This window comes from Pseudophryne corroboree, chromosome 2 (genome assembly GCF_028390025.1).
Source record: "Pseudophryne corroboree isolate aPseCor3 chromosome 2, aPseCor3.hap2, whole genome shotgun sequence".
Classification (NCBI taxonomy): domain Eukaryota; kingdom Metazoa; phylum Chordata; class Amphibia; order Anura; family Myobatrachidae; genus Pseudophryne; species Pseudophryne corroboree.
The window spans coordinates 476,176,188-477,329,620 of NC_086445.1; the positions used below are offsets into that span (position 1 = coordinate 476,176,188).

Consider the following 1,153,433-nt stretch of genomic DNA (forward strand, 5'->3'; position numbering starts at 1 on the left):
CTGTCTACCCCTCCCCTTTAGAATGTAAGCTCTCACGAGCAGGGCCCTCTTCCCTCATGTGCTTATCCTTTCTTACTTTAATAATCTTCCACTGCACCAAATCCATCAGTCTTCTGCCACCTGATACTTATTCCAGTGTCATCTGCTGATGTAACTATGTTTATTTACCCTGTACTTGTCCTATACTGTTATCAACTGTAAGTTGCTGTTCTCCTGTTTGATTATTTGTTTATGTACTCTGTAATTGGGCGCTGCGGAACCCTTGTGGCGCCATATAAATAAAGGATAATAATAATAATAATAATAATAAATCTGAAATATACATTATTTTTTATTTAAACTTTTTTATTTTCTTAATCTGCAGCAGTTTGTTTTGCTTACCTTTGTTCAAATTAAGGTTATTGAACATGGTGAAGACTGAACCTATTGTTCTCCCAACTTCCAGTATTCCTTCACCCTTATCACTCATCGTGGCTACAGCTCCTGTCTACTTGTGGTGTGGCTAGGTGTGCCCGCGCTGTGCTGCATATTTTGCCTCCCTATTCAAAGTGAATGGGGCACATACGCGCATTAGACAATAGCACAGATGCGGCAAACATGGTGCAAATGCGCCTAGATGTAGCCACGATGAGCATGGCTACATCTGTGTGTGTGTATAGATAGATAGATAGATAGATAGATAGATAGATGTGTGTGTATACATACAGTATATATATATATACACACACACACACACACACACACACACACACACACAGGTTGAGTGTCCCATATCCAAATATTCGGAAATACGGAATATTCCGAAGTACAGAATTTTTTGAGCGAGAGTGAGGTATTGAAACCTTTGTTTTCTGATGGCTTAATGTACACAAACTTTGTTTAATACAAAAAGTTATTAAAAATATTGTATTTAATGACCTTTAGGCTGTGTGTATAAGGTGTATATGCAACATAAATGAATTGTGTGAATGTACACAAACTTTCTTTAATACACAACGTTATTAAAAATATTGGCTAAAATTACCATCAGGCTGTGTGTATAAGGTGTATATGAAACATAAATGCATTCTGTGCTTAGACTTAGGTCCCATCGCCATGATATCTTGTTGTGGTATGCAATTATTCCAAAATACAGAAAAATCCGATATCCAAAATACTTCAGGTCCCAAGCATTTTGTATAAGGGATACTCAACCTGTATGTATATATATATATATATATATACACATGTGTGGATGCGGCACTCCAAGCGGCTCAATGATAGACAGGAAGCAGCAGTGGTTTAGCGACGTTTCAATGCTTTAAGCATTTTCATCAGACTTACAAAACAATAAGAAAAACACACACCTAAATAGCAGTACCACCCCAGTGACTGGCGCCATGGATCCGGAAACAGGATTGCAGCCCGCCCAGTGGCGCTAGCATAGACGTCGGTGACGTCATCAGTGTGCTCCCATCACCAAGACAACATGACAACAAACATTGGCTATGTATGGTGCTATTGACTACACGCTATAGGAAAAAAAAAAGAAAAGCATACATAATGCACATTAAAAAAGTTACACATCAGCAAATGTCAACAAATATAGGGCTTAATTATACCAGGCAATTTAAGCCTAGATGCTCATTCAAACCCTGCATCGACACTGTATCCAATCGCTGGATCCATCATGTCTCCATCTTCAATAACTTTAGCCCTCTATTACGCCCTCTAAGGGAGGGCTGAACCTGATCAATCATCCAATATCTCAGGGAAGTGAGTGGGTGGCAAGTGGTCGCAAAGTGCCGTGCCACTGGTTGATCACTCTTACCAGAGGCAATAGCTGCTTTGATGACTTACCTGTGGGCTGTCATACATTCCTTAAATGCCCTCTCTGTTTTACCTATGTATGACAACCCACAGGGACATATCAATTTGATAGATCACAAAGCGTGAGCTACACGCAAGCCGATATCTGATATGGTAAGTTTTGCCAGTGCGTGGATGCTGAAACGTACCTACTGAAACGAGGTATTGACAGGTTGTACAAGTACACTTATAGCAACCCTTTCTCACCCCGAATACAGAGGACTATTGTACTGGGTCATAGATATCAGGTTTGACTCATATATCCCGTAGGTTTATTGAGCGTTTGCAACAAGGCATAAGCCTTGTATTCTCCAACTGCAGATCTGGATCTGTTTGAATTAATTGCCAGTGTTTTTTGGCTGACCCTCTAATGGAGTCACTCACAGAATTGTAGCTATTAACCCACGGTGTAGCAGTATTCTGATTCTTAACCTTTTGTGTATACAGCAATTGCTGTCGATCTAATGCCATGACCTTACTTTTGGCCTGATCTAACAGAATGGGACAATACCCTCTATCCAAAAATTTCTTAGACATTTGATCAAACTGATTTGCAGCCAACTCTGGATTAGAAGTGATCCGTTTGGCTCGCAGAAATTGTGAGTAGGGTAACCAACGTTTAAGGGGCAACGGGTGACAGCTTTTAAAATGAAGCAAATTGTTTCTATCTGTAGGCTTGGAAAATAGCGAAGTAGTAATTTTCCTATTCACTATAGATAACTGCACATCAAGGAATTGAATTGTGTTAGACTCAATAGAATATGTTAATTTAATAGGGTGCTCTTTGATGTTGTGAATGTCAATGATGGCCATCAGTGACTCGTTGGAACCCTGCCAAATGGCCAGCAGGTCATCGATGTACCTGCAATAAAATAAAATATTATTGGCTAATTCCATATTGACAAAAAATTTGAATTTCGGCTTATTCAGTGTGCTATAATGTGAATTTCGGCTCGTACCGTGTGCTATAATGTGAATTTCAGCTCGTACCGTGTGCTATAAGGTGAAAGGGGCACCAGTACTAGATAGTATAAGGGGTTCTATTACACTGGGCACGCCCCCTTTTGGGTGACCACGCCCCTTTTCTGGCGGCGCGCACATAATTGCGTCCTTGACTGTTCCATACCCCCACTTCAAAATTTCCACTTCGACCACTGTATATATATATATATATATATATATATATATATATATATATATACATACATACTGTACACCTCAGTGTGCAGGACTCAGATTTAAATAAGTACGATTATTCAGCAGTAGGAGCAGCTATGCCACTGCTCCAACTGATGGACCCGAGTCTGTTGCCTAAGGGTCATCCCCAATTCCACTCAATCCTTCACTCTCCACATTCAAGCCAACTCTAAGTCCTGCCACTTCCACCTTCCTAACATCTCAGGCATTTGGCCTATCCTCATTCCATACATTACTAAAACTCTTAATCATGCACTCATCATCTCCTGTGTTAACTACTCTAACTTTGTCTTTTCTGGCCTCATTATATCACCACTCCCACTCTATCGTTTGTATGCTTCTGCTCGTCTCATCTTTCTCTATAGCTGCACAGCATCTGCCTTCTCCCACTGCAAGCTTCTACACTGGATACCTATACCCATCAGAATCCAGTTCAAACTTCTCACCATTTCTTATTATAAAGCACTTAGGGGTCCACTAATAAAGAAATCGAAAACAGAATTGTTACTTATAACTATACATCGCATAGGTTCAATGCGATGTATAGCTGGGATAAGTAGCAATTCACCGCTGCAACGTTGTCTCCTCCGGTGGTTCCCTTCTGAGATGTCCGGAGACAGCTAGTGGGTCCCTCTGCGCATGCACCGCCTCTTGACCTCCCGGCATGCCGCAGTGGCTGTTGGGATGTCAGAGGGCGGAGCTAGTGCCGGATGCAGACAGAGCAGGGAAGCATTGAGCTTCCCTGCAGTTACTGCACCGCAGTTCAGGTTACACCATCCTAAGATGGCAAACCTGAACTGCATGGAGAAGCGGAAAGCAGAGCTTTCTGCTCCTTCATGAATCGCACTCACCATTCTAAAGTATGGTGATGTGATTCAGTCACGGAGGGGGGGTGCCGCTGGAGAAGTCAGGGACTTCTCCATGGGTAACCCGCTCTGTGTATTGTAGGGTTTTTCTCTGCTTTATGGATAGACCCCTTAATCACTCCAACCCAACCTTGATCTCCAATCTTATTTCCACACTACATTCTATACTCTCCACTACTTCTGTGACTGCTCTCACCTCTACTTTGGTCACTTCCTCCCAGGTTCATCACCAATATTTCTGCAACTGTGTTCTACTTTGCCAAATCTAACGTTCTCCCATTCTCCTCAGCTTTAAATACTCCCTAAAGACACACCTGTTTACTAAAGCCTACCAGCACACCTCTTAACTCCTCTCTCACTCCCTACAGTTATCCACCTTCCCAGCAGGGATGTGCAGTCAGGGGAGGCAGTACCTCCCCTGTCATAATCACTAAAATAATATAAAGAAAATACTTATGACACATATTCTGTGTCATAAGTATATGCGTTAGGCTTTATATTATTTTATTGATTCCTAGTGTCTAAAATATTAATTTTAAATGAGTTTAGGAGGCACCGCTGTCGGTGCCTCCCGCTGTCAGTGCTACGTTCAGGAAGCGGGGAGGCGGGACCAAGAATTGGGCAGTAAAAGCCCATTAAAAAATGCAGCTGAAGCGGCACTTAGTGGAAGTGCCTCTTTGACACGGGGGGTGGCAGGGGCATGCTTTCAACCCATAGCACGCCCCTGTCGCTAAGACTGACTAGCAGCAGCAGCAGTGGTGGAGCGGGAAGCTGCTGGCTGCCCCTGTCAGCCCGGAATCAGCAGAGCGGGAGGGGAGCTGCGAGTCCCGGAGCCCAAGTCTTTGTCCCGCCGCTGTAAGGAGTGTGAGGCGCGCCTTTCCCTTGTCCCGCCGCCGCCGTCGTCCCTGAGTCGCGCCGCCGCCGTCCCTACTCAGCCCCTGAGACCAGCATCCTGCTGCCGCCGGCTGTCTGCTCCGGAGCGTCGCCACAGCTGCCAGTACCCGGACCCGAGGAGAGTGTCTGTGGATGGTGGATCGTGGCCCCCCACCAAGGCAAGTACCAACAACACAAACACACACACACAAATACACACACACACACACACACACACACACTCTGGAGTCTGCTGATGTAATGTGTAAAAAAATTAAAAAGGGGGACGCTGTCTGCCGTAATGTGTAAAAGAGGGGACGCTGTCTGCCGTAATGTGTAAAAAAAGGGGGACGCTCTATGCCATAATGTGTAAAAAAGGGGGACTGTCTGCCATAATGTGTAAAAAAGGGGGATTGTCTGCCATAATGTGTAAAAAAGGGGGACGCTGTCTGCCGTAATGTGTAAAAAAGGGGGACTGTCTGCCATAATGTGTAAAAAAGGGGGTCGCTCTCTGCCGTAATGTGTAAAAAAAAAGGGGACGCTCTCTGCCGTAATGTGTAAAAAAGGGGGACTGTCTGCCATAATGTGTGAAAAAGGGGGACTGCCTGCCGTAATGTGTAAAAAAGGGGACGCTGTCTGCCGTAATGTGTAAAAACGGAGACTGTAATGTGTAAAAAGGGGATGCTGTCTGCCGTAATGTGTAAAAAGGCGACGCTGCCTGCCGTAATGTGTAAAAAGGGGACGCTCTCTGCCGTAATGTGTAAAAAAGGAACGCTATCTGCCATAATGTGTAACAAAGGGGGGCGCTGTCTGCCGTAATGAGTAAAAGAGGGGGTCTGTCTGTCGTAATGTGTAAAAAAGCGGACGCTGTCTACCGTAATGTGTAAAAAAAAGGGGACGCTGTCTGCCGTAATGTGTAAAAGAGGGGGACTGTCTGTCGTAATGTGTAAAAAGGGCGACACTGTCTGCCGTAATGTGTAAAAAGGGGACGCTGCCTGCCATAATGTGTAAAAAAGGGGGACGCTGTCTGCCGTAATGTGTAAAAACGGAGACTGTAATGTGTAAAAAGGGGAGGCTGTCTGCCGTAATGTGTAAAAAGGCGACGCTGCCTGCCGTAATGTGTAAAAAGGGGACGCTCTCTGCCGTAATGTGTAAAAAAGGAACGCTGTCTGCCATAATGTGTAACAAAGGGGGGCGCTGTCTGCCGTAATGAGTAAAAGAGGGGGTCTGTCTGTCGTAATGTGTAAAAAAGCGGACGCTGTCTACCGTAATGTGTAAAAAAAAAGGGCGCTGTCTGCCGTAATGTGTAAAAGAGGGAAACTGTCTGCCGTAATGTGTAAAAAGGGCGACACTGTCTGCCGTAATGTGTAAAAAGGGGACGCTGCCTGCCATAATGTGTAAAAAAGGGGGACGCTGTCTGCCGTAATGTGTAAAAAAGGGGAACTGTCTGCCGTAATGTGTAAAAAAGGGGGTCGCTCTCTGCCGTAATGTGTAAAAAAAGGGGACGCTGTCTGCCGTAATGTGTAAAAAAAAGGGTACGCTCTCTGCCATAATGTGTAAAAAAGGGGGACTGTCTGCCATAATGTGTGAAAAAGGGGGACTGCCTGCCGTAATGTGTAAAAAAGGGGACGCTGTCTGCCGTAATGTGTAAAAACGGAGACTGTAATGTGTAAAAAGGGGATGCTGTCTGCCGTAATGTGTAAAAAGGCGACGCTGCCTGCCGTAATGTGTAAAAAGGGGACGCTCTCTGCCGTAATGTGTAAAAAAGGAACGCTGTCTGCCATAATGTGTATCAAAGGGGGGCGCTGTCTGCCGTAATGAGTAAAAGAGGGGGTCTGTCTGTCGTAATGTGTAAAAAAGCGGACGCTGTCTACCGTAATGTGTAAAAAAAAGGGGCGCTGTCTGCCGTAATGTGTAAAAAGGGCGACACTGTCTGCCGTAATGTGTAAAAAGGGGACGCTGCCTGCCATAATGTGTAAAAAAGGGGGACGCTGTCTGCCGTAATGTGTAAAAAAGGGGGACTGTCTGCCGTAATGTGTAAAAAAGGGGGTCGCTCTCTGCCGTAATGTGTAAAAAAAGGGGACGCTGTCTGCCGTAATGTGTAAAAAAAGGGGACGCTGTCTGCCGTAATGTGTAAAAAAAAAGGGGACGCTCTCTGCCATAATGTGTAAAAAAGGGGGACTGTCTGCCATAATGTGTGAAAAAGGGGGACTGCCTGCCGTAATGTGTAAAAAAGGGGACGCTGACTGCCGTAATGTGTAAAAACGGAGACTGTAATGTGTAAAAAGGGGATGCTGTCTGCCGTAATGTGTAAAAAGGGGACGCTGCCTGCCGTAATGTGTAAAAAGGGGATGCTCTCTGCCGTAATGTGTAAAAAAGGAACGCTGTCTGCCATAATGTGTAACAAAGGGGGGCGCTGTCTGCCGTAATGAGTAAAAGAGGGGGTCTGTCTGTCGTAATGTGTAAAAAAGTGGACGCTGTCTACCGTAATGTGTAAAAAAAGGGGGCGCTGTCTGCCGTAATGTGTAAAAGAGGGGGACTGTCTGCCGTAATGTGTAAAAAGGGACACTGTCTGCCGTAATGTGTAAAAAGGGCGACAGTCTGCCGTAATGTGTAAAAAGGGGACGCTGTCTGCCATAATGTGTAAAAAAGGGGGATGCTGTCTGCCGTAATGTGTAAAAGAGGGGGACTGTCTGCCGTAATGTGTAAAAAAGGATGCTGTCTGCCGTAATGTGTAAAAAGGGGACGCTGTCTGCCATAATGTGTAAAAAGGGGACGCTGTCTGCCGTAATGTGTAAAAAAGGGACGCTGTCTGCCGTAATGTGTAAAAAGGCGACGCTGTCTGCCGTAATGTGTAAAAAAGGGGAAGCTGTCTGCCGTAATGTGTAAAAAAGGGGACGCTGTCTGCCGTAATTTGTAAAAAGGGTACGCTGTCTGCCGTAATGTGTAAAAAGGGGTACCTAACTCTGATCCCAATGCCCCAACTATTTCAACTCAAGAGCTACCTAAAACACATATTTGCAAAAAATAAATAAATGTTTAAATAAAAAAATAGAAGTAGGCAGGCACTGTCAGCGTACTTCCATGACATCACAAGTGGCGGTAAGGTTCATCGCCAGACTTTGCAGATCATTATGCCTGCAGTGCCTCACCAGCCAATGACCTCACCGTACGCCACTGCTTCCCAGTTCACCCTCCTTCTGTTTAGTATGTAGGCTAACAGACACGACCCTCCTCTAACTAATCCTACTCACAGTGTATTTTATCTCCTTCTACCTTACAGTGACTATCTAACATTGGGCAGGATGAAAATTGATATACATCCCATTCTCTTTCACCTGCATGAAATACTTACATCTGCAAGGACATCTCTGTCCCCTGTGATGAGTAGACTTCCATAAGACCTGGGAGTCCTATTGCGCATGCACGATCAGTGGCCTGCATATGCACAATTGTCGGGATATGGAAAATTTCAGACCTCTCTACAGGGAATTTTGTAGAAAATAGTACATAGGCTTTTATAGGCAACCCCATCTATATTACCTATGGTGCAGTTCCACTTTCCAGAGTTTTCTGCTTACTGGCAAATCGCAGGCTTATAGAATTCTACGAGGACAGCTGTACCACAGGTCGCAGTGAATATCTCTGATATCTGCTGTTGAACCTTTTTAATACATATGGCGAGCCATATTATTATGGAAAACATATGAAAACTGCAGTTTTCTGAGGTTTTGCCACATGTATAGTTTTGATACATCCCACCAACTGTCTGCGTGCTAGCCCATATGATGGGAACAGGATCACTGGGGGGATCGGTATGAAATACCTCCAATCAAAATCCCGACACCAATTGACCGATGGTCAAAATCCCGACAAGGTCAAAATCCCGTCATGGACAAAATACCAACATTTAAAATACCGACAAGGTCAAAATACCGACATGTAAAATGCCGACAGGTCAAAATACCGACATGAATTTTTTTGTGTATGTCGACATAAGTCAACATGGACACCATATAAAGTGTACCGCGTCCCCTCACATGGCTCGCTGCGCTCGCCATGCTTCGGGCGCGGTGCCTCGCTGCGCTCGGCACACTATTATATTCCCCCTCCAGGTCCACTGGGATGGTAAAGTATGAACAAGTCGGTTTAAATGAAAAGAATCATGAAAAACTCATGCCGGTATTTTGACCTGTCGGCATTTTACATGTCGGTATTTTGACCTTGTCGGTATTTTAAATGTCGGTATTTTGTCCATGTCAGGATTTTGACCTTGTCGGGATTTTGACCATCGGTCAATTGGTGTCGGGATTTTGATTGGAGGTAAAATGACTGCATCCCTCACTGGGAGCTGTTGTGCTTCTCCTACAACTCACCACTGCTTGCTGACTCTAGCTACAAAGAGTTGCCTACCCTTTCCCTGTACTAATCACTACTTATCTGTGGTTTCTTTTATTGTGATACTTGTGTTTCTGCTTTGGACTGTACACTGTTGTACATTGTATTTATACAGTATGTATACTTTATTCTTTTGTACTGTATGTTAACTCTTGTACAGTGTTGTATAGTCCATGTGGTGACTAATGGTCCCTACACACTGGCAGATCTCAATGCACGATATGAAAATTCTCGTTCATTATTGTGCAGTGTGTAGGCACCAACGATTAACGATGCACGGCCCCGCAGCTCGGCGGCGGCTCACCCAGTCTGTAGGGCCCTTAACAACTGGAAACAGGAAGAAATCAGTCAATACCTTTCAAAAATGAATAAAAGAAGCTATTCTAATGGTGCGTACACACTGGCCGATACATCGTCCGTTCCACTGAACTATACATGTGTGTACCCAGCAAAAGTCTTGTATCAATATGTTATTTAAGGATATTTGGTGAGTACTACAATAGTATCTTTTTTCTGATACTTACAACAAATACACATATATCCCTCCTGGAGAGGGTCATGTTGGGATGACACACCACACACACACACACACACACACACACACACACACACACACCTATCTATTTGTGTGTGTGTGTGTGTGTGTGTGTGTGTGTGTGTGTGTATTTGTTGTATATTTATATACATAATATATGGACACTAAAATCAACCTGTCCTCCATGTGGAAATACTTACGAATGGAGGGATTGCATTGCAATATGCTGTTTGTATACAGGGGTTTACTACAGATCCTCGCTTTGTCGCCTGTCAAATTGATTGAATATAGGTAGGGTGTCAACCACCTGCTATATGTGTACACGGGACACATGGGTCCAGCGCGGTGGCGGCAGTACAGAGATCCCCGTGAGGTGGAGGCGCGCCCCCGGCCGTGTCCCCGCTGCAGCCCCCCTCTCTCTCTACTCGCTGCTGACGTGAGCCCGGCTGTTCTCTGGCTGCACACCCGGAGCTCCGGACTCCTGTAAGTCATTGTGCAGCAGCAGTAGTGCCGGAGACAGGAGGAGGTAACAGGGAGCAGCGGGGACGCTCTGCTCATCCTCCGCTTCCCCAGCACGTCCTGCCCTCTCCCTCACCCCAGTCACAGCGTCTGCAGGCGCCTGTGCTACTAGCACGGAACTCCCCGCTACACCTCGCACTGGCCGCAGACACCGGCGCACGGGAGAGGTGCACGGGGGGATACACTGTAGCTCCTCTCGCCGCCGGTAACTGCCAGTAGCTCTGCTGTACTAAGCTTGGAGCAGTGAGGACGGAGCAGCCGGGAGGGGACCGGAGCTGCCTCTTCCATCAGATGCTCGCAGGTTGCTTCGCGATTACAGCTCTCAGTCAAACTTGGGCATTACACGGGCAACTCCTGGGAGCGGCTGCGACGGCTTCTCCCTATGCCGGGAAGTCGCTGCTCCTGTGCGGGGGACACTGGGATCATAGCGGCTCTCCTTGAACATCGCGGAGATACAGAGTACGTGCCCTGGGAGCCAAGTTCCATCTTCGGGATTGCCAGTCTCTGCCCCGCAGTATTCTGTCTGGAGCCGCCACTTGGGGTCGTGTTCCTTGCTGCCAAGTACTGGCTGGATTACATTGAAGCTCTTAGGGCCAGGAACGGGATATATAAACCACAGTGATTACCTCCTAACTCTGTGTGGTCCGCATTTGCCCCCGCACTGACGGCAGGCTGGAAAGACTCGGCCGGTGAATGGTTATTTCTGGTTACTGGCTAGGTTCTAACTTTGTGGATTACCAGAGACTGCAACAGCGCCCCCTGCAGTGCATTTGGGAAGAGCCAGCCAGTGCCACACAGGCCCCGCCCCCGCGGAGCTTCTAGCGTGGCAGTGTGATTGTGCAAAGTGTTCTGTGGAGCACAGATCAGTGCCAAGGGAGCAATCTTCTTGTCTTCATGACCTAAAGATGACTTTTGTTGCAATGTGAATTATTGCTAATGCGTAAAATGACACAGCGAGCTGTACTCTGAGCAGTACTCCTCCAGGTATGTCACTTATTAAGCAATGAGTGACTCAATTTGTTTGTGAATGTAGCCTAGTGCTAAGGATCACTCAGCTACAGGAGTTGCTGCAGCTGAACTACAAGTAAGCCTGCCAGTGGAGCTGGACACTGTTTTTGTGGTTCCCAAGACCAAGCTGCCAGATTATCACTATGACTGCCAGGAGAAGATGCTCAGGGCTGTTGTGGAGCTTCACTCACTACCATAACCACTATGAAAACTGCTACATCTACTGCTGCCTTCTGATTCTCATTACTGCCAGGGGTGAGTGACATCTGACAGAAAGCAGACAGTAACATTCTTCACAGCTGTATGCATGGCATGGGACTGTAACAAGGTTTATGAATTACATGGTTACTAGGGGTCCACATTGATTCATCTAGAAGCTAGTTCTGTATTTTAGAATAATTCGTGATTTAAAAGCAGACATGTATGTCATGTTTAAATGGTACTTGTTTCTCTTTCAACATAGGTTATGATGCTTTAATTATCCTGCTTCTATGGAAGGAAAATGATTAGTAACACAATGCAGCTGCATGGGAAAAGGAGTGTATAACAGGGTATATTATTTTTGCAAATTTGGATGTTTATTTTTCTAAGCATTTGCTATCACAGTGTACAGTTTATGTCTTCTGTCACACTGGTCCAACTTGCAACTGGTTGTGTTCAAATGTTTTATGGAAAACAAAGATGTAAGTCAGTTGTGATTCTGGAACGTGTGATAGGACATGGCTAGGATGTCATATCTCCTTGAAGTAGCACATGTTCTTTTGTAAATTTCATAGTTGCCATTTAACCTTTCTGCTAAAGGTGTGCCATGTTTTGCATGGTCCCAAGAAAACATTAGGCACAATGTACAGACATTGATGTGCAGTATGAGATGTGACATACTGTACATGCTGTTCTCTGTAATTGTTGCCCCCTGTGGATCCAGTTCAGCTCTTGCATGTATTAAATAAGCGAAGAAAAAAAGGAAATCATAGCAACATCATGGGATACGATGTGAAGATGCAAATGTTAATTAAATATAAATTCAGTAGATGTGTCTCAACATAGGGATTTGTGCACTGTTGAGCTTTGTCTGTTCACATTCCCACTGCCTGCTAATGTTATTTAAAGATGCGAGGCGAGCGTAGCATTGCATACTAATAGAAAGGTAAAGAGTTAATGTGATTACAAGGTCCATTTGTTGCATGATTGAAATGCAAAATGCCATACAGCTGGAAGGGTATGGCAAACAGTTGGAGGAATGCAGAAATCTAAAATGTATCTATTTTACAGATACAGACCCACTTATACTTAAGCCCCCAAGCAATGATAATTTTGTTTGATATTTTGGTCACTAAAAGCAATCTGGGTATTTTTTTCCAGCAATAAGAAGAAAGCTTAGTAAATATTATACTCAAGTTCACTAAGTAACCCTGTTTCACACAGTTTTGTGCCACATATTTGCAATTTTTGGTATTTAAGTGCCCCTGAACGAAATAAGGTACACCACTATTTGTTATTGTATGGTCTAATATGACACAATGGTTCTATTCCCATGATGATTATCTGTAACATCACAGATTTTACTAGGGTGTCTACAGTGTCATTTTTTGTGCATGCAGTACACTGTGGAATGTGTGTGCGTCTTCACACTGAAATCTCTTTGTAGTATGTCATCTACCCATTTTTGCACATGGAAAATGCAATTGATTTTCATAATGATAATGTGCTTCTCGCATCATGCTAAAACCTCATCGACATACAGTATATGGGGGAGATAAGGTATTGGCTCTCAGAGGATAGGCATGAGTAATGTATGTGATGAAGATTATAGACATGATTTGCTGTCATTTTTGCTGATAAAATAAATAGTGCAATCATAAGGTCAGGATATTAGCAGTCCTCTGGCTTTTTAGAATGAACGTGTTTTAATACGTGTGCTCCCAGCAGCTGTATTCCCATAGATTGCTTCATTTTGGCTGCATTCAATTGATAATCTGTGTTACATATAAATCATTATTTTAGGCTATATTACCAACGGAATCAGCCCTTTTTATTACTCTTTTTATACTAGTATGAACCACTGCCTATGAGGCATACATGAAGAATACAACATTTAAGGCAAATGCACTATTTCAAGTAGGCACAGATTCATTCCCTGCAGTTAGCCAATTTGTGTAGTTTCAATTTGCAAGTGTTTTAAATATTATTACGTGTACTGTTTCTCACATGATGTGCAACAAAGCACAATGACTCAAACTATATATCCCTAACATGCCACTCTTCATTTGGTTGAAAAAAATGTCATCACTACTCTAGCATACCTCCCAACATGACCCTATCCAGGAGGGACACAATGCTCTGCTTCTGGACTTTTCTCTTAATTTTTGATTGCCGGCACCTGTGCTGAACAGGTAAATGGATAAGAAAGGTGTTTCAGCACAGGTGATGGCGATCATAAATTAAGAGAAAAATCCAGAAGCAGAGCATTCTGTCCCTCCTGGAGAGGGTCATGTTGGGAGGTATGCTCTAGTGCTTTATCTGCAACATAAATGGAGGATGTGCATATCTGAATGACAATTATGAATAGGGTGTGGAGGTGGGTACACACGGGATGATTTGCATACGATGCGACATCATCAGCGGCACACTTGCTGATCCCGGCAGCAATGAATGATGGGGGTGGGGGGGGGGGGTGTTGCATGGCATCGCTAGCGACAGCCCCAGATCTCCTTGCATGTACAAAAGATCTGAGGCATCGTGATACTGCGTACACACAGCACTTTTTAAACGATTTTGCTGTTCCGATTGGTCGAAAACTGCCAAATCGTTTTAAATCTCGTCCCGTGTGTTCCCACTTTTAGAGCTTGCTGATAAAATAAGGGAAAATGATGGTACAAACTTCCGAACTGCTTATTATGTCAGTAAAAGTTATGGATTCATTGTTTATATAAAGGTTTTGTTTATCAGTGGTGGCTAAGTGGATGCATATTGTAGCAATACATAACAGCAAACCGCCGTTATTTACAATGTCAGTGTTTCTATGCCAGATCTGGCAAAACCCTCCTTCTTTTAAGAGATGCCGGTAAAAGGAGTTTAAGGTATGTACATGCACATACTGCTCTTTTATGATTAGGGATCCACCTACGCCTCGCTGGAGGGGTTGTATCCCATGCTAAAGGTAAGGTAACGCCATCCTGAGAACACCTTGATAAGTCCTATGTGGTATATGGGGGGATATCCAATTTCTCGCAATGAAACATTGGGAGCGAAAAACTGGTGTATTTCGTTATTTTTCCAGATTTCACCGATATTTATTTTACTGGGTGTCCAATTATATCACCTTTTGAAATATTTTTTTTCCATCTAAAAACACAGTTTCAGTGAAACCTGTGTGTTTTTGCCGCTGCAGCCCAAAAAAGCTGGCCCAAAATCCACGATAAGCTGTGGCAAGCCCTCCAGTCAGTGTGGGTGCCTGGAAGCCGGCCCCAAGGACGCAGGTCTCCCCCTCTTCCACTGCTTCGGGTTTCCCCAGCCAGCTGAGGTCATGTGACAGGGATGGGGGCTGGTGAACCCAGAAATACCGGAGCCGTGGGAGCTATGCACCGATGCCAGGGACATGCGGTGAGCTAAATGGCTCAGGAGGCACTGGCTAGCACCAGAGTCAGATTTACACGCAAAATATGAGCCAAAGGGTACATTTGGGTATTATACACAGGTGCAGCATTATAAACTCCTAGAAATTTTGTGAGTTTTGAGCATAGATGTATGGAAAGGATTTGGCTATAAAAATTATTAGAATAATGCAAAGAAGATATTTCAAACAAATTCTTTGTATTTTTCATATATTTTGTACAGTCAAAACTCTGGCACAAACGTTAGTATGACAGGAAAAGCTCTGCCTCACCCAACCGCATGTCACTGGACGATGCAGGTAACCTATGCACCAATGCAGGTATGCCGGTATCATCGGAAGCCCAGATTAAGCTGCAGTTTATTGGGGCTAATAGGATAACCCCATGCGCTATCATTACCCTCCGGTAATTGGATATCCCTATGGGCTGGATGTAATGGCTTGTGCGTTTTTTTAAAGCAGCAAACGTTTACAAGGCAAAACCTGGTTGGTTTTGTCTTGTAAACGTTTGCTGCTTTAAAAAAATGTACGAGTTCGGCCGGAGTCTCGGAGCTCCGGCCGCCTCGCACACAATTACATCCAGCCCCATATGTCTATGGGGATAGTGGAAAAGGCATGGTAATTAGTTTAAGTCCGAAAAGATAGCTGAATTACCTTGTGTTAATCCTTTAATAAATTGCATGAAGATCTGTGACAGTCATTCTCCAAAGAAAACTAGTATTTTGGCTTATTTCAGCTCAATAAATTGATTCCTAACAGTTTTCTGAATGTGCCAGATTTCAGATATACCTGTAATTTCTGAAAAATCTAAACTGCTTTGTTAGTCAACTGTTCAATGATCATGTTTGAGCATCCAAGCAGTTTTGTATAAGCGAGTGTCTTTAAATAATTGAGTGTATTTATTTAAGATACTTTAGTGCTTTTATGAATTTTAACAATACTCTAATTTAAACATTTTTTTTTACAGTATATTCATTTTATTACAGACTTTTAAATGTTTTGCCTTATTAGTAAGAACATTTTTTTTATGCTTACTATATGTTTATAGGTTTTCCTAATACATGTAGGAGATCCCCTGTTTGAAGACATTACTTACTAATACCTTTTTCAGACTAGCGGATATATTCGGGGTTATTGCACATACAATAACGCACAGAAAAAAAGAGGATTTTGCTAAATCTGAAAGGAGCCAGGAAAAAGATCCTGTGTCGAGTATTTCAACCTGGGTAGGTACAAGTGTTGAACCCGGACCTACCCGGGTCACGGTGCAGTGTAAACAGGTAAGCCGGGTTGATGCAACCCAGGACCTGTTTACAGCATAGGAAGAGATGGCGCTAGGAGATGATCTCATCTCCAAGCGCTGGCAATGCACCCGTGAACAGTGACGTCGCCAACCTAGCAATATGCCGGGTCCTGCCACCAGTCTCAAAGGGGTCTCAGCCAGGTTGCATCTGGGTGGAGCCATCTACAAAATTCCAGGTGTGACCCGGCATTTAAATCTGAAGGTTCATACACTTTCTTGACTGCATTATTACTACACGTCAATAGGAATCATCCTTCCAAAAATTGTCCAGTGCTCAGGTCCTTCAGTGGAACACAAGAAGCAGGTGAATTAATGTGTATTTTTTTATATCTGTTATACTCAAATAGTTTTACATTTTAGGCAGTGAGATAGAAGCAAGAATAAAGCAGTTATTTGACAGCAAAATGTTCAGGATTATTACTTATAACAGGTGCAATAACGCATTGCAAGCACTCAGCACTTAGCTTTGAATGGTCTTGTGCAATACAAAGTAAAGGAGGTGTAGGTTAATGCACACTGTAATAGCGTTTCAATTTGTTGAGTAGGAAATCTGCCCACAAATTTCCAAGCATTACTCTACACTGATTTGATGTGGTATTGTATTGTGAAAGTCACCTGTTGGCAAGTACTGACATTTTAGTGATGTTGAACTTGTCCACTGTGTTTAGGACTAGATTGCTGATTTATGTCACTGAATACATCTGGAATCTAGATTGCAGTAAAATATATTCATATTCTTCATTCCGTACTCTCCTGCAATTTGCTTTGCTTATGAGCAGGTACTGTAATGGGTTATAACTTTAAGTACGTGGCTTTACTTCATTGTACAGATTGGGCGCATAAAGCAGATAAACCCAACTAAAGTAATGGGTGCGGCGATGCGAAAAGTTCCGTATTTCACTCATTTCAGCTCGCCACCTCAGAAGATAGCGAGCTGAATGGACAAACAAATTGAATAGCTCCATTGGGCGCAATCTCCTGGCTGCTGGCGCTGAAAACAACTGAATCTCACCCATTGATGTTAAAGGTCACTTGCACTTTATTCTGGATGGACAAAGATTGTTGTTGTCTATAGTTTTGTATTCACTTACCTCACTCGCAAGAGTGGGTATACCTCGCACTTGACAGGGCTGATTCTCCTAAGCAGCTGTAAAAATTGGGCCGTCACTCCAAACTAAACAAAACCACACAGTTGTACTCAAAGTACCAAAACAGCGCTGAATGAATAATTAAATAATTAAATATGCAGACAGGTGGAAAGGATCAATCAATATTTAATATTTGATAAAGTCTCGTTTATAAAAAATATTTTGTGCACATAGAGAGCATCATAAGAACAAGTTAAAACATGACTGACTTTAACAAAGCCAGGGGATTTTGTGTGGGACACAAATGATTGAGTAAGCCAGTGGTTGGTGGACCTAAGTATTCTGGGCCAAACAGAAGTGAGTCTCTCTGTTGATAATTACCAATCCTGGAGGAACCAGTGCCAGATTCCCTGGTGATGTCTCAGCAAATGGAGATGTTCCAGATGTTATATAACTAGCACTAAATCTATAATATTGGATGAATTTTATGGAATGTACTTAACATAAAAAAAAACATTTTTAGGTCTTTTTATCATTTAGTTATTATAACACACAGTAATTTGTTTATGAACATATGCTGTAGGTGAGAACATATATCTTTTGAATTTATTAATATCTTCAGCTGTTCTCCGGTCTAAAACTTTCAGCTGTTTTCAGCACCTTATTTTTTTTCAAAGTCCTTCCTCACCCTCTCCACGGATTTAGTATCTCCACCTACCAGCAGTTACTTAACATTCACTTCGTTATACTGAAAAAGGGGACATACAACATTTTCGAGCTGCAGTGCAATGGTTAACTATAAAAAAAACCAGTGTCTATATATGTATCTATATATATATATGTGTATATATATATATATATATATATATATATATATATATAGGTATAGACCACACATGGGATCCATAGTATGCCCTCTTGTAATATTATCCTTTGACGATGTTAATGATTATTTACAGTTTGCCAATGTCTGTGGAGAACCAATGTTCTTTTATGTTCTCATTTGTAACCTCGCCTTGCATAGCGTATCTCATTGGAAAATGAGATTATGCTGTGTAAGGCTCTGCCTCGTTTATAAACAATTTTTCAATGTCGAAGCTCAATTTCATGCCCCAAGCCCCTATTTTTATTTTCTGACCATAAACAGAAAATATGTAGTAAGGGAAAAATCTGTGCCTGCATTGAACATTGAAACATTTAGTAACAGCAGTTTTCTACCCAAAAAAAAAGTACTCACCACTATAGACTATAAATTGGCAACATGATTATCTATATATAGACTATATATGACTGTAGATAGATATTGACAAATTTGTTTTGGAACTCTTACAGCTCGTTGAAACAACTCCTCTTGAAACATGATGAAATGAAAAGCTATTGCATGTGTACCGGCATGCCTTTGTTATTTCATTGAATAATGCAAATAAACTGTGACAAATTATACCTTATTGTTTATTCTCCTTAGAAAAGATAATGAACAGTTGGTTTATAGTGATATCTAAAACTACTTCAATTAGTATCACATATGTCTTCAATTCTCTAATGAGTCATTCAGACTATTTAAAAGGAGAAAGGTAGTCATTCTGCTGTTTGGTATCATTGTATGAACCACACTGAACATGGACCAGAGAGGAGAGAGCAAAGGAGAGAGTTGTCTCAGGAGATCAGAAACAAAAGGATGGACAAACACATTAAAGGTAAAGGCTATAAGACCATGGTCAAGCAGCTTGATGTTCTTGTGACTACAGCTGCAAATATTATTAGGAAGTTTATAGCCACCCCCTCCATTCATTGGAGTAGAATCAACCACATATTTAAATGAAGGGTAGTGAGTGTGCTTAAAAAAATAAAAAGGAAAGAAAAAAAAAAGAGAAATAAACTGAACTCCCCAGGTATGTAAGTGTCTGATCAAAGCATCCAATACTTTTTGAGTCACCGTGGGCTCCATGGAAGAAGACCTACTGTACTTCTAAAGAGGACTCCACTGTTGAAAAAACAACATTAAAAAAATCCGAACTGTAATTTAGCAACATGCATATTGACACAGTGCTGCTTGGAGAATGTCGTTTGGAAAGATGATTCAAAATTGGAACTTGATCTCTAAGTTCACAGATAAAAAAAAAAAAAAAAAAGCTGTAAAAGAAAAGAGCACTGTACCCACTGCAAAACATGGAGGAGACTTGGTTATGTTTCGGGGCTGCATTGCTGTGTCTGGCATAGGTGCCTTGAATCTGTGCAGGGTACAGGGTCGGACTGGCCCACAGGCATTTGGCATGAAATATACTGCTCAGGGTCAGAAAGCTCTGTCTCTGTCACGTGTCATGGGTCCTCCAACAGGATATTGACCCAAAACACACAGCTACAAGTGCCCAAGAATGGATTAGACCAGAACATTGGACTGTTCTGACGTAGCCTTCCATGAGTCCTGATCTGAATCTTACTGGACATATATGACATCAGTTGAAATATGCAGTCTGGAGAAGCACCCATCAAACCTGAAACAACAAACCTGTTGACAGGTACTGAAGTCCCATCGAGAAATCGCATGATTGCAGTAATTGTGTCTATAAGTATGTGCAGCAAATTATTATGCTAAGGGTACCCTCACGTTAGTCCATGCCATTTTTATTTGTTTTATAATTAAAAATATTCTGTTGAATCAAATCTAATGCAAAGTCGGAATTTTAGTAAATATGGACTAAACAATGATTGATGCCAATTCCTTTTGTCGCCTTTAAGTTACTTCAGTTAAAAACATGGGTTCTTCTTTTTTATGGAAGGGTATACTACCAACACATTTGTCTATGTCTGTCTGTTTGGGGAAGCTGGGTGTAGTGTATAGAGAGAGAGAGAGAGACAGAGAAAATAGTGTTTTTTAATGAGAGAAAACCTACTGACATGATTGGACATGCTAGATCATATGACTGCATTATTTATTTCCCAACGACCGCTCACCTTCAAGCATAACCACACGTCTGAGCTATTTCCAACTGTCACCAAAACCTCATCACACAGCCCCAGCACTGTCCCTCCACAATTGTAAACAACAGCATCACTGACAGCAGCACACCCCGAGTCACTGACAGCAGCACACCCCGAGTCGCTGACAGCAGCACACCCCGAGTCGCTGACAGCAGCACACCCAGAGTCACTGACAGCAGCACACCCAGAGTCACTGACAGCAGCACACCCCAAGTCACCGACAGCAGCACACCCCGAGTCGCTGACAGCAGCACATCGTTGTGTCTCTGTGACAGATGTTTTTGTTTACACTTGTGGAGTGATACAGCTGGGGCTGTGTGATGAGGTTTTGTTAACAATGGGAAGAAGTTAAGGCGGTTACGCTGGGAAATGTGCGGTCATTGGGAAGTAATGCGATCATGTGATCTAAAGTATCCAAACATGTTGGCGAGTTTTCTGTTATTAAATAGTGGTGTTTTATAAATATATATATATATATATATATATATATATTGTTAGTATGAAGAAGAAAAAATAAATAAATATATATATATATATATATATATATATATATATATTTGTGTGCAACAATAGAAAAAGGGTTGTCTGTGTTGTGAAGCTATCTCCGAACTAAATGTAAGGAGGAGGAGGAGATTGTTGTGAACCTTCAACATTTTGTATTCAGGGCTAAGAGTCATACATCCTAAAGTGTGGAGTAATAATACATCTCCTCTGTATTGATTTGAATATGTTTTTAATAAATGTTTTATGATGGAACATTATTATTTTATGTTAAAAAGTGACAACCAATTTAGGGTTGGAATAGTGGGAGTTGATGTGACTCCTTGGCGCCAATTCTTCTATTGTTGCATATTCTCTATCTTTAGTCCCTTCTAACAGGGGACTTAGTCGAATAGGCTGCCTGTACCAAAAAGTATATGTTTCATTTTAGGGTGATAGTTTTAACAAACTAGCGCAGATGGAGAGTATTTGTTTTGAATATATATATATATATATATATACCTTTACAAATTCATCTCTGAACTGTACTTAAGTCGGTGTACCCAACAGCACAAGTAGCATTATGAAGCAGTGGATAGCATTGCTGCCTCACAACACTGGGATTATAGGTCTTGTACCTACCAGGCCTCTATTTACCAGTGTGGATTTTGTATATCTCTCTCTGTGTTTGCATAGGTTTCCCTAGGTTTTCCGGTTTCCTCTAACAATCCACAACACTAGCAACCCTTGGCCAGTTTACGTAAGCTAAAGCCTACTCAGACTGACCGTTGGAACTAGTCAGCTGGGTCTGGGAAGTCTTTATCTGATGACGCAGACCCTGGGCCCGGCATGCCTACAAAATGGGGATGACACAACATTGTGTAAAAAGGACACGGATGCCGCCCTCCAAAAGGACCCCTTCTGCACATGCGCAAACCCCAAACTATCTGATTTAGAGGCAAATCATTGGGTTTGCATCCAAATCCATTTAGGCCCTTTGAACATAGCTTAACCTGCAGTAAAAATAGTTATCTGTATAGTAATAGTGGTGTTACTGCACTCTTCCAAATGCTTGACTCACCAATATAGAAATTAAAACATTTGTCATCACCAAGCATTCTAAAGTGTATGGTTGGGTAGTTGTTTTGACAGTTCTATTACTATAACGATCAACAGTTTGTATAGCTACACAGTGCTTAATGCCCGTGCCAGTGTGTACATAGAGCTAAATATGTTTTTGCGTGGGAAAAGGGATTGTAATGTAAGGGGAATGTAAATGTAAATTAGAGTAAGTGTTAGATTTTTGCTTAATTAAACTACCAATCCACATTTGTAAGAGTTCTCAGGCAGTGCTTATAATGATTAAAGGCAAGCAGCTGATACGGCTACATGCTGGGAGGGGAAATAGTAGGTTTTACATCTGATTCTGTTATTCACTTAATGCAGTTACTGGAGGAAAAAGACCAGACTGCCTGCATCGACTACAAAAAAGAAAAAAAAAAAGAAGAAAACCTGTTTCAACAGTCACTAAGCGCACTTCACTTGTGTCATGTTTTCATATCACCTTTGACAGCTTATTACTTACTTAGTAAATATGACTAAAATAAAGTCAAACATGACTGTGAGCTGAGCATAATCCTGTTTGTTTTCTTTATAGCTCTGCTTTATTTGGTTTAAAGTTGATCTTTTTATTTGATATCGCCCCAGGGTTTTAGAGCAGAGCTGTGACACGAGCATATTGGGAATGTTATTTATTAGCATTTTAGAATTTATTTAGCTACAACGCTGACACTGTGTATAAGGCTGTTTATAATTTACATAGTAAAGGCTATAAATTGCTGGAATGGATGAATAACTCAAGTCAGGTGGGCACGCTGGTTGAATAGGAGAAAGCTTGCAGTGTAGGGAATAGCGTACAGTTCATGTTAATGGAACACACTTGGTGCCATTGAGAGTAAATGTATCCCTAGTGATAGAATGCAACAGCCTCTCAGTGTACTTTTAACTGTAGAAGCAGAAGCATAATTTATAGCGGTCAAGGATGCTCAGTTAATTAAATCTCATCGTTGTTTTTTTTTTTTAGTTTGCTTTTGTTTTTCAGCTCCCAGCTTAGGCAGTTGTGTAAGCATTCAGCTCTGTAATGAAAGTGCTGTAAGATTTGAATCTAGAAAACAGGGAACTTTGTGTTATTGTGTGAGTGTGCATCTGATTCTGTGCATTGGCTGGCGGCTAGTGAAATGTCAATGAAACCTCCCAGTTCTCCTTTAAAGAACTGGCTTCTAATGTGTTGTATTTAGCTCAAGGTAACATATGATTGTGTAAAAAAAGAGTGTTTATAGTAAGCTGTGCTCTCCTGATGAGTTCTGGAGTAACGCTTCATAATATGCAACATCTTTGTAGTGGTTGATGAAAGTAAAATAATATGGAAAGTATCATGTTAATAAATAAAAAATAAATAAATAAAAAAACTCCACCAACATTTGTTTTCAGGTGGAGTTTAGTATGTTAAACTAGTATATATTTTCCTACTTTTAGTATCTCACTTCCAGAAGACTTAGAGGCAAGCTAGCAGCAGTTGTTGTGTTCAGTGGCAGTGGCGTAACTTGACACTTGTAGGCATTGCTGGATTAAGGACCACATGGGCATGGGACTGAAAATATTCAAGGGCCTGTTGTGAGAAATGGGTATGTGTGATCAGTGCTGTGTGGGAATGGTTAGAGCCATCTGGACGTGTACACCTCTTTCCCTATAAGCTCCAGTGTCTTCCTAAATATGTAAAAATATAAAATTTGCATAATTTTGTGCGAAAATTAGAAATGCAATTTTAATAGTTATGATTTACGGCTGACCATGTGGCCAGCTGGCAGCTATTCATCATCATACTGTCATACCTATTTTTATGTGGGGGCCTGGAGCTGGTTCTCCATCCACCCCATTGTTAATCTGGCCCTGCTTGTAGACCCCTGGCAAACTCTCAAGGTGGACCTCATTTTTGATTTCTATAAACCCTTAGGTCTACATATGCAGCTGTATACATAATTATAAATGGAGCCAAAACAAAGAACAGGCAGAAGAGAATGGAACTGTACAGAGTCAGGGGACAGACACACCAATGAGCTGCCGTGGGGGTACTTGTGGGGGACACCAACCTTCACAGGTGGAACCAAATGACAGAGGGGGCCTCCGCAGGTAGGCATAAGACAGCAGAGGGCCAGGAGGGCCCATCAGGCAGCAGCATTGGCATTGTCATGGCAGACAATGATCCAAGAGTGTAGAAATCCAGGCCGTGACTTCGGGCCTATCCAGACGTCAGAGCTCGGACACTGGAGCTCGGTGGCCCCCTTCACCTTGTGGGACTATAGATATTTGCTAGTCCAGCCACCCTATAGTTGTACCAGCAGTTGTGTTTTTGATCATATGATTTGTATCATCAATAGAGAAACACCTCAGTAAGCACTAGGGGGTATATTTACTAGAGTGCAGGGTTTAAAAAAAAAAACTGGGGATGTTGCCCATAGCAACAAATCAGAATTTATTTAACATTTATCTAGCACCTTCTTGAAGATAATAGCCAGAACCTTTTAGTGGGTAACAATCTCCACTTCTAAAAACCCTCACTTTAGTAAATATACTGTACCCCTAGTGGTAGGAGTGTGATGGTGCAATTCATCTAATCGCACTCTCATGCTCTGTGTAGCAGGTAAGGACACTTCAAGATAATTGACTTCTCTCTCAGGTGTCTGAGAGGTCCCCACTAATTGAGGATTCTCCCAGACATAGGAGGCAAATATATTCTAGTGAGAGCATAACTTTAATTTCAAATATGGTTTCCAAACCAGGGAAAAAATAAAGGGGGTGATTCCAAGTTGATCGCAGCAGGAAATTTTTTAGCAGTTGGGCAAAACCATGTGCACTGCAGGGGGGGGCAGATATAACATGTGCAGAGAGAGATAGATTTGGGTGTGGTGAGTTCAATCTGCAATCTAAATTGCAGTGTCAAAATAAAGCAGCCAGTATTTACCCTGGACAGAAACAAAATAACCCACCCAAATCTAACTCTCTCTGCAAATGTTATATCTGCCCCCCCCCCCCCCCCCCCCCCCCCGCAGTGCACATGGTTTTGCCCAACTGCTAAAAAATTGTGCTGTGTATGACATGGTAAATTAGAGTAGAATATGTGCCCATATTACATTGGTGCGGCTTTTGGATCCCCCCAGCAGCCTCCCATGCTGCAACTACAATTTCTTCCTTGATGGTCTGGGACTTGAGGGTCTCCGAATGCTCTTAAGTGAATAACTGAGTGGTACATGGGGGTGACTTCAATAGATTTTCTACCGTGTAACTTGCTCTATTTCATGAAAAGTCTGGATGGTGTAGTTAAATGCAAATTGCGCTAAATCAATACAGAGTCAACATGAGTAACAAGCACCTGATCCTGTTATTTGTCACACAGTCATGACTGGCCAGTACTGAGCTATTAATTGTTCACTGTGAGTGTACACTGCTACACTATCAACCCCAATGTCTCCCTAAATATGAAAAAGTAGAAATATTGTATCATTGTATCATTTTGTGAGGAAAATAGAAAAGTAACAATAATAGTTATCGTTGTCGGGCGTCTGGTGATCATAATGCTGTTTTCATGATGGGCCTATTTTTACGTGGAGGCCCCTGTGCTGTAGTCCCATCAGCCTCAGTCTTACTCTGTAATGAAGGCATAACTTTTCCCCCAGTTTGAAAGAACTGTGTGTCTGTAATAAAAGATCCATCAAGATTAAAGGAACAGAGGCGTAGCTAGGGTTTTTGGAGCCCAGGGCAAGATCAATAATGGTGCCCCCCCACACACACACACACACACACACACACACACACACACACACACACACACACACACAAAAAATACAAAAGGAAAGTATGTGCAGACGCCACCGGTGTCACTGTATATAAAGATGTCAGGGTGTGTATGTATAGATGTAGGTGCAATGGTTGAGGTTGAATTTTTGAAGGTGGAATGAGAGTGTAGATAGCAATTATGCGCGCGCGCTCCGGAAAAGGGGCATGGTCACTCAAAAGGGGCGTATCCTTCAGTGTAGTAGGACTCCTTATACTATCTAGTACTGGTGCCCCTTTCACATTATAGCACATGGTATGAGCCGAAATTCACATTACCCCACACGGTATGAGCCGAAATTCACATTATAGCACACAGTATGAGCCGAAATTCACATTACCCCACCTGGTATGAGCCGAAATTCACATTATAGCACACGGTATGAGCCGAAATTCACATTACAGCACACGGTATGAGCCGAAATTCACATTACAGCACACGGTATGAGCCGAAATTCACATTACCCCACATGGTATGAGCCTAAATTCACATTACCCCACATGGTATGAGCCGAAATTCACATTACCCCACACGGTATGAGCCGTAATTCACATTATAGCACACGGTATGAGCCAAAATTCACGTTACAGCACATGGTATGAGCCAAAATTCCCATTATAGAGTGAGGGGATTCTACCCCCTTAATTAACTAATCCTGCGGGGCACTGTGGTGAGGGGAGCCTACCCCCTTAATAGACTAATTGCAGAGTTTAGCAGCGGAAGGGCTGCAGCGGTTTCTCACCCCAAGCTGCGGCGCTTCTGCCACCTCCGACACTCCACATCTTCGGCGCCACCCGGGATGCAGAGCACCGCACCGGGGATGCACCCTTTTCAGTGTGGTCTGCTGCGCTCCGAAGGGGTTCTTCTCTCCTGCTGCAGGATCCCGATGTGCGCCGTCCTCCCCGCTGTTACTGCCACAGTAAGCATTAGTATCGTTTACCGCAGAGGCCATTTATTGAGGCATATGTGTTAAACCTCGGGAACTGAGATGCCCTTCTCACCATACAGCTGTGTGGCCGAGCCGGGCGGGGGGACAGCCAGCAGCATGCCGGATATCAGCAGCCGAGGGTGCGGGCTGTACATACTTGAGGCAGCTGGATATTCAGCAGTGCTGAAAGCTTCCGGAGCCCACACCCCCGGAGCTGCAGTACACCGGCAGAGGACACCCATCCCCCGAACCCTGCGTAGCCCAAAGCCGGAGATCGACAGCATGTTGAACGCGGAAGTAGAAGCCGCTTATTGCTGGTCAACATGCTGCTGATCTCCGGCTTTGGGCTCCGCATGTGCCTTACAGTTCGCACCCTCGGCTGCTGATATCCGGCATGCTGCCCCTGCTGCTGACTTTCCACCTGCCCGGCTCTCCCACCGAGCTGGATGGTGAGTGAGAAGGGCATCTCAGTGCCCGTGGTTTAATACATATCCCTCTTCGGTAAATGGCCATTAGTACATCCCGCCCACACACACAGACTGCCCGACCCACTTACTTACACACACACACACACACACACACACACACACACACACACGCTGTAGACTACACACAGACAGACTGGCCACCCCCAAACCCCACACACACCCACTTAGACTACACACACATTCTCATACTTTCCCCTCCCCCACACACACTGGACTGCAAAAATTTACACACACTCACACTGTCCCACACACACACAATTAACACACTCACACTGTCCCACATACACACGCACACTGTCCCACTCTCCAGTGGCGTGCAGTGAGGTTAGTGGGTGGTGAGGCACTACAGCCATAATGTCTGCCGAATCCTGCCGATGACCCCTACCGCCACTGAGCCAATTGCTGCCTCTGAGCCGATGCCCGCTGCCACCACCAATGGCTTACAAACCCGCCCACCATCAACTGACCCAGCCCTCCGCCACTAATTTGCATCTCAGTCCGATGCCGCCAATGCCCGCTCATCATACTTGTGATATATTGTACATTTTTATAGAAAAAAATAATAATTAGTGTTTGGGACTGGGAAGGGAGTGGGAGGAGGACATGAATGCAATTTTGTTGTCCAGGGCTTCCATTATCTTAATGGAGAAGGGTCTGAATGGGTTAAAAAATGTACAAAAAAAAAATGCGTGAGGTCCCCCCCTCCTAAGTATAACCAGCCTCGGGCTCTTTGAGCCGGTCCTGGTTGTTTAAACACTGTGAAAAAATTGGACAGGGGTTCCCCGTATTTAGACAACCAGCACCGGGCTCTTATTCCGGTCCTGGTTCCAAAAATACAGGGGACAAAATATGTAGGGGTCCCCCGTATTTTTAAAACCAGCACCAGGCTCCACTAGCCAGGGACATAATTCCACAGCCGGGGACACATTTATGTAGGTCCCTGCGGCCGTGGCATTACCCCCCCAACTAGTCACCACTGGCCGGGGTTCCCTGGAGGAGTGGGGTCCCCTTAAATCAAGGGGTCACCCCCCCTCCAGGCACCCAAGGGCCAGGGGTGAAGCCCGAGGCTGTCCCCCCCCCATCCATGGGCAGTGGATGGGAGGCTGATAGCCATGTAATTTAAAAAAAGAATATTGTTTTTTGTTGTGGAACTACAAGGCCCAGCAAGCCTCCCACGCATGCTGGTACTTGGAGAACCTCAAGTACCAGCATGCGGGGAAGTAACGGGCCCGCTGGTACCTGTAGTTCTACAACAGAAAAAATACCCAAATAAAAACACGACTCGCACACCGTGACAGTAAAAATTTATTAAAACAAACTTACACACTCACACATACTTACCTATATCCCACGCCGGTCACGTCCACTTGTCCAGTAGAATCCAATAGGGGCACCTGTAAAAATGAAAATTATACTTACAAACTTCAATCCACAGGAGGAGAGAGAGAGAGAGAGGAGGGGGGGGGGGAGAGAGAGAGACTAACCTGCTGCTGCTGCTGCTGGGGAGACCGGCACACACTGCAGGGCCACGACGGGAGGACGGAGCCGGCGGAGGAGGGGGAGAGCCGCACACCGCCGCTCCTGTCAGCGGGAGGACGGAGCCGGCGGAGGAGGGGGAGAGCCGCACAACACCGCTCCTGTCAGCGGCAGCGGAGGAGGGGGGGGGGGGGGGGAGGGGGCGCACGCTGCAGACGCCAATCACCGCCGGGACAATTAACACACACGAACACTGTCCCCCCCCCCCCCACACACACACACACACACACACACACAATTAACACACACACACTGTCCCGCACACCCCTCTCCCAACAGAAAAAAACTATAAACATATGTAAAGCCCGCTCACCTGTTAAGGCCGCGCACGCGCGCGCGTACCTCCGAGGTCACGGGCACGCGCGATCACGTAATGTACAATGTGCAGGGAGGAGGGGGGGGGGGGAATGAGGGGAGGCTCCTGGCTGCCGCTGCCTGTCCAGTGTGACAGGCACAGCAGCCGGGGAGACAGGGAGAGCGCCGCAGGTAGCGCCGGCGGAATCCCTGTCGCATGGGGTGAGCGGGCCGTGCCGGTGGCGCCCCCTCTGTTGGGGCTTCCACGGCGTCCAGGGCACGTGCCCTGCTCGCCCCGTGCTAGATACGCCCAAGGAAATAATTAATTTACTAAATCTCCCCCTTTAGAAGGGCTGTATATGAATACGCCCCGTGCTAGATACGTCCAAGGAAATAATTAATTTACTAAATCTCCCCCTTTAGAAGGGCTGTATATGAATATTTGCTATTTGGCAGTTATTTGAATATACCACAGGTGAGCAATAGAGGTAATGTAGTTAGCTAACATATTGCGAGGAACACATGTCTAAAATAATCAAAGTAGAAAATTGATCCATATGTCTAAACAAGTGTTATGTACTTTGTTTATGTTGATACATCGCTCTCAATCACATAATGATACAAGCATATGTTTATTTCTTTAAATGGGGAACTGACAGGGAAAGAAAAGGTGGTTGGAACTTGCCGCATTAGCATAAGTTGTTTTTCCTTTTGTATGTCACAAGAAATTACATAATGGGAGAACTTTGTTTTATTTGTGCTTGCTATGTACATACATGTTTGAATGGCTTTATTTGATATGCTTTTTATTATAGGTAATGATTTGATTTAATGCAGACTTATTATTTATGTAGGGAATCCAATGCAAGCTAGTACATTCTCCTGCAGAGCGATGTTTCTCAGCACTACAGAAAGCAGGATCATTGACTTTGCTACCTGCATGACTTTGCTGCTGACAGTATAAACATCTAGCAAGAAAGAGATTCACTACACCGATTAAAGGGTCTGTTTAATCTAGAGTTCTATATGGTATTATCTATTTATAATATACATCAAGCTTACAGTGCATCCGGAAAGTATTCACAGCGCTTCACTTTTTCCACATTTTGTTATGTTACAGCCTTATTCCAAAATGGAATAAATTCATTTTTTTCCCTCAAAATTCTACACACAATACCCCATAATGACAATGTGAAAAAAGTGTTTTTGAGATTTTTGCAAATTTATTACAAATAAAGAAATCACATGTACATAAGTATTTACAGCGTTTGCCATGAAGCTCAAAATTGAGCTCAGGTGCATCCTGTTTCCACTGATCACTGAGATGTTCCTATGAAGCACGGGTGCGCGCAATAGTATGTACACACTGGACGATTTGGATGATTGTCGTTCTGATTCAGTTCAAAATGACACATCATCCAAAATATCGCCTAGTGTGTACCCAGCTTTTCTCTTACAATATATATTCTATGGGTAGGCGGCCCTAGGTAGAGTCCAAAAATAATATGGGCTACAAACCCCCACATCTCCAATTGAAGTGTGTTGTGTATTATATGTACATTGTTTCATAGATTTTTTTTTTTTTTTGGGGGGGGGGGGGGGTAACAAGGTGGTCAGTGTCAATGGTCGCTGGAAACTTCTGTATATAAATGATATATTTCTACTTTTTAGATTCAAGCTAGTAATGTAGTAGGGAGAAATACAAAGAAGTAGACAGATTTCAAGTTGCAAATAAAAATCTGACCTAATGTACAGTACATATAAACATTTATCTCAACATTTGCATGTGTATTGTGTGTTGCACATATTTAACATATGTTCAATTAAATTCAGCATATACAGGTGTAGGTTGATATGAAATCGTCTCCATAACAACAGAAAATAGCAACAGAAATATGCATGAAGAGTACATAATTTAAGATAAAAAATTAGTCAAAAGATATGATAACTTACATCCACAATAAAGTATTTATCTTGTTTTTCTGGGCTACTTAGCAGCATAAATAACTTGCCCCCAAATTAGACTGGGGCATAGTAAGAGAGGAGGGGGCCGTGTGCAGCCTCCGTCTGCGCTCCCTCCTCTCAAGCCGGTGGCATAAGAGAGTAGACTCTGGTGCGGTGGCCATTTTTCCAGTGGTATTCCTACTGCCAAATTGATGGGAAAATGACCACAACATCATTTTCCCTGTGATTTGTCCAGCACCACCTGCCGGCATGTGACCCCGGAGAGGTATGTATTAAAGAACATGGTTGCAGGGTGCGCAATTTGGCCCCTCCTGGATCCAGAGACCCGTGTGCACTGCATACACTGCACCCTTATAAAAACTCCACTGTGTCCCAGAGTAGGAGGTAAACTGATGAAATGCCACACTGGATCACCCTCTTCAGCAAAGGCTACTCATTAGTCCCACAGCTAATCTCTATAATTAGAAATTGGACTTTTGCATTATTTTTAATTAGTAATGCATATTGTGATGGTTTGGAAATCTCATTGTAACCTGATCGATGCTGAGATTTATATTTATTGATATACTGTAGTACAAATAAAATATGAAGAAATGCACCAGTCAAATATTGTGCATAACCAAAGGAAAATAAGATTTTACTCACCGGTAAATCTATTTCTCGTAGTCCGTAGTGGATGCTGGGACTCCGTAAGGACCATGGGGAATAGCGGCTCCGCAGGAGACTGGGCACAACTAAAGAAAGCTTTAGGACTACCTGGTGTGCACTGGCTCCTCCCACTATTACCCTCCTCCAGACCTCAGTTAGGATACTGTGCCCGGAAGAGCTGACACAATAAGGAAGGATTTTGAATCCCGGGTAAGACTCATACCAGCCACACCAATCACACCGTATAACTCGTGATACTATACCCAGTTAACAGTATGAAATATAACTGAGCCTCTCAACAGATGGCTCAACAATAACCCTTTAGTTAGGCAATAACTATAAACAAGTATTGCAGACAATCCGCACTTGGGATGGGCACCCAGCATCCACTACGGACTACGAGAAATAGATTTACCGGTGAGTAAAATCTTATTTTCTCTGACGTCCTAAGTGGATGCTGGGACTCCGTAAGGACCATGGGGATTATACCAAAGCTCCCAAACGGGCGGGAGAGTGCGGATGACTCTGCAGCACCGAATGAGCAAACTCTAGGTCCTCCTCAGCCAGGGTATCAAACTTGTAGACTCTTGCAAAAATGTTCGAACCCGACCAAGTAACAGCTCGGCAAATTTGTAAAGCCGAGACCCCTCGGGCAGCCGCCCAAGAAGAGCCCACTTTCCTCGTGGAATGGGCTTGTACAGATTTAGGGTGCGGCAGTCCAGCCGCAGAATGTGCAAGTTGAATCGTGCTACAGATCCAGCGAGCAATAGTCTGCTTAGAAGCAGGAGCACCCAGCTTGTTGGGTGCATACAGGATAAATAGCGAGTCAGTTTTCCTGACTCCAGCCGTCCTGGAAACATATACTTTTCAGGCCCTGACTACGTCCAGTAACTTGGAATCCTCCAAGTCCCAAGTAGCCGCAGGCACCACAATAGGTTGGTTCACATGAAAAACTGATACCACCTTAGGAAGGAATTGGGAACGAGTCCTCAATTCCGCCTTATCCATATAAAAAATCAGATAAGGGCTTTTGCATGACAAAGCCGCCAATTCTGATACACGCCTGGCCGACGCCAAGGCCAACAGCATGACCACTTTCCACATGAGGTATTGTAGCTCCACGGATTTAAGTGGCTCAACCCAATGCGACTTCAGGAAATCCAACACCACGTTGAGAGGCACAAACGGGGGCTGACTATGCAGCACTCCCTTAACAAAAGTCTGAACTTCAGGCAGTGAAGCCAGTTCTATTTTGGAAGAAAATCGATAGAGCCGAAATCTGGACCTTAATGGAACCCAATTTTAGGCCCATAGTCACCCCTGACTGTAGGAAGTGCAGAAATCGACCTAGCTGAAATTCCTCCGTTGGGGCCTTCCTGGCCTCACAGCATGCAACATATTTCCGCCATATGCGGTGATAATGGTTTGCGTTCACTTCTTTCCTAGCTTTAATTAGCGTAGGGATAACTTCCTCCGGAATGCCCTTTTCCTTCAGGATCCGGCGTTCAACCGCCATGCCGTCAAACGCAGCCGCGGTACGTCTTGGAACAGACAGGCCCCCTGCTGCAGCAGGTCCTTTCTGAGCGGCAGAGGCCATGGGTCCTCTGAGATCATTTCTTGGAGTTCTGGGTACCAAGCTTTTCGTGGCCAATCCGGAACAATGAGTATAGTTCTTTCTCCTCTTCTTATTATTATTCTCATTACCCTGGGTAAGAGAGGCAGAGAAGGGAACACATACACCGACTGGTACACCCACGGTGTTACCAGAGCGTCCACAGCTATCGCCTGAGGGTCCCTTGACCTGGCGCAATATCTTTGTAGCTTTTTGTTGAGGCGGGACGCCATCATGTCCACCTGTGGCCTTTCCCATCGGTGTACAATCATTTGGAAGACTTCTGGATGAAGTCCCCACTCTCCCGGGTGGAGGTCGTGTCTGCTGAGAAAGTCTGCTTCCCAGTTGTCCACTCCGGGAATGAACACTGCTGACAGTGCTAACACATGATTTTCCGCCCATCGGAGAATCCTTGTGGCTTCTGCCATCGCCATCCTGCTTCTTGTGCCGCCCTGTCGGTTTACATGAGCGACCGACGGGATGTTGTCTGACTAGATCAGCACCGGAAGGTGTTGAAGCAGGGGTCTAGCCTGACTTAGGGCATTGTAAATGGCCCTTAGTTCCAGAATATTTATGTGTAGGGAAGTCTCCTGACTTTTCCATAGTCCTTGGAAGTTTCTTCCCTGTGTGACTGCCCCCCAGCCTTGAAGGCTGGCATCCGTGGTCACCAGGACCCAGTCCTGTATGCCGAATCTGCGGCCCCCTAGAAGATGAGCACTCTGCAGCCACCACAACAGCGACACCCTGGCCCTTGGAGACAGGGTTATCCGCCGATGCATCTGAAGATGCGACCCGGACCACTTGTCCAACAGATCCCACTGGAAGATCCTTGCATGGGACCTGGCGAATGGAATTTCTTCGTAAGAAGCTACCATCTTTCCCAGGGCTCGCGTGCATTGATGCACCGACACCTGTATTTGTATTAGGAGGTCTCTGTCTAGAGACGACAACTCCTAGGACTTCTCCTCCGGGAGAAACCCTTTTTATCCTGTTCTGTGTCCAGAACCATACCCAGGAACAGTAGACGCGTCGTAGGAACCAGCTGCGACTTTGGAATATTCAGAATCCAGCCGTGCTGTTGTAGCACTTCCCGAGATAGTGCTACTCCGACGAACAACTGCTCCCTGGACCTCGCCTTTATAAGGAGATCGTCCAAGCACGGGATAATTATTTCGGTCATTACCTTGGTAAATACCCTCGGTGCCGGGGACAGACCAACGGCAACGTCTGGAATTGGTAATGACCATCCTGTAGCACAATTTTGAGGTACTCCTGGTGAAGAGGGTAAATAGGGACATGCAGGTAAACATCCTTGATGTCCAGTGATACCATGAAATTCTCCAGGCTTGCAATAATCGCCCTAAGCGATTCCATTTTGAACTTGAACCATCGTATATAAGTGTTCAAGGATTTCAATTTTAGAATGGGTCTCACCGAACCGTCTGGTTTCGGTACCACAACATTTTGGAATAGTAACCCCGGCCTTGTTGAAGGAGGGGTACCTTAATTTCACCTGCTGGAAGTACAGCTTGTGAATTGCCGCCAATACTACCTCCCTTTCTCCGAGGGCAGCAGGCAAGGCTGATGTGAGGTAACGGCGAGGGGGAGTCGCCTCGAACTCCAGCCTGTATCCCTGTGATACTACTTGCAGAACCTAGGGATCCACCTGTGGGCAAGCCTACTGGTCCCTGAAGTTCCCGAGACGCGCCCCCACAGCACCTGTCTCCACCTGTGGAGCCCCAGCGTCATGCAGTGGACTCAGAGGAAGCGGGGGAAGATTTTTGATCCTGGGAACTGGCTGTCTGGTGCAGCTTTTTCCTTCTTCCCTTGTCTCTGTGCAGAAAGGAAGCGCCTTTGACCCGCTTGCTTTTCTGAAGCCGAAAAGACTGTACCTGAAAATACGGTTCTTTCTTAGGCTGTGAGGAAACCTGAGGTAAAAAAATTTCTTCCCAGCTGTTGCTGTGGATACGAGGTCCCAGAGACCATCCACAAACAATTCCTCACCCTTATAAGGCAGAATCTCCATGTGCCTTATAAAGGCAGCATCACCTGTCCACTGCCGGGTCTCTAATACCCTCCTGGCAGAATGGACATTGCATTAATTCTGGATGCCAGCCGGCAAATATCCCTCTGTGCATCCTTCATATATAAGACGACGTCTTTAATATGCTCTATGTTAGCAAAATATTATCCCTGTCTAGGGTATTAATATTATCTGACAGGGTATCAGACCACGCTGCAGCAGCACTATTTATGCTGAGGCAAATGCAGGTCTCAGTATAGTACCTGAGTGTGTATATACAGACTTCAGGATAGTCTCCTGCTTTTTATCAGCAGGCTCCTTCAAAGTGGCCATATCCCAAGACGGCAGTGCCACCCTTTTTGACAAACGTGTGAGCGCCTTATCCACCCTAGGGGATATCTCCCAACGTGACCTATCCTCTGGCGGGAAAGGGTACGCCAGCAGTAACTTTTCAGAAATTACCATTTTCTTATCGGGGGAACCCACGCTCTTTACACACTTCATTCACTCATCTGATGGGGGAACAAAACACTGGCTGCTTTTTCTCCCCAAACATAAAACCCCTTTTATGTGGTACTTGGGTTCATGTCAGAAATGTGTAACACATTTTTCATTGCCGAGATCATGCAACGGATGTTCCTAGTGGATTGTGTATATGTCTCAACCTCGTCGACACTGGAGTCAGACTCCGTGCCGACATCTGTGTCTGCCATCAAAGGTAACGGGCGTTTTTTGAGCCCCTGATGGCCTTTGAGACGCCTGGGCAGGCGCGGGCTGAGAAGCCGGCTGTCCCACAGCTGTTACGTCATCCAGCCTTTTATGTAAGGAGTTGACATTGTCGGTTAATACCTTCCACCTATCCATCCACTCTGGTGTCGGCCCCACAGGGGGCGACATCCCATTTATCGGCCTCTGCTCCGCCTCCACGTAACCTTCCTCATCCAACATGTCGACACAGCCGTACCGACACACCACACACACACAGGGAATGCTCTGACTGAGGACAGGACCCCACAAAGTCCTTTGGGGAGACAGAAAGAGAGTATGCCAGCACACACCAGAGCGCTATATAATGCAGGGATTAACACTATAACTGAGTGATTTTTCCCCCAATAGCTGCTTGTATACACATATTGCGCCTAAATTTAGTGCCCCCCCTCTCTTTTTAACCCTTTCAGCCTGAAAACTACAGGGGAGAACCTGGGGAGATGTCTTCCAGCTGCACTGTGAAGAAAAAATGGCGCCAGTGTGCTGAGGGAGATAGCCCCGCCCCTTTTTCGGCTGACTTTTCTCCCGCTTTTTTCATGGATTCTGGCAGGGGTAATTTATCACATATATAGCCCTGGGACTATATATTGTGATGATTTGCCAGCCAAGGTGTATTATATTGCCCTCAGGGCGCCCCCCCCCCCCCCCAGCGCCCTGCACCCATCAGTGACCGGAGTGTGAGGTGTGCATGAGGAGCAATGGCGCACAGCTGCAGTGCTGTGCGCTACCTTGTTGAAGACAGAAGTCTTCTGCCGCCGATTTTCCGGAACACTTCTTGCTTCTGGCTCTGTAAGGGGGCCGGCGGCGCGGCTCCGGGACCGAACATCGAGGTCGGGTCCTGTGGTCGATCCCTCTGGAGCTAATGGTGTCCAGTAGCCTAAGAAGCCCAAGCTACCACCAGTTAGGTAGGTTCGCTTCTTCTCCCCTTAGTCCCTCGCTGCAGTGAGTCTGTTGCCAGCAGATCTCACTGTAAAATAAAAAACCTAAAATATACTTTCTTTCTAGGAGCTCAGGAGAGCCCCTAGTGTGCATCCAGCTCAGCCGGGCACAAGATTCTAACTGAGGTCTGGAGGAGGGTCATAGTGGGAGGAGCCAGTGCACACCAGGTAGTCCTAAAGCTTTCTTTAGTTGTGCCCAGTCTCCTGCGGAGCCGCTATTCCCCATGGTCCTTACGGAGTCCAAGCATCCACTTAGGACGTCAGAGAAAAAGAGAGTGCATCTCTTTTTCATTGTTTTTTTATTGAAATGACACAATAACATTAATGTGTTACATCTCTCCTGTGCTATAATAATGGCAATACATATGATTTTTATGTGGTGAAGGTAATTACATTAGCAGAGGCGTAACTGTGGGAGGCAACTGAGTCAGCTGCCGCCGGGCTCCTGCTCTGCAGGGGAGCACGTCTCCTCCCATATCTTGTGTTCATGCAATTAAGTTAATTAATAGCTGCTGCTGTCTTTTCATCCCTGCACCTTACAAGTCATACTCTCTTTATTATAGAAACACATTTGACATGTATCACACCCAGGAATAGAACCCATGACCTATTACACTGGAAGCAGACACCTTACTGAAGAAGCAATTTGTTCCTGTAGAGAAAGTGTGAGAATTCTAACTATATGAAGTTACTTCTCTGACAATCACAAGTAACTTCATATAGGGGGTCATTCTGACCTGATCGCACGCTAGCTTTTTTTGCAGTGCTGCGATCAGGTCAAAACTCGGCAAAACTGCGCATGCGTATGCACCGCAATGTGCAGGCACATTGTACGGGTACAAAGCGGATCGGTGCTGGGCGATGGACTTAACAAAGAATCCATTCGCACAGCCGATTGCAGGAAGATTGACAGGAAGATGGCGTTTATGGGTGTCAACTGACCATTTTCAGGGAGTGGTTTGAAAAACGCAGGCATGTCCAGGCGTTTGCACAGCGGTTGTCTGACATAATTTCCGGGACCGGACAGGCTGAATTGATCGCAGCGGCTGAGTAAGTTCAGACCTACTCAGAAAATGCACAAACTGTTTTAGTACCGCTCAGCTGCACAAGCGTTCGCACACTTGCAAAGCAAAAATACAATCCCCCATAGGCGGAGACTATCTGATCGCAGTGCTGCAAAAAATAGCTAGCGAGCGATCAACTCGGAATGACCCCCCTAGTTAGAATTCTCATGCTTCCTATACAACACCATTACTAGGTGATGTAGTGGTGGGTTGGTCATAAAGACCTAACTTAATAAGTAGAAGATGTCTCTATAGTTTTACTTACACAGATCTAATATGAAAATCTTCTATGGTTGTGATCTCAGTGTAGGTCCCAATATGAATGGAGAGGTGAGCCTCTATTTCCCTGATATTCCTAACCTAATACATGCATATATTTATCTATATATGGGGGGGCCCCAATATTTATCTTTCCTTCGGGCAATTGGGACAAACTTACGCCACTGCACATTAGTATAGAAAACACATGACTTGTACATAAGACAAGTATCAATGTCAAGCAAAGGAGTAGAAAAGTATCTGAAAGTATGTTATTTATTAGTTTACAAGTGTCACTATATGATCTTCTATAATATAGATCTTCCAGGTAAACTAACAGAATCATATTGTGGAGATCTCTTCAAAAATAAATATGTCAAATATGTTTATACATTGACCCCACAATACGTACTTAGCATTTTACTACAAGCTGTTCTTACACTAGATCCAAGCAGCGCAGCCCAAATGTATTTTCCTATTACTCATTCTAACCTTATCTCTCTGTAAGGAGGGTATCCAGTTACCCATGGTCAATGACCATAGCAATTGTATCGCTGGGGGCTATCCAATTAGTCCTGATGCGGCACGCTCCTCCTCCCAATGCCGGCACTTATTGCGGATTATGCTTTAGGTGCCCCATTGGACTGTGAACAAAAATCCCAGAGTCAGGGCAAGATTGGGCCATAAGGGGGGCAAGTTCAGCTGCTTTGCAGGAGTTATTACGCCATTGCAACATCAATTTGCCACCCTCACTGATAACTCAAGCGAACCCTATGAGTAAAGCTCCTTGGCATTGTAGTGCTGGTCTTCCTCTTTGATGAGTTAATTATCAGCCTTACATTTACTGTATTTCTGAACCATATTTCAAATAGAGGGTCTGGTTTACTGGACATTGTAGGAACTGGAGACACGGAGCTATAGGTGGAGGAATCTGTAATATATTAAGTAAATTCAGCCTTAATCAGTGCTAAGGCGAAAAGTGAATTCAGACGTTCAGTAGGAAAGAATCTTTACGGAAGCAAGACAGTTAGGGGTCGATTTATAATAGGCTAAATCCTCTCACTGGGTTTGCCAGTGAAAGGACATTCTCGATTTTAATCTGAAAGGTAGCTGGCATAGCTTCCCTATGTAACTAACACAACTGCAAGCCCCATTCTGTGACTCTAACCTCTTAAAAATAAAAGAACAAATACTTAATTCTTTAAATATTTATTTCCAATAGTATTTTTTTTTACATATTTTTAATTTTCTTTTTTTTAAATATCTGCTGAACTTTTTTTTTAGACATATTGAAATGCGCAAGTACGAACCATCTAACCAGGTCGGGCATGCACACAGAAGAGTGGCCCAGTGACATTTCTCTTACTGCTCACAGCCAGTACCACTGAGGCACCTGAGTATTGCTCAGATTGTAGAGGTATAATGCAGCTATGGTTGATGTTTGATGATAGAAGCTCAGCCTTTACACCGCGTATTAATACATTGACTTAATAATCTTTTTGTCAGACTCTAAAAACTGCATATGAAATTGTTAATTCATCTTCCCCTTTGTCTTGTAATTTCATGCAGACCAGTGCTTGCTTTTTTTCCTCCAGCCTTCCTGAATTGATTTCCTCTTTGTCAACTGTACGTGCGTGTGTGCTGGATAGAGCAAGTATTCAATATGAGCACTGCATGCGAAGCTGGCAGCAAGGATGCTTTGTGAGAGGAGAAGGAGGAATTAGAGTTTGGCACTTTATAATTTCTGGAATCTATGATTAGAATTCATAAGCCTCTTCATATAATTATAAATTGGAGCAATGGATAATAAGTGGTTGTCAGATGACTAGAATTTTGGCTCAAAATATATGCATTGTATAACTCACAGTACTGTACTTATTTTAGTTCTAGAAATGTGTTACCTTGTACACCTTGCGGATCAAGAGAGGAGAGGGCCCGTGTACAGCCTTGGTGCGAACCCCGTCATTTGGTAGCTCTCACTGTACTCGCAATGCTGTAGACTCTGGCACTTGTATTTTGTTCCCGTGACACCTCTGTTCCACATACGTAAACCCCTGGGATAATGGCCACCGTGACATTTTCCTGGTGATTTCTGTCAGCAGCGCTGACGGCTACCATGGGTGTGAGGTTTGGGCCCCCCTGGACCGCACACCCGGCACCCATTTTAAGATACGCCAATGCTTATACTGGAACCACAGGAGCAGCAGTGGATTAAGAGCCAATACCATTTCAGTCTTCGACTTGTGGTGCTACCTAATTCTCATATTTGGTAAAAAGAGTTTGGTTACCATTATTAAATAGAAATAGATTTGGGGAATGCTTTCTCAGGTGAACAAAGTTTTGACTGAACCGCTAGGTTATAACTGGCATTACTGTAAGGAGGTCATCAGCTCACCGGTTATGTTAGTCATTTATTGTGAACTGTATAATAAGAACAGTACGTAATGGGACAGACAGTATGTATAAATGTATCAGTATATCTCTATGCACAGGTTCATCACTTAAAATGCCAGGTGTGCTATATTATTTAGGCATTCATAACACCGGAATGTCGACATGGCATGAGTGACGACATTCAAAATGTCAATATGAACAGTGTGTTAACATGTAAAATGTTGACACTGATAATGCTGACATTGCCAGAATGTCAACATGACAGTTGACAGTTTGTCGACAATGCAATTTGACATTCAAGTTTCAAAGTAACCCTAACTGCAGCCTAACCCTAATGTATCACTAACTCTAAAATCATCTGTCGAGATTAAAATTCATTGCATTCCATCTTGCTGTACACAATGTAATGTGAAGAAGAATCACCCTTAATTCTGGATTTTATATTTTGCCATACAGTACAGTACATACTGTATGTAATATGTTGCTGTTGCCAAATGTTGTGCATTTGTCTTATCACATTCCCCTGTGGTCATAACTTGTTAGGTGACTTGTTGGTTGCTGGGGCTGGAGCAGATATATTAAGGGGGTATATGTTTTTTAATGTACAGATGTGGCAACGTTCATCTATCCCGCGATGCATACACACATATGCACACATTGCAAGAGCGACTTACCGCAGCTGGGTGCAACTATTCGCACCCACGATTAGACAATGCATATTCCAGCATACGGGCACGCTACCCGTGGAAAAACATGGGTGCAATCAGGCACAACAAGGATGAGACTGGCTACATCTAAATTTGAGATTAAGCCATGAGACAGCAAAAGTTTATCTGGTATACATTCGATAAAGGACTCACTGCGTGTGGTGTTGTAGAGTTTACTTTTCAAATTCTGTTATTTAGGAACGTGTTTATTTGATGTGCAATGTCCCATGCGCTAAGTGTGATGTTTGTGTGCCACCCTGCCAGTAACTAGTCTGTGGCAAGATGAACAGCTCTGCCTGTTATGCAGGGCATGGGCCAACGATCTGAAAAGCTCAGCCAAGTGTACTTTTTATAAACCTTCTGGTGTTACAAAATGATGGCTAATGCAATGACAGTGGGAACTAGAGAAAGCAGAGTAGCAATTAATCTACCTTGAAAATTCCATTTGAAATTCAAGTCTTCCTTTTAATGCAGAGTCTTATTTCCTTAAAACATCAGCCGGCTGTTTGATTGACTTTGGAGTATTACTCTGGGAAACTGCCACTTTTTTTTTTTCTACTGCTGCCTTTCAATTATAACCTTGATTCTTGCTTTGAAATAAAATTAGACTCTTTAATGTTTTCATTTTGCAAATAAAAGTCTATTGTTTGTCTTTGGAATTTTCTTAAATTTACATGGGATATGCAAATGCAGTTTGTCTTTGTATAGTTTCTTAAACTTACATGGGAAGATACTCCGTGTAATGAAGATACAAAAGTATAAAATTAATTACAATAATGTATCTTAAATTCTAAAAATTTAAATTAAGAGTTTGTTTAAAAAAAAAAGAATGACACCATTAGCCAGAAGACTGGACAATGGAGTGAAACCATAGGCGTATCTATAATGGGTGTGGGGTCCAGGGGCAGGGCCAGCTCTACCATTAAAAATGGCAGCTGCCAAGGGTGCCAGGATCTAGGGGGTGCGCCACTGATTCTGCCTATCACAACATTAAGGATGTCTCTGAAAGAAACGTCCTTGTTGTACTTAATGCAAGTAGTGGCTGTGGAACATATAAGTCACACTTTCATCTGAAGGGCCGGTATGTGGGTTTGGTGGTTTTGCCTAGGGCATCGGCAGTGTTCAGGGGTGCCCTGAACTACACACCCTGCACACAGAGTTTACTTCTGCTGGCGAGCCATCTTCCCAGTGACATCTTCGAAAGATGTTGCCACACAGTGAAAGCAAAGACTCTATCACTGTGCCAGAGTCTTTACTCTCTTCAGCACATGTGCCATCTTCTCAAATACTACTTGGAATATGGCACCGAAGAGTAGAAGGGACCAGTTTTCCGACACAAGGTAAGAAGCAGGGTGGCTGGAGGGGGGACCCTGGTCAGAGAGTGGGGCACACTGCACACAGGCTATATAAGGCAGTAAGGCAGTATAGAAATATGGTTACCTAAAATGTGTCTCTAGTAGAGATTCCAGCATCTAGTTCTGTTTGGCTAAAAGAAGGACCTGTGAATGATTATATACAGGTTGAGTATCCCTTATCCAAAATCCTTGGGACCAGAAGTATTTTGGATATCGGATTTTTACGTATTTTGGAATAATTGCATACCATAATGAGATATCATGGCGATGGGACCTAAGTCTAAGCACAGAATGCATTTATGTTTCATATACACCTTATACACACAGCCTGAAGGTAATTTTAGCCAATATTTTTAATAACTGTGCATTCAACAAAGTGTGTGTACATACACACAATTCATTTATGTTTCATATACACCTTATACACACAGCCTGCAGGTCATTTAATACAATACTTTTAGTAACTTTGTGTATTAAACAAAGTTTGTGTACATTGATATATCAGAAAACAAAGGTTTCACTATCTCACTCTCACTCAAAAAATTCCGTATTTCGGAATATTCCGTATTTCGGAATATTTAGATATGGGATACTCAACCTGTATTATCATTGGCAATTATTGAAACTTTAGAAAATAATGAAGACATGAAATAATTAAGAATAGTAAAATACTTGTTTGGGAAGGTACACCATAGGGTTGGTGTCTTTAAAGCAAGTTCATGGAGTATAGAATCCTCCCTTGGAGCCAGAAGTTCATTTTTATATATGGGCTCTGCAATCCCAATCTAAAAATGAATAAACTGGGCTAGACTGGATATTTCGAGTTAGAAAAACAACAGTTGTATAGCAAGAGTCATTTGTTCGTGGTTTGTATACATCTCAGAAAATTATAGCAGTCTAAAAGTAGTTCACCACTATTTGTAAAGTACATATTAAGAGCTAGATTTGAACATATTTGCAGACAAAAAGCAACCTTAAGTAAAAAAGCATAAACTAAATTCAGTAATTGCACGCATAAGCAAAGTTACATAAAACATATGATGCTGTGGTATACATTCAGAGTGTCCATACAGAATTTCGATATGGTCTGAATATCAAAATGTTGAATGTTGTCATTGACAAAGCATGTTGCCATTCTCCAGTGTTGACAATGACAGACTGTCAACATGATATAATATCAGCATTGAGAATGGTTACCCCCGTGTAGTCCACATGGGTACACGGGTGTGCTACCATCAACTGGATTGGCCAGCAAACTCGCCCGACCTGAACCCCATAGAGAATCTATGGGGCATTTCCAAGAGAAAGATGAGAGACATGAGACCGAACAATGCAGAAGAGCTGAAGGCCGCTATTGAAGCATCCTGGTCTTCCATAACACCTCAGCAGTGCCACAGACTGATAGAATCCATGCCACGCCGCATTGAGGCAGTAATTCATGCAAAAGGGGCCCAAACCAAGTACTGAGTACATATGCATGATTATACTTTTCAGAGGGCCGACTTTTCTGTATTTAAAATCCTTTTTTCATTTTTTTTGTAATATTCTTATTTTCTGAGATTTTGGATTTGGGGTTTTCTGAAGTTGTAAGCCACAAATTTTCAAAATTAGAACAAATAAAGGCTTTAAATATCTCACGTTGCATGTAATAAGTCTATATAATATATTAGTATCACCTTTTAAGTTGAATTACTAAAATAAATGAACTTTTGCACGATATTCTAATTTTCTGGGTTTCACCTGTATCTTCCCTCCTTCCCACCCCAGTCTAGCGCAGTATCTGAATTACTCAATACTTACCTAGAAGGAGGGATACCTTCATGATAAAGCAGCGCCTACTTTACATCTGTGGAGCGCAGTGTTAACCCTCGATTAGATTATCAACAACATGTCCTCAGGTGCTAATACAATATATATCTATCTAGATATATACACACAGACAGATATAGGGTTAATACAGTTTGGCTAAGATGTTAGTGTATTAAATAACGCCATATATGGTACACAACAGTTAGGAGGGATGAATAATTAAATGATTTCTCGAATTTGCTAATTTTTTTATCTACTCATATATTTACCTCTTGGCCAGTAATATAATGTATCTGTTTCATCAGTTCACAGATTTATACTTAATGGTCAGCTTTAAAACCTTGACTTCTTAACGCTTCTGCTCTTTCAACTAATGTTGGACGCAATTAGTTCTAATAACATAGTCGAGTGCAATTAACAGAGTCTTGTCTTAATGGCTTTTTGTTACAGCTTTTCATGTGGAAAGCTATATAAATTCTTTGTACTTTTTATTATTTATGATTCTTTATTACCAGATTAAAACTGCAGTTCCTATGCCTTCTGCTACACTCCAAGTCGCAAAAGACAGCAGAATCAAAACTGGTGCAGCAAGCAGAATAATGTTATTGATTGCAGTTGGAATTTCTGCATTATTTTTAAAACAGTAACTTTCAAAAGTTGTGACCTGGTTTCTGAATTAATTTAAGCGTTTAGAATTTTTCAGTGACTCAGTCCTGCCTGGATTGGAAAATGTTGAATCCTATGTTATACAGACATCTGCTTAATTACTCCACCCTCTCCTATATTCTCCAGGAGGCACCAAAGGTTACCCTAGTAGCAGAGGGTACAGCTGCTATGGATGCATAAGTCAGAGTGGCTTGCAACTAGAGTGACAAGGAGCAAGGACCATGACACACATCAGGGGGTGTGCCCTAGTGGGCATGAGGCCATGCCCCTTGTTCTGCTTCTGCGTAGAAGAATGTTGAGAGGTATGATTAAGGACAAGTGCAGCATGAAACATGGTAATTAAATGACTATAGCATTTTACCTTTTTCATCTAAGTCATTCTTTTGGATTTAATGCAGTGTACTCTTGCATGGAGATGCATAGTTGTTTCCCACATGGAAGTCCTCATTGCAGGATGATTACTCATAGCTTGTATGTTATGGTGGTCTCTATGTTTGTATATGTAGGGTCCCCAGTGCTGCACCCTATCCCCTTTATTCAGTTGCCTGCTGTAGAAATTGTTTCACAAGAAAATAATTCTAAATAAAGGAAAGTTCTTGTAAACACTCAAATGCAGTATCTATTCCTTCCCTGCAACCATGTACCTCAATATCATCACTTGAACTCTTGAACATCACTTGAACTCTTGCTCATGTGATTCCTCCAGTTTTCTTTTAACCAGAGACTTTTGCAAAACTCAGTGTCAATGAACATGTCTGTGTGGCTTTGGTCCTTCTGCCAGTAGGCCTACTTATATCAGAATCAGATTTATTGGCCAGATGTACTCACGGACACTAGGAATTTTTTTGCGGTACAGTGCATCGCCAAGCAGCAACATGAAGGGGGAAAAACGTAGCATACATTACACATATGAGTTCATACTGCACATTGCAACTGTACGATAGACTTGACATATTAGACATATTATACGTTAGACTTTTAATATATTGTTCAGCTGGTGGACAGCTAGTGGGAAGAAGCTATTAATGGATCTGGTCATCTTCGCGGGAAAGGACCTGTAGCGTCTGCCTGATGGAAGCGGCTCCAACAGTTTGTGACCTGGGTGCTGCATATCCGATTTTCTCCACTCGCTTCCTGACCCATGACTGGTATAATTCCTGGACGGGAGGGAGGTCAGCCCCAACACTCTTTTCAGCTGTCCTCACCACCCTTTGCAGACTCCGTCTGTCACTCTCATTGGCAGCTCCATACCAGACTGTGATCGAGGAACATAGGACCGGTTCTACAATCGCTGTGTAGAAGATGAGCAGCAGCTTCTGCGGGATGTTGAATTTCCTGAGTTGCCTCATAAAGAACATCCGCTGCTGGGCCTTCTTTACGACAGTGCTTATGTTATGTCCCCATTTTTGACCCCAGGAATTTGAAAGAGTCGACCCACTAAACTATGCTGTTGGCTATTATTTATTATTTATTTATTACCAGTTATTTATATAGGGCACACATATTCCGCAGTGCTTTACAGAGAATAGTTAGCCATTCACATCAGTCCCTGACCCAGTGGAGCTTACAATCTATATTCCCTATCACATGTACACACAGACACAATCACACTACGGTTAATTTTCGTTGGAAGCCAATTAACCTACCAGTATATTTTTGGATTGTGGGAGGAAACTGGAGTACCCGGAGGAAACCCACGCAAGTACGGTGAGACTATACAAACTCCACACAGTTAGGGCCATGGTGGGAATCGAACCCATGACCTCAGTGCTGTGAGGCAGTAATGCTAACCATTACACCATCCGTACTGCCCATTACGAGCGGTTGCATGGCATTGGGTTTCCTTCTGAAGTCCACCACCATCTCAACTGTTTTGAGGGTATTTAGGTCAAGGTTGTACCTGCCGCACCACTGCATTAGCCGTGTGTGAGATGTTTAAGCAGCAGTTGGAGGAAGAACAAAGACTGTGTAGGGAGTTTCAAAATATGTCCTTAAATCATCCAAACTATATTTCTCTGACGTCCTAGTGGATGCTGGGACTCCGTCAGGACCATGGGGAATAGCGGCTCCGCAGGAGACAGGGCACAAAATTTAAAAGTTTGACCACTAGGTGGTGTGTACTGGCTCCTCCCCCTATGACCCTCCTCCAAGCCTCAGTTAGGTTTTTGTGCCCGTCCGAGCAGGGTGCAATCTAGGTGGCTCTCCTAAAGAGCTGCTTAGAAAAAGTTTGTTAGGTTTTTTATTTTCAGTGAGTCCTGCTGGCAACAGGCTCACTGCAACGAGGGACTTAGGGGAGAAGAAGTGAACTCACCTGCGTGCAGGATGGATTTGCTTCTTAGGCTACTGGACACTAGCTCCAGAGGGACGATCACAGGTACAGCCTGGATGGGTCACCGGAGCCGCGCCGCCGACCCCCTTGCAGATGCCGAATAGAGAAGAGGTCCAGAAACCGGCGGCAGAAGACGTCTCTGTCTTCATGAGGTAGCGCACAGCACTGCAGCTGTGCGCCATTGCTCTCCGCACACTTCACACCAGCGGTCACTGAGGGTGCAGGGCGCTGGGGGGGGCGCCCTGGGCAGCAATGTAATATACCTATTCTGGCTAAAATATATCACATATAGCCCCTGGGGCTATATGGATGTATTTAACCCCTGCCAGGTTCCAAAAAAAACGGGAGAAGAAGCCTGCCGAAAAGGGGGCGGGGCCTATTCTCCTCAGCACACAGCGCCATTTTCCTGCCCAGCTCCGCTGCGAGGAAGGCTCCCAGGACTCTCCCCTGCACTGCACTACAGAAACAGGGTAAAAACAGAGAGGGGGGGCACTTATTGGCGATATTTATAATATTTGAGCTGCTATAAAGGGAACACACTTATTAAGGTTGTCCCTATATATATTTATAGCGCTTGGGTGTGTGCTGGCAAACTCTCCCTCTGTCTCCCCAAAGGGCTAGTGGGGTCCTGTCTTCTATCAGAGCATTCCCTGTGTGTCTGCTGTGTGTCGGTACGTGTGTGTCGACATGTATGAGGACGATGTTGGCGTGGAGGCGGAGCAATTGCCTGTAATGGTGATGTCACCCCCTAGGGAGTCGACACCAGAATGGATGGCTTTGTTTATGGAATTACGGGATAGTGTCAGCACGCTACAAAAGTCGGTTGACGACATGAGACAGCCGGCAAACCAGTTAGTACCTGTCCAGGCGTCTCAGACACCGTCAGGGGCTGTAAAACGCCCTTTACCTCAGTCGGTCGACACAGACCCAGACACTGACACTGAATCCAGTGTCGACGGTGAAGAAACAAACGTATTTTCCAGTAGGGCCACACGTTATATGATCACGGCAATGAAGGAGGCTTTGCATATCTCTGATACTGCAAGTACCACAAAAAGGGGTATTATGTGGGGTGTGAAAAAACTACCGATAGTTTTTCCTGAATCAGAGGAACTGAATGAAGTGTGTGATGAAGCGTGGGTTACCCCAGATAGAAAACTGCTAATTTCAAAGAAGTTATTGGCATTATACCCTTTCCCGCCAGAGGTTAGGGCGCGCTGGGAAACACCTCCTAGGGTGGATAAGGCGCTCACACGCTTATCAAAGCAAGTGGCGTTACCGTCTCCTGATACGGCCGCCCTCAAGGATCCAGCTGATAGGAGGCTGGAGAATACATAAAAAAGTATATACACACATACGGGTGTTATACTGAGACCAGCAATCGCCTCAGCCTGGATGTGCAGTGCTGGCGTGGCTTGGTCGGAGTCACTGTCTGAAAATATTGATACCCTGGATAGGGACAGTATTTTACTGACTATAGAGCAGTTAAAGGATGCATTTCTTTATATGCGAGATGCACAGAGAGATATTTGCACTCTGGCATCAAGAGTAAGTGCGATGTCCATATCTGCCAAGGTGGACCCCTGGATCCTGCAGGTAGTATCTCAGGGTTACAGGTTGGAATTCGAGAAGTCCCCTCCTCGCCGTTTCCTAAAGTCTGCTTTGCCAACGTCTCCCTCCGACAGGGCGACGGTATTGGAGGCCATTCACAAGCTGTATTCTCAGCAGGTGATAGTCAAGGTACCCCTCCTACAACAGGGACAGGGGTATTACTCCACGCTATTTGTGGTACCGAAGCCGGACGGCTCGGTAAGACCGATTCTAAATCTAAAATCTCTGAACCTGTACATACAAAAATTCAAGTTCAAGATGGAGTCACTCAGAGCAGTGATAGCGAATCTGGAAGAAGGGGATTTTATGGTGTCCTTGGACATCAAGGATGCTTACCTTCATGTTCCAATTTGTCCTTCACACCAAGGGTACCTCAGGTTCGTGGTCCAAAACTGTCATTATCAGTTTCAGATGCTGCCGTTTGGATTGTCCACGGCACCCCGGGTCTTTACCAAGGTAATGGCCGAAATGATGATCCTTCTTCGAAGAGAAGGCGTCTTAATTATCCCTTACTTGGACGATCTCCTGATAAGGGCAAGATCCAGAGAACAGCTGGAGGTCGGAGTAGCACTAACCCAAGTAGTGCTCCAACAACACGGGTGGATTCTGAATTTTCCAAAATCCCAACTGATCCCGACGACACGTCTGTTGTTCCTAGGGATGATTCTGGACACTGTTCAGAAAAAGGTATTTCTTCCGGAGGAGAAAGCCAGGGAGTTATCCGATCTAGTCAGGAACCTCCTAAAACCAGGAAAAGTATCTGTGCATCAATGCACAAGAGTCCTGGGAAAAATGGTAGCTTCTTACGAAGCGATCCCATTCGGCAGATTCCATGCACGAACTTTTCAGTGGGATCTGCTGGACAAATGGTCCGGATCGCATCTGCAGATGCATCAGCGGATAAAATTGTCCACAAGGACAAGAGTGTCTCTGCTATGGTGGTTGCAGAGTGCTCATCTGTTAGAGGGCCGCAGATTTGGCATACAGAACTGGGTCCTAGTGACCACAGATGCCAGCCTGAGAGGCTGGGGAGCGGTCACACAGGGAAGAAACTTCCAGGGCGTGTGGTCAAGCCTGGAGACGTCTCTTCACATAAATATACTGGAGCTAAGAGCAATCTACAATGCTCTAAGCCTGGCAAAACCTCTGCTTCAGGGTCAGCCGGTGTTGATTCAGTCGGACAACATCACGGCAGTCGCCCACGTAAACAGACAGGGCGGCACAAGAAGGAGGGCAGTGGCAGAAGCTGCAAGGATTCTCCGCTGGGCAGAAAATCATGTGTTAGCACTGTCAGCTGTGTTCATCCCGGGAGTGGACAACTGGGAAGCAGACTTCCTCAGCAGACACGATCTGCACCCGGGAGAGTGGGGACTTCATCCAGAAGTCTTCCACATGATTGTGGTCCATTGGGAAAGACCAATGGTGGACATGATGGCGTCCCGCCTCAACAAAAAACTGGACAGGTATTGCGCCAGGTCAAGAGACCCTCAGGCAATAGCTGTAGACGCTCTGGTAACACCATGGGTGTACCAGTCAGTGTATGTGTTTCCTCCTCTGCCTCTCATACCAAAAGTACTGAGAATTATACGGCAAAGGGGAGTAAGAACGATACTCGTGGCTCCGGATTGGCCAAGAAGAACTTGGTACCCGGAACTTCAGGAGATGCTCACGGAAGATCCGTGGCCTCTACCTCTAAGACGGGACCTGCTTCAGCAGGGACCGTGTCTATTCCAAGACTTACCGCGGCTGCGTTTGACGGCATGGCGGTTGAACGCCAAATCCTAAGGGAAAAAGGCATTCCGGAAGAGGTCATCCCTACCCTGGTAAAAGCCAGGAAGGAGGTGACTGCACAAAATTATCACCGCATTTGGAGAAAATATGTTGCGTGGTGTGAGGCCAGGAAGGCCCCGACGGAGGAATTTCAACTGGGTCGATTCCTACATTTCCTGCAAACAGGATTGTCTATGGGCCTCAAATTAGGGTCCATTAAGGTTCAAATTTCGGCCCTTTCGATTTTCTTCCAGAAAGAATTGGCTTCAGTTCCTGAAGTCCAGACTTTTGTAAAAGGAGTACTACATATACAGCCCCCGGTTGTGCCCCCAGTGGCACCGTGGGATCTTAATGTAGTTTTGGATTTTCTCAAATCCCATTGGTTTGAGCCACTCAAATCGGTGGATTTGAAATATCTTACATGGAAAGTAACCATGCTACTGGGCCTGGCTTCAGCCAGGAGAGTGTCAGAATTGGCGGCTTTATCGTATAAAAGACCATATCTGATTTTCCATTCGGACAGGGCAGAACTGCGGACGCGTCCTCACTTTCTGCCTAAGGTGGTTTCAGCGTTTCACCTGAACCAGCCTATTGTGGTGCCTGCGGCTACTAGCGATTTGGAGGATTCCAAGTTGCTGGACGTTGTCAGAGCATTGAAAATATATATTTCAAGGACGGCTGGAGTCAGAAAATCTGACTCGCTGTTTATACTGTATGCACCCAACAAGCTGGGTGCTCCTGCTTCTAAGCAGACGATTGCTCGTTGGATTTGTAGCACAATTCAACTTGCACATTCTGTGGCAGGCCTGCCACAGCCTAAATCTGTCAAGGCCCATTCCACAAGGAAGGTGGGCTCATCTTGGGCGGCTGCCCGAGGGGTCTCGGCATTACAACTCTGCCGAGCAGCTACGTGGTCAGGGGAGAACACGTTTGTAAAATTCTACAAATTTGATACCCTGGCTAAGGAGGACCTGGAGTTCTCTCATTCGGTGCTGCAGAGTCATCCGCACTCTCCCGCCCGTTGGGGAGCTTTGGTATAATCCCCATGGTCCTGACGGAGTCCCAGCATCCACTAGGACGTCAGAGAAAATAAGATTTTACTTACCGATAAATCTATTTCTCGTAGTCCGTAGTGGATGCTGGGCGCCCATCCCAAGTGCGGATTGTCTGCAATACTTGTACATAGTTATTGTTACAAAAAAATCGGGTTGTTATTGTTGTGAGCCGTCTGTTCAGAGGCTCCTACGTTTGTCATACTGTTAACTGGGTTCAGATCACAAGTTGTACGGTGTGATTGGTGTGGCTGGTATGAGTCTTACCCGGGATTCAAAATCCTTCCTTATTGTGTACGCTCGTCCGGGCACAGTATCCTAACTGAGGCTTGGAGGAGGGTCATAGGGGGAGGAGCCAGTACACACCACCTAGTGGTCAAACTTTTAAATTTTGTGCCCTGTCTCCTGCGGAGCCGCTATTCCCCATGGTCCTGACGGAGTCCCAGCATCCACTACGGACTACGAGAAATAGATTTATCGGTAAGTAAAATCTTATTTTTCTCACAAATTTGTATTTTCTTTTTCCTCTGTATTTTTGCCAATTGTATTTCAATTACTGCATTTCAATTAGTGTTTATATTTGTTCTAAAAAAAAACATTTAGGAAGTAAATGTTCCATAAATGTAATTTTATATTACTTATATTCTACTCTTCCTTGGCTTGCAAATCATTTTTCAATTAATGCTAAATTGACAAATTAAAATCTAAGCTTTTTCAGGCTTCAGTTCTCACATACAGTAAGACATGTACATTGGGTAGACCGATAGGCTTGTTAGCTGTTGACAGTAATGTAGTGGTTTTGTTTTATATATTTTGTTATTGAAAACTGTGTTTACCTTTTTGCTAAGCCATGTTATATTTATTGTGGCTCCATTTTTTTCTTGATGTTCTTAAGTACAGTAAACTGCCATTGTTCAGACATTTAATCCCCGAATACAAGCAGACTTAGTTATAGCGAGGAGATGAGTCTTTAATTTTATTTATCTGTCTAATAGAAAACTTCTGATGTTTGTAAAACAAGTGATGTGGCTAGTGTAGTTACATAAAAGAGACTTACACATTAGTAATACAGAAATATGTGTCATTAATGTTATAGACTGGAGATAAAACTTGAATAAGAGGCTGTTAGGAGACCCATACATCAGTCTATCAGCCAAGAGAAACGCTTTTAAACTCTCAAGATTATGCAGCATATGGCCCTTGACACCACAGCCTTTACCTTTGAGTCTCTTCTTGACTATTTTCTCTTTAGATTATGTTTATTTCTTTTTTATGTTCCATACCTTTAATTCAGGTTGTCGGAAAGAAATAATAGTATAACTGTGTAGTTCCGTTTCAGTGTGATTGATTTGTATATAAACTCAAATGTTCTTTGCAAGATATTATGTATTACATGGTTATTAGACTGTTTATTGTTATTATTATTATTATTATTATTATTTTAAATGGCTTTAACTTGTCAGTACAATGTCCAACTCATCATTTTGTTACATACAGCACAGCTGTGTTCTTCATGTTTGGTAAGGGATAAACACAGATGTTTATTACATTGCCTTACAGCTCTGAAAACGTTTCGTTTGTTTTTGTTTTATGTTTTACATATTTTGTTGCTTCTTTATGCTTGTTAATTTATAGGCTAACTAGACCCAAAAATGATTTTGCCTAGTTAAAATAACATACTGGAATACTATAGCTACTGATACAAAAAGTAGGACATCTGACTGAAATCACCTGTTGATAACTATGAAACACACAGTTGTTGCTATTTTTTAGATTTGAATAACTGAGCTCCCCTTTTATCATATATAGCCATGTAAATATACTGTGGACTGCACAGATCATTTCTATGGCTGGGATTGTTGCTGAGAAATCAAACGGCAGCAATAGTAATCTTCTGAGTTATCAACAGGTTGTATCAGATGGGACGGGTATGCGTGACCAGCAGTCAGCTTACCTCTGCCGGGGGGGGGGAGTGGGGGCTGGGGGGGCAAGCGCAACAATCCCCTTGTGGACTCGGCGGCCTGCGGTCGCCACAGGTTCTATTCCCTCTCTATGGGTTTCGTGGATACCCACAAGTGGGAATAGTCTCTGCTAGTCGGCATGCCAACCGTTGGGATTCTCAGGGGGCGGGATGTAGGGGGAGGTGTTGTACATCCCATATCAGACAGATATCATATCTTATGCATATTTCATTATTTGGAGCTAGTAAATTATAGGACACAGTTTATTGATTTTAATGAGGCTAAATTATTTTAAGTGAAGATACCCTATAAGGAGGAGAACATATAATTTGTGTGATTATCACAATATACAGTTTACAATTGAAGTGAGCAATATTACTGAATTAAGCTTGAAATGGAAAATGACATTAATAAAATGAGCAATCATCACTCCTAAAAAATATAATAACTCTTCAGTAGGCCCTACCGAGCTTGGTTGGGATCAGAGTGGATTATGCAAATATAGTACTCATCAGAGTTTATTTTCTACACCTACCCTCCACCCTTGCAGGCACTGCCAACTCCAAATTCATTAAAGAAAGCACAATGTAATGACAGCAAAATTTCATTAACAGGCAGAGCACTAACAGTTTTTTCTGAGTAGTGATGTTTCCTTCTGAAATGGATGATTTATTTCAGTGGAGTAGTGAAAACGGTTGCATCCTGTCACCAGACCAATGAAGCATACCAAGCTCAACATGCTAATGAACATCAAGTAGAGCATTTTAGTCCATCTCATTGAAAATAGAAGAAATCAACTCACGCTTGTGTTTCTGTTCATTTACAACTTCAAATAGTTATTTGCTGAACTTTATAGTACAGGCTTCAGAAATCAATGAGGTATGTGATTAGCATCCCAGCGGTCGGGATGCCAGTGGTCATGTGGCCGAAGCTGGAAATCCTGATACCACTCGGAATCTCTGTGCCAGAACACAGACAGTCCACATCCCAAAGGCAAGTATTGGGGTGACAGCTAGTGGTAGGGCCCAGAGGGGTTAGGAACTAGAGAGGGGTTAGCCCTAGCCACTAGCCCCCATGTCTTAGCCCTAGCCGCCACCCCAGGCAGGTTAGGGTTAGGGTAGGAGGTAGGGAGGGGGTAAAATAATAACCCCGTCTCCTGTCGGCATTCTAAAATGGTGGGATGCCGGTGCTAGTCATGTGACCACCGGCATCCTGACCGCTGATATAATGTATCACACCCATTTAATAACCACACTTATAATCCCATCTTAAACTTATAAGCAAAAATGGCAAACCACTATTTGTAGTCTACGCCACATGTTAAAACAGGTCATTCTAGATTTGTTACCGATTATAGTTATTTAAAATTATTTAAATTTTTCTTGAATATTGAGATTTAAACAATGTCTCAATATGCATGTTTCAGAATGTATCCATGATAACCCATGGAATTAGAATTCCGTGTGTTGGCAAAATAAGAGATACTTGAAAGATGCGATAATGTAGATACTATAAAAGAATATAGCAATAAAAACAGCAATGAGAACAAACTATTAACAATTGTCACAGCCAAATCCCTGCTCAGACTGAAATCATCAAAGCTGCAAAGTAGAAATTAGTTATTGAAATGAACTTATATTAAAGGGGGGAGTAGTCAAAAGTTCTTCCCTGTGCCCGACGGAGCAATTTACTTGTTGCTCTGTTTTGGTATGAGTGGCAGGGGTGGGGGAGGGGGGGGGAGAGCACTGTTTTTCTAAACCTTCTTAGGTGGCAAGACAATATGTCTGTCACTATACACAGTTAAATCCTGTCTGTATGGGTGCAAAAAGCACAATAATTAAAGGGCATCTGAAACGAGCTCCTGCAATATTTGAATCCATAGAATGATATATCATGAATAATAACTAAGGCCATCTACCAATCAAGTATAAATGTTTCTATGTACCCATTAGCCATTTTATTTAAGTTCTTAACACTTTGTGTCTACTCATCAAAAACGATACATCTATAACATATGTTTTATTTAGTTATTCTTTCTGCAATAACACTACAGTGCTATTTTTAGCAGTAAAGTTGTATTCTGTGAACAAAGGACCTTACACAGCACGGATCACAAAACTGCTAAAAAGCAGTTGCTGAGATCGCATAACCATTCACAAATACCGGGACATCAAAAACTTTTTCCATCTGCGCCAGCCAAAGTCATCCACAATTCTGCAAATGCAACAGGCGGGAAGTGCTTATTGCTGACATCAGGTACCCACCTGAAAAATGCTTTGGCATGCCTGCATTTTGACAAACACACCCACAAAATGCCATGTTTGCTCCCCTAAATGCTGGTTTCCTGTCTCTCAAAATGCGATTGCATTGTAGCACCATGCATTCGCAGAATAAATCGCAAGTCGCGGTTGTGCATGCGCAATTCGAATGATACACATGCGCAGTTATTCAATAATCAGCCGGACTGTGTTTTCTCTATTTTGCGATCCGTGCTGAATAAGGTCCATAGTTTGAAAGTTTATGGGGTATATGCAATTCCGGGCGAATTGCGGCAATTTTTCGCCCGTTTTTAAATTCGACACAATTCGACCGTCGAATTCCGGCCGGCGGGTGCCGAAATTCGACATATTCAATAAAAAACGGATTCGACAGTCCTGCTGTCAAAAAACGGACCAATTGATGGATTTTGAATCGACTTTTCAGATGGTACAAAAAACGGTAAAAAACCCGGAAAAAAATTGCGTGGGGTCCCCCCTCCTAAGCATAACCAGCCTCGGGCTCTTTGAGCCGGTCCTGGTTGCCAAAATATGGGGGAAAAAATGACAGGGGATCCCCCGTATTTTAACAACCAGCACCGGGCTCTGCGCCTGGTCCTGGTGCAAAAAATACGGGGGACAAAAAGAGTAGGGGTCCCCCATATTTTTTGTACCAGCACCGGGCTCCACTAGCTGGACAGATAATGCCACAGCCGGGGGACACTTTTATACCGCTCCCTGCGGCCGTGGCATTAAATACCCAACTAGTCACCCCTGGCCGGGGTACCCTGGAGGAGTGGGGACCCCTTCAATCAAGGGGTCCCCCCCCAGCCACCCAAGGGCCAGGGGTGAAGCCCGAGGCTGTCCCCCCCATCCAAGGGCTGTGGATGGGGGGTTGATAGCCATGTGTAAAAATGAACGAATATTGTTTTTTTGCAGAAGAACTACAAGTCCCAGCAAGCCTCCCCCACAAGCTGGTACTTGGAGAACCACAAGTACCAGCATGCGGGGGGGAAACGGGCCCGCTGGTACCTGTAGTTCTTCTGCAAAAAAATACCCAAATAAAAACAGGACACGCACACCGTGAAAATACAACTTTATTTCACACATGCCGACACATACATACTTACCTATGTTGACACGCCGACTGCCACGTCTCCAAGGTCGAAGAATCCGGGGTACCTGAAAATAAAATTATATACTCACCTAAATCCAGTGTCCTGTGATATTTGTAATCCACGTACTTGGCAAAACAAAAAAACGCATACCCGATCCACACGGACTGAAAGGGTTCCCATGTTTACACATGGGACCCCTTTCCCCGAATGCAGAGACCCCCCGTGACTGCTGTCACAGAAGGTCCCTTCAGGCAATCAGGGAGTGCCACGTCATGGCACTCTCCTGATTGGCTGTATGCGCGTCTGAGCTGTCAGACGCGCATCGCACAGCCACCTCCATTATCTTCAATTGTGGGAACTTTGCGGTCAGCGGTGAGGTCACCGGGTAACCCCACCGCTGACCGCAAAGTTCCCACCATTGAAACTAATGGAGGTACTGTGCGATGCGCTGTCTGCCAGCTCAGACGCGCATAGGGAATCAGGAGAGTGCCAGGACGTGGCGCTCCCTGATTGCCTGAAGGGACCTTCTGTGACAGGAGTCACAGGGGGTCTCAGCATTCGGGGATAGGAGTCCCATGTGTAAACATGGGACCCCTTTCAGCCTGTGTGGATCGGGTAAATGCGTTTTTTTATTTTGCCAAGTACGTGGATTACAAATATCACTTGACACTGGATTTAGGTGAGTATAATTTTATTTTCAGGTACACCCCGTGGATTCTACTTGGACAAGTGGACCGAAGGTCGTGTCAACATAGGTAAGTATGTGTGTGTGTGTCGACATGTATGTAATAAAGTTGTACTTTCAAGGTGTGCGTGTCCTGTTTTTATTTGTGTATTTTTTTGCAGTAGAACTACAGGTACCAGCGGGCCCGTTTCCCCCCGCATGCTGGTACTTGTGGATCTCCAAGTACCAGCTTGCGGGGGAGGCTTGCTGGGACTTGTAGTTCTTCTGCAAAAAACCATATTCTTTAATTTTACTCAAGGCTATCAGCCCCCCATCCACAGCCCTTGGATGGGGGGGACAGCCTCGGGCTTCACCCCTGGCCCTTGGGTGGCAGGGGGGGACCCCTTGACTGAAGGGGTCCCCACTCCTCCAGGGTACCCCGGCCAGGGGTGACTAGTTGGGTATTTAATGCCACGGCCGCAGGGAGCGGTATAAAAGTGTCCCCCGGCTGTGGCATTATCTGTCCAGCTAGTGGAGCCCGGTGCTGGTACAAAAAATATGGGGGACCCCTACTCTTTTTGTCCCCCGTATTTTTTGCACCAGGACCAGGCGCAGAGCCCGGTGCTGGTTGTTAAAATACGGGGGATCCCCTGTCATTTTTTCCCCATATTTTGGCAACCAGGACCGGCTCAAAGAGCCCGAGGCTGGTTATGCTTAGGAGGGGGGACCCCACGCAATTTTTTTTCGGGTTTTTAACCCATTCCATAAAAAAAAAAAAATATATATATATATATATATATATTGTAAAAAATATATAAATAATACTTGGGCATCCTAAATAGACAAACCAAGTACCTAATCCCTTCTAATATAAATAGATATGCTATTAGCAATAAAAAAAACACACAGAAAAACATGTTTTTAAAATTTTTTATTACATTCCGCCAGCAAAGTGAGGCGGATTGAAAATGACGAATTTACTGTCAAAAAGCACTGTTGTCGAATTTACATTCTTCAATTGAATATACTTTTGTCGAAAAGCCGCATTTGTACCATTGCAGAAATGTCGAATTTGTCAAATGTCGAATTTCAAAAAGTCGAATTTCAAAAGTACTGTATTGCATTGTCGATTTTTTTTTTTTTTGGCGAAAAAGTCCAGTTTTTTTACATTTTCGGGAATTCGACCGCAATTGCATATACCCCTATATCTGGTTCATCTTCTGTAAGCTGACAATTTGGCTTTAGTCTTAATATCTGAATAATATCAACAGATGCATTTATAGATTGATTCTGTAAATGCATCGAGCCTAGAGTAAAGTTGCTATAATGTGTAAATAAATGTCCTCAATCCTTCCAGCAGGTGTTCTTTTCTCATTCCCAATATTAGGATACCTTGTAAAATGAATAAAATAATAGAATAGAATACAGCGTAGTATGTTGTGAATCTCATTGTCACCTCTATGTACACGCACTAAAAAGGTGTGTGGAAAACTTACGTTTTCATTTCAATTACAGGAGAAAGCGCACTCCTACAAGATGCCTTTATGTAGAGCACTTTGCAGGAAAAACAATAAATCAGTCTTGAATTTTCTCAATCAGGACTGGATCCAACGTTAAATGTTGTAAATTGGTTCAGTCCATGAGCTGTTAAAGAATAAGTACCAAGAAGACATAAAGTGCAACTTATCCTTCATTTTAATACTTTTATACAAAATAAAAAAGGAAATTACATTGAATCCGTAATTAGCCAACAATGGACTCATACAGAAAAAAGAGTAAACGAACCGTTCAAAACAGCCAAACTCCACCAAATGGTACAAGCTTTGTTGAGCACAGTAGACTGAATGGCTTTAGATCACCAAGTAGGGTCAGCAGTAAAATCTAGTCACTTACTCAATGAAATGTTCAACCATTCAGGTCTATTTCAGGGAGTGATAGAGGAGAGCCTATCCTTCCCAATGTTTTTATACAATGCTCACCCAAATGAATATGAGTAGTCATTATACATATCTAAAACACATATAAATATAGTATTCATAGAACCAACAAATCAACAGATAACCTAAAAGATAAACTTTAAACACTTTTGTCTAAGAAAATATGTACAGTGTATTCAGAATATAAGCATCATGTTGCATGGGGATAAAAAGCATGCATTCATATGGAGGTGACAACGGAATTTATGCTACTCTATATTTTATTATTTTGTTTTCCTATTTCTTTATGGACATGGTATTCTAATATTGTGCATGATAAAAACTGCTTGGAGAATCAAGGACATTTGTCATGAACTATTTTCTCTGAACTATACATTATGGCAACCAGTGGCATAACTATATTTAGTGCAGGTGGCACCAATGCTAGTGTATGTGGCCTGGAAGCTTTAGGGACCCACCTTTGGTGCCCACCACTCATGCACCCAACTTACATTGGCATCAGTGGACCTTGCACTGCCTCCTAATACTCAGAGTATGTATATCGCTGGTTCATCTTACAAAAGAGTCTCTCCAGTGAGGAACACTGCAAATACACTGCTCCTGGCAGCTCCAGATCTGCAGGAAGTGACTAGTCAAGTTATATGTGCTGTGAGGAAAGGCAGAGCAAGTGCTTCATGCACCAGTGCAGTCAGGGTCATTGCAAAGTGTGTAGGTGCCCAAGGGAGAGCTTCACATTTCTGCCCCTTATTCCCCAATGCACTCCTTCAATACATTTGTATAAAACCACACTTACATGTTTTCCATAGTCTGTGACAATGGGGTGAGTCATTTTTCATATGCACATCCTGCCTGTAAATGTATTAAAACATTTTACATAACCAGAGCACCCAATATATGCCTATTCACCTTCACCCCTTCCAATACATTTTACCTAATTCACTCAGCATCCACTACCTTTCCCATTCCAGTTCCCACTTAGCCATTCTTTACAAAGAATACATTAATCACTTCACCATCCCAGCACACAATAACACATTAATCCACACTGTCAACATCCATTAATGCCCCTTCCTGCAGGAACACATTCATACATACACACACGTCCAGCACCCATTAATCTATTCACCCAGTACTTGTTAACCCATTCCCTTCAAGAATCCATTAATCAATTCTCCCACCCAGCACTTTTTAACCATTATCCCATTCCTCTCTAAGAATCCATTTATCAATTCAACCTCACAACACTCATTAACTTTTTATGCACCCATTAATCTCTCCCCTCACAGCACCCATTAATTAATTCACACAAAGCACTCTGTTCCTCTGTTAACTCTGTTAACCTGTTCCTCTCAAATCATTAATCAATTCACCTTAGCAGCAGCCATGAACACATCCGTCCACACCCCAAACACCCATTAACCTCCCTCACTGCACAAATGACCCTCCCCACCCAACACCTATTAATGCATTCACTCTCAATACCTATTAGCACCGGCCACCTAGCACCTGTTAATATATTCTCCCTCACCACCCATTAGTCCATTCACCCCAGAATTTATTAACCCCAGTCTCAGCACCCATTAACCTCCTCCTGCCCAGCACCTGTTAATCCACTTACCCCCAGCATTCTTTAGTCCCTCACTCAATACCCATAAACCACCCCCACCCAGCATCTATTAATCCTCTCGCAGTACACATTAACCCCCCTCCGCCTCAGCATCCATTAACCTCCATCACACACCAAGAATCCACTAAAAAGTCCCCTTGCCTGTCTGGTTTTTGCTGCTCATTCAGCTAGATCCTCGTTGTTCTTCTTTTTGTACAGCCTTGGAGGTGGAGCTTACATAATTGTCTGTGTGAGAGGGAAGGGGAGAGGTAAGGGTTGGTTGCCCAGGCTGCTGCCTGTCTGCTGCACTTGGCTGATGACACTGACAGCCACAGGATCTGGCTGCAGCAGTTGTAAATAAATAATAGCTAGTGCTTCTGTTACCAGCAGTAAGCATAAATATGGATGCCATTTTCTCCTCTGCAGTCTCAGTGGGCTGTTCCCTCATGTCACAGAAACCTTAGAAAGTTGCCTAATGGACGTGCTGGCCCTGAGTTCAGCAGTGTCACTAGGGTGGTGCGGCCCACACCAGGTGACACCATCCGAGGGTGATACCAAAATAGAGCAGCAGTGAGGGATGACTCACACACACACACACACACACACACACACACACACACACACACACACTGTCACACTGTGCTGGGAGAGGATGTGGGTTTTCCAGCAGCTTCTGGAGCACTGGGCAAGATACCAGGATGTTGAGAATGGTGTCGTGACATGCAGTCACGCCCCCAAAACAGCATGCACCTGGGAGCAATGCATCATGGGCACTAGGCCATGCATCCTTTTGCGTGCACATGCCAAAGATGGGATTTTGAAATGTTGGGATGTGTGTACTCGATTCATTTACTGTATGGTTTGATACAGAAGATGTCCATGTGATGTGACACCATTAGTTACCATACTGCGTGACACGAACACTAGTGACGCCACTGTACGAGTATAGCCTGATGAATACATCCAGCTTCCAGTGGCTGAATGAATAAGCTGGTATGAACTATCTGGGGCACAGACAAAATAGGTAAAACATTACTTTCACCAACAATCAATTTATCTTGAATGCCAGTTCCTCAGAGAGAAGTAGTACAGTTCTCTTGAGCTCAGCAAGGCGAATGGATTCATGTGTGCTTCACTCATGTGTATAGGCATTCGGGTTATCCTATGTAACATGTCTTACCTCTTTATATGTACATAACCATGCCATGGTGGGTGCCTCGGAATAAATAATGTACAGGGAGTTATATAAATGCTTTGAGGGCAATGTAAATAGGAAATGTGAATAATATAATTGCTGGTGGCTGTGTCAGGTGTACAGGGGTTATTGTAAACATGCCGGGTGGGCAGTATGATGTGTGGGGGAATAGGGTGGTTGTATAATAAAATATACTCCAGTGGCTGTTTGATTTTATATATATATATATATATATATATATATATATATATATACATACCCTATGATTGTGTCATGTAATATATACTGTTCCCAGGGAGCTCTGTTCTTCCCACATGCTTGCCATGCCTACTCCCGTTTGTAGTTCAGTATTGTAGTATGTGTTTGCTCTGGGCGCTATAACACCTTGCTACACCAATTACTATGGGCCATAGATGGTGGGCATTGATGTCCAGAGGAGTCTGCGAAGGGTGGTGGTGATGGGGGGAAAATTGCTAGAAGAAAAGAAGTGGTCTTACAATACATCTCTATCTCAGTGTACTCATCCTAGCATTGTTTTAGTCCAGTGGTTCTCAAACTCGGTCCTCAGGACCCCACACGGTTCACGTTTTCCATGTCACCCAGCAGCTGCACTGTGTATCACCAACTGTCACATTTTAAAAATCTACAGGTGACCTGCAAAACATGGACCGTGTGGGGTCCTGAGGACCGAGTTTGAGAACCTGGGTTTTAGTCTATCCCATGGTATGAGTTTCAAAGTTTTCGTTTCTGTCAAAAATGTTGTTACTGTGAAAATATCCCTACATTACTGTTCTGAATGTAAAGTAGCTACAGTTAATATAGTCTCTGCTACAAATGAATGCAGTAATACCGGTAGTGTGTAATACTATTGTAGGGACTTTACCCACCCCCTAGTGTCACAATAATGCTTTTTCTAGATGTTGATATAGGTGTCAGCGGTGTCAGTTCAGTTCACATAATGAATATCTTAAACAGGGATTGGTTTATTAACCAAGTAGAACACAGGATGCAAGTCAACACAGGGTTAATACAGCATTTACACAAATACAGGAATATAAGTGTTACAGGTCCAGCCAGGAAGGGTTTAACACAAGTGGTGTGCAATATGTGGAGCACATTGGGTTGAAGATCGATGTGACATCAGCACACCTCCGTCACTAAGTGATGAAGTAGGGAGACCATGCAGTGGAGGAGACAGCAGATCCCCCTCTCCATTTATTACTTACTGTACCATTAGTTGAAGAATATGTTTGTCATGGTGGATTGATTCCTCCTATCCCACCCAGAATGTCCAAGTGACATGCACGGATATAAGCGTCTTCATGATCACTGATCAAAGCAATGCCAGTGCTGCTAACGGCACTGAATTAGCCCAAAATGTACACCCCCCTTCCCAAAATCAATTTTTAACTGTATGCCAGATAATGCTGTGGGAGGATTTCAATTCTCTTCACTGTACATGAATTTCCATCTACATTGCAAGGTTTGCCTTGCACCCCATAGATAGGGAAAGTTTCAATGTAGGTTCTACTAAGGTCTACTGTAACTGGTTGATATGTGCGCAGCCTGGCATTGTTGCAATGACCAACGAAACATCGCCAGAAATTGAATTGCCCTCAAAATGTTAACTTAAAGAATTAAAAATGGCTAGCATTTGATATAAAACCAAGATATTGCTTGGATAATCTTCTTAAACTTATTTCACTTTTTGTGAGTTAATAAAATAACATGTATACCTCTTAATAATCCTGTGAGAAACTTTTGCAAATGTAATGTAAGGGAAAAGAAGTTGGAAGTTTTACAATTAGGTACACCAGTCGTGATATTGACAGTGCTTTTTATTTTACAAACGTGAAGTGTGCAAGGGGCTTTGGGTATTGGGGGCGTTAGGCCAAATCTTTGCCTAAGGCGCTGAGAAGGCTTGCATGAGCCCTGGCAGTAAATGGGATTGATTCTTTTAAAGGTTTTAATGTGATTGCATGGCTAAGCTTTTCAATGGCAAAGCTTTCCCCACTTTCTATTTACAATTGCAAGTGAAGGAGTGCAATATGAAAGGTTCTGGGCGATTCTTCTTAATAAAAAACATTGATTTTGGACAAAAAAATTCCTTCTGACAACTTGTTAACCGATAATGTAAAAATAAATTGTGATTGCCTTCTTATCAGACTTATAGAAAATCAGTAAAATGTGACTGTTTTCCAGATTTAGTGCCCCCTCTAAAAAAAAACCCCAACAGGCTAAACTAATAAAAAACGTATATGTATTTATGGTATCCTAAATTCTGGTGTATAATTCAGCATGTTTTTCACTTTTATGAATTCATATAAATTGTACATATATATTCTTCTTCAATTGTGGCAGGACAGTTCTATACCCAGAGGAGACCCTGCTCTGCTACCCTACTGTTGCTGCCAGCTGCCACTGTGCCTGTCACACTGTATGGCAGGCAGTGGCGCTGGCGGAGGGAAGCACGGCTCTCAGTGTCAGCGTGGCTCTTCTACTCCCTCCTCCTCTCTCCTCTCAGCTGCATCTATGACAGGCAGTGGCGCTGGCAGCGTCAAGCTGAATTCTGTGTATGTACCACACACTCCCCCCTCTCCCCTCCTGTGGACATATGTGTAAGAGGCACTACTTCTGTTGGCATTATGTGTGGCACTACTACTGTGGTGTAAGTGTAAGGTCCACTACTACTGTGGGCATTATGTGTGGCACTACTACTGTGGGTGTTAAGTGTAAGGTGCACTACTACTACTACTATGGGCATTATGTGTAAGGGGCACTACTACTGTGTGCATTATGTGTAAGGGGCACTACTACTGTGGACAGTATTGAAATGATATATCACACCCAATCTCCTTTCTAAAGTGATCCCCATTGTCACACATATCGTGCCCATAGTGATCAGGTAATGCTGCGTAAAGGGTTTAGCAAGCAGAAATGAGCTGCCTGTCAGCAGAAACAGAACAGGTGTGGAAGGGTGCGGAAAGAATTGAATACCACCCTTTGTGTGGCACTACTACTATGGGTATTATGTGTGTGTAAGGGGCACTACTACTGTGGGCATTATGTGTGGCACTACTACTGTCGGTGTTATATGTAAAGGGAAGTACTACTGTGGGCATTATAGGTGAGATGCAATAGCGTCCGAGATTGCCAGAGGTGCAGGTTGCCAGTCGAACTTGGATTTTTTTTTAAATGGCAGTCATTTACAAGGCATGGTTTTGTGTGTGGCACTACTACTGTTGGCATTATGTGTTATGGGCAGTACTACTATGGGACACTACTATGGGCATTGTGTATAAGAGGCACTACTGTGTAGCGTAACATATAAAAAAGGCACTGTTGTGTAGCTTAACATGGCTAAGGTCACTACTGTGTGACATAATGTGAATAAGGGACATTACTGTGTGTCGGAACGTGAATTAGGGGCACTACTGTGTGTAGTAACATGAATAAGGTATACCACTATGTAATCCAATATAAATCAGGGGCACTACGTGCAGTGTAATGTGAATAAGATTGTGCTACTGTGTGATGTTATTTGAATTGGGGTACTATTGTGTGGCCACTCCCCTTCCTTCTGAGACCAGACACCTTTTTGTAGCGTGCCTTTGGTGCACGCAGTCCCTTTATTACTTAAGGGAGGGCGCAAATTTATAAGTTGCTGTAGGGTGCCGAATACTATCACTGGGCCTGTCTGTCTCAATTGGGAAGTGTGCATGGTGCGCTTTAGTTGCTAACATAGGTGCGGGGAGCGCAGCTGCTATGGGGTCCAGAGCTTAGAGGGGCCCAGCTTCTTTGTCAAAGTTGCATGTGTTATATAAATTTTTCACCATTGAGTGGTATAAACTGTTGCCTTGGGGCCCGTAATATATCTAGGTATGCCCCTGGACCCGCTCCGTATAATGGGGGTCATTCCGAGTTGTTCGCTCGTTGCCGATTTTCGCAACGGAGCGATTAAGGCGAAAATGCGCATGCGCATGGTACGCAGTGCGCATGCGCTAAGTATTTTAGCACAAAACTTAGTAGATTTATTCACGTCCGAACGAAGAATTTCCATCGTTGAAGTGATCGGAGTGTGATTGACAGGAAGTGGGTGTTTCTGGGCGGAAACTGACCGTTTTCTGGGAGTGTGCAGAAAAACGCAGGCGTGCCAGGATAAAACGCGGGAGTGTCCGGAGAAACGGGGGAGTAGCTGGCCGCACGCAGAGCGTGTTTGTGACGTCAAACCAGGAACGAAATGGGCTGAGCTAATAGCAGTGTAGGAGTAAGTCTCGAGCTACTCAGAAACTGCAAAGAATTTTCTATTCGCAATTCTGCTAATCTTTCGTTCGCAATTCTGCTAAGCTAAGATACACTCCCAGAGGGTGGCGGCCTAGCGTGTGCAATGCTGCTAAAATCTGCTAGCGAGCGAACAACTCGGAATGACCCCCAATGTGGTAATAGTTACACTAAACTAAGAGGGCATTTTCATTAGAGACCAACAAACATCAAAATAAATACCATTTATTTAAATACCTCAGTTTTTTTATTTCCCTTGAAGAAACCGTCATACACATAAGATGGAGAAATGCATTAGGGTACTTTGTGGACTGTCATTCATTCTGTCACCAATTCCAGGTGATGACATTTTACCATTGGTTTAAGTATTATCACATTTCCTGAGAGAGAACTGAGGCACGGATTTTAAAACCTGCTGTAAACTAAAGCATAACGTTGGCTACAAGTCTGCTTGCCAAATTTGTACGAATAGGGGCTCCATTAACAACTGTGTGCAGCAGGAGACATTTAGCTGTGACAATCACTGCCGCACTGCACTACTGCACTGCAGTGGACCTGATGTGCTTACCTGTATACGCATTCTTGCTGCCTGCACAACAGATTCGCAAACCTGAGGAGACGAGTTTTTAATGTCTTCGTCCATTTCAGCAGTATGGAACTGTAGCTCCAGGAACTGGAGGTGAATTAGACTGCCACACCTGTCCAGATTTACTCAGACCTACTCAGTAATACTCAGCTTTCATCCTGACTTGTGACTTTATGGCACGCTTTACTATTTCATTCTTCAGATGCGGTTTGGAGAGCCTTAATAGAAGTGTGCTGCATATGAACGTAAGTGCACTAAAAGCTTAAATTGCTTTCGATAACTGTCTATACTGTACTGGAAATGGGTGACAATGATTATTGCCAATTGTAGTTGTTGAAATTAACAGTTCCACATGAAACAATTTTAAAAATGCATTTATGGATATCTGAGCTATTTGAATAAATGGTATTTATAGTTATATGTCTGTTGGTTTCTAATGAAAGCATCTGATTACACAGCAGATTATCAGTGCGCACAATAGTGTGTACCTATTGACAAATGACAAATTGACAAGTTTATCGGCTAATATGTACCCAGCTTTACAACTGCTGCGAAGAGGTGTCTCTCTAGAAGCATTGGGACAAGGGCCACTTAAAAATGTTGCTTTGGGGCCCACAGAGTTCTGGCTATGCTCCTTGCTTAGGTTATATATCATTTTTAAACATAACTTTTTTCCCTATTCTTAGTCACTGGTATAGGGTTCTGTATATCATTTATATCACCATGGTGCCCACTCACTTCACTGGAATAAGAAAAATAGTATATGGGCTATTTGATTTCAAAGTTTTTTGCCTTTGAAATGTTGGTGGGGCCACTGAAATATTTGCGCTCTAGGCAACTCCGAGGATAGTGGCAGGTGGGTGAGTTTGACTGGTGTGGTAGATCTGTCAAAACATAATGCAGGTGTCCTAAGGCGAGCTCAGGGGGATGGGGAGAAACCTAATGTAAACACCGGCCTGGCACTCAAGTGCTCAAACTTGGTCCTCAGGACCCCAAACAGTACGTGTTTTTCAGGTGTCCTTACAGAATCACAAGTGAAATAATTAGCTCCACCTTTTTTGAAATGTATCAGTGAGTAATGAATACACCTGTGCACCTGCTAGACGAGCTGGAAAATGTTGATTGTTTGGGGTCCTGAGGGCCGAGAATCTGTGATCAATGCTGTTCTTGATTGAGGATACAATGTAACTAATTGTAGTTTGATTCTGAAACAATGACAAGTTATGGTTAATTGCTAACTGTCATATACTAAGCAAGCTGTATTATTGCGCTCCAGGATTTGCTACAACAGAGATCTAATTAATGTGATTATGTATGGAGTAGGGGCGAAGTTTTACCCTATTTCACCTTTGCATGGAGGAAAGTGAACAAGCTTTGAGAAAGTCTTGCAGAGTCTAGACTCTAAGGAGTTTATTTATGTAGTCTCAGGTTGTAAAACCCACCACTTCTGAGAGTATTTATGTCTGATATTTAAAAGGGCAATGCATTTAATATCTACTGTATGTCTTGCTAGTAAAGGTATTGCCCTTTTAAATATCGGGCATAAACATGCTCAGAAGCGCCAGGTTTTACAATCTGATGCTGCGTAAATTAATCTCTAAATGCTTCAGCAATTCACTAGATGTCTGCAATATGGGATCTCGCATGGCTTTCTCTACTTTCTGGACTCATAAGTCAGTGAGAGGTAACATCCTGGAGTCAGCTCACTGGAGTGTGGAACGCTAATTCAGTGGCCACAAGATAAGACACATTATCACTTCTGTCTTGGATGCAATATGATGAATCATTTCAGTGAGTTTGTATTAGTGGTCAGGAATTAGACAGTGGCTATAAGCTCTAATGCAGAAATTATGAGAATGATACAGTACCCTCCCGAAAGCACTGTGTAATGGCATGGTTTCTATACAAATCAATGTCAATGAATATAGTAAATACTCTGCCCATCCATATATAAAGCATATTTGATCATCTGTGTAGTGATCATAGAGTTATTAATTTTCTAATTCAGCCTTTATTGTTATTATGGCAATGCTAGATTATGGCAATTTTATAAAATGTGAAGTATATACATGTTTTTTAATCTCACCATAACATTTGTATTATTATTACTGTTGTTGATGATGATGATAATTTGTAAGGCACCATAGTGCTCTTCAGTGCCAGACAGTAGGGGAAAAAAATGTATAGTAAACAGTAGCTATGCAGACATGAAAGCAAATGGTGGGGAAGCCATGCTTGAGAGAAAATTTACAGTCTAGTGGGGAAAGGGCAGAGTTGAAACAATGGGAGATAATGTGGCCGGAAATGGGATTCAGGTCAGTAGTATGGGTGGGAAAAGAGATGAGTTTTCATAGAATTCCATAGGTTGGAAGAAGTAGGTGAGAAGATTTGTAGGCAGGAGTGAAGGAGATTATCAGAGAAGAGGCAAGGCACAGATCACACGTAGATCTAAGAATGTGTGAAGTACAGTATTCTGAGTTGTACATATGAAGGGTTGGTGTTGTTTGGGGCTGGAGCAGAGCCATATTAAGACCCCATGGGGCCCTAATCAACATACTCTGACAATTACTCGTGTGTGTGTGTATATATATATATATATATATATATATATATATATATATAAAAGCATGTAAAATGGCACTTCGGGAAGTGTTGTAGGATGCCAGGGTGCCTTCCCAATGATTATATATAGATAAAGGTATCCCCAAACAAGGAATAGGTGGGACTACTCCAGAATTATAGAAAATGCAAAAATGTGCTCTTTATTTAAGCCGATATTTCAATGCCCATTGGCCTTTTCATCAGGATACAAACAGTAAATGCAGTGAAAGGCTTACTTTAAATAAGGGTTACCTTGTGAATGTCCTCCTCCTCCTCTGGCGGCCTCCCAAGTGGTGCTGACATAGTGATGTCATCAATATGAGTCAGGCGGCACCATGCATGCTGGGAACAGTGCAAGGCATGCTGGGGCGATAGGGAAGTGCTGCTGTAGTTGCTGGGGAAAGCAGTTCCTGGAGTAGCAGTGTGTGCTGGGAACTAGGAAGTGCTAAATGTTGTGGTGGTCAGGGAAGCGCTGCAGCGGTTGCTAAGGGGAAAGGTGCTGACGATCCACTTATAACTGTGTCACCCTGGGAGGGGCAGAAGAAGGAGAAGGACATATAATATGAGTTTTGTCAGCCAGTGTAGGTATTTGCAGAGTAGTGTCACAAGACGAAATTCATTTTTTTAGCAGCATTTATGATGGGCTGAAGCAGAGACAGCTTGGTGAGGGTGTTGCCAGGTTGCAGCAGTCAGTAAAGGAAATTAGAAAATAGATTAGAATTTTTCTTTCTTAGGTAACAATATTTTTTTGCAGATATATTTGTTTTAACTTTCAGTAAATGTTTTAAAGGACATTCTGTAGATAACGTAAATAAAAAACATCTGAAATGTTATTTAAGTTTTTCATGGATTTTGTCAATTACATGTCTTAGTCTTCTTATCAAAATTGCCAGTTGTATCAGCTCTCTGTAGTTATTAAAGTTCATCAGTGCTTCCACACTTTCTGTATTTCATGTTTCTTCTGTAAAACCTGTATTCAGGATGTTCTAGTTTACTACTGGTATAAACAAATATTCTTGGAAGCCATGTAGCGAGATAAAGATTTATTTTTATAGTTATGTCTGCTTGGAGCCTGGTCTCTTGTGCATTATGATTTCTTCATTTGTTAGTGAATTCTGACTGTAAATCATTATATCTTACTGGTTATGTTGATAAGAAGTATCAATATATTTTTTTATGCTTCTAAATCTCCATTTAAAATAAAATAATTTAGCTTATATTCTTTATTGCCATAGCTCATAGTCAGCTATAGAGTAATGAACGTGGACCAAGCCACAGTACAGTAAATATGTCATACTTTCCTATCCAGAGATTATTCTACAAGTGTATCTTTACAAACAAGAGCAAAACACATACATTTTTAAAGTCTACATGTTTCTTTCTTTGATAAAATATTTATTTAGCCTTGTTGGGAAGGATATTGTGTATTTTTTCAGCATTATAAGCAGTATGTAATCCAGACGTTCTGTGCATCATTAACGTGCTTAGCACATTAGCATGTGTCAGACATACAAGGAAGCTACACTGGGTACTTGATGAGGTGTGTAGAGCATGTTTTTGGCTGTCGCTAGCATTAAATAATAATGGCAGTTCCTACAATTAGCTGGAGGCACATATGTGGTATGAGCCTATCTGTGTTAGTTTTCCCACCCTTTGTGGTTTAACATGAAGCGGTGAAATGTTTTTATTCCTCTCTTTCAAGTATCAAGAGAGACTTCCATGATTGTGCTAAGAAATGTAATGCTGAAGTAAGTCCTTTATTGTCACATCATTGAAGTCAGTCTGTTGTTATAACAATGGTATGCAATGGCAGAACTACAGGGAGCGAGGAGCATGCCTGGGACCCTACCCAAATGGATGCTATGTATACCGTAGAAGCTTTGTTCTGTCCCTGAAGATTGGTCTGTAGCATTTCAGGAGGTACTGCAACAATAATCAGTGATGATGGTAACCATGCCTCCTAACTGTCCCTATTTTCGTGGGACAGTCCAGTTTTTTGGGGACTGTCCCACACACAGGCCGCGGTGTCCCGCGGTGGAGGGGGGACAGTTGGGAGGATCCTGTCACTTGCTGCCCTGCTTAGCAGAGCAGTGGTGAATAGACGCTGTGTGCATGTGCACAGCGTCTATTCAGTGGGGACAGAGGACTGGGGGCTTGCCAGCAGCTCACAGAGCGCTGGGCATGCCCCCTTAGTGATGGAAAACGGGGGCGTGTCTCGTGACTGCGGCACTGCAGCAAGGCCATACCCCCTTTCATATAGGTCACACCCCTTTTCAGCGCTACACGTGCACGGGAGTCCCGCATCCGTACTTTAAAATGTTGGGAGGTATGGGTGACTATCAGCAGCCTCTGCAGATTGGCCTCATTATCAAGCCTTCAGTTGATGCTACTAAAGTCATTAGTTTTACAGCTATATTATATGGCATCCATGTATTTGCATTATTTAATTTCCATTTTACATTTGGACTACTGCAGGAAGAAGATTACCATTTGATCCTTAAATAGTTAAATAACAGATATGGAGATGTTTGTATTTATTTATATCTTATTTTGAAATTGAACTTTCACAGTTTTTATAAATGACATTGCAATGATGATGATGATGATGATGATGATGATGATGATGAAGATCGTCAGCACCTCAGGATTGTCAAATTGTGTTCCAGCCCATCCCTCCGATAAAACTTACAGATGTGTCCTCAAACACCGTGGCTTCAGTCACGCCAAGCAGCCCCTCTCTGCACTATGTTCTTGGCGACTCTGCCGCATCGAGCGTCTGTCTTGGTCAAACTGTGCATATTATTCACTTAAATAAAATAGCTGGAAGCAACAGAACTACTCTGCTAGATTGCACTGATCAAATCGATGGGCGATATTTGTACATCTGTGTGAATGAGTCTAAATATGTATATGAAGTGCTACAATGCAGCAGTCACCGCTTTTTCTAAGGCCAAGTTGTGTTGTGTCTGTCTGCATCTTTGTTCGCTGCCAAGCATCTCATGCATATAAGATGCTAAATTTACAGAAAAGTACGGTATGCTACACCTTTCGGTGCAACACAGTTGCGCTGGACATCGTATTGTGTAGTGGTGTTCGATATATGAGGACACATCTGTAATTCTTTAGTGTGGTTGTTACAGGAAGTCACAGCCGTCCTGCCATGATACAGTAGTTCCATTTCCACTGTAGTAGGAGAGGCATCAAACCTTCTAAAGAGTTAATAACTGGACAAATTGAGAAGTTGGCAACAATCAGCTTCTACCTATCAGTGCATGGAATGTACTTGAAATATACTAGCTTGAAGCTGATTGGTTACTATTGGCAACTTCTCCACCTTACAACAATTGTTACATATCCCCCTAAATTATTAAGGCTAAAACAACAGATGTGTTTGTTTAATTTTAGTTCTGTTTGTATTTAATTATATTTTATATAGGAAATGCAACTTTAACAGAAATTAAAAAACATATCAGGACCCAGGCCTGATCCAGAGTTGATCGCAGCAGCAACTTGTTAGCAGTTGGGCAAAACCATGTGCACTGCAGGGGGGGGGGGGGGGGGGGGGGGGGCAGATGTAACATGTGCAGAGAGAGTTAGATTTGGGTGGGGTGTGTTCAAACTGAAATCTTAAATTGCAGTGTAAAAATAAAGCAGCCAGTAATTACTCTGCACAGAAACAAAATTACCCACCCAAATCTAATTCTCTCTGCAAATGTTATATCTGCCCCCCCTGCAGTGCACATGGTTTTGCCCAACTGCTAACAAATTTGCTGCTGCGATCAACTCTGAATTACCCCTACAATTCTCGCTTTGCATTGGATGTTTCATTATATTCTTACATAGGGTACACATAGGCTAATTCAGCATTACCATTTATTAGTAATATTGTCACACCGCATCTCTATGCTCTACCTGCACTAATGTGCTGTATAATTATAAACACTTGTTTCTCCTGCCTTAAACATGACCCATATGTTGGTGTTGTAGACCTTGATGCATCATTAGATGCACCAAATTGAACATATGCACGTAAATTTACTTTTTGCAGCTATTTATATCTTCTCCAGCTTGTATCCAGGTATCCGACTGTACCCAAAACTATTTTATACTAACCCAGTCATTAATCAGAGAACTTCCTAGAGCAGTGGTTCTCAAACTGTGTGCCGTGGCACCCTGGGGTGCCTCAGGACACATGCAGGGGTGCCATGGGTTGGTGGTCCAGGACCAGTTCAAATTATTAATGGTCAATGTAATAGACCAATCCAGTGCCAGTGGCTTTTAGTCATAAAATGTGAACAAACAGAAGTGAATACTGTCCCTTACCATATGACTGAACTTAAGCATGACATATAAACACAATAACGTAATTTAATATTTTTTTCTGAATTTCTGAGTAAGAATCTTTTTACATAGGAGTGCTGTGAAAAAAATTGTGATACTCTAGGGTGCCGTGACTCAAAAAAGTTTGGGAACCACTGTCCTAGAGTACCTCAAATGTGTTATGGGAGTTCTTACAGGTTGTTTTTTTAGCAGTGTAATGAGTAAACAAGGCATGCTTTAGTAACACCCTTATCTCAAATTACAAATTCAGTATGAAAGAGGAGAATAAAATAAAATCTAGGTAGCCAGGTAAAACAATCCTGTGATTGCGAGACATATAGTAGAAAATGTCACACATTCAGGGCCTTATTCCGAGCTGTTAGCAAAACAAAAAAGCAAGCTAATTGGCAAAACCATGCTGCACTGCAGGTGGGGAAGATGTAACATGCACAGAGAGTTAGATTTGGGTGGGGTGTGTTGAAACTGAAATCTTAATTGCAGGGTAAAAATAAAGCAGCCAGTATATACCATGTACAAAAACAATATAACCCACCCAAATCTAACTCTCTCTGCACATGTTACATATGCCCCACCTGCAGTGTAGCATGGTTTTGCCCAGTTGCTAACTGTTTGGGTTTGCTAAGAAACCTGAATAACCCCCTTAGTCAATTAGAAAGGTGAAGAACCACTGTAGGATTATTGGAGACTGGGAAGCAGCCCCAAAACTGCAGAATATGTATGGAAGAATATGTATGATGGAAGAGGAATGCCAATTCACATAGACCACAAAAAGGGGGGTGATGTTTTAAACCTTGATGATAAATAAAGTGGAGAGAGATAAAGTACCAACCAATCAGCTTCTAGCTGCCATTTTGCAGGCAGTATTTAAAAAATGATTGGTTGGTCATTTATCTTTCTCCAATGTGTTATACATCTCCCTAAAGATTCATAGTTTATTTTTTTCTTTTAAGTTACGGGATTCCATGGGTACTACTATATTATTTGGAACTACACCATTGTTTTCATTAATGTGACTATTTTTCTAAAATATATGTATATATATATATATATATATATATATATATATATTGATTATGCCTTCTATAAGAAAATTACCAGTTAAATATTTAAACTGAAGCTAAATACATGTTCTGTGTCCGTGTTTAAGAGCAGAAAAAGTCAACTTTATAGGGATTGATGACACATTAAGGATCATGTTGTTCGTTAGCAGCAAGTTCACTTGATAAGTGTTTTTATGGATATAAATTGCTACCTAATGGTAAGGTATGAAGCTTGTGCCTGAAGTAATGGTATTAGAGGTTTGCATTAACCATACTAATAAAATGCAGCTGATTGTTTACCTTTGAGACAACTATACTTCTCATAAATTTCCCCAGCCAATAACCTCTTATTATAGTCTTACATTCATGCTTTAATTGTGCACTGACCTCAGTCGCCCGGCTTTTATCACCGTCAGATAAAAGGTTTCAACTTTTTGAGTGCAGTGTAGCTCTGTAATTTTTGAGTGTTGTTTCCTATGCCCCCTACTTTTAAATTATAGAGCAGTCTTGTGTGTTGATTTTTTTCTAAGCCTCTAAATGTGCAGTAAAAACATAAATGGCCTACAACACAATCTAATAACCAGACTTCTGCTGCCTTACAGTTAAACCTTTATGTAACTATTGTTAGGCTTCATTCGTTTTAAATACTAAAGCAACCACTGTATGAGGATAAAAGCTTCTATTGCTAAAGTTTCCATTCAATGTCATATAACGAGATGAGCGGAGAGCAGAAGCTTTGAGGGAAAATTGTACTCTTCTCGGACCTGGCAGTAAAGAGTTGGCTGTTTTCCATAGAACATCCATTACCTTTAGCAAATGTGACTTCTCTCAAGACACTTGGCAGGACCATGCTGAGGGTTATATAAGAAGGATTAGACATTCCTGCAACAACATTAAAAAATATATATTTTGTTTCTGCTCATTCATACGTGATATGGGATCCGGTCACCATACCGGCGATCGTGATGCCGGAAGTAGGAATATTGATGCGAGGATCCTGACATGGATTGCAATGCCGGTGCTGGAATTCCTATTGTAAGTAGGCGGCTTAGGGTCAGGGGGGGGGGGGGGGGGGGGGCTAGGTTTAGGCTGCGGTGGGGTGGGGGGAGGATTGGGTTAGGTTGTGGGGTGGGAGGGTTAGGTTTATGCACTAAAAGGCAGGGTTAGGGTTAGGCACCTCCAGGAATGGTTAGAGTTAGGCTGCTGTGGGGGGAAGGGTAAGGATCAGGCTGTGGGAAAGGAGAGTTGGCGGGATAGGGGGTTAGGGGTAGGCTTCTTACCTACCAGGTGTCGGGATCCAGTGTGTTGGGATACCGCTGTCAATATTATGAACACCATCATCCCAAGCAACGGGATCCCAATATAATCCCCTTTTACACCCAATAATCTGCGTTACTGCCGGGGCAACCTGGGGAAACATTTGGTGTAAAAGGGTCTCTGAAAAATAACACATGTCCAGTTACCAGGAATCTGACCCTCGTAGCTACCAGGGTCAAACCCAGGAAGAACCCGGATAGCCTGCAGTATAAATGAGTGACCCAGGTCATCCAACCTGGGGCATACTAAAAGCCTATGGAAAGCCGTCTCACTGGCGCTTGGAGAAACCCACCACTAACCCGGGTCCAGGATGCAGTGTGAAAGGGGTTTGAAGCTGTGTTCAATTACCCAGGTTAGACCTGTGTTTTTGGATGAAAAGGGGTATAAATGTGACTTCCATATAAGATGATAGTACAGCAAAATACAGATGTAGCCATGCTAATCGTTGCTGTGATGCATTCGCACATGCGGACACATCCCAGCAATGATAATTACATGCGCCCAGTTGCAAATAGTCACACCCGCGAATACATAGTGCATTTCCTATGGATCGCTGGTGTGACTATTTGCATGTTCTCATAAACAAGCATGCTATTCCTGATAACTAATCGCTGGTGTGAATAGTGGCAGCCGCGATTAGCATGGCTACATTTGTAGTTGTTTTATTCAATTTTGAAGGATATTATATAGTGTGACCGGATTCAGTATGATATCCCGGCTGTCAGGAACCCGAGTGGGGATTCCGGGCGGCTGTCAGCATTCTGACCACCGGTACTTCACCGGTTGTGTCGGGATTCCAGCATCTGTATCCTGACCACCGGGAACCTTCAGCCGGCAACTTGATTGCCTCCCGTGTGACCCGTATAGACTACATAGAGTCTGTGATCATATGGATTTGTTTTTAATAAGTTGGAATATGTTTACCCACATAGTTTCATTTTGTTTAATTCACCTTATTTACTTTATTCAATAGTGAATACAGCACATGGGAATAGGTTATTCTGCACGAATGTCCTAATTTCTTTGCATGTTTTCATTATTATCACTAGGATCCGTCATACAGCTCTGTGGAGACAAGGGCCCTTATTCCGAGTTGATCGCTAGCTGCCGTTGTTCACTGTGTAGCGATCAGTGGAAAAAACGGCTAATCTGCGCATGCGTATGCACCGCAATGCGCACGCGCGTCGTATGGGTACGAAGTCCTTTGTGGTTTTGCAATGGTTCTAGCGACTATTCCAATCGCACAGCCGAACGCAAGGAGATTGACAGGAAGTGGGAGTTTCTGGGTGGCAACTGACCATTTTCTGGGAGTGTTTGGAAAAACGCAGGCGTGGCCAGGCGTTTGCTGGGCGGGTATCTGACGTCATTACCGTGTCACTCGTCGCAGCAATCATCGCACAGAATAAGTAACTACAGGGCTGGTCTTGTTCTGCACAAAATGTGTCTGCTGCCGCGCGGCTGCACAGGCGTTCGCACTCCTGCAAAGTGGAAATACACTCCCCCGTGGGCGTCGACTAGGCGTTTGCACGGCTGCTAAAAGTAGCTAGCGAGCGATCAACTTGGAATGACCCCCAAAGTTATACCCCTTTCACACCAGCCAAAATTTCCCAGGTTAATGCACATGAACGCGCATCAACCCGGGAAATTTCTCAGTGTGAAAGGGTACAGGGTCAAAATCCCGGGACTCCTGCCCCGGCATTTCAACCCTGCTATCTTACACGGTTGGTCCCGGGATCTTCCCGGGAACCTGGTCAGTGTGAACGGGAGCTGGGTCAATGTGCCCCGGCTCCCGTTCACTCTCGCAATATGCCGGGCTGCTGACTGCAGTATGCAAGGGGTCTTTACGGGAATGTCCCTGTATGATCCCAGGACCGTATTCCCGGGTAAGACCCGCAGTTTTAGGTATGAAAGGGGTATGTGAGAACCTGTTATGTTTAAAGTAATTTGTTGCTTATGAATTGTCTAGAGCAATGTTTTTCAAATCCAGTTCTCGGGTCACACTAATACATCATGTTTTCCAAGTCTCCTCACAACGAGATAGGTGTCAGGATGGCAGAAAATTGGGATTTGGTACTGTCGAAGATGGTTTAAGTAAGAGAAGGATAAGCACATGAGGGTTGAGGGCCCTGCTCATGAGAGCTTACATTCTGAATCCGTTCTTGTTAAATAGGTTAATCTGAAATTGAAAATATTAAATAATTTGTTTTACTACATAGAAGAGGTTGCAGATTTTATATTGAAATATATCTGAAGCTGTAGTTACATGAAAAATTAAATATAAACATCATGACATCTTTACAAGCAGTAATAGCTGGCTCTGTTTTACAGCACCAAATGCATATATCTTATATATATTGATGTGTATACTTACATTCTGAGAAGGAATTAAGCAAATATGTTTTCCTTGTAAAATTACAAAATTGCACAATTAAGTAGGGAACGTTGCACACATTTAGTAAAAGTTATTTCTCATTGAAAAAGTCTACATCATTCGGAGCAAATGGAAATGACCTTTGCTTTTAAAAATAAAGACCTTCAAAATAACCATTTTTCCCCCTGACTTTTATTCCAGTAAAACAATGCAGATTGCTTGAGTTTAAATAACATGCAAAGGGTAAAAGCATTTGATATATAATCCAGTGAATGTTTGGAACACAGTGTAGGAGGGAGACAGAAGAGCACAAGAGGGGAAAACATGAGGCTGCCCAATTTGTCAAGCAGAATGGCAGAGAGTCATCAATAGCCTGCCCATTCCTTGATGAAAGTGCTCTTGTGTCCTGGGATTCAATGTTTAAAACATCAGTTATATTTTCAATTACATGGTTTGGCCTTTTCTACTTTACTCATTCCGAGGAAGGACCAGGTTATAAAAGTGTTTAACATAAATTGACCTCCTATTTCCTGCAAAACAGTACTTGTGTAAACTGATACTGATGTTTAAGGACAAACTCAGTTTGAGAATACTGTAGCTGGGCGTGGGGCAACAGTAGAAGGATAGACATATCTGTAGTTTAAATACTGATAAGTGTTTTGAAAGATACCATAAGTGTCAGCTACTATAAAATGACCTTATAACATTATATTGCAATTTGAAGAATTCTACACTAAAGCAATAACACTGTCCCAGGAGTAGGTATCTGGGAAATAGAGAGCAGTGTAATGACCGATACATGCCTTCCAAGCATACTTGTCTGCTCTCCCGCAAGTTGCAGGAGACTTACGATTTTTCAGGTACCCCCCCGCATCCATGGAAGAGTGGTCAGTTCTCCTAGTAAAGCGGGCAGGATGAAGAGATTATCTGGCGTATGCAATTAGCTCCGTTTTTTCGCCTAGGTGAAAAAACGGGGCTTCTTTGCTTATTTTAGAGCGAATGGAGATTCGCCCTATGCAATATTTTTGCCTAGGCGAAAAATGTGACAGGGACGGAAAACACGTGGGTCAGCGAATCCACTTGTTTTCCGTCGAAAATGCTGGACATTTTAGCGGATTTTGAGGCATTTTTCGCCAATTTCTTTTCACTTAATAAAAGAAGGTTAAAAAGGCATTGGCGAAAATGCCTTCAAAACTGCCGAAAACGGCCCTAAATGAATACGAGTGGGGCGAATTCATTAGCTCCGAAATGTAATCGGAACTAACTGCATACGCCCCTAAACCTGGTATTTGTGGCTCCATTTCAAGGGGATGTGGCTGAATGATGGGAATTTTGGTATTTAGTCCCGCTCCCTACCGATGGACCAATCACAGCATTTTGCCTAGTGATGTGACAGCCTGACCCACCCCCCAAGTGGCCCACAGAGTCTCACAGAGGAATTAAAAGTAGGTAAGTATGCTTTGGGCTGTGCATACAGTAGCTCTGAAGTGCTAGGATGACCCTAATCCTCTCTCCTCCTACTAACCCTGCATTACTGTATGCACCTACCACTGTGCAGAGGAGAAATTAATGGGACATACTGCACATAACCACCACGCAGTCCAATGGGCAGAGACGGAAAGTTGGGACTGTCAGGCAGAAATTAGGAGGTGTCAGAATGTGAGAATGTTTGCCTTGGCAAAATATGTTTGTGTATGTGTGTGTGTATGTATATATATATATATATATATATATATATATATATAAAAGCAGAAAGAGAGTCACGGCACTCACAGGACTTGTACTGCAGTCAGCAGTCCATATTAGTCCTCATCAACTTAGCTGGACCGTATAGTTGTAGACTACATCTATACGGTCCCGCTAAGTTGATGGGGACTAATTCGGATTGCTGATTGCAGTACAAGTCCTGTGAGTGCCGTGACTCTCTGCTTGTAATTACACTAAATTGAAAGCACCGAGGCAACTATTTGGTATCTATATACAGGAGTGCAGGTCGACATGCATTGCTATATATATATATATATATATATATATATATATATATAATGTAATGCTTGACCAAGGCTATTAAAGCCAAAACGTTGCTGACACAAGCCCAGCAGTGAGTTGTCTTTATTTCTGATGAGAGACCACAGAGTGCCATATTTGGAACAGACTATATATATAAATACATATATATATATATATATATATATATATATACATACATACATATACATATATATACATATATATATATATATAAAATTAAAGTGTGTGTGTATATGTATGTACTGTATATGTTTATGTAGAGAAGTGGTCACTTGTATAAGACCAGCCTTTTTGGCATGAAAACCTGTTTACAGACGGCCTAGAAGGGACTGGATTTAGAGTAGTGAGTAAGGTGTGATTTGGGAGTAAAGGGTCTGCTAAGTAGCAGAATTTGCAATCCTTTAGATCGCATGCTGGGGGTCGCCCATCGCAGGGCAAGGCCGCCCAGCATGTTACCAGCTGCCTCCTCTCCCCTTGACCATGCTGAAATTGCGGTCGCACCGCAATTTCAGCATGATCTTAATAAATGTGGTAGCCCCCTGCTGGCGCAGTCTGGCTGCTCCTGCAGGAAGCCCGCCACCATTTTTTTGATCGCAGCAGCTACGTGTGACATCACGCAGATGCCCCGATCTGCGCCCCTCCCCATTTCTCTATCGCTGCCCCTGGTTTGAAGCCGTGCCCCGCAACACTCCGTCTCCACCTTCATCACGTTATAGAGCCATTAGAATGTCCCACAAGGGTGGTCTTCAGGTTGCCAGCGGCCGGGCTCCCGACGACCACAATACCGGCGCCGGAATCCCGACCGCCGGCATACTGACAGATTTTCTCCCTCTTGGGGGTCCACGACCATAGATAGCGTGGCGTGCGTATTGCGCCACCGTGCCCGCATCGTGGCGAGCGCAGCGAGCCCGCAAGGGGCTCATTTGCGCTCGCCCAGCTGTTGGTATGCCAGCTGTCAGGATTCCGGCGCCGGTATGCTGGCCGCCGGGAGCCCGACCGCCGGCATCACATACTACACCCGTCCCACAACTTAGCTTTTAATGTCCTGTATTGAAATTCAATGAAGACATCTTTCATTCATTGTTAAGCCTCTTTCTCTCAGTCCAAAAAAAATAATTTTTCTTGCTAACAGACTTAAATCCAGTCTGTAATGTAAACTGACCTTTTTATTGTGTTAGTGGAAGTGGCTTCATCTTGTTTATCTCGTAACCTTTAGTTCAGTTACAAATCTAAAGTGATAAACTCTGGATATAAAAGACATGGTAACAGAGGTTTTGTCCTGTGATACAGTGATTGCATAGAGAAGCAGAGTATGAGAAAATGCCAGGTCTCTATCAATAGAGAGGTCATGGGATGCTCAGCACAAATGATGGTGCTACTGCACCAGGCCACAAATGATTGCATAGTGATTATCACTGGATGATGGAAGGGTCTATTTGTTATACAGACTTCCTATTACCGTCCTCTGCTTTCCCTACAGTCTGCATTTGCTTGTCTGATATATTATTATGGTTGCAAATCTCTTCTCTATGTAATGAGTTAATGCATTATGCATAAGACTGCTTAACAAGGTAGGAGGGATCAAGGTTACCCTACTAACACATACTCTGTATGAGAAAAAAGGAAGAAAGAGTTCCTGAAATGTATTATTAATAATTACATCTGAGAGGCTGTATTCTATTGGAGTGTATTTCTTGTGCCAATAAGATGTACATACACATCCACTCAGTGCAGGTAATGTGGAAAAATATATCTAACCTTTGTTAGTGCAGTTTGTGGTAGAAGAGGACAGTGTTACCCGTATAGGAAACGTGTCCCTCTAGCAGCACCGTAAGCCGTACACTTTTGCCATTATGCAGTAAATATCAAAGCTAACCTGTTTTTAGTCATGAAAGAAATCCTTCTTATGTCCAGTACAGATGAGTTTTTCCTGCTGTTCCTACACTTATTCAAGGCACAAACATAACTCAAATTTGGTTTTAGAAGAGAAAAATAATTCAGATCAAATAAAAAGACAGATTTTCATGAGTTTTTTGCCAGAAGTCATATCACGCATCTCTTTCCAAACAAAGGCTGTCCTTTACACGGCACATGAATACAATGCAAAATGTCTGGGCATTGCAATGGTATACTGTACATGGATGTTGCATGTCAGCTCTGCGCTCTAGGCAGGCACCTCTACATCCTAGTGCATGTAGAGGTGTGGAAAAATCTCCAGAGGCATACATCAAGGATTCAGCTTCCTATCACTTCACTTAAATTCCTTTCAAATAAGCTTTTCAGTGTATTTCCTAAAATAATATTCATACGTAACCTTATTAAGTTATGCATACTTGCCTACTCTTCTGAAGGCTCCACCAACCTCCTGGATCCCACTTACAGTACTTCCCTATTGAAGTGGGCAGTATGGGAACTTGACATGATTTGCTATGAATTGCATAGTTATACCATACCCCACACTGCATATTGAGGGGTGTGGCAAAGTGATGCCGTAGGCGAGCTGCGCTCGCCACAGGTTCTATTCCCACTATATGGGTGTCACCCACGAGTGGGAATAGCCCCTTTTAGACTGCATTCTTGCTGGCGGTATTGTCAGCCGTCGGGATTCCGGCGTCAGTATTTGTATGTGATAAACTTTTTTCTACATTGCACAGAGAGCACCTGAAGATGTGCTTCTCTGCCCGTATATATGTAAGAGCTGAGTTTTATTCAGAATGCATGTAGAGTGAATGTGGCCATGGAGTTCTCTGCACAGCAATTAACTGTCCCAAAAATGTAACATCGTGCCACAGAAAAAGATCTCATCTGTGTTCTTCTCTTCCGCTAAACTGAGTGTGCCTTCTTTGTACTTTCATTGGAACGCACCACAGTCAACCCCAAAACCTCTGGTCTTACACAAACACAGTCATGTGATTCAGCAGAGGCAAAAAGTTGTGCAGTGGTTACAAAGCTGGTTCTGCAAATTTGCACTGTGGAGCATACATTGCACTACTTAAAAGACATCCAGTGTATTAAATTGTCATTTTGCTTAGGGTTTTTTTGATGTACCTTTCATAAACAATGGCCATTTCTAATCTCAGCTATATCCAGTATGGAAATGAATTGTTAAGGCCAACAGATGGAGAAACGCTATAAAAGAGCTTTTTATATATTGTACTATGATCAGTCTCGGCAGGTAATCTTTAGCAGCTGAAAGCTTAAAGGCAAAATACGGGAAAGCGTTTCCTTTCGCCTGCTGCTCTAAGGATTTGGAGTACTCCAGGTATAATATAGTCTTGTCTTTTGTTGGTTCAGTCTGGAAAGTATGTCTGCAACATATATCTTGGTGCATTTCAATTGACTTGGAAAAAATGGCCAATTTTCCTTTTCTTTCAGCCTGTCTTTTCTTACACCCATAGTTGTAGAGAAAAGGCTGAGCCTTGTACAGACAAACATCATAGCAGATGATGTTTATTATCATGGCTAATTACTGATGATTGCAGCAAGCATGATTCATGTAATTTACCAATTAATTTATTTATGGCTTGATATTGCAAGGTACACAACAGTACATCAGAAACAAATATGGTACTTTCAAATATTGTATTAAGCTACAGGATGTATATTTAACAAATTCCCACATGCACTGTATATATTCATCAGTTAGGATCACCAAAATTAAACATATTAGCTAATATGTTTCAATTTATAACCTAAAAGCACCTGCTATTTTTTACTGAGAGTACATTTTATACACTTAAAATGTATAACAGAAATATGTAAAGTATATTTGATAGAGAACAAACAGATTCATTAGCAGACAGTAAACATTATACTATACCAATTGCACTATACCAGTTGGAAATGCTTTGTGCAGATAAAGTTCACTTTGTGCACAAATATAGAAGGTGTAAGTCCAGTTTCTCAGCAAATATCTTATTACTTGTCATAGACAGGGGATGTAACATTCGGTCACCCTAGGCACTACAGTAAAATACATATATATCCACTTGAAAGATCCCTTTGCTAGACATGGTGGGTGAAGGACTATTCAGCCATACTGTTCTGCAAGCTCAGAAGAAAATCGCAGGGAGCCACCATATTGGAGGGTCCTTTATCACTTGGCACCCTCCCAGGGATGGACTGGAGCTACTTTTCATTCCCATCACTTATATGCACACGCTGCACACATGAAAGGGGGCATGGACTCTACTCACGGTGGCGTGCTGCGAGTAAGGGGGTGTGGACTCAGGGCACGCCCCCATCTATCTTGCGGAACAGGAACTTCGGGTGGGAGGTCCAAACAGAGATCGGAAGCTGTGCTGCGCATGACATTCCTGGCTCTTTGAGTGGCCGGACTGGCCCACGAGACCACTGGCCCTTCTGGCATATGCCAGAAGTGACAGATGGGCAGTCTGGCCCTGACCACCTTGACACCGCCGAGTAGCTGCATGCAATGCTTTGGCAGGGCAATTTTGCTCTAAGGGCCTTATTCAGGTTTGTTAGCAAACCAAAAAGTGTAGCATTTGGGCAAAACCAAGTTGTACTGCAGGTGGGGCAGATGTATCATGTGCAGAGGGCCATGATGATGCAAAGCAAGTTATCATCTTAGACCTTACACAGAGGCAATTTCCAAGGAAAATTCCAGAAAGTAAGCAATGGATAAAACAAAGGAGGGCTGTAGAGAATACACTGAAATTATAATATTTATTTGAAGTAGCCACTGAAACAAATATCAGATATATTGCAAAAAATATAATAAACCTAGCAATTGTTAATTCCTGCTAATGGATCTTTACTTTATGACCGGTCTATTTTTACTATTTTGATTTTCAAGCAGTTACTTATTATTATTATTATTATTATTATTATTATGCATCTAACAGTCAGCAGTCTGCAAGGACCTTGCTCCTGTGAATATTGATTCAGTAATATTGGCATTCCCTTTCCCCGCACACAATCATAACATATGTGAAACTACCAGCTTCTTTGATTCATGTAAAGACATTTTATGATTTAAACTGGTGGTCACATTTATCTCGTGTATTGATTTCTTTGTAGGCAATAAGCTCGTTAGGCATTCACAAACCTGCAGGTATTGTTATCCCTAGTGTCCATATGGTGCTTTGAGGAAAATTGCCTCATTTTGCCAGAAACAGCTGTCATAGTGTTGTAGAACTTGAGTTGGCTCATGTAATAAGGAAATTGTGAAATGAAAGCACACATTACTGTAGTTGTTTTTTCTTTCTTCTTCATGTAGCTGGTGACTAGGATTAGACATAAGTAGTATGCTGAATTGTACAAAGAGATTTTCAAGGGCAAAGCATTAACTGAGTATCAATCTTATTTCTTTGTCCTAGATGGTGGAACATGACCTGGTTTTATCATACAGTATAGTATGTATATTTTACTACAGCAGAGGCAATGCAGAGTCGTACAGATTCTGATCTACACTTACAAACAGTCTGAATGGGTAAGGAAGGGGGTGTCACACCTGCAAGTTCAGTAAAGGGACGTTTACAGAAATGTGTGCTACTGTATGCAAACCTGGATGTACTGTAAAGGGCCCTACACACTTACGATGTGTGCGGCCAATATGAACAATCTTTTGGTAGGTAGGCACCAACGATGAACGATGTGCAGCCCCGCGGTCGTTCATCATTGGTGCCGTCTCGTTTATGCCTGCAAACCAAAATGGACAATATTGTCCATATTTACATGCAGGGCTATGTGGACAGGTAACGTCAGGGAGTGAAGTTTCTTCACGCCCCCACCTCCAGGTAGGCCGTTGGGCACTCGGCGACAAATTGGCAAATGTGTAGGGGGCATTAGAAAATATACACCTTTCAGGGGCGGATTGGGAACTAAAAGTGGCCCTGGAAAATTTTGTAGATGTGTCCCAAGGAGTGTGGATCATTAGATTGACAGTGTCTAGGTTGACAATGTTTAGGTCGATCACTATAGGTTGACAGTCACTAGGTCGACAGGGTCTGAAGTTCGACAGGGTTTCTAGGTTGACATGTGCTAGGTCAACAGGTCAAAAGGTCGACATGAGTTTGTCTTTTTTTTGGGTGTCGTTTTCTGCGTACAGTGACCGGGAAGCCCAATTAGTGCACCGTTTCCCCAAGGTGCCTCACTCCGCTACCGCCTTGCTCGGCACAGATTACCGTTCCAATCGTAGTCCACGTGGTTTGTTAAGTATGAAAAAGTTCAAAAAAAAGAAAAAAAACGTGAAAAACTCATCTCGACCTTTTGACCTGTGGACCTAGCACATGTTGACCTAGAAACCCTGTCGACCTAGTGACTGTCGACCTATAGTGGTCGATCCAAAACATTGTCGACCTAGACAGTGTCGATCTTCAGACCGGATCCTGTCCCAAGATAGGCAGCACAAGAGCTATAACATACCATGTAGCCATGGCAGCATCACTGGATGGCAGAGTTGCTGCGCTGCAGCGATGGAATAACAGAATGAATTGACATAATATGTTCTTTAGTAAAAATTAACAATAAATCAAATTACCTGTTGTAATCCATATACGTAGTTCATGCAATAGATTAAACGCAATCAGTTCTGTTTTTTTCTTGTCAACCTATGATTTGTTGTTAGTGCCGTGGTCAGTGACAATACACTGAGGTTAAGTGGTACACGTGAAGCAGAGGGTCACTTCCAGAACCAACGAGCAAAGCTCCAGAGCCAAACATTCCAAATAATAAATTGCAAATGTAGTTTTTTTGTATACAGGGAAAGCTGCCAGCTTTTGTATGCGCATACAAATCTATTCTTACAATGTGATTTATAGTTAAGCGAGGGCATGGCTCCTTTAAATGCTGCACATGCCTGTACATTTCAATGTACATACCTCTTTTGACAAGGTGCAAAACTTTATAAATGCTTTGAAGAACAGTTGACATTTCTGTATACTGGTTGGGTAGGCCGGATCAGGTGTAGCAACAAGGGGGTCAATTTACTAAGATGGGAGTTCTGTCTAAGATGGGATGTTGCCCATAGCAACCAATCAGATTTCAGGTAATATCTTGTAGAAGGTGCTAGATAAATGAGAAGTAGAATCTGATTGGTTGCTATGGGCAACATCCCATCTTAAATAGAACTCCAATCTTAGTAAATTTACCCCAGGGTATCTAGCATGCCACAAGGGAGGAGAATGAGGAGTACCCTGGATCAAGGGGTACATATCTAAGGAGACTGCTGCTGGTTTCTGCCTCTGAAGGAAATGCATGGGGCAATTACACAGTACTTAATACAAGTCAATGCGTAAATTGAAAAATACAGTAATAATAGTAATGATTCCATTGACGGGTTCATGGGTGGAACACAGTTGGTCTATGGCAGATTGCCTGAGATCTTTTTACAAAATGACCACAAGGTAGGCTGACAGCCTCAAACATGGGGCGCACACAAAGGCTGTGTACACACGGCGCAATGCGCCGCACAGCCTGTCAATGTTGGGCTGCCTGGACAGTCTATTTTTCCTTGCGATGCCAATCCTGCGGGACTGCACATCGGCATCGCAAGGACTATACACACGGTGCCATATACACTATATTTTCTTACCATTTTGACAATATAGTCAAAATGGAAAGAAATATCGCACCGTGTGTACACAGCCATACTGCAGGTCATTCACTGTTGCAAGTCTCCTGACCTTGAACAGCAAGATGTTTTTACTGACCTGTTGTAACCTGTTTGGTTCATGTTAGAGATGAGCGCCTGAAATTTTTCGGGTTTTGTGTTTTGGTTTTGGGTTCGGTTCCGCGGCCGTGTTTTGGGTTCGAACGCGTTTTGGCAAAACCTCACCGAATTATTTTTGTCGGATTCGGGTGTGTTTTGGATTCGGGTGTTTTTTTCCAAAAACACTAAAAAACAGCTTAAATCATAGAATTTGGGGGTCATTTTGATCCCAAAGTATTATTAACCTCAAAAACCATAATTTACACTCATTTTCAGTCTATTCTGAATACCTCACACCTCACAATATTATTTTTAGTCCTAAAATTTGCACCGAGGTCGCTGTGTGAGTAAGATAAGCGACCCTAGTGGCCGACACAAACACCGGGCCCATCTAGGAGTGGCACTGCAGTGTCACGCAGGATGTCCCTTCCAAAAAACCCTCCCCAAACAGCACATGACGCAAAGAAAAAAAGAGGCGCAATGAGGTAGCTGTGTGAGTAAGATTAGCGACCCTAGTGGCCGACACAAACACCGGGCCCATCTAGGAGTGGCACTGCAGTGTCACGCAGGATGGCCCTTCCAAAAAACCCTCCCCAAACAGCACATGACGCAAAGAAAAAAAGAGGCGCAATGAGGTAGCTGTGTGAGTAAGATTAGCGACCCTAGTGGCCGACACAAACACCGGGCCCATCTAGGAGTGGCACTGCAGTGTCACGCAGGATGTCCCTTCCAAAAAACCCTCCCCAATCAGCACATGATGCAAAGAAAAAGAAAAGAAAAAAGAGGTGCAAGATGGAATTATCCTTGGGCCCTCCCACCCACCCTTATGTTGTATAAACAAAACAGGACATGCACACTTTAACCAACCCATCATTTCAGTGACAGGGTCTGCCACACGACTGTGACTGATATGACGGGTTGGTTTGGACCCCCCCCAAAAAAGAAGCAATTAATCTCTCCTTGCACAAACTGGCTCTACAGAGGCAAGATGTCCACCTCATCTTCACCCTCCGATATATCACCGTGTACATCCCCCTCCTCACAGATTATCAATTCGTCCCCACTGGAATCCACCATCTCAGCTCCCTGTGTACTTTGTGGAGGCAATTGCTGCTGGTCAATGTCTCCGCGGAGGAATTGATTATAATTCATTTTAATGAACATCATCTTCTCCACATTTTCTGGATGTAACCTCGTACGCCGATTGCTGACAATGTGAGCGGCGGCACTAAACACTCTTTCGGAGTACACACTTGTGGGAGGGCAACTTAGGTAGAATAAAGCCAGTTTGTGCAAGGGCCTCCAAATTGCCTCTTTTTCCTGCCAGTATAAGTACGGACTGTGTGACGTGCCTACTTGGATGCGGTCACTCATATAATCCTCCACCATTCTATCAATGTTGAGAGAATCATATGCAGTGACAGTAGACGACATGTCCGTAATCGTTGTCAGGTCCTTCAGTCCGGACCAGATGTCAGCATCAGCAGTCGCTCCAGACTGCCCTGCATCACCGCCAGCGGGTGGGCTCGGAATTCTGAGCCTTTTCCTCGCACCCCCAGTTGCGGGAGAATGTGAAGGAGGAGATGTTGACAGGTCGCGTTCCGCTTGACTTGACAATTTTGTCACCAGCAGGTCTTTCAACCCCAGCAGACCTGTGTCTGCCGGAAAGAGAGATCCAAGGTAGGCTTTAAATCTAGGATCGAGCACGGTGGCCAAAATGTAGTGCTCTGATTTCAACAGATTGACCACCCGTGAATCCTTGTTAAGCGAATTAAGGGCTGCATCCACAAGTCCCACATGCCTAGCGGAATCGCTCCGTGTTAGCTCCTTCTTCAATGCCTCCAGCTTCTTCTGCAAAAGCCTGATGAGGGGAATGACCTGACTCAGGCTGGCAGTGTCTGAACTGACTTCACGTGTGGCAAGTTCAAAGGGCATCAGAACCTTGCACAACGTTGAAATCATTCTCCACTGCACTTGAGACAGGTGCATTCCATCTCCTATATCGTGCTCAATTGTATAGGCTTGAATGGCCTTTTGCTGCTCCTCCAACCTCTGAAGCATATAGAGGGTTGAATTCCACCTCGTTACCACTTCTTGCTTCAGATGATGGCAGGGCAGGTTCAGTAGTTTTTGGTGGTGCTCCAGTCTTCTGTACGTGGTGCCTGTACGCCGAAAGTGTCCCGCAATTTTTCTGGCCACCGACAGCATCTCTTGCACGCCCCTGTCGTTTTTTAAAAAATTCTGCACCACCAAATTCAAGGTATGTGCAAAACATGGGACGTGCTGGAATTTGCCCATATTTAATGCACACACAATATTGCTGGCGTTGTCCGATGCCACAAATCCACAGGAGAGTCCAATTGGGGTAAGCCATTCCGCGATGATCTTCCTCAGTTGCCGTAAGAGGTTTTCAGCTGTGTGCGTATTCTGGAAAGCGGTGATACAAAGCGTAGCCTGCCTAGGAAAGAGTTGGCGTTTGCGAGATGCTGCTACTGGTGCCGCCGCTGCTGTTCTTGCGGCGGGAGTCCATACATCTACCCAGTGGGCTGTCACAGTCATATAGTCCTGACCCTGCCCTGCTCCACTTGTCCACATGTCCGTGGTTAAGTGGACATTGGGTACAACTGCATTTTTTAGGACACTGGTGAGTCTTTTTCTGACGTCCGTGTACATTCTCGGTATCGCCTGCCTAGAGAAGTGGAACCTAGATGGTATTTGGTAACGGGGGCACACTGCCTCAATAAATTGTCTAGTTCCCTGTGAACTAACGGCGGATACCGGACGCACGTCTAACACCAACATAGTTGTCAAGGACTCAGTTATCCGCTTTGCAGTAGGATGACTGCTGTGATATTTCATCTTCCTCGCAAAGGACTGTTGAACAGTCAATTGCTTACTGGAAGTAGTACAAGTGGGCTTACGACTTCCCCTCTGGGATGACCATCGACTCCCAGCGGCAACAACAGCAGCGCCAGCAGCAGTAGGCGTTACACGCAAGGATGCATCGGAGGAATCCCAGGCAGGAGAGGACTCGTCAGACTTGCCAGTGACATGGCCTGCAGGACTATTGGCATTCCTGGGGAAGGAGGAAATTGACACTGAGGGAGTTGGTGGGGTGGTTTGCGTGAGCTTGGTTACAAGAGGAAGGGATTTACTGGTCAGTGGACTGCTTCCGCTGTCACCCAAAGTTTTTGAACTTGTCACTGACTTATTATGAATGCGCTGCAGGTGACGTATAAGGGAGGATGTTCCGAGGTGGTTAACGTCCTTACCCCTACTTATTACAGCTTGACAAAGGGAACACACGGCTTGACACCTGTTGTCCGCATTTCTGGTGAAATACCTCCACACCGAAGAGCTGATTTTTTTGGTATTTTCACCTGGCATGTCAACGGCCATATTCCTCCCACGGACAACAGGTGTCTCCCCGGGTGCCTGACTTAAACAAACCACCTCACCATCAGAATCCTTCTGGTCAATTTCCTCCCCAGCGCCAGCAACACCCATATCCTCCTCATCCTGGTGTACTTCAACACTGACATCTTCAATCTGACTATCAGGAACTGGACTGCGGGTGCTCCTTCCAGCACTTGCAGGGGGCATGCAAATAGTGGAAGGCGCATGCTCTTCACGTCCAGTGTTGGGAAGGTCAGGCATCGCAACCGACACAATTGGACTCTCCTTGTGGATTTGGGATTTCAAAGAACGCACAGTTCTTTGCGGTGCTTTTGCCAGCTTGAGTCTTTTCAGTTTTCTAGCGAGAGGCTGAGTGCTTCCATCCTCATGTGAAGCTGAACCACTAGCCATGAACATAGGCCAGGGCCTCAGCCGTTCCTTGCCACTCCGTGTGGTAAATGGCATATTGGCAAGTTTACGCTTCTCCTCCGACAATTTTATTTTAGGTTTTGGAGTCCTTTTTTTTCTGATATTTGGTGTTTTGGATTTGACATGCTCTGTACTATGACATTGGGCATCGGCCTTGGCAGACGACGTTGCTGGCATTTCATCGTCTCGGCCATGACTAGTGGCAGCAGCTTCAGCACGAGGTGGAAGTGGATCTTGATCTTTCCCTAATTTTGGAACCTCAACTTTTTTGTTCTCCACATTTTATAGGCAGAACTAAAAGGCACCTCAGGTAAACAATGGAGATGGATGGATTGGATACTAGTATACAATTATGGACGGACTGCCACGGTTAGGTGGTATAAAAAAACCACGGTTAGGTGGTATATATTGTAATACAATTATGGATGGACGGACTGCCTGCCGAGTGCCGACACAGAGGTAGCCACAGCCGTGAACTACCGCACTGTACACTGGTTGATAAAGAGATAGTAGTATACTCGTAACAACTAGTATGACTGACTATGACGGTATAAAGAATGAAAAAAAACCCACGGTTAGGTGGTATATATTGTAATACAATTATGGATGGACGGACTGCCTGCCGAGTTCCGACACAGAGGTAGCCACAGCCGTGAACTACCGCACTGTACACTGGTTGATAAAGAGATAGTAGTATACTCGTAACAACTAGTATGACTGACTATGACGGTATAAAGAATGAAAAAAAAACCACGGTTAGGTGGTATATATTATAATACAATTATGGATGGACGGACTGCCTGCCGACTGCCGACACAGAGGTAGCCACAGCCGTGAACTACCGCACTGTACACTGGTTGATAAAGAGATAGTAGTATACTCGTAACAACTAGTATGACACTATGACGGTATAAAGAATGAAAAAAAAACCACGGTTAGGTGGTATATATTATAATAATACAATTATGGATGGACGGACTGCCTGCCGAGTTCCGACACAGAGGTAGCCACAGCCGTGAACTACCGCACTGTACACTGGTTGATAAAGAGATAGTAGTATACTCGTAACAACTAGTATGACTGACTATGACGGTATAAAGAATGAAAAAAAAACCACGGTTAGGTGGTATATATTGTAATACAATTATGGATGGACGGACTGCCTGCCGAGTTCCGACACAGAGGTAGCCACAGCCGTGAACTACCGCACTGTACACTGGTTGATAAAGAGATAGTAGTATACTCGTAACAACTAGTATGACTGACTATGACGGTATAAAGAATGAAAAAAAAAACCACGGTTAGGTGGTATATATTGTAATACAATTATGGATGGACGGACTGCCTGCCGAGTTCCGACACAGAGGTAGCCACAGCCGTGAACTACCGCACTGTACACTGGTTGATAAAGAGATAGTAGTATACTCGTAACAACTAGTATGACTGACTATGACGGTATAAAGAATGAAAAAAAAAACCACGGTTAGGTGGTATATATTATAATACAATTATGGATGGACGGACTGCCTGCCGACTGCCGACACAGAGGTAGCCACAGCCGTGAACTACCGCACTGTACACTGGTTGATAAAGAGATAGTAGTATACTCGTAACAACTAGTATGACACTATGACGGTATAAAGAATGAAAAAAAAACCACGGTTAGGTGGTATATATTATAATACAATTATGGATGGACGGACTGCCTGCCGACTGCCGACACAGAGGTAGCCACAGCCGTGAACTACCGCACTGTACACTGGTTGATAAAGAGATAGTAGTATACTCGTAACAACTAGTATGACACTATGACGGTATAAAGAATGAAAAAAAAACCACGGTTAGGTGGTATATATTATAATACAATTATGGATGGACGGACTGCCTGCCGAGTGCCGACACAGAGGTAGCCACAGCCGTGAACTACCGCACTGTACACTGGTTGATAAAGAGATAGTAGTATACTCGTAACAACTAGTATGACTGACTATGACGGTATAAAGAATGAAAAAAAAACCACGGTTAGGTGGTATATATTATAATACAATTATGGATGGACGGACTGCCTGCCGACTGCCGACACAGAGGTAGCCACAGCCGTGAACTACCGCACTGTACACTGGTTGATAAAGAGATAGTAGTATACTCGTAACAACTAGTATGACACTATGACGGTATAAAGAATGAAAAAAAAACCACGGTTAGGTGGTATATATTATAATACAATTATGGATGGACGGACTGCCTGCCGACTGCCGACACAGAGGTAGCCACAGCCGTGAACTACCGCACTGTACACTGGTTGATAAAGAGATAGTAGTATACTCGTAACAACTAGTATGACACTATGACGGTATAAAGAATGAAAAAAAAACCACGGTTAGGTGGTATATATTATAATAATACAATTATGGATGGACGGACTGCCTGCCGACTGCCGACACAGAGGTAGCCACAGCCGTGAACTACCGCACTGTACACTGGTTGATAAAGAGATAGTAGTATACTCGTAACAACTAGTATGACTATGACGACGGTATAAAGAAAGAAAAAAAAATACCACGGTTAGGTGGTATATAATTATACAATTATGGATGGACGGACTGCCTGCCGAGTGCCGACTGCCGACACAGAGGTAGCCACAGCCGTGAACTACCGCACTGTACTGTGTCTGCTGCTAATATAGACTGGTTGATAAAGAGATAGTATACAACAATATACTACTATACTGGTGGTCAGGCACTGGTCACCACTAGTCACACTGGCAGTGGCACTCCTGCAGCAAAAGTGTGCACTGTTTAATTTTAAATTAATATAATATTATGTACTCCTGGCTCCTGCTATAACAACCTGCAGTGCTCCCCAGTCTCCCCCACAATTATTATAAGCTTTTATACATTGATGTGCAGCACACTGGGCTGAGCTGAGTGCACACAGACTGAGTCACACTGTGTGACTGCTGTGTATCGTTTTTTTCAGGCAGAGAACGGATATAGCAGAGAACGGATATATTAAATAAAAGTTAACTTAACAACAACTGCACTGGTCACTGTGGTAAACTCTGTCTGCACAATCTCTCTCTCTCTCTCTCTCTTCTAATCTATTCTAATGGAGAGGACGCCAGCCACGTCCTCTCCCTATCAATCTCAATGCACGTGTGAAAATGGCGGCGACGCGCGGCTCCTTATATAGAATCCGAGTCTCGCGAGAATCCGACAGCGTCATGATGACGTTCGGGCGCGCTCGGGTTAACCGAGCAAGGCGGGAAGATCCGAGTCGCTCGGACCCGTGAAAAAAAAAGTGAAGTTCGTGCGGGTTCGGATTCAAAGAAACCGAACCCGCTCATCTCTAGTTCATGTATGGCTTTAGTGTAGTTCGGAACATAAAAGAGGTATATTACGTCAGTTATTATGCTGTGTGAAACAGTTGAAGATTGTTCTTTAGATGATTGCAAATGTATAAGGAATATTATGATTGTTAAGGGCTGTCAATATGCATTTCACAAAGACATTTCATCAGCATGGTGCTCGTGGTCTCTTCAGCTGTTCTTCCTGACGCTCTTAGCGATTTCCCAGCCATATAAAACCAATGTGATGTCACCATGAATTACATTTTTCTTTTCATATTCAATCACTCTGAGATTGTGCTTGTCCTCATGTCTTGATGATAAATTGGAGCTGTATTCCAGCATGATGTGATTGCCAATCAGAATATGATTATCCTTTTATTTTTGACTCCCCACGTATGCTGTACTTAAAGCCACATGTGGTGTATTCCAAATACCAGTGTTAGATTTATATTATTATTTTTGTTTATGCTGTCTTGTACTGATTTTGTGGTTAAACAACAGGAGTTACAAAATGTAAATAGTACATTGGTGGGTAAATGTTTACACGCCTTGTGTTACATATGGATTTAATCAAATTTGCAGTAAATAGAAGTTGTCTTTCTGTTCCTCGTTTATTCCATAAATTAGGTGTGATGATACCAGCTCAGTCACATCATTGTGATTTGCTTACTACACTTTTCAATGTTGTGTGATGCATTAAAATTTATTAAAATTGCATAGAAATATAATGCATTAGCCATTATTGTCACATTGGGAAAAAATACACAGGGGTAAATTTATGAGCTTCTAAAACAGAATTGGTGATGTTGCCGATAGCAACCAATCAGATGCGGTCTATCATTTCTCTATTGCCTTTTAGAAAATGATAGACAGAATCTGATTGGTAGCTATAGGCAGCATCACCAATTTTCTGTTTTATAAGCTTTAGTAAATTTACCCCACAGTGTTAATGATCAGTGGAGCTGGTGAGAGATGGGCAGATTCCATCAGTCAATGCAAAATGCAGGGTAGGTTCTGCACATGAGTACTAAAACAGGATTGTGTTTTGTGGAACTAAGGGGCATGTTTACTTGGAGAAAGATAAAGTGGAGAGGGATAAAGTAGCAGCTAATCAGATCCTAACTTCCATGTTACAGGCTGTGTTTGAAAAATAACAGTTTGAAACTGATTGGTAGTTTATTTCTCTCTACTTTATCTTTCTCCAACGCTTATCAGACTTTGGCATCTAGGGTATTGCGACCATGGTTGCAGTAACATCGCAGCACATGCACACTGCAGTCCCAGTGCACGCACAATCCCGACAACATCAGTCAATGGTGATGAATCAGCCCCTATGAGAACTGTATAACCGTCATGAGTGCAGATCACTATTTAAAAAAAGGAAAAAAAAAAAGGAAAGGTGAATTAAGGAAGTTATCCAAATGTGTTGCTTTTGTTCCGAGCTGACATTTTTACCATTATCAACATAATTAATATTTGACACTCACCAAAAATGCGTGAACACACGGCCAGATGTGCGAGACATCTGCAGATATATCGGGCATCGGCTATAATGTCGTTCACAGACATATCATTTGTATACACCCGCTGACCTGCTAGTGATATTTCAGCTGTTAACATGAATGACCGATATATTGCCCAGTGTCAGTGGCGGCAACGGGGTCAGTGACACCCTAGTGCGACCAAGAGACCACCCTACATATACCTTTGTCGGGCGCGCTTGAAAAGAGGACATGTCTTCCTGGACCAGGGTGCTGCTGCACAAAGCCCCGCTTACATCCCTAAAGGGGGCATGCCCTCACTGTAATCCCCTGATTATCTCACTCTTCGGGCGTGCAGGCTGCCCCTGGAGACTCTACCAGCACTGCCGGCCCCTTCCCAGTGACAGGAGCTGAGTGCTAAAGGATAATGTAACACTCCAGTACCTGGCTCCGGGTAACACTTGATATACTGGCTGGCGGGATCCCGGCGCTCACCATACTGACACCGGAATCCCTACTGCCGGTATACCGACAAGTATTCTTCCTCTTGGGGTGTCCATGACAACCCTGGAGGGAGAATAAATAGCAAGGGGCTCTTTTGCGCTCACCCTGCTGCTGCTATTCCGGCGGTCGGGATCCCGGCGCCGCGCCGTGATCCCAAGCGCCGGGGAAACATACCACACCCCTGGTTCCTATTATTGTGGATGAGTCTGCATTTTGGTTTAACCCCCTAGAAGGGTGACACCCAGGTGTGGCCTGCACCCCCTGTTTGATGCCTCTGCCCAGTGTATACCCAACTAAACCAGGATTTAAGGCTATCCATGCTTTTGCATTAATGGTATACCTGTAATCAAACTGACTACTATTTAGTTACCTGTGCTTAAGCATGAATATCTTTAAAACTTGGGGTGTGATTCAGACCCGATCGCACGCTGCCTTTTTTCGCAGCCGTGCAATCGGGTCTGAACAGCGCATGCGTAAGGGTCGCTATGCGCAGGCACGCTGGCTGCGTCACTGTGCAGTGACAAAAAGAACGAATAACGCGTTTGCAGCGGCGAATGCAAGAAGATTGACAGGAAGAGGCCGCCCGGGGGTGACAACTCACCGTTTTCTGGGAGTGTCCAGGAAAATGCATAGGGTGCCCGGCCGTTTCCAGGGAGGGTTCCTAACGTCAACACCAGCAAGGATCATCGCAGTGGCTGAGTAAGTCTTGATCTGTGCAGAGCCTACACAAACTTTTTGCTTGTGCAGCTCTCTGCACATGCGAACGCACCACTGCAAAGCCCTAACCCCCTCCCCTGTAGGTGGCGATTACCTGGTCGCAGCAGTGCAAAAAATAGCCTGCGTGCGACCAGGTGTGAATTAGGCCCTTGGACTGTTAGGAAGCCTTGAGGACCAAGTTAGGGAACCACTGGTATAATGTGTTGTGTTTGACATAATAAAAAATAGAGAAAGTTATCTAAACAGACCCATTACATTAACAAAATATATAACTGATTTCTAGTTATCCTATTTAAAATATTTAATTGCATGTTGGGATTTTTGTAGCTGAATACTTAATGTATATAATGTATATGCAGTGTAATTGATATTACCTATAGATTTTGTTGGGGGTATATGGATATGAACTAACCCAGCCGTAAGTAAAATGTTGATTTTGTACTTAATAATTTGACACTAGGCATGTTTATTTCATCTTTTACATAGTAAGACATGTTTCAATATATAAAATTCAATAATAGTTGAAGAGAACAATTTATGTCACTTTATGTTTTTTTCTCTTTCTTCCATATCTGTAAAACATTACATTACAAAACATTTGAATTAGTCTGAATATTTTCAGAATAAAGTCTTTAACATACTTTGCTGAAGATGAGATGTAGTGGGGTCTTCTGCCATGGAGAGCTACAGAAATGTGTAGCACAAAATATCAATTTGGGCTGGACAGTATTACTGGATTAATGTATTTTACATTGTTCATTTAAAGCAGCACTCCCACATAGAAGGTTATTGATTTATTTAAAAAGTTAATTCCTTTTACGTTTCACTGTATTATATGGCGGCCACTAATGCTCTCTGTATTATATGGCAGTTATGGTCACTGTAATGTTTTCTGCATTTTATAAGGCAGTTGATGTGATGACTGTGGCAGTCACTGATTCTTTCTGTACTATATGACAGACACTAATGCACTCTGAATTATATAGTGTCACTGTGATGTTCTCTGCATTACATGGCAGTTGATGTGATGTTCTCTGCATTACATGGCAGTTACTGATTCTCTCTGTATAGTATGGAGGTGGCTGCAATACTCTATGAAGGGTTAGGTACAGTAGTGTAATACAATACTTATCTTTGAATCTTGAGGCTGCGAGCTCCATTTAAACATGAAGACACCACGTAACAACAAAATAAAGGTAGCAAGCACTAGCACCTTAATTTATTGGATGTTGCCCTCACCGTACAAACGTTTCTGTGATTGCAATGTTGATGTTTGTATCCAAGCAAGCTGAGGGTGACAGTTATCTTCTGTGAGGAAGGGGGCACTGAGCTGACAGAAAGGAATCCTGGAAAATAAGGTGCAGTGAATGATTAAATACATCTGAGTGGTCAAAACTAAAATACAACAGCTTGAAAAAATATGAGCCAATTTGAAATTCTGTTTATATGTTTATAACTAAAGAATGAGTACTTACCTTGTTCTTATGCTAAAGGTGTCTACACACGGTGAGATATAAAGGGAGATAAGGTCAGAGATGTAAATGGGAGAGGAGTGGGTGAGGGCTTTGTAGGTGAGTGTGTGAAGGGCTTGTCAGAGAGGGGAGGTGCGTGCAGTACATTTGGTGAGGAAGATGAGCCAGGCAGCAGCATTGAGGATAGATTGGAGTGGAGAGAGACATTTGTCAGTGAGGCCAGATAGGAGAAGATTACAGTAGTCCAGTATGGAGATGATCAGTGAGTGGATAAGGGTCTTATTGGTATTCTGGGTGAGAAAGGGTCTGATCCTGGAAATATTTTTGAGATGAAAACGACAGGTTTGAGAGTAGTGCTGAATGTGTGGTTTGAAGGAGAGGGAGGAGTCAAGGATTACTCCAGGATAGCACACTTGGGGGCTAGAGGAGATAGTAGTGCTACCAATAGATAGTGAAATTGTGGGAGGTGAGGTAGTGCAAGTCTTAGACATGTCAAGTGTAAGAAAGTGCTGGGACATCCAGGAAGAGATAGCAGTGAGGCAGTGAGTGAGGAGAGCAGGGGAGAGGTCAGGGGAGGAAAGGTAAATTTGAGTTTCATCAGCATAGAAATTATATTGTAAGTCAAAAGAGGTAATGAGCTCACCTAAAGAAGACATATAGAGAGATATAAAAGGAGTGGACCAAGAACAGTACCTTGGGGGTCACCTATAGTTAGGGGAAGAGGGGAGGGGGAGTGGAGTAATGAGAGAAGACAGAGAAGGAACAGTCAGAGAGGCATGAGGATAGCCTGAAGAGGGCAGTATCATGCAGACCAAGGGAGTGAAGGATTTGCAGAAGGAGCAGGTGGTTCACAGTGTCAAAAGCAGCAGAGAGGTCAAAGTGAATAAGCAGAGAATAGTTGCCTTTGGATTTAGCAGAAAGGAGGTAATTGCAGACTTTCATGAGGGCAGTTTCACAGTGGAGAGGATGGAATCCAAACTGGAATGGGTCAAGCAGTGAGTGGGAGGAAAGAAAGGCAGTAAGGTGGTTGTAGACAATATGTTCAAGGAGTTTGGAGGCAAAAGGGAGGAGAGAGATGGGTCTATAGTTGGAGAGAGTATGTGGCTCAAGGGTAGGTTTTTTCAGAAGAAGGGAGACGAGTGCATGCTTGAAGGCAGTAGGGACAGTGCCAGATGAGAAGGAGAGATTGAGGAGGTGTGCAAGATGGGAACAGGCAGAAAGAGAGAGGTAGCAGAGGAGTTGGGAGGGGATAGGGTCAAATGGAGACGGGGGGTACCGGCGAGGGCCATGACTTCCTCATCATATACATGGGAGAAAGATGTCAGAGTTGGTAAGGGGGATGGGGAGGGGTGGTAAGGGAGAGGAGGGGGCTTATGGTTTGGTTGGATGTGATGATCTGATTTATGGAGTAAATTTTGGAAGTGAAGTAAGTGGTGGGGAGGGGAGACGAGGTGGGGGTGGGCAGAGGAGGAAGTTGAGGGTGGCAAAGAGGCGCCAGTGGTTCGAAGACTGGAAGGAGATAAGGTAAAGATTAATCTTTTTACTTATAATAAGGAATGATGATAGACCCACTGAATTCTCACAGTTAGTAACCTCTGGCATACTCATTGCAAAACAACAGAAAGACATTTCTCTAATGGAATGTTTATTTGCTTTCCCTTTGCTTTATGCTGTACATATTTCCTTTATGTTTGATAAATATAACGTTGGTTTAAGTTTCGCAGCTAAGCATTTTGGAAAGGAGGTGGAATAATGACAAAACTTAAAACTACATTGCCCTAATCTTTGCAAGGTACAGCACAATTTTGGAGCATGGTACACCAAGAAGTAAATTTGGTTTGAAATAGATGGTAGACTTCTGATTTGCTGGCAGTCTGTTATATAGACGGACACATGGCAATTAACTATTCTTTCAGTGGGGAGCTCTGATGATCAGTCTCTGATGTTCATTGTGTTTGTTTTTCTTTTTACTCTGAATGGATTACATTAGATCATGATAGAAGAAGAATGAAGTAAGATAGGGATACTACTACACTGCATAAAGATCTGGGGCAATCAGAGCTGCCATTAATATTACAAATAATATGGGTGACACTGTTAAAATAAAATAATGAAGGGGATATGTAACATTTATGTACAAAATATTGAGTGTGCAATTTTTTATAAACAAACTCTATGATGCACAATAATTTATCATTATGTGGGCAGAATGTACTAAAGGGAAAATGCGGCCAAAAGTCCATTTATGTACTTTCGCAGCATTTCCCAGATGTACTAAACCCTGTACGCCGGGGCTTTGGTGTGGAGGCCTATAGAAGCCTATAGGTTTCTTTCCGCATCCTTCCTGAAAGGGATCCAGTATGATCCCTCCCAGCACCCCCTGGGACCGAAACCCAGAATTCCCGGCATTGCAAAGGCAGCTCTTATCGGTAGAGCGGTCCTTTGCGATACTAATTGCATATGTTAGTACATATGCGATTAATATCAATGTGTGGTGGGATGTACCGCAGATGGTTGTGATGGTGAGAGTTATATTGTAGATTACACAATAATTTATAGTTATATTAGTAATATGGAACCAGCATATACCAAGTGACCCAATCCCAACCCCCTATATTTACTTTTTGCTGACACTTCTCTCCTGCTCTGTCCTATCTCAATCACTGTGTTGGGAGCCACTTCAGAAGACGAGACAGGTCACCATTAAGTATATTATAAAATGTTTAATATACAGGGACTATACATTTTTTTTCATACAGCATTGGGGTCAGTGAGGAGAGGAGAGGGATTTTTTTTTTTTTTTTTAACACAGGTTGTGAAGGCAAGATAGCTGAATCTGCGGGTGGTTTCATCCATCTCTCCTGTGGAACCTCTCTCTTTTTGGTGCGTTCAATGGCCCTCATTCCGAGTTGTTCGCTCGGTATTTTTCATCGCATCGCAGTGAGAATTCTCTTAGTGCGCATGCGTAATGTTCGCACTGCGCATGCGCCAAGTAACTTTACTATGAAGAAAGTAATTTTACTCACGGCTTTTTCATCGCTCCGGCGATCGCATTGTGATTGACAGGAAATGGGTGTTACTGGGCGGATGTATGGCGTTTTATGGGCGTGTGGCTGAAAACGCTACCGTTTCCGGAAAAAACGCAGGCGTGTCTGGAGAAACGGTGGGAGTGCTTGGCCGAACGCTGGGTGTGTTTCTGACGTCAGCCGGGACCGAAAAGCACTGAACTGATCGCACAGGCAGAGTAAGTCTGGAGTTACTCAGAAACTGCTAACTCGTTTTTGATCGCAAAAATGCGCATACATCGGTCGCACATTTAAGAAGTTTAGATTCACTCCCAGTAGGCGGCGGCTTAGCGTGTGTAACTCTGCTACATTCGCCTTGCGAGCGAACAACTCGGAATGAGGGCCAATGTTTTTTTGTAACAAAATGCAGACTGCTTCATTTAGCAGTCTGTAACAAGGCTATTTGGCTATTTTCCTGCAGTTTTGCCTGGTGGTTTACAAAAACTCCAACAGTGTTTTTGCACATTTAGTAAATTTCCTGTGTGTGAGTATGTTACATTGTAAGCTAAACTATAGAACTGTTATTGTTTACCGAAAACAAACACATTTGGCAATATAACAAAATATATGCAAGTTTACGGCAGAGAAATGTAGAAAATGTACAAACAATGAACCAAAGATGTAGAAACCACTAAATCTTTTACATGTGCCACTTTCTAAATACAACCATTCAGAGCTCCATAATGTTTACAACTGTAAAATGCCATCTCCTATCAAGGCTGTAAACATTTAATGCAAGCAAGTTGAAAGTACAGTACTTCAGGTTTTCCCACTCTCAAGGCTTCTCATTGAAAGAAGTACAGTAGCTGAGTTCTGTTTACTGTAACCACAAAGCTGTAGTTAAAAAGGAAACAAAAACCTGTGTTTTTACATGGCTAAAATGTAGACTCCTATGAAATTAGGAACACCTTCAAATGAGCACAGGCTATACTACTTCAATGTCATTATACCACTTAATCCTACATAAATGAAATCTCTTTTTTTGTGCATGTCTTGTTATTCAGTGTCTTTGATGTACCTATACTGTAATCTGCAAGCAACATCTCCATCCACCAAGGGTCCTCTTGAGCAAATATTAGCTCATCCTGCAATTTATGTCATTTTACAGCACAAGTACGAGCAAAATTGTAGAGACTGAAGCAAATGCATTAAAACAGCTGACCTGAGTGATAAACACACTTTTTTATATTTGTTAATGGCTTACGATATGTTTGTTTGTTTTTTTCTTTAGGCAGTTTTCATGCCTTTTATATATTGGGAAAGTGTTACTAGGTATAACTTTGTTAAAATGTAATTGTTGTGACTAATTTGGGAATATTTAATCTGTTCCGTTTAAGGCTTTATTGAAGGCAATGGACCCCTCACACCTAACTATTTCAACAATTTCGATTTCTGTTTCATTTGTGCATTTGTGGTTAATTTTTATATTAACTGCATTTCCTAACATGTTTTGCTCCTTTAGAAATTGTTTGTAGAAGGAAATGGATTGCGTTTATTCATGTTTACTGTCGGGTTGAAACCGACTGATATCATAATTTAACTGCAGTCTAAAAAACATTTTTTATTATGTATCAGTTTTGACTGTCATTTAAAATTCGACGTCGATACCCATTGGATGTCAACCCCCTTATTCCCCAGCAGATCTGACAGCAAACCCATTTGCAGCTGTTCCCGACCGCCGGTCACCATACCGACGCTGGGATGCCATATTTTAGATGGCCGGCAGGAGGCGCAAGCGCAGCAAAGCACCTTGCGGGCACACTGCGCTCGCCACAGGTTCTATTCCCACTCTATGGGTGTTGTGGATACCCACGAGTGGGAAAAGTCCCTGTTGGTCGGCATGCCGACCGGCGGGCTATTCAGGGTTTCGGGATCCCGGCTTCGGTATTGTCCGCTGGTCACATAAACGCATCCCGTTCCCATGCTCCGACTAATCAGCACATCTTCCCTCATTCCTATGGAGAGTGTCCCTAAATAACCTCTACTTCACGACGGGGCCGGGTGAGGAGCAATAGCGCCGTTTTTTGTTTTGCTACAAGTCGAGATGCTACATGGACTGAAGGGGACACCCTCCCTTCATATTATAAGTAATAAATTGGTGAACGCGGGCGGTGTGGGTGTGTTTTATTTATCAAAATAATACCACATTGGGGTCTGTGTCCTTTTGTTTAATATTGGAGTACAGGTGCCAGCGAGCCCATAATGTCCAAGCATATTGGCACTTGTGGTTAAACATGTGCCATCATGCCGGAGCAGGCTTGCTGGGATCTGTAGTCTACCTGTAAAAAACAAAAACAATTTTTACTAATCAACTCTGCATTAAAGCCCATGGTGTAGGGAGAACTGCCCAGACTTTCAGGGACAGTTGTCCTTTAGGAGGGTGGGTATTTGTTCTTTGTGGGGGGAGGGCTTTTCCCTAGGGATTCCAGCCCTGGACTGATAAGTGTGGTGCTGGTTACTGTTCTGGCAAGGGGACCCAATGTTGTGTGTTCCCCTGCTATAGCATTAGCCACTCGGCTGATTCATCCTTGTGCTGGTTATTAGACAATAAGGGGGATGCTCTGCATTTTCCTCTGCTATTTCCCAATATCAGCCTAAACTCAGAGGCCCGGGTTATGGATTTAGGGAGGGGGATCATTTTAACCCTATGTAAAAATATTAATGAAATAAAATATACACAGATCATTGTGAGCTCTGCAGATCTTCACATAAACTCGTAAACTACCACAAGCAGGTCTATTATTTCGGTGCATTGGCCATCAGTTTTGATCAGTTTTGCAAGCCGATGCATAGTAACTCTGCAGTTTGCATACTTGTCTATGTAAAATAATTGATACAGTAGTTGGTTAGAAGTCAGTAATTTGGTCGGTTTTTCATTGGTTTGAAATTTAGTAAATGGGTGGATTACAAAAGTCATCAGAAAAACAACCCAAATAACAAAAATGGCCTTTAGTAAAAATACCCTTTAGTATTTCTTTAGCATTATGTTGCTATAATATTTTGGCTTGGATACTATTGTCATATTTGTATGGCCCCTCACTACTCCTCTGCAGCATGGAGCACTTAGCTAATAATGGTAAAAACATGATCTCATTCAATGTCATACAAGTCAAGATTACAAACTCATGCAAAATGAGTCTGGCAATTTGACAACTCTGGTTAAGCAATTTTATCATATTACAGCATCCTTGTCTGTCAGTTTCTTTGTCTGTTCTTAACCAAAAAAAAGTACCTGGATTGAAAATATATATGTTGGCACAAAGCTATTGATCTAGGTAACGTCTGTGAAACATCAAAATAAGTGATTCATATTTCATGAAATTGTCTTTATTTTCAGATTTACTGAACAACACATTCATTTTTCGGGTGAGCCTAGTAATTGTTGATAATGCATTTAGGGGCCTGTTCATCATCGGGGGCCGATGGTCCCTGAAAATTAAGTATTTAACTCACCGCAAGTTGTGGCAGTGGATACTTAACTACCGGAGCAATTCAGTATTCCTCTGGTATGGGGACAGCTGTCCCTGTGATTCCTACACTGCTATAATTATTATTATTACCAGTTATTTATATAGCGCACACATATTCCGCAGCGCTTTACAGAGAATATTTGCCCATTCACATCAGTCCCTGCCCCAGTGGAGCTTACAATCTATATTCCCTGCCGCATGTACACACAGACACATTCACGCCAGGGTTAATTTTTGTTGGGAGCCAATTAACCTACCAGTATATTTTTGGATTGTGGGATGAAACCAGAGTACCCGGAAGAAACCCACGCAAGTACGGGGAGAATATACAAACTCCACACAGTTAGGGTCATGGTGGGAATCGAACCCATGACCTCAGTGCTGTGAGGCAGTAATGCTAAGCATTACACCATCCGTACTGCTACAGAAGTATCAGTGTTAAGGGGCCCATACATTAGCAATCGATTGGGGCAATTTGCAGACAATAATGTCAATAAATTTGCACTGTATGGGGCTTCACAGATCGCAGATTTCGGCCACAAATCAATTGGGAATGTTAAAGGTTTTTCAACATGTTTAATTTCACAGATCAATTGGGACTGTAGTGTAGGGAGTGTACATGCCAATATGTCACTGGGCACACCCACACAGCATTAGCCAGCCCTCCTCAATTTCTCACAGTAGGCCCTCGATCATTTTCAGCCCCAGTTCCATGTGGACCTTAATCCGGCCCTGATGTATGAGCAAGGTCAGATTATAAAAACAATAAATCTGGGAAAAAATCTCAGGATCTGTGAATCAATAAAGTGTGATTACAGATGTATGGGCCCCTTTACTTTCCCCTGCAGATCCAACTAACTGGTCATGTGTGGCATGAGTTTATGCATGGGCATGATCACAGGGCATGCTGTTCGGTAGAATCCGGAGGGATCAAATCGGATTCATCTTCATAACCCCATAGGCAGGAGCGGGGTTCCAGGAACCAACACCATCTGCTGAATATTAGGTGGCTCCATCAGATCCCTAATAATGGATTGGCCTATTACTAAAAACATGTGGAAACTAGCATTTCTGCATGTGCTGCAGGCTCATAACAGATAATAAATAGATCCCTTAGTGAGTGACGGGTTGGGTATGTGTGACCGGTCACAATACCGATGGCGGGATCCCAGCAGTTACATGTCCGGGGAATGGGCATGCAACAAAGCCCCTTGCAGGCTCGGTGCGATCTCGACACATGTTCTATTCCCACTCTATAGATGTCGTGGACACCCACGAGTGGGAATAGTCCCTGTTGGTCAGCATGCCGAATGGGCGGGATGTAGGTGCCGGTATTATGACCGGCGGTCTCCTGTCCTCCGGTAACTTAACTTCATCCCGTGAGTGACCCCTGTGGGTAGCCAAAGACCATGTACATTATCAATGGGAATAGCTGAGTTTAGTGTAGAAGACTGTTCATAATTGGGTGTTGTCACTGTATTACATACAGTGTGTTATACAAGTGTATCATAAATCCCATTGGAAATACAGGTTGAGTATCCCATATCCAAATATTCCGAAATACGGAATATTCCGAAATACGGACTTTTTTGAGTGAGCGTGAGATAGTGAAACCTTTGTTTTTTGATGGTTCAATGTACACAAACTTTGTTTAATACGCAAAGTTATTAAAAATATTGTATTAAATTACCTTCAGGCTGTGTGTATAAGGTGTATATGAAACATAAATGAATTGTGTGAATGTAGACACACTATGTTTAATGCACAAATTTATAAAAAATATTGGCTAAAATTACCTTCAGGCTGTGTGTATAAGGTGTATATGAAACATAAATGCATTCTGTGCTTAGACTTAGGTCCCATCACCATGATATCTCATTATGGTACGCAATTATTAAAAAATACGGAAAAATCCGATATCCAAAATACCTCTGGTCCCAAGCATTTTGGATAAGGGATACTCAACCTGTATTTGAAACCTGGATCTATTTCTTGTTTTGTATTGCGAATGGCGATGAAAACACACATACATACAAATGTAGTTAAATGTATATGAACATTTTGGTAGGTTTGAAAAGGCTATAACTAGAACTACAGTAGATGAAAGAAGCAACAGTGTCAAATACAAACTTATTCAAATTCACATACTCAATAAATAGAGGAAATCTAAAAGTTGCTTTCAACAAAATTGTAGCAACCACTATCAAAATTGGAAAGAAAATGTCATTTTCATAAAAGGTTTACCCAGGCTTGCGGAAAGCAAGCGGCTTCTTATCAATTGTATGTTTTCCTTCCTGACATAATTTCAATTATATATTCTTTGTTAACAAATCAGTGTGTATTGTGCCTTTACAGTGACTTATTTGCCCTTTATACACCGTGTATAGCACATCGTGTGTGCCCGATTTATGATCCAAATATCAAAACAATAAATTGTACTGTTCAAATGTAGTGATTACTATTTGACCTAATGGAGGAAAACAATTGTTAAAAAAAAAAACAGTTACGGATTGAGACCTTTTTATGTCTAATTCTGGGCATACACATGCAGATAAAATGTCTGTCAGATCGACAGGCATAGAAGGAATTCAATTATCTGCAGTAAATTACTGCAGCTAATTGATCCACTGGGGGCAATTCAATTAGCCCTGAAAGCTAGCACTTTTGAGGATCTTTTTTCACTTGTGCAGAGGCAGGCGAAAACATAATCTCCTATAATTGACCAGTGTTCACGATCGCGGGTGAAAAACATATGGACCCACGTTGTTGGCCGTGGAAGGGCACGCTTAGAAAATATTGCATCAGACGGAGCTGGATGATGTGGCATGTCCAACCAATCAATATCTTCAGATTGGTCACTGCATGCACTCTACAATTATCTGGGTGATCCACTGATATCGGGCAAATCGGCCACATAATTGTATGTATGCCCAGCATAAGAGACATCTAAATTTGAAGTGTGGTGTATTTACTTTATTTTACTCAAAATATTATTAATTTGAAATATAAGTGATAACATGATTACTCACAAAATATAAATTTAATGGTATGTTTTACATGTGTTTATGCGATAGATAGATAGATAGATAGATAGATAGATAGATAGATAGATAGATAGATAGATAGATAGATAATGACATAATGACATTTTAAAGTATTCACACCATCACATAATTGCAAGATCAAATTTACAACTAAAGCCGTATGTTTTTCTATTGTAAATACACCTTCCTAAAGGTGATTCAAACTGAAACAAAGTCAGTGTTAAGAATGTAGAGAGGCAGAAATCTGGAGGAGGGTAGAAGACTATTGCAAAGACATTGAGAAATCCTATGGACTTAGGGGCTGATTCTGAGTCAGATGGAGATTCGGCCAAGGCTTTGTCTTCATGATTCTGCTAATAAAGCTACAAAGCTACAAAGCCCTCTGTTTTACATCCATGGGGGGTATTCAATTGTTTGAAAAGTCAGTTGGGTGTCTTTTTTTTTTACTATCTAATAGGAAAAAACAGACACCCAACCAACTTTTCAAACAATTAAATTCCCACCCCATGTGTCCAAACATGACAGCTACAAAGCACTCTCATGTTTACATCTATGTGTCCAGATGTGACAGCTACAAAGCCCTCTCATGTTTACATCTGTGTGTCCAGATGTGACAGCTACAAAGCCCTCTCAGGTTTACATCTGTGTGTCCAAATGTGACAGCTACAAAGCCCTCACAGGTTTACAGCCATGTGTCCAAATGTGACAGCTACAAAGACCTCACAGGTTTACAGCCATGTGTCCAAATGTGACAGCTACAAAACCCACACAGGTTTACAGCCATGTTTCCAAATGTGACAGCTACAAAGCCCTCTCATTCTTACATCTACAGTATGTGTCCAAATGTGACAGCTACAAAGCCCTCTCAGGTTTACAGCCATGTTTCCAAATGTGACAGCTACAAAGCCCTCTCGTGTTTACATCTAAGTGTCCAAATGTGACAGCTACAAAGGCCTCACAGGTTTACAGCCATGTGTCCAAATGTGACAGCTACATATACCTCACAGGTTTACAGCCATGTGTCCAAATGTGACAGCTACAAAGCCCTCTCGTGTTTACATCCATGTGTCCAAATGTGACAGCTACAAAGCCCTCTCATGTTTACATCTATGTGTCCAAATGTGACAGCTACAAAGCCCTCTCAGGTTTACATCTATGTGTCCAAATGTGACAGCTACAAAGCCCTCTCATGTTTACATCTATGCGTCCAAATGTGACAGCTACAAAACCCTCACAGGTTTACAAGCATGTGTCCAAATGTGACAGCTACAAAGCCCTCACAGGTTTACAGCCATGTTTCCAAATGTGACAACTAAAAAGCCCTCTCATGTTTACAGCCATGTGTCCAAATATGACAGCTAAAAAGCCCTCTCATGTTTACATCTATGTGTCCAAATGTGACATCTACAAAGCCCTCTCATGTTTACATCTATGTGTCCAAATGTGACAGCTACAAAGCCCTCTCATGTTTACATCTATGTGTCCAAATGTGACATCTACAAAGCCCTCTCATGTTTACATCTATGTGTCCAAATGTGACAGCTACAAAGCCCTCTCAGGTTTACATCTATGTGTCCAAATGTGACAGCTACAAAGCCCTCTCATGTTTACATCTATGCGTCCAAATGTGACAGCTACAAAACCCTCACAGGTTTACAGGCATGAGGCATGTGTCCAAATGTGACAGCTACAAAGCCCTCACAGGTTTACAGCCATGTTTCCAAATGTGACAACTACAAAGCCCTCTCATGTTTACAGCCATGTGTCCAAATGTGACAGCTACAAAGCCCTCTCATGTTTACATCTATGTGTCCAAATGTGACATCTACAAAGCCCTCTCATGTTTACATCTACGTGTCCAAATGTGACAGCTACAAAGCCCTCACAGGTTTACAGCCATGTTTCCAAATGTGACAGCTACAAAGCCCTCTCATGTTTACAGCCATGTGTCCAAATGTGACAGCTACAAAGCCCTCTCATGTTTACATCTATGTGTCCAAATGTGACAGCTACAAAGCTTTCTCAGGTTTACATACATGGGTCTAATTGTGCAAGGACTGAGATGCCCACTGTCAGCATCCATAGAAGATTAAACACTGGTTCATCTTTAGATGAACCATCGAAACTTGAACCAGCCCTATGGCAGGCGTTGTTTCTCCATCTGAGTATGGCCTCCTATGCAAGCAGTTAATTTTCTTTGTATGCAACCATTTTCATCGGGGCGCCTACAAAACATAAACCTTCTGTGTTTTCAGCAACTTTCCTATTACCTCTCAATTACTGTCCAGGAGCTCCACTTACACATCTGCTACCGTGCATATAAATTTGATCTGAGACCCTGTACAAAGGAAAACCATTGTCCGTTTGCATGAATACTAAAATAGTGTGACCAGGGCCAAAACTAGGATTTTTGTCACTCAGAGAAGGCAGTAGTTTGGCACCCTCCCCACCAGGTACCTGAGTCCTGTGTCCCCTAACCGGCTTCTTCCTCCCTATAACAACCCATAGCCTGACCCTGTTATATAGGCTGGGGCAGGTGGGGTCGAGCATCTCTCTTCCTGGGACTGGTAGCTGCTTAATGATGGGCAGGGGTCTATGCACATATCCTCACACTACTGATATACTGTGTATATATTATTACTATTATCCTTTATTTATATGGCGCCACATGTGATCCGCAAAGCCTGATTACAGAGTAAACAAATAAGCAAAACATGAAGACAGTGACTTACAATTCAATACAATATAGGATAAGTACAGGGTATATAAACATAGGTGTGACAGTAAACAGCACTGAAATAAGTATCAGGGCGGCATCAAAGGGAGTATTGAAAAGAAGATCAAGTAAGGGTAAGTAAGAGATGTAAAGGCACATAAGGGAAGAGGGCCCTGCTCATGAAAGCTTACATTCTATATACACACATACCCCCCTTTCCCCAATTCACTGTGTGTATACACCCTCCTGTATATATACATAACTTCCTGTATATACACATACTGCTCCCCAATATACATATATACATCCTCCTGTACATGTACATACCATCAATACATAGTACATACAGTACATATATACACAGCAGTGACATATACTGATAAAGCCCATGATCCTACATCACACTCCAGGTCACACACATGGTGGGAGCACATCAGACGCTAGTAGGGGCATTACACAAGCTTGGCAGAATAACTGGATGTCTCAGGACACTGCAATCCCAGTCCCCGCATAATCACCATTGGTGTGTTGTTAGCCTCAGCCAGTGGTGAAAGAAGTTGCCGGGGATGATCAGGATTCCCATCACGGGTTCATCATCAATCCCAGGGGAGGAAACGCTACGTCTAGCCACCCAATAATAATAACGCCGGATGCGGGCTTCTCAGTGTTCCTCTCCTAGTGCTTCCTGCCCGAGTTTCAAAACCCGGTCTTCGACTCCCCACCACCCTCCTATTGGGCTCCTTTCCTCTCCCCTGGTCTCCAGGCTGCAAAGTATTCCGGACTACACAATGCCCTGTCAGTGCCCCCTCTAATCTGTGCTCCGCTAGCAACCCCCCCAGTTGGTCCCTTGGTGCGACTCTGAATCCGGCACTTATACAGTGGAAGATGTATGACACTACAGCTATAGTGCCTAGACCAGGTTGTCACTACAAGTAAGGCGCTCACCAGAGAATTATATTATTTGTTTATTTATTAACAGTTTCTTGTATAGTGCAGCAAATTCCATTGCACGTTACAACTGGACACAATGATAAAACAAAACTGGATAATAATAACAAACAGTCATAGAGGTAGGAAGGCCCTGCTCGCAAGCTTACAGTCTATAGTGACGTCAACTGTTCTGTATTGTAGACAGTGGCCCCAATAGAAGATAATCTACATAGGTCAGCAAATACAAGGAGCTCCCTAAATATCCAGGCCACATCCTTGCCTGCAAAGAGTTTGAAACATTTTATTAAGAAAACATTCATTTGGTTTGATGAGACTAAAGTCTGTAAACTTATTTCTTAAACGTAATTCTGATGAGTTGCCATTTTACATGTTATTTCAGTTTGTATTGCATCTCTTTAGAAAAAGAGTCTTATTGTATTACTATTAATTTTTTTATGGAACGCAAAATGTAAATAAGTCAAAATAGTATGGGGAGATGTATCAAACCTTGGAGAGATAAAGGTGGTCATTCCGAGTTGTTCACTCGCTAGCAGTTTTTAGCAGCCGTGCAAATGCATTGTCGCCGTCCACCGGGGAGTATATTTTCGCTTTGCAGAAGTGCGAACGCCTGTGCAGCAGAGCGCCTGCAAAAACATTTTGTGCAAAACAAGACCAGCCCTGGACTTACTCTTCGTGTGCGTGGATTCAAACATTGGTGGGTTGGCTTTTGACGTCACACACCCACCCAGCGTTTGCCCAGTCACGCCTGCGTTTTCCGTGGCACGCCTGCGTTTTTATTAGCACTCCCTGAAAACGGTCAGTTGACACCAAGAAACGCCCCTTTCCTGTCCATCTTCTTGCGGCCGCCAGTGCAAATGAAAACGTCGCTAGAACCTGCATGCGCATTGCGGTCCATACGCATTTTTAGCCTGATCGCTGCACTGCGAACAATGGCAGCTAGCGATCAACTCGGAATGACCCCCAAAGTACCAACCAAGCAGCTACTTTCATTTTACAGGCTGTTTGAAAAATGACACATAGGAGCTGATTGGTGAGTACTTTATCTCTCTCCACTTTATCTCTCTCCAAGCTTTGATACACCTCCCCTATGTCCCTAAAGATGTGGCAAAAGAATCGTGTAGGTTCTTTCAAAGACAATTACTGTAATTGTGTTTTTCTTTTGCCTGAAGTCAGTAATTCACACTTCCTTATGGCTGGTGAGATTTCTAACTGCTAATTTATGGCCATTTAGCAACCTATTCGACACATTTCTAAGACAATAATACAGGTGTTTATAGCACATACAGTATAAAAATAGGCCAGATGTTTATAAATGTCATCAGATGTGCAGGTGGGATATTGAGGTGACCGTGTACTTTCAAATAGAGTTGAAATAATGGAGTTATTAAAACACTAAACAAAGTTTTGTTTTTTTATAGTGTCAAATAAGAAGTTGTATAGCCAAACCTCCCAAAATGACCCTCGCCAGGAGGGACAAAATACTCAGTTTCTGGACTTTATGATTGCCGCCACCTTTTGTACAGGTTACTGGACAAGAAAGGTGTTTCAGCACAGGTGATGGCAATCATAAATTAAGATGGAAGTCCAGGAGCAGAGCATTCTGTCCCTCCTGGAGAGAGTCATGCTGGGAAGTATGCATATCTGCTTAGAACTCAAATAAACATGCAAATACTGACACAAAAGTGATAGTAATACAAAGGTTTGCCAGATTATACCTTTAAACCAGGGATTCGGTATGATTTCCAGACGGAGGGTGCCAGCCATCAGCAGTATACCGACAGCGGCATCCCAACCGTCACTATGCTGGAAGCGGGGCGAGCGTAAATTGCCCCCTTGCGGGCTCGGTGTGCTTGCCGCACTGCGGGCTTTGTACTATTCCCACTCTATGGGTGTCGTGAACACCCACGAGTGGTAATAGTCCCTGTGAGCGGGATTCTGGCTGTCGATATTGTCAGCAGTCAGGATTCCGGCGTCTGTATCCTGACTGACTCCGGCAAATTAACTGCATCACTAAACCGGAACACTAACAAAGGTTCTTTGACTGGCTGACCTCAAGCCTGCATTTCACCTGGTTTTAATCAGCAAATGAACTTGTGTAATAGTGTCCCAGTTTAAAGGGATAGTATGGTAAGCCTAGTAATATAGTGACATTAGTGTCAGATCTAGGGAATGGGTGGCCCATTTGGAAAATATATCTTGCTGTCTCTTTATAATTGGCATATAGTTCAAGATCAGGGGTGGCTCTTTAATCCGCCGAATGCGGCTCAGCTGGGTCCTGGCCACTGCTGCCCTGGCCCCCCCATCCCCCATGCTCACTGCGCTGCTGCTGTCACTCTGTGAGGGGAGGAGAGTGCAGCGTGCGCCTCTCCTGCCCCTCACTCTCCAGCGGCGGTCCAATCAGAGCTCGCGGACCGGCAGCTAAGGATGCCGGACCGCGAGCTTTGATTGGTTCACGGACCGGCGCCTAATTGAAGAGACATTGAAGAGAGTGAGGGGCAGGATACGCGCACGCTGCACTCTCCTCCCCTCACAGACAGCAGCAGCGCGGTGAGCAGCACGGGGGAAGGGGGGGACGGTCATGTATATCTGGCACTGGGGGCATTGCTGGCACTGTGGGGACATGTATACCTGGCACTGGGGAGACATGTATATCTGGCACTGTAGGGTCACTGGCATTGGGGGCATAGCTGGCACTGTGGGTACATATATATCTGGCACTGTGGGGACATATATATCTGGCTCTTGGGGGACATGTATATCTGGCACTGGGGGGCATATCTGGCACTGTGGGGACATATATATGTGGCACTAGGAGCATAGCTGGCACTGTGGGGGCATATATATCTGGCACTGTGGGGCATATCTGGCACGGGGGCATAGGTGGCACTGGGGGGAAATGTATATCTGGCACTGGGGGCAGAGCTGGCACTGTATGGGGACATATATATCTGGCACTGGGGGCAGAGCTGGCACTGTGTGGAGACATGTATATCTGGCACTGGGGGCAGAGCTGGCACTGTGTGGGGACATGTATATCTGGCACTGGGGGCAGAGCTGGCACTGTGTGGGGACATGTATATCTGGCACTGGGGGCAGAGCTGGCACTGTGTGGGGACATGTATATCTGGCATTGGGGGCATAGCTGGCACTTTGGGGACATATATATCTGGCACTGGGAGGAAATGTATATCTGGCACTGGGGGGACATGTATATCTGGCACTGTGAGGCATATATGTATCTGGCACTGTGGGGACATATGTGTATGTGGCACTGTGGGGACATATGTTTCTGGCAGTGTGGAGGCACCCATTTTTTGACACTTTTATATGTATGTGGCACTGTACTGGGACATTATATGTATTTGGCACTGTACAACATGACTAAAAACGGAGTTATGACACAAGGTCATACTCCTACAAATGTCATAACGAAAGGTGTGCGCACAAAATGGGAAGTGGCTTTGTGAAAACTAGGCCACGCCCCCATTTTTGCGCGCGCGCATGATACTGGCTCTTGCCCTTGACTACAGATCTTTTCTGGCTCTTTGCCTCTGACTGGTTGGCCACCCCTGTTCAAGATGCTCATGTGCAAACCTGATCAATGCAGAGTTGTGACACTGCCCACTAGCTGCACCTGACCCAGCACTGTAGGACCAGCTGTTATTTGTGTATTCATTGGGTGAGATTCAAATGATATATCACGCCCAATTTCCTTTCTAAAATGATCTCCGTTATCACGCATATTGCGCCCATAGTAATCAAGTTTAGGTGTGTAAAGTGTTGGGGGCCTCGCTACTCCGGGGGTAGTGTACTGAAATAATGATACAATGTCCCTGAGGGCAGAAACAGAATGGGTGTGGAAAGGGGTGAAAAGAATTGAATCCCGCCCATTGTGTCATCTGAGTGGCTTATTGCAGGAGCAGTACTGAGATAGTTCCACCTTTGAGTGACATACTTCTTTATAGTACTAGACAGTCTAATTATGAAGGAGATGTATCAAAGCTTAGAGAAAGATAAAGTGGGGATAAAGTACCAACCAATCAGAACCTGTAATTTTTTAAATGCAACTAAAATGGCAGTTAGACGCTGACTGGTACTCTTTCTCTTTACACATTATTTCTCTAAGGTTTGATACATGTACCCCCAAGTCACATACTGGTAATTCAATATTTTTATTTATTTTTTTATAAGTAACTTTGTTTTGAATAAGGGCATATCCCCAATCCAAATGATAATTCGAAAAGAAACACACCGTTACCTTGTCAATACATTCTCATTTCACTAATCACACTCCACAAAATTAATTCTGTTTTTTTGCACTGCCAAAGACTAGACAGAAATTATCATGTTTGGTGGATGTTTCTGTTTTCTTGTCCAGCAGTCTGTGAGTGACTTGCTTTGCAGAACTACTGTACAGTGTGAGGATTGGGGATTCATACTCAGGGTCAGGGCTAGCTTTATATATAACTTTTTTTGCTCTTCTTGCTGTCTCCGATCCCATTAGAGCACTGTCACAGATGCTCGGAGGTGGCTTCAGCTCCATGGTTCCAATCTGAAAATGTCACATTTGGATTTCGTGGTACTTTAAAATTAAATTGCAGAGTATTTCCGGAAAGTACAAAACTGACTTGTAACGGCTGAAAAATAAATGTCACATTATGGCAGATTTTCCCTTTTAAGTAATTTGTTTGTGTTTCCTGGGATAGCAGCGCTTACCTTGTTTCTGTCAGTTAGGGTAAGACGGGCTCAGCTGCATAGCATATACATTACAGCCATAAACTGGTCACTCCCTGCTGCCAGCAAATGAAGTAGATTAATAGAACATTCTCTGCAAGGGCAGGCAGTTCCTGCAGAGATGCTTCGATTACTTTGTTTTGTTGGCAGCACAATACAGATTGCTTTAGATCTTCAGTGTACTGTTAATAAGCTGCACAATCGTTTTCCTGAATAAGGTGGACAAAACCAACAGCGTGTCTGAAAGTAGCCAAGTGCCAGTCCTTGCAGCTCCAGGCACCCTTAATTTCTTTAGTTATATGTACAGTAGCTCACACATGGAACAGTCTTTAGGCAGATTTGAAAAAGGAACCTACTGTAAGATGACAAAGGATTTATAAGAACATGTTTTTCATATGTCTTTGAGCTCCCGCTAAAAGGTGACAATTTCTGTCCCACTGAGATTTCAAAATCTTTGGTACAGAAACCTGGGGTGGAGGCATAAACACCGACTGTGAAACTGAAATGTATTTGTGCCAACAGAAAGCGTGGAGGTGAATGAGAAATAACAGTGCCTCTATCTAAAGATCAAATCAGACTGCTCACCCCCTCTAGCTCTGCAACAAGAACACATAGCAGAAGACAAACAGCCGAACACCGCTGAGCATGGAACAGCAAGGACGGGGAGATGTGTATGGTATCTTGCATCTAGATATACTGATAGGAGCAACTGCGCAGTGACAATGAGACATAATAGTTTACTGAAAATGATGGGACTGACTGCTGACAGGGAGCTCTGTGCTCGCTAGGTGAAATAACTGCAGAAATTAAAGAATAGAATCCCTTAACATCACATTGTCAGATTGTACATGATCTTTCATACATTTTTAACTGGTTAAAATATGTACGTTGATTTTAATGCACTTTCCTGGCGTCAACATGTCATATGTAAAATAGCATTTCAGAGACACTTCCTGAAAATTAAAACATTTGCTCTTAATCGGTAACTGCATGTTATCCGCCCACAAACTATCTCCTGAGAAGTTAAATTGAACCATAAAAGCCTTGGCCTGTCATCGAAACATCATAGTGTTTGCCAGCGAATAGTCACATATTGTTTCAATTCGATGTGCAATGCAAAATTTTAAAATTACATTGTTTTTTTTGTGTTTTTTGTTTTGTTTGTTTTGTACTCATTTTCAAGGTGAAATTCAGAAGTGATGTTCTATGCTCCATGGTAAATAGCACCTTTCCATTATTTCATCCATATTTGCTTCCTCAGTGTCCCTTTGTGTGGTTGGTAAGAAGAATAGACAGGAAAGAGCTACGGCATGTAAACATGGTAATGAGAGGAATTAGAGCAATCTGTCGTGTGAGTCCAGTGGAGGAACTTGTGAGTTGTGGTCCCAGGTGCAAAAATATGCTTTGGGCCCCCATCCTCCACCCCAACTCTAGATTATAATATGTCTCATGGCAGTGGGTAACAATAGAGGAAATGGGTGACAGGAAGAGGTAGAGTGTGACAAGGAAAGACAGTGGGTGACAGGGAGAGGCACTGGGTGACAGCTAGGCAGTGGGTGCCAGAGATATAAGCTCACAGTATTGCACAGTCCTGTGCAGGGCAGGAAATGGGGGTTATGTACCTTGGTGGGGCCAGGACCATACAGTAGCAGCCTCTGTAAATTAGAGGTGGTATCTTCAGCATTATAGACGGCAGGACTCCCCTATCGGTCCGTCTCAGATGGCAGACTGATGCTGCAGCACACAAGATTTCGGCCTCGCCTCCCTAAGATAAGGGACAGACAGTGGGGCTGACCCTCCTGCCAGCACATGAGCCAGTCATCCGACATTGCTCAAAATAGTCAGGCAGGACAGAGCAAAACTAATTGGTGTCCTGAGCAGCAGTAGGTTCCTTAGTCCTAAGTGCCCCGGTTCAATGCAATTGCGGGTCCATCAGTAGTTCTGCCCCTGTGTGCGCAGTTCACTTCCTGGGGTTCCCTATATTTGCTAAACTGGTCCTCAGTGGATATCAGAAACATTGGTCTTAACTTTAGTGGTCTAGGGATGGCTGGACACCTTTTTCGTCAATACAGATGTAGCCACGCTCATCATGGCTACATCTTGCCTTGTTCGCATGAATGGGAGCGGCAATTGCCACAGTCAGCACCCATAGTTGCTCATTACCTGGTGAAACATGCCTGACATACTATGTACTACACTAGAATACATGATTTTAAGGACTTCGATATGCAGGTGTGTGTATACTGTCGCACACCTATAAGAAGAGATTGAAGTATACACTACAAGGTGCACAACCACACTGTTATGACAAATGTATAATATGAAACAGAAGAAGTAATTATATAACAAAACACCAGGATCAAGTTGGGAAATGTCCTCAGATGTTTTTAAAGAAACCTTTTCTTACTGTACTGTAGGAAAATGGCATAGGCAGGAAACACTGCTCTATAACATTACCATAATAGCGGCACCTTTGGAAAAGAACTATCTCTTCTACTCAGTGGATCAATTTGAGGGCTCTAAAAAAAAAAGACAGCAAACACAGGCGAGCTAGAGATAAGTACATTTTAAAAAGAGTATTATACTAATTTGAAACCACAGGTATGTATCTTTGGCCGAGTTACACAATTGAACGTCATTAACAAAATTATTCTTGGTCTTATCTGCCAACTCTTAGTAATGCCTAATATCGTATCGACTTTCAGTGACATTTTGTGTAATAAGGTTGAGTCTATGGTCTGTGTTTCATTTTACTTCCGCAGAGTAACAATGTGGCTTTATCAGCACATAGTAATACATGAAATTTAAACCCAAAGCTCTAAACAGAATAACGCATTTTACAGTGTTGTGAAAAGATACAGTAAAAGGTACCAAAATAAAAGCCAGATTACTAATAAAGCAATTTCCTAGTATAATTGAAAGAGCACATTTCTAATTTTAAGACAGCGACTTCCGATATGGGACAACTTCATCTGAACAGTCATTTGTACCTAACAGCGCCCCTCCCTACAAGTATTTGGCTCAATTCATAACACTGTATAGAGTGTAATCTAATCAGCTCCTGGGCAGACATGGGCATATCTGTATTTATCATAGGACTTCAACCTATACATCAAGTGGCTGCGGCTGGTGATAGCATTCATAATGCTGGCAGTAGCACTTGCCAGCAATATAGTTCACTGGGTTTCTCCAGATCTAAGCCTATTTAAATATCATCATGGTGGAACATCTCAGAATGTCATTCCTGAAAGCTTCAATGATGTCTTTGATAGTATCAAATAGCTATTACTGTTTAGGCAGATGTTGCACAAAAATATATTTACAAATACAGTTATGCCTTCACGAATTAATTTCTAATCTATTCTGATGTTTACCACACGTTTATTGAGTCAACTTGTCCATATCAATTGCTCTCAACTGCTATTTAGCCAGTTAGTGCCCTAGGCAAATGAGCTTGTGCCCCCACACCCCCAAATAGATGCCACCTGAAAACATCATCACAAACATCTTACTTTGGATGTGAGAAAAGGCTTTTAGCAGGAGCTACTTAAGTTGCGGCCATTCTACATGCCTAATTACACATTCACTGCACAGCCCTGACTTCCTTCTCTTCCTCCTGGGTCCATCTGACTTCTCTTCCCAGCCCACCTGTGTCCCCATGTTGGCTTCGCCTCCCCTCCTCTGGCCAACCTACCTCCTCTTTCCTACCCACCTCCCTCCTCTTCCTGACATGCCTGTGTCCTGCTCCCAACTCTGCCATCCACTCCTCTTTCCTACCGGCCTCCCTCCTCTTCCCGGCCCACCTGCATCCTCCGCTTACTATAGCTCCACCTGCTCCTCCTTCTTGCACTCTGAATCTGAACAGAGCTACATATCTGAATGGTCATGATTGATCATCACCCTCCATTTCATCTGACCTCCTCCTATGAGCATTATGTGGATAACTGCATTAGGCTGGTTCTTGGGTTTAGGAAAATGTTTCTTACTTTGACTATAGTGACTATGCAGAAAGAGGTTAGGATAGCTGTACTCATGTATTGTACCTATTTCCATAGTCAAAAATACAACATTTTGTATTGTGCACAAGGTATTCAAATGAACTATGAGGATTGGAGACTGCATGTAGAAAGGTGCCCCCAGGTAAGCAGGTGTCCTCACAGAACTTGCAGAGCCTCTTTATCAACATGATTTTGTACATTCCTGTGGCAGTGATCAGGTGGCAGACAGTTCTTTGACTGATGTATAATTTGTGTCATCAAGGCGATTTTCATATTGGAAAGCCTATGTGAATGAGCACAAAACTACTGTAATGTAATTCAAAAAAGTTGAAATGTCATATGAAATAAATGACATTCCTTATGGCCTTATGCACTCTTCTTAAGTGTATTAGATTTCATTAAAATATGTAAATGAGCAGTATTTTGAATTTAAAAAGGAAAAGTCATAATTGATTAAATGGTTGGCAAAAATAACAACTAACAATAGCAGCTCAAATATGTGAGAACTTGGTGGCTTGAACATATCCGCTCGCTAATGTGTTTACAATACCTCCACATATTCTCTAATTTTTTCCAGGTTTAAGTTCAGGTCTTTTTATAATAGATTTATTATATATAGTATTTTGAAATAGAATTACTGATTGAATGTAATATATTGTTTACAGGAGATGTAACCAAATTCATCTGCAAGAAATCTCCAGACCAATCCTCTAGGGATCGGCGAGGATACAGATCCTTATAGCACTGAGAAAATTCCCCTCTCAATCTAGATAAAAACATCTCTCAAGAAGCATAAGGCTACAATATTCAGCAAAATGGGAAAAAAATAATTTACTGCACAGCTAAAGGAGTTAGAAGTGAGATCTTATAGGAAAAACAATAATCATGTTACTTGTCAGGGTAGTTTCTAGCATGTTTTCTAAACTGAGAGGCAAGTACATTATATTCTGTTTTGTTCTTAGACTTAGGCTATATACAATTTAAATGTCCTCCCAACACAGATGTTTGTCACTGCGGCTTCCTGAAAGTCTTCATTTCCATTAAGTTGTCTGTCTCAGCTAGTTCCTTCCACTTTCCTTTGCTGATATTTTAGTATTTTGATGTATCTTCCATCCGTTCTCTCATCTGTATATTTTTGGATGAGTCATCTCTTTTTTTTTTTTTCCTCGCTCTCATCAACTTTCAGATTTTTCCAAACAATATCACTTTTGCTACTGTGCATCTATTTGAAATTCCAAAGTGCTATGCAAATGCAAGTCTTTATATCAGCCACCTGGAATACATTTGTCTCGCCCGTATACGAATTCTGGTCTTTTATATTTATGTCTACTTAACCATGTTGCCCAGCATTTCAAATGACCAAAGTGAGGTAATTAAGAATATTGTAAACAGGCACATTTTTACTCATGTTTATACATTTAAAAGAGATTTAGGTGAGATCTGTTAAGTAGAAAAATGTAACTCATGCACCTCCAGCGACACGTTTATTCTGCTTGGGTGGAGTATTTTGAAAGTACTAACCATGGTCCCTGCCCTTTAAGTTTTTCATTTTGAGTCAATTTGAGTTTTAAATACATAAACCTCCTAGTGATAATTTGTGGACCCCTTATTCAAAAGTAAAACCTTCATTACCTTTAATACCAAGAAATAATGACACGGAGACTTGAATTTGGCAGAAAATTGTTAGCTATTTATTGTACCCTAACCATTAGTAAACCTGTAAATTGGAAAATTTATTTAACATGCCGATTCAGCCGGCATATGGTGGCAGAAAAAAGAACGGCTCTATTAAACTGACGCTAACCTTAAAACGTTAAAATTCAAAACTATCCTAATTTAAACACAAACTATAAAATCGGTAATAGGTGCCCAACTCAACCCCCACGGTGACTACCCACCCTGATGGGTGATGTCGCTGCCCCCGGACGGGTGGTCGAGCGGCCTTAAAAGTCAATGGAGGTGAGTGCACCTAAACCACACCAACTGTAAATCACTACAGCTAACCAGACAAACCACAACCTGCCGTTCTTTTCCGCCAACAAATAGCCAACGATAACACCAGACTAACAATTCAAAGCCAAGGCACTCCGTGCCAGAACCTCTACCAAACAGGGTGGGAGGGCGGGAAGGCAATTCAGCAGCAAGAGAGACCGAGCTGGCCTAGCATTCCCTATATATAGTAACCCTCCCCCTTTTTCCATGGGCTGTACTTTCCTCACAGCTAGGTCCACCCCTCCCTGGATGTTTAACTCTCTCCATTCCCATGCAGTCATTTCGCTCTCCAACTAGAAGTGTGCCTAGGTTTGCATGGACATAGAAAAGTCTTCATAGGTTCACTGGGCAAAAACTTTTCAGTTTTTCTTGGAAAATAATGCTCGCTTTATCCTAATATATAGCCTAAATTAATCTTGAAAGTTAGATGACATTGAGAATGTCTTTATTATATATGATATGTAAAATTCTATTACAATTTTAGAAACAGACGCCATTAGGAAATACTCTTGATCAACAACAATGCACATATCCTATGGCATTCAAACATTCTTTATTCATTTCAAAGGATCAAATTGGTACCATGAAAACACATGCCAATACATTGCCACCAGCATGTCTTACCCTGTAAGGATGGGCCCACATTTGTAGACCATATAATGCTGGACCTGTGGTACAATCTATTTGTTACTTTTTGCTGTCACCTTTCATTAACGGTCTGTTTATGATCACAGTGAGATAGATTATATATTGGTAGCAGCTTTTATTCAATCTGAGACTGGCATACCTTTAATGGTGCAGGGTGTGTGGTGGGTCAAAAGGGGCCACGCATTGCACACCCTGTACCTACAACAGTATGTCTTAAGTGGGTTCCTGCTTTGAGTTTGCCTATGATGCCATCTTTTTATATGCTTTTATTGGGAAAGATGGAGTAGACACAGGGGTAGTAAAGACTCTGTCACTGTGCCAGGGCCTTTTCTATCTTCTGCTCATGTAGCATCTTCCAAAAATATCACATGTGAAGAAGGCTTTGCTGATAAATTAATGTCATGTGGTTAGCTCCCAATATGAATACTGTATTTTGGCTTCAGAGTTCCACATTACACATAGATAAGATATTGGTGCTTAACTACCGGTTTTTAAATACTGTAGTATTGTCTATAAATCTGAATATGTCACTGACACATTGGAAGGCAGAAATGCACTTAGGGATTTTGCTCCAATAACTGAAATGCGTTGGCTTGTTTCATAATGCAACAGTAATCTGTTCCTCTTATCTGCGTGCATGTGTGTATTTTGTGTATTTATTTTATTATATAATGTAATGAATAAAATAATCGACTCCAATATGTAAAAGAATGGGTTATTAATCAAAGGGTCGAAAGTCGGATGGTTTGTATCTTATCGACACCAAACAGTTGACATGCACAAGGTCAACATGGTCAATAGGTCAACAGGTCGGCACGGAAATAGTCGACACGTGAAAAAAGGTCGACATGAGTTTTTGATGGTTTTTTTTTGCTGTAAAAATTTTCCCTTTTCAGCACGTGGACCCCAAATTAGTGCACTGCGTCTTCTCGCATACCTTGCTTCGCTCGCCATGCTTCAGGCAAGTTGCCTCTCTCTGCTCACCAAAGGTTACTGTTCTCAATTGTTATTATCCCCATGCTTGCGTTCATTTCCTCTGGATACTTCTGTTTCCACAGCTTTGTAGCACTTTGTATACAGATTCAGAGATGCATTTTTAAAAAAAAAAAAGATGTCCAACGCTAGCAAAGTTGGGAAATTCACCAGTTCCCAGTGGATCTTACAAACTATATTCCCTAACACTTGTACACGCACACACATTCACGTTGGGAGCCAAGTAACTTACCAGTATATTTTTGGATTGTGATGGAAACCCACATAAGCATGGGGAGAATATACAAACTTCACATAGTAAGAGCCATGTTGGGAATCAAACCCGTGACCTCAGTGCTTTGAGGCAGTAATGCTAACCATTACACCGTCTGTATAAAGTACTTTGTAGCAGAGTCTGCAAGCAGCTGTGCTCACTCCTCACATGCCTCAACACTTACCCTTCTTCTCCCCTGTATGCTACATGGTCAGTGTTTGTAGTACACTGAGCTCGCTCAGGCTATTATTCTGTGTTCCCACTGGAAGTTGGCTGTTAGGTGCTGATTGCTAGAGGGGAAGATGTACTATGCCTTGGAAAGTGATAAAGTTGAAAGAGAGAAAGTAGCAGCCCTCAGGTCCTAACTGCTATGTTACAGGCTGTGTTTGAAAAATAACAGTTAGGAGCTGCCTGGTTGGTAGTTTATCCCTCTCCACTTTATCTCTCTCCAAGCTTTAGTACATAGACCCCTCAACGGTTTGGTACATCTATAGGAGGTTTCTGGAAATTTGGACACAAAGAGGATGCATTTCTGTGCTTGTTCTCTTTACTAAAAACACAGTATAAAGTGTATATCAATTTTATTACAAAGATTTATAAGTAATTTCTTTTAAATATTAGTGCAGCAGGATATAAAATGGCTAATTATTGTATAAACAGCAGTTACACTCTAAGGGCAATGTCTGATGGTATTTTAATACCATCTGACACTGATAATGATTTTCTGACCAAAAATACTATGACATTCTAAAGCAATGACAATCAAATTATCATGAAAGTGAATTAAGAATTCTGTTCCCCTGTCATAACGCTGCATGCAGATCTTTTATAGCAAAATTGTTATGGACATCTCCCATTTACCTTCATTATATGCTGATTGTGCATACTTCCAATCTGTCCCTCTGCAGATAAGACAATCCCTATTTCACGGATCTCTTCTAGCATTCCGAGGAGAGTGGAGACAGCTGTGGATGGCCTAGGGCTTTTCATGCATTATACCTTCCATACTGTAGGGCAAATACAGTGTCCAAGAGTAGGGAAGTATTCACTGAGCATATTAGTGTTTTAGAATGCTGTAGCCACTTCATTACATTTCACTAAATGTTTCCATTGCACCCATGCTTCATTTTTTCCTCAGTCTAAGTATACACATTATTATTTGTAATTGCAATTTAATGGTGTCATATTTCTCTAATAGTTGTATGTATTATGTTGTGTGCCATAGTTTGAATATATAAATATTTAGAAACTCACACATTCATTGTGGCTGAAATGCCAACGTTCGGGAATACTGACCGTGGCATTCCAATAGTTAGAATCCTGACAGGAGTTGGGTTAGTATGCTACCCTTTTCCCCCTAAACTCCTAACCCTAACCTCCCCTTACCACAGACTAAGTTTAACCCTGCCACCCCCCACAGCCTAATCCTAAACCTTACTGGTCGTGCCTTATTTCCCCCCCACCTCAACCTAACCCTCCCCGTATGTGCCTAAACCTCAACCTACCACCTCACAGCCCAAACCTAACCCCACCTTCCCACAGCCTAACCCTCCCTTTACAGCCTAAACTTAACCTCCACCCGTGGCTTATCTCTCCAGCAGCCCAGCAGTCACTGATTCGGGATCCCGGCTGCCGGCATCATGTGGGATGCCGGTGTCTGCATTCCGAGCAGTGTCGAGATTCTGGTGCTAGTATTTAGACTGCTGGGATCCTGACCGGATTCCGTACACCCTTGCTGCTTCATCAGCCTCTACTCTTCTGTAAATGTTTTTCTCTACATTTTGGAACACGGATCTGCATACCTGTATATTCAGACACAAAATCATTAGTAATGTTGGGCAATAAAGCTTGTCTCTCAGTGTTCCAGTTCATCCCAAATGTGTTAGCTTAGGATGAGGTTAGATCTACAGTACCAGTCAAAAGTTTGGACACACCTTCTCATTCAAAGGTTTTCATTTATTTTCATTATTTTTTACATTGTAGATTAATACTGAAGACATCCAAACTATGAAAGAACACATATGGAATTATGTTGTAAACAAAAAAGCGTTAAACAAATCAAAATATGTTTTATATTTTAGATTCCCCAAAGTATCCCCCTTTTACTTTGATGACAGGTTTACACACTCTTGGCATTCTCTCAATCAGCTTCATGAGGTAGTCTCCTGGAATGGTTTTGAATTAACAGGTGTGCCTTGTCAAGAGTCAATCTGAGGAAATACTTGCCTTCTTAATGCGTTTGAGACCATCAGTTGTGTTGTGCAGATGTAGGGTTAATACATAGTGGACACCCCTATTTGACTACTGTTGTAATCCATATTTTGGCACGAACCACTCAACTCAGCAAAGAGAAACGACAGTCCATCACTTTAAGACATGAAGGTCAGTCAATACCAAAAATTTCAAGAACTTTGAATGTATCCTCAAGTGCTGTTGCAAAAACCATCAAACACTATGATGACGATGAAACTGGCTCTCATGAGGACTGCCCCAGGAAAGGAAGACCAAGAGGAACCTCTGCTGCAGAGGATAAGTACATTAGAGATACCAGCCTCAGAAACCGCTACTTGACAGCACCTCAGATTAGAGCCCACATAAATTCTTCACAGAGTTCAAGTAGCAGACAAATCTCAACATCAACTGTTCAGAGGAGACTGCGTGAATCAGGCCTTCATGGTCAAATTGCTGCAAAGAAGCCACTACTGAGGATGAACAACAAGAAGAAGAGATTTGTTTGGGCCAAGAAACACAAGGAATGGACATTAGACCAGTGGAAATCTGTACTTTGATCTGATGAGTCCAAATTTGAGATTTTTAGTTCCAAACGCCATGTCTTTGTGAGACGCAGAGAAGGTGAGCGGATGGTTTCTGCATGTGTGGTTCCTACTTTGAAGCATGAAGGAGAAGGTGTGATGGTGTGGGGGTGCTTTGCTGGGTGTGGGGGTGCCTTGCTGGTGACAGTGTTGGTGATTTATTCAAAATTCAAGGCACACTTAACCAGCATGGCTACCACAGCATTCTGTAGTGCCATGCCATCCCATCTGGTTTGCGCTTACTGGGACCATCATTTGTTTTCCAACAAGACAGTGACCCCAAACACACCTCCAGGCTATGTAAGGGCTACTTGACCAAGAAGGAGTAATGGAGTGCTGTGTCAGATGACCTGGCCTCCACAATCACCCGACCTAAACCCAATTGAGATGGTTTGGGATGTGTTGGACCAAAGAGTGAAGAAAAAGCAGCCAACAAGTGCTCAGCACCTCTGGGAACTCCTTCAAGACTGTTGGAAAACCATTCCAGGAGACTACCTCATGAAGTTGATTGAGAATGCCAAGAGTGTACAAATCTGTCATCAAAGCAAAAGGGTGCTTATTTGAGGAATCTAAAATCTAAAACATATTTCTCTGACGTCCTAGTGGATGCTGGGAACTCCGTAAGGACCATGGGGAATAGCGGCTCCGCAGGAGACTGGGCACAAAAGTAAAGCTTTAGGACTACCTGGTGTGCACTGGCTCCTCCCCCTATGACCCTCCTCCAAGCCTCAGTTAGATTTTTGTGTCCGGCCGAGAAGGGTGCACACTAGGGGCTCTCCTGAGCTTCTTAGTGAAAGTTTAGTTTTAGGTTTTTTATTTTCAGTGAGACCTGCTGGCAACAGGCTCACTGCATCGAGGGACTAAGGGGAGAAGAAGCGAACCTGCCTGCTTGCAGCCAGCTTGGGCTTCTTAGGCTACTGGACACCATTAGCTCCAGAGGGACCGAACACAGGCCCAGCCTCGGAGCTCGGTCCCAGAGCCGCGCCGCTGGCCCCCTTACAGAGCCTGAAGCAAGAAGAGGTCCGGAAAAATCGTCGGCAGAAGACATCAGTCTTCAACAAGGTAGCGCACAGCACTGCAGCTGTGCGCCATTGTTACTCAGGCACACTTCACACTTCGGTCACTGAGGGTGCAGGGCGCTAGGGGGGGGCGCCCTGAGCAGCAATGTAAACACCTTGGCTGGCATAAATACACCACATATAACCCCCAGGGCTATATGGATGTATTTTAACCCCTGCCAGAACTCACCAAAAAGCGGGAGAAAAGGCCGCCGAGAAGGGGGCGGAGCCTATCTCCTCAGCACACGGGCGCCATTTTCCATCACAGCTCCGCTGGAAGGACGTCTCCCTGACTCTCCCCTGCAGTCCTGCACTACAGAAAAGGGTAAAAAAGAGAGGGGGGCACTAATTTGGCGCAGTTTTAATACTAACAGCAGCTATAAAGGGAAAAGCACATTTTATAGTGGTATTCCTGTCTATATATAGCGCTCTGGTGTGTGCTGGCATACTCTCCCTCTGTCTCCCCAAAGGGCTAGTGGGGTCCTGTCCTCTATCAGAGCATTCCCTGTGTGTGTGCGGTGTGTCGGTACGATTGTGTCGACATGTTTGAGGAGGAAAATGAGATGGAGGCGGAGCAATTGCCTATTATAGAGTTGTCACCCCCTAGGGAGTCGACACCTGAGTGGATGAGCTTATGGAAGGAATTGAGTGACAGTGTCAGCTCTTTACGACAGACAGTTGACGACATGAGACAGCCGGCTACTCAGCTTGTGCCTGTCCAGGGGTCTCAAACGCCATCAGGGGCTTTAAAACGCCCGTTACCTCAAATGGCAGACACAGACACGGATACTGACTCCAGTGTCGATGATGAGGAGACAAACGTGACTTCCACTAGGGCCACACGTTACATGATTGAAGCAATGAAAAATGTATTGCATATCTCTGATAATACAAGTACCACTAAAAAGGGTATTATGTTTGGTGAGAAAAAACTGCCTGTAGTTTTTCCTGTATCCGAGGAATTAAATGAAGTGTGTGATGAGGCGTGGGTTTCCCCCGATAAAAAACTGATAATTCCTAAAAGGTTATTGGCATCGTACCCTTTCCCGCCAGAGGATAGGGCACATTGGGAAACACCCCCTAGGGTGGATAAAGCGCTCACACGCTTGTCTAAACAGGTAGCACTACCCTCTCCTGATACGGCCGCCCTAAAGGAACCTGCCGATAGAAAGCTGGAGAATATCCTAAAATGTATATACACTCACACGGGTGTTATACTGCGACCAGCAATCGCCTCAGCCTGGATGTGCAGTGCGGGCCTGGCGTGGTCGGATTCCCTGACTGAAAATATTGATACCCTAGATAGGGACAGTATATTACTGACTATAGAGCATTTGAAGGATGCATTTCTATATATGCGTGATGCACAGAGGGATATTTGCCGACTGGCATCAAGAGTTAGCGCGCTGTCCATTTCTGCAAGAAGAGGTTTATGGACGCGGCAGTGGTCAGGTGATGCGGATTCTAAAAGGCACATGGAAGTATTGCCTTATAAGGGGGAGGAGTTATTCGGGGTAGGTCTATCAGACCTGGTAGCCACGGCAACTGCTGGAAAATCCACATTTTTACCCCAGGTAGCTTCTCAACCTAAGAAGACGCCGTATTATCAGGCTCAGTCCTTTCGGCCCCATAAGGGCAAGCGGGCAAAAGGCGCCTCATTTCTGCCCCGTGGCAGAGGGAGAGGAAAAAGGCTGCAACAAACAGCCAGTTCCCAGGAACAAAAGCCCTCTCCCGCCTCCGCAAAGTCCTCAGCATGACGCTGGGGCTTTACAAGCGGACTCAGGCACGGTGGGGGCCCGTCTCAAGAAGTTCAGTGCGCAGTGGGCCCACTCGCAAGTGGACCCCTGGATCCTTCAGGTGGTATCTCAGGGGTACAAATTGGAATTCGAGACGTCTCCCCCTCGCCGTTTTCTAAAGTCTGCTTTACCGACGTCTCCCTCAGACAGGGAGGCAGTATTGGAAGCCATTCCCAAGCTATATTCCCAGCAGGTGATAATCAAGGTACCCCTCCTACAACAGGGAAAGGGGTACTATTCCACACTTTTTGCGGTACCGAAGCCGGACGGCTCGGTGAGACCAATTTTAAACCTAAAATCCTTGAACACTTACATACAAAGGTTCAAATTCAAGATGGAGTCACTCAGAGCAGTGATTGCAAACCTGGAATAAGGGGACTATATGGTGTCTCTGGACATCAAAGATGCTTACCTACATGTCCCAATTTACCCTTCTCACCAAGGGTACCTCAGGTTTGTGGTACAGAACTGTCACTATCAGTTTCAGACGCTGCCGTTTGGATTGTCCACGGCACCCCGGGTCTTTACCAAGGTAATGGCCGAAATGATGATACTCCTTCGAAGGAAGGGAGTTTTAGTTATCCCTTACTTGGACGATCTCCTGATAAGGGCAAGATCCAGGGAACAGTTGGAAGTCGGAGTAGCACTATCTCAGATAGTGCTGCGCCAGCACGGTTGGATTCTCAATATTCCAAAATCGCAGCTGATCCCGACGACACGACTTCTATTCCTAGGGATGATCCTGGACACAGTCCAGAAAAAGGTGTTTCTCCCGGAGGAGAAAGCCAGGGAGTTATCCGAACTAGTCAGAAATCTCCTAAAACCATGCCAAGTCTCAGTGCATCAATGCACAAGGGTCCTGGGAAAGATGGTGGCTTCTTACGAAGCAATCCCATTCGGCAGATTCCACGCAAGAACCTTCCAGTGGGATCTGCTAGACAAATGGTCCGGGTCGCATCTTCAGATGCATCAGCGGATAATCTTGTCACCAAGGACAAGGGTGTCTCTCCTGTGGTGGTTGCAGAGTGCTCATCTTCTAGAGGGCCGCAGATTCGGCATTCAGGACTGGGTCCTGGTGACCACGGATGCCAGCCTGAGAGGCTGGGGAGCAGTCACACAGGGAAGAAATTTCCAGGGCTTGTGGTCAAGCCTGGAGACATCACTTCACATAAATATCCTGGAGCTAAGGGCCATCTACAATGCTCTAAGCCTAGCAAGACCTCTGCTTCAAGGTCAGCCGGTGCTGATCCAGTCAGACAACATCACGGCAGTCGCCCACGTAAACAGACAGGGCGGCACAAGAAGCAGGAGGGCAATGGCAGAAGTTGCAAGGATTCTTCGCTGGGCGGAAAATCATGTGATAGCACTGTCAGCAGTTCTCATTCCGGGAGTGGACAACTGGGAAGCAGACTTCCTCAGCAGACACGACCTCCACCCGGGAGAGTGGGGACTTCACCCAGAAGTCTTCCACATGATTGTGAACCGTTGGGAAAAACCAAAGGTGGACATGATGGCGTCCCGCCTCAACAAAAAACTAGACAGGTATTGCGCCAGGTCAAGGGACCCTCAGGCAATAGCTGTGGACGCTCTGGTAACACCGTGGGTGTACCAGTCAGTGTATGTGTTCCCTCCTCTGCCTCTCATACCCAAGGTACTGAGAATCATAAGAAGGAGAGGAGTAAGGACTATACTCGTGGCTCCGGATTGGCCAAGAAGGACTTGGTACCCGGAACTTCAAGAGATGCTCACAGAGGACCCGTGGCCTCTACCTCTAAGAAAGGACCTGCTCCAGCAGGGACCCTGTCTGTTCCAAGACTTACCGCGGCTGCGTTTGACGGCATGGCGGTTGAACGCCGGATCCTGAAGGAAAAAGGCATTCCGGATGAAGTCATCCCTACCCTGATCAAAGCCAGGAAGGATGTAACCGTACAACATTATCACCGTATTTGGCGTAAATATGTTGCGTGGTGCGAGGCCAGGAAGGCCCCTACAGAGGAATTTCAACTGGGTCGTTTCCTGCATTTCCTGCAAACAGGACTGTCTATGGGCCTAAAATTAGGGTCCATTAAGGTTCAAATTTCGGCCCTGTCGATTTTCTTCCAGAAAGAACTGGCTTCAGTTCCTGAAGTTCAGACGTTTGAAAAGGGGGTACTGCATGTACAGCCTCCTTTTGTGCCTTTAGTGGCACCTTGGGATCTCAATGTAGTTTTGGGGTTCCTAAAATCACATTGGTTTGAACCACTCACCACTGTGGACTTAAAATATCTCACATGGAAAGTGGTAATGCTGTTGGCCCTGGCTTCAGCCAGGCGTGTCTCAGAATTGGCGGCTTTATCCTATAAAAGCCCTTACCTAATTTTTCATACGGACAGGGCAGAATTGAGGACTCGTCCTCAATTTCTCCCTAAGGTGGTTTCAGCATTTCACTTGAACCAGCCTATTGTGGTACCTGCGGCTACTAGGGACTTGGAGGACTCCAAGTTGCTGGACGTAGTCAGGGCCCTGAAAATATATGTTTCCAGGACGGCTGGAGTCAGAAAATCTGACTCGCTGTTTATCCTGTATGCACCCAACAAGCTGGGTGCTCCTGCTTCTAAGCAGACTATTGCTCGTTGGATTTGTAGTACAATTCAGCTTGCACATTCTGTGGCAGGCCTGCCACAGCCAAAATCTGTAAAAGCCCATTCCACAAGGAAGGTGGGCTCATCTTGGGCGGCTGCCCGAGGGGTCTCGGCTTTACAACTTTGCCGAGCAGCTACTTGGTCAGGAGCAAACACGTTTGCTAAATTCTACAAATTTGATACCCTGGCTGAGGAGGACCTGGAGTTCTCTCATTCGGTGCTGCAGAGTCATCCGCACTCTCCCGCCCGTTTGGGAGCTTTGGTATAATCCCCATGGTCCTTACGGAGTTCCCAGCATCCACTAGGACGTCAGAGAAAATAAGAATTTACTTACCGATAATTCTATTTCTCGTAGTCCGTAGTGGATGCTGGGCGCCCATCCCAAGTGCGGATTGTCTGCAATACTTGTACATAGTTATTGTTACAAAAATCGGGTTATTATTGTTGTGGGCCATCTTTTCAGAGCCTCCTCTGTTATCATGCTGTTAACTGGGTTCAGATCACAGGTTATACGGTGTGATTGGTGTGGCTGGTATGAGTCTTACCCGGGATTCAAAATCCTTCCTTATTGTGTACGCTCGTCCGGTCACAGTATCCTAACTGAGGCTTGGAGGAGGGTCATAGGGGGAGGAGCCAGTGCACACCAGGTAGTCCTAAAGCTTTACTTTTGTGCCCAGTCTCCTGCGGAGCCGCTATTCCCCATGGTCCTTACGGAGTTCCCAGCATCCACTACGGACTACGAGAAATAGAATTATCGGTAAGTAAATTCTTGTTTTTGATTTGTTTAACACTTTTCTGTTTACAACATTATTCCATATGTGTTCTTTCATAGTTTTGATGTCTTCAGTATTAATCTACAATGTAGAAAATAATTAAAATAAATAAAAACCATTGAATGAGAAGATGTGTCCAAACATTTGACTGGTACTGTATGTGAAAGTCAAGTTCTTCTGCACCAAACCATGTTTGATGGACCTTGGAGGCATTATAATGCAGAAACAGGAAACTACTGTACCTTCCCCAAACTACTGCCACAATGTTGAAAGCACACAATTATCTAGAATTTCATTGTAGGAAGTCAGACCATGAAAATCTGCCCCAGGCCAATATCCTCCTCCACCTAATTTTACAGTTGATAATACACATTCAGGCCGTAAGTGCTCTCTTGACCTCCACCAAATCCAAATTCACCTGTGAGACGGTATAGCTTTATTCATCACTTCACAGAAAGCATTTCCACGGCTCCAGAATCCAATAGTGATTTCCTGTACACAACTTCAGCCAACATTGGACATTGTGCATGATCTGAGGCTTGTATGCAGCTTCTCAGCCATGGAAACCCAATCGATGAAGCTCAATGAAGCAGTTTGGGACTCTAGAGACAGTATTGCAACCAAGGACTTTAGCATTGGTGGTCTCGTTCTGTGAGCTTGTAAGGCTTACCCTTTCACACCAAGCTCATGACCCTTTTTTTTTTCAGGGCGACAGGGTTTTTGGTGCAGTGTGAAAGGGAAAAAATCCTGGGCATTGACCTGGATGGGACACTGGCAACCCGGGTTACAGGACAGTGTGAACGGGTAACTTGGGGCAGCTGACACGGGTCTCGTTCACACTGTATGGAGAACCAGCTCACAGGAGCTTGGAGATGATGCCATCTCCAAACTTCAACAGAGTAGAAGCCCCAGCAATATCCGGGGTGCAATTGGTTTAAGGGGTCGCGCTAAAGAACCAGTTTAATGAATTAGAACACCAATATAAAAAAAAATATTTATTTGTTACACATAAAAAGTACATATATGCAAAATTTGACCTATATCAAAATGTAAGGTAGACAACCTCTAATGAATACAGTTGTAACTGTTAATGAGGACAAATTATAAACGGTGTATCAATTCAGATAATACAGATGACTCAATGTCCTCAATAGCTGAATAAAAGAGGATATATGTTCAGTCCCAATTAAGACAGTTAATCCAAATGGATTTAATGATAATGAGCTGATGTTCCCGTGTGTAACAATGAAAAAATAGGTAATAAAGCCCGGCTGAAGAGTTACAAATAGTGCTAATTTATTTTCCCATTTGCCGCATATACGAAATTTTGCCGGCCACTATTTGCTGTACTCACTCTGTCCCGTATATCACTTGTATCGGGGACCTACAGTATTTGCAGGTTGGAGGAGATGATTGTGACCTGAGCGTCCCCGGGCACATACAGCTTGTAACCGGCAATGTTCGCTGTCCACGAACCGGAGCGGCTTCCTGGCGGCGATGTTGGATACAGATGACGGTTTTCGTCTGCAGGGCCAGCGGTGTGAGACGCTTCTGGACTGGTGCGGCTCCCTGGCGGCAGTGTTTGATTTGGCTGACGGTTTCCGTCTGCAGGGCCAGCGGTGTGAGACACTGATAGTTCGTGATTGCCAGACGGAATTCCCCAATTGCATATTGTTCTATTCTTGAAGCTGATACAGACAGGCTTCTGGGGTCAGATGAAACAGAACCGTTTAATAATTACATGGTTATGAGATTACAGTATTTTAGTAAAGGACGTACAATATACATCAACCTGTGCCATCAGGCATTTGTTGTTTGCATATCCCGGGTGCAGCCTGCGATGGGAACCCTTGTTCAGTGACCTGGGCTGTACCCGGGATTTCGGTGTGAATGGGGTATTATTTGCTGCTGAATTGTGGCTGCTCCTTGACATCTCCACTTTACAATAACAGTACCTGTAGTTGACTGGGGCGGCTCTAGCAGGCAGGAAATTGGTAAACTGCTGCATCTGCATTGTATGTGGCTTGTTTGTTGTGTAAATAGGCAAATCAATTATGAAATTCTGTTTTTAAGTTTTGTGGTACATGTCATAGAGTTTTTCTATATTTTGTTAGTGAATCACTGCATGCAGGTATGGTACAGTATATAAAATAATTCTCCTTTAGTGTTTTTTATTCGAACAAATTACATATATATATATATATATATATATATATATATACAGTATATATATATATATATATATATATATATATATATATAATTCCTTGGGTGATTCCTGCTACTATTGAAGTCCTCAGTTAAGCTGCTTTTACTATTTACGGAACTTTTTATCCACATACATATTTTTTACATAATTTTAGACACACAGCTGTTTCTAATGATTCTCATTTTCTAAGTACTTGAATCTTTAGCACTACTTTTATCGTAGTCATTCTTTTATTATTGTTCATGTCCTTTGCAAAGCTTTTTTGATAACTTTTTAACGGATTTTTAAAAAGCATTCTTGTATGTTGCCTTTTTTAATGTCCAAAATTTGTCTAAACGTTCATTGTAAAATAAACCCTGTATTGTTTTTTTTTAACAAAAACATCTTTTTAGTCTCCTGGCTTATCTACCACCCGTGGTCGCTCTGATCTTATTTGCTTTTTCCAATATATATATATATATATATATATATATATATAATTCCTTGAGGGAGTTTTGAAAACATACACCGATGGGAGATTCCATAGGGAAAAGCACAGTTCTGAGTGAAGGAGTGAGGGGTACAGTTAGTGCCACATTAGTTAATGATAAAACTAATCATGCTAATCCAAGGATATACTGAAATCCAGCATATATGTGTGATTTAGGATGAGTATTGGATATCACTGTGGTAGTCACAGGGTTAATTAATGAATGACAATCTGAAGACGTTTTTCTTTCTAGAGCTAACAACATTCTTGATTACTCTCAGTGCATTTATAAAGATGAGAGAAGAACAAGTGTACACAATGGACACATGCAGAGAAGCAATTTGATAGCAGAGTTGGTAGAAAAATCAATGGTTCCAAATGAAAGCAACACTGAAATAATAAATAATGACTGAATTGATTGTCATTATTCCTATATCATCAAAATTTAGCACAGCTGGAATTTACTACTTGTTTAAGTAGCACGACCAGTTTATTCAACTTGTATTATTATTTTTATTATTTCACTGCTGCAAATACATATGATACAGGTATCAGTGTACCAGTAGTCCTTATGCCCACAGATTCCCAGTACGCTTTCCTTTTGTCTGCCTTTTGTACATCACATGGTGCAGTATGTTTTACAAAGTATTTTCTGATTGTGTACAAAGTGGAAAATACACGTAACATGTATCCACTATCAAATTGTCATTTACTGTAGATTTTATTTGGTTCCACACTGTTTTGTAGCTGAGGAGTTATCATTCCAAACCCTGGATATGGCTTTTGTTGTGAACATACTATAACAAGCACCAGAGGTGGTACTACCATTGGTGCAGCGGGTGCATTGCACCGGGGCCCCTGAGGACTAAGGGTAAAGAGTACTAAAGAGGACTAACTGTAAACAGTTATACTCTGGGCCCCCCGCAGACCATTTTGAGCAATGTCGGATGAATGGCCCAGTGCAGAAAGCAGGATGGACCCCATTGCCTGAGGGACCTGCCCTTACCTTAGGGAGGAAGGTTTGACCTTGTGTTGTTCTGGACTGATAGAGGAGTCCTGCCACCTACCAGCGCTGATGATCACAGACACATACTACCTATAATTAACAGACAGCTGGACATTATATTTCTGAATCACTGCTGTCTGTGAATTAAAGGCAGTTCACATCCAGTAACTGGCACTTTCAGTGTCTGCCTGACCGAGTGCCAAACTGAGGAACGCACAAGAGGTGGGGGCCCCTGTCAGGGACAGAACATGGGGGCTAATTAAGACTGGATCGCGGCAGTCTGAATCCTTTTGTGGAGTGTGCACATGCACCCCGGGACCCCAGTGAGATGCTAAAATCATCTCAGGGCTGTGATTGCCTCTGCCTGATTGACAGGCAGAGGTGGTCGCAGGCAGGAGGAGGCGTGCCAACAGCATTAGAACGTCATTGGTGGGGCGCGGCCCGGACAACGGAGGTGTGTCCGGAACGTTGCAGAGGATGGGCCACGGCGGCAGCGTGATGTCACACGGAGCCACTGTGACCCAGGACATGGTGAGTAGCAGTCTGCCAGCGGCTGCAATGCTTTTGCACCCTTGCAGGGGGGTAGGTCCAGACATTCAGAGCGTACTAGCCCTGTGCTGGGCGTCCCCCCACATGTCTGAGAAACTGATCGTAGATGTGCTGAATTTAGCACATCTACGATCAGATCTGAATTACCCCCATAGGCCGCTGTTGTACATGCTCCCTGTTCTCCACACCACACAGGACATGGTGCTTATACCCCTGTCACCCACTGTCTCCCCCTCTGCCTTCCCTTGCCTTCCGTTGTCACCTTTGCTCCCCCCTGCCTCTCCCTGTCACCCAGCGCTGTGTGGCATATTGTAAACTTGAGTTGGGGTGGAGTAGGGGGGCCCAAATCAAATATTTGCACCGGGGCCCACCACTCACAAGTTCCGCCACTGACAAGCACAACCTCCATGTTTTTTGTGCAGTGGCAATACATTTTTTTAATGAAAAGAAAGGATGGTTTATAGGTATACAGATGGAGCCACACTGATCGTGGCTCCATCTGTGCCTAGTTACGATGTGCGAGGCGTGACTTCCAGGTACGGAATTGGACACGCGTGCATCGTAGAATTCCCTCCTTCCCTGGCTGCACGTGTAGGTTTATCACTGTGTTATTAGGCAGCCAGGCCAGCTTCTCCCTACCGGTTATAGTTTATGCTGTGGTGAAAGCTTTTTGTCTGTGTCTCAGGTTTCTGTACCTTGTGTCTAGCCTGTGGATACTGTGCCCAGCGCCGTAACTACGTGTGTGCCAAGGGGGCTTGGCACACAGCGCAGTTGCCCTGAGGGCGCAATGGCCAGCGGCATGTAATGAGTCAAATTGACTCATTACATGCCGCCTCTGTGTGCGCCGTGCGCGGCTAGAGGGAGAGGAGACCAGCGCCGGGTTCAAGGAGGAGGAGGGAGGGGGAGCAGGGAGCCGCAGCAGCACTATTTGATTGGTAGTAAGCGCCGCTGCAGCATCCCCCTCTCCTTCTGTATTGGCTGCCCGGCGCTACTATGGATGCTGGGATGCGGTTCCTTCATCCCAGCATCCATAGCAGCGCCGGGCAGCCAATACAGAAGGAGAGGGGGATGCTGCAGCGGCGCTTACTACCAATCAAATAGCGCTGCTGCGGCTCCCTGCTCCCCCTCCCTCCTCCTCCTTCTCATCTCACTGCCTGCACCGAGAGGGAGATGGCAGCACGAGGAGCCTGTCAGCGGGGAGAAGGTAAGTATATCCCTCTCTCTCTTTCTTTCTCTCTCTCTTTCTCTCTCTCTCTCTCTCTCTCTCAGGGGGACACCGTCTGCCGCAATGTGTAAAAAGGGGTCCTGGCTGCCGCAATGTATAAAAAGGGGGTCTGGCTGCCGCAATGTGTAAAAAGGATGGGGGTCCTGGCTGCCGCAATGTGTAAAATGGGGTCCTGGCTGCCGCAATGTGTAAAAAGGGGGCCTGGCTGCCGCAATGTGTAAAGAGGGGGCCTGGCTGCCGCAATGTGTAAAAAGTGGTCCTGGCTGCCGCAACGTGTAAAAAGGGGGACTGGCTGCCGTAATGTGTAAAAAGGGGGACTGGCTGCCGTAATGTGCAAAAAGGGGGACGCTGTCTGCTGTAATGTATAAAAGGGGCTCTACCTGGTGTAGTGGCGCTACTGTGCAGCGTAATTTGAATAATGTAGACTACTGTGCACCGTAGTATGAATTGCTATTATTTTGTGGCCACGCCCCTTCCCCGTGAAGCCACGCCCTAATAAATTTTTCACGCGCCTACGTCGCGCACTGCCCCTATCTTACATGGGCTGGTGGGGGGCGCCACTGTCGTTTCTTGCACACAGCGCTAAAATGCCTAGTTACGGCACTGACTGTGCCCATCTGCCGGTTTCTCTGCCTGTAACAAGTATAGCCCTTGCCTTGCCTGTGCCATCATCCTGTTTCAGTGTTTACTGTATTTATCTTTCATTAGCCTCCTCATATTCCATCACACAGTGCCTCATTTCTCCTAGCTGGTATCCCAACCCAGTCCGAACCTTAACCTCCTGTGCTCCAGACTTGTACAGATGGGGATGTGATCTGCGCTCCCTCAGTAAATGTTCTGTGTATATATGTAAGGAGGGTCTATCCGTGCAGCCTAGGTTGCCAATGTAGGAATTCTTTTCAGGTATTCCTCAGTTTCACAATGGCAGAGAAAGGGGGGGGGGGGATGGAACCTCTGGCGCTCCTGGATAGAGTGTGAAAGAACTGTGGTGGTTTTTGTGTATATAAATTGATTTATTTCAATAAATACACAACAATTTGTTATGAACAACTGCGATGGTGTTTGTGTATATAAAATGATTTATTTTGAATAAATAATGTTAAAAACAACAGTGATGCAAAAATTAATTATTGCTTAAGAGGCTATTTTTCTGTAAAGCTAATTTAAAAACTCTATGGCAAGTGACATGTAAATGTACATACGGATATTGGTTAGGAATATAGTGCAGTTGGATTATGATTGATACAGTACCTGGGTTTCTCTTAAAAAACTGTTTTGTTATGAAAGGTTTGCAACAAGTGAAAATAGATACAATTGAAACACAGTGTGAATCGATACTGTTGCTATGTTTAGTTCTCTGTTGAGTGATTCTTCCTGTGCATGCACTGAGTCCGTTTAAATGAGAACGTTTTTTTCTCCTTTGATAGAATCTCCTATATTGTTTCTCCGGTCCGTGTGCGCAATTAGAGTCTTTGTAAGTCTTTTAGAGTCAGTGGCTGGTAAATGAACTTACATGTCTTCGTCCCCTATGGGACTGGTGGTCTCTTCTCTGGGCAGCGGTGGATTGTGAGCGTCTCTTTTCCCGGAGCCGCGATGTTGCTGCAGGCGCCTGCAGTGCTGAGCCTCGTGGAGCTCCGGCCGGCGTCTTCCAGGAGGTCAGGATCTCCGGATCTGAGGCGGGTGTAGGGGGCGTGTCCAACGCGTTTCACTCGGCTGCAAATGCCGTGCTTCGTCAGGGATTGGCTAGTCCATTACTTGTTCCACGTATAGTACTCAAGCCCCTCATTATGGGGTCTCCAGACAATTGTGTAAGCATCTACTGCTGGAGGTATAAGTCCTGGTAGCATCCTAAGAACCGATGTGCACATTAAGCACTCGGGAACAATAGGCAGCTGTTATAGGTAGAAGACCCTCTCGCTGGCTCTAGGGGTCTTATACAATTGTGCTGGAGTACCCTAACATTAACAAATGCAGAGTGATTATCAGGGGCTACTAAACATAATAGAATCAATTCAATTAACCATGAGTATATGCGGTACGCTATCTCTGAACTAGCAGATTATTGTTCTCTGCCCCATAGGGCTGCATACAAAAATCCACTATTATTATTTATTTATTAACAGTTTTTTGTATATCGCAGCAAATTCTGTGAAAAAAATAAAACTGGGTAATAACAGACAGCCGTAGACATAGGAAGACCCTGCTTGCAAGCTTACACTGTATAGGGAAATAGGCATTGATACACAAGGATAGGTGTTATCTATTACCTAAAGGTCCACCAGATTGCAAAGGTTCTTGGTGGGCTGTATGATATGGCCTGGAGTCAGGAGAATGGAAAATTGAAGAATGAGAAAACATTTAAGGATATGAGTGGACTATACAATGGGGAAGTAATTGGATAGGTTATGTGGGCAGTTCTGGAATTTGATAAGCGTGCTTGAAAAAGTGAGTTTTCAGGGAACACTTGAAGGTTTGGAGACTAGAGGAGAGTCTTATTGTGCATGGGAGTGCATTTCACAGAGTGGGTGCAACCTGAAGAAAGTCCTACAATCATGAATGGGAGAGTATAATGAGTGTGGATGAGGGACATACTGTATATCTTGTGAAGATCAGAGAAGAGCAGAGAGGTCGGGTTGGGAGATATTTTGAGATAAGCGAAGAGATGTACAGATGTGTCCTCATACATATTGCCTCAACACGCCAGGCAGTGGGAGATGCCTGGCGCGAGTGACCTGACAAGTTCTGTGCAATTCCATTAGCATTGGGCATCTTTTTTTGCTGAAAATTTATCTTATTCCAATTGGACACACAATCAGACTGTGCTGATTAAAATTACATGTGGCATGTCTATATTCTGTGTGCGACTGCGGCTGTATCTGCATGCGAAATGGTACGTTACAGTGTTTACCTAGAAAAGCATTTCATATGCAGATACAGCAATGGTCACATACAGAATGGAGGCATACCGCATATCATCTTAAACAGCATAAGCAGCTTGTGCATTCTATTTGCATTGTTTTGTGAATAACACACTTTTTTTCAAAGTATTTTTTGTAAGGCTGCAAATGTGGCAGTCAAGAAAAGTTTTAACATTAATAACATAGCTTGAGCATTTTAAAAAGTAGGTTCCATGAGAGACTTAAAGAAGCGCAAAATCATAATTTTAATAAAAAGATATAGGGGTATATTCAATTGAAGTCGAAAACTGCCGTCTGTCGAAAAGACATCAGTTTTCGACTTTTTATGTTCGAATCCTGATTCAACCTATTCAATATTTAGCAAAATTTTTCGACAAGTCGATAAATTCGACTTGTCGAAAAGCACGTGGATCGGCGGAATAGCTGCGATCCACGTGTTGATGTCGAAAACGGGGCCAAATCTGACAGGTTTTGGCCCCCTTTTCGACCATCTCAGTCCGACATCAAAATTATGTCGGACTGAGATGCGGACCCAGAGGAGGCGAGGGGGGGGAGCCGCAGGGAGACGGGGGGACTGCCGGCGGGCATACAGGGAGATCAGCGCTACAGTAGCGCTGCAGCTGGATGTCACTCACCCGCCCGACCTCACGGCAGCTTCCACCCAGCTCCAGCATGCTGCTGGAGCCGGGTGGAAGCTGCCGTGAGGTCGGGCGGCTGAGTGACATCCTGCTGCAGCGCTACTCCGTAGCGCTGATCTCCCTGTATGTCCGCCGGCAGTCCCCCCGCGGCTCACCCCCCTTCTCCTCCTCCTTGAGAAAGTTGAATTTTAGATGGGATTGAATAGGGGTTGTCGGATCCATTCCGACAAATACATGTCGGAATGGATCCAACTTTAATTGAATATACCCCATAATATTACAAGAAATATAAAGGGAAAAAAATAAAAAAGTAGGGGCAATAATAATGCACATTTTAAAAGAAAAAGGTGCACAAAACGTTGCTCGGTGCTACCAAGTCAAGCCACGACATAGTATTTGTAGAAGGGCTATTTAACGTGCCAGGAGGCTAGCTGTAAGTAGACACATTTGTACGTTGGTGTAGTTTTATTAATGGCCTTGTGTGTGAGTAAAAGTATTTTATATTGAATACAGTAGAATACAGGTAACCAATAGAGGGGATGGCAGAGAGGAAGATTAGCTTTGCAGCATTCAGAATGGATTGTAGTGGTGAGAGTCTTTTTTTTTGTAAGACCAGTAAGAAGACTATTGCAATAATCTATGTGGGAGATAATGAGAGCATGGATTAGAGTTTTTGCAGTGTCTTGTGTAAGGTATGATCGTATTTTAAATATGTTTTTTAGATGCATGTAGAAAGATTAGTGACAGATTGAATGTGGGGAACAAAGGACAGTTTAGAGTTGAGGATGACACCTAGGCAGCAAGCTTGTGTGGTAGGATTGATTGTCAAGTTCTTAACAGTGATAGAGATATCAGGTTGGTAACTACTATTGATCGGTGGAAATATAATTCATTTTGTTCCAGATATAGTTAAGTTTGAGGTGGTGAGAGGACATCCAAGTGGAAATGGCAGAAAAGCATTCAGTGACACGGACCATTACAGATGGTGACAAATCTGGGGAGGCTAGGTAGATTTGAGTATCATGCACATACAGATGATACTGAAATCCAAAAAAGCTGATTAGTTTGCCAAGAGATGAGGTATAGATTAAGAAATGCAGAGGACCTAAGACTGAGCATTGCGATACTCCAACTGATGGAGGTAGCGAAGTGGATGTGGGATTCAGAGAAGCGGACACTGAAATAGTGATTATATTGGTAGAAGGAGAACCAAGAAAGCGCTGTGTCCTGAAGACCTAGGGATTGTAGTGTTTGTATGAGAAGAGAGTAGTCAACAATGTTAAAAACAGCAGAGAGATCTAGAAGAATAAGAAGTGAGCAGTGATCTTTGGACTTAGCAGTGACCAGATTATTCACTACCTTAGCCAGTGCTGTCTCTGTGAAATGTGGGGAACAAAAGCCTGATTGAAGTGGCTCCAATAACTTGTGTGAGTTAAGGAAGTGTGTGAGGCAAGTGTAGGTTAGTCTTTCAAGTAGCTTGCAGAGGCATGGGAGCTAGGAGGTGGTACAGTAGTTTGAGAGAGAGTTTGGGCCAGAACTTAGTTTTTTCACAATGGGCGTAATCACTGCATGCTTGAACAGTGAAGGAAAGATACCAGTAGAGAGAGAGATTTCAGAGTTTAGTTAAAGTTGGGATGGGCACAGGAGACAGAGCTGTAGTTATTTGTGAGGGTATAAGATCAAGAGGAAAATTAATAGAGTAGCAGGATGGGAAGAGTGTTGATACTTCATCTTCATTTGTGGGATCAAATGAAGAGAAAGTGTCAGAGAGTTCGGGTAGGGAATTGAGCAGGTCACTGACTGAAGAGAGCATATCATTTAATCTCAGATCTTATCCATCTTGTCCTTGAAGTGGGAAGCAATATCTTGCACATTGATAGTGGCTGGTGGGTTGGGTGAGGGAGGATTGAGAAGTTATTTAAATGTGTTAAACATTTGCTTGGGGTTAGAGTCTTGAGCAGAGAGGAGAGTTGGAAATACTTTAGTTTGGCAGTGTCCAGGCCATTATAATAGGAGTGGTAGATAGTCTTATACGTAAGACAGTCGCTTAGTGTATGAGATTTACCCCACTGATGTTAAACTTTATGTGGAAGTTTTTGTAGGAGTCTTGTTAATTTAGAGTATCATGGCTGACATCTAGGCCTATGTGTGGTGTGATGGGTAGCTGGAGCCACTTCATCAAGGTCTATTTCTAGAGTCTGGCATGAGCAGCAAATTTTGGACTTTCAATAGCGATATTGAAATCACCCATGATGATGGTGGAGATGTTAGAGGATAGGAAGTGAGGGAGCTAGGTAGAAAAATCTTCCAGAAATTGTTTGGTTTGCCCAGGTGAGTGATAGATTTCAGCAACAAGTGTACTACGATTGGCTGGCTGGCAGGATCCCGGCGCCCAGCATACCGGCGCCGGGATCCTGACCGCCGGAATGCCGGTAGCAGGGCGAGTGTAAAAGAGCCTCTTGCGGGCTCACTGAACTCGCCACACTGCGGGCACGGTGGCGCGCTATCACGCTACTTATTCTCACTCCAGGGGTGTCATGGCACCCCAAGAGGGAGAATAGTTGTCTGTATCCCGGTGGTCAGGATTCCGGCGGTCAGGATCCCAGCACTGGTATGCTGAGTGCCGGGATCCCGACAGCCGGTATATCGAGTGCCTCCCGCTGCAACACGCAGAGAGAAAGGAGTGTAAATCCTGATAACATGTACTTTAAATGATGTGAATGTGAGTGATGGGAACTGTGGTAGAACTGTGTATGTAAAATATTGGGATAGTAAAACCCAACCCCACCTACTTTACTGTTACCAGGTCTGGAGGTGTATGTGAATTGGAGACCACCATGTGACAGTGCTGCAGTGGAGGCCATGTCTGATTGTGTGAGCCATGTTTCTGTTAGAGCCAGCAGATTGTTAGGTATGAAGAAATCATGGATGGATGTTAATCTGTTACAAACAGAGTGTGCATTCCATAAGGCACACTTTGGTGTTTTGGATATTTAAATCTAACTCTCTCGGCACATGTTATATCTGCCCCAACTGCAGTGCACATTGGCCCTCATTCCGAGTTGTTCGCTCGGTAAAAATCTTCGCATCGCAGCGATTTTCCGCTTAATGCGCATGCGCAATGTCCGCACTGCGACTGCGCCAAGTAAATTTGCTATGCACTTAGGAATTTTACTCACGGCTTTTTCATCGTTCTGGCGATCGTAATGTGATTGACAGGAAATGGGTGTTACTGGGCGGAAACAGGCCGTTTTATGGGCGTGTGGGAAAAAACGCTACCGTTTCCGGAAAAAACGCAGGAGTGGCCGGAGAAACGGAGGAGTGTCTGGGCGAACGCTGGGAGTGTTTGTGACGTCAAACCAGGAACGACAAGCACTGAACTGATCGCAGATGCCGAGTAAGTCAGAAGCTACTCAGAAACTGCTACGAGGTGTGTAATCGCAATATTGCGAATACATCGTTCGCAATTTTAAGATGCTAAGATTCACTCCCAGTAGGCGGCGGCTTAGCGTGAGCAACTCTGCTAAAATCGCCTTGCGAGCGAACAACTCGGAATGACCTCCATTGTTTTGCCCATTAGAGAAAAATTTTGTTTTGCAATCAACCTCGAATTAGGTCCATAGTACATTACCTAAAATATGCAGTCATATTGTTCAAAAGCTGTGCTTATTGAACCAAATGCATTAGTGTTTGCTGGGAGCAGTAGTTCACATTACCTGTAGATGAGAAGAAGATAATGATAGAAGTTAGATCACTGTCTTTGCAAGGATTGCATATGATTGATAAGAAGAACAGGCTAAGTTCAGGCTAAAGTTATTAAATTGTAATCGGCACACTGGGAATTTTCACACTTTAAGTTCTTTACACTGCCTATCTCAGCCAAGGCTTAATCAGCTTCCTATCCCTTAACAAAGGCAACTTGCCTCCCTTGCAGCTACTTGAATCAACCCCAGTGTGCTTTCTATTTTCCTGTCTTTAGTGATTCACTGTCAGCCAAAAATTACCAGGGCAGTGTATTAGCTAACTCTGCTTTACACCACTTTGCCCTTTATCCACAGCACTAGACTTGGAAAAAACTCATGCTATGGCAATATAAAAATCATGAAAACAAAACATAGTTATTGTTAAAGCGCATTATTTAAAAAAATGCCACTGGTGCCAATCAGAATTTATGATATAGCAACAGATAGAACTACATTATATTTTATTTATGTTTCATTTAGAAACTTACCACTCACTTTTGGAAGCCCTTAGGGGGTCATTCAGACCTGATCGCATGCTAGATTTTTTCGCTGCACTGCGATCAGGTCAGAACTGCGCATGTGTATGCACCACAATGCGCAGGCGTGTCGTACTGGTGCAAAGCGGATCGTTGCTGTGTGATGTATTCTACGAAGAATCCATTCGCACAGCCGATCGCAAGGAGATTGACAGGAAGAAGGCGTTCGTGGGTGTCAACTGACCGTTTTCTGGGAGTGTTAGGAAAAATGCAGGCGTGTCCAAGCGTTTGCAGGGCGGGTGTCTGACGTCAATTCCGGGACCTGACAGTCTGAAGTGATCGCAACGGCTGAGTAAGTTCAGGGCAACTCAAAAACTGCTCAAAACTTTTTTGTAGTGCTCGGCTACACCTGCGTTCGCACACTTGCAAAGCAAAAATACACAACCCTATAGGCGGCGACTATCTGATCGCAGCGCTGTAAAAAATAGCTAGCGAGCGATCAGGTCAAAATTAGGCACAGGGCTGTTTAACTATCTGAAAAGTTTGGGAGATTTTGGGGGTGAACATTTGATAATATAAGAACAGTGTAGCTTAAACAATGCTATCAGAGCCACACATGCCTCTTTATATGCTATCAGACTCATTCTCCGCAGGACTCTAGTATTTGTCACACATGTCCACATGCACAGCATTTACTGACAACAATGCCCCTTTTTCACATAATGCCACACAGAAGAGCTCCTTATTCACAATATGCCATACAGTAATGTTCCTTATTCATAATATGCCGCACAATAGTGCCTCTTCTAGTTATTATGCCACATGATAGTGCCCCTTATTTACAATATATCATAATACAGCCTCTTTAGTCACATTATGCCACTCAGCAGTACCCTTTATTTTAATTATGCCACAAAATATTGCCCTTTATTCACAGTATGCCACAGTACAGGCCCTTATTAACATTATACTACACAGTAGGGCCTCTTATTCATATTATGCCACACAGTAGTGCTCCATATTCACATTATACAACACAGTAGTGCCTCTTATTCGTATTATGCCACACAGTTGTGTCCCATATGTACATTATGCCACAGTAGTGCCTCTTATTCTTGTTATGCAACACAGTAGTGCTACTTTTCGCATTTTACAATGACAACTCCACGCATGCCCAGACCCATCGGCACAGGCCAGAGAAGCTGGCAGCAGTATCACCATGGACTTGGTATCACTCAGCTTCTCTGGTGATATTTTACTGATTTGTTGCGGTGGTAATTTATTTTCTATAGTTGCTTTAGAAAATAATTGTTATCTATGCATATTTGTAAACAATGTTCAAATAATGGACTTTGGGGCATATGTATCACAATCTGCTTCTCAGATGCGGATGGGATGTGATGTAAATACATATCACAAGGATATATCAATTATCACATGCAGGGACAGTTTGCGATAAAGCTCTGTCCAAGAAATGGTGATCAGTGAGCTCTGGTCATCTGCTCTCCTATGCTGCTACTGTGACCTCAGTGATCAGTATAGTGAACAGAGATGTCGATACTTTGCAGCATATCAGCTCACTTTGCTGATCAGATGATGATGGTCCAGCAGCAGCACATGAACAGATGACTGGAGCTTACCGGTCCTGGGTGCAGGTAAGTATTACTTTTTTTTTCTAACTTAGTTTTACTCTTTTTACACGGTGATCAGCCTGCGTGTCTATAACAGCAGCAGGCAGAGAAGGCTGTGCAGGAGTAGGGAAACCGGAGGAAAGCCCTAATAACGCCACTTTATTATTACAGGGCTGCCTCCATTTTTTCACAATCATAAAGTATAAGAAATGCGATCTAATTACACCAAAAAATAAATAAATGCAATATTAAAGGCTTGGAGGAGAATTTTGCGAATTGTCCTAAAATTGCCATTTAGTACATTTAGGTGATACTAAAATAATGTGAAAACACCTTTTATCACATTATTTTAATAAAAATAATATTAAGAAATATGCCCGTTAATGTCTAGCGGTATAAGGGTTCCAGCTATGCAGCAGACTGTTATTTTTAATAAGTGCCTTAGGTATATAAATTATTGTTGTGGTATATAAATTCAGCCACCTCTCATACATAGATATAAATAGAGATGTATCTCATGAGATCTCTGTGCATCTGAGTTTTGAAGCCACTGGATTTCTATCCACCTTAAATCACCACCAGGAACATATTTCCATGAAACACACAAGCCGCTCCATAATATATGAGGGGACTTGCTGTAGTATTATGATGGGTTTGCTAGGCTACAGGAATCCATATTTTATTAAATAGAGGTTGTCTGATTAAACAGCTTGGGAGCATGTATGTATGTATTATGTATGTATGTATGTATGTATACTGTATATTTATCTATATATATATATATATATATATATATATATATATATATGTATGTGTGTGTGTGTGTGTGTGTGTTGGCACACAGTGCTTAATAAAGTTTTTTATATGTTAATTGCTGCTGCCTCTTTTCCTCTAAATCAAGTTTGGGTGTAGAGCATTGGGTCAACCAGAATTAGGTCAACAGTCAATAGGTCGACCCAATATGGTCAATATGCAATACGTTGACAGGGTCCGAAGGCTGACAGCAGCAATAGGTCAACATGTAAGAGGTAGACACTTGAAAAGGTCAACAGGCACAAAAGCTTGACGCAGTGAAAAGGTTGACATGGAAATGGTCGACACACGTTTTTTTTTTTTGGGGGGTAAGCCATGTTATATGTTAAAGCACGTGATCCCAATTAGTGTACCGCTTCACTCGTCATGCTTTGAGCAAGGTGTCTTGCTGCGCTTGGCACAGGTTACTATTCCCAGTTGTATGGCCACATGGATGGTAAATTATGAAAATGTAAAAAAAAAAAAAAAAAAGCAAAAACCTTATGTTGACCATTGTTATGGCTACCATTTTGACCATGTTGACCTTTACCTGTCGACCTAATGCATGTTGACCATATGGGGTCAAGCTATTGACTGTTGACCTATCATCCAGCATTCTGACAGGAAAATTTATCAGTGACACTGGAAAGGGTATACAAATAGAAATATAGAATATTTTGCCACAGAAATGACCAAGACAAGTTATATTTTTTCTCATTGTTCCAGTAAAAATGTGATTCCAGAAATGTGTCTGCATTTCTTTACACCCCCTGGCTTCAGACCAATTGGTACATATTTCTTTGTTCTGTGTAAGTCCTCATGGCAGAAATCAAATTTAGGACTGTGCTGCTCAAATTATATATGCGCAGTGGTGAAAGGTGGTTTGAATGTTAAGTGTTAATGCAGGACATGAGAGATTTCTTATAAAGTACATTTAAAAATAGAGGAAAATGACTGCGGTGTGGGCTTTCATTAGCTTTGCACAAAGGTGCAAAATTGCCCTAAAATAGCGACCAATATGCAGTCAATGTTTATCAGTCTAGAGCAGGCATTCCCAACCACGGTCCTCAAGGCTCACTAACAGTGCAGGTTTTAGTGATATCCAGGCTTCAGCACAGGTGACTTACTTAGTAGCTCAGTTATTTTGACTTAACCATCTGTGCTGCAGCCTGGATATCACTAAAACCTGCACTGTTGGTGTGCCTTGAGGACCGTGGTTGGGAATGCCTGGTCTAGAGCAAGACAACCAAAGGAAATATCTGATTTATTAATATGGTTTTATTGCAGATTTACACCCTTGGGTAATGCTAGCAAATACAGTACATGTGAGTGTGTTAAGTCACTACTGAATTGTTATCACCATTTGGCAAACACAGCTTAATCACCACTGCGGGTTCGGTATGCGTGATCGCTGTTTGGGATCCCGGTGGTCAGCATACCTACCACAGGATCCCGGTGGGGGGACAAGTGTACTACACCACGAAGAAACTCTTTTTCTCCAGCAGATAAGGTAAGCACTTAAGGCAGTCATATGTCAAAAGAATTTTGGGTCCTAGATTCTAAGTCTAAAGAGCAGTCTATCCACTCCTTCCTGTAAACATGGACTTATCTAGGCAACATAAGTGACAGTGGAACGGAAGTAGTCTGAATCCATTGGGACAAAAAAATATTTTTTAGCCACTGATGCTATTTTGGCGAGCAGTATTCTAGTGCTTTTATTGTATTGAGAAATCATGGATGGGATATGATAATTCTACATTGCCCACATCATTGTCACATTAAAAGGAATAAGTAGAGTATTGTTCACATAAGATTGGACATTGATCTAAAAAGAGTGAACCACTGTGCAAGACCATAAACAATGGAGAATATCAGCCTCAGGGCGGTGGCATTTAAAACAATTTGAGTTATCTGCTATACCTGTGATAAATCTAAGCTTTGGGGTGTAGTATGCCCGATGGAAGATCTTATATTGCATTTCAGCAAACAAAGAAGACATCAGCTGTTTGTTCAATGTAACTGAAGCTTTAACAATAGTTTGCAAGGAGAGATCAGAGGAAGAGTCCCTCCACTTAGCCATGCCCATAGTCATGGTAGTAAAGTCAAGTTTCTTCCTAACCTGTTCATACAGTAATGAGGTAGGAAAGGAGGTACCCAAGCTTTTTTTATTAAAATATCCAACACAGTAGGGCAGTTTGGTAGCTTCAGATCAGTCAGCAATTTTGTTACAAACCTATGGACCTGAAAGTAAGCGAATAAGGGTATCTGAATATTCGGGAATAACTCTTTGAGCCTGGTCAGGGTGTGGGCAGAGGAGAGACCATCAGCCATAAAATGATAAGCCAAGCTAAGTCCATGGAGATGCCAAACCCAGAATATCGCGTTTGGGTTACCCTTTTGAAAATCTCGATTATACAACAACGGTAATAAGCCCATTCGCCTACGAGAGATACGCCACGCCATACAAGGGTTACACAACAGTGGGTTGTCCTTTACCACTGCGGGCAAAGGAGGTGTCGAAGTATGTAAAATTGAAATCAGAGAGCAATCTGTAAGAAATCCATGCTCAATATATCTAAATTAACAAAATTATTGGCATTTACCACCCAGTCCAATGCATACCTTAAATTAGATGCTATAGCATAGTCTTGTATATTGGGGAGATTAATGCCCCCCAGCGACAATGGCTACTGTAATTTCAGTAGTGATATCCGAGGGCGTTTAACTGCCCATATGAATTTAGATAACGCCCTATTAATACATGCAATATCCTTTTTACTCAATAAGAAAGGCAGCATTTGGACCGGGTATAAAAGCCGAGGGAAGGATATCATTTTAAATAAATGACATCTTTCAATACATGATAACGGTAAATGTCTCCATTTTTCAAAATCTTTTAACCTATAAGCTATGAAGTGGGAATAATTGATGGCATATATATTGGTGAAATCGCTAGGAAATTTCAGACCCAAATATAATAAATGGTCTTGGGCCCAACGAAAAGGAAAAGCGGATCCCCACCCCCGATTTAGTTGCAGTATGTAATGCTAAGACTTCCATTTTATTAAAATTAATAAGAAAGCCTGAAACAATTTGGAAATCTGCCAAAATGCCTTTCAGACTAGGAAGTGCATGTTGTGGATTACTAAGATATAAGAGTAAGTCATCTGCAAAGGCTGATACTTTTACCTCCGTGTCACCTAGCTTAATACCCTGCCACTCAGTGTCTTTAAAAAAATACTCGAATTAAGGGATCTAGTGCCAAGTTAAATAATGGCGGGAAAAGCGGGCAGCCTTGATGGGTTCCCCATGACAATGTAAAAGGCACCAAGTTCAATCCACTAATTGTCAAATGTGCTACCGGGTGTGAATACAACATTTTAAATATTCCTACAAAATCCGGGCCAAACTGTTGAGCGTGTAGTATTTATAAAATATGTGACTGGGAGACTCTGTCAAAAGGCTTATCGGCATCACAACTGACAATTATGGCTTCTTTATCACCTAATTGGTGATAACGATACACAGCTGCTGCTAACATACGTACGTTGTGCACCAAAGTCCTGCCCTTTACAAAACCATTTTGGGCTGTATGCAATATCCGAGGGAGAAAGCTCTGCATTCGCTGTGCCAATAATTTGGTAAATTGTTTCAAGTACTGATGTAACATGGATATAGGCCTATAAGATTGGACCTAGGTGGGGTCTTTTCCCGGTTTCTGGAGGGGGTTGTTCTCCAGTAAGTAGAGAATTAAATAATGTAAGTAGGTGCAGCAGAAATGATCCTGAAGGAATTGATAATATTCTGCTCCAAAACCATCTGGGCCTGGGTACTTACGTTTGGCTAAGGATATAATGCGTCTGTTACCATTGCGGTTAGAAAATCCCGCTTCGCCTCAGTAAGAACAGGCAGGTCCGCTCTAGAGAGAAATTGTGTACCCTCAGATGGACAATCAGGCTGAGAGTGATATAATTACTGATAATAATTTAGAAATTGATTAGAAATACCTGATGAGTTCGTGACCGGGGGTCCAGCCAGAGAGTTAATTTGTAATATACGGGAAGGGGCGGTGTGGGAGTGAACCAAGGTAGCAAGCAATCTCCTTGATTTATTGCATCCATGGTAACATTTGCTACTCTGATTATCATGCGTAAATTGGGCCCGTTCGATACACAGAGCATCATATGAGTGCTTAGCATCTATTACTTTTGACGAGAGTCAATAGAATCCGACTGTAGCATAGCATCGATTGCCACCATTAAAGATTTACTATGTTCCTCAATCACTTTTGAAAGCCGTCTATGTTTCTCTGACGTCCTAAGTGGATGCTGGGGACTCCGTCAGGACCATGGGGATTAGCGGCTCCGCAGGAGACAGGGCACAAAACTAAAGCTTTAGGATCAGGTGGTGTGTACTGGCTCCTCCAACTATGACCCTCCTCCAAGCCTCAGTTAGGTTTTTGTGCCCGTCCGAGCAGGGTGCAATCTAGGTGGCTCTCTTAAGGAGCTGCTTAGAAAAAGTTTTTAGGTTTCTTATTTTCAGTGAGTCCTGCTGGCAACAGGCTCACTGCATCGAGGGACTTAGGGGAGAGAAGTTCAACTCACCTGCGTGCAGGATGGATTGGCTTCTTAGGCTACTGGACACCATTAGCTCCAGAGGGAGTCGGAACACAGGTCTCACCCTTGGGTTCGTCCCGGAGCCGCGCCGCCGACCCCCCTTGCAGATGCTGAAGATTGAAGGTCCAGAAACCGGCGGCAGAAGGCTTTTCAGTCTTCATGAAGGTAGCGCACAGCACTGCAGCTGTGCGCCATTGTTGTCACACACTTCACACCAACGGTCACGGAGGGTGCAGGGCGTTGCTGGGGGCGCCCTGGGCAGCAATGTATAATACCTTATTCTGGCTAAAAATACATCACATATAGCCCCTGGAGGCTATATGGATGTATTTAACCCCTGCCAGGTCTCAGAAAAACGGGAGAAGAAGCCCGCCGAAAAGGGGGCGGGGCCTATTCTCCTCAGCACACAGCGCCATTTTCCCTCACAGAAATGCTGGTGGGAAGGCTCCCAGGCTCTCCCCTGCACTGCACTACAGAAACAGGGTTAAAACAGAGAGGGGGGGCACTTATTTGGCGATATGTATATATATATTAAAATGCTATAAGGGAAAAACACTTATATAAAGGTTGTCCCTGTATAATATAGCGTTTTTTGTGTGTGCTGGCAAACTCTCCCTCTGTCTCCCCAAAGGGCTAGTGGGGTCCTGTCCTCTATCAGAGCATTCCCTGTGTGTGTGCTGTGTGTCGGTACTTGTGTGTCGACATGTATGAGGACGATGTTGGTGAGGAGGCGGAGCAATTGCCGGTAATGGTGATGTCACTCTCTAGGGAGTCGACACCGGAATGGATGGCTTATTTAAGGAATTACGTGATAATGTCAACACGCTGCAAGGTCGGTTGACGACATGTGACGGCCGGCAAACCAATTAGTACCTGTCCAGGCGTCTAAAACACCGTCAGGGGCGTTAAAACGTCCTTTTACCTCAATCGGTCGACACAGACACGGACACTGACTCCAGTGTCGACGGTGAAGAAACAAACGTATTTTCCTTTAGGGCCACACGTTACTTGTTAAGGGCAATGAAGGAGATGTTACATATTTCTGATACTACAAGTACCACAAAAAAGGGTATTATGTGGAGTGTGAAAAAACTACATGTGGTTTTTCCTGAATCAGATAAATTAAATGAAGTGTGTGATAATGCGTGGGTTTCCCCCGATAGAAAATTATTGGCGGTATACCCTTTCCCGCCAGAAGTTATGGCGCGTTGGGAAACACACCTTAGGGTGGATAAGGCGCTCACACGCTTATAAAAACAAGTGGCGTTACCGTCTCCAGATACGGACGCCCTCAAGGAGCCAACTGATAGGAGGTTGGAAAATATCCTAAAAAGTATATACACACATACTGGTGTTATACTGCGACCAGCGATCGCCTCAGCCTGGATGGGCAGCGCTGGGGTGGCTTGGTCGGATTCCCTGACTGGAAATATTGATACCCTTGACAGGGACAGTATTTTATTGACTATAGAGCATTTAAAAGATGCATTTCTATATATGCGAAACTCTGGCATCAAGAGTAAGTGCGATGTCCATATCTGCCAGACGATGTTTATGGACACGACAGTGGTCAGGTGATGCAGATTCCAAACGGCACATGGAAGTATTGCCGTATAAAGGGGAGGAGTTATTTGGGGTCGGTCCATCGGACCTGGTGGCCACGGCAACAGCTAGAAAATCCACCTTTTTTACCCCAAGTCACATCTCAGCAGAAAAGGACATAGTCTTTTCAGCCTCAGTCCTTTCGTCCCCATAATATCTGCCCAGGGATAGAGGTAAGGGAAGAAGACTGCAGCAGGCAGCCCATTCCCAGGAACAGAAGCCTTCCACCGCTTCTGCCAAGTCCTCAGCATGACGCTGGGGCCGTACAAACAGGTGCGGTGGGGGGTCGTCTCAAGAGTTTCAGCACGCAGTGGGCTCACTCGCAAGTGGACCCCTGGATCCTACAAGTAGTATCCCAGGGGTACAGATTGGAAATTCGAGACGTCTCCCCCTCGCAGGTTCCTGAAGTTTGCTTTACCAACGTCTACCTCCGACAGGGAGGCAGTATTGGAAACAATTCACAAGCTGTATTCCCAGCAGGTGATAATCAAAGTACCCCTCCTACAACAAGTAAAGGGGTATTATTCCACACTATATTGTGGTACTGAAGCCAGACGGCTAGGTGAGACCTATTCTAAATGGAGTCACTCAGAGCAGTGATAGCGAACCAGGAAGAAGGGGACTATATGGTGTCCCTGGACATCAAGGATGCTTACCTCCATGTCCAAATTTGCCCTTCTCACAAAGGGTACCTCAGGTTCGTGGTACAAAACTGTCACTATCAGTTTCAGACGCTGCCGTTTGGATTGTCCATGGCACCCCGGGTCTTTACCAAGGTAATGGCCGAAATGATGATTCTTCTTCAAAGAAAAGGCGTCTTAATTATCCCTTACTTGGACGATCTCCTGATAAGGGCAAGGTCCAGAGAACAGTTGGAGGTCTGAGTAGCACTATCTCAAGTAGTTCTACGACAGCACGGGTGGATTCTAAATATTCCAAAATCGCAGCTGTCTCCGACGACACGTCTGCTGTCCCTAGGGATGATTCTGGACACAGTCCAGAAAAAGGTGTTTCTCCCGGAGGAGAAAGCCAGGGAGTTATCCGAGCTAGTCAGGAACCTCCAAAAACCAGGAAAAGTGTCAGTGCATCATTGCACAAGGGTCCTGGGAAAAATGGTGGCTTCTTACGAAGCGATTCCATTCAGCAGATTTCACGCAAGAACTTTTCAGTGGGATCTGCTGGACAAATGGTCCGGATCGCATCTTCAGATGCATCAGCGGATAACCCTGTCTCCAAGGACAAGGGTGTCTCTTCTGTGGTGGCTGCAGAGTGCTCATCTACTAAAGGGCCACAGTTATGCATTCAGGACTGGGTCCTGGTGACCACGGATTCCAGCTTGAAAGGCTGGGGAGCTGTCACACAGGGAAAAAATTTCCAGGGAGTGTGATCAAGTCTGGGGACTTCTCTCCGCATAAATATACTGGAGCTAAGAGCAATTTACAATGCTCTAAGCTTAAGCAAGACCTCTGCTTCAAGGTCAGCCGGTATTGATCCAGTGGGACAACATCACGGCAGTCGCCCACGTAAACAGACAGGGCGGCACAAGAAGCAGGAGGACAATGGCAGAAACTGCAAGGATTCTTCGCTGGGCGGAAAATCATGTGATAGCACTGTCAGCAGTTTTCATTCCGGGAGTGGACAACTGGGAAGCAGACTTCCTCAGCACGACCTCCACCCGGGAGAGTGGGGACTTCATCGAGAAGTTTTTTCCACATGATTGTGCACCGTTGGGAAAGACCAAAGGTGGACATGATGGCGTCCCGCCTGAACAAAAAACTGGACAGGTATTGCGCCAGGTCAAGACCCTCAGGCAATAGCTGTGGACGTTCTGGTAACACCATGGGTGTACCAGTCGGTGTATGTGTTCCCTCCTCTGCTTCTCATACCAAAGGTACTGAGAATTATAAGACGTAGAGGAGTAAGAACTATACTCGTGGCTCCGGATGGGCCAAGAAGGACTTGGTACCCGGAACTTCAAGAGATGCTCACAGAGGACTCAGGGCCTCTGCCGATAAGAAGGGACTTGCTTCAGCAAGTACCATGTCTGTTCCAAGACTTACCGCGGCTGCGTTTGACGGCATGGCGGTTGAACGCCGGATCCTAAGGGAAAAAGGCATTCCGGAAGAGGTCATTCCTACCCTGGTCAAAGCCAGGAAGGAGGTGACCGCACAACATTATCACCACATGTGGCGAAAATATGTTGCGTGGTGTGAGGCCAGGAAGGCCCCACGAAGAAATTTCAACTCGGTCGATTCCTGCATTTCCTGCAAACAGGAGTGTTTATGGGCCTCAAATTGGGGTCCATTAAGGTTCAAATTTCGGCCCTGTCGATTTTCTTCCAGAAAGAATTGGCTTCAGTTCCTGAAGTCCAGAAATTTGACAAGGGAGTACTGCATATACAACCCCCTTTTGTGCCTCCAGTGGCACTGTGGGATCTCAATGTAGTCCTGGGATTCCTCAAATCACGTTGGTTTAAACCGCTCAAATCTGTGGGTTTGAAATATCTCACATGGAAAGTGACCATGATGTTGGCCCTGGCCTCGGCCAGGCGAGTGTCAGAATTGGCGGCTTTGTCTCACAAAAGCCCATATCTGATTGTCCATTCGGACAGGGCAGAGCTGCGGACTCGTCCCCAGTTTCTCCCTAAGGTGGTGTCAGCGTTTCATCTGAACCAGCTTATTGTGGTACCTGCGGCTACTAGAGACTTGGAGGACTCCAAGTTGCTAGATGTTGTCAGGGCCCTGAAAATATAGATTTCCAGGACGGCTGGAGTCAGGAAAACTGACTTGCTGTTATCCTGTATGCACCCAAAAAACTGGGTGCTCTTGCTTCTAAGCAGACGATTGCTAGTTGAATGTGTAGTACAATTCAGCTTGCACATTCTGTGGCAGGACTGCCACAGCCAAAATATATAAATGCCCATTCCACAAGGAAGGTGGGCTCATCTTGGGCGACTGCCCGAGGGGTCTCGGCTTTACAACTTTGCCGAGCTGCTACTTGGTCAGGGGCACACCCTGGCTGAGGAGGACCTGGAGTTCTCTCACTCGGTGCTGCAGAGTCATCCGCACTCTCCCGCCCGTTTGGGAGCTTTGGTATAATCCCCATGGTCCTGACGGAGTCCCCAGCATCCACTTAGGACGTCAGAGAAAATAAGATTTTACTTACCGATAAATCTATTTCTCGTAGTCCGTAGTGGATGCTGGGCGCCCATCCCAAGTGCGGATTGTCTGCAATACTTGTACATAGTTATTGTTACAAAAAAATCGGGTTGTTATTGTTGTGAGCCGTCTGTTCAGAGGCTCCTAAGTTTGTCATACTGTTAACTGGGTTTAGATCACAAGTTATACGGTGTGATTGGTGTGGCTGGTATGAGTCTTACCCGGGATTCAATATCCTTCCTTATTGTGTACGCTCGTCCGGGCACAGTATCCTAACTGAGGCTTGGAGGAGGGTCATAGGGGGAGGAGCCAGTACACACCACCTGATCCTAAAGCTTTAGTTTTGTGCCCTGTCTCCTGCGGAGCCGCTAATCCCCATGGTCCTGACGGAGTCCCCAGCATCCACTACGGACTACGAGAAATAGATTTATCGGTAAGTAAAATCTTATTTTTCTAGCCACATATTCCATAATTTGGCCTCTAATCACCGGTTTTGCCGCAGCCCAAAACAGGTGAATATCATCCAGATGACCTGCATTATCTTGTTCATAATTACAAAATGCTGTTACCAAGTGATTACAGAAATCAGTGGACTTAGCTTGATAGGCAGGAAACCTCCAGTTATAAGAAGTAGTAAGAGAGTCTTTAATAGAAAGGGTAACCCAAGCTGGAAGATGGTCAGAAAGTGCAATAAGATCTATACCTATTTCGCCCACTCTACTATACAATGTATCCAAAAGTAACCAAAAATCTATCCGGGAAAACAGAGCTAGATTAAGGCTTTGGGAGGCCCGGGGCATTTAAGACAGGGGGGACCTAAAGTCTAAAATTAGTATCATAGTGTAGCAAATACTAAAAATTCTTAGTCTAAAGGTTATAAACATCAGCTAGAATTGTCGCAATTTCCCGACTTCAGATGCCAGGGTCAGGAAATCTACAACAAATTCAAAGATCTTGATTCCTTAATCCTGACAGAAAAGGGTTGAGATCGGCAAATTGAGGATTTTTTACATAAGGAATTTCCCTGGTTCCACATGGATCACCGAACACTGATGGCAACTGATCTACATATCCGATTGCGATTCTGGTTGTGTCAGGGAACCAGTGGTAGATGTATGACGGCCTAAATATTAATAGTTAATACAGAAAAAGAGACCGTCACACCATACATATCATTTGACTAAACACAAGGGATTTAGCAATATTCAACAACATTATGAACCCTTGGTTTGAGAAAGGACATGAGGGTTTGAAAAGTTGCTGAATATTGCTAATAAACCATTTTGATTAGGCAAATTAACTAACATTGTGTATGTGTGTACAATGGATGAAAAGTATTTCAGCGCTAGTAACTAGTTAGATGAATAATGAAAAATGTATTAATTATGAACATATATCATTGATTTCTTGTGTATTGACATACATTTTACTGTTGCAACAGATAATAATAAAAATTGGTGGTACCACAAAACAAAAGATTAAAAAATCGGTTACAAGTTCCAAAAAATAGGGCCTAGATCAACACTGCTTATTTGTTGAAGAAAATCTTAAATTGCTGGGTATGTAGCAAGATGCCTTATCCTAGGGAAATAAGTATACGGTGTTACTAGTTCGCTGTAGTGAGTCCTCCAATCGGTTAGCACTCCGTAATCATGGGGATTCTCTCACTTGTTTGATTGTCCCGTGCTGGAATTAGTGTGGGAAATGAACCCTGGCAGGTCCTGATGCAGTATCTTCCCTGAAGTTATTCCATACGGATCACCGTTCCCAGAAATGGATTGCCGGCAAATCTTGCAGTTTGGGGGTCCCAGACTTATCACCAACGCGTTTCACTGCTGGCGCAGCTTTCTCAAGGTCGAGGTTGATATATGTTCATAATTAATAAATTTTTCATTATTCATCTAACTAGTTACTAGCGCTGAAATACTTTTCATCCATTGTTCATACAAAGGGTCTAACTAGCCCTTCTTATTTAGCTGCTTGAGGATTCACAACACCTGTCAGCGCTATCTCTACTTCGGTAGTTCACATTCCACAACCAATTGTGTATGTGTGTGTCTCATATATCTATCTATCTATTTATCTATATATATATATATATATGTATATAGTGTGTGTGTGTATATATATATATATATATATATATATATACACACACACACACACACACACACACACTCGAACACACGCACATACAATATTGGTGGTCGTTAGCCTTGTTTATGTTAAATAATTTTCATTGTTTATAAATAATAATTTATCTGGAACTTTGTTTCATTAAAATGCTGTGTGAAAGACATAATTGAAGACAAGGGGTTACTCTCATTGTGGCAGTGGCAGGAGGAGAGAGAGAACTGAAGGGGTTAAGTGGCCAGGAGAACATGAGGGTGAGGAAAACCTCATGGCCACTAGGCAGTGAATATATAAAGGGACAGGCATCAGTAAGGTTCAGAGATGAGGCGTACTACCCGATATGTTAGACAGAAGAGGCTTCATGTAGAATGACAAGGAAGCTGGCACCCAGGTTATAAGGTACTGCTGGTAGAATCCAGTAGCAACAGACGATACTCGGCAGCGGCAGAGCACTGCACCAATGACTAATAGCAGATTCCTGCACTGTTGGTCCTCCATGTGCCTGCCCCCTCCTTCCCTATGCTCCGCGGCCCGCACCAGTCAGTCACAGTAAGAACATGCGCAGCCAGAGTCTCAGGCTGCGCATGTTCTCACTGTGACTGACCTGCGCAGTCAGGCCCTGAGAGACACTAATTGGATGGCAGCCGGCACCCAGCACTGCTCTCAGGTCTGCAGCGCCATCAGAATGACGGCTGTTAGAGAGCAAGGGTGAGTGCCAGCGGCTACGGGTGCAGGCTGTAGGGCAGCAGATCGGATCAGCAATAAAGATCCGATCTGTGGCAGATGGTGGAGGGCCCTTTCAGACAGGGGGCCCAGGGTTACCTACTCCCCAGACCCCCCCACCCCCCCACCTTAATCCGACTCTGCGGGAAGATGTATGGCGGGGGTGAGAATAAAATGTATACTCGCATGAAATCGGGTGTTGGCATCTCCATGGGTCACACAGTTTCAATGGATCAATTAACAAAGTCAAAGAGGAGTCGTCCCCGCCCACACCCAGATCAGAGGATCGATCCAAACCCCTAGAAATAAATAAATAATTAAAATCGCCACCAAGCAATATTTCCCCTTCCGCCCAAGCTTGTAATTTTGAATATAAATTTGTAAAAAAATGGTCTGGTCGAGCCTGGGGCGTATATTGCCGCTAATGTGTATAGGGAGCTCAAAAGAGAAATTTTTATAAAAAGAAAATGACCCTCCGGATCAGACCACATATCCCTAATTGTGTATGGTAAGTGTTTTCTAAACAAAATCAAAACCCCCTACCCTTGGCAGTAAATGAAGCTGTCTTAAATTCTCCAATCCAAGATCCCCTAAGCACATTTGGGTCTTTCACATTCCAGTGGGTCTCCTGTAAAAACGCAATGTCTGGCTTAAGTTGTTTCAAGTATGTTAATATTTTGCATCTCTTAATAGGGGAATTAAGCCCCTCTACATTCCATGAGACAAGCTTAATAGAGGACTGAACCCTCGTGGAGCTATCAACCAAATTTGCCATACTATCCTATGCCCACTCTAGGCCACAAAAGTATCAAGACAGTAGTATCTAGTTGCGTCCGTCCTGTCCCAGCAAGCGGGCAGGGACATAGATATGAGTACCTAGAGTGTTGTGCCAAACCTGTACAGAAACACCATAAATGTAAAACAATAAATCAAATAATCGACATCTTAAATATCTTAAAACTTTTCTGAACGCAAGAGGGCAATCCAGAGGACTGCCAATGTCGGAAACATTGATAGCAGGGCCAGAGGAAAAGGGTCAGGGGGAATACATTGAAAACATAAAAAAGCAAAATAATATCAAGATATCGGTAATAATGACATAACGAAACATTTTCCAGCCACGTATGTAGCAAATCCTGAAGCTGAATAAACAAAAAAGGATACGACCAATCTAATCTTTGATGATATCTCTCCGTCAGCCATATGTTAACACATGTTAAAAAATATATGGTAGGTTCAATGAGAACCAGTAGAAATGTAGGAGACCTGAAAGGAGAAAAATTGAAGAGATAACAATGCAAACAGCATTACTTAGCGTCGGTCCTCATCCAATCTATGTACTGAGGATCTCGATGAGAGTGAGTCCACAAAATTTTTGGACGCTTGCGGAGATTCAAGAAAATGGGGTTTGCCGTCATGAAAAAATATGAAGCTTTGCAGGATATAGTAGGAAAAAGCGGCATTCAAGGTCGAATAATTACATGTTGGGGCAAATTCCCATCGCTTCATTGCCACCACATAAGAAAAATCTGGAGAAAGTAGTAGCTTTGCACCTCGATGTCGAAGACCCGCACACATACGGTAAGCTACCAACAGACGCACTTTTTCGGCATAATTCAGAACCCTCAAGATCACCGGGCGATCCCTAGAGATTTTCTGTTGGGGCCCACACAATGTACTCTCTCCACCAACAACGAGGAACTGGCTGTGACACACCCCAATTCTTGCAGCAACCACTCAGACCATTAGATCTTTGTGTTTAACTTATTCCGGGAGGCCGATGGTGCGGATATTATTTCTACGATTTCTGTTTTCTAAATCTTCTAATTTGTCCGCCATGGATAACACCATTTTGTCCTGGACAGACAAGGTGGCCCATGCCGTTGTGAGCTCATCCTCCAGATCCGAAATTTGTTGTTCCGCTTCAGAGAGGCGCTGATCGTGTTTCGTGAGTTGGGTGAGAGCAGAATCTATGGAATCTTTTAAAGGCGCTAACTTCTGGTCTAAAAGTGAGACCAGGAAAGTGGTGAGTTCATGTGAGGCTAAGGAGCCAGTGACGGCCGAAGGAGTAGCTTCAGAGGTTTGTTCCCCATCAATATCTCCCCGCCGCATACCAGGAGAGGTAGGTGAAGCTGTAGATGGGGTATCCCTGCCACGGTCCTTGCCCGTCTGACCTCCCTTAAAGCCTCTCGGAGGTCTTGCCACATATTTATCCATAGTCACTGTAGTAGTATACACAGGGCGCATTAAGATAAATGAAGAATGCTGAGGTCAGACAATGGTAGTGTATTGTATTCCAAAGCACCAGGTGCTAGACAGCCTGGTCAGCCTGCAGCTATCCATGCCTATAATGGCGCCTTAATAATCCCTGTCCACTGCTCCCTGTCCCCACACTTCCATGGTGTGAATAAGGAAAGAGGTAGCAAAGGTGGGGAGGCCTCCTGGCAACCTGGGGCAGCGTGGTCACCAGGGAGTAGAAATACAGCCAGGAATAGGGAGGAGGGGGGAAGCTTACCCCTAGATACACAGTCCGTGTGGTTTCTGTGGAGTGTGCCGCAGCGCCAGCAACAATCACAGCGTTTTCAAGGTTCTCAGCCGAGAGCCTCTCTGCCTCCCAGTCACTGCCACCCTGCAGAGTCCGCACCGGGTCCTATAAGGCCTCCACAGCTGGTCACACGCCCACTGGCGTGTAGTGCAGGATTCCCAGAGCAGTGCTCCGTACTCGAGACTGCAGCTTCACATGTGAAGGTAGGCCGCAACCTGCAGGAACCGAATCCTGTGTTCCCTGTCTCCATGCGCCTACCTCCCGGTCCCCCGTACTGCACTTGCCCGTTGGAGATGCGGGCAGAGTGCTGCAGTCCACCACAGCTCCTACTCCCAGGATGTTTCAGGGAGATGGGCTCCGGAGCTCAGCTGCGGCATGTCTGTCTCCTTTGTCCGCAAGGCCTGTGCTAAGTGACTATCTTAAAGCTGGTATACAAACAACATGTTGAATTAATAACTTATCAAGGTGGAACACAAAGAAGTTTTAGGAAAGAGTAACTTCTCAGAAGTACACTATTCAGGAGATGTAGCTATGGCCCTCATTCCGAGTTGATCACTCGCTAGCTACTTTTAGTAGCAGTGCAAATGCTAGGCCGCCGCCCTCTGGGAGTGTATCTTAGCTCGAAAATCTTTTCCTGCAGTTTCTGAGTAGCTCCAGACCTACTCCTAGATTGCGATAACTTCAGACTGTTTAGTTCCTGATTTGACGTCACAAACACTCCCTGCTTTCGGCCAGCCACTCCTCCGTTTCCCCAGCCACTCCTGCGTTTTAGCCTGACATGCCTGCATTTTTTAGCACACTCCCAGAAAACGGTCTGTTTCCACCCAGAAACACCCACTTCCTGTCAATCACACACCGATAAGCAGAGCGACTGAAAAGCGTCGCTCGCCCCTGTGTAAAATTGCTTAGTCTTGTGTGAAAGTACTTGGCGTGTGCACCCTGCAGCCCATACGCATGCGCAGAACAGACTGTTTTTAGCCTGATCGCTATGCTGCGAAAAACGTCAGCGAGCGATCAACTCGGAATGAGGGCCTATGTCATGTGACCTAATTCAGATCTGATCGCAGCAGCAAATTTGTTAGCTAATGGGCATAACCATGTGCACTGCATGAGGGCAGATATAACATGTGCAGAGAGAGTTAGATTTGTGTGGGTTATTTTGTTTCTGTGCAGAGTAAATACTGGCTGCTTTATTTTTACACTGCAATTTAGATTTCAATTTGAACTCACCACACCCAAATCTATCTCTCTCTGCACATGTTATATCTGCCTCCCCTGCAGTGCACATGGTTTTGCCCATTAGCTAACAAATTTGCTGCTGCGATCAGACCTGAATTAGGCCCATGGTCGGGGCATGATCACGTTATGGAGGGAAATATCTACATATGCCCAGGGGGCATACCAATCACTGAAAAGCACTGGGCTGCCCCTATGTTATGGAGAACAACTGTGAATGGGACATAGCTCCCCAACCGCCAGACTAATCAGGATGGAGGGACAGAGGCAAGGGCGTAGCTACCATAGGTGCAGGCAGTGCAGCTGCTATGGGGCCCAGAGCTGAGAGGGGCCCACCTTCCCTGTTAAAAAGTTACATGTGTTGTATACATTTTTCGCCATTGGGTGGTACATAGGGGCCCTTTCAAACTTTTTCCTTGGGGCCAGCAATATATCTATTTATGCCCCTGGACTTGCTCAATTTAGTGTTTTAGAAAATGAACTGGACAGAGCCATTAAATTGGGACTGCCCTGCTGAAATCGCAACAGTTGAGAGGTATGATCATCAGGATAGCAATCACCGGCTGTCTCAGATGTTAAGGTGTGTACACGAGGTGAGATTCTTTATATGTCCGATTTTGACTATGTGATTTCCCGTGAACTCCCCCAGAACACAGATAGTCAAAATCTGTGCTATCTGTACTTTCGATTTGTCTATGGGGGTCATTCCGAGTTGATCGTTCGCTAGCTATTTTTTGCAGTGCTGCAAACAGATAGTCGCTGCCTATTGGGGAGTGTATGTTTGCTTTGCAAGTGTGCACAACGCATGTGCAGCCGAGCGGTACAAAAAAGTTTTGTGCAGTTTCTGAGTAGCTCAGAACTTACTCAGACGCTGCGATCACTTCAGCCTGTTCTTGTCCGGAATTGACGTCAGTCACCCGCCCTGCAAACACTTGGACACGCCTGCATTTTTCCAAACACTCCCAGAAAACGGTCAGTTGCCACCCACAAACACTTCCTGTCAATCTCCTTGCGATCGGCTGTGCGAATAGATTCTTCGTTAAATCCATCGCTCAGCAACGATCCACTTTGTACCTGTATGACGTGCGTGCGGATGCGCAGTTGTGACCTGATCGCGGCGCAGCAAAAAATCCTAGCGTGCGATCAGGTCGGAATGACCCCCTATGTACGATTTTGATTAAGTGTCAATTTTGACTATACTTTGTACTAGATAGTACACTAGATAGTCAAGATTGACTTGCCTGCACAGTCTATCTAGCCTTCCAATACCGACCCCACGGGAATGCGCATCGGGATCGAATCTGTTTCGCAAGCTGCCTAACACCTTGAGATCTGCACTAACTTTCCTTAAGATTTTGACTATATAGTCAAAATCTTACAGATTTATCTCACCGTGTGTACACACCTTTAGTTGCCCTATTCAGAATATTTGTCAAACATTGGCAAATACTGCAACGCTACTTATTCTGTTGTCATCTCAGGATGACGAGAACAAAGGAAAATGAATGAATATAAGAGATTTGAGATCTATTTTGACACATTTCTTTTTATTTTGCCTTCACCTATGATAAAAAATAAATGATAATATTCTGTTTCATGAAGAGAAAATATACTATAAGGATGACTTATGTAAGCGTAAGTTTGGAAACACTGCTGTCTTACATATAAATGGAAGTACACAAAAAGAGAACCCTATGATTCTATAGAAGGGGTATGGGACTAAGGGTGTGTACACACGGTGAGATATTTTCTTTCGATTTTGACTATATAGTCAAAATCTCAAGAAAAGTTAGTGCAGATCGCAAGGTGAAAGTCACCTTGCGATCCCGATTCGATCCCGATGCGCGGTCCCGCCAAGTCGGCATCGCAAGAAAAGATAGACTGTGAAGGCAAGTCAATCCTTGCTAGATTGGTGTACTTGTTCATCTCACATGTCAATGACATCTCACATAAGCCAAAATCGTAAGCACACATAGGCCCTCATTCCGAGTCGTTCGTTCGGTAATTTTCATCGCATCGCAGTGAAATTCCGCTTAGTACGCATGCGCAATATTCGCACTGCGACTGCGCCAAGTAATTTAACAATGAAGATAGTATTTTTACTCACGGCTTTTTCTTCGCTCCGGCGATCGTAGTGTGATTGACAGGAAATGGGTGTTACTGGGCGGAAACACGGCGTTTTAGGGGCGTGTGGATAAAAACGCTACCGTTTCCGGAAAAAACGCAGGAGTGGCTGGAGAAACGGGGGAGTGTCTGGGCGAACGCTGGGTGTGTTTATGACGTCAAACCAGGAACGACAAGCACTGAACTGATCGCAGATGCCGAGTAAGTCTGAAGCTACTCTGAAACTGCTAAGTAGTTTGTAATCGCAATATTGCGAATACATCGGTCGCAATTTTAAGAAGCTAAGATACACTCTCAGTAGGCGTAGGCTTAGCGTGAGCAACTCTGCTAAATTCGCCTTGCGAGCGATCAACTCGGAATGAGGGCCATAGTCCAGATCTCAAGAAAAGTTAGTCAAAATCTGTGCAATCTGGGCTCCGGGGAAATCAAGGGAAATCGCAAGTAAAAATCGGGCATAGCAAGGATCTCACCGTGTGTACACACCCTTAGGGTCGACAGTGTCTAGGTTGACACTTATTTGTCAACAGTGACTAGGTCGAAACCAGAAATAGGTCGATACTGCCATTAGGTCGACATGAACAAGGTTGACATGGAAAACAGTCAACATGAGTTTTTTATGTTTTTTTGGTGTTGTTTTCTTCGTAAAAAGTGACCGGGACCCCCAATTAGTGCACCGTGTTCCCTCGCTTTGGGAAAAGTAAGCCAGTGGAGAAGTTGCCTATCCCAACCAATCAGCACTGAAGTAGCATTTATCATTTGTATACTATAAAATTATACAGAGCAGCTGATTGGTTGCCATGGGCAACTTCTCCACTGGCTCACTTCTCCACACTTTTTAACTGCTTCATGAATAGATCGCTAAATCGTTTGACTACTTACATCAACTATGTAAGTTATTATTTTCTCTTGTGTTTTTTTCTGGCAGTGAGAATAGAACATATCTTCTTTGTGCTATCTACAGTATGTTGTTTGGACTTATTTTTGTTTTCTCGTCTTACCCATACTGTACCTTTGTCATATGTTAGCATGCACGATTGATAACTACATCCTGTATACACAGATTTACTCTATAATCTATGCTTTGTCAAAGTCAGAAAAATATCATGTTGCACACTACCATATTTGCACCTCATGCGTGTCCCCGCTGCGCGTGCCCACGCTCTCCCGTGCGTACGCATACCCGCTGGTGCGTGCACCCGCAGGCGCACGGTATGCGCATTTACGGTAGATTTTGTGTGCGTCTAGCGGGCAACTCGATCGTTACATATTTTAACCATATAATGTATTTTGTAGATTATGGTCCCTTTGATAGAATCTGAAAGTTTAGTTAATGTAGCATGTTCATGAACAAAGAGATCCCTCTTTGTTTGATACGAAGGGTCAGACAAGGGTTATACAGTGGTGTTTAGTATCCATCGGAAGAGTATTTAATTAGCAATATTCCGGTGTTGGTTTGAAGCGGATTAATCGCTCGTGCGAATAGTTATGGACATAAGAAGTTTATGGACTTTTACTATTATTTGCACTTTATTATCCATGCGGCGGGAAACCTAGTTTCCCACCCACCTGAGCAGTTGGAAATAGTCACAGCCCACCTGTATGAATCAACCTATGACCTTTTGTTATAATGCGGAGACGAATTCCTGTGTCCAATGAACAATGAGATTGTAGGGACCATTGAATTGTATTATGTGTAGGGTATAAATAGACAAGCCGACCTGATCCAGCTCTCTATTCTCTTCAATGGTTCTCATTGCTGATAATCGGGAGCTGGATATCCAGAGGCGCATGCGATTGTTTCCCTTGAGCGTAAGTTTTCTCCGCAATCATATTGTCTTTCTTGTTATTGTGAGCCATATATCTCTCTCTCTCTCTCTTCTCTTTCTCTCTCGTTTCTCTTATATCGTTATTGTACGGCTATTGTATTTTATGTGTAGTTATCTGGTTAGGTAGTCTATGTTATATTGGTAGTGTATGACTTGTATTGTATTATTCTTTTGAACGTTCATTCATTTCCTTAAAAAGGCGTTAGACCCTTAGACCGGTATTGTGTGTGTTCATTATATTGCAGTGGGTAATAGGAGCGTCTCTACCGCTCAAACAGCTTTAGTGTAAACCATCTTACACTGTGTTGCATTTTCACCTTATCACTGCACAAGGGTTTATTGCATAAATACATTGTTTATGGTATAGTTATAAAGGTTTAACATTGTGAGCGTCTGCGCCGCTGGTGATCTCCTCGTGGTCCCGAGCGTCCGCTACGCAAATAGAGTATCATTACGTTAGTCGGCAGCCAATAGCGTGCCTGCCTGTGATCTCTTGGCCGTGAGCGAACGTGACGCTTGAGCGTCTCGACCACGGCTAAGCGATTGTTACGCAACGTGCGTACCCTTACGGTATTCCATACGCCAATAGCGTACTGTGTTCATTGACCTCTTAAAGGGTTTTAAGTAAGATAAATATTCAGCTTTATCAATTGTCCGTCCTTCACATATCTGCACTAGGTAATTTCAGCAGACATTATCCATCAGCAAAGGGCGGGAGGTCATATTCCTCGTAGTGCTGTCTGGATAAGCGTCTGCCTCGCTTAGTAAAGGGTGCTGAAGGAATCCGGAACCGGAGGTAAGAACAGCACGCTAGTGTCTTTTAAAATGGTTTATTTCTGTCTTGCGTACGCACGCACGCATATATCTGCATTTCTTTTCATTCGTGTATTTTCATATCACTCTCCTGTTTGCCATTTCACAATTGTTAACGGGCTAAGAAAGATTTGTTGCTATCAGTAGTTAAAGAGTAAAGGTAATACATTTAAGGGGTAATTTGTAAAGCACGCACACAGCTTTGCCTAAGATACAAGGAGAGACTTGTGTGGTGCTCGGTAGATGATCGAGGATCACCTACATTGATAAACGTGTTAATTGTGTTACGGTGGATACCTGCCTTGCGTACACGTGTCTCTAACAAAAGACTGAGACTCGCGTACACAACCCAAAGGCCGACGCACGCAGCGTATATTACGCAACGGAGCGTCTGGGTACGCCCACGTAACAAATCACACGATAGTGTTATTTTTAACAGGCGAAAAGGTGGCAACGCGATAAATAGCGCAAGTCAATTTTAGTGTCTGAAATTTAAATTAATAGATCCTTCTCTAAATTTACGACTCATCTGGTCTAAAGGAAAGAAATTTCTGCGCAGAAATAGAAATAGAAACAAAAGTAAAGTGTACATGTGGTGAGTGAGTGCTTGCATATATAAGTTTCTACAATTTTTTTTTTGAGGTTGAACCACAAGACGTCGAGTTCTCGTGAGGTACATACATGTAAGTGACGTGCATGGTGGCTAGGGAGGCATCCCTTGTTAAACATAAAAATCTGAGCATTAGAGTATAGCAGACCAGGAGGTCTACTGTAGCACAGACCAGGAGGTCCAGAATTGACCAGGAGGTCCAGGTACAGCAGACAAGGAAGTCCGCTATAAATTAAAGAGCACAACCCAGGGGGTTGGTGCAGAACCCATATAGGCCATTAAAGCTCATGCTGAAGGAATTCGCAGCCGCAATTTTCGATTCCACTGGTCGCTCCGCACATAAGATTAGTTGCTTATGTGCAGACTGATTGTACCGCACGTAATTGTGTGCATTAGTTAGTAATTTGACCCAGTACCATTTGCGTACGAAAGGGATCATAAACGCTATTTGTACATTCTAACGTGATTTGTGTAATTTTTTTTATTTTAAGGGAGGTTCGCTGGTCACTCAGGAACTATCCAGCAACCAATAGTTACTGGAAAGAGTAAGTGCTCTGCGGATCACCCTCACATGTTCCAGTAAATAGCAGTTCAGGTCGCAGGGGCCCTGGGTCGAGTACGCCAGCGCTAAGGCAGTGTGTGGGCGTATTGGTCGGCGTGGGCGAGTGAGTGGGGTACTCGGTAAACCGCCACCGTCGGCCTATCCTGAACATCTTGGTTTTTGTAAGGGTTCGCTGAAGACCCTGATTAAGGTCAGAGGTAGTGAAAGCAACGCCTGCAAGTTATGGGGGCCAGTTGTTCAGGTAGGGGGCGATCAACCTCGGTTCGGGTTGATTTAGTAAACCGACCAATCGGGTCGGCAAGGTATGTAATGTGTGAAAAATACGGTTCACACACAGAGGTTTTATGTGATGAATGGGAAAGAATGACTGTACATGACGGGGAGAAGTTCCCAAGAGTAGGCAGCTTTAGCCCAGATGTGTTACTAAATCTAAGGAGAAGGATATGTCTCATTAAATCAACAAAGAGACGGATCAAACATTATGATTATTTACAGTTATGGCAACAGGAGGGTGAAATACAGAGAGGATTGGCTCAGGCGGCGGGATCTAACCCTATCAAGAAACTGATAGCCACGGCACCGCCGCCACCATATATATCAGGAGAGAAATTGGTTGCGGAGAATGACGCATTAGGGTGTAACAAACAAACACTTAGCAACTGTATAAATGTTAAAGATAATGTTAATAAGTTAACTAATGCAAATATTAACCCGTGCAAGTTGTACCCTGTTCTAAACTTTCCCCAGGAGTGTGATCAAGAGGACGAATCGACAACAATATCGGCGCTCTCTCTAGCAGCCACTATATCAGAAACAGCAGTGGGCACGGCCCAACCCGTAAGATTAGTATCAAAGGCCCCTAGCGGAGGGACAGGTGAGGTCGTATCAACGGGTAAGTACGGCACCATACACTATGCTGAAACCATTTCACCACAAGCTGTAGAATCTATTCAGAAGGATGTTAGTAGACTTAATCCCGTTAGGGTAATAGCAGTGCCAATTGGGAAAACTGACACTACAGGAATCACTCCTGTCAGGAACATTGCCATGCACTGCCCGTTTTCCCGAATGGAATTAAGAACCATAGTGTCTGAATTCCCTGATCCTAGAAAAGATCTAGTTGCTAGTCAGAAATACATCAGAGACCTAGGGAACACTGTAGAGCCCAATAACAAAGACTGGCAGATATTGCTGAGGGCATGTTTACCCTCCAATGTCGACTCAGCTCAATTTTTAGCTGACTGTGGATTGGACCAGGATGTACCCCTTACGGATGTGTACAACCAAGACAATGTAAAAAGAATAAATTTACAATTAAAAGAGTATTTTCCAGCTGTAGTTAAATGGAACAAAATTTTCTCCATTAAACAAAAAGAGTCAGAGACAGCTTCAGAATATTTTCACAGGGCATTACTAGAAATGGCTAAATACACAGGCATAGAAGACATTAAAACAAACCTAAATCATAGAGAAGTAGCAGTATCTGTGCTAATGGATGGTTTAAAAGAAGCATTAAAGACAAGGGTACAGACCACGCAACCATGTTGGCGAGGTCTGTCGGTGGCTACTTTAAGAGAGGCAGCTGTTGATCACGATCGGAATATCACCAGACACAGGGAATTACAAGGTGATAAGTTAATGGCCGTAAGTATACAGGCCCTGACCACAAGGCAGCCTTTGTATAGATCACCAAACCCTGTGGGTAAGTCAAATGTGGTAACCTGTTATTCCTGTCATAGAGAGGGACACTTTGCACGAGACTGTAAATCGAGAAACACACAAAAGTCTTATCAACCCCCTAGACAACGACACGACACACGACATTGGGATCAGGGTCCGCAGAAACGGAGTTATGAGCCACATGCAGGGGAAACAAAAATATACCCCCCGAACAGAGACTGGCAAGCCTCTGGTAGTTCCCAGTTAACTCCCTCTCAAGTAGTCGCTGCCAGCGGGATTCAGGGAGGTCACCATACCCAATAGGGGTGTGGCCACACCTGTAATCTGCAGCCAGTAAAATTGATTGCAAGTCTTGGAAGTGAACCCGAAATTGCAATTAATGTAGCTGGTAAATCATTAAACTTTCTTGTAGATACGGGGGCGGCCAAATCAGTGATAAATTCGACAGTGGGCATGAGAACCACTGGTAAGACAATCCAAGCCATGGGAGTAACGGGAGTAGTCCAGCACTACCCTGTTAGCAAACCAGCCGAGGTTACAGTAGGGCCTTTGCACACCAAGCATTCCTTTTTGCTGGCGGCATCGGCACCGACTAATCTCCTGGGAAGAGATTTATTGTGTAAAATGGGGTGCGTCATTTATTGCACTCCTGAAGGTGTATTCTTAGACATACCTGAGAATAACGCTCAGGAAGTACGAGACATGTTAGACTCCCCATCAAAATTTATGTCACATACCGTTATGACAAATAGGACTCCATCCCAAGTAGAAGGAATGACATCCCAAATACCAGAGTCACTGTGGACTAAAGATAGACAAGACACTGGATTAATGGCAAACGTAGCTCCAGTAGTTGTGCAAGTAAAAGATGGTAGGATAGCTCCAAAAATCCCACAATACCCTCTGAAGCCAGAGGTGGAGTTAGGAGTTTACCCAGTAATAGAGCGCTTGCTACAACAGGGCATTTTGGTAAGAACATCCAGCACTGCCAATAGTCCCATCTTCCCTGTGAAAAAGAGTGGGGGGAGGGGTTACAGGCTAGTGCAGGATCTAAGGGGGATTAACAAAATAGTTGAGAGTCAATTCCCCGTAGTGCCAAATCCAGCTGTCATCCTTATGCAGATCCCTCCCACTGCGAAATTTTTCACTGTTATTGACCTCTGCTCCGCTTTCTTTTCGGTACCCCTGCATCCTGACAGCCAATATTTGTTTGCATTTACATACAGAGGAGTCCAATACACATGGACTCGATTACCGCAAGGTTTCATAGACAGTCCAAGCATATTTTCCCAGGCTTTGCATGATTGTTTACAGTCTTTCCAACCAGAGAGTGGATCAATATTGATACAGTACGTGGATGATTTACTACTGTGTTCAGATTCATTGGAAGCGTCCCTGAAGGATACGAAACAGCTCCTGTTTCATCTTTCAGACACAGGACACAAGGTTTCCAAAGACAAGTTGCAATTATGCCAGACTAAAGTAAAATATTTAGGACACTGTCTAACACAAGGACTGAGACACCTGACCGCTGATAGAATTCAAGCAATTAGAGACATGACTCTGCCACAAACCCAGCAACAGATCAGAACGTTTTTAGGAATGTGTGGGTATTGCCGTAACTGGATCCCAGGATTTTCCATTCTAGCATTACCTTTGCAGGAGATGGTCTCTTCAAACAAACCTGATCGGATTTCGCATACAGACGAATCCGAGATGGCATTTGAGAGACTTAAACAGTGCCTAACGCAGGCGCCAGCATTAGGTATGCCAGACTATGGGAAACCCTTTGAGCTGTACGGAACAGAAAGTGCTGGTTGCGCGGCAGGCGTCCTAACCCAAAAGCACGGTGATACCAGCAGGCCGGTAGCATACTACAGCACTCAGCTAGATACGGTAGCGCGATCCCTCCCCACATGCTTGCGAAGCGTTGCTGCAATAGCATTGCTAGTAACGAAAAGCGAAGATGTAGTGCTAGGTCACAACCTCACAATTCATACACCACATGCAGTGTCAGCCTTGCTAAATTCTGCCCAAACCAGGCACGTCTCATCAGCGCGGTTTACAAGATGGGAATTGGCACTAATGGCCCCCGTAAACATCACCATAAGGAGATGCAGTGCATTAAATCCTGCAACATATCTCCCAGGTGTGCCTGGACAGGCACAAAGGGTGGAGGATGAGAGTGGTGGGGAAGGAGGATTTAATACAAAGGATGACACACATGATTGTATGGAATATTTGACCCAAAATTTCACGGCAAGGCCTGACATCAGTGACAACCCACTGGAAGATGTAGATTTTACTTTCTACACTGACGGTAGTTGTCACAGACAGTCAGACTCGGGAGACTTGTGTACTGGATACGCAGTCGTAGATGACCAAGGCACCATAGAAGCAGAACCGCTAGGCCCACCTCACTCGGCCCAGGTTGCTGAACTGGTTGCCCTAACCAGAGCATGTGAATTGGCTAAGGGAAAGTCAGCCAATATCTACACCGATTCTAGATACGCCTTCGGGGTAGTCCATGATTTCGGAGCCCTATGGCGCCTCAGAAATTTCATGACGGCAGCTGGCACACCGATAGCGCATGCAGCTCACATCAAAAGGCTTCTAACAGCGATACAGGAACCCGACAGAGTGGCTGTTATCAAGTGTAAAGCACACACATATAGCCAGGACCCAGTATCACTTGGTAACAGCCGAGCAGACGAAGCTGCTAAGTTAGCAGCCGGTACCCCCAGACAGACAGACACCACACAACTGATGGTATTTAATACCATCAACACACAGAAGTTGTGTGAAATGCAAAATTTGTGTTCCACACAGGAAAAGGCAGTCTGTAAGGCAAAAGGATATGGCCAGGAGTCCTCAGGACTCTGGACGGATGGACAAGGTAAACCAGTGGCCCCTAGAGCATATCTTCCATGTTTAGCTGAGGCAGCACACGGGCTGACTCATCTGGGCAAGGAGGGAATGTGTAAGTTGGTAAGAGCATATTGGTGCGCCCCAAGATTTTCATCTCACGCAGGTAAGAGAGCAATGTCATGCCTTACCTGTTTGAGGAAGAATATCGGAAAGGCAATACCAACAGAACCATCTCATATCCCACCTACAGGCGGCCCTTTTCAGGTAATACAGATTGACTTTATTCAATTACCCCCTTGTCGAAATTTGAAATATGTACTTGTTTGTATAGATGTGTTCTCAAATTGGGTCGAAGCATTTCCGGCGGCCACAAATGCCGCTATGTTTACTGCTAAGAAAATTGTGCAGGAATTTGTGTGTAGATATGGTATCCCTAGAATAATTGAAAGTGATAGGGGTACCCATTTTACAGGTGATGTCTTTCAAGGAATGTGTAAGTTGATGGGAATTGATAGTAAGCTGCACACTCCATATCGCCCCCAGGCGAGTGCGAAGGTGGAAAGAGTGAACAGCACTATTAAAAATAAATTAAGCAAAGTTAAGGCAGACACAGGATTGACATGGCCAGAAGCTTTACCCATTGTACTATACAGCATCAGAACCACTCCCAGGTCCCCTCTTAATCTGTCCCCCTTTGAAATCTTGTTTGGTCGACAACCGCATGTTATGATTAACCCTCAGGATGATTTGAAGTGTAACAATGAAGTGACTGTAAAATACCTGGTTAACATGAGTAGACAGCTAAGGAATCAAAATGACAATCTGAAGTTAGTGATTCCTGATTTGCCAGATAGTAATTGTCATGACATTGAACCTGGGGATTATGTAATGATACGGAATTTTCTACGCTCAGGTTGCCTTATTGACAGATGGGAAGGACCATACCAAGTCTTATTGATTAGCACGACAGCATTGAAGGTTGCCGAGAGAGAGACTTGGGTTCATTCGTCCCATTGTAAGAAGGTTGCTGATCCAGAGAGGTCCCGTGATAAAGAACAGACGGTAGAGGAAGTGGTATCACTGGAGTGTCTGTTTCAGGAGGACAGAGGCGGCACCTGAGCTTTGAAAAATCATAAGATCGGAAGCAGTTGTCGATCCCCTGTTCCCTTTTATTGTTTTTCTCCAACTTCCCATCCCACCTCCTTCAAGTATTTCTTTCCCCCTTCTCATTTTTCTCCATTTCCTCCTCTAAGATGGACTTGCCCCAAGAGACTGTGATCCGGATTTTCCTGTTGACCATGATGTTGACCCGAGCAGTCTGTTCCGGCGAGAGTACCATGGAGGTCGAGAGAGGTTCTGGAATGGGTTCTGATGACAAAGATGGAGGCGTAGTTTTCCAAGAACAACATAATCAACAAGCAAAGGCGAGTATCAGAAAACGATCCGATAGCATTGACCATAGAAGGAATTGTGAAGGATTGTTAGCTGAAGAAAACTGTATCTGTAGGCATTGTGACAATATAATTGAGGATGGATGCATCAAGAGATGCCAATCCAGTTTTAATATCCATATGGACAGGCATCCATTGAGTGACTATCACTCCTTAGTGGGTAAAGTACTAAATCAGACAGACTGTTGGGTATGCTCTCAAGTACCTCAAGGCCATAGTAAATCAGGCTTAGTACCATTCCCTTTAACGGTAGGGGAGGTACTTGAGTTAAGTGGTGGGAGGCCGGTGGACAAGAGGTTTAGTATCTCTTGTCCTCCTAGTTTAAAGCTCCACCAATACCATGTGGATAGGTCTTTAGTGTGCTATAACATTTCCAATCCCCGAAAGCCGGGAAATTGGGAAGTGTCATGGAATAACAAGACCATGACATTCTCACATAGAGCAGACGAATTGCCAACAGATACAGAGCTTATACGCCACATAGCCGGTAGTGGAAAATCTTTCCGATATAGGTATACCCTAGGAAGTAAGACCATGAAAATTGGAGAGGTATCACCAGGATACTGTGCACATATCGTACAAACTGATACGTGTATTAAACAGATGGGAGAATTAGGGCTAGGAAATTTTATATGGAAAATGTGTAATATGGTTATGTCCTACTCCGTCCCATATGTTCTCCCCGATGATACATATTTCATATGTGGGAGGAAGGCGTATAAGTGGCTTACCCCAAACTCAGAAGGATTGTGTTATATTGGAAAAGTACTGCCTGAGGTAATGACTGTACAGCATACAAAAATGAAAGATATTCACCGTGTTGCCCAAGCTCCTTATACTCATACTCATTACGAGCACATCGTTAAACGTCATCTAATAGAAAGAACAGAGCATCCGGCCTCTGACATGATCCATGAATCCACCGGGATTCAGGTTCTACTCGCGTTAGATATCACTCGCACCGCCAGAGGAGTGATAAATTATAAATATATATCAGCGCTTGCAAATTTATTAGACAATATCACAGAAATGTATGACGACACTTTTAGGTATACCGGAAGGGAGCTTCAAGCTTATAAAACAGAACTGGTTCAGCATAGGATGGTTCTTAATTACCTCACAGCAGTAACAGGCAGATATTGTGTCACACTGGCAACGCAGTACGGCGTAAAATGCTGCACTTATATTACGAATAGCACCGAGGATCCGGTCGAGGTCATAGACCAAAAGATGGACGACATTCTCCAATTAAAATGGGAATTCCGCAGGAGACATAATCTCACCCTTGCTGCTGTGGGTAATGAGTTGACCGGTTGGGTGTCATGGTTGAACCCGCGAAATTGGTTCTCTGGTTTAGGAGAATGGGCTCAAGGAGTCATAATGGATGTAGGGAAGTTTCTTCTATGTATCCTAGGTGTTGTCATATCGATTGGCTTGATATTTAGATGCGTTCAGGCTTTAACGAAGTGTAAACGAAGTACTAGGGTGATGAGTTTAAGGAGTGAGGACATTATAATTCCAATGGATTTGATTTATGACCCAACGATAGAGACAATGATGTGATGAAAATGCGATTCTGCGGTCCGTTTCTTTCACCTGTTTCTCGTTTTTCTCCAAGGTAAAAAGACCCACTTGGAAGAGGAATTTGGCGATCCTGTATACAGACAACAGATGGATTAAAGAAGAAGTTTTGACAACCTTGTACACAGATAATTGATGAACTATGCCATAGACCCCCAGTTTCCCTAGAAATTTTAAATTTACGCTAGCCCAACACTTTTGTAAGTCTATGGACATTGACAAAGCTTTTTGCCCGCACTTTTTGGCAAAAGCCCAAAGAAGACTGCATTCAACAGACACCAGACAAGACTTCAACCGACAAATGTTCATTAACCTGACATAGAATACCACTGCATTTACCATAATTGTTTCTTATCTTCATCTCTACAACCTTCAGGTAAAGCACACACATAGTCGATAGGGAATACCGGCACAGATATCAGCATTCACATATTCCCCCATTCATGTATCATCAACTAATATGTGCTCCCCCATTTTGTTGCAACCAAAAGCCGAAGAGAGCTCGGTAAAGTTTGACAGCCCATCCACAGACCCTTAATACGGGATAAGAAGGAATTCAAATGTATACTTCGCAATACCTCGAAGCTTGATTTAAGACACGTACGGCACGATGATACATGACCCCCCAAAACATGGATTCATACACACATGCTTCTGCTATCTCACTAGGTCCTACCCTTTTCCTACCTTCTCCTCTCCTCCCCTACCCAATCATAGAAATGTATTATACATGACATATATTTTTCTCTTTTTGAAATGTTTTAGGAAGTGGCAGTTATTGGTGACTGCCAAAGGGTGGACTGTCAAAGTCAGAAAAATATCATGTTGCACACTACCATATTTGCACCTCATGCGTGTCCCCGCTGCGCGTGCCCACGCTCTCCCGTGCGTACGCATACCCGCTGTTGCGTGCACCCGCAGGCGCACGGTATGCGCATTTACGGTAGATTTTGTGTGCGTCTAGCGGGCGACTCGATCGTTACATATTTTAACCATATAATGTATTTTGTAGATTATGGTCCCTTTGATAGAATCTGAAAGTTTAGTTAATGTAGCATGTTCATGAACAAAGAGATCCCTCTTTGTTTGATACGAAGGGTCAGACAAGGGTTATACAGTGGTGTTTAGTATCCATCGGAAGAGTATTTAATTAGCAATATTCCGGTGTTGGTTTGAAGCGGATTAATCACTCGTGCGAATAGTTATGGACATAAGAAGTTTATGGGCTTTTACTATTATTTGCACTTTATTATCCATGCGGCGGGAAACCTAGTTTCCCACCCACCTGAGCAGTTGGAAATAGTCACAGCCCACCTGTATGAATCAACCTATGACCTTTTGTTATAATGCGGAGACGAATTCCTGTGTCCAATGAACAATGAGATTGTAGGGACCATTGAATTGTATTATGTGTAGGGTATAAATAGACAAGCCGACCTGATCCAGCTCTCTATTCTCTTCAACGGTTCTCATTGCTGATAATCGGGAGCTGGATATCCAGAGGCGCATGCGATTGTTTCCCTTGAGCGTAAGTTTTCTCCGCAATCATATTGTCTTTCTTTTTATTGTGAGCCATATATATCTCTCTCTCTCTCTTCTCTTTCTCTCTCGTTTCTCTTATATCGTTATTGTACGGCTATTGTATTTTATGTGTAGTTATCTGGTTAGGTAGTCTATGTTATATTGGTAGTGTATGACTTGTATTGTATTATTCTTTTGAACGTTCATTCATTTCCTTAAAAAGGCGTTAGACCCTTAGACCGGTATTGTGTGTGTTCATTATATTGCAGTGGGTAATAGGAGCGTCTCTACCGCTCAAACAGCTTTAGTGTAAACCATCTTACACTGTGTTGCATTTTCACCTTATCACTGCACAAGGGTTTATTGCATAAATACATTGTTTATGGTATAGTTATAAAGGTTTAACATTGTGAGCGTCTGCGCCGCTGGTGATCTCCTCGTGGTCCCGAGCGTCCGCTACGCAAATAGAGTATCATTACGTTAGTCGGCAGCCAATAGCGTGCCTGCCTGTGATCTCTTGGCCGTGAGCGAACGTGACGCTTGAGGGTCTCGACCACGGCTAAGCGATTGTTACGCAACGTGCGTACCCTTACGGTATTCCATACGCCAATAGCGTACTGTGTTCATTGACCTCTTAAAGGGTTTTAAGTAAGATAAATATTCAGCTTTATCAGCTTCTTTGTCACTTCAGAAGGCTCCAGACTGCTGCTTGCAGGAGCTGGAATAGTTTATTGTGTCACTTTTAATCATGCAGCAATTCAGCTATTATTGTCCCAAAGGTGTTAATGTGACAAAAGATCTGGGCTAATCCAAGAGCAATTTATTTTCAACTAGGAGGGAAATAGACTGCAGCAACCTGTCAGCTCCTCCGCCTCTAAGGATGGGCCGAGTGATACAGTACTGTATATGCTGAGGGAACCAATATCCAGCTATGATCTCAGTATAACTTTATATGATTCCGGTTGTTCATATTGCATACTTCCCAACTGTGCTGATTTTTGCGGGACAGTCCCGTTTTTTAGGGACTGTCCGGCTGTCCCACCCGCGGGCCACAGTGTCCCGCGGTGGGGGGAGGGGCAGTTGGGAGGCTCTGTCTCTCGCTGCCCTGCTTAGCAGAGCAGCGGTGAATAGATGCTGTGCGCATGCGCACAGCGTCTACTCACTGGAGTCAGAGGGAGAGGGTGCATGCCAGCGGCTCACAGAGTGCTGGGCATGCCCCCTCAGTGACAAAAATGGGGCATGGCTCACGAGTGTGGGTCCTACCACAAAACCACACTCACTTTTCATAGACCATGCCCCCTTTTTGCCGCGCGTGTGTCCCTCTTCTAGCCAGGACAAAATTGGGAGGTATGATACTGTTACTTCCTTATGCTTCATGTAATATAGGCCAATTAGGCCACAGCATGGATGGGCCCTATGTCTCCCCCGAACCCATGACTTAATAATGTCACATATAGGGGGCAGGGCTGATGGCACTAGGAAATAAAACACCGCACAGAGCATCAGGCAACTCTGTAGTCTGCAGGATACGTACTCGTAGGGTTCCTTGGATGCTGCAGACAGCTGTGCAGTTGTGCTACTGGTGACAGGGTACCATTACAGGCCTCGTGCAAGCCAAATGCCGGTGCTATGGTGTGGCAATGATGCCACCTTCTGGGCTCTATGCCCTAGGAGATGGAATCTTTCACACACTCATAGTTACGGCCCTGGGCCACATATGCATGTCTTCTAAGCACCCATATCTATTTAGTGAAGACAAAATCACAGTCACATTTCTATATACATTATGGGCATTATTGTTGAGCAATTTAAAAACTCCTGCACTGTATACACAAAGGTGCTGTTGCAATCAAGATGCATAGTATCAGCAATGTCTTGGAAAAGTGATGGGCATTCCTGGGCAGTGATTGAGAGCTGACTTAGTGCATTTCTAAAGATGGACTTATAGTAGTATTATTGGAGTGTAGCAGGCAAAACGTAAAAATGGCTGCATATACAGGCGCTCAACCACTCACATTGGAGCCCTTACATGGAGGGTTTCGATGGTACCGCCATCTAAACGTGTACCAATTAGTTTATAAGCACCTATGGACGCTGACAGTGGGCGTCTCAGTCCTTGCACTTTTGGACACACGAATGTACAATAGATGCAGCTACGGCCACTTCTCTGTACACCTCAGAATAGGCTCCTATGTTATGTCCCTCAAAGTACAAAATAACCTCACATACTTTGTGTCCTATTAGATCAGGCATTCCCAACCTGGGACGTCAAGGCACACTAGCAGTCCAGGGTTTAGGGAAATCCATGCTTGAGCACAAGTTACTTAATTAGTACCTCTGTTATTTTTATTTCATTATCTGTGCTGAAGCCTGGATATCGCTAAAACCTGCACTGTCAGTGTGCCTTGAGGAACAAGATTGAGAATGCTAAGGTATATCATATTAATATTGTTTTTTAGCTGAAAGTAAACAAAAGAAGTATAAATAGAGTAGCAAAGGGAAGAGTTAGCAAAAATGTTCACTCCCTCTCCCACCATTTATGGCTCATAAAGTATAAATATATTTACTCTTCTATGATACAAAAGAAATACCTGCCTATCTGGTAAAATTTGATGGGTACAGTAGAAAAAGTAAAGTTGTTCAAGGTATAACAGATACAGGGGTCTATGTACTAAACCTTGGAGAGAGATAAAGTGGAGCCAGTCAGCTTCTAACTGTCAGTTTTCAAACACAGCCTGTAACATGCAGTTATAGTAGGAGCTGATTGGCTGGCATTTTATCTCTCTCCAATTTACCTTTCTCCAATGCTTAGTACATAGATCCCATAGTGCACTAATGTGAAAAATTGTGATAAAATGATGGATGTTGACAAGACTCTCGACATCAAGAAGATTTAATTTTTATTTTTCAAAAATGTTTCTCTTACATGGTCTCATCACACAGATTAAACACCCCCACACACACTGGGTTATAACTCCCCATAACTAAATAATAATACATCATACATGCCTAATTTTGAACAATTATTTCAGGTCAATTGCCTGTTTGATGCAATGCAGAAGGGTGCATGTCCTGCCCCGTCAACGGGGTGTATCTAGTCTCTAGAAGCAAGCCCAGTATTACTAGGTGCACCATAAAGTAAACTGCCCAGTATGTTCTGGTTACACGCCACCATGGTCTATGTAGTGTGGCAAGGCTGCAAGAAATAGTAGTTTTATGTTATGGCTATGCTGGTATTAACCACACAACACAGGAGAAAATCACTGGCAAACTGCTTGAACTTATGGTCTCCTATGCAGAAACCAATCATTTGCATGGTGAACAAATACAGGTATCCCTTATCCAAAATGTTTGGGATCAGAAGTATTTTGGATATCGGATTTTTCCGTATTTTGGAATAATTGCATACCATATTGAAATATCATGGCGATGGGACCTAAGTCTAAGCACAGAATACATTTATGTTTCATATACACCTTATACACACAGCCTGAGGGTCATTTTAGCCAATATTTATAATAAATTTGAGCAGTAAACAAAGTGTGTGTACATTCACACAATTCATTTATGTTTCATATACACATTATGCACACAGCCTGAAGGCCATTTAATACAATATTGTAATAACTTTGTGTATTAAATAAAGTTTGTGTACATTGAGGCATCAGAAAACAAAGGTTTCACTATTTCAGTCTCATAAAAAAATTTGGATATGGGATACTCAACCTGTATAGCATAGCAAAAATAATCCCTGTTATTGAGGCAAACAGTTCATTGCTTCATGGAGCTTGATAATTAGGCTCTAATTCATTAATGTTCATAAATATTTAAGAAACTTTAATAAATACAATTTAATAAATTACAGAAATTTTTTTTTAAATATAAAAAAACCCACTTTTCTTACTATTCCCCGAAATATATGCACATACTTCTTAGTGCATCTGTTGTAGACTATTTGTGCCTGACATCATCATGGGCACACACTGGCAGTTTGGTAGGCACAGCGAGACACAGAGGATGTCTTGGAGGCAGTAGCTCAGCCTACCTTCCTGAGAGGTCTCCCAAGTACCTCAGTGAGATATTGTTGATAAATGATTTGAGTCAAGTGCAAAACATTTTCTATTTACCTTACTTAAGTAGATCACTGAAATCTGTGTTATACCCCTTTCACACATGCAGCTATATCCCGGGATTTGCATTTGAACGTGCATCAACCGGGGATTTCTGCTTGTGTCAAAGGGAACAACCCAGGACTAAGTCCCGGTACCACGACCCTGCTCCTGACCAGGGTCACAGAGCTGAGACCCAGGAATCTACCAGCTTGCTAGACCCGGCATATTTCTGGGTCACATGTCTGAAAGCGGCATAACTGGCAAACCCTACAGGCATGTCTTCAGTGATATTTTTCTTGTCTGAAAACATAGAGAACCTTAGAACTAAATTACACATGCATTTTATTTTGATTTGACCCTGATTAGGGATTGCAAAAAGCCAAATATCACCTGTGCTCAATTTGTAAGAAATATGGCTATTTCAAGCTTGCATTCATTGCAGTACTTATCTCCTCACTGTGATAGGCATTGCTTCTAAAGAGAACATTATCCTCCACTGCAATCCATCATTTAACGTTACAGACAGGTCTAATGCATGGCATTTTAGGCACCAGAAACACTAAATTAAATAACTGAGGATGTGGATATTTCATGTGGCTTTTTGTACAGTTTAGATTTATTGTTCGTGGCTTGTTAAGAGGAATATTTCCCCTTTTTGTTTATGTTTGAAATTCTTTAAAAGGCAACAGAAAATACAAGTATTTCATGTTCAAATCTGAGTGTGTAATCTAGCTGTCATCGGCACCAACAGACCACTGAAACAGGGTAAGGGAATAAAGAATGACTTCAGAAACTTAATGGTTGGGCTTATGTTCTGCCTCAGCTAAAGTACAAGCTGGATGCTTGTTCAGCAGGTTCTGGTCTGTTGATATTGCAAGGAACTCCCCCAGGATGATGTGAAGGCTACTAAATAGAGGCTTCCACTGGGGGTTACAAAGAGTACAACAGAACAAGGATCTTTACTGGTTTACACAGAGAATAACAAATGTAACGCTTTTATCTGTGCTATGGTAAATAAGAGAGCACAGGGACTGCACTGTCACAGGCACTATATGGGATCCGTCAGGTAGAAAATAGCCTCACTTCTATCTATGGGGCCTATTTATAAACATTATTTTTACTAAAATATTGTTAAAAAGGGTGTTTTCACTAGAGATGAGCGCCTGAAATTTTTCGGGTTTTGTGTTTTGGTTTTGGGTTCGGTTCCGCGGCCGTGTTTTGGGTTCGAAAGCGTTTTGGCAAAACCTCACCGAATTTTTTTTGTCGGATTCGGGTGTGTTTTGGATTCGGGTGTTTTTTTCAAAAAACACTAAAAAACAGCTTAAATCATAGAATTTGGGGGTCATTTTGATCCCAAAGTATTATTAACCTCAAAAACCATAATTTACACTCATTTTCAGTCTATTCTGAATACCTCACACCTCACAATATTATTTTTAGTCCTAAAATTTGCACCGAGGTCGCTGTGTGAGTAAGATAAGCGACCCTAGTGGCCGACACAAACACCGGGCCCATCTAGGAGTGGCACTGCAGTGTCACGCAGGATGTCCCTTCCAAAAAACCCTCCCCAAACAGCACATGACGCAAAGAAAAAAAGAGGCGCAATGAGGTAGCTGTGTGAGTAAGATTAGTGACCCTAGTGGCCGACACAAACACCGGGCCCATCTAGGAGTGGCACTGCAGTGTCACGCAGGATGTCCCTTCCAAAAAACCCTCCCCAAACAGCACATGACGCAAAGAAAAAAAGAGGCGCAATGAGGTAGCTGTGTGAGTAAGATTAGCGACCCTAGTGGCCGACACAAACACCGGGCCCATCTAGGAGTGGCACTGCAGTGTCACGCAGGATGTCCCTTCCAAAAAACCCTCCCCAAACAGCACATGACGCAAAGAAAAAAAGAGGCGCAATGAGGTAGCTGACTGTGTGAGTAAGATTAGCGACCCTAGTGGCCGACACAAACACCGGGCCCATCTAGGAGTGGCACTGCAGTGTCACGCAGGATGTCCCTTCCAAAAAACCCTCCCCAATCAGCACATGATGCAAAGAAAAAGAAAAGAAAAAAGAGGTGCAAGATGGAATTGTCCTTGGGCCCTCCCACCCACCCTTATGTTGTATAAACAAAACAGGACATGCACACTTTAACCAACCCATCATTTCAGTGACAGGGTCTGCCACACGACTGTGACTGATATGACGGGTTGGTTTGGACCCCCCCCAAAAAAGAAGCAATTAATCTCTCCTTGCACAAACTGGCTCTACAGAGGCAAGATGTCCACCTCATCTTCACCCTCCGATATATCACCGTGTACATCCCCCTCCTCACAGATTATCAATTCGTCCCCACTGGAATCCACCATCTCAGCTCCCTGTGTACTTTGTGGAGGCAATTGCTGCTGGTCAATGTCTCCGCGGAGGAATTGATTATAATTCATTTTAATGAACATCATCTTCTCCACATTTTCTGGATGTAACCTCGTACGCCGATTGCTGACAAGGTGAGCGGCGGCACTAAACACTCTTTCGGAGTACACACTTGTGGGAGGGCAACTTAGGTAGAATAAAGCCAGTTTGTGCAAGGGCCTCCAAATTGCCTCTTTTTCCTGCCAGTATAAGTACGGACTGTGTGACGTGCCTACTTGGATGCGGTCACTCATATAATCCTCCACCATTCTATCAATGTTGAGAGAATCATATGCAGTGACAGTAGACGACATGTCCGTAATCGTTGTCAGGTCCTTCAGTCCGGACCAGATGTCAGCATCAGCAGTCGCTCCAGACTGCCCTGCATCACCGCCAGCGGGTGGGCTCGGAATTCTGAGCCTTTTCCTCGCACCCCCAGTTGCGGGAGAATGTGAAGGAGGAGATGTTGACAGGTCGCGTTCCGCTTGACTTGACAATTTTGTCACCAGCAGGTCTTTCAACCCCAGCAGACTTGTGTCTGCCGGAAAGAGAGATCCAAGGTAGGCTTTAAATCTAGGATCGAGCACGGTGGCCAAAATGTAGTGCTCTGATTTCAACAGATTGACCACCCGTGAATCCTTGTTAAGCGAATTAAGGGCTGCATCCACAAGTCCCACATGCCTAGCGGAATCGCTCCCTTTTAGCTCCTTCTTCAATGCCTCCAGCTTCTTCTGCAAAAGCCTGATGAGGGGAATGACCTGACTCAGGCTGGCAGTGTCTGAACTGACTTCACGTGTGGCAAGTTCAAAGGGCATCAGAACCTTGCACAACGTTGAAATCATTCTCCACTGCACTTGAGACAGGTGCATTCCACCTCCTATATCGTGCTCAATTGTATAGGCTTGAATGGCCTTTTGCTGCTCCTCCAACCTCTGAAGCATATAGAGGGTTGAATTCCACCTCGTTACCACTTCTTGCTTCAGATGATGGCAGGGCAGGTTCAGTAGTTTTTGGTGGTGCTCCAGTCTTCTGTACGTGGTGCCTGTACGCCGAAAGTGTCCCGCAATTCTTCTGGCCACCGACAGCATCTCTTGCACGCCCCTGTCGTTTTTTAAAAAATTCTGCACCACCAAATTCAAGGTATGTGCAAAACATGGGACGTGCTGGAATTTGCCCATATTTAATGCACACACAATATTGCTGGCGTTGTCCGATGCCACAAATCCACAGGAGAGTCCAATTGGGGTAAGCCATTCCGCGATGATCTTCCTCAGTTGCCGTAAGAGGTTTTCAGCTGTGTGCGTATTCTGGAAAGCGGTGATACAAAGCGTAGCCTGCCTAGGAAAGAGTTGGAGTTTGCGAGATGCTGCTACTGGTGCCGCCGCTGCTGTTCTTGCGGCGGGAGTCCATACATCTACCCAGTGGGCTGTCACAGTCATATAGTCCTGACCCTGCCCTGCTCCACTTGTCCACATGTCCGTGGTTAAGTGGACATTGGGTACAACTGCATTTTTTAGGACACTGGTGAGTCTTTTTCTGACGTCCGTGTACATTCTCGGTATCGCCTGCCTAGAGAAGTGGAACCTAGATGGTATTTGGTAACGGGGGCACACTGCCTCAATAAATTGTCTAGTTCCCTGTGAACTAACGGCGGATACCGGACGCACGTCTAACACCAACATAGTTGTCAAGGCCTCAGTTATCCGCTTTGCAGTAGGATGACTGCTGTGATATTTCATCTTCCTCGCAAAGGACTGTTGAACAGTCAATTGCTTACTGGAAGTAGTACAAGTGGGCTTACGACTTCCCCTCTGGGATGACCATCGACTCCCAGCGGCAACAACAGCAGCGCCAGCAGCAGTAGGCGTTACACGCAAGGATGCATCGGAGGAATCCCAGGCAGGAGAGGACTCGTCAGAATTGCCAGTGACATGGCCTGCAGGACTATTGGCATTCCTGGGGAAGGAGGAAATTGACACTGAGGGAGTTGGTGGGGTGGTTTGCGTGAGCTTGGTTACAAGAGGAAGGGATTTACTGGTCAGTGGACTGCTTCCGCTGTCACCCAAAGTTTTTGAACTTGTCACTGACTTATTATGAATGCGCTGCAGGTGACGTATAAGGGAGGATGTTCCGAGGTGGTTAACGTCCTTACCCCTACTTATTACAGCTTGACAAAGGGAACACACGGCTTGACACCTGTTGTCCGCATTTCTGGTGAAATACCTCCACACCGAAGAGCTGATTTTTTTGGTATTTTCACCTGGCATGTCAACGGCCATATTCCTCCCACGGACAACAGGTGTCTCCCCGGGTGCCTGACTTAAACAAACCACCTCACCATCAGAATCCTCCTGGTCAATTTCCTCCCCAGCGCCAGCAACACCCATATCCTCCTCATCCTGGTGTACTTCAACACTGACATCTTCAATCTGACTATCAGGAACTGGACTGCGGGTGCTCCTTCCAGCACTTGCAGGGGGCGTGCAAATGGTGGAAGGCGCATGCTCTTCACGTCCAGTGTTGGGAAGGTCAGGCATCGCAACCGACACAATTGGACTCTCCTTGTGGATTTGGGATTTCGAAGAATGCACAGTTCTTTGCTGTGCTGCTTTTGCCAGCTTGAGTCTTTTCATTTTTCTAGCGAGAGGCTGAGTGCTTCCATCCTCGTGTGAAGCTGAACCACTAGCCATGAACATAGGCCAGGGCCTCAGCCGTTCCTTGCCACTCCGTGTGGTAAATGGCATATTGGCAAGTTTACGCTTCTCCTCCGACAATTTTATTTTAGGTTTTGGAGTCCTTTTTTTTCTGATATTTGGTGTTTTGGATTTGACATGCTCTGTACTATGACATTGGGCATCGGCCTTGGCAGACGACGTTGCTGGCATTTCATCGTCTCGGCCATGACTAGTGGCAGCAGCTTCAGCACGAGGTGGAAGTGGATCTTGATCTTTCCCTAATTTTGGAACCTCAACATTTTTGTTCTCCATATTTTAATAGGCACAACTAAAAGGCACCTCAGGTAAACAATGGAGATGGATACTAGTATACAATTATGGACTGCCTGCCGACTGCAGACACAGAGGTAGCCACAGCCATGAACTACCGTACTGTACTGTGTCTGCAGCTAATATAGACTGGTTGATAAAGAGAAGATGTCTATGTAACTATGTATGTATAAAGAAGACTGAAAAAAATCCACGGTTAGGTGGTATACAATTATGGACGGACTGCCTGCCGAGTGCAGACACAGAGGTAGCCACAGCCGTGAACTACCGTACTGTACTGTGTCTGCAGCTAATATAGACTGGTTGATAAAGAGAAGATGTCTATGTAACTATGTATGTATAAAGAAGAATGAAAAAAAACCACGGTTAGGTGGTATACAATTATGGACGGACTGCCTGCCGAGTGCAGACACAGAGGTAGCCACAGCCGTGAACTACCGTACTGTACTGTGTCTGCAGCTAATATAGACTGGTTGATAAAGAGAAGATGTCTATGTAACTATGTATGTATAAAGAAGAATGAAAAAAATCCACGGTTAGGTGGTATTACAATTATGGACGGACTGCCTGCCGAGTGCAGAGACACAGAGGTAGCCACAGCCGTGAACTACCGTACTGTGTCTGCTGCGACTGGATGATAAATGATATAAAAAATATATATATATCACTACTGCAGCCGGACAGGTATATATTATATATTATATAATGACGGACCTGCTGGACACTGTCTGTCAGCAGAATGAGTTTTATTTTTATAGAATAAAAAAAAAAAAAACACACAAGTGAAGTCACACGACGAGTGTTTAACTTTTTCAGGCAATCACAATATAAGTATACTACTAACTATACTGGTGGTCAGTGTGGTCAGGTCACTGGTCAGTCACACTGGCAGTGGCACTCCTGCAGCAAAAGTGTGCACTGTTTAATTTTAATATAATATGTACTCCTGGCTCCTGCTATAACCTATAACTGGCACTGCAGTAGTGCTCCCCAGTCTCCCCCACAATTATAAGCTGTGTGAGCTGAGCAGTCAGACAGATATATAATATATATAGATGATGCAGCACACTGGCCTGAGCCTGAGCAGTGCACACAGATATGGTATGTGACTGACTGAGTCACTGTGTGTATCGCTTTTTTCAGGCAGAGAACGGATATATTAAATAAACTGCACTGTGTGTCTGGTGGTCACTCACTATATAATATATTATGTACTCCTGGCTCCTGCTATAACCTATAACTGGCACTGCAGTAGTGCTCCCCAGTCTCCCCCACAATTATAAGCTGTGTGAGCTGAGCAGTCAGACAGATATATAATATATATAGATGATGCAGCACACTGGCCTGAGCCTGAGCAGTGCACACAGATATGGTATGTGACTGACTGAGTCACTGTGTGTATCGCTTTTTTCAGGCAGAGAACGGATATATTAAATAAACTGCACTGTGTGTCTGGTGGTCACTCACTATATAATATATTATGTACTCCTGGCTCCTGCTATAACCTATAACTGGCACTGCAGTAGTGCTCCCCAGTCTCCCCCACAATTATAAGCTGTGTGAGCTGAGCAGTCAGACAGATATATAATATATATAGATGATGCAGCACACTGGCCTGAGCCTGAGCAGTGCACACAGATATGGTATGTGACTGACTGAGTCACTGTGTGTATCGCTTTTTTCAGGCAGAGAACGGATATATTAAATAAACTGCACTGTGTGTCTGGTGGTCACTCACTATATAATATATTATGTACTCCTGGCTCCTGCTATAACCTATAACTGGCACTGCAGTAGTGCTCCCCAGTCTCCCCCACAATTATAAGCTGTGTGAGCTGAGCAGTCAGACAGATATATATAATATTATATATAGATAATAGATGATGCAGCACACTGGCCTGAGCCTGAGCAGTGCACACAGATATGGTATGTGACTGAGTCACTGTGTGCTGTGTATCGCTTTTTTCAGGCAGAGAACGGATTATAAAGTAAACTGCACTGTCCTCACTAGTAAACTCTCTCCACTCAGTCTCTACACTTCTACAGTAACAGTACTCCTCCTAGTCAGCTCCAGTAAATCTCTCTCAGTCTCTTATAATCTAAATGGAGAGGACGCCAGCCACGTCCTCTCCCTATCAATCTCAATGCACGTGTGAAAATGGCGGCGACGCGCGGCTCCTTATATAGAATCCGAGTCTCGCGATAGAATCCGAGCCTCGCGAGAATCCGACAGCGTCATGATGACGTTCGGGCGCGCTCGGGTTAACCGAGCAAGGCGGGAAGATCCGAGTCGCTCGGACCCGTGAAAAAAAACATGAAGTTCTGGCGGGTTCGGATTCAGAGAAACCGAACCCGCTCATCTCTAGTTTTCACACCCTTTTCACATTATTTTATTATCACCTGAATGTATTACAGGGCATTTGGAACATTAGAATACAGACATAGAAATAACCTGTGTGCATATTGTATGAACTGTTTCCACTGTCCACTGTCCACTGTCCACTGTCCACTAGTTCAGATTGAACATAAAGAAGATAGAAAATGATCTAATTGATGCACATTAATGTAATTAAGGAAAAGCTGTTATTTAAAATCAAATTGGAGGGAGAAACAGCAGCCTTAAGTTAGCAATGTAAACATCGGTGTTTAATTTTTTCCAACATACTGTACAGCGGTTGCATCAAACATAAAGAAAAAAAAAACAGCAGCTGAAACAATGTATAAATGTATCATTGTAAATCCATAACTGCAACACAATAATGCAGCAGACATATAATAAATTGTTGAATTCTATGCTTCTCCTTTAATTGATATTCTCCCGCTCTTTGGATTGGACTAAGAGCCTAATTCAGAACTGATCGGTGCTGTGCGTTGTCGGACACAGGCGTGCCTGGACCATGCGGGTGGGCGGCCCGTGGTGGCTGTGTGACGTCACATGTAGCCACTGCGACCCTCACAGCGACAAGTAGCTCCCTTACAAGGGAGCTACTCCTAAAGTATAGGGGGGAGTAGGGCCTGACATGCGGGGGCACTAGCCCAGTGCTGGGCATCCCCCCGCATGTCTGTGTGACTGATCGTCGATGTGCTAAATTTAGCACAGCTACGATCAGGTCTGAATTAGTCAGTGGATCCTATGGGAAGAGTTTTGTATTAGACACCCCCAAAAAAGACACCCAAAGGCCACTCAGTGTGTGTATTCAATTCAATGTTCAATGTTTTATTATAATACAAAAATTATAAAATACTCTCACCGAAAACACTGTTATTTCTAGATATATGTTGTTCGGTTCTCCAGAAATTGAATCCACCTGAATTTTGTGCATCCAAACCAAACCAAAACCTGGTCTGGAACTCCTGAGGAGATCCAATCTGTACCGAGTCCTTTTTTCGGCTCTTCCCACTGTTTAGAATTTTAAATTCAAATGTTGGATTTTGTGTTGTAAAATTTACATGATTTTAGCCGGTTTTTGTAATAGTTTTTTATTGATTTTTATCAATGATTATTGTTTTTTTTTAAATCAATTTTAAACTGAACTGAAAGTCAAAACACTTGTGAGTGGTTTTGCAAAACCAAAACACAAATTAATCCAGATCTAAAACCCAAAGGCAAGATGGTGTCCACTTGCTGTCTCATCCCACTACAGGGCGCAAGCTCTTTACATTAACAGTAGTGAAGGTCAGTCCAGCTGAATCACCCAAAGCATTAAGTCGAAAACAACTTCCTCAGGGGAATATTGTGTATCATAAGAGATGTGACTGCAATTGTGTGAGCGCGACCTGATCCAGTGTAAGGTCATGTTTAGATGATTGGGGTCACATATCTTATGATACACAATACACCACTGAGGAAGTTATCTTACATGCATTGGGTGAATTAGCAGGATTGGCTTTCGCTAGCAACTACTACTACTGTCAAAAGTTCTCACTCTATATTGGTTATATAAAATATACAATTAATGGACAATGCATCCTGTCACTCACTATTTTATTGCATTTGACAAAAGCACAAGGTACGAACACCCTTAACACTTTAGTGTCTTTGTCTGACACCAAAAAGGCAGTAGTATAGGTGCTGATATACTGTAACTAAGCTGCACCATGCCACACAACATTGTACTCAATGTGGGAATTCACACTGTTACCATTGTGCTAAAAGTACAATTCCTAAGCAGCACACTACAGTCGTATTTGTGTGCAACTGTAGTGTGAGAAAAGTGGCTTTGCGGTACAAGGTTTAGGTAATAGTGTGAAAGTTGCCTCCCATATAGCGGTTTTGGCCAACATTTCAGTATATCAAGTATATGCAGGTTTGTTCTGATAAATCTTGTTTGACTTCTACAATCTAGCTGTAGACAGTGGCGGATTGGCTCACCAGGAAGATTCCTGGTAGGCTGACGTCTGCGGGTCCTGTTTTGTGTGTTGTCATGTGGTCCCACATGACAGGCTGCCCACCACACTGCATTTTCCCCATTCATTCTGTTTTTCCATCTCTGCAATACAGCAAATCTGCCATCCAGTGATGCTGCCATGGCTACACGGTATGTTATACCTCTTGTGCTGCCCATGTCGGGCCACTTCTACAAAATTTTACAGGACCACTTTTAGTTCCCAATTCACCCTCAGACACAACTGCAGCAAAAGATGCAAGAAAGGCCATAACTGCATACAATCAGGCACTATGAGGAGGAATCCTGTCCCCCTCAACAGACCCCACACCCTCATCAGACTGCACCCCTATTAGGGTTGCTTCAATACATTCCCCGGGCTGATTTTTCCATCCCAATCCACCCCTGGCTGTAGCATCTCCATTAGTTGGAGTCATACTCCTATATTTACATATTTCGTTTTAGAACCAAAAAGTGCTTCCTATTTGGGACTGCAGGAGAATGCTCAAAGAATCTTGTCAAGCAGAGTAAAATGTCTTTACTATCTCATCATAGAGACAATTTCATTAACAGGGGAAACTGCCTGTAAAGTGTTTGATTCACATTCTGCATTGTTTGGGATTCTTGTTTTCTTAAACAAATACAGAATTTTAATAAGAGATTAATGATCCCAGTGGAAAATTTAATTTACTCTCGGCATATTTATTTATTTCTTTGAGGAGTTTTTTTTTTTTCAAGTCAGAAAGAAAAAGGAGAAAAACATTAACACAGCTTGTGTCTAAGTGATTGGAGAGAATGTTCCCTGCATGTGGAATCATTGAAACAACCACAAATGAAATGTGATTCCCTGGACTGGAAAGACACATTAAAGTTGGAGGTGTAGAGGTTGATAGCACTGACTGTGCCATTGCATTAACCTATTCTCAGCTGGATATAATGAGTTCTTTTTGTAGATTACATATGTTACCTTACTGTGAGATGAAGACAGAAATGTCCTCTAATCTGATAATAGTTTTCATCATTTACTTTCAAGTGTTGCTATTGTGCATGCTTATAATTCACACAAGACATATTGTGTCTGCTGAAATGAGTTACAAAGATTTAGGAGGTTTTTAATCTAAATATTTTTTTGTATATTGTATCAAAATATGATCTGTACTGTGGATATGAGTGATCATTATGGGCAGTGGGGTATTAATGCTACCACCGGCCTTGGACTTTGTACAGGCCTTGGGCCCTAGCTCCACATACTTTTATCTTGCCTGATTAGCTGCAGAAGCACTCATAATTCTTTAATATGCCCTACAGAACTCTTTTCAATTACATTTTCTTTATAACACACTGCAAGATACTCAACCTCAGTGTTTTAGTATATGAACTATGAAGCTGAAACATTGCAAGTGTTTTGCAACAAGCATAACGAATCCAGTAAGTTCTTTAGAATGTGCAGCAAATCCTTCACACCAAGGTTACTTTATATTTTGTCAAGGTTATATACTGGTGGTGAGTTTGAATAGGCAACGTCTGGGCCCCTTACAGCAGTATGCCTGGTATATACTGTAGACCCAACCACTTTATAATACACCATCAATAAGGGAAAACATAGGAATATTAGATTGCACAACTGAACTGGCCATTTTTGCTGTCAACAGTGTAAGGCGGGGATTCTCAACCATGGTCTTCAAGGCACACTAACAGTACAGATTTTACGGATAGCCATGCTTGAGCACAGGTAACTTAATTAGTACCTCAGTTGTTTGAATTGAAGCATCTGTGCTCAAGCATGGATATCAGTAAAACTTGGACTGACAGTGTGCATTGAGGGCCGAGGATGTGAAACACTGGTGTAAAGGGTCTATTTAGTAAAGAGTTAAAAGCTAACTCAAAAAACACTGATACATCGAAGATAGTTTTTACAGGCAAAATATGGCAACGTCTGTTAAACCAGGTTTGTGTTGGTACAAGTACCGCTGCAACCCCTATACTATTGCCACTATCTGAGAATGGCAATAGAGAAAGATGCGTTATTTTTTTTGTTTTGTTATTGTTTCTTCGATGGTTGGCTTTATTAAGCTGCAGTTTCATAAAAACTTGCCGAATAAATACATAGACAAATTAGATAAGTCTGGTCCAATTAATATAAAAATATTACTACTTTCTCAAATAATAACTGCCATCTTAATACATATGTTATGTATATTTAATACACATCTTTATTATTTTTATGAAACAATCTTTCTGAGCAGAACCATTTTATAATGTTTTTTTTTCCAGCATCTTCTGTAAATTGGTTCAAATTACTTTTTAAGCCTCCAATCCTCTGTACAACAAATCAACTAATACCCCTTTCAGACAGAAACTGAACTGATCATTTGTAATTTGCCAGGTGAACCTGGGTTCATTTCTGTGTGAGAGGGTCAACCCTGGTCGAAGTACCAGGAATTGAGACCCGGGTTGACCCTTTCACACAGAATAAGGTCCCAGTTTGACCCGGTCCATATTCTTGACTGGCAATATGTTGTTCTGTGCGAAGGAGGGGGGGGGGGGGGTAGGGGTGCAGGCTGAGGACTGAGAAAAAAAACCTCTGCTTCAAATGCTGGCTAAAAGCCGTGTTTTCAAGCACTTTTGTCTGAAAGTGGTATATGTAGAACTGAAAGCCCAAGTCTGGTCTGATTCCCTTATACCCCTTTCGGACATACTGTATGACCCAGGAATTTCCTAGCTAAGCTTTGCTGAGCTGAAAAACCTGGGTCTAAGCTGGGAAATTCCCGCATCGACCCCGCACGTTCACACTGATATTTGAAGGGAAAATGGGAGGGGGAGACCTGAGCACAGGTGTATCAATTAGGGTGTGAATCAATTGCTAAGAATATATTGTTCCACAGTGTAATATAAGTACCATGGTTTTATCCAGTGGAGTTCCACTTAGAAATGTCTCGGGTGGAGGTGCTCCCCTGAGAGTATGGTGAATGTATATACATGAAGGGGTCAGAAGAAATTCTCTTTTTCTGGGTGCACTCTTATTAGTTATAAAATGTAACTTTTATTACTGTACTTTAAAAACAATAAGTATTGTAATAAAATACAGATAGACAAACATCACATATAACATATAGTTGTAGGTAATAGCAGAGAAAATAGATTATCTTGCTGTAATAAATGTTTCAAATAGACAATGTGTAGTTCACTGATAATGTAGAAAGCCTGAGCGAAATTTTTTTTTTCCAAAACTGGTATCATATTTTCAAGGTCTCATAGATAATTCCTATTGATACAGTCGGTAACACAGTTCACAGTGCAGATACTGTATTCAGCCGGTAAAGAATAATAATGACTCCAAACAACAATCACCAATGAGTCCGCAACACAGAATATCTCACAAAATTGCCAAATAGTTGATGATATTGGTCCTTAATGTCAATATTGCTGATTAATAAGGGGGTGTGTCGTGTAGGATAAAGGTAAAACTCCTTGCATGACTGGAGGGCAGTGGTGAGGTCAGTGGCTGGTGAGGCACTGCAGCCATAATGTCTGCCAAGTAGAGATGAGCGCCTGAAATTTTTCGGGTTTTGTGTTTTGGTTTTGGGTTCGGTTCCGCGGCCGTGTTTTGGGTTCGAACGCGTTTTGGCAAAACCTCACCGAATTTTTTTTGTCGGATTCGGGTGTGTTTTGGATTCGGGTGTTTTTTTCAAAAAACACTAAAAAACAGCTTAAATCATAGAATTTGGGGGTCATTTTGATCCCAAAGTATTATTAACCTCAAAAACCATAATTTCCACTCATTTTCAGTCTATTCTGAATACCTCACACCTCACAATATTATTTTTAGTCCTAAAATTTGCACCGAGGTCGCTGTGTGAGTAAGATAAGCGACCCTAGTGGCCGACACAAACACCGGGCCCATCTAGGAGTGGCACTGCAGTGTCACGCAGGATGTCCCTTCCAAAAAACCCTCCCCAAACAGCACATGACGCAAAGAAAAAAAGAGGCGCAATGAGGTAGCTGTGTGAGTAAGATTAGCGACCCTAGTGGCCGACACAAACACCGGGCCCATCTAGGAGTGGCACTGCAGTGTCACGCAGGATGGCCCTTCCAAAAAACCCTCCCCAAACAGCACATGACGCAAAGAAAAAAAGAGGCGCAATGAGGTAGCTGTGTGAGTAAGATTAGCGACCCTAGTGGCCGACACAAACACCGGGCCCATCTAGGAGTGGCACTGCAGTGTCACGCAGGATGTCCCTTCCAAAAAACCCTCCCCAAACAGCACATGACGCAAAGAAAAAAAGAGGCGCAATGAGGTAGCTGTGTGAGTAAGATTAGCGACCCTAGTGGCCGACACAAACACCGGGCCCATCTAGGAGTGGCACTGCAGTGTCACGCAGGATGTCCCTTCCAAAAAACCCTCCCCAAACAGCACATGACGCAAAGAAAAAAAGAGGCGCAATGAGGTAGCTGACTGTGTGAGTAAGATTAGCGACCCTAGTGGCCGACACAAACACCGGGCCCATTTAGGAGTGGCACTGCAGTGTCACGCAGGATGTCCCTTCCAAAAAACCCTCCCCAATCAGCACATGATGCAAAGAAAAAGAAAAGAAAAAAGAGGTGCAAGATGGAATTGTCCTTGGGCCCTCCCACCCACCCTTATGTTGTATAAACAAAACAGGACATGCACACTTTAACCAACCCATCATTTCAGTGACAGGGTCTGCCACACGACTGTGACTGATATGACGGGTTGGTTTGGACCCCCCCCAAAAAAGAAGCAATTAATCTCTCCTTGCACAAACTGGCTCTACAGAGGCAAGATGTCCACCTCATCATCACCCTCCGATATATCACCGTGTACATCCCCCTCCTCACAGATTATCAATTCGTCCCCACTGGAATCCACCATCTCAGCTCCCTGTGTACTTTGTGGAGGCAATTGCTGCTGGTCAATGTCTCCACGGAGGAATTGATTATAATTCATTTTAATGAACATCATCTTCTCCACATTTTCTGGATGTAACCTCGTACGCCGATTGCTGACAAGGTGAGCGGCGGCACTAAACACTCTTTCGGAGTACACACTTGTGGGAGGGCAACTTAGGTAGAATAAAGCCAGTTTGTGCAAGGGCCTCCAAATTGCCTCTTTTTCCTGCCAGTATAAGTACGGACTGTGTGACGTGCCTACTTGGATGCGGTCACTCATATAATCCTCCACCATTCTATCAATGTTGAGAGAATCATATGCAGTGACAGTAGACGACATGTCCGTAATCGTTGTCAGGTCCTTCAGTCCGGACCAGATGTCAGCATCAGCAGTCGCTCCAGACTGCCCTGCATCACCGCCAGCGGGTGGGCTCGGAATTCTGAGCCTTTTCCTCGCACCCCCAGTTGCGGGAGAATGTGAAGGAGGAGATGTTGACAGGTCGCGTTCCGCTTGACTTGACAATTTTGTCACCAGCAGGTCTTTCAACCCCAGCAGACTTGTGTCTGCCGGAAAGAGAGATCCAAGGTAGGCTTTAAATCTAGGATCGAGCACGGTGGCCAAAATGTAGTGCTCTGATTTCAACAGATTGACCACCCGTGAATCCTTGTTAAGCGAATTAAGGGCTCCATCCACAAGTCCCACATGCCTAGCGGAATCGCTCCGTGTTAGCTCCTCCTTCAATGTCTCCAGCTTCTTCTGCAAAAGCCTGATGAGGGGAATGACCTGACTCAGGCTGGCAGTGTCTGAACTGACTTCACGTGTGGCAAGTTCAAAGGGCATCAGAACCTTGCACAACGTTGAAATCATTCTCCACTGTGCTTGAGACAGGTGCATTCCACCTACTATATCGTGCTCAATTGTATAGGCTTGAATGGCCTTTTGCTGCTCCTCCAACCTCTGAAGCATATAGAGGGTTGAATTCCACCTCGTTACCACTTCTTGCTTCAGATGATGGCAGGGCAGGTTCAGTAGTTTTTGGTGGTGCTCCAGTCTTCTGTACGTGGTGCCTGTACGCCGAAAGTGTCCCGCAATTCTTCTGGCCACCGACAGCATCTCTTGCACGCCCCTGTCGTTTTTTAAAAAATTCTGCACCACCAAATTCAAGGTATGTGCAAAACATGGGACGTGCTGGAATTTGCCCATATTTAATGCACACACAATATTGCTGGCGTTGTCCGATGCCACAAATCCACAGGAGAGTCCAATTGGGGTAAGCCATTCCGCGATGATCTTCCTCAGTTGCCGTAAGAGGTTTTCAGCTGTGTGCGTATTCTGGAAAGCGGTGATACAAAGCGTAGCCTGCCTAGGAAAGAGTTGGCGTTTGCGAGATGCTGCTACTGGTGCCGCCGCTGCTGTTCTTGCGGCGGGAGTCCATACATCTACCCAGTGGGCTGTCACAGTCATATAGTCCTGACCCTGCCCTGCTCCACTTGTCCACATGTCCGTGGTTAAGTGGACATTGGGTACAACTGCATTTTTTAGGACACTGGTGAGTCTTTTTCTGACGTCCGTGTACATTCTCGGTATCGCCTGCCTAGAGAAGTGGAACCTAGATGGTATTTGGTAACGGGGGCACACTGCCTCAATAAATTGTCTAGTTCCCTGTGAACTAACGGCGGATACCGGACGCACGTCTAACACCAACATAGTTGTCAAGGCCTCAGTTATCCGCTTTGCAGCAGGATGACTGCTGTGATATTTCATCTTCCTCGCAAAGGACTGTTGAACAGTCAATTGCTTACTGGAAGTAGTACAAGTGGGCTTACGACTTCCCCTCTGGGATGACCATCGACTCCCAGCAGCAACAACAGCAGCGCCAGCAGCAGTAGGCGTTACACGCAAGGATGCATCGGAGGAATCCCAGGCAGGAGAGGAATCGTCAGAATTGCCAGTGACATGGCCTGCAGGACTATTGGCATTCCTGGGGAAGGAGGAAATTGACACTGAGGGAGTTGGTGGGGTGGTTTGCGTGAGCTTGGTTACAAGAGGAAGGGATTTACTGGTCAGTGGACTGCTTCCGCTGTCACCCAAAGTTTTTGAACTTGTCACTGACTTATTATGAATGCGCTGCAGGTGACGTATAAGGGAGGATGTTCCGAGGTGGTTAACGTCCTTACCCCTACTTATTACAGCTTGACAAAGGGAACACACGGCTTGACACCTGTTGTCCGCATTTCTGTTGAAATACCTCCACACCGAAGAGCTGATTTTTTTGGTATTTTCACCTGGCATGTCAACGGCCATATTCCTCCCACGGACAACAGGTGTCTCCCCGGGTGCCTGACTTAAACAAACCACCTCACCATCAGAATCCTCCTGGTCAATTTCCTCCCCAGCGCCAGCAACACCCATATCCTCCTCATCCTGGTGTACTTCAACACTGACATCTTCAATCTGACTATCAGGAACTGGACTGCAGGTGCTCCTTCCAGCACTTGCAGGGGGCGTGCAAATGGTGGAAGGCGCATGCTCTTCACGTCCAGTGTTGGGAAGGTCAGGCATCGCAACCGACACAATTGGACTCTCCTTGTGGATTTGGGATTTCGAAGAATGCACAGTTCTTTGCTGTGCTGCTTTTGCCAGCTTGAGTCTTTTCATTTTTCTAGCGAGAGGCTGAGTGCTTCCATCCTCATGTGAAGCTGAACCACTAGCCATGAACATAGGCCAGGGCCTCAGCCGTTCCTTGCCACTCCGTGTCGTAAATGGCATATTGGCAAGTTTACGCTTCTCCTCCGACAATTTTATTTTAGGTTTTGGAGTCCTTTTTTTTCTGATATTTGGTGTTTTGGATTTGACATGCTCTGTACTATGACATTGGGCATCGGCCTTGGCAGACGACGTTGCTGGCATTTCATCGTCTCGGCCATGACTAGTGGCAGCAGCTTCAGCATGAGGTGGAAGTGGATCTTGATCTTTCCCTAATTTTGGAACCTCAACATTTTTGTTCTCCATATTTTAATAGGCACAACTAAAAGGCACCTCAGGTAAACAATGGAGATGGATACTAGTATACAATTATGGACTGCCTGCCGAGTGCAGACACAGAGGTAGCCACAGCCGTGAACTACCGTACTGTACTGTGTCTGCTGCTAATATAGACTGGTTGATAAAGAGATGTCTATGTAACTATGTATGTATAAAGAAGAAAGAAAAAAAAACCACGGTTAGGTGGTATACAATTATGGACGGACTGCCTGCCGAGTGCAGACACAGAGGTAGCCACAGCCGTGAACTACCGTACTGTACTGTGTCTGCTGCTAATAATATAGACTGGTTGATAAAGAGATGTCGTAGTAGTATGTATGTATAAAGAAGAAAGAAAAAAAAAACCACGGTTAGGTGGTATACAATTATGGACGGACTGCCTGCCGAGTGCAGACACAGAGGTAGCCACAGCCGTGAACTACCGTACTGTACTGTGTCTGCTGCTAATAATATAGACTGGTTGATAAAGAGATGTCGTAGTAGTATGTATGTATAAAGAAGAAAGAAAAAAAAACCACAGTTAGGTGGTATACAATTATGGACGGACTGCCTGCCGAGTGCAGACACAGAGGTAGCCACAGCCGTGAACTACCGTACTGTACTGTGTCTGCTGCTAATATAGACTGGTTGATAAAGAGATGTCTATGTAACTATGTATGTATAAAGAAGAAAGAAAAAAAAACCACGGTTAGGTGGTATACAATTATGGACGGACTGCCTGCCGAGTGCAGACACAGAGGTAGCCACAGCCGTGAACTACCGTACTGTACTGTGTCTGCTGCTAATATAGACTGGTTGATAAAGAGATGTCTATGTAACTATGTATGTATAAAGAAGAAAGAAAAAAAAAACACGGTTAGGTGGTATACAATTATGGACGGACTGCCTGCCGAGTGCAGACACAGAGGTAGCCACAGCCGTGAACTACCGTACTGTACTGTGTCTGCTGCTAATATAGACTGGTTGATAAAGAGATGTCTATGTAACTATGTATGTATAAAGAAGAAAGAAATAAAAACCACGGTTAGGTGGTATACAATTATGGACGGACTGCCTGCCGAGTGCAGACACAGAGGTAGCCACAGCCGTGAACTACCGTACTGTACTGTGTCTGCTGCTAATATAGACTGGTTGATAAAGAGATGTCTATGTAACTATGTATGTATAAAGAAGAAAGAAAAAAAAACCACGGTTAGGTGGTATACAATTATGGACGGACTGCCTGCCGAGTGCAGACACAGAGGTAGCCACAGCCGTGAACTACCGTACTGTACTGTGTCTGCTGCTAATATAGACTGGTTGATAAAGAGATGTCTATGTAACTATGTATGTATAAAGAAGAAAGAAAAAAAAACCACGGTTAGGTGGTATACAATTATGGACGGACTGCCTGCCGAGTGCAGACACAGAGGTAGCCACAGCCGTGAACTACCGTACTGTACTGTGTCTGCTGCTAATATAGACTGGTTGATAAAGAGATGTCGTAGTAGTATGTATGTATAAAGAAGAAAAAAAAACCACGGTTAGGTGGTATACAATTATGGACGGACTGCCTGCCGAGTGCAGACACAGAGGTAGCCACAGCCGTGAACTACCGTACTGTGTCTGCTGCGACTGGATGATAAATGATATAAAAAATATATATATATCACTACTGCAGCCGGACAGGTATATATTATATATTATATAATGACGGACCTGCTGGACACTGTCTGTCAGCAGAATGAGTTTTATTTTTATAGAATAAAAAAAACAACAACACACAAGTGAAGTCACACGACGAGTGTTTAACTTTTTCAGGCAATCACAATATAAGTATACTACTAACTATACTGGTGGTCAGTGTGGTCAGGTCACTGGTCAGTCACACTGGCAGTGGCACTCCTGCAGCAAAAGTGTGCACTGTTTAATTTTAATATAATATTATGTACTCCTGGCTCCTGCTATAACCTATAACTGGCACTGCAGTGCTCCCCAGTCTCCCCCACAATTATAAGCTGTGTGAGCTGAGCAGTCAGACAGATATATAATATATATAGATGATGCAGCACACTGGGCTGAGCCTGAGCAGTGCACACAGATATGGTATGTGACTGAGTCACTGTGTGTATCGCTTTTTTCAGGCAGAGAACGGATATATTAAATAAACTGCACTGTCTGGTGGTCACTCACTATATAATATTATGTACTCCTGGCTCCTGCTATAACCTATAACTGGCACTGCAGTGCTCCCCAGTCTCCCCCACAATTATAAGCTGTGTGAGCTGAGCAGTCAGACAGATATATAATATATATAGATGATGCAGCACACTGGGCTGAGCCTGAGCAGTGCACACAGATATGGTATGTGACTGAGTCACTGTGTGTATCGCTTTTTTCAGGCAGAGAACGGATATATTAAATAAACTGCACTGTCTGGTGGTCACTCACTAGTAAACTCTCTGCACTCTCTACACTTCTACAGTACTCCTCCTAGTCCTAAGCTCCAGTAAATCTCTCTATTTTATAATCTAAATGGAGAGGACGCCAGCCACGTCCTCTCACTATCAATCTCAATGCACGTGTGAAAATGGCGGCGACGCGCGGCTCCTTATATAGAATCCGAGTCTCGCGAGAATCCGACAGCGTCATGATGACGTTCGGGCGCGCTCGGGTTAACCGAGCAAGGCGGGAGGATCCGAGTCTGCTCGGACCCGTGAAAAAAACCATGAAGTTCGGGCGGGTTCGGATTCAGAGAAACCGAACCCGCTCATCTCTACTGCCAAGTCCCACCGATGACCCCTACTGCCGTCGAGCCAATGTCCGCTACCACCCCCGAGCCGATGCCCGCTAGGTTATGGCTAAAACCCAGTTGGAGAAAGAACCTCTGACATCACCAGGGCCGAACAGGGTACCCGAAATGTACCCTTGTGGGCTTGCTTCATTCGCCACGCTTTGGGCATGGTGGTTTGCTCTGCTCGCCACCAGGTTACTAAAGGGAGTAGTGGGTGGCGTGCATAGTGAAAGAACTGTCCTGCCAGCCTAGCTCCTCCTTCTGACATCAGAGGTTCTTTAGCCCACTTTGTTCTAGCATCTACCATGCCCGCTACCGCCACTGTCCCTGCGTGTGCCAAAGGCACACGTGCTCGTGGAAAACTGGGCGTGGTCTTGCAATGAAGGTGTGGCCACACAACAAGTCCTTAATGGGAATGCTGTATTCGTATGACGAAGGGGAGGGTGAGGCCTTGGAAAGGCAGAGTGTAACAGGAGAGAGATGGTGATAGGGAGACAGTGATACAGGGGAGATGCAGTGAGAGGGTGACGGAGAGAGGCAGTGGGTGACAGGAAGAGGGTAACTGGTAAAGGGTGATGGAGAGATGCAGTGGGTGACAGGGAGAGGGTGACACCAGGGAGAGGATGATGCCAGGGAAAGGGTGACAGCAGTAGGTGACAAGTAGAGGGTGATGCCAGGGAGCTGGTGACAGGGAGAGAGTGACAGCAGTTGGTTTCAACTGCGGGTGACAGGGAGAGGGTGACAGCAGTGGGTGACAACGGAATTTGCTGTGCTATATACAAAACTTTTAATAAATAAACACTATGGAGAGCACATTACTGTCCACTCTGTTGGCAGTATAGCATAGAATATAAGCAGTACAGCCCAGTCCCTGGTGAGCTCAGTCCATGTCAAACTAAAGTACCCGCCACTCTCCCAAGCAAATCCTGGCCAGCCCCCACTGCAGCCGGTAACAGACAGAGAAAACAATAAACCTGCTCCCTGTGGTGGGGCTGCTCTTCCTCCAGCACTTCCTAGCTCCACCTGTACAGGGCCGTGGCTGGGAGCAGGGCCGGTGCATGGTGACAACAGAAACTACCCAAATGACCCTGATCAAAAGTTTACATACCCCAGTTACATAGAAACATAGAATTTGATGGCAGATAAGAACCACTTGGCCCATCTAGTCTGCCCCTTTCTTATTTTATCCTTTAGGCAATCTCAACCCTTTTTTAACCTTAATTCTTTGTAAGGATATTCATATGCCTGTCCCAAGCATGTTTAAATTAAATTAAATTAAGTTCTTAATACAGTGTATTGCCCCCCTTTAACATCAATGACAGCTTGAAGTCTTTTGTGGTAGTTGTGGATGAGGCTCTTTATTTTCTCAGATGGTAAAGCTGCCCATTCTTCTTGGCAAAAAGCCTCCAGTTCCTGTAAATTTTTGTGCTGTCTTGCATGAACTGCATGTTTGAGATCTCCCCAGAGTGGCTCAATGATATTAAGGTCAGTAGACTGAGATGGCCACTCCAGAACCTTCACTTTATTCTGCTGTAGCCAATGACAGGTCGACTTGGCCTTGTGTTTTGGATCATTGTCATGTTGGAACGTCCAAGTACGTCCCATGCGCAGCTTCCGGGCTGATGAGTGCAAATTTTCCTCCAGTATTTTCTGATAATATGCTGCATTCATCTTGCCATCAATTTTGACCAAGTTTCCAGTGCCTTTGTAGCTCACACATCCCCAAAACATCAGCGATCCACCTCCGTCTTTCACAGTAGGAATGGTGTACCTTTCATCATAGGCCTTGTTGACGCCTCTCCAAATGTAACGATTATGGTTGTGGCCAAAAAGTTACATTTTGGTCTCATCACTCCAAATGACTTGTTCCAGAAGTTTTGAGGCATGTCTCTGTGCTGTTTGGAGTATTGTAAGCGGGATGCTTTGTGGCATTTGCGTAGTACTGGCTTTCTTCTGGTGACTCGACCATGCAGCCCATTTTTCTTCAAATGCCTCCTTATTGTGCATCTTGGAACAACCACACCACTGTATTTCAGCTGAAGTTATTTGTACACAGAATATGTGTCATAAGTATCTCTTTGTATTATTGTATTAATTAATGACAGAGGAGGCACTGCCTCCCCTGACTGCACGTCCCTGGTGGAGGGGTAGTAACAGGCAACCTGTATTTTGACACTAATTGGGGCAGCTGCTGCTCACTGTGTGCACGTGCATTTATAGTGAGAGAGCGTGTCCCACAGTGTCAAAGAGTTTAGAATGACGGTAATTTGGTGCTTCTGCTGTGGTAGTGTAACGACCTGAGTTCAAATACACATTGTCTATTTGAAGCATTTATTACAGCAAGAGAATTTATTATCTCTGCTATTATCTACAACTATATGTTATATGTGATGTTTGTCTATCTGTAGTGTGATTACAATACTTATTGTTTTTAAAGTACATTAATAAAAGAGTGCCCCCAGAAAAGGAGAGTTTCTTCTGCCCCTTCTTGTATACCCGTTCAGCACTGGATGAAAGATGCAAGGGTCTTTCAGGAGTCCAGAAACTCACTGACCTTTTATACACACACACTGATTACAAGCAAACAGATCACAGGTGAGGATGGTTACCTTTAGTAGCCATTCAAACCCGTTTGTGTCAACTTGTGTGCATGTTATCAGGCCAAAATCTCCAGGGTATGTAAACTTTTGATCAGGGTCATTCAGGTAGTTTCTGTCGTCATTATGATTTAAAAAGAGTAAACACAGTTGTTTGACAATAAATGGCTTCACCCAACCACTAACCATGAGTGAAAGAAACGTTTGTGAGTTATCAGTCATATTCTCCGACAAATGGCCAGAAAATCACAAATTCTGCTAGGGTATGTAAACTTATGAGCACAACTGTGTATGTATATATATATATATATATATATATACGACTTAGACAGTCTGCAGAAATAACATACGTATAGTGACAGAGTGCACAGCTTCATATAATATTGCATATGGAGACAAACAAACCAGCGCATCGACAATAAGTTGCAAAAAGTCTTTTTATGAAAATCAAGACCCACTGCTTCATCAATGCCTTCAAGCTCTCATTTGAACACACTGCTCCATGTTCCTTCCTCACTGTCTGCTTTATCTGTGTGATATAAATCAGTATGATTTACCGGCGGGCGGGATGCCAGCTGTCAATATCCCGACAGCGGCATCCTGCCTGCCAGAATGATGTCAGCGGGCAAGCGCTAAGAGTCTCCTTGCAGGCTTGCTGCGCTCTCCACAGGATCCATTCCCACGGTATTCCGGCTGGCAGCATTGGCTGTTGTGATCCGGCGTCTGCATCCTGACCTCCGGGATCTCGACAGCCGTCAAATTAAACGTATCCCGTGTGAACCTTGTCTGTCTGCCCCAACCTTTTAGAATGTAAAGTCTCATAAGCAGGACCCTCTTCCCTCACATGCTTCTCCTTCTCTTATACTATCATCTAATCCTAACTGCCCACTATGGCATCTAACACTTGGTTGCTGACACCTTGCTGCTTATTTGAGTGTTATTATCGCTAATGTTGCCAAATTTAAATACCATGTCCTTGTCCTGCATTTTGTATGGTTAATCACTGTTTTCTTGATTGCTCATTTGTTTATGTACTGTGGGTGTTATTTCGTACGGATTGCAAATTCTGCTAAAAAGTACAATTTGCAATCCGTTCTTTCACATGCTGGGGGCCGCCCATTGCAGGGCAAGGCCACCTAACATGATAAATGTCCTGCCCAGTGGCTGCTACTGCAATTTAATTGTGGTCGCTGCAACTGTGGATGACCCCCTGCAGCCACAGCCAAACTACGTATGCAGGTGGTCCGCCGCCATTTTCTTGATCAGAGCAGCTGCGTGTGACATCACACAGCTGCCCCTAAAATGCCATCGACCCGTCCCCGTTTTTGACACGCCACCCCCGCAATACTCCGTCGCCGCCGTGCGAATGCCTCTGCTTGTCTATCAGGCAGAGGAGTTTGCAGCCAATGTGATTAGATCGCATAGGCTGCTAGCACAGGATGGGACCTCCGTGTGCACACTGCCACCACAGCCGGGGTCACATCGATTAGTGAATAACCCCCTTTGTACAATGCAGCAGATCTCTTGTGGTGCCATATAAAGGATAATAATAATAATAATAATATCTCCCGAAAACACTTATTTTTGTGGCCATTTCCAATAGCTAACATTAGCCAACTGGTGATAAGAAATTATAATTACCGAGTCTGAAACCTGATAATAAATATGCCCCAAAACACACTCCTATGGATGTCATTCTTGACGAAACACATTCGGTGTGTATGCAGGACAGACCCCAATTGGGAGAAGCTCCCACCCCATGGGTGAGACAGCAAGTGGCTTAGAACTGCATAACCTGTATGTCAAAAAAACATATTTAAAATATATATTTTATAAAATAAAAACTATTGGAATCACCTTTACGGAGAAGTGTATGATAGTTGGGTGCATCTGGTGCAGGGGTCATGTTTCAGGACAAGTGGGAGCCATATCCCTTCAGTCCTCTGGAGTTTAAAGACATTGCTCAGACACACTTAAAGGTCTGCACTATTAAGGTCCATTGGTATGTGGTACATATGAAATATTGACATTGAACTCATTTCAATAGTCACGTTATTTGTCACCCCTTTGGAACAATTGTATTTGCCCCATAATATGTTTCGGTCTCTGCATTTTTCTGACACTCTGGTTCCTGTATGCTCATATTCAAGAGTGAACAGCTTCATATATGGGAGAATTGGTGCTCATAACCCCTGTCACTTTGCAAAATGCATTTGTAACACATATACTGTAAATGAGAGTGACCACTGTTACTAGTGATAAAATGTATTTTGGGGTGACCACTGTTACTAGTGATAAAATGTATTTTGGGGTGACCACTGTTACTAGTGATAAAATGTATTTTGGGGTGTTATGTTTCTGTGTGGTAGAGTTTTTTTAAGTGATTCTTATTCTTGTAGAATTCTACTGCATGCAAATGAATTGGTAAGACAATAGGGTAGGGATTAGGGGTTGTCTTTCTTTCCATTAAGCCTTGAATAGGCAATGACAAGCTGTATTCCTCAGGAATAGAGTGCTTTAAAATCCTTGAGGCCTGATCATTGTCTTAGAAGGGTTCACTACGATATGCCGGCGGTCGGGCTCCCGGCGACCAGCATACCGGCGCCGGGAGCCCGACCGCCGGCTTACCGACAGTGTGGTGAGCGCAAATGAGCCCCTTGCGGGCTCGCTGCGCTCGCCACACTACGGGCACGGTGGCGCACACTATTTTATTCTCCCTCCAGGGGGGTCGTGGACCCCCACGAGGGAGAATAAGTGTCGGTATGCCGGCTGTCGGGATCCCGGCGCTGGTATACTGTGCGCCGGGATCCCGTCAGTCGGCATACTGAAGACCACCCGTCTAAGAATACAGTATGTTTGAAACCCATAAAAATCACACATTATTGTGTGGGTGCCCGCAGCAAAGCTTTGTTAGTTTCCAAAACCTCATGCAGAGCAATAATAAAACATTGCCAAATGCAGTAAATTATTATGTTATCGTGACTATGTATGTTTGCTTTCATTGCCCCCAGAAGAGCCATAAAACTTTAACCAATCCCTCCGCCCCCCCCCCCCCCCCCCCGCCTTTTCCTCTGGTAATTAGAGTTGTGCGGCAGGCACTTTTCGTGTTTTGGTTTTGGTTCTAATTCCCCGCTCGTGTTTTGGTTTTGGCTTGGTTTTGCCAAAACCACCCTTTCGTGTTTTGATTTTGGTTTTGGTTTTGAATCTGGATGATTTTTGAAAAAAAAAACATAAAAACAGCTAAAATCACAGAAATGGGGGTCATTTTGATCCTACGGTATTATTAACATTAATTTCCACTCATTTCCTGTCTATTCTGGACACCTCACACCTTACAATATTGTTTTTAGGCCTAAAAGTTGCACAGAGGTAGCTGTATGACTAAGCTAAGCAACACAAGTGTGCGGCACAAACACCTGGCCCATATAGGAGTGGCACTGGAGTGGCAGACAGGATGGCAGATTTAAAAAATAGGCCCCAAACAGCACATGATGCAAAGAAGATAAAGAGGTGTAATGAGGTAGCTGGATGACTAAGCTAAGCGACACAAGTGTGCGGCACAAACACCTGGCCCATCTAGGAGTGGCACTGCGGTTGCAGACAGGATAGCACTTAAAAAAACTAGGCCCTAAACAGCACATCATGCAAAGAAGTAAAAGAGGTGCAATGATGTAGCTGTATGGCTAAGCTAAGCGACACAAACAATTGGCCCATCTAGGAGTGGCACTGCAGTGTCAGACAGGAGAGCAGATATAAAAAAGAAGGCCCTAAACAGCACATCATGCAAAGATGAAAAAGAGGTGCAATGAGGTAGCTGTATGACTAAGCTAAGCGACACAAGTGTGCGGCACAAACAACATGGGACGTGCTGGAATTTGCCCAGAGGTAATACATGCACAATATTGGTGGCACAGGATAGCGTACCCCTAAACCAAACACACACGGCGAAGCCTGTAAAATTAATTTGGATAATAATAACCCTTTTATTTGAAGCTATTATAATAATATGCAGCACAGGTGAGCGTACCCCTACACCACACAGGGCAAACCCTGTAAACATTATTTGGATAATATTATAAGTAATATATAGAACCCTTTTTTTTTGGAGTAAATAATATACAGCACAGGACAATACCACTATAAGTATGGCAGCACAAGACACCACCACTGGACTGATGCAGCACAAGACACCACCACTGGACTGGACTTATACGGCAGTCCTCCTGGACTTATACGGCAGTACCCCTGGACTTGTACGGCAGTGTCAGACAGGATGGCAGTTTAAAAAACTAGTCCCCAAACAGCACATGATGCAAAGAAGAAAAAGAAGTGCAAGATGGAATTGTCCTCGGGCCCTCCCACCCACCCTTATGTTGTATAAACAGGACATGCACACTTTAACAAACCAATCATTTCAGCGACAGGGTCTGCCACACGACTGTGGCTGAAATGACTGGTTTGTTTGGGCCCCCACCAAAAAAGAAGCAATCAATCTCTCCTTGCACAAACTGGCTCTACAGAGGCAAGATGTCGACCTCATCCTTCGATTCCTCACCCCTTTCACCTTGTACATCCTCCTTACTATTAATTCATCCCCACTGGAATCCACCATCACAGGTCCCTGTGTACTTTCTGGAGGCAATTGCTGGTAAAGGTCTTCCCGGAGGAATTTATAATTCATTTTGATAAACATCATCTTCTCCACATTTTGTGGAAGTAACTTCCTACGCCGATCGCTGACAAGGTTACCGGCAGCACTAAACACTCTTTCGGAGTACACACTGGAGGGGGGGCAACTTAGGTTAAATAAAGCCAGTTTGTGCAAGGGCATCCAAATTGCCTCTTTTTCCTGCCAGTATACGTACGGACTGTCTGACATGCCTACTTGGATGCTGTCACTCATATAATCCTCCACCATTCTTTCAATGGTGACAGAATCATATGCAGTGACAGTAGACATGTCAATAATCATTGGCAGCTCCTTCAGTCCGGACCAGATGTTAGCACTCGCTCCTGATTGCCCTGCTTCCTCCCAGCCCCAGTTGTGGGAGAAAGTGAAGGAGGAGCTGTTGATGGGTCACGTTCCGCTTGAGTTGATATTTTCTCACCAGCAGGTCTTTGAACCTCTGCAGACTTGTGTCTACTGGAAAGAGAGATACAACGTGTGCTTTAAACCTAGGATTGAGCACGGTGGCCAAAATGTAGTGCTCTGATTTCAACAGATTGACCACCCTTGAATCCTGGCAAAGCGAATGTAGGGCTCCATCCACAAGTCCCACATACTTTGTGGAATCGCTCCGTCTTAGCTCCTCCTTCAATTTTTCCTGCTGCTTCTGCAAAAGCCTGATGAGAGGAATGACCTGACTCAAGCTGGCAGTGTCTGAACTGACTTCACGCGTGGCAAGTTCGAATGGTTGGAGAACCTTGCACAAGACGGAAATCATTCTCCACTGCACTTGAGTCAGGTGCATTCCCCCTCCTTTACCTATATCGTAGGTGGATGTATAGGCTTCAATGGCCTTTTGCTGCTCCTCCATCCTCTGAAGCATATAGAGTGTTGAATTCCAACTCGTTACCACCTCTTGCTTCAGGTGATAGCAGGGCAGGTTCAGGCGTGTTTGATGGCGCTCCAGTCTTCGGCACACGGTGGTTGAATGCCGAAAGTGGGCCGCAATTTTTTGGGCCACCGACAGCATCTCCTGCACGCCCCTGTCATTTAAAAAAAAAATTCTGCACCAACAAACTATTTGTATGTGCAAAACCTGGGCCGTGCTGGAATTTGCCCAGATGTAATCCACGCACAAATCCCCAGAAGAGTCTAATTGGGGTAAGCCATTCTGCGATGATGTTCCTCAGTTTCCGTAAGAGGCTGTCAGCTGTTTGCCTCTTACAGAAAGCGGTGATACATAACGTAGCCTGCCTAGGAACGAGTTAGCGTTTGCGAGATGCTGCTACTGTTGCCATACATCTACCCAGTGGGCTGTCACAGTCATATAGTCCTTAGTCTGCCTTGTTCCGCTTGTCCACATGTCCGTGGTTAAGTGGACAGTGGGTACAACTGCATTTTGTAGGACACTGAGGACACTTTTTCTGACGTCTCTGTACATTCTCGGTATCGCCTGCCTAGAGAAGTGGAACCTAGATGGAATTTGATACCGGGGACACAGTACCTCAAACAATTCTCTAAGTCCCACTGAACTAATGGTGGATGTCGGACGCACGTCTAACACCAACATAGCTGCCAAGGCCTCAGTTATCCGCTTTGCAAAAGGATGACTGCTGTCATATTTCATCTTACTCACAAAGAACTGTTGGACAGTCAACTGCTTACTGGAAGTAGTACAAGTGGTCTTCCGACTTCCCCTCTGCGATGACAACTGACTCATTTTGTGGATGTAACCTCCTACACCGATCGCAGGAACAACAGCAGCGACAGCAACAGCAGGCGTACCACTCAAGGATCCTCCAGAGGAATCCCGTTTAGGAGAGGACTCCTCAGTCTTGACAGTGACGTGGCCTGCAGGACTACTGACGTTCCTGACTGAGGAGGAAGTTGACATTGAGGGAGTTGGTGGTATGGCTTGCAGAAGCTTGGGTACAAGAGGAAGAAGGGATTTAGGTGTCGGTGGACTGCTTACACTCCTACCCAAAGTTTCACAACTTGACACTGACTTCTGATGAATGGTTAACATCCTTAGCCCTACTTATTACAGATTGACAGAGGCAACACACAGCTTGACACCTGTTGTCCGGATTTGTGGAGAAATAATTCCACACGAAGAGTTGGCTTTTTTGGTATTTTGCCCAGGCATCACAATGGGCTTCTTCATCCCATGGACAACAGGTGTCTCCCCAGTGCCTCATTTAAACAAACCACATCACCATCAGAATCCTCATCGTCAACTTCCTCCTCAGCACCAGCAACACCCATATACTGATCCTGGGGTACTTCAACAGTGACATCTTCAATTTGAATATCAGAAACTGGACTGTGGGTGCTCCTTATAGCACTTGCAGGGGGCGTGCAAATGGTGGAAGGAGCAACCTCTTCCCGTCCAGTGCTGGGAAGGTCAGGCATCGCAACCGCCGACACACTTGGACTCTCCTTGGGGATTTGTGATACCATCTTAGAACGCACAGTTCTTTTCTGTGCTTTTTCGACCTTAACTCTTTTTTTTTTTCTAGCGAGAGGATGAGAGTTTCCATCGTCATGTGAAGCTGAAACACTAGTCATGAACATAGGCCAGGGCCTAGGCCGTTTCTTGCCACTCCGTGTCGTAAATGGCATATTGGCAGGTTTACATTTCTCCTCAGACCATTAAAATTTCTTTTTTGGGGTCTTTTTACTGAACTTTTGGATTTTACATGCCCTCTACTATCACATTGGGCATCGGCCTTGGCAGACGTCGTTGATGGCATTTCATCGTCTATGTCATGACTAGTGGTAGCAGCTCCAGCACTAGGAGGAAATGGTTCTTGATCTTTCCCTATTTTATCCTACAAATTTTTCCATTATTTTTCTGGAGTTATATAACACAATATACGGCACAGGAGAGCATACCCCTACACCTCACAGGGCAAACCCTGTAAAAATGATTTGGCTTAATTATTAATAACCCCTTTATTTAGAGTAAATAATATACAGCACAGGACAGCACCACTGGACTAGATTTATACGGAATTATATGGATTTATATGGAATTATACGGCAGGATCACTGAAATTATACGGCAGGATTACTGGAATTATACATCAGGATCACTGGAATTATATGGCAGGATCACTGTAATTATACGGCAGGATTACTGTAATTATATGGCAGGGTCACTGTAATTATACGGCAGGATTACTTGAATTATACGGCAGGATCACTGGATTTATACAGCAGTACCGCTGGACATATACGGCAGTACCGCTGGACATAAACGGCAGGATCACTGGACATATACGGCAGTACCACTGGACATATATATTGAGCACAGGGACACCACCACTTGACTGATGCAGAACAACACAGCACCACTGCAATGGACTGGTTTTATACAGCAACACTGGACTTATGGCAGCAGAGGACACCACTGGGACTGGTCACTGGATTGACTGATGCACAGGACACTACCACTGGTCTGATGCAGGACAATACAGCAACACTGTAAGGGACTTATTATACAGCAGCACTGGACATATGGTAGCAGAGGACACCACTGTGACTGGTCACTGGACTGACATGCACAGGACACTACCACTGGTCTGATGCAGGACAACACAGCAACACTGTAAGGGACTTATTATACAGCAGCACTGGACATATGGAAGCAGAGGACACCACCACTGTGACTGGACTGATGCAGCACAACACACCACCAATGAACTGATGCTGCACAACACAGCACCACTGGACAGCACTGGGCATATGGCAGCAGAGGACACAACCACTGTGACTGGACAGATGCAGCACAAGACACGGACACTGAGAGAATGGAGACACGTCCTCTCTCTACACTCACCAATGCTGGAGTGAAAATGGTGTCGACGCGCGGGTCCTTATATGCAATCCAAACCCCGCGAGAATCCGACAACGGGATGATGAAGTTTTTCCTCGTTCTGGTTTCTGAGTCAGGCGGGAAAACCCGAGCCTGACTCGGATCTGGGCTCGTGACGTGAAGTCCAGTAGGTTCGGTTCTCTGAGAACCAGACCCGCTCCTCTCTACTGGTAATTCACACAGAGATCAAAATTGACTCGTTCTCAAGATAAGTTCTAGCATCTTGTTAACTGAGAGTAACAAGAAAAGATAAAAATCCACTTCTCCTGCCATGTTCTCACATATAATTAAAGATACTGAACACTTCCATTTTTTAGTATGTGTTCAAACGGTTTCCTTGCAGTTATTGTATATTGCACCTATATATTATACAGTACTTTAGCAGTGCGTACTAACTTCACATCAGTTCCTGCCCCAGTGCAGCTCACAGTCTATTCACATATACACATTACACTTAATTTCATCAGAAGCCAAAACTTGAGCACCTGGAGGAACCGACAAAAACACAGGAAGAACATACAACTCCATACAGACAAGACCATGTTTACAATGAAACCCATGAACCCAGTTCAGGTGTGTAGGATTACAAAAGATTGGAAGTGAGATTCGAGCCAGTGGAGGCCATTTATACAATCATACTTGATGCCCACTTTGCAGCAGTCTGCAAGACAAGACACATTGATGCCACCTCCCTCATCTCATTGTGCCCGATATCTCCCCTTTATCTGAGCAAACCTTGCTCCTTCAGAAATGCCACCATCTTGCTCTGCAAAAGTTTGTGCTTTGATGTGAAACAAGGTGCCATTGTGATATTTGCATCAGACATCTTGCTTTTCATAAAGGATCTCCACAGTTCTCAGTGTATCCCTGATTTTAATTATCATTTACATACTTAACTAATATACATTTCTGCTTGCCAGGCTGTGCAATGACTTCTAGTTTACTAATCGCTTCAGAGTAGAAATTGTCAATCAACACATTAATTACAGATGTGTCCTCATACATCAAGCATCAGTACGCCATGCAGAGTGTAATGCCTGGTGCGAGTAAGCCGACGGGTCCCGTGCCACTGTGCTAGCGTCTGATGTCTTTTGCGTCTTAGTCACAACATGATGTTATTATGACGCACTAGGAGACTGTGCTTATTAATTTCAAATGCGACACCTGTATATTGTGTGTGACTGTATATGGAGCACAAAGAAACTTGTATTAGAAAAAAGCTGTGGCCACTACATTGTAGTACTTTGTATACAGATTCAGAGAGTCAGTCACACACAACATACAAGTGTCACATATCAAATTAATAAGCACAGTCTAATGGTGTGTCCAAGCTGCATCACATTTTTGACAAAAAAAGACGCCCAATGCTAGTAGAGTCTCACGGGACTTGGCACGTCTAGAGGGCAGGGCCGAAACTAGACTTTTCGTCACCTGGGGCAAGACAGTAATTTGGCGCGCCCCTCCCCCCCCCAAAAAAAAAAAAAAAACCCACAGCAAAACAAATTGTCAGACTAAAATAATCAGATTAGCAAAAAATTTGAAAAGAGGGGATACTGTTGGACAGTATTCCCCTATGTGCCTCAAATGCCCTATGCACCACGTGCCCCGACAGCGTGTTCAACTACATGCTCATCTGTGTATCCCCATACATTGTACTATATCATAACACTTCATCACTGCACTACATTCCCCTATCCACTGCACTACATCACTATACTACATTCCCTACACGCTGAACTACATCACTACACTGCATGCCCCTATGCACTGCACTACATACCCTATATGCTACACTACATCACTATACTATATCGCCTTATATGCTACACCACATCAGTGCACTACATGCCCCTATATACTGCAATACATTACTACACTACATACCCTACATGGTACACTACATCACTACACTACATCCCCATATAAACTACACCAAATCCCTCCATCTGGGAGGCAAAGCGGAGGTTGATGCTGCTAACTGGGAGCACAGTGCACTTCTATAGCTTGTACAGTGCACCGCACGCTAGTCGCAGCACTGCATGGCAAAGAAGAGAGTTTAAGACAGTAGCTGGCATAGGAGAGATCCTAGGTACTGGAGCTCACCCGCACAGCGTCGGAGCCAGCTGCGGGCAGACAGGTAGGTCAGAGACATCGCGCCGGGAGCTGTCTGCTGTCTCACTGGAGCAGCACAGCACTGCCGGTAAAAAACAAAAAACCCTGCTCCTCTGTAACTCCTTTCCGCCCCCTCAAATCCTGCACCCAGGGCGCATGCCTCTTTAGGCCCCTCCCCCCTGCTAGTTACGGCCCTGGCTATTTGGTGCGAATGCATTGCAGAATGCATAGTCTCCGAATAGAGTCTGGGTCAATTAATTTTGCTGTGGGTTGTGTTTAGAATTGAGCTGGGAACACATATGGTAATATTCTGCCAGCAAATCATGTGACGTTTTAGGGCCAGATGCGGAATGAGGGAAATGTATTGCAGTACAGAATGAATATTTTGCTCATCTTTACTTGAGATGAACATTTCCTAATCTAAGCAGCCTGGTCTACTGAGTACCTCTGCATAGTGCAGCATTCGTCAGAATAATGGTGGCAGTGGCTTTCCCCAACCACTCAGATCTGTAACATGCAATGCATATATCACATTTTCCTTAGGATTTGTTATTTTGATGGCTTCACTTGACAGCCTGACTTAAAATGTAACACTTAAACTATGCAAATAATTGCATTTACAGTAATTTTAAAATTCTAATGCTTTTACAGTTGTGAGAGTCAATTCCTAAAATGTTTGAGTGATTCTTTATGACTTTTAATATTTGCATTTTTGTGTTTTCCTACTGTTGCAATGCAGAAACAAACATGATTATACTAAGTGCTTTAGAGGAAAGGTTGGAGATATAATCAGCATACATAATCAGCATAGTCGCAGGCGGTTAGGTGTCTGTAGAACAAGGGGCCTTTAGCTGCTTGCTCTACCTACGATCAGCTAAGTCCACTGTTACTGGAGATTTGTAACCTTTTGAGTCTAGGACCCATATTAAGCTTGCGAGCCAACTTCATGAACCATGATTTGTATTAATATGTCATTACTGTTGAATATAGGCTAATGGTGAATTCTAACCACAATTAACAATTTAGTTTTGCCTGGAAATAAGTACTTACCTGCAATGCACTGTTCCAGGCATAATTGCATTTCCTGATATGTCTGAGGCATAGATCCAGGAGAGCAGGTGCTGGTGGGAGATGTAGGAGTGTGGCTCAGTGATACTGGTCATTACAGCCGTATTGGCACTCTGTAATGCCAACAGGGGCAGGGCTATAGTCACTTAATTCACTGCAAATCATGTCATCAAGATTCTCAACCACCCACTCTACTGGGGCAGTAAACGCTTCTCGGAGGGTATTCTTTTGAGGGTCCACAAGACTCATAAGTCTCACAGACTCTCTGCAAGAGTAGTATAGTGTAATATCCAAGTAGGAGATTATTATTCTGCTTTGGTTGGCTTTCCCCAAAATCTAGTCACCTGTGAACCTATTTGTGACACCAATACAGTACAATACAGTCACAATCACACACAGAATATAAGCATGCCGCATATCACTTAATTAGCAGAAACTGTCTTATTGCATTGCTTTGCGACTAAGGGATATATTCAATTAGGGTCGAAAGCTGCCGTCTGTCGAAAAGATGTCAGTTTTCGACTTTTTAAGGTCGAATCGTGATTCGACCTATTCAATCCCAGCTGTTTTTATTCGACAAGTCGGGGAATTCAACTTGTCGAATAGTACGTGAATCGGCGGTATAGCAGGATTTGGCCGCGTTTCCGACCATCTCAGTCCGACATAAAAAAAATGTCGGTCTGACATGTGGGACCCGAGAGGAGGAGAGGGGGGAGAGCCGCAGGGAGATGGAGGAGAGCCGCGGGCAGACAGGGGAGAGCAGCGCTACAGCACAGCGCTGCAGGAGGATGTGTCACAGCCGCGGCGCTCACGGCAGCGTCCACCCGGCTCCAGCAAGTGAGGTCACGCTTGCTGGAGCCGGGTGGACACTGCCGTGATGTCTGGCGGCTGTGAGACATCCTTCTGTAGCGCTGCTCTCCCCTGTCTGCCCGCGGCTCTCCCCGCTGGTCTCCCCCCTCTCCTCCGCTCACAGGTCTCATCTCAAGTCGAATTGAGATGGGATTGAATAGGGGTTGTCGGATCCATTCCGACAAATGTATGTCGGAATGGATACGACCCTAATTGAATATAACCCTAAGACTTATTTTCGTAGAAAAAAACGCAAAAAGATGCTCGGCGCTACCGAATCACATGGCACTCACACAGGGGGCAGATGAGTTAACCTGGAGAAGGCATAAGGAAGTGATAAACCAGTGGTAATCGCAAGGTGATTAATGCACCAGCCAATCAGCTCCAATATGCATACGTTTATCACCTTGCGCTTATCACTGCTTTATCACTTCCTTATGCCTTCTCCAAGCTTAATACATCTGCCCCATTATGTGTAACGTGACTTTTAGCGCATGGATCAAAGAAATAAGAGGACACATCTATACATTGTGAATCCATAATAACAGTGTAACTTGAAATCATAAGTAAAGCAAATATAGATTGACATATCCTAGGAACAACACAGTAATAAACCAACAGACTTGGCAGAATGTCGACATAGGGTGAGGTTGAGGTAACAAGGGATGCTAAGAGGGGTCTAGCATGCACAAATTCCCCGGATTCAGTCTGTCTAAGCGACCCTGTCCAGCTGTGCAGAGGGGAGAATGCCCCCCCTCCACTGTGATCATAGTATCGTCTGTTGTTTGTTTGTTTGTTTTTTTGGGGGGTGGGGTTTGAGCAGATGTGGCTATGCCCCCCCGAATTTAGCCATTGCATCTCTTCCTTCACCGGATCCCGTCATTGCTCTCAACAGCCCCAAGGTAACTCACTGTATCTTGACTGGTATGCAGAAATGCGTCACAGGGAGGTGATGGCAGTTCCTCATTGACTGAGCACGTACGCAGCAAAGGGCAAACATCATACTTGCCTACTCTCCTGGATCCTGCGGGAGACACCCAATTTTTTGGGTACTCACCAACAGCCCCAGAAGAGTGGGAAGCCCTCCCCAGAATGGAGAGAATAATACAGTAAACCCACAGTCCTTGTGGAGTGGGCGGGGCCTAGTGATGTGATTCTATGGTACTTGCAATATTTTGATCCCGCCCCCTATGCAGCTATGTGCCTGTAATTTTTACAGTAAAGGGGCAGGGCCTAATGACATAAATGACTCGTAACCATCCTTATCACTGCCCACCTGCATATCCTCTCAGGTCTTCTCATGGAGAGGAAACTAAGAATGTGGGTAAGTATGGTGAGTGTCAGAGTCGCTGTATGGGGCTAGTAGACAAGGACGTATGTATACAGTGCATCCAGAAAGTATTTGCAGCGTTTCACTTATTCCACCTTTTGTTATGTTACAGCCTTATTCCAAAATGGAATAAATTCATTTTTTCCTCCAAAATTCTACACACAATACCGCATAATGGCAACGTGAAAAAAGTTTTTTTGAGATTTTTGCAAATTTATTATAAATCAAAAACTATGAAATCACATCTACATAAGTATTCACAGCCTTTACACTGAAGCTCAAAATTGAGCTCAGGTGCATCCTGTTTCCACTGATCATCCTTGAGATGTTCCTACAGCTTTATTGGAGTCCACCTGTGGTAAATTCAGTTGATTGAACATGATTTGGAAAGGCCCACACCTGTCTATTTAAGGTCCCACACTTGACAGTGCATGTCTGAGCACAAACCAAGCATGAAGTCAAAGGAATTGTTTGGAGACCTCCAAGACAGGATTGTCTCGAGGCACAAATCTGGGGAAGGGTATAGAAAAATATCTGCTGCTTTGAAGGTCCCACTGACACAGTGGCCTCCATAATCCGTAAACGGAAGAATTTTGGAACCACCAGGACTCTTCCTAGAGCTGGCCGGTGATCTAAACTAAAAGATCGAGGGAGAAGGGCCCTATTCAGGGAGGTGACCAAGAATCCAGTGGTCACTCTTTTAGATCTACAGCATTCCTCTGTGGAGAGAGGAGAACCTTCCAGAAGGACAACCATCTCTGCAGCAATCCACCAATCAGGGCTGTATGGTAGAGTGGCCAAACAGAAGCCACTCCTTAGTAAAAAGCACATGGCAGCCCGCCTGCAGTTTGCCAAAATGCACCTAATGAACTCTCAGACCACGAGAATCAAAATTCTCTGGTCTGATGAGACAAAGATTGAACTCTTTGCCGTGAATGCCAGGCATCATATTTGGTGGAAACCAGGCACCGATCATCACCAGGCCAATACCATCCCTACAGTGAAGCATGGTGGTGGCAGCATCATGCTGTGGGGATGTTTTTCAGTGGCAGGAACTGGGAGACTAGTCAGGATAGAGGGAAAGATGAATGCAGCAACATCCTGGATAAAACCCTGCTCCAGAGCGCTCTTGACCTCAGAATGGGGCGACGGTTCATCTTTCAGCAGGACAACGACCCCAAGCACAGCCAAGATATCAAAGGAGGGGTGGTCTTCAGTATGCCGAATGTCGGGATCCCGGCGCACAGTATACCGGCGCCGGGATCCCGACACCCGGCATACCGACAGCTATTTTCCCTCGTGGGGGTCCACGACCCCCCTGGAGAGAGAATACAATACCGTGCCCGCAGCGTGGCGAGCGCAGCGCTCGCCACACTGTCGGTATGCCGGCGGTCGGGCTCCCGGCGCCGGTATGCTGGTCGCCGGGAGCCCGGCCGCCGGCATACCATGCTACACCCCAAAGGAGTGGCTTCAGGACAACTCTGTGAATGTTTTTGAGTGGCCCTGCCAGAGCCCAGACTTGAATCCGATTGAACATCTCTGGAGAGATCTGAAAATGGCTGTGCACCAATGCTTCCCATCAAAACTGATGGAGCTTGAGAGGAGCTGCAAAGAGGAATGGGCAAAACTGCCCAAAGAAAGCTGTGCCAAGGTTGTGGCATCATATTCAAAAAGACAAGGCTGTAATTGCTCCAAAGGTGCATCAACAAAGTATTGAGCAAAGGCTTTGAATACTTACGTACCTGTGATTTCTTAGTTTTTAGCAAAAAAAATTTCACGTCATTATGGGGTATTGTGTGTAGAAAAATTAAATTATTTTATTTTGGAATTAGGCTGTAACATAACAAAATGTGGAAAAAGTGAAGGGCTGTGAATACTAATGACTTGCAGTATTACAGAAATGGCATTACTAGCACACTCCAAGCAATGTAATAAAATACTTCAAACACACAAAACAAGATCTATAATAAAGAAAGGCATCCCTTTCTTTCAACCATACATACTGTAAGGCTAAATCTAGCAGTGCTTTAAGAGAAAAATGGAAAAGATTGTTTCAATGAAAGGGGCAGTAATAAATTGGCTAGGGCTACACTTTTGCACAGTGCACCTGTGGAGATTTTTATTCCTCTCTCTACATCAAGGTTTTCTCACAAATGCAGAAAGGAAACCTGAATCTTTGGTGTGCATTAGGCGTACCATTGAGGCACATGGGACTTTTACTGCAGTATGGATCTCATAGTAGAGCCTTCCATGAAACCGCTAATTTACAACAGAATGCTATCTGGTCGCATTGCAATGTTCTGATGCTATCATCGACATCTGTGGTCAGAAGGTGTGCCTGAGCAACACAATTCTTTCATCTCCATTATTATGTATAAAACGTGCGGCAGGATGGCTCCAGCAGATGTGACATTTTATTATTATTATCCTTTATTTATATGGCGCCACAAGGGATCCACATTGCCCATTACACAGTACATAATCAAATGAGCAAACAAGAAACCAGTACTTACAGTTCAAGACAATATAGGACAGGTATAGAAAACCCAGGGTTATGTGCCATCAAAGGGAGTATGGAGTATAAGATAGTGTAAGTAAGAAAAGGAAAGACACATGAGGAAAGAAGGCCCTGCTCTTGCAAGCTTACAATCTAAAAGGTGAGAGGCTAACAGACCGGGGTGACACAAAAGGGGTAGACAGTGAGCATAGACAAGAGAGTTAGGGGGAGAGTTGACTGGGTTTGGCGAAGAAGTGGGTCTTGAGAGCCCTTTTGAAGTTTTGTAGAGATGTGGAGAGTCTGATGGGAAGAGGTAGAGCATTCAGGAGATAGTGAGCAGCACATGCAAAATCTTGTAGGTAGGAGTTAGAAGAGGTAATCCGTTGGCAGGAGAGATGGCATGCATTAGCAGAGCGAAGTGGTCGGGTGGGAATGTAAAGAGAGATAAGGTCAGAGATGTAAGAGGGAGAAGAGTGGGTGAGGGCTTTGTATGTGAGTGTGAGAAGCTTGAATTGGATCCTGAATGGGAAGGGTAGCCAGTGAAGGTGCTGCAAGAGAGGGGATGTGGATGTAATACGTTTGGTGAGGAAGATAAGACGGGCAGCAGCATTGAGGATATATTGAAGTGGAGAAAGGCATTTTTGAGGGATGCCAGATAGGAGGAGATTGCAATAGTCCAATCTGGAGATGACCAGTGAGTGGATGAGGGTCTTAGTAGCATCCTGGGTGAGAAAGGGTCTGATCCTGGAGATGTTTCTAAATATTGTTCAAGAAAGGGTTAATGTTCTTGTTTTGTTACTCCCATACCAAAGCATTTATGTAATTAAAATTCTGTTTATAATTACCTACTCTTTATTCCAAATTATTAGTGGAAGGTAAACATTAGGGAGTAAAAATAAGAAATAATACTTCAAAATACTAAAAATCATAGATCTATTCTTAAAATACAATATAAATAAAACCGCCGACTCTATTTTTCACTGTGTAAATCTGCTAGTTAGTCAAATAAATCATGAGTGACCCCTTGAAACTCAATCTTTGTAAGCATATTGCTTCCATTATCCAAATTGATTGTTTCCTTTTGATACATAGCCTAACGGTTAAAGGGGATCTCTTGCAGCAGTAAAAACTCATTGTTGTTCCTTAAGGTAATATAGGTTAGCATAAAGTTTTCTGAATTGTATACATATTCTGCAGCACTTTAGAAAAATAATGGCACATACTGTACTAACATACTGTATGCTAACAATACAGGAATTTGTATGTATTGTATACTGTATTTTATCATGTACTGTGCAGCCACACCTGTGTAAATTGTGTTGAAAATGGCTGTGTACATTTGTTGATATTGCAGAGTTACATAGGCACACACTATGAACAGCCCAGTTACTTGACCAGTTGTATTGACTTATTAATAGATAGCAGGTGTAGCCGTACTCATTGTTACATGTACACTGGTGATGAGGAGGAGCTTAAGCAGAGTGCGTTTCATGCAGATCCCCAGCCAGTGAGTGTATGCTGCAAACGGGTAGTGGTGAAGGGATGCCAGAAGAGCTTTACAGAAGGTAATAACCAGGTCATTCATAAGAGTTAAGCAGGAGACCACTGTTTCCTACCATGTCACTCTACACAGTAAAGACAAGATGGCTCTTGCAAATGCTTAGTAAAATTCTACCTGGCCTTTTTGGGACAGGGCATGAAGCCTCCTTGGAGAACAAAAAGAGTTGAGTCTGCACAGTAGCACTCTTTTAACAAACCTGCACATACATGTACACTACAGAAATAAAGCAGAAGCATAAACTACCCTTGCTGGGCTTGGCACATCTTGCATATATACCCAAGCTCTGCAAGTCTTATATTGCACCTTATTCAGGTAGCATTTTGCACTTATGATTTAAATGCAGATTTGATCCAACACACGAGGAGCCTCTATATCATAAGGTGTACTACCACAACTTACTCTTGTTGTATAATGTTCTAATTTTGTAAACTTTTTCTACAGTGACATTTTGTATAATGAAATATTACAAATCTAAGTGGGTGAATATATCGACAACAAAATGCCCACACACCATCTCCTTTAATCTGGATGTACATCAAAATCACCATCATGTGTATTGTTTGCTCCCACTGGTGATCTTGAACTATACATAATGGTGAAACAAATACGGGAACTTTGGACCTAAAAACTTTAGATTCCAGGTTTACTAAAGGATTAAACATAAACTACAACCTTAAAATATTGCAAACTGGCTTTTGAGATGAAACCAATACAAAAGTCAAAATGGCTGAATCCATGTCATAGTTAGTACAGTGTGCAGTCTACAATTCAAGGAGCATACACTTCACATTAACAGAAAAAATATTAATTATACTTTTAACTTAAATTATTTTAAAATGTTATTTTTACAGCATGAATAAGCTTGAATTAAACATGAAAACATGACCTATTTCTACCAGGAGTTGATTGTCCCTTTGTATTTAGCACTGACTTTCTAAATTAATATCCTATTCTCAGTAAGGATTCCACAGTTAAAGTACAGTACACTGGTACAGACTTCTGTTTACTGGTACAATAGGAATACTAAAGCATCTACATACATAAATCATGTAAATGGGATGTACTTTAGCAACTATCTGCAAATGGCATACCAAATGGTTAAGTAAATGTCTACACACACACACACACGCACGCACGCACGCACGCACGCACACACACACACACACACACACACACACACACACACACACACACACACACACCCATACATACATGCATACATACATACATACATGTTATCTATTATTTGAAAACATGCCTAATTGTTACCTGCCAATTCTGCAGTCAGAACTGTCCGCCACTTTAGCTTATAATAGTTTTTTTTAAATAACTATTGATAATCATTCCAAAAAATTATAAGATGTACACGCTGTATAGAAAACCAACACAATTTTTTTGTTATACCTTTGTACTATCATTATACCATTAAAGGAATAACATGATTGCGATTACATTTAAAACCTGGGGGGGGAAATTGGTCAAAATAACAGAATTAAATAGATGGTCAATAAGGAGCTAGTTTAATAACCTTATGAGCCAGCACGTGTATATATTGCACATAGAAATTATTTTTTAGGCACATTGGCCAAGTGTCTCGTGTTATTTGTTCAACTTTCATTTAAACATGTTATCTATCGTAAACATAATTCCTGATTGGATGCCATTTGTTACTGCGTTTGTCCATTTTGTAACAGTGCTAGAAAATATCCCTTCCTGCATATTACAGGTTGAGTATCCCTTATCCAAAATGCTTGGGACCAGAGGTATTTTGGATATCGTATTTTTCCGTATTTTGGAATAATTGCATACCATAATGAGATATCATGGTGATAGAACCTAAATCTAAGCACAGAATGCATTTTTGTTACATATACACCTTATACACACAGCTGGAAGGTAATTTTAGCCAATATTTTTTGTAACTTTGTGCATTGAACAAAGTGTGTGTACATTCACACAATTAATTTATGTTTCATATACACCTTATACACACAGCCTGAAGGTCATTTAATACAATAGTTTTAATAACTTTGTGTATTAAACAAAGTTTGTGTACATTGAGCCATCAAAAAACAAAGGTTTCACTATCTCACTCTCACTCAAAAAAGTCTGTATTTCGGAATATTCCGTATTTCTGAATATTTGGATATGTACTACGTTCTATATTTTTCCTATCAATGGCTCACTCTTATTACTGTTTATGTATATGGCACCACAAGAGTTCCCTGGCACTGTGTTGTACATAGGAGATAGAGTAATGGAAGTAGTCAATTCTGTGAAAATAACCATATGCTTAACATACAATTATAAAATACTTTTGACTTAGATATAAGGATTTGTTTCTGCATTTTGTAAACTACTTGCCGAAGCGCTAACATAATTCTTATTAAACTGACCATCTTTCCCTTCTGCACCCATTTCTCTGGCATTCCCTTCCCTATGTGTCAGCACTGTGTAAAATGATGTGATACGCAAATAATCAAAATAATAGACATTGTAGTTTCATAGATTTACAGTCAGTAAGACCTATATTTAGGGAAAATTATACCCTTTGTTCATGATCATAGACTAATCTCAAATATCTTCAATAATAATAAATTCTGGAATCCATGATTTTTTTTAGATATTAATAGTAAGTTGTTTTAAAAATGTGTACATATCATATTCTTATTTGGATGTGTACTGGTAATTGTGCGACATTCCCCTGTTTTTTATGGGTGTTAAAGTGCATTCTCCCTACTTCGAAAAGGTTGCGTATATACCCAAATTTCTCTCAGCAGATGCTGACATAAACTTTTAATTGTACCAGCTGTGATAAAATTATTATTGTGGCAACTAGATAATAGATCGAACACATTTTTTCTCTTTTGCTTTTCAGTGCTCGAGGCTTTGCTAAAAATAATAATTCTAGATTGTGTATCTTTCATATTAAATGGTTCCTCTATCTTTAGCTTATAGGTGATTGGTTGATTTGCCTGAAAAATGTTTAATTTAAAAAAAATCCAATTTCTTACTTTCAGAAATTATAAGCTTGGCCGATCATACAGTACTTTATTAATTCTTGTGTGAAAACACTGAACATCATTGAACAATATATAAATCCAGTAATGGGAAGTAGACTGTACTGCTAGTGACAGACAGTGACTATTTTGTTTTATAAATGGACTGCCTGGTTGTCGCATCCATGAGAGACCTTCATCCCTCCATCTACCACCATCTACCTGATGCATGAAGAGAACTTTCCATATGCCCTCCCTTTATTTGGTCTGAGATTTGTTTACCGATTGGATGAAAACGTTTTAACAGAGGCTGTAAATTATAATAATTCAACTCTATGAAGATTGGTCCATTGTGGAGCCACTTTGAGCAGCTATTAGCTTTGCATGCATCTCAGCCATATTTCCACTTACGATTGAGTGGCTGTAACTGGCCAGCAACTGTGCTGTGGCACTTATGCTCTTTTGCCAAGTGTTCTGAGGGCATGTTTTGGATCTTTTGCACCAAGGGTAGGACTGGTGTAAAAATACACTGATATTGATGATGGCTACTTTCACAAGTGAATGGATATGGGTCTGAATAGAGGAAAAGATCTGCATATTTTTTTTACAAGCACGCAATGTGACCATATCTGCAGCTGAGTCCCTGTACATTTCCCTGCAACTAACTGAGAACAAGTAACATATCTCCCAACATTTGGCCTGTGAAAGGAGGGACTCCTGTGCACACCGAAGGTGCATGTACCTTAAAAGGGGTGTGACCTTGGCAAAATGGGTGTGGCTTTGTCAGAATGCTGTGATTGTGAGCCATGTCACCCATTTTCATCACTGTGGGGGCATGCCCAGAACTCTGTGAGCTGCTGTCCATGCCCCTAGTCCCTCTCTCCCTGCAAATAGACACTGTGCATATGCGCACAGCATCTATTTACCGTTTCTTTGTGAGTGACGGGGGCCTCCCAGCTGCCCCCACTGCGGGATACTGCAGCACACAGGTGGGACAGTCCCAGAAAAACAGAACTTTTTCGCTGAAAATTGAAACAGTTTGGAAGCAACATTGTGTCACACAGTAGGAAAAGAAAATGTAACTACCTGGGGTAGATAGGTATACAAAACAGGTACACTACATGAAAAATATGTAAACGAGAGAAATCAAATATTAACATGTAAAACTAAATCATCTCAGATCAACTCAATGCAGCCAATCTCCCTCCAAGGGGGCCAATAGCTGTTTACACTAGAAATGGTGGTGTATGAGAAACAGGATGCCGATAACGCTTATTGCTGCAATATGCACTAAGGCAATGACACTTTCTGGAGCTTAGTTGCCAAAAGGTCATAAATAGATCCCATATATTTCTAATGTATTCCCTTAATATCACATGTATAATAACACTTTACAAGGTCATTTATGCTACAGAACTCTGTAATAAAATGGTATGAATTGTGCTTAAGGCATATTAAGGCCACGTTCAGGTTGAAATATTACTCACTTATGTCAGGTTGCCTTTATCAGTCATTAATAACTGTTGGAAAGAATGAATAGTAACAAATGATAAGAGCTTATCAATTAGGGAAATTGTTCCACAGTGTGCTGCTGACCATGAAAATGGGTTTATGTGAGCTTAGAGTGTATTAAACCAACAATGGAAATTAAATGTATAACTTCTGTCGAAGAGAATTTCCTGCAAAATCACCATGCCCGAAGTGTGTACATAACAAAATGTGTTAAACAGGTGTATTGACTCTGTAGCCTACTATGTAATCTCTTCTTGATTACAATTAACTAGCGCACTGCAGAAGGACCCGTGGTTTGGCAAGCTCGTTTGTTGGCAATATTAATTCCTGCAGACACGGGATAAATAGAACAGCAGGTCAATGTTATTTGTTTTTACAGAGCTTTGTGTTGTATAAATGAGGTAGAAACGGAATAACAACCACTTAAACTCTTCTTTTGGTTGTGTTATAAAAATAGCATGAAACTGTTTTCTTGTTTCAGCTTTAGTCTGTAATGTTAGACCATTAGCTCAAATCATTTGTTAAAGTCAGTTCTGAGGGGGAGAATGAGTGGAGAGCATTCATTTGGGGTGGAGGGTTGAAAGTAGGGTTAATTAAAGGGCTTTTGTGTTTAGTTTTAAAGATAACAGAGTGAAGAAAATTAGCAGCCTTGGTACATAGAAGTCCAATTACGTGTTTGTACAAAAAAAGAAATAAAATGAACAAGCTTAAAAAATGGAAAACAAAACAGCCACAAGTCTTATTAAATAAGCTTCCACCGAGATACCTATAAAAAGCCAATTTGTTAAATGTAGAAATCATATATGCATCTTGCAATCAATTATATTTATTATTTGAAAAAATCTGATTATATTCGTTTCACTTTTGATGAATATTAATTCATAATCATAAAATCTATAATATTCAACAGCTTCAGTATTATATACAAGAGGGTCCAAAAGCCCTTGATGTCAATTCACTAAGAACTCTTTGGAATTAAGGACTTTATAGATGAAAGGGAAATGAAAGTTATTGAGCTCTATTAATGAAAGTCATATATTATAAATACACTGGTTTTAACCCAGATTTTGGGCAGGATTTTCCTGTTGATTTGTCAAATCCTTACACCCACTAACATTTCACACGCTAACATTTGCTATGCAAATTTTGTAATCATCTTGTATGAAACACCTACACAAACATTTATAATTCTTTGATGATTCATTAAAGTGGTAACTGGAGAAAATGTTGAAATTCATAATAAAACAATCTAATGCAATAGAGATAATCTGTTTTATTACTACTATATGACCGAGGTTCACAGCGTATTAGAGAACAGATTAAAGTGACACTGTCCTACATTATTCAGCACCACTTCAGTTAAAGTTTTTTTTTTTTTTTTCCCAAATATGTTTATTAAATACCTCCAAAACATGGTACAGAAATAAGGGGGGAAAAAAAAAAACGCATACATATCAGACATATCGACATCAAAGTAAGCAGATAAGAAAGGTAAAAGTACACACCATATATGAGTAGGTGGAGGAAATTTTCCAATTTTCTAAAACAATCAACAAGAACAAATTGTAAACCACCAGAAGAGCGGCGGTCAGGCTATAATATATTGAGAATGGGACTGAATATGACTGACTAAAAACTGACACTCAATTCCGGCAGTTCAAATTAAGAAAAAGAAGAGGTAAAAAAAGAACATCACAAAAACGTTAGAACAAAAAATAAGCAAAAACACCTACCAAGAGCCACAGGCCACCGATCCGTCCATAGAAGTGTCCATCCAATCCGCCAGGGAAGAAACAGCAGAAATAAGAAGAGAGGGGAAAGAAAAGAGGAAGTGTGTGGAGAGGGAAGTACGGATGAAAAAGAGGGAGAGGGGAAGATAGGAAGCTCAGTCGGTTAGAGAAATTTGACTATCAAGTTGTCGGAGAGAGTACCAAAAGTTAGATTGGAAACATTTATGTATTGCTAGTTTAGTGTGGGGAGGGAGGGTACAAATGTATTTATCCCAGCACTTAAAGAGTGCAGGAGTCAGGGTTTCCTTGTGGATAGAGGCCTCCAGCCAGTCCATATTAAATAAGAAGAGTAACCTAGAAGTAGCCATAGGGAGAGTAGGAGAGGCAGGATGGATCCACTGTTGCAATATAGCTTTTTTTCCCCACTGCTGAAAGTAACACTATCAATTTTTTATCAGTGCGTGGAATTCCAGGTTGGTCCGACAGATGACCAAAGAGGGCCAAGGGAGCAGTGCATTGAAAGGGGATGCCTAGCGTTGAGGTGCCATAATGGTGTAAGGTATGCCAGAATTTTTGAATGACAGGGCAGGCCCAGAGACAATGGAAAAGGTCAGCTTCTACCGTTGAGCATTTATTACATCCGGCCCTATCTGATATACCCATTAGAAAACCTTGTTTAGGCGAAATATATGCCCTGTGTAGCAGTTTATAGGCCATTTCCTGATATATACTAGCCGGTATTAGCCGGTATTGCGACTTTTTTTTAGACTTATTCTGGGGCGCTTACGGTTCCATATAAACTTGGAAAGCAAGGTATTAAGTAAAGAAAAGTCGGAGTTAGTGAGAAGAATGGGAGTCATTTGGAGGATATACAGGAGTTTCGGGAAGCTTGCCATTTTAAACAGGTTGCATCTCCCTAACATATTAAGGGGAAGGTTTTGCCATAGGCTAAGTTCAGTCTGGATTTTTTGTATGATCGGGGTTATATTACGTGCATAGAGGGTGGAGAGATGTTGTGGTAGAGCCACTCCTAAAAAGGTAATATGCGAGGGGGCCCATCTAAACGGGAAGGGTCTAATCCAACCCAGTCTCGCCTGGCCAAATATGGCCAGGGCTTCAGACTTGGCAAAGTTAATGGAGAAGCCAGCAAAAGACGAAAATCTGTCAATTGCCTCTACCAATACAGGAAGGGAGCGTTTAGGGTCAGAGGTACATATAAGTAGGTCATCTGCGAAGGCTATAACTTTGAGTTTGCGATCCCCAACAACAATGCCTCTAAACCCAGGTAGCAGTTGGATATAACGAATAAAAGGTTCCAGGGCCAAATTAAAAAGCAAAGGGGAGAGAGGGCATCCTTGTCTGGTGCCTCTCTCAAGAAAAAAGGAAGAGGAGGCCACATTATTAACTACCACCTGGGCCATCGGAGCAGTGCAGAGGGTCCGTATTAGACTACAGAAATTAGTGCCAAATTGCTGATGGGAGAGCACTCTAAAAAGGTGTGGCCAAGCGATTTTATCGAAGGCCTTTTCGGCGTCTAGATTAATAAGAATATTGTCTTCCAAATTATGAAGGCGGGTGTGGGAAATAGCAGCTATCGCCGATCTAATACCTTGTACAGATTGTCTGCCTTTAATAAAGCCTAACTGGGCCGGGGAAATGAGATGAGGCAGACAAGACTGTAGACGGTTGGCCATTAGTTTGGTAAGCAATTTGAAGTCTTGGTTAAGAAGTGAGATAGGGCGATAGGAACCCACGAGGGAGGGATCTTTACCCGGCTTGGGTATTACGATTATCCGTGCCTCATTGAAGTATAAGGGTATAGTTCCGGAGGTAAAGATATGATTATATAATTTGGCTAGAGTGGGTGTGAGTTCAGCATTAAGTAGTTTATAGTATTCAGCCCCAAAGCCATCAGGGCCTGGGCTCTTGCCGTTTGGTAAAGATTTGATAGTTGTGAGTATCTCTTCCTCAGTTATAGACATCTCGAGAAGGTCCCTGTCATCTCGAGAGAGGACAGGAAGCTGAGCGACATGCAAAAAGGATTCACCTGTCTCCACGTTATCTGGCTCTGCTGTATATAGGGATTTGTAAAACTGCATAAATTCGGCGCAAATGGCTGTCGGATCTGATATAATAGTGTCTGAAGATTTAACCACCTCAACCCATGTGCGCGTGCGGGGTCCCCGAGCGAGGTTTGCCAAGAGTCTGCCCGATTTATTACCCCATCTAAAAAATTTGTTCCGCTGGTAATCATATCGTGTCTGGGCCTGCTCTGTTAGGAAGGTATCATATACTTGTTTAGCAGTCAGGTATGCCTCTTTATGTGCGGGAGTGTCGGAACGCTTATATGCTCTATAAGTTGAGGTGAGAAGGGAGCTCAGTTCATGGAGGCAGGAGATAAATATTTTGCGTTTAGAATTTACGTATGAGACAATGTGGCCCCGGATAACAGCTTTAGAGGCGCTCCAGAACAGTGAGACATCCTCCGCCTGGGCCAAATTATCAGCAACGTAGGTGTGCCAAGTGTGTCTAAGGTGTAGGAGAAAATCCTCAGAGTGAGTAAGATAAGCAGGGAATCGCCAGCATTTGGAAAAACATTGGGGCAACGCGAGCTTAAGAGAAATCATAATAGGGGCATGGTCTGAGATAATAATATTTTTAATCGATGTGTGAGTGACTTTAGGGAAGAGGTGTCGGGATAAGAAAATATAATCAATACGGGAGTGCGTAGAGTGGGGGTGAGAGTAGAAAGAGTAATCACGAAGAAGAGGGTGATGGATACGCCAAGGGTCGGAGAGAGCAAGTTGTGAACAGAGGGAGGAAAGAAGATCACAGCCGGATTTGGAGGATGAAGTACTCACCCCAGACCTGTCCATGGACGGATCGATGACCGTGTTGAAATCTCCTCCTAGGATTAGATTAGAGCTCCCCCAAGAGGAAAGTTTCTGTAGGACAACTGCAAAAAAATCCTGTTGAGAGACGTTTGGGGCATATAGATTAAGGAGAGTATACAAGACATTATCAATAATCACATCTAGCAAAATAAATCTCCCATTAGGATCGAGAAACCTTCTGCGTATCGAATATTGTAGGGACTTGTGAAAAAGGATGGCAACTCCCCTGGTCTTATTAGAATAAGGGGCCGAGATACAATCCCCGATCCAGGGGGCACGTAGAGTGTTACGGGGATCGTCCAGCCAATGTGTTTCCTGTAGGAAGGTGATGTGAGGGGTCAAACGGTGGAGGTGGGAGAGCACTTTCTTGCGCTTCACTGGAGCGTTAAGGCCCTCCACATTCCATGATACTATATTGAAGGCAAGGAGTGGGGTATCCTCCGCGGCGGCGGGGGGAGTAGGAGCAGGGTCAGCTATATCAGCCTATACCGATGGATGGGAATGCAAGAAAAAATATACTAGAGGTAAAGTAGGGCCCCTGCCCATCCCAGCGAGCGGGAAGGGGTTGACCCATGGAGGATCAGGGTCGGCAGGTCCGGCAGGTGTAACCAACAATATTAAACAGTAACATAAAAAACAAACAAGAAAAACAAGAAAATTTACAGCTCATTGTATACACAGAGCTGCGCAATTATTCCTCTCCATGTGACCTACAGATGGAGAAAAAAAAAGAGAGAAAAACATGCATGCAAGCAATAATAACAGTGCAACAGTCAAGTGGGTAAACTCGAGAAGTGGGCCTTGGCGAGTGTTATGTCATCGAAGAACAACGGCCTGCCGTCCTCGAAGACCCCCAGCCGGGCCGGGTACAGGAGAGAGAATTTAATTTTGGCGTTAAACAGTTGCTTGCACAACGGGGCAAACTCCTTGCGTTTAGCAGCGACAATGGTGGAAAAATCCTGAAATATCAAGAGCCGATCTCCGTTGTAGGTTAAGCTATCCGTCTTCCGGTAGTGGTCTAGGAGTCGAGCTTTGTCGGCATAATTAAGGATTTTCATGATCACCGGGCGAGGGCGACCAGAGTTTGTTTTACGTTCAGGGCCGATTCTATGTGCCCGCTCAATAGCCAGAGGGGCACCTTTGAGATCCATGGCTAGTTGTTGCGGTATCCAGTTAGAAAGAAGGTCAAGTAACTCATGGCCTTTGACCGATTCGGGGATACCCACCACCCGGAGATTACTTCTGCGTCCGCGATTCTCCAAATCATCTAGCTTCTGGGTCAGATCCGAAATGTCACTTTGCTGTGAATTAATGGTGAGTTGTGCTGCATGCAAATCATCCTCCAGGGTAGATACCCTCTGTTCGACGTCATCTAAGCGGCCAGAGTGTTGAGTTAATTTGGATAGAGTAGAGTCAATAGCTTCTCTAATGCCCGCCAGCTTTTCATCCAGCAGAGGGCCCAGCACCGCCGCAATATCCGCAGGTTTCATTTTGGGTGGCTTACTGGCCGGAGCAGACTTGCGTTTTTGTAAGGACCTGGAACGGGTGACAGAGCAATCTGAATCAGAAGAGTGTCTCCACACAGTATCGCCTCGGGTTGTAGAGGCGGGGTCAGCAATTGACATCGGGGTGGGTATGAGAAATTTTTCCATAAAAATAAGCGGGCAACGGAGGACCGATTTATACAGTAGGAGTCACCTCACGCAAGGAGCAAGCTATAATGAGGTCACATGGAGAGGAAAAAAAAAGGGGGAAGTATAACAGGTTACATCCCAACGAGTAATAGTTCAGGACCGGTAGGCATCAGTCCGTGAACAGCGCACATGGGCGAGGAGAAATGTCACACAGGTTCCGGCCGCTAAACAGGAGACATGAGAATAGGCAGAAGTATAGAAATATATTTATAGTGGCTGTGAGTTGTCTAATCTAAAAGTCGCCACAAGAGGGAGCTAGAGTTACAGCCATTTCTAACTATGGAGTGAGGAAAGAGCTGTGCCAGTCACAAGATGGCCGCCGACTGTAAATAAGACACGGATCCTCCGGAGGTCCCCGGGTCGTTAATCCCCGCCAGTGAGGGGGGGAGATCTGTCCTGCAAGGATGTGTGAGGTGGGGATCGGAGGGCAGGCGCCCGGGGAGGCCGGGGATCGGCAAAGCAGAGCTCAAAGTCCGGGCGGCGCCAACCACAAGATGGCCGCCGGCCGCCAGTCACACTCGTCCCGGCTCTCACCTCCCGCAGATTGTCCGGTCGCCGGTCTCCAATGAGGGTCAGTGCTTGATGGGTGAGCTCTTGGGTGTCAGGGAGCGCCGCTCAGGTGGGAGGGGGGGTCCGCAGAATCGCCGCATCAGGTCCAGCGGACCGACGGCTCCACTCCCAAATCGAGGCCCCGGCTTCTTGAGGAGGGGAAGGCCGCAACCTGCAGAAGCCCTGGTAAGGGCTCCCCGGCTCCGCAACCGAGCCCCTCTGGTGCTTAGTGATCAGGGGAGCAGGCGGTCCAGTACAGAGGTGCTTGGGGACCCGTGAAATGGGTTTTATGTTAGTTTTATGAGCGGGGCCAGCAGGAGCTCATAGAGAAGGCTTCCTCACAGCTTGCAGGCTAGGCCACGCCCCCCCAGTTAAAGTTATAGAAGTTGATTTTTCTTTTACCCTACCCCTAATTTTTCTTTGTTAGTGAAAGACAATGAGCTTGAAATGCATGTTATGAATCGAAAAATCTGAATGTCCACAATTTTCAATTCAAATCTGGGACTTTGTCCAATTTAATTGGAATTTTTTTTTTATTTCCGTCTATTTTCAAGCAAGCAGATGCGACCACTTTATGTGCCACTCGGAATCAGACCCTAAATATACACTATACCAGTGGTTCCCAAACTGTGTGCCGTGGCTCCCTGGGGTGCCTCGGGACACTTGCAGGGGTGCCTTGGATTGGTGGTTCAGGACCAATTCAAATTATTTATGGTCAATATAATAGGCAAAACTAGTGCTAGTAGCTGTCAGTCATAAAATATGGGGACAAACAGAAGCAAATCTTGTCCCTCACCACACATTGAGCCCAAGGATGACATATAAACACAATCTACTAAATGTAATATTTCTTTCTAAATTTCTCAATAAGAAATTTTTGGCCTAGGGGTGCCGTGAAAAAAATTCTGATACTCTAGGGCACCGTGATTCAAAAAAGTTTGGAAACCACTGCACTATACACATAATTGGGCAATGGTTTCAACATAGTGGTTTATGTATGTATGTTGTCACATATGCACTGACTTGTGCATGCTCTGGTAAATTAATAGGCAAACAAAATCTTACATTTAATAAAGCAAAATCAGGACTGGTCACAGTAGCATATAGAATACAAAATCAAAGTAATTGCGTTAAAATGCTTTACTATTTAACTTCCGATGAATTGCGCTAATCATACATTTCAGAAATACAATTTATTTTACTGTCAACTCCCAGTGGTGTATCTTTAACAGAGCAGGGTGTATGATGCATAAGAACCCAAGTGTCAAGGATGGTCATGCACCAGTCACACAGCCTCCAGACAGGCACACTGTGTTGTGCAACAGCCTCACATTACATTCTACAAGCTGTACTGTCTTGCCTGCAATGTCTTCGGAAAGATGGTGTTTACAATGGTGATAGCAAAGACTCTGATACTGGTTGGGGAAGGGCTGATTACAGGCCCATCTTCTTCTAGAATTTCTATAAAAGTATTAGAATTGGTGTTGTCCTTTTTAAAGGGATTAATACAGAAGTAAGTACAACAGTTACTCTCATTTTGTTTTGTTTAATTCTATGAGAGACAAATCCTAATTCGGACATTCAGAGCCTTATAGACTGGGCTGCACAGAAATCAAGTTGTATGGGTGAACTTCATGTACTAAATCTTCCTGTTGCAATTACAGGAGCCTTCCCACTTTGTGCTGTTGGAGGAACCTGCTTCTTCTAGTTTGTTGCTTTCTGTTTATCATCCAAGACACTGGCTGTGTGACATACAGCCCTAACCTTATTTAAAGTTAGTATACGCACCTCCTGAAAAACATCCGAAAGATCCACATCTCCTGAGATTGTCCTAAAGTATTTGGGATAGCTTTTTGTTTTTAGTCTAAGGCACACAGCAAACAGGGGAAGGGGGTCCTGTGCTCGATAATATACTCACTATTGTACAGTATATGCTGATCGTATTCACTTACATTTAGCCTCCCTGCACATTAAATAGCCTTTCTAGTCATGCCATTCTGTGGCATGACTCAGTAGCACTGAGCATCTTTATTTGCAACTTTTTCCATTAAAATGCCAGATTCACAAAACGATGCATATAGGACGAGCAAGCAGTTTATGCTGATTAAAATTATATGCCGCATGCTTATATTCTGTGTGCAACTGCTGCTGTATCTTCATGTGAAATGCTACGCTACAGTGCTTTCTTAGAAATTTTTCGAATGCCTCTTTCACATCTCCAGTGCTGGATCCCACCCTGGAATTGGAAATGGGTCATTCCCAGGTGGGATCCGGCATTGGAGACTCTCCTACCTCTTTCTGAAGGCTTCCAGACCCGGCAATATGCCGGGTCGGTTGCCATAGCAGCGGGAGGCGGAGCCGGCAGTGGGGGCGCCTCTCCCTATCTTGTAAACGAGTGACCCGGGAATCCGTTTACAGAGTCACTGACCCGGTATTCAACCCGGGAATAACACTGTTTATAACCCGGGATGAATTACCGGGTCAGGTGACCATGGAAATCCGACATGGTGCTTTCACACCGAACACTGACTCGTGTCGACCCGGCAATATGCCGGGTCGATACCGGGTTATTTGTGTGGTGTGAAAGGGGTATAACATAGTATTTCATATGCAGTTACAGAGAATATAGGCATGCCACATATCATTTTAATCAGCATAGTCTGCTGGTGCATCCTATTTGCACAGAAATGCGAATAAGTTGCATTTTCTGCAATAAAAGACTCTTGATGCTCACAGACTTGCACAGGACCTGTCATCTCACTCATGCCAGGCATCTCCCGCTGTGTGGGGTAATGAGGCAAGATGTATACGGACACATCTGTACAAAAGGAAACTGGAGAAGCCAGTGTTTTATGAATATAGTGGGAGTTTCTACCAGAGTAGTGCTTGCCCCATTCTTTATGACAAAGTGAAGAATTGTATGGGGACTTATGTCACAAGCACAGAGTTGGAAGGCATATACATACCATTCAACATGACACATTTCATTAGCTACAAATTGCACTGTTCCTGGACTTCCTTGCCAGTAGTACTTGCAGAGGTGAGGCTGCAATACAGTCCACATTTCAGATAGGGGAACCACATCTGGAGACACCACTGGCAAGGAAGTCCAGGAACAGAGCAGTCTGGGAACATCAGCTTCCTCACCATTCTCCATTTATATGTGTCTTGGACTTTTATCTAGGCCTTACACACTGAGCAATATTAGTGAACGATCTCGTTCATTAATGAACAAGATACCGTTCATATCTTTTAGTGTGTAGGCACCAGCGATGAACGATGTGCGGCCCCGCGCTCGTTCATTGCTGGTGCCCCGTCGCTTGTGTATGCAGGCCAATATGGACGATCTCGTCTGTATTTGCCTGCACTGCTATGGAGCCGGGTGACGGGTCACTGACCCCCCGCCCGTGCAGTGTGTAGGGCCCATTAGTTTTCACTACAGTCCCTTCTGTTTGCCCAGATCCTGGAAGTTCATGACCCTGTTTGGAAAAGGGATAGATACTATTCAACAACCTGAGCAATGAGTGAACACTCCCTCAGTAACCCCAATATTAAATCAGTAATACACACAGACTCCTTCCTCCAGCTATGCATATTAGACTATTAGCTACCACATTTAATACTAAGCCCTCTTCAAATTCACATTACATAAATAGCCCCCACATTTAATGAAACAAGACTTCAAATTAAATGAACAAAACTCACCTGCTGCTACAGTACATTATGTAAATAGCCTCCACATTTCATTCTGTAATTATCCCCCACCAGCAGACATATTATTTAATATTCCACTATGTTAAAAGTCCTCATTAACTTTCACATAATTAATAGCCCCACTACGTAACATAAATTGCCCAGAATATATTACAGTAATACTCCCCACTATATTTCCTTAATATCCCCCTCACACATTACATTAATACCTCGCCTCCACCACACTTAACCTGCTAGCCCATGTGAGAAAAGAAGAAAAGAGTAGGGGAAGAACAGAAGGGAAAAATAAGGAGAGGCAGAGTAAAGTGGAATAGCAGGAGGGAGTCCCGCCAGATCAAAAAGCAGGTGATGCTTGTCTCCCAATGTATAGTAAAAGTCCATTGTCACTTGCTCTATGATTTAAAGGGATACAAATGATATCCCAGGAGACCGGTTGCCGGCTGTCACTATACTGACAGCAGCATCCCGTCTTCTGAAATCCCGGCAGCGAGTTTGCTCACCACGCATCGAGTTCGGTGGCTTTCTGCGCTCACCACAGGTTTTATTCCCACTCGGTTGGTGGCGTGGACCCACCAACCGAGTGGGAATACGGGGCGTGTGTCGGGATTCTGTTGCCGGTATATCACCAGGTGTCAGGATTCCGGCGTCGGTCTCCTGTACGCCGGGATCCCGACAGCTGGTAAACTGCATCCCATTTGAAGTGACCAATATTGAAGAAGTTTGAACTACACTAGCTGTTAATATGGCAATATTTTTGTGGCCAACATATTACTGTATCCACTCTGTCAATATCTACACAGCTCACAGAGTACTGAATTATACTGTAAATTGCTTTGTTTATACCAACTTTAAAAAGGTTTTTTTTATTATTTTGTCATTGATAGTCGTTTTTATGTCTTATCATAGAGACAACATAGCTATTTTAGCTGATAATAATGTATGTTTAACGACTGCAACAGTACTAAAATGTGACAGGAAAGGTACGTTTTAACACCTGTCTTACTCTCTTGATCTTTATCCAGTGTATTGTTGTGGTCATTATGTTTTCTCACTCGTGTCCTATTTTCTCTCAATATATTTTGTATCACTTTTTGTAATGTGTATCTGAAATAATTCTACAGTTATTATTGCCTTCTGCCTACTGTAGCTAATTTTTACCAGCTTGTAGTGGGTGTGTTTGTATATTTGGCAAGTTGTATAACTACTGGTTAATGGACTAATGATTGTAAGTATAGTATGTGCCTACAAAAGAATAGAAAAGAGTAATAGATTTGATATCTATTTATATAGCCAATAATTTAATAACCAGTTTTAGCTGTCAGAAATGTCACCCACAGTCTAAAAATAAATAACTTGTTATCGTTTCACAGTGCACTATACATGTAATAAAATGTACAGTTTAAGTGTAAAATAAGATACAAGAGGTGTTACCAACAAATATCCTGCCATATCATTGTCATTTTTCACTTCTGCCTAAAAAATAAATAGATGTGTACAAATAGGGTAATTCAGAGTTGATTGCAGCAGCAAATTTGTTAGCAGTTGGGCAAAACCATGTGCACTGCAGGGGGGGGGGGCAGATATAACATTTGCAGAGAGAGTTAGATTTAGGTGGGTTATATTATTTCTGTGCAGGGTAAATACTGGCTGCTTTATTTTTACACTGCAATTTAGATTTCAGTTTGAACACATCCCACCCAAATCTAACTCTCTTTGCACATGTTATATCTGCCCTCCTGCAGTGCACATGGGGGGTAATTCCAAGTTGATCGCAGCAGGATTTTTGTTAGCAATTGGGCAAAATCATGTGCACTGCAGGGGAGGCAGATATAACATGTGCAGAGAGAGTTAGATTTGGGTGGGGTGTGTTCAATCTGCAATCTAATTTGCAGTGTAAAAATAAAGCAGCCAGTATTTACCCTGCACAGAAATAAAATAACCCACCCAAATCTAACTCTTTCTGCACATGTTATATCTGCCTCCCCTGCAGTGCACATGGTTTTGCCCAACTGCTAACAAATTTGCTGCTGCGATCAACTCTGAATTAGACCCATTGAGCGATTGATTCTGAGGTGGTAGTAAAGACAAAAAGAACAAGTATAGTAACTGTACACTTTAGAAAACCCATGCTGCACTGTGGGAGGGGCGATATAAAATGTGCAGAGACATATTCATTTGAGAGGAGTGTGTCCAAACTCAATTCTAAATTGCAGTACAAAATAGAGCTGTCCAGCATTTGTTGGCTACATGCAAAATCAGCCAGTATTTACCCTGTATGGAAAATAAATGTACTTGCACCCCTTGGATTGTAACATGGTTTGTCCAGGTACATAGGGGGTCATTCCAAGTTGATCGCTAGCTGCTTTTGTTCGCTGCGCAGCAATCAGGCAAAAAATCTGCACTTCTGCGCATGCATATGCGGCGCAATGCGCACGCGCATCATATTATTACAACGAACAATGTCATTTCACACAAGGTCTAGCGAAGCTTTTCAGTCGCACTGCTGGCCGCAGAGTGACTGACAGGAAGTGGGCGTTTCTGGGTGTCAACTGACCATTTTCAGGGAGTGTTTGGAAAAACGCAAGCGTGCCAGGAAAAACGCAAGTGTGGCTGGGCGAACGCAGGGCGTGTTTGTGACGTCAAAACAGGAACTGAATAGTCTGAAGTGATTGCAAGCGCTGAGTAGGTCTGAAGCTATTCTGAAACTGCACAAAATAATTTTGTAGCCGCTCTGCGATCCTTTCGTTCGCACTTCTGCTAAGCTAAAATACACTCCCAGTGGGAGGCGGCATAGCGTTTGCACGGCTGCTAAAAACAGCTAGCGAGCGAACAACTCGGAGTGACCACCATAGTTAATTGCTGTTTCTTGCTATACTCCGAGTCCCACCTCAGAACCCGGCCCTAAGTGGCATTAGGTAATGCTCACAAGCAGTGGTGGCTTCCAGGGGTGGGGCTGCAACGAAGTCCAAAATTCAAATAGAGGACCCACACCAACTGCTAGTGAGTCCGGGCCTGCAATGTCTGGCAGTGTTGGGGTGGCAGTTGGTGTTGCTCCCCTATTTGAATTTTGAACTGCGCTGCAGACCCACGCCGAGCCACCACTGCTCTCAAGTGATTATTCCAACAGTTTTCACAATTATATTTTTTACCATTTCATATTTTTTTACTATGTTGTGTGTGTACTTTTTGGGGCTTAATTTTACCTAACACATCTCTTCCCTTATAAAGCATACTGAAGTCAATACAAAGGATGTATTGCACCTATTATAATGGTGTGAAATACCCATTTTGCAAAGCATTATACCACACAAGGGTGCCTTCTAAGACAGACAAAAAACATTATGTGAAATAGAAACATCACTCCATTATTTCCTGTGCAACTTCTATTTTGCTTGTGTCGTACATACAGAAAGAGGAACTTTGTACCAGGAAACAGGAATTTTTGGAAGACGTACTGTACATAATATACATGAAGTTGCTATCTCACCTCTGCTCCACTTCGCTGGTCATTAGTGTAGACATGTCCAGAATGCGTTATATTGGCTATCTCATGTTACCGTGCAGTCATTGTTTTGGCATGTGCAGTGCAAATTCACGCAAGAAAAGCTACACAAGCTGGAGTACATTAAGCTCTACATCCACTCATAATGTAAATGTTATAATTATATAGAAGAGGTTTGTTTTATAATGTTTGGAAATATCTGCTATTTAAGCCCAAAGGAATACTGTATGTGTCGGTTATGGATCCAAAAGACTTCCTCTTGGCCGAACATGTTGTGCCTGATACAGAGACACACACAATGCTGAAGTACACATACAGTAGTTGAGTGATTGTTTTCAACAGTGCATACGCAGAAACCTCTATGGGCAGACTACGCTCAAAGGTGCTGTTGCAATTGAGCTGGACAGTATCAGAAATAAGTTATGGGCGTTCCTGGGTAGTGAATGGGAGGTGGCTTAGCACATGAAATGATAATACACACAAACATAGCAAATTCAGTGGACATGTCATTGGAGTGTCGTGGATGTGTCAATGCAAGCGGCTACATACATAGGCGCTCAACCTTGAAGGAGCTTGTCGTATCATTTGCATAAAGATGCTTCTGCGTGTGCTTCTGTGTCCACCTCTGAATCAGGCCTGCTGCGAATGTCTCCTCCATGTATAGGAAATGTAGTCTTTCATAGGCGTTTCTATAATGGGTGCAGTGTGTGCGGTGCACATGGGCCCTGGGTCCAGGTGGCCCACACCGCACACACTGCACCCATATATTATACTTACTCCTCCAGAGTCCCGCGACGGCTGCCCTGCTGTGCAGTCACAAATCACTTTCGAGTGATTTGCGCATGTGCACTGGAGGTGTTCCTGGGAACAAGGTGCAGGCGACATGTTCCCGGAGACCTGCGCATCTACTGCTGCCTTAACAAGGAAAACTGTCCACTTTTGCTTCATGTGATTGGAAGTATTTTGAGTCTGAGATATCCTATATAATAAAAGGCTAACACTGCTTCTCACCTCTATGGGAGGAGTACAAGTGATTTGTGTGCCAACGGCCACTAGATGGCGCCCGATGGAGCAATTAAAGTGTTGCTCCACTTGTGCATGTACAGCCACCGACGCTGACATTATTGTTATGCTGTTCCATCATTTTGAAGGGTTGGTAACTAATCAATTTATATACATCCATACATCGACGTCATTAAAGGGCTACCCAATACTTTTCTTAAGATCCATGGATGTTTTCCCTGAATATAGTAATGCACAAACAAAGAAGGTGTTTATATAGATAACAAAGTCAGATTAATAAAACTTCTCATTTGCTTATCTGTGAAGTTTTCAAACAAGATGATAAAACAACGCTATAAGGGGTTCTATACACCACTGGTTAATAAGAATTCCTGACAATGGCATTCTTTGGAGTATGCAATGCTTTCCTATGTATTTTATCTAGCAGCTATATGGTAAGCAGGGCAGCCATCAGGGGGGGATTGTGGGGACTGGTGTCCCGGGCCCTTACAGAGAGGGGGGCCCACCCCTGGCTCCTACCGCCAATACCTGTAGAGCTGCACTATTCTGTGAATCAACAGCAGTCTGATGTTCAAGGAGGACTTCTTAAAACTAGACTTATCTGTGCATCAGCTCTCTGTGAATAGTTCCTGTACGTCCGCAACACTCTACCTTTATATAACGTCACAATGTATAACATCACATAGGGGTGGAGCAGTGCAGCAGAATCTTTTTTTGGGAGGGAGGGGCCCTGTCTATTTTGTCAATCCTGGGCCCCATCATTTCTGATGGCAGGCCTGATGGTAAACACACTCAGTGATCCAATTAGGATAATCCCAATCTCTGAAACATCCCTTAGGAGCAACTGCTTAATGCAAAAAGGTTTCCTTGGTGGAGCAGTTCCAGCGCATATGCAGGAATATTCTTGGATAAATACTTTGGATGGCATATGTTGGCTCTTAGCCAAGAAATACAAAAAGCATTTGCTTGATAAATGTACAAATCAATAACTTTATTTGCTTCATGTCTAAATAACAGAATGTGATTATGAAAAAAGGTGCAATACAGGAAGCCGGAGCATCCAAATAAATATCATACCCATATATCAGAAAACTTGTTAATATCATTAAACAAGAGGTAATGAGATTTTCTCTGCAGTAATAGCTGTTCATCATATGTATCATATTATTTTAAAAAGCATCAAATGATGCAAACCTCAGTAAAGACTGGTTGTACTTAATACGGAAGGCTGATTGATCTAAAAACCCAGACTAGTATCTTTTTTAAATCACTTAAAGTGTCACTACATTCTTCAGCAGCAATAGCTATAGTATGTCCTTTATTTGTTTCCTCGGAAAAACAAAGAGCAGCATATTGGATCTAATTCATGTTTCTACGCAGATACAATTGCAGTTATCCAGGTTATGGCGCTGCTGATGTTAGCAAGTGAAACTGCTGCCCAGAAAAGGAAAGAGACGCCCATCACAGCCATCGCAAGCTCATTCACAATTGCCTACACATTCCAGATGTATACGCAAAAACAACCAACATCAAGGTTAAGGGTTGGCTTACACAGACTGAACTTGGCAGTAGTAATGCTGGCGCAATGTTTCTCTGCGTACATGATCGCAGCTGAATGCAGATACACTCCCCAAAACGGTTATGGCATGACTGCGTTTTTGAAGCCACTCCCCATTATCTTTGACGGGTGGTCTTCAGTTTGCCGGGTGTTGTGGTCCCAGTGCACAGTATAACAGCGCCGGAATCCCGACAGCCAGCATACTGACACCGTTTCTCCCTCTTGGGGGTCCACAACCCCCCTGGAGGGAGAATAGATAGCGTGGTGCCCGCAAGGGGCTCATTTACGCTCGCCACGCTGTCGGTATGCCGGCGGTCGGGATTCCGGCACTGGTATACTGTGCGCCAGGACCCCGACAGCCGGCATACCATACTACACCCTCTTTGACAAATGGTTACTTCCTGTCAATTATATTGCGATTAAATCCTCACTGTGAGCAGGATTGCAACGGTATCTGGGCACACGTGCAGTGTGATCGCAGCACATGCACAGTCTGCAGGTAATCTCCCTGTTGTACAAACATCGGCCATTGTGTACAAACATGAAAGGCCCTTTGTGACTATATTCTGCATGCAGAGTGAGTAATATACTGTAATACCATGCATGATTTCGTTTTGCGTATAATTAAGCTTATTTTTATTTATCATACATGAGAAAGGGAATTGTTTCCGTTGTTTTAGAAAAGCATAAGAGCAAAGGTGTTTGTTGCACATAAAATAAATGGTTTAAAATATGGACTCAAGTGGGACAAACATGTTTGTGGTGGGTTCCTGGCTTACAGCTAGCACATATGCTTCTGTTGGTGACCAGAACACATCTTGAACCCTGTATATGGGTGTTAATATCCAATTTTGGCATGCAACTTTTTCCTGTATTAGCCCTAATATGGGTACATTATTTCCGCTTAACAAATCTTGCACTTGTTATTGTAGGGGATTCTCATTTATTCCACATTACATGTTACTGCTGGATATTTTAATAATACTTATATTTGCAGTGGAAACTATGCAAATTAATGACTGTATCTTTTGTTAAGCATTGAGATGTCTCTAATAATCCCAGGTATACAATTTTCATGAACAGCAAGTAAATAAGTAATTTCGGTCTAAGTGCTCCTTTGCATTCTTATTGGAATGCACTAGTTTAAAAATACCACTGGCATGATGCTAGGTATAAAAAATGCAGCTGCTTCATCACTGGCAAAAGATCAATGATGAAAATTGGCATTAAACACTGATAACTCTCCTTTTTAATTTAGACAATCAATAAAGCTTGCACCATTTAGAAAACAACAATTAAATGCCGTTGGGAAGTTTTTAGAAAATTTGACGCTTGTAGAATAGAGTCAATAGAACCCTCTCATAACAACAAATCAGATGTTTCCTTTTATTTTCCAAAACTACATATGATAAATGTCAGAATATGATTGGTTCTGCTGGGTTAATTACCTTGCAACAACTTAGTGCATAACAGCTTACAGATGTGGACAAGAGGATCAGTTGTTGCTCATACTAAACGCTTGAATGGTGCTAACATCATAACTTCAAGCAAAGACTCTTTCAAGCTAACTGAAACTGTTGAACTCAACTGAAACTATAGTATGTAGAAGAGCATCTCTCGACATACAACATATTGGGCCAGATGTACTAAGCTTGAAAAGTGATAAATATCACTGTGATAAAGCACCAGCCAATCTGCTCCTAACTGTCATTTTTCAAACACAGCCTGTGACATGGCAGTTAGGAGCCGATGGCTGGTGCTTTATCACAGTGATATTTATCACTTTTCAGGCTTAGTACATCTCCCCCATTGAACCTTGAAGTGGATAATGTACAGCACCAGAAAACTACATTGAATCCACTCCTGCCAAAAATTAGCCATAAAGTCTTCAGTTGGCACAAGCTCACTAAAACAGGACAGCTAAAGTTCAGAAAACTTTTGCCTGTCAGACAAATCTCAACTTCTGCAGATAGTAGGCTATGAATTAGGTGTAAATAACATGAATCCATGGATCCCACAGGTTATCAGGGTGGTGGTGTAACGACATTTCTCTGCACACATAAAGCACCTTAATAGCAAGTGAGCAAATTGAGCATCATTTAAATGCTACAGACTACATCAGTATTGTCACATGAATTATGGGAGTTGTTAAAACAATTATCTCATACAGGCTCCCAATACTAGAGCTACACAATATATCAACAGAACAGAGCAAACAGATAAAATATTACGCTGCTTGCCATTTAAATAGCTTCAAGAACACCAAACACCTTTAATTCACAGATAGACAACACATTTCACCCACTCACTTTATGAGTCAAAGCATCCGCTACTTGTGAGAAACATCTTTTTGCTTATGAATGGTAAGAAGGTGAAGAAGGTTACTGTTATGTTTTTGTTTCATGTTACGCACCTCAAGTAACGTATTCATTTTGGAACTGTGCTAATGGATTCCTTTTTTCCTATATCTCTTTCTCTCATGTTGTTCATTATTAGACAGTAATAATATTTTCATATAGACAGGACGTACTTAGGGGGAGATAATAAAAAAAAGTGAGAAAAGTGATACATTTTATGGTGATAAAGTATCAGCCAATCAGCTCCAAACTGCCATATTACAGGCTGGGTTTGAAAATTATAGTTAGGAGCTGGTTGGTTGATACTTTATCACTGTGAAATATATCACTTTTCAACGCTTAGTATATCTGGCCCTAAGAGATGAGAGGCCCCGTTTCATGCCCTCTCCTCTCTGGCAGCAGCTGCAACACTGTACACTCTAGCTTTGTGCCAGGTCTCCAGAAACATGGCACTCGCCCCTTGTTCCTAGGGACGTATCTACTGCACATGTGCAAATCACAGAGAAAATGGCCACCACACCATTTTCCAGGTGATTAATGTCTAAAGTGCTGGCCGCCACGGCACTCCGGAGGGGTAAGTATAGTTACAATGGCGCAGGGTGTGCAATGTGGGCCCCAGGGGTCCATGTGCACACCCTGCACCAATTTTAGATACACCAATGCATACAGAGCATTTACAGATCCGTTGGCATGGCTGCCATGATTAGTGTGCCTGTGACAATGATGCACACCGTAGATTTTAATGATGTGGACGCTGGCTGTGAATAGTACGTGGCTACATCTGTATTTGTGTATCTTATTGCATAATAATTATTATATAAGATACTGCATGTATTTGTAAGTTTCATTAGAAAAACTAGATTCTCCTTTAATGGAGAACTTTCAGATTTCAGTCTTCTTGTTCAGAATTTAAGACAATGATGAAAGATTTGTCTACCTGTTCTAACTCATAGTGCATCCTCACCTTCTAGTGTGTGCGCTGATTCTCAAACTATTTGTATCACAATAATCTGCTAAGAGAATCTAATTTCTGTACATATTTGAATGTAATAATACTGTACAACAAAGAAATGCTTTTAATGTGATTCCTCTGTACAAATACAGTAGTCATACCTGCACTTTACTAATCCGAGGTCAAGATAAACTAATGACTTCAGTATGTTTTTTTTAGCTCTAGTTTTGAGCTACACTACTTGCACTATATGTACTTCAGTAGGCTTGGGTATGAAATCCCAGCAGACAGGATGCTGGGTGTCAATATCCCGACACTGGCATCCTGCACGCCAGAATGGCGACACCGGGGCGAGCACTATGAGTCCCCTTGCGGGCTCGCTGTACTCTCCATGCTGCGGGCTCGGCTCGCTGCACTCGCCACGGGATCTATTTCCACTCTATGGGTGTTGTGGACACCCACAAGTGGGAATAGCCGTGACGAGTACTGTCAACATTTCGGATGTCGGGATTTTGACGTCGGTATCCAATATACAGTACTCCTCTTCTGGGACATCTGTTGTCACTGTCCAACAGTAGTCATTAAGCGTAGAAGTGTTCTACCTATCTTCATAGCTTTGTCCCATTGCTGAAATGTCTTGCTGGAATCGCTCACCGCACTTGTCCTCACTGCACCACAGTTGTCAGGGAAGAAGTCCAGATGAAAGTCAAGAAAGAGTATTTTGAATGAGATGTTGCAGCCTAATTGATGATACTTTTCAAGAAGGTTGTTCACAATTTCAACATAGTTTTTAGCTGTTCTATTACCCATGAAGCCACTCACAACCCCCTTAATACCTGCCCAAACTGCTTTCTCGTTAAGTTGGAGGATTCATCAATCTTACTGAGAAAGAAGTTGATACATTTGTGGACCAGCAAAGATTCCTTCCTTAAGTGGAAATTTTCCTCCCAGCTACTTGAAATGTTTACACATTTACATGGCATTCGTGATTTTAAAGTAAATTATAACCACAAAGTTCAAACAAATGAAAGGAACATCACTCATAATCGTCACTTTATGCAAGCTATACTCACACAAACAAAACATTGCCTACAATGACTCAGTGTTCCTGTATTCATGTTTGCCAACCTACAGTATATATTCTCTAGACGTCAAAATTTCCTAGTATTCAACAAAATACACTATCATCATCCTCATCATAAAAGGGGTATATCTTGGAACCAAGAGCTAACTGAGAGTCTTAAATGTCATATTTGTTGTTCACATGCAGAAAGATACCAATTACAAGTACCTGTTGGAACCATTTTCACTGTTGTGCAGTGTAACCTAAAAGTTGGAGCCTTCAATAAGCAATAAAGATAAATATTAGCTATACTGTAAAAACACATACAGTAGTAATCATCCAGTGATTGTCATGGAAAATAGTTAATTGGAATTCCCTTGTGTGTTTTTCTAGCTAAAAGAGCCCTGAAAACATACCTAATAGGGACATTTTATGCCAAGAAATAAAGTAACTGTCACTGTCTCTGCATCAATTAGTGTTATCCTGCAGAATCAACCTCTGGTAGAATAAAAGCCCCAACATTTTTATAATGCTAAATAAAAATCTGTTTTTTTTTAATATATATATATATATATATATATTCCATAAATGGCTCTTAATAGTTTAAGTACTGTAAGCATAGGCATACAGTTGTGCTCATAAGTTTACATACCCTAGCAGAATTTGTGATTTTCTGGCCATTTGTCAGAGAATATGAATGATAACTCACAAACTTTTCTTTCACTCATGGTTAGTGGTTGGGTGACCCTGATCAAAAGTTTACATACCCTGGAGATTTTGGCCTGATAACATGCACACAAGTTGACACAAACGGGTTTGAATGGCTACTAAAGGTAACCATCCTCACCTGTGATCTGTTTGCTTGTAGTCAGTGTGTGTATATAAAAGGTCAGTGAGTTTCTGGACTCCTGAAAGACCCTTGCATCTTTCATCCAGTGCTGATCGGGTATACAAGAAGGGGCAGAAGAAACTCTCCTTTTCTGGGGGCACTCTTTTATTCTCCTAGCTCCACCTGTACAGGGCCGTGGCTGGGAGCAGGGCCAGTGCATGTGACAACAGAAACTACCCAAATGATCCTGATCAAAAGTTTACATACCCCAGTTCTTAATACCGTGTATTGCCCCCTTTAACATCAATGACAGCTTGAAGTCTTTTGTGGTAGTTGTGGATGAGACTCTTTATTTTCTCAGATGGTAAAGCTGCCCATTCTTCTTGGCAAAAAGCCTCCAGTTCCTGTAAATTCTTGGGCTGTCTTGCATGAACTGCATGTTTGAGATCTCCCCAGAGTGGCTCAATGATATTGAGGTCAGGAGACTGAGATGGCGACTCCAGAACCTTCACTTTATTCTGCTGTAGCCAATGACAGGTTGACTTGGCCTTGTGTTTTTGATCATTGTCATGTTGGAATGTCCAAGTACGTCCCATGCGCAGCTTCCGGGCTGATGAGTGCAAATTTTCCTCCAGTATTTTCTAATAACATGCTGCATTCATCTTGCCATCAATTTTGACCAAGTTTCCAGTGCCTTTGTAGCTCACACATCCCCAAAACATCAGCGATCCACCTCCGTGTTTCACAGTAGGAATGGTGTACCTTTCATCATAGGCTTTGTTGACTCCTCTCCAAATATAACGTTTATGGTTGTGGCCAAAAAGTTTAATTTTGGTCTCATCACTCCAAATGACTTTGTTCCAGAAGTTTTGAGGCTTGTCTCTGTGCTGTTTGGAGTATTGTAAGCGGGATGCTTTGTGGCATTTGTGTAGTAATGGCTTTCTTCTGGCGACTCGACCATGCAGCCCATTTTTATTCAAATGCCTCCTTATTGTGCATCTTGAAACAACCACACTATTTTTTTTCAGAGAGTCCTGCATCCCGAACAATTTTCCTGGCAGTTGTGGCTGAAATTTTTGTTGGTCTACCTGACCGTGATTTGGTTTCCACAGAATCCCTCATTTTCCACTTCTTAATTAGAGTTTGAACACTGCTGATTGGTATTCTCAATTGCTTGGATATCTTTTTATATCCCTTTCCTGTTTTATACAGTTCAATTACCCTTTCCCGCAGATCCTTTGACAATTCTTTTGCTTTCCCCATGACTCAGAATCCAGACACGTCAGTGCAGCACTGGTTGAAAGATGCAAGGGTCTTTCAAGAGTCCAGAAACTCACTGACCTTTTATACACAAACACTGATTACAAGCAAACAGATCACAGGTGAGGATGGTTACCTTTAGTAGCCATTGAAACCCGTTTGTGTCAACTTGTGTCCATGTTATCAGGCCAAAATCTCCAGGGTATGTAAACTTTTGATCAGGGTCATCTGGGTAGTTTCTGTTGTCATTATGATTTAAAAAGACTAAACACAGTTGTTTGACAATAAATGGCTTCACCCAACCACTAACCATGAGTGAAAGAAAAGTTTGTGAGTTATCATTCATATTCTCTGACAAATGGCCAGAAAATCACAAATTCTGCTAGGGTATGTAAACTTATGAGCACAACTGTAGCTATAGAGGGTGCAGGGGGTGCCATTGCTATGAGTCCTAGTGGAATATGGGGCCACAGACCAAGGTTATATAGTTGTCTAGCAGCATTAAAATGTGGCATAGTGTGATCTGAGGACAATACAATGTAGCCTAATATAAACTAGGGGCACTGTGTACTATGAAGCATAACTTTAACTATGACACTACTATAGGGCATAACATGAATAAATGATGTGGAGAGAGGGCTCTGTAGAAGCACTTGAGTATGTCCCCTTCAAAATGTTGCTATGAAGCCCATAAGGTTCTGGCTACGCCACTAACTGTAAGTAAAGTTTCTATAATACTACTTACTGTATGTCATTTTTGCATCCACATCATCATGTGCCCCGCCTTTGTTCCCAGGCATGCCAAGAGACTTTTCAGTAATTTGGTACTAGGGGGGCATGGACAAGCATGTAGGGATGAAGTTATACCTCTCTGGCAACAATAGGCCAATAGACAGGCCCACAAACCACCAACCCCCACCACCCCTTTGTTCCCCTGCATGTCCCTTGACTTACTCTTCTGGAATGTCTGTCCCAGAAGCACGGTGCTAAACATAAGCAAATATAATGTTTGTATAGTAGTCCTCTCATTGACTTTCATTGGTAGTAAAATGTCTGTGGGCCATCCATATTTCTTCCACATTGGACTTTGATTGCAAAATCATTGTACTGTATGCTAAATAGCGCCATAATAACGCAGTCATGCATCCTTACAAAGGTCTTGCTGTCGGCACACCACTCAAATAGTTTCATTTATGTGTCAGTAGCAGGGCACCTTAGAAATGAGCAAGAGACATTTACTGATCTGTCACAGTATCGGAGAAATGAAAACACATTTTTCAGATATACAGTAAAGCCAAATGAAATCTGTAAACTAATAATCTTGCTCTATTAAATCTTGAATGTTGTACAAATTGTCTTACAATGGCGAGTGTTAAATTTAAGCTATTTTTCACAAGTGGAGTGAAGCAATGTAGAGAAATATATTTCAGTGAGCAAAGATTCTTTATCTGTCTGACTGTAGCAATGTGCACACAGCACTCATGCTACATCAACTCTTTCTTGGGCTTCATGCCAACACAAGGGCTATGAAGTATAGCTAATTCATGTGGACAAACTAGAGTAAAAATGTCTGGATTTATTACAGCACTATTATACATACTTGCCTACATTTTTCTTCCCTCCAAGAGAAGCCCGGTGGGGAGATGGTGCTGACTGGTGATAGAGGCCAGGTCTGGCTCCACTTTTCATTAGGTCCGACCCTCTTAAGGCATAATGCCACAAACAGCAAGTCTGTGAAGGGTAGGGCGGGGCCAAATTGTGCAGTTCTTATAGGTCAGAGGTGGTCAAAAGGTATATCGCGATCTACTGGTAGCTCGCGGAGCATCCGCCGGTAGGTAGCGAGAGACTTAACAGAAAATAACTGTAAGGAGCCTGCCGCCGCTGCTACTCTTCACAGTTCCCAGGGATGCAGTGTGCAGGTGCGCGGGTGACATAATGATATTACCCGCGATGTAAGGAGCCTGGCCGCTAGTTGGATCCAGCTTATCCAGCCAGTGGTGGCGACGACAGGAGAAGCAGCCAGCAGGAGGCCATGCAGCTAGAAAGCTATCTGCACAAGTGGGGTATCTGCAAAGGGGGGAATTTGCACAGAGTGGGGTTATTTGATGTTGTCATTCTTAATACTATTTTTAAATGTGCACATTATTATTGGTGCTGTTATTTGATAGCATCATTATTAATGCTTTTTTTAAATGTTATTTTTGTTATTATTGGTTATTATTATTGGTTTATTTGATGCCAGTAGATCATTGGTAAGTAAATGAACAAAAGTAAATCCCAGGTCCCAAAAGTCCGGACACCCTTGTTATAGGTATTTAAACTTTAAGCATGCTGCACAAATGGCATGTTTAAATGTATAATGCCCACATGGTAAAAATACTGGAAGTGGTATTTTTAATGTGTTGGGACACTGATGCCGCATTCCTGTGTCAAAGTCATCAGTGTTGACAAAGTGACCACCAACTTCTACACTACATTCTGTTCTTGTCAGTAAGAAATCCAGGTACTTAACATGACTGTACAAGTTGTGCCTGGCAGTTGCTTCAGTACTTTATGTACAGTCCTTAGCCAAAGATCTAGTGCTTCATTTTAAGGGCCCTTCACACTTGCAGATAACATTGCATGATATGAAAATTCTCGTTTATTAATGAACGAGAACTAGTTCATATTGTGCAGTGTGTAGGCACCAACGCTCGTTCATCGATGGTGCCCCATAGCTTATGCATGCAGGCCAATATGGACGAGAATGTCCATATTAGCATGCATTGCTATGGCGCCAGGTGATGGGAGGAGTGAAGAAACTTCACTCCCCCCATCACCTCCCCCCCGCCGCTGGGTCGCCCGTCCACCATATCGCCGGTCTGGCAGCTCGGCGGCAGGTCACCCAGTCTGTAGGGCCCTTTATAGAGTAAGTGCATTGATTACATTGAGATATATAGGATATTGTGATCCAAATGTGTTTGAGCTTTTATACAAACCACAGGACTACAAGGTTAATTTTGATATCTGTAATGATTTTAAGAAGATAGTATACATTGTATTGTCTACTTTATCACACAAATGTGACTAACATTTCAGATGTAAATGCATATTGACACACTCACAATGACAATGATTGTTACAGAGGTTCACCGCGACACACAAACACTAACACATTGACAGCGCTCTTCTTACCATGTTGCATTATTTTGGTCTTAGGTCATGAATTGAGCATGAGGGAAAGACTGCATTGATGCTTTATTTTAGTAAAGCACAACACATGGTGTTGTGGGATTGTCTTCTAACCACTGGCCTATTTATAATGGGTGCAGTGTGTGCGGTGCACATGGGCCTGAGTCCAGGGGGCCTACACCGCACACGCTGCACCCATTTTTTTTAATACTTACCCTTCCGGAGTCTTGCATCAGTGGCAGCAGCACTGAAGAAATCACCAGGAAAATGGCTGCCATGCCATTTTCCAGGAGATCTGCACATGTGCATTGAGGTGCGCTCAAACTCTCTACAGAACTGCGCTTATACTGGCTCCTGGCAGATAGGAGGGGGCCCAGATGAAGGAGGCTGCACATGGGCCTCCTCCTCTCTGAAAACACCCCTGTTTCTAATTAATAGGGCAAAAAAGTAAGAAAGGACATGGTAGGCGGGATGTAATGCTGCCCAAGTTCAGCCGACTTGTGGGATGCCAGCCGAACTCAGACATTTTTTTAAAGAGGCAATCACTACAAGGTATGGTTATGCCTAGTAAGTGATTGAAACTTTAAAAAAAAGTCTGAGTTCGGCCGGAATCATGCACGTCGGCCGAACTCTGGCGGGATGTAATGTTATCTGAGTGAGGCACTGGAATGGTAAACAGAGGTTTGGGCCATGTATTAATTGGGTATCTTGTTCCACTTAGCAAAGAGTTGATTAAAAATGAAACAGTAAAATCCAACTCTTGTTAAAATACTTAGTGTAAAAAGAATTGTTTACTTTGTTACATTTTTAACTCCTACATTAAGCTAAACATTTTGTTACTAGTTAACCATTGTGGTCATGAAGACAGACAAGGGAGGGCAGCATAAATAATGTGCACTGTTAATGTGAATTGGTAAATGCCAATTAGATTATTTTAAATAACCCAATAGGAGAGGAACCAAAGTTTCAAAACTTTTAGCAGAAAATGCTGCATTTAGCTGTAGTTCATACAGTATGTTGCGAGTTCCACCAATAGGACTTGGCCTTTAGTGTTCCCTGTACTGTACTTACCACACCATGCTGCAGATTGGATGCCTATTGTCATGATAGCTCTAGACACAGACTTCTACAAAATGGCCATTCTGCAGATGCTATAGAGTTATACAAGCACTGTATCACCAGAACTTGGCACCTTTGTATAATACCGTCCAACTGTAGCTCAAATTTACAATGTCATTACAACTTTGCTCATTTCTACCCCTCAAGGGGTCCTCTTGAAAATCAATAAATGTTATTCTTTTATCTGTTATAGGTTATAGTATACTTACATTTTCTACTGTATATGGTGGCTGTATTCCTTGGTTCTGCCCCATTCATATAAGACAGATAATGTTATCTATGACTACTGAACAACATTTAATTGGGAGGTTTTTTTTTTATCACTCCGTATACATATCAACCTGCAGGAACACGTTAAACTGGTACTGATGCACAGCAAGACGGAAAACTTTGAAAATATTTCCACAGTCTTCCAAGGTACCTTTGAAGCATTATCAAGCTTTAATTACCCTTTGGGATATTTTAATACCGTCTGATTAAATCTGTGATTTCACAAATGCTTCACTAAGCTATGCCGCATACTGTTGTGTTTTCTAGCACTCTGCTGATACAGGATTAGTTTCCACCGTTCAGCACCTAGCCTTATTATGTGCATAGTAATTTACATCCACTGTAAAATATTTAGCAAGGATCCAGACATGTCGGAGATGCATGCTGCCTATTGTGATCCTGCTTTGTGTACAGTTAATTTCCATTTCACTTCTGTGTATAGTTTCATCTCACAGGCTTTTCCGTCGTCTTCATCAGTTCCTCTCTTCAATGTTTTATTTATGCGTTACTAAGAAGGCGCTATGAGCTCTAAAAGTAAATGTGTAATAATAAAATAGGCATTCCCGCTGACAGATCAGAATCGCTGTTTATAATAAGACGAAAAGAAGCATACAGCTAGCTACTCCATCTCTTGCCAAGAGTCCAGGAGCAAGCTCATTTGTCCAGAATAATAAAAAAAAACAAAAAAGACTCTAAATCAACAGAATCCCATTCCAGACACAAGGGAGCACAAACAATAACCGGGAAGGAAATTGGCAGTTTGGCAGCTATGAAAACAACTAGCGAAAGCAGATATTAATTGCTAGCCCTCTGAGAAGTAGCGCTGCGAGTCTCTGTGGCTGTTACGGCTTACAATTCTCAAACTGGAACACCAGTTAGGAAGCATTGGAAATATCCAGTTGTGCATAGTAGGATGAGGAAATACATTAAGATAAATATGCATAAATCATTACTGTAATATACATCATTCTACAACATCTTTGTTCACTGTTTCCTTTTATTTAGCAATTTCAATATATTAACTTAAAAGTGTTTTGTATCTCAGAGAAGAAACCTATAGTAACTGTAGTCACTCCTATGAGGCTGATCAACATAGCAAATATGTTGATATTGTTTTTTTGTTTTCGTTTTTTTTTTTTCTTAATCACTCTTGAATCTGCCAGATACTGTATGGTATTTCATTTTGTGGGCTGAACCAGAAGTCATAAGAATGCAGATGATCAATTATCTAGAAATTAGTGACATTGTGAAGGCAAGGCATGCCATGACTAATATTTATGATGTCTGATGAATTAGTGAGGAACACTAGTTACATTTCCTAAATAATTGGTCCAGGTTAGAGACCAACATCATTTTCAAAACTGTTCTGTGTTCACCTGATTTAACATGTGATTTTGCAATTTATGATGTAAATGTTTGGGTGTTATTTGCAGAATTAATTTCAAGTAAGTGTGAAAACTGGGTAACTGTGCTCACACATTCCCGTACATTCCTCATTTACTACAGTACCTCTTGGCAGGAAGACAGCACTCCTGTAACTGGACTTGGTTTACACTATTTTGCTACACTATGCAGATCAGCTACTGCTAATATGATCTAATGTTTAGTAGTATTATTATCTATAGGGACCTATATATAAACAATTGCAGAAGTGCCGCAGATCCCGCTCGCTTAAAAGCCTGACAACCGGCATGCTGACTGACTGTTCCTACTCATAGGTGTCCACGACACCCACCAGTCACATGAATCCCAACTCCTTTGAAACACTAGGCATGCACACAGTGTCTGTTTCCAGAGGCTGCAGGAGAGGGATTGTAAGATTCCTCTCCTTCAAATATGCCTCCATAGGCAAAAAGTGGTTTACCCCATCTGAGGATGGTGTCACCACACTGCAAAAAGCTCAATTTTTTGGAGCTTGGTACACAGAGGTTAGACTGCAGTCTCCATTAATAATAATGGGGACTGTCATTTGCAGCAGTCATTAGCCATTTGTAAATCTCCTGCATTAAGTTGTTCTTCTTTAGCGGTGATACATAGAGTTATGCATCATTTTATGTAAAACCTGCTTGATAAACAGGCCCCAAAATCTTATTGGTTGATATTACTATAAAATAAATAGATATCTGCTTATCCCCTCCAGTTAGACAACTGCTTGGTATTAATTATTTAAAACACTTAGGGCTCTATTTACTAAGCCTTGGATGGAGATAAAGTTCACAGAGGTAAAGTACCAGCCAATCATCTCCTAACTGCCATGTCACAGGATGTGTTTGAAAAATGGCAGTTAGGAGCCGATTGGCTGGTACCTTATCTCCGTGGACTATATCTCCATCCAAGGCTTAGTAAATAGACCCCTAAGGGTGGTATCCAATTAATTTACCATGGTAAATTGACTCACCCAGGGCTATCCTCTAATGGGCCCTACACACTGGAAGATAACACTGAGTGATATGAACGTTCTCGTTCATTAATGAACGAGAACTCATTCATTTCATTCAGTGTGTAGGCACCAATGATGAACGATGCGCGGCCCCGCGCTCGTTCATCGTTGGTGCCCCATCACTTATGCATGCAGGCCAATATGGACAATCTCATCCATATTAGCGTGCAGTGCTATGGAGCCGGGTGACGGGGGAGTGAAGAAAATTCAGTCCCCTCATCGGGATCAGTACTAAATGCCGCCGGCCGGAATCCCGGCGGTCGAAGTACCGACGCCGGAATCCCGACCACACAATCCTGACAGGGGTGGCGAGCGGAACGCAGCCCCTTGCGGGCTCGCTTCGCTCGCCACGCTCGGCACACTATTATATTCTCCCTCTATGGGTGTCGTGGACACCCACGGAGGGAGAATATGTCAGGATTGTGGCGGTCGGGATTCCGGCGTCGGTATTTCGACCGCCGGGATTCCGGCCGGCGGCATGTTGACCGCATCCCCCCTCATCACCTCCCCCGCCGCCGGGTCGCTCGCTGGCCGTATCGGCCGTCGGGCACCTCGGCGGAACATCACCGAATGTGTAGGGCCCTTTAGCCCCGATGCCAATGATGACCTGCCCTTAAAGCAGTTTTTTTTTTTTGGTGCGAAAACATATGGGTCTGAGAACTTATCACTGATACCATGTGTTTTCACCTGAAAATGGCTCATAATTGGATAGCCCAATAATGACCATCAGGCTAAAATCACCATAATAGCCCATTTTTTTCGACCATAAAATTAATGATCATATGTATGAAGTATCACTTGGCGGGAATAAGAAAACAAACAACTCCCTGAATTTCTTTTTAGTTTTGATAGAGATAAATGAATTGTGCAATCTCTGCTTGTGTGTTGGAAATGCACAGTGGTGTGATGTTGGAATCCCACACAGATTGGATGGAGATTTCTTCTCCTGACAGAATAATTTTCAGAAGAATAAGGTGACAAAAGAAGGTAAGCGAAATATGTACACAAATTGATTAGGTCATATGTGAGCGGTGCCAATGTTTTTCTATTTAGGATATGCAGTATATTGGTCTTAGGCTTTTTTTAATGTGAAACGAGTGCAGGAAGCGGCACTTAGAGAAATATTTGATATTTTGCTCCTCTTTAGCTACATATTTCCTGTCTTCACCCCTCTGTCATGTCGGTTTTCTGCCCTCATTACAGTTGCATCTTTGTGTTGTTGAATACGAGTATGTAATAATGGTTTTGCACATGGCTAAGCCTAAAGTGTGTGTTTGCAATGTGTTTTGGATCTCTGTGGTTTGTCATCACTGACACTGTTGTGAGCTGTATAACTGTAGTGTGTTATTAAGTTGTTGACTGCTTTGACTACTGACTTTGGGGTGGTTTCAAGTGTTGTTGCATAGATGCTCAAATGTGTTGTGCATGTAGCATCACCCTTTCTGCATGCTGTTGCCTTGACAGAATACAGGATCGTTATTTATATATTTACATTTTAAAAACATTTTTTTTATTTTGTCACATGATTTGCTTAGCTGCTATTAGTATGTGTGCCTTATATCCTAATTGTAACTGTGTATCTTGCCATTTTCTTGCCCACACTATGCTCTCACATTCGCCTCTGACCCCTTATGTTACAAGCCATTGGTCATTTCATTATTATTATTTAGTATTTATTTGTATAGCATTTGCAAATTGTGCAATCTGAGAATTATACATATGATTCCCATTCACTTCCATACAGAACAGAATGACGAAAGTGACAGATTACCGGAAAAACAAATGCAAAATTCTATCTAAACGGCGTCTTACATTCAATACTTAGATATTACAAAAAATGAATGGATGTAACATATTTTATTCTGAAAAACGATCTTGATACATATCCCTCTATCAGAGCAGCATTATACTAGGCAGTAATACTGAACAGTGCAAACAGTAAACATAAAAAGCAAGTAACTGCATCTGGACAAATCATTTTGCGCCGCGTGCTGCTTTTGCTGGTATCCAGTCAATAGGTTGCCAGTCAACAGGTCGACACCATATGGTCGACATGCCTATTGTTGACATGTTCTAAAGGTCAACAGGTTCAGATGGTTGACTTATAAAAAAAAAAACTCATGTCATCCTTATCATGTGTCGATCATATCCATGTTGAAATTGTGCCTGTCGACCATTTGGTGTAGACCTTTTCACGGTCAACCTACAGTATTATACCATAACCGCTTTTGCTTCTAGCCCACAAATACTGTACAATATATAAAGATACCATATATCTGCAACAGATTGTAGCAATTCCCAATCACCATCACGCCAGGGTTGGAGACTCGGGGATATTCAACATGTTGAATTTCCCTGATTTGCCAATCCCGACCTAAAAATTATTGGGATCGGCAAATTGGTGTTTTTTAACATTTCCCCGATTCACAGACGGATTGCCGATTGTTGATGACTCTGTGGAACTGATCAGGTCGGGAAATAGGGGAAATGCCTCCGATGTATGGACCCCCTTCCTTACTCTCTGCACATTTTAAAACTGCCCCACCTACAGTGCGACATGTTTTTTTTCAATGTGCAAAGTTACTTTCTCATTTTTGCTTTACTCCCACTTCAGAATCAGGCCCTATAGCCGGTTGTAAAAAGATGTATGTAGTAAAATATAAGCAGCAGATGTTCAATTCATAAATTGATATGAAAAATAGATACTATAAAATGATCAGTAAAATACAAAGCAGTATAGCCAAATGACTGAGAATGCTGTGTATTTATATTCATCTGTCGCCAATTAAGGTATACCCAGGACAATACTACCCTATAGCAGTGGTAGGTCTATAGTAGGTGCAGGGTGTGCAGTGCACATGGCAGAAACGCTTATCCACATGTTTACCAATAATTCTATCACTACCAAACTTACTTTCGTCTCAGTAGGTTAGACAGACCCTTAATATAGGGAGACAGAATCACTTTTAGATGTACTAGACTGAGACAGTTTACATTATTTTTTTCAAACATCTCGGAAATAAAACATTATTTTTGAGTGTTTTTTTTTTTTTTTTTTAACAGTATGAGAACTGGTTGAGCTGTAGCCTGCAGCAATAACCACTGCAGCTCAGATCTGAAGCTTGGTGCTCAGTGCCCCAGGCTTCTGCAGCTTCAAGGGTAAAATTGCAGAGACAGATGGTAAGGTGCCGAATTGAGAATATAGTGTTATTTTTGAACAGCATTCTGGGAACTCTAAGTGGAAGGATCATACTTTACTTCCAAAATAATTGCTAATAACCAGTGAGGTGCGGTGAGGTCAGTGCTGGGGAGGCACTGGCTAGTTTCAGAACCAGATTTACACACACATATATGATTTGGCGGTGAGTTTGGACTATAAAAATGATTAAAATAACACAAAGATTATATAAATAATACCAAGATGATATTTACCAGTTAGAAATATCTTCTTTGTAATAGTCTAATAATTTTTATAGTCAAACGCTACCCTGACTGCACAGGATGCAGTTAAGTTACCGGCTGTTGGGATCCCAGCGTTCAGCAGAGTGACGCTGGAATTCCGACAGCCGGCGAAATGCTGCCATTTGGAAACCCGACATGAGCCCTGACTTACCACTCGGGTGGTGGTCCACGCCACTACCTGAGGGGGAATATAATAGCGTGGTGAGCGAAGAACGTCACCGGGCCCGGAGCGTGGTGAGCCCATGAGGGGACTCGCATCACTCGCCACCGGGATTCCGGATGTCGGGATTCCGGAGTCGGATTCTTGACCCCCGGGATCCCGAGTGCCGGTATTACAGTCCGGATCCGACTGCACATCGCTGCTACTAACTGTTCAAAGGTTTGCAATCTTTTATCGAATCATTGTTTATGTACTGTGGCAAGTGTTAATGCTATGCGCAATATTGAGGACTGCAACATGTTTATTTGCTACTGGTGGACAGCATTATTATCATTTGGGTACATCAGGTACAGTATTAGGCAGCGTTGGCTGTTTTATAAACAAGACTACCAGATAAGTATAAGCATGTTCACAAAATTGCGAACAGCTACAGATCCTCACGGAGATGCATATAGACCTCTCTTATCAAACAGAAATGTCTGAAAATCCTGGCTTTTACCTGAGAATTGAGTGCCGCATTGTTTTGCCGGTCCCTGCCTGACCCCCCTTTCACACAGACAAGCAAATTACCAGGTAAAGAATTTCTAACAGGTAATTTGCAGATCAACACGGGTATTTTGTCTGTGCGAAAGGGTCAACCCGGGTCGAAATTCCCAAGTCTGTGACCCTGGTAAATTCCTTGGTCGAAGTCCAGGAAATTACAACCCAGGTTGACAGGGGCATATCTACAGAAGAGGGGACTCGTGTGCAGTCTCCATGTGTGGGTCTCCTCCTCTCCCGTAGTGCCAGAGACTACAGCACTTGCACAGGGGTTCAGGAAAATGGCACGGCGGACATTTTTCCGGAGACCTGCTCATGCACTGTAGACTCAGAGTAGAACTTCTTTACCCAGTAATTTGACTTTCTGTGTGAAAGGGGTATTAGTGGCCACATTAATTGCAGGCACCTGAGTTCTGTTTCAGACATACAATAGCTAGCTACTTTTGATTGGCTGATTGAAAATTCACTTCTGAATTTCATAGGTGCTTTCTTCATAGATGTTACCCATATAGTATTATTTTGAGAGCATATTTTAAATTTAACTTTTCTTCAATTTTTAGTCTGACATGAGGAGGAATATTATATCGGCTGTATTTGTGTGAGATTTTTATTTAGATCAACCTTAATAGAAGCTGAATTTTCTGTGGAAGCTTGAGAGCATTACATCTCACAATTCATATTGGTTCCTTTAGAGAGGCTTCAATCCCTAACCAAGATGGCCTCCGGATATACTTCTGCATATACACGGCGCTATCTCGTCACTGTGTTAGATCTCCACACTGGGAGACGGCTGTCTTCTATGTAGCTCAGTGAGACCCTGCGATTACTGCTATCCACATCACCTTTAGAGTTGCTGACACCGCTTGCATCTTGCACCACTTCCCTGATATAGTCACCGGCTAGTGAGCTGCATTCTCCGCTTCATGCCAAGAGTCTATACAAGCTTAACTGTGAGTACATCTGTACAATTCACATTACTGCTGTATAAACCACCCCAGTGGTTAAGTACGGGACTGTTCATTGACTCAGGGATCCTCTCGGGTGTACTTACCACTGGCAGTTATAAACACATATTCCAACATTTTCATTATTAGAACAAATGTTACAATTTTTCTTGTGCTTAATACCTGGTTGTTTGTAATAGTATATTTGGTTGCATGCAAGGGTCGGGAGGGAGATATAATCTCAGTTTGGTGCCCCTAACTTCCGGCCACCTTAGAGGGGTCGCTAATTCTGTATTTCAAATGTAGAAGCTGGTGTGGAGGTCAGATATAATTAGAGGAGTAAATGGAAACAGACAGACATACAAAGGTGGAGAAAAAAGAACAGGCACACAATGCAGAGATACACCAACACAATGGCAGGGAGGCAAAGAGAGAGATGGAAAGACAGAGCAGCACATATGGAATAATATACAAATACACAAAGATGGGGAAAGAAATGAACAGACATATGCAAACTAGAGACAGATGGAGAGAAAATGGCACAGACAGAGGAAAGGGGGAGGCACTGACACAGGGGGAAAAGTAGAGGAGCAGGCACAGATAGGGCTAGGACAGAGAGGCTTCCATAGACAGGGCAAGTGCATAGGCTGGCACAGACAGAGGAAGAACAGAGAGACTGGTGCAGTAAGAGACAGCAGAGAGGCTACTACAGACAAAAAAGAGTAAAATAGCTGGTGTAGGCTTAAGAAGAACCGATAAGGATTAGCATACACACTGCTTCCAGAGGGGAGAAATGAGACATACACATTGGTGTCTTGGGGGATGGGGAAATTAGGCATGCACAATGCTGGGTGGAATATACACTGCATAAACACTGGGGTCTTGGGGGACATATACACTGGTGACAGGTGGGCTAGAGACATACACACTGGTGATGGGGGGGAGGGGGCTGGAGACATACACCCTGGTGACGGGGGGCTGGAGACATACACCCTGATGACTCGGAGGGGGACATGAAGACATACACACCGGTGACTGGGAGGGGAACATGGAGACATACACACTGGCAACGGGTGAGGGAGGGATAGGTTGCTGGAGACATACACACTGGAGCCCGGGGGGAAGGGCGCATATACACTGGTGACAGGGAAGGCTGAAGACATTTACACTGTGAGTGGGGGAGACAGACAGACCTACAGTGTGAAGTTAAGGAGCAGGGGCAGAAGTGCCCAGACAGGAACTGAGCACAGAGGGGAAGAGGAGCCCTTCCTCATCTGGTGTAATGGTCGGGGTGACTCTGAGTGCGGCAGTGGTATTTTACCTGGCCGCCCACTGCTCCTCTGCTTCTCCAGTGTTTTGGGGGAGCATACTGCTCCATTGTTCATCCCCTCCCCCCTATCTGATGCTTCTGGCTGTATGCATAACCTGACGCATATGCTGATTCATCATATGAGGTAGTCACTACTCTTACATGTGGTTTCTAGAGCTTATACCTGTACTGTATTATGGATGCCTTTGTGCTCAACTGCAGCAGTAGCCCATAGTGTTTTTGTTCTTTTTCATTCTATGAAGTGCTCATTAGCTGAAATTATTGCTGTATGAATAAATACTTTAAATTGCTGCCGAATAACCATTGAGGCTAAACAGACTGAAAATTTGTAGTACAATCATAAGATGTCTGTGTTTATGTGATATTATGTTGTTTATTCGCAATATGCAAATATATAAATAGAATAACAAAACTAAAATAATTTGGCATAGTTGGTTTAATAACATTAAGCACTGAATAAACATGCATTTGATACAGAGTTTTCATACTGGGTATAGCAAATGGTGTACACTGTAGAGTGATTGACTCTGTCTGTTAGCATAGTGTTACCTTGAATGACGTTGAATGATATTTGGCATGAGCTAGCAAATTTGGTCAAGGCATGGTCTGCTGCTATGTAGAGCTGGATTAAGATGACATGGAGCCCCAGGCAGGATTCTCTTTCTGGGCCTCCACATTTGTGTGCGTGAGTGTGTGTGTGTATACACATAAGCCAAATATTTGTTCCACTGCACTTGTTTAGATATAATAAAACGTATAGTGTTCAGAGCATCTTAAAATTAAAACTTGGAGGCTTTTTGATACAATAATAATTAATTGATTTATTAGTATAATTCTTAAAGAAGAAATATTAAAATTAATTGAAAAACAGCATTAATAATGTCAACATATTGAGATACAAATTAGTTATTATGAATAAAATCTTAATAGTATATTTTGTATATAGTGAGAGATGCTACCATACTGGGACTTCTAGTTCCACAGATGCACACTCCACAATACCAAGAACTGCTGATCAGGATAACAGTTATTATTGTAAACTCTGCAATCTAACATAGAGCAAATTCAAGGTTCTTGGTATACTATTTGGCAAAAAAATATTTGCCCAACAACCAGCGTCTAGGTGACCATGTCTCTGGTGGGTCCCTAACACTAAGTTTGAATCCGGAGCATGGGACCCCAAAAAGACAGTGAGAGCCAGTCACCCCCAGTGAAGCACACCAGTGAAAAACTATGGTGTTAGTGTTAAGAAAGAAGCAAAAAGCTATGTATTAAAAAGTTTTACAGAGGTGAAAGGTGAATATCAAGAAGCTAATATACCCTCTGATCTTCCCACAAATAACAATAATATACACTGCACCCTCGCCCACCCAGATAACACTAATATATCCTCTACAGAAACTAACCTCTCTTTAAAGGTGCATGTCCTTCCTGTATCTGATGTTGGAGAGCTACAGAGGAAGTGGAATGAAGAGAGAGTGGGGACTCTGGGAGGGGGAGGAGGAGGGAGAGCCTTGGGTTGATGTTTCAAGCAGTGAAAAGAGTGCTACCAGAAGAGAAGTTGCCTATAAAAACATCTTTTTAGGTAGCATTTAATAAGAACATTCTAAAAATTTATTGGTAAAAGCTGGGGTTGTACCTATGGGTTTGGGAACCGCCAGCAAAGTGAAGGACTTGAGACCCCCCCCCCCCCCCCATCATCCACATATTTTTTTGCATATATCTTGCCAATCTGTGCCGTAAAGGGCCATAAAAAACCTTAAACTTAATATACAGAAGAAGGTGTAAGATACATTAGGGGGTGGTGGGACAATGGACTTAGTGATCCTCAGGGTAAACTGAGGAAGATGATAATGTGCAGTGTGGCAGGAGGGTAAAGGTGTTGGGCAAGAAGGATGGAAAAGAAGGGGGGCAGGAGAGATATAGTAGGATAGGGGAGATGATGGGAGAAGACCACGGAGCAAGATGTGAGTCCTTGTAGGATATATGCAAACATGGGGTAAATTATAGAGAATGTACATCAGCCCATACAACATGAGGGCAGTGCCGCACCAAGCATTGTAGTTCTATGCACAGTATTGCTTTGGAGGGAGATGAGATCTTAGAAAATACTAGTCACATCCCTTGATGACCTGGTTAAGACCCCCCCCCCCCCCATAGGAAAACAGATGCTATAATGCCATGTAATAAACACCCTGAGCGTGTTCTACAGGGAATAGTTGAAATGATCTGTGCTTTCTTTATACTAACAATTGTTGATATGTGCTATTGGTGACCAAATGGGATCAACAATAGTCACCAGGAAAGGTGAATATGGAGTTTAATTCACACAATGTTCCTTAATCAGAGATGCAAGATTATTGTAGGATCCAGCAATAGAGTAGTATGCAATGGTAATAACAGTAACAGCAGTATAAGCAGTAATAACAGTGGAACCATTCAGTTCTGTAACAGCGTTATATAGGGTATTTGTAGGACCTCACACTTGTAGCTAAGTGCTACACATCCATGTAAAACTTAGACACACAACAGAGTAGAGAAGGCATGGCCGCACATGCACAGTAGCATGTTCAGCAGCCATCTTGGTAAAGGCACTATATAGCCTCAGCAAGGCAGTGAGACAGGAGACACCACTGGAGCTCACTCCTCCCTAACAACAATACTAGTGCAAGAAGGTCCATTGTGGTGACAATGGGGGTAATTCAGACCGTTTTCGCACAGCGGGCGTTCAGGTCTGTACTGCGCATGCGTATGCACTGCAATGCACGGGCATGTCAGATGACTGCACCAGGCATCAGTGCATAGCGACAGGATGGTGTGGAAAAAGCGATCGCACAGGCGATCACTAGGTGACTAACAGGAAGAGGCCAGTTGTGGGTGGCAACTGACCGTTTTAGAGGAGTGTCCCGGAAAATGCAGGATGGACCAGGCGTTTGGAGGAAGGGTTTCTGACGTCAGCTCCGGCCCCGATCATCACAGTGGCTAAGTAAGTCCTGGGCTGAGCAGTTCCTTGTGTTCAATGTCCAATTCGAGCGGTGACAAGGTCCACCTTCCCACATTCCACTCAGGAGAATGTCAGAGTTGCAGGGACCTCCCCTGCCAGCTCTAACAATGCACAATGTGTGTAGCGACCAGAGCCTATGGGGGTAATTCAGACTGCATCGCTGCAGCGGCAACTGAGTGCGCATGCGCAGCGGCCACACTGCGCGTGCGCACCCCTGGAGCCCAATGAGATGCTGTCAGCATCTCACTGGCTGCGATCGCCTCTGCCTGATTGACAGGCAGAGGCAGTCGCGGTGCGGGCGGGGGCGTGCCAGCGGCATTAGAACACTGTTGGCGGGGCACGGTCCGGACAACGCAGGCGTGTGCAGACCATTGGGGGGACAGGCCATGGCGGGTGCGTGACGTCACATGCAGCCGCTGCGACCCGGAATGTGGTGGGTAGCTCCCTGCCAGAGCGCAGGAGCTGCGCAGGCAGGGAGCTACTCGCCAGGTAAAAAAGCATCACCACCGTACAATGCTTTTGTACCTGTCTGGGGGGGGGGGGGGGGAAGGGTCAGGGCCTGGCCTGCGGGGCGGACTAGCATGCTGGGCGACCCCTCCACATGTCAGAGTAAATGATCGTAGATGTGTTAAATTTAGCACATCTACGACCATCTCTGAATTACCCCCTATGCTACACACATTAAGGCATGAGTGAAGTTTAGGCATTCCTCCCACTGTGCAAGCCACTCCGGAATGACAGAATAGCCTTTTAAAAAGAAAATGTAGAATGCACCACTCAAAAAAATGCTTACTGTACATGAATAAGTAGAAGAATAGGAATTCAATATCCAGTATTTTGTATGGTAACAGTAGGGAACTGAGATTAAAATGAACATAAATGGAGATGACTGGACAAACATAAGGAGCCTATTCACTGATATTTTGAGTTCAGTATTTTGGACCTAAATAGTTGTAATTCACAGACTTTATGGGAATTGATCAACTGTCAGACAACAACTGGATCTGACCTTAAGCAGCCGTCATCCAACCATTTAATAGTGCACCATCTGATTAATCCATATTTCTATTTCAGGTTTGGCCAAAGCAATAAAAGATTTAATATTGCTGCAATAAATGCCAATAGAAAATTTTTGTTATCACCACAGAACACTAAATAGGGTAAATTATGTGCTTGTGATCTGAGATAGTAGTGCTGATGCGGGTAAATGTAACATCACCTTAAAACTTTGGATAAACCTCCTTAATGACAACTTTGCCTTTTGTTGCTCTAAAAATTTTGCTTGCTCGTTTGATAATAATCCTAAGAGTAAGACATAGAGATCAGCAAATTTTTCAAAGCTATCCCATGAAATATTCTTATTATAGCATTTTTGGGCACATAACTTTTTCCAATTGAATTTAGGGCCTAATTCAGCATGGATCACAAAATCAAAATCTTTCTCTAATGGTCAAAACCATGGGGGTAATTCCAAGTTGATCGCAGCAGGATTTTTGATAGCAACTGGGCAAAACCATGTGCACTGCAGGGGAGGCAGATATAACATGTGCAGAAAGAGTTAGATTTGGTTGGGTTATATTGTTTCTGTACAGGGTAAATACTGGCTGCTTTATTTTTACACTGCAAATTAGATTGCAGATTGAACACACCATACCCAAATCTTACTCTCTCTGCACATGTTATATCTGCGTCCCCTGCAGTGCACATGGTTTTGCCCAATTGCTATCAAAAATCCTGCTGCGATCAACTTGGAATTACCCCCCATGTGCATTGCAGATGGGGAGATACTGTATAACATGTGCAGAGAGAGTTAGATTTGGGTGGGATGTGTTTAAACTAAAATCTAAATTGCAGTGTAAAAATAAAGCAGCCAGTATTTACCCTGCACAGAAACAAAATAACCCACCTAACTCTCTCTGCACATGTTACATTTGCGCCACCTGCAGTGCACATGGTTTTGCCCATTAGAGAAAGAATTTGCTTTTGCGTTCCATGGTGAATTAGGCCCTTAGTCTTATGTGTTCCCCATCATTGCCTCAGTACGTTTCATAATCAATAAATTCAGCGAACTGCAAATTTACAAATACAGTGGGGAATGGTAGAACTCATAGCAACTCTGTAAATTGGTTTGCTATTCCGCCAATTTGTGTGGTATTTTGCCAAAAATATCATAATATAGGTGTTTTTTTTAATATATGTATCACAACTGTGAACTTTCATTTATATGTGCATGTAATGTAATTTCATAAACCTCCTTGGAGTAAAGGTACTCCAGTGACAGTAAAGCTGAATGTCAGCTAAACACCACAAGACTGGACAGTTTGGTGTGCCTAATAAAATTTCAGCCACCCCTTGCTTTATGTGCTTTCTTCAATATCTCAATTTTGCATTTGGATGCATCACTGTAGCTAGCCCAAAACTGCAATGAAATTCCCTGATCTGTCCATCTAAACAATGTAAAAAATATTCCCCCTGTGTAAAAATATGCAGATGAGGTTGCGCACACCACATTTACACTACACGTCTGCATTTTCTGACTATAATGTTCAGTTTGTAACTTGCATTCAGATGCAACAATGTGGAGTACACTACAGTAACCAATATGATACTTGCTTCCAATGTTTAATTTGCGTTAGATGAGTAAAAGCTACTGACTGTTATGGTTCAGTGCAAATGTTGTGCCTAAATGCAATTTTCTCTGACGTCCTAGTGGATGCTGGGAACTCCGTAAGGACCATGGGGAATAGCGGCTCCGCAGGAGTCTGGGCACAACTAAAAGAAAGCTTTTAGACTACCTGGTGTGCACTGGCTCCTCCCACTATGGCCCTCCTCCAAGCCTCAGTTAGATTTTTGTGCCCGGCCGAGCTGGATGCACACTAGGGGCTCTCCTGAGCTCTTAGAAAGAAAGTATAATTTAGGTTTTTTATTTTACAGTGAGACCTGCTGGCAACTGGCTCACTGCAACGAGGGACTAAGGGGAGAAGAAGCGAACCTACCTGCTTGCAGCTAGCTTGGGCTTCTTAGGCTACTGGACACCATTAGCTCCAGAGGGATCGACCGCATGGAACTGGCCTTGGTGTTCGGTCCCGGAGCCGCGCCGCCGTCCCCCTTACAGAGCCAGAAGCAAGAAGAAGTCCGGAAAATCGGCGGCATGAAGACTTCTGTCTTCACCAAGGTAGCGCACAGCACTGCAGCTGTGCGCCATTGCTCCTCATACACACTTCACACTCCGGTCACTGAGGGTGCAGGGCGCTGGGGGGGGGGGGCGCCCTGAGCAGCAATAAAAACACCTTGGCTGGCAAAACAATCACAATATATAGCCCCAGAGGCTATATATGTGATAATTACCCCTGCCAGAATCCTTAAAAAAGCGGGAGAAAAGTCCGCGAAAAAGGGGCGGAGCTATCTCCCTCAACACACTGGCGCCATTTCTCCCTCACAGTTCCGCTGGAAGGAAGCTCCTTGGCTCTCCCCTGCAGTCTACACTACAGAAAAGGGTAAAAAAGAGAGGGGGGGGCACTAAATTTAGGCGCAGTAAATATTATAGCAGCTATAGGGGACATAATTCAGTTAGTCCCTGCATTATATAGTGCTCTGGTGTATGCTGGCATACTCTCTCTCTGTCTCCCCAAAGGGCTTCTGTGGGGTCCTGTCCTCTGTTAGAGCATTCCCGGTGTGTGTGCGGTGTGTCGGTACGGCTGTGTCGACATGTTTGATGAGGAAAATTATGTGGAGGCGGAGCAGATGCCTATAGAAGTGATGTCACCCCCTGCGGGGCAGACACCTGAGTGGATGGTTTTATGGAAGGAATTACGTGCAAGTGTCGACTCCTTACACAAAAAATTTGACGACATGCCAAATGCGGGACAGCCGGCTTCTCAGCTCATGACTGCCCAGGTGTCTCAAAGGCCATCAGGGGCTCTAAAACGCCCGCTACCTCAGATGGCAGACGCAGATGTCGACACGGATACTGATACCAGTGTCGACGACGATGAGTCAAATCTAATGTCCACTAGGGCCATTCGTTGCATGATTGAGGCAATGAAGGAGGTATTACACATTTTGGATATAAACCCAGGTACCACTAAAAAGGGTATTATGTTTGGGGAGAAAAAACTACCCGTAGTTTTTCCCCCATCTGAAGAATTAAATGAAGTGTGTGAGGAAGCGTGGGCTTTCCCCGATAAAAGATTGGTAATCCCTAAAAAAATTACTAATGGCGTTCCCTTTCCCGCCAGAGGATACACATTGGGAAACACCTCCTAGGGTGGATAAAGCACTCACATGTTTGTCTAAAAAGGTGGCACTTCCGTCTCCGGATACGGCCGCCCTAAAGGAACCTGCGGATAGAAAGCAGGAGGCGATCCTGAAGTCTGTATATACACACTCAGGCATCATACTTAGACCAGCTATTGCGTCAGCATGGATGTGCAGTGCTGCCGCTGCATGGTCAGATTCCCTGTCAGAAAATATTGACACCCTAGACAGGGACACTATTCTCCTAACCATAGAGCATATAAAAGACTCAGTCTTATACATGAGAGATGCACAGAGGGAGATCTGCCGGCTGGCATCTAAAATAAGTGCATTGTCCATTTCTGCTAGGAGAGGCTTATGGACTCGGCAGTGGACAGGGGATGCAGATTCCAAAAGGCACATGGAAGTTTTGCCTTATAAGGGTGAGGAGTTATTCGGGGATGGTCTCTCGGACCTAGTTTCCACAGCGACAGCTGGGAAGTCAGCATTTTTACCCCAGGTTCCCTCACAGCCTAAAAAAGCGCCGTTTTATCAAGTACAGTCCTTTCGGACCCAGAGAAACAAGCGAGGAAAAGGCGGGTCCTTTCTGTCCAGAGGCAGAGGTAGGGGAAAAAGGCTGCAACAAACAGCAGGTTCCCAGGAGCAAAAGTCCTCCCCCGCTTCTTCCAAGTCCGCCGCATGACGGTGGGGCTCCACAGGCGGAGCCAGGTACGGTGGGGGGCCGCCTCAAAAATTTCAGCGATCAGTGGGCTCGCTCACAGGTAGATCCCTGGATCTTGCAAGTAGTATCTCAGGGGCACAGACTGGAATTCGAGGCGTCTCCCCCCCCGCCGTTTCCTCAAATCTGCCTTGCCAACAACTCCCTCAGGCAGGGAGGCTGTGCTAGAGGCAATTCACAAGCTGTATTCCCAGCAGGTGATAGTCAAGGTGCCCCTACTTCAACAAGGACGGGGTTACTATTCCACACTGTTTGTGGTACCGAAACCGGACGGTTCGGTGAGACCCATTTTAAATTTGAAATCCTTGAACACATACATAAAAAAGTTCAAGTTCAAGATGGAATCGCTCAGGGCGGTTATTGCAAGCCTGGACGAGGGGGATTACATGGTATCCCTGGACATCAAGGATGCTTACCTGCATGTCCCCATTTATCATCCTCACCAGGAGTACCTCAGATTTGCGGTACAAAATTGCCATTACCAATTCCAGACGCTGCCGTTTGGTCTGTCCACGGTACCGAGGGTGTTTACCAAGGTAATGGCGGAAATGATGATACTCCTTCGAAAAAAGGGAGTTTTAATTATCCCGTACTTGGACGATCTCCTAATAAAGGCGAGATCCAGGGAGCAGTTGTTGGTAGGAGTAGCACTATCTCAGGAGGTGCTACACCAGCACGGTTGGATTCTGAATATTCCAAAGTCACAGCTGGTTCCGACGACACGTCTACTGTTCCTGGGAATGATTTTGGACACAGTCCAGAAAAAAGTGTTTCTCCCGGAGGAGAAAGCCAAGGAGCTGTCATCTATAGTCAGAGACCTCCTGAAACCAAAACAGGTGTCGGTGCATCACTGCACGCGAGTCCTGGGAAAGATGGTGGCTTCTTACGAAGCAATTCCTTTCGGCAGGTTCCATGCCAGAATCTTTCAGTGGGACCTGTTGGCCCAATGGTCCGGATCGCATCTTCAGATGCATCGGCTAATAACCCTGTCTCCAAGAACCAGGGTGTCTCTGTTGTGGTGGCTGCAGAGTGCTCATCTCCTAGAGGGCCGCAGATTCGGCATACAGGACTGGGTCCTGGTGACCACGGATGCCAGCCTTCGAGGCTGGGGGGCAGTCACACAGGGAAGAAACTTCCAAGGACTATGGTCGAGTCAGGAGACTTCCTTACACATAAATATTCTAGAACTAAGGGCCATTTACAATGCCCTAAGTCAGGCAAAACCCCTGCTTCTACACCAGCCGGTACTGATCCAGTCAGACAACATCACGGCGGTCGCCCATGTAAACCGACAGGGCGGCACAAGAAGCAGGACGGCAATGGCAGAAGCCACAAGGATTCTCCGATGGGCGGAAAATCACGTGCTAGCACTGTCAGCAGTGTTCATTCCGGGAGTGGACAACTGGGAAGCAGACTTCCTCAGCAGGCACAACCTCCACCCGGGAGAGTGGGGACTTCATCCAGAAGTCTTCACACTGATTGTAAATCGTTGGGAACGGCCACAGGTGGACATGATGGCGTCCCGCCTAAACAAAAAACTGGAGAGATATTGCGCCAGGTCAAGGGACACTCAGGCGATAGCGGTGGACGCTCTAGTGACACCGTGGGTGTACCAGTCAGTTTATGTGTTCCCTCCTCTGCCTCTCATACCAAAGGTATTGAGAATAATAAGAAAACGAGGAGTAAGGACAATACTCGTGGTTCCGGATTGGCCAAGAAGAGCTTGGTACCCGGAACTTCAAGAGATGATCTCAGAGGACCCATGGTCTCTGCCGATCAGACAGGACCTGCTGCAGCAGGGGCCCTGTCTGTTCCAAGACTTACCGCGGCTGCGTTTGACGGCATGGCGGTTGAACGCCGGATCCTAAAGGAAAAGGGCATTCCGGAGGATGTCATTCCTACGCTGATTAAAGCCAGGAAAGATGTAACGGTAAAACATTATCACCGCATATGGCGGAAATATGTTGCTTGGTGTGAGGCCAATAAGGCCCCAACAGAGGAATTTCAGCTGGGTCGATTTCTGCACTTCCTACAGGCAGGAGTGACTATGGGCCTAAAATTAGGCTCCATTAAGGTACAGATATCGGCTCTGTCGATTTTCTTCCAAAAAGAACTAGCTTCACTACCTGAAGTTCAGACATTTGTAAAAGGAGTGCTGCATATTCAGCCCCCCTTTGTGCCTCCAGTGGCACCCTGAGATCTCAACGTGGTGTTGAATTTCCTAAAATCACATTGGTTTGAGCCACTAAAGACCGTGGATCTAAAATATCTCACGTGGAAAGTGGTCATGTTATTGGCCTTGGCTTCGGCCAGGCGTGTATCAGAATTGGCGGCTTTGTCATTTAAAAGTCCTTATCTGATTTTCCATATGGATAGGGCAGAATTGAGGACTCGTCCCCAGTTTCTCCCTAAGGTGGTATCTGCTTTTCACTTGAACCAACCTATTGTAGTGCCTGCGGCTACTAGCGACTTGAAGGATTCCAAGTTACTGGACGTAGTCAGGGCCTTGAAAATTTATGTTTCCAGGACGGCTGGAGTCAGGAAAACTGACTCGCTGTTTATCCTGTATGCACCCAACAAACTGGGTGCTCCTGCTTCTAAGCAGACTATTGCTCGCTGGATTTGTAGCACAATTCAGCTGGCGCATTCTGCGGCTGGACTGCCGCATCCTAAATCAGTAAAAGCCCATTCTACAAGGAAGGTGGGCTCATCTTGGGCGGCTGCCCGAGGGGTCTCGGCTTTACAACTTTGCCGAGTTGCTACTTGGTCAGGTTCAAACACTTTTGCAAAATTCTACAAATTTGATACCCTGGCTGAGGAGGACCTTGAGTTCTCTCATTCGGTGCTGCAGAGTCATCCGCACTGTCCCGCCCGTTTGGGAGCTTAGGTATAATCCCCATGGTCCTTACGGAGTTCCCAGCATCCACTAGGACGTCAGAGAAAATAAGAATTTACTCACCGGTAATTCTATTTCTCGTAGTCCGTAGTGGATGCTGGGCGCCCGTCCCAAGTGCGGATTGTCTGCAATACTTGTACATAGTTGTTGTTCACAAAAGGGTTATTGGGATGAGCCATCTGTTGAGAGGCTCAGTTAAATTTCATACTGTTAACTGGATATGGTATCACGAGTTATACGGTGTGATTGGTGTGGCTGGTATGAGTCTTACCCGGGATTCAAAATCCTTCCTTATTGTGTCAGCTCTTCCGGGCACAGTATCCTAACTGAGGCTTGGAGGAGGGTCATAGTGGGAGGAGCCAGTGCACACCAGGTAGTCTAAAAGCTTTCTTTTAGTTGTGCCCAGACTCCTGCGGAGCCGCTATTCCCCATGGTCCTTACGGAGTTCCCAGCATCCACTACGGACTACGAGAAATAGAATTACCGGTGAGTAAATTCTTATTTTAGCAGCTGATCCCTTCTGTGTAGAATGTCTTGCTTACATGTTGTACTGAGCATTTCTAATAATGAAGTAAATACAGATGTGTCCTTATACATCACTGCTGCAGTCACACCAGACAGCCCCTCTAGGTGCGCCAGGTCCCATGAGACTCTGCTAACGTTGGGTGTCTTTTTTGACGAAAATGCGTCTTAGTCACAATACAATGCGACTGAGGTACACCAGAGTAGACAGCAATTTGATGAATGACACTTGTGTATCTGTGTGTCTCTGAGTCTGAATCTGTACACAAAGTGCTACAATGTAGCAGCCGCAGCTTTTTTCCAATACAAGTTCTGATGTGCTCCGTATACAGACTCAGTCACACACAATAAATAAGTGTTGCATATCAGATTAATCAGCACAGTCTACTGGTGCATCTTAGGTGCATATCGTTGCATTTTTTTAAAAGAAAAAGACACCCAATGCTAGCAGGGTTGCATGGGACCTGACGGCTCACTCGCACCAGCCTTCTCGTGCTACATGGCGTATTGAGGCTGGATGTACGTATGAGGACACATCTGTATGGAAAACGTATTCATAGAAAAATAAAGCAAATACAAACCATGATCAGGGTTGTTTCCCCTTTAAATCACTTAATTAAATAATTTATATTTTCACAGGCTCTCTTTTTGTATTAAAAACATGTAATTGACTGGGAATGATTGGGACCATTGTGACATTCCATCTTCTCTTTTGGAGAAATTATGTGAGATTCATTTAACTCCTAACTTTCATCAGTGCAGAATTGATTTGCAATTAGCTTTAATCACTACTGCGGTAGATTTTGATGTGGATTGTTCTGGCATCGCCAATTAACAGTGGTATTTAAAGTGGCCCTTGCCTTTACTGCAAACAAAGAACCTTATTCAGCTTCGGTTGCAGGTTTGTTAAGCAAAACTGCAACTGCTAGCACTCACATGCTGGGGGCCGCCCAGCACAGGGCAAGGCCTCCCAGCATGCTAATGGCCACCAGTGATGCGTTTGCAATTCATTTGCAATCGCAATTCAGTTGTGATCGCATCGTAGACCCTGCAAAACAAGGGAAGCACCCTGCCTGTGCAGAATGGCTGCGAAACCAGACAGAGCATGGCCATTTTTCCTATCGCATCAGCCATGTGTAACGTCATGCAGCCGCCCCGAATATGATGTGGACCCGCCTGCATTTCCACGACATCTCTGAACTACCAAACCCCAACAAATATGCCCGATTGGATGAAGTTTCGGTGGACGGTATTGAAGAAATTATGGAGCTGGAGGAGACTGTTCCCTCTAGCATCCGGAGGAGCGTCCCTCCGGCACTGATGGGACAAAAGAAAGCGAGGTACATAGTCAGATTGTGCTGGTAGGGGACTCTTATCAGGAAGACAGATAGGGAAATCTGCTACCGGGACCGTGAACGCCATACAGTCTGTTGTCTCCCGGGCGCTCGGGTACAGCACATCGCAGACCGGGTAGAAATTTGGGAGGAGCTGGGAATGACTCGGCAGTCTTGGTGCACATTGGCACCAACAACAAAGTTAGTGGTAGGTGGGATATCCTTAAGAAAGATTATAGGGACTTAGGCCAGAAACTAAAGGCAAGGACATCTAAGGTAATAGTCTCTGAAATATTACCTGTACCACACGCTAGCCAAGGGAGGCAGAGGAGATTAGGGAGGAAAATGTGTGGCTTAGAGACTGGTGTAGGAAAGAGGGGTTCGTGTTCCTGGAACACTGGGTGGACTTCTCACTCACGTGCCATCTTTTTTGTCGTGATGGATTGCACTTGAATGAGGAGGGGGCAGCAATGCTGGGGGAAGGATGGTTAGAAGGTTGGAGGTGTTTTTATACTATGAGCCTGGGGAGAGGGTTTAGCTAAAAACTACAGGTCATGCAGTAAGAATAGTAGGGATGGAGGTAGTGAACGAAATGGGGGTGGAGAAGGGGGGAGGGAAAGAGCAGCTGGAAAGGGTATTAACATGGGTACTAACAAGGGTATTACGTAAGGTATTGCCAAAACATTAACTAACAACGATTACGGGTCATCATTACAGCATATAGAAAAGGATGTCCCTAGCACTAGGGGAAATACTTATCTTAAATGTATGTATGTAAACACTAGAAGCCTTACAGGTAAAAAAGGGGAACTAGAAGTCCTTGCATCAAGCAATCATTATAATATTATAGTCATAACTGAAACTTGGTGGGACGAATTTAATGATTGGACAGTCAATCTAGAGGGGTATACGCTGTTCAAGAGAGACATATTGAATAAACAGGGTGGAGCGGTATGTCTTTACGTAAAGCCGTTTTTAAAACCTGATATACAGGAAGATATTCACGATGGTACTGTTAATACTGTTAAGTCAGTATGGATAGAAATTGCATGTGGGGGTAAGGGAACCAAAAAGATAGTACTGGGGCTATGTTACAAGCCGCCTGGTATTAATGTGTCTGATGAGTAAATGTTACTGAGGCAAATTGAAAAAGCATCAGGAGTAGGAGATGTTATAGTGATGGGAGATTTTAACTGTCTGGAGATAAATTGGACAAACAACTCATGTAATACTGCTAGGGGTAATATGTTTTTAAACAAACTAAATGATAACTACTTACTTCAACTAATCAAGGACTAACTAGGTACAATGCAATCTCAGACCTGGTATTAACTAACAATGGGGAATTGATATCAAATATTATAGTAGGGGAGCCCATGGGAAACAGCGACCACAATATGGTCACATTCAATATCAGTTTTCATAAGCAGCCCTATATTGGCTCAACTAGGATTCTAAACTTTGACATGATGAGGGAAGCTTTAAGGGACATTGAATGGGAAATTTTGTTTCAAGAAAAAAATACTACAGAGAAATGGGAGGTATTAAAATCACTGCTCGGTAATAATACCTGCAAATTTATTCCCATGGGCAAAAAATTCAAAACCAATGTGGCTTAAAAAAAAGATTAAGGAACTAATGGGCAAAAAAAGACGAGCATTCAAAAAATACAAATCAGATGGAATGCGGAGTCATTCCAGCACTACAAGGATTCTAACAAAATATGCAAAAAAGAAACAAGAGCAGCTAAAGTAGAAACTGAAAAGCAAGTAGCAAAGGAAAGCAAATCAAACCACAAAAATGTTTTTAAAAATATCAACAGCAAAAGATTAATAAAGGAGAGTATAGGCCCGTTAAAGGATGAGCTGGGAGTTTTTCTCATTGTTCTTCACAAGAGAGGACCAGATGCAGGAATAACACGTAATCTCAACAAAGATAATGTCCCACTGCTAAGTGCTTTTTTTAGTGAGGAGGTAGTCTGTGACCTTTTAAAAAAAATTAAGATTAATAAGTCACCTGGTCCCAACGGAATTCACCCAAGGGTTCTCATGGAGCTTCACGCTAAACTAGCAAGACCGCTATTAATGATCTTTAATGACTCACTTACATCAGGCATGGTTCCCAAAGACTAACGTATAGCGGAAATAGTGCTGATATACAAAAAGGGAAGTAAAACTGAACCTGATAATTATAGACCAGTTAGTCTTACATCTATAGTGGGGAAAGTATTGTAAGGTATTCTAAGGGATAGTATACAGAAGTTCCTTGAAGCAATAAGGTTATTAATAGAAACCAACATGGCTTTGTGAAGGATAGATCATGTTAAACAAACTTACTAGGCTTTTATGAAACAGTTAGTGTAAACCCTGATCAGGGCAAGGAGGTGGATGTAATCTTTTTAGAATTTGCTAAAGCTTTCGACACAGTACCCCACATGAGACTTATCTATAAGTTACAAGAAGTAGGGCTAGGGAGCACAGTATGCACTTGGGTCAAAAATTGGTTAGATAATAGGGAGCGACTTCCGGTGGGCGGAGCATCGTGATGGCCGCTTTTTAGTCCTAGCTCCGTCTCCCCTCTACAAAATCTATATCCATCTTCCATTAAAAGTACCTTGGAATTGCCATCAACCTCATGGGAATATGATGGAAGATTAGCTCTGCACAGCAAGCTGATTATTGGGAACGACGAAGCAGTATATCCACCGGAACTCAGCCTACAAAGTTTGAGGCCTGGGCATACCCTCGTGGTGTGGAACGCCGCCATTACCTGCTTTACTTTTACCCCAGAGCGGCTTTCTACTGTGCTTTGTATATAGTGGTGGAGATGTAGTGGACTCGCTTTGTTTGCTTCCAAACACCTAATTGGTTGTGGAGCCGACGCTGTGGAAGCAGTGACCAGGACCCTACTAGCTTGAGGTGGGTCGCCTGAACGGGACGCTGGGACGCTGATATTTGTCACTATCTCCTTATCCTGCTTGATCTGCTGGCTGTCCCTGGAAGCGTTGAGGGACTGGACGGTGAAAGGGGACTGGATATTTACTTACCGCTGCCGAGGTCCCCAGAGGCTGTCCCATGTTATGTGTGGCTAGGTGGCGTGGGTTGCTGCCATCATCTGCCCCGCTGCCCTCCTGCGGACTCTCCTGCTCGTCCTCTCTGGCCCCGGCACACGGCTCTCATCGGGATCGGTGTTATTCATTCTGTGTATCGGGCGGGGAGAGGTGGAGGTGCTGTTACAGATACTGAAGCCCAGTTGAATACGGAGCCTGTGGTCGGGATACGGAGCCTGCTGTCGGGACGCAGAGCCTGCCGTCTGGATTATACCTACCTCCTGCAGCCGGCTGAGTGAGGTCCTTGGACGCTGATAGACGGTCCTGTGGCAGTGAAAGGGAACGCGGCACTGTGGAAGCGGACACCGGGATTTTACAGCAATATTGGACTTCTTGCCGGCCATGCCTTACCCTCTCTGGAGCCTTCTCCTGTGATCTCTGGTCGCTCTGAACGGTGCTCACGGTGACCGAGGGACCGGATTGTGCTGATCTAAATCTGCGGACCCTGTACAGCCCTTTATCCTGGTAACCCTGTTTTGTTATTCCATCTTGCTGACAATTCTTCTTTTCCCCACCTCATGTCCTCCCATTCTTTTACTTTCTGCCCCTGCCCCTCCTCTGATACTCTCTCTGCTCTACCCTTTCCTATCAACACCACATTTGCCACTACTCTGCCCATTTGTGATTAGCATTAGAGTGGCATACTGATAAACAACTGGACTCTAGTTCCATAACACCTGTTGGAATGCATTAGGGGCTTTTTCTATAGAGGAATTGTCTGTAACCTGATACTGTCAGTGTTGTCAGCATTCTTAAATCTGAGATTTACATGGAAGCGGTGTTGAAAAGTTTAATGTGCCTATAACCATTATAATTTGTTTGGCTAATGCTACATGTGTACCACTGCCTTTGGTAGGGGATTCATTTATGGTGAATATAGACAAAGCATAAACAAGCTTTAGTGTTAGCTCAACACACTTTTATATTTCTTATATTGTAAGGCATTTGCCTGATTATATATGTATATATACATTTTTTTTCTTTCTTTCTTTCTTTCTTTCTTTCTTTCTTTCTTTCTTTCTTTCTTTCTTTCTTTCTTTCTTTCTTTCTTTCTTTTTCTCTACAGTGTACAATTTCCCAATTGTTATTGCTTTAATTTAAGTTACTTTAGAAGGCAGTTACTGCCATTTTGTGGTATCAAGCCATACATACACTTTCCCTATTACTGTGCTATTTCTTGAAACTGCAAATCTTAGCGAGATTAACAAGTGTACTGCATACTATTACTATACTGCTGCAAGTAGCACTGATCACTAGGAGGCAGATGTTGTCATTTTTATGGTGCACAACTATAACTATTTGATCTCTACCAATTTAGTGCAGTTTATAATTAAAAAGTATATTGCCCGCTATTATTATGCCAATGCGGAAAGCACTGGTTTTCGGATCATAACCCTCTTGATATTGTTTTTATTGCCATTAAATATTTAGGAGGTTACCATTGTTTGGAACATAGATTGTGATTTTATGTGAATCATATGTAAGTCTATATTTAATCTTTACAGTAAACGCCACAGTACTGTCAATCTCCCCCCCCCCCCCTTTTTTTTCTTTTCTCTCTTTTTTTGCATTATGTGACTGTCCTCTAGGTCTTCATCCTTAGGTGGTGCAGAGTCTCTGGCTTTATTTTTTTTATCCCATGATATGGACAGGTATGTGGATAAATACCCAACAGATACGATGACCAGGAACAAAAACTCTCAGTCTAAGACCCCCCTGGCTAAGGCGGCTAAAAATACTTCTCAGTCTGGTTGCTCTCCTCCCTTAATGTCTCAAGACCTTTCTTCCTCACCCATTATGCCTTCTCCGTCTACGGTGGAAGCATTGCCTTTAAACCTGAATCTTGAGAAAAAACTAGATGCGATTCAATCAACATTGAATACAGTCCTATCTCACTTAGAATCTCATACTAAACGCTTAGTAGAGGTAGAACAACGTGTCAGTACAGCTGAGGATTCTATTGTATCCTTACAAAATTCTGATGACTCTCATTACCAACAGATCGCAATTCTGACTTCAAAGATTGATGATCTTGAAAATAGGGATTATAGGAGCAATCTTAGATTCATAGGAATCCCTGAATCAATAGCGGGGTCTGATCTTTATGATCTGTTGGGGGTGGATATCATTCAAGTTCTCAATGTGCCTACTAGCTCTGGCAGTGTTATAATTGAGAGAGCACATCGTATAGGTCCCGACCGAGGATCTCCATCTTCCCAGACACGACCTCGTCCGGTTATTGCAAAGTTTCTCAACTTTCGTGATAAAGAAAATATATTAATGGCGTATAGGAAAAAACGCACTCTTGTGGTGCGCAATTTCAAAGTCTTAATATGTCAGGACTTTTCAGCCTCAGTAGTTCAGAGGAGAAGGGAATTTACTCCGATCTGCAAATACCTCTTTACCAATAACATTAAATTTGCTCTCCTATATCCAGCCAAATTGCGGGTTTTCCTTAATGGGAAATCTCTAATGTTAGATATTCCTGAACAAGCTAGAGCTCAATTAAACATTTCAGTGGAAGGTTCCTCGACAAATCCACCTCCAAATGGATGAATTAAGGTATCATTCTTAGGTGTGAATTTACTGTAACTAAAATTAGCTAATCCCTATTCACCCTGTTAATGACAGGGAGCTAAATTTTCAATGACAACTTATTTGTCATACAAATTAGTTGGAATGTATCAAAATTGTAGTACTAAAATTGATAGTTTCACTTTATACATGATGACTGTGTTTTGGTTTCGATTTTCATATGGTAATTTACTTGTTTCTATTCTCTTTTCTTTCTGTTTCTTCCTTCCTTTTTTCTGGATCGCCTGTGGCCCTTTTTGTATCTTTCCCTATGGTACAACCTATTCTATTATTTTTGCTATGGTTATTGCCTGTTTCACTTGCTGGGATGGGATGGGCATTATGAATGTAGATATGTTGCCTATGCTTCAACTCCCTGCATATAACATCCAATGACTGCCCACGATAGACCCATTAGTTTAACTTCCCAATTGACCTCGAGTTCTGTGCGTTTCTTGTTGTGGAATGTGGCCGGGTTAAACACAACAATCAAAAGACGCCGAGTCTTATCTCATATTAAAAGATTGGCCCCTGATATTGTTCTATTACAGGAAATGCATTGGTTGCATGGTCCACAGGCCACTCTCAAAGCTGCATGGATTGGGGAGTGTGTTTCTGCTTCCTTTGAGAAAAAAAAGCGTGGAGTGGCAATTTTGTTCAACAAACATCTCCAATATACTATTAATAATGTGGTGGCGGATAAAGGGGGTCGGTTCTTGCTGGTTCATCTTTCAGTCCATGGTGAGAAATTTACTATCCTAAATATTTATGCCCCTAATGCACCTAATTTGGCTTTCTACAAAAAGATCTCCAATCTTCTTATGAAACACGATACTCCTAATTTAATAATTGGAGGCGATTTTAATTGTTTACACAATCCTCACCTAGACCATTCCACCTCTCATTCCACATCCTCTTCTAGTGGAGTGAATGGAATAGATTTTTGATGTTCTAATCATGATGTAGTTGATCAATGGTGGATGCGTAATCCTTCCTGTAGGGATTTTACATTCCATTCCCGAGTTCACAACGTTTTTACTAGAATAGATTATGCTTTAGTAGCTGATACTTTATTTTCACGTGTCCATAACACCGTTATCGAATCGATTGTTATCTCAGATCACGCCCCCATACTTTTTGATTTGTCTAGAATGGACCCTTGGCACTCGTCCCGCATTTGGCGCTTCCCTTCCTATTTATCTCAAAATTATGATTTTCAAATGTATTTGAGGGATAGATGGAGAGAATATGTGGATGATAACTTAGAACACTGGAATGATCCAGTTTTGTTTTGGGAGACCTCGAAGGCGGTGATGAGGGGACATGTGATTTCTTATATAGCTAAACGTAATCGCACTCACAAAGCTAATTTACACTCTTTACAGTATAGATTGAAAGAGGTCTATTGTCATTATCTAAGATTTTCAACAGCTAATAACAAAAATATTTATCTTCATCACAAGCAAGTTTTGGAAACTTTTCTTTTGAAAGAAGCTCAGGTCAAATTAGATTATACCACAAATAAATACTACCGCTGGGGAGGTAAATCGGGCAAAGTTCTGGCATATATGGCAAGTAGACAACAGAAAAAACTCTTCATTATGAGATTGTTAGATCCTAATTCCAATGAGATGCTTACCGAATCTGCTGATATTGGTAGGGTATTTCATTCCTATTTTACTTCACTTTATATGGACTCTCCTATAGATCTAAATTTGTCAGATTCATTTCTCAATGAAGCCAGTTTGCCGCCTTTATCGTCCCAGCTGTGAGATTTGCTATTGAGAGTTTACGCCTTAATAAAGCACCAGGTCCTGACGGACTCAATGGAAACTATTATAAGATATTGAAGGATGACATTGTTCCATCTCTTACTCACATCTTTAAGAAAATTCAAGAAGGTACCCTTGAATATCCTACATTTAATGATGCATATACTGTTCTACTATTAAAACCTGATAAAAACCCGGATTTGGTCTCCTCTTACAGGCCCATTACACTTCTAAATCAGGATTATAAAATTCTGTCAAAAATCTTAGCCACCCGTCTGCAAGTTATTCTTCCTTCCTTATTAACATCCCATCAGTCGGGTTTTACCCATGGGAGACATATAGTTCGTAATGTTCGTTTAGCGGTAGCAGCTCTATACTCCTCAACAACCCAAAGATATTCTTCTAACATGCTGCTAAATTTAGACGCCGAAAATGCGTTCGATAAAATTCTGTGGGCCCATTTATATGCTGTTTTACAAAGGAGGGGGTTTGGTCCTTTTTTTATTAAAATGATTAAATATTTTTTTAATAAGCCTCATACAAGATTATTAATTAACGGGCTTCTAGGGGATCCTATTCAGATGTCCCGAGAGATGCGACAGGGATGCCCATTATCCCCTTTACTTTTTAATCTTGCTTTAGATCCCTTATTAAGAGTCTTACAGTCCTGGTCTATTTTCCAGGGTATATTTTGTGATGACATAGAAATCAAAATAGCAGCCTTTGCTGATGACCTTTTTTTTTATTTCTAATCCCTATACTTGTTTATCACCTCTTTTTTCCAAATTGGAGGACTTTGGTAAAATTTATGGTTTTACCATAAACCGTTCTAAGTCTACGGTAATGGCTTTAAGTCCTTCCCTTGATAGATCTAGGTTAGACGTGGCTGATTTAAAGTGGGAGACTACTGCTATCTCCTATTTAGGAATTCATCTGCCTAAAAACTTACATGATTGATATAATATAAATATTAAACAAACAATAGATGACGCTATTAAGGAACTAGATGCTTGGCAGCACTTACAACTATCCTATTTAGGTAGAGCAAACCTCATAAAAATGATTACTTTTCCAAAATTGTTGTATTCAATTCAGGTTTTACCAGTAGTATTAACCAAGGCAGACATTAAACGACTTGATTGCCTTTAGGCAATTTATTTGGAAAAAACAGAAACCTCGCTTATGTCTTCGAATACTGCAGCGAAATAGATCTGAAGGTGGTATTAATTTCCCGAATATGGAAATCTATAACTATGCAGCGGTCTGTAGACATATTAAGGATTGGATCTCTCACTCTGAAATATATTCTAATTATGCTATAGAAAAATCCTTTCTTACCAATATGGACTTAGTTTGTTTTCTACATCTTCATAAAACTGAAATCCCAGGTGAAATGTTAGACAATCCTTTATTAGTGTCAGCATGGTCGGTGTGGCATATGGTCCGCAATAAATGGAATCTTAATGCTTCCCATTCTTTATTTCTCCCTCTATTAGGCAATGTAAATTTTCAAAGAGGACTGGCCTCTACCCCTCTTAATATGTGGGCAATGAAGGGTCTTACTACGATCCGCCATCTCACAAATTATAAAGAACGTCGTACCCTCACTTTTTCTCAGGCACACTCTCAATTCTCTTTTTTACAAATTCACAATTTAGCCTTTCTTCAAGCTCAACATTATGTATCTAAGGTGATATCTTATCTTTCTCCTGTGGACTGGGTGAACTAGTTGGATTTGGCTTTTCAGTCCTCACATAACACTAGAGGAGCCATCTCTATGTTTTATAAAATATTGCGTACCCCATATTATGGGGGACATTATGAAACTGGCATAACTCGATGGCAGAAACACTTCCCCAATCTTAATGAAGCAACCATTCTAAAAGCACTTTTATATTCTAATCGCGTTTTATCATCCATTATGTATCAAGAAATGTTTTTTACATTTTTTTATAGGGGATATTTGTTGCCTTCCCGCTGCCATTTGATAGGATTATCGCCTACATCCATTTGTTTAAAATGTGCTAGGCCTGATGCTACTTTATATCATTGTTTATGGGACTGCATTCATATTAAAAAGTTCTGGATGCAGGTTAAACAATTTTCACTCTCAGAATTAGTTAATTTTTTGCCGCTGTCTCCAGAATGGGACATTTTTGGCATATTGACAACAACTTCTAGGATATCACCTGGATGTCGCAAACTACTCCTGATTCTCTCGGCTGTGGCAAAAAAATGTATCCTTCAGCAATGGATACTCCCTTCCCCTCCCTCACTACAAATGGTCAGAGAAAAGCTACTTTATGTATTCAAAATGGATTGGATGGAGACTTCTTTACATAAAGAACAAGGAAATGAAAAATTCTTTGAGGTTTGGGAATCTTTTATTGATACTTTAGACATTTCTTTAAAAACACAAATCCATAATTGTTTCAAAGCGACCTTGTGGTATGAGACTAAAATATTTTTATCTGATCCTCCAATACAATTTACCTGAGACTCAGTGTTATATAGGAGTATATGGGGGATCATGGGGCTACAGGTGATTCTTTTTCTTTTCTTTCTTCTTCTCTGCTTCTTCTCTCTCTATATCATTCCTTTTCTACTCTCTTTTTCTATTTTTAGTTATGTTCTTTGTGAAAGATTGTTAAAAACAATACAATATTTCTCATTTTATTTGTCAAAATTTTTATTTTAAAGGTTCTTTTCCCTTTCTCTATTTGCATACATATATAATTATATTATGTAAAATATTGATAGTTTTGTAATTATTACAATAAGCAACAAAATGTCACATGTTTTTGAATTGTAATATCTTGCATCTCCATAACATTGCAATTGTGATATTGCTATTGTACATTAACATGTTTAAAACTCAAATAAAAACATTTAAAAAAAAAAGATAATAGGGAGCAGTGCGCTGTGAAAAATTGAACTTTTCAAATTGGACTGAAGTACTAAGCGGTGTGCCACAAGGGTGTGTACTTGGACCACTATTGTTCAACATTTTCATTAATGATCTAGCAGTAGATCTAGAGAGCATGGTGTCAATTTTTGTAGATGATACCAAATTGTGTAAGGTTATAAATACGGAGGGAGATGCTGAGTCTCTCCAGAACTACTTAGTTAAACTGGAAGATGGGCAGCAAAATGGAGAATGAGCTTCAATACAGACAAGTGTAAGGTAATGCACTTTGGTAGCAAGAACAAAAATAACACCTACATACTAAATGGGGTAAAATTAGGGGATTCTGTACTGCAAAAGACTTAGGTGTTCACATAGATAGCAAATTAAGTAGCAGTACCCAAAGTAGGATTGCCGCATAGAAGGCCAACAAGGCATGTATAAATCAGGAAATTGATGCAAGGGATGAGAGTGTTATACTCCCATTATATAAATCCCTAGTGAGGCCACATTTTGAATACTGTGCACAATTTTGGGCACCATACTACAAAAAGGATATCCTGGAACTAGAAAAGGTTCAGAGACGGGCGACCAAACTAATTAAGGGGATGGAGACGCTGGAATACGAGGAAAGGCTTGCAAAGCTAGGCATGTTCATACTGGAAAAGAGGAAACTAAGAGGGGACATGATCAACATTTACAAATATATAAAGGGACAACATACAAAGCTTATGGGGGATCTGTTTTTGGTAAGATCAACACAAAGGACACGTGGACACCCACTTAGGTTAGAGGAGAGGAGAGTTCACACAAAGAGGCAAAAAAGTTTTTTCACAGTAAGGACAACACGTATTTGGAATTCACTGCCTGTGAGAGTAGTAATGGCGGACTCAGTCAACACTTTTAAGAATGGGTTACATAAATTTCTAACAGACAAAGATATATAGGGTTATGGTGCATAGTCACGCACTATAGTTATTAAGAAAGAGGAACAAAGACTAAACATAACGGCTGACATTAGCAACAGACAAAATTAGTCCTAAAAAATAATACAGCGTAAGAGACCACATATAGGTTGAACTCGATGGACAAATTGTCTTTTTTCAACCTCAGAAACTATGTTACTATGTTAATATAGAGGAATTCGAACCATGTGTTCAGTTTTAATATACACCACAAAACGGTTTCCAGAAAGCAGTAAATATTTTCTTATTCTGCAACTAAAAGGTCAACATCTGAAGGACACTACTATGATCCAAAAATAAATGGAAAGGCAGAAACTCACAGGAATAAAAATAGTTTAATGCAGCATCAATGGTCTGATGACATTATTGTCAGTGTCTTCAAGTCCCCTTAGAGGGCTTTATCGGAACAGTCGTTGAAGATCGCTATAGGTAGGACGCTGTTTGCATTCCATGCTGTGTCAATGCTTGTTTGACCCAGAGACAGTGACATAATCAATGGAGGTCCAATTTTAAAGCACTGCCAAGAAAAGTTTGCATGATTAGAAATGAAGATGTTGCCAAACTGAGGACATGAGGTCAAACAGTCCAATATAAATCTCAGGATTATTGCTAGCTCTAGAAAGAAGAGCAATATTTGCTCATGACTCAGGTTAAAGATGCAGGTTCAGATGTCAGCAAATAAAGATTGTTGATACTGGATGTCAGTATTGCTTTATAGTGAGCGCAGAGTTATTGGTTTATAGAATTGTTTTGTTACAACATGTATATCCCAAATGAACGTATGAACTGCTGACATCAGTTTTGGAGAAAACGCTATTAGAGTAAGGGTCAGATTTTTGCTGCAGTATCCAGAGAAATTAATTGAAAATTCAGGGACAAGTAAATATTAGATACGTGTATTCATGCTTGGCCTCTGGCAGAAGGGAGTCTAACTAAAGCTTAACAGCTACAGATTGTAGCTCCAAGGTGTAATGGTCCCCAAAACGTATACCTATATTTGTATTTAATTTATTTACTTGTTGGATAAAGTAAATATTTACTAGAAAAACTAGTTAGAATGCTACCTCTTACCGGCGGTAGGGTCATTTGAAAATGCAGTAAAACCCCCGTTTTTCCTTTAGTACATCCCGCCCAAAATAGTTAAAGAAAGCCAGCTGAAAAGCTAGTAGGTAGTTTTTGTGGTTCATTTGTACACAGGAAGTGGAACTCAGAAAAGAAATGGAAATGACATATGCTGAGATGCAATGAAATAAAAAATATAATTTAAACATTGAAGATAACTTTCTGTGTGATCTAGCACAAATGAAGCCCTGGTTCTTGTGTAACTAACTGGAAGAAGGAAGTCACTCAGGCAGCATGGCATCTGAACAGGGGCATATCTAGAGAGGAGGGGACCCGTGTGCAGTCTCCAGGTGTGGGCCCCCTCCTCTCCTGTCCCGTAGCCGGCAGCAGCGCTGTTAGCGCTCTGTCTGAGTACTAGAGACTCTGACACAGTGCCAGAGTCTATAGCGCATGCACAAGTCTCTGAAAAATTGGCGCAGTGGGCATTTTTTTGGAGACCTGCGCATGACAGTGCCAGAATATCTAGTGCTCCGACAGAGCGCTAACAGCACTGCTGTGGCTGCCGGCTACGAGTCTCGGGATGAGAGGGGACCCATACCTGGACACCAGAAAGGTAATTATATAGCAGAAATGGGTGCAGTGTGTGCGGTGTGGGCCCCCTATAGACCCAGGGGCCTGTGTGCACTGCACACACTGCACCCATTATATATATAAATACGCCACTGCATCAGAAGCCCGAGAGAAAGTGTTTGTGCATTATACACGTAATATGTTCAGTAGTTTAACAACATCATCTGCTATATGGTTCAGGAGGGCATATGTATTAAACTGGAAAAGGCATAAGGAAGTGATAAACCAGTGATAAAGCAGTGTTAAGTGCAAGGTGATAATGCACCAGCCAATCAGCTCCTAACTGTTAATTTACATATGGGAGCTGAGTGGCTGGTGCGTGTATCACCCTGCATTTATCACTGGTTTATCGCTTCCTTATGCCTTATCCAGGTTAATACATCTGCCCCAGGTTTTGCAATTCTCGATTATGAATGTTCTTCAGCTCATTTTCTGGAATACTATTTCTGTAGTTGTTATACAGTATGTATCTTTCATAATACTGGCAAAACTGGGTGATTTTGCTAGCAATATGAATTTTTATTGCTTATGCATCAAAGAAATTCCACCGGCCACAGCTTCCTTGTGTATAGAGCATTTTTATTTTTTCAGCTTTCAATTGTTTTTATGTATTGTTTGTTTTTTTCTTCATTAATTTATTACTGGTACTGTAAAACCAGCTCTAGGCTTTCAGTTTCCCTGCAAGCCGGCTCACACGCATGCGCAAGTCCACAGAGATTTGTCCAGCAAAACAGTATAATTATTATTTATTTTATATAGCAAGTTATAATGCAGAAAATATTTGGTCATTCATATATGTAAATGAACTATTACCGCTCTATGCCAGTATGGCTGCAGCACCAGAATATGGCTGACATACTCTGATACTTTAATAAATTGCAGTCATTTTTTTATTGCTGACAAAAGCAGCAAAAATAAATCCTTCTTATTGCCACATTTTGATAAATAATGTTTTGGGTCTGAGTTTGCAAAAGTGAATATTTGCGATTTTGACACAGGGTTTAAAGCACCAATTTTCTTATAGGGAAAAGAAGGTTGTATATAACTATGTAAAAATCGGCTCTTGAAATTCCTAAGCAAAGTCATGGAAAAATTGTCACATTTGTGACATAGTCCCTATTACATACCTCCGAGTTGTCCTGATTTTTGGCTGGACAGTGCCACTTTTTGGGCACTATCCCACCCACCGACTGCAGTGTACCGCAAGTGGAGAATAGATGTCGTATGCATACGGAATCAGCTCGTGGGTGCAGCATTTCCTGTAAGGCCATGCCCTCTTGCAGAGAGGCCACACCCACTTTAGTGAGGCCACATTCCCTTTTAAGCCACTCAAGACTTCAGATGTTGGGGCGTATACCTATAACATAACTCTCCCTTTAAGTACTACTCAACAGCAAATATAAATCTATACTGAAATTTTGATTTGCTATAGTTCTTCAAAATATGTTTTATTTAATCACAAATTGAAATTTAATGAAATACATCAATGTAGTATTTATTTGTTGATGGCAAAGGATGTGCATATTGTGTTAGCTGTTAGATTGAACAAATAAAACAAGATGATTATGTGTTATTGTCTCTATCTCCAGTATCTCCAAAATAATGTTTGCTGGCGTTGTTGGGATTATTTTTTTAAATCACGCTGTTCACAAACATCATACAGGGATTTCTTCAGATGTGCTGGCGTTGAAGGGGTGTATGAAGCTTTGCAGCCTAGATTTACTTCTTTGCTTTCCTGTTAATTGCCCAGAGAGAACAGTTTGTTAGCAAAAAGTGGAAAATACCCAGTGTGCTGTTAAACAGGAGGTGGCCTCGTTCTATGGACTGGCCAACAGTTACTACTGCATAAAATATTTGAAGAACTTTTTAAGGTCTTGAGCATCAAAGTTCTAATGTTCAGCCCCTTCATGTTTAGGCTGTCAGAGTTGAAGCGGTTAAGCACTTAATGATGTTAGACATGTCCTGGGAATCTTTGGACAGATACTACACGCAACAGAAAGCTCTTACTGAAATGCAAATGCTGTCTCGATGCGAGGGAGAAATCAAAAGCGCAAGTAGATAAAAGCCATTGCTTGTTAGCTGTGTCCTTGCATTTGTCCTGGAAGTGAGCTCGCAACCTTTCTTGTTTCTTGTAGAGGCTGTACAATGTGGTTTTATAACAACCTGCCTTTGTTTTTTGGCAGAGCAGGAATGAAGACCAGATAAATAATTTGTACCAAAAACACAACGAACAATAGGTGTATAATTGCTGATTGCATTTGTCTGCATTGGCTGTTAGACACTGAGCTACTGTCTTTTCAGCTTTAGCAAACTATTTCAAGTAACAATGTTATTGCTCTGCGTTAGACAAAAAAGACAATTAAGCAAAGTACAAAAACATTCATCATCTAAATGAGACTAAATATGTAGAGTACTTGCAGCTATTTAAATGTAAAACTTTAGAATGAATGGACTAGACCATAGGTTTTCAAACTCGGTCCTCAGAACCCCAAACAGTCAACTTTTCCAGGTAACCCAGCAGGTGCACAGGTGTATTAATTACTCACTGACACATTTTAAAAGGTCCACAGGTGGAGCTAATTATTTCATTTGTGATTCTGTGAGGAGACCTGGAAATATGAACTGTGTGGGGTCCTGAGGACCGAGTTTGAGAACCTGTGAACTAGACAGTTACTAGAGAATATGATGTACATTAAAGTGGGCTAGTCATACTCATGCTTGGAAAGTCAGGCGGGCTGGTATAGTCACTTCCTTTTATCTTTAGACTTCTGCTATTGGATTTTCCCTATTAATAACATTCTATCGAAGTTACCACTTTTTAAATAGCTAAATCAGTATACCTGCCAAGTGGCAGTACTATGAAGGGAACAGATTCATCCGTCTAGGATTTCTGAGACCCAGTTAATCCACTTCTTAGACACTCCATTGTGGCACTGTAGTTAGCATTGCTACCTCACAGCATTGGCTTGATTGCAACCAAGGCTCTGTCTGTGTAAATTCTATGATTTATAGTTATTAAAGCATATTTAGCTGGATATCCCCTTAAAACACCCATTTTTAGGGAGTACTTGAAAATATTAAGAATCCCCAGGATTTTAGAAGGAGGGACAGCAGCAGATATTTCTAATATCTGCCACTGTCCCTCCATTGCCGACTGCAAACCAGCTGCCATAGATTTCTAGGGGGCCTGCTAAACTGTCAGATTTGCCAAGCCCTGGAATGCAAAGCCCTGGTCCCTAATAGCACCTGAAGATGGTGTTAGCCCAGCCTATGAGCTGCTGTTATGATGCAAGCGCCGGCCAAAGTGCACGCATTTGCAGTCCAATATTGACGTCGAACCCAGATGCAGAGTGCTATCACTTGACCTCCAAATCGTGCCTGTGTCCCAGAAAGAGTATAATGCTAAATTACAGCAGCAATATCTATTTTCACTTTGTGTATTTATTTAGGCAAAAATAATTGATCACATCCACATTAAAAATACAGATTATGATAAATGTATGATAAATGTTCTACATGTTCTCCTTGTGATCATAGTAGCAATGTTATTTTATGTTGGCTGTTTAGTCTATTAATATACAGTGCATCCGGAAAGTATTCACGTTGCTTCACTTTTTCCACATTTTGTTATGTTACAGCCTTATTCCAAAATGGAATAAATTCATTTTTTCCTTCAAAATTCTACACACAATACCCCATAATGACAACGTGAAAAATGTTTTTGGGAGATTTTTGCACATTTATTAAATATAAAAAACTAAGAAATCACATGTACATAAGTATTCACAGCCTCTGCTCAATACTTTGTTGATGCACCTTTGGCAGCAATTACAGCCTCAAGTCTTTTTGCATATGATGCCACAAGCTTGACACACCTTTCTTTGGGCAGTGTCGCCCATTCCTCTTTGCAGCACCTCTCAAGCTCCATCAGGTTGGATAGGAAGTGTCGGTGCACAGCCATTTTCAGATCTCTCCAGAAATGTTTAATCGGATTCAAGTCTAGGCTCTAGCAGGGCCATTCAAGGACATTTACAGAGTTGTCATGAAGCCACTCCTTTGATATCTTGGCTGTGTGCTTAGGGTCTATGTCCTGCTGAAAGATGAACTGTCGCCCAAGTCTGAGGTCAAGAGCACTCTGGAGCAGGTTTTCATCCAGGTTAACTCTGAACATTGCTGCATTCATCTTTCCCTCTATCCTGACTAGTCTCCCAGTTCCTGCCACTGAAAAACATCCCCACAGCATGATGCTGCCACCGCCATGCTTCGATTGTAGGGATGGTATTGGCCTGGTGATGAGCTGTGCCTGGTTTCCTCCAAACATGACACCTGGCATTCACGCCAAAGAGTTCAATCTTTGTCTCATCAGACCAGAGAATTTTGTTTCTCATGGTCTGAGAGTCCTTCAGGTGCATTTTGGCAAACTCCAGACAGCCTGTCATATGCTTTTTACTTAGGAGTGGCTTCCATCTGGCCACTCTACCATACATGCCTGATTGGTGGATTGCTGCAGAGATGGTTGTCCTTCTGGAAGGTTCTCCTCTCTCCACAGAGGAATGCTGTATGAGGTACAACAGTAATTGAACGTCAACTTCATGATTATTTTTCTACACTATGAAACAGAGTACCATGCTGATTTTTGTGTGTGGTAATAACTAGAGATGAGCGGGTTCGGTTTCTCTGAAACCGAACCCGCACGAACTTCATGTTTTTTTCACGGGTCCGAGCAGACTCGGATCCTCCCGCCTTGCTCGGTTAACCCGAGCGCGCCCGAACGTCATCATGACGCTGTCGGATTCTCGCGAGACTCGGATTCTATATAAGGAGCCGCGCGTCGCCGCCATTTTCACACGTGCATTGAGATTGATAGGGAGAGGACGTGGCTGGCGTCCTCTCCATTAGAAATTAGATTAGAAGAGAGAGAGAGATTGTGCAGAGTCAGACAGAGTTTACCACAGTGACCAGTGCAGTTGTTGTTAGTTAACTTTTATTTATTTTAATATAATATATCCGTTCTCTGCTATATCCGTTCTCTGCCTGAAAAAAAAACGATACACAGCAGCAGCCAGTCACACAGTGTGACTCAGTCTGTGTGCACTCAGCTCAGCCCAGTGTGCTGCACATCAATGTATAAAAGGCAAAGCTTATAATAATTGTGGGGGAGACTGGGGAGCACTGCAGGTTGTTATAGCAGGAGCCCCCAGGAGTACATAATATTATATTAATTTAAAATTAAACAGTGCACACTTTTGCTGCAGGAGTGCCACTGCCAGTGTGACTAGTGGTGACCAGTGCCTGACCACCAGTATAGTAGTATATTGTTGTATGTATTGTATACTATCTCTTTATCAACCAGTCTATATTAGCAGCAGACACAGTACAGTGCGGTAGTTCACGGCTGTGGCTACCTCTGTGTCGGCAGTCGGAACTCGGCAGGCAGTCCGTCCATCCATAATTGTATTACAATATATACCACCTAACCGTGGTATTTTTTTTTCTTTCTTTATACCGTCGTCATAGTGTCATACTAGTTGTTACGAGTATACTACTATCTCTTTATCAACCAGTGTACAGTGCGGTAGTTCACGGCTGTGGCTACCTCTGTGTCGGCAGTCGGCAGGCAGTCCGTCCATCCATAATTGTATTATTATTATAATATATACCACCTAACCGTGGTTTTTTTTTCATTCTTTATACCGTCATAGTGTCATACTAGTTGTTACGAGTATACTACTATCTCTTTATCAACCAGTGTACAGTGCGGTAGTTCACGGCTGTGGCTACCTCTGTGTCGGCAGTCGGCAGGCAGTCCGTCCATCCATAATTGTATTATTATTATAATATATACCACCTAACCGTGGTTTTTTTTTCATTCTTTATACCGTCGTCATAGTGTCATACTAGTTGTTACGAGTATACTACTATCTCTTTATCAACCAGTGTACAGTGCGGTAGTTCACGGCTGTGGCTACCTCTGTGTCGGCAGTCGGCAGGCAGTCCGTCCATCCATAATTGTATTATTATTATAATATATACCACCTAACCGTGGTTTTTTTTTCATTCTTTATACCGTCGTCATAGTGTCATACTAGTTGTTACGAGTATACTACTATCTCTTTATCAACCAGTGTACAGTGCGGTAGTTCACGGCTGTGGCTACCTCTGTGTCGGCAGTCGGCAGGCAGTCCGTCCATCCATAATTGTATTATTATTATAATATATACCACCTAACCGTGGTTTTTTTTTCATTCTTTATACCGTCGTCATAGTGTCATACTAGTTGTTACGAGTATACTACTATCTCTTTATCAACCAGTGTACAGTGCGGTAGTTCACGGCTGTGGCTACCTCTGTGTCGGCAGTCGGCAGGCAGTCCGTCCATCCATAATTGTATTATTATTATAATATATACCACCTAACTGTGGTATTTTTTTTTCTTTCTTTATACCGTCGTCATAGTGTCATACTAGTTGTTACGAGTATACTACTATCTCTTTATCAACCAGTGTACAGTGCGGTAGTTCACGGCTGTGGCTACCTCTGTGTCGGCAGTCGGCAGGCAGTCCGTCCATCCATAATTGTATTATTATTATAATATATACCACCTAACCGTGGTTTTTTTTTCATTCTTTATACCGTCGTCATAGTGTCATACTAGTTGTTACGAGTATACTACTATCTCTTTATCAACCAGTGTACAGTGCGGTAGTTCACGGCTGTGGCTACCTCTGTGTCGGCAGTCGGCAGGCAGTCCGTCCATCCATAATTGTATTATTATTATAATATATACCACCTAACCGTGGTTTTTTTTTCATTCTTTATACCGTCGTCATAGTGTCATACTAGTTGTTACGAGTATACTACTATCTCTTTATCAACCAGTGTACAGTGCGGTAGTTCACGGCTGTGGCTACCTCTGTGTCGGCAGTCGGCAGGCAGTCCGTCCATCCATAATTGTATTATTATTATAATATATACCACCTAACTGTGGTATTTTTTTTTCTTTCTTTATACCGTCGTCATAGTGTCATACTAGTTGTTACGAGTATACTACTATCTCTTTATCAACCAGTGTACAGTGCGGTAGTTCACGGCTGTGGCTACCTCTGTGTCGGCAGTCGGCAGGCAGTCCGTCCATCCATAATTGTATTATTATTATAATATATACCACCTAACCGTGGTTTTTTTTTCATTCTTTATACCGTCGTCATAGTGTCATACTAGTTGTTACGAGTATACTACTATCTCTTTATCAACCAGTGTACAGTGCGGTAGTTCACGGCTGTGGCTACCTCTGTGTCGGCAGTCGGCAGGCAGTCCGTCCATCCATAATTGTATTATTATTATAATATATACCACCTAACCGTGGTTTTTTTATACCACCTAACCGTGGCAGTCCGTCCATAATTGTATACTAGTATCCAATCCATCCATCTCCATTGTTTACCTGAGGTGCCTTTTAGTTCTGCCTATAAAATATGGAGAACAAAAAAGTTGAGGTTCCAAAATTAGGGAAAGATCAAGATCCACTTCCACCTCGTGCTGAAGCTGCTGCCACTAGTCATGGCCGAGACGATGAAATGCCAGCAACGTCGTCTGCCAAGGCCGATGCCCAATGTCATAGTACAGAGCATGTCAAATCCAAAACACCAAATATCAGAAAAAAAAGGACTCCAAAACCTAAAATAAAATTGTCGGAGGAGAAGCGTAAACTTGCCAATATGCCATTTACCACACGGAGTGGCAAGGAACGGCTGAGGCCCTGGCCTATGTTCATGGCTAGTGGTTCAGCTTCACATGAGGATGGAAGCACTCAGCCTCTCGCTAGAAAACTGAAAAGACTCAAGCTGGCAAAAGCACCGCAAAGAACTGTGCGTTCTTTGAAATCCCAAATCCACAAGGAGAGTCCAATTGTGTCGTTTGCGATGCCTGACCTTCCCAACACTGGACGTGAAGAGCATGCGCCTTCCACTATTTGCATGCCCCCTGCAAGTGCTGGAAGGAGCACCCGCAGTCCAGTTCCTGATAGTCAGATTGAAGATGTCAGTGTTGAAGTACACCAGGATGAGGAGGATATGGGTGTTGCTGGCGCTGGGGAGGAAATTGACCAGGAGGATTCTGATGGTGAGGTGGTTTGTTTAAGTCAGGCACCCGGGGAGACACCTGTTGTCCGTGGGAGGAATATGGCCGTTGACATGCCAGGTGAAAATACCAAAAAAATCAGCTCTTCGGTGTGGAGGTATTTCACCAGAAATGCGGACAACAGGTGTCAAGCCGTGTGTTCCCTTTGTCAAGCTGTAATAAGTAGGGGTAAGGACGTTAACCACCTCGGAACATCCTCCCTTATACGTCACCTGCAGCGCATTCATAATAAGTCAGTGACAAGTTCAAAAACTTTGGGTGACAGCGGAAGCAGTCCACTGACCAGTAAATCCCTTCCTCTTGTAACCAAGCTCACGCAAACCACCCCACCAACTCCCTCAGTGTCAATTTCCTCCTTCCCCAGGAATGCCAATAGTCCTGCAGGCCATGTCACTGGCAAGTCTGACGAGTCCTCTCCTGCCTGGGATTCCTCCGATGCATCCTTGCGTGTAACGCCTACTGCTGCTGGCGCTGCTGTTGTTGCCGCTGGGAGTCGATGGTCATCCCAGAGGGGAAGTCGTAAGCCCACTTGTACTACTTCCAGTAAGCAATTGACTGTTCAACAGTCCTTTGCGAGGAAGATGAAATATCACAGCAGTCATCCTACTGCAAAGCGGATAACTGAGTCCTTGACAACTATGTTGGTGTTAGACGTGCGTCCGGTATCCGCCGTTAGTTCACAGGGAACTAGACAATTTATTGAGGCAGTGTGCCCCCGTTACCAAATACCATCTAGGTTCCACTTCTCTAGGCAGGCGATACCGAGAATGTACACGGACGTCAGAAAAAGACTCACCAGTGTCCTAAAAAATGCAGTTGTACCCAATGTCCACTTAACCACGGACATGTGGACAAGTGGAGCAGGGCAGGGTCAGGACTATATGACTGTGACAGCCCACTGGGTAGATGTATGGACTCCCGCCGCAAGAACAGCAGTGGCGGCACCAGTAGCAGCATCTCGCAAACGCCAACTCTTTCCTAGGCAGGCTACGCTTTGTATCACCGCTTTCCAGAATACGCACACAGCTGAAAACCTCTTACGGCAACTGAGGAAGATCATCGCGGAATGGCTTACCCCAATTGGACTCTCCTGTGGATTTGTGGCATCGGACAACGCCAGCAATATTGTGTGTGCATTAAATATGGGCAAATTCCAGCACGTCCCATGTTTTGCACATACCTTGAATTTGGTGGTGCAGAATTTTTTAAAAAACGACAGGGGCGTGCAAGAGATGCTGTCGGTTGCCAGAAAAATTGCGGGACACTTTCGGCGTACAGGCACCACGTACAGAAGACTGGAGCACCACCAAAAACTACTGAACCTGCCCTGCCATCATCTGAAGCAAGAAGTGGTAACGAGGTGGAATTCAACCCTCTATATGCTTCAGAGGTTGGAGGAGCAGCAAAAGGCCATTCAAGCCTATACAATTGAGCACGATATAGGAGATGGAATGCACCTGTCTCAAGTGCAGTGGAGAATGATTTCAACGTTGTGCAAGGTTCTGATGCCCTTTGAACTTGCCACACGTGAAGTCAGTTCAGACACTGCCAGCCTGAGTCAGGTCATTCCCCTCATCAGGCTTTTGCAGAAGAAGCTGGAGGCATTGAAGAAGGAGCTAACACGGAGCGATTCCGCTAGGCATGTGGGACTTGTGGATGCAGCCCTTAATTCGCTTAACAAGGATTCACGGGTGGTCAATCTGTTGAAATCAGAGCACTACATTTTGGCCACCGTGCTCGATCCTAGATTTAAAGCCTACCTTGGATCTCTCTTTCCGGCAGACACAGGTCTGCTGGGGTTGAAAGACCTGCTGGTGACAAAATTGTCAAGTCAAGCGGAACGCGACCTGTCAACATCTCCTCCTTCACATTCTCCCGCAACTGGGGGTGCGAGGAAAAGGCTCAGAATTCCGAGCCCACCCGCTGGCGGTGATGCAGGGCAGTCTGGAGCGACTGCTGATGCTGACATCTGGTCCGGACTGAAGGACCTGACAACGATTACGGACATGTCGTCTACTGTCACTGCATATGATTCTCTCAACATTGATAGAATGGTGGAGGATTATATGAGTGACCGCATCCAAGTAGGCACGTCACACAGTCCGTACTTATACTGGCAGGAAAAAGAGGCAATTTGGAGGCCCTTGCACAAACTGGCTTTATTCTACCTAAGTTGCCCTCCCACAAGTGTGTACTCCGAAAGAGTGTTTAGTGCCGCCGCTCACCTTGTCAGCAATCGGCGTACGAGGTTACATCCAGAAAATGTGGAGAAGATGATGTTCATTAAAATGAATTATAATCAATTCCTCCGCGGAGACATTGACCAGCAGCAATTGCCTCCACAAAGTACACAGGGAGCTGAGATGGTGGATTCCAGTGGGGACGAATTGATAATCTGTGAGGAGGGGGATGTACACGGTGATATATCGGAGGGTGAAGATGAGGTGGACATCTTGCCTCTGTAGAGCCAGTTTGTGCAAGGAGAGATTAATTGCTTCTTTTTTGGGGGGGGTCCAAACCAACCCGTCATATCAGTCACAGTCGTGTGGCAGACCCTGTCACTGAAATGATGGGTTGGTTAAAGTGTGCATGTCCTGTTTTGTTTATACAACATAAGGGTGGGTGGGAGGGCCCAAGGATAATTCCATCTTGCACCTCTTTTTTCTTTTCTTTTTCTTTGCATCATGTGCTGATTGGGGAGGGTTTTTTGGAAGGGACATCCTGCGTGACACTGCAGTGCCACTCCTAGATGGGCCCGGTGTTTGTGTCGGCCACTAGGGTCGCTAATCTTACTCACACAGCTACCTCATTGCGCCTCTTTTTTTCTTTGCGTCATGTGCTGTTTGGGGAGGGTTTTTTGGAAGGGACATCCTGCGTGACACTGCAGTGCCACTCCTAGATGTGCCCGGTGTTTGTGTCGGCCACTAGGGTCGCTAATCTTACTCACACAGTCAGCTACCTCATTGCGCCTCTTTTTTTCTTTGCGTCATGTGCTGTTTGGGGAGGGTTTTTTGGAAGGGCCATCCTGCGTGACACTGCAGTGCCACTCCTAGATGGGCCCGGTGTTTGTGTCGGCCACTAGGGTCGCTAATCTTACTCACACAGCTACCTCATTGCGCCTCTTTTTTTCTTTGCGTCATGTGCTGTTTGGGGAGGGTTTTTTGGAAGGGACATCCTGCGTGACACTGCAGTGCCACTCCTAGATGGGCCCGGTGTTTGTGTCGGCCACTAGGGTCGCTTATCTTTCTCACACAGCTACCTCATTGCGCCTCTTTTTTTCTTTGCGTCATGTGCTGTTTGGGGAGGGTTTTTTGGAAGGGACATCCTGCGTGACACTGCAGTGCCACTCCTAGATGGGCCCGGTGTTTGTGTCGGCCACTAGGGTCGCTTATCTTTCTCACACAGTCAGCTACCTCATTGCGCCTCTTTTTTTCTTTGCGTCATGTGCTGTTTGGGGAGGGTTTTTTGGAAGGGACATCCTGCGTGACACTGCAGTGCCACTCCTAGATGGGCCCGGTGTTTGTGTCGGCCACTAGGGTCGCTTATCTTTCTCACACAGTCAGCTACCTCATTACGCCTCTTTTTTTCTTTGCGTCATGTGCTGTTTGGGGAGGGTTTTTTGGAAGGGACATCCTGCGTGACACTGCAGTGCCACTCCTAGATGGGCCCGGTGTTTGTGTCGGCCACTAGGGTCGCTTATCTTTCTCACACAGTCAGCTACCTCATTGCGCCTCTTTTTTTCTTTGCGTCATGTGCTGTTTGGGGAGGGTTTTTTGGAAGGGACATCCTGCGTGACACTGCAGTGCCACTCCTAGATGGGCCCGGTGTTTGTGTCGGCCACTAGGGTCGCTAATCTTACTCACACAGCTACCTCATTGCGCCTCTTTTTTTCTTTGCGTCATGTGCTGTTTGGGGAGGGTTTTTTGGAAGGGACATCCTGCGTGACACTGCAGTGCCACTCCTAGATGGGCCCGGTGTTTGTGTCGGCCACTAGGGTCGCTTATCTTACTCACACAGCGACCTCGGTGCAAATTTTAGGACTAAAAATAATATTGTGAGGTGTGATGTGTTCAGAATAGGCTGAAAATGAGTGTAAATTATGTTTTTTGAGGTTAATAATACTTTGGGATCAAAATTACCCCCAAATTCTATGATTTAAGCTGTTTTTTAGGGTTTTTTGAAAAAAACACCCGAATCCAAAACACACCCGAATCCGACAAAAAAAATTCGGTGAGGTTTTGCCAAAACGCGGTCGAACCCAAAACACGGCCGCGGAACCGAACCCAAAACCAAAACACAAAACCCGAAAAATTTCCGGCGCTCATCTCTAGTAATAACGTATACCTTTGTTAATCACCTAAAAAAAATTGGGATATCTAATGTTGATTGAACCTAGCATTTTTAAGTATTTTAGAAAAACATGCGTTTTAGCCGTAACTCAAAATGTAAGGCAGATAAAGTGATTTGGGTTGGATTTTTGGATTCAGAAGGAAGAGCTACCTTAGGGGTGCAAATCTTGTGGTGATTCCTTAATAAACACCCGTTATCACGGGTGTTTATTAAGGAATCACCACAAGATTTGCACCCCTAAGGTAGCTCTTCCTTCTGAATCCAAAAATCCAACCCAAATCACTTTATCTGCCTTACATTTTGAGATAAACTGGATAAAGAAGCCGCGATTAGTAAATAATTTAGTACATTTAGAAATCAATATTTAATAAACAAATTGTCTGACAGTCGAGATACTTGGCAGAAATAGTTGTGTTGATATCCTTTCTTAACTAGAAAAAAAAATCATAAAAATCTTAGATGGGTGGTGGACACGCCTGGTTGAACTGACATGGAATGACCACACATTTATATCTGCCCCACCTGCAGTACAGCAAGGCTTTGCACACACTTGCTTGTTTTGCTTTGCTCTCATTTCAGGGGTACATTTACTAAAGCTTCTAAAAATGAAAGGTTGTGATGTTGCCCATAGCAACCAGTCAGATTCTGTCCATAATTTTCTAGGATGCAGTAGACAGAATAGACATAGGGGTGTATTTACTAAGCCTTGGATGGAGATAAAGCAGACGGAGATATATGACCAGCCAATCAACTCCTAACTGCCATGTCACAGGCTGGGTTTGAAAAATGACAGGAGCTGATTGGCTGGTACTTTATCTCCGTCCGCTTTATCTCCATTCAAGGTTTAGTAAATAGACCCCATAGTCTGATTGATTGCTATGCAAACATAATCACTATTCATTTTTAGAACCTTTAGTAAATTTACCCCTCAGAATCAGCCCTAGTGTGACTTGGGGATTGTGATAGTGAAGTGAGAATTGTAGAAAGACTTTAAGTGTATGAGAATATTCTATTAAGAGACTGTCAGGCTTTATGTTACAGCAGGTGTTTATGTTATATGCATTCCATTATTATCCTCTACAATTTCGTAATAATCTTTTCTATCCTGTCCCCAAAGCACAGTGACAAGAACCATCTTTCTTTTTACAATTCTCCTGAATCTTTTTCCTCCGTGTGTTATTAGCATTAGGCAGAAAATCACAGCAGGAAAAGAGACAGATAAAAAAACAATTTAAGAGAAAGTATATACAGTATAGAAGAGGAAGAAGTATAATATATACTGTAGATACTCAGTATATACTATTGAATCATACAAGCACATGTTGCAGTGACTGTTGCACATAAGATATGTTTTTTTGAGGAAGCTATAATTTACAAAAGCCACACCCATAATCAAAGCTTTACATTTTCCTTTAACAAGCTCTTTCACATTTTATGTTTGGAATAAGTCTTTGAAGTATTCTGCATTTAATGTTTAGCAATTTAATAGATGCTTTACAAAATCATTTCTAAATCTTGCAATAATGAGGCTTTTAAGCCTATGCACCTGTTCCCAACCTTCTAAGTAAATAATTGTGCTGTCCATCTTTAATAGTTGCTTATATTTTTGACCTACCTGTACTTCATTTAATCAACTGCTCTTGTCTTGACCTGCGTGTGACTGGTTAATACAAAATACACAACAGCATGCACAGCCTGTTCCCTGAGGTGATGTAAATATGTTGACTGCTGTGAGTCAGGACAAGAAAAAAGGGGAGTGAGTGAATGTTGTTACCTTCAGCTCACTGACTTATGTCTTTTGTTTGGTCTGTGTGGAGGGGGTGACATGGAAGAAGCAATCAAAGCTGTAACCTCTGGCCAACAGAATGAATGAAATGAGGCTGGATGAGGGCCAGAAATCCAAGTTGCTCTATAATTACCTGGAGTGAGCAGGCAGTCCAACAAAATCTCTCTGGACTTCAATTGGATTCTAGAGCTCAGCAGCCTGGTCACATAGCTCATGTTATTTAACATTCTCCTGCTGCGGCTGCTGCGGCTGTTGTACAGTATACTGTAGGCATAGAATGACTGCTCACTGCAATTCTCTTCAGTTCATGGTAGCATGTATACAGTATGTAAGCACAACTTTTACTAGGTTCTTCTGATAGATTTACATATATTAGAAAACACTAAATAATTATCATTTTTTTCTATTAATGTTATTGTTTATACAACACATCGTTCTCCATATATCATATATCATTCTCCATATCGTATATCATATATCGTTCTCCATACATATGCCGTATAGTATATCAAATACTGCTGCGATGAAGAGAACGAGTGAAATGAATAAACTTTTACTTGGAGTGGGCTGCTAGCATATTGACATTCAGTGTATGCACACTCATGTATAATGAGCTTGCACCTAATGCAGTTAGTGCACCTACAGTATCTGCAGTTGACACCTACCTGCTCCCACAAATTCATAAGGACAAATGAGTGGTCTCTGGCTCAGGTAGGCCTTATTCAGCAGAAGAAATTAAGTTTGTGAAACATCAATCTATAACTGCATAGTGCAGTGAGAAATTATGTCCTGTAGCCAGAGTAAACAACCAGATGACAACTTCATAAAGGTATGTACTATACATACTATCATCATCTGGACTCTGGTTGCCCTCTGTCATGGTCCAGTGCCATGGTCCATTCATCTTATTGTTGTAATTATACAGCTATTTATTTTTAATAGTGGAAACATATTCCATTGCACATACAAGATCTTATGGGCAGGGCCCTCTATCCTCGTTCTACCCCATAGCATGTCACTTGTGTTCTTTGTCTTCTACAGTCCATTCACCCCTCTGATACTGTATGCTTGCCATTACCTTGCAAGCAGACTCATTGAGTGATGAACCGTCTCCCCTCTCGGCAACTTACCACTGCATGCCATATAAGCTAGTAAGTTGCCCAACCCTAGACCCGCATCTGTATTCTGCCTACTCATTTTATTGTTGTATGTTCCTAAATACAGTATGCCAATTTACTTTGTCTTGTACGTAAGTTACATTGAAACTATGTATATTCCTTGTATAGTGCTACAGAAACTTTGTGGCATCTTAAAAATAAAAGACAGGAATTATTGTAATGAAGGATGATACATAGGCTGCAGGCTTGAGGTTTATGGATGATTGTTGTGTTGTCAAAGAAATAAAGCTGTCAGGCAGGTAACTTCTGTTGACTGGTAGAAAGATTAGCTCAATTTTTGAAAGATTGGGTTTTAGTTGGTAAGAGTACATTGAACATGATGTAGCAGAAAGACAATCAGTCTCACAGATCAATACAGATTGTGTGTGAGAGACAGAGAGAGAGAGAGAGATAATTTGAATAAAGATCTTAAATTTAGTATAGAGATTAATCTAAATTATTTCAAATTATTTTATTAATTTTCCAGGAGACATGGTAGATAGATGATGATGATAGACAGATGATAGATAAGAGCAGAGGACCTGTGACTGAGCCTGCCTGTGGTTCTCCCACTTGTAAAGGAAGGAGGTCTATCCACAAAAATGAACTCTGAAAATGTAATATAAGTAATAGGATAAGGACTAGGATAGGACAGTGTCCCAAAGTTCTATGGAATCTAGTGTTTTTATGAGAAGACAGTGGTCCATAGTCTCTGCAGAAAGATCAGGAAAAATTAGTAATAATTAGTGGACTTTTGATTTAAGAGCATTGTCCACCTCTGGGCCGATTCAGTTAGCAGTAGATTCCATTGTTATGTACTTGTGGGCTAACATTACGTGCATTTTGTCAGATATGTTCATGAAGCATGGTCAGGATTCCCTTGCAGTTCAATTGCTAATGCTAAATTGTGGATATTGCACTTTAATTCTACAGTGTGCAATATATGTGAAGTACATGAGTAGGGAAATCATCCTGAATACCTTAAAAAGTGCCAAATAAGATAACACAGAACAGTGTAGAAGGCTGTTAGTGTCCATAAGCAAAGCACTGGAGACAGTTCAATGGTATCAAATGGCTGATTTTTGCAACTTTTTAAAATGATGAGTATTTCAGCAAATTAACTGTTTAGAGTATTGTGAGAGACATTAAAGTGTCTCTATAGTGATATTTAAGTTTATATATCTATATTTGCATAGTTTTGAAGTTGGAAAAAAATACACCTTAAACTCACAACTTCAAATTCAAAAAACCCTTTCCCATCAATGCAGCCCGTTATTTACAGTACATGTCCCACATCATTTAGCCCATGTTTCTGCCTTTTGGTGAAATTCACTTGAATAATTACATATTTTCCTATTTAAAACCTCTAATTATATTATTATTCATTGGGAGATGTGTCCCAAAGTTACTGCATGATACCCTGACACCATTGCTTTAAAATAAGTATTTTTCTCTACTTTTCACCTTGTCTGGAGCTGCAAAGTAAAATCTATCTTAACAACCATTGAGGCCTGTTTACTTAATTGATTAGCAAAAAGTTGTGGCCGTGTGTTTTTAAACCAATTTAAGCAATTTTCTGCTAATTCCTGGTAAGTTGAATCAGCCCCGGTCAGTGCAGTCTTAGTCGAGTGAGCATTAGGAATGTACATTTGTATACATGATACTGTAGGTACAGTATCAGCACACATCGATAGCTTTGCAAGTATTGACTATACCAGTTCTAAACTTTCTCCTTTTTTTTTATTCAACATTTTTGTTTCTTCCTACATTACATGTCGTTGACTTCTCTTTCCTTTGTGGTTTTTGAACTGACTTCTACCATACTGTTTATTACAGGGAACAAAAAAAACCCACACAGGACAGAAAATGTAACTGCCCACATTCAGTAGTATGAGCTGTGTTCAGCAAATTGCAGATGGGATCAGTATGAAATACTTACAATCAAAATCCCAACGGTCAAAATCCTTACAACAATTGGCCGACAGTCAAAATCCCGGCAAAATACCGGGATACAAGGTCAAAATACCGACACTTAAATACCGACACTTAAAATATTGACAAGGTCAAAATACCAACGTTTAAAATGTAGACAGGTCAAAAAGTCGACGCACGTTCATTGTTTTTTGTGTGTATGTCGACATAAGTTGACATGGACACTGTATAAGTGTACTGTTTCCCCATTCATGGCTCGCACTTCGGGCACACTATTATATTCTCCCTCCAGGTCCACTGGGAAGGTAAAGTATGAACAAGTCGGTTTCAATAAAAAAGTCATGAAAAACTCATGTCGACTTTTTGCCCTGTCAGCATTTTAAATGTCGGTATTTTGACCTTGTCAGTATTTTAAACATGTCGGGATTGTGACCTTGTCGGGATTTTGACCGTCGGTCAATGGTTGTAGGGATTTTGACCGTCTGGATTTTGATTGTAGGTTAATTGACCGCATCCCTTGCAGACAGTGTATCACAAATGTAGATAAATACCATCTGGAAGCAGCCTTAGAAATTATATTTTATTGTGAAATCAGACTATTAAATGGCTTGCTTATAGCGTAAGAATTGCTTCCTGGTATGCTTTATATACAGTGTTTGTTTACTTTTGTGCACACTTCAATATTAGCCTGGGTCCATGACTTGTAAACATATGATATTCATCTCTTTATATGAAAATATCATAGAGCAAGGAATAACTAAAGGCCCATACACACGGTGAGATTTGGGCTAAGCCCGATTCTCACTATGCGACAGGGGCTAGGTCGACATCGCAAGCACATAATGAGTGTGTTTGCGATACTGACTATCTGCGATTTTGGCTGTCAGTTTTGACTATCTCTTCTATAGAGATAGTCAAAATTGACTTGCCTGCACAGACTATCTATTCTTGCGATGCCGACCGCGCGGGACCGCGCATTGGCATCGTATCGGGATCACAAGGTGACTTTCACCTTGCCATCTGCACTAACTTTTCTTACGATTTTGACTATATAGTCAAAATCATAAGAAAATATCTCACCGTGTGTACACACCATAAGACTGATTGGTTTATCATATAGCCACTACTTGCTTCGTGTTCTTTGGGGTGAAGGCTAATTTTTTGCTAGGTTAATCCTTTACGGGCCACCAGAATAGGTCTTATTTAATAATATACCAATCTAAAATGTAAACAACTCCTCAGTATATTAGATGTACAGTGGTGCGATACCTGGTGCCCTGCTCCCAAAAAAGGAGCATGACATCGGGGGAAGGGGCATGTCCTGCATTCCTGGAGATGATGGACTGCCCCTGGAGACTCTGCCTGCACTCTGGTTCCTCAGTGAAAGGAGCCGGGCACTGCACAAAAATCTTACAGTGTAGTATCCGGTCACTGAGAAGGGCCCAGCATTTTGGTGCTACCCTCTGGAATGGTGACCCCTAAGTGTGGTCTGCTTCCCCCCCCCCCCTCCCCACACACACACACACACACCACCCTAGAAATGCCAGTGTAATTTGTATTATAAAAATTCTTCCCTTTGTCTGTTTTCTATTGTATTATTACCTGTATTGGAAAATGACGCATCATGTGAACTTTGCAGTAGAAGAGCAATAATGGCTTACCTCCTGGCAGTTGTCAAGTGCCAACACCTCAGTCTCAGATTTGCTTTGCAGAGATGCAAAACACTTAAAAAATCACATCCTACGAGTGAGAGTAGTTTCTGACAGCAAATACTGAAATTCAATGGGATCTTGTTGCCTCTGGTCCTTCCAAAAGATAACAAGAAGGAGAAGCAATGTAATTATTCAGAAAGGTTATATAGACAACTAATAAGTAATAACCTTTCAGTTTTATGGCTCTCGCTCTTACTGCGTGGTTTAGTGTGGGAAAAGAAAATCATACAAGGTTTATGTATTAGGAGCTCATCCCCACTAAGGAGCAGTATAATTAATAAGCACCACTCACCAAAGTGCTCTCTTTGTGGATATACAAGTGGTAACGCATTCTGCCATGGTAACAATTTAGATAAAACATTTATGTGCTTTGTTGAAATGAGTTTTACACATTCTTAATGGGAAGGAAATCTGTCAGATGCATGTGGTATTGTAGAGATGTGTGAGTGACTGGGGAATTAACTGACAGCAGGAAAGCAGAAAGTAGTAATTAAATATTTAATTGAATGCTAAGTGTATGTCAGCAGTATTGTCATTTGTTATTGAAATAAGTGCCATAGAGGAGGTCACTCATATATCTAATTCCTTTCAACTGTCCTGATTCACAGACCTCAGAATGGGTGGGGCTTACACAACACTGCTTGGCATTTGTTCCAAAGTGGGTGTTTCTAGGCTATGGAGGTGGAGTTTGGGCAGATTGTTCTGATTTTGCATGTCTAATTGATGGGAGTATGTTGTAACCATTATTACAGCATGATCTTTCTCTTCATATAGAAACCTGACTTCATGTATGCAGAAAAAAATGCTCCCATATCATATGCCCCCTTTATCATTATCATATGCTCCCTTATTTACTAAGGTGTGGTAAAGGAGGAGTGGTGGATGATGTTCATGCAGTCCTTTGTTCTGTGGATAATTACAGCTTCACTGACTGTAAGACAGGCTTTATGTGCCCACCAAGGGCAGGGAGAGCTTGTTTTACGTTCAGATATACTTAAATACAAATCAGTTAAGGAGGTGTTTTTCAAAGGAAGGTAAGCTGGATACACACGATAATGTTTTGGCTATGTTAAGATATTCTACAATATTTCCCTTAAAATTCCCTGAGCTTCTGAACAAACAAAATGGTGCATAAACACAGTAAGATACTGTATAGCATAAGATTTAGCACAATAGATTTTGCATAAGGTATAGCATAGATATGGCTTCTCAGTTTATTGTGATGACGGAAATTGGATACAATATCGTATGTTAACATACACACGGTACAATGGGGGTAATTCCAAGTTGATCGCAGCAGGAAATTTTTTAGCAGTTGGGCAAAACCATGTGCACTGCAGGGGGGGCAGATATAACATTTGCAGAGAGAGTTAGATTTGGGTGGGTTATTTTGTTTCTGTGCAGGGTAAATACTGGCTGATTTATTTTTACACTGCAATTTAGATTGCAGATTGAACTCACCCCACCCAAATCTATCTCTATCTGCACATGTTATATCTGCCCCCCCCCTGCAGTGCACATGGTTTTGCACAACTGCTAAAAAATGTCCTGCTACGATCAACTTGGAATTACCCCCAATATGCACTAGATAGTGTACTATCTAGCAAAAATGGAGATGCATGTTCATCCGACATAGAACATCGTATACAACTCGCAGGAGCGCCTCCCCTGCAGTGCACATGGGGGGGTCATTCCGAGTTGTTCGCTCGTTGCCGATTTTCGCTATACTGCGATTAGTCGCTTACTGCGCATGCGCAAGGTTCGCAGAGCGCATGCGCTTAGTTATTTTACACAAAAGTTAGGTATTTTACTCACGGCATAACAAAGCTTTTTCATTGCTGTGCTGATCGTAGTGTGATTGACAGGAAGTGGGTGTTTCTGGGCGGAAACTGGACGTTTTATGGGAGTGTGTGGAAAAACGCAGGCGTTCAAGTTGCAAAACGTGGGAGTGGCTGGAGAAACGGGGAAGTGGTTGGGCAAATGCTGGGTGTGTTTGTGACGTCAAACCAGGAATGAAAAGGACTGAGCTGGTCGCAATGGCTGAGTAAGTCTGGAGCTACTCAGAAACTGCGGGGTAATCGTTACGAGAAAATTAGCAAAGCTTTCGTTAGCAATTCTGCTATGCTAAGATACACTCCCAGTAGGCGGCGGCTTAGCGTGTGCAATGCTGCTAAAAGCAGCTAGCGAGCGAACAACTCGGAATCACCCCCATGGTTTTGCCCAACTGCTAAAAAAATTCCTGCTGCGATCAACTTGGAATTACCCCCATAGTGCATACACACAGTGCAATATAGTGCACTATATCACACTCTATCTAGATATTGTGCGTTATAGTGAAAAAATGGCACCGTGTGTACCCAGCCTTAGACACCAGAAATTCACTCATGGCCTCAACCTAAAACACTCTAACACTAACAAATATCCTTAAAGCTATCATTAAGTATGATATGTGGAATCCAATATAACCAACCCAATGTACTGTTATTACCCAGTTTTGTTTTATCACTGTTTCTATTTGTAACGCTCAGCAGAATTTGCTGCAATATATAAGAAACTGTTAATAAATAATAAGTACTGTATTGCATTGCCAAAGCAATTGCCGAAATAGGGTTCACTGATTCTATAAATATACTCATATTTAATTCTGTAAATATTCTGTACTCATAATAACCTACTTTGAATCCTGTAATAATATATGCTCTTATTTTCTATCCTAATACACTTGGAGGGGCAATAGCTCAGAATCTGGATTGTCTACATACAGTATTAGTATAGGAATACATATAAGGAGGGGTGTGATACAGGATGCCGGCGGTCACATGACCAACACCGGATCCCAATAATTAGAATGCCAACACGGGACAGGGTAATTATTTTACTCCTCCCCTGATCCTAACCCACTTGAGGTGGCGGCTAGGGCTAACCTCCTGTAGTGCCTAACCCCAATACTTACCTTAGGGATGTTGGTGTTCGGTGTTCTGGCATCGGCATTCCGAGTGGTGTCGAATTCTGGTGTCGATCACATGACCGCTGGGAATCCCGACTGCAGGGATGCTAACTGCATAAATAACTGGTGATAAATAATAAATATTTTAGCAGTTCCAAATTTCCTTGTTTTAGCCCATTTCTAGTTTGAGAAAGAAGCTTTTTTTGGGACCGCACTAGTCTTACAATAAATTTCTAATGCCCTCTGAAAGACTGATTTATGATGCTAAATTGCGTTATGGATACAGCAACTTTGTGCATATGGAAAAAATCCTTTTTGCAAATATTTGTTGCTATCAGTGGTGCTCCCTAGAGTCAAGAAGAGTATCAACTAAGAAAACCCAACAAAAAAGAGTTGGAAAGTAAACTCTTGTGTGGGAGCACTCAATTCAGAGGATTGGATATATATTAATCAATTCTGATAAAACATAATTTTATTAATTCATTATTAAAATATCATTATAGGAGTAAATTGTACGTAAGATAGTATAGCTACGCGAAAGTATAACACTGTATTGTGTGCAATTCATGTGGTTTTCAATACCACAATAAAAACATCAGGATTAATTAGTCGTAGAGAATTAAATCATAAGTCATACAGAACCGAATGCCAATTGGTATTATTGGGGATCACTCTAGATCGGGCAGAATAATTTTTTGCAGTACCAGGGTGTTCCAGGGTGGTCTCCCATCTGAGTACTGACCCGGCCCTCCACTGCTTGGCTTCCAAGATCAGACGAGATCGGGCATCTCCAGCGGGGTATGTCCGCAATTTCTTAATCTGCCCGTTCAGTCAATCCCAATACCCGTATCGCCAGAGTTGTATATCAGAGGTGAACTGAATCAGTCGTGTGTTCAGTGTCTAAATGTATCTTATGCCCATAGAAATGAAATCGTAGCAATATTAATCAAATGCAGTAATTATACACAGGGGCGTCCACTGTGCATTTAGACAAAATTACATTAAGGACAGTTAGCATATACAAAAAATTCTATGCAAGGGCGTCCACTTGCATTGCCGGGATATGATGATGATATATAATCAGGCGACAATTATAGCAAACCTGTTGCTGTAAACAATATATAGTATATGTGGCCTCTAATAATTTATATCACACACACCCCAAAGACAAAATCTCACTGTATATGAGCCTCTCAGTCCTGATGATATATTTGCAAAAAAAATTTTCCTTTTTTTAATTTTTTTAAAACATCATGTCAGAGAGACTAAAGTGAGAGAGAGAGAGAGAGCAAGAAACAGCTAGGGATATTCTATGATATCCACAGCAGAAGATAATGCACATAGAAATAATTGAGTAGCAATTTGCTGCAGGTTTACAGCTAGTAAACTTCTTTGGGATTCTTCGTGCAATAATTTGCCGTATTTAGGAATATACTAGTTCGCTCCCAATACCTATTAGATACCATATAAGTCCAGCACCTTTTGGAGCAGTCGGAATATGTGTATGCACTATGATAATCAGATAGCTATAAAACTCAGGCTATCATTGATAGACATATAGAAACAGTGCATGGAATTGGTTACATTATGTAATGCACACACACACATATAGGCAGCATCTAAGTATTTTAAGGCAAATTAATAGCCTATTTGGGCTGTGATAAATATGCTGAAAAAAATAGGGAGTTTTAAAGTATGGTTTATGTGTTAATACGATACCAATCCCAAGGGACTGCCTGTGGAGAACTGCCGTTGGTAGTTCCTGTTGGTAACAGGGCTCCGGAGGTGCAGTGAAGCCGAGTTCGTGTGCTGGCTTCAGTGGGTGAGGTTTGAGGCGGTTGTCAGCTATTTCCTAACGCTGCCAAGGTTCGCTGCTCTACAGCGTGTGGTAGCTGTGTGTCTCCCTGCTCTCAGCGGCTAGTCGCCGTTGCCCGGGTAACTGTCCTGGAGTTCCGGTTAGTGCGATCACGTGTGCGCACCACGTGACCGCATGGGGAGATGACGTACATTTCGCAGTGTAGCTTGATCACAGAACGTAGTGTGATCAGTAGGAGTTTCTTATTTAAGGACAGTGCTGAATGCTCATTGGGTATTACGTTATGATGGACACTTTATTTCACCTATCCTTGAGTTTGTAAGGACATCAGCCAGAGTGAGGGGAGAACGTGATAGTCTACACACAAATATATATCCCCTATGATTGACATATAATTATTCAATGAAAAAAATATTATTATATATGCCGGTTTAGTAGTTAATTATGGTTATAATATTAAATATAATAATTAATAAAGGTGCACATTTCTAACAACATGATAATAAATAATGAGATTTAAAATCTAAACGCTGACAATTTAAAAGGTTATTTAACCTGGGGGTGATATGGAGATAACGATGTACGTATCATTTGTACATATCTATATATTAACTGGATGGGCAAGGTGATATGAAGGAATATAAATAAATAAAATTGTATTTAAAACCCTATATAGTGAATAAGATGTGAAATATATAAATTATGAGTATAACTATGTATTAATAAATAAATAAATAATAAATTAATAATTATAATTAAGTATAGGAATAGTAATAAAATATATAGATATGTACAAATGATACGTACATAGTTATCTCCATATCACCCCCAGGTTAAATAACCTTTTAAATTGTCAGCGTTTAGATTTTAAATCTCATTATTTATTATCATGTTGTTAGAAATGTGCACCTTTATTAATTATTATATTTAATATTATAACCATAATTAACTACTAAACCGGCATATATAATAATATTTTTTTCATTGAATAATTATATGTCAATCATAAGGGATATATATTTGTGTGTAGACTATCACGTTCTCCCCTCACTCTGGCTGATGTCCTTACAAACTCAAGGATAGGTGAAATAAAGTGTCCATCATAACGTAATACCCAATGAGCATTCAGCACTGTCCTTAAATAAGAAACTCCTACTGATCACACTACGTTCTGTGATCAAGCTACACTGCGAAACGTACGTCATTTCCCCATGCGGTCACGTGGTGCGCACACGTGATCGCACTAACCGGAACTCCAGGACAGTTACCCGGGCAACGGCGACTAGCCGCTGAGAGCAGGGAGACACACAGCTACCACACGCTGTAGAGCAGCGAACCTTGGCAGCGTTAGGAAATAGCTGACAACCGCCTCAAACCTCACCCACTGAAGCCAGCACACGAACTCTGCTTCACTGCACCTCCGGAGCCCTGTTACCAACAGGAACTACCAACGGCAGTTCTCCACAGGCAGCCCCTTGGGATTGGTATCGTATTAACACATAAACCATACTTTAAAACTCCCTATTTTTTTCAGCATATTTATCACAGCCCAAATAGGCTATTAATTTGCCTTAAAATACTTAGATGCTGCCTATATGTGTGTGTGCATTACATAATGTAACCAATTCCATGCACTGTTTCTATATGTCTATCAATGATAGCCTGAGTTTTATAGCTATCTGATTATCATAGTGCATACACATATTCCGACTGCTCCAAAAGGTGCTGGACTTATATGGTATCTAATAGGTATTGGGAGCGAACTAGTATATTCCTAAATACGGCAGATTATTGCACGAAGAATCCCAAAGAGGTTTACTAGCTGTAAACCTGCAGCAAATTGCTACTCAATTATTTCTATGTGCATTATCTTCTGCTGTGGATATCATAGAATATCCCTAGCTGTTTCTTGCTCTCTCTCTCTCTCTCTCTCTCTTTCTCTCTCTCTCTCACTTTAGTCTCTCTGACATGATGTTTTAAAAAAATAAAAAAAGGAAATTTTTTTTTGCAAATATATCATCAGGACTGAGAGGCTCATATACAGTGAGATTTTGTCTTTGGGGTGTGTGTGATATAAATTATTAGAGGCCACATATACTATATATTGTTTACAGCAACAGGTTTGCTATAATTGTCGCCTGATTATATATCATCATCATATCCCGGCTATACAAGTGGACGCCCTTGCATAGAATTTTTTGTATATGCTAACTGTCCTTAATGTAATTTTGTCTAAATGCACAGTGGACGCCCCTGTGTATAATTACTGCATTTGATTAATATTGCTACGATTTCATTTCTATGGGCATAAGATAAATTTAGACACTGAACACACGACTGATTCAGTTCACCTCTGATATACAACTCTGGCGATACGGGTATTGGGATTGACTGAACGGGCAGATTAAGAAATTGCGGACATACCCCGCTGGAGATGCCCGATCTCGTCTGATCTTGGAAGCCAAGCAGTGGAGGGCCGGGTCAGTACTCGTATGGGAGACCACCCTGGAACACCCTGGTACTGCAAAAAATTCTTCTGCCCGATCTAGAGTGATCCCCAATAATACCAATTGGCATTCGGTTCTGTATGACTTATGATTTAATTCTCTACGACTAATTAATCCTGAATAGGATTGCTGTAGAATAAATGATGGTCATATATTATACAAAGGTGTTACTGTGATCTCAGTTAAACCAATAGCCCAAATATTTGATTTCCGGTTTTTATTGTGGTATTGAAAACCACATGAATTGCACACAATACAGTGTTATATTTTCGCGTAGCTATACTATCTTACGTACAATTTACTCCTATAATGATATTTTAATAATGAATTAATAAAATTATGTTTTATCAGAATTGATTAATATATATCCAATCCTCTGAATTGAGTGCTCCCACACAAGAGTCTACTTTCCAACTCTTTTTTGTTGTGTTTTCTTATTTTTTAGCCCATTTCTGCATTATTGGTTAGTGCAGGTGTTCTCCTGCCCATTTTGTTATAATATCAGTCACTGCAGGTAACATATTGTGCAATTTCTCCAAATCACTGGATGCACTGCTTAGTTGTTTTCTGTGAGCCTCTTTGAGAGATTGTACTCAGTTAAAGCGGCCGCAATAAAATGGAACTTGCAGCGCACATAACCCTCTCTGTCTTTATTTGCAAAGAAGATCATATAAAATTGACAAGGAAGAGGTGCATGACCAGCTGTTCAGCTTAAAAAGAGGGCTATGTACGCTGCACAAGTGTTTCTTTCCACAGAGTATAATGGTTTCTATATCAAGTTCTCTCTTTCCTCCCTTCAGCTGTAAAACCACAGGTATAGGAGAGAAGGAGACTATAATATTGTCCATGTGGACAGTTTGATTTTCCGGTTAATATGCTGTTTTATAGTATTTATTCTCTGAGAATCATGTCATCTATGGCACATAGCGACCAGTGCACTAAGGGGGTAATTCCAAGTTGATTGCAGCAGGAATTCTGTTAGCAATTGGGCAAAACCATGTGCACTGCAGGGGAGGCAGATATAACATGTGCAGAGAGAGTTAGATTTGGGTGTGGTGTGTTCAATCTGCAATCTAATTTGCAGTGTAAAAATAAAGCAGCCAGTATTTACCCTGCACAGAAATAAAATAACCCACCCAAATCTAACTCTCTCTGCAAATGTTATATCTGCCACACCTGCAGTGCACATGGTTTTGCCCAACTGCTAAAAAATTTTCCTGCTGCGATCAACTTGGAATTACCCCCTAAGTGATCAATTGCTTCATCAAAGTTAGTAAATACGTGCTACTTATGATTCTGCAATACTTATAATATCGCCATTTCATGAAAGATAATTAAAATTTCTCTTACGTCCTAGAGGATGCTGGGGACTCCAAAAGGACCATGGGGTATAGACGGGATCCGCAGGAGCTTGGGCACACTGAAAAGACTTTAACTGGGTGTGAACTGGCTCCTCCCTCTATGCCCCTCCTCCAGACCTCAGTTAGACTTTGTGCCCAGGACTGACTGGACACTCACTAGGGGAGCTCTCCTGAGTTTCTCTGGAAAAGGCTTTTGTTAGGTTTTTTATTTTCAGGGAGACCTGCTGGCTACAGGCTCCCTGCAGCGAGGGACTGAGGGGAGAGAAGTCAGACCTACTTCTACTTAGTTTAAGGGCTCTGCTTCTTAGGCTACTGGACACCATTAGCTTCAGAGGGTTCGATCACTTGGCGCGCCTAGCTGCTTGTTCCCGGAGCCGCGCCGTCACCCCCCTCACAGAAGCCAGAAAACAGAAGCCGGGTGAGTATGCAGAAGGCAGAAGACTTCAGTAACGAGGTACAGCGCAGCGGTAGCGCTGCGCTCCATGCTCCCACACACTTCTCCATCGGCACTCACAGGGTGCAGGGCGCTGTGAGGGGGGGGCGCCCTGGGCAGCAGTTACTGAGGTCTGGGAAGCCGGCAGAAGCCTTTTCGGTGCCTCTGCACATTTTTTCAGACCCCCGCCGGCATTTTCATTTTTCAAATTTGGCGGGCTGAAGCGCGCCGGGGTAGGGGCGGAGCTTAGCCGCGCGGCTCACAGGCACCATTTCTCCTCAACACGCGGCTGCAGGAGACGCTGGCCCAGGACCTTCAAAGCTCCACTAAAAGTAACGGGCAGCTAATCGGGAGGGGGGGCACAGTTTTGTGGTGCATATTGGCCCTCATTCCGAGTTTTTCGCTCGCAAGCTGCTTTTAGCAGCATTGCACACGCTAAGCCGCCGCCTACTGGGAGTGAATCTTAGCTTCTTAAATTTGCGAACGAAAGATTCTCAAAATTGCGATTACACACCTCTTAGCAGTTTCAGAGTAGCTCCAGACTTACTCGGCATCTGCGATCAGTTCAGTGCTTGTCGTTCCTGGTTTGACGTCATAAACACACCCAGCGTTCGCTCAGACACTCCTCCGTTTCTCCAGCCACTCCCGCGTTTTTCCCAGAAACGGTAGCTTTTTTCCCCACACGCCCATAAAACGGCCTGTTTCCGCCCAGAAACACCCACTTCCTGTCAATCACACTCCGATCGCCAGAACGAAGAAAAAGCTGTGAGTAAAATACCTAACTGTATAGCAAATTTACTTGGCGCAGTCGCAGTGCGAACATTGCGCATGCGCACTAAGCGGAAAATCGCTGCGATGCGAAGAAATTTACAGAGCGAACAACTCAGAATGACCCCCACTATTGTCATTTCAGCAGCGCTTTTCACATATATGCTTTGGTGGGATATATGGGCGCTGGGGTGTGAGCTGGCATACTCCCTCTGTGTTTCTCCTTCCGGGTTCCTTGTGGGCCTGTCCCTTAGCTGAGGCATTGTGTGTGTGTCGGTGGGTCGATACTCCGTGTCGACATGTCTGAGGCTGAATGTTATTCACCGGAGGAGGTTATTGGGGGAGTAGATGCGGGTCTGGAATTGGCTCTGTCGGCGCAGCCGACACCTGATTTACTCACATTGTTAAATACAATTAATACAAATGTGGCTTCTTTGTCAAAGAGGTTAGATAAATCTGAGTCACAGACACAGGTATGGAAAAAATCCATGGAGGATGCTTTGTCTCTGGTGCAGACCCCATCGGGGTCAAAAAAGCGGCCGTTTACTCAAGTGGTAGATACTGATACCGACACATATTCTGATTCTGAGGTCGATTTCACTGAGGCTGCTCTACATCCACGATTAGTTAAGAATATTCAGTACATGATTGTGGCTATAAAAGATGTTTTACACATTTCTGATGAACCTGCGGTGCAGGAAACAAGCATTTGCTTGTTCAAAGAGAAAAAACCTGAGGTGAAGTTTCCCCCTCTCATGAAATGAATACTCTTTGTGAAAAGGCTTGGGAGTCGCCGGACAAGAGGTGGCAGATTCCCAAGAGGATTTACATGGCACATCCTTTCCCCTCTGATGACAGGGAAAAATGGGAGGCGTCTCCAAATGTTGACAAAGCTCTATCTCGTTTGTCTAAGAAGGTGGCACTTCCATCTCCTGACACGGCAGCTCTCAAGGATCCGGCGGATCGCAAGCTGGAGACGTCTCTGAAGTCCATTTTCGCTAATACGGGTGCATTGCTCAGACCTGCTGTGGCGTCGGTATGTGTGAGTAGTGCTATTGCTAAATGGGCTGAGAATTTAGCTGCTGATATGGATACTCTTGATAAAGACACTGTTCTTTTGGCTCTTTGGTATATCAAGGACGCTGCAGATTACCTGAAGGATGCGGCGAGGGATGTTGGTTTCTTGGGATCAAGAGCCAATGCCATGTCGATTTCGGCCAGGAGGGCGCTGTGGATCCATCAATGGAATGCTGATGCCGATTCCAAGAGAGCTATGGAAGCTTTACCCTTCAAAGGTAATGTCTTGTTTGGGGACGGCTTGGCTGACCTGGTTTCTAACGCGACTGCGGGTAAGTCGTCTTTTCTTCCCTATGTTCCCACACAACAGAAAAAGGCACCACATCAGCAGATGCAGTCCTTTCGTCCGAATAAATACAGGCGGGGAAAAGGTTCATCCTTCCTCGCTTCAAAGGGTGGAGGAAGGGGAAGGAAGTCGCCTGCAGTGTCAGGCGCCCAGGACCAGAAGTCCTCCCCTGCCTCTACCAAGTCCACCGCATGACGCTGGGGCTTCCCTGGGGGAGTCCGGACCGGTGGGTGGCCGTCTGCGAATCTTCAGTCAGGTCTGGATTCAATCAGGCCTGGATCCTTGGGTCCTAGAGATTGTATCTCAGGGATACAAGCTGGAGTTTCAGGAGGCACCCCCTCACCGGTTTTTCATTTCGGCCTTGCCAATTTCTCTTCCGGACAGGGAGGTGGTGCTGGCAGCAATACAAAAGTTGTGTTAACAGAGGGTCATTGTTCCCGTTCCCCCATCCCAACGGGGGGAGGGGTTCTACTCGAGCCTCTTTGTGGTACCGAAACCGGACGGTGCGATCAGACCGATTCTGAACCTAAAGTCCCTCAATCCATACTTGAAGGTTTTCAAGTTCAAGATGGAATCTCTTCGAGCTGTAATTGCCAGCCTAGAAGGGGGGGACTTTATGGCGTCAGTCGACATAAAGGATGCCTACTTACATGTTCCGATATATCCTCCGCACCAATCCTTCCTAAGGTTTGCGGTACAGGATTCTCATTACCAATTTCAGACGTTGCCATTTGGGCTTTCCACGGCCCCGAGGATTTTCACCAAAGTCATGGCAGAAATGATGGTTCTCCTTCGCAAGCAAGGGGTTACCATTATCCTGTACTTGGACGATCTCCTGATAAAGGCGAGGTCCAGGGAACGGTCACTAAGAAATGTGGATTTGTCTCTTTCCGTTCTGCGACAACACGGTTGGCTGCTAAATTTGCCAAAGTCTCAGTTGATTCCGACCACTCGGTTGCCCTTTCTGGGCATGATTTTGGACACGGACTTACGGAAGGTGATTCTTCTGGAAGGAAAAGCTCTGGAACTTCAGACGCCAAAGAGTGTGTCGGTTCATCAATGTACTTGGGTTCTGGGGAAAATGGTTGCAGCGTACGAAGCCATTCCGTTTGGCAGGTTTCATGCTCGGGCTTTTCAGTGGGATCTGCTGAGCAAGTGATCCGGGTCTCACCTGCACATGCACCGGCAGATACGTCTATCTCCCAGGGCCAGGATTTCTCTCCTGTGGTGGCTACAAAGTTCTCACCTCCTAGGAGGCCACCAATTCGGTATCCTGGATTGGGTCCTGTTGACAACAGATGCAAGTCTCCGAGGCTGGGGCGCAGTCACCCAGGGAAGAAATTTCCAGGGGAAATGGTCGCTCCAGGAATCTTGTCTCCACATAAATGTTCTCGAGTTAAGAGCCATTTACAACGGCCTGCTACAAGCAAGAAACCTTCTTCAGGGTCGGCCTGTCCTGATACAATCAGACAACATAACTGTAGTGGCGCATATAAACCGTCAAGGCGGAACAAGGAGCAGGGCGGCTATGGCAGAGGCCACAAGAATCCTTCGCTGGACGGAACAGCACGTGAGCGCCCTGTCAGCAGTCTTCCTTCCGGGAGTGGACAACTGGGAAGCAGACTTCCTCAGCAGACACGATCTCCATCCAGGAGAGTGGGCTCTTCATCAAGATGTGTTTGCAGAACTGACAAAGCGTTGGGGAACTCCGATGATCGACATGATGGCGTCTCGCCTCAACAAGAACCTTCTGAGGTATTGTTCCAGGTCAAGGGACCCCCAAGCCAGGGCAGTGGACGCCCTGGTGACTCTGTGGGTCTTTCAGTCGGTGTATGTGTTCCCTCTGCTTCCTCTCATTCCAAAGGTGCTGGGAATCATTCGACGGGCAAGAGTGCAAGCAGTTCTTGTAGTTCCAGATTGGCCAAGAAGGGCCTGGTATTCAGATCTTCAGGAATTACTTGTGAAAGATCCTTGGCCACTTCCTCTAAGGGAGGATCTGTTAGTGCAGGGACCATGCGTATTTCCAGACTTACCGCGGCTGCGTTTGACGGCATGGAAGTTGAGCGCCAAATCTTAGCTCGGAAAGGTATTCCCGGGGAGGTCATTCCCACTCTCCTTAAGGCGAGGAAGGAAGTTACGGCGAAACATTATCACAGTATTTGGAGAAAGTATGTTTTCGGGTGTGAGACTAAAGCTGCTCCTGCGGAAGAATTTCACTTGGGTCGGTTTCTCCATTTTTTTGCAGGCAGGCGTCGATGCCGGCCTGAAATTGGGTTCCATCAAGGTGCAGATTTCGGCTTTATGTATCTTCTTTCAGAAGGAATTGGCGGTTCTCCCTGAGGTTCAAACTTTTGTGAAGGGAGTGATGCATATCCATCCTCCGTTTGTGCCCCCGGTGGCACCATGGGACCTTGACGTGGTCTTACACTTTCTTATGTCTTCATGGTTTGAACCTTTGCGTAAGGTTGAGTTAAAATTTCTCACTTGGAAGGTAGTCATGCTGTTAGCTCTAGCGTCTGCCAGGCGGGTGTCTGAGTTGGCGGCCTTGTCACACAAGAGTCCTTACTTGATCTTCCATTCGGATAGGGCGGAATTGAGGACTCGTCAACAATTTCTGCCGAAGGTGGTTTCTTCATTTCACATTAACCAACCTATTGTGGTGTCTGTGGCTACAGATGCTGTGGCAGTTCCAAAGTCTCTTGATGTTGTGAGAGCTTTGAAGATCTACGTCATCTAGAATGGCGGTGGCCAGGAAAACAGAGGCGCTGTTTGTCCTGTATGCTTCCAACAAGATTGGTCATCCTGCTTCGAAGCAGACTATTGCATGCTGGATTTGTAGTACGATTCAGCAAGCTCATTCTTCGGCTGGGCTACCGGTGCCGAAGTCAGTGAAGGCCCATTCTACCAGGAAGGTGGGCTCATCTTGGGCGGCTGCTCGAGGGGTCTCGGCACTTCAGCTTTGCCGAGCAGCTACGTGGTCGGGTTCAAACACCTTTGCTAAGTTTTACAAGTTTGATACCCTGGCTGAGGAGGACCTCATGTTTGCTCAATTGGTGCTGCAGAGTCATCCGCACTCTCCCGCCCGTATTGGAGCTTTGGTATAGACCCCATGGTCCTTTTGGAGTCCCCAGCATCCTCTAGGACGTAAGAGAAAATAGGATTTTAGTACCTACCGGTAAATCCTTTTCTCCTAGTCCGTAGAGGATGCTGGGCGCCCATCCCAGTGCGGACTGTTACTTGCAGTGTGTTCTTGCTGGTTAAATTAGTTTATACACGGGTTGTGTATTTTTTGTTTTCAGCTTGTTGCTGTCGTTATTTCATGCTGTTATCTGGTTTACTGTTACTCTGGTTGTACGGTATGTTTGTGATGTGGGCTGGTATATTTGTAGACCTTAGTTTAAACAAAAATCCTTTCCTCGAAATGTCCGTCTCTCCTGGGCACAGTTCCTATAACTGAGGTCTGGAGGAGGGGCATAGAGGGAGGAGCCAGTTCACACCCAGTTAAAGTCTTTTCAGTGTGCCCAAGCTCCTGCGGATCCCGTCTATACCCCATGGTCCTTTTGGAGTCCCCAGCATCCTCTACGGACTAGGAGAAAAGGATTTACTGGTAGGTACTAAAATCCTATTTAAAAAATAATTTATTATTTAAACAAGACACGTCTCAGTAAAGTGTGTATACGTTTCTGCCCTGCTGAAGTGATGCAGAATAGAGACACCCTAAAAAAGCTTTCTATAACGCACAGGCAATGGCCCTCATTCCGAGTTGATCGCTCGCTGCTGATTTTCGCAGCGCAGCGATTAGGTTGAAAAATGGCATTTCTGCGCATGCGCATGGTACGCAGCACGCATGCGCTAAGTACTTTCACACAAAACTTTTCAGTCGCTCGAGTGTTCGTTATTTGATTGACAGGAAGTGGGTGTTTCTGGGCGGCAACTCAGCGTTTTCAGGGAGTGTGCTAAAAATCGCAGGTGTGCCAGGTAAAAACGCAGGAGTGGCTGGAGAAACGGGGGAGTGGCTGGCCGAACGCAGGGCGTGTTTATGACGTCAAACCAGGAACTAAACAGACTGTAGTCATCGCAAGCTAGGAGTAAGTCTTGAGCCACACTGAAACTGCATGACATTTTTAAGTAGCAGAACTGCTAACCTTTCGTTCGCACTTCTGCTAAGCTAAGATACACTCCCAGAGGGCGGCGGCCTAGCGTTTGCAATGCCAGCTAGCGAGCGATCAACTCGGAATAAAGGCCAATGTGCTAGACAGATTTTGTTAGGTATGGACACTTCAATTATTATTTAAGCAAGAGAAAAGATACATTTTAAGTAAAGAAGTTTAAAAAAATAACGAAAATCAATATGGTCAAATACTTAGTCAGTTTGTATGCATTTTGCTGCAGAATTATTAGCTAAAATTAAAAAAAAAAACACAATGGGGGGAATGTAATAGGGTGTGAGAATCAGAAAGTGGGGGATTTTGGGAGATTTCTCCTGTGTTTTTTTTTAAAGTGGCAATCATTTACATGCCAAAACCAGGTTGATTTTCCCATGTAAATGATTGCCATTTAAAATAAATAAATAAACATGAGAAATCCCCCAAATCACTTTCTGATTCTCACACCCTATTTACATTCCCCCCTATGTCTTTAAGACCAGATTTATACTCATTTACATTATCATGGGAATGCTTAAGATGCAAGCGTATATTTATATACATCATTTTATTAATACATTGTTCCCCACACCAGTGCTCAGCTAGGCAGGTAGCAGAAAATTCAGTAGCATGTGGTCTTTCAGAAAATAATGCCACCAGCACTTGACTATGAAAGGTTGGGGTGCTGAACAAGGGTGAATCAGGAGAGGGGGGAGGGCTCATGTGCAGGCTCTATGAAGACCCCCGCTCTCCCTTTTATCGGTGCATGTCTAAAGTAGACTATGGCACTGTAGCAAAATCTACTGCACATGCACAGACCTTTGGAAATATGGCGCCAATAAAGAGGTAAGTACTGTGAAAGGGTACAATGTGTGTGGTATGGGCTAGTGTGCACACGTGGTGGTGATACTATAACAAGAAATCTTCAGTGCTGGGGGTATATTTACTAAAGTATGAGTTTTTTTTAGAAGTGGAGATGTTTCCCATAGCAACCAATCAAATTCTAGATATTATCTTGTAGAAGCACTTGTATAAATGTTAAGTGGAATCTGATTGGTTGCTTTTGGCAACATCTCCACTTCTAATAAATTAACACTTTAGTAAATATACCCCCTGGCGTCCCCACAGTCATAAAGTCATGAACTCCCTTAGGAAACAGGTCTGATATCTCTTGGTTCAGCTGTTGCTAAATAGTGATGATACTATATTTAAGATTGCTTTAATCATGGGGAAATAGCTGATGATAAACAGGACCCTGTGATTGTTAGTTGTAAGATCCTTGATCCTGTGTCATAAAAATCCGACAGTAATATCTGCAAACTATATGTATAGGATTATTGCTTTAGTAAGTTCTGTTCCTTCTAACCAATTATGCCTGGATATATAAACTCATTAAAGTAAAGTGTAAACACACAAACAGAGAATACATTCCTTAGATGAAAATACTAGCAGACATCTACTCAATGGAAATATCTAAGATGAAAGATGAATAGTAGATCAAATAATCAGAAATAAATTGACATATCTATATACAACATTTATAAAGGGGGAATTGTTGTTTTGTGCTATAATTATATTGTGTCTTCCCAGGGTGGAAATGATCAGAACACTTATATGACAAGTGTCAGATAATGTATTCCACCTTCTAGGAAGCAGAGAGTCATCTTCCACTATACTGTATACTGCATATCTGCATTTCCTTATTCTTCTGATGTGGTTGCCATGGCCAAGTTAATTACTGAGAGGTTTATTGAGTGATTTATATTTGTTGATTAAATTTGCAATTAGAGAATTGCTTTCTTCCACGATGGCAAGAAATGAACTAGTGTTTAGTGAGTCGAGATAGAAGTGCAAGATTATTGTATGTTACTAACTGCTTGGCCAAATCTAGATTTGTCACATGAGGAAACTAAAATTAGAGCTCAGGGCCGTATATATGCAATGTGTCTCATTTTGTAGAAACATGGAGTACTAATGAAAATAGTAAAACTGGAACAAATCATTTACCCAATAAACGTAACTACAGGGCCTATGGTGGAACCCCTAGATGTGTGATTCACGGCGATGCTTGAACTGACCTCACATTGTACAAAAAAAATTATAATTTGCCAGAAGTTATCTAATTTTAAACACCGGCCTTACAGATCACTGCTTCTCCTGGCTGTAAGACAATGACTGAACACTCATGACCATCCATCACCACCAATGTCAACTGTTCTATTATATACGTTCATCACCATTAGGGTAAATTAGGTATCTATGTCAGATTTACACGTTGACTAGAAACATTGACATTTTTGCACCTGTGTTGATGCTGCTACTGGTCAATAGACTATCATGATTCCAAACACTTGCAGCAAGTTTATTATGAAGTCTGGTATCCTATTAGGTGTGATTTTTTTTTTTTGGCTGATAAAAAACCAATGGCCATTATTGCGCTATCCACTTATAGGCTGTTTTGATCAGCCAAAAACGGACCCTCGATCATGCGATAATACATGGGATCCGGGATAAATTCCCAATCCCATGTGGCTAGGACTGCTTCTTATCGCACCCAAAGCATAATCCTCAATAACTGCCGCTTATCCGGTCTATTTGGATAGCCTCTGCAAAATCCATTAGCTGCTGTAAATTACCGCAGCTAATCAGATAATGGCCTAAATATTAAACTTCCTCATACTGTGCATCATCCATCATAATGCAGCGTTACCGCAAGCTTTTTTTAAAATAATCTCTTTTTATTGGTTTATACAGTCATTTATAAAGAAAATAACAAAGCACAGACCATTAAATGAACACAGTAGAGTATTTTGACATGTTTATACAGGTTCAGTATCCCATATCCAAATATTCCAAAATACGGAATATTCCGAAATACGGAATTTTTTGAGTGAGAGTGAGATAGTGAAACCTTTGTTTTCTGATGACTCAGTGTACACAAACTTTGTTTAATGCACAAAGTTATTAATAGTATTGTATTAAATGACCTTCAGGCTGTTTGTATAAGGTGAATATGAAACATAAATGAATTGTGTGAATGTACACACACTTTGTTTAATGCACAAAGTTATTAAAAATATTGTATTAAATGACCTTCAGGCTGTGTGTATAAGGTGTATATGTAATATAAATGCATTCTGTGCTTAGACTTGGGTCCCATCACCATGATATCTCATTATGGTATGCAATTATTCCAAAATACGGAAAAATCTGATATCCAAAATACTTCTGGTCCCAAGCATTTTGGATAAGGGATACTCAACCTGTATTTACATTACTGTCTCACAGAACTAAGATCATGGGTTTGCTTGCCACCTTGTGAAATTTATATATTCACCATGTGCTATAGTGGGTTTCCTCTGGGTATTCTTGTTTTCTTCCACAATCTCAAAATATACTGGTAGGTTATCTGACTTTTAACAAAATGAGGCCTAGTGTGTACATGTGTTTAGAGCAGACTAGATGGACCAAGTGGTTGTTATCTGCCATCAAATTATATGTACAGTGGACATTCATATACATGCACATTGACTTTAGAGGATTAGCTGAAGACTGGGGAGAGGAAATGAGGGAAGGGCGTGGAATCAGGTTGAGGCGTGCACCATCAGAGTTCCTACTCAAAAGGTAATAAAAAAAATTCAATAATCTAATCTGGAATATAATAGCTATAAGGATGTTTACAATCTTAACAATAAACCTAGGTATTGGGGAAATTAGAATGCTTAGCATTTACAGGAAACAGTATTTCCTATATAGTCAAGTAAAGATCTAGTCTTGTCAACCAATCTTTTAGCGTAGGAGGTGAGAGTGATTTCCACAGAATAGGTTTCACAGCTTTGGCAGTTTTGTTTAAGTGTTGTAGTAAAGTTTGTTTATATCTGGAGATACTGTACTGTAGGAGTCTTGGGGGTTTTCTTAAAAAAAAACAACAACAACAACAACTTGTATTGTCTGGTACTCCACTACTCAAAATATGTTTTGCATTGTGTTTGAAGTATCCCAGGATATTTTGGCCATTCCCACTAAACACTAATAAAGCTACCCAATAGGTCATAGCATCCATTGTACCACCTGGCCATAACTTTGTATTGGCTTTACTAGACCAATTAGCTTTCACAGCTGGCATGAGTGATTTGAAATACCTTGTTCCATATAAAGTTTCTAACATGCTTTTAAATATCCTTAACATACCTAATATTTATGTGATTCATAATAAAAGCAGTATAAAATAAAGATGACAAAGAGCACACACTCAAAACGCATTGACAGCAGATGACAGGTGAGTCCCAGGTGTATTAGACTGGTGGGGCCTGATCCAAACCTTTGTGACAGCAGAAGCTATCGTAGGGTTGAGGTTCCACAGCCTCCATCTGTAATTGATCTATATGCTTCTGTGACTCAAATTTCTGGTAAAGCCTCAATTTTAAACATTGTAGCAGCTGATTTTTTTGATGGTTATGTACTGTATAAATACATTCTAAAATGTACTACACCATTTTGGAAATCTTTTGTTATCTTTTATATGGATTGAGAATCGTTTATAAGTGGTTATGAACATATACTGACCTGAATTCAAAAGGGAAGTGATTTTACTTATATTTTTCACACATACAGTATATCTTGACTCATTGCTACCTATACTTACCGTTTTTATACATGCTAGCACCAGTATCTTATACAACTATAAGTTTGTTTGTTTTCTGGTACTATTTGAGATACTAGGGTGGATCCAGGATAAGAGACAGGCAGCTCGGCTTTGTCCTGAAGTACCATTGGTGATCTATCTATTTACCTGTGGAATGCTGCACTACCACTTATACCCCTTTCACACCAAAAAACCTGAGTCTGACCATGTTTTTGAACACTGTTTCAAACTGTGTCCAGCTGTTTGAAACTGCTTTCACACCACAGATCGGACCTGGGTTATTTCCAGGTCTTCCCTTTACCGGAGCTTGTTGATGACATCATCTCCAAGTGCCAGTGATTTGACTTTATGTATACTTTTAGCGTGACCCAGGTCAGATGACCAGGTCACACCATTCACACCGCAGACTACCCTGGTCAGTGTCGGGACAGAACTTGGTAGCTACCAGGTCCGGTTTCCGGGATAACACAACAGGGTTGACCCTTTCACACAAAACCAGGACCCAGGTTTCCCGGCAATAACCCGGGCTATAAGTTTGGTGTGAAAGAGGTATAAGTAAAATGTGGTAGTGCAGGTACCATGCCCCCTCCCCCAGTTGGAGCTGGATATTGTATACAACCTCTGTTTTGGGCTCCTCTGTTCCTCCTACAGCTTTGGCTGATAACTGAGAGATTTCATTTGTAATTGGTCCAGTTCACAAACCCCCTCTGCCATCATTTAAAATGGGTAGCAAAATTAATATGGCAATTTTGTATTATATAACCGGTAGAGCATTTAGGCTATGTGTAGCTGTCCTCATAGCTCCATCAGTAAGGTAATGCATCTTTAGAAAAAAAATACGATTAAATTACAGCTTTGTTACCCATTGAATAACACTGAGCAGCATTAAGAAAAAAAAATACAATTAAATTACAGCTTTGTTACCCATTGAATAACATTGAGCAGCATTAATATTGCTTTTGTGAATAATCTAAATGGAGTATATTTAATTGCTTTGCATTACGAAACATTAAGCTATTTTCAAAGTGTATTTTGTTAATTTTTGTTCATTAACATATATGGTTCAGCTTTTCTAGTAGTGGATCAGATATCATCTGATTTTAATATGCATCTTAGAAAATTAACATTGAAGTGTTTGGTTAAACCTGAGTCAATATTAAATGAAAATCGTATATAACCTTATTGCTACAGTTCAAAAAGAGTCTGTATGTGGTACCATTCGAATATTAGTCTGACAAAGGTCGCTGTCTTAGAATTGCATTCATGGAAACTGTTTTTCTGAAACTTGTTTTAATTACCTGTAGTCTACTTTTTGTTGATCTCTGCTCATGTCAGCCAAGCAGGTGGTATAACAATAATATTCAAACACTTTTGACCTGTATCCTTTCTCTCAATATGCATGCAATTATGCAAGCACTGGTTAAGAACTTGCATTGGTCCTCAAGTGCCTTCAATAATGAGTCCACCAGCATTGATTACCAAAAGGACCTTGACATAATATTGGCTTTTCATTGGAAGAAAAGTAAACATAATAACTCCAGAGGCATGTTTAGTATTACTTATTCTCCTGATATCTTGGGAAAATAGTCTCCTGATTCTGAGTCGGATGAAGCTGTGTCTATGTCTGTGTCTTTTGCCGGTATCGTTTCTGCAACCATATGTAACTACAGCTACAAGCCCTACTCTGATGTACAAGTCTGTGTATGCAGTGTGCAAGGACTGAGATGCCCACTTTGAGCATCTTCAGAAGCTGAAATACCACTTGGTGAGTCTTTAGCTGCAACATCGTACTCACCATCAAAACATGTACCAGCCCTATGGCAAATGTAGATGATCTGTCTGAATATGGCCCTTATGTGATCGAGTGGGGAGCTGAAGCCAGAGCTGAAAGAACATGGAGGAAGCTTGGAGGCTTAATTCAGTTCCTATCATGGAGCTTTAGGGTAGACTATAGAAACTGCTAGCTACTGGACTAGAAGTTACATTGGTGTTCCAGCAGTGGTTGGCCCAAGGGTGTCAACAGAGAGTGTCAATAAACTTTATTGTAAGGCACAGGAACAAACGGACACCAGATAGATGACGGAACTGGATTGGTAATTGTACTGGAACCGGACTGGAACCAGATTGATGACTCGATTAGAAGATTGGTGACCGGACTGGAACCAGTGAGGTAACTGAACTGGAATCGGAGAGTGAACGGACTGGTACCGGATAGGTGACCAGGCTGGAACTGGATAGGTGACTGGACTGGAACTCTTAAGGCAACTGGACTAAAACTAGAGACGTGTTGCTAAACAAGTCCCTGAATAACCAAACTGGAACTGGAAGCTGGAGCAGAGCAGAGATTTGAAATTAGCCAGGCTGGAACTGGTTTGGATGGACTGGAAGCATGCTGACACCAAAGTACCTGGCAGCTCAGCACAAAGCTGTTACTTCAGCAGAAGCTTTGTTATACTGGCAATTTGGGCTAATCAGGCGGTTTCCATTATAGCACTGAGTGTTCACTCTTTGGAAGCTGTGATCAGCTGGTCTGGGAGCAGCACTCTGAGTGGCCGTGGAAAGTCAAGTTACTGATTCCAACATGGCTGTGCCCATACTGGTGTTTTGGAGGGAACTCTGGCATTCAGTCTGGGCAGCAGAATGCTGGGTGGAAGTGGACCGCTGTGGAGAGACACACTTGGAATTAGCCTCAGGACAATGAGTGGTATTTTCATGAAGCAGTGAAAAGTGTAGAGAAGTGAGCCAGTGGAGAAGTTGCCCATGGCAACCAATCAGCATTGAGGTAACATTTAGAATGTTCATACTATAAAATCATACAGAGCATCTGATTGGTTGCCATGGGATACTTCTCCATTGGCTCACTTCTCCACTCTTTTCACTGCTTTATGAAAAGACCCCTGAGAGCGCTGTGAACAGACCTCACTGCCAGTTGAGAATGATGCGCAGTATGAGCAGACCTCATCACCAGCTGGGACAGACACTGCAAAGGTAAAGTTTAAAACTCCAGAGCGTGACAGAACCATTATCAACAACATGGCTACAGCACTCTCATAACATGCCCATTAACAGACCATCTCTATGCGTCCACCTAGCCACCTCCCTATCACCACCCAATACTTTTTGTACATTTATGAGACTGTGCATCTCCCATGCACCTCAATAGCAACTGTGACTCTCTGCACACAGACTCTGGATGCAATTTTGACTCACTAGCAGTAGTAAAAACAGTCATCTGCATCAGTGCCCCTGACTCAGAATCAGCCCCATAATGAGGTAGGCATGTACTGGTAAGATTAATGGGTATATTTATGAAAGGGCAAAAGGCATTTTTTTTCCCACTAGCAATAGGTCTCAGCACTTTACATCATTGGGTGGTAGTATTTCCAGGTTTTGGTGGCGATAGCAGCTCATTTATTATAGATCTTGTTCAGTTATTGTCATTTTAGGATGGACATAACAGAACCAAGTGAATGTGAAAATGATTTGTTATTAGTATAGTGCTTTTTCCATTGGGAATAGTTTTTAAATATGTTTTAATATAATCTATTTTAATTCTGTATTTTTGTACTTAATGGAAGCGATTGGCCAGTTTACACATATGCATATGCCCTGACACTGGCCCAGCGACTTAGTGAGTTTTCCTTCACTTCGTGAAACTCTTTGAGTAAGATCACCTGGACAGGTTTTGATCAATGGTGGAAGTGAGATCTCTTCCTGAAGCTTGGTTGCATTTTGATTGATGGATCTCCTAATGAAAACGAACCATATGTATTGAATGTCCCTGGTACTTATGCCATTGCCAGCTGGCAGCTATTTCCAGCCCCAACCCTTTGCTTTTTTTTTAACTATCTGGTCCCCGGATTCAATGAATCCATCCTTCACTTCCAAGTAATTGTGACTTAGTAACTAGAAGAGAGGGGTTGTACAAATTTGGCAGCTTTAGGGCCCAGGTCAGGAAGAGAGTTTCACACCTTCGTAGACATTGTGTTTTATCTGTGTTGTATGCGTGACCCCCCCCCCCCCCCCCCTGCCCTGCTGTATCGTAGACAAAACCGTGTCCAAACAGATCCTTTGATCAGTTTTTCTACAGAGTATAAACACACCATTTGTACATAGAGTATAAGGGCAGGGCTGCTCAATCCAGATTACATACTCCCATGCAGTTATTATACATTAATCATCAAGCAGATCATATTTTAGGTGTGAGTGGGTCCCCATCGTCACACCTCCATCGTTAGATACAGTTTTACCAATTACATTTTTTATGTAAAATAAACATTGCTGGAACATGCAATTTAAATAATCCCATTCACAATTATGGCCATTCCAATATGAAATGAGGGTCGCTACAGTACTGTAGTAATTCAGTATGATAGGAGGATGACCACTGTCTGTTCCTCTATAGAAGTTTAAGTTATTCTTTGTACTGAAAATCAATTAATGGGCTTTTAATTCTGGTAAAGAAACCTTTGCTACTTATAGAGTGGAATTCATTTAACTGAGGTAGATTAACATTAGCTAATTGATTCCCTGGGGCTATCCAATTAGTCGCAAAGCCTGGAGTTATCAGGGATCTTTTTTCACCTGCCACAGCGAAAAAAATTCCCCTATAACAAGCGAGTTAAAGGGTGTCGCGGCCCTGTAAGCGCATAAATCTGTGAACGTTTCACAGATTCTCTGTGTTAACCTGCATTAAGGCCCATCGGCTATTGACTATCAGGAGAAATTGGGCGTTCAATTGAATAGCCCCGACATTAAATTGTATTCCCCCATAGTATCTTTTGGATTTATGAGGCTATAAAACCTGGTTCAATAACCCTTGCCTAGTAAATGCCGTTTCATCCCTCAATACAACAATACAAGGATAGATTCTATGATTTCTTCTATTTAAATATTTTTTAACATTGTTTCTAATTTACTGTTTCTGAATCTTCTTTTGGCGGCAACTCTAAGACCTGTCCTAAACTTGTGTATGAAAATCCAGTTTTGGAATATCAGTCAAACAGCAACGAGTCTACATTATGCTCCTCTGTGTGCTAGAGACTCAGAGCCAAATGATTCTCTTTTGTAAGAATGCTTCCTGGACGTATGCTGAACAATTTGCCTCTCTGCAAGGCATCCCGCCAGTCTAGTTTCTACTCCCAAATCTCCTCTGTTGAGCTGTGATAAAGAGCTTGCCGGCTGCAGATTATCTGTAATTATCTCAGTGTGCTTAATGTGTTTATAAAACAAGTGCCTCTGTGAAATCATCCCCCAGTGACTAGTCATTGTGACCAAACACACAATGACCTGCAACACCTACCACAAAACTTTAGAATAGAACATGTTCTGTATCTATTTGTCGTCTGGTTTTCTGCTTCAGAATTTACATATAAAGTTAGGAATATTTAGCCCTGTGATATGAACGCTAATCTGTAATGACTTTATTTTAGAACCATCACTGCCAAAAGAAATTGAGAAGGTCAAGAAACATGGCAGAATAGTTATGTTTTCACAATGGTTCATTTATAGTTTTTTTAACTAAGGTGGGTCAATATTAGGTACTGACATGTTGGCCTTACTTTCACGACTTTTCACCATAACCATAATTATATTTTTTATACAAAATAAGGTAAACTGTACAGTATTTGGAAACTTATTGTTCTTGCTAAATTGGTGTTATCAGGATTTTCAGGAAGTAAGTCTTGTAAATTAAAGATCATTTTGGTTGGTAAAAAGGTTACATATAAGAACTAAAAAGATGTATCATGTTTTATAGCACAGTATAATCCTGCTATGCGTTATTTCACATATAAGCCTTGTACTAACACACTCTAAATAAGTATCTCTTTTTTTCACTTATATTAGTCTGCAGCTCATTTATTAAACACAATAGCCCAATTGCTCATCTGTTTATTTCTAAAGTACACATAAAAGGGTATTCAATAAAGTGCCGTTTTTTCAACCAACACACGGTATTTAATTGCAGGCATTTTCGTCCATTTTTTTATCCATTTTTGCAAATGCCGTTTCACTTTTTGTTTTTGTCGAATCGGCATGGGCGAAAATGCACCAAAAACGGGCGAAAACACCTACGAATTTGCCAAAACACACGTATCAGTGGCGAATTCACCGATACACATGGTTTTTGCCAGTGCCGGATTTTTTGACCAGCCAAAAAACGGTACGGGCGTTGAATAGGTCTGTGTAAATTTAACCTAAAAAGGAGCGAAAAGTGCCGGCACTAATTGAATACCCCCCTCCATAGTGAGATAAATGAATCACACTTTTCTCTTATAGAAGATTATATGTATGTATATATATATATATATATATATATATATATACATACACAGCGTCGGGTGCGGCACTCCAAGCGGCGAAAACAAAGTACACTTAAATCCGTAGTGAAGACAACGTTTCAATGCATTTTACTCGTGCATTTTCATCAGGTCATGGCCAACAGCTCCCAAATGCTGGGCATGCCCCCACAGGGCCAAAAACGGAGGGTGTGGCTCACAAGTACAGTGTTCCTGTGAAGCTACGTCCCCTGTTGTGAGACCTTGCGCCCTGACGGGAGATTGGATGTACAAGAAGTTGGGTGGCATGGAAAAGAGTGCACATATTGGCATAAGTTCACTTTAGAGAATAGCAAAAGCACTAGCTGTGCTCGTGTTTAGGATCTGTGTAATTCAGTTTCGTATGTACATATTTTTTTCCCCTTGGGGGGGGGGGGGGGGGTTTGAGCATTTATGCTGGGCCCAGAGTCTTCTACTATATTCATCTAATAGCCTATTTGCTTTATGCAACTACCATAGATTGATTTTCATTATTAATTCTGAGAGAGCTGTCGCTGTTATGTGTCAATCATTTATTATATGACTTTTTTTTTATTCAGCATGTTTAAGGGATGCCCAAGTAGATTTTGAAATCTTATGTGAATCCTAATAGAAATGAAAATTAAAATACTGTTCATCAAATGTATTTTTTTCTTCTAACGTGCATGTACAATTCAGCATTAATTTTTTTTTTTTTTTATATTGTTCAATGTGATGAAAAATCAAATTGTTTTTTAAATACAGAGGGTACACATCCATGGGTGGAATATTATATTGACAGGTGATACAGGTACATTTATGTAGTTCCCAGTGATGCCGGACAATCCTTCTGACAACCTTGCTTTGCTTTTCTGGGCATACATGGCGGTAATCGTATGTGCAGCAAAAGCCTATTTGGAATTCACTATGTATGGGCTCTGCTGATGAAAGATAGTGGGTGATGGCAATGAAAGAACTATGCCAACTGTGGGTCCCATTTATCTCTTTGTCCCTGCATAACCAGTATAGTACAGTATTAGTGCTGCCTCTGGGCACATTAGAAATGACCAAACCATTTATTTTCATGCTGTGTGATAAACCACAACAGTATAACATTCTGACAATTGTATATCATATCTACCATGATGAGCGCAAATTGTATATCGTATCTACCATGATGAGTGCAGCCATACATAGAAAATAAATTAATATGGACCTAAGATATATTTTAAAAAGGGGAGGACGTAATTTATTGCAAAGACAAAAAGATATAAATATAAAGTATATTGTTTGTGCATGTTAACCCCATGTTTATCCTCCTCCACTTTCCTAACTACATTTGTGCAAATTCATACCAGCACCAAACAGTGGGACAACACTGACCACAACACATGCTCCCCTGTAATTATTGATACCATATCCCTACATGAGTTCTATCACCGTTGTCACCTGCAAATCAGGACTGTTCATGTATGCTGTGATTTGAACTAAAATTTGCTGGATCCTCTGAATATAAAATCAAGTTGCAGCAATAATGTGAACATTTGTTAAAATGAGATTGCCTGCCTAAATATACGTTTCACCCTTTTAACGTAACTAAAACATTTTGCTCAAAGAAATCTTGTTTTTGCATTTGATTAGTCAGGAGGCAGCCTACATGTAGCATGGAATGCTTCAATCCAGCTCTCACCACGGTACCCCTGCATGTACTCTTATCACAATACATTAGTCCAGGGGTGCTCAAAGTGCGTCCCCCCAGCTGTTGTCAAACTACACGTCCCAGTATGCCCTGCCACAGTTATGCTATTAGGGAAGCTGCTTTATCCCATTTATAATTTTATATACCTGCACAATAGTCGCAGGTGCACAACAGCTTCTGCTGATATGATGTGTGCCGTCATTGCGTCTCAGCGTGCTGCCTTCTGTACAACAGGAAATTAATGCTGCCTCGCAGGACAATATGAGTAATCTCAGTTACGAAAATTCTTTATTCTTTTCAGATCTTGCAAAGTCTGTGGATATTACCTAAGATTAAATATCTGCTTTGCACAGTTCTTAACTGTGTATAATATAATAACTGGCTTGTGATGCCTGCAAACAGAAAATCCATGTGGGCAATAGTTTTAATGTACTGCAGCATGCTTTTGCCCTGCTTCATTTGCAGTCTAGTTTAGGGCTAGGGCTGGCGTGGTAATTCAGCATTTGTAGCAATTATTCACTTAGCTGAATTCCAATTAAATGGGAGGAAGTTTTGAGTGTATTCATGGATGACATACCTCACTTGCTAGTGTACTATGCTTTTCTGCTCCTTATTTTTCTTATCTACAAGAATGTTTTTCAAGATCCTAGACACATGCTGTGCTACATAACGCTCCCTATTATGCGAAGAGCAGGTGTAGCACACTGCACTGAGATATTACCTTATGCACTCTGCTGCCTGTATGCCTGAAACATTATGGCTGTGCATTGCAGTGCAATCAAAATGCATGCTGATACACCCATAAAAATGTGCTGATGGAAAAAAATATATGCTCCATGTTTATGTATTTTGGATCACAGTTGAAAACTTGAAATATTAATATTATATTGAAACATTTTATAAACAAAATGCATCCCGGTACACGTTCCTCATTATTTCTGCTCTATTTTTGACCTTTTTGAGAGAGGTTCTAAGCTGTTGCGAGAAAAGATAAAGGAAATGTTCTTGTTCATACTACAGAACATGCTGTTTATCAAAGTGGACCTCATATAAATGTAAATATTCAGCTTAGCCTAGTGTTGGTGGTATTGTTATTGTGGGTCCCGCATGCTTACAGAGTACATGAGGACAGATATGTCTTTCGTCCCTCCAAAGATAGACTTAAAAATTTAATTTATATTTTATGCCTTGCAATTTAGTTACAGCTACAATTGAAGGTGACATTTCATATTATTGGATCAGATATTTGTGCTTCGTTCTGTGCACTCTCCTATGAGTCTGGTGTTGATGCTGTTGGTGTTTTTAGGAATTTGTTCATATAAACATGCAGAATGGTGCAAAGCAGTTGTTCTTATATAGCAGAATTCATGGTGACATCACGTTTAGGTTGTGGCCACCTGGGCTGTGATTGATCCCTAAGGCTAAGGGAATGCCCAGTACTTCTGAATTGCAACGTCAAGTGTTCTTTGTACACAAAAATATACATTTGCTTTCTGTGCCATAGTTAAAGAAATAGATGATAGATAGATAGATAGATAGATAGATAGATAGATAGATAGATAGATAGATAGGTGGGCAGGCCTGAAAAGGGGGCATGGCCTCAAGGGAAGAACATTACCTCACGGCACGCACCCGTTTTAATCACTCTGGGGCCTCCTAAGTGACAGGAGCCAGGTACTGCATGACAATGTCACAGTGTGGCACCCAGCTACTTGTCACTGTGGAGGAGCTGGCATTTCAGTTTCACCCCCACGGAGGGTGACACCAGGTCTCTGTCCACACCCCCTGCAGCCCCAAAGTGATGCCTTTTAATAGATACACAAGCACACACAACTATGTAAGTAGACTGACCAAAAAGTCATCAGATATGTATTACAAATGGTACGTAGACAATATTGAACCAGTAGACTCTAACTATTGAAATTCATAATTCATTATTCGTCTACAGTTTTTTGTTATTAAGAAAAACTGAAAACAATTATGCACATTTCTTCGTCCCCTGTGCTGTGGTAGCTCCAAAGTTTACATAGATGAAAGATATTGCCCTATGAATTGGCCTTGAATTAGCCTCTAACTGTAATTCATTAAAAAAGGTCATCAATTAAGGATAAATCTCACTGATTCAAATAACATTAGTCATACTGAGAATCTGATGGAAAGCTGTGAAAATTAAGACCAAAGAGCCTTGTAAAAAATGAAAGATAAATATATAGACAAGTACAAGATAATAGAAAAGGATACAAAAAATATCCAAGTGAAGGAATAGTCCAGTGATCATTGTTGGACCAATTGTGAGGATATGGAATCTGCATCATACTGCACCACTCAGGCACTGTCTACATGTATGTATATATTTGTATTTATACTTTCCTTTTTTCCACCACTCCTTCCCTTGGAAGAAAATATATTGTGTTGCCTGATAAAAAATAACATGAGCATAGTCAATGTGTTTCTCCACAGAGATCTATAGAATAATCAATACCTATGACCCATGATCTCTGTGAGGCGCACATGAAAATTTCAGAAAGCACAGTCCTTGATTTAATCATGTGTGGAAACATTAGGAATGTACATGTGCTGCTTCTGTCTGTTTGAGTATTCATTGCATGTAGAACAAATGTAACCGGTGCAAAATGTGTCCCAATAAATACTTAGGACCAGTTCTGTCTACGACTTTATGCAACTACTGCTACAAAGACCTTCCCTGGGGTACATCTGAATGTGCAGGGACTGAGATGCCCACTGTTAGAGTCGTACATGCAGTAATACAGACTGGTGCGTCCTTAGACGCCACCACTGATTGCACCATCAAAACTTCCACCAGCCCAATTGCAGGTGAAATTTATCTCTCCGAGTATGGGCGCATGTGTGAGCAGCCAGGCATCTGTGTACACGACCACTTTCATCAGCACGCCCACAACACTCCCATAATATGATCTCTGTGACACCTCCCTATCACTGCCCAGGAATGCCCACTACATTATTAATGCACTTCTTTCTGCATGCACCTGAAATTAGAACTGTGACTAAATATATTTTACTACTGTCACTGGTATATCTATAATGGGTGCAGTGTTTGGTGTGCACACGGGCCCCTGAGTCCAGAGGGGGTCCACACCGCACACACTGCACCCATTTCTTCTATACTTACCTTTCTGGCATCCATCGGTGACTGTGTGTGGGCCCCTTTCTCTCCTGTAGCCGTCACCACCGCTGCTGCTAGTGCACTGAGCGCTAGAGACTCTGGCACAGTGCCAGAGTCTACAGCGCATGCGCAGGACTCCGGAAAGATGGCACAGCGGACATTTTTGGAGTCCTGCGCATGCGCTGTAGAATCTGGCACTGTGCCAGAGTCTCAGCGCTGACAGCGGCGGACAGCAGCGGTGACGGCTACAGGAGAGGAGGGGGTCCACACACGGAGTCTGTCCCCTCCTCTCTAGAAATGCAGATGACTACAGTATATGCTTTTTTCTTTGTATCAACCTAACTCCTCTTAATAAATGCAAATCAATGTGCTTACACATTAGAAGGGGTAAATGTGAGCTGTTGTAAAAGGGCATTTGTCCTTTGGTTTAAGAAATAAGCCTTAGTGTCTGGCAGCTTATCATATGCCCATATCAAAGTAGACTGTATTTGTGCACAAAGAGGGCAGGTCCTGACCATGGCTTTTTCTCTAAGCAAGTAATACTAGCATGTTTTTCTGTAAAGTAAACATGGCTACTGACTTGACCACATGTGTAGGGAATGTCTGTGCTTCTGTTGAAGAATAACAGTGGCCTATCATAGAAGGAACAATCATCCAGACCTCCAGACAAAGAAGCAGGTGACTTGCTCTCAAAATTGATGACTTGAATTTGGAGCATTTCTTAGACTCCATTTTGTTTCATTAGGTGTAGGCCTAAAACTTCTGATTACCCCTCAATTTGAATGAAGGAAATACCATATTACCTTTCCCAAGAGTTGTGTTCTCATCATACTTTAGGGGGAGATTTATCAAATGTTGGAGAGAGAAAGTGGAGAGAGATAAAGTACAAACCAATCAGCTTCTGTCATTTTACAGGCTATACTAGGAAAAAGGACAGAAGTTGATATCTCTCTCTAAGGGTGTGTACACACGGTGAGATAAATCTGTGAGATTTTGACTATATAGTCAAAATCTTATGAAATGTTAGTGCATATCTCATGGTGCTAGGCAGCTTGCGATACAGATTCGATCCCGATGCGCACTCCCGTGGGGTCGGTATCGTAAGGCTAGATAGACTGTGCAGGCAAGTCAATCTTGACTATCTAGTGTACTATCTAGTATAAAGTATAGTCAAAATTGGCACTTAGTCAAAATCGTACATAGACAAAATCTCAAGCACAGATAGTCAAAATCTGTACAATCTGTGCTATCTGGGCTCTGGGGGAGTTCAAGGGAAATCGCATAGTCAAAATCGGACATAGCAGGGATCTCACCGTGTGTACACACCCTTAGATTTGCTAAATCTCCAACTTTGAGTTCTGTTACAAAGAATAGAACACTGAACAGCGCCACATCCTGACCGATCATATTGATGAATTTGGCTTTGTTTTATCCTCTAGACCAGGCAAGAAAAAGAATGTCAGTATTGTACTGTTAAAAGTTTAACATTAAATATAGAGGGCGATTCAGTAGGCGCTAGCCACTAGTTGGTGTTCAACTGAAGGAATTAAATTGTTCTGCCATTTGGGCGTGATCACTGCCGGCGTCAATATTTCTGCTTGCAGCTTCCTGAAGTAACGAGCAGAAATGTACAAAAAAGTGTCCCATTTGAGCACTTTAGTTTAGTATGGTCATCCATTTTGCACGGATAAACCAGGTGCTTTTGGGCATTTAAAAAGTAATAGGAGTCTAATCAGAGCAACAATTGAATTGCTCTGATAGGCACCCATTACTTTGGATAGCCCAAAAAAATTTGAATCGCCCCCATAGTCCTTTGTGCCACATACTGTAGATTTCTTTTTTTTTGTTTGGACTAATCTTTATAAAGGTCTGGTAGTATCGCATCCCCTCTGTCAGAATTATTATGTTGATATATTTCATAGCATATGGTAGTGGTTCTCAAACAGTGTGCCGTGGGACCCTGGGGAGCTTCGGGACACTTGCAGGGGTGCCCTGGGTTGGTGGCCCAGGACCAATTCAAATAATTTATGGTAAATGTGTCTGTTTGGATATACAGAAGCGTATCCTGTCCCGCACATGACTGAACCTAAGTATGTCATATAAACACAGTTTAATTAATTGAATATTTTTTTCTAAATTTCTCAATAAAATACTTTTGGCTTAGGGGTGCTGTGAAAAATATTATGATGCTCTAGGGTACCGTGATTCAGAAAAGTTTGGGAACCACTGCCATATGGGATAATAGGACAAATATTCAAATATTGTAGGAGACACTTAATAAGTTACCTATTCAATGTGGAAAATAATTTTTACCTTCATATTATCCTCTGTAAACAGTCTGGCCGGTCTAGGGCTAAAATCCCCAAGAAGAGGGGACCCCAAAATAATGGAAAATGGTGGATAGTAGATACAGTTTTTTTAGACAGCAATTCGACAACAATGTCCTTCAGACCCTAAGGGGGGCATAGTAAATTGTCCCTGAATTTTTTTCGGCTGCGAAAGACATGTCATGTGATACTGTACAAAGAGGAATAATACTGGTGCTAAAGCAGTTAGCCACTGATATAGCTCATGGAGCCCATCCCATTGTACTGGATATATGTGGGAAAGTAAAGTTAAAAAGTGGTTAGCACATTCCGGTTGCCATACTAGTTAATAAATGCTTGGTTATATTAGAACACGGAAAGGATGTGAAATGGTGGATTTATATTTATGACGACTTGTCCTCAGACCATTTTCTCATCAATCTGATTTATGATACAGCAGTACACTGGTGTACACTTTTCACTTTTCAAAGCATATGTAGTATTCTGAGGCTGTTACTTCCTGATTAATAGCAAGACTAATCCCAACATACTTAAATGTCATGCATCATATCAGCAGTATTGGAATATTTTATCTGAGCTGTTTTTTTATGACTGTAAAATGCCTCACAGTAATGTCAGTGCCGTTGGCAGAAAAAGGAATACTGCTGGATGAAAGCAGTGCTACACTGACATAAAGAACAGGTGCCTTTTTCTGTCTTTCTGTCTGTCATATAGAGTATCTATCTGTCTGGCTGTCTAATCTGTATAGCGTCTACTGCACTTTTTTTTTTTTTTTAAGAGGTTATGGAAGGATCAAAGTAGTTTTACAAAAGCAATCTTGCACAATATTAGGATGAACTAAAATATTACAAATTCAAAGTAGTAATATGCATTGAGAACTCTTCCAGCGTTTATTTTTGCACCAGTAAAAAGGTATTACATATTTATTTCAACATTGCATACCTCCCAACTGTCCCTATTTGAAGGGTTTGTTTTGCAATCAGGACTTTCATCATAATGTGGTGCCTAAGGTATTCAGATATGTCATAGAAACATAGAATTTGACGGCAGATAAGAACCACTTGGCCCATCTAGTCTGCCCTTTTTTTTTATCCTTTAGGTTATCTCAACCCTTTTTGAATCTTAATTCTTTGTAAGGATATTAATTTGCCTATCCCAAGCATGTTTAAATTGCTCTACAGTCTTAGCCTCTACCACCACTGATGGGAGGCTATTCCACATATCCACTACCCTTTCTGTGAAGTAATTTTTCCTTAAATGTCCCCTGAACCAGCCTCCCTCCAGTTTCAGTGTATGTCCTCGAGTTCTAATATTTATCTTCCTTTGAAGAATGTTTCCCTCCTGAACTTTGTTAAGACCATTGATATATTTGAAAGTTTCTATCATGCCCCCCCTTTCCCTTCTCTGCTCGAAATTATACATGTTAAGATCTTTTAGCCTTTCCGGGTAAGTTTTGTGATGTAGGCCATGCACCATTTTAGTTGCCCTTCTTTGTATAGTCTCTAATGTATTTATATCCTTCTGGAGATATAGGGGTACATTTACTAAGATGGGAGTTCTATTTAAGAGGGGATGTTGCCCATAGCAACCAATCAGATTCTAGGTATTATCTTCTAGAAGGTGCTAGATAAATGAGAAGTAGAATCTGATTGGTTGCTATGGGCAACATCCCATCTTAAATAGAACTCCCATCTTAGTAAATTTACCCCATGGTCTCCAGAACTGGACACAGTTTTCCAGATGAGGCCGTACTAATGATCTATACAGTGGCATTATTACTTATTTTTTCCTGTTACTGATTCCTCTCCCTATGCAACCAAGCATCTGGCTTGCCTTTCTCATTGCGTTGTTGCATTGCTTTCCTGCCTTTAAGTCAATTGAAATAGTGACTCCTAAATCCCTTTCCTCCTCAGTAGTTTCCATTATAGAACCCTTGATACTATATTTAGCCTTTGGCTTTTTGAGACCCAAGTGCATGATTTAGCATTTTTTAGCATTAAACTGTAGTTGTCACGTTCTTGACCATTTCTCAAGCCTAGCTAGGTCATCAACCATTTGTTTTACCCCTCCCGGTTGCATACCTTTGTATCATCCTCAAAAAGGCATACTTTCCCTTCAATACGATTTGCAATGTAGATATACAAAAATATAAACAAAAATATAAAATATAACAAAATACAAAAATATAACAAATGCAAAAATATAACAAAGATGTAAAAGAGAACTGGTCCAAGTACAGCTCCCTGGGGTACTCCACTGGTAACATTTCCCTCCATATATTGCACTCCATTTACTACAACTGTCTGTTTTCTATCATGCAACCAGGTTCTTATCCATTTAACTGTTTTATAATCCACCCCCACGCTTTCAAGTTTATTTAGCAGTCTGCGATGTGGGACAGTGTCAAATGCCTTACTAAAGTCTAGATATGCTACATCTACAGCTCCCCATTGATCTATTATTTTCATCACAGAGTCAAAAAAGTCAATAAGATTTGTTTGGCAGGATCTCCCACCAGTAAATCCATGCTGTTTTGGATCCTGTAAATTGTTTGATTTAAGATATTCCACAACTCTTTATTTTAATAGTTTTTCCATTACTTTCCCTTTTACTGATGTAAGGCTTACTGGTCTGTAGTTACTTGCTTCTTCCTTGCTTCCACTTTTGTACAGTGGAACTACATTTGCTCTTTTCCAGTCCTCTGGAATGGCACCTGTACTTAGTGACTGGTTGAATAATTCTGTTAATGGTGCCACCAGCACAACTTTTAGCTCTTTTAGTATCCTTGGGTGTATCCCATCAGGCCCCATTGATGTATCCACTTTTAGTTTTGAAAGTTCTGTTAGGACCTTGTCCTCTGTAAATGTACTTTTATCTACCTTATTTTTTTAAATGTCCTTGCAACTTAACTGTGGCCCCTTCCCTTTTCCTTCTGTAGTAAATACTGAGCAAAAATAATTATTTAGGTGATCTACTATGGCCTTGTCTCCCTCCACCAAATTCTCACTCTCTGTCTTAAGGCTTATTATTCCTCCATTTGATTGTCTCCTTTCATTTATATACTTAGAAAAAGTTTTGCCCCCATTATCTACTGACTGGGCTATTTTCTCCTCAGCTTCTGCCTTTGCACGTCTAATCACTTTCTTAGCATCCTTCCATCTGTCAAGATACACCTCTTTGTCGTGTGTTGGGGCAGATCCAGAAGAAAATGACACGGGGGGGCACCATGGTATGGAAAAGGGAAGTAGTTTGTGGTGACAAGAATGCCGCATGCTTCCACAACAGGGGTGTTGCTTTGCTACAAGAGGTGTGGCCTCACATTATATGCCATCCTTGAGAGTTCTGTTGCTATAGAGGTTGCTTAAATAATGGCCTAATTCAGTGAGGATTGCAATTGCAAAGCTGTTTGCAGAAGCTTTGCAAATCCAATCCTTTGCAATGCAAATGCAGGAGGAAGTGAAGATCTCCAGTCATCCACCAGTTGTTGGCCGCGACATTCCCAGCCAGAGCAGACTGCAGGGCAAGCAGACAAATGAACGTCAGCCACACTGACCTCCATGCATGTGTCATACAGTTCAGACAAATGGAGAGCAGAGGCGTAGGCACTGGCCACCAAAAGAAAGGAAACAGAAGTGGGGGAGGGGCCAATACCGTGCCCGAAGTCGATGCTCGGCGAGCAGCACTGTGCTGCCATGCAATACAGAGTGGCTGCATGCTGCCCATCCATGGCAACAGGCAGAGCGCGGCCAATGCTACAACATTGTATTCCAGTGGTCGGAGGCCATCCCAAGGATGCGAAAAATGGGATCAGCCCAGGGGCATTTGGGCAGCAGTCACAGCTTGGTTTGTCTGTATCCTTAGTCCCTTCCATTGTCGCCAGCCCTGATCAGGAATGAAATGACCATATGTAATCTCCCATTTGTCTTTACTGGGAATTACACCTTGTAGGTATTAATTCATATTAGTAATTAGTAATAATCAGCCCTAAGAGACACTTTTAGATTGTGCATTAGAGCGGAATTTAATGAATGATACAGTGAGCAACTAGTGTTTGATGTTAAGCCAGTTATTCATAAACAGTTGTATTGAAATATGTGTAATATATGCACCTTTTATATTCAGGTTGGTATCCTTATGCGTCAGTCATTTACGACGGCTAACCAACTTGCCCGGGGCTATCACTAACCTATCACTCCCCCCCACCGCTGGGTTGCCCGTCGGCAGTATCGGCCGTCAGGTACCTCAGCGGCATATCGCCTAATGTGTAGGGCCCATTAGATATCTACTGCAGTTCCCTGTTCATGTAATCGGGGAATACTTAGGGCTACATTTACTATGGTGGATGTTTTTTAGAACGGGTGATGTTGCTCATAGCAACCAATCAGATTCTACTTAACATTTATCTAGCTGCTTTTAGAAGATAATAGATATAATCTGGTTGTTATGGGCAACATCACCAGTTCTAAAAAAATCTCCCACTTTAGTAAATTTAGCCCTCAGTATTTGCAAGTACCAGCAAATACAAATACTAATATCCTGTAAATATGGATTGATAAATAGGCCCCTTAGGGGCAGATTAAATAAGCCGCAGTGTTTACGGCATGGGCAGTGACATGCGGTAGGGTGAGGCAGATGAGGCAGAGCCTTTCCTATCATACTAACCTTTGTGCCAGAGTTTTGACTGTATAAAATATATGAAAAATACAAAGAATTTGTTTTAAATATTTTCTTTGCATTATTCTAATAATTTTTATAGCCAAAAACTCTGGAGTAAAAAGTCTATGCCTCTCCTGTCTTTCTTTTCAGCACATCTCTGATCAAAACTCACCAAATTTCCAGGAGTTTATACAGTACCTTTGCACCTGTATATAATGCCCAGATGTACCCATTGGCTCATATATTACATGTAAATCTGGCTCTGGGGCTAGCCAGTGCCTTCTGAGCCATTTAGCTCACCACACGTCCAGAGCCGGATTAAGGCGGGGGCCCAGGGGGTAAGTACCCCGGGCCCCCTTTCCAAAAGGGCCCCCTGCCGCCTACCGCAGATCCGATCTGATCTACGGTGCTGCGGTCCCTGCTCTCCGCTGTACGTACAGACAGAGCCGGCGCCGCATAGCACTACAGGACAGCTGAGCGACGGCTCAGCTGTCCAATAGCGTGTGAATCAGCAGCCTGCGCTCAGTCATTGGCTGGACGCGCAGGCTGCACAGCAGAGAGAAGAAGGAGGAGGGCTGATCCCGGGCGGCATGTGGAGCCCTGTGTCACAGCAGCCTGTCTGCAAACAGTAAGGCTGGCTTTTTATAAGATTTTTCTTCCCCCTGCTGCTAACATTAAAATTTAAATCTTAGGCTGTGGGTCACACACACACATATATATATATATATATATATATATACACACACACACGCATATATATATATATATATATGTATTTATATATATATATATACATGTGTGTATATATATATATATATATATATATACATGTGTGTATATATATATATATATATATATACACTATATAGTGTGTGTGTTTGTGTGTGTGTGTGTGTGTGTGTGTGTATGTGTGTGTATATATACTATATAGTGTGTATGTGTGTGTGTGTATATATTTATATATATATATATATATCGACTGTGGTGATCCGATGTTGCGTCTTCAGATGCGGCACTCAGATCGTAGATGCTAGCAGGAGCGTCTATTTCCTACAGATGCCTCCTGCAGCACTAGAATATTTGTGGTACATTATTGCACAACCGCTTTCTTACAACTGTGCAATATCAACAACATAAAAATCAGGCCCTCAGTTCAAATATAAATGTAAACATCTGTTGTCTTACCATTTACAATATCAAACAAGAGTCTACCTTCCTGCTTTGGAATGAAGAGAAATATCATTTTAATGGTGAGAATATATTACTGCAGTCACATTACAATAGTAATGTTGTAGGGTCTAGACCCACTGAGCCAATCAGATGCAACAGCCAATCTTCATCATCATCATCATCAACAACAACATGAGTTAAAATTTTGCACCAGGGGTTCAGCAATTACTAGTGATCCAACTCCTAACAGACTCATATCTGGCTTTCTTGCTGTCAGCATTGGACACATTTTGCACATCCTTATTGTACTTTGTCCATGCTTACATGCAACCCTTCAACCTCCATTCTCATAATTGGTGTTTCTATAATGGGTGCAATGTGTGCGCTGCACATGGGTCCATGGGTCCAGGAAAGGACCACACCACACACACTGCACCCATACTTTAATACCTTTCCCGGAGTCCTGCATCGGGTGCTGCAGTCTCTGCAATAATCACAGCCAATAATCACTGCATGCACAGTAGTGAAGTTAGGCTCCGGAACATGGTGGGCACAATGTTTCCAGAGACCTGCACATGCGCAGTAGACTCTGGCACAATGCCGGGCCTACTGCGCTGTGGAGAGGAGTCTGTACCCAGAGTCAAAAATGCCCCTGGTTTTACTGTACCTCTCTAAGCACAAGAAGACTTACTGTAAGCCCAAAATGTGTTCCAGTCACCATAGATACAGATGCCTAAGAGTTTACGGGGAATGTGCGCAGTAACATCTTTGTGAGCCCCCATGTGGGTAATGAAAATGAGAAAAGTGATTGAAAATAGTATACATATCTGTAAATGTATTTTTAAAGCAGCAGGCAGTGAGGCAGACATGATGCAAATATGATGGAACATTAACATTGATATAGATCATACTCATATAGTCTTCCTATGTATACAGAAATAATGCACTGCCCATAATTCTACTTGTCTATTGCAGGACTATCCCGCAGCTCCACTTCTTCTTAGAGAAGAGACAAGATATGTTTCTTTTTTTATGCATTTCTGCAGTTACAAAGCCTCCTGCTGAGAGCAATCATAACTGCATTGTTAAGCCCACAGACCCCTGCAATGTTCACATTGCTGGAGTTAAGCAAACTTGATTAAAAGTAAAATGACTGAGGTGTAATGAGAGTTTCATTGTAGCAAAATCTGCAAATGTTGTTATGATGCACAAACATGCAAAACATGTAAGCTGATATCTATGCATTGGAAGAAATAAATATATACTATAATACTAGATATGAATAATATAGCAAAACCAGGGGCGTGGCCTGGTGGCTGAACAGATAGGAAGCATTCTCAGAGTGCTCCTGAGATTGGGCTTCTGAATCCCCCTTTATACAGTTTATTGCCCCTGCTTTGTGGCCCCCACGACTGTGCTCATATACACTGGACCCAGGGGCGTATCTCCCCTTTGGACAGGATGGCACTCGCCAGGGGCGCTGGTCAAAGGGGGGACGCCGCCCAGGCAGGGGGTAGAAGTTCAGCTCTATCAGGTGAATCATCAACCAGCAGCTCGCCTACCAGCCTCCACAGCAGCCCGACCGAACATTAGGATCCATTAAAGCCGGCAGAATGACAGAGACCGCAGTTGGTATGGGAGAGCAGCAGCAGAGGAGCAGGGATTGGGGAGGGGATGAGGAAACCACCCTGCTAAGCCAGAACCAAAGAGAGATCAGTGCATCCAGGCAGGGGGCGTGGCGTGGGCGGAGCTACACTAGTGGCTCCTGCTCTGCTCACAGCCGCTGCCTCACCACGCTCCCAGCTGCCGGCATGGAGGCACTGGTTTCTGTATGTGCAAAGTAGGTGATCGTCCACGCAGCCAGGTGAGAGAGAGAGAGTGTGTGTAGTTGTGAGGGGAGGGAAGCTGTCTCTGGTAAAAGAACTGCAGGGAGAGCTGGGTGTCTTTGGGGGTGAGTCAGTGTAGAGAGCTGTGTGTAACTTGTGAGGTGTGTGTGTGTGTGTTTGGGGGGATCTGAGTCGCGGGGTGGTAAGGAGTGATAAGGTGGGAGGATCTGAGGGAAAGGATGAGCCGTGTGTGTGTGTGTATGTGTGTATATTTACATATGTGTGTGTATGTGTTTGGAGGGGTGTCTTTGTGAGAAGGGAAGAGCTATGTGAATATGGAAGTCTGAGTGAGGGGGAGATAGATGGGGGGATGTGAGTGAGGGGGAGCGAAAAGCTGCTGGGAGAGGCTTAGGGTGGGTACACACTGTCCGATATATCGGCTGTTCTCTTGAACGGCCGATATATCGCAGGTCCGTCGGATAGTGTGTATGGGCGATATGTCTGTGAACTTCATCGTTCACAGACATATCGCGTCGGCCCTGCAGCACAGCTGACGGCCAATATATCTACCAATATATTGGCGCATCGCTGTGTGTGTATGGGGCAATCGGCCGACCGCCTGTTCACATGATGCGGCCGCCGGCGGTGATTGCCAGCTGAACTGGGCGGGCGTGTGTACACGCCCACCCAGTTCATGACGTCAGTACCCGACGGATCGGGCAGTGTGTATGCTCAACACACTGCCCGATCCGTCCATAGATATATCTGCCGATCAATTGATCGGCAGATATATCTATCAGTGTGTACCCATCTTAAGGTGTGTGTGTGTGTGTGTGTGTGTGTGTGTGTGTGTGTGTGTGTGTGTGTGTGTGTGTTTTTGAAGAGGGGGTCTTTGGGGCAGATTTATCACTATCCGCATCTGAGGACGCAGATGGGGTATTATAACTTCACCCCAAACTCTCAATGCGATAATTGAGTACAGCGCATGGATGTATCAATTATCGCATGCAGGGACAGAGCTTGCGGGACAACAGAAAAGACTACTTGTACAGCGCCTCACCCAAATATATGAATACATAAACCAAAACAACAATATAGATAACAATATATGTATAAATATAAAGAAACTCCTGAGACACTGCGCTTGCCACAAGCCACTATGTGAAGATGGATGGAAAAACTATAAAGAAACAAAAGTGGCCGCGCTGTGTGTCAGAAGTTTCGTAAAAACAGAGAGCACAACGTGTATGAAAGATTTGAATATTTAATATCATAAAAGGCAATCAATTAATAAAATAAAATGCACACCTATATCTATCTCAGGTGATGAATCAAGTCCTGTATAGTAGTGCAAAGAGGAAAGATGTAAAGACGGATAAGCACAGTTCCAGATCATACGCTCTATCATTCACCGGATAAATGATGATGCATGTAATAACTCGCTTGCGGGAAAGCTCTGTCCCTGCGAATCAGCTTCACACACATGTCTCTGTATTTTTTAGGAAAAAAATGCAGGAATATGTGTCTGTGCATGTGCCGCCCCCGCTGCTGCTGCCGGCTGCCTTGCTCCTGTCCCCACTACCTCCTCTCCTGTCCCTGCTGGTCCTGCCTTATTCCCCATTGCTGCCTTACCTCCCCTGCACCCGTATGTGTAAGAAATAAATAAAACAAAGCTAACTATCACCAGAGGGGGGTGAGCGGTGGTCTCATCTCTGGCCAGCCGATCAGCTGTATGCAGTAAGCCGGAATGCAGTGAAATGGACGGCTGGCAATTTACTGCATCCCCGCTGACCACACACACACATCAGATAATCCACAGGCTGGAGAGGAGACCACCACTCAGCCCCCTCCGGTAATTGTAATCTTTGTTTTATTTACTCTTTTAAAAAACTGGGAGCAGGGGGGCTGGAGCAGCAGCGGGAGGCAGGGCAGAAGTGGCAGGAGGGGTGATTGACAGGAGCCCGCAGCAGGGAGCATTAGCTGGGAAGCGGCGAGCAGGAGCTCGGGACATGAGGCAGCCTGCACTTGAGTGATCCGCCTGATCACACTGCCCCGGTTTCCAGTCCCTGCACAGTGTTCTCTGCCGGGGGGGGGCAGAGAAATCAGTGCAGGAGGCTGCATATCGCAGTTGAGACCTGTGATAACGCCAGCTTGAGGCTGGCTTAATTATCACAGGGCTCATTGCGGGGGGGTTTTCACAATTTTTTTTTTTTGTAAATTCGGCCAGATCGCATTTCCCAATATAAGTATGGGGAATGCGATCTGGGTTACTAAAAAAAAGTAAATTAAGGGTTTGGAGCAGTTTTACATTTAAGTGATACTAAAATACTGTGAAAAGGGTGTGAAAACTCCCATTTTCACATTTGTTTAGTAAAAATAATTTAAATAAATAGGCCCCTTTGTGAGAGAAGGGAAGAGCTATGTGAGTATGCAGGTCTGAGTGAGGGGGAGAAAGCTGGGGGGATCTCAGAGAGTGGGGAGAAGCAGAGCTGTGTGTTTGTGAAGAGGTCTATGTGAGAAGGGGAGAGAGCTGTTTGGGGGAATCTACGTAAGTGGGGAGAGCTGCGTGTGTGGTGGCAGAGGTCTGTGTGAGGTTTCTGTTATATTGAATGACTAATATCTGTCTGCAGGCCTACAATAAGTCTGTTTTAAATTCTGTAGCCTGTACTGTATTGTTTTACAGAGTGTAATTATTACAAATATACGGTGGTGGCGGGGGGGAGGGGCGCCAGTCCCTTACTTTGCCAGGGGCGCTCAGACCCCTAGATACACCCCAGACTGGACCCCTCTGGTGTTGGTGGACTCCGGCTGCGGAATCGGGGAGCCGGTTTCCCGGCTCCTGCGGGTTGCGGCCTGTTCACCGGCATCAGGCCGGGACCTCGATTACCTGCCACCGGGGGTGTTGCTGCCGTGGACGCCGGCGACGAGACCCTTGGGTACCGTGATCCCCGCTGCTGAGCCCGTGCCCGACTGCGAGGAAGCACTGTGGACACCGGCCCTGTGGTCCCTGCTCTGAGGCCCCGGGTGCCCGTGAGTGCGGTGGCCATTTCTGAACGGGAGGACGGAGCTTCGAGATCCCGCGGGATCACAACCCGGCCGGGGCCCGCAGGTTTGCTGGGGGAATAGGATCGCCGCTGGTGCCGGGGTGATCTCAGCCGCTGATATAGCCACTCTCTCCAGTGCTGCATAGTCCCTGCTCTCCTCGGCGGGCGGGGAGACAAGCGCCAGAGCCGCATAGCTGCCGCTGGCTCCTGGTGTTTCACCCTGCCTGACGGCCGCTCTAAGTGGCAGCAGGTTCCTGGGTCATATTGCATTGCCAGCCGCCCTGACAGGAGCACAGCTCTGGCATCACACTGCAGCTGCTGGCTCCCTGTGCTAATTGCTGATAGCTATATTGCAGTTTCAATAGTGGGGCTCTTGTTTCTCCCCCCTGGTGCCACAAGGTCCTTGCTCCCTCTGGCCTGCAACGACCCCTGGACGACACTGCAACCACCCAACTATTTGTTGACTGCCCTGAGGAGATTGCGGTGCGGTCATTGATCCCTATTCCCACCTCTGACACTGCCTAGTTTCTGCTCCTCCTGGCCAGTGGAGAAACAAGTTCAGGGGCGACACTGCAGCCGCCTACTACCTAGGGCACTGACTGCCCTTCATCTCCTACCCAGAATGCTCGCCTAGCGGCACAAATTGTCCTACCTGGACCGCGGTGGGTTTCTTTATGCCTTTCCCATTTTCTACTTAACATACTTCTTACAAGCAACATCTGTGTCTCCGTTTACATTTGTGATTCCCCGTCTGCCCTATCAATCCTCCGTAATGGTGCAAAAAAATAAGAAAAACACACAGGCCCCCACAAATTTTTTTGGCTCAAAATCTAAGGGCCTTCCACCTGCTTTGCTTACGGACTCTCCTTCCTCCCTCTGTTCTTCGGAGACGGGTATAGATCCGCAGATCCAAGCAGTTATGACCAGTTTACTCGAGGGGGTTCAATCTGCCTAACAAGAACTCTCCACGGCTATTGCTGACTTCAAGTCTGATCTTACGGCCCTTGGTAATCGTACAGATGCTCTTGAATCTAAGACGGATGACCTCTGCCGCTCTCAGCAACGTCTTGACTCGGAACTCTCTAGACTTCACGATGAGATGGAGGATCTCAAAGAACGTCAAGAAGATCAGGAGAATCGCTCCTGTCGCAATAATTTGCGTATACGCAACGTGGCGGAGTCAATTCTTAGCTCCGCTCTTCCATCCTTTTTGAAAGACTTTTTTCAACAAATATTGTCTGATCTCTCGGATGGCGACTGTCTTTGTGATAGAGCTCATAGAGCGCTCCGGGCGAAACCTGCTCCGTCTCAACCGCCCCGGGATGTTATAGTTCGTCTACATTATTTTCGCTCAAAGGAACTTATCCTAATGTCGGTTCGAGACTCCCCAGTTATCGATTTCCGAGATATGCAACTGCAGATTTTTCAGGATCTGGCCCCGTCTACCATTCAAAAACGACGAGATCTCCAACCCGTTACTAGGATACTACGGCAGCATCAAATTCGCTCTAGATGGGGATTTCCTTTTATGTTACAGGTTACGGCGAACTACACCACCCACTCCATTAAAACTTTGACTCAGGGTCAGGACTTGTTGGCTAAACTTGGTCTCCTCCCTATCCCGTAGGATGATGTTGAGACTGCCTCCTCCTCTGGGCCAAAATGCCCCATGATTCCACCCCCTGAATGGACAAGGGTAACTCGTCATCGCAACGGCACTAATGACCCCCCTTGATCTTAGCGGACACTTTTAGATCTAATCAGATAGTTCTCACTGTTTTAGGGATGTATCCCCCTGTACCATGTTCTATGCTGACGGGTGGAGACTCTGATCTCCCTGTTGTTGGTTTTTTTTTTTCCTTGCGAATGATTATTAGTTCTGATATTGCTTACCAAACTTTAATGTTTGTCATGTGTTATGCTTAGTTTTATGTTATTACGTTGAGCTTGCCCTTTTCGCCTTATTCCCCTTTGCCACCACCCCTTTTTTCCCCTTTCCCCTCCCCTTCTTTTGCCTCCCTCCTACTTTCCTTTACTCCCCCCCCTACTCCTTCATCTCCCCCCCCCCCTTCTTTATGACACAGTATGTTTTTCTTTTTACTGTATGTTTTTGGGTTACCTTACTGAATTTTCGGCCATTGCCGATTCCACTACCGCGGTCCGGGAGGACCTGCTTCTCCTGCATTGGTTTTTTTTGTTCCCGCTACGCCCGTGCTCCCTTTATTTGTTGTTTAAAGTATAATGTTTAATAACTGTGCAGCGGTCCTTGAATGGGACCCTCCGTTTCAGGGTTTTTTCCCGTATGGGTCCTCTATTACTTTCTCTTTGTCTGCATCTCTGCTCCTGGTTTCTTGCTGTTCCTTTTTTTCCTTCTTTTCTTTTCTTCCCTGTGATGGGTTTCTATTGATTCTTTACCATTCCTTGGTGTCACATGGCGCTTAAATTGTTTTCTGTGAATGTTAACGGGCTTAACTCTCCCAAGAAACGTACAGTGATGTTATCCGCCTGTCGGAGAGAAAAGGCAGATGTGGTTTTCCTTCAGGAGACCCACTTCACTGGTACACATTCTAGGCTTCAAGGTAAACAGTTTACCCAAACTTTTTTTGCTTCGGCTGACTGTAAAAAACGGGGGGTTGCTATATTGATTCACCGTAACATCCCATTTGTACATACTGCTACCATAGCTGACCCTGAAGGCCGATATATCATAGTAATCGGCACGCTTTGCACAGAAATCCTCACACTGGTGTCAGTATACGCCCCTAATCAAGACCAATCACATTTTTTCCGCACACTTTTTTTACGTATTAATAGAGTCGCGCAGGGCCATATAATTCTAGGTGGGGACTTTAATACTGTGCTAGATCCTCTCTTGGATAAATCCAACCCCCCGAAGAGTAAGAAAGACGCATCCCCAACTGAAGCCTCTCTCACTTTAACATCCTCCCTTGCAAGACTTAATCTACGTGACACCTAGCGTTTTAAACATTCCACTGCTAGGGACTACACCCATTTCTCCGCACCTCATCAGCACTACTCTCGTATGGATATGATCTATGTTTCTCAATCACTCACGACATTGATTTCTGATGCAGGCATCACTCCCTGTTCGTGGACAGACCATGCGGCGGTATATATTCGGTTGGAACTCTACAGAACCCCCAATACGGTGCACAAATGGCGCCTAGACGACACCCTTCTTGCGCATCCCTCCACTCTTTCGGACACCAAGTCAACCATAAAATATTTTTTTGAGGAGAATATCTCCCCGGAAGTCTCTCCTAGTCTTGTTTGGGAAGCACACAAAGCCACTATTCGTGGTCATTTTATTTCTAAGGCCTCAGCCATACGTAAGAAAGCAGCACAGGAAATTTCCTCATTGGAATCTCAAATTTCTGCGCTCTTAGCTCAACACAAGAATGCCCCGAGTGATCCTCTACTGTCCCAGATAGATAACCTCAAGGGCCAGTTGAATACTCTTTTGTCACGACGAGCAGCAGCTATACTACAGAAGCTCGGTCAAAAATTCTATGATAAAGCAGATAAAATAGACAGTCTCTTAGCCAATAAGCTGAGAAGTAAGCGAGCTACTGGAATGATAGAAAAACTGCACGCCAATACATTAAATGCGCTCACTTATGACCCTAAACTGATGGTAGAGGAATTTCTGAGCTTTTATAGCGCCTTGTATAATCTCCCTGTCCCTCCTCTCTCCTCTGCCGGTCCAGAGGGAGTATGTTCATACTTATTAGACACCCCCTTACTGTGTCTGATAGAGCGGCAGATTTCTCTTCTTAATGAGAATATCTCGTTGGAGGAGACGGTTGCTGCTATCAAATCTATGCGGTCGTCAGCTGCGCCTGGCCCAGATGTCTTCACCGCCCACTATTACAAAACATTCATTACGGAATTTGCCCCTTATCTCACTTCGCTTTTTAATAATGTTCTAGAGGGAGCATCGTTTGCGCCGGCAACAGTACAAGCTGCCATCGTTGTGATTCCGAAACCAGAGAGAGATCCCACGCAATGTTCCAATTATCGCCCGATCTCATTACTGAATGTTGACCTTAAGATTTATGCAAAAATTTTGGCCACTCACACAGTTGATACACCCAGACCAAGTGGGCTTTATCTCTGGCCGTCAGGCCTCCGATAATACCAGAAAAGCCATAGATTTAATTTATTCTATTCATAAACAAAAGCTACCATCATTGTTACTAGCACTGTATGCCGAGAAGGCTTTTAATACGATATCTTGGTCCTTCGCTTTCTCGGTACTCAGAAGGATGGGCTTCTCTGGCAAATTTTTGGAAGGTGTCTCGGCGCTTTATAGATCCCCTACTGCCACAGTCTCGGTCAATCGCCTCACCTCCTCTACTTTCGGAATCACTAATGGCACCAGACAGGGATGCCCACTCTCCCCCTTGCTGTTTGCCTTAGTTATGCAGCCGCTGGCAGCTAGGATCCATGTTAATACGGATATAGCTGGGGTGCGGGTGGGTCCTTCTGAACATAAAATTGCTTTGTATGCTGACGATGTTCTCTTATCCCTTGGATCCCCGACTCAGTCGTTACAACCACTTCATTCTGAAATTGATCTCTACTCCAAACATTCCGGTTATAAAATCAACGCGAGCAAAACTAAAGTACCCGGATGAAGCTCACGCAAGTACGGGGAGAATATACAAACTCTGCACAGTTAGAGCCATTGTGGGAATCGTAACCCATGATCTCAGTGCTGTGACGCAATAATGCCTACAATCACACCATCCGTACTGCCATAGTATATGCAGCTTAAATGTATGATGACATACAGTATTGTCACACACAGATGCTTTATTTAGCTGAGATCCATGGTGGGAGGAGCAAAGGACATCCATCAATCAAAGACCACAGCCAATCTCTGGTCAGTCTGCATCAGAGCCTCTTTCTATTATTTTGTGCACATCACTGAAAAAGAATATCAAGTGTAAGGAAGATTTTTTTCATAGGCAATTAAACACACATTTTCTATAGATAGGAAGGTAAATAGTATTTCTGTTTTGTATACATACAGTATGTGACAATAATACTGCCACGCAGCTGGTACCATGTACAATATGGATAAAACCAAGCGCGGGTATATTTCTGGTCTGTTTTGTTTCCAAATTTTGCCTACTGCTGTCATGGTTGCTTTCAATCAAGGCTATTCAATCAAGGCTATAAAAAGCCTAGTTGGGTGTGGCCAGCACAGTATAGATGTTACAGTATGTATCTGAGAGGTGAGTACATTTGACTACAATGTAATGGTGTGCTGGGCATATATATGCAAGTGTAGGGAGCAGCCAGGTCGGCGAACCGGCGGGCGATGTTTGCGAAAAGGGGGCGGTCAGAGGGTGTGGAGACACAAAAACGTAATCGCGGCCCTGCCCTCACTATGCAGTGTCTACATTACCGGCATTGTGAAGCGGGGGGTGGGGTTATGATGACGCAATTCAGTGTGAATTCGGTAATAACCCTGCAAACTTCTCCTCTCACTGCAAGCTGGTGCGGGCGACTATGGGGTTAGTGGGGGGTGCCACTAAGTTGCAGGAGACTTGCCCCCTATTCCGGGTGGTCGGGAGTGCCACTCGATTTTCGCAAGTATGGAATTGGGGTCCCTTGATAACATGCTGAAAACTTAAATATTTTGAAAAAAATATGAACAAATCCCCATGTTTTTATTTGCTAGACACACAGCTTTGTAATGTATTATTGTTAGCACCAATAGCAAAAATCTGTTTTCTATCCTATGTATTCTAGCTGCCCTACTGTGTCTATGTACTGTACTTCGGTCTATGGCTAGATGAGAACTCAGCCTGCATATTGATGCTCAGACTGCCTTGGTCTGTAATTTTGTCCAGAAATAAGCTACTATATACAGTAACTATACCAAAGCCTCAGATGCCCTATAACCCATGTAGAATATATTATATTCAATAGCCCAACCGCAGCTAAAGAGCCGTTACTATGGCTTCTTGTACTGTGCACATGGGCTGAATATATCTTCTCTCCCGTGTGGAGAAATAAAAACGATGAAGGAAATTTAAATATAAAGAAGAAGAATATATCCTGTAAAAAAGGTGTAATTTAAACTATGCTGCACAGGCTTGTGTGGAAACCTCCAGGATATTATGTGAAAGCTATACCAAAATGACTCCATTATTATGCAGAAGTGGCTGCAGTTTACCCTATATATTGTTAAGTAACTTTAACCACTCTGTTAATAGCTCAGAGCGTCTTCTCTGCTCCCCAGCACCTTTGAATTTTAATTGAGAAATTATAGTGCTATGGAAGTTATAACACATGCTTTATATCCCATTTGCTATCTGTGGAACATCTCCCTTCCTTCAATATCTCTCCCTTCTTCGCACTTTAATGTTTTTTCAGCCTCTCTATCTTTTCTCTTGTGCTGTTCCTCTCTAAGTATAACTGCTTTCTTGTATCCATCTGCTTCTTCTTAATCTTACACAGTCCATTTCTTGAATTTAATGAATCCCACTGAAAATCCTCTTTCTCCATCTTCAAAGAGAGCAATTAAAAATTACAAGCTCATGTTTAAATTGGTTAGAAATTCAGAGGTAGAACTGCTGGGCGTTCAGTTGTTTGTTTGCCAGAGAGGATGTCTCGGGAGCCTCAATGCGTAAAGCAATATTCTGGAATTTATTTACAGGGAGCGTAGACATCCGCAACATTTGTCAGAAAAATACCCCATTGTATGGTCCATTGCTTACAATGTAACATCACCACTCCCAAGCACAAAATATTATAAGACAATTTCAAAGTAGTATTAAAATATCCCCTGAAATGTTTGTTTCTAATGCAAAAGTGCAATTCTTTTTTATTTTCTTGATGTGATCTCTGCTTTGTAAGAGAATACAACTGTGAAGAATGCTAAACCTGATACATTACCTCATGATCAACTGTTTAATTCGATTTTTTTGTTTTTGAGTGCGTGCAGCAGATACTATTACCTAAAATATTTTTCTAGAACAGTGCAAGCATTAGCCAATCAGCAAGAAGCACTGATATTTATTTTTTTATGAGCCAGATGCTTTGTTATTGGTACTTGTGTTATGTCCAATAGTTTTGATAGTCTGTCTTCTGATTATTTATAAAAGGAAATAAAACGACTCATGACTTTTTGGTAACTGATTACATTCTGTTCCACGTAATAGGCATATATATTGTATTGGGCCGAACCTGCAGTATACAGCAACAGGTAAACCAGGGATGGAAAATTGAAGTGCCCACATTGATATGGTGCATTGTTGCTATCAGTTACAGGGAAAATGAATTTCAGGACTTTGAGAGTACTTATTTGGGAGAGGGTGGAAACTATTTTGTGGTTCAGTCCCAGTGTTCCATATCTATATGATAGCCTCCCCAGCTGCATCATGCATGTGCTGCCCCTCCAACGGCTCTCACAGCAGTGAGCGACAGTAAAGACCTTAGCCAGAGTACTGCACTGTGTGCAGGTTAAGCATATACAGTGGGAGTGGCCAGGACAGAGTGGGGACCTCATCAGGATTGGATGAAAATGGGGACAGTGTAGAGCAATGTGCAGAGAGGGGGGCAGAATGGGGGTAGCATCAGGCAGACCGAGGTGACTGGGCAATACGCTGGGTCCTTTTACAAGTAACCAATACTTTGTTCTAACTGCTGTGACAGTTGGGATGTATATTCCCTGTTGTGCCTCGTAGCATGAAGGGTGAGTCACATGCAGTAAAAAGTGGTGCTTGTGGCGTTACAAGGACACATTTAGGGGTCTAAACTAATGTTTAGTAAGTGTCGTGGGATAGTCAAGCCACTTCCAAAATGAAGCAAAAGGAACCTCCATAGAAATCTTCAATTTCCCCTGGTCCAAAATATGCCAATCGGTTAACTGACTGCTGAATGCAATCTAATTTTGTGTGTACATTTGTTTGATAGAGAATTCTAGAGATAGAGAAAACAAGGAGTCCTGAAAGTGAAGATTTGCCCCCTCAGAGCCCTGATCTCAACACCATCGAATCTGTCTGGGATTACATGAAGAGACAGAAGGATTTGAGCAAGCCTACATCCACAGAAGATCTGTGGTTAGTTCTTCAAGATGTTTGGAACAACCTCCCAGCTGTGTTCCTTCACAAACTGTGTGCAACTGTACCTAGAAGAATTGATACTGTTTTGAAGGCAAAGGGTGGTCACACCAAATATTGTTTTCATTTAGATTTCTCTTCTATTCATTCACTTTTCATTTTGTTCATTGATAACAATTAACTATTAACACTTCTATTTCTGAAAGCATTCTTACTTTGATACATGTTTTCCCATAACTGCCGAAAACTTTTGCACAGTACTGTATATAATTCATTTATTCCAAAAAAAGAATAGGTGTGTTTCGCAGCTGCTGGGGAATCTAAATTAGTTCAGCATCCTTACGCCTCGTATCCCACTGTTGTCTCCCAAAAGTGCTTGTTTGACTGATATCATTATTATTATATGCTTCAGTGCTTTTTGGTATTTATGTATAATGAGCAGTGTTTTATGAAAATTTTATACAAAAGGCTGCTGGGTTTGGTTCACATCTATGAAAACATTAAAAATTCTTAAGTGTTCCGGAGTGACCATTTGGAATAAAGGAGACATGCAATTGCATATTATGACGTGTTGTGTATATCATTGTCATTGTTGCGCTAGAGAATGCGGCTTATTTCGTTGCACTATTTACCATGCATAAATAGTTCTTCAGACAATCCTAATATACGTATGCAATAAGTGTCTTTAACTCATTCTCACCTATAATACATTTGTAAAGAATAACTGAACATGCTGGCATTATATAAACAGCTGTTATAAATAAATAATAAGTTAATGTCATGATGCAGCGATAATGGTATTTAAAAAAAATTGTACTTAATCCATCGTAACAGTGCGGGTGTTTTATTATAATGCTGTCATATTTATCCTTTTTGCAAATGTATTTTACTTATATCATTGCAGGACGATCAATAGCAATAATGATGAGCTCATTTAGGGAAATTTCTGTTCCAGTATGGACAGTGACCTGTTTATCATTAGTTGAGTCTTGTGTAAGAGAGAGTCACTTAGGTCAGTCCCATGGGCTCTTAAATCATGTCCCCTCTGACTGCTTAATAGCTTTGGAGATGATGCAGGGAAGAATGGGACAGATGCTAACATGGGGTAAATGGCCATGGCAGCTGGTGGGGTGAAAGTCAGATAGCAATCTTACAGCATAATTCATTTACATAGGTAGAATGACTTCTGCGCCCATATTTCTCTGCAATGCACTTTACTCTGGTTGCGTTTAATGGAGCATTCACTATTAAACACCAAATATTGCTATTTGGTGATGGTATACTGTATTTACTACTCTGTTCAAAGTCAGCTCATCTTAAATATCACTAATATCACTATTCTTCACCTTGCTTTAAAACACAACACTTTGAAACTACTATGTAAAACATGTAATAGTCATATGGCAGATGTTACATTCCACTGTATAGTGTATTGATAGTGTGTGTGTGTGTGTGTGTGTGTGTGTGTGTGTGTGTGTGTGTGTGTGTGTGTGTGTGTGTGTGTGTGATTTAATAAAATGTCATATACTGTACAGTAGCTTATATATACTCTAGAAATTCTGGATGACAATGTTTTCTAAAGGCATTGGGGTCTATTCATGAAGCAGTGAAAAGTGTGGAGAAGTGAGCCAAGGGGGAAGTTGCCCATTGCAACCAATCAGCTGTTACATATAATTTTATAGAATGCACTTTATAAATGTTACCTCAACACTGCCATGGGCAACTTCTCCACTGGCTCACTTCTCCACTCATTTAACTGCTTCGTGAATAGACCCCATAGTCTTGTCTATAAGATGCTCAATCATTAACAGCAGGGGCCAGTACCACAGAAGAACTTTGTTGATAAATTGAGTGAAATATATAGATGTGTCTCATTAGACAAGAAAGTAAACTAAGTAAAAATTAAAATAGGTTCTAAAGCCTTTCTAATGTTTGTAATGCGGGACATGTTAAGCTCCATTCCAAAACAACACCCAATACTGCAGCACACTAGGTGCATATTTAGTACTTTAATGGAAGCCTTGTAGTGCCCAGACAACATCCCTCTTTATCTCCCCCCCCCCCATGTGCCCATATTATTAGAGTGGGTACACACTAGACCAGGCATGTCCAAACTGCGGCCCTCCAGCTGTTGAGAAACTACACATACCAGCATGCCCTGACACAGCTTTAGCATTCTCTGACAGCAGAACTGTGTCAGGGCATGCTGGGATATGTAGTTTCACAACAGCTGGAGGGCCGCAGTTTGGACATGCCTGCACTAGGCGATATGTCATCTGATCCCATGGATCGGGCCGACATATTTTGCACATCATGTAGTGTGTACCCAACCTTCCATCTGGCCGTTACTAAACGAGTCTGTTACAGTATATGTTGAATGATGCTGTAAAGTTCTCCCTTCAACCTCTTTCTTCCAACAACCACCCTCAGAGTTGTTTATCTGGTCAAATACATTAGAGGAAAGCTATATATCATCAAGATTTTCAGACACTGCTATGCAGACGAGTCCTTGAAAATGTCAGCTTCATTCATAATAAATTGGACACTCCCCACTCCCAGTCATATCAATAACTGTCAGTCCAAAATGCTTGAATCATTTAGATTGGCCAGATCAAATGAGACAGGACTGAGGGTGTCTGTCTAAGAGAGTCTAAGAGGAATATAAAGTGAAACCACCAGACATTTAGGTCTTAATGGATGTTTAATGTTTTCTCCGAGACTTCATTTAAATTATTGTAACATAACTGATCATGTACATTTATGCATCTAATATATATTGCAGTATGTTTCAGAGTTGGTTGTATTTGCAGCTACATAGGTCAGAGATTAATAGAAGAAGCATATGCCGTTACACATGTTTATAAATCTTGCTTGTTCTGTTGTAGCTGCTGTTTGCATCTGTACGTTCTTCTTGAATACGTACATTGGGGGTCATTCCGAGTTGATCGCTCGCTAGCTGTTTTTAGCAGCCATGCAAACGCATAGTCACCGCCCACGGGGGAGTGTATTTTCGCTTTGCAGGAGTGCGAACGCCTGTGCAGCCACGCGGCAGCAAACACATGTTGTGCAGAATAAGACCAGCCCTGTAGTTACTTATTCTGTGCGATGATTGCTGCAACGAGTGACACGGTAATGACGCCAGATACCCGCCTAGCAAACACCCAGCCATGCCTGCTTTTTTCCAAACACTCCCAGAAATCGGTCAGTTGACACCCAGAAACTCCCACTTCCTTTCAGTCTCCTTGCGTTCGGCTGTGCGATTGGAATCGTTGCTAGAACCAGTGCAAAACCACAAAGGACTTTGTACCCGTACGACGCGCGTTCGCATTGCTGTGCATACGCATGCACAGATTAGCCATTTTTTTTCACTGATCGCTACGCAGCGAACAACGGCAGCTAGCGATCAACTAGGAATGACCCCCATTGTACCTTTAGTGCTCAATAAAAAGAAAATTAAAGCAGCATTACTGCCTATAACTATATTATTCTTACCCCTCTGTAGAGCAGCCCAGGGCTGCCATCAGAAATTGTGGGGCCCGGGACTGACAAAATATACAGGACTCTCCCCCCGAAAAAAAAAAAAGATTCAGCCGCACTGCTCCACCCCTATGTAGTGTCATACATTGTAATGCTACATATAAGTGGAGCATTGCAGACATAGAGGAATGGTTCACAGAGAGCTGATGCACAGGGAAGGCTTGTTTTAAGAAGTCATCCCTGTTCATCAGTCCACTGTTGTTTTTCAGCCTGGTGTAGCTCTCCGGGTATTGGCGGAAGGAGCAAGGTGTGGGCTCTCCTCTCTGTAAGGGCCCGGGACTCCAGTCCCTACAGTCCCCCCTAATGGCTGCTCTGGAGCAGCCTCTGGCATTCTGCATACAGTCATTTTTCCTGGTGTGCAATGGTTCGCCTATAATCAAACACTGGGCTTTCTGTGATGTTGTTTGGCGCAGTGGGAGCAAGAGTAAAATTACTTAAAAAGGGCCATCTGTACATAGCATTTTGGGAATTGTTCCTGTGTCTTACAGTCTACGTATCTATATATTGTAATGTAACATCTACAAACATGGGGACAAGTAAAGTTTAATACAGTGTACAATAATATGTAATCAGTTCATAATTCATCTTATGAAGCCTGACCTGTTTGTACCCTAAATTAGTGTCAAAAGACTCTAAAGAGGCGTACACACGTAGCGATGTGTACAGAGATGTGTGCTGAGCGATCTAGTACAGAACGCTCAGCACACATCTCTCCCCCGCTCAGCACACAGCACGTTGTGTGTTGAGCGAGAGGGGATGGGGTGGGCCGTTCACTTCACCCAGTGGTGAAGTGAGCGACCTAACAGACCAATCTAGAACTGGCGATAGGGCGGCGCAGGGCCGCGCATCGCTATCGCCAAGGGGCATAGACACGCAGAGATCCGTGCTTAATTTCTAAGCAATCTAGTCAGATAGCTTAGAAATTAAGCATTCATCTCTCCGTGTGTACCCCCTTTGAGACTCTCAAGACTCCTAAAGCACAAACTGACTTCTGTGCTCCATAGTATAATTTGCAGTATATACAGATGTGTCCTCTTACATCTTGCCTCAATATGCCACGCAGCGGGAGATGACTGCCGTGAGTGAGCTGACAGGTACCGTGCAACTCTGTTAGCGTCAGGAATATTTTTTTGCTAAAAATATGTAATCGCTATGAAAATAAGACGCACAAACGCACTCTGCTGATTAAAATGATATGTGGCATGCTTATATTCTGTGTGTGTCTGTGGCTGTAGTTTTGCATTTTATATGTAAATACAGCCACACTCGAACACAGAATATAGACATGCTGCATACATATTAATCAGCATAAGCTGCTTGTATGTTCTTTTGACATAGTTTTGTGAATAAAATAATTTTAATGGAAAAAGTGTCACGAAAAGTTGTTTGGCGCTACGCAGTCATTCCACAGCTTGGCATGACTAATAGGGCTGCTTAACATATCTGGAAGGATAGATGTATGTGGACACATCTGTAGTTTATTTTGCCTTTTTGGGTCATTGCTTTTTTAACACCTTCTAAAATGATAGCTCAGTGAGTGGCATTCACTAAGTTTTAGGAATGATGCTTTGGGATGTATGTAATTAGTAGACTTGCCTTCTCTCCCAGAGCCTACATAGTTTAGCTGTAACCATAAACCTTACTATCAACGTTTGGAAGTAGGGGAAAACAAATAAAAAGAAGGAGGACTGTAAAGACTTCATTTATATGTTGCTATAGGCAGTGGTGCAAGTAGAAAAAATGTTTTACGGGTACTGTGTGCGCGCTCCAAAGTCGCGCGCGCAAAAATGGGTGTGGCCAAATGCCACATGGAGCGTGGCCAAGGAAAATGGGGCGTGATACACATATGGGGGGAGGAGCAGATACACGTATGACCCCAATATTGCCAGATACACATTGCCCCACAGTGCCAGATATACATTGCCCCACAGTGCCAGATACACATTGCCCCACTGTGCCAGATACACATTGCCCCACAGTGCCAGATACACATTGCCTCACTGTGCCAGATACACAAATGCCCCCAGAGTGCCAGATACACAAATGTCCCCAGAGTGCCAGATACACATTGCCTCACAATGCCAGATACACAAATGCCCCCAGAGTGCCAGATATACATTGCCTCACAGTGCCAGATACACATTGCCCCACAGTGCCAGATACACATTGCCCCACAGTGCCAGATACACATTGCCCCACAGTGCCAGATACACATTGCCCCACAGTGCCAGATACACATTGCCCCACAGTGCCAGATATACATTGCCCCACAGTGCCAGATACACAAATGCCCCCACTGTGTCAAATATACATTGCCCCCCAGTGCCAGATACAGAAATGCCCCCACAGTGCCAGATATCCCCCAGTGCCAGATATAAATGCCCCCCCCAGTGCCAGATATCCCCCAGTGCCAGATATCCCCCAGTGCCAGATATAAATGCCCCCCCCAGTGCCAGATATCTCCCAGTGCCAGATATAAATGCCCCCCCCCAGTGCCAGATATCTCCCAGTGCCAGATATCCCCAAGTGCCAGATATAAATGCCCCCCAGTGCAAGATATCCCCAAATGCCCCCCCCAGTGCCAGATATAAATGCCCCCCCCCCAGTGCCAGATATCTCCCAGTGCCAGATATCCCCCAGTGCCAGATATAAATGCCCCCTCAGTGCCAGATATCCCCCAGTGCCAGATAGAAATGCCCCCCCAGTGCCAGATATCTCCCAGTGCCAGATATCCCCCAGTGTCAGATATAAATGCCCCCCCAGTGCCAGATATCTCCCAGTGCCAGATATCCCCCAGTGCCAGATATAAATGCCCCCCCCAGTGCCAGATATCCCCCAGTGCCAGATAGAAATGCCCCCCAGTGCCAGATATCTCCCAGTGCCAGATATCCCCCAGTGCCAGATATAAATGCCCCCCCAGTGCCAGATATCCCCCAGTGCCAGATATAAATGCCCCCCCAGTGCCAGATATCCCCTAGTGCCAGATATAAATGCCCCCCCCCCCAGTGCCAGATATCCCCCAGTGCCAGATAGAAATGCCCCCCCAGTGCCAGGTAGAAATGCCCCCCCCCCAGTGCCAGATATCTCCCAGTGCCAGATATCCCCCAGTGTCAGATATAAATGCCCCCCAGTGCCAGATATCTCCCAGTGCCAGATATCCCCCAGTGCCAGATATAAATGCCCCCCCCAGTGCCAGATATCCCCCAGTGCCAGATAGAAATGCCCCCCAGTGCCAGATATCTCCCAGTGCAAGATATCCCCCAGTGCCAGATATAACATGCCCCCTCCCCTCCCCTGCTCACCGCTGCCGCTGACGTCCTGTCTGTGTGAGGGAAGGAGAGCGCAGCCTGCACCTCTCCTTCCCCTCAGTCTCCGGCGGGTGTCTCAGTTTAATTCAGCGCCGATCCGTGAGCCAATCAGTGCTCGCACCCGCGAGCTCTGATTGGCTCACGGATCGGCGCTGAAATAAACTGAGACACCCGCCGGAGACTAAGGGGAAGGAGAGGCACAGGCTGCGCTCTCCTTCCCTCACATCAGCGGCGGTGCGGCGGGGACGGCGGGGAGCAGCAGAGGGAGGGAGGGAAGAGGAGCGGCGGCCCGTTGGTGTGGGTACGGCGTACCTACGGCTAAATTCTTACGGGTATGCCGTACCCACCCGTACCCACACACTTGCACCACTGGATAGGTGAGTGACCCTTACCCAGTATTAAGGCCTTTCATACACTAGAGCGATATCGTGCCTTTTGGCACAATGGTGGTCATTCCGAGTTGTTCGCTCGCTAGCTGCTTTTAGCAGCATTGCAAACGCTAGGCTGCCACCCTCTAGGAGTGTATCTTAGCTTAGCAGTATAGAGAACGAAAGATTAGCAGAACTGCTACTAAATATTTCCTAGCAGTTTCTGAGTAGCTCCAGACCTACTCCTAGATTGCGATCACAGTCCGTTTAGTTCCTGGTTTGACGTCACAAACACGCCCTGCGTTCGGCCAACCACTCCCCCGTTTCTCCAGGTACTCCTGCATTTTTACCTGGCACGCCTGCGTTTTTTTTAGCACACTCCCGGAAAACGCTCAGTTACCTCCCAGAAACACCCACTTCCTGTCAATCACAATACGATCACTCGAGCGTGGAAAAAACGTCACTCAAGATTGTGTAAATCTACTAAGTTTTGTGTTAAAATACTTAGCGCATGCACGCTGCGTACCATGCGCATGCACATTTTCCACCTAATCGCTCCGTTGCGAAAAACGGCAACAAGCGAACAACTCGGAATGACCACCAATATTATTAACGCATCTGGCCAATGTATCACAAGTAAGCGTACCACATCGTGTGTTGTCCACTTACGATTATGATCTAAGGCGCTCTCCCCGGGTACGTAAGTAGGGTTTTCAGATGTTATCTGTAGTAGGTAAGATTTGGCCCTGTTGCGTGCAATGAGGGTACTTAACGTTAGATCGCATGCGATTTAACTAGTGATGTGCACCGGAAATTTTTCGGGTTTTGGATTCGGTTCCGCGGCCGTGTTTTGGATTCGGACGCGTTTTGGCAAAACCTCCCTGAAAATTTTTTGTCGGATTCGGGTGTGTTGTGGATTCGGGTATTTTTTTACAAAAAAACCTCAAAAAGCTTAAATCATAGAATTTGGGTGTCATTTTGATCCCATAGTATTATTAACCTCAATAACCATAATTTCCACTCATTTCCAGTCTATTCTGAACACCTCACACCTCACAATATTATTTTTAGTCCTAAACTTTGCACCGAGGTCGCTGGATGACTAAGCTAAGCGACCCAAGTGGCCGACACAAACACCTGGCCCATCTAGGAGTGGCACTGCAGTGTCAGACAGGATGGCAGATTAAAATAATAGTCCCCAAACAGCACATGATGCAAAGAAAAAAAGAGGTGCAATGAGGTAGCTGTGTGACTAAGCTAAGCGACCCAAGTGGCCGACACAAACACCTGGCCCATCTAGGAGTGGCACTGCAGTGTCAGACAGGATGGCAGATTAAAAAAATAGTCCCCAAACAGCACATGATGCAAAGAAAAAAAGAGGCGCAATGAGGTAGCTGTGTGACTAAGCTAAGCGACCCAAGTGGCCGACACAAACACCTGGCCCATCTAGGAGTGGCACTGCAGTGTCAGACAGGATGGCACTTCCAAAAATAGTCCCCAAACAGCACATGATGCAAAGAAAAATGAAAGAAAAAAGAGGTGCAAGATGGAATTGTCCTTGGGCCCTTCCACCCACCCTTATGTTGTATAAACAGGACATGCACACTTTAACAAACCCATCATTTCAGCGACAGGGTCTGCCGCACAACTGTGACTGAAATGACTGGTTGGTTTGGGCCCCCACCAAAAAAGAAGCAATCAATCTCTCCTTGCACAAACTGGCTCTACAGAGGCAAGATGTCCACCTCCTCCTCATCGTCCGATTCCTCACCCCTTTCACTGTGTACATCCCCCTCCTCACAGATTATTAATTCGTCCCCACTGGAATCCACCATCTCAGGTCCCTGTGTACTTTCTGGAGGCAATTGCTGGTGAATGTCTCCACGGAGGAATTGATTATAATTAATTTTGATGAACATCATCTTCTCCACATTTTCTGGAAGTAACCTCGTACGCCGATTGCTGACAAGGTGAGCGGCTGCACTAAACACTCTTTCGGAGTACACACTGGAGGGGGAGCAACTTAGGTAAAATAAAGCCAGTTTGTGCAAGGGCCTCCAAATTGCCTCTTTTTCCTGCCAGTATACGTACGGACTGTCTGACGTGCCTACTTGGATGCGGTCACTCATATAATCCTCCACCATTCTTTCAATGGTGACAGAATCATATGCAGTGACAGCAGACGACATGTCAGTAATCGTTGGCAGGTCCTTCAGTCCGGACCAGATGTCAGCACTCGCTCCAGACTGCCCTGCATCACCGCCAGCGGGTGGGCTCGGAATTCTTAGCCTTTTCCTCGCACCCCCAGTTGCTGGAGAATGTGAAGGAGGAGCTGTTGACGGGTCACGTTCCGCTTAACTTGACAATTTTCTCACCAGCAGGTCTTTGAACCTCTGCAGACTTGTGTCTGCCGGAAAGAGAGATCCAACGTAGGTTTTAAATCTAGGATCGAGCACGGTGGCCAAAATGTAGTGCTCTGACTTCAACAGATTGACCACCCGTGAATCCTGGTTAAGCGAATTAAGGGCTCCATCCACAAGTCCCACATGCCTAGCGGAATCGCTCTGTTTTAGCTCCTCCTTCAATGTCTCCAGCGTCTTCTGCAAAAGCCTGATGAGGGGAATGACCTGACTCAGGCTGGCAGTGTCTGAACTGACTTCACGTGTGGCAAGTTCAAAGGGTTGCAGAACCTTGCACAACGTTGAAATCATTCTCCACTGCGCTTGAGTCAGGTGCATTCCCCCTCCTTTGCCTATATCGTAGGTAGCTGTATAGGCTTGAATGGCCTTTTGCTGCTCCACCATCCTCTGAAGCATATAGAGGGTTGAATTCCACCTCGTTACCACCTCTTGCTTCAGATGATGGCAGGGCAGGTTCAGGAGTGTTTGCTGGTGCTCCAGTCTTCGGCACGCGGTGGCTGAATGCCGAAAGTGGCCCGCAATTCTTCGGGCCACCAACAGCATCTCTTGCACACCCCTGTCGTTTTTTAAATAATTCTGCACCACCAAATTCAATGTATGGGCAAAACATGGGACGTGCTGGAATTTGCCCAGATGTAATGCACGCACAATATTGGTGGCATTGTTCGATGTCACAAATCCCCAGGAGAGTCCAATTGGGGTAAGCCATTCTGCGATGATGTTCCTCAGTTTCCGTAAGAGGTTGTCAGCTGTGTGCCTTTTATGGAAAGCGGTGATACAAAGCGTAGCCTGTCTAGGAACGAGTTGGCGTTTGCGAGATGCTGCTACTGGTGCCGCCGCTGCTGTTCTTGCTGCGGTAGGCAATACATCTACCCAGTGGGCTGTCACAGTCATATAGTCCTGAGTCTGCCCTGCTCCACTTGTCCACATGTCCGTGGTTAAGTGGACAATGGGTACAACTGCATTTTTTAGGACACTGGTGACTCTTTTTCTGACGTCTGTGTACATTTTCGGTATCGCCTGCCTAGAGAAATGGAACCTAGATGGTATTTGGTACCGGGGACACAGTACCTCAATCAATTCTCTAGTTCCCTGTGAATTAACGGTGGATACCGGAAACACATTTCTCACCACCCAGGCTGCCAAGGCCTGAGTTATCCGCTTTGCAGCATGATGACTGCTGTGATATTTCATCTTCCTCGCAAAGGACTGTTGGACTGTCAATTGCTTACTGGAAGTAGTACAAGTGGTCTTCCGACTTCCCCTCTGGGATGACGATCGACTCCCAGCAGCAACAACAGCAGCGCCAGCAGCAGTAGGCGTTACACTCAAGGATGCATCGGAGGAATCCCAGGCAGGAGAGGACTCGTCAGACTTGACAGTGACATGGCCTGCAGGACTATTGGCTTTCCTGTTTATGGAGGAAATTGACACTGAGGGAGTTGGTGGTATGGTTTGCAGGAGCTTGGTTACAAGAGGAAGGGATTTAGTTGGCAGTGGACTGCTTCCGCTGTCACCCAAAGTTTTTGAACTTGTCAATGACTTCTGATGAATGTGCTCCAGGTGACGTATAAGGGAGGATGTTCCTAGGTGGTTAACGTCCTTACCCCTACTTATTACAGCTTGACAAAGGCAACACACGGCTTGACACCAGTTGTCCGCATTTCTGTTGAAATAATTCCACACCGAAGAGGTGATTTTTTTTTTGTAATTTGACCAGGCATGTCAATGGCCATATTCATCCCACGGACAACAGGTGTCTCCCCGGGTGCCTGACTTAAACAAACTACCTCACCATCAGAATCCTCCTTGTCAATTTCCTCCCCAGCGCCAGCAACACCCATATCCTCATCCTGGTGTACTTCAACAGTGCCATCGTCAATTTGACTATCAGGAACTGGACTGTGGGTGCTCCTTCCAGCACTTGCAGGTGGCGTGCAATTGGTGGAAGGCGCCACCTCTTCCCGTCCAGTGTTGGGAAGGTCAGGCATCGCAACCGACACAATTGGACTCTCCTTGGGGATTTGTGATTTAGAAGAACGCACAGTTCTTTGCTGTGCTTTTGCCATCTTAAGTCTTTTAAGTTTTCTAGCAGGAGGATGAGTGCTTCCATCCTCATGTGAAGCTGACCCACCAGTCATGAGGAACATAGGAGAGGGCCTCAGCCGTTCCTTGCCACACCGTGTCGTAAATGGCATATTGGCAAGTTTACGCTTCTCCTCAGACGATTTTAATTTTGATTTTTGGGTAATTTTACTGAACTTTTGTTTTTTGGATTTTACATGCTCTCTACTATGACATTGGGCATCGGCCTTGGCAGACGACGTTGATGGCATTTCATCGTCTCGGCCATGACTAGTGGCAGCAGCTTCAGCATGAGGTGGAAGTGGATCTTGATCTTTCCCTATTTTACCCTCCACATTTTTGTTCTCCATTTTTTAATGTGTGGAATTATATGCCAGTAATATATTTATCAATAGCAATGGCCTACTACTATATATACTGCGCACAAAAACTGAAATGCACCACAGGTATGGATGGATAGTATACTTGACGACACAGAGGTAGGTAGAGCAGTGGCCTACTGTACCGTACTGCTATATATTATATATACTGGTGGTCAGCAAACTGTGCAAAACTGAAATGCACCACAGGTATGGATAGATAGTATACTTGACGACACAGAGGTAGGTAGAGCAGTGGCCTACTGTACCGTACTGCTATATATTATATATACTGGTGGTCAGCAAACTGTGCAAAACTGAAATGCACCACAGGTATGGATGGATAGTATACTTGACGACACAGAAGTAGGTAGAGCAGTGGCCTACTGTACCGTACTGCTATATATTATATATACTGGTGGTCAGCAAACTGTGCAAAACTGAAATGCACCACAGGTATGGATGGATAGTATACTTGACGACACAGAGGTAGGTAGAGCAGTGGCCTACTGTACCGTACTGCTATATATTATATATACTGGTGGTCAGCAAACTGTGCAAAACTGAAATGCACCACAGGTATGGATGGATAGTATACTTGACGACACAGAGGTAGGTAGATCAGTGGCCTACTGTACCGTACTGCTATATATTATATATACTGGTGGTCAGCAAACTGCAAAACTGAAATGCTCCACAGGTATGGATGGATAGTATAATTGACGACACAGAGGTAGGTAGAGCAGTGGCCTTCTGTACCGTACTGCTATATATTATATACTGGTGGTCAGCAAACTGTGCAAAACTGAAATGCACCACAGGTATGGATGAATAGTATACTTGACGACACAGAGGTAGGTAGAGCAGTGGCCTTCTGTATCGTATTGCTATATATTATATATACTGGTGGTCAGCAAACTGTGCAAAACTGAAATGCACCACAGGTATGGATGGGATAGTATACTTGACGACACAGAGGTAGAGCAGTGGACTACTGTACTGTACTGCTATATATATAGTTATACTGGTGGTTAGCAAAATTCTGCACTGTCCTCCTACTATACAGAATACTACAATGCAGCACAGATATGGAGCGTTTCTCAGGCAGAGAACGTATAATACTGGTGGTCACTGGTCAGCAAAACTCTGCACTGTCCTCCTACTAAATAATACTGCTGGTCCCCACAATAAAGCAATTAGCACACTGAGCACAGATATTTGCAGCACACTGAGCACAGATATTTGCAGCACAATTTGCAGCCCACTGAACATAGAAACTGAGAGGACGCCAGCCACGTCCTCTCACGATCATCTCCAATGCACGAGTGAAAAATGGCGGCGACGCGCGGCTCCTTATATAGAATACAAATCTCGCGAGAATCCGACCGTGGGATGATGACGTTCGGGCGCGCTCGGGTTAACCGAGCAAGGCGGGAGGATCCGAGTCTGCTCGGACCCGTGCAAAAAGGGTGAAGTTCGGGGGGATTCGGATCCCGAGGATCCGAACCCGCTCATCACTAGATTTAACGTTTGCACATCGTGAATGAAGGTGCCCTGGACTCACAATATTGTGAGTCCAGGTGCTGCCAGCGGCTGGTGGGGAGTTGAAGGTGTATTTCATGCGATACCTCCTAGTGTATGGGGGCCTTTAATTATAATATAATTATCATGTATTTTCAGTTTGTTAAACGTTCTATGCAATAAGAACACTGGATTATTCAATGTAATTAGTCTTGGATATCTTGTTACTATTACAGTAAAGGGCAGGGGAGAGGCAAAGAGAATATGAGAAGGATAGTATGGGTTAAAGGGAAATGGGTTGGAGCTGTAATGTCAGGGGTCGGGATCCCGAAGGTCAGCATCCCGACTGCGGGATCCCAGCCGCTAGAATGCCAGTGAGGGGGCGAACGCAACGGAGCCCCTTACGGGTGGGGATAGACCCGGTTTGCTGGCGTTCTGGCTGCCGGCATTGTAAGTGTTCAAGGATTTCGGCGTTGGTATCCTGATTGGCGGGATCCCGACCACCAGTAGAGCAACTACATGTCAAGGGAAATTAGTGCTATTTGGAAGTGGATGGTATGATGGAGTGGATATTGTTGGGGGGAAGGGGAGGGATTGGTAACATTTTGTTTAATTTATTTTTTGGGGTGTAAGTTTCAGTTTTTTGAAGAACTGGTTCAGCCTCAAAGCCTTTAGCACGTAGGGGGACATGTACTAAGCAGTGATAAAAGTGGAGAAGTGAGCCAGTGGAGAAGCTACCCATGGCAACCAATCAGCTGCTCTGTATATGTTTATAGTAATGCAAATTATAAATGTTACGTCAGTGCTAATTGATTGCCATGGGCAACTTCTCCACTGGCTCATGTCTCCACTTTTATCACTGCTTAGTACATGTCCCCCATAGTTACAAGTGCTCGAGGAGATGTTAGCAGAAATCATTATACATAACATACTTCAGAAGAACCGTATGGTAGATGGACAATATACTGTTGATTGCTTTGATTGGTATGGATAGTTCTGTGTTTTTCCCATGCATGTGGCTGCATTTGTGTTTGGGATGTGATTTCCTATTATCTCTGTTTAAACATGAACAGCAATAGAAATCATAGGTTACTCAAAACCACTAAAATGCTCTGATCGGTTGTTTGAGCAAAAGATTTTCAATGATCCTGTTGCCTGCACAGTTTGTAGAGCAGTATGGAGCTCTGAAAACAGTCATTTGGGTGACACCTTACATCTTCTGCTTCGTTCTTTCCTGTTCACTGTACTCTGTAAGAAATCACCTGCTCTTTAAGACCTTTCTTTTTGTTTACTATGCTCCTGGTCAGTGGAGACATTTCTGGGGAACCGTTCCATGCATCTAATTTTATGTTCCAAACATCTCTTATTTAGCACATGTCCTTTTCTCTCATTCTTAAGGCTATAGCTTAACCTGGGTACACAACTCAATATACAATTGTCTCACACAGATCATAAGATTCACAAACTCTTGGTGAGATATTGTAAGAGTTGTGTACATGGTTGAGATTCAGTCTCACGGATAAATCTCATGAGGCAAATTGTTTAAGAAAACACAATGCAAATTTATTCTTATAGGGTTAATTGTCCACAGGAAATAAGAAACCCCGCATTCTATATTTCAATTTGCACTGCCTGCCCAGAAGAGCTTCCATTAAACTCTATGGAGGAGATTAATTACCTGTTATGCGAGATATTGTGTTCTTGAAAGAGATCATCATACTACAAAGAGATTACTAATCTCTAAAGCAGTAATGCACTTAGATTCTGTGACTAAACTAACAAAATTGCCTGAATGTATTTGTTCTTTTATTGTATTAGGGAAATAGGAGCATCAAGGGACACAATATGCAGCGTTCGCAATTGAATCAAAAGCATGCACAGCTGGTCTTTATTACTGGGAGTCAGGTGGTAGCCTTTGACCTGTGCCTTTTGCCCTAATCGCTAAATGCATGTCATCTGTCACACCCAACTCTCTGGTTAGGGTGCTAATGGATGTTACAATCAGTGTTTGATTTCAAGAGAACTGGTGGCCACTTCCCAAGCCTGATCAAGTTGGTTTATATATCAGATGTTTGTTGCACTCAGAGACCTGGAGCACCATAGGATAAAAAAAAAAAAATGAGGACATTGCAAACACAATAAAGAAAAGTCCTCCAACATCAGTATCTTTCCCCAATAATATTTAGTATAATTTTTAATTTATGCTATATTTACTTTGGGCTGGTAGTAATAGCTCTGTAGACAGACAAAAAGAGAAAACGAAGAGCTACTAACTGTATTGCACTACTTAGATCACTTTAGTGATTTTTAAGTGTGTAGCATTTAAAATGTAAATATTTATATAACTTAAAACATTTTATGTTTTAGTCAATCTAAACTGTGGTAAATTATTTAAAAATATTTGAAATAAAGAAAGAATAGAAAAAAATAAAGTGTGTTAGAAAATTTGATAATACAGGTTGAGTCTCCCTTATCCAAAATGCTTGGGACCAGAGGTATTTTGGATATGGGATTTTTCCGTATTTTGGAATAATTGCATACCATAATGAGATATCATGGTGATGGGACCTAAATCTAAGCACAGAATGCATTTATGTTACATATACACCTTATACACACAGCCTGGAGCTCATTTTAGCCAATATTTTTTTTAATTACTTTGTGTATTACACAAAGTGTGTGTACATTCACACAATTCATTTATGTTTCATATACACCTTATACACACAGCCTGAAGGTCATTTAATACAATATTTTTAATAACTGTGTGTATTAAACAAAGTTTGTGTACATTGAGCCATCAAAAAACAAAGGTTTCACTATCTCACTCTTACTCAAAAAAGTCCGTATTTCGGAATATTCCGTATTTTGGAATATTTGGATATGGGATACTCAACCTGTATGAATATCTTTTTTAGTACTGTAACCACCAGTTATTGTTGTGTAATATAACTAATGTGTGCATTGATTGCATTCTTTATGCCTGTGTTAGGGCAACTCTGACCAGGTTTAATAAATTTGCTAATATATACAGTGTATGATATTAAAAGTGTGTCCTCAAGCAGTAGTTACCAGCTTGAATTGATTGTTGTAATCATTCTTCCAATAGAAGTATTAGTTGGCTCCAATGTATAGGCTTCTTATAATATTTTCAAGATGTTATCAAATTTTTGAAATATGAAAATCACAGATTAAACTGATTATCACAATGACTGTATCAGTAAGTGCAGCAGCATAAGAACGGTATTAGAGACAGATGAAGAGGTATGCTAGAATTTAGGAATAGAAATAAAGAGTATAGAAATGCACATTGGATAATAGGAACCCCTATCCAAACTGTTTAAATAAAAATACAAAAATCAATATAAGGGGTTTATAAAAACAAAACAGGAGACGAGAGGACCAGCTATTTAAACAGAGAAATGGAGGGTGCAGTATATTTTGTCAACATTCATCATGTCGACACTCATGAAATGTCAAAATGATTAGATTGTCGACAAATGTTTGGCAAAAAACTTAGCAAAAAGATGACATAAAAAAACTAGATAGACATTAATATTTTATTTAAAAAAAAAAGAATTCACAAAGATGAATTAATGCTGTTAAATTGGATTCAAATATTGCCACCATCAAAGATGAATATTATAAATCTCTTTATTGATTTGAACATATTTACATTATGTAGCAAGAGAATCAACCTGAATAAAAAACTGAAATTTGCACAGCAGTCATTTTTATGGAGATTTCTACATGCACAGTACCAGGGGCAGATCCAGAAAAAAATTACAGCGGGAGGGGGAGCATCATGGCAGGGGATGAGAGGGAGGAGTTGTTTTGTGTGCGCCAAAGGTGCGCACGTTCCAGAAAAGTGTGTGTGACCTCACAACAAGGGGCATGGCCTCAAGGGGAATGCTGTATCCAGCAGCCATGCCCTTGTTTTTATCACTCTTCCGTAACCACTCCCCTTATGCCAGCCTCCTCACCCACTCCCCAGCTCATGCCAACTATTGCCTCCTCAGTCCTCACCCACTTTCTTTAGCAGTCACAGCCAGTCTCCTCTTCCCAGGCTCTGGGATGACATAGGGGATGATGGGGAGAGGTGGTGGGGGACAGGGGGAGAGCAACAGGAGAGAGGTGATGGGGAAGGATAATGGGAGATTGACAGACAGTGGGTGACAGGGAGTGGGTGATGGAAAGAGACAGTGGGTGATGCTAGGGAATGGGTGAAAGGGGAAGGCTATCGATGATGTAGAGGAAGACGGGGAGAGGCAGTGGGTGACAGGAGAGAGGTGACCGGGAGAGATAGTGGGAGATGGAGAGGCAGTGGATGACAGGAAAAGGTATAGGGTGACAGGTAGAGGGTGTTGGGGAGAAGTAGTGGGTGACACCACAGAATGGATGACAGTGGAAGGCTGTGGGTAATGTCAGGGGAAGGCAGTAGGTGATGTAGAGAATGATGGGGAGAGGCAGTGGGTGACAGGGAGATGGGAGAGGGTGACAGAAGAGAGAGGTGAAGGGGAGATATAGTGAGTGGGAGATGGAGAGGCAGAGTGTGACAGGCAGAGGTGACAAGGAGAGGCTGTGGGTGGTGTATAGGGGGGCACTAGGCTGGATGCGATGGTAGTGAGATGGCAGTGGGAGGGGGAACACTAGGCTGTAATAGGGGGTACAGTGGTCTGAATTATGGGGGCATTGTGACTGGACTTGATGGGTTGGTTTGCTGAGGAACAGTTAGATAGGGGCAGTGAGCTGGTTGGGGGAGGGAAGATGGGAGACACTGGGCTTGCATGGTGGTAGACACTGGGATTGGGGAGTTAGTGAGATGGTGGGGGACACTGGTCTAGATGGGGGACACTTTAAGAATGGGGCATGACAGAAAGAGAAGTGGAAAATGAGATGGGGTGGGAATGGGGAACACTGGGCTGAATGAGAGGGGATCATAGCAACTGGACTGGATGGGGGTTCTAGGTGGGGAGCAGTGACATGGGTGCAGTGGGCAGGTTGGGGGAAGGAAGAGTTAAAACACTGGGCTTGCAGGGAGGGAAACAATGTGATGGGGATCAGTAATGGTGGGGACACTGAACTGGTGAAGTGCAGACACTGGGGTGAGAGGACTGACCTGCTGCTGTCTCTGCCTGGCCCCATGCACTTGCTCTCACAGCAGCTTCCTGAGCAGCCCTTCCCACATCCTCTGCCGTCCTCCATCCCCACACTCCATTACCGCTGCACTGTAAGCACTGTGCAGAGATCTGTTTCCCGGCGGCAGATCCGGCTCGCCCGCTGCATGCTCCATCATTTTCTGTCTATGCTGGGACCTGGTGCCCAGCAGCGGTAGCTCCAGCTCCCCCTCAAACATATGTCCCCGCACTTTGCCTCAGCTGTCATATGCTGCGGGTGTTGCTGCTGCACTGAGAGTGCTCTGTAAAGAACTGTAATAACAAAAATCTTCTAAACGACAGAGGGAACACCTGCCTTTGTGCCTCCACAACACCTCCCCCCCCCTCTCAAACTTCTGTCACCGCACTTTGCCCCGGCTGTCATATGCCATGGGTGTTGCTGCTGTCAGCGACACCAAAAGAGTAGTATTAGATCCTGTGGCAAGCACAGTATACCGGCAGCATGGATCACAGTATGCTGGCAGTGGGGCAACTGCAAAAAATCTGCAAGGGGACTCTTTGCGCTTGCTCCGCTGCCGGAATGCCACTGTCTGTATATTGACAGTCAGCATCACCAGGCAATTATGTTCTGTTGGTTTTGGAAAACAGGTGTACAGTACTCATGCAAGAGTTTTGTTTTGTTTTTAAATATAGTTTTTGGATAATTTTAGATTTAATGATCTGATTAGATTCATTGGGGGATATTCAATTGTTTGAAAAGTCAGTTGGGTGTCTGTTTTTTCCTATTTAATAGACAGGGGAAAACAGACACCCAACCGACTTTTCAAACATTTGAATTCCCCCCATTGACTGTTTTGCCATAGCTTATTAGCCAAAACTGTGTCAGAGTAATTAGAGTCTCACGGTTGAATGTCACAGATTTTTTTTTAAAGTTTTATTGTTTGTTTTATAGACTACTGGATATACAGTAACTGTCCATTAAGGTTGATGATTTAAACAAATAATGTCAGAGGAAGAAACCTTGAGTTTAAGTAGTAAGGAGTCTCATTGTGTTTCTAAGTTACAGATTTCTTCTTTTTTCTTGACTCAGTTGTGAGACTTAATGTACCTCAAATAATGACTTTATGGTCTTATCATCAATACAAAACCAAACTATTATCTGGAAAAGGAAATTCAAAGAATATAGATTCTTGAAGGAATTATGGTTTTAAAGGAAGCACTCATCTAAGTGCCAGTTGGAGAGATAAGGGGAATGATGGTCAAATATAAAAGGAAGTATTTTACTGAGTGAGTAAACCAATATGAAGATGTTATTCCAGCTGAGGTTAAGCGACAGTGATGTTTTATAAGAAAGCGTTTTTGGTGTATTCTATTGCTGAGAAATTCATGATGCATTGTGTGTCACATAGGTCAAATATTCTTCTTTAAGTAGAGAATTCAGTATTTTTAGCCATTTATTGGTGGCTGTATGAGGGAGGAAGGGTGTGAAGATGATCTATCCAATTTAGGATCGATGACAAGATTGAAAACGTCATCTAGGATATTATGACCTTTTTCAACCTGTCGAGTCTGTTGAAATAGCTTATTTAGGAAGAGAGCCTGACTTTGACTAGGGCATATAGGCAAAAGAAAACAAAAGTGAATATAAGGTACCAAGGTACATTAGGTATCTGCCCATTTGTTCTGTATGAATGCTCTAGTGGAGAAAGAACTTTACTATTAATCAAAATAGCTATAACTGTATGTTACCATCCAATGAACCGAAAAACGTTTGATAAACTGTTTACAGAAGATAGAAGACCAGTATATTGTGTTTTTTTGCAGAAAGACTTTGTCAACCTTTTCTCTACTCAGTAAACTCTGTACTATCGTATGCTTTAACATAGGTCAATAATATATATATATATATATATATATATGATGAATGAGAAACACTGAATAATTCAGATCAACATATAATGTACAGTAAATCAAAGATAATAATTATATTTTAATGGATAAATCTGGAGGTGGTCAAAAAGGTTATACTGAGTTGGCTAAGGAGATGTGTTCCAAATAAAGACTTTAGATAGAGGAAATAAGAAGGAAGGTCCTCCTATACAAATCTTTTCAGAGAGCACGAGGGATCACGTTTATGCAAGTAGACATAACTGAGTATCTCAAAGCTGAAGCAACTAGATAGCCTCTCCACATATATAAAATATATCACTTAAGCAAGTCTGCTGAAGAGTTTTAGGAGACAGATACATCCCAGAGCTAACAGTTATTCCATCAGGTACAGGCTCATTATCTAATTTAAGTTTTACGTTTTGGAGAATATGCTCATGTATGAGCTACTGTTGAATGTAATCATTATGGGGTTTAATGCTATTCTAGTGCTGATAGCTTGCTATGGTTTTGTCTTGGTGCAAGAAAATCCGCACTGGCAATTGCTATTCTGTTCTTATGATTAGTTTCTCAATTATTTCTCAACTCTGATACATAGTTTTGGTGAATAGTGGCCTACATTCAGTGAACAAGTTTAACGTAAGGAGAAGATTTTGCAGTTGTGGCGGAGTAGAAGTCTGGCTACTTCTTAAAGCCTCAACCATCCCTGTATTGTGACAGATGGTACTGAAGAGCTTGAATATATTTACTGATAGAGTGGTTTGTCTAGTCAATGTCTTGGAGCTAGTCCTGCTAAGGGCCAAATCCAATTAGCTGTGAAAATGCATTTTTGCTGTAAAAACACAATTTTACAGCAAATTGCTGTCAATTTGTGAAAGTGCCTAGTCAGTTATCTGTGAAAAACAGATTTGTAGTCATATAACCGCAGATTTTAATTCACCAACTCTGAGCAGGTGACAAACTTGGGGAAATTAACTGTTTTAACTTAAAAATGTCAGGATTTGGTTTTGAACCCCTGGGACAACCCCTTTAGTGACTAATTAGGCACGTAGAGGTTTTTAATTATTTTCAATTGGCCAATAATGACATATCATAATTTTGGGGGTGAAAAAGTACAAAATGGAAATTGGGTTACAAGGTATGGGACAGCTATATTGGGGTGTTTTTTTTAGACTTCAGTTGGGAGTAATCTGTCTTTTTGCACTTTTTTTAAACCCCTAAAATGACCCAAATATATACTTATAACCATTTTTATGTATCCCAAATTTAATGTTAGCACTAATTTTGCTGAAAAAAATAGCCATAGAAATATTGCACACTAGCTTTTGATCTTTACTGGTGTACGAAATATTCAGGAAAATAAAGTCAAATTTCAGTGGAAGGTCATATCCCGATGATAGTAAAATCGGTAAAATGTATAGTTCTTTGTGCATTGTCCATAGTCTTACTGTAAGCCTTGTTGCTGTATTCTTATGCACTATGAATAAAGTATATACTGGATGCCAAGCTGGAAAAGTGCTCTCTTTCACCTTGCCTAGGATTTATTTTTTTCCCCCTGATATTAAGCATTTTCTTTTTGATTGCATCTCATACTTTGTGCTGTCCTCTGCTCCGGTGAAACATGGCAAACCAGGAGTAAACATATGAGTCATAATCTTTCTCACAAATACATTGCTGCCATTTAAAATGTCACATGAAATCAAGGCTTACATAAAAAGGTCTAGAATAATACAGAAATATAAAACCAGCTACAGTACTTCTAATTTCTTATACTGTAGATGGATTTTTTTTTTCATTTTTTCACTGTACAGTATGTCTATTTATTTATTTATATGTAAGCATTAAACAACATAGGAGGTTATAAACAGTTTACAGTGTTTGTTCAAACTATCAAATAATAATCCAGGCTAACAGTAATGGAAAGCATGACAAATATTAGTCAAATCTATATTAACCTTTTGACTACAGTATATGTGCTCAAGTACATTCCATGTCACTTTAAAGAGGAAATCAGCGCTGCATATGCAACTGATATCCTCTCGCTGAGCTTCCTCCCACACCCCCAAGGGGGAGGGAAGCAGGCAGTGAGAGGTGAATGGGTGATAGAGGGAAGCATACAGGCAGGGCCAGATTAACAATGGGGCTGATGGAGCTACAGCTCCAGGCCTCAGATAAAAATAGGCCCATCACCATGACAGCTTGATGATGACCAACTGCCCAGTTGGTCACATGGCTGCAATAAATCGCAAGAATTAAAATAATATTTATAATTTTCTCAGAAAGTGATGCTGTTTTTCTAGTTTTACATATTTTGGGAGACATTGGGGCTTATAATGTAGAGAATGTACGCGCCCATATGTCACTTGCCACACCCACACAACATTATCCACACCTCCTCAACTTCTCACAGTAGGCCCTTGATAATTTTCAGTCCCAGGCACATGTGGACCTTAATCCGGCCCTGCATACAGGGAGTGTGGGACTGAAGCAGTGAAAGGTGCAGGGGTGAGAGAGGGAAGCAGATGGAGGGAGGGATGTAAGCAGGCAGTGGGAGCTGCAGGGAGTGAGGGGCAGATGTATTAACCTGGAGAAGGCATAAGGAAGTGATAAACCAGTGATATGTGCAAGGTGATAAACACACCAGCCAATCAGCTCCAATATGTAAATTAACAGTTAGGATCTGATTGGCTGGTGTCTTTATCACCTTGCACATATCACTGGTTTATCACTTCCTTATGCCTTCTCCAGGTTAATACATCTACAAGAGAGGGAAGCAGATGGAGTGGGGGATGTAAGCAGGCAGTGGGAGCTGCAGGGAGTGAGAGACGGAAGCAAACGGAGTGGGGAAGGGAAGCTGGCAGTGAGAGATGCAGAAGTAAGAAAGAGGAGCAGGCAGTGAGAGGTGAAGGTGGTGAGAGTGGGAAGCAGACAGGGAGTAGGGTAGGGAAGCAGGCAGTGTGAGGTGCAGGGGGTGAGATAAGGAAGCAGATAGAGTGGGGGAGGGAAGCAGGCAGTGAGGGGTGCAGGGGATGAGAGTGGGAAGTAGACAGAGAGTGGAGGAGGGAAGCGGGCAGGGAGAGGAGCAAGGGGTGAGAGAGGGAAGCAGAGAGGGAGTGTGGGAGGTAAGTAGGCAGCGAGAAGTGCAGCGATGAGAGTGGGAAGCAGACAGTGAGAAGTACAGAGGTTGAGAAGGAAGAAGTGGGTAAAAGGGTAGTAGGGAGTGAGATTTGCAGGTAGGTAAGTAAACGAGAGATACTGAGGTGATCAGACATAAAGGAGAGCATATGGGGAGTAAGAGGGTTACCTAGGATAAAAGAGGGGGGTGTTTGATTCAAATATCCATACCCGCACTTCTAAATTCCCACTTCGATCACTGAGTCTACTCATAACAATTTACCAGCTTGATTTGGACAACTTGCACAGTCTTGAACAGAATGAGCAGCACTGCTTTTACCATTCTGTACAACCACTGACAGAAGAGATTGGCTGTCTTTCCTTCCTCTTCTGATAGCAAGATGCGTAACGGAAGGGAGTTCCTCTTTCGTGCATGCTGAAACAGAATAGATTTTCTATTCATGCAGTTCTTAAAATACTTTATGTCATTTATGATATTTATTGCCTTCAAAATTACATGATGTCTGTTCTTTTGTAGTGCAGAATAGACTCTAGGTCAGGAAATATTTTTCATCTGTAACATATTAGCATCTTAGATGTTTATTGCAAAAAAAAAAAACCAACTAAAATCTACTAAAACTGTTACAATCTTCTGCCATATTTATCTAAGCATTTGTTATCATTCGTCAGAGAATGAGTACTGTATATATTGTATATTTTTCTAATTCAGTGCTTGCAGCTCCCTGCAGAAATCTAAAATAAATAATGTTTACAACAAGTTTTTTTTAATATATAATAAGTATTTTACCGGTCAATTTATATGTTACTTGAATTACTTATCCTAAAATCTATTTTGTTCCCAACAGATCAACTGAAAAAGCAGACATAAAGGCAGTTTTGCAAATACAGTAGATTATGGAATGTTAATGTGCATACGCACAGTGAGATGTGAGCTTACGATCTTGACTATATAGTCAAAATCCTAAGAAAAGTTAGCACAGATTGCACCGTGTGTATACAGCTTACGATACGATGCTCATTCTCACTGGGTCGGTATCACAAGAAAAAATAGACTGTGTAGGCAAGGCAATATTGACTATATTGTGTACAATCTAGTTTTTAGTATAGTCAAAATTGTTGTATATAGTCAAAATCACACAGTGGAGGATATTCAATAGTTTGAAAAGTCGGTTGGGTGTCTGTTTTTTCCTGTCTATTAGATAGGAAAAACAGACACCCAGCTGACTTTTCAAACAATTGAATACCCCCCAGTGTGTATAGTCAATATTGGTTGTTCTGGACTGGGCTCTGGGGAGTTCTAGGGAAGTCGCAAAGTCAAAATCGGCATTTAGCCAGATTCGCACTGTGTGTATGAAACTATGAACCTTTACAGCAGGGGATGTTATAGCAGAGGAGAATTATAGCAGGGACAGGCCTAAATGTAATACCTTGCGATTTGCAGGCCCTGGTGTGTTTTTGGCGATATAACTAGACTTAAAGCAGTAGATAGCTGTAAGGTAAAATGCAGTTTTGCATAAAACCAATTGGCACTCTAAATATGAAGGCAATGTTGCCACAAATCAGAGATTATTAAATTTTGGCCATTGCCTGTATGAAACTTTTGGTATAACTAGATGTCTGCCAGCAGTGCAGCAAACCTAACCAATAGTCTTTAGCAACTGTGGAGTATTGTCTTAAATAGCGTGTGCTTATTCCAAGAGTGTTTGCATTGGGGTAGAATTTGTTCACATTCACAGCACTTTTGCTTTTCTCTATGGCCTTGACTGAACAGTCATTTTCTCTTTGTCCATAAATGATTACTGTGACTATCAGCACTTTAGGACTACCAACTCTGTGTCTTACCACCACTTCAGGTCCTATTTATTATTCATTGTTTCACTGAGGGAATTTTTATATTGCTACATTAAAAATGTTTTGATTTTTTTAACCAGAATTATTCTGATTATTATTATTATTATTATTATAGTTGATTTGTATGGTGTCACAGTGCTCTGCAGTGCTGGATAGGGGAAGTAGGGAATACTGTACACGTTATTTATATTTTCATAAAAAATATATATCCCTAGAGGAACTGAGCATTACTCAGTGACCCTAGCCGAGACCAATAAGAGTTAATGAAGAGCCATTTATCATTAAATATTTACAGCATATTTCCCCAAAACACCCATATTTGGGGGATAACTGCAAATATTAAGTATCAGCCGCATAAATGAAGGAGGGACTGCAGCAGATGTTTCTGATATTGGCCGCAATCCCTCCATTTCCAGCAGCAGCCGCGACTCTCATAGATTTCTATGGTGAATGCTATGCTGTACAATTTGCCAAGCTCCGAAATGGGAAGCATTACGAAGTTTGGCTTCCGCAGCTAACGCCATATGACGATGGCATTAACTGCTGTAGTCTATTGGCAATGCTTTGGAAAATGTCCCGGTAGAGGACTGGTCAGTAGACAGATCATGCGCAAGAGTTCCGACACAGGAATGATGGTCTCTCAAACGCATTGCAAGGATGGGCCTGGGTGTGTTCATTGGTATATTCTGGCTGTATAATCGCATACTGCAATGTGATTTTGTGTGCTGATATCATGCCCAGAGACTGCAAATGTGATTATTGATAAATGGTCCCCTTAATACTTTGCTGGCCCAGACCCTTCATTGTACGCATGCTTTAGCTGGCCTGCAAGCTTGTGCATGCACAATGCAACAAATGTTAAAAGCAACAAATAAAGTAAAAAGTATTTTTTAGGAGGCATGTATACAGAAAAAGCAACATTACATATAATATATACCTTAGATATTTAGCCTGTGACATAACATTACATTACTAAGCACAAAACAACATTTATGACGACGATAGAGGACTGTGCCAAACACACAGTTACGTACTGTCACGCATGTAAATACTACAGTACTTTGCCTGTTTGCTCATCTGACATTTTCATTTACAAATTTGCTTATAATAAGTATTTATTCTTGCAGTATTTACACTGAGTGATACTGCATACTCTTGCAGTGCAAACTAGTCTCGGTCCTATAAGCATAGCTGGTTATTGTAGTCTTCCTGCAGAGATTGCCGAACCCTTCCATTAACAATTCATGCCATATAAACCTACTGTAGCTTTTTGTTTTCACCACTGCTGTAGTAGCAGTGCCCAGGGAATGCTTGTCCACACAGCGATGGATGGACTGCGTGTCCCTCTAGTTGAATACTTAATTAGGTCTAATTATAAAAGCTGCACTTATTAATCTTTACAGTGTTTCCCCCCTCTGGAAGTTAATTAGTGCAGAAGTTCTATTTACATCACCTTCCTCATTTCCATGAGAATAATAAGGCAGTGAGGGACATTTTTTCTGACAGGTCTGCAGGCTTAACTCTGAATAAGAGTCTATAATGTATTACCCCTGCACTGAAAGCCCCCTAGCAGCAGCAAATTTAATGTTTCTACTTAGCAGCTAGGCACATAAGCAGCTATCTGTGCAGTTAAACAAGCAGCCACACACAGTGCACTATTATCAGCAATGGAGGCAGTAATAATTGTTTCCTCCCACGTTTCTATGCCACAGTAATGTGACAGCGTTCACGTGAACCAGTAATTTTGAAATAACATTCAGTGCTTGCCAGTCCCAATACATTATCTTACCTAACCTTTTAATTATTCTTATTGGCCTGAGTAACATGCACTGCTTATTCTGGAAGTTGTTGTTTGATGTAATTATTAGAGATGAGCGGGTTCGGTTTCTTTGAATCCGAACCCGCACGAACTTCACTTTTTTTTCCACGGGTCCGAGCGACTCGGATCTTCCCGCCTTGCTCGGTTAACCCGAGCGCGCCCGAACGTCATCATGACGCTGTCGGATTCTCGCGAGGCTCGGATTCTATCGCGAGACTCGGATTCTATATAAGGAGCCGCGCGTCGCCGCCATTTTCACTCGTGCATTGAGATTGATAGGGAGAGGACGTGTCTGGCGTCCTCTCCATTAGAATAGAGATAGATAGATTAGATAGAGAGAGATTGTGCAGAGTCGCAGACAGAGTTAGTTTACCACAGTCAGTGACCAGTGCAGTTGCTAGTTAACTTTTATTTAATATAATATATCCGTTCACTTCTCTCTGCTATATCCATTCTCTGCCTGAAAAAAAAAACGATACACAGCACAGTCAGTCACACAGTGTGACTCAGTCTGTGTGCACTCAGCTCAGCCCAGTGTGCTGCACAGTCATCAATGTATAAATTAAAAGCTTATAATTAATTGTGGGGGAGACTGGGGAGCACTGCAGGTTGTTAGCAGGAGCCAGGAGTACAATTATATTAATTAACAGTGCACACTTTTGCTGCAGGAGTGGTGACCAGTGCCTGACCACCAGTATAGTATTGTTGTATACTACTAATATCTCTTTAAATATCAACCAGTCTATATTAGCAGCAGACACAGTACAGTGCGGTAGTTCACGGCTGTGGCTACCTCTGTGTCGGCACACGGCAGGCAGTCCGTCCGACCAGAATTGTATTATTTATTATTATATACCTACCACCTAACCGTGGTTTTTTTTTCATTCTTTATACCGTCATAGTGTCATCCTAATTGTTACGAGTATACTACTATCTCTTTATCAACCAGTGTACAGTGCGGTAGTTCACGGCTGTGGCTACCTCTGTGTCGGCACACGGCAGGCAGTCCGTCCGACCAGAATTGTATTATTTATTATTATATACCTACCACCTAACCGTGGTTTTTTTTTCATTCTTTATACCGTCATAGTGTCATCCTAATTGTTACGAGTATACTACTATCTCTTTATCAACCAGTGTACAGTGCGGTAGTTCACGGCTGTGGCTACCTCTGTGTCGGCACACGGCAGGCAGTCCGTCCGACCAGAATTGTATTATTTATTATTATATACCTACCACCTAACCGTGGTTTTTTTTCCATTCTTTATACCGTCATAGTGTCATCCTAATTGTTACGAGTATACTACTATCTCTTTATCAACCAGTGTACAGTGCGGTAGTTCACGGCTGTGGCTACCTCTGTGTCGGCAGTCGGCAGGCAGTCCGTCCATCCATAATTGTATTATTATTATAATATATACCACCTAACCGTGGTTTTTTTTTCATTCTTTATACCGTCATAGTGTCATACTAGTTGTTACGAGTATACTACTATCTCTTTATCAACCAGTGTACAGTGCGGTAGTTCACGGCTGTGGCTACCTCTGTGTCGGCAGTCGGCAGGCAGTCCGTCCATCCATAATTGTATTATTATTATAATATATACCACCTAACCGTGGTTTTTTTTTCATTCTTTATACCGTCGTCATAGTGTCATACTAGTTGTTACGAGTATACTACTATCTCTTTATCAACCAGTGTACAGTGCGGTAGTTCACGGCTGTGGCTACCTCTGTGTCGGCAGTCGGCAGGCAGTCCGTCCATCCATAATTGTATTATTATTATAATATATACCACCTAACCGTGGTTTTTTTTTCATTCTTTATACCGTCGTCATAGTGTCATACTAGTTGTTACGAGTATACTACTATCTCTTTATCAACCAGTGTACAGTGCGGTAGTTCACGGCTGTGGCTACCTCTGTGTCGGCAGTCGGCAGGCAGTCCGTCCATCCATAATTGTATTATTATTATAATATATACCACCTAACCGTGGTTTTTTTTTCATTCTTTATACCGTCGTCATAGTGTCATACTAGTTGTTACGAGTATACTACTATCTCTTTATCAACCAGTGTACAGTGCGGTAGTTCACGGCTGTGGCTACCTCTGTGTCGGCAGTCGGCAGGCAGTCCGTCCATCCATAATTGTATTATTATTATAATATATACCACCTAACCGTGGTTTTTTTATACCACCTAACCGTGGCAGTCCGTCCATAATTGTATACTAGTATCCAATCCATCCATCTCCATTGTTTACCTGAGGTGCCTTTTAGTTCTGCCTATAAAATATGGAGAACAAAAAAGTTGAGGTTCCAAAATTAGGGAAAGATCAAGATCCACTTCCACCTCGTGCTGAAGCTGCTGCCACTAGTCATGGCCGAGACGATGAAATGCCAGCAACGTCGTCTGCCAAGGCCGATGCCCAATGTCATAGTACAGAGCATGTCAAATCCAAAACACCAAATATCAGAAAAAAAAGGACTCCAAAACCTAAAATAAAATTGTCGGAGGAGAAGCGTAAACTTGCCAATATGCCATTTACCACACGGAGTGGCAAGGAACGGCTGAGGCCCTGGCCTATGTTCATGGCTAGTGGTTCAGCTTCACATGAGGATGGAAGCACTCAGCCTCTCGCTAGAAAACTGAAAAGACTCAAGCTGGCAAAAGCACCGCAAAGAACTGTGCGTTCTTTGAAATCCCAAATCCACAAGGAGAGTCCAATTGTGTCGTTTGCGATGCCTGACCTTCCCAACACTGGACGTGAAGAGCATGCGCCTTCCACTATTTGCATGCCCCCTGCAAGTGCTGGAAGGAGCACCCGCAGTCCAGTTCCTGATAGTCAGATTGAAGATGTCAGTGTTGAAGTACACCAGGATGAGGAGGATATGGGTGTTGCTGGCGCTGGGGAGGAAATTGACCAGGAGGATTCTGATGGTGAGGTGGTTTGTTTAAGTCAGGCACCCGGGGAGACACCTGTTGTCCGTGGGAGGAATATGGCCGTTGACATGCCAGGTGAAAATACCAAAAAAATCAGCTCTTCGGTGTGGAGGTATTTCACCAGAAATGCGGACAACAGGTGTCAAGCCGTGTGTTCCCTTTGTCAAGCTGTAATAAGTAGGGGTAAGGACGTTAACCACCTCGGAACATCCTCCCTTATACGTCACCTGCAGCGCATTCATAATAAGTCAGTGACAAGTTCAAAAACTTTGGGTGACAGCGGAAGCAGTCCACTGACCAGTAAATCCCTTCCTCTTGTAACCAAGCTCACGCAAACCACCCCACCAACTCCCTCAGTGTCAATTTCCTCCTTCCCCAGGAATGCCAATAGTCCTGCAGGCCATGTCACTGGCAAGTCTGACGAGTCCTCTCCTGCCTGGGATTCCTCCGATGCATCCTTGCGTGTAACGCCTACTGCTGCTGGCGCTGCTGTTGTTGCCGCTGGGAGTCGATGGTCATCCCAGAGGGGAAGTCGTAAGCCCACTTGTACTACTTCCAGTAAGCAATTGACTGTTCAACAGTCCTTTGCGAGGAAGATGAAATATCACAGCAGTCATCCTGCTGCAAAGCGGATAACTGAGTCCTTGACAACTATGTTGGTGTTAGACGTGCGTCCGGTATCCGCCGTTAGTTCACAGGGAACTAGACAATTTATTGAGGCAGTGTGCCCCCGTTACCAAATACCATCTAGGTTCCACTTCTCTAGGCAGGCGATACCGAGAATGTACACGGACGTCAGAAAAAGACTCACCAGTGTCCTAAAAAATGCAGTTGTACCCAATGTCCACTTAACCACGGACATGTGGACAAGTGGAGCAGGGCAGGGTCAGGACTATATGACTGTGACAGCCCACTGGGTAGATGTATGGACTCCCGCCGCAAGAACAGCAGCGGCGGCACCAGTAGCAGCATCTCGCAAACGCCAACTCTTTCCTAGGCAGGCTACGCTTTGTATCACCGCTTTCCAGAATACGCACACAGCTGAAAACCTCTTACGGCAACTGAGGAAGATCATCGCGGAATGGCTTACCCCAATTGGACTCTCCTGTGGATTTGTGGCATCGGACAACGCCAGCAATATTGTGTGTGCATTAAATATGGGCAAATTCCAGCACGTCCCATGTTTTGCACATACCTTGAATTTGGTGGTGCAGAATTTTTTAAAAAACGACAGGGGCGTGCAAGAGATGCTGTCGGTGGCCAGAAAAATTGCGGGACACTTTCGGCGTACAGGCACCACGTACAGAAGACTGGAGCACCACCAAAAACTACTGAACCTGCCCTGCCATCATCTGAAGCAAGAAGTGGTAACGAGGTGGAATTCAACCCTCTATATGCTTCAGAGGTTGGAGGAGCAGCAAAAGGCCATTCAAGCCTATACAATTGAGCACGATATAGGAGATGGAATGCACCTGTCTCAAGTGCAGTGGAGAATGATTTCAACGTTGTGCAAGGTTCTGATGCCCTTTGAACTTGCCACACGTGAAGTCAGTTCAGACACTGCCAGCCTGAGTCAGGTCATTCCCCTCATCAGGCTTTTGCAGAAGAAGCTGGAGGCATTGAAGAAGGAGCTAACACGGAGCGATTCCGCTAGGCATGTGGGACTTGTGGATGCAGCCCTTAATTCGCTTAACAAGGATTCACGGGTGGTCAATCTGTTGAAATCAGAGCACTACATTTTGGCCACCGTGCTCGATCCTAGATTTAAAGCCTACCTTGGATCTCTCTTTCCGGCAGACACAGGTCTGCTGGGGTTGAAAGACCTGCTGGTGACAAAATTGTCAAGTCAAGCGGAACGCGACCTGTCAACATCTCCTCCTTCACATTCTCCCGCAACTGGGGGTGCGAGGAAAAGGCTCAGAATTCCGAGCCCACCCGCTGGCGGTGATGCAGGGCAGTCTGGAGCGACTGCTGATGCTGACATCTGGTCCGGACTGAAGGACCTGACAACGATTACGGACATGTCGTCTACTGTCACTGCATATGATTCTCTCAACATTGATAGAATGGTGGAGGATTATATGAGTGACCGCATCCAAGTAGGCACGTCACACAGTCCGTACTTATACTGGCAGGAAAAAGAGGCAATTTGGAGGCCCTTGCACAAACTGGCTTTATTCTACCTAAGTTGCCCTCCCACAAGTGTGTACTCCGAAAGAGTGTTTAGTGCCGCCGCTCACCTTGTCAGCAATCGGCGTACGAGGTTACATCCAGAAAATGTGGAGAAGATGATGTTCATTAAAATGAATTATAATCAATTCCTCCGCGGAGACATTGACCAGCAGCAATTGCCTCCACAAAGTACACAGGGAGCTGAGATGGTGGATTCCAGTGGGGACGAATTGATAATCTGTGAGGAGGGGGATGTACACGGTGATATATCGGAGGGTGAAGATGAGGTGGACATCTTGCCTCTGTAGAGCCAGTTTGTGCAAGGAGAGATTAATTGCTTCTTTTTTGGGGGGGGTCCAAACCAACCCGTCATATCAGTCACAGTCGTGTGGCAGACCCTGTCACTGAAATGATGGGTTGGTTAAAGTGTGCATGTCCTGTTTTGTTTATACAACATAAGGGTGGGTGGGAGGGCCCAAGGATAATTCCATCTTGCACCTCTTTTTTCTTTTCTTTTTCTTTGCATCATGTGCTGATTGGGGAGGGTTTTTTGGAAGGGACATCCTGCGTGACACTGCAGTGCCACTCCTAGATGGGCCCGGTGTTTGTGTCGGCCACTAGGGTCGCTAATCTTACTCACACAGCTACCTCATTGCGCCTCTTTTTTTCTTTGCGTCATGTGCTGTTTGGGGAGGGTTTTTTGGAAGGGACATCCTGCGTGACACTGCAGTGCCACTCCTAGATGTGCCCGGTGTTTGTGTCGGCCACTAGGGTCGCTAATCTTACTCACACAGTCAGCTACCTCATTGCGCCTCTTTTTTTCTTTGCGTCATGTGCTGTTTGGGGAGGGTTTTTTGGAAGGGCCATCCTGCGTGACACTGCAGTGCCACTCCTAGATGGGCCCGGTGTTTGTGTCGGCCACTAGGGTCGCTTATCTTACTCACACAGCGACCTCGGTGCAAATTTTAGGACTAAAAATAATATTGTGAGGTGTGATGTGTTCAGAATAGGCTGAAAATGAGTGTAAATTATGTTTTTTGAGGTTAATAATACTTTGGGATCAAAATTACCCCCAAATTCTATGATTTAAGCTGTTTTTTAGGGTTTTTTTAAAAAAACACCCGAATCCAAAACACACCCGAATCCGACAAAAAAAATTCGGTGAGGTTTTGCCAAAACGCGGTCGAACCCAAAACACGGCCGCGGAACCGAACCCAAAACCAAAACACAAAACCCGAAAAATTTCCGGCGCTCATCTCTAGTAATTATGCTGCCGGAAATGCTGTTTGGTTAGTGTTTATTTTTTTATTTTTTTGTGAACAAACAATAAAAGAATACTTTACTGGAAACAAAGGGGTACATTTACTAAGGTTGGAGATTTTTTTCCAGAACTGATGACGTTGCCCATAGCAACCAATCAGATTCTATTGATTATCTTCTAAAAGCAGCTAGATAAATATTAAGTAGAATCTGATTGGTTGCTATGAGCAACATCACCAGTTCTAAAAAAAAATCCCACCTTAGTAAATTTACCCCAAAGTGTAGATATTACAAGTTAACTGGCAAATACATAACAATTCTGTAATAATATAGACAAAAGTAGAAATAGGAAGTATCTACCTCTACTAGGTTATAGGCAAAAGGGGTTCAGTTATGAGAAGAACATTATTAGGTTTGCTTAGTACATAAATCATGGAGAAGCCTATTTAAGGAGAGTTGCGGTACAAGCAGGGGCGTATCTAGAGAGGAGGAGGCACATGTGCAGACCCTAGCACTGTCCCAAAGTCTAGAGCACATGCGCAAATCTCCAAGAAAAGAATCGGCAAGTATATACTGTATATGTGTATGTATGTGTATATATATATATATATATATATATATATATATATATATATATGGCTTCCAGTTCCAGGTTATGCTAGCACAGAGGTATCCAGGAAAGCCTGGCAAAGCAGCAAACGTATCCTTACTGCTGCCAGCTAGTATCACCGGGCAGCTGCCTGCCAGCATCAGCAATATTATATTAGTAAATAGAGGCGATAGGAAGTTTTCTATAACTGGGATCGACAGTGATGAAAAATAGTTAGTAATTAGGCCCCAAAATGAAGTGCTTAAAGTACTGAAGAAGCAAATACCTGAGAAGCCAAAGTAATGATTCTACATTGGTAGTGTCACCGCTAGTCATAAAATAGCTCCTTTCACAGCTATCCAACATCTCAGCCTTACATGATGAATTTATAGAGACTTTCATCATTATGTCAGCTCCAGTAATGATTATACAGGGATTTTTACAGCTCATTCAGAGCGGACCCAGCTTTTTTAAGTGGAGGAGGAATATTCAGTAACACTAGTCAGGATGCTCTTAGATAGGTATGAAATAATAATGGTTTATTTAAATAAATATATACATAGCAAGAGACTCGGTGCTCCCTTGCTTTCACTGTGCTTAAATTGTTACCCCGAGGAACAGCTTTGTAATGCAAATACTATCTTTTGTCTTCTTCATGGTTTTAGATAGCTGAAATTCACTACAGCAGCGTTATATTCCAAGTGTCACATCAGTACCGTGTTTATATCATTGTCACAGGACTGCAGGGGAAGGGATAATCATGCATAAGTGTGTTACTGAAATGTCAGGCAAGGCAAATAATAACAGCGCTTGCTCCATTCTTCTCCTGGCAAAGTCTACACACCACAGGAGTGACGATACTGGTTAGGAGTAAGGTTCCCTGTCAGTAAATGTTTCCTAGCTTTGCCGGTCTCACACACTATCACTACACTGGACTGGGTCTTCCAGTTGAAGATTAAAGGGAAAAAAAATATGTATTTTAATTGTTTGCTTTTTTATATAATACAATATATTTTTCTGTCTCGACTTAAAGTGTATCTCCATCCTTAGATCATGACAGCGATAAGAGGATTGCAGTGGTAAAGAATGGGGAGAGCAGTTCTATTTCTATGGTTCTGTCTTAACCAGTAAATTAAGAATGACCATGATATTCAGCACAATAACCCATACTCCATGTTTTCAATTATCGGTATATAAAGGCCACACCGCATATTCAATAACCTATGATGGGGGTCACAGTCCACAGTGGCTCTCAGTACTAATTAGTATGAACAGCTAACTATTGTTATTTGGCTTTTATTGCTGTGATATTTTGCTGAGTGACATTTTCTTATCCTATAATCACAGACCACAGCATGGGAAGCAGTCTGGATCCCAGCTGTCGGAATCTGCGCCGGGATCTCATACTGATCCCCTCAGCACACCCACCTATTGGTATGACATTGAAACAGAGCACTTACTGTAACTGTGCTCCGTGTCTGCTATTTGTTGCAATTGAAATATGTGCAAGAACTCGTCCTTTCATCCTCCTGTCTTCTTTGCGCCGCATGTGTGCTGCCATGCAATGCTGACTTGCTCAGGAAGCATGTATAACAAGATTAGTCTAGTCATGCCTCTTGCCCTTAAATCATCACACGTTCTTCTGAGTGATTGCTGCAGTTTTTAGGGGGAAATGATGTTTACTATTATACCCCATTCCCCCAGCCTCTGCTGCACACTCATATATACACTCCATTTTTCCTTTCCTTGAATCATTTATGCCCTGCTGCTTCTGTTACATCTGCCACAGAGCAGCATGGATGTGACGGAGTAGAAATCCCCATAGCAGTCCCTTGGCAGCGTAAAGCAGTATCTGTGATATTTATGTAACCAGTCGGAGTGAGAAGGAACAGGGCTCACGCTGCAAATGAGGCTCCAAACAGGGAAGAGTGTCATAGGGTAAGATGTGATCTCTCAATTGGTGAGGTGCGTGTAAGAATCTGCAAGGCAGGTGTTTAGCCTCTTACCCACGGGAGGCAGTTTTCAAGAAGACCTAAAATGTAATTAGTGACTACCACAGTCATAGTCTGCTGCCTGTTGAGAGCTGCGTGGCTTTGATTTGTCGCTCACAGCAGGGAGATCTCTGATTTACAGCTCAATCTTCTGGAGTTTTGTCTGAGAAATCATGATTCCTCCCAACTATACACCTAATAATAGATATGACAGCTAATTATTTCCCCTTCAATGCTCAGATTGAATAAAAAAATGTCTTTATTTTAGAAATAGGCTTTGATCCATTTAGATGACTAAGTAACACCCGGCATGGTACTTTTGTCACATATAACTGGATATAGAATCCTTCACAACTGAGGTTGTTACATTAAACTCTGTATTTGCCATTTCCTGCAGGCAGCCAGTTGTGCCATCTGACTTATGAGCTGGACATAGTCATGGTAATCATATCTGTGAATGGGGACAAAAATGGCTGGGTACGCACGGTAATTACTTGATGGCAGATGCACCGTCATGCCGACAGAGCGGCTGACTCAGGTAAGTTACCGATCGGCCTCTCGATATGTTGGTCAGGACATCCAGCTGGGCAAGCATTTGGAGTTGCCAGCCCAGCTGTTAAGTCAATCCCTGCAGCAAGTGTATGGCCGGTCGGTGGACCGCCCGTTCACATAACTAAATGCGCCGACATACAGATGTAGCCATTCTTATCTTTGCTGTGATGCAGTATGCTGCAATGTGGCTTGCTGCATGGGGTGCCAGGCTGTGATTATTCATCGCCGGCTGTGAATAGTCACAGCCTGGCACACCATGCAGCATGCTGTAATGCAACATGCCGCATTGCAGTAAGATGAGCATGGCTACATCTGTATCTTTAGATGCACAGCCGACGCAATATGTCTGTTGACAGCATAATTTTCATGACATATTGGGGGTCATTCCGAGTTGATCGCTAGCTGAAAATGTTCACTGCGATTAAGAAAAAAAACGGCACTTCTGCGCATGCGTATGCGGCGCAGTGCGCACGCGCAATGTACTTTCACAACGGCCAATGTATTTTCCACACAAGGTCTAGTGAAGCTTTTCAGTCGCACAGGCAGCCGCAGAGTGATTAACAGGAAGTGGGCGTTTCTGGGTGTCAACTGACCGTTTTCAGGGAGTGTTCGGAAAAACGCAGGCATGCCAGGAAAAACGCAGGCGTGGCTGGGTGAACGCAGGCGTGGTTTTGACGTCAAAACAGGAACTAAATAGTCTGAAGTCATCGCAAGCACTGAGTAGGTCTGAAGCTACTCAGAAACTGCACAATATTTTTTTGTAGCCGCTCTGCTATGCACTTCTGCTAAACTAAATACACTCCCAGAGGGCGGCGGCTTAGCGTTTGCATGGCTGCTAAAAACAGCTAGCGAGCGATCAACTCGGAATGACCCCCATTGTGTGTACACAACCACTAACTGGCTTGCAATATTTCGCTGAGTGTGTACCCAAGTCAGTTATAAATAACCCATATGGTTCATACAATCACTTGCAAGTTACAAGAGATAATGGGCCTAATTCAGAGATATATGCAAACATGATGTTTACATACATGTCTGATGTTTTTAGCTCTGTGCATATGCAGATCAAGGACTGCGATATTGCTCACAATTGTCGCTGCATGGTTGACATGGTGCTGGCATTGGGGGTGGCGACAAGCAGCATTACAGAAAACAGGCTTATTGGCCCTGTTTTCGGGCTGTAGCTGTATCATTGAACGTCATTGGCTTCAGCAGCATGAATTTCCCGGCTATCCTGAGTATCCTGAGCAGCTGATCAGATAAGCCGGTAGGAGGTGTCTAATTACACAAGATGCCTACTCTGTCATTAGCATATTATCGCACATTCATGGGGGGTCATTCTGAGTTGATCGCCCGGTAGCAGTGTTTTGCAGCCGTGCGATCACATAGTCGCCGCCTATGGAGGAGTGTATTTTAGCATAGCAAATGTGCAATCGCTTGTGCAGGGGAGCTGTGCAAAAAGTTTTTGTGCAGTTTCTGAGTAACTCTGAACTTACTCAGCCACTACGATCTCTTCAGCCTGTCAGGTCCCGGAATTGACATCAGATATCTGCCCTGCAAACGCCTGCCCCCCCCCCCCCACCCCCCTGCGTTTTCCACGGCACTCCCAAAAAACGGTCAGTTGCCACCCAGAAACGCCTTCTTGCTGTCAATCACCTTGCGATCACCGCTGTGATCGCTTTTTTCGTTAGGTCCCACGCTGCCCAGCATTTCCTGTTGCTGTTCAGTGTCGCACCTGCGCATTGCAGTGCATGCGCACTTCAGACCCGATCGCACCGCTGCGAAAAACTGCAGCGTGCGATCCAGTCGGAATGACCCCCATGGTCGCAAAGAAGGAGGGAGTGGATACAAATTACCACGGTCTGAACTTGTTGTAAGAACCTCGCAGCGGCCTGGGTTCACTGCTCCTCCCCCCACACATCTTACCTGTCAGTGGCAGCAGTCTCTTTACCAACTCCGGCACTCACTGCTGTGTGCTGGGTTGCAGTGGGTCCAAGGAGGTTGATGTCACTTAGTCACCTCTACCTGAATGATGTGTAAAGGGAAGCAATCACCTATCCCCCTGGATATACCCAGGATTCAGGGGTGTAAATTCCCCCCTGTGCAGCATGCTGTGCATACTGTTTTTTCATTATTTTATTTATTTTGGTACAGGGATGTCACCACGCCTCCATGATTATCCTATAACAGTACCAGGCCCAGCCCTGCTCTCTACAGCCACGCTCACAGCCGCTGTGTTGAAAGATGCAGCTGTTGTTGCAAAATTGTCCATCTCTGATTCAGGCCTGAATTTGTATCAAAGATGCGGTCTGGTCTGTTGTCTTCTTGCACAGTACACCACAGTGCAGACCAATATGTTCAGCCCTCTTCATATTTTCCTTCTCTCCTGAAATCATGTGCCGGGCTCTTAAGAACAATTGCTTGTTCCAATTACATCATTTTGATTTGCTTAAAAGACGACAAAGCCCTTGTTTTACTCTCTGTATTGCCTCTGATTTCATATCTTTGGAGTTTTAACCAAATCAGCAGATGCTGCAACTCAATAACGGCCCCATGGTAGTCTCAGCATAAAGTCATGATTGGCATGCTGCAGTAAGCCGGTTGAGTGCTACAAACTGACTGCTGGAAGTCTCAGCGAAGATAATCATACAGTATATTGGTTCTCAACTTGTACATTCGTTTTAATACATAAAATAAAATATTCATTTTTTTGTGTAAAAGAGGGGATAGAAAATTCATTTTATCATTAAAGGATTGGCAAAACCACCCAAAAAGCTTTTCTATACGACCATAACATTCCTCCCAACTTTTTGAAGTTTTAAATAAGGACACTAAGCACGCCCTACATTAGGGGCTGTTACTTTGCGGCCGGTGGCGTATCCTCATGGGAAGTGCCATGATCGCGAGCTACACCCCCATTTTCATCACTATGGTGGCGTGGACAGCGCTCTGTGAGCTGCAGGCCATGCCCCTGTCCCTCTCTGCCATTGAATAGACACTATGCGCACAGCTTCTATTCACTGCTGCTGTGATAAGCAGTGTGAGAGAGGGTCTCCCAGTTGCCCCCCTAACGTGGGACACTTCAACCCTCGGGTGGGACAGTGGGACAATTACTGGAAAATGGGACCGGTCTGTGAAAATCAGGACATTTGGGAGGTATGCCATAAAGTCAACCATTATTCCACATGTTGAGCAGTGATTTAGTGAGAACTCCTGCTGGGTTCTCACTAAGGGGGTAATTCTAACCCGTTCGCTCACTGCGTTTTAACGCAGCAGAGCGAACGGGTCCCTACTGCGCGCATGCCAGACGGCCGAAGGCCGTAGCAGGAATGCGATCACCTTTGCCTGATTGACAGGCAGAGGCGATCGCTGGGCAGGAGGAGGTGGAACTGCGGCGTTTGGCCGCCGTTTCGTGGGTTTGGTCCGGCCAACGCAGGTGTTGCCGAACCGAACGGGGGGAGTTCCGCTGACGTCACACGCAGCCGCTGCGGGCCGGGGAGCGATGAGTAGCTTCCGGCCAGCACGCCAAAGCTGCACTGGCCGGGAACTACTCTTGAAGTGCAAAGGCATCGCCGCTGTGCGATGCCTTTGCACTTCTGCGAGGGGGGGCCGGACTGACATGCAGGAAGAAGATCTTAGCTGTGCTAAATTTAGCACAGCTACGATCTACGCGGAATGACCCCCCAAAGCCCAACAAAAACCAAGGTGAATTCGCTAGACAGCCACATGTGTGATTACACAGTTACACAGTCCTGCAAATAGCTGCAGTGCTACAAATGGCAGTGAATCCGATATTCTTCATATTTTAATTAGTATGTCTTGTCTAGCATGGACTTCCGGGTACCTACAGTTTCTCCTCCGCTTGCCTGTGTGTTGGTTGTATACAGATTTAAAAACATTACAGAAAGATACAGAGCATTCACATTAAACTCTAAATAATACATATACATGTACTCCAAGCAATTGGTCACAGTCTGTAAGCGAGACATGACTGCACTGGGGGAACCTTGACGCAGGAGGCACTGCTGATCTTTGCTAGTCATTCTGGGAAGTCATGCAGGATGAATCTTGCAAAGAGTTCTCAATAATGAAATTTAGTTGAAGTTCGTTAACGCCCCACATGATGTCCATAAGCTAGTAGAACCGTTTCTAACTATTAAGTTGTAATTAGTTTCTTGAACTAATATGGTGACATATAATATTGCTGTAAGCTCCTATTCCTGTGGGTTACCAATCCACAAAATAAGAGAGAAATTGCACACCACGGGAATGGAACAGTGCTAAACATAGATTAGTATATAAATGTAAGCAGCCAATTTCATGCAGAACAGCTATTTCAAGCATTAGAGTTTCCAGTATATTATAATATTCATCATAATTAATTTAAATAGCATTTTGAGTGGAGTAACCTGTAAAAGCTATTTCGGACTGTGCTGTATTTCTATCTAATCAAGTGTTAGTCCTTTTAAAAATACTACAAACATTTTTAATCCCCATCTTCCCTGTTTGTAAAACCATTTTTTTTTCTAACTTGACCATATCAGAGTGCCCATCATACAGAAAGTATTTGGACAGCACTGTCCACAGACTGCAGATAACTGCACTTGGTGGCATAGCCAGTGGGTATTCAGTATACAGTAACTTGCATGCTAGGCTTCATTTGCGTTTTTAAATGCCAGACAATACTTTTTTTACAACTCATATGTACGGTCATTCAGTCATTGTGGTGCATGTCTGAGAAGCAAGACCATTACATTAAGCAGATAAACATTGGGGAGTATTCTCTGTATGTGAGCATGTTCATGGATGTTTCATGATCATGCAGAGAACTGCATTTTCCTGTGGGGGATGTGCCATCCCTGCAATCCAAACCCCTCATTTTTCCCATGCTGTAGGCTTGGGGAACATATGAAAAAGAAGGCCATCACCATTACTTGCTAGCCATGCCATGGGTCTTGTGTGCCGGTCGAGGCATGTGTCCTCCGGGCGGCTGTTTCAATCGACAGCCGGCGGTTGGCTCCTCACAGTCTACGCGCCTTGGCTGCAGCACATGAGTTATACTGTCATTCATTAAAATAAAGTTGAGACAGCACAGTTAACAGCTATGTGCACCTCACAGCAATCCAACCAACAGCACTCTCTTCCCCCGAGCCCTTAAACGTCTACACCACAGCACAGCACCCCCCCCAGCCCCTTTTATGTCCACAGCACAGCTCTCTACCCTAGCCTCCTTCACTGTCCATAGCACAGCACTCTCCCCCTAGCCCTTTCAATGTCCACAGCATAGCACCCCCAGCCCCCTTGTTGTCTATAGTACAGCACACTCCAGCCCCTTGAATGTCCACAGAACAGCATGTGGGTATCCCAAAGTTATGAATTGATGCCTTAGTGTAGTATACACATTTTATTTTCATATCATCCTTTTAACGTCTTAAAACAGGGACAGAGTGGACTCTAAATTTGTACGGTTCTCATCAGAGGCACTTTAAGAGAGGAGAGGGCCTGGGTGCACTCTACAATTGCCCCCATGCCCCCTCCTCTCTAGTGGCACAGTAGACTCTGGCATTGTGCCGTAATCTACTGCACATGCGCAGATCTCCGGGAACATGGCACCCGCATCACTTCTCTCTGCTAGCACAGGGCTGACGGAGAGGTGAGTATAATTAAATGGGTTCAGGGTGTGTGGTGTGTGGGGCCAGTGTGCACTGCACAACTTACATCCATTATGGATACACCAGTGGTTCCCATAAGGTCAAACTTTCTGATGACAATCTTATATTTGGACACTGGTAGTTTTTCTGGACAGAATGCTTACTTTCACAGAATTCAGAACAATAGAAAAATTCCCTATATATACATTATACTAATATGATAATTATAACCATATCTGCCACTTCATGGTTTCACAATACAGGTAATGTCATAATGTTATGGGCTTCCAGTTATGAAAGAATAGCACTAGGACAGGCATGTAACATGAAGCATGTACAATATTGCCACAACATGTTCTCACTTGGCTGCTAAAAGCAATAAAGGAAACATTATTTTAAACTCTCAGATATCCCATTACACTTTTCCCATCAGAAATAGGAGGAATATATTGCTTATCAGGGATGTAGTGTGTAACTGTTCATAAGTCTATACTTCCCAACATCTGTAGCAAGAAAAAATCTGTAGCAAGAAAAACGCCCGAAGCTGCGTGTAACTGAAAGGGTGTGTGGCCTATGGAAAAAGGGTGTGGCTTTGCAGCAGTACCGTGACTGCGATCTACATACACCCCCATTTTCATCACTGAGGGTGCATGTCCAGCGCTCTGTGAGCTGCCGGCATGCCCTCATTCCCTCTGTCTCATAGACGCATGTGCACAGCGTCTATTCACTGCTGCTCTGCTAAGCAGGGCAGCGTGTGACATGAGCCTCCCAACTGCCCCTTCACTGCGGGACACTGCGGCCAGTTGGTGGAACAGCGGGACAGTCCCAAAAAAGGGATTGTCCCATGAAAATTGGGACAGTTGGGAGGTATAAGTGTAATGCAGTAATGTTGGTTGACAATGTATACATGTATGATAGATAGCCACACCCCATCAAGATTGCATGTGAAGAGGACAGAGGTATTCACAAAGGGGTATGACCAAAGGGGTATGACCACACTTGGCTATGTCCCCTAGTACCAAGGACCAAAGGATCAACCAGCAGCCCTGTCAGTACACAGTCTTTGCTAATAACACAATAACGAGTGGCCTTCAGCTTGCCGGTGGCCGGGCTCCCGACGACCAGCATACCGGCGCCCTCTTGGGGGTCCACGACCCCCCTGGAGGGAGAACAGATCATTCCTGCAGCATGGCGAGCACAGCGAGCCCGCAAAGGGGGTGGTATGCTGTCCGCCGGGGGCCCGACCGCCGGCATAACATTCTACACCCCACGATAACAATAGGGCAGTAGCTATATATACATTATATAGGCGAGCAATGTAATACTGTTCAGAATAAAATAAGGCTCTGTGTTACAATGTTGGAAAGCCATTAGAAAGGTTTTTGATCAATGCAGGGTGAATGTAGTAAATGTTTTCAAAAGCTATTTCTGTTGTTCAGTCTTCTAAAGACAAGGAGCTAATTAAGAGCTGCACTTTGGCAGTGTGCAATATTATAAAGCGGAGCTTAGTGAGCCTGAGGCGGTGCAAGGCACAAACTAACAGGACATCTAGTATTGAACCCCTGTAAAACCCAAGAAGCACTAATAGCAAAGCACTTTAAAATCTTTTCTTCTCCCAGGTTGTTTTGATTACTTGATATCTACAGTATGTTCTATTTCCATATAAAAGAAATGAGAATGATCAGATTTTAATCAATCATTCACATAAGCTTGGATAACATCTTTGCTTTTCAGAAATAATTTGCTACAGTGTGTGTACAATCACGTAATAATAGATTTAGTAACAGTGTCACATGAGTAACACAAACCTGATTACATCATCTGTTACCTACCAGTATGGCAGTCCATAGTGTAGTGGTTTTTTGTGGTATGTTTTTTTTTTTTTTCTCAAGAATGGTCTCATATTGTATGACCATGCTGCTGATCATCTTTCCCTCCCGTTTATTCTCTGGCTTTTGATTCCACTGAAGTCTGAAAACCCCAACAGTACCAGGAGAAGTCTTTAATACCCCTTTCAGAACACATGAGGCAGGTCGCACCCAGGAGCCTGACATGGGAGCTCCCAGGGTGCAACCGGCCACAGGCGCCCCGTCGCCGCTGTCTGCAACCTGGCATAGTGCCAGGTTGGTGACGTTAGTGTGAATGGAAAACGGGTCGCATCGACCCTGCTCCCATTTACACCGCACAGCGAGCCAGGTTGAACACGAGTTCATCCCTGCTCGCTACCAGGGTTGAAATACTGGATTGCTCGACCTGGTATATTTCCCCTGGCACCTTTCAGACCGCACAGGAACACGAGTTATGGGGGTCATTCCAAGTTGTTCGCTCTGTATTTTTTTCTCGCAACGGAGCGATTAGTCGCTAATGTGCATGCGCAATGCCCGCAGTGCGACTGCGCCAAGTAAATTTGCTATGCAGTTAGGTATTTTACTCACGGCATTACAGGGTTTTTTCTTCGTTCTGGTGATCGTAATGTGATTGACAGGAAGTGGGTGTTTCTGGGCGGAAACAGGCCGTTTTATGGGTGTGTGCGAAAAAACGCTACAGTTTCTGGGAAAAACGCGGGAGTGGCTGGAGAAACGGAGGAGTGTCTGGGCGAACGCTGGGTGTGTTTGTGACGTCAAACCAGGAACGACAAACACTGAACTGATCGCAGATGCCGAGTAAGTGTGGAGCTACTCAGAAACTGCTAAGAAGTGTCTATTCGCTATTTTGCTAATCTTTCGTTCACAATTTTGATAAGCTAAGATTCACTCCCAGTAGGCGGCGGCTTAGCGTGTGCAAAGCTGCTAAAAGCAGCTTGCGAGCGAACAACTCGGAATGACCCCCTATGTGCGCTCATGTGCCAATAACCCATGTTCAGAGCTGGCGGTCTGAAAGGGGTATTAATTGTCCTATTATTTCCCTCCCTCATAACTGAAGATGGGTACACACTAGACAATCCTGGATCGTGGCCGATGGCATTACTGACAGAAAGATATATTGGTCGGCCGTACACACTAAATGTTATAATATGCGATATATCATTCAGTGGCCACATCCAGGAACCTTGTGTCCCTGGCGATATCATCAGATATGCCTGCATTGCAGGCAGAACAGACGGCGCGATGAACGACATGCAGGAGTGTGCAATAGTGTGCACACACTGCCCAAAGTGAACGATATGCCGGTCCGATCTGCCGGATCAGACGATATATCGCCTAGTGTGTACCCAGCTTAAGCAACAGGCAGGCTAAAGCTTTGATGGAATCTTCCCCACTCATAAGAGTAAAGGCCAGTACTTACTGGCCGATGTGGGAGAGATGTGTGCTGAGCGGTTCGCTCAGTACACATCTCTCCCGCCGCTCAGCACAGCGCGATGTGTGCTGAGCGTGCAGGGGGAGCCGGGGGGCGATCATTTCATCCAGCGGGTGAAATGAGCGGCCCGCTAGATTGGCCAATCGAGCACCAGCGATAATGATGCGCGGGGCTACGCATCGCTATCGCTGTAGGGGATACACACGGAGCGATCAGGCTTAAAATCTAAGGAATCTTGTCAGATTGCTTAGATTTTAAGCAGCGATCGCTCCGTGAGTACCCCCCTTAACAGACCTGATCAGTAACACAATGATTTAGAGATAAGGTGACACCACAGTGCAAATACTCCGATGCTCATTTTTTTTATATACACAGTGAGATATCTGCTGTTTCATTTTTTGCAAAGCCAATATGATTTTTCTTCTTGAACCTAAATTCTAGCCAAAAGAGAATTAAAGGGAATTAAGCTTGCTTGAAAATGAAACATATTGCAGTACTTTCTTCTGTCTTCTGATTAACACTATAATCCCTTATTGCCTTCAGGCTAGCAATGATTTGTAATACATTCATTAATATGGCTTACATTTCTACATTAAACTAGACATAAACATTGTAAACAATAAATCTTTTTTTTTTTTTTTTTTTTATCCTTTGACTCAAAAAAATAAATGGCAAAATGTCAGAACTGAGAACTTTTGTTACCCGCAGAAGGGAGGCAGCATCCTTCTAGGTGTCATGCTGTAAACTGGAGATGGCTTGTAGAAGGCACAAAGGAACCAAGCCATATTATAAAGGGCAAACAAATGTTTTTGTGCCTTAGGCTAAACTCATCTAAAGAGAGGCAATGCTGCTTCCCATATCTACCATGTCTCGTCTTGCCGTAAGGCAGCCGCACACATGTATCATTATTTCTAAAAGTACTGAATAAACTTTTTGCATTTCTGTATAATTACATCCATATATAATGAATGCCTGCATTACAATAATACATTAGCAATACAAACTTTTGTAATCGGATCATCAGCATGATATAAGTAGAATCATAGGTCACGGAAATATTTCCTAATATTGCATTACAGAATGTTTCCACGGGTATTTTGTTCTAGGAACTTCTCTTGAACATTTTCTATTTAAAGACTAAAGAACTAAATGAGCCTAGCTAGTTTGTATCATATTTAGAGAACACTTGTTCTTAAGCTTCAAATGAATATTCTCATGTGTATTATAAGTTCTCGCACATTTAAAATGTGAGTGTCATTAGTAGGATACATTTAGTTTTTCAAATCTTAATAAATGATTGCATTGTTGGGTGATTGAAATCTTAATCTAACAGCCGTAGAGACATAGTAATCAACAAAAAAGCATATGTATCTAATAAAAGTGTAGTAAGATACAAAGGCATACTTTATGTTCTGTTGGAAATGTACTTGTCTTGCATGTTTGCAAGAGAAGAATATTGTGGGTTATTCAAGTTTGATAGCAAACCAAAAAAGCAAGCAACTGGGCAAAACCACATTGCACTGCAGGTGGGGCAGATGTTACATGTGCAGAGAGAGTGAGATTTGGGTGGGGTGTGTTCAAACTGAAATCTAAATTGCAGTGTAAAAATAAAGCAGCCAGTATTTACAATGCACAAAAAAATAAATAACCCACCCACATCTAAATCTCTCTGCACATGATACATCTGCCACACGGATTCAGTATGGGAACCCGACGGTCAACACACTAATATATTCCCCCTCGGGGAGGGGGGGGGGGAGTGTGGATTTCAGGTCCCTGTCAGGATTCTGACCGCTAGGATTCCATTGGCTGTTGGGATTCCGGCATCTGTATCCTGACCGCCAGGATCCCTACAGCCAGGAAACTAACTGCTTCCCATATAAGACCTGCAGTGCAACATGGTTTTACCCATTAGTGTGCTTTTTTGGTTCGCTACAAACCTGAATAAGGCCCATTATCTAAATCCTTCAATGTCATGTTGATCACAATTTTAGGAAAATAACCAATAGTGACTATAAACATATGTTATTTTCTGTCCACTTTTATTACTCCATTGCAATGGACCTGATTCAGAGGTAGATGTCTATCAGGCCTAATTCAGATGCGGTTGGAATCAGGGCCGGCCCGACCATTACAGCGGGTTGGCAGAGCGCCAAGCTGTGAGGGCGGTGTCTCCCACTGCTGCGCTGACTAAGTCACAAACAGTGTGAAATGACTCCTGGCCTGCGGCTGTCCTCCCACCAGCCGGCGCCGACAGATACTTTGACTGCTAGCGCTATTGGGTGTGTTATCACCACCTGCCTCCCCACCTGCTATCCTTTCCCCAGTGGATATCTGCCCATAAAAGGGGTGCCACAGCTGGTGTGGGGCTTCGGTCTCCCGGTGATTTGCGCCTGAGTTGTTAATTAGCCAGTGACGGACACCAAAGTGTTTAAACACCCATTGCAGACAGCCTCAGAGGACAGCACCCATCCCCTTCCTCCCAGCTGGAGCATGCAGCTGACACTGATAGCACAACCAAACTGAGTCCACCACCACTCCCACTAGAGGTTGCGGCAGGTACAATTTTTGCAGTATCTGTTCTTTGAACAGTGAGTTCATTATTTTGTGACTGGATAAATATCCATAACATTGACACCTACAGTAAATAGCAAAATCACATTATCTTTGTATCTGATGGGTTTGCAGCAAAACTACTATTGGACAGCATTCAAATTTGGCAGAAACGTAAGTACTTGAATAAGTTCCTGAATGAAATAGAATTCTGCACAGGATATCCAGAATCGTAGGGAACAGACATATGTTTGCAGACAATAGTGCATCATTTTTTTCAAATGTCACTAGCTAATTTATTATTATATTCATATTCAGTTTGATCTTCATATGAGTCTCCTTAGGAGCATTTGATAGACACAAAATATGCAGTTGTTGCCTTGCTGTTGTTGTTTGTTTGTTTTTTGTTTCTTTTTACTAATGTTTGTGCTCAGGAGCGTATTCAAAACTTCAGATTAAAGACATTAGTTTTTATTTAGAATATGGAAAGTACAATTTATTCCAGAAATTATTGCCTACATAATCATCGTCGTTTATTTGTATGGTTCCACAGATTCTGTAGCATCTGACATACTGGATGGTAGGGTGGCCAATCTCTGGTATCAGGATTGAAAAATGGTCACTCCCGGGATTCCTGGGATTGGCTTTTTTACTGCTTGTCGCCCCGCAGACATAACTAACCAAACTGCAGGGGCGGGAGGGTGAGAAACTTCATTCACACTTGGCGGCGGGTGACGGCATGGGGAGCCGGGAGGAGGTGGCGGGTGACGACCACCTTTTCATCGGGCTCAGCGGTGGGTGACGGGCTGGTAACGGCACAGCGTGACCTCAGAGTCCGACGTCACACTGCGCAGGGGGAGCCGGGAGGAGGGAGCCGAGCAGCGTTGAGCGCTGAGGACGCTCAATGCTGACCAGCATTAAAGGGCCGCCTGATCCTGCAATCCCCGGAATTGGAGCTTCTAATCCCGGGATTGAATCCCAGCCGATGCGCTGATGGACTCCCGGGTTATAAACCCAGAAATCCAGGGACCATCGGCCATCGCAAAGGACTGCTCTTATTAGGAGAGTTGTCCTTTGAGATACTAATTGTATATGTTAGTGCATATGTGATTAATATCGATGCGATGTGTGGCTGGAGGTACACCACAAGGTTAGTCCATCCTGCCCACTGTAACTTACATAAATTACATATTTAAAAGCAGCAAGCATAATAGTTGGTATGTCGGCAGAACAATTAATGCATGGATGCAGTCAAAAGGACAAAGAACCGTATATGACGAGGAAAATACAACTGAGAAGAAGAATAAATCCATGTGTGCAATTAAATAACAAATCGCAAGGCATCAGACAAGGAACATAAGAGGTAGAACATACATGAGAAGGTACAGAAGACCCTGCCTGCGAAAGCTTACATTCTAGTGTGAGGTTGAAGAAATACAGTAGATTAAGTGGCGCAGTTTAGTTTGGGATATGGGCCAGGTAATGGCAGAAGTATGGAGACGCATGGAATACAATGAGCAAGATTGATGTAAATAGTGGTGGAGCAGTTTATAGTGCACTGCAGAATTATATATTTGTTCTGCAATGCAGTGAGTAAGTGGCTGGTTGTGGAAGAGGAGACAACCACCATGAAGCCGAGCCAGTGTTATCCTTAATATTCCCAGAAAGGTGGTTGCATCAAATCACCTGCCGTTAACCAGGCTTTCACCGCTCTACGCTGGCAAGAACAGTGGGCCTGGTCCTAGAGGGTGCTTACATTCTAAGTAAAATGTTTCCAACAGAAACAAAACCAAATGAGATTAAAAAAAAATACAGAACTACAGTACATTTGCAGTACAGTGTATCTGTTTATTTAGCTTGCTGGGTACCTAACAGATGCTCCATTTACTATTCAGACAAAATTCAAAGGCGAACCATGTTACATGAATAAATATGACAGAAACAGCATCTAGTCTCTTTTACCTTCATAGTATGTTCTAGTCGGTTCCACACTTCTCTCTTTCTACAATATCTGATTTCCTGAATCCCCATGAGCAGTTTTCCTTGAAAACAGACAAAGCTGTTTTACTCTTTCCCAAGGCTCTTCATCTTGTTTATCGACTTTATGTCTTTTAACGTTCTCCACTGTCATGTGTTTAACATGCCCTCTCCTGCTCTGTACCCCGCATTTACAGTCCTCTGTGACACCTCACATTTTGATCTCATAATTCCATCTTCTTTTGAAACTGACCTTTTTTATTTTTATCTTTCAGACCCACTAAGCCAAGGGTCTTCCTTTTGTTCCTTTTTTTTATTTCTATTTTCTCCTCACCTGCTAAGTGATCTCACTTTGAGATCCTTTCAAAACAGAGGTCGACAAACTGTGGCTCCTCATCTGTTGTGAAACTAAAAGTTCCAGCATGCCCTTCCAGCTGGTGACACAAGATACCGAAGACTTGAAACAACCCATGTTGCTAGGAGGAAGCTGTTATACAGGTTTCATCCTGCAGCTCCATCATGTATCAAAAGCACAGTACTGCTGATGTATCACATCCTTTTTGTCCATGTGTTCTTTATCCTCCAGTGTCGTTCTATCAGCCCTTTGTGTAGCACACTAAGACGTAAAGGAGAAGATTGATAGAATAACACTTTTGTGCTGTTGTTCAGTAACCAGTGCAGGGTTGCCTACTCTCCCACATTCAGCGGGAGGCTCCAGTTTTGTAAGTGAGTCTCCCGCAGCCCCACATATCCTCCGAGTCCTCCTGGTTTTTCAGTGCTTCTCTGCAAATAAATGCTGACTGCACATGCACGAGTACTCCTTGGTGAAAAATGTGAACTGCGCAAGTCCAGAATGACAGGGGGTGGAGCCTGCACGTGGGATGTAATTACGCATTATTTAAATGCTGGACACCATGGAGTTGTGGGTAGCGGTGGTCGGCTGGAGAGGAGAGGCATTTCTGAGCAGCAGTGTGTGTCACTAGCGGCGGGCAGTAGCAGTGCCAGTGTAATGTATTATGGTGCTTGTGTACTGGGTGTAATATGGGGGAAGGGGGGCTGTGTATAATGTAATATAATATGGTGCTGTGTGTACTGGGTGTAATATGAAGTGTGGGGGGGCTGTGTATAATGTAATGTAATATGGTGCTGTGTGTACTGGGTATAATATGGGGGGGTGTATAATGTAATGTAATATGGTGCTGTGTGTACTGGGTGTAATATGGAGTGGGGGGGGGGGCTGTGTATAATGTAATATGGTGCAGTATGTACTGGGTGCAATATGGGGGAGGAGCTGGGCTGTGTATATTGTAATATGGCATACCTCCCAACATCAGTGATCCTTAAGTAGTGTCTCCCTTGCGCTGCAAAGGGGAGTGGTCTATGTAAAAGGGGCAGGGTTTTGTGAGAATGCCATGATTGCAAGCCACGACCGCGTTTTTGTCACTGTGGGGGCATGCCCATCGCTCCATAAACACAAACATGTCCAAATATTATCTACAGAAGGAAAATTAACCTCTAGCATCTTGTTTTCCTTTCTACTTACTACATATTTCCCTGGTCAGTATCATGATATAGGAAATATAGCTATTATATTAGCTTATTAACATCAAAGCTGTGTGCAGTGAAAAAGCTTCTCTAGGGCCAAAATCACTGGCAGTCATTAACATTTATTGATATGACGTCACTGAAGAGTACTTGATCTGTTATATTTAGGATTAACAGAATCTGTGGGTTTTTATGTCCTTATTAGAACTGCCATTTATATTCTTACTTCTGATTACCTGCTTTAATAGCTGCTGTTACAATATCTGCTGCCTGCAGTCGCTAATAATGATGCTGTTATTTCTTAACGAAACATTGTCAAAATTCTCCAGTATTCTCGATTGCTAAATGCAGTATATGATTTCACATCAGCCCATAGCCCTATTTAGCCATGCTGTCCCAGGCTTCAAAGCTTCCAAGATGTCTAACTGTGCAAAAAGAAATATACACATTCTGCAAGCAACAAAATAATGGCTTTATTATTGAATGTCTTAGGGGGCAGTTCAATTAAGTGTGATGTTGAGTAGTGTTGGGAATGAGTGCCTGTACCTATTTAATTGTCTGCATCGCGCCCGACACTTAAATCGGGAGATGCAGTTTACTGCACCTAAAGCTAGGGGTGCCTTAAGTGCTGGACATAATGCTGTTACTGCAGGTGGTAAGCCCGCAACTAGCATCGCAGCACTAGTTTAGTCGGATTTTTGCTCACATTCAACATCGCATTTAACTGAATTGCCAGCTGTTTAAGGAAAAAAGGGATTATTAATGGCATAGAAGGCATTTCTGCCATCTTAAATGCATGCCTATTTATTATCATTTATTTGAATTTGGCCTTTATGGTGTTTGCAGCCAGCATAGCCAATCAGTGAGAACTTTGGACACATCCAGTTCTCAGCTTCCTGGTCCAAGCTCCCTATTCTGTGACATCATGAGGCAGAGGCATGTCAGGTCAGCCCAAGGTGCATTGGTGTCATGCCACGACACTGCACTATTATATATATATATATATATATATATATATATATATATATTTACAACAATCCCTGCCCCATTGAAGTTTACAGTCAAATTCTCTTCTGCACATATACATACAAGAGTCCACTTTTGTCAGCTGTATGTTTTTGGACCATGTGACCTTACAAACTGAACAAAATATGCTACAGGTAAATGTCTCATTATGATTGGTCATCTTTAATACAGTTATTACCGTTTTTGCTATTAATATTATCCTGCATTCACTTTTTGATAAAACATGAGCACAGAAATAATGAAATAAAATAATCATGGGAAATACAATTTATAAATTGCAATGAGGCGTCTATTCAATTATTGTGCTTGACATTAACTACACACTTTAAGCTAGCTTATCAACTAAAAATAACGACACGGACACAACTGCGTTGGATTAAATGGTCATTGAATTTATTAATTGGAATGACCTCACTCGTAGTGGGTGGCCAGGAAGATGCTACCACTAACCAGCTCTAGTCACGATCTTACAAAATGGCGGCGACTAAATGCCCCAACTGTCATGGGTGCGACTGAAACGCCCCATCTATATATATCAGCATAACCTGTGTTGCGAAGGTCTCACCACCCCTTCCTATAGCAGAGTGAGGACGCTCCCCAAGGAAGCGCCCCTCGCCCCCCCACAAGGGCAGGACACACTCGCCGTCCTTCAAAAGGGGTAAGTGCCCCACAACACCACTTATGCTACAAGTGACCGCTGGCCAGTAGCGCCTTCCCACCCACTGAGTCTGAAAGAAAGATAATAGTAAGCCAAATTGAAGAGGGCCAAATTAGAGAGCCAATAGGGTGGGTGGGTGGGCTTCCAGACGACAAGAGGAAGTAACTCTGGAAGTTTCTACCCTTAATGTACTAAACACCTCCCCTACACTCCCCGATAGGCTGGCCCTAACCAATTACCACTCACTCAAAACTCTGATCTGCCTAGCAACAATTGACCTCTTTAACCAATCACAAAATTGCAAGACTCTTATATAGATATCGTGCCCAGCCAGGCACTCTCCTTATCTAAGGCGTCTATTCAATTATTGTGCTTGACATTAACTACACACTTTAAGCTAGCTTATCAACTAAAAATAACGACACGGACACAACTGCATTGGATTAAATGGTCATTGAATTTATTAATTTGAATGACCTCACTCGTAGTGGGTGGCCAGGAAGACGCTACCACTAACCAGCTCTAGTCACGATCTTACAAAATGGCGGCGACTAAACGCCCCAACTGTCATGGGTGCGACTGAAACACCCCATCTATATATATCCGCATAACCTGTGTTGCGAAGGTCTCACCACCCCTTCCTATAGCAGAGTGAGGACGCTCCCCAAGGAAGCGCCCCTCGTCCCCCCACAAGGGCAGGACACACTCGCCGTCCTTCAAAAGGGGTAAGTGCCCCACAACACCACTTATGCTACAAGTGACCGCTGGCCAGTAGCGCCTTCCCGCCACTGCCAGTTTCAGAGAAACGCAGCCCGCCAACCCAATACGCAATGAAATCCAACTAAAAGAACAAAATACCTATCAAAACAAATCCTATCCCTACCGCTAAAGATAACAAACTAATTCAGACAAGAAAACACCGCCCGCAGAAAAACTCCAATCCCAAGATGGGAGAGATGCACACCATCCTTCCTAAAATAAAAGGGGCTCTGGAGCACCAATAGCGGATGTCTAACAGCCAAACTACCAGCAGCCAACACAAACTTCGACACAGCAAAGTTAATCTTCTTCCTAGCCCTGTCCAGCGCTGTGACGTTCCGTGATCCCCTCCAGACAAACCTAGGAATAATGTCAGACCAAACCAAGCGTACACCAGGCCAAAGCAAGCTATGCTCCCACAAATCCGCCTGAATCCGAAGGATAAGATCTATACCTTTTAGGTGACCTACATCGTTACCGCCCAGGTGCAGCAGCAACCATTGGGGACGCCCCCAACGCTGCTCGTGCTGAAACAACAGCTCCAAAAGTCCAGACCATCTGAGACCTCTCACACCTAACCATCGCACTCTGCGACCACCTAACAACTCAGAATACCTATCAGCAAGGGGATGACGCTCGGCCCAAAACACATAAGAATGGCCAACTACCCAAATCTGTTCGGTGGAATCAGTTGGCGCTGTAAAAGAAAAAGTAACGTAGCTGTCAGGCCGTGCCCATAAAACGGGTATTTAGAACCGTTAGACCAAACCGAACAGTTAGTAACATAAAAACCCAAGTGAAGGAGAAAACTTAAAAAACCTCCCGTGGACCTGGAGTGTCAGCCAATTGTAATTAGGCCCCCTCGGAGGAAAAATTAAAAAAATTCCTTCACACCTCCAATTCTGGAACGCTAATCATTCCAAAATTGGCAGGTAAACAACGTTTTTGGGTTAGCGCAAGTAGCGCAACATTGAACCTTATCCAATCTAATATAAGACTTAAACGCCGCTGACTTCCACCGTCCCATTTCCTGAATGGCTGACGGTGGAAGTCCGCGTGCCGCAGCGCAAGTTGCCACAGCGCAAGTTGCCGCACCGATGCGAAAGGAATGCGTCCCATATTCCGCGCTATTAAGCCCCAGGGCGACCAAACAGCGCTTCAACACAGCGGCAAACTGAAACCGAGTGAGAGGCAATGCATCCCCGTGCAGTAGTACTTGAGCCCCACCTTTAGGCCGTAGAGGTAAATACATTTTTGCAAGCAGCACAGGGCACAAATTGTCATCCTCCTGAGCCTTCAAAGTCACCCAGCGTCCTTGGAACGAGGCAACCTAAGCATGACAACACCTTCCTTGAGTACCAGGTCCCTGAAAAGCAGGCCTGTATCAGTGGACCGTTTATTAGCGCCCACCACCTCGCCAACCCGAAAGGCCCCAAAAAACGCAAATGAAAAGGCTGCACGGAAAAGGGACGCCTCAAACGCAGAATCAGTCACCGCCGGCAGAATCGCCATGAGCTCGCGCAACAACTGTGTGTCAATAGGTCTGCGCGTATCCGGCTGGGACGGACTTAACCTCGCCCAACCCCTGAGCGCCTTGGATAAGGTAAAAGACCTGGTGGGGTCCGTCCCCTGCTGCAACCGAGCATGGAACGAAATCCCCGCCAACGCCGCGCACATGGACGCCTTGAACCTACCACTCTGGTAACACTCCCAAACAAAGGCCAACAAAAAATCCTCCTCCGACTTACCCCCGACCCCACACCTAACCTGATGCGCCTGCCATTCACGCCAAGCCGCAGCGTATGCCCGACGGGTCGAAGGGGCCAATGAGTACAGCGCCAAGCCATCTACGCCAGTTCTATAATCTGCCAGACAGTAGTTGGACAAGTCAATCCTAGGGCCTCCTCCCCGGGGGCCAACCTGCGAAACCTGGCAAAATTGAAACGCGACAGCTCATCCGCGATGTCGTTCTCGACCCCAGGCACGTGCTTCGCCGTGAAATTGATGTTAAAACGGAGACATTGTAACACCAAAAATCTCAACAGCCGCAAAGCCTGCGGCGATGATGCACGTTGATTGTTCACCACATGCACCACCCCCAAATTGTCGCACCAAAAGACAATCGTCCGGTTCGCCAACTTAGGGGCCCACAACTCCACTGCCACAGCTATCGGAAACAGTTCCAATAAAAGTAGGTTAGCCGTAAAACCACGAAATACCCAAGACTGGGGCCAGGCCGAAACACACCACTCGCCCTGGAAAAAAGCATCAAAACCCGTAGAACCGGCAGCATCTGTAAACAGCTCCAGGGAAGAATTGGCGACGGGCCGGAGAGGCCACAACAATTCTGAATTAAAAGTTACCAAAAAGGTCGACCAAGTTCTAAGGTCGTCCTTAATTTCCCGAGACAGACGAATGGTGTGGTGCGGCCCAGTCACTCCCGCCGTGGCCCTCTCAAGTTTGCGGCAAAACACCCTCCCCATAGGTATGACCCGGCAAGCAAAATTAAAGGAGCCTAAAAGGGACTGCACCTGGCGAAGTCTAACTCTACGCTTACTCAAGCATTCCTCGATCTGTCCCAAAAGCTTTGCCACCTTGTCGGACGGGATGCGACTACAACCAGCGCTAGTGTCAACCTCGATGCCCAGGTGAGAAAGGCAACACGTGGGTCCCTCTGTCTTATCGTGGGCAACAGGCACTCCCAGAACCCTGAACAAGGCGGACGCCGAAAAAAGGAGCTCCTGGCAAGTGTTGCTGCCTCCTGGGCCTACAAAAAGAAAGTCATCGAGATAGTGAGTGATGCCAACGTGCCTCGTTCCCGCAGCAATGCACCAATGCAGGAACGAGCTAAATTTCTCGAAGTAGGCGCAAGAGACAGAACAACCCATCGGCAAACATTTGTCAACATAAAAGAAACCGCCTAACTGAAAACCCATGAACTTGAAAGAGTCGGGGTGAAGGGGAAGAAGGCGAAAAGCGGATTCAACATCTAACTTGGCCAACAGGGCTGCGGGCCCAAAACTCCGGATCAATTCCAGGGCCTCGTCAAACAACTGGTACCTGACCGTACAAAACTCCTCAGGAATGGCGTCGTTAACGGAGCCCACATGCGGGTGGGACAAATGCTGGATCAAGCGGAATTTACCCGGCGCCTTCTTGGGAACCACCCCAAAGGGAGATACGCATAACCCAGGCAAAGGCTCACATGCAAAAGGGCCGCACATGCGACCCAATTGCCCCTCCGCCTCCACCTTCTGCCTGACCACATGGGGAAACTCCGTCGCCGACCTCAAATTCCTGCGAGACACCACGTGTACTGATTCCGAAATGGGCAAACGAAAACCGCAACTAAACCTGGCTAACAAAAACTCAGCATCCTCCGTCCTGGGGTAACGGTGCAACCATTTAGCCAACTCAGGTACAACTATGGGTGAGGGTGCCTTACTTCGCACTGCCGCCTGCAGCGCCCTGGTCGGCCTGCTTAACCCCGCCTCCGGACTTACAATCCTTAGCGGGGTGACTGGCTCCACAGATGCGGCAGGAGTGACGAAAATGACAACTCGCACCCCTTGTGCATTTAGAGTCGTTAAACGCAAAACACTTGCCCTTTGCCGCCGTACCAGGAACATTCTTACCCCCCGAAAACTTCCTCTTGGTCTGACCCTCAACCACACTACCCGCTTGGTTGGAATCCTCTATCCAAACCTCGACATCCTTAAAGCCCAAAGGTAACGTCGGATTGCCATCCTGATTCTTACGGAATTTTTCATCGTAATCCCTCCAGAAGGAACCTTTGTACTTTAAGAACATCTCATTAATTAAAAACATGTACTTTACCACATTAAGATGTTCGGCAGGGCGAGTTTTTAGGTAAACAGCAGAAAAGATTAAGAAACCTCTTAACCAATGATGAAAGCTCCGGAAAGCATTTTCACCGATGCCCCCCGCCTTCTTCGCCTTGTCGAAGTCCTTCCTCATGTCATCCGTGAGGGTGAAAAGGTCGACAAATTTCCCCTTAACTATTTGTTCCTTCATCCTCTTCCGTAAACCCAGAGTAACAGCCGTGTTGGCGCAGCGCACCATCTCCGAAAACAACGGCGGCTCGTCAGGAGCCGCCGCCTTTTTCGGCACCTTATCCTTCCCTACCACCTTGGCGACCTCACGCGCGACTAATTTCGCAAGCTTGCGCGGGCGCTTGGGGGAATCAGACCCCTCGCTGCTAGTAGAGGATTCAGATGAAGATACAACAGATGAATCAGCTGCAACGTCATGCTCACCAGAACCGGAAGGGCCAGGGACGTCAGCCATCTCAGTCGCCTGCGATAGACCTGGAACTGAAGAACCGGCATCTGTTGGAGATGGGTCCGCATCACCGCGCCTCCCGGATCCGTCCTGCACCGGAGCGGCCTGAGGGGCTGCAGAGCAGTCTGTACTAACCTCGGGAACAGAAACAAGCGGAATTAAGTTACCCGGCCCCTCAGCCCAACCAACGGATGAAACGGGGAGGGGGATAAGGCGGTTGACAGTATGGGAACTGGTGGAAGGCTGGCGCCGGAAGTGACGTGGATTAAAACCCTCCCGAAAAAGAAGAAACATTATGTAGGTGTCCGAAAGCTTGCCCCATCCTGGAGGACCAGACTGACTGGACCACCTGCGGAGTGGAAACTAGCGGAGGGAAACTTTGCGAAACTACCGGGGGAAATGGGAATTGCAAGTAAGGCAGGCCCATACCGCTGGGGGAAGAGAATGCTGGCAAGCCAAGGGTGCTCGTAGCAAAGCCACACCCCGCCACGGACCGAAAATCCGTAACGGAATGCTGGCTGGCAAAGACACAGAGGCTGCTGCGGAGCCATGTACAGAAAAGGCCCACAGCACCTCCAAGTGTCCAGCAGATGGCTGCACCTCCCCACCCAGCATGCTACCAGCAGTTGGTTGAGGGCGATGAGATGAGCAGCCAGGCACTAAAATGGCTGCCAGGGGGGGAGCCTGACCTAGGAGGGGCTCACTGAAACCCTGCGAATCTTCACACTGCCCGCTGACCCCCCCGGCCACTGGGGCTCTGTAATGCCCACCAGCAGCCAGGGGTGCATCAGGGGCCCCAAAAGCACCGGGCGCGGGATCCGTGGGGGGCCCACTATGCCCCAGGGTAGCCGCGCCCGCAACCTCCCCAGTGTATGAAACCAGCGCGGCTGGGGGTGCCGAATCCCCGCCGCGCATGCCGCCCGCAGCAGCGCCGGCGCCAGCCGCCCCCAGCAGCGCCGGCGCCAGCCGCCCCATACCCGCTGATCGCGGGAGAGAAGCGGTCGGCCGGCGCTGCAGCCCCAGTTACCCTCGCGGCCGGGGGTGACGAGTCCCTGGCCCGAGACAGAGAGCGTCCCGCGCTGACGGCCGCCGTGCCCGACCCGCTAGTAGCGGGACGCACGGAGCCGCCAGGCGCTGCATCAGGGGCAGAGAGGGGAGGCGCTGACGGAACGGGCACCATCGCGCCTCCCGCCCCGGAGCTGGGAGCCTGACGAGCGGGGACAGCAGCAGGGCGGCGGAGGCGCACAGCACCCGATGTGGGAGCGGCGTCCGCCAGCCTTAGGGGACGGGGTGCTGAGCGCTAAGGCCTGGGCATAATAGCAGGGTGGGGAGGCACACAGGGGCAGTGTAATATAGGAGGCAATATAGGCGCAGTACAGAAAATAGGAAAAGGCTGGGGAATGATAGAATATAAGAGAAGGAGATAAGGGGAAAATTAGAGAATAAGGCAGAAAAATGAAAGAAAGAAAGAGACAGGCAAACAATAATCAGCCTTCACTTATCCTTCCAGACGACAAGAGGAAGTAACTCTGGAAGTTTCTACCCTTAATGCACTAAACACCTCCCCTACACTCACCGATAGGCTGGCCCTAACCAATTACCACTCACTCAAAACTCTGATCTGCCTAGCAACAATTGACCTCTTTAACCAATCACAAAATTGCAAGACTCTTATATAGATATCGTGCCCAGCCAGGCACTCTCCTTATCTTACTTAGCAATTGAATAAACAAGATAAAAGCATGTAATAGAGTATTTAATACACAATTCAATTTCTATTGGTGCAATTTCCTTTTGAAAAAGAAATGTTCTTTGTACAGCTGTATCTGCAAATAAATTGGTGTTTTCATCCAGATTGTACACCTCCATGCTAAGGACACCTAATTGGGAATTCTATTCTGCCACTCTGATCCAATTCAGCTACAGTACATTACATTAATTGTCTCGGCATTGTACAATTTTGGCTTCATCTGGATTTAGTTTAATGCTGACATATTTAAAGATTGATTTTTCAATGTCATCATCCCCAAAGTAAAAGGAAAATTACCAAGGTTACTGACTGTACATCTATACTAGAGATGTGCACTTGAAATTTTTCGGGTTTTGTGTTTTGGTTTTGGGTTCGGTTCCGCGGCCGTGTTTTGGGTTCGACCGCGTTTTGGCAAAACCTCATCGAATTTTTTTTGTCGGATTCGGGTGTGTTTTGGATTCGGGTGTTTTTTTCAAAAAACACTAAAAAACAGCTTAAATCATAGAATTTGGGGGTCATTTTGATCCCAAAGTATTATTAACCTCAAAAACCATAATTTCCACTCATTTTCAGTCTATTCTGAATACCTCACACCTCACAATATTATTTTTAGTCCTAAAATTTGCACCGAGGTCGCTGGATGACTAAGCTAAGCGACCCTAGTGGCCGACACAAACACCGGGCCCATCTAGGAGTGGCACTGCAGTGTCACGCAGGATGGCCCTTCCAAAAAACACTCCCCAAACAGCACATGACGCAAAGAAAAAAAGAGGCGCAATGAGGTAGCTGTGTGAGTAAGATAAGCGACCCTAGTGGCCGACACAAACACCGGGCCCATCTAGGAGTGGCACTGCAGTGTCACGCAGGATGGCCCTTCCAAAAAACACTCCCCAAACAGCACATGACGCAAAGAAAAAAAGAGGCGCAATGAGGTAGCTGTGTGAGTAAGCTAAGCGACCCTAGTGGCCGACACAAACACCTGGCCCATCTAGGAGTGGCACTGCAGTGTCACGCAGGATGGCCCTTCCAAAAAACACTCCCCAAACAGCACATGACGCAAAGAAAAAAAGAGGCGCAATGAGGTAGCTGTGTGAGTAAGATAAGCGACCCTAGTGGCCGACACAAACACCGGGCCCATCTAGGAGTGGCACTGCAGTGTCACGCAGGATGGCCCTTCCAAAAAACACTCCCCAAACAGCACATGACGCAAAGAAAAAAAGAGGCGCAATGAGGTAGCTGTGTGAGTAAGATAAGCGACCCTAGTGGCCGACACAAACACCGGGCCCATCTAGGAGTGGCACTGCAGTGTCACGCAGGATGGCCCTTCCAAAAAACACTCCCCAAACAGCACATGACGCAAAGAAAAAAAGAGGCGCAATGAGGTAGCTGTGTGAGTAAGATAAGCGACCCTAGTGGCCGACACAAACACCGGGCCCATCTAGGAGTGGCACTGCAGTGTCACGCAGGATGGCCCTTCCAAAAAACACTCCCCAAACAGCACATGACGCAAAGAAAAAAAGAGGCACAATGAGGTAGCTGTGTGAGTAAGATAAGCGACCCTAGTGGCCGACACAAACACCGGGCCCATCTAGGAGTGGCACTGCAGTGTCACGCAGGATGGCCCTTCCAAAAAACACTCCCCAAACAGCACATGACGCAAAGAAAAAAAGAGGCGCAATGAGGTAGCTGTGTGAGTAAGATAAGCGACCCTAGTGGCCGACACAAACACCGGGCCCATCTAGGAGTGGCACTGCAGTGTCACGCAGGATGGCCCTTCCAAAAAACACTCCCCAAACAGCACATGACGCAAAGAAAAAAAGAGGCGCAATGAGGTAGCTGTGTGAGTAAGATAAGCGACCCTAGTGGCCGACACAAACACCGGGCCCATCTAGGAGTGGCACTGCAGTGTCACGCAGGATGGCCCTTCCAAAAAACACTCCCCAAACAGCACATGACGCAAAGAAAAAAAGAGGCGCAATGAGGTAGCTGTGTGAGTAAGATAAGCGACCCTAGTGGCCGACACAAACACCGGGCCCATCTAGGAGTGGCACTGCAGTGTCACGCAGGATGGCCCTTCCAAAAAACACTCCCCAAACAGCACATGACGCAAAGAAAAAAAGAGGCACAATGAGGTAGCTGTGTGAGTAAGATAAGCGACCCTAGTGGCCGACACAAACACCGGGCCCATCTAGGAGTGGCACTGCAGTGTCACGCAGGATGGCCCTTCCAAAAAACACTCCCCAAACAGCACATGACGCAAAGAAAAAAAGAGGCGCAATGAGGTAGCTGTGTGAGTAAGATAAGCGACCCTAGTGGCCGACACAAACACCTGGCCCATCTAGGAGTGGCACTGCAGTGTCACGCAGGATGGCCCTTCCAAAAAAACACTCCCCAAACAGCACATGACGCAAAGAAAAATTAAAGAAAAAAGAGGTGCAAGATGGAATTGTCCTTGGGCCCTCCCACCCACCCTTATGTTGTATAAACAGGACATGCACACTTTAACCAACCCATCATTTCAGTGACAGGGTCTGCCACACGACTGTGACTGAAATGACGGGTTGGTTTGGACCCCCACCAAAAAAGAAGCAATTAATCTCTCCTTGCACAAACTGGCTCTACAGAGGCAAGATGTCCACCTCATCATCATCCTCCGATATATCACCGTGTACATCCCCCTCCTCACAGATTATCAATTCGTCCCCACTGGAATCCACCATCTCAGCTCCCTGTGTACTTTGTGGAGGCAATTGCTGCTGGTCAATGTCTCCACGGAGGAATTGATTATAATTCATTTTAATGAACATCATCTTCTCCACATTTTCTGGAAGTAACCTCGTACGCCGATTGCTGACAAGGTGAGCGGCGGCACTAAACACTCTTTCGGAGTACACACTTGTGGGAGGGCAACTTAGGTAGAATAAAGCCAGTTTGTGCAAGGGCCTCCAAATTGCCTCTTTTTCCTGCCAGTATAAGTACGGACTGTGTGACGTGCCTACTTGGATGCGGTCACTCATATAATCCTCCACCATTCTTTCAATGGGGAGAGAATCATATGCAGTGACAGTAGACGACATGTCCGTAATCGTTGACAGGTCCTTCAGTCCGGACCAGATGTCAGCATCAGCAGTCGCTCCAGACTGCCCTGCATCACCGCCAGCGGGTGGGCTCGGAATTCTGAGCCTTTTCCTCGCACCCCCAGTTGCGGGAGAATGTGAAGGAGGAGATGTTGACAGGTCGCGTTCCGCTTGACTTGACAATTTTCTCACCAGCAGGTCTTTGAACCCCAGCAGACTTGTGTCTGCCGGAAAGAGAGATCCAAGGTAGGTTTTAAATCTAGGATCGAGCACGGTGGCCAAAATGTAGTGCTCTGATTTCAACAGATTGACCACCCGTGAATCCTTGTTAAGCGAATTAAGGGCTCCATCCACAAGTCCCACATGCCTAGCGGAATCGCTCCGTGTTAGCTCCTCCTTCAATGTCTCCAGCTTCTTCTGCAAAAGCCTGATGAGGGGAATGACCTGACTCAGGCTGGCAGTGTCTGAACTGACTTCACGTGTGGCAAGTTCAAAGGGCAGCAGAACCTTGCACAACGTTGAAATCATTCTCCACTGCGCTTGAGACAGGTGCATTCCACCTCCTATATCGTGCTGAATTGTATAGGCTTGAATGGCCTTTTGCTGCTCCTCCAACCTCTGAAGCATATATAGGGTTGAATTCCACCTCGTTACCACTTCTTGCTTCAGATGATGGCCGGGCAGGTTCAGGCGTTTTTGGTGTTGCTCCAGTCTTCTGTACGTGGTGCCTGTACGCCGAAAGTGTCCCGCAATTCTTCTGGCCACCGACAGCATCTCTTGCACGCTCCTATCGTTTTTTAAAAAATTCTGCACCACCAAATTCAAGGTATGTGTAAAACATGGGACGTGCTGGAATTTGCCCAGATTTAATGCACACACAATATTGCTGGCGTTGTCCGATGCCACAAATCCACAGGAGAGTCCAATTGGGGTAAGCCATTCCGCGATGATCTTCCTCAGTTGCCGTAAGAGGTTTTCAGCTGTGTGCGTATTCTGGAAACCGGTGATACAAAGCGTAGCCTGCCTAGGAAAGAGTTGGCGTTTGCGAGATGCTGCTACTGGTGCCGCCGCTGCTGTTCTTGCGGCGGGAGTCCATACATCTACCCAGTGGGCTGCCACAGTCATATAGTCCTGACCCTGCCCTGCTCCACTTGTCCACATGTCCGTGGTTAAGTGGACATTGGGTACAGCTGCATTTTTTAGGACACTGGTGACTCTTTTTCTGAGGTCTGTGTACATTTTCGGTATCGCCTGCCTAGAGAAATGGAACCTAGATGGTATTTGGTACCGGGGACACAGTACCTCCAACAAGTCTCTAGTTGGCTCTGCAGTAATGATGGATACCGGAACCACGTTTCTCACCACCCAGGATGCCAAGGCCTCAGTTATCCGCTTTGCAGCAGGATGACTGCTGTGATATTTCATCTTCCTCGCAAAGGACTGTTGGACAGTCAATTGCTTGGTGGAAGTAGTAAAAGTGGTCTTACGATTTCCCCTCTGGGATGACCATCGACTCCCAGCAGCAACAACAGCAGCGCCAGCAGCAGTAGGCGTTACACGCAAGGATGCATCGGAGGAATCCCAGGCAGGAGAGGAATCGTCAGAATTGCCAGTGACATGGCCTGCAGGACTATTGGCATTCCTGGGGAAGGAGGAAATTGACACTGAGGGAGTTGGTGGGGTGGTTTGCGTGAGCTTGGTTACAAGAGGAAGGGATTTACTGGTCAGTGGACTGCTTCCGCTGTCGCCCAAAGTTTTTGAACTTGTCCCTGACTTATTATGAATGCGCTGCAGGTGACGTATAAGGGAGGATGTTCCGAGGTGGTTAACGTCCTTACCCCTACTTATTACAGCTTGACAAAGGCAACACACGGCTTGACAAATGTTGTCCGCATTTCTGTTGAAATAGTTCCACACCGAAGAGCTGATTTTTTTGGTATTTTCACCAGGCATGTCAACGGCCATATTCCTCCCACGGACAACAGGTGTCTCCCCGGGTGCCTGACTTAAACAAACCACCTCACCATCAGAATCCTCCTTGTCAATTTCCTCCCCAGCGCCAGCAACACCCATATCCTCCTCATCCTGGTGTACTTCAACACTGACATCTTCAATCTGACTATCAGGAACTGGACTGCGGGTGCTCCTTCCAGCACTTGCAGGGGGCGTGCAAATGGTGGAAGGCGCATGCTCTTCACGTCCAGTGTTGGGAAGGTCAGGCATCGCAACCGACACAATTGGACTCTCCCTGTGGATTTGGGATTTCGAAGAACGCACAGTTCTTTGCGGTGCTTTTGCCAGCTTGAGTCTTTTTATTTTTCTAGCGAGAGGCTGAGTGCTTCCATCCTCATGTGAAGCTGAACCACTAGCCATGAACATAGGCCAGGGCCTCAGCCGTTCCTTGCCACTCCGTGTGGTAAATGGCATATTGGCAAGTTTACGCTTCTCCGACGACAATTTTATTTTAGATTTTGGAGTCCTTTTTTTACTGATATTTGGTGTTTTGGATTTTACATGCTCTGTACTATGACATTGGGCATCGGCCTTGGCAGACGACGTTGCTGGCATTTCATCGTCTCGGCCATGACTAGTGGCAGCAGCTTCAGCACGAGGTGGAAGTGGATCTTGATCTTTCCCTAATTTTGGAACCTCAACATTTTTGTTCTCCATATTTTAATAGGCACAACTAAAAGGCACCTCAGGTAAACAACGGAGATGGATGGATACTAGTATACTTATGGATGGACGAGCGACTGCCGACACAGAGGTAGCTACAGCCGTGGACTACCGTACTGTGTCTGCTGCTAATATAGACTGGATGATAATGAGATGAAATCAATATATATATATATATATAATATCACTAGTACTGCAGCCGGACAGGTATATATATTTATTATGTAATGACTGATGACGGACCTGCTGGACACTGTCAGCTCAGCAGCACCGCAGACTGCTACAGTAAGCTACTATAGTAGTATGTATAAAGAAGAAAGAAAAAAAAAAACACGGGTAGGTGGTATACAATTATGGATGGACGAGCGACTGCCGACACAGAGGTAGCTACAGCCGTGGACTACCGTACTGTGTCTGCTGCTAATATGGACTGGATGATAATGAGATGAAATCAATATATATATATATATAATATCACACTAGTACTGCAGCCGGACAGGTAGATATATTTATTATGTAATGACTGATGACGGACCTGCTGGACACTGTCAGCTCAGCAGCACCGCAGACTGCTACAGTAAGCTACTATAGTAGTATGTATAAAGAAGAAAGAAAAGAAAAAAAACCACGGGTAGGTGGTATACAATTATGGATGGACGAGCGACTGCCGACACAGAGGTAGCTACAGCCGTGGACTACCGTACTGTGTCTGCTGCTAATATAGACTGGATGATAATGAGATTAAATCAATATATATATATATATAATATCACACTAGTACTGCAGCCGGACAGGTATATATATTTATTATGTAATGATTGATGACGGACCTGCTGGACACTGTCAGCTCAGCAGCACCGCAGACTGCTACAGTAAGCTACTATAGTAGTATGTATAAAGAAGAAAGAAAAAAAAAGCCACGGGTAGGTGGTATACAATTATGGATGGACGAGCGACTGCCGACACAGAGGTAGCTACAGCCGTGGACTACCGTACTGTGTCTGCTGCTAATATAGACTGGATGATAATGAGATGAAATCAATATATATATATATATATATAATATCACACTAGTACTGCAGCCGGACAGGTAGATATATTTATTATGTAATGACTGATGACGGACCTGCTGGACACTGTCAGCTCAGCAGCACCGCAGACTGCTACAGTAAGCTACTATAGTAGTATGTATAAAGAAGAAAGAAAAGAAAAAACCACGGGCAGGTGGTATACAATTATGGATGGACGAGCGACTGCCGACACAGAGGTAGCTACAGCCGTGGACTACCGTACTGTGTCTGCTGCTAATATAGACTGGATGATAATGAGATGAAATCAATATATATATATATAATATCACACTAGTACTGCAGCCGGACAGGTAGATATATTTATTATGTAATGACTGATGACGGACCTGCTGGACACTGTCAGCTCAGCAGCACCGCAGACTGCTACAGTAAGCTACTATATAGTATGTATAAAGAAGAAAGAAAAAAAAAAAAACACGGGTAGGTGGTATACAATTATGGATGGACGAGCGACTGCCGACACAGAGGTAGCTACAGCCGTGGACTACCGTACTGTGTCTGCTGCTAATATAGACTGGATGATAATGAGATGAAATCAATATATATATATATATATAATATCACACTAGTACTGCAGCCGGACAGGTAGATATATTTATTATGTAATGACTGATGACGGACCTGCTGGACACTGTCAGCTCAGCAGCACCGCAGACTGCTACAGTAAGCTACTATAGTAGTATGTATAAAGAAGAAAGAAAAAAAAAAACACGGGTAGGTGGTATACAATTATGGATGGACGAGCGACTGCCGACACAGAGGTAGCTACAGCCGTGGACTACCGTACTGTGTCTGCTGCTAATATAGACTGGATGATAATGAGATGAAATCAATATATATATATATATATATATATATATAATATCACTAGTACTGCAGCCGGACAGGTATATATATTTATTATGTAATGACTGATGACGGACCTGCTGGACACTGTCAGCTCAGCAGCACCGCAGACTGCTACAGTAAGCTACTATAGTAGTATGTATAAAGAAGAAGAAAGAAAAAAAAAACGGGTAGGTGGTATACAATATTATATATATATTATATACAATTATATATATATATATATATATATATATATATTAGAGATGAGCGGATTCGGTTTTACTCGGTTTTACTCGGTTCTCAAAACCGAATCTTATTGGCTCACGGATGTCACGTGTTTTGGATAGCCAATAAGATTCGGTTTTGAGAACCGAGTAAAACCGAGTAAAACCGAATCCGCTCATCTCTAATATATATATTAAACTGGTGGTGATTATTAAACTGGTGGTCAGGTCACTGGTCACACTATCAGCAACTTGCAAGTAGTACTCCTAAGCAGACAATCACAATATATATTATACTGGTGGTCAGTGTGGTCACAATGGCAGTGTGGCACTCTGGCAGCAAAAGTGTGCACTGTACGTTATATGTACTCCTGAGTCCTGCTCTCAGACTCTAACTGCTCCCCACTGTCAGTGTCTCCCCCACAAGTCAGATATACATTATACAGTCACACTATCTATCTATCACTTCAGCAAGTAGTAGTACTCCTCCTAATGCTCCCCAAAATTACTACTGTGTCTCTCTCTACTCTAGTCTCACTCTCTTCTCTATAAACGGAGAGGACGCCAGCCACGTCCTCTCCCTATGAATCTCAATGCACGTGTGAAAATGGCGGCGACGCGCGGCTCCTTATATAGAATCCGAGTCTCGCGATAGAATCCGAGCCCCGCGAGAATCCGACAGCGGGATGATGACGTTCGGGCGCGCTCGGGTTAACCGAGCAAGGCGGGAAGATCCGAGTCGCTCGGACCCGTGTAAAAAAACATGAAGTTCGGGCGGGTTCGGATTCCGAGGAACCGAACCCGCTCATCTCTAATCTATACTAGTTAACAATAGTTAGCATTTAAAGCCGCACTTTCACATAGTTGTGGAAGTTACTGCTGATCACTACATTTAAATGGTTACAGAGGGGAGTGCATGTGAGAATACCAATCACAAACTACCTTCCCAAGACATCACAGCACTTGTTGCTTCTTATTGGCTGCCCCATTCATAGCTGCCCTCTGCTGCATCACACAGAGCCTAGAGAAAAACTGTTGCACCTGACCTTAGAATGCTGTATCCAGGAGACTGTTAACCATTGAGACATCTATATGTTACACAAGAGTGCTGCGTATAAAAAAATAGCAGTGCTCACAGGCGTTTGTACAGTAAAATAATAAATTCCTAATCCAGTATATAGATGCATTTTTCTGTCTTAGCGCTTTCAAAATGCATAAAAACAATATAGCCTTATGCATACATAAAACAAGATGATTATTGCCAGTTTAATAATATGATACTCAAAAACGCATCCATAGAAACTTAAGTTTTGGCTGCATGTCGGTCATTTCAATGGGCTGACAAGCTATGCCGCCAAATTAGTCTGTTGCTGATGTGTATTTTTTTACAACAGAGGAGAGGAGCGGAGACCCATTTCAATTTGTAAGACAACAAGGGAGGATTATAACTATCCCATATAATAATAGCCATTTTCTCTCATAGTGAGTGGCTGCAGCCAGAAGCTTTTGTACTCATCTTTTATCACTCATTGTTTAAGAGGAAAGGAGGCCAAATAAAATGCTAAACTGTTGCTTAATGCTCACAAAACAGTAATATAATTTGCCTACTTAGATTCCACATTGGTGCATACGTCTCTGTGTCAGTGTGTGGCAGAGAGGGACGTTTATGGGCAGAGAATTGGTGCGGCTGGAATGCAGTGTCTGCTTCTTATGTTACTTCATGAGTTTAGCTAATTAGCTAGTTGGTGAATCTAGCTAATAATATTATTAGATTTTATTTCTAAGGTGCCACAAGGGTTCTGTAGTGCCATATATAGGGGGAACACCAAGTAGTAAATGTACAGAATGATCAAAATAAGCTCACAACGTACATAAATACAGAGTTATAATGTATACCGTTTGAATATTTATACACTGTAGAAAGAACAAATGAGAGAGAGCCATGCTCGTGGGAGCTTACATTCTAGACTTAATTTATAGTAATATAAAAAAATAAACATAATTAGATTATATAATGAACTTCAAGAGGCTGACACTGCATATTTAATAGGATAATCCTGATGCGCAGATGCCTGCAGAGTGCTGTTTGCACATAATATTAGATGATTTATTTTATACACATCTGCGGTGGGTATTGATTGGCCACCAGCCATTATTGTTCTGAAGTGAACCTTCTACAAGCATTATTCTATGATAAGAAAAACGTCCAAGGAATACAGTGCTGTAAGGTAACATGCTTACATTACCCAGCATGCACTTTGCTGCGATGGGCTGCAATACCACTGGAAGTTTCATGATGCTTTTCAAGCATGCGTGTGTGCTACAATTATCAACAGTTTCAAATGATCACCACAGTCTTCAACTGTATCTGCACTAGAGTTTAACTAATGTCATTTTATCGAATAAACTTGTTTATATCCAACTTCTCAAATACTGCAGTGTTTTGTGTTTTTTATTTTATTTTTTGAGTGGGAGAGGGGAAGGGGGTATGAATAAAACTTAGGTTCTATTTTCTAGTATGCTATAATCCTACTATGAACCAGTGTCTGGGATTGTTATAGTACTCTGTGAGCCATAAGACCAGTATGGAGAAAATATATGTAAAGGATTTCTGTGCTGGACATGACACAATCTGTCATTTTAATGATAGGCAAATATTCCAGCAGAAGAAAATGAATAAGTTATCCCAGCACAGGAAAATGAATAAGTGCCTATTTATAAAATAGATTTGACGCCATTGCATGGATTTGTAGACAGTCTTGTTTTAAGATTTGTGCATTGACTGGGTGCTGTCTGTGCACTTCCAGAGTCACTATTGTGCCTCTACACTATCTTTTTTAGAGACATATATTTTATGCAGCAAGTGCTCTATTGGAATTTAAGCAACCATCCAATCAATTATCTTCACATTTAACTTCTAGGAGGGAAATAGACGGGTTAGGGTTCCCCAAAAGGCAGGGTTGCAGACATGGTGAAGTGAGAAGAATATCAGTGTATAAAGCATCTCTAGTCATAAAAGGTTTAAAGACCAATGTCTCAAATGGAATCCGGTCTATAGAGCTACACTAAAAAGGTCTACAGTCAATAGTTCAACCACTAATGGTCTACATGCATTAGATGAAAAGGTCGACATGTAAAAGGTAGATAAGTACAAAAGGTCGACAGGTTCAAAATGTCGACATGACAATGGTCGAGACAAGTTTTTTTTTTTTTATTACATTTTTCATATAGATGGAGCCCTGCTCATCTATCCCTTTAATAGGATTAATTGAGCCAGGGCAGTCGGATTTAATCCCCTGCTGTAATGGCTTAATCCCCTGCTGTATTGTTCTCTCTGTATTGTATTGTAGCTGAGAACAATAGATGAATGTCTTATGCTAATAAACCATGGTGTGCCTAGGTGCAGCAGAGAAGGCCAGATGATCGTGGCTCCATTTGTACTTTACTATGCACATGGACTACGAATGGGAATAGTAACTTGGTGAACAAAACAACTCATATGAGGGGACACAGTACACTAATGAGGCTTTTTTTGTGTCAGAAAAGTAACAAAATACCCCCCAAAAAAATGTATCAACCTGTAAACCCATCTCTGTGTCAACCTTCTGACCCTGGTGACCTTTTGACCAAGCGACTTAATCCATGTCGACCTTTTGACCCAGTCGACCTAATGCATATTGATCATTTGTGGTCGACCTATTAACTGTAGATTTTTTTTAGTGTAGCACATGAGTCTAAAATAATATACATATTGTGATACAGATGGGTCCACAGTTATCTTGGCTAGTTTGCTGCGCCTAGGTCACCATGGTTTATTAACATAAACCCTTCATCTATTGTTCTCAGCTGCAATACAATACAGAGAACAATACAGCAGGGGATTAAGTCATTACAGCAGGGGATTAAGTCCGACAGCACTGGCTCAGTTAATCCTATTAAAGGTCAAGATAAACATGTACCCATCTGTAGTTACAGGCTACCCGGCACTGATTTGCCAGGACATAGAGTTTAGGATACATGCGAAACAGGATTAAAAAGAGGTGGGAACATACCAGTAAAGACTTGCAGCAGACAGTAACTGTGTGGACTGAAGAGAGGCTACAAAAGAGACCAGTGTCGGACTGGGACATGAAGGGCCCACCGGGGGAATGCAGTTATAGGGGCCCATACTTAGGGGTGTGGCCAGCCTACAAAGGGGGTGTGGCCAGCCTCCACAGAGGCTGTTGCAGGAGCCCAGATCCAGACTGGAGGAAGGTGAGTAATTGCTGACTAATTAAGCTAATTGGAAAATTCCATTAGCTCAATTAGTACCCAGAGGGAAGGGGCTGTTAGGGAGGTGCTGCCAGGTGCCAGAACAAGTCGTAATATTTTTTTCCCTAAAAATAATTAACATTTTAAGTAAATTCATGCTTGCTCTGGGGTGAGAATTCACTGTCTTATTTTCAGCCCTCTAATTGAATAGTAAAACCCCACGGCTATGGGAAATACCCTGTGCGGCTGTTTTTTTTTAATTTCCCGTTGCCATTCAACCACTTGCCTGGCATGGTCGCATCAGATGCGACCAAGATAAACTTCCGTCCGCTGCTGCCTCCCTGCACCCTCCCCTCAGTGTTGCCGTGCTGCCAATCATTGCTGATCGGTCAGCACAGCAGGACCACCCACCCAGCGGCTGCGGACAATGGCAGCCGCTGGGAAAGTGTAAACTAGCCTCCCCCCCACGTGTACCTACCAGATGTCTGGGGTGTAAAAAGTAATGTTGCAATGTTACCAATGTTCCAATGTTCCCGACCTTCTCGGCCGACGTTCCGATGTTTGAGAAAAATATTTTTTTTTAAATTACCAACATTTTTTTTTTTTTTTACTAAAATATTATTTTGTATAAGGTTAAATTCATGTCCTTCACCTAATTTACTCATAAAGAAACCTGACAATTTCTGAGCAGTTTTTTGGGGAAAAAATATCTTAATCTCCTGATATTACCACAGTGTCCTTTCATAGGAAGACAGCTTTTGCCCATATTTTTCTTGTTACGTATGAGGGACAGCCCAGATTTGACATTTAGCATTATTTTTGCATGCACTTTATCATACCTCACAAGCTTTAATAGATGAGACTGGGATAGGTTTGTGTCCACGTCAAGGAGAGTGTGTGGTTACACCTCTGGGGCTTATGCTGAGAAGCACTAGGGTGCTCTATGGTCTCTCTGGTCTCTTTCAAATGTTGAAAGTACCTGCCACTGGCAGAGCAGCAGTGAATAAAGAATACCTCCCACCTGTCGGGTAGATTGTGATAATACAGAATCAATCATTTTGGTGGTATGGAGTTCTCAGATCGGGACTATCTTTACAAAATCGGGAAGTATGGAGGTACAGTATGGGTTACATTGTTCCCTATTACAGTACCTTGGTATCTAAAGATAAATGAAGGTCTGGATTAGGCCATAACGTGGATCCAGATCCAGGGATATGTCTCATAAATTGGGGCTTATACAATAGTTTACAATGGTACACATTGACCTTCAATGACTATGCAAGGCAAGACTACTGAATGTTTGTAAAAGATCCTGCTGTTTTGAATGGTTTATTATGCTTATTCCGCACTGATATTTGCTGGGATATGCTTTGATATATTTTATATGACATGAAAATCATGATAATTCTTTGTTTTATGATGCAATATATTGGATGACACAATGGCCAATGGCACAGATCATTTTTACATATTCATGGGTCATTTAAGGTATTCATAAATTAGATTTTGCTCATACACTACATCAGTATTTATATTGAATTTGCATCTAGACATTTTAAAATATATTATGCTCATAAAACGCTGTGACCATTAATGCTGCTGTCTCATTTTTTAAATTTGCATATGCCTTTTCTGTATTAGGATTCACTTTAAAGGGATACAGTCACGAATATATGATGCCATGGTAATCCCAATAAGTAAACCTACTTGTTCTGCATATTTTTCGCCAATACAACTGAGCTGCCACAATGATGAATTCATTTCAGATCAACTGCCATCTAATAAAATTAGATGGTCTCTTTATGAATATATCACGATAGAAAATATTTTCTGTTGCTGTTTATTGAAGTGATAGAAATCTTCTATCACTACAAAGAACAGCTTGCTGGTTGGCAACGGTAAGAGACTTAATGCTTCACTGATCATGCCTGGTACCCCCCTGCGAATGCGTGGGGATTCAGGTGGCACATGTACACTGCACTGGAAGCCCAGACTTTAGCTTCCAGTAGCAGATTTGTAGGATAAAAAAAACTAAAATTAGAAAAACATTTAAAGGCATATTTATCAATATTATTTTATTAAAATAATATGAAAAGGATGATTTCACACATTTACACATTATTTTAGCATCACCCAAATGTACTAAAGAGCAATTGGAGGAGACTTCATAAAATTCTCTTTCAAGCTCTTAATATCACATTTTTTAGTAATAAATTTCATATGTAATCAATGTAATCATATCGCATTTCCTGTAATTGTAATGGGAAATGTGATCTGGCCGAATTTAAAAAAAAAACGAAAAGGGAAAAAATACCAGAGGGGGCCCTGTGATAATAACACTATCCTGAGATATCAGAAGTTTCCTCTGGTTCCCCGACTCCTGCACCGCTATCTCTGCCTGCTGGCAGTGTGTGTGGGGGGAAGGGTGGAATAGGGGGGTTACCTGGCTACTGGTTATGGCAGCGGTGCATGTGTGGTTACAAGTTACTGTTTATGAAAAATACCCTGAGATGTGTGGTAAGGGGATTTGCATGTGATAATTGATACATCCTTGTGATGTATTCAATTATCGCAATGCAAATTTGGTTTAATTTATCACTACCCATCTGCATTTGAGATGTGGATTGTGATAAAAAGACATGATAGTATTTAAATATATTTTCAAAGAGAAATAAAGCATTTGTTCAACTTGGCGACAGAGAGAGGTTATTGCATGGTAAAGCTATTTATGGAGCTAGTCAAGATACTGCTGGTGATACTGTACATATGGAATTATTATCACTGGCCTCTAAGCTTCAAACAGGGAAAAGGTTGGTCTCCTACAAAAACACCCATGTTTGTCAGAAAATTGCTTTTCTCCATATCATAAATAAACCTCTAAATAGTCATCCTCATCAGAACCTACAATCCCATGCTCCTTTTGGATAACTTCCTAGAAGTGTTGGCATGTTGTTGGTTGGAAGGTTATTGGATGACCCTAAACTTCATCCGTAATGGAAATTAAAGCCTATTGTCTGTCTTCTTTATATTTTTTCTAAGGTTCTGATTCCCCAAAGTGCTGTTACAAATTGAATTGTAGCCTTCTATCATCTCCCTATCTCAGCGGCCTATTTATCACAAAGGTCAGAAAAGACTAATTTATTTATTTATATTTATTCCACTGCACATTAGTGATCTGTATTGCTAGGGCATGCATGCCCATATTCCCCGAGACTGGTCCAATTATTGATTTTCTATTACTGTGATAAGTGGCAATAAAAAAAAACTGCCTTATCACGGCAGACTAATAAATAGGCCCACATGTCTTAATGCCCTATTAATAACATTGGCACAGAGTCCCATTTTCACCGGCGAGGTGGAAACCAAATGTGTTCATTTATTATTAATAGCTCATTATTACCAGCCACAGTAACGAGTCAACAGTGATCTTATATTCAGGTAAAGAGCTATAATATGGCTTTTTGCCTCTGTAATGCTATTTATAGGCTAGTTATATAAAAGTGGGTGCAACTGTAAACCTTTTTCTGAAGAAGGGTGTATTTAAAAAAAGAAAAAGTCACACAGAAAGAAACTTATTAATAAACACACCCTTATTTACCACAGCAAATGTAACCATGTAATCATTAGCATTACTGCCTCACAGCATAGAGGTCATGGGTTCAATTCCCACCACAGCCGTAACTGTGTGGAGTTAGTATAGTCTCCCCGTGCTTGCATGGGTCTACTCCGGGTACTCTGGTTTCTTCCCACGATCCAAAAATATACTGGTAGGCTAATTGGCTCCCAGCAACAACAAAAAAATAACCCTAATGTGTGTGTTTGTGTACATGGACAGACTAGATGGACCAAGTGGTGCTTATCTGCCGTCAGATTCTATGATTATTCCCAGTAAAGGGGTATACTGCACCCCCACTGTCTTAATGGAAAATATTATAGAAGGGAGCACACTAAATTAACATTATGTTGGAACATTAAAAACAAATAATTTATTTATAACCACAAAAAAAACAGGCAAAATGAGTTCAAATAAATAAATGAGCTGTTGCTCAATAAGCAATTTCATACTGCTTTGATTTCTGTCTGCGGTGTTATTCAACATAATGATCACACGGAAAAGTTAAGAATGTTAATTGACTTAGTCTGGAACTGAATCCTTCCTTTTCTTATGCCAGATCTTATACTACATGAGGACAATTAGTTATTACAATAACACTGTGCTTTTGCTAAAATCTGACGCTTCAGTGGTATCAATTACATCATTACTTTATTAAGAATATGAATGCAGTGAACTGATACCAGTATCACTGCTAACTTTTCTTTTAATGGACCACAACAGTGATTCCTTAATAAATGAATATTGGTGTCAGTTTTATTTTACAATCAAGCATTTGGGGACATTATCTGCCATCAGGAGAAAGGGAGCTTTGTATGTTTTTGATTAAACAATCCTGAGTGACTAATAGGCCGATATATAGGAGCATTTCTCCTGCAGGGTCCACAGGTTATCCACAGGTCATTAAACATTAGGAAATGAGGTAGCATCAGCAGATTGGCACCAACGATCAAAGCTTTTGGCCTCCCAGAATGCAATGGGCCAGTCCCCTATATCCCTGCCTTCTGGCTCAGGCAATTCAGGTTTTTTCGTTGGTGCGGCAGGAGACGGACCACGATCTTTGTGCTGCTGATTTTGGCAGCCATAAGCTTGTTATTTAATTTATTTTTATAGTCTTACGTTTTTTGAGCGAGTTTTCTAAAAAGCGTCTTACACGCACCTTAGAAAGAGTCGCTCAAAGAACTCTCTGGCGGGTCGCGACAACACTTACCCACATGTACAGTGCTGTTTCGGCAGGCGTCTGTGTCGGATGTACTAGCAAGTCCAGCAGACTTTACCAGGCTGTGGCCAAAGCACGGGGAGAAGGTATGGTGTCAGTTCTGTATAGAGGGGGAGACGCAAGACACAGCCGCACTGTTTTCGGGAAGGAGACTACTGAACAGTAGCTGATGCGGCTGCCACCTTGGGTGCATCACAGCTAGGCCCCAGGGATCATAGGCTCCAGGGATTAGTGTGAGGCCGTGATACTTGGGGTTGATGTCAGCAGTGGGTCTTGCTCCCATGGTCACCCCCTCCCCCTGATTCATGACCAGTTTCCTCCAAGTTTCCCACCATGAACTGATTTCCCTCTTCTGACACTGTGTATCTAACCCAGTCACAACATAGGTGGCTGTGTGACTGGTGCGTCAGTGTTCACTTGGGCGTGTGTGTTCACTGCAGTAATATGTTTCTCCTACATACTTGAAATGTATCTGTAGTGGAATATGTGCTCATATTGCTTATTATACTAATATATAACCTGTGACTGATTGCTATTATGATTGCTGACTTTACTATTTCTGTCAGTTTCTGTGTATTCTGATCCTCAATGCTGGTGCAAAGCAGGGAGGTATCGGATTGTATGTCAGTTTAACAAGTTTTAAAGTGATTTCAGTCACAAATTGTGTAGTTAACATTGTACAGGTGTGTGATTTGTTTATCATGTCTAAGAGAGGCAAGGGTGAAGAGGATACACTACAGCAGCATCAACACTCATTTCATGTTTGTCTTGCAAAGGTGGATTAACCTTTCAGGACCTGGTTCAAAATGGATTATGTGCAAACTGTTTTAGCTTTCACCAAAGCCTCCTTAATAATCCAAGGCAGGCACAGGTTCAAGTTGAACCCCCATGGGCTACTTTTGCACAGACATTATCCAGTATAGCTGAGCGGAAAATGCCAGCTCCTATACCAGGGATAGGTTACCCTATTAACCCTTACATGCAACATTCCCCCTGGGGTTTATCACATCCAGTCCAGGAATCTGCAGCCTTTCAACAAACACTGGCGGAAAGGCCGGTGGAAAGTAAACATAATCACATAGACATGAAATAACATCTTCACAGTCTACACATGTTTCAGATGTGGATTTGTCGGAGCATGAGGACTCATCACATTCCGGGTCTGCATACAGAGACAAGGATGAATGTCTCAGCTCAGTGGACATATCTGATCTAATTTGTACTATGAAAGCCATTCTATCCTTAAAGGAGGCAGCAGAGCCTTTCTTAAAATCTAAGGCACCTGTGTTTAAACGTCCCAAAACAGTTAGGACTGAATTTCCTGGGTCAGAACAGCTGACGGAAATTATGCAAGAGGCATGGGTAACACCCAGTAAAAAGTTTAGAATTCCAAAGAAATGGAATTCCCATTATCCTCTTCCGGCTGGGGACTGTTTAAAAAGGAATTTGGCTCCCAAAGTAGATAGGCATGTCATTCGATTGGTGCGAAAATCTACATTACCTCTGCCTTCAACATCATTAAATGATGTCACGGATAGGAAAATAGATGTTTTTTTTAAACCATTTTCTCCTTGTCTGGGGCAATCGTAAGACCAGCCATGGCTTCAGCCTGGATGGCAAAAGCAGTGGAAGCCTGGGCTGATGCATTGGAGGATGATCTTTCATTGGCATCTAGAGAGCAAAAATCCCATATTGCACATATTAAACAGGAAGCTATTTTTATGGAAGAAGCAGCCTTGGATATGGGTACAATTGCCTCTCAAGCATCAGCCTCAGCAGTAGCAGCTCGCAGAGCTGATTGGCTAAGTACATGAAAAGCTGACTCAGAATCTATGAAGGTTCTGGAGTATTTGCCTTTTACTGAAGATATTATTTTTGGTAAAGAATTAAACAGTATTTTGGAGTCAGAAGTAGACTCCAAGAAAGTGAAGTTTCCTTCCACACACAATTCCAAGCCTAGATTTCCAGCTTTTCGGCCCTTTCAGGCTCAAGGAAAAGCAAAAGGAAAGGGTTATGGCAAATACTTTCAATCTGACAAGTCTGGTAAAATTAAAAGCATTGGGCTACAAGAGGGACGGCTTCCAAGCCAGAAGATAAGCCATCAGCCTGATGATGCAAGCCTTCACCTGGGGGATCCCAGGGTGAGAGGCTGACTTCTTCATTTTGCACAGATCTGGCAGCAGTTTACCACAGATGCCTGGGTGCAAGAAGTGGTATCTCACAGTTATGCATTTGCCTTTAAGAAAAACCCTCCCCAAAGTTTTTTTTTTTTTTTTGTACCAGCCCTTCTTCAGTGGACACCAAGGCCGGGGCTTTGCAAGAGGCTTATCAGAAGTTGCTTCAGTCAGAAGTGATAATTTCAGTTCCTCCTGCGCAATGAGGACAAGGTTTTTATTCCAACCTGTTTCTAGTCCAGAAGCCAAATAGGTCATTCCGGCCAATACTCAATCTCAAAGTGCTGAACAAGTATGTTTATGTGCCTCCTTTTCATATGGAGACTTTACATTCCATTTTTATGGCCATGGAGCCAGAGAATTTTATGGTATCCCTGGATATCCAGGATGCTTACCTACATATTACTATAGCACTGTCCCATCAGTGCTATCTCAGGTTTGCTATCCTCCAGCAACATTTTCAGTTTCAGGCCCTACCATTTGGACTGGCCACAGCTCCCAGAGTGTTCACCGAAATAATGGTGGTAATGGCGGCTTATCTGTCAGCAGGGGATGAGGATTTTTCCATACCTCGGCGATATATTAATCCTGGCACAATCTCAGGAATTGCTTTAGTGTCATCTTCAACAGACAATAGCTTGTTTGCAGAGGCACTGTTGGCTCATAAATTGGGCAAAGCCTTCCCTGGTTCCATCAGAATGGATGACTCACTTAGGGGCTTTTCAGAGAGTAATTTTAGCTCTGAACAAAATACCCAAAATTCAGTCAAGGGTCGAGAGCTGCTACACAGTCAGAGGGTATCCATTCACAGAGCAACGTGTGTGATGGGATCTATGGTGTCGACATTCGACTTTAAGAGTATGCTCATTTCCATTCAAGGCCTCTACAGCATCTGATCCTTTCCAAATTTAATGGGTTACATCAGACAATAAAAATGTAGACTATGGTCCTTCCTCTGGAAGTAAGGAGGTCATTAGCCTGGTGGCTACAGACATCCTATCTGTACAAAGGGAGACCCTTTTGGATATAAGATTGGGAAGTTCTGACAATGGATGCCAGTTTTCAGGGCTGGGGAGCAGTGTCAGGAAGAAGTTGCTTCCAAGGGCAGTGGACCAAGGAAAAAAATTGCCTGCTAATAAATACATTGGAACTCCAGGCCATATACATGGCACTCATTCAGGCAAAGGACATCCTTCAGGGGAAACCAGTTCAAATTTGCTCGGACAATGCAACAGCAGTAGCGTACCTCAATCATCAGGGAGGAACTCACAGTCAAAAAGCAATGAAGGAGGTAAGCTGCACTTTAAGATGGGCAGAACTTCATCATCCAGCCTTGTCCGCAGTGTTCATTCCGGGAGTGCTAAACTGGGCTTTACACCTTGAGGTCTTCCAGGCTCTGGTAGACAAGTGGGGGTTATGGGAGATAGATCTCGTGGCGTCCCGTCAGAACAACAAAGTTCCTGCATACGGGTCAAGAACAAAGGATCCCAGAGCAACCTTTGTGGATGCCCTGTCAGTAAGATGGGACTTTTGTCTGGCATATGTGTGTCCACCGATCGCCCTGTTGCCCAGGATGATGCAAAAGGTAAAACAAGGAAAGGGCGCCGTGATACTAATAGCTCCGGCTTAGTCCAGAAGACATTGGTACACAGATCTGTACACATTCAGACAGTACCAGGAAAGTTGCAAAATACTGATGCGCTATTCATCAGACCCGGGAGGACTTCGGCTTTCACAAGAGCTGTCCTGGCATAGATGAAATGGTACAGTACATATGGGTGCAATGCCGTGTAATTAAAACTCAAATGCAGCAGGAGGGGTCTGTAGGAGAAAGCCGCCTCCTGCATACATTTTGCGAGATTTGAGTGCTGCGGCTGAGGATCACTATTGCGACCATCAAAACTGGTCTCACTCCTGCGCAGAACCCACTATCGGATTTGTACATAAACTGATGTGTTTACGGACAGCTCTGAATTAGGCCCTAAGAGAATTAACTTCATCATGTTTTGTTACACTACAGACTGAAATAAAAGTACCTGTAACATATAAGTGCTTTTTGATTGACAGCTCATTTAATAAATTCTGTTTATTTAAAAAAGACACTTCTTTACTTACTATTGAAAGTTTCTTTACCATTGCAAATTAATGATGAGCCTCAAGTAAGATTAAGTTTTCTTTTTTCCCCAGTCTTTCCAGGTCTTGTAAAAAGCACTATGTCCCCAATTACTTATGGCTGTATAACAATTTTCTTCTTGGGTACATGTCTGCAGTAAATTGCACTTACTGAGCGTTATATGCTGTGTACAAATAAAAGACATTCAGTGACCTAATGAAAAAGAATGAGTCTACTGCCATGATTAAGAGAAAGTATTATAGTTACAGGCAGCCTGTTGCCCTTGAGAGGAACTTGGTTAGGTGCTATGATTTACTTGACCTCATCTTTTAATGATGATCTATAATCTTCTAAGCTGTTCAGACTGTAGGTCTGTGCTATGCCAGCACTGATATCAAGCATACACTGTTTTGAAAATCTATTTCATAATGACAATGAATAGTTCATTCTCATTATCGTTTAATGGCTACAGACCTTTAACTGTAAATAGATTTATCTAGTCTATACTATGAACAAAACACGCTACAGTACCCTGCCATCTATAAAATGCAGTTATACCTATAACTTATTTTCTATGTGTATTTGGTATATATAAACAAGGATCTTGAAACAGAAATATTCAAAATATAAATAGATTAATATAGATAGACATACAAAACATCATACAAAAAAATAATTGTTTTGTGGGCAGATGTACAAAGTAACTGTCAGCAGTTACATAATGGTGGCTAGTACTGTATATCAATCACACTTACTGTACCATCTTGTTGCTAGTATACAGCGAGCCTTCAGCTAAAGATGTCTAGTGTACAGGGATGGACTAAAGCAGGCTCAGGCATTGTTTCCATGCACGCGCCATAGGCGTGCATGCTCAGAGAAAGGGGTCATGGTCACCTGTCATGCCCTATTGAAGCATGATGACTGACCAAAGCTCTGGGTGACGGCATCGGTCCAGAGCCATTGCTTCGCTCACCATACGAGGGGACGTGGTACACTAATGGGGATTAATAATAAAAACCTCCAATCTCTTTTGACTAGCAGACTTCATCATACATTCCACCAACACCACTGTAATGTACTTACCTTCCTCAATGCTTTGGTGCTTGTCCAGTGCTATGAAGGAAACTGGGAGCTATCAGATGTAAATGATGGTGAATGAACCCTTGACAGTGTGGTGTCAGTGTTATAAAGTAATGACCCCCTCCCACTATAAAACTGACCCCTACATGGCTTCCTGCTCTAACCCCTTGTAGCAAACTGGATCAAAAATCTAGGCTATATATCTATGTAATTTTTCCTTTGTAAGAAAATTTTGTAGTGTGACAGACATGTAAATAAAGTCTTGGGAAGATCCTTAATGTGCCTTACAGGAGCAGGCAGATCTATTTTTCATCCACTGGTGTATGTCACACGTGCTCATCTCCGGCCAGTCCAAGTTGTTCTCAGAAGCAGGATTTTAGTATGCACGTTTCCATGACGACAGAGCTTTATGGGTTTTTAGCTCATGTTGTACTTTCCATTGGGGACACAGTGCAGTTTTGTCACTTTCCTCTTTGCAGGAGCGTAGCTCTGGAGATGGCCTTCAGCTGAAAGGCTCTATGGTTCTGTATCAAACGAACCCTTTCACCACTAGAGACAGTGCAGTCCAGTTCTGGAGCAAACTCTTGTTGCGAAACAGCACTGGATTCTAATTTACTAAGAGTAGTACTGTTTTAGAGGCGCAAACGGCCTAATCAATGGTATTTTTCATTTAGACTTTTATGTGATACAGCAGTTATGCTCCACTGAATGGAAACAATTGTGACTGAGCCAATATTGTTATATTGTGCATAACAGACAGTATTGTAATAAAATATGGTTTCTGTCATTGGAAATATAGAAAACAGCTTCAAAGTAATGGTAACTCTGTTTTAGTTACAGTGTGGATGCTCTCCTTAGATCAGGTGTGTCCAAACTAAGGCCCATGGGCAAACGCAGCCTTTCATCTGCTCCACCTTGGCCCCCTGATCGGACCACAGTTTAAAGTCTTTGATTTGCATCTACGCAACAGCAAGTGAGGAGAGCTGCACCTTTCCTGCTCGAGAGGCAGGCAGAACTGTGGTAACATCCTCTGAGTGCAAGCAGCAAGTCTGCCCAGGTATCCTACCCCTAGGCCATCCCTTGATCCAGGTTTGTCCTTCAGACACATAGCAGAAAAAGCTCATAGGCTGCTTCTGAGAAGAATAGGGGCTATGGGAAGATTTATCAAATCTTGGAGAGAGATAAAGAACCAATCAATCAGCTTCTGTCATTTTACTGGCTGTGCTAGAAAATGACAGAAGCTGATTGTCCGTGATTAGAGTAGGGATTTGGATAGTGATTGTCAGAATTGGGGCTGCCCCACTTCTGGTTCTGCCACTGCTGGGGACTGTATATGTTTCTATAGCATGAGGAATCTGGTAGGATGGGGCAGAGTGCATAATTTAAGGAGGAGATAGTAAGGCCAGGGTTATTATATGAGGGACATAGGATCCATGAACAGTGCCTGAGGAATAGAAGAGATACCATAACCTAAGGATACTACAGGCCATAGTCACAATCTGACCAGGAACTCTCACCTGCAGTCAGTCATTACTCCACTAATACAGCATCTCATCACAGTGAGTGAAACAATTCCAAATACACTTATTTCAGGATATTGTTATTAGTTCTAAGGTTTCTTAGAATAAGATTTACCAAGCAGAGATCCCTTGCGTAACTGCTGGGAGGCAACCGGTGCTTAAAAAATTATATTAAAAAAAAAAGAACGCTCCACTACAAGAAAGAAGTTTGGATGCACCTGCCTTGAATGAAGGGGATCAGAGATTAAATAGACTTTCTTTCTGGTTCTGATAATCATAAATGTTTGATGCTGTGGACACCTCTTAGGGAGGGGGGACACTTTTGCCAGTTTTCTATAATGCACTAAAGAAGTAGCGCTTAATGCTTCTGTACTTTGGACATATCTTTCATTGCCAGCCCACCTGTTATTCTGAGTATACTGTATGTTACACTTTCCACCTGACACGTCACATATTGGGCCTCATTCTGAGATGGATGCAGTCTCGTTTGCATAATTTGCCGGAGTGGTCATACTACTAATGCCACAACAAAACCCTTTACTGATGTATATATCTGTGTCCAAATGTGCAAGGACCGAGGCACCCACTTTGATCATCCTTAGACACACTCAAATACTGCTTGGCGGGTCTTTACATGGGATTAGGTCCTGTGACCGGCGCTCAGGATCCCGGCGGTCACGATGTCGGGATCCCGCCCGCTTCCCAACCCGACAGTCATCATGCTGACTGACAGGGACTGTTCCCACGACACCCATAGAGTGGGAATAGAACCTGCGGCAAGCGCCGGGATCCTGACCGCCGAGAATGCCGACAGCAGCGCCAGGGCTGTTCTCACTCGTGGTCGTCCACAACACCCATAAAGTGGGAATAGTACCTGTGGCGATCGCAGTGAGCCTGCAAGGGGCTTTCTAGCGCTCCCCCCCCACCCCCCGCCATCATTCTGCTGCCGGGATCTCGGGGTCGGTATGCTGAATATAGTATGTTTGAATTTATCCTCCTATGTGAACAATTCTGTCTCTATGTACGCGACCACTATCAGCGACCCCTCACGAGATGCAACATCTCCCATTACCTCCCAGTCACCGGCTATATCCAATACACTTCTGATACCATGCCTCTAAATCTGTATTGCGTCGCTGCACATAGAAAACGTTGCTATATTGCATCCAACATCACCACTGTGTCTGAATCAGGCCCATTGAGTGTTAAGAGAAGTCATACTTCCAAACACTTCTAAAAGCAAATCCGTTTCCTCCCGCTCAGTGTTATTTTCTGCAGGAAATAAGAGCAGAGCACATAGCTATGAGCAACAGGTGAGTTCTCAGGGGAAGCCTGATGCCTCTGCTGAGAGAGTTGATCCTTAATACTTTACAGCAAAAACTAATGAAAACCTCCTGTCTCGGTTACAAAGGAAAAAGTCTTTGGGGAGAAAGAAACATCCTCCAGACTCTAACTCATATCTAATTAGTATCTTCAGCAGTGATAGAATTAGAGGGCAAGTGACATCCTGAAATGACTCTGATAGATGGTAAAAAAAAAAAAATATTCTATGATTAAAAATACAGTACCCACTGCTTTCAGTCTCCGTTAAATCAGTTCCGTAGGAAACCTACAGAATGCACACACATCTCATATGTCTCTATTCATGATGAACCTGTCATGGAAGGCACTCACAAAATAGCAATTGCCATGGCAAATCCTGAGTCACAGCACATCAGTCACACACACATCTACTATTGCTCTGAGTTAAAAGGGGAACTAAATACATAGTGGTGAGGATAACGAAGTAATTCCTCAGTCAACACAACATGTGTGATTATATATCTTCTTACCTCTATGTCTGTCTGGTATTTCCCAGGTTTGTTTTATCACTGTTGTTTCCAATTTTAAAGTGCAATGAAATTTGCTGCACTATATAAGAAACTGATGATAAATAATAAATAAATCTTGTGTAAACTGGAGTAGAACTAGAGTTAGATGTAGCGTAGACACCAAAAGAACATAGGTTAATTTATTAAATATGTTTCCTTAGTACTGTATCTGTATGAGTAAATGATGGCTACCTGAACATACAGGTAACTAGGGTTTGTGTTATAACAGTAGTGAGGTGTCTGTGAGTTGTGACAAGAAGAGAGGGGTTGCTTGATGACCCGGGAGGTAAACTTATGTGGGAGATGTAAGAAGATGTAGGGGTGATAAATGTTGAGATTCATTTGGGAAGAGAGAGAGAACAGATTAATGCAGAGACAAAGCACGGAAGTAAGCATGGAAACTAAATCTGGCACGGACATGACCAGCAAACTGAAGGACTTACTTGGTTATTGATAAGTCAAAGAGAAGGGTATCCCACACTCAGGAATGTGTTCCAAGCTCTAGTTCATTTTTGACAATTATCTATGGTCAGGGGACTATGGTTGATGGTCTTCCAATGGGATGTAGTCGGGATGCCAGCGTTCGAAATCCTGGCACTGGAATCCCACCACGTGTCCAGATTGCCGGCGCCGGAACGCCGACATCACTTGGAATGCAGATGCTGGAATCCTAACCACCGACATCCGAACGTAAGAATCCCGGGGACTCCTACTTGGTTTTGGCCGCAGGGGGGAGGGGGGTTTAGGTTTAGGCTGTTGGAGGGTTAGGGTTAGGCTGCGGGGAAGGGAGGGTTAGGGTAAGGCTTCGGGGAGGGGGGTTAGGTACCCCCAGTGTTTGTTAGACTAAGGGGAAAGAAATGTTAGGGTTAGGCTGCGGGGAGGGGGGGTTTAGGTTTAAGAACCACTGGGGAGGGTTAGGGTTAGGCTGCAGGGGGGGAGATAAGAGTTAAGCTGTGGGAAGGCCAGGGAGGGTTTGGGGGCTAGGAGGGAGGGTAAGCATACTTACCCAACCCCTGTCGGTATGCTGGGCATCGGGATGCCAGTGTCGGTCTTCTGACTGCCACCATCCCAAATGCCAATATCCCAAATCACACACCTTCCAATCTATGGTTTGAAATTGATGGTGTTTTGAGTAACGATTTTAAATGACAAAGAGAATCAGTTTTGTTTTACTCACACAAAACTATTTTCATTGTGATTGGCTCCCAAGGCCTTGATACAGGCAGTCAAGGGGCAGGGAGCATCATTGATGTTCAGAAACATCAATGTTTTTCTACTGATGGTTACCTGTCATTGATGGTAGGTAACAATGGCACCAGTGATGGCAACCTCTTTGATGTACGACCCTAGTTTAGAGCATGTTTACTGTTAAGGGCCCTACACACTGAGTGATTTGAGCGTTTTGAACAATGAGCGATATGAATGATGAATGATATTGTCCAAATTGGCTTGCATTGAAAAATGATGAAAGTACAATGATGAACGACCACAGGGAGGCGCATCGTTCATCGTCGGTGCCTCCACACTGAACGATATATTGTTCATTTTTGAACGATATTGTTCCTATCATTCTAAAATATCGTCCAGTGTGAAGTGAGAAAGCGCAACATTTCAAAAGTTCCACCCCTTAATCAGAGGATTTGGTGTATATGTTTTAATTGGATATTAACAGTCACGTGAAATTTTTCCTTTGTCAGATATGTTTTTGTTGCTTGTAATTGCTAACATGTGTGTTAAAGCCCACAAACTGCTTTTTACTGTCTCAAAATCACGATGCTATGATCTGGAGCTAGTAAAGACATCCCTAATTGTGTAAAATATTTTCTTCTGGACAGTTTAAGAGGTAGTGTGGACAGGGCACAAGCTGTGTGTCCACACATTGAGCCTGATTCAGAGTCAGATGCAGTGTTGATTGCGGAACGCAGTGGTGCAGTGTTTTGCTACTGTGCATGTGTCAATGCCGTAATGCGCACATGAGGCAATGGATTAGTGATGGTGTACACGCTGAGGATTATTATTTTCAAAGTGAGTGAGTGCTCTAGGCATCCAAATAATTAATGATGATAGTTCCACAAGAAATGCTTAGGCCAACATTTAAATTTACAGATATACACAGAATTTGTAAAATATATTGTACGATATTATTCTGACTTTCCACTGTAGCTTTGTTAAAAAGTTATGTGTTATCTTCCCACTTCACTACAGACAGCCAAAGCGCTACCTTAGTCCAAGCTTCCCATGCAACCAGTAGCGAATTTCCCATTAGGCACTTGAGGCACTGTTGTGCCTAGGGGTGCCCTCAGCCCTAAATCCGCCCCTGCATGTAAAGCCTCTGTTCTGCTGGAATTGGGACAGTTGGGAGGTATGCTGTGGGAACCAACACCATAGCACTGACTCCTGGAGCCCCACTCCTTCTTATACCCCTTTCACACCAGCAGATTTGAACACGGGTTATTGGCACACGAGCGTGCATAACCCATGTTCCTGTGCAGTGTGAAAGGTACCGGGGCAATATACCGGGTTGAGCGACCTGGTATTTCAACTCTGCTAGCGAGCAGGGTTGAACGCTGTCAGTGTGACCCGGTTCCCGTTCACAGTGTGTGGACGGGTACGGCGCTTGGAGATCATGTGATCTCCCAGCACTGCCCATGCCGCGTCACCGCCGATATCACCAACCCGGCATATTGCCGGGTTGCAGTCTGCGGTGTGAAAGGGGGTATTGAGGCGGGTCGCACACTGGCAGCTCCCGTGTCAGGCTCCCGAGTACGACCCGCCTCAGACGGTATGAAAGTGGTATAATGGGAAGGCACTCCTTCCTATGGGAAGAAGGTCTGGGGTTATGAGGATTCCTCCATCACCTCTGTACAGTCTTCCCTGGTAAGTAACACTGTGGTAGCTTGCTCTGGGAATTTTAAGTATCCATCACCGCAATTTGCTGCAAGTAGCATATTTAATCAGCAGCCCCAAATCATGAATATGTCCCTGGATCTTATACTGGACATAAATGCTAATACTGCTGTTATTTCAGGCTCTATGATATTACTGGCCATGCCCTTGTGCACTAAATAATATTTACGCAGAGCATGTCTGCCAATCTGTCAGTAACTGTCAGCCAAAGGATCGCAAGAAAGCATGTTGGGCATATTTAGTTATAATTAGATAAGTATAACTGATTTCTTTATTTTGTGTGTATTATTCAGCTCAATAATACACAATCTTTCAGACATATTAATATATTTACCTTTTGCTGCCCTTTCCTGACTGAATTTTTCATGTGATGTCTTGTGCATTCTGAAAGTACATAAGACAATTTTACCAAAAGTTCTCCTGATTGATATCTGTATAGTTGTTTCCTCTGGTTACCTAAACATCTTGCCTTGCTGTTAGGGCTGTCTATAAAATTGCAGTAGGCACATCCTTGTTAGGGGGAGATGCACATATAGGGACATATGGGGTCTATGTACTAAGCCTTGGAGAGAGATAAAGTACCAACCAACCAGCTCCTAACTGCCATGCTACAAGCTGTGCTTGAAAAATGACAGTTAAGAGCTGATTGGCTGGTACTTTATCTCTGTTCACTTATAGCCCTTTCACATTTCCAATGCCGGAACCCACCCGGGAATTGGAAACGGGTCCGTTCCGGATGGGATCCGGCATTGGACCCTAACAGCAGGCTTCCCGATCCGGTAATATGCCGAGTCGGGTAGCCATAGCTGAGGGGGCGGAGCCGGCAGCTGAGGCGGACGTGGCGCTGGGAGATGAGCTCGCCCCTGTGCCACCATTCTCTATGTAGTGAACATATTCCAGGTCGCATCGACCCAGCAACCCATTCACACTGCCACTGACCCGGTATTCAAGACGGGAATAACCTTTCTTATTACCCGGGTTGAATTACTGGGTTAGTCGACCTGGGAATTTTCCATGGCCCCTTTCACATCGCACAGTGACCCGTGTCGACCTGGCAATATACCGGGTCGATACCGGGTTATTTGTGCGATGTGAAAGGAGTTTTAATCTATCTCCAAGGCATAGTACATAAACCCCTTAGTATTGTACTTAGACCACTTATTCTGAGTTGCATGCTTCTCTCGCCACTTTTCCATATGGCAACGGCATCAAACTTACTTTCAAAGTAAACCGTATACCTAAAAGTGCTAGCCTATCCCACCCACTGTTCTAGTGTCCGCAGTTGCAACTGCACCATTAGTATTGGCAACAGCCCGATACTAGGTACAATCCTTCAGAAACAGGCGTCCCTTTTAAGGTGCATACACACTAGGAGATTTTCATTTCAAAAGATTTTGACAAAGGGCTAGATGCATCATCGCTTGGAAAGTGATAAAATGGAGTGAAAAAGTACCAGCCAATCAGCTCCTAACTGCCATTTTTCAAACACAGCCTGTGACATGGCAGATAGGACCTGATTGGTTGGTACTTTTTCACTCTCCATTTTATCACTTTCAAAGTAATGATGCATCTTTCACCAAAGTAGTGCATACACACTGAGCTATTTCCCCAAAGAGCAAGAGATTTTCAGGAGGCAAAAGACTTTGCTGAAAATCTTTCATTAGAAAGGCTATTTACATTATAGCCTGTGCCAGCAATGTATATATTACTGATGGACAGTCACATTCAACATTGGTGGCAGTGGATGCTGGCTACTCACTTTGTACACAACTTTTGTTTTTCCCCATGTGCTGCTGTTGCGCTGTACTCCGTGGGGTTGAGACACAAAATGTGGCTTGGGGAGGGAGCAGGGCAGAGCCGCAGTGCCAAAAATGGTTTGTCTTTCATCCATCATCGCTCGCGACGTACACACTGAGCGATGATGAATGAAAACTGAGCGGTTTTCGCAAAACATACTGGAAAAAACGAGACAACGGACCACCTCGCTGGCATCGCTCATGGTCTGTCGCTGGGGCACACACACGAGGCGACTTTAAGCTCAAAATCGCTCAAAACGGACAAAATAAGTGATTTTGAGTTTTACATATACCCCCACGACACTCTAATCACACTCGCAGCAGAAATACCCACTATGTGCGTCCTAATACTTGCTGCTTAGAAACTCTTATTTCACTCTAGTCATATCATTCAAAGGTGAATGAAGGCAAGTGAATATTTTATATTATTAACAATGCTGTGTTGATGTGCAAAAATAAGATATCTTGCAATGTAAGGGGCCTATTTATGAAATCTCAACACAGAGAAAAAGCTTTATTACTAAAATAAAGCATTTTTTCCTTTCTATCTTGTTTTCTTTTAATTTAATTTTCGAGACCAGGCTTCCTGCAATCTGTCTTTACATGCGAGTGTAATGGAGATCTGGACTGACTGTCAAAGAGCTAGGTCTCTTCTCACTGCCTGTGATATTTTAGTAGGCCCAAAAGATGATTTTGCTTTGAATAATAGACCTTTAATACTTTCACTGCCTCTAGACATCAATGATGATGATGTTACTAGCCAACACTCTAACATAGATGGTGCTTCCTATATCCTAAAACATATCTAGATAGGCCTGTGCTCGGGAAATTGAGAAAGTTTGAGAATTTGTAACTGAAACATTAGACCCAGATAATTCTTTTCCCTCACTGTATAGGTCATTGATATTCTTCACAGAACACAAGGCTAGACAGCTATTTTTCACTTTGGCAGGAGACCTCTTCATGTATTAAAACATAGGCAAGGTCATGGCAGTGCTTAATCTTTAACTCCACTCCTCGCTTTCAGATCTCTACTTTTCTTTCAATATTGTGCAGCTTCCGTCTCACTACTGCCACTATGTACAACATCTTCAATGGGAAAAATATTCAACTTAGCCAAGGGCTGGCAAGTTGTAGCAGATAGATAGATAGATAGATAGATAGATAGATAGATAGATAGATAGATAGATAGATAGATAGATACTGTAGATAGATGTTTTGTTTCCCTTCACAAGGACAAAATAACTTAACCCTAACCTTCCCTTCCTGCAGCCTAAACCTAACTCTCCCCCTTCTCCCACAACCTAACCCTAGCCCTCCCCCGGTGCTGTCTAAACATAACCCCTCCTCCCTGCAGCCTAACCCTAATCACTACCTCCCCCTGCAGCCTAAACCTATCCCCCCTCCCTGTGGCTTGCCTCTCAGGCGGCCCAGCAGACACTCATTCGGGATCCTGGTGATCTGGATTCCGATGCAGGTATTGTGATCCTAGTCCGGATGTCGGTGTCGGCATTCTGAGCAGTGTCGTGATTCCGGCATTGACATTTCGACTGTCAGAATCTCAACTGCCGGGATCCTGACCAGATCCCCTACAGTTTAGTACTGCACACACATACATAAACTGTCTTGCCGGCAAAGTGTAATTATAAGACGAGGTTTGATGTAAATTCTAGTAGTAATAAAAGCTGTACAAAAAAAGATTACATTTATTTTAAAAATGACAAAAAATATATTTGTAAACATCACTAAAATTGCAATCAAAATGCTTTAATTTAACAACAAAGCTATTTAAAGTGTTTTTATCTGTTATTATTTTCCATGGGTTCGTCAGAGTGCTTGAGGCTCACTTCAATATACTGATCCTCCCTTATGAGCCCTACACACTGGCCATTTTCCGCCAAGGTGCCCGAAGGCCAATACGGGTGACCCGGCGGCATGGGGGGGTATCATGGGGGGAGTGAAGTTTCTTCACTCCCTGACATCACCCGGCCCCATAGCCCTGCATGCTAATATGGACAAGATTGTCTGTATTGGCTTGCATGTATAAACAAGCCTACACCAACTATGAATGACCGCGGGGCTGCGCATCGTTCATCATTGATGCCTACACGCTGAAAGATATAAATGATATCTCGTTCATTAATGAACTAGATCTTTCATATCACTCAGTGTAATCGGTAAGTGTGTAGGGCCTATTACTTTCCCCCTTACACCAATTTAAATTCTCACATTTGAGAATAACAGAAATATTTAATTTAATGTTACACTCAATTGATGTATGTTACTATACAAAATAAGGTTCTGTGACATTTATGGTGATAACTTAAGTATTGTTCGGTATTTAATGATTTTACGCGTACGTTTAGTGCCTATTTATTGTTTGTATCGGTACATTTATTGTATCGGTACATTTGTAAACCTATTTTTTTTTTTTAATAATTAGAATATTAATGATGGAGACAATCCTGAAGGCACACATATTGGCGCATCCCTCTTTTACAGGAATGTTTGTAATGATAAGGAAGTGGTCATGCATCTTTAAATGAACTTGTAGAGCGATTAGGTGCAGTGGATATGTGCATTTTTTGCAGCTGGTAAATTAGTCTGTCTTTTTTCCGGGTGAAAACAAGTAATTTTACTTTGGCTTCAGCTCTTTTGTTAAATGGCGATATACCAAGGGTACATTTATAAAACTGTAGAATCTTGGTTTAGTGAATCCTGGTGTAGCCATTTTTCTCTCATCAGGAAGTCTTTGTAATGAACACCTGTGCTATAATGAATCACTTACTGACATGAAATGGATGTGCTAGAATTAATTAAAATAGATAAACACTATCTTATTTTTCTGTTCCTTGTGAAGAATTTAAAGGAATGATCACAGACAGATATGTTTCCACCATTGAGAAGACCGTTCAAATGTTCTATAGATACTACGATATTCTTTAACAAAAAGTACAACAGGGAGTCTCGTCCCCCTCAATTCCTGGCCTGTGTTGCATTTTGTGTATGCTGACTTGCTCCGGTCTTCTCCATTCTTACATTTTAAACATGGATGTTTTTATTCTTTCCTCAGATAAATGAGTTCTAAGCAGACTTATATCTGCCAGAGGGAATGACGAGAAATCCTTTCATTAGCGTTCATTTTTTCTACTCATGTACCCCCATGCTGGCTCTGACTTTATATTCCTTGTTAGGGAAAGCTAATTAGCGGTGAACAGCTCAGACATGCGCAGCTGGAGGGCAAAAGGTTAGCAAGGCCAAGGAGCTCATTTTGAGAAGTATCTGCTGGTTAAACCTTTTATCCCTTCAATAGTATGTTTAGCACATGGGACTGCATTCAGATTTTTGTAAGCTTCTGAGAACTTGGAACTGAGATGTTGGAATGCTAGTGAAGTTAAAGTAAGATGTTTGACTGTTATTGTTGGGAAGACTTTAGGGGAAGAGACGTTTCATCTTTTTAATAAATGAAACAAATTGGTTTTTGTTCATCACAATTTTTCCTAGTTTATTCAACGTCAATACTAGTTCTAAACTCAGATTACACTAAATAATTCCTGGTTTCCCTGATTTATTACTGCAAGAGTATGGGGGGGGGGTATTCAATTAGGTCAGTTTTTTCAGCTGGTGAAAAAACTGCACTTTTCACCATTTTTTAGAGCGAATGGGGATTCGACTTATTCAATAGCAGGGCCATTCTTATGGCAGTCAGATCATAATGGGCAGGTGTGGTATTCCATGACTGCATAAAGTATAATAAAATTGTACTATGATAATAATGAGCTGGACTTAGTACATAACAGGAAAGTGTAGCTCTCGATAGTCGGTATTCAATTAGCATGGCTAATTAACTCCCCCGGGGCTGATCGGGGATTTTGGCAAGTGAAACTGACTCACAGATAAAAGGCATATTTTCCCTGATCAGGGCCGTTAAAACACATAGGTCTGTGGCTTTTCACGTATCCTATGTGTTTTCGCCTGAAAATTGGAAATTTGTGAGCGTAAAAAACAAGGCTAATTGGATAGCCCCCTCACCAAAAAAAGAATAGCAAAAAAAAACTAGTTTTCCACTCCCTAAAATTTTTCGTGTCTAATTGGATACCCTTATGAGTCTGCATAGAATGCTAAATTATTTAATTATGCTCCTGTCCAGCAGTCAGGTCAAGTTGTGTAGAGTGTCAATGGTATATCTGTGAAGGACACTTTGACTGGCAAGGTCAGGTGCAGAGCCCGATTAAGGACTTTTTTATTTTTTAACCATAATTATCTCATAAAGGGCAGGATGTACTAAGCATCGCATTCGCAATGCGATACATCCAGCTATTTACAGCGGACATACTAATCACATATGTACTTACAAATGTAATTAGTATCGCAAAGGACAGCTATCCCGATAAGAGCTAATCTTTGCGATGTCGGGACTTCCGGGTTTAAGACACATGGACACGGTGGCTGCAGGGGTGCAAGGCAGGATCCAATTGGATCCTTCTCAGGGGAAACCACAAAAAGAAGCCTATAGGCTTATATTGTGTTAACGCTACCCAAGATGGCATTACCCACAGGCTTGGTACATATGGAAAGCATTTTAGGCTAGAAAATGTGATATTTCTGTTTTCTCCATATTTAAGTGCAGTTAAAAGTTTGGAGAAATCACAGATTTCACATACTGTTCATTGCTTCCTGAACACACTGCTTCCCCCATAGAATATAATGGGGGTTTCTTCTGACAATATTTATTTAGACTGGTGAAGAGATATTCTTGTCTTTTTTTTTTTTAAACAAACATATCACCATCTCCAGATGGCAAGTGCACTTAAAGCATTTTGCGCAGGCTGGCAATCCCATTGTCAACATGATAGTAAATCAACATATTGACACTTGTACTGCCAGCGCGTGTGAAAAGCTGTCAACATCCCAGCGCATTCCTTTCGGGGTCCACACACAGCTTACAGTACTTTTAGTTCTGGGTGCTGGCCACTCTACTGCGCATGCACGGTCAGCTGACCACACATGTTCCATATGATCCTTCTCCCAGCCACCTTTGTGATTTGTAGCCCACAGGTTACAACGGCTGATGCCATCTGCAGAAACCTATGCTTTTGTACTAAAAAATGTGAATCACAGCAGATATAATCTGATATATTCAGGTAGTACTTATTTGTGGGTCCGCCCCGAAAACACTCATGCTTCGATCAATATGCTCCTATAGCTTTGATTGAAGGAATCACCCAATAATTTACTTCATGCATGGTAACTTCACCTCTTTTTACACTCTGTGCTTCTGATGCAGAAAATCATAGCAGATTGCATTTTCCAAGCTGTTATTATTTTGAACAATTAAGAGTATACTCTTACCGCTGTATTTCAATGCCCTTTGTGTGATCTTCTGCTCACTGGTGTGCAGAGGGGAGTCCATAAAAGTTGTAATGATTATGAGCATATTGTTCATTCCTGTGTACTTTGGCACAGCTCCTGTCTCACCAGGACTTTGTTTTATACAGTCTTGTTTGAGACATCTGTGTGATTCCCTGGATAGCAGCCACAGCAAACAGTTATAATAACTAATCCGGAGTTTGCGTAAGTCACAGATCTGCTACTGCGGCATTAGGGGGAGGTGTGTTATAATTAAAGATCACACTACCACCCACTCTGAAAGCATGAAATGTACCTTAAGTGAGTCATAGCGGTTCAAATCACCCGACACAAAACTGCAGTAACTTTTCTCTAGAGATGAGCGGGTTCGGTTCCTCGGAATCCGAACCCGCCCGAACTTCATGTTTTTTTTCACGGGTCCGAGCGACTCGGATCTTCCCGCCTTGCTCGGTTAACCCGAGCGCGCCCGAACGTCATCATGACGCTGTCGGATTCTCGCGAGGCTCGGATTCTATCGCGAGACTCGGATTCTATATAAGGAGCCGCGCGTCGCCGCCATTTTCACTCGTGCATTGAGATTGATAGGGAGAGGACGTGTCTGGCGTCCTCTCCATTAGAATAGAGATAGATTAGATAGAGAGAGAGAGATTGTGCAGAGTCGCAGACAGAGTTAGTTTACCACAGTCAGTGACCAGTGCAGTTGCTAGTTAACTTTTATTTAATATAATATATCCGTTCACTTCTCTCTGCTATATCCGTTCTCTGCCTGAAAAAAAAAACGATACACAGCACAGTCAGTCACACAGTGTGACTCAGTCTGTGTGCACTCAGCTCAGCCCAGTGTGCTGCACAGTCATCAATGTATAAATTAAAAGCTTATAATTAATTGTGGGGGAGACTGGGGAGCACTGCAGGTTGTTAGCAGGAGCCAGGAGTACAATTATATTAATTAACAGTGCACACTTTTGCTGCAGGAGTGGTGACCAGTGCCTGACCACCAGTATAGTATTGTTGTATACTACTAATATCTCTTTAAATATCAACCAGTCTATATTAGCAGCAGACACAGTACAGTGCGGTAGTTCACGGCTGTGGCTACCTCTGTGTCGGCACACGGCAGGCAGTCCGTCCGACCAGAATTGTATTATTTATTATTATATACCTACCACCTAACCGTGGTTTTTTTTTCATTCTTTATACCGTCATAGTGTCATCCTAATTGTTACGAGTATACTACTATCTCTTTATCAACCAGTGTACAGTGCGGTAGTTCACGGCTGTGGCTACCTCTGTGTCGGCACACGGCAGGCAGTCCGTCCGACCAGAATTGTATTATTTATTATTATATACCTACCACCTAACCGTGGTTTTTTTTTCATTCTTTATACCGTCATAGTGTCATCCTAATTGTTACGAGTATACTACTATCTCTTTATCAACCAGTGTACAGTGCGGTAGTTCACGGCTGTGGCTACCTCTGTGTCGGCACACGGCAGGCAGTCCGTCCGACCAGAATTGTATTATTTATTATTATATACCTACCACCTAACCGTGGTTTTTTTTTCATTCTTTATACCGTCATAGTGTCATCCTAATTGTTACGAGTATACTACTATCTCTTTATCAACCAGTGTACAGTGCGGTAGTTCACGGCTGTGGCTACCTCTGTGTCGGCACACGGCAGGCAGTCCGTCCGACCAGAATTGTATTATTTATTATTATATACCTACCACCTAACCGTGGTTTTTTTTTCATTCTTTATACCGTCATAGTGTCATCCTAATTGTTACGAGTATACTACTATCTCTTTATCAACCAGTGTACAGTGCGGTAGTTCACGGCTGTGGCTACCTCTGTGTCGGCACACGGCAGGCAGTCCGTCCGACCAGAATTGTATTATTTATTATTATATACCTACCACCTAACCGTGGTTTTTTTTTCATTCTTTATACCGTCATAGTGTCATCCTAATTGTTACGAGTATACTACTATCTCTTTATCAACCAGTGTACAGTGCGGTAGTTCACGGCTGTGGCTACCTCTGTGTCGGCACACGGCAGGCAGTCCGTCCGACCAGAATTGTATTATTTATTATTATATACCTACCACCTAACCGTGGTTTTTTTTTCATTCTTTATACCGTCATAGTGTCATCCTAATTGTTACGAGTATACTACTATCTCTTTATCAACCAGTGTACAGTGCGGTAGTTCACGGCTGTGGCTACCTCTGTGTCGGCACACGGCAGGCAGTCCGTCCGACCAGAATTGTATTATTTATTATTATATACCTACCACCTAACCTTGGTTTTTTTTTCATTCTTTATACCGTCATAGTGTCATCCTAATTGTTACGAGTATACTACTATCTCTTTATCAACCAGTGTACAGTGCGGTAGTTCACGGCTGTGGCTACCTCTGTGTCGGCACACGGCAGGCAGTCCGTCCGACCAGAATTGTATTATTTATTATTATATACCTACCACCTAACCGTGGTTTTTTTTTTCATTCTTTATACCGTCATAGTGTCATCCTAATTGTTACGAGTATACTACTATCTCTTTATCAACCAGTGTACAGTGCGGTAGTTCACGGCTGTGGCTACCTCTGTGTCGGCACACGGCAGGCAGTCCGTCCGACCAGAATTGTATTATTTATTATTATATACCTACCACCTAACCGTGGTTTTTTTTTTCATTCTTTATACCGTCATAGTGTCATCCTAATTGTTACGAGTATACTACTATCTCTTTATCAACCAGTGTACAGTGCGGTAGTTCACGGCTGTGGCTACCTCTGTGTCGGCACACGGCAGGCAGTCCGTCCGACCAGAATTGTATTATTTATTATTATATACCTACCACCTAACCGTGGTTTTTTTTTTCATTCTTTATACCGTCATAGTGTCATCCTAATTGTTACGAGTATACTACTATCTCTTTATCAACCAGTGTACAGTGCGGTAGTTCACGGCTGTGGCTACCTCTGTGTCGGCACACGGCAGGCAGTCCGTCCGACCAGAATTGTATTATTTATTATTATATACCTACCACCTAACCGTGGTTTTTTTTTCATTCTTTATACCGTCATAGTGTCATCCTAATTGTTACGAGTATACTACTATCTCTTTATCAACCAGTGTACAGTGCGGTAGTTCACGGCTGTGGCTACCTCTGTGTCGGCACACGGCAGGCAGTCCGTCCGACCAGAATTGTATTATTTATTATTATATACCTACCACCTAACCGTGGTTTTTTTTTCATTCTTTATACCGTCATAGTGTCATCCTAATTGTTACGAGTATACTACTATCTCTTTATCAACCAGTGTACAGTGCGGTAGTTCACGGCTGTGGCTACCTCTGTGTCGGCAGTCGGCAGGCAGTCCGTCCATCCATAATTGTATTATTATTATAATATATACCACCTAACCGTGGTTTTTTTATACCACCTAACCGTGGCAGTCCGTCCATAATTGTATACTAGTATCCAATCCATCCATCTCCATTGTTTACCTGAGGTGCGTTTTAGTTCTGCCTATAAAATATGGAGAACAAAAAAGTTGAGGTTCCAAAATTAGGGAAAGATCAAGATCCACTTCCACCTCGTGCTGAAGCTGCTGCCACTAGTCATGGCCGAGACGATGAAATGCCAGCAACGTCGTCTGCCAAGGCCGATGCCCAATGTCATAGTACAGAGCATGTCAAATCCAAAACACCAAATATCAGAAAAAAAAGGACTCCAAAACCTAAAATAAAATTGTCGGAGGAGAAGCGTAAACTTGCCAATATGCCATTTACCACACGGAGTGGCAAGGAACGGCTGAGGCCCTGGCCTATGTTCATGGCTAGTGGTTCAGCTTCACATGAGGATGGAAGCACTCAGCCTCTCGCTAGAAAACTGAAAAGACTCAAGCTGGCAAAAGCACCGCAAAGAACTGTGCGTTCTTTGAAATCCCAAATCCACAAGGAGAGTCCAATTGTGTCGTTTGCGATGCCTGACCTTCCCAACACTGGACGTGAAGAGCATGCGCCTTCCACTATTTGCATGCCCCCTGCAAGTGCTGGAAGGAGCACCCGCAGTCCAGTTCCTGATAGTCAGATTGAAGATGTCAGTGTTGAAGTACACCAGGATGAGGAGGATATGGGTGTTGCTGGCGCTGGGGAGGAAATTGACCAGGAGGATTCTGATGGTGAGGTGGTTTGTTTAAGTCAGGCACCCGGGGAGACACCTGTTGTCCGTGGGAGGAATATGGCCGTTGACATGCCAGGTGAAAATACCAAAAAAATCAGCTCTTCGGTGTGGAGGTATTTCACCACAAATGCGGACAACAGGTGTCAAGCCGTGTGTTCCCTTTGTCAAGCTGTAATAAGTAGGGGTAAGGACGTTAACCACCTCGGAACATCCTCCCTTATACGTCACCTGCAGCGCATTCATAATAAGTCAGTGACAAGTTCAAAAACTTTGGGTGACAGCGGAAGCAGTCCACTGACCAGTAAATCCCTTCCTCTTGTAACCAAGCTCACGCAAACCACCCCACCAACTCCCTCAGTGTCAATTTCCTCCTTCCCCAGGAATGCCAATAGTCCTGCAGGCCATGTCACTGGCAAGTCTGACGAGTCCTCTCCTGCCTGGGATTCCTCCGATGCATCCTTGCGTGTAACGCCTACTGCTGCTGGCGCTGCTGTTGTTGCCGCTGGGAGTCGATGGTCATCCCAGAGGGGAAGTCGTAAGCCCACTTGTACTACTTCCAGTAAGCAATTGACTGTTCAACAGTCCTTTGCGAGGAAGATGAAATATCACAGCAGTCATCCTACTGCAAAGCGGATAACTGAGGCCTTGGCATCCTGGGTGGTGAGAAACGTGGTTCCGGTATCCATCATTACTGCAGAGCCAACTAGAGACTTGTTGGAGGTACTGTGTCCCCGGTACCAAATACCATCTAGGTTCCATTTCTCTAGGCAGGCGATACCGAAAATGTACACAGACCTCAGAAAAAGAGTCACCAGTGTCCTAAAAAATGCAGCTGTACCCAATGTCCACTTAACCACGGACATGTGGACAAGTGGAGCAGGGCAGGGTCAGGACTATATGACTGTGACAGCCCACTGGGTAGATGTATGGACTCCCGCCGCAAGAACAGCAGCGGCGGCACCAGTAGCAGCATCTCGCAAACGCCAACTCTTTCCTAGGCAGGCTACGCTTTGTATCACCGCTTTCCAGAATACGCACACAGCTGAAAACCTCTTACGGCAACTGAGGAAGATCATCGCGGAATGGCTTACCCCAATTGGACTCTCCTGTGGATTTGTGGCATCGGACAACGCCAGCAATATTGTGTGTGCATTAAATCTGGGCCAATTCCAGCACGTCCCATGTTTTGCACATACCTTGAATTTGGTGGTGCAGAATTTTTTAAAAAACGACAGGGGCGTGCAAGAGATGCTGTCGGTGGCCAGAAGAATTGCGGGACACTTTCGGCGTACAGGCACCACGTACAGAAAACTGGAGCACCACCAAAAACTACTGAACCTGCCCTGCCATCATCTGAAGCAAGAAGTGGTAACGAGGTGGAATTCAACCCTCTATATGCTTCAGAGGTTGGAGGAGCAGCAAAAGGCCATTCAAGCCTATACAATTGAGCACGATATAGTAGGTGGAATGCACCTGTCTCAAGTGCAGTGGAGAATGATTTCAACGTTGTGCAAGGTTCTGATGCCCTTTGAACTTGCCACACGTGAAGTCAGTTCAGACACTGCCAGCCTGAGTCAGGTCATTCCCCTCATCAGGCTTTTGCAGAAGAAGCTGGAGGCATTGAAGGAGGAGCTAACACGGAGCGATTCCGCTAGGCATGTGGGACTTGTGGATGCAGCCCTTAATTCGCTTAACAAGGATTCACGGGTGGTCAATCTGTTGAAATCAGAGCACTACATTTTGGCCACCGTGCTCGATCCTAGATTTAAAGCCTACCTTGGATCTCTCTTTCCGGCAGACACAGGTCTGCTGGGGTTGAAAGACCTGCTGGTGACAAAATTGTCAAGTCAAGCGGAACGCGACCTGTCAACATCTCCTCCTTCACATTCTCCCGCAACTGGGGGTGCGAGGAAAAGGCTCAGAATTCCGAGCCCACCCGCTGGCGGTGATGCAGGGCAGTCTGGAGCGACTGCTGATGCTGACATCTGGTCCGGACTGAAGGACCTGACAACGATTACGGACATGTCGTCTACTGTCACTGCATATGATTCTCTCAACATTGATAGAATGGTGGAGGATTATATGAGTGACCGCATCCAAGTAGGCACGTCACACAGTCCGTACTTATACTGGCAGGAAAAAGAGGCAATTTGGAGGCCCTTGCACAAACTGGCTTTATTCTACCTAAGTTGCCCTCCCACAAGTGTGTACTCCGAAAGAGTGTTTAGTGCCGCCGCTCACCTTGTCAGCAATCGGCGTACGAGGTTACATCCAGAAAATGTGGAGAAGATGATGTTCATTAAAATGAATTATAATCAATTCCTCCGCGGAGACATTGACCAGCAGCAATTGCCTCCACAAAGTACACAGGGAGCTGAGATGGTGGATTCCAGTGGGGACGAATTGATAATCTGTGAGGAGGGGGATGTACACGGTGATATATCGGAGGGTGAAGATGAGGTGGACATCTTAGAGCCAGTTTGTGCAAGGAGAGATTAATTGCTTCTTTTTTTGGGGGGGTCCAAACCAACCCGTCATATGAGTCACAGTCGTGTGGCAGACCCTGTCACTGAAATGATGGGTTGGTTAAAGTGTGCATGTCCTGTTTTGTTTATACAACATAAGGGTGGGTGGGAGGGCCCAAGGATAATTCCATCTTGCACCTCTTTTTTCTTTTCTTTTTCTTTGCATCATGTGCTGATTGGGGTGGGTTTTTTGGAAGGGACACCCTGCGTGACACTGCAGTGCCACTCCTAGATGGGCCCGGTGTTTGTGTCGGCCACTAGGGTCGCTAATCTTACTCACACAGCTACCTCATTGCGCCTCTTTTTTTCTTTGCGTCATGTGCTGTTTGGGGAGGGTTTTTTGGAAGGGACATCCTGCGTGACACTGCAGTGCCACTCCTAGATGTGCCCGGTGTTTGTGTCGGCCACTAGGGTCGCTAATCTTACTCACACAGTCAGCTACCTCATTGCGCCTCTTTTTTTCTTTGCGTCATGTGCTGTTTGGGGAGGGTTTTTTGGAAGGGCCATCCTGCGTGACACTGCAGTGCCACTCCTAGATGGGCCCGGTGTTTGTGTCGGCCACTAGGGTCGCTAATCTTACTCACACAGCTACCTCATTGCGCCTCTTTTTTTCTTTGCGTCATGTGCTGTTTGGGGAGGGTTTTTTGGAAGGGACATCCTGCGTGACACTGCAGTGCCACTCCTAGATGGGCCCGGTGTTTGTGTCGGCCACTAGGGTCGCTTATCTTACTCACACAGCGACCTCGGTGCAAATTTTAGGACTAAAAATAATATTGTGAGGTGTGAGGTATTCAGAATAGACTGAAAATGAGTGTAAATTATGGTTTTTGAGGTTAATAATACTTTGGGATCAAAATGACCCCCAAATTCTATGATTTAAGCTGTTTTTTAGTGTTTTTTGAAAAAAACACCCGAATCCAAAACACACCCGAATCCGACAAAAAAAATTCGGTGAGGTTTTGCCAAAACGCGTTCGAACCCAAAACACGGCCGCGGAACCGAACCCAAAACCAAAACACAAAACCCGAAAAATTTCAGGCGCTCATCTCTACTTTTCTCATCACCCTGATTTAAAATAATGTGTCACAGTTTTAATTCACAAAAGTTTGAAAGGAGAAATTAATTTGCTTTAGTCAAAAAATGCTGTTAATTTCTGCACTCCAAGTGAAGATATGCACCATTAATTTACTGCATTTGCTTTCTGTGCATAATCTTTTATTGCACAATTAAAAATGAAGCACAAAATGCACTTTTTATTGTATATAGTTGACATCAACAAAAAGTAAACGGTCAAAAGCAATCACCTGAGATTGCGTATGATGATTTCACATCTACGGATCTTAAAGACATAGCAGGTAATAACTTTAAAATCAGCATCATTCAAGAAAAAAAATATATATACTGTATATCTCCCTTTGATAAAGGTGTGAGAGCACCGAAACAGGCTGTCAGGGTAATGAATATGGAGTAATGTCTCCCATGCTGTTATGGATGCCAAACCATATGCATGTAATGTACACTGCTATACTGCAGCCTGAGCATTTGTTGTTATAATGCACTTTATACACTTTATAGAGTAAAACGTTTAAACTTTAGGGAATTGGATGTGCTTATCTTTATTGTGTCCTGCTGCATACCTCCCATCTGTCCCGATTTTCGCGGGACAGTCCTGTTTTTTTGGGACTGTCCCACTATCCCACCTGCGGGCCGCTGTGTCCCGTGGGGGGGGGGGGGGCAGTTGGGAGGCTCCTGTCACTGCAGTGAATAGACGCTTTGCGCATGCGCACAGTTTCTATTCACAAGTGACAAAGGGAGAGGGGGCATGCCAGCAGCTCACAGAGAGCTGGGCATGCCCCCTTCAATGACGGACAAGGGGAGTGACTTACAATCGCGACATCACCGCGAAGCCACGTCACTTTTTCGGGAGCGCGTGTTCCTCTTTAAAGAAGGACAAAGTTGGAAGGTACGCTGCTGGCTTCACTGCTGCTGAAGATAATTATGTATATATATATATATAGAGAGAGAGAGAGAGAGAGAGAGAGAGAGAGAGAGATCTATGTGGATATATATAGATGTATATGATTCTGTGACTTCCACATACAGCTAAATCTCTCCCAGGATCTATTCTGTGAGACCTATTGAGGAAGTCGCATCATTTACACTTTTGAGATTGTCAAACCAGCCATATAATTCTTGAGTTTCATTGTACGTGAGTCAACATCTGAATCAGAAACAGTCTTGATTTTAAAAATTGGACACCACACTTTAGGTAGTTTGCAAAAATGCCGACATATGGTTGAAAGCACTCCTAAGAGACTATAACCAATAGCTTCCCTAGGCGGCCCTATAAGGATTTACGCCTAATTAGTTTTAAGGTAGTTTATACAAAACATCACTATTTAACCGATTATACATCTAAGAAGGAACATCTTTTAAACTCCAATTAGGAGCCCTGATATAAGAGCTCTATCCACAAAGTCCCGATATAGGAAATTTAAGGTTATGATCCTTTACATAAATTAATCGTGAGCAAACTAGTCCTTTCCCTTATTCGTTACCCCCGATGAAGTCGATAAGACGAAACGCGTTGGCTTTGTCAGTCAGAGAATCACAACCTAGTTTGTGAAGATACTCCCTGTCGAGCTCGCACCTTGCAAAAGGTCCCCAGATTCGAATATCCTCCAGTCTACATTCCGACGAAATTAACGCTGAAAGAATTGTGTCATTACATTCCACTTTAGCGCACTTGGGAATTTGTGTTTTTATATATATATATATATATATATATGTGTGTGTGTGTGTGTGTGTGTGTGTGTGTGTGTGTGTGTGTGTGTGTGTGTGTGTGTGTGTGTGTGCACTAGCATTTGCCCATGGCTTCGCTCATGTGGATGTCAGCAGAACTAATTTTACAAAGACAGTAGTGCCATCTAATATTGTGATGTATATTTTATATTGTTCACTTTGATCACAATATTTCTTTGTAAACGATATTTGCAGTTTTTCCTTCAGGGATTAACTCAAAAAGCTTCTTGGGGCTACTAACTCATGAACAAGCCATGTGTAAAGCTGCCCATGGAAGAAGCAGCTGGTCCTGAGATCTACACCTGCAGCCCTAAGCTTTTGTCCCTGCAACTTGATTGTCATAGTGAAACATACAGGAAACTGCAGGCACTTGAATTAAAAAAGGAAAATTGTTGGTGGTAAGGGGTATACGTGGTATAAACACAGTCTCACCTGCACCACACCCCTGCCTCAATTAGATTTCCCTGCAGAGCATTCGCTTTAAGTTGGGTTCCATTGCATAACTTGGGCAGAGTCAAGTTCTGCTTTAGCATGATCAGAACACAAAACTTTCATTGCACCAAGTGTTTTTTTTCTTAATTGCTCCTCTCCCTAATGTCGCATCGAGATCATACATATCTCAGTTTCTTTCTAGGTCACTAAGCTATACAATAGTGAAAGACGATCCAAATTTGACAGAGAATGCTGTCCAGCCGCTCTGATAGTGAATTACACACCTGTCAGTATACTGATTGGCAGGGCCGGCTCGAGGCATGTTCGACTCGAGCGGCCGCGCAGGGCGCCACCCTTAAAGGGCGCCGCGCGCTGGCGCTGCCATGTCGGAGCCTGGAGCCGGCCCTGATCTCCCCTGCTGTCCTCCGGCTGTGTGCGCCACCGCTGTGTGCGCCACCGCTGTGTGCGCTATGCGGCGCCAGCGTCTGATGTCAGACACCGGCGCTGCACAGCGCGCACAGACAGCGGCAGACAGCACAGACAGCGGCGCGCACAGCAGCACTCCCCCTCCCTCGGCACAGCAGGTACTGGGGGCATATGTGGCACTGTGGGGGGCATTTATCTGGCACTGTGGGGGGCATTTATCTGGCACTGTGTGGGGCATTTATCTGGCACTGTGGGGGGGCATTCATTTATCTGGCACTGTGGGGGGCATTCATTTATCTGGCACTGTGGGGGGGCATTCATGTATCTGGCACTGTGGGGGGGGGGCATTTATCTGGCACTGTGGGGGCATTTATCTGTGCACTGTGAGGGGGCATTAATGTATCTGGCACTGTGGGGGCATTTCTGGCACTGTGGGGTCATGTATCTATCTGGGTCTGTGGGGGCATATCTGGCACTGTGAGGGTGCATTAATGTATCTGGCACTGTGGGGGCATTTATCTGGCACTGTGAGGGGGCATTAATGTATCTGGCACTGTGGGGTCATTTATCTATCTGGGACTGTGGGGGCATATCTGGCACTGTGGGGGGCATTTATATATCTGGCACTGTGGGGGGCATTTATGTATCTGGTACTGTGGGGGGCATTTATATATCTGGCACTGTGGGGGGCATTTATGTATCTGGCACTGTGGGGGGCATTTATGTATCTGGCACTGTGGGGGGCATTTATGTATCTGGCACTGGGGGCAATTATGTTTCTCGCACTGCTGGGGGGGCATGTCATGTGAATTTGGCACTGCTGGGGGGGCATGTCATGTGCATTTGGCACTGCTGGGGGGCATGTCATGTGCATCTGGCACTGCTGGGGGGGCATGTCATGTGCATTTGGCACTGCTGGGGGGCATGTCATGTGCATCTGGCACGGCTGGGGGGCATGTCGTGTCTAGCTGGCACGGCTGGGGGTCATATCATGTAGTGTTCCCATGTCTCAGTGCAATACCTGGCGCAAAGTGTCTAACGTGCTCTGCCTGGCACAAAGTGTCTTAACGTGCTCTACCTGTCGCAGTGTGTATAGGAGGTTCTACCTGGTGCAATGTGTATTAGCTGCACTACTGTGTGGTGTAATGCGAATTGCCACTATTATGTGGCCGTGCCCCTTCCCCGCGAAGCAACGCCCCCAAATTTTTGATGCAAGGTCCATGATTTTGAACGGAGCAACAAGCATTACGGTATGTACATAATTTTGCCCTTCTAACTTAAATATGTGCCCTCCCAAATGCAAGATGTGCCCTCCCCGTGATCAGCACCCCTGCCCTAAAAAAATCCTAGAGTGAACACTATCATGTGTAGCTGGCACTGCTGGGGGGCATATCATGTGTAGCTGGCACTGCAGCAGGGCATGTCCTGTCTAACTGGCACTGCTGGGGGGTATATCATGTCTATCTGGCACTGCTGGGGGGCATGTCGTGTAGCTGGCACTGCTAGGGGCATGTCATGTGTAGCTGGCACTGCTGCGGGGCATGTCATGTCTATCTGGCACTGCACTACTGTAGACATTATGTGTAGCTGGCACTATACTGGAGACATTGTGTGTAAGGAACACTACTGTAGCTGTTATGTGTAATGCTGCTAATTGTGTGCGTAGAGGGGGTTTGAAAATATATTTATTTATTTATAGTGTGATAATATGAAGTTGAGGCCCCACCCACTTTTTCAGAGGCCACACCCACTTTTCCAGGAGCGCTAGAGTATGGGAGGGGGCGCTTTTACATTTCCTCGCACAGGGTGCTAGTAGGCCTGGAGCCGGCCCTGCTGATTGGTGGATGGCTGGTGCTATCACAGTGCTGACAGCCATTGACATATGAAAGCATGTAGAGAGAAGGCACGGGGCCTCAAAGTGGTAAGTTATTATTTTTTTTAAGTATTCCTGTGAATGGGTGGGTAGTGGCCCCAGTGCATTGCTTTGCCCAGAGCATACAATGCTGTTAACCTGGCCCTGCATTTAGAGTCTCTATAGTCCAAACTTGCCTACTCTCCCACAGTGTCTTACAAATTTCGGTGAATTCCCCAGACTTCCAGGAGAGCATTTCCTATTGAAATGTTTGGGATGGGGAGCTTGATTGGGCAGTTCTTAGCTACTTAGAGCCTAATTGAGATCTGATCGCAGCAGCAAATTTGTTAGCAAATGGGCAAAACCATGGCCCTCATTCCGAGTTGATCGCTCGCAAGGCGATTTTAGCAGAGTTACACACGCTAAGCCGCCGCCTACTGGGAGTGAATCTTAGCTTCTTAAAATTGCGACCGATGTATTCGCAATATTGCGATTACAAACTACTTAGCAGTTTCAGAGTAGCTTCAGACTTACTCGGCATCTGCGATCAGTTCAGTGCTTGTCGTTCCTGGTTTGACGTCATAAACACACCCAGCGTTCGCCCAGACACTCCTCCGTTTCTCCGGCCACTCCTGCGTTTTTTCCGGAAACGGTAGCGTTTTTAACCACACGCCCATGAAACGCCGTGTTTCCGCCCAGTAACACCCATTTCCTGTCAATCACATTACGATCGCCGGAGCGAAGAAAAAGCCGTGAGTAAAAATACTATCTTCATTGTTAAATTACTTGGCGCAGTCGCAGTGCGAATAATGCGCATGCGTACTAAGCGGAATTTCACTGCGATGCGATGAAATATACCGAGCGAACGACTCGGAATGAGGGCCCATGTGCACTGCAGGGGGTGGCAGATATAACATGTGCAGAGAGAGTTAGATTTGGGTGGGTTATATTATTTCTGTCCAGGGTAAATACTGGCTGCTTTGTTTTTACGCTGCAATTAAGATTTTAGTTTGAACACACCCCACCCAAATCTAACTCTCTCTGCACATGTTACATCTGCCCCCCCCTGACGGGTCGGTGTGTGGTGTGAAAGCACCATGGTGGAATTCCCAGGTCGCCTGACCTGGTAATTCAACCCGGGAATACAGCAGTGTTATTCCCGGGTTGAATACCAGGTCAGTGGCAGCGTGAACGGTCTCCCGGGACCCGTTTACTACATATGGAGAGGAGGCCTCCCGCCGATATGGCAACCGGCCCGGCATATTGCCAGTTTGGGAAGCCAGCAGATAGGGTCCAATGCCGATTCCCACCCGGGAAGGACCCGTTTCCATTTCCCGTGTGGTAGCCGGCATTGGTGGTGTGAAAGGGGTATAAGTGTTTATCTCAAATATTTTCTGTGGCAACTCAATGTTAAACCGTCCACATACAGGATTATTGCAGAAATCCTCTGGAAACTCTTGTTTTCAGAGGAACAGCTACAAAAATTGTTTACTAAAATGGCTTTGTTATTTGTAAAGAGCACAGTTCAGCTGCCTGAGGGTGGGCAGGCTGGTGGCTGTAAAAGACATTTGTGAATGGACATATCCTATAAGGGTTTGAAAAGAAAAGTTTTGACTTCCTTCTTGCAGCTTTGTTATGACACACAACACTCAGCGTTATTTCATCATAACTGAAAAAAATGAGAATATTTAGGGAAATGTGTAATATACTACCTGGATGATAAAACAGTCACTAGTATTCAGGAAAATAGACCACTAGAAATTTACTCAGCACCATGTGAGTCCGTGCTTTACCCACTGGGTTTATGGAACATGAAACTTTTTTTTATAACAGAACAACATCTAACATGCAGCCTGTTTCATTCTTGTTATGTTTCCTCATTGTAAAATAAGATTTTATTATGGTCAAATTCCAGAGCACTAAGATGAACAAATTAGAAGAGTTAAGGTGCATACACACGTCATGAAGTAGAGGCACTATAGTGTGGCATAGTGGCGGTCATTCAGGTGCGGTTGTACTGATTCTCAGTACTTTGAACATGCGCAGGACCTGATCTGCACGTGCGCAAACAGGTCCTGGCATCAGACTGTCATTTTTTTCACAGTCTGATACCATTTTGGGGGCAGGGAGGTAGCCGGGCTCCGTTTGGACAAATGGAGGCGTTCTGCTGCCATTTAGGAGATGGGAAGAGGCCAGGGATCTCTGTCATAGAATGGAGATTTCCTGGCCTCTGCGATGGGCGACTTGCACAGCACCATGGGTGCCATAAGTCGCCTGATGGTGGGTGCTTTGATCCAATGCTGCGTCCTAAGATACAGGCCAGATCATTACTGGAGCAGGAGGTGCCTGCATGTAATAGACACCTCCTGCTGCATTTGCATACAGTGCTATTACTGCTACTTGCAGTGAAGCATCAGTGATAGCTATTTCAACCATAACAGAATGACCCTCAATATGTACTGTGGCCACCGAAATGTGGCATAATGTGAACTGGGGACACTGTATATTGGCCCTCATTCCGAGTTGTTCGCTCGGTATTTTTCATCGCATCGCAATGAAAATCCGCTTAGTACGCATGCGCAATGTTCGCACTGCGACTGCGCCAAGTAACTTTGCTATGTAGAAAGTAATTTTACTCACGGCTTTTTCATCGCTCCGGCGATCGTAATGTGATTGACAGGAAATGGGTGTTACTGGGCGGAAACACGGCGTTTCAGGGGCGTGTGGCTGAAAACGCTACCGTTTCCGGAAAAAACGCTGGAGTGGCCGGAGAAACGGTGGGAGTGCCTGGGCGAACGCTGGGTGTGTTTGTGACGTCAAACAGGAACGACAAGCACTGAACTGATCGCACAGGCAGAGTAAGTCTGAAGCTACTCTGAAACTGCTAAGTAGTTAGTAATCGCAATATTGCGAATACATCGGTCGCAATTTTAAGAAGCTAAGATTCATTCCCAGTAGGCGGCGGCTTAGCGTGTGTAACTCTGCTAAATTCGCCTTGCGACCGATCAACTCGGAATGAGGGCCCTTATGTCATTATGCCAAGTGGGGGTACTGTGTTGCATAATGTGTACTGGAGCAGCCCTACTATGTTACACATACCTCCCAACTCTCCCGATTTACGTGGAACAGTCCTATTTTTTTGGTATACTTAGATTTGAATTACCCAAATGTCTCTCTTGCTAATGGATATATCTGAAAGTTGAACTATTACAATTACAACCAGACTGTCCCCACAAAAAGAAATTAGCATTTTATTTAAGACATAAAAGTAAAACTGTGTGCAGTATTTGCAATGAACCCAGTGCTTTGTCTGCTATGGAAACCATGGGTGGATTAGGATATTGCCAGGAAACATAGCTTTGAGGATGTTAAACATCCAGCAATGCACACCCTGCCATGTAGACAGTGGAGCTAGTGGATCATTAGATGTGGACCACGTGATGAGTGACAGCCGCATCATGTGGCCACCGCAGGAGATATCATGCTGTGGGGTGAGCTGGGCTGGGAAGTGTTGGTCCCGTGACTGATGATGAATGGGTCATATGACCGCTGTAGAGACCACTAACCCAGGACCTCTTGGACACTAGAGCACTATGTACTATACATTTACATTAGGCTGCACACCATAGTACTCCTAAGTAGAAAAGATACCCAAATTGTGCTTCTTTCTTAATTCGGTCACATCGTCAGGAGCCGATCATGTGACTAGATAACCAAAATAAGATAAAATATTTATTACTTTTTTTCTGTGAATTTAATTCCCATTTTTATAATAAAATATTATTACTGAAAGATGGGTTTGACTCCTTATAAATTACATTTATCGGATAATAATGCATAGAGTAGGTCATGTTGTAATTGCAGACAGGTGTAACATGTTTCCATAATGGAGAGCCCTTTAAAAAAGGGCACCAAAAGCTTAAGAGATCACCTTTGACAAACCTGCTATAAATCGGTGAAACGTGTCAGAAAAAAAAACAACCTCTGGACCTTGGTCACTGCCTAAAGCTGCACCCAGACATCTAACTGTGGACTCTGCTTGCCACCTTGGACCACCAGTGTAAAGACCACTGTGGAGGAAAAGTAAAAGGGATTCTACTTGTGCATTGGATTTCATTGCCATCCTGGACCATTGCTAATTAGGAGAGACCCAAACTAACCCCACAGGATCAGTAGCTATTCACTGAATACTGGATAAAGGTCCTTCTTTTAAAAGCTGGCAAGTTATGTGCAAAATGGCCACTTTAATTCTAGGATTGAAGAAGTATCTATGTCCAAAATATATTTCTAAAACCATCTACCAAGGACTGGTAAACAAAGCTCTTTTATTTTATTACATTACAAAGTGCTGTATTGATGCTATGAAGTTTATTATGTAAATGCATGCACTAGTATAACTAAATACTCCTTTTTTAATAAATTGTTAATTTTATTCTATTTTATATCTGTCTGCAAATTTAGCTTTTAAGTGCTGTCGTTTATATTAATATGCTTGATTTTTATATTGTGGATTGACTATCCTGCTTATACAGCTGCTTGGAAAAGGTTAGCCCAGAAAAGGCGCCTAAATAGATATACCACTTAGTGGGTCTATTCTTTTTTCTTCGTCTTGTTAAGGTTGATTTTGTTAGATTTTTAACAATGTTGGTCTACCAGGTCTAAAACAAACATTTACTAACAGATTATTTTTTTCTATTCATCTTTAAATGCTAGTATTTGTGTGTTTTAGCCCTGAAAGCCCAGCATTAAGATCGATTTTAGTTGATCTTCAATTGATCAAAATAAATCTTTAGTAAATATACCCCTCTGCCTTTAACTGTTAGCATTGTTATGAGTGATTTTAGTTAAGCGGATAGCTTTATTTCTAGTATACGCTGTTTTATTTTGTAATCCAAATGAAATCAAATGATTGTGATTGCTTATATAAACAATACATTAAAATATAGATTATCTCCATGATTGTTTAAGAGGATGTATGAAACTCTCACCAGTGTAGATTTATATCTTCCACACATGCCTCAGGGGAAAAAGTAGTCTTATCTGTCAGCAAGGATATTTTCAATCTCTTAAATCTAAGAATTGTTTCCTACCTAATTTACAAGTCTGGTGTCAGTTAAGAGATATGCCCACAGGCAACTCTGCATTAGTATTAAAAACACACAGAGAAATCTTATGCTGAACCTTCAGCATTAGCTGTGTCATAGTCTAACAGGGTAGAGAACAGCCTGCAAATGAAGGAACTTCTAGTTTAAGCATGAGTTTTTTAAAAGGCCAAATACAGACTAGACAAGGCAGAAATATAAAACATTTAAGAATAATCCAGCTCACATAATTTCAGGCTGCGATATAATCAATGTAAATTTGTTCTATTTTATGTTTCACCTAGATGTCACCAGTAAATTAATGTATTTTATAGAAATGAAACAAATAGTTTTATTCTGTCACACAACATATACACCATTCACATCGCAAAAATAACCTGGGTTATTACCAGGTTGTTGCCGAGTCGACCCTGGTCGAAGTGGCGCGTAAAAGTGCCAAAGTGAATATCCTAGGCTGAAACCTCATTAATGTGAGCCAGAAAAGTCCATTTTAATTCACATCACAGTGTTTAACATGGGTGACCTGGGTTCAGTGTGAAAGGTACCATCCCGGGAATAACCTGGGAATAACACGGGTCAAAACTGCAATGTGAAAGGGTCTGAGCCTGCTGAGCCGAGCTGAAAACGGTGATAAAGGTAACCCCAGGAAAGGGCTCCCCTTGCTTAACCAAGTTCAAGCACGCATTCAGTCAGTCAGCATCAGGTTCATACATGGCTGCAGCCAGTGACCAGTCAACAAAATAACCTTTGTAATAACTAGCCACACGTGTATAAAGTGGAAAGTAATAGAGCATAGAGAGCTTTATTTCCTACCAGCAGTACATTATAAAGTGATACAAATTAACATATCGTGTCGTCGATTCCTGACACGAAGCTTAATCCTATTGGCTAATAAAACTTCTATCTTATACGTAATATGTTTGCCAACGTCTATATTTTTTTATACTGTATGTGCTTTTAAATAGGTTAGTTAGGGGAATTTTGCTAAAAGTGAGACATGCTATGTCTAGTAAATGTTTTCACACCTTCCATACCGCAAACTACTGGACATCTGTGAAGCCTATATGTCTAGCTGCTGACATTTATTTCTGCTAGGAAATTACCGTAAAATATATCTTAGATAAAGGTCGTAACTTCACAATATGGGTTCAAACAAAGTGCAGTGTCTGTACTTTTTCCTGTGTCAGCTCTAAGCTGAAAACAATTTGAAACAGCTTGTCAGATGTCAATTATAAATGGAGTCTTATGAACAAATATGGCTTCCATCTTTATCAACGGTAATAGTAAACCCAGAGCCGGCGCTAACACTAGGCAGTTGCCTAGAGCGCTGACTCATGTGGGGGCACCGTTGGGTTTGCCTACAGCAAAAATAAAGGATGAATCTGAAAGAGACATCCTTCATCTGCATGATATTGGTGGCAGTCATGTATCCTAAAAGCCGCAGCCACCACTGTCCATGCATTCTGACCCTGCTCCTGGTCTGGGGCAGGCTGGCCACGGCACAAAACTAGACTTGTTGTGCTGTTATGAGTCCACAGGACATACTCTGCTTCTTCCTGGGCTGCAATGCATCAGCTCCCTCCCACCCATTTCGACTTTTACTCACCGCCTGCCACTGTCCATCATGATAGACTGCAGGGACATCGGAGTGAGGAGGCAAAGGTACGGCTTACACCTCCCACAGAGGAAGAGGAGGACAAGTCATCTCCTCCCCAATGGTTCACCTCATCACTAGCAAGGTGCGTTTTATCAGTGGAGGGGGGCCGTGTGCAGACTCTAAGTGGGCCCCCTCCTCTTTATTTGGCCACAGTCTACTGCGTATGAACAGGTCTCCAGAAACATGGTGTCCGCCATGTTCCAGAGACTTATTTCTACTGCGCATGCATGACAGCACTTTTGCCTCTATTTTTTTTTTTACCTCGGATGTAGCTCCAATGCGGGAAAGGTTAGTAATAAAACATGGGTGCAGTGTGGGCCCCCCTGGACCCAGATGCCCACCACACACATTGCACCCATTATAGAAACGCCATTATCAGTAGCGCAAGACTTTCTTCCTGAGACAGCAAGTGACAATAGTATGCAGGGTGACAGTGGTGAGAAGTTGAGAAGCTCAGCAACATGTAAGTGGAGCGGGGGAGTGGATTGTTACAGTTCAGGAAAGTATATGGGTTAAGCTGTGTGGGTTTTATTATGAGGGTGAAGTGGTTAATATAATATATTGTAGTTAAGTTGAATGAAGTCATGTTTTTATTGGTGGTTAAGAAATGGTTATTTTGATTAGATTGAGCAGTTTAGTGACTACAAATGTAACTAATTAATGATGTAGGGGATAATTATTAGTGGGTATGAGGGAGTTAAAGATTATAAAAAGGGCTAATTTTGTTAAATGGCGTTGCTACAATGATATTGAATGTGATATTTGAGGAGGGTTATTCAATAGCGAGGTTGTATTGCAGTCACGGTTGTATGACAGTCATGAAAATGCTGTCAGTATTTATTGTATGGATGGTCACAGAAATACTCTCTGTATTGTATGGTGGTTGCAAAAATGCACTAAGTAATGTATGGTGGTCACAAAAATATTCTTAGTAATGTATGGCGGTCACAAACATACTCTTAGTATTGTATAGTGGTCACAAAAATACTCTCAGTATTGTCACAAAAATGTTACTGTTATTGCTATTATTGTTATAGTGTTAATTTTATAATGTATGTTAATAATTAAAAATATAAAGCTATTAATTTTTTAGAATGTGCCTGTGAGGTGGTAGATATTGGGGTATTGTGTAGCTTTGCCTTGGGCATCTAGAAACCTTGCACTGGCCCTGAGCAAACCAAGTATGTTTGTAATTAATCATGTTATCATTCATTTTACTACAGTATTATTATTAATGTTCATATAGCACCACCATTTTGCATAGCGCTGTACAGAGAATATTTGTCATTCAGATGGACAGAGTAGAGAATTGAAAATTGAATAGGGACAGAAGATAGAATTGAGAAGCTGAAGGTCCCCACTTACTCAAAGACAGGATAAGTTTAGTTTTGTTTAAAACTGAATTGCTGCACACAAGGTTTACTGTATAGTAAGTATAATGTTTGTGAGACAGGCTTGTTCTTTCTTGCATGGAGTGCCGCTGTAAGCTGGAGTGGATTTGCTCATCTCCCCTATTAGGAACCTTGTTTAGATGCACCCGCATTAGTGATTTTATAGTTGCGCTCACCCCCCTGTCAGCAATCTAGCGGCCGGGATCTCAGCGTCGGTATGCTGACCGCCGGGATCCCAACCACATGAAATACTCTATACAGTATATTAATATAAACACAAACACACACATAAAGAAACATTACCATACTTGTCTTCTTAAATCTCCCTGAACACACACACACACACACACACACACACACACACACAGTCACACACACACACACACACACACACACACACACACACACCTTACTTACCAGCATTTATGTGTCAGAGGCAGCAGCAGCAGCAGACCAGGTACTCAGAAAGGAGCTCCTTTCATATTGGTTTTTGCCATAAGAGCTAATGTCTGGCAAACACTGCACTGAAACTCAGACTTTGGCCTTTAAAAGTCATTTAAAAGATAATAATTGAACTGTAAAAAAAATTAGGCAGTGGGGTTAGATGTGTTAACAACAATGGGAGAAGATACTTTATTGTAGCAATAAAGCATTTTTTTCCTTTATAATTCGCCACAATTGCTATCTCAAGGCAGTTATTACCAATGGTGAAATTGCCATACTTACACCACGGCTGTCCTTGTGACATTGTCAATATCTAGCTCCCCGTGCAAAACATGGGGAGGCGATCACTTGATATGGCCAACAATAACGATACTCGTTAATAGCCACTGACAGCCATATCCTTTGATAGATTGCACAATACAGTAAATTACAAATTGAGTTTCGGTGGAGATCGGGCATTTTGGGGCTTAATAAACAGAGCCCTAAGTTTCATAAAATATTTGTATGTGTATATCATGTACATTGTAATAAGGCTGTAAAACAATAAAATGTGAACGCAAGATTACTAAACAATAATAGCATACTGTACAGCACATAAAAAGTGTCATACACTATATATATATATATATATATATATATATATATATATAGATGTTGTAACTTATGTACTTGCAGGCCAAATACTGTTAAACAGGGGTGGTATTCATTATGCCGGCTGTTGGGATCCTGGCGCTCAGTATACCGGCACCGGAATCCCGACAGCCGGCATACCGACAACTATTTTCCTTCTTGGGGGTCCACAACCCCCCTGGAGGGAGAATACATAGCGTAGTGCACGTGTCGGTATGCCGGCGGTCAGGATCCCGGCGCCAGTATGCTGTCCACCGGGATCCCGGCTGCCGGCATACCATACTACACCCGTTAAACAGTGATGTGATACTTTTAAGTATAGAAGTTGTCAAAAATGCAAAGCAAACATCATTGGTGTCTGCAACTGGCCCGTGGGCCTCCAGTTGGACATCCTGGCTCTGCAGTATATATGTGTACTTGAAGGCTCTGTAATGCACTGTCAGATTTCCAATGTGACTTTAGCAGACAGGTCTGACATTCTGCTCCCATCACTGCCGCTGCATGGTATATATTTTCTTTGGTACCATTGCTATTGGCATGTCAGTTGATGAAGAGTCACAGCGAGCAGCACGTTGAAAGGTTACATGCCTAATAAATTTGACAGAGAGCTGCATGCACTGCTGGAAGGACAAGTGCAGTGCTTAGGGAGCATAGGGATACTGATAGATAACTCTTTCACTGCTGCCTGACAAATGATACCAATAGCTACACAGACTACCAATGACACTATGCAATTCAGTCAGCGCTGCCCTAGCGCAGTCATACGAATAATGTTTTTTAAGGAAAGTTACCAGCACATTAGCTGTAAGCAAAGTACAAATAAACTATTACAACTCAGCATTTTTACTGGTCTCGAAAAATTATTTGGCAAATAAAATAGTCATTTATGCAAAATACTTTTCGTTTATAGTGTTTCAATTGCTTTATTGTATTTATCTGTTTAAATAAATTATGTATTTTATACCACATGCAATTTTTATGTTCCAAATTGTGTATTGCTCATGGGTAATGCTATGAATTATTGCTCCAGTTATTTTTATGTAAGACAACTTGCACATTATTATTGTTATTATTATTATTATTATTATTAATAACATATTATTATTATTTTTTATATAATTAGAATACTTTGCAGTGTATAGTCTTCCTGATTACAAAACATATAGGTAAGGATAATTTGTTTTTTTGTGCTTCCAGTTTTAGTATTCTCTAGGTAGAATATTAAGGGGAGAGTACAAGGATACTTGTTCATGTGTAGCTAGCCATGCATACTGTATTTTACTGGGCTATAGGGTTGTATTCAGAATGTAGCTAAACGTGCTTTGCATACAGAGTAATCAGTACATAAGATCCCTTTTACTTGCCACCTTGTTATAATTGATCAAGGGGATCACAAACATGACAGAACACCGTTCCGACACTAATTTCAGACATAGCAACTGTGTCACCTAATATCTCTGCCCTCCCCTGCTGTCAATCACAGCTACTAGACACTAGACAATATAGAGTAGAAGGTGATATGGATTATTTCAGAACTCTCTGCATATTTCAGTTTTATGAACTGGAAGATATTGGGTGCGGCACCGCTGGGAGAGACCTGATTACAAAGTAAGGTCCCAGCAGACGGGATGTACAGTAGTTAATTTACCGAAGGAATGGATCCCGGCGATCGAAATGCCAACACCGGAATCCTGAAGGACGCCTTAAGACCGCCGTCTAAACCCTTATGGAGGTCAGGATGCCATCGTCAAATACCGACCCCCGGAATCCCGATCGTTCTTTCAGTGGGACGCACTTGCACCCTGCCGCAGGGGGTGGGAGGTTAGGTTTAGGCATTAGAAGGGGGAGGTTATGGTGCAGAGAAAAGTATGGTTAGGTACCAGGGAGTGGGGGTTAGGGTTAGACACTAAGAATGCGAGGTTAGGGTTAGACACCAAGTGGGGAGAGTTAGGTTTAGGCAGCGGGGAAGGGAGGGTTAGGGATAGGCGCCATCGGGGAGGGTTAGGATTAGGCACCACCAGGGATGGTAAGGGTTAGGCACCCATAAAGGAGGGTTAGGGTAGGGAACAGGTGAGGGCTACGGTAATTTCTAGAGGGCTGACGGGATTCTGATGGTCGGGATGCCGCTGTCGGTATTCATACTGAGTCCCAGCAGACAGTTCTGTAAAAATGTATTTAAATTAGAATCTGTCACTTGAGCAACTGATGACCCACTGATCTACCATTCTGTCCTAGCTCTAATTTCCACATTGGTTGGTATGAAAGCTGTTCCTTAATGGTTTATCCATGCCCAGTGATCTCCAGAGTTGAATAGCCAGAGTCCTAAACTGTGAAGGACTCTGTGTGCTTTGATGAATGTACCTAACAGATTGGTCCACCTTTGAAGGTCTCTACTGTCTCCTTAGTGCTTGCAGCAGACAGGGCTGGCAACAGAAATCTTGATGCCCAGTACACTGGTTTGTCTGCCCCCCTCCACTGACCATCCCATTCCTATGCATCCCTCCCTAGTGGTGTACCAATACTTGTAACATACAGTCATACTGATGATGCACTGCCTGTCTGTCACATGTAGTAGCTCAAATCAGATGGGGGCTCCACTTCATAGGTACCACTGCTGTGATGTATGGTGCACAGGCTGTGAATCTTCCAACGATGGATGGTGTAGCAGTATTTTCTGTTCCTAGGTTTCCATAGTGGGATCTAGGAAGGCAGGCATGAAGAAGTAATGGTGTCATGTGAAATGTCTCCACGACACATAATTGGTTACTCTGGCTCATGCACGCTTAATGATGTGTTCATCCTCGTTGGGGAGTAAACAGGGGGGTAGCTTTTGAGTTTACATTTTTACTTATTATTGCGTCGTGGTCAAGTGTGGTTAAAAATTTACTTTATCTTCTGTATAGAGGCAATGGGAGGCCCCTGAGTGTTCTTGGGCCATCTGAGCCTTTGGGCCCGCAGAACAGTTGCAGTGTCTCCCTCATTCCACTCTGTTGCCAGGCCTGGCAGCAATTACCAAACTTTCATGTTTATGGCTCCACATATTCTGCCTATCCTTATTCCAACCATACTACACTACTGCAAGTTGCACAAAAATGTCAGTCATCAAACACTCTGCTTTATAATAATGGCTGACAATGCTTATGTCTTACAGTAGCCACGCATATTTTGTCCACCATCAGCTACTATGAATATTCTTCTACCATATGGATAACGTGTTTCCAACTCCACTTAGAGTGTAAGCTCATTTGGGCAAGGACATCCCCACCTTCTGTTACATGTCACTGTATGAACTGCATAATACATGTTATTTAAATAAAGGTTATTATACAGTTGTGCTCATAAGTTTACATACCCTAGCAGAATTTGTGATTTTCTGGCCATTTGTCAGAGAATATGAATGATAACTCACAAACTTTCCTTTCACTCATGGTTAGTGGTTGGGTGAAGCCATTTATTGTCAAACAACTGTGTTTACTCTTTTTAAATCATAATGACAACAGAAACTACCCAAATGACCCTGATCAAAAGTTTACATACCCCAGTTCTTAATACCGTGTATTGCCTCCTTTAACATCAATGACAGCTTGAAGTCTTTTGTGGTAGTTGTGGATGAGGCTCTTTATTTTCTCAGATGGTAAAGCTGCCCATTCTTCTTGGCAAAAAGCCTCCAGTTCCTGTAAATTCTTGGGCTGTCTTGCATGAACTGCACGTTTGAGATCTACCCAGAGTGGCTCAATGATATTGAGGTCAGGAGACTGAGATAGCCACTCCAGAACCTTCACTTTATTCTGCTGTAGCCAATGACAGGTCAACTTGGCCTTGTTTTGGATCATTGTCATGTTAGCCAAGCCTCTATGTTAGATGGCTGCACCACTAAGCTTGGGCCCCTACTACAGCATTCAACCGGTGGGCACTTCATGCCGCAGTCCGACACTATGTCCATATGCCATCCTTTTATGGCCACAGGCTACACATCGTCCAGTGGCTACTTCCAGCAGGATAAAGCAACCTGGGTGGGATGTACCAGCCTTGTGTGGTACATTCCACCACACATATTACATATGCGATTAGTATTGCAAAGGCCAGCTCTCCTGAGCTGTCCTTTGTGATGGCTGCTGGTCCCTGGACTTCCGGGTTTATGACCCTAGAATCCCCCTGCACATGTGCAGTGTCTGACGCTGTGACTGCGGGGGATGCTGGGAGGGATCAAATCCGCGCCAATGCGGAAAAAAGTCCATAGGCTTCCATAGGGTAACAGAAACCCAGAGTCAGGAAATGCCGTAAACTCTGAATATTGAGTTTTTACAGCATTTTCATGTTAGTACATCCTGTCCCATGGGACAAACCATACATCATCTCACACTAATGCCACAAACATGACAATGAGCTCAGTGTGATCCAATGGAATCCACAGTCTTTGGAATGTGGTGGATTGAGCAGGAGATTTGTAGCATGAATGTGCAGCTATCAAATCTACTTAGACAGGAATCTCTGAGTAATGTTTTAAGCATCTTGTTGAATCCATGGCAACGGAGGATTTTACCCAGTGCTAGGTTTAATGATACCTTTAAGTGTTTATAAAATGTTAGTTTCTGGGATGTATTATTTTAATGCATTGCATTGGTTCTTAGGTATATTCTTGGATAAACATTGTTAGTGTTATTCATAAAATGTGTGTATAAAGATCTCACTGATTGCTCTGTGTAATATTGTCTATTGTTATATATTGAATATTGTCGCAAGATTTTAGTATCATATTGAGATTTCATTGCTTTTATATTGCCTGTCTGTCCTCTCTGTTCCCTCTGCTATTTTTTCTGTTGCATATGGAAGGAGCTGTGGCTGTGCTCAAAGTTTCTGTCATGTTTTTATTTTATTATGCATCCAATATATGCTTAATGTTCCTATTGTCATTGTATTTTATTCTTAGTGCTTCCTCATACAAACTCTTCTTAGTTCATTGCCATGAGAGTACTCTCAACTTTGTGATTCAATAGCTACTGCTATGCTCTGTCTAGACTGTTTTCATTCTTTAATTTGTTTACTATTGTTTTAATTGAGTATTTTTGTGTTCTAACAATATTCCTATCTGTATAAGGCTTACCTACTGTACAGATGGGTCCTGCCTGATCTTACACGTGATGTGTATACATCGCTGTAATACAGTTGTGGCAGTGGGAGGATGGAGATAATCCCCTTTCTGGCTGCTCCACCTACTGCCTCCCCACAGCCCTCCCCCATCTGCTTCCAGGACCCTCTTCCGCCCTGCACCTAGCTCCAGCCCCTACAGTGTGTGGCTATTTACTGTGGGCTGGCCCCTCCTCCAGGACAAGATCTGCACAATTATCACCTCCCACTTCATGTGTTCCTCCCCTCTTCCCCATCAGATCCCCTTTTGTCCTTTCTGCCCTCCCCCTCACAGCACCCCCCAGATGGAAAGAGATATCTATATTGATTGATATACATTGATACAGTATATATCAGGGACGTGCGGTGAGCTAAATTGCTCAGGAGGCACTGGTTAGTACCAGAGCCGGATTTACACACAATATATGAGCCAAAGGTTACATCTGGGCATTATACACAGTGCCATTGCCATGTGGTGTCCCACAAGGTTCTATACTATCCCCCATGCTTTTTACAGTATACATGCTCCAGCTGGGAAATAATCAGGCGCCATGGCCTGGTCTACCACTGCTATGCAGATGATACACAACTGTACTTGTCCTTTGCTCCGGGCACTGATAACCCAATAGCTAGCTTTCTAGCTGAGCTCCTGGAGTGGATGAGTGCCAGTTGACTGCGACTGAAGCCTGATAAAACAGAGGTCCTTATGATAGGACCGCAACATCAAAGGACAAGACTACAACATAGCCAACCAACTGGACTTACACTCTAGGATTCAGAATTACAAACCACTGATTGTGTGCGGAATCTTGGCGTTGAGCTGGATGGTGGCTTGACACTTAAACATCAGATATCAGCCACAATCAAATCCTCATTCTTTCACCTGAGGAACATAGCCAGAACCAAGCATTTAATTCCCTCAGATGATCTGCCCAGAGCCGGCCCTAACCAATATGATGCCCTAGGCAAGATTTTGGCTGGTGCCCCCTAGCACCACCGCTGGTTCCGCTTCTGACCTTGTACCCCCTATATTTTAAATAGGAACAGTTCGCACATTTGGCGCACAGCCCAAAAAGGGGTGTGTTTTTGCTTGCAAGGGGCATGGCCACACAATAACCCCAATTCCAATTACGCCACACAGTACTGCAACTTTATTCACATATGATCATGCGATAGTGTCCATAATTCATATTACATCCCACAGTAGTATTACTTTACCTTATAAACATTATTCCTCACAGTAGAGCCCCTTATTCACATTACATCACACTGAATTGCTCCTTATTCACATTACACCACACCCTATTGCTCTTTATTCACATTAGACGACACAGTAGTGCCCTTTCTATATGCAAAGCCACCTAGTATAGCACCTTATACACGTAATGCCACACATTAGTAATGCATTTATACACATTCCACACAATAATGCACCTTACACATTATGACAACCTTTATTAATGCCCTTTTACACATAATGTCCCTTACACATATGCCGCACATTATTAATGCCCTTATACACATAATGACACACATAGTGCCCCCTACACATTTGCTGCACATTATTAGTGCCCCTATACACATAATGACACACATACAGTAGTACCCTGTTACACATATGCCGCACATTATTAATGCCCTTATATTATTATTATTATTATCCTTTATTTATATGGTGCCACAAGGGTTCCGCAGCGCCCAATTACAGAGTACAAATGCACATAAAAAATAGGAAAACAGTGACTTACAGTTGAAGACAATATAGGACAAGTACAGGGCAACTAAGCATAACTACACCAGTAAACATAGAGATAAGTTCCATGTGGTCAAAAAACTGTGGGATCTGGGCAGTTGAGGATTATTAAAGTAAGAAAAGTATAAGCACATGAGGGAAGAGGGCCCTACTCGTGAGAGCTTACATTCTAAGGGGAGGGGTAGACAGACAGGGATGACACAGATGGGGTACATAGAGAGCGTGGAACAGAGGGTTATGTTGAGATTTGGCTAGGTTTGGTAAAGAAATGGGTCTTAAGAGCCCGTTTGAAGTTTTGTAGAGAGGTGGAGAGTCTGAGGGGGAGAGGTAAAGAATTCCAGAGAAAGGGAGCAGCACGTGAAAAATCTTGGAGATAGGAGTGGGAGGAAGTAATCAGAAGACAGGAGAGTCGGCGTGCATTAGCAGAGCGAAGAGGACGGGTGGGAGAGTAAAGGGAGATAAGGTCAGAGATGTAGATGGGAGAGGAGTGGGTGAGTGCTTTGTAAGTGAGTGTGAGAAGTTTGAATTGGATTCTGAAAGGGAAGGGAAGCCAGTGGAGGGCCTGTAGGAGAGGGGAGGTAGACGTAGTGCGTTTGGTGAGGAAGATGAGCCGGGCAGCAGCATTGAGGATAGATTGGAGTGGAGAGAGGTAATTGTCAGGGAGGCCAGTTAAGAGGAGATTACAGTAGTCCAGTCTGGAAATAATCAGTGAGTGAATAATGATCTTAGTGGCATCCTGGGTGAGAAAAGGTCTGATTCTAGAAATGTTTTTGAGATAAAAATGACAGGTTTGTGAGAGGTGCTGAATGTGTGGTTTGAAGGAGAGGGAGGAGTCAAGGATTACGCCAAGACAGCATACTTGGTGGCTAGGGGAGATAGTCGTGCCATCAATGGATAATTAGATTGTGGGAGGTGAGGCTGTGCGGGAGGGTGGGAAGATGATCAGCTCAGTCTTAGACATGTTGAGTTTAAGAAAGCGCTGAGACATCCAGGAAGAGATAGCAGAAAGACAGTTTGAGGTACGAGTGAGGAGAGCCGTGGAGAGATCAGGGGAGGAGAGGTAGATTTGAGTGTCATCAGCATAGAGGTGGTATTGGAAGTTAAAAGAACTAATGAGTTCACCTAAAGAGGACGTATAGAGAGAGAAAAGGAGAGGACCAAGAACAGAGCCTTGGGGGACACCAACAGTTAGTGGAAGTGGGGGGGAGGTAGCATCATGAGAGGAGACAGAGAAGGAACGATCAGAGAGGTAGGAGGACAGCCAGGAGAGGGCAGTATCACGCAGACCAAGAGAGTGAAGGATTTGCAGAAGGAGAGGGTGGTCTACAGTGTCAAAAGCAGAGAGGTCAAGAAGAATAAGCAGAGAGTAGTGGCCCTTAGATTTGGCTGCATGGAGGTCATTGCAGACTTTTGTGAGGGCAGTTTCAGTGGAGTGGAGAGAACGGAAACCAGACTGGAATGGGTCAAGCAGTGAGTGAGAGGAAAGAAAGGCAGTGAGGCGATTATAGACAATACGCTCATGAAGTTTGGAGGCAAAGGGGAGGAGAGAGATGGGTCGATAGTTGGAGAGAGTGTTAGGATCAAGGGTAGGTTTTTTAAGAATAGGGGAGACAAGAGCATGCTTGAAGGCAGAGGGGACAGTGCCTGATGAAAGGGAGAGATTGAGAAGGTGGGCAAGATGGGAACAGGCAGAAGGGGAGAGGTAGCGGAGGAGGTGGGAGGGGATAGGGTCGAGCGGGGAGGTTGTGGGGGGGGGGGGAGGAACGGATGAGGGCCATGACTTCCTCGCCAGATACATGGGAGAAAGATGTCAGAGTTGGTAAGAGGGAAGGGGAGGGGTGGCAAGGGATGGGTGGAGGCTGGTTGCTGGTCTGGTGGGAAGTGATATCCTGACGTATACACAAAATGACACACATAGTGCCCCTTACACATATGTTGCACATTATTAATGCATTTTTACATGACACACATAATGCTCCTTACACATATTCCAAACACTGCTGCACAACCAACCCACTCACATGCACACAGCAGAGAAAAGGGTGTGTACCAGCGCTGGCTGAATGAATTTAAATTAATATAATGTCAATAGTAATACAAATAATAATGATAATAACCTTAATAATAATATAATTAATAATGGTAGTAATAATAAACGGATGGTTTGTTCTATATAAAAGAATGATAATTTAATGGCATATCACATATAACAACTCTAAAAAGAAGGAATTCCTCTTGCCACAAAGTGGCAGTAAAAGCTTGAATGTGTTTATCTGGATAAAATTTGATATAGTTCACATTCTCCATTGTTTATATTGTCCATTCCTATAGGCTAGGACAGCCTCCCTTTGTATATTCACTGTACTCAGTAGATATTTACCAGATCCCCTTGTTGGTGAGCATCAGCCTTGGGACAAGTCCTTTGTGTAGCTGTAGGGGTAGGTCGATTTGGTGGAGAGATCCAGTGATGGGAGATGAGTCCAAATATTGCCCAGGAGGACACGGCTTTTGCGGGCCAGTGTGGAGAGCAGAGTCCAGATAAAGCAGGTGGATTCAGGTCAATCAGAAAAAGCACAAGCAGCGTCTGCTGATTAAAATGATATGCAGCATGCCTATATACTGTGTGAGACTGTGAATGTATCTGCATATGAAATGCTACACACAGAATATAGGCATGCTGCATATCATTTTAATCAGCAGAAGCTGCTGATGCCCCTAGGCATATCAAATGCCCTAGGCAATTGCCTAGTTTGCCTATACCTAGGGCCGGCTCTGGATCTGCCAAAAGTCATACATGCATTTGTATCATCTTGATTAGACTACTCTAATGCCCTCTACCTTGGTCTCCCAGCAAAAGAATTTCACCGCTTACAGCTGGTGCAAAACACAGCGGCCAGGCTGTTAACCAACCAGCCCCGCTCTATCCACATAACACCCATCCTCTACTCCCTTCACTGGCTGTCTGTAAGATGGCAAATCATCTTCAGGATTGGCTTACTGAGTTTCAGAGCACTACATGACCAGGGCCCAAGGTATTGAAGCAGCTTATGATCCCACACTGCCCACTTGATTATTGCGATCTTTAGATGAAGGACTTTTAGCAGTACCTAGAATCTCCCGTTATTCATCTGGGGGCCGAGCTTTTAGTCATGTGGCTCCGACTCTATGGAACTCACTTCCCCGCACAGTGCGAGAGGCCCCAACTATAGAATCCTTCAAAAATAGACTCAAGACTTTCCTGTTTACTCAAGCATTTCCATAATGTCCCTTTAGTATCTACATGCTTCTGTATTTTATGAAAAGCTGTTCTGTACTTCATTATTTTCTTTACTATATTATGCTATGTATCTGTTAAGCGCCTTGAGTCCTATTGGAGAAAGAGCACTATATAAATAAAATTATTATTATTATTATTATTATTATTATTATTATTATGTAACGGACAAACTCAGTAGTGTCTATAACAAGAATTAAAAAACAACTATATGCCTGTACTGCAGAAATAAACATTGATATAAGGCACAAGCTGACCATATGCTGGTGGCTTTAGATTTTAGAGCAATATACACCGCATGGAAAAACTGTGTAGTATGTCACTCTCATTTTAATTTAGTTTCATAGGATGAAGCATAAGGTACATTCTCTGGTTTATCCTCCTACACTTTTTCAATATTAACATTTGCTGATGCACAACAACGTATAGGGATGAGCTAAGCATTCTTACAAACAGCACAGCTAAGCTTACTGTGACTGGAAGCATGGTCTCAAGTGGACAGATTAGATGGGCCAAGTGGTTCTTATCTTCCATCAAATTCTATATTTCTATGTTTCTATGTTAAGTAGCAGTGGTGGTCTCCATCTGAAGTGACCTAGGGGGAAGATGTATAAAACATGGCCGTAACTGGGGGGGCGTGAGCCCTGGGCGCAGGATTAGGGAGGGCGCAGGATTAGAGGGGCCTCCTATTGTCAGTGGAGAGGATCACATCTCCACCTCCACTGTCGAAGCAGCTCAGCAGGAGCACTGAGGACTCGGAGGATGCCAGAGCACAGTCTGTGTGATGTGATCTCCCGCCACGTCATCGGGCACAGGCAGCTAGCAGGAGATGTCCGTGGCTCTGCGGCTGTGCTTGTCCTATGTAGCAGCATATTGGCCATGCCTGCATTCCGAGGCCGGCTCCAGAGAAGAACAACTGGGGGACGTGGAGGCAGGGAAAGATGGGAAAGAGCTGGGCTGCCGGAGGATGAGCCAGAGCAGCAGCTGGGCCGTGGGGAGGAGCAAGGTCGTCTCAGAGATGACTGGTGCTGAGCGGTCAACTCTACTGAACATGGAGGGTGAGTCAACATATGTATATGGGGGCCCAATATATGTGTATATGGGGGCACAGTTAGTGTGTGTGTGTGTGTGTGTGTGTGTGTGTGTATGGTGCACAGTGTGTGTGTGTGTGTGTGTGTGTGTGTACGGTATATATGGAGGCATAGTGTGGGTGTAAATGTTTCGGGGTACAGTATGTATATGTATGGGGGCACAGTGTGTGTGTATGGGAGCACAATATGTGTGGATGTATATGTATGGGAATACAGTGTGTGTGTGCGTACAGTGTATGTGTATATGGCGGCACAGTGTGTGTGTATGAAAACACAGTATATGTGGGTGTATATGTATGGGGGCACAATGTGTGTGTATATTGGGGCACAGTGTGTGTATGTAGGGGGCACAGTGTGTGTATATGTCCAACAGCCACGATATGCAGCCTCCCCTATCTGCTCTCAGCCTTTCAGTGAGGGCATCAGGCACCTCTGTGTACAGCATGTGTGTTATATACCATGCTTAGTTCCTGTATGATGCTGTCACCAAAGCCCGCAGTACAGAACCAGTGCCTACCTGTGTGGGGTGTTGTATGGTCACACAGTAAGGATAAATACAGTGGCATTCCTATCGAATGAAGCTAGATAACACACTGTGACACACATATGCCCCTGTTGTCTTGCTGTTCAGCAATATTTATCTATTATTTATTTAATGGTTTGTTTGTTTTTATTATTATTGTTTTTATATTTTTAATTAATTTATTTTACTTTTTATTTTATTTTTTATTTTATTTTTTTGGGGGGGGGGGGGGGGGTGGAGGGCACCAAATCACTGACTTGCCCCGGGTGATGAAAAGCCTAGTTTCGGCCCTGTATAGTATTAAATATTTGAGAGAGATAGGGTATAATTATCAAAGCTTGGCAAGAGATATAGTGAGGGGCAAGATAGAGTACCAACCAATCAGCTCCTTACTGTCATTTTACAGGCTGTGGTTGAAAAAAGTCAGTTGATTGTTTTTTTTTTATCTCTCTCAACATTATCTCTCCAAGCTTTCAAAAATATTTTCAGAGGTTGATGTTGTTCAGCAGGACTGATCTTTTTAGCGTTTTTTCCTTTTTTTTTTTACATTTACAATGTTAACAAGAAGATAAAAACATTACTTGTGATAAATGACAGCCTTACTTCATGGATACAAAGGAGAAAACTTTTTAAAACTATTGGGGGTGCTCTAGTTACCTCTCCCCTCCCTAGTATGTCTGAAAAATGCCTCGTACAGATATGAGTATTGTCTTATTTATTCTGGGGAATATACAGTTGGATACACAAACTTCCATAATTAAAAATAAATAAATCAACATATGTGAATGAAGAAATGACCCAGGAGAAATTTGCAAGCAATTGTCAAACTTGTTTTTATTGTGTCTTATGTTTTACTATGTTCTTTGTATTATGTTAGCTTAGGTAAATAGCAATTATATAAAAAAAAAAAAGGTTTAGTCCAACAACCTGTGGTATCGTTTATACAGCACAAAGGCATCACGTGATTCTGCAAACCTTTCACAGGCAGAATCATCAGGCTTTGTGAAGCTGACCAGCCAATTACAAGTTGTAGACCCTCACAGGAGGCCAACTGATATAGAGAATCTTTGAGCAGAAAGCGAGAATAGAAATGTGACAGGATTTACCGGAGCTTTGACTCAGTCAAGGACATCTCTTGGGAATTTGTTTAAAATGAAGGAGCAGAATTGCCCACTGGACTCAGATTTGTGCTTATAGCAATAGAAACACGCTTGGTGACATCTGCACCTTTATTTCTTTGTTAAGTTGTCTTTTTGGTACCCTGGCTTTCCTCACGCCTGATAAACTTCTGGTTGGACTCCCTTTTCTCCTTGTTAACCACCTGCAGGTGTGGAAAGCAGGCCTTGCAAAACAGATGACTGACAGTCCAGAAATAGTTTCCTTTGGCAAATGTCAGCTGAGCATTACTACCATATGTGGGATGTGTTAAATTAACTTGTAATCATTGTTACACTACATTGTGTTTGCTGGTAATTGATATTTAAGGGACTGTTTGTATCCACAAGTGTTTATAATTATTTCTAGATCATTATTTAATTTGTAATATTCTAAAAGACTGCATTTTTCTATGGAAAAAAGTTCTAGCACTCACCTAAAGATGCTGATTGATACAAGATTTATAGTAGCTTCCACACTCTGAACAAGTCTTCAGGCACTCATTTTATTTATTTCTTAATTGATTTGTTCCTGCTTCCGTAAATAGAATAAAGGTGTCGGGACTGCAGACTATTTAGTACCATCAGAAACAGAAAAAAATCAGCAAAAATGAAAGTTTTATATCACACAGCTACACTGTAATGGAGCCAATTCAGAGATGGGGGCAACAAAGCAAAACCATGTTGTACAGCAGCAGGGGCAGATTAAAAATTTACATTTGGAAGGGAAAAGTCCAAACTCAGATCTAAATTGCTGTGTAGAGATAAAACTGTCCTACATTTGTAGACTACATGCAAATGCAGTCAGTATTTACCCTGCATGCAGAAATTATAAATGTAATTGCAGCTAGGGTGGCCAATCCCGGGTATTGGGATTGAAGAATGGTCAATCCTGGGATACTCAGGATTTGCTTTCTTACTGTGTGTCTACCCGCCCCGCAGACATAAATCAACTCCCCAAACTACCGGGGGCGGATGGGAAACCTCATCCAGACACTGAGGGCAGCGGGCACTGTGTTGTCTGCAGGGTGGGCCGGGAGGAGGCAGCGGGTGATGGCCGCTGTACCATCAGTCCCAGTGGCTGGTGATTGTGCAGCATGATGTCAGAGGTCACACTGCGCAGGGGGAGCTGAGCAGTGTTGAACGTCCTGAGGACGCTCAACGCTGCCCGGCATTAAAGGGCCGCCTGATCCCTCAATCCCCGGGATTGGAGCTTCCAATCCTGGGAATGAATCCCGGCCTATTTTCGGCCTAAATCCCAGTATCCTGCCGATCGCGATCCTGGGATTGGCCACCCTAATTGCAGCCCTTGCATTGCAACATGGTTTGTCTAAGGGAATAGCCAATTAGAAGTGAGGGACTGAGAATCAGATTCCCATGTGATGGGGATCATGTCCACTAACTGAGTTCAGTTGTCGGCTCTCCATGACCCTATCACCATGGCAATCCGACTGTCACACTTCTTATTGGCTACCCCTCCAATCATACCCACAATCCCTCACTCCCCATTACCAAGAAATTATCAGGAATCTATAATTGGAATGGCCCCATGTGATCACCGTCACACAGCCTTCATCTGACAAGTAAACAATTACCTGATCTCTCACATCCTTTCACATTCATCTCTATAGACAGCTCTGATTTAGCAATGCACTGACTTCCTTACTTCTTTTTTAGTCAGCTACACGCATTATTAGTGTAAGCATTTCTGAATTAATTTCTTCCTAATTTTTCATAACTTCTCTTGCCATGATTTCTTCTCCTTTTACACATTTATATTATGATTATTTAATTTGCTACATTCAGTTATTAACATTTCTTTAGCTCCAATGTATGAGTAGTTCTGGGATCATTTAGACCTCCCTTGAAAATTTTGATAATTTGGCATGTTGTATTTAAATTATATTTTTTTAATTTATCTTATTTATGCCATTACACTTTTTTCATGTGATACTGCATTTTAAATATACCCTGCCTTTTGACTCTTTTGTTTGTTTTTACTATTTTATCTCATTCTGCTGTATGTAGCTCAGATGCAGTAGTGAGTAAAAGTTCTGTCCTTTTCATTATGGGTTAGATGTAATGTATTAAGCCTGGAGAAGTGATAAAGCAGTGATAAGTGAAAGGTGATAACGCACCAGCCAGTCAGCTACTAACTGTAATTTTTCAAACCCATAATGATTGGCTAGTGCGTTATCACCTTCCACTTATCACTGCTTTATCACTTCTACAGGCTTAATACATCTGCCCTTTATGTTACAGACACATACCCTGCGAGCTCAGTGTGACATGTCCTATTGCACACTCAGTCCCTCACAATAGTCCATATGTGCTCAAAGCTTCACCATGTGCTACTCAGACCTCCTCGCATACTCCCAACATGCGAATCAAACAAATCCACATTCCACCTTATACCTACCAACTTGCCCAGCAGTTCTCTCCATTTAACTTACTTACAGCTTGTTCATGATACACTCATCATAGGACTCTCAGATCGTCCCACATCACTTATACGAAGCCACATGCCCATCAGAACTCACTGCATACATCTTATATAATGCCTAACAGATCTCTGTAAATGCCCTTTTGACTTTCCTACATACCATTCACATGCCCATCAGAGCTCTCAACATGTCCTTCAGACTTTACAACATGCCCATCAGACCTTCCCTGTATGATCATTAGATCTCCCATGCATGCCTCTCACACTTCTCCCACTTTTACTTACTGTCATACCTACCAACTGTCCTGATTTTGCAGGGACTGTCCCAAATCCATGACATTATTAGATGTGGAGATAGAGGTGGGGCTTGCACAGATTGGGGACAGGGCATGTTTTTTCCCCAATTCTGCATATTGCGCCTTGTTATTATGGTTCTGGATCCTGCAGCTGATCTAGGAAGAGCACACTGGCTTATTTCTTTTCTGGTACGCTGAGTGACCTTCCTGCACTCTGTTGCTCCTATTCATTCTTGTGATTTACTTAAAACAAAAAAAAAATATGTGTTGGTACTAGGTAGACATGAGAATACATAATAGAGAAGGAGGTCAATTCTGTTACAGACGAGGATCATGATATGTCCCCTATGTGATGTGTCCATGCGCCCTAAGCAGTGACATGCAGTCCTATTCCTGTGGGGAATTTGAACAATATTGATAGGTGTGGCATACTGCATGACAATAAACGGGTTTCAACATATTTTCATTTTTGGGGGTATTTTATTTTTTATGTGTGTGTGTTTCTTTCAAATGACTATAATATCCTAGTATTGCCCTACAATCCACCTTGAAATAATGTTGAAGTTTGCTTGAGTCTAGAATAAAGACACATTGAAGTGTCTGAAGAAGATGGAGATAAAGATGGAGATAAAGTAGATCCACCACTTATTTTCACTGTATTAGTAGAGTGCATGTATTTTTCACACAAATAAGTAGAAGACATTTTGTGAATCATTGAACTGTTAACTCAGTAATTTTCTTTATTTGACCATCTACTAAAGTAAATTTACTAATTGGTGACTTCTATTAACTTAAATCACTAACAGTAGTGTCTAATCACATAGGGTGGGAGGCAGCCATTTTGTTGACTCAAGCAATGTTTATTCTATAAGCTTATTAGGAACTCGTGACATCATTCAAGGACGTGGCATACAGTGATAGAGTACATCTGCATGAATATCAATTGGTGTGGCACATATATTGTCTACCTCCACACTTGTTATTTTTTAAAACTATGCTACCAAACTATGCACTAAAGTACTGGAATTACATGACTGACTAAGGGGCCCTACACCCCTGCACAGGTGCAAAAGCATCGCTTGGCGGTGGTGCTTTTGCACCTGGCGAGTAGCTCTCTGCTAGTGCAGCTCCTGCACGCTGTCATGCCGCTTCCTGCTGTGTCCCAGGTCGCAGCGGTTGTGTGTGACGTCACGCAGCCGCCGCGGCCTGGCCCCAATGATCCAGACACGCCTGCAGTGTCCAGACTGCGCCCCCTCCCGCCATGCGACCGCCTCTGCCTGTCAATCAGGCAGAGGCGATCGCAGCCCCGAGGTGCTGTTAGCATCTAACTGGGCTTCCAGGGTGCACACACGCAGTGTGCCAAGTGATTCAGACTGCGATCGCTAGCGATGCAGTTTGAATTACCCCCTAAACCTAAACACACTATATATATTGTCTGTGTGTGTCCTCTTGCCTGATTACAGCCTTCAATTCATATACTGTCATTTATCCAGTGACATTCTATTTTAATTTGAGATTAGTGAGTGTAATATTCCTGACAGGACCCTGAAAAATGAAAGGAACAGTTGATTTTAGAGACATCATCTCCTTTCTACTTGTCTCTCTAGTCATAACTGTAGGGTTGTTACTCCCATTGGCCCTTGTGACTTCACTTCTCTCTAACAGTGAGTCGGTTAATAGGGCAGCTCTTGCCAAGATATCTGTATTGATCTTCTTCATATTAGCCTTGTGCAGCAAACAGAGACATTGATAGAGGTTAATTAGGCGGATAAAAGCGAAATGGCCTTGATAAGAAGATACAGGACGCTGGAGTTTTGTCTGTACCATGCTCTGTAGTTCTGCTGCTGTATAAAAAGGCTCCTGGCTCACCGGCTAGGGATTTCAGTCTATCTTAAATCATTTTCTCTGTATTTGTTCAACTCAATTCATCATAAGATGTTGCATTATTAACTAAACACATAACATTGTATATAGATCACTTTAGGATTACTTTGTATCTATAATGTGTGCCTTAACCACTGTTATAAAACAGTTATTTTGGAATTATATAATATAAGGTTGACTAGAGCTTTGCTTTATTGGAAAATCATTCTGTATGAAAGATTAGGGAATAATGTGATCTTGTAGTCTGCAGTAGAAGTTATTCTGAATATGTATATTGTGCATATATATAATCCCTGGTTTTAGTTGTGTGCAGTCTCGTGTGTTTGTGAACACTTCCTGTAGGGGCTGATTCACAGTTGCTTGCGAGTCGGCTGTACTTACACCTACATTGCACATATGGAATTAAGGGGTACATTTACTAAGCAGTGAGAAGAACGGAGAAGTGAGCCAGTGGAGAAATTTCCCCACAACCAATCAGCAGCTCTGTATCATTTTATGGTATGCAAATTATAGATGTTACTTCAGTGCTGATTGGTTGCCATGGGCAACTTCTCCACTGGCTCACTTCTCCACTCTTATCACTGCTTAGTAAATGTATCCCTAAGGGGTCTATTTACTAAGCCTTGGATGGAGATAAGGTGGACGGAGATAAGGTACCAGCCAATCGGCTCCTAACTGCCATTTTTCAAACACATCCTGTGACATAGCAGTTAGGAGCCGATTGGCTGGTCCTTTATCTACATCCACTTTATCTCCACCCAAGGCTTAGTAAATAGACCCCTATATGCAAATATTTGCCCATACAGTCTGCAGAGTTTTATGCATCTATGTGACCATACTGCCCCTAGTGGCACATCTGGGATCATAACTCTCATCATTATCAGTGATTACTGGCAAACAGATGGACAGCATAATCTGCAATCCCAACTACATGCCCTCAACAAGTCCTCACAAGTAGTGATATGACTGAGATGTGTGCAATTTGGAGTCAGCCATACAGTAGATGCGTATGCACAGCTCTAGAGCGCGCACAATGTGAAAACATGCAAGATCCATCTGCAGTCGGACTTGCAAGCAACTTTGAATTACAGTAGCCCTTACTGTGCATATGCATAATACAGTATATACATTTCCATAACACCCTCAGTCCATACTTGCCGACTCTTGTTTCCTCTCCGGGAGAAGCTAAGAGAGGAAATGCTGCTGTACACTTCGGTGTCTCCTGTCATTAGTCTCTGCCCCCAACATGAAAAAATGGCATGAATCGTGGGTCCACAGGTGGGGGTGGGAGTAGGGTTAAAATGATGCAATTCATTTAATTTAGCCTTTAGTAGGGAACCATTTTCTGGCACAAGGTAAGTATACTCTGGGTGCAGGGTTCTAACCTGAGGTCCATTTGCAATTAACACTGTGTGTAGATTAGAAATAAGCCTACGGGTTAAAGTAATCTAAGCACAGAGTGGTCTACACTTTTAAATTGTAATTTAAAAATATAAATATTCCTATCACTTTGTACCTTTGATTGTGGTACAAGCAAAGTGCAGTATTGTTGTGTATGCTATTTCAATCTTTTTCTGAGCCGCATAATTAACAGAACATGTTTGCTTATTGTAGACATTGAGGACAAATATTTGCAAACGGAAATGTTCTAGACTATGCTAATTTAGCAAAGTGTTCCAGTTTACTGACTCGCATCCAGAGATTTTGTCTCATTTCCCTAGTCAGGAATGCTTTGCCTACCTGTAGGTGGAATCTTATTTCTTATTTGCTCATAATAAGTGTATTTGTAGTCTTATTAATGAAGAAAATGTACTATACAGGATGCAGCTTGCAGAACAAAGTTTTGCTTTGTTAATAATTTTCTTCATCAAAGGTAAATAATTACTGTCGGTAAAATTTGAATTAAGTATGTATAATCTTATATTACTTTTCTAGAATATTAATGTTTGCTCAGATCCTTTCAGCCAGAATTTTTTTTTAGAGAATATTCTCAGATTGATACAATGAATGTGACACCTGATAGATGAAAATGCCTCTCACATTTAATTTGCTCCTACGTAAGAGAACTTGAATCCACTACAAAATTGTATAGTTACTAATCTAAGCTGCCTTTAAAACATATTTACATACTTGCCTGCCTACTGTCCTAGATCCTGCGGGGGGGCTCATGATCTTTTGGGTAGACTCCCACACCCTCGGAAAAGAGTGGGAACGCCTCCTGCCCACTTCGTGTCCAAATATGTGCAATATGCAGCAGTTTGCTGTGAGTGGTTGGAGCCTAATGATACACATTTTCTGCCCACATCAAAGCCCACCTGCTTGTCCTCCCCTGGCTTCTCCCGGAGAGGACAATATAAAAGTAGGCAAGTATGGGCATATATAACATAAATAAGCATTCAATAAAGATATTAAAGTTCAAATTATTTATAAAGACATTAGGAAAAGATCCGAAATACATTAGAATAATTAGAGCCTTATTAGAATGGCTGAAGATGAGGTGCTTAATTAAATTTTGTAATGCACACAAAATTAGTATAATTCACAAAGATTTCTATTGCACTGAGGTGTGTGGTTTTCAACATACTTATGGTTAACATTTGATATATATTTGATATAGCAGTACATTTTAATATGTCGTGAATGACATTGGATATGTGTTATTTTGTCCCAGCAATGTATGTATCTCCTGTCATTGGAGTTTCTGCATGCCTGATATCTCTAATAGCAGTAAGACTGAGGATAGCTTAGTGTTTCCCCAAACCTCAGTAAGAATCACAACACGTAAGAATAATCTGTGAAGGATGATTTTGATTGAGGTCCAAAAAAATAATACTTTCAGAAGCCCCGCAGATGTCTTTCTTATCCTGCAGCTACCAGAGTGCTCTTTAAAAGTGTTAGGCAACAGGAAAATGATTATCCCTTGCACTGCCAAGAAGAGCTTTACAGCTTTGCTTCATTAATCTTTAACCCATTGAAATATGAAGAGATCAGAAATATGATACACAGAAACTCTGCAGACTCAACTGGCACAATACTGTGTAAGCATAGTGTGGTTGTTGATTAAGTCCATCCGTCTTAAGGCTCCTAGCCAGTTCTAAAACAGCCCCATTGCGTTAGAACATTTTGGAGGTCACTTATAGCATGATGGCTAAAACAAGAAGTTGGGCAGAGTGAAGATATCCGTGCCAAATATTGTCCAGAGCATTGGACAAACAGTTCATTTTGAAACTCAAGATTAAAATAATGCAATAAAGTTATGGAGGGTGTGCATTTCCGGGCAGTTCCTTGCTGTGCATAGCCATCCCTATTGAGCCCTGTACTGGATTTTTATTGTAGTAGGTTGACCGCATACAGTACATGGTCAGAAAAAATGCCTTGAAGGGCACCATACTGCAATTAATTATAATGCTTTCCACGTCCTTTCTAAAGCAGAGGTTCTCAAACTATTTTGCATTGGGACTCCTTTGACAATACATTTTTTCTCTAACGTCCTAGTGGATGCTGGGGACTCCGTAAGGACCATGGGGGAATAGACGGGCTCCGCAGGAGACATGGGCACTTTAAGAAAGAATTTAGATTCTGGTGTGCTCTGGCTCCTCCCTCTATGTCCCTCCTCCAGACCTCAGTTTGAATCTGTGCGCGGACGAGCTGGGTGCTGATTAGTGAGCTCTCCTGAGCTTGCTATAAGAAAGTATTTTGTTAGGTTTTTTATTTTCAGGGAGCTCTGCTGGCAACAGACTCCCTGCATCGTGGGACTGAGGGGAGAGAAGCAGCCCTACTCTCTGAAGATAGGTCCTGCTTCTTAGGCTACTGGACACCATTAGCTCCAGAGGGATCGTACACAGGATCTCACCCTTTGTCGTCCGATCCCGGAGCCGCGCCGCCGCCCCCCTCGCAGAGCCGGAAGACAGAAGCCGGGTGAAAGAAGCAAGAAGACTTCGAAATCGGCGGCAGAAGACTCCAGTCTTCACTGAGGTAGCGCACAGCACTGCAGCTGTGCGCCATTGCTTCCACACTACACCCACATACTCCGGTCACTGTAGGGTGCAGGGTGCAGGGGGGGGGGGGGGTTTTCGCCCTGGGCAGCAATTAGGACCTCTTGGCAAAAGTTAGACATATATACAGTTGGGCACTGTATATATGTATGAGCCCCCGGCAAAAATTGTACATGAAAGCGGGACAGAAGCCCGCCGTCAAGGGGGCGGGGCTTCTTCCTCAGCACTCAACAGCGCCATGTTTTTTCTCCACAGCACCACTGAGAGGAAGCTCCCCAGCCTCTCCCCTGCAGTTACACGGTAGAAGAGGGTAAAAAGAGAGGGGGGGCACATAATTAGGCGCAAAAATCAATATAAACAGCAGCTACTAGGTTAACATTAAGTTACTGTGTTATTCCTGGGTTAATAGCGCTGGGGTGTGTGCTGGCATACTCTCTCTCTGTCTCTCCAAAGGGCCTTATGGGGGAATTGTCTTCAGATGAGCATTCCCTGAGTGTGTGGTGTGTCGGTACGTGTGTGTCGACATGTCTGAGGTAAAAGGCTCCCCTAAGGAGGAGATGGAGCAAATATGTGTGTGAGAGGGTGTCTCCGTCGACAACGCCGACACCTGTTTGGATATGTCTAATTAAGTGCTAAGGTGAATTTATTGCACAAAAGATTAGAGAACAGACAGGGAATCTACCCATGTCTGTCCCTATGTCGCAGAGACCTTCAGAGTCTCTCAATGATCACTATCCAAAATAATAGACACTGATATCGACACGGAGCCTGACTCCAGTGTCGACTACGATAATGCAAAGTTACAGCCAAAATGGCAGAAAAGTATTCAATATATGATTATTGTAATAAAAGATGATTTGCATATCACTGATGACTCATCTGTCCCTGACACAATGGTACACATGTTTAAGGGGAAGAAAGCTGAGGTAAATTTCCCTCCTTTCATGATGAAAAAGAGCGGGAATCTCCAGACAAGAGACTGCAGTTTCCCACAAAGAATTCTCAGGGAGTATCCGTTCCCTACTAGGGCCATGATACGATGGGAATCTTCCCCTAGGGTGTCACATTTGCCCAAAAGGTAGCCCTGACGTAACAGCTATCCTCAGGGATCCTGCAGATAGCGTGCACATTCTGGTACACTACTCAGACCGGCGATTGTGTCGGCATGGGTTTATAGCGCTGTGGCAGCGTGGACAGGTACCTTATCAGCAGAGATTGAGACCCTAGTATGTATATATATATATATATATATGTATATATAGAAATATATATATTAAAGATGCTGTCTTAAGAGATATATATATAAAACATGCCCAAAGAGACATGAGTCTACTGGGTCCTAGAGTCAAAGCTATGTCGATTTCTGCTTGATGTGTCCTGTAGAATATGCAATGGACAGATGATGCCGACTTAAGAGGCATATGGAAGGCTGAAGATTGTGTGGAGAAGGGTTCTCGGACCTGGTCTCCACAGCTATAGCTGGTAATTCTGATATTTTGCCTTATATTCCTGCACAGCCTAGGAAAGCACGACATTATCAAATGCACCCTTTCGAACAAAGAAACAAGAAAGTCCGAGGTGCGTCCTTTCTTTCCAGAGGCAGGGGCAGAGGAAAGAAGCTGCACAACACAGCTAGTTCCCAGGAACAGAAGTCCTCCCCGGCCTCTACAAAATCCACCGCATGTCGCTGGGGCTCCACAGGCGGAGCTAGGCCCGGTGGGGGCACGCCTTCGTAAGTTCAGCCACAAGTGGGTTCACTCCCTGTTAGATCCCTGGGCAATAAATATTGTGTCTCAGGGATACAAGCTGGACTTTGAGGAGATGCCACCTCACCGACGGCCCTGCCGGCTTCCCCCCACGAGAGGGAAACAGTGTTAACTGCAATTCACAAATTGTATCTTCAGCAGGTGGTGGTTAAGGTTCCCCTCCTTCAACAAGGAGGGGGTTATTATTCGACCATATTGTAGTCCCGAAACCGGACGGTTCGGTCAGACACATATTGAATTTAAAATCCCTAAACATATACCTGAAAAGGTTCAAGTTCAAGATGGAATCGCTAGGAGCGGTCATTGCAAGCCTGAAAGGGGGAGATTTTATGGTGACTCTGGACATAAAGGATGCATACCTTCATGTCCCCATTTATCCACCTCATCAGGCGTACCTCAGAATTGCGGTACGGGATTGTCATTAACAATTTCAGACGTTGCCGTTTGGTCTCTCCACGGCCCCGAGAATATTCACCAAGGTTATGGCGGAAATGATGGTGCTCCTGCGGAAGCAAGGTGTCACTATTATCCCGTACTTGGACGATCTCCTCATAAAAGCGAGATCAAGAGAGCAGTTGCTGAACAGCGTATCACTTTCTCTGGAAGTGTAACGGCAACACGGCTGGATTCTATATATTCCAAAGTCGCAGTTGGTTCCTACAGCTCATCTGCCTCTCCTAGGCATGATCCTAGACACAGACCAGAAAAGGGTTTATCTCCCGACAGAGAGGGCTCAGGAGCTCATGACACTGGTTAGGAATCTATTAAAACCAAAACAGGTGTCAGTGCATAACTGCACTCCAGTCCTGGGAAGGATGGTGGCATCATACGAGGCCATTCCCTTCGGCAGGTTCCATGCGAGGACCTTCCAATTTCAGATGCATCGGTTAATCACCCTATCCCCCAGGGCCAGGGTGTCTCTCTTGTGGTGGCTGCAGAGTGCTCACCTTCTCGAAGGTCGCAGATTCGGCATTCAGGACTGGGTCCTGGTAACCACGGATGCAAGCCTCCGAGGGTGGGGGGCAGTCACACAGGGAAGAAATTTCCAAGGGCTGTGGTCAAGTCAGGAGACTTGCCTTCACATCAACATCCTGGAACTAAGGGCCATATACAACGCCCTACGTCAAGCGGAGTCCCTGCTTCGCGACCAACCGGTTCTGATTCAGTCAGACAACATCACCGCAGTGGCTCATGTAAACCGCCAAGGCGGCACAAGGAGCAGGGTGGCGATGGTAGAAGCCACCAGAGTTCTTCGCTGGGCGGAGAATCACGTAAGCGCACTGTCAGCAGTGTTCATTCCGGGAGTGGACAACTGGGAAGCAGACTTCCTCAGCAGGCACGACCTCCACCCGGGAGAGTGGGGACTTCATCAAGAAGTCTTCACGCAGATTGCAAGTCGGTGGAAACTGCCACAGGTGGACATGATGGCATCCCGCCTCAACAAAAAGCTGCAGAGATATTGCGCCAGGTCAAGAGACCCCTCAGGCGATAGCTGTGGACGCACAGGTGGCACCGTGGGTGTTCCAGTCGGTCTATGTATTTCCTCCTCTTCCTCTCATACCCAAGGTGCTGAGAATCATAAGAAAAAGAGGAGTGAGAACAATACTCATTGTTCCGGATTGGCCAAGAAGGACTTGGTATCCAGATCTGCAAGAAATGCTCACAGAGGACCCGTGGCCTCTGCCTCTAAGACAAGACTTGTGCAACAGGGGCCCTGTCTGTTCCAAGACTTACCGCGGCTGCGTTTGATGGCATGGCGGTTGAACGCCGGATCCTAGCAGAAAAAGGCATTCCGGATGAGGTCATTCCTACGCTGATAGAGGCTAGGAAGGATGTGATGGCTCAACATTATCACCGTATATGGCGAAAATATGTGGCAATGTGTGAGGCCAGGAATGCCCCTACGGAGGAATTCCAGCTGGGCTGTTTCCTTCACTTCCTACAGTCGGGAGAGACTTTGGGCCTTCAATTGGGTTCCATTAAGGTTCAGATTTCGGCCTTATCCATTTTCTTTCAAAAAGAACTGGCTTCTCTGCCTGAAGTTCAGACGTTTGTAAAGGGAGTGCTGCATATTCAGCCCCTTTTGTGCCTCCAGTGGCACCTTGGGATCTTAACGTGGTGTTGAGTTTCCTGAAATCACACTGGTTTGAACCACTCAGAACGGTGGAAGTAAAATATCTCACGTGGAAGGTGGTCATGCTATTAGCCTTGGCTTCGGCTAGGCATGTGTCAGAATTGGCGGCTTTGTCACATAAAAGCCCTTATCTGGTTTTCCCTGCGGATAGAGTGGAATTGCGGACCCTCCCACAATTTCTGCCGAAAGTGGTTTCATCCTTTCATATAAACCAACCTATTGTGGTGCCTGTGGCTACTACTGACTTGGAGGATTCCGAGTCACTGGATGTGGTCAGGGCTTTGAAGGTTTATGTAGCCAGAACGGCTAAGGTCAGGAAAACAGAATCTTTGTTTATCCTGTATGCTTCCAACAAGCTTGGGGCGCCTGCTTCAAAGCAAACTATTGCTCGCTGGATCTGTAACACGATTCAGCAGGCTCATTCTGCGGCTGGGTTGCCGCTGCCTAAATCAGTTAAGGCCCATTCCACAAGGAAGGTGGGCTCTTCTTGGGCGGCTGCCCGAGGGGTCTCGGCATTACAGCTTTGCCGAGCGGCTACTTGGTCAGGTACAAACACCTTTGCAAAGTTCTACAAGTTTGATACCCTGGCTGAGGAGGACCTTGTGTTTGCTAATTCGGTGCTGCAGAGTCATCGGCACTCTCCCGCCCGTTTGGGAGCTTTGGTATAATCCCCATGGTCCTTACGGAGTCCCCAGCATCCACTAGGACGTTAGAGAAAATAAGATTTTACTTACCGGTAAATCTATTTCTCGTAGTCCGTAGTGGATGCTGGGCGCCCATCCCAAGTGCGGACTTCTTCTGCAATGCTTGTATATAGTTATTGCTTAAATAAGGGTTATGTTATAGTTGCATCAGGGTTTATCTGATGCTCTGTGATTGTTCATACTGTTAACTGGGTAAAGTTATCACAAGTTATACGGTGTGATTGGTGTGGCTGGTATGAATCTTACCCTGGATTCCCAAAATCCTTTCCTTGTACTGTCAGCTCTTCCGGGCACAGTTTCTCTAACTGAGGTCTGGAGGAGGGACATAGAGGGAGGAGCCAGAGCACACCAGAATCTAAATTCTTTCTTAAAGTGCCCATGTCTCCTGCGGAGCCCGTCTATTCCCCATGGTCCTTACGGAGTCCACAGCATCCACTACGGACTACGAGAAATAGATTTACCGGTAAGTAAAATCTTATTTTCTCTTACGTCCTAGAGGATACTGGGGTTCGATTTAATACCATGGGGTATAGATGGGTCCACTAGGAGCCATGGGCTCTTTAAGAATTTGATAGTGTGGGCTGGCTCCTCCCTCTACGCCCCTCCTACCAGACTCAGTTTAGAAAATGTGTCCGGAGGAGCCGGTCACGCTTATGGAAGCTCCTGAAGAGTTTTCTGCATTTATTTTATATGTTTGTTATTTTCAGGCAGGTCTGGTTGGCACCAGCCTGCCTGCTTTGTGGGACTTAGGGGGGGGGGGGGGGGGAATGGCCCAACCCCTTGAAGGGTTAATGGTATCATTCCCCGCTGACAGGACTCTGAGCTCCTGAGGGAACTATTTGCAAGCCCCACCACGACGAGCGTACATTCCCGCAGCACGCCGCCACCCCTAACACAGAGCCAGAAGAACGAAGAGTGGTGAGTACTAAGCCGGCATCCAGGCAAGCGGGTCACTGGCCATTATGGTGGCATGAAGGTACGGAGACGCACGGCTTCTAACCAGGGCGGAATGCGTCTCCAGACATAGTGCACAGCTGCGTCTCAGTACAAAACTCCAGATTACCGCAGCGGTAACAGGCGGTCATAGCAGGGGGGAGCGATTATTAGTGAGGGCGCGGTGGGGGCTGGCTCCAAATAACTCTGTGTCTCCCTGAAGGGCTTTGTCGGTTAATTGTGCTTAACCTTTTCCTGTCTGTGTGTGTGTGTGTGTGTGTGTGTGTGCTGTCACATTTACATTATGTCAGGCAAAGAGTGTGTTTCTTCTACAGCGGAGTGTTCCTCTTCACCAGGGGGCTCACTACTGGGTACTCAGGGCAGTGCACCTTCCCAGAATAGCGGGGCTGAACTGGAGTGGGTTAATTCCATTAAGGGAATGATCTAAAATATTTCTACAAAGCTATCCCGCAATGAGAAAGAGACAGACTGTGGATAAGTTTATGAATAGAGACTCAGTCCCCAAACCAGCATCTCAAGCCCCTCCCATTTGTCCACAAAAACGATCTCTGGCCCATATCTTGCAGTCTGACATGGAGAAGGGTGAGGTGGATTTGGAGGGGAGGGATGCTACTCCGTCACAGGGTATTGAGGCTCTTATAGAGACTATCAGAGAGGTTCTGCAAATTCCTGATAAGGTGTCAGAGGAGTGTGAGGAATCTTATTTTAATGTAAAAATAGAAGTCCTCAGTCACTTTTCCTGCATCAAAGGAATTGAATACCCTGTTTAAAGAACTGTGGGTTAATCCTGATAAGAAATTTAAAATCCCTAAAAGGTTACTCTCATCTTTTCCTTTTCCTCTGGAGGATAGGAAAAAATGGAAAAATCCGCCGATTGTCTCGAGGCTGTCCCGAAAAATGGTATTGCCTGTCCCTGGTGCAGCCTCCCTAAAAGATACGGCTGATCGTAAAATTGAGACTACACTCAAGTCATTGTACACAGCTGCTGGGGTGGCCCAGTGACCCACTATTGCATGTGCGTGCATCGCAAAAGCCATTGCTAAATGGTCAGGTTACCTAATTGAGGGGTTAGAGTCTTTGTCTAGGGGGGATGTTGTTATATTACCTGCAGCATATACAGGACTCTGCAAACTTTATGGTGGAAGCCATAAAAGAGATTGGTTTGCTTAATGCACGCACCACCGCTATGGCAGTGTCAGCACGCAGGGGCTTGTGGCTACACCGAGTGAACTTCTGATGTGGACTCCAGGAAAGGTGTGGAAGGCCTATCATTCACAGGAGAGGCCTTGTTTGGAGACAAACTAGACAAATGGATCTCCAAAGCTACTGTGGTTAAGTCTACGTATCTTCCTTCCGCAGCTCCACCAGCCAGGAAAGCTTATTCAGCTTCAAATTTACAGTCCTTTCGGACAGCCAAGTTTAAGGGAAAATCCAGAGGGGCTTCTATGGCCTCCAGAGGTGCAAGAGGTAAACCACGCAAACCAGCCACTGCAGGTGTTCAGGAACAGAGCTCAGGCTCTGCTTCCTCAAAGCCTTCAGCATGATAGTGGACCACGATGCCCGGAGGACTGTCAGGTGGGAGCCCGACTAAAATTCTTCAGTCACATCTGGTCAAGTTCGTGCCAGGATCCATGGGTCATAGATCTTATTTCCCAGGGCCACAGACTGGAGTTCCAAGAGCTCCCACCTCACAGATTCTTCAAATCAGGCTTACCAGCTTCACAAAAGGCAAGTATAACTTTACAGCAGGCCATCCAAAAACTGGTACAGACTCAAGTCATTGTTCCAGTTCCACCTCATCTGTACAACAAGCAGTACTACTCCAACTTGTTTGCAGTACCGAAACCGGACGGTTGGGTACGACCAATTCTGAACCTCAAGTCCTTGAATCCATTCTTAAGAGTTTTCAAGTTCAAGGTGGATTCTCTGAGAGCGGTGATCTCAGGTCGGGAGGAAGAGGAATTCCTAGTGTCTCTGAATATCAAGGATGCATACCTTCACATTTCGATCTTGCTGCCTCATCAGGCTTATCTACGGTTTGCACTGCAGGACTGTCACTACCAGTTCCAGGCCTTGCCATTTGGTCTCTCCACAGCACCGAGGGTGTTCACCAAAGTGATGGCAGAGATGATATTTATACTCCGCAAGCAGGGAGTGAACATAATTCCATACCTGGACGATCTTCTGATAAAGGCGCCGTCCAGGGAGAGGTTGCTGGACAGCATTGGTCTCTCAATCAAACTTCTCCAGGATCACGGGTGGATTCTGAACCTTCCGAAATCTCACCTAGAGCCAACACCGCGGCTCCCATTCCCGGGAAGGATACTGGACGCGGAGTCACAGAATGTGTTCCTTCTGTTGGAAAAGGCATTGGTAATCCAGTCAATGGTTCGGTATGTCCTGAAGCCAACCCGGATATCGGTGCATCTATGCATTCGCCTTCTGGGGAAAATGATGAACTCTTACGAGGCGCTTCAATACGGAAGGTTTCATGCAAGACCCTTCCAGCTCGATCTGTTGGACAAATGGCCCGGATCACATCTTCACATGTATCAGAGGATCCGTCTGTCGCCAAAAGCCAGGATCTCCCTTCTGTGGTGGCTACAGATTTATCACCTCGTCGAGGGTTCGTAATTCAGGACTGGATCCTGTTAACCACGGACGCAAGCCTCAGAGGTTGGGGAGCAGTCACCCAGGGAGTAAAGTTTCAAGGAAGATGTCAAGTCAGGAAGCCATCCTTCCAATCCACATTCTGGAACTCAGGGCCATATACAACGCCCTCCTGCAGGCCTCTTATCTTCCTTATGATCGGGCCTTTCAGGTCCAGTCTGACAATATGACAGCAGTGATGTACATAAACCGACAGGGCAGAATGAAAAGCAGAGCAGCAATATCAGAGGTGTCAAGAATTCTCCTCTGTGCAGAAAAAACGCTGTGGCGTTGTCAGCGGTCTTCATTCCGGGAGTAGACAACTGGGAAGCAGACTTCCTCAGCAGACATGACCTGAACCCGGGGGAGTGGGGCCTTCATCCGGAAGTGTTCAGGTACTTGACACAATGGTGGGGATATCCACAAATCGACATGATGGCCTTTCGTCTCAACAAGAAGATCAAGCGGTATTATTCCAGGTTGAGAGACCCACAGGCAGTGGCAGTAGACGCCCTGATGACTCCATGGGTCTATCAGATGGTGTACGTGTTTCGTCCACTTCCTCTGATCCCAAGAATTCTCAAAAGAATAAAAAGGGAAAAGGTTCAAGCAATACTCATTGCTCAGGACTGGCCAAGAAGGGCCTGGTACGCGGACCTTCTGGAGATGCTCCTCGAAGATCCGTGGCCTCTACCTCTTCGCAAGGATCTACTGCAACAGGGCCCGTTTGTCTATCAGGACTTACCGCGGCTACGTTTTACGGCATGGAAGTTGAACGGCTGATTCTAGCCAGAAGTGGGATCCCTAACAAAATTATCCCGACTATGATCCAAGCCAGGAAGGGGGTAACATTTAAACATTACCACCGTATTTGGAAGAAATACGTCTCTTGGTGTGAGAGCAGAACTTATTCTGCGGTGGAAATTCACCTGGCATGTTTCCTGCTTTTTCTGCAGGCAGGTGTGGATGTGGCCTATGTCTGGGTTCCATAAAAGTCCAGATTTCGGCCTTATCCATTTTCTTTAAAAAAAATTGGCTTCTCTCCATGAGGTCCAGACATTTTTTAAAGGTGTTCTGCGCATCCAACCTCCCTTTGTGCCTCCCACGGCACCTTGGGATCTCAATTTGGTGCTGCAGTTCCTCCAATTGGACTGGTTTGAACCGTTACAGGAGGTAGAGGTAAAATATCTTACATGGAAAACCGTCACACTGTTGGCCTCGGCTATAGCAAGACATGTGCCGGAGCTGGGGGCTTTGTCTCACAAGAGCCCCTATTTAATTTTTAATGAGGACAGAGCTGAACTCAGAACTCATCAGCAATTTCTTCACTTCAACAACCTATTGTGGTTCCGGTTATCACAGACACTTCCGCTACTACTTCAAAGTCTTTGGATGTTGTGAGGGCTTTGAAGGTATACATAGAGGACAGCTTGTCACAGGAAATCCGACTCGCTGTTCGTTCTATATGATCCCAATAAAATTGGGTGTCCTTATTCAAAGCAGACAATTTCACGCTGGATCCTGCTCACTATCCAGCATGCTAATTCCACGGCATGTTTGCCGGTTGGAAAATCTGTAAAGGCCCACTCTACTAGGTCGGTGGGTTCTTCCTGGGCGGCTGCCCGGGGTGTCTCGGCTTTACAACTCTGCCAAGCGGCTACTTGGTCTGGTTCGAACACGTTTGCTAAGTTCTACAAGTTCGATGCTTTGTCCTCTGAGGACCTTCAGTTTGGTCAATCAGTTCTGTAGGAATCTCAGCACTCTCCTACCTGGTTTGGGAGCTTTGGTACATTCCCATGGTACTAAATGGAACCCCAGTATCCTCTAGGAAATAAGGGAAAATAGGATTTTAATTACCTACCTGTAAATCCTTTTCTCATAGTCCGTAGAGCAGGCATGTCCAACTGCGGCCCTTCAGCTGTTGAGAAACTACGCATCCCAGCATGCCCTGACACAGCTTTAGCATTCTCTGACAGCAAAATTGTGTCAGGGCTTGCTGGGATATGTAGTTTCACAACAGCTGGAGGGCCGCAGCTTGGACATGCCTGCCGTAGAGGATACTGGGCACCCGCCCGGTGCTTCGTTCTTCCTGCACTGTTACTTGGTTAAGTATTGTTGGTTCAGCTGTTGCTGTTCCTGTTTAAAGGTGGGTTAGCATAGCTTTCCTCTTGTTTGTGTGTGCTGGTTCAGCCTCTCACCACTATCTTTATCTATCCTTCTCTCAAAGTATGTCCGTCTCCCCGGGCACAGTTTTCTAGACTGAGTCTGGTAGAAGGGGGGTAGAGGGAGGAGCCAGCCCACACTATCAAATTCTTAAAGTGCCCACGGCTCCTAGTGGACCCGTCTATACCCCGTGGTACTAAATGGAACCCCAGTATCCTTTACGAACTACGAGAAAAGGATTTACCGGTAGGTAATTAAAATCCTATTTTTTACATAACCCCTGCAAGCTACTGCAGAACAGTGCCCCTCATTACACAAGGAGACAAGGACACCCTAGCAGGCCCAAACATGAATGGATGCTCTTCTTACATTGGTGGACGATGAGATGCTCTAAAGTCAGGTAGCGGTGATAGGTTATGATGATCCTTTGCAGATACCTTCTGGTAATGCAGTCTGCTGGCAGGAGTAATCTGGGAGGAATTAGTATTATATGAATTGCTAGATCATGTAGCAAGAAAGGAAGTGTGTGGGCTACTTTTATTTTCTTGCACTTCCAAACAGACAGCTGAAGTGACTCAAGAGACGTTTGGATTACTTGCATGGGTAGGCCCAGGGTCTGATGCCCACATTCTGATGGCACAGTCTGAAGGATGGAAAGACCAAAATGATAAAATTATTAAATAATGATACAAATTTGTAGTCAAATGGCCAGATGCATCATCGGTTGGAAAGTGATAAAATGGAGAGTGTAAAAGTACCAGCCAATCAGCTTCTATCTGTCATTTTTCAAACACAGCATGTGACATGGCAGTAAGGAGCTGATTGCCTGGCACTTTTTTTACTCCCAATTTTTTTCACTCACCAAACGATGATGCATCTAGCCCTAAAAAAATCTAATAATAGGACAATGGTTAAAAAATCTACATGATATCTCCGCTTGCTCTTAAAATAGACCTTTCCACATGCCACCAGAGCTGCACATGTGACATCAGACCTCTCATCACACAGTGACATTTATTTTTAGTGATCTAATTAAAGTATGGCATACATGCACCCTTTATGGGCCTGATTCAGATGCGGTCCAATACCAATGCATCAGCGATCTTTTATAGTGATGTGACGGCAAGGCAATGCACATGAAGCAGATGCCCACAAGCGAACAAAGACACCCAACAAAGCCATCGCAACTTGTTCATTAACTGAGTACTCTGTCACAACAATGACGCAGATACAAGGAACATAGGGCCTAATTCAGAGTTGATTGCAGCAGCAAATTTGTTAACAGTTGGGCAAAACCATGGGGGTAATTCCGAGTCGATCATAGCTGTGCTAAATATAGCACAGCTACGATCATGAACTCAGACATGTGGGGGGACGCCCAGCACAGGGCTAGACCGCCCCGCATGTCAGTGTCACCCCCCCCCCGCAGAAGGGCAAAGGCATCGCACAGCAGCGATGCCTTTGCACTTCAAGAGTAGCTACTCATCGCTCCCCGGCCCGCAGCGGCTGCATGTGACGTCACGCTGACGCTGCGGGCCAATCCCCACACGGTTCGGCCACGCCTGCGTTGGCCGGACCGTGCCCACGAAACGCCGGCCAAATGCTGCCGTTTTGCCCCCTCTCGCCCATCAACCACCTCTGCCTGTCAATCAGGCAGAGGCGACCGTAGCGCAGCGGTGGGCGGCCATGCGCCGGCGCTTGCACAGTTCTGACCCGTTTGCTACGCTGCGAAAAACTGCAGCATGCGATCGGGTCAGAATGACCCCCATGTGCACTGCAGGGGTGACAGATATAACATGTGCAGAGAGAGTTAGATTTGGGTGGGGTGTGTTCACACTGAAATCTAAATTGCAGTGTAAAAATAAAGCAGCCAGTATTTACCCTGCAAAGAAACAAAATAAACCACCCAAATCTAACTCTCTCTGCACGTTATATCTGCCACACCTGCAGTGCACATGGTTTTGCCCAACTGCTAACAAATTTGCTGCTGCGATAAACTCTGAATTACCCCCCACTGATTCTCTGAGTGCTTTGATTGCTGTGCAAAATGGGCACGGGAGCTGCAATGCTGGCACCATGTTTTATGTGTACGAGATCACAATCACACACCCCGAAAACGGTCATGAACACCTGCGGTTTTGCAGACACTCCCTGTCACCTCACTCAAACGGCCTCTTCTTGTCAGTCACTACGACTGATTCCTCATTGCGAGCCTCATCACAAAGGTACCTTGGCGTGTGGGTGCGCACTGAAGTCTACTGATAATCGTTCCGTTGTGACACCATCTGAAACAGGTCCTATGTATACAATCCTTTCCAGAGTAGCAAAGCTTCAAAGCATGGGAATCGCCTCGATGGCGAGAGGAAAGCCATGGGCTCCCAATGACAACAAGTGCCATCACTTATGTGTACTGTAAATTTGAGAATATCAGCAATTAAAGTGAGCCCTACAATTTGGGAAATCTACAATACACATAATGTACTGTTGAATACAGGCTTGGACTGGCCCACAGGGGTACAGGGGAAGCCACCGGTGGGCCCCGCTGCCTGGGGCCCCAACTCCTGCTCTTAGGATCAGGTTCCAGACTGTGCACTTAAATTATACATTATACATATGTTACCTTATACTAGACTATAGTGTATTTTCTACAGTGCATTGCTGTTATTAATCTGGTACATTATCATGCATGCAGCAGCTGAATTTGCTGTATATATTTATGAAGGGCCCCAGATGTTGCACTCTAATGGTTAGTCAAACCAATGAAGTGGCAGGCCCCTCCCCCTATGCAAACTCACCACACCCCTAACATGGGCCCCTATCAATGCATTCCCCCAGTGGGCCCTACATGCTCCAGTCCGACACTGGTTGAATATCAGATAGATTTGTTGAGGTTCCATGTGTCCTTATTTGAAGCCCTTTTATTGTACAAGGTACGTTACATATTTCTCATTTTATTTTCTGATCGCATTATACAGTACTTTCATAAATTTATCTTTCATATATTTTTGTTCTTAAGGCTTTAGAAAACAATAATAACTGAATGATTACTGGATTTGGATAGCTTCACTAAGAACTTATCACTGTATTGGTTTTAATGGCACACGTGATTCAAGAAAATGTAGAAAGCAAATAGACTATTGATCTGCAATGCTCTCATACAGACTTAGTAAGTAAACTCTCTCCTTTTCTATATTCTCAGCTGAGCTACATGAAAGGTGAAGAAAGCTGACGGCTTCTTGTTAATAAATGAAACAATATTGTTCGGTATAATCTTGGCCAAAATATTGATTATGATCTGTGTCTGGTAATCATCAGGTGAAATTGTACAGATTTTTACTATTCAGCATATCGTTAAATATCTGGTACTGATTGCTTATGTATATCATGATATACTTCTAAGAACAAAATATTGAGTCCTTAATTAATTTAATGTCAGAAGATGAGGATGGTAGGACGTTCAGCAGATAAACGTTTAGATGGTGAAGTGTTAACTTGATGTGGCAAAATGAAGGTGGTTCATACATTTTAAACCAATCAATGGTTCTGACCAGTTAAAGAGTCCAGGTAGGTGGAGTCTCTTGTACCAGTGGAGAAGTGCTTGATTATTGTACCTGTTGCCTTTTACAGTGTATCCGGAAAGTATTCACAGTGCTTCACTTTTTCCACATTTTGTTATGTTACAGCCTTATTCCAAAATGGAATAAATTCATTTTTTCCCCTCAAAATTTGACACACAATACCCCTTAATGATGACATGAAAAAAGTTTTTTAAAGATTTTTGCAAATTTATTTCAAATAAAAAACAAAGAAATCACATGTACATAAGTATTCCCAGCCTTTGCCATGAAGCTCAAAATTGAGCTCAGGTGCATCCTGTTTCCACTGATCATCCTTGAGATGTTCCTACATCTTAATTGGAGTCCACCTGTGGTAAATTCAGTTGATTGGACATGAATTGGAAAGGCACACACCTGTCTATATAAGGTCATAAACTTGACAGTGCATGTCTGAGTATAAACCATGCATGAAGTCAAAGGCATTGTCTGTAGACCTGCGAGACAGCATTGTCTCGAGGCACAAATCTGGGGAAGGGTACAGAAAAACATCTGCTGCTTTGAAGGTCCCAATAAGCACAGTGGCTTCCATCATCCGTAAATAGAAGAAGTTCGGAGCCACCTCTTCCTTGAGCTGGCTGGCCGTCTTAACTGAGCGATCGGGGAAGAAGGGCCCTAGTCAGGGAGGTGACCAAGCACCCGATGGTCACTCTGTCAGAGCTACAGCATTCCTCTGTGGAGAGTGGAGAACCTTCCAGAAGGACAACCATCTCTGCAGCAATCCACCAATCATGCCTGTATGGTAGAGTGGCCAGACGAAAGCCACTCCTTAGTAAAAAGCACATGGCAGTCCACCTGGACTTTGCCAAAATGCACCTGAAGTATTCTCAGACCATGAGAAACAAAATTCTCTGGTCTGATGAAACTAAGATTGAACTCTTTGGTGTGAATGCCAGGTGTCATGTTTGGTGGAAACCATGCACCGCTCATCACCAGGCCAATATCATCCCTACAGTGAAGCATGGTGATGGCAGCATTATGCTGTGGGGATGTTTTTCAGTGGCAGGAACTGGGAGACTAGTCAGGATAGAGGGAAAGATGAATGCAGCAATGTACAGAGACATCCTGGATGAAAACCTGCTCCTGAGCCCTCTCGACCTCAGACTGGGGCGACGGTTCATCTTTCAGCAGGACAACGACCTTAAGCACACAGCCAAGATATCAAAGGAGTGGCTTCAGGACAACTCTGTGAATGTCCTTGAGTGGCCCAGCCAGAGCCCAGACTTGAATCCGATCGAACAACTTACGCCGACGCTTTCCATCCAAACTGAGGGAGCTTGAGAGGTGCTGCAAAGAGGAATGGGCGAAACTGCCCAAAGATGTGCCAAGCTTGTGGCATCATATTCAAAAAGACTTGAGGCTGTAATTGCTGCCAAAGGTGCATCAACAAAGTATTGAGCAAAGGCTGTGAATACTTATATAAATGTGATTTCTTAGGTTTTAATTTTTAATAAATTTGCTCAATTCTCAAAAAAACTTTTTCATGTTGTGATTATGGGGTATTGTGTGAAGAATTTTGAGGGGAAAAACTGAATTTATTCCATTTTAGAAAAAGGCTGTAACATAACAAAATGTGGAAAAAGTGAAGCACTGTGAATACTTTCCGGAAGCACTGTATAGTGGATAGGTCATTTAGTGGGCTAGACCAGTCAATACAGTTGGCTAATGTCTAGTGGATAAGCTATTAATGAACTGCACCAAACAATAAAGTTACCAAACCCCATGTAATATCCAGGAGACTCCTGAAATTTGGAGAGCTCTCCTGGACTCCTAAGAGAGTAAACCAGCCTCCCAGGTCCACCTTCTTCCCCACTGAAGTAGGCTTTGAAGGCTTAATGATGCAATTCACAGTGAATCCTGCCATTATGTCCTCCTCCCCCACTGTTTGATGGTGCAAATCATAGCATTCAATAGCTGATGATGTCTCAATTCATGGCACCATACTAACCCTCACTTCCAACTGGAATCCACCTCCAGCATAACCTGGATGGTCATCATAAAATATTGACCAAGTATGAACAAGCTGCCTTACTCTACCATTCTGTTTTTCATTTCAGTTTGTGTTTGACACTATTTTATACTGTGCTGCTGCAGTTTTTTTTTAGCTTGGATGATAAAGTGTCCAATCATGTTTATCAACTGTCAGTCAGTGCACTGAAAATGAGAAAAACAAAAGTAAACATAGCAACTTACTGAGTGAACTGAAGTACAAATATTGTGAACTAGGCCAGTCATTTGAGCCTGAGTTTTGCTACAAACTAGTTTTGCGATTAGGCTAGTTCTTTATATTCCTGCTCATATCATTTATTATTCTGTATTCCCTATACATATACTGCACTGTACATTTAAAAAATGAGGCTACACAGACATGAGAGACCTGGAGACACTTACAATAGATTGTGATACTTGTGTACTGTTACTGAAATAACAAAAATAAACACATGGACAAAACTACAAATCTCAGACCTGTCTCTGGAAATCAGAGAACTTTGTTAATTATTAATATAAGTATGTATTTATTTATGACAGGGTACCTAAAACAGGAGACTGTTCTGCAGATGTACAGCAGGTGAATAATCGATTTATCTGCAAATAATAAATAAAATAGAGGCGCTTTCAGGTTCTGGTTGGTATAAAGTAGGTTTATAGATCCATACACTGAGTTCCTGTAACGGATAAAAATATAATTGCATCCCCTACATATTGCAGTTAAAGAGAACTGATGCTGGTCTTCTACATTGCTGAGTATATAGGACAGTACAGTACCAAATATAGCACATCTGCATATAGCAAAGGATGGATATGCTATACAGTGCCGGCCTTAGGCATAGGCAAACTAGGCAAATGCCTAGGGCATTTGGTATGCTTAGGGGCACCAGCAGCTTCTGCTGATTAAAATGATATGTGGCATGCCTATATTCTATGTGTGACTGCGGCTGTATCTGCATACGAAATGCTATGTTGCGTGTATTCCTGGAAATCACTGCAATGTAGCATTTTGTATACACCGATACAGCCGCAGTCGCACACAGTATATAGGCATGCCACATATCATTTTAATCAGCAGAAGCTGCTTGTGCATCCTAGCCACATAGCAATGCAAATAAGATGCATTTTCATAAACAAAATGTGCCCGACGTTAGCAGAGCTGCCAGCTGACTCACGCCAGTCATCTCTTGCAGAACTAGCGGCGGTGCTAGGGGGCACCAGCCAAAATCTTGCCTAGGGCATCATATTGGTTAGGGCCGGCTCTGATGCTATAAGTTACTGTACATTAGTTTAACCTTTGAGCAGTGGCAGAACACGTATTATGTTTTATAGTTATGTTTCAGTTATTTATCAAATTATAACTACAGGGAATGAAAAACAGTTTTAATTGCATAGTATGTTTGCCATGAAAATGGAATTCTTGTAATGCATTGTGCAAGGAAATGTACATTTCACACCACATAAACGATCAATGAGTGTGCCCACCTACAGTATTGCCAATCATAGTTGAGAATGATCTAAAATTAAATGAATGGTAATATAGTCAGCCAGGTGCAGATACATTGGCGCTTCTATAATGGCTGTAATGTGTACAGTTACACGGGCCCCTGAGTCCAGCGGGGGCAAACACTGCACACACTGCACCCATATTTTAATACTTACCTTACCAGAGTCCAGCGTGGGGCACTGCAGTTGCGGAATAAATTGCAGCCAGAATTGCCACCGCGCATGTGCAGTAGTAAAATTGACCTGAGCATGCGCAGTAGACTCAGGCTCATTGCTGGAGACTACTGTGCCGTACAGAGGAGGGGGACAACCTGGAGGTGCAGACGGGCCCCCTCCTCTGTTTAAATACCCCTGTGCAGATATATGAAGTCTGTATATGCTGTTAAAGAAAAGAATGTTAAATTCAGCTGTAATAGTGAGCCGTGGCAAAAACATAATGTGCTGCCTGGTCTAGGGAGTCATTTCATAAAGCTGATATCTCTTATAAAAATGTTGTTCGACTGTCATAACATGGGGTCCGGTAGGATATACAATATGATATATGGGGTCCGGTATGCAGAGCCGGCCTTAGGCATAGGCAAACTAGGCAAATGCCTAGGGCATTTGGTATGCTTAGGGGCACCAGCAGCTTCTGCTGATTAAAATGATATGCGGCATGCCTATATTCTGTGTGTGACTATGGCTGTATCTGCATACGAAATGCTACATTGCGTGTATTCCTGGAAATCAATGTAATGTAGCATTTCGTATGCAGATACAATAGACATGCCGCATATCATTTTAATCAGCAGAAGCTGCTTGTGCATCCTAGCAACATAGTAATGCAAATAAGATGCATTTTCATAAACAAAAGGCGCCCGACGTTAGCAGAGCTGCCGGCTGACTCATGCCAGGCATTTGCTGCAGAACTAGTGGCAGTGCTAGGGGGCACCAGCCAAAATCTTGCCTAGGGCATCATATTGGTTAGGGCCGGCTCTGCCGGTATGTCAGTATACTGACAACCAGCATCCCAGCTGCAGCAAGGCAGCAAGTCTCCTTGCAGGCTCGCTATGCTCACCACACTGCGGGCCCAGGTTCTATTCCCATTTGGTTGGTGGTGTGGACCCACCAACCAAGCGGGAATTAGGGGCAGGTGTCTGTACTGCAGCTGTCGGCAAAATGCCAGCCGTCGGGATTCTGGCATCGACCACCGGCATTTTGACTGCATCCCCATAACATGATATGGAAACAATTATGGCCAAAATTTGTGTCTCCCAACCAGCAACGGGTACAGTACTGACTATGGGGGGTATTGCTAAGCACACATAAACATACATGTGTAGATGTATGTAATATATGTGCTGGCGTGTGTCCAGGATAGGCAGCGCTGTATACCCCAGTCGCCGTTCAGAACCCGGGACTCGGCATTTGGCCTTCCTCTCCTAAGCTCATCCTCAGGCTCTCATTGGCTAGTTTCCCAGGAGGCTTCTGGGGGTGGGCTTAGGAGAGGAAAGCTAAATTACAAGTCCTGAGTTCTGCATGGCGGCTATGGCAGTGGTATACAGCACCGCTGCCGATCCGTATGCACTGCCCGCACATATATTATGTACATATACATGGGATGTAGTTATGTGACCGATGGTCACAATAACTCCCCCTGCATCCCGAACCCTCACAATACCGACAGTCAGCATGCTGACTAGAAGGCACTATTCCCACTCATGGCTGACCACGATATCCATAGAGTGGGAATAGAACATGTGGCGAGCACAGCTCACCACCGAGCCTGCAGCGTGGCAAGTGCAGCAATCCCAGCAAGAGGCTTCGTTGTGCTTGCCCCCCCCCCACCGGCATTCTGCGTCTGGGGTCCCGGCGTTGGGATGCTGACCGCCGGGATCCCACCAGTAACGCAGCCCCAACCCATATACACATGAATGTTTTTAATGTTCTTAGTGGTCCCCTACCTGCACAAGGTAGTCGGAACTGCTGCTGCTCCCAACATTGGAAAACTTTGAAGTAATACTCATGTCAGATTACGCATGTGTTTGTTTGCTTTTTGTACTCACCTTTGTCTTCTCTTCAAAGACTGTTCTGGATAGGGATATGTCCACACTCTGTGGGCACAAATCACGCTTTTCGACTGTTAGACTGCCCCTTCTCTCCTACAGCACACATTGTTTACGGGAGGCAATCAATTTGCCGGCTGACGGGATCCTGGCGGTCAGTATACTGACACTGGAATCCCAACAGCCGACAATGCCGACAGCCAGAATACCAGCGCACAGGGTCTATTCCCACTCTGCTACTGTATGCAGTGCAGCAGTGAACAGAACATACCTCCCAACAACCTTCTAGTGGCACTGGGACAGAACCCTGAAATTGGTACTGTTCCGCCTAATGAGAGGTATATAAAACACTTTTGAAGTGACCTATTCATTGGAAGTACCCTCTAGCTATAAACATGCCTCTCAACTTCCCATGAGTTTGGATCAACAAGCTTATTGGCTCTTTCCACTGTAATCGGGACAGTTTGGTGGTACTGTATGAGAATGCTTTAATACAGATTGCCTCCACTGGTTACTCAGTACCTTGTTGAGTAATAAAGGGAATGCTTTAAGTTTCAAAAATAAAATGTGGCCATTATTATTTGACAAAATTCACGATAACATTTTACATGAAATAGAAATATATGACTGTAGAGCTCTCAGTCGATAAAAAGTAATATACTGTAACTTATAACATGCGATAGCACAAAAGTGCACCTAAAAATGAACTATGGCTAATAAATGCTGAGAACTAAAGCTAAGCACAAATCATATGTTTCTTACGGTCCGTCCTGCTCCCTGTGGTGTCTAGCTGGCGACAGCATCTTTATTGACTACAATAACCTGCCTTATTTATTCATTAAAAATGCATGCTTGTGGGTTTTACAGTATTTATTTCAACAATATGAAAATTACAGTAATTCAGTATTAAAATGTTCTCTGTCCATATACTTTATGCGTTCAATAATTATCTCAAAATAGCAATAAGTTATAAAAGAACAGATGACAATTTTCCTATACAGATTTTGAATACTGTAGCTTAATTACCAGTAATCAACACACTGGTACTTATTGTGCTCAATGCTACATTACTGTCTCAGAGGCACACCATTGTGATATCTAATAATTCTAATGATTGCACTTGAAATAATAATCAAAATGCAACTGGGTCACCTGAGAAAAGAAAATGTAGGTGTTAAAGGGTTATTATATGGTGTCAACAAAATGAAGTAAAATAAACGAGCTCATATAAATTCCATAGCCGCCTAATAGCAAAAGCATTAATAGAGACTGTGGATTTGAAAATAAAAATAATAATTCTGATGTTTCTTTTTGGATCATGGTTTTTTTTTTCTTTCCCACTCCTTAGCAATAGCTCAGTAACAGTAGCTGGCAGTCATATATACAACCTACGGTTTTTATGTTAGCTTTAGATACTCTGGTTTGTTTGCTTTTTGTACTCACCTTTGTCTTCTCTTCAAAGACTGTCCTGGATAGGGATATGTCCACACTCTGTGGGCATAAATCAAGCTTTTCGACTGCTAGGCTGCCCCTCCTCTCCTACAGCACCCATTGATTACGGGAGGCAATCAATTTGCCGGCAGTCGGGATCCCGCCGGTCAGGATACTGACGATGGAATCCCGACAGTCGGCAATGGCAACAGCTGGAATACCGGCGCACAGGGTTTATTCTTACTCTTGGGTGTCCACAATACCCATAGAGTGCGTATAGATCATGTGGCGAGTGCAGCTCGCCCCCGCTGCGGGCATTCTAGCAGGCGGGATGCCGCTGTCGGGATGATGAGATGGCATCCAGGCCACGAGGAATCCATATGTATTCCATTACTACTCTGTTATGCAAAACAGTGGTAAATGGGCAATACCTCCCTACTTCCCTACTGTGGGACAATGCTATCACAGCTAGGAAAATTAAACATAGCCATAAAGTCAGGACTGTCCACCTAAATCGTGACATTTGGGACGGGAGGTATAAGTCTGTGTCATCATGACCCTGACACTTGTGGCCTGATAGATAGTAGGAAGCAAATCAGACATATTTAACTCAAAAGAAGTGTGCACAGAAATAATGTGTATATTTGCCCTTATGCAGAGTTATATGCAGCTCCCTGCATACCTTGTTTGCTACTAGTCATTAGTGTATACTTGCACATGACATATACTAGGCTCAAAATATACACCTTCCACCAGGTATTTTCATTTACTTCCAGGCCTGCATTGCATGCACCCATTGAACTAGAGGGGTAATTCAGACATGATCACTGCTCAGGTCCTAACTGTGCATGTGTACAATGCACACGCACGTCGGACAACAACAACGTGCATCGCCAGTCAGCGACGGGATGGTGCGAAAAATCCGTTTGCATGGGCATTCGCAATGTGATTGACAGGAAGAGGCCGTTTGTGGGTGGCAACTGAGCATTTACAGGGTGTGTCCAGAAAATTGCAGGCGTTTCCAAGTGTTTTCTACACTGAAATATTTTTAAGACTAATTTTAACTGTGGTGAATGTTTAGCCATAAACTAAAAAACTCCTTTGTTTTTTGTTTTTCTTTTCTTTTCTTTTTTTAAATTACTATTGTACATGATTTACCCATAACCCTCTATATCCTTATCCATTAGGAATTTATGTAGCCCATTCTTAAAAGTAATGACCAAGTCTGCCATTACTTCTCTCTCAGGTAGGGAATTCCAAATACGTATTGTCCTTACTGTGAAAAAACCTTTCCGTTTCTGTGTGCGAAATCTCCTCTCCTCTAACCTAAGCAGGTGTCCATGTGTCCTTTTTGATGATCTTACCAAAAACAAATCCCCCGCTAGCTCTGTGTATTGACTCCTTATAAATTTGTAAATGTTAATCATGTCCCCTCTTAATCTCCTTTTTCCAGTGTAAACATGCATAGCCTAGCAAGCCTTTCCTCATATTCTTGCATCTCCATCCGCTTAATCAATTTGGTCGCTCGTCTCTGAACTTTTTCTAGTTTCACGATATCCTTTTTGCAGTATGGTGCCCATAATTGTGCACAGTAATCGAGATGTGGCCTCACTAGTGATTTATATAATGGGAGTATAACACTCTCATCCCTTGCATCAATTCCCCACTTAATGCATGCTAATACCTTGTTTGCCTTTTTTGCTGTATTCCTACTTTGGGTACTACTGTTAAGTTTGTTATCTATGTGAACACCTAAATCTTTTTCCAGTACAGAACCCCCTAGTTTCTGCCCATTTAGTATGTAGGTAGTGTTCTAGTGTTCAAAAATTGACACTGTGCTCCCTAGACCTAATTCTAGATCATTTATAAAAATGTTGAACAATAGTGGTCCAAGTACAGACCCCTGTGGCACACCGAGTACCTCAGTCCATTTCGAAAAAGTTCCATTTACCACCACTCGCTGCTCCCTTTTATCCAACCAATGACTCACAGGGCCGTCTTTTCGTATGGGCTCAGTAGGCACTTTCTGAAGGGCCTCAGGAGTCTAAGGGCCCTAGGCTGATAGCTGAGGGTCCCCTCTTTCCATGAGTACCACATTTTTGAAAATCGGCCCCGGGGAACCGGAGATATCTGACTTCGAAGCAGTGGTCCCCATCCAAGACTGTTAATTGCTCTTCCCAGCCAGATATCTCAGGTTCTGTCTGACTTACAGTTTTTCTGAGGGTATTCTCCTAAAGATGGGGCTCCCCCCTTTCAGTGGACACTGGCAGCTTGTCCCTACTATGCCCAGAACTGGAGATATAAGCCTTCAACCAGCTGGTACCTGCTCCAGCTCCACACATCTGGTTTTCAGTTTTATATTTTTGCCAGTGGATTGCTCTGGCTCCTAAACTCTGATCCCCAAGTCCCTAGAACCTCTTGAAAGGTGGGACGCTCTAGTTTTTTTTTTTATCACATTCAAAGCTAAGAAATCTATTTCCAGGAACTGGAGATATCTGCAGTCAAGCAAGCTGCCTTCCATGATGAATATTAAGACCACTCCACTATCGACTCCTCCTCTACGTATTAAACACCCCCTACCACCATGGAAGTCATGTACCGGGGTCCCTTCATTCATCCTAGTGTCTCTACTACAGTTTAGTGTTCTCCCTCCCACCCCATCTTCCACCATCTGTGCAGTAAAAGAGTAATTAGCAGAAATTACTGCTCCAGGTCCTACATAATGAGCAGAAGATAGAACACCCTCTACCGCCCGCAGGACATCAAAGCTGCCACTGATAGCACCCCGCACCACTACCGCTGGAGGATGGGTAGGGGGCCCAGTGTATTGCTGTGCCCAGGGGCCTACACTGCTGTTAAGACGACCCAGATTACTGACCCAAGTTATTAATTACATAAGATACTGTATAGCCTGCATAGTGTAAGTTTTGCTGTGGATACTGTAGCTAGGTTGGTAACCTCATTCATGTGTTTTGTTGCCTACTTAACTTTTGGATTGAAGTTTTTGAACTCATAGGGATAAATTTACTAAGAATTTTTTATAGGGTATCTCCCACTTCTGCGCCTCAAATTAGAAGTGATCAAAGCAGAACAACACTTATTTTATAGTTATGTGATCTGTTGAATTAGTTTGTCCAATCAGTGAAACATGTAAAAACACAAATGAAATAATCTAGTGCAGCATGATCACATTAAGCAATTATATAATTCAATCACCATTAGAGTGCAATTAAAGACACTTCATTTGTTTGTAATCAAACAGGTGAGATAGAATATTCTATTCAGAAAAATATGTAATAAAAATAGTCCGATGCAAGAACATCACATATAATAAATAGTACAATCCAGAACTTAATGAGTGTGGCCTCCTACCAGATTATATGGATTAGAGGGGTGCCTAAAGAAAACTGAATAAATCTTTCATTTCTCTGGCAAACATCAGCTCCACATGAACACCCGTCTTCTCCTGGTCTGGTCAGTGGGCCACTTCTCCTACTCTTAACCAAAGCATTTTGATAAGTACTCACACCCTTTTTGCCCCCAGAGCAGCAAGTACTTAGTTTTGGAAGAATTTGTCTATAAATCTATAAAATTAAGTTTATTACCGTAACTATTTTGTCCTGCACAGACGTGGTTATACCTACAAAATGAATCTTATATATTTTTTTCTTTTCCCCTCACCTTTGTTCTAAGCTTTCATTTCAGAGTATATTGAGACATTTAACTACATACATTTCAATACAACTGGAAAAATGTAGGTGTTCTTAAGCTTTTGGGGGTGTTCAGTAAGGATTGCAGATCCTGCCAAAAAGCAGAGTTTACAATCTGTTCTTTCACATGAGGGGGGCGGGGGGAGATGGAGGCACCCATTGCAGTGCAAGGCTGCCCAGCATGCTAAATGGCTTGCCCGGTGGCTGCGACCGCAATTCAATTGTTGTCACAGCAACTGTGGACAACACCCTCAGCCGCAGCTAGGCTGTGCATGCAGGTGGTCTGCCGCCATGTTCTTGATTGGAGAGGCAGCGTGTGATGTCACGCAGCCACCCCAAAAATACCGCCAATCCGTCCCCGTTTTTCCCGTGCCACCCCCGCAACACTCCATTGCTGACCACCACCTGCCCTGCGAACGCCTCTGCTTGTCAATCAGGCAGAGGTGTTCACAGCCAATGCGATCAGATCACACTAGATGTTAGTGCGCACGCAGGACAGGACCTGTGCATGCGCACTAGTATCGCCAACAGGGTTATTGAGGTTGCATCAATTAGCGATGCGACCTGATTAACCCCCTTTGACCGGTAGTATGTAGTTTGTATGTGCCAACCAACTCAATAGGAGCAGTTGCTCTCTCCTCAGTGCCACATGCTGCTTTCACTATCTCACTCAAATACTTTTTCAAAAGCAGGCAAGTATGGTCTAGAATGATAAGTATTTATGCAAGCGGCTTTATATGAAAAAATCTATACATTTGCTTTTAAATAAATGCTGTTGTAATTTTCCTCCTCTTGTTCACACCAGTAGCTGCAAAAGTAAGACACAGTTATGCTTTATCTGCAACAGTCTATATCTTTCTTGTTCATTGTTTCATTTTTGTATTGTGATCTCACACATTGTAGTCATCTCATTTTCCCTCTCTTTGATCAGTTTTCTTCCCCCTTGGCTAGTGTTCTGTCATTATTTGCCATTTTGACCTCTCACAACCCAATCTAGTCTACAAAACGTCCATCCAAACCTTTGGACAATATGAGAGGTGTTTGCTGTGTTATTCCCTGTTCAGCCTTTTGAGATGTGCTAGTAATTACGATGTGTTTGCCATGTAATCATACTGGAAAACAATACAGTGACTGGAGCAGAGAATAGATGCTGTTTCTGCCACAGCAGTAAACATCCTGCTGGCACTTGCTTTCAAACCAACATGCCTCTGGCATCCCTCAAGCTTCTTTACCTTGTCATTGTACAGCCATTTGGGAGCAATCTCCTCACTTTTACAGGTCATTACTAACTTTTGCCAGAGTTATGCTCAATGATTCTCTGTTAGTGATATTCCCAGCTACATGAACAGTAAGTACATTTCTAGTCTAGTAGAGATATATAGTTTTCTCCAGGTTATTAACACAGTGAAGAGAGCAGTGATCTGTCAGTACATCAGAATTATTGAAATTACAGATACATCAAATATAAGTTATCCTGTCAAGAGGAGGGGTAAACAAATGTGCATGCAATTACAATACTAGTTATTGTATGATGCGGTCCCGTCCTCTTACTTAACAACTTTCACTTTTTAATGTGTCACTTAACAAGTGACAGATTAAAAATCCTTTGAGCCGTAGGGTAGAATGAACCCTTTCTCATCATCTCTGGATAATAGAACTGTTACTAGTAAGTACCCTGACATTAGTGTAGGAATAGTTTAAATGTAGCCCTCACCTTAATGTGTAGCCTCTCAAATATTAATTTCTCAAAAAATGATTTACTCCCACATAAAAGTTATAGCCATACTTGCCGACTTTTTGGCTGCTCTCTCAGGGAGAGAGCAGCCAGGTCGGCTCAGCAGGGGGGCGGGCTGTGACATGCCGTGCAGAGGGGGCCGGGCCGAGGTGGAACGGGGGCGTGGTGGAGGCAGAATGGGGGTGTGGCTGTGGGATTGCGTCATGTAAGCCACGCTCCCCGCTGTGTAATGCCCCTATTACTGGCATTATATAGCAGGGGGCATGGCTATGTTGACGCGATTCAACAAGAATCGTGTCATTGCCTGCCCGGACCGCCCACTTTACTCGCTAAGTGGGCAGCCGGGCAGGGGGGACCCCTGAAATCGGGAGACTTGCCTGCTCTTCCGGGGGGCTGGGAGGGTCACACAATTTTCGGGGAGCCTCCCGGCTATTCCGGGAGAGTAGGCAAGTATGGTTATAGCTAATGTTATCTGGGAAACTGGGTGCCACTGCCACTCATTCATTGTGTAGGGTTCCCCTGAAATGTTGATTCCCAAGATGATCACATTATTAATTTGCTTAAAGGTAGAGCAGGGTGTTCTGAGGATGCAGGAAAATGCTTGAAGGTACGCTGCTCACCCTAGTGCAGAATTACTTACATTTTAATACTCATCTCCGGGGAAGCCCTGAGTTTTCCTTCATTACTTGAATCCTTGATTTGTACATATACCATTGCAGCCACACGTAGCGTCTGTTCATAGTTAGTAAGGTTGAAAAGAGGCAAAATGCCCATCGGGTTCAACCTGTATTCTGTGTTAAGCTGTTCATATTATAATGCACCTGCTGAAGTAATGGTTTAGTACCAGTTGTCAACTATGATTCTACCACTCCCAGATATTAATGTCACAATGCTAAATGCTATAACCCTGGATACGTTTTCCAGTTAAAAATGTGTCCAATCTGTTTTTATATGCATTTACAGAGTCTGCCATTATTACCTTCTCCGGCAGGGAGTTCCAAATCTTTATTGCCCTTACCGTGAAGAACCCTTTCCTACGTTGTGTACGGAATTTTCTCTCCTCTGGCCTCAGCGAGTGCCCACGTGTCCTATACAGAGTTCTTTTAACAAACAAATCTCCTGCTAAGACCTTGTAATGACCCTTTACATATTTGAATATATTAATAATGTCTGCTCTTAGACGCCTCTTTTCTAGTGTATACATATTTAACCTAGCAAGCCTTTCCTCTTACTCCAGTGTCTCTAACCCTTTAATCAATTTAGTGGCTCGCCTTTGAACCCTTTCTAGTTCCCCGATATCTTTTTTATAATATTGTGCCCAAAACTGAACACAATATTTAAGGTGTGGACGTACCAATGATTTGTACAGTGGCAGGATTACATCCTCGTCCTTTGTCTCAATACCCCATTTTATGCATGCTAGCACTTTATTTGCCTTTTTTGCTGCATTTTGACATTGTGTACTGTTACTAAGTCTATGAGCACCCCCAAATATTTTTCCAACACGGTTACCCCTAATTTTTCCCCATTTAGAGTGTAGGATGCATGTGTGTTTTTTGTCCCAAAATGCATAACTTTACATTTTTCTATATTGAACCTCATTCCCCATTTAGACGCCCAGGTTTCAAGTTTAAATAAGTCATTCTGTAGAGACTCCACATCGCTTTCTGACTTAATTACCTTACACAGTTTAGTATCATCTGCAGAGATTGACACTGTGCTTTCCAGGCCTATTCCTAGACCATTGATAAATATATTGAACAGTAGCGGGCCTTGGGCCTAATTCAGAGTTGATCACAGTAGCAAATTTGTTAGCAGTTGGGCAAAACCATGTGCATTGCAGGGGGGGGGGGCAGATATAACGTGCAGAGAGAGTTAGATTTGGGTGAGGTGTGTTCAATCTGCAATCTAAATTGCAGTGTAAAAATAAAGCGCCAGTATTTACCCTGCACAGAAATAAAATAATAACCCACCCAAATCTAACTCTCTCTGGAAATATTATATCTGCCACACCTACAGTGCACATGGTTTTGCCCAACTACTAACAAATTTGCTGCTGCGATCAACTCTGAATTACCCCCCTAGTACGGACCCTTGTGGTATTCCGCTGACTACTGGTGCCAAGCTCGAGAACATCCCATTGAACAGTACTCGTTGTACTCTGTTATCCAGCCAATTACCTATCAATGTGCAAATAGTTTATCCTAGGCCAAGATCCCTTAACTTGATGATCAGTCTCCTGTGAGGCACTGTATCGAAGGCTTTTGCAAAATCTAAATACACCACATCCACTGCTTTACCCTGGTCAAGATTCGCGTTCACTTCCTCATAGAAGTGAGATTTGTTATGCATAGTATCAGTAAATGGGTTATTCCTCCCAATCTTCCAGTCCCTGGGACAAAGACCACGAATCAGGACTCTTGGGATGTATGCTATTGTAATACTGAACTTGGCAAAGTGGTGACTTTTTTGTAAGTTTAATATATGTGGGTGAATACAGAACAGGGTTTGTGACTGTCCATAGAAAGGACATAGAGGACCGCACCGGGTGACACAATTGGAAAGAGCGACACAAAACCAGGAGCAGACACTGCGCTGTGAGTTTATCGTGCACCGCCTGCCCCTGGTTTGGTGTCACCACCTGTGCTTCCAGTCAGTAAGGAGGAGCTTGCCACGCGGAGCGATTCAATGGGGGCAGCCCAGCATCTCTGGGAATGCTGGGCACACCCCCAGAGAGAAGAAAATGGGGGCATGTCATGAACCACATCCCCTTACACATGGGACCATGCCCCTTTTTGGGGGTCCATTTGGCTCACTGGGGGACACCGACTCTAGTGATGCCACTGTATGAATGGGAATGTGGCAGGTAAAGTTGTATAAAATTGCAGGTGGAACTTGCCAGGAAATCCCTTAGGGTAACAAAATCCTGCATGGCTGCAGTAGGAAATACAATATAATAATATAAATAATACAATCAGCGTGCATGTATTCTCCTAATGTCCCATCCCAGTATGATAATGCAAATGTAATCATGTCACCTCTGAGCTGGTGGAGGACAGATCTGTATTTCAGCAGAGCTGCATTATATGTAATAGCTATTCAAGAAAAAGATTTACTGTTGCTCTGCTCCACAAATGGAGCCCTGTGGCACTATTACTGTGTATCTGTTAGTACGTACATTTGTATATATGCATGATTGAGGCATAAAAGTGAACTGTCTGTAGGCTTATTATAATTTTTGGTAGAATTATGCAAATAAAAGAACAGCTGGATGTGTGGCAAAATTAACTTTACTTCCTTTTTTCTATGTGACAGTATTGCATAATTACAAGCTGTCCCGTTTTTCTGGGACTGTCCCGCCATCCCACTCATGGGCCACAGTGTCCCATGGAGGGGAAAGATGGAAGAAAGCACTGTCACCACGTCAGTCGGTGAATAAATGCTGTGCACATGGCAACTATTGATAGTGCAGGAAGAACCTGCGGCACTGACATATCTTTAATCCGGTAATTCGCACATGCGCAATAGCAATGTCTCCAGGAACGTGGCACGGGTGCCATGTTCCTGGAGGCCTGCGCATGGGCAATAGACTCTGACACAATGTCAGAGCCTACTGCACCGCCAGGGAGGCGGGGAGCCAATCAAATCCTGGGGGCAACATTTGAGAGAGTGCTGGGCATGCCCCCACAGTAATGCAAACGAGGGTGCCTCAGGCTCCACCCCTTAACAGCGGAACTCCACCTCCTTCTGGGCACGATTTGGATACAATCAATGTTGGGAGGTATGGAATTGTTGGTAACAGCTATTACCTCTACATGTAATGGTATGTGCTGTAGGACATCAGATGTTAGCACTTAGTTTAGTAAGTTATTGTTGGGTTATAACAGGGATAATGCAGTTAGGAGCAAGTAAAAACCACCTTGCACTGCAGGGGAGGCATATTTAAAATATGTGGACATTTTTAGAGACAGGAGGGGCATGTCCTAGCTCAGCTATAAATTGCAGTGAGAAAATACAGATGTGCAGTATTTGCGTGCTGCCACCAAAAGCAGGCAATACGTTTCTCCCTTTCATTCTTCCACAACGCAGTCCTTGGCCTCGCCACTCCTGGAAAATGAGGCAACACGACCCTGTTTCCAGAAACGCCAGCCACCCCTGTCTCCCGCCGAATGCCTCTGCCTGTCAATCAAGCAGAGGCTTACGCATACCTGTGATGCGAACGGATCCTGCACATGTGCAGTTTCCCGACCATCGGAAAACTACACTGAGGATTGTGATTTTGAGCCTTACTGAATCACCCACTCTGTTACAGTATCTCCATCTCAGGAATGCTTTGAATCGTTTTGTTGATAAGCAACTTTTATTGCTGTGATTAGCACCCTCCCTTATAGTTGCTGTTTGATAAATAGGGTCTGTTGCTGTGGGATTCTGTACTGTTTTATGTTTGTTATTTTAGGGTGAATATTCTACTTGGGTAAATGCTTTTAAGACTTATAGTAGAATAGCTGCTGTGAAAAATATTCATTACCGTCTTCACAGGAAGAGATTAGATTTGTCTGTTTCTGTTTGTTGCACACAGGGGTTAAGAAATCAACCCTGTCCTCCATACGTCTGGCAAACACCCATCTTCCAGATGAGCTCTGGCCAAGTTCTGGATGCGTAGTGAGTCTGCATTCAGCAACGAGCCTGGTGTGAATACTAAGTAGCAAAATATGCTTTCCTAACCTCCATTAGGAGTGGTGACACAGCCCCCCCCCCCCCCTTCTGCCACACTACGTATGCTGTAATATCTTCCCAGGCTACAATTCGGGACCTCACCGTTAGAGCACTAAGCACCAAGTCATCGCAGCTCTGAACATTTTCTAGCAATTTAAATGATGCTTCAGTGATTTTCTCAGCTTGCCTTCCTTTTTTCCTTTTCTTTCATATCTGCAATCACACACAATGGACGAGTCCTGTGCTAAATCTACTATCTCTACATGTAAATAAATACAATATATATGTATGAAAGTATATTACTCTTATGTCATCTATATTTTTCAATCCAGATTGATTTGAGTACAAATAATGCCTATCACTGTGATACAATTTCTTGGTACCATGCCACTGTGTGAGCGGTTAGTGAAAACAAGCTCCAATTAATGCATATGTGCTCTGCATGAAAAGCTCTAAATAATAGGCTATTGTAGGTTGAGTATACACAGTGATAAAGCACAGTCTCTACATATGGAGGTTGGATACTATACTTGGCATATTATTATTATTTCAGTACAGAAGAAAACAAAAAATAGCTTTTTCTTTATTAGACAGTGTGTTTTCTGAATTACAGGCCCATGTCATGCATTCCTTTGATAGTTATTGCCTTCTTGTTTGAGCATGTTCCCTGACATTCACCTTTTCTTTTTCAGCATCCTGCAAAGTCCTTCCTACAATCCATCCAACAGCCCTTCCACCTTCTCCATCTGCCATACTACCAGTGAGTTATCGCCTGTCCAATACACGCTTAGCATTCTTTTTACGAGAAGATGGGCCACTTCCAACATGGAATTCAAGCACTCATTTGCTGCAACGGTCAGAGCCCTTTGTGGTCTTTCAAACTAAGGATTTACCGATTCTGAATGTCACACTGGGACCTTTTGCTTCAGGACAAGTTTTGCCAAAAGAACTACTTCAGCCTTCAAGCATCCTAGAGGTTCCTGACCGATTGACTGTAAACTGGAAAATGAGAGCTTCTATTATCCGTACAAAGGTGCCAGCCACCCAACCGGTTGTACAAGTGCTCTTCTACGTAGCTGGTCGTGATTGGGATGACTTTGGTGTCACAGAGCGTCTTCCCTGTGTTCGCCTTCATATTTTTCAGGAAATGCGAGAGCGCAAGAGTTCTTGTCGCCTACAAGGAAGCCTTGCTACTTGTCTTGCTCAGACTGAACTGCCTCAAAGCTGGTTTGGATCGCCAGCTGCCCCCATTGGTAGACGGAAATCTTCATCAGATGGATCAGACCTTAACGGAGAGAGCCAACAAATAGAACTGTTTTACACTTTACACCTACCAGACTCTAGTGGAGGTTGCCAAAATGAAATAGGCGCACGAAGAGGAGGGGAAGGCCCAACTCAGCATCCCCTTTTACGTATTGGTAGTATCAGCCTATACCAACCAGTTGAGGTTGAGCAGGTGGATGAGCGACATCTGGATTCAAATATTTTCATTAGGCTACCACACCGCCGTTTGCGACCAGGAGAGATACTTAGTATCTTGCTTTATATTCAACCAAACTCCAGTGTAGAACACTTCACACTCAGGTAATACAGAACAACTTATTACATGGTGTCTTGAAAATAATGGTATAAAAAGTATATAAAAGTTTAGACTAGTATTAGAAAGTGTATTCAAAAGAACCACCATATATTTGAGAGAGTTCTACTAAGATAGAGAGATAGATAGATAGATAGATAGATAGATAGATAGATAGACAGTAAAACAATGTTCATGAACAATCATGCAAAATGAAAGCTCTGCATGAGGGTTTTAAAGTTGTCCCAAGTATTTGTACAGCATTTTATCAACCATTGTTACCCCATATACAACAGAAGGCGTAACTCTTATAGGGCTTGGTAGTATAGAGGGTTCGGTATGCAGGCTCTACAATATGTTCTGCTGATTGTTTCTTCTACACTATATAGTCCTCTTAATCCCTCCATCCATCTCTACAGCATGCACAGTATACCACAGAAGTCCAACTGTCTTACCCTTAACCCTTAGGGGGTATCCAATTATCCGCGATAGTGCCACAGTTGCGGAAAAACTGGTGTTTTTATTTATCATCCCTGTCCAATTAGGTCATGCAAAATTACATAGGTCCCAAGAAAATCTGCGGACCTATGTATTTTCACGACACTTATTGCAGGTCTAAGGGGCATTTATCGCAGATTATGCTTAAGCATAATCCCTGATAAGTGCCAGAATCGGGGATAAAGTCCGGCTTATCGGGGCTAACTGGACAGCCCCCGGCGAACCAATTAGCAGCGGTACATTTTTGCGGCTAATTGTATACCGCCCTTAGCCTACTTGCTAAATACTCACCACTTACACAGGAAGTAAGGCCTTAGGTGTTATTCAGTGCAGGAAAAACAAAACGTTACATGTAAATCAGCTTCACCGGAGGGTGCTGGCTCAGCTTCTAGTGATTTAGCTGCTGCCAGAGTCACCGATAGAAAGCAGGCTACACTGTGATTTGGTAACATAACTATGGGCCTGATTCAGAGCTGTATGCAATCCATACGGGTAACCAAATCAGACAGTATCAGAAGTGTGGTGGATAAGTGTAGGGCGTTGATAAGTGGTGACTGGGAAGGGGCTAGTAGTGCACGCAAAAATGGCCTGTGCAGTAGGTGTATTATGGGAGTGTCACAGGCATGTCAATGCAAGCGGCTGCATTCACAATGGCACAGCTGCAAGCATAGGAGGCCATGGTAAGACAGAGAAACTGCACCTGTCAAAGACATTTCTATAATGGGTGCAATGTGTGCGGTGCACACAGGCCCCTGCGTCCAAGGGGGCCCACACCGCTCACATTGCACCCATTTTTTATTACTTACCTTTCCCGACTACCCTATCGCTGAAGTCGTAGTTAAAATCACAGCCAAAATGGCTGCCACGCATGCGCAATAGTGAAACTGGTCTCCGGAACATGGCGGGCACCATGTTTCTGGAGACCAGGACATGCGCAGTAGACTCCAGCACAATGCAGGAGACTACTGCACTGTGCAGAGGAGGGGGCCCACCCAGACCCTGCACAGGGGTCCTCTCCTCTGTTAAAATGCCCCTGGCTATAGGGCTGGTGAAATGTTTGATGGTGTGACCGATAGTGATGTATAAAGACACTACAATCAGTAGTACAGTAGTACTACAGCATGCACAGATGCTAAAAGTGGGTGTCTCAGTCCTTGCACATTTGCCACATAGATGTACACAAGGGAAGGAGTTTACATTTCATTTGCATAAACTTAGAGATGGGTAACTGCCAATAGATGCTGCTGTGTTCACTTTTGTTTCCACCCCTGTATCTTGCCCCAATTATTTTTTTCATTGATCACTATCAAAGTACGGAAACTTGAGAGCATAAAGAGCAAGTGCATATCTACCATGAGTGCAGGGAGTGCAGCAGGGATTGTGTTCTAGACATTTTTCAGCATTTCGTACATAGGGTACTTTTAATAGCACATCCCCTTTTATATAGTATAGACTGAGAGGAGCTGTCAGAGCTATCAATGAAACCTCCCTTCTGCTTCATGGGCTCCCATTGCCAATTGCAAAAGCATTTAATAGAGCATTGAGAGCAGGGCTATGTTGACTTATCATTGTGCAGCAAGGAGAACAAACTGCATGAAGGTCCCATCCACTTAAGCAGGATTCGGGAGGGTCAGTTTCTGTCTCCTAAAGTCCTGAACATTCTGGACGAGAAGGCAAGTATGAATAAAAAATAATAATAATTTTGCTATAATTTACATTAAGTGAAAGCACATGCAAAAATTAATCTACTGTAATAATCTATTCATTACATAGTTTGTACTTACATTAGTATTGGACAATTGTTTGCACTGTCTACTGCTTGCTAGAGATTGTCAGTATCTAAAAGGTTACATTTATTTGTGCAGTTTAATTTCAGTTATTTTGAAACAATGCCTACAGCTGCACATCTTTGGAATCATCCTAGAAAAGTTTGTACTGCTTTGATCTGCCAAACTGAAATTACATTGTTGGTGATATCACAAACAATCGATGCTCTGAATTTGGTCATTACGTATATGTTCATTTTGGTGGCCAATTCAAAAGAAAAAGTTTACCTTTGGCACAGTGAAATGATTGGGTTTGTTTGGTATGGTTAGTTTTATTCTGTAAGTAAAAGTTTATTTAACATACTGTAAAGCAGGAAAATGTACATTTTAAATGAAGTGGTCCTTTAGTGGTGGAAATGTTGCCTCATAATATTTTCAGTGGCAACAACATGTTTTTGTCTTTTTTACCCTTTGTTCTTTGTTGTTTCATTATAACTACCAGGGATGCTTTGCAGAAACAGTAAAAGGTGTCCAGATTAACTTTCCTTTTAACATTACTGACAAAAGAATTATAGTGGAGGACATAGCAAAGTGATGACCAATTAAGCCCATCGTTCTCATGTCTATTCTGGGAGTCACTTAAGCAATAAGCCAAGACGTGTGTACCATTAAGCTGTCTATCGTACTGCTTTGTGCTGAGAGGAAAGGGAATCAGAGAAGCTAACTAGAACACCAGCAGAGAGACAGCCTCTGAGGAGCATTCCCTACTGCTGAGAAATAAAACACTGAAATAACCATGATATATTTTTAGTAGTATACTGTATATTTACTGCTTTCAAGTGCTCATATCAAACCAGGTACAATACTTTTGATTTTACAAGCAACTCCACCCATAAAACATGGCCTCACGTATGCAATCTATATAGACAATGTGATGGCGTGTTATCTAACTATATATTTTTTTAGCTCTAACATGAACTATCAGTTTTATGATGTAAAAAAAATATCTGTTTTAAAAAATTTAGAATTGCAATCACTTGTGTTGAAATACCTTTCTTATCAATTAAATAGTTCAACACAGGTGACACCAAATAAATATTAAGAGGGAAGTCCAGGTAGAGAGCATTTTGTTCCTCCTGGAATGGGTCATGTTGGGAGGAATGCACAATCTAATATACACACACACACACCCCGGGCCCCCCTGTCTTAAGTGCCCGGGCCCCCCAAGGCTTACTCCGGCCCTGGCGCTACCACACTTCCAGAGTGGATGTGCCCATCACACAAGGGTGGTTTTCACTTTAGACAGTCCACCCTCTAGCCCCTTCCCTTGTAAATACACTGGCAGTACTGTAGTCCTCATTATGTGCATATAGCTCCACCTTCAACAGCAGCATACATAACATTTTATCAGGATTGGGAGATAGCAGAAATTGTACAGCAATAACTACAGTATATTATTCATTTTTTTATGTATATTACTTATTAGTAGAGAGGAATTTATGATATAATACAGAAAGTATTCTAGTGACCCCTATACAATACGGAGAGTATTCTAGTGACCCGTTTAGAATACATGGAGCATTCTAGTGATTCTTGTACAAAACAGAGAGAATTAAAGTGGACTATTTACAACAGAGTGAATACCTGTACAATACAAATAGCATTAGTTATTCTGTTCAGTGCAAAGTGCATTAGTAACTTTCATGCAATAGAAAATATTTCAACTACTCCATACATTGTAGAGAGCATCCTAGCCAGTAATATGTAATACTGAGAGTACTGTACCTTAGAGACCACAATACAATACAGATTTCACCCTAGTAATCAGAGATGCTTGAACTGGTTACTGTTTGTTTATCAAACCACTTTGACATCATGTTTAAAGTTCAAAAAAGAGTCAGAATTTCTTGAGTTATAAAACAAGTTTGAGTTAGGTCATCCATGTTCGAGACAGACTGAACATTTTCACATTACATTTAAGTAATCTTGAACTTTATTTTCTTCGCAAACTCAAATGGCAAACTAAAACAGTAGTGTCTAAAATTAAATTTTCAAAAATGTTATAATACTTTTATTACTGATAAAATTTTATTTTGATTTGTTTAAAACATGTAAAGAACACTATTTTTTAACATGGACAGCAAATAGAAACTTTAGTAGGTCATACATTTTGAATTGTTAGTGTGACTTAGGGTTCAAGTCCGATTATACTGAAAAACATGCATGGCAGACATGCCTGAGAACATTGAAACAATGACATTTAATTTAGTTCTACATTTTAGACCATCTTGATAAGTAATGAACATAAAATATTGAATTTGTTCATTGTCACACATAGTGCCTCCCATTGCCAACATTTTGAGTGTGACCCAATATATCTATGCCTCCCACATCATACTCTCCATCTTTGTTCTCCTCCATGTCACGGCACCTGAATGAATCCACCTATGCCAAACCTAAATTTATTCTTCCCTGTATAATACCCCTATATTCTCCTGTATACAGTATCATGGCCTCTTTGTATACACACACAACTTGACCCCCATACGGATTCTGCACCATATATCATGGCCCCTCCATATTGATCTCCCTTATAGAAAATCCTTCATCTGAAGGCCCTCCATGCATTTATTCTTCCCCATATCATACCATAATACTCCCTAACCCAAATTAACTTTTCACCATATCATTACTCACTCTGTATTCTTTCTACCCTAAGTCATGACTCCTTGAATTGTTTCTACCACATATCATGGCCCCACTGTATTAAATTCTTTCCCAAGCTATCACTGCTCTCGTTTACCACCAGTGCCACCCTCCTCAGGGCTAGGGCCTTCCCAAATTAGTCCTTATTCCCAGCACACATACTCTCCCCTTCCCCCCGCCCCCTTCCTTTAGGGTTCAAAATTTGTGTATAAGAATTATTCACTCATATTTGTCTGAGCTACTGTATTACTGTAATTACTGTACTACTGTAATTAAGGCTGACTAGGGTTACTTAATATTATAAATGTGTATAATTTATAAAGTTATGGAAGACCCTTATTACCAGGGCTGCAAAGAGAAATCTTGGACCCCAAGTACATGGCTGCGACTCATTGAATACATGTCTATATATATATGAGGGTGGTTCAATAAATAAGGTAACAAGACCCCTCATTGCATAAATTTATTCAACTCCTACATACACAGTCAAGTCACATTATTATAACCACCAGCTAATAGCCAGAGTGACCGCCATGTGCAGCGCAGACAGCAGATAGATGGGCTGAGCTGTCATTTTAGACACACATCTGGCTACCCTGCCCCCCCCCGTTTCATTTTGATGGTAAGCTGCTCCACTGTAGTGTGTTGGCTGGTCCTCACGCACCTTAGTAGATGACATTCACCTCTAACATCAATGGCAGGTGGTGCTCTTCAGTTTCCACGTTGGTTATTTGCAATGGTGCCATTTGTCCAGTCACGATAAACTTTCACCACAGCAGCATGCAAATAGTTCACAAACTGCACTGTTTCAGAAATACTGCCACCCTTGGACTGAAAGCAGATAATTAGCCCTTATTGCAACTTGAATAAATCGCCCCATTTACCCATGACAGCAAGAAGTGATATGTGTGCAGATATACCCACCAAGCCAGCGCATAACACCTCAAATGTAGGAGGTGGTCATAATAATGTGACTCGACCATATATATGTACTGTATAATCAATATTATGACCTTGGTACAGATTATTTTTCCACGTACACTAATCCCAAAACTTGTCTAAGCATTTGTTCCAATGGTATACCAAGGCATCTCTCCTGGTATACTGTAGAAGACATTTCCACCAAGGTGCTTCTTCAGTGGTCCAAAGAGATGCCACGTCAGGGCTGTAGGGAGGATGGTCCAGTGCTTCTCAATGGTAGTGCCGAAATAACTTGAACATCTGTCCTGATGTTATCAAAGGCAGTGCACCAAAGCTAAACCTATTTCTGTGACATGACGTTATCACCGTACACCTCAACAAGTTGGCGATGAATGTCAGCTCCTGATATGCCCTTTAGACATCCTTCCGGGAAGCGATCGCATAGTGAAAGTCTGCACCTGCACATTGTAGATGCAGTGCATGAGCACTTGACCGAAAATCGCCTGTTTGCAATTTTTGGGCAACTGCTGGGCTCTCTGAATATCCTCTAAAATCCCTTATTACCCCCATTCTGTAAAATGATGACTTTTGCCCTAAGACTAACTTCTGTTTCTTCTCCCAGTGATCACTGTTAGTACATTCACTTTCAGAGCCCCCTACATAGAACCCTGACAGGGAATCTGTAGAGCCCCTTTTGAGCTGCGCGGCTGTGTATAAAATGTATCACTGTCCACAGTACCTCCCAACATCTTGTAAACATCTGAAAGCAGGACCCGTTCTCTCCACAGGCTCACCAGAAAGTTGGCATGACTTTCCATGTAGGGGTCATGACCTCACCGCACCAACAGGATAGAGCATGCTGTCCCTCCCAGTACAGGACCCCCGAGTAGAGAGAGAGAGACTAGAGAGATTATGATGTCTTCATCTCGCAAGACCAGGAGCTCAGCAGTGGTGCAGCAACTGTGGTGAGAGGTGCACATTAACTGAATTACATGCAGTTGGAACACCCCCTCCACCACTGCATCTGGCCAGCAGCGGTGATATAATGGAAATATCATTTTTTTTTTTTTTTTTTAAAGGAGTAAAAAAACTTGCAGTGGTTACATGTGTCCTCACAGTTCTCTGCCTTTCCTGAGCCTGGGTACTTAGTACTCGCTCCTTTCCCCAATCAGCAGCCCTGCTTGTTGCCTAAGTTAGAGTAGATTGTGCTTTGATAGTCTGTTTATTTTTGATGGTTTTATAAACTGCCTAATTTACCTCAAAACTGCCTCAAACCACTATGCTAGACACCAGATTACTATCTGGATGTTTCTTATTTTAAACAATAGAAACTACACATCTACAGTGCATCGCAGCGCTTCACTTTTTCTACATTTTGTTATGTTACAGCCTTATTACAAAATGGAATAAATTCGTTTTTTCCTCAAAATTCTACACACAATACCCCATAATGACAATGTGAAAAAAGTTTTTTTGAGATTGTTGCAAATTTATTAAAAATAAAAAACAAAGAAATCACATGTACATAAGCATTCACAGCCTTTGCCATGAAGCTCAAAATTGAGCTCAGGTGCATCCTGTTTCCACTGATCATCCTTGAGATGTTCCTACAGCTTAATTGGAATCCACCTGTGGTAAATTCAGTTGATTGGACAGGATTTGGAAATGCAGACATCTGTCTATATAAGATCCCACACTTGACAGTACATGACTGAGCACAAACCAAGCATGAAGTCAAAGGAATTGTCTGTAGACCTCCGAGACACGATTGTCTCGAGGCACAAATATGGGGAAGGGTACATAAAAATATCAGCTACTTTGAAGGTCTCAATGAGCACCGTAGCCTCCATCATCCAAAAATGGAAGAAGTTCGGAAACACCAGGACTCTTCCTAGAGCTGGCCGGCTGTCTAAACTGAGCAATCGGGGGAGAAGGGCCCTAGTCAGGGAGGTGACCAAAAACCCGATGGTCACTCTGTCAGAGCTACAACATTCCTCTGTGGAGAGAGGAGGACAACCATCTCTGCAGCAATCCACCAATCAGGCCTGTATGGTAGAGTGGCCAGACGGAAGCCACTCCTTAGTAAAAAGCACATGGCAGCCCACCTGGAGTATGCCAAAATGCACTCGAAGGACTCTCAGACCATGAAAAACAAAATTCTCTGGTCTGATGAGACAAAGATTTAACTCTTTGGCGTGAATGCCAGACATCATGTTTGGTGGAAATCATGCACCATCCCTACAGTGAAGCTTGGTGATGGCAGCATCATGCTGTGGGGATGTTTTTCAGTGGCAGGAACTGGGAGACTAGTCAGGTAGAGGGAAAGACGAATGTAGCAATGTACAGAGACATCCTGAATGAAAACCTGCTCCAGAGGGCTCTTGACCTCAGACTGGGGCGACGGTTCATCTTTCAGCAGGACAACGACCCTATGCTCACAGCCAAGATAGTAAAGGAGTGGCTTCAGGCAACTATGTGAATGTCCTTGAGTGGCCCAGCTAGAGCCCAGACTTGAATCCGATTGAACATCTCTGGAGAGATCTGAAAATGTCTTCCCATCCAACCTGATGGAGCTTGAGATGTGCTGCAAAGAGGAATGGGACGAAACTGCCCAAAGATAGGTGTGCCAAGCTTGTGGCATCATATTCAAAAAGACTAGAGGCTATAATTGCTGCCAAAGGTGCATCAACAAAGTATTGAGCAAAGGCTGTGAATACTTATGTACATATGATTTCTCAGTTTTTATTTTTAATTAATTTGCAAAAATCTCAAAAAAACTTTTTTCACGTTGTCATTATGGGGTATTGTGTGTAGAATTTTGAGGGGAAAAAAATAATTTATTCCATTTTGGAATAAGTATGTAACATAACAAAATGTGGAAAAATTGTAGCGCTGTGAATACTTTCCAGATGCACTGTATAAAGCAGCTAAAAAAAAAAAAAATACTAGACAATCCTGTATGTTTGACGGAAGCGTTTGATACAGGTGATTTGTCTCACACTGCTGTTATTTTAAGAACTCTCCCTTCCCCATACATAATTCAATTAACGTAAGAAATTTATGTCTCCCTATATATTATCACTAGCTGAATACTCGTGCTTCGCTATGGAATTTCAAGTATTTCTGTGCGTGCAACTTTAATTTTGAAGGACTTCCTGGTAAACTACATTTTTAGTCCTTCCCTCAGGCTGAGAATGGCCAGGCCAGGAACTGACTCTGGAAAAGGAAACATACAGCTGGCCACGAGAGAAGCAGTCACTCCTTAAATCCACACCAGCCACTTTCAAACTCTGAGCTTTGTTAATAGTCATGGCGTAGCAGACCTTTACCGGGGACTGCAGCCATTTGAACTGGAAATGGTAGTCTGTTGGGATCAGAGGGATTCTCAGAATGAAGACATTTTCAGGTGGATGCTAAAGAAGCCCCTAATGATCCTCCCATTTAAAATGAAATAAAAATCTACAGATTGTCGGTAAAAGTATCTTTAAAAAATAATTGTTTTTAAACCTAGATTAACATGCTGTTAAAAATATATACACCTCCTTAGGCACTTAATTTGTTAACATTTGTATGCAAAAAACCAAATCTAAATCTTATCTGGATTAAGAGATAATGATGAATTTATTAAAAAAAATACACATTTCACCATTTTTCACTCCTTTGGGGGTGGCCTTTTGAAAAATCCCTTCTTAGTGGGTGCCTACATCACAAAACAAAGCTACTATCTATATTTCAAGTTCCTCGTCCTCATGGTTCCGGAGATTTAATGAGGAGTCAGTGAGTTAGTCAGTGGTATTTGGCTTTTATACTGTATATGTAGATTAAATATTGTGAACCCTATGTGGTATTATTATTACAGGTTGAGTATCCCATATCCAAATATTCCGAAATACGGAATTTTTTGGGTGAGAGTAAGATAGTGAAACCTTTGTTTTCTGATGGCTCAATGTACACAAACTTTGTTTAATACACAAAGTTATTAAAAATATTGTATTATAAGACCCTCAGGCTGTGTGCATAAGGTGTATATGAAACATAAATGAATTGTGTGAATGTACACACACTTTGTTTAATGCACAAAGTTATTAAAAATATTGGCTAAAATTACCTTCAGGATGTGTGTATAAGGTGTATATGAAACAGAAATGCATTCTGTGCTTAGACTTAGGTCCCATCGCCATGATATCTCATTATGGTATGCAATTATTCCAAAATACGGAATAATCCGATATCCAAAATACCTCTGGTCCCAAGCATTTTGGATAAGGGATACTCAACCTGTATAATTATTATTTATAGTTTTCCTTATTTTATTAATAAAAAACAATAGTGCACCACACAAATGTGAAATACAGTAGACATTGTGGGGTTCAGAAGTGGATGCCGATGCAGTATCAGATGTGACCTTTGTTGCAGCCGTTATTGCCTCTATAGCAACTGATGGGCTATACCAGCAGCTGGTGTGAATCCACCAAAGTGTGTACAAAGGAGCATTATTGGCTCACCATTAGCCGCACCATCAGACATTGTATCTACCTATGGTAGGAGCAGAATGTTAGAATGACCACGGACATCGGTGTCAGCACAGACAGCCACTGACATCGGCACACCCATGTCTGCTAGTGACCCCCCACACACACTTAATGACCAGAAATACTTAAATGATGCACTTATTGATATAAAGAGTGAATATTTTGTATAAATATTAGAGAATGAAATCTGCCATAGAGTTCTTTGTTTCCAAGAAGAAATATTTCCATAAAACAGAGAGAATGGATACTTTTACACTAGGTAAAATGTACATTTACCTCTCAATGGTATCTTTATATTTCTCTCCCAATTATCTACGATAAATGGATCTCTTAATCACTCTACAAATACCAACAGGGAATATATCCATATGGTCATAAAAGGATGAAAGATGGCAACATTGTTGGATTCTTTAATTTAAAAAAACATGGCACAAAACATTTTATAAAGGAAGAACATATCACAAATGATAAAGATGTGCTAGTCTCCTACGTTAGAGCAGACAGTACCAAACACTACACGATCAAAGTTATTGCGGACTTCAGTCTGGGATGGAAACTGTTTCCTAAAAATGTTGTTCCCCTTGTAGGGGGCCTGTTCTTTGTCCTTTCCCTTCTTCCTTCTTTTTGGTGATTAAACCTTTCTCAAAAGCTAGCCTATTAGTGTATAAGGTAAAGCCCTATCACTGCCAAAAAGAAACATCTTGCCCCTTAATAACTATGCCCCTAATTTCAAACTTTACACAGCAATTTTTCAATGTAATTTATGTATGAACATTTCTTTTAATAGCGCTAGCATACTGTATTGTGCTTTGCAGTTGCATACTAAGTAAATGGTTGATTAGAACAATCTTTATACCCAGCAGTTTATGCCAACGAGCTCCATTACTTGCTATGAAAGGCACCAAGGGGGTAATTCAGATCTGATCGCAGCTGCAAATTTGTTAGCTAATGGGCAAAACCATGTGCACTGCAGGAGGGGCAGATATAACATTTGCAGAGAGAGTTAGATTTGGGTGGGTTATATTGTTTCTGTGCAGAGTAAATACTGACTGCTTTATTTTTACACTGCAATTTAGATTTCAGTTTGAACACAACCCACCCAAATCATACTCTCTCTGCACATGTTATATCTGCCCCCGCCCCCTGCAGTGCACATGGGCCCTCATTCCGAGTTGTTCGCTCGTTCTTTTTCATCGCATCGCAGTGAAAATCCGCTTAGTACGCATGCGCAATGTTCGCACTGCGACTGCGCCAAGTAACTTTACTATGAAGAAAGTATTTTTACTCACGGCTTTTTCTTCGCTCCGGCGATCGTAATGTGATTGACAGGAAATGGGTGTTACTGGGCGGAAACACGGCGTTTCAGGGGCGTGTGGCTGAAAACGCTACCGTTTCCGGAAAAAACGCAGGAGTGGCCGGAGAAACGGTGGGAGTGCCTGGGCGAACGCTGGGTGTGTTTGTGACGTCAACCAGGAACGACAAGCACTGAACTGATCGCACAGGCAGAGTAAGTCTGGAGCTACTCTGAAACTGCTAAGTAGTTAGTAATCGCAATATTGCGAATACATCGGTCGCAATTTTAAGAAGCTAAGATTCACTCCCAGTAGGCGGCGGCTTAGCGTGTGTAACTCTGCTAAATTCGCCTTGCGACCGATCAACTCGGAATGAGGGCCATGGTTTTGTCCATTTGCTAACAAATTTGCTGCTGCGATGAGATCTGAATTAGGCCCCAAATACTGGAAACCTATTAATGTGTCAGTACTTAAAATATTATTGGGGCTTTCTTTTAATATGTGGATTGCAAATACTCCATAAACATTTTCATACTGGTCAACCCACTCATATGTAGCCTGCTACTCTATTCATCTGCTATGGCCTGCCACTATATGAAGTTATTATGATATTCCTACTACTAATGACAATACCAACAGAACAAAAACATGATGACCTTTATTTTCTGTCACACAAAATGTACTGAAGCATATACAGTACATCAAGCCATTGTTGAATCCCTTCCCAGAGAAGCTTGGCATCAAACAATACAACCCTAGTAAGCGAGCAGTAAATGGAGTCAACATTTTGAAGTTATGAATGAGCAGAACTGACATATGAAGGATCCTCCTGGCTGACCATCACAAATGGAAAAGAGACCTTATTGAAACAGTTTCTTTTACATCTTAATATTTTTTTTTTTCCATCTATGTATGTCCGATTGGTATAGAACCTAGCAGGTTTGCAGTATGCATCAGCAGAATGTGAAATGGAGTGTAGATCACATAGTGATCCTTAATCAGGCTTGCACGTTTATTATGGAACAGCAGTAACAGAGGTACAGTATATATACAGGAGACATACATACATGGTGATTTCAGCGGTATGGCAGTTGCAGATCTAGCCGCTTTCATCACACCTGTGACTATTTGCAGGGGTGGCTAAATTTTTGTGACGCGTGTGCACGTTCGATCACATGTGTGATTCAGTGACGTGCGCTGTGATTGCTCGCAACCGGGTGCACTATGGCCCTCATTCCGAGTTGTTCGCTCGCTAGCTGCTTTTAGCAGCAGTGCAAACGCTAAGCCGCCACCCTCTGGGAGTGTATTGTAGCTTAGCAGAAGTGCGAACGAAAGGATCGCAGTGCGGCTACAAAAAAAGATTGTGCAGTTTCTTCGCAGCTCCAGACCTACTCCTAGCTTGCGATCACTTCAGACTTTTTAGTTCCTGTTTTGACGTCACAAACACGCCTTGCGTTCGGCCAGCCACGCCTGCGTTTCCCCAGGCACGCCTGCATCTGTATCTGACACGCCTGCGTTTTTCCACACACTCCCAGAAAACAGTCAGTTACCTCCCAGTAACACCCACTTCCTGTCAATCACTCTGCTGCCAGCAGTGCGACTGAAAAGCGTCACTAGACCTTGTGTGAAACTGCATCGGCTGTTGTGAAAGTACGTCACGCGTGCACATTGCGCCGCATACGCATGCTCATAATTGCTGATTTTTGGCCTGATCGCTGCGCAGCGACCGAAAACAGCTAGCGAACAACTCGGAATGACCACCAAAGTCCCTTCCACGATGTGTGTGCACACTCTAATATATTGCTGCAAAGATGAGGGGGCTACATCTCTAGTAGCAGCTTCATTAGCTAGTCTCAACTCTGAGAAGCTACAGTAAGTGTGGCACAGCCATACAGCACTGTGACAAGTAACACCTTGAGTTGCACAGAGTCGCTCATGTGCAGAGACGTCATCTTGTTGGGGTCACTGTTCTAAGGAGAAAAGAAACAGCGCAGGAGCGTACTTCTCTCAACAGTATTCCCCTTCCTAAACAATTGTTTACAGTGAATTCTGGATATGTGAGACCATAAGTGCAAATCATAGTGATTTCCACAGTAGTGGACATAAATCAGAAATTGCAATTAGGATAGTTATGTTGCCTGTATAGTTCTGTACTGCTGGTGTTTAAAAGCAAGGTTAAAAAGGATGTATACATGAAAAGTACAATGTACATAAGGATGAAAGAGCCTTTCTGTATAACAGGCATTTATAGGCTTCTGATCCAGGAATGGGGCTGTCATTGGTTGTCCAGAGTGATAATGTTTAGGGGGCACCTAAAACGGAACAATGAGTAACTTAATCATCAGTCATCTAGTGAAGAATGAAACTGCATCTAAAACCAGTCCTTTCACAGGGCGAGACGCGTTTGTGCAGTTCCATTCTGCAATACAAGTCTAAGTCTTACAGGCCGCTAAACAAGGAAAACAAGTGTGGTCGACCGCTATAGTATTAACTAGAGATGAGCGGGTTCGGTTTCTCTGAATCCGAACCCGCACGAACTTCATGTTTTTTTCACGGGTCCGAGCAGACTCGGATCCTCCCGCCTTGCTCGGTTAACCCGAGCGCGCCCGAACGTCATCATGACGCTGTCGGATTCTCGCGAGACTCGGATTCTATATAAGGAGCCGCGCGTCGCCGCCATTTTCACACGTGCATTGAGATTGATAGGGAGAGGACGTGGCTGGCGTCCTCTCCATTTAGATTAGGGTTGAGAGAGAGAGAGAGAGATTGACCTGAGGCTGTGATACTGTAGAAGAGAGTGCAGAGTTTAGTGACTGACGACCACAGTGACCACCAGACAGTGCAGTTGTTTGTTTTATTTAATATATCCGTTCTCTGCCTGAAAAAAACGATACACACAGTGACTCAGTCACATACCATATCTGTGTGCACTGCTCAGCCCAGTGTGCTGCATCAATGTATATATATATCTGACTGTGCTCAGCTCACACAGCTTATAATTGTGGGGGAGACTGGGGAGCACTGCAGTGCCAGTTATAGGTTATAGCAGGAGCCAGGAGTACATAATATTATATTAAAATTAAACAGTGCACACTTTTGCTGCAGGAGTGCCACTGCCAGTGTGACTAGTGACCAGTGACCTGACCACCAGTATATATAATATTAGTAGTATACTATCTCTTTATCAACCAGTCTATATTAGCAGCAGACACAGTACAGTGCGGTAGTTCACGGCTGTGGCTACCTCTGTGTCGGCACTCGGCAGCCCGTCCATAATTGTATATACCACCTAACCGTGGTTTTTTTTTCTTTCTTTATACATACATACTAGTTACGAGTATACTATCTCTTTATCAACCAGTCTATATTAGCAGCAGACACAGTACAGTGCGGTAGTTCACGGCTGTGGCTACCTCTGTGTCGGCACTCGGCAGCCCGTCCATAATTGTATATACCACCTAACTGTGGTTTTTTTTTCTTTCTTTATACATACATACTAGTTACGAGTATACTATCTCTTTATCAACCAGTCTATATATTAGCAGCAGACACAGTACAGTGCGGTAGTTCACGGCTGTGGCTACCTCTGTGTCGGCACTCGGCAGCCCGTCCATAATTGTATATACCACCTAACCGTGGTTTTTTTTTCTTTCTTTATACATACATACTAGTTACGAGTATACTATCTCTTTATCAACCAGTCTATATATTAGCAGCAGACACAGTACAGTGCGGTAGTTCACGGCTGTGGCTACCTCTGTGTCGGCACTCGGCAGCCCGTCCATAATTGTATATACCACCTAACCGTGTTTTTTTTTTCTTTCTTTATACATACATACTAGTTACGAGTATACTATCTCTTTATCAACCAGTCTATATTAGCAGCAGACACAGTACAGTGCGGTAGTTCACGGCTGTGGCTACCTCTGTGTCGGCACTCGGCAGCCCGTCCATAATTGTATATACCACCTAACCGTGGTTTTTTTTTCTTTCTTTATACATACATACTAGTTACGAGTATACTATCTCTTTATCAACCAGTCTATATATTAGCAGCAGACACAGTACAGTGCGGTAGTTCACGGCTGTGGCTACCTCTGTGTCGGCACTCGGCAGCCCGTCCATAATTGTATATACCACCTAACCGTGGTTTTTTTTTCTTTCTTTATAGTCATACTAGTTACGAGTATACTATCTCTTTATCAACCAGTCTATATTAGCAGCAGACACAGTACAGTGCGGTAGTTCACGGCTGTGGCTACCTCTGTGTCGGCACTCGGCAGCCCGTCCATAATTGTATATACCACCTAACCGTGGTTTTTTTTTCTTTCTTTATACATACATACTAGTTACGAGTATACTATCTCTTTATCAACCAGTCTATATATTAGCAGCAGATACAGTACAGTGCGGTAGTTCACGGCTGTGGCTACCTCTGTGTCGGCACTCGGCAGCCCGTCCATAATTGTATATACCACCTAACCGTGGTTTTTTTTTCTTTCTTTATAGTCATACTAGTTACGAGTATACTATCTCTTTATCAACCAGTCTATATTAGCAGCAGACACAGTACAGTGCGGTAGTTCACGGCTGTGGCTACCTCTGTGTCGGCACTCGGCAGCCCGTCCATAATTGTATATACCACCTAACCGTGGTTTTTTTTTTCTTTCTTTATACATACATACTAGTTACGAGTATACTATCTCTTTATCAACCAGTCTATATTAGCAGCAGACACAGTACAGTGCGGTAGTTCACGGCTGTGGCTACCTCTGTGTCGGCACTCGGCAGCCCGTCCATAATTGTATATACCACCTAACCGTGGTTTTTTTTTCTTTCTTTATACATACATACTAGTTACGAGTATACTATCTCTTTATCAACCAGTCTATATATTAGCAGCAGACACAGTACAGTGCGGTAGTTCACGGCTGTGGCTACCTCTGTGTCGGCACTCGGCAGCCCGTCCATAATTGTATATACCACCTAACCGTGGTTTTTTTTTCTTTCTTTATACATACATACTAGTTACGAGTATACTATCTCTTTATCAACCAGTCTATATATTAGCAGCAGACACAGTACAGTGCGGTAGTTCACGGCTGTGGCTACCTCTGTGTCGGCACTCGGCAGCCCGTCCATAATTGTATATACCACCTAACCGTGGTTTTTTTTCTTTCTTTATACATACATACTAGTTACGAGTATACTATCTCTTTATCAACCAGTCTATATATTAGCAGCAGACACAGTACAGTGCGGTAGTTCACGGCTGTGGCTACCTCTGTGTCGGCACTCGGCAGCCCGTCCATAATTGTATATACCACCTAACCGTGGTTTTTTTTTCTTTCTTTATACATACATACTAGTTACGAGTATACTATCTCTTTATCAACCAGTCTATATATTAGCAGCAGACACAGTACAGTGCGGTAGTTCACGGCTGTGGCTACCTCTGTGTCGGCACTCGGCAGCCCGTCCATAATTGTATACTAGTATCCAATCCATCCATCTCCATTGTTTACCTGAGGTGCCTTTTAGTTGTGCCTATTAAAATATGGAGAACAAAAATGTTGAGGTTCCAAAATTAGGGAAAGATCAAGATCCACTTCCACCTCGTGCTGAAGCTGCAGCCACTAGTCATGGCCGAGACGTTGAAATGCCAGCAACGTCGTCTGCCAAGGCCGATGCCCAATGTCATAGTACAGAGCATGTCAAATCCAAAACACCAAATATCAGTAAAAAAAGGACTCCAAAACCTAAAATAAAATTGTCGGAGGAGAAGCGTAAACTTGCCAATATGCCATTTACCACACGGAGTGGCAAGGAACGGCTGAGGCCCTGGCCTATGTTCATGGCTAGTGGTTCAGCTTCACATGAGGATGGAAGCACTCAGCCTCTCGCTAGAAAAATGAAAAGACTAAAGCTGGCAAAAGCAGTAGCACCGCAAAGAACTGTGCGTTCTTCGAAATCCCAAATCCACAAGGAGAGTCCGACTCCAATTGTGTCGGTTGCGATGCCTGACCTTCCCAACACTGGACGTGAAGAGCATGCGCCTTCCACCATTTGCACGCCCCCTGCAAGTGATGGAAGGAGCACCCGCAGTCCAGTTCCTGATAGTCAGATTGAAGATGTCAGTGTTGAAGTACACCAGGATGAGGAGGATATGGGTGTTGCTGGCGCTGGGGAGGAAATTGACCAGGAGGATTCTGATGGTGAGGTGGTTTGTTTAAGTCAGGCACCCGGGGAGACACCTGTTGTCCGTGGTAGGAATATGGCCGTTGACATGCCTGGTGAAAATACCAAAAAAATCAGCTCTTCGGTGTGGAAGTATTTCACCAGAAATGCGGACAACAGGTGTCAAGCCGTGTGTTCCCTTTGTCAAGCTGTAATAAGTAGAGGTAAGGACGTTAACCACCTCGGAACATCCTCCCTTATACGTCACCTGCAGCGCATTCATAATAAGTCAGTGACAAGTTCAAAAACTTTGGGTGACAGCGGAAGCAGTCCACTGACCAGTAAATCCCTTCCTCTTGTAACCAAGCTCACGCAAACCACCCCACCAACTCCCTCAGTGTCAATTTCCTCCTTCCCCAGGAATGCCAATAGTCCTGCAGGCAATGTCACTGGCAATTCTGACGAGTCCTCTCCTGCCTGGGATTCCTCCGATGCATCCTTGCGTGTAACGCCTACTGCTGCTGGCGCTGCTGTTGTTGCTGCTGGGAGTCGATGGTCATCCCAGAAGGGAAGTCGTAAGCACACTTTTACTACTTCCACCAAGCAATTGACTGTCCAACAGTCCTTTGCGAGGAAGATGAAATATCACAGCAGTCATCCTGTTGCAAAGCGGATAACTGAGGCCTTGACAACTATGTTGGTGTTAGACGTGCGTCCGGTATCCGCCGTTAGTTCACAGGGAACTAGACAATTTCTTGAGGTAGTGTGCCCCCGTTACCAAATACCATCTAGGTTCCACTTCTCTAGGCAGGCGATACCGAGAATGTACACGGACGTCAGAAAAAGACTCACCAGTGTCCTAAAAAATGCAGTTGTACCCAATGTCCACTTAACCACGGACATGTGGACAAGTGGAGCAGGGCAGGGTCAGGACTATATGACTGTGACAGCCCACTGGGTAGATGTATGGACTCCCGCCGCAAGAACAGCAGCGGCGGCACCAGTAGCAGCATCTCGCAAACGCCAACTCTTTCCTAGGCAGGCTACGCTTTGTATCACCGGTTTCCAGAATACGCACACAGCTGAAAACCTCTTACGGCAACTGAGGAAGATCATCGCGGAATGGCTTACCCCAATTGGACTCTCCTGTGGATTTGTGGCATCGGACAACGCCAGCAATATTGTGTGTGCATTAAATCTAGGCCAATTCCAGCACGTCCCATGTTTTGCACATACCTTGAATTTGGTGGTGCAGAATTTTTTAAAAAACGACAGGGGCGTGCAAGAGATGCTGTCGGTGGCCAGAAGAATTGCGGGACACTTTCGGCGTACAGGCACCACGTACAGAAAACTGGAGCACCACCAAAAACTACTGAACCTGCCCTGCCATCATCTGAAGCAAGAAGTGGTAACGAGGTGGAATTCAACCCTGTATATGCTTCAGAGGTTGGAGGAGCAGCAAAAGGCCATTCAAGCCTATACAATTGAGCACGATATAGGAGGTGGGATGCACCTGTCTCAAGCGCAGTGGAGAATGATTTCAACGTTGTGCAAGGTTCTGATGCCCTTTGAACTTGCCACACGTGAAGTCAGTTCAGACACTGCCAGCCTGAGTCAGGTCATTCCCCTCATCAGGCTTTTGCAGAAGAAGCTGGAGACATTGAAGGAGGAGCTAACACGGAGCGATTCCGCTAGGCATGTGGGACTTGTGGATGGAGCCCTTAATTCGCTTAGCAAGGATTCACGGGTGGTCAATCTGTTGAAATCAGAGCACTACATTTTGGCCACCGTGCTCGATCCTAGATTTAAAGCCTACCTTGGATCTCTCTTTCCGGCAGACACAAGTCTGCTGGGGTTCAAACACCTGCTGGTGAGTAAATTGTCAAGTCAAGCGGAACGCGACCTGTCAACAACATCTCCTCCTTCACATTCTCCCGCAACTGGGGGTGCGAGGAAAAGGCTCAGAATTCCGAGCCCACCCGCTGGCGGTGATGCAGGGCAGTCTGGAGCGACTGCTGATGCTGACATCTGGTCCGGACTGAAGGACCTGACAACGATTACGGACATGTCGTCTACTGTCACTGCATATGATTCTCTCCCCATTGAAAGAATGGTGGAGGATTATATGAGTGACCGCATCCAAGTAGGCACGTCACACAGTCCGTACTTATACTGGCAGGAAAAAGAGGCAATTTGGAGGCCCTTGCACAAACTGGCTTTATTCTACCTAAGTTGCCCTCCCACAAGTGTGTACTCCGAAAGAGTGTTTAGTGCCGCCGCTCACCTTGTCAGCAATCGGCGTACGAGGTTACATCCAGAAAATGTGGAGAAGATGATGTTCATTAAAATGAATTATAATCAATTCCTCCGTGGAGACATTGACCAGCAGCAATTGCCTCCACAAAGTACACAGGGAGCTGAGATGGTGGATTCCAGTGGGGACGAATTGATAATCTGTGAGGAGGGGGATGTACACGGTGATATATCGGAGGATGATGATGAGGTGGACATCTTGCCTCTGTAGAGCCAGTTTGTGCAAGGAGAGATTAATTGCTTCTTTTTTGGTGGGGGTCCAAACCAACCCGTCATATCAGTCACAGTCGTGTGGCAGACCCTGTCACTGAAATGATGGGTTGGTTAAAGTGTGCATGTCCTGTTTATACAACATAAGGGTGGGTGGGAGGGCCCAAGGACAATTCCATCTTGCACCTCTTTTTTCTTTTCTTTTTCTTTGCGTCATGTGCTGTTTGGGGAGGGTTTTTTGGATGGGACATCCTGCGTGACACTGCAGTGCCACTCCTAGATGGGCCCGGTGTTTGTGTCGGCCACTAGGGTCGCTTATCTTACTCACACAGCTACCTCATTGCGCCTCTTTTTTTCTTTGCGTCATGTGCTGTTTGGGGAGGGTTTTTTGGAAGGGACATCCTGCGTGACACTGCAGTGACACTCCTAGATGGGCCCGGTGTTTGTGTCGGCCACTAGGGTCGCTTATCTTACTCACACAGCTACCTCATTGCGCCTCTTTTTTTCTTTGCGTCATGTGCTGTTTGGGGAGGGTTTTTTGGAAGGGACATCCTGCGTGACACTGCAGTGCCACTCCTAGATGGGCCCGGTGTTTGTGTTGGCCACTAGGGTCGCTAATCTTACTCACACAGCTACCTCATTGCGCCTCTTTTTTTCTTTGCGTCATGTGCTGTTTGGGGAGGGTTTTTTGGAAGGGCCATCCTGCGTGACACTGCAGTGCCACTCCTAGATGGGCCCGGTGTTTGTGTCGGCCACTAGGGTCGCTTATCTTACTCACACAGCGACCTCGGTGCAAATTTTAGGACTAAAAATAATATTGTGAGGTGTGAGGTATTCAGAATAGACTGAAAATGAGTGGAAATTATGGTTTTTGAGGTTAATAATACTTTGGGATCAAAATGACCGCCAAATTCTATGATTTAAGCTGTTTTTTAGGTTTTTTGGAAAAAAACACCCGAATCCAAAACACACCCGAATCCGACAAAAAAAATTCGGTGAGGTTTTGCCAAAACGCGGTCGAACCCAAAACACGGCCGCGGAACCGAACCCAAAACCAAAACACAAAACCCGAAAAATTTCCGGCGCTCATCTCTAGTATTAACTAGCTGCCAGGAAACAGAGTACATAAATGTATACACTGGATTTACAGCAGTTTAAAGAATTAAACTATGAAAGGAAGTCAATGAAAGTTTTGTATTTTGAACTTCAAGGCACAAACCCAGTTTCTGTAATGTTAACTGCAACGGAACATGCAAGCTTATGTCATATGTTTCAATCTGCAAAAAAGATGTATTACATTTTAGTCTCTGTTGCCTACTGACATTGTGTGGGCTTTGGGTGGATAGTTCATTATCAACAGAATATTTTCTCTGGGCCTGGTAGAAATACAGTATGCTCATTTGTGTGTCTTAATATGAACTCTTGCAGACTGGCTTAATTGCAGCTATTTCAGAGGTTTGCTGTAATAATTATGTTACTATTCTGAGGGGATTCCAAAGAGGAGACAAACCTCCAGATTGCTCAAGTTTTTTGCCATAGAGCCTGCTTTTCTTATTGATATAAATCAGTGTATGAATAAATGGTTTAGGATTTATTGTTTCTAAGGAAATATAATAACTGATCTAACTTGTTTGGAGATGGCCAGACTGGATTATATTTTGTAAGCGCGATAATGCTTACACAAAACGACATGCTTGTAAAAACATCAAGAAGTGATAATGTGATAGAGAAAACTTGTCCCAGAGTTGTTGAAAAGAGGAAATTGATCCCCTGGATTGAAAAATGACCATGATGGAGGAGGCAATATATTTTATTATTATTTTTCTGTTGTAGCCTTAGTTAAGATAGTATGCAGCCGAAGGTGAACAGATCATTAAGTAATCTTTGAGAATGGCTCCGTGCAGGACCTGAAACATGTTAGAGGTGGGCGCACAGGTGTACTCATTGCTTCTCAGAACGTTGGTTGCTGATAGCCCGTATTTTACCAACAAACAGAATCCCAACACCCGTCTGGTATTCCCACTTGGTTGGTGGGTTTACGCCACCAACCGAGTGGGAATAGAACCTGTGCCTCGCTGCCAGGATTCTGGCAGACGGGATGCCACTGTCGGTATAGTGACAGCCGGCATCCTTTCTGCCGGGATATCGTATGTATCCCCTGGATACGGCATCAATGATCAGCTCCTAAGAAATTTGAATCAGCGGTTACTTTACAGTATCAGGCTCACCTGAGGTGTTAGGATTGTCAGACTGCAACCACACAATCTGCACATTCTCACCCGGAGTGTATGTGGGACCGTGCACTCAGTACTATATGAAAGGTGTTTTTGCACCTCTCAGTGACTGTGAACTGACTTGGTTAGACAACACAACAGTTGTTATTATTTCCTACTTATCTGTGGTAGTAGAATTACACACTGCATACCTGAGAGCTGTAAGGGTGCAGTACATATATTTACGTATCACACCCTGGCTGGGGCCACCAGGGCCGTAACTACCTGTGTGCCAAGTGGGCCTGGCTCACAGCGCAGTTGCCCTGAGGGCGCATGGCCAGCGGCATGTAATGAGTCAAATTGACTCATTACATGCCGCCTCTGCTGTGTGCGCCGCCGCCGTGCTGTGGAGGAGAGAGCAATGCCGGGCAGCGGAGAAGGAGGAGGAGGGAGGGGGACTGGAGCCGCAGCAGCGCTATTTCATTGGTAGTAAGCGCCGCTGCAGCAGTCCCCTCTCCTTCCGTATTGGCTGCCCGGCGCTGCTGTGGATGCTGGGATGCGGTTCCTCCATCCCAGCATCCACAGCAGTGCCGGGCAGCCAATACGGAAGGAGAGGGGACAGCTGCAGTGGCGCTTACTACCAATGAAATAGCGCTGCTGCAGCTCCAGTCCCCCTCCCTCCTCCTTGTCCGATGCCTGCACCAAGGGAGCTGCCAGCACGAGTAGCCTGTCAGTGAGGAGATGGTAAGTATATATCTCTTTCTCTCTCTCTTTCTCTCTCTCTCTCGGGGACACCGTCTGCCATAATGTGTAAAAAGGGGGACTGGCTGCCGCAATGTGTAAAAAGGGGGACACCGTCTGCCGTAATATGTAAAAAAGGGGCCTGGCTGCCGCAATGTGTAAAAAAGGGGACTGGCTGCTGTAATGTGTAAAAAGGGGGACTGGCTGCCGCAATGTGTAAAAAGGGGGACACCGTCTGCCGTAATATGTAAAAAGGGGGCCTGGCTGCCGCAATGTGTAAAAAGGGAGACTGGCTGGCGCAACGTGTAAAAAGGGGGACGCTGGCCACTGCAATGTGTATAAAGGGGGACACCGTCTGCCGTAATGTGTAAAAACGGGGACGCTGTCTGCTGTAATGTGTAAAAAGGGGGACGCTGTCTGCAGTAATGTGTAAAAAGGGGACGCTGTCTGCCATAATGTGTAAAAAAGGGGACACTGTCTGCTGTAATGTGTAAAAAGGGGGACGCTGTCTGCTGTACTGTGTAAAAATGAGGACGCTGTCTGCCATAATGTGTAAAAAGGGGACGATGTCTGCCGTAATGTGTAAAAAAGGGGACGCTGTCTGCCGTAATGTGTAAAAAGGGGGACTGTCTGCTGTAATGTGTAAAAAGGGGGACGCTGTCTACTGTAATGTATAAAAGGGGCTCTACCTGGTGTAGTGGCGCTACTGTGCAGCGTAATTTGAATAATGGAGACTACTGTGCACCGTAGTATGAATTGCTATTATTTTGTGGCCACGCCCCTTCCCCATGAAGCCACACCCCTATATATTTTTTGCGCGGCTACGGCGCGCACTGCCCCTATCTTACATGGGGGGCGCCAATGTCGTTTCTTGCACACAGCGCTAAAATGCCTAGTTACGGCACTGGGGGCCACCATTCCTTCTCGGGACAAATACGCTTATATTGTCAGATGAACATATTTATTTGGATCTAAAAATTAGCTCCATACTAACAGAATAGGAGTTTGTTATTCCATTGAATAATCTGATATCCTCTACAAGGAGCTGATAATGTGTATCTTTTGATGGAAAAGTTAAATTATTACTTTAATAAAAGAAGAAGTATATGATTTAACCGGAAAACAATTATTTCCATTTTTTATATTTTATATGACCACTAGCTGTTCTTTGCACACAGGCGTTTCTGATTTTCACGGTTGTACATATAAGTGTTATAAATTTGGTAAATCTATAAAGATGTTAATTTGAGACATCTTAATGTAAGTAAATATTAATCCATTGTTCTTGGTGTTACCCGAGGAGCACCCGTAGCAGATACAGTAAAAAGTCACAGGACCATTTTTGTAGTTTATTAAATTCTACACACTGGAGATGCAATCCAAATTTTGATCCGATTGTCTATTTGGGCGCTATCATTCACGTAATGCAAGCCACACATCAATAATGACGTCATTATGTCATCCCCCTTTTTCATTACCTTAGGGGAGGTTTTATAAAATTCTGATTACGTAGTTTTCCTATTTCCCACCTGAAGAATACCTATGTTAAATTTCAGCTTCCAAACATATCGGGAAGTAAGAGAATTAGTGATGAGTCAGTCAGTCATTGAATGAGTGAGTGAGTGAGTGAGTGAGTGCTTTCACACTTTAACTATATATATATATATATATATATATAGGGGTATATTCAATTGCGGTCGAATTGCCGAAATTGTCGAAAAACGGGTCATTTTCGACACAAAAAACCTGTCGAATTTGATTCGACAATTCAATACAGTACTTTTCGACAAAAAACCTGCCGTTTCATTTTCGACTTTTGGCAATTCGACATTTTTTCAATTCGAAATGTCTGCTGTGTTAAAATGCGGCTTTTCGACAAAAGTATATTCAATTGAAGAATGTCGATTCGACAACAGTGCTTTTCGATAGTCATTTCGTCAATTTCATTCTGCCTCATTTTTCTGTCGTGATCTAATAACATTTTTAAAAACATGTTTTTTTTGGGTGCTTTTTTGATTGCTAATAGCATATCTATTTATATTTGAAGGGATTATCTACTTGGTTTGTCTATTTAGGAGCCACAAGTATTATTTAATCAATTTTTTTAAAGAATATATATATTTTTTTTACTAACTACAATAATATGGAGAGATCAGTGCATGTTTTTCAGTTGGAAGGGGTGTTGAAAGTGTTAAAATTCCTGAAAACCAGTAGTGTGGGGAGAGTGATTCAGGCCTTTATTTAGTAAACATAAAAAGATCTATTCATGTAGTTTTGCGTCTGACAATTGTTCATTTTCACTATATATCGCCTCATTTCAAAGCAATATATAGTGGTTTTAACTAGAGATGAGCGGGTTCGGTTCCTCGAGATACGAACCCCCCCGAACTTCACCTATTTTACATGGTTCCGAGGCAGCCTCGGATCTTCCCGCCTTGCTTGGTTAACCCGAGCGCGCCCGAACGTCATCATTCCGCTGTCGTATTCTCACGAGATTAGTATTCTATATAAGGAGCCACGCGTCGCCGCCATTTTCACTCGTGCTTTGGAGATGATAGCGAGAGGACGTGGCTGCGTTCTCTCAGTTTCTGTGTTCACTGTTCAGTGTGCTGCAAATATCTGTGCTCAGTGTGCTGCAAATTTTTGCTCAGTGTGCTGCAAATATCTGTGCTCAGTGTGCTGAAAATATCTACGTTCTCTGCCTGAAAACGCTCCATATCTGTGCTGCATTGTAGGAGGACAGTGCAGAATTTTGCTGACCACCAGTATATATATATATATATATATATATATATATATATATATATATATATATAGCAGTACGGTACAGTAGTCCATTGCTCTACCTCTGTGTCGTCAAGTATACTATCCATATCTGTGCTGCATTGTAGTTGTGCGCAGTATATAGTAGGAGGACAGTGCAGAATTTTGCTGACCACCAGTATATATATATATAGCAGTACGGTACAGTAGTCCATTGCTCTACCTCTGTGTCGTCAAGTATACTATCCATATCTGTGCTGCATTGTAGTTGTGCGCAGTATATAGTAGGAGGACAGTGCAGAATTTTGCTGACCACCAGTATATATATATATATATATATAGCAGTACGGTACAGTAGTCCATTGCTCTACCTCTGTGTCATCAAGTATACTATCCATATCTGTGCTGCATTGTAGTTGTGCGTAGTATATAGTAGGAGGACAGTGCAGAAGTTTGCTGACCACCAGTATATATATATATAGCAGTACGTTACAGTAGTCCATTGCTCTACCTCTGTGTCGTCAAGTATACTATCCATATCTGTGCTGCATTGTAGTTGTGCGCAGTATATAGTAGGAGGACAGTGCAGAATTTTGCTGACCACCAGTATATATATATATAGCAGTACGGTACAGTAGTCCATTGCTCTACCTCTGTGTCGTCAAGTATACTATCCATATCTAAGCTGCATTGTAGTTGTGCGCAGTATATAGCAGGAGGACAGTGCAGAATTTTGCTGACCACCAGTATATATATATATATATATATATATATATAGCAGTACGGTACAGTAGTCCATTGCTCTACCTCTGTGTCGTCAAGTATACTATCCATATCTGTGCTGCATTGTAGTTGTGCGCAGTATATAGTAGGAGGACAGTGCAGAATTTTGCTGACCACCAGTATGTATATATATATATATATATAGCAGTACGGTACAGTAGTCCATTGCTCTACCTCTGTGTCGTCAAGTATACTATCCATATCTGTGCTGCATTGTAGTTGTGCGCAGTATATAGTAGGAGGACAGTGCATATTTTTGCTGACCACCAGTATATATATATATATAGCAGTACGGTACAGTAGTCCATTGCTCTACCTCTGTGTCGTCAAGTATACTATCCATATCTGTGCTGCATTGTAGTTGTGCGCAGTTTATAGTAGGAGGACAGTGCAGAATTTTACTGACCACCAGTATATATATATATATAGCAGTCGGTACAGTAGGCCATTGCTCTACCTCTGTGTCGTCAAGTATACTATCCATATCTGTGCTGCATTGTAGTTGTGCGCAGTATATAGTAGGAGGACAGTGCAGAATTTTGCTGACCACCAGTATATATATATATATATATATATATATATATATATATATAGCAGTACAGTACAGTAGGCCATTGCTCTACCTCTGTGTCGTCAAGTATACTATCCATATCTATGCTGCATTGTAGTTGTGCGCAGTATATAGTAGGAGGACAGTGCAGAATTTTGCTGACCACCAGTATATATATATATATATATATATATAGCAGTACGGTACAGTAGTCCATTGCTCTACCTCTGTGTCGTCAAGTATACTACCCATATCTGTGCTGCATTGTAGTTGTGCGCAGTATATAGTAGGAGGACAGTGCAGAATTTTGCTGACCACCAGTATATATATATATATATATATATAGCAGTACGGTACAGTAGGCCATTGAGTTACCTCTGTGTCGTCAAGTATACTATCCATATCTGTGCTGCATTGTAGTTGTGCGCAGTATATAGTAGGAGGACGGTGCAGAATTTTGCTGACCACCAGTATATATATATAGCAGTACGGTACAGTAGTCCATTGCTCTACCTCTGTGTCGTCAAGTACACTATCCATATCTGTGCTGCATTGTAGTTGTGCGCTGTATATAGTAGGAGGACAGTGCAGAATTTTGCTGACCACCAGTATATATATATATATATATATATATATATAGCAGTACGGTACAGTAGGCCATTGCTATTGATATATTACTGGCATACCATTCCACACATTAAAAGATCGAGAACAAAAATGTGGAGGGTAAAATAGGGAAAGATCAAGATCCACTTCCACCTCGTGCTGAAGCTGCTGCCACTAGTCATGGCCGAGACGATGAAATGCCATCAACGTCGTCTGCCAAGGCCGATGCCCAATGTCATAGTAGAGAGCATGTAAAATTCAAAAAAAACTTGCCAATATTCCATTTACGACACGGAGTGGCAAAGAACGGCTGAGGCCCTCTCCTATGTTCCTCATGACTAGTGGGTCAGCATCACATGAGGATGGTAGCACTCATCCTCCCACTAGAAAAATGAAAAAACTTAAGCTGGCAAAAGCACAGCAAAGAACTGTGCGTTCTCCTAAATCACAAATCCCCAAGGAGAGGCCAATTGTGTCGGTTGCGATGCCTGACCTTCCCAACACTGGACGGAAAAAGGTGGCACCTTCCACCATTTGCACGCCCCCTGCAAGTGCTGGAAGGAGCACCCGCAGTCCAGTTCCTGATAGTCAAATTGAAGATGTCACTGTTGAAGTACACCAGGATGAGGATATGGGTGTTGCTGGCGCTGAGGAGGAAATTGACAAGGAGGATTCTGATGGTGAGGTGGTTTGTTTAAGTCAGGCACCCGGGGAGACACCTGTTGTCCATGGGACGAATATGGCCATTGACATGCCTGGTCAAATTACAAAAAAATCACCTCTTCGGTGTGGAATTATTTTAACAGAAATGCGGACAACAGGTGTCAAGCCGTGTGTTGCCTTTGTCAAGCTGTAATAAGTAGGGGTAAGGACGTTAACCACCTAGGAACATCCTCCCTTATACGTCAACTGGAGCGCATTCATCAGAAGTCATTGACAAGTTCAAAAACTTTGGGTGACAGCGGAAGCAGTCCACTTACAACTAAATTCCTTCCTCTTGTAACCAAGCTCCTGCAAACCACACCACCAACTCCCTCAGTGTCAATTTCCTCCTTAGACAGGAAAGCCAATAGTCCTGCAGGCCATGTCACTGGCAAGTCTGACGAGTCCTCTCCTGCCTGGGATTCCTCCGATGCATCCTTGAGTGTAACGCCTACTGCTGCTGGCGCTGCTGTTGTTGCTGCTGGGAGTCGATCGTCATCCCAGAGGGGAAGTCGGAAGACCACTTGTACTACTTCCAGTAAGCAATTGACTGTCCAACAGTCCTTTGCGAATAAGATGAAATATCACAGCATTCATCCTGCTGCAAAGCGGATAACTCAGGTCTTGGCAGCTTCGTGGTGTTAAACGTGTGTCCGGTATCCACCGTTAATTCACAGGGAACTAGAGAATTGCTTGAGGTACTGTGTCCCCGGTACCAAATACCATCTAGGTTCCATTTCTCTAGGCAGGCGATACCGAGAATGTACACAGACGTCAGAAAAAGAGTCACCAGTGTCCTAAAAAATGCAGTTGTACCCAATGTCCACTTAACCACGGACATGTGGACAAGTGGAGCAGGGTAGACTCAGGACTATATGACTGTGACAGCCCACTGGGTAGATGTATTGCCTCCCGCAGCAAGAACAGCAGCAGCGGCACCAGTAGCAGCATCTCGCAAACGCCAACTCGTTCCTAGGCAGGCTACGCTTTGTATCACCGCTTTCCATAAGAGGCACACAGCTGACAACCTCTTACGGAAACTAAGGAACATCATCGCAGAATGGCTTACCCCAATTGGACTCTCCTGGGGATTTGTGACATCAGACAACGCCACCAATATTGTGCGTGCATTACATGTAGGCAAATTCCAGCACGTCCCATGTTTTGCAGATACATTGAATTTGGTAATGCAGATTTTTTTTACAAATGACAGGGGCGTGCAAGAGATGCTGTCGGTGGCCCGAAGAATTGCGGGCCACTTTCGGCATTCAGCCACCGCGTGCCGAAGACTGGAGCACCAGCAAACATTCCTGAACCTGCCCCGCCATCATCTGAAGCAAGAGGTGGTAATGAGGTGGAATTCAACCCTCTATATGCTTCAGAGGATGGAGGAGCAGCAAAAGGCCATTAAAGCCTATACAGCTACCTACGATATAGGCAAAGGAGGGGGAATGCACCTGACTCAAGCGCAGTGGAGAATGATTTCAACGTTGTGCAAGGCTCTGCAACCCTTTGAACTTGCCACACGTGAAGTCAGTTCAGACACTGCCATGCCTGAGTCAGGTCATTCCCCTCATCAGGCTTTTGCAGAAGAAGCTGGAGAGATTGAAGGAGGAGCTAAAATGGAGCGATTCTGCTAGGCATGTGGGACTTGTGGATGGAGCCCTTAATTCGCTTAACCAGGATTCACGGGTGGTCAATCTGTTGAAATCAGAGCACTACATTTTGGCCACCGTGCTCGAGCCTAGATTTAAAACCTACGTTGTATCTCTCTTTCCGGCAGACACAAGTCTGCAGAGGTTCAAAGACCTGCTGGTGAGACACTTGTCAACTCAAGCGGAACGTGACCCGTCAACAGCTCCTCCTTCACATTCTCCCGCAACTTGGGCTGCGAGGAAAAAGCTAAGAATTCCGAGCCCACCTACTGGCGGTGATGCAGGGCAGTCTGGAGCGAGTGCTGACATCTGGTCCGGACTGAAGGACCTGCCAATGATTACTGTCGTCTACTGTCACTGCATATGATTCTGTCACCATTGAAAGAATGGTGGAGGATTATATGAGTGACCGCATCCAAGTAGGCACGTCAGACAGTCGTCATACTGGCAGGAAAAAGAGGCAATTTGGAGGCCCTTGCACAAACTGGCTTTATTTTACCTAAGTTGCCCCCCCCCCCCTCCAGTGTGTACTCCGAAAGAGTGTTTAGTGCAGCCGCACACCATGTCAACAATCGGCGTACGAGGTTACTTCCAGGAAATGTGGAGAAGATGATGTTCATAAAAAGGATTTATAATCAATTCCTCCGTGGAGACATTCACCAGCAATTGCCTCCAGAAAGTACACAGGGACCTGAGATGGTGGATTCCAGTGAGGACGAATTAATAATCTGTGAGGAGGGGGATGTACACAGTGAAAGGGGTGAGGAATCGGACAATGAGGAGGAGGTGGACATCTTGCCTCTGTAGAGCCAGTTTGTGCAAGGAGAGATTGATTGCTTCTTTTTTGGTGGGGGCCCAAACCAACCAGTCATTTCAGCTACAGTCATGTGGCAGACCCTGTGGCTGAAATGATGGGTTTGTTAAAGTGTGCATGTCCTATTTATACAACATAAGGGTGGGTGGGAGGGCCCAAGGACAATTCCATCTTGCACCTCTTTTTTCTTTAATTTATCTTTGCATCATGTGATGTTTGGGGCCAATTTTTTTAAGTGCCATCCTGTCTGACACTGCAGTGCCACTCCTAGATGGGCCAGGTGTTTGTGTCGGCCACTTGAGTCGCTTATCTTAGTCACACAGCTTCCTCATTGCGCCTCTTTTTTTCTTTGCATCATGTGCTGTTTGGGGACTATTTTTTTTAAGTGCCATCCTGCCTGACACTGCAGTGCCACTCCTAGATGGGCCAGGTGTTTGTGCCGGCCACTTGGGTCGCTTAGCTTAGTCATCCAGCGACCTCGGTGCAAATTTTAGGACTAAAAATAATATTGTGAGGTGTGAGGTTTTCAGAATAGACTGGAAATGAGTGGAAATTATGGTTATTGAGGTTAATAATACTATGGGATCAAAATGACCCCCAAATTCTATGATTTAAGCTGTTTTTGAGGTTTTTTTTAAAAAAAACACCCAAATCCAAAAATTTTCAGGGAGGTTTTGCCAAAATGCGTCCGAATTCAAAACACGGCCGCGGAACCGAATCCAAAACCAAAACACAAAACCCGAAATATTTCCGGTGCACATCACTAGTGTTAACTAGCAATTTAGGTATATTAACCATTCTGGCAAAAATGAAGCACTCTGCAATTCTGTATTAAGCTGCGGACATCCAATATCTTATGGATGGCAAACTGGTCCTGGGGTATTTAGCAGTTTGAAGTGACCCAACATATGCTGGAACACTTCATTATATATGCAGGACAGAATGAAGGTGTCAGCAGAATGAGCCGGCTGTGGGAGGTGTAAGCAGCTGGGTTACCAGGGAGTCTTCAGAGTGAGGTGACCCGACATATGCAGGGCAACGTCATATACTCTCATGGAATCTCTCTCCCAGTGTCAGTGTCCCTGTCACAAAGACTCAAGAGAGAAGGGGCAGATTTTTTTTTCTCTGCCACATTCTTCATGGGCACCACTGATTGGCTGGTGTAACAGAAGGGCGCGGAGAGGACGGGGAGCTGCTTTTCTCCCATCAGGAGCTCTTTGCACCATCCACAGGTGGCATTTTTTGTTTAAGTAGCGAAACTGAAAACTGTGCATTCCATGCTTCTCTGAATCGCTCTCCCCAATCTACTATATGGGGAAGCGATATGTACAATAATCAGGGACACTGCTGGATATGAATGAGACGAAGCAGTGAGAAGCCCTGTTATTACTGATAAAGGGCTTTTCACTGCTGCATTAATAGACCCCTAGGACATTTTCTTCCTGACTGCTATTTACAGTATCAGGAAGTGGCTTGTTATAGACAGTTGTCCCATTGGAAACAATCACTTAATAAAATCGTAAAAAGGTGTCCACAGTATGAAACTAAATTTTCTCCTTCAGACTTTAGTTATTTTATGAACGAACAACTGTATGATAAGCTGAATAATTACACCGGCTGTCTAAGCAAAATCAGCAACGCTTTCCATGCAAGGAATATTCTTCTGGCAGTGTGGTGCAAAGGAAGAGAGGAACGAGAGGGACAAAACTATTAGACAGAGAGACAGAGAAATGAGTCCCTAAGGAGACACATTTACAATTGTACCATTTGTTCTGCAGTAATTGCTCAGGTTATTAGCATAACCGAGACAAACCATATGCTGTGCCGTGTATCCTTTCATTAGGCCCAACGTGCTCACTGCCCCTAATCAGAGTACTGCCTGCGTGCACGCTTTCCCTAGGGACCAGTGACTAGAAGCGTGAAGCCTCGGGAAAGTCAAAGCGCTGACAATCAGACTACGCAGACTTGCAAATAGCACCCACAATCTCCTGTAGCATAACGGCTGCTTGTGATTTATTTCATATATTACTATCTGGCTGTTTAGCAAGTCATTTTGAGCCAGTATAGATCAAACAAAGAAGTGACTTGTGAATAGAGATGAGCGCCTGAAATTTTTCGGGTTTTGTGTTTTGGTTTTGGGTTCGGTTCCGCGGCCGTGTTTTGGGTTCGAACGCGTTTTGGCAAAACCTCACCGAATTATTTTTGTCGGATTCGGGTGTGTTTTGGATTCGGGTGTTTTTTTCAAAAAACCCTAAAAAACAGCTTAAATCATAGAATTTGGGGGTAATTTTGATCCCAAAGTATTATTAACCTCAAAAAACATAATTTACACTCATTTTCAGCCTATTCTGAACACATCACACCTCACAATATTATTTTTAGTCCTAAAATTTGCACCGAGGTCGCTGTGTGAGTAAGATAAGCGACCCTAGTGGCCGACACAAACACCGGGCCCATCTAGGAGTGGCACTGCAGTGTCACGCAGGATGTCCCTTCCAAAAAACCCTCCCCAAACAGCACATGACGCAAAGAAAAAAAGAGGCGCAATGAGGTAGCTGACTGTGTGAGAAAGATAAGCGACCCTAGTGGCCGACACAAACACCGGGCCCATCTAGGAGTGGCACTGCAGTGTCACGCAGGATGTCCCTTCCAAAAAACCCTCCCCAAACAGCACATGACGCAAAGAAAAAAAGAGGCGCAATGAGGTAGCTGTGTGAGAAAGATAAGCGACCCTAGTGGCCGACACAAACACCGGGCCCATCTAGGAGTGGCACTGCAGTGTCACGCAGGATGTCCCTTCCAAAAAACCCTCCCCAAACAGCACATGACGCAAAGAAAAAAAGAGGCGCAATGAGGTAGCTGTGTGAGTAAGATTAGCGACCCTAGTGGCCGACACAAACACCGGGCCCATCTAGGAGTGGCACTGCAGTGTCACGCAGGATGGCCCTTCCAAAAAACCCTCCCCAAACAGCACATGACGCAAAGAAAAAAAGAGGCGCAATGAGGTAGCTGTGTGAGTAAGATTAGCGACCCTAGTGGCCGACACAAACACCGGGCACATCTAGGAGTGGCACTGCAGTGTCACGCAGGATGTCCCTTCCAAAAAACCCTCCCCAAACAGCACATGACGCAAAGAAAAAAAGAGGCGCAATGAGGTAGCTGTGTGAGTAAGATTAGCGACCCTAGTGGCCGACACAAACACCGGGCCCATCTAGGAGTGGCACTGCAGTGTCACGCAGGATGTCCCTTCCAAAAAACCCTCCCCAATCAGCACATGATGCAAAGAAAAAGAAAAGAAAAAAGAGGTGCAAGATGGAATTATCCTTGGGCCCTCCCACCCACCCTTATGTTGTATAAACAAAACAGGACATGCACACTTTAACCAACCCATCATTTCAGTGACAGGGTCTGCCACACGACTGTGACTGATATGACGGGTTGGTTTGGACCCCCCCCAAAAAAGAAGCAATTAATCTCTCCTTGCACAAACTGGCTCTACAGAGGCAAGATGTCCACCTCATCTTCACCCTCCGATATATCACCGTGTACATCCCCCTCCTCACAGATTATCAATTCGTCCCCACTGGAATCCACCATCTCAGCTCCCTGTGTACTTTGTGGAGGCAATTGCTGCTGGTCAATGTCTCCGCGGAGGAATTGATTATAATTCATTTTAATGAACATCATCTTCTCCACATTTTCTGGATGTAACCTCGTACGCCGATTGCTGACAAGGTGAGCGGCGGCACTAAACACTCTTTCGGAGTACACACTTGTGGGAGGGCAACTTAGGTAGAATAAAGCCAGTTTGTGCAAGGGCCTCCAAATTGCCTCTTTTTCCTGCCAGTATAAGTACGGACTGTGTGACGTGCCTACTTGGATGCGGTCACTCATATAATCCTCCACCATTCTATCAATGTTGAGAGAATCATATGCAGTGACAGTAGACGACATGTCCGTAATCGTTGTCAGGTCCTTCAGTCCGGACCAGATGTCAGCATCAGCAGTCGCTCCAGACTGCCCTGCATCACCGCCAGCGGGTGGGCTCGGAATTCTGAGCCTTTTCCTCGCACCCCCAGTTGCGGGAGAATGTGAAGGAGGAGATGTTGACAGGTCGCGTTCCGCTTGACTTGACAATTTTGTCACCAGCAGGTCTTTCAACCCCAGCAGACCTGTGTCTGCCGGAAAGAGAGATCCAAGGTAGGCTTTAAATCTAGGATCGAGCACGGTGGCCAAAATGTAGTGCTCTGATTTCAACAGATTGACCACCCGTGAATCCTTGTTAAGCGAATTAAGGGCTGCATCCACAAGTCCCACATGCCTAGCGGAATCGCTCCGTGTTAGCTCCTTCTTCAATGCCTCCAGCTTCTTCTGCAAAAGCCTGATGAGGGGAATGACCTGACTCAGGCTGGCAGTGTCTGAACTGACTTCACGTGTGGCAAGTTCAAAGGGCATCAGAACCTTGCACAACGTTGAAATCATTTTCCACTGCACTTGAGACAGGTGCATTCCATCTCCTATATCGTGCTCAATTGTATAGGCTTGAATGGCCTTTTGCTGCTCCTCCAACCTCTGAAGCATATAGAGGGTTGAATTCCACCTCGTTACCACTTCTTGCTTCAGATGATGGCAGGGCAGGTTCAGTAGTTTTTGGTGGTGCTCCAGTCTTCTGTACGTGGTGCCTGTACGCCGAAAGTGTCCCGCAATTTTTCTGGCCACCGACAGCATCTCTTGCACGCCCCTGTCATTTTTTAAAAAATTCTGCACCACCAAATTCAAGGTATGTGCAAAACATGGGACGTGCTGGAATTTGCCCATATTTAATGCACACACAATATTGCTGGCGTTGTCCGATGCCACAAATCCACAGGAGAGTCCAATTGGGGTAAGCCATTCCGCGATGATCTTCCTCAGTTGCCGTAAGAGGTTTTCAGCTGTGTGCGTATTCTGGAAAGCGGTGATACAAAGCGTAGCCTGCCTAGGAAAGAGTTGGCGTTTGCGAGATGCTGCTACTGGTGCCGCCGCTGCTGTTCTTGCGGCGGGAGTCCATACATCTACCCAGTGGGCTGTCACAGTCATATAGTCCTGACCCTGCCCTGCTCCACTTGTCCACATGTCCGTGGTTAAGTGGACATTGGGTACAACTGCATTTTTTAGGACACTGGTGAGTCTTTTTCTGACGTCCGTGTACATTCTCGGTATCGCCTGCCTAGAGAAGTGGAACCTAGATGGTATTTGGTAACGGGGGCACACTGCCTCAATAAATTGTCTAGTTCCCTGTGAACTAACGGCGGATACCGGACGCACGTCTAACACCAACATAGTTGTCAAGGACTCAGTTATCCGCTTTGCAGTAGGATGACTGCTGTGATATTTCATCTTCCTCGCAAAGGACTGTTGAACAGTCAATTGCTTACTGGAAGTAGTACAAGTGGGCTTACGACTTCCCCTCTGGGATGACCATCGACTCCCAGCGGCAACAACAGCAGCGCCAGCAGCAGTAGGCGTTACACGCAAGGATGCATCGGAGGAATCCCAGGCAGGAAAGGACTCGTCAGACTTGCCAGTGACATGGCCTGCAGGACTATTGGCATTCCTGGGGAAGGAGGAAATTGACACTGAGGGAGTTGGTGGGGTGGTTTGCGTGAGCTTGGTTACAAGAGGAAGGGATTTACTGGTCAGTGGACTGCTTCCGCTGTCACCCAAAGTTTTTGAACTTGTCACTGACTTATTATGAATGCGCTGCAGGTGACGTATAAGGGAGGATGTTCCGAGGTGGTTAACGTCCTTACCCCTACTTATTACAGCTTGACAAAGGGAACACACGGCTTGACACCTGTTGTCCGCATTTCTGGTGAAATACCTCCACACCGAAGAGCTGATTTTTTTGGTATTTTCACCTGGCATGTCAACGGCCATATTCCTCCCACGGACAACAGGTGTCTCCCCGGGTGCCTGACTTAAACAAACCACCTCACCATCAGAATCCTCCTGGTCAATTTCCTCCCCAGCGCCAGCAACACCCATATCCTCCTCATCCTGGTGTACTTCAACACTGACATCTTCAATCTGACTATCAGGAACTGGACTGCGGGTGCTCCTTCCAGCACTTGCAGGGGGCGTGCAAATGGTGGAAGGCGCATGCTCTTCACGTCCAGTGTTGGGAAGGTCAGGCATCGCAACCGACACAATTGGACTCTCCTTGTGGATTTGGGATTTCAAAGAACGCACAGTTCTTTGCGGTGCTTTTGCCAGCTTGAGTCTTTTCAGTTTTCTAGCGAGAGGCTGAGTGCTTCCATCCTCATGTGAAGCTGAACCACTAGCCATGAACATAGGCCAGGGCCTCAGCCGTTCCTTGCCACTCCGTGTGGTAAATGGCATATTGGCAAGTTTACGCTTCTCCTCCGACAATTTTATTTTAGGTTTTGGAGTCCTTTTTTTTCTGATATTTGGTGTTTTGGATTTGACATGCTCTGTACTATGACATTGGGCATCGGCCTTGGCAGACGACGTTGCTGGCATTTCATCGTCTCGGCCATGACTAGTGGCAGCAGCTTCAGCACGAGGTGGAAGTGGATCTTGATCTTTCCCTAATTTTGGAACCTCAACTTTTTTGTTCTCCATATTTTATAGGCAGAACTAAAAGGCACCTCAGGTAAACAATGGAGATGGATGGATTGGATACTAGTATACAATTATGGACGGACTGCCACGGTTAGGTGGTATAAAAAAACCACGGTTAGGTGGTATATATTATAATAATAATACAATTATGGATGGACGGACTGCCTGCCGACTGCCGACACAGAGGTAGCCACAGCCGTGAACTACCGCACTGTACACTGGTTGATAAAGAGATAGTAGTATACTCGTAACAACTAGTATGACACTATGACGACGGTATAAAGAATGAAAAAAAAACCACGGTTACGTGGTATATATTATAATAATAATACAATTATGGATGGACGGACTGCCTGCCGACTGCCGACACAGAGGTAGCCACAGCCGTGAACTACCGCACTGTACACTGGTTGATAAAGAGATAGTAGTATACTCGTAACAACTAGTATGACACTATGACGACGGTATAAAGAATGAAAAAAAAACCACGGTTAGGTGGTATATATTATAATAATAATACAATTATGGATGGACGGACTGCCTGCCGACTGCCGACACAGAGGTAGCCACAGCCGTGAACTACCGCACTGTACACTGGTTGATAAAGAGATAGTAGTATACTCGTAACAACTAGTATGACACTATGACGACGGTATAAAGAATGAAAAAAAAACCACGGTTAGGTGGTATATATTATAATAATAATACAATTATGGATGGACGGACTGCCTGCCGACTGCCGACACAGAGGTAGCCACAGCCGTGAACTACCGCACTGTACACTGGTTGATAAAGAGATAGTAGTATACTCGTAACAACTAGTATGACACTATGATGACGGTATAAAGAATGAAAAAAAAACCACGGTTAGGTGGTATATATTATAATAATAATACAATTATGGATGGACGGACTGCCTGCCGACTGCCGACACAGAGGTAGCCACAGCCATGAACTACCGCACTGTACACTGGTTGATAAAGAGATAGTAGTATACTCGTAACAACTAGTATGACACTATGACGACGGTATAAAGAATGAAAAAAAAACCACGGTTAGGTGGTATATATTATAATAATAATACAATTATGGATGGACGGACTGCCTGCCGACTGCCGACACAGAGGTAGCCACAGCCGTGAACTACCGCACTGTACACTGGTTGATAAAGAGATAGTAGTATACTCGTAACAACTAGTATGACACTATGACGACGGTATAAAGAATGGAAAAAAAACCACGGTTAGGTGGTATATATTATAATAATAATACAATTATGGATGGACGGACTGCCTGCCGACTGCCGACACAGAGGTAGCCACAGCCGTGAACTACCGCACTGTACACTGGTTGATAAAGAGATAGTAGTATACTCGTAACAACTAGTATGACACTATGACGACGGTATAAAGAATGAAAAAAAAACCACGGTTAGGTGGTATATATTATAATAATAATACAATTATGGATGGACGGACTGCCTGCCAACTGCCGACACAGAGGTAGCCACAGCCGTGAACTACCGCACTGTACACTGGTTGATAAAGAGATAGTAGTATACTCGTAACAACTAGTATGACACTATGACGACGGTATAAAGAATGAAAAAAAAACCACGGTTAGGTGGTATATATTATAATAATAATACAATTATGGATGGACGGACTGCCTGCCGACTGCCGACACAGAGGTAGCCACAGCCGTGAACTACCGCACTGTACACTGGTTGATAAAGAGATAGTAGTATACTCGTAACAACTAGTATGACACTATGACGACGGTATAAAGAATGGAAAAAAAACCACGGTTAGGTGGTATATATTATAATAATAATACAATTATGGATGGACGGACTGCCTGCCGACTGCCGACACAGAGGTAGCCACAGCCGTGAACTACCGCACTGTACACTGGTTGATAAAGAGATAGTAGTATACTCGTAACAACTAGTATGACACTATGACGACGGTATAAAGAATGGAAAAAAAACCACGGTTAGGTGGTATATATTATAATAATAATACAATTATGGATGGACGGACTGCCTGCCGACTGCCGACACAGAGGTAGCCACAGCCGTGAACTACCGCACTGTACACTGGTTGATAAAGAGATAGTAGTATACTCGTAACAACTAGTATGACACTATGACGACGGTATAAAGAATGAAAAAAAAACCACGGTTAGGTGGTATATATTATAATAATAATACAATTATGGATGGACGGACTGCCTGCCGACTGCCGACACAGAGGTAGCCACAGCCGTGAACTACCGCACTGTACACTGGTTGATAAAGAGATAGTAGTATACTCGTAACAACTAGTATGACACTATGACGACGGTATAAAGAATGGAAAAAAAACCACGGTTAGGTGGTATATATTATAATAATAATACAATTATGGATGGACGGACTGCCTGCCGACTGCCGACACAGAGGTAGCCACAGCCGTGAACTACCGCACTGTACACTGGTTGATAAAGAGATAGTAGTATACTCGTAACAACTAGTATGACACTATGACGACGGTATAAAGAATGAAAAAAAAACCACGGTTAGGTGGTATATATTATAATAATAATACAATTATGGATGGACGGACTGCCTGCCGACTGCCGACACAGAGGTAGCCACAGCCGTGAACTACCGCACTGTACACTGGTTGATAAAGAGATAGTAGTATACTCGTAACAACTAGTATGACACTATGATGACGGTATAAAGAATGAAAAAAAAACCACGGTTAGGTGGTATATATTATAATAATAATACAATTATGGATGGACGGACTGCCTGCCGACTGCCGACACAGAGGTAGCCACAGCCGTGAACTACCGCACTGTACACTGGTTGATAAAGAGATAGTAGTATACTCGTAACAACTAGTATGACACTATGACGACGGTATAAAGAATGGAAAAAAAACCACGGTTAGGTGGTATATATTATAATAATAATACAATTATGGATGGACGGACTGCCTGCCGACTGCCGACACAGAGGTAGCCACAGCCGTGAACTACCGCACTGTACACTGGTTGATAAAGAGATAGTAGTATACTCGTAACAACTAGTATGACACTATGACGGTATAAAGAAAGAAAAAAAAATACCACGGTTAGGTGGTATATATTGTAATACAATTATGGATGGACGGACTGCCTGCCGAGTTCCGACTGCCGACACAGAGGTAGCCACAGCCGTGAACTACCGCACTGTACTGTGTCTGCTGCTAATATAGACTGGTTGATAAAGAGATAGTATACAATACATACAACAATATACTACTATACTGGTGGTCAGGCACTGGTCACCACTAGTCACACTGGCAGTGGCACTCCTGCAGCAAAAGTGTGCACTGTTTAATTTTAAATTAATATAATATTATGTACTCCTGGGGGCTCCTGCTATAACAACCTGCAGTGCTCCCCAGTCTCCCCCACAATTATTATAAGCTTTGCCTTTTATACATTGATGTGCAGCACACTGGGCTGAGCTGAGTGCACACAGACTGAGTCACACTGTGTGACTGGCTGCTGCTGTGTATCGTTTTTTTTCAGGCAGAGAACGGATATAGCAGAGAACGGATATATATTAAAATAAATAAAAGTTAACTAACAACAACTGCACTGGTCACTGTGGTAAACTCTGTCTGACTCTGCACAATCTCTCTCTCTCTTCTAATCTAATTTCTAATGGAGAGGACGCCAGCCACGTCCTCTCCCTATCAATCTCAATGCACGTGTGAAAATGGCGGCGACGCGCGGCTCCTTATATAGAATCCGAGTCTCGCGAGAATCCGACAGCGTCATGATGACGTTCGGGCGCGCTCGGGTTAACCGAGCAAGGCGGGAGGATCCGAGTCTGCTCGGACCCGTGAAAAAAACATGAAGTTCGTGCGGGTTCGGTTTCAGAGAAACCGAACCCGCTCATCTCTACTTGTGAATAGAAGGATAATTGCGTAAATACAGAGCTGTAATGTTGATTAGGTAGAAGATATTAGAATAAACAATGACAGCCCTCCTGAACACAGTGCTGTAATAGAACTGACCTGTTGTCATTCATAGGAGCAGTGACACTGTAAGTGCAATCCAGCAGCTGCTGTAGGACTAATGCCTCTTATTGTGTACAAGGGGAATATCCTGTTACCCCACTGCTAATGCTCAATGACTATTATCCAACAATAGAGGGGTATAATAGAGACAATATTAAGGCCTATGTGTTAATAATCATAGCAGGTATTTTATTTTTTTAATGAAAATAACCCCTCTATGTACTTAGAAAAACTTGCAGGGACAGTGCTAGCGATAACACTGTACCTGAAAGTTACTTCACAAGCATATTGTAGAAGTCTGGTGATGGGCATAAGAAGCTGATGGTTAGCAATGATCGATGATCCCGATTTGATGAAAACCATAGCATGCGACTTTCCGATTCGCAACCGATGGTCAGCTACTTTCTGTGCATCTGCAAAGCTTTGAAAGTGTCTGCGCATTCACACAGTAAAACCATCAATAGTTATATCATCAAATGGTTGCATTGCAATGACTAGTAGCCACTGCATCACTGCATTTGATGTTGGCAGCCATTAGGCTATGAGTACATAGCGCTGATACATAAACATATGAAGAAACTGTAGTTTCTGTATAATTTTCTGTATAATTATTAGAGATGAGCGGGTTCGGTTCCTCGGAATCCGAACCCGCCCGAACTTCATGTTTTTTTTCACGGGTCCGAGCGACTCGGATCTTCCCGCCTTGCTCGGTTAACCCGAGCGCGCCCGAACGTCATCATGACGCTGTCGGATTCTCGCGAGGCTCGGATTCTATCGCGAGACTCGGATTCTATATAAGGAGCCGCGCGTCGCCGCCATTTTCACTCGTGCATTGAGATTGATAGGGAGAGGACGTGTCTGGCGTCCTCTCCATTAGAATAGAGATAGATTAGATAGAGAGAGAGAGATTGTGCAGAGTCGCAGACAGAGTTAGTTTACCACAGTCAGTGACCAGTGCAGTTGCTAGTTAACTTTTATTTAATATAATATATCCGTTCACTTCTCTCTGCTATATCCGTTCTCTGCCTGATAAAAAAAACGATACACAGCACAGTCAGTCACACAGTGTGACTCAGTCTGTGTGCACTCAGCTCAGCCCAGTGTGCTGCACAGTCATCAATGTATAAATTAAAAGCTTATAATTAATTGTGGGGGAGACTGGGGAGCACTGCAGGTTGTTAGCAGGAGCCAGGAGTACAATTATATTAATTAACAGTGCACACTTTTGCTGCAGGAGTGGTGACCAGTGCCTGACCACCAGTATAGTATTGTTGTATACTACTAATATCTCTTTAAATATCAACCAGTCTATATTAGCAGCAGACACAGTACAGTGCGGTAGTTCACGGCTGTGGCTACCTCTGTGTCGGCACACGGCAGGCAGTCCGTCCGACCAGAATTGTATTATTTATTATTATATACCTACCACCTAACCGTGGTTTTTTTTTCATTCTTTATACCGTCATAGTGTCATCCTAATTGTTACGAGTATACTACTATCTCTTTATCAACCAGTGTACAGTGCGGTAGTTCACGGCTGTGGCTACCTCTGTGTCGGCACACGGCAGGCAGTCCGTCCGACCAGAATTGTATTATTTATTATTATATACCTACCACCTAACCGTGGTTTTTTTTTCATTCTTTATACCGTCATAGTGTCATCCTAATTGTTACGAGTATACTACTATCTCTTTATCAACCAGTGTACAGTGCGGTAGTTCACGGCTGTGGCTACCTCTGTGTCGGCACACGGCAGGCAGTCCGTCCGACCAGAATTGTATTATTTATTATTATATACCTACCACCTAACCGTGGTTTTTTTTTCATTCTTTATACCGTCATAGTGTCATCCTAATTGTTACGAGTATACTACTATCTCTTTATCAACCAGTGTACAGTGCGGTAGTTCACGGCTGTGGCTACCTCTGTGTCGGCACACGGCAGGCAGTCCGTCCGACCAGAATTGTATTATTTATTATTATATACCTACCACCTAACCGTGGTTTTTTTTTCATTCTTTATACCGTCATAGTGTCATCCTAATTGTTACGAGTATACTACTATCTCTTTATCAACCAGTGTACAGTGCGGTAGTTCACGGCTGTGGCTACCTCTGTGTCGGCACACGGCAGGCAGTCCGTCCGACCAGAATTGTATTATTTATTATTATATACCTACCACCTAACCGTGGTTTTTTTTTCATTCTTTATACCGTCATAGTGTCATCCTAATTGTTACGAGTATACTACTATCTCTTTATCAACCAGTGTACAGTGCGGTAGTTCACGGCTGTGGCTACCTCTGTGTCGGCACACGGCAGGCAGTCCGTCCGACCAGAATTGTATTATTTATTATTATATACCTACCACCTAACCGTGGTTTTTTTTTTCATTCTTTATACCGTCATAGTGTCATCCTAATTGTTACGAGTATACTACTATCTCTTTATCAACCAGTGTACAGTGCGGTAGTTCACGGCTGTGGCTACCTCTGTGTCGGCACACGGCAGGCAGTCCGTCCGACCAGAATTGTATTATTTATTATTATATACCTACCACCTAACCGTGGTTTTTTTTTCATTCTTTATACCGTCATAGTGTCATCCTAATTGTTACGAGTATACTACTATCTCTTTATCAACCAGTGTACAGTGCGGTAGTTCACGGCTGTGGCTACCTCTGTGTCGGCACACGGCAGGCAGTCCGTCCGACCAGAATTGTATTATTTATTATTATATACCTACCACCTAACCGTGGTTTTTTTTTTCATTCTTTATACCGTCATAGTGTCATCCTAATTGTTACGAGTATACTACTATCTCTTTATCAACCAGTGTACAGTGCGGTAGTTCACGGCTGTGGCTACCTCTGTGTCGGCAGTCGGCAGGCAGTCCGTCCATCCATAATTGTATTATTATTATAATATATACCACCTAACCGTGGTTTTTTTATACCACCTAACCGTGGCAGTCCGTCCATAATTGTATACTAGTATCCAATCCATCCATCTCCATTGTTTACCTGAGGTGCGTTTTAGTTCTGCCTATAAAATATGGAGAACAAAAAAGTTGAGGTTCCAAAATTAGGGAAAGATCAAGATCCACTTCCACCTCGTGCTGAAGCTGCTGCCACTAGTCATGGCCGAGACGATGAAATGCCAGCAACGTCGTCTGCCAAGGCCGATGCCCAATGTCATAGTACAGAGCATGTCAAATCCAAAACACCAAATATCAGAAAAAAAAGGACTCCAAAACCTAAAATAAAATTGTCGGAGGAGAAGCGTAAACTTGCCAATATGCCATTTACCACACGGAGTGGCAAGGAACGGCTGAGGCCCTGGCCTATGTTCATGGCTAGTGGTTCAGCTTCACATGAGGATGGAAGCACTCAGCCTCTCGCTAGAAAACTGAAAAGACTCAAGCTGGCAAAAGCACCGCAAAGAACTGTGCGTTCTTTGAAATCCCAAATCCACAAGGAGAGTCCAATTGTGTCGTTTGCGATGCCTGACCTTCCCAACACTGGACGTGAAGAGCATGCGCCTTCCACTATTTGCATGCCCCCTGCAAGTGCTGGAAGGAGCACCCGCAGTCCAGTTCCTGATAGTCAGATTGAAGATGTCAGTGTTGAAGTACACCAGGATGAGGAGGATATGGGTGTTGCTGGCGCTGGGGAGGAAATTGACCAGGAGGATTCTGATGGTGAGGTGGTTTGTTTAAGTCAGGCACCCGGGGAGACACCTGTTGTCCGTGGGAGGAATATGGCCGTTGACATGCCAGGTGAAAATACCAAAAAAATCAGCTCTTCGGTGTGGAGGTATTTCACCACAAATGCGGACAACAGGTGTCAAGCCGTGTGTTCCCTTTGTCAAGCTGTAATAAGTAGGGGTAAGGACGTTAACCACCTCGGAACATCCTCCCTTATACGTCACCTGCAGCGCATTCATAATAAGTCAGTGACAAGTTCAAAAACTTTGGGTGACAGCGGAAGCAGTCCACTGACCAGTAAATCCCTTCCTCTTGTAACCAAGCTCACGCAAACCACCCCACCAACTCCCTCAGTGTCAATTTCCTCCTTCCCCAGGAATGCCAATAGTCCTGCAGGCCATGTCACTGGCAAGTCTGACGAGTCCTCTCCTGCCTGGGATTCCTCCGATGCATCCTTGCGTGTAACGCCTACTGCTGCTGGCGCTGCTGTTGTTGCCGCTGGGAGTCGATGGTCATCCCAGAGGGGAAGTCGTAAGCCCACTTGTACTACTTCCAGTAAGCAATTGACTGTTCAACAGTCCTTTGCGAGGAAGATGAAATATCACAGCAGTCATCCTACTGCAAAGCGGATAACTGAGGCCTTGGCATCCTGGGTGGTGAGAAACGTGGTTCCGGAATCCATCATTACTGCAGAGCCAACTAGAGACTTGTTGGAGGTACTGTGTCCCCGGTACCAAATACCATCTAGGTTCCATTTCTCTAGGCAGGCGATACCGAAAATGTACACAGACCTCAGAAAAAGAGTCACCAGTGTCCTAAAAAATGCAGCTGTACCCAATGTCCACTTAACCACGGACATGTGGACAAGTGGAGCAGGGCAGGGTCAGGACTATATGACTGTGACAGCCCACTGGGTAGATGTATGGACTCCCGCCGCAAGAACAGCAGCGGCGGCACCAGTAGCAGCATCTCGCAAACGCCAACTCTTTCCTAGGCAGGCTACGCTTTGTATCACCGCTTTCCAGAATACGCACACAGCTGAAAACCTCTTACGGCAACTGAGGAAGATCATCGCGGAATGGCTTACCCCAATTGGACTCTCCTGTGGATTTGTGGCATCGGACAACGCCAGCAATATTGTGTGTGCATTAAATCTGGGCCAATTCCAGCACGTCCCATGTTTTGCACATACCTTGAATTTGGTGGTGCAGAATTTTTTAAAAAACGACAGGGGCGTGCAAGAGATGCTGTCGGTGGCCAGAAGAATTGCGGGACACTTTCGGCGTACAGGCACCACGTACAGAAAACTGGAGCACCACCAAAAACTACTGAACCTGCCCTGCCATCATCTGAAGCAAGAAGTGGTAACGAGGTGGAATTCAACCCTCTATATGCTTCAGAGGTTGGAGGAGCAGCAAAAGGCCATTCAAGCCTATACAATTGAGCACGATATAGTAGGTGGAATGCACCTGTCTCAAGTGCAGTGGAGAATGATTTCAACGTTGTGCAAGGTTCTGATGCCCTTTGAACTTGCCACACGTGAAGTCAGTTCAGACACTGCCAGCCTGAGTCAGGTCATTCCCCTCATCAGGCTTTTGCAGAAGAAGCTGGAGGCATTGAAGGAGGAGCTAACACGGAGCGATTCCGCTAGGCATGTGGGACTTGTGGATGCAGCCCTTAATTCGCTTAACAAGGATTCACGGGTGGTCAATCTGTTGAAATCAGAGCACTACATTTTGGCCACCGTGCTCGATCCTAGATTTAAAGCCTACCTTGGATCTCTCTTTCCGGCAGACACAGGTCTGCTGGGGTTGAAAGACCTGCTGGTGACAAAATTGTCAAGTCAAGCGGAACGCGACCTGTCAACATCTCCTCCTTCACATTCTCCCGCAACTGGGGGTGCGAGGAAAAGGCTCAGAATTCCGAGCCCACCCGCTGGCGGTGATGCAGGTCAGTCTGGAGCGACTGCTGATGCTGACATCTGGTCCGGACTGAAGGACCTGACAACGATTACGGACATGTCGTCTACTGTCACTGCATATGATTCTCTCAACATTGATAGAATGGTGGAGGATTATATGAGTGACCGCATCCAAGTAGGCACGTCACACAGTCCGTACTTATACTGGCAGGAAAAAGAGGCAATTTGGAGGCCCTTGCACAAACTGGCTTTATTCTACCTAAGTTGCCCTCCCACAAGTGTGTACTCCGAAAGAGTGTTTAGTGCCGCCGCTCACCTTGTCAGCAATCGGCGTACGAGGTTACATCCAGAAAATGTGGAGAAGATGATGTTCATTAAAATGAATTATAATCAATTCCTCCGCGGAGACATTGACCAGCAGCAATTGCCTCCACAAAGTACACAGGGAGCTGAGATGGTGGATTCCAGTGGGGACGAATTGATAATCTGTGAGGAGGGGGATGTACACGGTGATATATCGGAGGGTGAAGATGAGGTGGACATCTTGCCTCTGTAGAGCCAGTTTGTGCAAGGAGAGATTAATTGCTTCTTTTTTGGGGGGGGTCCAAACCAACCCGTCATATCAGTCACAGTCGTGTGGCAGACCCTGTCACTGAAATGATGGGTTGGTTAAAGTGTGCATGTCCTGTTTTGTTTATACAACATAAGGGTGGGTGGGAGGGCCCAAGGATAATTCCATCTTGCACCTCTTTTTTCTTTTCTTTTTCTTTGCATCATGTGCTGATTGGGGTGGGTTTTTTGGAAGGGACACCCTGCGTGACACTGCAGTGCCACTCCTAGATGGGCCCGGTGTTTGTGTCGGCCACTAGGGTCGCTAATCTTACTCACACAGCTACCTCATTGCGCCTCTTTTTTTCTTTGCGTCATGTGCTGTTTGGGGAGGGTTTTTTGGAAGGGACATCCTGCGTGACACTGCAGTGCCACTCCTAGATGTGCCCGGTGTTTGTGTCGGCCACTAGGGTCGCTAATCTTACTCACACAGTCAGCTACCTCATTGCGCCTCTTTTTTTCTTTGCGTCATGTGCTGTTTGGGGAGGGTTTTTTGGAAGGGCCATCCTGCGTGACACTGCAGTGCCACTCCTAGATGGGCCCGGTGTTTGTGTCGGCCACTAGGGTCGCTAATCTTACTCACACAGCTACCTCATTGCGCCTCTTTTTTTCTTTGCGTCATGTGCTGTTTGGGGAGGGTTTTTTGGAAGGGACATCCTGCGTGACACTGCAGTGCCACTCCTAGATGGGCCCGGTGTTTGTGTCGGCCACTAGGGTCGCTTATCTTACTCACACAGCGACCTCGGTGCAAATTTTAGGACTAAAAATAATATTGTGAGGTGTGAGGTATTCAGAATAGACTGAAAATGAGTGTAAATTATGGTTTTTGAGGTTAATAATACTTTGGGATCAAAATGACCCCCAAATTCTATGATTTAAGCTGTTTTTTAGTGTTTTTTGAAAAAAACACCCGAATCCAAAACACACCCGAATCCGACAAAAAAAATTCGGTGAGGTTTTGCCAAAACGCGTTCGAACCCAAAACACGGCCGCGGAACCGAACCCAAAACCAAAACACAAAACCCGAAAAATTTCAGGCGCTCATCTCTAATAATTATAAGACAAACTGCCTTGATACCCCTATACCCCTTTCACACCGCAAAAATAACCCAGTATCGACACGGTATATTGCCTGGTCGACACGGGTCGATGTGCGGTGTGAAAGTGGACATGATGAATTCCCGGGTCACCTGAATAAAGCAGTGTTATTCCCGGGTTAAATACTGTTGATCGCAGCAGCAAGTTTGTTAGCAATTGGGCAAAACCATGGGGGTCATTCCGAGTTGTTCGCTCGCAAGCTGCTTTTAGCAACTTTGCACACGCTAAGCCGCTGCCTACTGGGAGTGAATCTTAGCTTCTTAAAATTGCGAACGAAAGATTCACAATATTGTGATAAGACATCTCTGTGCAGTTTCTGAGTAACTCGAGACTTATCAGCTGATATACGAGAAGGAAAGACAACTCGTTTTTGTATTAGTTAAATACCGACAGACAGGTAGCTCAGTGCACTGTTTCCCCCACAACAAATCCAGTCTCGCTAACTCGAGACTTACTCGGCATCTGCGATCAGTTCAGTGTTTGTCGATCCTGGTTTGACGTCACAAACACACCCAGCGTTCGCCCAGACACTCCTCCGTTTCTCCAGCCACTCCCGCGTTTTTCCCAGAAACGGTAGCGTTTTTTCACACACTCCCATAAAACGGCCTGTTTCCGCCCAGAAACACCCACTTCCTGTCAATCACATTACGATCACCAGAACGAGGAAAAAACCGTGAGTAAAATTCCTAACTGCATAGCAAATTTACTTGGCGCAGTCGCAGTGCGGACATTGCGCATGCGCACTAAGCGGAAAATTGCTGCGATGCGAAGAAATTTACCGAGCGAACAACTCGGAATGACCCCCCATGTGCACTGCAGGTGTGGCAGATATAACATGTGCACAGAGCTAGATTTGGGTGGGTTATTTTGTTTCTGTGCAAAGTAAATACTGGCTGCTTTATTTTTACACTGCAGTTTAGATTTCAGTTTGAACCATACATGCCGACATTCTGGCTGCTCTCTGCGGGAGAGAGCAGCCAGGTCGGCTCAGCAGGGGGGCAGGGGAGGGCTGTGACGTGGGGAGGAGGTGGACCGGAGGCGGGGTGGGGGTGGAGCAGCGGCAGGATGGGGCGAAGTTACCGTGCCACATCCTTTAAGCCATGCCCCCAGCTCTGTAATGCCGCGATCCCCGGCATTACACTGCAGGGGGCGTGGCTATGATGACGCGATTCAGCAAGAATCGCGTCATCAACTGCCCGGACCGCCCACTTTACACACTAAGTGGGCGGACTAGCAGAGGGACCCCTGATTCCGGGAGACTTGCCTGCTCTTCCGGGGGGCCGGTAGGGTCACCCGATTTTCGGGAGCCTCCCGGCCATTCCGGGAGAGTAGGCAAGTATGGTTTGAACACACCCCACCCAAATCTAACTCTCTCTGCACATGTTATATTTGTCCCCCCTGCAGTGCACATGGTTTTGCCCAACTGCTAACAAAATTGCTGCTGCGATCAACTCAGAATTAGGCCCCAGGTGCAGTGTGAACGGGTTGCCACCATACTTGCCTACCTGACCCTCTCCATGAGGGAGAAAATGCTCTGTTCCTGGACTTTCCTGGTAATGTATGATTGCCATCACCTGTGGTGAAACACCTTTCTTATCAATAAACTAGCTCACCACAGCGGATGGCAATCATACATTACCAGGAAAGTCCAGGAACAGAGCATTTTCTCCCTCATGGAGAGGGTCAGGTAGGCAAGTATGGTTGCCACCTGTTCACTGCATAGGGAGAGGTGGCACGGAGATGATAATATTTGCAGTTAGTGGAGCCTTGGTGCAGTATAAAATAAAACAAATAATGGTCTATCTACCACAACCCTCCCCAAACCTGCACAGCCACCATGCCATGTCAGTATACAACGCCATCATGTATGCATAACATGGTACAAATCACTAAGTAGGGTGTATGCAACTTTTGCACTGTGGTTGCTCAGCTTTTGCCTGTCAGAAACAAGAACTATAATGTCCTCTATAAAGCCTACATTGTTATAGACATAAGCTACACCTACAGAATGCACCACTAGACAATTTATTGTCTGTGTCATTTTTCCCAGAGTCTGCGGAGGATTTAGCATTAGTGAATGATAACAGAGCCCTCTGCAGGGCAGTGTGTATCCTCCCTGGCTGCACGTGTAAGGGAGGCTGCAGTGATTAGCAGCACAGGTAGATGCTGTCAGCTGCTCCCCCAGCTGTCACTATCTTTAGATCCTAATTGTGTAATCAGGGCGCACAGCGAGGGAGGGGCCGCTCTCTAATCTGTTATTCCAGCTTCTGAATAATCATACTCCCCATTCTGTATATCTGCCTCCCATCCTATCAGTCTCTCTGACTGGGGGTAGGGAGGAAGGGACTTTAAATTGTACCTTTCAATTAGCCCCATCATTTAGAAACAGATAAATGATTAGGCATCCATGCAAGATGAGTATGTATTGTATTCATTTTTCTGTTAAGGAGCCCAGAGCATTTCGTGTTACCATGTCAGGACATCCATTATCTGATCCTGTGGGGCTCTGCTGCTTTTCTATGCTCTGAACTGATTACCTTGTACTATGTCGTTTTATACATACTTGCCTACCTGACCCTCTCCATGAGGGAGAAAATGCTCTGTTCCTGGACTTTCCTGGTAATGTATGATTGCCATCACCTGTGGTGAAACACCTTTCTTATCAATTACCTAGCTCACCACAGGTGATGGCAATCATACATTACCAGGAAAGTCCTGGAACAGAGCATTTTCTCCCTCATGGAGAGGGTCAGGTAGGCAAGTATGCTTTTATAGTCACACAAACAGATTAGTTGCAGCAATCTTCATATACACTTGTGATAGAACAGTCACCCTGAAAATTCTGTGTGATGCTTATCTGTTCTTGTATCTCTTGTGTGGTTAATACAGTGCTTATCTATTGAACAGTATCAATATATTAGTATTAGTCACCGTTGTCTGTATATTGTGTATGTTTACATTTGGCTCCATCGGTTTCATTTTGTTTGACTAGCCATAGATCCCAACAGCGTTCTCCTGTACAGAGCATGTGATGGTGTGGAGTTTTGTGAATCGCATTCAGATGAGATGTTGTCATGCTGTATGGCACAAAGCCAATTCACCCGCTCCTCTTTTCATCTCTCCTTCTCCCTTCCCTTGTGTTGTCGGCATTGATGTCTACAACATGCAGTCACATTAACACCAGGGGGAAAAGCTTATGATGTACACAATCACATCAAACATATCCATCTCTAGTGAGGCATTTTATACTTTCAGCGCTAGTACTTCCCCAAGGCACAAGAAGTTTTTTTTATAGCACTTTTAAACTACAGCTGTTTCTGCCTTAGGGGAGCATTTTTATTAAGGTGACCAACTGCGCGCCTTCTTAGTACAAAGTTTATTAGTGACTACATTACTTCTCAGAGCATCTATCTATCTATCTATCTATCTATCTATCTATCTATCTATCTATCTATCTATCTATCTATCTATCTATCTATCCAGTGTACATGTATAATACACTAGTGGCCAAAATTGTGGAAACCTTTTGGAAAATGTGTGTTTTTATGGTTTAATTGCGTATAACTGCATGAATTACCACAATGAATTATCTTTATTACATAAAAAGTTATAGCTAAATAAAGATTTGTTATGTAAGATAGGGGGTTTCTTAAACTCAAAACTGACCAATAGGACTGACTGCTCTGAGAGCCAATCAGGTGTTGCGATGGACAAAATGGATCCAGTAAGGTGTTAGCATGAGTAAGCTCACATGTGTTGCTACCAGAATTGATAGTAAAACATCTTATTTAGTTGTTTGATTATCGCTAAATTTGTCGCTGTTGTTTATGCATTTATTTTACTTTCATTTTCTGCAGTAAGCTGTGTAATTTATTTAGTATGAGAAGCAAAATAAAAAGAGTCGACTGATCACCTAGAAAGTGAAAATAATTACTTTACATGCAAATGTAACACCACAAAATTAGAAAAAAAGTAGGTGGCAACATAACCAAAGGAATAATTTCAAAACTGTGGAATAAGTATCAACAGACTCCGGCCCAGATTTATCAATCCTTGGAGAGTGATAAATTGCACAGTGATAAAGTACAAGCCAACCAGTTCCTAACTGCCATGTTGCAAACTGTGGGGCAGATGTACTAAAGTGCGCTATGTGCTTTTTGTACATAGCACACGCTAACTCCTGCTGTAACTGCATCCCCAGGATGTATGATGCGGCTCCTTAAGGAAAGCAGGTAGCGCACGTCACAGTTTCGTCTGCGGCGCTGCGCCTATCTGCAGGTGTTGTGTCCCCGATGTATTAAAGTTGGGGCAGTGTCTTACCGTTCGGTAAGCTCCCTCTGTCCTTTCGTGTGGTCGGGGCTGGCGATGCCGTTCTGCAAGGTGGTCGTTATGTGTTTTTTTTTGTTTTGTTTGTTCATCAAACTAACTTTATTGCTCGTCGCCACACACCTCAACAGCGGCGTCTGACATCACCCCCACACGTCTCCCCGCATCTCATGCCCGGCGCCACATGGCGTCCTCACAGCTTAACCGCGCATGCGCCGGATCACTGCACAGGGCTCACTGGGTGCTGGGATGACGGCGCATGTGCACACACATTACGAACGGCGCTGATAGGCAAAACAGCGATTCGCCGAGGGACCTAGATAGCGTATCGCTAAGAGAGCAGGCTGGGGGATCATACATTCCGGTGATATGTGCAGACAAAACGGGAGAAGAGAGATAGCGTCAATAAGGAACGTAAAGTAAATGATTATACATCTGCCCCTGTGTTTGAAAAATGACAGTTAGGAGCTGATTGGTTGGAGTCCATTCAAACTTGAAACTGGTAAAGGTACAGTAGGAAAATATCCACAACACCATGCTGTAATAGAAGAATGAAAAAACTGTGCTTGAGTGACGTAAGAAAATCATCTGAGGTAATTCAAAATGATTTACGTGAATGTAGTGTAAATATCAATGCCATGACTGTTAAATGTCAGAATTCCAAGGAAAAGGACGCTTTTATCTCTTAAACAAATACAGAAAATATTAGAATGGGCTAAAAAGCATATTAATTGGTTAAAAGAACAATAGAACAGTGTCATCTGGAGTGACAAAACCAGAATATCCATATTTGGTATTCATGGAATTAAATATGTCTGCAGAAGATTTGAATAAAATTTGCTACCTGAGTGCACAACACCTACTGTGAAGCATTGAGTTAGTTTTATGCTGTGGGGATGTATGACATCAAAAGGTGTGGGACGAATTTGTTTGATCAATTGCACTTTAAATAGCAGCAAATAAATCAGTGTCCTGCAGTGGGGGGAAAGGTAGTTGGGGGGGAGCACACTGGGGTAATTCTGAGTTGATCACAGCAGGAACTTTGTTAGCAGTTGGGCAAAACCATGGGGGGTAATTCCAAGTTGATCGCAGCAGGAAATTTTTTAGCAGTTGGGCAAAACCATGTGCACTGCAGGGGGGCAGATATAACATGTGCAGAGAGAGATAGATTTGGGTGTGGTGAGTTCAATCTGCAATCTAAATTGCAGTGTAAAAATAAAGCAGCCAGTATTTACCCTGCACAGAAACAAAATAACCCACCCAAATCTAACTCTCTCTGCACATGTTATATCTGCCCCCCCTGCAGTGCACACGGTTTTGCCCAACTGCTAAAACATTTCCTGCTGCGATCAACTTGGAATTACCCCCCATGTGCACTGCAGGTGTGGCAGATATAACATGTGCGGAGAGAGTTAGATTTGGGTGGGTTATTTTGTTTCTGTGCATGGTAAATACTGGCTGCTTTATTTTTACACTGCAATTTAGATTGCAGATTGAACACACCACACCCAAATCTAACTCTCTCTGCACATGTTATATCTGCCTCCCCTCACCCTCATAGTTACAGAAACAGGAGGTGCCACAAGGCTTTGAACTTTTCCCTTAGGCTCCACCTATTTTCTGTTGTGGGTGTGCCTTTGGTGCGCAAAGGGTCCCGACCCACTAGCCACCAATGTTGGGAGGTATGTATTTGCAGCAACAGGATTCCATAGAAGTACTAATGAATATTGTGTGAATGTAAGAAATGTTCTTTCCCACAATTCTGTATGTATTACTGTTTGAAAAATGTGCTGGGGGAGGGGCTGGTGCGGTGATGCCGCTGGTGGGGGAGGGTGTGGGGGTGCCATGGGTGGGGGTCCGGAGCCACCATGGGTGGGGGAGGAGCGGTTGCGGGGGTGCCACGGGTGGGGGAGGAGCGGGTGCGGTGTTGCGGCGGATGGGGGAGGGGTGGGTGCGGGGATGCTGCGGGTGGGGGGGGTGTCCTGAGCCACCACGGGTGCTGGAGGAGGGTGCCGCAGATGGGGCCCGGTGGTACTGCAAGTGGTGGAGGGGCGGGTAATGCTTTTCCTCCAGGAAGCAGCTAAGTTGTTGTCCTCCCTTTGGCAGTGGCTCTCCCGGAGACTTGCACAGCAGCCAAGCAGCCAGTCACTATTGTCAGCGCCGGTGTCCCAACGCGCCGCATTACAGGGAAGAAGATGCACTCAATAAACTACAGCTCCCGGCAGTCCTAAGGGCCGGAATGTAGTTTATTTAGTGGATCTACTTACCTGTAATGCGGCACGTTGGGACACGGGCGCTAACAATAGTGACTGGCTGGCAGAACTGACTGACTCGCTGAATCAATGTAAAAGGTGAGAGTGCTGTGCAGTGTCAGTGACACTGCACACCTACTGCACTGCACGGCACAGCACTGTCACCTTTTACATTGATTCAGCATCCAGACATTACCCTCTGCGATATAACCCACTCTATCAGTTACATTAGCCATCTTGGGGCTTCCAGGCCGGCAGCCCAAGTGCTGTGTTGCAGAATCAGGGCCTCTGGGGATCTGGGCACGGCTGTGGCGGGGAGGCACTCCTGTGACATCACGCGCAGAGCAGGCTCCGGGGCTCAGAGAGTATGTGGCGCAGGGAGGGCTATGAAAGGCTTTTGCTGCGCCACTTTCATACACATCTATGCTGGTGGCCGCAGCAGCTTTTGTTCCACCTGCGCCGCAGCTAGGGAGTGGGGATTGTTGATGCCGGAGGGGGCAGGTGGACTGGCAGCAGGACATAGGACACAGCAGTAAATGCAGTAAAAGTATTTTTTCCCCTATCTACAGCGCAGGGAATGTTAGGAGACAACAGATTTGGGAAAGTTCCAAAAGCCTTTTGATACTTATCAGTGAGTGGGGGAGTTTATGACCCCAAAACCAGTTACTTGCAGACCCTGTGACATGTAAAGAGATAGGACAGGAAGTGTAGGGGGTTTTAGTAGAAGGAACAAAGCAGAGGCTAGAATTCAATGGGAGCTGAGGTCTGAGGATGGAGGGCACAGGCTAGTGTCCAGGAGAAACGCAGTCCGGGGACTGTGGAACAAGCATGGTCCACAGTCCCTGGCATGATGTAGAGAAGAGCAGCGTGTGGGTGTTGCTATGAAGAGAGGGAGAGCCCATATCTGCAGTGTAATAGGAGAGCCAGCAGCTTCAGTGAGAGATGGAGAGTGCAGTGTGAGAGCCACAGTATGCAGAGTACAGTGGAAGGAACCAGGAACAAAGGACCTTCAGGTGTACCCAAGAAGCAGGACGGGAGGTGTGATTCTTCGGGAGAGGACGAGCTGGGTTAGTGGTAGGCAACCATGTTTGGCGGAAGGCCCCCAGTAGCGTGTCTATGAGAGATCCCGTTTAGATAGAGCCCCTAGCGAATGGGGGAGAGCACACTGAAATGAATCTCAGTTTGCGGAAGCCGCACTACTGATTCCCAGAGACTGCGCTGGTATGTACTGTACTGTAATGCTGTCACATCATTGTTAATGCTGTTATTGCCAGTGAAGCAATTGAAAGGAGATGTAACCTGATGTAACCCATATGAATATTGTGCTGGAGAGAAGAAAAAGAAGTTAAATGTTACTGTCGTGATAACCCTGTCTGAACTGTGAATAAACTGCTTGCTTATGTGATGAAACGGCCTGGTGACAATGCTTTTAAAATGACTGATGATGCTGCCGCTGCCCGGCTACCACACATACCCTCCAACATTTTACACATAAATATCGGTACAAATTAGAAAAGGGGCCTTTTCCTGTACTTTCAATGGAAGTTTGGAGAGCCAAAAATCGGTACAGACCATAAAAAAAGGTACTGTACCTATTAAAAAGGTACTTATTTATGGTCTGTACCGATTTTTGGCTCTCCAAACTTCTATTGAAAGTATTGGAACAGGGGCGGGGCCACACCACTTTACCCGTGGCCATGCCCCCTTTTCGAATTTGTGCCAATTTTTATGTGTAAATTGTTGGAGGGTATGTTGCTGCAGATGCAGTGGGGCCTATTTTGGGGTGTGGAGCTGGAGCTGCAGCTCCATCAGCCCCATTGTTAATCCTGCTCTAGGAACAGACAGCATCCAAAGGGCAGAGCCTCCCATTGGATGTAACCTGTGTGGTAGGACGTTTCTCGCCCAATCAGCTGTGGACTGGGTGTGATAGACCTGCCACTAACCCAGTGAGCGCTCCTAGCCACGCCCAGCGTTATACACACATTCACAGAGTCACAGATCTGGGCTATTATATAGGATATATATATATATATATATATATATATATATATATATATATATGAACATATATATATGAACATATATCTGTATGTATGTACTGTATGTATTCTGTATACAAAGACGGCGAGAAAAGCGCGAGAGAGATCTATTGTATTGGATTAAGTGTCCATCTACAGTAGCAGTTGCTCAGTGAGAGCTAAAGGAAGAACCACCCCATCACAGCTCTCACTATCTGCTAGGCCCCATTCCTCACACTCGCATGTATTAAAGAATGGAGCAGAGAAAGCTGATGGGAGGCGTGTGCAAGTCTGCCAGATGTGTTCTCCTACCCAACCCTAGCAGCTCTCACTAGCATCACAAAGCAACATACTGTATCTACCCCAGCCACCCAGTCACCGAACCAGCCTGCCTGCTTTGGATGACACTGTCGTCTCCTGGGCTTGAGGTACATGTATAATGCATATGATCTGAGAGCAGAAGAAAAAGGAGCATTCGGATGTCAACAATCATCTTTCATTGTTTAAAGTTGCATAAGCAATAGCAAATTTAACATACCTAGGGCCTAATTCAAGATTGATTGCAAAACAACATTTTCCTCTAATGGGCAAAACCATGTGCACTGCAGGTGGGGCAGATATAGCATGTGCAGAGAGAGTTAGATTTGGGTGGGGTGTGTTCAAACTAAAATCTAAATTGCAGTATAAAAATAAAGCAGCCAGTATTTACTCTGCACAGAAAACAAAATAACCCACTCAAATCTAACTCTCTCTGCACATGTTATATCTGAAACCCCCTGCAGTGCACATGGTTTTGCCCATCTGCTAACAAATTTGCTGCTATGATCAGGTCTGAATGAATGTATGATCAGGTTTTGCGATCAACCTTGAATTAGACCACTAATGAGCAAAATATTATACGCTTTTCTGCCAGTAATACTTTTATTTTTCTGCATATATACCAGAATTTCCGTAAGTGAGGAATTCATATTGATTGTTCTGGCAAAGCACAATGACTGCAAAAGAACAGCGCTCCCACCGGCCAATCAGATCTGAAATGCGTTGGCTGGTTATACGGTATTTCTGCATACATATAACACAGGTTTGTAGGTAGCTGACAATTCAGTAATAGATATTATTAATGACCGGTAGGACAATCAGATATAACAATAGTAATGAGCCACCAACGCCACAGCAAGTATGTGATCATGTTAGAGTTAGGCAATGCAATAGCGGATTGAGTAGCATCAAATACAGATAACATTTAGAACTATGCAATAGTGGATGGCGCCATAAAACAAGAGACCAACTGTGCACCTTCTCAGTACAAAGCTTATTATAATTTAGTCAAATGCTGGGGTGCTTCCACAATAGGGTTCAGGCGGTAAAGTTCAAGATACTGTAGACATATTTGAATGATATAAGGGCACTCACTAGACTTTGCTTGTGGTAACTTTATTAGCTCAGAAAGAAGAGGACATGACCATAAACTTTTCAGTTCTGATAGGAGCCTTTCTCAATCAAATTAATCAAATTCTTAACCCAGTCATTGAGGTTGGGTCATTATGACACGGTAGATTTTAAATTATGTGTATAATTTTACTTACCTATGCAACATTGCCAAACCTCTCAGTAACTGGAGTTAAGACCCTCCCTACCCGTTCCCGCTACCACTCAGTCAGTCAGTGTGAGTGCAGAGAACTAAATGGGCACAAACTCCAAAGAGGTTATTATGACCCAACCTCAATGTTGGTGTAACAATTTTGTGCCATTGTAGTATGTGATGTTTTATTTATTCTTTTGATATATTTTTAGATTTTCAACCAAAATGGATCCAAAAGTCAACTCATACATGCCAAGCATGTTACAAATTTATATGCCCAGGACACCTGATTTCATATTAAAGTGACTGTTGTGATATGCTGGGTGAAACTGATGAGATGTAGGACTGATTTTGTTTCTGTATTGTTTTAATTTTCAAAGATCTCATACAGTCAACGTAAAAGTTTAGTTTTAGATGAAAAAAAAAATTTTGTTACAATATTAGCAATAACACGTAAGTTCTCAATTGTTTTGATATTTTTTTGAAGACTACGTAGAAATAAAGTTCTTTCTCTGTTCTCTATAACTTTAATTTTAAAATAGCTCATACAATAGTTCATTATTCCAAATATACTAATACTCTTCTAAAGTCATCGTAAAATTTAAAAACCAGGCATAAAATATAAAATATACAGATCATAATGACTGCCCTCAACATCCGTGTAACAACTTTCAACCACAATGATGCAGGGTTAACCAAAGTCTGGCTTTCTAGCTTGCATGTGTAATTCTGAAAAGTATATCAGTATCTCTTGCAGCCCACTGGAGAAAGATTGCAAATTCCCTCTTTGGCAGGGATGCCACATTGCAGTTAATGGTCCAACGCCATCTTTGCTTGCAAATCTTGTTAAATACCATCCACATAGAAAACTATGTTGACCAATGATGTCACCGTTATCCCCTGCTTTCTGTATTGTTACATACCAGTGACAATTATTTCCTTAGACATTTGTAAACAATAATGTCTGCATATTTTAAGGTAAAAAAGTATTTCTAAACAGTGGCGTTGAAAGCAAATACTATTTACCTGGGCCTGTTGGTGGGGCCCGGCAAGGACCCGTGACTTGCTGCAACCTCCCCCTTTGCCCCATTGCAGGCAGTGGCACTTGGCAGGGACTGAGAAGAGACTGCTTCTGTGGCAGACTCGCCCTAGTTCAGCGCACTGTGCTGAGCACTGTGCTGGGAAGAGAGGCTGCAGTTCTCTTTTTTCCTGTGTGATGTGAGTGAAGGGGGAGCACTTCCACCTCGTCCCCTCCCCTGGATCTGCCACTGGTGCCCCCCCCCCCCCCCCCCCAATGCGGTCGCTTCATGTAAAATGTCATATTTAATCATTTTGAAGAACGGGGTCCACCAGAGATGTCGCTACCCCAGTTTCTGAATAGGTCCCTAAGTGTCGAACTACAATTTAGGACAGCACAAATATTCTGCAAATGGTCAGTGGATTGCTTAAGTCTTGTTGGTTGGTTAAGCTGTTTCTTGTCCTTTGAGATCTTATCATAAGGACCTATTTTATCAGTAATGAGTCAAAGGCAACTGATACTCATCAGTCCCTGGAGCTCAGACAGCTAGACACACACACACACACACACACACACACACACACACACACACACACACAAAAAATATGGCTGCACTTCTGCTAAAGTTGTGCAATGTATTAAGAAGAATTAATAATATGAGGACAGTAACAGAAGACAGTGTGCAGTGGGAACAATAAAGTCAATCTGAGATACAAATACAGAATACATATCCTGCACTTCTAATTTATCTATATATTATTGTTACATAGATAGAAAATTGATCATGCAGTAGAGATATTCTAAGATATTGTGAATTTAAAGGTGATACTGTATTTTAACAGAATAAGTAAACTGCCATAAAATCCAAAAACGTTTAGCAGGAACTGTACACCTGTGTCATTAGCATTCATTTTCTTCATTTCATCTTTTACAGGGTGAAGGCTAAGAAAGGAATAAACCTGCAGAGCACCAGGTCCCGCGATCCTCAGTGGTTTGTCAACTCAGAGCTGTTGACAGGTGGGAAACACTCCACAGCAACAGTGGATGTATCAAAGGTCCAGGGACTGCCATACAGGTACAGTACTATGAGGTCTATTTATAACACTATCATTTAAGGTGGTCACAAAAGGTTACAGTACATATCACTGCAGATATTTCCTATTGGTGTAAAAACTGGAGGTGCCAGCAGAATTATGAAATCTAGTTTAGACCACACAGAGATCCTTGCTTGCAGGTTTATTGCTGAACATCAGTGCGACATGGGGACCATGCAATTATATTTTCCTTTGTATAACCTGCCAATTTGTATGACCTGCCTAATCTGTATGAAACATTGGATCTTCAAACTGTGAAAATCAATTGTTCAAAATCAAAATGACCATTGTTTTTAGATCAAGCTGTTAAAAAAAAAAAAAAAAAGCATGACTCCTGAAAGAGGGATCTGGGTCTCAGATCTCCTTTTCTCCCAGGTTGTAAAAAGATGTTTGTGTACTTTACACAACAGGAGTGGATGTGTGGGCTAGAGAAATCGCACTTAATGCTTTGTTTACAGGCTGTGAGGCTATACAGGTGACAAAAATGTCTTAAGAAGGAGAGATTTGAGGAACCTTAGGTCAGGCAAATTTCCCTCCTGACACATCCATAAAACTGGCCATAGGATTGATAAGAGATCATACTACAACAAATAGGTTATGCACCCATTTAAGCAAAGCTGCAACAATCGAATAATTTTGAGAGATTTAATCCCAAAGGTGGGGCCGAGGAGCAGCCTCCTGCAAAGATAAATTGTATGTTGAAATTAAGAAAGTTGTTCATTCCTTGGGGAAGCAGCTATGAGCTAAGAATACGGGTGTAGTCAGCATACCGACGCCGGGATCCCGGCAGCATACCGACGCTGGGATCCCGGCGGGGAGGGGCGAGTGCAGCAAGCCCCTTGTGGTCGCCACGGGTTCTATTCCCACTCTATGGGTGTCGTGGACACCCACGAGTGGAAATAGTCCCCGTTGGTCGGCATGCCGACCATCGGGATAGTGAGGGGGTGGGATGTCGGTGGAGGTCATGTGACTGTCGGTCTCCCGACCGCCGGTCACATGAATACCACCCAAGAATACATCATACTTCTTATCCTTATGAAACCCCCCACAACAAAAGTTTCTAAGACTCTGTCATAACTCCTGGATTTCTGAAAGTTATTCCCTTTTATTTTTGAAATTATTATGCAATTATAACCTGTGTGGCATATTTTATTAAGTGTTTTGATAATTAAGCTTTGGAAATATTTTGTTGGACCAAATACATTTATTCTAGCATTTTCTCTGTGATTCTTATTAAATGTGCGAGCCTGTGAGGCAATGTTATATACCTACGTTTAATTAACTGTGAAATATTAATATTTATGAGGAGAACATGGGGACTCTGTTAAAATCATTTGTGGTGGCAGAGAAAATGTATATATATACATTTTCTCTGCCACCACAAATGATTTTAACAGCTCACGAATGAAGTGGTGTCTAATAGCTATGTGCTTGGAACAGTGGCGTAACTAGAAATTCTCTGGCGACCTCTCTTCCCCCCCCCCCCCCCCTTATAATTGCAACTAGGAAAGAGATGAATTTGCGGTGCGTGCCGCAAAAAGGGGTGTGGTCTTGCTAAAATGGATGTGGCTTCACTGAAAAGGCGTAGCATTGCAGGAAAAGACTACCTTATAACCCGTGTAACCTGCACACTCAGACATTGGCTACCACAGAAAAAAAAAATCCTGATTCATGCCCCTTACTTTATTTGTCATTTTTCCACACACCATAATGCTCATTACACAATATGTCACACAGCATAATGCCCCTGACACATTATGCCACACACTGTAATGCCCCTGACACATTATGGCACACACCTTAATGCCTGTGACACATTATGCCACACACCGCAATGCCCGTTATACATTGTGTCGCACACTGCAAAGCTCCTAAGACATTATACCACAAACAATGCACGTGATACAGTATACCACACACCATCATACCTGTGACACATTATGACACACACTGCAATGTCCGTTATACATTATGCCACACACTGCAATGCCCGTTATACATTATGCCACACATTGCAATGCCCATTACACATTAAGCCCTACAGTAAGGTTCTAATTAATCTTAAATTACCTGAGCGTTGCCAGGGGTTTCATGTCCTTGGTTCCATGCACGGTGCCAGGGGTTTCCATGCTCCGGGTGTCATGCTCGTTGTCAGGGGTTTTATGTGCTGGGTATTATGCTCGTTGCCAGATGTTTCATGTGCTGGATGTCAAGCTTGTTGCCAAGGGGTAGTGCTTATTGCTGGGGGTTTCATGTACTGGGTGTCAAGCTCGTTGCTAGGGTATAATGCCTGTTGCCAGGGATTTCATGAGCTGAATGTCATGCGTCTTTCCAGGGGTTGATGCTTGTTGCTAGGGGTGTGTAATGCTCGTTACCAAGGGGTTTTCATGCTCGCTACCAAGGGGTTTTCATGCTCGCTACCAGGGTGGCAGGGTGTAAGGCTGCCGCGGTCGTGGCCAGAGTTATGCGCTCCTACAGTCCTGGCACTTCCCGGCATTTAGACGTTAGAGGTCAAGTATGACCTCTAGCATGTCTCCTCCATGATGGGGGCTATTTTGGGAGGGACTAGCCGTCCGCATGTCAATCTGCTCTGAATCAGTGGCAGCGCCCCCACAGCCCTTCGCCCCTAAGCCTCCGAAGTGGCTGTGGGGATGGTAGTTGCGCCACTGGCTTGGAGCGTCGTTGGTGCTATAGGACAAGTCAATTGCATCTTTGTTGTCACACTCCACGTTGATAGTCTCATTCTGATTTAAAAGACTTAATTCATTGAAAGTCCCTTTTAGGTATAGTGCTCCCTTGGCTGTTTCTGTAAGTGCCATGTTGTCCACCTTAGTACTGGATAGGACTGCAGTGGGTTGCTTTCTACTTGCCCAGCTGACAGCAGCACCTGCAAACACAAGTAGATACAATGAGCTTTAACTACGGTCATCCTCATCTGATCCCCAGTCAGCATCACAGAAAGGTTTTAATGTAGAATGCCCATACTTGGAAAATTTTAATCTTAAGGAATCTGAACCCTTGAGGTATTTCAGGATTCTTTAAACTGTAGACCAATGTTGTTTCCTAGTATTAATGGCAAATTCACTCAACAGTATGTCTGGATGAGTACCAACACTTGCATACATTAAACTTCCAATAGCGCTTTGATAAGGAACATTTCTCATGTCCTCTATCTCTGCTTCGCTTGTTGCTGACATGGCTTTAGTTAGTTTAGTGCCTTTGTCAATAGGAGTATTCATTGGCTTTGCATCTGACATTTTGTACTTTCTAAGTATTTCTTCAATGTATGCTGATCAATAGTGATAGTTCCGGTCTCCAGGTTTTGTGGGATCCTGAAGCCTTACAGGTGATGTGACAGTGCAGGCCATCTACTTTAAACAACAGACTTCTCCCTCTTGGAAAACATTTAATAGAAATGCTCAGGAAGTTCTATGTAAATTGCTTTTGTCCAATGTCCATTTAAGAAAGCTAAGTCACAGTCTAATTGGTATAGCAACAAATTATGCATGGCAGATATGGTAATGATGGACTGTAATGCACTGTACCTTTCCACAGCTGAGAAGTTTCTCCATAGTCAATCCCAGATTTCTGTGTATATCTGTAATGCACTGTACCTTTCCACAGCTGAGAAGTTTCTCCATAGTCAATCCCAGATTTCTGTGTATATCCCTTTGCAGCAAGATGGGCTTTATAACACGCAATGTATGCATTCAGCTTAGATCCACTTGTATTTGACTGTTTTGTGGTGACTTGGCCTATTAACAACAGTCCATATTTTGTTGTTATTTAATGATGCCATTTCTTTGTCTATTGCTGATTTCCATTCCTCCCAGTCATTGCTTGACTTTGCTTCTTGGACAGTTTGGGTTCACAGAAGATAATGTATCCAAACTCCTCATAATATACAGTATCTATGAGTGTTTTCCTTTGTTGTTTCCTAGATAACTCCTGCTCTGTGGTTGACTATCCATACTGGTAGTCTTTTACTCAGAAGTGCTTCCAGCTGCGGGTACTGTATATCCAATGTAACAAACCTGTTTTGTAATTCTTGCTTCAGCTTTATTTTAGGTGGTTCTTTTTCATGGAATATAACATCTCTTGACTTTAAAAGCTTTTTACTTGTTGTGTCCAAGAGTATGTACCCTTTACTTTCTTGACAGCATCCAAGCGTGAAAAATTCCACTGACTTAGGATCCTGCTTACATCTTTTTTTTATTTAGGTATGTGAGCATATGCTTTGCATCCAAACACTCTGAGATGATTCGTGCTTGGCTTACTGCCAGACCATGCTTCTAGTGGTGTACATTTCATTGTACAACAACATGGGTGCACAATTCTTTGCATATACTGCTGTAGACACTTCTTCTGCCCAAAAACATTTCTCTAGGCTGGCATCTTTTAGCATAGTCTGTGCTCTTTCTACAATTCTGCAGTTGGCACTTTCACTGACACCATTTTGTTCTGGCATGTATGCAATGGATAGTTGATGATCAATGCCATACTCCTTTGTGAACACTGCCACTTGTCTATTTTTGTATTCTCCACCATTATTGGATTTCAAGACTTTTAGTTTCTGACCATTTTGAGTTTTTACTGATCTCTAGTAATCTGCAATCTTGCTTAATACCTCACTCTTTGCTTTGATGAAGTAAATATTTATCATTCTTTTGAAGACATTGATGAATGTTAGGAAATATTAGTATCTACTTATCGATTTTACTTCCATCAGGCCACACAAGTTTGTATGCACCAAAGCTAGCGGTGCCTCAGCTCTGGTTGCTGATCTTGGGTACAGAGAGTGGGCTTGTTTACCCAATATACAACTTTCACATGTCAGTTTCTCTGTGTCATTATTCCTGTCACCATTCCATCAAGGAGATTCTGGATGTTATCATACCCATGGTGGCCTAGCCGCCTGTGCCAGAATTCCATAAATTGACTTGAATCAGAGGCCATCATCACAAAACGCTCCTCTGAGTCTAGGATATGCAGTTGCTGGCAACAGGTTGCTGTTGCTTTTACAGTCCCACTTTTACTGTGCACAACACATTTGTCCTCTGTTAACTTGACCTTCAATTCTTTCTGCTCTAGGATGCTTATGGCAATGAGGTTTGTCCCCATAGCTTATACAAATAGTACACATTATGTTATTGTACTTACTTTATGTGATTCTATGTACTGTGCCAGCAATCTTTCTTGCGACTGTCTGTGACACTTAAGGCTGATTTGTTTTTTTTTTGGCATGCTTCTTACGCTGCACAGCATTTGTATCTTTCAGTTTGTATTCAGTGGCCTTGTGTCCAGCTTAGTGACATACAAATCAACTCTACTTGGCCCTTTTGGGCTTGCTCTTCCTTGTAATGTAGTATTTTCAGCACTGGTTCCAACTGGTATGCATTTCTGGAACTGCAGCTGTTTAGTCCTCACAATCTCTGTTGATACCTTAGCATGTTGGATTCTAAAGCTACTACTAGGAAATCTAATTCAAACATTAGGTTCTGTAGCATCGCCATTGCCATTCTTCTTCATGGACTTGGGCTCCTACAGATGTTAGATGCTATGATATGGACATCATCTTGTCAATGTACTTTGCATTCATTCAATTTATTACTGTACAGTTTGCTCCTCAAGTTTATTCTCCTCATGAAACCTGTATCTTCACTTTCCAGTGAATTATGGAATAAAAATATTGTTTCCCACTTAGGTCTTTGGTTCCCATGGCTCTTTCTACTTCATCAGGATTAGTATTGTCACTTGGATTACTTGTAATCTTCCCTAAATTTTCACGCTTGAGTTGAAACTCCATAACAAACTTCCATGTGGTGTAGTTCTGTGAATCTCTCATCTTTATGAAGTCCATGGACAAAAATTAAGGTTTGTTGGCGCTGTGTACATACTGTATGTGTAGATTAGCACCTGCAGATCAGCAGCCACCTGGTGAAAAGGCAGCCAACCTCTTCTATGTAGCAGATACCAACAATATAAACTGTACCAGGTAGGCGCTCAAAACCACATAAGAAATCTTTATAAAATCACAGTTTTAATACATAAAACAACAATAGTAATACTAAAAGTGATCTTAAGACAATCATTCTCAAATAATGAACTAAATCACACATACATAGTTGATGCATATGTTAGGATATGGTGCACTCTTGTGCCTGTCTCCTTCGGTGTACCAGTCTATGGGTGCAACCTAAATACCACCTGTATTGGAAATAAGGCCCTTACTGCATTACAAGCTCGCACAATCACAGTACGTTTAAGAATTGGAGGTAAAACAGTTGTTGCAGATATTCAAGATGTGTTGTACGTGCCTGATTTAGGAAGTAATCCCATTGCTATCAGCGTCCTAGAGAAAAAAGGCTACAAAGTCCAATTTCAGAAGGGCAAGTGTATGGTGCAGAATAAAAGAGGGACTGGTTTTGCTTCAGCAACCCGGTGCAACCAACTATATGTCCTGGACACTGAGGAGTTTACTGCAATGATGGATACTGAGGAAAAATAGTCAATAGAGCTGTGGCACAAACGCTTGGGTCATCTGGGTTCTCACAACGTCCAGAAACTGCTAGATGGAATGGTAACAGGGATCACCGTGAGCAACGCTGAAAGACCTATGTGTGAGAGTTGCATCAAAGGCAAGCAAACTCGAAACCCATTTCCAAAGTCAGTTAATAGTGCACAGAGACGTGTGTGGTCCAATGGAGGAAGAATTAATCAGTGGCTACAGGTATTTCATAACTCTCATTGATGACGCCACAAGAATGACACACGTGTACTTTCTTAAGGAGAAGAGTGAAGTTGTCAAGAAAATTGTAGAGTACAAAAACCTGGTGGAGAATCAGACAGGTCTGAAACTAAAGATCCTGAGTTCAGACAACGGTGGAGAGTATGATAACAAAGTCTTAGCAGCATTCCTTACATGGAAAACCTGCAAGAGGGAACTGTCACAATTTACCAAAAAACATACATTGAGGCAATAATATCCAAGTACAGAATGACAGATGCAAAACCAGTAAATACTCCCATTGATAAAAGTACAGATAGTCAAGGCCATGTAACCAAGCAGCAAAAGGGAGATAGATGAAATGCAAGAAATCCCTTATCAAAATGCTATTGGTAGTTTGATGTATGCAAGTATTGGGACACGACCTGACATCACACATGCAGTGAGTCGGGCAAGCCAGTTCGCAAATAATCCTGGGAGACTACACTGGATTGCAGTAAAGAGAATACTAAGGTAACTCAAAGGTACAAGTTCACTAAAGCTGAAGTTTACAAGATCATCAGATACCAGTTTAAAAGTATTCTGTGACGCCGACTGGGGATCAGATGAGGATGATAGACGTTCTTTTTCTGGATACCTGTTTGTGTTGGTAGGCACAGCCGTAATCCTGGCAAGTAGGAAACAACCCACAGTTGCTCTTTCTACAACAGAGGCAGAGTACATGGCGCTCACAGAAACTTCAAAAGAAGTGCTTTGGATAAGAAAGACTTTATGTGAATTAGGTCTTTTACCACAGTGAGATCATCAACATAAAGTGTGATAACAAGGGAGCAATTGATCTTTCTTGTAGCACAAACCATCATGGACAGTCCAAGCACATTGCTATAAGACATCATTTCATTCGTGAGTTGGTGGAAAACAAGTCCATCAATGTGGAATATGTTGCAAGTGAAGAAAATATTGCAGACATGTTGACAAAAGGACTGTCATCACACTTGCTACTTGCATTCCTGATGGAATGTGGACTATAATATGGTTAATGTTGTTTTATTCTTACTGTTTTTGCTTCACGTTATGTTTTCAGTTACAGTAGTAACTTTATTGATTTGTTCGATAAAATGTCATGTTCTTTAAACTTGTGACCGGAGACAGTCTTGAGCGAGGGGGATTGTTAGGATATGGTGCACTCTGTGCCTGTCTCCTTCTGTATACCAGTCTATGGGTGCATCCCCTAGTGTTAGAGCTCTAGTGCCAGGAGTCATTTGGAGGCAGAGTTATATGATGTAGTTCCTGTTCCTCCATCTCATGAGAGAATGAGGAGAGTATGACACACAGAGACTGAAAGACAGAGTTGTGTGTGTACAAGTGTGCACAACTGAGACTGAGCGTAGATCTCAGCTACAGAAACTCATAGTGTTCCAGTGCATGCATCCCAGCTCCAGAGCTGACACTGATTTGGGCACCGCATCATCTTCTCAACAGTGGGAGTCAGAATACACGGCTGTGCAGTCCTCCATGCTTCACCACCACAGACATCTCCTGATAAGTACCACTACCTAATGCTTTTACCTTGTGTGATATATGGTCTCCTAATTACCGCTATCAGTGTTACATCTGAGTCACCTGTGTAAACTAAATAAACCTGCATTACTGTTTAAGTCACTAAGTGTGTGGACTGACGTCACTGCACCAGATAGCCCAGAACACTCTGCCAACAGCTATATTAAAGGAATCCCAAAATTTAATCAGATCATAAGTTCATATATAATTACCACCGGTAGTAGTGATAAGCGGAGACTCTCAGAAATATTCAGTCAGTCTCTAGCATTTGATCTGTACAGCTGACCCGTGGTGTGTAGGTTGACACTGAGCTGTCAGTCTGCATGTGTATATATCTTATCAGGATAAGTACATCCACCGTCTCATTACTCACAATGTGAGGGAGCAGCAGTAGTTAGATTTATTCAGTAGGTGCTCTGTGGGTGCTGTGTGGTGGGTAATTAGGACAATGCCAAGAAAAGTCACCAGGTATAGTCACTAGGTGATAGGCAGTCTATACGACAGTGGCAGGAGCTGTTGAACACATCCACTAGGTATGTGAGCAGCAGGTGCAGCAATGCAGTGGGCCGCTGTATGTCGCAGCTGACTGCCAGATGGTTAGTGCAGCAATACGCTGTGGCCACTGATTGTCAGGTGGCGGGTGCAGTATTGCAGGGAGCCGCTGGCTGTCAAACAACAATGGCAGCAGCGCAGAAACCGGTTAGTGGCGCAGGATGAAATCACAGTTTGAGCGAGCAGATGGCTTCTCCTGCACACAGCGGTGATCCCAGGGATCCCTTCTCTGTATCAATAATGTGTTTCTCCGCACAGTGGGCGACTTTGTCAAGAGGCAGAGTGTAACTCCTAAGCCTTTCAAAAGATCCTTTTATCCTGTCTTCCCGCAATTAGCACAAACAGGTGTTTATTATAGAATCAAGGCTCAGGTGTGATATAGTAGTTTCTCTCATGGTCACTCATATAAAAACAGTAAAAGATTCACATTTTATAATCTTATTATTTTAAAATATTTAAATACAATACAATAGAACATGAAATGTGGACAGAATAACCAGACTATAGAGTAAGAAATGAATTACAGCGATAAGCCTGACAGCAAGATATGTCAAATAACTGATCAATAGTCAGCACATAAGAATATGTGTAAAGGTGCAGTATATTTCATATGAAGTTCATGCTTTACCTTATACTGCTGCTGTTGCATAGTGCATGCTGTGTGCTATTCCAAACGCAGGACTTACTGTATACTTCACTTTTAAGGTAATGTGGCACCTGTGGTACCTGTTGATATGTCCTATGGGTGTAAAACCTAGGAGGCTAACAGTAGGCACCAGCAGAATTGTGAAATTGAGCCAAGGCCACACACTGATCCTTAACCAGGCTTGCAGGTTTATTGTAGAACAGCAGTAACAGCGGTACAAGTGGTAGCAGTGGTATGACCATCTAACAGTGGTAAACAGCTCGGAACTGGTACTCACAATGAGAACTAGGTGCTGCATGGACTGCAACTCTCAACGCAGTGACATGTGCATACTCACAGATGCACAGTGACCCTCTATCTGTCATCTCAGTAACGTTTTCCTGGCAAGCTTCAGCTAAGTTTGGAGACAGCACTGGAGCGCACACCAACAATCACCACGATTTATGTCTTATCCCCGTATTAGATGCCAACACAGTGAAGATTATATATAAGGTATAATTACCCCCCCCCCACACACACACACATACACACACACATAAATAATAATAATAATATATATTTTTTCTCATTGTTTCTTCAGTTACTGCCAGCTTCTTTATAAATAGTGCATGTGTATGAGGAAGCTTTCACCCCTGAGAAAAGGCAATACTTAACACTGGCAAGGTTTTTTCCAGTGATAATGATGTTATTGCTGGCTGTAACCAGCTACACATTTATGGCAAAATGGTAAAGAAAAGGACTTTGTTTACTAGCAATAAGGCTTAAAACCCTTCGATAAATCAGTACCTATGTCACATAAAGATAAGTCTGGAAATGAATTTGTTTTTTAAAGCATTATTTCTAAAAATAAAATAATAATACAAAAATCAAGTCCCTAAAAGGCAATATGCATGTAGCAAAAGCACAAATATAGTTAGATTGTAATAATGTTTTGCACCCATAAGCAACAGTATTCACCAGAACATTGAAAGTAACACCATGAAAAAAGGGTGCTTGTGTCTAACCAGACTTTCAGTACACTGCTATTGGGCTAAGCCCATAGTTATGCTGGGTACACACTAGGCGATGCTTAAATGCCGGCAACGATCGACCATATCATTGAATGATATAGTGTTCAACGATGTATCACGTACACACTGAACGTCATTCCCAGACATGCAGCTCAGTCCGACATTGACCAGTGGAGCTGCATGTTAGCTCAATATTGGTGATCACTGAACGACGTGCGGGAGCACGTATCATTCATCAATCACCAATAATACCCCAATACACACTAGACGATAAAAGTCTAAAAATAAACGATAACGACATTTATGTCGTTATCATTTAGTTTTTAGGTTGAAATCGCCTAGTGTATACCCAGCTTTTGTTATTTTGTACATGTATTATGTATTAATGTACAGCATTATACAAATTTCAACATTAAATGTCAAGTTATTGTTTTCCTCATTGATAATTAGCTTGGAATCGCTATGTTGGCAGCTACTCTGTACTTCTACAAAGCAATATGGTGTCTGTTGCTCCATTCACTCAGGTAGCTGGCAGGCTGAGACCATCCACACTGTACACCAGCTTATCAGATCATTAATTGTAATATCTAATGTATGGTACAGTACCTGTTGTTTCCAGTGAAAAGGTAATTGAATAAACAGTAAAAAGCAGCTACAGCTCCAATAACTGAGACATGGCACTTTAGACTATAAAGTGGTAACTATATTATTCATAACAGTTAACTGTAACTTTTAAAATAAACACTAATGAAATGAATGACCCCCATTGTGACTATACCTGGCTACACACATATCATCCATTTATGATAGGGTAGATGCTAGAATCAAGTGACTAAGGGACCTTTTCCGTCAGGGGGAGGAGCCACGACACAAGGGGAGGAGCTATGCCAGCGGGATAGTTCCTCTACTATCAACGCCACCAACTACAGGTTGAGTATCCCATATCCATATATTCCGAAATACGGAATATTCCGAAATACGGACTTTTTTGAGTGAGAGTGAAATAGTGAAACCTTTGTTTTTTGATGTCTCAATGTACACAAACTTTGTTTAATACACAAAGTTATTAAAAATATTGTATTAAATTACCTTCAGGCTGTGTGTATAAGGTGTATATGAAACATAAATGAATTGTGTGAATGTAGACACACTTTGTTTAATGCACAAAGTTATAAAAAATATTGGCTAAAATGACCTACAGGCTGTGTGTATAAGGTGTATATGTAACATAAATGCATTCTGTGCTTAGATTTAGGTCCTATCACCATGATATCTCACTATGGTATGCAATTATTCCAAAATACGGAAAAATCCCATATCCAAAGTACCTCTGGTCCCAAGCATTTTGGATAAGGGAGACTCAACCTGTATTACCTTTAGTAATCAGTACTTTTCGGGTACCCTGTTCGCCCGTAGCTCCTCCCACTGGTGACGTGTCCCCTCCCCTAGGTACGTCTGAAGGTCCCTTCTCCCACTCCGATATAGAATCAACCTTTATGATAGTGCTGACATTGAAGGTTTTCCTTTGTACGTGTATGGAGTGCAAGGGGAGGCTTACAATGCCTACTGGTGGGCGCAAGTTATAGTTATATCCATTGCTTTGAATTACGGCCATAAAAAGTATTACTCTCCTCTAAATTTTTACCCTTTATTTTCTTAACTCATTGAGTAAAAATGGATTTATTTGGAAATTTCTACCTCTGATCACACTCTAAAACCAAACAAAAGAAACCACAACTAAGGTCTACATTTACTATGTCTTTCTTGAAAAATAAGGGTCAAAACTGCAAATATTGACTCTTTGTATAAACTTAATGTAATTGTCAATAAAAGCCTTTGACACTTATGAAATGAGTGTAATTTTACTTTAGTTTACCATAGTAACATCCGACAAAAAGGTCTAAAAACACTGAAGCAGCAAACTTTGTGAAAACCAATACATTCTCAAAACTTTTGGCCATGGCTGTATAATAAAAAAAAATGTAACCATAGAACTTTTAGTAAATTTAATTATAAATTAAAAACAGACAGTAATTGATTACTGTACATAGGCATTTCCACCTTGTTTAATACTAGAATCATAGCGAACTGTAATTGGGCACCTTTGCACATCTGGACATTTTTATTTTCTCCCGTTCCTTGCAATTTTGTCCAAACTCTACCAGGTTGGATGGAGACAGTTAGTGAACCACAATTTTCAAATCACTCCATACTGTAAATTATTAAAAGGATTAACATCTGAAATGGGACAGTCAAGTACTTAATTTTTTTTATGTCTTTACACAAGTATGGCTTTTGCTGTATTCTTTGATTCATTATTGTTTTGGGATATAAACTACACTATGTCCGTGGGAGCTTATTTATTAAACAATTCATACAGAAACATTGATTTCCCAAATTTGAATAAGGGGAGAATTTAACAAATCTTGCCGATATCTCCTGTCTTAAATAAAATACAGTTGAATACTGCCATCACTATAGTCCTGGAAGTAAGCTGAACTAGATTCCAGTTTAACAAGATCTGAGAATCTTGGCTTTTCTCAGCTTATGTTTGGTAGCTGAGGATGGTCCTAGTAGCTCTTTCCTTTGTAAAGAACAATCCTGCCAACATATTGGTGTGCATGTGCAGTGAATACTGTACAACATGGACACTACTTGGAAGCAGAATCTTTTGATGCTGCGATCAGCATGCGTAAAATGTTAAAAACTACTGTATGTTATTTCGGGGGAAATGTATTAAAAATTTTAAAGAGTGGAGAAGTTGTCAATTGCAACCAATCAGCGTCTATCTAGCATTTATCAAGTACATTCTATAAAAAGATAGTTAGAAGCTGATTGATTGCTTCTAATAGCAGTGATCAAGGGCAGACTGGGGGCAAGAATTGACCCCGGGGGTATGGCTATCACAGGGGGGCATGGGAGCATGGCCTTGCCACGTCAGGGGTCAGGGGAGCATGTCCTTGCTGCATGCCACATGTCAGCATGTCAACCAAGCAGAACGCCCGCTGGCAAAGCTGCTCAGCCACTTCTTTAGGCGGCCAAACTGGTCCATCATTTGCCAGAAGTGCCAGGTGGCCAGTCCAGCCATGGCATTGATTATAGATGTTGGATAACATGCAAAAATTTCTGATGGGTCTGTCAAAGTCAGAAAAATATCTCTATGCACACTACCATATTTGCACCTCACACAGGTCCGTGCTGCGCATGCGTACGCTCTCCCGTACGTGCGCATACTCACAGTCGCGGGCACCCGCAGGCGCACGGTATGCGTATTTACGGTAGAGTTTATGTGATCGTAGCGTGCGACTCAATCGTTACATATTTTCACTATATAATGTATTTTGTAGATCATGGTCCCTTTGATAGATTCTGAAAGTTTAGTTAACATAGCATGTTCCTGAACAGAGAGATCCCTCTTTGTATTGTACGAAGGGTCTAACAGGGGTCATACAGTGGTGTTTGGTACCCATCGGAAGAGTATTTAAATAGCAATATTCCGGTGTTGGTTTGGAGCGGATTAATCGCTCGTGCGAATAGTTATGGACATAAGAAGTTTATGTCCATTTACTATTATTTGTTCTTATTTAGTCATGCGGCGGGAAACCCAGTATCCCACCCACCTGAACAGTTGGAAGCAGTCACAGCCCACCTGTATGAATCAACCTATGACCTTTTGTTATAATGCGAAGCCGAATTCCTGTGTCCAATGAACAATGAGATTGTAGGGACCATTGAATTGTATTGTGTGAGGGGCATAAATAGGCAGGCCGACCATATCCAGTTCACTCTCTTCAACGGTTCTCATTGCTGATAATCGGGAGCTGGATATCGAGGCGCATGCGATCGTTTCCCCTTGTGCGTAAGTGTTTCTCCGCAACTATATTGATCTTCTTGTTATTGTGGGCCAATTTCTCTCTCTCTCTCTCTCCTCCTCTTTTTCTCTTATTTTCCCTTAAATAGTAATTGTATTATATTTCCTGTGTAGTTATCTGGTTAGGTAGTCTATGTTATATTGTAGTGTATGATTTGTATTTGTATTAATTCTTTTGCAAGTATATCATTCAAAATATATATATATTAGGCGTTGGACCCTAAGCCCAGGTATCTGTGTATTTCTTATAGTGTTTAGTATTCTCAGAGCGTCGGTGACGCTCAAACAGCTTTTAAGTTAATAAGGTTACACTAGGTTGCATCTACACCCTATCTCTACACAAAGGTTTTACAGCATATTACATTGTTTATGGTTTAGATATAAAGGTTTAACATTGTGAGCGTCAGCGCCGCTGGTGATCTCCTCGTGGTCCCGAGCGTCCGCTACGCTATAGCGAATCATTACGTTAGTCAGCAGCCAATAGCGTGCCTGCCTGTGATCTCTTGGCCGTGAGCGAACGTGACGCTTGAGCGTCTCGACTACGGCTAAGCGATTGTTACGCAACGTGCATACCCTTACGGTACTTCATACGTAGATAGCGTACAGTGTTCTTAGACCCCATAAAGGGTATTATATAAGATAAATATTTAGCTTTATCAATTGCGGGCTCGTCCTGTCCTTCACATATCTGCACTAGGTAATTTCAGCAGACATTATCCAGCAGCAAAGGGCGGGAGATCATATTCCTCGTAGTGCTGTTTGGATAAGCGTCTGCTTCTCTTAGTAAAGGGTGCTGAAGGAATCCGGGAACCGGAGGTAAGAACAACACGCTAGTCTCTTTTAAAACTGTTTATTTTTCTGTCTTGCGTACACACGCACGCACACATATATATCTGCATTTCTTTTTTTCATTTGTGTATTTTCGTATATCACTCTCCTGTTTGCCAGTTTTGTAGTTGATAAACGTGCTAAGAGAGATTTGCCGCTATTTTATAGTTTAAGAGTAAAGGTAATATAGTTAAAGTATAGACAAACACACAGCTGTGCCTGAGAGACAAGGCGAAGTCAGTGTGGTGCGTGGTAGATGATAAAGGATCATCTACATTGATAAACGTATAAATTGTGTTACGGTGGATCTTTGCTTTGCGTACACGTGTCTCTAACAAAGGACTGAGACTTGTGTACGCAACCCAAGGGCCGACGCACGCAGCGTATATTACGCAACGGAGCGTACGGGTACGCCCACGTAACTCAAATCACAAGTGTTAATTTTTTTTCAACGCGATAAATAGCGCAACGCGGTAAATAACGCAAGGCGCTAAATCGCGCAAATCTATTTTAACATTCGAAATTTAAATTAACAGATCCTTCTCCTAATTTGTAACACATCTGGTCTAAAGAGAAATTTCTGCGCAGAAATAGAAATAGAAACAAAAGTGTATATGTGGTGAGTGAGTGTTTGTTTTTACAATTTTTGAGGTTGAACCACAAGAAAAGTCGAGTTCTCGTGAGGTACATGCGTGTAAGTGACGTACATGGTGGCTAGGGAGGCATCCCTGTTTAAAACATACAATTTGAGCATTAGAGTGTAGCAGACCAGGAGGTCATACTGTAACAGACCAGGAGGTCATAGCAGACCAGCAGGTTCAGGTACAGCAGACAAGGAAGTCCGCTATACAGTCCACAGGCACAACACCAAGAAAGGGTTGGTGCAACACCCATATAGGCCATACAAGCTCTGGCTGAAGGAATTCGCAGCCGCAATTTTCGATTCCACTGGTCGCTCCGTACATAAGATTAGTTGCTTATGTGCTGAACGATTGTACCGCACGTTATTGTGTGCATTAGTAAACCTGACCGGTACTATTTGTGTACGAAGGTCATAAACGCTATTTGTACATTTTAACGTGATTTGTGTAATTTTTTTTATTTTAAGGGAGGTTCGCTGCTCACTCAGGAACTATCCAACAACCAATAGTTACTGGAAAGAGTAAGTGTTCTTCGGATCACCCTCACAGGTTCCAGTAAATAGAGGTTCAGGTCGCAGGGGCCCTGGGTCGAGTACGCCAGCACCATATCGGTGTGATCAGGTCGTATTGGTCGGCGTGGGCGAGTGAGTGGGGTACTCGGTAAACCGCCACCGTCAGCCTATTTTGAACATTTTGGTTTGCGTAAGGGTTGGTTGAATAAAGCAACACCTTCGAACTATGGGGGCCACTTGTTCAGGTAGGGGGCGATCAACCTCGGTTCGGGTTGATTCAGTGAACCGACCAGTCGGGTCGGCAAGATACGTAATGTGTGAGAAATACGGAAGTCACACAGAAGCTTTATGTGATGAATGGGAGAGAATGACAATACATGACGGGGAGAAATTCCCAAGAGTAGGTAGCTTCAGCACAGAAGTGTTAACGAATTTAAGGAGAAGGATATGTCTCATTAAATCAGCCAAGAGACGAATCAAGCATTATGATTATTTACAGTTGTGGCAACAGGAGGGTGACATACAGAGAGGATTGGCTCAGGCGGCGGGATCTGGCTCGATCAGAAAACTGATAGCCACGGCCCCACCGCCACCATATATATCGGGAGAAAAATTGGTTGCGGAGAATGACGCATTAAGGTGTAACACACAAACACTTAGCAACTGTGTAAATGTTAAAGATAATGTTAACCAATTAACCAATGCAAGTATTAACCCGTGCAAGTTGTACCCTGTTTTGAACTTTCCTCAGGAGTGTGATCAAGAGGACGAATCGGCAACAATTTCAGCGCTCTCTCTAGCAGCCACCATAGCAGAGACCACTGTAGGCACAGCTCAACCCCCGAGATTAGTAACGAAAGCCCCTAGCGGAGGGATAGGTGAGGTCGTATCAACGGGTAAGTACGGCACCATACACTATGCTGAAACTATTTCACCACAGCCTGTAGAATCTACACAGAATGAGGTTGTTAGAGTTAATCCTGTTAAGGTAATAGTAGTTCCAAATGGGAAAACAGACACTTCAGGAGTCACTCCTGTTAGGAACATTGCCATGTACAGCCCATTTTCCCGAATGGAATTAAGGACCATAGTGTCGGAATTCCCTGACCCTAGAAAAGACTTAGTAGCCAGCCAAAAATACATCAGAGACCTAGGTAACACTGTAGAGCCCAACAATAAAGACTGGCAGATATTGCTGAGAGCATGTTTACCCTCCAATGTCGACGCAGCTCAATTTTTAGCTGACTGTGGATTAGATCAGGATGTACCTCTTACAGAAGTGTACAACAAAGACAATGTAAAAAGAATAAGTTTACAGTTAAAGGAGTATTTCCCAGCCGTAGTTAAATGGAACAAAATATTCTCCATTAAACAGAAGGAGTCAGAAACAGCTGCAGAGTATTTTCACAGAGCATTATCAGAAATGGCAAAATACACAGGCATAGAGGACATTAAAACAAACATAAATCATCGAGAAGTAGCAGTATCGGTACTGATGGATGGTTTAAAAGAGTCATTGAAGACTAGGGTACAGACCACACAACCATGTTGGCGAGGTCTGTCTGTGGCTACTTTGAGAGAGGCTGCTATTGATCACGATAGGAACATCACCAGACACAGGGAACAACAAGGTGATAAGTTAATGGCAGTAAGTATACAGGCCCTGACCACAAGGCAGCCTTTGTTTATATCACCAAACCCTGTGGGTAAGTCAAGTGTGGTTACTTGTTATTCTTGTCATAAACAGGGACACATGGCACGAGATTGTAGAATGAAGAATTCACGAAACTCATACCAACCCCCTAGACAACGACACGACACACGACATTGGGAGCAAGGTCCGCAGAAACGGAGTTATGAGCCACATACAGGGGAAACAAAAAGATACCCCCCGAACAGAGACTGGCAAGCCTCTGGTAGCTCCCAATTAACTCCATCACAAGTAGTTGCTGCCAGCGGGATTCAGGGAGGTCACCATACCCAATAGGGGTGTGGCCATACCTGTAATCTGCAGCCAGTAAAATTGATTGCAAGTCTTGGAAGTGAACCAGAAATTGCAATCAATGTAGCTGGTAAATCATTAAACTTTCTTGTAGACACAGGGGCGGCCAAATCAGTGATAAATTCGACAGTGGGCATGAGAACCACTGGTAAGACAATTCCAGCCATAGGGGTAACGGGAGTAGTCCAGCACTACCCTGTTAGCAAACCAGCCGAGATCACAGTAGGGCCTTAACATACCAAGCATTCCTTTTTGCTGGCTGCATCGGCACCGACTAATCTCCTGGGAAGAGACTTACTGTGTAAAATGGGGTGCATCATTTATTGTACTCCTGAAGGTGTATTCTTGGACATACCTGAGAATCACGCTCAGGAAGTGCGAGACATGTTAGACTCCCCGTCAAAATTAATGTCACATACCATTATGACAAATAGGACTCCCTCCCAAGTAGAAGAAATGACATCTCAGATACCAGAGTCACTTTGGACTAAAGATGGACAGGACACTGGATTAATGGCAAACGTAGCTCCGGTAGTTGTACAAGTAAAAGATGGTAGGATAGCTCCAAAAATCCCACAGTACCCTCTGAAGCCAGAGGTGGAGTTAGGAGTGTATCCCGTAATAGAGCGCTTGCTACAACAGGGCATTCTGGTAAGAACGTCCAGCACTGCCAATAGTCCCATCTTCCCTGTTAAAAAGAGTGGGGGGAGGGGTTACCGGCTAGTGCAGGATCTAAGGGGGATTAACAAAATAGTTGAGAGTCAGTTCCCCGTAGTGCCAAATCCAGCTGTCATCCTAATGCAAATCCCTCCCACTGCGAAATTTTTCACTGTTATTGACCTCTGCTCCGCTTTCTTTTCGGTACCTCTGCACCCTGACAGTCAATATTTGTTTGCATTTACATACAGAGGAGTCCAATACACATGGACTCGATTACCACAAGGATTCATAGATAGTCCAAGTATATTTTCTCAGGCTTTGCATGATTGTTTACAGTCTTTCCAACCAGTGAGTGGATCAGTATTAATACAGTACGTGGATGATCTACTACTGTGTTCTGATTCATTGGAAGCATCCCTGAAGGATACGAAACAGCTCCTGTTTCATCTTTCAGACACAGGACACAAGGTTTCCAAAGACAAGTTGCAATTATGCCAAACTAAGGTAAAATATTTGGGACACTGTCTAACACAAGGACTGAGACACCTGACCGCTGATAGAATTCAAGCAATTAGAGACATGACTCTGCCACAAACCCAGCAACAGATCAGAACATTTTTAGGAATGTGTGGGTATTGCCGTAACTGGATCCCAGGGTTTTACATCCTAGCGTTACCCTTGCAGGAGATGGTCTCCTCAAACAAACCTGATCGGATTTCGCATACAGACGAGTCTGAGACAGCATTTGAGAGACTTAAACAGTGCCTAACGCAGGCACCAGCATTAGGTATGCCTGACTATGGGAAACCCTTTGAACTATACGGAACAGAAAGTGCTGGTTGCGCGGCAGGCGTACTAACCCAAAAGCACGGTGATGCCAGCAGGCCGGTAGCATATTACAGCGCTCAGCTAGATACGGTAGCGCGATCCCTCCCCACATGCTTGCGAAGCGTTGCTGCGATAGCATTGCTAGTAACGAAAAGCGAAGACGTCGTGCTAGGTCACAACCTCACAATTCATACACCACATGCAGTGTCAGCCTTGTTGAATTCTGCCCAAACCAGACACGTCTCATCAGCGCGGTTTACAAGATGGGAATTGGCACTAATGGCCCCCGTAAACATCACCATAAGGAGATGCAGTGCATTAAATCCTGCAACATATCTCCCAGGTGTGCCTGGACAGGCACAAAGGGTGGAGGATGAGAGTGGTGGGGAAGGAGGATTTAATACAAAGGAAGACACTCATGATTGTATGGAATATTTGACCCAAAATTTTACCGCAAGGCCTGACATCAGTGACAACCCACTGGAAGATGTAGAACTTACGTTCTACACGGACGGTAGTTGTCATAGACAGTCAGACTCGGGAGACTTGTGTACTGGATACGCAGTCGTAGATGACCAAGGCACCATAGAAGCGGAACCGCTAGGCCCACCTCACTCAGCCCAGGTTGCTGAACTGGTCGCCCTAACCAGAGCATGTGAATTGGCTAAGGGCAAATCAGCCAATATCTACACCGATTCTAGATACGCATTCGGGGTAGTCCATGATTTCGGAGCCCTATGGCGCCTCAGAAATTTCATGACGGCAGCTGGTACACCGGTAGCGCATGCAGCTCACATAAAAAGGCTTCTAACAGCGATACAGGAACCCGACAGAGTGGCTGTTATCAAATGTAAAGCACATACATATAGCCAAGACCCAGTATCACTTGGTAACAGCCGAGCAGACGAAGCTGCTAAATTAGCAGCTGCTACCCCCAGACAGACAGACACCACACAACTGATGGTATTTAATACCATCAACACACAGAAGTTGTGTGAGATGCAAAATTTGTGTTCCACACAGGAAAAGGCAGTCTGGAAGGCAAAGGGATATGGTCAGGAGTCCTCAGGACTCTGGACGGATGGACACGGTAAACCAGTGGCCCCCAAAGCATACCTTCCATGCTTAGCTGAGGCAGCTCACGGGCTGACTCATCTGGGCAAGGAAGGGATGTGCAAGTTGGTAAGAGCATATTGGTGTGCCCCAGGATTTTCTTCTCATGCGAGTAAAAGGGCAATGTCATGCCTTACCTGTCTGAGAAAGAACATCGGAAAGGCAATACCTACAGAACCATCTCATATCCCACCTGCCGGCGGCCCTTTCCAGGTAATACAGATTGACTTTATTCAATTACCCCCTTGTCGAAATTTGAAATATGTACTTGTTTGTATAGATGTTTTCTCAAATTGGGTCGAAGCATTTCCGGCGGCCACAAATACCGCTATGTTTACTGCTAAGAAAATTGTGCAGGAATTTGTATGTAGATATGGTATCCCTAGAATAATCGAAAGTGATAGGGGTACCCATTTTACAGGTGATGTCTTTCAAGGAATGTGTAAATTGATGGGAATTGATAGCAAGCTGCACACTCCATACCGTCCACAGGCGAGTGCGAAAGTGGAAAGAGTGAACAGCACTATTAAAAATAAACTGAGTAAAGTGATGGCAGAGACAGGATTGACATGGCCAGAAGCTTTACCCATTGTACTGTACAGCATCAGAACCACTCCCAGGTCCCCTCTTAATCTGTCTCCCTTTGAAATCTTGTTTGGTCGACAACCGCATGTTATGATTAACCCTCAGGATGATTTGAAGTGTAACAATGAAGTGACTGTAAAATACTTGATTAACATGAGTAAACAGTTGAGGAATCAAAATGATAATCTGAAGTTAGTGATTCCTGATTTACCAGATAGTAATTGTCATGACATTGAACCTGGGGATTATGTAATGATACAGAATTTTCTACACTCAGGTTGCCTTATTGACAGATGGGAAGGACCATACCAGGTCTTATTGACTAGCACTACAGCATTGAAGGTTGCTGAGAGAGAGACTTGGGTTCATTCGTCCCACTGTAAAAAGGTTGCTGATCCAGAGAGGCCCCGTGATAAGGAACAGACGGTAGAGGTTGTATCACTGGAGTGTCTGTTCCAGGAGGATTGAGGCGGCACCTGAGCATTGAAAATCACAAGACCAAAAGCAGTTGTCGATCCCCTGTTCCCTTTTATTGTTTTTCTCCAACTTCCCAACCCCTCTCCCTCAAATTATTTTTCCCCCTTCTCATTCTTCTCCGTTTCCTCCTACAAGATGGACTTGCCCCAAGAGACTGTGATCCGGATTTTCCTGTTGACCATGATGTTGACCAGAACAGTCTGTTCCGGCGAGAGTACCATGGAGGTCGAGAGAGGTTCTGGAATGGGTTCTGATGACAGAGATGGAGGCGTGGTTTTCCAAGAACAACATAATCAACAAGCAAAGGCGAGTATCAGAAAACGATCCGATAGCATTGACCATAGAAGGAATTGTGAAGGATTGTTAGCTGAAGAAAACTGTATCTGTCGGCTCTGTAACAATGTCATTGAGGATGGGTGCATAAAGAAATGCCAATCCAGTTTTAATATCCATATGGACCGGCATCCATTGAGTGACTATCACTCCTTAGTGGGTAGTGTGTTAAATAAAACAGATTGTTGGGTATGCTCTCAAGTACCTCAAGGTCATAGCAAATCAGGGCTAGTACCATTTCCTTTAACGTTAGGGGAGGTACTTGAGTTAAGTGGTGGGAGACCGGTGGACAGGAGGTTTAATATCTCCAGCCCTCCTAGTTTGAAGCTCCACCAATACCATGTGGATAGGTCCCTATTATGTTTTAACATCTCCAATCCCCGAAAGCCGGGAAATTGGGAAGTGTCATGGAGTAATCAAACCATGACCTTTTCGCATAGAGCAGATAGAATGCCTACAGATACAGAGCTTATACGCCACATAGCCAGTAGAGGAAAATCTTTCCGGTATAGGTATACCTTAGGAAATAGGATTACGAGAGTTGGAGAGGTATCACCAGGATACTGTGCACATATCGTACAACCTGATACGTGTACTAAGCAGATGGAAGAATTAGGGTTAGGAGATTTCACATGGAAGGTGTGTAATATGGTTATGTCCTACTCCGTCCCATATGTTCTCCCCGATGATGCATATTTCATATGCGGGAGAAAGGCGTATAAGTGGCTTGCCCCAAACTCTGAAGGATTGTGTTATATTGGAAAAGTACTGCCTGAAGTAATGACTGTATCACATGACAAAATGAAAGACATACACCGTGTTGCCCAAACTCCTTATACTCACACCCATTACGAGCACGTAGTTAAACGGCACCTGATAGAAAGAACAGAGCACCCGGCCTCTGACATGATCCATGAATCTACCGGGATTCAGTTTCTAATCGCGTTAGACATCACTCGCACCGCTAGAGGAGTGTTGAATTATAAATACATATCTGCGCTCGCCAATTTGTTAGATAATATCACTGAAATGTATGATGACACGTTTAGGTATACTGGAAGAGAACTTCAGGCTTATAAAACAGAACTGGTACAGCATAGAATGGTTCTTAATTACCTCACAGCAGTGACAGGTGGATATTGTGTCACACTGGCATCACAATACGGCGTGAAATGTTGCACATATATTACGAATAGCACCGAGGACCCGGTCGAGGTCATAGACCAAAAGATGGACGATATTCTCCAACTGAAGTGGGAATTTCGCAGGAGACACAATCTCACTCTTGCTGCTGTAGGTAATGAGCTGACTGGTTGGGTGTCATGGTTGAACCCGCGAAATTGGTTCTCTGGTTTAGGAGACTGGGCTCAAGGAGTCATAATGGATGTTGGGAAGTTTCTCCTATGTATCTTAGGTGTTATCATAACGATTGGTTTGATATTTAGATGCGGTCAGGCTTTAATGAAGTGCAAACATCGTACTAGGGTAATGAGTTTGAGGAGTGAGGAAACTGTAATTCCAATGGACTTGATTTATGACCCAAATGTAGAAACAATGATGTGATGAAAATGCGATTTCTACGGTCCGTTTCTTTCACCTGTTTTTCCGTTTCCTCCAAGGTAAAAAGACCCACTTGGACGAGGAATTTGATAAGCCGATATACAGACAACAGAGGGATTAAAGAAGAAGTTTTGACAACCTGATACACAGATTTTTGATGAACTATGCCATGGATCCCCAGTTTCCCTAGAAATTTTAAAATTACGCTAGCCCAACACTTTTGTAAATCTATGGACATTGACAGCTTTTGCTCGCACCTTATGGGCAAAAGCACAAAGAAGACTGCATTCAACAGACACCAAACAAGACCTCAATCGACGAATGTACATTTACCTGACATAGAATACCACCGCATTTACCGTAATTATGTCTTTTCTTCATTTCTACAACCCTCAGGTAATGACACACATAGTCGACAGGGAATACAGGCACAGATATCAGCAATCACATATCTCCCCCATTCATGTATCATCAACTAAAATGTGCTCCCCCATTTTGTTACAACCAAGGCCGAAAAGAGCTCGGTAAAGTTTGACAGCCCATCCACAGACCCGTACCACGGGATAAGAAGGAATTCAAATGTATACTTCGCAATACCTCGAAGCTTGATGTACCACACGTACGGCACGATGATACATGACCCCCAAGCACGGATTCATACACACATGCTTCTGCTATCTCACTAGGTCATACCCTTTTCCTACCTTCTCCTCTCCTCCCCTACCCAACCATGTAAATGTATTAACCCCTGACATATATTTTTCTCTTTTTGAAATGTTTTAGAAGGTGGCAGTTATTGTTGACTGCCAAAGGGTGGACTGTCAAAGTCAGAAAAATATCTCTATGCACACTACCATATTTGCACCTCACACAGGTCCGTGCTGCGCATGCGTACGCTCTCCCGTACGTGCGCATACTCACAGTCGCGGGCACCCGCAGGCGCACGGTATGCGTATTTACGGTAGAGTTTATGTGATCGTAGCGTGCGACTCAATCGTTACATATTTTCACTATATAATGTATTTTGTAGATCATGGTCCCTTTGATAGATTCTGAAAGTTTAGTTAACATAGCATGTTCCTGAACAGAGAGATCCCTCTTTGTATTGTACGAAGGGTCTAACAGGGGTCATACAGTGGTGTTTGGTACCCATCGGAAGAGTATTTAAATAGCAATATTCCGGTGTTGGTTTGGAGCGGATTAATCGCTCGTGCGAATAGTTATGGACATAAGAAGTTTATGTCCATTTACTATTATTTGTTCTTATTTAGTCATGCGGCGGGAAACCCAGTATCCCACCCACCTGAACAGTTGGAAGCAGTCACAGCCCACCTGTATGAATCAACCTATGACCTTTTGTTATAATGCGAAGCCGAATTCCTGTGTCCAATGAACAATGAGATTGTAGGGACCATTGAATTGTATTGTGTGAGGGGCATAAATAGGCAGGCCGACCATATCCAGTTCACTCTCTTCAACGGTTCTCATTGCTGATAATCATAAGAAGTTTATGTCCATTTACTATTATTTGTTCTTATTTAGTCATGCGGCGGGAAACCCAGTATCCCACCCACCTGAACAGTTGGAAGCAGTCACAGCCCACCTGTATGAATCAACCTATGACCTTTTGTTATAATGCGAAGCCGAATTCCTGTGTCCAATGAACAATGAGATTGTAGGGACCATTGAATTGTATTGTGTGAGGGGCATAAATAGGCAGGCCGACCATATCCAGTTCACTCTCTTCAACGGTTCTCATTGCTGATAATCGGGAGCTGGATATCGAGGCGCATGCGATCGTTTCCCCTTGTGCGTAAGTGTTTCTCCGCAACTATATTGATCTTCTTGTTATTGTGGGCCAATTTCTCTCTCTCTCTCTCTCCTCCTCTTTTTCTCTTATTTTCCCTTAAATAGTAATTGTATTATATTTCCTGTGTAGTTATCTGGTTAGGTAGTCTATGTTATATTGTAGTGTATGATTTGTATTTGTATTAATTCTTTTGCAAGTATATCATTCAAAATATATATATATTAGGCGTTGGACCCTAAGCCCAGGTATCTGTGTATTTCTTATAGTGTTTAGTATTCTCAGAGCGTCGGTGACGCTCAAACAGCTTTTAAGTTAATAAGGTTACACTAGGTTGCATCTACACCCTATCTCTACACAAAGGTTTTACAGCATATTACATTGTTTATGGTTTAGATATAAAGGTTTAACATTGTGAGCGTCAGCGCCGCTGGTGATCTCCTCGTGGTCCCGAGCGTCCGCTACGCTATAGCGAATCATTACGTTAGTCAGCAGCCAATAGCGTGCCTGCCTGTGATCTCTTGGCCGTGAGCGAACGTGACGCTTGAGCGTCTCGACTACGACTAAGCGATTGTTACGCAACGTGCATACCCTTACGGTACTTCATACGTAGATAGCGTACAGTGTTCTTAGACCCCATAAAGGGTATTATATAAGATAAATATTTAGCTTTATCAGGTCTTAAATCGACCCCTATGTCTCTTCTAGACTGCTGCATATTTTAATCCAAGACTATTCTCTAATTTACTCCATTCATTTTGTGCTTCTTTTTTTTTTGTTTTTTTTTAAGCTTTCTATTTCATGAGGCAGAGAGGCATTTCCATATCAATATGCTCCTGCAACGGCGTAATGCCCTTAGGATGATTCACAATGTTAAGTTTTGCAAAGCAAAGTGCCTGTAGGTGAGGATTCTACAGTTCAGTCTAATAACTGGGAATACATTGTCAGATAAATGTGTATCAGACCTACAGATATTTTATCTGACAGCCTGGCCATACACTGTGAGATATTTTAACAGGGGAAAAGTCATGTGGTTGGCCTCAGACTCACATACACTGCCAGATGCAGCCAACCAATTATTGAATCTATCGAACATGCTGGATGATTTTGCATGTCTGATAGACCAATAATTACTGATCGATCATGGCAATACACTGTTCAATTTCTGATCAGATTATTATCGGCTGATCAGGCCAGTGATTGCACACTGTATGCCCAGCATTAGTCACATCAACATATGGAATCTTCCTCCATTTGCTATGTGGGTTTCTGACATGCCATCTGACAAAGACTAATGACCTTTATGTGGGTTTTCTTTAAGTATGTTTTTTTTTTTTTTAAGTTTTTGCCAACTGTCCTGCTCAAATGGATGCTCGGTTTTAGAGAATGACCTTATTAGACAAATTCACATATTCTCTCCAATTTGTTTTCACGGACCCAAGGGGATATTTGTGGCTCTTTAACTGTCTTATTGATACCTACACTGTTTAATAATTCTTAATATTATTTCTTCACATTTGTTTAAAATTGTATGTGCTGTTCATAGTATAGCTTTTAGAAATTAGATAGACAACAGTGGGACCTCTGGCAAATAGGTGCATTCATTTTTAAGTCAATTGAAAACTGTATTTATTTCCAAGTGTAAATGGTACTGTATATACAGGTCTATCTTATTAGAAGTGGTGAGCAGGGGCACCGAGAGAGGGTGGTATCAGGGCCGTCTTCCTATATACAAAAAAGAGAAAAACTTGCATAATTGTTTGAGAAAACTAGAAATACAAATGTAATACTTATGAATTATGGCTTACTCTTTTGCTGGCTAGACAGCCATGGTAGCAAAAGAACAACTCTGGCACTAGTCTAAAAAGTGAAATAAAAATATTAAATTAAAACATGTATGTAGAATAATTAGAAGCTGCCAATGTCCAAATGTGGACCTAGTGACTTAGATGCATTTCTGCATCTTCTCCCGTGCTCCGGGTGGCTGACCTGCTTGTCCACACCTAAAACAGCTCTTGCTCCTGGCCTAAATCCTGGCTCAGCCTGCTGCCGCCTCCTGAGATCTACGTACGCTGCCACCTCCTATGATGTGCTCCCGCTGCTGCCTCCTGTAATGTGCACCCACTGCTGCCTCCTGTAATATGCACCTAGACCCCCACACCCAGATGTGCATCCACTGAGATGTGCGCCTGGACACCAGGGCTACTTCACTTGCCCAGACATTGGCAGGCCCTCTAATTATCTGTGGCCCGACCCTACCCATCCACACTGTGCAGGGATGAGAGCTAGTACTGACCAGGCTAGCTTCTTCCCAATCCCCATAGGTCTCCCCCTCCCCTCCATAGCAGTTTCATTAGCCACCTACCCCCCACTCCCCCAGTTCATTGTATGCACCATAGTGGAGCCCTAGTTTATTTTATGCCTCATAGTAGTGCTCTACTTGACATTATACCTCACAGTACTACCAGTTCATATTATGCCTCATTGTGATGACCCCCCCCCACACACACACACACACACACACACACACACACACACACACACACACACACACTCACACAGCTTCACAAAGACTTTAATCAAGGAGAAACCTACAGTCCGGACTTACTTATTGACTCAGTAGTGCCTGTGAACATGAAACAGGATTGTGGAAATTGGCACATATCACTGTGAAGCTTACTGATAGGGTGAGACAGTGTCACAGATGAGCCCACCTATTCAGGCCCAGCCAATGGTTCGAACACTGTTTCTTAGCAGGCAATTTCAGGTATCTGGTAAACATCTATAGGAGCTGGGTCTGCAGCTCCGCAGTACGGATGTGTAATGGTTAGCATTACTGCCTTACAGCACTGAGGTCATGGATTCTATTCCCACCATGGCTCTAACTGTGTGGAGTTTGTATATTCTCCCCGTGCTTGCGTGGGTTTCCTCCGGGTATTCCGGTTTCCTCCCACAATCTAAAAATATACTGGTAGGTTAATTGGCTCCCAACAAAATGAAACCTAGTGTGAATGTGTGTGCTTATAAATGTGGCAGGGAATATAGATTGTAAGCTCCACTAGGGCAGGGAATGATGTGAATTTGGCAAAATATTCTCTGTAAAGCGCTGCGGAATATGTGTGCGCTATATAAATAACTGGTAGTAATAATAATAATAATGCATAATATTTGTGTATACTTGGCCATTAAAGCTGATTCTTTGGGTCCCATAGCCATTACATTTCTTGCACCCACTGTATTTACGCCCATGGGGACCGCAGTACTGGCTAGCCAATGTCTAAACTCAATGAGAACTGCATTAGGTCTAATAAAAATCTATCTTAGCTCTTACCACTCGGATGACCTAATTGTAGGCTTGTAAATGCATGCAGCGCTACAGTGGCATTCCAATCACTGGCAGTAAGTGTATTCAGTGGTGCTGAAAGAGGGGGGGAGAGGGTACAAATTATCCGGGCCCAGGTCTGATGGAGGGGCCCAGTGAGGGTCCAGTAGGGGCCCAGGCCACCTCCCCTTACCTAGCAGCAGCAGCTGCAGCTCTTTTCCTCAGCCCATCACACGCCGCTGTGTACTGGGCTGCAGTGTGGCCATGGAGGTGCTTAAAATACATTTTTTTTCAGTATTTTTTTCTAAGGGTACATGACCACACCTCCTGTGATTAGGCCACGCCCCTTGAAAAGTACCTGGGCCCTCCTGGATCTCGACTGCCCTGAGTGTATTTGTTATGTTAAAGCCCGCAACCAACAAGAGTAGGGGAAAGGATTGTGGCATGATCACTCAATTTGATCGGCCGAAGGGCAAATTTTGGATTAGTTTCTATAGTGGTTCTGCTCAACCATATAACTGACCCACTAATAGAGTAACAGCGTATACTTTGAGTGCAGAGTCAGGCATTGCCTACTGTGGATATTCCCTGTACCCCTGTGGGCCAGTTCTACCCTGTCTGATTATCTACACTACACTCATCAGCGTCTCTTTATCTGTTGATCCTCCTGATATAGAAAAACCTTATATAAAACAAATAACTGACCTAAATCTTGATCTTTATCTCGTACTCTATATTAACCTGCATTAAGAGGTGTTGTTTTATATAATTAGCCTAATTAAAATAGACATTGAACAAATGAATACAGTAATACATACATAACTTTCCAAAATATTAATGAAGTTAACGTAAAAGAACAGCGGTAGGCAACCTCTGGCACTTTAACTGCTGTGGAGCCACACATCCCTGCATACACTGACACAATTTTGCTGTTGGTTCCACAGTAGCTGGAGTTATCTAACCTGAAGTACAAAAATAGAACATGGTCACCTTGTGATAGTGAAAGCTTATCGATACTGAATTAACCTTCTACGGTGACCAGGTAGTCGCTCAGCCGCTCTACTCAAACATCACTGCATCTGCAGATATTATTACTGTTTGTTCTTGTCATTCCACAGGTCTCGTGAAGAGATCTCAATAACGATTGTATTATTTTGACATCCACTGTGTTTATATGGCTGTTATGTCTACTTTAAACATGATGATATATTAATAAAGTTGACATTGACAATGTGGACATTCTGCTTGTCAACACTGATAAAATGTTGACATGGTCAGAAAGTCAATACTATAGCTGGGAATACACTATACAATTATCTCCCAGATAATCTGCCAGATCTGGTTGATTGGAATGATAATCTGGTAATGGATGAGAGTAAATGACAATCAACCATTTGCTTCCAAACGCTGGAAAGTGGACAACAACTGTTGTTCATACAAATTGGTTAAATCACGGACAGGTTTTGACCATTTTCCAGTGTTTGGTAGCAAATGGTTGATTGTAAATTGCTCTCATCCATTACCGGATTTTCATTCCAACCAGCCAGATCTGGCAGATTATCTGACAGACAATTGTATAGTGTATTCCCAGTTTTAGTTTTTATTGTGAGCCGGTCCCTAACCCATAACTCCCAACTTTCTGACGCTGGGGAAAGGACACTGGCATGTGCCTAAAATTAGGGGGCAGGGCTGCACAGGTAGGGTGCGTGGCCTTGCGAAAAGTGACACAATTGTGGGCCGCGCCTCTATTTTCTCCGCTGTGGGGGGCATGTTGAGCACTCTGCGAGCTGCGAGCTGTGAATTGATACAGTGCACATGCAGGTGAGAGGGTCTCCCAACTGCCCCCCCTTTCCAATGCAGGACACTACCACCTGCAGGTGGAACGGTGGGACAATCCCAGAAATACGTGACTGTCCCGACAAAATCGGGACAGTTAGGAGTAGTGATTCTGCGGCTGTGTTTTGGATTCGGACGCGTTTTGGCAAAACCTCCCTTAAAATTTTTTGTCGGATTCGGCATATTATTAATAGTATTATTAACCTCAATAACCATAATTTCTACTCATTTCCAGTCTATTCTGAACACCTCACAATATTATTTTTAGTCCTAAAATTTGCACCGAGGATGACTAAGCTAAGCGACCCAAGTGGCCGGCACAAACACCTGGCCCATCTAGGAGTGGCACTGCAGTGTCAGACAGGATGGCACTTAAAAAAAATTGGCCCCAAACATCATATGATGCAAAGATAAATAAAAAAAAAAGAGGTGCAAGATGGAATTGTCCCTTATGTTGTATAAACATGACATGCACACTTTAACAAACCCATCATTTCAGCGACAGGGTCTGCCACACGACTGTGGCTGAAATGACTGGTTGGTTTGGGCCCCCACCAAAAAAGAAGCAATCAATCTCTCCTTGCACGAACTGGGTCTACAGAGGCAAGATGTCCACCTCCTCCTCATCGTCCGATTCCTCACCCCTTTCACTGTGTACATCCCCCTCCTAACAGAGTATTATTTCGTCCCCACTGGAATCCACCCTCACAGGTCCCTGTGTACTTTCTGGAGGCAATTGCTGGTAAATGTCTCCACGGAGGAATTGATTATAATTCATTTTGATGAACATCATCTTCTCCACATTATCTGGAAGTTACCTCCTACGCCGATCGCTGACAAGGTTACCGGCTGCACTAAACACTGGAGGGGGGGCAACTTAGGTAAAATAAAGGCAGTTTGTGCAATGGCCTTTAAATTGCCTCTTTTTCCTGCCAGTATACATACGGACTGTCTGACATGCCTACAGTGATGCTGTCACTCATATAATCATAGGTGTGCGCAGGGGGGGTGCCTAGTGCGCACAGGCACCCCCTAATATCTGGCACCCCGATCTCGCATGCCTGATGCAGCGATCGCCGAACAGGCTGATTACTGTCCCCTCTGCGCTGCACCCTGTCAGGACTGCATTACTGACCGGATGCCTGGGTTAATCAAGGGTGCCACTGCCACCGGCTTTCAAACTCCCGGCTCCACCTCCATGTACAAAAACAGCGTGATGTGATTACGTCATGCTGCTCGCACACCCACCCGCCACATGCTCACCTCTCTCCTTCTATGCTATGCCAACGCCAGCCACTGAAGAGGATCAGCATGCACCCAGCGTTCCCCTTAGGAAAAAAAATTCAATACTGGCAGGCGTTCGGCAGCAACATTGACACGTCTCTTGTTTTTCCAGCACGAGTACTAGTCTGCGACTGTCATTGTCAGTGAGTGACTGACTTGTAAGTAAGCTGCTGCAGCTTACAGGGGAAAGAGAGGGGGAGCCAGACCAGGCTGAGGAGGAGCAGTGTAATTGCAGTGAGTGCCATCAGGGGTGTTTGTTTGGTGCACACCACAACATCTGACAATGTATCTGCTTTATTAGGATTGGCACAAGGGTGGATATTTTATATTGTGTTGACCGTCAATAGATGTGCTAGACACGCCCAAAAGGCGGTGCTAGACACACCCCTCCGACAGTGCACCCCCTAATAAAACGTGCTGCGCACGCCTATGCATATAATCCTCCACTATTCTTTCAATGGTGACAGAATCATATGCAGTGACAGTAGACGACATGTCAGTAATCGTTGGCAGGTCCTTCAGTCCGGACCAGATGTCAGCTATCGCTCCTGACTGCCCTGCATCACTGCCAGCGGGTGGTTTAGGAAATGTTATCCTTTTCCTGGCAGCTCCAGTGGCGGGAGAAAATTAAGCAGCCACCTCTTCCCATCCAGTGTTGGGAAGGTCAGGCATCGCAACCGACACAATTGGACTCTCCTTGGGGATTTGTGATTTAGAATAACGCACAGTTCTTTGCTGTGCTTTTGCCAACTTAACTCTTTTCATTTTTCTAGCGGGAGGATGAGTGCTTCCATCCTCATGTGAAGCTGACCCACTAGTTTACGCTTCTCCTCAGACGCTTTTAATTTAGATTTTTGGGTAATTTTACTGAACTTTTGTTTTTTGGATTTTACATGCTCTCTACTATGACATTGGGCATCGGCCTTGGCAGAAGACGTTGATGACATTTCATCGTCTCTGCCATGACTAGTGGCAGCAGCTTCAGCACTAGGTGGAAGTGGATCTTGATCTTTCCCTATTTTACCCTCCACATTTTTGTTCTCCATTTTTTAATGTGTGGAATTATATGCCAGTAATATATCTGGAATTAGACGGCAGTAATGTCTGGAATTAGATACCACTAGATAGATACCAGATACCACTGTGACTGGAATGATGATGACCTATGAATAGTGACAGGACACTACCACAGCACCCTACAGCAGCAAGATGCAGCACAAGACACTGGACTTTTAGTCACCACAATGTCGCACTGACACTGAGCACAGATATTAACCACTGTTCAGTATACTAGAAGTGACATGGAGCTGCAAGATACAGCAATGCACTACTGTACTGTACTACTATTTACTGGTGGTCACTACAATGCAGCACTGTACTACTATATACTGGTCACCACAATGCAGCACAGATATTGAGCACTGATCAGGAGAATAGAACTGAGTCTGACACGGAGCTGCAAGATAAAGCAATGGACTACTGTACTGTACTACTATATACTGGTAGTCACCACAATGCAGCACTGTACTACTATATACTGGGCACCACAATGCAGCGCAGATATTGAGCACTGATAAGGAGAATAGAACTGAGTCTGACATGGAGCTGCAAGATACAGCAATGGACTACTGTACTGTACTACTATATACTGGTGGTCACCACAATGCAGCACTGTACTACTATACACTGGTCACCACAATGCAGCACAGATATTGAGCACTGATCAGGAGAATATAACTGAGTCTGACACAGAGCTGCAAGATACAGCAATGGACTACTGTACTGTACTACTATATACTGGTGGTCACCACAATGCAGCACTATACTACTATATACTGGTCACCACAATGCAGCACAGATATTGAGCACTGATCAGGAGAATAGAACTGAGTCTGACATGGAGCTGCAAGATACAGCAATGGACTACTGTACTGTACTACTATATACTGGTGGTCACCACAATGCAGCACTGTACTACTATATATTGGTCACCACAATGCAGCACAGATATTGAGCACTGATCGGGAGAATAGAACTGAGTCTGACACGGAGCTGCAAGATATAGCAATGGACTACTGTACTGTACTAATATATACTGGTGGTCACCACAATGCAGCACTGTACTACTATATACTGGTCACCACAATGCAACACAGATATTGAGCACTGATCAGGAGAATAGAAGTGACACAGAGCAGCAAAATACAGCAATGGCCTACTGTACTGTACTACTATATACTGGTGGTCATCACAGTGCAGCACTGTACTACTATATACTGGTCACCACAATGCAGCACAGATATTGAGCACTGATCGGGATACTAGAACTGAGTCTGACACGGAGCTGCAAGATACAGCAATGGCCTACTGTACTGTACTACTATATAGTACTGGTGGTCACCACAATGCAGCACACTGAGCACATATATTAATCTTTTCAGGCAGAGAACGTAGCCACGTCCTCTCCGCTCAATCGACAATGCACGAGTGAAAATGGCGGCAACACGCGGCTCTTTATATGGAATCCGACAGCGGGATGATGATGTTTTCCCCCGTTTGGGTTTTGCGCCTTAGACGGGAAGAACTGAGGCTGTCTCCGACCCGTATAAACCACGTGAAGTTCGGGGGGGGGGTTTGGATCTCGATGAACCGAACCCCCTCTAGTTAGGAGGTATGCTGACTCCCATAAAATTAGTATGACACGCTTCCTTTTTTGTGAACGCTGCCTAGCTTTGCCCACTTCACGCCTGAAAACTTTGGCAGCCTGTCAATCAGGCTGTGGCATAGGGGACACTGCATGTGGGTATGCAAGAATGGGTCCTGTGTATGCACAGCAGCCACACCACCGGAAATGTATATACACCATTCAAAAAGTAGGTGCATGGTTTGTGGTGTGGGCCACCTGGACCCATGGGCCCGTGTGCAAAGCTCACCTTGCACCTATTATAGATACACAACTAATTGAGGCATATCATTTATTGGGGGTAATTCAGAGTTGATCGTAGCAGCAAATTTGTTAGCAGTTGGGCAAAACCATGTGCACTGCAGGGGGGGGGGGCAGATATAACATGTGCAGAGAGAGTTAGATTTGGGTGGGTTATTTTATTTCTGTGCAGGGTAGATACTGGCTGCTTAATTTTTACACTGCAATTTAGATTTCAGATTGAGCACACCCCACCCAAATCTAACTCTCTCTGTGCACATGTTATATCTGCCCCCCCCCCTGCATTGCACATGGTTTTGCCCAACTGCTAACAATTTTCAGCAGCAATCAACTGTGAATTACCCCCATTGTGCTTTCTTGAGATCTGTCTAATTAGACACAGATCTCCTGCATAAGATATACTGTAGGGCTGGTGTAAGTGTGTACTGATAATGAAGTAGTATACAGTATATCCAGCAATTGGTAGGTCAGGGTGGTACGGTCACATAAATATGTGCAACTCTGCACAAAGGTGAATATCTGTTTTTCATTTATTGCGCGTGATGCAAGTGCTGCCAACTTCTATGAATTCTGCATCACACTCAGTCCATACTTGCCGACCTAATGGCTGCTCCCCCTGGGAGCGATCAGCCAGGTCAGCTCACCAAGGGGTGTAGCTCTGGGGAAAGGGGAGGTTCGGGGGTGGAGCCGCAATTGTTTAATTGAGGTTCTGCCCCCCCGCTTTACAATGCCCACATTACCGGCATTGTAAAGTGGGGGTGTGGTGCTACGATGACGAATTGATTTTCAGGAGCCTCCCGGCCATACCAGGAGAGTAGGCAAGTATGACCGAGTCTTCATAATGTCTTTCCTTGTATGGCTGCAAAACTCTCTGTAACTGATTTTATTATAGCACTTTATTACACATATTATATGTATATACATCTATACATATACCTATACATATGTATTTAGCAGACCCTGAAGCTCAACAATTGAGCCAGTGAAATTATCCAATGTTAATTCTCTGGATGGGTAGGCAAAATGCAGCTGGGTAATGTTTAACCAGCTCAAAATATTACTATATTTTTTGTATAGCAGGCTGTATTTCCCATTATCAGGATCAAAATGCAAATAGTCTTTTTCAAAGTCTGAAAGAATGGTTTAAATAGGTCTGAGGGAGAATAAAAGCATAATTGCATTGAAGTGTAAACCCCCCGTGGGTAAGTGGTCTAAAGCGGCTCACTTCTTTCATTCCATTAATATTTCATCAGGTTGTTTTCCTGAAAGGTGATTGCGATCACTTTAGATTCATCGTCTGTCTCTAACCTTTTGAAGGCCGATTTCAATCTGCATTGGAAATGACACACAAGTGCCTTGCTTCTTAGCAGGCTTTATTTGCTTCATGAAAATGGCAACATGTAATGTGTGCCCATTTCTCTAATACATACAGTATATATACTATATATATATATATATATATATATATATATATATATACAGTATATATTGTAAAATGGGTACTGGAAATAAGAACTCTAATGTAGGTTTTCCGGTGAAACACAATTGGCGGGATGTAATGCAGTCTGAGATCGCTGGATGTGCGGGTTGCCGGCTAATCTCTGACTTTTTTTAAAGGGACAATCACTTACAAGGCAAAACCATGCCTTGTTAGTGATTGTCCCTTTACAAAAATGTCCGAGATCGGCCGACAACCCGCACCTCCTGCGATCTCGAACTGCATTACATCCCGCCAAGTGTCTTTACTGGTATCAGACACTGAACATACAGTATCATATACAGGCTTGGATCTGGTCACACAGGTAAATTTATTTATTTATTTATTTATTAACAGTTTCTTATATAGCGCAGCAAATTCCGTTGCGCTTTACAATTTGAAATAACAATAACAAACTGGGTGATAACAGTCATAGAGGTAGGAAGGCCCTGCTCGCAAGCTTACAATCTATAGGGAAATAGGCATATGTACACAAGGAAAGGTGCTATAGGTACATAACTTAAAATGAACAAATGAAAAGTAATTCTGCTGCAATGACCTGCAGCCACCATCCTCCATGCTCTCCTGGCACAGCCAACGTCCACAATCCCTGGCACTGCTAACTGAAGCCTACTCATATGGGAGTTTTAAACTACTCTCCTGCTTATGACTTCCTGCTCGCTCTGGGTGAGCTGGAAAACATGGAACTTTATTTTTCCACCATGAGCTGTGCAGCCCTGAAAACCCGGAGTTTCAAATTACTACCGAATGTACAGAATGTGCAGGTTTTCGTTTCCGCTCTCTTGGAGGGAGCTGATCCCACAGAAATGTGGGCAATTGTGGGGAGGCAGGCCACAAAATGAAGAGCTCACTCAATAGGGACTTTTCATCAACCACCATTTTTGTGTTACTCGCTACCTTCTTCAAGCATAACAGGTCGACATTTCAGCCAACCACTGGCCTTCTTGAGGACAGGACCACCACCAACATCGTGTGGGTGACTGGCAGGTAGGACTTCCAATAGGAAGTCACAGCAAGTCACAGTGTAGCCAGCACAGTCACGATCTTCAAGTGGCTCACTGCAGTGGCGGATTTTACTGGGGGAGGGGGGGGGGGGCTGCAGTCCTACAGCCAGAGGTGTAGCATGTAGCCATGGAGCCCGGAGCACATGCATGCTATGGCACCCCCAAAATGTATATGCGGGGTTAAATTAAAGGGGACAAAAATAAATGTCTGGGGCAATATCGAACTGGGGCATGGAGGGCTAGATACTCCAACCTACTAAAGTAATTCCGCTAATAAAATCCACAGCTTTGTGTGTACTCAATAAAAATTAAGTTTACCTACAGTTTATGGTAGTTTCTCTGAAATGGGGAACCTCTGAAGAAATTGATCCTCCCTGGGCAGACAGTGTCTTTTATAAGTATCCACTATCCATGTAGGAGATCACTTAGTCTGGAAAATGCCTGTTTGTGTAGGAATATACTGTCACCAATGTCATCATCATACAACAGAGGTTCAAACAGACTCCTGCCCCTCATGTCACCTCATGTCCCATGCTGCCTAAAGCCTCCTGGCCTGTCTTTCCAGCCTCCTGCCCCGTTACTCCTCCCTCTTGTCTTTCCAGCCTCCTGTCCCATCACACCAGCCTCGTCTCTCCAGCCTCCTGCCACCTGTGTCTGTCCAGCTAACTGCCTCCTTCCTGTGTCTCCCAATGGCTGCCACCCCCTGTATCTCCCCATGCTTTCTCCCCCACTGTGTCACCTCATGGCTGCTTCCTTCCTGTGTCTGCTTATGGCTGCCGCCCTCCTCCTCCCGAATCTCTCCATGGCTGCACCCCCACTGTGTCTCCTCATGGCTGCCTCCCCCCTGCATCTCCCCATGGCTGCCTCTCCCCCACATCTCCCCATGTCTGGCCTCCCCATGGCTGATTCTCCCCTGCATCTCCCCATGGACGCCTTCCCAGACTGCATCTCCCCATGGATGTCTCTCTGCCTGCACCTCCCCATGGCTGCCTCCTTCCTGTGTCTCCCCATGGCTGCCTCCCCTTATGTGTCCCCATGGCTGCCTCCCCCTGTGTCTCCCCATGGCTGCCACCCCCCTGTGTCTTCGAATGGCTGCCTCCCCCCTGTGTCTTGTCACCCCATGGCTGCCTTCCCCTGTATCTCACCATGGCCTCCCCTCCCGTGTCTCCCGATGGCTGCCTCATCCCTTGTGTCTTCGATGGCTGCCTACCCCCATATCTTGTCTCCCGTGGCTTCCTCCTGCCTGCATATTCCCATGACTGCATCTCTCCTGTGTCTTTTCAGCATCCACACTTACCTCTCCTGCCATGGTCCCTGGATCTTCTGCAGTGCTGACTCCTTGTTGCTGTGGCAGTGGCTCCTCCCATTCTTCAGTCACAACACACAGATATCATGAGTCGCGCTCTGTGGCAAAACAAAACAAAACTGTATTGTGCTGGGGGCATCAGGGAGCATACATCCCTCTGCCTCCCACACCGCAGTCGCTGTCTGCATGCGCTGCTGAGCATTGTGACTTACTTGGCGGTGGTGTGCATAGCTCCTGGCGGCAACAATGGCAGGACTGCAGCGTCCTTGCCGGAAAAGGTGCCTGGAGCATGAGTTCCACCGGCACCGCCCTTGCTACACCCCTGCCTATAGCCCATACTGTACGGAAAATCCGCCACTGACAAGAATCGTCATTGTATGTTCTATATGTGAATATTCTATATCTAGCAGCTAAGTGATTATGGGGTCTATGTACTAAGCCTTGGAGAGAGATAAAGTGGACAGGCCATACCAACCAACCAACTCTTGTAATTTTTCAAACACAGGGGGGGATGTATTATATTGACACTGATCGAGGTGAAGCAGGAAGCAGTAGCGACAAGATGGAAGAGCATCTTGTTTGCTGCAGTGGGGAGTGAAAACTCCCTCACCCGCGATGCCGGTCAGCGCACCCAGCGCATCATCTCCAGTGCGCATGCGCAAGTTCTCGCTATTATCACAGATCGCCGGCGAGCATCCCGGAGCCGCAGCTGCAGCAGCCACATCAGTGTCTGTCAATGGGGCAACTACACCTGCAGCTGTCGAAATTAACAGCTGCAGGTGTTGGAACTGTCAGCGCCACTAACCGTTCTTACATTGCCTCACACATCCATATGCCCTCTTATAGATAGCAGCGCCAATAATGACAGGGGACACTGTCATTTGCCACACATCAATGCGTTAATACGTGGAGTGGAAGTGCCCTGATGCCAATTCCCCCCCATATCACTGGATCATACATCTACCCCACAGCCTGTAACATGACAGCTGATTGGCTTGTACTTTGTCTTTGTCCACTTTATCTGTCTCTAAGGCTTAGTACATAGACCCCATAATCACTTAGCTGTGTTTGATCTCATTTTTACATTGGTTGTGATTACTACAAAGTGGCAAGTAAATTTTAATCACTTACTGTATGAATTTGACATTTGTATACGATATATTGGTGGTCATTCCGAGTTGTTAGCTCGCTGCTATTTTTAGCAGAATTGCTAATAGGCTAAAATCCGGCAGTTCTGCGCATGCGTATGCACCGCAGGGCGCACGCGCGAAGCAATTTTACACAAAACTATGCTATTTTTCTCACGGGAGAACAAAGCTTTTCAGTCGCTCTGTTGATCGGAGAATGATTGACAGGAAGTGGGTGTTGCTGGGTGGTAACTGAGCGTTTTCCGGGAGTGTGCTAAAAAACGCAGGCGTGCCAGCAGAAAACGCAGGAGTGGCTGGAGAAACGGGGGACTGGCTGGCCGAACGCAGGGCGTGTTTGTGACGTCAAACCAGGAACTAAACGAACTGAGGTGATCGCAATCTAGGAGTAGGTCTGGAGCTACTCAGAAACTGCAAGGAAATACTTAATAGCAGAATTGCTAATCTTTCGTTAGCAATTCTGCTATGCTAAGATACACTCCCTGAGGGCGGCGGCTTTGCGTTTGCATTACTGCTAAAAGTAGCTAGCGAGCAAACAACTCGGAATGACCACCATTGTACGTTATTAATTATTACTCATTATTAATTATTTAACAGAACAAAATAGTACAAATTGCAAATACGATCAGCCTGAATTCTGAAAATAGGTTACAGTAGTTTTTTTTCCTATTAATTTATAGGACTATTGAATCTCCGTATGTGATAATGCAGCTGGACTTTGAAATGGAGAATTTCACCAGCCAGTCTGTTACAAGGCGCATAATGTGGCACCTAGAATATCAAGGACAAAAACCTCTTCCTGAAATGGAGAAAGCAGTGACAGAGCTGACGGTGATGCAGAAAGATGTTCGAGCTATAGTTCCCTTGGCAATGGTAAGATTTTTTTTATTCTATACTTCTTTTTTATTATATTTTGCTCTATCTCCCTATTTGCTGTGTTACTGGTGTCTTTATTCTGCTATTATCTTGGTATGCCTTATGGTATAGTTGTATATAATAGACTGATTCAGTGTATGGAGCAAAGCAAAAAAAAAAAAAAAAAACCAGGGCTGTAGGATTATGTGTGACCAGTGCCACTGCACACAGCGCAAGGGCTCTGTGGGCGGCACCCTACAGTCTGTGCAGCTGATTGGAGCATCCTTAGGATGGCCTGGACAGCGTCATACTTAGAGGTGCTGCCAGCAACACCCCCTGCAGTAATGACTTCATGGCACACTCATTGCACATGTGCCCTGTTATGGCTCTGATAAAAGCAAGTAACTTTATGGCAAAACCATGGTGCACTGCATTTTTGGCAGATGTAAACTCCCACACTCTTAACCTTCTTGCCATCACTGATCCAACCTCTCCCTGAGATAGTGAAAACTATGTATTTTTCTCATACGTCCTAGAGGATGCTAGGGACGACATCAAGACCATGGGGTATAGACGGGATCCGCAGGAGACATGGGCACTCTAAATGTCTTTTCATTGGGTGCGAACTGGCTCCTCCCTCTGTGCCCCTCCTCCAGACTTCAGTTTTAGAAATGTGCCCAGGTCGACTGGATGCACTCTGAGGAGCTCTACTGAGTTTCTGTGAAAAAGACATATGTTAGGTTTTTTATTTTCAGGGAGATCTGCTGGCATCAGACTCCCTGCTTCGTGGGACTGAGGGGGCAGAAGCAGAACCAACTTCCTCAGACTTTCATGGCTCTGCTTCTGGCTGACAGGACACCATTAGCTCCGGAAGGGAACTGAACGCTAGCCGTGTCTAGATGCTCACTCCCACAGCACGCCGTCACTTCCCTCACAGAGCCAGAAGTCAGAAGACAGGTGAGTATAAGAAGAATGATCTTCTATCAAGTTAGTGACGGCTGAGGTGCGGCGCGGCTGGCGGGAGCACAGCGCGCCATTGCTGCCCACACACACAGGCACTACAGGGTGCAGGGCGCGGGGGTGCCCTGGGCAGCAATAAAAATACCTTAAACTGGCTTACAGGGGGCATAAGTTGCCGCTGGCACAGCCCTACCCCCACCAGTATAAATTTTACAGTGTATATATGAGTGTAAGGATGCGCCATTGTGGGGGCGGAGCTTCATCCTCAGGCAGCCAGAATACTACTCAGCGCCATTTTCTCTCCTCAGGCTGCAGAGAACACGCTGGTCCTCTCCTCCACTTCTGACAAGTACAGGGTGCTATTAAGGGGGGCACAAAGCATTTGATAGTGTGTATTACTATTTAAAAAGTGCTGTTAGGATGTGGACATACTGTGTTCACAGGAAATACTGGTGCTGGGATTGTGAACTGGCTGCTCGTATCCTGTGTCCCTCTGACAGATTTTACTGTGGGTTTGTCCCCAAAATAAGTCCCAGTGTGTCTGTTGGTGTGCTGTACACGTGTGAGGCATATCTGAGGCAGGGAGTTCCTCCCCGGAGGAAGCCATTTTAGGGACACAGAGTTGTAATGTGGTGGCGCTACAGGCACACCAAGAGCCTGCATGGGTGAAAGAGTTACGTGACAGTATGCATCAGATTAACTGTAGATTAGATAAGTCTGAATCTAAGGCTGCATGCTGGAGAAAATCTGTGGAAGATGTGATTTTTCAGGATGCTGTTATTCCTTATGCGGGCGGCCCCTCTGGGTCACATAAGAGACCATTTGCAAATGTTGTAAACACTGATACCGACACGGATTCTGACTCTTGTGTCGACGATTGTGAATCCAGAGAGATAGATCATAATTTGGCAAAAAATGTACAATATATGATTGTGGCTATAAGGGATGTGTTGGAGGTTACAGAAACCACTCCTGTACCTCGGGAGAAGGCTTATTTATGTAAAGAAAATAAGTCCAAAGTCACGTTCCCACCTTCACACGAACTAAATGCTCTGTTTGAAGGGATGTGGGTGAATTCTGATAAAAGATTTTGTATTCCCAAAAGGATTCACATAGCTTACCCTTTCCCGGCTGAGGACAGGAAAAAGTGGGAGTCACCTCCAGTGTTAGACAGTGCACTTTCCAGGTTGACAAAGAAAGTAATTCTCCCTGCTCCTGGCACAGCTTCTCTTAAAGAGCCGGCAGACCGCAAAATGGAAACGACATTGAAATCCATTTATGTTACCAATGGTACACTGATTAGGCCCACTATTGCCTGCGCATGGGTGAGTCGCGCTATTGAAAAATGGTCAGAAAGCGTGTCATCAGAAATTGAAACGATTGATAAAGATGAGATACTCCTTAAATTAGGGAATATCAAGGACGCTGCCGCCTACATGCTGGAAGCATTGAAGGATATTGGACTCTTGAGTTCACAGGCCGCTACCATGGCAGTATCGGCTAGGCGGGCGTTGTGGATTCGCCAGTGGAACACGGATGCAGATTCCATAAGAAACATGGAAGCTCTCCCATATAAAGGTGAGGCCTTATTTGGCGATGGCCTGGATGCGTTAGTCTCGGCGGCTACCGCAGGTAAGTCGACATTTTTGCCCTCTGCGCCTGCACCGGCAAAAAAAACCTATCACCCGCAAATGCAGTCCTTTCGGCCCAATAAATACAAAAAAGTGAGAGGTTCCCCCTTCTTTGCAGGTAGGGGAAGGGGAAAGAAGCCCACAGCGGCTCCAGGTTCCCAAGAGCAGAAGTCTACCCCTACTTCTGCCAAATCCCCAGCATGACGCTGGAGCTCCCTTGCGGGAGGCTGCTCGGGTGGGGGCACGTCTCAAACTCTTCAGCCAAGGTTAGATTATGTCTGGCCTGGATTCCTGGGTGTTGCAAATAGTATCCCAGGGATACAAACTGGAGTTTCAAGACGTGCCTCCATGACGATTTTTCAAATCGACCTTGCCAGTTTCTCTGCCAGAAAGAGAAACAATTTCAGCGGCAATCCAAAAATGATGTCAAGACCAGGTCATAGTCCTGGTACCGTCGTCTCAACAACGGAGGGGTTTTTATTCCAGCCTCTTTGTTATACCGAAGCCGGACGGCTCGGTCAGACCGATCCTAAATCTAAAAGATCTGAATTGTTACCTAAAAAGGTTCAAGTTTAAGATGAAATCACTTCAGGCAGTGATTGCCAGTCTGGAGGAGGGTGACTACTTGGTGTCGGTGGACATAAAGGATGCATACCTGCATGTTCCCATTTATCCTCCTCACCAGGCTTATCTGAGATCTGTGGTCCAGGATTGCCATTACCAATTCCAGACGTTGCCTTTCGGTCTCTCCACGGCGCCGAGGGTATTCACCAAGGTGATGGCGGAGATGATGGTCCTCCTTCGTCAGAAAGGAGTCAATATAATTCCTTATCTGGACGATCTCCTGATAAAGGCGAGATCCAGGGAACAGTTGTTACAAAACATATCACTCTCTCTGTCAATACTCCAACAACACGGGTGGATCATAAATTACCCAAAGTCACAGCTGGAACCGACAACAAGGTTTTCCTTCCTCAGGATGATTCTGGACACAGAAGTTCAGATAGTATTTCTTCCGCTGGAAAAGGCTCTGGAAATCCAGAACATGGTAAAACAGATATTAAAACCATCAAGTGTGTCGATCCATCAGTGCATTCGGTTGTTGGGGAAGATGGTGGCGGCCTACGAGGCCATACAGTTTAGCAGGTTCCAGTGGGACCTGTTGGACAAGTGGTCGGGGTCACACCTACACATGCACAGAAAGATAATCCTGTCGTCAAGAACCAGGATTTCACTCCTGTGGTGGTTGCACAGCTCTCACCTGCTAGAGGGACGCAGGTTCGGGATTCAGGACTGGGTCCTGGTAACCACGGATGCAAGTCTCCGAGGCTGGGGAGCAGTCTCTCGGGGAGAAAACTTCCAGGGACGTTGGTCACATCAGGAAGCCTGCCTTCACATAAACGTTCTGGAACGAAGAGCCATTTACAACGGCCTTCAACAAGCGGTACATATTCTTCAAGACCGTCCCGCACAGATCCAGGCGGACAATGTAACAGCAGTCGCATACATAAACAGGCAGGGCGGAACGAAAAGCAGAGCGGCAATGGCAGAGGCGACAAAAATCATCAGCTGGGCAGAAAAACATCTACAAGCTCTGTCGGCAATATTCATTCCGGGAGTAGACAACTGGGAAGCAGACTTCCTCAGCAGACACGATCTCCATCCAGGAGAGTGGGGCCTCCACCAAGAAGTCTTCGCAGAGGTGACAAGTCTTTGGGGAGTTCCTCAAATAGACATGATGGCGTCTTGTCTCAACAAGAAGCTTCAGAGATACTGTTCCAGGTCGAGAGACCCTCAAGCAGTAGCAGTGGATGCACTGGTGATCCAGTGGGTGTTTCCGTCAGTGTATGTCTTCCCTCCACTTCCGCTGATCCCAAAAGTACTCAGGATCATAATAAAAACAAGGGTTCGAGCAATCTTCATTGCCCCAGACTGGCCAAGGAGAACTTGGTACCCAGATGTTCAGCAGTTGCTCATAGAAGATCCTCAGCCTCTTCCTCCTCGAGAAGACCTGCTGCAGCAGGGGCCGTGCGTGTACCAAGACTTACAGCGGCTATGTTTGACGGCATGGCTGTTGAGCGCCATATCCTAGCCAGGAAGGGTATTCCCAAGGAAGTCATCCCCACCCTTATTCAGGCCAGAAAGGGAGTAACGTCGAAACATTACCACCGTATTTGGAGAAAATATGTGTCTTGGTGTGAATCCAAGAAAGCTCCTACGGAAGAGTTTCAGACGTTTTCTCCATTTTTTGCAGGATGGTGTGGAGGCGGGCCTCCGATTGGGGTCAATCAAGGTCCAGATTTCGGCCTTGTCAGTGTTCTTCCAAAAACCAATCACATTTATTAAGAACAATTATATATTATAAGAACCTATAGAGACAGTGACCTAAAAAACTGTGATATAGCTGCAAACCAAGTCTCTGTTATGTCCTTAAGTGATACTTTGTTGGTGGGCTTATCCCTAGAGGCCTTAGGATCCTGAAAGAATCCACTTTCAGGGAAGATAGGGCCTTTCCGGACGAGTGGAATGGTATATTGGATGATTGTTCCAAAAAACTTATGCAACTGTTGATCAAATATAGAGAACAACGTGTAAACGAAATACAGGCTGAAATAGAAGAAGTTCATTTGGCACTGAAGGGATATGAAAAATTAGGTGAATTTAAGCAAAGGGACTGTAAGGTCAATAGAAAATTAATGGAGTTTGAAGAATCCCTAGTGGATAGAAAGGAACACAAGATGGAAAGAGATGTCCGAGATTATAAAAATGGATCATCACGGAATTATAAGAGGGCTGACAATCGTAACAATTATCAATATAATCAGTTTACACCAAGAGAACCAAATAGGAAAAGACAATCATATAGACAATACAATCAAACACAATATCGGGAGAAACAAAAAGGTTATAGAAGGGGAGATGAGTACATTCTGAATGAAAATAATACTAATAAATTTAAAATAAAACAGTTTCACACATAGGAATAGGTACCAGGTGTTAGAGGAATATAAAAATGATAGTCGGATAAATGGGAATATGAGACCATCAGAAACTGAGGATGAGCTAGATCATACACCTGATCAGCATTTTTTAGACAGACGAATAGGATCAAACGTGGCGGACAACAAGGTATCAGGGAAAAAGGGAAAGAAACAGAGAAGTAGAGGATGTAGGGGAGGAGGAAGAAGAAAACAGGCTGAAAACACCTCGCAGAAGGTAAAACGTGGAAGATCAGTTAAAGGCATATTTAATTTATCAAAAAAAGTATTAACGGAGGAGGAAATTAAAATATTAGAAAAAGGCTTGAATTATGCCCCGGTGGCGAGGCCCAACCTGTTCCAATTTTTCGTGGATTTGAACCGTTATGTTCGTACTCTTAGTAGGAAAAGGTACTTTGCATTGAAATCTTTAAAAAAAAAGTAAAAGTGATGAGATCCCCATAATTTGGGATGCAGATGATGATAGGATGAAGGAAAGCCTCGAATGTTTGGAACAGGAAGGAGCTACGGATGATCAAAGTATTGAAATGGAGATTCCAGTGTATGACATTAGAACCAATCCTTTTAAAAAGAAAACCGATTTTTACCCCTTGTCATACAAGGGTCCATATGTGGATAGTTTTTATAGATCATCCTTGGCGAGTTTCAGGGAGATCTGCGAGAATTCTGATGATATTAAGTACCAGGATAATCTGACCCCTGGGGAGAGAAAAGCATTGAAATCACTGCAAAGTGACGAAACCATTGTCATTAAACCTGCGGATAAGGGCGGTGGGGTTGTGGTCTTGGATGTGGAGAGCTACACTGCAGAATGTCATAGACAGTTGTGTGATGTGGGGTTCTACCGCAGACATGACTCCAACCCCACCGCCCTGTATCAAAAACAATATATGGAATTATTAGATGGAGCCCTTGAAGATGGAGCTATAGCCAAGGAAACATTTAATTTTTTAGTTTGTGCACATCCTATCACTGCTACATTTTATTATTTGCCAATAATACATAAGTCACTAGTTAATCCACCAGGGAGACCTATTATTTCAGGTGTGGGGTCACTTACTAGTAACTTATCTTTTTTTGTTGATCACTTTCTACAAACACATGTGGAGAGTCTGAGATCTCATTTAAAGGATACCCAACATTTACTGAATACTATTAACCAAATAGAATGGAAAAATAATAATTATTTATTAACTTGTGATGTTGAGGCGCTATACTCAAATATACCGCACGAAAAAGGTATCAAAGCAATTGACCAATATTTAAGACAGGGTGATGTCTCAGACTCTCTACGTAATTATTTATTAGCAGTCATTCAATTTATATTATCACATAATTATTTTATTTTTGACACTAAATATTATTTACAGACACGGGGTGTGGCCATGGGGGCCAGATTCGCTCCGAGTTTCGCTAACCTGTACATGGGAGTATTTGAAGACGAACATGTATGGGGAGGTGGACTCGGGCGGATCTGGTCTACTATGGCCGTTTTATAGATGATTTATTTATTATTTGGGGAGGGAGTTTGGAAGCATTGCATGTTTTCACTAACAGTCTAAATATAAATGAGTATGGTCTCAAGTTTACATTTAACTATAGCAACACAAAAATGAGTTTCTTGGATATAGAGCTATCAGTAGAGCAAGATCAATTGATTACTAAAACATACATTAAGGAGGTTGATCAGAATAGATATCTTAATTATAACAGCTCTCATAAGAGATGCTGGAAGAACAATATCCCCAGGGGTCAGTTTGTCAGATTGAGGCGAAATTGTACCTCAATATCCACTTATCGAAAGCAAGCAGAAAAACTTAAGGAGTCATTCCAAGAACAGGGATATCCACAGAATCTATTAGATGCAGCAATAACAGAAGTTGAAGGAATAGATAGAGAGTTATTACTTAGACCTAGGGTCTATAGTTAGTCGGATAACAAAAATATGGATAGATGTGTAGCTTTTATCACAAAGTACAATAGTTGTGCTCGTAAGATCAGCCAAGTTATAAAGAAGAATACCTCATTGTTTACTCCTAGATGAATATTTAAAACCACAGGTGAATCCAAAGGGATACACTATCTTTAGAAAGGCGGATAATTTGAGAAAAAAATTGGTGCCTAGTCACTATGTGAGCAAAGGGAAACAGGAAACAGGTGTGCCAAATACATGGCTCCCGCTGAAACCAATAGGATATCACAAATGTGGGAAAACAAACTGTTTATCCTGCAATAATCTACCTAGGAAGAGTTCTAGTTTTCAGTCATTCAGAACAGGAGAAATATTCCCTATAGGGGAATTTATGAATTGTATGTCCACTCATATTATTTATCTTATTTCATGCCAATGTGGCAAACAATATATAGGTCGAACTACTAGGACTCTTCATGTTAGATATATGGAGCATAGGAGAAATATCATTAAAGGTGCAAAACACCCATTATCAGATCATGTTATTCATTGTCAGAATTCAAAGGTGGAAAATATTAAAATGATTGGTATAGAACAAATTAAGGTGACTAATAGGGGTGGTGATCGATTTGATCGACTTCGGAGACGAGAAGCATATTGGACATTTAGAATGGATGCAATGGTCCCTTCAGGCCTTAATGACATGATAGAGTTAAATGGAGTATAAATTGGAAATTTGATATGAGGATAGGGATTAAAATTGGATGTGACAAAATGTAATTGTCATATGGGAGGTTGTATAATAAATAAGATTTAGCTTTTCAAGTAAAATTTCCAAGGAACCAATTCTGGAGATTAGTGTCCTGCAACTTATTTGCATATATTCATATATTGTTTTAAAAAAAATATGAAAATATGTAATATATCTATTTCAGAACAATCCTGCTGTAGATGTGTGAGAAATTGAGTACAATATATGTGGGAATGAGTGGGCTCAGGAGTTGTGCTTATATGTGTCAAGGTGTGTAAACATGTAAATGTGTTATATCAGTGGGTAATAACAAAACATGAACAATAATTAGAAATGAAATGTGTATATATATGTGTATATCTATGCAAGGGAGGGTATCATCATCATAATTTTGAGTTTAAGAGAGACAAAGGTAGAGTGCATATGGTTATATATATATGTATACAAACATGTATGTATGTATATATTTACTCATTTAATTGAGAATGGAGAAATTTGATGTATTATAGGGGGTAATGCATGGATTGAGAATATTCAATATACTTAATTATGTACGCTCATTAGAGGGGATAGTAACCAGTGTTGCCGACGAGGGAAGCCGATATGTATTGCTGTATATGAGTTGATTGTTGATTTTTATAAATATATATATTGGTGCTATAAATTTCTAATATCACGTAGCTCTTGTAGTTTTAAATTATTATGTTTTAAGATAGTTGTAAGTGATGCTGCTATATGGATGAGCTCATAATGAGGTTCTGACCTGACTAATGAGTTAAGCTATTATGCACATGTGTTGGTGACGGTTGTGAAAAGGAGGCTTGAGAAGCATTACGTCAGTGCCAGCACGGGCCGCGGGAAAGAAAAGTGTTTAAAAGGACGTGCGGCCAGGGAGAGTGATTCACACTGAGGAAGCCACCGAGGTTTGAAGGCGGGGAAACGCGTCTGTTTCTTCTCCCATTCACGGGATATAGTAGAGGTGCACTTACCAGCCAGCCGCCTCAGAATTCACCCCACTGCAACCAGGGGTTAAGCGAAGGAGAAGTGATCGCATACTCCTGATAAGGCTGACGGCAAACTAGGAGCCGGGAGGAACATTGTTGTCACTGAGGTGGTTTATGGACTCCAGATAAGGCTGTGAAAGAAAGCTGCAGCCGGGAGGAAGATCATCCAACCGTGGTGTGACAGGTTTGCAGACGAAGTTACAATCACGCTGTGATTTATGACCTGTTGATGTGAGCTCTGGACTAAGTGATAGATATATTGCGTGGCCATGCATGAATGATCATTGAACTTGGTAGCTAAGCTAATAAAAAGCTACTAATTGCACTATAAAGACAACAGGCAACTACCAACTATAAAGAAAGGAGTTTCCAAGTGCATGCTTTATCAGTTACATTGTATATGTGGATTCAACAGCAAGTGTGTTGCCAGCTTGGGTAATACAAAGTATCACTTAAGGACATAACAGAGACTTGGGGGTAAATTTACTAAGATGGGAGTTCTATCTAAGATGGGATGTTTCCCATAGCAACCAATCAGATTCTACTTCTCATTTATCTAGCACCTTCTAGAAGATAATACCTGAAATCTGATTGGTTGCTATGGGCAACATCCCATCTTAAATAGAACTCCCATCTTAGTAAATTTACCCCTTGGTTTGCAGCTATATCACAGTTTTTTAGGTCACTGTCTCTATAGGTTCTTATAATATATAATTGTTCTTAATAAATGTGATTGATTTTTATTGATACTGGCCGGTATTAATTTTAGTCTTGAGAAATAACTATTTAATAAATTCTACAAGCAGATTAAATCAGCGCTTTCCTATTGTTTTTCTTTGTTTTGCTGAATATGAGGGGTTTATAAACCAATTACCCCTGGGAAAGCAGCTAGTTTTCTCTGTTCAATAAAGGCGCCAGGTTTTGTTGGTTCTTCCAAAAACAATTGGCCTCTCTTCCAGAGGTTCAGACCTTCGTGAAAGGGGTTCTGCACATCCAGCCTCCATTCGTGCTTTCAGTGGCACAAAGGGACCTTAACGTGGTATTACAGTTCCTTCAATCAGATTGGTTTGAGCCTCTACAAAGGATAGAGTTGAAGTTTCTCACTTGGAAAGTGGTGATGCTTTTGGCATTGGCATCCGCGCTGCGGGTGTCTGAATTGGGGGCCTTGTCTCACAAGAGCCCTTACCTGATCTTCCATGAAGATAGGGCAGAGTTGAGAACTCGTCAACATTTTCTTCCGAAGGTTGTTTCATCTTTCCACATAAACCAACCTATTGTGGTGCCAGTAGTTACTGACACATTCATTGATTCAAAATCTCTAGATGTGGTTAGAGCTTTGAAAATCTATGTTGCTAGAACGGCTCGTATACGGAAAACAGAGGCTGTTTGTCCTGTATGCTCACAACAAGATTGGCTGTCCTGCTTCCAAGCAGACTATTGCACGTTGGATTAGGAATACGATTCAGCAAGTTCATACTACGGCTGGATTGCCGTTACCGACGTCGGTGAAGGCCCACTCCACTAGGAAAGTGGGCTCATCCTGGGCGGCTGCCCGGGGGGTCTCGGCATTACAACTTTGCCGAGCAGCTACTTGGTCAGGGTTAAACACATTTGCTAAGTTCTACAAGTTTGACACCTTGGCCGATGAGCACCTAAAGTTTGGTCAATCTGTGCTGCAGGGTCATCCGCACTCTCCCGCCCGTACTGGAGCTTTGGTATAGACCCCATGGTCTTGATGTCGTCCCCAGCATCCTCTAGGACAGAGGTTCTCAAACTCGGTCCTCGGGGGCACACACAGTTCATGTTTTGCAGGTAACCCAGCAGGTGCACAGGTGTATTAATTACTCACTGACACATTTTAAAAGGTCCACAGGTGGAGCTAATTATTTCACTTGCGATTCTGTGAGGAGACCTGCAAAACATGCACTGTGTGTGCCCCCGAGGACCGAGTTTGAGAACCTCTGCTCTAGGACGTATGAGAAAATAGGATTGTGATAACCTACCGGTAAATCCGTTTCTCCTAGTCCGTAGAGTATGCTGGGCGCCAGTCCCAGTGCGTTTTTTATCTGCAGTTTTGTTTATTTGAGTTACACAAGTTGTGTTATCTTAGTTTCAGCATGTTGCTGCATTTAGTTCATGCCTGTTGGCGTGTGTTATGTTGAATGCCATGTGTGCGGCATGGTTGAGGGTGTGAGTTGGTAAATGTCTCACCACTAGTTAAGTAATTCCTTTCCTCGAAATGTCAGTCTCCCTGGGCACAGTTCCTACAACTGAACTCTGGAGGAGGAGCATAGAGGGAGGAGCCAGTTCGCACCCAATGAAAAGTCTTTAGAGTGCCCATGTCTCCTGCGGATCCCTTCTATACCCCATGGTCTTGATGTCGTCCCCAGCATCCTCTACGGATTAAGAGAAAAGGATTTACCGGTAGGTTATCAAAATCCTATTATTTGCTTTCACTGTTTCTTTACCTTGTTTTTCCATCCCCACTGTACGCTATGCTTGTGTGCTGTTACCTCACTGGCTGCACATCCTGTAAGCTGCAACCTATGCAGTGCATTCCAGATGGTTGCCTTGGATGGTTCCTAGGCAGGTCCTTGGCATGATGTCCCTTGTGTGTATCTAATCATACAGGGTATCTCATACTAATACACATGTGCCTGTGTTCCTATATATGCTGTGGGTCCTAGTATAGCTTATCTCCCACAGCATAATTTTCATAGTGCACCCAACATGGCTGCCTCACCTGGTATACCTGTGGATGGTTTGAAAAATACATTGGGCTGACTGTTATGTTGGCACCCTACTCCTAGCAATAGGTCGCTGCAACCACCCCATTTTGTGTAATTTCTTCTGGGCGTGACCTATTCCACCCAGGGTAATCATACGTAGTGCACCCAACATGGCTGCCTCACCTGACACCTTGCATGGGTGAAATACAGATGTAGCCAAACTCATTGTGGCTGCGCCTAGTCGCATCCACAATGAGTGAAGTTAGAAGTCACTACCCGAAATGTCTGCACTGACCCCACATTATGCTTATTGTGCTCTCTAGGTTTAGTTGGTCTTAATTTCTGTATGTTTTTCAACTGTAATTCTAATGCCTTTGTACAATGTTCCATGTTTTGAGGTATTTAAAGTGACTTTGATTCCAGCAGGAGAAAAGTGCTATCTAAATAAAATTAATAATAATATTAATAATAATATGTGCATCAAGATTAAAATTTGAGAGGGGAATGATCTATATGAGATCATTGAGGGAAATTAAATCTAAATTACAGTTTATAAATAAAGCTGCCCAGCATTTGTGGGTTACATGCCAATGCAGCCACTATTTACCCTGCATGCAAACACAATAAATATGTTTGCACCCTCTGCATTGCAACATGGTTTGTCCAACTCAGAATCATCCCCCTACTGTATGTGTATTTCTTGTAATGAACCAATGGTGTGCAAATTTACATGTCACCTTTTTTTCTTACTTTCAGGACACAGAGATAATTAACACAGCTATACTAACAGGTCGGACAGTTGCTATTCCAGTAAAGGTTTTGGCTATTGAAGCATCTGGAGCAATCACAGATATTTCTTCATTTACTCAATGTAAATCCAGCAATGAGGATATCATCAAGGTGAGGCAGATAGAGACAGATGGTACTGTATACCTTTAACCATCTTCCTTCAGCAACACTTCATTATTTACATGTATTGCTCAAAGAGCATTACTTCCAATCCCTTTTTATAAAATGCAATCTCATTGTCACTTTAGGAAATTTAGGAACCTATACTGTAGGGCGATGCTACCTGGGACACAGGCAAATGGAGTCTAACACGGCACTGGTCTCCATCGGCAACCTCCGTATGGGAGTGCACATGACATGCAAATTGCTGCCTTGGACATGTTTGTCTCCTCTTGCATCAAAAGGAGGGTCAGGTCCTGATGGGATGAGATGGGAATGGCGCTGTGAAATGTGACATCATACATCTCCCATGTCTTACATGGGTAGCAAGAGTGTTGTCTTGTTCCACTGGAGCCAGGATAACTAAAATTCAGGAGTATCTTGGTAGAGTAGTCAGCAGAGCCGGACCCAGGCATAGGCAAACTAGGCAATTGCCTAGGGCATTTGGAATGCCTAGGAGCACAAGAAGCTTCTGCTGATTAAAATGATATGCATCTTGCCTATATTCTGTGTGTGACTGCGGCTGTATTTGCATACAAAATGCTAGGTTATAGTGTATTCCTGGAAATCACTGTAACGTAGCATTTTGCATGCAGATACAGCCACAGTCACACACAGAATATAGGCATGCCACATATCATTTTAATCAGCAGAAACTGCTTGTGTGTCGTAGTCACATAGCAATGCAAATAAGAGCTGGCCGGGAGCTGCCAGCTAACTCACGCCAGGCATCTCCTGCTGCATGGTGTATTGAGGCAAGATGTATGAGGACACATCTGTATATCCAAGTAGAGGCATAGGTCACAGTTTTAGCAGCCATGTGAGTGCTGTGTGTGGGTGGGTTGGTTGTGCAATAGTGTTCGGCATATGTGTAAAGGGCACTATGTGTGTCATGTGTATAAGGGAATTAATAATGTGCAGCAAACGTGTAAGGGACATTATGTGTATAAGGGCATTAATAAAGGTTGTAATAATGTGTAAGGCGCATTTTGTTTATAAGGACTTTAATAATGTCTGTCATGTGTAAGGGGCATTACTATGTGGTATTATGTGTATCAAGGCATTACTAATGTGTGGCATTATGTGTATAAGGTGCTCTGCTGTGTAGCGTAATGTATAGAAAAGGCACTACTGTGTCGTCTAATTTGAATAAAGAGCAATATGGTGTGGTGTAATGTGAATAAGGGGCAATTCAGTGTGATGTAATGTGAATAAGGGACTCTACTGTGAGGAGTAAAGTATATAAGGTAAAGTGGTACTACTGTTTGATGTAACAGGAATTCGGGACACTATTGCAAGATATAATGTGAATAACGTTGCACTACTAGGTGGTGTAATTTGAATTGGGGGTACTATTTTGTGGCCATGCCCCTTTCCAGCAAGCACATGTCCCTTTTTGGGCTGCACATCAAATGTCTGCACTGTTCCTATTTCAAATATAGGGGTAGGAGCACCAAAATGAGAACTGCTATGGGTGAGGGGTGATGGTGCTGGGAAAGGGACACAGGGTCAGAGGCGGAACTAGCGGCGGTGCTAGAGCGCACCAGCCAAAATTTTGCCTAGGGCATCATACTGGTTAGGGCCAGCTCTGGTAGTCAGACATGCAGGGGAATGGTTAGGGTAATTTAAGGTAAGTGGCACACACAAAGACTCCCAAATAGGTTGCACACAGTGATTCTGAATAACATAGTACAAGGACACTGGAGGAAAGGAGGCCTAATACTCTGGCTACATACTGATCACTGGGTAGGTTAAGATAGATTATGTAATTCAAATTTGGCGGACAACATGACATCAGCTTCAAATGCTACATTACCACTCTCTCACCATTATAGGGAATAGAAAAAAAGAAAGCAGAGGCTGGCCAGCAGCTGGAGCAATGCACACTACAGAAAGAAGCATGCTGGGGAACCCAAGGACTGGCAGAGACCTTTTCTCAGTTGAAATTGGGTTTGGGGATTCATCACGCTCTTCACCTGTTCTGCTGGGGAAAAGTGTGCTGGATCCCGAATCCAATAAGTGGCAGATGTACTAAACCTTGGAGAGTGATAAATTGGAGAGAGATAAAGTACCAACCAACCAACTCCTGTCATTTTAAAACAAAGCCTGTTACATGGAAGTCAGGAGCTGACTGGCTGGTACTTTATCTCTCTCCACTTTCTCACTCTCCAACAGGGCCGTCTTTTTGTATGGGCTCAATGGGCAGTTGCCCAAGGGTCATCAGGAGTATAAGGGCCCTAGGCTGATAGCTTTTTCCAGAGGTATCAGATTTTTGATAATCGGCCCTTGGGAACCGGAGATATCTGACATCAAAGCAGTGGTCCCCATCTGAGGCTGTTAATTGCTCTTCCCAGCCAAATATCTCAGGTTCTGTCTGACATAGAGTTTTTCTGAGGGTATATTACAAAAGCTTTTGGTGAACACTGGCAGCTTGTCTCTACTATGCTCAGAACCAGATATATCAGCCTTCTAACAGCTGGTCTCTGCTCCAGCTCCACACACCTGCTATGCAGTTTTATATTTTCATCGAAGGATTGCTCTGGTTTCTGTACTCTGATCCCCAAGTCCCCAGTCCCTCCTGAAAGGTTGGACTCTCTAGTTTTTTTTAAATCTCATTGAAGCTAAGAAATCTATTTCCAGGAACTGGAGATATCTGCAGTCAAGCAATCTGCACTCCCACCAGAAAATTATGAATATTAAGCCCACCCCACTATCCACCCCTCCCCTGCATATTAAATACACCCTACTACCCTGGAAGTCGTTTACCAGGGTCCCTACATTCAGCCCAATGCCCCAGGTTAGTGTTCTCCCCATCTCCTGCCTTCTGTGCAGTAGAGGAGTAATTAGCAGAAATGACTGCTCCAGTTCCTACATGCTGAGCTGAAGATAGATCACCCCCTACCGCCCGCGGGACATCAAAGCTGCCGCTAATAGCACCCCCACCCTTACCACTAGTGGATTGCTTTATCCTGGGGCCTAGACTGCTTTTAAGATGGCCATGCTCTCCAAGGCCTAGTACATCTACCCTTCTGAGTCCCAAGATCAGTACCGACGATTGTCAAGGCTAGACAAGATTGTGTGCTGCTCTAAGCATGTAAATATGTGTCCAATAAGTAAACCCATGGTTATGCTTCTACATTTCACTTGAAAAATCTGTGTTTTGGAAACATAAAGGAGCAAACAGAATATTAACAGAAAAAAAGTTATTTAATGAGCTTGTACCTGATTTGCTAATGATCCATATAATTCTACCCTAGATAAAGGATGAATATTAGCATAAGCAGATATGGGGAGCATACTGCAGAAGCCAATTTGCAGCACCAAATCGTATGACAAACAAATAACTCCCTAACAATACATTTAGAAATGGCTGAGAGTCTTGCAGCACAATTCCAAGTGCTTGAGACATATTTTGGGAGCACACCCCCATTGGAAAACCGTTACAGAAATGGTGCAAATACAGCACTTTAAAAGTGCAAAATGGTATCAAATGTAATAAAACTTGTTGTCACACAAACACTCCCAAAACTCATTAGCATCCAGTCCACTCAGATGTCAATCCCTAATAGCTAACATGCATATTTGAAATGCTGTGACAAAACAAAGGGCGATCGGGCACTGGTCAAAATAGTTGAAACAAAAATAATAAAAACCAAGAGTGGTCAATTCTAACCCTGGGAGAAAAACTCCCAAATACGGTCCTAGTTGGTGGTGCACCCAGAGCCAGACAAGTACATGTACTACTAGAGGGAGAGAGAGAAGGCTCTTGTGTGGGCACACTCTTAGTCAGTAGTGGAAAATTCCTCAAATATGTAAAGAAAGATATTAAAACATCATTTTTATTAAGTAACAATTAAAAATACGGTTACCCAAACATGTGATCCAAAATTAATGAAGAAAAATACGAAATTTTTTTAGAATGTTCTGGTCTTTTTTTCACAAGACGTGATTAGAAAGGTTGTAGACACATAACTGTCTTACACCCATTTCCCCTGACCAGCACAGAATTTCTATATTAATGGGACCAAGGAGTGGTCAAAATAGTGATAGCTATATGTAGATGGGACTAAATAACTAAGTCAATACCGTAGATACTGCTAGTCACCAGCGATAAGAAAAGACAAGCAGATAATGACTAATAATAAATCTATTAATGCAGCCTAAATGCTTATATGCAGTATATGAGATCAGATAGATGAGGAAGAAAGATCAATGGTGATACTGCTGTTGGTGTCACATATCACATATAGAAGGATGATGACTCCTACTCTACAAAACCAGGTATTCGCAGGAAGTGTCCTCTCCAGGTACTAACCCAGCCCAACGCTGTTTAGCTTCCAAGATCGGACGAGATCGGGCAATAGCAGCATGGTATGATAGTAGAGGGAGTATGTGACCTGTATACCAATGAGAGTGCACCTATATAAGAAATTTGATAGAGAAATACAGATATTTTTTAAAGAATACAATATGTGGATCTACTTTCTACGTTAGGCATGGCGCAACTAATCCCACATCCGTGGTATTGTGCGCCCTGGATCGCAGATGAGAGTCCACGGAAAGATAGTGAAATAAGAAGGAAAAAAAGAAAGGAAATATAGATATCTCCTTATTCGGTATATGATAGACTGATATTTTTAAAGACACTGCATTAGACAAAAGGTTTGCAATATTATATGTCAGTATAAATAATGTTATACTTATGACAACATGTGTGATTTTTTACACGAAAATTATTATGAAACAACTGATCTTCTCGAAAAAAAAAAATATATGTGGCTAGTACGCTTAGATAATATTGTCCTAAAGTAGACAAAAAATAGATTGGAGTGGAGTGACCGAAAACTATAATATTTTAATATTTTTCTTCATTCATTTTGGATCACGTTTGGGTAACTGTATTTTTAATTGTTACTTAATAAAAATGATGTTTTAATATCTTTCTTTACATATTTGAGGAATTTTTCACTACTGACTAAGAGTGCGCCCACACAAGAGCCTTCTCTCTCTCCCTCTAGTAATATATTTGAAATGCTAGCAGAACACAAGGGGTGGTCTTCTGTATGCCGGCGGTCGGGCTCCCGGCGTTCAGTATACCGGCGCCGGGAGCCCGACAGCCGGCATACCGACACTTATTTTCCCTCGTGGGGGTCCACGACCCCCATAGAGGGAAAATCACCGTGCCCGTAGCGTGGCGAGCGCAGCGAGCCCGCAAGGGGCTCATTTGCGCTCGCCACACTGTCGGTAAGCCGGCGGTCGGCCTTCCGGCGCCGGTATGCTGGTCGCCGGGAGCCCGACCGCCGGCCAGCCGTAGTGAACCCGAACACAAGATCCTCAAAGATCCATGGATACAGTAAACAAATGACCAATAGAAATTGTCATATTACTGCTTCATCTGAGTCTGGCAGTACATTAAACCAGAGTTTCCCAAACTCGCTCCTCAAGGCACCCTAACAGTCCAGGCCACAGGTGACTTAATTGGTCAATTTGATTTAACTATCTGTGCTGAGCCATGGATAACTTTAAAACCTGGCACCTGTTGCAGTGTCTGATGACCGAATTTGTTAACCACTGCTTTTGACAAATGAATGGGTGATTATTTTACAGCTATCAAATCAATATATAATTACATTTCCTGTACTAGTTACTTCAGTTTATGGGGACATACAGTAGGCAATAGGGTCTTCATATAGTTAAAATTCTCATATTTCCTATACAGGAGCAACAGCTTCATCAGTAAGGTGTCTGCTTCCAGTGTAATAGGTTGTGGTTTCTAACCCTGGGTATGACACTTGTAAAATGTGTATATTCAGTATAATAAAGAGGGTGTGATTTGCAGCTATCAATTAACTTAATTCAATTCAATGGTGTCACAGAATGGGAGGAGAGGTGCCCCCCTTCAGAGCAGGAGCCCGGCGGCAGATAACTCCGTTGCCTCCCAGAGTTCTGCCTCTGTCACCTAGTAAGACTTCTACAATATCCTGTAGCAACAGTGCAGTGTGGGAGCAAAGGGGTTCAGTGCCTGCAATGTCTCACCAATATACCTGAGGAGAAATCGTCAGTCTCCAGATCTGTGTGCCATATCAGAGCTCCATCTCCGCAAGTCCCACTAAAGCATATAAATCTGGAAAGTTAGAAGCTGACAGACTAAACAGCTGATAGTCAAATGTGTGGCATAGTAATACTCCTTGACGCATTTCTCCAGGTATGCAAACTCTCGGTTTCATCACAAGATATCTGCATCCTATAGTAGGTAGATGCCAATATTGGTACAGTAGGAGTTTGCTCATTATTATGAATAAAATTGTTATTTTATTTTTAAACAACTCTGGTTATGACAGATATCATCTGCAAACAGACAGGGTCAATTACTGTCAGTGACAATATCTGCATGTGTACAGAACTATCTGGGATGAACATTTGCTGAGTTTGTATATAATCACTGAAAACAAGCTTCCAGGCTCCATGTTATTTTGTCCATTATTTGCAATTTATGGCTACGTATTATACTCAGCTATTTCCTGGGTCTACCGATAACAGTGATGTTCTAGAAGTACTGGATTTCCATTAATTCCGAAGAAAATTTGGGAGAAATTTGTTAGTACTTTACAGATAACACAACACAGATACTGACTGTATAGTTGATATAAAAAACTTTAGCACCACCGAGTAATGCAGACAACAGGGTCTGGTTGTCCACTACAAATATGAAAAACACAGCAGTCAGTTCGACAATAAACTTATTGGTGCTTTTCTGTATCATTTCTATTATCGGGATGTACTTAGCATCCCAACGCTCAGGATGCAATCTCCTACTGTGGTTTATTATTTATTCCTATAGTGCACATGCATCATGCAACGTTTTACAGAGAACATTTTTGTTATTTCTAAGCCCCGGTGGATCTTACTATCTATCTGCCCTATCATATCTATCCACATACATGCTAGGGTATAATTTTGGATAGCAGCCAATTAGCCTAATAGTATGTTTTCAGAGTATGGGGGAAAACCCGAGCACTCAGAGGAAAGAAATAGAACACTCCACACTGATCAGCCATAACAGTAATCACTATGCCAATCTTGATAAAACTTAAACTACGACATTCCATGTGATGGATACATCAAATATTCCATGACTCTTTGGTCACGTTTGCACACACATCTTTTACAATCCCTACAGCTGTTCCACCGACCAACCTCCCATCTAAATGCATACAGATTAGGGAAAGATTTCCTGTTTAGTAGTCTCTTCCCCCCACATTTATGCAGCAACACAATCTATTACTGTCTGTTTTACCTGTATTACTTTATGTAAAATTAATTACTTTATAACACTTATAAAGCAGAAAATAAAGCTGAAAAATATCTCTGAACTCTGTACAGATACAATAGCAAATAAGTTATATTCTTTTCTTAAAATAAATAAAAGAAATATAATAGTTAATCTTCTAGTTAGTGTAAAGGCCAGTACTCACCGGCAGATAAGGGGAGAGATGTGTGCTGTGGAACCGCTCAGCACACATCTCCCCCCCCCCCCCCCCCGCTCAGCACAGCGCGATGTGTGCTGAGCATGCGCGGGGGGGGGGGGGGGCGCTCATTTCACCCAGCGGGTGAAATGCCAATCTAGCAGCCAATCTAGGCCAATCTAGCAGCAGCGAAAGCGACGCGCGGGGCCGCACATCGCTATCGCTGTGGGGGTACACATGGAGAGATCTTGCTGAAAATCTAAGCAATCTAGTCAGATTGCTTAGATTATTGCTCCGTGAGTACCCCCCTTAAGTTTCTTGTTTATACAATTTGTAATTAATGCGCTCAAGTGGTAATGCATGTTCTTATGAGCTTAAAATCACAGACGGTCTTCACTAATTATTATGACATGATTACATCAGTAGAAGAATTGCCATAAACAATACATGAATTGTAGACATTTAGGCCCAGATTTATCAAGCCTTGGAGTGTGATAAATTGCACGGTGATAAAGTACCAACCAACCAGCTCCTGTCATTTTTCAAACACAGCGTGTAACATGGCAGTTAGGAGCTGGTTGGTTGGCACTTTATCACTGTGTAATTTATCACTCTCCAAGGCTTGATAAATCTGTGCCTAAAGTTGAAATAATGGGTTTGCATATTAAGTCAATAGGTTATAATATTGTGTGTACTGTTCTACAGTTCTTGTATCTTTCAGTGTCAGGTTTTCTATTTATGCAAGTTCTCACCCTAATAATGCATCACCTTATTAGTGATCTAAAAACTCCATTTGGATGCGTGATGATCAGTTCATAAGGCCAGCTGTAATGACAACTATATATTCTTTTTAAATGAAAAAAGAAGGTACTGTATGAGGTCTCACAACAGACTAGCTGCAGTGATCTGTAATTGGCACAGTACCAGCTAAGTGACTCATCGTCCAGCAGAAGTTTATGTCAGTCTGTGCTTGTGTCTGCACTGGAATTGCTTCCATTTGCACAGTATTAGAACACGTCCTCAATGATATTAGGTATCCATAGATACCTGCAACTTGGTAGATGCAGAGCTTTCATTTCTCAGTATGCTTAGTTAAAATGCATGAAGCTGAATTTATAATACTTTGCTTCTTCTTGTTTAAACAGTCAATTCATTACATAGATTAGCAAGGTCCCATTTAAGGACAAACTAACGTATCAAGATTAGTTTGTGGTGGACATTTTAAATGGAAAACACTGGGGACCTACTGTATGGCGACTATGTAAAAAATAATTTTAAAGCGTGCACATTACTCAGTGTACTTTGATTTTGATTCCCAGTTACAGTATGGGTAGCATCTGTTTGATATGAGTTTTGAAAAGCTCTCACTGTTCAATACAGCAGGAGGCCACTTTCCAGAACTTCATTTTATTTTAAGCACAAGGAAATTGCATTCATTCAGTCTTGGTTAAATTAATGGTGACAACTACCAGCAAAAGGGTCATATAAAAGTGTATTTTAGTCTGATTTAGCATTATCTCTATTGCCATTTTAAAAGCCACAGATAGTCATCAACCTTTACTACTGGTGTCTTTGTAAATCTGCCCCTTAGACAGGGTTCACCTGTAATGGTCAAAGACAGCTGAAGGAGCAGAAAGTAAAAAACTTATATTATTTTTTACAGTAGGCAGGATTGAAACTTTTGGGTGGGATATGCATTCATTTTCACTATTAAAGGTAGAGCCAGGTCATAGATAATAAAATTTAATCTCTACAAAAAGCATGAAATAAATTATTTCTGGAGCATATTTGTGTGCATGTTCTAATTTCCATGCAAGACAGGATTATCTAGATAATAAATGGGAAATAGGAAAACAGGAGACACAAAGAAAATGTAGCATGTAAGGTAGGAATCTATTAAAGCAGAGATTCCCAAACTCCACCATTGAAGTCCAGGTTTTAAGGATTGAATCGAGTTTGAGGATCTCACCCAGTTTGCAACTGCTTCTTTAGGGAACATGGAGGCAGATGTATTAAGCCTGGAGAAGTGATAAAGCAGTAACAAGTGCAAGGTGATAATGCACCAGCCAATCATTACGGGTTTGAAAAATGACAGGAGCTTATTGGCTGGTGTGTTATCACCTTCCACTTATCACTGCTTTATCACTTCTCCAGGCTTAATACATCTGCCCCAGGGAACACGAGACACCATCCAGTTCTCTAAAGGAGCAGTTACGAGCTGGGTGAGCTCCTGTTTAGAACTTCATGCCCCTTTCTTTATTGGCTTAGTATATTTTACACTTTTACAAAGAAAAATGTCTAATGTAGACCTCTTATTGGCTCCGTTCTTTATAGCATCCTATTACAGGATTGACATGCAATTTAATCATTTGTTTTGGGAAGTATTATCATATCAGTAAATGAGGGAGGAAAAAGAAACCATCACCCTCTTTTTGTAAACTAATCCGTTTCACAAACAAATCCTCTAATTAGAATTAGAATTATATTTGAAAAAATGTAGGTGCCTCATTTGATAATACTTTTGCTTGAATAAAATATTTCAACCAACAGTAAAGTAGTTCAAAGGAAATACATTATTCATTTAAACCAGAATCAATTTTTCAAGGCTGATTTCTAAGTTAGTCAGGTTCCCAGGAAAAAAGGTTGTATACCTGTGCTGTCCAGGTTCAGCAGTAAAAGCCTTGCAACGCAAATTGCAGCTTACAGAACAGCTTGTTCCAAACTGCTATGAATGCGCTTTTATTTGTTAGCTGAAAGGTACCATGGATTTACAATTACATTTGTTAAAATGAAAGATATGTCACAATAGCAGAACTTACAGCTCAAACAATGGGCCTTATTCAGGTTTGGTAGCAAACCAAAAAAGTTAGCAATTAGGAATAACCATGGGGGCAGATGTAACATATGCAGAGAGATTTAGATTTGGGTGGGGTGTGTTCAAACTGAAATCTAAATTGCAGTGCATAACCCACCCAAATCTAACTCTCTCTGCACATGTTACATCTGCCTCACCTGCAGTACAACATGGTTGTGCCCAATTGCTAACTATTTTGATTTGCTAATAAACCTGAATAACCCCCATTATACATTCTAAGCTGTCCTTAGGTCAGTTCACAATTTTGTATATAAAAGCTTCCACATTGATACATCTGACAGATATGGAAAAAGGTTGCATCATACTACATAAACCTCCCATTATTGGACCAGCCGCATGTTACATTTGTGTACACTTTACTTTAGATATGAACTGGACTAGAGCAATGGTTCCCAAACTGTGTGTCTAGGTACCCTGCGGTTAGTGGTCCAGGACTATGGTGATCATTCCAAGTTGTTTGCTTGTTGCCATTTTTCGCAACGCAGCGATTAGGTGGAAAATGCGCATGCGCATGATACGCAGCGTACATGCGCTAAGTTATTTTACACAAAACTTTGTAGATTTGCTGGTGTTCGTGCAACGCTTTTCAGTCGCACTGCTGATCGGTGAGTGATTGACAGGAAAGGGGCGTTTCTGGGAGGTAACTGAGCGTTTTCCGGGAGTGTGCTAAAAAACGCAGGCATGCCAGGGAAAAACGCAGGAGTGGCTGGAGAAACGGGGGAGTGGCTGGTCGAACGCAGGGCATGTTTGTGACATCAGACCAGGAACTAAATGGACTGAGGTGATCGCAATCTAGGAGTAGGTCTGAAGCTACTCAGAAACTGCATGAAAATTTTTAGTAGCAGTTCTGCTAATCTTTTCTTCGCTATTCTGCTAAGCTAACATACACTCTCAGAGGGCTGCGGCCTAGCGTTTGCAATGCTGCTAAAAGCAGCTAGCGAGCGAACAACTCGGAAAGAGGGCATATATCAAGTTATTTATGGTCAAAGAGCATTTTTCAAGACAATACACGTTGCCACTCTTGAATTCTTCATAGATATTTGAAGGATCTGTATGGGCAGATACATTAGTAGAACACATGTTTATAACTAAGCTTACTAAAACACAAACACTTGAAGACCTACAAGTCAGAGCAGGGGAGTTTTTTTCTATGTAGTGGGCCTGTGTGCAAATTAAGTGCTTAGGTCATCCCGGTCCCTATTTCCTACAAAAGATGGGGCATGTGTACTAAGCCTTGGAGGGTCATAAAGTGGTAATAGATAAAACTACCAACACATCAGCTACTGTCATTTTTCAAACACAACTTGGAACATGGTAGTTAGGAGCTGATTGGCTGGAACTTTACATCTCTCCACTTTATCACTTTCCATGGCTTAGAACAGTTGTGCTCATAAGTTTACATACCCTAGCAGAATTTGTGATTTTCTGGCCATTTGTCAGAGAATATGAATGATAATTCACAAACTTTTCTTTCACTCATGGTTAGTGGTTGGGTGAAGCCATTTATTGTCAAACAACTGTGTTTACTCTTTAAATCATAATGACAGAAACTACCCAAATGACCCTGATCAAAAGTTTACATACCCCTGTTCTTAATACCGTGTATTGCTCCTTTTAACGTCAATGACAGCTTGAAGTCTTTTGTGGTAGTTGTGGATGAGGCTCTTTATTTTCTCAGATGGTAATGCTGCCCATTCTTCTTTGCAAAAAGTCTCCAGTTCCTGTAAATTCTTGTGCTGTTTTGCATGAACTGCACGTTTGAGATCTCCCCAGAGTGGCTCAATGATATTGAGGTCAGGAGACTGAGATGGCCACTCCAGAACCTTCACTTTATTCTGCTGTAGCCAATGACAGGTCGACTTGGCCTTGTATTTTGGATCATTGTAATGTTGGAATGTCCAAGTACGTCCCATGCGCAGCTTCCGGGCTGATGAGTGCAAATTTTCCTCCAGTATTTTCTGATAACATGCTGCATTCATCTTGCCATCAATTTTGACCAAGTTTCCAGTGCCTTTGTAGCTCACACATCCCCAAAACATCAGCGATCCACCTCCGTGTTTCACAGTAGGAATGGTGTACCTTTCATCATAGGCCTTGTTGACTCCTCTCCAAATGTAATGTTTATGGTTGTGGCCAAAAAGTTCAATTTTGGTCTCATCACTCCAAATGACTTTGTTCCAGAAGGCTTGTCTCTGTGCTGTTTGGAGTATTGTAAGTGGGATGCTTTGTGGCATTTGCGTAGTAATGGCTTTCTTCTGGCGACTCGACCATGCAGCCCATTTTTCTTCAAATGCCTCCTTATTGTGCATCTTGAAACAACCACACCACTTTTTTTCAGAGAGTCCTGTATTTCAGCTGAAGTTATTTGTGGATTTTTCTTTGCATCCCGAACAATTTTTCTGGCAGTTGTGGCTGAAATTTTTGTTGGTCTACCTGACCGTGATTTGGTTTCCACAGAATTCCTAATTTTCCACTTCTTAATTAAAGTTTGAACACTGCTGATTGGCATTCTCAATTGCTTGGATATCTTTTTATATCCCTTTCCTGTTTTATACAGTTCAATTACCTTTTCCCGCAGATCCTTTGACAATTCTTTTGCTTTCCCCATGACTCAGAATCCAGACACGTCAGTGCAGCACTGGATGAAAGATGCAAGGGTCTTTCAGGAGTCCAGAAACTCACTGACCTTTTATACACATACACTGATTACAAGCAAACAGATCACAGGTGAGGATGGTTACCTTTAGTAGCCATTCAAACCCGTTTGTGTCAACTTGTGTGCATGTTATCAGGCCAAAATCTCCAGGGTATGTAAACTTTTGATCAGGGTCATTGGGTAGTTTCTGTTGTCATTATGATTTAAAAAGAGTAAACACAGCTGTTTGACAATAAATGGCATCACCCAACCACTAACCATGAGTGAAAGAAAAGTTTGTGAGTTATCATTCATATTCTCTGACAAATGGCCAGAAAATCACAAATTCCTCTAGGGTATGTAAACTATGAGCACAACTGTACATCTCCCCCAAGGTCACATAGTGGGGTAATATATGTGACCTATTCTTTTCCCACTCTCCCCTTTGTCGCCAATCTTTTTGTATTTGATCCAAGCACTCCTAAAACCCCCAACCCTCCCCCACATTCTAACTTGCTATTGTGTCCAGCCGGTGAGGGTTCTGGTGTTTAAAGCAATTTCTCCCTATGCTTGCTCCGTGTGGGAAGGATCTCTGTACAGGGCATCAATTACCCCCACTTATGAAATAACTGGTCCTCTGAGCCTCCTCTTTGCACCTCAACTATAGAATAGTGCAAGGGGATAGAGAAGATCTAGGGGCTGAAGCACAGCACCTTATATCCATGGGCTGTATGCATAGGTGTCAGGATAAGTGCAGTGATGGGGCAGCTCACCACCCTCCCCAAACATTTGAGAGGCACCAGTCAATGTACTGGGCCACAGGGCGGCTGCCTTCTACTGTAGGGATAGCATGGGCAGTGTCAAGATGAAAATGATCACTTTCTGGCTGCTACACCTCCTCCATCCGTACAGACCTTTTCCACCTGCCTCCAAGGCCCTCCTCCCCCTACACCGAACTCCAGCCTCTATAGTGGGTGGATAATTAATGTAAGCTGGCCCCTTCTCTCGGACCAGCCCTGTGCCCTTCTTACTCCCCAGTTCATATATTCCTCCCCTCTTCTAAGCTCACCCTTCATCATTTTTCTTTCCCCTCCCTCTTCCCCTTGGTTCCAAACACTCCCACCCTCCCCCTCGTGTCACTGATACTTTAGATAGAGATATCTAGATATATCTGTGTTATCAGGTAGGTTGTGTGGCGGGTTACTCCAGCTGCCCCTGAGGGTGTGGCATTTGGTAATTTAGGAGCACCAAAATGAAATTGCACTGACCCCATGGTGGCTGCATACTGAGCCATACTTAAGTTTACTGTAGTTCATATGAATATACTGCAGGCCAGTATATTCATTTATAGCTATTTAAACAGATCACAATATGGGTCTTTATAGTATCATGTAGTACCAAATAAGGAATCTTAAAACAAATTTATAAGTAAAGCTTACAGTACATTTCCATTGTGTAAAATGGTTCTCTAAAAAAAGTTATTACTTTTTTGTCATGTGGGCGCTCATGTACTGTATTTCTTGTCTTTTCTCCATTGTAAAAAACCCAAACTAACAATCGTTGCAAAAACGATTGGTTCCACTTCTTTATTAATTTAATTGTCTATCTCTATACATATGTAACACTGTGTAATAATGTAATAATGTATAAATGTATTAGGTTGTAATGTTTAATAAAATAAGCATACTGGTTGTGTACTGTGTATAAGTATACGGAGTCCCCTGGCTGCATTGTTGCCTATTGTGGGGGGCGCATTGGTAGGGCCTTGGGCTCATGACTATAACCAGCTGTTAGCCGTGAGCCGAGTAAAGAAAAGGGGAGCGCGCTGCCCGGAGGTGAGGGGAGCAGGATCATGCGTTGAATGGAAGGGAGAGGAGAGGCGGTTGGTGGCGCTCTGCGACTCTAGTAATAAAAGCCCATTTCTATACTCAACTAGCATATGGGCTCCGAGCCTAGCCCCTTATGAACTAAAGGGAAGATTAGTGAATATACCCCCTGGCTACTCGTAACTCCTGTCCGGTCATACACCGCCTCTAGTGAACTTATTGTGTTTTGTGAGCTGGAGCAGTGCTAGTGAAAGTCTGCAAACAACCCATCCCTATGAGCCAAGTAAGGTGGTGAGATGCTCCAGAGTTAGAGTGGTAGACTATTGTGCGGGATATACCCTAGAGTTATTTAACTGTCGCTGAAGGATGCGTTATAAAAGTTAACCATGACCCAGATCTGTGTACTTATAATATTCAGATCCCCGGGGCCATCATTGTCAACAGATACCAGTATCATACTGAGCTCATTATTTTTATGGTACCAAGGTATATATATTTTTTGTAATGCATGCAATAACCTATGTATAGGGTAATCTTAAGGGTTTAGAGGACATAGGGGTATATTCAATTGATGTCTAAAGCTGCGGTCTGTCGAAAAGACGGCAGTTTTCGACTTTTTTTTAGGTCTGAAGGGGTTCCAACCTATTCAATATATTCGACAAGTTGAGGAATTCGACTTGTCGAAAAGCACGTGGATCGGCGGAATAGCTGCCGATCCACGTGCTTGTGTCAAAAACGGGGCCAAAACCGCTTTTCGACCAACTCAGTCCGACATAAAAAAATGTCGGACTGAGATGTGGGACCCAGAGGAGGAGAGGGGAGGAGCCGCAGGGAGACAGGGGAGAGCCGCTGGCATATAGGGGAGATCAGCGCTACAGCACAGTGCTGCATCAGGATGTCTCACAGCCGCGCCGCTCACGGCAGCGTCCACCTGGCTCCAGCAAGTGAGGTCATGCGGTGGACACTGCCGTGAGGTCGGTCGGTTGTGTGACATACTCCTGCAGCACTGCTGTAGCGCTGCTCTCCTCCGTCTGCCTGCCGGCTATCTCCGCTGGTCTCCCTACGCCCCGCCTCCTCCTCTGGGTCCCTCATCTCAATTCGACTTTTTAAAAGTCGAATTGAGATGACATTGAATAGGGGTTGTCGGATCCATTCCGACAAATGCATGTTCGAATGGATCCGACCCTAATTAAATATACCCCTAAGCGACAGTAAAGAGCTGAATGAAAATTGTTGCCTGTTGTAGTATTCTGAAAAGGTTATTATAATATAGTGATACAATAAATCTAATCTATTTGCCGTGAGCTGGGACCACGAGTTGACGAAGATCTTCTTATTTCGGCACGACAACCAAAGGTATGTGGTTTATATATTAGCTACATTCTGATACACATATTATTTATTTGGCACCCATCAGGGTTTTCCCAAGCGAACCCATCATAATTGTCCTAGCTTGGGTGGAGGCACTCGCATTTAAGTTAGTCCTAACTCTCTGACTATATCAGTGACCCGTCAGAGGGTGAATCCCGGTATAAATCGGGTTACACATACTACACACAACAGTTACAGGATAACCTTTTTATGAACTGGTGCCCATAACTGTACAGTGTGTCCAAGATAGGATTATTGTAGGGCATTAAAAAAAACCTCATTACTCCTTCAGGTCTTTTCATAATAATAATATGGAGATCTTTGTGAATGCAGTTGCTATAGTTGCTTGCTATTATGGAAGTGCCATTGAGAATTGCATGTAGATGTGTACATCTAAAGCTAAAGTACAATCCTATGCTGAGTCCACAACTAGTTTAGGGCACTCTGCAAATATGCAACAATATATCACTGTACTTCATTCTAGAACATGAATAATATTGTATTTTTATTATCATTCTCTCCACCTCTTTCTCACGCTCTCTTTTTTTCTCTGTTAACAGGTATCAAGCAGCTGTGACTATTTGTTTGTTAGTGGGAAGGAAACCAGGGGATCAATGAATGCCCAAGCTAATTTTACCTATGAACACCTCAGTGCACTACTAGAAATGACTGTATGGGTGCCCAAACTCCCTTTATCCATTGAACTATCTGACTCTAAATTAAGTCAGGTGAAAGGATGGAGAATTCCAATTTTACCAGACAGAAGGTAAGCACTCAGAAATGATATATGTATATTGCACAACTAAATACTAACAAGAAAATATAACGTATTCTTATATGAAATATTATTGAGTTCTGTCGAAATACAAAATGACAGAACGTGAACTTTTATTAATAGAGGATGGAAATGTTTTATATTTTTTAACAAATAAAGGCAACAGACCTAAATTGCCTAAGGTTTTACCAATGAAGGGCCTAATTCAAAGGCGATCGCTGCTACAACAGCGATCGCACTCTGAAGCCCTTTACGCAGTGCGCACGCGCGACTGAGTTTAATGTATCAGGTTATGAACAAGGCTGAGGCTAACTGGGCACTACACATATAGATGTGTCCTCATATATCATTGTTGCAGTCACGCCAAACCAGGGACGCGTGGTGAGGTAAATGGCTGAGGAGGCACTGGCTAGTACCACAGCATTATACACAGATGCAGCAGTATATACTGCTGGAATTTGGTGAGTTTTGCTTAGAGATGTGTGGAAAAGATAGGCCATAGACTTTTTACTCCAGAGTTTCGACTCTAAAAGGGATTAGAATAATACAAAGAAGATACTTTTAATATATTCTTTGTATTGTTCATATACTTTATATAGTCAAAACTCTGGTGTATACAGTAGTATGACAGGAAAGGCTCTGCCTCACCTCACCACACGTCATTGCGCAAAATATCCCTCTTGGCGCGCCAGGTCCAGTGAGACTCTGCTAGCATTGGGTGTCTTTTTTGCAACTGTTTATGGAATTAACTGTGCTGATTAATTTGATATGCGACACCTGTATATCTATGTGCTACAGTTAGATGCTAATGCGAGTAGTCACACAGCTTCAAAAGTATAGCCGCATCACGCACTATTTTTCCATCCATAACTGTTATCATTAGTAATGACACTTACAGCTACCCCATTCTGGGTCGGAAATCTAGATACACCCCTAAAAACTGTCCCATGAGATAGTTCTGTTTCATGTGCCCATATTGTCTCAGAATCACACAGATAAGGATGGATGCATATCTTTTCTCCTGCACATGTATCGTTTGCTAAAACGCATTGTGGCTGTACAGTAATGGAGCTGTGTCTGACTCAGAATAAGGCCACATGTATTGGCCATTTTATATATGTAAGTTAGGGCAACAATGTGAACTGCATTTAGAAAGCACATCATCAGCATAATGTAAAGCACTTTGGCTTTGTGTTTTATGCCTTCCGAAGCACTTCAGCGTGAAAACCTGTTTCCTGTCTTGTACAGTCTAGAAGTGTACTTAGAACAGAAAGGGGGGAATTCAATTGTTATTTGTCATGGCCGCCACTAGATGGTGCCCAGAAAAGTAATTAAATTGTTTCTCTCAGCCACGCATACTGCCAGGGGGGACACATTTCAGCTCACAGCCTCCTGAGATGCGAGCTGAAATGTGCGAGAACACTGTGGTTTGGGCGCTCAACTTATTACTACAAAAAATTGTAGCAATAGACAAAAAAGTTGGACACAATGCATAAAGCTCAAAATGGCTGAGCTACAGGACAAAATCATTTTTGATGATGTTACATGCCTTAACTCGTGTTGGTTGCCTAGATTTTTGCCACAGTGCATCGATTTGTGGAACAAGAAGTGGACTTTGTTGAACAATATGGGCTTGTTTCTTACTAAGAAGTGCGGGTTGCCGGCTGATCTCGGACATTGTTTTAAAGGGACAATCAATTACATGGCATGGTTTTGCCTTGTAAGTGATTGCCCCTTTAAAAAAACGTTTGAGATCGGCCAGCATCCCACACCTTCAGCAATCTCGGATGCCATTGTATCCACCGAATGTATGTTATTGGGAGCAGGGATTGTTTTCAGTTTTTTACTACAATGGTAACTGTATGGTGACTGCACAGAGCACTACTGCAGCATACCTTACTTCCAGCTGGATCCCAGCACTAACTTCAGCAAGCAGGCTCAGCTTGAGATCCAGAACAGGAGCCTGTCGGTGTCTGCAGCAGGATCTCAGCGATGATGACAGGTAGGCCCAGCAGGATGGCCGCTCAGGAATGACCTTACACACCCCAAGCTGCGGTCAGCAGGAGGTCAGGGAGTGGGAGTCCATCAGTGGTTGCTGAGAGATGCACACCCATTTACCTGATCCTCGGGGCGCTATTGAAACATGGGGCCCGGTACCGGTGTTCCCATTTGACCCCCTGTCGCTGGGCCTGCCGATGCCCACAGAGTTAAGCAATCTTGCAATACTGCACAAGCCAAAATTCCTCACATGCATTTCACAGGGCGTACACATAGGCACTGTTGCAATAGAGATGTGCTGTATCTATAAGGTATGTATTATAAAAGTGCTGGGCTATCCTGGGTGGTGACTGGGAGGTGGCAAAACAGATGCACGGAGATGGTCCATCTTATGGGCGTGTATAGGAGTGTCATAGGTGTGTCACAGAAGAGTTTGAGGACTCAGGGGGCCATTCAGACCCGATCGCACGCTGCCTTTTTTCGCAGCCATGCGATCGGGTCTGACTAGCGCATGCGTATGAACCGCAATGCGCAGGCGCGTCGGCCGCCGGTGACAGGGATCGCTGGGCAGCTACAGAACTAATGAAGAAAGCGATCGCACCGGCGATCGCAAGAAGATTGACAGGCAGAAGGTGTTCGTGGGCGGCAACTCACCGTTTCCAGGGAGTGTCCAGAAAAACGCAGGCATGCCCAGCCGTTTGAAGGATTCCTGTCGTCAGCACCGGCCCAGATCGTTGCAGCGGCTGAGAAAGTCCTGGGCTGTGCAGAAACTGCACAGCCGATCGCACCCCTGCACAGCGATTACCCCCTGTAGGCGGCGATAACCTGGTCGCAGCAGTGCAAAAAACAGCCTGCGTGTGACCAGGTCTGAATTAGGCCCTCAGATGTTCAGTCTTTCACTTTAGAGGCCATACTCAGAAATCTGCTCCTGCCATAGGGATGGTTTTGATTGTGTGACCGTTGGTGGTGTATAAAGATGCACTAGTCAGTATTACATAGTCTTTGAATGCTGACAGTGGGCACCTCTGTCCTTGCATTTTCATACACATGAATGTACACCAGGGAAGGACTTTGTAGCAGTATTTGTATAAAGTTACAGATGGGCGACCACCAAAAGACACAGCCGCCTCAAAAAACAAGACTTTTTGCTGTGTTCAACATGTGTTCACGCAATGGGGAACACCTAGCTTCCCCTCTCAGGTGCATTCACATTTGGTTTGGTTTCAGTTGAAAATTTCTACTGGGCCACACGAAAGATCTTCCATTTTTGTTTAACAAATTATGTAAATAAGAAATCTAGTTTCAGTTGTGCTAGCCTGTTGTAAATGACTACCAGTGAGTAATGCAAATGAAATTGCATAGTAGATAATGAGCTTAGATAGGTTTGCTGATTACATATCTTAGAAAAAACACCTTCTATTTGAATAATGCTTGTTTTCCCCTAAAGTAATAGCAAAATGCACTGGAATAATCTCAGATGTATAATTTGCTAATATGAAGCAGTTTGCAGAAAAAAAAATGTGAATTTGTGTAATGCTTGCTTTTCATTATGAAGGCCATAATATAGGTTGAATTAGTTATAACATTATTTTTCTGCTTAACAGCCAATATTTGGAATTGTAAATTGTGGCTTTAGTAAAAATGGAAAATGTTGATCTACATTGTTGTTGTTGCAGATAGAAAGCTGAAAAGCCCACACAAAATTAGACTGGTAAAACTTCCCCCTCAGTGCTTATAAAGTGTTAGCTCTATGCTGTCATTATGCACTATAGTCACAGGTACCCATGTCCTCAGAGACACACCCCTGTGTTCCCCATTCCAACACGCAGCTACGCACTGGTATTTTAAACATAAGAAAATTCCAATTTCTCCTCTTCAATTTTCTGCACCGCTGCTTTCTAGTGATTTCAGCCAGGAGGAAGATCAGTAAGTTTGTTTTTCAAGAGAGAGACTAGAAATGGATTAATTTTTTCCACTTAACTCCTTTTTGCTTGAACCAGTTGTCTATTTGTCACTACAAATGCACAATTGTTTTTTAAACAAATATATAAAAATAACATTTTTGACTGGCTCCCACATTGTGTGTTTGAAATCTGTGGCTGCATTCTGTGTTTTGACCTAGCTTAACTTCATGCATTTGAGGCTAGGACTTTTACTGAGCACACGAATTTCACCTCCTGTCTTAAAGGGCTGGTGCTGGATCATGAATGCTAAAGCCAATTCAAGTCTCTCCATCTGCCGGCTGTAATTCTTACTCCAGAGATGCTTTTGTACCTGTGAATAAATCACACTAAAAGCAAGGAGAATAAGCTCTGTTCAGGGAGGCTCTCTGCACTTTAATGTAATGTTTTCCAATTTCAAGTCCTCTTGCAAAAGTCTACTCACAAGGCACAGCAAGAGAAAGGCAGTAACTATGGTTTTATGGGAATAGTTATGTTATGGACTGGAAGAAACAGTATTGCGTCCTCCAGACAAGTTTTATACTGATCCAAACAGAAATATTCCTAGAACAATATAGTTGAAGGATATTGATCAACTCTCGGAAAAAAAAATAGTATAAATCAGTGTAATCTTACACAAGAAAACCAGAAAAAGAAAAAAAATCCAAGCTGCAATATAAATTGGTTCTCTTCTTTAACGATTTAGGCTAATAGAACATAAATTTATGCAGCAAGGCAGTTTTGCATTAGCAATTTTTGATCATTAGTCTTTGCCACCTTCAAATAAATAAATTCGCATTTTTTACAGTTTGACTTTGGATTTGCCTATGGCAGTCCCAGATTGTTCAAAGACCATGTGCAGTGGCAGAAATGTGTCAGAAGAGTCAGTGCAGTAATATTACATATTGAATAATGCAGTCATTCAGAAAGTGCAAATCTCTGTTTATTCTCCCTTTCACATCGCACAAATAACCCGGTATCGACACGGCATATTGCCGTGTCGAAATGGGTCAGTGTGCGATGTGAAAGCTCCTTTTCAGAATTAGCGGGTCGCCTGACCCGGTAATTCAACCCGGTAAAAAAGAAGGGTTATTACCGGGTTGATTACCGGGTCAGGCGCAGTGTGAATGGGAGCCGTTCCGATGCGACACGGCTCCCATTCACAGCATAGGGAGAGGTGGCGCAGGAGATGAGCTCATCTCCCAGCGCCGCCTCCACCCCCGCCCCTGCTGCTGCTGCGCCCTCCGCTGCTATGGCAACCGACCCGGTATATTGCCGGGTCGGAAAGCCAGCAACGGAGCGCAAATGCTGGATCCCACCCGGTAAGTACACGTTTCTCTTACTGGGTAGGATCCGGCATTTGTGATCTGAATGCAGCATAAAGGACATGACAGAAGAGAAAGAGAGAGAGAGGTGCAATAAATAGAAGAATGAAGCGCTAGGTCTAATTGTTAATCATTTTTGTTAAATATCTAAACCAGCAATGAGATGGTCAATTTAAATTTCTCACAAACTGGAAATAATATTTCCCTATTAAATATTACTATTTAATAAAAGTTAATCCCTCTTTCTAAGTCCATCTAAATTAATAGGTAATATGATAGGCAAGTATAATTTTTTTAATTAAGTTTTAAGTATCATCACATTTCTGTCTTTCCGGAGAAAAGAAGGAAGACAAACGCACTCTCTCTTTCCACTGTGCAAACATTGCAGACCAGTAGAATTGCAGAAGAATTAAATCCTATAAGACATGTGGTTAATGTGTTTCAAGGGAAATCATATAAAATTAATGTGATTTCTTTTAATTGGTCCAGCAACACTAATGCACTAAACGTACATTGTAAAATGAGAAAAAAAGAGGAGGAAGGAATGGTTTTGATTTGGCTAGCAGATGGAAATTGCTTTGCATACTTCTACTTTTTTTTCTGATTGTGCGGAGAGGCACAGTGACTTTCTACTTCCATTTTGCTTTTTTGGGGGGTCATTTAGAGTTGGACATACTTTCATCCAAATGTACATGTAACATGCGTGTAGCAAATGTACATATATACATATTTATTTTAATTTACACATATCATAAGATACATCAGGGCCGTAACTAGGGGGGCTAAGGGGGCATGCGTCCCGGGTTCAGGATTTGAAGGGGCGCCAAGGAGTTACAGAGGAGCAGGGTTTTTTTTTTAAACCGGCAGTACTGTGCTGTTCCATTGAGACAGCAGACAGCTCCCGGGGCAATGTCTCTGACCCACCTGTCTGCCCGCAGCTGGCTCTGATGCTGTGCGGGTGAGCTCCAGTACCTGGGATCTCTCCTGTGCCGGCTACTGTCTTAAACTCTCTTCTTTGCCATATAGTGCTGCGACTGGCGATTGGTGCACCGTACAAGCTATAGAAGTGCACCGTGCTCCCAGTTAGCAGCATCAAACTCCGCTTTGCCTTCCAGATGGGGGGGGGGAAATTTGGTGTAGCTTATAGGGGGGTGTAGTGTAGTGATGTAGAGCACCATATAGGGTATGTAGTGTAGTAATGTATTGCAGTATATAGGGGCATGTAGTGCACTGATGTGTTGTAGCATATAAGAGGATGTAGTGTAGTGATGTAGTGTAGCATATAGAGTATGTAGTGCAGTGCATAGGGGCATGTAGTGTATTGAGGTAGTTCAGCATGTAGGTGATGTTGTATAGTGATGTAGTGCACTGGATAGGGGAATGCAGTGCAGTGATGAAGTGTTATGATATAGTGCAATGTATGGAGACACACAGAGGAGCATGTAGTTGAACAACACACTGGCGGGGCATGTGACGCATAGGGAATTTGAGGCACATAGGTGAATATTGTCCAATAGTATCCACTTTTTTCAAAATTTTTGATAATCTGATTATGTTAGTCTGACAGGGTTTGCGTTGTTTTTTTAAAATTATTATTTGGGAGGGGGGATTGGAGCACCAAATTACTGCCTCGCCCCGGGTGACGAAAATCCTGGATACATAAAACTAAAAATACATGTGGTATGCAAAAGGCATCAACATATCATTTATGACACATTTAAAGAACACCAAGCTATATATTTTAAACTTGAAGAACTTTGAAATCTTGAGTTTAAGTTAAGAAGAGATGAAGGAAGATATCAATTGTACTTGTATTGTTAATTTATAAAAAGACATACATCTTCTCAGGCAGACTTCCTGGCAGTGAATTATCTATTGCATTTGAAAGCAATGCTTTCTACAGATCTATTTGTGTAAACTTTTAATTCAACATCATTTAATGCTCTCTAAATAAAACCAGCATTTGTTAGACAGGCTGAAGCATATAACAAAAAGTACAAAAGGTTAGTTGTGCAGTCACCTTCTAACAAGGAAATGCTGCTAGTAATACTAAGGCAATACTCTTATAAGGCAAAAATAGTAATAGAATGCATTGCCCCTCACAAAATGCACTGCCCTAGATGCAGGGGTTAAAGTGAGCAGGAATGCGGCGGAACTACGTTCCGTCATTTCCACTTGGAGACGGAACGCAGTTCTGCCTCCTCCTGCTCACCTAACCCAATGTGTGTCCGGCGCTGCAGGGAGATGCCGAGCGCCCGCTGAGATTGTGTTACCAGCGGGCGCCCAGCTCCCTCTCCACAGCGGAAGCCAGCGGCAGGAGCTCACTACTGAGCTCCAGCTTCTGGCTCTCAGCTCTGTCAGAGTGCGCTATGGGAGAGACGTCATGACGTCTTTCTCAGGGGTCTTTCACACTAGGCAGTTTTCACCGGTCGGCAAAAAGCTGGACTGCTTTTTGCCTTGCAGTGTTTTCAATGATATATGAAAACACACTGCTTCTTTCACACAGCATGGCCCCAGCCCGGCTGCCAGGTTGCAGCCGGAAATATCCACTGAAAGGTCCGGCTGCCGTGCCGGGGCCATCCCGTCTTTGTAGGCAGAGTACCGTGTGTGTGAATGGGAGCTTTCACACATGTTTTTTTTGCCGCTGCCATCGCTGCTGCTGCGCATACGCACAGCATTAAACACGGCTCAAAGCCGTTGTGTGTGAAAGACCCTGCCGGATGGCAACAACCCGAAGTTTGTCCGGCTTTTTGCCATCCGGTGAAAACCAGGTAGTATGAAACAGCCCTCATAGTTCTGAGCAGCAGCGCCAGGAAGACTGCAGCGGTCGGACGCGGGAGCAGAGCTTGGTGAGTATGGTGGGTTTTTTTTTTATATGTGAGTGCTTCTACTGGGGGAAAACTACTGAGGGCAAGCTATAAAGGGGCAAACTACAAGGGGGCTAACTACTGGGGGCAAACTACAGGGGGGCATTACTACTGGGGGCATAACTACAGGGGCATTACTACTTGGGGACATTACTACTGGGGGCATAACTACAGGGGCATTACTACTTAGAGACATTTCTACTGGGGGCATAACTACAGGGGGATTACTACTTGGAGTCATTTCTGCTGGGGGCAAACTACTGGGGATAACTATAAGGGGCAAACTACAGGGAGGCTAACTACTGGGGGCATTACTACTTGGGGACATTGCTACTCGGGGCAAACTACAAGGGGGCAAACTACAAGGGGGCAAGCTACTGGGGGCAAACTACAAGGGGGCTAACTACTGGGGTAAAACTACAGGGCGCATTACTACTGGGGGCATAACAACAGGGGCATTACTACTTCGGGACATTACTACCTGGGGGCAAAGTACAACGGGGCAAACTACAGGGGGGGCTAATTTACTGGGGGTATAACTACAGGGGCTAAACTACTGGGGGCATAACTACAGGGGCTAATCTACAGGGGGGGCATTATTACTGGGGGCATTACTACAAGGGGACTAAACTACTGGGGGCATTACTACTTGGGGCTAACTACTGGGGGCTAAACTACTGTGGGCTAAACTACAAGAGGGCTAAACTACTAGGGGCATAACTACAGGGGCTAAACTACTGGGGGCATTACTACTTGGGGCTAAACTACTGGGGGCATTACTAACTGGGGCTAACTACTTGGGACAAACTACATGGGGGCTAAACTACAGGGACAAAACTACTGGGGGGCTAAACTACTGGGGGCATAACTGCAGGGGATAAACTACAGGGGGCATTACCACTGGGGCTAAACTACATGGGACAAACTACATGAAGGCTAAACTACTGGGAGCATTACCACTGGGAGGCTAAACTAAAGGAGGGTAAACTACTGGGGTCATAACTGCAGGGGCATTATCACTGGGGGCTAAACTACTGGAGGCATAACTACTGGGGCTAAATAACTGGGGGCATTACTACAGGTGACATTACTACTGGGGGCAATACTACACAGGGGCATTACCATTAAGGGCATTACTAATGGGAGCACTACTGATGAGGGCATTGTAAAGGGGGCACTTCATATGAGGCATCACTCCTGGGGACATAAGAGGCACTACTACTGGGGGCATTGCATAAGGTGCACCACTACTATGGGCTCCATATAAGGAGCACTACCAGTGTGGGCACTATCAGTACAGTGGACATTGCATAAGGAGCACTACTACTGTTGGCATTGTATTACGGGGTGCTGCTACTGTGGGCATTGTGTATTAGGGGTGCTACTACTGTGGGCATTATTACTGTTGTGTGATCATGCCCCTTTTTTGAGACTACACCCCCTTTTTTTTGGGGGGGGGGGGGGGGGTGCGCAATACCTATATTTCATGGGCGCCGGGAGGAGGGGGGGGGGATGAGTTCCACCACCTCTCTACAACCACTGTAAGCACTGCCTAGATGGTATATGATGCATAGTTGGTCTTTATTATAAATGCAGTTTCTAATATAATACAAACATGTTCACACTATAATTTTTACACACTATAGTGGAATAATATAAAGTGCCATACAGTAGATTACATTGGTGCAGCAAGATTGCAATAGTATGCAACAGGGTAGACACACCAGGTGGGGTAAAACAAATTATTGAGGATCTAGGTAGACTACAGCAAGGCTCTAGTGGTCAAGGCTCTAATGGTCAAGAGCAAGGCAATTACTGTTTAATGCCAAAAAAATGCAAAATCATGCGCTTGGGTCTCAAAAACCCACAAATATACACAGTATTAATGGTACTATACTGGAAACTACTGAGGAGAAAAGGGATCTAGAAATCACTATTTCAAGTGACTTAAAGGCAGGTAAGCAATGTAATAAAGCAATGCGGAAGGCTAGCCAGATGCTTGGTTGCACAGGGAGAGAAATCAGTAACAAAAAGAAAGAAGTAATAATTCCACTGTATAGGTCATTGGTACGGCCTCATGTAGAATACTGTGTTCAATTCTGCAGGCCATATCTTTCGAAGGATATTAATACATTAGAGACTGTACAAAGAAGAGCAACAAAAATGGTGCATGGCCTACAAAAGTTTGGAGCAGAGAAGGGAAAGGGGGGACATGATAGAAACTTTCAAATATATCAAGGGTTTTAACAAAGTCCAGGAAGGAAACATTCTTTAAATTAAGAGAAGCATTAGAACACGAGGACATGCACTGAGACTGGAGGGAGGTAGGTTCAGGGGAATTTTGAGGAAAACTACTTCACAGAAAGAGTAGTGGACAAGTGGAATAGCATCCCATCAGAGGTGGTAAAAAGTAAGACAGCAGAGCAATTGAAACATGCATGGGATAGACATACGAATATCCTTACAAAGAAATAAGGATCAAATAAGGTTTGAGGTAAAATATGGTAAAAAAGGGGCAGACTAGATGGGACAAGTGGTTCTTATCTGCCGTCACATTCTATGTTTCTGTGTTACAATGCCTAGTCTCCCTGGAAAGTCCCAAGATTTCTGGGATTTCTCTCTGATGTTTGGAAACCCTCCTTTGTTATAGAATTTGACTGCCGATAAGAACCACTTGGCCCATCTTGACTTTTTATTTTTGGTCAGAAGCCAAGGAACCTACCAGTATATTTTTGGATTGTTAGAGGAAACCGGAGTACATGGACGAAAGCCACGCAAGCATGGGGTATATATATAAACTCCACACAGTTAGGGCTATGGTGGTAATCAAGGCCATGATCTCAGTGCTGTGAGGCAGTAATGTTAACCATTACACCATCTATACTGCCCTGACATCGTCCGTGTCCTGCCCATTGTCCTAGAGATGTGGTTGGGGTGGGTGCTCCATGAGGGGATTCTGTGAATTATGTCATCATGGCCATTCGACATTATTCCACAATCTGAGACATTCTGAAATGTGAAATGGGGCTATGATTACATAAATTGTGTTACCATGCCCCCTACACTTGCCTCTTCGAAATTCCCAATGAGATCCCCCAAAAGTAGGCATGTACAGTATAACTATACAATGAAGATAATTAACTAACTACAAAAGAGGCAAGCTCTCTGTGTTGCATTGTGTGCAAATATGACTACTTTCCCACCTGGAATATTTCAAACGACACACACTCCACAGTTTTTGGATCAGCCCTTTCATCCATTTAATGGTTTCTGTTTTTCTCCTAAAACAATGCTCAGTTTAGTTTATGATTTATGCTTATTGTTAGAGCAAGGAGACATCTGTACTGTTCTCACTACACTTTTGTGTATTTTAATATTTGTATTACATTGGTGGAATTTATACTAGAAATGTTCAAGCTTCTAATCCCAAAAACCTTTTTGATCCATTTTAATCTCTAAGGCACCACACCAAAACCACCACTAAAGATTCTGAAACAGTCAAGTATTGGTGTTGCCTATAACAACAGATTCTGTGTATAATTTTTTTTCCCGAATGCAATGCAGAAATGATAAAGTGGTTGCTTTGGGCAACATTCCCACTATTCATTTTAAGAAGCTTTAGTAAATGTACCTCATTATCTTCTGCATTGGTTATTGCAATAATCCCCTAAACAGGCTTTCATGACTAATTGAATGCGGTGGATAGACTAATTTCCTTGCAAAATGTTGTTCTGCTTTTCCGCTCTGTCAGTCCCTGTATTGGTTCCCTGTTTTTTTACAGAATTTAATATGAAATACTTCTTCTTACCTATACTGTAAGGCTATCGATAAAATACAGCTACGTCCATCTCTCTCAAAACATCTCCTATCTCAACCCAACTGCTCTGTGCAGATCTCTCCGACATACTCATAAACTGCTACTGGCCCTCATTCAGCATACTCTAGATTGCATTTGTAAAGCTGCTCGCAGATAAAGGGGAGAGAGCTTTCCTGAAACGCGTTGAAGCCGTTCTTTTCTGAGGTTGAAGCCATGCGGAGGAGCTACCTGGTAGGATTTGGGACAGTCTTGCTATCATCACTTTACAGATCCTTTTGTTGCACAGTTTAATTTGAAGATCAAAGATACCTTTATGTGCATGCGGGATAGGATCCACATGTGAGTGTCTTTCCAAAAGCCTTTCTGAACACAGAAAAGTTTTGCATATCCTTGCCTGGTAAAAGATACCTTTACGTGCACACGAGAAAGAAACTTAATGTAAGTGTCAGATCAGCAGAGAGAGAGAGAGAAGGATCATCAGAACTGGATTTGTTTTATATGTCCAGGGAAAGTGTGATTATTACATTTTAATCGCAGTAATTCATTCATATATGCTTTGGATATTTTAAGCGCTGGTTTTTGGTTCATACAGTTGGATTCTTTTGAGTCTCCAGGGTGTACTCTTTACCTATAACCAGCAGCTATTTCTGTAATAAAAGCGCAAGGCTGTTTTCATTTTCTTTGAGCTTTGCAAATGCGATCCATAGTAATGCAAATGCACTAGGAGATGTTAAACACCTCCTTTCTGCATTTGCGATCCCAGCGCTGTGACCACATCATAGCCTGGGATCAACATTGTCAAACAGAAAAAAAGAAGAAATCTTTTGCTGCGCCTGTGTCTGACAATTATTCAATAAGTCAGTCTTAATGACACAAACCTGGAATTACTGGTGCAAAAGGTACGTTCGCCACTATAAGGAGTTGTGTGATACTCCTACCAACAAGACCAGAGAGAAAGATTAATAGGGGCGCTCATAACATTTATACACCATAAATATCCAGGTTCTGTTACAACCAAAGAATCAAAATACATTTATAAAATAAATATTTATTGTTCACAATAATTCAATAGAAATACCACTTGATTAAAACAGATTCATGGATAATAATAATCATATCTCACTGATTCACCACATACAAACACACAAATTATGTGAGCTGTTCCGATAATTACTGTAACAATAAAGCTCACTGAATGGCTGATAGAGAGTTCAGATGTAACTATATGTTCCACTTCTTATGAAACACTGTTGCCAAAACTGCTGAATAAAGTTCATGAATAAGACACAGTTACTACACGTGTAGCCGCGGTATACTCTGTGATATAGAAACAGTTGAAATGGACGATTTCAAAAGAAGTAACCGGCATGTGATAGCAGTAGTATAGAAGTGTGGAAGATTACCTCTCCATATGGGCTGGTGAACCCGAGCGTCCCCGGGTGAGTCCAGATCTTGCCCAATGTGTTGTGAAACTGGAGGGTGCGTAACGTATATTAGTAAGTGTACGGAACCACACTCATGCGAGCTCAATTACCCTGAGGGTGCTTCACCCAATTGACGCTGCAGGGATTTGTGGAGAGAGCAGGTGTGCGACTAACTGAGGGATGGCGGGTGCTTCACCCAATTGACGCTGCAGGGATTTGTGGAGAGAGCAGGTGTGCGACTAACTGAGGGATGGCGGGTGCTTCACCCAATTGACGCTGCAGGGATTTGTGGAGAGAGCAGGTGTGCGACTAATTGAGGGATGGCTGCCACACAAATCCGGCTGTATTAGTGTGCCTCTTCCGAGACTCCCTGGACGTGCACCGTCCGCCGGTGGTCAACGGAAGGGAAGATGATGAAATCTGACCTCGGTTGCAGCACAGAGCTCACGGCTTGGTTCCGTATAAAGTGCTGGTTTGCTTGCTGCTGCGGCCGGTAAATTTCAGACAGAGATGACTGTGTCCTGGATTGTAAAGGTGTTCAGTTCCCTATTAATCTTTCTCTCTGGGATCAACATTGTGACTGATGTTCCTCACAGACCTATGTTCCTCGCAGACTGTTGCTTACTTAGGCTGCCCATTGCGAGGCCAAGAAAAGCAGGGGCGCCCCCATCGCTCCTCCCGAACACCTCTCCCTTCCTCCCCCAAGGCGTTCGCAATAATGTGATGCGACCACAGGACCCGTTCTGCACATGCACAGAAAGGGGCCTGTGCAGTTTCCAGATAACCAGGAAACTGCGCAGGGGATCGCTTGTGTGATCCAAGCTGAATGACCCCTACAGTTCACAGTTACAGGACCCGCTATGAGGATTGCTCTCCCTCAGACAAAACTTTCTTCTGTCCTTCAAACCTTCAAGCCTCTGACCTTAGGCTAGCATCACTGTGTAAATGAATTATGCAGCGCACCAAGAACCTTTGCAATCTGGCTAGACCAGTATGCAGTATGTAGAAATTCCCTATACTGTAAATTGTAATTAAAAAAAAAAGAGAAAAAGGTATTCATTAATTGAGTTAACATCAGAATTTATCAACAGCCGTCATTTAGTACAGGTTTAGTATGAAATACCTACAATCAAAATCCCGATGGTCAAAATCCCTACAACCATTGACCGACGGTCAAAATCCCGACAAGGTCAAAATACCGACTTTTAAAATACAGACAAGGTCGAAATACCGACATTTAAATGTCGACAGGTCAAAAAGTTGACACATGTTTTTCATAGTTTGTGTGTCGACATAGGTCGACGTGGGCACTGTATAAGTGTACTGCGTCCCCTCGCATGGCTTCGCGCACGGTGCTTTGCTGCCCTCGGCACACTATTATATTCCCCCTCCATGTCCACCGGGATGGTAAAGTGTGAACAAGTCGGTTTCAATGAAAAAATTATGAAGAACTAATGTTGCCTTTTTGACCTGTTGACATTTTAAATGTCGGTATTTTGATCTTGACGGTATTTTAAATGTCGTTATTTTGACCATGTCAGGATTTTGACCATGTCTGGATTTTGAATGTCGATCACTGGTTGTCGGGATTTTGTCCGTCGGGATTTTGATTGTAGGTAAATTACCGCATCCCTTTAGTACTAACACTAAAGGGATTTCTTTAAAAAATATATGTTTCTAGTTTGACATCATTATAAAAACGGAAAGCATGAACAGTACAACCACAACTAGCAATGTTCTTACCATTTTATTCTGTTTGCAGGTCAGTACGTGACAGTGATGATGATGATGAAGAGGAAGATAGAAGACTAAATCGAGGTTGCACTCTACAGTATCAGCATGCCACTCTTCAAGTCTTTACCCAGTTCCATACCACTTCTTCTGAAGGCACTGATCAAGTGATCACAATGTTGGGTCCAAACTGGCTTGTAGAGGTTACTGACCTGGTTAATGATTTCATGCAGGTGGAAGACCCAAAAATAGCAGAAATGGTTGATAGTAATACCTTAGCTGGAAGGGAGCCGGGTACCACAGTTTTTAAAGTGAGTACTTTGAAACAGATGTAGTGATTTGGCTTTATCAATATGTAATTGGTTGCATTGTGGCGGATGCCGAGTTGAATGCAAGTCACGTTTGCGGTTGGATTTTGCATGATTTCACCCTGCACATTCTCTAAAGCCGGGTGCACATTACTACAAATGATGCGGAGTCATCTCCACTTGCATCTGAAAGGGCATAACTGAGAGGTAATGGGGTGAGAGCGTATTAACAGGTTATGCTTTGCAGAGTTGTGCATATGCATAGATATTCCTGATATTTAGATAGATTTTTGGCACTAGGAGTAGGGCTGGTGCACGGGTGCACTGCACATGATTACGCCTAGGAAAGCTCAGCATATGGGATAATATCTGCATTTATGCTCCATGCATACAATGTGAATGTGGGAGCAATTATGGCCAACTTCCATTCAGTTCTGCATTGGTCCCCATATATTTCATTTGCTGAGGAAGACCATGCACATTTTTCATGATCTCAATGATATTACTAAAATGCAGGATCTTAGGGGGTCATTCAGACCTGATCGCTCGCTAGCGTTTTTTGCAGCGCTGTGATCAGGTCAGAACTGCGCATGCGTATGCACCACAATGCGCAGGCGCGTTGCACAGGTGCAAAGCGGATCATTGCTGTGCAATGGGTTTTACGTAGAATCCATTCGCACAGCCGATCGCAAGGAGATTGACAGGAAGAAGGCGTTTGTGGGTGTCAACTGACCGCTTTCAGGGAGTGGTTGGAAAAATGCAGGCATGTCCAAGCATTTGCAGGGCGGGTGTCGGACAGGTGATCGCAGCAGCTGAGTAAAGGGCCCCATACGATAATGCCCGATTTCAGCCCAATTCGGGCATTTGGACCAATATATTGGGTGAAATCGGGCATTTTGGCTGTGTATCCGATCCGATCCAATGCGTGTTCCCGTGAGGGTCAGATCGGATCCTCTAGATCGCTAGTGCTGCACTCGTGATATATCAGTTCCCGCAGGCATGGCTGGGATCGCATACGATATATCGCATGTAAAATGTACCAAATAGTTTGGAATCGTATGGAACCAGTCCCGGGAAGCTCAAGTTCAAGGGAAATCTCCCCGACTTCAGCCTCTACACATATCATTCTAGTGTATGGGGCCTTTAAGTCCTGGGCAACTCAGAAACTGCACAAAGGGGGTAATTCCAAGTTGATCGCAGCAGGAATTTTTTTAGCAATTGGGCAAAACCATGTGCACTGCAGGGGAAGCAGATATAATATGTGCAGAAAGCGTTAGATTTGGGTGGGTTATTTTGTTTCTGTGCAGGGTAAATACTGGCTGCTTTATTTTTACACTGCAAATTAGATTGCAGATTGAACACACCCCAACCAAATCTAACTCTCTCTGTACATGTTATATCTAGAGATGAGCGGGTTCGGTTTCTCTGAATCCGAACCCGCCAGAACTTCATGTTTTTTTTCACGGGTCCGAGCGACTCGGATCTTCCCGCCTTGCTCGGTTAACCCGAGCGCGCCCGAACGTCATCATGACGCTGTCGGATTCTCGCGAGGCTCGGATTCTATCGCGAGACTCGGATTCTATATAAGGAGCCGCGCGTCGCCGCCATTTTCACACGTGCATTGAGATTGATAGGGAGAGGACGTGGCTGGCGTCCTCTCCGTTTAGAATAGATTAGAGAGACACTTGATTTACTAATTTTGGGGAGCATTAGGAGTACTCAGTACAGTGCAGAGTTTTGCTGATAGTGACCACCAGTTTTATTTATAATCCGTTCTCTGCCTGAAAAAAGCGATACACAGTGACTCAGTCACATACCATATCTGTGTGCACTGCTCAGGCTCAGGCCAGTGTGCTGCATCATCTATTATCTATATATAATATTATATATATCTGTCTGACTGCTCAGCTCACACAGCTTATAATTGTGGGGGAGACTGGGGAGCACTACTGCAGTGCCAGTTATAGGTTATAGCAGGAGCCAGGAGTACATAATATATTATATAGTGAGTGACCACCAGACACACAGTGCAGTTTATTTAATATATCCGTTCTCTGCCTGAAAAAAGCGATACACACAGTGACTCAGTCAGTCACATACCATATCTGTGTGCACTGCTCAGGCTCAGGCCAGTGTGCTGCATCATCTATATAATATATATTATATATCTGTCTGACTGCTCAGCTCACACAGCTTATAATTGTGGGGGAGACTGGGGAGCACTACTGCAGTGCCAGTTATAGGTTATAGCAGGAGCCAGGAGTACATAATATTATATTAAAACAGTGCACACTTTTGCTGCAGGAGTGCCACTGCCAGTGTGACTAGTGACCAGTGACCTGACCACCAGTATATATAATATTAGTAGTATACTATCTCTTTATCAACCAGTCTATATTAGCAGCAGACACAGTACAGTGCGGTAGTTCACGGCTGTGGCTACCTCTGTGTCGGCACTCGGCAGCCCGTCCATAATTGTATATACCACCTAACCGTGGTTTTTTTTTCTTTCTTTATACATACATACTAGTTACGAGTATACTATCTCTTTATCAACCAGTCTATATATTAGCAGCAGACACAGTACAGTGCGGTAGTTCACGGCTGTGGCTACCTCTGTGTCGGCACTCGGCAGCCCGTCCATAATTGTATATACCACCTAACCGTGGTTTTTTTTTCTTTCTTTATACATACATACTAGTTACGAGTATACTATCTCTTTATCAACCAGTCTATATATTAGCAGCAGACACAGTACAGTGCGGTAGTTCACGGCTGTGGCTACCTCTGTGTCGGCACTCGGCAGCCCGTCCATAATTGTATATACCACCTAACCGTGGTTTTTCTTTCTTTCTTTATACATACATACTAGTTACGAGTATACTATCTCTTTATCAACCAGTCTATATATTAGCAGCAGACACAGTACAGTGCGGTAGTTCACGGCTGTGGCTACCTCTGTGTCGGCACTCGGCAGCCCGTCCATAATTGTATATACCACCTAACCGTGGTTTTTTTTTCTTTCTTTATACATACATACTAGTTACGAGTATACTATCTCTTTATCAACCAGTCTATATATTAGCAGCAGACACAGTACAGTGCGGTAGTTCACGGCTGTGGCTACCTCTGTGTCGGCACTCGGCAGCCCGTCCATAATTGTATATACCACCTAACCGTGGTTTTTTTTTTTTCTTTCTTTATACATACATACTAGTTACGAGTATACTATCTCTTTATCAACCAGTCTATATATTAGCAGCAGACACAGTACAGTGCGGTAGTTCACGGCTGTGGCTACCTCTGTGTCGGCACTCGGCAGCCCGTCCATAATTGTATATACCACCTAACCGTGGTTTTTTTTTTTTCTTTCTTTATACATACATACTAGTTACGAGTATACTATCTCTTTATCAACCAGTCTATATATTAGCAGCAGACACAGTACAGTGCGGTAGTTCACGGCTGTGGCTACCTCTGTGTCGGCACTCGGCAGCCCGTCCATAATTGTATATACCACCTAACCGTGGTTTTTTTTTCTTTCTTTATACATACATACTAGTTATGAGTATACTATCTCTTTATCAACCAGTCTATATATTAGCAGCAGACACAGTACAGTGCGGTAGTTCACGGCTGTGGCTACCTCTGTGTCGGCACTCGGCAGCCCGTCCATAATTGTATACACCACCTAACCGTGGTTTTTTTTTCTTTCTTTATACATACATACTAGTTACGAGTATACTATCTCTTTATCAACCAGTCTATATATTAGCAGCAGACACAGTACAGTGCGGTAGTTCACGGCTGTGGCTACCTCTGTGTCGGCACTCGGCAGCCCGTCCATAATTGTATACTAGTATCCAATCCATCCATCTCCATTGTTTACCTGAGGTGCCTTTTAGTTGTGCCTATTAAAATATGGAGAACAAAAATGTTGAGGTTCCAAAATTAGGGAAAGATCAAGATCCACTTCCACCTCGTGCTGAAGCTGCTGCCACTAGTCATGGCCGAGACGATGAAATGCCAGCAACGTCGTCTGCCAAGGCCGATGCCCAATGGCATAGTACAGAACATGTCAAAACCAAAACACCAAATATCAGTAAAAAAAGGACTCCAAAACCTAAAATAAAATTGTCGGAGGAGAAGCGTAAACTTGCCAATATGCCATTTACCACACGGAGTGGCAAGGAACGGCTGAGGCCCTGGCCTATGTTCATGGCTAGTGGTTCAGCTTCACATGAGGATGGAAGCACTCAGCCTCTCGCTAGAAAACTGAAAAGACTCAAGCTGGCAAAAGCACCGCAAAGAACTGTGCGTTCTTTGAAATCCCAAATCCACAAGGAGAGTCCAATTGTGTCGGTTGCGATGCCTGACCTTCCCAACACTGGACGTGAAGAGCATGCGCCTTCCACCATTTGCACGCCCCCTGCAAGTGCTGGAAGGAGCACCCGCAGTCCAGTTCCTGATAGTCAGATTGAAGATGTCAGTGTTGAAGTACACCAGGATGAGGAGGATATGGGTGTTGCTGGCGCTGGGGAGGAAATTGACCAGGAGGATTCTGATGGTGAGGTGGTTTGTTTAAGTCAGGCACCCGGGGAGACACCTGTTGTCCGTGGGAGGAATATGGCCGTTGACATGCCAGGTGAAAATACCAAAAAAATCAGCTCTTCGGTGTGGAGGTATTTCACCAGAAATGCGGACAACAGGTGTCAAGCCGTGTGTTCCCTTTGTCAAGCTGTAATAAGTAGGGGTAAGGACGTTAACCACCTCGGAACATCCTCCCTTATACGTCACCTGCAGCGCATTCATAATAAGTCAGTGACAAGTTCAAAAACTTTGGGTGACAGCGGAAGCAGTCCACTGACCAGTAAATCCCTTCCTCTTGTAACCAAGCTCACGCAAACCACCCCACCAACTCCCTCAGTGTCAATTTCCTCCTTCCCCAGGAATGCCAATAGTCCTGCAGGCCATGTCACTGGCAATTCTGACGAGTCCTCTCCTGCCTGGGATTCCTCCGATGCATCCTTGCGTGTAACGCCTACTGCTGCTGGCGCTGCTGTTGTTGCCGCTGGGAGTCGATGGTCATCCCAGAGGGGAAGTCGTAAGCCCACTTGTACTACTTCCAGTAAGCAATTGACTGTTCAACAGTCCTTTGCGAGGAAGATGAAATATCACAGCAGTCATCCTACTGCAAAGCGGATAACTGAGTCCTTGACAACTATGTTGGTGTTAGACGTGCGTCCGGTATCCGCCGTTAGTTCACAGGGAACTAGACAATTTATTGAGGCAGTGTGCCCCCGTTACCAAATACCATCTAGGTTCCACTTCTCTAGGCAGGCGATACCGAGAATGTACACGGACGTCAGAAAAAGACTCACCAGTGTCCTAAAAAATGCAGTTGTACCCAATGTCCACTTAACCACGGACATGTGGACAAGTGGAGCAGGGCAGGGTCAGGACTATATGACTGTGACAGCCCACTGGGTAGATGTATGGACTCCCGCCGCAAGAACAGCAGCGGCGGCACCAGTAGCAGCATCTCGCAAACGCCAACTCTTTCCTAGGCAGGCTACGCTTTGTATCACCGCTTTCCAGAATACGCACACAGCTGAAAACCTCTTACGGCAACTGAGGAAGATCATCGCGGAATGGCTTACCCCAATTGGACTCTCCTGTGGATTTGTGGCATCGGACAACGCCAGCAATATTGTGTGTGCATTAAATATGGGCAAATTCCAGCACGTCCCATGTTTTGCACATACCTTGAATTTGGTGGTGCAGAATTTTTTAAAAAACGACAGGGGCGTGCAAGAGATGCTGTCGGTGGCCAGAAGAATTGCGGGACACTTTCGGCGTACAGGCACCACGTACAGAAGACTGGAGCACCACCAAAAACTACTGAACCTGCCCTGCCATCATCTGAAGCAAGAAGTGGTAACGAGGTGGAATTCAACCCTCTATATGCTTCAGAGGTTGGAGGAGCAGCAAAAGGCCATTCAAGCCTATACAATTGAGCACGATATAGTAGGTGGAATGCACCTGTCTCAAGTGCAGTGGAGAATGATTTCAATGTTGTGCAAGGTTCTGATGCCCTTTGAACTTGCCACACGTGAAGTCAGTTCAGACACTGCCAGCCTGAGTCAGGTCATTCCCCTCATCAGGCTTTTGCAGAAGAAGCTGGAGGCATTGAAGAAGGAGCTAAAAGGGAGCGATTCCGCTAGGCATGTGGGACTTGTGGATGCAGCCCTTAATTCGCTTAACAAGGATTCACGGGTGGTCAATCTGTTGAAATCAGAGCACTACATTTTGGCCACCGTGCTCGATCCTAGATTTAAAGCCTACCTTGGATCTCTCTTTCCGGCAGACACAGGTCTGCTGGGGTTGAAAGACCTGCTGGTGACAAAATTGTCAAGTCAAGCGGAACGCGACCTGTCAACATCTCCTCCTTCACATTCTCCCGCAACTGGGGGTGCGAGGAAAAGGCTCAGAATTCCGAGCCCACCCGCTGGCGGTGATGCCGGGCAGTCTGGAGCGACTGCTGATGCTGACATCTGGTCCGGACTGAAGGACCTGACAACGATTACGGACATGTCGTCTACTGTCACTGCATATGATTCTCTCAACATTGATAGAATGGTGGAGGATTATATGAGTGACCGCATCCAAGTAGGCACGTCACACAGTCCGTACTTATACTGGCAGGAAAAAGAGGCAATTTGGAGGCCCTTGCACAAACTGGCTTTATTCTACCTAAGTTGCCCTCCCACAAGTGTGTACTCCGAAAGTGTTTAGTGCCGCCGCTCACCTTGTCAGCAATCGGCGTACGAGGTTACATCCAGAAAATGTGGAGAAGATGATGTTCATTAAAATGAATTATAATCAATTCCTCCGCGGAGACATTGACCAGCAGCAATTGCCTCCACAAAGTACACAGGGAGCTGAGATGGTGGATTCCAGTGGGGACGAATTGATAATCTGTGAGGAGGGGGATGTACACGGTGATATATCGGAGGGTGAAGATGAGGTGGACATCTTGCCTCTGTAGAGCCAGTTTGTGCAAGGAGAGATTAATTGCTTCTTTTTTGGGGGGGGTCCAAACCAACCCGTCATATCAGTCACAGTCGTGTGGCAGACCCTGTCACTGAAATGATGGGTTGGTTAAAGTGTGCATGTCCTGTTTTGTTTATACAACATAAGGGTGGGTGGGAGGGCCCAAGGACAATTCCATCTTGCACCTCTTTTTTCTTTTCTTTTTCTTTGCATCATGTGCTGATTGGGGAGGGTTTTTTGGAAGGGATATCCTGCGTGACACTGCAGTGCCACTCCTAGATGGTCCCGGTGTTTGTGTCGGCCACTAGGGTCGCTAATCTTACTCACACAGTCAGCTACCTCATTGCGCCTCTTTTTTTCTTTGCGTCATGTGCTGTTTGGGGAGGGTTTTTTGGAAGGGACATCCTGCGTGACACTGCAGTGCCACTCCTAGATGGGCCCGGTGTTTGTGTCGGCCACTAGGGTCGCTAATCTTACTCACACAGCTACCTCATTGCGCCTCTTTTTTTCTTTGCGTCATGTGCTGTTTGGGGAGGGTTTTTTGGAAGGGACATCCTGCGTGACACTGCAGTGCCACTCCTAGATGGGCCCGGTGTTTGTGTCGGCCACTAGGGTCGCTTATCTTACTCACACAGCGACCTCGGTGCAAATTTTAGGACTAAAAATAATATTGTGAGGTGTGAGGTATTCAGAATAGACTGAAAATGAGTGTAAATTATGGTTTTTGAGGTTAATAATACTTTGGGATCAAAATGACCCCCAAATTCTATGATTTAAGCTGTTTTTTAGTGTTTTTTGAAAAAAACACCCGAATCCAAAACACACCCGAATCCGACAAAAAAAATTCGGTGAGGTTTTGCCAAAACGCGTTCGAACCCAAAACACGGCCGCGGAACCGAACCCAAAACCAAAACACAAAACCCGAAAAATTTCAGGCGCTCATCTCTAGTTATATCTGCCTCCCCTGCAGTGCACATGGTTTTGCCCAAGTGCTAAAAAAATTCCTGCTGCAATCAACTTGGAATTACCCCCAAAGTTTTTTTGTACCGCACAGCTGCACATGCGATCGCACACTTGCACAGCTAAAATACACTCCTCTGTAGGTGGCGACTATCTGACCGCAGCGCTGCAAAAAACTGCTAGCGAGCGATCAGGTCTGAATGACCCCCTTAATGATGTTTGTGATTATAGATTTCACAGCTACTGTACAGACCAGATATCATGTCCCTTTGCTTTTATGCTATGATTTCTTCATTAAAAAGTAGTTTAATTCCTCTCAAACGTTTATTGGTCTTTAAATGTATAAATCCATGGGGGGAATGTAATAGGTTGTGAGAATCAGAAAGTGAGAGATTTTGTGAGAGCTCTCCTGTTTCTTTTAACGTGGCAATCATTCACATGGCAAAACCAGATTGATTTTGCCATGTAAATGATTGTCACTTTTAAACACAGGAGAAATCTCTCACTTTCTGATTCTCACACCCTATTACCCCCCCCCCCCCCATGGCCTTCTAACTTAGCTCAGATTTTTTAGCTTTAGCTATTTACCACTGTATGTTCCTCTCTTCATTTGTATTTGTGCCATGAAATGCTCAAAATTGTATTAGATTTGTCCTATTTCTGAATTCATTTTCTTTAGAAAATCACATACATTTCTACATTTTATTTCACCCCACTTGTTAAAAGACAGCTATCACCCATGCAATTCAAATGAAAGAAAATTAGCAAATGATTTCATTTTACCAGCTAAAAAAGTTACTGCTGGTTGTAATTGTGGACCGACGCCCACACTGTAAAATACTTATTAGCCTGGAACTGAGCATGGTGTTGTATTGTCCTCATTGCTCTTTTAAATTGGTTATATCCCTCTCTCTGACAAAGGCTAATACAATGCTATGCTTGTAAGAAGTCCGCATTGTATCAAACATGATAGGTAGTGGGCAGTTTTAATGCTTCAGTTTTCTCAAAACCAAGGCTTAATTTCTTAGGCTGTGAACATTCTTCCATAGTACTGTGAATGAGCACTGATATGCTGTAGTTGAGCCAGGTGACATAAGTAGCAAACAAACCAATAAATAGACTCTGCAAGGGCTTTTACATTATTAAAAATGTAACTGCAGCAGGTTTCATTTTATTATGGCCCATTCCATAATTTTGGTCCAAGGTGAGTGTCAAACTCCATGTTGCTCTGTCCACCTATATACATCTGTCCATATGGTCCATACCTCCTTGCTGAAAAAACAGGTGTATTCATTAAAGAATGGCATATATTCATACCCTCCAACATGACCCGCCCCACTAGGTACAAAATGCTCTGTTACTGGACTTCCCTCTTAATTTATTATTGCCATCACCTGTGAAGAAACAGCTTTCCTATCATTCAACTAGTTCAACACAGGTGATGGAAATCATAAATTAAGAGGGAAGTCCAGAAACAGAGCATTTTGTACCTAGTGGGGCGGGTCATGTTGGAGGGTCTGTATATTTAAAGATTCACTGGGTTTAATGATTATTTTACTTGTGATTCTGTGGGGAGACCTGGAAAACATGCACTTGGCCGAAACACACGAGGCGGCTGGCGACGCCCGGCAAACACCCGGCCGGCTTTAAACCGCTGCCGTGATGTAAAGACACATACAGTGCAATGTGTCCTTACACACGGCACGGTCCCGGCCCGGCTGCCGGGTTGCAGCCGGCTCTCACCACTGAAAGGTCCGGCTGCCGGGCGGGCGCCGGGCCGTCTTTGTAGCCAGTAAACCGTGTGTGTGAAGGGGACCTTTCACACACAACGTTTTTTTCTCAAGCCGTGTCTGATGCTGCGCATGCGCACAGCATCACACACGGCTCAAAGCCGTCCTGTGTGACAGACTCTGCCGGTTTCTCCCGGATGGCAAAAAGCCGGACATAGTTTGTCCGGCTTTTTGCCATCCGGGAAAAACCGGAGTGTGTGTTACAGCCCTTAGGGTGCCCTGAAGACTGAAATTGGGAAAGACTGTTTTAATACATTCTAAACATCTCTGAAAGATATGAGGAGATTTCATTGTGCTATGATGCAGCTTGGTAATGTCACATATCTTATTATTAAGCTGTAAATAGTTGTTTTTACCAGAGGCAGAACTCTGGGAGGCAACGGAGTTATCTGCCGCCGGGCTCCTGCTCTGAAGGGGGGCACCTCTCCTCCCATTCTGTGACACCATTGAATTAAGTTAGTTGATAGCTGCCGCTGTCTTTTCAGTGGCCGACTTCTTCACTGGTCCCTGCACCTTACAAATAACACCCTCTTTATTATACTGAATATACTCATTTTACAAGTATCACACCCAGGATTAGAAACCACTATTACACTGGAAGCAGATACCTTACTGATGAAGCTGTTTGCTCCTGTATAGGAAATATGAGAATTTTAACTATATGAAGATACTTCTCTGACAATTACACGTAACTTCACATAGTTAGAATTCTCATGCTTCCTCTACAGGAGCAAATAACGCCATCAGTAAAGTGTCTGCTGTCAGTGTAAAAGGTCATGGGTTCTAATCCTGGGTATGACTGCTAAGAAATGTGTGATTTAAAATAAAAGACAATTAAATGTATAAATACAGTATATACATTTTTTATTGTGGCACCAATATTTATCTTGCCTCCGGGAAAATGTCTACCATGGCCATTTTTCCAGTGAAATGCACGGAGCCTGGATATGATCTCTCTCCTCTCTTAAAACGTCCCTGGTGCAGGATGTACGGAACACATGAGCCCCTCCGTACCAGTGACGCGCGATGAGGTCTGTGCTTGGGGAGGCACTGGTGTATTAAACCCTCCGCCCCCCGATCCCCCTATATATATTTTTATGGGGGAAAAATTGGGTTCTCCATATTTAACCAAAACCAGCACCAGGCTGAACCAGCCAGGGGGAGTAATGCCATAGCAGGGGGGACACTCAGCTTGGGGCCTCCCTGCTATCACATTAAACTCCTACCAAACCAGTCAGCCCAGGGCTGGAATTCCGTGGAAAGCAGGAACCCCAGAAATAAAATTAATGGGGTCCCCCCTCTCGAGCAACAACCAGGGCTATGCCCCGCACCCCTGGTGGCGGTGGGTGCGGGGTTCATGACATGCTAATATTGTTCTTTACAGGCGGCCTACAGGTCCCAGCAAACCTGCCCCAGCATGCTAGCCCCAGCAAGCCTGCCCCAGCATGCTAGCACTTGGAGAACCGCCAGTGCCTGCATGCCAGGACAATCAGGGCCCGCTGGCACCTGTAGTCCTCCTGTAAAGAAAATATTTAAAAAAAAATACAACATACATTTAAAAAAATATATGTTTATTGCACAGGGTCTTCACCTGGGGGCGGCGGACTTTGGGCAGCTCTTTTCCATGACCGCCACCTCGCCAGGACTTCTGGAATCTTCTGTCTTCACCTGGGGGGCTGCCGCCTCCCCAGGGCTTCCGCATCTTCACCTGGGGGGCGACGGCCTTTGGGCAGCTGTTTTCCATGGCCGCTGCCTCCAAGGACTTAGAAACATAGAATTTGACGGCAGATAAGAACCACTTGGCCCATCTAGTCTGCCCCTTTTTTTTTTAACCATATTTTTATCTCAAACCTTATTTGATCCTTATTTCTTTGTAAGGATAGCCTTAAGTCTATCCCATGCATGATTAAATTGCTCTACTGTCTTAGCCTCTACCACCTCTGATGGGAGGCTATTCCACTTGTCCACTACCCTTTCTGTGAAGTAATTTTTCCTCAAATTTCCCCAAACCCCCCCTCCCCTCAGTGAATGTCCTTGTGTCCTATTGCTTCTCCTCATTTGGAGAATGTTTCCCTCCTGGACTTTGTGAAAATCCTTGATAAATTTGAAAGTTTCTATCATGTCCCCCCTTTCCCTTCTCTGCTCCAAACTATACATATTGAGATTTTTTAGTCTTTCTGGGTATGTTTTGTGATGTAGGCCATGCACCATTTTAGTTGCCCTTCTTTGTACAGTCTCTAATGTATTAATATCCTTATGAAGCTATGGCCTTCAGAACTGAAAACAGTATTCTAGATGAGGCCGTACCAATACAGTGGCATTATTACTTCTTTCTTTCTGCTGCTGATTCCTCTCCTAATACAGCCAAGCATCTGACTAGCCTTCCTCATTGCTTTGTTACATTGCTTACCTGCCTTTAAGTCACCTGAAATAGTGACTCCTAGATCCCTTTCCTCCTCAGTAGTTTCCAGTATAGTGTCAATAATACTATATTTGGCCTTTGGATTTTTGAGACTCAAGTGCATGATTTTGCAATTTTTGGCATTAAAATGTAATTGCCACACTCTTGACCATTCCGCTAGTCTACCTAGATACTCAGTCATTTGTTTTACCCTACCTGGTGTGTCTACCCTGTTGCATATCTTTGTGTCATCTGCAAAAAGGCATACTTTCCCTTTAATGCCATTTGCAATGTCACCAATAAAGATATTAAAAAGCACTGGGGTACTCCACTGGTAACATTACCCTCCTGTGAATGCACTCCATTTACCACAACTCTCTGTTTTCTATCCTGCAACCAAGATTTTATCTATTCAATAGTCCTAGTATCTAAACCCAAGATTCCAAGTTTATTTAGCAGTCTGTGATGTGGAATTGTGTCAAAAGCCTTACTAAAGTCTATATAAGCTATATCCACGGCTCCACCTTTATCCATCACTTTAGTCACACCATCAAAAAAGTCAATAAGATTTGTTTGACATGATCTCCCCCCAGTGAATCCATGCTGTTTGGGATCCTGTAAATTGCTGGATTTGAGATAATCTACAACTCTTTCTTTTAAGAGTGTTTCCATCAATTTACCTACTACTGATGTAAGACTCACTGGTCTGTAATTGTTTGCCTCTTCCTTGCTTCCACTTTTATGCAGTGGGACTACATTTGCTCTTTTCCAGTCCTCTGGAATTACTCCTGTAGCTAATGACTGGTTGAATAATTCTGTCAATGGTGCTACCAGCACCTCTTTTAAGTTCTTTTAGTATCCTTGGATGTATCCCATCTGGCCCCATAGATTTGTCCACTTTCAGCTTTGAGAGTTCTGTTAGGACCTTCTCCTCTGTAAATGTACTTGTTTCATTTTCCTGAATATCCCTGCAACTTAACTGTGGCCCCTTCCCCTCTCAGTAGTGAATACTGAGCAAAAATAATTATTAAGATGATCTGCTATTACATTGTCTCCCTCAACAAGACTCCCAGTCTCTGTCTTTAGTTTTATTGTTCTGCCTTTTTTCTCCTTTCGCTTATATACCTAAAAAAAGGTTTTGCCTCCTTTACCCACTGACTGGGCCATTTTCTCCTCAGCTTGTGCCTTTGCACATCTGATTACCTTCTTAGTCCCCTTCTGTCTAACAAGATATATCTCTTTGTCTTCATTATTTTGTGTCTGCTTATATTTCCTAATAGCCATCTTTTTTGCTTTCACAATATTTGCTACTTCTTTTGCAAACCCTGGCTTCCTTTTCCTTGTGTTTTTCCTAACACTTTTGATACAAAGGTCTGTTGCCTTTGATATTGCACTTTTTAATGTTTCCCACCTCTCCTGCACTGCTTCCAAGTTCCTCCACTCTGCCAAATAATCGCTCACACATTTTCCCATCCCTACAAAATCTGCCTTCCTAAAATCCAACACCTTTGTTTTTGTTTGGGATGAGTCCGTCTCTGTTTTTATGCTGAACCATACTGCTTGATGATCACTGGATCCCAGGTTTTCACCCACTTTTACGTCCGATATTCTGTCTCCATTTGTAAGTATTAGGTCTAATGTTGCGTCTTTCCGAATGGGCTCCCTCACCAATTGGTGGAGTGATGCTCCCTGAAAGGAATTTAAAATGTCCACACTTTTAGTGGAACTAGCAACAGATACCTCCCAGTTTACATCAGGAAGACTTCCCGATGTCTTCTGTCTTCGGGAGCTTTTGCACGCTCCCTCCCTGCCGGTGGACTGACAGCCGCTTCCTCGCGCTGGCTTTTATAAGCCAGGCCTGAGGGGTGGGGTGATGACGTGCCGAGCCGTGATTGGCTCCCGGCGGCCATCTTAGATTTAAAAAAATGACGATAACGGCAACATTTTTTAAATTGGAGCCACTCCGCTGCCGAACTCTGCAAAATAACAGGCAGGGACTGGATCCTCTTGGATCCAGGCCTGCCGTCATGCCAGCTATCCCCGCCAGTTCCTACCGCCGCAAATGCCCGCACCTTCGCCGCGTCCCCGCTTCCCAACGAGTGATGACAGCGGATCCATCACTGGACAGCTGTATCTAGTGACAGATCCGCTGTCCAATCACATCTGCCTGACTGGCAGTGAAAGCACGTCCCTGTCCACGGAGGCACTTATACAAGTGCCACTCTTCATATAATTTTCAATGGGCTTTTTCTGCCCATGGCTTGCCCCTGCCCCAGCCTGCCCACCCCCCGCTCCAGCGCCTTTCCTTTTCTCAACGGGAAGCACCGCTATCGGTGCCTCCCAAGCCTAATTTTAAAGTAGATATAGTTAATATAATAAAAAGCAGATACTTATGACACAGAATATGTGTCATAAGTATCTTCTTTGTATTATTTTAACCACCTGACCTGCCTCCCCTGACTGCACGTCCTTGCTCCGTACCACACCACACATCCTGCACCCATTGAAAATACGTATCTCTCCATCATAACCTGAGGTATTATTGGAAAAAAGGGCAGGTTAACAGAGATTTGCATATGTGCACAACAGAAATCACTGGAAAACTGGTATCTACAATATTTCCTCGGAGATAAGCGCAAGTGCCAGGAGTCTACTGCGGAAAAAGCCAGCAAGAGAGGAGGCTCCAAATGGAGGCTACATGTGGGCCCTCCGCTTTCTATTCGCTCCTGCACAAGGGGGTAGTGAGGCAGGAGAGGCACAGGGGCAAAGAGGGTGGAGAAAGACAGGGGTATGAGGTTGGAGAGAAATGGAGGCTTGAGGCTGGAGATTCACAGGGGAGCTTGAGGTTGGAGACCCAGCAGAATCTGATCAAAGTGTGTGATTGATGGCAGTTTCCCTTTCCAATAGCCTAAAAAGCCAGCTGAGAGGGCAGTGAGAGCTATGTGGAGGGGGGCAGTGAGAGCTATAGTATGTAGAGGACACAATAAGAGTTTTGTGGAGAGGGGAGTGGGAGCAATGACAGGGACAATGTGCTATTTGGAAAGAATGTCACAAATATTTACATGTTTACAGATTCATACTTTCTGCAAGGTGGCACTTGACCTTGACCTATTCCCATAGTCACTCTATCTGCATAAAAACTTGAGTAAAGAACTCCTGGTGTACACCATCTAGTTATGTATGTTTTATGTTTGTTTTAATTGCTTATTCATGTTTTGTTTTTTTAACACACACAACAGAGACAGTTATCAAAAATATATTTCATTATTTGGTTTAACTTCTGCGTTGCTCTTTCTTCAATTTGTGCAGGTGGTTTCTCCTCTTATGGAGGCAGTGCTAGGTGAGACTACAATTACAGTGACTGAGGAGAAGGTCAGCATCATAGAGCTCCAGGCACAGCTGATCTCGGGACTCTCGCTCTCTCTCCATGCCAGCCCGGGGAATAGTCACACTATAATAGCAAAGACAACTGCCCAGCACTTATTAAAATATCCAAAACAGGTGAGTGCACCCAGTCATAAAGCAAGCACAGTGTGTATATGTTACACTATTCTGACTCAAGTATCATAACTACTGTAGGTTTTTAATGGTAACTGCATTGTAACTTCTACTTACCACATGAAAATAAATCATGATTTCAAAGGAGATCTTTGATGCAAAATGATCTCCTTGTCACGTTGATGTTACTACTGTAAATTCTAACATTGATATCAAGTGGAGACAATACTTTCACTTAAACCAAGGAACACATTTACCTCCAGTCATTCCTTTTATCACCACTAGATATCTGACCTAGGGAAGCCACAATACACAATGGTTGCAGAAGTCACACAGCCTCTGTGCATTAGGAAGCAGTTTCTGTGGAATTTCATTTCTGAGGTAAATTTTTACTGTAAGGGGTTAATTTACTAAAGTGGGAGTTTTTTTTAGAAGTGGATATGTTGCCCATATCAACCATTCAGATTCTACTTAACATTTATCTAGCGCCTTCTCAAAGATAATAGTTAGAATCTGTTTGGTTGCTATGGGCAACTTCACTTCTGAAAAAAACCTCACACTTTATTAAATATACCCCTACGTCTTGCTTGGTGCTGAATTTAGATTGTTTAAAAAGTCAGTGTTTTTGTCTACACATGATTCCATTGCCTGTATTCTTCTAAAACGCTTCTGTCTTATGTGCAGTTGTTTCACACCGTACTATGGCCCTCATTCCGAGTTGGTCGGTCGCAAGGCGAATTTAGCAGAGTTGCTCACGCTAAGCCGCCGCCTACTGGGAGTGAATCTTAGCTTCTTAAAATTGCGACCGATGTATTCGCAATATTGCGATTACTAACTACTTAGCAGTTTCAGAGTAGCTCCAGACTTACTCTGCCTGTGCGATCAGTTCAGTGCTTGTCGTTCCTGGTTGACGTCACAAACACACCCAGCGTTCGCCCAGGCACTCCCACCGTTTCCCCGGCCACTCCTGCGTTTTTTCCGGAAACGGTAGCGTTTTCAGCCACACGCCCCTGAAACGCCGTGTTTCCGCCCAGTAACACCCATTTCCTGTCAATCACATTACGATCGCCGGAGCGAAGAAAAAGCCGTGAGTAAAAATACTTTCTTCATAGTAAAGTTACTTGGCACAGTTGCAGTGCGAACTTTGCGCATGCGTACTAAGCGGATTTTCACTGCGATGCGATGAAAAAGAACGAGCGAACAACTCGGAATGAGGGCCTATAGCTTAAAGACATGGCCTGGTGTCTGGGGGTTGATAATTATTTAGGCCATTCAAATAAGGAAACATTAGGCAGTCATAGACCCGAATTGGCTCATAGCAGGAGTGGCCACCAGCTAGGAGCATATTTCTCACGCTGATGAAGGGGCATGTTTATCAGTCTGTTTTTTACTAAATTAATGTGAAAATGTGAAAATGGATATTTTCACACCTGTGCAACATTATTTTAGTTTCACTTAAATGTTTCACAGGGGTTTTCGAGGAGATTACGTAGAAAATCTCCTGCATGACCTAAAATGCGTTCCTGATCAGAATCATGATTACATTTCCCATATGTACCTCGGAGAGAGCCTCACTAAACTAACGCCTTCTGTTTTGCAGATAGAAGCAGCATCTTCGCAGATCACTCCCCCCATTCTCCTGTCTGCTCTGCCCAGCAGGGACGCTGAGGAGAGAGATGTTGGCAGATCCCTCCTCTATTCTCCTGCTGGGCTGTGGCAATCAGGGAGGCTGGGGAGAGAGATCTTTGCATATTTCTACCCCATTCTTCTGTCTGCTCTGTATGCAAGGAGGCTGAGGAGAGGGATCCTTACAGGTCCCTTAACCGCCAACCCCCCTCCTCCCCCCCCCCCACCTCACCTGCCGTGACACACATGCACAGTACAGCTGCTAACAGTGCAGTAGAGCCTACCTCCATGGCACAGATGTCCCCTCTCTGTGTTGCCAGCATATGAAGACTTTGACATTTGCGAAAAGCCTTTAGTGGCAGTGTGGAGAGTGTGAAGCTCTCTCCTGGCACCCTGAATTTAATACATTCTTGTGATATTTCTAAATATTGCATTGCGAGATGGAGCAAATTTTTCAGATCACAACCACATTACATATACAATTTACGGGTTGGGTTTGTGAGACCGGCGGTCGGGGCTACCAGTCACTATACTGGCGCCAGGATCCCAGCTTTTAGATGGCCAGCAGGGGGAGGCGAGTGCAACGAAACACCTTGCGGGTTCGCTGCGCTCACCACAGGTTATTTCCACTCTAAGGGTGTCGTGGACACCAACGAGTGGGAATAGTCCCTGCTGGTCGGCATGCTATTGAGCGTTCGGGATTCCGATATCGGTAATGTCGCATAACAGCATTCCACAATTTACAGATGTGACATCTCTAATCTTACCCATTAACGGGTTGCGGGTGCGAATGTGCTGTGATTGCCACTATTCGTGCTCAGCTGCGTTCTGTTTGTGGGAATGCATGCACTCATACAAGCCTATGGATTGCGGGTGCATGCACACATCCACGGGCTCACTAATCCTGGCAAATGACCAGCATTTGTCGCATTTAGTATGTAAGAAGAGAGCTGGCACATCTGTATGATAAATGGGACCCTAAGACCTCAAAGATATAAAGTACTAAGATTAATATGAGTGAACATATTCACAGTATAAACCGAATAAATATGTATTCCTGGCGGACAGGATGCTGGCTGTCACTATCCCAACAGCGGCATCCCGTCCACCAGAATGCCGGCAGCGGAGCAATCGCTACGAGTCACCTTGTGGGCTTGCTGCTCTCACCTTGCTGTGGGCTCGGTAGTTATCTATTCCCACTCTATGGGTGTCGTGGACACCTACAAGTGGGAATAGCCCCAGTGCGCCGGCCGGTAATCTGGCTGTCGGCTGTCGGGATTTCGGCATCGGTATCTTGACTGACGGGATCCCGACAGCTGGCAAATTGATTGCCGCCTGTATAAGCACATACATACAGTACATTAAAAATATAACAATTTTCATGATCTTAATAAATAAGACAATAACACAATAAACATTTACCTTGTTTATTTTGGTATTTTTGATTCAGTGGGACTTTTGGCAAGCACCAGACCTCCCCACATGTGCCTTATCTGCCATTCTGACATCTTGGCTTGACATTCATCAGATCTCCCTTTCACATCCAGCAGACCTCTCCACATGCCTATCAGACCTCACCACATACCCATCAGACCCACCTGTGTGCCTCTCATACCTCCCCCATATGCCTCCAATACACTGTGCTTTCTAGCACACTTGCAAGTCTGATAAAATAAATAACCTAAAACAATGATGTCCTACTCAGAACACAAGTCTTGTCTATGGGGGTAATTCCAAGTTGATCGCAGCAGGATTTTTGATAGCAATTGGGCAAAACCATGTGCACTGCAGGGAAGGCAGATGTAACATGTGCAGAGAGAGATAGATTTGGGTGTGGTGTGTTCAATCTGCAATCTAATTTGCAGTGTAAAAATAAAGCAGCCAGTATTTACCCTGCACAGAAATAAAATAACCCACCCAAATTTAACTCTCTCTGCACATGTTATATCTGCCTCCCCTGCAGTGCACATGGTTTTGCCCAACTACTAACAAAATTCCTGCTGCGATCAACTTGGAATTACCCCCTATATACAGTATTGACCACTGCAATCAATACTGACAGACAGTGAACTCATAATGATCTACAGTATTGACCACTGTTCTGAGGTTCTATTTACACTGTATTAAGTTTCTAAAGGATTTACACCAGTAGTGGGATAAAAAAAAAAAAGGCAACAAAACGGTCAAAAGTCAATATTTCAATACTATAATAAAATTCCTTTAGTGCAATAAAACTGTGTTATGGTCCTATATTATAGTACAACTATGTCATACACCTATTGTTTTTGTGGCATTTTCCCCTGCTCTCAGTTGAAGATAAAGCATACGTCCCAACATGACCCTCTCCAGGAGGGGCAAAATGCTCTGCTTCTGCACTTTTCTCTTAATATATGATCTCCTTCACCTGTTTTGAACAGGTTTATGAATAAGAAAGGTGTTTCACCAAAGGTGATGGCAATCTTATATTAAGAGGGAAGTCCAGGAGCAGAGCATTCTGTCCCTCCTTGAGAGGGTCATGTTGGCAGGTACTGTATGGATAAATCATACCTCCCAACATGACCCGCTCCAGGAGGGACAAAATGCTCTGCTTCTGGACTTTAATCTTAATTTAAGATTGCCGGCACCTGTGTTGAACAGGATAATGGATAAGACAGGTGTTTCACCACAGGTGCTGGCAATCATAAATGAAGAGGGAAGTGCAGGAGCAGAGCATTCTGTCCCTCCTGGAGAGGGTCATGTTGGGAGGTATGGATAAATCACTAACAGCATTGTATTGTAATGGTCACATGTTGACTTCAAGAACTAGTCAGTCTGCATTTAGGGTGAAGTCAGCACTGCATTTGTCGTCAAAAACGCAGCTAAAAAATGGCCACTGCGCATGCATGGTAGTCAAATTGTTCTCCGGAACATGGTGAGCGCCATGTTTCCGGAGACCTGCACATGCGCAGTAGACTGCGGCACAATGGCGAAGACTACTGCGCCGTGCAGAGGAGGGGGCACACCCGCAAGTTGCACACGGTAGCCGTGCTGCGGGCAGCATATACCATGAAGCAATAAATAATGGAGAAAGGAATAGGGTCTAATAAATATATTGTTTATTGTATTGTGAGGTATTTATCAGATAATCTCTAATAACAGCAATTCTGTTGCACTTGCTAAGAAATAAACTTGGAAGCATAAGATTGGATCAGGGCCGTGTTAACACTCTGGGGGGTACTTAAATCAAGGGGGCTCCCTAAGATATATATATATATATATATATATATATATATATATCACACATATAGAATGTAAACACACACAGCATACATACACACAACATACAGTAACACACAGCATACCTACAAACACACACATGGCATGCATACATATACACAACATACCTACAAACGCACACACACACACACAGCATACCTACAAACACATCTAGTATACACACACACACACACACACACACACACACACACACACACACACACACACACAATACAGCACTAACCAAGAGAGGAGAGGAGGAGATTCACTGCCGGGGTCCATGTCAGCTGAGCTGCTGCACCTTGTAAGCAGCTCCTTCATCTGTTTGAGACCATGCTGCAATATTTCCAATGCAGAAAGCTCTGCCGATCAGAGCTCTTTGTGAGGAGAGCAACTGTCAGCTGGGCCGGGTTGGGGGGGCCTGAGATACAGGGGGCCTAGGGGTAACGTATCCCTTGGACCCCCTTAATCCCGCTCTGGATTGGTTACTAAGATGGTTGAATGGTTAAGATCTTAGAAAACAGAGTTGTAGTAAATAGAGTGCATTCACAGCTGGGAAAAGTGGCTATTGGACTACCCCAGTGATCTGTACTTGAACCAGTGCTTTTTAATATCTTTGTTGGTGACATTGTAAATTGCATTAAAGGGAAAGTAGGGTCATTCCATGGTAACAAACGTTACATTTTGAAGTATATTTCATGTGAAATATATTTTTTTGAACATGTGTTTTGAATATTTTGTGCAAAGTAAATATTGTTTGTGTGGTACATGATATGCTTTCATTTTGATGCAAAGCTTGTAATGAAAACTGGTAACAAACGTTACATAAAGAGAATATTTTCATGGAATGACCCAGTATGCCTTTTTGCAGATGACACAAAGGTAGGCACACTAGGTGGGGTTACACAAATGATTGATGATCAAGGTAGAGGAATAGTCAAGAGTGTGGCAATTAAAGTTTAATGCCAAAAAATGGCAAATCATGAACTTGGGTCTCAAAAAGCTAAAGGCTAAATATACTATAAATGGAACTATAATGGAAACTACTGAGGAGGAAAGGGATCTAGGAGTCACTATTTCAGGTGACTTAAAGGCAGGTAAGCAATGTAACAAGGCAATGAGGAAGGCTAGTCAGATGCTTGGCTGCACAGGGAGAGGAATCAGCAGCAGAAAGAAAGAAGTAATAATGCTACTGTACAGTGCCGTAACTAGCCATTTTAGCGCTGTGTGCAAGAAACGACAGTGGCGCCCCCCCCCCCCCCCCATGCAAGACAGGGGCAGTGCGCGCCGCAGGCGCGCGCAAAATTTATAGGGGCGTGGCTTCACGGGGAAGGGGCGTGGCCACAAAATAACAGCAATTCATACTACGGTGCACAGTAGTCTACATTATTCAAATTACGCTGCACAGTAGCGCCACTACACCAGGTAGAGCCCCTTTTATACATTACAGCAGACAGCGTCCCCCTTTTTACACATTACGGCAGCCAGTCCCCCTCTTTACACATTGCGGCAGCCAGGCCCCCTCTTTACACATTGCGGCAGCCAGGCACCCTTTTTACACATTGCGGCAGCCAGACCCCCTTTTTATACATTGTGGCAGCCAGTCCCCCTTTTTACACATTTCGGCAGCCAGGACCCCATTTTACACATTGCGGCAGCCAGGACCCCCCCTTTTTACACATTACGGCAGCCAGTCCCCCTCTTTACACATTGCGGCAGCCAGGCCCCCTCTTTACACATTGTGGCAGCCAGGCACCCTTTTTACACATTGCGGCAGCCAGACCCCCTTTTTATACATTGTGGCAGCCAGTCCCCCTTTTTACACATTGCGGCAGCCAGGACCCCATTTTACACATTGCGGCAGCCAGGACCCCATTTTACACATTGCTGCAGCCAGGACGCCCCCTTTTTACACATTACGGCAGCCAGTCCCCCTTTTTACACATTGCGGCAGCCAGGACCCCTTTTTACACATTGCGGCAGCCAGGACCCCATTTTACACATTGCGGCAGCCAGGACCCCCCCTTTTTACACATTACGGCAGCCAGTCCCCCTTTTTACACATTGCGGCAGCCAGGACCCCATTTTACACATTGCGGCAGCCAGGACCCTATTTTACACATTGTGGCAGCCAGGCCCCCTTTTTACACATTGCGGCAGCCAGACCCCCTTTTTATACATTGCGGCAGCCAGGACCCCTTTTTACACATTGCGGCAGACGGTGTCCCCCTGAGAGAGAGAGAGAGAGAAAGAGAGAGAGAAAGAGAGAGAGAGAGAGAGAGAGAGAGAGAAACATACTTACCTTCTCCCCGCTGACAGGCTCCTCGTGCAGCTCCCTCTCGGTGCAGGCTGTGTGAGGTGAGAAGGAGGAGGAGGGAGGGGGAGCAGTGAGCCGCAGCAGCGCTATTTGATTGGTAGTAAGCGCCGCTGCAGCATCCCCCTCTCCTTCTGTATTGGTTGCCTGGCGCTGCTGTGGATGCTGGGATGAAGGAACCGCATCCCAGCATCCATAGCAGCGCCGGGCAGCCAATACAGAAGGAGAGGGGGATGCTGCAGCGGCGCTTACTACCAATCAAATAGCGCTGCTGCGGCTCACTGCTCCCCCTCCCTCCTCCTCCTTGAACCCGGCGCTGGTCTCTCTGCTCCAGCGCGGCGCACGGCGCACACAGAGGCGGCATGTAATGAGTCAATTTGACTCATTACATGCCGCTGGCCGTTGCGCCCCCAGGGCAACTGCGCTGTGTGCCAAGCCCCCTTGGCACACACGTAGTTACGGCCCTGCTACTGTATAGGTCATTGGTGCGGCCTCATCTAGAATACTGTGTTCAATTCTGGAGACCATATCTTCAAAAGGATATTAATACATTAGAGTCTGTAAAAAGAAGGGCATAAGGATATCCTTACAAAGAAATAAGGATCAAATAGGGTTTGAGGTAAAACTATGGTTAGCGAAGAGGCAGACTAAATGGGCCAAGTGGTTCTTATCTGCCATCAAATTCTCTGATTTTGTGTTAAGCGATCAGAGAATAGGGTATGTCATTGCTATGTCTACACAGACTTTAATGTGAGGAGACGAATGGCAATATATACAGTGGGCAGGCAATGCAAGGAGGCGCTGGGTCGGAGAGGCGCTTTCCCTGCTCTGCTACCTTGTGCACTGTTGCTGATGGCTGCCATCTCCTGTCACTCTGACAGGCAGCAGCGGCGCTGACAGCATGAAGAGCGGCTCACCCCTCTTTGCCTCCTTATGGACAGTCGCACTGTTCTGCCTGTTGCTGCTGGCTGCCCTGCTGCCTGCTCCTGTAAGACTTATCACAGGCAGCAGCGGCAGCCGGCAACATGAAGCGATGTGCCGAAGAAATATAACGTGCCTCCCACCCGCACGCCCAGGAAGACCACCGCACGCAAGGGAGGATGGGGGTTCTAAATACCCAGAACCCCCTCCCGAGTCGGACCACAATTTTTCAGAGGTCTCTGCACTTGCCGTACGCAACCCGTGCAGTTGTCAGAGCTGCCGCACATGCGTGGCAGCCAGGGTTGGATTTAGCATAAGGTGAGTGAGGGGGAAGAGGGCACATGCGAGTGAGGAAGGGGGGTCCGGCCACGAGTGAGGTGGGGGGCATCTCACCACCACCACTGCCAATCGGTTCTCTATCCCGCTGCGCAGAGCCATAGACCATCTTCATGCTCATCACAACAACAGCAGAGCTTACTGATTACTGAGGCACTGAGCTCCTCAGTTGTTCCTGTCTTATGGACAGCCAATTTGCCGTGTAGCCTGAACAGGCTACAAGGAAGGAAGGGGGCATTCATTTCAGCATGTGTTTATTGTCACAACAACAGGGAGTAAGTGAGAAACCACCAATAAAATTTAATGTACAATAGAGGGGAGGTATAAGGTGGGTGTACATAGTTTAGAATGGGAGTTGGTGGGTGTACATGGTGTTTATGCTGTGTGTGTGTGTGTGTGTGTGTGTGTGTGTGTGTGTGTGTGTGTGTGTGTGTGTGTACAGTATATGTACAGATGTGTGTGTGTGTATATAAATAGCAAAACAAAACCCAAAAAACGGCGGAACTCTGGACTATTACAAAGCAAAGTTTGAACACAATGGTGTGTTAAATCAATGTTTCAGCTCTTTAGCTATTTTTTCAAGCTTAACCGAATATAAAAAAGTGCACTAAAGAGCGGAAAGGTGATTGTGTTACGAGTTGGTTTGTAATAGACCGGAGTGCCACCATTTCCATTTGTTGCTACATGTCCCAGAGTTCTTACTGGTGTCTGCGGAGCGCACCCAGCGAGTGTTGCGTTTGTCACTGCACACTAGCACAGCTCAGAGTCCTCTCTGAGTCCCGAGCTCTGCCTCCCCTGTGGGCTGCTCTGCATCAAAGGAATAGCGCCCCTGCCATCACCCTCCCTGTAACTCCCTGTCAGTGCCCCTGCCCTCATCTTCCTTTTAACTGCCTGTCAGTGTCCCTGCCCTCACCCTCCCTGTAATTCCTGTCAGTGTCCCTGCCCTCATACTCCGTGTAACTCCCTGGCAGTGTCCCTGCCCTCACCCTTCCTGTAACTCCCTGTCATCATCCCTGCCCTCACCCTCCATCAGTGCCCCTGCCCTCATCCTCCCTCCAACTTCCTGTCAGCGTCCCTGCCCTCGCCCTCCCTGTAACCCCCTGTCAGTGCCCTTGCTCTCACCATCCCTGTAACTCCCTGTCAGTGTCCCTACCCTCACCCTCCCTGTAACTCCCTGGCAGTGTCCCTGCCCTCACCCTCCCTGTAACTCCCTGTCAGTGTCCCTGCCCTCATCCTTCTTGTAACTCCCTGTCAATGTCCCTGCCCTCACCCTCCCTGTAACTCCCTGTCAGTGCCCCTACCCTCACCCTCCCTGTAACTCCCCGTCATCATCCCTGCCCTCACACTCCCTGTAACTCCCCGTCATCATCCCTGCCCTCATACTCCCTGTAACTCCCTGCCAGTGCCCCTGCCCTCATCCTCCCTCTAACTCCATGTCAGCGTCCCTGCCCTCACCTTCCCTCTAACTCTCTGTCAGTGTACCTGCCCTCACCCTCCCTGTAACTCCCCGTCATCATCCCTGCCCTCAAACTCCCTGTAACTCCCTGTCAGTGCCCCTGCCCTCACTCTCCCTGTAACTCCCTGTCAGTGCCCCTGCCCTCACTCTCCCTGTAACTCCCTGTCAGTGCCCCTGCCCTCATCCTCCCTCTAACTCCATGTCAGCGTCCCTGCCGTCACCTTCCCTCTAACTCTCTGTCAGTGTCCCTGCCCTCACCCTCCCTGTAACTCCCTGTTAGTGTCCCTGCCAGTGCCCTCACCCTCCCTGTAACTCCCTGTCAGTGTCCCTGCCCTCACACTCCCTGTTACTCCCCGTCATCATCCCCGCCCTCACCCTCCCTGTAACTCCCTGTCAGTATCCCTGCCCAGTGCCCTCACACTTCCTGTAACTCCCCGTCATCATCCCTGCCCTCACATTCCCTGTAACTCCCCGTCATCATCCCTGCCCTCACACTCCCTGTAACTCCCTGTCAGTGTCCCTACCCTCACCCTCCCTGTAACTCCCCGTCAACATCCCTGCCCTCACACTCCCTGTAACACCCTGTCAGAGCCCCTGCCCGAGCCCCTGCCCTCACTCTCACTGTAACTCCCTGTCGGTATCCCTGCCCTCATCCTCCCCCTAACTCCCTGTCAGCGTCCCTTCCCTCTAACTCCCCCTCAGTGCCCCTGCCCTCACTCTCCCTGTAACTCCCTGTCAGTGCCCCTGCCTTCACCCTCCCTCTAACTCTCTGTCAGCGTCCATGCCTTCACTCTCCCTGTAGTGGGAGTAAGAAGAGGAATGAGGGGATGGAAAATGGATGGGGAAAGGGGATACAGAGAGAGAGTAGGAAAAAGAGAAAAGGAAAAAATAGCATCTGGCAGTCAGGGCCGGCTCCAGGCATGTTCTTTTAGAGCGGCCGCGCAGGGCGCCACCCTTAATGGGCGCCGTACGCTGGCACCGCCATATTGGAGCCTGCAGCCTGGTCCTGTGTCTGTGTGTTCCTCCAGGCTCCAGCAGCATCCGTCCATCCCTGGCCCGCCTCCGAGTCCCACTCCCAGCCAGCAGTCAGTGGCTGCCTCTGTGCTGTGGGCGGGACTATGCAAAATTACTCAGTGCGGGCGCGCTGTGCGACGTCAGACGTTGGCGCCACACAGTGCGCATAGTGCGCACTGAGTTACCAGTTCTTGTAGTGCGCCCATCTGCCAGAGACTAAGGGGAAGGAGAGGCGCACGCTGCGGTCTCCTCCCCGTCCTCACACACAGCAGGAGCAGCAGCCGCCGCCTCCCCGCCCAAGAGAACCATCGGCAGCAGCAGCGCGGTGAGCATCACCTGGGAGGGGGGGAGACACTGTGGGGTATGTGTATCTTGCACTGGGGGGCATACCTGGCACTGTGGGGCAGGTGTATCTGGCACTGGGGGGCATACCTGGCACTGGGGGGCAGGTGTATCTGGCACTGGGGGGCATACCTGGCACTGTGGGGCAGGTGTATCTGGCACTGGGGGGCATATCTGGCACTGGGGGGCATATCTGGCACTGTGGGGCTGGTGTAACTGTCACTGGGGGGCATACCTGGCACTGTGGGGCAGGTGTTTATGGCACTGGGGGGGCATACCTGGCACTGTGGGGCAGGTGTATCTGGCACTGGGGGGCATATCTGGCACTGGGCATATCTGGCACTGTGGGGCAGGTGTATCTGGCACTGGGGGCATGTCTGGCACTGTTGGGGCATGTGTATCTGGGGCTGGGGGCATATCTGGCACTGTGGGGCATGTGTATCTGGCACTGTGGGCATATCTGACACTGTGGGCATATCTGGCACTGTGGGGCATGTGTATCTGGCACTGGGGGCATATCTGGCACTGTGGGGCATGTGTACCGGGCATATCATGTGTAGATGGCACTGCTCCGGGGCATATCAGGTGTAGCTGTCACTGCTGGGGGGCATATCAGGTGTAGCTGGCACTGCTGCGGGGCATATCATGTGTACCTGGCACTGCTGCGGGGCTTATCATGTGTACCTGGCACTGCTGCGGGCATATCATGTGTACCTGGCACTGCTGCGGGGCATATCATGTGTAGCTGGCACTGCTGCGGGGCATATCATGTGTAGCTGGCACTGCTGCGGGTCATATCAGGTGTAGCTGTCACTGCTGGGGGGCATATCAGGTGTAGCTGGCACTGCTGTGGGGCATATGTGTACTTGGCACTGCTGCGGGGCATATCATGTGTACTTGGCACTGCTGCGGGGCATATCATGTATACCTGGTACTGCTGGGGGGCATGTCATGTGTACCTGGCACTGCTGGGGGGCATGTCATGTGTAGTTGGCACTGCTGGGGGGCATGTCATGTGTAGCTGGCACTACTGGGGGGCATGTCATGTGTAGCTGGCACTGCTGGGGGGCATGTCATGTATATCTGGCACTGCTGGGGGGAATGTCATGTCTATCTGGCACTGCACTACTGTAGACATTGTGTATCTGGCACTATACTGGAGACATTATGTGTATCTGGCACTATACTGGAGACATTATGTGTATCTGGCACTATACTGGAGACATTGGCCCTCATTCCGAGTTGTTTGCTCGCAAGCTGCTTTTAGCAGCATTGCACACACTAAGCTGCCGCCTACTGGGAGTGAATCTTAGCTTAGCAAGATTGCGAACGAAGGGGGTAATTCCAAGTTGATCGCAGCAGGATTTTTGATAGCAATTGGGCAAAACCATGGCCCTCATTCCGAGTTGATCGCTCGCAAGGCGAATGTAGCAGAGTTACACACGCTAAGCCGCCGCCTACTGGGAGTGAATCTTAGCTTCTTAAATGTGCGACCGATGTATGCGCAATATTGCGATTACAAACGAGTTAGCAGTTTTTGAGTAGCTTCAGACTTACTCTGCCTGTGCGATCAGTTCAGTGCTTTTCGGTCCTGGCTGACGTCATAAACACACCCAGCGTTCGCCCAGGCACACCCACCGTTTCCCCGGCCACTCCTGCGTTTTCTCCGGAAACGGTAGCGTTTCCAGCCACACGCCCCTAAAACGCCGTGCATCCGCCCAGTAACACCCATTTCCTGTCAATCACAATGCGAACGTCGGAGCGATGAAAAAGCCGTGAGTAAACTTACTTTCTTCATAGTAAAGTTACTTGGCGCAGTCGCAGTGCGAACATTGCGCATGCGCACTAAGAGAATTCTCACTGCGATGCGATGAAAATCTCCGAGCGAACAACTCGGAATGAGGGCCCATGTGCACTGCAGGTGAGGCAGATATAACGTGCAGAAAGAGTTAGATTTGGGTGGGTTATTTTATTTCTGTGCAGGGTAAATACTGGCTGCTTTATTTTTACACTGCAATTTAGATTGCAGATTGAACTCACCACACCCAAATCTAACTCTCTCTGCACATGTTATATCTGCCTCCCCTGCAGTGCACATGGTTGTGCCCAATTGCTAACAAAAATCCTGCTGCGATCAACTTGGAATTACCCCCGAAAGATTCTCAAAATTGCGAATAGAAATTTCTAAGCAGTTTCTGAGTAGCTCGACACTTACTCTGCCACTGCGATCAGTTCAGTCAGTTTCGTTCCTGGTTTGACGTCACAAATACATCCAGCGTTCGCCCAGACACTCCCCCGTTTCTCTAGCCACTCCCACGTTTTTCCCAGAAACAGCAGCGTTTTTTCACACACTCCCATAATACGGCCAGTTTCCGCCCAGAAACACCCACTTCCTGTCAATCACACAACGATCACCAGAACGAAGAAAAAACCTTGTAATGCCGTGAGTAAAATCCCAAACTTTTTAGCAAATTTACTTGGCGCAGTCGCAGTGCGAACATTGCGCATGCGCAGTTTGCGGAAAATCGCTGCGATGCGAAAAAAATTACTGAGCGAACAACTCGGAATGAGGGCCATTGTGTGTAAGGAACACTACTGTGTTATGTGTAAGGCTGCTTATTGTGTGCATAGAGGGGATGTGAAAATATATTTATTTATAGTGCGATGATATGAAGTTGTGAGGCCACGCCCACTTTTCCAGATGGCACACCCACTTTTCCAGAGGCCACACCCACTTTTCCAGGAGCGCACGTGCCTGAGTCACGCGCATTGGGGGCTGGGGGCGCTTTCACATTTTCTCGCTCAGGGTGCTAGTAGGCCTGGAGCCGGCCCTGCTGGCAGTGCTGGGAATACTAGCTTAAAAAAATAAAAATAAACCCAGGCAATGCTGGACACTATTATGTTGTGTAATCTAAATCATGGGGACTATGTGAAGTGTAATGTGAATAAGATTGTGCTACAGTGGGGCGTAATTTGAATTGGAGGTACTATTGTGACTCGTAGTGATGTGCACCTGAAATTTTTCGGGTTTTGTGTTTTGGTTTTGGGTTCGGTTCCGTGGCCGTGTTTTGGGTTCTGACGCGTTTTGGCAAAACCTCACCGAATTTTTTTTGTCGGATTCGGGTGTGTTTTGGATTCGGGTGTTTTTTTCAAAAGACCCTAAAAAACAGCTTAAATCATAGAATTTAGGGGTCATTTTGATCCCATAGTATTATTAACCTCAATAACCATAATTTCCACTCATTTTCAGTCTATTCTGAACACCTCACACCTCACAATATTATTTTTAGTCCTAAAATTTGCACCGAGGTCGCTGGATGGCTAAGCTAAGCGACCCTAGTGGCCGACACAAACACCTGGCCCATCTAGGAGTGGCACTGCAGTGTCACGCAGGATGGCCCTTCAAAAAAATACTCCCCAAACAGCACATGATGTAAAGAAAAAAAGAGGCGCAATGAGGTAGCTGTGTGACTAAGCTAAGCGACCCTAGTGGCCGACACAAACACCTGGCCCATCTAGGAGTGGCACTGCAATACTCCACAAACAGCACATGACGCAAAGAAAAATGAAAGAAAAAAGAGGTGCAAGATGGAATTGTCCTTGGGCCCTCCCACCCACCCTTATGTTGTAAAAACAGGACATGCACACTTTAACGAACCCATCATTTCAGCGACAGGGTCTGCCACACGACTGTGACTGAAATGACTGCTTGGTTTGGGCCCCCACCAAAAAAGAAGCAATCAATCTCTCCTTGCACAAACTGGCTCTACGGAGGCAAGATGTCCACCTCATCATCATCGTCCGATTCATCACCCCTTTCACTGTGTACATCCCCCTCCTCACAGATTATTAATTCGTCCCCACTGGAATCCACCATCTCAGGTCCTCGTGTACTTTCTGGAGGCAATTGCTGCTGGTGAATGTCTCCATGGAGGAATTGATTATAATTCATTTTAATGAACATCATCTTCTCCACATTTTCTGGAAGTAACCTCGAACGCCGATTGCTGAAAGGTGAGCGGCGGCACTCAACACTCTTTCGGAGTACACACTGGAGGGAGGGCAACTTAGGTAGAATAAAGCCAGTTTGTGCAAGGGCCTCCAAATTGCCTCTTTTTCCTGCCAGTATACGTACGGACTGTCTGACGTGCCTACTTGTATGCGGTCACTCATATAATCCTCCACCATTCTTTCAATGGTGAGAGAATCATATGCAGTGACAGTAGACGACTTGTCAGTAATCGTTGGCAGGTCCTTCAGTCCGGACCAGATGTCAGCATCAGCAGTCGCTCCAGACTGCCCTGCATCACCGCCAGCGGGTGGGCTCGGAATTCGTAGCCTTTTCTTCGCACCCCCAGTTGCGGGAGAATGTGAAGGAGGAGATGTTGACGGGTCGCGTTCCGCTTGACTTGACAATTTTGTCACCAGCAGGTCTTTGAACCTCTGCAGACTTGTGTCTGCCGTAAAGAGAGATCCAAGGTAGGTTTTAAATCTAGGATCGAGCACGGTGGCCAAAATGTAGTGCTCTGATTTCAACAGATTGACCACACGTGAATCCTGGTTAAGCGAATGAAGGGCTCCATCCACAAGTCCCACATGCCTAGCGGAATCGCTCTGTTTTAGCTCCTCCTTCAATGCCTCCAGCTTCTTCTGCAAAAGCCTGATGAGGGGAATGACCTGACTCAGGCTGGCAGTGTCTGAACTGACTTCACGTGTGGCAAGTTCAAAAGGTTGCAGAACCTTGCACAACGTTGAAATCATTCTCCACTGCGCTTGAGACAGGTGCATTCCACCTCTTTTGCCTATATCATGGCCAGATGTATAGGCTTGAATGGCCTTTTGCTTCTCCTCCATCCTCTGAAGCATATAGAGGGTTGAATTCCACCTCGTTACCACCTCTTGCTTCAGATGATGGCAGGGCAGGTTCAGGTGTTTTTGGTGGTGCTCCAGTCTTCTGTACGCGGTGCCTGTACGCCGAAAGTGGCCCGCAATTCTTCTGGCCACCGACAGCATCTCTTGCACGCCCCTGTCGTTTTTTAAATAATTCTGCACCACCAAATTCAAGGTATGTGCAAAACATGGGACGTGCTGGAATTTGCCCAGATGTAATGCACTCACAATATTGCTGGCATTGTCCGATGTCACAAATCCCCAGGAGAGTCCAATTGGGGTAAGCCATTCTGCGATGATCTTCCTCAGTTGCCGTAAGAGGTTTTCAGCTGTGTGCCTATTCTGGAAAGCGGTGATACAAAGCGTAGCCTGCCTAGGAACGAGTTGGCGTTTGCGAGATGCTGCTACTGTTGCCGCCGCTGCTGTTCTTGCAGCGGGATGCAATACATCTACCCAGTGGGCTGTCACAGTCATGTAGTCCTGAGTCTGCCCTGCTCCACTTGTCCACATGTCCGTGGTTAAGTGGACATTGGGTACAACTGCATTTTTTAGGACACTGGTGAGTCTTTTTCTGACGTCCGTGTACATTCTCGGTATCGCCTGCCTAGAGAAGTGGAACCTAGATGGTATTTGGTAACGGGGACACACTACCTCAAAAAATTGTCTAGTTCCCTGTGAACTAACGGCGGATACCGGACGCACGTCTAACACCAACATAGTTGTCAAGGCCTCAGTTATCCGCTTTGCAACAGGATGACTGCTGTGATATTTCATCTTCCTCGCAAAGGACTGTTGGACAGTCAATTGCTTACTGGAAGTAGTACAAGTGGTCTTCCGACTTCCCCTCTGGGATGACGATCGACTCCCAGCAGCAACAACAGCAGCGCCAGCAGCAGTAGGCGTTACACTCAAGGATGCATCGGAGGAATCCCAGGCAGGAGAGGACTCGTCAGACTTGCCAGTGACATGGCCTGCAGGACTATTGGCTTTCCTGGGTAAGGAGGAAATTGACACTGAGGGAGTTGGTGGTGTGGTTTGCGCGAGCTTGGTTACAAGAGGAAGGGATTTACTGGTCAGTGGACTGCTCCCGCTGTCGCCCAAAGTTATTTGAACTTGTCACTGACTTATTATGAATGCGCTGCAGGTGACGTATAAGGGAGGATTTTCCGAGGTGGTTAACGTCCTTACCCCTACTTATTACAGCTTGACAAAGGCAACACACGGCTTGACACCTGTTGTCCGCATTTCTGTTGAAATACTTCCACACTGAAGAGCTGATTTTTTTGGTATTTTCACCAGGCATGTCAATGGCCATATTCCTCCCACGGACAACAGGTGTCTCCCCGGGTGCCTGACTTAAACAAACCACCTCACCATCAGAATCCTCCTTGTCAATTTCCTCCCCAGCGCCAGCAACACCCATATCCTCATCCTGGTGTACTTCAACACTGACATCTTCAATTTCACTATCAGGAACTGGACTGCGGGTGCTCCTTTCAACACTTGCAGGGGGCGTGCAAATGGTGGAAGGCGCAAGCTCTTCCCTTCCAGTGTTGGGAAGGTCAGGCATCGCAACCGACACAATTGGACTCTCCTTTGGGATTTGTGATTTCGAAGAACGCACAGTTCTTTGCTGTGCTTTTGCCGCAAGTCTTTTCTTTTTTCTAGCGAGAGGATGAGTGCTTCCATCCTCATGTGAAGCTGAACCACTAGCCATGAACATAGGCCAGGGCCTCAGCCGTTCCTTGCCACTCCGTGTCGTAAATGGCATATTGGCAAGTTTACGCTTCTCCTCAGACGCTTTTAATTTTGATTTTTGGGTCATTTATTTACTGATCTTTTGTGTTTTGGATTTTACATGCTCTGTACTATGACATTGGGCATCGGCCTTGGCAGACGACGTTGATGGCATTTCATCGTCTCGGCCATGACTAGTGGCAGCAGCTTCAGCACGAGGTGGAAGTGGATCTTGATCTTTCCCTATTTTTTTAACCTCCACATTTTTGTTCTCCATATTTTGCGCACAATTAAAAGCCACCACAGGTATACAATGTAGATGGATGGATAGTATAGTATTACTTATACTTATGGACGACGAGTGACGACACAGAGGTAGGTACAGCCGTGGCCTACCGTACTGCTGCTTAGTGCTTATATATAAATATAATATACTGTATAACGGACCTGGTGGACAGTGTCAGCAGCAGACTGCTAAACTAGTATGAAGAAAGAAAAAAAAAACACCACAGGTATACAATGTAGATGGATGGATAGTATAGTATTACTTATACTTATGGACGACGAGTGATGACACAGAGGTAGGTACAGCCGTGGCCTACCGTACTGCTGCTTAGTGCTTATATATAAATATAATATACTGTATAACGGACCTGGTGGACAGTGTCAGCAGCAGACTGCTAAACTAGTATGAAGAAAGAAAAAAAAAACACCACAGGTATACAATGTAGGTGGATGGATAGTATTACTTATACTTATGGACGACGAGTGACGAGTCGACACAGAGGTAGGTACAGCCGTGGCCTACCGTACTGCTGCTTAGTAGAGATGAGCGGGTTCGGTTCCCCGGAATCCGAACCCGCCCGAACTTCAGCTTTTTTTACACGGATCCGAGCGACTCGGATCTTCCCGCCTTGCTCGGTTAACCCGAGCGCGCCTGAACGTCATCATGACGCTGTCGGATTCTCGCGAGGCTCGGATTCTATCGCGAGACTCGGATTCTATATAAGGAGCCGCGCGTCGCCTCCATTTTCACACGTGCATTGAGATTGATAGGGAGAGGACGTGGCTGGCGTCCTCTCCATTTAGATTAGAAGAGAGAGAGTGAGATTGAGACAGAGACACTTGATTTACTGGAGTTTAGGAGTACTAGAGAGTGCAGAGTTTACTAGTGACTGACCACTGACCAGTGACCACCAGTGCAGTTTTATTTAATATAATCCGTTCTCTGCCTGAAAAAAACGATACACAGTGACTCAGTCACATACCATATCTGTGCTCAGCCCAGTGTGCTGCATCATCTATGTATAATATCTGACTGTGCTCACACAGCTTAATTGTGGGGGAGACTGGGGAGCAGTTATAGGTTATAGCAGGAGCCAGGAGTACATATTATTAAAATTAAACAGTGCACACTTTTGCTGCAGGAGTGCCACTGCCAGTGTGACTGACCAGTGACCTGACCACACTGACCACCAGTATAGTATACTATATTGTGATTGCCTGAAAAAGTTAAACACTCGTCGTGTGACTTGTGTGGTGTTTTTTTATTCTATAAAAAACTCATTCTGCTGACAGACAGTGTCCAGCAGGTCCGTCATTATATAATATATACCTGTCCGGCTGCAGTAGTGATATATATATATTTTTTATATAATTATTTATCATCCAGTCGCAGCAGACACAGTACGGTAGTTCACGGCTGTAGCTACCTCTGTGTCGGCACTCGGCAGTCCATCCATAATTGTATACCACCTACCCGTGGTTTTTTTTTTCTTTCTTCTTTATACATACTACATCTCATTATCATCCAGTCTATATTAGCAGCAGACACAGTACAGTACGGTAGTCCACGGCTGTAGCTACCTCTGTGTCGGCACTTGGCAGTCCATCCATAATTGTATACCACCTACCCGTGTTTTTTTTTTCTTCTTTATACATACTACATCTCATTATCATCCAGTCTATATTAGCAGCAGACACAGTACAGTACGGTAGTCCACGGCTGTAGCTACCTCTGTGTCGGCACTCGGCAGTCCATCCATAATTGTATACCACCTACTCGTGGTTTTTTTTCTTTCTTCTTTATACATACTACATCTCATTATCATCCAGTCTATATTAGCAGCAGACACAGTACAGTACGGTAGTCCACGGCTGTAGCTACCTCTGTGTCGGCACTCGGCAGTCCGTCCATAATTGTATACCACCTACCCGTGGTTTTTTTTTTCTTCTTTATACATACTACATCTCATTATCATCCAGTCTATATTAGCAGCAGACACAGTACAGTACGGTAGTCCACGGCTGTAGCTACCTCTGTGTCGGCACTCGGCAGTCCATCCATAATTGTATACCACCTACCCGTGGTTTTTTTTTTTCTTCTTTATACATACTACATCTCATTATCATCCAGTCTATATTAGCAGCAGACACAGTACAGTACGGTAGTCCACGGCTGTAGCTACCTCTGTGTCGGCACTCGGCAGTCCGTCCATAATTGTATACCACCTACCCGTGGTTTTTTTTTTCTTCTTTATACATACTACATCTCATTATCATCCAGTCTATATTAGCAGCAGACACAGTACAGTACGGTAGTCCACGGCTGTAGCTACCTCTGTGTCGGCACTCGGCAGTCCATCCATAATTGTATACCACCTACCCGTGGTTTTTTTTTCTTTCTTCTTTATACATACTACATCTCATTATCAACCAGTCTATATTAGCAGCAGACACAGTACAGTACGGTAGTCCACGGCTGTAGCTACCTCTGTGTCGGCACTCGGCAGTCCGTCCATAATTGTATACCACCTACCCGTGGTTTTTTTTTCTTTCTTCTTTATACATACTACATCTCATTATCATCCAGTCTATATTAGCAGCAGACACAGTACAGTACGGTAGTCCACGGCTGTAGCTACCTCTGTGTCGGCACTCGGCAGTCCATCCATAATTGTATACCACCTACCCGTGGTTTTTTTTTCTTTCTTCTTTATACATACTACATCTCATTATCATCCAGTCTATATTAGCAGCAGACACAGTACAGTACGGTAGTCCACGGCTGTAGCTACCTCTGTGTCGGCACTCGGCAGTCCATCCATAATTGTATACCACCTACCCGTGGTTTTTTTTTCTTTCTTCTTTATACATACTACATCTCATTATCAACCAGTCTATATTAGCAGCAGACACAGTACAGTACGGTAGTCCACGGCTGTAGCTACCTCTGTGTCGGCACTCGGCAGTCCGTCCATAATTGTATACCACCTACCCGTGTTTTTTTTTTTCTTCTTTATACATACTACATCTCATTATCATCCAGTCTATATTAGCAGCAGACACAGTACAGTACGGTAGTCCACGGCTGTAGCTACCTCTGTGTCGGCACTCGGCAGTCCGTCCATAATTGTATACCACCTACCCGTGGGTTTTTTTTCTTTCTTCTTTATACATACATACTACATCTCATTATCAACCAGTCTATATTAGCAGCAGACACAGTACAGTACGGTAGTCCACGGCTGTAGCTACCTCTGTGTCGGCACTCGGCAGTCCGTCCATAATTGTATACCACCTACCCGTGGTTTTTTTTTCTTTCTTCTTTATACATACATACTACATCTCTTTATCAACCAGTCTATATTAGCAGCAGACACAGTACGGTAGTCCACGGCTGTAGCTACCTCTGTGTCGGCACTCGGCAGTCCGTCCATAATTGTATACTAGTATCCATCCATCTCCATTGTTTACCTGAGGTGCCTTTTAGTTGTGCCTATTAAAATATGGAGAACAAAAATGTTGAGGTTCCAAAATTAGGGAAAGATCAAGATCCACTTCCACCTCGTGCTGAAGCTGCTGCCACTAGTCATGGCCGAGACGATGAAATGCCAGCAACGTCGTCTGCCAAGGCCGATGCCCAATGTCATAGTACAGAGCATGTCAAATCCAAAACACCAAATATCAGTAAAAAAAGGACTCCAAAACCTAAAATAAAATTGTCGGAGGAGAAGCGTAAACTTGCCAATATGCCATTTACCACACGGAGTGGCAAGGAACGGCTGAGGCCCTGGCCTATGTTCATGGCTAGTGGTTCAGCTTCACATGAGGATGGAAGCACTCAGCCTCTCGCTAGAAAAATGAAAAGACTCAAGCTGGAAAAAGCACAGCAAAGAACTGTGCGTTCTTCGAAATCCCAAATCCACAAGGAGAGTCCAATTGTGTCGGTTGCGATGCCTGACCTTCCCAACACTGGACGTGAAGAGCATGCGCCTTCCACCATTTGCACGCCCCCTGCAAGTGCTGGAAGGAGCACCCGCAGTCCAGTTCCTGATAGTCAGATTGAAGATGTCAGTGTTGAAGTACACCAGGATGAGGAGGATATGGGTGTTGCTGGCGCTGGGGAGGAAATTGACCAGGAGGATTCTGATGGTGAGGTGGTTTGTTTAAGTCAGGCACCCGGGGAGACACCTGTTGTCCGTGGGAGGAATATGGCCGTTGACATGCCTGGTGAAAATACCAAAAAAATCAGCTCTTCAGTGTGGAAGTATTTCACCAGAAATGCGGACAACATTTGTCAAGCCGTGTGTTCCCTTTGTCAAGCTGTAATAAGTAGGGGTAAGGACGTTAACCACCTCGGAACATCCTCCCTTATACGTCACCTGCAGCGCATTCATAATAAGTCAGTGACAAGTTCAAAAACTTTTGCCGACAGCGGAAGCAGTCCACTGACCAGTAAATCCCTTCCTCTTGTAACCAAGCTCACGCAAACCACCCCACCAACTCCCTCAGTGTCAATTTCCTCCTTCCCCAGGAATGCCAATAGTCCTGCAGGCCATGTCACTGGCAATTCTGATGATTCCTCTCCTGCCTGGGATTCCTCCGATGCATCCTTGCGTGTAACGCCTACTGCTGCTGGCGCTGCTGTTGTTGCTGCTGGGAGTCGATGGTCATCCCAGAGGGGAAGTCGTAAGCCCACTTGTACTACTTCCAGTAAGCAATTGACTGTTCAACAGTCCTTTGCGAGGAAGATGAAATATCACAGCAGTCATCCTGCTGCAAAGCGGATAACTGAGGCCTTGACAACTATGTTGGTGTTAGACGTGCGTCCGGTATCCGCCGTTAGTTCACAGGGAACTAGACAATTTATTGAGGCAGTGTGCCCCCGTTACCAAATACCATCTAGGTTCCACTTCTCTAGGCAGGCGATACCGAGAATGTACACGGACGTCAGAAAAAGACTCACCAGTGTCCTAAAAAATGCAGTTGTACCCAATGTCCACTTAACCACGGACATGTGGACAAGTGGAGCAGGGCAGGGTCAGGACTATATGACTGTGACAGCCCACTGGGTAGATGTATGGACTCCCGCCGCAAGAACAGCAGCGGCGGCACCAGTAGCAGCATCTCGCAAACGCCAACTCTTTCCTAGGCAGGCTACGCTTTGTATCACCGGTTTCCAGAATACGCACACAGCTGAAAACCTCTTACGGCAACTGAGGAAGATCATCGCGGAATGGCTTACCCCAATTGGACTCTCCTGTGGATTTGTGGCATCGGACAACGCCAGCAATATTGTGTGTGCATTAAATATGGGCAAATTCCAGCACGTCCCATGTTTTGCACATACCTTGAATTTGGTGGTGCAGAATTTTTTAAAAAACGACAGGGGCGTGCAAGAGATGCTGTCGGTGGCCAGAAGAATTGCGGGACACTTTCGGCGTACAGGCACCACGTACAGAAGACTGGAGCACCACCAAAAACTACTGAACCTGCCCTGCCATCATCTGAAGCAAGAAGTGGTAACGAGGTGGAATTCAACCCTCTATATGCTTCAGAGGTTGGAGGAGCAGCAAAAGGCTATTCAAGCCTATACAATTGAGCACGATATAGGAGGTGGAATGCACCTGTCTCAAGCGCAGTGGAGAATGATTTCAACGTTGTGCAAGGTTCTGATGCCCTTTGAACTTGCCACACGTGAAGTCAGTTCAGACACTGCCAGCCTGAGTCAGGTCATTCCCCTCATCAGGCTTTTGCAGAAGAAGCTGGAGACATTGAAGGAGGAGCTAACACGGAGCGATTCCGCTAGGCATGTGGGACTTGTGGATGGAGCCCTTAATTCGCTTAACAAGGATTCACGGGTGGTCAATCTGTTGAAATCAGAACACTACATTTTGGCCACCGTGCTCGATCCTAGATTTAAAGCCTACCTTGGATCTCTCTTTCCGGCAGACACAAGTCTGCTGGGGTTGAAAGACCTGCTGGTGAGAAAATTGTCAAGTCAAGCGGAACGCGACCTGTCAACATCTCCTCCTTCACATTCTCCCACAACTGGGGGTGCGAGGAAAAGGCTCAGAATTCCGAGCCCACCCGCTGGCGGTGATGCAGGGCAGTCTGGAGCGACTGCTGATGCTGACATCTGGTCCGGACTGAAGGACCTGACAACGATTACGGACATGTCGTCTACTGTCACTGCATATGATTCTCTCAACATTGAAAGAATGGTGGAGGATTATATGAGTGACCGCATCCAAGTAGGCACGTCACACAGTCCGTACTTATACTGGCAGGAAAAAGAGGCAATTTGGAGGCCCTTGCACAAACTGGCTTTATTCTACCTAAGTTGCCCTCCCACAAGTGTGTACTCCGAAAGAGTGTTTAGTGCCGCCGCTCACCTTGTCAGCAATCGGCGTACGAGGTTACATCCAGAAAATGTGGAGAAGATGATGTTCATTAAAATGAATTATAATCAATTCCTCCGCGGAGACATTGACCAGCAGCAATTGCCTCCACAAAGTACACAGGGAGCTGAGATGGTGGATTCCAGTGGGGACGAATTGATAATCTGTGAGGAGGGGGATGTACACGGTGATATATCGGAGGATGATGATGAGGTGGACATCTTGCCTCTGTAGAGCCAGTTTGTGCAAGGAGAGATTAATTGCTTCTTTTTTGGGGGGGGTCCAAACCAACCCGTCATATCAGTCACAGTCGTGTGGCAGACCCTGTCACTGAAATGATGGGTTGGTTAAAGTGTGCATGTCCTGTTTTGTTTATACAACATAAGGGTGGGTGGGAGGGCCCAAGGACAATTCCATCTTCCATATTTTTTCTTTTATTTTTCTTTGCGTCATGTGCTGTTTGGGGAGGGTTTTTTGGAAGGGCCATCCTGCGTGACACTGCAGTGCCACTCCTAGATGGGCCCGGTGTTTGTGTCGGCCACTAGGGTCGCTTATCTTACTCACACAGTCAGCTACCTCATTGCGCCTCTTTTTTTCTTTGCGTCATGTGCTGTTTGGGGAGGGTTTTTTGGAAGGGCCATCCTGCGTGACACTGCAGTGCCACTCCTAGATGGGCCCGGTGTTTGTGTCGGCCACTAGGGTCGCTTATCTTACTCACACAGTCAGCTACCTCATTGCGCCTCTTTTTTTCTTTGCGTCATGTGCTGTTTGGGGAGGATTTTTTGGAAGGGACATCCTGCGTGACACTGCAGTGCCACTAATAGATGGGCCCGGTGTTTGTGTCGGCCACTAGGGTCGCTTATCTTACTCACACACCTACCTCATTGCGCCTCTTTTTTTCTTTGCGTCATGTGCTGTTTGGGGAGGGTTTTTTGGAAGGGACATCCTGCGTGACACTGCAGTGCCACTCCTAGATGGGCCCGGTGTTTGTGTCGGCCACTAGGGTCGCTTATCTTACTCACACAGCGACCTCGGTGCAAATTTTAGGACTAAAAATAATATTGTGAGGTGTGAGGTATTCAGAATAGACTGAAAATGAGTGGAAATTATGGTTTTTGAGGTTAATAATACTTTGGGATCAAAATGACCCCCAAATTCTATGATTTAAGCTGTTTTTTAGGGTTTTTTGAAAAAAACACCCGAATCCAAAACACACCCGAATCCGACAAAAAAAATTCGGTGAGGTTTTGCCAAAACGCGGTCGAACCCAAAACACGGCCGCGGAACCGAACCCAAAACCAAAACACAAAACCCGAAAAATTTCCGGCGCTCATCTCTACTGCTTAGTGCTTAATTATATATATAATATACTGTATAACGGAACTGGTGGACACTGCAGTGTCAGCAGACTGCTAAACAAACTAGCATGAAGAAAGAAAAAAAAAACACCACAGTGTTTTTCAGGCAGACAAACGTATACTGGACTGGTGGTCACTGTCAGCAAAACTGTGCACTGTACTCCTGCTATAACTGCTCCCCAGTCCCCACAATTAGGCAGTGTGAGCAGTGCACTCAGCACAGATATATCATGCAGCAGTGCAGCACACTGAGTGAGCACAGATATAGTGGAGCGTTTTTTTTCAGGCAGAGAAACAACGGATTAAACTCAAAACCCTGCACTGTACTCCCTAACAGCTGCTCCCCGTCCCCAATCCTCCCCACAATTATAACTAACTAAGTTCTAATATAATACAACGGACTCAGAGAGGACGCCAGCCACGTCCTCTCCCTATCAATCTCAATGCACATGTGAAAATGGCGGCGACGCGCGGCTCCTTATATAGAATCCAAGTCTCGCGAGAATCCGACAGCGGGATGATGACGTTCGGGCGCGCTCGGGTTAACCGAGCAAGGCGGGAGGATCCGAGTCGCTCGGACCCGTGTAAAAAAAAAGGTGAAGTTTGGGCGGGTCGGATTCCGAGGATCTGAACCCGCTCATCACTAATTGTGAGGTGCTATTGTGTGTCCACAACCCTTCCATGTGAGACCACACCCCTGTTTTGTGATGCACGCTGACCCTTTATGAGTTAAGGGAGGGATGGTGCAATTTTATAGTTTGCAGGAGGGCACCGAACACCCTAGCACCGCCCCTGACAATGGGGTACCTGAGATGTCATGTAGCAAAGTTAAAAATGATACTTTCATTTGTCTGTGTGAAGTATATAAGTGGAACTCAAAATTATGGATACAGTATGTAACCATGTTAGATAACATGTATTATCAGATTAAGTTATATAATGGGATTCAATAAAAAAACAAGATCTTTGATAACTATGATAATCCAGATTCTCAATCTTGATCATCCAGAGAATTAAAATGATTACAATTATATCAATGTATTCAAATTATAGTGTATGCTTAATATATGTTTATTATATTTAGATCCCTCTATTTTTGTCTTAATTGTTCAATTTAAAGATTGTACAGTATATGGAAAGACCTTTCTATTAAAATGACTGTTGTGTATATGGGCAGTTTAAGAATAGGCAAAGGCAGGAGGGATTCCAGTTGCTTGAAACACAGCCGCAATTAGGGGGGTGGCTAGAGGGTCATGCGCTCCAGGCGCCGGATTTGATGGGCGCAGAATTGGCCCCCGACTTTGAGGAGACAAAGGTACATTTACTGGCTGGGGAGGGGTGCCGGGAGGTGATTATTTAAAGGAGCAGGGCAATGCTGTGTTACGTGATTTTTGAACGTGAGAGAGGTGTGCCCTGAAGGGGTTTGTGGGTTGTTGTGAGATGGGATCTTTTGGGGAATGGGGGAGGGGGGGGGGGGGTTGCTGTGAGAGGTGCTCATTAAAGGGGTTGAGTGGTGGTGATGCTATCAGAGATGATAATTTGGGATGGTGACGCTGTCGGAGGTGATCATTAAAGGGGTTGGGGTGGTTGTGCTGTCAGAGGTGATCATTTGGGGGTGGTGGTGGTGTCAGATGTGATCATTAAAGGGGTTGGGGTGTGGTGGTGCTGTCACAGGTGATCATTAAAGGGGTTGGGGGGGGGGGTGCCTTCAAAGGTGATGATGAAAGGGGTTGGGGGTGGTGGTGCTGTCACAGGTGATCATTAAAGGGGTTGGGGGGGGTGCCTTCAAAGGTAATGATGAAAGGGGTTGTGTCACGATCCGGGTATCTGGACGCCATTTCTTACCCATCAGATGCCTCCTAAGGCTGGCTCAGCGCTCCAGGACCGGATCCCATCTGTTATCCTGATGTGTACATTCCTGTATCCTCTCCTGTCACTCTGGGACGCTGTCACAGTAAACGCCATATTACACCTGGCATGGCGTCTCCCGCCGCCTCCGCCGCCGTCCCTGAACTTCTGCATGCAGAGTGTCTGAGTGGCGATTACGTCAGCCGCGGCCTCCGCTGTGTCCGCGTGGTTGGATGTGCATCTGTCAGCCTGGCGCCTCCTGTCTCCGGTGGCCGGCGCCGCCATTACTGTTTTCATTACCACATGGATTACAAACCAAACTTCCCTCCAAGTGTCTGCATGGGCGCAGCCATCTTGGATTCTGTCAGCTGATCATTTCCACCAATCTGTTCTCAGTATTGATAATCTGCATAATTGCCTAGCCAATCCCTTCCTTGCTGCAGGTATAAATACACTGTGCCTGAGCAAGGAAGGCGTCAGTGCTTTGGTTGTCAAACCTAGTTCCTGTTTGTCTCTCTCCTGTGATTGTCTTCCAGGTTCCAGCTCCTGTCTCAAGACTTCCACCATAGAGACCCGCACCAGCATTCCACCTGCGGTGTAGCCTGACTCTCCAATCCATTGTGGATTCATCTGTTTCCAGCTACAACATTACCTGCTTCCAGCTCAGCTTCCAGCAGAGTACAGCTTTCCTTAAAGGGCCGGTGTCCTTTCTACACTTTACCACTCTCCACCGGTATTATTATTTCTCCGCTCTCAAGTTCTACATTTCAGTTCATATTTCATCGCTCCCAAGTTCATTTATTATTTAACTGGTTCCAGCCAGTATCCACTCCGTGCTAACAACAGTCTGGTTCCAGCCAGTATCCACAGCAGCTGTTTTATCTTCAGCAACCCAGCTTTTCCTGGAACACCAGCTGGCACAATCCTGGGTTATCTCCATTGCTACAGTCGGGCCTGGTAAGGACTTTCCATCTAGAAGATCATAAGAACTATCTCACACTACCAGTGCCCTGTGGCTCCTGCCATCCTGTAGTACCCAGGAACTGTATTTATTCTTTGCTGACTTTTACGTTTTTCTTTTACTGCTGCTGTGTTGCGGAGTTGTCATAATAAACATCATTGACTTTTATCCAAGTTGTCGTGGTCACGCCTTCGGGCAGTTATTATTCATGTTACTTACATGTCCAGGGGTCTGATACAACCTCCCAGGTTCCGGTACATCTCAGCCCCTAAAACTGAGGCTGCCTCCCGTCAGCTCAGGCCCTCAGTTGTGACAGTAAGCACTGACCTAATGAATCCAGCCGGAGACCAGGATCAAGCGGCCAGGCCGATGCAAGAACTGGCAGCCCGACTAGAACATCAGGAGGCTGCACAGGGCCACATCATCCGCTGTCTCCAGGATCTCTCTACTCGGCTGGATGGGATTCAGACAACTCTCCGTGGATCAGGCGCGTCTGGTGCGTCAACCACAGTGACTCCAGCTATAACCCCACCCACCTTACCCATTTCTGCTCCACGTCTTCATCTTCCAACGCCAGCAAAATTTGACGGATCTCCAAGATTCTGCAGGGGATTTCTCAACCAGTGTGAGATTCAGTTTGAGCTACAACCTGGCAATTCTCCCAGTGACCGTACAAAAATTGCCTACATTATTTCTCTTCTCAGTGGCTCAGCCCTTGATTGGGCATCACCGTTATGGGAGAGGTCCGACACCCTGCTATCTTCCTACACTGCCTTCGTGTCAACATTCAGGCGCATCTTCGACGAGCCAGGCCGGGTAACCTCAGCTTCATCCGAGATTCTCCGTTTACGCCAGGGGTCACGTACTGTAGGACAATATCTGATACAGTTCCAGATCCTGGCATCCGAACTGGCATGGAACGACGAGGCCCTGTATGCTGCATTCTGGCATGGCTTATCTGAGCGTATAAAAGATGAGTTAGCTACCAGAGACTTACCTTCTAAGTTAGATGAGCTAATCTCACTCTGCACTAAAGTTGATTTACGTTTCAGAGAGAGAGCAACTGAGCGTGGAAGATCATCTGCTCCAAAATCTTCTGCTCCTCCTCCTCGTCAACTGTCACCATCTAAAGATGAGCCCATGCAACTTGGCCGTTCCCGTTTAACTCCTGCTGAGCGCCGAAGACGTCTCTCCGAGTTTCTCTGTCTCTATTGTGCAGCTCCGTCTCACACCATTAATGCCTGTCCCAAACGTCCGGGAAACTCCAAATCCTAGCTCGCCAAGGAGAGGGCCGGCTAGGAGTAATGATCTCCTCTCCATCTCCTCAAGATTGTAATCTCCCAGTCTCGCTTCAAGTTGCTCAACGTTATCGGAACGTCATTGCCCTCCTTGATTCCGGAGCAGCTGGGAACTTTATTACCGAAGCCTTTGTTAAACGGTGGTCCCTACCCACCGAGAGACTTCCTTCGTCCATTTCTTTAACTGCCGTGGATGGCAGCAAAATTTTTGATGCAGTTATTTCTTTAAGGACTCTACCAGTTCGTCTGAGAGTGGGAGTTCTTCATTCCGAACTTATTTCTTTTTTAGTGATTCCAAGAGCCACACATCCTGTGGTCCTGGGCCTTCCATGGCTCCGTCTTCACAATCCTACAATTGATTGGACGACTACGCAAATCCTGGCATGGGGTTCCTCCTGTGCTGAGACATGTTTGTTTAAAGTATTGCCTGTCTGTTCTTCCTCCCCCAGGTCGTCTGATGTTCCACCTCCTCCATATCAAGATTTCACGGATGTGTTCAGTAAAGCTTCTGCTGATATCCTTCCTCCTCATAGAGAATGGGACTGTCCGATTGATCTCGTTCCAGGGAAGGTTCCACCTCGAGGCCGAACTTATCCGTTGTCTCTGCCTGAGACGCATTCTATGGAGGAATATATTAAAGAGAACCTAGCAAAGGGGTTCATTCGACCTTCTTCTTCTCCAGCCGGCGCAGGCTTCTTTTTTGTAAAAAAGAAAGATGGTGGTCTGCGGCCGTGCATCGACTACAGAGGTTTGAACGACATTACCATCAAGAACCGTTATCCTTTACCCCTGATTACTGAGCTCTTTGACAGAGTTAGCGGAGCTACCATCTTTACAAAGCTGGACTTGCGAGGTGCATACAATCTCATCCGGATCCGTGAGGGTGACGAGTGGAAGACCGCCTTTAACACCCGTGACGGACATTATGAGTACCTCGTCATGCCCTTCGGATTGAGCAATGCTCCAGCTGTCTTCCAGCATTTTGTCAATGAGATCTTCAGAGACATTCTATACCGTCATGTCGTGGTCTATCTAGACGATATCCTCATTTTTGCCAACGATTTAGAGGAACATCGTTTTTGGGTTAAAGAGGTTCTGTCCCGTCTCCGTGTCAATCATCTCTATTGCAAATTAGAAAAATGCGTCTTTGAAGTCAAGTCCATTCCGTTTCTAGGGTACATTGTGTCCGGTTCCGGACTAGAGATGGATCCTGAGAAACTACAAGCAATCCAAAATTGGCCGGTACCCTTAACCCTCAAAGGGGTCCAAAGGTTCTTAGGGTTCGCCAACTATTACCGAAAGTTTATACGAGACTTTTCCACCATTGTGGCGCCTATTACTGCTTTCACTAAGAAGGGTGCTAACCCGTCCAAGTGGTCTGAAGAAGCCATGCAAGCATTTCATCTTTTAAAACAAAGGTTCATCTCTGCGCCTGTTCTGAAACAGCCTGACATCGACTCTCCTTTCATCTTAGAGGTGGATGCCTCCTCCGTTGGAGTAGAAGCGGTGTTATCTCAGAGGGCTAAAGATGGCCATTTACACCCTTGCAGTTTCTTCTCCCGGAAGTTCTCCCCAGCTGAGCGCAACTATGCCATTGGCGACCAGGAGTTGCTAGCCATCAAGCTCGCTCTAGAAGAGTGGAGGTATCTGTTGGAGGGAGCTTCTCATTCAATCACCATACTTACAGACCACAAGAACCTTTTATACCTGAAGGGCGCACAATGTCTCAACCCTCGTCAGGCCAGATGGGCACTTTTCTTTTCCAGGTTCGACTTTAAACTCCAGTTCTGTCCGGGCTCTCAGAATCGCAAGGCCGATGCCCTTTCCCGCTCATGGGAGCAAGAAAATGAGTCAGAGTCTTCAGACAAGCATCCTATTATAAATCTGTTGGCATTCTCCACGGTAGGGATGGACTCTACGCCCCCATCAGGGAAAAGTTTTGTGAAGCCGATGCTAAGGAAGAAGCTCATGCATTGGGCCCATGCTTCCCGTTTTGCCGGACATACAGGTATCCAAAAAACCCTGGAGTTTATCTCTAGGTCCTATTGGTGGCCAACTCTGAAAAAGGACGTCTTGGAGTTTATTGCATCTTGCCCAAAGTGTGCCCAACATAAAGTATCCCGCCAGTCGCCTGCGGGGCAACTGGTTCCACTATCCGTTCCCCGTCGACCATGGACCCACTTGTCGATGGATTTCATTACAGACTTACCCATGTGCAACAAGTTCAATACCATCTGGGTGGTAGTTGACCGGTTCACCAAGATGGCACACTTCATTCCTCTCACCGGTCTTCCGTCAGCTTCCAAGTTGGCTCAAGTATTCATACAAGAGATCTTCCGACTCCACGGTCTTCCTGAAGAAATTATCTCAGATCGAGGAGTTCAATTCACAGCCAAATTCTGGCGAAGTTTATGTCAAGTCCTCCAAGTCAAGCTAAAGTTTTCCACGGCTTACCATCCTCAGACCAATGGTCAAACTGAGAGGGTGAATCAGGACTTGGAGGCCTTCCTCCGCATCTATGTGTCCTCCTCTCAAGATGACTGGGTTCAATTACTTCCCTGGGCCGAGTTCTGTCATAACAACCAGTATCATTCTTCATCTGCTTCAACACCATTCTTCACTAACTTTGGATTCCACCCTAAAGTCCCTGAGTTCCAACCGCTTCCAGCAACTTCTGTTCCCGCAGTGGATATCACCTTGCATCAGTTTGCCAATATCTGGAAGAGCGTACGATCAGCTCTGCTCAAGGCATCGTTCAGGTACAAGAAGTTTGCGGATAAGAAGCGTCGAGCAGTTCCTGCTCTCAAGGTGGGTGATCGGGTATGGTTATCCACGAAGAATTTGAGGTTAAGAGTTCCCAGTATGAAGTTTGCACCTCGCTATATCGGTCCTTTCAAGATTGAACAAGTCATCAATCCTGTTGCTTACAGACTCCAGTTGCCTCCCTTCTTAAAAATACCCAGGACATTCCATGTTTCCCTGTTGAAACCGCTGATCTTGAATCGGTTTCATTCCTCACTTCCTCCAACTCCGAAAGTCCAAACTCAACGAGGCGTTGAGTATGAAGTGGCCAAGATCCTGGACTCACGTCACCGTTACGGTCAACTACAATATCTTATTGACTGGAAGGGTTATGGTCCTGAGGAACGTTCATGGACCAATGCTTCTGATGTCCATGCTCCTGCCTTGGTCCGGAGATTCCATTCCAAGTTTCCTCAAAAGCCAAAGAAGTGTCCTGGGGCCACTCCTAAAGGGGGGGGTGCTGTCACGATCCGGGTATCTGGACGCCATTTCTTACCCATCAGATGCCTCCTAAGGCTGGCTCAGCGCTCCAGGACCGGATCCCATCTGTTATCCTGATGTGTACATTCCTGTATCCTCTCCTGTCACTCTGGGACGCTGTCACAGTAAACGCCATATTACACCTGGCATGGCGTCTCCCGCGGCCTCCGCCGCCGTCCCTGAACTTCTGCATGCAGAGTGTCTGAGTGGCGATTACGTCAGCCGCGGCCTCCGCTGTGTCCGCGTGGTTGGATGTGCATCTGTTAGCCTGGCGCCTCCTGTCTCCGGTGGCCGGCGCCGCCATTACTGTTTTCATTACCACATGGATTACAAACCAAACTTCCCTCCAAGTGTCTGCATGGGCGCAGCCATCTTGGATTCTGTCAGCTGATCATTTCCACCAATCTGTTCTCAGTATTGATAATCTGCATAATTGCCTAGCCAATCCCTTCCTTGCTGCAGGTATAAATACACTGTGCCTGAGCAAGGAAGGCGTCAGTGCTTTGGTTGTCAAACCTAGTTCCTGTTTGTCTCTCTCCTGTGATTGTCTTCCAGGTTCCAGCTCCTGTCTCAAGACTTCCACCATAGAGACCCGCACCAGCATTCCACCTGCGGTGTAGCCTGACTCTCCAATCCATTGTGGATTCATCTGTTTCCAGCTACAACATTACCTGCTTCCAGCTCAGCTTCCAGCAGAGTACAGCTTTCCTTAAAGGGCCGGTGTCCTTTCTACACTTTACCACTCTCCACCGGTATTATTATTTCTCCGCTCTCAAGTTCTACATTTCAGTTCATATTTCATCGCTCCCAAGTTCATTTATTATTTAACTGGTTCCAGCCAGTATCCACTCCGTGCTAACAACAGTCTGGTTCCAGCCAGTATCCACAGCAGCTGTTTTATCTTCAGCAACCCAGCTTTTCCTGGAACACCAGCTGGCACAATCCTGGGTTATCTCCATTGCTACAGTCGGGCCTGGTAAGGACTTTCCATCTAGAAGATCATAAGAACTATCTCACACTACCAGTGCCCTGTGGCTCCTGCCATCCTGTAGTACCCAGGAACTGTATTTATTCTTTGCTGACTTTTACGTTTTTCTTTTACTGCTGCTGTGTTGCGGAGTTGTCATAATAAACATCATTGACTTTTATCCAAGTTGTCGTGGTCACGCCTTCGGGCAGTTATTATTTATGTTACTTACATGTCCAGGGGTCTGATACAACCTCCCAGGTTCCGGTACATCTCAGCCCCTACAACTGAGGCTGCCTCCCGTCAGCTCAGGCCCTCAGTTGTGACAGGTTGGGGGTGGTGGAGCCTTCAGAGGTGATCATTAAAGGGGTTGAGGTTTGGTGGTGCTGTCACAGGTGATCATTTGGGGGGGGGGTGTGCTGTGAGAGGTGATCATTTGGGGGGTGGGGTGCTGTAAGAGGTGATCATTTGGGGGTGGTGCTGTGAGAGGTGATCATTGAAGGGACTGGGGTGCTGTGACCAAACCTGCCCTACAGATTCTTCCCTTTCGCCAACCACATCTACCCACAGTCTATACCGTCACCAACCACATCTTCCCCGTAGACTATCCTGTCACATCTGCCCCACAGACTCTGTGCTGTCACCCACCACATCTGCCCCTTATATTTTCTCACCGTGTTACCCACTACATCTTCCCCTCAGACTATCCAGTCACCCGCCACATCTGGGTATATCTGTACATTTTAGGGGTGGTGTGTATGTATATTATATGGAGGTTGTCTCTGTATTATACAGTGGGTGTCTCTACATTGTAAGGGCGGTGTATCTATATATTATATGGACTCAATGTCATTACAACGGGGGTGCGCCTCGCACCTGGGTGTCACCCGCCAATGGGTAACACCAAAGTGCCGACTCCTCTTCAGTGACAGGAGCAGGGTGCTGCACTGTGACATTACGTGCAGCACCCTGATCCTGTCACTGTGCAGGAGCCAGCACTGCACTTACACTGATCTCCGGCACCCCTGGAGTGCCGAAACAGGGGTCTGGGCCGCGAAGCCACACACCCTTGCAGCGGGGCCACACCCCTTTTTACAGAGCGTAACTCCACCGCGCATTTACCATTTCTTCCCGCACTGGGTGTCACTGGGAACAGTGACACCTCTGTATGGACTTGAAGGTTGTCTCTCTGTTATAAGTGAGGTGTCTGTATATTATATGGGGTCATTACTGTATATTATATGAGAGGTGGGACTATTTCTGATATAAGAGTGGAAGCTGGTACCCTCTAACCTGCAGGTTATGGGATCATTATATACAGGTAAATTAAAAAACACAATTGGTGTTGGTGGTGGTGTGGGAGGTAAGGGGGGTTGCGCCAAATTACTGCCTTGCCCCAGGTGACAATAATCCTAGTTTTGGCCCTGCTTGGAAGCTCCCTTCCCCACAGCCTGGCCAGCAGCCACTACATGCAGTATAAAGGGTGGAATAGTGCTGCTGTACATGCCCAGTGGCAGATTTTCCTGCCAATTCTGCTGTGTGTGTGTGTCTGTGGATCTGAGTGCTCAGTCATCGCACCAGAGAGAGAATCTGGTAAGCACAGTAGGTTACTGAGATCATTGGTCCTGCAACTGTCTGAAGTATTGTATTACTTAAATTGCACTTTGTTTGGGGCAGACTAATGCTTGTTGCATGCTAATTATGCATGCTTCTTGGGCTGACGACAATTGCTGTAAAAATCCCCCCCTTTCCCTGCAGAAATCCTGCATTTGCCCCTGTTAAGGATTACTGGGTACGGGAAAATACTTAAGTTTACTCCGAGTAAACGCCCCTAATTTACAGATATTGTATGTAGTCATACAGTATGTTAGAATAAAATATAATTTAGAATCAGAATCAGCTTTATTGGCCAGGTGTACTCACGTACACTAGGAATTCTTTGTGGTACAGTGCATCGCCAAGCAGCAACATGAAGGAGGAAAAACGTAGCATACATTACAAACACTACACATATGAGTTCATACTGCACATATGCAACTGTACAGTAGACATATTATACATTTAAGACTAAAAACTAAGGCTGCTTGGCAGAACAGCACCAAGGCAGCCATCCGCGGCGCCAACTAGAACTCACACAATGCACATAATACAGAAGATTTAAGTATTACATCAAAAGATAAACCACACAGACAAAGACACAGAAAGAATAATGCATGATTGGTGTAGGCATTTTGGGTAATAACCTCCAGGGGTTGTGTATTCCACCCTCACAAGGCACCAGGTGCGGCAGCCATCTTAGGCGTACTGCGTAGGATTACCCAGGGTGGAATAGTCCAACCCTAGAAGAGAACACAAAATGGGGAGATTGCAGAGTCCTTAAGTTCAGAGTAGGGTTCCAATAAAAACATCAGGTCCACGCATTTTTCATCCCATCCACAAGCGCACCAGATAAGGCAGCCATGTTGGGCGCACTACAAAGGTTACACAGTGGGAGATGAGCCATACAGGGGCCAAATGCATGTATGGGAGAACTGACACGTGTGTAGGAGTATGCTATACCCTGCATGGAAAGATCCACATGAAACACACCCCGCCCACAGAGGAACCATCCGAGGCAGCCATGTGGGGCGCACTTCGTAGGTTACTGCTGGCAGGGTGTGCAACCAATGGAGGTACACATTACGGGAATAGCACACAGTGGGGTCGAAGTACCGTGTAAGAAGAAAGAGAAGAGAAAGACACATTTGCAGGAAAACTGTACTAACATTATTTTGTGAAAAAGATAACTGTCCTGGTCTCATGAGAGCAGTGCGGGTGGGTGTGAGAATGTGGGGCGCACACTAATGTCCAATGGAACTGACCCAGCAAAGTCTGGTCCTGATGCGCACGTCCCTCAGTTCCCTGCTCAGCTTGAGGGGTAGTCCCGGGGGCAGTCATGATGTTCTTGGACAGAGAAGTAGTAGGCATTGGTCCTGGTGTTCTCATGGCAGAGGTGAGGAGAGGCCACATAATGTTCCAGATTTCTTTCTTGATGCTGTTCAATGTTTGTTCATCTGTTTTTTTAACTGTTCATTTTCAAAACGCTTAGAGAAAGGAACGCTTTGAGTATTGGAATGCACAGCTGACATGCACAGCTGTGCATGGTTGAAGTTACAGATATACTATGGGAAATTGACCCAACTACAGCTGAGGCAAATGTCCCACTAATCAAAGGTGTTACATTACACAGTGTTTGACTAAACAAACACCAGCCCAGTCAGCCTTAATTAAATATGCGGCACTGACCAAGCTTTGAAACACAGGTATTTTAAATTACAAACAAAAGCATAAATCACAAAACTGTCTAACAAATGATTTGAACATACATTTGGAATAGAGATGATTTGCATAGGTGCAGATAGCAATAGGCAGATTACATGGGGAGATTTGAACATACATTTGGAATAGAGATGATTTGCATAGGTGCAGATAGCAATAGGCAGATTACATGGTGAGATTTGAACATACATTTGGAATAGAGATGATTTGCATAGGTGCAGATAGCAATAGGCAGATTACATGGTGAGATTTGAACATACATTTGAAATAGAGATGATTTGCATAGGTGCAGATAGCAATAGGCAGATTACATGGTGAGATTTAAACATACCTGAGGATGAGAAGAAAAAGGAAATAGACGCCTCCTGCATTCACCTGAGAAGGCAACTCCCAGAATGTTTTCCCCTATTACTTGTGAATCTGTACTGTATAGATCCTGAAAATGTTTCATAGACAGCAGAAATGTTTTCCACCCAGGGCTCATAACATTTCCAATCACATATCGCTCACACACCCCCTTAGCTGCGGTATGATTGACATGCTGTGGCATTTGGGGAGGCGGGGTGGGGACCACGACTGGTTCCTTTTTACAAAACGGGGGGGCATCACCCTTGTTTTTTAGGCGTGCTGGGCTTCAGTTTACTCAGTCTGACCGAATGCTGCAACCATAGTAATTACCCGATGGCCGCGATGGTGATCTGATGCTTTGTTTATGGAGGCAGCACTTGGATCGCAGGTGAATGCAGGAGGCGTCTATTTCCTACAGACACCTCCTGCTGCATTTGCTTCTTATTTGTACAATATTGCACAGTCACTTCCATGCGGCTGTGCAGTGAAGTACAAATCAGAATCAGACCCTGAGTTCCACCTTAATTGGGGCATGGTCATGCCTTACTGAGGTCATATTGTGGAGCATATAGCGTTTCTTATGGGGTCTATTTAATAAGCTTTGGACAGAGATAAAGTACCAGCCAATCAGTTCCTAACTACCATGTTACAGGCTGGGTTTGAAAAATGACAGGAGTCGATTGGCTGGTACTTTATCTCCAGCCACTTTACCTCCATCCAAGGCTTTGTAAATAGACCATGATATACAGTCCCTTTGCATGCACCTCAGAATCAGCCCCTGTGTGTGAGGAGGAGGATGTGGCAGCACATTCTGTGGCCCATACCCATAAGCAATCTATCAATAAGTTCACTTTATATTATAGCTGCTGTCATTGCAGATTCCAAAAACTTTCATTTGGTTCCTGCATTTTTAGGTTATTGCAGGTTGAGTATGCCTTATCCAAAATGCTCGGGACTAGAGGATTTTTGGATATCGGATTTTTCCGTATTTTGGAATAATTGCATACCATAATGAGATATCAAGGTGATGGGACCTAAGTCTAAGCACAGAATGTATTTATGTTACATATACACCTTATACACACAGCCTGAAGGTCATTTTAGCCAATATTTTTTATAACTTTGTGCATTAAACAAAGTGTGTGTACATTCACATAATTCATTTATGTTTCATATACACCTTATACACACAGCCTGAAGGTCATTTAATACAATATTTTTAATAACTTTGAGTATTAAACAAAGTTTGTGTACATTGAGCCATCAAAAAACAAAGGTTTCACTATCTCAGTCTCACACCAAAAAGTCCGTATTTCGGAATATTCCGTATTTTGGAATATTTGGATATGGGATACTCAACCTGTATATAGGCTGAAAAAGTCAGACCTAGAACTAATAGCCATGGAAAGCAGTATCATGTAATTTAGGAGCAAAAAGTAAAATAGTATAAATAATAAAAAACCTCACTGCTGAGATTTTTCAATTGTACAACAACTGTTGTTATTTATTTAGACTTTTCATAAATAAATAATGTCACTTCTTGTAAACTTTTTGTCTTTTCTTGTACATCATACTACTGGAAGGTAAAGGGTAAATTTGAATACAGTACATGCCAGTCAGAAGATAAAGATAAGGCTGGATGGCGTACTATATGTTGCCAACATTCTTGTATTAGCCAAGACGTTCCTTTTTTTAGGGCAAATGAATCTTATCTTGTAAAAGACACCATCTGTTCCAGCTCCCGGCTGACTGGTTCAAAGTTAAAAATGAAATAATCTGTGCACCGCTGCACAGCAGCTACACATATATTACGTGGCGGCAACACTTCCAGCCTTGTGTGGTACACAAGTGTCCATTAGGGAATTCAAATAAAGAAGCATGTTTGGAGGTTAGAGACGTCTGCTGTGACGCTGCAGCTTTCAGACTGACGGAGAGATAAGTGTGTGCTACATTACTGATAGTACTATTATTGCAGTACTACACAGAGACTAGAGAAAGCAGTAATGATGTATCTGGAAAGACTTTACCTTTACGTACATTTCTTAAATATATTTGTTAGTGTAGAACATATATACAGTGCTTAGCTTTTAAGATTGTATACTTATGATTCATGAACACTAGATATGTTCATTTATGGAAGAGATGGTGAAGAAAAACATACATACGCAAAAATGGATTAATTAATATATTTGTAATCAGTTTTCTTATTGTACATAAAAATACATATCATACATATTATCATCTTATTGTATATATATTGTGAAAACTATAAGAGAATATTTTATGTGTATTTTCTTTTAAAAAATTGGATATTTTTATATTACTGTGAGATAGACTACACCTTCAAATATTTTTCAGGATATACTTATGCTTTAGATTATAATTAGTAAGGTTAATGGCAGGATGGTCAGTTTTATAAGTATTAGTTCTAATTAGACTTTGCTTTTCTTTTTATAGGAAGCTCTAATGAACCTTTGGCTCACATTCAGTGATGGAACCTCAGCACCATTGTCACTCTATGATCCAAAAGATTACACCTTGGTTCTGAGTAGCCTGGATGAACGAGTTGTGTATGTAAGCCCAGAACGTGCATTTCCTCTTGTGATAGCTGGAGAGGAGCAAGGAAAAGGGTCCTTGCTGAGAGCAGAAATGATAATAAATGAAAGCTGCCAGAAAACAAAGCGGAAGAGTATTCTTTCCACAGCAACAGCTCTAGTTCATGTTGTTTTCGGCTCAAATGAACTAGCCGGGGAAGGTGAACATGGAAAATTAATGACTGACATTCCTCCACATTTCCCTGTGCAGGAAAACAAGGAGACTTCAGGAACAACATCTATGACAACTCAATCCACACTGGTTGAAGAACACAGTTCACATGGTCCAGGGGAATATCCCTTACCACTTCCTACTGTGTATCCCCAGCTAACACGAGGGCTTACAGACCTAGAGATTGGAATGTATGCTCTCCTTGGAGTGTTCTGCCTTGCCATACTGGTCTTCCTCATAAATTGTATTGTTTTTGTCCTGAAATATAGACATAAAAGGGTTCCACCAGAGGGCCAGGCTAATCCCGATCATTCCCATCACTGGGTTTTCCTGGGAAATGGACAGCCTCTTAGGGCTCGAGGAGAATTATCACCACAACCTGAAAGTCCTGGCAACCCTTTGGAATCTGGGACTCTACCTCCACATCATTCTACATGCTGTAGAGGGGAAGCAAGAGGAAGTAGTAGCAACAGCAGTTCACAGGCTAGTGTGCAAAGCCAATCTCACGGACGTGGAGATGGTTCCTCTGGTGGTGGGGGTTCAAGTAGGGAAGCAAGTGAGGACCCATTGAGTTCTTCTCCAACATCCAAGCGAAAGCGAGTGAAATTTACTACCTTTACTAGTTTGCCTAGTGAAGGTAGTGTTTATGATGCAGTACCAGGTTCAGAGGAATGTGATCTTGAATGGGTATGCCGAGATATGGGACTAAGGGACCCACACGAACTCAAAGACTACATCAGGAGGGTCAGAGACATGGCATAACCTTAGGATTTAGTGGGCTGTTGTAATGGACAAGGTGAGCAAACTTGCACCCATGAGGTCTGTTGTTTTCTCCAAAACACAGGAAATGGGATAATGTTTCCCTTTTATGTCTCTATATTAATGTATTCAAACCCATACACTGCCACTCACCTATTTTCCTGCTTCCATTCCAAGAGTCGTTCACTTAAGACATTGGCTTATCTGTCTTTCTCTTCTTCGCTTTCATCCAAAACACGTGCACATTTGGCCAAGATGGAGGAGCATGTTGTCTAGCTATGTCTGTGTATTCTGTGGGATGGAGAAAAAAAACGTTACTTGGCCTCCAACATACCAAACCACTAAATATATTTCCATACTTAGATATGTAACATCCTTGTACTGGATTCCAGGAGAAAAGATGAAGACCCTCCAGACAGAACTGGTTCTTTGTGAATTACAAAAAACAAACTGTTGGGTTTCTGCAACATTTCAAATTTAATAAACACAGAAAAATAATAAGTGGCCAAGCTGAGGAAATCCTGATGAATGCAATGGAAGATATTACAATTATGGGGCAAAATGTATTATGTTAAGCAATGCCCATTTAAAACCAAAAAGAAGTGAAATTTAGAGTAACAGGGCAAAGTCGTGGATTGAGTGTCACAAATATATTTTCAAATTGGGAGTTCTATATTTCCTATAATACTAATACAAAACCTGCACATAGTTGTCAGTACAACTATATGAATGTGTTTAGCAAACATAGGAATGCTCAAAAACAACATTAAAATAGCACTTCAAATGTGACAAGATTTTTCTCAGGGGATTTGAGCAGTTAATCATTGCTAATCTGGGCGATGCCATGCTATGGCAAAAAGATAGGGGAAGTAGCCATCTCTGAAATGGTCCATGAACTGAGAAGGCCAGCTAATGAAAATGAAATATACAGTATACCTAAAAGGAACAGCTTCGGGAATAAGGACATGGAGTATGTAGCTTGAAGGTCCTGTTACTGACACATGCTTTCAAGCCCAGTATATTTAAGGTTTATTTGGCCAATTTGATAAGTGCCACTACATTCTATTTGTCATGTCACCACAGAAATTGATTCTGCTTAATTGTAGGAAAACTAATCTTTTCCTTAAAAATAAGAAATACTTAGCTAATCCATTCAAAAATGAATCCTTGATTCTATGAGTCAGTGTTTCACCCGTGTGACGTTCAGTCTGAAGAGTTCTTGTATTAGGATGTCTTCAAACAAAACCATAAACCTTATATATATGTATCTTTATTTTATTATATACCAACATGCATTTATTTCATCATTTCAGTTTACCAGGATGGGATTTATATATTTTCAAAATAATAAGACATTAATATTCTGCAGAAACCTTTACACTATAGGAATACTGCCTTTTTATTTGATTTATATGTTTGTTTGTTTTTGTTATTTGGGAGAATGCATTGAGTGTAATGGCAGAAGAACACTCACCTGTGTTAAAGGAGGTTACAGATGCCATCTAGTATGGAGGACAATGAACATCTGCATAAACCAGGGGACAAATTTCTAGGAGTACTTTATTCCTAAGCAGAATGAATAGGTGCATATAGAAGGTTCTTCTTATATAAGACATGTATGTCTTGAATTTAACCACCATTTATGTCAATTTTTTTCCTAAAGAAATACATGGGAAAATAAAATTTGGCAGTGCACCAAAGTCACATGTGTGTTTTGTTCTTTTTATTCCTATTGTACAGTATGTATATTCTATCGATTTGCCATTATTTTATGTTTTAGTGGTTGCATACAGTATTTACAGTCTATTTTTTTTATTGAATAAAGCAATGATGAAATAACAAAATGAAGGGGAAGCAGCAGACTAAGGATTCCCAGGCACTGCTATTTTGCCATGCTTAAGAGTTTTTGCTGTTGCAAGCTATGCAATAGGAATAGATACAAAACGATACAGAAAAAAGACATATTGTATGCATAGTTGAACGTACATATTGTACGTGTATATTGCAAATTTGTTCCACGGATTCTCTGAGAATGAGCGCACTCCAGTGTGGGCCATACACAGGCATTCTGATCGCATCTCAGCTTATGACCAAATAGGTTGAACTGGGTTGTATAATGGGGTCTTTTGAAAGTACACCTATACGAGTATCAGTAGATCTTTTGCATCTAGAATAGGTGCATGCTGATTATAATGTCTAGTAGCAAACCATGTGCATATATATATATCTATATATATATATATATATATATATATATATATATATATTCCTGTTTCATGCCCAGATGCATATAACTCTGCATATACAGCACAGTATGCAAGTATATACAATGGGGGTAATTCCAAGTTGATCGCAGCAGGATTTTTGTTAGCAATTGGGCAAAACCATGGAGGTCATTCCGAGTTGTTCGCTCGCAAAGCGATTTTAGCAGAGTTGCTCACGCTAAGCCGCCGCCTACTGGGAGTGAATCTTAGCATCTTAAAAATGCGAACGATGTATTCGCAATATTGCGATTACACACCTCGTAGCAGTTTCTGAGTAGCTTCGGACTTACTCGGCATCTGCGATCAGTTCAGTGCTTGTCGTTCCTGGTTTGACGTCACAAACACTCCCAGCGTTCGCCCAGACACTCCTCCGTTTCTCCGGCCACTCCTGCGTTTTTTCCGGAAACGGTAGCGTTTTTTCCCACACGCCCATAAAACGGCCTGTTTCCGCCCAGTAACACCCATTTCCTGTCAATCACATTACGATCGCCAGAAAGATGAAAAAGCCGTGAGTAAAATTACTAAGAGCATAGCAAATTTACTTGGCGCAGTCGCAGTGCGAACATTGCGCATGCGCATTAAGCGGAAAATCGCTGCGATGCAAAGATTTTTACCGAGCGAACAACTCGGAATGAGGGCCCATGTGCACTGCAGGGGAGGCAGATATAACATGTGCAGAGAGAGTTAGATTTGGGTGGGGTGTGTTCAATCTGCAATCTAATTTGCAGTGTAAAAATAAAGCAGCCAGTTTTTACCCTGCACAGAAATAAAATAACCCACCCAAATCTAACTCTTTCTGCACATGTTATATCTGCCTCCCCTGCAGTGCACATGGTTTTGCCCAATTGCTATCAAAAATCCTGCTGCGATCAACTTGGAATTACCCCCATGTTCTCTGCACTTCTTTGGAACAAAATATACCCAATTTTCAGTAACTCAAACTGTGCACCAGGCACATTGTCTAGAGCAGTACTCAGGTGATTGTACTATTTACAATGGTCACTTTGTCAAAAACTCTATACTGACTATTAATACACATATACACCTTATAGACTACTACTGTATGTGTGGAGAAAGACATGTCTATAGCTTGCTAAATGCCAGGAGTGATTTATCCAGCAACACTATATTTTATCAAAATAACTCCCTTTTAACTTGTCAGTGTTGCCCCCATACAGGACTGTCCCATGAAAACAGGGACAGCTAACAGGTATTAATACACATGCACATTACTGTAGTCAGTATTAATATTATTATTAATAATGTAGCAATGTTTCTTCCCTTTTATGATGGAGCTGTCTTATAAATAAAATTAACATTGTTTATATAGCACAAAAAACAACTGCTGTGGGGAATGACAGCATAGTACAAAGATGAAGAGGACTAACATGCAAAATATAAAGCAAAAATACAGGATTTTAAAATAAAACATTTATGGAAGAATAGCATGAACTGTAATACTGTACATAAGACAGTAGGTAAGACATATAACAAACAAGTGTTGTACAGAACATACAATAGTAAAAATGCAGTGGATGATACTGGAGCAGACAAGAAGAGAGGCGGAGCCTTCTCCCGAGAGCTGATCATTGAATGGGAGCAAATACAAACAAAAATCTTTCTTGCAATATTATGCAGACTAGAATTTTTTCATGATTTATTTGACAAATGTGAAGTACTGCTCTGATGAAGATTGTAGGGCATGGGTTTTCAACCTGCGGCCCTCCAGCTGCTAACTACACATCCCAGCATGCCCTGCCTCAGTTTTAGCATGCCTTAATACCAAAACTGTGGCAGGGCATGCTGGGATGTGTAGTTCCACAGCAGCTGGAGGGCCGCAGGTTGAAGACCCATGCTCTAGGGAGACTTATCCAGCTTGGTAGAGAAGCAACTTCGATAGTAAGTTAACTGTTAACTTTTCAGAATGTTTTAAGCAACATATACAGCAGGAAGTAATGGAGCCTGAGATCACTGAAGGTGCGGTTTGCCGGACGATCTCAGATGTTTTTTAAATGGACAATCACTTACAAGGCATGGTTTTGCCTTATAAATGATTGTCTTTTCAAACAAATGTCTAAGATTGTCCTGCAATCCGCATTTTAGGCGATCTCAGACTCCTTTACTACTACCGCTTTCACATCGCAAACGCGGTAAGGACACGGCTTTTGAATAGGTGTCCGACCCGGGTCTTAACAAGCTATACCCCTTTCACATTGCATTTTGGAGTCGGCTTATTACCAGGTTATTCCCAGGTTGGTGCCTTTCATACTGAAGCCGGTTCACCCATTTAAAACAGTGTGATGTCACTTTAAATGGACTTTTCTGTATCACATATGATGTTTTACAGTGAAAGGAGGGGCTGGGGAGTGCTCTGAGCAGTGCAGCAATAATGGCTGACAGAGCACATGTCTGTAGAGACTTTGTGATAGTCTCAGCTGTGTTTTTATAGGTTATTGCATCCTTTACAGTGCCTGTAATTTGCTTGGTGATTTCAGCCTCTCTTCTAAGCCTCAACAACTCCCTAACTTCGTTATCACTCCAAGTTGCCATATTTTAAAAGCACTGTGAATGCTGTATAAAAGCTCATCCACTGTTTACAAAGTGCTGCCTGTTGTTTCCGGGTTCAGGCTGGTGACATCATGCAGGGAGACAGCCTATCACCTCCTTTTTAAGATTCCAGGGTTGAATATACTGGGTCTGAGGCTTTCACACTGCCAAATGAACTGGGTCCGAACCGTGTAGGATACTTCCTTTTGTTGTTGGACCCGGTAAATTCACTATGGTGCTTTCACATTGCAGCTCGACCCGGGTTGACACGGCTAAAACTCGGCAATATACCGGGTTTTTAATGCGATGTGAAAGGGTTATAGGTCACCGTTCCCAAGATTGATCCTGAAAGCCCAAAAGTGGTCCATGTTTTGAGCATAGCTATACATGATCACAGATGGCTTAATTAGGACCTTAATGTAAATGACACCACGATGTGTCAATAGCCAGTCTTTAGGTCGACAGCACTTAGGTCGACACTTATTAGGTCGACCACCATGCATGGTCATTAGGTCAACATGGCAAAAGGTGACACATGAAAAGGTCGACATTAGTTTTTCACATTTTTTTATTTTTTGCACTTTTTCATACTTTATGATCCACGTGGACTACGATTGGGAACGGTAACCTATGCTGAGCGCATCGGTAGCGGGGCGAGGCACCTTGCCAGAAGCATGGCAAATGAAGCGACATGGTGCACTAATTGGGGTTCCCGGTCACTTTACGAAGAAAACTACACAAAAAAATTATAAAAATATTGACCTTTTTCCATGTCGTCCTAATGACCATGTCGACCTATTTCAGGTGTCGACCTAGTCACTGTCAACCAATAGTGGTCAACCTAATGACTGTCGACTTAGTTACTGTCGACTCAATGATCACGCCCAATGTGTAATTTACATTTTTGCACACATTTAGATTTTCTGCCTCTATGTACACCTGGGTGCCAAGCCCATACCAAAAACTGTAGGTAGACTTGCACTGCATAATCCTGTATGATTTATAAAAACTAAATAAGCACTACAAAGGCAGTAAGCACTGTAATTATACTCCATGACCATGGCTATTATTAGAAATTATTGGGCCTTATAGGAATGGAAAGTAGTAAAGGGACTTAGATCAGAAGCAAAATTACCCTCTAGGCTCAAGCCACTATCTCGCACAAAATTCTACTTCAGCATCTTTAATCCATATATAGTTCATCCTGAACTATAAATTAGTTGTCAAATCTTATTGCAGTCTCCTGTATATTAATATGCAGAAGAGGACACTCTTGGAGTTATATGTTGTTTCTACATCCAGGACTCACTGTGTTGTTGTGCATGACTGGTGCCATCAGCTAAATCTAAATTTATTAGCTCATGTTTTGTGAATATGTTAAAACATTTTAGGCAAGATATTTTGTCATTTTGTATGTTTTTTCCTGATATTCTGTTGTCATGTTGAATTACTGTTTTTCTCTCTTTTAAATAACCTGCTTGTGGTTAAGTTGCAATGCCGTCTAGTAGACAGGGAAACTTTGCCTGAGAGGTTAAAAGTTGATAAGGGTTGGGAGATAGTGTATATCATTGTATTTCTTTTACAGCAGATAAGATTCTGGATTCTAAAAGATATTTCGGCCTTTTATAACAGTGGTACGGGGTCATTCCTGTTTCCTTTAGATAAAAGGCATAAAATAAGATATTTTCTATGTTATTTTTCATTGATTTAATTAGTTACATTTTTTATTTGAATATCCGCATTGGTGACGTTCTTGTGGAGTGTCTCATACCTTGTTAGCGCATTCATCTGATGATACTTTATGTTCTGACTATTTAAACACACAGGGTAGTGTAAATGGGTGTAGTAGGGTATGCCGGCGGCCGGGCTCCCGGCAACCAGCATACCGGCGCCAGAATCCCGACAGCTGGCATACCGACAGCTCGGCAAGCGCAAATGACCCCCTTACGGGCTCGCTGTGCTCGCCACGCTATTTATTCTCTCTCCAGGGGGGTCGTAGACCCCCAAGAGGGAGAAAAAGTGTCGGTATGCCGGGTGTCGGGATTCCGGCGCCGGTATACTGTGCACCGGGATCCCGACAGCCGGAAAACTAAAGACCACACATGTAAATGTTAGCTGATGACCAAAGCAGTATTTGCTGACTAAATCAAATGATTAGCACTAAAATACTGATTCAGTTATCGGCATTACTCCAATCCAATGAAACAGCTGCATGACCATACAAATTAATAGAAATGATCATCACATCAACATGCATGGTAAGGCCAGTCTAATGCTGGGTACACACTGGCTGATATATGGGCTGTCCCGTTCTATTGAACGGCCGATATATTGCTGGCCCATTGACCAGTGTGTACCAACGATATGTCTGTGAATGCAGTCGTTCTCAGACATATTGCGTCGGCCCTGCAGCACACACGATGACCAATATATCTACATATATATTGAACTGGGCGAGCGCATGCAACTGCCCGCCCAGTTCGTGACGTCAGTCATGACAGATTTGACAGTGTGTATGCACAACACACTGCCCGATCCGGCTATAGGTATATCTGCAGATACATTGATCTGCAGATATATATACAAGAGTGTACCCAGCTTGAGAGTATCCACAATACTAATTAAAAAATCAAGAGCTCTTTCTCAAGGGTAAGGTGCACCTCTATAAAAAGAGGGATGTTTGTGTTATTTTCATACTTTGTGGAATATCTTGGATGTGACTACATATGCTACTTTGGAAGAGGACTTGAGTATTAGAAGTGACTATGGGGTTGATTTACTAAGCCTTAGATTGAGATAAAGTACCAACCAATCAGCAACTACCGCGCATGTCACAGGCTGGGTTTGAAAAATGAAAGTTAGGAGCTGGTTGGCTGGGACTTTATCTCCATGCACTTTATCTACATCCAAGGCTTAGTAAATAGACCCCATAGTACCCACTTTTTTTAGCCATTATCTACATTACATGTTCATACCCTCCAACATTTTACACATAAAAATCGATACAAATTAGAAAAGGGGGTGTGGCCACGAGTACAGGGGCTGTGGCCACGCCCCTTTTCATATACTTTCAATGGAAGTTTGGAGAGCCAAAAATCGGTACAGACAATAACAAAAAGGTACTGTGCCTGCTAAAAAGGTACAGGTGGATGGTATGCATGTGACTGAGTTACAAATATTGTGATACTATCCGGATTTTGGCACCATACACTGGAAGTGATTTGAAATGATTGTACTTTGGGTTGATTTTTTTATTTTATTGAGTTATTAGGTTATACACCTATTTTTATGGAGATACACCTTACCCTTGAGAAAGATCGCTTGATTTTTTAATTAGTATCTTGTTTTCTAAGTCATTGGTGATCATCATTACTTATTGAGCTGCACTTTCCTGCATGGAGCGCAAGTGTTTACATTGTATATTTTATCTAAGAGTATCCAATTATGCATTTTTACTAATCTATTCTTTGTCTTCCCAGTTGTCACACCCTTTGTCCAGAATTTCCCTTACTCTAACCATCATTATTTCAAAATGGCTGCTTATTTCTTAGACGTCTTACGTGGTGAAAAAGCAGAAATGAGCATGCTTGAACAACTGTGCCTGTCATACTCACTGTAGATTTACTGCATTGAAACAGATGGGTAACCTCCATTGATTGCTAGCAGGGCCAGATTAACAATGGCAGCACCAGTTGGCCATAAGGTTGGTCATAAATCATAAGTACTAAAATTGTATTTCTATAAAAACTAGGCAATTTGTATACTTTTACGTAGGGAGATAGTGGGGTTGTTAATATAGGGATGTACTGGCCACACTCGCACAGCACAGCCTCAGGTCCATTTTGCCCTCAATCTGGCCCTGATTGCTTGTAAAATGCTGGCGAATCAATATGTAAACTATTAAAAAAATCAATTATAAAATTAGAATTTAATTAAAAGTAGTTTATTTTATTAGCAAATAAGGGATGATAAAAATCATTGTGTATGATAAATGGTTCTCCAGCCAATCAGCTCCCAACTGTCATTTTTTTAAAAACACATAACAGGAGCTGATTGGCTGGAGCACCATTTATCATATGCAACAAATTTTTATCAGTCACAACTAATTTTATCACTTATTGATAAATCAGCTCCTTCGTGGTTTAATTTCCACAGAATTGAAAATAAACATAAACATGGATTCATTTGGACTGCAAAGATTCTTTATTATTTTTGAAAAGTAACTATATCAAGCACCAAATTAAGGTTCAATGTAACAGTGCTCTGATATTATTCTTGTAGTCACAAAAGAAAACTACTGTTTAAAAGAATGGTAAACCCAATTTGCAGCTAAGGACAGTTGTGTTGAGTGAGGCATATCAGGATGCATCCATATTGCTGCAGCTTGTTGTGGAGGGTATGTGGTAGCTAATAATACAAGACTGTCAGGTTGAGGTGGAGTAAAGAACATAAAAGCTGTATTCTGTGTTTCTGAAGCCCCTGTGTGCCAGTGATGTACTGTACTACTGATGCTTCATTATTGTGTCATATTGTGTTTCTCTGGTATTTCAAAACAAAGGTTGCAAAAAAAAAACAGTCTGGATCCTAGAAGATTGGAAAACATTACCCGGTCAAATGAATCCTGCATTGTCCTTTCTCACAGTAAGTGGATATGACACAAACAGCCATTGGAACAGTGGCAGCTGTCAGCAATGCAGGATGGTGGTGGAAATATCATGGTGTGTTTCCATATTTCTACACTGCATCCCTTAATAGACAGGGAAATGTCTGGATGTGAGAGGATAACTGAACATTGGTCTTATTTAGATTTAGTAGTAAGTTCATGTAGATGGAGATAAAAGGGGAGAGAAACCCATAAGTGCTGTCATCACAAAAGACAGCTTTTATTGGAAGAGCTGTCCTTTGCGATACTAATTACAAATGTTAGTACATTTGCAATCAGTATTGATGTGAAGTGTGGCAGAAGGTACCGCCATAGGTTAATACTAGAGATGAGCACCTGAAATTTTTCGGGTTTTGTGTTTTGGTTTTGGGTTCGGTTCCGCGGCCGTGTTTTGGGTTCGAACGCGTTTTGGCAAAACCTCACCGAATTTTTTTTGTCGGATTCGGGTGTGTTTTGGATTCGGGTGTTTTTTTAAAAAAACACTAAAAAACAGCTTAAATCATAGAATTTGGGGGTCATTTTGATCCCAAAGTATTATTAACCTCAAAAACCATAATTTACACTCATTTTCAGTCTATTCTGAATACCTCACACCTCACAATATTATTTTTAGTCCTAAAATTTGCACCGAGGTCGCTGTGTGAGTAAGATAAGCGACCCTAGTGGCCGACACAAACACCGGGCCCATCTAGGAGTGGCACTGCAGTGTCACGCAGGATGTCCCTTCCAAAAAACCCTCCCCAAACAGCACATGACGCAAAGAAAAAAAGAGGCGCAATGAGGTAGCTGTGTGAGTAAGATTAGCGACCCTAGTGGCCGACACAAACACCGGGCCCATCTAGGAGTGGCACTGCAGTGTCACGCAGGATGTCCCTTCCAAAAAACCCTCCCCAAACAGCACATGACGCAAAGAAAAAAAGAGGCGCAATGAGGTAGCTGACTGTGAGTAAGATTAGCGACCCTAGTGGCCGACACAAACACCGGGCCCATCTAGGAGTGGCACTGCAGTGTCACGCAGGATGTCCCTTCCAAAAAAACCCTCCCCAATCAGCACATGATGCAAAGAAAAAGAAAAGAAAAAAGAGGTGCAAGATGGAATTGTCCTTGGGCCCTCCCACCCACCCTTATGTTGTATAAACAAAACAGGACATGCACACTTTAACCAACCCATCATTTCAGTGACAGGGTCTGCCACACGACTGTGACTGATATGACGGGTTGGTTTGGACCCCCCCCAAAAAAGAAGCAATTAATCTCTCCTTGCACAAACTGGCTCTACAGAGGCAAGATGTCCACCTCATCTTCACCCTCCGATATATCACCGTGTACATCCCCCTCCTCACAGATTATCAATTCGTCCCCACTGGAATCCACCATCTCAGCTCCCTGTGTACTTTGTGGAGGCAATTGCTGCTGGTCAATGTCTCCGCGGAGGAATTGATTATAATTCATTTTAATGAACATCATCTTCTCCACATTTTCTGGATGTAACCTCGTACGCCGATTGCTGACAAGGTGAGCGGCGGCACTAAACACTCTTTCGGAGTACACACTTGTGGGAGGGCAACTTAGGTAGAATAAAGCCAGTTTGTGCAAGGGCCTCCAAATTGCCTCTTTTTCCTGCCAGTATAAGTACGGACTGTGTGACGTGCCTACTTGGATGCAGTCACTCATATAATCCTCCACCATTCTATCAATGTTGAGAGAATCATATGCAGTGACAGTAGACGACATGTCCGTAATCGTTGTCAGGTCCTTCAGTCCGGACCAGATGTCAGCATCAGCAGTCGCTCCAGACTGCCCTGCATCACCGCCAGCGGGTGGGCTCGGAATTCTGAGCCTTTTCCTCGCACCCCCAGTTGCGGGAGAATGTGAAGGAGGAGATGTTGACAGGTCGCGTTCCGCTTGACTTGACAATTTTGTCACCAGCAGGTCTTTCAACCCCAGCAGACCTGTGTCTGCCGGAAAGAGAGATCCAAGGTAGGCTTTAAATCTAGGATCGAGCACGGTGGCCAAAATGTAGTGCTCTGATTTCAACAGATTGACCACCCGTGAATCCTTGTTAAGCGAATTAAGGGCTGCATCCACAAGTCCCACATGCCTAGCGGAATCGCTCCCTTTTAGCTCCTTCTTCAATGCCTCCAGCTTCTTCTGCAAAAGCCTGATGAGGGGAATGACCTGACTCAGGCTGGCAGTGTCTGAACTGACTTCACGTGTGGCAAGTTCAAAGGGCATCAGAACCTTGCACAACGTTGAAATCATTCTCCACTGCACTTGAGACAGGTGCATTCCATCTCCTATATCGTGCTCAATTGTATAGGCTTGAATGGCCTTTTGCTGCTCCTCCAACCTCTGAAGCATATAGAGGGTTGAATTCCACCTCGTTACCACTTCTTGCTTCAGATGATGGCAGGGCAGGTTCAGTAGTTTTTGGTGGTGCTCCAGTCTTCTGTACGTGGTGCCTGTACGCCGAAAGTGTCCCGCAATTTTTCTGGCCACCGACAGCATCTCTTGCACGCCCCTGTCGTTTTTTAAAAAATTCTGCACCACCAAATTCAAGGTATGTGCAAAACATGGGACGTGCTGGAATTTGCCCATATTTAATGCACACACAATATTGCTGGCGTTGTCCGATGCCACAAATCCACAGGAGAGTCCAATTGGGGTAAGCCATTCCGCGATGATCTTCCTCAGTTGCCGTAAGAGGTTTTCAGCTGTGTGCGTATTCTGGAAAGCGGTGATACAAAGCGTAGCCTGCCTAGGAAAGAGTTGGCGTTTGCGAGATGCTGCTACTGGTGCCGTCGCTGCTGTTCTTGCGGCGGGAGTCCATACATCTACCCAGTGGGCTGTCACAGTCATATAGTCCTGACCCTGCCCTGCTCCACTTGTCCACATGTCCGTGGTTAAGTGGACATTGGGTACAACTGCATTTTTTAGGAGACTGGTGAGTCTTTTTCTGACGTCCGTGTACATTCTCGGTATCGCCTGCCTAGAGAAGTGGAACCTAGATGGTATTTGGTAACGGGGGCACACTGCCTCAATAAATTGTCTAGTTCCCTGTGAACTAACGGCGGATACCGGACGCACGTCTAACACCAACATAGTTGTCAAGGACTCAGTTATCCGCTTTGCAGTAGGATGACTGCTGTGATATTTCATCTTCCTCGCAAAGGACTGTTGAACAGTCAATTGCTTACTGGAAGTAGTACAAGTGGGCTTACGACTTCCCCTCTGGGATGACCATCGACTCCCAGCGGCAACAACAGCAGCGCCAGCAGCAGTAGGCGTTACACGCAAGGATGCATCGGAGGAATCCCAGGCAGGAGAGGACTCGTCAGACTTGCCAGTGACATGGCCTGCAGGACTATTGGCATTCCTGGGGAAGGAGGAAATTGACACTGAGGGAGTTGGTGGGGTGGTTTGCGTGAGCTTGGTTACAAGAGGAAGGGATTTACTGGTCAGTGGACTGCTTCCGCTGTCACCCAAAGTTTTTGAACTTGTCACTGACTTATTATGAATGCGCTGCAGGTGACGTATAAGGGAGGATGTTCCGAGGTGGTTAACGTCCTTACCCCTACTTATTACAGCTTGACAAAGGGAACACACGGCTTGACACCTGTTGTCCGCATTTCTGGTGAAATACCTCCACACCGAAGAGCTGATTTTTTTGGTATTTTCACCTGGCATGTCAACGGCCATATTCCTCCCACGGACAACAGGTGTCTCCCCGGGTGCCTGACTTAAACAAACCACCTCACCATCAGAATCCTCCTGGTCAATTTCCTCCCCAGCGCCAGCAACACCCATATCCTCCTCATCCTGGTGTACTTCAACACTGACATCTTCAATCTGACTATCAGGAACTGGACTGCGGGTGCTCCTTCCAGCACTTGCAGGGGGCGTGCAAATGGTGGAAGGCGCATGCTCTTCACGTCCAGTGTTGGGAAGGTCAGGCATCGCAACCGACACAATTGGACTCTCCTTGTGGATTTGGGATTTCAAAGAACGCACAGTTCTTTGCGGTGCTTTTGCCAGCTTGAGTCTTTTCAGTTTTCTAGCGAGAGGCTGAGTGCTTCCATCCTCATGTGAAGCTGAACCACTAGCCATGAACATAGGCCAGGGCCTCAGCCGTTCCTTGCCACTCCGTGTGGTAAATGGCATATTGGCAAGTTTACGCTTCTCCTCCGACAATTTTATTTTAGGTTTTGGAGTCCTTTTTTTACTGATATTTGGTGTTTTGGTTTTGACATGCTCTGTACTATGCCATTGGGCATCGGCCTTGGCAGACGACGTTGCTGGCATTTCATCGTCTCGGCCATGACTAGTGGCAGCAGCTTCAGCACGAGGTGGAAGTGGATCTTGATCTTTCCCTAATTTTGGAACCTCAACATTTTTGTTCTCCATATTTTAATAGGCACAACTAAAAGGCACCTCAGGTAAACAATGGAGATGGATGGATTGGATACTAGTATACAATTATGGACGGGCTGCCGAGTGCCGACACAGAGGTAGCCACAGCCGTGAACTACCGCACTGTACTGTGTCTGCTGCTAATATATAGACTGGTTGATAAAGAGATAGTATACTCGTAACTAGTATGTATGTATAAAGAAAGAAAAAAAAAACACGGTTAGGTGGTATATACAATTATGGACGGGCTGCCGAGTGCCGACACAGAGGTAGCCACAGCCGTGAACTACCGCACTGTACTGTGTCTGCTGCTAATATATAGACTGGTTGATAAAGAGATAGTATACTCGTAACTAGTATGTATGTATAAAGAAAGAAAAAAAAACCACGGTTAGGTGGTATATACAATTATGGACGGGCTGCCGAGTGCCGACACAGAGGTAGCCACAGCCGTGAACTACCGCACTGTACTGCGTCTGCTGCTAATATATAGACTGGTTGATAAAGAGATAGTATACTCGTAACTAGTATGTATGTATAAAGAAAGAAAAAAAAACCACGGTTAGGTGGTATATACAATTATGGACGGGCTGCCGAGTGCCGACACAGAGGTAGCCACAGCCGTGAACTACCGCACTGTACTGTGTCTGCTGCTAATATATAGACTGGTTGATAAAGAGATAGTATACTCGTAACTAGTATGTATGTATAAAGAAAGAAAAAAAAACCACGGTTAGGTGGTATATACAATTATGGACGGGCTGCCGAGTGCCGACACAGAGGTAGCCACAGCCGTGAACTACCGCACTGTACTGTGTCTGCTGCTAATATATAGACTGGTTGATAAAGAGATAGTATACTCGTAACTAGTATGTATGTATAAAGAAAGAAAAAAAAACCACGGTTAGGTGGTATATACAATTATGGACGGGCTGCCGAGTGCCGACACAGAGGTAGCCACAGCCGTGAACTACCGCACTGTACTGTGTCTGCTGCTAATATATAGACTGGTTGATAAAGAGATAGTATACTCGTAACTAGTATGTATGTATAAAGAAAGAAAAAAAAACCACGGTTAGGTGGTATATACAATTATGGACGGGCTGCCGAGTGCCGACACAGAGGTAGCCACAGCCGTGAACTACCGCACTGTACTGTGTCTGCTGCTAATATATAGACTGGTTGATAAAGAGATAGTATACTCGTAACTAGTATGTATGTATAAAGAAAGAAAAAAAAACCACGGTTAGGTGGTATATACAATTATGGACGGGCTGCCGAGTGCCGACACAGAGGTAGCCACAGCCGTGAACTACCGCACTGTACTGTGTCTGCTGCTAATATATAGACTGGTTGATAAAGAGATAGTATACTCGTAACTAGTATGTATGTATAAAGAAAGAAAAAAAAACCACGGTTAGGTGGTATATACAATTATGGACGGGCTGCCGAGTGCCGACACAGAGGTAGCCACAGCCGTGAACTACCGCACTGTACTGTGTCTGCTGCTAATATAGACTGGTTGATAAAGAGATAGTATACTACTAATATTATATACTGGTGGTCAGGTCACTGGTCACTAGTCACACTGGCAGTGGCACTCCTGCAGCAAAAGTGTGCACTGTTTAATTTTAATATAATATTATGTACTCCTGGCTCCTGCTATAACCTATAACTGGCACTGCAGTAGTGCTCCCCAGTCTCCCCCACAATTATAAGCTGTGTGAGCTGAGCAGTCAGACAGATATATAATATATATAGATGATGCAGCACACTGGCCTGAGCCTGAGCAGTGCACACAGATATGGTATGTGACTGACTGAGTCACTGTGTGTATCGCTTTTTTCAGGCAGAGAACGGATATATTAAATAAACTGCACTGTGTGTCTGGTGGTCACTCACTATATAATATATTATGTACTCCTGGCTCCTGCTATAACCTATAACTGGCACTGCAGTAGTGCTCCCCAGTCTCCCCCACAATTATAAGCTGTGTGAGCTGAGCAGTCAGACAGATATATAATATTATATATAGATAATAGATGATGCAGCACACTGGCCTGAGCCTGAGCAGTGCACACAGATATGGTATGTGACTGAGTCACTGTGTGCTGTGTATCGCTTTTTTCAGGCAGAGAACGGATTATAAATAAAAGTGGTGGTCACTGGTCACTATCAGCAAAACTCTGCACTGTACACTACTGAGTACTCCTAATGCTCCCCAAAATTAGTAAATCAAGTGTCTAAACGGAGAGGACGCCAGCCACGTCCTCTCCCTATCAATCTCAATGCACGTGTGAGAAAATGGCGGCGTCGCGCGGCTCCTTATATAGAATCCGAGTCTCGCGATAGAATCCGAGCCTCGCGAGAATCCGACAGCGTCATGATGACGTTCGGGCGCGCTCGGGTTAACCGAGCAAGGCGGGAAGATCCGAGTCGCTCGGACCCGTGAAAAAAAACATGAAGTTCTGGCGGGTTCGGATTCAGAGAAACCGAACCCGCTCATCTCTAGTTAATACATCCCACCCAGACAGAGAGAGAGAAAGAGGGAGAAAGAGTGGGTGTCAGGAAGATAGATAGGGGAGGGGGAAGTGAACGGGAGAGAGAGGGAGGGGGAAGTGACCGGGAGAGAGAGAGAGAGACAGGGTGTCAGGTTGAGAGGGAGAGAAACAGAGAGGGGAGCAAAAGATAGTGAAAAAGGTTGAATAAGAGAGGGAGAGACATAGAGAAAGAAAGGGAAGCAAGAGAGACAGAGAGAGAGCTTGTCAAGAAGAGAGAGAAGGGGGAGTGGCAGGGAAGAAAGAGAGAAAGATTGTGTCAGGGATAGAGACTGAGATGAACGCAAGAGAGAGGGAGGCAGAGAGTGTCAGGGAGAGAGAGGGTAGAGAGAGAAAGAAAAAGTTTTAGGGAGAGAGAGGGAGGGAGGGAGGAAGAGCAAGCGGGAGAGACACAACCTGTTACAGGCTAAAGCACAGGTCTCTGATGGGGCACTTCACAGCATTAGGCCCTTACCCTTTCCCCATACATTAATCGCGGCACTACTGACAGGTAGGGGCAGAGTGGGCTGGGGCAATGTTTACTGTATTGTGGGGCCCCTGGGCTACCACCCCGTCGCCCTGCCTATAATCCGGCCCCGCATTTGTGTCATCTATCTTCAGACAACTATTTATATTAGTATTTAGCGTTCTATCATTGTTATTGCCTTGGTAATTGAGACAGCACTACCATGCTACCATGCTCTCTGCTTTGGACGGGCTGCCGAGTGCCGACACAGAGGTAGCCACAGCCGTGAACTACCGCACTGTACTGTGTCTGCTGCTAATATATAGACTGGTTGATAAAGAGATAGTATACTCGTAACTAGTATGTATGTATAAAGAAAGAAAAAAAAACCACGGTTAGGTGGTATATACAATTATGGACGGGCTGCCGAGTGCCGACACAGAGGTAGCCACAGCCGTGAACTACCGCACTGTACTGCGTCTGCTGCTAATATATAGACTGGTTGATAAAGAGATAGTATACTCGTAACTAGTATGTATGTATAAAGAAAGAAAAAAAAAACACGGTTAGGTGGTATATACAATTATGGACGGGCTGCCGAGTGCCGACACAGAGGTAGCCACAGCCGTGAACTACCGCACTGTACTGTGTCTGCTGCTAATATATAGACTGGTTGATAAAGAGATAGTATACTCGTAACTAGTATGTATGTATAAAGAAAGAAAAAAAAACCACGGTTAGGTGGTATATACAATTATGGACGGGCTGCCGAGTGCCGACACAGAGGTAGCCACAGCCGTGAACTACCGCACTGTACTGTGTCTGCTGCTAATATATAGACTGGTTGATAAAGAGATAGTATACTCGTAACTAGTATGTATGTATAAAGAAAGAAAAAAAAACCACGGTTAGGTGGTATATACAATTATGGACGGGCTGCCGAGTGCCGACACAGAGGTAGCCACAGCCGTGAACTACCGCACTGTACTGTGTCTGCTGCTAATATATAGACTGGTTGATAAAGAGATAGTATACTCGTAACTAGTATGTATGTATAAAGAAAGAAAAAAAAACCACGGTTAGGTGGTATATACAATTATGGACGGGCTGCCGAGTGCCGACACAGAGGTAGCCACAGCCGTGAACTACCGCACTGTACTGTGTCTGCTGCTAATATATAGACTGGTTGATAAAGAGATAGTATACTCGTAACTAGTATGTATGTATAAAGAAAGAAAAAAAAACCACGGTTAGGTGGTATATACAATTATGGACGGGCTGCCGAGTGCCGACACAGAGGTAGCCACAGCCGTGAACTACCGCACTGTACTGTGTCTGCTGCTAATATATAGACTGGTTGATAAAGAGATAGTATACTCGTAACTAGTATGTATGTATAAAGAAAGAAAAAAAAACCACGGTTAGGTGGTATATACAATTATGGACGGGCTGCCGAGTGCCGACACAGAGGTAGCCACAGCCGTGAACTACCGCACTGTACTGTGTCTGCTGCTAATATATAGACTGGTTGATAAAGAGATAGTATACTCGTAACTAGTATGTATGTATAAAGAAAGAAAAAAAAACCACGGTTAGGTGGTATATACAATTATGGACGGGCTGCCGAGTGCCGACACAAAGGTAGCCACAGCCGTGAACTACCGCACTGTACTGTGTCTGCTGCTAATATATAGACTGGTTGATAAAGAGATAGTATACTCGTAACTAGTATGTATGTATAAAGAAAGAAAAAAAAACCACGGTTAGGTGGTATATACAATTATGGACGGGCTGCCGAGTGCCGACACAGAGGTAGCCACAGCCGTGAACTACCGCACTGTACTGTGTCTGCTGCTAATATATAGACTGGTTGATAAAGAGATAGTATACTCGTAACTAGTATGTATGTATAAAGAAAGAAAAAAAAACCACGGTTAGGTGGTATATACAATTATGGACGGGCTGCCGAGTGCCGACACAGAGGTAGCCACAGCCGTGAACTACCGCACTGTACTGTGTCTGCTGCTAATATAGACTGGTTGATAAAGAGATAGTATACTACTAATATTATATACTGGTGGTCAGGTCACTGGTCACTAGTCACACTGGCAGTGGCACTCCTGCAGCAAAAGTGTGCACTGTTTAATTTTAATATAATATTATGTACTCCTGGCTCCTGCTATAACCTATAACTGGCACTGCAGTAGTGCTCCCCAGTCTCCCCCACAATTATAAGCTGTGTGAGCTGAGCAGTCAGACAGATATATAATATATATAGATGATGCAGCACACTGGCCTGAGCCTGAGCAGTGCACACAGATATGGTATGTGACTGACTGAGTCACTGTGTGTATCGCTTTTTTCAGGCAGAGAACGGATATATTAAATAAACTGCACTGTGTGTCTGGTGGTCACTCACTATATAATATATTATGTACTCCTGGCTCCTGCTATAACCTATAACTGGCACTGCAGTAGTGCTCCCCAGTCTCCCCCACAATTATAAGCTGTGTGAGCTGAGCAGTCAGACAGATATATAATATTATATATAGATAATAGATGATGCAGCACACTGGCCTGAGCCTGAGCAGTGCACACAGATATGGTATGTGACTGAGTCACTGTGTGCTGTGTATCGCTTTTTTCAGGCAGAGAACGGATTATAAATAAAAGTGGTGGTCACTGGTCACTATCAGCAAAACTCTGCACTGTACACTACTGAGTACTCCTAATGCTCCCCAAAATTAGTAAATCAAGTGTCTAAACGGAGAGGACGCCAGCCACGTCCTCTCCCTATCAATCTCAATGCACGTGTGAGAAAATGGCGGCGTCGCGCGGCTCCTTATATAGAATCCGAGTCTCGCGATAGAATCCGAGCCTCGCGAGAATCCGACAGCGTCATGATGACGTTCGGGCGCGCTCGGGTTAACCGAGCAAGGCGGGAAGATCCGAGTCGCTCGGACCCGTGAAAAAAAACATGAAGTTCTGGCGGGTTCGGATTCAGAGAAACCGAACCCGCTCATCTCTAGTTAATACATCCCACCCAGACAGAGAGAGAGAAAGAGGGAGAAAGAGTGGGTGTCAGGAAGATAGATAGGGGAGGGGGAAGTGAACGGGAGAGAGAGGGAGGGGGAAGTGACCGGGAGAGAGAGAGAGACAGGGTGTCAGGTTGAGAGGGAGAGAAACAGAGAGGGGAGCAAAAGATAGTGAAAAAGGTTGAATAAGAGAGGGAGAGACATAGAGAAAGAAAGGGAAGCAAGAGAGACAGAGAGAGAGCTTGTCAAGAAGAGAGAGAAGGGGGAGTGGCAGGGAAGAAAGAGAGAAAGATTGTGTCAGGGATAGAGACAGAGATGAACGCAAGAGAGAGGGAGGCAGAGAGTGTCAGGGAGAGAGAGGGTAGAGAGAGAAAGAAAAAGTTTTAGGGAGAGAGAGGGAGGGAGGGAGGAAGAGCAAGCGGGAGAGACACAACCTGTTACAGGCTAAAGCACAGGTCTCTGATGGGGCACTTCACAGCATTAGGCCCTTACCCTTTCCCCATACATTAATCGCGGCACTACTGACAGGTAGGGGCAGAGTGGGCTGGGGCAATGTTTACTGTATTGTGGGGCCCCTGGGCTACCACCCCGTCGCCCTGCCTATAATCCGGCCCCGCATTTGTGTCATCTATCTTCAGACAACTATTTATATTAGTATTTAGCGTTCTATCATTGTTATTGCCTTGGTAATTGAGACAGCACTACCATGCTACCATGCTCTCTGCTTTGGAACACTTATTTACAGAGCATCTTCCTGGGGAAACAACTATGCCTTCTGGAAATGGCTGGAAATTCCAGATGGAAGCTAGGATGAAATAGCAATGTACAGTATTTAATAAATGTTTCCCAAGAACATGTGCTAACCAATATACTGTATTGATGCAGTCTAACCACATATAATGCTGTTGCCTTATAGTAGTCACACACTCTTTCCCCACGAGCAGCCATAATTGTTCTTCAGCTCCCTTATGCATCCAGTATTCACCACACTGCTCATTTAGACAAGGCCATCTTTACCTTTTGTTTTATGTACTGGGCAGGATGCATCAAAGGGTTTTGCCACTTTTCGCACCTGCACCAAGCTCTAGAATTCAATACATTCTGTAGCTTGGACCCGGTAGGCAACATTATCTGTAAGTGGCATTGCCTAATAAAAGCCTATGAGCATCTTTTCATGATTTGAACTGAGAGGGATCCAATTGGATCCCCCCCAGTGTCCCCTGCATCACATGCATAATAGGACACATGTGCAGAAGGACTCCTGGGTCACAAACCAGGAAGTTCCTACACCGCAATGGACAGCTCTTTGTTTCAATCTTCATGCATATGGCGTTAATAAATGCCGCTATGCATGTGATCATTGGCGGGATGCAGATGCTTAATGCATAGTGTCCATAGGCAAAAACCCCCTCCTCTCAGCCAGCGGCTCAGATTATGACAGCAACAGCACTATTATATAATACGATTACTAGAGCAGCTGCCACAACATGCAGTTTAAGGGACAGAGCATAGCTGCTGCACATGCCCAATGATAGCAGCTTCTTCTACCATGTTTGCTGTGTGAGGATCTGGCAGAGACCGGCAAAATGACCTGGCACTGAAATGCCAGGTAATTGCTTGGATTTTAGTCTGAAAATGGTATATTTACCCCCACTGTGTTGGCAGAGCACAGATTCTGGTGTCTAGTGTCCACTTCTAGTGATGATAAAGTCCCACCTAGCAGGCTGCAGGCTCTTCTCTTCTAAATCTTCAGGGCCGATGTCACTTCAATCATCATTGACAGAGCCTTGCCTCACTGCGATGTGCTGTCTAAGTACAACCACTAGACTTGCCCATTAAGACAAAGGGACTGCAGCCTGGCACTAGACATTGGCTGCTCTGTTCTCTTCCTGAATATCAAGAATTCAGATCCCGCTGAACACAGCAAATGCAACGGAATATAATTAATAATAATAATAATAATAATAATAATAATAATAATAAAGGTTTGTAATGGTCCTCTGGGTAGCATATGGGCCCCCTAGGGTTTGGCAGGCTGAGCTCAAAGCCGTAAATACATATTTTGGTACCCTGTGCCAGAAAGAACATTAATGCCCTCCCTTGTTTTAAATAAGGATAGCATGCCAAAAGTAAAGGGGTGTGATCTCACAGGGAAGGGGTGTGACCAAACAAAAGTAGCAATTCACATCACACCCCACAGTAGTGTCCATTATTCACATTTCACCACACAGTACTGTCCATTATTCATGATATACAGCACAGTAGAGTCCATTGTACATGTTACGTCACACAGTAGTGCCAGTTATTCACATTACGCCACACAGTAGAGCCCCATATACATGTTGTGCTACACAGTAGTGCCCCTTCTAAACATTATATTACACAGTAGTTGTGCCCCCTAAAATGATGCCCACAGTAGTAGTGCCCCTCACATATTATACCCACAGCAACAGTGCCCCTTACACATCATGCCAACAGTAATAATGCCCATTACACATTATGCCACACAGCAGTAGTGCCCCTTACAATTGCGCCACATGGTAGTAATGCCCCTTACACATTATGCTGCACAATAGTAGAGCCTCTTACATATTATTTCCCTACAGTAGAAGTGCCCCGTATGCATTATCCCCAGACAGTAGTAGTGCCCTTTCACATTATGCCACATAAGTAATGTCCCTTACACATTATGCTGCATACTAGTAGAGACCCTTACATCTTATGTCCCCATAGTAGCAGTGCCCCTTATGCATTATGCCCACACTGAAGTATTGCCCATTACATATTATGTCCACATAGTAATAGTCTACACTGGCAATGCAAACATCTTCCAGAATCCAATTCAAGTTAGTCATCTACAATGCCCACAACAACACATGTATCTTAAACTTCAAATCAAGGCCAAACATCATCCTCCCAGCATGGGATTCTGGCAGGTTTTGTATTCCATATAAGGGAGCCATGGCCGGCGCTCAGCACCATTTCACTCCAGTCACGCTGCTGTATGCTGCGCTCTGCGGAGTCCATCCGATTGGCTGTGCAGAATACAAGTGCTGTCACTGTCAATAAGGTGCTGTGCTGCTGTCACTGTGTCCATTTAAGGGGCTGTGCTGTCCTGTGTTCATCCACATACTGTGTCCAGTCCTCTTAATCTAATTCCATTACAGTGGTGCTAAACTGACTCCGCAGCCCCCACCCACTGTGTTCGCAGTGTAACTTCATATTTCAGTAAAAAAAAAATAGAAAAAAGTAAGAAAAAAAGAAAAACTTGTATTTGTTTGTACTGTGCACCACAGTAGGCCCAGTATTCTTATTTTATTGACTTTTTGCTGCTGGGCCTCACAGAGCAGAGTTCACTCACTTCAGTGTCTACTTTAGTGGAGCATACAGTTGCCTTTGCCTACCACAATCAATCTTTTTTTATTTTATTCTTGTTTTATTGTTGACTTTATAAATATAAATGGGGTGATTTACCGCTGTGGGCTGTCATTTGTGAAAAAAGTGAAAAAGAATTGCTCTTTTTAATTTTTCAACCTGCGTATGTTGAGTTCATCAATATGGATAACGTGGACCATATAGTTGTCTACTGTAATCAAGTAATCAATCATTTTTTAATTATTCTTTTATGGTCATTTTGCTGCTAGGCCTCATCTCACTGTTAATTAGCTTACTCATCCAGCTAGCTCGGTGCAATCTTTTGGCCTAAACTGGATAAAAACAATATTGTGAGGTGGTTAAAATTGAGTGGAAATGATTGGAAAGTAATGTAATTGAGGTTAAAGGCACAAATTATATGATTTTGTCAAATAAAAAAAAATGCAAAACCAAAACCAGTCACAACATTTTTGCAAAACCAAAACCAGCTAAATTTGTCAGACACACATCTCTACTTTTTAATACTTCTTAATTGTAACTGTGACTTACTGTACATCAAGGAAAAAAATCGACTACAGTTGTCATACCTTCAAACATTCTACTTTCTTGTCATAGACTTCAAGGTCCTCTTACTCATCTCCTCCTCTTTCCTATCAACACGTCCCTTCAACTAAGTTTCCTCTCACTTCCTCCATTCCCTCACCCTTGATACTTGCCAGCACCTATCTGACATCTTCATCTTGCACTTAACTATTGGCATCACACTTAAATCTTCAAACACTTGCTTATATCTACAATTGTCATTAAGAATTTCTTGACTACTCACTCCAGCTATCATCCCATATCCCTAGATTGCTTCCTTTCCAAACTTTTAAAATGGTAGTTTAAAACTGTTTAACACACTTTCTCACAGCTCACTCTCTCCTTGACCATTTACAATCAGACTTCCATCCTCTCTACTCCACTAAGTCCTCATCTAGGTGACAAATTATCTATTCTTGGTTAAGTTGAAGGTCCACTTATTGACATTCCTACTTCTTGGCCTCACCATCACTGTCAATACAGTTAATCAGTTTCTTGTCCATGATGATCTTCACTCCCTTTATCTCATCTCATTTTACTCCCTCAGATGCCTGCTTCACTCTTCTTCTTCTGACCATTGCTTTTCACTCTTACAAATCCACTCTTAATCAACTCATTCACTATTTTATCCTTCAGTTTCTCATCTATACTGATGACACTCTAATCTACCTTTCCTTCACTGACCTCTCTCCTTTATTCCTTTCCCAAGTGTTCAATTTTCTCTCTACCATCTCCACTTGCATAGCTGAACGCTACATGAAGCTCAACAAAACCAAAACCGAGCTAAACATAATTTACTTCCACTGGTCAATGTCACATCCCCTCCTCTCATTTCTTGCACATTTGATAACATTTCCCTGTTGACTGTTTCCCATGCATGCTGTCTAGTTATGATCATTGACTTATCCTCAACTTCTATCCCCAATCCACATCCAGTTGCATATGCAATCTTTTTGTCTCCACCTTCACAGCATAATTCTGGTTTGTACTTTCCCTGGATGTCACCAGGACCATTTTCATGCTCCAACTTTATTCTGCAATTGCCCCGTCTGTGGCCAGCATGCCACCATACATCCTCAAGTATAATTTTTCACTTTTGACTGTCCTCTTCTGCTTCTGCCTTTCTATAAAGTCCTCCAAACTACACTTCACTTATAAAGCCCTCTACACTGCCTCCCACTCCCAAATCTCTGACCTTGTTAACAAATACTTCCCCATTTCCCCACTCTGTTCTGATGATTACCTGTTCCCCTTCTTTCCTTCTTTGAGCACCTTAAATTCCTTCTGGTTTATGTTGCCCTTTGTTGCTCCCCACCTCTGAAATTCTCTGGCCCACCTGACAAGAGTCTCTCAACCTCCAATCTGAAAATCCCTCTCTTATGTTTGTCTACCCCATCCTAAGTTAACTTCTTTTCTTGCTATTATATGTATATACGGGAAATGTACTAAGACTTAGAGAGAGATAAAGTACCAGACAATCCGCTCTTAACTGCCATGTTACAGACTGTGTTTGAAAAATGAAAAAAAGACCTGACTGGCTGGTACTTTATCTCTCTCGGCTTTATCAGTTTCAAAGGCTTTAGTACAGTACATATGCCATCTCCAAGACTTACTACCCCTTTGTATGCTGTAACTGGTACCCTGCTGTTGGGAATATGTGGTGCCTCATAAATATACCCTGATGATGACAAAAATAAATACATTCTAAGCACAAAATTGACGCATGTATCAAAAGTAGAGACTGACCCAGTGCCCTCAAAGTAATGTTTGGGCAGTCCTAAAGTTGTAGTACTGACTTTCACACATTCTTCCCTGTGCATGCACAACCACAAAAGAGGATGCATCTCCATGTTCTGGTTACACTGTCCCCGATCATAATATGGGGGGTCATTCCGAGTTGTTCGCTCTGTATTTTTTTTTCGCAACGGAGCGATTAGTCGCTAATGCGCATGCGCAATGTCCGCAGTGCGACTGCGCCAAGTAAATTTGCTATGCAGTTAGGAATTTTACTCACGGCATTACGAGGTTTTTTCTTCGTTCTGGTGATCGGAGTGTGATTGACAGGAAGTGGGTGTTTCTGGGCGGAAACTGGCCGTTTTATGGGTGTGTGTGAAAAAACGCTACAGTTTCTGGGAAAAACGCGGTAGTGTCTGGAGAAACGGGGGAGTGTCTGGGCGAACGCTGGGTGTGTTTGTGACGTCAAACCAGGAACGACAATGACTGAACTGATCGCAGATGCCGAGTAAGTCTGGAGCTACTCAGAAACTGCTAAGAAGTGTGTGGTCGCAATTTAGAGAATCTTTCGTTCGCAATTTTAAGAAGCTAAGATTCACTCCCAGTAGGCGACGGCTTAGCGTGTGTAAAGCTGCTAAAAGCAGCTTGCGTGCGAACAACTCGGAATGACCCCCATGGTGTGCACTTTCTAGACTGAATTATAGGTGCATTGCATGACAAAAGCATTACTAGTCTGAATATTTGCACTTTTGTAAATTACCCTTTCTGTATTCATACAAAATAGCATGTCAGTGTTATTCAGTTCAGTATGGTATATTTCCACAGGTTACCCAGTTATTTATCCTCGTATTATGCACCAGCCTCAGACCCAGAATTTGTCTATAATGCACAAGTTCTGCTGATTCAGAACGACAGTGCAAACTAACATGATTAATTCTTGAGAGAGAGTCTCAGTGGTTGCAGCTAGCCGCTCTCCAGAAAGATATTATGTCTGTGAATTATGGAGTCATTAGGATGATGTAAGTACAGCACATCTTTTCTAAAAGGTTGCTGTTACACTTGATTTGGAATATCCGCATTGTTATCTAAATAAAAACGCTAGCTTCTCTACATGCTACATTTTGTACAACACAGTCACTCGTACGACAGACTGGAATCATGTCTCATTGACTGTCATGTAGTTTCTAAAGATTATCCAGACTAGGGTACAGTTAAGAGAAAAGTTTGCCAACATTGGTGCTCACCGTGCAGCCTGTGAGGATTGGGTTACAGCTGCCAATACAGAAGAGTGTGTTCTTTCTTTAAAAACTAAAAATACAAAGATAGAGAGCTGCACAACCGCATTACAATAAATATTAATATGTACTTTATAAATATATATTTATTTAAAAAATATAGGCCCTTATTCCGAGTTGATCGCTAGCTGCCGTTGTTCGCAGCGATCAGGCTAAAAATCTGCACTTCTGCGCATGCGTATGCGGCTCAATACGCACGCGCAACGTACTTTCACAAAAGCCAATGCAGTTTTACACAAGCTCTAGCGACGTTTTCAGTCGCACTGCTGGCCGCAGAGTGATTGACAGAAAGTGGGTGTTTCTGGGAGGTAACTGACCGTTTTCGGGGAGTGTGTGTAAAAATGCAGGTGTGTCAGATAAAAACGCAGGAATGGCTGAGGAAACGTAGGTGTGGCTGGGCGAACGCAGGGCGTATTCGTGACGTCAAAACAGGAACTAAATAGTCTGAAGTGATCGCAAGCTAGGAGTAGGTCTGGAGCTACTCAGAAACTGCACAATCTTTTTTTGGAGCCGCTCTGCGAACCTTTTGTTTGCACTTCTGCTAAGCTAAAATACACTCCCAGAGGGCGGCGGCTTAGCGTTTGCACGGCTGCTAAAAGCAGCTAGCGAGCGATCAACTCGGAATGAGGGCCATATTGCCACGTTTAAAGAGTACAAAAATAAACACATATGATACACATCAAAAGCACATTTTTTTTTTACAATATTGGCAATATAATCTTTCTCTTACGTCCTAGAGGATGCTGGGGACTCCGTAAGGCCCATGGGGTATAGACGGGCTCTGAAGGAGACATGGGCACTATAAAGAACTTTAGAATGGGTGTGCACTGGCTCCTCCCTCTATGCCCCTCCTCCAGACCTCAGTTAGATCCTGTGCCCAGAGGAGATTGGGTGCACTACAGGGGAGCTCTCCCGAGCTTCTCTGAAAAAGAATTTTGTTAGGTTTTTTTATTTTCAGGGAGCACTGCTGGCAACAGGCTCCCTGCATCGTGGGACTGAGGAGAGAGAAGCAGACATACTTAAGTGATAGGCTCTGCTTCTTAGGTTACTGGACATCATTAGCTCCAGAGGGAGTCGGAACGCAGGTCTCTCCCCGCCGTTTGTCCCAGAGCCGCGCCGCCGTCTTCCTCACGGAGCCGGAAGACTGAAGGCGGGTGAGTATAAGAAGAAAAGAAGACTTCAAGGCAGCAGAAGACTTCAGATCTTCACTGAGGTAAGCGCGAAGCGGTAACGCTGCGTGCCATTGCTCCCACACACTACACACACTAGCGGGCACTGATGGGTGCAGGGCGCAGGGGGGGGCGCCCTGGGCAGCAATAATAACCTCTATATCTGGCATTATAATAGGCACTGCGGAGGCAGTTATTCTTTAAATCCCGCGCCAGTTTTGAGATTGAGCGGGACCGAAGCCCGCCGCTGGAGGGGGCGGAGCTTGGTCCCTCAGCACTAACCAGCGCCATTTTCTCCACAGAGATCTGCAGAGAAGCTGGCTCCCCGGTATCTCCCCTGCTGAACATGGTGACACAGGGCTGAAAAGAGGAGGGGGGGCACTTGTAAGGCGCAGTGAGTGTATTAACGCAGTGATTAATATAAAAAGCGCTATTATCTGGGAGTTTATTTTCCAGTGTCAGTTGGCGCTGGGTGTGTGCTGGCATACTCTCTCTCTCCAAAGGGCACTATTGGGGAACTGTCTCCTTATAACTATATCCCTGTGTGTGTGGGGGTGTCGGTACGAGTGTGTCAGCATGTCTGATGCGGGAGGCTCAGCTAAGGAGGAGGTGGAGCAGATGATTGTGGTGTCTCCGTCGGCAACGCCGACTCATGACTGGATGGACATGTGGAATGTTTTAAATGCAAATGTGACCTTATTACATAAGAGATTGGACAAAGCAGAATCCAGGGAAAAAGCAGGGAGTCAATCCATGGCTTCGGCTGGGTCACCGGGTCCTTCTGGGTCTCAGAAATGTCCCCTATCCCAAATAGCAGACACTGATACCGACACGGATTCTGACTCCAGTGTCGACTACGATGAGGCGAGGTTACACCCAAGGGTGGCCAAAAGTATTCATTATATGATTGTTGCAATAAAAGATGTTTTGCATATCACAGATGACCCCTCGGTCCCTGACACGAGGGTGCGCATGTATAAGGAAAAGAAACCTGAAGTAACCTTTCCCCTATCCCATGAGCTTAACGAGTTATTTGAAAAAGCTTGGGAAACTCCAGATAAAAAACTGCAGATTCCCAAGAGGATTCTTATGGCGTATCCTTTCCCTGCATAGGACAGGGTACATTGGGAATCCTCACCCAGGGTGGACAAGGCTTTAACACTCCTGTTCAAGAAAGTGGCGCTACCGTCTCCGGACACGGCAGCCCTCAAGGATCCTGTGGATTGCAGACAGGAAACTACTTTAAAGTCTACTTAAGTGCATACAGGTGCTTTGCTCAGACCGGCAATAGCATCGGCATGGGTGTGTAGTGCAGTTGCAGCTTGGACAGATACCTTGTCAGCTGACCTTGATACCCTAGATAGGGATACCATTTTATTGACCTTAGGACACATTAGAGACGCAGTCTTATATATGAGGGACGCTCAAAGAGACGTTGGGCTGCTGGGTTCGAGAGCCAACGCCATGGCGATTTCTACTAGGCGAGCCCTGTGGACCCGCCAATGGACGGGTGATGCCGACTCAAAGAAGCATTGTCAGGTCCGGGTGTTTTTGTGAATCCGTTAACCCGGGACCAACCACAGGTATAGGTGCTGGGCTATGAAGAAAGCAGGGAGGACGAAGAAAGTTCCGATTCATATATTTATTCAAAATAACAATTCAGTAAAGAGTTAACTGACAAGTTGTTAATCATCATATTATACTGAAGTATTGCAGGAATAATATGCAAGAGAAAACTCAAAAATACATAAAAGAAATGTTCATGGAAACATATGCAAAACAAGCTGATGAATAAATGTTGGATTGTCCAAATATAAACGAGCTTTGATGCTGAACTGCAGAATATGATTAACTTGATAATGCAGACATGAAGAGATAACTGTAAGGATTTGCAATGGAGTTTTGAGAGTTAACTGAGAGACTGAAGAATTATCCTTGTTATGACAACATAGCAAATATAAACAAGCTTTAATGCTGAACTGTAGATTGTGTTTAACTGGTTAATGCAGACATGGAGAATTAACTGTAAGAATTGGCAATGGAGCTTTGAGAGTTAACTGAGAGACTGTGATGAATTATCCTTGTAATGACAACATAGCAAATAAAAGTACTGAATTGGGTTACTTGCGGGTTCCGGAGATCACTGTGAAACTGTAGTAGAAGACAAGGTGATGAATGGGTTAAATGCAGAGTTGAACAAACGAACAGCTGAGAGAAACAGAATCCTCCAGACTTTGAATGATAGGCAGACTGACAAGGTAACCTCATGCAGGACACTGGGAATCCAACTATTTCCAATAGGAGTGCAATTAACTGACAGCACAGCAGAGAGCTGGTGGATCTTTCAGCAGTGAAGGCTGCAGACGGACCTCTGGGAACGGAGGCGATATCTGGACCACGGGAATCACACAGGAATGCACGGAGAGAGCTCAGAGCTAGAGCACAGCTTTGATACAACAAAGCACTGGCCCAGAGTAACATAATCCCAGCCTACTTAAAGGCAGCACAAGCACGGGATTGGCTTACACCTGCCCACAGGTGTTTTCACAAGTGCTCAGTATTAGCTATTTGGTCTCCAACATGGCCACCTCCTATACAGCAGACACACCGCAGTGCCTTAGGCCATTTGGTCCCCGCACTCACAGTTCCCAGACTCTGCATTACCTGTGCCATTGATCACGCCGTGTCCCCACACGGGCGCACAGCACCGCGAGCAACCGCACTGGCAACGGATGAACCCCAGAACCCGCAGAGGTAAGAGACCGGTTCGTGACAGTACCCCCTCCTCTAAGGGTGGTCTCCGAACACCTTTGAACCTTATCAGGATTTTTGAAAAAGTATTTCTGTACCAGTCTTGGAGCATGAACATCTTCAGAGAAAACCCAGGATCTTTCCTCTGGACCGTAACCCTTCCAGTCGACCAGAAACTGTAAACGTCCATATCGGGAATGTGAGTCCACAATCTCTTTAACTTCAAATTCCTCATTCTGCAAAGAGTGAACTTTAGGAGATTTGGACTGGGTAGTACGGAACTTATTGAGAATCAAAGGCTTCAGTAAAGATGTATGAAAGGCGTTAGGAATTCTCAAAGACGGTGGCAACTTGACTTTGTATGACACAGGGTTGAGTACCTTAACAATGGGAAATGGACCAATAAACTTGGGAGCAAATTTCTTAGAAGGAACTTTGAGCTTGAGATTGCGAGTAGAAATCCAAACTTGGTCTCCCACTTTGTAACTCGGTACAGCTTTACGTTTTCTATCTGCAAAAGATTTATAACGAGCGGAAGTTTTGACCAAGGACTTACGTACACAACTCCAGATGCTAGATAGACGTTGAAGCTCTTGATCTGCTGCTGGAACCTCTAGGGCTGGCAATGGATGAAACTCTGGTGGAGAACTTCTTGGACTCTTATGTTGGGCACATTTAGGACATGCTGCTATAAACTCTTGGACATCGGCTTTGAGACGTGGCCACCAATAAGACTGTTGAATAAATTTGAGAGTCTTTAGAACCCCAGGATGACCCATGAAGGAAGAGGAGTGAGCCCAGGTAAGCAGCCGTTTTCGAAGACTTGTGGCGACAAAGGTCTTGCCAGGCGGAGGAACTGGAGAGGTTCGAGTCATTAAGAAGGACGTAGGATTCACAATGGCTTGATTCGTGGTAGCATCATTTAATTCAGAAGAAGCAAAGGACCGGGAAAGGGCATCTGCCTTTTTGTTCTGAGACCCTGGACGATAGGTGAGTTTGAAATCAAATCGTGAGAAGAAAAGCGCCCATCGAGCTTGTCGTGGATTCAAACACTGAGCTGACTGCAGATACAGAAGATTCTTATGATCAGTATAAACTGTAATGCGATGTTGAGCTCCTTCTAGAAGGTATCTCCACTCCTCAAATGCCAACTTGATGGCAAGTAACTCTTGCTCACCGATTGCATAATTACGTTCTGCCGGGAGGAACTTATGGGAGAAATATCCGCAGGGATGGACCTTTTTATCTTCAAAGACTTGTGACAACACAGCTCCTACTGCTTCTGTAGATGCATGCACCTCTAGTAGAAAGGGACGATTCAAATCAGGCTGTCGAAGAATGGGGGCTGACACAAAGGCTTGCTTTAAATCAGAGAAGGCTTTGATTGCTTCAGAAGACCAGATCGTAGGATTTGCTCCCTTGCGAGTTAGGGCTGTGATAGGAGCAGCTAACGTAGAATAATTCTTAATGAATCTCCTATAGAAATTAGCAAAGCCAAGAAATAGCTGAATCCCCTTGAGAGTTGTAGGAGTGGACCAATCCCGGATAGCTCGCGTCTCTGGGATGGATAGCGGATGAATTTGTCCCCTAGGAGGGGTCTTGCCCGGAACCAGGACGACTGGACAGTCCCATTCACGATGAGGAGGTAGAGAGTCTGCTGCTTGCTTACTGGAAACATCCGCAAGGGATTGATACACCGGAGGTAGATCGGAAAGGCTAATTGACCGAAGAGGTACAATTGTAGCTACACAGTCCTTGGTACAAGATTTACCCCATGAAAGGACTTCCATGGTTTGCCAATTAAGTTGAGGATTATGTTTCTGCAGCCAAGGTAAACCAAGTATCACATCTTGAGAGGCTTTGGGAATCACGTAGAAGGAGAGGTATTCGGAATGGAGCTCACCAACTTTCATCTTGAGACATACGGTTCGATGAGTAATTATACCATCTGGAATTCGACTTCCATCCACTGCTGTAACAGCAACTGCTGCTTCCAGGGGCATGGTTTGAACTTTAGACCGTATGACAAAGGCTGAGGAGATGAAGTTCTTGGCTGCCCCGGAATCTAGGAGGGCTGAAACTTTCACTGTAGAACTTGGAACTTCTAATTGAATAGACAAGGTTGGCTCTTTCCCAGAACGTGATTCTAAAGTAACTCCTAGCTTAACCTCTCTTGAATAAGCTAGGAGGAGAGAGTTTCCCGGTCGGAGTTTGCAGAATTTAACTAAATGTTCGGAGGACCCACAGTACATGCAGAGGTTACCCTGTCGACGACGAAGTCGTTCCTCCTCGGTGAGGCGAGAGTGCACAATCTGCATAGATTCTTCAGTCATTACTGGAGACTGTGATGAAGAATCTTGTCGAGGTCTAGGATGATCACGTGGACTGGATCGCTCTGCCCTGGATTTCTCTAAACATCGCTCCCTGTAACGTAGATCAAGTTTGTTACAGAGAGAAATCAATTCATCCAGTTTAATTGGCACATCCCGGATAGTTAAATCATCCTTGATTCTTTCTGAAAGTCCATTCCAAAACGCGGCGATCAGGGCCTCCTCATTCCAGTTTAACTCTGAAGACAACGTGCGAAACTGAATAATATATTGACTGACAGGACGTAAACCTTGACGTAGACGGAGAATCTCCAAGGATGCTGAGGTGGTCCTGCCTGGTTCGTCAAAGATTCTCCGGAAGGAAGATACGAACTCTTTGTAATTAGAGAGGATAGGATCACCTCTCTCCCATAATGGTGATGCCCACTCCAGAGCCTGACCGGAGAGGAGGGCAATAATATATGCAACCTTAGAACGAGCTGATGGGAAACTGGCAGACATCAGTTCAAACTGGATCTCGCATTGATTCAGGAATCCTCTGCAAAGTTTTGGAGTTCCGTCAAACTTACTCGGAGAGGGTAACTGCAAGCGGGACGTAGGCAGCGTCACAGGAGAAGCTGTAGTGGTAACTGGGACATCTGGGGTTGGAATCTGGACTTGGAACGTTTTAATAGCCGTATGAAGAGTCTCTAAACGGTCTGCCATAGTTTGCATAAACTGCACTATTTGTGTCTGTATAGACTCCTGGTTTTCCAGACGGGAAAGGATATCTGACGTAGCACCGCCTCCTGCGAATTGGTCACTTGACGGATCCATGTGGCCAGTGCTTACTGTCAGGTCCGGGTGTTTTTGTGAATCCGTTAACCCGGGACCAACCACAGGTGTAGGTGCTGGGCTATGAAGAAAGCAGGGAGGACGAAGAAAGTTCCGATTCATATATTTATTCAAAATAACAATTCAGTAAAGAGTTAACTGACAAGTTGTTAATCATCATATTATACTGAAGTATTGCAGGAATAATATGCAAGAGAAAACTCAAAAATACATAAAAGAAATGTTCATGGAAACATATGCAAAACAAGCTGATGAATAAATGTTGGATTGTCCAAATATAAACGAGCTTTGATGCTGAACTGCAGAATATGATTAACTGGATAATGCAGACATGAAGAGATAACTGTAAGGATTTGCAATGGAGTTTTGAGAGTTAACTGAGAGACTGAAGAATTATCCTTGTTATGACAACATAGCAAATATAAACAAGCTTTGATGCTGAACTGTAGATTGTGTTTAACTGGTTAATGCAGACATGGAGAATTAACTGTAAGAATTGGCAATGGAGCTTTGAGAGTTAACTGAGAGACTGTGATGAATTATCCTTGTAATGACAACATAGCAAATAAAAGTACTGAATTGGGTTACTTGCGGGTTCCGGAGATCACTGTGAAACTGTAGTAGAAGACAAGGTGATGAATGGGTTAAATGCAGAGTTGAACAAACGAACAGCTGAGAGAAACAGAATCCTCCAGACTTTGAATGATAGGCAGACTGACAAGGTAACCTCATGCAGGACACTGGGAATCCAACTATTTCCAATAGGAGTGCAATTAACTGACAGCACAGCAGAGAGCCGGTGGATCTTTCAGCAGTGAAGGCTGCAGACGGACCTCTGGGAACAAAGGCGATATCTGGACCACGGGAATCACACAGGAATGCACGGAGAGAGCTCAGAGCTAGAGCACAGCTTTGATACAACAAAGCACTGGCCCAGAGTAACATAATCCCAGCCTACTTAAAGGCAGCACAAGCACGGGATTGGCTTACACCTGCCCACAGGTGTTTTCACAAGTGCTCAGTATTAGCTATTTGGTCTCCAACATGGCCACCTCCTATACAGCAGACACACCGCAGTGCCTTAGGCCATTTGGTCCCCGCACTCACAGTTCCCAGACTCTGCATTACCTGTGCCATTGATCACGCCGTGTCCCCACACGGGCGCACAGCACCGCGAGCAACCGCACTGGCAACGGATGAACCCCAGAACCCGCAGAGGTAAGAGACCGGTTCGTGACAAGCATATGGAGGTTTTGCCATACAAAGGTGAAGTTTTATTTGGGGAAGGTCTCGCGGACCTGGTTGCCACAGCTACCGCGGGTAAATCTACCTTTTTGCCTTTTGTTCCCCCGGAGCAAAAGAAAACTCCACAATATCAGATGCAGTCCTTTCGGTCGCATAAGTCCAGAAGAGGTTGGGGCTCATCTTTCCTCGCCAGAGGTAAGGGTAGAGGAAAGAGAGCACCTGCTCCGGCTAGTTCCCAGAAGCAGAAGTCCTCCCCGGTTTCTACTAAATCCACCGCATGACGCTGGGGCTCCACTGAGGGAGTCCGCACCGGTGGGGGCACTTCTTCGACTCTTCAGCCAGGTCTGGGTTCTGTCAGAAGTGGATCCTTGGGCGATGGATATTGTATCCCAAGGCTACAAACTGGAATTCGAAGAGGTGCCCCCTCGCCGATTTTTCAAGTCGGCCTTGCCAGCTTCTCCCTCAGAGAGGGAAGTAGTGTTCGCTGCAATTCAAAAGCTGTATCAACAGCAAGTTATTGTCAAGGTTCCCCTTGTCCAACAGGGGAAAGTGTGCTATTCGACCCTGTTCGTGGTCCCGAAGCCGGATGGTTCGGTCAGACCCATTTTAAATCTAAAATCCCTAAACCTGTACTTGAGAAAGTTCAAATTCAAGATGGAATCGCTCCGGGCTGTGATCTCCAGCCTGGAAGGGGGGAATTTTATGGTGTCACTCGACATGAAGGATGCATACCTTCATGTCCCCATATATCCTCCTCATCAGGGGTACCTGAGATTCGCTGTACAGGACTGTCATTACCAGTTTCAGACGTTGCCGTTTGGGCTTTCCACGGCCCGAGGATTTTCACCAAGGTGATGGCGGAGATGATGGTGCTCCTGTGGGCAGGGAGTCACAATTATCCCATATTTGGACGATCTCCTGATAAAAGCAAGATTGAGAGATCAATTGCAGAAGAGCGTGTCGTTCTCCCTGAGAGTGCTACAACAACACGGTTGGATTCTCAATCTGCCAAAGTAACAATTGATTCCAACGACTCGACTATCATTCCTAGGCCTGATTCTGGACATGGAACAGAAGAGGGTTTTTCTCCCGATTAAAAAAGCCCAGGACCTCCAGAACATGGTCAGAGACTTGCTAAAACCAAAAAGAGGGTCTGTTCATCAATGCACTCGAGTTCTGGGGAAAATGGTGGCAGCCTACGAGGCCATCCCCTTCGGCAGGTTTCATGCAAGGACGTTTCAGTGGGACCTCCTGGACAAGTGGTCCGGGTCCCATCTACTAATACATCAGAAGATAAGCCTGTCCCCCCAGGCCAGGGTGTCTCTCCTGTGGTGGCTGCAAAGTGCTCACCTTCTAGAGGGTCGCAGGTTCGGCATTCTAGACTGGGTTCTGGTCACCACGGACGCGAGCCTCCGAGGATGGGGAGCAGTCACACAAGGAAGACATTTTCAGGGGCTATGGTCAAGCCAGGAGACTTGTCTACACATCAACGTACTGGAATTGAGGGCCATATACAATGGCCTACGACAAGCGGAGAATCTTCTTCGCGACATACCGGTTCTGATTCAATCAGACAACGTCACAGCCGTGGCTCATGTAAACCCCCAAGGCGGGTTCAAGGAGCAGAGTGGCAATGGCGGAAGCCACCAGGATTCTTCGCTGGGCGGAAAATCACGTAAGCGCTCTATCAGCGGTCTTCATTCTGGGAGTGGACAACTGGGAAGCAGACTTCCTCAGCAGACACGATCTCCATCCAGGAGAGTGGGGACTTCATCAAGAAGTTTTTACAAAGATAACAAGTCTTTGGGGAATTCTTCACATAGACATGATGGCGTCACGCCTCAACAAGAAGCTTCGGAGGTATTGTGCCAGGTCAAGGGACCCTCAGGCAGTAGCGGTGGATGCCCTGGTGACACCTTGGGTGTTTCAGTCTGTCTATGTGTTCCCCCCTCTTCCTCTCATCTCAAAAATTTTGAGAATCATAAGACAAAAAAGAGTGAAAACAATACTCATTGTTCCAGATTGGCCTAGAAGGGCCTGGTATTCAGATCTTCAAGAGATGCTCACAGAAGATCCATGGCCTCTTCCTCTCAGGGAGGACCTGTTACAACAGGGGCCCTGCGTGTTCCAAGACTTACCGCGGTTACGTTTGATGGCATGGCGGTTTAACGCCGAATCCTAGCTGGGAAAGGTATTCCGGAGGAAGTCATCCCTACTCTGATAAAGGCTAGGAAGGAGGTGACGGCAAAACATTATCACCGTATCTGGAGGAAGTATGTTTCTTGATGTGAAGCCAAGAATTCTCCTATGGAAGATTTCCATCTGTGCCGTTTTCTCCACTTTCTACAGATAGGAGTGGATATGGGCCTAAAATTAGGCTCCATTAAGGTACAGATTTCGGTCCTGTCTATTTTATTTCAGAAGGAATTGGCTTCTCTCCCAGAAGTCCAGACTTTTGTAAAGGGAGTGCTACACATCCAGCCTCCTTCTGTGCCCCCAGTGGCACCTTGGGACCTTAACGTGGTGTTACGGTTCTTGAAGTCTCACTGGTTTGAACCTCTTCAAACGGTTGAATTGAAATTTCTCACTTGGAAGGTGGTCATGTTGTTGGCCTTGGCATCTGCAAGGCGGGTGTCCGAATTGGCGGCCTTGTCTCACAAGAGCCCCTATTTGACCTTCCATGTGGATAGAGCAGAGTTGAGGACTCGTCTTCAATTTTTTGCCTAAGGTGGTTTCTTCATTTCATATGAACCAACCTATTGTGGTGCCTGTGGCTACGAGTGACTTGGAGGATTCCAAGTACCTGGATGTAGTCAGGGCCTTAAAAATCTATGTAGCCAGGACGGCTCCAGTTAGGAAAACAGAAGCACTGTTTGTCCTGTATTCAGCCAACAAAGTTGGCGCTCCTGCTTCGAAGCAGACTATTGCTCGCTGGATCTGTAACACGATTCAGCAGGCTCATTCTATGGCAGGATTGCCGTTAACAAATTCGGTAAAGGCCCATTCCACTAGGAAGGTGGCCTCTTCCTGGGCGGCTGCCCGAGGCGTCTCGAATTTACAGCTCTGCCGAGCAGCTACCTGGTCAGGTTCAAACACTTTTGCAAAGTTCTATAAGTTTGATACCCTGGCTGATGAGGACCTTGCGTTTGCTCAGTCGGTGCTGCAGAGTCGTCCGCACTCTCCCGCCCGGTCTGGAGCTTTGGTATAAACCCCATGGTCCTTGCGGAGTCCCCAGCATCCTCTAGGACGTAAGAGAGAATAAGATTTTAAACCTTCCGGTAAATCTTTTTCTCCTAGTCCGTAGAGGATGCTGGGCGCCCGTCTCAGTGCGGACAAAATCTGCAAGGCTTGTATATAGTTGTTGCTTACATAAGGGTTATGTTACAGTTGAGATCAGTCTTTAGCTGATACTGTTTTTGATCATACTGTTAACTGGTTGCGTATATTCCAGGTTATACGGTGTGGATGGTGTGGGCTGGTATGAATCTTGGCCCTCATTCCAAGTTGTTCGCTCGCTAGCTACTTTTAGCAGAAATGCAAACACAAAGCCACCGCCCTCTGGGAGTGTATTATAGCATAGCAGAATTGCTAACGAAAGATTAGCAATTGCTAACGAAAGATTAGCAATTCTGCTAATAAAGGGGGTCATTCCGAGTTGTTCGCTCGGTAAATTTCTTCGCATCGCAGCGATTTTCCGCTTAGTGCGCATGCGCAATGTTTGCACTGCGACTGCGCCAAGTAAATTTGCTATGCAGTTAGGAATTTTACTCACGGTTTTTTCTTCGTTCTGGTGAACGTACTGTGATTGACAGGAAGTGGGTGTTTCTGGGCGGAAACTGGCCGTTTTATGGGTGTGTGTGAAAAAACGCTACCGTTTCTGGGAAAAACGCGGGAGTGGCTGGAGAAACGGAGGAGTGTCTGGGCGAACGCTGGGTGTGTTTGTGACGTCAAACCAGGAACGACAAGCACTGAACTGATCGCAGATGCCGAGTAAGTTTCGAGTTACTCAGAAACTGCACAGAGATGTCTTATCGCAACATTGCGAATCTTTCGTTCGCAATTTTAAGAAGCTAAGATTCACTCCCAGTAGGCGGCGGCTTAGCGTGTGCAAAGCTGCTAAAAGCAGCTTGCGAGCGAACAACTCGGAATGACCCCCATTAGCAGAATTGCTAACGAAAGCAATTTCCTTGCAGTTTCTGAGTAGCTCCAGACCGACTCCTAGATTGCGATCACCTCAGTCTGTTTAGCTCCTGATTTGACGTCACAAACACGCCCAGCGTCCGAACAGCCACTCCTCCGTTTCTCCAGACACTCCTACGTTTTTACCTGGCATGCCTGCGTTTTTTAGCACACTCCCTGAAAACGGTCAGTTTCCACCCAGAAACTCCCACTTTCTGTCAATCAGCAGAGCGATTGAAAAGCTTTGTTCGCCTGTGAGTAAAATAGCATAGTTTTGTGTAAATTTGCTTAGCGCGTGCGCCCTGAGATGCATACGCATGCGCAGAACTGCCGGATTTTAGCCTATTAGCAATTCTGCTAAAATTAGCAGCGAGCGAACAACTCGGAATGAGGGCCCTTGCCCTTAGATTAACAAAATCCTTTCCTCGTATTGTCCATCTCCTCTGGGCACAGTTTCTCTAACTGAGGTCTGGAGGAGGGACATAGAGGGAGGAGCCAGTGCACACCCATTCTAAAGTTCTTTATAGTGCCCATGTCTCCTGCGGAGCCCGTCTATACCCCATGGTCCTTACGGAGTCCACAGCATCCTCTACGGACTAGGAGAAAAAGATTTACCGGTAGGGTTAAAATCTTATTTTTGTAGGAATGTGTAACTAATGATACAAAGTGTCAGTTTATACAGATGTAGCCGTGCTCATCTTACTGAAACGTGGCATGCTGCATCACAGCAGGCTGTATGGTGTGCCAGGTTGCGACTATTCGTAGCTGGCGATTGCTTCATTAATTGCTTGGCATGACATGCAGCAAGCCGTGTTGTAGCATGCAGCAAAGATAAGCATGGCTTCATCTGTAATAAGTCAATTTTAAACTGTTGCCAGTGAATATTAAATGTTGATACTTTGTATCATTAGTTACATTCCTGCAAAGGATTATATTGGCAATGTTGTTTACTTTTTGTTTGTGCTTTCCAGGTGTATTGTATGCATGTTTCTTTTTACTGTTTAATCATGTTGCAATAAACGTTATATATATATATATATATATATATATATATATATATATAGTAGATTTATGGAATCTTATATAACATATATTTATTATATCATATATTGATATAATGGTTTATGTATTTTATATCTGCAAATATATTATAATAGGCTTACAAATAGGTGGGCTCATAACAAAAGGGGTGATGTTTAGTACTGGTCCAATCACACAATATGTTATGCGTGGACGTTCCTATTTAATACCTGTGATTGGCTCAGATTAAAGGAGCTATATCTCTACTGCCCAGGAAATATTTCCAGGCAAAGCCTAAATATACTTTACAGAGATATATAATCCTGGCTCATTGAACATATAAGTACTATACTTTGACTACAAGTCAATTGTCCCAACTTGCAGAGCCTTATATAATATATGCAGATTTCATGTATAACTTTAGTGATTCCGAAAATGAGTTCAAGACTTGGAATACCAGCTCTATTTTGTCTAGTACATTTATTATAGGTGATACAAATTACAAGATAAGATAACACAATGATAATAAATCTTATAATTTATCTGTACTTCCTTAACCATGGTACATACATAAAACACAAACAGTTATACAAACTTAAACAATTAATACACATACTATACACTTGCAAGAATATGTGAGGGCATAATTCATAGCTACCGTCTTAGGATCCTGACTCCCTCTGGACTTTGTTCCTTCCTCCTCTCCTTCTAACTCTCTAGCTATCAGACTGCCCCTTTTATCCTATATTCTACCAATTCAAAACTAGTATATTCCCACAGTTTCCAATGAAGTACATAATTATAGGTTTTGACAGATTCCAAAGTGTAATAAAACGTTCTCTGCTAACTCCGTCCCACGGTGGTGAGCATGTAGGGAATTTGGGATCATAAAATTTGGTATTTCTTTATCCATCAGAGATCTACCTTTGTATGGATGTGTAAACAATCTATTTCGCCTAGGCCCTAGGGTGTTAGCATAAATGGTTGGGACCTGTTTATAGTGCGTTTGATCCTATATTATCATTGCCTCTGGCCAGCAGTATAACTGGACAATAGGCCAGCTGGTTGATAGACTTTCTAAAGGTATGAAGATCTTTGATTGTGAATTCCAATGTACCCTGTTCATACCAGTAACTGTTTGCATATTATGAGACCTGAGCTAGGTGACCTATTGACTTTATCCACCAAGTTATAATGATTTATTTGCTGTGTGTGAATCAAGTATACAGTATACATATATCTACATATCATGTAAACTTTGATTTAACTGTACTTGGTATAGCGCAGATCAGACGTTAATCCTTTCATTAATTCAGATATGAATAATGGCATGGAAGGGATGAATTTGTGTAATGCTCAATGTATTGTGTATTCTGGCTATATGGCTTACACAGGGAAAACCTGTCTCTTACATAATGACCCATAATCTTGCAGTAAAACACACAGAAATACATGCTACTAAATTCTCAAAACATAAGACTAATACATTCAAACCTATTTAAGTTATACCTTACAATAATATATATATACACACACTCTTAACTGGTTAAAATCACATTGGGTAATAAATCATATTATTTAATTTACATAATTTGTTCTAACTTTGGTACCTACTAAATTATATTGTTATGTAATGGTCTATATGGCAACAGTCGCCCCCTTGTGGCCGTGAGAATTGATGATGATGGCCACACATACATTAACATAATAATTGCTTATATCTTGCATCTACCAGTTTTTCTAGCTTACTGCGTTCCTGCCTTATAAGGCGCTTAAGCCACAATATCAGTGAAATTAAAATGATTAGCAAGATTGTTTGACCGATCAGCAAGCCCTTTAAACCAATCTCCAGCCAGGTGTTTGTCATGGTTATTTCAAAATCTCCATCATGCAGTAATTTATTTAGTGTGGCATCTGCCTTCTCAACCATGTTATTAATTTGAACTATGTGTGTGTCTTTCCTATCCAGGAGTTTCTGTAAATCTAAGGTTAAACTATCTATGTGTATGTTGAACACAGGTATATATTCTCCAAGGTTTGAGATTTCTGGTTCACTATCTATATTTATGTCCTCTTCATAAATGGGGATTGGGGTGATAACCGTCTGACCAATGGTGGTATACTCATGTGGGCTAAAGCAGAAATTTGGGTTTGGCACTGGACATGACTTTTCCCCATACAGGAACTCTTTGTGATTTGTGACTATGCAGTACTGTCCATTCATGTTGTATGTAACCTTCACCGCTGGAGTTCTCCATTTTGTTAGCTGCACTGGACAAGCAATGTCTCTGGCTGTATAGCTGGTTGATGTATTTGGCTTTGCACTGTGTTCAGGTCCTCCCATATCCATATCTTTGCTGGGAATGGTGGCAAGTTCATTTATATTTGTGATTAAGGTACTTGGTTTACTTGATTCTAGGCCGCAGATTGGCGTCTCAATTTCGAAAACGTTGCAGCGACACAAGTATTGGTTTCCCTTGACTGCACAGCAAGCAGTATGTGGAACTTTCCAGGTGTCGTCGACTCGGACCAGTAGTTCTGGTAGGTCCAGCCGTTCTTTGTAAATGTCCTTTTCCAAATATCCAATGGAGTGAACTGTAGACAGTTTGTCAAATAAAGACTTGCTTTGGTCGAACACAGGTAGAGAAATGGTAAAGGAGACATATAGGATATCGCTGACTGCACAAGGTTGCTGCTTGTTGTAACAATGGGGTGAACCTCTATTTGGGTGGGGGGTCACAGTGCCTAAATTCCTAATTGTGGAGATGGGCAGAGGTCTGCAACCATCTCTTGGGGTATTTTCCCCATGCCCAATGTCAGATTGTGAGCAATACCAATTGGTCAGGTCATTATCTCTTAAAATGTCAGGTATTCTACCAGATTGTAGGTCTCTAATTACATGTGTGATTGCGTTGAGGACATAATTACCATATGCAGTGCATATTATTTCTTTCCCCACCTGATTTTGTCTGGCTTCTCTATTGTTCAGTTCAATGATTTCGTTTATCTTGGCTTGGGTCTCTGAAAACAATCTTGCTATATCATGCATGTTATAAACAGTACATTTTTCTTCACTGGCCAGACCCTCAATGCCCTGCAGGACAGGCTTCAAAACATATTGCCCCTCTTTCTGCTCAAAATTGCCTATGTGTCTGCGGATGACTTCCAAATCCGCCCTATTCCAAATTGACATCCCGGAACCAAACAGTCCAGGGATGGATCCAATGATCCCATCTAAGCTTTGTAATTTCCTGGATCTAAAAATACCTTTTTGGTTAGGGGTTGCCTGTCCTGTGTATGGGTCTTGAGTTCTGCTCTGGCGAGAAGCAACAATATCTACTAGTAAGGAAGCATAGAATAAAGAAACATTACTATTTACACAATAACCAAATTCTGCCATATTCCATTTTGATAGATTTAGGACTACTGGTACATGTATATATTGTACATTGTTTATCAAGGAACCAGGAATGGAGGTGGCAGTAAGGCCACTTGTGGGTCCTTCACTTGTTGGTGGGCACTCAGCTGTTTTAGTAGATGGCAGTGATTTAGCCTTTGTTGTGGTACTTGGGGGAGTAGGGTCTCTTTTCTGGGACACATTCAGTGTGATACTCCCAGGAACATAAGTCCTCTTTACTGTGGGTGGATTCCCATACATGGGAATGGGGATGATAAAACCATATATCCAGGTTCCTGTGTCTGTAGGGTTTGCATGGCTAAGCAATAGTGATCCATTTGGAAAAACATGTATTCTACCCATGTAATGTGGTGAGTTTCCTGCGTTTCCATTATCCCAGGCTTTAATTTCTTTGTCTGCAGGGCCCCACCAGGATACCTGTTTCCCTGTTGTGCCTTGTACTGACACTGGAAGGAGGATGGATTCTCCCTCTTTACAGTGAATCGGATTGGCTTCCACTCTAATTGAAATGTTGACCTCACTGGTACACTGGATCTGGAGGCCCACCACGAAGGACAGGACCAAAGTTGGGATTCTCATTTTTCTGTAAAACCAAAACAAAACAAAATAAAATTATAAGAAAGAAAGAGATGCGCTACTCAGTTGACCCTTCTCCTTTGTACAGTTTCATCTGATTGGCATGTACCCATTTGTCCTGCACTTTCTTTGCATCGTTGATTCTTAATTTGTATACTGAGGGACTCAGTCTGTCCACTATTGAAAATGGTCCTCTCCATTTCTTGCCCAGACCATGGTCTGTGGGTCGGAGTTCTAGAAACATGACCCTTTCTCCAACTTCCCAACAATTTTCTCTTACACCTTTGTCAAAATAAGCCTTTGCTTTTCTCTGTGCTTTCCCTAACTGCTGTGCTGCAAACAGATGAACCTCTGTGAGTGCTTTTTGCAGTTTTGTAAGGTACTGATCCATTGACAGTCTATCAATAGTAGGGGTGTGTAGATCTATCCAAAGGTGCTCTGGCAATCTCATTTGCCTGCCTGTCATTAATTCAAAGGGGGTCAATCGGGTCGCTGATGAAGGTGTGGCCCTTATTGCCATTGCCACTAGGGGTAACAAATTATCCCAGTTCTTACCATTTATGCCAACAAACTTTCTCAACATAGTTTTGATCTGTCTGTTGGCACGTTCCACCTGTCCAGAAGATTCAGGATGAAAAGGGACATGGAAGCTTTGTTTTATTCCCAGCATTTCCAGGCATGTTTGCATCACATTACCTGTGAAATGTGAACCTTGGTCTGATTCAACCGATGTTGGAAGGCCCCACCGTGTGAATATCTGATCAACCAGAATTTTTGCTGTGCTCAGGGCTGTGTTACTTTTAGAGGGAAAATATCTGATCAACCAGAATTTTGAAAATAGGTCAGTCACAACCAACACGTATTTGTTATTTTTAGCTGTGGCAGGCAGAGGGCCCATGTAATCAATTTGTAAGGCATTCCAGGGACCTTCCCTTCTCTGGATTCTCAGTGGAGCATTTATCTTTCTAGGTGCTGGGTTAACTTGGGCACATACCACACAGTTGTCACAGTATTGCTGTACATCTTTTACCATATCTGGCCACCAACCTATTGTTTTTAGTCTCTGCTGTGTCTTTTCTACACCCTGGTGTCCACCTGTGGGGAGGTCGTGTACAAGATATATCATTTCATTCCTGTACTCTTTTGGGACTACCCATGTTGTATCTTCCCCATTGTGGATAAGCATTTCCTTGTCCTCTGTTAGTGTTAGATTTGGTGTGTGTTTTGCCAATGTATTTCCCTCTGTTAAGTCCAACTCCTCATTCCTCAACTTTTGTATGATTTCTTTAATTTCAGGGTCCTGCATTTGGATCTCTGAAATGTCTGGTGCATTTATCATCTCTGGCCTTTTTGCCACTGCACATACAAGAGGGCACACTTTTGGCTCTGGGCTTGCTTTCGGTATCTGCCACAGCTCCCCCTCTTGTGCCCCTTGTTTGGCTAAAAGGTCAGACATTTCATTCTGTTCATGGTGTGGAGATGTAGTTGAATGCCCTTTGACTTTACAGACCCAGGGGACATGTGTTAGACTCTGTGCCAGGGAAACTATGTACTGGAGTAGGTCTGCATATTTAAGAGGGCTTCCATCAGATGAGGTATACTGATGAGTTTGCCAAAAGGGCAAAAATTCAGTAAGGGCATTACACACCCATGCTGAGTCCGAGTACAATGCGATTTCATGTTTGTGGTCTTGGAATAATTCAAGGGCATGTGCTACTGCTGCCAGCTCAGCGTACTGTGCAGACTTTACATCACAAAATCGAAAAACAGATTGTGGTGTGGTTTGGGGATGCATTATGTACAGACCAAAACCTGCATGGGGTGACCCATGTACATAAAAACATGAACCATCTGTAAAGATCTGGGTGGTTTGTTCAGGGGCTGTAGCCTCCTGGGGCATTGCTCTAAACAAATGTTTTGAATGGTCAGCTGGGAGTAAGTCACATGTGTGTGTCAGTCCCTGGTATATTAGTCCATATGCACAGGTGGATGGACTGTTAGTTGCCTTCACTGTTATATCTCGATCCTGCAACAAAAGGGCCCAATGTGCTAACCTGGCATTAGAGACATTCCCATCTTTGATTCTGTCTGTGAGGAGGAACCTTGTTGGTGTGTGCGTGGAATGTAAGATGATAGGGTTCAGGCCTATCATGTATGTGAACTGTTTTACTGCCCAAAATGTGGCAAGAAGGTGTTTTTCACACACAGAGTATTTTAATTCCACTGGTGTCAGTAACTTTGATGCATAAGCTATGGGCCTTTGCTGTGCATGTATTTCCTGTGACAGGACTGCAGACATGGCTGTTTCTGTTGCTGCTGTCTCTAAGTGAAAGGGTAACTGTGGGTCTGGATTTGCAAGGGCAGGGGCACTAGCTAGTGCTTCTTTTAATGTTTCTACTGCCTTTGTGTGACTGGGGGTCCATTCCCATTTTATATCCTTTTTGAGGAGAGAATAGAGAGGTGCAGATATTTGTGAAAAATCAGAAATGAAGGACCTAGAGTAATTTACCAACCCCAGGAAGGATCTCAGTGTAGGTATGCTGACAGGAAGGGGTAAACGAAGGATGGTTTTTACCTTATCTGCCGATATTGTTCTCCCATCAGCCGTAACACTGATCCCCAGGAAGGAAACAGATTCCCGTAAAATCTGAGCTTTAGATGGGTTACACTTCAAACCTGCGTCTTTGAGGATGCCAAGGAGTTCTCCCAGTAGCTGAAGATGCTCTTCCTTTGTCTCTGTTGCTAGTAAGAGATCATCTACATACTGCAATAAATTCTTGTGGGAAGAAAAATCAGTTAAAATTTCTCTCATCGTAGTATGGAAAAATGATGGAGAATTATGGAAGCCCTGTGGAAGACACGTAAACGTGTATTGCTTTCCCAGAAATGTGAAGGCAAATTTGTATTGACACTCTTCAGATAGAGGCAGAGACCAAAACCCATTTGAAATATCTAAAACTGTGAACCATTTATGCTCTGGGCTTAACATTTTTAGAATGTCTGGCATTGACGCAACAGTGGGTGCGCAGCTATGCGTAAGGCCATTAAGTTTGCGGTAGTCAATTGTGAGCCGCCAGGAACCATCCGGTTTCCGTACTGGCCATATTGGCGCATTGTTAGTGGATACACATGGTCTGATTACACGCTGCTCTAACAGAGAGTCAATTGTTTCTTGAATGAAGCTTATGGCCTCCTGTGGGAAATTGTACTGCTTCTGTGGGGGAGGGTCAAGACCACTGACTTCAATCACCTTGTTTACCTTCCCACAGTCATGTTTGTGTTTAGCAAAAGCATCCTGAAACTGTTCAAGTAATGGTAATACCAAATCTTTGTCAGGATGATCAACATTAGCCTTAAGCACATCATATTTCGCATTATTGGGTTTTACAGCAGCAATTACATGGGAATCTGGTATAATTACAACCTCAGGTGTTACATTAGGAGAACTCTGCAGAAGTAAAAGGTTAGTCAGATCCAATATACACCCATTAGGGATCATAAAGTCAGACCCTAATTAATGAGTTTCACTTGGCAGTGAGGCTAATGCAAATGTGTGAATTGCAGATACATCTCCTATTTGTATTTGGAGAGGGTTTGACAGCACTGTATCTACCTTATTCCCTGCAAAGCTTTGGAGATGTATTGTTTTTCCTGCTGACAGAGGAGAGTGATGTGGCTGATCATCATGTAGGATTGATATGGCTGCTCCGGTGTCTAGTAACATTGTGTGCTGGTGGCCCCTGACCAGAACCGAGACTTGAGGGCGCCCGCACCTATCTAAAGTGATTGGTGCAACTATCCTTGGGGCCACTGACTGTCAATTTTTCTCCTTTTGTGTGTCAGCTTGCTGCACTTCGTTTGCTTTTTCTAAATTCTCATACTTCTCTTTTATGGCCTGTAGCTGGTGTCTTAGCTCTGTGTAAGTGGGACCCTGGTGTTTAAACTCTGTGTCCTTTCCTCTGTTCCCAAAATGTTGTGAGTAACCCATGTGTCTATTCCAAGCTCCATCATTTGAATGTCCTTGGTATCCTCTACCTCCACCTCTAAAAATGGATCTCTCTTTAAAAATTCCCCCTCTCCTTTGTGACCCTGTGTTCCATTGTGGGTTAAATGGTGTGTTTACCTCCCCTGGAATGTGGGGCCCTTCAACCACCATTGGTTTACCTTCTGACTGTAATGCTGCAACCCTCTTTATAACACATTTCTCATTCCTTTCTGCCATCTTACGTTGCTTACTGGCCTGTACTGCTTGAAAGGACCGCTGCATTAATCCCATTATTTTATCATAGCTATGCTTTACGGTATCTATCAAGTGTTCACACTTAGCTTTAATTGTGGGGTGCGAGTTATGCACCAACAAGTTTTTGAAATCTTTGCTGTTTTTCTGACTGTTGTCATTTTTGCTGTTTCCTGCACTGTATGCTGCCCACAATCTATTTGCATATATTAATGGGTTCTCCTCACTTTGCTGTTTGATTTCATATGCAACCATTGTGCCTGCTACTGAAGGGTTAATTATCTTTTGTAGCTCCTCTACAGTTTCTTCATATGTACCTTTACCTTCTTTAATCAAATCTGTCAAAGCACTCCAAGCAGCTAATGGAATTGTTAATTGCAGTACCTTAACCTGATCAGTGAGATTTCTAATTCCTAGAAGTTCACACCTCTGCTGAACATTAGCTGCATGGGAGGTGATGTGTTCTCCTGAACTCATTTTTCCAATCATATCTGCCACTCCCATAAGTGTTTTTATGGGTTGTGGGGGATGATTGGCACTAGGGGCCCTTGAGTGAATGGCCTCTCCTTCACTATTGAATCCCAATAGGGTGTTCCTACTCTCAGTGAGGAATGCTGGCTGTTTATGAGCCCTGTGTGCCTCAATTTCTGTCTGTACTTCTTCATCACTACTATCTGTGCCTATTAATATAGAGCACTCCCTATTCGCTGCTGATTCTGCAAACTCTCCCATTGCTATGGGTACCCTGAGGGTAGATTCAGTAGAATTCCCCTCTCCCCAGCAGTCCTCTCTGTCCTCATGATTTGTGTCCCATTGTTCTCTTTCATATGCATAGATAGGATATGGGGCAGTGGCTGCAGTTCCTATCCTAATGTTTGCAGCAATATGTCCTTTCAGAACAGATATCTCTTGCATAAGCTGCATCTCCCTGTCCACACAAGGGGTATGGTCAATTGCTTTCCCTTTCATACATTCTGTGAGCTGTCCCTGCATAACTTTATATGCACTTATTATCTCATCTCTCTCTGTTGTAACCTCTGTTAGAGCTCTCCTACATTCTGTGGATTCCCTCTGAGCATTTTTATGTTTCTGTAACACTTCATCCTGGGAGATTTTACCCATGTCATTAAGTGTTGTTAAAGTTTTAATTTGGATATTTAGCTGATCTATTTTTTCTTTGCTTTCTGTTTCTTTTAAATTAGATTCTTCTCTACATTTTTGTAGGGTTTTAGCTAAACTGCTTAATTTAGCATCCATAGCCAAACAGGCTGCATACAAGCCTGCAATGGCTATTCCTTTCTGTTTCCTTTTCTTTGATGATTTAATTTCATCATCAAACAAACCCTGGCCATAGTTCCATGGGTTTTCTTTTAATTTGGCATCACAAGCAAAGTCTGTACACTTTTGCTTTGTGATGTATTTCACTACCAAGCTGTCTATATTTGACATTGTAGCCATTTTACAGATTTATTCCCTTTCGTTATATGTATTCTATCACTGAGAATTACAAATTTTAGTCTTTGGGAACAATATTTCCTATATTTTGCACGTGGTATCCTCCCTTATCTGTTCGCTAGCCTGATAAGTTAAACTCTAACACCCGTGTTTTTTAATTTCTTACTTTAGGCCTTTTTTAGAAAAAAAAAATTCTCTAGTCATTTGCAACTTATTCCACTGTGATCTTGTATTTTGCCCAGCGGGCTTATAGCCCTTGCGCTGCCCCTAAATATTGTATTTAGTCAAAATTGATACTGAATAATTCCAAGTCCCTTCCGTGGTCGCCAATGTAGATTTATGGAATCTTATATAACATATATTTATTATATCATATATTGATATAATGGTTTATGTATTTTATATCTGCAAATATATTATAATAGGCTTACAAATAGGTGGGCTCATAACAAAAGGGGTGATGTTTAGTACTGGTCCAATCACACAATATGTTATGCGTGGACGTTCCTATTTAATACCTGTGATTGGCTCAGATTAAAGGAGCTATATCTCTACTGTCCAGGAAATATTTCCAGGCAAAGCCTAAATATACTTTACAGAGATATATAATCCTGGCTCATTGAACATATAAGTACTATACTTTGACTACAAGTCAATTGTCCCAACTTGCAGAGCCTTATATAATATATGCAGATTTCATGTATAACTTTAGTGATTCCGAAAATGAGTTCAAGACTTGGAATACCAGCTCTATTTTGTCTAGTACATTTATTATAGGTGATACAAATTACAAGATAAGATAACACAATGATAATAAATCTTATAATTTATCTGTACTTCCTTAACCATGGTACATACATAAAACACAAACAGTTATACAAACTTAAACAATTAATACACATACTATACACTTGCAAGAATATGTGAGGGCATAATTCATAGCTACCGTCTTAGGATCCTGACTCCCTCTGGACTTTGTTCCTTCCTCCTCTCCTTCTAACTCTCTAGCTATCAGACTGCCCCTTTTATCCTATATTCTACCAATTCAAAACTAGTATATTCCCACAGTTTCCAATGAAGTACATAATTATAGGTTTTGACAGATTCCAAAGTGTAATAAAACGTTCTCTGCTAACTCCGTCCCACGGTGGTGAGCATGTAGGGAATTTGGGATCATAAAATTTGGTATTTCTTTATCCATCAGAGATCTACCTTTGTATGGATGTGTAAACAATCTATTTCGCCTAGGCCCTAGGGTGTTAGCATAAATGGTTGGGACCTGTTTATAGTGCGTTTGATCCTATATTATCATTGCCTCTGGCCAGCAGTATAACTGGACAATAGGCCAGCTGGTTGATAGACTTTCTAAAGGTATGAAGATCTTTGATTGTGAATTCCAATGTACCCTGTTCATACCAGTAACTGTTTGCATATTATGAGACCTGAGCTAGGTGACCTATTGACTTTATCCACCAAGTTATAATGATTTATTTGCTGTGTGTGAATCAAGTATACAGTATACATATATCTACATATCATGTAAACTTTGATTTAACTGTACTTGGTATAGCGCAGATCAGACGTTAATCCTTTCATTAATTCAGATATGAATAATGGCATGGAAGGGATGAATTTGTGTAATGCTCAATGTATTGTGTATTCTGGCTATATGGCTTACACAGGGAAAACCTGTCTCTTACATAATGACCCATAATCTTGCAGTAAAACACACAGAAATACATGCTACTAAATTCTCAAAACATAAGACTAATACATTCAAACCTATTTAAGTTATACCTTACAATAATATATATATATATACACACACTCTTAACTGGTTAAAATCACATTGGGTAATAAATCATATTATTTAATTTACATAATTTGTTCTAACTTTGGTACCTACTAAATTATATTGTTATGTAATGGTCTATATGGCAACAATATATATATATATATATATATATATTAGTATTTATTGTGCTGTGGATTGCGCAGCCAATATATCTGTGTATCTTTAGGGGGGGATCCGGTCTTTGGGTTGACTTTACTTAGGTCGACACTCATTAGGTCGACCACTATTGGACAACATGCATTATGTTGGCATGGTCTGTAGGTTGACATGGTCGCTAGTAGTGATGAGCGGATTCGGTTTTACTCGGTTTTACTCGGTTCTCAAAACCGAATCTTATTGGCTATCCAAAACACGTGACATCAGTGAGCCAATAAGATTCGGTTTTGAGAACCGAGTAAAACCGAGTAAAACCGAATCCGCTCATCACTAGTCGCTAGGTCAACATGTACAAGGTCGACATGTAAAAAGGTCAACATGAGTTTTTTTTTTTTAACTTATTTTTTTTACTTTTTCATACTTTACGATCAACGTGGACTACGACTGGGAATAGTAACCTGTGCCAAGTGCAGCGGTAGACAGGCGGGGCTCCTTGCCCGAAGCATGGTGAGCGAAGCGAGCCATATGAGGGGACACAGTGCACTATTTGGGGTTCTCCGTCACTTTACGGAGAAAACAACACCAAAAATGAAAAAACAAAACCTCACATCAAACTTTTTCCGTGTTGACCTTGTTCATGTTGACCTAATGACCATGTTGACCTATTTGAGGTGTCTACCTAGTCACTGTCGACCTAATGACTGTCGACCCTATGATCCACACCCCTTTAGGGTGCAGTTCAATTGAGTACAAAACAGAAAACATTCAAGAGTGCAATGTGCAATATTTACAGAAAGACAATATACAAATATTCCCTACAAGTATGACTCTGTAAGGACTGGAAGTCTTTTACATGTCCTCTCTGCCTGCCTATTCAGATTATTAATGCCTGACATCATGTACTGTATGTTATCATATTCATCAATTCATTATCATGTGTGTGATGTCAGCTGCGATTCTTTCTTCTCAGTCCGGTTTCAGCAGGTAAAATTTACATTCCTTTTAAATTATTAATTAAGACTATGATGAGATTTAAATTGGCTAAATTGTAGGGATGTGCACCGGAAATTTTTCGGGTTTTGTGCTTTGGTTTTGGATTCGGTTCCGCGGCCGTGTTTTGGATTCGGACGCGTTTTGGCAAAACCTCCCTGAAATTTTTTTGTCAGATTCGGGTGTGTTTTGGATTCGGGTGTTTTTTTACAAAAAAAACATCAAAAACAGCTTAAATCATAGAATTTGGGGGTCATTTTGATCCCATAGTATTATTAACCTCAATAACCATAATTTACACTCATTTCCAGTCTATTCTGAACACCTCACAATATTATTTTTAGTCCTAAAATTTGCACCGAGGTCGCTGAATGACTAAGCTAAGCGACCCAAGTGGCCGACACAAACACCTGGCCCATCTAGGAGTGGCACTGCAGTGTCAGACAGGATGGCAGATTAAAAAAATTGTCCCCAAACAGCACATGATGCAAAGAAAAAAAGAGGCGCAATGAGGTAGCTGTGTGACTAAGCTAAGCGACCCAAGTGGCCAACACAAACACCTGGCCCATCTAGGAGTGGCACTGCAGTGTCAGACAGGATGGCACTTCAAAAAAATAGTCCCCTAACAGCACATGATGCAAAGAAAAAAAGAGGCGGAATGAGGTAGCTGTGTGACTAAGCTAAGCGACACAAGTGGCCGACACAAACACCTGGCCCATCTAAGAGTGGCACTGCAGTGTCAGACAGGATGGCACTTCAAAAAAATAGTCCCCAAACAGCACATGATGCAAAGAAAAATGAAAGAAAAAAGAGGTGCAAGATGGAATTGTCCTTGGGCCCTCCCACCCACCCTTATGTTGTATAAACAGCGCATGCACACTTTAACAAACCCATCATTTCAGCGACAGGGTCTGCCACACAACTGTGACTGAAATGACTGGTTGGTTTGGGCCCCCACCAAAAAAGAAGCAATCAATCTCTCCTTGCACAAAGTGGCTCTACAGAGGCAAGATGTCCACCTCCTCATCGTCCGATTCCTCACCCCTTTCACTGTGTACATCCCCCTCCTCACAGATTATTAATTCGTCCCCACTGGAATCCACCATCTCAGGTCCCTGTGTACTTTCTGGAGGCAATTACTGGTGAATGTCGCCACGGAGGAATTGATTATAATTCATTTTGATGAACATCATCTTCTCCACATTTTCTGGAAGTAACTTCGTGCGCCGATTGCTGACAAGGTGAGCGGCTGCACTAAACACTCTTTCGGAGTACACACTGGAGGGGGGGCAACTTAGGTAAAATACAGCCAGTTTTTGCAAGGGCCTCCAAATTGCCTCTTTTTCCTGCCAGTATATGTACGGACTGTCTGACGTGCCTACTTGGATGCGGTCACTCATATAATCCTCCACCATTCTTTCAATGGTGACAGAATCATATTCAGTGACAGTAGACGACATGTCAGTAATCGTTGGCAGGTCCTTCAGTCCGGACCAAATATCAGCACTCGCTCCAGACTGCCCTGCATCACCGCCAGCGGGTGGGCTCGGAATTCTTAGCCTTTTCCTCGCAGCCCCAGTTGCGGGAGAATGTGAAAGAGGAGCTGTTGACGGGTCACGTTCCGCTTGACTTAACAATTTTCTCACCAGCAGGTCTTTGAACCTCTGCAGACTTGTGTCTGCCGGAAAGAGAGATACAACGTAGGTTTTAAATCTAGGATCGAGCACTGTGGCCAAAATGTAGTGCTCTGTTTTCAACAGATTGACCACCCGTGGATCCTGGTTAAGCGAATTAAGGGCTCCATCCACAAGTCCCACATGCCTAGCGGAATCGCTTTGTTTTAGCTCCTCCTTCAATCTCTCCAGCTTCTTCTGCAAAAGCCTGATGAGGGGAATGACCTGACTCAGGCTGGCAGTGTCTGAACTTACTTCACGTGTGGCAAGTTCAAAGGGTTGCAGAACCTTGCACAACGTTGAAATCATTCTCCACTGCGCTTGAGTCAGGTGCATTCCCCCTCCTTTGCCTATATCGTAGGTAGCTGTATAGGCTTGAATGGCCTTTTGCTGCTCCTCCATCCTCTGAAGCATATAGAGGGTTGAATTCCACCTCGTTACCACCTCTTGCTTCAGATGATGGCAGGGCAGGTTCAGGAGTGTTTGCTGGTGCTCCAGTCTTCGGCACGCGGTGGCTGAATGCCGAAAGTGGCCCGCAATTCTTCGGGCCACCGACAGCATCTCTTGCACGCCCCTGTCATTTTTTAAATAATTCTGCACCACCAAATTCAATGTATGTGCAAAACATGGGACGTGCTGGAATTTGCCCAGATGTAATGCACGCACAATATTGGTGGCGTTGTCCGATGTCCAATTGGGATAAGCCATTCTGCGATGATCTTCCTCAGTTTCCGTAAGAGGTTGTCAGCTGTGTGCCTTTTATGGAAAGCGGTGATACAAACCATAGCCTGCCTAGGAACGAGTTGGCGTTTGCGAGATGCTGCTACTGGTGCCGCCGCTGCTGTTCTTGCTGCGGGAGGCAATACATCTACCCAGTGGGCTGTCACAGTCATATAGTCCTGAGTCTGCCTGGTCCACTTGTCCACATGTCCGTGGTTAAGTGGACATTGGGTACAACTGCATTTTTTAGGACACTGGTGACTATTTTTCTGACGTCTGTGTACATTTTCGGTATCGCCTGCCTAGAGAAATAGAACCTAGATGGTATTTGGTACCGGGGACACAGTACCTCAATCAATTCTCTAGTTCCCTGTGAATTAACGGTGGATACCGGAAACACGTTTCTCACCACCCAAGCTGCCAAGGCCTGAGTTATCCGCTTTGCAGCAGGATGACTGCTGTGATATTTCATCTTCCTCTCAAAGAACTGTTGGACAGTCAATTGCTTACTGGAAGTAGTACAAGTGGTCTTCCGACTTCCCCACTGGGATGACGATCAACTCCCAGCAGCAACAACAGCAGCGCCAGCAGCAGTAGGCGTTACACTCAAGGATGCATTGGAGGAATCCCAGGCAGGAGAGTACTCGTCAGACATGACAGTGACATGGCCTGCAAGACTATTGGCTTTCCTGGGTAAGGAGGAAATTGACACTGAGGGAGTTGGTGGTGTGGTTTGCAGGAGCTTGGTTACAAGAGGAAGGGATTTAGTTGGCAGTGGACTGCTTCCGCTGTCACCCAAAGTTTTTGAACTTGTCAATGACTTCTGATGAATGCACTCCAGGTGACGTATAAGGGAGGATGTTCCTAGGTGGTTAATGTCCTTACCCCTACTTATTACAGCTTGACAAAGGCAACACACGGCTTGACACCAGTTGTCCACATTTCTGTAGAAATAATTCCACACCGAAGAGATGATTTTTTTTTGTATTTTGACCAGGCATGTCAATAACTGCGGGTGCTCCTTCCAGCACTTGCAGGGGGCGTGCAAATGGTGGAAGGCGCCACCTCTTCCCGTCCAGTGTTGGTAAGGTCAGGCATCGCAACCAACACAATTGGATTCTCCTTGGGGATTTGTGATTTAGAAGAACGCACAGTTCTTTGCTGTACTTTTGCCAGCTTAAGTCTTTTCATTTCTCTAGCGAGAGGATGAGTGCTTCCATCCTCATGGGAAGCTGACCCACTAGTCATGAGGAACATAGGAGAGGGCCTCGGCCGTTCCTCGCCACTCCATGTCGTAAATGGCATATTGGCAAGTTTACGCTTCTCCTCAGATGATTTTAATTTTGATTTTTGGGTCATTTTACTGAACTTTTGTTTTTTGGATTTTACATGCTCTCTACAATGACATTGGGCATCGGCCTTGGCAGACGACATTGATGGCAGTTCATCGTCTCGGCCATGACTAGTGGCAGCAGCTTCAGCATGAGGTGGAAGTGGATCTTGAGCTTTCCCTATTTTACCCTCCACATTGTTCTCCATTTTTTAATGTGTGGAATTATATGCCAGTAATTTATTTATTAATAGCAATGGCCTACTACTATATATACTGCGCACAAAAACTTAAATGCACCACAGGTATGGATGGATAGTATACTTGACGACACAGAGGTAGGTAGAGCAGTGGACTACTGTACCGTACTGCTATATATTATATACTGGTGGTCAGCAAACTGTGCGAAACGTAAATGCACCACAGGTATGGATGGATAGTATACTTGACGACACAGAGGTAGGTAGAGCAGTGGCCTACTGTACCGTACTGCTATATATTATGTACTTGTGGTCAGCAAACTGTGCAAAACTGAAATGCACCACAGGTATGGATGGATAGTATACTTGACGACACAGAGGTAGGTAGAGCAATGGCCTACTGTACCGTACTGCTATATATTATATATACTGGTGGTCACCAAACTGTGCAAAACTGAAATGCACCACAGGTATGGATGGATAGTATACTTGACGACACAGAGGTAGGTAGAGCAGTGGGCTACTGTACCGTACTGCTATATATTATATATACTGGTGGTCAGCAAACTGTGCAAAACTGAAATGCACCACAGGTATGGATGGATAGTATACTTGAAGACAAAGAGGTAGGTAGAGCACTGGCCTACTGTACCGTACTGCTATATATTATATACTGGTGGTCAGCAAACTGTGCAAAACTGAAATGCACCACAGGTATGGATGGATAGCATACTTGACGACACAGAGGTAGGTAGAGCAGTGGCCTACTGTACCATACTGCTATATATTATATACTGGTGGTCAGCAAACTGCAAAACTGAAATGCACCACAGGTATGGATGGATAGTATACTTGACGACACAGAGGTAGGTAGAGCAGTGGCCTACTGTACCGTACTGCTATATATTATATACTGGTGGTCAGCAAACTGCAAAACTGAAATGCACCACAGGTATGGATGGATAGTATACTTGACGACACAGAGGTAGGTAGAGCAGTGGCCTACTGTACCGCACTGCTATTTATTATATACTGGTGGTCAGCAAACTGTGCCAAACTGAAAGGCACCACAGGTATGGATGGATAGTATACTTGACAACACAGAGGTAGGTAGAGCAGTGGCCTACTGTACCGTACTGCTATATATTATATATACTGGCGGTCAGCAAACTGTGCAAAACTGAAATGCACCATAGGTATGGATGGATAGTATACTTGACGACACAGAGATAGGTAGAGCAGTGGCCTACTGTACCGTACTGCTATATATTATATACTGGTGGTCAGCAAACTGTGCAAAACTGAAATGCACCACAGGTATGGATGGATAGTATACTTGACGACACAGAGATAGGTAGAGCAGTGGCCTACTGTACCGTACTGCTATATATTATATACTGGTGGTCAGCAAACTGTGCAAAACTGAAATGCACCACAGGTATGGATGGATAGTATACTTGACGACACAGAGGTAGGTAGAGCAGTGGCCTACTGTACCGTACTGCTATATATTATATACTGGTGGTCAGCAAACTGTGCAAAACTGAAATGCACCACAGGTATGGATGGATAGTAAACTTGACGACACAGAGGTAGGTAGAGCAGTGGCCTACTGTACCGTACTGCTATATATTATATATACTGGTGGTCAGCAAACTGTGCAAAACTGAAATGCACCACAGGTATGGATGGATAGTATACTTGACGACACAGAGGTAGGTAGAGCAGTGGCCTACTGTACCGTACTGCTATATATTATATACTGGTGGTCAGCAAACTGTGCAAAACTGAAATGCACCACAGGTATGGATGGATAGTATACTTGACGACACAGAGGTAGGTAGAGCAGTGGCCTACTGTACCGTTCTGCTATATATTATAAACTGGTGGTCAGCAAACTGTGCAAAACTTAAATGCACCACAGGTATGGATGGATAGTATACTTGACGACACAGAGGTAGGTAGAGCAGTGGCCTACTGTACCGTACTGCTATATATTATATCCAGGTGGTCAGCAAACTGTGCAAAACTGAAATGCACCACAGGTATGGATGGATAGTATACTTGATGACACAGAGGTAGGTAGAGCAGTGGCCTACTGTACCGTACTGATATATATTATATATACTGGTGGTCAGCAAACTGTGCAAAACTGAAATGCACCACAGGTATGGATGGATAGTATACTTGATGACACAGAGGTAGGTAAAGCAGTGGCCTACTGTACCGTACTGCTATATATTATATACTGGTGGTCAGCAAACTGTGCAAAACTGAAATGCACCACAGGTATGGATGGGATAGTATACTTGACGACACAGTGGTAGCGCAGTGGACTGCTGTACCGTATTGCTATATATATAGTTATACTGGTGGTCAGCAAAATTCTGCACTGTCCTCCTAGTATATACTACAATGCAGCACAGATATGGAGCGTTTTTCAGGCAGAGAACGTATAATACTGGTGGTCACTGGTCAGCAAAACTCTACACTGTCCTCCTACTATATAATACTGCTGGTCCCCAGTCCCCACAATAAAGCAATTAGCACACTGAGCACAGATATTTGCAGCACACTGAGCACAGATATGGAGCATTTTTCAGGCAGAGAACGTAGATATTTGCACTTGCAGCACACTGAGCACAGATATTTGCAGCACACTGAGCACAGATATTTGCAGCACACTGAGCAGAGATATTTGCAGCACACTGAACATAGAAACTGAGAGGACGCCAGCCACGTCCTCTCACGATCATCTCCAATGCACGAGTGAAAAATGGCGGCGACGCACGGCTCCTTATATAGAATACAAATCTCGCGAGAATCTGACCGCGGGATGATGACGTTCGGACTCGCTCGGGTTAACCGAGCAAGGCGGGAGGATCCGAGTCTGCTCGGAACCGTGTAAAAAAAGGTGAAGTTCGGGGGGGTTCGGATTCCGACGAACCGAACCCGCTCATCACTACTAAATTGTAATCATGATTTGGATATGATCAGTTCTACTGCAGTATACAGGGGAGAAGCTTAAATCAGTGATACGTAAAATTTTTTATAATAAAGTAGGACTGTAGGAATCCTAAATTTCAAGCACTCCAATAATACCCAATTCCACCAGCAAGCACCCAAAAGCTGAACAATGAACAGTTTTAGTACCATATTCAAGTCTCTCACATTAATTGACAATAGGGGTCATTCTGACCCATTCGCTTGCTGCTTTTTATCGCAGCCGAGCGAACGGGTACCCACTGCGCATGCGCCGGCACCGTAGTGCGCCTGTCAGACGGCCGTAGGCCTAGCTGGGCTGCGATCGCCTCTGCCTGATTGACAGGCAGAGGCAGTCACTGGGTGGGATGGAGCGGAACCGTGGCATTTGGCCGCTGTTTTGTGGGCGTGGTCCGGCCAACGCAGGTGTGGCTGGACCATGTGGGGGGCGGGCCGCAGCGGCAGCGGGATGTCATACGCAGCCACTGCGGGCCAGAGAGAGCGATGAGTAGCTACCAGCCAGCACGCTAAAGCTGCGCTGGTTGGGAGCTACTCTTGAAGTGCAAAGGCATCGCCGCTGTGCGATGTCTTTGCACTTCTGCGCGGGGGAAGGAGAAGTGTCACTGACATGCGGGGCGGACTAGCCCTGTGCTGGGCGTCCTCCTGCATGTCAGTGTAAATGATCGTAGATGTGCTAAATTTAGCACAGCTACGATCATCTCGGAATGAGGGCCAATATTGAGACATCAATAGAAATTCAGTGATTCCTTAACAGGATTGTATTTAGGTTTCTCACATTAACAGAAGTTCAGTAATTCCTTAGCAGGATCTGCAATAAATTGTTTCCCCTTCATATGTATGTGATCTTAACAGCTCATAAAGGTGTACACCAGAAAAAAATGCAATAGTGCAAATGATCCTTTTAAAATCACGCAGGTTTAATAGCACATCACATGTACAACAAATTGACGAGTAAAAGCGCACACATAGATATCCCCACAGGCATAAATGCCAACTTGGCGAAGAGTCCTAGAAACACCCTGATGGACATGGGCACTCTGGGAAACAGGCTCCAGAACTGGGATACCGCCCAGCAGCTCGCCAGCAGCAAGGATTACAGACTCTCAGTGGGATACCAAAACGGGAGAGATTTACGCTTAACTCGTTTCAGACAGTCGTCCTTCCTCAGAAGTGTATTGTGAACTCCCCCAGGGCTTTCTATTTATATCCGAACTAATATATGAATCATCTGATCTAAATCGCTGCTAATCAGCATTAGTTAGATCTGTGCAGATGCAGTCCAGAAACTGGAAGCAAGATGGCCGTGTCCTTCACGCAGCTGGAAGCCCACATTACATAGGTGTGTTTGTATTCCAACTAGCGACAGTAGCCAGAAACAAGATGGCTGTGCGTTTCACATGGCAGGAAAACCTTATCACATGGGTTTATTTGCACTCCAACCTCCGGCAAACTCCGTTGTAGAGTTATCAAAGTCCTCGTAACCAACAGTAATGGTAATAATTAAATAGAGACAGACACAAGAATTGATCACTAAGCAAAAAAGTGCAAGTGTCTTTATCTCTTTAAATAACCATGCCTATGTGTATATTATCTGCTTACCATTAATTATGTTTTTATTTTGGAGGTACCGCTTTCAATTGTGGATGTAAAGGAGTTTTTAAATTGATTATATGTTTAATTATTACTATTGGTTACGATGACTTTGATAATACTACAACGGAGTTTGCTGGTAGTTGGAACGCAAATAAACCCATGTGATAAGGATTTCCGTCCATGTGGAATGCGAGTCCATCTTGTTTCTGGCTACTGTCGCTGGTTGGAATACAAAAAAACCCATATAATGTGGACTTCCGGCCATGTGGAAAGCACAGCCATCTTGCTTCCGGCTTCTGGACTGCGCCTAACGCCGATTAGCAATGAATTAGATCAGATGATTCATGTATTAGGGTGTTTCCAGGACTCTTTGCCAAGTTTATGCCTGTGGCGATATCTATGTGTGCGCTTTTACTCGTCAATTTGTTGTAAGTGTGATGTGCTATTAAACCTGCGTGATTTTAAAAGGATCATTTGCACTATTGAATCACTGAACTTCTATTGATGTCTCAATATTGTCAAATAATGTGAGAGACCTGAATACGGTACTTTATTATCACAACAAAGGGTATGCACTGAGAAACACAGATTTTAGCTGCACCTCTAATTTGTTTGCGCAGAACCTCTTAAGACTATTTTATTTCTTGATACAGTGTATCCGGAAAATATTCACAGTGCTTCACTTTTTCCACATTTTGTTATGTTACAGCGTTATTCCAAACTGGAATAAATTCATTTTCCCCCTCAAAATTCTACACACAATACCCCATAATGACAATGTGAAAAAAGTGTTTTTGAGATTTTTGCAAATTTATTAAAAATAAAAAACTAAGAAATCACATGTACATAAGTATTCACCGCCCTTTGCCATGAAGCTCAAAATTGAGCTCAGGTGCATCCCGTTTCCACTGATCATCCTTGAGATGTTCCTACAGCTTAATTGGAGTCCACCTGTGGTAAATTCAGTTGATTGGACATGATTTGGAAAGGCACACACCTGTCTATATAAGGTTTCACACTTGTCAGTGCATGTCTGAGCACAAACCAAGCATGAAGTCAAAGGAATTGCCTGTAGACCTCCGAGACAGGATTATCTCGAGGCACAAATCTGGGGAAGGGCACAAAAAAATATCTGCTGCTTTGAAGGTCCCAATGAGCACAGTGGCCTCCATCATCCGTAAATGGAAGAAATTCGGAACCACCAGGACTCTTCCTAGAGTTGGCCGGACGTCTAAACTGAGTGATTGGGGGAGAAGGGCCCTAGTCAGGGAGGTGGCCAAGAACCCGATGGTCACTCTGTCAGGGCTACAGCATTCTTGTGTGGAGAGAGGAGAATCTTCCAGAAAGACAACCATCTCTGCAGCAATCCAACAATCAGGCCTGTATGGTAGAGTAGTCAGATGGAAGCCACTCCTTAGAAAAAAAGTACCTGGAGTTTGCAAAATGCAGCTGAAGGCATCTCAGATGATAAGAAACAACATTCGCTGGTCTGATGAGACAAAGATTGAACTCTTTGGCGTGAATGCCAGATGTCATGTTTGGAGGAAACCAGGCACCACTAATCAACAGGCCAATACCATCCCTGCAGTGAAACATGGTGGTGGCAGCATCATGCTGTGGGGATGTTTTTCAGCGACATGAACTGGGAGACTAGTCAGGATAGAGGGAACAATGAATGTAGCAATTTACAGAGACATCCTGGATGAAAACCACCTGCTCCAGAGCGCTATTGACCTCATACTGGGGCGATGGTTCATATTTCAGCTGGGAACATACCCTAAGCACACAGCCAAGATATCAAAGGAGTGGCTACAGGACAACCCTGTGAATGTCCTTGAGTGGCCCAGCTAGTGCCCAGACTTGAATTCAATGAAACATCTATGGAGAGATCTGAAAATGGCTGTGCACCGACGCTTCCCATCCAACCTGATAGATCTTGAGAGGTGCTGCAAAGAGGAATGGGCAAAACTGCCCAAAGATAGGTGTGCCAAGCTTGTGGCATCATATTCAAAAAGACTTGAGGCTGTAATTGCTGCCAAAAGTGCATCGACAAAGTATTGAGCAAAGGCTGTGAATACTTATGTACATGAGACTTCTTCGTTTTTTATTTTTAATAAATTTGCAAAAGTCTCAAAAACACTTTTTTTCACGTTGCCATTTTGGGGTATTGTGTGCAGAATTTTTAGTGATTTTTTTTTTTTATTCCAGTTTGGAATAAGGCTGTAACATAACAAAATGTGGAAAAAGTGAAGCGCTGTGAATACTTTCCAGATGCACTATATATAAAACATGTTATACCATTCCCTCTCCCTAGATTTTGTTATATAATATACTGTAGATTGATTAAGGGTTTTGAAAAAATAAAATCTTTTTTTTTTTACTAATCAATGCTCCATAGACTGACACTAACTAAAGAAAGATAACTTTGTACAATTTCACTGAATCTCTAAATATACTGATATATACAACAAAATGTATGGTAGTTATTAAGGGGAAAGTCTCACAAACTCAATATAAATCTGTCCCAATGTTTCTTAAAAAAGTATTATACCATATTGATATGTTTTTAACAGATTCAAAGATAAAGATTAACAGCTCTCTATAGAATTATTAGGTTATTAGTTGTGGAGCTTTTCTTCACTTCTCTACTCTCTGTTATATATTATTGCGTAGCTTGCAGCTATGCAGAATGTTATTACTTATTCTCACAAGTTGTGTCCTGACAGTGTGATGTACAGCTCCTTCGTGGCACTGCGGGCACAATGTTATTTGATGAGGCTCCAGTAAGTAAAATGTAAACAGCAGGCCAATTTGATTACAGTAACTGTAGTGGACCACATTATTTGCAATGTACCAGTATGCAATATGTCTAATGATGTCATGGTTCCCAGCATTCTGTGGTTGCAAAATGAATGGCTCAGCAAAAGCAGGCAGAGCTCTTATGCTGACCACATACATGTATCAATATAATTGGCAACATAGGAACATTGGGGCTCATTCCGACCTGATCACTCACTGCAGTTTGTCGCAGTTCAGCGATTGGGTCGGAACTGCGCATGCGCCGACACCATAGTGTGCAGCGCATGGCAGCTTTCGTTGCCTAGCAATCGCCTCTGAGACAGAGGCGGTCACTGGGCGGGAGGGGGCTTAACGCCGCCGTTTAGGGGGAGCGGTCCGGCCAAGGCAGGCGTGGCCGGACCATTGGGGGGCGGGCCGCAGTGGCTGCGTGACTTCTCACACAGCCGCTGCGGCCAGCGGCAGTGACAATTAACTCCCGGACAGCCGCAGGATCTGTGCTGGCCGGGAGTTACTCCTCAAATACAAAGGCATCGCTGCTGTGCGATGCTTTTGTATTTGTGCGGGGGGGGGGGGGGGAGCGGCACTTATATGCAGAGTGGACTAGCCCTGTGCTGGGCGTCCCCCCGCATGTCAGGGAAGATGATCTCAGCTGTGCTAAATTTAGCACAGCTACGATCAACTTGGAATGACCCCCATTGGCCAGATATTATCATGTTGCCCTAAACCTGACCAGTAGATGAGACTTATCTACATATGCTAAAATGTCATATTGAGATCTTCTCAGTCAGCTGGAGTGCAGAATAACCCGAACTGACCAATATGACAATCTAATTGAGTGGTTACAGTTGAAAAATAATTCTGGGATAAATTGTGTTGCCAGCTATTCTACTGAATAAAGATGAGACCTAACGGGATGAGCTATGATGGCCCATAACATGTTAGAAGGAAGCTGGATACATGACTTACATCCACTCTATTAGTTTAGGAGATATTTACAATAATGGAAGTACAACAGTGGCTTGAATTGATTGGTCTAATCTACTTCTGGATAGAATTTTTGTCCATTGTTGATTTTTACCACAATGATTAATTTCAGTGCATATACATACCTAATAGAAAACATACCGTATATACTCGAGTATAAGCCGACTTTTTCAGCACTTTTTTTTTGTGCTGAAAAAGCCCCCTCGACTTATTCTCGAGTCAGTGGGAAGGAGGGACACGGAGGGCACAGCGCGCGCCTCTCCTGTGTCCCTCCTGCATCTCCGGCGGTAGCGGCAGGTCTATTAAATTAAGTACCCATTCGTGAGCTCTGATTGGCTCACGAACCAGCCCTTCATTTAACAGACCCGCCGCCGGAGACACAGGAGGGACACAGGAGAGGCGCGCGCTGTGACCTCCGTGTCCCTCCTTCACAAGACAGCGGAGGAACGGGGAGGGTAAGTTGTACCTGGCACTGGGGGAGCATATTTGGCACTTGGGGGGGGGGCATATGTGGCACTGAGGGGGCATATCTGGCAGTATGAGGGCATATCTGGCACTGTGGGGGAATATCTGGCAGTATGAGGGCATATCTGACACTGTGGGGGAATATCTGGCAGTATGAGGGCATATCTGGCACTGTGGGGGCATATCTGGCACTATGAGGGCATATCTGGGACTGGGGGAATATCTGGCAGTATGAGGGCATATCTGGCACTGTGGGGGCATATCTGGCAGTGTGAGGGCATATCTGGCACTGTGGGGTCATATCTGGCAGTATGAGGGCTGTGTACGGCTAGAGCTGCATTTCCCACCCTAGGCTTATACTCAAGTCAATAAGTTTTCCCAGGTTTTTGTGGTAAAATTAGGTGCCTCGGCTTATATTCGGGTCGACTTATACTCGAGTATATATGGTAGTTTTATTTCCACTGAAATATCTTCTCCATAATTTACCAAATATCATATTATTTATGTCCATAAGTATTGTTAATTTATCAAAAGCTCACACGAGCATTGTTTTGCGGCATGTCTTTACCTATGCTTTCAAAGAGTGAGGCAGACCACACTAACAATTTCTATCTAAGAAACAATAATCACATTCTGCATAGAGGTTTGAATGCTTAAGGTGTACTGCTGATATATACAGTATAAAGCATCAAGTAGAATTACTTTTAAACTGTTATTTTATTATTAGCCAGTGTATGTTTTTTTTATCAGTGGTTGTCATACTCACACAAGAAAAAATGCTGATGCACTCTACTGGACTTGTTCAAGTCAGCTGTTTCTCTAGTTTTTAAGAATAGACTAAGCCATCATAGATGTACCAGTTCTCCACCCACTTCTGGACCACTGTCATTCCTCTGCAATCTGGGGTATATAAGGCTGAAGGACCACACACTCATTCCCTGACTGATTATTGTGCTCAACACTAATCAAGGTGTTCCCAGTGGCAAATTTGTCATTAGGCATGTGAGGTACGTGCCTAGGGGTGGCACTTGTTGGGTGCGGCACTTGGATGGCACTTGGATGCTTGTTTTGGTACTGTCAGCCTGATGCCATCTTGAAATGGAGTGTTTATGAGTAGGACATGCACATACTGCCCATGTAAGCTGTCCTACTTAGTAAATATGTATACATAGCAAAAAATAAATGTCATTTTTTTTATTATTCTATTAAAATGGCAATCATCAAATGAGGGCTTACAGTATAACCAATTAATGAAAATTCTAAAATATAGGGGTGGGGGCAGCCGTTACTGTTGTGCCTAGGGGCGCATTCACCCCTAAATTTGCCCCTGGATATTCCTAGTTCCTGATTCTGCTACTTTCACTTTTTGGACTTTGACCTTTGGGCTTGGTCTGATTTCCACTGCAGCACCCTGGTTTTGTTTCTGACTTTAGCTTTGAATCACCTTTTGGTAACCAGCTGCAGACTGTGTACAGCGCTTTTGACTTGGATCCCGACTTTGGTTCTATTTTCTGCCATCAACTGGGATCTGAATTCTCATATTACAGCACTACAGACTTCCAGGTGTAGTTCACCTGACAAATTCATCATAGCCCCAGCTGTAGCTAATGCTATATACAGTGACACACCATGTGTAGACTATGTGGAGCTTGTTCAAGTCGAGAAGTGAAGACAGAAGTATTTATGATACAAGACTGCCTGAACACTTTGCCATACCTGGGTGGCTTTTCTAGAAAAATACAAGATTACCTTGCGTGGTGGCTTTTCTGGAAACATACAAGACTACCTGAACACTTTGCCATACCTGTGTGGTTTTCTGGAAACAACTGCAGGATATTATACATGCTTTGGAGCAAATCTTGCCACTTTAATTTGATGTTCTACAGTAAATACCAGATTTATGCCTAATATTATCTGTAAGGGGGGTTTGGTCCTATCCTTATTGAAAGATGTGACTTTGACCTTGGCTGTGGCCAATTTGGAGAAAGTGATCCAATTCTGTCATCCATGCCCAATTTCCTGACCACCTTCACATTTGTGTTTGGTGATCCATGCCTTAGTTTCATAGCTGAAGCCCATATAACTCATCTACACCAAAACAAGCTGTAAGTACTGGAATACATTTCAGAGTTCTGTAACTTGTTCAGTAACACTATCTGGAATGAGGCTAATTATTTTCATCAGAATAGTCTAGGCTTATTGAATGCGATTAAAGATCAGTTGGCCCTACAGTGCTTAAAGACTTTGACTATTGATCTATGGCTGGCAGAATGCAGTTTATTGATAAGAAGGACCACGTTTCCATCCCAGCTCTATTTATTCCTGTTCATACAAATAAACAACTGGTTCCAGATGTATAGTCCACACAAGAACCTATGCAGATATGGACCATACAGCATCACCTGGCAGAGAGAGAACATACAGCAGAGAAGAAGGCCTTTACTTTGACTGTGCTTCTCCAGACCATTTCATCCAGAATTTCACAGTCCATAAACCTATAAATATCACAATGAAGAGGAAGATTGCTCTAGATATTCCTTCCAAGATTATCTGTGGTTTTCCAGTCCAAAGTCAAACAGGCCCACAGGGATACAGGGAAAACCCTGGTGGGCCACACTGCCCGAGAACATACATTCTCTTCAAGGGACCAGGTTCCAGACTGTGCACTTGAATTATACATTATACATATGTTACATTTTACGTCACAGGGCTATGTCATATTTTCTACAGTTCATTGCTGTTATTAATCTGGTACATTATCATGCATGCACTAGCAGTATTTACTAAATATATTTATAATGGGGCCTAGATCATGCACTCTGTAATGGTTAGTCAAACCTCTATGTCTGCTGGCCACACCCCTAAGAATGGGCACCTGCTGGTGCATTTCCCTGGTGGGCCCTTCATTCAACAATCCAACACTGCCCTGGTCCTCCATGAGAATATATTTTTTTTGCCCTCCAGTCAGTGCTTTATTTTCTAATTTTTAAATCTATGCAGCCATCTAAGTATTCTTCTGCTCTCTAACAGTTCTTACTAGAGATGAGCGCCTGAAATTTTTCGGGTTTTGTGTTTTGGTTTTGGGTTCGGTTCCGCGGCCGTGTTTTGGGTTCGAACGCGTTTTGGCAAAACCTCACCGAATTTTTTTTGTCGGATTCGGGTGTGTTTTGGATTCGGGTGTTTTTTTCCAAAAACACTAAAAAACAGCTTAAATCATAGAATTTGGGGGTCATTTTGATCCCAAAGTATTATTAACCTCAAAAACCATAATTTACACTCATTTTCAGTCTATTCTGAATACCTCACACCTCACAATATTATTTTTAGTCCTAAAATTTGCACCGAGGTCGCTGTGTGAGTAAGATAAGCGACCCTAGTGGCCGACACAAACACCGGGCCCATCTAGGAGTGGCACTGCAGTGTCACGCAGGATGTCCCTTCCAAAAAACCCTCCCCAAACAGCACATGACGCAAAGAAAAAAAGAGGCGCAATGAGGTAGCTGTGTGAGTAAGATTAGCGACCCTAGTGGCCGACACAAACACCGGGCCCATCTAGGAGTGGCACTGCAGTGTCACGCAGGATGGCCCTTCCAAAAAACCCTCCCCAAACAGCACATGACGCAAAGAAAAAAAGAGGCGCAATGAGGTAGCTGTGTGAGTAAGATTAGCGACCCTAGTGGCCGACACAAACACCGGGCCCATCTAGGAGTGTCACTGCAGTGTCACGCAGGATGGCCCTTCCAAAAAACCCTCCCCAAACAGCACATGACGCAAAGAAAAAAAGAGGCGCAATGAGGTAGCTGACTGTGTGAGTAAGATTAGCGACCCTAGTGGCCGACACAAACACCGGGCCCATCTAGGAGTGGCACTGCAGTGTCACGCAGGATGTCCCTTCCAAAAAACCCTCCCCAAACAGCACATGACGCAAAGAAAAAAAGAGGCGCAATGAGGTAGCTGTGTGAGTAAGATTAGCGACCCTAGTGGCCGACACAAACACCGGGCCCATCTAGGAGTGGCACTGCAGTGTCACGCAGGATGTCCCTTCCAAAAAACCCTCCCCAAACAGCACATGACGCAAAGAAAAAAAGAGGCGCAATGAGGTAGCTGACTGTGTGAGTAAGATTAGCGACCCTAGTGGCCGACACAAACACCGGGCCCATCTAGGAGTGGCACTGCAGTGTCACGCAGGATGTCCCTTCCAAAAAACCCTCCCCAAACAGCACATGACGCAAAGAAAAAAAGAGGCGCAATGAGGTAGCTGACTGTGTGAGTAAGATTAGCGACCCTAGTGGCCGACACAAACACCGGGCCCATCTAGGAGTGGCACTGCAGTGTCACGCAGGATGTCCCTTCCAAAAAACCCTCCCCAATCAGCACATGATGCAAAGAAAAAGAAAAGAAAAAAGAGGTGCAAGATGGAATTGTCCTTGGGCCCTCCCACCCACCCTTATGTTGTATAAACAAAACAGGACATGCACACTTTAACCAACCCATCATTTCAGTGACAGGGTCTGCCACACGACTGTGACTGATATGACGGGTTGGTTTGGACCCCCCCCAAAAAAGAAGCAATTAATCTCTCCTTGCACAAACTGGCTCTACAGAGGCAAGATGTCCACCTCATCTTCACCCTCCGATATATCACCGTGTACATCCCCCTCCTCACAGATTATCAATTCGTCCCCACTGGAATCCACCATCTCAGCTCCCTGTGTACTTTGTGGAGGCAATTGCTGCTGGTCAATGTCTCCGCGGAGGAATTGATTATAATTCATTTTAATGAACATCATCTTCTCCACATTTTCTGGATGTAACCTCGTACGCCGATTGCTGACAAGGTGAGCGGCGGCACTAAACACTCTTTCGGAGTACACACTTGTGGGAGGGCAACTTAGGTAGAATAAAGCCAGTTTGTGCAAGGGCCTCCAAATTGCCTCTTTTTCCTGCCAGTATAAGTACGGACTGTGTGACGTGCCTACTTGGATGCGGTCACTCATATAATCCTCCACCATTCTATCAATGTTGAGAGAATCATATGCAGTGACAGTAGACGACATGTCCGTAATCGTTGTCAGGTCCTTCAGTCCGGACCAGATGTCAGCATCAGCAGTCGCTCCAGACTGCCCTGCATCACCGCCAGCGGGTGGGCTCGGAATTCTGAGCCTTTTCCTCGCACCCCCAGTTGCGGGAGAATGTGAAGGAGGAGATGTTGACAGGTCGCGTTCCGCTTGACTTGACAATTTTGTCACCAGCAGGTCTTTCAACCCCAGCAGACCTGTGTCTGCCGGAAAGAGAGATCCAAGGTAGGCTTTAAATCTAGGATCGAGCACGGTGGCCAAAATGTAGTGCTCTGATTTCAACAGATTGACCACCCGTGAATCCTTGTTAAGCAAATTAAGGGCTGCATCCACAAGTCCCACATGCCTAGCGGAATCGCTCCCTTTTAGCTCCTTCTTCAATGCCTCCAGCTTCTTCTGCAAAAGCCTGATGAGGGGAATGACCTGACTCAGGCTGGCAGTGTCTGAACTGACTTCACGTGTGGCAAGTTCAAAGGGCATCAGAACCTTGCACAACGTTGAAATCATTCTCCACTGCACTTGAGACAGGTGCATTCCACCTACTATATCGTGCTCAATTGTATAGGCTTGAATGGCCTTTTGCTGCTCCTCCAACCTCTGAAGCATATAGAGGGTTGAATTCCACCTCGTTACCACTTCTTGCTTCAGATGATGGCAGGGCAGGTTCAGTAGTTTTTGGTGGTGCTCCAGTCTTCTGTACGTGGTGCCTGTACGCCGAAAGTGTCCCGCAATTTTTCTGGCCACCGACAGCATCTCTTGCACGCCCCTGTCGTTTTTTAAAAAATTCTGCACCACCAAATTCAAGGTATGTGCAAAACATGGGACGTGCTGGAATTTGCCCATATTTAATGCACACACAATATTGCTGGCGTTGTCCGATGGCACAAATCCACAGGAGAGTCCAATTGGGGTAAGCCATTCCGCGATGATCTTCCTCAGTTGCCGTAAGAGGTTTTCAGCTGTGTGCGTATTCTGGAAAGCGGTGATACAAAGCGTAGCCTGCCTAGGAAAGAGTTGGCGTTTGCGAGATGCTGCTACTGGTGCCGCCGCTGCTGTTCTTGCGGCGGGAGTCCATACATCTACCCAGTGGGCTGTCACAGTCATATAGTCCTGACCCTGCCCTGCTCCACTTGTCCACATGTCCGTGGTTAAGTGGACATTGGGTACAACTGCATTTTTTAGGACACTGGTGAGTCTTTTTCTGACGTCCGTGTACATTCTCGGTATCGCCTGCCTAGAGAAGTGGAACCTAGATGGTATTTGGTAACGGGGGCACACTGCCTCAATAAATTGTCTAGTTCCCTGTGAACTAACGGCGGATACCGGACGCACGTCTAACACCAACATAGTTGTCAAGGACTCAGTTATCCGCTTTGCAGTAGGATGACTGCTGTGATATTTCATCTTCCTCGCAAAGGACTGTTGAACAGTCAATTGCTTACTGGAAGTAGTACAAGTGGGCTTACGACTTCCCCTCTGGGATGACCATCGACTCCCAGCGGCAACAACAGCAGCGCCAGCAGCAGTAGGCGTTACACGCAAGGATGCATCGGAGGAATCCCAGGCAGGAGAGGACTCGTCAGAATTGCCAGTGACATGGCCTGCAGGACTATTGGCATTCCTGGGGAAGGAGGAAATTGACACTGAGGGAGTTGGTGGGGTGGTTTGCGTGAGCTTGGTTACAAGAGGAAGGGATTTACTGGTCAGTGGACTGCTTCCGCTGTCACCCAAAGTTTTTGAACTTGTCACTGACTTATTATGAATGCGCTGCAGGTGACGTATAAGGGAGGATGTTCCGAGGTGGTTAACGTCCTTACCCCTACTTATTACAGCTTGACAAAGGGAACACACGGCTTGACACCTGTTGTCCGCATTTCTGGTGAAATACCTCCACACCGAAGAGCTGATTTTTTTGGTATTTTCACCTGGCATGTCAACGGCCATATTCCTCCCACGGACAACAGGTGTCTCCCCGGGTGCCTGACTTAAACAAACCACCTCACCATCAGAATCCTCCTGGTCAATTTCCTCCCCAGCGCCAGCAACACCCATATCCTCCTCATCCTGGTGTACTTCAACACTGACATCTTCAATCTGACTATCAGGAAATGGACTGCGGGTGCTCCTTCCAGCACTTGCAGGGGGCGTGCAAATGGTGGAAGGCGCATGCTCTTCACGTCCAGTGTTGGGAAGGTCAGGCATCGCAACCGACACAATTGGACTCTCCTTGTGGATTTGGGATTTCAAAGAACGCACAGTTCTTTGCGGTGCTTTTGCCAGCTTGAGTCTTTTCAGTTTTCTAGCGAGAGGCTGAGTGCTTCCATCCTCATGTGAAGCTGAACCACTAGCCATGAACATAGGCCAGGGCCTCAGCCGTTCCTTGCCACTCCGTGTGGTAAATGGCATATTGGCAAGTTTACGCTTCTCCTCCGACAATTTTATTTTAGGTTTTGGAGTCCTTTTTTTACTGATATTTGGTGTTTTGGTTTTGACATGCTCTGTACTATGCCATTGGGCATCGGCCTTGGCAGACGACGTTGCTGGCATTTCATCGTCTCGGCCATGACTAGTGGCAGCAGCTTCAGCACGAGGTGGAAGTGGATCTTGATCTTTCCCTAATTTTGGAACCTCAACATTTTTGTTCTCCATATTTTAATAGGCACAACTAAAAGGCACCTCAGGTAAACAATGGAGATGGATGGATTGGATACTAGTATACAATTATGGATGGGCTGCCGAGTGCCGACACAGAGGTAGCCACAGCCGTGAACTACCGCACTGTACTGTGTCTGCTGCTAATATATAGACTGGTTGATAAAGAGATAGTATACTCGTAACTAGTATGTATGTATAAAGAAAGAAAAAAAAACCACGGTTAGGTGGTATATACAATTATGGACGGGCTGCCGAGTGCCGACACAGAGGTAGTCACAGCCGTGAACTACCGCACTGTACTGTGTCTGCTGCTAATATATAGACTGGTTGATAAAGAGATAGTATACTCGTAACTAGTATGTATGTATAAAGAAAGAAAAAAAAACCACGGTTAGGTGGTATATACAATTATGGACGGGCTGCCGAGTGCCGACACAGAGGTAGCCACAGCCGTGAACTACCGCACTGTACTGTGTCTGCTGCTAATATATAGACTGGTTGATAAAGAGATAGTATACTCGTAACTAGTATGTATGTATAAAGAAAGAAAAAAAAACCACGGTTAGGTGGTATATACAATTATGGACGGGCTGCCGAGTGCCGACACAGAGGTAGCCACAGCCGTGAACTACCGCACTGTACTGTGTCTGCTGCTAATATAGACTGGTTGATAAAGAGATAGTATACTCGTAACTAGTATGTATGTATAAAGAATGAAAAAAAAACCACGGTTAGGTGGTATATACAATTATGGACGGGCTGCCGAGTGCCGACACAGAGGTAGCCACAGCCGTGAACTACCGCACTGTACTGTGTCTGCTGCTAATATATAGACTGGTTGATAAAGAGATAGTATACTCGTAACTAGTATGTATGTATAAAGAAAGAAAAAAAAACCACGGTTAGGTGGTATATACAATTATGGACGGGCTGCCGAGTGCCGACACAGAGGTAGCCACAGCCGTGAACTACCGCACTGTACTGTGTCTGCTGCTAATATATAGACTGGTTGATAAAGAGATAGTATACGCGTAACTAGTATGTATGTATAAAGAAAGAAAAAAAAACCACGGTTAGGTGGTATATACAATTATGGACGGGCTGCCGAGTGCCGACACAGAGGTAGCCACAGCCGTGAACTACCGCACTGTACTGTGTCTGCTGCTAATATAGACTGGATGATAAAGAGATAGTATACTACTAATATTATATACTGGTGGTCAGGTCACTGGTCACTAGTCACACTGGCAGTGGCACTCCTGCAGCAAAAGTGTGCACTGTTTAATTTTAATATAATATTATGTACTCCTGGCTCCTGCTATAACCTATAACTGGCACTGCAGTAGTGCTCCCCAGTCTCCCCCACAATTATAAGCTGTGTGAGCTGAGCAGTCAGACAGATATATAATATATATAGATGATGCAGCACACTGGCCTGAGCCTGAGCAGTGCACACAGATATGGTATGTGACTGACTGAGTCACTGTGTGTATCGCTTTTTTCAGGCAGAGAACGGATATATTAAATAAACTGCACTGTGTGTCTGGTGGTCACTCACTATATAATATATTATGTACTCCTGGCTCCTGCTATAACCTATAACTGGCACTGCAGTAGTGCTCCCCAGTCTCCCCCACAATTATAAGCTGTGTGAGCTGAGCAGTCAGACAGATATATATAATATTATATATAGATAATAGATGATGCAGCACACTGGCCTGAGCCTGAGCAGTGCACACAGATATGGTATGTGACTGAGTCACTGTGTGCTGTGTATCGCTTTTTTCAGGCAGAGAACGGATTATATTATGTACTCCTGGCTCCTGCTATAACCTATAACTGGCACTGCAGTAGTGCTCCCCAGTCTCCCCCACAATTATAAGCTGTGTGAGCTGAGCAGTCAGACAGATATATATAATATTATATATAGATAATAGATGATGCAGCACACTGGCCTGAGCCTGAGCAGTGCACACAGATATGGTATGTGACTGAGTCACTGTGTGCTGTGTATCGCTTTTTTCAGGCAGAGAACGGATTATAAATAAAAGTGGTGGTCACTGGTCACTATCAGCAAAACTCTGCACTGTACACTACTGAGTACTCCTAATGCTCCCCAAAATTAGTAAATCAAGTGTCTCTCTAATCTATTCTAATTCTAAACGGAGAGGACGCCAGCCACGTCCTCTCCCTATCAATCTCAATTAGAGATGAGCGCCGGAAATTTTTCGGGTTTTGTGTTTTGGTTTTGGGTTCGGTTCCGCGGCCGTGTTTTGGGTTCGACCGCGTTTTGGCAAAACCTCACCGAATTTTTTTTGTCGGATTCGGGTGTGTTTTGGATTCGGGTGTTTTTTTAAAAAAACCCTAAAAAACAGCTTAAATCATAGAATTTGGGGGTAATTTTGATCCCAAAGTATTATTAACCTCAAAAAACATAATTTACACTCATTTTCAGCCTATTCTGAACACATCACACCTCACAATATTATTTTTAGTCCTAAAATTTGCACCGAGGTCGCTGTGTGAGTAAGATAAGCGACCCTAGTGGCCGACACAAACACCGGGCCCATCTAGGAGTGGCACTGCAGTGTCACGCAGGATGGCCCTTCCAAAAAACCCTCCCCAAACAGCACATGACGCAAAGAAAAAAAGAGGCGCAATGAGGTAGCTGACTGTGTGAGTAAGATTAGCGACCCTAGTGGCCGACACAAACACCGGGCACATCTAGGAGTGGCACTGCAGTGTCACGCAGGATGTCCCTTCCAAAAAACCCTCCCCAAACAGCACATGACGCAAAGAAAAAAAGAGGCGCAATGAGGTAGCTGTGTGAGTAAGATTAGCGACCCTAGTGGCCGACACAAACACCGGGCCCATCTAGGAGTGGCACTGCAGTGTCACGCAGGATGTCCCTTCCAAAAAACCCTCCCCAATCAGCACATGATGCAAAGAAAAAGAAAAGAAAAAAGAGGTGCAAGATGGAATTATCCTTGGGCCCTCCCACCCACCCTTATGTTGTATAAACAAAACAGGACATGCACACTTTAACCAACCCATCATTTCAGTGACAGGGTCTGCCACACGACTGTGACTGATATGACGGGTTGGTTTGGACCCCCCCCAAAAAAGAAGCAATTAATCTCTCCTTGCACAAACTGGCTCTACAGAGGCAAGATGTCCACCTCATCTTCACCCTCCGATATATCACCGTGTACATCCCCCTCCTCACAGATTATCAATTCGTCCCCACTGGAATCCACCATCTCAGCTCCCTGTGTACTTTGTGGAGGCAATTGCTGCTGGTCAATGTCTCCGCGGAGGAATTGATTATAATTCATTTTAATGAACATCATCTTCTCCACATTTTCTGGATGTAACCTCGTACGCCGATTGCTGACAAGGTGAGCGGCGGCACTAAACACTCTTTCGGAGTACACACTTGTGGGAGGGCAACTTAGGTAGAATAAAGCCAGTTTGTGCAAGGGCCTCCAAATTGCCTCTTTTTCCTGCCAGTATAAGTACGGACTGTGTGACGTGCCTACTTGGATGCGGTCACTCATATAATCCTCCACCATTCTATCAATGTTGAGAGAATCATATGCAGTGACAGTAGACGACATGTCCGTAATCGTTGTCAGGTCCTTCAGTCCGGACCAGATGTCAGCATCAGCAGTCGCTCCAGACTGCCCTGCATCACCGCCAGCGGGTGGGCTCGGAATTCTGAGCCTTTTCCTCGCACCCCCAGTTGCGGGAGAATGTGAAGGAGGAGATGTTGACAGGTCGCGTTCCGCTTGACTTGACAATTTTGTCACCAGCAGGTCTTTCAACCCCAGCAGACCTGTGTCTGCCGGAAAGAGAGATCCAAGGTAGGCTTTAAATCTAGGATCGAGCACGGTGGCCAAAATGTAGTGCTCTGATTTCAACAGATTGACCACCCGTGAATCCTTGTTAAGCGAATTAAGGGCTGCATCCACAAGTCCCACATGCCTAGCGGAATCGCTCCGTGTTAGCTCCTTCTTCAATGCCTCCAGCTTCTTCTGCAAAAGCCTGATGAGGGGAATGACCTGACTCAGGCTGGCAGTGTCTGAACTGACTTCACGTGTGGCAAGTTCAAAGGGCATCAGAACCTTGCACAACGTTGAAATCATTCTCCACTGCACTTGAGACAGGTGCATTCCATCTCCTATATCGTGCTCAATTGTATAGGCTTGAATGGCCTTTTGCTGCTCCTCCAACCTCTGAAGCATATAGAGGGTTGAATTCCACCTCGTTACCACTTCTTGGTTCAGATGATGGCAGGGCAGGTTCAGTAGTTTTTGGTGGTGCTCCAGTCTTCTGTACGTGGTGCCTGTACGCCGAAAGTGTCCCGCAATTTTTCTGGCCACCGACAGCATCTCTTGCACGCCCCTGTCGTTTTTTAAAAAATTCTGCACCACCAAATTCAAGGTATGTGCAAAACATGGGACGTGCTGGAATTTGCCCATATTTAATGCACACACAATATTGCTGGCGTTGTCCGATGCCACAAATCCACAGGAGAGTCCAATTGGGGTAAGCCATTCCGCGATGATCTTCCTCAGTTGCCGTAAGAGGTTTTCAGCTGTGTGCGTATTCTGGAAAGCGGTGATACAAAGCGTAGCCTGCCTAGGAAAGAGTTGGCGTTTGCGAGATGCTGCTACTGGTGCCGCCGCTGCTGTTCTTGCGGCGGGAGTCCATACATCTACCCAGTGGGCTGTCACAGTCATATAGTCCTGACCCTGCCCTGCTCCACTTGTCCACATGTCCGTGGTTAAGTGGACATTGGGTACAACTGCATTTTTTAGGACACTGGTGAGTCTTTTTCTGACGTCCGTGTACATTCTCGGTATCGCCTGCCTAGAGAAGTGGAACCTAGATGGTATTTGGTAACGGGGGCACACTGCCTCAATAAATTGTCTAGTTCCCTGTGAACTAACGGCGGATACCGGACGCACGTCTAACACCAACATAGTTGTCAAGGACTCAGTTATCCGCTTTGCAGTAGGATGACTGCTGTGATATTTCATCTTCCTCGCAAAGGACTGTTGAACAGTCAATTGCTTACTGGAAGTAGTACAAGTGGGCTTACGACTTCCCCTCTGGGATGACCATCGACTCCCAGCGGCAACAACAGCAGCGCCAGCAGCAGTAGGCGTTACACGCAAGGATGCATCGGAGGAATCCCAGGCAGGAAAGGACTCGTCAGACTTGCCAGTGACATGGCCTGCAGGACTATTGGCATTCCTGGGGAAGGAGGAAATTGACACTGAGGGAGTTGGTGGGGTGGTTTGCGTGAGCTTGGTTACAAGAGGAAGGGATTTACTGGTCAGTGGACTGCTTCCGCTGTCACCCAAAGTTTTTGAACTTGTCACTGACTTATTATGAATGCGCTGCAGGTGACGTATAAGGGAGGATGTTCCGAGGTGGTTAACGTCCTTACCCCTACTTATTACAGCTTGACAAAGGGAACACACGGCTTGACACCTGTTGTCCGCATTTCTGGTGAAATACCTCCACACCGAAGAGCTGATTTTTTTGGTATTTTCACCTGGCATGTCAACGGCCATATTCCTCCCACGGACAACAGGTGTCTCCCCGGGTGCCTGACTTAAACAAACCACCTCACCATCAGAATCCTCCTGGTCAATTTCCTCCCCAGCGCCAGCAACACCCATATCCTCCTCATCCTGGTGTACTTCAACACTGACATCTTCAATCTGACTATCAGGAACTGGACTGCGGGTGCTCCTTCCAGCACTTGCAGGGGGCATGCAAATAGTGGAAGGCGCATGCTCTTCACGTCCAGTGTTGGGAAGGTCAGGCATCGCAAACGACACAATTGGACTCTCCTTGTGGATTTGGGATTTCAAAGAACGCACAGTTCTTTGCGGTGCTTTTGCCAGCTTGAGTCTTTTCAGTTTTCTAGCGAGAGGCTGAGTGCTTCCATCCTCATGTGAAGCTGAACCACTAGCCATGAACATAGGCCAGGGCCTCAGCCGTTCCTTGCCACTCCGTGTGGTAAATGGCATATTGGCAAGTTTACGCTTCTCCTCCGACAATTTTATTTTAGGTTTTGGAGTCCTTTTTTTTCTGATATTTGGTGTTTTGGATTTGACATGCTCTGTACTATGACATTGGGCATCGGCCTTGGCAGACGACGTTGCTGGCATTTCATCGTCTCGGCCATGACTAGTGGCAGCAGCTTCAGCACGAGGTGGAAGTGGATCTTGATCTTTCCCTAATTTTGGAACCTCAACTTTTTTGTTCTCCATATTTTATAGGCAGAACTAAAAGGCACCTCAGGTAAACAATGGAGATGGATGGATTGGATAGTTTACTAGTATACAATTATGGACGGACTGCCACGGTTAGGTGGTATAAAAAAACCACGGTTAGGTGGTATATATTATAATAATAATACAATTATGGATGGACGGACTGCCTGCCGACTGCCGACACAGAGGTAGCCACAGCCGTGAACTACCGCACTGTACACTGGTTGATAAAGAGATAGTAGTATACTCGTAACAACTAGTATGACACTATGACGACGGTATAAAGAATGAAAAAAAAACCACGGTTAGGTGGTATATATTATAATAATAATACAATTATGGATGGACGGACTGCCTGCCGACTGCCGACACAGAGGTAGCCACAGCCGTGAACTACCGCACTGTACACTGGTTGATAAAGAGATAGTAGTATACTCGTAACAACTAGTATGACACTATGACGGTATAAAGAATGAAAAAAAAACCACGGTTAGGTGGTATATATTATAATAATAATACAATTATGGATGGACGGACTGCCTGCCGACTGCCGACACAGAGGTAGCCACAGCCGTGAACTACCGCACTGTACACTGGTTGATAAAGAGATAGTAGTATACTCGTAACAACTAGTATGACACTATGACGACGGTATAAAGATTAAAGAATGGAAAAAAAAACCACGGTTAGGTGGTATATATTATAATAATAATACAATTATGGATGGACGGACTGCCTGCCGACTGCCGACACAGAGGTAGCCACAGCCGTGAACTACCGCACTGTACACTGGTTGATAAAGAGATAGTAGTATACTCGTAACAACTAGTATGACACTATGACGGTATAAAGAATGAAAAAAAAACCACGGTTAGGTGGTATATATTATAATAATAATACAATTATGGATGGACGGACTGCCTGCCGACTGCCGACACAGAGGTAGCCACAGCCGTGAACTACCGCACTGTACACTGGTTGATAAAGAGATAGTAGTATACTCGTAACAATTAGGATGACACTATGACGGTATAAAGAATGAAAAAAAAACCACGGTTAGGTGGTAGGTATATAATAATAAATAATACAATTCTGGTCGGACGGACTGCCTGCCGTGTGCCGACACAGAGGTAGCCACAGCCGTGAACTACCGCACTGTACACTGGTTGATAAAGAGATAGTAGTATACTCGTAACAATTAGGATGACACTATGACGGTATAAAGAATGAAAAAAAAACCACGGTTAGGTGGTAGGTATATAATAATAAATAATACAATTCTGGTCGGACGGACTGCCTGCCGTGTGCCGACACAGAGGTAGCCACAGCCGTGAACTACCGCACTGTACACTGGTTGATAAAGAGATAGTAGTATACTCGTAACAATTAGGATGACACTATGACGGTATAAAGAATGAAAAAAAAACCACGGTTAGGTGGTAGGTATATAATAATAAATAATACAATTCTGGTCGGACGGACTGCCTGCCGTGTGCCGACACAGAGGTAGCCACAGCCGTGAACTACCGCACTGTACACTGGTTGATAAAGAGATAGTAGTATACTCGTAACAATTAGGATGACAGTATGACGGTATAAAGAATGAAAAAAAAACCACGGTTAGGTGGTAGGTATATAATAATAAATAATACAATTCTGGTCGGACGGACTGCCTGCCGTGTGCCGACACAGAGGTAGCCACAGCCGTGAACTACCGCACTGTACACTGGTTGATAAAGAGATAGTAGTATACTCGTAACAATTAGGATGACACTATGACGGTATAAAGAATGAAAAAAAAACCACGGTTAGGTGGTAGGTATATAATAATAAATAATACAATTCTGGTCGGACGGACTGCCTGCCGTGTGCCGACACAGAGGTAGCCACAGCCGTGAACTACCGCACTGTACACTGGTTGATAAAGAGATAGTAGTATACTCGTAACAATTAGGATGACACTATGACGGTATAAAGAATGAAAAAAAAACCACGGTTAGGTGGTAGGTATATAATAATAAATAATACAATTCTGGTCGGACGGACTGCCTGCCGTGTGCCGACACAGAGGTAGCCACAGCCGTGAACTACCGCACTGTACACTGGTTGATAAAGAGATAGTAGTATACTCGTAACAATTAGGATGACACTATGACGGTATAAAGAATGAAAAAAAAACCACGGTTAGGTGGTAGGTATATAATAATAAATAATACAATTCTGGTCGGACGGACTGCCTGCCGTGTGCCGACACAGAGGTAGCCACAGCCGTGAACTACCGCACTGTACTGTGTCTGCTGCTAATATAGACTGGTTGATATTTAAAGAGATATTAGTAGTATACAACAATACTATACTGGTGGTCAGGCACTGGTCACCACTCCTGCAGCAAAAGTGTGCACTGTTAATTAATATAATTGTACTCCTGGCTCCTGCTAACAACCTGCAGTGCTCCCCAGTCTCCCCCACAATTAATTATAAGCTTTTAATTTATACATTGATGACTGTGCAGCACACTGGGCTGAGCTGAGTGCACACAGACTGAGTCACACTGTGTGACTGACTGTGCTGTGTATCGTTTTTTTTTTCAGGCAGAGAACGGATATAGCAGAGAGAAGTGAACGGATATATTATATTAAATAAAAGTTAACTAGCAACTGCACTGGTCACTGACTGTGGTAAACTAACTCTGTCTGCGACTCTGCACAATCTCTCTCTATCTAATCTATCTATCTCTATTCTAATGGAGAGGACGCCAGACACGTCCTCTCCCTATCAATCTCAATGCACGAGTGAAAATGGCGGCGACGCGCGGCTCCTTATATAGAATCCGAGTCTCGCGATAGAATCCGAGCCTCGCGAGAATCCGACAGCGTCATGATGACGTTCGGGCGCGCTCGGGTTAACCGAGCAAGGCGGGAAGATCCGAGTCGCTCGGACCCGTGGAAAAAAAAGTGAAGTTCGTGCGGGTTCGGATTCAAAGAAACCGAACCCGCTCATCTCTAATCTCAATGCACGTGTGAAAATGGCGGCGACGCGCGGCTCCTTATATAGAATCCGAGTCTCGCGATAGAATCCGAGCCTCGCGAGAATCCGACAGCGTCATGATGACGTTCGGGCGCGCTCGGGTTAACCGAGCAAGGCGGGAAGATCCGAGTCGCTCGGACCCGTGAAAAAAAACATGAAGTTCTGGCGGGTTCGGATTCAGAGAAACCGAACCCGCTCATCTCTAGTTCTTACACTTGTTAAATTGAGAATTACAATAAATGTGCCAGTGTGTCTGCATAGAAACCAATGGGAGGATGGCTATATTTAACTCAACACCTGATGATTTCACTCATTCAGTATGGCACCACAACATCTGGGGGGAGCCACTAATTCTCAGTTGTACTTGATGCAGGCAACGGTTGTAGAACTTATAAGACTATGTCTACCTGAGGAGATAGTAATTGTTGATTTTAGGGGGCAATATGCTGATGTTTTTCATAGGGTGCTGAGTTACAGTATCTTGCACTGTCCCTGGGTATAGTGTCAAAAAGGGTAATGATGCATTACAGGGACTTGATCCCAGGATTTTGTCAACTCTGCACCAGTGTTTTAACAAGTGAGACTTAGAATGAACTGTTTGCCTAGATTTCTGTGTAGAATAGACTCCTGCTATCTACCTGTGCACCGAACATCTAACTTTAGCTCTGCCTAGCTCTCAGCCTTCAGCAAACTTTGAAATTACAGCACTGCAGCCTTCCACCTTTTTTTTACTCTAATTTCTAACTTTACCATTAACACCCAGTGGAAAAAGTTCAGAGCCTTTTCAGATTTTCTTTCTTCTTGTGAATATTTTTTTTGCTGTCAGCTGGCCCTGAGGCCTTCTTGCTTCCCTATCCCAGGAGCTTCTGACAGCTGTCACCTTCTGTGTAGGAAGAAGAAACCCTACATATTTCTTCAGATCACAAGGGCAAACTGAAGCCTCATGAGCTCCTAAAAAAGGATAGGCAGGGAATAAATACCAATAGGGTGATAAAAGGTAATGCCTGCCAGGGATTAGATGGGAGTTGATATAAGTCTCGGCAACAAAGAAAAAGTATATATTTGCAAATATTTTTTATTTATAACAAAAAAATATATGTGAAACATTTTTAGTAAAATAAAATGGTAGTTGCTCAATCAATTTAGTAATACTTTTCATTTGCATGAAAGGGAGTTTTTCTAAACAAGGATAAAAAAGAAAACCTCATTTTTTAAAAAAATGTTTTTGTTTAGAATAACTTTTCATTTTCATGCACCTGAAAATTATTACTGAATTGACAGAGCAGCTACCATTTTATATTTTGTTCTGAGAGGCATAAATGGGACATTTGGAGGGCATGATGGTTCATGTAATGCCATTTGGAGGATCTAGGGGTGACTCCAGGTGAGTTGGCTCTCAATTTAGATATATTTTTGTATGTGCTATTATCAGTTAGCATAAAAATAAGCAACTCTATGACTCAGAGTGGGTGCTATTGTAACATAACGTTAGGGACCACCAGTATCAGAGAAACCTTGATGTGGCCTGGTGGCTTAATCATATCTTTGCAAATATATGCAGCTGCGATATCTGGATTTTCTATTATCATGTAGTGTTCAAGTCTTCTTGCTAATACTTTTTGGCGTACTGGGAAAAATCCTTTTTTTGAAACATGTTAGATAACAAACATTACAAATCAAGCCAGGTGTTTATTTTAAATATTGATAATGAATACATTTATAAAATTGAGAGTACAGTATTATTGTACTACCTAAATTGAACCTCTTATATGACAGACACAAGTCAGTCAAAAGTAAATTAGCTTTATTTTATCTTCAAGTCACAAGCACCTTAGTATTGTATATGATTGATTATTTACTGTATACTTTACACTGTGAAAGTTTCCCATGACTTGCACATTTGTCATAAAACAAGAGCCACTAGAATGATTAGCAACTGTTATCTCTTTGTATATAAATGCCCATGACAGCCAAGCAACCTAGAATGAATTGCTCAGCTGCCATGGTGATAAAATTAAAAGTAAATTGCATAGAAACTCTTTAGCTGGGCATACACTTATCTGGCAAACCATCTGTCCAAACTGTCTGGTTGGAATGAAAATATGGTAATGTATGGGAGCAAATGACAATCAACCATTTGCTCCAAAACACTGGAAAACAGACAAAAACAGTTGTTCAGACAAACTGGTTAAAGCATGGATTTAACTAGTTTGAACAACAGTTTTTATCCGGTTTTTAATACAAAATTATCATCACTGTTACACGTACTATTATCTGGAGATCTGTTTCCACTTTGCTGCAGACAGAATGCCACTCTTTGTACCGCCCTATACAAGTATGTGATCTTGTAACAAATGTGGTTTACAGTGTTAAGGACAAACTCCTTCCACCAACGTGTTTAATCATTGTTGACTCGATCAGGGAAATATAATAGTGGGTAATGTGATACAACCTCCAATTCTTTATCCACAACACTAAATGGCAAATTAGCCGGTCACTGGCGGGCCGGCATAACAAGATTAGAGATGTGCACCGGAAATTTTTCGGGTTTTGTGTTTTGGTTTTGGGTTCGGTTCCGTGGCCGTGTTTTGGGTTCGAACGCGTTTTGGCAAAAGCTCACCGAATTTTTTTTGTCGGATTCGGGTGTGTTTTGGATTCGGGTGTTTTTTTTCAAAAAACCCTAAAAAACAGCTTAAATCATAGAATTTGGGGGTCATTTTGATCCCAAAGTATTATTAACCTCAATAACCATAATTTCCACTCATTTTCAGTCTATTCTGAACACCTCACACCTCACAATATTATTTTTAGTCCTAAAATTTGCACCGAGGTCGCTGGATGACTAAGCTCAGCGACCCAAGTGGCCGACACAAACACCTGGCCCATCTAGGAGTGGCACTGCAGTGTCACGCAGGATGGCCCTTCCAAAAAACACTCCCCAAACAGCACATGACGCAAAGAAAAATGAAAGAAAAAAGAGGTGCAAGATGGAATTGTCCTTGGGCCCTCCCACCCACCCTTATGTTGTATAAACAGGACATGCACACTTTAACCAACCCATCATTTCAGTGACAGGGTCTGCCACACGACTGTGACTGAAATGACTGGTTGGTTTGGACCCCCACCAAAAAAGAAGCAATTAATCTCTCCTTGCACAAACTGGCTCTACAGAGGCAAGATGTCCACCTCATCATCATCCTCCGATTCATCACCGTGTACATCCCCCTCCTCACAGATTATCAATTCGTCCCCACTGGAATCCACCATCACAGCTCCCTGTGTACTTTGTGGAGGCAATTGCTGCTGGTGAATGTCTCCACGGAGGAATTGATTATAATTCATTTTAATGAACATCATCTTCTCCACATTTTCTGGAAGTAACCTCGTACGCCGATTGCTGACAAGGTGAGCGGCGGCACTAAACACTCTTTCGGAGTACACACTTGTGGGAGGGCAACTTAGGTAGAATAAAGCCAGTTTGTGCAAGGGCCTCCAAATTGCCTCTTTTTCCTGCCAGTATACGTACGGACTGTCTGACGTGCCTACTTGGATGCGGTCACTCATATAATCCTCCACCATTCTTTCAATGGAGAGAGAATCATATGCAGTGCCAGTAGACGACATGTCCGTAATCGTTGGCAGGTCCTTCAGTCCGGACCAGATGTCGCATCAGCAGTCGCTCCAGACTGCCCTGCATCACCGCCAGCGGGTGGGCTCGGAATTCTGAGCCTTTTCCTCGCACCCCCAGTTGCGGGAGAATGTGAAGGAGGAGATGTTGACAGGTCGCGTTCCGCTTGACTTGACAATTTTCTCACCAGCAGTTCTTTGAACCCCTGCAGACTTGTGTCTGCCGGAAAGAGAGATCCAAGGTAGGTTTTAAATCTAGGATCGAGCACGGGAGCCAAAATGTAGTGCTCTGATTTCAACAGATTGACCACCCGTGAATCCTTGTTAAGCGAATTAAGGGCTCCATCCACAAGTCCCACATGCCTAGCGGAATCGTTCAGTGTTAGCTCCTCCTTCAATGTCTCCAGCTTCTTCTGCAAAAGCCTGATGAGGGGAATGACCTGACTCAGGCTGGCAGTGTCTGAACTGACTTCACGTGTGGCAAGTTCAAAAGGTTGCAGAACCTTGCACAAAGTTGAAATCATTCTCCACTACGCTTGAGACAGGTGCATTCCTCCTCCTATATCATGGTCAGTTGTATAGGCTTGAATGGCCTTTTGCTGCTCCTCCAACCTCTGAAGCATATAGAGGGTTGAATTCCACCTCGTTACCACTTCTTGCTTCAGATGATGGCAGGGCAGGTTCAGGCGTTTTTTGGTGTTGCTCCAGTCTTCTGTACGTGGTGCCTGTACGCCGAAAGTGTCCCGCAATTCTTCTGGCCACCGACAGCATCTCTTGCACGCCCTTGTCGTTTTTTAAATAATTCTGCACCACCAAATTCAAGGTATGTGCAAAACATGGGACGTGCTGGAATTTGCCCAGATTTAATGCACACACAATATTGCTGGCGTTGTCCGATGCCACAAATCCAAAGGGGAGTCCAATTGGGGTAAGCCATTCTGCGATGATCTTCCTCAGTTGCCGTAAGAGGTTTTCAGCTGTGTGCGTATTCTGGAAAGCGGTGATACAAAGCGTAGCCTGCCTAGGAAAGAGTTGGCATTTGCGAGATGCTGCTACTGGTGCCGCCGCTGCTGTTCTTGCGGCGGGCGGCGGGAGTCAATACATCTACCCAGTGGGCTATCACAGTCATATAGTCCTGAGTCTGCCCTGCTCCACTTGTCCACATGTCCGTGGTTAAGTGGACATTGGGTACAACTGCATTTTTTAGGACACTGGTGAGTCTTTTTCTGAGGTCTGTGTACATTTTCGGTATCGCCTGCCTAGAGAAATGGAACCTAGATGGTATTTGGTACCGGGGACACAGTACCTCAAACAAGTCTATAGTTGGCTCTGCAGTAATGATGGATACCGGAACCACGTTTCTCACCGCCCAGGATGCCAAGGCCTCAGTAATCCGCTTTGCAGCAGGATGACTGCTGTGATATTTCATCTTCCTCGCAAAGGACTGTTGGACAGTCAATTGCTTGGTGGAAGTAGTAAAAGTCGTCTTACGACTTCCCCTCTGGGATGACCATCGACTCCCAGCAGCAACAACAGCAGCGCCAGCAGCAGTAGGCGTTACACGCAAGGATGCATCGGAGGAATCCCAGGCAGGAGAGGACTCGTCAGAATTGCCAGTGACATGGCCTGCAGGATTATTGGCATTCCTGGGGAAGGAGGAAATTGACACTGAGGGAGTTGGTGGGGTGGTTTGCGTGAGCTTGGTTACAAGAGGAAGGGATTTACTGGTCAGTGGACTGCTTCCGCTGTTGCCCAAAGTTTTTGAACTTGTCACTGACTTATGATGAATGCGCTGCAGGTGACGTATAAGGGAGGATGTTCCGAGGTGGTTAACGTCCTTACCCCTACTTATTACAGCTTGACAAAGGCAACACACGGCTTGACACCTGTTGTCCGCATTTCTGTTGAAATACTTCCACACCGAAGAGCTGATTTTTTTGGTATTTTCACCAGGCATGTCAATGGCCATATTCCTCCCACGGACAACAGGTGTCTCCCCGGGTGCCTGACTTAAACAAACCACCTCACCATCAGAATCCTCCTTGTCAATTTCCTCCCCAGCGCCAGCAACACCCATATCCTCCTCATCCTGGTGTACTTCAACACTGACATCTTCAATCTGACTATCAGGAACTGGACTGCGGGTGCTCCTTCCAGCACTTGCAGGGGGCGTGCAAATGGTGGAAGGCGCATGCTCTTCACGTCCAGTGTTGGGAAGGTCAGGCATCGCAACCGACACAATTGGACTCTCCTTGTGGATTTGTGATTTCAAAGAACGCACAGTTCTTTGCTGTGCTTTTGCCAGCTTAAGTCTTTTCATTTTTCTAGCGAGAGGCTGAGTGCTTCCATCCTCATGTGAAGCTGAACCACTAGCCATGAACATAGGCCAGGGCCTCAGCCGTTCCTTGCCACTCCGTGTGGTAAATGGCATATTGGCAAGTTTACGCTTCTCCTCCGACGATTTTATTTTAGATTTTTGAGTCCTTTTTTTACTGATATTTTGTGTTTTGGATTTTACATGCTCTGTACTATGACATTGGGCATCGGCCTTGGCAGACGACGTTGATGGAATTTCATCGTCTCGGCCATGACTAGTGGCAGCAGCTTCAGCACGAGGTGGAAGTGGATCTTGATCTTTCCCTATTTTTGGAACCTCAACATTTTTGTTCTCCATATTTTAATAGGCACAACTAAAAGGCACCTCAGGTAAACAATGGAGATGGATGGATACTAGTATACTTATGGATGACGAGTGACTGACGACACAGAGGTAGCTACAGCCGTGGACTACCGTACTGCGTCTGCTAGTATAGAGATGATAATGATATAAAATATATATATATATCACTACTGCAGGTATATATAATATAATGACGGACCTGCTGGACACTGTCAGCAGACTCCTAAACTACTAGTATGAAGAAGATAGAAAAAAAAACCCCACCACAGGTAGGTATACAATTAAGGACGAGCACTGATGACACAGAGGTAGCTACAGCAGTGGACTACCGTACTGCGTCTGCTAGTATAGAGATGTTAATGATATAAAAAATATATATATATCACTACTGCAGGTATATATAATATAATGACGGACCTGCTGGACACTGTCAGCAGACTCCTAAACTACTAGTATGAAGAAGATAGAAAAAAAACCCCCACCACAGGTAGGTATACAATTATGGACGAGCACTGACGACACAGAGGTAGCTACAGCCGTGGACTACCGTACTGCGTCTGCTAGTATAGAGATGATAATGATATAATATATATATATATATATCACTACTGCAGGTATATATAATATAATGACGGACCTGCTGGACACTGTCAGCAGACTCCTAAACTACTAGTATGAAGAAGATAGAAAAATAAACCCCACCACAGGTAGGTATACAATTATGGACGAGCACTGACGACACAGAGGTAGCCACAGCCGTGGACTACCGTACTGCGTCTGCTAATATAGAGATGATAAAGATGATAGAGATGAACAAAAAAAATATAACACTACTGCAGGTAAATATTTATATAATATAATGAATGACGGACCTGCTGGACACTGTCAGCAGAATGCGTTTATAGAATAAAAAAACAAAACACCACAGGAGTGTTTAACTTTTTCAGGCAGACAATATACTGGTGGTCACTGGTCAGTCACACTGGCAGCAAAAGTGTGCACTGTACTCCTGCTATAACTGCACCCCAGTCTCCCCCACAATTCAGCTGTGTGAGCAGTGAGCACTCAGCACAGTCAGATATACATAGATGATATTATCATGCAGCACACTGAGGCTGAGCACAGATATGGTATGTGACTGTGTATCGTTTTTTTTCAGGCAGAGAACGGATTATATTAAATAATAAATAAAACTGGTGGTGGTCACTAGTAACTATCAGCAAAACTCTGCACTCTGAGTACTCCTAATGCTCCCCAAAATTACTAAGTTAGTAGTAAATCAACTCAAGTGTCTCTATCTATTCTAACGGAGAGGACTCCAGCCACGTCCTCTCCCTATCAATCTCAATGCACGTGTGAAAATGGCGGCGACGCGCGGCTCCTTATATAGAATCCGAGTCTCGCGATAGAATACGAGCCTCGCGAGAATCCGACAGCGGGATGATGACGTTCGGGCGCGCTCGGGTTAACCGAGCAAGGCGGGAAGATCCGAGTCTGCCTCGGACCCGTGTAAAAAGGCTGAAGTTCGGGGGGGTTCGGATTCCGAGGAACCGAACCCGCTCATCTCTAAACAAGATACAACTTCCAGGTCTTTTTAAACAATGTAAATATATGAACACTGTCCAATATAGTCAGTTCTTCTATATGTGGCTTGCCATGAAAGTTTTTTCTCTGCAATGAGCGAATTGCAGTGATGGTATTGCAGAGCAATATATGGGTAAAATATTATTATGAAATTAATGACTAGCAACAGAGGATATTACTTTGAAATACATGGTTTATAGTGGGGAGTTAGGATGTGAGGCATTATATTGTCCAGAAGATGTGTGCATCATTTGAATTATATATATATATATATATATATATATAAATCCAGACTTCCAGTGTGAAATGCATTGTGTATTTTAGACACAGCTTCAGAGGTGTATTGGGCCAGTGGGGCTCTCCCCGCTGGGCCGGCTCAGACGTGCCCTCCCTGGGCCCCCTTCTGACAAGAGTTGGGCTGGATCAGAGATTCGCCTTCTGACAAGAGTTGGGCTGGATCAGAGATTCACAGTGACTGTGGCCACTGCCTCTTCTTGCCGGGAACTAGGACCCAGTGTCTCTTCACAGAGGTGTGACATCTAAACTGCTAGTCTTTCTTCCAGGCTCCAATCATGGCTGAATGGAGGGAGGGGATAAGGGAGAGAAAAACAGTTTTACAGTGGTAACAGAGTCAGCAAGGAGGTAAAAAGGAGGTAAGACAATAAAAATGTGGATTGTAATAAAGATGCCCCAGCAGTGGCGTAACTAGAAATTTTTCTCCCCCAAGCCAAAAAATCCTTCGGCGCCCCCCCCCCCCCCCATACCCCCCGTAATTGGCACTAGCAAAGGTAGAAAAATGCGCGCGCCACAGGCGCGCGCCGGCAAAAAGGGTGTGTGGCTTTGTTAAAATGGGCGTGGCTTTGCGTGGAGGGCGTGGCATTGCAGGAAAAGACTACCTTATACCCCAGTTTTGCAACCTGCACGCCCAGACGTTGGCCACCACAGGAAAGAAAAATAATCCTGATTCATGCCCCTTACATTATTTGTCATTTTTCCTCCTTATAGTAATGCCCAGTATACATTATTCCACATACTGCAAAGGCCCTCAGACATTATTCCACACACAATAATGCACATGACACAATATGCACACACTGTAATGCCCCAGACACATTATGCCACACACCGTAATGCCTGTGACACATTATGACAGGAATCGCAATGCCCGTTATACATTATGCTACACACTGCAATGTCCCTGATACATTATAGCACATACAATGTCTGTGACACAGTATGACACACACCACAATGATCCTGAGACATTATACCACATACCACAATGCCCGTGATATAGTATACAACACACCGTAATGCCTGATACATTATGACACACACCGTAATGCCCATTACACATTAAGTTCTACAGTAAGGCTTCTAATTACTTTTAAATTACCTGCTCGTTGCCAGGGGTTTCATGCTCTTGGTTCCATGCACGGTGCCAGGGGTTTTCATGCTCAGGGTGTCATGCTCGTTGCCAGGGGTTTCATGCACTGGGTGTCATGCTCGTTGCTAGGGGGTAGTGCTTGTTGCTAGGGCCATGCTCCCAGTGCCACATATGCCCCCAGTGCCTGATATTCCCCCACAGTGCCAGGTATATGCCCCTAGTGCCAGATATTCCCCACAGTGCCAGCTACATGCCCCCAGTGCCACATATACACCCCCCCCCAGTGCCACATATGCCCCCTCAGTGCCTGCTCCCCCGAGTGCCAAATATTCCCCCACAATGCCACATATGCCCCCTCAGTGCCTGCTCCCCTCAGTGCCAAATATTCCCCCACAGTGCCAGGTATATGCCCCCAGTGCCAGATATTCCCCCACAGTGCCAGGTATATGCCTCCAGTGCCAGATCTTCCCCCCACAGTGCCAGGTATATGCCCCCAGTGCCAGATCTGCCCCCACAGTACCAGGTATATGCCCCCAGTGCCAGATCTGCCCCCACAGTGCCAGGTATATGCCCCCCAGTGCCAGATCTGCCCCCACAGTGCCAGGTATATGCCTCCAGTGCCAGATCTTCCCCCCACAGTGCCAGGTATATGCCCCCAGTGCCAGATCTGCCCCCACAGTGCCAGGTATATGCCCCCAGTGCCAGATCTGCCCCCACAGTGCCAGGTATATGCCCCCAGTGCCAGATCTGCCCCCACAGTGCCAGGTATATGCCCCCAGTGCCAGATCTTCCCCCCACAGTGCCAGGTATATGCCCCCAGTGCCAGATCTGCCCCCACAGTGCCAGGTATATGCCCCCAGTGCCAGATCTGCCCCCACAGTGCCAGGTATATGCCCCCAGTGCCAGATCTGCCCCCACAGTGCCAGGTATATGCCCCCAGTGCCAGATCTGCCCCCACAGTGCCAGGTATATGCCCCCAGTGCCAGATCTTCCCCCCACAATGCCAGGTATATGCCCCCAGTGCCAGATCTGCCCCCACAGTGTCAGGTATATGCCCCCAGTGCCAGATCTTCCCCCCACAGTGCCAGGTATATACCCCCAGTGCCAGATCTGCCCCCCACAGTGCCAGGTATATGCCCCCAGTGCCAGATCTCCCCCCCCCACAGTGCCAGGTATATGCCCCCAGTGCCAGATCTGCCCCTCACAGTGCCAGGTATATGCCCCCAGTGCCAGATCCCCCCCCCCACAGTGCCAGGTATATGCCCCCAGTGCCAGATCTTCCCCCCACAGTGCCAGGTATATGCCCCCAGTGCCAGATCTGCGCCCCACAGTGCCAGGTATATGCCCCCAGTGCCAGATCTGCCCCCCACAGTGCCAGGTATATGCCCCCAGTGCCAGATCTCCCCCCCCACAGTGCCAGGTATATGCCCCAGTGCCAGATCTGCCCCCCACAGTGCCAGGTATATGCCCCCAGTGCCAGATCTGCCCCCCACAGTGCCAGGTATATGCCCCAAGTGCATGCTACCCCCCCCATGTGTTGGAGGGACACGGAGCGCATTGCGCGTCTCTCCTGCGTCCCTCCTGGCTCTCCCCCCGGCTGGTCTAATAAAGGAAGTGCCGGTTCGTGAGCCAATCAGAGCTCACGAACGGCACTTCCTTAGACTGGCCGGGGGAGAGCCAGGGAGGGACACAGGAGAGACGCGCGATGTGCGTTCCGTGTCCCTCCAACACAGCAGGGAGGGAGAGGAGACCGCAGATTGACATGCGGACGCTCGTCCGCATGTCAATCTGTTCTAAGTCAGTGGCGCCACCGCAGCCCCTCGCCCCCAAGCCACCGCGAGGACTGCGGGGGCAGTAGTTACGCCACTGTGCCCCAGGGTCTCTGAGTCACCCTCCAGCTACACTGTTTCTGGCTGTTGCTGTATTTGATATGAATGATATTGTCTGTTGTACGACTGGTATGAATGTTAGTACAGTATATGATACTGTCTTTGTGTTGTTTTTAGTGATGAGCGGCAGTGGCGGAACAAGCAAGCGGTGGGCCCAGGTGCAACAAAATGCTTTGGGCCCCCCCCCATCCAAGTCCACCCCGGGGGCAGTGCGCGCATTAGGCGCGCGCAAAAATACATAGTGGCGTGGCTTCGTGGGGAAGGGGTGTGGCCACAAAATAATACCAACACAGTAGTCTCCATTATTCAAATTACGCCGCACAGTAGCACCACTACACCAGGTAGAGACCCTTTTACACCTTACAGCGAACAGATTCCTCTTTTTACACATTGCAGCAGACAGCGTGCCCTTTTTACACATAACGGCAGACAGCGTGCCCTTTTTACACATAACGGCAGACCGCGTGCCCTTGTTACACATTACGGCAGACAGCGTGCCCTTTTTACACATTATGGTAGACAGCGTGCCCTTGTTACACATTACGGCAGACAGCGTGCCCTTGTTACACATTACGGCAGACAGCGTCCCCATTTTTACACATTACGGCAGGCAGATTCCTCCTTTTTACACATAGCAGCAGGCAGATTCCCCATTTTTACACATAGCGTCAGGCAGCCCCCCTTTTTTACACATTACGGCAGGCAGATTCCCCATTTTTACACATAGCGTCGGGCAGATTACCCCTTTTTACACATAACGGCAGACCGCGTGCCCTTGTTACACATTACGGCAGACAGCGTGCCCTTTTTACACATTACGGCAGACAGCGTGCCCTTGTTACACATTACGGCAGACAGCGTCCCCATTTTTACACATTACGGCAGGCAGATTCCCCTTTTTACACATAGTGGCAGGCAGTCCCCCCTTTTTACACATTGCGGCAGGTAGTCCCCCCTTTTACACATTGCGGCAGGCAGTCCCCCCTTTTTACACAGTGCGGCAGGCAGTCCCCCCTTTTGACACATTGCGGCAGGCAGTCCCCCCTTTTTACACATTGCGGCAGGCAGTCCCCCCTTTTTACACATTGCGGCAGGTAGTCCCCCCTTTTTACACATTGCGGCAGGCAGTCCCCCCTTTTTACACATTGCGGCAGGTAGTCCCCCCTTTTTACACATTGCGGCAGGCAGTCCCCCCTTTTTACACAGTGCGGCAGGCAGTCCCCCCTTTTTACACATTGCGGCAGGTAGTCCCCCCTTTTTACACATTGCGGCAGGCAGGCACAAGAAAGAAAGAAGGAAAGAAAAAGAAAGAAAGAGAAAGAAAGAAAGAAAGAAAGAAAGAAAGAAAGAAGAATTATACTTACCCTCAGGCTCCTCGGTGCAGCTGCGTCAGACGACGATTCCCGGGCAGTAGAGAATGAGGAGGAGGGAGCCGGAGGACGGAGCCGCAGCAGCGCTTTGTTACTGGTGGAGGCGCTGCTGCTGCTGCCCCTCTGCTTCCCTATAGGCTGTTCTCGGAAGACAGCCTATAGGGAAGCAGAGGAGCAGCAGCAGCAGCGCCTCCACCAGTAACAAAGCGCTGCTGCGGCTCCGTCCTCCGGCTCCCTCCTCCTTCCCCCGTCTGTACCGCTGCTCAGCTCCTATCTCCGGGCGGCTGTGCGCTGCGGGCAGCGGTTGCCTGCAGCGCACAGCGGCATGTAATGAGTCAGTTTGACTCATTACATGCTTGGGCCCCTGGACAGAGGCGGGCCCCAGTGCAGTGCACTGCCTGCACTGCCGGTAGTTCCGCCTCTGATGAGCGGATTCGGTTTTACTCGGTTTTAATCGTTTCTCAAAACGGCATCTTATTGGCTCACGGATGTCACGTGTTTTGGATAGCCAATAAGATGCCGTTTTGAGAACCAAGTAAAACCGAGTACAGGTTGAGTATCCCATATCCAAATATTCCGAAATACGGAATATTCCGAAATACGGACTTTTTTGAGTGAGAGTGAGATAGTGAAACCTTTGTTTTTTGATGGCTCAATGTACACAAACTTTGTTTAATACACAAAGTTATTCAAAATATTGTATTAAATGACCTTTAGGCTGTGTGTATAATGTGTATATGAAACATAAATGAATTGTGTGAATGTACACTCACTTTGTTTAATGCACAAAGTTATAAAAAATATTGGCTAAAATTACCTTCAGGCTGTGTGTATAAGGTGTATATGTAACATAAATGCATTCTGTGCTTAGATTTAGGTCCCATCACCATGATATCTCATTATGGTATGCAATTATTCCAAAATACGGAATAATCCGATATCCAAAATACCTCTGGTCCCAAGCATTTTGGATAAGGGATACTCAACCTGTAAAACCGAATCCGCTCATCACTAGTTGTTTTACTGCTTATATCTTGTTTGACTATTCTAAAGTCTTATAATTAATTGTATTTTAGTCAAGCTCTTGGGTTTACTAAGCAATTCCATCTATAAGCTGGTGAAATCTTTCTGTTATATTATTATTATTATTGTTATAGCACAAACAGTAACTCTTGAAATTATTATATCCTGCTAAACAACCATACCATACAGATAATACAGAACAATACTAGTACTGTATTATTTGTTTGTTTTTTAAATTTGTGTATCTATTTGATACTAAGTTATTTTAATGGTAGCAATAGCTCCCTCATTGCTCATGATGGGGCTGTCCTCTGTGAAGTTTGGAGTACAAAGGAAACTGTTTCCACAAAGAACTCAATTAAAGTCCCAAAAAATCCAAATTACTGCAACAGAAGGTTATAAGAGGTACTGTAGGTTTATCCAAAGTACTCATTTATTATTCACAAGTACAGGTGGAAGTGTTGTAAACCCGCTATTTCTATAAATCTGCATTTTTTTTTAAACTAAAATCATACTGAATAGCATTAAAATTGTTATTATTTACATAATTTGGTAAATGAAATCTACAATTATGGGGACATTTTTTTAATTTTTTTTAGCTAGTAAAGTTAATGTTCATATCATGTAATGTTGCAGGACTGAACTTGTTAGTTTCCTCTACAGACAAAGGTGCTTATTAATAACTTGACAGCAAGCCTGGCAACAGAAATCTTGGTTTTGGGACTGTCCTCATCCCTCTCTGATAAGTACAGAGTTGAAATAATGAAAAATAGTTTATAAGGGCTAAAAGACAATCATGAATTAAATTACTCACTGCATGTTTGAAACTGAAATGATGAATATTCTTAATTACATGGAAGGAAAATATTTCATAACGTCAGTGAAGTCAATGTTGCATGATATTTCATGTTCAACTGACAGTAACAGCAATCAATTTATGCACTTTTCCAGCACGGTTGCTCGCATGTGTGTTTTTTTCTCTTTTATAATAGTGAGTATGCTGAATGCAGACTACCCTTCTACCACTGTAAAGGGAAGAGTGCAGAATATCGGTAGTCCAGTGCACTACATGTAAATTGTTTTTAACAGTGAAAGAAGAGCACAGATGTATGCTCTTAATGTTCCTCTGTGGACAGTTTTATGATGTATTTTTTATTTTTTTAAACTGTAAAGTTGTCCAAATACTTTTTGCACTGGTTTGCACTGTGTATGGGTCTGTTCTAAACTCAAAATGAAAAATATGGTTTGTTTTCTGAAACCTATGTCTGAGTTTGGATATTATCGAATCCATTTATTAAGAAGAAGACATTCGTTCTATATTTATCCTCAGGATGTACATCAACATCAGATTACACATTTTCTTCTGTCTGTTTGTTTGCCCTGGTTAAACTCTGCATGGATACTCAAATTATTAGCAACAATGGGGGTAATTCCAAGTTGATCGCAGCAGGATTTTTGTTAGCAGTTGGGCAAAACCATGTGCACTGCAGGGGGGGCAGATATAACGTGCAGAGAGAGTTAGATTTGGGTGGGGTGTGTTCAATTTGCAATCTAAATTGCAGTGTAAAAATAAAGCAGACAGTATTTACCCTGCACAGAAACAAAATAACCCACCCAAATGTAACTCTCCCTGCACATGTTATATTTGCCTCCCCTGCAGTGCACATGGTTTTGCCCAACTGCTAAAAAATGTCCTACTGCGATCAACTTGGAATTACCCCCAACATTAGTTTCAGAGAGAAGAGCTGGCCATTGTCCTATTAGTGAATTCATGGCTAATGTTAGATCATTTATGTCTGCTGTTGCAGTTTCAATTGTAATAGATCGACTGCAGAATTATGGTGTCTATTTACTAAGCCTTGGATGGAGATAAAGTGGACAGAGATAAAGTACCCAGCCTATGACATGGCAGTTAGGAGCTGATTGGCTGATCATTTATCTCCATCCACTTTATCTCCATCCAAGGCTTAGTAAATAGACCCCTTAGTTTCATTCATCAAAACCATTAGTACAGCTTGTAAATTGAAAAATAAACATGCAAACCAAATGCTTTGGAGTAAGCTTCAAGTGTAAGTGTTAAGCTATGGTTGAGATTATTACTTCTGCTACTTCAATAATACTGGGAAGGTGTTGAGCAACACTTCTATTTTGGCACTATGACGCATGTCACTAACTGTGGCGGGACCAATGTACTTTTACCACCAGCAACCTCTTATTTGTTCAGCTCCATTGTAAATAAATCATCAGGGACGTGCAGTCAGGGGAGGCAGGGGTGGCAGTGCCTCCCCTATGATTAATTATTAAAATAATACAAAGAAGATACTTATGACACATATTTTGTGTCATAAGTATCTTCTTTATTTTATTCTAATAATTTTAACTACTAAAATCAGTTTGGGAGGCACTGCTAGACAATGGGAATGGAACAGAGCGGGGGGTGGGGCCCAAGCAGAGGCGTCACTCACCTCTTGGACACCCGGTGCGGAGGCAAAAGAGGGGGTGGGGCTTCGTGGGAAGGGGCGGGGCTTCACGGACTGACACCCCTTGTTTATCAGTTTGAATGACTTGAAAGGGGCGTGGCTTCCCAAAAGGGGCGGGGCTTCGCGTCCCGACACCCGTTTTTTTTTCAACTTGGGGGGTTAGGAGGTGCAGGCTCACTCCTGGGGAGTGCTGTGCCTGCAGTGCTGGCTCCTACACAGTGACAGGAGCCGACTGCTGCACTTAATATAACAGTGCAGCACTCAGCTCCTGTCTCTAAGCAGGAACCGGCATTTTGGTGTCACCCCTTGGCGGGTGACACCCGGGAGCGGGCCGCACCCCCCGCACCCCCCTTGTGATGCCACTGGGCCCAAGCACTGGGTTTTAAAAGCCCGTTAAAAAAAAGCTTTAAGGTGGCACTTAAACAAGTGCCTCGCTGACAAGGACACCACCCACATGTCAGCGAGGCAGCTGTGATTGGACAGCGAGCAGATCCAGCACTCGATCCGCTGTCCAATCACCCCTATATGCGGCGTGGCGTACAGAAGTGATGGCGTGTCCTGGCGGTGGAGCTGTCCCGGGCACCCGGCTACAGCAGCGGAGGAGCGGTGGCCCTTAAAACTGGAGCAGTGGGAAGCGGCGGAGGCCAGCTTTCTTCCCTCTCTTCCCAGCCAGCAGCAGCACCTGCACTCATTGTCCAGACACACAGGTGAGGAAGAGGGGGACAACGTGCGATGAATCTCGGCCAGTGACGTGCAGTGAGGTCACAGACTGGGTATTGCACTGATATATATATATATATATATATATATATTTGCAAGAGTCCCGGCACTCGTCTGAAACTGAGTAATGTGCTGCGGTGCCTTCCCAGGGGAACAAATCCTCCATGTAATATTGTAGAATAAAGGCGGCACTCAGATAGACTTCATAAGCAAGAAAAGGTCAGCTTTAATCGACCGACATGTTTCGGGGCTCAACCCCTTCCTCAGGGCCTTGAGCCCCGAAACATGTCGGTCGATTAAAACTGACCTTTTCTTGCTTATGAAGTCTGTCTGAGTGCCGCCTTTATTCTACAATATTATATATATATATATATATATATATATATATAAATATATATATATATATATATTAGTGATGAGCGGGTTCGGTTCCTCGGAAACCGAACCCACCCAAACTTCACCTATTTTACACGGGTCCGAGGCATACTCGGATTCTCCCATATGGCTCGGTTAACCCGAGCGCGCCCGAACGTCATCATCCCGCTGTCGGATTCTCGCGAGATTCGGATTCTATATAAGCAGCCGCGCGTCGCCGCCATTTTCACTCGTGCATTGGAAATGTTAGGGAGAGGACGTGGCTGACGTCCTCTTCGTTTATTGTTGAACTTGATTGATTGTGCTTTAGTGCTTAATTGTGGGGAGGACTGGGGAGCAGCTGTATAATATAGGAGGAGTCCAGTGCAGAGTTTTGCTGATCAGTGACCACCAGTTTTATCCGTTTTCTGCCTGAAAAAAACGCTCCTTATCTGTGCTCAGTGTGCTGCATATATCTGTGCTCACACTGCTTAATTGTGGGGACTGGGGAGCAGCTGTATATATAGCAGGAGTACAGTGCAGAGTTTTGCTGACAGTGACCACCAGTATACGTTTTCTGCCTGAAAAACACTCCATATCTGTGCTCAGTGTGCTGCTTTATTGTGGGGACTGGGGACCACCAGTATAATATTATATAGGAGGAGTAGTACAGTGCAGAGTTTTGCTGACCAGTGACCACCAGTATACGTTGTCTGCCTGAAAAACACTCCATATCTGTGCTGCATTGTAGACAGTATATAGTAGGAGAACAGTGCATAATTTTGCTGACCACCAGTATATAATATATAGGAGTACGGTACAGAAGGCCACTGCTGTACCTACCTCTGTGTCGTCAAGTATACTATCCATCCATACCTGTGGTGCATTTAAGTTTTGCACAGTTTGCTGACCACCAGTATATAATATATAGCATTACGGTACAGTAGGCCACTGCTGTACCTACCTCTGTGTCGTCAAGTATACTATCCATCCATACCTGTGGTGCATTTCAGTTTTGCACAGTTTGCTGACCACCAGTATATAATATATAGCATTACGGTACAGTAGGCCACTGCTGTACCTACCTCTGTGTCGTCAAGTATACTATCCATCCATACCTGTGGTGCATTTCAGTTTTGCACAGTTTGCTGACCACCAGTATATAATATATAGCATTACGGTACAGTAGGCCACTGCTGTACCTACCTCTGTGTCGTCAAGTATACTATCCATCCATACCTGTGGTGCATTTCATTTTTGCACAGTTTGCTGACCACCAGTATATAATATATAGCAGTACGGTACAGTAGACCACTGCTGTACCTACCTCTGTGTCGTCAAGTATACTATCCATCCATACCTGTGGTGCATTTCATTTTTGCACAGTTTGCTGACCACCAGTATACAATATATAGCAGTATGGTACAGTAGGCCACTGCTGTACCTACCTCTGTGTCGTCAAGTATACTATCCATCTATACCTGTGGTGCATTTCATTTTTGCAGTTTGCTGACCACCAGTATATAATATATAGCAGTACGGTACAGTAGTCCACTGCTGTACCTACCTCTGTGTCGTCAAGTATACTATCCATCCATACCTGTGGTGCATTTCATTTTTTCACAGTTTGCTGACCACCAGTATATAATATATAGCAGTACGGTACAGTAGACCACTGCTGTACCTACCTCTGTGTCGTCAAGTATACTATCCATCCATACCTGTGGTGCATTTCATTTTTGCACAGTTTGCTGACCACCAGTATATAATATATAGCAGTACGGTACAGTAGGCCACTGCTGTACCTACCTCTGTGTCGTCAAGTATACTATCCATCCATACCTGTGGTGCATTTCAGTTTTGCACAGTTTATTGACCACCAGTATATAATATATAGCATTACGGTACAGTAGGCCACTGCTGTACCTACCTCTGTGTCGTCAAGTATACTATCCATCCATACCTGTGGTGCATTTCATTTTTGCACAGTTTGCTGACCACCAGTATATAATATATAGCAGTACGGTACAGTAGGCCACTGCTGTACCTACCTCTGTGTCGTCAAGTATACTATCCATCCATACCTGTGGTGCATTTCAGTTGTGCGCAGTATATATACTAGTAGGCCATTGCTATTGATACTGGCATATAATTCCACACATTAAATAATGGAGAAAAAAAATGTGGAGGTTAAAATAGGGAAAGATCAAGATCCACTTCCACCTCGTGCTGAAGCTGCTGCCACTAGTCATGGCCGAGACGATGAAATGCCATCAACGTCGTCTGCCAAGGCCGATGCCCAATGTCATTGTAGAGAGCATGTAAAATCCAAAAAACAAAAGTTCAGTAAAATGACCCAAAAATCAAAATTGAAAGCGTCTGATGAGAAGCGTAAACTTGCCAATATGCCATTTACGACACGGAGTGGCAAGGAACGGCTGAGGCCCTGACCTATGTTCATGGCTAGGGGTTCAGATTCACATGAGGATGGAAGCACTCATCCTCTCGCTAGAAAAATGAAAAGACTTAAGCTGGCAAAAGCACAGCAAAGAATTGTGTGTTCTTCTAAATCACAAATCCCCAAGGAGAGTCCAATTTTTGTCGGTTGCGATGCCTGACCTTCCCAACACTGGAAGGAGCACCTGCAGTCCAGTTCCTGATAGTCAAATTGAAGATGTCACTGTTGAAGTACACCAGGATGAGGATATGGGTGTTGCTGGCGCTGGGGAGGAAATTGACAAGGAGGATTCTGATGGTGAGGTGGTTTGTTTAAGTCAGGCACCCGGGGAGACACCTGTTGTCCGTGGGACGAATATGGCCATTGACATGCCTGGTCAAAATACAAAAAAAATCAGCTCTTCGGTGTGAAATTATTTCAACACAAATGCGGACAACAGGTGTCAAGCCGTGTGTTGCCTTTGTTAAGCTGTAATAAGTAGGGGTAAGGACGTTAACCACCTCGGAACATCCTCCCTTATACGTCACCTGGACCGCATTCATCAGAAGTCAGTGACAAGTTCAAAAACATTGGATGACAGCGGAAGCAGTCCACTGACCACTAAATCCCTTCCTCTTGTAACCAAGCTCCTGCAAACCACACCACCAACTCCCTCAGTGTCAATTTGCACCTTACACAGGAAAGCCAATAGTCCTGCAGGCCATGTCACTGGCAAGTATGACGAGTCCTCTCCTGCCTGGGATTCCTCCGATGCATCCTTGAGTGTAACGCCTACTGCTGCTGGCGCTGCTGTTGTTGCTGCTGGCAGTCGATCGTCATCCCAGAGGGGAAGTCGGAAGACCACTTGTACTACTTCCAGTAAGCAATTAACTGTCCAACAGTCCTTTGTGAGGAAGATGAAATATCACAGCAGTCATTCTGATGCAAAGCGGATAACTCAGGCCTTGGCAGCCTAGGCGGTGAGAAACGTGGTTCCTGTATCCACCGTTAATTCAGAGGCAACTAGAGACTTGATTGAGGTACTGTGTCCCCGGTACCAAATACCATCTAGGTTCCATTTCTCTAGGCAGGCGATACCGAAAATGTACTCAGACGTCAGAAAAAGAGTCACCAGTGTCCTAAAAAATGCAGTTTTACCCAATGTCCACTTAACCACGGACATGTGGGCAAGTGGAGCAGGGCAGACTCAGGACTATGTGATTGTGACAGCCCACTGGGTAGATGTATTGCCTCCCGAAGCAGAACAGCAGCGGCGGCACCAGTAGCAGCATCTCGCAAACGCCAACTCGTTCCTAGGCAGGCTACGCTTTGTATCACTGCTTTCCAGAAGAGGCACACAGCTGACAACCTCTTACGGAAACTGAGGAACATCATCGCAGAATGGCTTACCCCAATTGGACTCTCCTGGGGATTTGTGACATCGGACAACGCCACCAATATTGCGCGTGCATTACATCTGGGCAAATTCCAGCACGTCCCATGTTTTGCACATACATTGAATTTGGTGGTGCAGAATTATTTAAAAAACGACAGGGGCGTGCAAGAGATGCTGTCGGTGGCCCGAAGAATTGCGGGCCACTTTCGGCATTCAGCCACCTCGTACCGAAGACGGGAGCACCACCAAACATTCCTGAACCTGCCTTGCCATCATCTGAAGCAAGAGGTGGTAACGAGGTGGAATTCAACCCTCTATATGCTTCAGAGGATGGAGGAGCAGCAAAAGGCCATTCAAGCCTTTACATCTGCCCACGATATAGGCAAGGGAGGGGGAATGCACCTGACTCAAGCGCAGTGGAGAATGATTTCAACGTTGTGCAAGGCTCTGCAACCCTTTGAACTTGCCACACGTGAAGTCAGTTCAGACACTGCCAGCCTGAGTCAGGTCATTCCCCTCATCAGGCTTTTGCAGAAGAAGCTGGAGACATTGAAGGAGGAGCTAAAACAGAGCGATTCCGCTAGGCATGTGGGACTTGTGGATGGAGCCCTTAATTCGCTTAACCAGGATTCACGGGTGGTCAATCTGTTGAAATCAGAGCACTACATTTTGGCCACCGTGCTCGATCCTAGATTTAAAATCTACGTTGTATCTCTCTTTCCGGCAGACACAAGTCTGCAGAGATTCAAAGACCTGCTGGTGAGAAAATTGTCAAGTCAAGTGGAACGTGACCCGTCAACATCTCCTCCTTCACATTCTCCCGCAACTGGGGCTGCGAGGAAAAGGCTAAGAATTCCGAGCCCACCTGCTGGTGGTGATGCAGGGCAGTCTGGAGCGAGTGCTGACATCTGGTCCGGACTGAAGGACCTGCCAACGATTACTGACATGTCGTCTACTGTCACTGCATATGATTCTCTCACCATTGAAAGAATGGTGGAGGATTATATGAGTGACCGCATCCAAGTAGGCACGTCAGACAGTCCGTACGTATACTGGCAGGAAAAAGAGGCAATTTGGAGGCCCTTGCACAAACTGGCTTTATTCTAGCTAAGTTGCCCTCCCTCCAGTGTGTACTCCGAAAGAGTGTTTAGTGCAGCCGCTCACCTTGTCAGCAATCGGCGTACGAGGTTACTTCCAGAAAATGTGGAGAAGATGATGTTCATCAAAATGAATTATAATCAATTCCTCCGTGGAGACATTCACCAGCAGCAATTGCCTCCAGAAAGTACACAGGGACCTGAGATGGTGGATTCCAGTGGGGACGAATTAATAATCTGTGAGGAGGGGGATGTACACAGTGAAAGGGGTGAGGAATTGGAGGATGATGTAGAGCCAGTTTGTGCAAGGAGAGATTGATTGCTTCTTTTTTTGGTGGGGGCCCAAACCAACCAGTCATTTCAGTCACAGTCGTGTGGCAGACCCTGTCGCTGAAATGATGGGTTCCTTAAAGTGTGCATGTCCTGTTTATACAACATAAGGGTGGGTGGGAGGGCCCAAGGACAATTCCATCTTGCACCTCTGTTTTCTTTCATTTTTCTTTGCATCATGTGCTGTTTGGGGACTATTTTTTTGAAGTGCAATCCTGCCTGACACTGCAGTGCCACTCCTAGATGGGCCAGGTGTTTGTGTCGGCCACTTGGGTTGCTTAGCTTAGTCACACAGCGACCTTGGTGCGCCTCTTTTTTTCTTTGCATCATGTGCTGTTTGGGGACAATTTTTTTAATCTGCCATCCTGTCTGACACTGCAGTGCCACTCCTAGATGGGCCAGGTGTTTGTGTCGGCCACTTGGGTCGCTTAGCTTAGTCACACAGCTACCTCATTGCGCCTCTTTTTTTCTTTGCATCATGTGCTGTTTGGGGACTATTTTTTTGAAGTGCCATCCTGTCTGGCACTGCAGTGCCACTCCTAGATGGGCCAGGTGTTTGTGTCGGCCACTTGTGTCGCTTAGCTTAGTCACACAGCGACCTTGGTGCGCCTCTTTTTTTCTTTGCATCATGTGCTGTTTGGGGACTATTTTTTTGAAGTGCCATCCTGTCTGACACTGAAGTGCCACTCATAGATGGGCCAGGTGTTTGTGTCGGCCACTTGGGTCGCTTAGCTTAGTCACACAGCTACCTCATTGCGCCTCTTTTTTTCTTTGTATCATGTGCTGTTTGGGGACAATTTTTTTGAAGTGCCATCCTGCCTGACACTGCAGTGCCACTCCTAGATGGGCCAGGTGTTTGTGTCGGCCACTTGTGTCGCTTAGCTTAGCCATCCAGCGACCTCGGTGCAAATTTTAGGACTAAAAATAATATTATGAGGTGTGAGGTGTTCAGAATAGATTGAAAATGAGTGGAAATTATGGTTATTGAGGTTAATAATACTATGGGATCAAAATGACCCCCAAATTCTATGATTTAAGCGGTTTTTGAGGGTTTTTTGTAAAAAAAACACCCGAATCCAAAACACACCCGAATCCGACAAAAAATTTCGGTGAGGTTTTGCCAAAACGCGTCCGAATCCAAAACACGGCCGCGGAACCGAATCCAAAACCAAAACACAAAACCCGAAAAATGTCCGGTGCACATCACTAATATATATATATATATATATATCTATATATATATATATATCTCCATCAGTGCCTCCCCAGTCTATGACCTCACCGTACGTCACTGTAAATCATCACTATATTGAACATATGCCTGGAATCCTTTTCCGTATTAAAGCCATTGTCATACTTTAGCCATTGCAATTAGCTATGTTAATGCTATGGTGTTGCAACTCATTGACGATTTCCATCTCAGTGTTCTGCGAAAAGGACAAATTAAACCCAATAAACGTTTCTTCTTTGAACCATTGTCTAATCCTTCATCTTTGTGAAAGTAGCCTAGCATCAGGACATTTTCCTCAATGTGAGCTGCATCAGGTCTCACAGAACATATCAAAGAAAACTAAATAGCTCTTTGATCCAGAATAACACCCAAGACAAATTTCTTGTACAAATCAATACATTTGTTTTCATCTTCACTCTTCTTTACTTTAAATAAGTACACTTCTGACAGCGCATCATAATGTGAAAGTAATACAAGGCAGCCTAGAAAGTTGCCATTGTGTATATCTAAAGTTTTATCTGAATTAACCACAATGCCTGAATATGTGTATAGTACAGTAGCATCCAACATTTCAGCAACATAAACTTCTCTCTTTTGGATACCAACTTTTGCTGTAATTAACTGTCATATGCTCTATGGGCTCTTATAACATTAGGTGCAAGAGTTCACCTACTGGTGAATTTCCCATTAGACACATGAGGCACGTGCCTATGGGTGGCACTTGTTTGTGGGCAGAACTTAGATGCATGTGTTGGTGCTGTAGACATAAAGTACCAGTAACTGCAAAATATTTCCACTGTACTGTACTATATGCCATCTTGAATGGAGTGTAAATGGGTAGGACATGTGCATACTGACCCTACTGTCCCTGTAAGCTGACCTAATTAGTAAATATGTATGCATAATTAAAAATACAAAACATGTCATAGTGGCATTTTTTTATTATTCTCTAAAATAAGCTATAATCAAATGAGGGCTTATAACCATTGAATGAAAAGAATAAATAGGCAGGGGTGGGGGGAGCGGCTGTTAAGGGCCCTATACACTACCGCAACATGTCCGTCTGACATGTCGCAGGCGATCACCCCCAGCAGCCTCCCGGGGGCAGGATCGCCCAAGATACACTGTATGCTGTCCTTTTGCATACGATGTATCTTGGGCAGTCCTGGCCGATCCCAGCCATGCCTGCAGCGTCGGACCAGATTGAATGTGCAGCACATTCAATCTGGAGGATCCGATGCTCACAGGAATGCGTATCGATCGGAAACGCCTCCAAAATGCCCGATTTCATCCAATATATCCGGCCGAATGCCCGAAATTGGATGAAATCGGGCATTATCATCCTAGTGTATGGGGCCCTTTCCTGTTGTGCCTGGGTGCACTCACTCCTAAATCTGCCCGAGTTCACCACTACAAATAACACTGCTTGTGTTGAAGACTGCTGTTGTGTTCTGGAAGCCTTCTGTAAATCTTCCACCATTTGTTTCTTCTGTGACAAGGGAGTGTTCATGATGCTTGGCCTGCAAGCCAGATAAAAAGTGTTACCCAACCATTTCTTTCAGTGTGGCCTAAGTGTTCAGACCAAAATCCACTATGAGTTGCCAGTCATCTGGAGCATTAGAGTTAAATGTGTTCTTCTAACGCATATCCAGCTGCATATTACTTTGGTCAGGCCTGTCTTCATGTACTATATCTTATAGGTTGGGGTGGCTGAAATTAAACTTGATGGGATTCACTTAAGACCTTTTCATCAGTCTTCTGCCTCTTATCTATATACTTAAAAAAGGTCTTTTTTCATTATATTTCTTTTTTCCTCTTTTGGACACCAGATTTATATAAATGTATCATAGCAATGGTTCCGGTATGAATGGTCGACCATGTTATGGTCGACAGTCATTAGGTCGACCACTATTGGTCGACATTGACATGGTCGACATGGACACATGGTCGACACATGAAAATAGTCGACACATGAAAGGTCGACATATGAAAAGGTCGACATGAGTTTTTCAACTTTTTTTGGTGTCGTTTTTTGCGTAAAGTGACTGGGAACCCCAATTAGTGCACCGCGTCCCCTCGCATGGCTCGCTTCGCTTGCAATGCTTCGGGCATGGTGCCTTCGCTCCGCTACCGCTTCGCTCGGAACACTTTACCGTTCCAATCGTAGTCCATGTAGATCGTAAAGTATGGAAAAGTTCCCCAAAAGAAAAAAAAGTTAAAAAACTCATGTCGACCTTTTCATGTGTCGACCTTTCATGGGTCGGCCATTTTAATGTGTCGACCATGTGTCCATGTCGACCATGTCAATGTCGACCAATAGTGGTCGACCTAATGACTGTCGACCATAACATGGTCGACCATGTGAACGGATACCCATAGCAATACCTGCAACAATAATATAAGTTATTGTACAGTATTGTTCTAGGCTCTTCCCCCATGTAATCCTCTTCTACACAGCAGTAGCGCAAACCTTAGTGGGTCCTCTGTGTGCTGTGTGACTTTTGAGTCCTTCAGCTCCTCTCACCTTCTTCTGCATCCTCTATGCCAGTACTAGCTAACCAGCCAGAGACTGAGAATAAAAGAATATCTATAGATAATACCCCAGTAAATCCTGTGTTTCCCTGCCAGGGACCAAGGCTCTTTACAGACACAACAATACATACTGTAAGTAAGGTCGAGTTGTACCTATCATCAGTAAGATCAGTGGTAGAAAACATTTTACAGCTTGGTTGGCAGGTGTTCAACATTCTGAACAAAACATTTTCAAAGTGCTGCAACTATTACAATATACAGTACATAGATAATGGAGGCACACAGTATCCACTTCGTGAGCAGAACAGTGTGAAGAAGGACAGGCTGTAACTGTCCTTCCAGTCAGATCAAAGTCCTGACTAAGCAGATTGGTCCCAAATTAGTGAATGACACCAATATCTAGACAGTCGGCACAATGTTCTGCTTTTTTCTACCTGTTCTTGAAGCTTTCACTACCTGAAACTACCTGCAGCTGCTCTTGTCCTAAGTTCATTTGGTAATCGCCTGGTTATTGGAGTCCTGCTTGAATAAACAAGATAAGAACATGAAACATGGACAGCCTAGCAATTAGTGAATTTCCCTACGCTCCAGTAGTCCACAGTTCACTCAATAGCACCCACGTTTATTAATTAGGCCTTTCTACCTGCAACAAACACTAGGGTTCACATTTAATAAATAGACCTCACCCCAACACACCTATCATCAAATAATTAGTATTCACAGTTCAGACAGAAACCTATTTACAACAAAACTGCCCTGACATTATTTAGTATGTACATTTATTAAGTATACCTCCTCCTCCCAATATTCAGCCCCCTTCAATTTTTTGCCCCATAAGATCCCAGCAATAAACAGGAAGTCCCATCACCTTACCTTAAAATAATGAACACCACCATTACTTCCCACCAATTAAATAATTAGTGCCCACTATCACCATTTCTTTTGTTTGTGCATTCTGGGCAGTAGTCAAATTATATATCATACCCAATCTTCTTTCTAAAGTGACCCCCGTTATCACGCATATCAGGCCGATAGTAATCAGGTTTAGCTGCGTAATGGTTTGGGTGCCCTCACTACCGCGGTGGTAGCGAGCTGAAATGATTATACCACGCCCATCAGCAGAAACAGAACGGGTGTGGAAGGGGGTGAAAAGAATTGAATACCACCCTCTGTCTTGTAGAGGCCTCTCTTTCTCCCAGGATTCACAGCACTATGCAACAGTGGGATGCATGTCAGATGATATGCACCATCAACAGATCTTGATGGCACATCCAGCCACATGGAGAGAGAGGGACAGTGCAAGTATACATGCTTTATAGGAGCAGCAGATAATTTAATCCAACAGTAACTCTTTCTCTATTTCTATACAAACAGGATAAGACACGTGCTGTTTTCAACATGGAGGAAAGAAAAGGAAGAATTCCTTATATATCAGTTCTGGATAAACTACCTACTTTTTTTTTGAACAGTTGGCACTGAATCAAAGACGCTACAGGCTATCACATTCAAATACACACAATACAATATGTTGTATTGTGTGTATTTGAATATGATTACCTGTAGTGCCTTTGATTCAGTGACAACTGTTTGTTATTTCTGATTATCCGATTGGGCAGGTTCTAGGCATTTTGGTAAGTAAGATGGGTTTGGTCATCTAAGTACAGTAAGATGGTGCATGGTAACATGGTTGTGTAGTAAAAGGGGCCTGGTGATGGAGTAAGCCTGGGTGCATGTGACATGATGGTGGAATAAGATAGAACTGGTGATGTGGGGTACAGTAAAATAAGATTTGGTGCATGGTGACATGTGGTGCAGTATGGTTGGTCTGGTGATGAGACACAGTGGAATGGAGCTGGGGATACGGGAGATGGCACTGGGGGAGAGGAAATGGAGCTGGGGTAGAGGATATCATGCTGCAGCATAGGATATGGCACTAGGAGCACAGGAGATGGAGCTGGGGGGAGGATATGAGCCTTGGGGAGAGGAAATGGTGCAGGGGGTCCAGAGGAGATGGTTCTAGAGATATTGTCCCTAATCCAGATCTGATCGCAGCAGCAAATTTGTTAGTTAATGGGCAAAAACATGTGCACTGCATTGGTGGACAGATATAACATGTGCAGAGAGAGTTAGATTTGGATGGGTTATTTTGTTTCTGTGCAGGGTAAATACTGGCTGCTTTAGTTTTACACTGCAATTTAGATTTCAGTTTGAACACAGCCCACCCAAATCTAACTCTCTCTGCACATGTTATATCTGCCCCACCTTCAGTGCATATGGTTTTGCCCATTAGCTAACAAATTTGCTGCTGCGATCACATTTGAATTAGGCCCATAGTGATATTGCTGGAGAGACACACTGGTAGGGGACAGGTGCTAGAGATACAGAGGTGGATGGTGCTGGAGACATACAGGGAATGATGGCGATACACACAGCTAAGACCACTGGTAGGCAATAGAAAAATAAATTGATCTTGAATGTGCAATTAGTGGATTGCATCCTATGAGAAACAAGTGGCACCTCACAAATTAACCACCAAGATAATACAATGCAAAATAATTTTTCTCACAATGGCGCACACCACATGTATAGTAGATAAAAAGTTCTTACTCCAAAAGGGTTGGAAATTAGGAAATCCAAGTTCTTTTTGAGTTGGAATAGTTCTTATCCACACACCATAGGTACTTCCATAAAGATAAATTCCAGTGGATTCCCAATCTCAAAAAAAACGATCTAGTGCAATATTGTCTGAACGAATGACAGAATTATTTTATTACATTAGACTCACAATGAAAATGTTAAAACAAGCATGTCACCACATAAATTGTGGGTAGGGGTCACAATGGCTCTGTCTCCACGCTATTACCCATCCCAGATCGAATAGGGATGAGAGTCTGAAAGCCCGGGATTCTTTCACCTCCTCTGGTAGATCGTGGATCCAACAGAGCTGTCCCTTTAGTCTTTCTCACCAGCTTAAAACTTTTCGGACACCATTTCCTTAGTCAGAAGCATGGTGAGTGCAATTGAACATTCTATACTTATACCCCTTCTAAATTATAAAATTACAAACAGTTGTGATTCATTTTTTAATGAGATTACATTTTCTCTTATTTTTCTTTTGTAGGATCTGATCAACCTCACTATTCACCAATTTGCTGAAACACTCAATGTAGCTACCCTTTTGGTGTGAGGGGAAAAATGTAGATTTAGGCTTAAATAACGAACATGATGAGCCTCCTGTCTCACCATCCTTGTCATCTTTATTGGAAAAAAACCTTTTAATTGTTAATTTACGGTCATATTTATTTAAATCGATATATAAAAGTCAAATGGATCCAATTGGCTGGTTGGTGTAAACTGTAGTCACTTTTTAAGGCCCATTACTTAATTCTCAGTTAGTTCTCTCTTACTAAGATTGAATATTTTCATCACTTCCTTTTCTCTTATATTGGAAGGTTCTAAATTGACCGTTTTATTTTTTATTTTACTTCGTTGGCCTCCCCTTTTTCCCCTCTTTCCCTTTTTGGTTGTTTTAATATGTCTTAATATGTCTTCTCTTTTTATGTATGGACAATTAATGGACTTTTTATGGATGATTTTTGCATTGTATTATCTTGGTGGTTAAATGGACTATGACCTTTTTGGAATGGATTATCCAATTTCAACTTTTAAGAGATTGATATATGGAACGCAAGACCAGTCCGTGGAATGGGATGTGAGGTGGAACGCATGAGAACTTCTGGTTTGTCGTCACTTCCGCCGGGAGTGATTTGGCGTCGCTTCCGGTCACGGACGGCCTTTGAGTGCTGGAGCAACCTTGTTGTTTGTTTTTGTTTTACTATACATTGGGCGGAAGTTGTTTCGCCATGGACCGGATAATAATGTCATTTCCGCCAGCATTAGCTAACGATGTAACGGCGGGAAAATGAATCACAACTGTTTGAAATTTTTTTAATTTAGAAGGGGTATAAGTATAGGATGTTCAATTGCACTCACCATGCTTCTGACGAAGGAAATGGTGTCCGAAAAGTTTTAAGCTGGTGAGAAAGAATAAAGGGACAGCTCTGTTGGATCCACGATCTACCTGAGGAGGTGAAAGAATCCCGGGCTTTCAGACTCTCATTCCTATTTGATCTGGGATGGGTAATAGCGTGAAGACAGAGCCATTGTGATCCCTACCTACAATTTATGTGGTGACATGCTTGTTTTAACATTTTCATTGTGAGTCTAATGTAATAAAATAATTCTGTCATTCCTTCAGACAATATTGCACTAGATCGTTTTTCATTTTTTGAGATTGGGAATCCACTGGAAGGAATTTATCTTTATGGAAGTACCTATGGTGTGTGGATAAGAACTATTCCAACTCAAAAAGAACTTGGATTTCCTAATTTCCAACCCTTTTGGAGTAAGAACTTGTTATCTACTATACATGTGGTGTGCGCCATTGTGAGAAAAATTATTTTGCATAGGACCATTGGTAGGGTTAGAAGAAAAGGCTGGAGGACAGTAATCTACCATAACACACAAATTCTTAAGAAACCATATAACTGATATAAATGGTACAAAATTAGAAAATATACAGTGCCTTGCAAAGTATTCAACCCCCTTGGCTTTTTACCTATTTTGTTACATTACAACCTGTAATTTTAATTTTTTAAATCTGAATTTTATGTGATGGATCTGCACAAAATAGTCTAAGTTGGTGAAGTGAAGTAAGAAACAATTATATGAAAAATAATTTTTATAAATAAAAATCTGAAAATTGGCATATGCATATGTATTCATATTCACCCCTTTGCACCAGAACTTTTGAGGGGCTTTATAGCAATCAATTACCTTCAGAAGTCACATAATTAGTGAATTGAAGTCCACCTGCGTGCAATCTAAGTGTCACATGATCTGTCAGTATACAGTAAACACACCTTTTCTGAAAGGCCCCAGAGGCTGCGACACCACTAAGCAAGAGGCATCGCACCATGAAGACCAAGGAGCTCTCCAAACAAGTCAGGGACAAAGTTGTTGAGAAGTACAAGTAAGGGTTGGGTTATTAAAAAATATACAAATCTTTGATGATCCCCCGGAGCACCATCAAATCCATCATCTTCAAATGGAAAGAATATGGTACCACAACAAACTTGGATAGAAAGTAGTACAAAACTCACAGCGCTAAATATAGTACCCAAGTAATCACCAGTGAATAAGATAGGTAATGGGTTAATATCACCTAAAACAAGGAAATTTGAAACCCTGAATGGATGGTGATCCTTCAACACTTGTTCACATAAATCGGGAACAAAAAAGAACAAAACATAGTGCAACAAGTTGACACTTAAGGAACACTTTTATTCCAGGTTTAAACTTACAAAGGAGATGAATATAAATAGAGCTGGTAGTAATTCCACAACGACTGCAGGTTCAATCCAGATGGTACACCTTAATAAGTGCAGGGACTTTCCTCAACAGTACATATATCGGGTATAAGAGAAAAAGCAAATAGTGCAGTGTCTTAAAAAAACACATTTAATATGTAATGCACTTACAATTTAAATGATAAAACACAGCATAAAACAACCCACAGTGGCTGAGCAGCAAGCAGGCTGGGTCCTATAATGTCCACGAGGTAACACAGGACAGGATAAAGTTTGCAGGTCTGGCCACTGGAAACCACCCAGAACACCAACAAGCAGCAATACTCATCACGGGGATCAGAACCACGCTTAATGCATTTCAGACTTGCGTCCTTCCTGCTCTATTTATATTCATCTCCGTTGTAAGTTTAAACCTGGAATAATAGTGTTCCTTATGTGTGAACTTGTTGCACTATGTTTTGTTCTTTTTTGTTCCAGATTTATGTGAACAAGTGTTGAAGGATCACCATCCATTCAGGATTTCAAATTTCCTTGTTTTAGGTGATATTAACCCATTATCTATCATATTCACCGGTGGTTACTTGGGTACTATATTTAGCGCTGTGAGTTGTGTACTACTTTCTATCCAAATTGTTGTCTTTAGGTATTCTGGATGTTATACCTTGTACACTTTGCTCTAGCTGCTTTATGGTTTAACTGCGCATTTCTCTTTAACATTTTTTTCTATTGTTGTACAACAGCAAACTTGCCAAAAGAGGGCCATCCACCAAAACTCACAGACCAGGCAAGAAGGGTATTAATCAGAGAGGCAGCACAGAGACCAAAGGTAACCTTGAAGGAGCTGCAGAGTTCCACAGCAGAGACTGGTGTATCTGCGCATGTGACCACAATAAGCCGTACACTCCATAGAGCTGGGCTTTATGGAAAAGTGGCCAGAAAAGAGCACTTACTTAGTGATAAAAATAAGAAGGCACATTTTGAGTTTGCCAAAAGGCATGTGGACAACTCCCCAAATGTATGGATGAAGGTGCTCTGGTCAGATGAGACTAAAATTGAACTTTTCAGCCACCAAGGGAAACGCTATGTCTGGCGCAAACCCAACACATCCCATCACCCCAAGAACACCATCCTTATAGTGAAACATGATGGTGGCAGCATCATACTGTGGGGATGTTTTTCTGCAGCAGGGAGTGGTAAACTGTTTCGAGTCGAGAGAAAGATAGATGGTGCTAAATACAGGGATATTCTTGAGCAAAACCTATTTCAGTCTGCCTGTGATTTGAGACTGGGACGGAGGTTCACCTTTCAGCAGGACAATGACCCGAAGCATACTGCTAAAGCAACACTCGAGTGGTTTAAGGGGAAACATTTAAATGTGTTGTAATGGCCTAGTCAAAGCCCAGATCTCAATCAATTGAGAATCTGTGGTCAGACTTGAAGATTGCTGTTCACAAGCGGAAACCATCCAACATGAAGGAGCTGGAGCAGTTTTGCCTTGAGGAATGGGCAAAAATCACAGTGGCAAGATTTAGCAAGCACATAGAGACTTATCCAAAGCGACTTGCAGCTGTAATTGGTGTAAAAGGTGGCTCTACAAAGTACTGACTTTAGGGTGGTGAATAGTTATGCACGCTGAAGTTTTCTGTTATTTTGTCCTATTTGTTGTTTGCTTCACAATTTAAAAAAAAATCATCTTCAAAGTTGTAGACATGTTCTGTGAATGAAATGATGCAAACCTTCAAACAATCCATTTTAATTCCATGTTGTGAGGCAAGAAAACATGAAAAATGCAAAGGGGGGTGAATACTTTAGCAAGGCACTATATGCCACTATTTTTTTATGCCATCTGATACATGAATAGTGAATATGGACTCAAGACACTGCCTGTCCAGGAAGGATCAGGTTCTTCAGAGGTTTCCCATTGCAGAAAAACCATAAATGTAAGAAGAGACTCATTCACAGGGGATACATAGAGTTTGCAAAAACAAAAACACCACATGGTGCAGCCAAGTGACAAGGTAAAAATGTACTACTTATTAGGTTTTGGAACTGTTAGTTATAATTTCTTATTGCTGCTATTCACGGCAATAAGAATTTCTAGTTCCCCTGGTGGAACTTTTAATCACCTGATGGGATAGAGACTCAGAAAGGAGTCGCCCCATGTGATAAATTAAAAGTGAAATGATAGCAAAAGTGGTAATTCCACTTCTCCTTCAGTAGCTTGTACTACTGTGTGCATGCACGGTCTGAAGCCATTGCTAGGCAGAGCCCGAAGGAACCCTCTGCCAGTAAATTTTGCAGAATGTAGCTCATACTGTAGGCCACAGCGGCTAACGCAATCTACCCAGTATGTGGGAGAGTCTAGGGGCAGCCCAGCATCGCCGGGAGAGGTGTGGTATTATATCTTATTTACCGTATAAGGATACAATTGCTTCTCAGGGCACTTTATTTTGAATAAACGTTTTGGAGCTGGTAATTTATAACTGAAAGAGAAAAACAATATGTTATTTTGCACTAGTAGGGGCTACCATTCATTCACTTGTTTGAAGACAAGCGGTTTTGTCACTGCTATTTTGAGCTGACACCCATTTATACTAGGGGAGTGCTATTGAATATATTCATTAGTGAATATTCACATACTGTATGCACAGTAGCATAGTATTTTTAAGTACACTATTATGATTGGTGCTATTTATCAATACTTTTATATACTGTATCCTGAGACTCTCCCAATAAGCCTCATTCACACTTTTTATAACCAAACCCACTAATATGATCTCAAAATCTCTGATCATACTGTATAAAGAAAATCTATGTTAATGTAGGATGAACCAAATGTGATATAAGTGAATTGATATGTAATATTTTAAATGTAATCTATAATAACCATTTGTAGGTTCTGAGATACAGTATATAAGTGGAAATTCAATAGTATAGCTACAAAGCTGAGATAAATAGTACATGCAGTATGAGCAACATAATAAACATTTTTTCAGAGCAGCTGGTTAAAGGCTTTAAAATGCTTCCCATAATACTAACATTTCTCTAAAGTAGAAAACTAGTAAGTGGTTTTGCAAAGGAGCTTAGAGCATGATTGCACCTTTAGCAATATTTTCAGCATCTGTCACCTTTTTTCTACAGAGCAACAGTCACAGTTAAGAGTTTTGTCCGAAGTGTTGAAGCAATCTATTAACCCCAGGCCATTTGCTTAGTTAATCAATAATGCACACATCACAGTGATTATCAAGGTTGTACCACGTGTCAGATAGCACATTGCCTTAAAATACTACACTGCAGGCAGCATTGCTAGTCTGTAATATTCATACTATAAATGATTACTTTCCAACCTTGCTTTTGTAATATTGGTAAATGTCTATTAAGTGTCAAAAAAGGTTTATTTTTAAAGAATATTATGGATACAGATTAAGCACAGCAGTGTGGCTACAGCTAGCTATATCCAAAACGAAGACTAATACACTGCAATACTGGCCTAGATGATTTAATACATTTAATACATTTTAAAACACGAGGCTGATTGGGAAATAAATCAAACCCCAAGACACCCCTCCCCTCCCAAACGCCCCTTCGTCTACCCTACACACACGCCCTTCAAGGAAAATGCATATAAAATCTAAACAAAGTTCTCTATGGAACCTGAACTTAAATAATTTTTATTTGACCATTTTGCTCCTCGCCTGACATTACTATGATCAAAGAGGATATTTTTTTTTACATATTTGGTGGTCATGCCCCAAGATTTCAACCTTTAACAGAGACTTACAGAATTTTCGGGAGGACTTCTTACAGATTAATATCTGTTTGAATCCCTGGTCATGTCTTCTATGTCTTCTTGCCTCTGATCTCAGCAGGGGTTCCAACAAAATAATTTTTCATATTTGAAACACAGTAAGATGTAAGATAGTAAAAGATTGGAAGCAATCTAAACTCCCTCCTACTCAAGATGTTAAAAATTGAGTCTGATGGTGTTAAGGGAAAAGATTACGTATCATTTTCATTGAAAAGCATAACAATCAGATTTGGGAACCAAGAAGACACAAATATTACACACTCAGTTATTTGGATTAGATTTAATTTTATTCTGTTTTGTGTGTTCATGTCTATAAGCAGGAAATGCTTTCACTTTGTCATCATGAGAAAAAAAATCTATCTATCTATCTATCTATCTATCTATCTATCTACCTACCTCCATTGAAATCTGATTTATCACACATGAAAAAATATTAACAATCTAAAGCATCCAACATTAAAATGCATATCCGACAGTGCAAAATTCATATGGAGGCATGACATCTTCAATAAGCAGCATACAGTACTACCCCTTTCAGACCACAAATGGCGGGTCGCACCCGGGAGCCATACACGTGTGCTTCCTGGGTGCAACCCACCTCAGCCCCTTTCACACTGATCAGATGATCTTCAAGCGCCATACAGTGTGAACGAGAAATGGGTCGCATCGACCTGGCAACCCATTCACGCTGCACAGCGACCAGTGTTGAAGCCATATTCAACCCTGGTCACTACCCAGGATATTTCCCCATGGCCCTTTCAGACTGCACAACAACTTGAGTTACTGCATGCTTATGTGCAATAACCCGGGTTACAAGCTGGCAGTCTGAAAGGGGTACAATAGAGATAGCAGTATGGACTAATAATAATTATCATTGGGTCAAGGTGTTAAAGCAAGCCATCCTTATATGGTAAAGGCTCAACATCCATTTCGGTGTTAAGCAAACACCTTCATGCACACTTCCCAAAGCGTCACTGTTGCCATGGAACTGCATGATTAGATCCGGTTGCTGCGTTACTCCTGGTCCCGTGGGTGATGTGATTATGGATTCCAGCAGGTGAGTGCGCCTTGATTGATTAGCATACAGGTATTTAGGAGGACATTGTGTTTAATATGGTATGCTTTAGATGAAACTGTTTGCTTAAAGGAGTTATTTTTATTCTAATGAAATAACCGAAGTTATGAACAAACAGCTATGTAATCACATACAGCGATGGACTACAGTATGTGATTACATTGCTGTTTGTTCATCATTTCGGTTACTTCTATACTAAATTACTGTTTGTGACTGATTGCTTGTTGTTAACAATTTTGGCCATCTAATTATATTCACTGTTGGTGATATTTGTCCAATATTACAAACATTTTGCCGATCTATTTTGCTTGTTTTTGAGATTGTGTTTGACACTGTGCTTATTTTGCTTTTACTATTATGACATCCTGAGCCCATTAGCTTATGATCTAGGTGAAATTTTAACATGAAATCATAAACATTATATTTTATATATATATAAATACATTAGGAGTCAGTGCCCTCAAAAAGAGAGATTTTTCTTTCCCTTTCCTGTACAGTATGTATGAAGTGTCTCTGCATGTTTTATTCAGCATAACTGCAGATAGTAAAGACACACTTCTGCAGTCCTCTCTTGTAGTGATCTGCACAGACCACTTTACACATACAAAGATGCATATTATATGTCATACATTAAGTATACAGCACTGGTTCACCTTCTTAACTAGATTGTATGCTTCCTTTGATATTCTGATTGATAAAAAATATAGATAACTTTACTGGTCAATTTTGCATGCTAATGCAAAGAGTTAAATATAAAGGTCAATATAAAGGTTACAGCACTAAGGCAAAGCATAGCCTCAGTAGAAACATCCATCAAACAGCAAATGTTTTTCACTCAAACAGATAGTGAGATAAACTTAGCTCATGGTGCCCCTTGTATCACTTGAAAGCACTAGAGGAATTGCAAAAACAACATTCATTTAAGAGTTAAAATAGGCCTTTATCAATCATGACACCCTCTTCTTAGATTTTTTCAAATGCTAAACTTTTGAAGTCACTTAAGACATTCGGTGGGATGTAATGGCATCTGGGATCACCGAAGGTGTGGGATGCTTGATGATCTTGGATGTTTTTTTTAAAGGGGCAATCACTTACAAAACCACACCTTGTAAGGGATTGCCCCTTTTAAAAACAAAATCGACTTGTATCCTGCACCTTGGCAATCTCAGATGCCATTACATTCTGCCCATGGTCATACTACTGTACTTTTATTTGTTTGAAATATCTATGTACAGGCTTGAGGATGTAGCAGAGATTCTACTTAAAACTATGAACAGCCCAGTTTCTTAACCAGTGGAAGTGGTTTTATTGCAGATAAAGCAGGCACAGCTGTACTCACTGTTATACACACTGGTAGATGGAGTGTAGCTTGAGTAAAGTGTGGGTGTCATACAATTTGCCAACTGGTGAGTGTATGTAAGTAACGGGTAGCAGTGCAGGATGCTGGAACAGTGATTATATTTTAGGTAATCACAGGTTTTCTGGAGCTAAGTGGAAGACCACTGTCTCTCACTGTGGCACTCTTAACAGTCTCAAGATGCTCTGCACTTTCTCGATAGTAACCTTCATGGCTGTCTTGGTACAGGGAATGAAACATCCCTGGAGGAGTAGCAACATGGCATCTGCGCAGTAACACACTCTACTGTCAACATTATTTATACCTTACAAGCAAAATTCTCCATAGATGATAATCGCTTGCTTAACAGACACGTTGATTAGCTTTATATTACTAAGAATGTAAAGGATGTTGCCAATCCCTATAAACTATAATTGTCTAATCTCCCTGAATATACAGAAGAATCACAAATTTCCGAATGCTCTCTAGTCTCATATGAAAGTTGATTAGCCTCCCTGATCCTTCCTACATTCCTGGGAAAATAGAAAGTAGGAAGTGAGCAATTTGGGGACTTGATGATGCAAATTGTGTCAAACTATGTAATTGTAGCTCTAGACCTGATTTAGAGATGAATGCAAATGTTGTCATAGTTGCAAATCCATTTGTACTGCAAATGTTGCAGCCGCCGGGCTTGTTTTAAGAGAACTGTATTAAGACTCCCACAGGAGGCATCTCAGGTCCACTGCTTGTGTACGAAGACCTTCTGAGTAACCCTGTGGTCACATGTCTAAATCTGTATATGAAGCACAACTTGGCATAAAAAAGCCTCAGCCACTGCATAGTACCACTTTGGATAGATGCAGACTCACTCAAACGCAGATACACAAGTGTCACATATCAAATTAATCTGCAGTTTTGTTGCATCACATTTGATTCAGATGTACATAAAAAGATTCTCAGCAGAATCAAGTTGCATGGGACCTCATGTGGACATAGAGTCATATTGCAAGATTGTCCATTTTGCCAATTTAAATTACTCAATACCACAACAAGGATACTGCCACTGTTCAAGAAGTGATCAACCTGCTTGCTGCTCACAATATATAAAGGTTGGAGAGATTCTATCAGACAATATGATTGGACAAAGGATAACTTCGATCTTACTCAATTAAAATTGTGCTTTTTATTCCAAAGCAACAGTTAAATGTATTTGCCGCAGAAAAAGCATTTGAAGGAAATAAGGCAGAGCCCCTCTAGCAAGCAATTTCACAGGGGATTTATCCTTGTCTAACCTACACTTTATTTACTCCTCTGCCAGTTAACTAAACTATAATCCTTTTAACATTTTTAAAGAATTTAAGACCTAGTAGAATGGTCCACAGGATGGCAGAAACTTATTTTTTTTTTAATCTACAGAGATGGCTACCGTCTTATCAGGTGCACAAATCCCTACTCTAAAATGAAGTGATTTATATATTTTTTTTACTCTGTCCTAAAAAATTAAACATATTTACTGCTTGATGGATAATACTTATCAAATATATTTCAGAATGGAAAAACGAGTTTTATGGTAAGAACTTACCTTTGTAAAACTCTTTCTGCGAGGTACACTGGGCTCCACAAGGATTGGACAATGGGGTGTAGAGTAGGATCTTGATCCGAGGCACCAACAGGCTCAAAGCTTTGCACAGCGCCACCTCCTATATCACCCCGCCTCCCAGCACAGGAGCTCAGTTTTTAGTTAACCAGCCCAATGCAGTAGCAGGAAAAGAGACGACAACGGTTAGTAGCCACATACACCACACTCTCACGACAGGAGAAGTGTCAGCGGCTAATACCATACCAACCCAAAGAAGCTAAGTGCGTCAGGGTGGGCGCCTTGTGGAGCCCAGTGTACCTCGCAGAAAGAGTTTTAACAAAGGTAAGTTCTTACTATAAAACTCGTTTTCTGCTGCGGGGTACACTGGGCTCCACAAGGATTGGATAATGGGGATGTCTTAAAGCAGTTCCTTATGGGAGGGGATGCACTGTAGCGGGCACAAGAACCCGGCGTCCAAAGGAAGCATACTGGGAAGCGGCAGTATCGAAGGCATAGAACCTTATGAACGTGTTCCCTGAGGACCACGTAGCCGCCTTGCACAATTGATCAAGGGTCGCACCACGTTGGGCCGCCCAAGAAGGTCCAACAGACCGAGTAGAATGGGCCGTAATGTGAGCAGGAGCTGACATACCAGCCCTCACATAAGCATGTGCAATCACCATTCTAATCCATCTGGCATGGGTCTGCTTGTGAGCAGGCCAGCCACGTTTGTGAAATACAAACAAAACAAAAAGAAAATCAGATTTTCGAATAGAAGCAGTTCTCTTCACATAGATACGGAGAGCCCGTACCACATCCGAAGACCGCTCTTTGGGAGACAAATCAGGAGAGACAAAGGCTGGAACCACAATCTCCTGATTAAGGTGGAAAGAACAAACCACCTTAGGTAAATATCTGGGATGAGTCCTAAGAACCACCTGGTCACGGTGAAAAATCAGATATGGGGAACTACAAGACAAGGCACCCAGATCTGATACTCTTCTAGCAGAGGCAATAGCCAGCAAGAACACCACATTAAGGGAAAGCCACTTAAGGTCAGCCGAACCAAGAGGTTCAAATGGAGGCTCCTGCAATGCCTCCAAAACCACTGACAAGTCCCAAGCATCGACAGGCGGGACATAGGGAGGTTGGATACGCAACAAACCCTGAGTGAAAGTATGAACATCAGATAAAGTCGCAATTTTTCTCTGAAACCACATCGACAAGGCAGAAATATGAACCTTGAGGGAGGCCAGACGCAGGCCTAAATCTAGGCCTTGCTGCAGAAAAGCCAAAAGTTTGGCTGTACTAAACTTGGAAGCGTCATAATTGTTAGATGCGCACCAAACAAAGTAGGAATGCCAGACCATATGATAAATCCGAGCAGAAGCTGGTTTCCGGGCCCGCAACATAGTTTTAATGACCTCTTCAGAAAAACCCTTAGCCCTCAAGACGGAAGCTTCAAGAGCCACGCCGTATAAGATAGCCGGGCTAGGTCCTGGTAGACACAGGGGCCCTGAACGAGGAGGTCTGGGCATTGTGGAAGTAGAAGTGGATGGTCCGACGATAGGCCTTGCAGGTCTGAGAACCAGTGCTGTCTGGGCCACGCCGGAGCTATGAGAAGCAGATTTCCTTTTTCTTGCTTGAACTTCCGAATTACCCTGTGCAGGAGTGACACCGGAGGGAACACGTACGGCAGCCGAAACCTCCACGGCACCGCCAGCGCATCCACGAATGCTGCTTGAGAATCCCTTGTCCTTGCTCCGAAGACCGGAACCTTGTGATTGTGTCGAGACGCCATCAGATCTACATCTGGAAGACCCCACTTTTCCACTAGGAGTTGAAACACTTCTGGATGGAGGCCCCACTTGCCGGCATGTACGTCCTGACGACTGAGAAAGTCCGCTTCCCAATTCAGGACTCCCGGAATGAATATTGCCGATATGGTCGGTAGATGGCGTTCTGCCCAACGTAGAATCCGTGAGACTTCCTTCATTGCCAAACGGCTTCGAGTGCCGCCTTGTTGATTTATGTAAGCCACTGTGGTGGCATTGTCTGACTGTACTTGAACAGGACGGTTCTGAATGAAATGCTGGGCCAGGTTCAAGGCATTGAAGACCGCCCGCAATTCCAGAATGTTGATCGAGAGAAGAGATTCCTCCTTGGTCCACCGACCCTGAAGGGAGTGCTGCTCCAGCACTGTGCCCCAACCTCTTAGACTGGCATCTGTCATCAACAGGACCCAGTTGGATATCCACAAGGGACGACCCCTGCACAATTGTTGGTCCCGGAGCCACCAAAGCAGCGACAGACGGACCTCCGGAGTCAATAAGATAATTTGAGATCTGATCCGGTGAGGCAGGCCGTCCCACTTGGCTAGAATCAGCCTCTGGAGGGGGCGAGAATGAAATTGAGCATACTCCACCATTTCGAATGCTGATACCATGAGGCCCAGCCCCTGCATTGCCGAATGTATCGACACTTGCGGATGAGAAAGGAAGCAACGGATCCTGTCCTGAAGCTTCAGGACCTTCTCCTGAGACAAGAACAACCTCTGGTTGTGAGTGTCCAACAGCACTCCCAGGTGCACCATGCTCTGAGCAGGGACCAGGGAGGATTTCTTCCAGTTGATGAGCCACCCGTGGGCTTGTAGAAACCGGACCGTCATATCCAGATGACAAAGGAGAAGATCTTAGGAATTTGCCAGGATTAACAAGTCGTCCAGATACGGCAGTATCCTGACCCCTTGACGGCGGAGTACCACCGTCATCACCGCCATAACTTTGGTGAAGACTCACGGAGCCATTGTTGAACCAAAAGGTAATGCCCGAAACTTGTAATGGATGTTGCCAATAGCAAACCTCAGGTATTGTTGATGTGACACTGCTATAGGAATATGCAGGTAAGCATCCTGTATGTCCAGGGAGACCATGTAGTCCCCAAGTTCCAAGGCCAGAGCTATAGAGCGAAGGGTTTCCATACGGAACTTGGAAATCTTCACAAATCTGTTCAATGCCTTGAGGTTGAGAATGGGCCGGGAGGACCCATTCGGTTTTGGGACTAGAAACAGTGGAGAATAGTACCCCCGGCCCCTCTGAGCAAGAGGCACTTGTACTACAACTCCTGTATCCAAGAGGGTCTGTACCACCGAGTGTAGAGTTTTTGCCTTTGTCTGGTCCAAAGGGACGTCTGTCTGGCAAAATCGATGAGGGGGGGGTCGGTTTTTGAAGGCTATGGCGTAACCTCGAGTGACGACTTCCCGTACCCAGGCATCTGAAGTGGTCTTCAACCATTCCTGGGTATACCCTAGAAGCCGACCCCCCACCCTGGGATCCCCCAGGGGGAGGCCCGCCCCATCATGTGGCAGGCTTATCAGTCTTGGCAGCTGGCTGACGGGCAGCCCAGGCTCTTTTGGGCTTCGGCTTACCAGGTTTGGAATTGCGGGCCTGCTTATGGTACGCCTGACCTTTTGCATTACCTGAAGGGTGAAAGGGGCGAAAGGACGTACCTTTAGCCTTCGACACAGAAGGAGCGGTATTAGGCAGACAGTAGTTTTGGCAGTAACCAAGTCAGCCACTATCTTATTTAAGTCCTCCCCAAACAGAATATCTCCCTTGAAAGGGAGTACCTCCAGGGTTTTTCTAGAGTCCAGATCCACAGACCAGGATCTCAGCCACAATATCCGGCGAGCCAGGACTGACATAGTAGAGGCCTTGGCTGCTAGGATACCGGCATCAGAAGCCGCCTCTTTAATATATCAAGAAGCTGTGACAATATATGACAAGCATTGTCTAGCATGGTCAGAGGAGATTTCAGCTTCTAACTCCAAGGCCCATGCTTCAATAGCCTCTGCAGCCCATGTAGCTGCAATAGTGGGCCTTTGTGCAGCACCCGTGAGGGTGTAAATCACTTTCAGACAACCCTCCACACATTTATCCGTAGGTTCTTTTAGAGACGTGACGGTAGTGACAGGTAGAGCTGAGGAAACCACCATCCTATCCACATGTGAGTCCACTGGAGGAGGCGTTTCCTAATTCTTAGACAGCTCTGGCGCGAGGGGATAGCGAGCCAGCATCTTCTTTTGAGGCACAAACTTCGTACCCGGGTTTTCCCAGGGTTCCTGATGTATATCCACTAGGTGATCAGAGTGAGGTAAAACTTGTTTAACCACCTTCTGACGCTTGAACCTATCTGGTTTCTTAGGAGGGACGGATGGCTCGGGATCATCCGTAATCTGCAGAATTAACTTAATAGCCTCTAAAAGATCAGGAACATCCACATGTGAACTACCCTCCCCATCAGCCGTATCTGAGTCAGAACCTGTGGGGTCAGTATATGTGCCGTCTTCATCAGACGAGGTGTCAGTGACAGCAGTGGATTGTGAGGAGACAAACACTCGCTTAGAGGACCTCTTGGACTTAGGCGAGCGTTGGTCAGACTTTTTAGTAGTCAAGGACTGGTTCAACTTCTTTAATTGAGCAGATAAATCATCCGCCCACGGCGGGTTAGCTGCAGGGACCACATACGGTTGTACCGGCATTGGGGGTCCCATAGAGGGTGTTAGTTTATGAACTAGCATATGCAGAAGTGTGGAAAAAGCGGCCCACGGTGGGTCAGTATATACCCCCATTGCCACCGTTCCACTGGGGGGCAAGGAGCCCCCAGAACCAGAGCCCACAGCTGCTATATTCTCCTCATATGTGTCTGTGGCTTCAGCAACACCCGCAGTGTGTTCCGCCCCAGAACCGTTACCCTCAGAAGCATACATGATATAACTTGCAGTATGAGGTAACAGTACAATTATCAGCAGCACTATACCTCTAAACCCAAACCCCTGCGCAGTGTAGTCAGCACTAGCAGAGATAAAGGAGAGATATGGTGACTAAATCACAGAGAAAAATACGTAATACAGTATATCTTTGTGAAAATCCTATATTAGATAACACTTGACGTACCAAGCCCCCTCAGGTTATGGAATATAAGGATAGCAAGTTGAGTGAAAGACACGAAATGGACACCACTCAGCTATCAGTGCACACACAGAAAGTCACAGTTTGTACGATGCAGAGGTTATTACTGACAATAATACTGCACTGGACTAGCTTATATTGCTAAATAGTCAATAGATATAACACTACACAGTAAGAACTGGATGTATATCACAGGGTAATTGTACTATAAAACCCTGACTAAATGCACTCTTTCTTAACTATTACTGTCTAAAAAGGCAGGTAGAATACTTAAGTGTCATGTAAAGGCACAGCGCTGACAACCAGGCGGCTTTACATAGGAGGATTTGCCCAAGCCGTCCCAGGAACAGTGAACTGAGGAATAATGGCGCCGCAGACACTGACAGGGAGTGAGGAAAAGACAGAAATGCAGCTCCAGGGCGGGAACACTTGCTGGAAATGGCGCCCTGGGGCTGGGGGAGGGGCTTCAGGTCTAAGCCTTATCCCCTCTGCTGGCAAAACCACCGGATACTGTTGGCGATATAAAAACCGGTTTAGAGAGAAAACCTGACCTGCGCCCATGCTCTGGTGATCTAGTGGGATCGCCTGTACTGCCACAGTGTCCACCGCCAGCGCGCGCTGCCCACCTCCCACTGACCGCGCTCGATCACGATAAAGACCGGGTCCCACAAGCGGGACCCACTTACCACCTCCCGAAGCGCGGCCACGCGATCCTGGAGAGCCCCAGCCGTGTGTGTCTAACGTGAAGAAAACCGGAGCCTCCGCTGTAGGTACCCGGCAACCAGGGCTCGGGAGTGTACAGCGCCGCTGGGGAGAGCTGGAGCTGCAGCAGTGAATGTCACAAGACATTTACCACCGCTGCTGCCCTTGAAGTCTTCACTTTTTACTTCATAAAAAGCTTTTCTTAGGGCTGCTTGGAGCAGCCCCTGTGTTCAGTGCCTGCTTACTGCAGCACCAACTTACAAAACTGAGCTCCTGTGCTGGGAGGCGGGGTGATATAGGAGGCGGCGCTGTGCATTCTGGGAACAGTCAAAGCTTTGAGCCTGTTGGTGCCTCGGATCAAGATCCTACTCTACACCCCATTGTCCAATCCTTGTGGAGCCCAGTGTACCCCGCAGCAGAAAATGTCTCTTTCTCATTGATTAATATCATTGAACCTTTAATGTGGTCATTATTTCACTAAATGCTTAGAATACTCCCAAAAGAGTTACTAGAAAGCATATACAGTACAGATCAAAATTATGATATGTTCTTTAGTATTTGGACCAGGGTCTGTGATATGGAAGAATAACAGTACACAATGGAGTCTTCTTAAGATTTTTTATGCATGTATGTACAGAATAAGAACAAATCAGATATGCAAACTAATTATCATACAATTATTCTGCCTTATGTACCAGATTTATTTAAAATATATTTAATATAATTATGATTATAATCTAAAAAATATCCAGAAGTGCTAACTTCCCTATTTCTTCAGAAGGTTTCCAAACATAAACTATCATATAAAGAGGTAACCAACTGGTGTTGGAATAGGGCACTATTGGGGTGCATTTCTAAATATGAGCTGCCGCCTGAAATAGGTTAGTCACACCTATAATAAATATGGTAAGCAGAAGAAAATTGGTGCAGCACTTATCACAAAAACGATGGATTGTCTAATAAAACACACATTAAATAAACTAAATAAAAATAGCATGTGCCACACACAGTAAAATTAATTCATGAATTTACACTCCAGATAAAAAAACGGCTTCTAGTCACCCCAAAAAATATGTAAACAATTTTTTGCCTATTCCTAGTGTTTACACAGGTCCTTACAAATTAATAATGGATGCTGTTTAATGCTTAGGACTAACAGCGCAGTCTCAGTATCTGAAAATCTTATTTCCACCGCTGAATGCTAACAGGGAAGTCCTCACCATGCATCCAGTGGCTCTTAGTGGAAGTCCATTCTTTTAAGTAATGTGAAGTCCAAGAAGATAGTTTGTAGGTCCCATGATGCTTTATGCGATGACCGGTCCTTTCAGTAGATAGGGGTGACCAGAAGCCATTTTTTATCTGGAGTGTAAATTCATGAATTCATTTTACTGTGTATTGCACATGCTATTTTTATTTAGTTTATTAAATGTGTGTTTTATTAGACAATCCATCATTTTTGTGATAAGCACTGCCCCAATTTTCTTCTGCTTACCATAAACTATCATATGCATAAGATACAAGCTGGTATTTGTTTCAGAATATACTCATACAAGTTAATAAAAAAAAACATTTGTACAATCTTGTATTTCAATGTTAAGGCAACATCACATTTTTTTCTTGATCATTCAGCTTCCAGATTGTATTCAATTATCCATATTATTCCTCTCTCTACTGATTGTCACCAGCATCCTATTACACAAATCAAAAGGTTATTTGAATTACTAAGAAGGTTTATGATATGATCCAAAAAAGAAAAGGATAGATGCATGGAGACTGGATTAAAAGCTGAAACTTGCCGCATTAGAAGGGACATCTATATTTATACAAATCTCAGGACTCCCTGTAGTAAATTTCACTTGCAAGGCTGTAGCATAAATACAATTTGCTGCTGATATATTAATACAAGTGCAATCAACTACAGACTTAATTTTAGGTGACTTATTAAAACCGGTGTAATTCCCATCTATTTTACTATGGCAACACTAATATCAATGTATCAGTCTGTATCTGTGGTGTTGGTAAAGTGAGCTAGTATAGATATGCTTGCCTCTACACTCATATGTAGGGGAGTATAATACCCAACATTAACTTTTATTAGGTGTTTTTTCAATCCTACTATAGATTTCTATAATTGAATTTCCTGTCAAAGTATCATTATGATCTCTTTTTATAAGTCTTTACATATACATATTCTTCTTGGTATACGATTTAACTCATATTTATCATAGGTATCATTAGTCATATCATCCTTAGTCAATTAAATATTCAAACTCTCAATCAGAATAAATGCATGATAATCAGAATAGTCCATAAAATAATGCAACCCCAAAGTGCCAAATCTGGATTTGGGCAAACAACAATTTTTTATTCATTACGATCTTCACAGCATTCTTTAGAGTCATGTTTATTTAGAGTTACTGTGCAGCAAGAGGCCCAGATTTTATGACTGGTTAAAACTACTTATTTTGTTGGCACAGTAAGTGGCCCAGGAGATGCCTTGATGCTTTTAGTAGTGAAGTGAAATAGCTATATCTTAAATAATCTAAAGGTAGTATGGATTGTATAATGTTTAGCATCCTCACAGCACTGAAGACATGGGTTCAATTCCCACAATAGCCCTAACTGTGTGGAGTTTGTATATTCTCCTAATCTCAAGACTAATATCATAACATGTCAGACCATCACCTTATCACCAACTTTTTAGATCATGGCATGCACCTTCCACAAGTATTCGTTGTGTACCGATCACAGCAGTATTTTATTAAGTAATAGAAAACCCTGACAAGTTCTGAGCAGGGAAAAAATCATCAGTTAAGTGGTTAATTGTCCCATTATTACATTTCACTTTTCCACTGGTATGTGAATGAAATGCGGTATGTTACTATTGTTTTAATCAAGAAATTGTCACTACTTTTTAAAAACTCCAGTAAAATCCAGTAAAATGTGTGTCTTGGTCAGATGATGTTACATGAGGTATATCATACCTACAAATAATTTACTGTGTGAGGTTTTTTTTAGCAATAATTAAAGCTGTAGCTGTAGCAAAATCATATCCCTCAACCCACCTGAAAACACGTCTACACATACTAAAACATATTGAAACATTCAAACTTTGGAAGAGAAATGAAATCAATTTCTATGATTTGGAAAAGATCTAATATTTGGGGAAAATTTGAAGGTATTGTTTTAACTGTCTGTCCTGCATTCTTTTGCAAGCAGTAAATACAGGAAGCACAGTATCTAGCTGCAACTGACACAACGTTAGGAGCATACCAGTAGGCCTGAATCAGACTTATCATGGCCTTCTTACTTGCATAGGTCAGTCCATGGGACATCTGTGTTTTTCGGCAAAAGGATTACCTTCAGAACTTTACTTAAAGCCTTGATTGATAATTCCTTTCCTGTGAATCACAAGCTTCTTGTTCTTTTGATTAATGTGTGTTCACTTGGTATACATATATTATTACTAAACACGCTTCTGCATATACAATTGGGTTACCTAATGCTGTCAATAAGTCTCCTTGTTTCCATATGTAGTTACAGTTTTCCTTCTGCCAATAGGCATGCTTTTGTTTTTGCTTTTTAGTTTTTTTCTAACTGTGCTGCATGTGGCAATAAAAGAGGGTTGTAAAAACAGTTTTATGTCATCTACCAAAACATATCTTGAGTGAGTTGTCAAAGTTTTTGTCTGCCAATGGCAAACTAAATCAGGGTTCTGGAGTGGAACCTCCTCCAAATCTACCATGGATTGTACATCTACAGTACCTACATTAAGCTATAATTTCCCTCCCCTTATTCCTCTCTCTGAAACTCATCAGCTTCATTAACTGATAGTAGAGTATCTGGGATTAAAATACACATTTTACAAAGATCATGTTAGTAAGCATAATATGGGCTACAGATATATCCTCATACATCTAGCTTCAAAACACCATTCATTGTTCAGTAGTTTTAAGGATAATTTAGTTTGTTCACTATTTATCAAAGATTCTAGTACAAACGCCTTAGAACATTCCCAGAAAAACCCTTAATTTTCTTTTGTTAATGGGTAATCTGGTTTCTTGAATTGCTGCATTTCTATTCAGAGATAGATGCTCCAGCACTTCAGATGAACAATGGCCTACAAATGGAGCCATACACATCTGAGGAGGCTCCATTGCAAACAAGCACTCCCGGCATGACTAGGCAATCTGTCCACCTAGTCATGCTGGGAGTGCACAGAGACACTCCCATTCAGAGCATCTCTGTCCGTGTGCGCGGACGGAGACACTCTCCATTCAACTGAATGGGTCGTGTCTCCATCGCGGGTGCGCGCGCGCACATGCGGATGGGGATGCTCTAGGCGATAGGCACACCTGTGTGGGTTTGCCTAGTCACAGACGGAGCCACAACTAGCGTGGCTCCATCTGTGTATAAGAAACCTGTTTCAGACAGAGCTGGTTGCTTTATCAGGAGATATGAACTAAGATAACTTATTGCTACCTTTTTGACTGGACACCATGTTTTTAATTTCATTTTTATACTGCTATTTTGTGGATTTGTTTTTTTTAATGACTTTTAATGCAGACCTCTTTGTTAAATACACCCCAACTATGGGGTCTCTGTGAAAAATAAAAAATGTTTTATTATATATGTGGTCTGGCTGATACAATTGCATTTTTATTTCTTTTTGGGACTGATGTAGATATACACCCACCATTTCTTTGGGAGTGATAACTTGAGGTCACTGTGGATTGAAAGAAACCATTTGAACCCGTGAGTGTGGTATGCATAGTATACTGAAATCAGTGTGTGTAAAAAATATACCTTTATATGCTTCACTTATTCATATTTCAAAGTGAGTTAGGTAAGAACTTATCTCTCCATCTATCTGGTGAAGGCTACACAAGGATCTAAGAAGAAAAAGATACCTTTATACACCTCTATCTTTGGGCTTTCCTGTGAGTTGTCGTAGGCTCCCCTTTGGTTTAATCTATTCTCCATCTAACCTACTCTTCAATTCAGAATTGTGGGAATATGGTGTATTAATTGGGAAAAAAATGTTTATACCAAACAATAGTACACATTGTCTCCTCCATTTTGATTTCTCATTCTACATGCCCTGTGTGACTGAGATTCATCTTGTCGAGAAAGTGAACAAGCAAAGGATAGAAAGATGAATTTCACTAAATACATAAGGAATTAATAATATTCCATTCTGTTTTGTTCAATTTATTGTAGTGGTGATTATACAAGTGGAACATTCCCTATTCTAGTTTGTTTGTAGAGCTGGATTTTATATTTGAATACCATGTGTCCCAGGGACGTGCGGTGAGCTAAATGGCTCAGGAGACACTGGCTAACCCCAGAGCCAGATTTACATGCAACATATGAGCCAAAGCGTACATCTGGGCATTATACACAGGTGCAGCATCATAAAATCCTGGAAATCTGGTGAGTTTTGTTCAGAGATGTACGGAAAAGATAAGCAGGTGAGGCACTGCCTCACCTGCCATAGACGTTTTACTCCAGAGTTTGGGCTATAAACATTATTAGAATAATGCAAAGAAGATATTTCAAACAAATTATTAGTATCTTTCATATACTTTATTCAGTCAAAACTCTGGTTTAAACGTAAGTATGACAGGAAAGGCTCTGCCTCACCTGCCTCACCCCACCGCACGTCACTGATTGTGTCCATTGTGTATATTCTCAACTTAAATAGTTCTGTTCTATCTGTAACTGTTGTTTCAAAATGTGTGGAGTATAGAAGCAAATCATCTACAGTACATATTGAAATATTGTAGAACTACCTGGAAAAATCAATAGATTGTAAGTTTTTAATCTAAGTTTTGACTGAAGATTGTGGGTGAATATACAAATCGCTGTGACATCCTGGTGCAGGTGTATTGTGTTGACTAGTTGATGTACAGTATTAGAATTGAAAATAATGCAGAACACAAGTCAATTACTGAAAAATGTATATTGTTTAATGGGATTTGTATTCAAATAGTGACAGTATTTAGTACTACAGGATGCAATGCCTCAACAATTGAGGGATCATTGGAAACGAGGCACATGCCACAAGTGGCATGGGTCCCTTTTCAACTAGATATGTCTTAAATATAATACCTGGGTTTTGTAATTTTTTGCTAGTGAGAAATAGACATAGTACAGATGATATAATGGTTAGCATTACTGCCCCACAACACTGAGGTCATGGGTTTGAGACTCACCATGACTCTAAATTTGTGGAGTTTGTATATTCTCCCCATGCTTGCATGGGTTTCCTCTGGGTACAGCAGTTTCCTCCTACAATCAGAAAATATACTAGTAGATTAACTGACTCCTAACACAAAATAATTAACCCATATGCATGTGTGCATGTACATTTTGTTTAGGGTACAATAAATGGGCCAAATGGTTCTTATCTGCCATCAAACTCTGCTTCTCTGCTAGAAGTTATTGGAGTGGCAAAAACTACTTGATGGCAGCAAAAATTCAAAATCCATGTAGATGTGGGATGCCTCTTTTCCAATGAGCCCATTAATTGAATTAATTGCTTATTGATCTTGAACTAGGCCATAGCCCCTCTCACCACTCTTACCTACAGAAAGATGTGTGTGTATGTGTTAGGGTCTCCTGCCCTGTGCTGCCACGTCGTCATGGCAACCGGGAGACAAGTGCTAGCGGAGTAACCTGAGCGCAGCTGATACTCCGGTTCGGGTCTTTTGCTGTGCAGTGGTTACAGGCAGGGGATCCGGTGCTGGTTTTTGTGCTCACAGTCTGTGAGGTCTGAGTGGGGCGTGGACAGCACCTGCTTTATAAGGCCTCTTCTCAGATTAAGCAGATGCTGCTGAATCTTTGTTGGTTAGTCAGTTCCTGAAAATTAGCCAGTACTGTGTAGCTTTGTATTTGTTATTGCTTACTGCAAATAGGCCTGGGGATTTGGTACTACACTCTGCCAATCCAGACCTAGCAGTAAGACTGGAGTCAGTCGTTTAGCCTGCTAAGGTTCTTTTGCTATTCTGTGAACCCAGCAGGTTTGTGGCTGTACTTTCAGACCTGCATGCTTAATCCTCTCTCACTGTGCAGGGCGTCCATGTGTCAGTTTAGTGGCAGTAAGCTGAACCTGGGCCCTGCAAGTGAGAATTAGGATTGTGGAGACTCTCCTTGTGTCTACTATTCCATCTCTGACCAAGGAGTTTGCTGCCACACCCGTTGGTAACTCTTTAGGGTTTTGCTGTTGCCCTTAGCAACAGCATTTCGGGTTCTCTACGTATTAAAACACAACATCTTGCTTTTTCCATCTGAGCATTTGTAATACTAGGGAGACACCCAGTTTCTTAGCCTCTGGGCTTCTCTGTTCACTTTGTGTTGGTTTTGTTACCCTATCACTTTCTGTGTACGTGATGTCATATTCCCCAGTCTGTCTGTGAGTTCATTTGTTTTGTATCCCTCTCTGTTCAGACACCAGTACATTCCTGCAGGCACTGGTGTGCATAACATATTCAGCAGCCCAATACTCCTGTTGAAATTTTGTGTGAATATGGAGCATACCCCTCAAAATACGTTGCAACAGGTGGTCGATCAGGTGAAGGTCCTGACTCGTCAATTTAGTGATTTGTCCATTAAAATGCACACCTCCCAGGCCGCTGGCGGAGCTCCCGCAGCAGCAGCACCTTCAGGGGTTAAGGAGCCGAAAGTAAATCTTCCGGATCGTTTTTCTGGAGATCGCTCGCAGTTCTTTTGTTTCAAGGAGAGCTGCAAGCTATATTTCCAGCCTAGGCCTCAGTCTTCTGGGTCAGAGATTCAGCGGGTGGGCATAGTGATTTCCTTGCTACAAGGAGACCCACAGGTCTGGGCATATGGGTTGCAGCCTAACTGTCCGTCGCTTAAAAGTGTTGATGCTTTTTTTACGGCACTGGGCATGTTGTATGATGACCCTGACAAGACGGCCTCAGCCGAGGCTCAGATTTCGATCCTTAAGCAAGGGCGAAGGCCAGTTGAGGTTTACTGTACGGAGTTTCGGAGGTTGGCCCATGATACCCAGTGGAATGACCCAGCCCTGAGACACCAGTACCGAAGAGGTCTTTCTAACCAGATAAAAGACCAACTGGTACAATATCCCTTGCCTGATAGCTTGGATCAGCTCATGCAGTTATCCATCCGGGTGGATAGACGGCTGAGAGAGCGTAGGCTTGAAAGGGAGACCGAGGTTTCCTTCTTTCCCAAGGGAACCTCAGACTCTGAGGAATTTTCCGAGGAGCCTATGCAGATTGGGGCTACCCGCCTCTCCTCGCGTGAGAAGACGCGGAGGAGACAGCAGGGGTTGTGTTTGTACTGTGGGAATAAGGGTCATGTGGTAGTATCATGCCCAGAAAAGCCGGAAAACTTCAGGGCCTGAGGGTGATGGGAAATATCCTGTCAGGCCAGAAGTCAGAATTTCCCAAGAAGACTTTTATCATTCCGGTGACCTTGAAGATCCTCGGTCAAACTGTCAAGACTGAGGCCTTTGTGGACAGTGGGGCCGACGGGGTTTTTATGGACCGCCAATTCGCCCTGAAACACTCTGTTTCCTTAGTACCCTTGGCATCGGAAATTGAAATTTGTGGGTTAAACGGGGAACCATTATCCCAGGGTAAAATTACCTCTTGCACTAGCCAGATTTCTTTGTTTATTGGAGCCACACACTCTGAAAAATTGTCCTTTTATGTGACTGTCTGTACTTTTGCCCCATTGGTGTTGGGGTTACCCTGGTTAAGGGCCCACAATCCTCAATTTGACTGGGTCTCTGGGGAGATTCTTAGTTGGGGTACTGATTGTTTCAGGAGTTGCTTGAGCCTTCCAGTCAGGCTCTCGCAGCTAAGTTTGCCAGGATTGCCAGGGTGTTATGCAGATTTTGCGGACGTGTTCTCCAAAAAAGTTGCAGAGGTACTACCTCCCCATCGCCCCTATGACTGTGCCATTAATTTGTTGCCGAATGCTAAGCTTCCCAAGAGCAGGTTGTACTCCCTGTCACGTCCCGAGACTCAGGCTATGGCAGAGTACATTCAGGAGAACTTGGCTAAAGGATTTATCAGACCTTCACAGTCTCCAGTTGGGTCGGGGTTCTTCTTCGTGGGTAAAAAGGATGGTTCATTGCGACCCTGCATCGACTTCAGGGAATTGAACCGTATCACGATTAAAAACTCATACCCACTGCCTCTCATTTCGGTCTTGTTTGACCAGCTTCGTACTGCCACCATTTTTTCTAAGATTGACCTACGCGGTGCGTACAATCTAATCCGAATAAGAGAGGGGGATGAATGGAAGACTGCCTTTAATACCCACTCAGGGCATTATGAATATTTGGTGATGCCTTTTTGGCTCTGTAATGCCCCGGCAGTCTTCCAGGATTTCATGAACGATGTGCTCAGGGAATATTTGGATAGATTCTTAGTCGTATACTTAGATGACATCCTAATCTTCTCCCATTCCCTGGAGGAACATCGGATGCATGTACGCTTAGTCCTCCAGAAACTCAGAGACCACCGGCTTGGGGCAAAGCTGGAGAAGTGCGAATTTGAAGTTCAGCAAATCGCATTTCTAGGATATATTATCTCCCCAGAAGGTTTCCAAATGGAGGGTTCCAAGGTACAGGCAGTCCTGGATTGGGTGCAGCCCACTAGTTTGAAGGCGCTTCAGCGTTTCCTGGGCTTTGCAAATTTTTATAGACGATTTATTGCTGGATTTTCGTCTATAGTGGCGCCCTTGGTGGCACTCACTAAGAAAGGGGCGGATGTTGCTCACTGGTCTCGTGAGGCCAAATCGGCTTTTACCCGTCTCAAAAGGGCATTTGTCTCGGCCAAAGTGCTGCGACACCCAGATCCAGAGCGTCCTTTTGTGGTGGAGGTGGATGCCTCTGAGATGGGTATTGGGGCAGTGCTCTCTCAGATGGGAGTGTCTGATAATCGCCTTCATCCCTGTGCTTACTTTTCCTGTAAATTTTCGCCTGCCGAGATGAATTATGACGTGGGTAACCGGGAATTGTTGGCTATTAAGGATGCACTCGAGGAGTGGAGACACTGGCTTGAGGGGGCTAAGTTTGTGGTCTCAATTCTCACCGACCATAAGAATTTGGCATATTTAGAGTCAGCGAAGCGTCTCAATGCCAGGCAGGCACGGTGGGCTTTGTTTTTTGCTCGCTTTAATTTTTTGATAACATATCGCCCTGGGTCAAAAAACATCAAGGCTGATGCGCTCTCGCGGAGTTTTGCTCCAATCCAAGAGACCACCGAGGAGCCATTGCCCATTGTGTCCCCATCATGTATTAAAGTGGGCATTACCCAGGACCTCTTGTCATTAGTCCTTAGAGCACAGGAGCAGGCTCCTCCAGACCTTCCGGTAGGTCTTTTGTTTGTGCCTCCTAGGTTAAGACAGCAAGTGTTCCTGGAATTCCATGCCAAGAAGTCGGCAGGTCACCCGGGTATTGCCAGAACTCGGGAGTTGCTATCTAGGGCGGTGTGGTGGCCCTCGGTGGCTAAGGATGTGGATCAGTGGGTTCGGGCATGTGACATCTGTGCCCGAAATAAGACTCCTAGAGGGGTTCCTGTTGGCCCATTACATCCACTCTCTATTCCATCTAAGCCATGGACCCACATTTCAATGGATTTTGTGGTGGACTTGCCCAAATCCTCGGGGATGACAGCCATCTGGGTTGTCGTTGACAGGTTTTCGAAGATGGCGCACTTCGTTCCACTGGTTGGGCTGCCATCGGCCAGACGCCTGTCTGAATTATTTATGCTGCATGTTGTGCGTCTCCACGGGTTGCCACTTGATGTGGTCTCTGACCGCGGATCCCAGTTTGTGGCCAAATTCTGGAGGGCATTTTGTTCCGATCTCCAGATTTCTGTCAGCTTGTCGTCAGGCTACCATCCGCAGTCTAATGGGCAGACTGAAAGGGTGAACCAGTCCTTGGAGCAGTTCCTCAGGTGTTATGTCTCCAAGTGTCAGACTGACTGGGTTGCTCATCTGTCCATGGCGGAGTTTGCCTATAACAACGCGGCTCACTCTGCTACAGGGATATCTCCCTTCCTTTGTGTGTATGGGCATCATCCTAAGGCCAATTCTTTTGACCCCCTGGACTCCACGCCTGGTGGTTCCTCTGTCGTTTCGGTCCTTAGAGGTATTTGGAGGAAAGTGAAGAAAGCCCTTGTGTCTGTGTCATTAGTGACCAAAAGGGTTTTTGATAAGCGGAAAAGACCCTGCAGCTTCAAATTAGGAGACTTCGTCTGGTTGTCTACCAAGAATTTGAAGTTGAGACAGCCATCTCATAAGTTAGGCCCCCGGTTCATCGGCCCTTATAAGATCACCAGGGTTATCAATCCAGTGGCATTTCAGTTAGATCTGCCCCGTTCTTTGGGTATCAATAAAACATTTCATTGTTCCCTTTTAAAACGGGCGATTAGTAATCCTTCTTCCAGAGGAAGACCTTCCCCTCTTCTGATACGTGGCCAGAGGGAGTTTGTTGTTGAAAGGATTCTTGACTCCAAGATGGTTCGGGGTCGGCTGTCATTTTTGGTGCACTGGAAGGGGTATGGCCCGGAGGAGCGGTCGTGGGTGCGCAGTTGTGATCTTCATGCCCCCAGACTGATACGCTCTTTCTTCTCGCAGTTCCCCGATAAACCCGGTGGTAGGGGATCTTTGACCCCTCGTCAGAGGGGGGGTACTGTTAGGGTCTCCTGCCCTGTGCTGCCACATCGTCATGGCAACCGGGAGACAAGTGCTAGCGGAGTAACCTGAGCGCAGCTGATACTCCGGTTCGGGTCTTTTGCTGTGCAGTGGTTACAGGCAGGGGATCCGGTGCTGGTTTTTGTGCTCACAGTCTGTGAGGTCTGAGTGGGGCGTGGACAGCACCTGCTTTATAAGGCCTCTTCTCAGATTAAGCAGATGCTGCTGAATCTTTGTTGGTTAGTCAGTTCCTGAAAATTAGCCAGTACTGTGTAGCTTTGTATTTGTTATTGCTTACTGCAAATAGGCCTGGGGATTTGGTACTACACTCTGCCAATCCAGACCTAGCAGTAAGACTGGAGTCAGTCGTTTAGCCTGCTAAGGTTCTTTTGCTATTCTGTGAACCCAGCAGGTTTGTGGCTGTACTTTCAGACCTGCATGCTTAATCCTCTCTCACTGTGCAGGGCGTCCATGTGTCAGTTTAGTGGCAGTAAGCTGAACCTGGGCCCTGCAAGTGAGAATTAGGATTGTGGAGACTCTCCTTGTGTCTACTATTCCATCTCTGACCAAGGAGTTTGCTGCCACACCCGTTGGTAACCCTTTAGGGTTTTGCTGTTGCCCTTAGCAACAGCATTTCGGGTTCTCTACGTATTAAAACACAATATCTTGCTTTTTCCATCTGAGCATTTGTAATACTAGGGAGACACCCAGTTTCTTAGCCTCTGGGCTTCTCTGTTCACTTTGTGTTGGTTTTGTTACCCTATCACTTTCTGTGTACGTGATGTCATATTCCCCAGTCTGTCTGTGAGTTCATTTGTTTTGTATCCCTCTCTGTTCAGACACCAGTACATTCCTGCAGGCACTGGTGTGCATAACAGTATGCTAGACTTTTCATCTTAACCAATACTCCTCGATTTAGTAGTTCTTAAATTACTGGAAACTTGACCTTTCCTTTTTCCGGTTTTAAGGTATATTAAGGTATACTGGGAATAATTGTCCCTGTTAGTTTTACATTAATTGGTATAGTCTATCCAACATCATTAGACCCAGTTGTCCACAATGTATTAGGTATTGTTAAAATTTTTATACTACTGGAGGATTTTGTTTTAGAGGGTTAAGCTTTAGAACATTTTTTAGTTGGTGAATCACTAAGCGGTGCATTAGTAAACAAATATTGTTTTGAATTTAGCACTTGAAAATATACCCCATCTGAAGGGCAGAATTTAGTACACCCAACTTTACACAATACATTTCTTCCCTTTCTGACAATTGTATCCAATTATTTATTTTATTATTTATTTATTATCAGTTATTTATATAGCGCTCATATATTCCGCAGCGCCTTACCTAGAATATTTGCTCATTCACATCAGTCCCTGCCTCAGTGGAGCTTACAATCTATATTCCCTATCACATGTACATGCACACTATGGTTAATATTGTTGGGAGCCAATTAACCTACCAGTATATTTTTGGATTGTGGGAGGAAACCGGAGTACCCGGAGGAAACCCACACAAGTCCGGGGAGAATATACAAACTCCACACAGTTAGGGCAATGAGGGGAATTGGACCCATGACCTCAGTGCTGTGAGGCACTAATACTAACCATTACACCATCCATACTAAATGATTTGTGATTTATCACATTTTGGGTGACAGGCTTTATTTTTCTGTAGTCCAGCCATATCAGTGGCTTGAGCTGCTTAAAATGAAGGTTAATGAGTTTAATGCATGTTTGTAATTTCTTGATTACCATACCAAGTTATCCTCAATTTGTATTGCCAAAGTTCTTAGATCCTTTGGATCTTTTATACATCATAGATTATCATTAATAGCCACCCACGTTTTTTTACTGGGCTTCAGGCCTTCAACAAAAGCACTGGACAACACTGAAAAGTGAGACAAATATCTTTTCCATAGTCTTGTACCTCCATTCTAAACCTTACCCAGTTTCCCTTACTGATTCTGTGGGTCCTTGTTTAAAAAAATGTCCCCAGTAAGTTTGGCATGGAAATAGATTTGTAAATGCTTCCATCAACCATTTACCTTCTTCGTTTAAGGCTGGTCTATCTATTTCTTTTGGTAGTTTAAAATAAATAAGTATCTCATACTCTTCAGATGTTAGTAACCAGTAATCAGCCATACCAAGTCAATATATGTTGGTGAGTGTTTTTTTTTTTTACAGGTGTTCTAATTTATCTTTTTCTTTCCTCTAGCCTTTTTTCTATATTCTGAACACTAAATACTTTCCTGGTTTGATTTTGGTCTGGTCCAAAGAACATGGATTGTCCATAACTTTCCTTCATTGGTACAGATGTGTCCATTTACATCTAGCCTCCATGCACATTAAACAGCCCCTCTAATCATGACATGCCATGGAGTGACTTGGTAGTGCTGAGCATCTTTTTGTGTGACTTTTTCATTTAAAATGTGGGCAAAATTATGGGAAAAGGATGCACAAGTAGCTTTTTCTGATTAAAATGGCATGCCTATTTTCTGTGTGTGCCGCAGCTGTATCTGCATATGAAATGCTACACTTCCTAGAGAACACTGTAATGTCGAATTTCGTATACAAAAACCTGTGTAGTCGCACACAAAATATACTGTAGGAATGCCATATATAATTTTATTCAGCAGATTCACCTTGTGTATCTAATTTACATAGTGATGTAAATAAAATGTATTTTCAGAAAAAAAAAGACGCCAATGCTAACAGAGTTGCATGGGACATGTCAGCTCACTTACAGTACACCAGGCATCTCCTGCTGCGTGGAGTATTGAGGCAAGATGTATGAGTACACATCTGTAGTTACCACTCTCAGTAATTGTAAGAATGTTTGTGATGTCATCTGTATTTTGGCATAATTTGTTCCCATTTTAGTACTACTTTTCTATTTATGGGGTACTAATTGATTGTCCTCATTTCTTTCTAATTGATGTACTAAATTCCCATCATCATCAGCACATGTTGTGTCTTAAGTATTATAAATATATGTTCCTTCATCATAATTTCTCTCCTTGCTATACAACATACACTACTTAACTGTATAAGATCTACAATCTCATTGTAAATTCAATTATCTGATATACAGTATATGAAACAATTACATTTTGGGATTAAGTAGCAATTCTCTACTCTCTAGTTTGTCTACTTTAGGTGAAATTGGTTTCAATTTATTAGCTAATGCCATTTTTGCTAGAAGAATAGCTTTAATGAAGTCTGGACTCTTGTGCCCTATTGTCTGAACAGGAATTATCTGTGCTCCATTTGCTGGATGGGAAACATTACTAGATGCATCTATCCATAATGTGTATGCCTTCCACTCATCAGGATTTTCCCCTAATTTATTAATCCCTTCCATTTATCTGTATCAAAATTACATTTTTTATTGTATATCAGAATATTTGAATGTCAATTCTTGAGAAATTCCCATACTTCTAATACATCACACTTGCTTTTAGTTGTTGATTTTCTAGATCCTGGAATGTTGGAGCTCTTTTTGTTAAACATTTTTTTTTTACTTGCAAGGCATGGGTAATAAAAACATTACACTAAACTTCAGACATAAACACAATCGGAAGCACCGGATTTTTTAATCTGACACTTAGTAAATGAACCCCCAAGTTTTTAATGTCAAGCCATAGCAATCACAGGTGTGTCTGGCCTAGAAATAGATTATTGAGTGTGAATTTAAACTTAGGGTCCACCCTATTGAAATTACTCGATCATTCGAGTGCATTGCTGCCCGGAGTTCGACAGGATTAGGTTTCAGAGTACTTCTCATTTACCAGTCCCCTGGAGATGGAAAGACATTTCTAAAAGAAATTGCAGACACTGTTGCTAGCCTGGTTCTAGAACATCAAAGATGGCTCATCCTCGGGGATTTCAATGCATGGGTTGATGATGAGCTCTCACGCCTTGGCCAAGACCTCCTGTGCACAATGAATGGTCTGGGCTTCACACAGGTAATTCTTTCTGCCACATATAAAAGTGGTCACACTCTTGATCTTGTCTTTCAGATTGGATTAGAAGTCACTGACCTAAAAATAAACCCAGTCATCTGGTCAGACCACCACTCCCTTTGGTTCTCAGTTGCAACCCCTTAAATAAGATCTCTGCCTGTGGAGTTGACCAGGTATTGTCCAAGGAGGGCTATGACTCCCCAGGCTCTTGCAGCAAATCTTGATCTTTCTGCTATACTGGGTGTCTGTGAAGATCCCTGTTCACTAGTCCGTTATTATAATAGGGATGTTATGGCTGCAATTTATATTATTGCCCCAGTGCATATAAGACCTCGTAAACCACAACGTCGAGCTCACTGGTTCGACAACAGTGTTAGTAAGCTCAAGAAAAGGGGGCGTAGACTGGAAAGATGATGGAGGAAGACTAACCGAGTGGATGACAAAATAAAACTAATAAAGCATAACGAAGAATATCAATCAACAATCACCTGTAAGATATCACAGGTCCTGTCAAATAAGATCACGGCAGCAAACAATAGGCCAGCTCAACGTTTCCGCACAGTGGAGATGCTTTGCAAGCCAGCATGCCTGCAGACTGATGAAACCCTCTCCCAGGCAAGATGCAACGAGTTTGCAAATTTCTTTGCAGATAAAATATCCACTATCCAGGCTGGAATCTCCACAGTGGCATCAAAGGAATGCCAAACTACAAAGCCTACCAAAATAAGCCACCTGCCTTCATGGGCCAGCTTTGACCCAGTGGATGTAAAGGACATTGCTGATATTGCTCGGATATTGCATCCCACCACCTGTGATCTGGACCCTGTCTCAACTAAGCTTCTAATAGGTTGTATGGATATAATTGGTCCTGTCTTTGCAAAAATTGTTCAAGGCTCTTTGCAGACAGGCATTTTTCCTGGACCCCTCAAGGAAGCAATTGTTAGACCTCTTCTTAGAAAACCTAATTTAGATCCTGACTTCATGACCAACTACAGACCGGTATCAAACCTTCTTTTTCTAGCAGCAGCTATCGAGAAAGTGGTTGCAAATCAACTGGAAACCTGCCTGACAACCCATGATATTTATGATCCATTCTAATCAGGATTCAGGAGAAGACATAGCACTAAAACAGCCCTGGTGTGTGTGTTAAATGATCTTCTGATGGCAAGAGAAAGAGGTGACTGTTCAATATTAATCCTTCTGGATCTCTCTGCAGCATTTGATACCATGGACCATGGGCTTCTGTTTGAGTGACTGATACATTTTTGTGGACTGGATGGCACAGTCCTAAGCTGGTTCAAATAATTTCTCACAGGCAGGTCACAGAGAGTATCGTCTGGAGTATACTCATCACCTTCAGTGCCATTGCCATGTGGTGTCCCACAAGGTTCCATACTATCCGACATGCTTTTCGCAGTATACATGCTCCCACTGGGTGAAATAATCAGGCGCCATGGCCTGTTCTACCACTGCTATACAGATGATACACAACTGTACTTGTCCTTTGCTCCGGGCACTGATAACCCAATAGCAACCCTAAATGGCTGTCTAGCTGAGCTCCAGGAGTGAATGAGTGCAAGTTGGCTGCGTCTAAACCCGGATAAAACAGAGGTCCTTATGATAGGACCTCAACATCAAAGGACAAGACTGCAGCATAACCAACCAACTGGACTTACACTCGGGGATTCAGAATTACAAACCACTGATCATGTGCGGAATCTTGGCGTTGAGCTAGATGGTGGCTTGACACTTAAACATCAGATATCAGCCACAATCAAATCCTAATTCTTTCACCTGAGGAACATAGCCAGAATCAAGCACTTAATTCCCTCAGATGATCTACCAAAAGTCATACATGCATTTGTATCATCTCGATTAGACTACTGTAATGCCCTCTACCTTGGTCTCCCAGCAAAATAATTTCACCGCCTACAGCTGGTGCAAAACACAGGTGCCAAGCTGTTAACCAACCAGCCCCGCTCTAACCACATAACACCCATCCTCTACTCCCTTCACTGGCTGCCTGTAAGATGGAGAATCTTCTTCATGATTGGCTTACTGAGTTTCAAAGCACTACATGACCAGGGCCCAAGGTACCTGAAGCAGCTTCTAATCCCATACTGCCCCACTCGATTACTGTGATCTGTAGATGAAGGACTTTTAGCAGTACCTAGAATCTCCCGTAATTCATCTGGGGGTCGAGCTTTTAGTCATGTGGCTCCGACTCTATGGAACTCACTTCCCCACACAGTGCGAGAGGCCGCAACTACAGAATCCTTCAAAAGTAGACTCAAGACTTTCCTGTTTACTCAAGCATTTCCATAATGTCCCTTTAGTATCTTCATGCTTCTGTATTTTATGAAAAGCTGTTCTGTACTTCATTATTTTCTGTACTATATTATGCTATGTATCTGTTATGCGCCTTGAGTCCTATTGGAGAAAGAGCGCTATATAAATAAAATTATTATTATTATTAGGATTATTATTATGTGGGGATAAAAAGTGAGTGTTGTCGGATGTAGTTTATGCCAAACAACAGACAACTGGTGGGAGTGAAACAAGCATCTTACCTTACAGATGGTTTGGCATAGGAAAGAAGTTGACCCCAGGAGATATTGTATTGAGTTTCCAAAGCCCAAATGAAGTCCCCACCAACAAGGAAACTAGATTGGGCTTGATTGGCAACATAAACATTGATATTAATAAATATTTGATTAAAAATTGTACATTTCATAAGAAGAAACCGCCCCTCCTCCAGTCGATGCCCACTTACCTTGGAAAACATTTGGTCTACTAGCACAGAAAAATAAAATTAAGCCATGATCTTTTTGGGAGGAAAAGGTTAAGCAAGCTAAAATGCATAGTTAGGAGCAGCCCCAGGGTCTGTCTGTGATCTTTTATAGTGATAAACCATTTGCCTCTATTGCCTCCGTGGTAGGCCAGATTGAGGATCAGTTGAATGTAGAAGAATATGTCAGTCAGGGATCTTGAGCTTGCCAAGATTCAAGGCCAAACAGAAATCACAGAGGTCAGAGTTAGCCCTGAAAGATACAATTCTCCTACCATGAAGGACTTGGAGCTCAGAGGCAAACACAATTATATTTAATGGCCATTTTCTAAAACAAATTCAGTTGTAGGGTCCACAAAAACGTTTTTGGTAGATTTGAAATTTGAATCCATTGAATTCTACCCCATTCAGGTTGTTTACCTTGTAGAGAATGTGTTCCTTTTGGTAGAAATAATGAAGCTACAGATCACATCATGGGGTCTATTACTGTACAGGCCTTTGTGCACAGTGCCCTCTGTGCTCTGTAAAATTAAATATTGTTATTGGGGTCTATGTCTAATATCTATCTGAAAATCATGTTGAGGGCATAGATGAGGCCTAGGTGGGAACATCTTCTGGGAGGTCCTGTATCCTATTGTTGTGGTGACCTTGGCTGTAAAGATCTTCCAGTTTCAATTGCATAGCTCTCATTTCAGTGGTTTGTTGTACCACAGCTGCAGGAGGAGATCATCTGACTTATGAATTTCTTTCTCCATGGTGGAGACTCTGGCATTTATATGTGTAAGGTCTGCATGCACATTGTATGGATTGTTGGAGTTGAGACTAAAGTACATACGTGTCCATGCTTGGAGGGGAGGGACTTAACATGTGTGAGAATTTTACTAATTTCACTGGGACCATTAGTTATAGGGGTCTGCAGCATTGTTGTGGGAGAGTCCAGATCCAACAATGGGGGGCCACAGTGCTCTACATTGCGAGAGCAATTTTCAGTAAATGGCAGAGGTCAGATTGAGCGTAAAAGGTTGTGGGGTCTTTTGAGATCTCCCTCATGCAAGTTTTTTTCTCTATCTTCATCGGATAGGTTGACTGAAAGGTTCTGAAAGAGTATTGGACATGGCTACAGAGAAAGTTGGCGATGGTTACATTCCCATGTTTAATGGTCTAGGACAGCATGGTAGTCACATGGAGATATGTAGGTACTGGAGCATGATTGAGTCGCAGAAACACATTGAGGAATCTTGGCTAGGTGAGCAGCAAATTGTTACCAGTCTGGTTTGTTAGGTAACACCACTATTGCACACAAAATTTAAATAATCCCGCACCAGTATTTCTGATATGTTCTTTTGTATATACAGATTAAATATATCATGGTATTCTCTGCTTTACTGAAAATATCTTAGGTTTTTAACCTTATATACTCTTATATGCAGGAGCTCTCCAAACGCTTGTGAGTTTTAGACCCATATATACATGCAAAAAATAGAAAGAGAAGAAATAAGCATTTTTTGTTGGACGCACTCAACCACTTATCCTTTTTTCTATAAAATGTCTATTCTTTATTGGGTATGCATTAAAATAATTTTGGGAATTTGGTGAAATATTAAAATCTAGTGTGAATAAGAAACAAAGTGTGATATTAAAAACTACTAGTTTCCGATTGGTGATTCCTCAAAGTATGAAACCAAATACAAGGCTTTTTATTTGGTTTCATATTTTGAGGGATCACCAATCAGAAACTAGTAGTTTTTAATATCACACTTTGTTTCTTATTCACACTATATTTTAATATTTCACCAAATTCCCCGAATTATTTTAATGCATAGCCAATAAAGAATAGACATTTTATAGAAAGAAGGATAAGTGGTTGAGTGCGTCCAATAAAAAATGCTTCTCTCTTCTCTTTCTATTTTTAACACCACTATTGCATCCATTTAGTGGTACAGAAGGGGTGCCGAAAAATGGCATTGTGATGCATCCAGATGAAGTTGGTGAGTCTGGAAAAATAGCAGATCCAATGAAAGGAGAGAAGTTGGGACTGGATGGAGCGCTACCTGAGGGGGCAGAACCTGGAGAGATGGAAATGCAGAAATCAAGATGGCCACAAAGACAGGGAAGAAGTAAACTTCCGGGCATTGCAGTGGTTTCAAGTTCCCAGCTGCAGATGGTCAATGGGCTCTCTACTTTCTGTAGCACAAGTATGGGGTAGAAATCACCAGCTAGAAGCAAAGTCCACAGGCTCCTCCTCCACCTGCAAGTTGCCTGTGGGCCACTTGTAGTCAGCTCAGGTGGAGTGGGCATAAACCCTTGGCAGGCAGCACCTACTGCTGGGACCAGCGAGCTGAGGTGACTCAAGATGGGAGGATAACATGGACCTAAGATGATGGGCATTCATGGGACAGTAGGTAAAAGGGGACAAACATTGGATTGTATTTGTGATGGCAATAAAAAGGCTATTTAAGATTTAGAGTGCCACCGATTATTTTGCTTGATACTGCTACTAACAGAGGGCACCATATATATATAAATACAAAATACATAGACTACTCAAAAACAAGTAATTATATTTTGCATTATCAATACAATTGTCCATAAACATGTATTTTACTGAACACTTATGGGAAGATATACTATGCTTTGGAGAGTGATAAAGTGGAGAGAGATAAATTACTGAACAAATCAGCTCCTAACAGCCATTTTTCAAACACATATGGGGGGCTGCCACTTCTTACTTGTGTATTGCCTTGGGACAGTTGGGTTGTGCTGGCATAGGGGTCCTGTGTTCTGACCCAGAACTTTAGGAATGTTAGGGACCCAAATGATGAGGTCACTTGGCTGTGACAAGTGTGTCCATATTTTTTTGGGCAAAAAATTGTGCTAAGAAACTCAATTTTACTCCATAATGTATCTCATTTTTCAAGTACAACCTATAACATGGCAGTTAGTAGCTGTTTGATTGGTACTTTATCTCACTCCACTTTATAATTCTCCAAGGCTTAGTACATTTGCACCTTAATGAAATATACTGTGATGCGACAGTTCACAGGATATAAAGGCATGTCACTTTGGTTAGCTTTCATTGTGTCTAATTAGTTACAAATGTAGAAGTAACAGACAGGTCAGTCATCACACGTATGACAAGAGCTATAAACAAGAGGAAATGTATTAGTGTGTTATGGGATAGGGCACATTGCCTCAAGGGACATCTGATAACATCACAGTATGAGGACACTGATTGGTTTGACACCTTGTCATTGATTAACATCACAGTGCATTAGCAATCATTTCAGTCCAAGCAACAACATTACTTGCTAATATGATTTTCGATTAGGTTGGCATAAAAAGCAAGCTAATGAGAAGAGATTGAAGAAAGCTTTGATGTGAGCAGACTGGGCTGATCCACAATCATTTGCTTGCATACATTTTGTTCATATATTTCTTGTGTCCTCTGTATCCTCACTGCCGAATATTAATATTATTTTGCAGCGTCTTGAAAAAGAATTGCATCTAGAGTTTGTGGCTCTCTGTATAATCTAGCTTGGAGTGCTTTCAGCTCTGCACATTTGATGTTGTTTCTCAATTAACCCTATCACCTCTAGTCAGCTTTGCTTAAGCATGTAGCAAAGTACATTTGATATTTTTGAAATGTATAGCTAATTACCAGTAAATTTAGATAATTTGTTAACCCGGTTTAATCTAATTGTAAAGCATTTTTCATTTTACTTCTACTTAATTAGTTTTCAGTTTATAATTTATTTTCACATGATATGCTGTTGAAAACCATTTAAACTTGAATATATATTCTCATGTAGGGATTTTTAAGGATGAACATGATGTTTTAATGAATATTTTTGAAAATATAATAATGCAGTCCTTTTACCTGGACCTAACCATTGTTGAGCACAGTGCCGCAAAAACAAAACAAAAAACAAAAAACTGCATTCTACAGTTGGTGCAGAAATTTTTACCCATGAGGTGAAATAATCCCATATAGATGTAGCCATGCTCATCTTACCGCGATGTGGCATGTTGTATCATGGCATGATGCATGGCGTGCCAGGTTACAACTATTTGCAGCTGGCAATCACTTAATTAATTCCTTAAGATATTAATGGAGTGATCACCGGCTGTGGATAGTCGCAACCTGGCATGCCATGCTGTATCACAGCAAAGATGAGCATGGCTACATTTGTATATAGCTTAACAAGAGTAGAGCATTGTTATCTGTAAAAATAAGAATTTGAAAGTAATGGAACCCATGTATTTCTATGACATTTAAGCTTTCTTTGACAAATATTTTGGAAATATTCTATGATTTAACAAGGGGTGGACTGGGAACTTAAGATAGTCCTAGAAAACATTCTGAAAGAGGCCTTGTATAGTCAGAACCATGTCAACTGTAGGCAGAGCCAACACAGAAGTAGGCAGGCCTGGAACACTATTTCTCCTAGTCATATTAGTGGTAGGCATGGAAAATGTAACACACAACAACAACAACAACAACAACAACAACACCAGACGGCTATCACAGTTGGTGGATCTAACACACAAGTAGAGGAAGAAATGCTCTGGTATGTGCAACTAAACACAAGTAGACACTCATTGGTTATGTGAGTTGTGCAGCTTAATCCAACTGCATGGAGTTTGCAGGGTGTCATTGAAGAGATAATACTTATATTTTTAAAGTCCAGGCTGTCGCTTTTGTCACTGTCAGACAAATGAGTCTCACTGGCATATCATCGACTATCAATCTTCCACTGGTTTTAAATTCTGTTTAGCAGTATAAAAGAAAAAAATAGAAACCACATTGCCTTTTCCTAACTGCACCAAAATATTTAGGGTGGAGTATCAGCCATGGTGGTGAACATGACCTTAGTCTCGTGATAATCCATTCCCCACCCCCCAACATGCTCTTTACCTCTTGTCAGCAGGGGTGGATTTCAAAGAAAACATGAAACGCTATAGCTGTGAATAGCTGCTATAACAGCTATCACATTGCGTACCTTCTGCACCCACAATGTTATATTGTCCCAGTGAGTTTAGTGAGACTGTTCTACCATCAATAAGTGTGAATGAAAACCAAAAACAGGTCCACTTATAAGAAGATGCTGACCAATGTTATTATCAGCAGCTGACAACAAAGGGAGCCCTGAGAACGCACCACAAGAAGACCAAAAAGAAGTATCGGTATCTGAGCTTCACATAACACTGAACATAACAGATTAATCTCCAGAGGCTGTATACATAAAAAAATATAACTAACACATGAAAAATAATAATAAAATAATTATATATATATATATAACTAGGTGCTTCATCGCGCCCTACGGGCGCTCTTCACACCATCGCAAGGGGCTACGCCCCCTTAACCCTTGCATGCCTTTCTGGGGGTCAATATTTGTATTATATGGAGTATTACCTGCATTCCTTTGTTAGTGGTTAAATATTGCACAATGAAAGGGCGTGCAATGGTGAAGGAGTCGACGGCGTGAACAGCACCTGCAGGGCACACTGTACAGAATGTAGTGGGTGCGGGGGGGGACTGCGGATGGGGGAGGGTGTCTGTAGATGCTTCGGGTGGAGGGGGGGCGGAAGCGGGGCGGCCCGGATGGGGAAGGGTCAGGAGGTGCTGTGGGTGGGGGAGGGGCAGAGGAGTGGGGGCCGCAGATGGGGGAGGGGTCCGGAGGCACTGCAGGTGGGGGAGGGGCAGGGGTGCCATGGGTGGGAGAGGGGCAGGTGCAGGGATGTTGAGGATGGGTGAAGGGTTCCAGAGGTGCTGTGGGATGGGAAGGGGCAGGGGGTGCCAGGGGTGGGGTAGGGGTCCGCAGGTGCCGTGGGTAGGGGAGAGGCAGGTACGGGTGGTGCAGCGGATGGAGAAGGAGGTCCGGAGGTGCTGCAGGTGGTGTTGGGGCAAATGCGGGGGTGCCATGGGTTGGGGAGGGGTGGGTGAGGGGGGTCCGCGGATGGAGGAGGGTGTCTGCAGATGCTGCGGGTGGAGGGGTGCAGGTGTGGGGGGAGACATATATGGGGGGTGGATGGTGGAGGGGGTCTGGAGGTGCTGTGGGTGGTGAAGGGGCGGAGGAGTGGGAGCCGCGGGTAGTGTAGGGGGTCTGGAGGTTCAGTGTGTGGGAGAGGGGTGGAGTGCCGCATGTGGTGGAGAAGGAGGTGTGGAGGTGTGGTGCATTGGGGAGGGGTCTGGAGGTGCTGCGGGTGCTGTACCTGCCAAAAAGGTAGTTGGAGGGTATGCAGTAACAGGGCCAGGACAGGGGTGACAGAGTCAGAACAGGGGTGACGGGGCCAGGACAGGGGTGACGGGGCCAGGACAGGGGTGACGGGCCCAGGACAGGGGCGACGGGGCCAGGACAGAAATGACAGGGACAGGATAGGGGTGACAGGGCCAGGGTAGGGGCGGCAGGACCAGGACAGGGGTGACAGGGCCAGTATAGGGTTGACAGGGCAAGCACAGGGGTGACAGGTCCAGGATAGGGGTAACAGGGCCAGCATAAGGGTGACAGGGCCAGGATAAGTGTGAAAGGGCCAGGATAAGGGTGACAGGGCCAGGATAACAGTGACAGGGCAAGGCCAGGGGTGACGGGTACATGACAGAACACAGGGCACGGGAGAGATTGGTATTAGGGACAGAACAGTGGTGACAGACAGATGTGTCTTACCGGAGTCACTGCTGCTGGCTGCTGCTGTTCCACTCCAACCTGTTGGGATCTGCTGCTGGTGGAGACTTGGCATGGCTGACTCTCTCAGGCTGGAGTCCTGCTTCCTCTGCCCGTCCGCATCCCTCCCCCCCTCCTCAGTCACACACCGCAGACTTTGCGCAGCTGCCGGGCAATGCAGTACGGGGAGACTGGGAGTGACTGGTTAGCCCCCAGGAGACGCTGCGGCTGGAGGGAGGAGGGGGTCATAGAATGCATGCGGCGCGGACCTCGCGGCAGCTGGGCACTGTGGTAAGGGGAGACTGGGAGTGACTGGTTAGCTCCCAAGAGACGCTGCGGCTGGAGGGAAGAGGACTTCTGCAGCGCTACCCGCCGGCTAAATTGTGTGAAGGAGCTGGGTGCACCTCACTGCGGGTGGCAGCGCTGCAGCTAGCGGTGGGGTTGCCGGGGCTGGAGATAACAGAGGCAGTACGGAACCTGCACAGCGGCAGGTGCCCCACAGAACTGCAGCTAAGAAGCGTGGAGTGTGGGAGAAAGTGACGTTTCTCAGCGCCAGAGAGACCCTGCTGAGTTTGATGATGTGGGGGGTCAAGCACACAGTGAGCCGGTGCCCGTCTGTCTGTACGGCATACCCCCTCACACACCCCCATACCTCCCAACTGTCCCGATTTTCGCGGGACAGTCCCATTTTTTGGGGTCTGTCCCGCTGTCCCACCCGCGGGTCGCAGTGTCCCGCGGTGGGGGGGGGGGGGGAGTTGGAAAGCTCCTGTACTCGCTGTTCTGCTTAGCAGAGCAGCGGTGAATAGTGGAGACAGAGGGAGAGGGGGCATCAGGGGGAACGGATTACGGGGGGTTCCAGCAGCAGAGCCGAATTAAGGGGGGGGGGGGCAGGGGGTACGTACCATTGGCTTCACAGTTTTAGGGGGCCCCCCGGCTCAAGTAGCTCTGTCCAAGCTCAGAAGCTCCCCAGTCCTGCCAGCAACAGCAGCAGCATTGTGCTACAGTCAGCACACGCTGCTGCGTATTGGCAGGTCTGTGGTGTTGCAGGGAGGCAGCAGTCTCCCTGCTTTCTTCTGCCTGTGCGGGTGTGTAGGGGGGAGCAACCACCTCCTCTGTATTTAGCCCTAGCTGAGGGGCCAAAATTCCTTTTTAAAAACAACAGGAATTTGCATAAGGGGGCGTGACCTCGTGGGCCGCAATTAGGCCACGCCCACAACCCCACAGCAGACTCAGCAATGAGATAGGGCTCCCCTGTCTCAAGTGCCCTGGGCCCCCTGGACTCATAATCAGCCCCTGGGGGCATGCCAGCAGCTCACAGAGCGCTGGGCATGCCCCCTCACTGACGAAAACGGGGACCCTCCCGTGAAGCCACGCCCCCTTTTCGCTGAGTGTGTGTCCCTCCTTCTGCCTGAAGAAAGCTCCTGAGGAAAGCTGGGAGGTATGCACCCCTGCCTGTGCCATGCCCATACTATCTGCTTCTGCTCCTAGTCTCCTATAGATTTGGCCAAATCTGTGACTCATTTGACTAACTCCGCCCAGTGTTATGACTCCGCCCAGCGTTAGCAAATGAGTCACAAAGTCACAGATCTGGGCTATTATATAGGAGATATATATATATATATATATACATACATACACACTGTATATATATATTGCAGTCGGAGATATTAAAACATCACAGACTTATAGATACTAAAACATTGTGTGTGTATATATATATATATATATATATATATATATAAAATCAATGCCATATACAGAATAATAATAATAATAATAATAATAATAATAATCATTTTATTTATATAGCGCTCTTTCTCCAAACAGGACTCAAGGCGCTTTACAGACTTCAAAACAAACATAATACAGAAGATTAATACAGCAATACACAGGTCACCCAGACATAAAAATGAATGCCTAGAATGCATAGAGTAATCATAATGCAGGATTGGTGTAGGCATTTTGGGTAACAACTTCCATGGGCTGTGTATTCCACTGTCAAAGTCGAAAAATATTGCAGTACACACATCAAGTACAAACTAAACACAGATGGCCTCCGTGCGCATACTTATTCTGCCGTGCGTGCACATATCCGCAATTTGCGTATGGTCGCTCCCGCGGTCCTGCGCATTAGCACGTGGTATGAGTATTTACGGTAGAGTCTGTGAACACATGGAAAGCTATCAAAACACATTACCTATTTAATCTAAATAGTGCACAAAGTACACATAGTCTCCCTGCACCACATCAGTAATACCCCTTTTCCACTAATAGCATGGGTCGTAGCCATGTCGCCTAACACGGCTGCGATCCGTGCTACAGCCCCTTTTGAACAGCGCTCACCAACCCGGCAGATTGCCGGGTTGGTGAAACTACTACTGACGCGGCCATGTGATCTCCCAGCGCCGCCCTCCCTATACACTGTGAACGGGAGCCGTGTCGCCTTGACACGGCACCCGTTCACACTAGACAGCTAGCCAGGTTGAACACGTGTTCAACCCGGCTAGCTACCCGGGTAGGATTCCCGGATCACTTGATCCGGGAATTTGCCGGGGAACCCTTTTCCACTAGGGCAAGACACGGGTAAATGCGCGCCCCCGCACATTTACCCGTGTTTCTAAGAGCTAGTGGAAAAGGGGTATAAGTTACAGCAGTTTAGATGGTAACAGAACAAAGGGATTCACCTTTACAGGATAGGAGGGGACAGAACAAGGTTATAAGGTGGTGTTTGGTATCCAGCTGTAGGGTATTGTAAGGGTAATATTCCGGTGTTAGTTTGAATAAGATCGCATGTTCCTGCGAATAGTTATGTGCAGGAGCAGAATAGAGAAATAAACTGTATTTACTGTACATTATGTATGCGGCGGGAATCAAGAGGAGACCACCCACAAGAGCAGTTGGAACAGACATCGCCCACCTATTCAAACCGACCTATGACCTCTCCTGTACTGTAAATGACCATCCCTGTGTCCAATGGACAAAGAGATTACAGTATCCATTGTGTTAGGTTTTGGAAGAATTGTATAAAGAGAGCTTGCTGCAGGCCTGATCAGACACAAGACTCACAAAGTTATCTATCAGATGACTGAGGACCAGACTGAGTAGCGCGGCGAATCCAATCACGTATGTAACATTGACTGTAGCCATTATTCTGTTGTATTGTATTGTATTGTATATATTGTAACCCCCTTTCAGTAATAATATGCTGTGGTGTCGAAACCCAGCAGTTTAATTACAATCTGGTGTCATGTCTTCCTTTCCCTGCTAAGGTTTAAAGTGTCTTATCATCGCATTGCATAGCTGTTAAGGGTATCTCTGGGTGTGTACGCGCTGTGTGTACTTTGTACCGTCAGCGCGGCGTTTGTGCGCAAAGTCCGTACACAGTACGGGGCTCTTTACGCTATACACATAGAGTGTGTATTAAGTATAGCGGCCGCAGCGGCTCCATGGTAAAATGTATTTAAAGTGTGTTTAAGGTATAGCTTTTCATTTCTGTATATAAATCAGCATTGTCAATTGGGGGCTCCGTCAGAGATTCCACATACTCACAGTCTAACAGGTAACAGCAGACTTAATCTATCAGCAAAAGGGTGGACAGAAAGTATCCTACGTAACCTTTTCTTGGTCGGTGGATACACTAAAAACCTTACTTGTGTCCTGATTAGATGACGTCTGCTCTGTATGGTTTGTAGAGATGCTGGTAGAACCCGTAAAGTAAACAGAAAAAAGCTATTTAAAAATCTGTGAATTTTTTTTGGGCGCCAAAAGCGTACACAACAAAAGGCACCCATACCCTTTGTATACCCTCTCACATTGTTGCCATAAGACTCAAATTGTTAGATTCATTTAGATCTGTGTGAAACCGGTTACATTTTGTTGCTATATAGTTAAAACTAAAATAAATGTTTAAGGAAATAAGTGTAAAGCACAGAAATAAAATGTGTTGTGTTAAGTGAGCGATTGTAGTTAGTATTGCTCACATTTATAGAAGTTTTGGGATTTGTTTTATTGCGGACGTACGGTTTTGTACACGTGTCTCGGACAAAGTACAGGACTGCGCACGCAGCATAAGAGACACGCACGGTTGCGTGTTTACGCAAAGTGCGTAAGAGTACGTGTGCTAAGTACAAATTACACAATAGTTAGTTTAGTTTAAAGGTGGGACAGTAGCCACGCTACAATAGCACAAAACTGCCCGGTTTCTAAAGCAGATTAGTATAAAAATATATATTTTTAAATTGCCTCTGGGGTAAAGCTGCCAACCTGAATGAATCCAAATTTTCTGTACAGAAAAACAAAGTGTATTTGAGTGAGCGAACGTAGGAGTGAGTGGATATTTGAACCCAGGGAACTCGGGATCCCGTCGTGTGGTACATCACGTAAGAGGAGGCTTGGTGGCATGAAGTGGCTGACTCACGTTAGTATAAGGTTTAATACGCAAATCGTGAGGTGATTTACAAAGGAGCGTGATAGTGCATAAGTATTGCAAAGTATTGAAGTAAAAAGGTTTTTGTATTATGCTCCGGGCTGAGGGTCACAGTTTGTACATTGACCTGTGGTTTTACGGCAGATAGGTAACAAGTACCTATACACTGTGCAATTGGACCGCGCGTTTGTGGGTGCGATATATACAGCGCAACTTGATACCCCTTTACGAACTTTTGCGTAAAATTGCGGTATCATTAGCACTGTGTAGAGCATACGCAAGCGTGATTTTTGTATAAGTGTATAGGGAGTTTTCGCTGGTCTCTCTCAGGAAAATCTCCAGCGGTGTATATTCACTGGAATAGGTAAGTCACTCCTAAACACTTCCAGTGAATAGAAACCAGATAGGGGCCTCACTGGGTTCGCGGTGGTCACTATTGGAGTGAGTGAGTCGTGGTACTCAGTGGAGAAGGAGTGGGTGAAAGCGCTCTAAGAACTTTCACCGTCTATTCGTATTGTGCATTGAGGATTGCGTAAAAAGGAAAAAGTCCACGATGGGATCCAATTGCACAAATGGAGGACGTTTTGTAGCCAGGGTTCAGGTTGAAGAGCCGCGGCCCAAGGGGTCAGCGAGGTTTGTAATTGTGTGGTAAATATGGATCACACACGGAAGACTTTTTGTCTGAATGGGTACGTATGACTGACAAAGATAGGGTACCATTCCCTAGGGTGGGTAGCTTTGAACCAGAGGTATTACAGAACTTAAGGATAAGGATATGTCTGATAAAATCCAAGAAACAAAGGATTAGACATACAGATTGTTTAAATTTATGGCAACAGGAGGGGGATGTGCAAAGGGAATTAGCTAGCACAGCAGGTTCCAAACCTAGCAGGAAAACAATGGCGACCGCACCACCACCACCATTTATTGTGGGGGAGAAAGTGGCTACAGATAATGGTACATTGGTACAGGATAGGAGAGTAATTGATAAATGTACTAACGCTAACCCTTGCCAGTTGTATCTCATTTTAAATTTTCCCCAGGACTGCGAGCAGGAAGATGAGCCCAGCACGATATCGGCACTCTCTCTAGCAGCCACCATACAGGACACTCAGGTGGGCACGGCCCAACCAACAAGAGCAGTAGTCAGGCCCCCTAGCGGAGGGATAAGTGAGGTCGTGTCCACAGGTAAGTACGGTACCATACATTATGCAGAGACAATAGCTCCCCATATTGTAGAATCAAAGCAGAATGATGTAATTGAATTAAATCCTGTCAGGGTGATTGCAGTCCCCAATGGGAAGACTGACGCTCAGGGAGTCACTCCCATCAGGAAAATTGCCATGCACTGTCCATGGTCCCGAGCAGAGTTAAGTTCAATTATGTCAGAATTTCCCGATCCCAGAAAAGATCTAGTCGCATGCCAGAGGTTCATTAATGAGTTAGGTAACGCCAACGAACCCACGAACAAAGATTGGCGAACAGTGCTACGGGTATGTTTACCCTCAAATATTGACCCCGCAAAATTCATAACTGATTGTAAGTTAGACGCAGAAGTACCTCTCACTGATGAATACAATCAGGAGAATGTACGGCAAACTCTCCCTACTGTTGTCAAATGGAATAAAATCTTTTCCATAGGACAAAAGGAAGGTGAAATGGCATCCGAATATTTCCATCGAGCACTGCAGGAAATGTCTAGATACACTGGGATCGAGGACATAAAAGATAGTGCGCATCACAGGGAGGTAGCTGTTACTGTATTAATGGATGGGTTAAAAGAGGCATTAAGAGCAAGGGTATAGACCTCTCTACCAAACTGGAGAGGTATCTCGGAGGCTGCATTGAGAGAGTCCGCTATCGAGCACGACAGGAACATCAGTAAGCACAGGGAGTCTCAGGGGGAAAAGCTGATGACAGCGAGTATAGAGGCACTTACCAAAAAGCCATATCAGCCGAAACCCCAGACCCCTGATGGTAAGTCACGTATAGTAACATGCTAGGCTTGTCACCAGGTAGGACATTACTCGAGGGAATGTAAGAATAAAGGTACACATAATGTATACCGACCCCCTAGACCAGGATATGAACCACACTACAATGCACATAATTGGGATCAGGGACCACTTAGGAGAAATTACGAGCCACATGCAGGGGAAACAAGGAGGTACCCACCAAGGAGAGACTGGCAGGCCTCCGAAAAATTCTCAGCTACCCCCCTCACATATTGTAGCTGCCAATGCGCTGCGGGAGAGTCTCAACACACAATAGGGGTTGGGCCACACCTGTAGTCTGCAGCCAGTGAAGTTAATTGCTAGCCTTGGTAGTGAACCTGAGGCAACGGTTGATGTAGCTGGTGTACCATTACCTTTTCTCGTAGATACAGGGGCGGACATGTCAGTGGTAAATTCAACGATAGGTATAAAAACCACGGATAAAACAATTTAGGCAATGGGAGTAACAGGAACTGTGCAACAATACCCCTTGAGTAGACCGGCAGAGATTACGATAGGGCCTTTGCAAACCAAACATTCTTTTCTGCTGGCTGCATCGGCTCCGACTAATCTACTCGGCAGAGATTTATTGTGTAAAATGCGGTGTGTCATATGCTGTACTCCTGTGGGTGTCTTCTTGGATATACCTGGGAACCACGCTCAAGAAGTACAAGATATAATAGACACCCCTCAAAGGCTAATGTCGCATTCTACTGTTACAGACAAGTGTCCATCAAAGGTAGAGGAAATGATCTCACAAATACCGGGTTCCCTTTGGACCAAAGATGGACAAGACACTGGATTGATGGCGAATGTAGCTCCAGTAGTAGTACAAGTAAAAGATGGTAGGATAGCTCCAAAAATCCCTCAGTATCCTCTGAAGCCAGAGGTAGAATTAGGAGTGTACCCTGTCATAGAGCGCTTGCTACAACAGGGCATCCTAGTCAGGACGTCCAGCACTGCCAATAGTCCCATCTTCCCTGTGAAAAAGAGTGGGGGAGGGGTCACAGGCTAGTGCAGGATCTAAGGGGGATAAACAAGATAGTTGAGAGCCAATTCCCCGTAGTGCCCAATCCAGCTGTCATCCTCATGCAAATTCCCTCTACTGTAAATTATTTGCTGTCATTGACCTCTGTTCTGCCTTCTTTTCTGTCCCTCTGCACCCTGACAGCCAATACCTCTTCGCCTTTACATACAGGGGAGTACAGTACACCTGAACTCGACTTACCCAAGGTTTCATTGACAGCCCGAGTATTTTCTCTCAGGCCTTGCATGACTGTTTACAATCCTTTCAACCTGAGAGTGGATCAGTGCTAATACAGTATGTCGATTACTTATTGTTATGTTCTGACTCACTTGAATCGTCCTTGAAAGACACAAAACAGCTTCTGTTTCATCTTTCCCAAACGGGACACAAGGTTTCAAAGGATAAGTTGCAGTTGTGCCAGACCAGGGTAAAATATTTGGGACATTGCTTGACCCAAGGACTTAGACACCTCACCGCTGATAGAATACAGGCGATTCGCGACATGACTCTGCCACAAACGCAACAACAGATCCGCACTTTCCTTGGAATGTGTGGGTACTGTCGTAACTGGATTCCAGGGTTCTCTATACTGGCTTTACCTTTGCAAGAAATGGTCTCTTCAAACAAACCAGAACCGGTCTCGCACACAGATGAGTCCGAACTGGCATTTGAGAGATTCAAACAGTGCCTATCACAGGCACCTGCATTAGGTATGCCAGATTATGAGAAGCCCTTTGAATTGTACGGTACAGAAAGTGCAGGGTGCACGGCAGGCGTTTTAACTCAGAGACATGGTGATGCCAGCAGACCGGTAGCATACTACAGTGCACAGTTGGACACGGTAGCGCGGTCTCTCCCCACTTGCTTGCGAAGTGTTGCAGCGATAGCTTTGCTGGTAAGTAAAAGCGAGGACGTAGTGTTAGGACATGACCTGACCATTCATACACCTCATGCAGTATCAGCCTTACTGAACTCAGCCCAAACCAGACATGTCTCATCTGCTCGGTTTACAAAGTGGGAATTATCACTGATGGCCCCGGTAAACATCACCATTAAGAGAAGCAGCTCACTGAATCCTGAAACTTACTTGCCAAGTGTGCCTGGACAGGCACAAAGGGTGAGGATGAGAATAACGGTGAACGAGGATTTAGTGCAGATACTGATACGCATGATTGTATGGAATACCTGAATCAGACTTTTACAGCAAGACCTGACATCAGTGACAACCCACTGTAAGAAGTAGACTTTACCTTCTACACTGACGTAGTTGCCACAGACAGACAGAATCGGGAGACTTGTGTACTGGATATGCAGTTGTAGACGACAGAGGTATCATAGAAGCTGAACCCCTGGGCCCACCGCACTCAGCACAAGTTGCTGAGTTGGTCGCCCTAACCAGAGAGTGTGAATTGGCCAAGGGTAAGTCAGCTAATATATACACAGATTCCAGGTACGCCTTTGGAGTAGTGCATGATTTTGGGGCCGTATGGCGCCTCAGAAATTTCATGACGGCAGCTGGCACACCTGTAGCGCATGCGTCCCTCATAAAAAGGCTTCTAACAGCGATACAGGAACCAGACAGAGTGGCTGTTATCAAGTGCAAAGCACATACTTACAACCAAGACCCAATTTCACTTGGTAACAGCCGGGCAGACGAATCTGCTAAATCAGCGGCCAGCACCCCCATACAAATGAACATCACATCACTGATGACATTTAACACGATCAACACACAACAATTAATTGAAATGCAAGATTTGTGTTCTAAACAGGAAAAGGCAGTCTGGAGGTTAAAGGGGTATGGTCAGGAATCCTCAGGACTGTGGACAGGTGGACAAGGTAAGCTGGTGGCCCCCAGAGCATATCTTCCAAGCTTAGCTGAGGCGGCACACGGTATGACTCATCTGGGCCAAGAGGGTATGTGCAAGCTGGTAAGAGCCTACTGGTGTGCGCCAGGATTCTCTTCTCATGCAGGTAAGAGAGCAATGACATGTTTTACTTGCTTGAGGAAGAATATTGGAAAGTCAATACCAACAGAGCCATCCCATATCCCTCCGACAGATGGATCTTTTCAGGTAATACAGATCGATTTCATACAGTTACCACCCTGTAGGAATTTAAAATATGTGTTAGTTTGTATTGATGTATTTTCCAACTGGGTAGAAGCGTTCCTTGCTGCCACAAATACTGCTACGTTCACTGCAAAGAAAATTGTGCAGGAATTTGTGTGTAGATATGGTATCCCTAGAATAATTGAAAGTGACCGGGGTACCCATTTTACAGGTGAAGTTTTTCAGGTCATGTGCAAACTGATGGGAATTAATAGCAAGCTGCATACTCCGTACCGTCCACAGGCGAGTGCAAAGGTGGAGAGAGTGAACAGCACTATTAAGAACAAGCTGAGCAAATTAATGGCTGAAACTGGATTGTCGTGGCCAGAAGCTTTGCCACTAGTGTTGTACAGCATCAGAACCACTCCCAGGTCTCCCCTTAACCTATCACCCTTCGAAATTCTTTTTTGGCGACAACCTCATGTAATAATAGACCCCCAGGATGATTTGAAATGTAATAATGAAGTGACTGTGAAATATTTGGTTGGGATGAGCCAGCAGCTGAGAAATCAACAAAGAACTTTAAAGCTGTTGATTCCTGACCTACCGAACAGTAATTGTCATGACATTGAGCCTGGGGATTATGTGATGATTCGAAATTTCTTACGCTCAGGTTGCCTCATAGACAGGTGGGAAGGACCATATCAAGTCTTGTAAACCAGCACGACAGCATTGAAGGTCACTGAAAGAGAGACTTGGGTCCACTCGTCCCACTGCAAGAAGGTCGCTGACCCGGAGAGAACTCGTGACAAAGAGCAGAGTACAGAGAATCTCGTATCAATGGAGTGTTTGTTCCGGGAAAGTTGAGAGGCAGGACTGTTGAAGGGCATCTGAGCACAGAGAGTAACAAGACCTAGAACGGTTGTCGTACCACTTTCTTTTTTCACCTCCCCCTGCATTTTTCCTTTCTTTTCTCCTTCTTATTTTCTTCCTTTCCCCTAACGAAATGAATCGATCACAAGAGACTGCGTTTCGGGTTCTGTAAGTAATTCTGGTTTTGATAAGGACAGTTTGTTTTGGTGAGGGTTCCAGAGAGGTCGAGCAGGGATCTGGAATGGGTTCTGATGACAAGTATGAATTTGTAGGATCTCAGGATCAGCGCATCACTTTAGTAAAGGCTGGCATCAGTAAGCGCTCTGGTAGTCAGGGAGCTCGGAGGCACTGTGAGGGGTTATTGTCTGATGATTAATGTATTTGTAGGAATTGTGAGAATATAGTTGAGGATGGGTGCATCCAGAGATGTCAATCCAACCTTAATATCGACATGGACCATCATCCATTGAGTGATTACCACTCACTAGTGGGTAAGGTCTTAAACCAGACAGAATGCTGGGTGTGCTCACAGGTACCTCAAGGTCAGAGCAAGTCAGGATTAGAACCGTACCCTTTAGCAATAGATGAGGTACTCAAAATATGGGGTGGGAGACCGGTGGACAAGAAATTCAATATCTCTAGGCCCCCTAGCTCGAAGCTCCACCAGTATCATGTAGACAGGTCCTTATTATGTTTTAATATTTCAAATTACCGAAAACCGGGAAATTGGGAAGTGACGTGGAATAACCAGACAATGACCTTTTTTTACACAGAGCTGATAGGATACCCATAGACTCTGAACTTGTACGCCAAATAGCCAACGGTGGGAGGTATTTTCGGTATAGGTATACTCGTGGAAGCAAGACCATGTGGGTTGGAAAAGTATCGCCAGGGTATTGTGCTCATATCATCCAGCCCGATACTTGTACTGAGCAGATGGGAGAACTAGGGACTGGTTTCTTTACTTGGAAAATTTGTAATATGGTGATGTTATATTTTGTCCCCTATGTTCTCCCAGATGATGCCTATTTCATATGTGGGAGGAAGGCGTACAAGTGGCTTGCCCCGAGCTCAGAGGGATGGTGTTATATTGGGAGAGTACTGCCAGAGGTCATGACCATAACCCATGATAATATGAAAGACGTTCACCGCAGTGCTCAGGCTCCTTATACTCATACTCACTATGAACACATCATTAAGAGACACCTCATAGATAGGGCAAAGCACGCAGCCTCTGATTTGATCCACGAATCCACCGGGATTCAATTCCTTTTCGCATTAGACATCACCCGTACTGCCAGAGGAATTATAAATTATAGGTATATCCATGCGCTAGCGAACTTGATAGATAATATCACTGAGATGTATGACGACACGTTCAGGTATACGGGAAGGGAGTTACAAGCTTACAAGAAGGAACTGATTCAGCACAGGATGGTCCTTAATTATGTTACAGCCGTGACAGGTGGGTACTGTGTTACTCTGGCAACTCAATATGGTGTGAAGTGCTGTACGTATATTACGAACAGCACTGACGACCCCACAGAGATTATCGATCGAAAGATGGATGATATCTTGCAGTTGAAGTGGGAGTTCAGGAGGAAGCACAACCTTACCTTAGCTACTGTGAGTAATGAACTGATCGGCTGGGTCTCATGGTTGAACCCACACAAATCGTTCTCAGGTTTAGGAGAGTGGGCTCAGAATGTTATTATGAGTTTGGGGAAGTTTCTCCTTTGTATCCTTGGAGTCGTCATAATTATTGGTTTGATATTTAGGTGTGTTCAAATTCTAATGCGGCGCAAGCACGGCACAACTCTGATTAGTATAAGGAGCGAGGGCGCTGTTATAGCAGCAGATTTAATTTATGACCCATCCATAGAGACAGTGTTATGATAAGGATTACAAATGAATTCCATGGTCTGTTTCTTTCACCCGTTTTTCTTTTGTTTCCCCCTCTGCCCAGATACATCCATCCAGAAAAGACGTCAGCCCTACCCAAAATGTTTATGTGGATGTATTTTCATATATGTGTCTTATCTTCATCTCTGCAACCTCCAGTTAACGGCACACATAGTCGACAGGTGATATTCACATATACTAGCACTCACATATGTTTCCCCCTCCATGTATCATCAACTAAATGTGCACCCCATTTGTTGGAACAAGAAGCCGAAAAGAGCTCGGTAGTGTTTGTTGGCCCATATACAGACCCTTAATACGGGATGAGAAGGATTTAATGTATACTTCGCAATACCTCGAAGCTTATTACATATACGGCACGATGATACATGCCCCTCAGACATGGATTCATACATACATGCTTTTTACTATCCCACTAGGTTATATATTTCCCACCTACAACTCTCCCCCGACCATCCAAACTTCTGTTGATATTGTGTAGATATTTTTCTGTTTATTGATTTGATAGTGGCAGTTATTGGTGACTGCCAAAGGGTGGACTGTCAAAGTTGAAAAATATTGCAGTACACACATCAAGTACAAACTACACACAGATGGCCACCGTGCGTGTACTTATTCTGCCGTGCGTGCACATATCCGCAATTTGCGTATGGTCGCTCCCGTGGTCCTGCGCATTAGCGCGTGGTATGAGTATTTACGGTAGAGTTTGTGAATGCATGGAAAGCTATCAAAACACATTACATATTTAATCCAAATAGTGCACAATGTACACATAGTCTCCCTGCACCACATCAGTAAGTTACAGCAGTTTAAATGGTAACAGAACAAAGGGATTCACCTTTACAGGATAGGAGGGGACAGAACAAGGTTATAAGGTGGTGTTTGGTATCCAGCTGTAGGGTTTTGTAAGGGTAATATTCCAGTGTTAGTTTGAATAAGATTGCATGTTCCTGCGAATAGTTATGTGCAGGAGCAGAATAGAGAAATAAACTGTATTTACTGTACATTATGTATGCGGCGGGAATCAAGAGGAGACCACCCACAAGAGCAGTTGGAACAGACATCGCCCACCTATTCAAACCGACCTATGACCTCTCCTGTACTATAAATGACCATCCCTGTGTCCAATGGACAAAGAGATTACAGTATCCATTGTGTTAGGTTTTGGAAGAATTGTATAAAGAGAGCCTGCTGCAGGCCTGGTCAGACACAAGACTCACAAAGTTATCTATCAGATGACTGAGGACCAGACTGAGTAGCGCGGCGAATCCAATCACGTATGTAACATTGACTGTAGCCATTATTCTGTTGTATTGTATTGTATTGTATATATTGTAACCCCCTTTCAGTAATAATATGCTGTGGTGTCGGAACCCAGCAGTTTAATTACAATCTGGTGTCGTGTCTTCCTTTCCCTGCTAAGGATTAAAGTGTCTTATTATCGCATTGCATAGCTGTTAAGGGTTTGCGGTGTATCTATGGGTGTGTACGCGCTGTGTGTACTTTGTACCGTCAGTGCGGCGTTTGTGCGCAAAGTCCGTACACATTATGGGACTCTTTACGCTAACAGCGTAAAGAGTACGTAGAGTGTGTATTAAGTATAGCGGCCGCAGCAGCTCCATGGTAAAGTGTATTTAAAGTGTGTTTAAGGTATAGCTTTTCATTCCTGTATATAAATCAGCATTCTCACCACCATCACAGGGTACTAGGTGCAGCAGTAATCTTCGGTGCACTGTATAGGATTACCCTGGGTGGAATAGTCCACCCCTAGAAGAGATGACACAAAATGGAGGTGATTGCAGCGTCCTAACATTCAGAGTAGGGTACCAACAAAACTATCAGGTCCATGTATTTTCATCCCATCCACAAGCATACCAGATGAGGCAGCCATATTGGGCGCACTAGAGAGGTTACACTGGGAGGTAAGCCATACATGGGCCCAATGCATACATGGGAGAACGGGCACTTGTGTAGTCATATGATATAAAATGTATGAACAATCCACGTGAGGCACATCCTGCCCGCAGAGGAACCACCAGAGGCCCCCAGTTGGGGTGCATTGTGTTAGATGCTGCTGGCAGGGTGTGCAATCTAAAACTTCAGTTGATAGCCTACTTGGATGTAAGTATTGTCCACACCTGTAACATGTCAATTAGAAGCTGATTGGCTGGTACATAGACTCCACAGTCTTTCATTTCTAGAACTGAGCTGTACTTGAGGCACTAGTATAGATATCCTCTTGATGTTTCACCAATGTGGGCAAGCACAGCAAATGATATGTGAAAATGGACAGCTACAGTATGCCCAGTACCCATTTAGTCACAAGTGAAGACACAGCCAAGGTGTGCATGACTCTAATACACTGAAACTTTGTTGCTCTTGCTGGTAATCATAGGCTCTGATTTCAGCCAGTGGTATCATTATGATTGTCAGGATTGGCAAGTGTAGACACGTGCTGGAGCATCATTCTGCTATAATTTAGGCAACATACATGCAGCCGGGCAATCATTGCAATGTGAACATATAATCACTCTGCAGCTGATTACTACAGTGGGGCTATGGTCTGATTGGTTAACTGCACCTTATATTGCAGTGAACCCCGTTTCTCATGGTGGAGAGAGTTGCAACCATGCTATGTGTTACTGAGCTTGAGATTTTGTCCTTACTGCCTCTTAGTGTTACCCTAACTGGATCTTCACTTTGTCTATTTGCCACCTGCTCTGACCACTGCCCAGATTTTGACCTTGTCTGTCTGCTGCTTCTCCTGATATGTGCCTGAATACTAATGTTGTCTGTTATCTGTCTGCTCAGATCTCAGCCTGGATACTGACCTCTGCACTGATTGTCCTGTCACTTGGTTCCACATCCCATCTCTAGAGGATATTTATTGACGCATATTGCAGTGCAGGTCCTGCTGAATACACCAGTTAGTCCTTTATTTTCTACCTTTCTTATTGCAGTACGTATCTATCAATTACCTTCAATATATCTTGCAGCAGAGCCATAACTGGTATATGCTTCTATTACGTGTTAAGTCCTGGGGAAACCGAGTACTAGTGAGCATGTTGTATTGTATGGGAAACTGGCCTGCTAGAGATGAAAGCTAGTGTAAAGGGTAAATGTCATTTTAGTTGGTTTTTGGCATCACCGTGTACTAATAGTAATACTACTTTATTAAACCTTTCTGCAATTATTCTAACAAACTGTAATGTTAATATACATTTATTTGTAAGTTTCAAATACATTCTAATAATTATTGAAATCTAGGGGGTAATTCCAAGTTGATCGCAGCAGGAAATTTTTTAGCAGTTGGGCAAAACCATGTGCACTGCAGGGGGAGCAGATATAACATGTGCAGAGAGAGTTAGATTTGGGTGTGGTGAGTTCAATCTGCAATCTAAATTGCAGTGTAAAAATAAAGCAGCCAGTGTTTACCCTGCACAGAAACAATATAACCCACCCAAATCTAACTCTCTCTGCACATGTTATATCTGCCTCCCCTGCAGTGCACATGGTTTTGCCCAACTGCTAAAAAAATTCCTGCTGAGATCAACTTGGCATTACCCCCATAGTTCTACACCAGTAGCTCTAAGATATTATTGCACCTTAATCTAAAGATATATTAATAAAAACTTTATTTTTGGTCTGACAACGGAATCTTAATGGATTTTTAAATTTGTGAAATTGTGCATTTGTAATGGATGTAAGACAAATGTAAATGTCCTCCAATTTGTTGAAAGTGCAGATTTTTCTGTGGGTTTGCCACTGCACTTAGGGGGTAATTCCGAGTTGATCGCACGCTGCAACTTTTTGCAGCCCGTGCGATCAACTAGACGCCACCTATGGGGGAGTGTTTTTTTTGCATAGCAAGGCTGTGATCGCTTGTGCAGCCCTGCTATGCAAAAAAACTTTTGTGCAGAACAAGACCAGGGTATGAGTTACTTACCCTGTGCTATGAATCCAGCGTTGATGGTCCCGGAATGGATATCAGACATCCGCCCTCCAAACACCTGGACACGCCTGCATTCGCCGCACCACTCCCAGAAAATTGTCAGTTGATGCCCTGGAACGCTTTCCTCCTGTCAATCTTCTTGCGGATGCCGCTGCGACCGCTTTCGTTACTAGCGGCGTCGCTGCGTCGCAGGGCAATGATGCGCCTGCGCAATGCGGCCGCAGCGCATGCAGAGTTCCAACCTGATCGCATGGCTGCGACGAAGCACAGCGTGCGATCGGGTCAGAATGACCCCCTCAAAGCCAGGTTGCTTTTGCTTTTACAAAAATCATTGCTTTACATCCCTCTACAAAATTGAAAGAAAACATGTGGTTCATCTGTTTATATTCTTTTAGTGGCAATTGCAAGACATCATTAAACTTTTATTTATAAAAGCCACTAATTACATTGTTGGTACTTTGATGTGTGATTGAAATCAATGGGGCTGGTTTTATTAGTTATGATGGGCTGCACCTCTTTTGCTACTTTAAAATGTACACATGTGAGTTTAGAATGATTTTGCAACTCAGAGATTTCCTAAAGCCAAACACGGGCATTTAAATATGACCCATATAGAAATAGGTGGCCAAAGACGTAAATAGAAGTCAAAAGACTGTTGAACCAACTAGCAATTTTTTTTCGATAGACAGGTATGCAACTCACAGATTTAAAAAGAATTGTGTTTGCAAACACAAACTCACACCAAAATAGAATAATAGTAACATAGTAACATAGGAACATGGGCCCTCATTCCGAGTTGTTCACTCGCTAGCTGCTTTTAGCAGCATTGCACACGCTAAGCCGCTGCCCTCTGGGAGTGTATCTTAGCTTAGCAGAATTGCTATCGAAAGATTAGCAGAATTGCGAATAGAAATTTCTTAGCAGTTTCTGAGTAGCTCGAGACTTACTCAGCCATTGTGATCAGTTCAGTCAGTTTCGTTCCTGGTTTGACGTCACAAACACACCAAGCATTCGCCCAGACACTCCCCCATTTCTTCAGACACTCCCGCGTTTTTCCCTGAAACGCCAGCGTTTTTTTGCACACTCCCAGAAAATGGCCAGTTTCCGCCCAGAAACACCCACTTCCTGTCAATCACAGTACGATCACCAGAACGATGAAAAATCCTCGTTATGCCGTGAGTAAAATACCTAACTTGTGTAAAATAACTAAGCGCATGCGCTCTGCGAACCTTGCGCATGCGCAGTAAGAGACTATTCGCAATATAGCGAAAATCGGCAACGAGCGAACAACTCGAAATGACTCCCATAGTATCTAAGGCTGAAAAAAGACAATTGTCCATCGAGTCCAACCTATTTGTGGTCTCCTATGCAGGATTATTTTGTCTAAAATTTTGACTGATGCTGATGTCAGCCGTTGCATTTTATCCCTTTTTATAGTAACTATAGTGCGTGACTATGCACCATAACCCTGGATATCCTTATCCATTAGGAATTTATCTAACCCATTCTTAAAGGTATTGACAGAGTCCGCCATTACAACTCCCTCAGGCAGGGAATTCCAAACACGTATCGTCCTTACTGCGAAAAAGCCTTTACGCCGTATTGTGTGAAATCTCCTCTCCTCTAACCTGAGCAAGTGTCCACGAGTCCTATGTGTTGATCTAGCCAAAAACAGGTCCCGCGCAAGCTCTGTGTATTGTCCCCTTATATATTTGTAGATGTTGATCATGTCCCCTCTTAGTCTCCTCTTTTCCAATGTAAACATGCCTAGTCTTTTAAGCCTTTCCTTGTATTCCATCGTCTCCATGAACTTAATTAGTTTGGTCGCCCGCCTCTGAACCTTTTCTAGCTCAGGGACATCCTTTTTGTAGTACAGTGCCCAGAATTGTACACAGTATTCAAGGTGTGGCCTCACTAGTGATTTATATAATGGGAGTATAACACCCTCGTCCCTTGCATCAATTCCCCGTTTTATGCTAATATCTTATTAGCCTTCTTTGCTGCCATCCTACTTTGGGTACTGCTGCTTAGTTTGCTGTCTATGAGAACACCTAAGTCCTTTTCCAGTACAGTATCCCCTAAATTTTACCCCATTCAGTATGTAGCTGGTATTTTTGTTCTTGCTACCACAGTGCATTACCTTACACTTGTCTGTGTTGAAGCGCATTCTCCATTTGGCTGCCCATGCTTCTAATTTAACTATGTCATTCTGAAGAGACTCAGCATCCTCCTCCGTATTTATAGCCTTACACAATTTGGTATCATCTGCAAAAATTGACACCATGCTCTCTAGACCTTCTGTTAGGTCGTTAATGAAAATGTTGAACAATAGCGGTCCTAATACCGAGCATTGTGGCACACCACTTAACACTTCAGTCCAATTTGAAAGAGATTCATTAACCACAACGCGCTGCTCCCTATTATCTAACCAATTCTTGACCCAAGTGCATATTGTGCTTCCTAGCCCTATTTCTTGTAGCTTGTAGATAAGTCGCATGTGTGGTACTGTGTCGAAAGCTTTGGCTAAAAAGTCTAAAAAGATTACATCCACCTCTTTACCCTGATCGAGGCTTGCACTTGCTGTTTCATAAAAATCAAGTAAGTTGGTTTGACAGGATCTGTCCTTCACAAATCCATGTTGATTCCTTTTAATGACTTTATTGGCTTCAAGGAACTTCTGAATACTATTCCTTAGAATACCTTCCATCACTTTCCCCACTATAGATGTAAGACTAACTGGTCTATAATTACCCGGTTCAGCTTTACTTCCCTTTTTTAATATAGGCACTACTTCCGCTATACGCCAGTCTTTGGGAACCATACCTGTTATAACTGAATCCTTAAAGGTCAAAAATAGCGGTTTTGCAAGTTCAGAGTGAAGCTCCATTAGAACCCTTAGGTGAATTCCATCGGGCCCCAGTGACTTATTAATCTTTAAATGTTTTAATCGGTCACAGACTACCTCCTCACTTAAATAAGTACCTATCAGTGGGATATTCTCATTATTGAGATTGTGTGTTAGTCCCTGAATTGGGTCCGCTCTAGTAAATACTGTTGAAAAAATAATCAAATACACAACCTCATCTGCCATGTTTTCATGTGTCTATAGTTAAAATTGATGTTAACACGATCATGATGCCTATGAAAGGGGCCAAATGGGCAGTATTAATTCCTTAAACAATGCAGCACTTGCACTAAACATCTCATGCATAGGTAGATACCTAAGACTCTACATGCAGGAGCGTATAACTGAACATAACCAGGCTACGCAGGTAGAGCAGGCCATAATTTTTAAGGGGGCACTTAACCATGAATGCATTGTCTGATGGCAAAGTCATACAGATGTTCTGGCTCAGCTGAACTAACTTGCTCCATCTGTATGAACTCATCAAAGCAGACCTAGATCCGGGAACAGCACGTTCATGCTCTGTCACAGGCTTACATAAGCTGCTGGTAATGTTTCACTTCCTAGCAACTGAGCACTTTCAGTCTGCCACTGGTAGAGTCCTTAGAATATACCAGGCAACATTCTCCAGGTATCTAACTCAGGTTCTGCCAGCATTCAGGCCTCTGATAGACACCTGTATCAGCTTCCCTAGTCAGGTGTCACATTGAGATTCAGTCAGGGTAGCTTTTTTTTTATTACAGGCATGCCTAATGTCCTCGGAGAATAGACTGCACGCACATTGGGCTGAGACCACCTAGTTTTACATCTTCAGGGCCAGATGTGCAAAGCCTTGAAAAGTGATAAAATGGACAGAGACAAACTACCAACCATTCAGCTCCTGTCATTTAAAAAAACACATACTCATTTAAAAAAACACATACTGTAACATGGCAGTTAGGGGCTGATTGGCTGGTACTTTACCACTCTTCTACTTTACCACTGTTCATGACTTAGTACATCTAGCCCTAAATTCCTACATGCCTGGCTGCAGCAGTGCCTGCCTCATCACTGGGGCCGGCCAATGTCTGTAGTAAAGGCTGCAGCCAGCTCACAGACATTTTCCTGAGCTGTGCCGTAACTAGACATTTTAGCGCTGTGTGCAAGAAACAGCATCGCCCCCCCATATACAAAACTGGGCCAGTGCGCCAAAATATAGGCACATGGCTTCATGGGGAAGGGGCGTGGCCACAAAATAAAACCAATTCATAGTACGCCGTACAGAAGTCTCTATTATTCAAATTACGCTGCACAGTACTGCCTCTTACACACATTACACCAGGTAGAGCCCCTGTAACACATTACTCCAGGTAGAGTCCCTTTCACACATTATGCCAGGTAGAGTCACCTTTTACACATTAGGCAGGTAGAGTCACCTTTTACACATTAGGCAGGTAGAGTCACCTTTTACACATTATGGCAGACAACATATCCCTTTTTACACATTACGGCGGCAGAGCCCCCTTTTTACACATCATTGCAGCAGAGTCCCCCTTTTTACACATTACGGTGGCAGAGTCCCCCTTTTTACACATTAGGCAGGCAGAGTGCCCCCTTTTTTACACATTGCAGCAAGAGAGCCTCCCTTTTTACACATTACAGCAGGCAGAGTCCCCTTTTTACTAGTGATGAGCGGGTTCGGTTTCTCGGAAACCGAACCCCACCGAATTTCACCCTTTTTACATGGGTCCGAGCCATACTCGGATTCTCCCGTATGGCTCGGGTAACCCGAGCGCGCCCGAACGTCATCATCCCGCTGTCGGATTCTCGCGAGATTCAGATTCTATATAAGCAGCCGCTCGTCGCCGCCATTTTCACTCGTGCATTGGAAATGTTAGGGAGAGGACGTGGCTGGCGTCCTCTCCGTTTATGTTGATGCATTGCAAATATTTTGTGCTTGCTTATTACTTAGTTGTGGGGACTGGGGAGCAGCTGTATATAGGAGGAGTACAGTGCAGAGTTTTGCTGACAGTGACCACCAGTAATACGTTGTCTGCCTGAAAAACACTCCATATCTGTGCTCAGTGTGCTGCATATATCTGTGCTCACACTGCTTAATTGTGGGGACTGGGGAGCAGCTGTATTATATAGCAGGAGTACAGTGCAGAGTTTTGCTGACAGTGACCACCAGTATACGTTGTCTGCCTGAAAAAGACTCCATAGCTGTGCTCAGTGTGCTGCTTTATTGTGGGGACTGGGGACCACCAGTATAATATTATATAGGAGGAGTACAGTGCAGAGTTTTGCTGACCAGTGACCACCAGTATATAATATATAGCATTACGGTACAGTAGGCCACTGCTGTACCTACCTCTGTGTCGTCATTAAGTATACTAGTATCCATCTACATTCTATACCTGTGGTGCATTTTAGTTTTGCAGTTTGCTGACACAGTGACCACCAGTATATATAGCAGTATGGTACGGAAGGCCACTGCTGTACCTACCTCTGTGTCGTCATTAAGTATACTATCCATCTACATTCTATACCTGTGGTGCATTTTAGTTTTGCAGTTTGCTGACACAGTGACCACCAGTATATATAGCAGTACGGTACGGAAGGCCACTGCTGTACCTACCTCTGTGTCGTCATTAAGTATACTATCCATCTACACTCTATATCTGTGGTGCATTTTAGTTTTGCAGTTTGCTGACACAGTGACCACCAGTATACTATATATAGCAGTACGGTACGGAAGGCCACTGCTGTACCTACCTCTGTGTCGTCATTAAGTATACTATCCATCTACATTCTATACCTGTGGTGCATTTTAGTTTTGCAGTTTGCTGACACAGTGACCACCAGTATATATAGCAGTACGGTACGGAAGGCCACTGCTGTACCTACCTCTGTGTCGTCAAGTATACTATCCATCCATACCTGTGGTGCATTTCAGTTTTGCACAGTTTGCTGACCACCAGTATATAATATATAGCATTACGGTACAGTAGGCCACTGCTCTACTTACCTCTGTGTCGTCAAGTATACTAGCTTAGTCACACAGCGACCTTGGTGCGCCTCTTTTTTTCTTTGCATCATGTGCTGTTTGGGGACAATTTTTTTGAAGTGCCTTCCTGTCTGACACTGCAGTGCCACACCTAGATGGGCCAGGTGTTTGTGTCGGCCACTTGTGTCGCTTATCTTAGTCACACAGCGACCTTGGTGCGCCTCTTTTTTTCTTTGCATCATGTGCTGTTTGGGGACAATTTTTTTGAAGTGCCATCCTGCCTGACACTGCAGTGCCACTCCTAGATGGGCCAGGTGTTTGTGTCGGCCACTTCTGTCGCTTATCTTAGTCACACAGTGACCTTGGTGCGCCTCTTTTTTTCTTTGCATCATGTGCTGTTTGGGGACAATTTTTTTGAAGTGCCATCCTGCCTGACACTGCAGTGCCACTCCTAGATGGGCCAGGTGTTTGTGTCGGCCACTTGTGTCGCTTATCTTAGTCACACAGCGACCTTGGTGCGCCTCTTTTTTTCTTTGCATCATGTGCTGTTTGGGGACTATTTTTTTTGAAGTGCCATCCTGCCTGACACTGCAGTGCCACTCCTAGATGGGCCAGGTGTTTGTGTCGGTCACTTGTGTCGCTTATCTTAGTCACACAGCGACCTTGGTGCGCCTCTTTTTTTCTTTGCATCATGTGCTGTTTGGGGACTATTTTTTTGAAGTGCCATCCCGCCTGACACTGCAGTGCCACTCCTAGATGGGCCAGGTGTTTGTGTCGGCCACTTGTGTCGCTTAGCTTAGCCATCCAGCGACCTCGGTGCAAATTTTAGGACTAAAAATAATATTGTGAGGTGTGAGGTGTTCAGAATAGACTGGAAATGAGTGTAAATTATGGTTATTGTGGTTAATAATACTATGGGATCAAAATGACTCCCAAATTCTATGATTTAAGCTGTTTTTTAGGTTTTTTTGAAAAAAAACACCCGAATCCAACAACAAAAATTCGGTGAGGTTTTGCCAAAACGCGTCCGAATCCAAAACACGGCCGCGGAACCGAATCCAAAACCAAAACACAAAACCCGAAAAATGTCCGGTGCACATCACTACTTTTTACACATATTGGAAGGCACAGCCCCCCTTTTTTACACATTAGAGCAGAAGAGTCCCCTTTTTACACATTATGGCAGGCACAGTCCCACTTTTTTACACATTACAGCAGGAGAGTCCCTCTTTTTACTCATTAGATAGGCAGAGTCCCCCTTTCCACATATTAGGCAGCAGAGTCCCCCTGTTTATGCATTACGGCAGGTAGAGTCCTCTTTTTACACATAACAGCAGGCAGGGTCCACCTTTTTTTAAACATTACAGCAGGAGAGTCCCCATTTTTACACATTACGGCAGGCACAGTCCCCCTTTTTACACAGTACAGCAAGAGAATCCCCCTTTTTACTCATTAGATAGGCAGAGTTCCCCTTTTTTACACATTACAGCAGGAGAGTCCCCCTTTTTACACAGTACAGCAGGAGAGTCCCCCTTTTTTACTCATTAGATAGGCAGAGTTCCCCTTTGTATACATTAGGCAGCAGAGTACCCCTATTTATGCATCATGGCAGGCAGCCTAGTTTAGGGGGTTTCAAATGCATGCACATATGTAGCCAGCTCCTCACTTGCCGGCTCCTGTCTCTGCTCCTCCCACTCATCTCTTCCCCCATCCCTGGTGGTCTCCTCACCTGTCCCCGCTCCTGGCCACCGTCCAACGAATCCTCTTCTCAGCTTCTCCATCCTCATCCCCTGGCTGCTGCCAGCACTGTGGGAGTCAGCTGGGGCAGGCCGAGTCTCTAGAGACACTGCATGGGGGGCGCAGGCCGAACATTTGATCCGTGGACTGGGAGAAGGCAAAGCTGGTGGCGCCGTCTTCTGTGCTGCAGTTTGTGTAATTATAAAGTGGGTGCGCTCAGCAGCAGAGGAGCTGAGCACACACCACATACAGGGCAGCACTGCAGCGGAGGTCTCCAGGGAGAGAGCGAGCTGCTGTATACTCCAGAATGGAATGGCAGGGGGGAAACTATTGACCGCTGCTAGTGTAAGCTAACGCTTGCGGCAGCCGGCCCGGGAATAGGGGTGATTAGGTGATGGGCAGCGCCACATTAAACAACGGGACCAGCAACCATTCTGGTATCCTGCCAGGACAATCTGCCCTGCTGCTGAGCACGGCATGTGCAGAACGGGCAGTCCAGCACTGCCCAATCACATCTGCTCTAGTCACAGGGGTATGCTTTCATATGAGCTGAGAGCACACCCCTGTCTAAGAGGCACTTCTAGAGATGCCACTTCTTTTGCTTTTTTCAATGGGCTATTACTGCCCAATGCCTGGCCCTGCCACCGGCTTCTGGCCCTTTCACAGTGACAGCGGGAGGCACTGAAAGCGGTGCCTCCAAAACACGTTTTAAACTTTTTTTCACACAATAAAATGGTTAAAATAATATAAAGGTTAAAGCAGATACTTATAACACAGTAGCTGTGTCATAAGTATCTTCTTTGTTTTATTTTAATTATTAATGGCAGGGGAGGCAGTGCCTCCCCTGACTGCACGTCCCTGCTCAAAACCCTTTGTTAGGAGTCCCATCTATTTATATATCACTATTTGTAAGCTCTTTGTGTAAATATGTTTTTTTTATTAAAACAATATTGCACTATTCCTTTTATCATTTCTAATCTCACATGTTGGGAGTATAACTCCCATAGGATGACAGTCAGAGGCTACAAGTGAATAGGAAGGACACACAGATATCTATAATACTGTATTATTAATGTACTGTACAGAATTGCAATGGACTAAAATCCAGGGACCGTTCCTGCTGCCTACATTATTGCTATCTTATTATTCATTTATTTATTTTAGAGAGCACCTATACAAAGTCTTTCTTACAGAATTATTAGGATTAACTTTGGTGTCAGAGAGTAGAGTGATCACTCTAGAGTTTTACTTTGTGCTGATTACTCTTTGTGTGACTCTGGGACACTGTATATTTTGGACTATACTAATGCCAAAGGGATGGCTGCTGGGTAACTAGACATAACACTTCCCCATTATTGCCAATCTGTATTTCTATATGGTATTTGTTAAATGATTTTTAATGTTATCAAATTGCCTTTCATGTGATTCTGGCTATGGCTGTTGCTCCTGACTTCTGACTTCTTTGTTACTTCTGGATATTACTGCTGAGCATAACTATAATGATGAGCATAAGACAACTAGATCAGTGATAGATTGCACTTTTGACAAATCTGGTCAGATTTTGATGTATTCCACTTCTAAAATATCAGACATTGTGCTCAGCTGCTGTCTATTGCATAATCTAGCTCTCATTTTGGAGGCCACCCTTTTCTACAATGTTTTTTAAATAATTCTGACAAGCTACTTGGTTGGTAGGGACAACTTCTACACACATGCACTTTGCCAATTGTACCTAGCTTAATACATCCACCCCCAGGGGCAGGTTGGGCAGGAAAACCAGCCTGGGAAAGGGCATGGCCTCCTGGGGAAAGGGCATAGCCTTGCAACAGTACCCTTAATTCAAATTACACCAAACAGTATTGCCCCTTACTCATATTACAATACGTAGTAGTGTCCCTTATTCACATTACGTCCCACAGTAGTACCCCTTATACATGTTGCACCACACATTAGAGCCCCTTATTCACATTATGCTACTCAGTATTGTCCAATAATTATGTTTAGTCACAGAGTACTGCTACTTACACATTATGCCACACAGTAGTAGTGCTCCTTGCACATTATACCACACAGTAGTACCCATTATACACACAACACCACACACTAGTGCACGTTATTCACATTACACTACACAGTAGTACCCCTTAATACACATTATGCCACACAGTACTGCTCCTTAAACATTAGTTGTGTCCTTTACATGTTATGCCCACACAGTAGTAATGCCCCATATACATATTGCCCACAGTAGTAGTGCCCCTTACACACGATGGCTGCAGTAGTAATGCTTTTTACACATAATGCCTACCATAGTATTGCCCCATACACATTATGCCCCCACATTAGTAGTGCATCATATAAGTTATGCCTATAGTAGTGCCCTTTACATGTGATGCCCACAGTAGTAGTGGCACTTACATGTAATGCCCATGGTAGAAGTGCCCCTTATATATTATGCCCACAGTAGTAATGCCCCTTACATGTGATGCCCACTATAGTAGTGCCCCTTGCACGTGATGTCCACACATTAGTATCCCCTTGTACATATAAATGTATATATCTGCCCCCTGTACATAACACTATATACACTCTATGGACAAAAGTATTTGGCCACACCTGTTAATTATTGAATTTAGGTGTTTCCATGAGAACTGTTGCCACAGGTCTATAAAATCAAGCACTTAGCCATGTAGTCTCCATTTGCAAATGTTTCTGATACAATAGTCATTCTGAAGAACTCAGTGACTTCAAGCATGGTACTGTGATTGGATGCCACCTTTGCAATAAGATGGTTTGTGAACTTTAATCCCTGCTGGATATTCCATAGTCAACTGTAAGTGATGTTATTAGAAAGTGGAAGCATTATGGAACAGCAGCAACTCAGTCACATAGTGGAAGACCACTTAAAATTATAGACCTGGGTTAATGACTGTTAAGGTACATGGTGCTCAAAAGTCGCATATGGTCTGCTTATGCCTTAGCTGGGGAGTTCTGAACTTCCACTGGCATTAATATAAGTACAAAAACTGTGTGACGGGAGCTTAATGGAATAGATTTCCATGGCTGAGCAGCTGCATGCAAGCCTCACATCATCAAGTCCAATGCCAAGCGTCAGATGGAGTGGTGTAAAGCACTGGACAGGGCAGCATTGGGAAACATGTTCTGTGGAGTGACGAATCACACTTCCCTGTTTGACAGTCAGATGGGCGGGTCTCGGTATTGCGGATGCCGGGAGAACGTTACCTGTCTGACTGCAGTGTGCCAACTGTGAAGTTTGGTGGAGGAGGGATAATGTTATGAGGCTGATTTTCAGGGTTTGGGCTAGGCCCCTTATATTCAATGAAGGACAACCTTAATGCTTCAGCACACCAAGACATTTTGGACAATGCTACTGTATGCTTCCAACTTTGTGGCCACAGTTTGGGAAAGGCCCTTTTCTATTCCAACATGACTGTGCCCCAGTGCACAAAGCAAGGACTATAAAGACATGGTTTGAGTTTGGTGTGGAAGAACTTGACTGGCTCACACAGATCCCTGACTTTAATCTCATCGAGCACCTTTGGAATGAACTGGAAAGGAGATTGTGAGCCAGGCCTTCTTCATGTCTAAACACATTGCCCTCCCATTGTTTCTATTTAGGCCCAGTTTACATTTGTACACATATCAATATAGTGTTTATGTTTTATGTGCAAATATAGGGGGTCATTCCGAGTTGTTCGCTCGCAAGTTAATTTTAGCAGATTTGCTCATGCTAAGCCGCCGCCTACTGGGAGTGAATCTTAGCATCTTAAAATTGCGAACGATGTATTCGCAATATTGCGATTACACACCTCGTAGCAGTTTCTGAGTAGCTTCAGACTTACTCGGCATCTGCGATCAGTTCAGTGCTTGTCGTTCCTGGTTTGACGTCACAAACACACCCAGCGTTCGCCCAGACACTCCTCCGTTTCTACAGCCACTCCTGCGTTTTTTCCGGAAACGGTAGCGTTTTTTCCCACACGCCCATAAAACGGCCTGTTTCAGCCCAGTAACACCCATTTCCTGTCAATCACATTACGATCGCCAGAACGATGAAAAAGCCGTGAGTAAAATTACTAAGTGCATAGCAAATTTACTTGGCGCAGTCGCAGTGCGGACATTGCGCATGCGCATTAAGCGGAAAATCGCTGTGATGCAAAGATTTTTACCGAGCGAACAACTCGGAATGAGGGTCATAGGCTTGAATTGTGGGACTAAAACCTTTTGTTCTCAAAATATACCCACTTTCTCTCCTTTGCACACAGTAAATACACAAAAAGATTTCAAAATATTTAAGAAACATATTATTACATTTTTGTACAAGAAAAATGGTACAAAACAGGATGACAATAAATAAAAGTTGGCACAAACAGTATATGAACTGAGGGAATGTTTTCAAACATATTGTGAAAACCTGTGCTCATGTTTTCTAACATACTCATAATTGGAGGTAATGTTCTCTAACATTAATTAATTTACCATTTTTTCTTAATTTTTTTTATACTAACTTTTACAGACATCCCCTAAATGCACCCCTGCCAGACCTGGCCTGTCGGGAGCCACCTCTTGTGTACCGTTTACATCTAGGTGGAGTATTCACAGAGGTAGTGGTCTGTGGCATAGTGCTGGGATTAACATCAGGTAAGCTAGCCAAAAGTTGGGACCCCAAACTTGACATAGTTGCATTAAGGATTCTGCACAGCATTAGTTTATGACTCCAGTAAAAGAAGGAATGTGTTGTGGAATCTATTATTTGAATTTCCATTTCCCTTATGGCTGTTTGCTACTCTACTAACTTCTGTCTTGAGACCGCTGAAGCTGTGAATCCACCTATGTGCCCTTTTATTAATATTAGGCTTTTTTGGCACTCTAGACCTTTTTCCAAATGTCCAGAGAACCCAAGCGTGGCCTGTATACTGAGGGAAAACTGGGCCTCAGGTGAGTGATCCTTACAACAGTTAGTGAAGTTAGGGGTCCATTCTAATCATAACTTTTATATTGGTAGTGAATAGTGGTTGCCAGCAAATATTCCATAGAACATGCACTTGAGGATGTTTTGAGTAACATCCATGGGGTCAGTTCCTTTTCTTCTAAGCACACTGGGCTTCACTTCCCTTTCTGCTCAAACTACTTCCCACAGAGTAGACCTTTTTTCCCCCAAACTAGACCTTCTCCAAACGGGAAGCCAAGTGTCCAGAGAACACAAGTTTGGCCTATACTGTACACCCAGCAAAGCCTGGACATCTGGTGAGTGATCCCTGCTATAGTTACTTCTGATCTCAGTCGAACATTAGTTCACAATTCTAAAACATGTGTTTACTGACTACAGATGATCAAGCTAATCTGAACAGCTACCTTAAAAAAAGAAAGTACATTTTTATTACTACTATAAGACATTAAAAATGTTAGTATTGTAAATGTTTGTATATGTCTATCATGGTGATGGCACTCTGGACTTGTTAGCTAATGGGCAAAACCATGTGCACAGCAGTGGGGGCATATATAACATGTGCAGATAGAGTTAGATTTGGGGGGTTATCAGGGCCGGATTAAGCCTTGGGGGTGCTCGGGGCACTTAAGACAGGGGGCCCCGGTGGAAAGTGGGGGATGTATATTAGATTGTGCATACCTCCCAACATGTCCCATTCCAGGAGGGACAAAATGCTCTCTACCTGGACTTTCCACTTAATATAGGATTGGCGTCACCTGTGTTGAACTATTTAATTGATAAGAAAGGTGTTTCAACACAGGTGATTGCAATCATAAATTAAGAAGGAAGTCCAGGTAGAGAGCATGCTATCTCTCTTGGAATGGGTCATGTTGGGAGGTATAGATTGTGTATATTAAATTTAAACCAATGATGTACATTAGTTTTAAACTAATAGTTTAATGATGCCTGAGTACTGTTTATAGCTCCACTTAATTGAAAGACAACTATTATATAAAATGTTCTTGTAGTGGAACAAAGACAACTTAACCTCAAAATACACATAGAAAAATAAAATAAATTATCTTGTCACATGCAAGAATAGCAGCAGCCTCTGCATTACTTACACACTGGGACAGGACTCAGGAGGACTCTCTGTGTGTGTCCCTATCTCTAGACCCAAATGGTTTAGTTGCATAACAGTTTACAGAAGACTCAGACACCCAAGCAGGGAAGAGGAGAATCTGGGATCCCTGGGTCACTTACAGCTCTCTCCACCCTCCTATCTCTCCTCTGGTTGGAAAGCTCTATCGGTAGCTCATGAAACATTATACTACTGTGTCTCTACCTTTACTGTCCTGCTCACATTCTGGCTGCTGATTCTGCTGCTGCTTAAGAGGAAAAGCTAGTAATGTCAGTGTGTTCTGGTCGGGGGGCCCCCCTGACAAAAGGGGGCCCGGGGTACAGTATGCCCTGCGCCCCACCCACCCCTTAATCTGGCTATGGGGGTTATATTGTTTCTGCGTAGGGTAAATACTGGCTGCTTTATTTTTACACTGCAATTTAAATTTCACTTTGAACACACCACACCCAAATCTAACTCTCTCTGCACGTTATAACTGTTCCCCCTGCAGTGCACATGGTATTACCCATTAGCTAACAAATTTGCTACTCCGATCAGATCTGAATTACCCCCTTATTCTTGCCTTGCTGTGTGAAATCCTGGCATCCAGAGAGAAAAACGTAAGTAATAGTAGTGGGTAGCAATTACTTGGGGCTGGCAAAATGACCTTGTAATCAGCGATATGTGTTAATGATCTATCTATCTATTTATAACTTTCTGTCAACTCCTGTATATCTAATTTTAATGGGTTGAAAATGGTATTTATGACGTATGACATTTTCTGTATCTTATTATTAATCAGCTAGGGTACAATTTTCATTTATTTGTTTTGGGTTTGCCAAAGTAGATGTAAGTTATTTTTCTAGGATTTCATTTTCTTAAATCTACAGCTATACAGCTCAAGCTGCTTTACTTATTTGGTTCCTAAGAGGATTACAACTGCTAAAGCACAGCCGTCCTCACAGATACACAACACTGGCAGCCTAACTAGCACATCAGGATTACCTCAGCATCGCCTTCCCCTTGCATTCTCTGTAAGGTAATCACTCACATACTGGCTCCTGCGGCACTGCATCTCTCACCGCTTGGTAATGCAGCACCATTGCTTCGAGAAATTCATTTAGCTCTTATTGTAATTAAAGTTACCAATTTTCATCAGGAAATAATTCCCCAGAAATGTGTAACACACTCTTAATTTTTTCCCATTAATTCTCACTGAAGAACTAAATGTTGTCTATTTCTATTTACAACCATAACACCAGTATACTCATAGTGATAAACTGTTGAACAGATATCATTAAGGACACATATACATAACATGTTTGCTTAGGTATCAGCTTGAATATGACATTTTAAATTGATAACTGAGGTAGTGAAATCTTGAACAACTATTTAATATTTCATTTACAGAATATTTGTTGATGCTACTGACATCTTATTTTCATTGCTATCATTGAAATTACTGTGGCCATAAGGTATCAAACTGCATTTTGAATTTCCCTCACCCCCCTCTTTTGTCTTCTCCCTTGTCTCCAATGCTTAGTTGTTAACAGAACACTATTTTCATGTGCATTAAAGTGGTACAATTTAGACATGCTCTAAACAAATATGTCATACGAAATAGTGTTACTGTCTTAGGACAGAGGTAGCCTTTGTATACATCTTGAAATGGAAGATGTACTAAGCCTTGGAGACTGATAAATAAGAGAGAGATAAACTACCAGACAATCAGTTCATAACTGACAGGTTACAGGCTGTGTTTGATAAATGACAGGAGCTGACTGACTCCACTTTATCACTTTACAAGGTTTAGTATATCTGTCCCATAGGTTAGTGTCATAAGACATAGGCTTAAGACACATACTGTACTTATTGTTACAGGACATAGGCTTAAGACATATCATAGGCAGTGGCGGATTTAGCGGGGGGGCGATTAGGGCGAATGCCCCCCCTAAACATACCGCCACCGGGATGGATGGCCGGGTCCCGCTGCGGTGTTGGTGTTATTACTGCTGGTGCAGCCCGGGAACGGACTGGAGAGCGTTGCAGCGCGGCGGGGGAAGGGGAGAGAGAACGCTGCGGAAGAGTGACACAGTGCAGCAGCAGCAGCCAATCTGTCCGTCGGCTTACAGGGAGGAGGGGGCGTGGTCAGAACAGAGGCCGGCGGGGACAGGCTACAGCGATTGTGTACACTGCTGCCTCTGCCGTCCCTTCTCTGTCTCCTCATGCTGCAGCGTGCGGGCCGACTGACTCCAAAATACAGTATGTTTCAGCATGTCTGCCCCCCTCCTAGCTAAAGTGTAAGCCATGTCTCCTCCCCCCTCCCCTCCTAGCTAAAGTGTCTGTGTGCCATGTCTCCCCCCTCCCCTCCTAGCTAATGTGTCTGTATGCCATGTCTCCCCCACTCTTCTCCTAGCTAAAGTGTGCCATGTCTCCTCTTGTACCGTCCCAGTACCGCCCCCCCACCCCCCCCCCAAGTAAAGTGTGTGTCTGCTCCAGTACTGTCCCAGGCCCCAGTGTGTATGTCACCATGCCCCCCCTCCCCCAGTATGTTTGTCACAAAATCCCTCTCCTGGCCCCCGTATTTGTCACTATGTCCCTTAAAGCCACAGTGTGTATGTCACCATGTCCCTCCAAGTCAGGGACAGCTCGACGACCATTTGAGTGGAGTGGCGGGACACATGACTGATCTGGCAGAGGACCTCCAGTCCAGAAGCGGACCTCGGACAGAGAAACCTGGGACAAAGAGCGCAGCCCGAGAGCCGGTCAGTGGTGACAGAAGATCCGCAGACCCGCAGCTCGGGGTGAGATACTGTTTAAGCCCTTCCGCTGCAATACTCTTCCTAACGGAGTAAAGAAGGGGGCAGGCTCCCCTGTGTTTTTTTCCTTGCTGCCACAGTGTACAGTTAATAAGGGGGTAGGATTCCCCTTGTCCCAGTGCCTGCATTATTTCGGCTCACGCGGTGTACTGTAATGTGAATTTCGGCTTATACCGTGTGCTATAATGTGAATTTTGGCTTATACCGTGTGGTATAATGTGAATTTCGGCTCATTCTGTGTGCTATAATGAGAATTTTAGCTCACACCGTGTGGTATAATGTGAATTTCGTCTCATTCTGTGTGCTATAATGTGAATTTTAGCTCACACCGTGTGGTATAATGTGAATTTCGGCTCATACAGTGTGCTATAATGTGAATTTCGGCTTATTCCGTGTGCTATAATGTGAATTTTGGCTTATACCGTGTGGTATAATGTGAATTTCGGCTCATTCTGTGTGCTATAATGAGAATTTTAGCTCACACCGTGTGGTATAATGTGAATTTCGGCTCATTCTGTGTGCTATAATGTGAATTTTAGCACATACCGTGTGGTATAATGTGAATTTCGGCTCATTCTGTGTGCTATAATGTGAATTTCGGCTCATTCTGTGTGCTATGCAGGAATGGCGATTCGCCAGTCTGTATCACCAGTGCGCAGGGTTCTCTCCACTAACTGGCAACATTTTATTAGTAATGGCAACAATAGAAAATTTTAGGAGCGAATGGGAAGGGCATTTCTAAGTGGGAGGAGCTATGATTAGGGGGAGGAGTCATAATTCTTAAACCGCGCCCCCCCCCTAAAAGTTAAGTCTAGATCCGCCACTGATCATAGGAAGACAAATCCTTTTTGTCACAGGACATTGGCTTAAGACATATCTTTTTTTGTTCACAGAAAGACTCTATATTGTCACAGGACATTAGGACAACTCCTTAGTGTCACTGGGTATAACCTTAGGACATATACTTGGTGTCACAGCCTATATGTCATAATAGCCTCAGTATCATAGGAATTAGCCTTAAGGTGTGTGCACACAGAGAGATTTATCCTTTTGATTCTGACTATATAGTTAAATCGCAAGGAAAGTTAGTGCAAATCGCACTGTGTTTAGGCAACTGCGATACCTACAGTATGCAATACCAATGCACACTCATGCAGGGTCGGTATCGCAAGGAAAGATGGACTGTGCACGCAAGTCAATCTTGACTACATAGTGTATAATCTAGTACATAGTATAGTCAAAATTAGCACTTACAGTATAGTTAAAATCTCACATAGTCAAAATCTCACGTAAAGATAGTCAATATCGGTGGTTCAGGGCTCTGAGAAATTCAGATGAAATAGCAAAGTCAAAATCAAAGATAGACAAAATCTCCCCGTTTGTACACACTTTTAGTGACATATGACATAACCTTATGACATAGCTTTAGAGTAATGGGACATATACTTAGTATTGCAACAATTGGATTGGTCTCAATGTGTCCATTTGTATTGGCAATTGTTACTTACAAGGGGACTATTGATCTAGTGAAAGTGATCCTTGTTTGTATAGTCCCTTAAATTATATGTGGGCAGTTGATAAGAAATGGTATAGTCTTTTCTGACCCAAGCACTTAAATTACTCCTTCTGTCCTTTCTCGTACACGTGGAGTTGGACAACTTTATGTCTGGAGTTGGACACTGGATAGGTAATCAGGTATAATAGAAAACAGTGCATAAGCGGCAGAGCTCAATCTGCAAAAGTTCAAATAACTAGGTGTACCATACTATCCCTAAATAGGTACACTTATGAATTACAGTATACAGGGTCTTTGGCTGCAAGCCTGGATTTCACCTGCTTATAATCAGCTGGAGCTCCTGTGTAATTCATGAGTGTCCCGGTTTAAAAGAGATAGTACTGTATGGTAAGTCTACAGATAGCAGAGCCGCTTTTTTCCTTCGTCCGTGCGCTGGTCTTTAAATGCTGAATCACTGCAGCCCACAATGTAGCAGTATAAAAATTACATTGCTCTGTATAGCGGTACAGTCCCAGAGGAATTAATGAAGCAATCGTTGGCTGCAAATAGTCACAGCCTGGCACAACATGCAGCATGCCGTAGTAAGATGAACATGGCTACCTCTGTAGGTGTGTGACTTTCTCAACGTCTATTTCATGCTAGTCTTAACTACATTTACACAAGATGCAGCATGCTTGCACCAACTGGGTCTTCCAACAAATCATTCAGTGCAACTGCTCATATGCAATTTAGGTGCATGCGCTTGCAAATGGAAAGTTCATCCATTTCACAGATCTGTCTGACCCAGAATCAGGCCCTCAGTGTCATAGGACATTGCATTAGTGTCACAGGACATAACCACCGGTGGCTCCTGCATGGATGGAGGAGGGGGTCTGCCGCTGATCGTGCTGCCTGGGCCATGCCACCAGCTGGGTGCCTGTACAATATAGCAGACAGGTGCTGGGATGGGCGGGCCGGCAGCCTTGGTGTTGTGAACCTTGTCGGAATACCTGTGTTAGCATTCTGGAATCTGCATTTTGACTGCCGGGATTCTGACCACCAGGATCCTGACCTGATCCCCATAGCCTAAGTGTCGTAGCACATTGCATTAACCTTATAGGACATATCTAAATTTTATAGGAGATAGGGCCTTACTCAGGTTTGTTAGCAAACCAAGAAAGTTAGCAATTAGGCAAAACCATGTTGCACTGCAGATGGGCAGATGTAACATGTGCAGAGAGAGTTAGGTTTGGGTGTAGTATGTTCAAAAATAAATCTAAATTGTGGTGTAGAAATTAAGCTGCCACTATTTACCCTGCACAGAAACATTATAACCAGGGCTGGATTATAGGAAGGGCAACGGGGGTGGCTGTCCCAGAGGGCCCCACATATAAGAGGTCTCCACACAGTCTCCAGAAATAATGGAGAGCAGAGTGGAGAGGGTATGTGGCTTGGTTGCCGGATGAGTTGGATGCACAGAGCTCCTCCGCAGCATCGGCTGCTGTTTCATCACAAGCCACAACTAGGCCCAGATTTATCAAGCCTTGGAAAGAAACACAGAAACATAGAATTTGATGGCAGATAAGAACCACTTGGCCCATCTAGTCTGCACCTGTGATAAAAAAGGTGACCAATCCCGGGCCATTTTTTTAATCCTGGGAATCAGGATTGAAAAATTATCAATCCTAGGATTCCCGGGATTGATTCCTTTTAAATGTGTCTCCTCTGCCCTGCCCTGCCCAGCCCAGATAACTCACCCTTGTCTGCACAGGAGGGAGGGTGGGCCACTTGCAGTGACGAGAGGAGGTGGGATGCAGGGCAGGGTAGGGTGGCGGCGAGGTCCAGCCGGCAGGCGGCTGGCTGTGCAGCATGATCTTTGACTTCACGTGACGCTGCGCAGTGTGCACAGGCGGGGGCAGGGGGAGCTGATCAAAGGGAGCTGGGATTGGCCACCATAGTGATAAATTGCACGGTGATAAAGTACCAGCCAATCAGCTCCTAACTGTCATTTTTCAAATCCAGCCTGTAACATGACATCTAGGAGCTGATTGGCTGTAACTTTATCACTGTGCAATTTATCACTCGCCAAGGCTTGATAAATCTGGGCCCTAGTGTCCACAGCTTCCCACCGGTTTCCGACAGTCACCGCCGTTTCCCAGTTTGTCGCTGCTGTTTGGCTTGTGAAACTGGTGCACCCATGTCCGCTGGGTGGGGGGGATCGGGCTTGGACTCCGGCTTCCCTGCAGCCTCAGTCACTTTACACAAAATGGAAAGCTGCTCAATCAGATTGTAATGTCACTCAGGTGCTAAAAGGGAGGGGTAATTCTGTGTAGGAAAAAACTGTGTGTTCCCTAATGCACACCGAGTGAAAAATATTACTACATAATAGTCAGATAATACGGAGATCTTAGTTGCGTATATCTGCAGATATAGGGTTAAGCCCCCAGGCCGATCGACAAGGCTTCTCCATCACTGGGGGTCCCTAATACTAGGTATGGGTCCGGGGTGCAGGACCCCACGATGTCGGCACAGGTTGGCCACCCCAGGTCAGCACACAGGTGAAAATTAATAGGGGTTAATAAGAAGCACAGAAGTGCTATGTAAGTGGTGTGATTAAAATAATATATACAAAGTGATAGGGAAAATCATAAGTGTTAATAAAGTGTTAGGGTGTGCCGACCCGAAGCAGCCCAGCCATACCGACACAGGCCTGGGGGCTTAACCCTATATCTGCAGATATACGCAACTAAGATCTCCGTATTATCTGACTATTATGTAGTAATATTTTTCACTCGGTGTGCATTAGGGAACACAGTTTTTTCCAGCCTCAGTCACTTGTTGTGGCTTCTGCTTCCGGCTCCTGCTTGTCCCTAACATCTACCCTGCGTGTACTCCTGTTGCTGCTGCCTGGCTTGTTTGTCACCGCGGTCCCTGCAGCTCTTTGTTGCTGTTGTTTGGGCTGTTTCTCCAAGGTTTGCCTGATTCCAGCTATCAGATGGATGCTAATCCCATATACATACATAAATTAGCTCCTATTATGCACCTAATGACAGCCTGAAGACAGCTAATGTAGGCTGCATGATGCATGCAGGGATAAAGCAAGAGGAGGCAAGGAAATTAAGGGGCAAATGTATGATACTGGCACATAACATACCGGTATCGCTCTTTCTGCTTCGTCTGTCTGTGGTACCTCAGGACCTCGGTGTACCTACATGTTGCGTCCTGCTGTATATAAAACGTATATTAATTTATGCTGTGCCATCATATTTACTGGTAGAGCTTTCAGTAACAGTATTGCCACAGTGACAGGGCTAAATGAGCTCTCATGTGTCTCTGACTGCGCAAGGACACTACAGAGGACAGTTGGTGAGAGGAAGGATTTGAACCTGCACACGCTGCAGGCGAGATAGATCCGGCAACTTGGCCAGAGGTTATAAATAAAAGTTCTGACTGACAGTTGGGAGAGCTGAGGTAACGGTCCAGGGAGCAGGATCCTTGCTGCCCTCTAACAAGAGGTCTGGTGTGCTGGCAGGGGGACAGAGTACAGGAGGCTATGGGAGACGCACATATTATGGGTGTAAAAGACACTTGAGGCTAGTCCCCAGCAACCATTGCAATCGGATACTGTTAATGACAGCCTGGAGGGACGGAGTAAAGCAGCAGCTGTCCAGGGACCTGAGTGAAGGAGAGAGCAGCGGTGAGGTGGGTGATGTACCTCACTTTCGCACAGCCTAAGTTATGCGGCCCAGCACTGATACCAATATGGCTACAAATGCTGCATGACACTATTAGCAGCAGGTGTAGAGCAGAACAATATCCCCCTCTGCCCTAGCTAGACAGCTAGCCCTCAATTGAACAAGTGCTAAATAGCATCATGCTTGTTAAGAGACTGACTGGCCATTAATGATTTACTCACATAACACCTGGCTACTGTATATGGTAGGGGAACAGTATTAACCTAACGCGTCAGTCAAAACTGTCTAAAGCTTCAAAAGGAAGGACTAGCAGAGGCCTCTTAGAGCGGCTTCTCCCTATTTACTCCATCTGCATAATACTGCCTCCAAAGCCTATTAACTGTGTTGCAACATCAAAACAAAAGGAAAATGATAGGGGAATAGCTAGAAATCGACTCTCAACATATGGGACAGCAAAGTAACCCTGATTACTGTATGCCCTGTCTCTATTTCATATAACAAGCAGGAGAGAGCATGACTCAAAACAACAGGTCATGGCTCAGTGAACTTTCCTTACAGCCAGACTGCAGAACCCTCAAAACTAACTAATTTTCTAGTGGATTTACAAACTTGGCAAAATAACATTCAGCTCATTCGTTCACTCTTTAGAAAGTGCACCAACAATATCCTGGCCAGGAGGGACTACCAGGAATAGCCTGGAGTTAGGGTACATGGGATTATTCGCTTATAAGTGTATTTAGATGCATGCATATAGTTATGATGCTGAGGCATATTTTCAGTGGGTAACTTAAAGTTTTAAAACCACATACACATAGGACTGCTATATTTTAATGACATTAACCCTGTTATTAGTTAGAGGAGGAAAAGGATGCAGGGACATACAGGAGCTGTTTCCTCTATTATATTTATTTGATGTTTTATGAAGTGTCAAAATGCATAGAATGCATAAATAGATCTGTAATTATCAAATGCAATTCTTTTGTTAATGTGTATTCTTTTTAAATATGATTAGTTAGCACATATACATATTGATGTAAAGTGGTTATTGCAGTTGCTCCAAACTGAGCGGTGGTACTTTCTTATTAAATGAAGATAAACCTTTTTAAAGACATTTGCAATTATTCCTTACAACAAAGAGTAGACCTCCTTACCTCTCTGTCATCTCAAAAGGATCACAAAGACGACTGCATGATCTAGGTCTGGTAAGGATTGGCTGGATTTCACTGCATTCTCTTACACCATTTAGTGAGTGTTACATTTGGCGTCACACGAACAGGATCCGAGCACAACATGTCATCTGACAAGCAAGCTGCTGGGGATTCATCAAGCACAAATCCTGCTATGGCTAGTATAAATGCGATTACCCTGCCCTATTACTTTGGGGCCCCATGGCTTCCAACATATAGTGGAGACGCTGAAGATTCTGAAGGGAATACATTGACAGAATTTAAAAACAAAATGGAGTCTATGTTCTGCCTTTACCCACTATCAGAGCAACAGCAAGTGGAAATACTGATCGGGCAGTTGAAAGGCATGGCCTGGAGAGAGGTAATTTCATGGCCAGCGGATCAAAAGAGAACAGTAGGCCTTATCCTGAACCGACTAACTACCACCTTTGATACAAGAACGTTGTCTGAGCTTAAAGTGGCCTTTTACACAAGAAAACAGCAGCCAGGAGAATCGCTGCGTGACTATGCACTGAGTATACATGAGGCTCTTCGAGAACTACAGGCCATTGATCCAACAGAAGTTCGACCAACCGATGAGATAGTAATCAATCAGTTTATAGAGGGGTCCCACAGTGAGTTTGTGAAGCCATATTTACGCCTCCTTCAGCTACAGTTAACAAGTAGCTCATATTTGTGCTTCAAAGAAGCTGCCATTAAAGTGGTAGGGACATTACAGAGGCAAGAAATGTCCTGTCCTGAGATGTTGGGGAACCAAGAAGAAAAATACCCTTCAGAGGTCACAAAGCAGGAATTCGTGGATCTACACACACCTAAAGAAGTTGTTGTACAGGGTGATCAGCTGCTAAGGACCGATCTATTGAGTACTATAGGAGTGCAAGTCACTGAACTGACCCGTGGTATAACTGAAATGTCACAGCAATTGCAGTATTTCATGCAGCAACATGAAAAGTGCAGAGTAGAGACAAACTGGAGCTTCGATGAAAGACAGCCCAGAGATGTGGACCTTCATGTTGTAGACCAGAATCAAACTGAAGTGGTCACTACACCAGCTACAGAACCAGAGCCTGAAGTCAGCACAAGAAAAGTTATGGGGAAAGTCATTTGGTTTAATGTGTGGTATGGCTATGGCTTTATAAATTGTCATGACACCAAGAAAGATGTGTTTGTACATTATACTGACATAAAGAAGAACAACCCCCGGAAGTATTTCCAAAGCCTGGAGAGAGGAGAAGCGGTTGAGTTTGACGTTGTGAATGGAGAAAAAGGTCCGCAGGCAGCTAATGTAACTGGTCCTGGTGGTGTTCCTGTGCAAGGCAGCAAATATGCAGCAGGTTACAAGTGTTATTGGCGCTATCCACTACATCGCAGAGGTCCTTCACGTAATTACCAACATTACCGATATCACAAAAACATAGAGGAGTCTGAGGAAGTGGAAAGTGTAACAGAAATTATAAATCAACAACAGCCTCATCGAAGGTGTCGCAGCCCATCATACTGTCTAAGGAGGCCATACAGATGCAGACAACAATATCCTAATGTCTCAAAGCAAAGGGAATTATTAGGTCTAACAGATGGACCTGTGGAAGAACAGAGCGACACAGTATAGCAAAGTCTGCAGGTTGTAGTCAGGTCACAACTTTCTCAAGTGCCACCATCTCAGTGTAGATCCAGAATCGATGACACCTATTTCAATATGAGCCATAACAGCCAATAAGGGGAGTACACCAATGATTGCCAGGAAGACATTGAAAGAGTCCCTAACCCACCCATAGCTGAGAGTTTGGGATCTCCGGAACAGAATCACCAGGAAATTGTTGTGCAAGAGTTGACATACAGTATGTTATTCCTGAGCTGAAAAGCCCATAATGAATCTTCTGGAGACCTGTGGAGTCCCAGAAGATGAATACATAGTTATGGATTCAAATGAAGTGGCCCGAATCTTACAACAGGCATCGAGAAAGTCAGGAAAAAGACATAAAGGTATTTTGACCCAATAGGTTCTGACATTAGAGTGTTCAAAAGTACCTAACTTGTAAGAGAGCTTGTCTTAAATGAATATGTAACATATTTATCAAGCCAGCATTAATGTCTGTAAATAGTATGTAAGGGAAATTAACTGCCAGAAATGTTAATGCCACTGTTACATTATTACTAGGTATTCAGATCTAGTGATTACAACTAATGGAAGGTCATGATATAAAGTGGATGAATGTACTTGATCCTTACAAAAATAAGTATTAATTCATAACATGGTAAATGCGTGAGGACACGCATATTTCTAGTGGGCTAGTATGTGGTACCTCAGGACCTCGGTGTACCTACATGTTGCGTCCTGCTGTATATAAAACGTATATTAATTTATGCTGTGCCATCATATTTACTGGTAGAGCTTTCAGTAACAGTATTGCCACAGTGACAGGGCTAAATGAGCTCTCATGTGTCTCTGACTGCGCAAGGACACTACAGAGGACAGTTGGTGAGAGGAAGGATTTGAACCTGCACACGCTGCAGGCGAGATAGATCCGGCAACTTGGCCAGAGGTTATAAATAAAAGTTCTGACTGACAGTTGGGAGAGCTGAGGTAACGGTCCAGGGAGCAGGATCCTTGCTGCCCTCTAACAAGAGGTCTGGTGTGCTGGCAGGGGGACAGAGTACAGGAGGCTATGGGAGACGCACATATTATGGGTGTAAAAGACACTTGAGGCTAGTCCCCAGCAACCATTGCAATCGGATACTGTTAATGACAGCCTGGAGGGACGGAGTAAAGCAGCAGCTGTCCAGGGACCTGAGTGAAGGAGAGAGCAGCGGTGAGGTGGGTGATGTACCTCACTTTCGCACAGCCTAAGTTATGCGGCCCAGCACTGATACCAATATGGCTACAAATGCTGCATGACACTATTAGCAGCAGGTGTAGAGCAGAACAATATCCCCCTCTGCCCTAGCTAGACAGCTAGCCCTCAATTGAACAAGTGCTAAATAGCATCATGCTTGTTAAGAGACTGACTGGCCATTAATGATTTACTCACATAACACCTGGCTACTGTATATGGTAGGGGAACAGTATTAACCTAACGCGTCAGTCAAAACTGTCTAAAGCTTCAAAAGGAAGGACTAGCAGAGGCCTCTTAGAGCGGCTTCTCCCTATTTACTCCATCTGCATAATACTGCCTCCAAAGCCTATTAACTGTGTTGCAACATCAAAACAAAAGGAAAATGATAGGGGAATAGCTAGAAATCGACTCTCAACATATGGGACAGCAAAGTAACCCTGATTACTGTATGCCCTGTCTCTATTTCATATAACAAGCAGGAGAGAGCATGACTCAAAACAACAGGTCATGGCTCAGTGAACTTTCCTTACAGCCAGACTGCAGAACCCTCAAAACTAACTAATTTTCTAGTGGATTTACAAACTTGGCAAAATAACATTCAGCTCATTCGTTCACTCTTTAGAAAGTGCACCAACAATATCCTGGCCAGGAGGGACTACCAGGAATAGCCTGGAGTTAGGGTACATGGGATTATTCGCTTATAAGTGTATTTAGATGCATGCATATAGTTATGATGCTGAGGCATATTTTCAGTGGGTAACTTAAAGTTTTAAAACCACATACACATAGGACTGCTATATTTTAATGACATTAACCCTGTTATTAGTTAGAGGAGGAAAAGGATGCAGGGACATACAGGAGCTGTTTCCTCTATTATATTTATTTGATGTTTTATGAAGTGTCAAAATGCATAGAATGCATAAATAGATCTGTAATTATCAAATGCAATTCTTTTGTTAATGTGTATTCTTTTTAAATATGATTAGTTAGCACATATACATATTGATGTAAAGTGGTTATTGCAGTTGCTCCAAACTGAGCGGTGGTACTTTCTTATTAAATGAAGATAAACCTTTTTAAAGACATTTGCAATTATTCCTTACAACAAAGAGTAGACCTCCTTACCTCTCTGTCATCTCAAAAGGATCACAAAGACGACTGCATGATCTAGGTCTGGTAAGGATTGGCTGGATTTCACTGCATTCTCTTACACCATTTAGTGAGTGTTACATGTCTACTGAGTTGAAGCTGGAAACACTAGCACCGAGATGTATAAACATCTTGGCTGCCGGAGAGGGTGAGTGAAAACTCCCCCTTCAGTGATGCCTGTCAGTGCTGGATAGTGTATCAGCCTAAAGCTGATGTTCTATGACTCCCCTCCAGGTTGGCTCACTGGCAATGCAGAAGATCTCGCTAGCATCGCAAGATCTCCTGTGTGCAGCACAGAGCCAGTAGCCACCACAGCTAGGGATAGCACTGTCCCTGCTGTGGTGAATGGGCAACGACACCTGCAGCTGTAAAAATCGATAGCTGTTGGTGTTGGAATGGTCAGTGCCACTGACCGTTCATACATTGCTCATGCATATCGACATGCTATATTGTGGATAGCAGCGCCGATTTAGACAGGAGCTCTTCACCTTGCACACACCGCCAGAGTCATACATGGAGGAGAAGCTGCATGGCGCATGTAACGTGCGCTGATACTGCTTCTCCCCCATAACAGAGGATCTTACATTTAACCCTTAGAAGTAACAGTCCACCAAAAGGGACCTACAGTTGGAGAGCATTATATGTATAACAGTTCAATAAAGAACTATAGAATAAGTGCAGAAAAACTGTAAAAACATGATAACTCTGAGATACTTTAGCAGGTGATAATCTGCCTTGCTATTTACTACAGTTGTACCTTGTATATTTACAGATTACTGACCCCTCTCATTTCCTCTGTTTAACACACACACACACACACACACACACACACACACACACACACACACAAAATAAAAGGGCACAGAAGTCTGTAACATGTATGTTTAACTCAGTATGCTGCCCAGGGCCCCCCACAAACCTTAATCCGGTCCTGACTATTACCCCCCCCCCCCCCAATGTAAATCTCTCTGCATATGTTACATCTGCCCCGCCTGCAGTGCAGTATGGTTTTGCCCAATTGCTAACTCTTTTGGGTTTGCTAAGAAAACTGAATAACCTCCATCATAGGACATATGCCCTTATTTATAAATGAGTGAAACATTTCACTGTGAGTGATAAATTGCATCAGCCAATGAGCTTCTAACTGTAATTTTTAAAACACAGTCTGTAATATGGCAGTTAGGAGCTGATTGGCTGGTGCAATTTATCTTTCACAGTGAAATCTATCACTCATTGATTAATGAGGTCATAGCCTTAGAATCATAGGAAACACACTTTGGGCATAATTCATTTCAGACCTGATCGTAACAGCAAATTGCAAACAGCAAAGATGGGCAAAACCATGTGCACTGCAGGGGGCAGCAGATATAACATGTTCAGAGAGAGTTACTGTACATTTGGGTGGGTTATTTTGTTTCTGTGCAGGGTAAATACTGGCTGCTTTATTTTTACACTGCAATTTAGATTTCAGTTTGAACACACCCCACCCAAATCTAATCTCCCTGCACATGTTATATCTACCCCCCTGTAGTGCACATGGTTTTGCCCTTAGTTTAGCAGATGTGCGAACGAAAGATTAGCAGAATTGCTACTAAAAAATGTCATGCCGTTTCTGAGTAGCTCCAGACCTACAGCTATCTTGCGATCACTTTAGTCTGTTTAGTTCCTGGTTTGACGTCACAACTCGGAATGACCACCATAGTCTTAGTGTCATATAGCATTAGTCTCATAGGAGTTAGCCTTAGGTTTGTAAGAAACAGTCTTAAGGTGCATACACACTGGGGGTCATTCCGAGTTGATCATAGCCCTGCAAAATTTTGCAGGGCTACGATCATGACAATAGACATGCGGGGGGTCGCCCAGCACAGGGCTATCCCGCCCCGCATGTCAGTGCCGGCCCCCCCCCACCCGCAGAAGTGCAAATGCATCGCACAGAGGTGATGCTTTTGCACTTTTGCAGTAGCTCCCGGCCAGTGCAGCTTTAACGTGCTGGCCGGGAGCTACTCATCGCTCCCCAGCCCGCAGCGCTGCGTGTGACATCACGCATCCACTGCGGCCCACCCCCCCACGGTCTGGCCACGCCTGTGTTGGCCGGACCGTGCACCCATAACGGCGGGCAAATGCCGCAGTGCCGCCCGCTCCCGCCTCTGCCTGTCAATCAGGTAGAGGCGATCGCAGTGAAATTACGGCCTTTGGCAGTCCGGCATGCGCAATTCCGACCCAATCGCTGCGCGGTGATAAACTGCAGCGAGAGATTGGGTCGGTATGACCCCCATTGTGCGATATTTTAGTCAACATCACATTTTCCCCCATCTGAGCAATATTGACTAAAATATTGTAGTGTGTATGACACAAAAGATGGCCGATGTACGTTCTTGGGGGTTGTTAATGATCTCCTCTATCGACCATACATGAAGGTCAATTTTGGCTATGTCAGGCAAAACTGCATGTACGGGCCAGCCGCGGTGTCACATCACTGAGCGGTATCGTTTGCAGTATCGCTCAGTGTGTACGTACTATGTCATGTGGCCCGGGAGGGATGGGAACACACTGTGCAATATCATTCATGGATCGTATTGCACAGTTTGTGCCCACTTTTAGGTTCGTAGGACATAGCATTAGTGTCATAGGGGCCTAAGTGTCACTGACAAGGCTTAAGGGGTCTATTTACTAAGCCTTGAATGGAGATAAAGTGGATAGAGATAAAGTACCAGCCAATTGGCTCCTAGCTGTTATTTTTCAAACCCAGCCTGTGACATGGCAGTTAGGAGCTGTTACTTTATATCCGTCCACTTTATTTCCATCCAAGAATTAGTAAATAGACCCTTAGTGTCATGACATACTGTAGCCTTAGGAAGTAGCTTTAGTGTCATAGCACACAGCCTTAGTGTCATAAGACATAGGCTAGATGCATCATTGCTTGGAGAGTGATAAAATGGAGAAAGAAAAAGTACCAGCCAATCAAGTCCTAACTGCCATGTCACAGGCTGTGTTTGATAAATGGCAGCTAGGAGCTGATTGGCTGGTCATTTATCATTCTCCATTTTATAACTTTCCAAGCGATGATGCATCTGACCCTTAGCCTGAATGTCATAGTTTAGTGGAGGAGACCACTGGTGTATGAGTAAGGGGAACCCCATGTTGTCTTCTTAATCTGTGGGCTCCCTGCACTCAGAATGGCCCAGTCAGGCAGTTTAGTTTTGATAACAATGGGGCAGCGTGGATTTATTTTGTTTTTGGACATCATAGTGATGTAACGTTGCCGCACTGCTTTAGACATGATTGATCCTATTTTACTAGCACAGTGACAGAGTTTATTATAGGATAGAAGGTAGAATGAAATAGAAATACAATGGAGAGGTGGGGGAGAGAAAGATTTGCAGGGTGAGGAAGTGGGATGGGACTGTGAAAGGGGGAGTAAGTAACAAGGTAGAGAAGTGTGATTGGACCTGTTTATATTGATCCTACTGATGGAGCTAATGCTGTGAAGGATTACTTATATTTGTAGAACTCAGGGAGACATGATACTGTTGACATGTATGTACTATTGTTAGTGGGACTATTAGCTAGTAGTTTCTATAATGCAGTAACTTGCCCACTATTGCTTTTTATCGCCCATGTTCACAGAAACTTGTCTGAGTTATATGGTCTTCAGTGGCTAAAATAACTTGCCTGTAATTTATTATTATTATTATTATTATTAGATTTAAATAAAAAAATGATCAGAGTTCTTTATTACTGCTCTTTTTCTACTTTTCTAGCTGTCATGGCTAGAAGAAAAGCCTTGTGCACATTGGTACCTGAATTAATGATATGTTTAATGGGCTAATGGTCAGTTCTGCTAGTCCATCAGTGTTACATTACGGTTAGGACAGGTGTTATTGGCCATGGTTGCAGCTGTGTTATTGTAAACGTGCTTTGCAGAATTAGTAAGAATTAGTAAGAGACTGAAGAGATATAACTCCTTTGCTACCATTCATGTAATAATGAAAAGGTAAAAAAAATAAAAAAAACTGTCCCTTTTTTTCTACTGTGAGGTGACTATTCAGTGACAGTCGTTTCTCTGCCCATGTAATGAAGGGTAGATATGTTTTTCACCTAGTTGAGAGGGTTGTGTGGCATTGTATTGAGATGTATTAGAGCTGCTTTGAAAAGGACACAGGAAGAACATGAAATCTGTACCAGATCAGACCTGATATTAAATATCAAAATCCCTTGCTCCTTCAAACTCTTGCCTAAATCCCATGACAAACACATATTAAATGGAGTTACTAAGCCAAAGACCTCTTATCAGAGAATTAACACTTAAGACTCTTTGCTGTTAGATTAAAAGTGATTTGATGTTTCTAATGAAAAGAATGTGCTTCAATAAGGTCTTTGCGGCTCATTTTAAAGCCCACGCCACACGTGTACAGTATGTTAGGTTGTTGGCAGGCTCTGACATACTCTATGTATGTGTAGGCTGCTGAGAACAAATGTTACATAATTCATATTTGTAAATTTTCTATAAAAATATCTGACAGTGTAAGATGACAAGTACATAATTGCATGGTTTAGTTTGCTGATATTCTCTACTTTGTATTCAAATCACCTGTTGGCAGTGGTCCAACTACTGGTGGTGAAGCTCTTACCCGGTTACAGAATCTGATGAATGAAAAATCATAGTGCTGCACTGCACTGTACTACACAGCAGCAGTCCACACTACTACTACATAGGTGGTATGGGCATAAGCTGATGATATTGGGGGAGATGTTGCAAGCCTTCTAAAGAGTGGATAAGTGGGCAACTTGAGAAGTTTCACATGGCAATTAATCACATTTCAGGTACGGTAGTATTTATCAAGTTCATTCTAAAAAAGGATAGCTAAAAGCTTATTGGTTGCTATGGGCAACTTCACCTCTTGAAACCTACTTCAATCTTTAAAAGGCTAGTATTCTAGTAGGACTTACCAGCACTCTAAACAGAGTTTTTCCCATATGGAACAGCAGAGGTGTGAGCTGTTGTAAGGGTCAGAGTCATCCTCCATCAGACACCACAGCTAGAAGGACTCTGTTAGGCAAGGGACATTTGGCACACATGCCAAGGGGGAAATAGTGAGGAGCAAATATGACAAGAAGGTAGATTTACTGTATCAAACCTTTCATAGAGATAAAGTGGAGAAGTTGTCCACAACAACCAACCAGCTTCTATTTATCATTAATCTTGCACAGTCTACAAAATAACACAAGTTGATTAGTTTGCTATGGGCAACTTCACAACTTTATCTCTCTAGAAGGTTTGATACATCTCCCCTAATAAAATAAAAGAGAGGGAAACTTATGGGTAAGCACATTTAACAAGAGGAGTGTGTTGGGAGAGTCTTATAAATTCCCTATGTACTAATTTTTGCTGGGATGTAGCACTGTAAGACATATCTTCTACCACTAATAAATCGTATATCTGTCCTTTACAGTCATTCTTTCTAACTAACTTGTGTCTACTTGAATATTTAGGATATTATTGAAGTTCCCTTCCAACTGAATGGCGAGCAAATTTATTTTACAAAAGAGTTGATGTACTGTATCTAGTGAAGATTTGTCAGAAATAGATAATATGTTCCATAGAGTTTCAGGTTGGCAGTCAATCTTATCTCTTTCAGTGCCCAGATTCCAGTACTGCTCTGTTACTACATATTTAATATTTAATATATGTATCTGTTTACTGCCCAGATCCTTAAACTTTTATAATAATCCATCTACACTACTAGCGAAAAACTGCATAAAAGCTACAAAAGTATGTATACATTTTTCATGTGGCAAAATCTACTATGCATCTCATGCAGATAAAGTGTGTTTTTAAATCATGAAAAGTCATCTGTATTCTGCATGCTACAAATTGGAACCTATATTTTTCTCTTATGTAAACTTACATGTGTTTTTGAAGTTTTTGATGTAGTGACTTGTTTGTAATTGTATTGGCTGTGTGGGGGTGTTGTTCAGTGAATCATAGTTTATTGTTGCATGCTGCCTGATGTTTACTCAAACACACAGTGCTTTTTATCTCCTTTGATTATTTGGCCATTTGTGGTCAGGTGTAACCTTAATCAGACTTACTATATCTATAGATTTAGTGAGGTGCAGCCATGTTGTAAAGGACCAAATGTGATTTCTGAACAGAAAATAAAGTGACCAAACATTGAACATCACCAAACAGGTAATTTCAACTCTAGACTTGACATTTTGTTATGTAATGTCTGAACATGGCTAGGAATAACAGATGCACAAACAAAATTCTTAAAGCAATGTGTGCAAAAGCTAGGAGCTTCGGAAACAAAGGGCCTAACTTAGTATGGAAAGCATCAGCAATATGTTCACATACTGGAGTCCCTGTGAGGTGTGCGCATGCGCAGGAGCTGCACTGGGCATGTGCACACAGTGAGATGCAATGTCATCTCACTTATGTGAATGCCTCTGTCTGATTGACAGGCAGAGGCATTCATGGGGTGGACAGGGGTGATGAAGTAGTGTTTTGGGGTGGCATTGTGGCATTGGGGGGCGCAGTCTGGACAATGCAGGCATATCTGGACCATTTGTGGGGCATGCCGCGACAACTGTGTGACATCACATGCAGCCACTGTGACCTGAAACATGGCTGCCTGGAGACTGCCTTAGCAACTAGGCTGCATAGGTAGGGGGCAACACTTAAGATGTGAGTGCATTGGTGTATAGGGATGCGCTCACATTTCAGTGTGGAGGCCAAGATCCAGCATGCAGGGCAGACTTGCCCTGTGCTGGGCGTCCCCCTGCATGCTAGTAGAGTGAATTGTAATTGTGTGACTTTTCACAACACAACTCATGCTGAATTAGGCCCAACATTTCATAGCTAAGTGCAATAGTGACAAAGGATGATCTAGATATTGTGGCTATTACAGAGTTATGGTGCAATGAGAATCATAACCTGGATGTAACTATACCAGGATAAATTTATTTATGAAGGACAATATGGGAAGAATCAGAGGATGGGTAGAAATGTACGTAAAAAAAGTATAAATGCTACTTTAATACAAAAAAATTGAAGAAAGAACTGAGGTTCTTTGGGTGACTATAGAAATAGGGGGGGGGGGGGAGGACACTATTTCCACTGATGTGATCTTTAGGCCAGTGGCAGGAATTGGACAGGAACTTATTGCCGATAGCTTTAAAGGGAGAGGTCATAATCATGGGAGACTTTAATCTACCTAATGTAATCTGCCAGGTATTTTTCTGCAAGTTCAACTTGAAGTGACAAATTTCTAAATTCCTTACAGGGACCATCCATCAAGCAATTTGTGAGGGAACCTGCTCACATAGACGCAATATTAGATGAAATACTTACAAATGGTGACAGGATATCAGACATGTATGTGGGTGAGAACCTAGGATCCAGTGACCATCAAGCAGTATGGTTTAGTATACAGACAGGGTCCAACTCATGCCACACAAAAACAAAGGTGTTGGATTTTAGGAAGTCTGATTTTGCAAAAGGACTACGGGAAAAAATTAAAAGTGCAATACTAAAAGCAACAGACCTTTGTATCAAAAGGGTTAGGGAAAGCATCAAGAAAAGGAAGCCAGTGTGGTTTACAAAAGAGGGATCAACTAGTGTGGCAGCAAAAAACAGATGGCCTTTATAAAATATAAGCAGACTCAAACTTATAATGACAAAGAGATGTATCTTGCCAAGCGGAAGGATGCTAAGCTGGTCATAAAGCGTGCAAAGGCAAAAGCTGAGGATAAAATGGCCCAGTCAGTAGATATAGGGGGCAAAACTATATAAGTATATAAGTGAATGGAGAAAATCAAATGGACAAATAATAAGACTTAAGACAGAGAGTGAGAGTTTGTTTGAGGGAGACAAAGCAATAGCAGATCATCTAAACAATTATTTTTGCTCAGTATTCACTAAAGAAGGAGAGGGGAAGAGGTCACAGTTATGTTGCAAGGACATTCATAAAAATAAGGCAAATGAAAGTATATTTACAGAGGAGAAGGTCCTAACAGAACTCTCAAAACATAAAGTGGATAAATCAATGGGGTCAGATGGAATACATCCAAGTATACTAAAAGAGCTCAAAGATGTGCTGATAAAACCATTAACAGACTTATTCAACCAGTTGCTAGCTACAGGTGCAATTCCAGAGGACTGAAAAATACTGAATGTAGTACCACTGCACAAAAGTAAAATCAAGGAAGAGGGATGTAACTACAGACCAGTAAGTATAACATTGGTAGTAAAGAAAGTAATGGAAACACTACTAAAAGAATATGGAATATATTAAATAAAACACTACTAAAAGTTGTGTAATATGAAAACTTCCAGTTCCGGCATGAGAGCGTGAGCAGCGTCTCTCACCAGCTCCGCATCTCACCCCGGCTTTGCCTGCTATTAAAGCTGTCTACCACACGCACTCACCGCTCCCGATCCCCGCGCCGCACGGAGGTCACTATGGACAAGTATTTGGCTGCGTCCCCGGCTCCGAAAGCGCTGTCTTCGGTCCAGCAGCCGCGTCAGGAGAAACGCTGCGGTGACCACAATATGGCACCGGGTACAGATTCAGCTCCAGGGACGCCAGCGTCTAAGAAGACAATACCAGACCTCCTCTCTGAGTCCCCGGCGGGCGGAGATCGAACGGACAGTTCAGGTACATTTATCTCAACATATGCAGATATGATTGCTACTATTCAGGCCACTGTAGAACCCCTTTTAAAGAAAGCTGTGACGGATATCACTTCCCAGCTGCACCATCTTAACAGCAGAGTGTCTGATATTGAGAGACATATAAGTAATGCTAAAGATGATATTGAGATTCTTCAGAAAGCAGTTCATACTTTAACTGTTGATAATACACGCCTGTCTGAAAAGCTGGATAATATCGAAAATAGAACAAGGAGAAACTATTTGAGAATTATTGGTCTTCCTGAATCCCTTGCTGGGGCCCCTCTTGCACATTTTGTACGTAGTACGCTCCCTAAGATATTACATATTGAAGCTGCCTGTGTTGATCTTATTATTGAGCGGGTGCACAGAATAGGAGGTGCAGCGAAACAACCCCCAAATCGTCCGAGAGCAGTCATTTTCAAGACTCTGAACTATTTACATAAGCAGGAAATTTGGAAAGCATCGCGGAAAGTTAAGTCACTGGAATGGGAGGGTCATTCCCTGAAGATATTTCAGGACTTTTCGGTGGAACTTTCCAAGCTGAGGAAATCCTTCTCGACAGTTTGTTCTACTTTAGTTGGCAGTAACCATAAGTTCTTCATGCAAGGCTTCGGATTTTCACTGATTCTGGACATTTGGATTTTACTAACCCTGCTGATGCAGAAGCTTTTCTAAAAGAGGAAGCTGATGGGAACCATAGTTCAGATATTACTGATGGTTGATTTAATGACTCATAATTGTCGACTTCTATAGATTTATATATGTCTGTTTCAGATTTTTTATTCTGACATGATATGAATACTGGAATATAGTCCTGTGGGTGTGGTGGCAGTTCTTTTAGATACTATTCTATACCATTATTATGCTGGTGATGAGAGGAGGAGCTGTGTCGGTCTTTTTTATTTTATTTGTATGTTTATGTTGAATTTCCCTATGTCTGGTACCCTGGAGTTGCAGACTGGGGATGGTGACTGGCTATTTCTTTATTGATATGATCCTGTTTGTCTATGTGATGTTTTGTTTTTGTCTCCTATTGTTCTTTCCTTCTTCCTTCCCTCTATATCTTTTCTGTCTGGCTCCACGATTCAAGATTTTATTTAATTATATATATACTAATTGTACTAATGTCTTTTAAAATTGGATCGCTAAATATTCGTGGTATTCATACACCGGCCAAACGTTGGAAACTATTGATGTATCTAAATAAATTATCTGTGGATATCATTTGCTTACAAGAAACCCATTTGTTGGCCCCTGAAGTCAAAAAACTACAAATGTTAAATTGGGTTCATCCTCTTATAATACTAAATCGAGTGGAGTGGCAATTCTTGCCAAGCGCTCTCTCAATCTCCAAGTTTCGTCTGTGGTTACGGATTTAGAAGGCCATTATGTTATAGTGGAGACTGTATTTGAAGGTATCATATATAATATTTGTAGTGTATATGCCCCTACGCCTTATAAAAAATAGTTTATGACAAAACTGCTAGCCAAGCTTCATTCCTATGACCCATCTACACTGATAATTTGTGGAGATTTTAATTTGATTGCTTCCTTTTTAGACCGATCTCCTCCTCCAAAGTCTTTATTACGACTTCCTACTAGGTTAGGTATTGATTTATTTACTAAATCATTGAATTTGATAGACTCTTGGAGAGCACTCAACCCCATAGAGAGAGAGTATTCTTGTCTTTCCATGACTCACAACACATGGTCACGTATTGATTATATTTTTGTTGCTAACTCCTTATTTCCCAGAGTTCAATCTGCGTCTCTTGAGCCCCCGGTCTTATCTGATCATGGCCTAATTTGTATTGCTTTGCGTTTTAAAAATGTGGAAGTTCCCAGTTTACCTGACTAAATCAAATTTATTTAAAGACAGACTAGTACAAGCTTGGGATGATTATGTTTCTCATAATGAGGAATATGCAATAAATGACCCTTCGATTTTTTGGCAAACAGCTAAAGCAGTTTTAAGGGGTGAGCTTATACAGTTTCATTCCCAAATGGTAAAAAAGAGAAATGACTCTTATATTAGTCTTCAATCTCAACTTTCTAATGCATTTCAATTATTTAAGCAATCCCCTTCCCCTCTTACTAAGACTCAATATATTAATGCCCAAACACATTTTAATGAATTCCTTCAAATGAGTGGAGATAAATATTTGTTTAATGTAAACTCTAAATTTTACAAATTCGGTAATAAGACTGGAAAGCTTCTTACTAATCTTCTGCAAGGTTCTAGACATAAGACAGTTGTGCACCCTTTAAAAACCTCGGAAGGCTCTCTTACTACGTCGGATCATCACATAGCGAATACTCTGAAGTCTTTTTATGAAACTTTATATTCTTCTCCTTCTATTACTACCGCCTCTAGTTCTTCTTCTTCATCTCTTTGGGATTTTCTTCCTTGCCTCAGCTTTCTGATTCTTTCTCACAAACTGTGATAGCTCCAATTACCCCAGAGGAAGTATCTAAAGTTATTAAACAGTTGAAATTGGCAAAAGCTCCTGGCCCAGATGGCTTTTCTACTGAATTCTACCACTTGATGAGTCCGCTTATAGATAAACTGTTAGCGGATTGCTTTAATCATGTCATCAAAAGTGGTAAACTCCCTTTACATTTTTCGGATGCAATTATTAAGGTTTTACCTAAGGAAGGCCGAGATTTAAATCTTTCTGGTTCATACAGACCTATTTCGCTCCTAAACAATGACTATAAGATATTTACAAAAATCTTAGCGGAACGTTTAAAACCTGTTCTGCCTTTGTTGATCCATAAAGATCAAACTGGATTTATTACAGGACGTCACTCGGTGGTAAATGTGCAGAGGGTTCTAGCCGCAATACAACATGTTTGTTCTAATGCTTCTTCTCCATCTTCGTCTCATATTGTGGTTACGTTGGACGCGGAAAAAGCATTTGATTTAGTGTTATGGCCCCACTTATTTAAAACTTTGTCTAATTTTGGTTTTCCTTCTCAGTTTATTAATATTCTTTCTCTGCATTCTTTACTCTAACCCTAAATCTCAGGTGGCTTGTAACGGTATTCTATCTTCTGATTTTTTCTTAAATAGGGGAACTAGACAAGGCTGTCCTTTGTCCCCTCTCCTCTTTGCTATTGCGATTGAACCACTAGCGGTTGTTATCCGAGGGTCACCATTAATTAAGGGTATTAAAATTAATTCAGAGGAATTAAAGATAGGATTATTTGCTGATGATGCCCTTCTTTTTCTCTCAGAACCTTCCAGTTCCTTGCCGGCTTTGTTTAATTTGATTGACTCTTTTAGTATAGTATCAGGGTATAAAATTAATATAACAAAATCAGAGGTGCTACTTTTGGGTACTACTGATTCGGACTTTTTAAAATCTTTGAATATTCCTTTAGCTCTTGCCCCTTCCCGTATTAAGTATCTAGGAATACAATTTTGTTCGGACTTATCTCAGATGTATTTGGCCAATTTTACTTCAGAAATATCAAAAATAGCTGTGAAGCTTGAGTCATGGAAAGACTTGCCTCTCTCTCTCTTGGGAAGATTGGCTGTTGTTCAATCTATATTATTTCCGAAATTGTTTTATTTTATGCAACAAATACCAATAGCTCTATCTGTTTCAGATTTTAGGAAATTAGATGCAATGTTTTCCAAATTCATCTGGCATGGCAAACGCCCACGAATTTCTAGGGCAAAGATGGTTGTACACAGACGAAAAGGAGGCTTAGGGTGTCCTGATTTGCCAGCCTATTCACTTTCTATCTTTTTTAGATATATTAATGCTTTGATTTTAAATAAATCTGAATATGTGGATTTATCGTTAGAATCGGCAATATTTTTTCCATATGCTCCAGGCGCTCTTTTACAATCTAAATTATCATTACTTCCTCATTGGATTAAGACTCATTTCCTTTTTGTAGATATCTATAAAGCATGCCTTGCCATCTATAATCGATTTAAAACTAACCCTTACGTGACCCAATTTGTACCTTTATGGGGAAATCCCTCTTTCCCTCCAACATTATCTAATTCAAGATTTACAGTGTGGAAAATGGAAGGGTTAGATTTATCTTACAAAGTTATTGACCCAGGAGGCTCGATTTCTGCATTTTCTGATATTTGCCTTACTTATTCTATTCCACGAAATCATATGTTCATGTATTTCCAAACACGTCATTTTTTTACTTCTATTGGAGCGTCAAAGCCTTTTATACCTAAGACGGGTGTTCATTTATCTCAAGTGAAATCTGTTGATATGTTGTTTACTTTTCTCTTGGCTAAAAATTACAAAGTTAAATATTTGTATAAACTAATTGCGGGTGATATTGAACATGTGCAATGGGATATCTTGTTGCGGAAATGGAAAACAGATATTCCCTCTTTGACTGATTTTTCAGAATTGATGGAATTATCTGTTATATCTTCGAAGGTTCTGTCTTCTGCATATTTGCAAGAAGTGTATTTACGGATGTTACATAGAGCATATATCACTCCATATCAAAGGAGACATATGGTTAAAGAAGAACAGGGTTCATGTATCAAATGTGGGACTGCAATTGCAAATTTTATTCATTGTACATGGGATTGCTATAAGTTGAGAATCTTTTGGTGTAAGACGATATGTTTTCTAAATTCAATGTTTGGTTTGCAGGTGAGTCCGGATCCGAAGGCTTGTCTTGGGCTTAGTTTTTCTGATTGGTGTTTGGGAAACAACAAAAAACATATTTTACCTCTTCTTATTACTATTCTTACTATATGTAAGAAATGTATATTACTTCATTGGACTAAGAAATCAGCCCCTTCAATTTTAGAGGTCAAACGTAAATTGACGCATATTTTATATTATGAAAGGAAATATGCATGTTTACATTTAGGTACGACTGTACAAAAATTTTATTTTAAATGGGCTCCATTTATAGACACTTTGGACCAGGATGTTCAGATACATATCTATAGAGTCTTTGGAGATTTTTCTTTCTAAGATTTTTTAGACTTGTGTCCTTTTGATTTGAGACCCAATTTATTTTTGGTGGTCTTACTAGGTAAATGTACTAATATATTTTTAGTATTTTGGAAGAATTTTTTGAATCGTGGAGTGTTATCTACTATCTCTTTTTTCTATCTTTATTCTATTTCTATCTTACTTCTTCTTTTCTACATCCTTCCCATCCCCTCCTCCCAGGTATTTTATTTTATATTTGTAGCCCATACTTAGTCAAGACGTTCTATTTGTTTTAAGGTTGTGTCTCGCATTTTTTGTAATATGATAGAGGGTGAGAAATGTGCCATTGTTAGGCGTTAAGTATGTATAATCTTTGAATAATCCTGGTTCTTTTTAATACTGGCACATATTTGGCGTTTTGTATTATAACGAGACCATTGTTATGACTTTGTATACAGGTTGAGTATCCCTTATCCAAAATGCTTGGGACCAGAGGTATTTTGGATATGGGATTTTTCCGTATTTTGGAATAATTAGATAACATAATGAGATATCATGGTGATGGGACCCAAGTCTAAGCACAGAATGTATTTATGTTTCATATACACCTTATACACACAGCCTGAATGTCATTTTAGCCAATATTTTTTATAACTTTGTGCATTAAACAAAGTGTGTGTACATTCACACAATTCATTTATGTTTCTTATACACCTTATACACACAGCCTGAAGGTCATTTAATACAATATTTTTAATAACTTTGTGTATTAAACAAAGTCTGTGTACATTGAGCCATCAAAAAACAAAAGTTTCACTATCTCACTCTCGCTCAAAAAAGTCCGTATTTCGGAATATTCCGTATTTCGGATATTTAGATATGGGATATTCAACCTGTATTATTTTCCTTTTTGGAAAGTACGTTTCTACTAAATTTCGTCAGTTTTCAACTCTTCTGATTTGTATGATGAAAAATTTCAATAAAAATATCTTTAAAAAAAAAAAAGTTGTGTAATATATTATATAAAACAAGTTACAGGATCCCAAAAAGCATGGCTTTATTGACTTTTTTTGACTCTTTGACTAAAATAATAGATCAAGCTGGGGGCTGTAGATTTAGCATGTCTAGACTTTAGTAAGGCATTTGACCCAGTCTCCCATCGCAGACTGCTAAATAAACTTGAAAGTGTGGGACTGGATTATAACAGTTAAATGGATAAGAACCTGCTTGCAGGATAAGAAACAGACAGTTGTAGTAAATGAATTGCATTTGATGGAGGGACATGTTACCAGTGGAGTCCCCTGGGGATCTGTAGTCAGACCACTGTTTATTAATATATTTGTTGGTGACATTGCAAATGGTATTGAAGGGATAGTATGCCTTTTTGCAGATCACACAAAGATATGCAACAAGGTAGATACAGCTGTATGGGTAAAACAAATTATTAATTATTTAGGTAGACTTAGTAATGGTCACGAAAAAAATGCTAAATCATGCACTTCAGTCTCTAAATCACAAAGACTAAATATAGTATCAAGGGCATTATAATGTAAACTACAGAGTAGGAAAGGTATTTAGGCATCACTATTGACTTAACAGGCAGGAAAGCAATACAACAAAGCAATGAGAAAGGTAAGTCAGATGCTTGGTTGCATAGGGAGAGGAATCAATAGCAGGGAAAAATAAGTAATAATGCCACTGTTTAGGTCACTGGTATGGCCTTATCTGGAATACTGTGTCCAGTTCTGGAGACCATGGGGATCATTCTGACCTGTTCGCATGCTAACATTCATTGCAGCGCAGCGATCAGGTCAGAAGTGCGCATGCGCTGACGCTGCAGTGCGTCGGCACATGGCTGACGGCCGACAGCTGTTGTTGCCTAGCGATCGCCTCTGCCTGATTGTCAGGCAGAGGCAGTCGCTGGGCAGGAGGGGGCGGCATAGCATCATTTGGCCTCCGTTTCCTTGGCGCGGTCCGTCCAACGCAGGCGTGGCAGGACCATGCGGGGGGAGGGCCAAAGCATCTGCATGATGTCACACGCAGCCAATGCGACCCGGGCATCGATGAGTAGCTCCCGGCCAGCACGCAAAAGCTGCTCTGGCCGGGAGTTACTCCTGAAGTGCAAAAGCATTGTTGCTGTGCGATGTTTTTGTACTTCTGCGCCGGTGGGGGGCCTGACATGCTGGGCAGACTAGCCCTGTGCTTGGCGTCCCCCCACATATCAGTGTGCCTGATCGTAGCCCTGCAAAATTTTGCAGGCCTACAATCAGGTCTGAATTAGGCTCCATATCTCCGGAAGGCTATAAATACATTAGAGAATGTACAAAAAAGAGCAACTAAAATGGTGCATTGCCTACATCACAATATTTACCCAGAAAGACTAAAATATGTATAGTGTGGAACAGAGAAGGAAAAAGGGGGAAATTGTAGACGCTTTCAAATATACCAAAGGTTTTAACAAGGTACAGTAGGGAAATATTCTTCAAAGGAAGATAATTATTAGAACTCGGGGACATACATGAAACTGGAGGGAGGTAGGCTCAGGGGAAAGTTAAGGAAAAATTACTTCACAGAAAGGGTAGTGAGTGAGTGGAACAGCCCACCATCAGAGGTGGTAGAGGCTAAGACAATTTAAACATGCTTGGGATAGTTATATAAATATCCTTACAAAGTACTGAAGAACAAATAGGGATGAGATTACCGAAAGGATAATTAAAATGTGCAGATTAGATGGGCCAAGGGGTTCTTATCTGCCGTCAATTCTCTGTTTTTGTGTTTCTGTTTCTGACTCATGTGACCCTCCAGTTCAGTTTTCTTTACAAGTGAACGGTTTACAGTCCCACTCAGTCTTATCATTAAAACACACCTATGGTTCAATTATTATGGGTATATTGCAATGCTGGGACAATTTTGGAACTATACCATCAGAGCTGCTTGCTCTGCCGGATCTCACAATGCACGCTGAACAATGTCTCAATTGGGAAGAGTTGGAAGCTAAAGTATGTGTAATTTGGGATGGATTTTATACAGTAAGACAAAACAGCAGATCCTAAAGTGAAAATTGAGCTATGAATCACAGTTATATAACAGCTTTAAAATACTATTCTATAAGGCAAGTAATGAGACTAAATTGTGATACGATGTGTGCAGAAACTAAGAATCAAATCTATCACATAATAAATATCTGACTATTTTATAGGCAAAAATTTGTTGATCTCTTATTTTAAATAAAGATTTTCTTGTGTTTCAAGATATTTCTGTAGATAATCATCCTAACGCAAGATCTCCTTGATTACAAAATCATTAATATTAAGCACACAATATTATAATTGTATGCTCCAAATGAAGGTCAGTGCTCCTTCATCCTCCTCCTCCTCCTCATAGCTAATTTATAAGGTGCCTCAAATACAGTGATGCCTTTGATGCCTTACAATCAACAAAAATAATAGAACAAAGTACAATTAAGTAAGAGGCAAAACAAACAATAACATCAGTTATTCAAGTATTCATGAAAACAAATCAATAAATGATGACTTATGGGAAAAAGAAACTAAGTAAGAAGAAACCACTAGAGCAAAGTGAACCTTTGTAAGAGGACAAATTTTCATGAAATAGGAAAAGGCATGTTCATGAGAGCTAACAGTCAAGAGGGTCAGAGAAATAAAGAGAGATGAAGGGGGTGAAAATTATGTAAAAAAAATATCTTAAAGAACCAAGGTTCAGTATTTATATGTGGACATTATAACAAAGTCATACTGTAGACTAGATTTCAAATTTGATATCAGAGCAAATAAAAATAATAATAATAAAGCCAGAACCTTGAGTTGCTAGTAGTCGTGGCTCCAGAAGTGGGGCTGCAGTGTAACTCCAAACTTCCAATAGAGGAGCCACACCAACTGCCACTTCAAATGCTGCAAAATATCACCGGCCGGATCTCAATGGCAGTTGGTGTGGCTCACCTATTTAAATTTCGGACTATGCTTCAGACTCACTATTCAAGCTGACACTGGTTACTAGCTTTACCCATGAATTCATTTCTATAACATGATTGCAGATGTGCCCATTCAAGTGAAATGGAATTCTAATTATTTCCTAATTTTCACAAAAGATATTTAAGACTTAAGTGGAGATCCAGTCTGTGGTGTAATAGTACTTGTGCAATGCATTTATGCTATGGTTCGCTGCAGTGCTTAAAGTGGTCCTAAAGAGGTGGTGGAACTCACCCCCCTCCCCACGGTGCTATTGCAACAAAGGTAAAGGGGGCGTGGTCTAAAAAGGGGTGTGTTACACAATAGTAATAATGCTCACAGTAGTAGCACCCCATAATACACATAATGCCCACAGCAGTAGCGCCTCTTATACAATGCCCACAGTGGTAGTGCCCCTTATATAGAGCCCATAGTGGTGGTGCCCCTTATGCAATGCCCGCAATAGTGTTTCCCCTTATGTCCCCAGTAGTGATTCCCCTTATGAAGTGCCCCCTTTACAATGCCCTCATTAGTAGTGCCCCCAGTAGTAATGCCCTTAATGGTAAAGCCCCTGTGTAATATTGCCCCCAGTAGTAATGTTGCCTGTAGTAATGCCCCCAGTCATTTAGCCCCTGTAGTTATGCCCCCTTGTAGTTTATACCCCAGTAGTAATGCCTCCAAGTATTGATGCTCCCAGTAGTTTAGCCCCTGTAGTTACACCCCCAGTGGTAATGCCCCTGTAGTTATGCCACCAGTAGTAATGCCCTCCTGTAGTTTGCCCCCAGTAGTTAGCCCCATTGCAGTTTGCCCCAAGTAGGTTGCCCTCAGTAATTTGCCCCCTGTAGTTTGCCCCCCGCAGATGCCCCCCAGTAGTAATGTCCCCCAGTAGTTTCCCCCCAGTAGTAATGCCCCCAGTAGATGCCCCTCTGTAGTTTTCCTCCCAGTAGTTTGCCCCCCATGAACCACAGTAGTAATGCCCTCCTGTAGTTTGCCCCCTTCTAGTTTTACCCGAGTAATAATGTCCCCCAGTAGATGCCCCAGTAGTAATGCCCCAAGTAGTTTTCCCCCAGTAGATACCCCTCAGTAGTTTGCCCCACAGTAGTAATGCCCCCCCAGTAGTTTGCCCCAGTAGTAATGCCCCCAGTAGTTTGCTCCCAGTAGTAATGCCCCCCAGTTGTTTGCCCCCAGTAGATGCCACTCAGTAGTTTGCCCCCAGTAGTAATGCCCCCCCAGTAGTTGGCCCTCAGTAGATGCCCCCTAGTAATGCCCCCAGTAGTTTGCCCCCAGTAGAAATGCCCCCCCCAGTTGTTTGCCCCCAGTAGATGCCCCTCAGTAGTTTGCCCCCCAGTAGTAATGCCCCCCTCAGTAGTTTGCCCCCAGTAGTAATGCTTTCCCTCCAGATGCGCCGCTACACAAATTAAAAAAAAGACAAACACAACACACCATACTTACCAAGCCCCGCTCCGTGTCCGGCCGCTGCAGTCTTCTGTGCGTCCGCTCCTCAGCACTATGGGAGAGACGTCATGACGTCTCTCCCATAGCGCGCACTGACAGAGCCGGAAGCCGGAGCTCAGTACTGAGCTCCTGCCTCCGGCTGCCGCTGTGCAGGGAGACGGGTGCCCGCTGATCTCAGCCGGAGTGCCCGTCATCTCCCTGCTGCGGCACCGGGGACACATAGGGTGAGGTGAGCCAGAGAAGGCGGAACTGCGTTCCGTCTCCAAATGGAACTGACGGAACACAGTTCCACCCCGTTCCGGCTCACTTTAACCCCTGGTTAGCTGTCATGTAGTGTGTACATGATCTGTTATTCTGTTGTTTACCCCCCTCCACCATCTACTGTGCTGTAATCACTTGGTGGAGCCTTATAAATTTAAGATAATAAAAATAATAATAATAATGTAGTTATTACAGCATTGAAGATTCATTCCTACCTCTGTCTGTCTGTTTTTACCCAGTTTTGTTCTATTACTGTTGTTCTAATTGTAAAGCGCAACGGAATATGCTGCGCTATATAAGAAACTGTTAATAAATAAATAATAAATGTTGGCTAAATTACATGGCCTGACTATGCTGCTGTATGAATTACCACCTTTGAATTACAGTATGTCCATTTCTCTCCATGCTGAAAAAATATCTATTTTATCACCCTGATTACATAATTTCACATACTGTATAAAACAACTAATAGTTTTTTTCATTTACATTTATGATAATTTACTACTGTATAAGTTTCAATATTACTGCATAAGAGAGTTATGAGACATTTGATAAAAAGATCATTAGTTGCAAAAAGGAAAAATATCTTTAACTTTGAAAAGCAAAAGTTACAATTAGAGATGAGCGGGTTCAGTTCTCGGAGAACCAAACTCCCCCCGAACTTCACATTCCGAGCTGGGATCCGAGCCCAGCTCGGGACTCCCCACCAGACTCGGAAACCAGAATGAGGCAAAACATCATAATCCCACTGTCGGATTCTCGCGGGTTTTGGAGTCCATATAAACAGCTGCGCATCGCTGCTATTTTTACTCCGGACTTGGAGAGTGAGGGAGACAGACCTCTATCTCTCGGTGGGTGGTGGCATCGGGTGGGGTCAGTGTTTGCTCTGTAGGGGTGCTGCTGCTGTCACTGTGGTGTACCTCTGCTGTTAAGGGTGCTGTCCTGGCTGTCACTGGTGTTTCATGTGCTGTTATGGGTGCTACAGCTGTACCTGAGTGTTGTTGCTGTTCTGGCTGTCACTGTGTTATACATGAGGCAGGGGCACCATCCTCCTGTATGCTGTAAAAATTCAGGGGTGCTGCTGTTAAAATAAATGCACACTGGTCCTGTATGCTGTGAAAATACAGGGGTGCTTGCCCAGTCTTGTATGCTGTAAAAAAATCAGGGGTGCTTCTGTTAAAATAATAGCACACTGGTCCTGTATGCTGTAAAAATTCAGGGGTGCAGTTGTTAAAATAAAAGCACCCTGGTCCTGTATTCAGGGGTTCAGTTGTTAAAATAAAAACACAATGGTTTTTTATGCTGTAAAAATTCAGGGGTGCAGTTGTTAAAATAAAAACACACTGGTTTTTTATGCTGTGAAAATACAGGGGTGCTGGCCCAGACTTGTATGCTGAAATAATTCAGGGGTGTTTCTGTTGTTAAAATAAAAGCACACTGCTCCTGTATGCTGTAAGAATACAGGGGTGCTGTGAAAATAAAGGGCATTGTTCTGTGTACTGTAATAATAAAGGGGTGCTGTCCTGTGAAATGGAGAACAATTTGGAGGAAAAAATAGTGGAAGATCAGGAACCACTTCCAGTTCCTAGTACTAGTGCTGAAGCTGCTGAAGCCACCAGTCATGACATTGATGATGCAATTCCATCAACATCATCTGCTAAGGCCGATGCCCAATGTCATAAAGGGCATGTAAAATCCAAGAAGCAAAAATTAATAATCAGAACGAAAAATTCGAGAGAATGAGAAATGTAAAATTGGCAATATGCCATTCAAGACACAAAGAGGTGGCTCAGCTTCTCATGAGGATGGAAGCCCTCCTCCCTCTTGAGAATTTTTTAAAAATAAGCTTGTTAAGGCACAGGAAAAAAACAACTGTGCATTCAGAGATATCACAAATCCCCAAAGAGAGTCTAAGTGTGTCTGCGGTTGCGATGTCTAGACCTGGCCTTCCCAAGACTGTATGGAAAGAAGAGGCTACTACCACCATTTGCACACCCCTAGCAAGTGCTGGGAGGAGCACCGCCAGTCCAGGTGCTGATATTGAGATTGAGGATGTCACTGTAGATATACACCAGGATGAGGAGGATATTAGTGTAGCTGGCGCTGAGGAAGAAGTTGATGATGAGGATTTTGATGGTGATGTGCTTTTTTTGAATAAGTCACCAGTGGAGATAGTTGTTGTCCATGGGATAAGAAAGCCGATTGTCATGCCTGAACAAAATAACATAAAAATCCACCTCTTCGATGTAGAATTATTTCTCCACAAATCTGGACAACAGGTTTCAAGCTGTGTGTTGCCTTTGTCAATCCATAATAAGTAGGGGTAAGAATGGTCACCACCTAGGAACATCCTCCCTTATACGTCACCTGCAGTGCATTCATCATAAGTCATTGTCAAGTTCATAAACTTTGGGTAAGTGCGTAAGGAGTCCACTGACACCTAAGTCCCTTCTAGCTGTTGTACCCAAGCTCCTGCAAGCCTCACCATTTCCCTCAATATCAATTTCCTCCTCAGTCAGGAACGTAAGTAGTCCTGCAGGCCATGCCACTGGCATGAGTAATGAGTCCTCTCCTAACCGGGATTCCTCCGGAGGATCCTTGAGTGGTACACCTACTGCTGCTGCTGCTGCCGCTGCTGCTGTTGCTGCTGGGAGTCAATCATCATCGCAGAGGGGAAGTCAGAAGACCAACAGTCCTTTGCGAGGAGGATGAAATATGACAGCAGTCACCCTGTTGCAAAGCGGATTACTGAGGCTATAACAACTATGCTGGTATTAAATGTGCCCCCGGTATCTGCCATTAGTGCAGTGGGATTTAGACAGTTGATGAACATACTATGTCCCCAGTACCAAATCCCGTCTAGATTCCACTACACTAGGACTGTACAGGGACATTAAGAAAAGTGTCCTCAGCATCCTGAAATATGTGGTCGTACCCACTGTCTACTTAACCACGGACATGTGAACAAATGGAGCAGGGCAAACTAAGGTCTACATGACTGTGACAGCCCACTGGGTAGATGTAGTGACTCCTGCAGCAACAACAGCAGCATCTCACAAACGCCAACTCGTTCCTAGGCAGGCTACGCTGTGTAGCGCCGGTTTCCATAAGAGGCACACCCCTGACAACCACTTACGGAAACTGAGGGACATCATCACAGAATGGCTTACCCCACTTAGACTCTCCTGGGGGATTTGTGATATCTGACAATGCCACCAATATTGTGGGTGCATTACATCTGGCCAAATTCCAGCACATCCCAAGTTTTGCACATACAGTACAATCAATTTGGTGGTGCAGATTTTTTTGAAAAATAATACAGTACACCAAATGGTGGCGCGGCTGGGAATTTTAGAAGTGTGGATTCGATATCAATCTTACAGTAAGCAGCATAGATTGTAAATTTATAAAAAGTTTTTATTACTCTAATAAAATCAAACATAAAAATACATGATGTACACCATATAATGCCTAAATCATTTTTCTATAACCGATTCCATGATTTTAAAAGGCCAGCCACATTAAACTCATATGATCTTATAAAGGAGTATTCCTCTTTAAAATAAAAAATAAAAGATAAAGCAAAATATATAAAAGTCACAATAGTCTCTCAATGAGGTGCCGGCACCCTGTATGGTTTCCCAATTTGTTGGTTTAATATCCACGTTAGAGATTTTTAGCTGGTAAATATCAATACACACATTGGAGATTTCCACTTTTGAGTCATTTATATTGCAATATAAGGAGCTGTTCCCTTTAGCCAGTTCTTTAATTTGATTCAAATAACTGTGCAGTCTGAATCTTACACACAGTGTACCTGTGTCTCCACGTGTTGATCCTCCTCGTCCACTCTGCTGGCTGTGCCAGTGTTTTACAGCATTGGTGGCAAGTAGAGGTGTGGATATATTTTCGCTCCTTTCCCCGGTGGTTCGGGCTCTCCTGCTACAAGGAAACAGTCTACCATAAACGGTGGAAATCGCCCTCATAAAACCCCCTCATATTACGCGTTTCTCCGCCTCATCTCTTGGCGGCTTCCTCAGATACGGATTGGGGTTCTCTGCTATGTCCTTTTGTAGCGGGCTGCTCCCGCCATCGCCACGCTGCTGTATGGAGATGATCACTCCTGAGTGTCCTCGGGAGTAGCGGCTTGCAGGTGAGTATCCGTAAACACCGGCTCGTGTGGCTGACAGGAGAAACTGTTTCTGTATTGTTGATTAACAGCTGGTGGCTTGACGGTCAGCTCACGGCACAGATGTCCTCAGGAAAACAGGTCATTTGTTTGCAGCGGCTCGTAATGCTAGCCGCAGGATCTCCAGCAAGGGGGGTAATTCCAAGTTGATCGCAGCAGGATTTTTGTTAGCAATTGGGCAAAACCATGTGCACTGCAGGGGAGGCAGATATAACATGTGCAGAGAGAGTTAGATTTGGGTGGGGTGTGTTCAATCTGCAATCTAATTTGCAGTGTAAAAATAAAGCAGCCAGTATTTACCCTGCACAGAAATAAAATAACCCACCCAAATCTAACTCTTTCTGCACATGTTATATCTGCCTCCCCTGCAGTGCACATGGTTTTGCCCAATTGCTATCAAAAATCCTGCTGCAATCAACTTGGAATTACCCCCAATATTCGGTGTGAGCGGTTGTAACTGAATAAAGGCTTACAGCGGGATCACCCAGTACTTCACCGGTCCGAATAGAGAGTCCTAGACGCGTTTCACCACTTCCTGTGACTTTATCGATAGGTAATACTCCTGCTGCTTAGAAGAATCATTTTATATGGTAGATTTCACACACCTGTTTTTTTATTAGAAGTTATGCTGCCAATTTAGAGCTCATTGCTCCAAAGTTTCTAAACCATTTTACAAGACCACTGGCAAATAAGGAAAAAATAATAACAATAAAATGTAAGAGTAAAAGACAGAGTAAAAAATAAAAAACGAATAAAATACCGAACCTGTTTTAACCTGATCGGCATATCATTTAGCTACAATAATTAAAGTCTATAACAGTGCACCTATTGACCATACATCAGGTAATATTCGGTAACCCATGGCTATCATTTAATACAAAGAAGATGGCTTTAACCACTTATTTGTTAAACTTGTTGATTGCAGACAGCAATCATCAAAATCATCAATACTCTACTTGAAAAAATAAAAAAAAAGAATATCATAATGCACACTATGGACCTTTTTCAGGTTCAGTTGAAAGTTTGCAAAAATTACACATCGGCCAATTATCCGACAACCACACATGTGCTGCGACCGCATTGAGCAATAGCTGTGACCAAAATGCGAATGCAAGGTGATTGCAACCCCAGCAATATGCAGTCGCATAGCGGTTTCCAGGAATTGTCCATTTGTGGGAGGTTACTGTACATGGTGTTTGCAGGGAGTGGTTGAGAAAATGATGGCGTGTCATGGCCATTTTCGGGGCATGCATCTGACATCAACTGCAATTGCTGCAATTAAAAACATAGTGCCACTATGACTGCAGCCACGTATGTCCTGCGCATGCATTTGTCACCCGGAATTGTCAATGGTACTTGATTTTGCATATGCCTCACAATTCTGTGCATGCATACGCAAAATTGCAAATGCATTGCTGGACATCGGTTACCTTTCTGGGTGGCTCTTCGCATGCAATTTTTTAGCAGAAGCAGTTCTTAGAATATCATAATTTCTGTCTAAATAGCGATCCAAGCTGAATGAATTCCTATATTCATTTAAGTCACCTAACACATATATTTGAAATGTTATAAAATAATACACTCAAATGATAATATACTCAGTGCCTTTATCTTTATGGTTTAAATACTTTTTCCTTCTATCCCAAGTATCCCTAGCTAAAAAGCTTGCCGTCTTTCCTTCTTCAGGAACAAATTCTTCCAAAATATTTTAGAAGCAAAATAAGTTCACCGGTCATGATGAACTGTCCAATAATTTTTTTATTTATTTAAATTTGTGTTTGCTAAGTACCAGCAATAAACATACAACAGATTTACATTAAATGAAACAATAATTTGGCACAGTTTTCTTTTGACTACACAAGTAAGAGAAACGAAACACGCAGATGACGCACAACTATAGGATAAAACATTGTAAACTACATCAAGAATCAAATGGGAAATTCAGTATGAAAGAAGGGGTCAAGGTTTAGAGGAGCTCACATACAGCAGCTTTGATATCCAGGTGATTTACTGTAAACTCTAGAAAGCAATGTCAACTAAATACATATTCAGAACTCCAACCATTGCCAACTGTATGATGTTGTCCACCAACATATACTGTATACTGTAAATGCATTCTCTTGAAGGGTTAGGTACGGATCCTGGTGGTCGGGCTCTCAAAGGTCAGAATGTTGACTGCGGCATCCCAACAGCAGTGGTGTAACTAGAAATTTTTCTCCCCCAAGCCAAAAAATTCTTCGGCGCCCCCCCCCTCCATCCCACATCCCCCATAATTGGCACTACTAAAGGGAGAAACATGCACAAAAAAAGGGGCGTGACTTTGTTGGAATGGGCGTGGCTTCACATGAAGGGGCGTGGCATTGCAGGAAAAGACTACCTTATACCCCAGTTTTGCAACCTGCACGCCCAGACGTTGGCCACCACAGGAAAGAAAAATAATCCTGATTCATGCCCCTTACATTATTTGTCATTTTTCCTCCTTATAGTAATGCCCAGTATACATTATGCCACATACTGCAATGGCCCTTAGACATTATGCCACACACAATAATGCACATGACACAATATGCACACACCATAATGCCCCCGACACATTATGCCACACACCGTAATGCCCCCGACACATTATGCCACACACCGTAATGCCCCCGACACACTATGCCACACACCGTAATGCCCCCGACACATTATGACAGGAATCGCAATGCCCGTTATACATTATGCTACACACTGCAATGCCCCTGATACATTATAGCACATACAATGCCTGTGACACATTATGACACACACTGCAATGACCCTGAGACATTATACCACATACCACAATGCCCGTGATATAGTATACAACACACCGTAATGCCTGACACATACCGCAATGCCCGTTATACCCTATGCCACACACCGCAATGCTCGTTATACATTATGCCACACACTGCAATGACCCTGAGACATTATACCACATACCACAATGCCCGTGATATAGTATACAACACACCGTAATGCCTGACACATACCGCAATGCCCGTTATACCCTATGCCACACACCGCAATGCCCGTTATACACTATGCCACACTGCAATGCCTCTGAGACATTATACCACATACCACCCGTGATATAGTATGCCACACACTGTAATACCTGTGACACATTATGACACACACCGCAATGTCCGTGATACATTATGCCACACACCGTAATGCCCATTTGCACATTAAGTCCTACAGTAAGGCTTCTAATTACTTTTAAATTACCTGCTCGTTGCCAGGGTTTCATGCTCTTGGTTCCATGCATGGTGCATGGAACCATTCACCCTGAGCTTCACTGAAAGTCATGCTCAGGTTGTCATGCTCGTTGCCAGGGGTTTCATGCACTGGGTTTCATGCTCGTTGCCAGGTGTTTCATGCACTGGGTGTCATGCTCGTTGCCAGGGGTTTCATGCACTGGGTGTCATGCTCGTTGCTAGGGGGTAGTGCTTGTTGCTAGGGCTGTGCTCCCAGTGCCACATATGTCCCCAGTGCCAGATATTCCCCCACGGTGCCAGGTACTCACATGCACCCAGTGCCAAATATAGCCCCCCCATGTGCCAGGTACACATATACCTCCCCCCAGTGCCACATATGCCCCCAGTGCCAGATATTCCCCCACAGTGCCAGGTACTCACATGCACCCACTGCCAAATATAGCCCCCCCATGTGCCAGGTACACATATACCCCCCAGTGCCACATATGCCCCCAGTGCCAGATATTCCCCCACAGTGCCAGGTACTCACGTGCCCCCAGTGCCAAATATAGCCCCCCCATGTGCCAGGTACACATACACCCCCCAGTGCCATATATGCCCCCTCAGTGCACATATGCTCCCCCAGTGCATGCCCCCGCTCCCCCGCGCTCCCCCTCTGTTTATTGTTGGAGGGACACAGAGGGCACAGCGCGCGCCTCTCCTGTGTCCCTCCTGGGTCTCCGGCAGGTCTGTTAAAGGAAGTGCCGGTTCGTGAGCCAATTGGAGCTCACGAACGGCACTTCCTTTATTAGACCTGCCGGAGACGCAGGAGGAACACAGGAGAGGCGCGCGCTGTGCCCTCCGTGTCCCTCCTTACAGCAGGGAGGGTTAGTGAGAACAGATTGACATGCGGACGCTCGTCCGCATGTCAATCTGTCCTAAATCAGTGGCAGTGCCCCCGCAGCCCCTCGCCCCCAAGCCACCGCGAGGGCTGCGGGGGCAGTAGTTACGCCACTGCCCAACAGAATCCCGATGGATCGTGGAAAATATTTTAACCCTATCCAAAATCCTAACCCACCCCTCCCACAGCCTAACACTAACTGTCCCCTCCCACAGCCTAACTATCTCCCCCCTACAGCCTAACCCTTTCCCCACCCCACCCCCTGGCAGTCTAATGCTAAACCTCCCCCTAGTGGTGTTTTCAAAATTTTAAGTTGGAATGAATATCTACTCCCAATAGTTAGCAGTGTACTAGGGGGTACATGTGTTTGTGTGCATCTCAACAATGGAAGAGTTTTGGAACTCACATGTGTACAATAAATTACAAGTACTGCTATTTTACTGTCAACATTTAAACTAAATGTTTTTTGCCATACACCTGGGATGGTCGGGATCAGTGTAGTATTGCCACCTCATCCCTTTAATCCTGGAGACCTATGAATAATACAGGTTCTGAGTCTGATTAAATTCAAGCATGCATTCCACTTGGTTTTAATCAGCCACAAAACCTGTGTAAATCACAGGTCTCCAGGATTAAAGGCATAAGGTGGCAACCCTAGATCAGGGCCATTTCTAGGGTCAAACGAGCAATGCAATTCGAAAGGGACGCCCAGCCCCCTACCCCATAGTGCTGATCTGGAAGTATAACTACACCCACTCCACCCCTCCTCTGCTGACATGTGCTGTGTTTGCGGAGCCGCGGATGGGAGTGCACAAGCCCAGGTCAGCTGGAGACCGCTACCCGGGCAGCACCGACTGACCACTTCAAGCAACTGCTGGCCACAGAGAGAGTCAGGTGACAGTGGGGAGCACCGGGACTGGTCCAGGGGTGCTATGTGTGATTCTACTATAGATGGTGTACTCAGAATGTGGGGATCCATGGAATGCCCAGTAGGGTCTGGAGCTGCTGTGAGGCTTAGCTGGGCCAGAGCTTCCCCTGCTGTTAATCCGTTTTGCAAGTGCCTACAGCATAGGGCAGACCTCCACAGTGTCCTAATTACAAGCCAATCCCATGGCCCCATGGCCACAGAAGTCGAGCTAAAGCACGTCTGCATGTTGACTTATGCACACCCCATTTGTCTGCCCCCTCTGTATTAGGTGCTCCCTATTATTTACCCCCTCTATGATTTAAGTGCACCCAATGATTCCCCCTCCCTCCGCGCCAAGTTAGGAGCACTGCAAAATTTCATCATTTCGTAGGGCAGTACAGATGGTGTAATGGTTAGCATTACTGCCTCACAGCACTGAGGTCATGGGTTTGATTCCCACTATGGCCCTAACTGTGTGGAGTTTGTATATTCTTAACGTACTCTGGTTTCCTCCCATGACCCAAAAATATATTGGTAGGTTAATTGGGTCTCAACAAAAATTAATCCAAGCGTGAAGGTGCGTGTACATGTGGTAGGGAACATAGATTGTGAGCTCCACTGAGGCAGGGACTGATGTGAATGGACAAATATTATCTATAAAGTGATGCAGAACATGTGTGTGCTATATAAATAACTAGTAATAAATAAATAAATAAGTAAATTCCCACCCCATGATGTTTATATGCACACCTTTTTGCCCTCTCCTCTATGATTTATGTACTGTACACCCCATAATTTATTATTTATATGACCCACCCCCCACCTGTGATGGTTGTAAGAGGCATTATTGTGTGCGGCATAACTTTTTTTTATCCTATCTTGGTCAGTGTATTTTATTTTTTCATGTGGTGGCCAATGGGGGATTATTCAGAGATGGTCGCAGATCTTGTTTTCCGCAGCAAGATCTGGGTACATCTATTCACATGCTGGTGGCCACCCAGCACAGGGCAAGGCTGCCCAGCATGCATGTGGCAATTTAACTGCGAACGCATCGATTAGAGGTTGACCCTGCTTACGCAGCCTGGCTGCGCTGTCAGGCCGTCCGGCACCTTTTTTTTCTCAGAGAGGCTGTGTAATGTCCCTAAGCCACCCCACAAATGATCCACTAAACTCGGCATTAATGTCCTCATCACTTCTCAAGGCGTTCGCCACTGTCAATCACCTTGTGGCAGAAGGAGACCTCACTATCCAGCAGCAGCCTGAGCCAGCCTAAATGGTATGTGACTGTATGTGAATGTATACAGGTGTATGACTATCTGTATATATAAGAGAATGTATTCATACATGTATGTGTTTAAATGTGTGATGATATGTGTGCATGCGTGTGTATGTATGCATGTATGCATGTATGTGTATATATGTGTGACTATATATATTTATGTGTATAGGTGTGTAGTTTTATGTATGTATGCATGCATGCATGTATGTATGTATGTATGTATGTACAGTATGGGTTATTTCTTTTCCTCATCTGCAGCCCAAATGGGTTGAGTATGTTATCCTGGTGGTCGGGATGCCGGCGGTATCTAGACCGACAGCAGCATCCCAACACTATTGATCCTGACACCAGATGGGTAAGTATTCTACCCCTCCCCTAACCTTAACCCTTCGGGTGCGGCAGCTATGGCTAACCCTTCAGGGTTGGTGGCTATGGCAAACCCTCGGGGGGTTGGCAGCTATGGCTATCATGTATTGTTCTTAATAGATATATTGTAAATTTTCGAGTATTCAACTAAAAATTGTACTGAGATTAAATTGTGACCTATCCTAGCATACCTAGGACATATTTATTAAATTCATTTTATTGACTTGCCCCAACTGGTCGTTATGTTTATTCCTCTTCTTTTTAACTATAGTGCGTGATCTACCAACCGTAATCCTGTATATCCTTATACATTAGGAGTTTATCTAGCCAATTCTTAAGAATAATGACCAAGTTCGCCATTACTACTTTCTCAGGCAGGGAATTCAAAATACGTATTGTCCTTACAGTGAAGAAATCTTTATGTCTCTGTGTGCAAAATCTCCTCTCCATTAACCTAAGTGGATGTCCATGTGCCCTCTGTGTATTGTTCCCTTATATATTTGTAAATGTTAATCATGTCCCCTCTTAATCTCCTCTTTTCCAGTGTAAACATGCCTAGATTAGCAAGCCTTTCCTCGTATTCCAGCGTCTCCATCCTCTTAATAAATTTGGTCGCCCGTCTCTGAACCTTTTCTGGTTCCAGGATATCCTTTTTGTAGTATGGTGGCCAAAATTGTGAACAGTATTCGAGATGTGGCCTCACAAGTGATTCATATAATGGGAGTTTAATACTCTCATCCCTTGCTTCAATTTCCCGCTTTATGCATGCTAATACCTTGTTTGCCTTTATTGCTGCAATCCTACTTTGGGTACTACTGCTAAGTTTGTTATCTATATGAACACCTAAATCTTTTTCCACTGCATAATCCCCTAGTTTTTCCCCATTTAGTATGTACAGTATGTAGTATTTTTGTTCTTGCTTCCAAAGTACATTACCTTACAGTTGTCTATATTGAACCTCATTCCCCAGTAGCTAGTAACATATTTAGCCCATAATAATCTATGGGCTACTACTGTATAATAAAAAAAAATTCTGAGAGGGTTCCCTCTACATCATTTCCCACTGATGCATTTGCAGCCTGAAGGCCATGCACACACGGGTGGCGGTCGTTAGGTCGACAAGCATTAGGTCAACATACATTGGGTCGACCACTGAAGGTCAACATGCATTAGGTCGACATGGTCACTAGGTCGACATGGTCATTAGGTTGACATGTACTAAGTCAACATGCAAAAAGGTCGACATGAGTTTTTCTAAATTTTTTGAATTTTTTTACCTTTTTCATACTTAACGATCACATAGACTACAATTGGGAACAGTAACCTGTGGCGAGCACAGCGAGGCACCTTGCCCAAAGCATGGCGAGCAAAGCAAGCCATGTGAGGGGACATGGTGCACTAATTGGGGTTTCCCTTCACTTTTCTAAAAAAACGACACCAAAAACAGTCAAAAAAACTCACGTCGACCTTTTTCCATGTCGACCTTGTACATGCCGACCTAATGACCATCTTGACCTAATGATCATGTCAACATAATGCATGTCGACCTTCAGTGGTCAACCCAATGTATGTCGACCTAATGCATGTCGACCTAATGAACCACACCCGCACACACAGTACACTTCTCAAGGTCTGAACCAAAAAGCACAGTGTTAGCTAAAGGCATTTGCCAGGATAGGGCTTGTTTGGAAGCTCTGTCCCGGTGCCCCTTCTATGATAAATGGAAGTTGGGGCATAATTATCACCTAATGCAGTTGTTAATAAAGTAAATGCCCCTATTTGTTCAGTACATCGGGATCCCAAGATTTTGTCCTGAAATTTATGAGATTGAATCCAGGGATTGGAGCTTCTACTTCTGGGATTTTGGAATTAGTCTGCGAATGCACATATTTAATGCTGGGCAGCGCTAAACACCTGTTGTAGATGGCTCAGATGCTGCTCAGCTGTGTGCAGCGTGACGTGATGTTAGAGGTCACGCTGCACAGCCCAATGCCAGCCCGCCCACCTGTCCAAGCTTTACAGAAGAGGATCTAGTCTCAACTGCCCACCCAAAGCCGACCACCTCCCGCTGCCGCCAGATGCCTCGCCCGCTCACCCATCCACCCGCAGTCCAACGCACCATGAGAGTGGTGAGACACTGTGTGTGTGTGTGTGGGGGGGGGGGATGGACATAAAATATATATATTTTTATTTTTTTTACTAATTTGGTGTATCCTCGGAAGCCCGGGATTGAAAAAATGACCCAGGATTGGCCTCCCTATATTATACGCAACTGAAAAAACTTTGTAACATTTTAATGCTTAAACTAAAGTATTTCAACAAGTTAGCTTTGTTGTTATTGCTTTTGTCATGAGTATTGTTTGCACTTGGTAAATTTTATATTCATCTTTTGTTTATTCTTAATTATCATGGATAACTCTTCTGTTTGTTCAGTCATGCTCTCACAATAATGCTAAGGATAAAAACCCTTTTTGTAACTGACATTGATGGGCATTTTAGAGGTTATATTATCCCTTATAAATTTGTTTTGCAATCTTCTATAAGTGAAAATTAGAAGATATCTATGGATTATTTGTGATTCTGATGCAATGATTTTTCTGTATCCTTATTAAATATTTATAATACATTTTGTAAGAAAAAAAAACATGGCAGAAACATCTACTAGGGATACGGTCCTTAGGTCAACCTTACTTAGGTTGACACTCAATGGGTTGACCACTGTTGATCGGCACATGAAAAGGCTGACATGAGTTTTTCACATTTTCTTTTAATTTTTTTGAACTTTTTTCATACTCTACGATCCACATAGACTATGATTGGGAATAGTACCCTCGCCCAAAGCAAGGCGAGCAAAGCTAGCCATGCGAGGGAACATGGTGCACTGATTAGGGTTCCCGGTCTCTTTATGAAGAAAATTAAACCCAAATTAAAAAAACAACCTCATGTCGACATGCTGTCCATGTCGACCTTTTTCATGTGTTGACCTACTGCCTGTCGACCAATAGTGGTTGACCTAATGAGTGTCGACCTAAAGAGTGTCGACCCAACAAACCCATTCTATCAACTACTACCTGAGCAGCTTTACCTAACAGTTTTAATAAACATCATTCTTATAACGAATGACCTTAAGCAGTACTGAACTCAATAAATAGTCCTGTTACTTTCCCACAGATGTTTGGCTACAATAGGGACTAACATAGATTGTGCTGAAAAATAATCTGTGTATAATTTGGAAATTGAGCGACTTCATGTTTATGTATGTCATTGGGAATACATGAAAAGTCTAGTCGTCCATTTATATACGAACAAAGTCTGAAATTTTTAGTCTTTCCTCCTACCTTTCCTCTTTGCTGTCAAAGTATGCTGATATATACAATACAAAAATTATTTTAGTTGCCTTGGAAACTTCAAATATGACCACAGATATTAAAATTATTAAACTTTTTTTTCCTACTGTACATACTTCAGCTAAAGTGCTAAAGTAAATGGAAAATTTGAATTAATATATGAATAGCATTATTGAAATCCTGTGCTTAGGCCTGATTTAGACATGAAAACATTTTTCTAGTGTGTAGAAATTACCCATTTCCTTGCTTTTCCTATAAAAAACACAGGCTATTGTTCTGTATACTATATCTCAATAGGTAATTATAGTTCTTCTTTGGACCAATCAATCAACTGTTACAACTCACAAAATATCTGCTTAATAAGCATGTAGCTGATTCTGTCTGAAAGAGGGGTTTTTTTTCTGACAAAAAACACATACAGTAAGTGTTTCCACAGAACTTTGTGTCATTCCACATTTGGCTATAAAATGTTACATGTTTTTTCATTGAAATGTGGCTTTAAGTGTTCCATCCAAAATTCCCCCAAACTATTTTTGATTCACTCCAATTTAAACCATACTACAGAATGGATTTACTGTCATTTTCTCACTCTATTTATAAATTTTAGGCTCATAAACTGCGAATTTACAAATGCATAACAGAATGTCCATTCCAGAGAATTATAAAGCAAAGATGGAACTTCTCTTATATCTACAGTATAAAATATTGTTCTTTTTTGCCCAATCCCAGCCTGTGATATGATGCTGTTATACTAGCGATATGATGCTGCTATAATAATCTGTTTTAAAACACGTTTTTTGGCCATTTGTCCAATAATTGCTGTTTTAGTAATGGATTCTGCAAACATGATGTAGCTCTTTTATAGAACATATTGTACTATAACATAGCTCCACTAAACAAGTTACAATATTATTTTCTGTACATATGCATATAAAATATGATTATATTTATGGATTCCTTTTTGAACTGTATTTTTCTTATAGTTTTTTTTTAATGGGGCCTGTATATATCATTGATAGATTTTATCTAGCTAGTTCTAGTGATTAAAAATGAAAAGAAAGGTACTCTCCTCATATGGCCTTACATGACCTGATTGGATGCAATTGTGGCCTTCCTTGCATCTTGTGCTGAGACCAGGGGTGGATTGTGAACTAAAAGTGGCCCTGTAAAATTTTGTAGAAGTGGCCCAACATGGGGCCTAATTCAGATCTGATCACTGCTGTGCATTTTCGCACAGCGGACAATCAGATTCTAACTGCGCATGCGTCTGAGCCGCAATGCGTACGTTCGTGGGCCGACTACAACGGTCATCGGCGATCAGCGACGGGATGGTGCAAAGGATCCATTCACACGGGCGTATGCAAGGTGATTGACAGGAAGAGGATGTTTGTGGGTGGTAACTGACCGTTTACAGTGTCCGGAAAAACGCAGACGTGTCCAAGTGGTTTGAGGGAAGGTGTCTGACGTCAGCTCCGGCCCCGATCAGCAGGATTTAATTGACTTTAATTCAGAGACTGCACAAACTGATTTTTAGCAGCTCTGCTAACACATAGGAACGCACACTTGCACAGCGAAAATACACTCCCCCTGTAGGCGGTGACTATCTGATCGCAGGACAGCAAAAAATGCAGGCCAGTGGTCAGATCTGAATTAGGCCCATGGGCAGCACAAGAGGTATAATCCCACTGGATGGCAGAGTTGCTGTACTGCAGAGATGGTGTAACAGACTGATAGGGACAAAGAGGTGTACTGAGTGCAGTGGCTGCCTGTCATGTGGGGCCACATGACAACACACAAAACAGGCCCCACAGAACACATCGGCCTACCAGGAATCTTACGGGTGTGCCCTATAACCAATCCGCCCCTGTGTTGTACCTATAAAGTATACTTATCTCTCCTGAGTCCAGACATTATCATGGAAGAGTGGCTGCCATTTTCCCTGTGATTTGCGCAGTAGGAAAATCATGTGAACATATGTTGGTAATTGAGTGCGCTCCTGCACTATCTCCATTTTGGCTTTTATTGAGGCATTAGGCCCTTACAAGATGGCCACCAACAGTGCTTCTGCGCATGCATAGCTCCATCTTCTTTACTATGTTTGAGCACTGCAGTACTACATGTATAGCACAGGTACACCACCGATTTTCCTTCACCTGATGGTCCGGCATCTATTTTACGCTACAGGAGGGCTGAGATAGGCTGCGGGAGGGCTGTGTTAGGCTGCTGGAGGGTTGAGCAGGGCCGGCAACAGAAATATGGGGCCCAGTACAGTTATATCTCTGGGGCCCCCTCAAATTATATATATACAGTGGTGGACAAAATTGTAGACACTTTTTGAAATATTCATGTTTTTCAACTTCGAATGCTTAGAAAAACTGTTACACTTCATGCAGTGTAATGATTCATATATCAAATGAAAAGAAATTTAATGCTGAATTCAACACAATAAACTGAGGTCAAATATTTGCACTACAAGGAAAGTTATGCCGTGAAAACAACACTTAGGATGGAAATCCCTGTGTACTAATGATGTCACTGTCCTATCAGTATTTCGTTGGGTATCCTTTTTTTTTTTTCAAGACAGCAGCACAGGGACATGGCATTGAGTCAACCAATGTTTGGAGCTCTTCCTTCTTTATTATGTGGTGCCATGAGGCAATTATAGTCTCAATTAATTCTCTTTTGTTGGATGGACGCCTCAGATGTACCAGTTTTTTCAAACGGAACCACAAATGTTCTATGGGGTTCAGGTCTGGGCTGTTTCCTGGCCATCCCAGCACCTGTATGTCATTCTTTGTGAACCACTGTTTGCATATCCGTGCAGTGTGTCAGGGAGCTGAATCCTGTTGGGGGAAAGAAATGGGCTATTATCTGGAAAAAGATCTGTGATATAAGGTAGAAGTTTTTGTTGTAGGATGGTGTCAATGTTCTTTCTGCTGTTCAGTGTGCCATCTATGACATGAAGGCGGCCTACAGCATATGCTGTCATACATGTCCAGACTCATAACACTTGTAGGATTCTTTGTTGACGCCTGAATGCAATCTAGATGTACCTCTTCCCTGATGGGACGTCTCACATATTTTCTCCCATCACTACCAAATATCGATATCTTAGTTTCGTCACTTCATATCACTTGTTTCCACTGACCTTCTGTCCATTAAATGTGTTCTTTTGTCCACTGTATTCGTTTCTGCCACTGCTTTTTATTCAGGAATGTTTTTTTCCAGGGAATCCTACCTTTTAGGCCAACCTCCGTTAGTCTTCTCCGTACCGTTCTTGCACTGACAAAAACACCAGTTGCACTCAGTTGACTGCTAATAGCCGCAGATGACATCCATCTGTCCCTGACACAAATTTGTTTTAGTCTCCTATCATCAACAGCTGTTGTGCACTTTTTCCAGCCTTTTCCTTCTGTGTTTTGTATAGATTGTGTTTCCTGATAGGCTAAACAAAACTTTCGTACTCCTGATGTTGTCACATTCCCACCAACTTCTCTCGCAATTGCTGCATACAAAAGACCAGTTTTACGTAACACCACAATCCTGGATCTCTGTCTGGGTGACCAGTCACCACTTTGTCTGGACGACATTGTTGTATTTATTTTTTAAACCGTCAATGGCACTAAACAATACACACAAACATCCAACCGTAATTGCACTTCAGTAACCAACTTTGTTCTGCAAAATGAAACAGCGAAAAATGACCTTTCCCACCTTTGAACATGTCCCCCCCTGTCGCCTGCCCTGGGGCTGAGTTAGGCTGTGGGAGGGCTGAGTTATGCTGCGAGAGGGCTGAGTTATGCTGCAGGAGGTCCTGACATATTCGGCTGCTGGGGAAAGAATCCCTGTGGAGGGGTAGAGTTACGCTGCAGGGTAGACTTAGATTGGGGGGGGATCAAGCTGTGGGAAGTTTAAGTTTAGGTGGAGGGGTTTTAGCCATCTGGATACCGCTGTCATTGTACCACAGATAGTCCGGCAAAATGGATGATCTGGCTCAGTGCTAGAACAAAGGGTGCCGGATTATTGGTGGTGTATCTGTACTTAGCACTGGGGACATCACCATTTACCTGCATACTGCTGCACATGTACTGTATTACTGGCTGATCCTCTATATATTTCCTCATTACTGTACCTCAGCTTCCTGTATTGATACTGTAAGTACTGCTGTACATCTGCATATATTAATAAACCTGCAACCCTTGTTAAGTCTCACGGCATGGACTATTTCATATGCTGATTCCACTGGTATCTACTATTATCTTCTCATTGCATATCACAAATAGTACACATACATCAACAACATAGTGCAAACTTGTTCCCAGAGGCTTGCACAGTGTCAGAGTCTACTCTGCAATTGGGCCGGCAAAAGAGAAAGGGGGAGCCTGTATGGAGACTGCACACGGGCCCCCTCCTCTCTTATATCGCACCTGAATAGCAGTGCAGCGCAGCCAGCTGCGCACCGGGCCGTGAGCAATCTCCTCTCTCACTCTCTCTCCTAATGTGTGCAGCTCGGCTGTGCTGCTATACTGGCGCAGCCAGCAGTAATGGGCAGAGCAGTGGGGGCGATCGTAGATCCAGCCCCCCACCAGGACCCTTCATCCGTCCTGGGTCCAGGTTAATAGTAACTGCTCCTCCACCATATTTGCGCTGCTAGCTGCTGCCTATTCACAGCCACAGCAGCTCCTCAAAGTCCATCTGCTGTCCAGCTGCCAATGTCATGTGGGAAACGCACATACACATACAGTATACATGAATAATAAACTTATTATAGGCTATTACAGTATAATATTATATGTATAGGTTGGTCATATGCAGTATGCTGTAGGCCATTTACATGACTGTAGTTATTATGGTATATGTTATTTCTAAATATTTTTAATGTGCCCTTTACACTACTTGACTTTTTATGCTAGATCAATATCTAATCAAAGATGTTTAATTTATAACGTTAACTTGAGTTGTTGTTGTTTTGGCTTTGTGAGCTTAAAATTGGTTGTTGTTTTTGTTTTGTTTATTTCAGTGCACAACACGTAATAATTCATGCATATATCCTGATACATTCCCAAAGGGTATCCGGACTCCAGGTCGACACCAAAAAGGTCGACACCGATTGGTCGACACACCTTAGGTCGATGTGGACAAAAGGTTGACATGAATAAGGTTGACATGGAAAAGGTCGACATGAGTTTTTCCATTTTTTTTTACTTTTTCATACTTTACGATCAACGTGGACTGAAATTGGGAATGGTAACCTGTGCCGAGCGCAGCAGATGCGTAGCAAGGCATCTTGCCTGAAGCATGGTGAGTGAAGCGAGCCATGCGAGGGGACGCAGCGCACTAATTGGGGTTCCCGGTCAGTCTACGAAGAAAACGGCACCAAAAAAACCATAAAAAACCCAGGTTTACTTTTTTCGGGTTCACTACGATCTGCCGGCGGCCGGCCTCCCGGCGACCAGCATACCGGCGCCGGGAGGCCGGCCGCCGGCTTACCGACAGTGTGGCGAGCGCAAATGAGCCCCTTGCGGGCTCGCTGCGCTCGCCACTCTACGGGCACGGTGGCACGCTACGCGCGCCATACTATTTTATTCTCCCTCCAGGGGGGTCGTGGACCCCCACGAGGGAGAATAAGTGTCGGTATGCCGGCTGTCGGGCTCCCGGCGCCGGTATGCTGGTAGCCGGGAGCCCGACCGCCGGCATACTGAAGAGCACCCCTTTTTTTCATGTCGACCTTGTTCATGTTGACCTTTCGTCCACGCCGGCCTAAGGTGTGTTTACCAATCGGTGTTGACCTAAGGTGTGTCGACCTTTTTGGTGTCGACCTGGAGTCCCATACCCTCCCAAAGTGCAGCAATCATGGGTAACGTTACCAAGACATTGACACTTTTGATTAATGTTTAAAACTTTTGATGCACTTCTGCCCAGTATCATGAATGTGACGGGATGCAGTTAATTCTTTGGCTTTTGGGATCATGGCTGTTAGGATGCCGACGCCGGAATTCCGACAGCTGACAGTGCAGACAACAGGAATCCCAGTTCACAGGGGCTATTCCCACTTGTGGGTGTCCATGACACCCATGGAGTGGGAATAGAACTCCTGGCGAGCGCAGCAAGCCACCAAGCCTGCAGAGTGGTGAGCGCAGCCCGCAAGTGGACTCTTTGCGCTCACCCCGCTGCCGGCATTCTGGCAGGTGGGATGCAGCTGTCGGGATATTGAGAGCCGGCATCCCGTCCGCCGGGAATACGTATGTATTCCAATGTGACGAGGATGAGGAAAGGTGACCTCACCTATTTCCCATATGTTTCTATGAATAAACTTCAACTATTTTATTGAATTTTTTTTAGATTATGGCAATCATTTTTTGTTTTCTGTGTGGTAATACTTACAATATGCTAGATGTTTATTATTAATTTGATTCTGTACATGCAGAAATCAATAAAAAGGGTTGAAGGAAAAATATGAGTAAAATATCATAATGATCATTTTAGTGAGTTTACACATCTCTAAGTCTATATAATTAGTTCTAATGTGTAATGGTCTGCAGGTGGACCTCAGAGATTTTACTATTACAGAACGCTGATAACTGAATTCAAAGAATGAAATGCATGAAAGAAGAGAGAAGCCTTGTAATAGATTCATGTACCAAAGAGACTGTTATAAACCTGAGAACCATTTGTTGTGTTTTATATGTCCCCTATGATTCTGCTACTACACTTGAAAGTAAGATCTAGCTGAACAGCTCTCCTGCAGACCTATTAAGATCCATCAGGTATCAAAGCCTTACTAATTACAGAACAGCAAATTAGTCTGGCACAGGAGATAAGATTTGACACCAGACAGGCTGCCCAGGAATTATTTCCAACAAGTTGGCAACCAAAGTGAACGTTATGTTACACTTATTCCAAAATGTAATAAATTAATTTTTCCCTCAAAATTCTGCACACAATGGGGGTCATTCCGAGTTCGCTCGCTCGCTAGCAGTTTTTAGCAGCCGCTGCCCTCTGGGAGTGTATTTTAGCTTAGCAGAAGTGCGACTAAAAGGATCGCAGAATGGCTACAAAAAAAATTGTGCAGCTTTAGAGTAGCTCCAGACCTACTCAGCGCTTGCGATCACTTCAGACCATTCAGTTCTGGATTTGACGTCACAAACACGCCCTGCGTTCGGCCAGACACGCCTGCGTTTTTCCTGGCACGCTACGTTTTTACGAACACTCCCTGAAAACAGTCAGTTGACACCCAGAAATGCCCCTTTCCTGTCAATCACTCTGCGGCTGCCATTGCGACTGAAACCTTCGCTAGACCTTGTGTAAAAATACATCGGCCGTTGTGAAAGTACGTCGCGTGTGCGCACTGCGCTGCATACGCATGTGTAGAAGTCACGCTTTTTCACTAAATCGCTGCGCTGCGAACATTTTTCAATAGAGAGCAACTCGGAATGACCCCAATACCCCATAATGACAATGTGATCATTTTTTTTTTTTTAGATTTTTGCAAATTTATTAGAAATAAAAAAACTAAGAAACACATGTACATAAGTATTCACGGCTTTTGCTCAATACTTTGTTGATGCACCTTTAGCAGCAATTACAGCCTCAAGTTGTTTTGAATATGATGCCACAAGCTTTGCACACCTATCTTTGGGCAGTTTTGCCCATTCCTCTTTGTAGCACCTCTCAAGCTCAATCAAGGTGTATAGGAAGCGTCGGTGCACAGCCATTTTCAGATCTCTCCAGAGATGTTCAATCGGATTCAAGTCTGGGCTCTGGCAGGCCCACTCAAGGACATTCACAGAGCCACTCCTTTGATATCTTGGCTGTGTGCTTAGTGTTGTTGTCCTGCTGAGAGATGAACCTTCGCCCCAGTCTGAAGTCAAGAGTGCTCTGGAGCAGGTTTTCATCCAGGATGTCTCTGTACTTTGCTGCATTCATCTTTCCCTCTATCCTGACAAGTCTCCCAGTTCCTTCCACTGAAAAACATCACCACAGCATGATGCTGCCACCACCATGCTTCACTGTAGGGATGGCATTGGCCTGGTTATGAGCAGTGCCTGGTTTCCTCCAAACATGATGCCTGGCATTCACGCCAAAGAGCTCAATCTTTGTCTCACCAGACAAGAGAATTTTGTTTCTCATGGTCTGATAGTCCTTCAGGTGCATTTTGGAAAAAACTCGAGGTGGGCTACCATGTGCTTTTTACTAAGGTGTGGCTTCTGTCTGGCCATTCTACCATACAGGCCTAATTGGTGGATTAATATGAAGATAGTCTGGCGCTATTGTTACTGTGAAAAAGTGCCTGTCGCCGCGTTCATAGGCTTGGTTCCCAGCCCAAAAAATACAGAATGAAAAACACGCAAGAAAGAACAGCGCTAGCATTTTTACACTAAAAAATTATTGATTTAATATCACATATTAAAATACATCTTACATATCCATACCATGTAAAAACAATTACCGTATATATCAATTATACTCTGTATCCTGCAGGATAAATTCCGCTTAATATACCGAGCCAGAGAAAACCGTTCCTCACTGATTATATGTATACGTATACAGCTGAATATTGAAGCTAGATATTACTTCCTTATATGCTTTTAACAGTAAACCATAACCGCGTGAATGTTATCACTCAATGTAATTGTCCAGCTAGTGATTATATCTCCTCAGTTGTTATAATGAATAGTTATCCGGTCAGTTAACACACCTGGATTCTTTATGCAGGTTACAGTTTTTTTGGAAAACGCATACAGCCAACAAATTATGCTTTCCAGATGAATTTCCTCACACCATTAAGTTTTCAACCAGTGTGAGCTATACTTAATCTATTTCGTAATTATGGCTTTTTGTAGAGAACATTAGCTGTGCATATATTCAGCTTTGTGCACATCACATTAATACCTCTCCCGGCTGTCGCTTCCATAAACAGCCTTATCCGGAGTCCACTGCCTGGTGGATAGCAGGTATAATCTCAGATGTTGTCAGCAAGTGCAGGTGTCTCTGGCCAGCCAGTAGTAGAATGAAGATATCTCACACGACTCTTTAACAGTGCATCCGACAAACGCGTTTCCCCGCTTGAATATACAGCTCAGCGGCTTCCTCAGTGTCCATACATGCACTGAAATGGTACGGAGTTTTAAATCCAGCGCCACCCCATTGGCGCATGCGTCTATATTGCGGTCCATACCTCATTTTGATTTTGTATCAACATTCACATGTTGGGATTCTATGCGTTCCATGTAATTATTTATCCAGCTGTGTATTAACTCAATAGTGAGCTCTCCGGATGATATTACCCGGTAATCTTAATATTATATATACTCAAATAACATTTGGCCACATTTTTAGAAGGCATATATATATAAAAAATATAAAAAATATATATAGATACATATATTATATAAAACAAAGCTCATTCAGTGCTGCACACGCAACTACCAATAACAATCAGACATATCTGGCCTTATGAATATGTTCACAGAAATATATACAGACATATATGTCCATATATATATAAATACATATATAGTACATATCACATCTAATAGGGTAGATTTACTACGGCGGGAGATCCCCAGAACCGGCGATGTCGCCCATAGCAACCAACCAGACCACACCCACCACCTGCCAAAGGCAGCCAATTTTTTGGTGGGTATAATCTGATCGGTCGCCACGGGCAACACCACCAGCCCAAAACACCCCCACTTCAGCAAACCAACCTCAGTGTCTACAGATATTTTATATAGATTCGATCACCATATATATATATATTTTCATTTTTCTACATTACAATGTTCTCAAGCCTATAAATCAATTAACATACATTAACAAACAAACAACAAAATATAATAAGCAAAAATATGTATGTATATATAGAGAAAGAGACAAGAACTGATGGGGGAATATACCCAAAAATCCTTCTGTTTTTTTCTTTTTTAATGAGGTCAAAAGAATGTATTACCCTCTATAGTATCCCTTAATCTGCTCAACAGCTAACATTTTAATATCATCAAAATGTCACAACTGAGGGCTGGTGCTGACCAGGGGGAAGCCTCAGTTGTAGGGGCTGAGGTATATGTGTACCTGGGAGGCAGTACAGGGTTCTTGGACATGCAGGGAACCTTTAGAACAAATGCCCGAAGGCGTGACCACGACAACAAGGGAAAGTTCAAAGGTTTTATTAAACACAGTTCAGAGGAATACTGATGAATACTGATGACTTGGTACTGGTAATAGGAAACACAGTTCAGAGAAATACTTGGGATCGATGACGGAACACCGATGGTGACTTGGAATCGATGACGGAACACCGATGGTTACTTTGGGACCGTTGGTAAGCTTTGAGTGAAGCTGGGGTTCGCAGATAGAAATGCACTATTGTACTTAGAAGCACAGGTGAAGCATAAAGTGATGCTAGGGATCACGGGAGAATGGGAAGCCGGGTAGACTGTAGAGGGTTAACACTGCAGAGTATAATCACCAGGGAGTCAGGCTGTACTGCAGAGAAAGTCCATGGGAGAACTGCACACTGGAATCACTGAAGACAATTGAAGCACTGACATCTTTCCACCCCAGGAACAGGATATTTATACCTGCTGGGAAGCAGGGATTGGCTGGCTGATTAACCAGTGACTAGAGTGCACTTGCTGTGTAATCAGGCTGGGAGCAGAGTGCAGCTGAAAGGTAACATGTGATTAGGAAAACATGGCTGCGCCCATGGTAGCTTTTGGAGGGAAAGATTGTTTATAACTTGAATTTGAGCTTTAACCAAGAAGCTGCCAGAATCACAGTAAAGAGATTTGAGACAATGAGATGCAGCGTGCTGCACACAGACAGTGCAGACGGAATCCAGGCTTGGAACACTGGGACAGTCTCAGGAGGCATTTGGAAGGTAAATACTGATAAGGAATTACCTAGATCGTGACACAAAATCTGCATCCTGGCAATTCACTATATGGTTTGACAGTGGATGTTTTGCTTTTTTTATGACATTTCTTCTGTGTTCCATGTATCTTATGTGAAGGGTTCGAGTGGTGCGGCCGACATATTGTTTGCCGCATTGACAAGTAATTGCATAAATTACAAATGTCGACATGCAATTTAGAAAATCCTTAAATTTAAATACCTCATTTGTTCTTGTTGACTGGATTTCTATACTTTTTCTTGGCATGGATTTACAAGATAAACAATTGGTTTTTCCGCATTTGTGGAAACCCACAGGTCTTTCTGGGAGCCATGACTTTACTAATGTCACTTCGGGTTTTTTATAGAAATGACTAGGTACAAGCTTAGATCTCAGATTTTCTGCCTTTCGGAACAATGTGGGTCCTATGGGATTAATGTTATCATGAAGTAATTCATCCAACAAGAGTAATGAAGTGTTTTTCTTTATTATATGTTTAATTTGATCAGCACAGTTGTTATACTGAGTGGAAAAACACATGCTTTTTTCATACTTATTTTCTTTTACTTTTTGTGATGCTGCTCTAGGTTTCAACAATACACTTCTATCCATCTGTTCCACTTCCTTATATGCTTTTGACAGTATATCTGGTGGATATCCCTGTTCATGAAATGATTCCAGTAAGGTGGTAGCTTGTATTCTAAATGTCTCAATAGATGTACAGTTGCGGCGTATGCGGATAAGTTGACTCCTGGGGATATTATCCTTTCAGCGTGTTTTATGCGAACTTTTATAGTGCAAATAGAGATTTTGGTCCACCGGCTTAACATATGTCTTGGTATTTAATACACCATATTCAACAAACAGTTCAATATCAAGGAAGGTTATTGTATTTGGACTATACTGTGACGTGAATTTCAGTCCAAAAGTGTTATTATTTAAACTCTCCGTGAATAATATTAATGATTCTATACCACCACCCCATATAATAAATAAATCATCTATAAATCGGCCATAGTATACCAGGTCCGCGCCGAATCCTCCCCCCCACACATGTCCTCAAACACGCCCATGTACAGGTTGGCGAGACTCTGCGCGAACCTGGCACCCATGGCCGCACCCCGTGTCTGTAAATAATATTGTGAATCAAACGTGAAATAATTATGAGTCAACATAAATTTAATGGCATCCAAAATAAAGGCCCGCAGAGAGTCTGACAATTCATCTTGTTGTAAATAATATTCAATCGCCTTAACCCCCTGATCATGAGGGATATTGGAATATAGAGATTCTACATCACAAGTTATTAGGTAATAATTCTCCTTCCAACCTATATTATTAATTATATTCAAAAAATGCTGTGTATCTTTGATGTGTGATTGTAGACTCTCTACGTGCCTTTGTAAAAAATGATCAACAAAACAAGATAAATTATTAGTAAGAGAACCCACTCCCGAAATAATGGGACGCCCCGGTGGATATGTGAGTGATTTGTGTATTTTGGGCAAATAATAAAAAGTGGGTGTGACGGGGTGTGTACAAATCAAAAAAATATTTTCTTCCTTAGAAATGGCTCCGCCTGTATAATCTGTATCCAAAAGATCATCATATTGTCTTTGGAATAGGACGGTGGGATTGTAAGTCAGTTTACTATAGAAGGAGATGTCACTCAACTGTCCAAGAGATTCTCTGACATAATCTTCAGTGTCAAGAACCACAATCCCACCGCCCTTATCCGCCGGTTTTATAACTATATCTTTATCTGAATGTAATGATTTTAATGCTTTCCGTTCCCCATGGGTCAAATTATCCGCATATTGTTTCTGTTCTGCTTTATTGCACATAGTTTGGAAATTTGAAAGTGTAACTTTATAGAAACTGTCTACCTGTGACCCTCTATATTGCAGGGGGTAAAAATCTGATTTTTTCTTAAAAGTGCTTCCTCTAATATCATAAATTTGTGTACATATTTCACTTCCAATACTCTTGTTAACATCTTCATTTTGTAAAGATTCTAAGATGTCTATAATATTGTCATCCTCCCTATCTAGTACTATGGGGATATCATTACTTTTCTGTAATTTGAGAGCTTTTAAGGCGAAATATCGTTTCCTGCTAAGCGTCCTTACATAACGATTTAAATCTACAAATAAACGAAACAAATTAGGTTTAGCTACAGGGGCAAAATTTAGGCCTCTATCTAAAAGACTAATTTCTTCCGCTGTTAATTTTTTCTTTGATAGGTTATAAATACCTTTACCAGTTGGTTGTCTCTTTATCTTACACATTGTGTCTTGACTCGATTTTTCCCTCCCTCCTCTACATCCTCTATATCGTTGTTTCTGCTTCTTTTTCGTGTATTTTTCTGGACCTGCCAAGATGTCTGTTCTTTGTAATGTCGCTTTCCTAAAAAAACTTGATTATCTCCCATATATTCTCCTTCTTCCTCTGTCTCTGATGGTCTGAACTTGTTTCTATACCTATTTCTAGGGGTATATATTCTTTCACGTGGTGTCTGCAAAACCTCATATCTATTCCTATGAACGAAGCCATTTCTTTCTTTATTTTGCCTATAGGGGGTATGTCCTCTCCCTCGTTGTTCTCTCGTTTGAAATTCATTTTGTTGAGGTCGTATTCTTTCTCTATTATATCTAGGTTTTGTTTGAAAATATTCAGTTGTATAATCTTTTTTGAAATTTTTATTATAACTACGTGCCATACCCTTTTGATAGTCTGTCCCATCCCTATCCATTTTATGTTCTTTCTTGTAAACAATACGTATACATATAATCAGTGAGGAACGGTTCTCTGGCTCGGTATATTAAGCGTAATTTATCCTGCAGGATACAGAGTATAATTGATATATACGGTAATTGTTTTTACATGGTATGGATATGTAAGATGTATTTTAATATGTGATATTAAATCAATAATAGCACTGTTCTTTCTTGCATGTTTTTCATAATTGGTGGATTGTTGCAGAGATGGTTGTCCTTCTGGAAGTTTCTCCTCTCTCCACAGAGGAATGCTGTAGCTCTAACAGATTGACCATTGGGTTCTTGGTAACTTCCCTGACTAGAGCCCTTATCCCCCGATTGCTCAGAATAGACAGACGGCCAGCTCTAGGAAGAACCCTGGTAGTTCCGAACTTCTACCATTTACGTATGATGGATGCTACTGTGCTCATTGGGACCTTCAAAGCAGCTCATTGTACCCTTCCCCAGATTTGTGCCTTGAGGCAATCCTGTATATTTTCTGCTTGAAAATTGATAAAAAGGAATTACTTGAAAACTGATTAAAAAAAATTAGTCAAAACGACCACTGGGAGTACAGCTGTTTTCTTCTTCTTATGTATATACTGTATGTATGTATATATGAGATCCCCATGATGAAGTCTAATTGCTGACGAAACGCGTTGGGACTGTTGTACCTGGACCTCTCTTATGGACAGATAAGCCTTTTACTATTTATTTTCTGTACGTTTGAATTTTTACCATTTCCCGGATACTTATGGACAACTTGATGTACCCAATATCCTATATGGATAGATAAGCTCAATATATCTTTTTATCCTGTACGCCTGTATTTCTTCCATTTGTATATTTGTGTTGTATTAAATTTGTGAAAAACCTTTTATAAAAAACGCCCATGGCTGTGGATCTTTAAATTTGTGGGATTTTCTTACACCCACTAAGGTTTTTTTTATATATACAACTGGTTTTATGTGACCTAAATGGTATGAAAAATTGCGTGAAAACTGTAAACGCTATGATCTATTGTTCTTATGTTTTTCATGTTCCTTTATTGATCCTATGATCGAAGAAAAGTCTTTATTTTTCCAGATAAGTAGTGTCCTTCTTCTACTCACACTGGGTAAACACTATGTACAAAAAGTTTCTTTAGACACTAAAAGGTGCCCCTTTCTTCACTTATTCAAATTCACCATTTATGTGCTTTTCCAAGCACATATTTTATTGTTTAAGGTTGCGGCTACTCATATTATAGAGGAGTGTCAATTATTATTATTTTTTACTCTTTGTCACATATATTGGTAGTATTGTTTGGTACCTGAGCGCCTCCGTATCTATTGTTTTTCATATATATATATATATATATATATATATATATATGTATATATATCCTACGTCGGCACTCAGACAGAACTTCCAGCTCCATAAAACAGGAGACACAACATAAGAGCCTGTAGCTCTTGTTTTATGGAGTTGGAAGTCCCGTCTGAGTGCCGCCGTTGGATATAGGTACACTTGCTTTATTGGCTGGAGGGCACCAGGTCATTATTGTTTGTGTGGAGTGCCGGTAACATGGAGGATATTTTATATATATATATATATATATATATATATAGATATACAATAGAAGGAATTTTAAAACTACAGAACACTACATTGTGATTGCTAAAAATAAAAATTTGTGATGTGCTAAAAAAACCTTCCAATGTAAGAAGCCAACATACTGTACACTTTTGCTGAATACATAAGGGGCCACTTGGGAAGAGCAGCATTGGTATTAATAAAAAATGTTATGTGTTCTGGTTGGGACAAAATTATTTGCATCCATTTTCTTTGATTTTGTGGGAAATTGAACTACAGGCTGAAATACAACAGACCTATGACCAGTACTTCCATGCAAAGGTATCAGCTAGATCTGTTTCTACATTAAATAATCAAATTACTGATTATGCCCTGAATCTTATAAGAAAAGGCATTTTTTATAATCGTGAAAAATGTCCCTCTCTCTCTCTCTCTCTCTCTCTCTTTCTCTCTCTCTCTCTATCTCTCTCTCTCTCTATATATATATATATATATATGACACTTAATTTGTTCATATCACGTACGGCTTGGTATGTTTAATAATACCAAAAGATTCACCTGTTTCCTGTTCCCTGATAACTGGGATTATTTTAGGCAGTCACCATAAGGACCTTTTGGGCACATGCCATAGCAAAACACATCAAGTACTACTTACCTCAAAACCTGGTTTAAGAACAGCTATTAGATCTATAGCATTTTTACCATACTATTTGGACCAGTATCCATTGCAGAGTTTCACTTGAACCAGCAAAAGGTCAACATCGGCATGTGATCATTTTCTTAAAGAACTGTATGAAACCATCACCTTAATAACTGGTAATATTACATCTGCTATCAACTAGTGATGAGCGGGTTCGGTTCCTTGGAATCCAAACCCCCCCGAACTTCAGCCTTTTTACACGGGTCTGAGGCAGACTCGGATCTTCCCGCCTTGCTCGGTTAACCCGAGCGCGCCCGAACGTCATCATCCCGCTGTCGGATTCTCGCGAGGCTCGGATTCTATCGCGAGACTCGGATTCTATATAAGGAGCCGCGCGTCGCCGCCATTTTCACACGTGCATTGAGATTGATAGGGAGAGGACGTGGCTGGCGTCCTCTCTGTTTAGAATAGAAATAGATAGAGAGTGAGAGTGAGACACTTGATTTACTGGAGCTTAGGAGTACTCAGAGAGTGCAGAGTTTACTAGTGACTGACCAGTGACCACCAGTGCAGTTTTATTATTATTTAATATAATCCGTTCTCTGCCTGAAAAAAAACGATACACAGTGACACAGTATACCATATCTGTGCTCAGCCTCAGTGTGCTGCATCATCTATGTATATCTGACTGTGCTGAGTGCTCACTGCTCACACAGCTTAATTGTGGGGGAGACTGGGGAGCAGTTATAGCAGGAGTACATTAACAGTGCACACTTTTGCTGCCAGAGTGCCACTGCCAGTGTGACTGACCAGTGACCACTGACCACCAGTATATTGTGATTGTCTGCCTGAAAAAGTTAAACACTCGTCGCGTGATGTTTTTATTCTATAAACGCATTCTGCTGACAGTGTCCAGCAGGTCCGTCATTATATAATATATACCTGTCCGGCTGCAGTAGTGATATATATATATATTTTATATCATTATCATCCAGTCTATATTAGCAGCAGATGCAGTACGGTAGTCCACGGCTGTAGCTACCTCTGTGTCGGCAGTCGCTCGTCCATCCATAATTGTATACCACCTACCTGTGGTGTTTTTTTTTTTTTTCTATCTTCTTGATACTAGTAGCTTACTTTAGGAGTCTGCAGTGCTGACAGTGTCCAGCAGGTCCGTCATTATATAATATATACCTGTCCGGCTGCAGTAGTGATATATATATATTTTTTATATCATTATCATCCAGTCTATATTAGCAGCAGATGCAGTACGGTAGTCCACGGCTGTAGCTACCTCTGTGTCGGCAGTCGCTCGTCCATCCATAATTGTATACCACCTACCTGTGGTGTTTTTTTTTTCTATCTTCTTGATACTAGTAGCTTACTTTAGGAGTCTGCAGTGCTGACAGTGTCCAGCAGGTCCGTCATTATATAATATATACCTGTCCGGCTGCAGTAGTGATATATATATATTTTTTATATCATTATCATCCAGTCTATATTAGCAGCAGACGCAGTACGGTAGTCCACGGCTGTAGCTACCTCTGTGTCGGCAGTCGCTCGTCCATCCATAAGTATACTAGTATCCATCCATCTCCATTGTTTACCTGAGGTGCCTTTTAGTTGTGCCTATTAAAATATGGAGAACAAAAATGTTGAGGTTCCAAAAATAGGGAAAGATCAAGATCGACTTCCACCTCGTGCTGAAGCTGCTGCCACTAGTCATGGCCGAGACGATGAAATGCCATCAACGTCGTCTGCCAAGGCCGATGCCCAATGTCATAGTACAGAGCATGTAAAATCCAAAACACCAAATATCAGTAAAAAAAGGACTCAAAAATCTAAAATAAAATTGTCGGAGGAGAAGCGTAAACTTGCCAATATGCCATTTACCACACGGAGTGGCAAGGAACGGCTGAGGCCCTGGCCTATGTTCATGGCTAGTGGTTCAGCTTCACATGAGGATGGAAGCACTCAGCCCCTCGCTAGAAAAATGAAAAGACTCAAGCTGGCAAAAGCACAGCAAAGAACTGTGCGTTCTTCGAAATCACAAATCCACAAGGAGAGTCCAATTGTGTCGGTTGCGATGCCTGACCTTCCCAACACTGGACGTGAAGAGCATGCGCCTTCCACCATTTGCACGCCCCCTGCAAGTGCTGGAAGGAGCACCCGCAGTCCAGTTCCTGATAGTCAGATTGAAGATGTCAGTGTTGAAGTACACCAGGATGAGGAGGATATGGGTGTTGCTGGCGCTGGGGAGGAAATTGACCAGGAGGATTCTGATGGTGAGGTGGTTTGTTTAAGTCAGGCACCCGGGGAGACACCTGTTGTCCGTGGGAGGAATAGGGCCATTGACATGCCTGGTGAAAATACCAAAAAAATCAGCTCTTCGGTGTGGAAGTATTTCAACAGAAATGCGGACAACATTTGTCAAGCCGTGTGTTGCCTTTGTCAAGCTGTAATAAGTAGGGGTAAGGACGTTAACCACCTCGGAACATCCTCCCTTATACGTCACCTGCAGCGCATTCATCATAAGTCAGTGACAAGTTCAAAAACTTTGGGCGACAGCGGAAGCAGTCCACTGACCAGTAAATCCCTTCCTCTTGTAACCAAGCTCACGCAAACCACCCCACCAACTCCCTCAGTGTCAATTTCCTCCTTCCCCAGGAATGCCAATAGTCCTGCAGGCCATGTCACTGGCAATTCTGACGAGTCCTCTCCTGCCTGGGATTCCTCAGATGCATCCTTGCGTGTAACGCCTACTGCTGCTGGCGCTGCTGTTGTTGCTGCTGGGAGTCGATGGTCATCCCAGAGGGGAAGTCGTAAGACCACTTTTACTACTTCCACCAAGCAATTGACTGTCCAACAGTCCTTTGCGAGGAAGATGAAATATCACAGCAGTCATCCTGCTGCAAAGCGGATAACTGAGGCCTTGGCATCCTGGGCGGTGAGAAACGTGGTTCCGGTATCCATCATTACTGCAAAGCCAAATAGAGACTTGTTGGAGGTACTGTGTCCCCGGTACCAAATACCATCTAGGTTCCATTTCTCTAGGCAGGCGATACCGAAAATGTACACAGACCTCAGAAAAAGACTCACCAGTGTCCTAAAAAATGCAGTTGTACCCAATGTCCACTTAACCACGGACATGTGGACAAGTGGAGCAGGGCAGGCTCAGGACTATATGACTGTGACAGCCCACTGGGTAGATGTATGGACTCCCGCCGCAAGAACAGCAGCGGCGGCACCAGTAGCAGCATCTCGCAAACGCCAACTCTTTCCTAGGCAGGCTACGCTTTGTATCACCGCTTTACAGAATACGCACACAGCTGAAAACCTCTTACGGCAACTGAGGAAGATCATCGCGGAATGGCTTACCCCAATTGGACTCTCCTGTGGATTTGTGGCATCGGACAACGCCAGCAATATTGTGTGTGCATTAAATCTGGGCAAATTCCAGCACGTCCCATGTTTTGCACATACCTTGAATTTGGTGGTGCAGAATTATTTAAAAAACGAGAGGGGCGTGCAAGAGATGCTGTCGGTGGCCAGAAGAATTGCGGGACACTTTCGGCGTACAGGCACCACGTACAGAAGACTGGAGCACCACCAAAAACTACTGAACCTGCCCTGCCATCATCTGAAGCAAGAAGTGGTAACGAGGTGGAATTCAACCCTCTATATGCTTCAGAGGTTGGAGGAGCAGCAAAAGGCCATTCAAGCCTATACAACTGAGCACGATATAGGAGGTGGAATGCACCTGTCTCAAGCGCAGTGGAGAATGATTTCAACGTTGTGCAAGGTTCTGCAACCTTTTGAACTTGCCACACGTGAAGTCAGTTCAGACACTGCCAGCCTGAGTCAGGTCATTCCCCTCATCAGGCTTTTGCAGAAGAAGCTGGAGACATTGAAGGAGGAGCTAACACAGAGCGATTCCGCTAGGCATGTGGGACTTGTGGATGGAGCCCTTAATTCGCTTAACAAGGATTCACGGGTGGTCAATCTGTTGAAATCAGAGCACTACATTTTGGCCACCGTGCTCGATCCTAGATTTAAAACCTACCTTGGATCTCTCTTTCCGGCAGACACAAGTCTGCTGGGGTTCAAAGAACTGCTGGTGACAAAATTGTCAAGTCAAGCGGAACGCGACCTGTCAACATCTCCTCCTTCACATTCTCCCGCAACTGGGGGTGTGAGGAAAAGGCTCAGAATTCCGAGCCCACCCACTGGCGGTGATGCAGGGCAGTCTGGAGCGACTGCTGATGCTGACATCTGGTCCGGACTGAAGGACCTGACAACGATTACGGACATGTCGTCTACTGTCACTGCATATGATTCTCTCCCCATTGAAAGAATGGTGGAGGATTATATGAGTGACCGCATCCAAGTAGGCACGTCAGACAGTCCGTACTTATACTGGCAGGAAAAAGAGGCAATTTGGAGGCCCTTGCACAAACTGGCTTTATTCTACCTAAGTTGCCCTCCCACAAGTGTGTACTCCGAAAGAGTGTTTAGTGCCGCCGCTCACCTTGTCAGCAATTGGCGTACGAGGTTACATCCAGAAAATGTGGAGAAGATGATGTTCATTAAAATGAATTATAATCAATTCCTCCGTGGAGACATTCACCAGCAGCAATTGCCTCCACAAAGTACAGCTGAGATGGTGGATTCCAGTGGGGACGAATTGATAATCTGTGAGGAGGGGGATGTACACGGTGATATATCGGAGGATGATGATGAGGTGGACATCTTGCCTCTGTAGAGCCAGTTTGTGCAAGGAGAGATTAATTGCTTCTTTTTTGGTGGGGGTCCAAACCAACCCGTCATTTCAGTCACAGTCGTGTGGCAGACCCTGTCACTGAAATTATGGGTTGGTTAAAGTGTGCATGTCCTGTTTATACAACATAAGGGTGGGTGGGAGGGCCCAAGGACAATTCCATCTTGCACCTCTTTTTTCTTTCATTTTTCTTTGCGTCATGTGCTGTTTGGGGAGTAGTTTTTGGAAGGGCCATCCTGCGTGACACTGCAGTGCCACTCCTAGATGGGCCAGGTGTTTGTGTCGGCCACTTGGGTCGCTTATCTTAGTCACACAGCTACCTCATTGCGCATCTTTTTTTTCTTCTTTGCGTCATGTGCTGTTTGGGGAGTCGTTTTTTGAAGGGCCATCCTGTGTGACACTGCAGTGCCACTCCTAGATGGGCCAGGTGTTTGTGTCGGCCACTAGGGTCCCTTAGCTTAGTCACACAGCTACCTCATTGCGCCTCTTTTTTTCTTTGCGTCATGTGCTGTTTGGGGGGTGTTTTTTGGAAGGGCCATCCTGCGTGACACTGCAGTGCCACTCCTGGATGGGCCAGGTGTTTGTGTCGGCCACTTGGGTCGCTTAGCTTAGCCACACAGCTACCTCATTGCACCTCATTTTTTCTTTGCGTCATGTGCTGTTTGGGGAGTAGTTTTTTGAAGGGCCATCCTGCGTGACACTGCAGTGCCACTCCTAGATGGGCCAGGTGTTTGTGTCGGCCACTTGGGTCGCTGAGCTTAGTCATCCAGCAACCTCGGTGCAAATTTTAGGACTAAAAATAATATTGTGAGGTGTGAGGTGTTCAGAATAGACTGAAAATTAGTGGAAATTATGGTTATTGAGGTTAATAATACTTTGGGATCAAAATGACCCCCAAATTCTATGATTTAAGCTGTTTTTTAGTTTTTTTTTTAAAAAACACCCGAATCCAAAACACACCCGAATCCGACAAAAAAATTTCAGTGAGGTTTTGCCAAAACGCGTTCGAACCCAAAACACGGCCGCGGAACCGAACCCAAAACCAAAACACAAAACCCGAATAATTTCCGGTGCTCATCACTACTATCAACTTGATCTACACTAACTGGATGTTCATTATTCTGCATTATTCATCCATTTTTCAGATTTTTTAAAAATATTTTACTCATTACAGGTTGAGTATCCCTTATCCAAAATGCTTGGGACCAGAGGTATTTTGGATATGGGATTTTTCCGTATTTTGGAATAATTGCATACCATAATGAGATATCATGGTGATGGGACCTAAATCTAAGCACAGAATGCATTTATGTTCCATATACACCTTATACACACAGCCTGAAGGTCATTTTAGCCAATATTTATAATAACTTTGTGCATTAAACAAAGTGTATCTACATACACACAATTCATTTATGTTTCATATACACCTCATACACACAGCCTGAAGGTCATTTAATACAATATTTGAATAACTTTGTGTATTAAACATAGTTTGTGTACATTTAGCCAACAGAAAACAAAGGTGTCACTATCTCACTCTCACTCATAAAATTCTGTATTTCGGAATATTTGGATATGGGATACTCAACCTGTAACTGGTCCATCAGAGAGTGTAAATATTGTATTATTGGACCTCTTTGTTAGTGGCCCACTTAATTGTTGGGTCAACCACTAGTGTACAGATATATATTTATTGCACTTTCTAACTGATTAAATGACATATAATTTTTTTTACTGTATACTATATATTGTAATATACTTTTGTGTTTATTAAACCTTTTTATTCTATCAAGCCATATAGTATATAGTAATAAAGATTGTTTTAGCACGTTTTCCTGTTACATATTTATTAACTGAGCCGTAAGCAAAGAGGTGCACACCCTCCCTGAACAGCTGCTCTCACTTCCCTTTAGCAGCGCCAAATAGCGCCACCATTTAAATCTATTATTTACTAGAAATGCATCTACAGGGATGTAGCTTTCCCTCTGCACAATGATCTTAATACAGTTAAAGGTCTCTGCATTGTTTTTTTTAAAGAAACTAATTAAAATAGCTTTGCAGCTTAATTTATTAGAAAAATGGTTGTGGGAATGCAATAATTGGTCTGGATATCTGCAAAGGATGGGAAGGAGGAATGTTTTATATCAAATTTATCACAATCAACATCTCAGATGCAGGTGGGATGTGATAAATTCACCCAAAGCTACAATGCAATAACTGAATATATCACAGGGATGTATCAATTATTGTACTTTGCATGGGGAACCCGCCCCCCACGTACCTCGCAACCACTACCCCCCTCCACTTACACTTACCAGTCTGGTGATCGGTGAGTCTATCTTCTGGTCAGCTGGTTACTGAGCTCTAGCGATTCTATAATGGGTGCAGTGTGTGAGGTGCACACTAGCCCCTGGGTCCAGGGGGGCCCACACCGCACACACTGCACCCATATATTATATGTACCCCTCCGGAGTCCCGCGGCGGCGGCCCTGCACTGCAGACACAAATTACTCAGAAAATGACCACCGCTGCCATTTCCGAGTGATTTGCGCATGCACACTGGAGATGTCCCCGGGAACAAGGTGCAGGCGCCATTTTCCCGTAGACCTGCGTATGCACAATAGACTCTGGCACTATGCCAGAATCTACTGCTGTGGGAGAGGAGGGGCCTGCGACAGAGGCTGCACGTGGGTCCCCTCATCTCTTAAAATGCCCCTGAGTGCCCTAGTTTCTTTTATGAATCGTAGTAGTGCTTAAGTTCACCCAATGTCACATTTCAGAGCTGCCAGTACACATTATACCGCACAGTACCCCCAATTCACATTATGATATACAGTGCTCCCCGTTCATATTGTGCCTCATTACAGTGCCCCGGTTCATATTCTATAATATTTTTAAAAAAGCCCTCCAGTTCATTTTATACCACACTACAATGAGCAGGTCCAGGGGCGCATACCTAGATATATTGCAGATATATTGCAGGCCCCAAGGAAAAATTTTAAAGGACCCCTATGTACCACCCCATAGCGAAAAATTTATATTACACATGTAACTTTGACAGGGAAAGTGGGATCCTCTCAGGGGCGTAATCAGTACTTGTAGGCCCCATAGCATCATTTTGAAGGGGTCCCTGCCCCATTGCTTCTAGAGAGACACTTCTCTGCAACAGTTATTAATTTTATGCCCTATAATAGTGCCCTTGTTCATTTTATGAACCATAGTAGATCTTTATCTAATGTTATGCCCCATAGCAGTGCCTTAGTTTCTTTATTAAATTGCAGTAGTGCTTAAGTTCACCCTATCTCACATTTCAGAGCTGCCAGTGCACATTATGCCGCACAGTACCCCCAATTCACATTATGATATATAGTGCTCCCCGTTAATATTGTGACTCGTTAGAGTGCCCCGGTTCATATTATATAACATTAAAATGCTCTCCAGTTCATTTTATACCACACTACAATGAGCAGGTCCAGGGGCATACCTAGATATATTGCAGGCCCCAAGGAAAAAGTTTGAAAGGACCCCTATGTATCACCAAATAGCGAAAAATGTATAGAACACATGCAACTTTTACGGGGAAGATGGGCCCCTCTCAGCTCTGGGCCCCACAGCATTTGCACTGCCTGCACCTATGGTAGCTACACCCTTGGCTCCTCTCAGCTCTGGGCCCCATAGCAGCTGCACTGCCTGCACCTATGGTAGCTACACCCTTGGCTCCTCTCAGCTCTGGGCCCCATAGCAGCTGCACTGCCTGCACCTATGGTAGCTACGCCATTGTTTAAGGGCTTGTAAGATAATTTTGCTAAATCTCCTCCAATTTTTCTTTAGTACATGCACGTGCCCTGCTCGACACCCCTTAGTTACGCCTCTACTGACAACATTCCTAAGTGTGCTAAACACTCTTTCTGGGTACACACTGGAGGGTGGGCAGCTTAAATAAAGCAAAGCGATTTTGTACAAGGGGCTTCAGATTGCCTTTTTCCCCTAACAGTATTCAAATGGACTGTCTGACATGCTCATTTGTGCATTGTCAATAACATAATCTTCCACCATTCTATTGACTGTTACTGTATCAGATTGAGTCATGGTAGAGGTGACCAGATGTCATAATAATGTTATTTCACTCTGGAGTTGACACGTCCTCATCACCAGTGGGTCTCTTGTTGCTGCTTCTGCTCTTTTATCAACTGATCCAAGATTGTTTTTATTTTAATTAAGAAATTCGTTTTACACTTGAGAAATGTTTTGGGGTGTAGATGATGTGGGACACTACTACACATACACACAGAACAGTAATATATGCTGCGTTATTCATCAAACTCACACTAAATAAATACACAATATACTGTAAGTTTTAAATTCAGTTAGAAAAGCCTGCAGATTTTTTTAGTTTCCGAGAACAGCAGGAAATTTTATATTTAACTGGAACGCGTCAAAACAAAGAGATCTTCTTGGGGTGCAGCAGTATCTAATGCAGTAGAGTAATGATTATACTATTTTTGGACAAATAAACAATATGATACAGTATATTGCAGTAATTGATTTCTTAGGGAAAAAATGGTGCCCTAAAATTACGTTACATTTTTAAAGCACAGAGCCTGAACGCACACACAACACAATGCTCCTAGTAATAATGACACCCTTAAAAAAATGTTATTGTTGAAAAAAACAGTGCCTGAACAATCAAACATCAGTGTTACTAATACGAGACCCCTAAAATGACATTATATTTTTAAAGTACAGTGCCTGAATGCACAAACAACACAGTGCTCCTAGTAAAAATTGCACCACAAAATCACATATTTTTTAAAGCACAGTGCCTAAATACAAAAACCACAGTGCTCCTAGTAATAATAGCACCCTAAAATGAGTACATTTTTAAATATTTTAAAGCACAGTGCCTGAACACACAATCAACACACTGCTCCTAGTAAAAATGGCACCCTAAAATGATGTTATATTTTTTAAAGTACAGTGCCTCACAGTGCAGCACACCCTCTCCCTCTGCTCTCCTGTCACAGTGTGTATGAAATTAATGCACCAGTGTCCCTAATAGAATTTTTGTGAATTTTGTTTTTTACACAGTGCAGTACCTCACAATTTAGAAGCCCTCTTCCTATGATCTCCTGTGTTTGTGAAATTATTCAATGAATGCCCCAGTGCTTCCAATGGCATTTTTTGTGGGACATAAAAGAAAGTGCATCACACCCTCTCCTTCCAGTCTCCTGTGTGAAATGGTTCCTAGTCACAAGGGAGGGATTTATATATGCAATCTAAAACACACTCCAGGAAGATGATGTTCCTCATTTTGGGATCCAAGCATGGTGAGAATACCTGAACCAGGGCTCGAATGGACACATACCAGCTAAGTTTGGGGTTGTTTGATACCCATGGAATCTGAACCACAGATCTCTAATTAGAAAGCCAGGTTATTATGAGTGTAGTTAAGCAGTAGACTGTTGGCTTGCTCTCCCATTGGCAGATAACAAAATAATGTGTAGTCCTCTCAGTGTGAGGTCATGTGTGGAGAGAAATTTCTCACCTAGTACTCTACTCATAGACAATGCTTAGTACATAGACTCCTAGGTCCACAAAAGTGGCAAAAGTATTTTAAACCAGGTGTAGCTGTCAATAAATCTCAGACCGTTTTATGACCAGTGATGCTACCTGGGTGAAGGGATTTGAGAGACATTAGTCAGGATAATTTCCTTCCTGCTAAATCCATAAAACTGCCTAGATGAATGACAATTCACAGGTTCCTAGCCTCAAAGAAGATATTAAGGGACCTTGATTGTTTGACAGGGAGACTCTGTGTTGGAAGAACAAAGTACTGTGTGCACATCACTGCACTCTGTTTAATTGACCTAGGAAGGTGGTGGTAGAGAAAGTAGTTGTAGAACCATAAGATTGAGACTTCCATGTCTGCACTTGAAACATACCTCTAATAACATACAGGTATGGCAGTTCGAAATGGGGGGAGCGTCCTAAAAAGGAAGGTGGAGGAATATTATCTTCAGGTAGTGGGTGACACTGCATAATGCTATTTTGGGATGCAGAAATTATGAAATAATTAGCTTTTTGTTACTTGATAAATTGATTGCTTACATCACCTTCATAGCAGTATTTTGGAAATGACTCCACAATGTGCCACTTGATACATTTGGTGAAGCAGTGATTAGGCCTATTTTTCACAGAAATGCTGGGAAAACGACATTTCAGCCTGATAAATATACCCACAAACTCAGTCCTCACGTCACCCTACAGTAATAGTCCAGGTAATAAGGACATCATGCTTGAGCATATGTGACTTACTATGTACCTCAGTCAATTTGATTTAGTCATCTGTGCTCAACCATGGATGTCCTTAAAATCTGGACTGTTAGAGTTTGGGAACCAATGCTCTAAATCATTTTAAAACTGAACTGCAGCAGACAAGCAGGGAGTAAACAACAACAACATATTATTATTATTATTATTATTATACTACTGTACTTTAACAAGATTATTGTTTACAAGTTGCAAACCCTTGCAAACACTTGTAAAATAATCCCTTAATTAGATGTGCCTCTGATATTGGTAAACCATTAGATCTGCTAAAGTTTAGTAGTTTTTTGCCATATTCCCCAATACTCATGATATGCTGTATGTTAGGAAATCTCAGAAATAAAGAAAGAGAAAATTAAGTGTTACTTACTAAGAATTTGCATGTAATAAATATCACTTCTTCCATAGTTACACCACCAGTTATTGTGATGACTTATTTTTTGTTTTTGAACATTTAATCAACTATTTCTCGTGAGCAAAGTTAACTATGAAAAACATTATGGAGACTACTGAGTTTTCTCTCAAGATTGTAAGTAACCAAAATTGTTTAAACCCACTGAGAAAAAGTAATCAGAAAGACTTAGCGGCCAAGGCACTCACTGAGCAGACACAGGGTGCCTGATTTTGTTCATAGAGCTTAGATCTAAACAATTTACATGAACTGTGCCATTTCTGGAGGCGTTCCCAAATTCACAGCAAGCATTCGGCACAGCTGGATGCCTTACCTGGATTTAAAGCTTTTAGGAAATCTAGCTGAGAACAGGAAATTAGTCACGTGTCGTTGTCCCTGTACCAATGTCAGTCTAACAGACAGTTACCGTATAATGTGGAGTAACATTTCTCATGCTGAAGAACAATGCTCTTTAATATTATTTAATAATCACAACACAATGGGAGTGGTGCAGAGAGAGAATGACACCAGTTTGTGAAGCATATCATGTTTGAATTCTCTCTGAACGATCTTGGAAAAGCGGGAAGAGAGGGGACATTCTAATCTACCATACTGTAGGCCAAGTACAGTAAGGGCATGCTTACATAATTTATATGATTGCTGGGGTTCACATGCATATACACCTGAAAAGTCTATATTATTTGCTGGTGGACAAGGACCGATGATAATTCAAGATGATGATGGGAGATGCCTGCTCCAGTGAAAAGCTGATGTATTGCATACATATAGTAAGGAGTTGCTGTCTAATAGCAAATATGTGTTTCATAAAGTCAAACAAATGGTTACAAACATCGCAGTAAGTTTATATAATATATGCCTGGCGTAAACTGGACACATGATGTCGCTCCCTCATGCATCTTGCTATAGTTGCAGCTTTGCATATGAACGCAAATGCAGCTTTTTAGCGCCTGAGATTTTAGCTGCAGTTGTGGCATTCTCTGCATCACCCTCAATGTGCTGGTTAGTTAGACATAGAGCATATTGTTGCAACATTCCCTCATTTATTAAAACTAAACAATAATTATCCACGTACATAAAAGGGAATGTGGATGTATTGTTTGATAAGGAAAGTGCCTGGCTAGGCACGAAATCTGTATAAGAGTCTTACTAAAATCTTTATTTCAGACTTAGTGGGCGGGAGGGCGCTACTGGCCAGCGGTCACTTGTAGAATATGTGGTGTTGTGGGGCACTTACCCCTTTTTGAAGGACGGTCAAGTGTATCCTGCCCTTGTGGGGGGGCGAGGTGCGCTTCCTTGGGGAGCATCCTCACTCTGCTATAGGAAGGGGTGGTGAGACCTTCACAACACAGGTTATGCTGATATATATATATTTGGGGCGTTTCAGTCGCACCCATGACAGTTGGGGCGTTTAGTCGCCACCATTTTGTAAGATCGTGACTAGAGCTGGTTAGTGGTAGCGTCTTCCTGGCCACCCACTACGAGTGAGGTCATTCCAATTAATAAATTCAATGACCATTTAATTTAACGCAGTTGTGTCCGAGTCTTTATTTTTAGTTGATAAGCTAGCTTAAAGTTTATAGTTAATGTCAAGCACAATAAATGAATAGACGGTTTATCACCTCTGCTTGAGCATTTAATAAGGATCAGTTGGAAACACTTCAACTTGATTGTTCCTAAAAGAATACCCAATGTTTTGTAAATAAATAATATGAGACTAGGGGAGCAGGGTACCATACACCTCCAGTATTTCTATGTAGAAATGAATCAGTGGATGAGGATACCTTTCAATTTCCTGAAATTAAAAAAAGGAGAGGTACTGTTTACAGGGCTGGATTAGTCTTTAAGGTGGCCCGGTGCACTTAAAACAGGGGTATTAGCCCACACTGTAGAGCCGACCTTAAGCATAGGCAAATTAGGCAAATGCCTAGAGGTACAAACAGCTTCTGCTGATGAAAATGATATGTGGCATGCCTATATTCTGTGTGTGACTGCGGCTGTATCTGCATACAAAATGCTACATTACAGTGTATTCCTGGAAATCAGTGTAATGTAACATTTCGTATGCAGATACAGTCATAGTCGTATACAGAATATAGGCATGCCGCATATCATTTTAATCAGCAGAAGCTGCTTGTGCATCATAGCCATATAGTAATGCAAATAAGATGCATTTTCATCAAAAATAGGTGCCCGACGTTAACAGGGCTGCCAGCTAACTCATCAGATAAAAATATTTTTTCTCACAATGGCGCATATCACTTAAATATTTGAAGAAAAGTCCTTACTCCAATTGACTGTAAGAATAGAAAAAGTCCAAAATCCCTTTTGTCATGAAGTGGAATAATTCTTATCCATATGTAGTATAATTTCACAGCAGGTTCTCAATCTCAAAGAGAAGAACAAAAGGATCTAGTGCAATATTGTCTGAACAAATGAGCAGAATTAATTTTATTACATTAGACTCACAATAAAAACATGAAAAACAAGCATATCACCACAAATTGTGGGTGGGGATCATCACAGCTGACAAATTCCACTCTATTACCCGTCCCAGATCGAATAGGGTTCAGAGGCCGAAAGCCCGGGATTCTTTCACCTCATATGGTAAATCGTGGATCCAGTGATGTTATCCCTCAGATTGATCTCACCAGCAACCTAAAGCTTTTCGGACAACACGTCCTTCCTCAGAGGCATGGTGAGAAAACAATGGGCTCCTATGCTTATACCACTTCTAATTGGATACATGAAAATTAGTTTTCCCGCCAGTACGCCCTAAATGACGTCACTGGAGGTGTCCCCAGTCCATTAAAGACGTAACTTCCTGTCCTCGGAAAGTCCTCCTACACGTTTGCCGCTGTCCACGGCTAAACGCGCTCCGATCCGTTTCCGGCGGAAGTGACGTCTCCTTTCAGCGCTAACCTCCGTCGGAGATGATCCCGGAAGTTAATCATGTGTTCCAACGGACTTCTCCTTTCTCAGCCAGATGCAGTATCTTAAACACTCCGGCGGAAAGGAAGTTATATCAGGATGTTAACACTGCGTTCCACCCACTTTCCGGAGATATTTAAAGTGCAGTACATTCCATAAGATCAAATGTCCAAAAGAGTCCATAAATAATCCATAGATACATAAAAAAGAAAAGATAAAATACTATTAACAATAAAATCATAAAAACCATTTTATTTCAAACTCCCCATTTAAACCATTTGGAACCAAAGTTTTTAATTTAAAAATCCATCGCATTTCTGTTTTGGCGAGCCTAGACTCAAGGTCCCTATCTTTCCAGTTTGTTTGAATTGCTTGTATGCCAAAAAACGATCTAATTTCATTGGGGTTGCAATTATGTTTTAATTTAAAGTGCATAGAAAAAGTATGGGTCTCTAACCCTTTCTTCACATTATAAATGTGTTCGGCAAGACGTGTTTTTAAATTCCTCGTGGTCTTGCCGACATAAAACATTCCACATTTGCCCTCCATCACATACACTACATTTTTCGTGTTGCATGTAATGAAATCCCGTATCGGGTATTTTATTCCATTGATCTCAAATTCCTTAATTTTGCTAACCCCTTTCACATTACGGCACATAACACATATCCCACATCTATGGAATCCATGAGTCCTAGTGCTTGTTCTCTTATTCACTTCTATTGCACATAGATGTGGGATATGTGTTATGTGCCGTAATGTGAAAGGGGTTAGCAAAATTAAGGAATTTGAGATCAATGGAATAAAATACCCGATACGGGATTTCATTACATGCAACACGAAAAATGTAGTGTATGTGATGGAGTGCAAATGTGGAATGTTTTATGTCGGCAAGACCACGAGGAATTTAAAAACACGTCTTGCCGAACACATTTATAATGTGAAGAAAGGGTTAGATACCCATACTTTTTCTATGCACTTTAAATTAAAACATAATTGCAACCCCAATAAAATAAGATCGTTTTTTGGCATACAAACAATTCAAACAAACTGGAAAGATAGGGACCTTGAGTCTAGGCTCGCCAAAACAGAAATGCGATGGATTTTTAAATTAAAAACTTTGGTTCCAAATGGTTTAAATGGGGAGTTTGAAATAAAAGGGTTTTTATGATTTTATTGTTAATAGTATTTTATCTTTTCTTTTTTATGTATCTATGGATTATTTATGGACTCTTTTGGACATTTGATCTTATGGAATGTACTGCACTTTAAATATCTCCGGAAAGTGGGTGGAACGCAGTGTTAACATCCTGATATAACTTCCTTTCCGCCGGAGTGTTTAAGATACTGCATCCGGCTGAGAAAGGAGAAGTCCGTTGGAACGCATGATTAAATTCCGGGATCATCTCCGACGGAGGTTAGCGCTGAAAGGAGACGTCACTTCCGCCGGAAACGGATCGGAGCGTGTTTAGCCGCGGACAGCGGCAAACGTGTAGGAGGACTTTCCGAGGACAGGAAGTTACGTCTTTAATGGACTGGGGACACCTCCGGTGACGTCATTTAGGGCGTACCGGCGGGAAAACTAATTTTCATGTATCCAATTAGAAGTGGTATAAGTATAGGAGCCCATTGTTTTCTCACCATGCCTCTGAGGAAGGACGTGTTGTCTGAAAAGCTTTAGGTTGCTGGTGAGATCAATCTGAGGGATAACATCACTGGATCCACGATTTACCATATGAGGTGAAAGAATCCCGGGCTTTCGGCCTCTGAACCCTATTCGATCTGGGACGGGTAATAGAGTGGAATTTGTCAGCTGTGATGATCCCCACCCACAATTTGTGGTGATATGCTTGTTTTTCATGTTTTTATTGTGAGTCTAATGTAATAAAATTAATTCTGCTCATTTGTTCAGACAATATTGCACTAGATCCTTTTGTTCTTCTCTTTGAGATTGAGAACCTGCTGTGAAATTATACTACATATGGATAAGAATTATTCCACTTCATGACAAAAGGGATTTTGGACTTTTTCCATTCTTACAGTCAATTGGAGTAAGGACTTTTCCTCAAACATTTAAGTGATATGCGCCATTGTGAGAAAAAATATTTTTATCTGTTGTGATTATTGTGGTGAATTTGTGAGGCACCATCTTTTCTCATGGGCTGCTATTCATAGTTAGTGCATCCGTGATCAATTTTTGTTTTGTACTGCCAGCTAACTCATGCCAGTCATCTCCTGCTTCATGGTTTATTGAGGCAAGATGTATGAGGACACATCTGTATCCAGCAAGTGTCCCCATTTTCCACATTACGGCAGGCAAGTGTCCCCATTTTCCACAATACGGCAGGCAAGTGTCCCCATTTTCCACAATACGGCAGGCAAGTGTCCCCATTTTCCACAATACGGCAGGCAAGTGTCCCCATTTTACACACTACGGCAGGCAAGAGTCCCCATTTTACACATTACGGCAGGCAAGAATCCCCATTTTACACAATACGGCAGGCAAGAGTCCTATTTTACACATAACAGCATGCAAGAGTCCCCATTTTACACATTACGGCAGGCAAGAGTCCCCATTTTACACATTACGGCAGGCAAGTGTTCCCATTTTACACATTACGGCAGGCAAGTGTCCCCATTTTACACAATATGGCAGGCAAGAGTCCCCATTTTCCACAATACGGCAGGCAAGTGTTCCCATTTTACACAATACGGCAGGCAAGTGTCACCATTTTAGACATTACGGCAGGCAAGAGTCCCCATTTTGCACATTACGGCAGGCAAGTGTCCTCATTTCTCATACGTCCTAGAGGATGCTGGGGACGACATCAAGACCATGGGGTATAGACAGGATCCGCAGGAGGCATGGGCACTCTAAAGACGTTTCATTGGGTGTGAACTGGCTCCTCCCTCTATGCCCCTCCTCCAGACCTCAGTTTTAGAAATGTGCCCAGATTGACTGGATGCACTCTGAGGAGCTCTACTGAGTTTGTTAGGTTTGTTATTTTCAGGGAGAACTGCTGGCAACAGACTCCCTGCTTCGTGGGACTGAGGGGGCAGAAGTAGGAACCAACTTCCTGAAGAGTTTCATGGCTCTGCTTCTGGCTGACAGGACACCATTAGATCCTGAAGGTTACTGAACGCTAGCCGTGCCTAGATGCTCACTCCCACAGCACGCCATCACTCCCCTCACAGAGTTAGAAGTCAGAAGACAGGTGAGTAGAAGAAGACAGATCTTCTATCAAGAAAAGTGACAGCTGAGGTACAGCGCGGCTGGCGGGAGCGCAGTGCGCCACTGCTGCCCACACACACAGGCACTGCAGGGTGCAGGGTGTGCGGGGGGGGTGTGTGCCCTGGGCAGCAAAAACACCTCTATAAACTGGCAAAAAGGGGGCATAAGATGCCCAAGCACAGCCCTACCCCTGCCAGTATAAATATTATGAAAAGTTTCTGAGGTAAAAAGGGCGGAGCTTCTTCCTCAGGCAGCCAGCACACTGCTCAGTGCCATGTTCTCTCTTCTCAGGCTGCAGAGAAATCGCTGGTCCTCCTTCACTTCTGACTACAAGTATCATGGTGAAAAACAGGGGGCACAAGCGAATTTGGTGCTTTACAAGTGTGTTTTACTGTGTAAAAAGCGCTGCATGTCAGTGGGCATTCTATGTTCACAGGCATTAGATACTGGTGCTGGGGTTGTGAACTGGCTGCTCCTAAACTGTGTCCCTCTGACAGATTTTACTGTGGGTCTGTCCCCTAATAAGTCCCAGTGTGTCTGTGTGTGTGTTGTACACGTGTGTAAGACATGTTAGAGGCAGGGATTTCCTCCCCGGAGGAAACCATTTTAGGGACACAGAAGTGTAATGTGGTGACGCTGCCGGCACACCAAGAGCCTGCATGGGTGAAAGAAATATGTGATAGTATGCATCATATCAATAGGAGATTAGATAAGTCTGAATCTCATGCTGAGTGCTGGAGAAAATCTGTGGAGGATGTGATTTTTCAGGGCTCTGTTCTTCCATCCGCAGGCGACCCCTCTGGGTCACATAAGAGACACGGACACTGATTCTTGTGTCGACGATAGTGACTCCAGGGAAATAGATCATAAATTGGCAAAAAATATACAATATATGATTGTGGCTATAAGGGAAGTTCTGGAAGTCACGGAAGCCACTCCTGTACCTCAGGAGAAGGCTTATTTCTATAAAGAAAAGAAATCTAAGGTCACTTTCCCTCCTTCCCACAAGCTTAAAACACTCTTTGAAGGGATGTGGGTGAATCCCGAAAATAAATTTCGTATTCCCAAGAGAATTCAGATAGCTTATTTTTTCCCGGTGGAGGACAGGAAAAAATGGGAGTCACCCCCTGTGTTAGACAGTGCACTGTCCAGGTTTACAAAGAAGGTAATTCTCCCTGCACCTGGCACGGCTTCACTAAAAGAGCTGGCAGACCGAAAGATGGAAACTACATTGAAATCCATTTATGTTGCCAATGGTACGCTGCTCAGGCCCACAATTGCTTGCGCATGGGTGAGTCGCGCTATTGAAAAATGGTCAGAAAGCATGTAATCAGAAATTGACATGATTGATAAAGATGTGATACTACTCAAGTTAGGGAATATCAAAGACGCTGCCGCATACATGCTAGAAGCGATGAAAGATATTGGACTCTTGAGTTCACAAGCCGCTACCATAGCAGTATCGGCTCGGCGGGCATTGTGGATTCGCCAGTGGAACGCGGATGCAGATTCCAAAAGAAACATGGAGGCTCTCCCATATAAAGGTGAGGCCTTATTTGGCGATGGACTGGATGTGTTAGTCTCGGAGGCACCGCAGGTAAGTCAACATTTTTGCCCTCTGCGCCTGCACCGGCAAAAGAGACATATCACCCGCACATGCAGTCCTTTCGGCCCAATAAATACAAAAAAGCGAGAGGTTCCCCCTTCTTTGCGGGTAGGGGAAAGGGAAAGGGAAAGAAGTCCACAGCAGCTTCAGGTTCCCAGGAGCAGAAGTCTACCCCTACTTCTGCCAAATCTTCAGCATGACGCTGGGGCTCCTTTGCAGGAGGCTGCTCGGGTGGGGGCACATCTCAAACTGTTCAGCCAAGGTTGGATTCTGTCTGACCTGGATCCCTGGGTGTTGCAAATAGTGTCCCAGGGATACAAGCCAGAGTTTCAAGACGTTTCCCTATGGCGATTTTTCAAATCGACCTTGCCAGCTTCTCTTCCAGAAAGGGAAGCAGTAACAGCGGCAATCCAAAAATTATGTCAGGATCAGGTCATAGTCCTGGTACCTTTGTCACAACAAGGGGAGGGGTTTTATTCAAGCCTTTTTTGTAGTTCCGAAGCCGGATGGCTCGGACAGACCGATCCTAAACCTGAAAAATCTGAATCTCTACTTGAAACGATTCAAGTTCAAAATGGAATCACTGAGGGCAGTGATTTCCAGTCTGGAGGAGGGGGACTACATGGTGTCGGTAGACATAAAAGATGCTTACCTGCATGTTCCCATTTATCCTCCTCACCAGGCTTATCTGAGATTCGCGGTTCAAAATTGCCATTACCAATTCCAGACATTACCTTTCAGTCTCTCCACGGCGCCGAGGGTATTCACCAAGGTGATGGCGGAGATGATGGTTCTCCTGCATCAAAAAGGAGTCAATATAATTCCTTATCTAGACGATCTCCTGATAAAGGCGAGATCCAGGGAGCAGTTGTTACAAAACATCACACTCTCCCTGTCAATACTCCAACAACACGGTTGGATCATAAATTATTCAAAGTCACAGTTGGAACCGACGACAAGATTGTCTTTTCTCGGGATGTTTCAGGACTCAGAAGTTCAGAGAGTATTTCTTCCGGTGGAGAAGGCTCTGGAAATCCAGAAAATGGTAAAATAGATATTGAAACCATCGAGTGTGTCGATCCATCCAGAAAATGGTAAAATAGATATTGAAACCATCGAGTGTGTCGATCCATCAGTGCATTCGGTTGTTGGGAAAGATGGTGGTGGCCTACGAGGCCATACAGTTTGGCAGGTTCCATGCCAGGGTATTCCAGTGGGACCTGTTGGACAAGTGGTCAGGATCCCACCTACACAGGCACCGGAAGATAATCCTGTCGTCAAAAGCCAGGATTTCGCTCTTGTGGTGGCTACACAGTTTTCACCTACTAGAGGGACGCAGGTTCGGGATTCAGGACTGGCTCCTGGTTCCCACGGATGCAAGTCTCCGAGGCTTGGGTGCTGTCACTCAGGGAGAAAGCTTCCAGGGAAAATGGTCAAGTCAGGAAGCCTGCCTTCACATAAACGTGCTGGAATTGAGAGCCATTTACAACGGCCTTCAACAAGCGGTACATCTTCTTCAAGATCATCCCGTGCAGATCCAGTTGGACATGTAACAGCAGTCGCATACATAAACAGGCAGGGCGGAATGAAAAGCAGAGCGGCAATGGCAGAGGTGATGAGGATCCTCCTCTGGGCAGAAAGACATGTAAAGGCTCTGTCGGCAATTTTGATTCCGGGAGTAGACAACTGGGAAGCAGACTTCCTCAGCAGACACGATCTCCATCCAGGAGAGTGGGGCCTACACCAAGAAGTCTTCACAGAGGTGACAAGTCTTTGGGGAGTTCCTCAAGTAGATGTGATGGCATCTCATCTCAACAAGAAGCTTCAGAAATATTGTTCCAGGTCGAGAGACCCTCAAGGAATAGCAGTGGATGCGCTGGTGGCCCAGTGGGTGTTGCGGTTGGTGTATGTCTTCCCTCCACTTCCGCTGATCCCAAAAGTGCTCAGGATCATAAGAAGAACAAGAGTTCAAGCAATCTTCATTGCCCCAGACTGGCCAAGGAGGGCTTGGTACCCAGATCTTCAGGAGTTGCTCATAGAAGATCCTCGGCCTCTTCCTCTCCGCGAGGACCTGCTGCAGCAGAGGCCATGCGTGTATCAAGACTTACCACGGCTACATTTGACAACATGGCTGCTGAGCGCCGGATCCTAGCCCGAAAGGGTATTCCCAAGGAAGTCATTCCCACCCTTATTCAGGCCAGGAAAGGAGTAACGTCGAAACATTGGGACATTTTCTCCATTTTCTGCAGGCTGGTGTGGAGGCAGGCCTACGATTGAGATCAATCAAGGTCCAGATTCTGGCCTTGTCAGTGTTCTTCCAAAAACAATTGACCTCTCTTCCAGAGGTTCAGACCTTCGTGAAAGGGGTTCTGCACATCCAGCCTCCATTTGTGCCTCCAGTGGCACCATGGGACCTTAACGTGGTGTTGCAGTTCCTTCAATCAGATTGGTTTGAGCCTCTACAAGAGATAGAGTTGAAGTTTCTCACTTGGAAAGTGGTGATGCTTTTGGCATTGGAATCCACGCGGCGGGTGTCTGAATTGGGGGCCTTGTCTCACAAGAGCCCTTACCTGATCTTCCATGAAGATAGGGCAGAGTTGAGGACTCGTTAACATTTTCTTCCGAATGTAGTTTCATCTTTCCACATAAACCAACCTATTGTGGTGCCAGTAGTTACTGTGTCAGTAACTACTGGCACCACAATAGGTTGGTTTATGTGGAAAGATGAAACTACCTTCGGAAGAAAATGTTGACGAGTCCTCAACTCTGCCCTATCTTCACTGAGTCAAAGTCTCTAGATGTGGTTAGGGCTTTGAAGATCTATGTCGCTAGAACAGCTCTTTGTTTGTCCTGTATGCTTCCAACAAGATTGGGTGTCCTGCTTCCAAGCAGACTATTGCGCATTGGATCAGCACGCTCATACTATGGCTGGATTGCCGTTACCGACGTCAGTGAAGGCCCATTCCACTAGGAAGGTGGGCTCATCCTGAGCGGCTGCCCAGGGGGCCTCAGCATTGCAACTTTGCCGAGCAGCTATTTGGTCAAGGTCAAACACATTTGCTATTTTCTACAAGTTTGACACCTTGGCCGATGAAGACCTCAAGTCCGGTCAATCGGTGCTGCAGGGTCATCCGCACTCTCCCGCCCATACTGGAGCTTTGGTATAGACCCCATGGTCTTGATGTCATCCCCAGCATCCTCTAGGACGTATGAGAAAATAGAATTTTGATACCTACCGGTAAATCCTTTTCTCCTAGTCCGTAGAGGATGCTGGGCGCCCGTCCCAGTGCGTACTTTACCTGCAGTTTAGTTATTAGAATTACACAAGTTGTGTTATCTTAGTTTTCAGCATGTTGCTGCAATTGGTTCATGCCTGTTGGCGTGTGTTATGTTGAATGCCATGTGTGCAGCATGGTTGAGGGTGTGAGTTGGTAGATATCTCACCACTTGTTTTAGTAATTCTTTGCCTCGAAATGTCAGTCTCCCTGGGCACAGTTCCTACAACTGAGGTCTGGAGGAGGGGCATAGAGGGAGGAGCCAGTTCACACCCAATGAAAAGTCTTTAGAGTGCCCATGTCTCATGCGGATCTCGTCTATACCCCATGGTTTTGATGTCGTCCCCAGCATCCTCTACGGACTAGGAGAAAAGGATTTACCGGTAGGTATCAAAATCCTATTTTTACACATTACAGCAGGCAAGAGTCCCCATTTTTCACAATACGGCAGGCAAGTGTCCCCATTTTCCACAATACGGCAGACAAGAGTCCCAATTTTACACATTATGGCAGGCAAGAGTCCCCATTTTACACATTACGGCAGGTAAGAGACCCCATTTTACACATTACGCATGCAAGAGTCCCCATTTTACACATGATGGCAGGCAAGAGCCCCCATTTTACATATTACGCATGCAAGAGTCCCCATTTTACACATCAGTGGCGTGCGGTGAGGTCAGTGGCTGGTGAGGCGCTGTAGCCATAATATCTACCAAGTTCCGCCGATGACCCCTACCACTGCCGAGCTGATGCTTGCTACTGCACCTGAGCTTATGCCCACTACCGCCGCCGCCCCTAATGCCTGCTACTGCCCCTGATGCCCACTACCCCTACCACTAATGGCAACTGCCTCCGCCAATTGCTTACAAAATAGCTGCCATCAACTGCTCCGGCCCCCCTCGCCACTATTTCGCATCTCAGTCTGATGCCGTCCACCGCCAATGCCCGCAGCCTGCCTGTTTATCAAACTTGTGATGAGCAGGCAGATAATATATTTAAAATTTTTATAAAATTAAAAATAAATATTAGTGTTTGGGACTGGGGAGGGAGTGGGAGGAGGACATTAATGCAATTTTGTTGTCCAGGTCTTCCATTAACTTAATAGCACCACTTGTGCTGCGCTATTAAGTTAATGGAATTCCTGGACAACAAAATAGCTAGCAGTGGGTGGCAGGAAGAGTGTGACAGCAGTGGGTGACAGGGAGAGGGTGACTCCAGGGAGAGGGTGACAGGAAGAGCGTGACGCCAGGGAGAGGGTGACAGGAAGAGCGTGATGCCAGGGAAAGGGTGACAGGAAGAGCGTGATGCCAGGGAGAGGGTGAAAGCAGTGGGTGACAGGGACATGGTGATGCCATGGAGAGGGTGACAGCAGTGGGTGACAGGGAAAGGGTGACGCCAGGGAGAGGGTGACAGGAAGAGCATGACGCAAGGGAGAGGGTTACATCATTTGGTGACAGGGAGAGGGTGACAGGAAGAACATGACGCCAGAGAGAGGGTGACAGGAAGAGCATGACGCCAGCGAGAGGGTGACAGGAAGAGCGTGACGCCAGGGAGTGGGTGACAGCAGTGGGTGACAGGGGATGGTGATACCAGGGAGAGGGTGTCAGTAGTAGGTGACAGGTAGAGGCTGACACCAGGGAGATGGTTACACAAAGGGGGCGACCCGGCACCGGTCTAAAAATAGTTTTTGATTACAGAAAAACCAAATTTGGACAATTTTCAAGTAAAATCTTTAATATAATGTCCAGTTTGGGGGTGCGCCCAGAGCCAGTGACATATGCATAAACAAAAGGGAGAAAGAAGAAGGCTCTTGTGTGGGCGCACTCATTAATGGTAGTTAAATAACTAGAATGAATAACACTAGGTTGATTAGTCAGCAGATAAAACAAAATTTATTTGGAAATATTAAGAATATAATTGCCCCTGGTTGAGGAGATGTGAATGATCCCAGATAAAAATGTTCTGGTCCTGCCTCAGGAAATGAGATGGAGAGGGGTAGAGACACTGCAAGTCATAAACCCTTTCTCACCCGGCCAGTACAGATGATCTGTGTTAATGAGATCAATTAAGTCAATTGATTTTAGATTCTGTCATAATCCTAATGAAGGAATAACAGCTATTATGGCAATGAGTAATAATAGAAACAAATCAAAGGATATACCAGGGTAAAGAAAGAAAAGGATAGGAACAAATGGTGATGCTGCTGTTGGAGTCACATACCACACATCATATGCAATGATTGATGTTCTACAACACTGAGTATTCCCTGTGAGTCTCCACCTCAGGTACTAACTCAGCCCACACTGTTTCGCTTCCAAGATCGGACGAGATCGGGCATTAGCAGTGTGGTTTGATAGTAGAAGGATTTGGTCAGACGTCCAATGAGAGTGCACCTATATAGGGGGGGATAATTAGCTGGGTCTTATAGATACAGTGTGGATCTGCTTTTTGTGTTAGGCAGGAGACATCAAGTCCCACACCGGTGGTATTGTGTCCCTGGATCACAAATGAGAGTCCACGAAAAAGGAAGATATATAGATTTATGAAAAAAACGAAGATATATAGATTTATGAAAAAAACCCTAAAAAGGAAAATGGAGATCAATTAGGCTGTAGTTATTAGGAACGGGTGATAAAAATTACCCGTCCGTATAGATACAAATGGATAAGGAAACACGGATCAAGAAATTTTTATATATATGTGTACATTGGTACTGGTGTAAGGAACAGAAAATATGTCAAAGATAATTGTAGATACAAATAAATAGTACTGGTATATGCAATGAAATAATCACTAGTGACATGGGTGTCATTAGAAACACTTTGTGTGAATTGGAGCTGTTATAATCATTAGGATATAGGGAAATAGACATGAAATTCTCATATAACCCATGCAGCAATATGACAACAGGATCTGCAGGAGGAAAGTCAAAGAAGAATGCAGTATTTCTTTCCTATAAAATGCAGTTTTTAATCCTGATGCAATAAACTAAGATGCATAAGCCTGGAAAAAGGCATAAATGAAGCCACACAAAAAGCAGATAAATAGTACTGGTATATGCAATGAAATAATCACTAGTGACATGGGTGTCATTAGAAACACTTTGTGTGAATTGGAGCTGTTATAATCATTAGGATATAGGGAAATAGACATGAAATTCTCATATAATATTTGCCCAGCTGTCATAGAAATTGTATCTATATCCGTGCAGCTTCATTTATGCCTTTTTCCAGGCTTCTGCATCTTAGTTTATTGCATCAGGATTAAAAACTGCATTTTATAGGAAAGAAATACTGCATTCTTCTTTGACTTTCCTCCTGCAGATCCTGTTGTCATATTGCTGCATGGGTTATATGAGAATTTCATGTCTATTTCCCTATATCCTAATGATTATAACAGCTCCAATTCACACAAAGTGTTTCTAATGACACCCATGTCACTAGTGATTATTTCATTGCATATACCAGTACTATTTATCTGCTTTTTGTGTGGCTTCATTTATGCCTTTTTCCAGGCTTATGCATCTTAGTTTATTGCATCAGGATTAAAAACTGCATTTTATAGGAAAGAAATACTGCATTCTTCTTTGACTTTCCTCCTGCAGATCCTGTTGTCATATTGCTGCATGGGTTATATGAGAATTTCATGTCTATTTCCCTATATCCTAATGATTATAACAGCTCCAATTCACACAAAGTGTTTCTAATGACACCCATGTCACTAGTGATTATTTCATTGCATATACCAGTACTATTTATTTGTATCTACAATTATCTTTGACATATTTTCTGTTCCTTACACCAGTACCAATGTACACATATATATAAAAATTTCTTGATCCGTGTTTCCTTATCCATTTGTATCTATACGGACGGGTAATTTTTATCACCCGTTCCTAATAACTACAGCCTAATTGATCTCCATTTTCCTTTTTAGGGTTTTTTTCATAAATCTATATATCTTCGTTTTTTTCATAAATCTATATATCTTCCTTTTTCGTGGACTCTCATTTGTGATCCAGGGACACAATACCACCGGTGTGGGACTTGATGTCTCCTGCCTAACACAAAAAGCAGATCCACACTGTATCTATAAGACCCAGCTAATTATCCCCCCCTATATAGGTGCACTCTCATTGGACGTCTGACCAAATCCTTCTACTATCAAACCACACTGCTAATGCCCGATCTCGTCCGATCTTGGAAGCGAAACAGTGTGGGCTGAGTTAGTACCTGAGGTGGAGACTCACAGGGAATACTCAGTGTTGTAGAACATCAATCATTGCATATGATGTGTGGTATGTGACTCCAACAGCAGCATCACCATTTGTTCCTATCCTTTTCTTTCTTTACCCTGGTATATCCTTTGATTTGTTTCTATTATTACTCATTGCCATAATAGCTGTTATTCCTTCATTAGGATTATGACAGAATCTAAAATCAATTGACTTAATTGATCTCATTAACACAGATCATCTGTACTGGCCGGGTGAGAAAGGGTTTATGACTTGCAGTGTCTCTACCCCTCTCCATCTCATTTCCTGAGGCAGGACCAGAACATTTTTATCTGGGATCATTCACATCTCCTCAACCAGGGCAATTATATTCTTAATATTTCCAAATAAATTTTGTTTTATCTGCTGACTAATCAACCTAGTGTTATTCATTCTAGTTATTTAACTACCATTAATGAGTGTGCCCACACAAGAGCCTTCTTCTTTCTCCCTTTTGTTTATACCAGGGAGATGGTGACAGGAAAAGCGTGATGCCAGGGAGTGGGGGACAGAAGTGGGTGACAGGGAGAGGGTGACGCCAGGGAGAGGGTGACGCAAGGGAGTGGGTGAGAGCAGTGGGTGACAGGAAGAGCGTGACGCCAGGGAGAGGGTGACAGGGAGAGCATGACGCCAAGGAGAGGGTATAAGGGACATAGGTAGGTATATAAGGGACACAGGGGACATCTGGTTGACATATAAGGATATAAGGGGCATAGGAAGATATATATGGGACACAGGGGACATCTGATGGGCATTTAAGGGACATGTGGGGGACATATAAGGGAAATCATATAAATGCAAAAGATGCACAGAACACCCGCAGAACAAGGTAAAGGGGACATCTGATGGGTATGCAAGGGACAGTGGGGACATAGTAGGCATGTGGGAAGCCTCTGATGCTCATGCAATGCACATGGGTGACACATTGGGCTTATAAGTGGCTTGGGGGACATCTGACGGGCATATAAGGTGGGTGGGGGTCATATAATGGTCATTATGTAAATCCAATCCCCCCATGGGGGAGACATGGTGACATTCACAGTGGGGTCTGTGGGGACATGGTAACACATGCTGGGGGGGCATAGTGATTAGCACACAAAGGCCGGGGGGGAGGGGGGGGGGTAGGTTGGGAATATTGATACAAACTGTTTAAGGGGGTGAGATACAGACATACTTTATAGCACATACTGGGAGGAAGCAGGGTAGTACAGACAGTAGTTGAGCTCAGCACAGGGAGTACAGCCACGGAGATTAGGGTCCTCTGCCTCCGTTGTGCTCCCAGTCAGTTCTTTGATGTCCCGCTGGGTTGTGGAATAAGACGAGGGACAGGCTGGGAAATCATTCACTGACAGGCAGCACCCGCCCCCACTGTCCTTTGGCACAAACAAGCCTGCTCCCGCTCCGCCCACAGAACGCCCTCCGTGCAGACACCACTGACAGGCAGCACACCTCCTCCCAGCGGCGGAACTACAGTGGGGCTTCAGACAGGTGATGTTGAAAGTCGGGACAAAGGAGGAGCATTGCCCCCTTCAGGTCTAGCGCCCGGCGGCATCCGTCTCAACTGTCTCCGCAAGTTCCGCCACTGCTTCTTCATTGTCTGCTACAGTGCAGGGGGATGGGCTGGGGGACAAACGGGCAGGCTGGGTGACAGATGGGCGGGCGGGGACGGACTTATGCAATGTAAATGATTTTCATGAAAAAGTCCTGGACCACAGGGGGCCATGTCTTTGCCGCCCTCCGCCCCACCCTGAAACCACTACTGCCCAATCACAGTGACAGGGGCGTGCTTTCATATGGACTGAAAGCACGCCCCTGTCAAAGAGGCACTTATACCAGTGCCGCTTATAGGTCTTTTTTGAATGGGGTTTTTACTACCCGATCTTGGCCCCGCCCCCCGCTTCCAGCCCTTCCACATTTCACAGCGAGAGGCACCACGATCAGTGCCTCTGAAGCACTTTTAAAACTTTTACAGGGTTCACATGATTAAAATAATAGAAAGAGTAAAAGCATATACTTATGACACAGACCATGTGTCACAAGTATCTTCTTTGTAATATTTTACTCATTAAAGACAGGGGAGGCACTGCCTCCCCTGCCTCCCCTGACTGCACGTCCGTGTTACACATGATGGCAGGCAAGAGCCCCCATTTTACACATGATGGCAGGCAAGAGTCCCCATTTTACATATGATGGCAGGCAAGAGTCCCCATTTTACACATTCCGGTAGGTGGCAGAGGAAGGGGGGGGAGAGAGAGAGAGAGAGAGGCTGACTTACGTTTGAAGCAGTTCTTCCCACTCTTCGGCCGCCTCTCCCTCGTCTTCGTTGCTCTGGCCCTTACTGTAGCTTGGCTCTCCCTCCTCCCGAGTACCCAGCTCAGGGGGTGGAGTTTCACAGAATGACGTGATTACGTCATGACGTCACGATGCACCGGCGTCATTTCACGAAATGCCGCCCCCCGAGCTGGGTACTTAGGAGGAGGGGGGAATCAAAGAGCATCAAAAGTGCCACGGCGGGCGCCCTGTGCAGTTGCACGGCTTGCCCGCCGCAAGAAACGGCCCTGCTTGTAGCAGATAGTGTTACCTACACTGGACCTCCTGCTATGAAGAGCAGCCATATACATTTCCTTAGACTAAATGGCTGGTGGCTTGTGAACCTGGCTAATTAATCACAGGCTTGGAATTTGTCCTCAAAACCTTTTCCACACAGAATATACATGGTACAGTTTTCAGACTAGTAATTATACCAAACAGACATTAATACAAATATATATGTTGGGAGCAATCTGTTATTTCCCATACTGGTCACAGCCAGGTTATTATACATAAGGGGAACACAGAATGCATACAGTCATGACACATGACTTTGAGAAATCACTGTAACCCATGGCAATGCCACTCACTAATACAGGGTGATGAGTAACCAAACCAAATTACACTTTTAACTGTACCAACCTAATTGAGTCTGACCTTAGTGTTATACCCTTTTTACTTTGATAAACTTTAACTGATTACATACCACAAAATGTAATGCCAAGATCCTGATGTGTATAAGGAACCCTAGCAGTGGAACAGTCATTTGCATACTGTATGTGTACAATGTTCACCTTTTTTAATTTCTATCCTCAGCTGCACCACAGAAGAGGAGGGCTACTTCCTAAAAGCGAAGTCTTCAAACAGATGAAGAAGATGATGCTGGTGAGTCCTAAACAAATACAAAACAAAGAAAAATACAATTAGCCCAGCAGGCCTCTGCAATACATCTATATTGTCACGTAATGTTAACGCCATTACCATTGTGATATTTATCCCTACAACCATTTAACAAAGTATGAGGCCAAAAACATATCATTAATGTAATCTTCTAAATTATACCCTAATGGTTACAAGTCACTCACAGGTAAACTTCAAACTTAAGGCCAACTTCCCACCTGGAAATACCTTAAAAACCATGCTTGTAGTGTGGGGAATTCAATAACTTAATGGCGTCACTATTAAAACCACCAATGCACAAGTATGGATATCCGCAAGATATGCATTTTTATGAGAGCCAAATTAATAGGGACAGTGTTTTAACAAGTATGATTTCTTGCCATTAGTATCCACTTTTAAGATCCTTCTTGTGTGATCCCACCAAGGCCAGTCGTCACCAAGGAGTTTTCAGATCAGGAGGACATCATCCTGATGCCTGTTGATCCGATTGAGCCTGCAGAAGACACAGCTGCAGGCAACCTTCTGGAAACACAAGAATGGCAGCAGTCCTCATCCCAACCCAACCCAACTGTTGAAGAAATGACACAGGGCGGGATGTATTAAGATACATCGCCGCCCCTCGCCGCTTATCGCAGCGATGTTGATTGCATATGTACTAACATATGCAATCAATATCGCAATGCGGTGAAGGAGGCCTCCCGCGATAAATGTGAGGTGGTCTGTGGGGGGTCTCCGTCATCTCCCAGGGGTCTCCACACTGCCTACACGCCGGGAAGCAGCAGCAGGCTGTACCCAGCGCCTCCTCCTCCCCCTGCAGTCGGAAGGACCTTCGGCTGCGTTGCTAGGGGGAGGAGGAGATTACCTTCCGGTACCAGGGCAGCTAGAGGAAGGTATGCTGGGGGGGTGTCATCGGTGGTGGGGGTGGCGGGTGGCGGGTTGCGGCGGTCGGTGATAAGAAGCCCATAGGCTTCTATAGGTTATCGCCATCTAGAGATGGCGATACCCTGGACGGCAAAAAAACGGCGTTAGGGTATTAGTACATTTGAAATGCGGTAAAATCCCCATTTTCAGTAGTTTTACCACATTTTTCCTTTAGTACATCACACCCACAGTCTTTGGGGAATGTCTGCCAAATTCAGGTCAATTTCATGAATATACAGTACATAGAACACAAATGAATGCCATCAGCAGTCAGCTCTGTAAATTAGTAACACAACCAGAGTTGCACAGGATACTAGTTCTGGAATAGCCCATAACATAGATACAATATGTGCCTACTAGATATTAGCCAGGCTATTAGGGTGCAAACTGAGGCACTTATCAGCCCACAAAGAGAGCTTGTGGGCCAGAAAGAATTATTGAGTTGTCGTAGCACATCGACTGCTATTATTCAACCAACTACCCATCAACCTTATCAGGGACGTATTGGAATGGAAAACCAGCCCGGGAAATTTATGGAAGCAGCCCTAATAGAGGTGTGGTCTAATGAGGGGGTGAGGTCTGTTGAGGAGGGGGGGGGGAGGGGGGGATCCCTCTTTATAAGGCCTGATTGTATGCAAATGCTGCTCTCCTTGTGTCTTTGTTGATGCTGTGTCTGAGACCAGGGGCCGATTGGGAACTAAAAATAGCCCTGTCCTATTATGTAGAAGTGGCCCGACATGGGCAGCACGAGAGGTAAAGTATAACATACTGTGTAGCCATGGCAGCATCACTGGATGGCAGAGTTGCTGTACTGCAGAGATGGAATAACAGAATGAATTTGGACAATGTAGTGTACTGAGTGTGGTGGGCTGCCTGTCATGTGTGGGCTGGGGCCACATGACAAAACACGAAACAGGTGCCACAGACTCATTGGCCTACCAGGATTCTTCATGGTGAGCCCTATGGCCAATCCGCCCCTGAACCTTATCACCAGCCAGTCTCTCAAGGTACAGTGTGTGAACACATGGTAGTGTGCCTAAAGGTAAGGGCAGGGTAGCACACAGCCACAAAAAGTGATGTTTTTTCACCTATGTTAAATTGAACCTTTTTTTGTACATTTTTCAGTGTTCAGTAAATTTTAATTGAAAATTCAATTTTGTCAGTCTTTATTTTGCATAAGATAAGTCATATGTGTGTTTACGGGGGTTTAATTAGTGTTAATGGTCTTCTTCTGTGTTAAAATTACATTTATAGTAAAGTGTCACACAAAAATTGCCAGCTTAAGTTTAAAACTCACAGCCTATTACATCTGATGAGTTGTATGTTTTAAATGGAAGACATCGGTATGGGAAATTTGGCACATGCAAGAAGTTGAAATGCGAGTTTAATACGAGTTTGCATGTTCTTGCAGCCTAGTAAATGTGTTTGCAACATTCATGTTTTTAGCGGTAAACTTGCACCTTTTACAAACCAGCACCCTATTACATTTTGCTAAATATTTGGAACAGCATGACCAGATCCGTCGGACTCAGTAAGAGCACGCCAGGAATACTTGTATTCCTCAGAATAAGGCACGTTCCATACTGAATTCTGAGCTCTGAATTCAAACAGGATCTCTTTGGCAAATGACACAGTGGGGAGATGGGCAACATATTTGTACATACGTACCCACCCTCACAGGAAAGGTGTCTACCTTACAATCAATTTGTTAGGTGCTGTTATAGCAATGGTATTGCATTATCTCTTAGCTAGTGGTACTGTACATTCACCCGAGGGTTAGCTCTATTTATTGTGTAATATGAAAAGTAAGCCATTTTTGGTGTCCATAATGCATAAAATACATATAACAAGAGAGGGTACAGTACAATACTTGACAATGATTTCTAAGGTATACTTGATATACAGTAAATACTATACAAATAAGCTATTCTATTATATATTTTGATCTATCGTAACTGAAACAGATCCCTAGTAGTTCTCATTTATACCCCTTTAAGCAAGCATAACACTTAAATATACAGTAACCTTTAAACCTGCTTCCATTTTAGGTCTACTTCAAAGAACATTACAAACAAAAGATTTATGCTGGGCAACAACCTATGGCTAAAACTCATCCAATAGGGTAGGTTAAATATTCCTGGGCTAATGCTAGTTCTTCCAGTTAGCTATTGTGTGTGGCATAAGGTGTCCAGAAGACTAACTTAGTCATATCAGGATTGTGCACCTTAAGGCTGCAAATGTCAGCTCTCAGGCACTTTTATATAATGAACAGGACCTTGCCGTCTGTTCTCTTACACATACAGGGATTGTGAAGCCAAGCAGTTTCCATTAATCAAGACATAGAGAAAATATACAGAATTTCCCACTATGCACAGTATGTACATTAATACAGTAGGAGCACATGACATATTGAGAAGTGGGTATCCAATTAAACATTCTTACATATCTAATACATTATGATTAGATTAATGTTTGATAAACTTGGCATTCTTTAGAACTTGAAAGGATAAAAGTAATTATTAATACTCCAATTCAATCTAAAAAAAGAAATTGTATAAATTTTCAGAGAGGAAACAGAAATGTTTCACTTTGGAAATGAATGCTAGTCTTTTTGCCAAGCTGAGAGTTGATAATAGCTCCATTCATTGTTATTAGCTGTTGACACAGTGTGATCCATATCGTTTCTCAAGTTGTTCCTTGGCTCCCCTCTGCCACATTCCTTTCTTGCTGAAGTTCCCATCTTTTAGAAATCCTTGTCTGTAATTTTGGAAACTGAAAAGAAAATCAAATTCAGCTTTATATCTGTACCCTTTTACTGTCAGTCCTTAGCATATGCTGTACTAGGGGCATGTTTCAGAGGAAGGCACAAAAAGCATGAAAACAAGCTAATGCTGCAGGAGCCATCTTGTGTTAAAAGACATCCGCTCCTGGCATCTCAGATCACCATCACTGTGGCCCCAGAGCATGTGTAGTCTCCAAAACATTAGTCACTTGCAACCAATTGCACTGACACACGCAGGTGGAGGGTTTTCAGTACCTTGAAAACCACCTGTAGCTGATCTGATTATTTGTGGGGGTTTTAAATCTCCAACTATACGACTGGTTGAGACCTGAGTAACTGCACATGAACAAGTACTCACAACAATGGCTGAGGGGGAGTTATTGCAGTTGTCATGCACAGTAGCTCGTTCCATCAGCATCTGATGCTGGCAGCAAGACTCAGCTGCAGTTATTTTGCTCTGCCGACAGCAGGTACTGTAAGAAGCTGCTGCTTTTTATATAAATTTATATAATATAAATATAGGGATTTTGGTTGAATTTTCACATATGTCAATTGTAATATATAGTAGTATAATATCTCTCTCTCTCTCTCTCTCTCTCTCTCTCTCTCTCTATATATATATATATACATATATATATATATGTATGTATGTATGTATGTATGTATGTACAGTTGTGCTCATAAGTTTACATACCCTAGCAGAATTTGTGATTTTCTGGCCATTTGTCAGAGAATATGAATGATAACTCACAAACTTTTCTTTCACTCATGGTTAGTGGTTGGGTGAAGCCATTTATTGTCAAACAACTGTGTTTACTCTTTTTAAATCATAATGACAACAGAAACTACCCAAATGACCCTGATCAAAAGTTTACATACCCCAGTTCTTAATACCGTGTATTGCCCCCTTTAACATCAATGACAGCTTGAAGTCTTTTGTGGTAGTTGTGGATGAGGCTCTTTATTTTCTCAGATGGTAAAGCTGACCATTCTTCTTGGCAAAAAGCCTCCAGTTCCTGTAAATTCTTGGGCTGTCTTGCTTGAACTGCACGTTTGAGATCTCCCCAGAGTGGCTCAATGATATTGAGGTCAGGAGACTGAGATGGTCACTCCAGAACCTTCACTTTATTCTGCTGTAGCCAATGACAGGTCGACTTGGCTTTGTGTTTTGGATCATTGTCATGTTGGAACGTCCAAGTACGTCCCATGCGCAGCTTACGGGCTGATGAGTGCAAATTTTCCTCCAGTATTTTCTGATAAAATGTTGCATTCATCTTGCCATCAATTTTGACAAAGTTTCCAGTGCCTTTGTAGCTCACACATCCCCAAAACATCAGCGATCCACCTCCGTGTTTACAGTAGGAATGGTGTACCTTTCATCATAGGCCTTGTTGACTCCTCTCCAAATGTAATGTTTATGGTTGTTGCCAAAAAGTGACATTTTGGTCTCATCACTCCAAATGACTTTGTTCCAGAAGTTTTGAGGCTTGTCTCTATGCTGTTTGGAGTATTGTAAGCTGGATGCTTTGTGGCATTTGCGTAGTAATGGCTTTCTTCTGGCGACTCGACCATGCAGCCCATTTTTCTTCAAATGCCTCCTCATTGTGCATCTTGAAACAACCAAACCACTTTTTTTCAGAGAGTCCTGTATTTCAGCTGAAGTTATTTGTGAATTTTTCTTTGCATCCCGAACAATTTTCCTGGCAGTTGTGGCTGAAATTTGTGTTGGTCTACCTGACCGTGATTTGGTTTCCTCAGAATCCCTAATTTTCCACTTCTTAATTAGAGTTTGAAAACTGCTGATTGGCATTCTCAATTGCTTGGATATCTTTTTAAATCCCTTTCCTGTTTTATGCAGTTCAATTACCTTTTCCCACAGATCCTTTGACAATTCTTTTGCTTTCCCCATGACTCAGAATCCAGACACGTCAGTGCAACACTGGATGAAAGATGCAAGGGTCTTTCAGGAGTCCAGAAACTCACTGACCTTTTATACACACACTGATTATAAGCAAACAGATCACAGGTGAGGATGGTTATCTTTAGTAGCCATATCAGGGCAAAATCTCTAGGGTATGTAAACTTTTGATCAGGGTCATTTGGGTAGTTTCTGTTGTCATTATGATTTAAAAAGAGTAAACACAGTTGTTTGACAATAAATGGCATCAGCCAACCACTAACCATGAGTGAAAGAAAAGTTTGTGAGTTATCATTCATATTCTCTGACAAATGGCCAGAAAATCACAAATTCCGCTAGGGTATGTAAACTTATGAGCACAACTATATATATATATATATATATATATATATATATATATATATATTGTAACACTGTAGGGGAACTGAACCCCGTTTCTTGGGGTAGATGGCAGCAGGCAGCAGCTGAGAAGTCATACAAGTCCAGTTTTTATTGTGCAACTGGCCACAACCAGTTTTATTAAACAGAAAACAAAACAAACATCAAAAGAAAATACCTTGCCTGTCCGGTACTAACTAAACATAAGACGTTCCTAACTGTCTCTAAACAAAAAACACACAGAGTTTTCCAGTCAACACTGTATGGCTCACTTGTGTAATTAAGCGTATTTCTCTCACAGAGATCCTGCAGTCTTCCCAGGCAGTCTGCACACACTAATCAGGCTAGCAGCCCTATAACCCACTTACACAGCTGAAACCCTGATTCACCCTCTGTGAGGCCAAAGACCCGAACTGGGCCCAACGTCTGGAACTTGTCCTATCTTTCTTTCAGGGCCCTTATCCATCTTTTCCAATAAACTGAAAAGGTTCTGACAAAACAAAACATTTTCCTAGAAGTTTTCATTTTTCTAATACAGGTAAGACAAGAACCTGGGACAAACATACCTGCCCTCAAACACTATTCCAGTGTTATTGTCACATATCCCCCTCCCCTGTTTCGACCTAGGGGCCGGAACACTTGTAGCCCCCAAACAGAAGATGTGGGACAATGCATCTGCATTGGCCAATTGTGTACCCGGTCTATGTTCAACAGTAAACTTAAAATCCTGCAATGCTAGAAACCATCTAGTTACACGAGCATTCTGACCTCTATTTACACACATCCACTTTAAAAGGAACGTGATCTGTCACTAGTCTGAATTGTCTACCCAAGAGGTAATATCTCAAGGCATCTAGTGCCCTCTTAATGGCCAAAGCCTGCTTTTCCACAATGTCATACCTTTTTTCATGCTCATTGAGTTTCCTACTCAAATAAATGATAGGGTGTTCGTCCCCATCTCTGGTTTGGGACAACACAGCCCCTATCCCTACCTCTGAGGCATCTGTCTGTACAACAAATTCTTTCGAAAAATCTGGTGTTATCAATACCGGTTGTGAACACAAAGCCACTTTTAATGTTTGGAACGCTTTTTCTGCATCAGGGTTCTGTTTCACCATATTTGACTGCTTCCCTTTAGTAAGGTCTGACAACGGCACTGCTGTGGTCGCAAAATTGGGACTAAACCGTCTATAGTACCCAGTTATTCCCAAAAAAGCCCTTACCTGTTTTTTATTCACTGGACGAGGCCAGTTTTGAATAGCATCAATTTCATTCAATTGGAGCCTAATCAGACCTCTGCCTATGGTGAAGCCCAAGTATTTGACCTCCTCCATTGCGAGGCAGCACTTCTTTGGGTTAGCAGTTAACCTTGCCTCTCTGATTGAGTCCAGTACTGCTTGCACTTTAACCAAATGGGACCCCCAGTCTGTACTGTGAATTACCACATCATCCAAATAGGCAGCTGCATATTTTCTATGGGGCCTCAAAATTTTATCCATCGCCCGTTGAAAGGTTGCTGGAGCCCCATGCAACCTAAAAGGGTAACATCTTATACTGGTATAGCCCTTCTGGAACCAAAAAGAATGTTTTTTCTTTTGCGCGATCAGTTAAAGGTATTTGCCAGTACCCTTTGGTCAGGTCCAACGTGGTGAGAAAACCTGGCTGTTCCCAGCCTTTCTATAAGCACATCCACATGGGGCATGGGGTATGCGTCAAATTTGGACACCTCATTTAACTTATGAAAGTCATTACAGGAGCGTATGCTACCGTCTGGCTTCGGGATGAGAACTATGGGACTGGACCACTCACTGTTAGATTCCTCTATGACTCCAAGTTCTAACATGGTTTTAACTTCTTTAGAAACAGCTTCTCGCTGAGCTTCAGGAATCCTATATGGCTTTAAATGGACCCTGTTCTATGACAATGTCATGTTTTATTATGGTCGTTCGGCCAGGCAGCTCTGAAAATATCTCCCTATTTTGGATGAGAAATTCTTTAACTTGATTGTTCTGATCAGCTGATAATGTCTATGACACATTTACTGTGGGTAGCAACCGAGGTGAAGACACCGAAGGGCAAGGCTCCGCTGACAGAGACAACCTATCTTTCCAGGGTTTGAGTAAGTTAACATGGCAGATTTGTTCGGGTTTTCTCTTTCCCGGTTGGTATACTTTGTAATTAACCTCATTCACTTTTTCCCTAATCTCAAATGGACCCTGCCATTTAGCTAGGAACTTGCTTTCCACAGTGGGTACCAAAACAAGAACTCTATCTCCGGGAGCAAATTTCCGTATCATGGCACTCCGGTTATATACCCTCTGTTGAGCACTTTGGGCCTGTTCCATGTGCTCTCTGACAATAGGTACCACGGCTGCAATTCTATCCTGCATTTGTGTTACATGTTCAATAACGCTTCTATAAGGAGTGGGCTGTCCTTCCCACGTCTCTTTGGCAATGTCCAACAGCCCTCTGGGGTGTCTACCATACAACAAATCAAATGGAGAAAACCCCGTAGAGGACTGAGGAACTTCTCTGATGGCCATTAACAAGTAGGGCAACAAACAATCCCAGTCTTTCCCATCTCTATCAACAACCTTTTTTAACATACTTTTTAATGTTTTATTGAACCTTTCCACCAACCCATCAGTTTGGGGATGGTAGATGGACGTCCTGATGTGAGTGACCTTAAATAATTTGCACAATTCTTTCATGATCATTGACATAAATGGAGTACCTTGGTCAGTCAAAATTTCTTTTGGTATTCCCACTCTACTAAAACCTGCACCAGCTCCCTAGCTATCGCCTTGGTTGTGATAGTGCGAAAAGGGATAGCCTCAGGATAACGAGTGGCATAGTCCATAATATAGGATATACTGATGGCCCTGAGCGGACTTTAACAAGGGCCCCACGTCTGTCAAACGCGACCTCTATAATAGGCATGGGAACTAGTGGGCTCCTGAAATGGAGTCTAGGGGCATGATACTGGCATTCAGGACAGGAAGAACAATATTCAGACACTTCTTTATAAACCCCTGGCCAAAAGAACCTTTGTAAAACTCTTTCAGTGGTTTTTTCTGCCCCTAAATGTCCTGCTGTAACGTGACTATGAGCCAAATCTAGTACCGTTCTCCGATAAGGCTGGGGAACTACCAGCTGTTCCACCACATCCTCACCCTTTTTGACAATGTGGTACAAGAGCTCATTACAGATGGTCCTGTGGGGATACGTAACCCTGTCACCTGGTACCACAGGTTCCCCATTAACAATCTTAACATTCTCTCTAGCGTTTACCAAGGTAGGATCCTTTAACTGTTCAGACACAAACAGATCCTTCTTTACCTCCAGGTCAGGCACGCTTTCAGTTTTAACTACTATGTCTCTATTCCCAGCAAGAGGGGCCTCACTGGACTCCCCATCTGTCACTTTCCCAGCCAAACTAGCAAAAGGCAAAGGGTCTGAAAGTTCCGAAGACACACGTACATCCATAAAATCACCGGTATTATCAACTGGCTCTTTACTTCTCACATCTGTTGATAAACGTGATTCCCACAGTTTCCAAAAATGAGGAAAATCCCTCCCTATTATGACCTCATGCACCAAGGTGGGGACCAGTCCTACTTCAACCATTGCTGACCCACAACAAGTTTCTATATTCACTTCAGCAGTGACATAATGTTGGGTATTCCCATGTATGCAAGTTACCCCAATAGGTATTTGCTGGACCTTTAAGGGGTTCACTAACCCAGCTTTCACAAGGGTAACTAAACTTCCTGAATCTAGCAAGGCCTCTACCCAGTTACACTTTAAGAACACATCACACACTTGTTTTTCCAGCTCAGGTGAAGGTACCACAGTACAGGCTAACCTAGCCAAGAAAGACATTCTGCGACATTCAAAGGCAGCATCACATTGCATGGGTTCTTGCGTGACTGGGCAATTGGCAATAACATGACCTGGCATACCACACCTAAAACATTTAACCACACGATTATCAACCCGTTTGGTCAGTATAGACCGTTCTAGCCCCATTGGCCTGTCTCCAGGGCCAGTGTTTACAGTCTCTCCAGCCTTGCGTTCTCTTAACCGCCCAGCAACGTTTTCCCACGGAACAGTCTTACCAGTCTTTACTGAAGGGCGCTGTCGAGGATGTATGGGTTGCTGGGTGGTCATCAGTAGTTCCTCTGCTGCCAAATACCTCTCTACCTTGTCCACTAATTGGTCAGCAGTATCCGGGTTTCCATGGCTCACCCACTTGCGCAGGACCATGGGCAAAGATCTCAAATAGCAGTCCATGACGACTCTTTCAACCATCTGGGGACCAGTTAATGTCTCTGGCTGTAACCATTTTTTTGTTAGCTGAATAAGGTCGTGCATCTGGGAGCGAGGAGGCTTCTCCATGGCGCACACCCAACGGTGCACCCGTTGTGCTCATACTGACAGCGTGACTCCCAGGCAGGTCAGGATCTCAGTCTTTAGTTTATCATAGTCCCGAGCCTCAGCAGGGCTTAAATCAAAGTACGCTTTTTGGGGCTCACCTGACAGAAAAGGTGCCAGCAGACTGGACCACTGTGCTTTTGGCCAGGTCTCACGCTCGGCAGTCCTTTCAAACGTGGTCAGGTAGGCTACCACATCATCAGCCTCTGTCATTTTCTGCAGGAAGTGACTGGCCCGTATAGAACTAGAGCTGATCGGAGCACTGACGGCCACATCTCCAATCCAGGCTGCAAGGCTCTGCACCACTTCTGTTAAGGCCTCTCGCTGTAGTCTCCAATTTTCCTCCATTGCCACCTGCTGCTGTCTGATGGTCTCCTGCTGAGCCGCTGTAGCTTGCAGCAGGGCTTTAAGCAGTTCCTCCATGTCAACAGATTTTTCAGGCGGCTTTGTAGCTGCTTTCACCCAAGACATATATCAAACTCTCAGGGGTGAGTCTCAGCAATGTCACACTGGGCTGTATCTGCATAAACCACCGTTTTTTGCAGACCTCATAAAGCTGCTGCTTTCACTTATGCGCAGAACGGAATGCTCGCATTCTCCACCAAGTTGTAACACTGTAGGGGAACTGAACCCTGTTTCTTAGGGTAGATGGCAGCAGGCAGCAACTGAGAAGTCATACAAGTCCAGTTTTTATGGTGCAACTGGCCACAACCAGTTTTATTAAACATAAAACAAAACAAACATCAAAAGAAAATACCTTGCCTGTCCGGTACTAACTAAACATAAGACGTTCCTAACTGTCTCTAAACAAAAAACACACAGAGTTTTCCAGTAAACACTGTATGGCTCACTTGTGTAATTAAGCGTATTTCTCTCACAGAGATCCTGCAGTCTTCCCAGGCAGTCTGCACACACTAATCAGGCTAGCAGCCCTATAACCCACTTACACAGCTGAAACCCTGTTTCGCCCTCTGTGAGGCCAAAGACCCGAACTGTGCCCAACGTCTGGAACTTGCCCTATCTTTCTTTCAGGGCCCTTATCCAGCTTTTCCAATAAACTGAAAAGGTTCTGACAAAACAAAACATTTTGCTAGAAGTTTTCATTTTTCTAATACAGGTAAGACTATTCCAGTGTTCTTGTCACAATATATATATATATATATATATATAAATAAATACTCGAATAGCCCAGCACTCCTCTTATTAACTGTAATGCTGCGGTGCCCTCCCAGAGGCTTGGATCCTCAATGCAGTGACAAAAGGAAGAGGCGGCACTCAGTCAGACTTCTTTGCAAAGGTAAGTGGGTCAGTTTATTGAATCCGACATGTTTCGGGGACTAGCCCCGTCCTCAGGGCCTTAACAACCCAAACTGAGCAGCTAAACATACCTATATACAGAAACCCAGACAAACAATCATAACATGATACAACACACCTGCTCCACGGCGCCAGTCTGTACATCCGGACGCCTAGCAGCGTTCCCGCGTCGCGCTCCCCTGATGTCATCCAGCTGCGTCATCCAGCTGCGGCACCCCTGGACGCTACGGTATCCCTGCAGTCTCGCGTTGTCGGCCCGTGATGTCATCCGGCGGCGCTTTGCAGGGCGGTAGCCATGGAAACCGTGACCAAGCACTTAACCCGTCAGTTGGCCAGTCTAGGAGCTCTAGCCCTAAACTTCTGTGGGTTAATAGGTATACGGTCGCTACTAGGAGGAGGACTCAGCAGTGAAGGCAATTCGAATGGGTCTATTATCTAACCAGTTCAGAAAACGTAACAGACCTTCTAGTGGTGCAGTGCTAGCAGCCAAGTCTCTGCATATATATTTATATCTTTATATGTGTGTGTATGTATATATATATATATATATATATATATATATATAAAATGTAAACACACAGATAGATAGATAGATAGATAGATAGATAGATAGATAGATAGATAGATAGATTAGCCAGTCTAGAGATACCCAAAAGGATAGTAGAACTATTTGGCAACAAGTAAGCTGCAAAACTAGGAATATATCTTTCCACAGATCACCCCAATATAGGTCCTATAGAGAAAGAAATATGTTTCATAAACATCAAAGATGGAGATTTAATTCTAACTTAAACTCCTGAGAGCCCGGTCTGTTATACATATATCTTTTTATTTGATTTAATTGTATAACAGACCGGGCTCTCTGATTAATTGCATCTGTCAGACGTATGTTGGGTACCATGTGACCTTTGGGATTAACCTTGACTCAGTATATCCATCAAAACATAGACATTTATGCGGTCCTTAAAGTTAATGGAACGAGTATGTAATACATGGAGGGCTCAAGGTTCTAACTACATGAATTGATATGAAACATACACATTTCTATTCGATTTAGCTACAAAATAACCTGTCTGAACTCTCTCCCCAACATCTGGATGCTTCTAAGGTAACAGACACTGTATCAGGACATCTATGAGAACTCCGGTCACGTGACCGGGCTCTCTGTTTACACCTCATCTGTCATATGTACGTCGGGGACCACGTGATTAGAGTGGGCCGGCGTCAGCTGTCAGACGACTAACACCGCAATAGGAAGAGGACGTGTTGCCATTGGCGGATGGGCACACATGATCCTCAGGAAGGATTTGATTGGATAATACTAATCCTAGAAATAAACGTCATGGAAGGCAATCGGGTCAGCCTCGTTAAAACTATACAGCGAAATGTGCACGTCAGGGTTTCGGCGGTTTACCACACTCCTAATCTTAGCAATGGTGTAGATTCTAATTTAGAAAGACAGTTATATCAGACCTCCACTGACACCCTTATAAAACGAGATTACTAGATATAATTCCAAGTGTCAGTGTTGGTCGTTAGGGAGCAATGAGATTGTATGTAATTTACCCAGAGAGCATTGTGATTAACAGACCAGTATGTGCTGTTGTCACTAGCAACAGTATTGTGTAGTTATGGATGGTTACCAGTCAATGTGTTACACTCAGAACGCAATCTGTTAATAGAATTAAATATCATAGCAGTACTGCCAGGCTGATTTAGCCAATAGTACCTACATGTGAAAGTTACGACCTGACCACTTTTATATCAGTAATTACGGTAAGTGTAAATTTACCAGCCATCAAATATTAATTGGTGATATATAAAGTAAGGGAACTGGTTAGCACACCTTGATATATTCTATCTGAAGCACAGATATAACTTTAGATAGAGTAACAAAGTAGCAAAATACCAACTCTGTGTTATAAGAAAGTAAACACAGATTGCTACAGTATCTTAATGATACAGGTCAGTGACATGTAAAGGAGGGGAACTGGCCTGTACTTTTCGATACAATACATCTAATCATAGATGCAGCCTGAGAAATAATATTCATGTAGCGAATTTCATTCTTGCAGGCAATACAGGCTGTCACAACAATTTAGTGAGAACATCAGTGGGTTTAATACAGTGGTAACTGTATGACTGATTGGTCTGTCACCTATATATATGCAGAGTCATAAGACAATTGTATGACTTACCGTTTGACAATTTCCCATGTCAGGGATATCTACCCCTGCTCTTTCTAATAAATATCAGTGATTTAGAACATGAGATCAATGTGTATAAAACACTAAAGTACAGAACGCTAAAGATATATAGTAAGAGTGAACACACAGTAAAAAACACATCATATATAGAGTAACAGTTTATTGTGACAAATTAGTTTCCACATTTGAACCAGCTAACATATGGCTCCCACTAATAAAATAAATATTCCAAACTTGTGGTACATACGATATATGGACTAAATTCCTTGAACTATAATTACTGGTCTTGTGCATAATCAAAGTTGTATCACACTGTGAGAATTTGTCAACTAATATAAGTCAGACTCTCAGGGGCTCCATTAACAATTTCATTCCCACACCTGCCGGAGTAATAGTGGAAGTACCACTTTTTAAATCTTTCTACACTTATATCTTCTCTTTTCACTTGTATGTTTGTATGTATTAATTTTAACCTCTATGTTTTGCTGTGTAATCCCCATATAAAGGGGGCATATTAGAAGGTGAAGCAATAAAAGCTAAGTTTTAAAGTAATTAAAATCTATACAAATTTCATTAGTGCGTCCAACCAAGCAACTACTTTTGGTTCTCTTTTTGCTTTGTATTAAACTTGAGTTGCATATGGACTGCACCCCCACACTATCATTTCTACTATCAGAGTGATACACTCCAACGGGGTTCTACTGGTTGATATAATCTAATTAGTTTATTGACTGTAAAGTGTGCAGATACATTTCTTTTTCTATTCTGAATAAAAATACTATATAAAAATCAATGTACAATACAGTATATGTGAATTCTATTTAGAGTGCAAATTGCGAAGTACACAGATAGCTCCAAATAGAAAAAATAAAGCTTAAGAATCTTAACTGATTCAGCAGGAGATCTCTAGGGAAAGGCCCAATGTGTTTAGTCTCTCAGACTTCTTCATGGGGACCCCATGAAGAAGTCTGAGAGATGAAACGCGTTGGAATTATTTTTGGAATTATTTTTTCTAAATTGTTAACCAAGTCTCAGTTTTGCAGATTAACAATATTTCAATGTCATTCTAGCAACATCTGTTTTGGTGGAAACTGAGAGGAAACGAAATTGCTGCTCATGCTACAACACCCTGTAATTTCTCTATGCTGGTATTACAGTAGGAAACAAGGAAGATCACACTCAAGGAATAAAAGTTTTCTGGAATGGTATTTAACAGAATTAAGCTTGCTATTATAAATACAATCTTTGAGAAAGTCACGTGGATCATGACGAAACCGGTTAGGACTCCTCAATTCTTTTTTACCAACTGGACTTCTACACTCTGCCTAACAAGCATTTTGCACGACAAGCACTTTCATCTATACTAAGAGACCGATATTGGCCTTGCAGCCCCTGCAGTGGCATATTATTCTCTGCACGCCGCAGCTGACATTGAGGCCTGCTGAGCAGCATTGGCAACTCAGTCTCCATAGTGGCTCCTTTATACCTCCAGCAGCATCTCCGTGTAGGACTCTGCCCGGTGCAAGCTTTGCACTCTCCCTCCCAGTGACAGCTACGTGGTGGGCAACACAGGATAATCTAACCGAGGACGCTCGGTTAGAAACCAGCCCACGGGAGAGGTAATTTTGACTTTATCTGACATCGGAGCATTTCTACATAAAGGAGCTCCATTAATACATTCATGGGACTGCAGTTACCAGTTTAAAACTTATGAATTACTCCACATTCTAACAATTCATTCATATCCAGGATACAATACTGTTTCTACTTGTTGGATACAAATGTTGCATATTGTTACCGCTCACACCACAAGTGCTTGTTTTATCTGATATCCAGTACAGGGTATTTTACAATTTTCCTTATAAGGTATAAGTCCAGACTATATGTTTTATTGTATGAAATTTATTTTATTGTCATATTAAATTTTCTTTATAATTTATCTCAGCACATGTCAGTTTTTGTTCATGTTTCCAATTTCATTTCGCAGCTGAGTTCTTTTTTCAATCTAGATCACAGTCAAGGAATTAAAGTTTTCTGGTATGGTATTTAACATAATTAAGCTTGCTATTATAAATACAATCTTTAAATGTATATAAATATATGTATATATATATATATATATATATATATATTCAGTCATTGTTTTTGTGTACATACTGTATACCAAATATGTCGTTTCCATATTATTTTAAATTCAAGACAATATGAAAGGAAAACAAACTTTAAGGTTATTTGGAAACCTTTTTTAAGCGGCATTGCTCTGGTGTCTGGTTGCATTAAAATAGTGGATTACAAGGAAAGAGAAGAGTCCTCTATGTTTTATTTATGAGATGTTCTTCAGATAAATAGGGGGCTTCAATTCCCATCACTGTCAGCCTGACATGTTAGCAAGTGCTAAACTCACTGCAAAATAATTATAAGAAATAACTTTCAAAAAACATTTAACTTGCCTGAAGTTTGAAATTGCTGTCAGCCACATTTGAAGCAGAGTTTTATTTTAAATGGATGCATTTTATTGCCCAATACGGAATATCCAAAAAGAAGAAAAAACACTTTTCTTGCGTGCCTGTAGACCTGCATGGACAGTCGTGTTTTTTTTCCCATTAGAAATGCCTCATGTAACTGGACCACCTCTGCCAGCAACTTTAGAATTCTCCCTGTAAGAAAAAACATGAATCTATTTAATACATGATAAACAGCTATGTAGTGCATTGTGGGTAATTAAATGCAAATTTGGTGCCTGGTTATGGTGACTGCAGCTGTTGCCTTGAGCTTTTTAGGACATTGACAGATAGTTTTATAGTATGGCAACATTTCTCATTGTCTTTTGTCTTTGATTTTCTTTAATTTTGTCTTTCCTGTACTTAAACTTCTTTCAATATTTTATGTATTATTTTTTGTCCTGAGTTTTGTTATTTTTCCTGTTATGAAAACTGTTAATTACAATGCCACAGCTAGAGATTTCTGTGTCCTGTGCAAGCAGATTACTATCAATTTAGCAGTGTATGACATAATCCATAAAATCTGGTATTGCTTATAGTAGTATACTGTACAGTTTATAGAGTTAATAAGGAGTTTGTTGCCTGCAATCCTATGCACTATTACTGTACAGATAAATGTAAACTACAGTATCATGCTGCTTCTCTTGTGGTATGAAAACATAGGGGGTTATTCCCCTATGGCAGCAAAATCTGCAACCATACTACTCACATACTGGGGCCGCCCAGCACAGGACAAGGCTGGCTAGTATGTGTGGCGCCACCCTGCTACGTGATCCCTATTCAATTTAATAAAGGTAGCCCCTGCCTACGCAGCATGGCTGTGTAGGCAAGGGCACCGCCGCCATATTTAGTATTGCAGGAAATACAGGCGACGTCATTGGATGCCCCGGAAACGACCATGACATGCCTACATTTCCTGATCCCCCCCCACACCGCTGCGTCACTGCCTCCAGAAACCCATCCCCTGTCAATCACTATGCGATTGCATCCTTCCAGGATGCTACTGCATGGTGAAGGGTCGTGCACACTCACTATAGCTGCTGCGCGTCCAGGGGGTAAATTTACTAAGATGGGAGTTCTGTTTAAGATGGGATGTTGCCCATAGCATCCAATCATCCAATCAGATTCCAGGTATTATCTTCTGGAAGATGCTAAAAAAATGAGAAGTAGAGTCTGATTGGTTGCTATGGGCAACATCCCATCTTATATAGAACTCCCATCTTAGTAAATGTACCCCCAGGTCTGAATAAGGCCAATAGTGTAGTGTAAGCTTATTTCCCATAACATTCCATAATATATACAAATTAAATGATCTTTTCTAGGTGTTTAGTTCCTCAACAAATAGTGTCATTATTTTTGTAACCTCCCTTTATACAAACTGCATTTAGCATTGTTGTGTAATCTAAAGTTAATGTGCAAGTGATTATATGCCTATTTCCACAGGAAATTGAGATGATCATCTGAGAACCCTACTACACCCATTGTAAATTATTTAATGTAATGATTGGCAAAGCAGAAAACTGCAGTTATCTAAGCAAAATAAAATTCTCACCACTGACATCTGTATAGCACAACTGCCATTCACATGCTACTGTATAGAGTTTATTATAATTACCACACATAGTGCAGCACTATACTGTAAGTGTTCATCTCTTGTAATGGTCTCTCTATTCTTTCTGCTCCACTGATTGAACTGACTTAGGTTTTGAGCTTCCTTTGAAGTTGTGAAGGCTTTCAGCACCGGAGTATGTGATTCTCCTATTATGGTCACTTATTTGATCTATTCTAACGGCTCTTCCAGTAACCAACACTTACACTGAACTGAAATACACCTTTGCAAGGAGTGTCTTTACCAGGACTGCAGCTGATACTGCTAATATACACTAATACCAGTGGAAGGAATACTGCAGTGAGATCTTATGTCAGGTACAGTATGAGATAATGGATTCTGTTTAAACACACATTGAAGATTTCTACTATATTTACTGTATGTACATGTCGTAGTGAAGAGGTGATAAAATTCAATCTGTCAGTATAAACTTCAAATAAACGAGTCAATTGCATGATAGAAAGAAAATTATCTATTAGGGATCTTTTGATATGACTGGACATATTGCAGTGTATCTTTCGTGTTTGACACTGTACATGCTCCGTAGCCAAACATATTCAAGTGCTGGTGGTGCAGAGTGAAACACAACTCAGCTGAAGGAGTATTACTGAGTGGGCCAACGCCAGGTCCACTAGCACCCTGTGCATACATTTTTTGAGCATTCTCTCCCCTCACCTGTAAAACTGTCATTGTACTCCCTGCGGGCAGAGAAATGCTCCTGTGGACCCTTGCTGAGGCTGGAAAAGATGGACAGAGAAGGACTGTGAGGAGGGACAAGGCAGGCAGAAATAGCTGCTGTGGGCTGCTGGAGCTGCCTGGTGAAGTAGGGGTGTAGGAAGGGACTGGGAGAGAGAAAGCGGGGTGGAAAAGAGCTGCAGGCGGGTGGAAAAGAGTTGCCGTTGGGTGGGACTCGGGAGAGAATTTGGTCAGAGAAGAGCTGATGTGGAGAGGAGCTGGGAGGAAGAATTCAGGGGGAGAAGTACTGCTGTGGGGAAGTACTGTGAGGGAGAATTCAGGCAGACAAGAGCTGCAATGGACCACTGGCTGGGGCTGGAGAAGTTGGACAGAGAAGGACTGTGGGGAGGGAGTAGGGCGGCGGAGAAGAGCTGTGGAGAGGAAGTTGAAACAGCCAGAAAGGGTACGATATTTGTCTGGACAGCCACCCTACTTGAATGGCCCATGAGCTGGCCCTTCTAAGTTGTGCTTGGGATTTCGCATAATTACACTTGTTTGACCATCATTTACTTCCACATCCCAGAAGTCTGTTAACACAGCAGTCATTACATAACCACTTTGCTGATTACTTGACTGAACACACCTCTGCAGGAATGTTCCCAATGAGTTCACTGATTTTAAAAGGCAAGGAGTAATTAGCTTCCTTGCTGGTTATAGTTTTTGCCACAGGGGTGAATACTTGTAATCCTGGATTTGATATTTGAATTAATGTTTTATGAACTCAGCTTTTACTCTTGACTATGATTTTGTACTGCTTGCCCTGAACCTTGGAAAGTTTATGGTTTGTTTCTAACCCATATTTAAGGACTGTTTAAATTGGTTTATTCTGTGGTTTGGCCAGAACTGTTAGTTATATGCATTGGTAAATACTAAGCCTCCATTGAGTATCATATAATGATGCTCAATGTATAATACCTACACTGCTTATCTAATGTTGTATATGCAATGCTGCAAAACCCCTTGCTTGAGGTTCTCATTATTAATGGTTGACATGGACACTTTCAAGATGACCTTAACATTTTCTTAGTTTTTTGTAAACAATTTGCATTATTTGACAGGATGACAGACAATTTTTGCTACTCTAACACAGACCAAATGATTTAAAGAACAGCCAGCTTGTCCAATGCTGACTGCCCTGCCCACAGGAAACACAAACTGTAAGCTCTAGCCTGCTTGACAGGTATCAAACCCATGTATCTCTCTCCCTGTGGTCAGGATGTATCTATGTAAAATATGTGGTCAATCCTCTGAAAACTAATGTTTTTGGAGGGTTACCACTATACATATGGTTCCCCATATGTATTAAAAAGGTCCACAGCAGATATCTTCTGGACCACCAGCACAGCAGTTCCCATAGAATTTTATGGGGCTGTGGTATGCCCATATGGATCAAGATTGGGAAAGTGAGCTTGTGCTGGATAGGCATTGCAATCTATAGCATACAAGCTTCTTTTTGCAAAATGGCCCAGAGAGGGATCCAGAGAAGGATGCCTTCCCGATAGTGGGTGAAATACACTGTACATGCACTGCCCAATGTTCATGCATGTGCATTCCTTCACTCAAGTCACAGACCCGTAAGTGAAGATATCGCCAGGACAGCTGAGTATCATGGAACTTTCCTGGTAAGGAGAAGATGATACATGTTGATAGAAGGTCCTTCAGGTAGACCTGATTAGTGTCCTGTTATTCTCATACTAATGCAAATCTGTGCTTTGCTACATAAGCTGAAGTCCTGGAGGCATATGAGTACTTTTAAACATTAACTGTTGGGAGAGAGCACTCATTTGTCTTCTGGGCACTAGGACCCAGAGCAGCCAGAGGTGTGATCTCCAACCTGTTAAGTGTGCTACTGCAAGGTTATTCTTCATGCCTCTGTACACTCTGTGAATAGGATGTGTGAATAGGATGTTCCTGAGTCTCTCCACTAACAGACTATATACTGCACATGCCACATAGAGACTCTGTTATTGCTGTGTCACCACTGCTGAGTATATTGAATATATCCCACTGCCACCAGTATGTTTGTGCACATAGGCGCACTAGAAGCACCTGCATTACCCTTATATGCTCCAGGCTGCAACAGGATATCCTTGCATTCTTTAAGTGCTGAATACATAGGGGTCGATTCGATTATGAATGAGCAGTGCGAAATGCCATTGCCATAACATTGGAAAGCCAGCAACAGGGCAAGGGTACATCAACTCACTACAGACTCTCAGAATTTTTTGTATGCAGCCATATGGGCCTGTGAACAAAGATCTGTGAGTCAGGGACTACTATAAGTGCGTCATATGTGCGCACTTAGCTTTGTTAGTCGCCTCTCAGTTAATTGAATCAACCATGAAATAATCAGATTTCTCTTGTAGGATAGTTTGTCCATAGTTATGGAATATCAAGGTTGAGTCAAGTTATTATTATGACCACCTGCTAATAGCCAGAGTAACTGCTTCGCAGCCCCATGTGCAGCGTGGTTTGCTGAACTGTCATTTAAGACACACGTCTGGCAGCCCCCAGGTTCATTTTGACGGTGAGCTGTTCCACTGTCGCATATCGGTTGGCCCTCATGCATCTTCATAATCGACAGTCACCTCTCACATCAATGGCACATGGTGCTCCGCAGTTCCCACAGACAGTTCACAAACTGCGCTATTTCAGAAATACTGCCAACCTTGGCACGAAAGCCGATAATCATCCCTTTTTGCAACTTGGATAAATCGCCCCTTTTATTATTTATTTATTTATTTATTACCAGTTATTTATATAGCGCACACATATTCCGCAGCGCTTTACAGAGAATATTTGCTCATTCACATTAGTCCCTGCCCCAGTGGAGCTTACAATCTATATTCCCTATCACATGTACACACACACACATTCACACTAGGGTTAGTTTTTGTTGGGAGCCAATAAACCTTCCAGTATATTTTTGGGATTGTGGGAGGAAACCGGAGTACCCGGAGGAAACCCACGCAAGTACGGGGAGAATATACAAACTCCGCACAGTTAGGGCCATGGTGGGAATCGAACCCATGTCCTCAGTGCTGTGAGACAATAATGCTAACCATTACACCAGCCGTACTGCCCATGACAGCAACGAGTGATATGACTGCAGACGGCCTATCTCACACCTTATATACCCACCAAGCCAGTGCACGACACGTGACGTACTTCATGGGTACGCGCTACTGACATCAAGTGTAGGAAGTGATCATAATAATGGAACTCGACCGTGTATGTTTCCACAGTCCTCAGATATTTATATCAGAAAGCATAGATTTGATTATAGCATGTTAATTAATGATATTAGTCAGTGCTATGCTTTTTTAATTTAATACATTTTAAATTAAGAAATTAGATTAAGCTATCACATTCAAAAGAATAATCTTGTATTCAGCTTGTTGTGCAAATTGGTAATGTGGATGATTGCCAAATTCCTACCACCGGCTGCCAGATATGTCTCCTGCATGTCCTTGCACAGACACATTCTGGACCATTTCAATTATAGAGAAACCAAAAGCATCATCCCACTAGCACAAATGAAGTCCTTTTGGTGTGTTTCAGGAAATGCTGAAAACTTAACATTTGTATATATCTGTTATCCAAGTCATCTTTCTAATGAACTTACACTATGCAAAGTAACACATGAAGATAATACTCTAATTAGAGCAATTCTAGGCTTTCAAAGCATTCTGAAAGGTTGCTACACATCATTATCTTTGTTTTGCCCTTTGATATCTATGCTAGGCTGTCCAGTAGGTGGGAATAGAAAGACACTGTTACTGTAAGAAATTTTTTGAATAACTGACCTTTACTCTTGAAAATCATGTATTTAGGAAATAAAAACAAATATTAAAGATTTTAATATCAATTTGGAATCCTGCTAGTAAGTACAGTAAGTTAGGGTTAGTTAGGGTAAGTTAAAGTTAGACAGTATTGGGGGCCTAGGGTTAGGCTGCAGGGGGGGATGATTAGTGTTAGGTTGCTGGAGGGGATGGTTAGGGTTAGGCTGCGGGAAGGGTGGGTTAGGGGTAGGGTTTAAATACTTACCGGTATCAGTCAGGATTTTGACTGTCATGATGCCGCTGTTGGCCTTCTGACCATCGGGATACTGCGTCCTGGGATTTCATACCCAACACTGTTATACATGTGTTTACACATTCAGCATTGCTGTAACACATCACTAATATCTCCTTCGCACAGCATGTTTCCACAAGTATGGTGACTGAAACTCATCAAGTTCTGAGAACTGGAAGTTGTATTTATACTCTGCCCTGCCAACCAGAGATCTGACCAGACTGATGGATGTTTATCCATGCTAATTTCATCAGCCCCAGTACATCTTTGGGCTGTTGGTTCTAAGAATGATGACTGCGCCTTAGTTTCCCATTTACTGTATTTGGCAGTTCAAGAAGCTGTCCATGAGTTATACAAGTTATCACTATTTTTGCTGTTGATTTCTGTACCAGTTTATTATAGCAACACACGTGTATATGCTCGCCTCAGTCATTCTATAACATCAAGTTTAAGTACACTTAGAAGCTTTAAAACAACTATATGGATTTAGCAGCCATATGAACCTTTTGTTTTAATCAAAATGGACAAATTACCACTATTAGTTTATGCACTCTACCATTTGTCTATTTTCCAGCAGTTGGGTCCTTCTATTGTGATAATATCAGTATGAAGTCAGATTCTTAATGACAGTGTTATTTACTCCGTGGGTGGTATTCTATTACCAGTAGGTTCACTGGGGGCTAACCAATTCGCGCGGTCCTCCGCCCAATGCCAGCACTTATTGGGGATTACTCTTTGGGTGCCTCAGGCACCTGAAGCATAATCTGCGATAAGTGGCTGTCGGAGCCACAATAACACATGGGATTAGGAATTTATCTCAGAGCCTGTGTGGTATCGCTCGAACGCAGGTCCATTTTGGGCTGATACAAATGGCCTCTAATTGGATACTGCAATAATGAACATCGGTCAAAAATCGCAATATCAGGCCAAAATTGGATTGCAAGTAATTGGATAACACCCCCACTCCTGTACGTATATGGTCTTAAGTTATTATTATTATTATTATTATTATTATTATTATTATTATGTAAAATGTGTTCCTAGTCAGCTGCGACATCTTTCTGAAGATATGGAGCTGCCAGCAGAATATATAGAGTGACCAGCTCTACAGCACACAGTGGGTTCTACATGTATGACCAGATATCAGAGGCAGTATTAGACTATAGAAAAATACCAATTTCTTTTAAGCTACTTGAAAAAGACACAATATTTGCTAGAGGTCGATTTTTATCGATTTTTGGTCAATTTTTTATTTCAGGGTCTAAATTCCACATTTACTGTACTGTGATAATTAATAATTTTTTCTTTAAACAATGTCAAAAATCATGTATAAGCAATGGTGTGATTTGGAGCCTGACACACAAAATCGATCAAAAATCAACTAAAAATCGTTCAAAATCGACTTATAGTAAATATACCCCCAGGAGTCCAGATTATTTGCATGTGAGGTAAACCATTATTTAGGTAACTACCATTACACTATGGAAGAACTTTTACGAGAAACAGTCCATACTTAATATATTACTATAGTAATTGTTTATATAACCATGCTTTGATCTTTACTTTCTAGTTCTTATGCCAATAAGGTAATACCTGAAAGGATTGAATGCAACAGCACTTTTTAGAACGTTTAGAATTTTGCTGACATGTTCGAATTATTTTTTTATTATTATTCATAATCTTACTCCTTTCATTGCTGAAATTATAACAGTGTGTTATTTAGAATTTTAGATATATAATATTTCTAATATAATATTTAAATATGATATACAATACTTAATCATAGCGCTTTGTCCCACTCAGTATACAGGAGGTTTGCTTGGAAAGTGTCCAAGGATACCCATGTTCTAAAGATATGCACTTCTGCGAAACATTGTGTTGGTGTGCCTCCTCAACTAATCTCTACTCCAAAATACACAGAGTAACGATATTCACTAATACATCTAATTCACACCAAAGGCCATATTGCAGAGGTTCCCAAACGCGGTCCTCAAGGCACCCCAACGGCCCAGGTTTTAAATGTATTCATGCTTGGCCACAGGTGACTTAATTAGCACCTAAGTCAATTTGATTTAACCATCTGTGTTGAGCCATGGCTATACCTAAATCTTGGACTGTTGAGGTGTCTTGAGGACCGCGTTTGGGAACCTATGCCATATTGCAACATTAGCAGAAAGGTTTGGAGTTATTTTTATAAGCGTCATAGACTATGCAATATCATGTGTACCAAAAAGACATATTTTTAGTGGGATACTGGTATTTATTATGGTGGTTTCACAAAAATGCCTGCTGGATACATTGCACACTTTGTATTCTTACAATGTAAAAAAAATCGGGACAGTGATATACAGTAGAATATAACAATTTCAAAGTTTTTTTTTTAGTAGATTGAACATCATTAAATCTGAGTTTGTACAGTAAGGAAATTGATGAAAATCCACATGCAAAAGAAGGAAGATATAATAAAATATTTTGATCCATTTTTTGGGATGGCCATGCTATATGCTACTTTTTGTTGACAAAGATTGAGGGCTCTATTTAAAAAGCAAAAAGCGGCATAATAACATCTCAGCTTTTAATTTTCCTTTTATCTCCTTATTTATATTTTTTCCTGTGATGGGAAAGACCTAGCTGTAGACGTCTGTTTCTTGTGAGGATAAAGGAGCCCATTACTGTAATTCGCAAAGCAGTAAGGGTGGGAGCAGGAAGCAAACAGTCCATTCCTGCTTATGTCCCATGAGGGTGTCCATAGCGCCACCCTGCATCATGCATCTGCTTCTCTCATTTTATTAAATAGTTTGTGCACAGCCCCCATTGAAACCTATGGAGGTTTCAGCACTTTTATTAGAGACAAAAATGGTGGAGACATCATTGATTTTTTCCACACTTTTCATTATTCTAAATAGTGAGAGATGAAATATAAGGCTTTCTCCAGAGAGAGACACAAGCCTTTGTTTTGTTTACTAAATTGACCCCTGAGTCCTATATAATGACAAAATAATTGTCATTAATGGCCATCACTATAACTAATGAAAAAACTCTGGATGCATTTAGAAATTATTCATTTTAACTATATCCACACAAATGATTGACCTCTGCTCTCCCTTTTTAATATTTTACTCTTTGTTGGGTGGAGAGGCAGGGTTAGGGGACACATAGGTCAGTTTCTTTTTGTCTTTTGTTGTTGTTGTTATTATTCTTATTTCCTTTATTTTATAAGACACCACTATGGGTATATGCAATTAGCGGCGAATCGCGGCAAAGTCCGCTGGTCCGGGTGTTCGTGTTTTTATTTTGCCAAGTACGAGGATTTTATCTCTGGACGTGGATTTATCTCTGGACACTGGCAGGTGAGTATAATTTTTTTCACAGGTACCCTCGGATCGTCGGAGACTGTGGCAGTCGGCGTGTCAACATAGGAAAGTATGTGTGTGTCGGCAGTGTGTAATAAAGTTGTACTTGTCACGGTGTGTGTCTCCTGTTTTTATTTGGGTATTTTTTCCCAGTAGTACTACAGGTACCAGCGGGCCCATTTTTCTCCTGCATGCTGGTACTTGTGGTTCTCCAAGTACCAGCTTGCGGGGGAGGCTTGCTGGGACTTGTAGTACTACTGGAAAAACCAATATTCTGTCATTTTCCTCAAGGCTATCAGCCTCCCACCCGCAGCCCTTGGATGGGGGGGACAGCCTCGGGCTTCACCCCTGGCCCTTGGGTGGCTGGGGGGGGACCCCTTGATTGAAGGGGTCCCCACTCCCCCAGGGTACCCCGGCCAAGGGTGACTAGTTGGATATTTAATGCCACGGCCGCAGGGCACTGTATAAAAGTGACCCCCGGCTGTGGCATTATCTGTCCAGCTAGTGGAGCCATATGCTGGTGTAAAAAATACGGGGGACCCCTACTCTTTTTGTCCCCCGTATTTTTTGCACCAGCACCAGGCGCAGAGCCCGGTGCTGGTTTTAAAAATACGGGGGATCCCCTGTCCAATTTTTCCCCGCATTTTTAGAACCAGGACCAGCTCGAAGAGCCCGAGGCTGGTTATGCTTTGGAGGGGGGACCCCACGCCATTTTTGGGGGGGATTTTACCATTCCATCTATAAAAAAATAAAAAAATATTATTTTTAAAAATATATAAATAATACTTGTGCCTCCAAAAAAGACAAACCAAGTACCTAATCCCTTCTAATATAAATAGATATGCTATTACCAAGAAAAAAAAACCCCAAAAAAAACATGTTTTAAATTTTTTTTATTAGTTTCACCCACCAAAGTGTGGCGGATTGAAAATGACGAATTTACTGTCTAAAAGCACTGCTGTCGAAATTCCAAACTTCAATTGAATAGACTTTGGTCGAATTGCAGCACTTGTATCATTGCAGAAAAGTCGAATTTGACAAAAGTCGAATTTCAAAAAGTCGAATTTTGAAAGTCCGTTTTTTTGACGGAAAGTACTGAATTGCATTGTCGATTTTTTTTTTTTTGGCGAAAAAGTCCAGAAATTCGACAATTTCGGGAATTCGACCGCAATTGCATATACCCCTATGTCTCCGCATCATCATACACAGTGAAAAACATAAATACAATGTTGGTGGAGTCCAGCTGTGGTATAATGAGATTTCTAAGCTTTATATGTGTTTATGGTAAAACTGTATATAGTAAATAACACAGAGAGATCAATATGGCCCAGGTGCTAGGGGAGTGGCCAAATCTGGGAGGGTTGGCCACACCCCCTCCCAAAATAAACCCCTATACTATTTGTGGCACTGCACGCTACAATGGGTAACTTTTGTCCCCCAGCAGCTGGGTAACAGTACTCGTACTCCCTCTCTCGGTGCCCTTGCAGTTACTGTGGGTGGACAGTGTGTTAAGATGTGTAATTAGCACAGAAATACAATAAAAAACTGTATGAAAAAATGACATTAATAAAATATATTAAAACATTCACATTTTCCCACTGGAAGAGAAAAACTAAAACTCTATAAGAGTTAAATAAGCGGAGGCCTTAAGAATTTACACTTATCTGCTTATGTTGAAAACTATGTAATTACCCAATGTGCATACTCAGATGAGATTATAAATCTATATCAGGAACTACGTGGGCCAAGGTGGATAAAATTCTTCCCAATTAAGATAAAATTTACCTTTGACTTTTTGTCAGCGTTTCATATGAAAGGTTAATAGAATAAGACCTTGCCTCGCCCTCTCAGACTTCGTGACCAAAAAATGAGGGACATGAGGAAAGGACTTTCAATATTGACATTTGGATTGGGCAGATTAGCTTTACATTTACTACTTGCCAATCATTCACAGTCAGGGGCTGAGCAGAGCGTTGCAGGTTCCAGTGCACTGTAAGTATTAGATAGTGTGTTGTGTGTTGGATGTGCTGAATTATCTGCCAGTTTTGTCTGGCTGGTCTTTGACACAAATTTCTTTGAAGTTATAGATCCCGTGTGCCACTATCTGAAATTTAAAATCAAATGTTTCAACATAAACATGATAAGAATAATGTGTATATTGGCAAAAATGTCTCAGTTTTGCTTAATCCTGCGTTTTATCTACTACTTGTTCCAAGCAATTTCTAACATCTGTCTAATTCACACTAATCCTGTTTAACTCTCATATAACATAACTGTATAAGTCATCCTCCCAATACTAATATTAATGCTTAACAGATGTATAGTTGTGACTAGATTTGAGTGAACCGATGCTTCTGATTTTCTAAATTTGGCTGAGTACCAGAGACTCATCATCTATGACTTCATTTGTGCATCGATCCCCATTCACTGAATAAATAACACCCACTGGAGAATCAAGGCAAGCACAGCACATAGGATGGAGAGAAGCCAATCACCAAGCATAAATAAATGTCATATGCCTGTAGCCTTATAAAAGGATCTTACAGCTCCTCTGACACTCATTCTTCCTGGATTGTATTAGAGGAAAATGTCTCTCTATGCTCAAATTGACTATTAGTCGACCAGACTGACATACCCTCTGACTGTGTCAGCAGCACCACAGCTTGGCCAATTTTTTTTTTATTCACAACCTCTGTTTTGTACTCCTTCACCCTAATTACTTAGCCCTGTTGACATTATGCAAAACACATCTTGAAACATACAGTACCATAAAGTCAAGAATTTTTCTATAAAGCACATTGGAATATACTGGTGATACACAGTATATAACGGTTATCATTATTATTATTATTATTATTAATATGATAATGGCGATGTTCCCCCTATTTTATTAATCCGTATATATAATAAAACTGTAAGGGTTGTGTTTATACATAGCAATTTTTTTAGAACTATACTTCTACAAAGGGGCGCCCAAATGTTTTATGCAGTTGCAGTAGCAGAAGTTTATGTATAATTAGGTTATTCATCTCGCCCTACGGGCACTCTTCACACCGTCGTAAGGGACTACGCCCCCTTAACCCTTACACGTCCTTGTGGCGTGCAATATTTGTATTATATGGAGTATTACCTCCAATCATAATTGTGTGAGTGGTTAAATATTGCACGGACAAAGGGCGTGCGATGGTTAAGGGGCCGTAGCCCCTTGCAATTGTGTGAACAGCGCATGCAGGGCCTGATGAATCACCTAGTAGGTGCTGTGGTTGGGGGAGTGGCAGGTGTGAGGAAGACGCGGATAGGGGAGGGGGTCCGGGGGGTGCTGCGGATGGGGTGGGGTGGTTGTGGGGGTGCCGCAGGTGGGGGAGAGGCTGGTGCGGTGGTGCCATGGGAGGGGGAGGGGCGGGTGCGTGAGTGTCGCGGGTGGGGTCCGGAGCCACCGTGTGCATGGGGGTGCCGCAGGTAGGGGAGGGGGCGGGTGCAGCGTGGTGGTGTCAGGTGGGGGAGGGTGGGTGGGGGTGTGCTGTGGGTGGGTGAGGGGGTCCGGAGCCACCACAAGTGGTGGAGGGGGTGTGTGTGGGGGTACTGCAGATGGGGCCTGGATGTATTGCGAGTGGGGGAGGGGGCGCGTAATGCTTTTCCTTCTTCTCCTCCGGGAAGCAGCTAAGCTGCTGTCCTCCCTTTGGCAGTGGCTCTCCCGGAAACTCGCACAGCATCCAAGCAGCCAGTCACTATTGTTAGCGCCGGTGTCCCAATGTGCCGCATTGCAGGGAAGAAGGTGCACTCAATAAACTACAGATCCCAGCAGGCCTTAGCGCCGGAATGCTTTGGAGCTAAGGGCTGCTGGGAGGTGTAGTTTATTTAGTGCGTTTACTTACCTGTAATGCGGTGCGTTGGGACACCGGCGCTATCAATAGTGACTGGCTGGCAGAACTGACTGACTCGCTGAATCAATGTAAAAGGTGAGAGTGCTGTGCAGTGTCAGTGGCACTGCACACCCACTGCACAGCAATGTCACCTTTTACATTGATTCAGCGTCCAGACATTACCCTCCGCGATATCACCCATTCTATCCATTACATTAGCCATCTCGGGGCTTCCAGGCCGGCAGCCCAGGTGCTGTGTTGCAGAGTCAGGGCCTCTGGGGATCTGGGCATGGCTGTGGCGGGGAGGCACGTGTGTGACATCACAAGCAGAGGAGGCTCCAGGGCTCAGAGAGTATGCGGTGCAGGGAGGGCTATGAAAGCCTTCCGCTGCGCTGCTTTCATATACATCTATGCCGGTGGCCGCAGCAGCTTTTGATCCACCTGGGCCGCGGCTAGGGAGTGGGAATTGTTGATGCCGGAGGGGGCAGGCGGACTGGCAGCAGGACATAGGATGCTGCAGTAAAAGGTTTTGTTTTTTTCCCTATCTACAGTGCAGAGACTTGCTGCAGATGTAGTGGCATACCCTCCAACCAGTGGCGTCATTAGGGGGGTGCGGGGGGTGCGGCCCGCACCCATGTGTCACCCTTCAATGGGGTGACACCAAAAAGAGCTGTACACCCGCCTGGCCTGACTATTTTCACCGCCACAGCGCCGCCGGGTCTGTACTGCCGCAATCTATAGATGCCGGGTGCAGTACGTCACTCCCGGTGATGTCATCACGCACGCCGGCACCGCAGGGCAGGCCATTCTGGGAGGGTAGATGTATCCTGGGAGGGAGAATGGGAGTCGAGTGCATGGTGCCCACATGGGGTGCGCCCGGCTCCCGTCTATGTAGCTAGCAGGGTACCCGTCTCTCATCCCTGCCTGCCACCGCCGGAGCACCGCTGGGCGCGCACAGAAGATGCGCCTGGATCTCGTCCCTGCCGCTGAAGGAGCACCGCCGGGCGCTTGGTTCCTGTACCTGCCTCCGCTGGAGCTGGTAGGCTTTAAAATTAAATGATAGTCTCCAGTAAGTTTCTCTCCAACCCAATGCCCCCAGTCTGTCCCTCTCCCACTCTGCACCCTCTCCCACCCAGTGTCCCAATCCCCAGTATGTCCCCCTCCCACTCTGCATCCTCTCCCACCCAGTGTCCCAATCCCTAGTCTGTCCCCCTCCCACTCTGCATCCTCTCCCACCCAGTGTCCCAGTCCCCAGTATGTCCCTCTCCCACTCAGCATCCTCTCCCACCCAGTGTCCCAATCCCTAGTCTGTCCCCCTCCCACTCTGCATCCTCTCCCACTCAGTGTCCCAGTCCCCAGTATGTCCCTCTCCCACTCTGCGTCCTCTCCCACCCAGCGTCCCAATCCCCAGTATGTCCTCCTCCCACTCTGCGTCCTCTCCCACCCAGTGTCCCAATCCCTAGTCTGTCCCCCTCCCACTCTGCATCCTCTCCCACCCAGTGTCCCAGTCCCCAGTATGTCCCTCTCCCACTCTGCATCCTCTCCCACCCAGCGTCCCAATCCCCAGTATGTCCCCCTCCCACTCTGCATCCTCTCCCACCCAGCGTCCCAATCCCTAGTATGTCCTCCTCCTACTCTGCGTCCTCTCCCACCCAGCGTCCAAATCCCCAGTATGTCCCCCTCCCACTCTGCATCCTCACCCACCCAGCGTCCAAATCCCCAGTATGTCCCCCTCCCACTCTGCGTCCTCTCCCACCCAGCGTCCCAATCCCCAGTATGTCCCCCTCCCACTCTGCGTCCTCTCCCACCCAGCGTCCCAATCCCCAGTATGTCCCCCTCCCACTCTGCGTCCTCTCCCACCCAGCGTCCCAATCCCCAGTATGTCCCCCTCCCACTATGCGTCCTCTCCCACCCAGTGTCCCAATCCCCAGTATGTCCCCCTCCCACTCTGCGTCCTCTCCCACCCAGCGTCTCAATCCCCAGTATGTCCCCCTCCCACTCTGCGTCCTCTCCCACCCAGCGTCTCAATCCCCAGTATGTCCCCCTCCCACTCTGCGTCCTCTCCCACCCAGCGTCCCAATCCCCAGTATGTCCCCCTCCCACTCTGCGTCCTCTCCCACCCAGCATCTCAATCCCCAGTATGTCCCCTTCCCACTCTGCGTCCTCTCCCACCCAGCGTCTCAATCCCCAGTATGTCCCCCTCCCACTCTGCGTCCTCTCCCACCCAGCGTCTCAATCCCCAGTATGTCCCCCTCCCACTCTGCGTCCTCTCCCACCCAGCGTCCCAATCCCCAGTATGTCCCCCTCCCACTCTGCGTCCTCTCCCACCCAGCGTCCCAATCCCCAGTATGTCCCCCTCCCACTCTGCATCCTCTCCCACCCAGCATCCCAGTCCCCAGTATGTCCCCCTCCCACTCTGCATCCTCTCCCACCCAGCGTCCCAATCCCCAGTATGTCCCCCTCCCACTCTGCATCCTCTCCCATCCAGCGTCCCAATCCCCAGTATGTCCCCCTCCCACTCTGCGTCCTCTCCAGCCCAGCGTCCCAATCCCCAGTATGTCCCCCTCCCACTTTGCGTCCTCTCCCACCCAGCGTCCCAATCCCCAGTATGTTCCCCTCCCACTCTGTGTCCTCTCCCACCCAGCGTCCCAATCCCCAGTATGTCCCCCTCCCACTCTGCGTCCTCTCCCACCCAGCGTCCCAATCCCCAGTATGTCCCTTTCCCACTCTGCGTCCTCTCCCACCCAGCATCTCCCCCTTCCTCTGTCCCTCTATCCGTTATGTCCTTCTCCCACCCTGCATCCCCCTCTCACCTTCCTCCACCATGTGTCCTCCCTCTCACCCAGTGCCTCTTAAGGACACCCCCTTTCTGATTGGCCACACCCCTTTTTCGGCATCTGCCACAGTACCCCATTCGAGTGGACACTACCCCTTTCAATTTTCCATACCCCCACTTCAAAATTCCCTCTTCAATCACTGTGTGTGTGTGTGTGTGTGTGTATGTGTATATATATATGTATGTATATATATGTATGTATGTGTATATATATATATACATACATACATACATACATACGCACACACACACACAGACACACACACACACACACACACACACACACACACACACGAGGAGGTCCATGGGGGGTGACACCATGAGTTACCACACCGGGTGACACCAACCCTAGTGACGCCTCTGCCTCCAACTGTACCTTTTTGGCAGGTACAGTACCTTTTTATGGTCTGTACCAATTTTTGGCTCTCTAAACTTCCATTGAAAGTATAGGAAAAAGGGCATAGCCACGCCACTGTACCCGTGGTCACACCCCCTTTTCGAATTTGTAGTGATTTTTATGTGTAACTTGTTGGAGGGTATGTTGCTGCAGATGCAGTGGGCCTATTTTGGGGTGTGGACCTGGAGCTGTAACTCCATCAGCCCCATTGTTAATCCTGCTCTGGGAACACACAGCAGCCAAAGGGCAGAGCCTCCCATTGGATGTAACCTGTGTGGGAGGGCGTTTCTCGCCCAATCAGCTGTGGACTGTGTGTGATAGACCTGCTGCTAACCCAATGAGAGCTCCTAGCCACACCCAGCATTATCCACACAGTCACAGAGTGACAGATCTGGGCTATTATATAGGAGATTATTTATAAAAAAATATAAATCCCATGTACATAGAATTTTCACATAATGCATAAAGTAGCAGAATAACAATTACAGATACCTGTAGGGAAAGTGTACAGTATGTGTGCCTATTTCAAGGTAGAAGTATTCTAACCACACATATTAAAAAGAAAATATTATTGATTAAAAATGTATTTTAATGTTGCGCTCCTAAATCTATATCAATTATAACATCTATCTATTTATGTTTTTGAATGGTAATAATCCAGATTACCTGGTAGGAGCTGCAAGGTTAATTGATTGATTAGCAATTAATTATATATATTTACTTTTAATCATTATATCCATTCATTTTGTGCCTGATCTAAAATATAGAGGAAAAAAATCTCTGTACAGGTTGCGTATCCCATATCCAAAATGCTTGGGACCAGGAGTATTTTGGATATCGTATCTTTCCGTATTTTGGAATAATTGCATCCCATAATGAGATATCATGGTGATGGGACCCAAGTCTAAGCACAGAATGCATTTATGATTCATACACACCTTATACACACAGCCTGAAGGTCATTTAATACAATATTTGGTACTATTTTGTGTATTAAACAAAGTATGTGTACATTGAGCCATCAGAAAACAAAGGTTTCGCTATCTCACTCTCACTCCAAAAATTCTGTAATTCAGAATATTCCGTATTTTGGAATATTTGGATATGGGATACTCAACCTGTATTTGTTATTTGCCAACCATGTTAATATGTGTTTGCTGTGTTAGCTCAATATGTCTAGTCTATACCTGTAAGTAGAAAGTTGAAATACAACTCAAACTCCTTTTACTATAGGACATACTACTCCTTGCATACAGAGCTACCTGGATATAAATGTGAGATTTCACCATGCCTTGTTTGTTTGGTGGTTTATTCTGTATTAAATTAGGTTGTTTGTTAGCTTCTAGGGAATCAGTAGTTCTAAATAGTCCCTTGTCTGGAGACGGTGCATCTAGCTTTTCTGAATTGTAACTAATGTGAGAGTGACGTGTTATGCAGTTTATTGTTCAGTGTTCATAATTAACCCTAATGAAGCATGTGACCAAGCTGAACAATTACTTTATTAACTTATTATATATGAATATTTACTATGTTCTCGGTACAGTTAGAAAACTTACTGTATGCAATGTGATGTTGCTTGCCACAATTGTGTGCGAACTGTATATCTTCTTATAATTACCAGTGTCAAAGTCAGAAAAATATCTCTATGCACACTACCATATTTGCACCTCACACAGGTCCGTGCTGCGCATGCGTACGCTCTCCCGTACGTGCGCATACTCACAGTCGCGGGCACCCGCAGGCGCATGGTATGCGTATTTACGGTAGAGTTTATGCGATCGTAGCGTGCGACTCAATCATTACATATTTTCACTAGAGATGAGCGGGTTCGGTTTCTCTGAAACCGAACCCGCACGAACTTCATGTTTTTTTTACGGGTCCGAGCAGACTCGGATCCTCCCGCCTTGCTCGGTTAACCCGAGCGCGCCCGAACATCATCATGACGCTGTCGGATTCTCGCGAGACTCGGATTCTATATAAGGAGCCGCGCGTCGCCGCCATTTTCACACGTGCATTGAGATTGATAGGGAGAGGACGTGGCTGGCGTCCTCTCCATTAGAAATTAGATTAGAAGAGAGAGAGAGATTGTGCAGAGTCAGACAGAGTTTACCACAGTGACCAGTGCAGTTGTTGTTAGTTAACTTTTATTTATTTTAATATAATATATCCGTTCTCTGCTATATCCGTTCTCTGCCTGAAAAAAAACGATACACAGCAGCAGCCAGTCACACAGTGTGACTCAGTCTGTGTGCACTCAGCTCAGCCCAGTGTGCTGCACATCAATGTATAAAAGGCAAAGCTTATAATAATTGTGGGGGAGACTGGGGAGCACTGCAGGTTGTTATAGCAGGAGCCCCCAGGAGTACATAATATTATATTAATTTAAAATTAAACAGTGCACACTTTTGCTGCAGGAGTGCCACTGCCAGTGTGACTAGTGGTGACCAGTGCCTGACCACCAGTATAGTAGTATATTGTTGTATGTATTGTATACTATCTCTTTATCAACCAGTCTATATTAGCAGCAGACACAGTACAGTGCGGTAGTTCACGGCTGTGGCTACCTCTGTGTCGGCAGTCGGAACTCGGCAGGCAGTCCGTCCATCCATAATTGTATTACAATATATACCACCTAACCGTGGTATTTTTTTTTTTTTCTTTATACCGTCGTCATAGTGTCATACTAGTTGTTACGAGTATACTACTATCTCTTTATCAACCAGTGTACAGTGCGGTAGTTCACGGCTGTGGCTACCTCTGTGTCGGCAGTCGGCAGGCAGTCCGTCCATCCATAATTGTATTATTATTATAATATATACCACCTAACCGTGGTTTTTTTTTCATTCTTTATACCGTCGTCATAGTGTCATACTAGTTGTTACGAGTATACTACTATCTCTTTATCAACCAGTGTACAGTGCGGTAGTTCACGGCTGTGGCTACCTCTGTGTCGGCAGTCGGCAGGCAGTCCGTCCATCCATAATTGTATTATTATTATAATATATACCACCTAACTGTGGTATTTTTTTTTCTTTCTTTATACCGTCGTCATAGTGTCATACTAGTTGTTACGAGTATACTACTATCTCTTTATCAACCAGTGTACAGTGCGGTAGTTCACGGCTGTGGCTACCTCTGTGTCGGCAGTCGGCAGGCAGTCCGTCCATCCATAATTGTATTATTATTATAATATATACCACCTAACTGTGGTATTTTTTTTTCTTTCTTTATACCGTCGTCATAGTGTCATACTAGTTGTTACGAGTATACTACTATCTCTTTATCAACCAGTGTACAGTGCGGTAGTTCACGGCTGTGGCTACCTCTGTGTCGGCAGTCGGCAGGCAGTCCGTCCATCCATAATTGTATTATTATTATAATATATACCACCTAACCGTGGTTTTTTTTTCATTCTTTATACCGTCGTCATAGTGTCATACTAGTTGTTACGAGTATACTACTATCTCTTTATCAACCAGTGTACAGTGCGGTAGTTCACGGCTGTGGCTACCTCTGTGTCGGCAGTCGGCAGGCAGTCCGTCCATCCATAATTGTATTATTATTATAATATATACCACCTAACTGTGGTATTTTTTTTTCTTTCTTTATACCGTCGTCATAGTGTCATACTAGTTGTTACGAGTATACTACTATCTCTTTATCAACCAGTGTACAGTGCGGTAGTTCACGGCTGTGGCTACCTCTGTGTCGGCAGTCGGCAGGCAGTCCGTCCATCCATAATTGTATTATTATTATAATATATACCACCTAACCGTGGTTTTTTTTTCATTCTTTATACCGTCGTCATAGTGTCATACTAGTTGTTACGAGTATACTACTATCTCTTTATCAACCAGTGTACAGTGCGGTAGTTCACGGCTGTGGCTACCTCTGTGTCGGCAGTCGGCAGGCAGTCCGTCCATCCATAATTGTATTATTATTATAATATATACCACCTAACCGTGGTTTTTTTTTCATTCTTTATACCGTCGTCATAGTGTCATACTAGTTGTTACGAGTATACTACTATCTCTTTATCAACCAGTGTACAGTGCGGTAGTTCACGGCTGTGGCTACCTCTGTGTCGGCAGTCGGCAGGCAGTCCGTCCATCCATAATTGTATTATTATTATAATATATACCACCTAACTGTGGTATTTTTTTTTCTTTCTTTATACCGTCGTCATAGTGTCATACTAGTTGTTACGAGTATACTACTATCTCTTTATCAACCAGTGTACAGTGCGGTAGTTCACGGCTGTGGCTACCTCTGTGTCGGCAGTCGGCAGGCAGTCCGTCCATCCATAATTGTATTATTATTATAATATATACCACCTAACTGTGGTATTTTTTTTTCTTTCTTTATACCATCGTCATAGTGTCATACTAGTTGTTACGAGTATACTACTATCTCTTTATCAACCAGTGTACAGTGCGGTAGTTCACGGCTGTGGCTACCTCTGTGTCGGCAGTCGGCAGGCAGTCCGTCCATCCATAATTGTATTATTATTATAATATATACCACCTAACCGTGGTATTTTTTTTTCTTTCTTTATACCGTCGTCATAGTGTCATACTAGTTGTTACGAGTATACTACTATCTCTTTATCAACCAGTGTACAGTGCGGTAGTTCACGGCTGTGGCTACCTCTGTGTCGGCAGTCGGCAGGCAGTCCGTCCATCCATAATTGTATTATTATTATAATATATACCACCTAACCGTGGTTTTTTTATACCACCTAACCGTGGCAGTCCGTCCATAATTGTATACTAGTATCCAATCCATCCATCTCCATTGTTTACCTGAGGTGCCTTTTAGTTCTGCCTATAAAATATGGAGAACAAAAAAGTTGAGGTTCCAAAATTAGGGAAAGATCAAGATCCACTTCCACCTCGTGCTGAAGCTGCTGCCACTAGTCATGGCCGAGACGATGAAATGCCAGCAACGTCGTCTGCCAAGGCCGATGCCCAATGTCATAGTACAGAGCATGTCAAATCCAAAACACCAAATATCAGAAAAAAAAGGACTCCAAAACCTAAAATAAAATTGTCGGAGGAGAAGCGTAAACTTGCCAATATGCCATTTACCACACGGAGTGGCAAGGAACGGCTGAGGCCCTGGCCTATGTTCATGGCTAGTGGTTCAGCTTCACATGAGGATGGAAGCACTCAGCCTCTCGCTAGAAAACTGAAAAGACTCAAGCTGGCAAAAGCACCGCAAAGAACTGTGCGTTCTTTGAAATCCCAAATCCACAAGGAGAGTCCAATTGTGTCGTTTGCGATGCCTGACCTTCCCAACACTGGACGTGAAGAGCATGCGCCTTCCACTATTTGCATGCCCCCTGCAAGTGCTGGAAGGAGCACCCGCAGTCCAGTTCCTGATAGTCAGATTGAAGATGTCAGTGTTGAAGTACACCAGGATGAGGAGGATATGGGTGTTGCTGGCGCTGGGGAGGAAATTGACCAGGAGGATTCTGATGGTGAGGTGGTTTGTTTAAGTCAGGCACCCGGGGAGACACCTGTTGTCCGTGGGAGGAATATGGCCGTTGACATGCCAGGTGAAAATACCAAAAAAGTCAGCTCTTCGGTGTGGAGGTATTTCACCAGAAATGCGGACAACAGGTGTCAAGCCGTGTGTTCCCTTTGTCAAGCTGTAATAAGTAGGGGTAAGGACGTTAACCACCTCGGAACATCCTCCCTTATACGTCACCTGCAGCGCATTCATAATAAGTCAGTGACAAGTTCAAAAACTTTGGGTGACAGCGGAAGCAGTCCACTGACCAGTAAATCCCTTCCTCTTGTAACCAAGCTCACGCAAACCACCCCACCAACTCCCTCAGTGTCAATTTCCTCCTTCCCCAGGAATGCCAATAGTCCTGCAGGCCATGTCACTGGCAAGTCTGACGAGTCCTCTCCTGCCTGGGATTCCTCCGATGCATCCTTGCGTGTAACGCCTACTGCTGCTGGCGCTGCTGTTGTTGCCGCTGGGAGTCGATGGTCATCCCAGAGGGGAAGTCGTAAGCCCACTTGTACTACTTCCAGTAAGCAATTGACTGTTCAACAGTCCTTTGCGAGGAAGATGAAATATCACAGCAGTCATCCTACTGCAAAGCGGATAACTGAGTCCTTGACAACTATGTTGGTGTTAGACGTGCGTCCGGTATCCGCCGTTAGTTCACAGGGAACTAGACAATTTATTGAGGCAGTGTGCCCCCGTTACCAAATACCATCTAGGTTCCACTTCTCTAGGCAGGCGATACCGAGAATGTACACGGACGTCAGAAAAAGACTCACCAGTGTCCTAAAAAATGCAGTTGTACCCAATGTCCACTTAACCACGGACATGTGGACAAGTGGAGCAGGGCAGGGTCAGGACTATATGACTGTGACAGCCCACTGGGTAGATGTATGGACTCCCGCCGCAAGAACAGCAGCGGCGGCACCAGTAGCAGCATCTCGCAAACGCCAACTCTTTCCTAGGCAGGCTACGCTTTGTATCACCGCTTTCCAGAATACGCACACAGCTGAAAACCTCTTACGGCAACTGAGGAAGATCATCGCGGAATGGCTTACCCCAATTGGACTCTCCTGTGGATTTGTGGCATCGGACAACGCCAGCAATATTGTGTGTGCATTAAATATGGGCAAATTCCAGCACGTCCCATGTTTTGCACATACCTTGAATTTGGTGGTGCAGAATTTTTTAAAAAACGACAGGGGCGTGCAAGAGATGCTGTCGGTGGCCAGAAAAATTGCGGGACACTTTCGGCGTACAGGCACCACGTACAGAAGACTGGAGCACCACCAAAAACTACTGAACCTGCCCTGCCATCATCTGAAGCAAGAAGTGGTAACGAGGTGGAATTCAACCCTCTATATGCTTCAGAGGTTGGAGGAGCAGCAAAAGGCCATTCAAGCCTATACAATTGAGCACGATATAGGAGATGGAATGCACCTGTCTCAAGTGCAGTGGAGAATGATTTCAACGTTGTGCAAGGTTCTGATGCCCTTTGAACTTGCCACACGTGAAGTCAGTTCAGACACTGCCAGCCTGAGTCAGGTCATTCCCCTCATCAGGCTTTTGCAGAAGAAGCTGGAGGCATTGAAGAAGGAGCTAACACGGAGCGATTCCGCTAGGCATGTGGGACTTGTGGATGCAGCCCTTAATTCGCTTAACAAGGATTCACGGGTGGTCAATCTGTTGAAATCAGAGCACTACATTTTGGCCACCGTGCTCGATCCTAGATTTAAAGCCTACCTTGGATCTCTCTTTCCGGCAGACACAGGTCTGCTGGGGTTGAAAGACCTGCTGGTGACAAAATTGTCAAGTCAAGCGGAACGCGACCTGTCAACATCTCCTCCTTCACATTCTCCCGCAACTGGGGGTGCGAGGAAAAGGCTCAGAATTCCGAGCCCACCCGCTGGCGGTGATGCAGGGCAGTCTGGAGCGACTGCTGATGCTGACATCTGGTCCGGACTGAAGGACCTGACAACGATTACGGACATGTCGTCTACTGTCACTGCATATGATTCTCTCAACATTGATAGAATGGTGGAGGATTATATGAGTGACCGCATCCAAGTAGGCACGTCACACAGTCCGTACTTATACTGGCAGGAAAAAGAGGCAATTTGGAGGCCCTTGCACAAACTGGCTTTATTCTACCTAAGTTGCCCTCCCACAAGTGTGTACTCCGAAAGAGTGTTTAGTGCCGCCGCTCACCTTGTCAGCAATCGGCGTACGAGGTTACATCCAGAAAATGTGGAGAAGATGATGTTCATTAAAATGAATTATAATCAATTCCTCCGCGGAGACATTGACCAGCAGCAATTGCCTCCACAAAGTACACAGGGAGCTGAGATGGTGGATTCCAGTGGGGACGAATTGATAATCTGTGAGGAGGGGGATGTACACGGTGATATATCGGAGGGTGAAGATGAGGTGGACATCTTGCCTCTGTAGAGCCAGTTTGTGCAAGGAGAGATTAATTGCTTCTTTTTTGGGGGGGGTCCAAACCAACCCGTCATATCAGTCACAGTCGTGTGGCAGACCCTGTCACTGAAATGATGGGTTGGTTAAAGTGTGCATGTCCTGTTTTGTTTATACAACATAAGGGTGGGTGGGAGGGCCCAAGGATAATTCCATCTTGCACCTCTTTTTTCTTTTCTTTTTCTTTGCATCATGTGCTGATTGGGGAGGGTTTTTTGGAAGGGACATCCTGCGTGACACTGCAGTGCCACTCCTAGATGGGCCCGGTGTTTGTGTCGGCCACTAGGGTCGCTTATCTTTCTCACACAATCAGCTACCTCATTGCGCCTCTTTTTTTCTTTGCGTCATGTGCTGTTTGGGGAGGGTTTTTTGGAAGGGACATCCTGCGTGACACTGCAGTGCCACTCCTAGATGTGCCCGGTGTTTGTGTCGGCCACTAGGGTCGCTAATCTTACTCACACAGTCAGCTACCTCATTGCGCCTCTTTTTTTCTTTGCGTCATGTGCTGTTTGGGGAGGGTTTTTTGGAAGGGCCATCCTGCGTGACACTGCAGTGCCACTCCTAGATGGGCCCGGTGTTTGTGTCGGCCACTAGGGTCGCTAATCTTACTCACACAGCTACCTCATTGCGCCTCTTTTTTTCTTTGCGTCATGTGCTGTTTGGGGAGGGTTTTTTGGAAGGGACATCCTGCGTGACACTGCAGTGCCACTCCTAGATGGGCCCGGTGTTTGTGTCGGCCACTAGGGTCGCTTATCTTTCTCACACAGCTATCTCATTGCGCCTCTTTTTTTCTTTGCGTCATGTGCTGTTTGGGGAGGGTTTTTTGGAAGGGACATCCTGCGTGACACTGCAGTGCCACTCCTAGATGGGCCCGGTGTTTGTGTCGGCCACTAGGGTCGCTTATCTTTCTCACACAGTCAGCTACCTCATTGCGCCTCTTTTTTTCTTTGCGTCATGTGCTGTTTGGGGAGGGTTTTTTGGAAGGGACATCCTGCGTGACACTGCAATGCCACTCCTAGATGGGCCCGGTGTTTGTGTCGGCCACTAGGGTCGCTTATCTTACTCACACAGCGACCTCGGTGCAAATTTTAGGACTAAAAATAATATTGTGAGGTGTGATGTGTTCAGAGTAGGCTGAAAATGAGTGTAAATTATGTTTTTTGAGGTTAATAATACTTTGGGATCAAAATTACCCCCAAATTCTATGATTTAAGCTGTTTTTTAGGGTTTTTTGAAAAAAAACACCCGAATCCAAAACACACCCGAATCCGACAAAAAAAATTCGGTGAGGTTTTGCCAAAACGCGTTCGAACCCAAAACACGGCCGCGGAACCGAACCCAAAACCAAAACACAAAACCCGAAAAATTTCAGGCGCTCATCTCTAATTTTCACTATATAATGTATTTTGTAGATCATGGTCCCTTTGATAGATTCTGCAAGTTTGGTTAATATAGAATGTTCATGAACAGAGAAATCCCTCTTTGTTTGATACGAAGGGTCAGACAGGAGTAATACAGTGGTGTTTAGTATCCATCGGAAGAATATTTAATTAGAAATATTCCGGTGTTGGTTTGAAGCAGATCAATCGCTCGTGCGAATAGTTATGGACATAAGAAGTTTATGAACATTTACTTTATTTGCACTTTATTACCCATGCGGCGGGAAACCCAGTTTCCCTCCCACCTGAGCTGTTGGAAATAGTCACAGCCCACCTGTATGAATCAACCTATGACCTTTTGTTATAATGCGAAGCCGAATTCCTGTGTCCAATGAACAATAAGATTGTAGGGACCATTGAATTGCATTGTGTGTGGGGCATAAATAGGCAGGCCGACCATATCCAGTTCACTCTCTTCAACGGTTCTCATTGCTGATAATCGGGAGCTGGATATCGAGGCGCATGCGATCGTTTCCCCTTGTGCGTAAGTGTTTCTCCGCAACTATATTGATCTTCTTGTTATTGTGGGCCAATCTCTCTCAATTTCTCTCTCTCTCTCTCTCTCTCCTTCTCTTTCTCACTCATTTTCCCTTAAATTGTATTGTATTGTATTTCCTGTGTAGTTATATGGTTAGGTAGTCTATGTTATATTGTAGTGTATGACTTGTATTGTGTTTAACTCTTTTGCAAGTATAGCATTCATAATATATATTTTAGGCGTTGGACCCTGAGCACGGTATCTGTGTGTTTCTTATAGTATTAAGTATTCTCAGAGCGTCGGTGACGCTCAAACAGCTTTTAAGGTAATAAGGTTATACTGTGTTGCATTTACTCTCTAACATTACACTAAGGTTTTACTGCACAATACACTGTTTATGGTTTAGATACGAAGGTTTAATATAGTGAGCGGCAGCTCCGCTGGTGATCTCCTCGTGGTCCCGAGCGTTCGCTACGCTATAGCGAATCATTACTTTAGTTAGCCAATAACGTGCCTGCCTGTGATCTCTTGGCCGTGAGTGAACGTGACGCTTGAGCGTCTCGATCACGGCAAAGCGATTGTTACGCAACTAGCGTACCCTTACGGTACTTCATACGTAGATAGCGTACAGTGTTCTTAGACCTCATAAAGGGTATTATATACGATAAATATTTAGCTTTATCAATTGGCGGCTCGCCCTGTCCTTCACATATCTGCACTAGGTAATTTCAGCAGACATTATCCAGCAGCAAAGGGCGGGAGATCATATTCCTCGTAGTGCTGTTTGGATAAGCGTCTGCTTCTCTTAGTAAAGGGTGCTGAAGGAATCCGGGAACCGGAGGTAAGAACAAAACAATAGTGTCTTTTTAAAACTGTTTATTTTTCTGTCTTGCGTACACACGCACGCACACATATATATCTGCATTTCCTTTTCATTGGTGTATTTTCGTATGTCACTCTCCTGTTTGCCAGTTCTATAGTTGATAAACGTATAAATTGTGTTACGGTGGATCTTTGCTTTGCGTACACGTGTCTCTAACAAAAGACAGAGACTTGCGTACGCAATCCAAGGGCCGACGCACGCAGCGTATATTACGCAATGGAGCGTACGGGTACGCCCACGTAACTCAAATCACAAGTTTTTTTTTCTCTCCTCTCAACGCGATAAGTAGCGCCACGCGGTAAATAACGCCAGGCGATAAATCGCGCAAAAAAAAAAATTTTTTTAAATTCCAAATTTAAATTAATAGATCCTTCTCCTAATTTGTAACACATCTGGTCTAAAGAGAAATTTCTGCGCAGAAATAGAAATAGAAACAAAAGTGTATATGCGGTGAGTGAGTGTTTGTTTTTACAATTTTTAAGGTTGAACCACAAGAAAAGTCGAGTACTCGTGAGGTACATGCGTGTAAGTGACGTACATGGTGGCTAGGGAGGCATCCCTGGTTAAATATACAATTTGAGCATTAGAGTGTAGCAGACCAGGAGGTCATACTGTAACAGACCAGGAGGTCATAGCAGACCAACAGGTTCAGGTACAGCAGACAAGGAAGTCCGCTATACAGTCCACAGGCACAACACCAAGAAAGGGTTGGTGCAACACCCATATAGGCCATATAAGCTCTGGCTGAAGGAATTCGCAGCCGAAATTTTCGATTCCACTGGTCGCTCAGTACATAAGATTAGTTGCTTGTGTACTAAACGATTGTACAGCACGTAATTGTGTGCATTAGTAAACCTGACCAGTACTATTTGTGTACGAAGGTCATAAACGCTATTTGTACATTCTAACGTGATTTGTGTAACTTTTTTTATTTTAAGGGAAGTTCGCTGCTCACTCAGGAACTATCCAGCAACCAATAGTTACTGGAAAGAGTAAGTGTTCTTCGGAGCACCCTCACAGGTTCCAGTAAATAGAGGTTCAGGTCGCAGGGGCCCTAGGTCGAGTACGCCAGCACCATATCGGTGTGATCAGGTCGTATTGGTCGGCGTGGGCGAGTGAGTGGGGTACTCGGTAAACCGCCACCGTCAGCCTATTTTGGACATTTGGTTTGCGTAAGGGTTGGTTAAATAAAGCAACACCTTCGAACTATGGGGGCCACTTGTTCAGGTAGGGGGCGATCAACCTCGGTTCGGGTTGATTCAGTGAACCGACCAATTGGGTCGGCAAGGTATGTAATGTGTGAGAAATACGGAAGTCACACAGAAGCTTTATGTGATGAATGGGAGAGAATGACAGTACATGACGGGGAGAAATTCCCAAGAGTAGGTAGCTTCAGCACAGAAGTGTTAACGAATTTAAGGAGAAGGATATGTCTCATTAAATCAACAAAGAGACGAATCAAACATTACGATTATTTGCAGTTGTGGCAGCAGGAAGGTGACATACAGAGAGGATTGGCTCAGGCGGCGGGATCTGGCTCAATCAGAAAACTGATAGCCACGGCCCCACCGCCACCATACATATCAGGAGAGAAATTGGTTGCGGAGAATGACGCACTAAGGTGTAACACACAAACACTTAGCAACTGTATAAATGTTAAAGATAATGTTAACCAATTAACCAACGCAAGTATTAACCCGTGCAAGTTGTACCCTGTTTTGAACTTTCCTCAGGAGTGTGATCAAGAAGACGAATCGGCAACAATTTCAGCGCTCTCTCTAGCAGCCACCATAGCAGAGACCACAGTAGGCACAGCTCCACCCACGAGATTAGTAACAAAGGCCCCTAGCGGAGGGATAGGTGAGGTCGTGTCTACAGGTAAGTACGGCACCATACACTATGCTGAAGCCATTTCACCACAGGCTGTAGAACCCACACAGAGTGATGTTGTTAGAGTTAATCCTGTTAGGGTAATAGCTGTTCCAAATGGGAAAACTGACACATCAGGGGTCACCCCTGTGAGGAACATTGCCATGTATAGCCCATTTTCCAGAATGGAATTAAGGACCATAGTGTCTGAATTCCCTGACCCTAGAAAAGATTTAGTTGCCAGTCAAAAATACATCAGAGACTTAGGTAACACTGTAGAGCCCAACAATAAAGACTGGCAGATATTGCTGAGAGCATGTTTACCCTCCAATGTTGACGCAACTCAATTTTTAGCTGATTGCGGATTAGATCAGGATGTACCTCTTACAGATGTGTACAACAAAGACAATGTAAAAAGAATAAACTTACAGTTAAAAGAGTATTTCCCAGCGGTAGTCAGATGGAACAAGATATTCTCCATTAAACAGAAGGAGTCAGAGACAGCTGCAGAGTATTTTCACAGAGCATTATCAGAAATGGCAAAATACACAGGCATAGAGGACATTAAAACAAACATAAACCATCGAGAAGTAGCAGTATCGGTACTGATGGATGGTTTAAAAGAGTCATTGAAGACTAGGGTACAGACCACACAACCATGTTGGCGAGGTCTGTCTGTGGCTACTTTGAGAGAGGCTGCTATTGATCACGATAGGAACATCACCAGACACAGGGAACAACAAAGTGATAAGTTAATGGCCGTAAGTATACAGGCCCTGACCACAAGGCAGCCTTTGTTTGTATCACCAAACCCTGTGGGTAAGTCAAGTGTGGTTACTTGTTATTCTTGTCATAAACAGGGACACATGGCACGAGATTGTAGAGTAAAGAATGTACGAAACTCATACCAACCCCCTAGACAACGACACGACACACGACATTGGGAGCAAGGTCCGCAGAAACAGAGTTATGAGCCACATGCAGGGGAAACAAAAAGATACCCCCCAAACAGAGATTGGCAAACCTCTGGTAGTTCCCAGCTAACTCCCTCACAAGTAGTTGCTGCCAGCGGGATTCAGGGAGGTCACCATACCCAATAGGGGTGTGGCCATACCTGTAATCTGCAGCCAGTAAAATTGATTGCAAGTCTTGGAAGTGAACCAGAAATTGCAATCAATGTAGCTGGTAAATCATTAAGCTTTCTTGTAGACACAGGGGCGGCCAAATCAGTGATAAATTCTACAGTGGGCATGAGGACCACTGGTAGGACAATTCCAGCCGTGGGAGTAACAGGAGTAGTCCAGCATTACCCTGTTAGCAAACCAGCAGAGATTACAATAGGGCCTTTACATACCAAGCATTCCTTTTTGCTGGCTGCATCGGCACCGACCAATCTCCTGGGAAGAGACTTACTGTGTAAAATGGGGTGCGTCATTTATTGTACTCCTGAAGGTGTATTCTTGGACATACCTGAGAATCACGCTCAGGAAGTACGAGACATGTTAGACTCCCCGTCAAAATTAATGTCACATACCACTATGACAAATAGGACTCCCTCCCAAGTAGAAGAAATTACATCTCAGATACCAGAGTCACTTTGGACTAAAGATGGACAGGACACTGGATTAATGGCAAACGTAGCTCCGGTAGTTGTACAAGTAAAAGATGGTAGGATAGCTCCAAAAATCCCACAGTACCCTCTGAAGCCAGAGGTGGAGTTAGGAGTTTACCCAGTAATAGAGCGCTTGCTACAACAGGGCATTCTGGTAAGAACGTCCAGCACTGCTAATAGTCCCATCTTCCCTGTGAAAAAGAGTGGGGGGAGGGGTTACCGGCTAGTGCAGGATCTAAGGGGGATTAACAAAATAGTTGAGAGTCAGTTCCCCGTAGTGCCAAATCCAGCTGTCATCCTAATGCAAATCCCTCCCACTGCAAAATTTTTCACTGTTATTGACCTCTGCTCCGCTTTCTTTTCGGTACCTCTGCACCCTGACAGTCAATATTTGTTTGCATTTACATACAGAGGAGTCCAATACACATGGACTCGATTACCACAAGGATTCATAGATAGCCCAAGTATATTTTCTCAGGCTTTGCATGATTGTTTACAGTCTTTCCAACCAGTGAGTGGATCAGTATTAATACAGTACGTGGATGATCTACTACTGTGTTCTGATTCATTGGAGGCATCCCTGAAGGATACGAAACAGCTCCTGTTTCATCTTTCAGACACAGGACACAAGGTTTCCAAAGACAAGTTGCAATTATGCCAAACTAAGGTAAAATATTTGGGACACTGTTTAACACAAGGACTGAGACACCTGACCGCTGATAGAATTCAAGCAATTAGAGACATGACTCTGCCACAAACCCAGCAACAGATCAGAACATTTTTAGGAATGTGTGGGTATTGCCGTAATTGGATCCCAGGGTTTTCCATTTTAGCGTTACCTTTGCAGGAAATGGTCTCCTCAAACAAACCTGATCGGATTTCGCATACAGACGAGTCTGAGGCAGCATTTGAGAGACTTAAACAGTGCCTAACGCAGGCACCAGCATTAGGTATGCCGGACTATGGGAAACCCTTTGAACTATACGGAACAGAAAGTGCTGGTTGCGCGGCAGGCGTACTAACCCAAAAGCACGGTGATGCCAGCAGGCCAGTAGCATATTACAGCGCTCAGCTAGACACGGTAGCGCGATCCCTCCCCACATGCTTGCGAAGCGTTGCTGCGATAGCATTGCTAGTAACGAAAAGCGAAGACGTCGTGCTAGGTCACAACCTCACAATTCATACACCGCATGCAGTGTCAGCCTTGTTAAATTCTGCCCAAACCAGGCACGTCTCATCAGCGCGGTTTACAAGATGGGAATTGGCACTAATGGCCCCCGTAAACATCACCATAAGGAGATGCAGTGCATTAAATCCTGCAACATATCTCCCAAGTGTGTCTGGACAGACCCAAAGGGTGGAGGATGAGAGTACTGGGGAAGGAGGATTTAATACAAAGGAAGACACTCATGATTGTATAGAATATTTGACCCAAAATTTTACCGCAAGGCCTGACATCAGTGACAACCCACTGGAAGATGCAGAACTTACGTTCTACACGGACGGTAGTTGTCATAGACAGTCAGACTCGGGAGACTTGTGTACTGGATACGCAGTCGTAGATGACCAAGGCACCATAGAAGCGGAACCGCTAGGCCCACCTCACTCAGCCCAGGTTGCTGAACTGGTCGCCCTAACCAGAGCATGTGAATTGGCTAAGGGCAAATCAGCCAATATCTACACCGATTCTAGATACGCATTCGGGGTAGTCCATGATTTCGGAGCCCTATGGCGCCTCAGAAATTTCATGACGGCAGCTGGTACACCGGTAGCGCATGCAGCTCACATAAAAAGGCTTCTAACAGCGATACAGGAACCCGACAGAGTGGCTGTTATCAAATGTAAAGCACATACATATAGCCAAGACCCAGTATCGCTTGGTAACAGCCGAGCAGACGAAGCAGCTAAGTTAGCAGCTGCTACCCCCAGACAGACAGACACCACACAACTGATGGTATTTAATACCATCAACACACAGAAGTTGTGTGAGATGCAAAATTTGTGTTCCACACAGGAAAAGGCAGTCTGGAAGGCAAAGGGATATGGCCAGGAGTCCTCAGGACTCTGGACGGATGGACATGGTAAACCAGTGGCCCCCAGAGCATATATTCCATGTTTGGCTGAAGCAGCTCACGGGCTGACTCATCTAGGCAAGGAAGGGATGTGCAAGTTGGTAAGAGCATATTGGTGCGCCCCAGGATTCTCCTCTCATGCGAGTAAAAGAGCCATGTCGTGCCTTACCTGTTTGAGAAAGAATATTGGAAAGGCAATACCTACAGAACCATCCCATATCCCACCTGCCGGCGGCCCTTTCCAGGTAATACAGATTGACTTCATTCAATTACCCCCTTGTCGAAATTTGAAATATGTACTTGTTTGTATAGATGTTTTCTCAAATTGGGTCGAAGCATTTCCGGCAGCCACAAATACCGCTATGTTTACTGCTAAGAAAATTGTGCTGGAATTTGTATGTAGATATGGTATCCCTAGAATTATCGAAAGTGATAGGGGTACCCATTTTACAGGTGATGTCTTTCAAGGAATGTGTAAATTGATGGGAATTGATAGCAAGCTGCACACTCCATACCGTCCACAGGCGAGTGCGAAAGTGGAAAGAGTGAACAGCACTATTAAAAATAAACTGAGTAAAGTGATGGCAGAGACAGGATTGACATGGCCAGAAGCTTTACCCATTGTACTGTACAGCATCAGAACCACTCCCAGGTCCCCTCTTAATCTGTCTCCCTTTGAAATCTTGTTTGGTCGACAACCGCATGTTATGATTAACCCTCAGGATGATTTGAAGTGTAACAATGAAGTAACTGTAAAATACTTGATTAACATGAGTAAACAGTTGAGGAATCAAAATGATAATCTGAAGTTAGTGATTCCTGATTTACCAGATAGTAATTGTCATGACATTGAATCTGGGGATTATGTAATGATACGGAATTTTCTACACTCAGGTTGCCTTATTGACAGATGGGAAGGACCATACCAGGTCTTATTGACTAGCACTACAGCATTGAAGGTTGCTGAGAGAGAGACTTGGGTTCATTCGTCCCACTGTAAGAAGGTCGTTGATCCAGAGAAGTCCTGTGATAAGGAACAGACGGTAGAGGTTGTATCACTAGAGTGTCTGTTCCAGGAGGACTAAGGCGGCACCTGAGCATCGAGAACCACAAGATCAAAAGCAGTTGTCGATCCCCTGTTCCCTTTTATTGTTTTTCTCCACTTCCCATCCCCTCTCCCTCAAATTATTTTTCTCCCCTTCTCATTCTTCTTCGTCTCCTCCTAAGATGGACTTGCTTCAAGAGACTGTGATCCGGATTTTTCTGTTGACCATGATGTTGGCCAGAGCAGTCTATTCCGGCGAGAGTACCATGGAGGTCGAGAGAGGTTCTGGAATGGGTTCTGATGATAAAGATGGAGGCGTAGTTTTCCGAGAACAACATAATCAACAAGCAAAGGCGAGTATCAGAAAACGATCCGATAGCATTGACCATAGAAGGAATTGTGAAGGATTGTTAGCTGAAGAAAACTGTATCTGTAGGCTCTGTAACAATGTCATTGAGGATGGGTGCATTAAGAAATGCCAATCCAGTTTTAATATCCATATGGACCGGCATCCATTGAGTGACTATCACTCCTTAGTGGGTAATGTGTTAAACAAAACAGATTGTTGGGTATGCTCTCAAGTACCTCAGGGTCATAGCAAATCAGGGCTAGTACCATTTCCTTTAACGATAGAGGAGGTACTTGAGTTAAATGGTGGGAGACCGGTGGACCGGAGGTTTAATATCTCCAGCCCTCCTAGTTTGAAGCTCCACCAATACCATGTGGATAGGTCCCTACTATGTTTCAACATCTCCAATCCCCGAAAGCCGGGAAATTGGGAAGTGTCATGGAGTAACCACACCATGACCTTTTCGCATAGAGCAGATAGAATGCCTACAGATACAGAGCTTGTACGCCACATAGCCAGTAGAGGAAAATCTTTCCGGTATAGGTATACCTTAGGAAATAGGATTACTAAAGTTGGAGAGGTATCACCAGGATACTGTGCACATATCGTACAACCTGATACGTGTACTAAGCAGATGGAAGAATTAGGGTTAGGAGATTTCACATGGAAGGTGTGTAACATGGTTATGTCCTACTCCATTCCATATGTTCTCCCCGATGATGCATATTTCATATGCGGGAGAAAGGCGTACAAGTGGCTTGCCCCAAACTCTGAAGGATTGTGTTATATTGGAAAAGTACTGCCTGAAGTAATGACTGTATCACATGACAAAATGAAAGACATACACCGTGGTGCCCAAGCTCCTTATACTCACACCCATTACGAGCACGTTGTTAAAAGGCACCTGATAGAGAAGACAGAGCATCCGGCCTCTGATCTGATAAGTGAATCCACCGGGATTCAATTCTTAATCGCGTTAGATTTCACCCGCACCACTAGAGGAGTGCTGAATTATAAATACATTTCTGCGCTCGCCAATTTGTTAGATAATATCACTGAAATGTATGATGACACGTTTAGGTATACTGGAAGAGAACTTCAGGCTTACAAAACAGAACTGGTACAGCATAGAATGGTTCTCAATTACCTCACAGCAGTGACAGGCGGATATTGTGTCACACTGGCAACACAATACGGCGTGAAATGTTGCACATATATTACGAATAGCACCGAGGATCCGGTCGAGGTCATAGACCAAAAGATGGACGATATTCTCCAATTGAAGTGGGAATTTCGCAGGAAACACAATCTCACTCTTGCTGCTGTAGGTAATGAGCTGACTGGTTGGGTGTCATGGTTGAACCCGCGAAATTGGTTTTCTGGTTTAGGAGACTGGGCTCAAGGAGTCATAATGGATGTTGGGAAGTTTCTCCTATGTATCTTAGGTGTTGTCATATCGATTGGATTGATATTTAGATGCGGTCAGGCTTTAATGAAGTGCAATCATCGTACTAGGGTAATGAGTTTAAGGAGTGAGGAAACTGTAATTAACCTGGACTTGATTTATGACCCAAATGTAGAAACAATGATGTGATGAAAATGCGATTTCTACGGTCCGTTTCTTTCACCTGTTTTTCCGTTTTCTCCAAGGTAACAAGACCCACTTGGACGAGGAATTTGATGAGCCGATATACAGACAACAGAGGGATTAAAGAAGAAGTTTGACAACCTGATACACAGATTTTTGATGAACTATGCCATGGATCCCCAGTTTCCCTAGAAATTTTAAAATTACGCTAGCCCAACACTTTTGTAAATCTATGGACATTGACAGCTTTTGCTCGCACCTTATGGGCAAAAGCACAAAGAAGACTGCATTCAACAGACACCAAACAAGACCTCAATCGACGACTGTACATTTACCTGACATAGAATACCACCGCATTTACCGTAATTATGTCTTTTCTTCATTTCTACAACCCTCAGGTAATGACACGCATAGTCGATAGGGAATACAGGCACAGATATCAGCAATCACATATCTCCCCCATTCATGTATCATCAACTAAAATGTGCTCCCCCATTTTGTTACAACCAAAGCCAAAAAGAGCTCGGTAAAGTTTGACAGCCCATCCACAGACCCGTACCACGGGATAAGAAGGAATTCACATGTATACTTCGCAATACCTCGAAGCTTGATTTAAAACACGTACGGCACGATGATACATGACCCCCAAGCACGGATTCATACACACATGCTTCTGCTATCTCACTAGGTCATACCCTTTTCCTACCATCTCCTCTCCTCCCTTACCCAACCATGTAAATGTATTAACCCCTAACATATATTTTTCTCCTTTTGAAATGTTTTCAGGAAGTGGCAGTTATTGTTGACTGCCAAAGGGTGGACTGTCAAAGTCAGAAAAATATCTCTATGCACACTACCATATTTGCACCTCACACAGGTCCGTGCTGCGCATGCGTACGCTCTCCCGTACGTGCGCATACTCACAGTCGCGGGCACCCGCAGGCGCATGGTATGCGTATTTACGGTAGAGTTTATGCGATCGTAGCGTGCGACTCAATCATTACATATTTTCACTATATAATGTATTTTGTAGATCATGGTCCCTTTGATAGATTCTGCAAGTTTGGTTAATATAGAATGTTCATGAACAGAGAAATCCCTCTTTGTTTGATACGAAGGGTCAGACAGGAGTAATACAGTGGTGTTTAGTATCCATCGGAAGAATATTTAATTAGAAATATTCCGGTGTTGGTTTGAAGCAGATCAATCGCTCGTGCGAATAGTTATGGACATAAGAAGTTTATGAACATTTACTTTATTTGCACTTTATTACCCATGCGGCGGGAAACCCAGTTTCCCTCCCACCTGAGCTGTTTGAAATAGTCACAGCCCACCTGTATGAATCAACCTATGACCTTTTGTTATAATGCGAAGCCGAATTCCTGTGTCCAATGAACAATAAGATTGTAGGGACCATTGAATTGCATTGTGTGTGGGGCATAAATAGGCAGGCCGACCATATCCAGTTCACTCTCTTCAACGGTTCTCATTGCTGATAATCGGGAGCTGGATATCGAGGCGCATGCGATCGTTTCCCCTTGTGCGTAAGTGTTTCTCCGCAACTATATTGATCTTCTTGTTATTGTGGGCCAATCTCTCTCAATTTCTCTCTCTCTCTCTCTCCTTCTCTTTCTCACTCATTTTCCCTTAAATTGTATTGTATTGTATTTCCTGTGTAGTTATATGGTTAGGTAGTCTATGTTATATTGTAGTGTATGACTTGTATTGTGTTTAACTCTTTTGCAAGTATAGCATTCATAATATATATTTTAGGCGTTGGACCCTGAGCACGGTATCTGTGTGTTTCTTATAGTATTAAGTATTCTCAGAGCGTCGGTGACGCTCAAACAGCTTTTAAGGTAATAAGGTTATACTGTGTTGCATTTACTCTCTAACATTACACTAAGGTTTTACTGCACAATACACTGTTTATGGTTTAGATACGAAGGTTTAATATAGTGAGCGGCAGCTCCGCTGGTGATCTCCTCGTGGTCCCGAGCGTTCGCTACGCTATAGCGAATCATTACTTTAGTTAACAGCCAATAACGTGCCTGCCTGTGATCTCTTGGCCGTGAGTGAACGTGACGCTTGAGCGTCTCGATCACGGCAAAGCGATTGTTACGCAACTAGCGTACCCTTACGGTACTTCATACGTAGATAGCGTACAGTGTTCTTAGACCTCATAAAGGGTATTATATACGATAAATATTTAGCTTTATCACCAGGATCACAAATTTCAGCTCTCTTGCTGCCAGAAAATACTGTAGACAACACATACAGCGGTTAAAGAAATGTATCAAATATGCAGTATATACTGTACTATAGCCTGTGACAGAATTAGCTTTAGTTTACTAATTGTTTATCCTGTGCTGGTTTGTAAATGTCCCACATACTGTCACATTCTTTTTCTATTCACATGTAAACGACTTTCTTCAATGAACAGGGCTAAACTTAAGGGCCGTACGGACGAGGAGATTTCCCCAGAGATGTGTGCTGAGTGAGAGGGGGGGGGGGGGGGCGGACATGGGGGACAGCTCATTTCACCCAGCGTTGAAATGAGCCACCTGCTAGATTGTGCATGCAGGCCAATCTAGCACCAGCGATAGCGACGCGCGGGCCACGCTGAATTAGCTGAACTTCGCTCCGTGTGTACCCTCCTTAAGTGATTGAAATCTAACAGATATATAATTATTTGTAACATTGGCTATGATAATGAGAGGTCACTGCCAGTGATTCTCATAGGAACCAATCACAGTGTGCCAGTTCCCACCGATCTGTATGCCAGGTCATACTGGCACTAATTAGTAGAGGTAGTATTGTACACTGCCGGGACTGTCCTGGACGTCTTTGTGCACCTGAGTAACCTGCTTTAATGCATGCACACTGCCATAGGGCTGGAGGGGGTGAAGGGATCCCTTTTTCATAACCCAGCCCTTCTTCCTGTAAAAGGAGTAGGTCTCCAGAAACCAACTCCATCTAAATTAGGCTAGGTCCTGCATCCAAACTCATAAAATGTAAAGTTTTTGGACATGCTGAATATTGGGTGGACACCACTGGTTCCACAACAGTTAATGGGTCTGTTAATAAAAACATGCATTTACATGTAAAAACAGGTGTAACGGCCTAAGAATGGATTTAAAGTGATAATAATTTTGAATGCAAAACCAAACTGGTTCTTTCATTTAAAATACTGCTGCTTTAAGTCTAGCAGCTAAACTACTGAATTTGCACCTCTGCCTGCAACTCTCAGGCAGAGCCAGTCCTAGGCAGAGGCAAACTAAGCAATTGCCTAGGGCATTTGGAATGCCATGGGGCACAAGCAGCTTCTACTGATTAAAATGATATGTGGCATTCCTATATTCTGTATGTGACTGTGGCTGTATCTGCACATGAAATGCTATGTTACAGTGTATTCCTGTAAATCACTGTAACGTAGCATTTCATATATATAGATACAGCCACAGCCGTGCACAGAGTATAGGCATGCCACATATCATTTTAATCAGCAGAATCTGCTTGTGCATCCTATCCACGGAACAATGCAAATAAGACACATTTTTGGCAAAAAAGGTGCCCGACTTTAGCAGAGCTGGCCTACAGCTGACTCATGCCAGGTATCTCCTGCTGCATGGCATATTGAGGCAAGATGTATGAGGACACATCAGTATCCAAGCAGAGGCAGAGGTCACAGTGTTAGTGGCCATGTGAGTGCTGTGTACAGATGGGTTGTTTGTGCAATAGTGTTTGGAATATGTGTAACTAAGGGTTATTATGTGTGTCATGTGTATAAATGCATTGTGTGTCGTTATATGTATAAGGCTATTAATAATGTGCAGCATATGTGTAAGGGACATTATGTTTATAAGGGCATTAATAAAGGTTGGCATAATGTGTAAGGCGCATTATGTTTATAAGGACATTAATAAGGTGTGTCATATGTGTAAGGGTGTATTATGTGTATCAAGGCATTACTAATGTGTGGCATTATGTGTATAAGCTGCTGTACTGTGTGGCGTACAGTATAGAAAGGGCACTGCTGTGTGGTCTAATGTGAATAAAGAGCAATATGGTGTGGTGTAATGTGAATAATGGGCACTACTGTGAGGAATAACGTATATAAGGTAAAGTTGTTCTACTGTGTGATGTAACGTGAATTAGGTACACTGTTGCATGATATAATGTGAATAAAGTTGCACTACTATGTGGCGTAATTTGAATTGTGGGTACTAGTGTGTGGCCACTTCCTAGCAAGAACACGCCCCTTTTTGGGCTGTGCGTCAAATGTGTGCACTGTTTTATTTAAAATATAGGGGTTAGGAGCACCAAAATGAGGATTGCTATGGTTGAGGGTGGCTGGAAAGGGGTGAAGGGTCAGAGGCAGAACTAGCGGTGGTGATAAGGGGCATCAGCCAAAATCTTACCTAGGGCATCATATTGTTTAGGGCCGGCTCTGCTCTCAGGCTATAACATTTGGGCCATGGAAATGCTCACTAGGCTGTAGTAACCTACAGCTGTGGTCAAAATGTCAATTACATGGTGAACATTAAGGGCAGGCTTGGGTACTTCTTCTGAGGAAAGGACAATTACGTATTAGTAGAAATATTTGAATTTTTTTTTTAAAATGTGCCTCTGTTTACTTTAGTGATACCTGGCTTTTACCCTGTCACATTCCAACCAATATGACACAATGTAGCAGAGTCTGTGTATACTGTATTTTCTCTACTTACTAAAGCAAAGAAACTGCTAAGAAGATCATTATACAAGCGCCCAGGGCTGCCAAGAGAAATCCTAGGCCCCAGTACAGTAACTTCCCGGGCCCCCTCCTTTCAGGGGGTGTGACCACACCCTGTTAGTTGCATGGCTGCACCACTTTGGGGGCATGTCTAGCACACGCGAAGTACCCACTCACAGGAGCATGACATACCTCCCAGCAGTTGGGACACCAAGTGTTCACTATTAGGATGGTGGTACAGTCACATAAAAGCTGCATTGGTTGCAGAGCGCATTCATTGAACACCATCATTTTGTAAAAGAGGATCTTCTATTGTAATTTTGGGATAAAGGATGCGCTATAGCTTGTAAGTGCAATCACTGCACACACACACACACACACACATACAAACAAACAAACATAAAGTATACGCAGAAATGCCACAGAACTTTTAGATAGATAGATAGATAGATAGATAGATAGATACACACACACACACGTATATACTGTACAGTGTATAGATAGATATTACACACACATACAGGGCAGTAGAGAGTCTGGCTGGGACCAGGTACTTTTCAGGGGCCGTGGCCTATTCACAGGAGGTGTGGTCATGCCACCATGGCCACACTCCAGCCCAGCAGTCATCAGCGTGTGCTGGGCTTAGAAGAAGAGCTGTAGCTGCTGCTGCCAGTTAAGGGGGAGGAGGCTCGGGGCCCCCAACAGGGCCCCTCCATCAGACCTGGGCCCGGGTAATTTGTACCCTCCCCCCCCCCCTCTCTCGGATCCACTGCAAGCGCCACAGAGGTACTTTTAAACTGAAATTTTATAACCAGCGCTTTTCAAAGCTGTTGCATTTATACAAAATTTGGTTGCAGGATTTATATTGTCAACAATATTAAATAAGAAAAAAGAGGCATATTTTGTATTTAATATAATTGCCCCTTTAAATCCAGCAGGCAAAACTGCTGTATATATAAAGGGTTTTGGACAGCACTGCTTAGTAAATGTATCCCTTCTAGTACAGTATATCTTTCTCTATTTTCCTCAAGCACTACACTCAATGGCCCTCATTCCGAGTTGTTCGCTCGCAAGCTGCTTTTAGCAGCATTGCACACGCTAAGCCGCCGCCTACTGGGAGTGAATCTTAGCTTTGCAAAATTGCGAACGAAAGATTCTCAAAATTGCGAATAGAAATTTCTAAGCAGTTTCTGAGTAGCTTGACACTTACTCTGCCACTGCGATCAGTTCAGTCAGTTTCGTTCCTGGTTTGACGTCACAAACACACCCAGCGTTCGCCCAGACACTCCCCCGTTTCTCCAGCCACTCCCGCGTCTTTCCCAGAAACTGCAGCGTTTTTTCACACACTCCCATAAAACGGCCAGTTTCCGCCCAGAAACACCCACTTCCTGTCAATCACACAACGATCACCAGAACGAAGAAAAAACCTCGTAATACCGTGAGTAAAATACCAAACTTCTTAGCAAATTTACTTGGCGCAGCCGCAGTGCGAACATTGCGCATGCGCAGTTTGCGGAAAATCGCTGCGATGCGATGAAAAAGAACGAGCGAACAACTCGGAATGATGGCCAATGTACCCACAATCTCTTTGTTCTAATAATAAGTGAACGACAGTGCCAGAACTCTCAATATAAAAGCTTTCAGTTTACTGTGAGTTGGAGGCCTATGTACCAATCTACACCAATCAGCCTGCTTTTTTATCAACGCTTGAAAATCACCAATCAGTACAATTTAGCACAGGCATGCAGAGAGTCATTCCGAATTTCCGACCCATTCGCACGCAGCGGTTCTTCGCTGCTGTGCAAATGGGTCTGAAATGTGCATGCTCGGCGGACGAATTACGCACGCGCGTCATTGCCTGGTGACAACCGTCGCCGGGCAACGACGCCGCCAGCGACAAATGTGATCGCAGCGGTGATAGCAAGAAGATGGATAGGCGGGAGGCGTTCTGGGGCGGATACTCACCGTTTCCAGCCGTTTTCGGGGAGTGGTAAGAAAACTTAGGCATGTCCAGGCGAACAAAGGGCGGATGTCTGACGTCAAAGCCGGGAACCTGCATCGCTGGATCCGTCGCACAGGGTAAGTAGGTCTAGGGCTAGTATTGTTTTGAGTGAAACTTTTTTAGCATTGCAGGGCTGCACAAGCGTTCGCAGCCCTGCTATGCTAAAATACACTCCCCATAGGCGGAGATTAGTTGATCGCACAAGCATCAAAAAGTTGCTTGGTGCTATGAACTCGGAATGAGGGCCGCAGTGCGGGAGTGATTCTGGCAAACTAGCCTCTACATTTAAATCAGCAAACAATTAAAAGACAAAACCAACCTTTTTTTTAGCTTTGAGTGATGGCCACTTTAAAAATATGGGCAGACTCAACAGAATTGCGCTTATTGCATAAGCCCCAAACATTTCTCCAGAGAATCTGTGGAATACTTCCCAATGATACTGGTTGGCAGCAGTAAGAGGACTCTTACCTCTGACAGTCCTGCTTCACTCTATGCATGCATGAGCCAACTTTTCCAGTTGATAAACTGTATAGTCTGTACACTGTAAGTCCAGATTTTGGCTTCAAGTTGTCCATTCATTAAAAAAAAAAAAAAAAAAAAAAAAGGTTTACAAAAATGAGAAAAAACACCCATTTTAATGTATTTGTCTAGGGAAAAGATACTTTAGTTTAATCATTTTTTATAGTATGTGATAGCGATAGTGATAGGAATACAGTTGATGATACCTGTTTATGTTAATCGGATTGGGATAGATCTCACTGGACTGGAGGTAGCCAGAGAAAGCTATTGCCGAAGGACTTAAACAGGAAAAGCCCTGACTCCAGTGAAAACACCAGCTATCCTTAATGTTTGTTGTTACTTTTGACTAAATAATTGTCTGTGGTATGATTTACACAAGCAGGACCTGTGTCTTTCTAGCTTCATGTCATCTGTGTCCCTGAACCTCATTCTCTTTGTCTCTTTACAGTTTCTTGCCTGCTGTGTTTCTCTAGATTATGCCCCCTGTGTCTGCATAGCCTCATAATGCCTCTGTGTCTTCCAAGCCTCATAATACATATGAATCTTCAGCTTCTTTCCCACTTTGTCTCTCCAGCCTCTTACCAGCTGTGTCTCTCCAGCTTCATACCCCCTGTGTCTTTCCAGCCTCATGCTCCTGTGTCTTTCCAGCCTCAAGCCAGAGCTCACTAAGACTGCCCATCAGAACTGGTCAGCTGGGTCCAGGAAATCTGATTTTGACAACACAGACCCTGGGCTCGGCATGCATACAAAATGAGGGAGACACGCCTGCATTTTGTAGAACAGTTCCAGTCGCTGCCTCCGCTCCACCCCACCCCACCCCCTCCAAAACAGCAACATTTCAATAAAGGGGAGACTGCGAGCAATTTCGCAGTTTCCCCATCATTGGATTTGTACAGCATGTAAACCATCGGGATTGCTTACAAATCCAAATCAAGCCCAGAGTTAAGAAAGGGTATATACTGTGTTTGTAACCAAATGGCGCTGTGGGAGGAACCCCAAAACCTCTGGTGGTGGCAGATCAATATATTTTATTGTTGGTATAACTGGCATAACACCAACCCACGACCGTCTGACTCGAAGGAGTTCTGAGGACGGGCACTCCTGGTGATCCCTGTTTCCTAGTTCGTTACTTTAATATGGTTGTGACAGCTACAAATTATATTATCGACCTCATAAACCACACTGTCAAGCTCACTGGTTTGAAAACAGTGTTAATGAGCTCAAAAAAAGGGGCCATAGACTGGAAAGACAATGGAGGAAGATAAAACTAATAAAGCTTTATGAAGTATATCAATCCACAATCACCCATAAGAAATCAAAGTTCCTCTCAAATGAGATCATGGCAGCAAACAATAGGCCAGCTCAGCTTTTCCACAAAGTGAAAATACTTTGCAAGCCAGCATGCCTGCATAGATGGAACCCTCTCCCAGGCAAGATACAATGAGTTTGCAAATTTCTTTGCAGATAAAGTAGCCATCATCCTGGCTGCAATCTCCACAGTACCATCAAAGGAGTGCCAAACTGACAAGCCTGCCAATTTAAGACACATGTCTCCATGGACCAGCTTTGACCCAATGGATGCAAAAGACATTGCTGAAATTGCCCAAGTGTTGTGTCCCACTACCTGTATATATCTTGTGTCCCACTACCATAGTGTATCTGTAGCTTCAACCATGCACAGCTGTGCGTTCCAATACTCAAAGTGTTCCTATCTCTAAGCGTTTTGAAAAGTAACAGTTGAAAAAATATTGAACACCATCAAGAAAGAAATCTAGAACGTTCTGTGGACTCACCAAACCTATGCAATGAAATCACCAGGACTATGCCCACTAACCCTCTGGCAGAGAACATCAGTAGTGCCTTACAGGCCTACCCCTTAAGGTGAGCAGGAAGCCAGGCTCAGCAGGGTTATTTTCTTCAGATTTTAGTGTGCTCCCCACATTCTCATACCGCCCGTACTGCTCCAATTAGACCAGGATAATTTCCCTCCTTTCGTCGTTTACCTGCAAAGGAGATCTCATCATGTGCTTTCTTCTTAAACCCCCCCCCCAAAAAAAAAAAAAAAAAAAACACCACTTTTCCTGCATACTTCCACCCCACTGTGTGGTATTCCTGTGAGGTGTGCCTCCACTGATTGCACACCCTGCCAGCAGCATCTAACACAGTGCACCTCAAATGGGGGCCTCTGGTAGTTCCTCTGCGGGCAGGATGTGCCTCACGTGGATTGTTCATACAGGTTATATCATACGACTACACAAGTGCCCGTTCTCCCATGTATGCATTGGGCCCATGTATGGCTTACCTTCCAGTGTAACCTCTCTAGTGCGCCCAATATGGCTGCCTCATCTGGTACGCTAGTGGATGGGATAAAAATACATGGACCTGATAGTTTTGTTTGTACCCTACAGCCTGTGTGTTGCTGTATTAATCTTCTGTATTATGTTTGTTTTGATGTCTGTAAAGCGCCTTGAGTCCTGTTTGGAGAAAGAGTGCTATATAAATAAAATTATTATTATTATTATAATTATTATTATCTGGACCCTGTCTCAGCCAAGCTTCTAATAGTGTGTATGGACATAATTTGTGCTGTACTTGCAAAAAAATAGTTTCATGCTCTATGCAGATTGGCATTTTTCCTAAACCACTAAAGGAAGCAATTGTTAGACCTCATCTTACAAACCCAATTTAGATACTGACTACATGACCAACTACAGAATGGTAACAAACCTTCCTTTTGTAGGAAAGGTTATTGAGAAAGTGGTTGGTACTCAACTGGAAACCTACCTGACAACCCATGACATTTATGATCCATTCCAATCAGGAATCAGGAGAAGACAGCACTAAAACAGCTGTGGTATGTGTGTTAAATGATCTCATGATGGCAAGAGACAGAGGTGACAGTGCATTCTTAATCCTTCTGGATCTCTCTGCAGTATTTGATAACGTGGACCATGGGATTCTGATTGAGCACCTGAAACATTTCTGCAGACTGGATGGCACACTCCTTAGCTGGATCAAATAATTTCTCACTGGCAGGTCACAGAGAGCTTCATATGGAGTTTACTTATCATCACCAGTGCCACTGCCAGGTGGTGTTCCACAAGGTTCTGTACTATCCCCCATGCTTTTTGCATTAAACATGCTACCTCTGGGTGAAATAATCAGGTGCCATGACCTGGCATCTGCTATGGTATCTGCTATGCAGATGATACACAACTGTACCTGTCCTTTGCTCTGGGTACTGAGAACCCAATAGCAACCTTAAATGGCTGTCTAGCTGAGCTCCAGGAGTGGATGAGTGCCAGTTGGCAGCAACTAAATCCTGATAAAACAGAGGTCCTTATGATAGGACCTCAACATCAATGGACAAAACTGCAGCAAATCCAACCAACTGGACTTACACTTGGGGACTCAGAATTCCAAAACACTGATCATGTGCGGAATCTTGGCATTGCCCTGGATGTAGTCTTGACACTTAAACATCAGATATCATCCACAATCAAATCCTCATTCTTTCATCAAACAGATCCAGAATCAAGCACTTTATTCCCTCTGAAGATCTGCCAAAAGTCATAAATGCATTTCGATTAGACTACTACAATGCCCTCTACCTTGGTCTCCCAGCAAAATAATTGCAATGCTTACAGCTGGTACAAATGCAGCTGCCAGGCTTTTATCCAACCAGCCCCGTTCCAGCCACATAACACCCATTCTCTACTCCCTCCACGAGCTGACTGTAGGATGGAGAATTGGCTTACTGACTTTCAAAGAGAATTGGCTTACTGACTTGAGTCCTGTTGGAGAAAGAGGTCAATATAAGTAAAATTATTATTATTATTATTATTATTATTATTATTATTATTATTATTATTTCAGCTACAATTCTGGTAATTCAAAAGTATTTACTTATGTACCTATATATTCCATTTAAATTTGAAAATGTAACATAGGGGTCTATGCACTACCTTTGGAGAGAGATAAAGTGAGCAAAGATAAAGTACCAGCCAATCAGCTTCTAACTGCCATGTTACAGGCTGTGTTTGAAAAATGGCAATAAGGAGCTGGTTGGTTGGTATTTTATCTCCGTACACTTTACCCCTTTCCAAGGCTTAGTACATAGACCACTCAGAATCAGAAAACATTAAATATCATAACACTCCTACTGTACCCTAATCATGTTTGCACTCTAAATACAGTGGATGACTAATATTACCTGTATATTAGGCCTTGATTTTACTCCTGCAATGACGTTTACCTTGTTATACACTCCTTGGTCTATTCAACGCCTGTTTCACTTACTTTTCCCAGGTTATATTCCTTGACAGCTTCATTTAGAGTTTCAGAAAATGATGAAACTATTATTACTGGAATCTAGGGGACCTGGCAGAAACTAGTGTGTCAGGCTATTCTGCTAGTTCCCATGCAGGGAAAACATATGCACAACCCACTGGGCACTAGCAGACACATTGACAGGCTCAGTAAATTATATTATTACAGATTCTATTGCTAAGGAGCTTTGGCAGATTTTACTCTTGCAGGAACAATGTTATGTAGTAGTACATTGCAGGGCATGGGACAGCTGTAGCCCATGATCTTTATTCTCAATTGTCCCTTAGTCAGGAGCATTCAGTTAACCATTTCAAATCATGTGAATGTACTGTTGTGGCTGAAAATCACAAAATTACAACTCACAAACATACAACTAAACCTCCTGCCTCATATTTACGCCCAGTTGCCGGATTAAGGGCCACATGGGCCTGGAGCTGAAAATTTCCAAGGTTCTATACTGAGAAGTGGAGGAGCTGTGACTAGTGCTGTGTGGGTGTGGCCAGAGCCATATGGGTGTGTACACCCTATACACTATGAATCCTAATTACTTCCTAAATACATAAACATAGAAAATATGCATAATTATGTAAGAAAATTAAAAAAACAATTTTAATACTTATGATTTATGATTGTTTGGCCAGCTGTGTGCCTGGTGGATGGGCCTATTTTTATGTGGAGGCCTGGAGCTGGAGCTCCATCCGCCCCATTGTTAATCTGGCCCTGTTTACGCCACTTTTACTGCTTTAAAATCAGAGATGTGTGTGCCAGACCATTTTTGCAGGATTTGGATTTAGCTCTGATTCGTCCAGTTTTGAATTGGGATTTGCCAAGCCGTCATGACTGGTTTTGGAATTTGATTCGCATTTTCTTTTTAATTGACAAAAAAATAGAATTTTAATTACCTGCTAGTAAATCCTTTTCTCGTAGTCCGTAGAGGATGCTGGGGTCCACTTTAGTACCATGGGGTATAGACGGTTCCGCAGTGTGACTTTTCAACAGTGTGAACTGGCTCCTCCCTCTATGCCCCTCCTCCAGACCTCAGTATAGGAACTGTGCCCGAGGAGACGGACCTTCTTGAGAGAGGAATTACTATTAAACTTGTGGCGATATTCACACCAGCTCACACCATCCATAAACAACATGTCGGCTAACATGGTCTTTAACATAAGTCATGCCAGCCAGCATGCATAATGCAACAGCAACAGCTGTTAACAACATGAAACAATGTGCAAAAAGATAAACGTAATCAGCAGGAAAAATGAGCACTGGGCGGGTGCCCAGCATCCTCTACGGACTACGAGAAAAGGATTTACCGGCAGGTAATTAAAATCCTATTTTCTTTTATGTCCTAGAGGATGCTGGGGTCCATTTTAGCACCATGGGGATATACCAAAGCTCCCAGTACGGGCGGGAAAGTGCTAATGTTCCTGCAGAACTGACTGACCAAATTGAAGGTCGTCAGCAGACAAGGTGTCAAACTTATAAAACTTATCAAATGTGTATGCACCCAACCAAGTAGCAGCTCAGCAGATCTGCAAAGCCGAGACCCCCCGGGCAGCTGCCCAGGACGAACCCACTTTCCATGTAGAGTGGGCTTTTACCGAAGTCGGTAACGGCAATCCTGCCGTGGAATGAGCGTGCTGAATGGTACCCCTGATCCAGCGTGCAATAGTCTGCTAAGAAGCAGGACCCCCAATCTTGTTGGGGTCATAGAGGACAAACAGAGATTCTGTTTTACTTATCCGAGCCGTTCTTGCAACATAAGTCCTCAGCGCTCTGAGGACATCCAAGGACCTTGAGACGGCTGAGGTGTCAGAAGCTACTGGCACCACCATTGGGTGGTTGATATGAAAAGAGACACAACCTTCAGAAGAAAGTGCTGACGTGTTCTCAGTTCAGCCCTATCTTCATGAAATATCAAATAAGGATTCTGTGACAGAGCTCCTAACTCAGACACTTGTCTGCCTGAAGCCAAGGCCAACAACATGGCCACTTTTGAAGTGAGAACTTTAACTCCACCTCTTGCAGAGGCTCAAAACAGTCCGATTTAAGGAACTGCAACACCACTATAAGATCCCATGGCGCCGCAGGAGGCACAAAGGGAGGTTGGATGCGCAGAACCCCTTTCACGAACGTCTGGACCTCAGGAAGAGAAGTCAAGTGTTTCTGAAAGAAAACTAACAAGGCCGGAATCTGAACCTTGATAGATCCTAATCTCAATATAGCATCCACACCTGCCTATAGAAATAGAAGTCATCCTAATTGAAACTCCACCGCAAGAGACTTCTTGGTTACACACCAAGATACATATTTTCTCCAAATACGATGATAATGTTTGGACGTTACCCTTTTCCTGGCCAGAATAAGTGTGGGAATGACTTCATTGGGAATACCCTTTTGGGCTAGCATCTGGCGCTCAACAGCCATGCCGTCAAACGCAACCGCGGTAAGTCCTGATAAACTAACGGCCCCTGCTGAAACAGGTCCTCGCGAAGAGGAAGAGGCTGAGGATCTTCCATTAATAACTCTTGAAGATCTGGATACCAAGCCCTCCTTGGTCAGTCCGGAGCAATGAGTATTGCTCGAACTCCTGTTCTTCTGATAATCTTGAGAACTTTTGGAGTAAGTGGAAGTGGAGGGAACAGATACACTGACCGAAACACCCACTGGGTCACCAGTGCATCTATCACTATTGCTTGTGGGTCTCTTGACCTGGAACAATATTTCTGAAGCTTCTTGTTGCGGCGTGATGCCATCATATTTACTTGAGGATCACCCCAACAACTTGCCACCTCCGCAAAGACTTCTTGGTGGAGGTCCCATTCTCCTGGATGGAGATCGTGTCTGCTGAGGAAGTCTGCTTCCCAGTTGTCCACTCCCAGAATGAAAATTGCCGACAGAGCTTTTGCATGTCTTTCTGCCCAAGGGAGTATCTTTGTCACCTCTGCCATTGTTGCTCTGCTTTTTGTTCCGCCTTCACGGTTTATGTAAGCTACTGCCATTACATTGTCTGACTGGATCTGTATGGGACATTCTTGAAGAAGGTGTGCCGTTTGATGAAGACTGTTGTACACAGCTCTCAACTCCAGAATGTTTATGTGAAGGCGAGTTTCTTAACTTGACCCTCTTCCTTGGAAGTTTTCACTTTGCGTGACTGCTCCCCATCCTCGGAGACTTGCATCCGTGGTCACCAGGATCCAGGCCTGAATCCTGAACCTGCGTCCCTCCAGGAGGTCAGAAATTTGCAGCCAACACAGGAGTGAAATTCTGGCTTTCGCTGACAAGATTATCCTTTGATGCATGTGGAGATGTGACCCTGACCACTTGTCCAGTAGGTCCCACTGGAAGACCCTGGCATGGAAACTGCCATACTGTAGTGCCTCATAAGCTGCTACCATTTTCCCCAACAGGCAAATGCACTGATGAATTGATACTGTTCTTGGTCTCAAACGTTGTTTGACCATGCTCGGGATGTCCTGAGCCTTTTCTACCGGTAGAAATACTCTCTGTATCTCGGTGTCCAGTATCATTCCCAAAAATAATAATCTCATTGTCGGTTCAAATTGCGATTTTGGAAAGTTGATGATCCAACCGTGCTGTTGAAGCACCTTCAGGGACAGTGCTATGTTCTGGAGTAGCTTGTTCCTGGATCTCGCTTTTATGAGGAGCTCGTCCAATTATGGAATTATGTTGACTCCTTGTTTGCGAAGGAGAACCATCATCTCCGCCATCACCTTGGTGAATATTCTCTGAGCCGTGAAGAGCCCGAACAGTATTGACTGGAATTGGTAGTGGCAATCCTGAACCGCAAACCTCAGGTATACTTGATGTGGCGGGCAAATGGGGACATGCAAGAAAGCATCCTTGATGTCCACCGACACCAGAAATTCCTTTTCTTCCAAGCTGGAAATCACCGCTCTCAAGGATTCCATCTTGAATTTGAGCCTTTTCAAAAAAAGATTCAGAGATTTTAGGTTTAAAATCGGTCTGACCGAGCCATCCGGCTTCGACACCACAAACAGGCTTGAATAAAAACCTTGGTTTCTTTGTTCGGCAGGAACCAAGGCAATTATTTTGTCTTGACATAATTTGTGTATTGCGTTCAGGACATTTGTGCCATCCTGAGCAGAAACTGGCAAGGCTGATTTGAAAAAATCGGCATGGGGAAGGTCTTGAAATTCCAACCTGTAATCCTGGGATACTATCTGTAATATCCAAGGATCCAGGTCTGAGTGAAGCCAGACCTGGCTGAAATATAAAAGATGTCCTCCCACCCGATCACACTCCCGCAGAGGAGCCCCAGCGTCATGCTGGGGCTTTTGCAGAAGTAGTTGCTGACTTCTGCTCCTGGGAGCTTGATGGTGTTGTGGATTTTCTACCTTTTACTCTCCCTTTTCCTGTGACAAAAGGGGTACTCTTAGCCTTTTGTACTTGTTGGGCCAAAAGGACTGCATAGTATGAGAATGATATGCTTTTTTAATTTATTATTTTAGCCGGTGTAGCTGCCGACGGCAGAAATGCTGACTTGCCAGATGTAGTTGTTGATATCATGGCATCTAGTTTCCAAAGAGGGCCTCACCATTGTAGGAGAGCGCCCAATATTTCTTTTGGATTCAGCATCAGCATTCCATTGGCGGTTCCAGAGCGCACTGCAGCTGAAATCGCCATAGTAGAGACCCTTGAGCCCAGTAAGCCTATGTCCTTCATAGCCTCAACCAAGTAACCTGCAGAATCTTTGATATGACCTAGAATTTGCAGCATATCATCTTTATCGACCGTGTCACTATTAACAATTAAATTGTCTGCCCACTTTTCCACAGCGTTACCTACCCATGCAGAAGCAATCGTGGGCCTGAGTAACATACCCGTAGCAACATAGATGGACTTTAAAGTCATCTCTAATTTGCGGTCAGCAGGTTCTTTTAATGAAGCTGACCCTGGGGCAGGTAAAATGATTTTCTTTGACAACTTAGAGACTGAGGTGTCTATCATTGGGGGTGACTCCCACTTACGCCTATCCTCTTCAGGGAAAGGGTACGCTATCCTTAGACGGAGGAAAAGTCACCACCTGTTTTTTATTAATTTAAAATAATCTTTTACCTCAGGTGGAGGTGTTGTGTCAGGAAATTCCAACACCTCTTTTATAGTGACTATCATACATTGAATGCTCTTAGCCAGTTTGGGATCTACCCCCCCTCAAATATTCAGTTTCGACTTTAGTGTCGGAATCTGTGTCAGTGTCCCTTTGCATAATTTGGGTCAGAGACCTTTTCTGGGAACAGGAGGGGTCCAGAGTGGGTGACGTGGAGGAATCAGGTAACAGAGCATCCTCCACAGACTGTCTTGCTGTGTCTGTTGTTCAGACTCAGAGAATTTACATATTACTCTGCAGCTTTCACACCCACACAGGCTCAGAACACTCTTGTGCCTCCAAAATGGTTTCCTGTGGGGAAGAACTTTCTCTAGACCTGTTACACACGTGTACAGTTACACCACTCACACACACAGGGGAGCTATTGGGGACAGATCTACCTAAAGTCTGTCAGAGAGACCCAGAGGGGATTGCCAGTCCACACCACGCGCACTATATGTATTACATACAATGAATATACATATATACCAAAACAGCGCTTTTTATCCAATGTGAAGCCCGCAGACTTCAATAAATTATGTGCTCCCCTCCCCTTCTATAACACCCTGGTACTTGTATCAGCGATGTGTGAGGAGAAGCAGCCTGTAGGATCAGCGCTCCGGCATCTCTGTGAGGAGAAAATGGCGCCAAATGAGTGTTACAAGCAATTCTGAGGTGAAGCCCCGCCCCCTGTAATGGCGCGGTTCAGCCACAGTAATATTTATACTGGCGGGGGTAGTGTACATCAGCGGCTCACATGTATGTACATTTTGCCAGTGAGAGTAAGGATTTATCATGTCCCTCAGAGCGAGCCCCCCCCCGTGCGCCCTGCACCCTGTGCTGAGAAACATGTTGCTGCGCAGCGTCCCACGCTGTGCTGGTACCTTTATGCCGCCATGATGACCGGAAGGCCCCTCTCTGCAGGTCTCCGGTTAGTAATCACCAGCCTTCTGATTTCTGGCTCTGTTAGGGGGTGGTGACATTGCTGTGGGAGTGAGCAGCAGCCAGGCAAGGGCTGTGTTCAGTACCCTTCAGGAGCTAATGGTGTCCTGTCAGTGGAAGCAGAGCCATTAAACTAACTGAGAAGTTGGTTCCTACTTCCCCCCCTAAGTTCCGCGAAGCAGGGAAGCTGTTGCCAGCAGGTTCCCTGTAAAATAAAAAACCTAACAGTCTTTTTCAGTCAAACACAGTAGAGCTTCACTGATGTGCAGCCAGTCTCCCGGGCATATTTTCTAAACTGAGGTCTGGAGGAGGGGCATAGAGGGAGGAGCCAGTTCACACTGTTGAAAAGTCTTAAAGTGCCGAAGGCTCCTGCGGAACCGTCTATACCCCATGGTACTAAAATGGACCCCAGCATCCTCTAGGACGTAAGGCTAAAATCACATAATTTGGACCTTTTTTTGTTTCTATGTTCCTAGGGTATTATTAGCATCAATAACAATAGCTTCCAGTTATTTCCAGTCAATTTTCACCACCTCATAGCTCAAAATATTGTTTTCATCAATATCAGATGCAGCGAGCTGGCTGGTTACTAAGCGACAGAGCAGCGACACAAACACCCAGCAGATTAAAGCACATCTATGAAAAATGCCATAGCCATGGCCGTAACTAGGGGGGGCTAAGGGGTCACGTGCCCCAGGCGCTGTATTTGAGAGGACGCTGAAAACTTTGCTGGCTCCCCCAGCCAGCTGCTCCTCCGCCCCCACCTGCCGCAATCACCTTCTGCCGCCGCGCACCAGGTACCTTCTGCCGCTACGATCACCTTCGCTGCTGCTGCAAGGCACTGACTGCCCATGCCTCCGTCTGCTAAGCTGCATGGTAGCACCTCCTGCCTGCCAGCTCCTCCCAGACCTATGCAGCAGGCAACCATCCGGAGCGGAGAAGGGGACAACACAGCCGGCGACCAGTTCATCTCATCCTGCGGCCTGGGCTGAGGCAAGTGGACAATGTGAGGGTGGTGGCCGGGCAGAAGGAGCAGCCTTTTATATATATATATATATATATTACAACAGTTATACCCTTATCCTGCGCTGATAAATTGCTGCCTTTCCTAATTCGATCCTTCTGTTAGTCAGGACCAAAACTACACACCACCAAACAGTGAATCAGGAGGCGCTAATTTCACTTTCCAGTTATTACCAGCAATTACATTGACCACATATGATCATAAATAACAATTTATTAAAAGCACATTTACACAAACAGAGATAACCCTTTCATATACACAGTTAAAATTTGTGCCATAAATGAAATGAAGGGTAGTATAAGTCTCTTCAACCCTGACGCGTTTCGTCCACATAGGACTTCTTCAGAGGGATGGTCAAAGAAGCTGGTAAAAAACACACATTTAAATGAATGCATGAATAAACATACATGATTTTCTCAATCAACATTAAATACGCAAAATTAATCATACAGATAAGGAGAGATGAGGACTTAAGTAACAATACAATATATCAGGAGATGGACATTCATGAATACTAGCAAAAAAGTGTCTTTGAAGTTCCACATTGATGGTGTATACAGTGGTACAATGATGATACAAAACCAAAAATATAAGGCAATACATACCTATACAATCAATTCAGATACTGACAATCTGTGAAATGGTCAGGCTCACCACACCATTTAGAATTCAAATTATTCGCACAGTTCTAAAATACAATTTGATGTGATTATTTTACACAAAAAAATATAATGGAAAAAATACCCGTATGAACTATCCATATAACTTACTTATAGATCCACTGGACCTCTATTCCCAATATCTATGGGTCTGTGAAAGATGTAAATCCTATTTAAAAACCCTAAATGGAGATAGTATCCATGAATTTATTTTTAGGCAAAAAATTAGTATATCAATAAATAAAAATAAATAAAAAATGAATGAAAAAATAAATAAATAAAAATAAAAATAAAAAGTGAAATTTAAAAATAAAAATAAAAATATAAACATAAAAATAAAAATAAAATAAAAAATAAAAATAAAATAAAATAAAATAAAAATAAAAATAAATAAGGAAAGAAGAATATATGTATATAAATATATAATTATATACATACCTACTATAATAATATTAAATATCCAACCAACGGGAGAATCCACCAAAGAAAGTGGCCTATGATAAATTAAATCAAACTTATCATCAATATCCGATACCCATATCATATTATTAATGTTACAACTCCTACCTAAAGTGAACCTATACTTACACAGTCCTGTGTGTTCCTTAGTGATCTCCCAATGTGATAGTGACTAGTGAGTGAAAATGTGGGACTATAAATACCCTGGACTATCATTACCTCACTTCCTGTTTTAATTAACCAATTAAGATTGTAATATGAAATTAGCCTTAATTAACCCCTTAAAAATGATTCAAAACAACCCTTGGTTTATATAATGTTTAGAAACTAGTACAAGTGCTTATTTAATAGAAGTAAGTGTGTTTTTTAAACAAAAACGGACCTAATTAAGGACCTATATAATACCGGATATGACATCATCTCCGAACTAAACAGGGCCTAAAAGTGTTATAGATCACTAAAAAACTATATAATGGGGCCGATGAAATTTATATTGTGTCACACCACTAACTAGGGCGCCCAGCTTATGCTCCATTTAACTGTCTAAACCGCGGCAACCAACTACTGTTGGAATCGCGGAGATCGCCCGTGCGTTCCAACCACGGCAGCGGTGTAAAGTACTTCCTGGTAACCAAACAGGAAGTGACGCGTGCGTTCCATCTGCGACCGCGGCGGGACCTTATGCGTTCCACCCACACTCGCGATGGAGCGCAAATTTACCCTCGCCCAGCGGAAAGCCACTACATTAAGGCAGCCATCCTAAAACTTGGAAAGTGACCTAAACGCAGTCCCCCACAACTGATTGTTAACATATAACATGTGCCCTTACTTCATTATTCCCTTAAGTGACCTCATTAATTAATGGGATGTAATGATGACATCATTACAACGGCAGCGAGCGATCAACTCGGAATGAGAGCCCTAGTTCCAACTGACTCACAATGATTTGGCTACTGTTTGCGGAACCATCTGTCAGTAGAAGTAGAGAAGTGAAAATGGGTACAGCCCCTGTTAAATCCCATAGCCTACAATGTGTGATATTGTTAATAAACCAGTATTTTCATGCCAATTTAATATAGTTACACATATATTTTATTACATATATAGTTAACCATGGGGGTGTGGAGGAACAGTTCTTGGTGTGTGGATGGGATGTACCAATGGGGATCTATCTCCACATAGGGGAGCATGAGGTAATGCCATTAAAGATCTATTGCTGATGGGGGGACAACTGACATTTAGTGGTGGGAGGTAATTTTACAATGAGAGCCTATTGACAGGAGAATGTGAGACACCCCCTATGCATATAATAAAATATAAAAGGTATAATTTCTGATCAGTTTCTAAAAATAAATAGGCAGTTAAATGGTTTAGGACTGCACTCTGCTAATAGTGAGAGAGGCTAATTACAGGTTGAGTATCCCTTATCCAAAATGCTTGGGACCAGAGGTATTTTGGATATTGGATTTTTCCGTATTTTGGAATAATTGCATACCATAATGAGATATCATGGCGATGGGACCTAAATCTAAGCACAGAATGCATTTATGTTTCATATACACCTTATACACACAGCCTGAAGGTAATTTTAGCCAATATTATTCATACATTTGTGCATTAAACAATGTGTGTGTACATACACACAATTCATTTATGTTTCATATACACCTTATACACACAGCCTGAAGGTCAGTTAATACAATATTTTTTATAAAATTGTGTATTAAACAAAGTTTGTGTACACTGAGCCATCAAAAAACAAATGTTTCACTATCTCACTCTCACTCAAAAAAGACCGTAATTCGGAATATTCCGTATTTCGTAATATTTGGATATAGGATACTCAACCCATGGGCGGATCCAGAAAAAAATGACAGGGGGGGCACCATGACTTGGGGGGTACTTTGTGCGCCAAAGGCAAGCACGCTCCTGGGAAAGTGGGTGTGGCCCACAATAATAAGCGTGGCTTCAAAGGGAATGCTGTATCCATGAGCTAGTGGGTGACAGGAATGGTAGACACGGAGACACAGTGGGTGACAGGGAAAAGTTGACATGGAGAGGGTGATGCTTTGAAGAGGGTAACAGGAGAGAGAGGCGGATGTCGAGATAGTGATGCAGGGGAAAGGCAGTGTGTGAAAGGAGAGGGTGACAGGGAGAGGAAGTGGATGATGAGAGGGAGAAGGTGACGGCAGAGGCAGTAGGAGACAGGGAGAGGTAGTGGGTGACATTAAAAGGGTGACAGGGAGAGACAATGGATGACACCAGATAGAGGTTGATGGGGAGAGGCAGTGGATGATATATAGGGGGGCACTGGGCTGAATGGGAAATAGGCACTGACATGGTGGGAAGGGGTGGCACTATGTTGGAGAAGGGGGTACACTGGGCTTAATAAAGGAGGGAATACCCAGGGCTGGTAGGGTGGGAGACAGTGGGATGGGAGGGGGGCCAGTGAGATGGTGGGGGACGCTAGGCAGGATGGGAAGGGGGCAGGGGGATCCCTGTGACTGAACTGGCAGGTAGGTTCTAGGTGGGGGGGCAATGACATCGATGGGCGCAGTGGGCTGGTGGGGGGAACACAAAGAATTACCCCTACCCACTGATATACCACCCCTGTACCCCCACACTAACACTGTTGATGGCCCCCTGCTATGGAAACTGTTCCCTGGTACTGGCATTGAGAAGAGTGGACGGAAGGTACCAGGGGTAGGATGGGGAGCGGACCTTTACCTGATGTCAGATATGGAGATCTGGCTGCAGCAGGGCCGGTGCTAGGGTGTTCGGCGCCCCCCTGCAAACTATAAATTTGCGCCCTCCCATAATCCTTTGGCGCGCGCCGGGAAAAGGGGTGTGATCTCACAAGTAAGGGGCATGGCAACACAATAGTACCCCCATTTAAATTTACGCCAAAATGTAGCACAATCTTATTTATCTTATAGCAGCAGTAGTAACGATGATACTCAGGCGCCGGAGCTCTGCCCGGCGTCTGAATTTGTACTTCCCGCCAGCACCTGATTGGGGAAGCGCCGATGATGTCACCCGTCCCCCAGTGGACGCCGGGCGCACCCGCGACGTCCACACTACGAGCGCCGGACGGAGCGTCGGGCGCCGGAGACCGTCAGGGAGAATGGCCGCCCGGAGAGGCAAGTACGGCGGCCGCGACGGCGGCATGACAGTACCCCCTCCTCTAGGAGTGGCCCCTGGACACTTTCCTGGTTTCGTAGGGTGTCTAGAATGGAAAATCCAGATTAGTCGAGGAGCCGAGACCTCAGAAGCCTTTATCCAACTTCTCTCCTCAGGACCATACCCTTTCCATTCCACCAGATATTGCAGATTCTTGTGAAGGTAACGAGAGTCCAGAATAGTTTTGATCTCGAAGTCTGTTCCTGTTTCAGTTTCCACTGAGGTGGGGCTAGAGGACTCAGAATGAAAACGATTAAGGACGAGAGGACGAAGAAGAGAAACATGGAAGGCATTTGGTATACGTAGATGAGAAAGTAAACCCAACTTACAGACCACGGGATTCAGGACTTGTAGCACAGGGTAAGGACCGATGAATCTTGGAGCAAACTTCATAGTGGGCACCTTCAACCGGAGATTACGTGTGGACAGCCATACCCTATCACCAACCTTGTATTGAGGAGCGGCTCGCCGTTTCTTATCTGCTCAGAACTTGTATCGGACTGAAACCTTTTTAAGACTAGCATGAATCTTACTCCAAATTTGTCTGAAGTGTAGTAGAGTGGACGTTACAGCTGGAACCTCTTCTGTCGGAAGACTTGGTAACTCCGGAACTCGTGGGTGGAACCCATAGTTGACGAAGAACGGAGACTCACCAGTGCAAGAATGAAATGAATGGTTATGGGCAAACTCCGCCCAAGGTAACAACTCCATCCAGTTGTCCTGTGAAGGGGAGAGCTAAAGGCGGAGGAAAGTCTCTAGATCTTGATTGACTCGTTCCGTTTGTCCATTCGTTTGGGGATGATAAGCGGACGGAAACTTTACTTTAATCTGCAAGGCCGAGCAGAGAGCTTTCCAAAACCTTGCGGTGAACTGTACCCCTCGATCAGAGACTATTTCCTGAGGCAACCCATGCAATCGAAAATGTTCTCGGATGAATAATAGAGCTAGTTTAGGAGCTGTCGGCAGACCGGTCAATGGAACGAAGTGCGCCATCTTCGAAAAACGGTCGACGATCACCCAGACGGTGTTGCAACCTTTGGAACAGGGCAAGTCAGTGATGAAGTCCATGGAAATGTGAGTCCAGGGTTTTATAGGAATGGGCAGAGGACGAAGCAACCCAGCAGGAGGCAGGCGAGGAGATTTATGTTGTGTACACTGTGGACAAGAATTAACGTAATCCTGTATATCTTTCCTCATGGTATCCCACCAGTAAGATCTTTGCAGAAACTTGTACATCTTCTGGGCGCCGGGATGACCGGAAAACTTGGAGATATGGGCCCACTGTAGTATTTTCGGCTGGAATTTAGCTGGTACGGACATTCTTCCAGGGGGAGGAACTGGAGTAGTTGAGGCAGCGGAGACAGAAATTGGATTTAGAATTAAACTCCGCTCAAAAGAATCATCTTCGTCTGTGGAAATTTGTGAACGGGACAGCGCATCCGCTTTAGTATTGAAAGTCCCGGCCCGGTACTTGATAACAAAAGAAAATCGAGTGAAGAAGAGTGCCCATCTAGCTTGGCGAGGATTCAAGCATTGTGTGGTTTTGATATACAACAAATTTTTGTGATCAGTGTAAATGGTAATCACATGTTTGGCCCCTTCTAAGAGATATCTCCACTCTTCCAAGGCAGATTTAATTGCCAAAAGTTCCTGGTCTCCAATAGTGTAATTTTGTTCGGCTGGAGAGAATTTATGAGAGTGGAAGCCATACGGATGTCATTTCTTATCTGAGGAGTACTGAGAGAGAACGGCCCCAACTCCGACCAAAGATGCGTCAACTTCTAGGAAGAAAGGTTCTTCGAAATTTGGTTGTTGTAGTACTGGAGCGGACATGAAAGCTGATTTCAAGTGGGAAAAAGCCTCAATGGCTTCGGGAGGCCACAAACTTGGGTTAGAGCCCTTTCTTGTCAAGGCAGTAATGGGCGCAACAATGGTTGTAATTCGCAAAGCCCAGGAATCTTTGTATTGCTTTCAAAGAGAGAGGCTGAGTCCAGTCACGAATGACAGAGAGCTTCTCCGGATCCATGCGAAGCTCCGTCCCCGAGATGATATAACTGAGGAACGGAACCGATGTCACTTCGAAGAAACACTTGGAGAACTTAGCATAGAGACGATTCTTTCGTAAATGGTGGAGCACCTCTTTGACCTGAGTCCTGTGTTCAACAAGATCTTTGGAAAAAATCAGTATGTCGTCTAAATATACCACAACACTTCGATATAACATGTCTCGGAAGATTTAGTTGACGAATCCCTGGAAGACGGCAGGAGCGTTACTAAGGCCAAACGGCATCACCAGGTATTCGTAATGCCTATCCCGGGTATTGAAGGCGGTCTTCCATTCATCCCCTTCTCGGATGCGTATTAGATTATAAGCTCCCCTCAAATCAAGCTTGGAGAAAACGCGGGTGCCACGAACCCTATCAAATAACCTTAAAAAAGAAAACCCCTGTGCTGTGAGCGGATTTTTATCATACTCTGAGCTTTGGAGGATTAAAGACTCCCTGTGACGTGCCGTCAACTTTTAAGTTCTTCGACCCCCCAGGCTGTGAACAATAGACGGAAATAACAGCTTTTGATGTGCATACTCAATTTTCATGTCTGGTACGCTTAATACCTATATGAGTGTTGTCGTGACAGAGATCAAAGTCCAAAATTACTGCACCATCAGGCGCTTGTTCTTCATTCTCCTTTTCTATATATATATATATATATATATATATTGTAAATGCCAAATTGCTTTCTAACAAATATTTAAAATGCCCGCTCTAATATATACTGCGGACGCCAGGCGCATCTTATTCTCATATACGATAAAAGTGCGCTGTACATCGCGAAACACTACATCCCTTAAGAGAAAACAATACACGCACACATTGTCTGAGTTCCAAAGCTCATTGATCTATATATTTGATATTAAAAGGATATGTATACAATATGTCACATGTACAGTATATATATAGTTACATGGTTACAGTTTATACAGTAAGCAGTTATTACAATCTAATTCAAAATACAGCCACAGCCAGCAAATACATCACCATATCTTTCTCATATAAAGTCTCCCCTCCATATCACTCTCTCTCTCTCTCTGTAAAATCATGCAGGCACCGGACAGACAGCATCTCCATCATCATCTGGGACAAACAGGAAAGAAACAGCTGGCTCTCTGTGTGTGATCACCTATATACTATGTATTTTGGGGGAGTGCACACATCTAGTCTAGGGGAGGGAACTTTCTCATTCATGATGAGTCACTGATCGGTTCATATGTAAACAAGGTTCAGCCTTGATGGACAAATTACAGGAGATAGCCACTGGTCAGGCATGCTGTCTTCCAGGAAATCCATTGTTCTAATAAGAGTGACTTTAGCTTTCATACATTTAATCATATCTACTTGTTGCAATGAGCTTCAACTTAATAACAGGCATCAAATTGATATACACATTAATCTGGTTGCTTTAATACCAAATACGACATGTCCATCTTGCTTCGTTCCAATAATACACATACATGATGTTACTCCATTAAATACATTTAAAACATTATGATGTCTGGTTCTTGATATGTTCAAATTATGTGCTGTATGAAATATGTGTCAAATCTATCTCTGTGGCATGTTTGTGTAAATGCATATGTGACCATATATTGTTGTGCTCGCTGCGCGTATTTGCAAGCATAGCAACTCAATATGTGTGGAGTCTGTATGTTCTCTCTATGTACTATTTTTGACTTCGACAATATATATATATATATATATATATATAAACAACCTAAATTATGATTCACCAATCAGAAAAGCAGAACAGCAGTTGTAGAGTAGGTTATGTTTGCAACAGAGAATACTGCAATTTCGCTGGCTGAGAGCATATTACATTTCAAGAGCTGTAGTAGTTTCAATAAATATATTTCATTAGTTTAATAAACTATAAAAAAAAATTGTAAAATCACTTTCATTAAAATGAATTCTGAGTACTTGAAATCATTGTATTCCAGAGACTGACAAATATACAGTAAGCAAAATTCAGCAAATAGTGTATATGAAAAAGAAACTAGTATAATAATTACTACATTGTGCTGAAATGATTTAACACGCCAACTTTGTTGTTTTTTAGCAATTAACACTATGCACCATTTATTAAATAAGGTTATATGCAAGGCAGTGCACGCATAACAATATAAATTGTTTGTCTTAATTGGCTATTAAAACAATGAAGTGCTTTATAATACACATTTTGGTTGCAGCCTAATTGATTTTCAGAGTCATCTATAAGTAAGTAGGTACAACAAAATTATTTCCTAAGAGAAAAAAATAGTTTTGACAGCCAATGAAGCATGCCAACCTGTATGTATCCTTTTATATTTTGTGTTTTAATTTTAATCTACAACTCCCAGTAGCTGTAAAAGTATGCAAAATAAAGTGGGTTTTTTTCCTGAATATGGAAAAATGAAAGTTTATAATACTGTACTTTCAGAAAGCTATATAAAAACATACTTTCATTTATTTTGTAGAGGACTATTGTTAGCTGTGCTGAAAAAAAATGCATTTATAATAGAAAGATAAAAATGTTTTCATATTTAGAGGCACAGTAATTTAATCCCAAAGGTGCATAATTTCCTCACCTAATATAGGGATCCGGTGAGGATCCTGGCGTTTGGGAACCCAGCAGTGGGAATACCAATGGCGGAATGCCGACTCTGCTCAGAATACCGATGCTGGGATCCCATCATGATTCGAAATGCCGGCGGCGGGACCGATACGCCGGAATCCTGAACAAAAGTCTGCCGGGACTCAAGACTGTTAAACCATGGGAGAAGGAAGGAAGGGGGATTAGGGTTATGCTGCGGGGGGAGGGAGGTGTCAGGTTTAGGCTGCGGGGAGAAAAGGTTAGGGTCAGGCACCACTGGGGAGGGTTAGGGTTTGTTTGCAAGGGTGGGAGGGTTAGGTTTAGGCTACAGGGAGAGGGGGTTAGGGTTAGACACCACCGGTGACAGTTAGGCTCTGGGGGGGGCGGGCAGGTTTAGGGTCAGGCTGCGGGTAAGGAGTGTTAGAAAGGTTAGGGATTAGGGCTAGTATACATACCAAGTTGATGTCTTGATCCTGGGTGTTGGGATCCCTGCTGCCGCTGGGTACCTGCAATATGTATCTGCTCTATAAAGAGAATTTATCAATCATAGGTTTTACAAGCAAGGTCACAGCTGTGCACATACTGTATTGCCAATAATTTAAATCACCATATGTATTATCCAGTGGTGTGACGGCTTAAAACTCAAATTGATGTTGATGTGCAGTGTTGTGGTAGGTTTGAAACCACTAAATCTCCAGAAGTCCATGACTTTGGCAGTTTGGTGAAAAGCCACCCCCATTCTAGGGGTGAAATGGTGAACACAGGTGCCTAAGGATGCCTGGGCCAATGTAAAAAAAAGATTATATATATATATATATATATATATATATATATATAAATATATTCATAGTGGCACTACCAGTAAAAGCCATTTACATTGTGCCGGGCATCCCTTGGCATCCCCAGCCTGAACTTTTCTTCATGCACACCCTGGGACAGATTCTCATTAGTATTCTCATTAGCATGGCCTATTATTTAATTGAGATTTTATATATATATATATATATATATATATATATATATATATTATACTAGAGATGTGCGGCGGACACTTTTCGGGTTTTAGTTTTGGATCTGGATGATTTTTGATAAAAACAGCTAAAATCACATAATTTTGGGGAAATTTTGATCCTCCAGTATTATTAACCTCAGTAACATTAATTTCCACTCATTTCCAGTCTCTTCTGAACACCTCACAATATTGTTTTTAGGCCAAAAGGTTGCACCGAGGTCGCTGGATTACTAAACTAAGTGACACAAGTGGACGGCACAAACACCGGGCCCATCTAGGAGTGGCAATGCAGTTGCAGACAGGATGGTAGTTTTAAACACTAGGCCCCAGAGAGCGCATAATGCGAAGACAAAAAAGAGGTGCAACAAGGTCGCTGGATGAAAAAGAAGTGCAACGAGGTCGCTGAATGACTAAGCTAAGTGACTCAAGTGGACGGCACAAACACCTGGCTCATCTAGGTGTGGCACTGCAATGGTAGACAGGATGGTAGTTTTAAAAACTAGGCCCCAAAGAGCACATACTGCAAAAAAAAAAAAAGAGGTGCAAGATGGAATTGTCTTGGGCCCTCCCACCCAGGTGACAGGTGGTCCCCCTGAAAAAAGCTTGCCAAGTTCTCCGAATCATAGCTAGCTACAAACATACCACCTCCTCCTTTGATGACTTTTCACATTATGAGAAGAGGCAAGAGGAATAGGACAGTGTCAAGAAGGTGTTTAAAATTAGAGAGGCACATGCAATCAGGAACAACACACAGGCTTTCACCTCCACTCCTATATTGGTGTGGAACAGAAAGGACTTCAACCAAGAAAATATATAATTATTAATTACCAACTGAAAAACTAGGGGCCAAAGCCTCCAAATTAGTACCTCCTTCTCCATGTTCAGGGATTAAGATAATCTCGGATTTAATGCTGGTTTGCAAATAAACTGGTGTATACCACAGGATCAATATTGGATATTTTCCCCTCCACTGAGTCTGGAGACTTATTTTGTGAAAATCTTGTGGGTTTCTTTTTCCCCCCATTTTTTTAATTACATTTTTATTTACATATTTTGTGGCAGATGCCTTATTTTTGTTTTTCACAGCTTCCAGTTACATGCATGTGAGCATATCTGTGTGTCCCAGTTACACGCATGTGAGCATACCTGTGTGTCTTGTTTATTTTATTTATATTTTATTTTTAAACAAAGCAGCCCCTTAGATGTTTTAGCAGCCCATCCTGAGCCCTCACAGCAGCCCCAGATGGGGCAAGTTGAGTTTGCGTGGGTTTGGTAAAGTATTAAGCAGGACTGTGCAGTGAATGTTTTTGTGATTGAGCCCATGCTCTAGTGGAGTTTACCACTCTACAGTCGAAACTCATTTCATACTATAAGTAGGACTGTGAGAGGAAGCAATGCTAGCCTCTGTGCCCACAGCATGCCTCAGCCTGGCAAGCTAGACATCTTTCTGGCTGTAAGCCACCATGAGACTCCATACTGGGTCTTATTCAGTAACTGTTTGTGCCTCACAGGAGCACCTGGCCCATCTAGTGCTGCAGTGCAATGGAAAGCTGATGCAATGCAAGATCACTTGAACTCTGTTCTCCTAACACCGCGAGGTCTTGCGATAACCCTACGCAGCCCTTATGAAAAGAAGATCCCTGTAAAACAAATGCGCATCTTCTAAATAAATAATCCCAAAATGTGGAACATCAATAATAAATCAAACTTAAGATTGACTATTTAGAGCCATTTATTTGAGAGAGTCCCTAACATGAAATAATTGAGAAGAACCTCTCTCTAATGCTCTGGCATAAAATATCACTTTTACCTCTCCAGCGCTGGATTCTGATTCGGTCTCTTCTGAGCCACACTAACTTTGGACACAAACTTGGTCTCTCCCCACTTTATTTAAAAACACTTAGTCAAAATAGCAATTTCCATTTCCACCTTTGCAGCTGTGTTTTCACAAATCTGTTTGTGATGTTGAAGCTTGTTTCATATCTGCTCTAAGCTTTCATTTAAACCTAGGATCAAGTACAGCAGCACCCCAGGAATTATACGGCATCACCCCAGGACTTATACAGCATAGGCAGCACCCATGGAGAATTACACAGCACAGAAGACAGGCAATAGCACAACTGGACTTAAATGGCAGTGGGTCAGCACCCCTGGACTGATAGGGCATAGGGGCAGGACCCCATATAGGGCACAACCCCTAGAATGAAGTGGCAAAGAAGATGTGCAATATGGAATTGCCCTTGGGCCCTCCCACCCTCCTTTATGTTGTATAAACAGGACATGCACACTTTAACAAACCAGTCATTTCAGCGACAGGGTCTGCCACATGACTGTGGCTGAAATGATTGCTTTGTTTGGGCCCCAACCAAAAAAAAAAAAAAAGCAATTAATCTCTCCTTGCACAAACTGGTTCTACAGTGGCAAGATGTCATCCTCATCCCCAGATTACCCCCCCCCCCCCCCCTTCGATGTTTATATCCTCATCCTCACAGAGAAATAATATTCAAACAAAACCACAATCCACATCATATAGTGTCAGTGGACTGCTTACGCTATTACCCAAAGTTTCTGAACTTGACAATGACTTGTGATAAACGCGCTGCAGGTGATGTATAAGGGATGTTCGTAGGTGGTTAACGTCTTTACCCTACTTATTATGGATTGACAAAGGCAACAGGTGGCTTGACACCTGTTGTCCGGATTTGTGGAGAAATAATTCTACACCGAAGAGGTGGCTTTTTTGGTATTTTGACCAGGCATGACAATGGACTTTTTCATCCCATGGCCAACAACTGTCCCCACTGGTGCCTTATTCAAACAAACCACATCACAATCAGAATCCTCATCGTCAAACTTCCTCCTCAGCACCAGCTACACCCACATCCTCCTCATCCTGGTGTACTTCTACAGTGATATCCTCAATCTCAATATCAGTAACAGGAGCGGTGCTTCTCCCGGCACTTGCAGGGGGCGTGCAAATGTGGTAGGGCCTCCTCTTCCCATACAGTGTTTTGAAGGTCAGGCCTAAACATTGCAACCATGGACAGTGCCAGCACCCCTGTATTTTCACAAAACCCCTGTAATTTTACAGCATACAAGACAAGACCAGTGTACATTTATTTTCACTGCACCCCTGTATTTTACAGCATACAGGTGCAGTGTACTTTTATTTTAATGACATCACCCCTGAATTTTTACAGCATACAGGGCAGTGTAATATTATTTTAACACCAGAACCCCTGTATTTTAACAGCATACTGGACCAGTGTGCTTTTTTTAACAACTACACCCCTGAACTTTTACAGCATACAGGGCCAGTGTGCTTTTATTTTAACAACTGCACCCCTAAATTTTTACAGCATACAGGGCCAGTGTGCTTTTATTTTAACAACTGCACCCCTGAATTTTTACAGCATACAGGGCCAGTGTGCTTTAATTTGAGCAACTACACCCCTGAATTTTTACAGCATACAGGGCCAGTGTGATATTATTTTAACTCCAGCACCCCTGTATTTTAATAGCATACAGGACCAGTGTGCTTTTATTTTAACAACTGCATCCCTGAATTTTTACAGCATACAGGGCCAGTGTGCTTTTATTTGAACAACTGCTCCCCTGAATTTTACAGCATACAGGGCCAGTGTAATATTATTTTAACAGCAGCACCTCTGTATTTTAACAGCATATTTGACCAGTGTACTTTAATTTTAACAGAAGCACCCCTGTATTTTTACAGCATACAGTACCAGAGTACATTGATTTTCACTGCACCCCTGAATTATTACAGCAGACAAGACAGGGCCAATATAGATTTATTTTACTGTACCCCTGAATTATTACAAAATACAAGACAGTGCCAGTGTACATTTATTTTACTGCACCCCTTAATTATTACAGCATGCAAGACAGGGCCAGTGTACATTTATTTTACTGCACCCTAGAATTATTACAACATACAAGACAGGGCCAGTGTACATTTATTTAACTGCACCCTAGAATTATTACAGCATATAAGACAGGGCCAGTGTACATTTATTTAACTGCACCCTAGAATTATTACAGCATACAAGACAGGGCCAGTGTACATTTATTTAACTGCACCCTATAATTATTATAGCATCTCCCTCCCAGAGCCCCACCACTCTCCCACCTGGCAGCTGTGTCTTTCCCTGTGTCCCCCATCCCGCTCTCCCACCCGCAGCTGTGTCTTGCACTGTGTCCCCCGCTCTCCCACCTGGCGGCTGCATTGTGCCTCCCTTCCATCCCACCGCAGGTGCAGACACCTGGGTGTGCAGGACAGGGAACTGGAGGTGTCACATAAAAAGCAGTATATGTGTACAACATGCGGGGAGGTAAGGGACATACATCATGGGAAGGCCAACGTCTGTGTGTCATCATCTGTACTTTGGCGTCTGTCCATGTCTCAGCATTTGTGTGTCAACATCTATATGTATGTCAGCATCTGTCTGTGTGTCAATGTCTGCAGCAAAAAGATGTCTGACTCAAAATCTGGCTCTATGCAGAGGTAGTATTCAGACCCCCTCCGCAAACCCCACCTCCTCCACAAACTCCACCCCCATTAGGGCTGCTTCCTGAAACTTCCCGGATTAGTTTTCCATCCCAATCCACCCCTGGAGACATGTAATGAGTTTCAGGTATGCATTAGGTACTTATAGGCCAGTATGAGCACACAGTGGGGTTTGCATCTCTCCTGTCTGGTTCTGGTGGTCTTGTCAAAGGTCCCTGTGAGGACTGAAACATCGACAGCAATGTTTCTATCTATGATGTGGTAATTAAAGTTTTTTGAATTTATACTTGAAGACTGGTGAGTGCTCTCAACTATTAGATATAGAAGGTTAGATATAGTTAGTGTTCTCCATTCCCAATTAATGGTGGAGTTGCAAAGGCAAGACTGTCCATTTGCAACCCCAAGCATTAATTGGGAATGGAGAACACTAACAATTCCTTTACAACATAGCATGTCAGTTTATCTCCTTCCTGACTCGACTCCTTACCTAATGTACTTCTGTCCTGAATTGTGGACTTATGCTGCTCTTACAGAGTTAAACATTCATTCATTGCTGTATCCAAACCTTCCTGCAGACATATTCAGTGATTACCTCCCACCTGGCTGCTCACCTGGTCAGCCAGACCAATGAGCTGATACCACTCCCCTTTATTAACCAGTCTCAGGGATCAGCTCATTACATAAACAATTGTATATCTTTCACGTATCGTTGTAGGCTCCAGTGTATTCTGTGATTGTTCTCCAGTGACTACTCGACTTCTCAGTTTCCTGCAGACGTTACCTGCATTACCACCTGCTGCAGTTTTTCCATCTATCAGCACTGCGGCTTCCACGTTGGCAGCATTCAATGAATTCACGCTACTGCTGAGTTACCAGTTCCTGGTTCCATTTCAGTATCCTTGCAAATCACCATTCCGTGGTTCCTGTGTATCACTAGTGTGTTATTAATCTCCTGTAAAGCCTCATAGTGCAGGTACAGTAACATCAAGCCTGCCCTTTTTCTGTACTTCTCAGCTCATACCGAGGTGAATCTAAAGAATTCCAGAACCATAACAAGTTCTACTTCTAATGCCATCAGCTCTAGCTGCTACACCTGTGCTGCCAACTATTTCTTTGTACACATTTTAGATTAACGTTAAAGAAACCAAAGACCATCCAAATGCCACATATATTGCCCCACTGAACTCCTACCTGCGATACAAATTCTCTTTTGTCAGATCTATTAATTATTAGAACATGAAAATAATAAGCGAATATCTGGATGATCTTACACAGGACTTCATATAATATTCTTCATTCCATGCATGACCCCCCATTTGTTGGGGTTAGTAATAAAATGGACCTTTACATTTATGCATGACTGCCAAGCTTTAAATTTAATCATATAGAACTGTTTCCTTCTTGATTGCTGGAACGACTTTGAACAGATAATCTTTTAACCAGATTAGGCCTTAGGGGTTCCCTTGATCTGGTCCAAGGTGACAAATGGAAGAACTAATTTTGCACAACATGGTCACAAGACTCAGGTATAAACTTTAACAGTGAGTTTCAGGGGAGAGTTCCAGTGGCACAAGCTGATGAAGGCATGGCAGAGAGAGCAAGTGTAACACCAGCATCTGCATGACTATCTGTCAGTCACCAGGAGGTGAGAAAGAGTGGATGGTTCACATAATTCATGAAGTGATATAGAATAGCCACATTACCAGGGATGTAGCAAGAACTTTGGCGGCCTTATAGCAACATCTTGAAGGGGTCCCTGCCCCAATGCTTCTGGAGAAACACCTTGCCGCAGCAGTTGTTCATTTTATGCCTGATAATAGTGTCCTAGTTCATTTTCTGAACCATAGTAGTAGCTCAGTTAAAGTTATGCCCCATAAAAGTGCCCTAGTTTGTGTTGAATAAAGTGCAGGTCGGATACAGTATGGTCGGATACAGTGCAGGTCAGATACAGCTGTCAGAGTCGAAAAATATCATGATTCATATGCCTTGTATTAACCCCTAATGTGTGCGCATGCTGCTCGTCGCCTGGTCCCCCGTGCGTACACATCCTTGCAGATTTTGTAAGGGACGCTCCAGCGTCTCGTGCGCATGGGATGTGTAAATACGGCGGAGTTTGTGAGCTTGTAGCGTGCGACTCGATCGCGACATATTTAACCCAAATAGCGTAATAATATATTATAGTTAATATTCCCCTTAACAATGTCAGCAAGTATGGTAAGTTTAAAACCTCTTAGACAGAGAGATTCCTCTTTGCATGCTGGGAGGGCTCAGACAAAGGTTGGAGGGTAGTGGTTGGTGTCCAGCTGTGGGGTATTGAAGGGGTGTTGTGCCTATGATAATTGGGAGGGATTCGCATAGTTCCTGCTCATGGTTATGCACAGAAGTAGAAAATAAGATTAATTGCATTCCGAATAAATTACACAAGTGCAGGGTAGGTGAATAGAATTCAGTCATTTATTTCCCACAGACTGAATACAATAGCCTTATTTACACTAAGGTTTGAGATTCTATGAAGAGGGCTTACACCTTTGTTTATGAATAGAACCAGGTTTCTCTCCAGAATAATGAGTGCTGAGTTGTCAATTGTCTCAACTGAAGGTGGGGTAAACAAAGCCCAGAGACAGAGTTTGTTTGGAAGATCCAAAACAAATAGCTTTCCACAATACAACCAGAGAGGAATTTAGAATACTAACAAGTCCTAGCCATCGCCCACTTCTTGAACTAACCAATGATCCCAGGTGCAGTACATGTCCCACCCCCTAACCAATGGAAAGAGAGCACACAGTATCTATTGTAGTATGTCTTGAGTTAGTAAATAAATATAGCTTGCAATAGGCTTGGTGACAAAAGACTCTCTCTCATCAACAATTATCAGTCGGATAATTGGAGGACTGGATCCGGTCACGCTTGCGAGTGTTTCCCCGTATGGTATGTTTCTCTGTGGCCACTTTGTTACCCGGTTAATGTATGCCAGTCATTCTCATTCTATGTATCTGTATTTTCAATCATTTGTTAATGTTTGTATTTATGTCTAGATATTCTGTTTAGGTATTGATGTTAGATCTGTAGTGTATCTGATGTATTGTTTTCCCCTTTTTATACTAAAAGAATCATCCACCTGGTGTTAGAGCCGGAGTGGTTTTTTTAAATCTACATCAGGTCTTGTGTATTTCATCATTTATTACTATGGGTTATTGAGCGTCTCAGTCGCTCAAACAGCTTTCATATCATAAAGGTTAATCAGCGTTACATTGTGGAAGTATTACAGTAATAAGGTTTACAGCGTAAGCATACCCTTACAGTGTATTGTTACAAGGTTGTGTGTGTGTAGATTAGTGAGCGTCAACGCCGCTCGCATCCCGCTCTCGCGGTATAGCGTCTGTTACGCTAAGTGCGTACCATTACGGCACCTCGTGCGCCTATTGCGTATGTTGTCTTTAATAAGTATATAGCTTAAGTTCAAGATAAATAATCAGCTTTATCAATTGGGGGCTAGTCCGGTCCACCTCATATCCGCAGTCAGGCGAAAACAACAGACTTTATCGATCAGCAAAAGGGCGGATAGGTAGTATCTTGTAGTGCTGATCGGATGTGCGTCTGTGTCTGCTTCTCTTGGTTTGTAGGGATGCTGGTGGAATCCGAGGAAGGTAAGAACATACAGCTATTGTTTTAAATCTGTTTTTCTCTCTCTCTCTCTCTCTCTTTCTCTCTCTCTCTCTCTGTTTGGCGCCAATTGCGCACACAATACATGCACATACACCTGTATTTTATTTTGTGTATTTTCGCATAGAATTGATTGTTAGACACGTACTGAGGAAATTTATTTGGTGTATCTGGACTTTGTGCGTATGTGTCTCGGGCAACGTGCGAGATTACGTACGTGATGCAAAGGCGTACACACGTGGCGTACATTACGCAACCTGCGTATGGATACGCCCACTGAAACTCAGATCACATGATAACATTGTTTTAGTGTGGGTGGTATAATAGCCACCTGATATAATAGCATAAGTTTGTTCAGTTGCCAAAAAGTTTAGTTTAAAGAGAACCTTTTTGAGTGTGGAAATAAAGGTATTCTTTTGTGAACCCAGAAATCGGGATCCCATCGGAGACCACATCAGGTGAGTGGACACTTGGTGGCGTGGGACTGGCTTGCCCGCGTTAACATTTTATAAGGTAAAGGAGCAAGTAGTATTCGCAAACAAAAAAAGAATTGCGAAGGTTGAAGCGCAGCCCAGGGGGTTTGCGTAGTACCCATATAGACACAAGTTGAGCTCCGGCTGAAGGTTTCACAGCCTAAACAAACGATTCCGCTGGTCGTAAGGCGTATAAATAATAGTTATTTATACGAAGTGCGACTGTACCGCATGTAATTGTGTGCATTAGTTTGTTACCTTGATACCCATTAAAAATTTATTGTGGGATCATAAACGCTATTTGTACACTCTAACGTGATTTGTGTAGGTTTTTGTTATTTTAAGGGAGTTTCGCTGTTCACTCAGGAAATCTCCAACAACCAATACTTACTGGGGAGGGTAGCATACTCCCACACGCCCCAGTAAATAGAGGTTACAAGAAAAAAAAGATCCCGCGAATTGGGTACGACCAGTGGTGGGCACATTGCTGGAACTCGTATTGGCCAATTGGGGCGTAAGTGAGTGAAGGCACTAGTTGAACTTTCACCGTCGCCTTACCGAGGGGAACTTGGTTTGTTTTGTAAGAATTTGCTACAGCAATATCTGCAAACAATGGGGGCCAGTTGCTCAAAGAAGGGACGTCCAACAAGGGTTCACGTTGGTATTTGTTGGCCCAAAGGGTCAGCACGGTATATAATGTGTGAGAAATACGGATCACACACACAGGTATTATGCAAAGAATGGGAACGAATGACTGAGAATGATGGGGAACAGTTTCCCCGGGTGGGCAGTTTGAATCCTGAGGTATTGCAGAATCTAAGAAAAAGAATAGGTCTAATAAAGTCTGCAAAGCAGAGGATTAGACATTATGATTGTTTACAATTATGGCAACAAGAGAGTGAAATACAACAGGAATTAGCTCAAAAAGCAAATTCACATCCTGGTAGAAGTCTGATAGCAACGGCACCACCACCGTATATAGTAGGGAAAGAAGTGGCTGCAGAGAATGGCATACGGGTACACGAAAAGGGTGCACTTAACCAATGTAGTAATGATAAGAGTAAAATGAATATTAATGCAAATGTTGATGCTAATGCTAACCCGTGCAAGTTGTATCCCATTTTAAACTTCCCTCAGGAATGCGACCAGGAAGATGAGCCCACTACGATTTCAGCTCTCTCTCTAGCGGCCACCATAAATGATACTCCAGTGGGCACGGCCCAACCAGTAAGAGCGGTAGCGAAGGCCCATAGTGCAGGGACAGGTGAGGTTGTATCTAAAGGTAAGTACGGCACTGTACACTATGCTGAAAATGTTACATCACACAGTGAAGAATCAACCCAGAGTGAGGTAATTGATCTTAATCCTGTCCGGGTGATAGCGGTCCCCAATGGGAAGACCGACGCAAATGGAGTCACACCCATAAGGAATATTGCAATGCATTGTCTTTGGTCCTAGGCAGAATTGAGAACAATTTTGTCTGAATTTCCTGATCCCAGAAGAGATCTAGCCGCATGTCAGAGGTTCATTAAAGACCTAGGTAACTCCACTGAACATAACAACAAAGATTGGCGGACACTACTGCGGGCATGCTTGCCCTCTAGTATTGACCCTGTAAAATTCATTACGGATTGTAAATTAGATGCTGAGGTAGCTCTCACTGACGAGTACAATCAGGAAAATGTTAGACTGATCAATCTGCAGTTAGGAGTATACTTCCCAGCCGTTGTTAAATGGAACAAAATTTTCTCTATTAAACAAATGGAAGAGGAAGCTGCTTCTGACTATTTCCACCGGGCACTGGAGGAAATGGCTAGGTATACTGGGATCGTGGACATTGAGGCAAATGTACATCATAGAGAGGTAGCGGTGTCCGTATTGATGGACGGTTTAAAGGAAGTATTAAGGAATAGGGTACAAACCACTCAACCTAACTGGAGAGGTATGTCGGTGGCCACCTTAAGAGAGACTTCTGTCGGGCACGACAGGAACATCACAAGACGCAGGGAGTCACAGGGTGATAAGCTGATGGCCATAAGTATCCAGGCCCTTACAACAAGGCCGCCTCAGTCTAAATCTCAGACCCCTGGTGGTAAGCCGTATATGGTAAAATGTTACAATTGTAGCAGGGAAGGACATTTTGCATGTAACTGCACCAATAGAAACTCACACAATGTATATCGACCCCCTAGACCAGAGCATGACACACAGTATGACACACGTAGATGGGATCAGGGACCGCAGAGACGGAGTTATGAGCCACATGCAGGGGAAACGAGAAGGTACCCACCAAAAAGGGACTGGCAAGTATCCTATAATTCCCAGTTACCCCCCTCACAAATTGTAGCAACCAATGCGCTGCGGGAGGGTCTAAATTCACACTAGGGGTGGGGCCATACCTGTAGTCTGCAGCCAGTGAAATTAATTGCGAGCCTTGGAAGTGAACCCGAGGTCACAATTGATGTAGCTGGTAGATCTCGACCTTCCCTTGTAGATACGGGGGCGGCCAAATCAGTGATAAATTCAACAGTGGGTATGAAGACCACTGGTAAGACAATTCCAGCCATGGGAGTAACGGGAGTAGTACAACACTATCCGTTAAGTAAACCAGCAGAGATTACGATAGGGCCTTTGCATACCAAGCATTCTTTTCTGCTGGCTGCATCGGCTCCGACTAATCTACTTGGTAGAGATTTACTGTGCAAAATGGGATGTGTCATATATTGTACTCCTGAGGGTGTTTTCTTAGATATACCTGAGAGACACGCTTAGGAAGTGCAGGATATGTTAGATACCCCACAAAGGTTAATGACGCATACTGCCGTTACAAATAGGTGTCCGTCCAAGGTAGAGGAAATGATTTCCCAGATACCGGAATCACTTTGGACCAAGGATGGACAAGACACTGGATTAATGGCAAATGTATCCCCAGTAGTGGTACAAGTAAAAGATGGTAGGATAGCTCCAAAAATCCCACAGTATCCTCTGAAGCCAGAGGTGGAGTTAGGAGTTTACCCAGTAATAGAGCGCCTGCTACAACAGGGCATTCTGGTTAGGACATCCAGCACTGCCAATAGTCCCATCTTCCCTGTTAAAAAGAGTTGGGGGAGGGGTTACAGATTAGTGCAGGATCTAAGGGGGATCAACAAAATAGTTGAGAGTCAATTCCCCGTAGTGCCAAATCCAGCTGTCATCCTTATGCAAATCCCTCCCACTGCCAAATTTTTCACTGTGATTGACCTCTGCTCCGCCTTCTTCTCGGTACCTCTGCACCCTAACAGTCAATACTTATTCGCATTTACATACAGAGGAGTTCAGTACACCTGGACTCGTTTACCACAAGGTTTCATTGACAGTCCAAGTATTTTCTCACATGCAAAGAATTAATAGAGGCGCTCATAAAATCCACACACCATGTTTTCTCAGTTTCAAAAAAACAACCAAAGAATCAATTAAATAAATAAGGATATATATATTTTTATTTTTCACAATAATTCATAAATTACCTTCTAATATAGATAATTATTAATAATAACTCTCTAAAATTACCACATGCATATGTTTATAGGTATATAAAATTGCATAAATTAACTAGGCTATAACCATTATTATGTATAGTATTCAACTTCCACTGAACTAAATGATTTAAAAGTTCACAATGTAACAGTGTGTTACAATCCTTTAGATACACTGTTGCTAAAATTTGGGTATAGTTCCTGGATATATCACAATGGCTGCACGTTTAAAACCTGGGCTTCAATAAGGATTAATGGCATAAATTGACGGTGTGGAAATAAAAGAATTACCTCTCCAAAAGGGCTGGTGAACCCGAGCGTCCCCGGGTGAGTCCAAATTTTTACCCTATAAATTGTGCAACTGGAGGGTACGTGGTGTATCTGAATATATCCCCTAGCCACTGAGTTTTGCTCAGTTGAACTGATAATTAAGCATCCAGTGTATGTCGTGCAGACAAGGGCAGGCGGCGGACGTGAAGCCGTTCGAGTATAAGCGGTCCACAGAGATCAGGCCGCACTATGATGTTTCCTTTCGGACTGCCTGGACGTGCCCCGTCCGCCGGCAGTCAGCAGTATGGAAGATGACAGGACCAGTAAGTGCCGCCGTGCAGATCACACAGTTCGATTTTTGTGCAAATGAGTGGACGTCCGCCACTGCCGCTAATGGAATGCCGGCAGGGAACCTGCGTCCCAAATTTACCTGGATAGGTGTTCAATGAAAAAACGTGGGGGAGGAGTCCTGTGAAAAAGTCACGGGTCACGTGACGAAACGCGTCAGGACTCCTCCCCTACGTTTTTCCACTGAACACCTGTCCAGGTAATTTGGGACGCAAGTTTCCCTGCCTGCATTCCATCAGCGGCAGTGACGGGCGACCACCCATTTGCATACAATTGAACTGTGGGTTCTGCACGGTGGCAATTACTGGCCCTATCATCTTTCATATTGCTGACTGCCGGCGGACGGTGCACGTCCAGGCAGTCCGAAAGGAAATACCACAGTGCGGCCTGAACTCTGTGGACGGCATATACCTGAACGGCTTCACGCCCGCCGCCTGCCCTTGTTTGCACAGGACTCCTCCCCCACGTTTTTTCATTGAACACCTATCCAGGTAAATTTGGGACGCAGGTTCCCTGCCGGCATTCCATTAGCGGCAGTGGCGGACGACCACTCATTTGCACAAATATCGAACTGTGTGATCTGCACGGCGGCACTTACTGGTCCTGTCATCTTCCATACTGCTGACTGCCGGCGGACGGGGCACGTCCAGGCAGTCCGAAAGGAAACATCATAGTGCGGCCTGATCTCTGTGGACCGCTTATACTCGAACGGCTTCACGTCCGCCGCCTGCCCTTGTCTGCACGACATACACTGGATGCTTAATTATCAGTTCAACTGAGCAAAACTCAGCGGCTAGGGGATATATTCAGATACACCACGTACCCTCCAGTTGCACAATTTATAGGGTAAAAATTTGGACTCACCCGGGGACGCTCGGGTTCACCAGCCCTTTTGGAGAGGTAATTCTTTTATTTCCACACCGTCAATTTATGCCATTAATCCTTATTGAAGCCCAGGTTTTAAACGTGCAGCCATTGTGATATATCCTGGAACTATACCCAAATTTTAGCAACAGTGTATCTAAAGGATTGTAACACACTGTTACATTGTGAACTTTTAAATCATTTAGTTCAGTGGAAGTTGAATACTATACATAATAATGGTTATAGCCTAGTTAATTTATGTAATTTTATATACCTATAAACATATGCATGTGGTAATTTTAGAGAGTTATTATTAATAATTATCTATATTAGAAGGTAATTTATGAATTATTGTGAAAAATAAAAATATATATATCCTTATTTATTTAATTGATTCTTTGGTTGTTTTTTTGAAACTGAGAAAACATGGTGTGTGGATTTTATGAGCGCCTCTATTAATTCTTTGCATCTAGTTAAATTTCATAGGAGTTTCGCATATCTCCTTATAGTGGCGAACGTGGTTCCACACCATCAGTTCTAGGTTTATCTTATTTGAGACTGATTAGTTTATAGATAAACACAGGCGCAGCAAAAGAGTATTTTCTCACATGCCTTGCATGATTGTTTACAGTCTTTTCAACCTGAGAGCGGATCAATATTAATACAATACGTAGATGACTTACTGCTATGTTCGGATTCGCTCGAATCGTCCCTGAGAGATACGAAACAACTCCTGTTTCATCTTTCAGACACAGGACACAAGGTTTCCAAAGATAAGTTACAATTATGCCAGATCAAGGTAAAATACTTGGGACACTGTCTGACACAAGGACTGAGACATCTCACCGCTGATAGAATTCAAGCAATTCGTGACATGACTCTGCCTCAAACCCAGCAACAGATTAGAACGTTTCTAGGAATGTGTGGGTATTGCCGTAACTGGATCCCAGGGTTTTCCATACTAGCCCTACCTTTGCAGGAGATGGTCTCATCAAACAAACCAGATCGGATTTCGCACACAGACGAGTCTGAGATGGCATTTGAAAGACTTAAACAGTGCCTAACGCAGGCACCAGCATTAGGTATGCCAGATTATGGGAAACCCTTTGAGCTGTACGGAACAGAGAATGCTGGGTGCGCGGCAGGTGTTTTAACCCAGAAGCATGGTGATGCCAGCAGGCCGGTAGCCTACTATAGCGCCCAGCTAGACACGGTAGCGCGATCCCTCCCCACATGCTTGCGAAGTGTTGCAGCGATAGCATTGCTAGTAAGTAAAAGCGAAGATGTAGTGCTAGGACACAACCTCACAATTCATACACCACATGCAGTGTCAGCCTTACTGAATTCAGCCCAAACCAGACATGTCTCATCTGCACGGTTTACAAGGTGGGAACTAGCATTAATGGCCCGGTAAACATCACCATAAAGAGATGCAGCGCACTAAATCCTGCAACATATCTCCCAGGTGTGCCTGGACAACCACAAAGGGTGGAGGATGAGAGTGATGGTGAAGGAGGATATAGTAAAGACAATGACACACATGATTGTATGGAATATTAGACCCAAAATTTCACGGCAAGGCCTGACATCAGTGACAACCCACTGGAAGATGTAGATTTTACTTTCTACACTGACGGTAGTTGTCACAGACAGACGGACTGGGGAGACTTGTGTACTGGATACGCAGTAGTAGATGACCAAGGTATCATAGAAGCGGAACCCAAGGCCCACCACACTCAGCCCAGGTTGCTGAGCTAGTTGCCCTAACCAGAGCATGCGAATTGGCCAAAGGTAAAGCGGCCAATATCTACACAGATTCTAGATATGCCTTTGGAGTAGTCCATGATTTCGGGGCCCTATGGCGCCTCAGAAATTTTATGACGGCAGCTGGCACACCCGTAGCGCATGCAGCCCACATCAAAAGACTTCTAACAGCGATACAGGAACCCGACAGAGTGGCTGTTATCAAGTGTAAAGCTCACACGTATAGCCAAGACCCAGTACCACTTGGTAACAGCCGAGCAGACAAAGCTGCCAAATCAGCAGCCGGTACCTCCATACAGACAGACATCACACAACTGATGGTATTTAATACTGTAAACACACAGAAATTATATGAAATGCAAAATTTGTGTTCACCACAAGAAAAGGCAGTTTGGAGGTCAAAAGGATATGGCCAGGAGTCCTCAGGACTCTGGACAGATGGACAGGGTAAGCCAGTGGCACCCAGAGCATACCTCCCAAGTCTAGCGGAAGCGGCACATGGGCTGACTCATCTAGGCAAAGAAGGAATGTGTAAGTTGGTAAGAGCTTATTGGTGCGCCCCAGGATTTTCTTCCCATGCGGGTAAAAGAGCGATGACATGTCTCACCTGCTTGAGGAAGAATATCGGAAAGGCAATACCAACAGAGCCATCCCATATCCCTCCTACAGATGGTCCTTTCCAGGTAATACAAATTGATTTCATACAATTGCCACCTTGTAGAAATTTAAAGTATGTATTGGTTTGTATTGACGTGTTCTCAAATTGGGTTGAAGCATTTCCCGCGGCCACAAATACCGCTGTGTTTACTGCAAAGAAAATTGTGCAGGAATTTGTGTGCAGGTATGGTATCCCTAGAATCATTGAAAGTGATAGGGGTACCCATTTTACAGGTGAAGTTTTTCAAGCAATGTGTAAGTTAATGGGAATTAATAGTAAGCTGCATACTCCGTACCGCCCCCAGGCGAGTGCGAAAGTTGAAAGAGTAAACAGCACTATTAAAAACAAATTAAGCAAGGTGATGGCTGAAACAGGATTGTTGTGGCCGGAAGCTTTGCCAATTGTATTGTATAGCATCAGAACCACTCCCAGGTCCCCTCTTAATCTGTCTCCTTTTGAAATTCTGTTTGGTCGACAACCTCATGTTATGATTAACCCCCAGGATGATTTGAAATGTAACAATGAAGTAACTATAAAGTATTTGGTTAAGATGAGTAAGCAATTGAGGAATCAGAATGATAATCTAAAGTTGGTAATTCCTGATCTGCCAGACAGTAATTGTCATGACATTGAACCTGGGGATTATGTAATGATACGGAATTTTCTACGCTCAGGTTGCCTTATTGACAAATGGGAAGGACCATATCAAGTCTAATTAACCAGCACAACAGCATTGAAGGTTGCCGAGAGAGAGACTTGGGTCCATTCGTCTCATTGTAAAAAGGTCGCTGACCCAGAGAGGTCCTGTGATAAAGAACAGACGGTAGAGGTTGTATCACTAGAGTGTCTGTTTCAGGAAGATAGAGACGGCTCCTGAGCGCTGAGAATAATAAGATCGGAGGCGGTTGTCGAGCCAAGATTTCTTTTTCCGCTTTTGTTGTTTTCTCCACTTCCCATCTCCCTCTTTTTCTACCTCCCCCCCTTCTCATTCTTCTCCTTTTCCTCCTATAAGATGGACTTACCCCAAGAGACTGTGATCCGGATTTTCCTGTTGACCCTATTGTTGACCAGAGCAGTCTGTTTCGGTGAGAGTACCATGGAGGTCGAGAAAGGATCTGGAATGGGTTCTGATGACCAGGATGGAGGCGTAGATTTCCAAGAGCAACACAATCACCGAGTAAAGGCGAGTATCAGAAAACGACCTGGTAGCATTGACAATAGAAGGAATTGTGAAGGATTGTTAGCTGAAGAGAACTGCATCTGTAGGCATTGTGACAATATAGTTGAGGATGGGTGCATCAAGAAATGTCAGTCCAGTTTTAATATCCACATGGACCGGCATCCATTGAGTGACTATCACTCCTTAGTGGGTAAAGTGTTAAACCAGACAGACTGTTGGGTATGCTCTCAAGTACCTCAAGGTCATAGCAAATCAGGACTAGTACCATTCCCTTTATCTGTAGGAGAGGTACTTGAGTTAAGTGGTGGGAGACCGGTGGACAAGAGGTTTAATATCTCTAGTCCTCCTAGTTTGAAGCTCCACCAATATCATGTGGATAGGTCCTTAGTATGCTTTAACATGTCCAATCCCCGAAAGCCGGGAAATTGGGAAGTGTCATGGAGTAATCAAACCATGACCTTTTAACACAGAGCCGACAGAATGCCCATAGATACAGAGCTTATGCGCCACATAGCCGACAGTGGAAAATATCTCCGGTATAGATATACCCTAGGAAGTAGGACCATGCGAGTTGGAGAAGTATCATTAGGATACTGTGCACATATCATACAACCAGATACGTGTACTAGACAGATGGGAGAATTAGGGTTAGGAGATTTCACATGGAAAGTTTGTAACATGGTTATGTCATACTCAGTCCCATATGTTCTCCCCGATGATGCATATTTCATATGCGGGAGGAAGGCGTATAAGTGGCTTGCCCCAAACTCAGAGGGATTGTGTTACATTGGAAAAGTACTGCCTGAAGTAATGACTGTATCTCATATCAAAATGAAAGACATACACCGTGGTGCCCAAGCTCCTTATACTCACACTCATTACGAGCACGTCGTTAAACGGCACCTGATAGAGAGGACAGAGCATCCAGCCTCTGATTTGATCCATGAATCCACCGGGATTCAAGTCTTTCTCGCGTTAGATATCACTCGTACCGCCAGATGAGTGATAAATTATAGATATATATCTGTGCTAGCAAACTTATTAGACAATATCACCGAAATGTATGACGACATGTTCAGGTATACTGGGGGAGAGTTACAAGCCTACAAAACAGAGCTGGTTCAGCATAGGATGATTCTCAATTATCTCACAGCAGTGACAGGCGGGTATTGTGTTACCCTAGCAACTCAGTATGGAGTAAAGTGCTGCACGTATATTACAAACAGCACTGAGGACCCGGCCGAGGTCATAGACCAAAAGATGGATGACATTTTGCAATTGAAGTGGGAGTTCCGAAGGAGACATAATCTCACTCTCGCTGCTGTGAGTAATGAGCTAACCAGTTGGGTGTCATGGTTGAACCCACGAAATTGGTTCTCTGGTTTAGGAGAATGGGCCCAAGGTATTATCATGGATGTAGGGAAATTCCTCTTGTGTATTCTGGGAGTCGTCATATTGGTTGGTCTGATATTTAGATGCGTTCGGACTTTAATGAAGTGTAAACGTAGTACCAGAGTGATGAGTCTGAGGAGCGAGGACACTGTAATAACAACAACTAATTTGATTTATGACCCAACGATAGAGACAATGTTGTGATGAAAATGTGATTCCACGGTCCGTTTCTTTCACCCGTTTCTCCTTTGTTTTCCTCCAAGGTACAAAGACATCCGCTTGGAAGAAAAATTTGACAACCTCTTTTATACAGACCATTGCTGAACTGTGTCACAGACCCCCAATATCCCTAGTGACTTTAACTTTTTACGAAAGCCCAATACTTTAGAGACTGTAATTTTATGGACACTGGAACAGCTTTTGCTTCCCCACTTACAGCAAAGGCACCGAGAGACAACAGACAACATGTACATCAAGACAAGACATCAAACAAGACCTCAATCGGTGACTGTCTATTAAAACTCACATAGTTTTACGACTGCATTCATAACAATTGTTTCTTATCTTCACCACTACAACCTTCAGGTAAGGACACACATAGTCGACAGGGAATATAGACACATATATCAGCATTCACATGTTCCCCCCATTCATGTATAATCAACTAAATGTGCTCCCCCATTTGTTGCAACCAAAAGCCGAAAAGAGCTCGGTAGAGTTTGACAGCCCATCAACAGACCCTTAATACGGGATAAGAAGGATTCAAATGTATACTTCGCAATACCTCGAAGCTTGATTTAGAACACGTACGGCACAATGATATATGACCCCTCAGACATGGATTCATACACACATGCTTCTACTATCTCACTAGGTCATATCTTTCTCACCTTCTCCTCTCCTCCCTTACCCAATCATAAAAAGGTATTTACATGATGACATATATTTTTCTGTTTGAATTGTTTAGGAAGTGGCAGTTATTGGTGACTGCCAAAGGCTGGACGTCAGAGTCGAAAAATATCATGATTCATATGCCTTGTATTAACCCCTAATGTGTGCGCTTGCTGCTCGTCGCCTGGTCCCCCGTGCGTACACATCCCCGCAGATTTTGTAAGGGACGCTCCAGCGTCTCGTGCGCATTGGATGTGTAAATACGGCGGAGTTTGTGAGCTTGTAGCGTGCGACTCGATCGCGACATATTTAACCCAAATAGCGTAATAATATATTATAGTTAATATTCCCCTTAACAATGTCAGCAAGTATGGTAAGTTTAAAACCTCTTAGACAGAGAGATTCCTCTTTGCATGCTGGGAGGGCTCAGACAAAGGTTGGAGGGTAGTGGTTGGTGTCCAGCTGTGGGGTATTGAAGGGGTGTTGTGCCTATGATAATTGGGAGGGATTCGCATAGTTCCTGCTCATGGTTATGCACAGAAGTAGAAAATAAGATTAATTGCATTCCGAATAAATTACACAAGTGCAGGGTAGGTGAATAGAATTCAGTCATTTATTTCCCACAGGAAAAGGAGGGGGTTGGGTGGGCGCCTGGTAAATGGCTGTAAGACACCTACAATGCTATTTCTGTTTCTCTGGCAGCAGCTTCCCAAAGTCGAGGTGCTGATCCTCAACCCAAAAAGATTCACAAAACAAGAAATACTCAGAGAAGCGCTACCATTAAACAGTATTAATAAAATTTATTATTAAAATTTTTTTTTATATATATATAACTGTCACAATTCAGTGAATAAACCAATTGTCCTGGAATATTAATCATGTAATATACACCAAAACATTAATAAATAAAGATGGTATCAATTTATAAAATACATTGTAAAAATTTTTTCCCCTTAGAAGAACATAACCACTTATATTTCTAATAACCGCTGCAGCAATTAAGTTTTACTAATACTGAAAGGGTTAAGCTCCATGCATGGGCTGATTAAATCACATGAATTCCTTAGATGTTGCTTAGGAAGTTCATCCACAGTGAAATGATATGTATTATATTCAGCTTGTATAATCACAGTCTCATCCAGATATAGGGAGGCTTTTTGCGGGCAGCTTAGATGAACATATTGCCATATGTGTGCAGTGACTTTTAAGCTGGAACCGCTATTTAGACAGTCTCATGCAAACAAAGCTTACCCAAGCCTTTCAATGTGGAGAGATTTCCCGTTGTCACCTTCCTGTTAGTGGGCGCCGGCTGCCCACACCGCTGTGCGGCGGCACAGTAGAAGATGTCAGTGACACTGGATGAGTGCTGCACTTCACGGGACCGTATCCGAGCGCGGCTGGTCAAGGCCAAATGCCGTTCACGGCTGTTCGGGGCCAGACGCCGTTCGCTCGTGCTTCCGTAGCAGGAACCGCTGAGCACACTGCTGGTGTGTTTGGTGTTGAATACCCAGGATACCGGACAGGACGTCGGGCGGAATGCTTGACGCGTTTCTCAGCCTCAAGAACAGGGGCTGTTTCATCAGAAGTACCGCCTCCATGGTTTTGGGCATTTTTATACACCAGAGCCCTCTAATTACTAAAACAAATGTCTGGTGCTGATCCGCTAATTAAAAACTGTATCAGATGAATTGAACCCACAGACACTTGTTAGTACTGAAACACTCTTATATATAAAAGATTTAAAACTAATATATTCTTCCTCTATATAGACAATAGTTGAAACTAGATGGTCTTTTCTTTACCATTAAATCTAGACATATAAGAGAGACTCTATAGGTGTTTATTTAAAAATATGTATATATATTTCTTTATAAAAAACATGAATATATATAAAAATACATATAAAAATAGGTGTCCTACAGCCATATAATTACCATATTATTTTAATTTCTATCCAAATTAACAATCCCAAGATAACCATAATCTTATAATTACCATAATGGTAAAGAGACTTGGAAAAATATATATATATATATATATGTCAGAGTAAAGAGAATTTCTTTGAATCAATCCCTAAAACTGTATGCATATAGGGACACTGATTCGTTATAGAGACAAACATGTATTTAACAGCATAAAATTATTATTATTGGATCATAGTCTATCATCGCAAATTCCAATCAAAAGATGTTAATATAGCATATTGCTCTAATTTTTATTACTGTAAAATTTCCATTCGTGGGATGATAATACGACATTATTCTAATGGTCTACCTACACCTAAAGTGTAATGTTCTATATAACCACAAATAGAGAACAGAAGTGAATTTAATCATGAATGAGGAATGAGAATGCAAACCACAAGGTGGAAAAAAGAAAGGGAAGAAGGGAAAGGAAAAGAAAAAGAAGTTTAAATATTATTGAGCTCTATAGTGTCATTGAGACCTAGGGGGGTCATGGTTCCAAGTTTGAATATCCAAAATGCCTCTTTACGACATAACTTTGAGAATCTATCCCCTCCTCTAGCTGTTGGGGGAATCTGTTCAATGGCTTGTACTGTTATGTCTTTAGGAATCCCCTTAGGACACATTCTAAAGTGACACGGTAAACTATGTGTTCCGTTCCCATTGATAAGGAATCTTCTATGTTCCAAAAACTGAACATTTAATGTTCTGGTGGTGCGGCCAACATATTGTATGCCGCACCCACAGGAGATAACATAAATAACATAACTAGACTGACAATTAAGAAAGGAGCCTAACTCAAAAGATTCTTTGTTACTAAATGATGTGGTGGTTTTACATCTATGTGCTGCATGGTCACATGTAAGGCACCTGGATTTCCCACACCTAAAAAACCCTTTAGGTTTTGGGGCTACATCTAACCAATTACCTACAGCTCGATCCTTACTGCGATCTGTTTTAAGCATACTGGGGGCTAATTTCTGTTTAAGACTATCAGCTTTTCTAAAGACTACTTTCCTGGAGTCCTGTAAATCGTTCTTTAAATATTTATCGAGCCTCAATAAACTAAAGTTTTTATTTATAATACGTTTAATATCCATGGCTGATGAATTATATTTTGTTATGAAGGTGAGGGGATATTTTGAGTTAGTTTCCCTTTGTGGCACAGAGTCCACAGTTTTATTCTTCTTAGGTGCTAGAAGCTCTTCCCTATTCATGGAACTGACTTCTATCAGGGTTCTATCTAAAAGATCTTTGGGGTATCCTTGTTTCAAAAAGGATGTAAACATATTTTCTATCTGTGTGGCAAAGTCACTATCGTTGGAACAATTACTGCGGACACGCATAAATTGTCCTTTGGGTATGTTAGCCTTCCAGCTACTGTGGTGGCAACTATCAAAGTGAAGATACTTGTTACAGTCAACTTCCTTAGTGAATGTGGTAGTGTGGAGCTGATTATTAGCCACTTTCAGTGTTATATCTAAAAAATTAAGAGTAGTGTCACTAACATTATGTGTAAATTTTAAATTAAAATCATTATCGTTCAAATTGTTAACCAAATCTGTGACCGTGGTAAAATCCCCATCCCAAATGATACATAAATCATCAATATACCGCCCAAAGAAGACCAAGCTCGCTCCATATCCGCCACCCCAAATGTGGCGCTCCTCGAAGCGCCCCATATAGAGGTTGGCGAAACTCGGAGCGAACTTGGTCCCCATGGCGGTCCCCAGTGACTGCAAAAAAAATTGTGATTCAAACAAAAAATAATTATGTGATAAAATAAACTGAATAGATGATAATAAAAGGTTACGTAATGACTCTGATATGGTGAAATCTTTCTGTAAATAATATTGTACTGCCAATATCCCCTTTTCGTGTGGGATATTGGTGTAAAGTGCTTCTACATCGCATACTATAATTTTATAGGTATCTTTCCAGACAATATTGTTAACTTTGTTCAAAAAATCAGAAGAATCTCTTAAGTATGATCGAAGAGACGTTACATAACCTTGTAAGTGTGCATCAACAAAAGAAGATAAATTAGTGGTAAGTGACCCAACACCTGAAATGATTGGTCGACCAGGTGGCATAGTGATGTGTTTGTGAATTTTCGGTAAATGATAATAAATTGGTGTGACCGGGTGCATAGAAAACAAAAAGTGCCAAGTGTCTTTAGATATTGTGCCATCCACAAGAGCTGTGTCAAGAAGAATTTTAAGCTCTTTCTGATAAGTAAAGGTGGGGTCTGATGCTAATTTCTTATAAAATGTTGTGTTATTAAGCTGTCTATTCACTTCAGAAAGGTAATCCTTTCTGTTTTGTATCACTAGCCCCCCACCTTCATCGGCCTGTCTGAAGACCAAATCGGTGTCCGCCATTAGTTTCTTAAGAGCTAATCTCTCTTTTTTAGTAAGATTATCCCCACGGAATTTACTTTTACCTTCTCTAGATTCAATTTTTTGGCATAACTTTCTAAAGTCTTCCATGGTGGAGGAGTAGAAGCTCTCTACGAATGGCCCCTGATATTGAAGAGGGTAAAACTCAGATGGTTTCTTGAAGGATAATCCTTTGTTATTCACATCATAAAGTTTAGCCACTGTTTCAGGTGCCTCACATCCTTCTACATTTTCTGAAAGAAGAGATTCTAATATTTCCAAAGGGATTTAATCATTGGAATCCAATATGATGGGATTCCCTGTCAAATTCCTTTTATTGAGTTCCTTAATGGCAAAATATCTCTTACGACTTAAGGTTCTAACGAACCTATTCAGGTCAACAAAAAGACCAAACAAATCAGGTTTTGCAGAAGGGGCATTTATTTCCCACAGACTGAATACAATAGCCTTATTTACACTAAGCTTTGAGATTCTATGAAGAAGGCTTACACCTTTGTTTATGAATAGAACCAGGTTTCTCTCCAGAATAATGAGTGCTGAGTTGTCAATTGTCTCAACTGAAGGTGGGGTAAACAAAGCCCAGAGACAGAGTTTGTTTGGAAGATCCAAAACAAATAGCTTTCCACAATACAACCAGAGAGGAATTTAGAATACTAACAAGTCCTAGCCATCGCCCACTTCTTGAACTAACCAATGATCCCAGGTGCAGTACATGTCCCACCCCCTAACCAATGGAAAGAGAGCACACAGTATCTATTGTAGTATGTCTTGAGTTAGTAAATAAATATAGCTTGCAATAGGCTTGGTGACACAAGACTCTCTCTCATCAACAATGATCAGTCGGATAATTGGAGGACTGGATCCGGTCACGCTTGCGAGTGTTTCCCCGTATGGTATGTTTCTCTGTGGCCACTTTGTTACCCGGTTAATGTATGCCAGTCATTCTCATTCTATGTATCTGTATTTTCAATCATTTGTTAATGTTTGTATTTATGTCTAGATATTCTGTTTAGGTATTAATGTTAGATCTGTAGTGTATCTGATGTATTGTTTTCCCCTTTTTATACTAAAAGAATCATCCACCTGGTGTTAGAGCCGGAGTGGTTTTTTTAAATCTACATCAGGTCTTGTGTATTTCATCATTTATTACTAAAGGTTATTGAGCGTCTCAGTCGCTCAAACAGCTTTCATATCATAAAGGTTAATCAGCGTTACATTGTGGTAGTATTACAGTAATAAGGTTTACAGCGTAAGCATACCCTTACAGTGTATTGTTACAAGGTTGTGTGTGTGTAGATTAGTGAGCGTCAGCGCCGCTCGCATCCCGCTCTCGCGGTATAGCGTCTGTTACGCTAAGTGCATACCATTACGGCACCTCGTGCGCCTATTGCGTATGTTGTCTTTAATAAGTATATAGCTTAAGTTCAAGATAAATAATCAGCTTTATCACAGCGTGGGTTGGATACAGTGCATGTTAGATAGTGTGGGTAGGATACAGTGCAGGATACAGAGCAGGTTGGATACAGTGCGGGTTGGATACAGTATGGGGTGTGGGTCAGATACAGTGCGGGTCAGATACAGTGTGGGTTGGATACAGTGCAGGTCAGATACAGTATGGGTCAGATACAGTGCAGGTTGGATACAGTGCGGGATATAGGGGGTCATTCTGAGTTGATCGCTAGCTGCATTTGTTCGCAGTGCAGCGATCAAGTTAAAAAAATGGCAGTTCTGCGCATGCGTATGCAGTGCAATGCGCACGCGTGACGTATGGGCACAGCGAACTAAGTAGTTTTGCACAGGGTCTAGCAATGCATTTCAGTCGCACTGCTTGCCGCAGAGTGATTGACATGAAGTGGGCGTTTCTGGGTGGCAACTGACGTTTTCAGGGAGTGTGCGGAAAAATGCAGGCGTGCCAGGAAAAATGCAGGCATAGCTGGTCGAACACTGGGCGGGTTTGTGACGTCAAATCCGGAACTGAATAGTCTAAAGTGATCGCAAGCGCTGAGTAGGTTTTGAGCTACTCTGAAACTACACAAAAAATATTGTAGCCGCTCTGCGATACAACCGATCGTACTTCTGCTAAGGTAAAGTACACTCCCAGTGGGCGGCGGCATAGCGTTTGCACGGCTGCTAAAAACTGCTAGCGAGCGATCAACTCGGAATGACCCCCATAGTGCAGTTTGGATTTACCAATACTGCACTTACTGTGACAGGGTGTGTTAGCAGTGTCCTCAGTGCGAAGGTACTGATAGTGTCTTTTCTGCTGAGGTGCCAGCAGTGCAGAGGTTCCATTGGTGTCTTCACTGTGGGGCTGAACTCTGTTCCCTTTAAGAAATTTTGCTATGGTACTCACACAGTTATAATTATAGCACTAATTCTAATGTAGAATCTGTATTAAACAAATCATTACTGGTGAAATGTCCCTGTTCCCCCTCCTTTCCTCCCACAGGCCAAATTTCTTACAAGTTAGTCTGTATTTTTAAAGCGCCAAAAGTGCCTTTTAAAATATTTCCGCTTTAAGAAGACAAGCTCTCTTGCCAGAATCACGTTCATGCAGTGCCGTTTCTACCAGCAGGCAAGCCATGCTTTTGCATGGGGTGCCCGCCGCAACACATGCTGGCTACTTTTATCTGCACCCATCCTCCAACCCATAGTACTCTGCTCAGGGGGCGGAGTTTCATGAAATGACACGATTGCATCGTTATGTCACGAGTCAACCTCGTCATTTTGTGAAACGCCACCCAGCGAGTGCAGTACTATGGGCCGGAGGAGGGGTAGCAGGTTAAAGCACTGCAGTGATGATACTGACAAGCATTACACCTCTGGCAACAAGCATGAAACCCAGCACATGAAAACCCTGGCAACAAGCATTAGACCCCTGTCAATAAGCAGTACACCCCTGGCAACAAGCATTAGATCCCTGGCAATGAGCAGTACACCCCTGGCAACAAGCATGACACTCAGAGCATGAACCCCCTGGCAATGATCATAGATCTCAGATCATGAAACCCCTGGCAATGAGCATGGAACCCAGAACATGAAACCCCGGCAACGAGCAGGTAATTTAAAAGTAATTAGAAGCCTTTACTGTATGGCATTATGTATCATGGGCCTTGCGGTGTGTGACATAATATATTGCAAGGGGCATAATGTGGTTCAAGGGGCATTACTGTGTGGGGTTTAATATGGTGGAACTTTGTTCTTTCCTGGGTGGCCGAGGTATGTTGGTGCAGAGTCAAAAACTTTGGTGTAAAGTTGCCTTTGGCATGCACAAAATAGTTTTTTTTGCTGTCTATGGGGGAAGGTACACTTTAAAATGTCTATGGGGGAAGGGGGGCATTTTTTTTACTGTTCGCACTGGAAGCCAAATTGTCTAGAAACAGCACATCGCAGTCTACTACCAGTAGAGGATCTTGCCACGGGCAAGCAGGACTTTTGCCCGGGGCGCCGCCTTGCGGAGGGCGCCGGCGCCATCCGGAGGGCACCGCACCATGGCAAGATCCGCCACTGTGCCCCCCGCAGTGCCCCGCTGTGCCCCCCGCTTTGAAGGGAACCAGATGCGTAGCGTCTAGTTTCCCTTCATGGAGAGGACCTTTGTTGTGCGGTGCGCGATTACGTCATCGCGCACCGCACAGCATAGTGGCACAGACACTAGGGGTCATAATTGACCTCTAGTGTCTATGCTGTTCTATGGGAGAGGCGCAATAATGTCTCTCCCATAGATCGAGGAGAGGAGAGGAGAAGAGCGGCGCCGGCGGAGGAGGTCTGCAGCGGTCTGGATCAGGAACGGGGATAGTAAGTGTACTTCTTTTATTTTATTTTTTCAGTAGTGCTATAGGGGGCACAAATGGGGGCGTAACTGACCACGCCCTCATTTGAAGCCACGCCCCTATACTTTGCCCGGGGTGCCACAAGGGCAAGAACCGGCCCTGTCTACTACATATGGCACAATATGCATGAAATAACAGCATTTGGTATTGTTTTTGCACACCACAGCCTTTATAATACATGTGAGGACAGTTGTGGCATTCAGATCGTTTGCAACAGATTTAGGGGCTAATTCAGGTTGGATCGCAAATCGTGATTCAACCAGAATTTTTGCGGTGGTGCCACGGGCGCATGCGCAGCGGGCCATACTGCGCATGCGTCCGCAATCAGGCAGAGGTGGTCGCTGGGCGGGAGGGGTGCAGCAACCAGTGGCGGATCCAGGGGGGGGGCACTCGGGCCCGTGCCCCCCCTGTCATTTGTGGCCCCATCCGTCCCCCCCGCTTGTGTCACTGAGACACGCTGTCGCTCAGTCCAGCGGCAGTGTGTGTCAGCTGTCAGGAGGAGAGCGCGGCCATCTGGCGGCGTGTTGCTGACTTCAAACCAGCCGCCGGTTCGTGAGCCAATCAGAGCTCGTGGACCGGCAGCCAATCGGGAGCCGCCGGTCCACGAGCTCTGATTGGCTCACGAACTGGTGGCTAGTTTGAAGTCCCACACGCCGCCAGACATAGCCGCGCTCTCCTCCTGACACCCTCAGAGCCAGCCGGGCAGAGAAGCAGCAGCAGCAGCAGCGGTAAGCAGCTGCAGAACTGCTGTGGGGGCATTTGTATACCTGCTGTGGGGGCATTTGTATACCTGGCACTGTGAGGGCAATTGTTTACCTGGCACTGTGGGGGCATTTGTATACCTGACACTGTGGGGATATTTTTGGATCTGGCACTGTGAGGGCAATTGTATACCTGGCACTGTGGGGGCAATTGTTTACCTGGCACTGTGAGGGCAATTGTTTACCTGGCACTGTGGGGGCATTTGTATACCTGACACTGTGTGGGCATTTTTGGATCTGGCACTGTAGGGGCATTTTTGGATCTGGCACTGTAGGGGCATTTTTGGATCTGGCATTGTGGGGGCATTTTTGGATCTGGCACTGTGGGGGGCATTTTTGGATCTGGCACTGTGGGGGCATTTGTGGATCTGGCACTGTGGGGGCAATTGTGGATTTGGCACTGCACTATTGGGGGCATATGTCTGTGTATCACATCGCATTTTAATTGGCCACACTCACTATATGACTGCGGGCATTACTACTGGGGGCAATATGGGCATTGCATAAGGGGCACCACTACTATGGGGTCTATATAAGAGGCACTACCAGTACAGTGGACATTGCATAATGAGCGCTACAACTGTGGGCATTGTATAAGAAGCGCCACCTCACATGCACTGAAGCCGCACGCAAATGTACTTCCCCTTCCATGGTGCCCCCCCCCCCTATCATTTTCTTCTGGATCCGCCCCTGGCAGCAACGCTCCGTTTTCAGGGAGGAAATGGAGCGTTGCGTGGGGCGGGGTGTCCCGAATGGTGGGAAGTGCGGCGTGAACGGGGGCGTGTCGGGGGTGCGGCCATGGCAGCTGAGTGACATCACATGCAGCCACCACGACAAGTAAGATGGCAACAGGACTCCTGAGGCCGCAGCTAAGCTGCGCCGGCAGGAGTCAACCTTAGTTTCTGTTGACAAGCAGAAATTGTGAGGCGAACGCAATTTCTGCTTGTTGCAGGGAGAGAGGTGCCGGTCAGTATGCTGGGCGGCCTTGTTTAGCGCTGGGCGGCCCCCAGCATGCGTGCAAAAGGATAGCAAATTCTGCTGATTAGCAGAATTTGCTATCCTTACTGAATTAGACCATTAGTTTTTCTATTTTACTTTGATAGAAATATTACATTTTATTTGGTTTTCAGTGATTTTCTGTGTGAAGGTATTTCACTACAATATATTAACTATGTGTATATCACACAGTACGATAAGGATATCAGGGAAGCTCAAGGGAAATTAACCTTCAAATTGCAGTGTCTGAACTACAGCATGTGGAATAAAGAGCCTGCAGCAGTAACAGTCAACGTCCGCCCCGCATGTTAGTCCAGCCCCCACCCCCCTGCACAAATACAAAAGCATCGCACAGAGGCGATGCTTTTGTATTTGTGGAGTAACTCCCGGCCAGCGCAGCTCCTGCGCCTGGCCGGGAGTTGATCGTCGCTGGCACTGGCCGCAGCGGCTGTGTGAGATGACGCGCAGCTGCCGCGGCCCGCCCCCCAATGGTCCAGTCACTCCTGCGTTGGCCGGACCATGCCCCCTAAACAGCGGATTAATGCCGCCGTCCAGCCCCATCCCGCCCTGCGACCGCCTCTGCCTGTCAATCAGGCAGAGGCGATCGCTACTGAACGACAGCCTTTGGCCGTCCGGCATGCGCAATTCCAACCCGATCGCTGCGCTGCGATGAACTGCAGCGAGCGAGCGGGTCGGAATGACCCTCTAAATTGTTAAAGTAGAAAGGGGTTTTGAAAAATAGAGATATATTGAGATATCTTTTAGAGGACATAAAATCCTGCCCAAAATATTAAAAATGTCTAATGTATGTGTATGTGTTATGAATATTTATTATTTATTAACTTATTTATATATTGAAAACATATTACACGGTGCTTGACAGAAACATTTAGTCATTCACATTAGTCCGTCCCAGTGGAGCTTACAATCGATGATCACATGGAGACACACCATGGATTCACTTTTTGGGTCAAAATCCAATTAACCTGCCCATCAAAGGATTCTAATGGAAAACCAGCCCAGGAAACCTATGAAAAGAGACCCAATGGAGGTGGGGGCCTGTGGAGGGGGGCAGGGCCTGCCAAAGGGGGCGGGGTCCCCCAAGACAGACACAGCAGCAGCATGCCCTGCATCTCCCGTCGCGACTCTGCTCCAACGCTGCCACAAAGCACCTTCCCAGTGCATATAGTGCATCCAAATGTGCAAGGACTGAACATCCACAGATGTGCAGATCCCCCGCCTGAGCATGGCCTTCAGTGTGAGCACCCCAATTCTGCACGCAACCATCCCCAGCAACATGTCACCACAATAACACACCCACACCACATCTGCGTCTGACCAGCCAAAATCCTGTAACCCTCAGAAAAGTCCATGTAACCCTCAGAAAAGTCCAACACACGTTTCCGAATCCGAATCTGGATTGCAACTCTGCACGGACATAACCGAGGCGCACGAAACACTGAACAGGTAAGAAACAAAACACACAAAACACTGCATACAATACTGCAGCTGAGCACATGGACCACCCACACACACATAAACACACAAACACACATACATACACCCAAACCCACACATAGGGCCTAATGCAGAGTTGATCGCAGCAGCAAATTTGTTAGCAGTTGGGCAAAACCATGTGCACTGCAGGGAGGGGGGGGGGGGGGGGCAGATATAACATGTGCCAAGAGAATTAGATTTGGTTGGGGTGTGTTCAAACTGAAATCTAAATTACAGTGTAAAAATAAAGCAGCCAGTATTTACCCTGCACAGAAACACCACACGATGGCTGAGCGCATGGAGAGTCTCAGTAAGAATAGTGTGAGGCATTAGATTAGAGCAGTGGTTTCCAAACTTTTTTGAATCACGGCACCCTAGAATATCAGAATTTTTTTCACGGCACCCCTAGGCCAAAAATTTCTTATTGAGAAATTTAGAAAGAAATATTACATTAAGTAGATTGCGTTTATATGTCATCTTTAGGGTCAGTTGTATGGTAAGGGACAAGATTTGCTTCTGTTTGGCCACATATTTTATGACTGGCAGCCACCAGCACTGGTTTTGCCTATTACATTGACCATGAATAATTTGAATTTGTCCTGGACCACCAACCCAGGGCACCCCTGCAAGTGTCCCGAGGCACCCCAGGGAGCCACGGCACACAGTTTGAGAACCTCTGGATTAGGGGCATTTGAATGTATACTTTTGGGACTAGATATTCATATAATGCACTGTATTTTGTAATGACATTACTTCAGGTTGTCTTCTATCACTTGAACACACACACACACACACACACACACACACACACACACACACACACACACACACACACACACACACCCCTGGTCTCCCCCAGTCCATACACACACACAAACACCAGGTTCTAGGTCTTTTGGCGCCCTGGGTGGAGAATAGGAGCGTGGCTTAATACAGGGGGCGTGGTCAGTTACGCCCCCTGTAGAGTTGTGCCCCCATTTGTGCCCCCTGTAGCATAGCACCGCTTGCACACTAAAAAAAAAAATACTTACAAACCCCGCTCCTGACCGCTGCAGACCTCCGCCGGCGCCGCTCCTCTCCTCGGATCTATGGGAGAGACGTCATGACGTCTCTCCCATAGCACAGCATACACAGACACTAGAGGTCAAATATGACCCCTAGCGTCTGTCAGTCCCACAATGCTGTGCAGTCCGTGATGACGTCATCGCGCACCGCACAGCAAAGGTCCTCTCCAGGAAGGGAAACTAGACACGTAGCGTCTAGTTCCCTTCATAGCATGGGGCACAGCGGGACACAGCGGGGGGCACAGTTGCGGATCTTGCCATGGTGCGGCGCCCTCCGGATGGCGGCGCCCCAGGCAAAAGTCCTGCTCGCCCGTGGCAAGATCTGCTACTGACACATACACACACACACACACACACACACACACACACACACGCAATGAAACTATAGCAGCCACAGGTTAAATGTCAAACCTAATAGCATATATTCACTTAGAAAATGTACAGTATGTTGACATAGGGAACTCTGTAATTGTATGCTGTCTTCCAGCACATGGTAGGCTGCATAAGTGCTAAATCCCTCACACAGGCAGTACTTTGCTTTGTAAATGCTAAAATAACAACATTCACACAACAAATCAGTGTTATTTTGTCAGGAATGTAAAGCTTACTGTGCCTACTATGTGCTGGAGAACAGCATTTAAACACAGTTGCTCAGGTTAATAACCACGTCTGAACTTACACATTAGTGTGCTAGTCTGTTCATAGCCACTTGTTCCTATTCTATGGTTTAAAGAAATATCTGATATATCTGGACTAGTTGACTATTTGGGACCTTAAAAGATTTATTTCACGGTGGGCCTGTTTGTAAAATTTGCAGAGTATGTACACTAATGTAGTCACGTGGAGAGATTGAGAAGTGTGTTCAGTGATTAGTGGGAAGTAATACAGCATTTTATCTAGAGATGTGCACCGGAAATTTTTCGGGTTTTGTGTTTTGGTTTTGGGTTCGGTTCCGTGGCCGTGTTTTGGGTTCGAACGCGTTTTGGCAAAACCTCACCGAATTTTTTTTGTCGGATTCGGGTGTGTTTTGGATTCGGGTGTTTTTTTCAAAAAACCCTAAAAAACAGCTTAAATCATAGAATTTGGGGGTCATTTTGATCCCAAAGTATTATTAACCTCAATAACCATAATTTCCACTCATTTTCAGTCTATTCTGAACACCTCACAATATTATTTTTAGTCCTAAAATTTGCACCGAGGTCGCTGGATGACTAAGCTCAGCGACCCAAGTGGCCGACACAAACACCTGGCCCATCTAGGAGTGGCACTGCAGTGTCACGCAGGATGGCCCTTCCAAAAAACACTCCCCAAACAGCACATGACGCAAAGAAAAAAAGAGGCGCAATGAGGTAGCTGTGTGACTAAGCTCAGCGACCCTAGTGGCCGACACAAACACCTGGCCCATCTAGGAGTGGTACTGCAGTGTCACGCAGGATGGCCCTTCCAAAAAACACTCCCCAAACAGCACATGACGCAAAGAAGAAAAAAAAGAGGCGCAATGAGGTAGCTGTGTGACTAAGATAAGTGACCCTAGTGGCCGACACAAACACCTGGCCCATCTAGAAGTGGCACTGCAGTGTCACGCAGAATGGCCCTTCCAAAAAGCACTCCCCAAACAGCACATGACGCAAAGAAAAATGAAAGAAAAAAGAGGTGCAAGATGGAATTGTCCTTGGGCCCTCCCACCCACCCTTATGTTGTATAAACAGGACATGCACACTTTAACCAACCCATCATTTCAGTGACAGGGTCTGCCACACGACTGTGACTGAAATGACGGGTTGGTTTGGACCCCCACCAAAAAAGAAGCAATTAATCTCTCCTTGCACAAACTGGCTCTACAGAGGCAAGATGTCCACCTCATCATCATCCTCCGATTCATCACCGTGTACATCCCCCTCCTCACAGATTATCAATTCATCCCCACTGGAATCCACCATCACAGCTCCCTGTGTACTTTGTGGAGGCAATTGCTGCTGGTGAATGTCTCCATGGAGGAATTGATTATAATTCATTTTAATGAACATCATCTTCTCCACATTTTCTGGAAGTAACCTCGTACACCGATTGCTGACAAGGTGAGCGGCGGCACTAAACACTCTTTCGGAGTACACACTTGTGGGAGGGCAACTTAGGTAGAATAAAGCCAGTTTGTGCAAGGGCCTCCAAATTGCCTCTTTTTCCTGCCAGTATACGTACGGACTGTCTGACGTGCCTACTTGGATGCGGTCACTCATATAATCCTCCACCATTCTTTCAATGGTGAGAGAATCATATGCAGTGACAGTAGACGACATGTCCGTAATCGTTGTCAGGTCCTTCAGTCCGGACCAGATGTCAGCATCAGCAGTCGCTCCAGACTGCCCTGCATCACCGCCAGCGGGTGGGCTCGGAATTCTGAGCCTTTTCCTCGCACCCCCAGTTGCGGGAGAATGTGAAGGAGGAGATGTTGACAGGTCGCGTTCCGCTTGACTTGACAATTTTCTCACCAGCAGTTCTTTGAACCCCTGCCGGAAAGAGAGATACAACGTAGGTTTTAAATCTAGGATCGAGCACGGTGGCCAAAATGTAGTGCTCTGATTTCAACAGATTGACCACCCGTGAATCCTTGTTAAGCGAATTAAGGGCTCCATCCACAAGTCCCACATGCCTAGCGGAATCGCTCAGTGTTAACTCCTCCTTCAATGTCTCCAGCTTCTTCTGCAAAAGCCTGATGAGGGGAATGACCTGACTCAGGCTGGCAGTGTCTGAACTGACTTCACGTGTGGCAAGTTCAAAAGGTAGCAGAACCTTGCACAACGTTGAAATCATTCTCCACTGCGCTTGAGACAGGTGCATTCCACCTCCTATATCATGGTCAGTTGTATAGGCTTGAATGGCCTTTTGCTGCTCCTCCAACCTCTGAAGCATATAGAGGGTTGAATTCCACCTCGTTACCACTTCTTGCTTCAGATGATGGCAGGGCAGGTTCAGGCGTTTTTGGTGTTGCTCCAGTCTTCTGTACGTGGTGCCTGTACGCCGAAAGTGTCCCGCAATTCTTCTGGCCACCGACAGCATCTCTTGCACGCCCCTCTCGTTTTTTAAATAATTCTGCACCACCAAATTCAAGGTATGTGCAAAACATGGGACGTGCTGGAATTTGCCCATATTTAATGCACACACAATATTGCTGGCGTTGTCCGATGCCACAAATCCACAGGAGAGTCCAATTGGGGTAAGCCATTCTGCGATGATATTCCTCAGTTGCCGTAAGAGGTTTTTAGCTGTGTGCGTATTCTGGAAAGCGGTGATACAAAGCGTAGCCTGCCTAGGAAAGAGTTGGCGTTTGCGAGATGCTGCTACTGGTGCCGCCGCTGCTGTTCTTGCGGCGGGAGTCAATACATCTACCCAGTGGGCTGTCACAGTCATATAGTCCTCAGTCTGCCCTGCTCCACTTGTCCACATGTCGATGGTTAAGTGGACATTGGGTACAACTGCATTTTTTAGGACACTGGTGAGTCTTTTTCTGAGGTCTGTGTACATTTTCGGTATCGCCTGCCTAGAGAAATGGAACCTAGATGGTATTTGGTACCGGGGACACAGTACCTCAATCAAGTCTATAGTTGGCTCTGCAGTAATGATGGATACCGGAACCACGTTTCTCACCACCCAGGATGCCAAGGCCTCAGTTATCCGCTTTGCAGCAGGATGACTGCTATGATATTTCATCTTCCTCGCAAAGGACTGTTGGACAGTCAATTGCTTGGTGGAAGTAGTAAAAGTGGTCTTACGACTTCCCCTCTAGGATGACCATCGACTCCCAGCAGCAACAACAGCAGCGCCAGCAGCAGTAGGCGTTACACTCAAGGATGCATCGGAGGAATCCCAGGCAGGAGAGGACTCGTCAGAATTGCCAGTGACATGGCCTGCAGGACTATTGGCATTCCTGGGGAAGGAGGAAATTGACACTGAGGGAGTTGGTGGGGTGGTTTGCGTGAGCTTGGTTACAAGAGGAAGGGATTTACTGGTCAGTGGACTGCTTCCGCTGTCGCCCAAAGTTTTTGAACTTGTCACTGACTTATGATGAATGCGCTGCAGGTGACGTATAAGGGAGGATGTTCCGAGGTGGTTAACGTCCTTACCCCTACTTATTACAGCTTGACAAAGGCAACACACGGCTTGACACCTGTTGTCCGCATTTCTGTTGAAATACTTCCACACCGAAGAGCTGATTTTTTTGGTATTTTCACCAGGCATGTCAATGGCCATATTCCTCCCACGGACAACAGGTGTCTCCCCGGGTGCCTGACTTAAACAAACCACCTCACCATCAGAATCCTCCTTGTCAATTTCCTCCCCAGCGCCAGCAACACCCATATCCTCCTCATCCTGGTGTACTTCAACACTGACATCTTCAATCTGACTATCAGGAACTGGACTGCGGGTGCTCCTTCCAGCACTTGCAGGGGGCGTGCAAATGGTGGAAGGCGCATGCTCTTCACGTCCAGTGTTGGGAAGGTCAGGCATCACAACCGACACAATTGGACTCTCCTTGTGGATTTGTGATTTCGAAGAACGCACAGTTCTTTGCTGTGCTTTTGCCAGCTTAAGTCTTTTCATTTTTCTAGCGAGAGGCTGAGTGCTTCCATCCTCATGTGAAGCTGAACCACTAGCCATGAACATAGGCCAGGGCCTCAGCCGTTCCTTGCCACTCCGTGTGGTAAATGGCATATTGGCAAGTTTACGCTTCTCCTCCGACGATTTTATTTTAGATTTTTGAGTCCTTTTTTTACTGATATTTTGTGTTTTGGATTTTACATGCTCTGTACTATGACATTGGGCATCGGCCTTGGCAGACGACGTTGATGGAATTTCATCGTCTCGGCCATGACTAGTGGCAGCAGCTTCAGCACGAGGTGGAAGTGGATCTTGATCTTTCCCTATTTTTGGAACCTCAACATTTTTGTTCTCCATATTTTAATAGGCACAACTAAAAGGCACCTCAGGTAAACAATGGAGATGGATGGATACTAGTATACTTATGGATGACGAGTGACTGACGACACAGAGGTAGCTACAGCCGTGGACTACCGTACTGCGTCTGCTAGTATAGAGATGATAATGATATAAAAAATATATATATATCACTACTGCAGGTATATATAATATAATGACGGACCTGCTGGACACTGTCAGCAGACTCCTAAACTACTAGTATGAAGAAGATAGAAAAAAAAACCCCACCACAGGTAGGTATACAATTATGGACGAGCACTGACGACACAGAGGTAGCTACAGCCGTGGACTACCGTACTGCATCTGCTAGTATAGAGATGATAATGATATAAAAAATATATATATATCACTACTGCAGGTATATATAATATAATGACGGACCTGCTGGACACTGTCAGCAGACTCCTAAACTACTAGTATGAAGAAGATAGAAAAAAAACCCCCACCACAGGTAGGTATACAATTATGGACGAGCACTGACGACACAGAGGTAGCCACAGCCGTGGACTACCGTACTGCGTCTGCTAGTATAGAGATGATAATGATATAAAAAATATATATATATCATTACTGCAGGTATATATAATATAATGATGGACCTGCTGGACACTGTCAGCAGACTCCTAAACTACTAGTATGAAGAAGATAGAAAAAAAAACCCCACCACAGGTAGGTATACAATTATGGACGAGCACTGACGACCCAGAGGTAGCCACAGCCGTGGACTACCGTACTGCATCTGCTAATATAGAGATGATAAAGATGATAGAGATGAACAAAAAAAATATAACACTACTGCAGGTAAATATTTATATAATATAATGAATGACGAACCTGCTGGACACTGTCAGCAGAATGCGTTTATAGAATAAAAAATAAAAAAACACCACAGGAGTGTTTAACTTTTTCAGGCAGACAATATACTGGTGGTCACTGGTCAGTCACACTGGCAGCAAAAGTGTGCACTGTACTCCTGCTATAACTGCACCCCAGTCTCCCCCACAATTCAGCTGTGTGAGCAGTGAGCACTCAGCACAGTCAGATATACATAGATGATATTATCATGCAGCACACTGAGGCTGAGCACAGATATGGTATGTGACTGTGTATCGTTTTTTTTCAGGCAGAGAACGGATTATATTAAATGATAAATAAAACTGGTGGTGGTCAGTCACTAGTAACTAACTATCAGCAAAACTCTGCACTCTGAGTACTCCTAATGCTCCCCAAAATTACTAAGTAATCAACTCAAGTGTCTCTATCTATTCTAACGGAGAGGACGCCAGCCACGTCCTCTCCCTATCAATCTCAATGCACGTGTGAAAATGGCGGCGACGCGCGGCTCCTTATATAGAATCCGAGTCTCGCGATAGAATACGAGCCTCGCGAGAATCCGACAGCGGGATGATGACGTTCGGGCGCGCTCGGGTTAGCCGAGCAAGGCGGGAAGATCCGAGTCTGCCTCGGACCCGTGTAAAAAGGCTGAAGTTCGGGGGGGTTCGGATTCCGAGGAACCGAACCCGCTCATCTCTAATTTTATCCCTGCAAAAACGTATAATTATACTGGTACGTGGAAGTGCCAGTATTTGCAAGTTGGTCTGTACTTGTGTTAGGACTCATTTGCAACTTTAAGGCCTTCTATGCACATTTCACTTACATCCACACATGCAAAAGAGCCCTGTTACAGGATTGACAGTTTCTTATAGCAGTGTATATAGGCCCTCATTCCGAGTTGTTCGCTCGGAGATTTTCATCGCATCGCAGTGAGAATTCTCTTAGTGCGCATGCGCAATGTTCGCACTGCGACTGCGCCAAGTAACTTTACTATGATGAAAGTAAGTTTACTCACGGCATTTTCATCGCTCCGACGTTCGCATTGTGATTGACAGGAAATGGGTGTTACTGGGCGGATGCACGGCGTTTTAGGGGCGTGTGGCTGGAAACGCTACCGTTTCCGGAAAAAACGCAGGAGTGGCCGGAGAAACGGTGGGAGTGCCTGGGCGAACGCTGGGTGTGTTTATGACGTCAGCCAGGAACGAAAAGCACTGAACTGATCGCACAGGCAGAGTAAGTCTGAAGCTACTCAGAAACTGCTAACTCGTTTGTAATCGCAATATTGCGCGTACGTCGGTCGCAATTTTAAGAAGCTAAGATTCACTCCCAGTAGGCGGCGGCTTAGCGTGTGTAACTCTGCTACATTCGCCTTGCGAGCGAACAACTCGGAATGAGGGCCATATTTTATATACAAAATATATACACATTTGATTGTTTTTAGCATACACACACAATAGGATAAGCCACTTCTATTAATTTCAAACTAAGCTGCTCAACACTTCCACAGTGTATAGACTAGCCAGAGTTAATTTCCACATGAACGCACAAAAGTCAAGCTCCCCATTGTCCACAACATGGACCACTGGAAACTACACCACAGATTGTGACCAAACCCCTAGCCTAGTATACTCCTACAATCTTGCCTACACACAAAGAGTACACACTCTGGACATAATGAACAAGCAATCACAAATCTTTCTTCACTTTCTGTAGGGTTACTACAGAAGTGACATTGCCAAGTGACAGACTCAACTGCAGCCTACCATGGACTGCTGGGCTACTGCTGTATTGAGTGATATGTGAGCTGCATGCCTAGCTCTACTTAGTGTCCCTCCTTATGTTTATGGCACTACACACTCAACGGGGAATGAGAGCTCATGACATCACAGTGTCATGAAGTTTTTTCCCTGTGAGAGACTCAAGACAAGGAGACAGGAGCATCGGATTCCTACCACATGTCCCTTTTGTGGCATCAGACTCTCCCTACATGCCTATTATGTGCTATAAGACTCTATCCACATATCCATTATTTGCCATCAGATTCCTTCATATGTCCCTTATGTGCCATCATACAATCTTTCATGGATATTCTGCTATATAAGCAAGTAGGGTATATGTAGTAGTATTGTAAATGTAATGTTATCTAATTCATACAATTACATTTTAGGAACCATTCTGAACCCATTTTGCTGTGCAACAAACTCACCCAACTCTTGTTCTTACCTTATGGTCCTGTAATAAAGGTATTTACTCCATTGTCCTAAAATAAGGAAATGGGGTTTCCCAGGCCAACCCTTTGTGGATTACAGGGAGGCAGACTTGGGTGGAGACAAGTCAATATCCTATCTGGAATAGCAACTCTACCACTTACCCAATGACCTTGAGCGATATCAAACTAAGCTAAAGTTACATACAGTATATATGTATATATATATAGAAGAAAGACAGGGAGACTGCGGCACTCCAAATGCAAAAAGGTTGTATTAGGTTACAGGGTTATGACAGCACTGCATTTAGGCAACGTTTCGGTACTCGCAGGTACCGTTGTCAAGCCCCATGCTGGCAACCTACAGAGCAACAAATGGTATAAACAGAAGTGACAAAAAGCACTTACCTAAACACCCCCCGCCGCTGTAGTAGGCCGGGGAACGGCGGCGTCCCGCGTGGTGCCGTCCAGAGCGGGCGCCGGCCAGTGACGTCATGCCGCTGGGCGCCGGCAGTGATCCAGGCTGGCGTCTTGCGTTGCCTGGCAACCGGACGTTCAGTGCAGCGTCGTCTCCCCGGCCTCCCACAGCGGCTGAAGGAGATAAACACATCATAAATCAATGCTGCCATTGAATAAATAAAGAAGGAGACAAAAATACACATTATAGTGCTTCTGAGCACACAGTGTTGACACACAGGAATTAAAAAATTAGGAACGACATATATCAAAAAGGTTCAGATACTGAGATGCAATTAGAGTTGAAACAAATTAAATACCACTGTACACAGATATGATGACAAGAAGCCTACACACACTGATCAACACAGTGGAAAACATTGGCCACTACCTGACAATAAAGTACATGTTAATATAGCTGTTCATAATTATTAAAGCAACAGATACACAGTCGTGGTGGATGTGAAACCACCACTTAGAGGAAAATGTTCCAGTTATGACGCTCATTCAAACCAGCTGGCGATACTGTGTTGAGGCTACGGATCCACTTAATTTCGCACTTTAACAACTTGCCACTGCGGTCCCCACCTCGCAAAGAAAGCGGAATATGGTCAATGAGCATATGTTTGAGGGAGGATAGAGGGTGGCCCATCTGTTGAAAGTGTCGGGCCACAGGTTGATCTGAACTCCCACTGGCGATTGCTTTGCCAATCGAGTACCGATGCAGCGCCATACGCTCTCGAGCTGTTCGAATTGTTTTGCCCACGTAGTACAGGTTGCATGGGCAAATAATGATGTAGATTACATGGGTGGAAAGACACGACAGGGTGTGTTTAAGATGAATATTTTTTAAGGTGTGTGGATGCTTGAATGAAGGGCCCGTTAGCATATGGGCACAGGTAGTGCAACGAGGACACTTGTAGCAGCCTGGTGGCTTTGACATAAAATGGGGAACAGGAGTAGCTTTAGTAAATCCTGTAATGTCCGTGTGGACAACCATATCTTTTATGTTGCGTCCTCTACTGAAACAGGCCATTGGCCTTTTGGATTTAAAGCATGGTAGATTTTTATCGGACGCTACAATGGGCCATAAGGCACGACTGTCTGGCTGAACTACTTGACTTGATGTTGAAAACTCCATCTTCCAGGGGATTATTGCTTTAGAGTCCTTCACTTTAGGGGTAAGCAATTGGGACCGATCCAATGCTAACACTTCCATTTTCTGTTGCCTTAGATCGGTTAACTTGTATCCTCGGGCAACAAATTTATCGATGATCCCATCAATACTCTTAGATGCTGTTGCTTTATCGCTGGCTATTCTTGCCACATGCATCATTTGTGATTTTGGCAAACCCCGTTAAAGAGGTTTGGGATGGAAGCTTGATGCCAGTAGTAGGGTGTTTCGATCGGTCGGTTTGGAAAACACCTCAGTTCTGAACGCGTGGTTTTCAATGGATACTAGGACATCCAAATAGTGAAGTGATGTTCTACTATAGTTTGAAGTAATCCTGATGGTAGATGGTCGCGAATTGATGGATGCAATGAGGCCTAACAGGGCCTGTTCATCCCCTAACCAGAGGAGGAACAGATCATCAATATAGCGCATATATGTAGAGATGTACCTGGCATTGTCGGGGACAGAGAAGAACATATCCTCCTCTTCAAAAAACATATAAATGTTGGCATAGCTGGGTGCAACATTACTGCCCATGGCACAGCCCAAAAGCTGTCGGTAGAAAGTGCCATTGTAGATAAAGTAGTTGCGCGTGAGTGTCAATTCAAGCAGCTGCATAAATAGGTCAACATTCAAGTCTGAGATCCCCTCATTAAGATAAAAAGTTCTAACTGCAGATAGTCCTTGTGCATGTGGTATCGACGTATACAGGCTATTAATGTCCATAGTCACAAGGATGGCATCAGCTGGAATATCTGTAATGCCTGCTAAGCGATTAAGGAAGCTAGTAGTATCTTTAATCAGTCTGGTGTGTCGAATCACATACGGTTGGAGAATCTGGTCCAGGAACATTGCAATGGGCTGATATAGAGAATCATGAGCCGAGATGATGGGACGTCCAGGGGGGTGCATCGGATCCTTGTGGATCTTCGGGACAGTGTACAGAATCGGGCTCACCGGGAATGGTTGTTGTAAAGCCTGAAGGAGGGCATCATCCAAAAGGCCATCTGATCTTGCTTGTTGAAGGATGCTGGTGAGTTCCGTTTGATATTGATAGGTCGGGTCGACATCTAGTTTCTGATACACAGCAGAGTCTGCTAATTGTCGCTCAATTTCCGCCATGTAGTCCCCCAGGTTCTGGACCACGATGGCACCCCCCTTGTCTGCTGGACGAATTACAATATCTCGGTACTCGGACAGATCTTTAAGAGCCAACTGTTCACTTTTGCTTAAATTGTGATGTGGTGTGGGTTGTGCATCCACGAATTTCTGGACCGAATCATCCATCATTCTGGAGAAAGTTTGAATGGAGGTATTGTGGGAACTAGGGTCAAACTTGGAACAACTTCTTTTCCTCAAAAATTGTTGTGTAGAAGATACGACAGGCATTTCTGCAACATGTTGAAAGTGCTCCTGCAACCGGAGTGTCCGGGAAAATCGATAGAGATCAATGTTCCACTTGAGATCATTGTGTCTGTTGGTCGGTACAAAGGAGAGGCCTTTGTTAAGGACATTCTCCTCGACCTCAGTCAACACATGGGAGGATAAATTATAAATCATTTTTTCTTTTGGGAGGGAGCTTCTTTTTTGCCGCGTGTTTTGACCCCCGCGACGGGTGGCTTTGACTTGACGGCATGGTCTTTTGGTTTCTTGATGTGGCCGCCTGCCGTGGTAGAAGTTCCCTCTAAAGGGTCATCAGAATCTCTAATTTGAAAATCACTGTCACTATTTGAAGTGACAGTGTCTCTTCCCCTGGCTTCGCGGCGCTGTCGCCAACCCTGGCGGGAACCACTCCTCTGTGGTCGCGTTGAAAAGCGCTCACCGCCCATTAGCCAGTGGTAAACTCTGTTGGTCTCGTAGTCTTGAACCACGGTGTCGTATTTTCTGAGTTTAAATTTTGTCAAATCCTTCTGGTAGGATTCCATGGTAGATTTGATCTTGGAAAGCCAGTCGGTGCCAGTGTCAGCAGACAGTGTGGAGGCGTTACTTGCTTGAAACTTGTGAATTTTGTCTCTCACAAGATTGAGTTCTTTTTCTGATTCCTTAATGACAAGTAGCATTAGATCGAGACCGCACTTATTCACGATCCCTATCCACTGCTGACAAAACTCTGGACTGTACCGGCCGATGGTTGGTACATTGCGGCAGCGGAAACCTCGCGGTATCAATTTCTCTTTGAAATATTTGGTTAAGGTGACTCCATGCATTAGATAGTCAGTTTCACGTTTCTTCAACTTAATAAGTTGTTGATATATTTCCTCAGCTGATAGTTCTGACTCCAAAGAAGGCCATGGCTCCTTGGATAATATAGTTTCAGCGTCTTCATCTGTAAAACTGCATAATAAGCCCTTAGCTGTGGGCATGCTGCGGCAGCCCACAGCGAAGTTACCGCTGTCGCCCGGCTGCAATTCCATCATGAAATGTGTCGGAAATCCAAGAGGAGTAGAAAAGTGCAGCTGGTGGTGCAGGGTTCCGTGCGGAGTCTGAACGACTCACAATGAACAGTCCAGGATATGAACCCGCACTCAAATGCTGGCAATAATGCTTAATTGGTGGCTGCCATCAGAAAAATGATGTAGAAGAAAGACAGGGAGACTGCGGCACTCCAAATGCAAAAAGGTTGTATTAGGTTACAGGGTTATGACAGCACTGCATTTAGGCAACGTTTCGGTACTCGCAGGTACCGTTGTCAAGCCCCATGCTGGCAACCTACAGAGCAACAAATGGTATAAACAGAAGTGACAAAAAGCACTTACCTAAATACCCCCCGCCGCTGTAGGAGGCCGGGGAACGGCGGCATCCCGCATGGTGTCCGTCCAGAGCGGGCGCCGGCCAGTGACGTCATGCCGCTGGGCGCCGGCAGTGATCCAGGCTGGCGTCTTGCGTTGCCTGGCAACCGGACGTTCAGTGCAGCGTCGTCTCCCCGGCCTCCCACAGCGGCTGAAGGAGATAAACACATCTCGTGAGAGACAAAATTCACAAATTTCAAGCAAGTAACGCCTCCACACTGTCTGCTGACACTGGCACCGACTGGCTTTCCAAGATCAAATCTACCATGGAATCCTACCAGAAGGATTTGACAAAATTTAAACACAGAAAATACGACACCGTGGTTCAAGACTACGAGACCAACAGAGTTTACCACTGGCTAATGGGCGGTGAGCGCTTTTCAACGCGACCACAGAGGAGTGGTTCCCGCCAGGGTTGGCGACAGCGCCGCGAAGCCAGGGGAAGAGACACTGTCACTTCAAATAGTGACAGTGATTTTCAAATTAGAGATTCTGATGACCCTTTAGAGGGAACTTCTACCACGGCAGGCGGCCACATCAAGAAACCAAAAGACCATGCCGTCAAGTCAAAGCCACCCGTCGCGGGGGTCAAAACACGCGGCAAAAAAGAAGCTCCCTCCCAAAAGAAAAAATGATTTATAATTTATCCTCCCATGTGTTGACTGAGGTCGAGGAGAATGTCCTTAACAAAGGCCTCTCCTTTGTACCGACCAACAGACACAATGATCTCAAGTGGAACATTGATCTCTATCGATTTTCCCGGACACTCCGGTTGCAGGAGCACTTTCAACATGTTGCAGAAATGCCTGTCGTATCTTCTACACAACAATTTTTGAGGAAAAGAAGTTGCTCCAAGTTTGACCCTAGTTCCCACAATACCTCCATTCAAACTTTCTCCAGAATGATGGATGATTCGGTCCAGAAATTCGTGGATGCACAACCCACACCACATCACAATTTAAGCAAAAGTGAACAGTTGGCTCTTAAAGATCTGTCCGAGTACCGAGATATTGTAATTCGTCCAGCGGACAAGGGGGGTGCCATCGTGGTCCAGAACCTGGGGGACTACATGGTGGAAATTGAGCGACAATTAGCAGACTCTGCTGTGTATCAGAAACTAGATGTCGACCCGACCTATCAATATCAAACGGAACTCACCAGCATCCTTCAACAAGCAAGATCAGATGGCCTTTTGGATGATGCCCTCCTTCAGGCTTTACAACAACCATTCCCGGTGAGCCCGATTCTGTACACTGTCCCGAAGATCCACAAGGATCCGATGCACCCCCCTGGACGTCCCATCATCTCGGCTCGTGATTCTCTATATCAGCCCATTGCAATGTTCCTGGACCAGATTCTCCAACCGTATGTGATTCGACACACCAGACTGATTAAAGATACTACTAGCTTCCTTAATCGTTTAGCAGGCATTACAGATATTCCAGCTGATGCCATCCTTGTGACTATGGACATTAATAGCCTGTATACGTCGATACCACATGCACAAGGACTATCTGCAGTTAGAACTTTTTATCTTAATGAGGGGATCTCAGACTTGAATGTTGACCTATTTATGCAGCTGCTTGAATTGACACTCACGCGCAACTACTTTATCTACAATGGCACTTTCTACCGACAGCTTTTGGGCTGTGCCATGGGCAGTAATGTTGCACCCAGCTATGCCAACATTTATATGTTTTTTGAAGAGGAGGATATGTTCTTCTCTGTCCCCGACAATGCCAGGTACATCTCTACATATATGCGCTATATTGATGATCTGTTCCTCCTCTGTTTAGGGGATGAACAGGCCCTGTTAGGCCTCATTGCATCCATCAATTCGCGACCATCTACCATCAGGATTACTTCAAACTATAGTAGAACATCACTTCACTATTTGGATGTCCTAGTATCCATTGAAAACCACGCGTTCAGAACTGAGGTGTTTTCCAAACCGACCGATCGAAACACCCTACTACTGGCATCAAGCTTCCATCCCAAACCTCTTTAACGGGGCTTGCCAAAATCACAAATGATGCGTGTGGCAAGAATAGCCAGCGATAAAGCAACAGCATCTAAGAGTATTGATGGGATCATCGATAAATTTGTTGCCCGAGGATACAAGTTAACCGATCTAAGGCAACAGAAAATGGAAGTGTTAGCATTGGATCGGTCCCAATTGCTTACCCCTAAAGTGAAGGACTCTAAAGCAATAATCCCCTGGAAGATGGAGTTTTCAACATCAAGTCAAGTAGTTCAGCGAGCCAGTCGTGCCTTATGGCCCATTGTAGCGTCCGATAAAAATCTACCATGCTTTAAATCCAAAAGGCCAATGGCCTGTTTCAGTAGAGGACGCAACATAAAAGATATGGTTGTCCACACGGACATTACAGGATTTACTAAAGCTACTCCTGTTCCCCATTTTATGTCAAAGCCACCAGGCTGCTACAAGTGTCCTCGTTGCACTACCTGTGCCCATATGCTAACGGGCCCTTCATTCAAGCATCCACACACCTTAAAAAATATTCATCTTAAACACACCCTGTCGTGTCTTTCCACCCATGTAATCTACATCATTATTTGCCCATGCAACCTGTACTACGTGGGCAAAACAATTCGAACAGCTCGAGAGCGTATGGCGCTGCATCAGTCCTCGATTGGCAAAGCAATCGCCAGTGGGAGTTCAGATCAACCTGTGGCCCGACACTTTCAACAGATGGGCCACCCTCTATCCTCCCTCAAACATATGCTCATTGACCATATTCCGCTTTCTTTGCGAGGTGGGGACCGCAGTGGCAAGTTGTTAAAGTGCGAAATTAAGTGGATCCGTAGCCTCAACACAGTATCGCCAGCTGGTTTGAACGAGCGTCATAACTGGAACATTTTCCTCTAAGTGGTGGTTTCACATCCACCACGACTGTGTATCTGTTGCTTTAATAATTATGAACAGCTATATTAACATGTACTTTATTGTCAGGTAGTGGCCAATGTTTTCCACTGTGTTGATCAGTGTGTGTAGGCTTCTTGTCATCATATCTGTGTACAGTGGTATTTAATTTGTTTCAACTCTAATTGCATCTCAGTATCTGAACCTTTTTGATATATGTCGTTCCTAATTTTTGAATTCCTGTGTGTCAACACTGTGTGCTCAGAAGCACTATAATGTGTATTTTTGTCTCCTTCTTTATTTATTCAATGGCAGCATTGATTTATGATGTGTTTATCTCCTTCAGCCGCTGTGGGAGGCCGGGGAGATGACGCTGCACTGAACGTCCGGTTGCCAGGCAACGCAAGACGCCAGCCTGGATCACTGCCGGCGCCCAGCGGCATGACGTCACTGGCCGGCGCCCGCTCTGGACGGACACCACGCGGGACGCCGCCGTTCCCCGGCCTCCTACAGCGGCGGGGGGTATTTAGGTAAGTGCTTTTTGTCACTTCTGTTTATACCATTTGTTGCTCTGTAGGTTGCCAGCATGGGGCTTGACAACGGTACCTGCGAGTACCGAAACGTTGCCTAAATGCAGTGCTGTCATAACCCTGTAACCTAATACAACCTTTTTGCATTTGGAGTGCCGCAGTCTCCCTGTCTTTCTTCTACATAATTTTTCTGATGGCACCCACCAATTAAGCATTATTGCCAGCATTTGAGTGCGGGTTCATATCCTGGACTATATATATATATATATATATATATATGGAAAAAACTGGCAGCTATTAACCAAATATGTCAGCACTTTCAGCTTACTGTACTCTCAACGAGCAGGCTGGTGTTCCCAGCTGCTGGGACCATCGTTTTATTGCAACAGGAACTGTGTATTGATATCAGATCTGGGTAACTGCGCAGAAATCCTGATGTCTACAGCTGCTGGAATGCAAGAGTCAGATGATCAGGTGCCCAGGCAGTAGGGGCTGCTTGGACCAACATGTAAGCAAAATAATACACATTCTGGTTGAAACACATTTATTTGTAAAATAAATAAGTAAATGTTTTATGCACATAATTGATATATATATATCCATTCAGGTGTTGTAGAAAACTTTAACAATAGTTTTATAAACGTTTACAGGACCCTATACTGCCTTTTCCTTTTCCCTTCAAAGCTCCTTTTGGAACTTCTCTTGTAGACAGCTTGTGGCTCTTCTCTGTGCAGCGTCCAGAACATGTTGACTTCCACCTATCCTGGTACCTATGTCCCATCTCCTTCATATCTTGAGGAAATCTTTTCCCGTTGCTCTTCACTAACAGTACAGCACCAAAATGTTCGGGGAAATAGACTAAAGGGGGAATTAGATGCAGTAATTTACCACGGGTTTATTGAACTGCCGGGGCCATTTAATTAGAACCCATGGCATGCTGCAGTTAAAGAGAAATCCATGTTAAATGGCATGATCGCGGGTGCCGTGAACATGTTAATTCATAAGTCTGGGAATTTATCCCGGATTCTACGGATTAACAGTAACACGTGTTTGGTGAGAAAAAGGGGCCATAATAGAATAGCCCAAGGCTAAAACCATTTCCCTCTACAGTAGATTACCACATCTACTGTAATTGAATTATCCCCTATATGAGAATTCATAGAGTGTACCTTTAAACTCATCGAACAGCCCAAGTCTTTCAATAGCCAACCCCACATCTCCCCCTATCACTCCTCTTTCTTCTTAGAATGCTCCTTCTTCAAAACTTGATCAAATTATATTATAAAAAATGTTCTCAAAGCACTATAATGAAATGTTTGTTTTAAAGCTTAATGCACTAATTATGGAAATACTGAAAATTAATATTTGAGTTTGCGGAAAAATGGTACGTGATGGAACATTTTAGTATGTTTTCTATAAATAACAACCAAAAACCTATTATAATCTGCTATTTGTTTTCAGACAATGTTTCCATTGTCTGTTATCTGTGCCCTCTTTATTTTGAATATTTGTTGCCAGAATTCGGATTTGTCCATGATTTGATTATTGTCTGTGCTCTTTTCTATTTGGATACCAGTAACCAGTCTCAGATAGTCACTGATTTGCTAGTCATAATCCCAGAGATTGTTGGATAACTGCTGCTGATTTCTGGACTATAACATAACTAACCTACTGCATCTGGTGCCTATCACTGCCTTCACTCTAATTCTGCCATAGTTACCCTAAAACGTCTGAGCAGATTTATTTTTGCTTGTTACCCTATTATTGTGACACTGACACAGGAGCAGTTGTGGAAGTAGGCGGGTACGCTCGGGTACGGAGTACCCTTAAGAATTTGGCAGCGCCACCTGCCACACACTTTGCACCCCTGACCACCATTGCCAAAATTATACTGCACCACAAAGCATCCTGGAGGCATTACTATATATTGTTATCAAATTGGGGGCATGTGCTATATGTATTTATTATACTGGAGGCATTACTGTTCCAAGCCTTGCCCCAGAGTCCAAAGAAATGGTCTGTGTTGTCCGCTAGTGTCATGTAGCCACTCCCACTAGTGACATGTGGCCATACCCCCTCACAACACATGACTACGCCCACTCAGTACCATTAAGAAAATATGTCTACTTGCACCACTCCACAGGAATCAGACCTGTATTCAGTGATTGGTGGGTTATTATGCTGCTCCTTACTAGATAGGTTCCTTTCCTGTCTGTTTTTAGCAAGTGTCCTATTTGTTTTTTTTAAATAGTGCATATACATACATCCTCTTTTAGCAATTTCTTTTTGTTTTGTTATGCTGTGTTATTTAATGCAGGTGTGTCCGGACCGTCACATGCAGCCGCTGCAGCCAAAAACATGGTGGGTGGCTGCGTAGGGGCAGGGAGCTACTCGGAAGGTACGAAAGCATAGCCGCTGTGTGATGCTTTCGCACATCTGCAGGGGGTTGAGGGGTAGGTCCTGGCATGCGGGGCGGACTAACCTTGTGCTGGGCGTCCCCCCTCATGTCAGAAATTTTGATCGTAGCTGTGCATTTTTTCGCACATCTACGATCAGGTCTGAATTAGGCCCCATGTTTGCCTCATATTTCCCCTCTCTTGCCCTTCCCTGTTATCCAGTAGTAAACCAATGCAAAAAACAACTATATCTGGACACGTGTAGGCATTTTTGATGTATACATATTCTATGTAAATGCACATCTTATATAGAAGATTACTTACCTTCAAATCTAAATGATCCTCACTGTGTTTATTAAAAAAAAAAACTCATGTCAGTGACAAACAATGTAATGATGAAATTCTGCAATTTGTTAACAAAACTTCCAGTGGTAAAAGAACATATTGGAATCCCAAAAATCAATTTTTAAAGGAATGATACAATTTTTTATAAAAGAAAAGAGATAAAGGGTCACATAATTGTAGGACCTGATTAAGGGTTCTAGATGCCCTAGACTAATACATTTGTACCAAAAAGCTCACAGCGATACCTGCACTCCAGGTGACAATTAATGGTATAAAAATATTGTTCTTTTGCAGGTGGCTTTCAAGTCCTGGACATTAAGGATGACAGAGGTAGTCCATCTGTAAAGAAAATATTAAAATAAACACAGTACACTGACACCACATGTTTTAATCCCTTATTAAGAAAGAAGAAAAAAAAGAACTCTGCCCAAATCCACCAATTTCAGACTTACCAAACCCTAGAATGGGCTCCTCTTCATTTCAAGCAGGTATCCACAGGTCTTGGAAAAATAATAAACCAAATGGAACCCACTTGACAGGCTGCTGGCAAAGCCGCTGTGAAATGACAGGTCACTTACAAATACTGCCACAGAAATGAATTTGGAATCGCTGATTGGCTGAGAACGTGGAGACAGTTGCTATGGCATTTCTACTACTTTACTTTCTTCAAGAAATGCTAAGTGAATTTGTGAAGAATTGTCTTTGGTCAGTCAGAGCTGAGAACATTCTCATTCTATTATTTGTAAAAACAAACAACAACAAAAACAATAACAAAGTTTCATACTGAGACAAAAACTGAACTCTGGAGTTTAGGGCCAGAAAAACAAATCTGACTACAGCATTTAAAAAATATATATTTTATGATTTGTTTTACTGTATTATTCATAGAAAATACATTATTGTTAATATGTTTTATGTTAACGCACTGTGGCAAGAAATTGCCTTCACAAACCTGCGGCGGGACGTAATGGAGTCCGAGAATGCCGGAGGTGCGGGATGCTGGATGATCTTGGACGTTTTTTTAAAGGGGCTATCACTTACAAGGCATAGTTTTGCCTTGTAATTGATTGCCCCTTTAAAAAAAACGTCCGAGATCGGCCTGCATCCTACACCTCCAGTGATCTTGGACTTCATTACATCCCGCCGCTGGACTGTTAAGTGTAATCCAAGCTCGGAATTTTATATTATTTTCTGAAACAAAATTGTATGCTGTGCTGATGTGTACCCTACAGAGAGAAGCATGGCAAACAGAGAGGAGTGGAGAGAAAAGCTGGCCACTCAGCTCTAAATCCCAGCATATGGTGCTTTACACTCCCTGCCCCTTCTAAACAAATCATCCCTTAATCCTTTTAAATAAATTTACTGCCAAGCCTCTTACATTTTCTATTTTTCGTTTATCGCTTTACATCCAGAGAAGAAGAGATGGGCAAACAAATGAATTTCCTCTGTTTATGGCCATGCCGTCCTCTGATAAATCTATCTGGACATTTTTGTGCTTGTAGCATGGAGAATACTTGGTTGTAATAGATATTGAATATACACAGATTATATATTTAATATGTATACTGTACATATGCAGAATACACCTATATCATGCATAAACATATGTACAGAAGAGATGGGAAAAATATTTAAAACTATCGTATTTCGCATTTGCCTGCAAAACTCTGTCCATCTCTTAAAAATATCCTTTATCTCATCAAAGATTAATTTACATGGGAATTAGCAAGGATGTTCATAGCAAACATGCAATGAACATAAAATGAGATTTATTTCTAAAAAATACACAAGCTGCATGTTGAAGTGGGTTGTAGAAATCTGTGACAGTATGAGGCTCATTTCACAGTTTGGCTATCGTCCCTTTAGCAGGGGAACTGGGTAGGGCTGAGCTGGCAGTCTGTGTAGCACCCAGGGGCACATCTACCCAATGGCCATGATGGCACTAGCCAGGGGCGCCTGCCAAGGGGGGTGGTTGGGCGGTGCCACCAGTGACCAGAGGCTTTAATTACATAATAGTTATGTCTAGGCATGCCCGTGGCTGCATACGGGCATGATCTAGTGACAGTCACTAACGTCACTAGCTAGTGTCGCCGCTCGTGCTGGCAGGATTTAACTCCCATCCAAACTTCTCTTTTGTCTTCCCAAACCTAGATTTCAGGATACAATGACAACATGCAACGTGATGTCATGACGCCCGCTGGGGACTGGCATTCTGGGAGGAGCACTGTGACTAGAGGAGACTGAAATAGGAGTTGTGTGTCCTCCAACTGCCTGCCAGTGTTTGTATTTGTAGTCAGCAACTTGTGAGAAGATGGACTTATTGTAAAAAAAAAAAACCAACCTGCTATTATTTACATATTGACTGACTACACTTTGAATCAGGATTCATGCAGTGTGAATGTGATACTGATAAAACATTTCAGTCCTCCATTTTTCAGGGGAAAAATAATGGCAATATCGGGTGCAGGTAAAGAAATGGTATAAAAAAAACCCAATATCTAGGAATTCTTAAAATAAATGTATTTGTGTCTGAATCTGGGCAAAGTTGACATTTTTTTATTTGTGTCCATAAAGCAAGTATGGTCTGATACAGTAGGAGGCAATGGGTGACATCAACCCTAGTGACGCCTCTGGTCCCGGGCGTTCCATTGATCAGACAGGTACTACTACTGTGTGGGAATAATGTCTAAGGGGCACTTCTACTGTGTAAGCATAACGTGCAGGTGCACTACTACTACTGTGTGGGCATAATGTGTAAGGGGCCCTACTACTGTGTGGCATAATGTGTAAGAGGCACTATTACTGTGTAGCATAATATGTAGGGGCACTTGTACTGTGTGATATAATGTGCAAGGTCACTACTTTGTAACATAATGTGTATAAGGGGTACTACTGTGTAGCGTAATGTCAATAATGGTCTCTAGTGTATGGCATAATGTGTATAAGGAACACTACTGTGTGGTGTAATGTGTATAAGAGGTACTACTGTGTGGCATAATGCAAATAAGGGACCTACTGTATGGTGTAATGTGAATAAGGGTACTACTGTATAGTGTATTGTGAGTAACGGGCACCACTGTGTGACGTAATTTGAATTGGGGGCACTATTGCATGGCCATGCCCCTTCCCGATGAGACCAAGGCATTATTTCTATACATGCACTGTTATGTTTTAAAATATGGGGTTATGCCAGTCCCTTACTTTTGCCCCGGGCACATGGACCCCTAGTTACACTCCTGGTAGCACCTGACCGTAGGCTGGTTTTATTTCTCAGATTTCAGCCCGGCTGGCAGACAGAGTATCCTGCTCAGTTAGTCTGGTTTTGTTTTAAACTAAATTGAAGCAGTCAGGTAGCACCTGTTTCTTAACTGCAATGCAGTATGCTGCTGCACAGTTACTGATTATAACAGTGTTATACCAATTGGTATACTGGCGTATGGAACTGGCCTTTCACCAAGCAGAGTAGTGGAAGGTCTTCACACTCTAATTCATGAATCACTGGAACCAAAGTGTAGAATGATGTAACGTAACATGTCCCTGTCTCTACAGATTGCTGAGAGACAGGGAGGGACCCTGATTATGGATTACTACAATGTAGTGCCCTTAAAATAAAGTGTACTGTGCACCTGCCCATGCACAGTCCATTTATGTGTGTTGATAGCTGCTGACATTAATTATAAGCACTATCAATCTTGCCTGTGAAACTGACTGCTGCTTCTCCTCAATGCATGTGAGAAACTTTAAAATGTGTGTGTTGTGGGGTGGCTATGATATCACAGTCAGGCACTACACAATACACTACACTACATTGGCATTTTGTATAATGGGTGCAATGTGTGCGGTGCATATGGGCCCAGCGTCGGACTGGGGCATGAAGGGCCCACCAGGGAAATGCAGTGGTGGGGGCCCATGCTTAAGGGAGAGGCCAGGAATTAGTGGAGGTTTGGTCAACCACCACAGAGGCTCAGCTAACCATTAGAGAGTACATGGGGTAGGGCGGACCCCTTGATAAATATAAAAATATATTAAAGGCTACTGAGTCTGGAACCTAATCCCTAAAGG

The 1,153,433-nt window shown here is 43.7% G+C and overlaps 1 protein-coding gene, 1 long non-coding RNA gene and 3 pseudogenes across 2 annotated transcripts; 2 read left to right on the forward strand and 3 right to left on the reverse strand.

Moving 5' to 3' along the window:
- Window positions 1-10,046: 10,046 nt before the first annotated feature.
- Window positions 10,047-743,650, forward strand: TMEM132E (transmembrane protein 132E). The gene is made up of 9 exons (XM_063953835.1): window positions 10,047-11,499; window positions 536,139-537,030; window positions 598,408-598,548; window positions 639,299-639,491; window positions 652,216-652,359; window positions 669,141-669,346; window positions 684,489-684,768; window positions 700,279-700,470; window positions 740,879-743,650. The coding sequence occupies exons 1-9, from the start codon at window positions 11,388-11,390 to the stop codon at window positions 741,947-741,949; spliced, it is 3,231 nt and encodes a 1,076-aa protein (XP_063809905.1). The 5' UTR covers window positions 10,047-11,387; the 3' UTR covers window positions 741,950-743,650.
- LOC135052141 (5S ribosomal RNA) lies at window positions 316,493-316,612 on the reverse strand (annotated as a pseudogene).
- LOC135052358 (5S ribosomal RNA) lies at window positions 320,027-320,146 on the forward strand (annotated as a pseudogene).
- On the reverse strand, window positions 656,674-656,792 carry LOC135051749 (5S ribosomal RNA; annotated as a pseudogene).
- A 345,411-nt stretch (window positions 743,651-1,089,061) lies between the features above and the next one.
- Window positions 1,089,062-1,089,618, reverse strand: LOC135050892 (uncharacterized). The gene is made up of 3 exons (XR_010241905.1): window positions 1,089,540-1,089,618; window positions 1,089,375-1,089,457; window positions 1,089,062-1,089,132 (listed from the first exon to the last, which is right to left on the reverse strand). It is a non-coding gene; the product is annotated as an uncharacterized LOC135050892 (long non-coding RNA).
- Window positions 1,089,619-1,153,433: the final 63,815 nt, after the last annotated feature.

Coding starts and splice junctions, on each gene's coding strand:
- TMEM132E (XM_063953835.1), top strand. CDS start 11,388: ATGACTGCCAGGAGAAGATGCTCAGGGCTGTTGTGGAGCTTCACTCAC. Junction 652,360..669,140: donor GCAATGAGGATATCATCAAG/GTGAGGCAGATA, acceptor CTCTGTTAACAG/GTATCAAGCAGCTGTGACTA. Junction 684,769..700,278: donor CGGGTACCACAGTTTTTAAA/GTGAGTACTTTG, acceptor CAATTTGTGCAG/GTGGTTTCTCCTCTTATGGA.